We start from the raw sequence: 1048357 nt of genomic DNA on the forward strand, positions 1-1048357 counted from the left end.
AGCTAGTCAAAATCATACTTTTAAAGCAATAGCTTAAATGTAGTTGCCTAAGTTCTTTAAGAGAGAATTATAAAAGGTACAATGGGACCATCGATCTTTCAATATTTCTTTCTAAGGGAAATTATCCCTTACCTACTCTCTTAAGATGTATACATGTTTATAAACTACATCTTTATAGCATTCAACAAAAGTATAACTAAATAATTGTCTAAATGTTTGTCTCCCTCTCCAGATACTTTATTGGAGCAGGATACCCTGTATTCTTCACAGTTCCATTTCAGCATATACTGTAGTGCCTGGTGCATACATAATAAAAAGTCAATAAATAATTGTTGACATAAGAGGAAATACTTTACCTGAATAGATTTAGCAAAGTTTCCCAGAGGAGGCAACCAGGAAACACTGAATCTAAAGAATAAAGGTTCATATGGACAACAGTATGGTGACTGGGGTGGGGTTATAGGAGTATACATGGAGATGGAGAGAGATTTGACTTGGGGTAGTGAACACACAATACCGAGTACATGTCATGTATTGTAGAATTTTGCACCTGAAACCTATGTAAATTTGTTAACCAGTGTCACCACAATAAATGCAATAAAAAGAAATTAAAAATATAAAAGAAAGAAAAAGGGTTCACCTGTGAGACCACCAAAGACATTCTAAGCAAAAGAACAAAAAGAGAAGAAAAAGACAAAAAGTGGGAAATTGGCAATTCCATACTAGAAAAAAACTAGCGCATGGCAGAAGGTCAGGTTGGGAACAATTTATGTTATGCTAGAAGATTGTATCTTATGCAGGTCACAGGGAGCCAATGAATTTTAGGCAGAGAGGCAAATGATGAAATGACTTGTAGAAAGATCCCCTTGGCTACAACTTGTAAAGTGGAATAAGTGCCACTTGTTAAAAAGACTATTGCAATGTTCAATTAATCATAATGGTTTAAACTAAAGCAATAGGAATAGGGGTGAGAGGGAATGACAAGGTCTATTAAACAATGTGGCAGACATTGTGATATGTATATTATCCCACTTAAACTTTAACAATATTATAATAGAGATATTATTGTTGTTCAGCAAATGGAAAAACGAGCCAAGGTTACATAATTTATCCAAAGTCTCATAGTTACTGTATACCTAAACTTAGTGGACTCCAAAGCCCTTAATCTTTTCATTGTATGATATCGAGAAAAGGTTCAATCTAGAGAAATTTAGAAATACGTTTCATAGACTCAGTGACTGCGTATATAAGATGGAGGGATGAGTTACTGAAAATAGCACTTAGGTTTCTGACTTAGGTGATTTTATGTTTGCCATAATAAAAAAAATAATAAAGAATCTGAACATTTATTTAGTTTTTATGGGTTAAATTTAGTTTTATCTTTATCACCAAAATGAGTTTGTAATATTAAATTAGAACTGTCTTAAGGAGAACCAAGTAGAGAAGATGAGTAAAAATGAGATCTGGAGCTACAAAGAGTAGCCTAGAGAAGGAATTAATAGAAGGTATCACCATATAGGTAGTTGAGCCAGTGTTGGTTTAGATTATCCACAGAGAATCTGTTTTTCATTAAGTAAATAATCCTTTAAAAAATGTAATAGTAGATAAAGCAGTGTTTGGTACTCCAGGACTATAAATTATTTTCCATAGAAAGAATGTGTTTTCAAGAAACACCCCAATAGTAAAAAAGTTCACTGAAGTCCTCTGCAGCATATTGAATAGCTATTGTTTTGGTCTGCTGTACTAAAATTCAAGTTTTAGTTGAAGGAAAAGTAAGGAGCACCTATAGTTGTAAGTAGGTTATTTCACTGTGCTTTCTATTTATCAGATTTAATTTTATATATCCAAAATTTTGGCAATACATATAACCCTAGTTTAAAGAATGGGAATGGTTTCATGTAGAAAAGAAAAAGTGAACACATCATAAGCCATGTATCACCAATAGTTATGATACAGAGACCTGATTAAGATCACTGGGGAGAAGTAGGAGGAGTTTGCTGAGGCAATGGAAAGCAGTCTAGGACAGGATTGGCTTAGAAGCTGAATGCCTCCAAAACCAGTGTAAATAAAAAAAGGGCTGGCTTTTTAACTTATGAGCTTTTCTGGTTCCTGAGCTGCTCTCTCTCAGACTCTGATTCAGGCTCAGTCTCTCGGGCTCATCTTCCTTAAGGGTGCCTTTATGATCATGCTGCAGCTGCCTGCATTTCCCACTGGATGATATTGGTATGGGAAGAAACTCCAGGCACAGCCTAGGACCAGGCTGGGCTGGCAGAGGGTGGCAAGTTTATTCTTTGAGTGTTCTAAACAGACTCTAAGGTAGAAGCCTGCCATTCTTCCAGAATTGTGTAGCTTTTGTGTATTATGTTGTTTTAGTTTGTAAACTAACTTTATAGAAACTAACAGGGGACTGATAGAACTCAGGTGCTAGAGTTTAGCCTTAATTTATAGGTTTAAGCATTTAAAGCTGTGACTTGATATAGGCTTAAGTAACTGCTTTTGAATAAAGACTCTTTTCCTTTATCACCAAACCTTTGCCTCTGAAATTTTGCCTAGAGTGTGGCAGTGAGCAGCGGGATCCCAGCTTGCTCTTCAGTAAGAGTTATGCAGTAAGGATGTTTTAAAGCAGAGGTTCTCAACCTGTGGGTCGCGACCCCTTTGGGGTCAAACGACCCTTTCACAGGGGTCGCCTAAGATCATTGGAAAACATATATATAATTACATATTGTTTTTGTGATTAATCATTATGCTTTAGTTACAGTTCAGGGTCACCACAACATGAGGAACTGTATTAAAAGGTCACGGCATTAGGAAGGTTGAGAACTACTGTTTTAAAGGGTCCTCAATATTACCAAGTCTATCAATCGCAAACAAGGAGCAAAAGTATAGTATTTATCCACGATTTTGATTTCTTAAAGCTAAAACATTAAAAAATATGAAACGAGGAAATTTTATTTTTCAAACATAGCTCAATTTGTAGTAGTGTTTAAGAGCCAAAAAAGGAAATACATGAAGCTGAGTTTTACTATATTTTTAATGCTATCAATAATATTTTTGTACTTTTTTTGTATTTGGTTACTTATCCTCTAGTTTTTAACTTATTTGTTTACAAAACAAACATAGAAGCTTTACTTCTAAAATAGTGGGTGATAAAATGTGCTTTCAGGTTAATTTTTTTAAGGCCATTTTGAAATTCTGATATACATTGTGATGTGCTGGCATCCTAGTGTAACAGAACCCCTGGGCTGCTCCAATTGAAAACAAACCCACGGGCTCTTTAGTTAGGGGTCCGATTGCCCACCACCAGAATTACAACTCTTAATACTTCAGTTGAGTGAAAAGAAAATTGTTTATTTAACAGTTACACATATCCTTGCCTCCCCCCTACCAAACCTAGCCAGTTTTAGGAAGGTCAGAAACACCGTTTCCCTACTTCCCAAACACAGTTCAGCTTTACCAGCAGCTGCCAATCATTCAATCTGATTGGGGAGGTCCTTCCTGTGCTGTGGTGCCCTTCAGCTCTCAATACAAAACCGCCTTGATTCTCAGCCTCCTTGCAAACTGTCTTCTTTCTGTAAACCGCGTGGATCTCCTCTCCAGAGCACCCCTGAGAAAACCCGCCAGCGAGGGAGACAGCCCCAGAGTGCACCACCCCTAAAGTGTTCGCAGCTGCCTATATATCCCTGACTGCGTCCTCTGATGCAGTGGGTGTTGTCAATAGTTCTGACCATTCACAGAACCCCACGTAGGCTCTGTGTGCTTTCCATACCGTCCCCTGTTTCAAGACTCCTCCCATCCACCTGAGGCCTTGGAAGCATCCAAGCAATTTTGTATAATGAAAGACACCAGCCACCAGCCTCAGGCGTGTGGAGGCATTCTGAAAGCTGCTTCCTTCTCCCCATCCCCCAGCCGCAAACTCTGGGGATTTTTGGACTCCCCCGTTTCTGTAACACTAGGACTAATAAAATGCAAATTAACTGTTTAAAAAATAATCAGGTATACAAATGTCATAAAGTTGTACACCTATAGTTTATTAATAGCCAATGTTACCTCTAAAAATTTTAATTGAAAAACAGGGGGTTCGACAAGAAAAAATATCAGGCTGAAAGAAAATGTCAAAAATTGTGGAACTTAGTAATGGCATTATGGAAACTAAAGATGAGCCCAAAAATAAATGGAAAACTTCAAGAAGATTTTATTTTAGCGAGTAAATAATTAATTTTATTAAAGTAATTCCATTGTCCCTCCCTCTGCTCAAATTCTCTTATCTCCCCTCCCCACCAGATCCTCACAATGTGTAAGATGGTGTTGCCCCCAGCCCGTGTGGCTCAGTTGGTTGGGTGTCATCTCACAAACAAAGGTCGCAGGTTCAATTCCTGGTCAGGACACATGCCTGGATTGCAGGTTTGGTCCCTGGTTGGTCAGGGCGCATACGGAAGGCAACTGACCAATTGATGTTTCTCTCACAGTGATGTTTCTCTCTCTCTTTCTCTCTCCCTTCCACTCTCTCTTAAAAAAAGAAAAAGAGAAAGAGCGACAGTATAAGCCCAGCTCTCCACCTCACCCTTTACCTCCCTCACTTCATTTTCTGCTTCTCTTCCTTCAGCTTACATCCATTCTGCTGCTCTGACCTCATTGCTGAGTATGTTCCAGCTTTTTGTGACTGCACTTGCTGTTTCTCCTGGAATCTTTTCCTCAACCTTATTCATATGGTATACCTCTCAACTCCTTCAGGTCTTTGCTCAAATGTCATTTTATTAAAGAGGACTTCTTTGACCACTAAGTCTGCTACACCCCGCTCTCATTTTTTTCTTTATTTTAGTCCACAGTACTTATCATCATCTATAGTTTTTCCTTGTTTATTATCAGTCTCCCATGCTAAAATGTAAGCTGTTTTAGGAGCTTAAATAACCTAGAAAAGTTCCTGGTACAAAGCAGTCACTCAATAAATATTTATCAAATTAATTAATGACTTTACTTATCCCAAATAACTGGCATAAGTTCTGGCATGGAGTACGTGTTTACATTTGTTTATTGAAACAGACTACTTAGGGAAAATTACTGATAAAATATAATACAAAAAAAAGCTCCAAAGAGTCCTAGTTTTAGTTGCAAGGATGATTGCTTTCTGTGTCTTTAAATATGGCATCCCATCCTTACTCAGCAGTCTAATTATTGTAGTTATAGCCACTTTGAGAACTACCCTGAGCCTAAAATAAAGTAAAAAAGGGGTTGTTGTACAAAAAATAAACATAAATAAATAAAATTGCATTAAAGTTGTGAGAAACGCTCACAGTAAAACAGTGGGACACGACTTCAGTAGTAGATGAGGCATTGTTTATTCACAGGTCTGCAGAGCTGGACACACAGCCATATCAGGGACATGCGTGTGTGTCTGGAAGCAGACAAACAAACTGGTTTTATACTAATGTGCATAGCACCCTCTTTCCCCCTTCTCCCTTCTTCCCCATTTCTCCATTTGCTGGATAATCCAGAGTTACAATCTAACACAATTAACTAAATTAACTGAGGGTAGTAATTAATTAAGGGTAATCTGGTTATAGGTCTGTCTTCAGCTCTCCCTTGAAGTTTCCCTAACTTGTTTGCTGGGCTGTCTAGCTACATTTTCCCATTTCCCTGTGTTTGGTGAAGAATATCTTCCCCCTTTGATCTCAGAGGCATTTGTGCTGAGCTGCATAATGTCCCTTCCTGACTTGTAAGTGTGCTAATACTGTTGACTGTGACTTGGAGACCCCTTGATTCAAGATTTAATTACATTTGTCCTTTGCTGCTAATTATTTCCTACTGGTTTAAGAGTCACCAGTTTCTTTGTCCCTTACAAAGTCCAGGCAGTTTGCTCTGGAGTGAAATTACCTTTAGGTCCTTTGGCCACCTACTGATAAGGAAATTTGAATATGGAGGACCAGCATGGTCTTTAGAAATTGAGTAAGGTTGGGTCTGTGCCCTAGGAAGGGAGGAGTCAGGTGGGCCAGTTCAAAGCCTTCATTGAGGGATGTTCAAGCAGGCCGACTGAGTCCAAGTGGACTACAGCATCAAGGAAAGGAGTAGGGGAATTTTTAAGGTCATGGAGCAGGGAGGTGAATCACCCTGCTGGTCAGCTCCAGGGTCCAAGATGTAGGTGAAACTACAATGTCCTTTGGTTAGGGATGGTTGCTGTGGGAACAGAAAGACCAGGAGATTTATGGCCCTTGTTTCTTGGGAAATGCTCAAGGGGAAAGAAACTAATTCTCTGCAGGATGCTGGCAAGTATGCCTCAGTTGCCTACAATAATAGGGAACTTCGTGATTGGGTACATGGCCGATGAGGCATACCCTCTTTGTTTCAGCACTGGTGTTGGCTCAGGTCCTGCGTGACTGCAGGCCACGGTTCAGAAAATAGTAACTGCTGAGCATAGTCTGTTCTGCAAGTCCTGACATAGGTGCCAGGTTTTGGGGAAGGCAACATGGGGTCTCTGGCCCTAACAAGTAATACATTTTTAATATCATATTAGTCATTTGTGAAAGCCCCCCTAAATAGATTAGGAACTATTTGGGGTATTATCTGAAAATAAACCAAATATTTTTTCCAAAATAAATATATTTAATAACATATAAATAGTGAATAAATAACAATTACATATATTCACATATTAGGAGAAAACATGAAGTAGATTTAAATGCATGTCATACTTAGGTTGCTGTGTTATTATATGCACCTTCTCTAACCTTATTATAAATCTCTCTTTAACTCAGTATAAGCATGATGGCCAACTTTCCCCCTCCCTCTATTTATCACCTGTGATAAGTAGAATGATTGCTATCCAAAAATAGCCACAACCTAATTCCAGGACCTGTGAATACATTAGATAACATGACAAAGGGGAATCCCTGCAGATGGAATAAAAGTTATCAGTTGACCTTGAAATGGAAAGATGAAACTGTACTATCCAGGTGGGCCCAGTATTATCACATAGGTCATTATTAGTGGAAGAGGGAGGCAAAAGAAGGAGAATCAGAGAGTGACAGTGTGAGAATGGTTTGGCTGGACATTCTTGGCTTGTAACTGGGAGGAAAGGTGACAGGAACCAAGGAATGCAGGCAGCCTCTAGAAGCTGGAAAGGAGAAGGGACTGGATTATCCCTTAAAGCTTCCAGAAAGGGATGCAGCCCTGGTCAAACCTTGATTTTAGCCCATTGAGACTTATTCTGTCTTCTGAGCTCCAGAACTATTAATATAAGAAAAAAACATTGTGTTGTTTTAAGCCAGTAATTGTGTGGTGATTTGTTACAGCAGCAATATAAAACTAATATACCACCTGTTATATTAGAGTTCATTCTGATCTTTATGCTAGGGCAAAAATTTATATATACTCCACTGCTTAGTACTCATATCGATTAGTTTTTATAACAATCCAATTTTGAAAAAATTCAGGGTTATTGGAGTGATTAAAAAGGATATTTGTCTTGTAGATTTTAAGTGAGGGTCATTATACAATACACCCTTAAGTATTAAGTATTATAACTTTTTTACTGCATCAGCATAGAATAACTTTATTAGAATTATATCAGCTTATAAAATGCAAAAAATGGTGGAAACAAAAACCAAGAGGATGCACACCAGACCATCGCTTGACCAGTTTCAAGAGATCTTGTGTGGGAGAGTATTTCCTACCCTGCTCCGAGGAGTAGAGGGTTTTTTCCTTTTACCCTCCTCTCAGCTCTGCAGCTTTTCACATGTACCCTGAAAGTGACAATGTTTGCTGCCTTTCCGCCAAAGGCTTAAGACCTTTTGGACTCACTGCCCAATGTGCATAGAAACCAATATTATGGCACTGGTCTTTGAGAAAAGAAAAAGTTTTTATTGTGACGTCAACTGGCAAAGAGACAGAAGGCAAGGCGCAAATCTTTCTCCCTGATCCAGAGTTCAGGACAAGTTTTAAAGGGTTAGGAGAAACAGGCTAGTATTTAGAAGTGCTGGTAGGTCAGGATTTGATGGGAGAGCTTTGGAACTTGAACATTGATGATAAGATATGGTAAGGCGCTTCAGCACTGATCTTCCTGGACAATGGACTTTTTGCTTTGGAAAGGGTTCCTGTGTTCAAGTTCTAGTCATTACCTAGCCCTTTTGTTCCATTAATGGGGTGGGGAGGGGGCAACATTTTGGTTCTGGATGTAACCAGAGGTCAAATTTCTTTCCTTTGGGCATGGTTTGGCTGTATGACCTGAGGTTTTGTTGGTTGTCTTTTAAAAGCAGCTCAATATCTTGTTAGGATCAGTTTGAGCTGGTTCTGCAGCCACAAATCTCCCATTTTTGTTGTTCTTTATTCTATCTTGAGAGAAATAGTGCAACAGGGTCCAGGTTCAGTTAAAGAGTGGATAGCTTTGAGATGGAGTCAGATTTGTCTGTCCATTGTATTTTTTTCCATCTGGCACAATCTCACATGCCCACTTCTTTCTTCCATGATGATCCCTGAGCCTTAGAGCAGGCATTCTGAATGTTCAGTTTGCAAGCAGAGACCGCAGCAACAGTAGAGGTAGCAGCAGGCCAGGACATCTGTTCCTTAGTATGAGATAAAGAGTAAAGAATAATTTTTGTCATATGTCCCACAGGACCTGAATCATGACCATTATGATGATCATTGGGGAGAAAGAAAGTTTGAGATTTGACAGCTGCTTCCTGCTGATTAGAATAGAATGCTTGTCTGCATGTAGTCTCCTCGATGCACTCTCAACCTCTTCTCCTTGATCTCTTTGTTCTTATTTTCCTCTCCCTTCTTATAAAAACCCTCGCCTTTATTGAGATGGAAAGATGGGCTTTGGTGTGAGAGTCTCCCATCTTCTCAGGTGTCCAGAACTTGAATAAATCTCTTTCCTTCTCACCAGCATCTGTCTAATGAGTTTGGCCTTTGTTGTACCAGGCAACTGGCCCTGTGTTTAGTAACACTCCCATACTTAGCCCCCTTTTCCACAGCCTCCTTAAAAATTGACAAGTGCACTACTATAGCAGGTGCTTTCAACAGAATCTCTAAATTATTGTTAGGTTTGAAAAACAATTAACAAGCTTGATTTACCAGACAAAGTCATACAATAATTAAAGAATTAACCTTTCTAAGTATATGCAGCACATTTACTTAAGTTAATGAACATGTACCAGGGAGTAAAGCAAAACTAAACAAATTTTAAAGGATTGGTATCAAAAAGATCATATTTGCTTAGAGGTCAGCAAATCTTCTGGAGCTGAAATGCCTAAACATTGGAGTGTTTATCTTTTGGAGTCTGTTCCTGGGATTCTTATACAAATATGCTGCTTATTTACAAGCTCCAGATTAGTCAAAGTAAGCATTTACAGAAACAATGTCAAAAGAATGGTGGTGCCCTGGCTGGTGTGGCTCAGTGGATTAAGAACCAGCCTATAAACTGAAGGGTCTCAGGTTCAATTCCCAGTCAGGGCACATGCCTGGGCTGCAGGTGAGGTCCCCGGTTGGGGGTATATGAGAGGCAACCAATCAATGAGAGGCAGCCAATTGATGTATCTCTGGTACATTGATGTTTTTCTTTCTCCTTCCCTTCCCCTCTTTCTAAAAATAAATAAAATATTGTTTTAAATGGTGGAGTGGGTTACAATTCCCCACTGTTACAGGAGGACTAATTTTACGTAACACATTCCGAGGGACTGCAATTAAAGATACTACTCATATTTTTTATTTTAAGAGAATTTTTTAAGGTGGCTAGGTCAATGATTTCCCAATTTTAAGCCAATTAATGTGGGGCTCCAGTATCTGAACTTACCATAATGCTTTAGATGTTGAATTTTGGTCCCCTTAATGGTGACAAACTGATGGTCCAGGCTTATTTTTCCCAGAAGCAGAAACCTTTATTCACTCAGGTGGAGGGGACTGACCTCTGTTCACTAATCAAGCAAGTGTTTACTCAGTAGAATGGCCCAGAATTAGGCCTGCCTGGCTACTCTTGGCTACTCTCTCAGGATTTGCTAAAGGGTGGCAAATTATAGAACCTTTAATTTAAAACAAAGCATACACAAAACAAGACCAACACACACATACAACACAGTAGACTGAATACTCTTCAGATAAAAAAAGTCCAAGGCCCTGGGACTTGAACTCAAGTTTTGAGACTCACTCAAACATGACTTTTGAGGACCTCAGCAATTTTAACCTTTCCTCCAGTTGTCTCCCTAGGGTAGGATTTCAACCCACAATCCTAGCACTGGGACTCTAACCCAAGTCTCTGGGGGTAGGACTTGAACCAACTATTTTTAAGAGATTCTTAGACAATTAAGGCACAAGCACATACAAGCAAGGTCATTTTCCCAAAAAGTATCTGATAGAGGAGCTGTTTCTTAAAAGTGAAAGTGTACCAAGGATCCTGGCATGCCAGGAGATCCAGGAACTTAGCATAAGAGTTTCTAGACCAGCGGTTCTCAACCTGTAGGTCACGACCCCTTTGGGGGTCGAATGACCCTTTCACAGGGGTCGCCTAAGACTATTGGAAAACACATATATAATTACATATTGTTTTTGTGATTAATCACTATGCTTTAATTATGTTCAATTTTTAACAATAAAAATACATCCTGCATATCAGATACTTACAGTACCATTCATAACAGTAGCAAAATTACAGTTATGAAGTAGCAACAAAAATAATTTTATGGTTGGGAGTCACCACAACATGAGGAACTGTATTAAAGGGTCCTGGCATTAGGAAGGTTGAGAACCACTGTTCTAGACAAACCAGTCTAAGCAGCCACTCAGAGTCGGTGGTTGGGACCCACATCATCCACCCTGTGGGTGGGGGCACAGTGCTTTGGCGAGGCAGTTACAAGATCTTGGTCATTTCTGGTCACCAAAAATGTTACTGAGCAAGAGCTCACTGCCTGACATGTATAGAAGCCAATACTATAGCATTGGCTTTTGAAAAGAGAAAAAGCTTTTATTACAGTCAACTGGCAAGGAGGCAGGAGTCAAAGTTCAAGTTTGTCTCCCATATTCAGAGTGCAGGAATAGTTTTAAGGGGTTAAGGGTAGCAGGCAGGTATGTGGAAGTACTGGCAATGCAATTTTGATTTGAGAGCTTAGAAATTTGGCCATTTATGGTAACATATTGCTAAGGGACTTTAGCACTGCATCTACCTGGACAATGGACCCTTAGTTTTGGAAAGGGTTCCTGTATTCAAGTTCCAGTCATTCCAGTCATGTCCCAGTCCTTTGGTCCTATGGGTGGGCAGTGGTGGGCGGTGGAGAGGCAGTGAGACTTTGGTTCCAAGTCACCTAGAGGTCAAAGTTCTCTCCTCTGTTCATGCTTCAGCACATGCCTTGTGGTTCTGGTCTGTTGTCTCTGAAAAGCAACTCAGCATCTTGTTTTGAAATAGAGTAAACAAATTTTGAGGTGGCTCTGTAGTTACATTTTATTTTTTACATAAGAAGCATCCAGATGGAGTTTTGTTCATTTCCCAATTTCTAACATTTTTGTTTATTTTCCAGAGAAGAAGTGGCCTCTCCTCTTCCTCCAGTTTTTCACCTTTTAGGGAGGTCCTCTCCTGCTTTTCAGTCCATGGAGATGAGCCTGTGAGTGTGAGTGAAGTCCCTTTGTCTCTGACTCTATATTAGCATTTGAAAAACCATTACAAATTTTAACTTTGAATATTTTCGTCTAATTGTGTGACATCTGCCTTTTCCCCCACCCCCTATTTTCCCACTAGTGAGTCAGGTCTTGAATTCCATTTCTTTTTTTAAAAAAAGTATATTATGTTGATTATGTTGTTACAGTAGTCCCATTTTTTTCCCTTTGCTCCCCTCTTCCCAGTACCCCCTTCCTTCCAGCAATCCCACCCCTCTTAGTTCATGTCCATGGGTTGTGCATATAAGTTCTTTGGATTCACCCTTTCCTTTATTATTCTTAACTTCCCCCTGTCTCTTTTGTAACAACCAATTATGCTTCTTAATCACTGCACCGTTTCCCCATTTCTCCCCCTTACCTCTCCCAGCTGATAACCCTCCAAATTATTCCCATACCTATGATTCTGTTCCTGTTCTGGTTTGCTTAGTTGGATTTTGTTTTTATTTTTTAGATTCAGTTGATAGTTGTGAGTTTGTTGTCATTTTAATGTTCATATTGTTGATCTTCTTTTTCTTAAGTAAGTCCCATTGACATTTCATATAATAATGGCTTGGGGATGATGAACTCCTTTAGCTTTACCTTGTCTGGGAAGCACTTCATTTACCCTTCCATTCTAAATGATAGCTTTTCTGGATAGAGTAATATTTGTTGTAAGTCCTTGCTTTTCACCACCTTGAATACTTCTTGCCAGCCCCTTCTTGCCTGCCAAGTTTCTTTTGATAAATCAGCTGATAGTCTTAGAGGCACCCCTCTGTAGGTAACTCTTTGCTTTTCTCTTGCTGCTTTTAAGATTCTCTCTTTATCTTTAGTCTGTGGCATTTTAAGTATGATGTATCTTTGTGTGGTCCTCTTTAGGTCTAGCTTGTTTGGGACTGTACTTCCTGGACTTGTATGTATATTTCATTTGCCAAATTTGTTGAGTTTTCCTTCATTATTTTCTCACATAAGTTTTCAATTTCTTGCTCTTCCTCTTCTCCTTCTGGTACCCATATAATTCAGATGCTGGCACGTTTAAAGTTGTCCCAGAGGTTCCTAGACGCTCCTTATGTTTTTTAATTCTTTTTTCCTCATTCTGTACTAGTTGACTGTTTTTTTCTTCCTTATGTTCCAAATCATTGATTTGAACCCTGGTTTCCTTCCCTTTACCATTGGTTTTGTGTGGATTTTCCTTTGTTTCATTTAGCATAGCCTTCACTTCTTTCCTTATGCGTTTGCCATCCTCAAGCATATCTGTCAAGCCTGTGAGTATCTTTATCACCAGTGTTTTGAACCCTGCATCTGTTAGGTTGGCTTTCTCTTCATCACTTAGTTCTCCCACTTGAACCTTGATCCATTCCCCTTTTGGGCCATACTTCTCTGTCTTCTCATCTTGACAGGCTCCTGTGTTTGTTTGCCTCTGTGTCTTAGGTAGAGCTGTTGCATCTGTTACTTTGTAAGGGATGGAGCCTTAGGTATTCACCAGTACAGGTGACCCATTTCACTGGGTTGTGGTGCTGTATGTGGGGGAGGGGTCAGAGGGGGAACAATGCTGCTTCCTCAGCACTTTCCCCTTTTCCAGGCACTTCTCCCACTTTCATATGGGACTGCCACCTCCCTAGCTATTGTCCTGGCTGTCGTTCCCAGAATGAGTGGGTCTGCCGACATTCTAGCATTATGGGGCCTTTTAAACAAGCAGACTCTGCTGAGAGACTGGCAGTTTCTTCCTCCACCCCAACCTCCACTGGTTTTCACAGTCAGAAGCAATGAGGCTTTATTTTCCCTGGCACTGGAACTGTGAGCTGTGCAGGCTGGTCTGGTGCTGGGGCCGCTCCCCAGATGTCCCTCCCTACTTTATAAAACATGTAACTTTGCTTTCTGCTGACCTGCTGCTGCTGCCACTGCTGCCTCTACCACACAACATCCTCTCTGCTCCAGCTCCACCCCTCCTACCTGTCTGGATGAGTATTTCTTCTTTATATCTTTGTTTGTTGGACTTCCATGCAGCTTGATTTCCTGTAACTTCTGGTTGTCTCTAGTTTTGAGGTAGTTGTATTCCTTCTTGGTTGTGGAGGGAGACACAATGTGTCTCTCTAGGTTTCCATCTTGGCTAGAAGTTGCTTAGTGCATTTAAGTGAGGATTTTTATTGCACATCTTAGAGTCATTGTTCAAGGCACTTTCCAAATGCCTGGGGGCCCTGGTGTCACTTGCACTCCTTTTCATCTGGGAAGCCAACTTCTCTGCCACAACTCTGGTTTCAGCCAGGGATCCATAAAGACATGGTTGAGGACTTAGATTCCCTGGATCTCAACTTCAGTTCTTTGGCCACTTCTTCTGCTGAAGCAGCATAAGGAGGCTTACCCTGAATCACACCCTGGTTTTTGTAACCTCTGACATAGTACTTCCCAACTCTTCCAAATGTTCTGCTCACTGGGGTGGAAATAACTTTTCTTGGAAGATGTCTTGCTCATCCTCTGACAGAAACGACCTGTATGGGGAAAGGCCCACTGCCCTCACGGCCTGTCTGCTCCCAACCCAGTGTCTGACTGTTTCTAGCATCCTTCCCTGAGAAGGTATAGTTTGGATTCTGCCCTGTGTCTTGCTAGTCCTGCTGCCATCACTGCCAGAGAAGGCTCCAGTGTCCTGCTGACATCCCCACATGGAAGACACGGTAAGCACCTGTTGCTAAAGTTTCCCTATAGGGGCCTCCAAAGCCACAGACTCCTGCAAAGAGTCTGGGGGGACAGGCCCGAAGTGTCACAGGTACACAGAAGTTGGGTAGAAAGGCAATGCTGAGGGCTGTGGGAAGGGTAATGGGAGGCTCTGCCAGGAGAAGTTCAGCCTTTCCAGGATGCTCTGCGCATCTTTTCTACTTCGACAGCTTGCTCGGCCTGACTATCACAGTGGTCAATGAATTGGGTCTTTTCCCAGCTTGTTTTGAGGAGCTTGGACTAGAACAGCATCTCATCAAAATACACCCAAGGACAGCAGTGTTCTTAGGGCACAGGCTGGCCACATGCATTGTTTGCAAACAGGGCCATGTCCAGGCAACTCATGAAGAGAGTTGACAGCTGAATGACTCAAGGGTTAAGATTCTCAATCTTGAGCTCTTGCAACTGATCAGGCTCAGTTTGAGGAACAATGCATGAAACAGGGAGGCATCCAGCTCCTGATGATGTAATATCTGTGCTCCAGGCCACTACACCATATACCGTAGGACACATCACAGCACCGTGAGATGAGTGGGCACACTGGCTGTGTTCAGCATGGCTGGGGTATCTGACCTCATGCAGGCCAGGAAGGCCCTCACCCTGCGGTTCTTGTCCTGCACTGCCTTCCCCAGCCAGAGCCTCTTCAGGTTGGGGCAGGTCCACTCCGTGAAGGCAAGAGCTTCCACCAGCTGTGGGGGTTGTAGAGATTTCACTTTATGAGGTTCCCACTGTTAGGTTTTGGGGGGTTGGTGGAGGTAGAGAAGGCCAGCAGCCAAATGTCAAACCAGATGGTTTACTGAGTGTGCAACATGGTGGGCTGAGTCAGATGCCAGCAGCCAGGGTCAGGGTGGGGTGAGTTTTAAGGAGTTCTGAGGACTGGAATGAAGAAACAGCACAAGGTAGGCTAAATTTCCTCCTTATATGGCCTGTAGGCTGATGACTGGCCCAGTCGCAACCTCCTAATAGCTGCCTGAGTCTAGGGCAGCAGGGGTGGTGGGGGGTGGGGGGAAGGTGAGCTGCCTTATGGTGGACTTTTGTTTGGAATGGTGGGCTTTTGGATGACTTTTGTTTAGAATGGCAGGCTTCAAAATGGTAGGCTTCTTCCTCGTATTCCAGACTCTTTTTTAATTTGTTTCCAGGGGCTGTAGGATAGTGATTTCCTTCTTCTATAGCTACTTTCTACTGGGCGGGATATAGAGCTGTCCCTAAACAGGGTCTTAGGGGTAGGGAGACAGGAGGATGGAGGATATCTCAGTGCATACATGCGGGTCTCCAGAGGTTGAGGGCAGAAGAAGGAGGATGGCTGGGTTCAGTACAGAGCACTGGAGAACCATTACATGTGATTCCTGGAGGAGCATGAGAAAAGACTGTTGGAGCTGGGATGGGTGAAGGAATTTATCATCCTGATTGGCAAAGATGTCTGCAATAGCATGAGAGGAGTAGACAGTGATAGGTTGATGATAGGGGTTAGGAACTACGGGGTGGAGTGGGACTACTGCCTGATTGATTATTCACAAATCCTGAACAAGATGATAGGTACTGGCAGGCTTTTGAACAGGGAGAACAGGAGTATTATAAAGGGAATGTGTAGGCCTCAGAAGCCCAGCTTTAAGCAGATACATGATTGTTGGCTTGAGACCTTGTAGGGCTTCTGGGGGTACCAGGTCTTGTGACCAGAAAAGGAACTGGGTTGAGTCTCTAGGTGGATCTTAATGGGTTCATGGTGGGTGGTGACAACAGGGGTGTCTGTGTCCCAGACCATGGTAGAAACAGTTGGAGAGTGGAATAGGGTGTTAGGACATGAGAGTCAATCGATTGTGAGAGAGAGAAGGGAGATTCCCTGCAGTTGCTTAGGGGAGGGTATAAGAATCTGGGCCTGTAATTTGGCTAAAATATCTCTACCAAGATAGGGGTAGGGCAATTAGGAAGAACTAAGAAGGAGTGTGAAAAACTGATTCCTTCCAGGAAACAGTCCAGGGAAGGAGTTACAGCAGGCCTTGAAACTATGCCATCAACCCCAACAATCAAGATAGGAGAACTGGTGAACTCTCCAGAATATTCAGAAAGAGCAGAATAAGTGACCCCAGTATCAATGACAAAAAAAAAAATTGGCTTGTCTGCCACTGAAAGAGTTACCCAAGGCTCCATTGTCAGGAGGGGTGTGGGGCCAAAACAGTTCCCAGGCAACGTCAGACTTCCATGGCCAGACTCAGGAGGTTGGGGAGTTCAAAGCCAGGATGTTACCAAGCCTGGGCAACCAGTGCCCCCTTGCCTTGAGAGGTCTTTCTATTTGCACAGAGGACTGGGTTTGGTCAGTAGTCATGGGCTTGGGCAGTTGATGGCCCAGTGGCCAGTTTTGCAGGGTGCCTGGGAGTCTGCCCCCACCCTCAATGAACTGTTCTTACGGGCTCAGTCAGGACTGAAACCAAGATATGAAGGGCCTTAACCTAAGACTGGGCTTTCTCCTTACCTTGATTGTTGAAGACCATGAAGGCCAGATTTATTAGGTCAGCTTGTGTAGTCTGAACCCATTTCCAGCTTCTTTAGCTTACGGCAACTATCTGGAGCACACTGGGAGATAAAATGCATAAGGAGAAGAAGAGCACCCTCTGGCATATTAGGGTCTAAATTAGTGAATCACTGGAGGGCCTCCCATAACCAACTCAAGAAAGCAGCAGGGTTTTTGTTAGGTCCCTGCGTAATTTCTTTGAATTTATCCTAATTTACAGCTTTTGGGGCAGTGGCCTGCATTCTGGCAGTGAGGCAAGTTATCATGCAGTTGCGAGTGCAGATGCCCTGAGCCCTTCCCTGATAGTTCCAATCTGGCTCCTCTTGGGGAACTGCTATGGCCCCAACTGGACTATTGGGGTCCTGGTGATCAAGCCTGAATGGCAGTCCCAACTCTCTCCCTCTCCTCAGCATTCATGCAGGTAGAGAGGATAGGATAAAGGTCTTGCCAGGAGAGGCTATAGGAGATCGTAATGTATTGAAATTCCTTAATGAACCAAGTGGGATCAGAGGAGAAGGAACCAAGGAGTTGCTCAATCTGACACAGATCAGATAGAGAGAAGGGCACATGGACCCGGATGGAATTGCCTCCAGAATCCGCAACCTCATGGAGGGGAGGGATAAGGTATGGGGCGAGTTGCTGATGAGCCTGCGTATGGCGAGGGCTTGGCTGAGGAGGTGAGGTGTCAGAAGTAGAGTCTGAGTCTGGGTTAGAGTTTGAGAGTGCTACACCTCAGGAGCGGGTTGAGGTGGAGGATGTTGGGAAGAAGGGGCAGTGCAGGGGAGGAGCAGAAAGACGGTCCTCTAAAGGATCAGGGTCCAAGGGTGCAGTGGAGGGCAAAGGAGCAGAAACCTGTGGTAGGGGAGAATGGAGAAGAATCTGATAGGTGGAGCAGGATCCACAAAGGGAAGAGTGCTGCCACAACTTGAACAAGGCTTGCACATATGAGACTTCACTCCATTTACCAAGGTGACGACAATAATTGTCAAAATTAGTTAAGATTGAAGGGTCCAGGGTCTCATCACGGAGCCATGCAGACTGGTTATCAAGTTTGTACTGAGGCCAGTGTTGCAGAAGAAGACAAGCCACTGCAGTCTCAGTTCAGGATCAATATCCCGGAGATGTTTTAGGAGACACCCAACAGGGGAGTCATGGAGAGGCTTAGATTGGCCAGTACCCATGATTAAAGGGAGGAGGGAAAGGAGAATTCTCAGGAGCGCAGCGGCTCAAGAGCCCAGAAGCTCAAGACTGTAAGAGCAACCCAGCGGCTTAACTCTGAGAGTCCAGGACCCAGAAACTGGACAAGGGCCTCCCTGCTGCCAATCAAGGAGCACTGAGAAGTGTTCTGAACACTTCTGGAGGCTTCTGGAGTTCTATGATATGCCTTGGTGCCTCACAGTCTTGCTGCCTATCTCCCTATGCTGATTTATGCTTCCTTTTGTTCTTATTCCCAACCATTTGGTGGAAATCTGCATGCTTACCCCATGCATTTTTGCACGTAGCTAACTCAATAAAAACCCTAACTGAAAGCCCTGGTTCCTGTGGCTCAGTGGATTGAGCATCGGCCTGCGAACCAAGTGTTGCTGGTTTGATTCCCAGTCAGGGCACATGACTAGGTTGCACACCAGGTCCCCAGCTGGTGACGGTGAGAGGCAAACGCACATTGATGTTTCTCTCCCTCTTTTTCTCCTTTCCCCTCTCTCTAGAAACAGATAAATAAAATAAAATAAAATAAAGTAACCTTGTTAAAAAATAAATTAATTAAAAAAAAAAACCCTAACTGAGAAAGAAGTGATCAGTGATCTTTTATGAGAGACACTCACCCTTCTCTCTCCAGAGACACTCACCCTTCTCTCTCCTCAGATAATATGTTTCTGAGTCAGTTCTTTCATCCTCACCAAGGGATCTGCGGGACAGGAAACCTCACAAGTGGCACACTCAACAGGGACTGGCAAGAAAGACTTGACAGGAAACCTAACAAGGAATGTTATTGTAGTTGTTCTGCTCAGTCAGATTCTTTCTGCTTGTTTCCAAAGTGAGGGTCGGCTCAGTGAGGCTGTATGAGTGTGGACCCTGACCTGGAGCACCTGGGTCAGCCCCTGTAGAGCCATGGGTTTGGCTTGCAGAGAAGTCTGTGGAATGTTGAATGTGTGGCTGGGTGGTTGGAGGTGTCAGGGGGGGCATTTGGTGGCACTATCCCAAACATTCCAAATGGATCTGGTCTGGCTAATGAGTGTTGTGGGTGAAATGCCACAGGCTTACCAGTCATTGAATAATATTTAATTGCTCTCTTAAGTCAGATAACTTTGTCACCCGTCCTAGACTAAGAATGTTGGAAAACATCTTTAGCTATGGCATCTAAGTCCGAGGTGTCCTGAATATTGTGGACATAGTCAGCCTCAACCTTGATCATCACATTGCATGGCGGCAAGTCCATCTGGTGGGCCTGGACCTTAAGTGAGGCTAATGGGTGTTCTGGACCAAGTAATCTCCAATGAAAGGAAGCCAGGTCTTCCTCAGGTAGAATGTGATTTCCTAATAGAGGGGCAAAGATAGGGAAGCAGTTTGAATTCTGGTCCAACTGCTTGGCCACATCGTGAATCAGCTACTGGCTTGTGGTGAGACTTTCCCCATTCCAGCACAGTTTTAGGGCATGGGCACTGAAGTAGTAGGGGATGTTACACAGCGCATAATTAGAGTCCTAGGCATGGGCACTGAAATAGTAGGGGATGTTGCACAGCGCATAATTAGAGTCCTAGGCAACCAAGCCATGAAAGCTGTTTCTCTGCAGAAACCAATCACTTCTTAATGATGATCCTCAATGCTCTGTGCAACCTTGACATGAAAGCAGATGAGCGCCAGGTGGATGCAATGCACCATACAGACAGATGGTAGGAACCAGACTTTAGGCAGCGGAGTGCCCTTGTTCTGGACATGGCTGATGATCTGCTGCATTGTTGAGCACTTGTTGCCCTGCCGCTTGACCCACTCATGCAGCCGCACCTTCTCAAGCACACCCTTGAAGAAGATGAAGAGCTCAATGTTGCCACTGAAGCAGGCCTTGGCCAGCGCCACCAAGTAGATGAGCATGTGGTTCTGCTGGCTGCCACTCACCCAGTCAGTGTAAAAGCTGCCTTAAGGATGGTGTAGGCAGTTGTCAGTGTCCACCAGCAGGTGCAGTGGAGTATACGTATATGGGTGTGCTGCTGCCCACCACCCACTGCCCACCAGGCTGTCCCTGGCTAGCTTCTGCAGCTCCACTGGCACCGCATCCCTCAGGCAGTGCCTCTTGACACAGTCCTGGGAGCCCTGCATGCCCAAGGCAGCAGCGGTGGCAGTGGTGGCAGTGGCTGTGGGTGGGCCTTGAGGGTGCTCATGGCCACTAGGGCCACCATGTGCTGCTGCCTCCCAGGGTCACGGAGGGGAGAGACTGGTGGTGCGCCTCTCCAGGCCAGGCCCTGAGGCTTTTTACTTAAGACAGTTTGATGCTGACCAGAATCTGAGTCCTAAGGGCTTAATGATTTGGGAAGAGAGGGGACATGCAGTATGCACAAAGGTGGAAATGACTCAAGCCCTAAACCAAGAAGGTTCTTGGCTTCTTGAAAGAATAAAATAAATATTGAGACTTGGAGTAAAGTAGAAAAGCAAGTTTTATTGAGCAGAGAGGACAAGCAAGGAAAGCCCCTCCATAGAGTAGTGCTCTCCCCTCACAAGGGTAGGAAGAGATACCTCAGCTACCCAGAGGTTGAGCTTATATCTGTTTGTAATTTCTATAGAAAATTGCTGGTATTGGGAAATGTGGGAAAAAACCATTAGGTTTGACTTTAACCTTTACAAGTTATATTTTGTGGTCTGTTTTTCTTTTATGGTATGAGTGTTAGGGCCAGAGACTGCTATTTTGCCTGCCCTGTGACCAGCCACCTGTGTCAGACCTTGCAAAATAGGCTAGGGCCAGTGGTGACTGTGTTATCAGAAACTATTGCCTGTGGTCGTGCCAGGTGTCCTGTGTTGTCAGTAACTTCCTCTCCCTGTTTTTTAAGAATCAATTGTTTTGACCTGCGGTCAAATCATTATACTTGCCCAGACTCTGACATTCCTGTCTCCCAGGACTAGAGCCCTTACAAATCCCTGCTCTGCTGCAGCTCACTGCTATGGTCACTCCAGACTCAGCCCGCTTGTTTGGACCTCCCCAATAAAGATTTTGAACTGGTTTACACGCCTCCTCCTTTCTTCCTTGATATGAACAAAGGAAAATCCACACAAAACCAATGGTTAAGGGAAGGAAACCAGGGTTCATATCAATGATTTGGAACATAAAGAAGAAAAAAACAGCCAACCAGTACAGAATGAGGAAACAAGAATTGAAAAAAATGAGGAGACGCTTAGGAACCTCCGGGACAATTTTAAACATGACAACATCTGAATTATAAGGGTGCCAGAAGGAGATGAGGAAGATCAAGAAATCAAAAACTTATGTGAGAAAATAATGAAGGAAAACTCAACAAATTTGGCAGAGGAAATATACATACAAGTCCAAGAAGCACAGAGAGTCCCAAACAAGCTAGACACAAAGAGGACCACACCAAGACACATCACCATTAAAATGCCAAAGTTTCAAGATAAAGAGAGAATTTTTAAAGTATATTTTATTGAATATATTGTTACAATAGTTCCAATTTTTTCCCCTTTGCTCCCCTCTTGCCAGCACCTCCTGTCCCCCAGCAATCCTACCACCCCTAGTCCATGCCAATGGGTCATGCATACAAGTTCTCCCTTTCATATATTATTCTTTTTTTTAAATAAATAAATAATTAATTAATTAACTATTACAATAAAAAATAACAATCCTCCCCTCTGAAACTTAAGACCCTTTATAATCTTATAAAGGATAATGGGAAAAGGTCTTATGCTCCTCTAGCTGCTTCAAGCTGGACATGGTCATCGTCCTACCTACTCTTGGGTCCACAAATCCCTAATAAAAGTGGGGGTATGGAGGGGAGGGTGGCTTTCCCACATGGGAAAGGATATTGTAGATTCCAGGTCAGTTGGCTGTCCCCAGACAACGGGATGCTTGGTTTAACAGGCTGGCATCCTTGTTGTATTCTGGGGACAACAGATTTGGCAACAGGGTTAAAAGGCATGATTCAATTCATAACCACTGGATGACAAAAGGCAGGAATTAATTTTTCAATGTCCCACATTAGGGAAAAAAGGGGCTTCTTTGGAGGAAGGCATGCAAGGAACGTCACACTTGTCCAAAACCCTTTTGCCCACTATACTTAGTTTGGGCTGAGGGGAATATTTTAGATTTCTCCCATCTCAGACCTCTGGGCCCTTTCTGTCCAAACCATTAGGATAGAAAAGAGGAACCAGTTTTAAAGTGAAGCCCACAGACCACTCCATTCTTCACCAACCCAGACACTTAGTTCAGCCAAACCATTGAGTCTCAGGAGGCAGCGATGCAGACAGCATTAAGTGAGGCCTATACATAGAGACAATCACTCAGATAATGAGATCATAGGCTTATGCCCTTTGAAAACAGAAAACACATGTTATTTTATGCAACATAACCCACAAACCAGTCTCTAAATCTGTAAGACTGTCTTATTGGAAAGACCTCCAATTGCAAGGCATTTGACATTCTTCTTGACTGTAAATAAGTAGCTGTACTACTTTATACTCACCACTGAGCAGAGTGATTTTCCTTGAATCATAATTTTTCTCCTTAATATTACCCTCCTTCTCATAAAAGGGACTGCATAAGGCCATTTTTAATTTATCCTGTTTGTTTGCATTAACACAAGAAGAGCAGTAAGTGATCACATACAATCTGTAAGTCTACTTTGCTGGAACTTACAAAAGGAACCTTTAGGGTGACCTTCAGTCTGCCCTTCAGGGCACAGAAGCTGAGTCACATACCTAGCATTCAGCCTTACCTGTAAACACCTGTGTTTTCCAAGTTCTTCAGGTTTTAAATTGTGCCTTAAGGTCTCTTCAAGCCATCTTTCAGGAAAGCAACCTTTGTTCCTTCCTTGGAGACATTGCCATGGACTCCACAACCAACCAAGGTACCAGGCCTTTTTTCTCATGGGCTTTTATTACCATTGAAAATCAATCCCAGTTCCTCAGGGTTTTTCGGTAACAGCCAGAGCCCAAGGATGTCTCCTTTAGGCCTGACATTCTAGTGAAAGTCTTGGTCAACAAAACCTCTATTAACAACTGGTCTTATTAGTTTTATGCAAAGAATCTTATGTCATTACTTACTTCTTCAGAATGCCAAGTTCTGGAGGGATCAGGTAGAGAGAAAAATATACAGTGTGAAGAAATTTCCTTGTCTTTCTAATATTCACTAAAATTGCATTTCCATTCTTTATATTTTCTTCCCCCCCAATAAAAATTTTTGTTTGTTTGCTTTTCTCTTAGAGCTGTCCTACTTTTTTGCCTATTGCTTCCCATTACCCTGTCCATCCCTTCTCCCACAGTCAATTCCCACCCAGTTGTCCATGTCCGTGGGTCATTTATACATGTTTTTTGACTAGACCCTTCCCCCTTCTCACCCTCCCTCCTCCCCCCTTGTCACTCTTAGTCTACTCCTTGTTTACATACCTCCGGTTCAATTTTGCTTGTGTTTGTGTTGTTCCTTAGTCTCCTGTAATAGATAATAGCATAAGGTGTTCTTCTTTTGTTGCCTGGCTTATTTCGCTCAGCATAGTTCTCTCTAGTTCCATCCATGTTCTTGCAAATGGTAGAAGTTCCTTCTTTCTTTCTGCTGCATAATACTCCATAGTGTAAATGTACCACAGTTTTTTGATCCACTCATCTACAGATGGGCACCTAGGTTGTCTTCAGCAGTTGGCTATTGTAAATAGTGCTGCTACGAACATAGGGGTGCATAGGTTCTTTTGAGTTGATGTATAGATATAATCTTAGCAATGGAATTGCTGCTTTAAAAGGCAGTTTCATTTTTAGTTTTTTGAGGTAATTCCATATTGTTTTTCATAATGGCTGGATCAGTCTGCATTCCCACCAGCAGTGTACCAGGGTTCCCTTTTCTCCGCATCATTGCCAGCACAAGTTGTTTGTTAATTTTTTGATGATGGCCATTCTGACTGGTGTGAGTTGGTATTTCATTGTGGCTTTAATTTGCATCTCTCTGATGGCTAGTGATCTTGAGCATTCTTTCATATGTCTATCATGCTCTGTATGTCCTCTTTGGAGAAGTGTTTGTTCAGGTCTTTTGCCCATTTTTTAATTGCGTTGTCTGTCTTCTTGGTGTTGAGTCATGTAAGTTCTTTATATATTTTGGAGATCAATCCCTTGTCTGAGGTATCATTGGCAAATATGTTTTCCCATATGGTTGGTTCCCTTTTCATTTTGCTGATGTTTTCTTTTGCTGAGCAGAAACTCTTTAGTTTGATGTAGTCCCATTTGTTTCTTCTTTCCTTTATTTCCCTTGCTTTAGTAGATATATCAGTGAAAATGTTGCTACGTGGGATATCTGAAAATTTCTTGCCTATTTTTTCCTCTAGGACTTTTATGGTGTCAGGGCTTACATTTAAGTCTTTGATCCGTCTTGAGTTTATTCTTGTGTGTGGTCTAAGTTGGTGGTCTAGTTTCATTTTTTTGCATGTCCCTGTCCAGTTCTCCCAATAGCACTTGTTGAAAAGGCTTTTTCACTCCGATTTATAATCCTTCCCCTTTATCAAATATCAGTAGACCATATAGACCTGAGTTTATTTCTGGGCTCTCTCTTCTGTTCCATTGATCTATATGTCTGTTATTATGCCAGTATCAGACTGTTTTGATTACCATGGCCTTGTAGTATAGTTTGATATCAGGTATTGTGACTCCTCCTACTGTGTTTTTCCACAAGATAGCTGTGGCTATTCAGGCTCTTTTTTGGTTCCATATAAATTTTTGAACTATTTGTTCTAGGTCTGTGAAATATGTCATTGGTATTTTAAGAGGGATTGCATTGAATCTATAAATTGCTTTGGGTAGTATGGACATTTTAATTATGTTGATTCTTCCCATCCATGAGCATGGTATATGCTTCCATTTATTTGTGTCTTCCTTAGTTTCTTTCTTCAGTGTTATGCAATTTTCTGAGTACAGGTCTTTAACTCCTTGGTTAAGTTTATTCCTAGGTAATTTATTTTTCTTTTCTTTTCTTTTTTTTTTATTGAGGCTTGTTTTCTGTTCTACCATGTGGTCTATCTTTAAAAATGTTCCATGTGCACTTGAGAAGTATGTATATTTTGCTTCTTTGGGGTGAAAACTTCTATATATATCGACTAAGTCCATTTGATCTAGAGTGTTGTTCAGTGCCTCAATATCCTTGGTGTTTCTTTGCTTCGAAGATCTGTCCATTGTTGACAATGGGGTGTTAAAGTACCCTACTATGAGTGTGTTGCTGTCTATATCTTTCTTGGAGTCTTTCAAAATTTTCCTTATATATTTGGGTGCTCCTAAGTTGGGTGCATATATATTTATAAGGGTTATATCTTCTTGATGGATTTTTCCCTTAAGAATACTTAAGGGAAAAATGCCCTTCTTTGTCTCTTTTTATGGACTTTGCTGTGAAATCTGTTTTGTCTGATATAAGTATTGCTACCCCGGCTTTTTTTTTAATGTCCATTTGCTTGAAATACTTTTTTCCATCCCTTTACTTTCAGTCTTTGTAGATCTTTTGTTCTAAGGTATGTCTCATGTAGACAGCATATATGTGGGTCATGCTTTCTAATCCATTCAGCTACCCTATGTCTTTTAATTGAAGCATTTAATCCATTTACATTTAAGGTTATTACCGATAAGTACTTATTCATTGTCATTTTTCCCCTTTGTACTCGTGTTCTTCTCTATCTCTCTGTCTCTTTATCTTCTTAGAGCAGACCCTTTAGCATCTCTTGCATTGCTGGTTTGGTGGAGATGTATTCTTCTAGCCTTCTTTTGTCTTGGAAGCTCCTTATTTCATCCTCCATTTTGAATGAGAGCTTTGCTGGGTATAGTATTCTAGGTTGTAGGCCTTTGTTTTTCATTGCTTGGAATATTTTTTGCCATTCCCTTCTGGCTTGTAGTGTTTCTGCTGAGAAATCTGATGATAGCCTTATTGGAGCTCCCTTGTCTGTTATTAGTTGTTTCTCTCTTGCTGCTTTTAGGATTCTCTCTTTGTCTTTGAATGTTGCCATTTAAATTATGATGTGTCTTGAGGTGGGCCTGTTGGGGTTCACCTTCATTGGGACCCTCTGTGCTTCCTGGACTTGCGTGACTCTTTCTCTCCTCATGTTAGGGAAGTTTTCTGTCATTAGTTTTTCAAAGAGGTTTTCTATCCCTTGCTCTTCTTCTTCTCCTTCTGGAATTCCTATGATATGGATGTTATTACGTTTCATGTTGTCCTGCAGCTCTCTTAGAACCTCTTCATTCTTGTTCAGTCTTTTTTCATTTTGTTGCATTGTCTGGGAGTTTTTGTGTACATTGTCCTCCAGCTCTCTGATTCGATCTTCTGCTTCCTCTAGCCTGCTTTTAATTCCTTCTCCTGTGTTCTTCAATTCAGAGATCGTATTCTTCATTTCCTCCTGGCTCTTATTGATAGCTTCTATGTCCTTTTTCATGCTGGTGTAATTCTCTGTGAGTTCCTTGTAGTTTTTCTGTAGTTCCTTGTAGTTTCCCTGGAGTTCTTTGTAGTTTCTGCTGAGCTCATTCAGCTTCTCCATAATCCATGTTTTGAATTCCGTATCTGATATTTTGCTCCCCTCTATTTCATTTAGCACTCTCTCTGGGGATTCTATCTTTCCTTTTGATGGGGTGTTGTTTCTCTGTCTCCCCATTTTTGTGATTCCTATTGTTTGTTGGTGCTTCTTAGAATGATGTGCTCTTCTTATTTTTCTTGTTACTATGGTAAATGGGATTTTCCTTTTAGTTTCTATCTCTGGTATTTTATTGTTGGTGTATAGAAATGCCTTCAATTTCTGAATATTGACTTTGTACCCTGCTATTTTGCCAAATTCACTCATTAGGTTGACTAGTTTTTTCATGAAGTCTATAGGGTTTTCTATGTACAATATCATGTCATCTGCAAATAATGACAGTTTTTCTTCCTCTTATCCAATTTGGATGCCTTTTATTTCTATTTCTTGTCTGATTGCTGTGGCTAAAACTTCCAAGACTATGTTGAATAGGAGTGGAGAAAGTGGACATCCTTGTCTTGCTCTTGATCTTAGGGGGAATGCTTTCATTTTTTGTCCATTGGGTATGATGTTGGCTTCAGGTTTCTCATATATGGCCTTTATTATGTTGAGGTATGCTCCCTCTATTCCAATTTTGCTGAGAGTTTTCATCATAAATGGGTGTACTTTATCAAATGCTTTTTCTGCATCTATTGATATCATCAAGTGATTTTTGTTTTCCATTTTGTTTATGTGGTATATTACATTTATTTATTTGAGAATATTAAATCATGCTTGTATCTCTGGGATGAATCCCACTTGATTGTGGTGTATGATCTTTCTAAGGTATTGCTGGATCCAGTTTGCCACTATTTTGTTGAGGATTTTAGCATCTATGTTCATCAGGGATATTGGCCTGTAATTTTCTTTGTTGTGTCTTGACCTGGTTTTGGAATTAGGGTAATACTGGCTTCATAGAATGAGTTTGGGAGTCTTCCCTTTTCTTGAAATTTTTAAAATAGTCTGAGAAGAATAGGAGTTAGTTCTTTCCTAAATGCTTTGTAAAATTCACCTGCAAAGCCATCGGTCTAGGGCTTTTGTGTGCTGGGAGTTTTTTTATTACTGCTTCAATTTCACTAGTTTTTATTGGTCTGTTCAGGCTTTCTGCTTCTTCTTGATCCAGTTTTGGAAAATTACATCTTTCCAGAAATTTGTCCATTTTATGTAGGTTTTCAAATTTCTTGTGATACAGTTGTTCATAATAATTTCTTACAACCGTTTGTATTTCTGTGGTATCGGTTGTGATTTCTCCTCTTTCATTTCTGATTTTGTTTATTTGGGTCCTCTCTTTTTTTTTCTTGATCAGCCCGGTTAAAGATTTGTTGATTTTGTTTATCTTTTCAAAGAACCAACTCCTGGTTTTATCGATCTTTTGAATTGTTTGTTTAGTCTCTATATCGTTTAATTCTGCTCTGCTCTTGATGATTTTCTTCCCTCTACTCACTTTGGGCTTTGTTTGTTGTTCTTCCTTTAGTTCTTGTAGCTGTAGGGTTAGATTTTTTATTAGAGATTCTTCTATCCTTTTTAGGTAGGCCTGTATTGCTACGAAATTTCCTCTGAGGCCTGCTTTTGCTGTATCCCATAGGTTTTTGGTTTGGTGTGTTCATTATCAGTTGTTTCCAGAAACTTTTTTATTTTTTCCTTGACGTCATTGTTAACCCATTCATTATTTAATAGCATGTTATTCATTCTCCATGAGTTTGAATGTTTTTGAGTTTTTTCCTTGACGTTGATTTCCAGTTTTAAGCCATTGTGATCTGAGAACATGCTTTATATAATTTCAATTTTCTTGAATTCATTCAGGCTTTTTTGTGTGCTTCCATGTGGTCTGTCTTTGAAATTGTTTTATGTGCACTTGAAAAGAATGTATATTTTGCTTCTTTGGGGTGAAAAATTCTATATGTATCAATTAAGTCCATTTGATCTAGAGTGTTGTTCAATGCCTCAATACTCTTGGTGTTTCTTTGCTTTGAAGATCTGTCCATTGTTGACAACAGGGTCTTAAAGTCCCCTACTATGAATGTGTTGCTCTCTATATCCTTCCTGAAGTCTTTCAAATTTTTTCTTACATATTTGGGTGCTCCTATGTTAGGTGCATATATGTTGAGAAGCATTATATCTTCTTGATTGATTTTTCCTTAAGTATTATGAAATGTCCTTTTTTGTCTCTTTTTATGGCCTTTGCTGTGAAATATGTTTTGTGTGATAGAAGTATTGCTACCCCACCTTTTTTTTTCATGTCCATTTGCCTGAAATACTTTTTTCCATCCTTTCACTTTCAATCTGTGTAGATTATCTGTTCTAATGTGGGTCTCTTGTAGACAGCATATATGTGGGTCATGCTTTCTAATCCATTCACCTACCCTATGTCTTTTGATTGGTGCATTTAATCCATTTATATTTAAGGCTATTATCAACAGGTACTTACTCATTGTCATTTCCCCCCTTTGTACTTGTGCTTCTCTCTATATCTCTCTGTTTCTTCATCTTCTTAAAGCAGACCCTTTAGCATCTTTTGCAATGCTGGCTAGATGGAGATGTATTCTTTTAGCCTTCTTTTGTCTTAGAAACACCTTATTTCACCTTCCATTTTGAATGAGAGCTTTGCTGGGTATATTAGTCTTGGTGGTAGGCCTTTGTTTTTTATTGCTTGGAATATTTTTTGCCATTCCCTACTGGCTTGTAGTGTTTCTGCTGAGAAATCTGATGATAGCCTTATTGGAGCTCCCTTGTATGTTATTAGCTGTTTCTCTCTTGCTGCTTTTAGGATTCTCTCTTTGTCTTTGAATATTGCCATTTTAATTATGATGTGTCTTGAAGTGTACCTGTTGGGGCTTATATATATTGGGACCCTCTGTGCTTCCTGGACTTGTGTGACTCTTTCTGTCATCAAGTTAGGGAAGTTTTTTGTCGTTAGTTTTTCAAACAGGTTTTCTATCCCTTGCTCCTCTTCTTCTCCTTCTGGAATTCCTATGATACAGATATTATTACATTTTAGGTTGTCCTGCAGCTATCTCAAAACCTCTTCATTTTTTTTTTTTCAGTCTTTTTTCATTTTGTCGCACTCTCTGGGAATTTTTTTCTATGTTATCCTCCATTTCGCTGATCCGATCTTCTGCTTCCTCTAGTCTGCTTTTAATTACTTCTACTGTGTTCTTCAATTCAGAAGTTGTATTCTTCATTTCCTCCTAGCTCTTATTGATAGCTTCAATGTCCTTTTTCGTGCTGGTTTAATTCTCAGTAAGTTCCTTGTAGTTTCCCTGGAGTTCCTTGTAGTTTCCCTGGAGTTTTTTGTAGTTTTCTTTAAGCTTGCTGATCTCATTGAGCTTCCCTATAACCCATCTTTTGAACTCCATGTGTGATAGTTTGCTTCCCTCTATTTCATTTAGCACTCTTTCTGGGGTTTCTTCCTTTCCTTTCGATGGTTGGTTGTTTCTCTGTCTCCCCATTTTTGTGACTCTTATTGTTTGTTGCTGCTTCTTAGATTGATCTCCACTTCTTTGATCTGCCCCTAGTGGCATCAGATCGTGTACCATTCTGGGCCTAAGCAGCCTGTTGGAGACTACCTGAGATCCACTACCTTTGTCTATCTCCATTTGTTGTTAATCTATTTAATCTGTGATCGGCCATCAGGTTTAAGGACCCAGGGTGTGGCAGCTTAATTCCTGTGGGCTTGGCTTTTGCTTCCCCTCAGGCTGATGCCTCTTCAAAGGGAATGGTCTGACTCTAGTCTCAGGAATGAGTCAGCACTGGGACCGGATCGGCTGCTCCTTCAGTTCTCCCCTGAAAGCCACCACCCCAAATTCTCCCCAAGCGTCCCTCTCTGCCTTCCCTCTGCTTGAGCCCAGGGTAAGTGGGTGCTAAAATATTTTCATACATGATCTCCTTAAGAGCTCTTTATCTGCAGCTGTTTCTTTCAGGCTAGCAAGAAACCCTGTGACCTTTTGCTTTTCACAGCTGGATACTATTTTACTTTCCACTCTGTTGCTTTAGGCTGGGAAGCCCAGCTGAGGGATTAGACCCTTCCCTTTTCAGAGGGAACTCCCAGTTGCTTAGCTGCTTTTCAGTCCCTTCAGCTGCCACCCTAGGGAACCCAGCCAGCCCTTTCACATCTCCACACTTCCTACCAGTCATGTTGTGATGATGCGACCTTTTCTATCTCTCTGTGGTTATAAGACTTCTCTCCAGCTAGTGTTCAGTTGGTTATTTCAGATGATTTCTCCACACTTAAATTGTAAGTCCAGACTGGTCCTGGGAGAAGGTTAGTGTAGCTTCCACTTCCTCCTCCACCATCTTGGATCCCTCTCCAAGAGATAATCTTAAAAGCAGCAACAGAAAAGCAGAGACTTTCCTACAAAGGGGTGCCTATAAGACTATCAGCTGACTTATCAAAAGAAACTTGGCAGGCAAGAAGGGGCTGGCAAGAAGTATTCAAGGTAATGAAAAGCAAGGACTTAACAACCAACATCACTCTATCCAGAAAAGCTGTCATTTAGACTGGAAGGGCAAATAAAGTGCTTCCCAGACAAGGTAAAGCTAAAGGAGTTTATCATCCCCAAGCCATCATTATATGAAATGTCAAAGGACTTACTTAAGAAAAAGAGGATCAACACTATGATCAGCATTAAAATGACAACAAACTCACAACTATCAACAACTGAATCTAAAAGATAAAAACAAACTCTAACTAAGCAAACCAGAATAGGATCAGAATCATAGGTATAGGGATCATTTGGAGGGTTATCAGCTGGACGGGGTAAGGGGGAGAAATGGGGAAATGGTTCAGGGATTAAGAAGCATAACTGGTTGGTAAAAAATAGACAAGGGGGAGTTAAGAATAATATAGGAAAGGGTGAAGCCAAAGAATTTATATACATGACCCATGGACATGAACTAAGGGAGGTGGAATTGCTAGAGGGAAAGGGGCTATTGGGAAGAGGGGAGCAAAGGGAAAAAACATTGGGACTACTGTAACAACATAACCAATAAAATATACTTAAAAAAAGAAAAAAAGAAAGAGAGAAAGAAAGAGAGCACAGTTTCAAGGTTTTCTTTCCCAGATAGTGGGAAAGATACATAGAATTTTAAAGACTTCTGAGTTAGTGGGTGGGATGTCTATCCCTCCTTCTCCCTACCTTGGTTTGCTATCTATCCTACCTAACATTTGGAGTGCCATCCCAATACACCAAGGTTGCAGGTTCAATCCCCAGTCAGGACACATACAAGAATCAACCAATGAATGCATAAATAAGGGGAACAATAAATCAATGTTTCTTTTTCTCTCTCCCTCTCCCTCTCTCTGAATAAATAAAATAAATGAATAAAACCAATCATTCTGGAATTTCTTTGTCAACACTAGTAAAGTTATCTGCCTGGTGAAGACCCCTGCTGTCCTTCCCCCAAAGACTTTACCTAAAACAATCCTTCCTTTTCTCCTGTGAATAAGTTTCTTGTCCAGCTCAGTTTCCTATAAAAACTTTCTTTTTTTACAGTCCCTTTCACCTCTCTGTTTATTAGATGGGCTACTACTTGGTTCATTAATCATTCTATTACAGGATGGAAAAAGGCAGCTGCCAAAAATTCCCCACAGCCCATAGTTTGGGGAATGGGCGATGGGACTCAGTGAAATACAGCCATTTTTCCTAAGAGGGGCCTTTACCTATGGTGGGTAGCTAGTGTCTTAGTTATGCAAATGGCCATGGCCCTCTGAGTCATCAGGAGATAGGAGGGGCTTTTGCCACAGAATGGTGACAAAAGAGCTTGGAGGGAAGCTTCCTCTGATTCTGCTAATGGCCAGAACCAGTTACCACACCCATTGCATCACAGGCCATGGTCAGGTATTTAAAAATAAGGTTGCAGCCATTAAAAAGAGTGAAAAACATGTGGTTTTGAAAGCAAGAAGAAGGCCATGTGGTCTGAGAGAAGGAAGGAGCAGCTATGCAGTTCATAGGAATAATTTAGCCATGTGGCCTGGGCTAGTAAAAAGCTGATATGCTGCTGCTTTAATTGTGCCTGATTCAGCGGACTCCAAAGCTGCCAATGACTCTGTTTTGTACACTTGAACTTAATGAACTATTACAGGCAGATAGGTCTCTCTTAGGACTTCTGCCTTTACTGGACTTTTCCATATTCCAGTGCAACATGGCACATGCTTTCCTGGACTATTTAAGGAGGCTGATGACATCCTGGAGTATTGTATGGACTGTTCTCCAGATCTTGAACAAGAGAGCTGACAGATAAGGAATGGAGAACTTCTGGGCATGTTTTTGGTGCCCTGATGTAAAACCCAGCAATTAATGTTGAGGAAAACAGGTCTTTACTTACAATATTCCAACCTGGGGAGGGAAGTGAGCACTTCAACTCAGAGCTCAGTCTTCTCACAGGAACCATCACACCCCTTGCTCTCCAAAGGGCTAGAAGCCAAAAACATGCCCAGAAGTACCCCATCCCTTATCTATCAGCTGTCTCCTTCAGGTCTGGGGTACAATGTCATTAGCCTCCATATAACAGTCCAGGAAGACATGTGCCATGTTGCACTGGATCACCCATGGTTCTCTCTCAGTCCTTTCAAAGCCACATGGATCTCTTTCCTTCTAAAACTGCATGGTGCTCTCTTTCAACCTCCTTGAAAACTGCGTGGAGTTCCCTTTCTCTACCTCCTTGAAAACTGCATGGTTCTCTCTACCTCTTTGCAAACTGCATGGTTCTCTTAGTCAAAAATGCCTGCCACCTCATTTTTAAATCCCTGACTGCATCTTGTGACACAATGGACAAGGTGACTAACTGCAGCCACTTGTAGAATTTTAAGTAGGACCCATAAGCTTTTCCTCACTGTTAATTGGCCAAAGCCCCTCCCATTTCCTTGGGAACTTGGAAGAACCAAATCCATTTGCATATCTAAGACACTAGCTACCAGCCATAGTATGCAAAGGCAACTTGAAATCTGTCCCCTCCCCCCATTCCCAAATCACAGGCTCTGGGTATTTTGAGGGCCCTGCTCTGTGACACCATGTGAGAATAGGGCTCTGAGCTAAAGTGTTTACAGCCCCCAACACTAACTGGTGGGTTTTACACCAAGTTGCCATTTTGCTCAGTAACAATTTCATAAAGGCAATTACATTTTTAAATTTATTTGGTTGATTTTTTTAAACACCATGATTAAGGAAGATAAGATTTGGATGGATAGCTAATGTTTTGATGTTTTCTCCTTGTAGTAACATATCAGTTATTTCTTGGGAACAGAACAGGGTAGATCTTTGGTATCCTCATACCATTTATCAAATTCATATTTTTCTCAGATGAAGGTAAAATTCTTACATAACAAATAGCCAATAGTTTTGGGCTAGTAAGGTGGAATTTCCTGAGAGTTCCCGGGCACCCCATACTCTGCTAGTGCCCTAATCATGTGAAGAAGCTATTAGGTAATCCAACACCAGAAAGACATGAAGAAAAACAGGTTTAAGAGTTATTAAATGGTAGAATTCACAGACTTGGGTTAAAGAGAGGGAAACGACAAGAATGACTGCCAGGATTCTAAGTGGAGATAGTGACTACAGCTGAGGTGAAGAATATAGGGCAGAGAAGTTTTGAGAGGAGGAGGAAGATGAATCCTGTTTTGGGCAGGCAGAATTTTAAGAGCCTGGAAGATCTCCAAATGGTGATACCCAGTTGGCTAAATGGTTTTGGAGTTTAGGAAAGTCATTTGAGCCAAACACTCAGATTTGAGCATCATTAACATTTAAATGGTTGTTAAATCTGTAAAATAATAATATTACCAGAGTGAAAAGGGGGTGGGAAGAGGTTTAAGAGGGTAAATGAGAAATAAATGACAATGGAAGAAAACTTTGAAACAGGTAGAATAAAGTGTTTTCAAAATGTGCTTCATAACTATGGTGGTTGTCAATACGTAGCTATAAAACCATAGTCCAGGAGCTACCCTTGCTTCTTTTTTAAAAAGATTTTATTTATTTATTTTTAAAGAGAGGAGAAGGGAGGGAGAAAGAGAGGGAGAGAAACATCAATGTGCAAGAGAAAAATTGATCAGTTGCCTCTAACACCCCCCCAAGCAGAGACCTGGCCCGCAACCCAGGCATGTGCCCTGACTGGGAATTGAACTGATGATCTTTTGGTTCATGGAATAATGCCCAACCCGCTGAGCCACATCAGTCAAGGCGACCCTGATTTTTTGTGTTGTTGTTAAAGATTTATTTATTTATTTATTTATTTGTAGAGAGAGGGGAAGAGAAGGAAAAAGAGAGGGAGAGAAACATCAATGTGTGGTTGCCTCTCACACACCCCCAAGTGGGAACCTTGCCCACAACCCAGGCATGTGCTCTGACTGAGAATCGAATCAGTGATCCTTTGTTTTTCAGGCTAGTGCTCAATCCACTGAGCCACACCAACCAGGGCTACCCTGACTTATTTTAAGTTTGTTTTTCAGATCTAAAGCTAAGTCATCAATCACAGGGACCACCTCCGTACCTGATTGGGAATGTTCCTTTCTGCATTCCATAATAAGTGCTGCACAATCTCCGAATGCTTTGATTCACTCACATATACAAGGACATCAGTGATCCAAATAAGGAAAAGCCTGCTAACCTACTCCCTGATTGGTGAACCCCAGAAACTTCTACATTCCCAAGCCATAAAACCCCCTAAACCCCACTTTTGGGACACAGAACCTGGAATCTTACCTCAGTGTTCTCACCTTCCGCAGAGCCTCAATAAATCTTCCTTTCCTTTTATCAGTGTTCCTGGCCTAAATTCTTTTATATCAGAAGACAATCCAAATTCATTGGTAACAACTTGACTTGGGGTGGTGAACACTCAATAAAATATACAGATGGTGTATGACAGAATTATACTTCTGAAACCTATACAGTTTTATTAACTAATATCACCGCAACAAATTGAATTAAAATTAATATTAATAGGGCCACTTCAAAAAGGAGTTAGAGCTGCCATCTCAAAAGAATTACCTTGTATGGCTTACTCCCCAAACCCTTGGAATGTCTAAAAGTGGGAAAAATAACTTTTGGACTGGGCCTAAAGCATCATTGTATTCTGAACCATTTGCAAAGCCAATAGGAGAGCAGATGTCATAACTACAAGACTAAAAATTAAAGATATTCTTTAGAATAAGCATTACAGTGCTAGCTTATCTGAACCTATAGAAATTCCTTTTTTAGTTTGTTAACACCATAGAAGTTTATTTCTTCTACTTAGGTAATTGTCTCCCTTCCCTTTCTCATAAATACCCTTTGCCTTCATCTCCTAATCAGAACAGTATTTGGGTTTCTGCTTGAATCAATGTTTCCTAAAAGCTATTCTTTTGAATCTCACATAAATGTTTATTGGCTCTCACCTTGGCCTTTTATTTTTAAGGAAAGAAATTCAAGTAATAACTAAAGTTACTTAAGGAGAGCAGATAGAATGAGAAGACAAAAATAAGTGGGCAAAAGAATAGATTAACAGATTGAGATAGCAGAGGGCAAGAGAGAGAGAGAGAGAGAAAAAGAGAGAGAGAGAGAGAGAGAGAGAGAGAGAGAGAGAGAGAGAGAGAATAAAGAATGATGAGACAGTGAACAAAATGTAAAAGGGTTCAAGAAAGAGGAAATAATCAGCATATTGAAATATTATTTGTGCTGTCCCATAGATTGTTTTTTTCCTTACAGGATGTTGCCAACATTTCTTTTTTCATTTTAATAAGTATAGATCTTCAATGTAATTTAAATAGCTACAATGTAGCTGCTACACAGAATTCAATTGCATGGGTGCATCATATTTTATTTAACTAATCAACAACTAAACCTTAAATTATTTCCAATTTCTTCTCTTATAGATATTTTTATAAATATCTTTTTATATAGATCTTGTTAGGATGGTCAGTGACGTGGGCTGTGAAAGAATTCACAAAAAGAGAAGAAAGTGTAGAGCGTAAGTTTTTATTCACTCTCCAAGAAAGGGAAGGGGCATGGTGTGGAGAGATACATGAACATTGAGGGGTGAGGGATTTGAGCTTTTATTGAAATGTAATTGGATTAAATATGTGGGGTCTTCCAGCCAAGATGGAAGCATAGATATACATGCTTCACCACCCTCCACAACAATATGAAGAAATGCAACTACCTCAATATTAAAACAACCAGAACTACCAGAAAATTGTACTGCATGGAAGTCTAACAAACAAAGATATAAAGAAGAAATACACATACAGACAGATAGGAGGGGCAGAGAAGGGGCGGAGAGGACATGGAGTGGCAATGGCAGTGGAAATAAGGCAGTGGTTGTGACTGGCCAGTGGAAAGAGCAGTCACACATTATATAAGTTGGGAGGAACACCTTAAGAGTAATCCCAGTCCCAGACAAGACCATGCAGCTCATGGCTCCAGTGCTGGGGAAAATAATGCTTCATCACTTCTACCTGTGAAAACCAGTGAGGGTAGGGGAGAAGAAGAAACTGCCAGTCTCTCAGAAAAGTCCATTTGTTTAGAGGCCCCCATGATCTTAGAATGTTTGCAAACCCACCCACTGAAGGAAACACAACTAGGGCAACAGCTAGAGAGATGCCAGTTCCATACAGGAAGAGAGAGAAGTGCCTGGAAAAGGGGAAAGTACTGAACAAGTGGTATTGTTCCCTCTCAAACCCCTCCCCCACATATAGCATCAAAACGTGGTGAAATAAGTCACCCTGTACTGATTACTACCTAAGGCTCCGACCCTTACAACATAACAGGTACAACAGCTCTACCTAAGACACAGGCAAATGCAGGAGGTGGTCAAGCTGAGGAGGTAGAGAAGTATGGCCCACAAGAGGGAACAGATCAAGGTTCCAGTGGGAGAACTAAATGATGAGGAGATAGCCAACCTAACATATACAGAGTTCAAAACACTGCTGATAATGATGCTCATAGAATTGACAGACAAGATTAAGTACGACAAAATCATAAGGGAAAAAACGAAGGCTATGCTAAGTGGAACAAAGAAAAGTCCACATGAGACCATTGCTGAAAGAAAGGAAATTGGGGTTCAAATCAATGATTTGGAACACAGGAAGAAATAAACAGTTGACCAGTACCAGAATGAGAAAACAAGAACTCAAAAAAACAATGAGAGGCTTAGGAACCCCTGGAACAACTTTAAACATACCAACACCTAAATCATAGGGGTGCCAGAAGGAGAAGAGGAACAGGAAGAAATTGAAAACTTATTTGAAAAAAATAATGAAATAAAGCTTTCCTCATTTGGCAAAGAAAATATATCTACAAGTCCAGAAAGCACAGAGTGTCTGAAACAAGCTAGATCCAAAAAGGACCACACCAAGACACATCATAATTAAAATGCCAAATGTTCAAGATAAAGAGAGAATCTTAAAAGCAGCAAGAGAAAAGAAGAGAGATACTTACAAAGAAGTCCCTATAAGACTATCAGCTGATTTCTCAAAAAAAAACTTTGCAGGCAAGAAGGGGCTGACAAGAAATATTCAAGACGACTCTATCCAGCAAAGCTATCATTTAGAATGGAAGGGCAGATAAAGTGCTTCCCAGACAAGGTAAAGCTAAAGGAGTTCATCATCACCAAACCATTATTATATGAAATGTTAAAGGGACTCATTTAAAAAAAGATCAAAACTATGAACATTAAAATGACAACAAACTCAGAACTATAAGCAACTAAATCTAAGAAATAAAAACAAAAACAAACTAAGCAAACAACTAGAATAGGGACAGAATAATAGGAATAGGGATCATTTGGAGGGTTATTAGCTGGGAGGGGGAAGGGGAAGAAATGAAATGGTGCAGGGATTAAGAAGCATAGGTACAAAATAGACAGGGGGAGTTAAAGAATAATATAGAAAAGGGTGAAGCCAAAGAACATGCAGGCATGACCCATTGACATGAATTAAGGGGGATGGGACTTCTGGAGGGAAGGGGAGTACTGGGCAGAGGTGAGCAGGGGAGAAAATATTGGGACAACTATAACAGCATGATCAATAAAATATACTTAAAAATATTGTGGGGGTTGCTGTTGTGTGCTCCTGGGTTGTTGAGGCATTGTACACCAGGTTGCAGTTTGTTCCAATGTTAACTTCTGCCTGTAGCTGTAGGGAGTGGTTAGTCACATTCTATTTTTGCTTCCCAGTAATTTCCAGTCCTGGGGATATAAGTTCAGAGAGTAAAATGGCAGTCATATTTACTAAGGTTATACGCCTGCTTAGTAAATGCTGCCATGATAGTAAATGGTGCTGACTTTATCCTTTCATTCCCCCTTCTGGTTTTAAAATGAATTTATTCTTAATGATCCGGCCAAGTTTTAGTTTGGGTGAGTAGGGATGAAGGTCTCTTCTTCTGTAACTACTTCAGGCTGGCTAGGGGTGTAAAGCTATCCCTGCCTGTGGGTCTCAGTCTGGGTCATTAAGGAGAAGAAGGTGGAATTGAGCAGCCTGAAAAGTGAGAGCTGCAGCTGGAGGCTATTTGTGGAGGGAATCTTCCAGTGCCTGGATCCTCGATTGATTGAATGATATGAGATAGTTAAGAAGACATGGCCTAAAAACAAGAATAAAGAAAAAATTTGCTATAGGTCCTAGGAAGGGAATTAGTCAGGAAAACCAGGACCAGGTATTGGCTTTAAAATCCCAAAAAGGGAGAGGTGGGGTAGGTATACTGCATCAGTAGTTCAATAATTCCAAGTCAAAGGATGAAAGGAAAAAAATGGAACATTAGCTTGGAAGAAAACTAGAAAAATTAAGATTTAATTCAGTTTGTGGATGATAATTGAACATTGTGATTTTCATTGAAACGCGATCTTTCTCCCTAAAATCACCCTGATTTTATTAAAGAAACTGCATAGAAGTCCTGTTTCAGTTTGGCCTGATTATTTGCATGAACACAACAAGAATAATTGGTCACAATAATAGGCTCTTTCAAATCCGCTTTGCTAGAATTTTACAAGGAACCTTTAGATTCTCTTCTAGTCAGCCCTTCAGGACACAGAAGTCAATCTGCCTTTGTCTGCAATACCTATAGTTTTAGGTAGATTCCTCAAGTTCCTGAGGTCCCTGAAATATCTTCAGATTCCTTTCTTGCCATCTTTCAGCAAGCAAAGCTACCTTCATTCCTTACCTGGAAAGACTGCCACGAACCATGAGACCAAGCAAGGTACCAGGCCATTTTCTCCAAGGGGCTCTTATTGGCTTCAAAAGTCAATCTTAATTCCTTAAGGATTTTTGGTGATATCCAGAGTCCAGGAATAACTCTTTCAATCACAACATTCCAGACAAAGACTTGGTTAATAAAACCACATTTGGAAACTAGTGCTATTATAAAGAGAACAGACTCTTATTGGGCTTATGCAAATAAACATATTGCCACACACAAAAAATACTACTTTCTTATTAAGAGGTGCTGAATTCTGAAGGGGTTAGGTTGGGAGAAAAATGTAAATGTTTCAATACTGCTTATGAGGATATAATCTACAAAACTTTTTAGGGAAAATATGTTTCTTATATCTGGAAAACAAAAAGACTTAAAATTAGCAATATTTTTTAACAAACTCATAAGAATAACAATTATTTTTAGTTTATTTAGTCCCATATAACCAATTTTGTTTGTCTTGATTATTTGCCAGTATTTTCATGAATCCAGTTATTATTCCTTAAGGTTCTATAAATCTTCATTTACTTTAAAGATATGACCTACTTATATACCTGTAATTTAGAGTAAGTCAGAACCTTTTTCATGAACCTATCCAAAGATCCATTTGCAAATGCATTAGAGTAAAATAGTAACTGTTTATAAATGACCAAATTTAAAATGATATGGTTGTAGATTCGATTAAAATGGAATTGATAAAGTACTTTACTTCTTTGTAAATTATAATATTTAAAAAATTCTTGATAAATAATAATTACTATGAAATGACATAAAAGAACAATATAAAGCTCATATTTTAAGATTTAACACACAATCATTCTGTTCAGTGAAGTGTTCCGTGTAACTGAGCATATTAAATAGGTCTAATTAGTTCAAAATTTTTTCTTTTATAAGGAGAGAGAATATATTCTTCAGGTATCCCAGGGGCCCATTGGAATAACTCAAAGTCATTTCTCAGTTTTTTAAATTTAAACTTTAGGAAAGTTGTCAAATATACTTAATCAAAAATTTATAATATAAACTTTTTGTAAAACAACATATTTTTGTAATATCCCTAAAATACATTAATTAAACATAAAACTGGTTTTAATACCAAATATTTTGTACAGAAAAGAACATAGGATCCTGCCTAATTTATAAAAGTACTTCATATCTTTAAGCCAATAAAATATTACACCCTAGTTACGCCATCCAGAGGCAGAAAATGCACCACATGTAACACACAGACCAAAACATAATTATGTAAAGATCACACACATGAAGACTGAACACATAAAGACCCATACACATAATTTTAATTACTAATTTTTGTAGAGAAAGTGTAAGAGTTCTCTTACTTGTTTTTGACAACTTTTAAGAGTACTGGAAAGTGGGGGTCTTAAATACCAAACAAGACCCATTGAGACTCTCAATAAAAGCTTTCAAGACTGTCAATGAGTGGTAGGAATAAAGTTTTGGCTCCAAGGAGTCTAGCAGCAGGGAAGAGCCTGGGCAGCACTGTTTTGGCCCCCTGAAAGGTCAGAAACTCAGAAACCTGGCAACAGAAGATAAATGCTCCAGATGGAGAACGGAAGTTATAGTCCACAGCAGCAGCGAAATACAAAGAGAGGGTGTGCTTACCCTGTGCCTGAGGGTGACCTTCCCCATAATGGATTTAACCCACTCAGACAGAGGACTCAATAGAAAGCCCATTTGATAAAGCCACATTGGCAGAGAGAGAGAAAGCATGTTTAAGAGAGAAAGACCATTTGACTGGTGGAAATGTTTACCCCACGCCCCGAGGGTGGTCTTACTAATGACCAGGGTACCAGTTAGAAGCCTTAAAAATAGAGTTACCCCATTTTGATAGGGGACTCAACTCCATGCCAGTCAAACAAAGGGAAAGAAAGCATGTTTGGATGCCCTGGAAATGGATTTACCCACTCAGACAGGGGCTCAACTCTACACCTGCCCATGGATATGTTTATCCGGTGCCCTGAGGGTGGATTTACCAATAATGAGAGCACCAAACAAAGGGGAAGTAATGAGTTCCTTCGGGTGTCAGGGTGAATGGTTCCTGACTCACTGGACCCTGTGTCCCAGGTGTCACCTGGGGACAGTCATGTAGGGTGACTCCATGTCCTTCTATCTCAGCATTGACAAAACACATCTTGATGAAGGATTTATTACACAGCTGACAGGTAGGTTTCCCCACAAAGGCAAGGAAAAGTGTAATGGAAGCAACTCCAGGTACCACCAGAGTCATCAAAGAATGTCACCAGAGAGAAGTTAGGTGAAGGAAGGGGTATTGGAGTCTGAAGTTCCTTTCTTCACAAATTTAAAACTTTTACAACCTTCACAAACCTTTCTGCAACTTTCACAAACTTTCTTACCCTTTTAGAAATAACCATCTTTCAGATAAATCACTTTTAATCCTTGTCCTTCCAAATTGCATCTCTATGCCTTATTTCTTCTATTATTAAAGCCATAAATTTCTTTCCAACTTATTTTGAACTTAACTTTTAGAAACTTCAATTTCCATAATGACCAAAAAGTAAGCAACCAGTAATCCCTAGATTGACTTATGAACACATCTCATGACTCTTAGAAACATACGTTCCTCTATTGGCAAACACACTCTCACTTTCAAGAAACACACATCCAATAAAGCACAAGACATTTATCTACAATTCCAAATCCACTCCACAGCCTTTATAATAAAAAGACAAAATCAGGTCTAGCAATCTATCTTTCAGTACTTCATGTTATTTCAAAATATCTAGACATTCAATAACTTTTCAGAATTTAGTAATTTAGAAAGAAATAGCGTAAATTAATGAATTTGCTCAGTTATAGCTAAGGTTTTCCCTTTTTGATAAGAATTATCTTCCCAAAATTTGTATTTTAAAAGATGGCTTAGACAAGAGTTATTGAAGAAGACCAGGTATTTGCATTTCAAAAATGTAGGGAAAGAAAAGTAAGCTTCTCCTAGAACTTTGGCTTCATTGGGCAAAGGAGTAGAAAAGTAGCTTGAATTTAAAATGCAATTTTTTTCTCTGCATTGAGAGAGAGGCCTAATTTTTCCCAGGATTTAGCAGCTCCCATATCTACAGGAGGAGACTATAGAGTATTTTACAGTCTGGGACGGGAGTGAGATATTCTCCCTCTTTGTACCCTTGTTTTTACTTAGGATGGGCACAGTGGAGCCAAGCCTACTTCCTTGCAGGAGTTAGGCAGGTAAGAAATAGCATCACCCCTTGCTGGGTAATATTGATTAAAAGAGCATGCCCTTAAGGGATTAAGTGTGGCTCAGCCAGAAAACCAATAGAAGGCAATACAGTGAGGAAAATTTGAATGAAAAGGCAGAGTTAAGAAAAGAGGCCTGGAATCCCTACTGAAGGTTAAAATCTTGTCCCCTCCTCTCAAGAACTAAACCTAAGGAGGGGCTCAAGACGGCGACACTAAAGGTCAACTTGAAGGATCTCTTATAGTTAAGAGATCTGTCCATGGGCCAGACTTCCAGGTCGCCCAGTTTGTATTGAGGCCAGGTCATGCTGCAATAGAAAATCAAGTTCTTGGGCTTGAGGCTAGTGAGTCTCAGAGCCTTCAAATAATATCTTAATGGGAAATCCTTGGGCAGGGTTGATTGAGTATTGCCCATGGAGAGAACTACAAAAAAGGGAATTTTTCTAGCATTCTTTTATCTGTTGACCCATGATTCTTTTTTTTTAAAGTATATTTTACTGATTATATTGTTACAATAGTTCCAATTTTTTCCCCTTTTCTCCCCTCCACCCAGCACCCTGCCTCCTTCAACAATCCCCCCTCCAAGTCCATGCCCATGGGTCATACATACAAGCTCTCTGCCTCACCCTTTCATATATTCTTCTTCTTTTTTAAAAAAAAATAATTAATTAGTTAATTATTTTAACAATAAAAAATAACAATCCCTCCCTCTCAGACTTAAGAGCATTTATAATCTTATAAAGGACAATGGGCGAAGGTCTCAAGCTCCTCTAGCTGCTTCAAGCTGGACATGGTCATTGTCCTACCTACCCTTGGGTCAAGAAATTCCTAAAAATGTGGGGCTGTGGAGGGAAGGGTGGCCTTCCCACATGGGAAAGGATCGTGCAGACTCCAGGTCAGTTGGCTGTCCCCGGACAACAGCATGTTTGATTAAACAGGCTGGCATCCTTGTTGTATTCTGGGGGCAACAGATTTGACAACAGGGTTAAAAGACATCATTCAATCCATAACCACTAGATGACAAAAGACAGGTATTAATTTTTCAATGTCCCACATTAGGGGAAAACAGGGTTTCTTTCAAGGAAGGTGTGCCAGGTACATCTCACCTGTCCCAAACACTTTTGCCCATTATACTTAGTTTGGGCTGAGGAAAATAGTTTAGGTTTCCTCCCTCTCAGACCTCTGGGCTCTTTCTGTCCAAGCCATTAAGACAGAAAAGAGAAACCAGTTTTAAAGTGAAGCCCACAGACCACCCCATTCTTCACCAACCCAGCCACTTAGTTCAGCCAACCCATTGAGTCTCAGGAGGCAGCGCTGCAGACAGGATTAAGTGAGGCCTATACGTACAGACAATCACTCAGGTAACGAGATCATAGGCTTATGCCCTTTGAAAACAGAAAACACATGGTAATTTATGTAACATAACCCATATACAAGTCTCTAAATCTGTAGGACTGTCTTATCAGAAAGACATCCATTTGCAAGGCATTTGACATTCTTCTTGCCTATAAATTAAACCTCTTTGATAATACCACAGACATAGTTTAATTTTCAAATCAAAACAAACTTTAAATGAAGATAAACTTTAAAGATGGTTAACTGCACTACTTTATAGTCTACCACTGAGCATTGTGATTTTCCTTGAACCACAATTTTTCTCCCTAAGATTACCCTCCTTGTCATTAAAGGGATTGCAATAAGTTCATTTTTAATTTGTCCTGTTCATTTGCATAAACACAACAAGGGCAGCAAATGATCACTTATGATCTTTAGTTCTGCTTTGCTGGAACTTATGCAAGAAACATTTAGGGTGACCTTCAGTCTGCCCTTCAGGGCACAAAAGGAGAACCACATACCTGGCATTCAGCCTTGCCTGTAAACACCTGTCTTTTCCAAGTCCTTCTGGTTTTCAATTGTGCCTTAAGGTCCCTTCTAGCCATCTTTCAGGAAAACAACCTTCATTCCTTCCCTGGAAAGATTGCCATGGACCGCACATCCAACCAAGGTACCAGACCTTTTATCTCATGGGCTTTTATTACCTTTGAAAGTCAATCCCAGTTCCTCAGGGCTTTTTGGTAACAACAAGAGCCCGAGCATGCTTCCTTTAGGCATGACATTTCAGTCAAAGTTTGGTCAAAAAAACCTCTATTAACAACTGGTCTTATTAGTTTTATGCAAAGAAACTTATGTCATTACTCACTTGTTTAGAATGCCAACTTCTGGAGGGATCAGATAGGGAGAAAAATATAGTATGAAGGAAAATTCTTGTCCTTCTAATATTCACTGAACTTGCATTTCCATTCTTTATATTTTCATTTTTTCCACCACTATAAATTTTTTTTGCTTTTTTTCCATTACAGTTGTCCCACTTTTTTCCCCCTCTTGCTTCCCCGCACCCTGCCCCCGCTTCTCCCACATTCAGTCGCCACCCAGTTGTCCATGTCTGTGGGTCATTTATACATGTTCTTTGACTAGACCCTTCCCCTTCTTACCCCCTTCTCTCCCTCCCATCTCCCCCTTTGTTACTGTTAGTTTATTCCTTGTTTACATACCTCTGGTTCAATTTTGCTCATTTGTTTGTGTTGTTCATTAGTTTCCTGTAATAGGTGATAGCATAAGGTGTTTTTCTTTAGTTGCCTGGCTTATTTCGCCAAGCATAATTTTCTCTAGTTCCATCCATGTTGTTGCAAATGGTAGAATTTCCTTCTTTCTTTCTGCTACATAATACTCCTTTGTGTAAATGTACCACAGTTTTTTGATCCACTCATCTACAAATGGGCACTTAGGCTGTTTCCAGCACTTGGCTATTGTAAATAGCACTACTTAAAGCAGATTTTTTAGCATCTCTTGCAATGATGGTTTGGTGGAGATGTATTCTTCTAGCCTTCTTTTGTCTTGGAAGCTCCTTATTTCATCCTCCATTTTGAATGAGAGCTTTGCTGGGTATAGTATTCTAGGTTGTAGGCCTTTGTTTTTCATTGCTTGGAATATTTTTTGCCATTCCCTTCTGGCTTGTAGTGTTTCTGCTGAGAAATCTGATGATAGCCTTATTGGAGCTCCCTTGTCTGTTATTAGTTGTTTCTCTCTTGCTGCTTTTAGGATTCTCTCTTTCTCTTTGAATGTTGCCGTTTTAATTATGATGTGTCTTGAGGTGGGCCTGTTGGAGTTCATCTTCATTGGGACCCTCTGTGCTTCCTGGACTTGCGTGACTCTTTCTCTCCTCATGTTAGGGAAGTTTTCTGTCATTAGTTTTTCAAAGAGGTTTTCTATCCCTTGCTCTTCTTCTTTTCTTTCTGGAATTCCTATGATATGGATATTATTATGTTTCATGTTGTCCTGCAGCTGTCTCAGAACCTCTTCATTCTTGTTCAGTCCTTTTTCATTTTGTTGCACTGTCTGGGAGTTTTTCTCTACATTGTCCTCCAGCTCACTAATCTGATCTTCTGCTTCCTCTAGCCTGCTTTTAATTCCTTCTACTGTGTTTTTCAATTCAGAGATTTCATTCTTCATTTCCTCCTGGCTCTTATTGATAGCTTCTATGACCTGGTGTAATTCTCAGTAAGTTCGTTGTAGTTTTTCTGTAGTTCCTTGTAGTTTCCCTGGAGTTCTTTGTAGTTTCCGCTGAGCTCATTGAGCTTCTCCATAATCCATGTTTTGAATTCCATATCTGATCATTTGCTCCCCTCTATTTCACTTAGCACTCTTTCCGGGGAGTCTATTTTTCCTTTTGATGGGGGGTTGTTTCTCTGTCTCCCCATTTTTGTGACTCATTGTTTGTTGCTGCTTCTTAGAATGATCTGCACTTCCTGGATCTGCCCCTGGTGGCATCAGATCGTGTACCAGTCTGGGCCTAGGCAGCCTGTTGGATACTTGCAGGGATCTACTGCCTTTGTCTCTCTCCTTTAGTTGTTAATCTATTCAATCTGTGATTAGCTGTCAGGCTTAAGGACCCAGGGTGTGGCAGTTTAATTCCTGTAGGCAAGGCTTTTGCTTCCCCTCAGGCTGATGCCACTTGGAGGGGAATGGTCTGCCTGCAGTATGGGGATGAGTCAGCACTGGGACCCGGTTAGCTGCTCCCCTAGTTCTCCCCTCAAAGCCACCACACCGAACTCTCCCCAAGCATCTCTAGTCCTCTCTGCATTCCTTCTGCTTGAGCCCAGGGTAAGTGGGGGCCAAAATATTTTCGTATGTGATCTGCTTAAGAGCTCTTTTTCTCCTGCTGTTTCTCTTTGGCTAGCAAGAAACCCTGTGGCTTTTCGCTTTTCACAGCTGGATACTATTTTACTTTGCACGCTGTTGCTGTAAGCTAGGAAGCCCAGCTTGATGTTTAGACCCTGCCCTTCTCAGGGGGAACCCCCAGCTGCTGAGCTGTTTCTCAGTCCCTCCAGCCGCCACCCGCGGGAGCCCAGCCAGCCCCTTCGCATCTCCACACTCCCCACTGGTCACGCCGTGACGCAGCGGCCCCGTCCGTCTCTCTGTGGTTACAAGACTTTTCTCCAGCCAGTGTTTGGCTGGCCACTCCAGATGATTTCTCCAAAATCAAGTTGCAAATTTAGACTAGTCCTGGGAGGAGGTCAGCGCAGCCTCCTCTTACTCCTCTGCCATCCAGGATCCCCCCTCGACCCATCATTCTTTATCTGTGTTCTGGGAGATGAACATCGCTCAGTGGAGCACAATGGCTCAGATTTTGTTACCAAGTGAAAGGGGGTTCTTTCACATGGCTCCTTGGTGTAAAATGCAATAATTAATGTTGAGGAAAACAGGTCTTTTTTACAATATTCCAACCTGGGGAGGGCAGTGAGGACTCCTGCTCAGAGCTCTATTCACCATGGGACCCAGCACTTCCCTTGTTCCCCAAAAGGCTATAAGCCAAAACCAAGCCCAATAGTTTCCCATCCATTATCTGTCTGCTCTCTCCTTCAGGATCTGAGGTACAATGTCATCAGCATCCATATAACAGTCCAAGGAAACATGTGCCATGTTGCACTGGATTATGCATGGTTCTCTCTTACCTTTCCCTTTAAAGCCACATGGTTCTCCCTCTGCCCTTTCAAAGCTGCATGGATCTCTCTTTCCTTCTGAAACTACATGGTGCTCTCCCTGCAAATGGCTGCCACCTTATTTTTTAAATTCCTGACTATGGCTTGTGACACAGTGGGCAGGTAACCAGTTCTGACCATTTGCAGAAACTTGTGCAGGCCTGATAGCTTTTTCCTCACCATTCTATGGTCAAAACCCCTCCCATCCCCTTGGGGCCTTGGAAGAACCAAATCCATTTGTATAACAAAGACATTAGCTACCAGCCATAGATATGCAAAGGTATCCTAAAAGCTGTCCCCTTCCCCTATCCTCAAACCACAGGCTGTGGGGAATTCAGGGGCTGCTCTCTGTAATAATACCATCTTGATTGCTTTCAGTCATCCTGGGACACAAAGGTTAAACTCCTTGTGGTCTCCTGGAGTCAGGCTGTGTCATATCTTCAGTTCCTGGAATAACAGCTTTTTACATGCATTAATTACGAAGTGTCAGAATATAGAGGTAGCCAGGATGCAAACCTGGTCAGACAAAAGAATATGTTAACTAACAGGGGGTGGAGGGAGGGGAAGCGATGAGATACAAATGATCTACTGAATATGCTAATATGACATACTCACCCTCACTGGCAAGTTTAAAGAGTGCACCTACAGAAGTGCAGGTGGGACTCCTGTGGGCCCACGAGGAGGACCTGGAGCCCCCATTTTCCATTCTCTTGTTCCCCACTTCCCCACTCCCTTGCCCCCCATTCTCCTTGCTCCTATGGGCCCTTGAGCTGATGCAGGAATTGCCTCTCCGCTCCACCTCTTCCCTTTTCCCCTCAATAAACCTATTGCCTGCTCCCACAGTGGTCTTCCGGTGATTTCTCAGAGCAAGGCTGCTCTGACACTAAGCTTATTAACTGTAACTTAAAACTAAAAATTTTGCAACTCTTGAGTTCCCTCATCAATAATACCAACTGATTATGGGTAGAAAAAAAAATGAGCATCTTCTCTAGAGCAAAGCATTTATGGAAAGGGCCTCCATAGATTAAGATCTACCAATCCCAGGTCCCTTCTTTGCAGGATAAATTGCTGAACTGAGCAAAGAGGAAGGACAGCTGAACAGAATGAGAGAAGACTAAAAGAATTCTCTGAGCCCGTGGGTGTCCCACCTGGAGACAGACTAACAAGTTAGGAGATTCCCTCACTTGAGCAGCAGGATTGTTGAGGAAAGTGATGTATTTCTAGTCCTGGGCAGAATACTTTGGGTGTTTACAGGCAGTGGCAGCTGTAGGGTAAAGAAAGAGAAAGCCAGGGGACTGATAGAAAAACCCTGGTTGGATCCACAAAAGGTGCCTAGTGGCTGAGAAAATTGGAAAGAAAAAAGCTAGAGCAGTTTTTATGGGGAAAATACCTTCTGGAAGGTTATTTGTAAAAGGAAAAAACAGCCCTGCAGATGGGTAAATTCAATTTCTTTTAGAGATCAGAGGCTGTATCTTTGCCCTGCAAACCCCAGCCTTCCAGTCCCAGAATGTGAAGGTGACCCACCTGTCAATTTAAGAAACATCCAAAACTGTAAGAGATTTTATGAGTTATTTGAGCCAAACTGATGACTATTGCTGGAAAGCAAAACCTCAATGGATTGAGAACGTGCTCTTGAAAATGGTAGTTTTGCATCTTATTTTATACATTACAAGCAAAGAAAGAGGAATTAAGGGGATTACATGAAATCCAATGGAGATAGATTAGGAATGCAGGAGAAAGCAAAGTGGGGAAACCTTTGGGATTGGATAAAAAGGTAAAATAATAGACACATACATCTTTTACATAGGTGCGTACAAGATAATTAAGTCAACAATTAACATGATAACAATAACAAGACCTGCTTGTAGTTAATAATTTTTAATTTCAGATCATTGTTTGTAGTTATTTTAGGTCTCTGAGTTTATAAGGCTGCCATACAGGCCTCCTCTGAGCTTGTCAGGTTTTGTTTGTGGCCCCTTTCCGTCCACACACCCATGCCTCTCCCATTGTTACCAGGGTCAACATAAAAAATGTTCAAACCCATAAAAATGTTTATGAGTTTATTTGAGCCAAACAGACATCAAATGCTGGCAATCTCAACAGATTGAGAAAATGCTCCAGAAAACCATAGTTTTACCATTTATTTTATACATTACAATCAAAGGGGAAGACTTGGGGGTTACATAAAATTCATTGGTGATTAGGGAGGTGAGAGAAAACAAAGCAGGGAAACCTCTGGGAATAGGTAAAAAGTAAAATGATAGACACATACTTCTTTACATAGGTGGCTACAGGATAGTTAACAGGCAACAATTAACATGGTAACAAGAATGAGGGGACTTATGGTCTTTGCTCTGGTGTGGTGGTTGTGTTACAGAAACAGGGAAGTCCAAAGATCCCCAGAGTTTGTGGCTGGGGGATGGGGAGAAGGAAGCATCTTTTCAGAATGCCTCCACATGCCTGAGGCTGGTGGCTAGTGTCTTTCTTATGCAAAATGGCTTTAATGCATCCTAAGCCTCAGGTAGATGGGAGGAGTCTTGAACCAGGGGATGGTATGGAAAAGGCACACAGAGCCTACGTAAGGTTCTGTGAATGGTCAGAACTGTTTGCAACACCCACTGCGTCAGAGGACGCAGGATATATAAGCAGCTGCGAACATTTTAGCTCTCTCTCACTCTCGCTCTCACGCTCTCCTGTGCTCCCTCCATGTGGCTTGGAGAAGGGGTCTCCAGGCTGCTTTAAGAGGCTCTCACCATGCGGTTTTGAGGAGAGGAGATCCATGCGGTTTGCAGGGAGAAGACAGTTTGCAAGGAGGCTGAGAATCCAGGCGGTTCTGCATTGAGAGCTGGAGGGCACCACAGCACAGAAAGGTCCTCCCCAATCAGAATTGAGTGACTGGCAGCTGCTGGTAAAGCTGAACTATGTTTGGAAAGTAGGGAAACAGTTTCTCTAACTTTTCTAAAACTAGCCTGGTTTGGTAGGGGGGAGGCAAGGATATGTGTTTATGGGTGTTTTAAAGAACATAAGACTTAACAACAGAAATCAGCAAATAACTAAATCTATATAACTGTTAAATAAACTATTCTTTTTCTTTTCACTAAACTCTGGTATTGAGAGTTATAATTTTGGCGGCAGGCAATCGGGCCCCTGACTAAAGAGCCCGTGGGTTTGTTTTCAATTGGAGCAGCCCAGGGATTCTGTAACAGTTGTACTTCGAGGGGTCTGGAAAAAAAGAAATTGCTTTGGTCTTCCAAAGTATGTTATTGTAGATGCAAAGACACTATACAGGCTCAATTAAGATACAGATTGAGTTTTGTTAGGGAAAGTTTTATCCTAGAACATGACTTCATGCTATGACCTGCTTTTAGTTAGAAAGTTTTAATTTCAGACCATCCTACGTATTTTATTTGGTCTCTGAGTTTGTAAGGCTGCCATACAGGCCTCCCCTGAGCTTGTCAGGTTTGGTATGTGACCCCTTTTTTGTCCACACCAAACACAGACCGGGTTAAAGTGGGTCTGCTTCAGGTTCTCCTATAGTGTGTGGGTTCTTGATTTAGTGCAGGAAAGATATCACAACATGGGTCCAGGTGATTTTGAGTGTACATTTATTATAGTGAAACAAGGAAGAACTTAGGATAGAAGCAATAGGAGAGAGACTAGGCAGTGCTGCTTTGGCTTCTTAGAAACATTACAGAAAATAAGTAAGCCAAGGAGGAGCTGCTGTCAGCTCACCAGAAACTCAGAGAAAAGAGGTCCTTTGGGACAGGTTCAAGGGCTTAGCCCAGGATGAGCTGCCAATGCCCATTGCTTCCTGGTTGTGAGTTTTGTGGGGCCCCTTAGAGTTTAGGAAATGCATGCTTATGAAGGGAGATGAGGGAGAAGGGAAAGGAGGAGGAAGAGCTCATGCTGAGTCATACCCCTTTACAGTTTTATAGGCTGGGAGTTTAGGGAAGGTCTTAGGGAAGGAGCTCAATAGAATATTCATCAGCTTTTCCTGGTGTGTTTCTTCAAGATTGTAGTATCCACTGATTGGTCAGCATCAGGGCAGGAAGTCATTAATTATCCCAGCTGATTTTGGCATCACCCACCTAGTTTTGCTGCTTTTCTGGGCCTGGAGTTGAAGTACAACTGAGGTCTAAATGTTAATTCCAGGGAGGAAAGGTCAGAGAGATCTATGGGGGCAAGGTTCAGCACCAGTTTTGCCAGTTGATAGGCACCCAGGGCTCTTCATCCTAGTTACCTGTATCTGGCTTTAAATTGCTGAGCCAGTTTGTTCAGCTGTCTGCCTCAATTTAGCTATTCCACTTGCCAAAGAATTTCTTTAAATTTTTTATTTATATATTGTTTTTCTATTATAGTTGTCCCACTTCCCCCCCCCATTTATTCCTAACACCCACCCCTTCTCCCACAATCAATCCCCACCTCGTTGTCCATGTCCATGGGTTATTTATACTAGTGTTACAGAAGGGGGGTGTCCAAAAACCCTCAGAGCTTGCAGATGAGGGATGGGGAGAAGGAAGCTGCTTTCAGGATGCCTTCATATGCCTGAGGCTAGGGGCTAGTGTCTTCGTTATGCAAATGGATTTAATGCATCCAAGGCCCGGGAAGATGGGAGGGGTCTTGGGTGGGGGTGGGGAGTGGAAGGGTGGGGGGATGGTATGGAAAAAGCACACAGAGCCTGCATGAGGTTCTGTGAATGATCAGAACTGGGGACCATGCTCTCTACGTCACAGGACACAGTCAGGGGGTTAAAAATAAGCTACAGACATTTTAACTGGGGAGACCATGTGGTTTTGAGAAGGGTACACACACCATGCTGCTTTGAAAAGAAGGGGTCTGACCATGCGGTTTTGAGGAGGGGACAGACCATGCGGCTTTGAGAAGGGAGAACTCCATGCAGTTTACTAGGAGGCTGGGGAATTTATGCTGTTCTGGATTAAAAGCTGGTGTGCACCATAACACAGACAAGACCTTCCCTAATCAGAATTGAATGATTGGCAGCTACCGGTAAAGCTTAACTGTGTCTAGGAAGTAGGGAAACGGTATCTCTAACTTTTCTAAAACTAGCCTGGTTTGGTAGGGGGAGGCAAAAATATGTTTTTGTGGGTGCTTTAAGGAACATAAGGCTTAATGGCAGAAATCCACAAATAATCTAAATCTATATAACTATTAAATAAATAATTCTTTTTCTTTTCACTAAACTCTGGTATTGAGAGTTATAATTCTGGCGGTGGGCAATTGGGCCCCTAACTAAATAGCCCGTGGGTTCTGTTTCAATTGGAGCAGCCCAGGGGTTCTGTAACACTAGTTGCTTTACTAAACACTTTTGCTACTTACCCCCCTACTCTCCCTCACCCCCTCTCCCCTAGTAACTATTAATCTGTTTCTTGTTTACATGCCTCTCATTTAACTTTGCACATTTGTATGTGTTGTTTGTGTTGTTCATTAGTTTCTTGTATTAAGTGATATCATATGATATTAATACTCATGTTTGCTTAATGATATGTTGGAATAGTCTCTATTTAATCTGCATTAGCGCAAGACAGGGAGCCATCTGGAAGTAACTTCCTTCTGTCTTTCTTTGCTCGCTTACTACTTGTGCCCATATGGAAAAAATCTTTAAAAAGAAAGGAAGTCTTCCTGGGGACCTAGTTCAAAGTTGACTGAGAAGACCACCCTGAAACACCCCTCTCCACTACTCTAGACTTCTTATTCCAGTTCAATTAGGGGACCCCAGAGAAGATAAGATCAAAAGGGAAACGCATCTCTACACACTAGGTCCAAGGTCAGTGTCATCACCACAAGCTGGGACTAGGTCTCCCACCTCTCAACAGTTGTTCTAAGAGGTGAAACATCAGGTCCATGGAAGCTGTGAACCTTTTGAGGATCTATGAATTTCAGCGAGAGAGAGGGTAAAGAGAATACCATTAAACCCCTGGGCGCTGGAGTTCTATAGGCCATTTTTGAGTCCTGGTTTCACCATGACTAACTGAGTAAATCTGAGCAAGTTACGTTCTCTTTCCAGTCTTGGCTTCTGTGTTTCTAAGATGGGGATTTGCATTATGGATAGTTGGGAATATTAAGTGAGAGGATGTATATGCATATGGATAATTTAAAAGTATGTGTCCTGCTTTCCAAATATACAAGTTTTCCCCGTTATCCTATAGGTATTGTTTTCTATTTTAATTGCTTTTTGTCAGAGAAAATGACCCATATGGTTTTCATCATGAAACTTGCTTGCTGGCTCAGTATGAGGCCAATTTTGTAAATGTTCTTATATGCTTAAAAAAAAAAAAAAAAAGCTCAGCTCCTGCACAGCAAGGCCACCAGGGCAGGTAGACAAAGGCACCAAGAAGCTGGAGGTGAACCTGGAACTGAGGGAGGAGATGCAGCAAACACCTGGAAGATATGCGTCCTCCCTGAGTGCAGTACAGAGGACAGCAGTCCCAGCGAAAACATCTCCCACATCTGCACCAGCGTCCACCAAGGAGAGCTGGCCTCGGCCACCTGCCTAGCTGAGGGTGGGAGCTGCCCAGCCAAGTGAGACCTTGCTGTGCCCTAACCCAGGGACCCTCCCTCCCCTCTTCTTCCTGCTGAGGCTTAGGTGCTGACGTGTCATTCCTGCAGTTACCTGCTCTGGAATATCCATTTGTGTTGGAGGCAACCTTCTTGGTTTGAGAGCGTGAAGGTACAGAAGCAGCTGGGTTCAACCACTTAGAACCTGGTGTTCCCACGAAGGGACTCGGAGACCCCTCACAAAGGGGCTGTGGGGACATGAGGGCTGTGAGGGGCACAATAGGGTCATGTCCCTCCCAGGTGCTGCAGCTCTGTGTGGCCGCTGTTAGCCCTGGATGTGGCTGCGTGAATGAACGCACATCCCACGATGGCTTGTGAAGTCACTTTTGTCAGGCAAATCTTTACTTTTGCTAGACCTGTGAGGCACGTTTAGTGATAGCATCCCTGTCTGCATCTGCGCCCTCATTCCACCTGCCCACCCCCCTTTTTAGGCCTCTCCCCCTCATCTCCTTAGTCTGCGGGAGAGACCAGCTCACATGCAACAAACATTCTCAGAGAACTTTGCCCTGCTTCCTCCAGCCAAAAAGTAATTATTTGCTGTCTGAGCTCTGGCATTTTGTTTGCACTGTCAGTTTAGCACATGGCTCAGGTTTCCTTGTCGACATGGTGGACACTTGACCTTCATCTTATTTATGTTGTATCTCCAGCACTGAGCAAAAACTAATACATTTTAGGTAAAAATAATTCCAGGGGTTGTAAAGTAATTTTGAGAAATGTATTGCTTTGAGATTATATAAAACCATGCCTATTGAATATTAAAAAAAAAAAAAAAAAAAGGTCTTTCGTTGCCTGGCTTATTTCACTAAGCATAATACTCTTTATTTCATCCACGTTATCACAATGGCAGGAGTTCCTTTTCTTCTTTCTGCTGCATAGTAGACCACTGTGTAAATGTACCACAGTTTTTTTGATTCACTCATCTACAGATGGGCACTTTGGTGGTTTCCAGCACTTGGTTATTGTAAATAGCACTGCTAAGAACATAGGGGTGCATAAGTTATTTTCAATTGGGGTTTCAGGATTCTTCAAATATAATCCTAGCAGTGGAATCACTGGTTCAAAAGGCAGTTCCATTTTTAGTTTTTTGAGGAAGTTCCATACACTTTTCCATAGTGGCTGCACCAGTCTGCATTCCCACCAACAGTGCACTAGGGTTCCCATTTCTCCACATCCTCGCCAGCACTTGTTGTTTGTTGATTTATTGATGATGGCCATTCTGATTGGTGTAAAATGGTATCTTATTGTGGTTTTTATTTGCATCTCTCTGATGGCTAGTGATCTTGAGCATTCTTTCATATGTCTATGGACCCTCTGTATATCCTCTTTGGAGAAGTGTTTATTCAGGTCTTTTGCCCATTTTTTAATTGGGTTGTCTGTCTCCTTGGTGTTGAGACATATAAGTTCTTTATATATTTTGGAGATCAATCCCTTGTCTGAGGTATCATTGGCAAATATGTTTTCCCATATGGTTGATTTCCTTTTCACTTTGCTGATGTTTTCTTTTGCTGAGAAGAAACTCTTTAGTTTGATATGGTCCCATTTGTTTCTTCTTTCCTTTATTTCCCTTGCCTTAGGAAATCTGTTGGTGAAGTATTGCTATGTAGGATATCTGAAATTTTCCTGCCTATGTTTTCCTCTAGGACTTTTCTGGTGTCATGGCTTACATTTAAGTCTTTGATCCATCTTGAGTTTATTCTGGTGTGTGGTCTAAGTTGGTGGTCTAGTTTCATTTTTTTGCATGTCTCTGTCCAGTTCTCTCAGCATCATTTGTTGAAGAGGCTCTTCTCATTCCATTTTAGGTTCCATCCCCCTTTGTCAAATATTAGTGGACCATATAGAATGGGGTTTATTTCTGTGCTCTATTTTTTGTTCCATTGATCTATATGTCTGTTCTTATGTCAGTACCAGACTGTTTTGATTACATAGCTTCATAGTATAGTTTGATGTCAGGTACTGTATTTCCTCCTACTGTGTTCTATCTCAAGATTGCTGTGGCTATTCATGTTCATTTTTGGTTCCATATAAGCTTTTGAAGAATTTGTTCTAGGTCTGTGAAATATGTCACTGATATTTTAAGAGGGATTGCATTGAATCTATAAATTGCTTTGGGTAGTATGGACATTTTAATGATGTTGATTCTTCCCATCCATGAACATGGCATATGCTTCCATTTATTTGTATATTCCTTAATTTCTTTCTTCAGTGTTATGTAGTTTTACAAGTACAGGTCTTTTATCTCCTTGGTACATTTGTTTCTCATTGCTACAGTAAATGGGATTTTTATTCTAGTTACTATCTCTTATTTTTTATTGTTGGTGTACAGAAATGCCTTTGATTTCTGAATATTGACTTTGTACCCTGCTATTTTGTCAAATTCACTCATAAGGTCAACTAGTTTATTAGTGGAGTCTATAGGCTTATCTACGAACACTATCATGTCATCTGCAAATAATGACAGTTTTACTTCCTCTTTTTCAATTTGGATGACTTTTATTTCTTTTTCTTGTCTGTTTACTGTGGCTAGAAGTTCCAACGCTATGTTGAATAGGAGTGGAGAGAGTGGACATTCTTGTCTTCCTCTTGATCTTAGGGGTAATGCTTTCAGCTTTTGCCCATTGGGTATGATGTTGGCTTCAGGTTTCTAATATATATAGCCTTTATTATATTGAGGTATGCTCCCTTTATTCCCATTTTGCTGAATGTTTTCTATATAAATGGGTGTTGTACTTTATCAAATGCTTTTTCAGCATCTATTTACATGATTATGAAACTTTTGTTTTTCATTTTGTTTATGTGGTATATTACATTTATTGATTTGCAAATATTAAACCATTCTTGCATCCCTGGAATGAATCCCTCTTGATCGTGTTGTATGATCTTTTTTATGTGTTGATGGATCTAGTTTCCCAATATTTTGTTGAGGATTTAAGCATTTATGTTCATCAAGGATATTGGCCTGTAGTTTTCTTTCGTTGTTGTGTCTTGATGTGGTTTTGGGATTAGGGTAATACTGGTTTCATAGAAAGAGTTTGGGAGTCTTCTCTCTTCTTGTTTTTTATTTTATTTTATTTTTTTGGAATAGTTTCAGAAGTGTAGGCATTAGTTCTTTCCTAAAAGGTTTGTAAAATTTATCTGTGAAGCCATCAGTCCAGGGTTTTTGTGTGCTGGGACTTTTTTTTTTTTATTAGTACTTCAATTTCACTCTTTGTTATCTGTCTCTTCAGGCTTTCTTCTTCTTCTTGATTCAGTTTTGGAAGATTATATGTTTCTACAAATTTGTCTATTTCATCCCAGTTGTCAAGTTTTTTGCCATACAGTTATTCATAGTAATTTCTTACAATCCTTTGTATTTCTGTGTTATCGGTTTTGATTTCTTCTCTTCTGTTTCTGATTTTGTTTATTTGTATTCTCTCTTTTTTTCTTGATGAGCCTGGCTAAAGGTTTGTAGATTTTGTTTATTTTTTCAAAGAGCCAGTTCCTAATTTTATTGACCGTTTGAATTTTTGTTTAGTGTCTATATCATTTAACTCTGCTCTGATCTAGATGACTTCCTTTTTTGTACTCGCTCTGGGCATTGTTTGTTGTTGTCCTTCTAGTTCTTGTAGCTGTAGGGTTAGATTTTTTATTTGGGATTCTTCTATCCTTTTTAGGTAGACCTGTATTGCTATAAACTTTCCTCTCAGGACTCTTTTCACAGTGTCCCATAGGTTTTGGGCTGTTGTGTGTTTATTATCACTTGTTTCCAGAACATCTTGATTTCTTCCTTGATGTCATTGTTAATGCATTCATTATTTAATAGCATGTTATTAAGTCTCCATGAGTTTGAATGTCTTAGAGTATTTCCTTTCAAGTTGATTTCCAGTTTCAAGGCTTTGTGATCTGAGAAGATGCTTGATATAATTTCAATTTTCTTGAATTTGTTGAGGTTTGTTTTATGGCCTACTATATGGTCTATCTTTGAAAATGTTTCATGTGCACTTGAAAAGAATGTATATTTTGCTTCTTTGTGGTGAAAAGTTCTATATATATGTCAACTAAGTCCATTTGATCTAGAGTGTTGTTCAATGCCTCAAAACCCTTGATGTTTCTTTGCTTTGAAGATCTGTCCATTGTTGAATGTGGGTGTTAAAGTCCTTTACTATGAGTGTGTTGCTATTGATATTTTTCTTGTAGTCTTCCGAGATTTTCCTTATATATTTGGTTCTCTGATGTTGGTAGCATATATGTTTACCAGGATTATATCTTCTTGATAAATTTTTGACTTAATTTTATGAAATATCCTTCTTTGTTTCTCTTTATGGTCTTTGCTGTGAAATCTGTTTTGTCTGATATAAGTATTGCTTTGCCAGTTTTATTTTTTCATGTCCATTTGCTTGGTATACTTTTTTCCATCCATTCACTTTCAGTCTGTGTAAATGTTTTGTGTTGAGGTGTGTCTCTTGTAGACAGCATATACGTGGGTCATGTTTTTAAATCCATTCCGCTACCCTATGTCTTTTGATTGGGGCATTTAACCCATTTACATTTAAAGTTGTTATTGACAGGTATTTATTCATTTCTCTTTGTACCTGTGTTCCTCTCCCTTTCTCTTTTTCTTCTTTTTCTTAAAGCACTCCCTTTAGCATGTCTTGCAATGCTGGTTTGGTGAAGATGTATTCTTTCAGTCTTCCTTATATATTTGTCTGGGGGAACTCCTTATTTCACCTTCCATTTTGAAAGAGAGCCTTGTTGGGTAGAATAGTCTTGGTTGTAGGCCTTTGTTTTTCATCGCTTGAAATATTTTTTGCCATTCCTTTCTGGCTTGTAGTGTTTCTTTTGAGAAATCAGTTGATAGCCTTATCAAAACTCCCTTGTATATTATTTGCTGTTTTTCTCCTGCTACCTTTAGGATTCTCTCTTTGTCTTTTAATGTTGCCACTTTAGTTATGATGTGCCTTGGGTGGGCCTTTTTGGGTTCATCTTCATTGGGACCTTCTGTGCTTCCTGAACTTGCATGACGTTTTCTCTCATCAAGTTAGGAAAGTTTTCTGTCATTATGTTTTCAATCAGGTTTTCCATCCCATGCTCCTCTTCTCCTTCTTGTATCCCTATGATATGGATATTGTTTCAGTTCATGTTGTCCTGCAGTTCTCTTAAATGCTCTTCATTCTTTTTCAATGTGTTTTTGTTGTTGTTGTCGCATTGTCTGGGAATTTTTTTCTACGTTGTCCGTTAACTCACTGATCCGACCCACTGCTTCATTGAGCCTGCTTTTGATTGCTTCTACTGTGTTCTTCAGTTCAGAAATTGTATTCTCCATTTCTTCCTGGTTCTCATTGATAGTTTCTGTGTCCCTTTTCATGCTAGTGTAGTTCTCAGTAAGTTCCTTGTAGCTTCCCTGGAGTTCTTTGTAGTTCCCCCAGAGTTCGTTGTAGTTTTCTCTGAGTTTGTTGAGTTCATTGAGGTTTCTTATTACCATTGTTTTGAATTCCACTTCTCATAGTTTACTTGCCTCTATTTCATCTATCCTTCCTTCTGGGAATTCCTCCTGTCCTTTTGTTGGGGTGTTATTTCTCCTTCCCCCCCATTTTGGGTGGCTCTTCTTGTTGTTTCTGTTCTTAGATTGACCTGCTTTTATTTCCTGCCTTCGTGGTGTGACCTTCTTGTATATAGCTGTTGAGCTGCTGCCTCCAGCTGGCGCCACTTGGAGGGGAGCAGTCTGCTTAAGTGATTTCTCCTGTAGCTCTGGGGATGATTCTGTACTGGGATCTAGTCTGCTACTCTCCTAGCTTGTTCTCCAGAGCCAGTGCCCAAAACTTTTACAAAGTGCCTCAAGTTCACTTCACCCTCCTTTGTCCTCAGCCAGGGGCAAGTACGCTCCCTAGTGCAGGCCAGGGCCAGGTTGACCAGTTGCGCACCTGGGTGGGTGGGTCCAAGACTCTTCTGCATACCAGCCCAGGGTTGGCAGTGGGCAGACTGTTTCACACCTGTTCTGGCTGATGGGGAGGCCTCTTCACGCTGGCAGACAGATTGGTTGTGCGCCTCTTGGCGTGGGCTAGGGGCTCCTGTGTGCACCGGTAGGTGGGTTGGTTGTGCATCTGGGCAAACAGACCAGGGCACTTCTGTGTGCCTGCTCACAGGACCCAGGAATAGAGCTGGACAGTGGGGGAGTGCGTTTCTGTGCCTCGTTCCTCAAGAATCTTGCCCCACCCTTAGCCTCTCCTCCCCTGTCCACAAAAAAGAATTAAAAAAAAAAGAAGAAGAAGAAAAAAACAGATTCACACACTCACACACACACAACAGTACGCTGTTCCTTGCTTCTTAGAGCTGGATTTCACCTGGCCCACTCCTGGCTCTGCCAGTGGGCAGAGCCTTGCTTTCCAGCCCTGACTCCTCTCAAGGGAGACCTAGGGTCACTAAAATATCTTTGAACACTGCCAGCCACAGCTCAGGGAGCCACACCAGCCAGAAATCCCATCTCATCCCTTTCTCCTCTGCTATCCTCACCAGACAGGTCGCTCCCAGATGGTCTTCTCTGATCCAGCAGCGCCAAGCTCAACTCCTGCCAGTATCTAGATGTTAACTGAAACGTTCTGTCCACAATTAGCCTAAACTACAGGCAGGTCTCAGGAGCAAACAAGCGCAGCTTCCCCTCACTCCTTTGCCATCTTTCAAACTATACTCACATCAGTAATGCTTTTAACAGGTTATCCCAATCCCCTGTCATACTGAATTTTAATTCCCCTGTATGAACAGACCACATTTTGCTTATCCCTTCATCATTAGCTAGTAGACAGTTGAGTCATTTCCATCTTTTAGCTATTATGAATAATGCTCCCACACAAAATGCCATGGCGTGGTGAGAAGGGTCGCCCGGTAGTAACAAGTTCATGGGACTCCACCCCGTATAACGTAGGAGGTGTGACAGTCCCGTCCAGAAAGCAAAGGTAAACACAAAACTGTCAGGATGGCACAGATCATGATAGAGATCCCAGTAATGCAGCTGACCAGGCAGCAAATACCTTATCTAATGAAGCAGCAGATAGGAAATCTTTCTGAGACACAGTTCAGAGCTTTGGTTATAAAAATGCTTACAGAACTAACAGCAGATCTTACACAAGACAGGAAAGGAATGAAGGCTTGTCCTGCTGAAATAAACAAAAAAACATATGAAACTAGTGGTGAGGGAAAGAAAACCAGGGATCAAATCAACAAATTGGAACATAGGGAAGGAACAGACAGTCAACCAGTGCAGAAAGAGGAAGCAAAAGGTGAGGAAAATGAGGAGAGGCTCAGAAACCTATGGGACAGCTATAAGTGGGCCAACATCTGAATCATAGGATTGCGAGAAGGTGAAGAAGAGGAATTAGAAGTTGAAAATTATGTGAAAAAATAAGAACTTCCCTAACTTGGGGAAGGAAATAGACTCTCAGGTCCAGGAAGCACAGAGAGTTCCAAAACAACTGGACCCAGGGAGAACCACACCAAGACACATTATAATCAAAATGTCAAAAATTAAGAATAAAGAGAGAATCTTAAAAGCAGCAAGAGAGGAGAAGAGAATTACGTACAAAGGGGTCCCAATAAGACTATCAGCTGATTTCTCAAAAGAAACTTTTCAGGCAAGAAGGGACTGGCAAGAAATATTCAAAGTAATGAAAAGCAAAAACCTACAACCACAATTACTTTATTCAGTGAAGCTGTCATTCAGAATAGCAGGGCAGAGAAAGTGCTTCCAGGACAAAGTAAAACTGAAGGAGTTCATCAGACCCAAGCCTCTGTTATATGAAATGTTAAAGGGACTTGTTTAGGAGAAATAGAATCAAAACTATGAACATTAAAATGAAAACTGTATCACAACAACCAACAACAGAAACTAGGGAATTGAAACAAAGGCAGACTAAGTAGGCAATGAGGGTGGAAAAAGAATTATAGGTATGGGGAACAATATGAGAGGAGGTCAGCAGGGAAGAGGAAGGGGGGAAAGGGAGGGAGATGGTATAGGAAATAAGCATAGTAGGAGGGAGTGGAGTAGACAAAAAGATGTTGAAAAGAACTATATGCACAACCAATGGGCATAGACTAAGGGGGGGGGAACAAATGGAGGGAGGGGAGTCACTGTGTGGAGGGGAACAAAGGGAAAAGAAATTGGGACAACTGTAACAACATAATCAATAAAGCATATAAAAAAACAAAAACTAAAAATGGAACTGCGTCTTGAACCTGCATTTCCACTGCTAGGATTATACCTGAAGAATCCTGAAACCCCGATTCAAAAGATTTTATGCATCTCTATGTTCATAGCAGTGCTATTTACGATAGTCAAGTGCTGAAAACAGCCTATGTGCCCATCTGTAGATGAGTGGATTAAAAAACTGTGGTACATCTACATTATGTAATACTATGCAGCAGAAGAAAGAAGGAGCTCCTGCCATTTGCAATAACATGGATGGAACCAGAGAGAATTATGTTTAGCAATATAAGTCAGGCAACGAGAGAAAAATACCATATGATATCACCTAACACAGGACACTAATGAACAACACAAACAAATGACCAAAATTGAACCAGAGACACATGAACAAGGAACAGAGTAATAGTTACAAGGGGGTGGGGGGGGGGTGGGAGAGAAGGGGGGTAAATATAGGAAGAGTTTAGTAAAGGAACTAGTATAAATAACCCATGGACATGGACAACAGGGTGGGGATAGACTGTGGGAAAGGGGTGGGCTGGGTGGAGGGGGAAGCGATGAGGGAAAAATTTGGACAACTGCAATAGAAAAACAATAAAATTCAATTTAAAAAAAGCATAACTGATGTATAAACTTGGAGATAATAATTTATAAGAATGTAAGAACACAATATAAGTTCTAAATCAAGACTTAATAAGGTTCTGTATCTCTAACAGGAAGAATAGATGGGTTCAAAAACCAGAAGGTGAAAGCAAGAGTGGCCCTGCTTGCCATCACTCCCACGTGACTCCCATTATTTTCCATGTTAATAACTGATTTTTCCCATCCCTAAAACTCTGATCTCTGCAGGTTTAGGGGTCTTGATTCCAAAAAGGGGAATATATCCATCAGGGGACAAAATCCCATGGAACTGCAAACAAATACTACTGTGACACTTTAGGTTCCTTGTACAGAGGGATGACCTGTTAAGATGGGGAGTCACCATCTGGCAGTGATGATTGACCCTGATTTTTGAGAAGGGGCAGAGTTGCACAATGGAGAAGGAAAGAATTTGACCCTTAAGTGACTTACTGGGGTATCACTTGGAACTTATATACCCAATTTTTATGGTGGATGGAAAAGCGCAGCAACCTTGTCCTGAGAAAACCAGGGTGCTAGGGTCTGACCCTTCAGGGATGTGTTAGTTCAGGGTTAGGAGATTCTAGAATGGACAGTGGGGGAGAAAAATGATGAGTATCAGTTGCAGCCTTAAGACCAGCTGGGGTGGCAGGGGCATAATTCAACTCACTAATGTTTTCTGCTAAGTTCCTCCAGGAAGAGCAGTCAGCTAGAATCCTGGCACAGCTTCTTCCAGAATATAAATGGAGTTCCAAGTGGTAGAAGTCATTCACTGTGGTAGACACTGATGCACTGTCCACGTCTCTTCAATGAAAAATTTGTTGCCCCAATTGCTGAGAGTACTAACTTCGATGGTCCTTCCTGGCTCTAGGATTCACCTTAAGGTCAGCCAAGGCTTTCATTGGGCTGTATAGCAGCTTCACTTCCTCTTTCCAGTCCTGCTTTCTTCCTCTACCTTCCACAGGTATTGATTTCAAGGATTATTTTTAATAAATATCCTTCATGCTGAACTCTGATTCTGTTCCCCAGAGAGCCTAACAGGTGAGTTCCCTAATGACTAATCACATCATTATGCCTTGATGCAGGTTCTCTTAACATGACTGTTTATCAATATTTCAGACCTGGAATCAATCCTCCTTAGGAATCTCAAGCCCTTGATTTCAACTCATGGGGTCCTCTTCCATGTACAAGTCCATCTGGCCTCACATCTCCTCTCAGCCAACTTCAATCATTCACATTTCCCTGGCATGACTGCTATTAAGACATGGAACCTTGGAATAATAACCTACTATTCTGGCTAAGGAATACACCTCTTTTAGCAGATCACACAGAAAAGAAAATACAATTCAGCTAATATTTATTGAACACCTACTGCGACAGAAACACCAAGCTAGCATCTGGGAATCTAAGTTAAGTCTTTTCCCCAAAGAAGTCACAAAAATGTGCTGGACTGGCAATTTATTCCTTTGAAGACTAACCCAGCAGCAATGAAAGCCTTTAGTTTTTCACACATTACATGATTCTTTTCTTTCAGAGCCCAGCTATTTCTGTGACTGTCAAAAACAACATTCATAAATGCTGAATGAACACATCACAGTCTATATGCTCTGCAGATTGCCTTCAGCTGTCAGCCCTTTAAACAACTGCCTTAACTGCACAATGCTTTTGCCAAGGTCACATCCCTTCCCAGGGCATCCCCTACTTGATAACTGATTAATGTGGGAGTATAAAAACCTGGCCATCTTGACCCAGTTCAGGATAATTTTGAAGGTTCTTTCTAACTCTAGGGTTCCCTCTGTGGTCAGCCAAGGCTGTCCCAACTACAGGATTCAGTATTCAGCAATTTCTCTCACATAGGTGCTTCGTTCCTGAGTCTGTGAACAGACAAAAATACCACAATTTACAGTCTATTGACTTATCCTTATTCAGTGGTGGATGAGAATGATTGTATCAACCAGGGTGCTCATGGACAAGTATTATTTACTGACTCCATTCTGCATGCCAAGAAATTTTTTTTTTAAAGAATTAAATTTTTTTTTTAATTACATCTTACATTCAATATTATTTTGCATTAGTCTGAAATGTACAGCATAGTGGTTAGACAATTACATGTTTTACAAAGTGATCTCCTCAATATTTCAAGTACCCACTTGGCAATATACATCGTCGGCAGCCGTCCCTCTCCAGAGACGATGGTGTAGCTTCTTAAGAGTCTATCTGCACCGCCGAGAATGGCTGTGCAGTCCGACTCGGGAGTGACATGGTATCTGTCTCCTCCCGTGTTGAATCGACATCTTGTGATGACGCTGAAGCTACAGAGCCTGGGCAGGGTAATATGGAGGGTCTGCTGTTGCCCATGCAGCAGACCCCCCCTCTCTTCGCAGCTGAAGGGTCCAAGGGAAAGACGGAGTCGATACAGCTTGGGTTCAGGTGCGCCGCAGGAGTTGCCGGTGTTGACTACAACGTCAAACCGCCTTAGGGACTCCGGCTCCGGATTTTCTGTCGGGGTTTACTCCCTTAGCCTTTCCCCTGAAGAGGTATGCCGCAAGGCAGCGGAGGTTTTTTGGAGTCAGAGTTTTCCTTCTCTGATGTACCCTGACTGGAAGATCGAACCAGCGACACTTAGCTCGCAGGCCGACGCTCAATCCACTGAGCTAAACCAGCCAGGGCAATGGCAATATACATAGTTATTACAATATCATTAGCTATGTTCCCTAATACTGTACTATACAAACCTGTGACTACTTTGTAATACCAATGTGTACTTCTTTTTATTGTATTTTTATTAAATTTATTGGTGTGACATTGATTAATAAAATTATATAGATTTCAGGAATACAGTTCTACAGTACATTATCTGTATAGTGTATTGTGTGTTTACCATACCAAGTCAAGCCTCTTCCATCACCATTCCCCCTTGCCTTTAACTTCTTCTAACTCCCCCAACCCCTTTCCCTCTTGCAGTCACCATACTGTTGTCCGTGTCCATGAATCTTTCTTTTTCACCCATTCCTCCAATCCTCTGCCCCTCTGGCAACTGTCAGTATGTTCTCTGTATCTATGAGTCTGTTTCTATTTTGCTTTTTTATTTATTTTGTTTCTTAGATTTCACATTAAGTGAAAGCATATGGTATTTGTCTTTGTCTGACTTATTTCACTTAGTGTAGTATTTCTAGGTCCATATATGTTGTCTCAAGTGTTAAAATTTCATTCTTTCTATGGCCAGGTAAACATTCCATTGTATATATGTACCACATTTTCTTTCTCCACTCATCTATTGATGGGCACTTGGGTTGCTTCCATATCTTGGAGATTGTGAGGAATGCTGAAATATACATAAGGGTGCATATATCCATTCAAATTAGGGTTTTGGGTTTTCTTGAATATATACCCAAAAGTGATATTGCTGTGCCATAAGGCAGTTTCATTTATTTTTTTGAGAAAAATACCATATTGTTTTCCATAGTGGTGGCACTAATCTGCATTCCTACCAACAGTGCACAAAGATTTCCTTTCAAGTTCTTGCCAACATTTGTCACTTACTGATATGTAGATGATACTCTTCTTGACAGGTGTGAGGTGATATTGCAGTGTAGTTTTAATTTACATTTCTCTGATGATTAGTGACATTGAGCACCTTTTCATATGTCTATTGGCCTTTTGTATGTCCTCTTTGGAGAAGTGTCTCTACAGGTTTACTGCTCATCAAACATTTATTTATTTATTTATTTATTTATTTATTTATTTATTTATTTACTTATTTACTTATTTACTTACTTATGGGACAGGGGAGGAAGGGAGAGAGAAAGAGAAACAACCATGTGAAAGAAAAACATCCTAGTGACTGCCTTCTGTAGGTGCCCTGACTGGGGACCAAACCTGCAACTCAGACATGTATCCTAAATGGAAATCAAACCAGCAACCTTTCAGGAATGATGTCCAATCAACTGAATCATACTGGCCAGGCCCTCTGCCCATTTTTAAACTGATGTCTTTTTTTTTTTTTTTTTTTATGTTGAGTTGCATGAGTTCTTTATAACTTTTGGATATTAACTCCTTATTGGTGAGTATCTTCTTCCATTAATAGGTTTTCTTTTTATTGATCATTTCCTTTGCTGTGCAAAAACTTTTTAGTTTAATGTATGTATTCACATTTGTTTATTTTTTATTTTGTGTCCCTTGCCCAAAACTATATATCAGAAAGAAGTTTGCTAAGAGAAATGTCAGACTTTATTGCCTATAGTTTTTTCTAGGACTTTTATGGTCTCAAGTCTTACATTTAGATCTTTAATCCATTTTAAATTTTTTATTTTTGTATATGATGTAAGAAGTTCATCGAGGTTTTTTTGTTTTGTTTTGTTTTTGCATGCATGCATGCATATGTCAAGTTTCCCCAACACCATTTATTAAATGGCCTGTCTTTACCCCATTGTATGTTCTTGCCTCCTTTCCCATATATTAATTGACCATATAGGTGTGAGTTTATCTCTGGGCTATCTATTCTGTTCTATTGATCCATGTGTCTTTTATGCCAGTGCCATGCTGTTTTAATTACTATAGTCTGGTAGTATAGTTTGATATCAGTTAGCAGACTCCCCCAACTTTGTTCTTCTTTCTCAAAATGCTGTGGCTATTAGTGGTCCTTTGTGATTCTATATAAATATTTAGATTATTTGTTCAAGTTCTGTGAAATATGCCATTGGTATTTTGATATGAATTACACTGAATCTATAAATTGTTTTGGGTAATATGGACAGTTTAACAATGTTAATTTTTCATAGCTTTGAGCACTGTATATATTTCCATTTATTTGTTTTTTATTTTTTAGCTGCACCAAAGGCATATCCTAGCTTTATTAAAGGGCCTGCGCCTCAGAGTCAAAAAGTCCCATCAGTTTAATAATAATAAATAAAAAACCAAAAATGGAAAACGGGGGGCAGGGAAGGTGCCCCTAAGTGCGGACCCTGCTCATGGCACTGGGCCTAGTTTTAGGGCTCCCTGGTATTGCTGTTGCTACGAGGTCAGGAGGCATCGATGTCCTGTGGGAGCCAACATTCACCTGGGTTGAGGACTCTTACTTCTTCTGGGGTGTGCTCAGCTTCTGCATGCCCCAGATCTTGTACAGCAGGCCAGAGATGAAGGCCTCAGTGGGTTTGTAAAAGTCAACCAGCAGCTCTTTGACCCTGGAAGCCTGAGTATTATCACTCTCCATCTCCAGGAGTTCATCCACATCAATCTCCGGTTCAGGGATCTCCTTTTCCTGGCAGTCTAGAGGCAAGTAAGCTGTTCCAGGATCTACTCCTCTAAGTTGAGGCGCTTCTGTAACTTCTTGCGGTCATACTTGACCATGACCTTCCCTTGGCGCTTCACTGGCACCTCATCCTCCGCGCTGCCGGGGCCCTCGCCTGCTGCCCTAGGGGGGCTCTGAAAGTAGATGCGGGGCCCTGTGCTGCCACTGCCCAGCCCCAGGGCTGGAGCTGCAAATGCCATGCCCCCCTAGGGGCCATTATCCACTATGGCGGATGCCTGAGCCATGTGCGCGCGTCCGGGCCCTCCCTGCGCTGCCACCTCCAGGACGCCTTCTGGCTGGCTGTGGGCCACTGGCTCGGGTTAGTTTGTTATTTGTATCACTTTAAATTTCTTTCTTTAGTGTCACAGTTTTCTGAGTACAAGTCTTTTACATTCTAGGTTAAATTTATTTCTAGGTATTTTTGAGACTTCCAGCCACGCTGGAAGCCTAGACTGACACACTCCATCTCCCTCCACAACTAAGAAGGAATACAACTAATTTCAAAACCAGAAATAACCGGAAGTTCCAGAAAATAAATGGAAGTCCAACATATGAAGTCATAAAGAAGTGGTGCTCATCCAAATGGGTAGGAGGGGAGAAGGCGGGGCAGAGAGATCAAGCTGTGCTGGTGGTGGCAGCAGCAGTGGAGGCAGTGGCAGCAGCAGCGGAGATGGACAGCGGTAAGCACAGACACCTGTGTTTAAGGGGAGGGGAGAAATGCCTGGGGAGTGCCCCTGGCTGCAGACCAGACCCGTCAGCTTTGGATTCCAAAACTGGGGAAGGCAGACCCCCATTGCCTTGGACTGTGAGGCCCAGAGGGGGTGGGGATGGAGGAGGACGCTCCTAGTCTCTCAGCAGAGAGTGAATGGCAGGAATCCATCTTGGACCCCCACCCCCACAGAAAACAGGCAGTGTGGTGAGAAGAGCTGCCCAGTAGTGATGAGTCACAGGGCTCCACCCCCTATAGCATAGAAGGTGCAGCAGCCCCACCCAGGAAGCAAAGGTAAACACAAAACTGTCAGGATGGCACAGATCATGATAGAGATCCCAGTAATGCAGCTGACCAGGTAGCAAATACCTTATCTAATGAAGCAGCAGATAGGAAATCTTTCTGAGGCACAGTTCAGAGCTTTGGTTATAAAAATGCTTACAGAACTAACAGCAGAACTTACACAAGACAGGAAAGGAATGAAGGCTTGTCCTGCTGGAGTAAACAGAAAAACATATGAAACTAGTAGTGAGGGAAAGAAAACCAGGGATCAAATCAACAAATTGGAACATAGGGAAGGAACAGACAGTCAACCAGTGCAGAAAGAGGAAGCAAAAGGTGAGGAAAATGAGGAGAGGCTCAGAAACCTATGGGACAGCTATAAGTGGGCCAACATCTGAATCATAGGATTGCCAGAAGGTGAAAAATTATGTGAAAAAATAATGAAGCAGAACTTCCCTAACTTGGGGAAGGAAATAGACTCTCAGGTCCAGGAAGCACAGAGATTCCAAAAAAAAAACTGGACCCAGGGAGAACCACACCAAGACACATTATAATCAAAATGTCAAAAATTAAGAATAAAGAGAGAATCTTAAAAGCAGCAAGAGAGAAGAGAATTATGTACAAAGGGGTCCCAATAAGACTATCAGCTGATTTCTCAAAAGAAACTTTTCAGGCAAGAAGGGACTGGCAAGAAATATTCAAAGTAATGAAAAGCAAAAACCTACAACCACAATTACTTTATCCAGTGAAGCTGTCATTCAGAATAGAAGGGCAGAGAAAGTGCTTCCAGGACAAAGTAAAACTGAAGGAGTTCATCAGATCCAAGCCTCTGTTATATGAAATGTTAAAGGGACTTGTTTAGGAGAAATAGAATCAAAACTATGAACATTAAAATGAAAACTGTATCACAACAACCAACAACAGAAGCTAGGAAACTGAAACAAAGGCAAATTAAGTAGGCAACAAGAGTATGAAAAGTATTATAGGTATGGGGAACATTATGGGGGGCGGTCATCAAGGTGTGGGAAGGAGAGAAGGGGGGAAAGGAGGGAGATGGTACAGGAATTAAGAAGCATAGTAGGAGGGAGTGGAGTAGATAGGAAGATGTTGAGAAGAACTATATCCACAAACAATGGGCATGGACTAAGGGGGGGACAACTGGAGGGATGGGAACAAAGGTAAAATAAATTGGGACAACTGTAACAGCATAACCAATAAAGCATATTAAAGAATAAATTTATTTCTAGGTATTTTATTCTTTTTGATGCAATTGTAAATAGAAGTATTTCCTTAGAGTCCTAATAGTTCATTATTGGTGAATAAAATGCAACCAATTTCTAAATATTTATTTTGTATCCTGCTAGTTTACTGAACTTATTTATAAGTTCTAGTAGTTTGTTGATGAAATCTTTTTGTAATTTAATCTTTATTGTATTTCTTTCCATTACCAATTAGTCCTTTTATCCCCCCCTTCCTCCAGCAATCACCACACTGTTGTGCATGCCCATGAATCCTTTTTATTTCCCCCTCAATCCCTTCACCCTCTAACCTCCCCTCCCCCACTAGCTGTCATCTGCTCTCCATCTATGAATCTGTGTCTGTTTGGTTGTTAGATCAGTTTGTTCATTAGATTTCATGAGTGAAATCATATGGTATTTGTCTTTCTCTGTCTGGCTTATTTCACTTAGCGTAGTGTTCTCCAGGTCCATCCATACTGTTGCAAAGGGTAAAATTTTCTTCGTTTTTATAGCTGAGTAGAATTTCATTATGTAAATGTCCCATAGTTGTTTTATCCACTCATCTACTTGATGGACACTTGGGCTGCTTCCATATCTTAGTGATTATAAATAACACTGCAATGAATGAGGAGGTACTTATGCTCTTTCAAATTAGTGTTATGGGTTTCTTTGAATATATTCTCAGAAGTGGGGTCACTGGGTCAAAAGGTAGATCCACTTTTAATTTTTTGTGTTATCTTCACACTGCTTTCCACAGTGGCTACACAATCTGCATTCCCACCAACAGTGAGAAAGTGTTTCCTTTTCCAACACTTGTTTGTTGATTTATTGATGATAGCCATTCTGACAGGTGTGAGATGGTATCTTATTGTGATTTTAATTTACATTTCTCTGATAATTAGTTCTTCTCAGAATGTTTAGTAAAATTCACCTATGAAACCATCTGGTCCAGGGCTTTTGTTTGTTGGGAATTTTTTGATTAGTGCTTCAATTTCATTAGTTTTAATTCAATAAATCTGTAGCATTCAGTATATCAATGTCATGTCATCTGTAAAAATGAGTTTTATTTTGTTCTTTCCAATTTTAATACCTTTTATATCTTATTCTTGTCTGATTGCTGTGGCTAGTAATTCTATTACTATGTTGAATAAGAGTTGTGAAAGTAGACATTCCTGTCTCGTTTCTGATCTTAAGGAAAAATTTAGTTTTTGCGCATTGAGTATGATGTTAGCTGTGTGTTTATCATATATGGCCTTTATTAGGTTGAGGTATGATCCTTTGATGAGAGTTTTTATCATAAATGAATGTTGGATTTTTTATAATGCTTTTTCTTAATGTATTGATATGATAATATAATCATATGTGGTGTGTTACATTCATTGATTTTCAAATGTTGTACCAACCTCACATCTCTGGAATAAATTCTACTTGATTGTGGTGAATGATCTCTTCAATGTATTGCTACATTTGGTTTGTTAATATTTGTTGAGGGTTGTAGCATCTATGTTCATCAGGGATATTGGCCTATAATTTTCTTTCTTTATAATGTCTTGACCTAGTTTTGAAATTAAGATCATGCTGGTCTCATAAAATGAGCTTGGGAGTCTTCCTTCCTCCTGTATTTGTTGGAATAGTCTGAGAAGGATATGTATTAGTTCTCTGAATGTTTGCTAAAATTCACCAGTAAAGCTATTTGGTCCTGGATGTCTGTTTGTTGTAAATTTTTTAATTACTGCCTTAAATCTGTCATTTGTAATCATTCTGTTCAGGTTTTCTAATTCTTTCTGATTCAGTTTTGGAAGATTGCATGTTTCTGGGAAGTTATTCATTTCATCCAGATTATCTAATTTGTTGGCATGAAGTTATTCACAATATTTTCTTACATTCCACTGTGTTTCTATGGTGTCAGGTGTTGCTTTTTCTCTTTGATTTCTGATACTATTTACTTGGGTCCTCTCTCTTTTTTTAATGATAAGTCTGGTTAAAGGTTTGTCCATTTTGTTTATCTTTTCAACAAACCAACTCTTGGTTTTGTTGATCTTCTGTGTTGTTTTTTATTCTTTTTTCATTTTGTTGTATTGTTTGGGAATTTTTTTCTATGTTGTCCTCTAAGTCACTGATCCGATCCTCTGCTTCATTTAGCCTGCTTTTGATTGATTCTACTGCATTCTTCAGTTCAGAAATTGTATTCTTCATCTCTTCCTGGTTTTTGTTGATAGTTTCTATGTCCTTTTTTATGCTGGTGTAGTTCTCAATAAGTTCCTTATAGCTTCTCTGGAGCTCTTTATGGTTCCCCTGGAGCTCATTATAGTTTTCTTTGAGTTTGTCGAGTTCATTGAGCTTCCTCATTACTATTGTTTTGAATTCCATGTCTGATAGCTTGCTTGCTTCTATTTTGTCTATCCCTCCTTCTGGGAATTCCTCCTTTCTTTTTGGTGGAGTGTTGTTTCTGTTTGGTGGGGTGTTATTCCACCTCCCCATTTTGGGAACTGGTCTTGTTTCTGCTTCTTAGATTGATCTGCTTTGAACTTCTTGTACACAGTTGTTGAGCTGCTGTCTCCAGTTGACACCCCTTGGAGGAGAGCAGTCTGCTTAAGTGATTTCTCCTGTAGCATTTGGGATGCTTCTGTGCTGGACCTAGTCTGCTGTGTCGCCTATGTGTGGCGTTGGGAGCGCTAGCCTCGTGCCCGCTGGGTCGCGCCCAGGTGGCACCTGTGTGTGGTGGCCTGTGCGTTCGTTTGGAGCCTATTGGAGCAGGCCCAGGGTGCTTGCACGCTAGACTCGCGCCTGCTGAATCGAACACGGGGAGTTGGTTTTTCGCCCGTTGGCGCGGGGACCCGGGCACCTGTGTGTAGTGGAGGTGGGTGTCTGTGAGCTGCAGCTGGCCTGCTGTTCTTGCACCCACTGGGTCATGCCCACGTAGCACCTGGGCAAGTGGCCAGCGCATTGGTTTGGCACCTGTTGGGCTTGTGTTGTTTTTTAACTTTAATTTATTTTATTTTATTTTATTTTTTTATCCTGGAATTTTAACTTCAACTTCTTCATTTTTTAGATATGTAGCATTTGGGGAGTTTTTTTTAATATTATGAAGACCCAACTTATCTTCTAATAAATGATTATAAGAGATTACCTACTGAATAAAGCTGGAATAAATATTAAAGTTATTTTATATAAAGAAATTAACAAAGTACCTGAAACACTGTAAGCACAGTATATTTTATCTAGTATTATTATCAGTCTTTAACCATGTTTAATCACTTCAACTATTCTAATATACAACTTGGGTGTTTAGTATTGGTTAATAACAGTGTCCCTTTCCATCTCTACTTACTCTCTGTAGATAAGTTCATTTAAATACAATTTAATAATCAAATGTTGATGACATTTTAACTTTATTTTTATCGTTGACACTATTACAGATGTCCTTCTCCCTGCTGCCCCTCTCCCTCATCCTTTGCCCACCTCCACCCAGCCCCTGGTTCTTCTTCCCTCTGGCCATCACCACACTATTGTCTGTGTCTATGTGTTATGCATATATGTTCTTTGCCTAATCCATTCACATTCTTTCATCCAGACCCCTTGCTACCTCCCCTCTAATAGCTGTCAGTCTGTTCCATGTATCCATGCATCTGTTCTATTTTGTCAGTTTCTTTTGTTTATTAGATTCCACATATAAGTGAGATCATATGGCACTTGTCTTTTCTGACTCACTTATTTCACATATTGATAGGCTTAAGTAATTGCTTTTGAATAAGAACTTCGTTCCTTCATCACTAAATCTTTGCCTCTGGAATTTTGCCTAGAGGTTGGCAGTGGGCAGCAGGCAGCGTGACCCTAACTTGCTGTTCAATAACAAGATTACTGAGGCTATTCGGGGGTCTTTTATTTTCTATATAAATTTTTGGAATATTTGTTCTAGATCTGTGAAGTATGCAACTGATATTTTAATAGGAATTGTGTTGAATTCATAGATTGATTTGGGTACTATGGACTTTTTTTAAAGTATATGTTATTGATAATGTTGTTACAGTAGTCCCAATTTTTCCCCTTTGCTCCCCTCTGCCCAGTACCCTCAGTTCCTCCAGCAATCCCACTCCCCTTAGTTCATGTCCATGCATCATGCATGTAAGTTCTTTGGCTTCACACTTTCCTATTATTCTTAATGTCCCCCTTTCTATTTTGTACCAGCCATTATTCTTCTTAATTCCTGCACCATTTCCCCATTTTTCCCCATTCCCCCTCCCAGCTGATACCCCTCCAAATGATCCCCATACCTATGATTCTGTTCCTTTTCTGGTTTGCTTAGTTGAATTTTGTTTGTATTTTTTAGATTCAGTTGTTTATAGTTGTGAGTTTGTTGTCATTTTCATATTCATGGTATTGATCTTTTTCTTAAGTAAGTCCCTTTAACATTTCATATAATAATGTCTTGGTGATGATGAACTCCTTTAGTTTTACCTTGTCTGGAAAGCACTTTAACTGCCCTTCCATTCTAAATGATAACTTTACTGGATAGAGTAATCTTGGTTGTAAGTCCTTGCTTTTAATCACCTTGAATACTTCTTGCCAGTCCCTTCTTGCCTGCCAAGTTTCTTTTGAGAAATCAGCTGACAGTCTTATAGGCACCCCTTTGTAGGTAATTATCTGCTTTTCTCTTGCTGCTTTTAAGATTCTCTCTTTATCTTTAACCTTTGGCATTTTAATTATGATATGTCTTGGTGTGGTCCTTTTTGGACCTAGCTTGTTTGGGACTCTCTGTGCTTCATGGGCTTATATAGCTATTTCCTTCACCAAATTTGAGATGTTTTCCTTCATTATTTTTTTTCACAAAAGCTTTCAATTTCTTGCTCTTCCTCTTCTCCTTCTGGCACCCCTATGGTTTGAATGTTGGCATGTTTATAGTTGTCCCAGAGCTTCCTAAGCCTCTCCTCATTTTTTTCAATTCTTATTTCCTCACTATGTACTGGTTGACTGTTTTTTTCTTCCTTATGTTCCAAGTTATTGATTTGAATCCCGGTTTTCTTTCCCTCACCATTGGTTTTGTGTGAATTTTCCTTTGTTTTATTTAGCATAGCCTTCACTTCTTCCCTTGTGCATTTGCCATACTTAAGCATATCTGTCAAGTCTGTGAGAATCTTTATGACCAGTATTTCAAACTCTGTGTCTGTTAGGCTGGCTATCTCCTTGTTTGCTAGGTTAGCTATCTTCTCATTGCTTAATTCTCCCAATGGAACCTTGATCCATTCCCTCTTTTGGACCATACTTCTCTGTCTCCTCATCTTGACAGGCTCCTCTGTTTGTTTGCCTCTGTCACTATGGATGATGTTAATTCTTCCAATCCATGAACACACTATATCTTTCCACTTATTTGTATCTTCCTCAATTTCTTTCTTCAATGTCTTATAATTTTTCGAGTACAGGTATTTTACCTCCTTGGTTAGATATATTCTTATGTACCTTATTTGTTGTTGCAATACTAAATGGGATTGTTTCTTAGTTTCTCTTTCTGACAGTTTATTACTGGTATATAAAAATGCCACCAGTTTCTGAATATAATTTTGTATTCTCCTACTTTGCCAAATACATTCTTTAGATCTAGTAGCTTTTTAGTGGAATCTTTCATTTTTTTTTTTTGTATAGAATATCAGGAGGTGTGATGATAATGATAGTTTTACATCTTTTCCAATTTGTATACATTCTATTTATTTTATATATTTTTTAGTGTCTGGTTTCTGTGGCTAGGACTTTTAGTGCTATGTTGAATAAGAGTGGTGAGAGCATACCCTGGTGGCTGTGGCTCAGTGGATTGAGTTCTGGCCCGAAAACCAAAAGGCACATGCCTGTGTTGTGGGCCAGGTCTCCAGTTGGGGGAATGCAAGAAAAGAGGCAACCAATTGATGTATCTCTCAGACATTGTGTTCCTCTCCTCTTCCCTCCCCCTCCATTCCCTTCTCTCTAAAAGTAAACAAATAAAATATTTTTGAAAAGGAAGAGTGGTGATAGCAGACATCTTTGTCTTGTTCTTGATCTTAAGGAAAACACTTAATTTTTGCCCACTGAGTATGATGTTTGTTGTGAGTTTGTCATATATGGACTTCAGCATTAAGGTGTGTTATCCCTAATCCCATTTAGCTGAGAGTTTTATCATAACTGGGTGCTGAATTTTATAACAAGTGGTTTTTTTTTTTCCACCTATTGATATGATCATGTGCATTTTATACTTATTTTGTTTAAGTGTTATATCATATTTATTGATTTGTGGATATTGTACCAAACTTGCATCCCAGGAATAAATCCCACTTGTTCATGGTAATTGATCTTATTTTTTTAATGTATTTTATTGATTATATTGTTACAATAATTCCAATTTTCTCCTCTTTACTCCCTTCCATGCAGCATCTCCCTCCTCCAGCAATCCCCTCAAGTCCATACCCATGGTTCATACATACAAGCTTTCCCGCTTCACCCTTTCATATATTCTTCTTCTCTCTCTCTTTTTTTTAGTAAATATGTGATTAATTATTTTAACAATAAAAAATAACTATCCCTCCCTCTCAGATATTAAGACCCTTTGTAATCTTATAAAGGACAATGGGCGAAGGTCTCAAGCTCCTCTAACTGCTTCAAGCTGGACATGGTCGACGTCCTACCTACCCTTGGGTCCAGAAATCCCTAATAAGAGTGGGGGTGTGGAGGGGAGGGTGGCCTTTCCACATGGGGAAGGATCGTGCAGACTCCAGGTCAGTTGGCTCTCTCCGGACAACGGCGTGCTTGGTTTAACAGGCTGGCATCCTTGTTGTGTTCTAGGGGCAATCATCGGCAGCCGTCCGTCTCGAGAGACGATGGTGTAGCTTCTTAAGAGTCTATCTGCACTGCCGAGAATGGTTGTGCAGTCCGACTCAGGAGTGACACGGTATCTGTCTCCTCCCGTGTTGAATCGACATCTTGCGATGACGCTGGAGTGTCCTCTCCAGTGAAGTTGAAGCTACAGAGCCTGAGCAGGGTGATATGGAGGGTCTGCTGTTGCCCATGCAGCAGACCCCCCCTCTCTTCGCAGCTGAAGGATCCAAGGGAAAGATGGAGTCAATACAGCTTGGCTTCAGGTGCGCCGCAGGAGTTGCCGGTGTTGACTACAACGTCAAACCGCCTTAGGGACTCCGGCTCCGGATTTTCTGTCGGGGTTTACTCCCTTAGCCTTTCCCCTGAAGAGGTATGCCGCAAGGCAGCGGAGGTTTTTTGGAATCAGAGTTTTCCTTCTCTGATGTGCCCTGACTGGAAGATCAAACCAGCGACACTTAGCTCGCATACCGACGCTTAATCCACTGAGCCAAACCAGCCAGGGTCAATAGATTTGGAAAAAAGGGTTAAAAGACATCATTCAATCCATAACTACTAGATGACAAAAGGTAGGGATTAATTTTTCAATGTTCCACATTAGGGGGAAAAAAAAAGAAAAAAGGGCTTCTTTGGAGGAAGGTGTGCTAGGCACATCTCACCTGTTCAAAACCCTTTTGCCCATTACACTTACTTTGGGCTGAGGGAAATAGTTTAGGTTTCCCCCATCTCAGACCTCTGGGTCCTTTCTGTCCAAACCATTAGGATAGAAAAGAGAAACCAGTTTTAAAGTAAAGCCCACAGACCACCCCATTCTTCACCAACCGAGCCTTTAGTTCAGCCAAACCGTTGAATCTCAGGAGGCAGCGCTGCAGAGAGGATTAAGTGAGGCTTATACGTACAGACAATCAAGTAATGTGGTCATAGGCTTATGCCCTTTGAAAACATAAAACACATGTTAATTTATGTAACATAGCCCACAAACAAGTCTCTAAATCTGTAAGACTGTCTTATTGGGAAGACATCCAGTTGGAAGGCACTTGACATTCTATTTGCCTGCAACTTGAATACCTTTGATGATATCACAGACATGGTTTAATTTTCAAGTGAAAACATATTTTAAATGAGAAGAAACTTTAAAGATGGTTAGCTGCACTACTTTATAGTCTACCACTGATCATTGTGATTTTCCTTGAATCACGATTTTTCTCCCTAAGATACCCTCCTTGTCATTAAAGAGACTACATTAAGTCCATTTTTAATTTATCCTGTTCATTTGCATGAACACAACAAGAGCAGCAATTGATCACTTATGATCTTTAGTTCTGCTTTGCTGGAACTTATGCTAGGAACATTTAGGGTGACCCTCAGTCTGATCTTCAGGGCACAGAAGCTGGGCCACATACCTGGCATTCATCCTTGCCTGTACACACCTGTCCTTTCCAAGTCCTTCTGGTTTTTCATTGTGCCTTAAGGTCCCTTCTAGCCATCTTTCAGGAAAATAACCTTCGTTCCTTCCCTGGAGAGATTGCTGTGGACCGCACAACCAACTATGGTACCAGACCTTTTATCTCACGGGCTTTTATTACCTTTGAAAGTCATTCCCAGTTCCTCAGTGCTTTTTGGTAACAACCTGAGCCAAAGCATTTCTCCTTTAGGCTTGACATTCCAGTCAAAGACTTGGTCAAAAAAAAAAACAAAAACAAAAGGAACCTCTATTAACAACTGGTCTTATTAGTTTTCTACAAAGAAACTTATGTCATTACTTATTTGTTTAGAATGCCAAACTCTGGAGGGATCAGATAAGGAGAAAAATATACAATGTGAAGAAAAATCTTTGTCCTAATATTCAGTGAACTGGCATTTCCATTCTTCATATTTTCATTTTTCCCCCACTAAAAAAATTTTTTCTTTGTTTTTCCATTACAGTTGTCTCACTTTTTTCCCCCTCTTGCTTCTCTGCACCCTGCCCCTCCCTTCCCCCACATTCAGTTCCCACTCAGTTGTCCATATCGGTGGGTCATTTATACATGTTCTTTGACTAGACCCTTCCCCTTCTTGCCCCTTCTCTCCTTCCCACCTCTCCCCTTGTTACTGTTAATCTACTTCTTGTTTACATAGCTCTGGTTCAGTTTTGCTCATTTGTTTGTGTTGTTCATTAGTTTCCTTTAATAGGTGACAGCATAAGGTATTTTTCTTTTGTTGCCAGGCTTATTTCGATAAGCATAATTCTCTCTAGTTCCATCCATGTTGTTGCAAATGGTAGAAGTTCCTTCTTTCTTTCTGCTACATAGTACTCCATTCTGTAAATGTACCACAGTTTTTTGATCCACTCATCTACAGATGAGTATTTAGGTTGTTTCCAGCACTTGGCTATTGAAAATAGTGCTGCTACGAACATTGGAGTGCATAGGTTCTTTTGAATTGGTGTTTCAGGATTTTTCAGATATAATCCTAGCAATGGAATTGCTTGTTCAAAAGGCAGTTCCATTTTTAGTTTTTTGAGGGAATTTCAAACTCTTTTCCACAATGGCTGCACCAGTCTGCATTCCCACGAGCAATGCACCAGGTTTCCCATTTCTGCGCATCCTCTCCAGCACAAGTTGTTTGTTGATTTGTTGATGATGGCTATTCTGACTGGGGTGAGGTGGTATCTCATTGTGGTTTTTATTTGCATATCTCTGATGGCTAGTGATGTTGAGCATTCTTTCATATGTCTCTGGACCCTCTGTATGTCTTCTTTCGAGAAGTGTTTGTTCAGGTCCTTGCCCATTTTTTTATTGGGTTGTCTGTCTTGGTGTTCAGTCGTACGAGTTCTTTATATATTTTGGAGATCAATCCCTTGTCTGAGATGTCATTGGTGAATATATTTTCCCATATGGTTGGTTTCCTTTTCATCTTGCTGAAGTTTTCTTTAGCTGAGCAGAAACTTTTTAGTTTGATGTAGTCCCATTTGTTCATTCTTTCCTTTATTTCCCTTGCCTTAGAAGATATATCAGTGAAAATGTTGCTACTTGGGATATCTGAAATTTTCCTGCCTATTTTTTTCTCTAGGACTTTTATAGTATCACGGCTTATATTTAAATATTTGATCCATTTTGAGTTTATTCTGGTGTATGGTGTAAGTTGGTGGTCTAGTTTCATTTTTTTGCATGTCCCTGTCCAGTTGTCCCAACACTATTTGTTGAAGAGGCTCTTTTTACTTCATTTGATATTCTTTCTCCCTTTGTCAAATATTAGTTGACCATATGAACCTGGGTTTATTTCTGGGCTCTCTATTCTGTTCCATTGATCTATATGCCTGTTCTTATGCCAGTACCTGACTGCTTTGATTACCGTGGCCTTGTAGTATAGTTTGACATCAGGTATTGTGATTCCTCCTACTGTGTTCTTCTCCCTCAAAAATGCTGTGGCTATTTGGGCTCTTTTTTGGTTCCATATAAATTTTTGAAGTATTTGTTCTAGGTCTGTGAAATACGTTGCTGGTATTTTAATAGGGATTGCATTGAATCTATAAATTTCTTTGGGTAGTATGGACATTTTAATGATGTTGATTCTTCCCATCCATGAGCATGGTATATTCTTCCATTTATTTCTATCTTCTTTAATTTCTTTCTTCAGTGTTATGTAATTTTCTGAGTACAGATTTTTACCTCCTTGGTTAAATTTATTCCTAGGTATTTTATTTTTCTTGTTGCTATGGTAAATGGGATTTTTCTTTCAGTTTCTATCTCTGAGTTTTTATTGTTGCTGTATAAAAATGCCTTCGATTTCTTAATATTGAGTTTGTATCCTGCTATTTTGCCAAATTCACTTATTAGGTCGAGTAGTTTTTTTGTGGAGTCTATAGGGTGTTCTATGTACACTATCATGTCATCTGCAAATAATGACAGTTTTACTTTGTCTTTTCCAATTTGGATGCCTTTTATTTCTCTTTCTTGTCTGATTGCTGTGGCTAAAACTTCCAATACTATGTTGAATAGGAATGGAGAGAGCGGACATCCTTGTCTTGTTCCTGATCTCAGGGGGAATGCTCTCAGTTTTTGCCCATTGAGTATGATGTTGGCTTCAGGTTTCTCATATATGGCCTTTATTATGTTGAGGTATACTTACTGTATTCCCATTTTGCTGAGAGTTTTCTTCATAAATGGGTGTTGTACTTTATCAAATGCTTTTTCTGCATCTATTGATATGATCAGGTGGTTTTTGTCTTTCATTTTGTTTATGTGGTGTATTACATTTATTGATTTGCGAATATTAAACCATCCTTGCATCCCTGGGATGAATCCCACTTGATCGTGGTGTATGATCTTTCTAATGTGTTGCTGGATCCGGTTTGCCAATATTTTGTTGAGGATTTTAGCATCTATGTTCATCAGCGATATTGACCTGTAGTTTTCTTTCTTTGTTGTGTCTTGACCTGGTTTTGGAATTAGGGTTATACTGGCTTCATAGAACGAGTTTGGGAGTCTTCCCTCTTATTGTATCTTTAGGATTAGTCTGAGGAGGATAGGAGTTAGTTCTTTCCTAAATGTTTTGTAGAATTCACTTGTGAAGCCATCTGGTCCAGGGCTTTTGTGTGCTGGGAACTTTTTGATTACTGCTTCAATTTCACTAGCTGTTATTGGTCTGTTGAGACTTTCCACTTCTTGATTCAGTTTGGGAAGACTATAGGTTTCCAGGAATTTGTCCATTTCCTCTAGGTTGTCAAATTTCTTGCCATACAGTTGTTCGTAATAATTTCTTACAATCCTATGTATTTCTGTGGTATCAGTTGTGATTTCTCCTCTTTCATTTCTGATTTTATTTATTTAGGTACTCTCTCTTTTTTTCTTGATGAGCCTGGTTAAAGGCTTGTCAATTTTATTTATCTTTTCAAAGAACCAGCTCCTACTTTTGTTGATATTTTGAATTGTTAGTTTAGTCTCTATGTCATTTAATTGTGCTCTGATCTTGATGATTTCCTTCCTTCTACTTGATCTGGGCTTTGCTTGTTGTTCTTCATCTAGTTCTTGTAGCTGTACAGTTAGATTTCTTTATTTGGGATTCTTTTATTCTTTTAAAGTAGGCCTGTATTGCTATGAACTTTCCTCTCAGGACTGCTTTCGGTGTATCCCATAGGTTTTGGGTTGTTGTGTGTTCATTGTCATTAGTTTCCAGAAACTTTTTGATTTCTTCCTTGATGTCATTGTTAACCCATTCATTATTTAATAGCATGTTATTCATTCTCCATGAGTTTGAATGTTTTTCAGTTTTTTCCTTGAGGTTGATTTCCAATTTTAAGCCATTGTGATCTGAAAAGATGCTTGATATAATTTCAATTTTCTTGAATTTGTTAAGGCTTCTTTTGTGTCCTACCATGTGGTCTCTTTGAAAACGTTCCATGTGCACTTGAGAAGAATGTATATTTTGCTTCTTTGGGATGAAAACTTCTATATATATTGACTAAGTCCATTTGATCTAGAGTGTTGTTCAGTGCCTCAATATCCTTGGTGTTTCTTTGCTTCGAAGATCTGTCCATTGTTGACAATGGGGTGTTAAAGTCCCCTACTATGAGTGTGTTGCTGTCTATATCTTTCTTGGAGTCCTTCAAAATTTTCCTCATATATTTGGGTGCTCCTAAGTTGGGTGCATATATATTTATAAGGGTTATATCTTGTTGATGGATTTTTCCCTTAAGTATTATGAAATGTCCTTCTTTGTCTCTTTTTATGGACTTTTCTGTGAAATCTGTTTTGTCTCATATAAGTATTGCTCCCCGGCTTTTTTTTCATGTCCATTTGCTTGAAATACTTTTTTTCCATCACTTTACTTTCAGTCTTTGTAGATCTTTTGTTCTAAGGTGGGTCTCTTGTAGACAGCATATATGTGGGTCATTATTTCTAATCCATTCACCTACCCTATGTCTTTTAATTGGAACGTTTAATTCATTTACATTTAAGGTTATTACAGATAAGTACTTATTCATTGTCATTTTTCCCCTTTGTACTCGTGTTCTTCTCTGTCTCTCTCTGTTTCTTTATCTTCTTAGAGCAGACCCTTTAGCATCTCTTGCATTGCTGGTTTGGTGGAGATGTATTCTTTTAGCCTTCTTTTGTCTTGGAAGCTCCTTATTTCACCCTCCATTTTGAATGAGAGCTTTGCTGGGTGTAGTATTCTAGGTTGTAGGCCTTTGTTTTTCATTGCTTGGAATATTTTTTGCCATTCCCTTGTGGCTTGCAGTGTTTCTGCTGAGAAATCTGATGATAGCCTTATTGGAGCTCCCTTGTCTGTTATTAGTTGTTTCTCTCTTGCTGCTTTTAGGATTCTCTCTTTGTCTTTGAATGTTGCCATTTTAATTATGATGTGTCTTGAAATGGGCCTGTTGGGGTTCATCTTCATTGGGACCCTCTGTGCTTCCTGGACTTGCGTGACTCTTTCTCTCCTCATGTTAGGGAAGTTTTCTGTCATTAGTTTTTCAAAGAGGTTTTCTATCCTTTGCTCTTCTTCTTCTCCTTCTGGAATTCCTATGATACGGATATTATTACGTTTCATGTTGTCCTGCAGCTGTCTCAGAACCTCTTCCTTCTTGTTCAGTCTTTTTTCATTTTGTTGCACTTTCTGGGAGTTTTTGTGTATGTTGTCCTCCAGCTTGCTGATCCAATCTCCTGCTTCCTCTAGTCTGCTTTTAATTCCTTCTACTGTTTTCTTCAATTCAGAGGTCATAGTCTTCATTTTCTCCTGGCTCTCATTGATAGCTTCTACGTCCTTTTTCATGCTTGTGTAATTCTCTGTAAGTTTCTTGTAGTTTTTCTGGAGTTCCTCGTAGTTTCCCTGGAGTTCTTTGTAGTTTCCGCTGAGCTCATTCAGCTTCTCCGTAATCCATGTTTTGAATTCCGTATCTGATATTTTGCTCCCCTCTATTTCATTTATCACTCTCTCTGGGGATTCTACCTTTCCTTTTCATGGGGGATTGTTTCTCTGTCTCCCCATTTTTGTGATTCCTATTGTTTGTTGGTGCTTCTTAGAATGATCTGCACTTCCTGGATCTGCCTCTGGTAGCCTCAGATCATGTACCAGTCTGGCCCTAGTCAGCCTATTGGAGTCTTCCAGGGATCTACTGCCTTTGTCTGTCTTCTTTAGTTGTTAATCTACTCAATCTGTGATTAGCCATCAGGCTTAAGGACCATGGGTGTGGCAGCTTAATTCCTGTAGGCAGGGCTTTTATTTCCTTTAGTCTGATGCCACTTGGAGGGGAATGGTTTGTCTGCTGTACTAGGGCTGAGTCAGCACTGGCTGGCCCTGGGAGGAGTTTAGTGTAGCTTCCACTTACTCCTCCGCCATCTTGGATTTCTGTCTGTGTTGTCCTTGATGTTATTTGTTTAATCTGTCTGGTTGTATTTCAGCTACTCTTTGGTGGGTCTTTTTCTCTTGTTAGTTGATTGAGAGTGACTCTGCCCACGTTGCCTTGAGATCTTTTGTGGACATGCTGCTAAAACATAATCACACAACCCAGGCAAGAAACCCACACCCTCCAATATATCCCCCAACTACAATCTCACTATAGGTTGCAAATGAGCCTGTATTAATATACTTGTGGAGGTATTAGGATTTTTATTTCGTAGGAGAAACAGATGGGAGTTGTTTTAAATGAAGGAAGGGTAATTTTTGAGAGGGAAGTTGTTAGAGTAATAAGTTAGAATTGGGATCAAGGTTATGTAAGACAGCAATTAACATTTACACTGTATGTTTGAAAAGGAAAGGGTTACAGTGTGTAGTGAGAAAGTGGAAGTGTATAGTATTGGGATTATATAATCGGTGTATGCTATATGTTTAGCGTCGAAGGGGGGATAGATACAACAGACATCCAGGCAGACAGACAGCCAAAAATTGAAGCAGAGGGCTGAGGAGTTTAGAAGGTAGGAAACCGATTGAGAAAGGATTTTTCAAGAATAAAAATACAGAGTAGAAAAGAGCAAGACAGGAAGGGAGAGAAAAAAGAGAGAGAGAAAGTAGATGAGAGAGAGAAAGTAGATAAGAGAAGGGTAGGAGAGAGAATGAAAGAAGAAGGGGAGGGAGAAGGGGAGACTGGATTAAAATTTAAAAAATATATATATTATATTAAAAAATTAGGAGATTAAAACATGATATAAAATAGCAAGATAGAGAGAAAGAGAATATATAGAGAGAGGAATAAGAGATGGGAAAGCAAGAGGATGGGGAGGGAAGGAACACGGGGGAGGGAAGGAAATCAAGAGGAAGAGGAGATATTAGGGAGGGAAAGATTGAAATTGAAGAGTTGACAAAAGATAGGATGAAGAAGAGAAATACAAGAGGGAGAGAAAGAAGAGAGGGGATGGGGAGGAAAGAGAAAAGGGTTAAGAAGGGGAGGGTGAAGGGGGAGGGGAATAGATTAGAATTAAAATTTAAATATTAAAAGATTAGAATATAAAGTGGAATAGGGAGAGAAAAAGAAAGAGAGAGACTATATTTATAGGGAGAGAAGGAAAATAAGGGAAAGGGAGGAAAGAAAAATGAATGTAGGCGGAAGGAGGACAAAATAAAGAAAAAAATTTAATAAAATTGAAAGTGCTTAGCATAGAGAAAGGAGAGAGAGAGAAAGGAAATGGAGGGAGGACGAGGATAAGGGGGAGGGAAGGCGGATTAGAAGAAGGGAATAGGAAGGAAAGGGAGAGAACTTAAAATTAAAAATTAACAAAGAATAGGATGAAGGGGAGACATGCTAAGGGGAGAGAAGGGAGGGAAGAGGAGGGGAGAAAAAGAAAAAGAATAAGAAAGGACAGGAGGGGCAGTTAGAGAGAGAGTGAGAAATAAAAGAATGAGAGGATTTTAACTCAATTCAACCTTTAGGCACCGTCTCTGGGTATTTTTGGTTTGTTTGCTTTTTGTTTTTCCTTCCTTCCCTCCTGGGTCCGCCCCTATTCAAAATTCCATGGGTTTCAAATCTTTTCTGGTTGGTTGGCTGACTGTGGGAGGATCCTGCTTGATTCTGGCATTGCTAGTCTTTTATTCGTGGGCCTACCACCACTCTGCTGTGAGCTGCATTTAGTTGTACCCTCCTGTGGCACACTCAGCCCTCCTCAGGCTTGTCCAGCTAGCTACTCCTTCCCACTGTTGGTCCAGCCTGTTCCTGTCAGCAATCCCCGCCCTGCCTCTAGTCATGTCTCTATTCCCAGGCTACAGCTTCTGCTCTCTTCCCTGTCTATATGCCTGTGCACCCTACCTCTCTCCCTGTCTCAAGACCGTCCCTTTGCTCTGCAGGACTCTGGCACAGTCAGTCAAAGCGCTGGGCCCAGTGGCACTCTCCTGCCCAGGACCTCTCCGCTACTCTGGAGCTGTGCAGCGGCTTTCCCGCGTGGGCTCTTCTCCTTGCCCCCAAACTGTCTCTATTCTGAGCTACAGCTTCTGCTGGCTTCCCTGTCTATAGGCCTGCATGCTGTATCTCTCTTCCCAGCCCAGCATCGTTCCTTCGTTCTGCAGGATTCTAGTGTGGTCGGTCAGCGCAGCGCTCTCCTACCCAGCAGCTCTCCACCAGTCTGGAGCTCTGCAGCAGCTTTTCCCTTCGGGCCCTTCTCCCCACCTTAAAACCATCTCCACTCCAGAACCACCGCCTCTGCTCTCTTCCCTACTCACACGCTCTGTGCGCCCTATTTCTCTCCTAGCCCCAAACCCGCCTTTTGTTCTGTGTGATTCTAGAGCGATCGCTCAAAGCGCGGGGGCATGCACTGCTCTTTTGCTCAGGAGCTCTCCCCTGGTCCGAAGTTCTGCAGCAGCTTTTCTGTGCGGCCCACCTCCTTGCCCCCAAACTGTCCCTTTGTTCTGTAGGGCCCTAGCGCAAGTGCTGTGTGCGCCCGGAGTGCCGAGCTTTCGGTCCGAGGTTGCAGCTGAGGAGATTTCCCTCTAGACTCAGATCACACAGTTTCTCCCAGTCCTGGTTGTTCACTGTTCTCTCACTCCTCTGGCTTTTTCAGCCAAATCTTCTCCCTAACTCCCTACAAGAATTCACTTATTGGTGCGCCCCTAGCAGGGGGAGCCTCCAAGTAGCTCTCAGCTAGTGAGCTCTCCAGCTTGGTACTGCAGATGCACCAGATCCGGGAATGACTCAGCCTGCAGTGCGTGGTAAACCTGTCCACCCCCCTCCACGCTGCTCCCATGCTCTCCTCCCTCTTCACGCTATCGGAGATCCACACTCACTCAGTTACTCCTCTCCACATTCGTTCCTGGAGTCTCTCCTTAACAGGAGTGAGCTGAGAACACTGCCCCTATTCCACGGCCATCCAGTCTATGATCTTATTAATGTATTGCTAAGTATGGTTTGCTAATATTTTGTTGAGGGTTTGAGCATCTATGTTTATTAGGGATATTGGTCTATAGTTTTTTTCCTTGTAGTGTCTTTATATGGTGTTTGAATTAGGAAAATACTGACCTTGTGAAATTATCTTGGGAGTCTTCTCTCCTCTAGAATTTTTTGGAGTATTTTGAGAAGGATTGGTGTTAGTTCTCTGAATGTTTGCTAAAACTCACCAGTAAAGCTATTCAGTCAAGGATTTCTGTTCACTGAAAAATTTTAAATTAATGCTTTAATTCTATTGGTTGTAATCATTCTGTTCAAGTTTTCTAATTCTTTCTGATTCAGTTTTGGAAGATTGTATGTTTCTGGGAAGTTATTCATTTCATCCAGATTATCTAATTTGTTGGCATGAAGTTATTCACAATATTTTCTTACATTCCACTGTGTTTCTATGGTGTCAGGTGTTGCTTTTTCTCTTTGATTTCTGATACTATTTACTTGGGTCCTCTCTCTTTTTTTAATGATGAGTCTGGTTAAAGGTTTGCCAATCTTGTTTATCTTTTCAATGAATCAGCTCCTGGTTTCATGAATCTTACATGTATTTTTAGAGTCTATTTCATTTACTTCTGCTCTGACCTTTATTATTTCTTTACTTCTACTTTCTTTGGGTTTTATTTGTTGTTGTGTTTTTCCAGTCCTTTAAGTGTAAAATCATATTGTTTTGAGATTTTTCTTGTTTCCTGAGGTAGGCCTCTAATGCTATGAATTTCTGTCTTAGGACTACTTCCACTGTTTCCTATTGATTTTGGGTTGTTGTGTTCTTGTTTTCATTTATTCCTAGGAATGTTTTGATTTCTTCCTTGGTTTTATTGTTAACACATTCATTGTTTAGTAACATGTTATTTAGCCTTTATGAATTTGTGTTTTTTAGGTATTTTTTTTCTTGTGGTTGATTTCTAGTTTCTTATCATTATGGTCAGAGGAGAAGATTGCTATAATATCCATCTTCATAAATTGAGAATTGTTTTGTGTCCTCTATGCAGTCTACACTAGAAAATGTTTTATGTGCACTTGAAATGAATTTATACTCTGCTTCCTTAGGGTAAAATGCTCTGAATATATCAATTAAATCTATCTGACCTAGTGTGTTATTTAATGCCACCATTTCCTTGTTGGTTTTCTCTCTGGAAAATCTATCCATTTATGTCAATGAGGTGATAAGGTCTCTTACCATGACGTTTTTACTATCAGTCTTTTAGTCTTTCCCTTTATGTACATCAGAATATGCTTTACATATTTAGGTGCTCCTATGTTGGGTGTATAAATGTTTACAAGGGCTATCTTCTCTTGTTGAATTGCTTCTTTTATTATTAAGTAGTGTCCTTCTTTGTCTCTTACTATACAACCTTTGTTTTAAAGTCTATTTTGTCTAAGTATTGCTACCCCAGCTTTTTTTTCATTTCCATTTGCATGAAATATCTTTTCCACCCCTTTACTTTTAATCTCTGTATATTTTTTTGTTCTGAGGAGGGTCTTTTGAAGACAGCATATATGTGGGTCTTGTTTTCTTATCCATTAAGCTATCCTATGTTTTTTGATTGGAGAATTTAAGTCATTTACACTTAATTTTTAATAAATACATATTTATTGCCATTTTATTCTTTTAACTATCTTCTCTGTGTTTTTTTCTTCTCCCCATTCTACTTCTTAAAGCATGCTCTTTAACATTTGTTATAATACTGGTTTGGCGGTAACAAACTCCATTTTTTTCTGGTCTGGGAAGTTCTGTATTTCTCTTTCATTTTAAAATGATAGGCTTGTTTGGAAAGGTAGTCTTATAGGTCCTTGCTTTTCATCACTTTGAATATTTCATGACAATTCCTTCTGGTCTGAAATGTTTCTGTTGAGAAATCAGCTGACAGTCTTATGGAACTCCCTTGTAGGTGATTAAATGCTTTTCTCTTGCTGCTTTTAAGATCTCTCTTTGTCTTAAACCTCTCCAATTTTAATTATAATGTGTCTTGGTGTGGCCCTTTTTGTATTCATCTTATTAGGGACTCTCTATGATTCCTGGACTTGTGTATCTTTTTCCTTTACCAGGTTAGAAAAGTTTTCAGTCATTCTTTCTTCAAATAGGTTCTTGATCCCTTGCTTTCTCTCTTCTCCTTCTGGTACTTCTATGATGTGGATGTTGTTATGGTTCATATTCTCTCTCTCTCTCTCTCTCTCTCTCTCTCTCTTTTTGCTTTTATATTTTATTTACTGGAATATAAATAATCAAACAGAATTTATAATTCTGACCAACATATTGCCTTAAAGGTCCCTTAAACTATCCTCATTTGTTGAAATTATTTTTTTCTTTTTGCTGCTCTTATTGGATGTTTTTTTCTACCTTGTATTCCAAATCACTGATTCAGTCCTCTGTTTCATACAATCTATTTTTTATTCCTCCAGTGCATTCTTGATGTATGATATGATATTCTAGAATTTCAGCTGGTTATTTTTATGCTTTCTATGTTCTTTTTCATGCTGTCATGGTTCTCACTTGGTTTCTTGAGCATCTTTATAACCATTACTTTGAACTCTATATGATAAATTGCTTGCTTCCATTTCATTTAGCTCTTTTTCTGGAGAGTTCTCCTGTTCTTTTATTTGGGTCCTGTTTCTTTGTATTTCCATTTTGGCTACCTCTTTGTGTTTGTTTCTATGTATTAGATAGATCTGCTATGACTTTCAGTCTTGGGTGGGGTGGCCTTAGGTAATAGTTGTCCTGTGGGATCCAGTGGTACAGTTTCCTGATCTTCTGAGCTGGGTGCTCTAGGAATATCCCTTGTGTGGTTTATGTGATGCCCTCCTATTGTAATTGAGTCTTGATGGCTGCTGGCCCATTTATGCATGGGATTGACCCTCAGGATGGCTGACTGTGAGGCTCAACTCTGACCACTACATGTGAATTGTTATACAGATATAGTCTTGAGGTGGCCTCCTCTACAAATATTTGGTTATAAGCCTCCTTTTTCAGCTACTTTTAGCTGGTTATTCAAGATAATTGTTCTCTAACTTAGTTGTATTCCAGTTTGGTCCTAGGATGTGACCACATCTTTCACCTACTCCACCCTTTAATATTGTTCTTTTTCTAAATACTCCATTTCATTCATTTCCATTGTGATCTTTATTATTTCCTTCCTTCTTTGCTGTTCTTTTTTTTTAGTTCCTTTAGGTGTAAGTTTAGATTGTTTATTTGAGATGTTTCTTGTTCCTTGTGGTAGGCCTTGAAGTAGATATTGCCATGAGTTTTCTTCTTAAGAATGCTTTCACTGTGTCCCATAGATTTGGGGTTGTTGTGTTATCATTTCCATCTAATTCAAGGTATGTTTTAATTTCTTTTTAAAATCTCAGTTAATCTATTCATTGTTTAGCAAATGTTATTTAGCCTCCATGTCTTTGTGAGTTTTTAAGTATTTTTTTCTTGTAATTGATTTCTAGTTCCATATCATTGTGGTTAGAGAAGACGATTAATATGATTTTAATCTTCTTAAATTTATTGAGAATTTTTTTATGTGGACTAACATAAGATCTATGTAAGTCCCATGTGAACTTGAAAATAATGTATATTCTCCTACTTTTTGGTGAAATGCTCTAAAAATATCAATTAAGTCCACCTGGTATAATGTATCATTTAAGGCTGCTATGTCCTTGTTGATTTTCTGTCTAGAAGATCTATCTAAAGCTGTCAATGGGGTGTTAAAAGGCCCTAATATGACTGTATTACTGTTGATAGCTCCCTTTATAACCATCAACATTTGCTTTATGTATCTAGGTGCTCCTGTGTTGGTACATAAGTGTTTACAAGGGTTATATCCACTAGTTGGATTGATCCCTTTATCATTATATAATGTCCTTCTGTAACCTGGCTGGTTTGGCTCAGTGGATTGAGCGTCGGCCTGCAAGCTAAGTGTCGCTGGTTCGATCTTCCAGTCAGGGCACATCAGAGAAGGAAAACTCTGATTCCAAAAAACCTCCGCTGCCTTGCGGCATACCTCTTCAGGGGAAAGGCTAAGGGAGTAAACCCCGACAGAAAATCCGGAGCCGGAGTCCCTAAGGCGGTTTGACGTTGTAGTCAACACCGGCAACTCCTGCGGCGCACCTGAAGCCAAGCTGTATTGACTCCGTCTTTCCCTTGGACCCTTCAGCTGCGAAGAGAGGGGGGGTCTGCTGCATGGGCAACAGCAGACCCTCCATATCACCCTGCCCAGGCTCTGTAGCTTCAGCTTCACTGGAGAGGACACTCCAGCATCATCGCAAGATGTCGATTCAACACGGGAGGAGACAGATACCGTGTCACTCCCGAGTCGGACTGCACAGCCATTCTCGGCGGTGCAGATAGACTCTTAAGAAGCTACACCATCGTCTCTCGAGGCTCTGTAGCTTCAGCTTCACTGGAGAGGACACTCCAGCGTCATTGCAAGATGTCGATTCAACACGGGAGGAGACAGATACCGTGTCACTCCCGAGTCGGACTGCACAACCATTCTCGGCGGTGCAGATAGACTCTTAAGAAGCTACACCATCGTCTCTCGAGACGGACGGCTGCCGATACGATACGAATGTCCTTCTGTTATGCCAAAGAATTCTTTAAGGATGGTGGCCCTAAGATGCTATTTCCCCTGACCTGTATTTAAGCACACTAATTAAGGAGGTCAGGGCTCAGAATCCTGGCTCCAGACAAGTGAGTTCACATTTAGCATTGTATACTATACTTACATGCTACTCAAAAAGGTTAGACTTCACAAGGGGACTTCCTCAGAGACAAGCTACTATACTGATAAACATCTCAGGTTATTCTACTTGAATAATAATTTCAACCTCTCAGGCAGATAGGAGTGAGCTGTAACCTCCATTTTCTTGTCCACAAAAGAAGCATAACAATGCCTCTTCAGGCTGCCTTACAGTTTCTTGTTCAAGTCAAATGAAAAATGTGAGTTCATTTCATAAAAACTAAAGCACTAATCCAAATATCTCAACCATATAACTCAGTGATGTTTGCTGTTTTTTTAATTTTTTTTTCAAATTTGATTGCCTTCAAAATAATGGCAGTCCCCAGGCTTAACACCTGCTATGCTTCATTACTCTATATAAACTACCTGACCGTAAGGCTTTTGAGCTTATATTTTGCTTAAGCAAATATAATATATTATCAATGCTTTAAAAGTAACATATACTTCCAATGGTGCATGCACCATTAACAATGTCTAATAAATTATAGATTAATCTCTTATCAGATGTAAATACATACCATTTGATGTGAACTCACTAAAAAAAAAAAGCAGTATCTTCTTCATTATTATATCTCCAAAGCCTAAGACAATGCCTGGCCATTGCAAATGCTCAATAACTAACTACTTGTTGGGCCTAATTGAACCAGGTGGTGAGGAAAGTGGGTCATTCTAGTAGGGTAGATATTAAGGAGAAGCAGGATATTAAAATGAAAAAAAAAGGAAAAGAGAAGAAGAAGGAGGAGGAGGAAGAAGAAGAGGAAGAAGAGGAAGAAGAAGGAGGAGGAGGAAAGAGGAAGAAGAAGGAAGAAGGAGGAAGGAGGAAGGAAGAAGGAAGAAGGAGGAAGGAGGAAGAAGAAGAAGAGCCCTGGCCTTATGGCTCAGTTGGTTGGAATGTCATCCTGTGCACCAAAGGGTCGCAGGTTTGATCCCCAGTCAGAGCACATACCTGGGTTGTGGGTTCAATCCCCAGTTGGGACCCCATACTGGAGGCAACTGACTGATGTTTCTCTTTCACATCTCTCTCTCTCTCTCTCTCTCTCTCTCTCTCTCTCTCTCTCTCTCTCTCTCTCTCTCTCTCCTTTCCTCTCTCTTTAAAATCAATAAACATATTCTTGGGTGAGAATTTTTAAAAATAGAAATAGAATAGCTATGGAAATAAAATTAGTTAAGTAGAAATTGGGCTCTATCCCTTTAAAGAAAATAATATACTAAAAAAACAAGTACTGAGAACCAAGTTGACATTCAGGACAATTTAAACTCCAGAAGACAAGGTTCACATTCAGGAAAGACAAATAACTGAGATCTGTGTCTATTCTATAAAAGTAAAGCAAAGGTTCTGAGTGTTGTTGATTGCCAAGTTATATTTGGGCATGTTGGACAAATACATACAGAATTATGACATCAGCTGCCTCCACTGCTTACACAAGATGTCTCTTTAAAGATTATGGTATTCAATTCACCTCTGTTCTGTATGCAAAGTGCCCAAGTCAAGATTATGCCACCCAGTCCTGTCTGTACAGGTGGCCTGATCATGGTTTATCAGCCTTCAATCTTTCTTCTTCCTTTAACTTCACATCTGTTGGTCACCAGGCCTTTGATCTCCTTCAGTATAAGCCACAGATTGCACTGGAGAGTTCACTTTAAGTACTCCATGCCACAGCCTGGACTATTGGTCTAAGTACTCTTTGGCTTCCAGACTGCAACTTCTTCCTGCCTCAACTCATTACATTGGGTTTCTTGCTCCCTTCCATAGTCCCCATTTGCTTTCCAAATTAAATTAAAATTCCAACTCCTTATCTTGCATGGAACACTCCTGCTGCATTCATTCATGTATGTGCATACTTTTTCTTCCATTAGACTTCTCTTATACCATCATACTCTCCCTCTGCTAACTCTGTGCCTATTCTATTTTCCATTTGCAGTCATCTCCCACTTTTCTTCACCAACCATTCATAATTTTAATTTTGAAATGTGGATTTGTTTGTGATTTTTGGAAGTTCTGGCATAGGAAGACATTGACTGAAAAAGTCATTGTCCTAAGCATGGCTTATCTATCTGAGCAGATGACCTTGTCACTTTGGGAAGACTAATATCTAGGTGAGGAAGAAAGGTGGGTCCTACATATACCATCATACTGACCTGCACGGGAGGGTAGATGTAGCAAAATTGCCTTCACTTGAAGCAGGGGTCAGCAAGCTATGGCCTGCCAGTCAAATCCAGCCTGCTGCCATTTTTGTAAATGAGGCTTTATTTGAACACAGTCACACTCACTCTTTCACATATTGTTTATGGTTGCTTTCATGCTATAATGGCTTGGTTGAGTAGTTGCAACAGAGACCAGATGGGCTGCAAAACCTAAAATTAAACATCAGTATCTAGTCCTTTACATGATTGCTAGCACCTGACCTAGAAGTTTTCTTGTTTATTTTAGCCTGTCTCATCTCCTCTATTAGACTGCAGACTATTTAAGAACATGTCCATATTTCTCCTGCTGTGACTTATAATACACTCCATACAATAAAAAGGTTGAATTTCTGATTGAATGACAGGCATTCATCCAAGAAACATTTTTAAGTGTTCCAGACAAGCAGGAAAATCTAGACATGATATATATTTTATGTGGTGCAAAGACTATATTCATGCCTTCTCAAAACGATGATCTTTTTGTTGTTGTTGTTAAAGGTTTACTCCACAGGGACACCATAATAAAAACATCTCAGACTTTGTTGAAAATGTTTTTAGCAGACATAGTGTCTGAGGAAAGGGACTATCTCCTTCACTGCAGCAGCTACGTCCTCCAGCATTGCTTGGCACAGAGGAGATGCCCAATGAATGAGGAATAAATGAGTTTCCTCTTCTTGTTGAAAATAACTTTATTTAAAATATGTTGTTTGGAAACATATGTAAACTCAAATTTCACAATGTTCATAGCTTCATGATTAATTAACATCCAGGCATATGTTTGTTTGGAGAAAGCCAACATATGTGCAGGGAAATAATCTAAAAAACAAGCATTTTCAAGATGGTGACTTCGGGGGATCCTGAACTCACCTCCTCCCGTGGACACACACTCAGTCTGCAGCTACATCTGGAACAATTGCTTCTTAAGAAAACCTAAAGACTAGCTAAGTAACAACTGCACATTGGGCAAACAAAAAGAAAACCACATCCAAGTAGGAGAGTCTGGGACACAGTCTTGTTATAAACCCCACCCCTGGTGTGGAGACACATGATAGGGAGTGAAGGGTTTGATCCTCACATAGGGTGCTCCAACTTTTAAGGCATGCACTTGAGAGAAGAGTTCCCAAATCATGCAGCTTTGAAAACCAATGGGGCTTGCATCCATGATCCCACAACACTGAAACAACCTGAGAAGCTGCTCTTGAAGTGGTTCTGGGATTGGACTTACCTGCCCCAGGGCTCAGCTCAGAGGTAGCTGACCACACCCAGACAAAGTGAATGGTGTTCACCTGCTTATATTAAAGCATCATATTGAGTGGCAAGCATCTATTTAACATTTATTTATTTAGAAGCCTACTCATACAGTCTCATAGGACTAATACTAGCAAATTCCATGTTCACACTTTGCGTTTGCAGTGCTCTAGAGCACTAGTTTCTCCCTGAAGGAAGCTTTTAGATAAGTTCGGAGCCCTGATTTTTGCTACTGGGACTGACTCTGGAGGCTAGGGGAGCTTTTGTTCCGGGTCCCATGAAACTGTGATATATAAGTTTGAGAATAGTTTCACCATCTTAAAAATCTCCCATCCTTCACCTATTTATTCCTTTTGCTCTCTCCTGAACCTCTGATAACTGCTGATTGTTGTTGTTGTCTCTCTACTACCATTTCCAAAATATTATGTAATTGGAATCATACAGTCTCTTCAGGCTGGCTTTTTTTTTCACTTAGCAATATGCATTTAAGTTTCCTCCATATTTTTCTGTGACTTGGTAGCTAATTTCTTTATATCACTGAATAATATTCCATTGTATGGATGTACCACCATTTGTTTATTCATTGCCTATGGAAGAACATCTTGATTGCTTCTAGGTTTTGGCATTTATGAATAAAACTGCTATAAACATTCCTGTGCAGGTTTTTATACCATTTTGTATTCCTACCAACAATGAATGAGTGTTCTTGCTTCACATCTTTGCCAGTTTAGTACTGTTCACTATTGTTATTTATTTATTTATTTACTTGGATTTTAACCATTCTAATAGATGCATAGTGGTATCTCATTGTTGTTTTAATTTGCATTTTTCTAATGACAAATGATGTTTAGCATCTTTTTATATGTTTCTGTGGCATCTATATGTATTCTTAGGTGAAGTGTCCATATCTTTTGCCCAATTTTTAAATTAAATTATTGGTTTTCTTATTGTTGAGTATTAAAAATTCTTGGTATATTTTTGACAAAAGCTTTTAACAAAAAGAATATAGTCATACTTGGGATATCAAAGAAGAGTTCTCACAAAATATTGTTGACTAGATCATATTGAAGTAAATAATTTAGTTATTGATTTAAAACATAGTTATTTTATTCTCAAATTTGCTTACTTATTCATACTTTTCTGATTCAAGTCTTTCATGTGTAAACTCTTGTATCCACTAAAATTTTTAAATTTCTTCATTTAAAACAGTTTGAAAATAATATATTCTATGTGTTTGGATAGAGTCTGGCTGAAATTATATGAGTAATAGAAAGGTAAAATCAGACCTCCTTCCAAAATAATCTGCTTCTACAATATTCATTTATCAGAAATAGAAAGGAAGAATTAGAGAAATTCAAGAGATTTTTAAAGCATTTTTAAACATTGCTTTGCACAGGTAACAATAAGTAGATTTTGCTATAGAGCCTTTATTATAAGGCCAAAGGAACAGAGAATAAATGGTGGCAGTGCAGGAACAGTTGATAGTGGCAATTAATATTCATAACAGTATCATATACCTATAAAATAGTACTGATTATTATACCTAGTATATAAAATCCAATTGACTTTCTCAGGATTAGCACAATAATGCCATTATAATCTGAAATCATGCTATAAAACTGTAATTATACTGGCCTAAATAAAATGAGAATTTGTACCAGAAAAAAATTAATTCGCTTACTCGTTTTGTATTTGACTTAACTGAAATGCCTCCTATTTAACTGTACATCACATAATCCTATCAGAATTGTAAAAATGGGAAGAAAATGGAAGCACTAACTAATGTGCCATCCTATCCCCACAATTAAAGTTGGAGGAATTCTGAAAAAAAGAAAAAGAAAATGTTAGCTACTGTGGGAATAGCTGGTTAACAAGAAACAAACCTATAGGCTTCTGGGATAGAGAACATGTAAGAGCAAGGTCTCAAAAAGGAAAGCAAAATACAGAATCAAAGGAGCTAGTTAATTACTATTTTTGAGTTGACTGGATGGAGTAAACTGCATGGCTCAAGTAATGAGTGACCATCCTTATTTGTATGTGATTTTATAATTTTCTGTGCACCAAATCAAATAAAAAAATCATTTGCAAAAAGTTATTTCAGTATGTTTGAATTGTCCAGAGGACCTTTTAATGAAGTAAGAACTCTCAAAACAAGGAGTTAAGAGATTTGTGTTCAAGTCCAACTTCCAGTTACTAGTTGTATAATCTTGGATTATAATGCTTAAAAGTGTGGCCTCTGGAGGCAAGCCCCTGGACTTGAATTTTCTTCAACTTTTTTCTTCCTCAGTTCTTCCCCCTTCCCTTAAGATCTCCTACCCTCCTCTGGCTTTTTTTCTATCAACCTGTCCTTTAACTTCTTCCCTCTTCCTCCTGCTTCTCTCTCTCTTTCATCTCTTCCCTCCTTTTTTTCTCTTTTCTTTCTCATAGTCACTGTGGTTCTTGGTCTTTCTATTTCATTTCTGAAAAATATTCACAAAGCTTGTTTTTTTAAAACTATTTACCAAATGTTAATGAAAGAGCTAAGTATACCCAGTTCAAGTCTTTCATTAATGTCATTTTATTTTCATCTGTCATATTTTCTTGCTGCCCAATTTATTTTTTAACACCCTTGATATGTTTGAGTAATTTGCAGCTTATGAATTCAATGCTTCCTCCCCAGGCTTCTTTGAAGCCAAAGCACAGCCATATAACTCCATTAGAGTCCACCAACTGTACTTACCCACATGGCACTTAAGATTTGGAAGAAGGTAACTTGGAGCAGAGGAGTCTGCATGCTGGCAAGGCAAGGTGGCAGAGCTGTGGCAGCCATTAGAATGCATGCCAGACATACAACAGTGGGGAGCATAATTGACCACAGGCCCCAGCTGTTACCCTCTGAGAGCCATCACAGCATTTGTACTGAGGTAACATTTTCTACACAGCTGGTCAGTGAATGATGCAGAAATACTCTGGAAGAACCATTTATATTCTTTGATGACCAACTTCAGCTGGACAAATCCCTGAAGGACCTTCCAGAAACTTCTTTATACAGAAGTCTAGCACACCTATAATCACCTTCCCTCTCTTTTCCCTTCATTTAGGGTCACACTTGGTTTGAGGTCTGATGGCTCTCCTCTCCTATTCCAGTACTCTCTTTCACATGGACACTTCTCCTAATAAAATGCTTGCATGTGTCACTCTGTCTTGGTGTCTGCTTCTAGGAGAACTCAGAGTAACACAATAGGCATTCAACTTTGAGGGAACACAGTAGTTATAAGGTTGAGTCCCTGGCATTAAAGTATTGTAGCAAAGCGAGGGCTATGGTGGATGTTTCTTTATCAGATCAGTTTTAATGTGTGATTCTGGCATCACATGACTAAATATCAACAAAAGGTCTAATTAAGTAATACAGTTAACACTTACAACTACATGAAGTAAAGTTCCCATTAAAAACTAGACTTTTATGACCAAGCACCTGTTACCACAGAAAAAAATATAGAAGTTGTGAGAAATTTAATTTAAAGTCTGTAGGATAAGCTAGTTGCTTCTAATTGTGCTGATACCTTAAAAAAAGAGAATTAAAGCCTCAATTTATTAAATTCTCAGCTCACAGAAAACCATGAAATATCTATGATTGTGATACAGAATTTCTTATCAAAAGTATTTGTAGGATAACATATCAGGAAACAAAACTCAAATTTGGATTCTCTGGATTGCTTCATTATATCAGTTGAGTTCACAGCCATCTGTGCCTGTTCTGTATGAGAAATTAAAGGAAAGAGTGGGACCCCAAGAATTGGAATGGTGAAAGATTTGAATAACTTGAAGTATTTCAAAATCACAAGTTCTCCTGTGCCCTCTCATTAGGAGAAGCACCAGCTGCTCCTCTGTCCAAGGAGAGTTCTCCTGACTTGTTCAAGATGTTGTGATTATCTCACCCTAGTTTCCTTGCACTGGGAAGGCAGTTACCCTCCTGTCACTTGTACCATCTCCCATTGTCTCCATATCTCTATCTGGAATTGTTCCCAGCAAGCCAAAACTTAGCAAATATAAGGTCAAGCCCAAGAATCAAAGACTCACACTCCAAAAGAATTGCAAGATTTTGTTAACTTGTGTTGATGAATGGAAGAAAAGAAGGAAAGAAACAAGGTAGAGGAGGAAAAAGAAAGAGAGTATGTATAGTAATACATTTTAAAAAGAGATAGAACAAAGAGAGGGGGTAAGTGATTTTAGATTGGGTTAAATATATCGATATGAGTGCACTTAGCAGAGTTAATGAATTAATGTTACATAGATATTGTTTGCTTTGTTTGCTTGGTTGGTTGACTGAAACCTAGACTCACTAGTGTCTGTTTATCAAATGCTCTACTTAGTGATTCCCAGGATCAAGAGGTAGTGGCTGTCAGACAACTTCACTGACAGTCCAAGTCTTGCTTACTGAGTGGGCTAATGGAAAACATAACTAACTTAACCAGAGTCAGAATCTGATGCTTGAAACTGAAGACTCTAATAGAATATATATCTTTAATTTAAAAAAATTAAACACAAGGTGTATTAGGGTTCTCCAAATATATGCACTCAAATGATATAGATATAGATTAATACACATATATATTATTTCATTTAAAATAATTTATTTTAAGGAATAGACTCATGCTATTATGAATGATGGCAAGACCAAAATCTGCAAAGTGGGCCAAGAGGCTGGAGACCCAGGAAAAGCCGATGTCGCAGTTCAAGTCTGAAACCTATCTGCTGAAGAATTCTCTCTTGCTCAGGGGAGGTCAACCTTGTTTTATTCTGGCCTTCAAATGATTGGATGAGTCGCACCCAATGGAAGCCAGTCTGCTCTATTCAAAGTCCACCTATTTAAATGCTTATCTTATGGGTGGTGATATTTGCAAACAACAGTTCAGACAAGGGGTTAATATTCAAAATATATAAAGAACTCATACCACTTAACACCGAACAAACAAACCAATTAAAAAATGGGCAGAGGACCTGAACAGACATTTCTCCCAAGAAGACATACAAATGGTCATCAGATATCTGAAAAGATGTTCAACTTCACTAGCTATTAGAAAAATGCAAATCAAAACTGCAACAAGGTACCACCTTATACCTGTTAGAATGACTATTGTCAATAAGACAGGTAATGACAAGTGTTGGTGAGATTGTGGAGAAAAAGGAACCCTCATTCACTGTTGGTGGGCATGTAAACTGGTACAACCACTATGGAAAACAGTATGTTGGTTCCTCAGAAAACTAAAAGTAGTTACCATATGACGAGCAATCTCCTTCTGGGTACTTACCTGAAAAACTCAAAAACATTTATTTGCAAATATATATCCACCCCTATGTTTATTGTAGCGTTATTTATGGTGGCCAAAATATGGAGACATCCAAAGTGTCCTGTGATTCCTGTAACTGAGGATTTCATAAAGATGTGGTACATATATACTATGGAATGCTACTGTACTATAAGAAAAGATTAAATACTGCCATTTTTGACATAGATGGACCTTGAGAATATTATGCTAAGCAAAATAAGTCAATAAGAAAAAAGCTAAGAACCGTATGATTTCACCCATATGTGGGATATAAAACTGAAACTCATAGATACAAACAGACAACAGTATGATGGTTACCAGAAGAAAAGGGCGGGTGTAATAAAGAGGATCAAATACATGGTGTTGGAAGATGATTTGATTTTGGGTGGTGGGCACACAATGCAATGTAGAGATCACATATCATAGAAATGTACACTTGAAACGTACATGACATTATTAACCAATGTCACCCTAATAAATTTAATAAAATTTTAAAATTGTTTATCTCATCTAAAACATTTTCACAGAAATATCCAGAGTAATGTTAGCCACATACGTGGGCACTGTGGCCTAGCCAAATTGACACGTACAATTAACCACCATAGCAGATAAATCAAGCTTTTTATCAGAATACTAAGAACCTGAATTATAAATCAAGCATTATTCCTATAGATGACTGTATTTGGTCTTTTAGTAATTAACCCAAAAAGTGAGTATCTGTAAAATGTAACTTGAGCCCGGTTTGATAAAAAAAAAAATACTTGACTTTGTAATTCTGTATATTTTATACAATTTATAACAGAGCTGTTTTAAAACAGCATTGTCAGATTTTTTGTTAATTGTGAAAACTTTATTATGAGTGATGTTTAAGTATGCATTGAGTACATAATGACCAACTAGAGTTAAAATGAGTGTAAACACTGAACATAACTGTATGCTGTACAAGATATATTGTAATTTGCTTTTTTAGCATCTGTATTTTGGTTAGAAGATATTATTAAATGCAGATGTTAAGGATTGGAAAAAGTCTAATTTTATTTTGAGAAATAATGAATATAACTTCGTTTTTGCTTGACTAAAATAACTTGTTCCTAAAAAAATGTTGAATTTAAATGCTACAGAATTTCCTATTATACACTTTTTACAATTGCTTGTTCTGATGATTAATGGGTACAGTAAGAGGGCATCAGTCTATCATGCTTACTTTCAATTCTTTTTTCTCAGTCAATATGCTTTCTTTAGGGATTCCAAGCAAGTAAACTTGGTATTCATTGTACATAACTAAATAGAAGCCTCTGAAAGATAATGGATACATATTAAGACTCCAAAGTCCTGATCCATGGGGTCATCAGGCTATTGATCTTGCTTGTTTATATTTGTTTTCCCAATGGAAATACTAAGATATGTCACCTTAGTGTGTTATTACTAGAAAATAAGTGGAAAATAACAGAATAGGTCATACACTTCAGTGAAAGGCAAACAGAGGAAAATGATTGAGATTTAGAGATCAGTTTTCCCTAGACAAATGGAGACTTAACAATAAAAGTATATTCTTTTTATTTAATTCAGTCAAGGTTATTTTTTCATGATGTTTGGGTGATAGAGGCCCTACAGATAATATTCTCATAAAAATTCCTCTGCCAAATATATACACTCAAGTGAGATATAAAAAGAACAAGGGAATTGTTCTATTGAAAGCAACACTTTTTAAAATAAAGATATGCAAAAAAAGATGAATTAATATTTTGCATTATGATATAATTATTTGACCTCCTTTCAACTGAGAATTTCAAGGACTCTGAGAGCCAGACAAAAGCTGTTTAGTTTCACTGAAGGGTTTATAAATCTCCCCTTTAAACGAAGTCTGTGTTCAGTGTTCAAGGTAACTATTAGTTAGTGACTCACATCAGGATGTTCTTGGCCGCAAACAGAAGTAACCTTTCCCTCGATCCAAGACTTTATTTCAGTTATTGCCTGTAGTATTCACACAGGCTGTCATAATAAAATACTGTAGTATACTAAATGCAGTAGTTTAACCCCAGGTTTCCCATATCAGAACCCACAAGTATTCCCAACCCTGCATTTGAATAAGTCTGACAACTCTAGAAAGTGTAGTAGAAGTGCATATATAAACTTACCTTTTACTGTATAACACTTAATTATTATTTTAAACCGTCTTCAGCAGTTTAATGATATAACTGTGTATGGCATAGTAAAACATCTCTTGTGCCAAATTTCACTTCATAAAATGCCTGTGAAATTTGTGGCTATTGCAGTAGATGGCAGTGTTTTAAAACTTCCTCCATTTGCAATTTAGGACAACTGGATGATTATCTTTAATCAGGCTATTTATATTATGTATAGATGACTTTACACAAAACAGTCATGCTTTCTTTGATTTTCACATTTTTTGCTTCCTGGAAAAATGCTAAAAAGCAATGAAATTTGAATTAACAAACATTATTTATGTACTTGAGAGGTGCTAGGTATTACTTGGAGAATACATGAAATTCCCTGAGCCATTGGAGCAGGAAAAATCATAGTTAAATTGTGCTAATAATGGTTATCTGCAGATACAAAGAGAGCCTAGATAATATTAAATGTGTTTCTAAAAGAACCCAACACTTAAACAGGGTCTTGCTTACATCTTATATAGTAGGCACACACTTAGTAACCCTATGAGAGAAAAAATTATTCTCCATTGAAAATTATTTCTGACTCTCAGATTTTCATTGTAAATCTTTAGAAAATGCTGTGGTTGAGTATTATTTAACATTTTTAATGTGTTATTTATTTTCATTGACTATTTTAGAATATATGTCCCTGGCTTTTTACCAATTCTGCCTAGAAGCAGTTACTTAAGCTCTGTTTTTTTTTTTGTTTTTGTTTTTTGTTACTGTGCCTTTCACCATAAAGCTACATCGAAAATAATTATCCCTGAAAATAGGTGGCGGTCCCTATAATTGGAGGAAGGCCAGTAGAAAACCAACATAACTCCTGATTAAGCATTTGTGGAATTCACTCTTCTCCAACCTGGCACTTTATTCTCCTCCAACACCTCCTGAGTGCAGAATATTAAACACTTCAGCAACCAATGCTGACTAATGATCTGGAAAATCTACTTTATACACACTCAGTAAGAGTTTTTCCTATTTAGATTAATCCCTGGTCATGCTCTTGGTCCCACTTCCTACTGCTTCCTTGAGAGATTTGCTCCATGAATTATCTGTTCTATCTTCCATTTCAACTTTTCTTTTTCATTAGCTTCCTCCTTTTAGCCTGAAAACATACTCAATCTTTCCCATCTTACAAAAAATTAAAAGCCTTTTTCTTGATCCAAGACTTTATTTTGGTTATTGTCTATAGTATTTGCACATACTACAGACATGATAAAATACTGTAGAATGAGCAGCTTAACTAACAGAAATTTATTTTTTTACAGTTCCAGAGGCTGAAAGTTCAAGATCAGGATGCCAACATGATGGGATTCTTGTGAAAGCTTCCTTTTTGTCTTGCAGATAGCCACCTTCTCACTCTGTCCTGATAAAGAGGGATTTCTCTCTCCCTCTTCCTCTTATAAAGCCACTAATCCCATCATAATGTTCCCATTCTCATGACCTAATGTAACCCTAATTAGCTCCCCAAAGTCCTATCTCCAAATACCCCACATCACAATGTACAAATTGAGGTGGAGGGCACAAACATTCAGTTTGCAACATTACCCCGTTGTCTTTCCTCTGGAAATTTGCTGATAATATTTTAGAAAAAATAACATTCACCTCCTGCTTCTCTTCCTCACTTTTCATTTTCCCACAACTCTCCACAATTTGGCTTCTTTCCTCATAATGTGACTGAAATCATTAAGATTATCAGTGACTTTAATATTTAAGTTCAAATACTGCTTTTCAGTTCTTATTTTACGTTTCTTGAGTGTCCAGTGCTATTGATCATTTTATTTCTTCTTGGCTTCTTCCTCTGGCCTCCAAGACATGATGCTGTTTTCTGACTCTTCCTAGTTCCAGAGTTTCTCCTTCTCAGTCTCTTTTGGACTGCCTTCTTCAGGGACCTCAGTGTTAAGGCCCCATCTCTGATGTTCTTATTTTTGTAGTCTATATCCTCTCCTTCTACTCACTTTATGATTTTTTTCTTTGCTGAGCTGTACACTTTATTTTATTCTTTAATTGCATTTTTTCCATTACCATTTAACCTCCATATATCCTCCTCCCCACTACAATCACTACACTGTTGTCCATGTCCATGAGTCTCTTTTCCTTTTTGCTCCCTCCACCCCTAACCTCCCCACCCCCCAAATAGCTGTCACCCTATTCTCTCTGAGTCTCTCTTTTTGCTTATTAGTTCAGTTTATTCATTAGATTCCACATATTAAGTGAAGTAATATGATGTTTGTGTTTCTCTGACTAGCTTATTTCACTTAGAATAATGTTCTCCTGGTCCATTCATGCTGTCACAAAGGGTAAAAGTTTCTCCTTTTTTATGGCCAAGTAGTATTCCATTGTGCAAATGTTCCATTGTTGTTTTATCCACTCATCTACTGATGGACACATGGACTGCTTCCATATCTTGGTTATCATAAATATGCTGCAATGAACATAGGAGTTCTTATGTTTTTTCAAATTACTGTTTTGGGTTTATTCTAATATATTCCCATAGGTGGGATTGCTGGGTCAAAAGGTAGATTCATTTTTTATTTTTTGAGGTATCAAGAATCACACTACCTAATATCAAACTATACTCTAAAGCCATAGTAATCAAAACAGCATGGTACTGGCATAAAAACAGACATATATATCAAGGGAGCGAAATAGAGAGCCCAGAAATAGACCCATACCTTTATAGCCAATTAATATTCAACAGAGTAAGCAAGCACATACAATGGGATAAAGACAGTTTATTCAATAAATGGTGTTGAGAATCTTGGACAGATACGTGCAGAAAAATGAAACTAGATCACCTTCTTATACCACACACAAGAACAAATTCAAAATGAATTAAAGACTTGAATATTAGACCCCAAACCATTAAAATCCTAGAAAAAAACACAGACAGTAAAATCTTAGACAATGTTCATAGCAATATCTTATCTGCTACATCTCCCCAGGCAAGGGAAACCAAAGAAAAATAAATAAATAAACAGGACTACATCACACTAAAATGTTTTTGCTCAGCAAAGGAAACCATCAACAAAATAAGAAGACATCCCATGGAATAAGAAAACATGTTAGCCAATACATCTAATAAGGGGTTAATATCAAAAATTTATGAAGAAATTATACAACTCAACATCACAAAAATCCAATTAAAAAATGGGCAAAGGCCCTGAATAGACACTTCTCTGAAGAGGGCATACAGATAGCCGACACACATATGAAAAGGTGCTCAATGTCACTAATCATCAGAGAAATGAAAATTAAAACCAGAATGAGATATCATCTCACACTGATCTGGATGGGTATCATTAATAAATCAACAAACAAGTGCTCACAAGAATGTGGAGAATTGGGAACCTTTTTGTATTGTTGGTGGCAATGCAGACTGATGCAACCACTGTAGAAAGCAATATGGAGATACCTGTCTTCATGTCTTAATGAACTACATCTGTACTATTATAATTCAGTCTTGGACTTTTCTGTCCATGATGTAAGGGGAACTCCCTGCCTGGCCAGTCATTAGTTATTGAAACAAGTGTTTTTTCAGGTGGAATTAAAATCTGCCTCCTTACTGATCTGGTGTGTGTGTGTGTGTGTGTGTGTGTGTGTGTGTGTGTGTGTGTGCGCACGTGCATGTGTGTACCAATACAAAACAAATTTATTCTCTCACCTCTTTAGGAAAACTATTAAATATATATTTTAAAAACTCTATAATGGAGAAGATGGTGGAGGAGTGAGGGGAGGCTGCGTTTTCAGGCTCCCGAGACCCGTCTGCAGTTTGGGTTAATTGCAGACAGAACATCTCAGTGGGCAGCTGGACACTGGCAGGAGTCCAGCCATGGCACTGCTGGATTAGAGAAAATCCATCTGGGAACAACCTGTTTAGTGAAGATAGCAGAGGAAAAGGGGACGAAATGGGATTCCTGACTGGGGCGGCTGCCCGAGCTGCGGCTGGAAGTACACAAAGGTGTTTTGGCAACCACAGGCTACCCCGGAGAGGAGTCGGGAGGTCGGGAGGAGAGCAGATCTCTGACCACTGGCAGAGATGAGAATTGACCAAGTAGCATTGGCGCTGAAGGACAGGAGACAGCGTGCTCCCGGGCAAGTGAGAACATAACTCTCCTTTATATTTTTCTCTAGTGGACGGTGGGGAGGGGAGGAAAGTTTGGGGGTGGTAGGCCATTCTTGAGGAGCATAGGCGCAGAGGCACAATCATCCACTCCCCAACCCTACCCTTGGGTCCCGGGGGCGCGCATAGGGAAGTGCTCTCATTCACTGGCCCAGGTGCGTGGGGCAGTGAGTCCAGGCGTCCCTTGGACACTCCCCAATGGACATAAGATCAGTGCCCCAATGGGCACAGGGAGGGCCCACTGAACACGCAGAAGACCATGTGCAGATACCCCTAGACAGCTCCAGTGGGCGCTGGGCCCCAGGCTGGAAAGCAGACCACTAGTGCAGGCTCTGTTTGTGCCCGCCCAGATGGGTGAGGGGAGGCGGGAGGCTGCGGCATGGGAACAGTGTGCGGCAGCGATTCACAGACACTCACTTCCACTGTGCACAAGTGTCCAGGGCCCCACCCTAAGAGGCGAGAGACCAACCCCCGGACCTCGGCTCAGCGGGACTAAGGGCATGAGCACACGAGTGCGAAAACACCTCAGCCCGGGGACAATAGGCGCCAATCGCGGGGCAAGCTATCCAGCCGCCTGCACGTGCAGGGACGCACGTGTGGGCACACCTTGGAGCGAACACAAAAACACCTCGGCCAGGCAATAATAGGCGCCAATCACGGGGCAAGCTCTTGGCTGCCTGCCCCTGCAGGGATGCGGGCGCGGGGACACCTCAGCTGGCTCCAGCGGGCAGCAAGGGAGCATGCCATGCCGTGCCGGCAACCGCAGGCGCACACCATTGCCGCAACCGCGGGCGCACACCAGTGCTGCAAGAAACAAGAACATCTGAACCGCCACACTAGACCAGCTGTGGACGCAGAAAAAGAAAGTGACACACCAAGGCTAAAACGGAGTAAAAACATCCCTTTTTTTTCACTTTCTTTTTCTCTTTCTTTCTTCTTTCTACTTTCTTTCTTTCTTTCTTTTCTTTCTTCTTTTTTCTTGCGATTTTATTTATTTTTTATTTTTTTCTTTCTTTCTTCTTTCTTTATTCTTTTTTTGTTGGTTTTTTTTTCCCTTCCAAGAGAAAAACAAACTTTATCTCTAACGTGTTGCATGTAACCTCTCCTTCTCATCCTTTCTCTTCAATCATTGTTTATTTGTTTGTGTGTCTAGTTTAGCCCCCTATCACTCTAAATAATAGAATATAATTACTATATAAATCCAATACAATACAATCCCACTTTCTTACTATATTATGCATTTTTCCATTCCTTTCTTCTATTTTTATTAAAATAAAATGTAAATATTACCTACTGGCTTGCATAGTCTCAACTATTATTAATCTATCACCCCCTCTATCAAAAATTATATTTTTCCTCCCTAAAAACAACTCTTATCTATTCTTCCTATAGTACAAAAGCTCTAATCTCTTTACATTTATATTAATATGGGCTCGTTGGCTAACGATAGCGGGATAGAGGGTGGGTAATATTTTTTGAGGGTGTGGGTCTCCTGCCTGGGCTGTATGTTTATGTTTCTAACAGCATCTCCACAAAAGAACTCAAGACAAAGTGGGTAGAGTGACTCCCAACCAACTAGCCAGAAGGAAGATCTTACCAAAGAACATCTGAAATATAACCAGACAGCATAAACAAATGACATAAAGGGTAACTCAAGAACATCAGGCTCAAGATATCAAAGAGACTGCACCACTGAAACTCCCAGATCTCCCATAAAGAATCTCATACCACAAAGGAGGGAAGTCAAAGCAGACCACCCCCCCACAAAAAAAACAAATAGATAAATAAAAACAAAAAGATTCCAACATGGTAAGACGCAAAAATAACCCCCCAATGAAAAGAAAAGAGGAATCCTCAGAAAGAGAGATAGATGAAATAGACATAGCCCAAATGTCAGACATGGATTTCAAAACAATGGTGGTAAAGAAGCTCAATATACTCAACATCCTTAAAAACAACTATGACAGCCTCCAAGGAAGTTACCAACAGCTCCAAGAAAATTACAGGGAACTTGCAGAGAACTAAACCAGCATAAAAAAAGACAAAGAAACTGTTAACAAGAACCAGGAAGAATTGAAGAATTCAATCTCTGAACTGAAAAACACAGTAGAATCAGTCAAAAGCAGACTAAACGAAGCAGAGGATCGGATTAGTGAGTTAGAAGATAATGTAGAGAAAAACTCCCAGACAATACAGCAAAATGAAAAAAGATTAAAAAAATATGAACAAGATGTAAGGGAATTATAGGATAGCATGAGAAGAAATAATATCAGGATCATCTGAATTAGAGAGGGAAAAGAAAAGGAGCATGGAATTGAAAAACTGATAGGAGAAATAGTGACAGAAAATTTTCCGAACCTGACAAGAGAAAAAGTTATACAAGTTCAGGAAGGACAGAGAGTTCCAATGAAGAGGAACCCCCCAAAACCCACCCCAAGGCACATCATAGTTAAAATGGCAACATTCCAAGACAAAGAGAGAATCCTAAAAGCAGCAAGAGAAAAACAGCAAATAACATACAAGGGAGCTCCGATAAGGCTATCAACTGATTTCCCAACAGAAACATTACAAGCCAGAAGGGAATGGTCAAAAATATTTCAAGCAATGAAAAACAAAGGCCTACAACCAAGAATACTCTACCCAGCAAGGCTCTCATTCAAAATAGAAGGTGAAATAAGGAGTTTCTCAGACAAAGGAAGACTGAAAGAACACATCTCCACCAAACCAGCATTGCAAGAGATGCTAAAGTGTGTGTTCTAAGAAAAAAGAAGAAAAGAACAAGAGAGAAGAGGAACAGAGGTACAAAGAGCAATGAATAAATACACGTCAATAATGACCTTAAATGTAAATGGATTAAATGCTCCAATTAAAAGACATAGGGTCACCTGGCTGGTGTGGCTCAGTGGATTGAGCATCGGCCTGCGAGCCAAGTATCGCTGTTTCGATTCCCAGTCAGGGCACATGACTAGGTTGCACGTCAGGTCCCCAGTTGGGGGCGCAAGTGAGAGGCAACCACACAGTGATGTTTCTCTCCCTCTCTTTCTCCTTTCCCCCTCTCTCTAAAAATAAATAAATTAATTAATTAATTAAGTAATTAAAAAAAAAAGACATAGGGTAACAGAATGGATAAGAAAACAGGACCCACATATTTGCTGTCTACAAGAAACACACCTCAAAACAAAAGATTCATGCAGACTGAAAGTAAAGGGATATAAAAAAGTATTCCAAGCCAACGGACCGGAAAAAAAAGCTGAGGTAGCAGTCCTCATATCAGACAAAACGGATTCCAAAGCAAGGGCAATAAAAAGAGACAAAGAAGGACATTTCATAATACTTAAAAGAACAATCCTTCAAGAAGATATGACATTGATAAACATATATGCACCCAACATAGGAGCACCCAAATACATAAAGCAAATACTAGAAGACCACAAAAAGGATATCAACAACTACACACTTATAGTAGGGGACTTCAACACTCCATTATCAACAATAGACAGATCATCAAACAAAGAAACACCAAGGATATACAGGTGTTGAACAACACACTAAACCATATGGACCTAACTGATATATATAAAACTTTGCACCCCAAAGAAGCAAAATATATATTCTTTTCAAAGACATATGGGACATTTTCAAAGATAGACCACATAATAAGACACAAAACAAGCCTCAACAAATTCAAGAAAATTGAAATCATATCAAGCATCTTTTCAGATCACAATGCCTTGAAACTAGAAATCAACCTCAGAGGAAAAAATCAAAGACACCCAAACTCATGGAGATTGAATAACATGCTATTAAATAATGAATGGATTAACAATGACATCAAAGAAGAAATCAAGAAATTTCTAGAAACCTATGATAATGAGCACACAACAGCCCAAAACCTGTGGGACCCAGCAAAAACAGTCCTGAGAGGGAAGTTCATAGCAATAGAGGCATATCTGAAAAGGCTAGAAGAATCTCAAATAAAAAACCTAACCCTAAAGCTACAAGAACTAGAACAACAACAACAAACAAAGCCTACGGAAAGAAGAAGGAACAAAATCATCAAGATCAGGGCAGAACTAAATGACATAGAGACTAAACAAACAATCCAAAAGATCAACAAAATTAGGAGCTCGTTCTTCGAAAAAATAAACAAAATCGACAAGCCTCTAGCCAGTCTAATCAAGAAAAAAAGAGAGAAGACCCAAATAAACAAAATCAGAAATGAAAGAGGAGAAATCACGACTGATACCTCAGAAATACAAATGATAGTTAGAAATTACTACAGACAACTGTATGGCAAGAAATTTGACAATCTAGAACAAATGGACAAATTTCTAGAAACATACAACCTTCCAAAACTGAATCAAGAAGAAGTGGAAAGTCTCAACAGACCAATAACAAAGAAGGAAATTGAAACAGTGATCCAAAATCTCTCTGCACACAAAAGCCCTGGACTGGATGGCTTCACAGGTGAATTCTACAAAACATTCAGGGAAGCACTAACTCCTATCCTCCTCAAACTGTTCCAAAAAATCCAAGAAAAGGGGAAAATCCCAAACTCTTTCTATGAAGCCAGTATTATTCTAATCCCCAACCCAGGTCAAGACACAACAAAGAAAGAAAACTACAGGCCGATATCACTGATGAACATAGATGCTAAAATCCTCAATAAAATATTGGCAAACAGGATCCAGCAGTACATCAAAAAGATCATACATCACGATCAAGTGGGCTTCTTTCCAGGGATGCAGGGATGTTTTAATATTCGAAAATCAATAAATATAATACATCACCTAAACAAAATTAAAGATAAAAATCACAGGATCATATCAATAGATGCAGAAAAAGCATTTGATAAAGTACAACACCCATTTATGATGAAAACACTCAGCAGAATGGGAATAAAGGGAGCATACCTTAACATAATCATGGCTATATATGAGAAGCCTGAGGCCAACATCATACTCAATGGACAAAAACTTAAAGCATTCCTCCTGAATTCAGGAGCTAGACAAGGCTGTCTACTCTCTCCACTCCTATTCAACACAGTGTTGGAAGTCCTAGCCACAGCAATCAGACAAGAAAAAGAAATAAAACGCATCCAAATTGGGAAAGAAGAAGTAAAAGTATCATTATATGCAGATGACATGATAGTATACAAAAAAAAAAACCCTACAAACTCCACTAAAAGACTACTCAATATAATAAGTGAATTTGGCAAAATAGCAGGGTACAAAATAAATATACAGAAATCTAAGGCATTTCTGTACACCAACAATAAAATATCAGAGACAGAAACAAAAAAGAAAATACCATTTACAATAGCAACAAGAAAAATAAAGTACCTAGGAGTAAACTTAACCAAAGAGATAAAAGACCTGTACTCTGAAAATTACATAACACTGAAGAAAGAAATTAAGGAAGATACAAATAAATGGAAGCAAAACCATGTTCTTGGATGGGAAGAATTAACATCATCAAAATGGCCATACTACTCAAAGCAATTTACAGATTCAATGCAATTCCTATTAAAATACCAATGACATATTTCACAGAGCTAGAACAAATACTCCATAAATTCATATGGAACAAAAAAAGACCCTGAATAGCCAAAGCAATCTTGAGACCGAAGAACACAGCAGGAGGAATCACAACACAGATATCAAACAATACTACAAAGCCACTGTAATCAAAACAGTCTGGTACTGGCATAAGAACAGACATATAGTTCAATGGAACAGAATAGAGAGTCCAGAAATAAACCCAGGCCTCTATGGTCAACTAATATTTGATAAAGGAGGTAGGAACATAAAATGTAGAAGAGCCTCTTTAACAAATGGTGCTGGGAGAACTGGATAGGGACCTGCAAAAAAATGAAACTAGACCACCAACTTACACCACACATGAGAATAAACTCAAGATGGATCAAAGACTTAAATGTAAGCTGTGACACCATAAAAGTCTTAGAGGAAAACATAGGCAAGAAAATATCAGATATCTCACGTAACAATTTCTTCATGGATACATCTCCTAAAGCAAGAGAAATAAAGGGAAAAATAAATAAATGGGATTACATCAAACTAAAGAGTTTCTGCTCAGCAAAAGAAAACATCAGCAAGATGAAAAGGAAACCAACCATATGGGAAAACATATTTGCCAATGACATCACAGACAGGGGACTGATTTCCAAAATATATAAAGAGCTGATACGACTCAACATCAAGAAAACAAACAACCCAATTAAAAAATGGGCAAAGGACCTGAACAAACACTTCTCCAAAGAGGACATACAGAAGGTTCATAGACACATGAAAAAATGCTCAACATCATTAGCCATCAGGGAGATGCAAATAAAAACCACAATGAGATACCATTTTACACCAGTCAGAATGGCCATCATCAACAAATCAACAAGCAACAAGTGCTGGCTAGGATGTGGAGAAACGGGAACCCTACTGCACTGTTGGTGGGAATGCAGACTGGTGCAGCCACTATGGAGAACAGTATGGAATTACCTCAAAAGATTAAAAATGGAACTGTCTTTTGAACCAGCGACTCCACTACTAGGATTATACCCGAAGAATCTTGAAACCCCAATTCAAAAGAACTTATGCACCCCTATGTTCATTGCAGCACTGTTTACAATAGCTAAGTGCTGGAAACAACCTAAGTGCCCATCTATAGATGAGTGGATCAAAAAACTGTGGTACATTTACACAATGGAATACTATGTAGCAGAAAGAAAGAAGGAACTCCTGCCATTTGCAACAATATGGATGGAACTAGAAAGAATTTTGCTTAGTGAAATAAACCAGGCAATGAAAGAAAAATACCATATGATATCACCTAATACAGGAAACTAAAGTTCAACACAAATATCTATCTCTGATATTTTATTGTTTTTGTACAGAAATGCCTTCGATTTCTGAATATTGACTTTTTACCCTGCTATTTTGCCAAATTCGCTTATTAGGTCAAGTAGTTTTTTCGAGGAGTCTATAGGGTTTTTTATGTACACTATAATGTCGTCTGCAAATAATGACAGTTTTACTTTGTATTTTCCAATTTGGATACCTCTTATTTTTCTTTCTTGTCTGATTGCTGTGGCTAAGACTTCCAAGACTATGTTGAATAGGAGTGGAGAAAGTGGACATCCTTGTCTTGTTCATGACCTCAGGGGGAATGCTTTCAGTTTTTGCTCATTGAATATGATGTTGGCTTCAGGTTTCTTGTATATAGCCTTTATTATGTTGAGGTGTGCTCCCTCTATTCCCATTTTGCTAAGAGTTTTCATCATAAGTGGGTGTTGTACTTTATCAAATGCTTTCTCTGCATCTATTGATACAATCATGTGGTTTTTGTCTTTCATTTTGCTTATGTGGTGAATTACGTTTATTGGTTTGCGAATATCAAACCATCCTTGCATCCTGGGAACAAATCCCACTTGATCGTGGTGTATGATCTTTCTAATGTGTTGCTCGATCCACTTTGCCAATATTTTGTTGAGGATCTTTGCATCTATGTTCATCAGTGATATTGGCCTTTAGATTTCTTTCTTTGTTGTGTCATGACCTGATTGGAAATTAGGGTAATACTGGCTTCATAGAATGAGTTTGGGTGTCACCCTCTTCTTGGATTTTCTGAAATAGACTGAGAAGAAAGGCCTTGTACCTTGGTTGGTTGTGCGGTGCATGTCAATTTCTCCAGGGAAAGAACAAAGGTTGCTTTCCTGAAATATAGCTAGAAGGGACCCTAAGGCACAATGGAAAACCTGAAGGACTTGGAAAAGACAGGTGTTTACAGGCAAGACTGACTGGCAGGTATGTCGCTCGGCTCCTGTGCCCTTAGTGGCAGACTGAAAGTCACCCTAAAGGTTCCTAATGTAAGTTCAGTTCCAGCAAAGCAGACTTAAAGATCATATGTGATCATTTGCTGCTCTTGTAGTGTTTATTTGAACAGCATAAATTAAAACTAGACTTAATGCAGTCCCTTTAATGACAAGGAGGATAATCTTAAGAAAAAAAATTGTAGTTCAAGGAAAATCACAATGCTCAGTGGTAGACTATAAACAAGTGCAGCTACCTGTCTTTAAAGTTTCTTTTCATGTAAAGTTTGTTCTCATTTGAAAGTTACAGTAGGTCTGTGGCATCATCAAAGATGCTTAATTTACAGTCAAGAAGAATGTCAAATGCCTTGCAACTGGATGTCTTTCCAATAAGACAGTCTTACAGATTTAGAGACTGGTTTGTGGGTTATGTTGCATAAATTAACATGTGTTTTCTGTTTTCAAAGGGCATAAGCCTATGATCTCATTACCTGAGTGATTGTCTGTACGTATAGTCCCACTTAATCCTGTCTGCCTTGCTGCTTCCTGAGACTCAACGGTTTGGCTGAACTAAGTGGTTGGGTTGGTAAAGAATGGGTTGGTCTGTGGGCTTCACTTTAAAACTGGTTTCTCTTTTCTGTCCTAATGACTTGGACAGAAAGGGCCCAGAGGTCTGAGAGGGGGGAAACCTAAAATATTTCCCTCAGTCCAAACTAAGTATAATGGGCAAAGTGGTTTTGGAGAGGTGTGATGTGCCTGGCACACCTTCCTCCGAAGAAGCCCTTTTTTCCCCTAATGTGGGACATTGAAAAATTAATCCCTGCCTTTTGTCATCTAGAGGTTATGGATTGAATGATGTCTTTTAACGCTGTTGTCAAATCCAAATTTGTTGTTTCCTGAATACAACAAGGATGGCAGCCTGTTAAACCAAACATGCCGCTGTCCAGGGACAGCCAACTGACCTGGAGTCTGCACGATCCTTCCCCATGTGGGAAGGTCACCCTCCCCTCCACATCCCCTCTCTTATTAGGGATTTCTGGACTCAAGGGTAGGTAGGATGATGACCATGTCCAGCTTGAAGCAGTTAGAGGAGCATGAGACCTTTGCCCATTGTCCTTTATAAGATTATAAAGGGTCTTAAGTCTCAGAGGGGGGATTGTTATTTTTTATTGTTATAAAAATTAATTAATTAATTAATTAATTATTTTTAAGAAAGAATAATATAGGAAAGGGTCAAGCCAAAGAACTTGTATGTATGACCCATGGGCATGGACTGCGGCAGGGGGGGGAGAGGATTGCTGGGGGAGGGTGAGAGGTGGTGCTGGGCAGAGGGGAGCAAAGGGGTAAAAATTGGAACTATTTTAACAATATAATCAATAAAGTATATATATATTTTTAAAAAGCAATGAGGTTTTATTTCCCCCAGCACTGAGACCATGAGCTCCGTGGTCTGGTCTGGTGATGGGAGCACTCCCCAGGTGTCCCTTCTGACTTTTTAAAACATGTGACTGCACTTTCCGTCAGCCTGCCACTGCCGCCGCCACTGCTGCCACCACACTGTGTCCTCTGTGCCCCAGCTCCACCCCTGCTAGCTGTCCAGATGAGTATTTCTTCTTTATATCTTTGTTTGTTGGACTTCCATGCAGCTCGGTTTTCTGGAACTTCTGATTGTCTCTAGTTTTGAAGTAGTTCTATTCCTTCTTAGTTGTGGAAGGAGACACAGCGTGTCTCTCCAGGCCTCCCTCTGGAAGTTCTTTGTTCTTAAAGCTCATAAAACTTCTGTGTAAGTAGTTTCATGTTTGGCACTTTCTATAATATTGCATTGAAATCAGATACTGTTGGTCTTGCTTAGAATTTGCATTGTCTTCACACCACTTATGACTTATTGGGAAAGAGGAGCAGCAGGGACTATAAATTGAGGGGCAATCAGAAGAATGATGAAAGTTTTCAGTGAAAACAGACCAAAAGGCAAAAGATACGTATCTTATTCTATTTAAGCTCTGTAAATAGTAGTCTTTCCCAAAGTGTACATCCTGTGGGGAAAGAAGAGCTAATCACAAATGGAAATTTTTGGCCTCTGATGGACTCATGCACTCAGGAGGTTGCAATAGCAGGAGCTGTAGCATCAGAAGTAATATGAATATGGATGTGAATTTTCATTCTGATGTCCTGTTCTCATGTGGCGTGTTACTTATATTTATGGAAGAGATACATCTCAAGTTGTGGGTGAAGTGTATTCATTAAAGGAAGTGGCATTAGAGGAGTACTTTATCTTCCAATAATTGGTGTTTTCCATTAATTTAAAAATAATCTAGTGTTCTCAGTAAAGACTCATTTTTACATGGGAAAAAAAGCCAAATTGGCATTTGAAGAGTATGAAAATATGACAGGTGATGAGGAGAATAGACTGGTTTGATACATGTCTTAGTCCCAAAGGAATGGAAATCAACATTTTTATCTTTGAAAGGATAAAAGGAAAAGAAAAAATTTATATTTAGCATTGGACTGGCAGTTGCCATTAATTATAACTTAACCCAATTGCATATTGAAGAGCAGTTTCAGTCCTTCATGATTTATGTAACACAGCAGGATGATTTGTTTACAAAGAGCCCCATTGATGTGCTCTTTGAAACAGCTCAGTGAAGTCATATTGTTTCCATCCAAATAACATTTGATATGAATTCCAAATTCAATCCTAGAAGGGAATCCAGGCAGTCAAGTACATTTGCACTAGACGTGAGCCATGTGAGGATCCCAGGTCTCTCATAAACTATGTCATAGTTGCTCTATCCCCTCTGGGTCCAGTAATGTCTCCTGAGGCTGCCTGATTTATCAGCATTGTACCCTTGAATCAGTGGTGGTGGACACTGTGATGTTCCCCTGCCTACCATCCAGTCTCTCTTCAGTCATTTTCCTCCCAGTTTTGCTCTGGAAAATTATCCTTCCTTCCTTCGCTAGATGCAAACTTGATTGGCATAATAATCAAGATGTCTTGCCATCCTCTGGTCAAGGAGTAGGACTCTGACTCAAGCTAGGACATTAGAGACTTTCTTCTGGGAATCTGATTCAAACTGAGACTGATACGAGGGACTGGTCCATTCCAGTGATGGTGTTTAGAAGAGACTGTTTATTGATACTGTAACAGGTCAGTGGCCCTTCTCAAAGTTCCCAAAGTCCATGGTTTTAGGGATGGTGGAAGGAGATAGTACAGATTTGGGGGGTAATTTGCACATCTACGGTAGGCTGGTTGCTAAATAATAGCTGTATACTACCCAAGTAATAGACCAGTAAAAGGGTGGATGAAATAATTTAAGCTGCTTTGCATATTAATGACAAGGTGATAGTTTCAGCATTTACTGAAGGGAAGCTAGGCTAGATACAGCTTAAGATACTTTTCATAACAATGAAATATGATGCTCTGTCTCAGCATTAAAATAAGGAGGGGAGAACTGTAAGGAAGGGGGCTATGCTGTTTGGAAGGAGGAAGAAGGGCCCTGTCATCATCATGAGAAGAAGCATGATGGAAGGAGCATGTTAGAGGAGCATGATAGATCAGCAGGTTGTAGCAGCCATGTGAGAAAAAGTAGCTATGCAGTTTGTAGTTAGGATTCAGCCATGTGACTTGAGCCAGTAGGAAAGGAGGCATGCTGCTGCTTTAGTCACACCAGCTCTAGCTGACTCCAAAGCCACCAAGGACTCTGCCTTGCAGACCCAGACTCTACCTGGACTCTTGGAACTTGGGACATATGGAGAGGACACTCTCTTAGGACTTGTGCCCTTCCTGGACTTCACCATGATCCAGTGTAACATGGTGCATGCTTTCCTGGACTATTATATGGAAGCCGAAGACAACGCACCCCAGATCCTGAAGGAGAGAGCTGACAGATAAGGGATGGAGAACTATTGGGCTTGGTTTTGGTTTATAGCTTTTTGGGGAACAAGGGAAGTGCTGAGTCTCATGGGAGAACAGGCATCTGAGCAGGAGTGCTCCCGGCCCATGCAAGGTTGAAATATGGTAAATAAAGACTGTTTTTTTCTCCACAATAATTGTTGGGTCATACAACAATGCACCAGGTGAATGAGCCCACTTTGCTCAGTAACAGTACTTGTTATTAAGGTTCCCAGACTGCTCTGGACCCTGTCCTTACTGCATATTTGCTAACTTGAATTTGCAAGTCACCTCAACAACATTCTCTCTCCTTCTGTATTTTGCTTAAATTAGTTTTTTCACTCTTGCTTATGAATGAGGAACCCTAACAGCTGAACTATGCTTTTCAGCCTGTAAAATCTTTTTTTCTGGAATACCTGTCCCCAAGACCAATCTTTCCATCTAGTCTACTCTCCTCAAAATCTCTAACTGACCCTTAGTGAGTGATACAAGGACTGCTAGGTGAAGATTCTTCAGGGGAACAGTGTACAAACAGAAAAAGAGACAAGTAAGGATTTTAGTAACAAATATTTGGTATTTTTGATGTCAAATCCTTTTTTCTTAAGATTGGAGGTACTTCCTTACACACCTGAACCCCTGCTATACTGGATTTGGATCCTACTTCATCAGCAATTCAAATTAAGATGTTTATCATGGACCATCAGCAATTCAAATAAAGCACCTGGCAGACTGCCAGAAAAGTCTGCACATCCTACTATTCTCAGGAATGGTTCCTGTTTATTTCTCTCTAGCAAATTTTGTACCAAGCAGGTTTGGGTGGGAAATTTCCCTTCAGTGATATCTTGAAAGCTACCTTGGTGAGAATCAATAGTGTCCTCTCAAAACTTTCTCTCTACCCATATTTTCTCCTATACTTTCTTATTCTTCAAAGTCTTCCAACTCTATTCCGTATTCACTTTCCTTAACACCTAGACTTCTGGCTTGGGGTAGAGAGGACTGCTATGAGGTTCTTAAACCAAAGGCATTGTTTTTCATTAATTCTTAAACTTGCTTTTTCTTCTTTTTCTTTCTCAATAGTCTTTTTGACACTCCAATATGTTTTCCAATGGTACTAGAACATAGTAAAACTCCATTATATTGAAAATAAAAAAATGTGTAAGTCCTCATTACAAATCCTAAAAGTGTTCTTCAAACTATGGATCAAAATCCATTTGTAGGTTGTGAAACCAATATAGAGATTAAGTCCAGTATTTAAAAAAATGATAATAATATACACAAGTAGAACTGAATAGAAAATATCAGAGGACCTCACTCATAATTTTCTTTAAACAAAAGTTTTGTCCCTGAAATGTGTAATTCATAGTCTGGTCCCTTTGGACTAGGTCAGGAACCAACTGGGCTGCCTGATTGACATGCTCTCCTCTCCTCTTCCACTCTTTGAGAAGAACAGCATCTATGCCACATCCTCCACCTTGCCATCTGGCCTATTGGAGGATGCAGTATGTCACTTTAAAGATGGTATAACACTATGGAGTTTTGTTCTCCAAGTTCAGTATAGTAAATTTGCCAATGTAGAGGATGAGGGAATTTAGGAAGTCCTCTTTCAAGACAAAATCTGGTTAGCAAAACTATCATCTTGTTGCCTAATTCTATTTTATATTTCCTAAGCTGAATCTCACATTAACATGCTTTTACTCTATATTCCTTCTTTAAAGTTCCCAATCTCTCAGACATATACTCTTTCACCCACATTTATTTAATCTCAATGTAGTAAAGGTTAAGTACCTGGGAAGGCAAAAGAGAAAAACACATTCATTTAAGAACTATTGTTAGGTTACACATATAAATGTTTTATGTACTACCATGCTCATAGTAAGGGTTACCATGCTTCTCTAAATGAGGGTTTTGACTTCATGGCCTCTAAATTCCTGTTAAATTCAAGGTTCTGTCATTCTAAGAACATCTATAACATTTCCTCTTTGAACTCCCCATCTGTCACCCTTTCCATCTTCTCAAGAACCAAGGTGCCTTTTGTTGTTTCGCCCTTTTCCCCTCCAGGTTCGTCCATGTTATTGCAAAGGGCAGAATGGCTGAATAATATTCCACTGTATATATAGACCACAATTTCTTTAATATTTACCTTTCACTGGACATGTATGTTGTTTCTGTATCTTGGTTACTATGATTAATGCTTCAATGAACACAGGAGTGCAGCTATCTCTTTGAGGTACTGATTGAATTTTCTTTGAATATATACCCAGAAGAGGAGTTGCTGGATCATATGCTAGTTCTAAGTTTTTTGAGAAATTTTCATACTGTTCTCCTTTAGAATATAACCCACTGAAATGTGAAAACTATACTGAAAGGTCACAAATGACTTTTCAATTGCTGATCTTTTCAGTTCACATGCTACCTGATCTTTTCACAGCATTTGATGCTGTTTTCCACTTTTTCTTAAAATTTCCTTCCTTCTCTTATCATGTTAATTATGATTTATTCATACAATAAACTTATTGACCACTTACAGTGTGCCAGGCACTGTGCCAGAAGCTGGAGTAAAGAGCAATGAAACCAAACAACAACAAAAATTTCTGCCCTTATGGAACCACTTCTCAGTAATAGAGGAAATTTTAGTGTTTCATTCTCTTCCTCACTTGTGCAAGTCTCCTCCGAGTTCTCTGACAGTTATTCAGGCTTTTTTTTTTTCAGCTTCACATTCTCTGCTCCTTCTTAAAATGTTTATGCTCTCCCACAGTTCCTCCCATGGATCTTTTATTTTAATTCTCTATCTGTTATCTCAGGGTAATTTTGCTCCATTTGATGACTTCAACTTCTACCTACATAACATTAATATTTATGTTAAGATTTCTATCCTGAGCATCAGGTCAAACTTCTGACTATTTATTGGACATATTTACTGGAATGTCCCACAGCTCCTCAAATTCTATTTATTATATAAAATAAGATTAATAATCTTTCCTCCCAAAGCATTTTTACTCCCCTAAACTGATTTGTAGCAGCACCATTTACATAGACCCATTAATTAAAAATCTTAAGCCACCTTTAATTTATGTCAGTCAAATATTTCCATCAATTCCACTTAATGTCCCTTTTCCATTTTTACTTTCACTACCTGGGCTGTGGGTCTCAAAACTTGTCAACTGTCCCATTGTAGTAGCCTCAGAGCTGGCCTCCTTGTCACTCTAATATCCATTTTTCACACTATCACCAGAGCTATTTTGAGACAGAAATCTGATCATGGCATTCTTCTGCTTAAAAATGGCTAACTTCCTAGAGGACAAAATCCAAACTTCTTACGGAACACCTAAGGCCTTATATAATTTGTGTTAACTTTGTTTCCTACCAAGATGCTGCACCCTTCTACTGGAGCCAAACCAAATGTCTGGCACTCCCATCAATCAAGCTTTGCACATGTAAGTCTCTTTGCCTGAGGGGAAAAAAAAAGGTGACCAATCATCACTGAATGTCCACTATGTGCCAAACATTGTGATATCCATTTCCTCCTCCAATACTCCTAGAAATTAATTGTTTTTCTTATTTTGAAAATGAGAAAAAATGTGCACAAAAAAATGTTAAAACATTGCTCAAATTGGTAGAATGATTAAGAGCCAGGACTGCAATTCAAATTCTAGTATTCTTGATTCTAAAGCTTAAGCACACTTTTCACTAAATGTCTGTGCTCTGGAATTCATCCTCTCTTTGTCCTTCAAGGTCCAGTCTAAAATGCCACCTCCTCTGTGAATCTTTATTTGATCCCCAAGGCAAAGTTAGCCATTCCCTCTTCTGAGCTCGGTACCACAGTGTACACCTCTCTGTGTTTTTCGTCACACTGTTGTAGATATGTACATGTCTGGCTTCTCCTCATCCTGTGGGACAAGGGCCACATCTAATTCATCAGCAAGGAGACCAGCTGAGGAGGCTAAAACAGCAACAACTTGCCAAAAGTTTAATACCATTTCTAATATTTATTAACCATGCAACCTTGGCCAATTTACTACCCCTCACAGAATTTCTTCACCTGCCCAATAGTGGTAAGAATACTGTAGGCAAGGTTCCTAGTACATAGAAGGCTCTCTGTAAATGTAGGAAGAAAAACTGGTAAGCATATTTGACATAAACTCACATTTCAAAGGATTTTCCACAGAACTTTAATAGTGGGATTTTTGGTATTTGTGGGAGACTGGAGAGAGAGGTGGTTTGGGTCAAGAAAAGCATCAGTATCCTACCCTCATACTTGTACTTTGGTATTCTCCCAAAAGGCTTGCCTTAGTGAGAGACCTGGCCTCTAGTGGAAACAACTCAATCTTAGACCTGTTAGCACTTTTTTATAAGAACCAGAGTCTAGCCTTGTACTAAACTGCTGTACCCACTGATTGAGTGATTTGGTAATTGAAAACTCTTAGCTTTACAAAACAAAAATCACGTGCATTTTATGGTGCATTAATAAAAAACAGTAATAGACTATTTTACAAAATACCTTTTAAGAAAAATGTAACCCCAAAATATCTTTTATACAGCTAATTATTGTGTTTTAATATTTATGTGATTCTTTCTATCTAAATAGACTCAAAAGCATTTTGCAAACAGATTTATTACCTACATAGTATGTTCCAGTCAATTAAAGTAAAATTCAATTAAAATGCAATCACCTCTGAAGTAGGGGATAACAGATGTTTAACAGCTCACAGTGACACCTCATAGCAGTGCAACTTAAGCAATAGTTGACATATGAAAATAAAGAATTGCATTCTCTATTTAAGCTAGAGGAGCAAGAGAGAGAAACAGAATGTGATTATCCAAATTAGAAATTTTCTGTGACACTGAGGTCACCATTTCTGCTATTCACAGAAGGACCAAGGGATATTTATTGATCACATGCAACCAAGAACACTACTTTATGTTTCTACTGATGAACAGGCACCCAGGAACATGGCCTTCAAATACCCCCATGATGAGAATTCATAACAAAGCTGGAAATGCTGTTTAGGACTTTAAAAAGGCAACCCCTGACTCCTTATTCTCCTACCACAGGGTTCAGAACAGGGCTTGACCACCAGACAGTCTACTGAACAGCACAAGTAGAATACGATGTAAATGATGCCACTATAGTGTCTCTTTTTGCCTAGCGCAGAAAGGGTATTACTCATATTCAACTCGGTTCTAAGTCTGAAGTGAGTGGAAAATATTTTGATACTATTCAGTGATTTTCACTTTCACTGCTGCTGAAGACTAGGATACTGAGGTGGGTCTAGGTTTCATCTACACATAGAGATATGATTTGAAGAGATTGACTACACAATATCAAAACAGCCTTACAAAGAGAAAAAAAGCCAATCACTAGTTCTGGTCAAGTGGCTTACTTTGTTGGAGCATCATGCCACACACCAAAATGTGCAGGTTCCATCCCCAGTTGGGGAGGCAACCAATCTCTCTCTCTCTCTCTCTCTCTCTCTCTCTCTCTCTCTCTCTCTCTCTCTCTCTCTCTGTCTCTCTCTCTCTCTCTCTCTGATCAATAAACATGTCCTTGAGTTAAGATTTAAAAATTTTTTTAAAGTCAACCACTATACTGAAAAATGCCTGGATAGAGATCTGAATGTCTCCTTTTCTTGCAGATATGAACTTGTTCTGTAGCCACAAGCCAGTTTAATCACCATATATGTACTAACCACATGCCTATTATATTGCATTCAATTTAATGCTTAATAGAATAGGTTTCCAGATAGAAGTGAAAAAGAACAGCTTCTTGATTTTACTTTAGGTTGAACCTAATGATAATTTGATTCAATTTTGCCTTGATCTGACAGAATTCTAAAATTAGAAACAAGCAGAAATATATTAATGGATTTGTCTCTGGGTGAAATTTCTACATCAACTAGCCATTATAATGTTATATAATTCATTCACTTTGGTAATGGCCGCCTGCAAACAACCTGCTGATATGTATGGAATGAACAATCATTCTGCCCCTATATGCAGAATGACAGACATTTCATCTCCACTGTCTGAAAGAGAGGGGAGCCAGCAGCTTCGGGTAGAGACACTGTTGACCTCTAAATCACAGTCTATTTAGATGCTGTTATAATAATTTTACCCAAAGAGAAATATAACAAAGGTTGCTTAGATATTATTGTATAACCCCACCTCTTGCCTTTGGGTTATAGAGATTAAATGCTGAGAAAAATATTTTCCACCTATGTAAGAAAAATAGAAGTCTTCCTTAAAAGGTTTATATGGACCTGATTTGTCAAGATTAAGCAAATTCATATTAATATTTTTGTTATACACCTGCTGTGAGCCCACAACTGTGCTGAGCACTAGGCAGACATAAAAATGAACACAATAATCTTTTTTGTGTGTGTTTTATTAATTATGCTGCTACACTTTCCCCAAATTCTTTTCCCTTTGCTCCTCTCTGCCCAGCACCTTGTTTTCCTCCAACCATCCCACCCCCCCTTAGTTCATGTCCATGGGTCATGCATATAAATTGTTTGGCTTTATGCTTTCATGTGTTATTCTGAACATTTCCCTGTCTATTCTGCACACTCCTACTATGCTTCTTAATTCCTGCACCGTTTCCCTCCTTCTCCGCTATTCCCACTCCCAGCTGACACCCCTCCACATACTCCCCATACCTATGATTCTGTTTCCACTCTGATTGTCTCCTTAATTTGTTCTGGTTTTTATTTTTTAGATTCTGTTGTTGATAGTTGTGATTTTATTGTCATTTTAATGTTCATAGTTTTGATATTCTTTTTCTTAAATAAGTCCCTTTAACATTTCATGTGATAATGGCTTGGTGATGATAAATTCCTTTAGCTTTACCTTGTCTGGGAAGCACTTTATCTGCCCTTCCATTCTAAATGATAGAGTAGTCTTGGTTGTAGGTCCTTGCCTCTCATCATCTCATCACTTTGAATATTTCCTGTCATTCTCCCCTCCCTTTTTTTTGAAAGATTTTATTTATTTTAGAGAGAGGGGAAGAAGGGAGGGAGAAAGTGAAGGAGAGAAACATCAATGTGTGGTTGCCTCTCACACACCCCTACTGTGGACGTGGCCCACAACCCAAGAATGTGCCCTGACTGGGAATCGAACCGGTGACCCTTTGGTTCACAGGCCAGTACTCAATCCACTGAGCCATACCAGCCATTGCCGTGCCGGTCCCTTTTTGCCTGCAAAGTTTCTTTTGAGAAATCCAGCTGACAGTATTATAGGAACGCTTTTGTAAGTAACTCTCTTCCTTTCTATTGCTGCTTTTAAGATTCTCTCTTTATCCTTAACCTTTAGCATTTTGATTATGATGTGTCTTGGTGTGGTTCTCCCTGGTTCTGGTTTGTTTCAGACATGTATGTCTATTTCCTTCCCAAAACTAGGGAAGTTTTCCTTCATTGTTTTTTCACATAAGTTTACCACTTCTTGCTCTTCCCCTTCTCCTTCTGACACCCCTATGATTTGGGTGTTGTCACGTTTAAATTTGTTCCAGAGTTTTCTAAGCCTCTCTTCATTTTTTCAATCCTTGTTTCCTCCTTCTGTGCAGGTTGGCTGTTTATTTCTTCCTTATGTTCCAAATCATTAATTTGAACCCTGGTTTTCTTCCCTTCATCACTAGTTTTGTGTGGATTTTCTTTTGTTTCACTTAGTATAGCCTTTATTTCTTCCCTGTCATGCTTAATCTTTTCTGTCGAGTCTGTGAACAATGATCTCTTGAATCCTTACAATATTTCAGAAATCTAAGGAGATAAGAAGAAGCAAAAACTAAGAGACAAGGTCACACAGTGTTTATGGCAGAGCCAGATAACACATTAAAACTTCTCTTTTAGTCTAGTGCTTCTCCTCAGTAGAAGTCTTCTGTATTAGGCCTTAGAAATCTCAAATTGTTTTCAAGAGTATACACAAAGAGTGATGGAACCAAATAGGTCACTTTAAAGACAGCAGACGAAGAATCATCCTAGTCACAGAGGAGACTCTCCAGTTTGAGATTTCTCTCATCACCTGACAAACTTTATTCCATTAATAATCTCCCTCTTTTATATCTACGAAGTCTGTCCTTGACCACTAGGTCCTTCTCAACACAGAATTCGATTCAATTCCTTATGTCTAAGCTAATTATATAAACAAGCAAAATCTTACACAAACCCTGATTGCATTCTACATATCTTATCTTTCTCCTTCCCTTCACAGCCAGACTCGGAAAAGGAGTTTTCTACACTTATTGCTTTTATCTGTTTACCTAAGATTTGCCTTAGGCACCAGGAATTTCGTACCACGCTATTGAGATTGCTTTTTTAAGATCACTGACAACCACTTTCCTGTCCTCATTCTCAGGGCTGCAATGATCTTCTAAACAGTCTCCTCCACCTTTTTTTAAAGTATATTTTATTGATATTGCTATTCAGCTGTCTCAATTTTTTTCCACTTTGCTCCTCTCTGCCTGATACTTCCCATCTCCTCAACACCCCCCAACCCCACTTTAGTTCATGTGCATGCGTAATGCATATAAGTTCTATGGCTTCTCCATTTACTTTACTATTTTAAATTTCCTCTGTCTATTTTGTACCTACCAGTTATGTTTCTTGATACCTGCACTTTTTCCCTAATTCTCCCTCTTCCCCCTCCCAACTGATAACCCTCCATATGATCTCTACATCTATGGTTCTATTCCTGTTCTAGTTGTTTCCTTATTTTATTTTATTATTTTTAGATTCATTTGGTTTTAGTTGTGAGTTTGTTGTCATTTTACTGTTGATAGTTTTGATCTTCTTTTCTTAAATAAGTCCCTTTAACATTTCCTGTAAAAATGGCTTGGTGATGATGAACTCCTTCAGCTTTACCTTGTCTGGGAAGCACTGTATCTGTCCTGCCATTCTAAATAATAGCTTTGCTGGATAGAGTAGTCTTGGTTGTAGGTCCTTTCTTTTTATCAGTTTGAATACTTTTTGCCAGTCCTTGCTTGCCTGCAAAGTTTCTTTTGAAAAATCAGCTGACAGTCTCATGGAAACTCCTTTGTAGGTAACTCTCTTCTCTTGCTGCTTTTAAGATTCTCTCTTTATCTTTAACCTTTGGCATTTAATTATGATGTGTCTTGGTGTTGTCCTCTTTGAGTCTAGCTTGCTTGGGTCTCCCTGTATTTCCTGGACTTGTATGTCTATTTCCTTCCCCAAATTTGGGAAGTTTTCCTTCATTATTTTTTCATATACATTTTCAATTTCTTGTTCTTCCTCTCTCCTTCTGGTACCCCTATGATTCAGGTGTTGGTATGTTTAAAGTTATCCCAGAGGTTCCTAAGCCTCTCCTTACTTTTTTTCAATTATTGTTTCTTTATTCTTTACTTGTTGACTATTTATTTCTTCCTTGTGTTCCAATACATTGATTTGAACCCCAGCTTCCTTTCCTTCACTATTGGTTTCATGTGGGTTTTTCTTCATTTCACTTAGTGTAGTCTTCTCTTTTTTCTTTATGTGTTTGCTCTACTCAATCATTTCTGTGAGCATTATCACCAGTGTTTTGAACTCTGCCTCTGTTAGGCTGGCTATCTCCTCATCTCTTATTTCTCCCTCTGGACCCTTGGTCTGCTCCCTCTTTTGGGCCATACTTCTCTGTCTCCTCAACTTGACAGCGTCTTGTGTTTGCCTCTGTGTATTAAGTAGAGCTGTCACACTTGTTATGGTGTAAGGGGTGGAGCCTTAGGTATTTGTTAGCGCTGGGCAACCAATTTCACAACCTTGTGATGCTGTGTGTGGAGGAGGGGTCAGTGAGTTAGCAATGCCACTTGCTCGGCACTTGTCCTTTTTCTAGTCACTTCACCTTCTTCCCATATGTGATTGGCACCCCTCTAGTTATTGTTCTGGTGATGGTTCCTGGAGTGGGTAGGTTTGCATACATTCTAGGACTGGGGGCACTCTAAACATACTCTCCTGAGAGATCAGCAGTTTCTTCAGTGGCCCAACCCCCCAATGACTTTCACAGCCAGAATTAATGAGGCTTTATTTTCCTGGCACTGAAACCACGATCTGTGCAATCTGGTCTGGGTCTGGGATTACTCCCCACCTGCCCCTCCCAGCTTTTATAATCTGTGACCACTCATTCTCCTGATTGGCTGAAGCTGTTGCCTTGCTGCCACCACCACACATGTCTTCTCCTCCCTGGCTCCCCGGCTCTGCCCCTCCTACCCACCTGGATATTACTTCTTTATATCTTTGTTTGTTGGACTTCCATACAATTCAATTTCTGGCAGTTCTGGTTGTTTTCTGTTTTGAGGTAGATGTAATCCTTGTTGTTGTGTAAGAAGGCGAAGTGTGTCTACCTATGTCTCCTCATGGCCTGAAGTCTCTCAGTCTCCTCTATCTTGCATCTCTACTTACCACTGCCTCTGGGACACCACATTTTCTAATCTCCTTCCTCTCAGACTGCTTATTCATGGCACACTTCACATGTACCTCTCCTTCCACCCACCATTTCAGTATCATTCTTTCCCAGAATTCCATTCTTGGTTCTCTTGCTTTGTCAATCTCCCAGAGAACCATGGAGAGTGGAAATACTATGAGCTTCTGAGATACATTAGCTATATGATCTTGATCAAGTAATTAGATTTCTCTGAACCTCAGTTTTCTTGTCCTCAGTAATATGGGGCTCATCAAACATAACTCAGCAAGTCCTTGTGAGAAATAAATATGAAACCATAAGTAAAGACATCATCTCAGATCTGCCACATGGTATGTTCTCAGTAAATGTTCATTCTTCTTCGCCTGCTACCTCTGTTGATAATGACTTACTTTATTTCTCTACTCAGACCTCTCAGTAAAAGTAAACACCCTACAAGTCACCTTAAATTTCATCTTCTAACTCCCTATGTGGAGTCCCATTGCCCTTAAAGCTCTTGAATCAATTATTCTCTCATTTTTCCACTATGACTCCCATCTAATCTTTTATCTGGACTATTTCAGTAGTCTTACTATTGTTTTCCTTCCAGCCAGTCCCACTACCACCCTCCACTCCATCTCCCTTCATAGCTAAAATCTAATATATCTTCTGTACTAGAGAACTTTCACTGGCTCCCCGTTGTCTAGAAAGCCAAGTTCACATCCTTTGCATGGCAGACAAAGCTTCTTAGAGTTTTTCTTTTATTATAACTTTCTACCTTTGTCTCCAGCTCCTTTCAACAGACATTCTGCCCTTCATTCTTACCAATCTACCAGTAAGTTTCCTAACTCACATGTCCTTACATTCTTACTGCCTTTTGCATGCTGATTCCTCTATCCCCTTTTGTTCATCCTTCAAACCTCCAATTAGTTATCACCTTCTCTATTGAATCTTACATAATATTTTCCCCATTTCTATCCTTTATGCATTTTCCAATTTAACAAACATTTTTCTTTATTCAATGAATATTTATTGGACACTGAATTAGTTAGCTATGATTCCATAAAAAATTACCCCCAAATTTAGTAGCTTAAACAACATTTATCAAACAATAGTTGCTGTGGATCAGAAATTTGGGCAGAGCTTCACTGGGTTCTCTGGCTCAGTCTGGTTCTGTCATAAGGCTTCAATAAGGTAACATCTAGTTCTGCAGTCATCTTAAGTTTTGACTGGTGAAGGTTTAACTTTCAAGCTTACTCATGACAGCAGGATTAAGCCCTAGACAACTGTTGTGCTGAGGGCCTCAATTTCTTGGATGCTGTGGGTATAAGGTAACCCGTAGTTTCTTGCCTTTCCACAAGTCATGTCATAACATGACAGCCTACTTAATCAAGGAAACAAGTGAGGGGTTGTGGTGAGGTAACCAGCAAGATGAAAGTTAGAAGTCTTATATAAACTGATCTCAGAAGTAATAGTCCCACTTCATTTACCATAATGTATTCATTAGAAGCAAGCCTGCAGCTCTAACCCACATATAAAGGAAAAGGATAACACAAGGGCATGAATCCAGAAGTGGGCATCATGATACTAACTACTAACATCTATTATAGGTACTAACTACTGCCAGTAAGGAACATCCAGTCTTGGAAGGGACGGAGATATGGGTAGAAATAGTTGCAGCAATTTGAAAAGTGATGTAATAGGGTAATATACAAGTGAATTGACTAGAAAGGTGCTTGGATACAAGATACAGCTATCTGATCACAGTGGATTAAACATATAGAAGTTTACTTTTATCACATAATATGAAATCTAGAGGCAGATTATTACTACCATTGGCTTAGTGATCGATCTACAACAAGAAGTTCAGAATCATTGTAATTTTCTCAGTCTTCAGTTCATGCTTTCCTTGCCTCACTGCTCCATGATGGCTGCTGCACCTTCAGATATCATGTGTTTAAGTCAAGAAGAAAGAGACAGAAGCATTAGACTTTTTCCTCTCATAACTTTGCCTTTGGGTTTGGGAAAAAAAGTTCTCTTCAGGAGATTTTCCCTTGGAGACAATGAAATGTCACAATTAAAAGTATGGTTTTCAAGCCAGACTCACAAAGCTCAAATTCCACCCCAGCCATTAATAAGTCATTTGACTTTGTTCATGTCACCTAACCAATCTGTATCTCACTTTACTTATCTGTAAAATGGTGATACCAGCTTACTTCATAGAATTATTGTGTGGATTTAATTATTAAACCTATGCAAAGACCTTAGAATAGTACCTGTGTACACTTTATTTTTATTTTTATTTGTTATTTTTTTGTGATAAAAAAAGGAGCCTTTGTTCAAAAGACACACAATTTTGGAATAACAGCTTTTCAAGTGTATTAGTCACTTAAGCTTATCATTTAAGGCTAAACTCTTTAAAAGCTGATTCCCTTATTAGTTTTTAATTATTTCTTTTTTTAAAGTATATTTTATTAATTATGCTGTTATAATTGTCCCAATTTCTTTTCCCTTTTCTCCTCTCAGCCCAGGACCCCTCTTTCCTCCAGCAATGCCACACCCCTTAGTTCATGTCCATGGGTTATTTATATAAGTTCTTTGGCTTCAGCCTTTCCTATATTATTTTTAACTTCTGTCTATTTTGTACCTACCAATTATGCTTCCTAATACCTGCATCATTTCCCCATTTCTCCTCCTTATTCTTCCCAGCTGATAACCTCCAAATGATCCCCATACCTATGATTCCGTTCCTATTCAGTTTGTTTGCTGTTTGCTTAGTTTTTTTTTTAAATTCTGTTGTTGATAGTTGTGAATTTGTTGTCATTTTAATGTTGATAGTTTTGCTCTTCTTTTTCTTAAATAAATCCCTTTAACATTTTATAAAATAAAGTCTTGGTGATGATGAACTCTTTTAGTTTTACCTTGTCTGGGAAGCACCTTATCTGCCCTTCCATTCTAAATGATAGCTTTGCTGGATAGAGTAATCTTGGTTGTAAGTTTTTGCTTTTCATCACATTGAATACTTCTTGCCAGTCCCTTCTTGCCTGCTAAGTTTCTTTTTGGAAATTAGCTGATAGTTTCATAGGAACCCCTTTGTAGATAACTCCCTTCTTTTCTTTTGCTGCTTTTAAGATTCTCTCTTTATCTTGAAACTTGGCATTTTAATTATGATGTGTCCTGGTGTGTCCCTCTTTGGGTCTAGTTACACCTCCATCTTTATGGGAAGTACACTATGAAAACATAGTATACTATGTATATTTTATATATCTTGCCATTATATTATTGATAATTTAATTGACTAGAACTAGGTCACATGCCTACACTTAGATGAATCACTGAGTAAAAGGAAGGGCATCGTATGATGGTTTGGGACCAATAATTCATCCCCTAGGGCTGGATAAAGACCTAGCCAACTAAGATCAAGGGATTCCACCTACCTGCTGAACAAATTGGGCTCTATTCTCAGGGAGCAAGGTGGAAGGAAAAAATAAAGACTATTGAAAAAGCATAAGTATCTTGGAAACTGTGGTAGGCAGAATTATAGCTTCATAAGGCACTGATATACAAATCCCTGGAACCTGTGCATATATTATATTACATAGTAAAAAATCTTTGCAGATCTTATTAAATTAAGAATCGTGAAATGGGAAGATTTTTATGGATTATCATGTCGTCCTAATGGAAAAACAAGGGTCCTTGTAAATGAAAGAAGTTAACAAGAGAGGCAGAGGTAAAGCTGGAGATGTGAAGACAAAAGTAGGTGCTGGAGTAATGTGACTGCTCTCCTTGAAAATGAAAGTGAGCCAAGGAATATATGGAGATTCTGAAGCTAGAAAAGTAAAAGACCTTCCTCTGGAGCTCCCAGAAGAAATGCTGTCCTACCAGCAACTTGATCTTAGTCCAGTGAGAATTATTTTCGATTTCTGACCTTCAGAACTATTAGAAAATATATGTGTGTTGTTTAAGCCACTAAGTTTGTGGTAATTTGTTACAGCAGCACTAGGAAACTAATACAGGACAGAGCGGTGAAATCCAAACTCTGTTCCTTTTCTTCTCCACTTGCAGCCAAGGCTCCCTTCACTACAGCACTATCACATTCCTTTCAATGGACCACAAAGTCTTTGAGGGCAAGTATAGTCTTATTTCCTTTTTTCCCCCATGACCTACCACATTTTATGACACATAGTAGATACAACTGTTTTCTTTGTTTTTAAATTATGTTTATTATGCTATTACTGTTGTCCTGATTTTTTCCCCTTCGGCCCCTGCACTCAGCACACCCCTTCACACTGTCTCAGTAATCCGTACACCATCGTTCATGTTCATGGCTTTGGCTACTCTATTTCCTATATTGTACTTTACATCATCACGATTGTTCTGTAAATACCTATTTGTATTTCTTAATCTTCTCACATCTTCACCCATTCCCCCAAACTCCCCTTTCATCTGTCAATGGTCAAAATGCTCTTTATATCCATGATTCTATCATTGTTCTTCTTCTTTGCATAGTTTATTTTTTAGATTCAATTGTTGATATGTATTTTTTGCCATTTTAATGTTCATAGTTTTGATCTTCTTTGCCAATCCCTTCTATCCTGCAAAGTTTCTTTTGAGAAATTAGCTAACATCTCATGGGAACTCCTCTGTAGGTCACTAGCTGCTTTTAAGATTCTTTTTATCTTTAATCTTTGGCATTTTATTTATTATTTATTTATTTATTTATTTATTATTTTTTGATTTTTCAATTACAGTTGTCTCATTTTTCCTCCCTTTCTCTCCCCCACCCAGCCCACCCCTTCTCCCACAACCATATCCCTCCCCGTTGTCCATGTCCATGAGTCATTTACACATGTTCTTTGACTAAACCCTTCACTTACTTATCCCCCTTCTCTCCCTCCCCTCTCCACCCTATTGACTGCTATTCTGTTCTTTGTCCTATTTAGTTCATTTGCTTGTGTTGTTCTTTAGTTTCCTGTATTAGGTAATATCATATGGTATTTTTCTTTCTTTGTCTGGCTTATTTTGCTAAGCATAATTCTCTCTAGTTCCACCCATGTTGTTGCAAATGGCAGGAGTTCCTTCTTTCTTTCTGCTACATAGTATTCCATTGTGTAAATGTGCCACAGTTTTTTGATCGACTCATCTACAGATAGGCACTTAGGTTGTTTCCAGCACTTAGCTATTGTAAACAGTGCTGCTATGAACATTGGGGTGCATAAGTTCTTTTCAGTTGGGGTTTCAAGATTCTTCTGGTATAATCCTAGCAGTGGAATCGCTGGTTCAAAAAGCAGTTCCATTTTTAGTTTTTTGAGGTAATTCCATACTGTTTTCCATAGTGGCTGCACCAGTCTGCATTCCCACCAACAGTGCAGTAGGGTTCCCGTTTCTCCACATCCTCACCAGCACTTGCTGTTTGTTGATTTGCTGATGATGGCCATTCTGACAGGTGTAAAATGGTATCTCATTGTGGTTTTTATTTGCATCTCCCTGATGGCTAATGATGTTGAGCATTTTTTCATGTGTCTATGGACCTTCTGTATGTCCTCTTTGGAGAAGTGTTTGTTCAGGTCCTTTGCCCATTTTTTAATTGGGTTGTTTGTTTTCTTGATGTTGAATCATATAAGCTCTTTATATATTTTAGAGATCAGTCCCCTGTCTGTGATGTCATTGGCAAATATATTTTTCCATATAGTTTGTTTCTTTTATATCTTGCTGATGTTTTCTTTTGCTGAGCAGAAACTTTTTAGTTTGATGCAGTCCCATTTGTTTATTTTTTCCTTTATTTCTCTTGCCTTAGAGATGTATCTGTGAAGATATTGTTACCTGAGATACCTGAAATTTTCCTGCCTATGTTTTAATCTAGGACTTTTATGGTGTCATGCTTTACATTTAAGTCTTTGATCCATCTAGAGTTTATTCTCATGTGTGGTGTAAGTTGGTGGTCTAGTTTCATTTTTTTGCATGTCCCTGTCCAGTTCTCCCAGCACCATTTGTTAAAGAGGCTCTTTTCACTCCATTTTATGTTCCTTCCTCCTTTATCAAATATTAGTTGACCATAGAGGCTGGGGTTTATTTCTTGACTCTCTATTCTGTTCCACTGATCTATATGTCTGTTCTTATGCCAGTACCAGACTGTTTTGATCACAGTGGCTTTGTAGTATTGTTTGATGTCTGGTATTGTGATTCCTCCTGCTGTGTTCTTCTGTTTCAAGATTGCTTTTGCTATTCGAGGTCTTTTTTGGTTCCATATAAATTTATGGAGTATTTGTTCTAGCTCTGTGAAATATATCATTGGTATTTTAATAGGAATTGCATTGAATCTGTAAATTGCTTTGGGTAGTATGGCCATTTTGATGATGTTGATTCTTCCCATGCAAGAACATGGTATTTGCTTCCATTTATTTGTATCTTCCTTAATTTCTTTCTCCAATGTTATGTAATTTTCAGAGTACAGGTCTTTTATCTCTTTGGTTAAGTTTATTCCTAGGTACTTTATTTTTCTTGTTGCTATAGTAAATGGTATTTTCTTTTTTGTCTCTGTCTCTGATAATTTATTGTTGGTGTACAGAAATGCGTTAGATTTCTGTATATTTATTTTGTACCCTGCTATTTTGCCAAATTCACTTATTATATTGAGTAGTCTTTTAGTGGAGTTTATAGAGTTTTCTAGGTATACTATCATGTCATCTGCATATGATAGTTTTACTTCTTTTTTCCCGATTTGGATGTCTTTTATTTCTTTTTCTTGTCTGATTGCTGTGGCTAGGACTTCCAAGACTATGTTGAATAGGAGTGGAGATAGTGGACAGGCTTGTCTAATTCCTGATTTCAAGGGGAATGCTTTCAGTTTTTGTCCATTGAGTATGATGTTGGCCTCAGGCTTCTCATATATAGCCTTAATTTAATCTTTGGAATTTTAATTATGATGAATCTTGGAGTGAATCTCTTTGCATCCATCTTGTTTGGGACTCTCTTGCTTCCTGGACTTGCGTGTCTATTTCCTTTCCTAAATTAAGAAAGTTTTCTTTTATTATTTTTTTCAAATGAATTTTCAATTTCTCGCTCTTTCTCTTCTCTTCCTGGCACCCCTATGAAATGTATGTTGGCATGCTTGAAGTTATCGCAGAAGCTGCTTACACTTTCCTCATTTTTTAACTTCTTTTTTTTTTTATGTTAATTATTTTTATTTATTTTTCTTTTTGTTGTTTTGATTGGTTGTTTTCTTTGCTTCCTTGTGTTCCAAATTATTGGTTTGATTCTCAGCTTCATCCACTCTACTATTGATTCCCTATAAATTTTTCTTATTTCAATTAGTGTATCCTTTATTTTTTAATGAATTTTTTATGCTGTTGAGGTCCTCACTAAGTTTCTTGAACATCCTTATATCCAGTTTTTTGAACTCTGCATCTGCTACATTGCTTATCTCCATTTCATTTAGCACTTTTTCTGGAGTTTTGATCTGTTCCTTCATTTGGGCCATATTTTTTTGTCTCCTCATTTTGGCAGCCTCCATGTGTTTGTTTCTGTGTACTAGGTAGAGCTGCTTTGACTCTATCTCTTGACAGTGTGGCCTAATATAGTAGATGTCCTATAGAATCCAGTGGCACAGCCTCCCCTATCACCCAACCTGGGCACTCATGGCATGCCCTTAGTGTGGGCTGAGTACACACTCCTCTTGTAGTTGAGCCTTGGTTGCTGTTGTCAGATCAATGGGAGGGACTTACCCAGGGTAGGCAGCTGCAAGGATTGACTATGACAACTTACCACCCATCTCCATCCTCTGTGGAGGAGCAAGTGTGCAGGAGTGGGGTGCTGGTGCTCTGATGTGGGTGGTACTTACCCTGGGGCTTCCTGGGTGGTGCTGGCTGATGTCAGCCCCCACTTGTGTTTTGTCCAGGACCACCCAGCCTGAGCTATCTGAGATGGCTGCTACTTGTGCTGGTTTTGCAGATTCCCATGCAGTGCCTAGCTGTGGATCTTTGCTGTCTGCTGCTAGTGCCGGGCCTAGGGCTCACCGAGGCTAGTTGTTGGTTGTTTGACAGGATTTAGGAAGTTGTGAAGCATGAGCCAAGACCAGCAATTCATATGAAGAAAAAGTTTGGGTGTGCCCATAAGTTGGGTGGGACAGAGTCTCTTGGGATTTTCAAGGCAGGTCTAACAGTCTTATCCAGTTTGATGGAGTCTCAGATATGGCACCAGCTTGCTGGCCCTGTGTAGGGAGGATTTAGAAGAGGGACAGTGGCTTCTGCTTGCCTTGATGCCAGAAACTTCAGTTTCTCCCTTTATACCACGGTGCTTTTCAAGCTGCTACATTGGTGCTGGAGCTCAGAGGGAGTGAATCTGAGTAGGTGAGTCCATGTGTGGGTTCTTTAAAAAGAATTGCTTGGGAGTCCAGCAGTTTCTTCCACTGACTCAATTCCCACTATTTTTTTGTAGCCAGATGTGGGAACTTGCATTCTTAGCACTGGATCCCTGGGTTGGGGGCCTGGCCTGGGGTTAGGACTCCTTGGTCGTGAGATATCTCTCCTGAATTTTTATCCACCACATGTGGATGAGGGACCAGACCATTCCACATCGGCACCCCTCCTACCAGTGTAGATGGGTGTGGTTTCTTTAATTCCATAGTTGTCAGTCTTCCATTGAACTCCATTTATGACAGTTCTGACCAATGGTTGTTCTATATTTTAGTTGTAATTTTGATGTGGTAGTGCAAAAAGGTGAGCCATGTCTGCCTATGCTGCCATCTTGACTGGAAGTCTTCTTGATGATTTCATTATTTCTATTTGTCACATTATTTTTTTTCTTTGTGTGTGTATGTTTAATGGAGCTGAGATTAACACAGATATTTTTGCTTGACCACTTCAATATCTGAAACTTTTTATTGAAATCAAACATCTTTAATTTGGTGCTATATCAGCAATAGGAAGAAAAATTTTTTATAATGGGAAGTGTATGTCTCAAAGTTTCTGACTGTTGTATTTGTGAGAAAAAGAATAAATTAATTCACCTGATATAAATGTGCTATGAGTTTTAAATTAAGCAAGGACTGCTTTTCCCCTGTGCAGAATTGAAGAGAGAGCTTCAGAGTGTTAATGCTCAATATAAGCCACTCCATCCCAGCCTTCACATCAACTCTGGTGGAAGGAAATCACACTCCAATATCTTCATTCTTGGCAATAGCCCCCACCTGTCTTCTTCATTTATAGGACAAGTCTCTCCTGTCTTCTCTGTTTTGACAGCCCCAGCACTAATATTGTTATATTCTTTATCATGTGTGAGTCCATGATGCCAGGTCATCTCTCCTCCCACCCACACTAACACTCGATCAATTCTGCATGTCCTCCTTTTAGATTATATTTTAGTCCTTCCCTTTCTACCAGTTCTTTGAAACTCATGTTCCACCATCAGAAAATCCCCTCAGTCTTCATGGAACATCTCCTTCTCTTTCTTGCTCTCACTTAACGATAGCAATCCCCTCTCCCCAATGATCTTGTTTTCTCTCCCACATTCTGTACAACTGGGAGTGGAGATGGTCCTTCCTTGTTTCTCATGGTCTCTTGCAAATGTTTCTTCTTCTTTCCTCCTTTCACCAAATACCAGTTAGAATTTTGAGTCATTAGAATTAGCCACTCACTACCTTTCTGTTGATATCACCCACAAAATCCCCCTAATTATTTGAAGACTTTACCTTAGTTCTTATCTTAGGATAAGGTTCCCAATGAAACAGAGTCTGAGATATTTGCATGTAGGAGGTTTATTGGGGAGTACACTATTGAGCAATATTTGTAAGGCAGTGAGAGAAGAAGTATTAGACTAAGGAGAAACTGATCCATGATGTAGCTTCAAGAGAGGACTCACATCATTCCATGGGAAGCACCAGAGTTGGAATTTTCCTACAGATTCTATCCCAACTGATGGAGTCACCTGAATATTTTTAAGGATCTCCTTCTTTGGAAGTGAAATCTCTTAGGTTTAAATGAAAGATGGTCTCATGGTATCCAGAGACTAATGAACTGTGATGCACTACATATTTATGGTGTGTAAGAGGTGAGAACAGAGCAGACATACATCCAGAAGTGGACTCAGCAGATGGAATCAGAGATTAAAGTTATGTTGGAGTGAGAACTGAAATGGTGATGCAAGTGGGTCACAAGACAGCAGTAGTATCTACCTCTTCCAGTGGAACTTGGAGCTGGCATGGGATGGGAGGTAAGAGTCACTCCCATGGTTTGCCCTCCTTACTAGGGCCAAAACCTTATCTCCTTCACCTTTGTCTCATCAGTCCTATCTAGATCAGTTCTGGAATATATTGGAACAACAATGAACTCAAGTCAATCAGATATTCAGAGTATATGTGGATTTTATAACTCCACTTATATGGAATTAAAACATTTATCCAGACCTATATTTCTCAGATTTAAAAACAAGTAAAAATGCAGACTTGAAAACAAACAAAAAACAAATAAAAGTTTAAAAAATGTACCTTTAAATAGTGAACACTGACAAAATAGTGGGGAACTGCCAGACAAATTATGAGAGATGGCAGATCCCAGGGAGGTAAGGAAAGACAATGAGCAGCAACACTGGCCAAGGGCATCTGCCACTGTTAGGAGAGATATCAGAAAACTGGAGCTTTGATTCAGCAGCCTCACGGGTAGGGGGACAGAAATCAAGTTCTTCACCAGAAAATTCTACCAAAAATTCAATAATGAAATATTTCAATGATAAAATCTTTCTGCAAAAACTCTTCCAGAGACTAGAAAGCGGGAATATTTCTCAATGTCTTTTATGTAGTTAGTGTATCCTAAAAACTAAAAGTCAGTAAGACTAGTATGCCAAAAGAAAAATAAAGGCTAATCTCAACATATGGAGATAGTTGCAAAACCCAGGCATATGAGATTGGTTTAACATTAAAATCAATTAATGTAATTCATTGCAACAAAATATTGAAGTTGAAAAACCATATGAACAACTCAAAAGAAAATATAGCTACATGCACAGTTAGAACTCAAAAAATATTATACACAAATAACAGTGAAATCTCTTAGGTTTAAATGAAAGCTGAGTGCCATAATATCAAAAAATTTTATACATAATGTTAGCAGAGAAGCAAGAAATTAAAGGACACCTATAGCACAACTCCATTTATATTGTTTTTAAAACATGTAAATTATAATTATATTGTTTAGAAATGCATATATAGCTGGTAAAACCATAAAAAAGAATTTTTTACTGTAAATACAAGAACACTGTTCTTTCTGGGAAAGAAGAAAGAGGCTGTGAATTTGATGGGATGCATGTTAAGTACTGTCAATGACTTATTTCTTGATTTAGGTGGTGGTTGCTCAGGTGTTCACTTAATAATTGCTGTAATAGTTAAGCTTTATCGTTTTATGTGCTTTAAATATTTATATTATGGTACACACCAAAAAAAGTTTTTAACAAATCTTTGTAAGATTAATACACTGGGGAACACAATTTTTCTTGACTTAGATCTAACACTTGTTTTTGACTAACTTTTGGCAACTGAATCCAAAAATGACCCCAGTTTTTCTCTATCATGTCAACTTTTTAAGGTACATGATACCCCCCTTTGTCCCAAAAATCATATAAAATGTACATACAAAGGAAAATAAAGAAAAAATTACCTTAATATACTGTTTATTTAGAGTTATTTTATTCATATAAAAGCTATATATTGTTACTATAAGTCAAATTGTGTACAAGTAGTAAAGTTCTGCTACCAAACATACATATTAAGGTATTTTATCTTTTCAAACGACAGGCTAGGAAATGCCAAAATGAGGTATTTGAAACAGTTTCCTTCCGTTGGTAAAGCTTGAACAAATTGCTTCATGAGACCCAGTTTTATGTGCAGAGGTGGGAATATAATGTTCTTTCTGTCAACAAGTGGCTTGGGTAGAATGTTTGGATCACCAGTTTAGAGGTCAGATCTCAGAGGCCAATTTGACTCCACCCAATGCTTCTCATGAGCTCTGCTGTCCCACGTACACAGAAAACAGAGATACTTGGTGTATCCACTTTGCTGACCAAGAAGGAAGCAGATCATTTTAAGGTCAACACAGATGAACCAATTGTGCTTGTGATATTGCAACAGATCAATGACTCTCTTTATGTCTTCATATTCTTCACAAAAGCAAACTAAATGGCCAATTGGGACTGCATCAAATAAATTGCCATTGTGGAGGAGCATACACTTCAAGCTCCGCTTTGAGCTATTGATGAACAATCACTATTCAGTTGCATTATAGATTGGAATCCCCAATTTCTCCATTAAACCATGTATGTTATGGCAATAAACAAAGCCACCATCACTTTGAAAGTACTGCAGAAATGCACTTTCTCTATATCAAAAGTAGGATACCTTCACTCCTTTTTCAAGCAATTTTTTCTCATGCAGTTTTGATGCTAGGCGTTCTGAAGCCTTTTTGACTAGTCCCAAATCTCATGCCAAATCATTCAACTCATGCTGACCAAATCCCATATGAACTAAGTCATCTTCAATTTCAAAATCTTCATTGTTGCTGTCACTTAGTTCTTCACCATACTCTTGTTTTTTGAAAGAGGGTAGTTCAATGAAAACTGGCACTGGGATTTCAGCTGAATGAGCAAGGAGCTGATGGTAGACTAGGGTACTCTATTTTACATTTATTTTTCTTGTTATATCCTGACATTTTCACTATACAAAATTAACAGTCACTTGAGTAATTTCTGGGCTCTTGCCAAACCATAGGTATACCAATGTGCAATTTATCACATGTTTCCTTCATCTATATCCATAAACTCTTTTTTTTTTAATTTTTGGTTTTTCAATTACAGTTGTCCCATTTTCCCCCATTTCTCTCCCCCACCCAACCCACCCCTTCTCCCGCAATCATATCCCTCCCTGTTGTCTATGTCCATGAGTCATTTATACAGGTTCTTTGACTAAACCCTTCCCTTACTTATCCCCCTTCTCTCCTTCTCCCCTTACATCCATAAACTCTTGACACACTGCTTGCACACCTTGTGAGGGGCCCAAGACTTATCTTGACCACCAAGTTTTACTTTAAAATATGCAAAATAGGCTTGCCTGACAAAGGTACTGGTGTTTGTCCTTTGAGTGGGAATGGTGAAACTGCCACAAATATATTATAACAAAACAAATCAGGGTTGTTTAGGCACTTATGATGAGAAATAACAGTGGCAGACATGATCTGAAGGAAAGAAAATAAGTATGTATGTAAATAAAATAATAAATTCTGCTAACTCCTTGTATACAGACAAGAACTTGGACTACATTTCAGAATATGATTCACTATATAGAGTGGCACACAACTTCTCACCACACTGTCTCATGTGTAACTGAATAGCCTAGACAAGTATGAACCTGTCACTCATCTCCAAGGTCGTCCCCTCACCTGCCCACTTGAGGGAGGTTTGCTTTCAGCCAATAGGAGAGTACTAGTGCTTCTCTTGATTCCAGGCTTGATCCAGCCTAAAGTGTTCACATTAAGATAAGCTGTACAGAAAAAACTTGATATGATAGAAGAAAACTAACTGCAGTTTTGAAATCAGAATGCTTATGTAAGTCTAAAACAGCTGAAAAATCGAACTCAACAGGAATTATGCTAAAAATTGTTTCTCTATATAGCATTAAGGTTCTTGTGGTTGCATTTTAAGCACTGTGTCTAACAAGCAGCAGAAAAGATATTTTTGGGTAAAGTAGACAGACCCATAGTCCCCTCAGCCACATTAGATACCCAACTCTTTACTCTGCTAGTCACATAGCAACCTCTTCCTTCACAATACCTCACTAGACTAGAAAGCCTGGCCCTAGTCATATATGCAGCTGCCTATTGATTTTACTATAATTATTAAGAAAAAACCAAACTAACATTATAATTACTTCAATGATAACACATCTTAAATTTATATTGAAAGCACAATAATTATTTTAATGTCTTTTAAAATTTTTGAATTCTACAAACCAATGAACGTGGTCCCAAACTAACTAAGATAGTTATTCATGTCTTGTAGTTTGTCTGGCTATGGGCAATAAGACATAAGAAATAAAATGCATTGAAAAAGTCAATGACACAGAGATCCAAGATGGCAAAGGAGTAAGTGGAAGCTACACTAACCTCATCCCAGGACCAGTCTGGATTTACAACTTAATTTTGGAGAAATTATCTGGAATAACCAACCAAACACTAGCTGGAGAGAAGTCTTATAACCACTGAGGGACAGAAAAGGCTGCTACATCACAACGTGACTGGTAGGGAGTGCGGAGATGCGGAAGGGCTGGCTGCATTCCCACGAGTGGCAGCTGAAGGGACTGAGAAACAGCTCAGCAGCCGGGGGTTCCCCCTGAGAAGTGCATGGTCTAAAACCCCAGCTGAGCTTCCCAGCCTACAGCAACAGAGTGGAAAGTAAAATAGTATACAGCTATGAAAAGCAAAAAGCCACAGGGTTTCTTGGTAGCCGGAGAGAAACAGCTGGAGAAAAAGAGCTCTTAAGTGGATCACATACAAAAATATTTTGGCCCCCACTTATCCAGGGCTCAAGCTGAGGGAAGGCAGAAAGGACTAGAGATGCTTGGGGAGAGTTTGACGTGGTGGCTTTGGGGGAAGAACTGGAGGAGCAGTTGACTGGGTCCCAGTGCTGACTCATCCCCACACTGCAGGCAGACCACTTCCCTCCGAGTGGCATCAGCCTGAGGGGAAGCAAAAGCCCTGCCTGTAGGAATTAAGCTGCCACACCCTCAGTCCTTAAGCCTGATGGCTAATCACAGATTGAATAGATTAACAACTAAAGAAGTCAGACAAAGGCAGTAGATCCCTGGAAGTCTCCAACAGGCAGCCTAGGGCCAGACTGGTGTACAATCTGATGCCACCAGGGGCAGATTTAGGAAGTGCAGATCATTCTAAGATGCACCAACAAACAATAGGAGTCACAAAAATGGGGAGACAGAGAAACAACCCCCCATCGAAAGGAAAGGTAGAATCCCCAGAAAGAGCGCTAAATGAAATAGAGGGGAGCAAACTATCAGATATGGAATTCAAAACATGGATTATGGAGAAGCTGAATGAACTCAGCGGAAACTACAAAGAACTCCAGGGAAACTACAAGGAACTCGAGAAAACCTACAATGAACTTACTGAGAATTACACCAGCATAAAAAAGGACATAGAAGCTATCAATAAGAGCAAGGAGGAAATGAAGAATGCAATCTCTGAATTGAAGAACACAGTAGAAGGAATTAAAAGCAGGCTAGAGGAAGCAGGAGATCAGATTAGTGAGCTGGAGGACAACATAGACAAAAACTCCCAGACAGTGCAACAAAATGAAAAAAGACTGAACAAGAATGAAGAGGTTTTGGGGACTTCCGGCGAAGATGGAGGCTTAGACGGACATGCTAGGTCTCCCTCTACAACTAGAGAGGAATACAACTACTTCAAAACAAAGGATAACTAGAAATTCCAGAAAATAAAACTACACGGAAGTCCAACATATGAAGTTATAAACCAGCGGTGCCATTTGGGCAGGTAAGAGTTAAAGAGTGCAGTGCTGTCTGCGGTCGCACCTGGACAACGGCGGCGGGGAATCCCGGATCCGTCAAGCCCCTGGTGGTGCGCGACCCCGGCGAGGAATCCCGGCTGCGGCCAAGCCCCTGCCGGTGCACGACTCTGGCGCTGGGGAGAGCGGCCGCCGCATCGCCTTGAACAGTGAGGCCCAGGGGGGCGGGAGGACGGATCCCGGTCTCCTAGCTGAATAACTGTGTGAATCCATCTTGGACCCCCGCCCCCAAAGAAAGCACCACAGGGCTGCGAAATAGGTCGCGGACACGCAGGCGCCGGTCGCTAATTTGTGACGCGTACACAGGCACTGCCCCCGACAGCCGGCCCAAGAAAACAAAACGCATCTGTCAAAATGAGGCAGACAACTATAGAAATCCCGGTGACACAACTCACCAGACAGCAGATAGAGAACCTGACAGATGAACAGATAAGAAACCTGTCAGAGGCTCAGTTCTGGGCCATTGTTAACAGATGGCTTACAGAATTCACAAAAGAGCAGGAAAAAGATATGAAAGAAGCGAAAAACTTTCATAACGAAAGGAACAAAACCGCATACGAGACAGAAGGAAAGGAAATAAAATCCAGAGTTCATTTCAACAAACTGGAATATGGAGAAGGAACAAGCAGTCAACCAATGCAGCGAGAGGAAATGGGAAGCAACAACGAGAGGATCAGAAACCTCTGGGACAGCTATAAAAGGCCCAACATAAGAATCATTGGTTTGCCAGAGAATGAGGAAGATGAACTAGAACTTGAAAAAATGAGTGAAAATATAATAAAGGAGAACTTCCCAGACTTGGGGAAGGGAATAGACTTGCAGGTCCAGGAAGCAAGGAGAGTTCCCAAGAGACTGGACCCAGGGAGAACCACCCCAAGACACATTATAATCAAAATGTCAAAAATTAAAGATAAAGAGAGAATCTTAAAAGCAGCAAGAGAGAAGAAAAGAATTATGTACAAAGGGGTTCCAATTAGACTATCAGCTGACTTCTCAAGGGAAACCCTACAGGCAAGAAGAGACTGGCAAGAAATATTCAAAGTAATGAAAATCCAAAACCTACAACCACGAATACTCTATCCAGCGAAATTGTCATTCAGAATAGAAGGACAGAGAAAGTGTTTCCAGGACAAAATAAAACTGAAAGAGTTCATTAGATCCAAACCACTGTTATATGAGATGTTAAAGGGACTGGTTTAAAAAAACAGAAGCTAGGGAGATGAAACAAAGGCAAACTAAATAGGCAACGAGAATGGAAAAGGAACTGTGGGTACGGGAAGCATATTGGGGGGAGGTCAACAGGGAGGGGGAATGGGGAAAGGGAGGAAGATGATATAGGAATTGGGGATCAAGGTAGGAGGGAATGGAATAGACGGAGAGAGGTTGGGAGGAACTGTATGCACAACTAATGGACATAATCTAAAAGGGGGGGACAACTGGAGGGAGGGGGGCCACCAGGTGTAGGGGAGCAGAGGGAAGGGAAATTGGCGCAAGTGTAATATTTTAATCAATAAAACACATTAAATCTGAAAAAAAAAAGAATGAAGAGGTTTTAAGACAGCTGCAGGACAACATGAAACGTAATTATATTCATATCATAGGAATTCTAGAAGGAGAAGAAGAGCAAAAGATAGAAAACCTTTTTGAAAAACTAATGACAGAAAACTTCCATAACATGAGGAAAGAAAGAGTCATGCAAGTCTAGGAAGCACAGAGGGTCCCAATGAAGATGAACCCAACAGGCCCACTTCAAGACACATCATAATTAAAATGACAACATACAAAGACAAAGAAAGAATCCTAAAAACAGCAAGAGAGAAATAGCTAATAACATACAAGGGAGCTCCAATAAAGCTTTCATCAGATTTCTCAGCAAAAACACTATAAGACAGAAGGGAATGGCAAAAAATATTTCAAGCAATGAAAAACAAAGGCCTACAACCAAGAATACTCTAGCCAGCAAGACTCTCATTCAAAATGGAAGGTGAATTAAGGAGTTTCCAAGACAAAAGAAGGCTAAAAGAATACATCTCCACCAAACCAGCACTGCAAGAGATGCTAAGGGGTATGCTTTAAGAAGATGAAGAAACAGAGAGAGACAGAGAGGAACAGGAGTACAAAGGGGGAAAATGGCAATTAATAAGTACTGAAAGAAAGAAGGGACTTCTACCATTTGCAACAACATGGGTGGAACTAGAGAGAATTATGCTAAGTGAAATAAGCCCGGCAATGAAAGAAAAATACCTTATGCTATCACCTGTTACGGGAAACTAATGAACAACACAAAGAAATGAGCAAAATTGAACCAGAGTTATGTAAACAAGGAATAAACTAACAGTAACAAAGGGGTAGATGGGAGGGAGAGAAGGGGGTAAGAAGGGGAAGGGTCTAGTCAAAGAACATGTATAAATGACCCATGGACATGGACAACTGGGTGGGGACTGAATGTGGGAGAAGGGAGGCAGGGTGCAGGGAAGCAAGGGGAGGGGGAAGAGGGACAACTGTAATAGAAAAACAAACGAACAAAATTTTTTAGTGGAAGAAAAAATGAAAATATAAAGAATGGAAATGCAGTTCAGTGAATATTAGAAAGACAAGGATTTTCCTCCACACTGTGTATTTTTCTCCCTATCTGATCCCTCCAGAGTTTGGCATTCTAAACAAGTGAGTAATGACATAAGTTTCTTTGCATAAAACTAATAAGACCAGTTGTTAATAGAGGTTTTTTTTTGTTTTTTGTTTTTTTAAAATTAAGACTTTGACTGAAATGTCATGCCTAAAGAAGACATTCTTGGGCTTTGGTTGTTACCAAAAAGCCCCGAGGAACTGGGATTGACTTTCAAAGGTAATAAAAGTCCACGAGATAAAAGGCCTTGTATCTTGGATGAATGTGCGGTCCATGGCAATCTTTCCAGGGAAGAAATGAAGGTTGTTTTCCTGAAAGTTGGCTGGATGAGACCTTAAGGCACAATGGAAAACCAGAAGGTCTTGTAAAAGGCAGGTGTTTACAGGCAAGGCTGAATGCCAGGTATGTGGATCTGCTTCTGTACCCTGAAGGGCAGACTGAAGGTCACCCTAAATGTTCCTTGCATAAGTTCCAGCAAAGCAGAACTAAAGATCATAAGTGATCATTTGCTGCTCTTGTTGTGTTTATGCAAATGAACAGGATAAATTAAAAATGGACTTACTGCAGTCCATTTAATGACAAGGAGGATAATCTTAGGGAGAAAAATTGTGGTTCAAGGAAAATCACAATGCTCAGTGGTAGACTATAAACAAGTGCAGTTAACCGTCTTTAAAGTTTCTTTTCATTTAAAATTTGTTTTCATTTGAAAGTTAAACTATGTCTGTGGCATTATCAAAGATGTTTAGAGTACAGGCAAGAAGAATGTCAAATGCCTTGCAACTGGATGTCTTTCCAATAGGACAGTCTTACAGATTTAGAGACTTGTATGTGGGTTATATTACATAAATTACCATGTGTTTTCTTTATTCAAAGGGAATAAGCCTATTATCTCATTACCTGAGTGATTGTCTGTACGTATAGGCCTCACTTAATCCTGTCTGCAGCGCTGCCTCCTGAGACTCAATGGGTTGGCTGAACTAAATGGCTGGGTTGCTGAAGAATGGGATGGTCTGTGGGCTTCATTTTAAAACTGGTTTCTCTTTTCTGTCCTAATGGCTTGGACAGAAAGAGCCCAGATGCCTAAGAGGGGGGAAACCTAAACTATTTTCCTCAGCCCAAACTAAGTATAATGGGCAAAAGTGTTTTGGACAGGTGAGATGTACCTGGCACACCTTCCTCCAAAGAAGCCCTTCTTTTCCTAATGTGGGACATTAAGAAATTAATACCTGTCTTTTGTCATCTAGTGGTTATGGATTGAATGATGTCCTTTAACCCTGTTGCTAAATCTGTTGCCTCCAGAATACAACATGGATGCTAGCCTGTTAAATCAAGCATGACGTTTTCCGGGGACAGCCAACCAACCTGGAGTCTGCACGATATTTCCCCATGTGGGAAGACCCCCCCTACACCCCCACTCTTGTTAGAGATTTCTGGACCCAAGGGTAGGTAGGACGACAACGATGTCCAGCTTGAAAGCTGCTAGTAGAGCTCAAGACCTTCACCCATTGTTATTTATAAGATTATAAAGGGTCTTAAGTCTGAGAAAGAGGGATTGTTATTTTTTATTGTTAAATTAGTTAATTATTTTAAAAAAGAAGAAGAAGAAAAATATATGAAAGAGTGAGGCAGGAGAGCTTGTATGTACGACCCATGGGCATGGACTTGTCTGGGTATTGTTGAGGGAGGGTGGGTGCTGGCTGGAGGGGAGCAAAGTGGAAAAAATTGGAACTATTGTAACAATATAATCAATAAAATATACTTAAAAATAAATGAGTTAAAGTACTTCAAGAAAAAGTAAAAGACATAGGGTAGATGAATGAATTAGAAAGCATGACCCATATGTATGCTGTCTACAAGAGACCCACTTTAGAACAAAAGATCTACACAGAGTTAAAGTGAAGAGATGGAAGAAAGTATTTCAAGCAAATGGACAAGAAAAAAAAAACTGGGGTAGCAAATCTTATATCAGACAAAACAGATTTCACAGCAAAAGCCATCAAAAGAGACAAAGAAGGGACAAAGAAGAGACAAAAAATTTCATACTTAAGGAAAAAATTCATCAAGAAGATATAACCCTTGTAAACATATATGCATGCAACTTAGGAGCACCCAAATTTATAAGGAAAATTTTGAAAGAATCCAGGAAAGATATAGACAGCCACACACTCATAGTAGAAGACTTTAACACCCCATTGTCAACAATGGACTGATCATTGAAGCAAAGAAACACCAAAGATATTGAGGCATTGAACAACACTCTAGATCAAATGGACTTAGTTGATATATATAGAACTTTTCACCCCAAAGAAGCAAAATATACATTCTTCTCAAGTGCACATGGAACATTTTCAAAGATAGACCACATGATAGGACACAAAACAAGCCTCAAAAAATTTAAGAAAATTGAAATTTTGTCAAGCATCTTCTCAGATCAAAGTGGCTTAAAATTGGAAATCAACCTCGAGGAAAAAAACTCAAAAACATTCAAACTCATAGAGAATGAATAACATGCTGTTAAATAATAAATGGGTTAACAATGACATCAAGGAAGAAATCAAAAAGTTTCTGGAAATTAATGATAATGAACACACAACAACCCAAAACTTATGGGATACAGCGAAAGCAGTCCTGAGAGGAAAGTTCATAGCAATACAGGCCTACCTAAAAAAACTAGAAGAATCTCTAATAAAAAATTTAACCCTACAGCAACAAGAACTAGAGGAAGAAAAACAAGCAAAGCCCAGAGCGAGTAGAAGGAAGAAAATCCTCAAGAGCAGAGCAAAATTAAATGATATAGAGACTAAACTAACAATTTAAAAAATCAACAAAACTAGGAGCTGGTTCTTTGAAAAGATAAACAAAATTGACAAGCCTTTAACCAGGCTCATCAAGGAAAAAAGTGAAAGGACATAAATAAATAAAATCAGAAACAAAAGAGGAGAAATCACAACTGATATCACAGAAAAACAAAGGATTGTAGAAATTATTATGAACAACTGTATGGCAAGAAATTTGACAACCTAGAGGAAATGGACAAATTCATGGAAAAATATAGTCTTCCCAAACTGAATCAAGAAGAAGCAGAAAGCCTGAATAGACCAAAACAACTAGTGAAATAGAAGCAGTAATCAAAAAACTCCCGGCACACAAAAGCCCTGGATCAGATGGCTTCACAGGTGAGTTCTTCAAAACATTTAGGAAAGAACTAACTCCTATCCTCCTCAGATTATTCAAAAAATCCAAGAAGAGGGAAGACTCCCAAACTCGTTCTATGAAGCCAGTATTACCCTAATTCCAAAACCAGGTCAAGACACAACAAAGAAAAAAAACTACAGGCCAATATCGCTGATGAACATAGATGCAAAGATCCTCAACAAAATATTGGCAAACCGGATCCAGCAACACATTAGAAAGATGATACACCACGATCAAATTGGATTCAACCCAGGGATGCAGGGATATTTTGATATTTGCAAATTAATAAATGTAATACACCATATAAACAAAATGAAAAAGAAAACCTACATGATCATATCAATAGATGCAGAAAAAGCATTTGATAAAGTACAACACCCACTTAGGATGAAAACTCTCAGAGAAATGGGAATAGAAGGAGCATACCTCAACATAATAAATGCCATATATAAGAAAGCTGAAGTCAACATCATACTCAACGGGCCAAAACTGAGATCATTCCCCCTGAGGTCAAAAACAAGACAAGGATGTCCACTCTCTCCACTCCTATTCAACATAGTCTTGGAAGTTTTAACCACAGAAATTAGACAAGAAAGAGAAATAAAAGGCATCCTAATTTGAAAAGACGAGGTAAAACTGTCGTTATCTGCAGACAACATGATAGTGTACATAGAAAACCGTATAGACTCCACGAAAAAACTACTCGACTTAATAAGTGAATTCGGCAAAATAGCAAGGTAAAAAGTCAATATTCAAAAATCTAAGGCATTTCTATACACCAACAATAAAATCTCAGAGAAATAAACTAAAAGAAAAATCCCATTTACCATAGCAACAAAAAATAAAGTACCTAGGAATAAACTTAACCAAGGAGGTAAGTGACCTGTACTCAGAAAACTACATAACATTGAAGAAGAAATTAAGGAAGATACAAATAAATGGAAGCATATACCATGTTCATGGATGGGAAGAATCAACATCATTAAAATGTCCATACTACCCAAAGCAACTTATAGATTCAATGCAATCCATATTAAGATACCAAAGAAATATTTCACAGACCTAGAACAAGTACTTCAAAAATTTATATGGAACCAAAAAAGAGCCCAAATAGCCACAACAATCTTGAGACAGAAGAACACAGTAGGAGGAATAACAATACCTAATATCAAACTATACTACAAGGCCACGGTAATCAAAACAGTCTGGTATTGGCATAAGAACAGACATATAGATCAATGGAACAGAATAGAGGGCCCAGGAATAAACCCAGGTCTATATGGTCAACTAATATTTGACAAAGGGAAAAGAAACATGAAATGGAGTGAAAAGAGCCTCTTCAACAAATGGTGTTGGGAGAAATGGACAGGGACATGCAAAAAAAATGAAACTAGACCACCAACTTACACCATACACCAGAATAAACTCAAAATGGATCAAAGACTGAAATGTAAGCAGTGACACCATAAAGGTCCTAGAGGAAAACATAGGCAAAAAAATTTCAGATATCCCACGTAGCAACATTTTCACTGATATATCTCCTAAGGCAAGGGAAATAAAGGAAAGAATAAACAAATGGGACTACATCAAACCAAAGAATTTCTGCTCAGCAAAAGAAAACATCAACAAGGTGAAAAGGAAACCAACCATATGGGAAAATATATTTGCCAATGATATCTCAGACAAGGGATTGATCTCCAAAATATATAAAGAACTTATACAACTCAACACCAAGAATACAGACAACTCAATTTAAAAATGGGCAAAGGACCTGAACAAACACTTCTCCAAAGAGGACATACAGAGGGTCCATAGACATGAAAGAATGCTCAACATCACTAGCCATCAGAGAGATTCAAATAAAAACCACAATGAGATACCACCTCAGACCAGTTGAATGGCCATCATCAGGAAATCAACAAACAACTTGTGCTGGCAAGGATGCAGAAAAATGGGAACCCTGGTGCATTGCTGGTGGGAATGCAGATTGGTGCAACCACTATGGAAAACAATTTGGAATTTCCTCAAAAAACTAAAAATGGAACTGCCTTTGGAACAAGCAATTGCATTGCTAGGATTATATCTGAAAAATTCTGAAACACCAATTCAAAAGAACCTATTCATCCCTATGTTCGTAGCAGCACTATTTACAATACCAAGTGCTGGAAACAACCTAAGTGCTCATCTGTAGATGAGTGGATCAAAAAACTGTGTTACATTTACACAATGGAGTACTATGTAGCAGAAAGAAAGAAGGAACTTCTACCATTTGCAACAACATGGATGGAACTAGAGAGAATTATGCTTAGTGAAATAAGCCTGGCAATGAAAGAAAAATACCTTATGCTATCACCTATTATAGGGAACTAATGAACAACACAAACAAATGAGCAAAATTGAACCAGAGTTATGTAAACAATGAATAAACTAACAGTAACAAGGGGGGTGGTGGGAGGGAGAGAAGTGGTAAGAAGGGGAAGGGTCTAGTCAAAGAACATGTATAAATGACCCATGGACATAGACAACTGGGTGGGGACTGAATGTGGGAGAAGGGGGGACAGGGTGCAGAGAAGCAAGAGGGGGAAAAAAGTGAGACAACTGTAATGGAAAAACAAACAAAAAAATTTATAGTGGTGGAAAAAATGAAAATATAAAGAATGGAAATGCAAGTTTAGTGAATATTAGAAGGACAAGAATTTTCCTTCACACTGTGTATTTTTCTCCCTATCTGATCCCTCCAGAGTTTTGTATTCTAAAGACATATGTAATAACATGTTTCTTTGCATAAAACTAATAATACCAGTCGTTAATAGAGGTTTTTTTTTTTTTTTTTTACCAAGACTTTGACTGGAATGTCATGCCTAAGGGAGACATGCTTGCGTTCTTGGTGTTACCAAAAAGCCCTGAGGAACTGGGACTGACTTTTGAAGGTAATAAAAGCCCACGAGATAAAAGGCCTGGTACCTTAGTTGGTTGTCCAGTCCACAGCAATCTTTCCAGGTAAGAAATGAAGGTTGTTTTCCTGAAAGATGGCTGGATGGGACCTTAAGGCACAATGGAAAACCAGAAGGACTTGGAAAAGACAGGTGTGTACAGACAAGACCTAATGCCAGGTATGTGGCTCACCTTCTGTGTCCTGAAGAGGAGAATGAAGGTCACACTTAATGTTCCTTGCATAAGTTCCAGCAAAGCAGAACTAAAGATCATAAGTGATCATTTGCTGCTCTTGTTGTGTTTATGCAAATGAACAGGATATATTAAAAAATGGACTTAATGCAGTCCCTTTAATGACAAGGAGGGTAATCTTAGGGAGAAAAATCGCGATTCAAGAAAAATGACAATGATCAGTGGCAGACTATGAAGTAGCACAGCTAACCGTCTTTAAAGCTTCTTTTCATTAAAAATGTGTTATCATTTTTACGTTAAACTATGTCTGTAGTATCATCAAAGATGTTTAATTTACAGGCAAGAAGAATGTCAAATGCCTTGCAACTGGATGTCTTTCCAATAAGACAGTCTTACAGATTTAGAGGCTTGTTTTGGGTTATGTAAAAAAATTAAAAAAAAAAAAAACTATGTTCCTCTTTTATTTTTTCCTTCTATTTATATTTTAATTGATTTTATTGCTTATGCTGTTACAGTAGTCCCAGTTTTTTTCTCTTTGCTTCCCTCCACCCAGTACCCTCCTTCCTTCCAGCAGTCCCATCTCCCTTAGTTCATGTTCATGGATCATGCCTGTATGTTCTTTTGCTTACCCCTTTCCTATACTATTCTTAACACCCCCTTGTCCATTTTGTACCTACTATTTATGCTTATTAATTCCTACACCATTTCACCATTTCTCCCCCTTTCCCCTCCCAGCTGATAACCCTTCAAATGATCCCCATACTTATGATTCTGTTGTTATTCTTGTTGTTTGCTTAGTTTGTTTTTGTTTTTATTTTTCAGATTCTGTTGTTCATAGTTCTGAATTTGTTATCATTTTACTGTTCATAGTTTTGATCTTCTTCATCTTAAAAAAGTCCCTTTAACATTCATAAAATAATGTCTTGTTGATGATGAACTCCTTTAGATTTACCTTGTCTGGGAAGCACTTTATCTTTCCTTCTATTCTAAATGATAGCTTTGCTGGATAAAGTAATCTTGGTTGTAGGTCCTTTCTTTTCATCACATTTAATATGTCTTTCCAGTCCCGTCTTGCCTGCAAAGTTTCGCTAATAATCTTATAGGAACCTCTTTGTAGGACACTCTCTTCTTTTCTCTCACTACTTTAAGGTTCTCTCTTTAGCTTTTGGCATTTTAATTATGATGTTTCATGGTGTGGTCTTCTTTGGGTATGTCTTGTTTGGGACTCTCTGTGCTTCCTGTTATTTATTTCCTTTGTCAAATTAGAAAAGTTTTCTTTCATTATTTTTTTCACATAAGTTTTCAATTTCTTGCTCTTCTTCTGCTACTTCTCGCACCCCTATGATTCAGATGTTGGCATGTGTAAATTTGTCTCAGAGGTTCCTAAGACTCTCCTCATTATTTTTTCAATGCTCGTTTCTTCACTCTGTACTAGTTGACTGTTTATTTCTTCCTTATGCTCCATATAATTGATTTGATCCTTGGTTTTCTTCCCTTCACCATTGGTTTTGTGTGGATTTTCCTTCATTTTACTACGCTAAGCCTTCACTTCTTTCCTTCTGCATTTGCCATACTTAGGTATACCTGTCAAGTCTGTTAGCATCATCATCACCAGCGTTTTGAACTCTTCATCTGTTTGGTTGGCTATCCCCTCATTGCTTAGTTCTCCCACTGGAATCTTAATCTGTTCCCTCTTTTGGGCCATATTTCTCTCCCACCTCAACTTGGTCATCTCCTGTGTTTGCCTTTGTCTTAGGTAAAACTGTCACACCTTTTACATTGTAAAGGATGGGGCCTTAGGTATTTGTTAGTTTGTAGTGACTTGTTTCACTATGTTGTGGCACTGTAGTGGGGGAGGGGCCTTAGAGGGAACAATACCATTTGCTTGGCACTCACCCCTTTTCCAGGCATTTCTCCCACTTCCAGTATGGGACTGGCACTCCTCTAGCTGTTACCCTGATTGTGTTTGCCAGAGTGAGTGGGTTTGCAGACATTTTAGGACTGTGAGGGCCCTCTAAACAAGTGGACTCTGCTGGGAGACTGGCAGTTCCTTTCTCTGTCCCAACCCCCACTGGTTTTCACAATCATAAGCAATGAGGCTTTATTTTCTCTGTTGTTGGAGCCGTGAGCTGCGCGGCTTGGTCAGAGGCTGGGATTGCTCCCAAAGTGTCCCTCCTGACTTTTATATTGTGTGACTGAGCTTTCCTCTGGCTGGCCACAGCCACTGTCTTACTGCTGCCACCACCGCTGCCACACTGCATCCTTTTCACCCCTTCTCCACCCCTCTTCTTTGTCTGGATGCGTATTTTTTCTTTACATCTTTCTTTGTTGGATTTCCATGCAGTTCAATTTTCTTGTAGTTCTGGTTATTTTTAGTTTTGAGGTAGTTGTATCATATTTCTCCTTATTGTTATGGAGGGTGGTGAAGCATGTCTACCTATGCCTCCTTCTTGGCCAGAAACCCTCATCTTCTATTTATTAAAGCAGGTCCTTTAACATTTTTGATAATACTGGTTTGGTGGTAACAAACTTCTTTAGTTTTTTCTGATCTGGGAAGCTCTTTATTTCTCCTTCAATTTTAAATTATAGCCTTGCTGGATAAAGTGATGTTGGTTGTAGGTCCTTGCTTTTCATCACTTTGAATGTTTTATGCCAATTCCTTCTGGCCTGAAATATTTATTTTGAGAAATCAGCGGTCAGTCTTATGGGAATTTCCTTGTAGGTAACGCACTGTCTTTCTCTTGCAGCTTTTCATATTCTTTGTCTTGAAGTTTTGCCATTTTAATTATGATGTGTCTTTGTGTTGGCCTTTTGGGATTCATTTTGTCTGGGACTTTTTTGTGCTTTCTCAACCTGTGTGTGCTTTCTGTTCACCAGGTTAGAGAAGTTTTTGGTCATTATTTCTTCTAAAGAGTCTTGATTCCTTGCTTTCTCTCTTCTTTTACTGGTAACTCTATGACATGAGTGTTGTTATGCTTCATGTTGTCCCAAAGGTCCCATAACATATCCTCATTCTCTTTAGTTCTTTTTCCTTTTTTGCTGCTCTGATTGGGTATATCTTTTCTATCTTGTTTTCCAATTCACTGATTTGATCCTCTCCTTCATCCAACCTACTGTTTATTCCTCCCAGTGTATTCTTGATGTTAAAATATTGTATTCTTGGGGAAAAAAAATAACAAAAGCAAAATAAGTTAGTAAATGAGCCAGCAAATCCCCACTCCCAGCCAAAAAAGACCCTCACATGTAAGAAAGTGAACAAAAGAAAATGTAAACTATGGAAATGCAATTTTAGGAATATTAGAAAAACAAGGATTTTCCTTCACGCTGTAGATTTTTCTGCCTACCCGATCCCTCCAGAATTTGGCATTCTGATGAAGTAATGAATGACATAAGTGCTTTTGAATAAAACTGATAAGACCAGTTGTTCATAGAGGTTTTGTTGACCAAGACTTTGACAGGAATGTCATGCCTAAAGGAGGCATGCTTGGGCTCTAGTTGTTACCAAAAAGCCCCGAGGAACTGGGATTGATTTTCGAAGGTAATAAAAACCCACGAGAAAAAAGACCTGGTACCTTGGTTGGTTGTGAAGTCCATGGCAGTCTCTCCAGGGAAGGAACGAAGGTTGCTTTCCTGAAAGATGGCTATAAGGGACCTTAAGGCACAATGTAAAACCCAAAGGACTTGGAAAAGACAGGTCTTTATAGACAAGGCTGAATGGCAGGTATATGGCTCAGCTTCTGTGCTGTGAAGGGAAGACTGAAAGTCACCCTAAATGTTCCTTGTGTAAGTTCCAGCAAAGCAGATGTAAAGATCATATGTCGACTTCCAGCCAAGATGGATGTGTAGACAGACATGCTGCGTCTCCCTCCACAACTAAGAAGGAATACAACTATCTCAAAATTAGAAACAACCATAAGTTCCAGAAAACCAAAGTGCATGGAAGTCTAGCAAACAAAGATATAAAGAAGAAATACTCATCCACACAGGAAGAGGGGCAGAGCCAGGGCAGAGAGGACACAGTGTGGTGATGGCAGAAGCAGCAACAGCAGCAGGCCAGTGGAAAGCACAGTTACACGTTTTAAAAAGTCAGGAGGGACACCAGGGAAGCATTCCTAGCTCCTCACCAGAGGAAAATAATGAGAGGCTCAGAAACTTATGTGATAGCTATAAGCAGGTCAACATCTGAATCAGAGGGCTGCCAGAAGGTGAAGAAGAAGAACTAGAAATGGAAAAATTATGTGAAAAGATAATGAAGCAGAACTTCCCTAACTTGGGGAAGGAAATAGACTTACAGGTCCAGGAAGCGCAGAGAGTTCCAAAACAACTGGACCCAGGGAGAACCACACCAAGACACATTATAATATCATCATCATCGGCAGCCGTCCGTCTCGAGAGACGATGGCGTAGCTTCTTGAGAGTCTATCTGCACCGCCGAGAATGGCTGTGCAGTCCGACTCGGGAGTGACAATCCCTGCCGCACTTGTTACAGGTGAAGGCAGATGGCTGTTGTTGCTGCTGTTGACGCTGCTTCCGCCTCGATCTTTTCTGGACCGCCTCCTCGTTGCGCGCAGCCTCTGCGCATGACGTACCTTGTCTGACCGTGAGCCTCCAGGCTAGGCGGTCGTCTGCTTGAACTTCCCATGTGTTGAGATTGATGGAGCATTGTGTCATGTCCTTTTTGCAGATGTCTTTGAACCGCAGTTTTGGGCGCCCTGTCATCCTCTGGCCTTCTGCTAGCTCGCCGTAGAGGAGGTCTTTGGGAATACGGCCTGCATCCATTCTTTTGACATGGCCGAGCCACCTGAGGCGTCTCTCACTAAGAACTGCATGCAAACTGCTCATGTTGGCTCGCTTCAGCACCTCGGTGTTGGGGACCTTATCCTGCCAGGCGACATGCAGGACGCGTCGCAGGCACCTCATGTGGAAGCTGTTGAGTTTCCTTTCGTGCCTTGAGTAGGTGGTCCACGTCTCGCTGCCATAGAGGAGAGTGCTGAGTACGCAGGCTTGGTAGATGCGCAGTCTGGTTTTCTCAGTGAGGCTGGAATTGTTCCACACTCGCCGGTTCAGTTTGGCCATAACTGTGGCTGCCCTGGCGATTCTCCGGTTGACCTCCAAGTCGACTGACAGAGAGCTCGAGATGGTGGACCCGAGGTAGGTGAAGTCGTTGACAACCTCCAGGGTGTATCCGTCGATGGTGATGCATGGGGGAGTCCCCGTGCCTTGAGCCATAACGTTCGTCTTCGTCAGGCTGATGGCTAGTCCGAACTCCTTGCATGCGTGGGAAAGGCAAGTGACTAGCTGCTGGAGTCCCTCTTCGGAGTGTGATGTCAAGGCTGCGTCATCGGCGAAGAGCATCTCACGGATGAGCACCTCTTTGACTTTGGTCTTGGCTCGTAGACGGGCCAGGTTGTAGAGCTTGCCATCGGATCTGGTGTGAATGAAGACACCCTCGCTGCAGTCCTTAAAGGTGTATTGGAGGAGCATGGAGAAGAAGATTCCAAACAGCGTAGGCGCGAGGACGCAGCCCTGCTTTACTCCGCTGCTGACTGGGAAGGCCTCAGAGGTTGCGCCGTTGTAGGACACCATGCTGTGCATGTTGTTGTGAAAGGACATGACCACAGCAAGCAGATGTGGTGGACAGCCAATCTTCCGTAGCAAGCTGAAGAGTCCGCTTCGACTGACCAGATCAAACGCCTTTGTGAGGTTGATAAAGGCGAGGTAGAGTGGTTTATGCTGCTCGTGACACTTCTCCTGCAGCTGGCGTAGGGAGAAGATCATGTCCACTGTTGATCGGCCAGCTCTGAAGCCACACTGGGACTCTGGGTAGACGCGGGAAGCAAGGGTCTGCAGGCGGGCAAGAGCGACCCGGGTGAATACTTTGCTGACGACACTGAGGAGACAGATGCCCCGGTAGTTGTTGCAGTCGCTGCGGTCTCCTTTGTTCTTGTACATGGTGATAATGTTGGCGTCTCTCATATCCTGGGGGATGTAACCCTCTTTCCAGCAGAGACAGAGTAGATGGTGGAGCGGCTGTAGCAGGACTGGTTTCCCGCTCTTTAGGATTTCTGGAGGGATTCCGTCGCTTCCTGGTGCTTTCCTGCAAGCGAGGCGGTCGATGGCTTTGCCGAGCTCTGCCGCAGTAGGTGGGGTGTCTAGCTCCTCCATGACTGGTAGGTCTGGGATGGCGTTAAGAGCAGTGTCTGTTACGGTGTTCCTCGTCGTGTACAGCTCGAGGTAGTGCTCAGTCCACCGCCGCATTTGCTGTTCCTGGTCAGTGATGACCTCACCTGTCTTGGACTTAAGGGGGGCGATCTTGGAGGGGATTGAGCCTGTTGCCTTCTTGATACCCTCATACATTCCTCGTGCATTGCCTATATCGGCAGCTTCCTGGATGCTTCTGCACAGGTTTAGCCAATAGGTGTTGGCACAGTGGCGGGCGGTCTTCTGGACTTTGTTCCTGGCAGCCCGTAGAGCTTGAAGTGTACTGGGAGTGGGCGTGGCCTTGTAAGCCAGTAGGGCCTTCCTCTTAGTCTCGATCACGGGTTCCATTTCTTCCCAGTGAGCCTCGTACCAGTCAGCGTTCTTCCGCTCTTTCTTCCCGTAAGCAATAATGGCGGAGTTGTATATGGCGTCGCGGAGACGTGGCCAATTGGATTCGATAATGTCATCTGCCGCCATTCCCTCGCCGAGTGCATCTTCCATCCTGTTGATGAATTGCTGGGTCTTAACTGGGTTTCTGGCACAACTGGTGTTGATGCGTGGGCGACCCTTCATCTTGGAGTGGTGCAACCTCTTCGGCATTATGCGCACCTTGCTTACCACGAGGGCATGGTCCGTGTCGCAGTCTGCACTGTGGTAGCTGCGGGTGAGGAGGGTGCTGCCAATATCCATTCTTCTGGTGATGACGAGGTCAAGCTGGTGCCAGTGGCGGGAGCGGGGGTGCCTCCATGACACCTAGTGCATCTCTTTGCACTTGAAGAATGTGTTTGTCACACACAGGCCATGGTGACACAAAAGCTCAAGCAGTCGCTGACCATTCTCATTGATCTTTCCTCTCCCAAAGTTTCTGAGGCAGGTGGGCCAGGCCATGTGGTCGGCTCCTACTCTTGCGTTGAATTCTCCAAGGAGATAAAGAGCGTTACTTCTGGGGATCTTGGATAACGCTTCGTCCAGTGCATGGTAGAACTGTTCTTTCTCTTCAGTGGTGGCGCAGAGGGTTGGGGCATACGCGCTAAGAATGCTGACTGGGCCGAAAGTTGTTGACAATCGGAGGGTAAGTAATCTCTCTGTGCCTCCTGTGGGTGGCTCTATGGAGTTAACAAGCGTGTTCTTCACAGCGAACCCAACACCGTGCTGTCTTGGTTGGTCCGGAGACTTCCCTTGCCAGTAGAAGGTGTAGTTGGTTTCTCTGATAGTTCTGTTGTCGGCCAACCGGGTCTCCTGTAGAGCCGCAATGTCAATGTTTAGTCGTGCCAGTTCCCTGTCGATGACGGCGGTTTTCCTGGCACCATTGATCCACGGAAGGTCTGCAGTAAGTCCGGGACACATGGTCCTGGTGTTCCAGCTAGCGAGGCGAAGAGCTGGAGGCTTCTTTCTTGTTGTTTGCTTGGAATTGCCTGGTGCGAGTGTTTTGTGGCCCACTTTTCAAGAGACGCCTCTCTGATCCCCACGCACCCAGTTGGGCAGGCGAGCCATGGCCAGACGGCACCTAATTGGCTGCGGGCTGCCCAGCTTGAGGCGGGCGGTAGCTGTCCAGTGAGGTGCGATGACCTCTCCCACCGTCAGAGGAGACCCCTGGCACTCGTTTCCTTCGCCAATCAGATGAGCTTATAACCGGTAACTGTCTCCTCCCATGTTAAGTTGACATCTTGCGATGACGCTGGAGTGTCCTCTCCAGTGAAGCTACAAAGCCTGGGCAGGGTGATATGGAGGGCCAGCTGTTGCCCATGCAGCAGACCCCCCCTCTCTTCGCAGCTGAAGGATCCAAGGGGAAAGACAGAGTCAATACAGCTTGGCTTCAGGTGCACCGCAGGAGTTGCCGGTGTTGACTACAACGTCAAACCGCCTTAGGGACTCCGGCTCCGGATTTTCTGTCGGGGTTTACTCCCTTAGCCTTTCCCCTGAGGAGGTATGCCGCAAGGCAGCGGAGGTTTGGAGTCAGAGTTTCCCTTCTCCTTAGCCTTTCCCCTGAAGAGGTATGCCGCAAGGCAGCGGAGGTTTTTTGGAGTCAGAGTTTTCCTTCTCTGATGTGCCCTGACTGGAAGATCGAACCAGCGACACTTAGCTCGCAGTCCGACGCTCAATCCACTGAGCCAAACCAGCCAGGGGGATAGAAGAATTGCAAAGTATAATCAAAATAACCAAGTGCGCCCTGGTCAGTATGGCTCAATTGGTTGGAGCCATTATTATTATTATTTTAATCCACATTATAATAAAAATGTCAAAAATTAAGGATAAAGAGAGAATCTTAAAAGCAGCAAGAGAGAAGAAGAGAATTACATATAAAGGGATCCTAATAAGACTATCAGCTGATTTCTCAAAAGAAACTCTGTAGGCAAGAAGGGACTGAAAAGAAATATTCAAAGTAATTAAAATCAAAAACTACAGCCATGAATACTCTATCCAGCGAAGCTGTCATTCAGGCTAGAAGGGGAGAGAAAGTGCTTCTAGGACAAAGTAAAACTGTAGGAGTTCATCAGATCCAAACCACTGTTATATGAAATATTAAAGGGACTTGTTTAGGAGCAGGAGGATCAAAACTATGAACATTACAATGAAAAATGTATCACGACAACCAACAACAGAAGCTAGGGAATTGAAAGAAAGGCAGACACTTAGTATGACACTTAGGCAACAAGAGTGGGAAAAGAATTACAGGTATAGGGAATATTTTGTGGGGAGGGTAGTAGGGAGTGGGGAGGGGAAAGGGAGAGAGATAGTACAGGAATTAAGAATAGTAGGAGGGAGTAGAGTAGATAGGAAGATGTTGAGAAGAACTTTATGCACAACCAATGGGCATGGACTAAGGGGGGGGACATCTGGAGGGAAGGTGGCCACTGGGGGGAGGGGAACAAGGGAAAAGAAATTGGAACAACTGTAATAACAAAAACAATAAAGCATATTAAAAAGAAAATTATAACAACAAAAAAAGATCATATGTCATCATTTGCTGCTCTTGTGTTTATGCAAACAAACAGGATAAATTAAAACTGGACTTAATGAAGTCCCTTTAATGACAAGGAGAGTAATCTTAAGGAGAAAAATTGCAATTCAAGGAAAATCACAATGCTCAGTGGTAGACTATAAAGTCGTGCAGCTAACTGTCTTTAAAGTTTATTTTTAAAAATAAAAGATATTGTATTCATGACATCTGACTGCCTTTTTATGTTTTTTTATGTTTATTTTCATGTCGTTGTAGTTCTAAGTTTTTTGAGCATCTTCATAACCATTGCTTTAACATCTATATCTGATAAATTGCTTTCCTCCATTTTATTTGGCTCTTTTTTCTGGAGAGTTCTCCTGTTCCTTCATTTGAGGCCTGTTTCTTTATCTCTCCATTTTTGGTTGCCTCTTTGTGTTTGTTTCTATGTATTAGATAGATCTGCTATGCCTTTCAGTCTTCATGGGTTGATTTTATGCCGTAGGTGTCCTTTGAGACCTAGTATTGCAGTGTCCTTTATCACCTGATCTGTGTCCTCTTAGAATATCTCTTGTGTAGATTATGTGAGTCCTCCTATTGTAGTTGAGTCTTGATTGCTATTAGTCCATTTGTGCATGACCTCCCCTACCAGGATGGCTGATTGTGCTGGTCAACGCCGACCACAACATGTGAGCTGCTGTGCAGGTGCTGGCCTTGCAAAGTGGAAGTTGCCTCATATGATTTGGTGCCTGCTGAGATCTCCCTTAGGAGATTCTCTTTGTGAAGCTTATTGGATCTTGCTCTGATTTTCGTCTGAAGCTGGCCATGGGTGTGTTTGTTTTGGGCCTATTGGGAAGAACTTAACTGTAAGCCAATGTCAGATGCTATTTTCACCTGGCCTTCAGCTCCTGTTTAGAGCTACAAGTGATCTGTTTATGGCTGCCTCTGCTGGGCTTGAGTGTATACAGAAAGGACCAAGCTGTGCTCCAGGCCTGGGAAAAGTAAACAAAAGTTCCAAGGCACCTTGAGGTGTATCTGTGCCTACCTGCCTCTGCCTGCCAGCTGCCTGTTAGGCTCAGTCACTGAAAGAACCTCTGGGGAAGTCAGGAGTGGTAATGCAGTGGATATCCTGTGAGGTGGAGGTGCTGATCAGGACTCAAGGAAGGTGGTGGGTGTGGTACCTGCTTTAGAGCCACAGAATTTAGTCTGTCCTGGATTTTGCCCTGACCTGGCAAGGCAGAGCCACTAGAAGTCATGTGTATTCAATCCCCAGGGCCTGGAGTTTTGGCCTGCCCAAAGCCTGGAGGATGTTTCTATCAGATCTCTCTTTAGAGCGTAGTGCCAGTCAGGGTCACAGGAAAGTGGGGGATTGACCCCCGCTTCAAAGTCAGACAACTCAGTCACTGACACTCCCTGAGACTGACCAGACCTCTACCCTGGCTAAAGCAGCTTACTCCTCAGCAATGTCCAACTTCTGCAGAGTGGGGTGAGAGAGAATTCAGAGTGTGGGGCTGTTGCTCTCCCTCAGGCTGATACCAAAGGGAGGGAAGTGCTCTGCCCAAGAAAGGTGGCATCTACAATGTGGGAGAATGACTCAGCACAGGGATGCTGGTGGCTGTCTCCCTAGTTCTCTCCCCAGATCCACAAACCCCAGACTCTCCTCAGGTGACTGTAGTTCACTCCGCTCTTCTTCCACCAGAACCCAAGATGTATGTGAATGAAAATTTGTGCCTTGGCCCTTTAAGAGTTTGTTGTGTCTCTAGTGGAATCTGTAGTTTCCTGATGGAAAGAAACCAGCCATATGTTATGTGGGTGCCTCTTCCTGGCTTTATTTCTCTGGGCTTGGGAGCCTGGTTTGTGGGTTAGGCCCCATGCTTCTCAGGGCAAACCACCTGCAGCTGTGATATTCCCTCCAGAAACTCAGCCACCACCCAAATGAATAGAACCAGGTTTTTTGTGTCTCTGTTCTTCCTACCAGTCTAGATGTTGCTTCTTCTCTCGTCGGCAGCCGTCCGTCTCGAGAGACGATGGTGTAGCTTCTTAAGAGTCTATCTGCACCGCCAAGAATGGCTGTGCAGTCCAACTCGGGAGTGACACGGTATCTGTCTCCTCCCGTGTTGAATCGACATCTTGCGATGACGCTGGAGTGTCCTCTCCAGTGAAGCTGAAGCTACAGAGCCTGGGCAGGGTGATATGGAGGGTCTGCTGTTGCCCATGCAGCAGACCCCCCCTCTCTTCGCAGCTGAAGGGTCCAAGGGAAAGACGGAGTCAAGCTGTATTGACTCCGTCTGCTTCTTCTCTAAATCCTTGTTTATGAGGCTTCTCTTCAGTTAGTCTTCAGTTGGTTATTCAAGATAATTTTTCTCTTATTTAGTCATCATTCCAGTTTGATCCTGGGAGGAAGTGAGTGTAGCTTTCACCTGCTTTGCTGCCATCTTGAAATTCTATCTTTTTAATTTCAGCCTTACTGGTGTGTGTGCAGTAATACCTCACTATGTTTTTGATTTTCATTTTCTTGATGAATAACAGGTAGAACATATTTTTATATGTCTACTGACCATTTGGTTATACTCTTTCTGAAGTGCCTGGCTGAATCTTTTGCATGTTTTCCTGTTGTATTGTTTGTCTTACTGATTGATAAGAATTTGTTAATATTACATATTATATAATATACTATTATATATTATTAATACTATACAATTGGTAAGAATTTATTAATATTATGTTTTATTAACACTGTAAATAACTATTATATAATAATATATACTATTAATACTATATTACATATAATTATATTATATATAATATTATATGTAGATTGGTAAGAATTTATTAATATGTTATGTATTTTATATATTATATATAATGTTAATAATATATGTGATCGAGATTGGTAAGAATTTATTAGTACATTATATATATTTTATATTACATACAACATATAAATTTTTGTGTATATAGGTATATGTATATATTCAAAGGTTCATAAACAACCAAAGTAAAACTAATGAATCACTGAAGTAGTAATTAGTAAAAATTTATTATGCTAAAGTTTCTTGTAGCCAAAGAACTTATATACATGACCCATGGACATGAACAAAGGTGTAGGGTTGCCCAAGGGACTGGGGACTGCTGGGGGGAGGTTGGCGAAGGCAGAAAACCAGAGAAACTGTAATAGCATAATCAATAAAATATAATTAAAGATAAAAATATATAGGCTTTAAAGTTGGACCTATATATTAAAATCCCAATTGTGACTTTTATTAACCTTATGGGCTCAGGCAAATTATTTTATCTCTTTAAACTTGAGTTTTCTTATTATAAAATGGAAATAGTAATCTCATCTCCCACATGGCACTACTATGAAGATTAAATAGGACAATTTGTATGAAGCACTTAGAATACTAGTAGTTATGCAAACTGTTATTATTATGCTTCACATCATTATCAATGTAATGCTCATTATTTCGCTTCTGTTTTAAAATATCCATGTAATGAAACCACAACTTTAAAAGGTTCACATCATGGGGTAAACATAATTAATTTGCTCACATTAACTTTAATATAGGAATGTAATTTTCTGGCACTGTTTGATATTGTATTGCAGGCCTGGATCAAGCAGTAGAGAATAATTTTCTCATTGTCTAGAACCTATATGACTAGAAAGCACTAGATTTGCCAGCACAGATGATTTTGAGTCTTCAGTTGTCTTTACCCAATTTTATATTTAATCGTATCAGTTATGCCTTAATATAGTGAAATTCCACGATACTATGTGGATATTTCTTTGAAAAAGAAAACATACTTTATTATTCTCCATTTAACATTCTTTTAATCACACTTATTCATCTAGATTTACCTGAAATTTTACTAAACAATCCCCTGGAAATAATGTAGACATTTCTGGGAATTTGTTGAAAACACTATGGTATCAGTCAATGTACTGTGGTCTTAATTTTTTTAATGATATTCTGGTTCCCTAAGATACTGGGGCAAACTGAAAATTAGGATTGTTCACATTTTAACCTTTAATAGATGGAAACAAACGCGAAAACAACAGAAGTGGGAAAGGGAATGGTTTGATATCATGAAGGTAATCTTAAAAATTGTAAACTGACTCATTTCTTTCAATATTGTTTTACACACTCCATCTTTCTATAAAGGTCATGCAGAGACTGGCTGAGGCTCAGCTGGCAGCTGCTCTGTCCAGTAGAGTCTTTGTGACCACAATAGAGCAAACTTTGACCCAGGACACTTTATTGTGACTGGGGGAAGGAAGGTGGCTGCCTCTCTAGGGGAGAACAGCAGCCAAGCCTTTGTCCCTTATGCCTTTTATTGATGAGGATACACATGGGAGATAAAAAGTCAGAGTTCATAAATCATCAATAGCTTTTAGGCATTTGAGAGTAACGGATTACATGTATCAGTACAGGGGGAACAATGACCAGTCTTTGTCAAGGTCTAAAAAACATCTTGATGCCACACCAGCACCAGGTACAAGGTTTCATACACTCCTTGCTAGATATTGTTTATGTTACATTAATGATAAAGAAAACAGAGCAAGTTCTAAAGCATAATGAGCATAATAACCATTCTTTAATCCAATTCCCACGGCAACCCTCTGAGTGGTCTTTGGTTATATTCCACACACAGCCTTATGCTGAGATTTAAAGACAAGCACAGCTGGAATGCCAGTGGCAGTCATGCTCAGGCCAGGGCTACAATTTCCTAAACCATGAGGAGTGGCTGCCGACAACTGGCTATCTAGAATGAAATTGAAAACAAGGAGTCATGGTGGATATAATGTATGACCTAGTAGTTACTGAACACTTTTATAGCCAAACACCTTTCAATGCTTCATGTGGATTATCTCTTTTAACCTTCTCAACAATCCTCCCAAAGAGGTACCATTTTTTACCCATTGCCCGAATGAAGAAACTGAGCCTTGGAAAGAGTAATTAATTTGGCCACAGTCACACAATTAGGAAATAATTAGCCAGAATTCAAACTCAAGCAGCCAAACTCAAGATCTGGTACTCTTTATTCAAAATATACTATGCTCTGTTTGCATTGTCAGTAGACACTTCAGTTTTGCAAGAAGGCTTGAACAGCACTTCTCAAAGTGTACTCCAGAGAGAGAGATTATAATTATGTACCCCTTTCCACAACCACGATAACCTTACCAGTTTAATCATCAGCTATGTGACAGTGAATCCATTAAGCCCCTCAATTTCTATATATCCAGTAAGACACACACCACAAAGCATGAACATGTAAAATCAAGAACTTAAACCATTCCAGACACCTTTGTTCGGAAGAGATGTCACTGAAAATTTCTTTGATCATGTGTTTCTATTACACTTTTAATAATAGTAATAGTCTTTTAAGCTGCTTCTCTAATAATCACATAATTATAATCAGTTTGAACCCTGTACCAAAATGATTAGAATGGGAAGGGGAAGGGATTAGTCCAGGAACATATATGAATGACTCATGGACATGGACAACAGTGTGGGGATTGACTGTGTGAGTTGGGGTGTGGACTGGGCAGAGGAGGGCTAAGGGGGAAATATTGGGACAACTGTAGTAGAATAAACAAGAGCTTTAAAAAAACCTACACACACCACACAATTATTAGAACAAGGTTATGCAGTAGATTTCAAAAGCATAAGAATAGGAAATAAAGATAGGAAAGGAGAGGCTAAATAAGAATAAGGGAGTGGATAAAAATAAAGCATAGAGTTGGGACCGAGACTACATGAAAAGGCATAAATCCTTTATATGATTTGTTTGTTACTCTTTGATGTGCTGTTTTGATGGTTTATTGTACTCTATTCAAATGCTAAAACAGTTAATTGAAAAGCACTCTGTGAGTGACCTAATATCCAATATGCTTTAGTGATCTTGACACCCTAATCTGTATATTTTTTCAGTTAAGTAGGGATCTCATTTACTATATATTTCAGTTATCTCATGCTGTGTAAGAACACCCCCCAAACTTCATGGCTTAAAATAATAGCAATCATTTATTTGGATACAGGGCTTTACAGAGCTGGCTCATCGCTGCTCCACACAGTACTAACTGGGGTAGTTCAACTGAAGACTGAAGGAAACATTTCAGGATGGCTCACAGACAATGCTGCAAGATGGTGCTGGCTGGATTTCCTCATGATTTGGTGCCTGATTTCCAAGAACAAAGTTCTCAAATAGACCAGATACGAACTATTGCCTTTTATGGCCTAGCCTCAGAAGTCATATAGCACCACTTCTGCTGTAATTACAAGCCATCCTATATTCAAAAGGAGGGAACATAGTTCCTGCCTCTCAGCAGGAGGAGAATTAAAACCACATATTAAGAAGAGTATGTGGGATGGAAAATATTGTTGTGACCATTTCTGAAAAATGTAACCTGCCACACCATGTGTTCATTAATTCAGTCAATAAATATTTAATTAGCACTAAATTAGGAGTTATATTTTCAATGTTGAATAAAAATATACACACTCACTGTCTGGTGAGGGAAATACACATTATGAAAAGTTACATAAATAGATATATAATTATCACAGCGATAAATGGTGCAAAATAGAGATCATAAAGGAGGATGAGGAGGTCTAAGAGACCATAAAAGGGTTCTTTTAAGAAAAACAAATGAGTTACATTTAGACCTTAGGGACGAAGAAAGGTAAATTTCTCAAAGAGCATTTTATGCTCAGGGAATAGCATGTGAAAAGGTCCTAAGACAGAAGGACAGAATGTGGTGAGAACAAGGACACAAAGAAAGCTTGTGTGACTGGAGAAGCAAGTGAGAAAGAGAGAATAGAATAAGTTGAGGCTAGAAAGGCTTATAGAAGTGTCCAGGTAGCAACATGTTAAGGCATTTTGCCTTTAGTCTCAGAAGAGGGAGAAGCTGTTGAAGTGCTTTAAGCAGAGGCAATGGCATAATCAGATTTGCATTTCAAAAATATGCTGTCCTCAATATGAAGGATAAATAGGAGAGGGTGAAAGTAAGGAGGAAAATGATGTGGCTATTGTAGTAGTTCAGGCAAAAGGCAATTACTGTAATAATTTAGATGAGCCTGGTGGTAGAAATGGAGAGAATGGAACAGATGCAAGAAACAGATAGGAAGCCCTACATTTATTGAGGTCTCTCCTGAACTACTGGATTCCAGTTCCTCTAGACTAATAGGGATCAAATTCTAATAACCTTTGAATCCACTTAGCTCAACATTTGAAATATAAGAGATAATTAATAAATGTGTGTTTCCATGGATAGATGGATTAAAGGATGGAAGAATGAATGAGAAAATAGACACACCTCTCCTCTTTAATTCCAAGTTCTCCTACCTCAACACCCTTATTCCTATTGCTCTCTCTTCTTATAACATTGTCTCTGCTTATTCTTACTTCCCTCCATCCCTTCATCAATCCAACCCACACCCAGGGAGCTTTCTTGAATCTCAGGCTAGTTAGATGGTTCCCCTCTGTGCTTCAGATGGCATCTCTATCACCTGTTAGAGCAACCACACTGTGTAGCAATATTCAACCTGTCTCTTTTACTTGATTGTGTGAGCTCCCTCAAACAAGGACTGTGTCATATTCATATCTGGAATCCCAGCAACTAGCACAGTGTACATCTTAGTAGGCTAGTATTTGTTTATATCGATGAATGATGGAAACAAATCCTATGATCGTAAGACCCCCAAATGCAAAGGTGTCAGAGCTGACATTCTGTGGGGGAAATTAAAAGTGCAAGTAGTCTTCTTTCCCAAAGACTTGCCATTGCCTCTGCCTGGGAATAGGTCAGAAGGTTGCTGGTGAGTGGTCTTCATCTTTCTCCCTCTCTCTCCAGGATGCAGCCAAGATATTTGCCTTAGCATTTAATGAAATACTCAGCTGAGATTTCAGAATTTTCCACCATAAAATACAGTAGCAATGAATTATGCCTGGAAAATATTTAAAAGCATGTGTTTTCAATTAAAAATTTAAAAATCAGAATACCCATCTCAACAGAATAATTAGTTGAAGCACTATTTCATGCTTTTAGTATGGGTACTAGTGAAACATAAATATTCATGAAACTAGGAAACACTATCAGGTGAAATGCATGATGATTTAGGCCAGTGCTTCTTAAACTGAAATCCACATGACATAGTCTTCCACATTTGTGAGTTCTGCAGGAGAATTTTAATTTTAGTTTTTAATCAGGTCCTAACTTAAAAATTAATATAAGTGTATTTCAAACTATCTGTACACTTACTATCTGGTGGGGAAAGAGCCTGGAAAACAGAGCTGAAAAGCAGTTTAGAGCAAGGTGGGTTCTGTATTTGATTGTATTGATGATGAGTAATCTCCAGACAGTAGTTTTAAATGTCCAGCTCCACTACACATCCTAATGTCAAGATGATAACACTCATTTCACAGCTACTAAAATATTATAAAAACCTCTTCTTTTTGACAGTGATAATTTGCTATTGAAAATCAATTTCATAAGATAAGATCTCAATTTCTTATTTAGGGACTAAAATCCTATCATTTAAAAATGATAGAGTGGCCCTGACCAGGGTGGTTCAGTTGATTGGAGCATTGTCCCATACCCAGGAAGGACACCAGGTGGATTCCTGGTCAGGGCACATATCTAGATTGTGGGTTTCATCCCCAGTTGGGGGGCATGCAGGAGGCAACCAACTGATGTTTCTCTCTCTCTCTCTCTCTCTCTCTCTCTCTCTCTCTCTCTCTCTCTCTCTCTCTCTCTCTCTCTCTCTCTCTCTCTCTCTCTCTCTCTCTCTCTCTCTGCCTTCCCCTCTCTCTCAAATGAGAATACAGTATTCCCTCACTTATCTCCGGTATTACGTTCTAGACCTCCCCCAATGAAGTAGGAACCTTACATTTATTCTACACTCTTAAACCTATGTAACTTTAACAACATACATATACAGTACCATAAAATCCTGTGATATAGCGAAAAATCCATGATAAATAGTTAAATATAATATTTTTAAAAATCCCGTGATACACTGAGGCCACGATAAGTGAACCATGATATAGAGAGGGACTACTGTAAAATAAACCTTTATAAAATAAAATAAAAATAAAAATGAAAGAGTGAATCAGAATAATATTATGAAGAAATAATATGTAATAGAAGTGGTCTTTATGTGGTATAAATTCATTCATTCTTTTGATATCTGCAAAATATCATCTACTGTTCTATGCTTTCAGGTCACAGCAGTGACTCAAAAGAAGTTCTGGCCCTGTAGAGCTTATATTCTAGTGAATGATATCTAGGCACCAAGTAAAGCCAAAGTACATTACGGCCTAACTGTACAAGGGAAAGTCATAAAGTATTTTGGAAGGAAAAATGTGGAAAGAACTGAGCTGCCACAGAGCACATTGTAGTCTAGACATCTCAGCCTCTAAAAAACCATATCAATCATAGCCAAATTCACTGTGAGAGAGAACTTATTTGAGTTTCTTGTTTCTATGAATATCAAATTGCATAGTTAATTAGTATAAGTGGATAGATAATATAAAAATTATTTTTGTTAGGTGATATCTTTAAATTTCTCAGTTATATTCTAGAAAGCTTAACACAAATTCTATTAGTTTGGTGGTTTCTCATTTAATTTGCAAATTTCTTTTGGGTTGATAATTGCATGGGCAAGTTTTAAAGAAGTATAGGTATTAGGAATTTAACTTTAATTTTGGGAACAGATTTATTAAATTATAATCTACTTGCCATAAAATTTAACCATTGTAAGTGAGTAGCTCAATTAATATTTAGTAAATTTCTACAGTTGTGCAACAATCATCAGAACCCGATTTTATAACAGTTTAATTTCCCCCAAAAGTTCTCTTGTGCCTATTTGATGTCAGTCCCTGCTTCCAACTTCCAGCTCCCAGCAGACACTAATGTCTCTTGAGATTTTTCTTTTCTGGAAATTTCTTATAAATGGAATCTTTTGTGTTTGGCTTCTTTCACTCAGCATAATGCTTTTGAGGTTGACCCAGTTTTTTCATTTCTGTGGCTGAATACAACCTGTTGCACAGATAAAATACATTTGTTTATCCATTCCCAGTTCATGGATTGTTTTCTAGCCAGTCTGACAATCATCATCTTTTCATTGGAGTGTTTGACCCATTCACTAATTTTTTTTAAGTTTAAACTACGTATATGTTTATTTTTACACATAACTGTTAAAACTAAACTTTTTTATTTTGATATAATTGTAGATTCACATGCAGTTATAAGATAATACTGAGAGATTTTTGTGTGCCCTTTACTCAGTTTCTCCCAACTGGTAACATTTTGCAAAACTATAGTACAGTAGCACAACTAGGATATTGGCATTTATACAGTCAAGACTCAGGTCATTTCCATCAGTAGAAGGACCCTCACCCTCCCACAGTTGCCTTTTTATGGCCATACTCACTCCCTCCTTGACCCTTAGCAGCTATTAATCTGTTCTCTGGGTGCTCTAATTATTATTTTAACAATGCTATATAAACAGAATCATAGTGTATATATTCCGGGATTGACTTTTTTTTTTTCACTCAACACAATTCACTGGAGATTCATCCAGGTTATTGCATGTATCAATAGTCTGTTTCTTTTTTAAAACTGCTGATGTTTAGTTTTGAAGGACAGTTTTCTGAATATAGAATACTTGGTTTACAGTTATTTTTCCTTTTAACTTTTTGAATGTGTCATATCAATGCCACTGGCCTTTACTGTTTCTAATAAGAAATTAGCCATAAATTGTACTGTCATTCCAGTATTTATGGTTTTTTTCTTGCTGTTTTCAGTATTTTAGTAGTTTAACTATGATATATATAAATTGGGATCTCTGTGTTTGTTCTACTTGAGAGTTCTTGACCTACTTGGATTTTTAATTTCTTTAGGTCAATAGTGAACATTTTAAGATAATATAACAATTGTAGATTCTGATATTTCCCTCCCAGGGGAATTTTTTTAATAACTTGCCTGGACTTACAGATTCTATCACCCTCATGGGTGTGTGGCTGCTGACACCTGTGCTTAAGTATTTTTCTTTTTAAATTATTATTTTCATATCAATATTTTAGTGTGGTTTCTGAATGGTTTCCTCTGAGTCTGCATAGCTTAGCATTCAGGCAATAATTTGGGCAGTTGTTATGCTCAAATACATAAAACCTGTAAAGTTTCCTGCCTCTGTCAGTGGATACAGATGTTTCTTAAGTCTTCCTCAGGATTTACTATCCACCAAAATCTTTATTGTCTCCCCTGAGTGTGCATGTCATTCTTCAGTTTGCCAGAATGTGTAGAGGTATTTTCTAGCTTTTCTATGGCTCTCTTATTTTTTTATTTTTTAAGTTGCTGTTCTATTACAGTTGTCTCAATTTTGTCCGTGTTGCTTTCTTTTATTGCTGTTCTATTACAGTTGTCCCAATTTTCCCCTGTTGCTCTCCCTTGCCATGCCCATCCCCTGCTCCCACAATCTCCACTCTGTTGTCCTTTTCCATGGGTCATTTATACCTGTTCCTTGACTAGACCCTTCCCCTTCTGTGCCCCCTAAACTGTCTTCCCACTCCCTTTGGGTCACATTCAGTCTGTTCCTTGCTTCCATACCTCTGGTTCTATTTTGCTCATTTGTTTGTTTCGTTCATTAGATTCCTGTTATAGATGATATCATGGTATTTGTCTTTCACTGCCTGGCTTATTTCACTTAGCATAATACTCTACAGTTCTATCTATGCTGTTGTAAAAGGTAGGAGTTCCTTCTTTCTTTCTGCTGCACAGTATTCCATTGTGTAAATGTACCACCATTCTTTGATCCACTCATCCACTGATGGGCACTTAGGATGTTTCCAGCACTTGGCTATTGTAAATAATGCTGTTATGAACATAGGGGTACATAGGTTCTTTTGACTTGGCATTTAAGGATTCTTAGGATATAATCCCAGCAGTGGAATTGCTGGGTCAAAAGGCAGTTCTATTTTTATTTTTTGAGGAAATTCCATACTGTTTTTTGCAGTGGCTGCACAAGTCTGCATTCCCACCAACAGTGCACTAGGGTTCCCTTTTCTCCGTATCCTCACCAGCACTTGTTGTTTGTTGATTTGTTAATGATAGCCATTCTGACCTGTGGGAGGTGGTATCTCTTTTTTTTTTTTTTTTAAGTTGTTGTTCTATTAATTGTGGTTTTAATTTGCATCTCTCTAATGACTAGTGATGTTGAGCATTCTTTCCTAACCTATGGGCTCTCTGTATATCCTCCTTAGAGAAGTGTCTGTTCAGGTCCTTTGCACATTTTTAAAAAAATTTATTTATTTGTTTGTTTATTTATTTATTTGTAGAGCGAGGGGAAAGGAGAAAGAGAGGGAGAGAAACATCACTGTGTGGCTGCCTCTCACTCACACCCCCAACTGGGGACCTGACGTGCAATCTAGTCATGTGCCCTGACTGGGAATTGAACCAGCAACACTTGGCTTGCAGGCCAATGCTCAATCCACTGAGCCACAGCAGCCAGAGCCCTTTGCTCATTTTTTAACAGGATTGTTTATCTTCCTAGTGGTGAGTCATATGAGTTCTTTATATAATTTGGAGATCAAACCTTTGTCCTAGGTATCATTGGCAAATATTTTTTCCCATATGGTTGGTTCCTTTTTTATTTTGATATTTTCTTTAGCTGTGCAGAGTTTTTAAATTTGATTGTCCCATTTGTTTATTCTTTCCTTTATTTATCTTGCCCTCAAGGATATATTGGTGAAAATATTGCTACATGATATATCTGAAATTTTACTGCCTATGCTTTCCTCTACGACTTTTGTAGTGTAATTTCTTATGTGTCTTTTATACATTTTGAGTTTATTCTGGTGTATGATGTAAGTTGGTGGTCTAGTTTCATTTTTTTTTTTTTTTTGGAAGTACCATTCCAGATCTCCTAACACTGTTTGTTGAAGAGGCTATTTTTACTCCATTTTATGTTCCTGCCTCCTTTGTCAAATATTAATTGATTATAGAAAAATGGTTTTATTTATGGACTCTCTAGTCAGTTCCATTGATCTGTGTGTCTGTTCTTATGCAAGTACCAGACTGTCTTGATTACAGTGGCCTTGTAATATAGTTTGTTAGCAGGTATTGTGATTCCTCCTATTTTATTCTTCTTTCTCAAGATTGCTGAGGCTATTTGGGGTCATTTTTGGTTCGATATAAATTTTTGAAATATTTGTTCTAGATCTGTGAAATATGTCATTATTATTTTAATAGGGATTGTACTGAATCTATAAACTACTCTGCATAGTATGAACATTTTAATGATGTTAATTCTTCCAATCCATTAATGCGGTATATGCTTCCATTTATTTGTATCTTCCTTAATTTCTTTCTTCAGTGTTCTGTAGTTTTCCGAGCACAAGTTTTTACCTCCTTAGTTAAGTTTATTCCTAGGTATTTTGTTTTTCTTGTTGCTGTAATAAATGATATCTTTTTCCTAGTCTCAGTTTCTGATATTTCATTATTGTTATACAAAAATGTAATCAATTTCTGAATATTGATTTTGTATACCGCTATTTTGCCAAATTCACTTATTAGGTTGAGTAATTTCTTTGTGAAGCCTATAGGTTTTTGTATGTACACTATCATGTCATCTGCAAATAATGACAGTTTTACTTCCTCCTTTCCAATATAATGCCTTTTATTTCTTTTTATTGTCTGATTGCTGTGACTGGAACTTCCAATACTATGTTGAATAAAAGTGGTGAAAACTGAAACTCTTGTCTTGTTGCTCATCTTAGGGGCAAAGCTTTTAGTTTTTGCACATACAGTGTGATGTTGGCTATAGGTTTCTCATGTATGGCCTTTATTATGTTGAAGTATGCTTATTCCCACTTTGCTGAGTGTTTTTATCATAAATGGGTGCTATACTTTATCAAATGCTTTTTCAGCATCTATTGATATGATTATGTGATTTTTGCCTTTCATTTTGTTTATGTGGTGTATTATATTTATTGATTTGCAAATCTTATAGCATCCTTATATCCCTGGGATGCATCCCACTTGATCATGGTGTATGATCTTTTTAATGTATTTCTGGATTTGTTTTGCAAATATTTTATTGAGGATTTTAGTATCTATGTTCATCAGTAATATTGGCTGTAGTTTTCTTTTTTTGTTGTGTCTTGACCTGGTTTTGGAATTAGGATAATAAGGCCTCATAGAAAGAGTTTGGGAATCTTCCCTATCCTTGAATTTCTTGTAATAGTTTGAGAAGCATAGAAGTTAGCACTTCCCTAAATATTCTGTAAAATTTGCCTATAAAGCTGTCTCGTCCAGGGCTTTTGTGTGCCAAAGTTTTTTTATTATTGCTTCAGTTTCACTAGCTGTTATTGGTTTGTTCAGTCTTTTTGCTTCCTTCTGGTTCAGTTTTGGAAGATTATGTGTTTCTGGAAATTTGTCCATTTTACCCAGGTCATCAAATTTCTTGACATATAGTTGTTCATAGTAATTTCAAACAATCCTTTGTATTTCTGTTGTATCAGTTGTCATTTCTCCTCTTTCATTCTGATTTTATTTTGGGGGGATCTTCTCTCTCTTTTTCTTTATAAGTCTTGCTAAAGGCTTGTCAATTTTGTTTATCTTTTTCAAAGAACCAGCTCCTGAATATATTGATCCTTTGAATTGTTCTTTTAGTCTCTATGTCATTTAATTTTGTTCTGATCTTTTTCAAAAATATTTTAATATGCTTTATTAATTATGCTGTTACAGTTGTTTCAATTTCTTTTCCCTTTGTTCTCCTCAACCCAGTGACATCCCTCCCTCCAGTTTTCCCCCCCAGTCCATGCCCATTGGTTGTGCATATAGTTCTTCTCAACATCTTCCTATCTATTCCACTCCCTCCTACTGTGCTTCTTAATTTCTGTACCAACTCCCTCCCTTTACCCACTTCCTCCTCCCTGCTGACCTCCCCCCATAATGTTCTCCATATCTATAATTCTTTTTACACTCTCATTGTCTACTTAGTTTGCCTTTGTTTTGGTTCCCTAGCTTCTTTTGTGGTTGTTGTGATGCAGTTTTCATTTTAATGTTCATAGTTTTGATCCTCTTCTACCTAAATAAGTCCCTTTAACATTTCATATAACAGTAGTTTGGATCTGATAAACTCCTTCAGTTTTACTTTGACCTGGAAGCACTTTCTCTCCCCTTCTATCCTGAACAACAGCTTCTGGATAGAGTAATTGTGATTGTAGGTTTTTGCTTTTATTACTTTGAATATTTCTTTCCAGTCCCTTCTTGCCTGAAGAGTTTCTTTTGAGAAATCAGCTGATAGTCTTATTAGGACCCCTTTATATGTAATTCTCTTCTCTCTTGCTGCTTTTAAGATTCTCTCTTTATCCTTAATTTTTGACATTTTTATTATAATGTGTCTTGGTGTGGTTCTCCCTGGGTCCAGTTGTTTTGGAACTCTCTGTGCTTCCTGGACCTTTAAGTCTATTTCCTTCCCCAAGTTAGGGAAGTTCTGCTTCATTATCTTTTCACATAATTTTTCCATTTCTAGTTCTTCTTCTTTACCTTCTGGCAGCCTTATGATTTCAATGTTGGCCCACTTATAGCTGTCCGATAAGTTTCTGAGCCTCTCCTCATTTTCCTCATTTCTTGTTTCCTCTTTCTGCACTGGTTGATTGTTCGTTCCTTCCCTATGTTCTGATTTGTTGATTTGATCCCTGGTTTTATTTCCCTCACCACTAGTTTCATATGAGTTTTTGTTCATTTCAGCAGGACTAGCCTTCTTTCCTTCACTGTCTTGTTTAAGGTCTGCTGTTAGATCTGTAAGCACTTTTATAAGCAAAGATCTGAACTGTACCTCAGTAAGATTTCCTATCTGCTGCTTTGTTAGATTAAAAATTTGCTGTCTGGTCAGCTGTGTCACTGGGATCTCTATCATGATCTGTGCCATCCTGAAGAGTTTTGTGTTTACCTTTGTTTCCTGGGCAGGGCTGTCATGACTCCTATGCTATAGGGGGCGGAGCCCTGTGCACTCGTCACAACCGGGCTTTTTCTGTGGAGATGGGGGTCCAAGATGGATTCCTGCCATTCAATTTCTGCTGAGATACCGGGAGCCTCCTCCTCCGACCCCACCCCCACCGGGCCTCACAGTCCCAGACAATGGGGGTCTGCCTTCCCTGGCTCTGGAATTGCAAGCTGACAGGTCTGGTCTGCAGCCAGGGGTGCTCCCCAGGCGCTTCTCGCCTCCCCTTAAATATGAGTGTCCGTGCTTACCGCCGTCCTGCCGCCGTCACTGCTGCTGCCGCGGACAGCACAGCTTCACCTCTCCTCCCCAGCTTTCCTCCTCTTACCTGTCCAGATAAGCACCACTTCTTTATAATTTCATATGTTGGACTTTCATATATTTTCTGGAACTCCTGGTTATTGCTAGTTTTGCAGTAGTTGTATTCCTTCTTAGTTGTGAAGGGAGACAGAGCATGTCCGTCTAGGCCTCCATCTTGGCCAGAAGTCTCCTGTGTTTCTTTGCTTCTGTGTCCCAGGGAGAGCTGTCGCTCCTATGTTGTAAGGGGCAGAGCCTTAGGTATTCATCAGTAACAGGCGACCTCTTTCACCACATTGTGGCGCTGTATGCAGGGGAAGGGTTTGAGAAGGAATAATGCAGCTTGCCGAGCACTCGCCACTTTTCCAGGCACTTCTCCCACTTCTGCACCAGACTGGTGCCCCTCTAGATGCTGCCCTGTCCATTGTTCCCAGAGTGGGTGGGTCTGTGAATGTTCTAGGTCCGTGGGGCACCCTTTAAACAAGCAGACTCTGCTGAGAGACTGGCAGTTTCTGCCTCCATCTCAACCCCCACTGGTTTGCACAGTCAAAAGCAATGAGGCTTGATTTTCTCCAGAGCTGGGAACGCTCCCCAGGTGTCCCTCCTGACTTCCCAAAACATGCAACTGCACTTTCCGCCGGCCTGCTGCATTGCCACTGCTGCCACCACCACACTGTGTCCTCTCCACCTGGGCTCTGCCCCTCCTACCTGTCTGGATGAGTATTTCTTCTTTATATCCTTGTTTGCTGGACTTCCATACACTTTGATTTTCTGAAACTTCTGGTTGTTTCTAGTTTTGAGGTAGTTGTATTCCTTCTTAGTTGTGGAGGGAGACACAGCATGTCTGTCTACACCTCCATCTTGGCTGGAAGTCCTTGTTCTGATCTTGATTATTTCCTTCCTTATACTTGCTCTGGGCTTTGTTTGTTGTTGTTCCTCTAGTTCCTGTAGATGTAAGATTGGGTTGTTTATTTGAGATTTTCCTATCTTTTTTAAGTAAGCCTGTATTGCTATGAACTTCCCTCTCAGGGCTGCCTTTTCTGTGTCCTATAGATTTTGGGCTGTTGTGTGTTCATTTTCATATGTTTCCAGAATATTTTTTATTTCTTTCATGATCTAATTGTTAACCCATTTATTATTTAATAGCATGTTATTTGAATGTTTTAAAATTTTTCCTTGAGGTTGATTTCTAGTTTCAGGCCATAGTGATCTAAGAATATGCTTGATATAATTTCAATTTTCTTGAATTTGTTGAGACTTGTTTTGTGTCTTACCATGTGATCTATATTTGAGAATGTTCTATGTGAATTTGAAAAGAATGTATATTTTGCTTCTTTATTCTGCATATATCAATTTGATCTAGAGCGTTGTTCAATGTCACAATATCCTTTTGAATCTTTGCTTGAAAAGTCTATCCATTGTTGACAATAGGATGTTAAAATCCCATACTATGAGTGTGTTGCTGTCGATATCTCTTTGAAGTCCTCCAAGATTTTAAAAAAATATTTGGGTGCTCCAATGTTGGGTGCATATATTTTTACATGGGTTATATCTTCTTGATGGATTGTTTCCTTAAGTATTATGTAGTCTCCTTCTTTGTTTTTTTTTTTTTTTATGGCCTTTGTTTTGTAATCAATTATGTCTGATATAAGTATTGCTATACCAGGTTTTTTTTATATCCATTTGCTTGGAATATTTTTTTCCATCTCTTCACATTCAGTCTGTGTAGATGTTTTGTTCTGAGGTGGGTCTCCTGTAGACAGCATGTATGTGGGTCATGTTTTCTTACTCATTCAGCTACCCTAGAACTTTTGATTGGAGCATTTAATTCATTTACATTTAAGATTATTATTAATAGGTATTTATTCATTGCCATTTTTTTCTTTGTACTCATGCCCCCCTCCCTTTTTTCTTCCTCTTCTTAAAGCAGTCCCTTTAGCACCTCTTGCAATGCTGGTTTGGTGGAGGTGTATTCTTTTAACCATACTTTTTTTAATCTGGGATACTCCTTGTTTCACCTTCAATTTTAATTGAGAGCTTTGCTGGGTAGAGTAGTCTTGGTTGTAGGCCTTTGATTTTAATTACTTGGAATGTTTCTTGCCATTCTCTTCTTGTTTGTAGTGTTTCTGTTGAGTTATCAGCTGATAGCCTTGTCAGAGCTCCCTTGTATGTTACTAGCTGTTTCTCCCTTGCTAACTTTAAGATTCTCTCTTTGTCTATAAATGTTGCCATTTTAATTATGTGTCTTGGAGAAGGGCACTTTGGGCTCAACTTGATTGGGACCCTCTATGCTTCCTGCACTTACATAACTTTTTCTCTCATGATATTTGGGAAGTTTTCTGTTATTACTTTTTCAAACAGGTTTTCTATTCCTTGCTCCTCTTCTTCTCCTTCTGGTATCCCTATGATACAGATATTATTATGTTTTATGTTGTCCTGCAGCTCCCTTAAACCCTCCTCATTCTTTTTCAGTCTTTTTCATTTTTTTGCTCTGAGAATTTTATTTTTTACCTTCTCTTCCAGCTCACCGATTTGACCCTCTGCTTCATCTAGCCTACTTTTAATTCCTTCTACTGTGATCCTCATTTCAGGTATTGCATTCCTTATTTTCTCCTGTCTCTTATTAATAGTTTCTATGTATTTTTTTCATGCTGGCATAGTTTGCAGTAAGTTCCTTATAGCTTTCCTGGAGTTTTTTTGTAGTCCTCACTGATCTTATTGAGCATCTTTATAATTATTATTTTGAACTCAGTGTCTGATAGTGTGCTTGCCTCAATTTCATTTAGCACTCTCTCTGGGGATTCCTCTTTTCCTTTTGTTTGTGGGTTGTTTCTTTGTTTCCTCATTTCAGATTACTCTTCTTTTTTGCTTCTGCTTCTAAGATTGATCTTTTTTGACTCCCTATCTTCGTGGTGTGACCTTCTGTCATAGGAGACTATGGGATTCAGTGGTGCAGTCTCCTTGATCTCCTGAACTTGATGATCTTGGGATGCCCTTTATGATGTTTATTAAGATGAAAAAAAAAAAGGGTAAGAAAAGGCCAAACAAAGTAGGAGAGAGTAATGGTAAAATTTGAGATTTGAAATACTAAAATAGTGAAGACTAGAAATAAAATTGAAGAAATGCAACAACCACCACCATATCCATAACCAATGAGCAAATATTGGTAAAGGTGGAGAGAGAATAATGGTATTTTAAGAATGGGGAAAAAGAATGTGAGAAGACTAATGACGAGAAAAATGATTTTGAAAGGCTTTGAAGGGGGAAAAAATAGTAAGAGTGCAGAATGGAGACAAATCATAGAAAGAGAGAAAATAAAATTTAAAACAAAATTAAGATAGAAGAAGGTACAATGAAGTAAGAGAGGGGAGGAGCCAAATATGAGATTTGACATAAACTATAATATAAAATGAGTGACCTAATAGGCACAAACTTGATGGACAAGACATGAATGTTAAAAAGCTATGCAGCAGAGAAAATAACACAAATAATGAAGAAGACCCCTGTAGAATTCATCTCAGAAGAATCTGGTGTTTAACACTGTTTTATCTTTCTGGAGCCACCCCTGATGTTGTCATATGATATCCCATTCTGACTCTAGGCATCTGTTTGAGACTACCAGTGATCCACAGTCTGTAGCTGTCTCTTTCAGTTTTTAATCTAGTCAATCTGTAATAAGCAGTCAGGCTTAAGCACCACAGGGTAGGGAATAGTAATACCTGTGGGTGAAGCTTTTGCTGCCCCTTAAGGCTGATGCCACTTGGATGGGACTGCTCTGCCTGGGAAAAATGGCTCCTGCAGTATAGGGAATGACTCAGCACAGGGATTCTGGTGGCTTCTCCCTCAGTTATCTCTCCAAAGCCACCATCCCCAAACTCTCCTCCCGCAACTCTAGTTCACTCTTCCCCCTTTTCTGGAGCCCAGGGTAGGTGGCTGCAAACAAAATTTTATGCATTGGCCCTTTAAGACACTCTCTGTGTCTTCAGCTGTCTTTCCTAAGCTGGCAGAAACTCCATTGCTTTTCACAGCTGGATGTTATCTAGGTTCATTTTCTTGCTCTGGTATTATAGGCTGAGGAGCCCAGCTTGAGGTTTAGACCACACACTTCTCAGGGGGAAACCCCCAGCGGCTGAATTTCCCTCCAGCACTTCAGCTGCTGCCTGTGGGAGCCCAGCCAGCCCGCTTGTGTCTTCTCCATACTCTGTACCAGTCACATTGTGGTGAAGTGGTTTCTTTTGTCTGTCCATGGCTATAAGGCTTCTCTCTAGCTATTGTTCAGTTGGTTATTCTGGATGATTTCTCTACAATTTAGCTGTAATTCTAGATTGGTCTTGGGAGGAGGTTAGAGTAGCTTCCACTTACTCCTCCACCATCTTGGATCTCTGGTTTTCTCATTTTCATTAAATTTCTGACTTCTCCACTGCTTGTCCCAAGTGGAACCTCCAGCTAGAAGAGTCATGGGTTTTTCACACTCATTTTCTATTGTACTTGCTAATTTCATGAATAGTGTTGTTTGGCATGGACTTTTGTCCTCTATTTTGAATGAAGTCATCCCCTTTCTGGCAGAAGCTGGTGATAGTTACTGCTAGTCCAGCTCTGCTAAAACAATATGAAGACTAAACTGGGGGTGAGTAGGCAAGAAAACCCTAGGCAAGAAAACCACAGATTCCCACTTTTCTTATCCAAATTCCAGAAGTTCTTCATAAATAAATACTCTCAATTTGTTCTTTGCTTTTGGCCAGTCTTCAGGGCCTTATCATGGCTGTTTTGAAAATTTTATTCAGTTTTATATTCGTTGTGGAGGAGAGGATACACTTAATTCTTTATTCTACCATGACTGAAAGTCCATAAAATTAAGTTTTATGATTTTAATATTTTCTCTGTTCTTTTAGGTAACATTACAATAAGAATTTTATGTCATCACTGCAGGTATAATAAGGCATGTTTGTTTTTTAAAGGGATGTATACTCAGATTTAAAAACATACTGTAGGTCTGTGAGAGTTCACAAGGTAACATAAATTTTCTCTGTTTTGAAACTAAATGCCTTTTTTTTTTCTTTTACTTTTTGAAACAGGCTAATTTTTAGAGTATTTTTAAGTTTACATAAACATTGTGCATGAAGTAGAGTTACTATATACTCCCTTTCCCCCACTTTATAATCTCTCCTATTATTAACATCTTGCATTAGTGTGATACAATGGATGAACCAATACTGAAACATTATTAATACCTAAAGTTTATAGTTCACATTAGGGTTCATTGTTCGCACAGGTCTATAGATTTTGACAAATACATAATGTCATATATGTGCCATTACAGTACATACTGTAGTTTCACTGTCCTAAAAGTCACATGTGCTCCACTTACTCATTGCCTATTCACCCCCCAAACCCTTGGCAATTATTGATTTTTTTCTGTCTCTCTGCACTTTCCATAATGTCATTGTAGACTTTCCAGACTGGTTTTGTTTCACTTAGCAATATGCATGTAAGGTTCTTCCACATTCTTTCATGATTTTATAACTCACTTCTCTTTAGCACTGAATAATATTCCACCATGTGGATTATTCATTCATCTTTTGAAGGACATCTTGATTGGATCCAAATTTTGACAATGATAAATAAAGCTGCTATAAACATCCAGGTGCATGTTGTTGTGTAGACATAAGTTTTCAATTCTAAATTCCATTTCTGATCAAACACACCTTGCTAGGCAGAATCATATATCATGTCTGAATAATGTTAAGTAATTCATTATGAATTTAGCTTCTCATGGGACATATTTTTAATTTATTGATTTTTCCATGAATAAAAGTACCAAGTACAGACAGAGTCTTCAATAAAAGAATGAGTAGGATGAATTGTCTTTAAGCAAAATTCTTCCCAGGAAATATCTGAAATGTAAGTTGGTGTTAAAGTTTTGTCAGAGACTCCGTGTAATAGATTGATTCAAGTTTTTGATTTTTCACTTATTTGTTTCCTGTAAAGGGGTTTTATATCCCTAGCACATTGACTTTTGGCTTCTTCATATCATATGCTTTGGCCCATGGAATATAAAGTGATATGCTGCATGCTACCTTTGAGAAGTTTTAGATAAAGTTTTGTAATTTGTCTCAGCGTCTTCTATTCCTGTCCTATGCCAATAGCATGTCCCAGATAAGGGCTGCTTCTTCAACCTGGACCTCAGAATGAGACCTGCAGTCAGGTCCACTGCTTGGACTAGGACCTTGGCCAACCAGCGCCATCAGTAAATGTGGATTATCAGTAAATGGTTTGGTTATAAACCATGGAGAGTTTGTGTTACTTCTGCAGCAAATGCTGATAAATTTAGGCATACAAATGTGCCTCTTCAACAAAAGCACTGAACTATCAAGATTAATATTTTTGTGTCACTATAGCAATAAAGGAAAGCATCTGGATGGATTTCTTTCACATTTAGAAAGATGTTTGGGGTTATAAGACTTAAAATACATGCTCTGTGGCTTAAGGAGATTATCAGAAAAGATGAATCTGAAGTTTGGGAGACTCAAGTGATTGTAAGAAAGACAAGCTTTGTGGATAAAGATGCCTTTATCAGACAATTCAGGCAGTGGTTTCAAATATGAGTCACAAATTGATGGTATTAGGGTAGATGTTCCAAATGAAGGCTTCAATTTTCAATCAAGGTGCACCTTGAATGGGAAGCTTTGTAAAGCAGGTTAAGATGAATAGCAGATACAATTTTTCTTTTAGATCAGAAAGATCATATAGCACTAGATTAAATGAAAACAAGACTTACATACTGAACTTAAAACTTTAATATATATCACCCAATTATGGAATTAAAAAGATCATACTCAAGTGATGATCATCTTTCCATAGTATTTTGTTCATAGAGGTCACTACTTACCTTCAGAAAGAATTGTTCTGAAATTATCGAGGACTTACAAGGTTAACAGATAGATGGTTCTTCCATCATAGGCTGTGGAGGTGATCAGCCTTACAAGAAAACAACTTATGCTTTTAGCTAGGTTCTGGAAAAGTGAAAAGAACTTATAAAAGGGGTGACTTACACGGAATCCAATTCAAAATAGAAAAAAAGGTGAAGAAGAGGAATGACTGATATTCTTATTTTCGTTTTTTTTTTTTTTCCAGTGTGAAACTCACATGTCTTTGCAACGTGGTACAGACTAAGGTGCAATGAAATCAGAGTCTTATGATCTATTTTATCTTGATTTGCAGGGTGTCTTGAAACACTCAATCCTTCTGATTGCCACCGCTAATCTAGTGATTGATTTACTAAGAGGTGTTTCTGAAAAGCCCTAAAAGAAAACTAAGGCGGGGGAGAGGCAGAAGAAAACAGTTGGTGAGTGAAAAGAGCTTCATTATTAGAATTTTAATATTCTGAAGTGGGATCTGATACTCACCTTGGTGATATCAATTAACAGATTTTAGAAATCATTTCTTCCTCCATTTCCCAAGGTCATAGCAATCAATGATGCACCTGAGAACACTAACTACCCATTGCCTGAAATACTATAACAGTTTGATTCCAGAAGGGATTTTCAGGTTTAAATAAAACATCTGCATCACCAGAGTCTAACATCTCTTGTTAGGTCTTGCCTCATTTTTTTATTTTTGCAAGTACTGGATTTTGTCTTTTTTTTGTTTTGTTTTGTTTTTGAAAGTCACTCTGAAATAATCTTTGTAGAAGAGAATAGATTTTACTGCAGAAAGAGAACTTTGAATTCATCCGATGTGCCTTCTCCCTCACCATAATTCTAGAGATGAGAAAATGGAGCTCCCAAATTCTTAGACTCTCATAGTTAGGCAAATATGTTTCTGGGTTTGGATCCCAAGTCTCTTGCCCTCCCTGGCTTTCATACTTTCCCAAGCCATCACAGATTAGTTAGGGATCAAAACATTTAGTCCTTTAACTCATTCAGAATGTATTAGTAGTGTCTATAGTCTCACTTCCTGTTGTGTTCTCTTTTATAGTCCTAGCATTTATTAAGACATAGGGGAAAAAAATGGGTCTCACTACTGACTCTTTGTGGCAGTAAGAGAAAAACATTTTTAACAGTGAAGTTTGAGATTTGAGTATTCAGTGTTTCTAATTTGATACTGTCAATGACAGTAACTTCCACTAGTTATTTAGCACATATGAATCATGTTATAGTTTCAAAATAGTTTTCTATCAATAGTAACTTCTTAACATGAATCAGGCTAGTTTTATTATTTCCTCCTCCCCAAATCAGCATTCCTGGTCACATCAATTTGATTAATGTAATTAGTTGTCCACATGCTTAGCTGTCTGAACTCCTGGTGCCAGGCAAAGCTTTAGATTAAGTGTAGAGACAGTTTTACCTCTGGGGTTTCTAGTTGCTGAAGACAAAGTTAGAGATGGGCAGCGAACGAATTTGGGAAGATGTAGGACATCTGCCTTCATTGAGGACAACTGAAAAGTTTACAAGTCTTCTAGCTCATCCCTAATTCCAAGTCTTAAGAGAACGTGCTTCATTCTAGAAGTATGTTGTGGTGCAGGACAGGATAAAGGTAAAAAGAAAACCACTGGCAAGATTGTTTGTCCCTGGCTGATTCTTCACCTCAAGGAGAAATCCATGGGATCACTTTAGATAGTTGCTCTTGAAAAGGGGGGATATCTTTACTGTGCCCCTTGGCAGAGTGATTCTGAGCACAAACCCAGAGGCAATTTCAATCCTAGATTAAAAATAAGAATTTCCTTGGGCATGACTCAAATAGAAAAGCTCTTTGAATCACAACACTTGAATCTGAGTCACTAGCCAGTCTTTTATTTGTCCTATGAAAGCAGTTTAAGCACTGAGGTCTAAAGTAGTCTTTTTGATTCCCAGCCTTTCCTCTCTCAGCAAAGTTCTACCTCGACCACCCCATAGCAACGGGAAGATTTCTTTTAAGCATTGATTTTAAAGAAATACCACTTCATATAAAGAGGTCTGGAGATTTGAGGACTTGGGAGAATCCCTAGAAATCACTGTCAGTTTGTGGCTGTAAAGCTATCTCTGTGCCTGGGACACATGGCCTGCCAGATGGCCCCATAAATCTAATTACTCTCACCTTTCCTCTTCCTCCTTCCATGTTAAAACTCTTCTGATTTTCTGATTTACCAGCAACTTCAGAGGAGTAAAGACAAATGAAAACTAACAGAAGTTCTGACCTTTAATTTCTACCAGTGCACTAATAATGCATCATAACAAATTATATTTTTAGAGACTTGTGAGTGTTATATTGGCCCAGCTCATATTTAGGTCATCCTCCCCACTTCCCCAAATACCTTGATTTTTTAAGACTTTCTGAGCCTCTACAACCATACTTGCAAAAAGTTCTTAGTTACCTAAACTTAAATATCTCATGATACTATTTCATTCTGTCCTCTAGATTTACAAATGATCCTTGAATTATAATACCTACATTTTATACCTACACGAAAAGCTGCATGTAAGATTCCAATGCTCACCCTTTTAAATTCTTTCCAGGTTTCAGCTTCGTCATCACCCTGTGCATCCTATATTCCTCCTTCTACTCTCTCCCTATGCAATCTCAAATCTTCAGGTTGTCAGATGAGGGAACTGAATGATCTTCATCATTTAGAGTATGACCTCTCTTCCATATAATAGCCATTTATGTAGCTAATACACCCCCTATCCCAACCCCCAAACAGAACCATTCTAAGCTTTCTTACTCATTCCAGGTAGTTTCATATTTCACATGATATTTCATGTCTCTCACTGCTCTAGTAAGGTGGGCATATTGGGCATCATGGCTAGATGCTGTTAGGTAGTTTACATACGTTTTTTGCATAATAATAAAGTGTGAAATTAACTGTAGTTTTAGGGGTCAACTTCCAACAGAATTCTATCCTTTCTGCTCAGAGAATTTAGTGGTCATATGGTCCAAAATGAGTTTGTTATCAAAATCTGCTACTGCTGTGGAGCCTCTTGGTTCCATTGTTTTGAGTGGGGATTATATGCTTTTGTTTCTAGTGTCTTTTTTATTTTTTTAAATCAGAATCAGAAGGAACCAAGCAAGTAACTAATGGGAATAAAGAAATGGAATTTGAAAGGCAAGGACTATTAACAGAGCAATAGAAAGACTGGAAAGAGAAAACATTAATGTAAAGAAACAGCACAGAGTGCAGGTATAAAACAATGCCACATGCAAATGTAAGGAATTGTATATGGATAATTTAGGGGAAATTACTCTGAAAACAGTTCTGGTTACTGGAGCTTTGGGTTGTGGGGCAAGGAGAAATATCTGGAAAATCAAAACTATCACCTGTCCTCCTTATTGTAGCCTTGGTACCCAGCACAGTAAATATTTGTTTAAGAAAAATAACACTGGCCAAACTACCCAATGTTTTCAGACAAACTATTTCAGTGACACAGTCACTGCCATGCCCCAGAAGCCCCATTTATGACAGGATTTGTGGGGTAAGTGACCTGATTGAAAGGAATGTATAGGGCATCAATCTGCTTCAGTTCATGAGGCTGCAGAGAAGGGGGGAAACCTGAAGAGGAAACCAGCTTAGTTGAGCAGATCTGAAACCACCCTTGAGGTCTGTCTTTTGAATTATTGTCTGCCAGCTCCTGCCCAACTTCTCCCGTCTCCATCTCGTCCATCCGAGGCAACCGAAGTTAGCCAGGGTCAGTTCTGTGGTTGTAACAAGGAAGTGTCTTGGGGGCAGTACGTCCACTTTCCCTCAGCATGTCTCTCCAGCACCTGCCGCTCTGTCCCTTGTGCCTCCGCAAAGATGCAGAGGTTGAAGCACGTTGCTGTGCGGAGCTGAAATGCTCCCTGATTCCGCCTCGCGCTCCTGGCCCCTAACAGCAACTGGGATCCCAGGATCGCCTCCAGGATCCCTGTGGGTGTTCCCATGTCCTCTTCAGATTCCCCTTCGCCAGCGCCAGGCCTGCCCGCCACTTGAGGGGCATCCTAAGGTCGCAGAGGTCCTCCACGCCCTGGGGCAGCAGTCGGCGGGAACTGGGCGCGAAGGGGGGAAGGGGCGGAAGGCGCGAAGCAGGGCGGGGAGGGGGATGCAGGAGGAGCTCCAGCGCCACACTACCCCGGGCGAGATTTTGTCGCCTTCGGCTGCAGCTGCTGCAGCCGAGGCGGGAAGAAGGGTGGGGTGGTGAGAAAGGCTGGAGCCCCAGCCAGGAGGGAGGGAGGGGGGCCGCAAGCTGTGCGGGAGAGCCGGAGGGGTGCCCGGCGCTCCTCCGCCCTCCTTCCGGGAGCGAGGATGCAGACTCTGAAACTGGCGCTGCTGGGCTGAGGCGGAGGCAGGGGAGTTGCAGCACAAGGTTCCGTGAGTGTGTCTCCTGAGTACGGAGAGGCGGGGGAGGCAGAGGACCAGGAGGAGGAGGAGGAGAAGGAGAAGGAGGGGGAGAATGCCCGGAGCCGCCGCCGCGATGCTGCCGGCTCAGGAGGCTGCGAAGCTGTACCACACCAACTATGTGCGGAACTCACGGGCCATTGGCGTGCTGTGGGCCATCTTCACCGTTTGCTTTGCCATTGTCAACGTGGTGTGCTTCATCCAGCCCTACTGGATTGGCGACGGCGTGGACACCCCACAAGCCGGTTATTTCGGGCTCTTCCACTACTGCATCGGCAACGGCTTCTCCCGGGAGCTGACCTGCAGGGGCAGCTTCACAGACTTCTCCACGCTGCCCTCGGGCGCCTTCAAAGCCGCCTCCTTCTTCATCGGCCTCTCCATGATGCTCATCATCGCCTGCATCATATGCTTTACCCTATTCTTTTTTTGCAACACAGCAACCGTGTACAAGATCTGTGCCTGGATGCAGCTCACCTCGGGTGAGTGTGCGCTCACCTCCGCGTAGGTGCGGGGCGTGGTGGGGCGGGGTGGGGGTGGGGGACCCCCGGGCATCCGAGCTGGAGGGGTGGGAGTGGGAGGGACTGGGGCTGGGCGCCCCGCTGGGCGCCAAGCAACTTAATCCGCTTGGGCTGGGGGTGTGGGTGGCGGGAGTCCTGGGAGGCCAGAAACCCCGGGATTCCCCGGATCAAGCATGAGGCTCTTGTCCGGGGCTTTTGAGAACCTCCCAAGTGCTGGGACGCCGCTCAGAGGGACCCGCCGGAGACAGGGTGGTTGCTGGGCCGAGTCCACTCATAACTAAAGATGGGGAGAAGCTGCCGCTTAAGGGCGCGTGCTGAAGGACTAAGGAGGGACTGACATAGTGAGGCGAAAAGAGGATTTAGAGAGGTTGTAGTGGAAGGAGAGTCAGCCTACTCTGTCCCTCTGTGGGACTGTTTAGGTCATTGGTCCGTGCGGGGAGTGGGAGCGGCTGGTGTGGAATTGTTTCTCTCTGTACCGGACAGTAAATAAATACATCCTAATCGTTTTGGGTTTGACCCTTTTAAGAAGAAGTGTGGCTTCGACTGTTCCTTAACAATTCCCCGATGTCGTCTTCAATTTGCTTACTTGACAGAGGAGAGGTACTTCTATTCCATCTTTAAACAGAGAGGTCTTGAAAGAATCAAGGTCTCATCTGAGGGAAGTGGCTTTAGGAAGAGGGTCTGAGAGGAAAACCTGTTTTCTTAGCATCTGTGATCACTCTCCCTGTTGGTGACAGATTGTTGCTGGCTAGAGGATATGAAAGTATTTTTTTTCTAAGCATCAAAGTTACTTTTAACCCAGAAAGGCTGGGGTGCATTACCTGGTGGCTTTGGGGAGTCATGAAACAAAACCGACTCCTTTCTGTACCTGCCCTGAATCTGATTCCCTCTATGCCAGTCACCTTGGGTGCGCTGCCTGCTAAGGCACACTTCATGCTCTGACACGTGACACCCTCTTTTTCCAGCATTGTTGGGGTCTTTTTGATTTTGTGGATGGTCTGGTATGGAGGAACAGAGGATATCTCATGTAAACGATATTTCTCATTTGTGTTTAGTTTTATATGATTGTTTTCATATTTCAAAGATATTACCTTCAAGATTTTGTAGTTATTCCTATGCTCTGGAAGGTTTTTCTAGGGGTAGGGATTTGATCCACAAGTTTACCACAGTGTACTAGGATGTTTACGTCCTTAAAGGTGCTGGACAGGAGAAACAAAGTTCATGATCTCATATTGATAGTTTGATATAAGAGAAGCTTCTGGGAGACTAAACTAGAATGCAAGTATTTGCTTTGTATTAAGTGTGTCTGAGCTGATTTTGATTTGCCATAGCTGTGAACATGCCTCATGTGACAGGCAAGAAAAGAGCACCAGTATCGGACCACCCATCCCACATAATATTATCCTATTGAAATGTAAGAGTTCTTTGCTTTTACTTATGTCCTTCCACTCCAAACTTTTTGAAGCACTCCCTCACTATACACACACACACTATGTTTTTATATATAATATAAACTTTTATGGTCATTTCACATGCAGACTAACTTTAAATATTTGGAATAAATTAATGTTTTATATTTGTTCTTGACACTTAATTCTGTTTGACTTTGAAGACAGTAGGACGTTGAGGATGCAGATGTTTTAGAAAAAGAGTTGACCCTGCACAGCTCATTTTAATACTTCTAAGTTAAATTATCTATTTAGACTGGTGATTCAAATAAGATTGTTTTTCAAAGATCTGACAATAATTTACAGGTGATTTCTCAACAACATAGTTCTAAATATTTTATTTAAATATTGTAAAGTTTTCTTGTCTTTTAAAAGAAAAGAAAACTCTTTGTAAAAGAATGACCAGCTTTGAAGTTAATACAGACTGCAACTATTACAATATTTTTTCCTTCCTGGTCCTGGAATAGAGTATAAAAAAATAATTTATTCTAGGGTAGTAAAGTATGATGTCTTGTTTTCAGAAATTTTGCATAAATCTACTACTCTGTTTCCTATATGTCAATATAAAATTGATGATAGCCTTTGTACTAAAGAAGATACAAGGGCATTTATTTCATTTTTGGAGCGGTACAGATCCTTAAGTTCTAGGCATACTTTTTAAAGACTTTATTTGCAATTTACTTCATATTTTATTTCTAGATAAACCACAAAAGACATAACTTTAATAATGAAGTATATTAATTAAAAATGGATAATGACAACTGAGCAATTGAGAATCAAAGTCAATTATATTCACAGTATTTTTTAAGGAATGGTCTATAGAAGATGTTTCTGAAGAATGTTCATATTTAACATGGTTTGATGTATTTTGTTCTTAAGTCTCATGACACCAACAAGAAATTTAACATACTGTATTGTAAGTTACTTTCCAGGTTTAGTTTCTAACATTTAGACTATTTCTTTTTAATTTTAAGAAGACTTTTTATACTTTTAACTGCACCAAGGCCAATATGAAGTGTAATGTGCTAACTATGAAAGATGAGACTTAATGTACCATTTGCTCATTAGAGACTGTTTAACCCTCATTGAAAATCAAATTAACTTGTGTATTTTGTTATCTAGGCATTTTAATATAGTAACATCATCAATTAAAGCCAGGTAGAATATAAAATCCCATATGTAGTGATATAATAAGGTGATGAGGAAGGAAATTTTCTTGTGGCAATACAGCATCAAGAATTATTCTTTTTATAATTCTGAACAATAAACTAAAAAAAAGTATGTAGTTTATTGGACCTGGAAACGATGTTGCTCTTCTATCTAGATGTGCGAAGCACATATAATTAACGGTGCTATTATGAACACCTGGCCTCTTCCTCAAGCTCTCCTCTCTAAATCATTATTAACCTCAAAGGAGTAAAACTACAGAAGTAGGAGCTAATGGTCACACTGTTTTTGGATAGAATTCTATACTTATTGGCCATGCCTGATGTAAAGACTAAAGACATAAAAATAATACATAAAATAAATAACAAAAATCAAAGATGCAAAATTTCCAAATCTGCAGAAAGACAACTTTTAAAAAAGAAAAGAGACTTTTCTTCTTTCTGTATGATGTCTCTAATGCTAAAAGAAAAGAGGTAGATCTCTAATTGGTTGGGTAGGGTAATAAAGCCCAGATTTAAAAAAAAAAACAAAAAGACTTAGGATGAAAAGAAATTTTGTCACTCTGGGAACTTGATTTCTGCTTCCCTGGTTTAGTCTTTAAACAGTATTTTAGTCTGTTTCCAAGTCTCATAAAGATGTTTTGTTTTTTTTACTGATTATAAGCTATATCTCGAATTGTTTCCAGAAGCCTATGTTTGCCATTATAGGCCAAAGAAATCTTTTTTTAATAAACTAAAGCATTAAAGCAGAAAATAAACCTTAAAAAAAAAAAAAAAAAAGACGTTCACCATGTACTTCTTGGTTGAAGACTAAAGAGTTACTCCTGATCCTGGTTGAATTTTTTTCATTCAGGAGGTATAAGGATAGGAGAAGGGGTTACATTTGCCAGATCCCTTATATTTTGTCATTGTATAGGGCCACCAAAATGGTAAGGCTCTAGGGCAGGGGTTAAGGGATGATTGCTAGTCACTTTCCCTGGCCTCCCAACCTTAGTTTTCCACAGCTCTTTTTAGCCAGCTTGCTGTCTTCAATTTTATAACTTTGTCATTTAGGTGAAATAATCATCAGAGATAACAATTATTGCATTTCTTAGCTTCCAAAACCAGTCTTTGTAATGTTATATCATCCTATTTCATAGCACTTTGCTCTTTTTTATATATCTTATCAGCATTTGAGATAAGATATGCTTGTGTGTTCATTTGTTTAATGTCTGTTTCTCTAGTACATTGAAAGTACCATAAAGCCATGTCTGATTTTCTTCTCATAGCATAGAGGTCAAGATCATGGACACTGGAGTAAGAAGATGTAAGTTTGAATCCTGACTCTGACATTCACTGACTCTGTGATCTGAGGAATTAATCTGTACTCCAATTGCTCATTTGCAAAGTACACATTATAATTGTCCTTACAACAGGCGATTGGTACAAGACAGGCATGGAAATATGGAACAGACTGACAGTGACCAGATGGGGGGAGCGGGATAATGGTGGAAAGTAGGGGAAGGGACTAGTCAAAGAACATGTATGAATGACCCATGGACATGGATAACAGTTTGGGAATTGACTGTGGGAGCAGGGTGGGTGGACGGGTGGAAGAGGACAAAGGGGAAAAAACATAATAGTAAAAAAAAAAAAAAAGAATTAAATGAGCTAATGTATATACTGAGAACAGTGCCCAGCACATAGTAAGCAAGCATTATTTGAATTTGAGAGTTAGGTTTAGTTACTGTTCTTGTGTTATTATCCTGGTACACAGTAGCTTGTATATGTCTGGCACATAGTAGATATGTTGAGTTGATGAATTTTTCAAAAATAAATGATTAATGGGACAAGGAATGAAACAGTGATATAAAATTTCCCATATGCCATGTTGAGAAGTGAATGCCATGTACTTGAAAGCCATGGTGCTCACCATTCTCATTGGTTTGTGGTGTCAGCAGTAACTGCAATAGAGGAATTCTTCCAAAATTCTTTGATGGCAATGGTTTTGTTTTGACAGCATAATTCATGGTGAGCTTATTGTCAAACGGAGACTTTTTAAGATGCAAAATTTTCCTTATTTAGTTTCACATGAAAAATAATCACATTATTCAAAATTGAAGTTTTATATAAGAATCAAAAAAATCAGGCTTTCTTTTTTTTCTTTTTTAACAAGGTCAGGTACCTTGTTCCAGGTTGGCTTTCCTTATGTGTCTTCAGGAGCAATCCAGACAGAGGAAGATGTGTCTTTCAGGCTTCCCATTTGTCCTTTCTGGGCATTGTGCAGATGTGCTCTTCTTTGACCTGTCAGGGAGCCTTCCAGGCCTGCTCAAATGGGTGGCTCTGTGTGTACAGAGCTATGATGCTGGTGCTCCAAAAAGCAGACAAGGTTGGGATTTGCTCAACTGCAGACTCAGTATTCAGGACCAATGCCAGTTCTTAACAATGGCTGGTGCTGAGCAATATGAAGAAGCAAGATCTTGCCTCAAAGAGCATCTAATCCACCCTAAGTCCAGTTATGGAATGACCATAGAGGGATAAGGGGTTAATATCCAAAATCTATAAAGTACTTATAAAATTCAATGCCAAAAAAAAAAAAAAAAAAAAAAAAAAACCACCCAATTAAAAAATGTGCAAAAGGCCTGAATAGACACTTCTCCAAAGAGGGCATACATGTGTCCAATAAACATATTTTGTTCAACATCATTAATCATCAGAGAAATGCAAATTAAAACCACAATGAGATATCACCTCACACCTATCAGAATGGCTATTAAAAGTAAATCAACAAACAGCAAATGCTGATGAGGATTTATAGAAAGGGGAACCCTTTTACTGTTTGTGGGACCATAGATTGGTACAGCCACTATGGAAAGCCATATGGAGGTACCTCAAAAATTAAAAATGAATCTGCCTTTTGACCCTGTGATTCCACTTCTGGGAATTTATCCAAAGAAACCTGAAACACTAGTTTGAAAGAATATAAGCACACCTATGTTCATTGCAGCATTATTTCCAATAGCCAGGTCTTGGAAGCAGCCCAAGTGCCCATCAGTAGATGATTGGATAAGACAACTGTGGGACACTTACACAATGGAGTATTACTCGATCATAAAAGCAAAAAAGAAGAAAATTTTACTTTTTGTGACAGTATGGGTGGACCTAGAGGACATTATGCTAAGTAAAATAAGCCAGTCAGAAAAAGACAAATACCATATGATTTCACCCATATGTGTAATCTAATGAACAAACTGACCTAACAAGGAAAATGGGGACAGACTCATATAGATGGAGAGTAGGATGACAGCTAGAGTAAGTGGGGGCGTGGTGGTTAGGGGGTGGAGGGATTGGGCATAAAGGAAAAAGGACTCATGGACATGAACAACAGTGTGGTGATTGTGGTGGGTAGTGGGGTGGAAGTGTAAGAGGGTATAAGGGGGATAAATGGTAATGGAAAAAAGAACAATGCAAATAAATTTTAAAAAGAAAAGAAAAATTCTAATTACAAATTGTGAAGCTAATTTGATTTCTATAGTGCTTTCAATGGGGAAAGGGAATTTATAGTGAGCATCTAGGGTAAATATATTTACAGAGCATTTTAAGAACATGTATGATACAGACTAGATTAATTGAATTTATATAAGATTCAGATGATTAATAACCAGCAATTCTGTGGTTCTGTATAATACCAAATATTGGTTAACTGAATATTCACATTTTAACTAGCTAACTAACTGGACAAAGTGCAGTACTGGCTAGTTGCTATCCAAAAAGGCTTCAGAACTCCTAGCATCAAGACTGCACGAGAAAAACTTGCTTGAGAAAGGAACGAAGGTATCCTACTTTTGATCTAGAGAAAGTGCATTTCTGCAGTACTTTTGAAGTGATGGTGGCTTTGTTTATTGCCATAACATACATGGTTTAATGGAGGAATTAGGAATTCCAATCTACAATGCAACTGAATGGCAACTGTTCATCGATAGCTCAAAACAGAGATTGAAGTATGTCTTCCTCCACAATGGCAATTTATTTGGTGCAGTCCCAATTGGCCATTCAGTTTGTTTTCGTGAAGAATATGAAGACATAAAGAGAGTCACTGATCTTTTGCAATATCACAAACACAACTGGATCATCTATGTTGACCTTAAAATGTTCTGCTTCCTTCTTGGTCAGCAACACAGATACACCAAGTATCCCTGTTTTCTGTGTATGTGGGACAGCAGAGCTCATGAGAAGCATTGGGTAAAATCGAATTGGCCTCCAAGATCTGACCTCAAACCTGGTGATCCAAACATTCTACCTGAGCCACGTGTTGACAGAAAGAACATTATATTCCCACACCTGCACATAAAACTGGACAAAGTGAGGTACTGGCTGGTTGCTACCCAAAAGGGCTTCAGAACTCCTAGCATCATGAAGCAATTTGCTCAAGCTTTGCCAACTGAAGAAGACTGTTTCAAGTATCTCATTTTGGCATTTCCTAGCCTGTTGTTTGAAAAGATAAAATACCATAATATGTATGTTTGTACATACATATTAGTAAAGTTCTACTTTACTACTTTTACACAATTTGACTTATAGTAACAATATAACCTTTATATGAATAAAACAACTCTAAATAAACTGTATATTCAGGTAATTTTTTTCTTTATTTTCCTTTGTATGTACATTTTGTATGATTTTTGGGACAAAGGGAGGGTATCCTGTACCTTAAAAAGTTGACGTGATAGAGAAAAACTATGGTCATTTTAGATTCAGGTGCCAAAAGTTAGTAAAAAACAAGTGTCGGATCTAACTCAACGAAAATTTTGTTCCCCAGTGTTATGGGTTGATTGAAAATAAGAATTATTTTTCCAGATTGATTTCCTTTGGCCATTTATGCTATAAAAAATGTCATGGTCTACCTTTGAGCAACAATATGGCTAAGCAAACATTTAAACAAGTGTACTTAACCAGTGCTAAGTGGATATAGACTCATACACTTTCAGAAAATGGATGGATATTAAAACTTATTTATAAATATTAATGGTAAATACTGACTTTTGAGCAAGTACTATTTGCAAAATACTTTAGTATACTTAACTTTCACAACTCTACAGATTTAGTATTTTAATACCCATTTTTGCAGATGAAGAAATTGATCCTTAAAAATCATTCACAGTCACAGAGCGAGTAAACGGTTTGAGTTAAAATCAGACACTCCCTCTGCCCTATGGCATAATACCTTGGAATCTTGCCAAAATTATACCTTTTAAAAGTTGAGACTAACACATATCAATTCAGAATGCAGTGCTATTTCTACCACTTTTCTTTTGCCTCCCAGTTTAATGTTCATTTGTTTAGTATAAGTCTTCAATATGCACTTTCACAATTTGGTATCAACATGAAGGGAAGGAACTGCTATTTACAGGGAAAATAATTGTCTGCATGTTTGCCAGATTTTCTTCATCAAGTATGTTTAGGTATTTTGAAGTTCTCCTCATTCTGTCCTTTTCATTTACCAAACCTAGCACCTGGGTGGGTCTTTACCGACTCTGTTCTCTTGGTTATATCTCTGATATCATTGCTGTCACTCTTTGACTGTGATTCCTACAGGACAAGAGCAAATGTCAGCATTACTGGCTCTGTATCATGTGTTCCTGCCCTGAATCAAATGCAGAACTGTTTTTAACTGCAACTTATAGACAGTAAAAATATATTATCTGTTAACCAAATGTTGCTGAGCACTTACCAATAAAGCAAATGTTTAAAAAATCATCAAAACTAGGGTTAAATTAAAGCAGAAGGCAAATAGGGTATAATCCTAGGCAAACCAATAGGTATCCAGAGTTAGATTTCCTTTATGTAATGACCTTAACTAAAAATACCTATTCCTGTGTTCTTAGGATTATTGAATCAATCCATTGAAAACACCTAAAAGTAGACCCAACACATAGTAAGCACTCAATAAATGTTAGCTATGATTACTATTATTATTACTGCTGCTACCATTAAAGAGAACAGGGCTGGTGGCATGGTCAGTATTCAGAAAATTTAGTTGATAGAATTTAGATTAAACTCACAATGCACAATTTAAAGGAGAATTTTTGTTTCACAACTTGTATATGCCATACTTACCTTGTTCTGAGGATCAAGAAAGATAATGGCTATGAAATCTTTTTAGAAGATTCACAGTATTATATAAATGTCATTGTGATGCCTATAATTGACATTGTATGTTACTAACAAACACCATATTCAGTTAAGGGTTTAATTTTGTGTTCACAGTCTCTAGCTCTTCAATTTCATTTGTGTCTAGAGTAATGACTCAAAGTAACAAGAATGTATTTTGGAGATAATTTAAACTCTTTAATAATTTCAACTAAACAAACTTGGAAAAAAATATGTTTTAAAGGCATTGTGAGCCAATATTTTGACTATGTTAGGTCCTAAGCACTTAGGCATCCTTAAGTTCCCCCAAGTGATAGAGAAATGCCCGATTATTTCTTCACAGTTATCAAAGGCAAAATGGAATATTCTTGATATGTAATAACATCATGTAACAACAGGAACAAATCTGAAGCAGCATTTTTTCTGAGTATTTTAAATGTAGCTGTAATGTTCTGAAATTGTTTCTCAATATTATATTTCTGAATCTTTATTTTTTGTCCTAAGTAAAGAAAGTAGTGATTTACTTCTGGCCTAGATGGAGGTGTAAGTAGACACATTTCATCTCTTCCCACAACCATAAGAAAAATTACACCAACATCAAAACTAAAACCCCCCAGAACTACCAGAAAATTGAACTGCATGGAAGTCCAACAAAGATATAAAGAAGTAATACTCATCCAGACAGTGCCACAATATGGTGAAACAGGATGCCCTGCAATGACATACCTAAGGCTCTGCCCCTTACAATGTAACATGTGTGACAGCTGTACCTAAGATACAGAGGCAAACACAGGAGGCTGTCAAGTTGAGACAGAGAAGTATGGCTCAAAAGAGGGAGCAGGTAGATCAAAGCTTCAGTGGGATAACTAAGTAATGGAGAGATAGCTAACCTAACAGACATAGAGTTCAAAATGTTGGTGATAATTATGCTCACAGACTTGACAGACATGCTTGAGTATGGCAAACACATAATGGAACAGGTGAAGGCTATGCTAAGGGAAGTGAAGGAAAACCCACGAGAAACCAATGGGGAAGGGAAGGAAGCTGGGGTTGCAATAAGCAATTTGGAATATAAGGAAGAAATAAACAACTAGTACAGAATGGGGAAACAAGAATTTTTAAAAAATGAGGAGAGAAACAAGATGGTGGAAGAGTAAGTGGAAGCTACACTAACCTCCTCCCAAAACTAGGCTGGATTTACAACTTAATTTTGGAGAAATCATCTGGAATAACCAACCAAACACTAGCTGGAGAGAAGTCTTATAACCACTGAGAGACAGAAAAGGCCGCTACATCACAATGTGACCGGTAGGGAGTGCGGAGATGTGAAAGGGCTGGCTGGGCTCACACGGGTGGCAGCTGAAGGGACTGAGAAACAACTCAGCAGCCGGGGGTTCCCCCTGAGAAGCGCACGGTCTAAACCCCCAGCTGAGCTTCCCAGCCTACAGCAACAGAGTGGAAAGTAAAATAGTATCCAGCTATGAAAAGCAAAAAGCTACAGGGTTCCTTGCTAGCTGGAGAGAAACAGCTGGAGAAAAAGAGCTCTTAAGCGGATCACATACGAAAATATTTTGGCCCTCACTTACCCTGGGCTCGAGCGGAGGGAAGGCAGAGAGGACTAGAGACGCTTGGGGAGAGTTTGACGTGGTGGCTTTGAGAGGAGAACTGGGGAAGCAGCCGACCGGGAACCACTGCTGACTCATCCCCAGTACTACAGGCAGACCATTCCCCCCGCTCCAAGTGGTGTCAGCCTGAGGGGAAGCAAAAGCTCTGCCTGCAGAAATTAAGCTGCCACACCCTCAGTCCTTAAGCCTGATAGCTAATCACAGATTGAATAGATTAACAACTAAAGGAGACAGACAAAGGCAGTAGATCCCTGGAAGTCTCCAACAGGCAGCCTAGGGCCAGACTGGTGTACAATCTGATGCCACCAGGGGCAGATTTAGGAAGTGCAGATCATTCTAAGATGCACCAACAAACAATAGGAGTCACAAAAATGGGGAGACAGAGAAACAACCCCCCATCGAAAGGAAAGGTAGAATCCCCAGAAAGAGTGCAAATGAAATAGAGAGGAGCCAACTATCAAATATGGAATTGAAAGCGTGGATTATGGAGCAGCTCAATGAGCTCAGCAGAAACTACAAAGAACTCCAGGGAAACTACAGGGAACTCCAGAAAAACTACAAGGAACTTACTGAAAATTACACCAGCATGAAAACGGTCATAGAAGCTATCAATAAGAGCCAGGAGAAAATGAAGAATACAATCTCTGAATTGAAGAACACAATAGAAGGAATTAAAAGCAGGCTAGAGGAAGCAGAAGATTGGATCAGCGAGCTGGAAGACAATGTAGACAAAAACTCCCAGACAGTGCAACAAAATGAAAAAAGAATGAAGAGGTTCTAAGACAGCTGCAGGACAACATGAAATGTAATAATATCCGTATCATAGGAATTCCAGAAGGAGAAGAAGAAGAGCAAGGGATAGAAAACCTCTTTGAAAGACTAATGACAGAAAACTTCCCTAACATCAGGAGAGAAAGAGTCATGCAAGTCCAGGAAACACAGAGGGTCCCAATGAAGATGAACCCCAACAGGCCCACTTCAAGACACATCATAATTAAAATGGCAATATTCAAAGACAAAGAAAGAATCCTAAAAGCAGCAATAGAGAAACAACTAATAACAGACAAGGGAGCTCCAATAAGGCTATCATCAGATTTCTCAGCAGAAACACTACAAGCCAGAAGGGAATGGCAAAAAATATTCCAAGCAATGAAAAACAAAGACCTACAACCAAGAATACTCTACTCAGCAAGACTCTCATTCAAAATGGAAGGTGAAATAAGGAGTTTCCAAGACAAAAGAAGGCTAAAAGAATACATCTCCACCAAACCAGCATTGCAAGAGATGCTAAGGGGTATGCTTTAAGAAGATGAAGAAACAGAGAGAGACAGAGAGGAACACGAGTACAAAGGGGGAAAATGGCAATTAATAAGTACTGAAAGAAAGAAGGGGCTTCTACCATTTGCAACAACATGGATGGAACTAGAGAGAATTATGCTTAGCTAAATAAGCCTGGCAATGAAAGAAAAATACCTTATGCTATCACCTGTTACGGGAAACTAATGAACAACACAAATAAATGAGCAAAATTGAACCAGAGGTATGTAAACAAGAAATAAACTAACAGTAACAAAGGGGTAGATGGGAGGGAGAGAAGGGGGTAAGAAGAGGAAGGGTCTAGCCAAAGAACATGTATAAACCATGGACATGGACAACTGGGTGGGGACTGAATGTGGGAGAAAGGGGGGCAGGGTGCAGGGAAGCAAGAGGGGGAAAAAAGTGGGACATCTGTAATGGAAAAACAAACAAAAAAAATTTTAGTGAGGGAAAAAATGAAAATATAAAGAATGGAAATGCAGTTCAGTGAATATTAGAAGGACAAGGATTTTCCTTCACACTGTATATTTTTCTCCCTATCTGATCCCTCCAGAGTTTGGCATTCTAAGCAAGTAAGTAATGACATAAGTTTATTTGCATAAAACTAATAAGACCAGTGGTTAATAGAGTTTTTTTTTTTTTTTTTTTGACTAAGACTTTGACTGAAATGTCATGCCTAAAGGAGACATGCTTGGGCTCTTGTTGTTACCAAAAAGCCCTGAGGAACTGAGATTGACTTTCAAAGGTAATAAAAGCCCATGAGATAAAAGGCCTGGTACCTTGGTTGGATGTTTGATCCATGGCAATCTCTCCAAGGAAGGAATGAAGGTTGTTTTCCTGAAAGATGGCTATAAGGGACCTTAAGGCACAATGGAAAACCAGAAGGACTTGTAAAAGACAGGTGTTTACAGGCAAGGCTGAATGCCAGGTATGTGGTTCTGCTTCTGTGCCTTGAAGGGCAGACTGAAGGTCACCCTAAATGTTCCTTGCGTAAGTTCCAGCAAAGCAGAACTAAAGATCATAAGTGATCATTTTCTGCTCTTGTTGTGTTTATGCAAATGAACAGAACAAATTAAAAATAGAATTAATGCAGTCCCTTTAATGACAAGGAGGGTAATCTTAGGGAGAAAAATCGTGATTCAAGGAAAATCACAATGCTCAGTGGTAGAGTATAAAGTAGTGCAGCTAAACATCTTTAAAGTTTATGTTCATTTAAAGTTTGTTTTGATTTGAAAATTAAACTATGTCTGTGGTATTATCAAAGAGGTTTAATTTGTAGGCAAGAAGAATGTCAAATGCCTTGCAACTGGATGTCTTTCTGATAAGACAGTCCTACAGATTTAGAGACTTGTATGTGGGTTATGTTACATAAATTACCATGTGTTTTCTGTTTTCAAAGGGCATAAGCCTATGATCACATACCTGGGTGATTGTCTGTACGTATAGGCCTCAGTTAATCCTCTCTGCATCGCTGCCTCTTGAGACTCAATGGTTTGGCTGAACTAAGTGGCTGGGTTGGTGAAGAATGGGGTGGACTGTGGGCTTCACTTTAAAATTGGTTTCTCCTTTCTGTCCTAATGGCTTGGACAGAAAGAGCCCAGAGGTCTGAGAGGGAGGAAACCTAAACTATTTCCCTCAGCCCAAACTAAGTATAATAGGCAAAGGGGTTTTGGACAGGTGAAATGTACCTGGCACACCTTCCTCCAAAGAAGCCCTTCTTTTCCCTAATGTGGGACATTGAGAAATTAATACCTGTCTTTTGTCATCTAGTGGTTATGGATTGAATGATGTCTTTTAACCCTGTCACCAAATCTGTTGCCCCCAGAATACAACAAGTATGCCAGCCTGTTAAATCAAGCATGCCATTGTCTGGGGACAGCCAACTGACCTGGAGTCTGCAAGATCCTTCCCCATGTGGGAAGGCCACCCGCCCCTCCACACACCCACTCTTATTGGGGATTTCTGGACCCAAGGGTAGGACGATGACCATGTTCAGCTTGAAGCAGCTAGAGGAGCTCAGGACCTTTGCCCATTGTTCTTTATAAGATTATAAAGGGTCTTAAGTCTGAGAGGGAGGGATTGTTATTTTTATTGTTAAAATAATTAATTATTAAAAAGAAGAAGAATATATGAAAGGGTGAGGCAGGAGAGCTTGTATGTATGACCCATGGGCATGGACTTGGGGATGGGGAGTTGTTGAGGGAGGGTGGGTGCTGGGTGGAGGGTAGCAAAAGGGGAAAAATTGGAACTATTGTAACAATATAATCAATAAAATATGCTTATAAAAAATGAGGAGAGGCTTTGGAACCTCTGGGATAACTTTAAACTTATCATCATATGAATCATAGCCATGCCAGAAGGAGAAGAGGAAGAGCAAGAAGTTGAAAACTTATTTGAAAAAATAATGAAGGAAAACTTCCTTATGGTGAAGAAAATAGATATACAGGTCCGGGAAGCAAAGAGAGTCCAAACAAGCGAGACCCAAAGAAGACCACACCAAGACACATCATAATTAAAATGCCAAAGGTTAAAGATAAAGAGAGAATCTAAAAGCAGAAAGAGAAAAGTAGAGTTACCTACAAAGGAATTCCTGTAGGACTGTCAGCTGATTTCTCAAAAGAAACTTTGCAGGCAAGAAGGGACTGGCAAGAAATATTCCAAGTGATGAAAAGCAAGGACCTCCAACCTAGATTACTCTATCCAGCAAAGCTATCATGTAGAATGGAAGGGCAGATAGTGCTTCCCAGACAAGGTAAAGCTAAAGGAGCTCATCTTTACCAAGCCATTATTATATGAAATATTAAAGGGACTTATTTTAGAAAAAGAAGAAGATCAAAAGTAAACATTAAAATGACAACAAACTCACAACTATCAACAACTGAATCTAAAAAATCAAAACAAAAACAAACTAGGCAAACAATCAGAATAGGAACAGAATCATAGGTTTGGGGATCATTTGGAGGGTGTCACCTGGGAAGGTGAAGAGGGGGAAAGGGGAAAATTGTTCAGGGATTAAGAAGCATAATTGGTTGGTACAAAATAGACAGGAGGATGTTAAGAGTAGTATAGGTAATGGAGAAACCAAAGAACTTACACAACCCATTGACATGAACTGTGGGGGGTGGGATTGGTAAAGGGAAGGGGGGGTACTGGGTGGAGGGGACCAAAGGGGAGATAATTAGGACAACTCTAATAGCATAATCAATATCATATACTTTAAAAAAGTAGTGCTTTAAGTTTCTCCAATTTATGCTCAAATGATGATTATATTGCTGTTTTTCATTAACATGTTAATTCCGTGTATTTCTTTAGCTTTCAGAATAAGCTTTAAAAGGAAACCCCAAAATTGCTTGTTATTAATAGTTTCATTTCAGGTTTAAAAACATCGACTTATAAAACAAGAATATTAGTTTTTTATTACTACAACTGTGACTATGACCTAAACCACTGCATTGAACAAATGAACAAATGAACGTTTTCTGCTCTATTTATTATCAATATCCCTTTTCTGGTGGACATCAAGAGCTGATGTGGACAAGAGAACTTATTAGCTAAGCATCATGGGGGATGCAGGTGAAGAAACGCTGGTGAACACTGCTGCTGGACAGTCTCCCATATGCATCCTGTAGGTCATAGTGAACAGATCTGCTCTTGTAGACCCTTCAGTCTCCTGGAAAGGGTTCTACACAGCAAGATGAGCTAGGATGGGGAAGTGGACCAAGATCTGCCCAGAACTGGGTCAATTTACTGAGGGCCCCTCCACTGACTGCGGGATGGGCTCTAGAGGGAGCTCTAGCCCTGTCTTCTTGTGCTTCTCAGAACTTCGACTTTTATAGGATCAGGTCCAGAGTCATTTTCACCCTGACATTGCTTGTAAGATAGCATTTTAGAGGATGGAGGTTAGAGGACAAAATATGAAGGTTGAAAAAGAATGAGATAAGAGAGTCATTCAGAATGCATGCAGTAGGAAGAAAGCTCCTTTTACTTACAAGGAAAAAGCCAACTCCTGGACTTTCCTCCAGTGCATTGCCTTGATATAAATTTTTTAAAATATTTTTTGAACTTATTTTAGAGAGATGAGAATGGAGGGGGAGGGGGAGCGGAGAGGGAGGGGGAGAAGAAGAGGGAGAGGGGGAGAGAGAGGGAGAGAGAGAGAGAGAGAGAGAGAGAGAGAGAGAGAGAGAGAGGAGAGAGAGAGAGAGGAGAGAGAGAGAGAGGAGAGAGAGAGATTGATCACTTGGCTCTCAAACATGCCCTGACCAGGGACCAAACCTGCAACCAGGCATATGCCTTGACTGGGAATTGAACCGGTGAACTTTTGCTTTGGGGAATGATGCCCAGTCAACTGAACCACGAAGGTCAGGGTTTGATATAAGTTATTTTAAGTTAGTCTCTATAACTTATCTGACCTTCTAAGAAGCTTTTATGACTGTCAAGCAGCCTACATTTTTAGAGGACTCACTGGCATGGTCTTTTGTTGAAGCACTTTCAGTGTCATTTCTTAGTCTGGTGATGGACACTGTGGAAAAACTTAGACATCACTAGAGAGTTAACAAGTCACTGGAGAATTCAAAAGAAGTTGAGGTATTCAGAACTACAGAATTCTAAACAGCTGTTTGATCCTGATGGTCATGAACTATGTATATGGTTAGTAGCCTGAGCATCTTTTGCAAAATGTAGAGTTGGAAATTCCATTTCTTGGGAAACTTTAGGGACCCTTCAGAATTTAAAAATATTATTTACAATAACTCAGAACACTGACCCCAACCACAGGCAAATAATGCTTCACAATAAAAAACTGGGAATCTAATTTCATTACTACCTCCTACCTGCTGTATTCCAGCCTCCAGTTCCTTAACAACATCAACAACAACAACAAAAAGAAGAATTGAGTGCCTGCTTTCTCCCTCACTATTGCAATTGAACACAGTCATACACTGTCACATAGCTTTTGTCATTAGAAACCACTCAGAAAACACACAAATTCTGTTTGTTTGTCTTTTAATGGGACCTGTGCTCAATCTGGTTTCTTTTTTATCTCTTCAGGGACCTGAAGGGCAGAAGGTTTGTTAGAGGAAAATTTCCAAAAAAGCACACTTTCCTGTTCAACAGCAAGCCATTTTTTCCATCTCACGCTCAAAAACATTATTTTTAATTCTCACCAGAATTCTCCCTTATTAGTCCCAATGCCCCACTCTGGCTCCATTGCCTACTGAAGTGTCTGTGCCTGAACAGACTGTCCTGATCCTGCAGTTCAATTTGGCATCCTGGCATTGCTGTGGGACCTCTTAGAATTTGAGGGTGGAATAAGTGTGCATGGAACGAAGAGTAAAAATTCTACAATCAGTATAAGTTTATTTGACAAGGGCTGTCCCCTTCCTCTGTGTACTGTTAAAGAATTGATTTAAACCAATCTGATATTTGAGAGGTGGTCCCTAAACATTAAAGTTTTCATTGTGGTAGATTTATTCAATTAATGGAATGAGTCTCACACATAATCCTCCCTCTCCAAGTTTCATGATGACATGAGAATTTATCCCCAAACATGTCAAAGTATGAGCTGTTTAGTGTAGAAATATGACTTATGTGAAGGCAGACTTGAATTTGTAAAATGAAAGAGAAGGTTATTTAAATTTCAATTAAAGTTATAATGCTATTTAGCCTAGGCATCATTCTGCTTTTGTTTAATATTTGCAAAATGAATCATTGTTTTAGTTCATCTGCAAACACATTATGAATAATATATTTTATGAATAGCATCTTTTACATTTGTGTGTGTGTTTGTGTGTATGGTTTAAAGAATAATAATAAGATGACCATTTGTGTGTCTGCCACCCACTTTCCTGATTATATCCACCCAGAGGTAGCCACTTTCCTGAGTTTTGTATTATTATGCTACATTCCTTATAATACTAATGTAATGTGTGTGTGTGTGTATAGTACACTAGTGTACATATTCCTGAGCAACACATTCTTTACTTTTTATCTTCCTGTCTTTAAAGAAAATGTTTTTAATATTTCACCATTTAGTATTACATATGGAGTAGATATTTTTCAAATACTATTTATGAGACCAAGGAAGTTCTCCTTATATTCCTACAATGATAAGAAGTTTTTAGATTGTGAATATATGTTAAATTTTATGGAATTCATTTTCTGCATCTGGTGAAATGATAAAATGACTTCTAATTAATAGGTATTGATGAGATGAATTATAATACTAGATTTTCTAATGTGAAAGAATCATGCATTTTAAAAACACCACTTTGATATATACTGTGAATCTCAATCTCTTAACATTTTATTTAATATTTTAAAGAGTATTTTCATGAATAAGGTCAGTCTTTTTTTTCTTTGTCATATTGTCTGTATCTAATTTAGGTGTCAGGATTATGTAAGATTCTTAAAAGTAGTTGAGAAGTCTCAGTTTTTGAAAGAATTTTTGTGCTATTGGAATAATCTGTTCTTTGAGTGCTTAGTAGAATTATCTTATAAAACTGTCTGGGCCTCATATTTCTTTGTAGGAATATTTTAACTACTGATTATATTTTTTAATGGTTATAGATTCATTCAACTTTTTATTTCGTCTTTAGTCAGTTTGTAAAAATATATTTTTCCAAGAATTTGTCCATTTCCTCTACATTTTTCTATTTATTGGTGTATAACTATTCATACTCTTACAATCATTTAGGATTTGTTCTTTGACGTCAATTTTGCCAAAAGTTTGTCAGGTTTATTAGTCTTTTTAGAAGTCAACTTTATCTTCGTTGTTCTTCTCTGTTATCTTCTGCTGTTATATAGCATTAATTTTTGCTTTTATTTTTCATTTTATTTTTTCTATTTGTTTTGGGTTTATTCCTCTGTTCTTTTTCTAATTTCTTAATTTGGTTACCAAACTCACTAATTTTTAATTGCTACAAACTTAGGACAAACTGTTTGTCTAGAGTGAGACTTTTATCCCCGGCTGGTATAGCTCAGTGGATTGAGTGCCGGTCTGCAAACCAAAGGGTTGCGGGTTTGATTCCCAGTCAGGATACATGCCTATGTCACAGACCAGGTCCCCAGTTGGGGGTGTGCGAGAGGCAACCACACATTAATATTTCTCTCCCTTTCTTTCTCCCTCCCTTCCCCTCTCTCTAAAAATAAATAAAATCTTAAAAAAGAATAGAGCGAGACTTTTAAAGACATCATTAAAAGTTTTGATCCAGAATTGCATGTAACTATCTCAAGCATAACCTAAAAGGAACAAAATAGATGTTCATGAAAGAAAGTTCAAGTTACTTGTTAGAATATTTACAAATTATGGCAGCATGGTTTAAACAAATTCAGTATATAACATGTTCTAGTTTTCTTATATGAAATAAATTTAATAAATGTTTTTGCCAAGTTTACATTATAAATGCTTCCAAATATACTCATTTATTCTAGCAATTGCTATTGTAATAATATAATTTTTTAAATGAGTATCATATGAAAAAGATGAGTAAGAATTTAAACCACTAACAATTGGTTAGTGCCACCAAGGTCAGTGTCAACTTTACTGCTCAATTGCTTCTTTGGATTCTTGCTTTGTCTTTTTTCTTACCTCTATGAACTTCTTTTCCTATCAGCTTGGTTATGCATGGTAAAAATGTTCTGTATTTTTATGCAGCATTTTGAGGTGTTCTATTTGAGAAGGTCTTTTGGGTCATCTGATCTGCTTTATTACCTAAAATGTAAATCCCATGGATAATATTCAGTTGACTTTGTTTAATTCTGTGCCCACATAAACTCCAAACTTCAAAGTGCTAAGTCACCAATTTATGTCATTGCTAAAAGAGGGACAGGATCAGAGAAATGTATTTCCCACAGTGAGTTAACATCATTTTTCTAAGATCAACTATATATTAAAAGCAAAGGAATGAAGGTCTCCACCGCCAATGGCATATGCATATAATGCAGTAGATTTCTTAGTTTTAATATAAAAATACAGAATGAATCACAGAAATACTGTTATTGGGTTCTCAGTCCTTGTTTTATTCTTTTGTTAATTAATTTATCCTTCCTTATTGAGTGCCTGTTATGTGTGTTAGAGAAGATAGAAAAACTAAAACACTTTCTAATATTTAGAATCTTTTTGTGATTGGTTTTCTTCTTAGGTTTGGAAAGAATTTTGTATTACTAAAAAGAAAAAAGGAAGAAAAAGAAAAGTATTAAGGCAGCTATACCATACTAGATAAGTGCATAAGCCCTGAAACATTTGAGTTTGTGTGGTGATTGCATCACTTAAAAGGTCATTGTATGACCTTGGGATAGTTATTTAGCCTATCTGTGCCTCATTTGTAAAACGAAGATAAATGTAGTACTTAGTTCATGTCTAGAACACAGAAAACACTCAAACATTAGGTATTGACATCAACATTATCATCGTTGGCACCATCATTGGCATCACTGTAGAAAGGCAGTTCCGGAAAAAAACAAAAATAAGTAAAGGACGTAGTAAGTTGTTGTACTGTGTAAATCCCATATGATCTCATTATTTTATTTCTCTTTTCATCTAGAAAAGAAATCGTGTACATATTGGAGCTGTCAATTTATTGCTATTCCATTTTTTGTTGGGTAAAGCTCTTTCCATTCTAGGTTTGTGTGAAGATTGATAATAGAGGAGAACAGAGGAAGTTGTTAACTTATTGGAATGAGTGCCCCTTAAGCCCTCTTTTTGGGTTGGACATTGGGATCTGTAGATATTAGGGATCACACAGGAAGTGTAGTTGTTAGTAATTGTAGCTCCTTGTGACCTTCATACTGGAAGCTTCTGGAGGATAGGGATCTTGGCTGTTTTAGCCATCATTGTATATTTAGTGCTGAGGATTCTTGTTGTAAGTTTGCCTTATCTTCCAGTGTATTAACTTGATGCCACAACTCAAAGTTCTGTTCTGGAACTGGTATACAGACAATTTTTCTGCTCTTTAGAGAAGGGGTCAACATAGTGATTTTCCCACAGGATCAGTGTAACTGAATATCTTATCATTTATGTATGATTTAGGCTCTGCTTAAGAAAACAGGTATTATCTTTATGGTGTGTAATTTTTGACCTTAACACAAAGAATAAAAATGTCATAGAACCAAGTAAACACTAAACCTTGTTTTCAAACAGATTATTTTCCAAAAGAAATTATTTTAGTTCTCAGCCTTTAAAGTAACAACCATAAAATCTGAGAGTAGATAGAGCAAGGCAGGAAGATCTAGAGGACAAAGGAAAAGACAAAAAGACAGAGAGCTGTATAATTCAAGAAGATAAACAGATGGGACTGACATGTGACAGAGCAGCAGCAATCTTGTGCAGTTTCCACTATCCCTGCTCCATTTACAGACATTTATATAATGGTTGCAAGAGGAAAACTGATCAGGTAACATCTAATCAGGGAGCCAAAAACTCTTTTTGTCCCACCCCCACACCCAGCCCACCTATTTTTTTGCAAATTTGACTTGACATTCACATTTTCTGGGAAGGAGGAAAAGAAAACCTATATAGTTAGGGAAAGAATATTTCACTAGTATTTGGAGGCTAACAAAAAGACAATACAAAAAACATTAATTCAAGCCTCTTTCAAAATACAATAACATCAGTTTGCTGCTTTCAAAGGCAATAATAACGTGATGTCATAAGATATATTTTATAACCATTTTTCATATAAAATAATTGTTTTAGCTTTTTAACTGTTGAGTTTTTTAAAAACAAAAATAAACCCTCAGATATAGAAAGATATGTAGAATATCGGGTGCAGCTGTAAAGTAGATACTGAAAGCTGTAGAAAATTGTTGGGAAACAAATTATTCTTTTTGGTAAAATCCAAGACATACAAGGGAATCTTTCATGATATTGCTCAGTTACATTGTTCACAAGATTTCTTAAGAAGATGTTCTTTTTTTTAGCTTTGATACTCTTTTTTTTTTCTTTTTTTTTCAGATTTAATGTGTTTTATTGATTAAAATATTACATTTGTGCCAATTTCCCTTCCCTCTGCTCCCCTCCACCCGGTGGCCCCCCTCCCTCCAGTTGTCCCCCCCTTTTAGATTATGTCCATTAGTTGTGCATACAGTTCCTCCCAACCTCTCTCCGTCTATTCCATTCCCTCCTACCATGATCCCCAATTCCTATATCATCTCCCTCCCTCTCCCCACTCCCCCTCCCTGTTGACCTCCCCCCAATATGCTTCCCGTACCCACAGTTCCTTTTCCACTCTCGTTGCCTGTTTAGTTTGCCTTTGTTTCCTCTCCCTAGCTTCTGTTTTTTAAACCAGTCCCTTTAACATCTCATATAACAGTGGTTTGGATCTAATGAACTCTTTCAGTTTTATTTTGTCCTGGAAACACTTTCTCTGTCCTTCTATTCTGAATGACAATTTCGCTGGATAGAGTATTCGTGGTTGTAGGTTTTGGATTTTCATTACTTTAAATATTTCTTGCCAGTCCCTTCTTGCCTGTAGGGTCTCTCTTGAGAAGTCAGCTGATAGTCTAATTGGGACCCATTTGTACATAATTCTTTTCTTCTCTCTTGCTGCTTTTAAGATTCTCTCTTTATCTTTAATTTTTGACATTTTGATTATAATGTGTCTTGGGGTGGTTCTCCCTGGGTCCAGTCTCTTGGGAACTCTCCTTGCTTCCTGGACCTGCAAGTCTATTCCCTTCCCCAAGTCTGGGAAGTTCTCCTTTATTATATTTTCACTCAATTTTTCAAGTTCTAGTTCATCTTCCTCATTCTCTGGCAAACCAATGATTCTTATGTTGGGCCTTTTATGGCTGTCCCAGAGGTTTCTGATCCTCTCATTGTTGCTTCCCATTTCCTCTCTCTGCATTGGTTGACTGCTTGTTCCTTCTCCATATTCCAGTTTGTTGAAATGAACTCTGGATTTTTTTTCCTCACCATCTGTCTCGTATGTGGTTTTGTTCCTTTCGTTATGAATGTTTTTCGCTTCTTTCTTATCTTTTTCCTGCTCTTTTGTGAATTCTGTAAGCCACCTGATAACAATGGCCCAGAACTGAGCCTCTGACAGGTTTCTTATCTGTTCATCTGTCAGGTTCTCTATCTGTTGCCTGGTGAGCTGTGCTACCGGGATTTCTATAGTTGTCTGCCTCATTTTGACAGATGCGTTTTGTTTTCTTGGGCCGGCTGTAAGGGGCAGTGCCTGTGTACGCGTCACAATTCAGCGACTGGCGCCTGTCTGCGACCTATTTCGCAGCCCTGTGGTGCTTTTTTTGGGGGCGGGGGTCCAAGATGGATTCACACAGTTATTCAGCTAGGAGACCGGGATCCGTCCTCCCGCCCCCCTGGGCCTCACTGTTCAAGGAGATGCGGCGGCCGCTCTCCCCAGCGCCGGGGTCGCGCACCGCCAGGGGCTTGACCGCAGCCGGGATTCCTCGCTGCCCGGCCGCTCCAGGTGCGACCGCAAACAGCGCTGCCCTCTTTAACTCTTACCTGCCCAAATGGCACCGCTGGTTTATAACTTCATATGTTGGACTTCCGTGTAGTTTTATTTTCTGGAATTTCTAGTTATCCTTTGTTTTGAAGTAGTTGTATTCCTCTCTAGTTGTAGAGGGAGACCTAGCGTGTCCGTCTAAGCCTCCATCTTGGCCGGAAGTCCCCAAGAAGATGTTCTTTGTGTTTGATTTTGAAATGACTTTGTGATGTCTGGCTGCTATGGTAACTGCTATTTTATTAAAGAGTAACATTTACAGTCAACTAAAATTGTCAACTTGTTGGCATGCTATTTTAATTTCTTTTATATTTACTCTATTTTCTGAGTTATCATGTATTTGATATAATTTTATATTTGGAAATACCTATATTTCCTTATGTTTATTTACATATTAGATTAATATTGTTATGTCTGACTAAGAATTCAGTGTTATTGCAAAGGCAGATTCTTTTGGCTTCAGTAATACCATTTACTGAGAGCTCACTATGTATCAGGTACTATTCTAGTGCTCTACATATACCTCATGTAATACTCATAAAATATATGGGGCACTATTTATTCTTATTGTAATTGCTGTTATCATTTAACTGATGAGGAAATGGAGGCACAGACTGATTAAGGAATGTTTCTGGGATCATATAGCTAGAACTGTGCTGTCTATTACAATAAACTCTAGTCACATGCAACTACTTAAATTTAAATTTAAGTTAAATGACATTAAAAATTTAGTTGCTCAGTCACACTAACCATACTTCAAGTGCTCAATAGGTCCATGGGGCTGGTGGAAACTGTATTGGACAGTGCAGAACAGCTCTTTAGTTGTGGAAAGTTCTGTTGGACAATGCTGTTGAGGGAGTGATAAAGCCAGGCTTAAACTGAGGGGGTGTGGTTCCTGGATCCATACTCATAACTACTACACTGAACTGTCTTATTTTCCTCCTATTAACTATAAAGGGACTGGTATTGAGACTCTGAGTGGATGTTAATTTGAAGGATAAAGGGCAAGACTAAAGACTAAAGCCTGAATGGAAGGTTCATTCATTCATTCCGCTAATCTTTATTGAGCACCTGCAGAGCCATAGGTACTGTTCTAAATGCTATTGATATAGCAGTGAGCCAAACATGGATTCTCTGACCTTACATTCTGCTGGGGCAGGCAAACACAAACAAATACTTAAATACATGATATATCAGGTGGTGATAAGTGCTGTGGAGAAAGCACAGCAGGGTAAGGATGATGGCTGGGAGTGCTGATGAAAAGTCTCTCTGATAAGACATCATTCAAGAACAGACCTGCTAGAGAGATGACACATAGAAAAGTGAGAGGAGAAGCCAGACAGTGGGAACAGCAGTGCAGAGGCCCTGAAGCAAAGATCTGTGAATTCAGTTCATGTGTTCAGGCACCCACAGAAATTGCTTCTCTTTCAGATCATTGTATCTCATTGATTTAGCCTTTCTTAACCATGGTATGATGTCCCCTTTCTTTCCCAGTTCCTATATATCTTTGCTTCAGTCATTAGAGCTGATTGCATCTTCTCTTACAACTATTTTAATTTTGTTGTTTTCAGACTTTGGAACATAAAGAAGTCAAAGCACCTTTCCATGATTGTCTTAAAGGGATTATAAGATTATATTTATTTGAAGTCTTTCTTCTTTTCATGGCCTCCTTCTCCCAGTAAACTGAGACTAGTCAGCCTGATCAGAAATTACAATATGTAAAGCCAGGCTGATAAAAATTATTTTAGAAGAAAATTAAGATGAAAAACTAAATCACGGTCTAAAATTTCACTTCTAGACTCAAAAAGGTCTTATGAATTTAATTTTTAATTGTTAATAGTTTGACCAAGCATAGAAAATGAATTCCAGTTACTAGAAAACCCTTCTTATATTAAACTGAAACCATCTTCTCTTTAATTTCTAGTCATTTATCATAATATTGCTTTCCATGATCACACATAAAATGTAAAATCTGTCTTTGAGAGAATACCCTGATAAGCGTTGGGTTATAGGTCTTTAGTTTCTCTTTCCTCCCAGAGTTGTCTCTTTTTGGTCCTCAACATCTCTATTTCCCTGAGTTGTACTTCAAATGACATAGTTCCTTCACCTAATCACTGCACTCTTGGGTTGGTTATATTCTTGATTGTCCATGTCTTTCCTAAGATGGGGACTAGAAGCAGCATGGTTCTTTAGGTCTGTGGATGGGGCAGTGTCCAGAAGAATTCTAGAATTTTCTTCCTTCCTTCTTTCCTTTCTTTCTTTCTTTCTTTCTTTCTTTCTTTCTTTCTTTCTTTCTTTCTTTCTTTCTTTCTTTCTTTCTTTCTTTCTGTTTGTTCTTATTTGTTTTTTACTCTTAGAAAACCCCATTTTTAACTGGACTCAGACTTAGAGGTAGAAGCTCTCAGAGAAGACAGCTCTCATCTCTTGGCAATTTGTTCCTGGTGTTTTTCTTTGGCCTCCTTCATCCTCTTAGCTAAAGGTTTAGCATATTCTGCATCCTCTTCCTTATTTTTCTTAGTACATTGTTTCTTCAGAGCAGTATGCCAACATTTGTGTTGCAGGACACGTGGAATAACAAGTCACTGAATCTTAGGTGTTTTAGTCCTAGGTTTCTTACTTTCTTTGTTTAGGGGCCTTCTCACAATGTATTGGCAGGCATCATTTTCTTCAGAGAGTTTGAAAAGTTTGAAGATCCTGCTAGCTCTTTTGGGCGCCAGGCAATGAGGTACAGTAGTATCAGTGAGACCAGGAATATCTTTCTCCCCTTTTTTCACAATGACCAAGTTGAGAACACTGAGGTTGGCATCCACAGTGCAACCCCAAACAGATCTGCGCTTTCGCTCTCCAGTCCGCCTGGATCTGTAACAGGAATGGCCCTTGCTCAACAGCAGGTGGATGTGACCGTGGGTCAAGACCCCCTGCTTCATGGGGAAACCTTGTTTGTCATTCCCACCACTGATTTGAACCACATAACCCTTCCATTCTTCACCTAGAGCACCAGCGGCAACTTCTGTGGCCATACGCTTCTCATAAAAGGTACGAAATTTGTGTTCATCGTCCACTTCAATGAGCTTCTGGCAGCCTGTGGCTGGGAAAGAGATGTTCAGCTTCATCCTGAGACACCCGACTGCTTCCGAGGTGCCACGAAAAAGAGCTAGCATTTTCTGATTCAGACACTCTGCCATTACCAGAGTAACTTGAAACTAAATCACATTTGAACTTGATTAACAATTACTTTTGTCTGTCAATATATCTGTTGATGTTTTTCAAGCACCCATTATAAGTTTAATACAGCGATAAAAGTATAAATCAGGTGTGATTTCTAAGCAAAAGGAATCAAGCTTATAAAAATAAAATTTGTTTAAATAAAATAGTAAAGTCTCCCACTGAAACTCCACCCCCCCCCCAAAAAGAAGCCTTTTGAAGATGCATCCTCAGAAATAGCTGTAGCATATCTTAAGTGACTGGAGAAATTTCTTGAAACTGAAATTACTGGAAAGCCTCTTCCTCTACTAGGATCCATCCAGAATGATTTAGTAGAACAATCTTTGAATCTGTTGTTAATATGACATAAGGACTAATTAGTGTATTTACTACAAAGGCAAAGCCAACACACAATCTCATTTTTATAAGAAAAATATGATATAGAAAGGTAAATATTTATATTATTGATATAGTTCATTACATAGATGTATCAGATTAAGGGATAATGTACAACATGGTAGGCATTAATAATAAAGAGTGAAAGATTTTAGGATAAATGTAGTAATAGGAAAATGATCATATTAGGTTATAGTTTCTATAACAGAAGGAAACATGCTCTAACAAAAAAATGAAAAATGTGGTTGCTTGCACTGTACAGTTCCATATTCAGCCCAGGGCAGGTGGAGAGAAAGGGATAGAATCCAGACTCAAGGCAAGAATATAGCTGGCAAAAGAATCTTCCTCTTCTCCTTAGTGTTGACTGCAGACTTCCTCTGACCATATATTTAGGGAAAAGGTAACATCTTTATCCCTTAAATTATGTGAGGACCAGTTTAAGAAAGAAATGATGGAAAGAAATAATCAAGAGAATGGGAAGATATGTGGGCCTGGAATCATCCTTACCTGATCCTTCTTAACCCTCTCAGATTCTATCATTTCCAGGAAAAGTTTCATTTGGACCATGGCACTATGGATTTCAAGTGTTTTTCATAAGTTTTGGTAGAACAGGGCCACAGTGAAAGTGGGTGAGTTGGGGAACAGACAAAGAATAAAGAAAAGATAAACCCAGTTTTGACCCCAAAGGATTAAAGATGGACCCTCTGGCTCCCCTCTCTCCCCAGACTCCTAGGATTTAATTCACTTCAGCAAACAATCTCCTAATAGACACTGTGCTAATTTTGGATCCCAAAGATAATTAATACATCACTTGCATAATTTGATGAGAAGGGATGGCTCAAGCACACAGACAACAAAATTCAAGTACAGAATGTGCTAAGTGGTCTAAGACACAAAGTGTTGTAGGAGTTCAAAGGCAAGCCTTCACATTTAATTTAGTTTGGGAACTTGGGATGAACGATCAAGTAGATAGTCTTTGAGGTAAATTTTATAGGATGAGTAGGATTTCCAGACAAGATGAGCTGGAAAGCTATGCTAGGCTATTCCTTCAGAAGGAAGTCCCAGGTGGTACTATGAAGGCAGAATTCCTTGCCTACTGTACTTAAAGAGCTAAGAAGTAAAGGCTTCTATTCCTGGGCTCTCCACGTCTCACAGCATCATGAACATCACCCAGAGTAGTCTCAGAGCTGTGAGACAAGTGATTCCTTTACAAGTCGTGTGCAGTATTGACCAGATACTTGATCAGCAGGATACAGGTGGAATCAGGCCTTTTTCCTCACTTAATGGCAAGTAAGTAATAGTTATTGACTAGGACATCTGGGCAAAAGACTATTAAAAACTACCATTTAAGACAGAACATCTTTAAAACTCTGTAAACACTGAGTTTTAGGTAACCAATTTCAGTGGACTAGAATAAAAGCAGACTACTATGTATTTAAGCCTTTTTTCTCCTTCCTGTATCAGTCAGGGTTCACCTAGAGAAATAAAATGAATAGGAGACATATATATTAAGAGATTTATTCCAAGAAATTGCCTTACACAATACGGGGACTGTCTGGGCAAGTCTGAAATCTGTGGGTCAGGCTGTCAGGAAGGGCAGGTTGGAACCCCTGGGCATGAGCTGAAGCTGTTGACCATAGGTGAAACATCATCTTCAGGGAAGCCTCCGTTCTTCCCTTAATGCCTTCCAACTAATTATGCACTTTAATCACATCCATAAAGTACCTGGATGGAAACACCTAGGTTAGAGTTTGACTGAATAATGGGCCAAGTGGACATGTAAAATGTACCATCAACACCTCTTATAGACCAGACTTGATGTTAGGGTGAGAGCAGGAAATATTAACAATGGGATCATGTAACTTACAGCAATGGCAGAAATGACTCAATCAAAGATACAAAATGCCACATTTAGATGAATCTATTTACATATATGCATATCTGGAACAGACAAACCCACGGGAACAGAAAGCAGATTTGTGGTTGCCATGAGCTAGGGACAAAAGGGAATGGGGAATGACTACTTAATGAGTTCAGGGTTTCTGTTTGGGGATGATGTAAATGTTCTGGGACTGGATAGTAGTGATAACTGCACAATATAGTAATGCTATTGAATTATACACTATAAAGTGGTAAATTTTATGTTATGTGTATTTTTACCATAATAAAAAATAATCAAATGTAATTGTCATTAAACAGTATTCTGCAAAGCTGACTGCTATGGGCTCAACTTTGGAATGTACCTCTCATTAGGGTTGGCAGGGTGTAATTTAAAAGTGCCAGTTTAGTATGTTTACCTTTGGGGATTCAGGTCCTTGACGAGTGGCGGCCTTAGTTCTTAAATACACTTGAGATGGACACTGTTCAGGCCTATTGTTCTGAATCCTCAGCTTATTATGTAAGGGCACAGGCAGGCTTCCTTAGACAATTAGAAAGCATGTTGAGTGATAAAGATTATACAGGATTGGTGGCTTTCACAGAGCCTGCAATGGAGATCTTCAAATGCAGGGAGCTTTGTTTTGAGTATGCCTGGTGGAAAGATGATCATGAATCTCTGGCCTGTCAAAAAGAAAACTGAGATTTAACTTGGTTGCTGTATGTGGGTTCCTGGGAATATTTTGTCTTCATAAATGCTGTTCAGACTTGCTTTTCATTGGGAACTCTGATGTGTGAGGCCTTTTCTCTGTGTATAGCATGAGCTCTCGCTCGGCTTACAGAGGATGTCAGCATAATGATCCTTTCATAGCGGTGACAGTTCAGAGAAAACGTTTTTCAAATGTGTGTCTACTGACAGACATAGATGAATTCCCAACTAGAGTTATGGATCACCAAGAAAATGGGCTCTGACAGTGCCCTCGAGCCTGGGAGTAAAATGACCCTTCTCTGGGAGAGACTACGTGGGGCTTACCTCAGAGCTGATGTGCAGCGCTGCACAGGGAGAGCCAGGATTCTTCCTTCTCAACTGGAAACAACACATGGCATGGTTAATGCCCTCCGTACAGAGATCTTTTCCTTGGAAATATTTTCAGCTCATTTAGAAGCAACATTAAGTATTTGAAATCACTAAGGAAGGATCTATTTATTGGCATAAACGGGACTTCAGACAACTTAAAAAAAACTATGGAAGTCCGGTGTTAGGCTTCATTTATGTCAGTTTTACAAGTTAAAAATAAAATTTTAAAGTTACTATTAACCATCATGTATGCTGGTTTCATATATAGATGATTTTAGCCTTTAAGAACATGTTTTAGACAAAATTAATTTGGGGGTACAAATGGCCCCATCCTTAATGGCTCAATAAATATATTAAAAAGCTAAGTATAATTTGAGGTGGTCCTTTCCACAAAATTGAATCATTCAACTTACACATCCAAGGCACTCTTTGACTTACTCAGGTCACTGAGTCCTGCATGTGGGAACATATAAGCAGCTTTATATTTCTGGGAAGATTTTTGCCCAAATGTATCTACGAATGGTCTAGCATAATGTCCAGGTGGCCACTGTTAGGATCCATGTTTCAAGCTTTTCAAGCTGGCCAAGCTCTAGGGACATTTATTGACATGCAGTTATTTATGCATGTGATGTGGTATGTTAGGAGATCTAAGATGTGCTAGCACTCCATACATGTGATTTTATTTTTTCTAACCATTTTATGAGGTATGTGTCATATCATAAAACTGATACTGAGAAAGGGGAGTAACTTGCTCAACGTCACACAGATAGTGAAGGACTGACTTCAAACCCAGGGCAGTTTGATCTCAAACACTGTTATGTTCCATTGCACCATGCTAACAAGGAGTTTCAGGATGTTCAGGCACAGAGCTAATGTCTGAGTCTGTTGGAGCTGCTATAACAAAATATCACAGACTGGGCGGTTTGTAAACGACAGAAATTTATTGCTTCCAGTTCTGGAAGTTGGAGGTCTGAGATCAGGGTACCAGCATGGTTGGGTCAGGGCCCTCCTCAGGGTCACAGACTTCTCCTTATGTCCTTACATGGTGGAAGGCACTAGGAAGCTTTCTGGGTCTTTTTTTAAAAGTATATTTTATTGATTATATTATTACAATAGTTCCAATTTTTCCCCCTCTACTCCCCTCCACCCAGCACCCACCCTCCCCCAGCAATCCCCCCCCCAAGTCCATGCCCATGGATCATACATACAAGCTCTCCTGCTTCACCCTTTCATATATTCTTTTTTTAAAATAAATGATTAATTAGTTATTTTAACAATAAAAAAATAACAATCCCTTCCTCTCAGATTTAAGACTCTTTATAATCTTATAAAGGACAATGGGGGAAGGTCTCAAGCTCCTCTAGCTGCTTTAAGCTGGACATGGTCGTTGTCCTACCTACTCTTGGGTCCAGAAATCCCTAATAAGAGTGGGGATGCGGAGGGGAGGGTGGCCTTCCCACATGGGGAAAGATCGTGCAGACTCCAGGTCAGTTGGCTGTCCCCAGACAATGGCATGCTTGGTTTAACAGGCTGGCATCCTTGCTGTATTCTGGAGGCAACAGATTTCTGGGGTCATTTTTTTTTTTTTTTATTGCACTAATCTCATTCCTGAGAGCTCTACCCTGGTGACTTTGGTACCTTCGACGACCTCACTTCCAAATACCATCACCTTGATGGTTAGGATTTCAACATATGAATTTTGAGGGGACACCAACCTTCAGACCATAGCAGCTGGTCACCAGAAAATGGGGCCTAGGGCACCTACACTTTTCAAGAACACAGGGAAGTCCTGATAAGAAAACCTGAATAAAGGCAAGTAATTCACTTAAAGCATTTCTGTTTTCTTGGGAAACACAGTTAAGCATAACTTCTACTTTAGAGCCTTGCCTCCCACGTATTATCTTCCACAGTTGACCATGCCTTCATTTGTGTTCGTGTACACCTGCCCATGTCTGTAGTCACACTTGTCATATTTTATTGTACCTGGCACAGAGCCTGGCACAGAGTAAGACCTTAGTAAGTTTTTTTTTAATTAATCAGATAAAGGTATCCAGAAACATCTTGGAAAATGTGAGGAACAGAGGGAGACTGGGCAGCTAAAGTAGTTGACCAGGGATGAGCTAACTGGACTTGAAGACAAGCCACCTATTTCTGTGTTTGTTGAGGATGGATCAGCTGGCACCTGAAATATAAATTCAGTGACAGACTTGATGACAAAAATTCAGGCTTTCTATTCATTGTATTTTCAGCTGGAGGGGAGGTTGATTTCCAGTTTTGTTTTGTTTTTTAAGTACTTTTGTGGGTGAGTTTATATACTTTACATGCATTTTTGCCCAAGATGAAAACAAAGAAAGAATTTGCAGAAAGACTTCAGAGAGACGGAAAATGCAGAGATCATTTTCTCTGAAGATTCAAAAATTCCCTTTTTGGTCTATAAGCTAAGGATCAGGTAACTATAACCTGCAGGCCAAATATCTCTTGCCATTCCTTTTTGTATACTTGTACAAAAAGTGAGGTAAGAATAATTTTTATATTTTTAGTGGTTAAAAAAAATATTTTATGACTTCTGAAAATTATATAAAATTCACATATCAATGCCTATAAGTACTGTTATTGGAACCCATCTATGCTGATTTATTTATGTATTATTTGTGGTGGCTGCTTTTGTTGTGTAATTGCAACAGTGACCATATGGCTCACAAAAGCCTCAAATATTTAGTATCTGGTTCTTTGCAGAAAAAGTTTGTCAGACTCTGCTCTAAGCCATAGTAGAGTGATTCTCTTAAGTATGGTCGGAAAACAGAGTAAAATTATTTCCATTGTTTCAGGAGCCCTCCTGTACTGCATATTGATTTTATTTATAGATTTCTATTGATTTTTGTTCTTACCTTAATCTGTGTTGTCATGAAGGGCCTGGAATTACTGTTGTACATTGTGAAGGCTCATTCTAAATAGTACCTGGAAAATCTCTCATGATAAAGAAGCCTTAATTTTTAAATTGTTTTTGAACTTTTCCATCTGAGAGTGAACACTTCGGGGTAAGGGTTAGATGGGTAATAGCAGCCCTTGGCCTTATGCTGCCTCATTGGCTGCCATGAGGATTAATGATATGTATAGGCAGCACTTTGTGCTTCTCAAGGAAAGATGTTACAAAAGTATAAGACATTATTAGTAACACACAGAGGGCCTTGAGATAATGATCTTCATATCTCACTTTAAAAATAATAGGTTTCTACTAAAACAATTTAGATTTGATGATTAAATGCATGTTTGTAATGGGGTCAAAGTATCAAGAAAATCTTGGAGCAATGAGAGAGTCAATTGTGATTTCAAGATATATAAATATGTTTTGATTTTTTAAAAAGATGACTTTGGGCAGATGCTTCTGAGCAATGAAAGTGAGGAAGCAGGGAGAGTAGGAAAATGAAGAAGAAATGCTAACAGTGGATGTATTTCTGAGATGGTTAACCTGTGAACAACTGGGCTCCATCTATTGGGGACCCTCTGAGGCACTATAGAATTAAGCCTCAGATTGTCCTTCCTAAGGAGGTTGGAATTAGTGAACTTATTATATGATAAAAATGATCATTGCCTGGTTTTGTGGTCATACATTATGCCAGGAGCTTTACCTAAGTAGTTTTGTTTAATTATGAAAAAAATCTGAAAAGGTATAATTAGTAAAATTTAACATTGAGAAATTGAGGAGTTAGTATAAATTACATAAAGTAACTTAGTGTTAGGCCTAGAATACAGATCCAGGTATGCCTAACAGAAGGAAACCTCATGCTCTTTCCTCTGTGCTATGTAAGAATGTAATTGCCTCCTACTAAATTTTAACTTGTTTCTTATTTACAGTGTTGAGAGACTAGGTGTATGTTGGGAGGTTATGCTGCAGTAACAAATAACCCCCAGAATCTCAGTGATTTAACCACAACTTATTTCTCTCATTCCATGTTCATGCGGACAGCTTCATGTTGATATCATTCTCGCTTGGGAATCCAAACTGATAGGGCAATGCTGTCTAGCAGTGCTACGTCTAGATTGAGGTAAGTGAGGCATCCCTGGCACTCACTCTCAGAGTAATGGAAGTGCCAACCCTGCATATACCCTGGGAGTAAGTGCCTCCTTAATTGGGTACCATGGCTTGGACCCTGAGAAAAGAGATAACTACTAAAAAAAGTCTTGGTGGCTAACTGGGCTCAAATTACAAAACAAAAACAAACAACAACAACAAAAGCAAAACCCCCAAACCCAGAAGACATTTCTACACAGAGAACTCTCATGCAAACTACACTTCAGGGAGAAGCCTGAGCTGAAATATCTGCCTCTCCACTAAACTGCCTGCCTGCACTGTTTCTGCTAGCTGAACCAGCCTTTATAAAGGAGTTCCTGGAAACCTGTTTCAACCAATAGGACTGAGGTTTCCCCCATCCAATTGGAGCCACATAGCTATATCCTGATCAGCTTCTTCACCAACCAGTCATTGCAGCTCCATTCTGACCAGTCAGAACAGTGCCTTTTGGATCAATCAAACTTCGAGGAGTTGGAGTCCTCACTTGCATGAGGATGAACCAATTAGGGCCAGGGGTGGGAACTTATGTCTATATAAGTCAGCTCCTCTCTGGCTTTCAGAGTGCACTTTCTCTTTCCACCAGAGGATACATTAACCGGGAGCAGCAGAGACAACCAGTACAGAACAAAGCAGAGCAAATCTAAGCAGAGCAAACCAACACAGAGCAAACCAGACTAGCATGAAGCTGAGCAGAACAGATCAGGAAAAAGCAGAGTAGAGGTGTCTAGCCAGAGAGACACCTGGCACCAGGGCTGCCTGACGGCCTTGCTGTTTTCACAGCTGTGCTATATCACAATTGAGATGTTTTACACTGAATAAAGTTTCCTTCTTCACTGAACCCTAAATTAAGGATTCCTGTTGGCTTTGAATTGGCACCAGTGACCATCAATGTTTACCAATAGGCTGACAATAGGTACCTTGCTTCCTTTACCCTAGTCCACTCCAAGTGGCAGAGGGATGAGGGTCTGGTGAAGCACATGTAACCTCTTAACTTTCACCCAGAGTGACATGCTATTTCTGTTCACATTTTATTGAAAAAAAATGGGAAGGATACCAGATATTGGTAAACAATAATAGAGTCTTCCAGAATAGGTTTAATTTAATTCACTCTTACAAGCCTCCTTCTTTTCTTGTTAATAGATTAACAAGTTTAGGCTATTAAGCAAATCATCAGGACTTGGAATACATTTTAATTCAGATGTTAATTTTCCCATGAGGTCTCATGAAAATTCATACTAAGTGCTGCAGCTGGAAGTTCCTACATTTGAGTATTAGAAGTAGAGTAACAAGGAGGATGCTCTGTTAAAGCTCCTAACCCCAGTCAGCAATCCAAAGCTTGCAATTCCGTCATTTCCTACACGTCATGGGAGACAGAGGAGACAATCATTACCCAAAGATTTCATCTGGAACATGCAATAAGAGCCTTTGGCAATAGGCAGTTTGATAATACAGTGTGCTGGTGGTGGGGAACTTGTTTACCAATAGCTGGGCTTTTCAGGATGTGGTCCAGCAACTTCTTTTGTTGTGTAGGCTACATTATCTCTGTGAGCTGAAAACAAACCAAACAGTAAATAAAAAGGAAAATTAACTGGCATTCCCCAAAACACACACACACACACACACGCATTTCAAATAAGTATTACAAGAAGAAAAATGCCTTTGAACAACAACAACAAAAAGCTGATTGATAGCAGGCATAAAAACCAAATTTCTACTTAGCCCTGTTCAGAAGTCCAAAGAACTCAGATCTTCTGCCAAAATTCTCTTGTCTTGGGGACAAGTTCTAGGGGTTGAAAATGGTGTGGTTCAGTAGGATTAGAATTTAGGTGTTGGGGGAGAGGGTAGGGTGTAAGGGAGTAGGAAATCATATTGCAGTGAAAAACTGTTGCATCATTGGGTGTGCACTCTAGCATGTATAAATTATGCAACCATAGGCAGGTCATTTCACTTTGCTTTCTTCACTTGTAAGATGCAACTCGAGGAGAAGATTGTAGTTCTAAATTTGGTGATGACAATAAAGTTCAGAGGGTTGACAGAACTGAGAAATTTCATTTTTAGGTTAGAAGAGACTTTAGAATATTGGTACTTAGACTGAGAGAAGGAATTAGTCGAGTTACTGAAGGTGCAGGAGAAAAAAGAGTTCTGTCAGAGTCAGGTTGTGAAGGAGCTGAGAGGGAGTGACTTCAAGAGGCCAGTGTGGAAGATTCAGTCCTGAAAGGTAGGGGTGCTCCTGCTTCTAAGCTGGAGGGAGGACACAGTGGGGTGAGGAGACTGTGGTAGTGTCAAGAAGATAAAAAGCCTTGTGCCAGCTCAGACATCTGCATAGAATGTGTGGCAGGGAGGGGAGAAGGACATACTAAGAAGTAGGAAAAAATTTTGGAACAACTGTGTGGAGAGTGATCAAGAGAGAGCAAGAAGAGAATGGCAACATTTTGGAACATAGTAAAGGACTCAAATGAAGTTGAACAACAGGAATTGTGCTGGAGCCAGTTGCTATATTTTTCATAATTTGCCACACAAGGACAAAGGGTGAGGGAATCTAAAGGTAAAACAAGGCCACTTTGGAATGATTGCCCTTGGCAACTTGGCTTGGGAGGAAAACAGAGTTTGAGGTTTCTTGTGGTCTCTGTGAAGGGGTAGAGAAGGGTAAGTAGGCACAAGAATGTGGGAAAGATGGAGGGAAAGGAAGTTTTGGACATGCAGGAACATTGGAGGTAAAACAGTGCCCATCAAAGGTGTACTAAGACCTATGCATTGTTGAAATGAAGTGAGAATTACATTCTCTTTTTGAGAAGGTTAAGGAAGAGGTGGACAGAGTGCTAGACTGAGCCCAATGAGGCCAAGGCCAAATGTCTTTATTTCATACCTAGCCCTTAGAAGGTTGTCAGGCACAGAAAAGATCCTCAATCAGTCTATAGAAGTAAATTCAGCTGAATATTATCCAAAATGATGGCAAAAGATGGAGTCAGGAAAAAATTCTACAATGATTAGGCTGTAGACTGGGTTGGCATGTTCAGGTCTCATCTCATTCAGAGGAGGTGACCTAGTTTTTTTTGCCATGCACCCCATTGAAGGCTTTTCTTTCTTTCTTTACAAGTGGCTCCACAAATATGGGTCAATTGCCGTAACTATACCAGCTGTGCCTCCCAATTCCATAGGAAGGATTTCTGCTATCATCTTAATATAAAATTATATCCTGCTTGCCTCTATGAATACATTTTATAATCATGGCTTTGACTACATACTTAATATAGAGTCATTCCTAGAGACCCAGTAAACATAATACAGAGAAAATGAAACAGAAATGAGAACCCAGCTAATTTGTTTAAGAGATGGGTGAGTCCATTTGTGGATTACTAAATTTTGAAAAATACCCAGCAAAGAGTAAACAAATAAATCAAACAACCAGCACTGCTGAATATACATTTTTCCCTTTTATTTTGCTAAGTGTGGATGGTTGTTAATTACATATTTATGACAGTACATTATAGCTTAATTATGAATGCCCTGAAACATGTTTTGTAAACGCAATGAAGCCTGGCCCTTTTGCTCCATTACTCTGCTATTAAACTTTATCTGAAAAGTGGTTTAAGTTTGCTATGGAGTTTGTGGATTAATTATATTGGGGCGATTTGGTTGGGTTCTCATTATCAAACTAAAATACCAGAGAGACATTCTTATTTTTGAGAGATTCTATAAAGTTTCTACTTTTACTGCATACAAATAATGCATTTGATTTTCAGAGAGAACTATTTTGGTGTTGGCTTCTGAGGGGCTTATCTTATGAGCTACATCAGGCAACCCTTTTATTTCCAGTTTAGGAATTAGATCCTTTGTGTTTAACTCATACCCTGAATGCACATCTTTCTTATTCTCCTATTTTTAAATTAGAGAATTAGTATATTGTTACACTCAATATTCTGTGTCTTAAGATGGGATGCAGTTTTAACTTCTGATACTAATGTTGGGTCAGATAAAATGGGCTGTCCATGGCTTTGGGACATAGATGGTCAGATTTTAAGCAGGCAGAAGAGGGAGACTGCTGTCTTATTGATGACCACAGCTAAAACTAGTGGATTTGGAAGCATCAGCATAATGGATGTGTGTTTTCCAACTTGAAAATTCTAGAACTTGCATAGTATTAGAAAAAAAGATGTGTGTGTATTTGGTTTATTTGTTTGTTTTTGGTTTTGGCTGCTCAGACAAATAAAATTATGTGTGCCTTTCAGATAACAGTGTCTATTGCTGAGGGATTGTTGGGACTGAAGGAGGAGAGAGTATCTCACAGTAAAAAATTAAGAATATTTTATCTAAAGACACAGGGTAAAAATTGCATAGATGCAATGGTCCTTTTGCTAGAAGTAGCTACATCCCCCAGACTTACTTTCCCCTCTTACTTCTGAACTTTAAGCTTTAGCCCAGAAGCACCAAGAAATCTGTCATTGTTGTCCTATGAACCCAGCTTTCCTCTCATTGAGTGTTTAGTGCTCTTGCTAGATTGTTTATCCATAGAGCAATATGTACTGAAGCTGTCAGCTCATTAGCAGCGGTGCGTGTGATTTAGGTGCACCATGGAATTCAGGAGGGCTGAATTAGGAGGCCTCACCAGGCAGCCTTTGCCTAAGGTCCTGCATTTTATTTCCCCCAGGAGGGCAATTTGGGTTTGAATAACATTTTCCTTCTGGTTAAAATCTCTGTCCAGCTTCTTTTGAAGGGTGTGAGGGAGAAAGGAAGAAGAGTACCTGAATGGTTCAGTTTGGGACTTTAAGACTCTGATTTTAGCTTAGCAAGAAGCTGCAGAACCTTACCCAAGGCAAGAGGCTTGTAAACACCCAGCTACCTGAATGGGGTGGGGGATGTCGGGACCAACTTCTCTGGCTTGCAATCTGTTCCTTTCAGCTCACTAGCACTTTTGAACTCTTATTATTTCCTGCATCTGCCAAAGTCCCACCCACCTCCCTGCCCCCACTCCTAGCCCCAGCATCTTTGTCATTTCCAGACATGATGTGAGTGTGCACATGTGTGTATGCATGTGTGTATTGTTTTTTCTTTGCATAGCATTTCAAGGACCAACAGTTCTATGGTTCCCATAAAAATATCTCATTTTGGATACCTCCATACTGGCCTCCTAGAAGGGCATGGCCAGTTCATTCTGCACTGGTACTAATATTTATAAAGTGCTTGCTATGTGCCAAGCACTACATACATATATTTAATTTGTGGTAGGACAAAATAATAATATAGGTTTTAACACTTAAAAAGCATTTTCTATCTGACAGGTGCTGTTCTATACACTTTTTATATAGTATTAACTTATTTTATAATGCCAGCAACTCTGAGGATTATATCAGTCAGGGCCTATCCAGGAGACAGAAACCACATCACTTCAAAAATAACATAATTGGGTATAACTTACAGACCATGAAATTTATCTATTGTAAGTATACAATTCAATGATTTTTAGTAAATTTATAGAGGATAGATTTTAGAGGATTTCTATCACCCCCCAGAATTCCCTCAATCCTGTTTGCAGTCAATACCTGCTCCTAATCCCAGCCTTATACAACCACTACTCTGCTTTATATCTCTATAGACTTACCTTTTCTGGACATTCCATATAAAAGGAATCATACAATGTGTAGTATTTTGTGTCTGATGTCTTTCAGTAGCATAGTGCTTTTGAACATCATACATGTTGTTGCATTTATCAGAAGTTTGTTCCTTTTCATTGCTGAATAAGAATTTATTCTATGGATATAGCACATTGTGTTTATGATTTCCTCAGTTGATGAACATTTACATTTTTCCAGTTTTGCTGTTAAAACAAATAATGTGTGGGCATATGTTTCATTTCTTTTGGATAGGACTGAAATTACTTCCTGGTATGGCATATTTATGTATTACATTTTAAGAAATTGCCAAACTCTTTTCCAGAGGAGATGTACAATTTTACATTTCCACAAGCAATGTATGAGAATTCCAATTTTTCCATATTCTTGCCCATACTTGTCTGTCTTTTGATTATAGCCATTACTAGTAGGTCTGTTGCGGTATCTCACTGTGGTTTTAATATGCATTTCTGAAGTGAATAATGATTTTGGGCACATTTTCATGTGCTTGTTAACCATTCACATGTCTCATTTGGTGAATTGTCTATCAAGTCTTTTTCTTAGAGTTTGCTTTCTTATTTTAGAATTGTAAGCCTTGTTTATATTTTCTGGATACAAGTTTTTGTTAGATATATAATTTGCAAATGTTTTCTCCCAAGCTATATCTGGTCTTTTCACACATCAATTACTTTAATGGAGAATATTTAATGTGAAGAATTATTAACCATGTTAATATACATGTTAACTCTGTACTGACAAATTGAAAAGGCAATAAAGATCACAAGCACTTTATGGAGGCAACACTGCAAGAAGCAGCTAAGAGACTTCTGGCCAAGTTGGAGGCGCAGACAGACATGCTGTGTCTCCCTCCACAACTAAGAAGGAACACAACTACCTCAAAAGTAGAAACAACCGGAAGTTCCAGAAAGTCAAAGTGCATGGAAGTCCAACAAACAAAGATATTAAGAAGAAATACTCATCCAGACAGGTAGGAGGGGTGGAGCTGGGGCAGAGAGGACTTTGTGTGATGGTGGCAGCAGCAACAACAGCAGCAGGCCGGTGGAAATTGCAGTTACACATTTTTAAAAGTCAGGAGGGGCACCTGGGGAGCGTTTCCAGCCCCTCACCAGACCATGCAGTTCACTGTCCCCGCTCCGGGGAAAATCAAGCCTCATTGCTTCTGACTGTGCAAACCAGTGGGGGTTGGAATGGAGGCATAAACTGCTAGTGTCTCAGCAGAGTCTGCTTGGCTAAAGGGCCCCCACGAACCTAGAACATCCGCAGACTCACCCACTCTGGGAACGACAGCCAGGGCAGCAGGTAAAGAGGAACCAGTCCAGCGTGGAAGTGGGATAAGTGCCTGGAAAACAAGCAAGTGCTGGGCAAGCAGCATTGTTCCTTCTCAGACCCCTCCCCGCATACAGTGCCACAACGTGGTGAAACAGGTCACCCGTTACTGACAAATACCTAAGGCTCTGCCCCTTGCAACGTAGTAGGAGTGACAGCTCTCCCTGGGACACAGAAGCAAACAAACACAGGAGACTTCCGGTCAAGATGGAGGCCTAGACTGACATGCTCCGTTTCCCTTCACAACTAAGAAGGAATACAACTACTGCAAAACCAGAAATAACCAGAGTTCCAGAAAATAAATGTAAGTCCAACATATGAAGTTATAAAGAAGTGGTGCTTGTCTGGACAGGTAGGAGGGGTGAAGCTGGGGAGAAGAGTTCAAGCTATACTGTCCGTGGCAGCAGTGGTGATGGAGACTGGACAGCAGTAAGCACAGACACCCATATTTAGGGGGAGGCGAGAAGCGCCTGGGGAGCACCCCTGGCTGCAGACCAGACCCGTCAGCTGGCAGTTCCAAAGCTGGGGAAGGCAGACCTCCATTGCCTTGGACTGTGGGGCCAAGAGGGGGTTGGGATGGAGGAGGAGGCTCCCAATTTCTCAGCGGAGAGTCAATGACAGGAAACCATCTTGGACCCCTACCCCCATAGAAAACATCACAGCGTGGTGAGACAGTTTGCCTGGCTGTGACGAGTGCACAGGGCTCTGCCCCCTATAGCATAGGAGGTGTGACAGACCTGCCCAGGAAGCAAAGGTAAACACAAGATGGTCAGGATGGCACATATCATGATACAGATCCCAGTGACGAAGCTGACCAGACAGCAAATATCTAATCTAATGAAGCTTCATATAGGAAATCTTTCTGAGGCTCAGTTTAGAGCTTTGCTTATAAAAATGCTTGCAGACCTAACAGCAGACCTTAAACAAGACAGGGAAGGAAAGAAAGCTAGTCCTGCTGAAATGAACAAAAACACATACGAAACTAGTGGTGAGGGCAAGAAAACCAGGGATCAAATCAACAAATCAGAACATAGGGAAGGAACAAACAGTCAACCAGTGCAGAAAGAGGAAACGAGAAGTGAGGAAAATGAGGAGAGGCTCAGAAACTTATCCGACAACTATAAGTGGGCCAACATCTTAATCATAGGTCTGCCAGAAGGTGAAGAAGAAGAACTAGAAATTGAAAAAGTACGTGAAAAGATAATGAAGCAGAACTTCCCTAACTTGGGGAAGGAAATAGACTTAAAGGTCCAGGAAGCACAGAGAGTTCCAAAACAACTGGACCCAGGGAGAACCACACCAAGACACATTATAAGAAAAATGTCAAAAATTAAGGATAAAGAGAGAATCTTAAAAGCAGCAAGAGAGAAGAAGAGAATTACATACAAAAGGGTCCTAATAAGACTATCAGCTGATTTCTCAAAAGAAACTCTGTAGGCAAGAAGGGACTGGCCAGAAATATTCAAAATAATGAAAAGCAAAATCCTACAATCACGATTACTCTATCCAGCGAAGCTGTCATTCAGAATAGAAGGGCAGAGAAAGTGCTTCCAGGACAAAGTAAACCTGAAGGAATTCATCAGATCCTAACCACTTTTATATGAGATGTTACAGGGACTTGTTTAGGAGAAGGAGGATCAAAACTATGAACATTAAAATGAAAACTGTATCACAACAACCAACAACAGAAGCTAGGGAATTGAAACAAAGGCAGACTGAATAGGCCATGAGAGTGGGAGGGGAATTATGGGTATGGGGAACATTTTGGGGGGAGGTCACTGGGGAGGGGGAAAGGAGGAAGGGGAGGGAGATGGTACAGGAATTAAGAAGCGTAGTAGGAGGGAGTAGTGTAGATAGGAAGATGTTGAGAACTATATGCACAACCAATGGACATGGGCTAAGGTGGTGGGGACAGTTTGAAGGAGGGGAGTCACTGGGTGGAGGGGAACAAAGGGAAAAGAAATTGGGACAACTGTAATAGCATAAACAATGAAGCATTAAAAAAAAAGCAGCTAAGGATGAGGAGCAAAGGGAAAAGGTTAAAACTGTAATACTCAGAAGCTTGGAGAAGGGGCTAAAAGTCCTTCAAGGAGACTATGCAGCTGAGTGTGCCAGTGCATAAGGGATGGGGTACAATAAGGCTGGTTCTTGGTGTGTTGGAAAAATTGTAAACTGGAACCAACTGCTGCTACTGGAATGAAGTGCCACTGATGAAAAGAAGAAGAGAAGTTAGGACAACTGACATGAAGATCAAGAATTCCCTTTGGCCTCCTCCAGCCTTCCAGTCTCCCTCTGCCCACCCACCCCCCACTTTGCTCAATTAGGAGAGCCTAACAAGGAGCAAGATGACAAAGCAAAAATGTTGTTTGCAGAGTCTCAACCCCAACATGAAAGAACAGGGACACAGAAATATGGGTTTGAACTTGATAGACAATAGCTTAATAACTAGCACGGGTACGTGGCACCACTCCTGTTAGGGTGGTCAGTGACCTGGGCTGTGAAAGAATTCACTAAGAGAAGAAAGTACAGAGTAAAGTTTTTATTTTACTTTCCCAAGAGAGGGAAAGAGCTAGGTGCAGAGATATGCACCAGGCCTGAGGGGTTAGGGCTTTGGGTTTTTATCCCATAATGGTGTGGTTATGTAGCAGGATGTTTCAGTTAGGCTGCAACTTGTTTAGACCTTTGGGTTCAGGGTCTGGTTGTTGGGTTGCTGTTGTCTGGTACATCCTGTGTTGTGAGGAGCCTCTGTACCCTCAGGGCACTTGTAATAATTTTGTAGTCCTGAGGATAAAGGCTCATAAAACAATTAGGGTCAGCCATGCTTTATGGGGTCCAACTAGCTCTGTCAAAGAGGGAGTAAAAAGGGCTTTTGTCCTATTAATTCCCATTTTACAGATGAGGGAAGTGAGGAATAGAGAAGTTAAATAACTTTCCCAGGATTTTCAAGCTGATAAGTAACAAAGCTGGAATCTGAACTCGCATGTTTGACTCCAGAGCCCATTTTCATAACTGCTACATTGGTCTGCCTCTCTGGCTCCACCACATGTTGTAATAAAACATGGTTTGCAAACAATGCTCCTTCATTTTATAAACTCTTGGATCTCCTGTAGTCATATGGCCTTGTTTGTTGAAAAAATTAAAAAAGCTACCATATTTCTGCTGAATTCTTGAAAGCATGAGAGAATTGTAGAGTTCTGGATCCTTCTTAGAGAAACTTCAGACAGTGAGCTTTGGCACCAGTCTTCAAAAGAAGCCAATCCACCTTGTTTATTACATTTCTTTTTCATAACTCAGTTTCCCACTTACAACTCTTCACTTCCCACAACATTAAAATGGCTTACTAATAAAGGTACATGGTTTTTCTCCCCTGGTGTTACCCACTGGGGATAAGGGGCATTTGGCATTAGAGAAGAATAATGTTGAAATGGTTTTCTCTCAGGGCAAGTGTCTAATTGATGTGATTCTGTGTTTTCCAGTTGATTGTGTCTTTTCTAATTTTTAGTTGCTTTCCAGTTCTCTGAGTTTCAGAATATAGTTCACTGTTTTCACTTTGAAAGTGATGCTTTCATTGCTCAACTTGCAAATTCTGGAATAGTGATATTACCATGACTTTTTCTAACTGAGGAATTAAGCAAATTTTCTTTCTTTTTCCAGATAAGTCCCAGTACGGATATTACAAAATGTAGATGCATAATCAACAGTAGGCTCTGTGGTATTCTTGTGCTTAGAATTTGAAAGTGACAATTTTGGATACCTATAAGAGTATGTAAGTACATTGTTTTACATAGACAAATACTGTTGCAACAACCAGAAAAAAAGACATGGGTATCTGGGATATGCACGTAGTATATGCATGTTCCTCCATTGTATGAATATACATGTGGGAGCTATATATTTTCCATAACAAATGTATCCAGCCCAGAAGTGTGGACCAGAATTATCTCACTTCACATTCTGAATGTCAGCGAGGATAAAAATTTTTGGTGGGTGGTTTGTTAATGGACAGTTAGTCGTTTTTTTGTCTTTTGGGTTTTTTTTTCCCAGTGAAAGTTACAGTCCATTTATGAATAACCTAGCTCTTTCAGAACTATTGCCTCTTTGGTGATAGCATGTTACTATTCCAAGAAACCATTAAAAACAGTATGAATTCAGCCAGAGTGGTCAGGACCTGAACATGACTTCAGAGTTGTAGCTGAAGATTCATGTCCACTGACAACATAATCAGCCTGTAACAGCCTGTGTGCTGATGAGGAGGCTACTTTCTCATGTATATTTTAACTTTTAGGCTCTTGTCCTTTTCTGGTCAGGATTGCCGTTCTGAATGTATGATGTTGACGTGGGACCAGCAGGAACAGTAAATCTGATACTTGCATCTAAATATTAGCATAGTTCTTGATTCATCTGTGACTTCAGTTTTCCCAGGATGCTGTTCACATTCTATTATATTTAGGATCAACTGGTTGTGATTTTATTATACATTATCCAGTGAGTAGTGAAATAAAAAATTAATCCAAATAAAACACTCTGTGTCTGTCATTGACCATACTTCTGAGTAAAGGAAAATGTCAATGGCTTAACATGCATTTCCCAAAGTTTTCTCAAGAGATACTTCAAAAAAAAAAATGTTCCATTGGCAAATAAGTTTTAGAAATGCTGCATGCTCTAGTTCTCTACTAAAGACTCATAATGCACATAAATATATTAAAAGTTCTGAGAAGTCCCACAATAAATAATGCTGGTGAACTTTGTTAACCCAGCATGTTCTACTTATATGATTATTTGCCCTTTCTCCCAAATATCTAATGGAATAATGTGTCCATTTGATATATTATGCTTTAAGCAAATTTTTTAAGATACCAGATGATTGAATTTTACTTGGAGATAACAGAGAAAAAAAGTATTCTTTTTACTTATTTGCACAGTAGTAGTCACATTTCAGGAAAAATTGTGAAATAAATGAGAAATTTTTAGTTGGATGAAACTAGGAAATACTTGATTCAAAAGTATTATATACACCTTTAATATTTCTGAAATCATTTTACTTTCTATTTATTGATGGTATGTTATATTCTTCCATCCTTTCAACTCCCAAGCTGGAAAGAACAAGTTTTGAATATTTATTGATTTGGAAGAAAACTTTGTTATCTGTGAATAGATATTAAAGTTTCCTTGCAGATGAAGGATAAGGGATGAGACACAAATATGAAGACTGGAAATTAAGACACAGCACAGGGAGTAGTACTATGTGGGTGTTGCCCAGGTTGTTAGAAACACACAAGTCCCTGCCCTGATTTAATGGGATGATTTTGGTAACAAACTCATGCGAAGGACATCAAAGAAACTAGTGTTATTGCAAATAATTTTGGAGCCCACTGGAAATATGGGTTCCGTCCCCAGACTTTGATCTTCTTAGAAGAGACTTCATATGTTTTTGTGTCCTTAGTTCCTAGCACAGTGCTAGGCACATGGTAAAGAAGTTTTTTTTTTTTTTTTGCATCTTCAATGAACTAGTAGAATTAGAAGCAGAAATTTTTTACTCCACCTGTCATTCAGATCATATTTCTTTTTCTATTTGCTTCAAGCAATAAATACAAATTATTAGTTTATTTAAAATTCAATTCATAATGAATTTTATCTGTAGATATAATTATACAAAGTAAAAATGAAGATGATAAACACTGCATATAGTAAAATTTGGTAGGCTTGGCAAACTACTTGTAAAACCAAATTTGGTAAAATTGAAACCATAAAAAAAATCTGAATTTATAAGGCTTGGCCTAGGAATCTGCATCTTTACAGCATATTGGATGATCCTTATGCAGATTAAAGTGTGGAAACTACTGGTTAATATGTAGGATTCATGATATTGGATGTGGGAAAGCACACAAACAATACTATTGGTGGCAGGATGTCAGGACAGCATGAAACCATCAATTCATTGATGAGCCCAATCATTCAACACATAGTTTATGGACACTTTTATGTGTCAGATTCTGTCCTAGGTTCTGGGGAGGGGGATATGGTATGGGAGGTATTCAACAATATCAAGACCCTACTCTCATTAAGTTTACATTTTAGTGTGAAAAATTGACTATACACAGTAAAAAGTATATTTTTCAGGTAGATAATTGCAATGAATAAAATGTAAGGAACTTTTCATATAGAATTTTTCAGTGTATCATCAAATGCCCAGAGCCTACAGAAAGGAAGATGCTAGATGAGGTCTCTGGAGTATTTCTAGTAGAGGCAAGGAGCCCACTGGAAGTTTTCTTCTTTCCATTCTCTTGATAATATCTCTGCTACTTATCTTGAAATGTAAGTTGTCATGATGATGATATGGAGCTGAGCTGGCTGGAGGCTGTGAAATGTTGTATTGTGAGAAAGAACTTTTGTTCAATAGAAGCTTTTGTCAGAATATACTCCTTGGGTGGACATCAAGAAGGGAATAAAGTTGGCAAAGTGTCTGCAGGCCAATCTCTGTTACTCTAGGCTGGGAGGGAAGCCATGGCTACATTTCTCCTCCTCATTGCTAGAATATATGATGACTTATGTTATTTTAGTTATTTTACCAATAATATTTATACATGTACAATTCACAATATGTAGTTTTTTCCTTGAAAGTTCTAGGAGTCCTGCGAAGCCAGTTAGCATTGTTGTTGGTATGCAGTATACCTAGGTTATGACTATAAAATTTTGATATGTGATTTAGTATAAAGTTTAATTTTCTTGTTAGATATTTTGTTGATGAGGACACACACACACACACACACACACACACACACACAATCACAAATTGGCTACATTTTCCCAAATATCTGGATGCTTTTCAATTCACAACTAACTCCATTTGGACTGAAGGAAGGTCAAAAACATACCAAACTGTTGTGGGTGGCAGGGGACTGAACGCATTGGGACATCTTGTAAAGTTCCATGCCCTATTTAATCACAAGATAGAAGGCAAGAATTTGCTGACTCACCAGCCATCCTCTCAGGTGCCTGATTTAGACCATCCCTAGGAAAGGTGACTGAGAGGGAATATGGGGTACTGTAAGATGCTGAATACCTCTTACAACATACACTTAATTGTTAAAATGTCTTTATTGCCTCACTTATTCGTCACTTGAAAAGAGACATACCTCCATTCTTTGTTTTCTTTTTTTTTTTTAATCCTCACCCGATATATGTTTTTTTTTTAAATGGATTTTAGAGAGAGAGGAAGTAGGGAGACAGAGCTCCATTCTTAATAGGTAAAAGGGAAATCAGGTTTTGAGGTCTCACAATGGGACACCTAGATAGGAGGAAAAGGAATAGTTTAAGGAAGGAGCACTTCAAACTGAATGCTTGGTAAAGCATATCTTCAACATATTCTTTTTATTCTTTGAAATACAATTTTTTTATTAAAAAATTTTTATTGTTCTATTACAGTTGTTCCAATTTTTACTCTATTGCTCTCCACTTCCCCTCCCCACCTGCTCCCATAGTCTATCCCTACCCTGTTGTCCATGTCCATGGGTCACTTATACAGGTTCCTTGACTAGATCCTTCCCTTTCTTTCCTCACTTCTTCCCCCACCCCTCACTCCTCTGGTTACTCTCAGTCTGTTCCTTGTTTCCATGCTTCTTGTTCTATTTTGCTTGTTTATTTGTTTTGTTCATTCGGTTCCTGTTTTAGGTGAAATCACATGGTATCTGTCTTTCACCTCCTGGCTTATTTCACTTAGCATAATATGTACCCCTATGCTCATAGCATTGTTATTTATAATAGCCAAGTGCTGGTAACTGCCTAAGTGCCACTCAGTAAATGAGTGGATCAAAAAACTGGTACATTTACACAATGAAATACTATGCAGCAGAAAGAAAGAAGAAACTCCTACCTTTCATGACAGTATGGATGGAATCAATTTTTAAAATAATGACAGAAGGCTCATTGTTTGGAATACTTAATACCATCTACTGGCTTTTCTCAAGAATCAGCTTGCACCTTAGAGGAACTGGGTCAATTAGCATAAGTTGATTCTCACCATCTTCTGTGACAGTTGGCAAAACAGAGACTGCTCCACATTTCACTCCCACCCTAAATTATCAGCAGTGTCTTCTTAGCATTACATAATCCCTGAGAAGGACAAATCTGCATATTAAAAGAAACTAATAATGCTTTCTAAATTTCCCTTGGTCTTCTCAATAAAAATAGCTAAGATTTTATTTGCCTTTAACTTAGAAACCCAAGGTCTATGTGTCTGTGTCTTCAATTCTTATAAAAATTCCATCTTGTGAAAATAAAATGGATACAGCACTGCCCTAGAATTCTGAACTTACCCAAATGAAATTTCCTTTCAGCCTAGTCTTTTAAAAATATCAACTCTTTAGGGGTATAATTTTCATATACTAAAATGTACTCATTTCAAGTGTACAGTTGAGTTTGACAAGCTACACACCTCACCTGACACTATCAAAATCAAGTGATAGACTATTTTTACCACCCCAAAAACTTTCCTCTTGACCTTTTGCAGTTGTTCCCCTCATTCTTGACCCAGGAAATCACTGTTCTGATTTCTGTTATTATATATCAGTTGACATTTTCTTGAATTTCAGAGAATTGGGATATGCGCTGTGTTGTCTTATGCCTCTTTTGTAGAACATGCTTTTCAGATTTATAAAAATTATTGTGTTTATCAGTAGTCCATTTCTTTTCATTGCTGAATAATATTCCATTGTATGGATGTACTACATTTGCTACTACTTGATGAGCATTTATGTTGTTTTCAGGATGCAGCCATTGCGAATAAAGTTGCTATGAGCATTAATTTGCATCTTTTAATGTGCTTATTGGCCACCACTATATCTTCTTCAAATATTTTCAAATCTTTTATAAGAGCTTGGTGTAAGAGTCTTCATATGTCCTTATACCAGTCCATTGGTGTATTTATGGATCTTGAATATTTTCTCCCAGGCTGTGATTTGCCTTTTCATTTTCTCTTAATGGAATCTTTTACAATTTAGTTACTATTTTCCTTTTATGCTTTAGGTTCAATTTATTCTTAAGTCTCCCAATACATATTTCAATGAATTGCTCCTAAATTGTAGAACCAGGAACCAGGTGAGATTGCTGACTTTAATTTCATAAACTTAGCACAGAAGTTTTTAAAGAAATAGTGCCAGATGGCCTGGAGATACAGACCTTGCTGTTTTCCTGCCAACTTCAGTTCAACCAGGTCCACTTCTAGGGCAAGCCTGGAAATCTAGATTGATTGGCAGAGCCCTGGTGACACTCTAGGATAGAGCTAGTCTCCAAATTTGTCTCTCATGGAACTCAATGTAATTTGGGGGATAGTGTACACTTCCTGGGCCCTCCTCAGTTCAGATCCATCTGAACCAGAGCAAACTGCTGACATCAGAGAATTTTCTTTGTGAGTTTTAAGTGTGCCTGTTCATTTTTGATGTTTCCTTTAACATGAAAATTATGTCACTCTTATTCCAAGAGGCTAGTACTGTCTCTGAAGTAATAAAGTGCTTCTTTTCTTTTAAATCTTAGGTGAGTCAACTATTTTCATTGTCCAGACTGGCAGTAAGGAAGCAGGACATCCAAGAAGGAGAGTAGCATAATACACATATCGGCTAATGAACTTTCCTGTTAGTGTACTAGTTAATGTTCTCATGTAAATGTGTAGATCCAATTTGAACTTTAGAGAAAATAGAGATAGTGGGAAAAGGCTTCTCAGCACAGTCACTGCTCTGCTATGTAGTAGAAACAATGGATGTGAGTGATGCCACAGTCAGGGACCCTCAATCACAGTGTTATTGCAAATTTTACTGAATCTCTTGCTTATCATGATGGGAAACACAGTAGTTGAGTATTTATTGAGCTGTTTATATGAAAATCCTCTGATTAGAGGAGAAACACTGAATTCTGTTGCTGGCATAGATTAAATGGGAAAATATTATTTTGTGGTTGTTGATATCATAAAGTCTTATCTGTTTCATTATGATATACGAGGTCTGTCCAGAAGGTATACAGCCATGTAATACAAAAAACAGAGACATTATTGAAGAAAATACAAGAAACATGTACATAAGGCAATGACACATCAGTCCCCTTCAAAGTAGGGACCTTGGGACCTCACACAGTCCTCCCAGTCACTACCAGCTGCCCCATTGTATTTTCCTGAATCTCATCGATGATCTGAAATCTGTTCCCTTTCAAAGGTGATTTTAATTTTGGGAAAAGCCACAAGTTGCGGGGTACCAAATCAAGGCTGTAGAGAGGCTGAGTCTCTGGTAGTTTGATGTTTCACCAAAAAACTCTGCACAAGACATGATACATGAACGGGCACATTGTTGTGATGAAGCTGCCAATCGCTAGTTGCCCACAGCTGAGGCCTTCTAAATCATCTGAATAGTTTCTGCAGAGGAATGTTCCAGCTTAACACAAAATTTGATACAGATTTGTGGCTCTACTTGCTCAGTCATTTTGAATGCAATGGCCACAATGGTGTCTACCGCCCCCACTGACTAGTACAGTGAAGTTGTCATTGTTCACACATGTGCATTCCAGTCCACTCTCCTTGCTTGCCAGGATATGTTCATGTCAAGGCAAACCACTCTCATTGTATTACCAATGGCTAGACTTTTCTCCAACATATATTATATTCTTAGTAAGAATAGTGGTTAAGAGCACAGAATCTAATATCAGACTGATTCTTTTCCCATTATAACTCTATCACTTAACGGCTGTATTACCTTGAACATGTAATTGTATCTTTGAACCTCAAGTTTCTCAACTGCAAAATGGGGATACAACAAAACATATCTCAAAGAGTTTTCTTCTGAAGATTCATTCAAATAAACCCTGTGCCTGGCATGTAATGAGTCCTTAATAAATATTAACTATTATTATAATTTAAATAATATACATATAGCTATTGAGAAATTAAAATTAAGAGATGTTAGATATGGAAATAGGAAATAATAATCCAGCACATGGAAACTGACATTCTGCAGAAGGTTTAAGAAGAAATGAAACATAAACAGTATGTGTAGATATAAACAGAAAAAAAATTCCTTGGCTCAAGAAGAACCTGAATCTGCAGATTGAAAGGGTTTACCATGTTTCAGAAAAAATTAATGAAAATAACTGTAATTTAAACATATCTGTGTGCTATTTTTTTAATCAATTTGTTTGTTTTATTTATTTATTTTTAGAGAGAGGGGAAAGGAGAAAAAGAGGGAGAGAAACATCACTGTGTGGTTGCCTCTCACTCGCGCCACCAACGGGGGAACCTAGTTGTGCTCTGACTGGGAATTGAACCAGCGACACTTGGCTCGTAGGCCAACGCTCAATCCACTGAGCCACAGCAGCCAGGGCTTGTGTGCTATTTTTGAATTTCAAAAATAAAGGAAAATTATGGCAAGCATTCAGTAAGGGGAAAAAGTGTTTCTATGAAGGAATAAAAAGTCAAGTTAGTCATAGGCATCTTTATAAGATAAAGACCATGTGTCAACAGATTTTTAGGAGAAATGTTTGTGACTGAGAAATTCTAAGCTATATCTGCCTGAAGAAATCAGAAAACCATTCTCACATTTAGAAGAGTTTAGAAAATATGTTATTTATAAACAATCTTGAAAATTTTTCTTACTGGTGTTCTCTAGCCAAAAAAGAAGTAAATAAAAACAAAGAGAGCAAGAAAGGAGAATTCAAGGGGAATCATTGTGAACATTGAAATCAGTTGTGTACACTTAATTTTTAACTGTTGAAAATGAGTTTACTGAGTAGAATGTAGTTGAATAAATCTTAAGAGAGAAGATAAACACTAATTTAGTATTTGTAAATTGGTAGAAAATCCTAAAATATTTTTTAAAATAGCAAGTGTGAGGAGTAGTAAGGAGAAAAATAGTAAATATCTTAATTTTTTAACCTCAGGAGAGGGAATTAATAAGTACTATTTCACTTTCCTGCTGATAATTAGTTATAGGTTCAATGTGTATTTTACAGCTGAAAGGTACTTATGACTGGAATTAGAAATAGAACTATAACTTTCAAAAAGCATAGGAACTGTAAGTTGGCATGTATGGTGGATGAATTTTAAGGCATATAAATTATACATCAATAAAGCTGTTTTTAAAAAGTACAGAAATAAAGTATAATCCATGTTGCAAAAGATAGACTACAAAAGAAAGAGCAAGGTACTATACAAAATAAAAATCTTAAGGCATGATAATGAGATTAAAACCTAACATTTGCTTATGACTATATTCAGGTTATGACTGTAAGTTAAAGTGAGTGTTACTCTTCTATGTATTGACCAAAATTTACAGATCGTCAATTAATTGACAAGAGTTCAACAGAATGCTGTATGGCAGAGCAAATGTTAAATACAGTGATTCAAAAAGGTCTACTACTATTGAGCTTCTAACATTTCCCTCATATATACTTAAAAGTTTTTTTAAATATTTCTATATTATGCTATTCAATATATAAAGATCCATGACTATTATCTTTTTATTGTGGACTATATCCTTATCAATGTAAATAAGCCCCTTTTCTCCATTTACTTTTTTTTTTTTTTTTTTGCCTTCCTTGCATTCTGTTCTAAATGCTTTCTCCCTCCTGTCCCTCCTTTCCTTTGATCAACATGCAGTTATTGAGTGTTTACTCTGAAACAGGCACTGCCCTTGTTTTGGATATAAAGTTGTAAGTAAAACAGACATGGTCCTTGCTCTCATGGAACTTAAAATCTAATGACAAATTAAGATTGTAATTCCTGTTTTCATTGTTTGCCTGATAAATATCTGCCCATCCATTTACTATAAAACATTTTTATAAATGAATAATGGTAAATTGATTTTGTCTTGAATAAAATCCAATCTCCTTCATGGAAAGCTTTGTGTTGGGTAAATAATATTGCTTCTACTGGAACAGATGCTTTGAAATGATGAGACAGTGATTTGATTAAAACTGCCAAATATTAGCATAAAAGAGTACACCCTCATTCATTATTTGAATTAGACTTAGGAAAGAAATTGTGAGGTGGACAGAAGCGTGTTTTGTTTCCTAGTTCTACTGTGGGCCCCTAGACCCCATTCTGGGATACTTGGACCTCCCTTACCCTACCATACATTCACCCTCCTACGAGATTTTGGCTCTTCAGGCTCATTCAGGCACATGGATGCAGAGAGAATTTTTTTAAATAATTTATTTGTTTGTTTACTTATTTATTTTTAGAGAGAGGGGAAAGGAGAAAGAGAGGGAGAGAAACATCACTGTGTGGTTGCCTCTCAGAGAATTATTAATTGTCTAGGGCAGTAGTTCTCAGTGTTTTTTCTGGACCAGCATCATCAGCATCACCAGGGAATTTTGTTAGAAATGTAAATTCTTGGCCTCTATTCCATATCAGCTGAATCAGAAACTCTGTGGCCCCAGTTTATGTTTAACAGGTTCTTCAGGTGATTCTGATCTGATGGTTCTCAAGCTTGCTGCACACTGGAGTCAGCTGGGGAGCTTTGCTAACTACTAATGCCAGGGTCCCACCTCCCTGGATGCTGGATTTAATTGTCCTTGGATATGGCCTGAGCATAAAGAGCTCTGGACCTGTGCAGCAAAGTTTGAGTATCACTGGCCTAGATTTTTCCAGACTGTTATTCTCTTTATATCCTAGTTCTAATTACACCTTTCATATCCTATATCCTATTTCTGCAAAGAAATCTGAAAAATAAAATAGCCAGTTTCGTTAGCTATCATATTGTGGTGAGAGAGTATGCAAAGTCCTTGCCTAGGCTTCCAGACAGATGGCCCTGATTACTGTTCAGGACTCCAGCACTTACCTGCTGTGTGATTGTCAGCAGGTTATCTCACTTCCTTATGGCTCAGTTTTCTCACCTGGAAAGTACTAATCAAAATGCTTGTTTCATACTTATCATGTGCCAGCCACCCTTAAAGGCAGTTTATATACAATAATTAGTATACTATTCACAGTAGTTCTATGAGGTAAGTACGTACACTATTTGCCCCATTTCACAGATGAGAAAACTGAGGCACAGTGAGGCACTAGTACCATATAGAACCAGGCTTCGAGTCCAGGCTGTCTACTTCCACAGTCCATGCTTCTGACCAGCATGCCATCATGCCTCGTCATAATGATAGCAACAGTTGGACCTCATGAGATTTTTCTGAGGATGAACTGTAGTAATGAATGTTAAAACTCGTAGTAGTGCTTTAATATCTGTGCCTTTCCTCCTCTGAACTGTGCATATTTTAGTGTTGGTTCCTATAAAGGTTTCTGTCTAACATACTAACTCTGAGGCAGAGGTTTCAGGGGCCAAGAGAAACCGGGTGGGGTCCTGGTCCATAAGACTGTCAGTACCTCTTACAAATTAGTGGCTTTCTAATCTGCTTAGGTACAGGCTGGCGGTGTCAATCATCATTAAAGTTAATTTTTAAAAATGTACCCACTAATCAGCTTCTGTGAGTCTACTTTTAACCAGATATTCCAATGAAGCAGCATTTCAAGAACTTCGCATTAACAGTTTTGCCCTGAGATTTTAGGATTTCATTAGCAGGTTGAATACACAGCACCTGACTTCTCTTTCAAAGTGTTGCTATAAAGAAAAAGATTTTGTCTCATAAGGAAGCAACATTTTTAATTCTGGATAGAAAAATGTTGTTCTGTAAGCCTGGACCTTGTTGCTAGTTTGCTTCTCCTTTGGGCAGTACTTAAAGCCTTAAGGCAAGAATGCAATGGTTTGTTTTTCTTTCTTTGTCTTTTCAAAAGGGGGAATGGAGAAGATTTTATGGACCCTCATTATGTAAAGTTAGTTTTGAATCTTGAATGGTGATAGAGCTCATTCCTGTGTGCCTTGTGGAACTCTTTAAGCATATTATTAGTAATCTGACCTCAGCAATCAGGAGGGCATTTTGTGAATCCTGGAAGCTTGGCTGATGTGAATCTTACTCATCTGGCTTTTCCTCTTCCACCTGCTACCTATATGAGTGGAATAAATGGAAAAGAGAAATTTTGCTTAAAGCAGAGTATGTGGGAGAGTAAGTTAAATAGTTGACAATAATGATGACGAAACTAAATGAAACCAAGCACTGATGGTGTTGAGGATGGGAGAAGTAGATACCTAGTGAATGCACATGTTTGAAAATAATTTTACTGAAGAAACTGAGGGAGACTAAATAAAAAGTTTAGGTACAAAATAGAGACAGAAGACTGGACAGGGGGTAAAAGGGGAAAAGAGAAGGATCAAGAGTCTTTTTAGACACTTATTTGGATACCAATGCCACAGTAACCTGTTCGATGCAGACACAATGAATACAAAACTGGGTGGCAGAGTCAAGAGGTGGCAACCAAACTGAGATGCCTCCCAAACTTAGGTCAGAGCAGTTATCTGTGAAGTCGATTTGAGGGACTTGAACAAAGCCAAAGTAAGACTAAAGAATGCACATATCAAAAGAGGGTTTGTTCAGAAAGGACATAGGTTAAAAGAGGAATCAGCAGCCCTAACTAGTAACTCAGTTGTTTGGGCATCGCCCTACAAAGTGAAAAGCCACCAGTTTGATTCCCAGTCAGGGCACCTGCCTGGATTGCAGGCCAGGTCCCCAGTTGGGGCACATGCAAGAGGCAACTGATAGATGTTTCTCTCACACATTGATGTTTCTTTCCCTCTTTTCCTCCTTCCCTTTTCCTCTCTCTAAAAATGAATAAATAAAACCCTTTAAAAAAATAAAAGAGGAATCAACAAAGAGAATCTTGGTGAGAACTATTCAAACTTACTCAGGAGAGGGAAATTTTTCTCACTGGAGGGTAAGCAGCAGTAGGGAAATTAAGTCTTAGGTGTGTTTTGCAGTGAAGAATTCTATAGATTACTTTATTTGGAATTGTCTATTTGAAAACTATAGCTTCTGAGCTGTACTAAATGTCCAGCTTTCTGAACAAGGGATTCTATGCCTCTGTCAATGCAGAGCCATTTTCCCAAATCCTCTACCTTTATCCCCTTCTCAAGCTCAGGGAAAACCTGTGTTTTACAGGTTAAGCCACTTACTCTTCTTGTTGAGGCATCAGCCCCACCTAGGCATTGTAGCAACTCCTGGCTGGGCTCAACATTCCAAAAAAGGCTGAGATGGCCCCCAAGAAGCACAAAGAAGGTGCTTATTCCCTTTCTGTCCTCCAACCTCCTACCCCATAAACCCACTTCTTTGGTTGAGATGAGCCTTAGATCTTACATGGGAAGATTACCTTTATATTATTTTAAAATTATTATTATTTTCACATTATTCCTAAAGCAATAGGAATAAGGCAGAAATTAATCATTTAATCTATTCCCAATCCTCAATAGCCCAATGTAATTAAACATTTGAATTTTATAACAGTTCTCATTGTCCTTTTTTTTGTGTGTGCTTCCTTGGCAAATTTCTCAAAAGGATTTCTATGTTCATGTGGCTCTACCTACAGGGAGAAAATGCACAAGACCTGCTCATACAATTATTTTGGTCCATGAGGACCACATTATAGTTCTTACTTTAAATTAATAAGTTGGCATTCTGATCTCTATGAGCTGGGTTAACGAGAAGCTGTCTGAGAAATAGGGCCCCACTCATGTGCTGACAGGCTGACTTTAAGCTGAGTCTGCAAAGCCGAAGGCCAGACTTGGCACCAGGGTAAAATCACCAAGATAAGGATTATCTTTTTAGAAGGCATCTTGGTAGGTAGCCAGTCTGCCTCTCCTTGTCTTGTGACACTTGAGCTCCCTGGGAGAATGGATTTCATTATTTATGAATACATTCACTCATTCATTCATTCACCCACTCATGAACCAATTCTCTCATTCATTCTCTCAAGAAACAGAGTTTTACTTTAATGCTAGAATGAGCTAAAATAACTGCAGTTTTAAATTACATTATAATGCTGTGAACTATATAAATGGTTCTAAATTGAAGATTAATGCATCAACTGTCACATTCTGTTCTTTTGTTTTTTTAGTATAGAAGCTTTAAAATATGTATTTTACATTTTTTTTAAACATCAATGTGTGGCTGCCTCTCACATGCCCCCAACTGGGGACCTGGCTTGCAACCGAGGCATGTGCCCTGACTGGGAATCGAACCAGCGACACTTGGTTCACAGGTCGACGCTCAATCCACTGAGCCACAACAGCCAGGGCATATTTTACAAATTTTTAAAGGAGGAAGCACATCTGAAATGGACCTCGAAAAAATGAACCTCCATAAAAGCAAGAACACTGGCAAAAAGTTATCAGAAACAACTTTTTGAGCCCTTAAATTCAACCAAAGGCTTGGAAAAATATGAGAAAGCCCCTATTCAAGAAAAACAGCTGAATCTCAGTAAGAACACTGAGATTCATGGCATTTATATTTGTCTTGTACACCCCACCCCCAGCTCTGTAGTATCCTTGAATACTGGCAACCTCAGAACCATGGTAGTTGTGAAATCCAGCAGCCTACCAGCCACTGGAGTGGACATAACATGTTAGAAAAGTTTCAGAAAGTCCCGTCTCTAGAGCATTGTCATCCTTTGATGTGTCTTACTGTTTCATGGAAAAGCTCTGTTCACAGGGCATTGTTATTATTTGATCTGATTCAGGGCTCATTCTGCAGGAAAACTATCCCCAAGGAATGTATAAAAACAATTATTGGCAATTATTTAATATCACACATGCCTGAGACTGCAATGTCAACTGGGGCAAAGAAGATCCTGCATAAAAACTTCAAAGATAGATGTAAGGAAAAAGATGTCCATGGGAGAGCTCTGCCACACACAGTCCTGGGGATCTAGAAGGTCACATACATATGCAAGGCTGTGACCATGTCAGTAAAGATCAGTGAATGTTCAGCTTACTCATGATGGTTGGTGTAGAGGCTTTGTACATGCAGGAAGTGAAGGCACTGAGGCAGATTTATAAACTTCCAGAGCATTCATTGCCAGAACACACATAAACTGTTGGTTCAAGGCAATTAAGAAAATCTTAGTTTAATCATTAGCTGACCTTTAAGCTACCTGAGCCACCTGCAAAGGAATGAAATTGGGCCTCCTACGTCATACCATATACAAAACTTAACTCACAGTAGATGGATCAAAGACCTAAATGTTAGAATTAAACTATAAAATTATTAGAAGAAAATATATATACAGTGAAAATACAGCTCACGGAATGAGAGAAAATATTATACATCAAGGGTCTAGTATCTAGGATATATAAAACATTCATAAATCATGAATAAAAAGACAACCCAATCTAAAAATGGAAAAATAATTTGGCCATTTCTCTAAGAAAGATATACAAATAATCAATGAACATATGAAAAGATACTCAAGCATCATTAGTCATCAGTGAAATGCAAATCAAAACCTCAAGTAGATAGATACCACTTCACATCTACTGGGATGGCTAGAATAAAAAGTCAGATAATCACAAGTCTTGTAGACAATGTGGAGAAATCAAAACTCTTACACACTGCTGGCAAGGATCTAAGATGGAAAATAGTCTGGCAGGACCTCCTCAAACAATTAAACATAAATTTACCCTATAACCTATCAATTCCTCTCCTAGGTGTGTACAAAAGAGAAATGAAAATATATGTTCACACAAAAACTTGTACATGAATGTTTACAGTAGCCAAAAAATGGGAAAAAATACCAAACGATATTCATCAACTGATAATAAAGAAAACGTCATATATTCATACAGTGAAATATTATTCAGCAATAAAAAGAAATGCCACAACATGGTGAATATTGAAAACATTATGGTGAGTGAAAGAAGCCAATCACAAAAGACCACATATTAGGTTCCATTTATAAGAAATTTACAAAACAGGCAAATGCTGGGGGCTTGGGATAGGAGGAATGAGGTGACTACTAATGGGTATGGGTTTGGGGGAAGGGGAATAATAATATTCTAAATTAATCAGATAGTAGCAATGGCTATACAATTCTCTGAATATATTAAAAACTGATTTATATGCTTTCAAGGGATAAATTGTATGCTATGTGAATTTTATCTCAATTAAAATATTATAAAAATTCTGACTCAATGATTTGGCAAAATAAAATGAAAGTCTATCTAATTTAGTAGTTATCAACTTTAGTGTACACCAGATCACCTGGAGAACCTTACTAAAATGCAAGTCTGATTCAGTAGGTCTGGGATGGGGCCTGAGATACATTTCTGAAGAGCTCTCAGGTAATGTTGATGCTTCTGATGCTCAAACTAATAACTTTGCAAAAAAATAGTGTGGAAAGATAACTTCAGAAATATTATCAATTAACAGGCCCAGTGATATAATTTAGGTCATTTTACTTTTCTTTTTTATACCCTTCTAAGTTTTCTAATTTTTTGAAAGTTCTTCTTTCTTAATTATCAGAAAGAAGTAAATAGCCATTTCTTAAAAAGGAAAAGGAATCCTTTGCCAGCATGTTATATTTATTTTAGGCTAGTTTTAGTTTACTATCCTACATTTTTGTAAGGAGAATTAATTTTATAACAAAATTATGGGTGAAAATTTAAATATATACATTTGTATTGATTTTATATTTCCTTTTTAAACATTCTTATTAGCACTAATAAGGCCATTAAGATTAATTAGATATAATTACTAGCCATCGTTTTATGAGGATTCAACACTGCTATATGCTGTGACTGGTCTTGCTTGGAGAGCTAATTTTAATATCACAATTACCCAATATCTACTATGTACCTCACTGCCTAGAAGACACTGAGGAGGAAGATATTCTAAAGGCTTAATTTATAAGAAGCTTAATTATTTTATTAAGTACTAGATAGCTTACTAAATAACAAGGTTCATTTTAATATAATTAACAAATGGAGATTTTAAAATTAACTCTAATTTTTTTCTAATTTGTGTTCCATAGTCAGTTAAGAAAAGTTAACTTGTGGTTTGTCATTTCAGAGCAGCTTAGCTGTCCTTGTAATAGCTGGATACTTCTCTCTGCTCACATGCTTTCCACACACTGTTGAAGACATGCACTGATTTACCTGTGGCTCCAGCCAACCTGCCATTCAGTGTCACTTGTATCATTACAGGCAATAATTTTTTTCTGAAACTGGCAGCTAGTTTCTTTGCCTCCTACTCTCAGACTTTCTCTTCCATTCTTACCCCAGAGACACTCTCCATAGTTTTTATCTACTTAGTTAATAGAAGAACATACTGACTGATAGGAAAAGTAGTGGTTACAAGAAGTGGGAGTAATTGTGCAACAGGTGGAAGAAATAAATTGCCAGCCACTGAGATACTATTTCCTGCAATTTTTCTGTCTCAATTTCTGCTCTGTCCCAAACATACTTTATGAGAATAAATGTCCTCAACCAGGACTTTTCTAGGGCAACAGGTGATTTTATATACTGAATTAAGTCATAATGACATTCTTTATATCCTAACGTTTATGGTGTTCATTTAGCTTTAGATTTTACAACACCCTAGAAAATGAAACTTAGCTTCTTAATGAATGTGCATTAATTAGTAAAGGCTCTTACTGAATAAACGTGATAGAAATAGGCAAGTAAACCTAAACAACAAAGGAGAACTTCAGGGTTGTCTTGCTGGCCTCATGAAGAGGAAGGCAGGTGGACCTGAAGAAAGTATGTACTGAAAAACCACCAAGACTCCTGTTCTTCACTCTTCCCTCTCTGTAGAGTACCCTCCCTGCCTTAAGGTCCATGTGGTAGAAAACATGGCTACTCCATTGCCTCTGAATTTATGTATTCATAAGCCTGTAGGTTCATTCACACTAAGAGGGACCAATTCTCACCTGGATCTATTCCAGATTCCAAGAGAGGGAATTGGCCCAGTTTTTTGTTTGTTTGTTTGTTTGTTTTTTTTCCGGTTGCCCACCTTATGTTACGATCACATTGTACAAAATGGTTTCCAAAGACACACTGGTACAGAGGGACATGAATTAGATCAAATGCAGGGAAATGAAGATGGAACAAAATGACACAAAATAGCATTGACACAAGAGAAATAATAGCTGGAAATGAAGATGTCCAGAGTAGTGGTTATGGTAAGATACTGGAGAAAGTTGGTAAAAGGTTGACTGACTGAGTGAAAGCAGAGGGCACAGCCAGCAAGGATAGAGTCATGATGCTATAACTCCAAGTTGCTAAAGGGAAAGAATGACAGTGTTATAATATTAAAGGTTCATCAAAGCTCAATTTAGGGAAATCGGAGGCATCCTCTTTTCTCCAATGCATGTTCTTCACTAGATCCCCTGTGTTTATACCATGAAATGTTATACAAAAGCACAATAATGAAGAGTTAAGGGGGGAAAAGTTGAAAAATGTGCAGAGATTTTCTTCTGTTTTTAGTTGTGTTACAAACATCAGGTTAATATACCCAATGAGTCCCAAGAAAACCTGGAAATCGGAGAAGACTATAAATAAAATCAAATTGTGAAAATACATATTAGAGCAAAAGAATATTCTAATAGACCTTGGGACACATTTAATTTAAAGTAATTAGTACCAAGTCAATTCCCCCCCCAAAAAAAATAGTTATACAAATTTCATTAAAGTAAAAAATTATAGGCTATAATTTTATATCACATAGCATTCTTATCTTAAATACTCTATAGCTGTAACACTAAGAGGAGAGAATCTACTCTTCATAGATACCACATGTTCCTATATCACAGCTCCTATTACACCAATTTGTTTGCCTGGTTTTCTCCCTTGCTGGCTCTCTCTTGAGAGCCTGGATTAAGTTTCCTTTGTTTGATATCTCCATTGTCTACCACAGGGTCTGACATATAGTAAGTAGATGCTCAAAAATAGTCAAGTCCCTTTCTAATGCCTGGGGGTATAGTCATGGCTGGAAAGAAAACTCCAGTTTTCAGGAGCTTCTGTGGCTACTAAAAGGTGGCAGCAAAGAACTGGGGGAAGATGACACTTACTGTAGAGTTTTCTGAAGGTGGAGAGTTTCTGTGAGCAGGCCCTGATGTCCCGGAAAGTGAGGGCATCGGGGTTCTCAGGTGGGCAGGGCTTTGATGCAGCTCGAGGGTGCTAGAGTAAGCATGTAGGTACTAAATTGTTTGAAATTAGAAAGTGTTGGTGTTTTGTGCAATTTAAAATTTGCTGGGCAATTTAGGAGTTCTATTAATCACTTACTATTGCTCTGATAATTTTTTTCACATCTACTTTATAACTGGGTGAGATCAGAGTAAATTGAGAATTCCATTATGTTCTTAAGGTAATTATGTTACCTTGGAGTACCTACCCGAAAGGTAGTGAAGGCTATATTAAGACTCTATGATAGAATTGGAACTAGATCTGCCATGTATTTTTATGGGTAAATATCTTTGAGCAGTCATCTAGGGTCAAGTTTCTTACTGAAGTTCAAAGACGACATGGATTCTCTGCTGTGATTATGGACATAAGAAGTGTCTGAACCTGCCAATTAACTATTGTTAGAACAATTTGACATAAATTATATTGAAACAAAAGTTGAATCTGGCAGATTTTGATTAATGGGAGAATATAATTAACTTTATCTGGTAGGTCAATTCTTTCAGCTACCTAGGGTCATTGATAGCTAACTATGATAAACTATCTGGTTGCCATTTTGCTAAAAAAAATAAAATATTCTACATAGACCATCCTGAGGTTCTTTAGTTTATGAGTAATGCTTGCTTAACAATTCTAGTTTTCTAATACCTGTCATCTGATTTTTATTAGATTTCATAATTGATAAATGAAGAAATCTAGAAACTTGACCCTCCAAACAATATTCTTTTTACTCAGCCACACTAACAAATTCAAATATTTTTTACTACTATCTAAATCAGGCAGGTATCCATAATTTCAAATTTTTTCTCAATATTTTTACCTCAAAATTTTCAGTCTCCTTCTTCTCCAAAAATTTTCTAAGAACTGTTGATTTTTGCATTACAATAATTTAGAATTATTTTTATAATTATTCCCCATTAGTGAGGACAGCCACCATTTACAAAGGTTTACTGAACTCTCAATGTGCCTCATTACATTATTGTAAGTAATTTAGAGCTATTAATGTTATATTTACATCTATACTGGAGTCTTGTAGAAGTAACAACACGCATGTAATTTTCTTGGTTGTTGGAGAGGAGGCCCAAGGCCAATTCTAGTCTGGAGCTGGCCAGGTTGGGTCACATCACCTCTTCCCTGTTAGTGGCAAACGCTCTCACTTCCTATCGAGTGATCTGACATTGCACAAGTAATGAATTATGTGTGGAAAAAAAAACCCAAGATTCTCAGATGCAAACTCTAAGCACAATAGAACATGACTATTCTAGGTCCATTTCTAGCATTTATCCCAAATCAATTATGAAGATCCTTGAGATTGTTGGAGGAAAAAATAATCTGAGAGAAAATATTTTTGTGCATTTTTCAAAGGCTGTAGGATGGAATTTAAAAATATATTTGGCATAATGTTTAAGCTAACACTTTCATTAAATAAAAACAGCCAAATCAATTTCAGCAGTGTTCAGAAGACCAGAAAATATTTTGTATTTACCAAATAGAAAAGGGCAGAGGTCAATGAAGAAGAAAAACAAATGAGCATATCCTTTTGGATGAGTTAGAATTTGAAAAACAATAGCAGAAGTCCCAAACTCTAGTAAATTTTATTTAAGAAGGAAGAAGATATCCAGTGTGAGAGATTTTTCAGAAATTCAATTTGGGAAACAGAATATTAAGAAATCACAAGTCAAGATAAACTAGACTTATACTAAAAACAGCCATAAATAAACTTACACAATCTGTTTTTGCTATTGGTATTTAAGTGGCTCACTGTGGATTTTTCATTAATATAAAGATTCAGTAAACAAAGAATCCAGTGAAGAGAAGACAAATATACAAATTATTAAGGGAATAATGGAATTAATTAACCAGAAATGATTAAAGTAGCAAAGAATGCCTACCTTTGCTTTGAAGCAACTCGGGAGTGATAATAATGGTCTACAAACATTTAAAAGGTATAAAACACCAAGAGAAAGAGGAATTATTTAGCACAATGCCATGTGTGTATCATCAGAGATAACAGGATAAACTCAAAAAGATTACAAAAAAGGCTTCCAACAGTGAATACTTTGGTTGGCTGAATATTTAATCCCACTGAGCTTTCTGATCAAATGAAACATAAAAGGTCATCTTTATTATTACTTAATAGTCTCCTCAGTTAATCCACTAACATCGTCAGATCCAAATTCCAGAGAGGTGGGGAAATCCCACAACCAAATTAAAGTAAACTTATATAAAAGTTTTAACCCTGGCTGGTTTGGCTCAGTGGATTGAACGTCGGCCTGCGAGCTAAGTGTCGCTGGTTCGATCTTCCAGTCAGGGCACATCAGAGAAGGAAAACTCTGACTCCAAAAAACCTCCGCTGCCTTGCGGCATACCTCTTCAGGGGAAAGGCTAAGGGAGTAAACCCCGACAGAAAATCCGGAGCCGGAGTCCCTAAGGCGGTTTGACGTTGTAGTCAACACCGGCAACTCCTGCGGCGCACCTGAAGCCAAGCTGTATTGACTCCGTCTTTCCCTTGGATCCTTCAGCTGCGAAGAGAGGGGGGGTCTGCTGCATGGGCAACAGCAGACCCTCCATATCACCCTGCCCAGGCTCTGTAGCTTCAGCTCCACTGGAGAGGACACTCCAGCGTCATCGCAAGATGTCGATTCAACACGGGAGGAGACAGATACCGTGTCACTCCCGAGTCGGACTGCACAACCATTCTCGGCGGTGCAGATAGACTCTTAAGAAGCTACACCATCGTCTCTCGAGACGGACAGCTGCCGACGACGACGACGACGATATAAAAGTTTTATTTTATTTATTTATTTATTTATTTGTTTGTTTGTTTGTTTTTGTTGTAGTGTATAGCAATAAGTCTTTATTTTTATTGCTGGATAATATTACAATCTACCATTACTACAGTTTTTTAATCCATTGTATTTTTTTTTCTTTTTTAAATTTTATTTTTTGGTTATTCAATTACAGTTGTCCCATTTTTCCCCCATTGCTCCCCCCTCCCAGCCCATCCCTTCTCCCACAATTATATCCCTCCCCGTTGTCCATGTCCATGAGTCATTCATATACGTTCCTTGACTAGACCCTTCCCTTACTTATCCCCCTTCTCTCCCTCCCCCCTCCCCTCTACTGACTACTATTCTAGTCTTTGCCTATTTAGTTCATTTGTTTGTGTTGCTCTTTAGTTTCCTGTATTGGGTGATATCATATGGTATTTTGCTTTCTTTGCCTGACTTATTTCACTAAGCATAATTCTCTCTAATTCCATCCATGTTGTCGCAAATGGCAGGAGTTCCTTCTTTCTTTCTGCTACATAGTATTCCATTGTGTAAATGTACCACAGTTTTTGGATCCACTCATCTACAGATGGGCACTTAGGTTGTTTCCAGCACTTGGCTATTGTAAACAGGGCTGCTATGAACATAGGGGTGCATAGGTTTTTTTTGAATTAGGGTTTTAGGATTTTTCAGGTATAATCCTAGCAGTGGAATCACTGGTTCAAAAGGCAGTTCCATTTTTAATTTTTTGAGGTAATTCCATACTGTTCTCCATAGTGGCTGCACCAGTCTGTATTCCCACCAACAGTGCAGTAGGGTTCCTGTTTCTCCACATCCTCGCCAGCATTTGTTGTTTGTTGATTTGTTGATGATGGCCATTCTGACAGGTGTAAGGTGGTATCTCATTGTGTTTTTTATTTGCATCTCTCTGATGGCCAATGATGTTGAGCATTTTTTCATGTGTCTATGGACCTTCTGTATGTCCTCTTCGGAGAAGTGTTTGTTCAGGTCCTTTGCCCATTTTTTAATTGGGTTGTTTGTTTTCTTGATGTTGAGTTGTATAAGTTCTTTATATATTTTGGAGATCAGTCCCCTGTCTGTGATATCATTGGCAAATATGTTTTCCCATATGGTTGGTTTTCTTTTCATCTTGCTGATGTTTTCTTTTGCTGAGCAGAAACGTTTTAGTTTGATGTAGTCCCATTTGTTTATTTTTTCCTTTATTTCTCTTGCCTTAGGAGATGTATCCGTGAAGATATTGTTATGTGTGATATCTGAAATTTTCCTGCCTATGTTTTCCTCTAGGACTTTTATGGTATCATGGCTTACATTTAAGTCTTTAATCCATCTTGAGTTTATTCTCGTGTGTGGTGTAAGTTGGTGGTCTAGTTTCATTTTTTGCACGTTCCTGTCCAGTTCTCCCAGCACCATTTGTTAAAGAGGCTCTTCTCACTCCATTTTATGTTCCTTCCTCCTTTATGAAAGATTAGTTGACCATAGAGGCCAGGGTTTATTTCTGGGCTTTCAATTCTGTTCCACTGATCTATATGTCTGTTCTTATGCCAGTACCAGACTGTTTTGATCACAGAGGCTTTGTAGTATTGTTTGATGTCTGGTATTGTGATTCCTCCTGCTGTGTTCTTCTGTTTCAAGATTGCTTTTGCTATTCGGGGTCTTTTTTGGTTCCATAGGAATTTTTGGAGGATTTGCTCTAGGTCAGTGAAATATGTCATTGGTATTTTAATAGGGATTGCATTGAATTTGTAAATTGCTTTGGGTAGTATGGCCATTTTGATGATGTTGATTCTTCCCATCCAAGAACATGGTATTTGCCTCCATTTATTTGTATCTTCCTTAATTTCTTTCTTCAATGTTGCATAATTTTCAGTGTACAGGTCTTTTATATCTTTGGTTAAGTTTATTCCTAGGTACTTTATTTTTCTTGTTGCTATAATACATGGTATTTTCTTTTTTGCTTCTGTCTCTGATATTCTAGTGTTGGTGTACAGAAATGCCTTAGATTTCTGTATACTTATTTTGTACCCTGCTATTTTGCCAAATTCACTTATTATATCAAGTAGTCTTTTAGTGGATTTTATAGGGTTTTCTAGATATACTATCATGTCTGCAAATAGTGATAGTTTTACTTCTTCTTTCCCAATTTGGATGCCTTTTATTTCTTTGTCTTGTCTGATTGCTGTGGTTAGGACTCCCAACACTATGTTGAATAGAAGTGGGGAGAGTGGACAGCCTTGTCTAGTTCCTGATTTCAGGGGGAATGCTTTCAGTTTTTGTCCATTGAGTATGATGTTGGCTTCATGATTCTCATATATAGCCTTCATTATGTTAAGGTATGCTCCCTCTATTCCCATTTTTCTGAATGTTTTCAACATAAATGGGTGTTGTACTTTATCAAATGCTTTTTCTGCATCTGTTGATATGATCACGTGATTTTTGTCTTTCATTTTGTTTAGGTGATGTATTATATTTATTGATTTGCGAATATTAAACCATCCTTGCATCCCTGGGATGAATCCCACTTGATCATGGTGTATGATCTTTTTGATGTATTGTTGGATCCTGTTTGCCAAAATTTTATTGAGGATTTTAGCATCTATGTTCATCAGTGATATTGGCCTGTAGTTTTCTTTCTTTGCTGTGTCTTGACCTGGTTTTGGAATTAGGGTAATACTGGCTTCATAGAAAGAGTTTGGGATTTTTCCCTCTTCTTGGATTTTTTGGAATAGTTTGAGGAGGGTAGGAGTTAATTTTTCCCTAAATGTTTTGTAAAATTCGCCTGTGAAGCCATCCGGTCCAGGGCTTTTGTGTGCCGGGAGATTTTGGATTACTGTTTCAATGTCCTTCTTTGTTATTGGTCTGTTGAGACTTTCTACTTCTTCTTGATTCAGTTTTGGAAGGTTATATGTTTCTAGAAATCTGTCCATTTCTACCAGGTTGTCAAATTTCTTGCCATATAATTGTTTGTAGTAATTTCTTATAATTGTTTGTATTTCTGAGGTATCAGTCGTGATTTCTCCTCTTTCATTTCTGATTTTGTTTATTTGGGTCTTCTCTCTTTTTTTCTTCCTGTCAATTTTGTTTATTTTTTCAAAGAACCAGCTCCTAGTTTTGTTGATTTTTTGGATTGTTCGTTTAGTTTCTATGTCGTTTAATTCTGCTTTGATCTTGATGATTTCCTTTCTTCTTTTTGCCCTAGGCTTTGTTTGTTGTTGTTGTTCTAGTTCTTTTAGCTTTAGGGTTAGGTTTTTTATTTGAGATTCTTCTAGTCTTTTCAGATATGCCTGTATTGCTATGAACTTCCCTCTTAGGACTGCTTTTGCTGTGTCCCATAGGTTTTGGGCTATTGTGTGTTCATTGTCATTAGTGTCTAGAAATTTCTTGATTTCCTCTTTGATGTCATTGTTAACCCATTCATTATTTAAGAGCGTGTTATTCATTCTCCATGAGTTTGGGTGTCTTTGATTTTTTTCCCCTGAGGTTGATTTTTAGTTTCAAGGCATTGTGGTCTGAAAAGATGCTTGATATAATTTCAATTTTCTTGAATTTGTTGAGGCTTGTTTTGTGTCTTATTATGTGGTCTATCTTTGAAAATGTCCCATGTGTCTTTGAAAAGAATGTATATTTTGCTTCTTTGGGGTGAAAAGTTCTATATATATCAGTTAAGTCCATGTGGTTTAGTGTGTTGTTCAATGCCTGTATATCCTTGATGTTTCTTTGCTTGGATGATCTGTCTATTTTTGATAATGGAGTGTTGAAGTCCCCTACTATGAGTGCGTTGTTGTTAATATCCTTCTTGTGGTCTTCTAATATTTGCTTTATGTATTTGGGTGCTCCTATGTTGGGTGCATATATGTTTATCAGTGTTATATCTTTTTGATGAATCGTTCCTTTAAGTACTATGAAATGTCCTTCTTTGTCTCTTTTTATTGCCCTTGCTTTGAAATCCATTTTGTCTGATATGAGGACTGCTACCACAGCTTTTTTTTCAGGTCCATTTGCTTGAAATATTTTTTTATATCCCTTTACTTTCAGTCTATGTAACTCTTTTGTTTTGAGGTGTGTTTCTTGTAGACAGCAAATATGTGGGTCCTGTTTTCTTATCCATTCCATTACCCTATGTCTTTTAATTGGAGCATTTAATCCATTTACATTTAAGGTTATTATTGACATGTATTTATTCATTTCCCTTTTGTATCTCTGTTCCTCTACTCTTTTTTTTTTGTTTTTTCTCTTCCTTTTTCTTAGAATATTCCCTTTAGCATCTCTTGCAATGCTGGTTTTGTGGAGATGTATTCTTTTAGTCTTCCTTTGTCTGAGAAACTCCTTATTTCACCTTCTATTTTGAATGAGAGCCTTGCTGGGTAGAGTATTCTTGGTTGTAGGCCTTTGTTTTTCATTGCTTGAAATATTTTTGACCATTCTCTTCTGGCTTGTAATGTTTCTGCTGAGAAATTGGTCGATAGCCTTATCGGAGCTCCCTTGTAAGTTATTTGCTGTTTTTCTCTTGCTGCTTTTAGGATTCTCTCTTTGTCTTGGAATGTTGGCATTTTAACTATGATGTGCCTTGGAGTGGGTTTTGGGGGGTTCCTCTTGATTGGAACTCTCAGTGCTTCTTGGACTTGCATAACTTTTTCTCTCATCAGGTTCGTAAAATTTTCTGTCACTATTTCTCCTATCAGTTTTTCAATTCCATGCTCATTTTCTTCTCCCTCTCTTATTCCTATGATCTTGATATTATTTTTTTAATGCTATCCTGTAATTCCCTTACATCTTGTTCATATTTTTTCAATCTTTTTTCATTTTGCTGTTTCATTTGAGAATTATTACCTACATTATCCTCTAACTCACTAATCCGATCCTCTGCTTCGTTTAGTCTGCTTTTGACTGATTCTACTGTGTTTTTCAGTTCAGAGATTGCATTCTTCATTTCTTCCTGGTTCTTGTTGATAGTTTCTATGTCTTGTTTTATGCTGGTGTAGTTCTCTGCAAGTTCCCTGTAATTTTCTTGGAACTATTGGTAACTTCCTTGGAGGTTGTCATAGTTGTTTTTGAGGTTTTCGAGCATATTGAGCTTCTTCACCACCATAGTTCTGAATTCCATGTCTGACATTTGGGCTATGTCTATTCCATCTACCTCTCTTTCTGGGGATTCCTCTTTTCTTTTCACTGAGAGGTTGTTTCTGCGTCTTACCATGTTGGATTCTTCTTGTTTGTTTTTGTTATTTGGATTTGTCTTCTTTGCCTTCCCACCTTTGTGGTATGAGATTTTTTATGGTAGATCTGGGGGTTTCAGTGGTGCAGTCTCTTTGATCTCCTGAGCCTGATGTTCTTGGGGTACCTTTTATATCGTTTGTTTATGTTGTCTGGTTATATTTCAGATTTTTTTGTTAGGATATTCCTTCTGGCTTGTTGATTGAGAGTCACTCTATCCACTTTATCTCGAATTCTTTTGTGGAGATGTACGTTTTAGCCTTGGTGTGTCGCCTTCTTTTTCTGCGTCCACAGCTGGTCTAGTGTGGTGGTTCAGAGGTTCTTGTTTCTTGCAGCAATGGTATGCGCCCGCGGTTGCCGCAATGGTGCGCACCCACAGTTGTGGGCACAGCACGCTCCCTTGCTGCCAGCCGGAGCCAGTTGAGGTGTCCTTGCGCGCGAGCCCCTGCATGGGCGGGGCGGCTGAGAGCGTGCCCCGCGATTAGCGCCTATTGTTGCCAGGCTGAGGTGGTTCCATGTTCGCGCCGAGGTGTCCTTGCGTGCATCCCTGCACACACGCGAGCGGCCCGAGAACTTGCCCCGCAATTGGCGCCTATTGTCCCCGGGCTGAGGTGTTTTCATGCTCGAGTGCCCGTGCCCTGAGTCCCGCTGACCCGAGCTCCAGGAGTTGGTCTCTTGCCTCTTAGGGCGGGGCGCGGACACTTGTGCTCAGTGGAAGTGAGCGTCTGTGAATCGCTGCCACCCACTGTTCTGGCGCCGCAGCCAACTGCCTTCCCTCACCCATCTGGGCTAGCATGAACAGAGCCTGAGCTAGTGGTCTGCTTTCCGGCCTGGGGCCCGGCACCCACGGGAGCTGTCTAGGGGTATCTGCGCATGGTCCTCTGCGTGTTCAGTGGGCCCTCCCTGTGCCCATTGGGGCACTGATCTTATGTCCGTTGGGGAGTGTCCGAGGGACGCTTGGACTCACTGCCCCACGCACCTGGGCCAGACAGTGAGAGCACTTCCCTATGTGCGCCCCCGCGACCCAAGGGTAGGGTTGGGGAGTGGATGTGTGCACCACTCTACCTGCGCTCCTCAAGAATGGCCTACCACCCCCAAACTTTCCTCCCCTCTCCACCGTCCACTAGAGAAAAATATAAAGAGAATTATGTTCTCACTTGTCCGGCAGCACGCTGTCTCCTGTCCTTCAGCGCCAATGCCACTTGGTCGAGTCCCATCTCTGCCAGTGGGCAGAGATCCGCTCTCCTCCAAACTCCTCTCCCGGGTAGCCTGTGGTCGCCAAAAAGCCTTTGTGTACTTCCAGCGCAGCACGGGCATCCGCCCCAGTCAGGAATCCCATTTCGCCCCCTTTTCCTCCGCTATCCTCACTAAACAGGTTGTTCCCAGATGGATTTTCTCTAATCCAGCAGTGCCTTGGCTGACTCCTGCCAATGTCCAGCTGCTCACTGAGATGTTCTGTCTGCAATTAGCCCAAACTGCAGACGGGTCTCGGGAGCCTGAAACCGCAGCCTCTCCTCACTCCTCCGCCATCTTCCCCCTCCTATATAAAAGTTTAAATTAGGAAATTGTGTCTGGTTTCCTTAGCCAAGGGCTTTTTCCAATAGATTTTGCTTATGCTGTTCAGTTCACCTTATCTGGCAAGCTTTGCTCTTTTCTTGGAGACTTAAATATCATTCTAGAAAAACCTTTGCCACACAAGTGTGGGTTGGGTGTTTGACCTGGGGACTCCTGAGGTGAGATGAGGATGCCTGTACCCATACTAGCACAGCAGTGTGATGGTATCCCAAGTTTACTTGTCTGCTTCCCAAAGTAGACCCTGGGATCCTTATTTATCTCTGCATCTCCAGCACTCATAAGGTACTGGGCAGAGTAGGCACTTTGTAAAATTCTGTTACATCAGCAGTCCATAAACTTTTTGGCACCAGGGACTGGTTTCATGGAAGACAATTTTTCCATGGATGGGGGATGGGTGGGTTTATAGCCTGCCACTAGATGCAGCTTAATTGTCACTTGCTACTCATGGATAGAGTTTTGATATGAGCCTACAAGCAACTGATTTATTATGGTCTCTGTGCAGACAAACCTCTATGCTAATGATCATCTGTATTCGCAGCTGCTCCCCAGCACTAGCATCACCACCTCGGCTCCACCTCAGATCATCAGGCATGAGATTCTCATAAGGAGTGCACAACCTAGATCCCTCCCACGCACAGTTCACACTAGGGTTTGCACTCCTATGAGAATCTAATGCCACCACTGATCTGTCAGGAGGTGGAGCTCAGGTGATAATGCAAGCGATGGGGAGCAGCTGTAAATACAGATGAAGCCTTGCTCGTTCACCTGCACTTACCTTTTGCTGTGTGGCCTGTTTCCTAACAGGCCATGAACTGATTGGTCCTTGGCCTTCAGGTTGGGGACCCCTGTGTTACATGACTGAGAAAAAAATACAATTAATGGTGGAGCTATTCAGTTCTTCCTTTTGAATGCATTATTGTGGTCTTTGGATAAGTTTTTAATTTTCAGATTTTAAATACCATTTCTTAAAGTGTGTTTAAAGTTATCTTTGGAGGAAAAAAGGTGGAGAAAGCAAGACTATAAAGTGAATCTTCAGGATCCTTCTAGAATGAGTCATGGTTTTGGTAGCACTTGGAATCAGACCATGTCCTCAGTGAGCACAGGTACTCTCACTCTCACTTTATAGGACAGAAAGCCTGTAATGGAGATGCCATACCTGACCTTTGTCTAGAGTAGAGGTCTGAAAACTACAGCTACCAGGACAAACCTTGTCCACCAACTCGTTTTGTATGGCTCATTATCTAAGAATGATTTTTATATATTTAAATGGTTGAAAAAATAAAAATATTTTATGTGAATATTACAGATATGCGAAAATTACATGAAATTCTGTTTTGAATGTCCATAAATAAAGTTTTATTGGAACATAGTTCATTTGTTTACATATTGCCTATGGCCTTTTTTGCACTATAGCAGCATGATTTGAGGAGTTGAGAGTCATATGATGTGTAAGACTAAAGTGTTTAGTCCTTTAAAGAAAAAGTTTGCTGACCTTCCTCTACAGAAATAATAGAGCTCTACCATACTACTGCAAAGAATGGTATCTTGTATCTTGGTCAATCAGCTAAACCTTTAAACAGTTATTTTAATGAGATCACTTAGATAATTTTTTTCTAGGTTGCCTACTTTCTGTACGAGGTATTGGTGAAATAGCCATTGTTTAAATATTTGAAACTAAACATTTTTAATTTTCAAAATATAATTACATTTAATTAAACATCTTTAGAGTTAGGCTCTTAGCCAAATGAGAGATTTTTAAAAAATGCTTTTGGGATTCATTAGAGATCAATGATTTGAATATAGGTCCATTTTTACTAAAGTAAAATTGTTTGAGGAATGCTTGCTATATTTTAGAGATAGTATTTTGAGAGGTAAAGTCTGACTTATGAATCAAATTTACTGATTTTTTACTCTCGTTAGTTACAGTAAATCACAGTAGTCATAAAACAAATCAGAATTGAGCCATAAAAGTATAAGATAAACTGCACTACTTCAGACTAGTAGTTCTGTCTCCTTGGTTTTATGCCTCTGTCTGTGTCAGAGAAGAGCCTTTTTATGACAACAGAGTAGCTGAGCTTCATGTTTCTGACCTAAAAAACTCAAGTAGGTAGTACTTTTCTTGCTGGTAACCCACTACATATTTTGTATTTTCATCCTATGCTACCTAAGAGAAACTGTACATGCCTTGAATTCATAGCTTATTATCCAGGTAGTTTAACAAATAAAATTCTGTGGAATTACCTATGTAAAGAAGGTGAAAATTAGGTTATTCTCAAATGTGGTATTTTACTCTGGTCTATTATTGATATCTGGCAATGAAATGATCAGGTCCATAAAACCTACTCAATACATTGTCACATCTACTTTAGTTACTTAGATTTTTAAGAAGTATGTGTGTGATTTATTTGTTTTTAATAAATTCAGATAGGTAGTTTTTAAACAGAATTTATGATATTTGAGAGCTATTATTATTTACTTAAGGTAAAATCATGATGAGATTTACTAACCTGTTTTTCTAATGATTAGATTTTTGAGTTTAACAAAACAGTATCAGTACTGCAGAATTATAGAATGAAGTAAAAAATAACATTTTTAAATATTATTGTCTTCTAATTAATATTTGATGGTATAAAAACTTATTTCTCCTTCCTGTACTTTTACTTATTAATAATGTAGAATTGACTGAAAATAAAATGTTTTAATTGTTGATTTTATTAGTATATTTAATACTTAATTTATCAGATGACCAGCAAAGTAAAAATAAAATTCAGATATTCCCAAATAATAACTGACATTTACTGGGAAATTGTTACATGCCTGATATTCTCCTAAATGCTTTACATAACAGTCTTTTTTCATCCTGTCAATGGTCTAATGTATTAGGTACTATGAGTACCCTCATTTCATAAACTGGGAAAAGAGAGGATAAATTGTCTAAAGTCACACAGTGACAGTGGATTCAGGATTCAAATTTAGACTTTAAATCAAAAGACTGTGATTTTAACCACTACACTATACTCCCTACTAATCATTATCTTTCTGGCACCTTTCTACTTATAAATTTTGTTTTTACAACCATGGGAAAAAGCAGAACATTTAAAGCGTGGATATGTTTGAGAAGATTTGGATCTAGCATGTATTAATTGAGTGTTTATTGTATGTTAAGCCCAGATCAGTGGCATTTACTTCCTATAATTCTTTTTAATCCTCACAGAGTGTTGAGATGTAGTGTTCATTATTCCTGTTTTATAAAATAAGAAACAGAAACTTAAAGAAGTTAGCAAGTTTCCTTGAGTTAGGTAAAGTGAGAGCTAGAATTCTAACAGAGTAACTCATTTCTTAATGTATCTGGCTGGGAGTCTCTTTTTCTTTTATTGTCCTTTAGATCCTCATAACTATTCACAAATATGCTATCAAGTCATAGTCACCCACAAATTTAAAACTTTCTATTTATTATTCAATTGAGAGCTTCCTAGTGAACTGGGACCCAAATAAGTGGAAATATAATTATGTGGCAGATGGATTCCCATCTGTCTGGAGAAGACCATGAGTCTAAAGATAATAGACTTGGACCAGCAAAGCATCCTTGCAAGCAGAAGACAGAAGGAGGATTTTATCTATGAGACACAGGTCGAGTTGGACACATTAAGAGAACAGTTTCAGAGCCAACAGTAGCAGTGGTTGTCCAAGAATGGATCAAAGAGGTAACCAATATGTATTGCCACTGTAACCTGAATCTTTGTGTCTCTGATCAAATTCATATGTTGAAACCTAATCTCTAATGTGACGGTTAGAAGGTGGGGCCTTTAGGGAGTAATTAGGTCATGAAGGCAGAGCCCTCATGAATGGGATAAGCACTTTTACAAAAGAATCCCCAGATGGCTCTCTCACCCCTTTCATCATATGAAAACACATGTATGAACCAGAAATTGGAACCTTACCAAATACCAAATATGGTAGTGCTTTGATCTTGGACTTCCCAGCCTCCAAAACTGTGAGAAATAAATTTCTGCCATTTATAAGTCACCCAGTTTATGGTATTCTGTTATAGCAGCCTGAAAAGACTAAGACAATTACCTATCTACTATGTACTAGGAAATTAACATATTTTCTATCATTGATTCCTCAAAATTACCCTAGGATGTTGTTATAATTATTTCCATTTTAATTGATACATGAATTAAAGTCAAAGGGTGAATAACATGCTCATAGTTGTGTAATAAATTCAAACCCAGGTTGTTGTGACTCCAGAGCCTATGATCTTTCTACTGAACTAAGAGAAAAACATGGGTAGATGTTCTGGGAGAAAATGCAGGTGTCATCGCTGCTGCACAGTGGTCACCTCATGTCAGGTGTCCCCAGTGACTGATTGGCAAATGCAATAGAGAGAATACAGATACTCTCTGATCTCTTCCTGTGGTCAAACCTGCAGGATTCAAAAAAACATATGGCACACATACTGCTTTCAGGGAATTTATGATTTAGAGGACATTTCAGGGTACCTCCATAGTTTATCTTTCTGGAAACCTGTGCTTGATAATTTATATTTCAATGGTCACAAGTTAGAAAGCCCTTGGGCTTTATATTGTGAACTGATTACCACAATAAGTTTAGTTAACCCAGCCATCACATCACATAATTAACTGTGTGTATGTGTGTGTGTGGTGAGAACATTTAAAATCTATTCTCTCAGCAAATTCCAAATATGTAATAAAGTATTGTTAACTGCAGTCACCGTGCTATATATTAAATACCAAGACTTATTCATCTTATAACTGGAAGTTTGTACCCTTTGGTCAAACTCTCTCCATTTTCCCACAACCCCCACCTCCTGGCAACCACCATTCTACTATTTTTTCCTGTGTTTGCTTATTTATATTTCACATATAAGTGAGATCGTGCAGTATTTGTCTCTTCCTCTCTCTCTCTGTCTCTCTTTTTTTGTTGCTCTTCCACGGACTTTATTTATTTATTTATTTTTCCATTACCATGTATCCCTCTTATCTCTTCCACCTCTACCTACCTGCCTGCCTTCTGTCTGACTTATTTTGCTTAGCATAATGCCCTAAGGTTGATTCCTGTTGTAACAAAAGGTAGGTTTCCTTCTTTTTCTGACTGAATAATATTCCATTGTATGTATGTACCACAGCTTCTTTATCCATTAATGCCTTGATGGACACTTAGGTTATTTCCATGTCTTGGCTATTGTGAATAAATGCTGCACCAAACATGGGGATGCATATTTTATTTTTTCTGACATATAACCAGAAGTGCAATCGCTGGGTTATATGGTAGTTCTAGTTTTAATTTTTTGAGGAATCTCCATTTACCATATTGGCTGTACCAGTTTACATTTCTCCTAACAGTGTACCAGGGTTCTCTTTTCTCCATATCTTCACCAATGCCTGTTATGTCTTTTATTTTTTGCTAATAGCCATTCTATCTAGTGTGAGGTGATATCTCCTGATTTTTATGAAGAGCACTTACAATTTTAAGGATACAGGAACTACAGAGGACAGGCAAACCAGGGAGTGGTCTAGGACTTCTACCACACTGCTCTGTTTCCTTTCTTGCAGGATATACTCTTGGCCACGATTAATGCAGGAGGTATGTAAGTGATGCGTGCTGTTGCCACTGCTTACACAGAAGAATTTCCATTTTATATTAGAGAGTTCCATAGCTTATGTGACATTTTCTATTTTATGTCTCATAAATTTATAGATTTCAGGTATATTTACTATAAGTAATCCTAGCTAAACCAGATATATCCTACTAAAAACATTCTACACACAATGACTCTACCACTAATAAATACCATTACTTGTTTGCCAGAACTGTGTTGTTAGCATTTTTACAAAGATATTTTTCCCAAAGTTCTTCATCCTCTCTCAGTCCACCTCATTACTCATACATAGTAAAGAAAGAGAATGGATTATAAATCTACTCTTGACTTATTTTACTTTCTACAAACTTACAGGAAGAAATAGTAGCTGCTGGTCTCTTTTTAAAATCAATTACTGGTTCAAAAATATGTCAGGAAAAGGGAGGGAAAAGATAGGATCTGGTTTATTGCCACCTGCAAGTCCCTTCCTCATCAGACCAGACAGGTTAGTGGCCAGCAACAGCCAACAAAATGAGATCCCAGGTGGTACTGACCTGCTTCTTTCCTTAGATGAATTTGATATAGTTAAACTAACATTGACAGAAAGGTTGTGATGCAAGTATCACATCCCCACCTTGTTTGTTTTTGCCTATGATGTGCCTGTTGTCCCAGTGGGACCCCACCCTTTGGTTCTGCTTCTCTGAATCCTCATCATCCTCAAACATTTATACTGGCTAAGACTTAGAAAGCATTTATTTGCCAGGTATCTTCCTAAATTAGCCCACTTAATCTTAATAAGAATGCTTTTATCAGTTTTGTGCTTGCAAGACACAGAGCAGGAAGATAACTTTCTTGAGCTCACATAGTCTGTTAACAGAAGAGTGGGAATTGAAACCTGGTGGTTTGGCTGTAGAATCCATGCTCTTGACCTCTGTGCTCCAGCCTTTCTCTAAGAGAACTCAGCTTGGTGTCCTTCATCTCCCATTATATCTTCCTGAGTAGTGTGATCTAATAGAAATACCATCTAATAGAAATACCATCATTGCTTATGGCTCCTCTCTATTCCCATCACAGTCAAATACCAGGAAAAGCTTTCAATATATGGAATCACCTTTTTTTTTTTTTTTTTGCCAGGAACCTGGTTTTTACTTTCCATTTGACTTACTATTCTTTGGTATAGAAAAAATGATTTAAAAACATAAAAATATGATGCTCATTAGAAAGGCATACTCCTAAAAAGTATAATATTGGAGATGAAATATTTAAATGAATGTATTTTTTCTAGATATGGTACTATATATTATTTCAGTGAAAGAGAACTGTATCACACAAAAGTTTATTTTTTCTTTGAAACCTGTCCATTGGCATTTAGTATGAATGATGGAGGATCAAAGTTATACTCAAAATGATTAGCCATCAATCAAATCAGCTTTGATATTTTATCCATGTAAAAAATATGCTCTTAATCAGAATTTTCCTTTTGCTTTTTAAGAAACATACAGAGCCTCTGGAATTAGAAGAGGAAATTACAGCTGATGAATTTTTCAGGACCCCTAGCACAAGAATTTCTGTGTAGATTTTTTTTAAAGGATCCTGCAGAAGAAGAACATTGTTAGGCATTTTATAGAGTTTCTTAGGGGCCTCTATACTCTGAGCAGCATGTGATTATGCCCAGATCTGAGTACAGGGAACTCAGAAATGAAACACAGCTGTCCTGATATTTTTAAGAAAATTGTAATGGAGACACTATGTGCAATCAATTAAAGTGTTCTTTTTCCCCCTTTCAGAAGACAGAAACAATTTGTAAGTGCAGAGTTGCTGTTGAGAATGTAAATTGGCTAGAGTAAGTGTTTATGCTGTTAGATTTATGCATAAACTGTAGATGGTACAAACAAGGTCTTATTGACCTTAGTAGCTAAGCATTCAATTTCATGCTGCCAGCCAGCAGTCTTAGCATTTTAGTTTTGAGGGTTGAATTCTCTTACTGATTTAAAAAGAATTTTGACAAATTCAGATAATGTTGCCATCTAAAAATTTTTATCTACCATTCCAAATGAGTGTGTTTTCAATATTTAATAATGTCTTGCTTAGGATGTGTTTGTGTTCAATGGTAGCTAGCATTCATTCACGGGTCAGCTGGAGAAGAAAACAAATTGCCCCATAGAGTTATGCTACCAGTAAATGTTAACTCTGATTAGCATATAATTGAGATCATGCTGAAAAACAATGAGAATGGAAATTGATTTAAGAGCAAAACTTTTTTTTTTTTAATCGTCAACTGGTGTCAGATTGAGCAGAGCCAAGAAATTGGAACTAGAAACAGAAAAGTGAGAGGATAAGTTCTTTTTCTTTTAATCCTCATCTGAGGATATGTTCATTTATTTTAGAGAAAGAGATGTGGGGCAGGAGGGAGAAATATAGATGTGAGAGAGAAACATCCATTGGTTGCCTCCCATAAGTGCCTTGACTGGGGATCATACCCACAACTTAGGTATGTGTCCTGATTGGGAATTAAACCCTCAGCCCTTCAGTTATGGGACAACACTAACCAACTGAGTCACACCAGCCAGGGCATAAATATATTTTTCAAATGTTATTTTTCACAAAAGTTATTTTAAAATTAATAGATTGTTTTGGGAACAGTTTTAGGTTTGCAGAAGAATTGGATGGAAAGTACAGTGAGTTCCCATATTACCCCCTCTACCTGCCCCCTACACAGTCTCCTCTATTAACCTCTTGCATTAGTGTGGCACACTTGTTACAACTGATGATCTAAAATTAATCCGTTGTTATGAACTAAAGTCCACACTATATATTTGTCCTTCAGTAAATGAATGGATAAATAGTGGTACCTCTAAGCAGTAGAATATTATTCAATGATAAAAAGAAATGAGCTCTCAAGTCAAGAAAAGACATAGAAGAAACTTAAATGCATATTTCTAAAGGAAAGAAGCTAAACTGAAAAGGCTACATACTGTATGATTATAACTATATGACATTCTAGAAAAGGCTAAACTATGGATTGTTGCCAAGGATTAGGGAGAATGGAGACATAAACAGATGGAGCATGGGATTTTTAAGGTAGTGAAGCTATTCTCTTTGATACCATTAAGTGTGAATATATATCATTACATATTTATCAAAACCCATAAATGTGTAGACATTTTATACTTTTAGATAGCTGTATTATTGGTGAAAAGCAACAGAGATATAGCCAATTTAAGTACATAAAGAGTTATTAAGGATATTAGATAGCTTTTCAAATATTTAGGAGGGCTGTAGTTGGCTAGATACCCCCAAACAAGGTCCTGGTCAGTCATGAGCATGAGAAGTAAGGATGTTCCACCACACTGCCACCAAGCACTAGACATTTTAGTTTGCACTGGAGACACATGGTCGTGAGTCAGTAAATACCACCTGTTGTACCTCACTCAGAATGTGACTTCATTTGGAAATATTTGCAAATGTAATTAGTTCAGATGAGATCTTACTGGAGTAGGGTGGGTCCTTAACCCAATATGACTAGTTTCCTTATCAGAGAAGAGGGACACACAAGGAGGAGATGGCCTTATGATGACAGAGGCAGTGGAGTATTGCAGCTACAGCAAAGAAATGATAAGGATTGACAGCAAACACCAAAAGCTAGAAGAGGCAAGGACTGATTATTTCCTGCAGTTTTCAGAGGAAGCATGGTCCTGCTGACACCTTGATTTTAGGCTTTTAGCCTCCAGAACCACAAGATGATAAACTTACCTCGTTTTAAACTACCTAGTTTGTGGTACTTTGGTATAACAGCCCTAGCAATCTAACACACCATGCACTACTATATCACATATCACCTACTCCTTAACCCCTCCCCCCCATCAACCACTGTGTCCAAAGGAAAACCTTTCAATGGCCCTTCTTTCTGGATCACCAGCTCCCCTTTAAATCATGGCAGGAGCATCTGAGCAATGACTTTTAGGGTACATGCCATGGCTTAGCATCAGAGAATGCTGGGGAGATGAAGATCTGACATTTTCTGCTTCCACAGCCTCTCACCGAAATCACAGGGTATGGGATTACTTAACACAGGAAGGGGCTCAGATGCCAGGCAACCAAAAAGAGTGTCAAAAGTCCAATATAACTGACTTTTATAATTATGAACTTTAAGGGCTGCATAGTATTTCATTATGTTGATATCATTACTAAAATTTTTTCCTATTTTTATTAGAACAACTTCCATATTGCTATTATTTTGCATAGTGACATATGTGTGCCTCTAAGTTTCACTTATGTTGAGCCATGTGTCAGTGGACTATGACAGCCTTTATGACTTCAACTACATATTCACAGCCTTTGTTTCAAAAGCATTTTCTCAGTTTACAGCTTCACAGATAGTGTATACACATGTACCTATTTCATCACAATCTCAGTACTAAGTGATTTATTAAAGTTTCTTTGTATGTAATTAGTAAAATAGATATAAAATGGTACCTTAAGGTGCATTTGATTTGCATTAGTTAACCTTTAAAAAGAATAAATATTTTCCACATGTACTTTGCCCTTTGAATTTTTGCATAGCAGATCATGTATTAACTCCACATTGCACATATATTATCTGTTTAAATCCATTATTTTTTAATTTTATTGGTGAGAAAACCAGATCTCGGAGAGGTTGTGTAATTTACACAAGGTTACACAGCTATAAGCAGTAGAGCTCATAATTTGAATATTTGTTGTTGTTTTTGTATGTTTTATTGATTATGCTGTTAAGTTGTCCCAATTTATTTTCCCTTTGCTCCCCTCTACCCAGCAACCCCCTCCCTCTAAGCATCCCACTCCCTTTAGTCTATGTCCATGGGTCATGCATATAAGTTCTTTGACTTTACCCTTTCTTGTACTATTCTTAACATCCCCGATCTATTCTGCACCCTCCTACTATGCTTCTTAATTCCTGCACCATTTCCCTCCTTATTCCCTTTCCCCCTCCCAGCTGACACCCCTCCACATGCTCCCCATACCTATGATTCTGTTCCCACTCTGACTGCTTAGTTTGTTTTGTTTTTATTTTTTAGATTCTATTGTTTATGGTTTTGATTTTGTTGTCATTTTAATGTTCATAGTTTTGATCTTCTTCTTCTTAAATAAGTTCCTTTAACATTTCATATAATAAAGGTTTGGTGATGATGAACTTCAGCTTTACCTTGTCCAGGAAGTGCTTATCTGACCTTCTATTATAAATTATAGCTTTGCTGAATAGAGTAGTCTTGGCTGTAGATCCTTTCCTGTCATCACTTTGCATATTTTCTGTCAGTCCCTTCTTGCCTGTAAAGTTTCTTTTGAGAAATCAGCTAATAGTCTTATGGGAACTCCTTTGTAGGTAACTCTTTTTTCTCCTGTTGCTTTTGAGATTCTCTCTTTATCTTTAACCTTTAGCATTTTGAATCTGATGTGTCTTGGTGTGGTCCTTCCTTGGTCTATTTTGTTTGGGACTCTCTGTGTATGTCTATTTCCTTCCCCAAATTAGGGAAGTCTTTCTTCATTATTTTTTCACATAAGTTTTCAATTTCCTGCTCTTCCTCTTCTCCTTCTGGCACCCCTATGATTCAGATGTTGGCACATTTAAAGCTATTCCAGAGGTTCCTAAGCCTCTCTTGATTTTTTTCAATTCTTGTTCCTCCTTCTCTACTGGTTAACTGTTTATTTCTTCCTTATGTTCTAATTCATTGATTTGAACCCTGGTTTCCTTTCCTGTACCACTAGTTTCATGTGGATTTTTCTTCATTTCACTTAGTATAGCCTTCATTTCTTCCTTGTCATACTTAATCTTTTCTGTCAAGTCTGTGAGCATTTTTACCACCAGTGCTTCAAGTTGTGCATCTGTTAAGCTGACTATCTGCTTGTTGCTCATTTCTCCCACTGCAACCTTGATCTGTGCCCCCCTTTTGGGCCATACTTCTCTCTCTTCTCATCTTTACAGATTTCTGTGTTTGCCTCTGTGTCTTAGGTAGAACTGTTGCACCTGTTATATTGTAAGGGGTGAAGCTTTCAGTATTCATTAGTGGTGGTGACCCATTTCACAACTTTGTGGTGCCGCCTGTGGGGGAGGGGTCTGAGATGGAACAATGCTGCTTGCCCCGCACTTGCCCCCTTTTCAGGCACTTCTTTGCCTTCCTCTACTAAACCAGCTGCCTCCATTGAGAGACCTACAGTTTCTTCCTCCGTCCTTATCCCTCACTGGTTTTCACAGTCAGAGGCAATGCAACGTGGCTCTATTTTCTTTGGTGCTGGAACTGTGAGCTGCATGGTCTAGTCTGGAGCTGGGATTGGTCTGGTTTGGGGCTGGGATTGCTTCCCAGGTTTAAAATGTAGGACTTCAATTTTTGCCATGGCTACAGTCCCTGTGCCGCCGCTGCTGCTGCTGCCAACCGCCTGCTGCTAGCCACACTGCCAGTTGCCTCAGCCAAGTGCTACCCCTGTAGCCACTGCCACAGAGCCATACCTTGTTCTCTCTGTCCCAACTCCACCCTTCATAGCTTTCTGGATGACTTTTTTTTTTTTTATTTCTTTGTTTGTTAAGCTTCCATATAGTTTGATTTTCTGGAATATCTGGATTTTTTTTAGTTTTGAAGTGGTTGTAAATTCCTTCTTAGTTGTGAAGGAAACTAAGGCATGTCTACCTACACCTCCATCTTAGCCGGAAGTACTTAATCCTTGTTTGTCTAACTCTAGAGCCCAAGCTCTTTACTACAAGTGAGGAAATTGTCTCACACAGTAAAACTAACAGATTAAATTTGGTGAAATTTAGAATTCAAGTTGGATATAAATGAAAGATAAACCAGAAGAGGTATATTGATGGAAAACTATGGAGGGAGCTTAAATGTCAGGTGAATTGGTTTGAACTTCACTTAGTAGGAACTAGAGTACAATTGGCATTCTGAGCAGCAGCAGCAATATTGTGCCATTGTATAGGATTTATTGGGAAGAGATACTAGAGTTGGTCAGTTAAAGAGATAAATTATTTTTGGTAAGGTAACAAAAGCTTGAAGTATAGTTGAGAGATTGATTTAGAACAGTTGTTAATTTGAAAGACATTACTAAAATGAGTAAAGAGAATATAGTGGTCCATGGAATGTAGAGGAATGAAAGAAGTCCAAGATATATTATGTTTTAGATCTGGGTGACTGGAAGATTTGATGACACTAAAAATATATATATGGACATTAGAAAGAGATTGGCTTTTAGGGGGTAGATTATAAACTTGACTTAATAAAAAAATATTCAGGAATTCAGAACTAGAACTTGGGTAAAGAATGAAGCTAAAGCTATAGATTTGGGAGATATTAGTTGAAGGCAGTGGCCATATACATTGACTGAAGGAAAGGCACAAGAGGAAGAAATGGAGGCTGAAAGCTCAGGAATATGACACTGAAATGGAAGAATGAAGTAAAAGGGGAGAAAGGGACAAAAAAAAGAAGTAACAGTCCTATTTGTGTTATGATGGGATGCCAATATGATCATACTGGACACAGTCACCCATAAATACCCTGGTCATGCCCTTGACAAGTTTATGCTCATCCTCAGACTCCAAGTGAAAAACAAAATTTAATGAAGACAAAAGAAGGCAGCGGCATACTTTTTGAGGAGACTTTTGGCTCCAACCCCAGGAAGAATTCCAGGGGCCCAAACTCAGCCATGAGGATGACCCCATCTGCCTAAGCTAGATAAACCTTAGAAGCCCAGAAGCAAAGCAGAATGGGAAGCACTTTTCTGGGCCATATTCCAGGAGTTATAAGCAGGCTTTCTTATTGCTTTTGCTATGCAGAAGGGAGAGAGAACCAAAGAGTCATGCTGATAGTGAAGCCCAATCTACCAGCACAGTGTTCAATAAAGTGTCTATGGCAGCCTTCCCTCCCATGCAGATAGAGTGGAAGAACAGGGACATACAAAAGCTATGACTATTCTTTGCCTTGTATTTAACAAAGAGATGAGACAGGTAAACAGGTAGGCAACAAGAGGTTTGTCAAAGAAGAAAAGAGGAGCTGAGAGATTGAGAGGTAGCAGTAAGTGTTAAAATTCCATATAAGGTTGGAGGATGGTGAAAACGGAAGGAATATTGTTTTTAAGGTTTAAATATTTACTGGTGGCCTTCCAAAGGACAAATTTAGTAGAAGAGTAGCTTTAAACTAAATTGACAGGATTGAAGAATCAGCAAGTGGGAAGCATGGATAAGAATTCATGTGGACTACTCTTCATGGTAATTTGAGTTGAAAGGAATGAGAGAGATGGGCCAACAACTCAAGGGTATAGGTAGACTGAGACACTTGTAGTTGTTATTGTATATTCTTTGAGAGATAAGGGAGACTATCAGAAAGAGAAAATATTAAGTATAATAAGTTTATGCAAAAAGAAATATATAATTAATACAATAAGATCCTGGAGGACAGGAGAAAGGATAGAATTTAAAAGGGACTTTTCACTGCAAGTTTTCATAAAAGGAAAATGCTATGAGTTTTAAATAGAACTGAAGTCTGTAAGGATTGGTGAGCAAAGTTAGCTTTGCTCCTGTAGATTTAAGGAAGAATGATAAGATGAAGATAAAATGGGTGAGGGTAGAGAAGAGAGGGCTGAAGTGAACCCTCACCATATAAAAGGCATTGTTACAGGAAAATACACAACATGCTGCAAATGGCCAGTGGTTCGCAGCTGATTTTCATGAAATGATATCATAGAGTTAGGGATCAGGAAGAAAAGACCATGCAGAGACCATGGAGGTGACTTTCTTCTGTGGTGGCTTAAACTAGAGAACAGGAACTCTTCACTGAATCTCGGAGAGGCTCAACCAGGGAAGCCAGAGAGAAGATGATGGCTGTCAGCAGTGAACATTACTTAAAGCCCTGGGAGAGAAAAATAAAGGGAAGAATAAGGTAAGTTGCTAAGACATAGATAAGGAAGAAATAGATTTGGAAATTGTTCAGACATGGAAAGCAAAGATTGCCATTTTCCTCCTAATGATGTTCCCACTAATTTCTTCCTCCCCCCAGATAAATTGGGTTGGGCTATGTTGATTATAGAGATTCACTTTTTTTCAGCTGACTTTTTGTTGCAGAATGGTTAAACAGAAGTTCTAGAGTTAAACTACCTGGGCTTGAATCCCATTTCCATTGTGTACTATCTATATAACTTGGGCAAATTACCTTATCTCTCGAAGCCTCACTCAATTTCCTTACCTATACAAATGAGATAATAATATTATACTTATCTCATAGTGAAGCTTATACATATATGGTATAGCACCAATAAAGGGTCACAGAACTGTCAACTAGTCAATATTCGCTAGTGTTTCTTGTTATCATGATGGTGGTGATGATGGCAATGTGGACTACCTTGGGGATTCAGGGATGAATAAGATAGAGTACCTGTCCTCAAGGACTCAGAGACTATTGGAGAATATGTGTGATTCATTGAACAAATACTTACTGAGCCCCTTACCCTGCTCCAGGTGCTGAGAATATGTTAGTAAATGAAATATACCAAGATTCTCTGCCCTCATGATACTTGCATTCCAGTGAGGTGAGAGAAATAAATAAATAAAAGAGTAAATAAGTTCAGTGTATTAGGAAGTGGTATGTTATGAGAGGAAAGGAGAAAAAGCTAATGGTAATGGAGATCAGAGTGGGGAGAACTGGAGGGATGCCAGTAAAAGTAGAGTGGTTAAGTTAGGTTTCATTGAGCAAGATGCTTGGGGGTTGTAATGGACATTTTAAAATGAAGTCCTCAAATGGTCTGTTGCTTATGGAAGTACAGAGATGTGCCATCAAACTTGACCTGGCCATGTGAGAGAAGAAGGGCTTCTTAGTCTAGGGGATATTTGAACTAGAAAGGGCCAGCAGCAATCAGGAAGGCTGGCAGACCTACAGAAAATAGTACAGAAGTTCCTCAAAAATTCCACTTCTGAGTGTATACTAAAGGAAATAAAATCACTATCTCCAAATGAAATCTGCACCCCCATGTTCATTGCAGCATTATTTACAATAACCAAAACATGAAAACAACTTAAGAGTCCATTGATGGGTGAATTAGATAAGAGAATGATGTATAGCTTTAATATATATTATTTTATTGCATATATATATTAAAGACAAGATGTAGGACAGATTTGGTTGAGGGTATAGAGAAGAGGTGAAAGTGAGTTCATATATATGCAATGGAATGTTATTAATACATAAAAAGAAAATCCTGTATCGTTTGCAACATAATAGATAAATCTTGAGGGCATTATGCCAAGTGAAATAAGTCAGACAGAAAGAAAAATACTGTTATGATCTTATATGCGGAATCAAAGAAACCAAACTCCTAGAAACAAAGAATAAACTGGTGCTTGTCAGAGTTGGAGGGGCATGGTGGACTGGGAGAGGCTGATCAAGGAATACAAACTTTCAGTTATAAGATAAATAAGTTCTGGGGATATAATGTACAGCATGGTGACTATAGTTAACAATACTGTATCGTATGTTTGAAAGTTGCTAAGGGAGTAGATTTTAAAAGTTCTGACCACACACTCAAACTGAACTCTATGAAGTGATGGATATGTTAACTAACCTTAAAGTGACAGTCATTTTGCAGTATATGCATGTAATTACTACATTGCATATCTTAAACTTACACGATGGTATATATCAATTATATCTCAATAAAGCTGGGTGAGGGAGAAAGAAAAAAAGCTTGCAGAGAACTGACCTGTGGAAAGGGAATGGCCTGGGCAGGGCTTTAGCTTTGTTATTAAAGGAGGCAATATGCACTCTAATGTCCTTTCCTAAGACAGATCATAGTAGAAAAAAAAAAATCACTCAACTAGTGATTTTTTATAAATGTTTTTCTCTCTTAAAAAGAGAGGGCAGACTTTGGCTTCTGGTGTTTTTCATATTAAGTTTCTTAAAACTGTAACTACTTTACCAAGTATGTGATGTACTGCTATTATTACAGTGAAATTGGTTTTCTGATTTAGTGGTCTCTTGATAGGCACTTGCTGTGCAAGAGACAGCAGAGCCCCACTTGGCTCAAGGTACTTTTGCTGGGAAATTAGAGAACTATCTTTTGTAATTCACAGAAGTGCTACTGAATGGTGGTACAGAGAGAAGAAAGACCTTCCACTGAGGCACAGAGGAGCTCTTATTAAGTCCACACAGAACTACACAGCCTTTCAATTCCTTTCAAAATGCTCACAGCTTCCCATTACAGAGGAGGCTATGTAAGACCAAAGAAAGATAGAAAATAAAAGTATAAACTAGCTAAATAAATACATTGTAGCCCCTGCCCTTCCCCCAACAGCAAATTTAAATGTTGCTTAATTTAAAAGGTCAACAAGGTCTGGATATATTTTTGGTTGTCACAACTGGTCTGGGAAGGAGTAACCCAAGTGAGTAGAATTCAGGGATGTTACTGAACATCTTATAATTCATAAAACAGCCTGTTCACAAAGAATTATCCAAATGAGACGTCAGCCCAAATGTCCAGTCCAGATGAGCTTGAAAAGCCATGATAGAGCATAGAACTTAATCTAGGAAAGTGGGAACGAAGATATGAAGTAGACAAAGGGCAGTGAGAAGTGGTACAATCAGTAGATTGTAGGGTTCAATAAGGGCAAAGGCATGTTTGGTTCAGGTAGTGGAGGGGATTGGATAGAAAGCAGATGTGAGATTGGAGAGTCGGGATGCTTGGAATTGGGATTTTGGAGAATGGTGTCCAGTTATTGATATAGTAGTCCCTGCTTATTCATGGGAAATATATTCCAAGACTGCCAGTGGATGTCTGAAACCATGGATAGTACTGAGCACTCTATATGTATATGCTTTTTCCTATACATACCTATGATAAAGTTTAATTTATAAATTAGGCACAGTAAGAGATTAACAATAACTAGTAACAAACAGAACAATTATATCAATAAAATATAATAAAAGTTATGTGCATGGCTTTTTAAATAAAATAAGGATTTCTTGAACACAAGAGCTGTTATACCATTCACAGTAAATCTAATAACTGAGCCAACCACTAACCAGTGGGAAGCATCTGTAGTGTGGAGACAATGGACAAAGAGATGATTCATGTCCAGGCAGGAAGGAACTGGGCAATGTGAGATTTCATCATATTACTCAGAAGAGTGTACAATTTAAAACTTTTGAATTATTTATTCCTGGAGTATTTTATTTAATATTTTCAGACTGTGGTTGGCCGCTGGTAACTGAAACCATGGAAAGTGAAACTGCAGATAAGGAGGGACTACCATATTGACAAAGGACATTTATATGTCACATACACATAGACATGAACTTGTGTTTATTTCAACATGTAGTAGCATTGTGATGTTTAATTTTTTGAGCAAGCTCAATGTAGTACTGCCTGGAACATACTCGGTGCTCAATAAATGTTAGATCTTATCACTGTTATGATGATGGTCAGAGACAACTGTGTTTATTTGCTGTTGTCACCAAAGAGGGAAAGAGGGACAAGGAGGAGAAAAAAAAGGAAAAAAAAATGTTCAGCTTAAATACTTTTCTTGAAGATCTAGCTTTCTCTTAGTTCTAATACACATTTGTTGGTAATTAATTATATTGCTAATGTTTATTTTTAGTAATGAAATTGTATTTATATTTTTACAGATGGGAGTACCTGAGGGATTCTCTTAACTCTCGGAGATAATTTGGTGAAATTTTTGCTTTGCTTGAAAATACTTTGTAAACATGTAGTTTAAATTACTGTGTATATTTGAAAGAAGCAAACCACAAATCTAAAAAAAAAAAAAAAAAAATTATATGATCAAGCTTCATACTGACATAGCCTGGCTTGTTCCCTGACTGATTTGTCCACTTAGTGCTTTTCTTTGCTGGAAATTAATATCTCTTTTCTGTCCTCATATAGAGTTATAAGAAGATCAGTGGCTTGCATGAAATCTGAAGTTCTAATCCCTATTTTAAATTCAAATTGTCTAGTTTTTTAGGTACTTGATATTTTTATACTCAGGGTCATGAACAAAGTAGCTTGGATTGTTCAGTTCAAGCAATCACAACTTGAAATACCTCATGTATCAGTTTTTTCCTGTGATGAGCATCAGGAATGAGAACTATAACCAGAAATCCATATTGCTTCTTGAAAATATGAAAGCTGAGATTATATAACATATGCTAGGGTAGAACTTGTCTAATTAAAATGGGTAGAAAGTGCTATCCCAATACAGTAGGTGATACCTCAGTGTCACAATGCACCAGGTAAATAATGATAGCATTCTACCTTTTCCACTTAGTTTTTAAATGGTCACTTAGCCACTTAGAACTACAGTTATATTATACCACTTTTGGCTAATAGGATCCTAAGTGATGGGGATTTTGTGGATGCCTGCCAATAATTATGTTAAAATCTACTTACATAACCTGGTAGTGTTTTCCCATACTGCCACATTTTCCTCATTTAGGAGAGACTATAGAACAATTTATGTGTTGAAACATGACCATAAAATAACCATTAATTAAATAGTTTCACCATATCGAAGAATGCATGTTACTGTCTGGTAGTTAGTATCCCATTTTTCAGAAATGAGAACAATTGAATCTTCTTGATGACTTGGAAGGTAACAAAATTTGGCACTTGCTTTTCATGTCTGGCAATTTAGCACATTCACTATCTAATATCCACCTATGTATAGTTGACATAGTAACAATTGCTCTCCTGATTATATTGTCTGGTTAATATTGAATCTAGAATTTGTATTTAATCAAATCTTCACAGAGCTTCATGTAGTACTAAAATATCTACCTCAAGCCCAAGTCATGACTTTTGGCTTGTCAATTATGACCTACATTTGTGGAACTATTAAAATTAACCTTCTGGCCCTGACTGGTATGGCTTAGTTGGTTGGGTGTCATCCTATCAAGTGAAAGGTTGACAGTTTGATTACCAGTCAGAACATGTGCCTGGGTTGTAGGTTCAGTCCCTAGTTGAAGTGCATAAGAGAGATAACTGATTGATGTTTCTCTCATATATCAATGCTTTTCTCACTCTCTTTCTTCCTCCCTTTCCCTCTCTCTGAAAATAAATACATAAAATCTTTTAAAAATTAACCATTTAGGGACTTCCGGCCAAGATGGAGGCTTAGACGGACACGCTTCGTCTCCCTCTACAACTAGAGAGGAATACAACTACTTCAAAACAAAAGATAACTAGAAATTCCAGAAAATAAAACTACACGGAAGCCCAACATATGAAGTTATAAACCAGCGGTGCCCTTTGGGCAGTTAGGAAGAGCGAAAGTGGGTGGTGCTGTTTGCAGTCGCACCAGGGACAGCGGCAGGGAGAACAATCCCAGCAGCAGGGAGAACAATCCCAGCGGCAGGGAGAACAATCCCAGCTGCAGTCGAACCCCCGGCAGCTTGCAACCCCAACGCTGGGGAAAGCAGCCACCACATCGCCTTGAACAGTGAGGCCCAGAGGGCGGGAGGACGGATCCCGGTCTCCTAGCGGAATAACTGTGTGAATCCATCTTGGTCCCCCGCCCCCACACAAAGCACCACAGGGCTGCGAAATAGGTTGCGGAATGGCGCCGGTCCCTGGGTTGTGACAACAAAGCACCACAGCGCAGCGAGAAAGGTTACAGAATGGCACCGGTCGCTGGGTTGTGACGACAAAGCACCACAGCACAGCGAGAAAGGTTGCGGATAGGCGCCAGTCGCTGAGTCCTGACGAGTACACAGGCACTGCCCCCTATAGCTGGCCCAAGAAAACAAAACGCATCTGTCAAAATGAGGCAGACAACCATAGAAATCCCGGTGGCGCAGCTCACCAGGCAACAGATGAAGAATCTGACAGATGAACAAATAAGAAACATGTCAGAGGCTCAGTTCAGGGCCATTGTTATCAGGTGGCTTACAGAATTAACAAACGATCTGGAAAAAGATGAGAAAGAATCGAAAAACACTCATAATGAAAGGAACAAAACCACATACGAGACAGATGGTGAGGAAAAAAAATCCAGAGTTCATATCAACAAACCAGAACATAGAGAAGGGACAAACAGTCAACCAGTGCAGAGAGAGGAAACGAGAAGCAAGGATGAGAGGATCAGAAACCTCTGGGACAGCTATAAAAGGCCCAACATAAGAATCATTGGTTTGCCAGAGGGCGAAGAAGATGAACTAGAAATTGAAAAATTAAGTGAAAATATAATAAAGCAGAACTTCCCTAACTTGGGGAAGGAAATAGACTTACAGGTCCAGGAAGAACAGAGCGTTCCAAAAAAACTGGACCCAGGGAGAACCACTCCATGACATATTATAATAAAAATGTCAAAAGTTAAGGATAAAGAGAGAATCTTAAAAGCAGCAAGAGAGAAGAAAAGAATCATGTACAAAGGGGTCCCAATTAGACTATCAGCTGACTTCTCAAGGGAGACCCTACAGGCAAGAAGGGACTGGCAAGAAATATTCAAAGTAATGAAAAGCAAAAACCTACAACCACTAATACTCTATCCAGCGAAATTGTCATTCAGAATAGAAGGGCAGAGAAAGTGTTTCCAGGACAAAACAAAACTGAAAGAGTTCATTAGATCCAAACCACTGTTATATGAGATGTTAAAGGGACTGGTTTAGAAAAAGGAGGATCAAAACTATGAACACTAAAATGAAAACTGCATCACAAGAAACAACAACAGAAGCTAGAGAATTGAAACAAAGGCAAACTAAACAGGCAACGAGAGTGGAAAAAGAACTATAGGTATGGGGAACATATTGGGGGGAGGTCAACAGGGAGGGGGAACGGGGAAAGGGAAGGAGATGATATAGGAATTAAGGATCATGGTAGGAGGGAATGGAATAGACAGAGAGGTTGAGAAGAACTATATGCACAACTAATGGACATGGTCTAAAAGGGGGGGACAACTGGAGGGAGGGTGGCCACCGGGTGGAGGGGAGCAGAGGGAAAGGAAATTGGGACAAATGTAACATTATAATCAATAAAACACATTAAAAAAATTAACCATTTAGGATTTATAAAATAACATTGCAACTCAAGATTATTTTGTAATTATTTTTATATTTCCTTTTTTTTATTGTTTAGAAATGAATGGCAATATATTTTCCCATTCAAATACTAGTTTTTAAATATGATATCAATATGGGTTTCTCTGTCAGACTAACTGATTATCTTAGTAAATAACTCAATTGATAGAAAGATATCTTTGGAAACTTCCCATGTATACATGTATGAGCCTCTGGGAATTAAGCACTGGCATCAGGAAGAGGTTCATAATTTGACCAAAAATAAAAAATAACCATCCTGATCTCCAAATGTTTGCCTAAAAAGAAAAGTCTCCTGAGAAACTCAAAAGCATAATAAAATCAGTAACTACCAATAATGTTATCTGTTGTTCTTCCTGATCATAAGTATTTCTCATTTTATTCAGAGATACATGCTTTTGTTGATGAAATTGCTGGTGAACAAGAATTTAAACCTCCCAAAAGGTAATCTGCCCTATTTAAAAACAGCAACCTAGATCAGTTTTATACAGGAATGCATATTAAAATACTTCATGTCCCATCTTACACAGGAATGGGACAATATTTCACTTTTTCCTATAGAAATAGTTGTTAGCCCCTATTAACCTGCTCCCAGAAGTTTCTTTCTACAGCTTTCTAAAGCAAACAAGTTCCCTCTGAAACAGCCAAGTTCCCTCTGAAAGTTTCTCTTCATATTCCTACTAGACACTCTGGAATAGATTTGCTCTCCCAGCTAGGAGTTTGCCTTCCCTGATGTCACTTAAACAAACAAACAGAAACACTAACAAACAAAATAGCATAGAAAAAAACAGAGCAGAGCAACAGCCATTTAAAGATCCAAAGAAAGGTCCAAGGATACACTTAGGGTCTATCTGTCATTACTTAATTTTTTCTTACAAAAAAGGCTGGAAGGAATCTCAGCACTGATGCTTGAGCTATAAGCAGTGCAACTCAGGCAAGTTACTTTGATTTTACTTTTCCTTCTCTATTAAGGTAAGATAATAATACAGAACAGGGTTGTTTTGAAGCTTAAATGAAATCTATGTACAGTCATGTGCCACATAATGACATTTTGGTCAATATTGGACTGCATATACAACGGTGGTCCTATAAGATTATAATGGAGCTGAAAAATACTTAATCACATAGTGACATTGTAGTTGTTGTAATGCCATAGTGCCAAAATTGCAAACACCAGCAAGACTGTGGTTAACATGGCAAACAACTTTAACTTGGGTGTGAAGGAGGATGATACTGAGGAGCTCCAAGAGTTGGAGCCTAAGGAATTGACTAATGAGAAGTTATTGGAACTGGAATAAGAACTGAAGAAGCAGCAAGAGAAAAGGAAACTGCAGGAGAAGAAAAAGAAGAATCCCAAGACAGTTAACAGTGAAGGGTTTAGCAGAAGCTTTTACAAACTTCAACAAACTACCTAAAGAGCATGTATAAATGATGCATGGACATGGACAACAATGTGGGAATTGACTACGGGAGTAGGGGATGGGATGGGTGGAGGAGGACAAAGGGGACAAAGTTGGGACTACTATAATAGAATAACAATAAAAAACTTAAAGAAGAATACTTATAATTTGTGTATTAAGTATTTGAAGATAAATTACTCCTTATAAAAAGAAAATTGAAAACATGGACCTCAACACCAAATGATTTTCATTAAAAGAGAAGACTGTTCATGGTACATCATCTACTTACAAACAAATTTATGATGAATTAAAAAAACAAATCAAGCAAACCACCATGATGTGACGCCTCCTCAAGAAGAACTTCAGGTGGGTCCTTCAGGAGTCAATTCCAGAAGTAGGCATTGTTATCCTAGATGACAGCTCCCTGCATGTTATATGCCCCTGAAGACCTTGCAGTGGGACAAGGGTGGAGGTGGAAGACAGTGATAATGATGTTCCTGACCCTGTGTAGGGCAAAGCTAATGTGTGTGTTTGTGTTTTAGCTTTATTTTTTTTAATATGCTTTATTGATTATGCTGTTACAGTTGTCCCAATTTCTTTTCCCTTTGTTCCCCTCTACCCAGTGACATCCCTCCCTCCAGTTGTCCCCCCACCTTAGTCCATGTCGATTGGTTGTGCATATAGTTCTTCACAACATCTTCCTATCTGCTCCACTCCCTTCTGCTATGCTTCTTAATTCCTGCACCATCTCCCTCCCTTTCCCTCCTTCCCTCTCCCCACTGACCTCCCCCCAATATGTTCCCCATACCTATAATTCTTTTTCCACTCTTGTTGCCTACTTTGCCTTTGTTTCAATTCCCTAGCTTCTGTTGTTGGTTATTGTGATACAGTTTTCATTTTAATGTTCATAGTTTTGATCCTCCTTCTCCTAAACAAGTCCCTTAAACATCTCATATAACAGTGGTTTGGATCTAAAGAACTCCCTCAGTTTTACTTTGTCATGGAAGCACTTTCTCTGCCTTTCTATTCTGAATGACAGCTTCGCTGGACAGAGTAATTATGGTTGTAGGTTTTTGCTTTTCATTACTTTGAATATTTCTTTCCAGTCACTTCTTGCCTGCAGAGTCTCCTTTGAGAAATCAGCTGATGGTCTTATTGGGACCCCTTTGTACATAATCCTCTTCTTCTCTCTTGCTGCTTTTAAGATTCTCTCTTTATTCTTAATTTTTGACATTTTTCTTATAATGTGTCTTGGTGTGGTTCTCCTTGGGTCCAGTTGTTTTGGAACTCTCTGTGCTTCCTGGACCTGTAAGTCTATTTCCTTTCCCAAGTTAGGGAAATTCTGCTTCATTATTTTTTCACATAATTTTTCAATTTCTAATTCTTCTTCAACTTCTGACAACACTATGATTTGGATGTTGACCCACTTCTAGCTGTCCCAGAGGTTTCTGAGCCTTTCCTCATGTTCCTCACTTTTTGTTTCCTCTTTCTGCACTGGTTGACTGTCTGTTTCTTCCCTATGTTCCGATTTGTTGATTTGATCCTTGGTTTTCCTTCCCTCACCACTGTTTCTTATGTGTTTTTATTCACTTCAGCAGGACTAACCTTCATTTCTTCCCCGTCTTGTTTAAGATCAGCTGTTAGCTCTGTAAGCTGTCTTATAACTATAACTCTGAACTGAGCCTCAGAAAGATTATCTATCTGCTAGTCCAATATATTGTATATTTGCTGTCTGGTCAGCTGCGTGATTGGGATCTCTATCATGATCCCTGCCATCCTAACAGTTTTTGTTTACCTTTCCTTCTTGGGCAGGTCTGTCACACCTCCTAAGCTATAGGGGGCGGAGCCCCATGCACTCATCACTAGTGAACGACCCTTTTCACCACACTGTGGCGCTTTATGTGGGGCGGGCGTCCAAAATGGATTCCTACCTTTCACTCTCCGCTGAGAAACCGGGAGCCTCCTCCTCTGTTCCCACGCCCTCTGGGCCTCACAGTCCAAGGCAATGGGGGTCTGCCTTTCCTGGCATTGGAATCTCGAGCTGACGGGTTTGGTCTGCAGCCAGGGGTGCTCTCCAGGTGCTTCTCGCAGGAATGCAGTCCCACCGCCTGTCACTGCAGCTGCTACCGCCAGCACAGCTTGACCTCTCTGCCCCAGCTTCACCCCTCATATCCATCTTGATGAGCACCAGTTGTTTATAACTTCATATGTTGGACTTCCATGCAGCTTTATTTTCTGGAACTTCTGGTTATTTCTGGTTTTGCGGTAGTTATAGTCCTTAGTTGTGGAGGGAGATGGAGCGTGTCAGTCTAGGCCTCCATCTTGGCCGGAAGTACCATGTTTTAGCTTTTAACAAAAATGTTTTAGTTTTTAGCAGTAAAAAAACCCTAAAAACCTTAAAAATAGAAAAAAGCTTATAAAATAAGGACATAAAGAATAAAATATTTTGTATAGCTGTAAAATGTTTTTATGTTTTAAGGTAACTGTTCTTATACAAGAGTTGAAAAGTTGAAAAAGTTAAAAATTTATAAAATAAAAATATTATAGTAAGCTAAGGTTAATTTGTTACTGAGGAAAGAGAAATACTTAAAAATAAACTTGGTGCAGCCTAAGTGTACAGTGTTCATAAAGTCTACAGTAGTGGACAAGAATAGCCTAAGCCTGCACATTTATTCACCATTCACTTACTGATTCACCAGAGGAAGTTCTACAAGCTCCACTCATGGTAAATGTCCTATACATGTGTACCCGTTTTTATTTTTAAACTGTATTTTTACTGAACCCTTTCTATGTTTAGAAACACAAATACTTACCATTGTGTTACAATGTGTATGTATGGTATTCAGTGAAGTAATATGCTGTACAGATTGGTAGCCTAAAAGCAATAGTCTATACCATATAGCCATAGTGGGCCATACCATCAAGGTTTGTGTAAGCACACTCTATGATATTCACACAATAACAAAATTGCCTGTGTGGGTTCCTGAACCCGCAGTCCCCCAATCGTGGAGTAAGAGACTGACCCAGGGACTAAGTGCCTTGGGTAGAGAGAACAGAGAGTGCTCCTAGGGTGGGGTCATTGCCATCCCTCTTCTCAGTAGAGCTTTTATTGAGTAGGCTATGTTCAGAAATGCATGACTTGAAGAGGCAGCCCTCCCTCCCAACTATCATTAGGAAGGACAAAGAGAAATATAAATCAACATATAGTGATAAGTGGTTCAGACTTTCAGGGCCAGAGTACATTGCAAAAGTTCAGACTATACTCCTGGAGTTAAACATTCCATTGATATAGATCTGGATGTACACAAAGCAGAGCAGGCTTCACAAGCTTCAAAGGGTACATTGCATTCCTATTCTTCCCTGCCGGAGTGTGGAACGTCAGTGTGGCCATAAGATCATGTCTACCAGCTGTTTTTAAGACTTATGGGTCTGTATTTAGGTTTTGGCTTATTCAGCAGTGACAGTTTCCTATACTGCACAAAATAGTCTCCCACAATTGCCTAATGACATATTTCTCAGAAGGTGTCATTAAGTGACATATGACTGTATGTGAATTTGAAACATGACTGGGAAAATCAACAAAGAATATTACAAGACTTTGATGTCTAATCCAGGAAAGAAAGAAAAAGAATGATGGGGATGGACATGTGTTTTATGAAAAGCAATGTGCATATTGATATTTGAACCATTCTTTAAGACAAGTCTTGGTTCCCAGCCAAGATGGAGGAGTAGGTGGACATGTTTCATTTTCTCACTCAACAATTAAGGATTACAATTGCCTCAAAACAAATAAAACAATCAGAACTACCAGAAAATTGAACTGTATGAAAGCCTGACAGCCAAATATTTAAAGGGGAAGTGTTCATTCAGACAGGTAGGAGGGGTGAAGTCCGGGAGCCCAGAGCAGAGAGGCAGCAGCAGTGGGCAGTGGTGGCAAGGCAGAGGCTGCAGGTGGCCAGCTGAATGACTAGTCCCATATTATAAAAGTCAAGAGGAGCCCCAGGCTAGGCTGCATAGCTCATGGTTCCAATGCCAGGAAAATAAAATCTCATTGATCCTGGCAGAGGGGGTTGGGGTGGTGGAAGAAACCACTCACTTCTCAGGAAAGTCCATGTAGAGGGTCCCCATGGTCCTAGAACATATGCAAACCCACCCACTCTGGGAACCATCACCAGGGCCAGTCACAAACTGAAAGCAGATGAAGTGACTGGAAATGGGATGAGTACTGAGAAAGTTCCCTCTCTGACCCCTCCCCAACAAAGCGGTGAACCAGGTTGCTCTGCACTACCTAAGGCTCCGCTTCTTACAACATAACAGGTGTAGGAGCTCTACCTAATACACAGAGGCAAAAACAGGAAGGCAGTGAAGTTAAGACAGGGAATTATGGCCCAAATGAAAGAACAGATCAAAACTCCAGAAAAAGAACTAAGTGAAAAGGAGATAGCCACCCAGTCAGATGCAGAGTTCAAAACACTAATAAGCATGCTCAGAGAAACTATTGAGTATGGCCACAAAATAATGGAAAAAGTGAAGGTTATAGAGTGAAATAAAAAAAATATATACAGGGAATCAGTAGTGATGGGAAGGAAGCCAGGACTCAAGTCAATGATTTGGAATATAAGGAAGAAATAGTCAACCAGAACAAAATGCAGAAACAAGAATTTAAAATAATAATAATAACGAGAGTTTAAGAAGACTGTGGGACATCTTCAAAAGTGCCACCATCTGAATCATAAGGGTGCCATAATGAGAAGAAGAAGAGCAAGAAATTGAAAACTTATTTGAAAAAATAATGGAGGAAAACTTCCCTAATTTGGTGAAGGAAATAGACATACAAGTCCAGGAAGCACAGAGTCTCAAACGAGTTGGACCCAAAGAGAACCACACCAAGACACATCATAATTAAAATGCCAAAGGCTAAAGATAAAAAGAGAATCTTAAAAGCAGCAAGAGAAAAGCAAAGAGTTACCTACAAAGGAGTTCCTGTAAGACTATCAGCTGATTTCTCAAAAGAAACTTTGCAGGCAAGAAGAGACTGGCGAGAAGTATTCAAAGTGATAAAAAGTCAAAACCTACAGCCAAGATTACTCTATCCAGCAAAAGTATCACTTAGAATGGAAGGGCAGATAAAATGCTTCCCAGACAAGGTAAAGCTAAAGGAGTTCATAATCACCAAGCCCTTATAATGTGAAATGTTAAAGAGGCTTATTTAAGAAAAAGAAGGTCAAAACTATAAACATTAAAATGACAACAAACGCATAATGATCAACAACTGAATATAAAAAAATAAAAAATAAAGAAAAACAAACTAAGCAAACAACCAGAACAGGAAGAGAATCATAGGTATGAGGATCATTTGGAGGGTTATCAGCTGGGAGGGGGAAGGGGGAGAAAGGGGAAATGCTTCAGGGATCAAGAAGCATAACTGGTAGGAAGAAAATAGACAGAGGGATGTTAAGAACAGTATAGAAAAGGGTGAAGCCAAGGAACTTATATGCATGACCCATGGACATGAACTAAAGGGGAGGGATTGCTGGAGGGAAGAGGGGTATTGGGTGGAGTGAGGCAAAGGGGGAAAATTTGGGCAACTGTAATAGCATAACCAATAAAATATACCTAATAAATAAATAAATTTAATCTCTTTTAAAAAGGGTAAGTCTTGTGTTCTACTGGAGATATGGAAGAACAGAGACATGGAGAACTGGCTGGATGGCTCCTCAGACTGCTCTAGCCATGATGCCTGGTAGGGCTTCAATATCAGCTGACTCTGATAGTGACAGTCATTTAGAAAACATACAGGAATAAAAGAGACTATGGAAACAAGATGAATAAAAACTAAATTTAAAATTTGTTTTAAAATCTGGTTTTCAGAAAACATCCTTTCAGTCTTTGTCCTGTCTGCTTTTAAGTTGGAGTAATTGGTCTCTCAACCACAAGATATTTATTGTCTATGGCAGTAGAATAAAACGTAATGGACTAAGACAAAGACTTAGCCAGCTCTTCGAAATTCCTTGCAGCATCCTACGTGATTGCAGATTGATGTTCTAAATAATAATTCATGTTTATGTAAGTTTATTTTTAAGCATCCTACACCACCCCATCTTTGCAAGTGTATAAGGTATGCATTTTTTGTACATCCATTGACTTTATTTTTCCCTTTACTTCCCCTTTTTCTCGATTTGCTCATTTGGATTGCATGTATTTGAAAACCACCTCAAATTATTTTGTAACGGTAAAATAAATAAAAATGCCCAATTCCTTTCCATCTGAGAAGCCCTCCTACAACCCCAGTAATTTGTGTGTGATTTCCTCTTCTTTCCCTTTAGAGATAATCTTTAAAGAGTTTTCTATGCTTGTTATCTATGTTTCTTTATATCTCACTCCTAAATCTTCTGCTTCTGGCTTTATTACTAATTTCTTAAATTTATTATTCAAACAGTCAAGAACAATCTTCTTCAGTGGACACTTCTTAGACTTTCTCTTGACTTTTCTGCCATAATTGTGCCGTTTTTATTTTATTCATTGTTATTGAATTCCTAATTGGGCATCATCTACACATTTCGTCAATGAGACTTTCTCATCCTTGTATTTAGAACTAAATTGTTTTGAGACATATTTTTTCTGTTTCTTTGGTCCTTGCTTTTTTAGAGTAAGCACGCTTCTCTAATTTATTTTAACATTCTTATTTTCTGTATCTCTTGCAGGATTCTCCTGAATTTCTTTTCTCTTTTAAACATGGTCTCTTATAATGTTTCCAAAGTAGGCCATGTAGCCAAGTTTCTGAGACCTTACAAGCCTAAAAGAGTATATTTATTTCACCATCACATGTATATAATAATTTGGGGGGCATAAAATTGTAGATTTAAGGTTTTTCCTTTTAATATTTTAAAATATTCTATTTTTTTGCATACAGTTTTTCTGTTGAGAGATATGATTTCATTCAGGTTATTATCCCTTTGGAGATGATAAGCTCATTCTTTCTGCAAGGCTTTAGAGTTTTTTATGTCTTACATTTCAGTATCACATCAGTCTCCTTGGTTGATGGTCTTCCGGTCCTGGAGATTTGAAGGGGAAAAGAAGAAAAGGAATAAATGTCATAGGGGTCAGTCAGCCTCACTACTGTAGTCCAGTTCCCTGCCCCATTGGGCTTTGGGATGTTTTATAATTGTACTGTGGAAACAGGCTATTGCTGCTATTTTTGTGATCTTCTGTGGCCATGCTGGCTGGACACTATAGCACCATTTAAAAGCCCTCTCTCAGCCTGTTTTCCCATTGCACCAGCCTGCACTCCACCTTACTGATTCATGACAGCTTTTGGCCTTTCCAGGTGTTCCTCAGTTTTTATGTCACTAATACTTTCTGTCTGTGCATCCTCTAGCTTCTGTAGTTTATCCAATGTTGATTTTGGGGTAGGAAGTCAGCAACCATGTTGGGTTCACCATCTTGACAGGAACTGAAAGACTCCTTCAATAGTGTTTTACATAGGCTAGTGCCTTCTTCCTAAAACACTCTTGCAAAGAGTCCTCCTCTTCTGTTGATTCTACCTCCTCAGCATATCTGAGACTCATCCTTTTTTCTCTATTCTTACTTTAAGCCTTATTTCACACCACTGTCATCACTCACCTGTGATGCAAATAACCCTCCTGTGTCAACACCTCTCTCCCCTCCCCACCTCCCTGTTTCATTCAGTATAGTTGGAGTGAAACCTTTAATTCAGAAATTCCCAAAATTTTTGGTCTCAGGTAACCTTTGCATTTTAAAAATTTGTTGAAGACCCCAATTTGTTGAGAAAGATTTAAAACACAAGAATAACATAGGCACAGGTTCTATGAGCCATCACCCTAGTGATGTCATCACTCATTATGTAGCCTCTGAAAATGCCACTGTATGCTCTTAAGAAAATGAGAGTGAAAAAGGTAAACAATGTCATTATTATTATGAAAATAATGTTGACCTCCATTAAGGTCTTGGGAACCCCCCAGAGCTTTGTGGACCACACTTCAGGAACCACTGTTTAATTCATTCTTTGTTTCCCAGTTTAAAGCACTTTAATGCCTAGCAGTGGACTCTCAGGATGAAGTCCAAAAACTCCAGCAAGGCATATAAGACCCTTCTTGATCTGGCCTCTGCTCATTTCTCCATACTCACCTCCCTTGATGTCTCCACTCTGAACTCTGCTTCAGCCATGCTGAAAGGCTGGCAGGCCTCAGCACTTGCCTTTTCCTCTCTTCTCTGGGCCATTGCTCCTGACTTTTTCTGGGCCTGGCATGCCTTTCCTTATCCTGGATGCAGCTTTATCTTCAACTTTGCTTAAAACCTTCCCTGAAAACTAGGCCTCTTTTCTGGTTTCCTTGAACTTAGCCCTATTTTAGTATTTATTATTTTTCTTGTGTGACTTTTATTTACTTCTGTCTCCCTCCCTGGACTATAAGATCTTTGGGTCTCCACGGGTTTCTAGCTAATGTGAGGCACAAAGATGTTCAATAGCATTGTTGACTCAATGGATGAAAATATATATGTTTAGTAATTTAAAGCATTTGTAACTGATTTATATTTTTTCTTTAAATGCTTAGTAAATTAGAGATCTGATTTTCTACAACATATATTGATATATTAATTTACCCCATTTGTTATAAAATTCCAGTTTAAGAACACTAGTAAGAGCTCAGTGGTAGATGCTATAGACCAACTTATTCAACAGTTACAGAGGACTAGCTGCTCATGATTGATCCATCTTCACTCTACCAACCAGAAAACCTGTGTGGTGGGGCTAGGGCATAAAAAGGGGAAGCAATTTCATGTGTGTGTGAATACTTTATTTGGTCACCTAGAACTATGGAATATCTGCCTGTGGCCTATCTTTCTATGCCAGTGATAGATTAACCTAGGATCAGAAGACCAGAGGAGACACTGTAGAAATTGCATGCAAAAGATTTTGCCTGTGTGAATTTTTCTGGGAAGGAGTTGCATAGCTTTCACCTTTGAAAGGGGTTGAGGATTCAAAAAAGCACAGAACCACTTTAGGATTAATGGATTGGTTTCAGTGTGTAATGGGTTATTTTATTTTTTATGAAAAGGAGTGAATGTAAGTATAAGATCACTCAGTGTCCCAGGTTCCATTTTATGATAGCATATTTATACTCACTATGATATGACTCTGTGAGAATTCTTGATTGAATTTGTAGAGTTCTGTATTATATGTAATGTAAACTGAGGGTGAATCTTTGTAAATCAGACTACTGTGTAAACAGACTTGAAAGGTGATTAGAGACTAATACTAATAAATCACATTCATGATAGATTTCAGTTGCTGATCAATTATGTAGACAAATAATTTAAAAACCCATCAACATGTTTCACATACTCAGTAATAATATGATTTATCAGGTGTTTACTCAGTTGATTAATAAATTATTAACATGTTATCAATTATATATTAAGTACGTTAAGTGTTACTAAGTGTTTCATTTGCATCTGGGAAATGTTTTTTTTGTTAAAGGTATGACTCTTATTTGGTGGCACAACAACATTAAAAGAAAAGTAAACATTTTAAAGTGAAAATGAATGGGAAAAATGGGATCAAATGTTTTCAATAATATTCTTTACAATGCTCATGTACTAAAAGTCATTAGACTTGGATAATTTTACTTCCAGATTAGATTTATTTTCTTATTTTTATCACTCCTGTCCGCCCAACATATACACACTGGCACTCTTTATGGTAGGACATATTCTGGATTTATTAGATAATAAAAGTGTCATCAATCAATGCTTCTTGCTTGGATTGTTAAATATCTTTTTTTATTTTTCTCTATTTTGAAAGTTCACCCTAAGAAAGCCTGTTTTTTATTAAATTTCTAAGTCTAAATATACATTTCCTCCTGCATTCATTTCATGTTTTGGGTAACTATAAAATAAGTGATTATTTATAGACTGACCCCATGGCCTGTGATTCAGTTTCATATGGTCAACTGGATTCCTTATGATTTTCAAACAAAAGAAAAGACCATTTCTAAGATTCTAGAAGAGACATGGCAATGATAATGCTATTATATTTGACTTAGTAATATGTTTTGTATTTCTATTTAAATGTGAGGATATCCTGTGTTTTGATAATTATAGTAGTAATAAAAAATTTCAAATGATAGCTATTATACATGTTCATTATATTCTAGACCTGCACCTGCCAATATGGTAGCCCCTAGCTACATATAGCTACTGACCACTTGAAATATGACCAGTGTCGCATACTGAAAGAATGATATTTTGGAGATATAAGGTTAAATACCTTCAATAAAATATATTATTAAGTTAGTTTCACCCATTTTTTTTTTACTTTTTTTATGAGGCTACTGGAATGTTTTGAAGTTTCATAAATGAGTTGCATTATGTTATTATTATATACAGTTATATGATATAGTTATAATAAATATTAATATTCCGTTGTCGTAATTATTAATATAATAGTAATGATACAGTTTATTTCATAGTATTATTTGTTACGTACAGTTATTTAAGTGGTTACCACTGGTCTAGGCATTTTATGTAAATCTCATTTAATCCTTAAATTAATTTTATGTGGCATGTATATTTAATATTTGTATTTTTCAGAGAAAAAATATTGATAATCAGAGAGTTTAAATATCTATCCCAGGTCTCATTCAGTACTCAAATCCAATTGGTACTCCTAACCAGTAAGTACTTCTAAACTTTTGATAGTATACCTCATCAGGTTTTTTTTTTCCTGGCACCAGTGACAGCAATGTGATTAAATATGCTTCTTTATTTTTTAAAAAATTGGTTTCTTTGTGATATAACAATTTGAAGGTCTCATTTGTTTTTTAAATACATGCATTTAATTGATCTGAAGGCTGAAATATATACCTCATAATAATATGTACAATTATATGTAAAAGGGTTTCATTGACTGAATTTATTAAATCATGATGTTCAGGTTCTTATTTATTCACTCATTAGTTATGCAAAGGTTTTTATTGTAATCAGCTAGTGCATCTTTATCTCTCCTCATGTCATTAAATTGTTCTTGCAAACTAATTGGATGATGTTGCCTTTTTATCCAGTGGTTTCTACTAAAATTTTTGTTTGAAAGAGTTTTTCAACAGGTTTAAAATGATATGAGATGTTTTTAGAAGTGACACATGATTTTATGAAGAAAAATTGGAAACATTTCCATGTTTTTCTTTAAAATTCTATATGTTTAAATATTTCCATGTGTTTACCTTTTACATCTTTGTGCTCTCATTGCTAAAAATGACATCTTACTTTGAAAAACCAGATTAATTGTGATTATATCTTTTCCCAAAATATCCACTATGTAGCATACTACTGTTAACCACTTCTCATCTCAAAGAAGTTCAGAAAATTTATAACACTTGTTCTTTGTCAAAAAAGCATGCACCACGTCTAAGTTCGTCAACCTTAAGTTCCGTACTTTGTCACAAGATACCAGAGATAAAAGTTTTTATAGTTAACATCAGTCTTATTTAAAAGTATTGTCAAGATTCTACCAGATTCTACTTTTAAAAATATGTTGGTACAAAATGAACTATGTTGATGCCACACTATGACACAGTGCACTTTTGACTTCCCTTGTTTGTGGCATCAGTTTGACTGTGCAGTGAATAAATTTCACATATGGTGCTTTCTCTGTAATCTTACCTTGAACATACTTTTCTTTCTAAATCCTAATTTAAAGATTTACTCAACCATTGATTATATTTGCACAGGTTTCCCATGAAACATTGCTGTCATTCAAATAATTCAAGTATTGTGTGTATACATGTTGTCTGATGTATCTTTCCTTCATAGATTTACAAAAATAATTCTTCATAATTTTGTTTGAAGTGTAATTTGTGTATAAGGGCAATTAGAAAATATTTTAAACTAAATAATGAAAATATAACATATCAAAATTTGGGAATACATTTAAAGCAATGCTTAAGAAGTGTATAGCTTCAAGAACTTATATTAGAAGGGATTAGTAAAAGAACATGTATGAATGACCCATGGACATGCATAATGGTGTGGGTATCAACTGTGGAAGTATGGAGTAGGCTGGATAAAGAGGGCAAAAGGGGAAAAATCGGTACAACTGTAATATAATGAACAAGAATAAAAAAAGGAAAAAATATATTAGAGAGGTGGAAAGGCTTAACAATCGATTATTTAAATTTTCTGTTAATAAAGTAGAAAAAAATGAACAAATTAATCCCAAAGTAAGTAGAAGAAAAGAAATAATAAATTAAGAGAAGAAGTTAGTGAATTTGGGGGCAAACAACAAAAAATTAACAATGCAAAAAGTTGGTTTTTAAAAACGTCAACAAAATTATTAAATCTCTTGCAAGGCTGTTCAAGAAAAGAGAGAGCAAATGCAAATTACCAACATCAGGAAGGAAAGGGGATACCACTACAGACTCTACAAACTAAAAAGAACAATAAACAATATGAAAAAATATGAACAAATCTATGCCAATAAACTCAACAACTTTGATAAAATGGATAATTTCTTAAAATACAGCTTATCAAAATTCACACAAAACATGAATTAGAAAGCATTAATAGGCTTATATCTATAAACAATATTAAATTATTTAACAAAAATGTTGTTACAGAGCACACTTCAAATCTAGGTAGTTCCATTGGTAAATTCTATCAGATAATTAAGGAAGAAATAATACTCTTATACAAACTCTTTTTTAGAAAACAGAAAAAGATAAATACTTCCTTACATATTTTATGAAGCCAGAAAAACTCTTGACAACAAAGCCAAGCAAAGACATTACAGAAAACTACAAATGAATATCTCTCATAAACATAGAAATAAAATTTGTTTAAAATTAACAAATCAAATCCAGCAATACAAATTATATATATATATATATATATATATATATATATATATAATCATGACCAGCTAAGATTTATCTCAGGAACAAAAAGTTGATTTAACATTCAAAAATCAAACAGTTTAACTTACCATAGTTTTAATTAACAAATTAAAAATTAAATATCATATGATTGTTTTAATGATTCAGAAAGAGTATTTGACAAAATTCAATGTCCATTTAGAACTTTTAAAGAAAACTATCACTAAGCTAGGACTAGAAATAAACTTTTTCAATTGATAAAGAGAATTTACAAAAAACCTACAACTAAAACAATAATAATGAAATATTGAATACTTTCCCCCTGAGACCAAAAACAAAGCAAGATTATCTACTGTCATCATTTTTATTTTTATTTTTTTATATTCCCAATGTTCTACTTACATCCTTGTGACTCTATTTATAACTGGCAGTTTTTACATCTTAATCCCTCCCTGTTTCTCATTGTTTTTATTCAACATAGTAGTAGAGATTCTAGTTAAAGGATAAGGCAAGAAAAAGAAGTAAAACAAAAATTGGTAAGAAAGAAGTAAACTGTTCCTATTTATAAATAACATGATTGCACAGAAAATTCTAAGGAAAAAACAACAGCCTCAACCATCATAACATAACACACCAGAACTATTAAGTGAGTTTCAGAATATAATATACAAGGTCAATATATGTATAATACAAAGCCATAAAATTATTACCAGTAGAGTATGATTTGAATGAATCAAATAATTAGTTTGGCCATATGAAATTTTGATGTACTCAAATAGCAATTATATGGAACAGCCTAATAAGGAGAAGAAAACTGAGTAAATTTATATTCCCATATAGCTAATACATACATATGTGCATACAAAAGCAAATGATAATCAACCTAGAATACATACATCCACTCTTCAGACACTCATCAAATTAAATTACTAATTAGCACAAAAATGGCTGGAAGAGAAGAGGGGTAAGGAAAGAGGAAAAGAAGATAAGCCTTTTTAGCTGCATAAGCTTGAATGCATGTGGGCTGAATTAGAATGCTTGGTACAGAGGGTAGGAAAGATCATCACCAGAGAGAATTTCTGGTTGGTTGAAGACATGGACTATGAGATTCTATTTCTAAGGAATTGTATGATTACATAGATTAACTGTCAATTCTAAGGAATATTGAGTATCTACTTGTAGGATATTTATATACACTAATATCTGATTAGTGACTTAAGTCATGTGAGTGGTTTTTTCAGTTCTTTTCTTTTTAGTTTTTAAGCAGCTTTATTGAGTTATAATTGATATACCAAAAAACCTGCATGTATTTAATGTATACAATTTGATGAGTTTATACACATATATACATCTATAAATCCAGCACCATAATCAACATAACAGAAATATGCATTGCCTCCAAAAGTTCCTTGTGCCTATTTTTAAAAAGGTGTGGTAAAACACTTAACATGAGAACTATCCTCTTAAATTTTTTAAGTGCACGATACAGTGTGTACACTGTGTTGTACTATGTTGTACAGCATATCTGTATAAGTTATTCATCCTGTATAACTGAAACTTTATACCCTTGAACAACATCCCCCCATTTCCTCCTCCCCTCACCCCCTAGCAACCACCATTCCACTCTGATTCTATACATTTGACTTCTTTAGATACTTCATATAAGTGAATTCACTCAATATTTGTCCTGTGACTGGCTTATTTCACTTGGCCTAATGTCCTCCAGGTTAATTTATTTCACCACATATGGAAGGATTTTCTGTTTTTTCCCACTGAGACATTTTACTTGCATGCATGTCTTACATCTTTCGAAAAAGAATCCCAAGATTTTCCCTCCTGTGTTATTTTGCCTTGCTTCATCATGGTCCATGATGCCCATGGAGGTTGTCAGTGTAATGAAATCATACTGACAGGATGAGAGCAGTTTTTCTTCCATTTTTCTAGATCTTTGAGGTGCTCATCAAATCTGGGGCTGATTACTCCACACTTGTTTAACTTGCTCGTGAAGATCACAGTAAATTTCCCATTTCTGTGATTCTCAATGGTTTCAAATTTGCCAATGTGATCATCCTTCATTACCACAGTTAGAAACCAGACAATGACTTTGGAGCTCAGCCTAATATGAACCTGGCATTTGCCTCTGTTTTTGGCATTGTTGATACTCTTGAGAGCATCAGCCAGGACATTCAGGCACACCATTATAGTGGAATGGAAAGGTGGTGGAAAGAGCCAAGGTTTCTTTTTTTTTTTTAAGGACAAATAATATTACTCTGTATATATATATTACATTTTCTTTATCCACTCATTTGTTGATGAACATATAGGTTGTTTCTATATCTTGGCTAATGTGAATAATGCTGCAATGAACATGAGAGTGCAGATATCTCTTTGAGATCCCAATTTAATTTCTTTTGGATAGCTATCCAGAAATAAGATTGCTGGATTATATGGTAGTTCTATTTTCTTTTCTTTTTTTTGAGGAAGTTTCATATTGTTTTTTATGATGAGTGCATGATTTTGCACCATTCTTACTAATAGTGTGTAGGGTTCCAGTTTCTGTACATCCTCATCAAAAGTTGTTATCTTTTGTTTTTTGGATAATAACCATCCTAAGAGGTATGAGAGGTTATGTTATGTGGTTTTTATTTGTATTTTCCTGATGATTAGTGATGGTGAGCATGCTTTCATGTACCTTTTGGCTATATGCACATCAGTTTTATAGAAATGTCTATTCAAGTGGGATTATTTGCATTTTTGCTTTGAGTTGTAAGAGTTTTTATATATTTTAGATATTGATTCCTTATCTGTTTCCATTCTTTTCAGAAAATTTTAGCTTATTGTAATTCTTCTCCATGTCAGCCTATATTTGTGCTGACATGAAGCTTTGATACAGGGATTCTTGCTTTTTAAAATATAAAAAGAGTAACATTATGTGTTGAATTGAACTGAATGAGAAATTTATGGGGCCCAAGGGAAATAGTACACAATATCTAGAAAAAATATCTAAAAGAGTAGATTGCTAAGGTTTTGTGAACCATTATCATTTTATGAAGCAATTTATATCTAGGAACCTAGATTTATAGCTTACTGGGTAGAATCTGGGTTTTTAGGTTGATGATTCTCTGCGTAATTCTTCAGCCAGATGGTTCTGTAGGCTGGGTGCCATATTACCAGGTAATTTTAGTTAGATTATTTAATTGTGTGCTTATTAAAGTGTGCTTTCTCTGGCAACATATTGTACCTTTTAAAAATGTCTCCTTAGCAAACTGCTGATTTGGGGTACTGGTTATTTTTAAAGATATCACTGTGGCTTCTGGAGATCACTACTTTCCTATACTCTAGCATGCCAAGAATAGGGCTCCCTTACCTTTGGACCTCAATGCACTCCTCCCATAGCTGCTTTTGATTTTTAAGCCCGATTCTTTATTTTTGTAATATTTGGAATTACCCTTTAGAGTCATTGTCATAGGTGATCTAGTGGTTGGTGATTGAACTCTGAATCCCCTCATTGATTTGGGCTATCTTAGAAAGTACCAATAGTTTATATCTGAGAGTTGATTGAACATGTCAGAACCCCATTTTCTGAAAGTGTGATTAAGGTAATTTAAGAAGTGAAAGATCAGTATAGCTGGCAGAAACTTGGGTGATTGTGTCATCCTGTGTGGCCACTGAAGCAGGTGAAGAACAGGTAAGATGTAGTCCTAACCTTCCTCAAAGAGAATAGCATTACACAATACTAGCATCTCTCAGTCCCACCCACCATACCAGGATTACACTCACCCTGGGTGGCAGAAGTGAGAGTAAATTAATTGTCAGAGGAAACAGGAGGAGTCATGACCATTATTTTCAATGAATGGATTTTGGCCTCTAGGGTCTATTTTCTTCTATGAGCCCTAATGATGCTGTGACTGCCCATCAGCACTGAAGGATACAAGCACCATTAGATGTCTTGGCAAGACCTCCTCTACTCACCAGGTCTACCATTCATAATTGATCAGGCAAATGGCTCAGAAATGCCAGGAGAAAATTCAGAAGCATTCAAGTGAAAAGGAATTGAGGCTGACCCCAGGTGCTTCTCTTTAATCAACAAGGACATATAACTATAAAATTTCTTAATTCCAGAGTACTTCTGACTCTTGACCCCTGATACATGGTCTAAGTGAGAAATTTGGAATCTCACCTCCATTTCTGACTAAGGCTGTCCTACTGCAGGTGCTCCTCCTGGCCTACACTTCTGCAGATTGTTTGTGAAAGTGATGAGAGATATTCTTCAGTGACCAGAAAAAGCAGAATGAGTGTATTTCTTTTGGGAATTGAAAGAGTAATAAAGGAGCATACAGAAAACACAAGAGAAATTATAGTGATAAAAAGATGATTTATCAATATCTAGCATCTGGATGAATTTACTGAACTGAAATGTAGATTAATTCAGTATTTATCCTCCCAGAGGTTGATCATTACCACATAATATAGGTTGTTTGTAAATAAACACAATCTTTGGACATTTTATAGAAGGTAGGAAAACTATCATTTTACATTCAGGTAAATACTTATTCTGAAAGTGGACTTCTTTGGTGAGTTTCCCTTCTTAAGTGTGGTTCAGTAGAGTATAGAGACAGATACCAGCCAGGGGCCACTTCTAACCAGCAGAGTACCTGGAATGTTCCTGCACAGTGATCTTATCATTTATAAAGGAAATTCATGCATGGTGACTCTGGCCAGGTACATAGCCCTGCTGAAAGCAAACAGTAGCATTGGGTCTCTTGTGTTGTCAGGATAATAATATGTGTGTCAGTTAAGCAAGTGTTAGGTTGTGCTTACTCTGAAATTCCTAGAACTAAGTTTTAGCTTAATAGACAACTACCTTTTGCATGTGGCAAAAGCCACTCCTCAGTATTTGTAGAGAATTGCTGTATATGGATTATGTTCAAAGGAATTTTGAATTTTAATTTTATCTAGGTACCTCCACTGTGTTGGTTATAGAATACCTTCTGTCAACACAGCATTTTCTTTCTCAATAATTTCAAACCATGTCTAAGTTGCAGTCACCATGTTTATTGAATCATAAATATGGGCCAAAAGGATGTAGCTGCAAGGAACTTGATTTGAGTAGCTTAGTAAATTTTTAAAAAGATTTTGTTTGTTTGTTTGTTTGTTTGTTTATTTATTTATTTATTTTTAGAGAGAGGGAGAAAAAGAGGGAGAGAATCATCAATGTGTGGTTGCCTCTCGCATGCTTCCAACTGGGGTTCTGGCCCGCAACCCAGGCATGTGCCCTGACTGGGAATCGAACCAGCAACTCTTTGGTTCTCAGGCCAGCACTCAATCCATTGAGCCACACCAGTCAGGGCTGCTTGGTAAAGTTTTAAAAGAATATCATAGATATGGGAACCTTCCTGATATTTGTTAATTTGAATGTATTCTATAGTTGATCTGAACTTTTGTGTTGCCCAGGCAGTTTTAAGTTTGTTTATTTGTGATAGTTGTTTTTGATTTTAGTACCATATTGGTCATCTGGCCAAGATGTGGTGGTCTTGTGTATCTATTTGTTCTTAGCAACACTTAACACTTATGTTATTAAAACACAGGTTTGTGTTTTATATAATTGAAAAATCAATTCCTCAGGCTTCATGAATAGGGAAATGGTGTAACAATAGATAAGAGCATTGGTTTGGGAATCAGAATTTTTGAGTCTAACTCCAGCTTTCCTTTTTAGTAGGTGTTTCCATGGGCAAGCTACTTAATCTTTCTAATTTTTTGTTTCCTTGTTGTTAAATGGAAATATTAAAAGTATCTACCTTATAAGTTTGTTATAAAGAGTAAATGAATAATCCACTTAACTTAGGTTCTGGAACACAGTAAATTTTCCATAAACTTTTATTATTTCATCTATTAACATTCTCACAGGCTTGATAAATGGTGCCTATCCCTAGAGTTAATTCTCCTTTGTCTGGTTACTATATTTATTTTAAGGAAGTGACATAACATAGCGAGACTTCTAGCCTAGTGCTTCCTTTTTTATAAATATGTCTTTTTTTATTTATAACATTCACATTTATATCTAGGCAAAGTAGAAGATATAAAACTTAGATACAGTTTCATTTTTCCCTGAGTCTTTTAAAAAGGAGTTTTGCACATGTAATACTCCACCAACTTTTTTGAATCTCACCCCTCTTAATATCTTTCCTGCAGGTTAATAGCAGCAAAGCAAGAAGAGAACCAAGACCATTTATCTGTCCTTTGATTTAATCTGAACCTTCTGACCCTGATCCATAAAGCAGGATATTTCATCTTCTGCAGGAGGTGTTAATGAAAGTCAAGTGTTATAAGACATTGTTCTTATCACCAGGAAGGTTTATTAGTCAGTCAGTTCACAGTGGAATACAGGATAATTGGACAAAGCTGGATATTTATTTAATAAAATGCTTGTAGGTCAATTTCTATGAATTTTCCTCAAGAGGTCTGGGAATTATTGCAAAAATAAATATTCTTTGGGAACTTGAGAAGTAATTTTCAGTAGAGATTGCATTATCACAAAAATGAAAAAAATTTCTTTGAACTTGAGAAGTAATTTTCAGTAGAAATTGACTTAAGGGAAATCAGTTCTGTTTGTTTTCTGTTCTCTGATCATTTTAAATGGCCTCTTGCATTACCAGAAGAAGGAGCCAGTTGGGAAAACAAAGATAAAAACATAATCACTGAAGATGTGACCACCAAAAGATCATGCGGAGCTATATATGTTCTTTCTCCATCTATAAACTCATTGGGCAGGAAGATTCTCCAACAGAACTATTTGTGGATCACAGTAGTATTTGGCATTCATATTACATCTAGGTCTTAGCATCGTTAGAGTATTAACAGTTTTTCAAATTTTATTGCCTTTTGAAAAACTATTGATTACAAAATAACATACTCTGATTAACTCATACTAATAGAAAAGTAAATTCCTTAGGATATTTTTAGTTTTCAGAAACAAAGAAAAACTGTCACATTAAGAGCATTATTGAAATCTGTAGTTGTTATTTTACACTTGGGTTTTGACTGTAACTCTCTAATACATTTTACCCTTTTCCTACAGCTATTTTTCTAGTGTATTATATAATTGAATATCAAATTGCATTGACCTTGGGTCTCAAACTGCAGAGCGTGGGAACTTTCTCGTATTGTTTGAGTGGACACTTGGAAGAAGCTGGGTTCTTTCTCTAAAAACTCCAGTGATAACTTACTTTAATTTAAGGAAAAGAAAAGTTATAAATTTTTCTCCCCTGTGGTCTTTGGGATTCATTTTCTAAATACTGAACTTAAAAAGACAATACTTTCTCTAATTGGTCAACCAAAGCACTTATGAATGCAAACTATTGAACAACCTTAGTGATTTACAGAATTAGAACTTTCTTACCTTAAAGAATTTCTTCATCTCATTGGTCTTACAAATGAAAAAAATCAATCAGATTCTTTATACAGCAAGTCTACCAGTGGTCTCTAAGTCTTCAAATCCAATGGTATTTACTTTTTAAAAAAATTGAGATGTAATTGATACCTAACTTTATAATAGTTTCAGGCATACAACACAATGACTTATTACATGTCATCGGCAGCCGTCCGTCTCGAGAGACGATGGCGTAGCTTCCTGAGAGTCTATCTGCACCGCCGAGAATGGCTGTGCAGTCCGACTCGGGAGTGACAATCCCTGCCGCACTTGTTACAGGTGAAGGCAGATGGCTGTTGTTGCTGCTGTTGACGCTGCTTCCGCCTCGATCTTTTCTGGACCGCCTCCTCGTTGCGCGCAGCCTCTGCGCGTGACGTACCTTGCCTGACCGCGAGCCTCCAGGCTAGGCGGTCGTCTGCTTGAACTTCCCATGTGTTGAGATTGATGGAGCATTGTGTCATATCCTTTTTGCAGATGTCTTTGAACTGCAGTTTTGGGCGCCCTGTCATCCTCTGGCCTTCTGCTAGCTCGCCGTAGAGGAAGTCTTTGGGAATACGGCCTGCATCAATTCTTTTGACATGGCCGAGCCACCTGAGGCGTCTCTCACTAAGAACTGCATGCAAACTGCTCATGTTGGCTCGCTTCAGCACCTCGGTGTTGGGAACCTTATCCTGCCAGGCGACATGCAGGACGCGTCGCAGGCACCTCATGTGGAAGCTGTTGAGTTTCCTTTCGTGCCTTGCGTAGGTGGTCCACGTCTCGCTGCCATAGAGGAGAGTGCTGAGTACGCAGGCTTGGTAGATGCGCAGTCTGGTTTTCTTGGTGAGGCTGGAATTGTTCCACACTCGCCGGTTCAGTTTGGCCATAACTGTGGCTGCCCTGGCGATTCTCCGGTTGACCTCCAAGTCGACTGACAGAGAGCTCGAGATGGTGGACCCGAGGTAGGTGAAGTCGTTGACAACCTCCAGGGTGTATCCGTCGATGGTGATGCATGGGGGAGTCCCCGTGCCTTGAGCCATAACGTTCGTCTTCGTCAGGCTGATGGCTAGTCCGAACTCCTTGCATGCGTGGGAAAGGCAAGTGACTAGCTGCTGGAGTCCCTCTTCGGAGTGTGATGTCAAGGCTGCGTCATCGGCGAAGAGCATCTCACGGATGAGCACCTCTTTGACTTTGGTCTTGGCTCTTAGACGGGCCAGGTTGTAGAGCTTGCCATCGGATCTGGTGTGAATGAAGACACCCTCACTGCAGTCCTTAAAGGCATATTGGAGGAGCATGGAGAAGAAGATTCCGAACAGCGTAGGCACGAGGACACAGCCCTGCTTTACTCCGCTGCTGACTGGGAAGGCCTCAGAGGTTGCGCCGTTGTAGGACACCGTGCTGTGCATGTTGTCGTGAAAGGACATGACCACAGCAAGCAGATGTGGTGGACAGCCAATCTTCCATAGCAAGCTGAAGAGTCCGCTTCGACTGACCAGATCAAACGCCTTCGTGAGGTCGATAAAGGCGAGGTAGAGTGGTTTATGCTGCTCGTGACACTTCTCCTGCAGCTGGCATAGGGAGAAGATCATGTCCACTGTTGATCGGCCAGCTCTGAAGCCACACTGGGACTCTGGGTAGACGCGGGAAGCAAGGGTCTGCAGGCGGGCAAGAGCGACCCGGGCGAATACTTTGCCGACGGCGCTGAGAAGAGAGATGCCCCGGTAGTTGTTGCAGTCGCTGCGGTCTCCTTTGTTCTTGTACATGGTGATAATGTTGGCGTCTCTCATATCCTGGGGGATGTAACCCTCTTTCCAGCAGAGACAGAGTAGATGGTGGAGCGGCTGTAGCAGGACTGGTTTCCCGCTCTTTAGGATTTCTGGAGGGATTCCGTCGCTTCCTGGTGCTTTCCTGCAAGCGAGGCGGTCGATGGCTTTGCCGAGCTCTGCCGCAGTAGGTGGGGTGTCTAGCTCCTCCATGACTGGTAGGTCTGGGATGGCGTTAAGAGCAGTGTCTGTTACGGTGTTCCTCGTTGTGTACAGCTCGAGGTAGTGCTCGGTCCACCGCCGCATTTGCTGTTCCTGGTCAGTGATGACCTCACCTGTCTTGGACTTAAGGGGGGCGATCTTGGAGGGGATTGGGCCTGTTGCCTTCTTGATACCCTCATACATTCCTCGTGCGTTGCCTATATCGGCGGCTTCCTGGATGCTTCTGCACAGGTTTAGCCAATAGGTGTTGGCACAGTGGCGGGCGGTCTTCTGGACTTTGTTCCTGGCAGCCCGTAGAGCTTGAAGTGTACTGGGAGTGGGCGTGGCCTTGTAAGCCAGTAGGGCCTTCCTCTTAGCCTCGATCACGGGTTCCATTTCTTCCCAGTGAGCCTCGTACCAGTCAGCGTTCTTCCGCTCTTTCTTCCCGTAAGCAATAACGGTGGAGTTGTATATGGCGTCGCGGAGACGTGGCCAATTGGATTCGATAATGTCATCTGCCGCCATTCCCTCGCCGAGTGCATCTTCCATCCTGTTGATGAATTGCTGGGTCTTAACTGGGTTGCTGGCACAACTGGTGTTGATGCATGGGCGACCCTTCATCTTGGAGTGGTGCAACCTCTTCGGCATTATGCGCACCTTGCTTACCACGAGGGCATGGTCCGTGTTGCAGTCTGCACTGTGGTAGCTGCGGGTGAGGAGGGTGCTGCCAATATCCATTCTTCTGGTGATGACGAGGTCAAGCTGGTGCCAGTGGCGGGAGCGGGGGTGCCTCCATGACACCTGGTGGATCTCTTTGCACTTGAAGAATGTGTTTGTCACGCACAGGCCATGGTGACACAAAAGCTCAAGCAGTCGCTGACCATTCTCATTGATCTTTCTTCTCCCAAAGTTTCCGAGGCAGGTGGGCCAGGCCATGTGGTCGGCTCCTACTCTTGCGTTGAAGTCTCCAAGGAGATAAAGAGCGTTACTTCTGGGGATCTTGGATAACGCTTCGTCCAGTGCATGGTAGAACTGTTCTTTCTCTTCAGTGGTGGCGCAGAGGGTTGGGGCATATGCGCTAAGAATGCTGACTGGGCCGAAAGTTGTTGACAATCGGAGGGTAAGTAATCTCTCTGTGCCTCCTGTGGGTGGCTCTATGGAGTTAACAAGCGTGTTCTTCACAGCGAACCCAACACCGTGCTGTCTTGGTTGGTCCGGAGACTTCCCTTGCCAGTAGAAGGTGTAGTTGGTTTCTCTGATAGTTCTGTTGTCGGCCAACCGGGTCTCCTGTAGAGCCGCAATGTCGATGTTTAGTCGTGCCAGTTCCCTGTCGATGACGGCGGTTTTCCTGGCACCATTGATCCACGGAAGGTCTGCAGTAAGTCCGGGACACATGGTCCTGATGTTCCAGCTAATGAGGCGAAGAGCTGGAGGCTTCTTTCTTGTTGTTTGCTTGGAATTGCCTGGTGCGAGTGTTTTGTGGCCCACTTTTCAAGAGACGCCTCTCTGATCCCCACGCACCCAGTGGGGCAGGTGAGCCATGGCGAGACGGCACCTAATTAGCTGGGGGCTGCCCAGCTTGAGGCGGGCGGTAGCTGTCCAGTGAGGTGCGATGACCTCTCCCACTGTCAGAGGAGACCCCTGGCGCTCGTTTCCTTCGCCAATCGGATGAGCTTATAACCGGTAACTGTCTCCTCCCATGTTAAGTTGACATCTTGCGATGACGCTGGAGTGTCCTCTCCAGTGAAGCTACAAAGCCTGGGCAGGGTGATATGGAGGGCCAGCTGTTGCCCATGCAGCAGACCCCCCCTCTCTTCGCAGCTGAAGGATCCAAGGGGAAAGACAGAGTCAATACAGCTTGGCTTCAGGTGCGCCGCAGGAGTTGCCGGTGTTGACTACAACGTCAAACCGCCTTTGGGACTCCGGCTCCGGATTTTCTGTCGGGGTTTACTCCCTTAGCCTTTCCCCTGAGGAGGTATGCCGCAAGGCAGCGGAGGTTTGGAGTCAGAGTTTCCCTTCTCCTTAGCCTTTCCCCTGAAGAGGTATGCCGCAAGGCAGCGGAGGTTTTTTGGAGTCAGAGTTTTCCTTCTCTGATGTACCCTGACTGGAAGATCGAACCAGCGACACTTAGCTCACAGGCCGACGCTCAATCCACTGAGCCAAACCAGCCAGGGGGACTTATTACATGTATATATTGAAAAATGATAACCACGATAAATATTAACATTCATCACCATATATCATTACAATTTTTCTTTTTTTCCTGTGATGAGAACTTTTGAGATATGCTCTTTTAGCATCTCTCAAACATATGACCGTATTATTAACTATAGTCTCCATACTGTACATTACATTCCAAGATATGATGACATTCTCTTAGTATTGTTTTCTTTAGCTATCAGTTGTGTTTAGCACCTTATTCTGGGAACCCTAGGCTGGTACTCCTCCTGTCTTTTTGACTTCTGTATTCCCTAAATAGAGATTTTAAGGTTCATATCTTAAGCATTTTCTATTCTCTCTGAAACATTTGTTTTTTTAAATGCTTTAAAAATATTGCTTTAGCTTCCATCAGGATGGCAGAGTGGGTAAACACTCTGCTCCCTTCCTCTCATGACCATATCAAATAGAGCTAAACTACAGAACAATAATAATCAAGGGCCACCTGAAGTCTAGTTGAACAGAAGTCCTACTGCTAAAATGATAAAGAAGCTACATTGAGACTGGTAGGAGGTGGGGGAAGATTCAGAACAGGCTGGTTCCATACTCATATATGGTAGATAAATACTAGGGGAAGGGAAAGCATCTCAGCTATATAGGTCATCCCCGAGGAGTGAGGGGTCCCTGCTTCATACCAGGCTCCTAGTCTGGGGTTCCAGTGCTGGGAGGAGAAATCCCCATATCTTTTGGCTGTGAAAATCAGTGGAGATTGTGGTTGAGTGAGACAGTGAGGTCCTGGAGTCCTAGGCAGTCTTTTTAAAGAGATCATGCAAAGACTTACTTGCTAACAAACCCACTGTCTCTGAGCTCCAATGCTGGGGCAACAGGTTGAAGGGCATCAGACACATGGGGGGTGGAACTGAATTGTCAGGCTTCAGGGTAAGAGTTGAAAGGACATTTTTCTCCCAAACAGAAATCATGCTGGCAGAAGCCATTATTTCTTTGTTGAGCTCTCCCCTAACCCAGCCTGCTGGCACCACATCTGAGTCTTCATTAACTTAGCTAACGCCATTTGCCTTGCCGAGGTGATTGATTGAGATCTTGCCCCATCCAAATTTAAGGCCCACCCAGGCCATTTCCAATTCCTTTTCCATATAAATGGCCTGTCTTGGCTCATGCTGTGGACTTACCTAAAATCTCCCAAAGGTTTACAAACCCAAAACAAGGAGCAACTAGCCTTTGTATGCCCCATACTTCTTGCTAAGCAGCACCAATTCTGACACTACTGACAGCTGGCCTCAGTTCCAAGCTTAGTCTCCCCCAGGACCTAAAAGCCTGGAACAAATGGCAATCACCTGCAGATCACATTGTATCTATACCAAGTGACCCCAGGCAAGGTACAGGCAGTGGCTGACCTTGGCCTGCACCAGTACTTCTCCAAGAAGACCCCAGAACCAATACACCCTGTGGCCAGCTTTAGACCACACCAGCACACCACCCAAACACCTCCACAAATCACATGCCCCAAAGGGGAATTTAACAGGCACAAGAGGATTGCTGAAGTGAATCTTGCTCTTTAGGGTCATTGTCTACTCAATTCCTTCACTGTAGTCACAGCTAATTCTCACAAACAATCAGCCAGAGGGGAAACAACTCTCTTTGAAATGTCAACAGCTATCAAGGCTCACTACGACAGGAGGACACTACAACCAAGAAAGAACACACCTGGTGCACCCGGCTCAGGTGACCAGGGAGACTGAACCACTGGACACCACAAGACACCTACTATACAAGACCTCTCTACAAAGACTGGGTGACATGGCAACTCTACTTCATACATATTGTAGAAACAAACACAGGGAAGCAGGCAAAATGAAGAGACAAAGAACCATGTCTCAATTGAAAGAACAGAACAAGACTCTAGAAAAAGAACTAAAAATGGAGACAATCTACCAGATGCAGAGCTCAAAATAATGGTTTTAGGAATGCTTAGTGATCTCAGTGAGATCTTCAAAACAGAGATAGGAAAATAAAAATGGAGATAGAAAACATACAAAAGAATCAGTCAAAAAGAATAATATAATAACTAAAATGAAGACTACATTAGAGAGATCAACAGTAGATTAAGTGAAACAGAGGATTGAATTAGTGATTTGGAAAGTAAGGTAGCAAAAAACACCAATCAGAACAGAAAAGAGAATTCAAAAAATGAAGATAGTTTAAGGGGCCTCTGGGGCAACATCAAGTGTGCCAACATTTGCATCATAGGGGTACAAGAAAGAGAAGAGAGAGATCAAGGGATTGAAAATCTATTTGAATAAATAATGATGGAGAACTTCCCTAACCTGGAGAAGAAAATAGACATACAAACCCAAGAAGTGCAGAGAGTCTCAAACAAGATGAGCCCAGAGTCCCACACCAAGACACATCATAATTAAAATACCAAAGGTTAAAGACAAAGAAAAAAAAAATTAAAAACAACAAGAGAAAATAAAATAGTTATCTACAAGAGAATTCCCATAAGACTTTCAGCTGATTTATCAATAGAAACTTTGCAGGCTAGAAGAGATTGGCAAGAAATATTCAAAGTGATGAAAAGCAAAAACCTACAACCAAGACTATTCTATCCAGCAAAGCTATCATTTAGAGTCAAAGGGCAGAAAAAGAGCTTCCTGGGCAAGAAAAAACCAAAGGAGTTAATCATCACTAAATCAATATTACAAAAAATGTTAAAGGGACTTCTTTAAGAATAATAATAAGAAAAGATAAAAATATGAATAATAGAATGACAATAACTATACATATATCAACAATTACTTTAAATGTAAGTGGATTAAACACTCCAAACAAAAGACATAGGGTGTCTAAATTGATATGAAAATAAGAACCTTACATATACTGTCTACAAGGGACTCACTTCAGGTTGAAAGACACACACTGACTGAAAGTACAGAAATGGAAAAGGAAACTTCGTGAAAATGGAAATGAAAGAAAAAAAGCTGGGGTAGTAATATTTACACCAGACAAAATAGACTTTAAAATAACTATAACAAAAGACAAAGAAGGATGCAGAAATTTCACTTCTGAGTATTTATTTACAAAAACCCAAAACATTAATCTGAAAAAGACATATGCACTCATATGTTCATTACAACATTATTTACAGTAGCCAAGAAATGGAAGCAACCTAAGTATCCATCAATAGATAAATGGATAAAGAAGTGTTACCTATATACAATGGAATATGACTCAGCCTTTAAAAAGAGTGAAATCTTACCATCTGAAACAATGTGGGTGGACCAAAAGGCTAAGTGAAGTAAGTCTAACAGGGAAAGACAAATGCTGTATGATTTCATTTATATGTGAAATCTAAAACACAAAATAAATAAACAAAACAAAAAGATTCGTAGATACAGAAAACATTTTGGTGGTGGAGGAGTTTTAGAGGGGATGGGTGAAAAAGATGAGGGGACTAAGAAGTACAAATCGGTAGTTACAAAATTGTTGTGGGGATGTAAAGTACAGCACAGGGACTATATTCAATAATACTGTAATAACTATGCATGGTGTCAGAAGGGTATTAGAATTATTGGGGTGATCACCTTGTAAGTTATATAAATGTGTAACCACTAGTTGTACACCTGAAACTAATATATTGTACGTCAACAGTAATTGAATATAAAAAATTTTTAAATGTTACTTTATATCTTTCTATCGGTCAACTTAGGTAAATGAAAATATTCACTTATCTGAAAGTGGTGTTCAGCACATGTGCAATGTTATGTCAGACTGTATCAAATTACTGTTTTTTGTAAGTCAAAAGTGGTCAAATACTGGCGATTTTTTTTCTCTTGTATTTTTATTTTTTTCTCCATCACTAAATAGGAAGTCCATCTTCTGCTGTATGAATTGAGATGTGATTTACCTTTGGGCTTAATGCATGTTAATGAAAAAAAATCTCATTTTCAACTAAATTGATTTATTTTGATCTCATTTTTTCCTCCTCAAGTCAATTTGGTAACTTCCATTATAATTAATATGGTACAAATATTGCAAAGGAAGATGGTATCCTTGAGTTCTCTTTTACCAATATAATTCATTGGAATCATAGATTTAACTGATAGACTTTTTTGTCTTCTGAGTAGTATTGAATAGTGAAAAAGATAAGGAAATTCTTTTTCTTCCTTTACTTTCTTTCAGTTTATAGTTTATTCATTTCTGTCTGTGGTGCCAGGTTTAGAAATAATTTTAGCCAAATTTCAAGGTCTCACCCTGTAGCAGGTTCATCTCCTTCCTTGGCAGGCACAGATGGTACTTTATATGATGACTCTATAATTACTCAGTTTTGGTAAACACTCATTATTTAGCCAATACAGCAAAATGGCTCCTTCAGAACCATCACATTGCAGTTCATCAAGTAAACAGTGATTTAGCCATTTTCATAAAAAATATGTTATTTCACTGATAGCCTGTCAATCCATTGTATTCCTCTAATTCTCTATTCCCCTTTAGGAATATTTTGGAACCTCTTTTTGAAAAGCTTTACTGTACTGTATGAAAACTGTACAGTGCTCTATTTCAATGTAATAGTCACTTAGTGTGATTGTTTTTATAGGTATTTCTATTATGAGCAGTATCTCAGTGTTAGAGATACTGACACAATGTCCAGACTATTAATGTGAATTGGTTTGATAGAAAAGAAAATGGCTTGATTGCCTTTAAAGAATGAAAAGAAATGATTTCCATTATGACAATCCACACAGAGTTTAGGCCCTTTCAAAAATTTTACTTGATTACTTCAATCTGGAATAAGTTAATGACAGAATTATAGAACCCATTTAAGAATATATGCTGAAGTGTCTGTCTGTTGTGGCTTTCTGAAACCAGGTATGCACTGGTGAATCTGAGCTTTAATACAAACTGAGTTAGTTTCACAAACAAAGATGCCTTTCTGATTAAAATTAAGATGATATCTACACTTATTTTTCAAAAGATTCTTTTTCTTCAGGATAAAGTTACAGTGTGGGGTTTGGATATTTCTTCCTGAGGGACAAGGACTTATAAGTGGTAATGCCTCATACAAGGATTTCTAACAAAGCAATGCATTAGGATGTAGACAGAGTTCCTAACTTCTGTAATGATTTCCTTCTTCTGAGAGACAAAAATAGTTGCCTTGGCCACTGTGGTGCTGGGCCTTGGTGGAAAGTGTCATGTTGTTTCATGCTTCTTTCCCTGATAGCGTGGTACATATACTGAGCTCAGATGTGACAATCTAAATATATTTAACAAATCTCTGCAGGGCACAGAAGTAGGAATTTAGAATGGAATCATGCACATAAAAACTTCAAAATGGAATCCCACAAACCTCATCAGGTTTTGCTGCAGTCAAGAAGTCTAGGAGGGCAGAGCAAAGAATAAAGTCTTGATTACTCCTCACATATGAACTAACAGTGGCTCATATCTCAATGTGTCTTTTTAGGCCTCAGTGTGAGGATTTGCCTTAATTTGTTTATATTCATGAGACAATTTCTTCAGTCTACCTTGCTAATCCATATGTGATTTTTTAATCAGGGCAAAACTGAGTTTGAGGACGAAGGGCTTTTCTCTGTGGTGCTTTTCCATCATCACTTGGGGTGACAATGACCTCCCACTCTGCCTTCTCTCTTCTTCTAGTGACTCTAGGCTATCTTCCCTAAGAATGCTGAAATGTTAGTAAAATTTCTATCTTGGATGACCACTTGTTTAATAATCAGAGATGTCTGCCTGGATTCTCTTAGTTGGTGACACAAGAGAAAAACGGTTCCTTCACACTTCAGCTGCTTCCTTCAGCTCATATAACTTTCTGGCTTGGTTTTTACATTTTCATCTATCATTTGAATGGAAATATTCAAGGAGAAGGACCAAAAAAAACCTTATGAAGGATACTATGTGTTTTATGTGTTTTTTTCTTTTTCTTTCCCCCTCAGAAACATCTGTTGCCTTCTGAGTTTTCCTGAAAACTCTCAGGAAAAAAGAATCTCCCACACATATCAGAGAAATCTAGAGACTAGGGAGAGGCAGAGGGAAAAGAGGAAGAAAAAAGTTGTTTTACTTATGGAGGTTGGCATCAAAAATGCCCTTTGTGACTTCTGAATTTTAAACAGTGCCTTTTAAAAAGTAGTTGCTGGAAATGAAATCACCCTTCTAGATAGAAACAGACCCTAGGTAGACCCACTGCTTGTCTTCCTGAAACTCTCCACCAAGGTCAATTTGTGGTAAGTAGAGCAGGCAATCAAAATATGTTGTAAGATCGGTCCTCACCTGTGAGAAACAGGAATCATTATCATTGAGCACTCATAACTAGGACTCTGCTAGTTCCTGCTTGACTTGCTGCCTCCTCACCTGCCACAAGTTGTAGCTGTCAAGAGTATCTAGAGGTAGCATCAATAACATAAGAAAGAGCAAGAGCCTACATGCAGGCTGGGGCTCTAATCACAGCTCTAGATTTATTAGTACCCTGTATGTAACAGAACCCCTGGGCTGCTCCAATTGAAACAGAACCCACGGGCTGTTTAGTTAGGGGCCCGATTGCCCACCGCCAGAATTATAACTCTCAATACCAGAGTTTAGTGAAAAGAAAAAGAATTGTTTATTTGCACGTAGTTCTGCCTTCCCCTCCCAGATATGGCCAGTCTTAGGAAAGTCAGAAACACCGTTTCCCTACTTCCTAAGCACAATTCAGCTTTACCAGTAGCTGCCAATCACTCAATTCTGATCGGGGCAGTCCTTTCTGTGCTGTGGTGCCCTCCAGCTCTCAATGCAGAACTGCCTTGATTCTCAGCCTCCTTGTAAACTGCCTTCTTCCTGCAAACCGCGTGGATCTCCTCTCCTCAAAACCGCCTGGCGAGAGCCTCTTAAAGCAGCCTGGAGACACACTTCTCCATGTAGGGGCACCAAATAGTCCCTGTAAAAAGTTTCAATATGTAAGTATATAAGGGCTTTAAATGTTCTTTGTAAGAAGTAGCAAGGACTTGCTAAAAGGCCTTGGAAAAAGGAATGTAAGAAGGAGTGTTATAGCAATTAGTGATTTACAAGCTAAAATGACCTCAACCTCTATCACCTTTCATTTACTTGTGTCTGGTTTATAACATTTGTGAAGGTTGTGCTTTGCAGAATGTCTAGCCCTTTGGAAATAAATTGCTTTGCAGGGAGTTCGTCCCTGGCTGAAGAGTTATGCTGCCGCCAGAGATAACCTTATAGCCTTGCGAATTTCTGTTTCTGTTACTGCCAAGACATTCCTGCAGTCCTACCCAGCCCCCTCTTCCTAAGGCTGTTTCCCGCCAAAGAAGAAACAAAGAGACTGCACCAATATAAAAACCCAGCGTTTAGACTCCATTGTAGGTTGGAGCATGTTAGAGACCAGCTCAGGGTCTGCCCAACTCCTGGCCATCATTAAAAAATCCTTTGCTTACTTTATACACCGCTTCAGAGTGTTTAATATCGCCTATGTAAGCGTAACACTCTCCTTCTCAAAACTGCCTGGTGAGAGCCTCTTAAAGCAGCCTGGAGACCCCCTCCTCCAAGCCACATGGAGGGAGCCCACCCACTAAAATGTCCGCAGCTGCTTATATATCCCTGACTGCGTCCTCTGATGCATTGGGTGTTGCAAAATAGTTCTTACCACTCACAGAACCCTATGGCTCTGTAGGCTCCTTCCCTACCATCCCACAGTCCAAGACCCCTCCCATCTTCCTGAGCCTTGGAAGTTTCAAAGCGTATCTTTGTGCAACAGAGTTTTCAGCCACTAGCCCCAGGCATGCAAAGGCATCCTGAAAGTTGCTTCCTTTTCCCTATCTCCCAGCGGCAAACTCTGGGGTTTGTTTTTGGACTCCCCTGTTTCTGTAACATGTAGATAAGTAATATAACCTCTGTGAGGCTCAATGCCCTTACCTGTCAAATGGGGCATAATAACACTTTTTAAGATTATTGAGATAACTCAGTGACGACATGTATTCAAAGTGCATTACCCAAGCCCCCCACATAGAAAGAGCTCAGTTAATTTTTGTTTCCTTCCTTACTGCATTGCCTTCATAACCCATAAGTGCCACTCCTCTGCTTTCACTAAAAGACATGAAGGGCATAATTACCTAACTTCAATTCTTTAATTCTTATATGACCCATCTATAATGGTATAAATTACTTGGAAACTCTGTCCTTTGGTCTAGTCTATAGTCTATGAATGCTGAATGGAAAGGAAACAAAGTATTAAACCTGCTTCTTCCATCTTGTTTTATTAGCTGTAATCAATTAGTTGGTCTCTTCATTGTGCTTCCATGATTTTGCCTCAGCGCCTCCTCAATAATTTTCCTTTATACGTAGTTTCATTTAATCTTGATGCACAAACTAGGTGTGGGTTTCAACTTTGCACTTCATCACCAGTATCAACATTGACTTCTGGCAGCCCTGTTCACCAAAAATGAATCTTGCAATGTAAAAATGCACATTAATTAGCATTTTGCTTTTAACAAGTTATTGCTGATGAGGAAAATTAATTGTGTCACAGAATGCTTATCTCAGGTCTATAATGTGGAAATTAGTTAATCACAACTAATTGAAAAATTTCTGATCTTAAAATTTAGACAATGTATGGCAAGTACTTTGAAAACAGAATTTAAAATCTGAGTCAGAGAGAGAGAGAGAGAGAGAGAGAGAGAGAGAAACCCTGGCCAGTGTGGCTCAGTCAGTTCAATTCCTGATCAGGGTACCTGCCTAGGTTGCAGGTTTGGTTTTGGTCCTGGTCCAGGTGCATACGAGAGGCAACCGATCAACATTTCTCTCTCTCATCAATGTTTCTCTGCCTTTCTCCCTCTTATTTCCCCATTGTCTAAAATTAATAAGCATGTCCTTGGGTGAGGATTTAAAAAAGAGACTGAATTTTATTTATTTATTTAGTACTAATTTCTCTCAAACTGCTAAAAATTAGCATCCCAAGACAATAGCAAAGTATATTTTTATAAAATTGTACAAATATTTAGATTATTTGTAAGAAAAAATACTGGAAAAGTCAGAGCAATCTTTATTTTCATAAATCATTGTATGTTATTATTCAGTGGTAATTATTTTATATTTTAACTGTTCACAATGGGAATTTAGTTAGTTTATTATGCCTTTTTTTGTTGTTGTCCAACAGATCATGGAACACCTAAATACCAAGAATACTCTTGTTATCTGTGTTTTTTAGTGTGACTACAGAGTTAATTTTCAGTGAGTTGACTAGTATAGGTCTGCATATATAAAAGAAAAGTATCTTCTGCAATTTATGTACTCTGTGAAAAAAGAATAATCTAAATTTGTACATACATTTACTTTAGAAAGTTGTATTTATACTTTATGTTTTGTAAGCTCAAAAATTATAATGAAATAGTTAAGATAAAGATAATATGAAGACCTCAGAATAACTTTAAGTTTACCTGTGAGATTAGAGAGTGGAAGGGGGAAATGCATAGATGAGAACCAATGGTATACATCTTTTTTAAAAAAGTGTCATTTAAGAAATTGAACAATAGATATATTACATAAGTATGTTCAGACTGAAGTTAAAACAAAATCCCAGTATGTAAAACTAATTAAGTTAGGAGATATTACCAAAGATATGGTAATAATTGTACAGTGGCTTCACATTTTAGCTTTAAATGCTTTAAGATCATTTTCATTTTTATCCCCAACTCCTTTTTAAAGGAAATCTCTTTCTTCTATTTTTAAAAACATTTGTGTACTATTATTAACCTATTTGCTTTCAGCCATCCTGTGCTGGCTAGGTCTCAGCACTCTCAACCTATATTTCTCACATCCTGTTGTCCATGAGCTTTCCATCAGGGTCTGCTATTAAAAGACACTGTTCAGGGATTAGGAAGTATGAAGATAGCAGGTATCTGGTTTCTGAAGAATTTACAATAGTGCATTAGAGGTAACAACAGCATTTTTGACCTTGGCCATGGAGCGGGATGGGGGGCAGGAGGGCGTCTGGGCAGCAGAGCTTTCATCAGGAAGCTCCTGAGCTCCTGTGCCCACAGCCAGGCTGAAACATTCAGCTGGAAACTTGCAGCATAGAGCCATGGCCTGAGAGTGTTTGTGCTCCTCCAGCCTAGGGCAGCAGTGGTTTCCTATAGTTGCTAATTTTTTAGTAATTTTACCTTGTCCATTTTGGCTTCTTAGGTGCTTCCAACACCTCTGTAACCAATTTGCTCTATTAAATTTCTTCTTTTTGAAATATCTAAAGTAGTTTATGTTTTCTGATAGTTCCTAATTCACTGTGGTGAACCCCACATTTAGTACCACTTGTTACTTGCTAAAATGTCTCAATCCTAGTATGTTAATATACTCTGTGAATTTTACATGAAGTAACATTTTTAAACCCTAAATAAATTTTTAGCCTTAGGTGTCATAACTAGTTTTCTTGAAAAAAACTAATATAACAAGGTGGAATGGGCAGAAATATTAGTCTGAGGAGATTAATATTCATGACATAAACTGCCACCATTGACCACCAAAGAATGCTTTTTTGTTGTTTTGCTATGGAGGATATGGAAGGCAGGAATGTATAGGGACCCTAGTACTTTTATGGTTAGTTAGCTCTACCCAACTTGTTCTTAACTGTTCCATACATCCCCTAAGCTCTAGTCTTGAAAACTGGCAGAGGTGTCTCATTAGTGACTGTTATCAGAGAAGAAATAGTAATTAGAAGCTTATGTACTTGTCTTTAGTTGCAGGATTAATAATGGGATCTAATACTTGAGCATGGTATCTTCCTTTTTGCATATGACTTACTAGAGAAATTTTAACCTTAATTTTTAGAAAGAATGCATCTTTATTGCTTAAACAGATTTGTAAAAATTGCATGAATAGCACCCTTGCCCAGAAACAATTTACATCTCTTAAACTATGGGTATTGAGTGTGCAAAAAAACCCACCTCAATATTATTGGAATTTATGAATATGTTTCTGATTTCAGTCTTCTAAAACTGTGATTTTAGGAGACCTCCTAGAGGCTAAGGATACATTTTAATTGAAGGGCATTGAATTTGAATTGAACTGCACAAGTTCTTCACATAAATGTGGTTTTAAACAATACTTACATTTTTGCCCTTCCCCAAGAGAGTGGGAAATGTCAACTTTGAAAACAAGAGAAATAAGTAGACTGTGTTACCATGCTCAGACAACTATGTGTATATCTTAGTCCATTCAGGCTACTATAACAAAATACCATAAACCGGGTGGCTTATAAATAACAGAAATTTATTTCTCATAGTTCCAGTGACTGGGAAATCCAAGACCTAGGCACCAGCAGATTCCATCTCTGATGAGGGATAGCTTCCTGATTCCTAGATGTCATTTTCTTATTGTGTCCTCACATGGTAGAAGAGGTGAGAGAGCTCTCTGGGGTCTCTTTTATGAAGGGTGCTAAAACCATTCAGAGGGCTCTGCCCTCATGACATAATCATCTCCCAAAGGCACCCTCTCATAATACCATCACATTGGGGGTTAGAATTTCAAAATATGAATTTGATTCTATAACATTATAATGCTACTACTAAAATATATACAGGTAATTTGGAAACAAGCTGTTCTTCCACTGCTAAAAAGAGATAATTGGTTTTTATTTTTTGTTTTTCAAAATCTACAATGTCTAGTTAAGTCCGCATGTTGTTGTCAGTTCCTGTTCAGCCACAGCTCTGCCAGTATTTCCATCGGTCCTACCCGATTAAAGCAAACTGTCTTTTATGTTGTTGTTTTCATTGGGCCAAGACTTTATGGATAGGTGGAAATGGGTGTTTGACCTAGCTATAATTCCTGCCTATGGATTAAAAGAGATTTTAGCTGAAATTGAAATCTTGTGATGAGAATCAGATGAAACCATATGTAGAACTCCATATATTCTAACAACATAGTATTTGCCCAGTATTACCATCTGAGTTTTATTTCTTATTTCCATTATTTTCTTTCTCAAGAACTGTATTTCTGACCCTTTCCTTTAATTCTGTCTACCTCCTTGCAAAGTGCTCATCACTGCTCATAATTAACTCATGCACTGATTCTTCACTGGTTAACTCCAATGTTAACACCAATTTCCTCTTTATTTTCACATTGGTGTCCCTCTTTCCCAGCATTTTGTACAACAAAATGTTGGGTTTGTTTTTTACTTACTTGCATCTGTAAAGTCCAGTGTTGTCTAAAGTTAGTTGCAAGGCATGGCAAGGACAGTGACTTTGAGTTTATTGGTGGTGTCAATAAGATTCACTAAAAAAATAGGAGGAGAGGCATTCCTTCCAGTACCTGCCTCACGTGGTTGATGTGACAGTGAAACAAGAGTAGATAGGAGACAGTAAGGGGTAATGGAACTTCAGATTGGAGGAGGGACAGAAAACTTCAGCTTAACTTATATCTGTGCAATTCAGTAATGTGGGGCCTCCTTGAGTGTCTGTTTCTTCCACTGTGAAATAGAAGTAATAATAATTTCTACCTATTTCACAAAAGTGCATTAAGAGCAAATGAGATATAGTATGTGAATATACCTAACATTGTAAAGTACTATACATGTAGATTATACAGATCAGATTATCTCTGATCAGGAAACGTGGCAAACTGACTTTGAGGGGTTAATCTATTTCATTATTCCTCTATTAGATGGTGGTGCAAACAGGCTATCTTCTGTTGTTTTGGCAAACTGCATTTGGATGTATATCCAATTTAATAGACATTTCTTGGGTTAGTTTCTCCTCACCCAATTGAGAAATTAAATACATTTTGAAAAAGACCATATTTGAGAATAAACAAATTGAAAACATGTATCAGCAATAATTGAGAATTTTCATTGAGCAAATGATGAACTTGGACATCACACCATTTGGTTTCTTTCTTTACTCCTCCCTCTCTTTCTCTCCCACTTCCTGTTCTTCCTCCTCTTCCCCTTTCTCTCTCTCTTTTTTCCATGTTGTTTTCCATGTCTTTCACTTCAAGGCTAACCATGAATCTTTTTACAGTTTGTTGTTTTTGCCTTTCCACAACATTAGCAGTAAGGGGTAAGTCTTTATCCAACTTTCACCCATGAGAGAGAGAGATCTGTCAGTGTCAGTGTACTTGAGATATTAAACAGAAAGATCTGATATAGCGAATTGGGTGTTTACAAAATTATTGAAAGGTCCAGAGAGACAGAAATCATCTAGACTATTGATTTCAAGGTTAAACTACCACAGCTGCAACCCAGAGATCAAGACGCTATTGCCACCCTGCTTTCCTCCCTGCTTCAATCAGCTTGCACCTTGAAGTTGGTGACTGACACTGGAATATGGAATCCAGTTACTGAGATCATAACTACCTATCTTGCCAGCCCAACACACATGGGAACATTTCATTGGCAAAATGTATGTTGTCTGCAGAACCCTAGCTGCTAAGGAGTGCCAGATTCTATGGAAGTTTTCAGAAACAAAGGGAGAAAACAATGACTTTGGGTTATAAAAAAAAACAATAAAATGGATGCATCGTTTGCACCCTTGCAAGTGAGAGCAAAGACAAGAAGATCTGCTCTCAGACTGAGAGGTGTACAGGTATGTTTCAGCATGGAGCAGTTACTATGGAGAGTAACAAATTCCCCAAAGTATGAAGGACTTGTGGAAACATTTTTCTACCTTTACCAATTAGGGGCTTCCCAGGGAAAGTAACTGTGATTCACTCAGCTCTTGTGTCGTCCATTTAAATAAGAGACTCCAATTTAACAAGCTCACATTGAAACTTTGCACTGTGAATACGTGGATGGTTTGATCCAGCCCCTCTGGTTACTGGCGTAAATAAAATGAACACCCACAGCTTCAGAGCTCATGGATTTATTTCTGAAATGGCTGCCGCAGATTATTAAAAGTGCTATCTGGAAACAGAATCAAGGGGTGCTAAGATCATACCTTCATTCTATTCCCAGCTCAGCAACAATGTGTTTTGTGTAGTAGAAAAAGGACAGGGTCTTTTAAGTCATCAGTCACCTTTTGTGACATGATCCATGAAATCAGCATATCTGATGGTGTAGCTTGAAAGTACTATGCAGTGGTATTCATTTTGTGAATATTTCCTGGTAGGTATTCATTGGAAGTGGTGCCAAACTGGGTTTTATTTTGTTTATTTGTTTATTCTCTTAGGAAAAATTTTCTCCCAAAATAAGCAGCCTACTGATGCTTCTTAGCTATTCTTATTCTTGCTATTAGCAGGTTTAGCTAACTCACAGAACTTGGTATAAATTTTCTCCAAAGTGTAGACATGTACCTGAGGTAGCTAACTTTAAATTTGCAATTTCTATTAGTTTTCATGTTTACCCTCACTTGAACTTAGCTCTTAGAGATCTCCAGGATTCACGATGGTTCTCCTTCCTTAATTACCTGTATCAGTGGTAGAACTCTGTCCCTAATAGAAAACATTAATTTTTGTTTTCTAGAAGTCCTTGAAAAATGGTTGTCAGAGAAACTTAAATCAATGTGAATCAATGTAACATTTTTCTTTTGCTAGTTAGACAAAGTTGACATTTCTTAACTTCCAGAACATGCATGAAACACCATTACAATCCTAGATGTGAGACAAATTATGTATTAATATCTCTCCCTAATTTAACATTTTCTCTGAGCAGATTTATAGCACAATTATAGAAAAGTGAAAGGAAGTAAGTGACTGCATTTAAAATGCCACGGTCTGAGAATGTCCAAATCCCAAGTAAGGGTGCTTGCTGTATGGGGTTTATGTGTTAGATTAGAATATGCATTGCCTTTTGCTTCAGTCTGAAAGGAAAGAACAAAATTAATCATGATAGGTCAAAAAACAGACCAGTTGGGAGATAGTGAGAGGGAAAAAAAAGGCTTTTGTTACACACCTCCCACCCTTGTTTCTTAGTATCTGGCCTCACATTTTCAAAAGCAAGAAAAGGAAAAAATAATGAGTGGCCTTAGACTAAATTGGCTTTTATTGATAATTCTATTCCATTTCTATCCACAAACAGGAGTTAATCCCTATTCATCCTCTTATCAGAGTAACTATTCTTTTTTTGTGAGCCTATTTACCAGGTAGTTACAGTTACATACAATATTGTGTATAAGACAGGATTTTAAAGCATTTGAAGTATCTCAGCTCATACTAAACTCATCTAAGACAGAGCACATCATCTTTATGACTATCTCTATGTCTGGCCCAGGAACAAGTACCAGCATGTTGCATTTATCCAACAGCTCTATACATATTAACTTACTGAACTCTAATAACAACCCTGTTGTTCCCTGCTGTGCAGATGAGGGAACTGAGGGACAAGAAGGCTAGGGAACTTGACCAGAGTCCATAACTAGTGAGTCTCAGATTGAAACCTAAACCCAATAACATTGGCCCTAGAGTCCATGTCCTTAACAACCCTGCCTCTCCAACACAACCACAGGCACAAATGCCTACGATAGTATTTTCTTTAAAAAAAAAATATGTTTTATTGATTATACTGTTACAGTTGTCCCAATTTCCCTTTTCTCTGCTCCCCTCCACCCAATGGCCCCCCTCCCTCCAGTTGTCCCCTCTTTTAGTCTATTTCTATTGGTTGTGCATATAGTTCTTCTCAACCTCTTCCTGTCTATTCCATTCCCTCCTACTATGCTTCTTAATTCCTGTACCATCTCCCTCCCTCTCCCCCTTCCCCTCCCTGCTGACCTCCAGAAGTTAGGTAATCAAAACAAAGGCAAACTAAATAGGCAACAAGAGTGGAAAAAGAACTATAGGTTCTGCGATAGTATTTTCATTGATGCTTTCTCTTCATGGGAATTCCTCTGACTTCCCCATCTCTTCCATTTCATTCCTACTCTCAGTCAATAATCTGAATTCTAGTAGGACCTTTTCTGTGAGGCCTACATGTCATATTCAGGAAACTTCTTCCTACCAGTTCCCAGCCCAGCTGACGTCTTTCCGCCCTTTGACTTGTTGAAATTTTCTGTTTCAACTGAGTCCAAGAAATCTCTGCTTTTCTACAAAGACATTCCTGACCAACAAGGAGACAATTTTTCTTTATAGACATTGAAGACAATTCCCATGATTTTTTTTTTCATCATATTCCTGACGCACAATCAGTACACTATACACAATAAGACAAGTATTTCTTTCCCTAAGGTATGCTCTTTTGGTATTTTTTACATGTTTGGGTTAATGTTCCCTTAGACCCTGGAAGTCAGGAATAGTACTTGTAATTCACTTCAAAGTATCCCATAGAATATTCTTAATAAATATATATGATGGCAATGATAATAGTTATTGACAGTGACAATACTCAGTTGCAGGATGAGACTGTGATATTTCACTGTTGTCATTGAAATGAAGTGAGATGGCTTCCTTGTTTTTGTTGTCTGCCTTCCTCTCCATAATTTTGACTCTGTGCTTATTGTGCACCTGCTATAGTACTGATACGTGTTATTTCATTTAATCCTCATCACCAGTGTAAGTTGGGTATCAATACTCTTATTTTACACTTGAGAAAACATATTTAGGTAACTTGCAAGGTTTAAAACAAAGATTATTACTTTAAAATCTGTGGTCCTGACTGTTTGTGGCTTATAGAAACTGTCTTTGGCTTATAGAAACCTTGATGAACACTTAGATAAAAGGTTCTCTATTGTGTGACCTTGGACAAGCTACATAACCACTCTAATTTTTCCTGGCTATATTTTATTATAATTAATAGAAAAAAGGGCTCCATAATATAATTTCACATTTAGTGCTTAGGAGTCATACCTTGAAATTGAATTATATTAACACATGTGTATAGATACTATGAGAATTCTTACACTGAAATTGGATCATTAATGCTTTGATCAATATTTTACTTAATGTAAAATTTTCATTACTCAAGGTTTAGTAAATGTATTTTAGTCACTATTATTGAGCGAAGCAAGACAAATTAGCTTCATGCCATTGATGAGTTTTATATGCTTTTAAGAAGGAAAGATGAGCGGTACATAGAAACTACATTTCTTTAGGAATCCAGCCTCACTTTTCATCAAATGGGTGATATGAAATATTGTCTTCAAAAGCTCCTTCCTTCTAATTTTAATTACTTTTAAATACATTTGTTTTGTGGAATATTAGAAAACATAGACAATGAAAAATAAAAATAAAATAAAACATATTTCTACCACTCAGAATTCATCACTGTAGCATTCTCCGGCATATCTTTCCAGATCCATTTGTATGCACATATGTGTATGAATATTTGCAAATATTCATTTTTAATTAATCAGAATGTTTTCCTGTTATACCCACTATTATACAATCTGTATTTTTCAGTCCCATAAGTTTATTTTTTCATTTTTATTGTATTTTTTCCATTATTATTTAATTCCTTTATACCACCTCCTCCCCACTGCAATCACCACACTGTTGTCCATGTTCAAGAGTCCTTTTTCCTTTTTGCTCAATCCTTCCACTCCCTACCCTCCCCCTCTTGGCTGTCATTCTGCTATCTATGATTCTGTCCCTATTTTGCTTGTTAACAATCTATATCTGTTTTTTTCTATTTCATTTAAGTGAAATTTCATCTTATCTAAATCAAATCCAAATTAGTATTTCCCCAATAAGCCCAGTATTTTTCTGTATATTTGGTTTGTTCAAACCAATATCATGATATTTGGTTTTTATCTCTTAAGTCTCTTTTAATTTAACATAACTCTTTTTTTATGACACTGTTAAAAATGCAGTTTCATTGTTAAATATCACAGTACAATTCTTGATTGAGGATTTCAAACCTGATCAGAATAAAATCTGATGAGACATTAGAAGAACCTCCTTCATTAGGCCCTCTTGGAGACTGATAAAAAATAATAATGATACTAATAAAAAATTTCTAATTTTAAATAGCTGTAATTTTAATGAAATTAAGGTTTTATTCTTTGTGGAACAATAGGAAGTGAAATGAGACTGTTTTCAAACCAATGGCTCAGAATTATACTGACATATTTTTAAGTGTATTTTATTGATTATATTGTTACAATAGTTCCAATTTTTCCCCTTTACTTCCCTCCACCCAGCACCCCCCTCACCCAGCAATCCCCCCCAAGTCCATGCCCATGGTTCGTACATACAAGCTCTCCCACTTCACCCTTTCATATATTCTTCTTCTTCTTCTTTTTTTAGTAAATAAGTGATTACTTAATTATTTTAACAGTAAACAATAACAATCCCTCCCTCTCAGACTTAAGACCCTTTATAATCTTATAAAAGACAATGGGCGAAGGTCTCAAGCTCCTCTAGCTGCTTCAAGCTGGACATGGTCATCATCCTACCTACCCTTGAGTCCAGAAATCCCTAATAAGAGTGGGGGTGTAGGGGGGGCGGGTGGTCTTCCCACATGGGGAAGGATCGTGCAGACTTCAGGTCAGTTGGCTGTCTCTGGACAACGGCGTGCTTGGTTTAACAGGCTGGCATCCTTGTTGTATTCTGGGGGCAACAGATTTGGCAAAAAGGGTTAAAAGACATCATTTAATCCATAACCACTAGATGACAAAAGGCAGGGATTAATTTTTCAATGTTCCACATTAGGAGGAAAAAAAAAAGTGCTTCTTTGGAGGAAGGTGTGCTAGGCACATCTCACCTGTCCAAAACCCTTTTGCCCATTATACTTAGTTTGGACTGAGGGAAATATTTTAGGTTTCCCCCCTCTCAGACCTCTGGGCCCTTTCAGTCCAAGCCATTAGGATAGAAAAGAGAACCCAGTTTTAAAGTGAAGCCCACAGACCACCCCGTTCTTCACCAACCCAGCCACTTAGTTCAGCCAAACCATTGAGTCTCAGAAGGTAGCACTGCAGACAGGATTAAGTGAGGCCTATACATACAGACAATCACTGAGGTAATGTGGTCATAGGCTTATGCCCTTTGAAAACAGAAAACACATGTTAATTTATATAACATAACCCACAAACAAGTCTCTAAATCTGTAAGACTGTCTTATTGGAAAGACATCCATTTGCAAGGCACTTGACATTCTTCTTGCATGTAACTTAAATACCTTTGATGATACCACAGACATGGTTTAACTTTCAAGTGAAAACATATTTTAAATGAAAAGAAATTTTAAAGATGGTTAGCTGCACTACTTTATAGTCTACCACTGATCATTGTGATTTTCCTTGAATAATGATTTTTCTCCCTAATATTAACTTCCTTGTCATTAAAGGGACTGCATTAAGTCCACTTTTAATTTATCCTGTTCATTTGCATGAACATAACAAGAGCAGAAAATGATCACTTATGATCTTTAGTTCTGCTTTGCTGGAATTTACCCAAGGAACATTTAGGGTGACCTTCAGTCTGCTCTTCAAGGCACAGAAGCTGGGCCACATACCTGGCATTCAGCCTTGCCTGTACACACCTGTCTTTTACAAGTCCTTCTGGTTTTACATTGTGTCTTAAGGTCCCTTCTAGCCATCTTTCAGGAAAACAACCTTCGTTCCTTCCCTGGAAAGATTGCTGTGGACCGCACAACCAACCATGGTACCAGGCCTTTTATCTCACGGGCTTTTATTACCTTTGAAAGTCATTCCCAGTTCCTCAGGGCTTTTTGGTAACAACCTGAGCCCAAGGATGTCTCCTTTAGGCTTGACATTCCAGTCATAGCCTTGGTTAAAAAAAAAAAAACCTGCATTAACAACTGGTCTTATTAGTTTTATGCAAAGAAACTTACGTCATTACTTCTTTAGAATGCCAAACTCTGGAGGGATCAGATAGGGAGAAAAATATACAGTGTGAAGGAAAATCCTTGTCCTTCTAATATTCACTGAACTGGCATTTCCATTCTTCATATTTTCATTTTTCCCCCACTAAAAATTTTTTTTGTTTGTTTTCCCCTTACAGTTGTCTCACTTCTTTCCCCCCCTTGCTTCCTTGCTCCCTGTTCCCTTCTTCTCCAACATTTAGTCCCCACTCAGTTGTCCATGTCTGTGGGTCAGTTATACATGTTCTTTGACTAGACCCTTCCCCTTCTTACCCGCTTCTCTCCCTCCCGCCTCCCCTCTTGTTACTGTTAGTCTACTTCTTGTTTACATACCTCTGGTTCAATTTTGCTCATTCATTTGTGTTGTTCATTAGTTTCCTGTAATAGGTGACAACATAAGGTATTTTTCTTTTGTTGCCTGGCTTATTTCGCTAAGCATAATTCTCTCTAGTTCCATCCATGTTGTTGCAATATACTGACATTTTATGAAATATAAATCCTATCAGCATATTACCAATGGTGAGAACAACTACCAGAACCCCAGAACCCTGTTGGAAATAAATGCTTCCTTCTTTCAAATATAAATTTACAATCTTTAAAATGTTTGTTTGGTACAATTTATGGTTGGCCTCTTCTAAAATTTTCTCTTAATAACAATAGAGATTTTCTTTATACAGATTCTTCCCAGTTTGATTTCTCAGTGGAACACATATATTCTACAACTTTTTATTTGTATCTACAGTAGTCCCTCTCTATATCGCGGTTCACTTATCGCAGCCTCACTGTATCGCGGGATTTTTCTAAATATTATATTTAATTATTTATGGCGGATTTTTTGCTATATCGCCGGATTTTGCAGTACGGTATACGTATGTTGTTAAAGTTACATAGATTTAAGAGTGTAGAATATGGTTAAGAACATAAGTAGTGTTTCTAAACGTGTGGAAAAGGTTAATAAGGAAGTGGGAAATGTTAATAAGGAGCTGGGAATGGTTTATAAGTGCAGGAAGGGTTTATAAAGCCTTAAAATATATATAAATATTAAAATAAATGTAAGGTTTCTACTTTGCAGATTTTCACCTATCACAGGGGGGTCTAGAACATAATATCTATGATAAGTGAGGGAATACTGTACTACAGAATGAATAGCAAATAGCAGGCAAGTCAACTAACATCATAAAAGCTTTAACACAAAAAGGTTTAATTATTATAATCTTCTTACTATCTCATCATTTGCTTCTACTATTTGCTAAGAAAACAGGTATTTTTCAATGCTAACTTTGTGCCTATCTATCCATGCATTGTGGTGAAAAATTCAAACTCTGGGGAATAGCCTGCCTTTTGTTTGTTCGTTTGTTTTGTTTTGTTTTTATCTTTACTGTGTGACCTTAAGCAAGTTACATAAGCACCCTATGCCTCTTTTTCCCTGGTTATAAAATTAGAATAAAACAACCTATATCTCATGGAATTGTTGTGGGAATTAGATGAAATACCCATTTAGAATAGTGCCTGGTACATAGTAAGCACTAAATAAATCTTACACTAAATTTGTTAAAAATTGAATTTGATAAATGGCATTTGAAGGTATTGCTCAAAAATTTTCCTTGGTGTTCACCCTTCACTAAGAGAAACAAGAAAAATGAAAAGTAAAACATTTATGTTGGTAAAAGTATTTATAGCTGCATGACACATATCCTTCTTCTCCCACCTTCACACACATTCACACATATGCACACACATGTGCAGATACTCACTGTGCACTATTTTCCCACAAACTCAGTACTCTGCCCTCAAATCCTACCAGGGAGCAAGAAAACATCCTAAGCCAAAAGTCACACATGATCCAGTCAGCAAAGTAGTCATGTAAAATAAATCCTAAGACCTCTTGCTTCTACCCCAACTCACCATGGTACAAGAAAATCATTCTTGAAGGTGCAAATGTAAGTCATCCCTGAACAAAAAGAATTTGATCTGCTTATAAAAATCTTTGAAGGCTTATTTTGGGATTCAGTTTAATTCAATTAAAGAAATATTTCTGTGTTTATTATTAAAAGGAACTGTTCTAGGGCTAAGGAGAATAAAAAGATCCAGAAATTATCCCTGACCTCAAAGATCCTGTGATTCCAGATTAGGGGATGTATTAATAAAAGAACAAAATATGTGCAGAAAAGACATAAGCAAGGGACCATGGAGAAGCCTTATTTTCTGTTGCAGACAGAGAAGATGGATTCTTCTTAGTGGAGAACATGGAAGAAGCACATGTCAAAATAAAATCATAAAAAAGATAAAGGCAGGAGTCTGTAAATAGCATGTGGTATGCTAAGGAATAGTGGGATGTCTGAAGCACTGCGTATTAAGGAAAACAAGACTAGGAACATAAAATGGGACCAAATCACAGAGGACACAGAATCCTTGTGCAAAAAGTTTGAATTTCCTGTTTTAGGCCATAAGAGCCATGAAGGCTGTTAATGATACTGTTTCCTGGGAAATCTTCCTTATAAATAAAACACTGCTTATAAGCTATAAACTTGTTCACATTAAGTTTGTAGTAAAGATGGTAAAACCATTGTTTCTAATAATATTTAAACATTATTTTCTAGTTTTTATTCTCTGTCACGGGAGTAAAATAATAATCAATAGATACTTATGGAAGTAATGGTGCAAATGGAGTTTCAAAACAAGTAACCCATTATCATCAAAGAAAGTTACTAAACATTTTTGTTAAATAATCCCTACCTCTATAATCATGGTTTTATTTTTTTTAACAAAACTATAATTCTTTGACATATTACTTGAAAACTCTTGTTTTTTGGTACATTAAAAATCATGTCTTACAAATAGTAGAGTGGTGGTTGCCAGGGGCTGGGGAGAAATGGAAATAGGAAGTTGTTCAGTGGGTACAGAATTGCAGTTTGCAAGATGTGAACATTCTGGAGACCTGTTACATAATAATAGGAATATATTAAACAATACTGAACTGTAAATGTTTAAAATGGTAAATTTTATATTATGTATTTTTTACCACAATTAAACATTTTTAATAAAAAATTGTATCTTATAGAAAGGGTTCTATGGTCAAGTACATTTGTGAAACATGCATGCTTATAATTCCACTTTGGTGACTTAAAAGTTCACCTCTAATCAGTCCTTCAATTAAAAAAATTCCCACTTAACTTTGTTTAGAGCTAAATTTCCACACTAGTTTTTCTCAAAACAATTTTGGAAGCTTTTTTAGATTCTATGACTAGAAAACAATGAATGATTTGTTTTCTATTCTTTCTTAACTGGAATAACATGAAATTCATCAAACAATGATTTTTACTATTAATTTTTTATTTCTTAATTTTGAGAAAAATTTTTAACAGATTTTCACTGACAGTAGTCTATTTCAGAAGTAATTTTTAAATCTTGCCTAAGTGTAGCATGTCTTGAATTTGTGCTTTTTAAGGTTAGAGAAATTGGAGTGGTGGCATTTGTTTATTATTGAAAACATTTATGAGATGTTCCCACAAGCATTTTTCATTGACAGTCATCTAGCTATTTCCATCTAAAATAGGCATGTTCAAAGAAACCTCATTGTCAATGTTTATTATAGAAAAATAAAACAAACACAAAACCCTGCCAGAGATTTTCTCACTTGGAGATACCATATAAAAGATGTAAAATAGCAAAATAATGTGACAGAACTGTCCTGGTAAAGAGATTGGGAAACTAGCTTTCAGATGATATTGATATTATTCCTGACTTTTGTCACACCTTAAGTATTATAAGACCCAAATATTGGAGAAACAGGAGCATATAAATGACATCTACTGAAAGCTCCCTCTTTTTTATTGCTAAATGAAATAAAAAAGAAAGGAAATGTTTTGGAGGAATTATTTTTACTAAAATCTTCATATTAGATAAGTTAGAAGCAATTTAGAACTCATTTAGAGCAATATTAACTACTTTAAGGCAGGAAAGGGACTGTTTGATAAATTAGTATTGATTTGTGTAGAACATTTTACTGTGATCCCGGTTTCTACAGAATATAGTTCCTTACAGGTAGTTTTACTCATTTATTCAGTCATTCAATATATATTTATCAAGTGTTAGCTATAGCCCAAGCGGTGTGCTGGAAATAGGCATAAGGTGGTAAACAGATCCACTGTGGTCTCTGGTGTCATGTGTCCTGCTGTTAAGAGAAGATAAACATTAATCAAATAATCACACAAACGAGTGGATGATTATGAACATTGTGATATATTTGATTTTATATTTTAAGTGTTTTTTATTGACTATGCTGTTACAATTGTCCCAATGTTTGCCCTTTGCCCACCTCCACCCAGAACCCACCTTCCCTCCAGCAATCCCCCAGCTTAAAGCATGCACTTAACTGAGATTTGAAGGATGACTAGGAATTACACAGCTGAGGGGAAGGGAAAGCTTTCCAGGCATATGAAAACTTATGAAAAGGACTAAGGACTGGTCCTTATTGAACCTCATTTGTTGGCACATAATTATTGAAATTTTCAAAACTGTCTATTTTTTGAATGAAGGGAAGATTGGAAGAATATACAGTAAAATGTTAAGCGTGAGAGCTTTTTGTATACATTTTTACCTTTCTGTTTTATTCCCTTTTCAATAATGAAAAAATAGTATTTTTAATGTTAAAAGTTATAAAAATCTATCACTTCTGGCCAAGATGGAGGCCTAGACTGACACACTCCATTTCCCTCCACAACTAAGAAGGAATACATCTACCACAAAACCAGAAATAACCAGAAGTTCCAGAAAATAAAGCTACATGGAAGTCCAATGTATGAAGTTATAAAGAAGTGGTGCTCATCTGGATGCATAGAAGGGGTGAAGCCAGGGCAGAGAGGTCAAGCTGTGCTGGTGGCGGCAGCTGCAGTGACAGTGGCAGGAGAGTGTAAGCACAGACAACCGTATTTAAAAAGAGGTGAGAAACACCTGGGGAGCACCCCTGGCTGCAGACCAAACCTATCAGCTCGTCATTTCAACACTGGGTAAGGCAGACCCCATTGCCTCGGACTGTGAAGGCCAGAGGGGGTGGGGACAGAGGAAGAAGCTCCTGGTCTCTCAGTGGAGAGTAAATGACAAGAATCCATCTTGGGCCCCTGCCCCCACACAAAACGCCACAGCATGGTGAGAAGGGTCTGCCCCTACAGTGTAGGAGGTGTGACAGCCCCACGCAGGAAGCAAAGGTAAACACAAAACTGTCAGGATGGCAGAGATCATGATAGAGATCCAAGTCATGCAGCTGACCAGACAGCAAATATTTGATCTAACGGATCAGCAGATAGGAAATCTTTCTGAGGCACAGTTCAGAGCTATAGTTATAAGAATGCTTACAGACCTAACAGCAGATCCTAAACAAGATAGGGAGGGAATGAAGGCTAGTCCTGCTGAAATGAACAAAAACACATATGAAACAAGTGGTGAGGGAAAGAAAACCAGGGATCAAATCAACAAATCAGAACATAGGGAAGGAACAAACAGTCAACCAGTGCAGAAAGAGGAAACAAAAAGTGAGGGAAATGAGGAGAGGCTCAGAAACCTCTGGGACAGCTAGAAGCGGACCAACATCCAAATCATAGTGTTGTCCGAAGGTGAATAAGAACTAAAAATTGAAAAATTATGTGAAAAAATAATGAAGCAGAACTTCCCTAACTTGGGAAAGGAAATAGACTTACAGATCCAGGAAGCACAGAGAGTTCCAAAACAACTGGACCCAGGGAGAACCACACCAAGACACATTATAATAAAAATGTTAAAAATTAAGGCTAAAGAGAGAATCTTAAAAGCAGCAAGAGAGAGAAAGAGAATTACTTATAAGGTGGTCCCAATAAGACCCAATACGCTGATTTCTCAAAAAACAAAAAACAAAAAACAAAAAAAAAAACCTCTGCAGGCAAGAAGGGACTGGCAAGAAATATTCAAAGAATGAAAATTAAAAACCTACAACCATGATTACTCTATCCAGCGAAGCTGTCATTCAGAATAGAAGGGCAGAGAAAGTGTTTCCAGGACAAAGTAAAACCGAAGAAGTTCATCTGATCCAAACCACTGTTATATGAAATGTTAAAGAGACTTGTTTAGGAGATAGAAACTCAAGACTATGAACATTAAAATGAAAACTGTATCACAACAACCAGCAACAGAAGCTAGGGAATTGAAACAAAGACGAACTAAGTAGGCAATGAGAGTGGGAAAAGAATGATCATCAGGCCAAGATGGAGGTGTAAGTAGACACGCTTTGCCTCCTTGCACAACCATAAGAAGGATTACAACTAACCTCAAAACAAAAACCACCAGAACTGCCTAAAAATCAAACTGTATGGAAGTTCGACAACCAAAGATATAAAGAAGAAATATTCATCCACACAGGTAGGAGGAGTGGAGCTGGGGACCTTGGGAGCTGGGGTGGAGTGGATGCAGGGTGGTGTTGGTGAAGTGGCAGCAACAAGGCAGCAGTGGCACCCAGTGGAATGGGCAGTCCCACATTCTTGTGTGATGCCTAAAAGCCAGGAGAGACACCTAGGGAATGATTCTAGCTCCTGGCCAGACAGAGCAGCCCTGGGTTCCAGCAAGTGGAAAAATAAAGCATCATAGCTTCAAGCTGTGAAAATAAGTGGGGGTTGGTGGGGGGAGAAGAAACTGCCCATCTCTCAGGAGAGTCCATTTAGAGGGCCCCCACAGTCCTAGAACATATGCAAACCCACCCACTCTGGGAACCATCACTAGGGCAACAGCTAGGGAGGTGTCAGTCACATACGGGAAGTGGGTGAAGTGACTGGAAAAGGGGTGAGTGCCAAGCAAGCAGCATTGTTCCCTCTCTGACCCCTCCCCACACACAGTGCCACAAAGCTGTGAAATGGGTCACCCCACACTGATGAATACCTAAGGCTTCATCCTTTAGAATGTAACAGGTGTGTCAAGACAGGGAGTCAAAACAGCTCTACCTTATACACAGAAACAAACACAGGGAAACTGCCAAATTGAGGAGACAAAGAAATATGGCCAAAATGAAAGAAGAGATCAAAACTCCAGAAAAAGAACTAAGTGAAATGGAGATAGCCAACCTATCAGACACAGAGTTCAAAACACTGGTGATAAGGATGCTCAGAAAACTCCTTGACTACAGCAAATGCATAAGAGAAGAAATGAAAGCTACACTAAGTGAAGTAAAGAAAAATCCACAGGGAACCAATAGTGAGAAGGAAGCCGGGATTTGGACCAATGAACTGGAACATAAGGAAGAAATAAATGGTCAACCAGTACAAAATGAAGAAACAAGAATTCAAAAAAAATGAGGAGAGAATAAGAAGACTCTGGGACATCTCCAAGAGTGCCAACATTTGAATCATAGGCATGGCAGAAGAAAAGGGGAAGAGCAAGAAACTAAAAACTTATTTGATAAAATATAAAGGAAAATTTCCCTAATTTGGCAAAGGAAATAGACATACTTGTCAAGGAAGGACAGAGTCCCAAATAAGTTAGACTCAAAGAGGACCACACCAAGACACATCATACTTAAAATGTCAAAGACTAAAGATAAAAAGAGAATCTTAAAAGTAGCAATAGAAAGGCAAAGAGTTACTTACAAAGGAGTTCTCATAAGACTGTCAGCTGATTTGTAAAAAAAAACTTTGCAAACAAGAAGGAACTGGCAAGAAGTATTCAAATTGATGAAAAGCAAGGGCCTACAACCTAGATTACTCTATCCAGGAAAGCTATCATTTAGAATGGAAAGGCAGATAAAGTGCATTCTGAACAACGTAAAGCTAAAGGAGTTCATCATCATCAAGCCCTTATTATCTGAAATGTTATAGAACTTATTTAAGCAAAAGAAGATCAAAACTATGAAGAGTAAAATGATGGCAAACTCACAGTGATCAACAACTGAATCTAAAAAACAAAAACAAACTAAGCAAACAACTAGAACAGGAACAGAATTATAGATATGAAGATTATATGGAGGTTATCAGCTGGGAGGTGGAAGGGGGAGAATTGGGGGGAAAGTACAAGGATTAAGAAGCATAAGTGGTAGGTACAAAATAGAAAGGGGATGTTAAGAATAACAAAGGAAATGGAGAAACTAAAGAACTTACATGTGTCACCCATGGACATCAACTAAGGGAATGGATTGCTAGAGGGAATGTGGGTACTGGAGAAAGGGAGGCAAAGGGAGAAAACATTGGGACAACTATAATAGCATAAGCAATAAAATATACTTTAATAAAAAAATTATAAAAATCCCCACAAATCAAAAATGGCTTTTATTAGATTGATAGTTTTATAGGAACCTTTTCATGTGGCTCTGTAATCTTAATGAAACTCCTGATTTGTTGAGAAATTATTTCAACTTTCACAGAATTAACTATAGTAAGGAAGATGTATGGTCTGCTGGTTTTGGGAGCTTTAGTCACCAGGGATTCCAAGAAGTGACAGCTTGTGAATGAATACAAGCAAAGATTGTGGATCTTGGGGACTCTTGGGGCAATTTTGGTGTTTGCTTCTTTAGTCCTTTCTCTTCTCTCTACTGCTCCACTGACCTGAACACAGAGTCTTAATGAGGCATGGAGTCCTCCATAAGGAAAATGGCAGTAGGGTGGGGGTGGGGAAACTACTAAAGTACTTCAGCTCATCTTGATCCACCACTGGCCAGTGGTTTACCCTTTTATAATACTTGTTCTTGTATCACCCATGTCCCTGGTATAAGGATTTCAGGGAGCAGGAACTTAGTGTCCTCAGAGTGCTACTTACAAGTGTGTTCCGTGCATTCTATCCCTACATCTTAAATTTCTCTCTTAGGAAAACTCAGATAAATAATTAAAGACTACTAATAAAGGAGCTTTACCAAGTTTCAGGCACTCCTTGGTGTGCTGCTGCACAATTAGCTTTCAACAACTAGTCTTAATTCCAATGCACAAATAAAATTCTCCCTCGTTGCAGCAAGAATGCCCTATGGAGAAAGTGAGCATTGACTGAGGGTGGGGTGGTAACAGGACAATGACCCAGAACCAAATTATGAAACAGTAATCTGGTTAAAATGGATGTTTTCTGAAAGCTGTGCAAAGTGACTGGTGAAACCAGTCACTCATGCTGTAGTGAGGGAGGTTTCCCTCCGCTGTTGAGAACCACTCCAAAGAAAACCTGCCTTGACTGGAGTCTACAGTGTGCTGGGATTAGCTGAGGCTGGATTGGCTGAGACTGGTGTTGGCTGAGATTGGCATTGGCTGATGCTGGGATTCGTTGAAGCTGGCCTCTACTGCTGACTCTTGCTCAACTGGTGGGAAAGGGCTTCATGCTGAGAGATATATTCAAGAGCCCATAGGACTTATCTGAAAGGAGAAAAAAAATAATGGTTTAGTTCCTTTAAATCTTGTCATGATGTGTCCTTCATAGTGAGCACTAACATATCAGTACTGACAATTTTCATTAAAGAGTTATTAGTTTCCTCAGGCACTTAATTCTCTAATCCCTTACAGGCTCTTAGGTATGCTAGTTATATACCACCTGTGGACTAACACAAGATGTTGGGGGGACAAACAGGGCACTTCTTCCATTTCTGCTAACGTTAAACATCTCCCAGGGGAAAATATGTTCAGTTCTCAGACTGCCCATGTCTGCCAAACCTGCAGGATTTTTGAGCTCTCACTGCCTTAGCATCTGTTTTCTCTTCCAAACACCCATAGTTGGACCTACTACATACCACACAAAGAGTAATACTTCCTATTCATGTAAGTTTATTTTCTAAAACTTTCTTGTTGATTATCTCATTTGTTCCTCGTGACTTATTTGTAAGACTGGCAAAATTGATTTCTTTTTTTTTTTTTTTTCCTCACTTGCTGCCCCTCCTGAAGTGTTCTGACCAGTCTAGCAAGAGATCACCACTCTTTGCTTGGACTTTCTATAGTATTTTATTGTGCAAAGGCTTAATTTTTCACTAAATTGTTAGCTCTTTGAGATCAAAAATTATATTCTATCTTTGTGTCTCAAAAGATTTATTGTACATAACTCATTTTTATATGCATTTAATGAGATAAATGAAGAACATATAATTTTTTAATTTTTTTTTTTTTTGGTTTTTCAATTACAGTTGTCCCATTTTTTCCCCATTGCTCCACACCACCCAGCCCACCCCTTCTCCCACAACCATATCCCTCCCCGTTGTCCATGTCCATGAGTCATTCATATATGTTCCTTGACTAGACCCTTCCCTTACTTATCCCCTTTCTCTCCCTCCCCTCTCCCCCCTACTGACTACTATTCTAGTCTTTGCCTATTTAGTTCTTTTCTGTTGCTCTTTAGTTTCCTGTATTAGATGATATCATATGGTATTTTTCTTTCTTTGCCTGGCTTATTTCACTAAGCATCATTCTCATTCCATCCATGTTGTTGCTAATAGCAGGGTTCCTTCTTTCTTTTTGCTGCATAGTATTCCATTGTGTAAATGTACCAGTTTTTTGATCCACTCATCTACAGATGGGCACTTAGGCTGTTTTCAGCACTTAGCTATTGTAAACAGTGCTGCTATGAACATAGGGGTGCATAAGTTCTTTTGAATTAGGGTTTCAGAATTTGGGGAGTATAATCCTAGCAGTGGGATCACTGGTTCAAAAGGCAGTTCCATTTTTAGTTTTTTGAGGTAATTCCATACTGTTTTCCACAATGGCTGCACCAGTCTGCATTCCCAACAACAGTGCAGTAGGGTTCCCGTTTCTCCACATCCTTGCCAGCACTTGTTTGTTGATTTGTTGATGATGGCCATTCTCACTGGCGTAAAGTGGTATCTCATTGTGGTTTTTATTTGCATCTCTCTGAAGGCTAGTGATGTTGAGCATCTTTTCATGTGTCTATGGACCTTCTGTATGTCCTCTTTGGAGAAGTGTTTGTTCAGGTCCCTTGCCCATTTTTTAATTGGGTTGTCTGTTTTCTTGATGTTGAGTCATATAAGCTCTTTGTGTATTTTGGAAATCAGTCCCTTGTCTGAGATATCAATGACAAAAATGTTTTCCCATATGGTTGGTTTCCTTTTCATCTTGCTGTTGTTTTCTTTTGCTGAGCAGAAACTCTTTAGTTTGATGTAGTCCCATTTATTTATTTTTTCCTTTATTCCTCTTGCCTTAAGAGATATATCCATGAAAATATTGTTACATGCGATATCTGAATATTTCCTGCCTATGTTTTCCTCCAGGACTTTTATGGTATCACGGATTACATTTAAGTCTTTGATCCATCTTGAGTTTATTCTCATGTGTGGGGTAAGTTGGTGGTCTAGTTTCAGTTTTTGCATGTCCCCATACAGTTCTCCCAGCACCATTTGTTGAAGAGGCTGTTCTCACTCCATTTTATGTTCCTTCCTCCTTTATCAAATATTAGTTGACGATAGAGGCCTGGGTTTATTTCTGGCCTCTCTATTCTGTTCCACTGATCTATATGTCTGTTCTTATGCCAGTACCAAATTGTTTTGATCACAGTGGCTTTGTAGTATTGTTTGATGTCTGGTATTGTGATTCTTCCTGCTGTGTTCTTCTGTCTCAAGATTGCTTTGGCTATTTGGGGTCTTTTTTGGTTCCATATGAATTTTTGGAGTATTTTTTCTAGGTCTGTGAAATATGTCATTGGTATTTTAATAGGGATTGCATTGAATCTGTAAATTGCTTGAGTAGTATGGCCATTTTGATGATGTTGATTCTTCCCACCCAAGAACATGGTTTTGCTTCCATTTCTTTGTATCTTCCTTAATTTCTTTCTTCAGTGTTACATAATTTTCAAAATACAGGTCTTTTATGTCTTTGGTTAAGTTTATTCCTAGGTACATTATTTTTCTTGTTGCTATAGTAAATGGTGTTTTCTTTTTGTTTCTGACTCTGATATTTTATTGTTCGTGTACAGAAATTCTATAGATTTCTGTATATTTATTCTGTACCCTGCTATTTTGCCATATTTGCTTATTATAATGAGTAGTTTCTTAATGGAGTTTGTAGGGTTTTCTATGTATATTATCATGTCATCTGCATATAATGATAGTTTTATTTCTTCTTTCCCAATTTGGATGCCTTTTATTTCTTTTTCTTGCCTGATTGCTGTGGTTAGAACTTCCAATACTATGTTGAATAGGAGTGGAGATAGTGGACATCCTTGTCTTATTCCTGATGTCAGGGGGAATGCTTTCAGCTTTTGTCCGTTAAGTATGATATTGGCTTCAGGTTTCTCATATATAGCCTTTATTATGTTAAGGTATGCTCCTTCTATTCCCATTTTGCTGACTGTTTTCATTATAAATGGGTGTTGCACTTTACCAAATGCTTTTTCTGCATCTATTGATATCATCATGTGATTTTTGTCTTTCATTTTGTTTAGGTGATGTATTATATTTATTGATTTTTGAATATTAAACCATCCTTGCTTCCGTGGGATAAATCACACTTGATCGTGGTGTATAATCTTTTTAATGTGTTGCTGGATCCTGTTTGCCACTATTTTGTTGAGGATTTTAGCATCTATGTTCATCAGTGATATTGGCCTGTAGTTTTCTTTCTTTGTTGTGTCTTGGCCTGGTTTTGGAATAAAGGTAATACTGGCTTCATAGAAAGAGTTTGGAATTTTTCCCTCTTCTTGGATTTTTTGGTATAGTTTGAGGAGGGTAGGAGTTAGTTCTTTTCTAAATATTTTGTAAAATTCGCCTGTGAAGCCATCCGGTCCAGGGCTTTTGTGTGCCGGGAGATATTTGATATTTGATTACTGTTTGAATTTCCTTCTTTGTTATTCGTCTGTTGATACTTTCTACTTCTTCTTGATTCAGTTTTGGAAGGTTACATGTTTCTAGAAATTTGTCCATTTCTTCTAGGTTGTCAGATTTCTTGCCATACAGTTGTTTGTAGTAATTTCTTACAATCCTTTGTATTTCTGTAGTATCAGTCGTAATTTCTCGTTTTTCGTTTCTGATTTTGTTTATTTGGGTCTTCTCTGTTTTTTTCTTGATGAGCCTGACGAAAGGCTTGCTGATTTTGTTTATATTTTCAAAGAACCAGTTCCTACTTTTGTCGATCTTTTGAATTGTTTTTTTAGTATCTATGTCATTTAATTCTGCTCTGGCCTTGATGATTTCCTTCCTTCTTCTTGCCCTAGGCTTTGTTTGTTGTTGTTCTAGTTCTTGTAGCTTCAGGGTCAGATTTTTTATTTGAGATTCTTCTATCCTTTTCAGATATGCCTGTATTGCTATGAACTCCCCTCTCAGGACTGCTTTTGCTGTGTCCCATAGGTTTTGGGCTGTATTGTGTTCATTATCATTAGTTTCCAGAAATTTCTTGATTTCTTCTCTAATGTCATTGCTAACCCATTCATTATTTAATAGCATGTTATTCATTCTCCATGTCCCTGGCTGGTTTGGCTCAGTGGATTGAGCATCGGCCTGCGAGCTAAGTGTCGCTGGTTCAATCTTCCAGTCAGGGCACATCAGAGAAGGAAAACTCTGATTCCAAAAAACCTCCGCTGCCTTGCGGCATACATCTTCAGGGGAAAGGCTAAGGGAGTAAATCCCGACAGAAAATCCGGAGCCGGAGTCCCTAAGGCGGTTTGACGTTGTAGTCAACACCGGCAACTCCCGCGGCACACCTGAAGCCAAGCTGTATTGACTCCGTCTTTCCCTTGGATCCTTCAGCTGCGAAGAGAGGGTGGGTCTGCTGCATGGGCAACAGCAGACCCTCCATATCACCCTGCCCAGGCTCTGTAGCTTCATCGCAAGATGTCGATTCAACGCGGGAGGAGACAGATACCGTGTCACTCCCGAGTCGGACTGCAGAGCCATTCTCGGCGGTGCAGATAGACTCTTAAGAAGCTACACCATCGTCTCTCGAGGCTCTGTAGCTTCAGCTTCACTGGAGAGTGCAGATAGACTCTTAAGAAGCTACACCATCGTCTCTCGAGATGGATGGCTGCCGACTATTCATTCTCCATGAGTTTGGATGTCTTTGATTTTTTCCTCTGAGGTTGATTTCTAGTTTCAAGGCACTGTGGTCTGAAAAGATGCTTGATATAATTTCAGTTTTCTTGAATTTGTTGAGGCTTGTTTTGTGTCCTATCATGTGGTCTATCTTTGAAAAATGTCCCGTGTGCATTTGAAAAGAATGTATATTTTGCCTCTTTGGGGTGAAAAGTTATATATATATATATTATATCAGTTCAATCCATGTGCTTTAGTGTGTTTTTCAATGCCTTTATATCCTTGATGTTTCTTTGCTTCGAAGATCTGTCTATTGTTGGTAGTGGAGTGTTAAAGTTCCCTACTATGACTGTGTTGCTGTTAATATCCTTGTTGTGGTCTTCTAGTATTTTCTTTATGGATTTGGGTGCTCCTATGTTGGGTGCATATATGTTTATCAGTGTTATATCTTCTTGATGTATTGTTCCCTTAATTATTAGGAAATGTCCTTCTTTCTTTCTTTTTATGGCCCTTGTTATGACATCCGTTTTGTCTTATATGAGTACTGCAACCCCAGCTTTTTTTTATGTCCGTTTTCTTGGAATACTTTTTTCCATCCCTTCACTTTCAGTCTGTGTAAATCTTTTGTTTTGAGATGTGTTTCTTGTAGACAGCAAATATGTGAGTCCTGTTTTCGTGTTCATTCTGTTACCCTATGTCTTTTAATTGGAAGATTTAATCCATTTACATTTAAGGTTATTATCGACATGTATTTATTCATTTGCCTTTGTTCCTGTGTTCCTCTCCTCGTTTTTTTCTTCTTTTTCTTAAAGAATTCCCTTTAGATCTCTTGCAATGCTGGTTTTGTGGAGATGTATTCTTTTAGTCTTCCTTTGTCTGAGAAACTCCTCATTTCACCTTCCATTTTGAATGAGAGCCTTGCTGGGCAGAGTATTCTTGGTTGTAAGCCTTCGTTTTTAATTGCTTGAAATATTTTTGACCATTCCATCTGGCTTGTAGTGTTTCTGTTTAGAAATCGATCGATAGCCTTATCGGAGCTCCCTTGTATGTTATTTGCTGTTTTTCTCTTGCTGCTTTTAGGATTCTCTCTTTGTCTTTGAATGTTGCTGTTTTAATTACGATGTGCCTTGGAGTGGGCCTTTTGGGGTTCCTCTTCATTGGGACTCTCTGTGCTTCTTGGACTTGTATTACTTTTTCTCTAATCAGGTTAGGAAAATATTCTATCATTACTTCTCCTATCACCTTTTCTATCCCTTGTTCTTCTTCTCCCTGTTTTATTCCAATGATCCAGATATTATTTTGTCTCATGTTATTCTGTAATTCCCTTAGACCTTCTTCATGCTTTTTCAACCTTTTTTATTTTGTTGTATTGTCTGGGAATTTTTTTCTACATTGTTCTCTAACTCACTGATCCAATCCTCTGCTTTGTTTAGCCTGATTTTGATTGATTCTACTGTGTTTTTCAATTCAGAGATTGTAGTCTTTGTTTCTTCCTGGTTCTTGTTAATAGTTTCTATGTCCTTTTTTATGCTGGTCTAGTTCTCTGTAAGTTCCCTGTAATTTTCTTGGAGCTGTTGGTAACTTACTTGGAGGTTGTCATAGTTGTTTTTGAGGTTGTCGAGTATGTTGAGCTCCTTCACCACCATTGTTTTGAATTCCATGTCTGGCATTTGGGCTATGTCTATTCCATTTACCTCTCTTTCTGGGGATTCCTCTTTTCTTTTCATTGGGAGGTTGTTTCTGCATTTTACCATGTTGGATTCTTCTTGCTTGTTTTTGTTTTTTGGATTTGTCTGCTTTGACTTCACACCTTTGTGGTATGAGATTCTTTATAGGAGATCTGAGGGTTTCAGTGGTGCAGTCTCTTTGATCTCCCAAGCCTGATTTCTTGGGATACCCTTTATGTCATTTGTTTATGCTGTCTGGTTATATTTCAGATGCTCTTTGGTGGGACCTTCCCTCTGGCTAGTTGATTGAGAGTCACTCTGCCTGCTTTGTCTTGAGTTCTTTTGTGGAGATGCTGTTAAAAACATAAACACACAGCCCAGGCAAGAAACCCACACCCTCAAAAATATCCCCCATTCTCTATCCCACTATCGGCAGCAAATGAGCCACTATTACTATAAATGTAGAGAGGTTATGGCTTTTATACTATAGGAAGAATAGATAAGAGTTGTTTTTAATGAAGAAAAATATGATTTTTGAAAGGGGGGATGATAGCTTAATAATAGTAGCTAGTAGTGTCGAGACTATGCAAGACAGTAAGTAATATTTACATTGTATGTTAATAATTAAAAAAGAGGGAAAATGAAGAATATAGTAAGAAAGTGGAACTGTATAGTATTAGATTTATATAGTAGTTATATGCTATATATTTAGTGTGAAAAGGAGGCTAAACAAAACCGGCAAACAAACAAAAATTAAAGAGGAAAGATAAGGGAGAGAGATGGTATGAAACAAATTAAAAAGATAGTTTTTTAAAAATTTAAAAAATAAAATTAAAAATTAAAATTAAGAAATTTAAAAAATTAAAATTAAATTAAATACAAATAAAAAAACTAAAATACAAATAAAAAATTTTTAAAAAAAGAAAGTTTTCACTCAGTTCAGCCTTTGTGTGCAGTCTTCTTTTTCTGGATCCACAGCTGGCCTATTGAGGCAGGCCAGATGTTCCTGATCCTGGCTGCAGCCATGTGCCAACAAAATATATTTCATTACCTTCATATGCAGAACAGAAAACAGAAACCTTAGGGTGAATATTATAATGATTAAGTGATATTTACACATCAGACTTTTATACCAATCAATATTTTGAAGCATTTTTTCATGGATACAAGTATGGAGAGAAGAAAGTATTGCATAGCAGGTAATCAGGGCTTTGGAGGAAGACAGATTACAATATGAAATCTGGTACTGTGGGACCTATGATGAATCATTCAACCTCTCTGAGCTTCTCATCTTAACTATAAAATAGGAATAATGACTCTTCCTTACAAAATTGTTGTGGAGATCAAATAAGATTACATATGCAAGTCATTTAGTTCAGTACTTGACACATAGCCAGTGCTCAACAAATGACAACCCCCCATCATTTCCAAAAGGCAGAGATACTCAAATTAACACTTAATTGTGATTAGCCAGTCCCAGACAACTCTACACAACTAAAGATGAAAAATTACAGAGAAAATTCCCTTCCATGAAATGCAAATTGTATTTGGAATAGAAATGAGAATGCACAACTTTACTTGGACAGTTGGGGTGGGTTATTCTCAGAATGTTTCAAGGCTTTATAATTGTGAGGTCGAACATCAGTTATTTATGCCCAGTTGCCAAGTTGAGAGTTGCCTGTTTGCACAGCTGTTGTAAGCTGTTTTGAACCACTCCATTAAAAAGTTAAGTGCCTGATAAATATAAGTTATGGAATATTTCCTACTGTTGTTCTACACACAGGATGTCTTAGAGCTGAAGATATGGCCAGAACAGGGCCATGCATAAAGCAAGTATTTGGTATGCAAATAAGCTAACAGCAATGGAATCTTGAATAACCCATGGGCAAAATCAGGAATTTATATCAGTAGATATTCACAACTGGCATTTAAACTAGAGTAGTTGAGGGTGGGGTGGTGGGAATCCTGATATATTTAGAGAAGTGTGAGATTCATCTGTTTATGAAATAAAGCAGTGGGTCTGGCCTTTTAAGGAACCACTTGTTGGGGAATGCTGAGATGAAACAAAGGGACAGAATTCTAGTCTCATTTCTGCCACTAGTCAATTATGTCACTTAGCCTTGCTGGGCAACATGATTCTCATCTATTAAATGCTGGACTATTCTAACATTGACATTCTACATTTCTATAAATAAGGCCCTTGAACAAGGACACTCCTTAAGAACAAAAAGAACCATCTGTATTTTACTGTCTGTTCTACTGCTCCTCCTTATTTCATGGTCCTACCATTGCTCATCCAGATGATTACAGTAGTCCTGATCAGGTTCCCTGCCTTCAGTCTCACTTCCTCAAATCTCTCCATCATATTTCATTAGAAAGAATTATCTTTCTGAACTACCAGATTCAAGTCACATTCTACTTTTCCAGCCTTAGTAATTAATAATTACTATTAATAGTAAATAGTAATACAAGAGTAAAGTCTGTGTTTTGCATACTCACAACTGTAATCCTAGTTTTGCCACACATTTTACTGTGAAGGAGAGTATTGCAATGCATAAAGATCAGTTGAAATTTTTAAATGTCTCCTAAATAAAATATATATGACTACCCACCCAAGCATTTTTTAGTGTTAATAAGAGCCATTGCTTGTGAAGATAGCTCTTTTAAAAGGATATGGGTTCAAGGACTAAGCATTTGACCCTTCAATCTAGGAATATATTACTGTGTGATAACAGCTATTGGTGTTCTGCCCACATCTGTAACAGTGCACCCACCTATTCCTCCCACGTCATGAGTGTTAGCTGCTATAGGCTCACATTCATACCTTTCTCTAGCAAATTGCCCTTACTGGAGGGTAATTGCCCTGCCTGAGAAGTTACAGTCTTCCTTCCCCTCAGGGGCAATTTGCAACTGAGGACTGATTAATATAGAAGTACAAAAACCAAGTTCCTTTTCCTCAAGGTGAAAGAATTCTGTTGCACTGGCTACTCACACTCTAGAGTTCCTCAGCGGATCATGCTGAGGTTAGATTTTAGCTGAATAACACACTTGCTTTATCTTGTTCCCCTGTCATCTCCCTCTTCCCTCATTTCCTTATCAGTTCATCTCTTGACAACACTCCCTTGATAAATCACTTGCAAAATAACTTGGCTGGGGCTCTGCATCTAGCAACCCAATCTAAGCCCCACTGGTAGTCCAGAAGCCCTCTCATGGTTAAGGGATTCTAGAGGTTTGCTGTCATTCACATATTTGCCCAGATGGAGCCACTTTCAAGTCACTCCTCTCACCCTGAATGGATGTCCCATCAGTGGGGTAGTTAGCAAAGCTCCTCTTTAAGTTGAGTCTGTCCTTTTGTAACAGAACCTGTGAGCTGCTCTGATTAAAACAGAACCCATGGGCTGTTCAGTTATTAGGGGCCTGATTACCTGCCGCCAGAAGCATAACTCTCAATACCAGAGTTTGGTGAAAAGAAAAAGAATTGTTTATTTAATGGTTATTTAGATTTAGATTATTTGCGGATTTTTGCTGTTAAGTCTTATTTTCTTTAAAACACCCGCAAACACATAGTTTTTCCTCCCCCTACCAAACCAGGCTAGTTTTAGAAAAGTCAGAGATACAGTCTTTCTATGTCCCAGACATAGTTTAGCTTTACTGGCAGCTCCCAATCATTCGATCCTGATTGGGGAGGTTTTGCCTGTGTTGTGATGCCCTCAACCTTTTAATGCAGAACCACGTGGAGTTACCAGCCTCCTTGTAAACTGCATAGGGTTCTTCCTTTCCTTTCAAAGCCACATGGTGTTCTCTCTTCTTAAAGCAGAATGGTGTTCTCTCCCTAAAATGTCTGCCACCTATTTTTGAACCCCTGACTGCGTCCTCTGATGCAGTGGGTTTGGTAGTCAGTTCTGACCATTCACAGAACCTTGCACAGGCTCTGCATGCTCTTTCTGCACCATTCCATGGTCAAAACCCTTCCCATCTTCTTGGGGCCTTGGAAGAACCAAAGCCATTTGCATAACTGAGACACTAAGCTACTAGCCATAGTCATGCAAAAGCATCTTAAAAGCTGTTCCCTTTTCCCCATTCCCCAACCCATAGGCTCCGGGGATCTTTGGAGACCCCCACTCTGTAACAATTCCTCCCTCTCAGACTTAAGACACTTTATAATATTATAAAGGACAATGGACAAAGATCTCATGCTCCTCTAGCTGCTTCCTGCTGGATATGGTTGTCGTCCTACCTACCCTTGGGTCTAGAAATCCCTAATAAGAGTGGGGGTGAAGGGGAGTGTGGCATTCCCACATGGGGAAGGATCTTGCAGAGTCCAGGTCAGTTGGCTGTTTCCAGGCAGCAGCATGCTCAGTTTCCAAGGGTTGGCACTTTTGGACAAGCTTTCATCCTCGTATGCTGGGAGCAACACATTTGGCAACAGGGTTAAAAGGCATTATTAAAACCATAACTACTAGGTGAGAGAAAATGGCTTCTTTGGAGCAAGGTGTGCAGGGCATGTCACACCTATCTAAAGCCCTTTTGCCCACTATACTTAGTTTGGGCTGAGGGGAATATTTTAGGTGCCCCTCCCCCCCCAACATCTGGGCCCTTTCTGTCAAAGCCATTAGGACAGAAAAGAGAAACTAGTTTTAAAGTGAAGCCTACGGGCCACCCCATACTTCACCAAACCAACCATTTAGTTCAGCCAAACCATTGAGTCTCAGGAGGCGGCGATGCAGATGGGCTTCTTAAGTGAGATCTATATGTACAGATAATAACTCAGGTAATGAGATCATAGGCTTATGCCCTATGAAAACAGAAAGAACACACAAGTTAATTCACACAGCACAATTCACAAACCAGTCTCTAAATCTGCGAGACTGTTTTATTGGGAAGACCTCCAGTTGCAAGGCATTTGACATTCTTCTTGCCTGTAAATTAAGCATCTTTGATAATGTCACAGACTTGGTTTAACTTCCAAATGAAAACAAACTTTAAATGAAAATAAACTTTATAGGAAGTTAGCTGCACTAGTGTATAGTCTACCACTGAGCATTGTGATTTTCCTTGAGACATGATTTTTCTCAAGATTACCTTCCTTGTTATTAAAGGGACTCCATTAAGTCCAGTTTTAATTTAGCCTATTCATTTGCATAAATACAACAAGAGCAGTGATTGATCACATATGATCTTTAAGTCTGCTTTGCTGGCACTTATACAAGGAACCTTTAGGGTGAATTTCAGTCTGCCCTTCAGGGCACAGAATCTGAGCCATATACCTACCATTCAGCCTTGCCTATAAACACCTGTCTTTTCCAAGTCCTTAAGGTTTTCCATTGTGCCTTAAGGTTCCTTCTAGCCATCTTTCAGGAAAGCAACCTTTGTTCCTTCCATGGAAAGATTGCCGTGAACCACACAACCAACCAAGGTGCAAGGCCTTTTTTTCTTGTGGGGTTTTCTTAGCTTCAAAATTCAATTCCATATCAGCCTATGAACCAAGTGTCACTGGTTCAATTCCCAGTCAGGGCACATGACTATGTTGCATGCCAGGTCCCCATTTGGGGGCATGTGAGAGGCAATTGCACATTGGTAATTCTCTCCCTCTCTTTCTTCTTTCCTCTCTCTCTATAAACAGATAAATAAATAAATTAATTAAATTAAAATAAAATAACTTTGTTAAAAAAATAAATTTAAAAAAAGTCAATTCTAGTCCCTCAGGGCTTTCTGGTAACAACCAGAGACTAAGCATACCTTCTTCAGGCATGACATTCCAGTCAAAGTCTTGGTTAACAATACTTATTAGTTTTATGCAAAGAAAGCTAATGTCATTACTTACTCCTTCAAATTGCCAAATTCTGGAGGGATCAGGTAGGGAGAAAAATATACAGTGTGAAGGAAAATTCTTGTTCTTCTAATATTCACTAAAATTGCATTTCCATGCCTTATACTCTTCATTATTAAAGCCATACAATTCCTTTTCAGAACTTTTACAAACTCCTAACAAACCTTCTATATACCTTTCACCAACCTTCATTTTTATGCTTTATACTTTCTTTTGTTTACTTTCCTACATGTGAAGTTTTAGCTTTCCCTGGGAAACCTGAATTTTCCTTTCAGAGCATATTGGCCAATACCAATACAGAGAATTCTAGACTACCTTTCCTAGGTCTCAATGGCCAATACCAATACAGAGAATTTCAGATGACTTTTCCTAGGTCTCAATGGCCAATACCAATACAGGGTACAGTAACCATACAATCAGATCACAAGTAGTTGAGGTTTCCTCTTCCCAGGTTTAAAAACTTTCACAACCTTTCTATATATTTTTATGACTTTCCACAGACCTTCTGCGACATTCACAAACTTTCTGAATATCCTTCTTTAGATTTAACTGTAACATACTTTTAATCCTTGTTCTTTTCCATGCTGTGAAGAACTATGCTCAATCTCAGTATTTGGCAGCTAAAAGTTTCTAGATTTGCAGAGATATTTTGCAGTTTTCTGAAGCTTAGACCTTGCAAACACCCTGTCATGTAGCAATGACCTGAATGTCTAAACGTATACCATTTTACAAAGTACATTACCTGAAAAGCATACCTAACCCACCATTTTGCCCACTTCAAAGATGGCGGCAGTGTTATATGAAGCATCTTCAAAGATGGTGGCACCCAGAAGTACCACCCACAAGATGGTGGGAAACCCACGTGACTCATCCAGCATGGTGGAGCACGCACACGGCTTACACAAAATGTCAGTGTACCCATGTGGCTCAGTGTCCGATTCACAACCTGCATGTGGGTTTGGTTCAAAGATCCTAGGGGTTCCCTCCTTTCCTGAACTTGTTTTCTTACACCATTGTGGCGTTTCTGGAGACTGGCACCTTGAGCTGGGCTGCAGGGTGGTTCCCTGATACTGGGAAATCCCCACAGCCATGCTCCAGGGGTCAGTCTGCCTCACATGTCTGGGACCTGACTACAGGTTCCATTAGCCCCATCTGGGGTCACCAAAACTGTTACAGGGCAAAAGGGGGTTCTTTCACATTGTGCCTTGGTGTAAAACCCAACAACCAGTGTTGAGGAAAACGAGTCTTTATTTACAATATTTCAACCTGGGGAGAACAGTGAGCACTTCAGCTCAGAGCCCTGTTCTCCCATGGGACCCAGCACTTCCCTTGTTCCCCAAAAAGCTAGAAGCCAAAAACATGCTCAGGAGTTCCCCATCCCTTATCTATCTGTCAGCTGTCTCCTTTGGGATCAGGGGTACAATGTCATCAGCCTCCGTATAACAGTTCAGGAAAACATGTGCCATGTTGCACTGGATCACGCATAGTTCTCCCTTTCAAAGCAGCATGAAGTTCTCCTCTCCACCTTGCTAACCACGTGGATCTCCTTTGCCCTCCTTGCAAACCGTGTGGCTCTCCTCCTCTCAAAACTGCATGGAGATCCTCTCTTCTCAAAGCCACATGGTGTTCTTAGCTAAAATGTCTGCCACCTATTTTTAAACCCCTGAATGAGTCCTCTGATGCAGTGGGTGTGGTAACCAGTTCTGACCATTCACAGAAACTTGCACAGGCTCTGCATGCTCTTTCCACACCATTCCATGGTCAAAACCCCTCCCATCTTCTTGGGGCCTTGGAAGAACCAAAGCCATTTGCATAACTGAGACACTAAGTTACTAGCCATAGTCATATAAAGGCATCTTAAAAGCTGTTCCCTTTTCCCCATCACCCAACCCACAGGCTCCAGGGATTTTTGGAGACTCCCACTCTGTAACACTTTTAGACTCATGTGTTTACATTCCTATGACTCTCTCTGCTCCAGTGTGTGTAGTAGGCAGAGAGAGTCATTTGTCACAAAAGGGGCTAAAAGAAGATACTGTCTTTCTGAAGTTTGCTTTTCTTGCTGTTCCTTCTCCCTGCTACTTCCTTGAACCCTAAAACAGCAATTGCTTACGTCTTACCAACATTGAACAGATTTAGAACCCAAAAGACATCTGGCAAGTTGCCCAGTGTGCCATATGCCACATTTTCTCACTCCAGATGTTCTCCTTGACTGGCAGCTCACAGGCTGGCTGTGGTTCCAGTCAGAGGAATTGAGATCTTGGAAGATATGCTCACCATATCTCTTTATAAAGCCAAGTCTCCATCTGGGTTTTAGTTTGTCAGACAGTGTTTATTATCTACTGATATGTAAATGTACACGGGATTACAGGAAGTACATTAGATATACTTTGTGCCTCAATGAGCTGGATATATGTGGAACCATGTGGATATACTCTCAACCTTGGTTTTGCAGTTTGAAGTGATCATAGGTACTGACTCTGTGAAGTAGATGGAAGTCATTAAATTCTGTGACAGTATAAACAAGTTTGGGAACCATTTTACCAACTGATCAGAGGACAGGATCCACTCTTTTGTTCTTGCTCTTAGCGACAACTTGATTTGGAAAATTGAGTCTGTTCCCTTAGATGCCTTTCTTGTCCTAAAGTATGATGGATAACAGTCTCCAGCAAGCAGTGATGCTTACTTAATTAATTGTTGATAAATTGTTTTTGAGTACTAAGATTAAATAGGTAAGATATAAATCATTATGACTGCCACTCTAATTCATCATTTTATAAATGTTATATAGGTTGTGATTTTCTTTCTTAACCAAAGAGCAAGGTTTTTAAATTAATGACATACAGACCTTTAAATAATTCTTTTTAATGTTTATCTTAAGGAAAAATAGTATATCACATAAATGAAATGTAAAAATAAATATGTGGGTAAGACACTCTTATCATTTTGAAATGTTTATAGGTCCCCCAAGTAACTTAGTAATAATTCTTAAACTTGTATTTTAGGCATGTAGTCATTTTAAATAAGACATTGATTTGAGTAAGTGAACAGAGTTGGCTTATATATCAACTTTAATGAAATGTTTTTAAACAGTATCCTTGAGATTTTCAAGTCTTCTTAGACCTGGAGATTAAAATTTTTAATTTTTTCCCTTGCTCTCCTTCAGTGATTTCAGGTTTTTTGGGTTCTTATGTCCTTTTTTATTTAAAAAAAAAAAAAAAAAAACAAAAAACCTTGTCTAGCTGTGCTGTGACAGCATCCCGTTTCTTCTTTCATCTGATTTTGAATGGTGTCACTGTCTGTGAAAGATCAAAGTAAGCAAGACTGAGCAGACAGATACTAGTAACATACCCCAACCCATATGGGGTCTCAAGGCCTCGTCCCTATCTTACTAACCCCATCTTCACATAGAGACATCTTCCATTTCCTTTCCTCCTTCACTCCATCTCTCAGAGGATGGATATCTTTTTGCCAAAGTGCTGGGGTCAGAGCATGACCCCATTTTCCTCCAGAGGAAAAAAGAAGGTTAAAGGTTCTGGGAGCGACAGGGAGTGCGCTCCTGTTGATCTCTTTGGCTTCTTGCTTCCTTTTGAACTTACTCTCTTGAAGTCTCTCTTCTATCCCTAGGCAGGTGATGCAAAAGATTAAAGGTACCTCACACAGAATAGGAAGAATTCCAGAGATGAAAATGGAGTGGCAGGCAGGTGAATGAAGGCCTGATGAAAAAGTATTTTCTTTTTTAACAAATTATTTATACAGTTTCTTATAGGTAATTCATTCTTGTGATTTAAACATTATGAAGTATAGAAAAATATGCTGTGAAAACTCTGTCATCAGTATCTTATTCCCATTCTCTCAGTTCCTAAGCATGATGTTGACTTTTGCACTAAGAGAAAGATGTTTTATTATGCAAAGGTAGTATCCCCTAATTCTCATTTTATGGAGTGTTAATTTTTAAAAAGAATTAAAATGGTGATGGTCATATGTTTTTATTTTCTTAGAACTACTTATATAGCAAATTATATTAATATAATTCTAAATATTGGACCATCCTTTGGTCATTATTCTTTAATGTACTGTTGGGTTCCATTTACTAGTATTTTATTTAAGATTTTTACATTGATATCTATAAGTAACATGGACTTGTAGTTTGGGAAATTTTTCTGTTTACTCTATATCTTTTGATATTAATATTATGCTACCACATAAAAAGAGTTTATAAATATTCCTTCTATTGTTTTCCCTTGGAACAGTTTAAATAGCATTGTAACTATATTTCTTTTAAAGTTTAGTATTGAATAGAATTTTCCTGCACTTTTTAGGGATAGCTTCCTCTGCTTCATCTATGGAAATTAGACACTAGGTTTTCTATCACATTTTTATATTAATTGAAGGCAGGGAGAAGCAAGGGTAATATTGCATGCTATCTGGGATTCACAGACCTGAGGCTTTCTTCCTCTTGGCTGCCATCAATATAGTCTGCTTTCTGCAAATATGGCTTGTCTCCAGGATTCATCGTGTAACCCATTCTCATTTGCTTTTATGAACTAAACCAAATCAGCTCACTTCCATTTCCACTACTCTCATTGCAGGCAAGGTCCCCTTGAAATGGGCTTCTTAACCTCAGAAAGTGTATTTTTGCCATTATTTTCCGAGATCTCTCACAGTGGAATTTTTGCCATAGAAATCTCTGCTTGGCTCCTCTCCAGTTTCCGCTATGCAGCTCCTGAGTGAACTTGCTTACTTTTGGCAACCACTACAGATATTTTAGTTTCTTCTTTTAGTTTTGCCAACAATTGAGTATGCTTTTGGAACATTTTTCTAGAGGAGAAAGAGAAAATGCTGAGTTACAGAACCATGTACATACCAAAATTTCTTTTTGAATTTTTAATCCTTTAGGAAACAATGCTCTTTTCATTAGTTTACTTTTCCATGGAGAGTGGTAAGATCTTTGGTATAAAAAGGCCAAGATGGCAGTCACACTACTCTTCATCTTGTCCACTTGAGTTTGGGATTCTGGGACATTTCTTTTCACTATAGGGTAATGACTATACAACAACTCTCATCTCCAGAACCTAAGGATTTGGAAGGTACAGGGCCTGAATTTTACCTACATTTTCACCCCTTAGAAGGGTGTCAAATGGTGAAGGGTGAGAGAATTTCCAGCTTATCATGAGAGGAGGTCTAGCTGACAAGGCAGCATTGGGCATCTAGACATGGCAACCTATTGCAGGTGTAATTTGGGTACAAATGCAATGTCAGGGAGCCCCACTGAAAGTGGAGTCCAGAACATGCAGCAAAGTTCCAGGCATGCAGCGAGATCACAGTACTTAGTAGGAACCAGACTCTGCCACTGAGAATGAGTAGAGTGGTAAAAGGCATGTTCCAAGTTCTTGGGAGACTCAGGCTTTAAGCAAAGAGAACAAAGTTGTATAACCAGAGCTGGTTTCATGGGCATGTGACCTAGGCAGTCACATGTCCTGTGCTCCGAAGGGGCCACCTCTATGATATACTGCTCTATCTTCCTGTCTTGAAGTTCTTTTTTTTAAGTATATTTTATTGATTATGTTGTTATAGTAGTTCCAATTTTTTCTCCTTTGCTCCCCTCTGCCCAGTACCCCCCCTTCCCTCTAGCAATCCCACCACCCTTAGTTCATGTCCATGGGTCCTGCATATAAGTTTGGCTTCACCCTTTCCTATACTGTTCTTAACTTCCCCTGTCTATTTTGTATCAACTGATTATGCTTCTTAGTCCCTACACCATTTCCCCATTTCTCCACCTTCCCCCTTCCAGCTGATAACCTTCCAAATGATCCCCACACCTATGATTCTGTTCCTATTCTGGTTTGCTTAGTTGGATTTTGTTTTTATTTTTTAGATTCAGTTGTTGATAGTTGTAAGTTTGTTGCCATTTTAGTGTTCATAGTTTTGATCTTCTTTTTCTTAAGTCCCTTTGAGGTTTCATATAACAACAGCTTGGTGATGATGAACTCCTTTAGCTTCACCTTGTCTGGGAAGCACTTCATCTGCCCTTCCATTCTCAATGATAGCTTTGCTGGATAGAGTAATCTTGGTTGTAGGTTACTTTTCATCACCTTGAATACTGCTTGCCAGTGCCTTCCTGCCTGCAAAGTGTCCTCTGAGAAATCAGCTGGCTTGATCCTATAGGCACCACTTTGTAGGCTACTCCCCGCCTCTCTTCCTGCCCCCAGGACTCTGTCTTTATATTTCACCTTTGGCAGCTCAGTCATGTTGCATCCTGGTGTGGTCCTCTCTGGGTCCAGCTTGCCCGGGACCCTCTGTGCTTCCCGGACCTGTATGCCCATCTCCTTCACAAAATTTGGGAATTTTTCCTTTTTTTTCAATTCTTGCTTCCTCTTTCTGCACTGGTTGACTGTTTTTTTCTTCCTTATGTTCCAATCACTTATTTGAACCCTGGTTTCCTTCCTTTTACAATTGGTTTTGTGTGGATTTTCCTTCATTTCACTTAGCAGAGCCTTCACTTCTTCTCTTATGCATTTGCCGTACTCAAGCATATCTGTCAAGCCTGTGAGCATCTCTATCACCAGTGTTTTGAATTCTACATCTGTTAGGTTGTCTATCTCCTCATCTGTTAGGTTGGCTATCTCCTCGTCGCTTATTTCTCCCACTGGAACCTATTTCCGTTTCCCCTTTTGGGCCATACTTCTCTGTCTCCTCATTCTGACAGGCTCCTGTGTTTGTTTGCCTCCGTGTCCCAGGTAGCTGTTGCTCCTGTTATATTGTAAGGGACGGAGCCTTAGGATTCATCAGTACAGGATGACCTGTTTCACCATGTTGTGGTGCTGTATGCGGGGGAGGGGTCCGAGACGGAACAATGCCACCTTCTCAGTACTCGCCCCTTTTCCGGGTATCTCTCCCACTTCCACACCAGACTGGCGCCCCTCTAGCCACTTCCCTGGCCGTCGTTCCCAGAGTGGGTGGGTCTGCGGACATTCTAGGACTGTGGGGGCCCTTTAAACAAGCGTACTCTGCTGAGACTGGCAGTTTCTTTACTGGCCTGCACAGTCAGAGGCAATGAAACTTAAATTTTCCCCAGTGCTGGGACCATGGGCTGCGAGGTCCAATGAGGAGTTGGGAACACTCCCCAGGTGTCCCTCCTGACTTTTTAAAACATGTGACTGCGCTTTCTGCCTACCTGCCACTGCCGCTGCTGCTGCTGCTGCTGCCACCACACCATGTCCTCTCCACCCTCGCTCTGCCCCTCCTACCTGTCTGGATGAGTATTTCTTCTTTATATCTTTGCTTGCTGGACTTCCATGCAGTTTGATTTTCTGGAACTTCTGGTTGTTTCTAGTTTTGAAGTAGTTGTATTCCTTAGTTTTGGAGGGAGTCACAGCATGTCTGTCTTCGCCTCCATCTTGGCCAGAAGTCCCTTGAAATTCTTAATACTTTCTAAACAAGGACCCCTGAATTTTCATTTGCAGTGAGCCCTGCAAACTATATGTGTTACTCATTATAGAGCCAAGGGAATTCCTGTTTATTCTTCAGATTTCAGTTCAAACCTGCAAATGTGTCCTTATTTTTGTGTTTTCATCATCTAGTGTGCCTCAATAAATACTGATTTAGTAAATTAGTGTAATGGTCACCAGAAGGACAGCATAAGGGCCAAATAACTGACCTTTGGGCTCTTCAGTTATCCCTTCCCAGCAGTATGATGGAACTCAGAACCCCAGGTGGGAATGAAACCACAGGCTATTCAACTCTAGGCATTGAGAAGTATGAGGACAGGAAGCTGGCTCAGGACTCCTACTTCCCCCAAATCCAGGTAGGTATGACTGTCTAGTTCACTGGAATAACTTGGAGACAATGAATTTTTGTGGAAGATCAGTTTTGTTTTGTTTTGTTTTTGTATGTTCTATTGATTATGCTGTTACAGTTGTCCCAATATCTTTTCCCTTTGCTCCCCTCCACCCAACAACCACCCTCCTTCAATTCTCCCGCTTAGTCCTTGTCCATGGGTCGTGCATATCAGCTCTTCTCAACATTCCCCTGTTCATTCTGCATTCTCTTACTATGCTTCTTAATTACTGCACCATTTCCCTCCCTCTCCTCCCTTCCCTCTCCCAGCTGACCTCCCCCCACCATGCTCCCCATACCTATGATTTTGTTCCCACTCTGATTGTCTCTTTAGTCTGCCTTTGTTTCCATTCCCTAGCTTCTGTTGTTGATAGTTGTGATACTGTTCTCACTTTAAAGTTCATAGTTTTGATCTTCTTTTTCTTAAATAACTCCCTTTAACATTTCATATAATAATGGCTTGGTGATGATGAACTCCTTCAGCTTTACCTTGTCTGGGAAGAACTTTCTCTGCTCTTCCATTCTGAATGATAGCTTTGCTGGATAGAGTAATATTGGTTGTAGGTCCTTGCTTTTCATCACTTTGAATATTTTCTGCCAGTCCCTTCTTGTCTGCAAAGTTCTTTTTGAGAAATCAGCTGACATCTTATAGGTACCCCTTTGTAGGTAATTCTCCTCTTCTCTCTTGCTGCTTTTAAGATTCTCACTTTATCCTTAAACTTTGGCATTTTGATTGTGTCTTGGTGAGGTCCTCCCTGGGTCTGCTATGTTTGGGACTCTCTGTGCTTCCTGGACCCATATATCCATTTCCTTCCCCAAATTAGGGAAGTTTTCCTTCATTATTTTTTCACATAATTTTTCAATTTCTTGCTCTCCCTCTTCACCTTCTGGCAACCCTATAATTTGGATGTTGGCACATTTAAAGCTGTCCCAGAGGTTTCTAAGCCTCTCCTCATTTTTTTCAATTCTCATTTCCTTCTTCTGTGCTGGTTGACTGTTTATTTCTTCCTTATGTTTCAATTTGTTGATCTGAACCCTGGTTTCCTTTCCTTCACCACTTGTTTCATGTGGATTTTCCTTCATTTCACCCAGGATAGCCTTTATTCTTTCCCTGTCCTGTTTAATCTTTTCTGTCTAGTCTGTGAGCATCTTTATCACTAATGCCTTAAACTGTGCATCTGTTAGATTAGCTATCTCCGAATCTGTTAGGTTCCTTATCTGCTTGTTGCTTAGTTGTGTCACTGGGACCTTGATCTGTCCCCCACCCCCTTCTGGACCATACTTCTCTGTCTTCTCATCCTGACAGTTTTCTGTGTTTGCCTCTGTGATTTGGGTAGGGTTGTTGCACCTTTTACATTATAGGTGGTGGAGTCTTAAGTATTCATTAGTGCTGGCAACTTGTTTCACCACGTTTTGATGCTGTATGTTGGGGAGAGGTCTGAGAGGGAACAGTGCCGGTTGCCATTTTCCAGGCACTTCTCCCCCTTCCCATACTAAGTAAGCTGCCTCCTTTTCAAGACTGGTAGCTTCTTCCTCCACCCTAACCCCCACTGGCTTTCACAGTCAGAAACAATATGGCTCTATTTTCCCCAGCACTGGAACTGCAAGCTACCCAGTCTGGTTTGGGGCTGGAATTGCTTCTCAGATTTAAGCTGTATGACTATGTTTTTCACCACGGCTACCATCTCTGTACTGCTAGCCATGCTACCACCAGCCATACCACCTCTAGTTGTGCTGTTTGCCAAGCACCATCCCCGTAGCTGCTTCTCTGCTCCTCTTTCTCTCCATCCTGGCTCCACTCCTCCTACCTTTCTGGCTGATTATTTCTTCTTTATTTCTTTGCTGACCTTCCCTGTATTTCGATTTTCTGGATTTTGAGGTTTTTTGTTTGTTTTTGTTTTTAGTTTTGAAGTGGTTGTAAATTCCTTCTTAGTTATGAGGAGATACAACGTGTGTATTTATACCTCAATCTTGGCTGGAAGTCAAAATAGAAACTATCAGAATCAGTTCATTCTTATTTGCTATGTGGTTGGGCACAAATAGCTGTGTGGTTTACAGCCTCTTTACTGCTGACACCTGACCTTTAAATTTCTTCAGTGGCTCAGTGAAGGCTTAATATAAGCTTCTCAGGAGAGTCTTTTTATATATTCCAACCATCCCTCAGGATAGTATAGGGCCTGGAGAAAGATTTCCACCAAGAGCTATGAGTCTGCCTCATCATCAACCCTTGTTATGCAGTTTTGGAGCTGCTTTTCAGATAGTTTCTATAGTTTTATCTTTAGTCTCACTTTTAACCTTCCTAGCAGCCCACTCCCTTTTTTTTTTAGCAATTGGACATTCTTGCCTAACTCTTTTTCCTAATTAATTCATTAAATAAAATAAAAAGAATCCCCAAATGAGTGACCAAAATTCCCTCATCCTTCCAAGTACTTCCCTTTTGGTCCTATGCTACCAGGTGGCCTTTCCATGGAAGCAGTCCAAATCACACCTAGTAGAGTGAGATCTCTTTCTAATTCATGAGGTTTATTAAATAAGTAAGGATTCCTCTCCAGAGAAACCAGAGGCTGCAGCAAATGCATGAGGACATCAATTCTTCTTGACTTGTGGCAGAATATCTGGAAATCAACCCCTGAGTACTCAGATCCAAGAATTCCCCCTGCTCATAATAGGCAGCTTTTAAAAAAAGGTGGCGGGGGGAGAGAGTGGTTGCAACTCTTCCCTCTCCATTGGGTGCACAGAAAACCACAAAAGAACCTTAAGACCTTAAGGCTGCTAAAATAAAATTTAAAAATTAAATAATTCTATGTTTAAAATATAGTAATAATGACCAGGATGATAAGCAGGAAAAAATTGATTTAACCATTTTGTCAAAATATCTTGCCCTAATTCTTTTTCCAGACAAAGCCTCTTCTATATAAGTACAACTCTCTGGAATTCACTTTTTCCTCCTCTCATTTTCTTTTTGAGGTGCCACTCCCTATTTTTAAGGTCTTCTTAAGGAGTTGTGGTTAAAATAGCTACAGCCATCCATGCTCGGTCCATGTCCTGCCTTGTCCTAAGACTAAATGCTGGTGATCCCTCCAGGGTCTCTTTGGAATTTGCATAGGAGTTTATTTACATACTTAGTTCATTTGGAAATTTCCTTGAATGATTGGTATCTAGATTCCAGGGGCCCAGGATTTATTCCTTGGGGTAGGCAGTGCTAGAAATCAAAGCCCAGAGAGCAGGGGCTATGGGCTTCACTCCAACTGTGGTTTTGGGAGTTTACATCAGACCAAAGCTCAGATATGCAATGCTGGTGTTTCATTTCTACTCCAACACCATAGATTTGCCTTTTGCATCAGCATTCAGTTAACTAGGAGTTCTGGCAGTAGTCTTAATAGAATATACAGATGGGGGTGATAGCTTGGAAAATTATCACTTTCAGTCAAATTTTAGGGGATTTCTAATGTGTGCATAGGTGTCGTCGTCGTCGTCGGCAGCCGTCCGTCTCGAGAGACGATGGTGTAGCTTCTTAAGAGTCTATCTGCACCACCGAGAATGGTTGTGCAGTCCGACTCGGGAGTGACACGGTATCTGTCTCCTCCCATGTTGAATCGACATCTTACGATGACGCTGGAGTGTCCTCTCCAGTGAAGCTGAAGCTACAGAGCCAGGGCAGGGTGATATGGAGGGCTTGCTGTTGCCCATGCAGCAGACCCCCCCTCTCTTCGCAGCTGAAGGGTCCAAGGGAAAGACGGAGTCAATACAGCTTGGCTTCAGGTGCGCCGCAGGAGTTGCCGGTGTTGACTACAACGTCAAACCGCCTTAGGGACTCCGGCTCCGGATTTTCTGTCGGGGTTTACTCCCTTAGCCTTTCCCCTGAAGAGGAATGCTGCAAGGCAGCGGAGGTTTTTTGGAGTCAGAGTTTTCCTTCTCTGATGTGCCCTGACTGGAAGATCGAACCAGCGACACTTAGCTCGCAGGCCGACGCTCAATCCACTGAGCCAAACCAGCCAGGGTTTGCATAGGTGTATTTATCCCCTTATAGACCATAACATGTTTCAGCTGAAGCTCCACATTCATATTCCTTTTAGGTATTTACATTTAGCATTACAGGTAAAGAGATGACCCTATCAAGCTTGGCAAAACTGTAAGAACTTTTCCATGTAAAAGAAAAAATTATGGGTGGGGGAGGGGAGCTAAACATAAAAACAGCAGCCCACACATTGCCTCAGGCTGGACTGTGAAATATCAGGGCACTACAAGATTCCTGCTGGGGTAAATTGGATCACATTAGGGAAGAGCTGATTGCCAGCTTCTCAGCCTTCTCCCACCATGCCCTTTCATGGTGACAGTGCTGAGCATGTGGGGTTTGGAGGATGGAGGCATAAAATCAACAAACAGGAGTATAGAATTAGAATCCTTTTATATGTAAAAGTGATCTCTATTGCAGTCTATGTTTATCTGACCCAAATTAAACATTGTAATACATCCAAAACAATCATTAAAAGTTTTCCCATCCAAATTAAAATTGCCAACATAGAATACCAAATACCAAATTAGAAAAAAAATTTTTAACTTACTAATTCACAATTGTTAATTTCACTTCCATCACACTTTTAACACATTCTTAATAAGTATTCTCATTCAAAAGTCACACAGAAATTAGGACTGTGTTATAAGGAAATGTCTGTGTGTATATATATGAGTGTACCAGCGTGGATGTCAATGTGGAAAAAGCTAATTTGGTTTGAATGTTTTCTTTAGTATGTGCTGATTCACCAAGAGTTAATTTAAAAATTTTTAAAGATATTTTTCTGTTCTAGTATAAATTATCAACCAGTAGATGAGAACTACAGGATTGTTTGAATAACAATGCTATTATGAACTGGATTTTATTTTAAAATGTTAGGTTTGCATTTGATGTCTCATTAAATAATTGTTTCTCTTTCCTTATTTACAAGTAGTTAATAGGAAACAAAATCAAAATTTCTATAATAGAAATAAGATAGTAACACTCTTGAAGCACTGGGCCTTCAGGGTGAAGAGGACATTGACTCACCCCAAATTGCTTGTTTTAGGGAGAATGCTTGAGTTTCAAACTGGTTATCTCTGAAATGGATCCATTCAGGTCATGCCTGAGCCCATGGTGAGACCTTAGACTATCCTGAAGTCACTCAAAAAATGGTGCCTTGCAAAGTGTATTGTGCAATAGCTCTGCCTTCATGCTTTGCGTGGCACATACAACTGTTTTGTTGGCTATGTTTTCCATTTGGAACCCTGTATGGTTAACACAGAAGGGCTTCATTAAGTATTGTATAATAATAAATATTTAATACATATGTTACTTAAGTTCTATGAAAATATATTCTGCTTTGACATTTATTTGTAACTACCCTGTCTAATAATTTAAGATATTTGACTTATGAAAACCCTCAAATTTCTTGATTTTCCAATTTGAAATGTCTCTATTTTAACCACCCTCTCTCCTTTTCTTTCTGTCATGGAGGAGGAGGTAAATGTTCACCTTGTTTCCTCCATTTGCATCTTTGATCCCATTCCCTCCTGCCTCTCTGAGAGCCTTCATCCACCCATCATCACTCCCAACTGTCCTCCCTCCTTTCCACCAGATCTTCCTCCTAAGTCTGTAAATAGGGACAAGTCTCACTGATCCTGAAAGACAAAGCACCAAAACTTCACTTCTTCCTGCAAGCAATTCTTCCTTATTGCTCATTTATTGTTTATTAAAAGAGTAATGTATATGCATAGTTCCACTTCATTTTTTACATGCTCTTTAATCCTATGTTATTAGCTGTTCCCACTATGCCCTGGAATCTCAAAGGTTACCAATTACCATGTTAGGACCCCTCCCAGGTCTTGGTGTTCATCACCCTCATTCTCTCCGCAGAATCTTACCCAGTTCTTTCTTGAGATGCACTCTGACTTGGACACAAAGCTTTTCCAGTTCTCCTTTGACTTCTTTGATTGCTCCTTCTTCATCCTATATCCCTTCTCTACCCCACCTCCTAGTGTAGGTTAGTTTTTTCCTTTTTTTCTTTTTTTCTTTTTTTATCTTTAGCTTCTTTCTCCATCCCCTAAAGCTCCCTACCTCTCAAATATCACCACCCAGTATCAGTTTCAGTGTCTCCCCTGTGTAATTGTTACAGAACCCTTGGGCTGCTCCAATTGAAATAGAACCCATGGGCTCTTTAGTTAGGGGCCCGATTGCCCGCTGCCAGAATTATAACTCTTAATACCAGACTTTAGTGAAAAGAAAAAGGATTGTTTATTTAACAGTTATATAGATTTAGATTATTTGCAGATTTTTGCCATTAAGTTTTATGTTCCTTAAAATATCCATAAACACATATCCTTGCCTCCCCCTACCAAACCAGGCTAGTTTTAGAAAAGTTAGAGATACCGTTTCCCTACTTTCTAAACACAATTCAGCCTTACCAGTAGCTGCTAATCATCCAATTCTGATTGGGGAGGTCTGTGATAAGGTGCTCACCAGCTTTTAATCCAGAACTGCGTGGATTCTTAGCCTCCTTGTAAACTGCATATTTAGTCCTTCGTAATTCACATGGTCAGTCTGTTCCTTTTCAAAGCAGCAAGGTATATCCCTTCCTTAAAATTGCATCGTCAGATCCCATTAAATCCGCATAGTTAGCCTGTTCCCAGTTAAATTCACATGATCAGCTTTTTCCCAGTTAAATTCACATGGTCAGCCCTGTTAAAATGTCTGCCGCTTATTTTTAAATTCCTGACTACATCCTCTGATGCAGTGAGCATAGCACTCAGTTCTGACCAGTTACCGAACCTTACACAGGCTTTGTGTGCCTTTTCCATACCATCTCCTGGTCCAAGACCCCTCCCATCTACCTGAGGCCTTGGATGCATTAAAGCCATTTTGCATAAAAAAGACACTAGCCACCAGCCTCAGGCATGTGGAGGCCTTCTGAAAGCTGCTTCCTTCTCCCCATCCCCCAGCTGCCAACTCTGGGGTTTTTTGGACACCCCTGTTTCTGTAACATAATGACCTCCTGACCCAACTTTTAGTAGTCATCCTCTCTCTCTAGAGCTTTTCTATCTCAGAGAGCCTACTGGCCTTTTCCACCTGGATGTCCTCCAGACAGTTTCAAAACTGAACCCACCAATCAAATTATCTCCCAAAACAGCTACTCCTGCTTTCTTCCTAGCCCTTCTGATGCCCACCCCCACCCCACCCACCTCATCCAGTCTTAGAGCCACTAGGGTCAGAGTTGAATCTTCCCTCTCCCTTAACCCCATTATCAAGTTAATTGTTAGATGCTATTGATTTTACTTCTGCAATAATTCTTACAATCATCTTTTTTTCTTTGTTCCCACCATCACTAAGCAAATTCAGGCCCTCATTACTTCTCTCCTTTATTACAATCACCTCCTGGCAAATTTTCTCTCCTAGTTTCTTACTTCTCTACACCATCTTCGCGACTTATGCTATCCAGTACAGAGCAACTATTGAGCATCTGAAATGTGACTAGTCCCCACTGAGACATACAGTAAGTGTAAAATACATACCTGATACTGAGTGCATAATACTAAAAGAATAATGTAAAATATCTCAATAATTTTTATAATGGTTACATATTGAAATGATAATGATATATGTCAAAATTAATTTCATCTCTTTTGCGGTGACTAGAAAATTTAAAATTAGCTATGTGGCTTTAAATATATTGCTATTAGTTAACACTGCTGTAGTACATAGTGAAGCTTATTTTTCCACTCAACAACTTCAATAGCTTCTCATCATGAAATGATATTGACAGTAGAAGCAATAACTAACATATATTACTTTACAAAATTCTTTTACAGCAGTGCCTCCTTTAATATCAAATCCAAATCTTTTAGTTCAACAGTCCATGCCTTGAATCACCAAGTCCCAACCTATATTTCCTATTTATTCATTCATTCACTCATGTAATAATTACATTTTCCCCTCTATTTTTTGTTTATACCTTGCATGCCTCAAAAACTTGTTTGCCACATATTCCCTACTTATACCCTTGCATTCCCACCCCCTTTTACTAATGTTCCCTCTACTTAGAACTCTCTTCTCATTTTCATATGTCCATATCTTTCCACCCTTCACTATCTTTAATAAAATATTCTCTGCTTCTTCCATGCCAGAAAACTATTCCCCAACTCCTTTAATGCTCTGTGTAGTATGTGCAGATTATTCCATGATCCTCTGAAAAGATCATGTTTGCTTGATCCCCTTCCTTTTCAAAATCATAGCAAGAGGCAGAAGCCAAGATTACATTTGGTTACTCAATATGTTGCCCTCTGTAATTCTACCTCTCCTAAAGTGTTTCTATGGTTCAAATATCTCCTAATCAGGAGAAAGCTCAACTCCTTTCCTTACACACCTGACTAGCCAGTCAATATCTTCTTTGGATTTCATAGCACCTTTATTTGAGCAGTGTTTCACTTCATTTTGTTCTTAGTATATGCCAGACCTCTGTGTACATTCTCTCGTTTATTCCTTACTTATAACTTCACTTTGAGACGATAAGCTAATTGTCTGAAATTTCACAGCTACTAAATAGAAGAACCAGGATTTTAAACAAAGTCTTGCTGGTTCCAAAGTCTGTGTTTAACTATTAACCTGTATTACTTCAGCTTAAGTATGATTGTATACATGCCCTTGAATATGTATCTCATCATCACTGCTAGATATTAAACCCACTGAGAGCTTGTTTTCTGTGTACAGTACAGAGCAGTACATATAGGATGCAATACAAAGCATTTCTGGAAAGGGAGGGAGAGGAAACAAAAAAATTTTAATCCTAAGTTTTATAAACTTTCCAGTCTTATGAACTTTCTCAAATTATTTTTCAGATGTCATTTTGGCATCTTTGTGATATAAAATTAAAAAACAAATGGAGAGCAAGGTCCCTTTGTCAATCTTGCCCTAAACAGCTCCCAATTTCCTTAGAAATAGGAGAAATCATTCCACAGCCATTTTCATGGTTAGAAACCCTGGTTTTGTAGGTCATTTGCTGGGTAGTTGAGAAGCTGGGGGTGTGATAATAGAGGATATTATCTGATTATCATTATTTTGGTCATCAAGTGTGATTGACAAAAAACAAAAGCATTCTTCCCAGAGCATGTTTTATGCATTTATAAGGTTTAATTATGTGTCAGAGCATTGCTAATTCACATGGTAAAGAACATTCTTAGGTATCAATCCCCAAAGGTAAAATTTCCATTTGAACATTATTAATTTTTAAAATATACACAAAATGTGAGGGTATATACATTTTAAAAGCATTGCTAATTTATCTGATAAAGAAGATTCTTAGATTTCAACCTCAAGAGTAAAATTTCCTTTTGAACATTAATAATAAAACTATACACACATACATAATGTGAAGATATATATATATATATAGTACATATATGTGTGTATATTAAAAGTAGAACAATAAAGCCAACTGGAAACCACATTGAAAGCCTTTGTCTTCATCTGTGAGAGCTGACAAATCTGCCACATTAATAAACAGCCTATGATATGCATTTTTGGGGTGAAATCTCATTTCTCTTATTCTGCTGTTACTATGGTTACCATCCTACAATAAAAAAAGGAGGAAAGGAGAGCATAAACAAAAATGTCAATCCTTTGTTAAGAATGCAAAACTGGATGCAAGATCTGCTAGGGTGAGAACAGTGCCGGTCATTCTTCCCTCCAGAGGGACCACTGCTGGGAACCTGCCTGGAGCCTGGTCACACATCTCTGGCACTGATGTCCCAGCGCTGCCCATTAATCTCATCTGGAGTACCACCATGGAAGGCAACAGACACTTGGAGTGGTGAGGAGGCAGAGTCAGAGCCTGGTTCATTTTTGACATCAGAATCTAGATACCTGAGTCAGAGTGTCCTTCCCTGTCATAGCTTGGCACAGATGACATATGAAAAGCCAGGATTCATCAATGGTCTGGGTTTTAGGGAAGTCAGGAAACCAGGAATGAGGGTGGGGCAGACATAGGTACCCACAGCCTGAATGATTTTTGCCAAGTTTCTTTTTTTAAGGCAGGTTTATCTTTGATCCTGTTTCCTAATCTCTAACATGAGGACAAAAATATAATATTTGCCTCATAGAGTTATTATGAGGATTAAATAAGATAATCACGTTGGATGTATTTTCTGAGCTCGCAGAACTATAAAGTGCAGTTTTTAATCACTGTGAATATGGTTATTACTATGACTACCATGACTGGTAAAAAATCCCCATGCGTTCTATGGGGATCCAAGGAAGACCTGAGGCTTCCCTTGTCACACATTTCTGCCCTTTGTTCTAGACATTTTATCTTTGCAAGAAGATAATTGGGTCAAGAACTTTTAATCTGAAATGGATTTTAATCCTCATTTGTTGCATTCACTAATGCTTCACTCTCTGCACACGGAAATGATTTTTAATAACATTTTATCCTTTTTGGCAATAAAAATGCTTATAAGTGCCAGCTGTTTAGGGGAAAATGGGTCCATGATCAATTCTAAGCTAAAAAATAGAACATTTAAGTAAATTTTTAAATAGAAAGATGTATTCATCTATTTTTCCTTTGAAGACCAATTCCAAAAAGGTTCAATGAATTTCCTTCCTTGATGACATGGGTGTAAGGTTTGGGCATGGACATTTCCAGGTACAATAACTGATGAAAGCTCAAATTAAATGAAGCATGATTAAAAGCCATTTCTTACTCCAAAAGTGATGACAATGGAGCATAGCTAGTAAGGATTTTTACTGCCTTAATCTTATTCCTGAGGGAAGTAATATTATTTTAAATCTTTATGAGGAAAAGAGGAATACAGGGATAAAAGTCAGGAGACAGGGAGTCTAGGCCCCTCTTTGCCATCAACTCAATGGATGATTTTAGGAATATCACTTAATCCTGTTTGCTCATTTGCAGAATTATCACACCTTCCCTCCTTATCTTAGCAGAGTTATGACTATAAAATTTATTGATTGATGTCCATGTGCTTTGAAGTAAAATATTTTTATTGCTATCCCAAACCTGCATTGTTTACATTTTTGTTAGTGTTTATTTTTAAGGGGTGAAACCCATTAAGGCCACAATGAAGCATGACCCAGCTCTTATCCTTTAAGTTGCTACCTTAGTATCACCCTGTGCAGGCTCCATCTGTTAAGTTCTACCACCAGCCATTCTCAGTGGCTCCCCAGCCCTTGGAGAAAGGCTGTCATGAGAACGAGGGAATTCTCTGTGTTTGTGTTAGCTTTCATTGGACAGATATTACATCATTAATTACAGAGTGTTTTTCCTCCCCAAAAGAGGCCTGGTGACTCGCAGTAAAATGAATTAGCTCAATCTGTTACATTAATTTCTTTTATTGGGAGGTTTAAATCATTCAAGTAATGATCTCATCTATATTTTGAAGCAACATAATAAAAATCATGCAGTTATAATCACATTTAACCCCAAAATGACATAGAACTTGGTAAATTGTTTTAAAAGATTCTATTATATTTCAGTAGTGTTTTTGTAGTTGTAAAAGAAAAAAGCAAATATCATCAGGAATAAAGTAGCAAAATGAACCAACAGATTAGAAAAAATGTTCCGCAACTTTTATTTTTCCAAATGCAATAAATGTATTGTTCTGTTAAATAATCTTAAGGGATTGTTAATACAGTCCTTTCAGCAGAGGGTTGAATCATTAAGATGAGGACAATACATGTGGATGGGTAAATGTTTGCATTGGCTCTGCACCATCCCTGACTGGATGGCTGTTTCCATGAGTGATTCAGTCCCAGAAGAAATGAGAATGTGGGTAAACATTGGTGCCTCACAGGTTTCACAAGTAAAGAAGCCTTTTGTTTAAATGAGGACAGTTCTCAGAGACAATTGAGGGGGCGAATCAGCTTCTAGAAATATATTTCAGCAGCCAGCTGATTTTGTCAATATCTTTGTACTCCCTTCTGATCGAATGGAAAGCAAAAACAGATATCTTAAAAAGAAAATGGAAAGAATTTGCCGTAATCTAGATTGCGATTTTAAAAGACATTGCTTACTAAATTTTGCATTTAAAGCTGAAAATGTGTTAACATTTCACCTTTCGGAAGGTAACAAAAAGATAACTAATGAAATTATATATATGTAAATCCACAATTTCATTACTGAGCAATTTTGTGTTGATGATGGATGAGATCCCAATGGTTTTTGCCTTATCTCTTATTATCTCTTAAATTCGTTTCCTGCCTCTCTCTTTACTCATTATTTCTGGGCCAATTCAGGCTTTTATCCTTTCTCATTTGGACCATTGTAATTAGCCCTTCTTTTGGTCTCAGCACCTCACATCTGTCCCTCTTCCACACCCTTCTCTCCCCACAGAAGACCGAGTGAATTTTCTAAACACTTCAATATCACTCACCAGCCTGAAATCCTTGCGCAAATAAATCCCTGCCCATAGAATAAACCCTCCCTTCTGTGTGCTCTTCTTTGAGGGCTCCATGGTCCTTCCTGTCTCCTGGCCTCCTTGCCCAGGAATGTCCTGATTGCTGTTTCAAATGTCTTGTCATCCTTCAAGTGTCATGTCTCTCTGAGATGCCCTTTCAAACCTACCCCAACCCCCCTGTACTTCCAGGCAGCTTCACCTGCTAGCTTACCTTGTCATTTGATATTGCAACTTTATATTTACCTCTTGCCTCCTCATCTTTATCATTAATATATCCCCAGAGTTTATCACAGTGTCTGGCAAAATTTCTCCATAAATTTTACTGAGTGAAGAAAGGAAAGAATAAAGGAACACACTAATTGGTTTGGTGTATCCTTTTGAATTTGAAATATTATTCCTTGCTTAATCATAAGTATCTTTTCATGGACTCTTTACAATGTAATAAGCCAATGCCATTTACCACTTTTCATGCTACTTTTCTTTCAATAACATTTGTCCTACTAACTTAAAGCCTTCAAATCCAGTCAATTAAACTGCCCCAGTCACTTGGGAGCAATTCATGCTCTACACAATTACTAATATCATTTAAACTGAAGAAAACTGTTTTTAGATTTGAAGTTAAGTGCCAATTAGATGTTAATAAAATTTGGAGCTCCATCTGTATTGTTGCATGTGGTTTTATATTGAGAATGTAGAACTGAAGAGACTCAGTTTATCCCCTAAACATGGTGGTGAGTCATATTAACACTCCTCTTCCAGGGGTTTGGGGGTTGTATTTCCCAGGCCCCACTTTTCCCTGTCATCCACCATAAAATACCTTGAATTCAGAGATTCTGGGCCACTTTTCTTGATATACGCATACAGCCTGGGGCCCAGGTATGTTATGAGAAATGAAAGAGAGTTCTAGAAATAATAGCTTCCCATTTGAAATAAGAGGAAAAGGCTGTAACTCAAGGAAAATCTCAAAGAAAACCCAAACCAAATATATTCTGCAGTTATGTCTGGATTCTGATATTGAATTAGCTATAGCATACTTGATTTGATAGTTGTCCCTTTTCTTTTTCCGGCTATAATAACTGGATTTCTCAATAATAAATTAAATCTATTGTACTGTACTGGGTATCAAATTAACTGAAAGGAATTTCAAAATAATTAGATTGTGCTTTGCTTATTAAATGCATTTGGTCAGGGGTGGAAATTAAATTCCTAAAGATAACTAGAAAGAAAAGGATTCAGTGAAAATAGACATGAATTATCAAACATTCACATGTTGTTATTGAGATTTTATGGGTATTAGAACAATTCAGAATTGTTCATGTCCACAAAAATGGTATTCTAACCACATAGCACATTACTTTCTATGTTACACAGAAAATAGAGTAGTGCAAAATACAATTTACTTGCTAACACCTGAACTAGTTAAAATTTATTCTCTTTGTCCCATAGTTTGGAATTTGGAAATAAACTCCACCTTTACCTAAAAAATAGGGAAGAAGTCAGTGTTAAATGCTTCTGCTCTCAAAAGATATAATATTTACCATCAAATTAGGAAAAAATAGTTTTCTACTCTTATCTGATATCAAAAAGATGTGTAGGAAAAGACTAGAGAAACCGTGTCCACGTGTTGGCTTAGCCACCTGGCTAATAGGTTCTTGCAGAGATCTTAACTCTGATGGTATGGATTATTACTGCTCCATATTAAGATAGCAGAAGATTATACATACTGTCCAGGGTAAATCTAAGATGCTGTGCTTCATCTGCCCCCATCATACACATCACCTCCAGAGGTATTTGAGTATGCTCCTTGCAAGGAAGATGAAAGGTATTTAGGCAGTGTAACTTGCCTGAAGTGCTTTTCCAACCCTTATAATCCAAGAGTTTTCTAATAACATTTCTCCTATATTAGTATGGTTAGGGGATAAATAATGTTTCTTATTATTTCTTCAACTCCATTCCATACTTGTTGGGTAATAGGATGGTTGTGGTAGATCTAGTTTTTAGGGTATTATGGTTTAAAAAACTTAAAGGGTCAGACACATTATATCTTTTGATTGGAACATTTAATTCATTTGCATTTACCAAAATTGTTAATAAATATGTTTTTATTGTTATATTTTTATCTTTTCTTTCCTTTTTTTTCCCTAAAGAAGGCCCTTTAACATTTCTTGTAATACTGGTATGGTGGTGATGAACTCATTTAGCTTTTTCTTGTCTGGGAAGGTGTTTATCTGTCCTTTGATTTTAAATGATAGCTTTGCTGGGAAGAATAATGTTGGTGGTCAGTCCTTGCTTTTTGTTACTTTTAATATTTTGTGTCAGTCCGTTTTGGCCAACAAAGTTTCTGTGGATAAATCAGCTGACAGTTTTATGAGAGCTCTCTTGTAGGTAACTGACTGCTCTTCTCTTACTGCTTTTAATATTCTTTGTCATTAACCTATGGCATTTTAATTATGTTTTGGTATGGCCCTCTTTGAGTTAATCTTTTATTAATCAAATTTATTGGGTTGATGTTGGTTAATAAAATTATATATGTTTCAGGTGTACAATTCTATGATATATCATCTGTATATTGCATTGTGTGTTTACCATCCCAAGTCAAGTCTTCTTCTATCACGATTTATCTGCTCCCTTAACCCTCTACTACCTCCCCAACTCCCCTTTCCCTCTGGTAACCACCATACTGTTGTCTGTGTCTATGCGTTTTTTCTCTGCTTAATCCCTTCACCTTTTCTCCCAGCCCCCCAATCAACCTGTCTGCTGTCAGTTTGTTCTCCATATCTATGGGTCTGTCTCTATTTTGTTTGTTAGTTTATTTTATTCACTAGATTTTACATATAAGTGAAATCATATGGTACTTGTCTTTTTCTGACTGGCTTACTTATGTAGCATAATATTCTCCTGGTCCATTCATGTTGTCGCAAAAGGTAAGACTTTCTTTTTGTGTGTGTGGCCAAGTAGTATGTGTAAAGGTGCCGTAGCTTTTTTTATTTTTATTGAATTTATTGGGGGTGACACTAGTAAACAAAATTATACAGGTTTCAGGTGCACAATTCTACAATAAATCATCTGTACACTGTATTGTGTGTTCACCACCCCCAAGTCCAGTCTCCATCCAATACCGCTTATGTCCCCTATACCCTCCTCCACCTCCTCCCACCCTGCTCCCCCAATTAATCACCACATTATTGTCCATGTCCATTATTTTTCTCTTTTTTTTCTGGCTTCCCACCCCACAGTCCCCCACAACAGTTGTCAGCCTGCTCTCTATCTATGAGTCTGTCTCTATTTTCCTTGTTAGTCCATTTTGTTCATTAGATTCCACATATGAGTGAAATCATATGATATTTGTTTTTCTCTGACCTGCTTACTTCACTTAGCATAGTACTCTCCAATTCTATCCATGCTGTTGCAAAGGGTAATATTTCCTTCTTTTTTTTTTTTTTTTTTTTTTTTTACAGCTGAGTAGTATTCCACTTTGTAAATGGATCACAGCTTTTTTATCCACTCATTCACTGATGGGAACTTAGGCTGCTCTCAAATCTTGGTGATTATAATAACACTGCAATGAACACAGGGGTGCATATATTCTTTAGAGCTAGTGTTTCAGGTTTCTTAGGATATATTACCAGAAGTGGAATCACTGGGTCATTATGGAGTTCAATTTTTAACTTTTTTACATAACTCCATACTGCTTTCCACAGTGGCTGCCCCAACCTGCATTCCCACCAACAGTGCAAAAGGGTTCACCTTTCTCCATATCCTTGCCAACACTTGTTTTGTGATTTATGGAAGATAGCTATTCTGACAGGTGTGAGCTAATATTTCATTGTAGTTTTAATTTGCATTTCTCTGATGATTAGTGGCATTGAGCATTTTTAAATGTCTATTGGCCATCTGTATGTCTTATTTGGAGAAGTGTGTATTCAGTCCTTTGCCCAGTTTTCAATTGGATTGTTTGTTTTTTGTTTTTATAAGTTCTTTATAAGTTTTGGATATTAACCCCTTATCAGAGGTATTATCAGCGAATATGTTCTCTCACTCAGTGAGTTGTGTTTTAATTTTGTTGATGGTTTCAACAAAATTTTTGCTGTGCAAAAACTTTTTAGTTTGATGTAGTCTCATTTGTTTATGTATATTTTTTGTTTCCCTTGCCCAAGGAGATATATCAGAAAATATATTGCCACCAGAAATGTCTGAGATTTTACTGCCTATGCTTTTTTTCTATGATTTTTATGGATTCAAGTCTAACATTTAAGTCTTTAATTCATTTTGAGTTCATTCTTGCGTATGGTGTAAGAAGATGGTCTATTTTCATTTTTTTCACATATCTGTCCAATTTTCCCAATACCATTTATTGAATAGACTACATTTACTCCATTGTATGTTCTTGCTTCCCTTTTCAAATATTAATTGACTATAAAGGTGGGTGTTGTTTTTTGGGGGGCTCTCTATTCTGTTCCATTCACCTATATGTCTGTTTTTATGCCATTGCCATACTGTTTTGATTACTGTGGCCTTGTATAATCTGATATCAGGTAGTGTGATTTTTCCAACTTTGTTCTTTCTCAAGACTGCTGTTGCAATTCAGGGTCTTTTGTTGTTTTATATACATTTTTGAAATATTTGTTCTGATTCTGTGTAATACACCATTGGTAAGTTGATAGAAATTTTGTTGGGTCTATAGATTGCTTTGGATAGTAGGGATGTTTTAATGATGTTAATCCTGCCTCTCCATGAACACAGTATATGCTTACACTTATTTGTACAGCATCTTCTTTAGTTTCTTTCTTTGGTGTCTTATACTTTTCTGAGTACAGGTTTTTACATTTATTCTTGGTATATTATTTTTTGATGAAGTTGTAAGTGGAATTATTTCATAGTTTTAATTTCTGATAATTCCTTATTGGTGTATAAAAATACAACTGATTTCTGATATTTATTTTGTATCCTGCTACTTTACAGAATTCATTGATCAGTTCTGGTTGTTTTTTGGTGGAATCTTTAGGGTTCTCTATATTCAGTATCATATCATCTGCAAATAATGATGGTTTTACATCTTTCTTTCCAGATTGGATGTCTTTTATTTCTTCTTCTTGTCTGATTGCTGTGGCTAGAACTTTCATTACTATGTTCAGTAAGAGTGGTGAAAGTGAACATCCTTGTTATGTTTCTGATCTTAAGGAAAATGCTTTTAGTTTTTGCCCATTGATTATGATATTGGCTGTGAGTTTGTCATATATGGCCTTTACTATGTTGACCTATGTTACTTCTAGCCCTACTGTGATGAGAATTTATATCACAAATGGATGCTGGATTTTGCTAAATGCTTTTGTTGCCTCTATTAATATGATCATGTAGTTTTTATCCTTCCTTTTACTTATGTGGTGTGTCACATTTATTGATTTATGGATATTGTACTGACCCTGCATCTCTGTAATAAGTTCCCCTTGATTATGATATATGATTATTTTAATGTATTTTTGGATTCGTTTTGCTAATATTTTGTTAAGAATTTTAGCATGTATGCTCATAAGGGTTATTGGCCTATACTTTTCTTTCTTTGAAGTATTTTTATCTGGTTTAGAATTAGAATAATGTTAGCCTTGTAAAATAAGCTTAGGAGCTTCTATCCTCTAGAACTCTTTAGAATAGTATGAGGAGGATAGGTGTTAATTGTTCTTTGAATGTTTGGTAAAATTCCATATGAAGACATCTGGTCTAGGGCTTTTGTTTGTTGGCAGTTTATTTTTTTTATCAATTTCAGTATGTAGTTGTAATCTGTCTATTCAGATTTTTTTATTCTTCCTGATTCAGTTTTGAAGATTGAATATTTCTATGAATTTATTCATTTCTTCCAGATTGTCCAATTTGTTGGTGTGTTGTCTGTAATATTTTCTTGTATTCCTTTGTATTTCTTTGGTGTCGGTTATTATTTCACCTCTTTCATTTCTTATTTTATTTATTTGGGGCCTCTCTTTTTTTATTCTTGATGTGTCTTCATAAAGAGTTGTTAAACTTTTTTTATCTTTTCAAAAACCATCTCTTAATTTCATCGATCTTTTGTATTGTTTTTTAGACTCTGTTTTGTTTATTTTTGCTCTGACCTTTATTATTTCTTTATTACATCTCTATTATGTGTTTGTTGTTCTTTTTGTAGTTCCTTTAAATGTAAAGTCAGGCTCTTTATTTGAGATTTTCTTGTTTCCTGAGGTAGGCCTGTAATGCTATAAATTTCCTTCTTAAGACTGCTTTCACTGTGTCCAATAGATTTTGAGTTGTTGTGTTCTCATTTTAATTTGTTTCATGGTATCTTTTGATTTCATCCTTGTTCTTATTGTTAACCTATTCATTGTTTAGTAAACATGTTATTTAACCTCCATGTGTTAGTGATTTTTTTCAATCTTTTCCTTGTGATTGATTTGTAGCTTCGTATCACTTTGGTCAGAGAAGATTCTTGATATAATTTCAATCTTTTTAAATTCACTGAGACCTGTTTTGTGTTTTAACATGTGGTCTATCCCAGAAATAGTTCCAAGTGCACTTGAAAAGAATATATATTCCTCTGCTTTGGAATTAAATCCTCTGAAGATATTATAATCCATCTGGCCTTTTGTATCATATGAGGTCACTGTTTTCTTGTTAATTTTCGGTCTGGAAGCACTATAAATTGATGTCAATGGGGTATTAACATTTCCTACTTTGACTACATTACTGTCAATCTCTCCCTTTATATTCATCTATATTTAGGTACTCCTGTTAGGTCCATAAGTCTTTACAAGGGTTATATCCTCTTGTTGGGTTGCTCCCTTTATCATTATGTAGTGTCTTTCTTTGTCTCTACAGCCATTGTTTTAAAGTCTGCATTGTCAAATAAAAGTATTGATACCTCAGCTTATTTTTCTTTTCCATTTGTATGAAATATCTTTCCATCCCTTTACTTTTAGTCTGTGTGTATCTTTCAATATGAGGTGGGTCTCTTGGAGATAGCATATATACGGGTCTTGCTTTCCTGTCCATTCAGTTATTCTGCATCTTTTGACTGGAGCATTTAAGCCATTTACATTTAACATGATTATTGAAGGTACATATTTATTGTCCTTTAACTATGTTTCTCTGTTTTCTTTTTCTTCTTCTTATGGAAGGCCCTTTAACATTTTTATTATACTGTTCTCATGGTAACAGACTCCTTTAGCTTTTTCTGGTCTGAGAAGTTCTTTATTTATTCTTCAGTTTTAAATGATAGCGTTGCAGGGCAAAGTAGTCTTGTAGGTCTTTGCTTTTCATCAGTTTGAATATTTCATACCTATTCCTTCTAGACTGACATGTTTCTGTTGATAAATCATCTAACAATCTTATGGGAGCTCCCTTATAGGTAAACAACTCTCTCTTGCTGCTTTTAAGAGTCTCTCTGTGTCTTTTACCATTCAGTTTTAATAATGATGTTTCTTGGTAGGGGGTTGTCTGGGTTCATTTTTTGAGGGAACCTCCATGATTTCTGACTTGTGTGTCTTTTTTTCTCCCACCGGGTTAAGAAAGTTTTTGGTCGCTTATTTTCTTCTCACAGGATGTATTTATTGGTTTTGATTTTAGATAGAGGAAGGCAGAGGCAGGGAGGGAGGGAAAGAGGGAGGTGGAGAGAGAGAGAGAGAGGTGAGAGAAGAACATCAATTGGTTGCCTCTCAACTGGGCTTTGAAAGCACAACCTATGTGTGAGCCCTGACCAATAATTGAACCCACAGCCTTTTGGTTTACAATACAAGCTCCAACCAACTTAACCAGCTGGCCAGGGCTTGGTCATTATTTTTTTAAATAAATTCTCAATCCCTTGCTCTCTCTGTCTTCTACTGGTACCTCTATGATGCCGATATTGTTACACTTCATGTTGTCCCAAACTTTCCTTAAACCATCCTTATTAAAATTGTTTTTTCTTTTGCTCTTCTGATTGGGTGTTCTTTTTTCTTTTACTTATTTATTTATTTATTAAGTATATTTTATTGATTATATTGTTACAATAGTTCTAATTTATTCCCATTTGCTGCCCTCCGCCCAGCACCCCCCTCCCCCAACAATCCTCCCCGCCGAAGTCCATGCCCATGGGTCGTACATACAAGCTCTCCTGCCTCACCCTTTCATATATTCTTTTTCTGCTTTTTTTAAAAAATAATTAAATAATTAATTAATTATTTTAACAATAAAAAATAACAATCCCTCCCTCTCAGACTTAAGACCCTTTATAATCTTATAAAGGACAATGGGCAAAGGTCTCAAGCTCCTCTAGCTGCTTCAAGCTGGACATGCTCATCGTCCTACCTACCCTTGGGTCCAGAAATCCCTAATAAGAGTGGGGGTGTGGAGTGGAGGGTGGCCTTCCCACATGGGGAAGGATCTTGCAGACTCCAGGTCAGTTGGCTGTCTCTGGACAATGGCATGCTTGGTTTAACAGGCTGGCATCCTTGTATTCTGCAGGCAACAGATTTGGCATCAGGGTTAAAAGATATCATCCAATCCATAACCACTAGATGACAAAAGACAGGTATTAATTTCTAAATGTCCCACATTAGGGAAAAGAAGGGCTTCTTTGGAGGAAGGTGTGCCAGGTACATCTCACCTGTCCAAAACCTTTTTGCCCATTATACTTAGTTTGAGCTGAGGGAAATAGTTTAGGTTTCCCCCCTCTCAGATCTCTGGGCTCTTTCTGTCCAAGCCTTTAGGACAGAAAAGAGAAACCAGTTTTAAAGTGAAGCCCACAGACCACCCCATTCTTCACCAACCCAGCCACTTAGTTCAGCAAAACCATTGAGTTTCAGGAGGCAGCGATGCAGACAGGATTAAGTGAGGCCTATACATACAGAAAATTACTCAGGTAATGAGATCATAGGTTTATGCCCTTTGAAAACAGAAAATACATGTTAATTTATGTAACATAACCCACATACAAGTCTCTAAATCTGTAAGACTGTCTTATCGGAAAGACATCCAGTTGCAAGGCATTTGACATTCTTCTTGCCTATAAATTAAACATCTTTGATGATACCACAGAAATAGTTTAATTTTCAAATCAAAACAAACTTTAAAAGAACATAAACTTTAAAGATGGTTCGCTGCACTACTTTATAGTCTACCACTGAGCATTGTGATTTTCCTTGAATCACGATTTTTCTCCCTAAGATTACCCTCCTTGTCATTAAAGGGACTGCATTAATTCTATTTTTAATTTGTTCTGTTCATTTGCATAAACACAACAAGAGCAGAAAATGATCACTTATGATCTTTAGTTCTGCTTTGCTGGAACTTACGCAAGGAACATTTAGGGTGACCTTCAGTCTGCCCTTCAAGGCACAGAAGCAGAACCACATACCTGGCATTCAGCCTTGCCTGTAAACACCTGTCTTTTACAAGTCCTTCTGGTTTTCCATTGTGCCTTAAGGTCCCTTATAGCCATCTTTCAGGAAAACAACCTTCATTCCTTCCTTGGAGAGATTGCCATGGATCAAACATCCAACCAAGGTACCAGGCCTTTTATCTCATGGGCTTTTATTACCTTTGAAAGTCAATCTCAGTTCCTCGGGGCTTTTTGGAAACAACAAGAGCCCAAGCATGTCTCCTTTAGGCATGACATTCCAGTCAAAAAACTTCTATTAACAACTGGTCTTATTAGTTTTATGCAAATAAACTTATGTCATTACTCACTTGTTTAGAATGCCAAACTCTGGAGGGATCAGATAGGGAGAAAAATATACAGTGTGAAGGAAAATCCTTGTCCTTCTAATATTCATTGAACTTACATTTCCATTCTTTATATTTTCATTTTTTCCTCCACTAAAATTTTGTTTGTTTGTTTTTCCATTACAATTCTCCCACTTTTCCCCACTCTTGCTTCCCTGCACCCTGCCCTCCCTTCTCCCACATTCAGTCTCCACCCAGTTGTTTATGTCCATGGGTTATTTATACATGTTCTTTGACTAGACCCTTCCCCTTCTTAACCCCTTCTCTCCCTCCCATCTTCCCCTTTGTTACTGTTAGTTTATTCCTTGTTTACATAACTCTGGTTCAATTTTGCTCATTTATTTGTGTTGTTCATTAGTTTCCCATAATAGTAATAGCATAAGGTATTTTTCTTTCATTGCCTGACTTATTTAGCTAAGCATAATTCTCTCTACTTCCATCCATGTTGTTGCAAATCGTAGAAGTTCCATCTTTCTTTCAGTACTTATTCATTGTCATTTCCCCCCTTTGTACTCATGTTCCTCTCTGTCTCTCTCTGTTTCTTCATCTTCTTAAAGCAGACCCTTTAGCATCTCTTGCAATGCTGGTTTGGTGGAGATGTATTCTTTTAGCCTTCTTTTGTCTTGGAAACTCCTTATTTCACCTTCCATTTTGAATGAGAGTCTTGCTGGGTAGAGTACTCTTGGTTGTAGGCCTTTGTTTTTCATTGCTTGGAATATTTTTTGCCATTCCCTTCTGGCTTGTAGTGTTTCTGCTGAGAAATCTGATGATAGCCTTATTGGAGCTCCCTTGTCTGTTATTAGTTGTTTCTCTATTGCTGCTTTTAGGATTCTCTCTTTGTCTTTGAATATTGTCATTTTAATTATGATGTGTCTTGAAGTGAACCCGTTGGGGTTCATCTTCATTGGGACCCTCTGTGCTTCCTGGACTTGTGTGACTCTTTCTCTCCTCATGTTATGGAAATTTTATGTCATTAGTTTTTCAAAGAGGTTTTCTATCCCTTGCTCTTCTTCTTCTCCTTCTGGAATTTCTATGATACGGATATTATTACGTTTCATGTTGTCCTGCAGCTGTCTTAGAACCTCTTCATTCTTTTTTCATTTTGTTGCACTGTCTGTGAGTTTTTGTCTACATTGTCTTCCTGCTCGCTGATCCAATCTTCTGCTTCCTCTAGCCTGCTTTTAATTTCTTCTATTGTGTTCTTCAATTCAGAGCTTGTATTCTTCATTTCCTCCTGGCTCTTATTGATAGCTTCTATGTCCTTTTTCATGCTGGTGTAATTCTCAGTAAGTTCCTTGCAGTTTCCGCTGAGCTCATTGAGCTTCTCCATAATCCATGTTTTGAATTCCATATTTGATAATTTGCTCCCCTCTATTTCATTTAGCATTCTTTCTGGGGACTCTACCTTTCCTTTTGATGGGGGATTGTTTCTCTGTCTCCCCATTTTTTGTGACTCCTATTGTTTGTTGGTGCTTCTTAGGATGATCTGCACTTCCTAAATCTGCCCCTGGTGGCATCAGATCCTGTACCAGTCTGACCCTAGGCAGGCTGTTGGAGACTTCCAGGGATCTACTGCCTTTGTCTGACTTCTTTAGTTGTTAATCTATTTAATCTGTGATTAGCCATAAGGCTTAAGGACCATGGGTGTGGCAGCTTAATTCCTGTAGGCTGGGCTTTTGCTTCCCCTCAGGCTGATGCCACTTGGGGGTGGGGGTGGGATGGTCTGCCTGCAGTACTGGGGATGAGTCAGCACTGGGACCTGGTTGGTTGCTTCCCCAGTTCTCTCCTCAAAGCCACCACAGCAAACTCTCCCCAAGTATCTCTAGTCCTCTCTGCCTTCCCTCCGCTCGAGCCCAGGGTAAGTGGGGGCCAAAATATTTTCGTATGTGATCCACTTAAGAGCTCTTTTTCTCCTGCTATTTCTCTTTGGCTAGCAAGAAACCCTGTGGCTTTTCGCTTTTCTCAGCTGGATACTATTTTACTTTCCACTCTGTTGCTGTAGGCTGAGAAGACCAGCTGGGGCTTTAGACCCTGCCCTTCTCAGGAGGAACCCCCAGCTGCTAAACTGTTTCTCAGTCCCTTCAGCTGCCACCCGTGTGAGCCCAGCCAGCCCTTCCACGTCTCCGCACTCCCTACCAGTCACGTTATGATGTAGCGGCCTTTTCTGTCTCTCTGTGGTTATAAGACTTCTCTCCAGCTAGTGTTCGGTTGGTTATTCCATATGATTTCTCCAAAATTAAGTTGTATATCCAGACTAGTTCTGGGAGGAGGTTAGTGTAGCTTCCACTTACTCTTCCGCCATCTTGATTTTCTTGGGTGTTCTTTTTTCTATTTTGTCTTCTGAATTGCTGATTCAATCTTCTGCTTCATACAACCTACTGTTTATTCCTTCCTGTGTATTCTTTATTTCTGATATGTTACTTTTCATTTCTGACTCATTTTTTAATGGTTTATATGTTCTTTTAATGTTGTTGCAGTTTTTGCTAAGTTCCTTGTAGTTCTCACTAAGTTACTGAGCAACCTTATAACCATTATTCTGAAATCTATGTTGCCTCCATTTTATTTAGCCCTTTTTCTGGAGAATTTTTTCTGTTCTTTAATTTGGGGTATTTTTCTATGTCTTCCCATTTTTGCTGCCCTTTTGTGTTTGTTTCTATGTATTATGTAGATATGCTATGACTTCCAGTCTTGGTCATGTGGTCTTATATAGTAGGTGTCCTATAAGGTCAATTGGCACAGTGTCCTTGATCACTGGAACTGTGTGCTTCAGGGATGTCTCTTGTGTGGTTTATGTTGGCCCTCCTGTTGTAACTGAGTATACCTCCCCCTTTTTAATGATTTTTAAATTTTATTATTATTTTTTTAATTCTCACTTAAGGATATGTCTATTGATTTTAGAGAGAGAGGAAGATGGATAGAGAGGGAGAGAGAGAGAAACATCAATGTGAATAAGGAACATCAATTGGTTGCCTTCCATATGCACCCCAACCAGGGATCAAACTTGCAACATAGGTCTATGCTCTGACCAGAAAATTAATGATGTTCCAACTAATTGAGCCACTTGGCCAGGGCTAAAATTGAGTCTTGATTGCTATTTGCCCATTCATGCATGGGATCAACCTTCAAACTGGCTAACTATGAGGCTTAACCCTAACCACGATGTGGGAGCTACTGTACAGGTGCTGATGAAGACACAGAATTTGTTTGACCAGGGTATCATGGCTGCTGAGATCGCCCTTTGGATATGCCACTTGTGAAGCTTATTGGGTTGTTCTTTGATGTTGTCTGAAGGTGGCCCCTAAATATGTTGGTTCTGGGTCTCTGGAAGAGACTCGGGCTAGCCACTGTCAGATGCTGCCTGTAACTGGCCCTGGGCAACCTATTTGGAACTACAAAGCAATCCCCAGCTTGTGACTGCCTCTACTAAGCCTGGGTGTGCACAGGAAAGGCCAAGCTGCACACCAAGGCAAGCTTTTACCAGCACCAGACCCAGGGGCATGTCAGCAGAAGTCCCAAAATACTCTGAGATTTACCTCCACCTGCCCCTGCCTGCTGGCTGACTGTTAGGCTTATTCACTGAAGGAGCCTCTGATAATATTTGAGTTGCATTAGGTACATTCTTAGTGAGTCACCAGGTAGTGGCAAGTGGTGTTCACCAGATTGAAACAGGTTCAGACACAGTGCCAGTGCTAGGTCTGAGGTTAATCAGCTAATGTCTCAGGGTATACCAAGTCTAGCTGCCACCTGCCAGGTGTCTGCAGACCTTCGTTGTGGGGTAGGGTCTCAGGGTGCTTTCAGGGTCAGACCAGCAGAGATTATTATGCCCAAATAGACCAAGATTGGGCCATGTGAAGGGAGGGCTCTGCACCAATTAGGTATCTAAGGAAAAAATGACCTCATTCTAGAACTATAAAACTCAGTCTTTCAAGATTCTGCCAGGAGCCCTTCACCATTGGTTTTGTGTGGATTTTTCTACATTTCACTTAGCATAGCCTTCACTTCTTCCCTTATGTGTTTGTCATACTCAAGCATATCTGTCAAGCCTGTGAGCATCTTCATCACCAGTGTTTGGAATTCTGCGTCTGTTAGGTTGGCGCTCTCCTTGTCGCTTAGTTCTCCTACTGGAACCTTGATCCGTTCTCTCTTTTGGGCCATACTTCTCTGTTTCCTCATCTTGATAGGCTCCTGTGTTTGTTTGCCTCTGTGTCTTAGGTAAGCGGACACTCCTGTTTTGTTGTATGGGGTGGAGCCTTAGGTATTCGTCAGTACAGGGCGACCCATTTCACCATGCTGTGGCACTGTGTGTGGGGGCGGGGTCCAAGAGGGAACAATGCCACCCACTTAGCACTTGCCCCTCTTCCAGGCACTTCCCCACTTTCTTGTGGAACTGGCACCTCTCTAGCTGTTGCCCAGGCCATTGTTCCCAGAGTGCGTGGGTCTTTGGATGTTCTAGGACCATGGGGGCCCTTTAAACAAGCGGACTCTGCTGAGAGACCATCAGTTTCTTCCTCTGCCTCATCCCCCACCAGCCTGTACTGTCAGAATCAATGAGTCTCTATTTTTCCCAGTGCTGGGGCCGTGAGCTGTGTGGCCTTGTCTGAGGCTGGGAACACTCCCCAGGTGTCCCTCCTGACTTTTTAAAAAATGTGAGACTGTGTTTTCCTCTGACCTACTGCTGCTGCCACTGCTGCCACATCTACTGCTGCCACCACACCAAGTCCTCCACCCCTCCTACCTGTCCAGATGAGTACTTCTTCTTTATATCTTTGTTTGTTGGTCTTCCATGCAGCTTGATTTTCTGGAACTTCTGGTTGTCTCTAGTTTTAGAGACATAGTCTGTCTATGCTTCCATCTTGGCCAGAAGTCCAGGACATTATGTTTTAAAATGATAATACTCAGCTATATTTGAGTTCTTAGGAAAGGGCATGCTTTCACATTGTCCGTGATAATATAAATCTTTTCAAATTGTGTGAATGAGAATTAAAAAATAGTTACTAACAACAGAATTCTGAAAATCTTTGATCCAGCAATTTTCCTAGAAATTTATGCTAAAATGTAATTTTAATTATATAATTGCTCATCATAAGTTTGTAAAAAGAAAAACTAGGAACAATATTTTTAAACCCCATATAAGGGATTGGTTAAGAAAATTATATTTTATAGTACAGTAGAATACTACTAAGCTATGAAAAGATGTATACATATAATTTAAGTGGTAAGATCCTGTTAAAATCTAGACTGAATTAAGCTATCCTGTTTCAGTAAAAACAAACAGATATATTCACATAGACACATGTGAAGAAAAGCCTGGAAAATTCTTAGTTCTCTCTAGCTTCTGGAATTATAGTTGCTTTTTATATTCATCTTTTTTTTTACCTGTTTTTTCTAGATTTTCTATAATCAAGTTGCTTATTTTATAAGACACAAAATAATATTTTTATGTGCTCAAGGCAATAATTTCCAAAATGTTATCAAACATTCTATTTCATGGTTTAATAAGTTCCATATTTAAGGAGATTTTTAAAGTTCAACCAACATTTCTTTAGCTTTATGTAAGTCCATTTCTTTTCTTTAGGCTCTTGTCTTCTGTGTGTTGTTTTGTTTTTATTTGGTTGATAATGGAAAATAACTGTTCAGCACACTTTCATTGTGAGAAGCACCCTCACCCTGTCCAAAATTCAAGGAATGGACTTAGAGACAAAGAGCTCAGTTAAAGTGAGGCTTTAATGGTGGTCTTGCAAGATCGTGTGTCTGTCTGGTATGCAGGTACACCCAGTGGAGACACAGCGGGGTTTTTATTCCCTAGCGTGGTGGTGCCTTCCCCCAGTTCCTCATTGGCTGAGTACTATGGGAGGAGGTACAGTCTTTCCAATCATGTCTAAAAATGATTTGGCTATTCCCTCCTCCCTTTGTTATCAAAGGCATTTGCCACAAGTCACAGGAGTCCTCAGCTCCTGCCATGTCCTCTCTCATGGATCCTGATCCCTCCATGTTCTCCAGTTTCCTTAGAGATCCTCTAACTGATACTGAGGTTGGGCTCATCTGCTCTGCTGTTTTCCATTAACTATACTACCCCAAAAGTAGACCATTAATGTCTCTATTGCTTTCAACACGAACCCTCCTGTGATTGAAGATAGCAATCAAGTCACCTGTTACTCATTTTTCTCTCCAGGCCTAAGAAGACCCTATTCTTTTTATTTTCTTCATGAACCAATTTTCTATTCCTTTAATCTTTATTTGTTTTTTTTTTAATCTCTGAACCCTCTCTACTTTCTTCACATAGAACTTAAAATGCAGTGACCTAACTGGAGACAATCATGGAAAAATGTAGCTAAGGTAGACTAATGGAAGGAGTTTTTCTTAACCCTTAAGCTATAGCTAATCTAGAGTATGGTAAGTTTTTTCAATAGTCATAAATAATTCTGTATTCACTTTACATTTATAAACAGTTAATATTTGCCAAGGTTTTCTATTTTGTTACTACATTTTTACCTTATAACATGTCATTCCAATTTTTAATGTCTGCAGGTAGGTTTTTGTCTTCAGTGTTTTCTCTGTTGTGTGCTTAGCCTTATGACATTAAATTGCATTATTTTGGTACTAAAATATTTCAGAAATGTCAAGGTCATGAGGTATTAAGAGCAATAGCAACCCTTTTGATTGAGAATTCTCCAGAGATCTGGCAAGTAGATTAAATAAAAAGTCTTTAAAAAGTTACTCTTTTCCATTTTCAAGGACCATAGGTATCGTCGTCGGCAGCCGTCCGTCTTGAGAGACGATGGTGTAGCTTCTTAAGAGTCTATCTGCACCGCTGAGAATGGCTGTGCAGTCCAACTCGGGAGTGACACGGTATCTGTCTCCTCCCGTGTTGAATCGACATCTTGCGATGACGCTGGAGTGTCCTCTCCAGTGAAGCTGAAGCTACAGAGCCTGGGCAGGGTGATATGGAGGGTCTGCTGTTGCCCATGCAGCAGACCCACCCTCTCTTCGCAGCTGAAGGGTCCAAGGGAAAGACGGAGTCAATACAGCTTGGCTTCAGGTGCGCCGCAGGAGTTGCCGGTGTTGACTACAACGTCAAACCGCCTTAGGGACTCCGGCTCCGGATTTTCTGTCGGGGTTTACTCCCTTAGCCTTTCCCCTGAAGAGGTATGCCGCAAGGCAGCGGAGGTTTTTTGGAGTCAGAGTTTTCCTTCTCTGATGTGCCCTGACTGGAAGATCGAACCAACGACACTTAGCTCGCAGGCCAACGCTCAATCCACTGAGCCAAACCAGCCAGGGCTACCATAGGTATAGACCAGAACTTATATAGTACAAGGACTTGTTGTATATATCTCTTCCTTCAAAGCTGAGAATGGACTTGATTACACGTAATTTGTATGCATTTCTTAAAAGTGAACTTCACTTTTAAGTCCCTGGAGTGGCATGAAAACAGGCCTTATAAGGAAAATATGTTTTTCTCCCAATACCTCAGAGTTTGCAGAGAATATCCCATACTAACCGCCTACTCATACCTCAGGACTCAGATGTACTTCCTCTGAGAAGCCTTGTATGAGCCCTCAAGATTCCTACGTGTTCCTATGAAAATTGCTGTGTATATCATGTTCTCCCACTGGCCCATTACCTGTTTCTGACACTAGGCTATGTCTAGTCTTTGAGGTTGTATTATACTCACTTTTGAATATCCACGGCCTACTGTTGTGTCTCACACTAACAGGTGTTTATTAAATAGATATAATATCACTTGGACCTCAATTCAGTCCTAAAAAGTACATGTCAGGATTATAATCCCTATTTTATAATTTAAAAAAAGGGGTCCACGTGTTTTTGTGATTTTCACAAGGACATATAGGCAGTGAAAGAACTGTGATTCAAATATTTCTCATAGAAACCAAGGAAGATAGAATTTTAACAGACAACCAACCATCTGGGTTTAATTTACAAAGAAGGGTTCAGAGAGAAATGGTAACCTTTGAGAGCAGTTTCAGTAGAAGACTGAAGAATAGAAGCACAGATCCAAGAAATTCAGAGAAAACAAATTGCAATGAAAAGAAAGAAATAGAAATAGCTGACTTATTCACAAAGTTTTCATTGGAGGCCACAAAAATATGGAGGTCACTAAGGAGATGTGTTAAGAAAATTCTTTTTCAGAAGGAAATACCTGTTGTATATTTAAAGCACAGAGCTAAGCTCTATCTCCCAGAATATGAAGTAGATGTATCTTCCTCTATTTATCCTGCTAAGCACAGCCAAAACCTTTGGACATTATATACAAAACAAATACTAGAAGACTCTGAATGGTGTAGAGAAGGCAGATGGTCTGGGACCTTCAAACCTCAAATCAGAACTAGAAGTGAGTTCCTTGAGTTTTCCCAGACTTAGAACTGAAGGAACCAGGAACACAAAAATGACAAGATGCAGAGAGAAAAAAAATAGTCTCAGCAAAAGTCTTCCCTCTCTATCCAGAGTTCCAAGGAAGGGGCAGCCTAGCAAGACAGAAAACATTTAGATTATAACCAATCTTCTTTAGTAAAACATTACAGATGAAAATGTATCCCCAACCCACCCATGTCAGCAACAGCCAAGTAGGAAGCTTAGACTTCCACTCTCTTTCACTTTTTCCATGTTGTAATGAATCCCCTCCGCTCACCCCCAACCTTCTTTGATGTCAGTGGAGACCACGTAGGAAGCCTGGACTTACACTTCCACCCAGCAATAATAAGGTTACCCCCACTACAGTGTCAGTGTAGGCCACACAGGGACCAAAACTTCCATCCCCCACCCAGAAGTAACGAAAAGCCCATACCTTGGGTGTCAGTAGATTCCAAGTAGAAAGCATGGAATTTTACCCATACCTAGAAGTAAAAACACAGTGAACTTCCCCCTTCCTCTGCCAGGGTGATGTCAGAGAAAACCAGATAAAACAGAAAGTTTAAGAAAAATCCAGCATCTCATAACATAACATGAAAAGGTCCAGATTTCAATTTTTAAAAGTCACATATCAAGAACCAGGAAGACCTCAAACCAAAGAAAAAAGGCCAATCAATAGACATCAACACTAAGATGACAGAAATGTTAGAATTTTCTGGCAAAGATTTTTTTAAAGCAACTATGATAAAATACTTCAATGAGTAAGTACAAGTAAGCTTCAAACAAACAAACAGTAGAAAGCTTTGGGAAAGGCATGGAAAGTACCAGCAAATAAGTAGATGATGTAAGAAAAAACAAGTGAGAATTTTAGAACTGAAAAACACAACAACTGCAATTACAAGCTCAGCATTTGGGATCAACAGCAGAATATAAGGGCCAGGGGAGTCAGTAATCTGAAAGCTAGAACAATAGAAACAGAGAAAAGAGAGACAGAAAAAGACCTCTTAGGGATCTGTGAAATATAACAGAAGGTCTGACATTCATGTCATCAGAGTCACAGAGGACAGGGAGAAAGAAAATGGGGCTGAAAAAGTACTTGAAGAAACCTTGGCTGAAAACTTCTCAAACTTGACAAGAGACATAAACCTACTGATCCAGGAAGCTGAGCAGGATAAACAGGACAAAACCAAAGATATCCACACTAAGACTCTTCATAATTAAACTTCTAAAAACAGACAAAGAAAAAAAAATTAAAGCAGCCAAGGTATAAAACAGCCTCTTATCTATTGGAGAAAAAAAAATCAAGTGTCAGTGGATTTCTCATTAGAGACCATTGAGGAAAGAAGGATTAGAGCACTGTTTTTCAAATGCTGAAATAAAAGAACTGTCAACCCCAAATCCTATACCCTATAAAAATATTCTTCAGGAATTAAAGAACTTTGTCTTAATTTGGCAAACAAACACATTGGAAGATATTCCACATCATCAGCCATAATTAATATGCAAAATAAAACCACAATGAGACATCATGACACCAAACAGAATGACTAAAATTAAAAAAAAAAAAAAATACTGATACCACTAAATTCTGGCAAGGATTCAGAGAAACTGGATCACTCATGCACTGCTGGTGGGAACAAAAACTGATACAACCCTCTGGAAAACAGTTGGCAATTTATATAAAAACTAAACATTTATAGATTCAGCACTTATACTCCTGGATATTTATCCCAGAGAAACGAAGACATATGTTCACATAAAAGCCTGTACACAAGGATTCCTAGCAACTTTATTCATAATAACCTAGATGTCTTTTAGTAGGCGAACAAGTAAAACAAGCAGTAGTAATTTATACCAAGGAATACTGCTCAGCAATTAAAAGGAACTAACTAACTATACATGCAGCAGCAACCTGGATGTGACTCCAGAGAATTATTCTGAGTGAAAAGTGCCTATCCCCAAAGGTTATGGGCTGTATGAGTTTATTTATATAACATTCTTTAAATGACAAAATGCAGAAATAGAGACCAGAGTAGTGTTTGTCAGGGGTAAAGGAATAGGTGAGGGTGGAGGGGAGGGCTGTGGCTAATAAAAGACAATGAGAAGGATCCTTGTGGTGATGGAAATGGTCTGTGTCTTGAATGTATCAATGTCAGTATCCCGGTTGTAATATTGTACTATAGTTTGGAAAGATGCTAACTTTGGGGAACTTGAGTGAAGGGTATAGAGGGTTTCTGCATTATTTCTTACAACTGCATATAAATTTACGATGCTCTCAAAATTAAAAAAATATATATCTTTTAGAACAAAATGCACAGAACTAATAGAAAGGGAAAGATTAAAGAACAGAATGTGAAAAGAAACAAGGAGTTTTTCATTTAGGAGCTCTCCCTGGTATTCCTGCCATTTCAATTCCAATCTAGCTGTTTATTAAGAAGTTATAGCAGAGGAGAACTCCATTACATGGTGAGTCCTGATGCATCAAGTGGAGGCAATAACTAAAGATGGAGAGTGACAAATGCAAACACAATATATCTCTTCCTTCTTTGTATTCTCCCTGATCAAATCTTCACCCTAGAACAGCAGTTCTCAATTTTGGCTGCACATTGGGATCATCAAGGAAGCTTTTAAGAAATACCATTGCCTGGATGCATCCCCCACCCAAAAATTCTGATTAAACTGACCTAAGGTATCTCTTGGGCCTTTGCATTTTTAAAGGTCTAGAAGTGATTGCAAAGTATAGCCAAGGTTGAGAACCAGTGGTCAAGTGGAGGCCTACAGCCTGTTTGAATCTTAATTTGTGCATACACATCATGTGTTTGTTTCCAATTGAAAGTGAGGAGAGAGGTTGTGATGTGTATACATCATTACACTGTGCCTGTAGTGATGAGATTAAGTACATGCTTTGAGGTAGGGGTTAAATTTATAAATGAAATCAATGAGCATGGCTGTTAGCCCTCTAAAACTGTGACGTCCTCATACTTGCCTGCCTGACTCAATGTCCTTTTTTCAGCTCTAGAACATTCCATGGTTTTTTGGTCTTGTTCTGTTTTTTTTTTTTTTTTTCCATAGAGCTTTCTAACATATGCCATTCTCCTACACAAATCAAGAATTCTCTCCCCTCCTTCGTCTCTCTGTCTCCTGTGTATCACATACAACCCCATTCTTTCCCTCTTTTGCCTCATCAGTCTCCTTCAGCTCTCATTCAGTCTTCACCTCCCCAGTCGACCTTTTATGCTACCATGAACCTCTCTTTCACAGTGGTCATCAGTTATAATTTTACAATTATTTCATCATTGTTTCATTAACGTCTGTCTCTCCCACTGGAGTGTAAACTCAGTAAAGGGCAGAAATCTCACCTGTTTTTTTGCTCAGTATTTTATCTTCAGCCACCAGTCCGGCTCCCAACATAGTATAGGTGCTCTATAAACAATTTGTTACCTGAATGAGCCATCCAGTCTCTATTTAGGAACCTGGGGAATGTTCACAAAGACAGAGGATGTCATAAAAGCAGTTGACTAGGAATGGTTCAGCTAAATCCAGTTAATGTGACTTTGCGCAAATCACTCCATCTCCCTTGGGCTCAATGTATATGTCTGTGAAATAAGGATGGTCCTTAAACTTGGTTGCACATTAGACGAACTGGGAAAACTTTTGAAATACAATGTCTGGGATCCAACACAGATGTCCTCTTTTAACTGATTTAGGTGGAACCCAGGTTTTAGACATTTTTAAATGTGATTGAATGTGCAAAATTGAGAACTACTAGATTGGGCTTCATGAAGTCTAAAATCTGGCACAATTATAGAATTCTAGGATCACATAAAGCAACCCACCTCCTTTTGGAATAACCCTCCTTTTCTATTGGGATAATCTGCACTTGGAGCACACCAAGCCCATAATAACTCACGGACAGTCACAAAGTGAAAGCTGTTTGGAACCAACCACATCAATTCCTTCCTGCTCTTTTTACTTTCAATAGTGGTGATGTTTGCACTGCCATCTCTCTACAGACTTTGCCTGTTGGCACCCTATGAAGTGAGACTGTGGGATGGTGCTATGTGAGGCACAAGTAAATTGGAAATTAATTACAGACTTAAAAACATAGCAAATAAAAATTTGCTCTTTTGGATGTTAATGTTCTGATTTTCAAAATAATAGTTTAAAAATGCGTCTTTCCACCCAAATGCTCAGAGAGATTAATTTGCACTGAAGATTAATTCCCTGAGATGTTTCACTCTTTAACAGTCTCCTGGTTTGGTTTTTAATATTTGGCCCTAAAAATGAAGTCTGATGCCAAACTTCTGTTGTTGTCATTTTCTAGCTGTAATTGACTCTAAGATATAAAAGAATTCATTGGGTCCTGTGCCTATTATCCATATCAGAGCAGTAAAAGGATTGGGATCACAAGATGCAAATAAGGAAGGAGCTTGTTACCCAGGTGGATGAGAGGCTGCTTCAGAAGGAAAAGGCCTGGGCTGCGTTCTCCAGCTTCCTTCACATTGTGTTATTCTTTGCTGTTATTTACAGTGGTTATAACATAAAACTCAGCTGCTTCAAAGTGATATGATTTCATTCTATTAGAAAAGTTTGTTGGCATAAGAAACAAAAGAAATGTGAGGCAGAAGAAATTTTTTATGCCTCTTTACAGCCCTGGAGATAAGTGCACCTCTGTGGTGGTCCCTTCACAAGATGTGTGAGAACTGTGTTTGGAAAACACCAAGACAATTTAAGTCAAGCAAGGAGTGTTACCTTCTTGTTCCTGAGCAATGTAGACAAATACATCTCCCTCTCTGCCGAAGTCCCTCTGATACTTAGGTTTGTGCCTCTGAAGCCTGTTCACTTCCTGCAGCCAGAAGAGTATTCTTTGAGCTCATTGTTTAGTGGTTCAGTTATTTACTGTGCCTCCCTGAGCACTTAACTGAACTGCTAAAAGAGAGAGTCCTGAATTTACTTGCTGTACGTTAGCCATAGAGAAATCTTTTCATTGGGCCAGGGCAGGCATATGACTGGCTTTCTATTCTTCTGTTTTGGGGAAATGATAGTAAAAGAGAAATTCCCCTGTCTTCCAGCCCTCAAAAAATAGCTCTGGCCATAATCTACCAATAACTCCTATTTTAGAATGGAGGTGACCTCAGGGAGAATTACACATTTTGATCATTCATACTTTAGAATGAATTACTTAAATTAGAAAATCAGGTCAATTTCCCCTTAGGAAAGTCAGCCATAAAGAGAGACTGAAAGTCTGGATTGGGAGGTCGATGAGGAGTGAGGTTAATTTCAAAGTGTAAGGAAAGAAAGCATGAGTGAGATCTAGGGAAGGGGATTTCAAATAGTTACAAGCCATCTGAGAACTTCTGATACCTGAGTATAGCAGTGAAGTTCAGGAGTCAGGGGGTGTAAGAAAGGGCAGACCAGAGGCTATTTAAATAAGAGTTGCCTACTTTGTACATTTACCTAAATTTAGCCATTGAACTATATGGCTGTGAAAAATATGCTTCTAATTACATTGTGTGTGTATATTGCTATAGGCAAGTAAGAGAATTTGATCTCTTAAACAATTGGGAACTATGACTTTTTTAGGAAAATATGGGAAGTTGGTCAGGGTGTAGCCAAATAACCTCACAATCTATATGGAGACTTAGATTGTAGCATGCCTTCATTCTTCCCCTTGATTCCCTGAGGCCAGAAATCTCCACACTGGGGTTCCTGTGCTCACAGGACTGAGAGAGCATGTCCATCCATGTGGCAGGCACACAGAAAGCATAGTGAAATCCACCTCCAGATCCTCAGTGTCTTTACCAAAAACCGATCTACTCAAGAGGAGACTTGTAATCAACATGTCAAGGTATTACACAGACTCTTCTTTCCCACTTCCCCTTTCATAGCCACTTTTTCTGCTTTACAAAAGAAAGGATCTTTCACCTTCCAACATCTCCCTATGCTAGCCTCCAGAATGTCAAATGAAGGGACAACTGGAAATATTAAAATTGGGCAAGCCTCCTTTAATCAAAGCACTTAGGCATGTGTCTTTTCTGCCTTAGACACATTTCTGATATAGGCTAAGCATGGTGTTAGCAAGCAATATGCTGGTTCTTGTTGAAATGTTCTGAATTCCCATAGTGATAGCAGTTTTTCTTTAATGACCTAATTTTCCTGTTCCCAACTATCTTCAATGAATGTGTTGATCCTGTGGGAGGGTTCTTTAAGAGCAAAGCAAAACAAAGCATAAAAAGAAATATTGAAGATGGCACTTTATTACATCCATGCAACAGACTCTTGGTAGGGCTCCATACCCTATCTACCTCTCTATATGAAAATTAAGAATCTGAAGTGAGGTGGTTATCATAAGATGCATATTAACACATTTATTGGAACTATAACACGAGGCCAAACTGTTTCTAACAAAATGTAAGGTTGTTAAGCCAACTCTTAGACAATAAGGATTGCTTTGACAATTATCAAAGGTATCAAAGATATCTTCCATAAATTGAATAAGCTAGATCTGCAGCTCCAAAGTTTTGATAAAAATTTAAGTCATTATAAAAAAACTTTTATTGGAAAATTAGTATTTAAATTAACAATGTTTTTATTTCTCCAACCAGTTATGAGCATATTAAGTTACATAAGATGCCTTTAAGTGAAATAGAAACAGGTATAATGAACAGTCATTTGAAAAATCTTGGTACAATTTTTTGCTACAATTCCCAGAACATGATAAAATTAATGCTGCTAAATGAATGCGTATCAACTGCTTTTGCAAGACAGGTTTCTGTTTTCCAAAATAAATTAAAAGTTGCCAGAGGTGGGGGTTTGGCATAGGTGAATGGGTGAAGGAAGTCAAAAGGTACAAACTTCAGCTATAAAATAAGGCCTGGGGATGTAATGAACAGAAGGGTACATTATGTATTGCATGTTTGAAAGTTGCTAAGAGAGTAGATCTTGAAAGTTCTCATCAGAAGTAAAACAATTCATAATTATGTATGGTGGTGGATGTGAACTAGACTTCTTTTTGTAGTGATTATTTTGTAGTATATACAAATATCAAATTATTATGTTTTATACCTGAAATTAATGTTATATGTCAATCATACTTGTTTTTTAATGAATTAAAAGATCTAACCATTAAAATTAATTTAGCTATTAATATTAGATTTAATTAACTAATTAAATTTCTTTGACACAATTTCAAATTAAAATTTTTATTAATTAAATTATTAAGTAGTTTTTAATTATTGATCACTGTGAAATTTTGCATATAACTCAAAATCTGTTCAAGTAATTGGTTGGCATTATTATAACAAAATGCCATCTACTCATTTATGTGGGCAGCATTTCACAATATATATCTATGTAAATGAAAAATAGCAATCAAATTGATGATGAGCCCTGTTTCATCCTAATAATTAATATTAATCTAGGAATATGAGTTAAATTAATAAGAGAGTAACAACAAACCACTCAGAGCTGAATTTCCAGTAACATTTACTTTGGTAATTTACCAAAATTTATAATCCACATGTTGTTTTGATTACTTATAAACTAATAATATTATATGTTACTAACAATTATAATTTTTATTATTCAGAAGAAAAATTTTTAACTTTTTACGGCCTTATATTAACAGGATATTTTAAAATTCTCATTTGTATACATTTTTGTTTGTTTCAGAGAATTGTGATTGAATAATCAAAAATAGGTCTTAGGATGAAAGTATATCATGTTTGAATAATTAATAGAGAAAGTAGAAGGCAAATACAAGTTAAAAGAGCAAATAAATGGTATAAATATTTCAACTAAGCAGAGCTTAAGACTAGTTTTTTAATTAATGATAGTACATATCCAATCTCTATGGTATTTAAATTTCACTGGATATGTTTAAAAGAGTGGTAAGACTTTTGTTTTAGAATATTGACATACTTTCTTTATAACTGTTAAATTTCATAATAAAGAATATTAAGTATAACATGAAAATTGTGCAAAGGAGTACATAGTTTTTCAAAATTTGAGGGGCTGGAATATATGAGCAAAAATGTCTTAGTGGCCCTTGTCTTAGAGCTTTCCTTTCTCTTCCAGCAAAACCCTCCTCCTCCTGCTCCTTCAGGACCTTCACTGATCCCTCCCAACCCAACATGCTTAAGTTAGCTCATATTGGTGTGGGTGACTGCTAATTAATCACTTACTCTTCTCCCAAGGCATTTGCGTTGTACAAGGATTTCCTGGAAATAATAATGTGACCTATGAGTATGATGTTAGAATTTTCAGCCATGAACAAAGGCATTTTAGGCAAGAGGGAAAATTCTGAGAAGTCACATGGGTGTCTTAAGATCAGCTAGGCTTCTCTGATTGCAGGTAATACAGGAATGTCAGGAAAGCCCAGCCAGAGAATGCAAGCATTGCCAATTTTGTGGGCCAAATAGAATTTAGGTTAACCTCATGACTGATATTTCTGACAGTACCTGCTATAGTGTTGTGAATATATATAAATATATATAGTGTTGTGAATATATATAGAAGATATGATTGAAACTGGTTCAGAAGCAGAGGAGGGAAACAAACACCTTTAAAAGGAAGCTGATCATTTGCATTCTTGGAGTTGTTTCTTTTTTACATTGCATGGAATCAGCCCTCTCCCAACAAAGCTCTGTGTCAAGAAACCACCTTTGTTTGTTTTCCATTACAAAAGCAGGTCAAAGTCATGACTTTAATGATTGTTGACTATTAATTTTTTGTTGCCTCAGAATCAAAGACAATAATTGGTATAGGAGAGACAAGCCAGCTGAGCACAGAGGCCTCCATATGCTTCTGGCAAAACAACTGTAGATGTTGCATTGAGGGATTGTCAGAAGCATCATTTTTACAAATGAAGAATTATAAATTATAAATGTGGTTGTTCTTGGCAGTACTGGAATTCATCCTGCTGGTTTGTCTGAATTTCTGCAATTGTGAACGTCTGGCTGAATGTTAAGATATGAGCTTACTGAAAAAAAATTAGCGAATGCCAAGTGTAAAGAATTTTATGTAACATAAGATATGGTTTCCAGTCTCAAGAAACCTAAAATCTAGCTGAATAAAGGGATTTGGTCTCTAAAAAATGAAAGGCAATACAAACAAGTCTTTATCATCATTTGTCCCGTTCTACTGTTCATGTGAAGGGGATTTCATTTGGAGCTAGGCCCACAAGGGAAGGTTCACAGCATGATACAGGACTTAATGGGGCCTTGAAACCAGGGTGAGACTGATAAAAATGGAGAGAAAATGCTTCCAAGCAACAGGAAAATGTTTTCAGACTCTTTGGGGAGTAAGTATTAAACAGTATCATCATGGAGCAGTGGGTTTGAGGGGAGGGAGGCAGGACAGGGTCATCTTCATAGTATATATACATGTGTGTGTGTGTGTGTGTGTGTGTGTGTGTGTGTATAGTCAAAAATATATACACATGTGTGTGTGTGTGTGTGTGTGTGTGTAGGTTTATTTTTTCTAATTGTCAACTCACAACTTTATATAAAGTATGCTTCCCAAATTAATAGCACCTTTTTGAGTAATAATAACCTGCTATTCCTGAGCCCCTACCATGTACCAGGCACTGCTATAGATCCTTTAAGTAAATACATTATTTGTCAATCTAATGATCTCATGTAGCAAATTTGTCTCTGGACTATATAAAACACACATACACTGGAGAATCTAAAAACAATAGTATTTTTCCAACCTAAGTAGCCATTGATTGCTGACTCATTAAAGAAGTTGTGGTACATATATACAATGAAATATAATTCAGCCATTAAAAATATATAAAAAACAAGGAAATCCTATCATTTGCAATAACATGGGTAAACCTTGAAGGCATTATACTAAGTGAAATAAGCCAGCCAGAGAAAGACAAATACTGTAATGATCTCACTTATATGTGCATTCTAATCTAAAAATATACACACACTCACCAGACACATAGAAAAAGAGATCAGATTTGTGGTTACCAGAGGCAGGAGGTAGGGGGAGGGGGAATTGGAGGAAAGTGATCAAAAGGGGCAGACTTTCAGTTATCAGAAAATAAGTACCAGAGATGCTATATACAACATGGCAACTCTGGATAATACTGCTATATGATATATAGTAAAGTTGTTAAGAGAGTAGATCCTACAAGTTCTCACAGGGAGAATTCTTTTTCTTTCTTTTATTGCATGTATATGTGATGATGGATGTTAACTAAACCTGTTGTGGCAATCATTTCACAATATATGTAAACCAAACCATCATGTTGTACACTTAAACTTATGTAGTAATGTATGTTAATTACTTTTCAATAAAACTGGAAAATAAATAAAGTGTTTTCTAACCATTTTATAATAAAGTAAGACATTTTTAGGACTAAGGATAAAAAGTTAGTTATAATAAAAATGTTTTTTCTTTACATCTATATTGTGTGTTAACAATGCCAAATGTATAAAGTAAAACCTCATGACCCATTAACCAAAGCTCATCTTGCCTCTCATTTTTTTCCCTTTCTATCCTATAGTCTACAATCCAGGCATATTTTCTATTTTTGCCATAAAAAATCCATTATAATGAATGCTTAATATACACATAGCCACTTAGCTATGTGATGCAATTGGTATGCCCTCCAACATGCAAATAGATTTTACCCTTCAGTGAGTACTTACAACAGAAGTCCAAGGAAATCCAGGACCTTGTTGTCTTTATTCTGGTTCGGCAGTAAGATAATGGAGCCTGTGAAGTGGTAATTTTCCAACATGGCTATACTACTGCTTTTTTTTTTTTTTTTTCCCCATTTACGAAAAAGAGAGAGGGGGAAACAAAGAAGGGTAATACAGAGAAAGAAGATGGGCAACTCTTTTATATAGCCAGAAGCTCAGGGAGAGAAAGAGCTGGCTGGCTTGTGAGAAGACACAAGTATTTAGAAAGAGAATGTAAATACTCCCTAAAGCAACACACGTCTTAGTGCAACCCAAGGCTACAGCTTTCAGAGCTAGCTTCAGGGCTTCATCACCAGCCATCAGCTCTCCTGAAACCTAACCAGTTCCCAGGTCTAGGATTGCATCAGTTTGGCAGCCTGTTGGTTTGCAGACATCTTAACAATCTTAAGCTTAGCCACATGTAAGATGGCCTCTTTCTGCCTGGTGATTCCTAGGCAGCCAGCAGCTGATCTATTATCATGGGTTCATATCCTTCACCAGCAAGGCAATCTGCTCCTGCAGCTGCCACTCGCTTTCCCATGCTGCAGAGAGTTTAAAACATTCAGATTCATGCTACTCATTCCAAACTTATTAAGGAAGATTCCCCCAGATACACCTCAAAAATCAATGACTTTAAATTTTTCTTTTTTTTTTTTTCAGATTTAATGTGTTTTATTGATTAAAATAATACATTTGTGCCAATTTCCCTTCCCTCTGCTCCCCTCCACCCGGTGGCCCCCCTCCCTCCAGTTGTCCCCCCCTTTTAGATTATGTCCATTAGTTGTGCATACAGTTCCTCCCAACCTCTCTCCGTCTATTCCATTCCCTCCTACCATGATCCCCAATTCCTATATCATCTCCCTCCCTCTCCCCACTCCCCCTCCCTGTTGACCTCCCCCCAATATGCTTCCCGTACCCACAGTTCCTTTTCTACTCTCGTTGCCTGTTTAGTTTGCCTTTGTTTCATCTCCCTAGCTTCTGTTTTTTAAACCAGTCCCTTTAACATCTCATATAACAGTGGTTTGGATCTAATGAACTCTCCGTTTTATTTTGTCCTGGAAACACTTTCTCTGTCCTTCTATTCTGAATGACAATTTCGCTGGATAGAGTATTCGTGGTTGTAGGTTTTGGATTTTCATTACTTTGAATATTTCTTGCCAGTCCCTTCTTGCCTGTAGGGTCTCCCTTGAGAAGTCAGCTGATAGTCTAATTGGGACCCCTTTGTACATAATTCTTTTCTTCTCTCTTGCTGCTTTTAAGATTCTCTCTTTATCTTTAATTTTTGACATTTTGATTATAATGTGTCTTGGAGTGGTTCTCCCTGGGTCCAGTCTCTTGGGAACTCTCCTTGCTTCCTGGACCTGCAAGTCTATTCCCTTCCCCAAGTCTGGGAAGTTCTCCTTTATTATATTTTCACTCAATTTTTCAAGTTCTAGTTCATCTTCCTCACTCTCTGGCAAACCAATGATTCTTATGTTGGGCCTTTTATAGCTGTCCCAGAGGTTTCTGATCCTCTCATTGTTGCTTCCCATTTCCTCTCTCTGCATTGGTTGACTGCTTGTTCCTTCTCCATATTCCAGTTTGTTGAAATGAACTCTGGATTTTTTTTCCTCACCATCTGTCTCGTATGTGGTTTTGTTCCTTTCGTTATGAATGTTTTTCGCTTCTTTCTTATCTTTTTCCTGCTCTTTTGTGAATTCTGTAAGCCACCTGATAACAATGACCCAGAACTGAGCCTCTGATAGGTTTCTTATCTGTTCATCTGTCAGGTTCTCTATCTGTTGCCTGGTGAGCTGTGTCACCGGGATTTCTATAGTTGTCTGCCTCATTTTGACAGATGCGTTTTGTTTTCTTGGGCCGGCTGTAGGGGGCAGTGCCTGTGTACGCGTCACAAGTCAGCGACCGGCGCCTGTCCGCGACCTATTTCGCAGCCCTGTGGTGCTTTCTTTGGGGGTGGGGGTCCAAGATGGATTCACACAGTTATTCAGCTAGGAGACCGGGATCCGTCCTCCCGCCCCCCTGGGCCTCACTGTTCAAGGCGATGCGGTGGCTGCTTTCCCCAGCACTGGGGTCGCGCACTGCCAGGGGCTTGATTGCAGCCGGGATTTTTCGCCGCCCCGCCGCTGTCCCAGGTGCGACCGCAAACAGCGCTGCCCTCTTTAACTCTTACCTGCCCAAATGGCACCGCTGGTTTACAACTTCATATGTTGGGCTTCCGTGTAGTTTTATTTTCTGGAATTTCTAGTTATCCTTTGTTTTGAAGTAGTTGTATTCCTCTCTAGATGTAGAGGGAGACCTAGCGTGTCCGTCTAAGCCTCCATCTTGGCTGGAAGTCTAAATTTTTCTTTAAATGATTCTGATGCAGTGAGTCAGTCTACAAACAGGTCTTTAGGAACACTTTCTATCAATTAACATGATAAAACCTTGATAAATTTAACAGGACTGCTTTTCTCATCTGCCTTATACTCCATCAGTATTATATTTCTGTTACATTAAATAATAGTTATAGATATGTATGTAGAATCTAATCAGAGAATATAGCAGAGGTAAATAATATGATGACAGGAGTTGAAAAAGGCAAATAAGATGGTAGGCCAAGAAGGATTTGTGGCAAAAAAAAAAAGGGGGGGTAGAATATTATATATACCAAACACAGATAGAACTTAGAGCTGAGGCATGGCCGACACTGACACAGAGTCAGGTTCACAGGAAGACAACTAAGGAAGGCCAAGCAAAAGACCCAATGTAAAGGAGATCTTGATCTCAAGAAGTTGAGGCTTATAGCCTGTACCTCATAGGAAGCCAGTTTACTTACTGATTTTATGAGAGGCCAGAAAGTAACCCTTCTTCTCCTAACATCAATGAAATGATCTGCTTATAGATATATGTCTTCTACCCAGCCAGGAGCATCTAGAGGGCAAACCTGGTGTCCATCTCTCCCTGTATCCTCAGGCCTAACCAGTGCTTGTTAGTATGTGTTGAATCAACTAAACTAAATAAACTACTTCTGCTAGAACTTATGGTATTGCTCAATTGTCTTAGAAATCTGTCCTGGCCAGGTGGCTCAGTTTGTTGGAACACCATCTTGTACACTAAAAGGTTGCAGCTTCAATTCCCAGTCAGGGCATATACCTAGCTTACAGGTTGATCCCCTGTCAGGGCACATATGGGAGAAAATGGATCAATGTGTCTCTCTCTCCCCCTCCCCCTCTCTTTCTCAAATCAATGAGCATATCATTGGGTGACAAGAAAAAGAGTCTTAAAAATCTTATCCACAAGAAAAAAGTATGTTTTAATTTTGGAGCACTATTTACAAGGTACTTTGAATCAATACCAAGAATAATGGGACTGCTTTAATTCTGCATTGTATTTGGCCCACAGTCCTTCATATTTGTTCCACATTTTGTACGTTTTAGTCCTCCTATTAAATACTCTTGTAGTCTTATTCATCTTAACCTTGATTATTCTTTTACATTCTCAGCAGTTTGCTTTAAAAAATAAATGCTATTTTTTATTCATTTTTCATGGTTTGGCTTTTGCAGTGTTTCAAACCACTACAAATTATATACACTTTGTTTTTCTGCTGTAATGTTGGCTTCCTACAGAAGCAAGATGTGCTGTGGCCATATGCATTGTTCTAGAAATTTGAGAAAGTTGTGCTGATTTAATAGCTCCTTCAGCTTGTGTTAGAGTAACAGTTCCCCTTGGAGTAGTGGTGGGTGTGTTTGTTTCCATCTCAAGAGTTGAGCGCCTTAATGTGTATCACACATCTTAAATCTCAATATGCTGCTCACTGTTTTAGCTCCAAAATTCACTACATTCAGATCATCCCACGAGAAGCAGTTCTTCTTCTTTCCAAACTGCTCATGTCACCAATTTTATATGTACTTATTCCACTCATAGTGGAACATAATCATATCAACCAGGCATTGGAAGTTTAAGGACTAATAGTTCCAGTATAAATATATATAATAAATATTCAAGGAGCCTTCTAGAGCCTCCTGAATTTATGATTTTCATGGACTTTATTTTTCTCTGGAGTAGTGAAGATTCTTCGGGAAATAACAAAAGCCCAAGTCAATGAATTTAAGCAAAAGAAGAAAGTGTTGGTTCATGTAACAGAGAAGACTGCCGATGTAGTTCAGAAGATTAAAAGAACTGCAGGAATCTGGTCTCAGAGACTAGTTCAGAGTAATTGCCTCCAGATCTCTGTCTTTAACTTCTTTTGACTCTGCTTGTTTCTCCTTGGCTTTATCCCGCAGGTATGGAGGCTCTCCCATGTGTAGAGAAAAGTGCTCTGGAAGACCCAGATTATACCTTTCAGCTTGACAACCAAAGTAGAAATAGAAGATCTTTCTCTCAGAGTCCACATACCAATCCAAGAAAGATTTGGATTGATCCCTATTCCTACCCCTTTGATCAAAGTTTTTTAACTTACCTTGTGCTTTTGAAAATTTAGATTCCCAGGTATCACCAGCAGAAATTCCATTTCCGTAGTTAGGAAAACCATATGAAATAGGGAAGAGGTGGTTTTCCAAAACAAGGGGCCACTAGCCAAATAAATACATCCATAAAGAACTTCATTTAGGATTTGTGATTCCATTAAAATGTCCACAGGTAGATACAGTAATTCCATAAAAACATACAGGTGGACAAAAATAAAGGAGCCTTTTGTTTGAAAATATCCCAGCAGTCCCCAATTCTCTAGTTACAAATGACAAATTCATTAGTTACTTAAGGACAAGTGTCATCTTGAAATGACACACCTCTTAATGATGTTAATTAAGCATTTCTTTAAAATACTTATTGTTATGTTCTGAATGCTTGTGTGCCCCCCTCCCCAAATTATAGGTTAAAATCCTAATGTCTGACTTGATTATATTAGCAAGTGGTAGCTTTGGATGGTGCTTAGTTCATGAAGTGGAGCTCTTATGAATTGGACTAGTGCCTTTATAAAGAGACCCCACAGAGCAGAACTCCCTTGCCCTTTCTACCATGTGAGAAGATAGCCAAAAAGTACCAGCTATTAACCAGGAAGAGGGCTCTCACTTACCCATGCTAGTGCACTGAAGCAGACTTCCCAGCCTCCAGAAATGTGAGAATTAAATTTCTGTTCCTTATAAGCTACCCCTGAGATACTGATTAACAATGCTTTTGACTCACTTGGTATCCAAACTTTTGTTGACATTGCAGTTAAGATGTTTTGGTGCATGAACAGCAGAGACCAGGAAGCAATTTTAAGGTCCTAGAAATTAGTTCTGATTTTGTGGATCCAGTATTAATAACATGAAATTCTTATCAGCAAAGGCAGAGAATCACTCATTCAATGGCTGTACTGAGTACCCATTAAATGAGAGGCACTACCCCAGTGGTAAGGAAGACTCAAATGTCCTACCCTCATGGTGCTAACACTTTAGTGGAGAGAGAGACAATAACTGAACACATGCTCATATACTAAATGCTAAATAGTGATAAGTGCAACAAGAAAAAATAGAGTTGAGTAAAAAGAGTAACTGGGAGTGTGACTTTAGTTGAAGGGTCACAGAAGGCCTTTCCGAGGATATGACACTGCATTGAAATGGGAGCATCAGCCATGCACAGACCTGGGAGTAGAACACGAAGGCAGAGGCGTTGACATGAGTAAATACTTGGTGGATTCACACCAGTGTGTCTACAGCAGCAAATGGTGGGTGATGAGGTTGGAGAGGTGGTCAGCGGAAGATACTGTAGGGTCTTGTAGTCCATGGCAAGGAGTTAGGGTTGCATTCTAAATGTGGTGAGGAGCTGTTGGAGGATTTAGGGGGTGGCAGTGGTGAGATCTAGTTTCAAACTTTTATAAGATCTCTCTGATTTCTGTTCCTGGCATAAACTGAATGACCAGAGTAGAAAGTGAATGATTGGGTAGGAGTTTGTAATAGCTTGTCCTCAGGTGTTAGCAGTGGAGGTAGTATGAGACATGGACAGATTTGGGATACATTTTGAAGGGTAATGCACTGGATTGCAGACCAAAGGGAAGAGAGTTTCAATAAGAAGAAAGTAGGAACTAATGTTAAGAATCCCCAAAATAGGGGAAGTGAAGACAGAAAAAGGTCTTAAATTAGGAAGTGGATTCGTTACTATTTTTAAGTAGAAATAAGAATATCAGTAGTGATCTTTGAGAGAGGTGCATCTAGAGTATTAGGGAGAGAGGTGGACAGCAGAGCAGTGAGGGATGGATGGGTGATGAGGAAGGTCAGGCAACAGACCCAAGATAGTTCTTTTGAAAATCTTGACCTCAGTAAGGCCATGCAGTTCACTTTGTCCTCAATTTTCGGTTTGAATACAGAGGAAAACTCACTTTTCATCTTCTAAACTCTTTAAGAAATATCCATTTACTTCTGCCTCTCTACCCAATACAGAATAGCCTGGAACTCAAACTATAACAAGGGCAGAAACTGTTCTTTTAGTTTTCAAACAGGGTGACCATATATATTTAAATGTAAATCACAAATCAAAGTTTATGCATGGTTATCTTTGGGGACATTGATTTCTATTTTGCTCCATCTTTTGGAAATGGCTGTTCCAAATTCATTACTCTCAAGGGAGCAGAGGATTCATGTAGAATGCTGATTATTATATTAATAGGCCCTTAGACCTTTTGGTACATTATTCACAAAGGAAACTAAAGTTACTTTTACATCAGGAATTCCGTTGTTTTGATAATTTCAAGTGGATTGGTGTTTTTCTTTTGGGTTCAGCAGCCAACACGGGATTTGTCAACATATTTCAAAGAAATTGGGTGAGTTTCTCTGGTTGGTAGAAACATGTACAGAAACAGGAGAACTTTGTAGTCACATAAATAGAGTAATTTAGCTTCTCCTTGGAGCATAACCAATGTTGTTATAAGGGGGACTGAAACCAGATGTGGTAAGAAGGATTGACAGACATCAGTAAAATGATTTTGGCTTCCTTCTTTCAACTTTTTTACCCCAGGCAGGTAAGCAATTTATATTAAAAAACGAAAACAAAACTAAACACCTACTGTATGCTCAGTACTATGTGGCACATGTAGAATTACTGCCTCGTTATCAACAAAGAAATGATAATAGAGTGAATAAGACAAGCACATAAGAATCAATGCTAAACCATCTAAAGCAGCAATTTTCAACCTTTTGGTTTTTTATCTCATAGCACACATAAACCAATTACTAAAATTTTGCAATGCACCAAAAATATAATGTGTTAAAAATAGGTATAATTTTCATTCAATTGTTGTTTTGGCTATTGTCTTTTCTTTTTTTTTTTTTTTTTTTTTTTTTTTTGTCTGTCTAAGAGAAAAGAGGCCAGCACCTCTGACTAAATAGTCAGGTATTTCATGTTTTAAAAATTCCTGTGGCACACCACTTGAAAATGACTGATCTAAGGGAATGTATAACGAAGGGCTAAACCATGTGCAGCAGAATATGTTAAAGAATATTCCCATGTCACATGGGATTACTCATTATTCCCTGAGAACACTAGGTCTTTTTCGGATAATGAATGATTAGCTACAACTTCCATATTAATTGAGTCAAAATTATGTAGATTCCATACCCTCACACCCGATCTTCTTATTTTCTAGAGAATTAAGTCCAAGATGTATGGCAGCCAAGATATTGGGTTGGCTAAAAAGTTTGTTTGTTTTTCCATAAGATGGCTCTAGTAACATTTGTCTTTTACTTCATTTGAAACAATTTTGTTAGGTTGTATTATGACAGCTGTCATATCAGCATGCATTTTTAAAAACATATCAAAATTTGTAAATTTTTGTGTCACCATTTTAATATTAAAGATGGAAGAAAATAAGTGACATTTTTAGGATATTATGCTTTATTATTTCAAGAAAGGTAAAAATGCAACTGAAACACACACAAAAAATTTGTGCAATATATGGAGAAGGTGCTGGGACTGATCAAATGTGTCAAAAATGGTTTGTGAAGTTTCATGCTGGAGATTTCTTGCTGGAAAATGTTCCAAGGTCAAGTAGACCAGTTGAAGTTGATAGAAATCAAATCACGACATTAATTTAGAATAGTCAGTATTATACCACAGAGGAGATAGCTGACATATTCAAAATATCCAAATCAATAAAGTTATTGGTGAAAATGAAAAATGTGTCTTTTATTTTACAGAAAAAGCCATACAGACTTTTTGGCTAAGCCAATATATGGCTGAAGGCTATATTTTGAGGTGTAAAGGATAGGAAACCCAATTAAAACTGGCTTTGGAAGAAAGGAAAATGTATTAGTTCATATAATCAATCTATTTTTATGTATAGTTTGATCTAGGAGCTCAGTTTCTCCCAAGCTCTAAATGGAACATTCTGCATTGCCTTCAGTCTCTGACTCTACGTGTTAGCTCCTGACAGCTCCAGGCTCACAGTCCCAGTGGACAAAAAGCATGTGCTTTCTACCCAAGAAGCCCAGCAGAAAGTGCATTGCATCTCTTGTTTCAGATTGTATTGAATATCCATGTCTGAACCAATGACTATAGTGAGAAGGATATAATGCTGATTGGCCACATCTTATTAACATTGCTTCCCTTGGCTATTCTTTTGCTGTCTTTAGGACAGTAAAACAACATAACTTAAACACAAGTTTCTTCACTCAGGCCTCATACCCCTAGCTTCAGATATTACTATTCCTTGTTTGGCCCCCAGTGTTTCAATCACAAAAAATTAATTCCTGTTATCTAAGAACCCCAGGCCCTTTTCAAGATTTAGAAATCATGTCTCTGCAGTTCCCACAGCCTGTGTTGTCATGTCCTCTTTTCAGAAGAACTCAATCTCATAGTTCAAGACCCAGTTCCTGCCTAACCTGAGCTGACAAAAATGTTCTCCAAGAAGTGTGATTAAGAACATACATCAAATATTGGGAATAACACCCTTTTCAGTGAAAGTAGGCATCAGGTGGTTTCTATCTCCTATGACCATCCTGCTCCTCTACAGAAGGCAAAAAATCATGTTGAAAGATTTCAACCACAATTTGAGGACCAGACCAATTGGGGAAGTGGCAGGAGAAGACCCGACTTGTTCTTCAGCTGGCCAAGAGAATGGCGTGGTGAGTCAGAACAGGAAAGGTCAGTGGCTGCAAAGGTCCATTCCAGAAAAGGCTGAACTAGCACAGAGGATGGAGATTCTGGTAGAAGCTTTGTGTTAGACAAGTCAGATTTGGGTAAACCAAAAAGAGCCACTCTGAGACTGAGACTCAGGTGGAATGAGTCAGTCTCTGAAGGCAAGATATACATGATAAGAAAAGCAAGGTTGTACAGGTACCAAGACCCAGACAGAACTGGCCTATGAGAAAGTATTGCTTCAACTGATTTTTATCCAAAAATGTGCCTGTGTTGTGTTTTTATCCTTCTAGTCTAAATGGTTGTACAGCTTCTGTTGGAATGTTAAAAGTAGTGTAACATCTGAAGGTGGGGCTCTGAGATATTTGGAAAGAAAAGATGATATAAGTGAATAATCATCATTATGACTGTAACTCAAGAGTTTGAGACTTGGGCTCTTAGTTTTATATCTAAGTCATTGAACACCCCCAGAAATGAAAACAAGTTAATTCCCATAGAATTGCAGAAGATGAGATATTGGTTCTATTTTCTGATGACTCCAATATAGCCCAAATCACTTTGCGGTAATGGCCACGTGGCTCTTTATGGCCACAAACGGTGAGCATATGGCCTAAAGAGAGTTTTCCTCCCCAGCAGTTTTATTTCTAGTACACCCAGGGCTGAGCACAGCCACAGCTGTAATTGGCAGACAACTAATATGACTGATTGTTTGCTTGTCCTTGTAAAATTAAGCATGACGAGCCAATGAGGGGTGGTGCTGTGCCTGTTGTGAACACATTTAGAGTTCAAGAAAAACAAAGTTTAGATTTGAGAATTTGATTTGTGAAGCCCATAACTATTCATTCATTTCTAAACCATAGTTCATTTAACTTAACAGTTGTATGACTCCAAATTCACAGATGATGACCGCAACATATTTTGGGCAATAAATTACTAACTGCTTTAAAAAATATAGCTGATTTAACAGTGTTTTGTGGAATAATAATAGAAGCACTAAAATCTGTCTTTCTATTTCCAAGAAGTTTGTTTAAAAAATTTATATTGCAACAATAATCATTCTTTTAATCCTTTACAGTGCAAGTAAGTACACTTTCAGAGGCAGTAATTTACTTGTCTTGTAATAAAAAATAATTTGTGGGATGACAATACCTGATATCAAACTATATTACAAGGCATTGTAATCAAAACAGGCTGGTACTGGCATAGGAACAGACACCTAGATCAATGGAACAGAATAGAGAGTCCAGAAATAAACCCAGGTCTCTATGGTCAATTAATATTTGACAAAGGGGGCAGGATCATAAAATGGAGTAAAAATAGCCTCTTCAACAAATGGTGTTTCAAGAAATGGAATGGTACTTGCAAAAAAATAAAACTAGACCACCATCTTACACCCTACACCAGAATCAACTGTAGATGGATAAAAGACTTAAACAGATGCTGTGACACCATGAAGGTCCTAGAGGAAAACAGGCAGTAAATTTTCAGATATCCCATGGAGCAATATTTTTGCCGATATATCTCCTAGGGCAAGGGAAACAAAGGAAAGAATAAACAAATGGGACTACAACAAATTAAAAAGCTCCTGCTCAGCTAAACAAAGTAAAATCAAAATCAAAAGGGGATCAACGGTATGGGAAAACATACTTGCCAATGATACCTCAGACTAGAGTTTGATCTCCAAAATATATCATATAAAGCACTCATACCACTCAACACCAGGAAGGCAAACAATCCAATTAAAAAATGGACAAAGAACCTCAACAGACACTTCTCCAAGGAAAGCATACACAGGGCTCAAAGGCATATGAAAGGATGCCCAACATCACTAGCTATCAGAGAGATACAAATTAAAACCACAATGAGATACCACCTCACACTTTTCAGATCAGCCATCATTAACAAATCAACAAACAAGTGCTGGCGAGGATGTAGAGAAAAGAGAATCCTAGTGCACTGTTGGTGGGAATGCAGGCTAGTGCAGCACTGTGGGAAACAGTATGGAATTTCCTCAAAAAACTAAAAATGGAACTGCCTTTCGATCCAGCTGGGATCATACCTGAAGAATCCTGAAACACCAATTCAAAAGAACCTATGTGACCCTATGTTCATAGCAGTGCTATTTACAATAGCTAAGTGCTGGAAACAACCTAAGTGCCCACCAGTAAATGAGTGGATCAAAAACTGGTACATTTCTACAATGGAATACTATGCAGCAGAAAGAAAGAACTTCCTTTCACAACACCATGCATGAAACTGGAGAGTAGTATGCTAAATACAATAAGCCAGGTGGCAGAAGACAAATATAATACCGTATGATCTCACCTATGAGAGGAACTTAATGAACAAAACAAATGGACAAACAATCTATAACCAGAGGCATGGAAACAGGGGACAGACTGACAGTGACCAGAGAGGAGGGAGGAGGAGTATAAAGACGAGGGGAGAAGGGGAACGTTCTGGGTAAGAAACAGGTGTAAATGACCTGTGGACATGGGCAACAGGGTGAGGATTGACTATGAGATGGGATGGGGTGTTGGCAGGGCTAGGGAGAGAAATGGAAGAAAATTGGGACAACTGTAATAGAACAATAAAAACAGTAATTTATGATACATGATATTAATTTATATTTACACTTTCTCTCCACGGTAATGTCATAATGTTCTTTCATTCGTCTAGTGGAAAGTGCTTTACACTGATCTGATATCTCAAACAAAAATATTGCTTGTATTTAAAACAATAACAGTTCTGAAAGTTGAAGCAGGACCTGGAATGGGTCTGAGTTACAAAGTGTAAGTCAGCAGTAAAGGAGGCCCACTTAACATTTCCTTTTTGTACTAAATACCACCAAAAGATGTATTTTTGATAATTATTGCACCTCTTTATTTGGTTTTATGTTTGTTAGTATTGAGTATTCTTTTTTTTTCCCCTCTACAACCCTTTCCTTTCCCCAGAAATGCCCAGACAAATCAGCTCACTTTGTCAGCAGATAACTTCAGGGAACAATAGGACTCCAGTGAAGATATAAGCAGCTATCACAAGCTAAAACCAAAACATCTGTTAGCCACTAGCTAAAATAAGATTGAGCAAGGGCCATTGGGTCTGAACTGAGTATTTTCCCAGTGGGAGAGTTAAACTGCTGATTGACACACTCAGGATCCCAATTAACTTTGTGACAGTGTTTACATAATTATGTCATTGGGTTTGAAATGAGAATCTTACTTTCAGAAATGCTTCAAAGGCAATTGTTTCACTTTCCCCTGAAACTGAGATCCGTACAGAGAAAGCCTGGTTCACCTTTTATCTGAAAACATGACTTCTAGGGTTTTCCCAAATGTCCCATCCAGATGTTTAACAAAGGGATGCATATGAGGAATCATTTATGTTGTGGGTATGAATAGAGGGCCATAAACTGAAGAGTACAGGAAATACCATATTTCTTTATTTTTCAGTTAATGATTTAATTCTGACTTTGTGATACACCATATTTGCTGAGCTCCAACCTTAGTTATCTGTGGGACTCTTCCCACCGTGGTTTTGCTAAGGTTCTAGCAGTCAGAATGGCCCCCATAGTCATCAAGCATCTGTCCCTACATTATCCCTGCCTATGTTATAAGTGCATTGATTGGTGGCTTTAGTTTAACACTGGGCACACAAGAAACCACGTCAATGCTGGGAGTCCTGGGCCTTGATTTCTCTTAGGTTCTGCCACTTGCTACTACCAGGGACTCATAGACTTTAATCCCTAAGGAAACACATCTTTCTCCTTCTTCCAGCCTAAATGATCTGATTTTAGCCTTGCAGAATTTTTCCTTTTTTTCCTATTTCCATCAGAAGCATGCACATAGACGTCTCTTGTTCCCCTAACCCTGGGTAATCTATTCTTACCTTGGGGAAATCCTCTCTTTCTGTTTTCCTCTCACACTTATCCTCATCTCCTTACACTTCATTAATCTCAATGGTCTTTTACTTCTGGAAACAAAAGCCAGGAAGAAAAGTTTCTTTAGGCAATCTTTGTTTCTTCTCTTGAAGAGGAAGAGAAAATAGAAAATATGTGGTGAAAATGATAAATGACTATCACAGAAAATTTTCCTAGAATAGACATATGATACAGTCTCCACGGCAGATGCCTGATTGACCCATTTTTGCACTGGCCAAAAAACAAACAAACAAACAAAACACTGGACAAAGGGACCTGTAAATATTATACATTGAGTAATTTATGTATTTGTCACAGTGTTCAAGTTAAAAGAGAAACTTGGGTTTAATGTGTCAATGAAGAGAGGGTGGAAAGATCAGCTTCCCAGAATTCTTCCAAGGACCCTATGATTGTCAGGCTCACACTGCCAAATTGTACTGTTTTACCCATATATTATATGAGGGGGAATGCAAATAAAACTGGAATATATTTATAAAAAATTGTGTATTTATTCTTACATGTTTAAACTTCAGTGAACTTCAAAGTACTCTCCATTTGATGCAATACACCTATTGAGACATTTTCTCCACTGCTCAAACAGCTTTTGAACTCATCAATGTTAATGCCTTTTAGTACTTCTGCTGTTTTTTGATTCACCTCTTCCACATCAGCAAAACGTTTCCCTTTGAGGACTGTTTCATCCAGGAAAAAGAAAAGTCACTCATGGTGAGATTGGATGAATAGGGAGCATGGGGCAAGGGGGTCATACTATTTTTGGTCAAAAACTGCTGAACACTCAGTGCAGTGTGGGCAGGTGCACTCGTAAATCACTCATCATGAAATGGGCAAAAGTGTTGAAAGAGTCTTCAAAAAAATTTAACTGAAGCCAAATTCAGCCTCTGACAACAATGCCAGCTGGTACAATGATACAGACGGGTTCCTAGAAGACTCACCTAGTGAGGGAAGGCTGTACTACAAGGGGCCCATCCTCCAGAGGATAATTCCATTTTGACAGAGGTTATCCCTCTTATGTGATTTAGTGATTTTTGTAATCATCTTTTATCTATTAACATTAACCAAATCCTCTACATTGATTTTTTTTTACAGAGATCTGTATTTGAAGTGACAGAGCGATGGGCTGTCTCCTGACCTCTGTCTGCAATGGACTAACGTGACCACTCTTCTTTCTTGGATTCCATAGATATACTCTTTCGTGGTTCTCCTCTTGTGCTTCTCATCTCTTTTCCTTGACATTTTTCATGAGGCTTTTCCCTTCATCCACATCTGAGTACTTATCAGTGTACAAGTCCAGGCTTCCATTCTTGGTCCTCTGTTCCTCTCACAAGATGATCTTACTTGTTCTTGCTATTTTAACCACCAACCATCTACTAATGACTCATCTTGGTCCAACCTGCTGAACTTCATATCCTCACATCAAAATGCATGCTGAACACCCCCCATTTCCAAAGCAAAATGCCTCAACTTCTATTCCACTGACCTGTGTCCCTCTTTATGGTCCTTTTTATCTTTGAAGCATCCCTGCTTCTTAATCTTGACCAGCACACCCAGGCATACAAAATCAATACCTATGCTAAGCAGTTGCTATAGTGGCTCCAGATTTTCTCCCTGTCTCCTTGTTAGTGCTCTCATCCAACTGGCTCTGGACTTCATGTTTGACTGGACTCTTTGCTTCTGACCCAACAGTTTGGTAATCTTTGGTCTTTCTTTTTGTTTCTTTGACTTCAACTTCCTTTCTAATACTTGACTGTGTCTCTCTGATTGCATTGTCCATTACAATTTTGGAAGAGTACTTCCTCAACCTGTCAGGCTAACTTCCTAGTCTGTTCTCCACTGGTGAAGGATGAGCCAGCCTCCTGACTCTGGACTCTGCTTGACTCCTCACTTTTCTTCACCTCCTCACATGGAGTTAACCACTAAACCATCATCAAACCTATTCTGAACTCTCCTTTATACCCCTGCTGACACTCTCTAACTTAAGTCCTCATCTTCTCTTCCCTGGATGATTCAATTTCCACATGGTCTTCAGGCTCCTATTTTGTTATTTTGTTCTGCACATTGTAGCCCAGATGATTGTTCTAAAACAGTGCTGATCATTCCTTTGCTTAAAACTCTTCAGCAAATATTTACAACTGTGATAGCTCATCAAAAAAGAAGCCATGAAACATTTCAAATACATTAATTCAGTGGATCTGAGATAGGGCTATTGCAACAGTGTGCTGAAAGGGCCTTCAGGGAACTGTGATGTGCATGCAGCCTCCTCAGCATAACCCTTCCAAGTCCACTATGGCCTGCTTTTACCCACATTTTTATCTCACCTTCTGATCCAGGAGAGCTGGAGGGTATCTCTTACTTTTCTCTATACTGCAATATATTACTGCTTTGATGTTTACTGATGTTAACTAGAAAACTACAGGATGATAGCAAGTATTATTATCAAAGAGTCAGCTATTTTTGATGTAAGTACCATGGAGCTATGTACCATGGAGCTATAGCTTAAATAATTCCTTTGTAATTGTTTATACTGTAATTCAATATATTCTTTTTCTTAATTTCATGCTCAGTGCTATTTCTGTAGAGTACTAGACAAAATAATTTCTCACCCTACTTTTCATTTACATCTTTGAAGTATTTATAGACTGCTTTTATATCCTCACTTAGTCATCACTTAACTAAGCAGTATGCATTTTGCTTCCACACTATTAATTTAGAAATATATTTACCAAGGGTGATAATGTTTTCTGAATTATTCCATTCTTTTCTGTATTTATTAAATTGTGGTTTTTCTGCTTTGAATATCTAGATTGTAAGCACATTGAGGATAACAGTTATTATTTATATTTATGACTTCAGCTTTATTGTTACTTCTCCCCTGCTTGGCCCAAACCTGGGCACAAAATAAAGGGAAGGAGGAGAAGGAGAGGGAAGAGTAAACTTATCAAGACTCTGCTTCTGTCATTTTATGTCCTGTTAACCCATATATAAATGCTCATTACTCCTACCACCTACTGTTTTAGGTATTAGTATTTCTTTTTTTTTTTTTTACGTATATTTTATTGATTTTGTTGTTACAGTAGTCCCAACTTCTTTCTTCCCTTTGCTCCCCTCTGCCCAGTACCCCCCTTCCCTCTAGCAATACCACACACCTTAGTTCATGTCCATGGGTCATGCATATAAGTTCTCTGGCTTCACCCTTTCCTATATTATTCTTAACTTCCCCCTGTCTATTTTGTACCTACCAGTTATGCTTTTTAATCCCTGCACCATTTCACCATTTCTCCCCCTGCCCCCTCCCAGCTGATAATCCTCTAAATGATCCCCATACCTATGATTGTGTTTCTAATCTGGTTTGCTTAGTTGGATTTTGTTTTTATTTTTTAGATTTAGTTGTTGACATTTGTGAGTTTGTTGTCATTTTAATGTTCATAGTTTTGAGCTTCTTTTTTTTAAATAAGTCCCTTTAACATTTCATAAAATAATGGCTTGGCGGTGATGAACTCCTTTAGCTTTATCTTGTCTGGGAAGCACTTTATCTGCCCTTCCATTCTAAATGATAGCTTTGCTGGAGAGAGTAATCTTTGTTGTAGGTCCTTGCTTTTCATCACTTTGAATACTTCTTGCCAGTCCCTTCTTGCTTGCCAAGTTTCTTTTCAGAAATCAGCTGATAGTCTTACAGGCACCCCTTTGTAGGTAACTCTCCACTTTTCTCTTTCTGCTTTTAAGATTCTCTCTTTATCTTTAACCTTTGGCATTTCAATTATGATGTGTCTTGGTCTGGTCCTTTTGAGTCTAGCTTGTTTGAGACTCTCTGTGTTCCTGGACTTGTATGTCTATTTCCTTCACCAAATTTTCCTTCATTATTTTCTCACATAAGCTTTCAATTTCTTGCTCTTCCTCTTCTCCTTCTGGCACCCTTATGATTTGAATGCTGACACATTTAAAGTTGTCCCAGAGGTTCCTAAGCCTTTCCTCATTTTTTTTCAATCCTTATTTCCTCATTCTGTACTGGTTGACTGTTTTTTTCTTCCTTATGTTCCAAATCATTGATTTGAACCCTGATTTCCTTCCCTTCACCATTGGATTTTCCTTCGTTTCATTTAGCACAGGCTTCACTTCTTCCTTTATGTATTTGGCATACTTAAGCATATCTGTCAAGCCTATGAGCATCTTTATCCCCAGTGTTTTGAACTCTGTGCCTGTTAGGTTGGCTATCCCCTCATCGCTTAGTTCTCCCACTGGAACCTTGATCCGTTCACTTTTGGGGGTTATAATTCTCAGCCTCCTCATCTTGACAGGCTTCTGTGTTTGTTTGCCTCTGTGTCTTAGGTAGAGATGTCACACCTGTATGTTGTAAGGGGAGAAGCCTTCAGTATTCATCAGTATGGGCAACCTGTTTCAACACGTTGTGGTGCTGTAGGTGGGAGAGGGAACAATGCCACTTGCTCAGCATTCGCCCCTTTTCTAGGCACTTCTCCCACTTCCATATGGGACTAGCACCTCTTGGCTGTTGTTCCCATAATGGGTGGGTTTGCGGATGTTCTAGGACCATGGGGCCCTTTAAACAAGCGGACTCTCCTGAGAAACCGGCAGTTTCTTCATCTGCCCAACCCTCACTGGTTTTCACAGTCAGAAGCAATGAGGCTTTATTTCCCAGTGCTGGAACCATGCGCTATGACATCTGGTCTGGTGCTGGGAGCGCTCCCCAGGTTTTCCTCCCTACTTTTTAAAACATGTAACTGCATTTTCTGCTGTCGGCCGTTGCCACCACTGCTGCCACCACCACACTGCATCCTCTCCGCCCTGGCTCCACCCCTCCTACCTGTCTGGATGAGTATTTTTTCTTTATATTTTTGTTTGTAGGACTTCTATGGACCTCAATTTTCTGGAACTTCTCATTGTGTCTAGTTTTGAGGTAATTGTATTCCTTCTTAGTTGTGGTGGGAGATGCAGCATGTCTGTCTAGGCCTCCATCTTGGTCAGAAGTCCAGTAATTCTGATTGACCTGCTAATAAGCTTATTTAGGGTGCCTTACTCTATGCTAAGAAAAAAATCTAGGAGAAAATGGAATACTTTGTATTATTTTACATCTCTGGAAAAGGATTGATCACATCATATAACTTGAGAATTTGCCAGAACTCTAATTGATGCCTCTATTAGGCAGTATAAATTGTCATTCTGAGTCTGTAGCACAAGAAGTTGTATTTGGCTACAATCCAATGAAATGTTCAAAAATGCAATTTCCAAGGCATTCAAAACTGTACCCTTCATTTGATTCTGTGCATGCCCATGTCGTCGGCAGCCGTCCGTCTCAAGAGACGATGGTGTAGCTTCTTAAGAGTCTATCTGCACCGCCGAGAATGGCTGTGCAGTCCGACTCGGGAGTGACACGGTATCTGTCTCCTCCCGTGTTGAATCGACATCTTGCGATGACGCTGGAGTGTCCTCTCCAGTGAAGCTGAAGCTACAGAACCTCGAGAGACGATGGTGTAGCTTCTTAAGAGTCTATCTGCACCGCCGAGAATGGCTGTGCAGTCCAACTTGGGAGTGACACGGTATCTGTCTCCTCCCGTGTTGAATCGACATCTTGCGATGACGCTGGAGTGTCCTCTCCAGTGGAGCTGAAGCTACAGAGCCTGGGCAGGGTGATATGGAGGGTCTGCTGTTGTCCATGCAGCAGACCCCCCCTCTCTTTGCAGCTGAAGGATCCAAGGGAAAGACGGAGTCAATACAGCTTGGCTTCAGGTGCGCCGCAGGAGTTGCCGGTGTTGACTACAACGTCAAACCGCCTTAGGGACTCCGGCTCCAGATGTTCTGTCGGGGTTTACTCCCTTAGCCTTTCCCCTGAAGAGGTATGCCGCAAGGCAGCGGAGGTTTTTTGGAATCAGAGTTTTCCTTCTCTGATGTGCCCTGACTGGAAGATCGAACCAACGACACTTAGCTCGCAGGCCGACGCTCAATCCACCGAGCCAAACCAGCCAGGGTGATGCCCATGTAGTAGCTGGAAAATGCTTATTAAGTTTCTATTACTGAGTGACATAATTCAGGACCTACTTCAATCAATCCTTGATAGTTCATAGACACCTTTTACACCAACAGCCCCCCTCAAGCATCCAGTTCTGTTCTAAACACAAGTATAAGCGGAAAAGGGTTTTCACTAGTAGAGTCCTGCAACAGTGAAAGCCACAGAATACCTAAATTTCAGGCAAAGAACACTGTGATTTGTTGTTAGGCATGTCAGAAATAAAAAAGTCCTGTGCCAGGGGAGTAATGTATCAGGACCATACTAGTCTTTGAGAGCTAAGGAATATGGGAGAAGCACTGACATCCAAAGAGATAAGAAAGAAAGATTGCATAGACATGACAGTGGTGAGTGTTTAAAGCAGCAGGATGCCAATCTGTGGAATTCGTGAGCTTGTTATAGATGTTGGAATGGAAGCCACGGAAAGAGAGAAGAGAATAGTTATGTTGTTGGAAAGTTGGAGGCAAGTGGCATCAATACACACCTTAATTACCCCTGAAGCCAGCTGTATGTGCTCATTAGGACATTAGTGTAGCTCTGCCATCTGGAGCGGCCATCACTGTGTCTGTAGAATCCCCTTAACAAACTATGTCATCTTCCTATGGCCCACATCATCTATACATGCATCTGCAGACATAGTTACATGGAGGGTGTGATAAATTATACATAATCATAAAGAGGATCCAAATTCAAAATGGTATTTAGTTTTCTCTCTTTAGGAAGGCACTAATGTATATAGTACATTTTTAAAGATTATCTAATTGTGAAAATATTTAGTATAAATTGTCAAACAAGGAAACAAAACAGAGATGCAGCAAGTCTCTAATGAAAGTGCAAACACCTGTAACCCCAAGCTGCAATAAATGAAGATGGAAAGCAGATGTATGTTAGATAACAGTGGTCAAATTTTGGCTATTCATGTATCTTTTAATGGTTGATCCAGCCCATGTTCTTAGGATTATTTGTGACTTCATCTCTAAGCCAATTTGATTTTTTTTTTCTCCAAGTACAGTTACCCAGACCATTACATCAAGTCTTCCCTAAAGTGGGAATAAATAATTGGCTCTTTCTTGATATTAATTAAAGTTGTTCTGTCAGAGAAAGATATTAATCCAATCTTCTGTGACCTGATCTTGCTCAGGAAACATAAAACATAACTTTTGACGTCTGGCTCCTCACATATTTTCCTTTGAGTATCAGCCTCCAGTTTTCTGTTTAATCCTTTTACACTGATGATAAAATGCCTCTGTTGTTTACTTCCCCTCTACAGCTTGTACTGTTTATTGCAGAATGGTGACAAATAAAACTTGCATTTACACAAAAAACTCTTCCACTAATTCCTTTCAAGTCAATATATTTATAATAGAATGCACCAAAAAGTACCAAAGCATGTCAATAATGGGCAACAGCATTAGGCTTAAATGACCATTAATTTCATCCTTCTCCTATATTCTTTCCTGTAGTCCTTGATATCAATATTGTGGACTATTTAATTTCCCAACTCTGGCTAACCTCTCTTTGGATTGCAGAAAATGCTTCTTTCACTCAGGATGCGAAGCTAAGAAGAAATTTTAACTATTAAACCCTTTCAGTCTCTTGAATGAGCCTGGCTGATCTTTAACCCAAGAAAGTGGTGGCCCACCTGTTCAAGAGGAACTTGACTCTTGCGACTGACTGTTAGTTTCACTTCACAGAAGGCATTTCAACACACAGCCTCCATCTGGGAGCTGCTGCTTGCTAACCTAAAAAGAGACTTGGGGACATGAAGGAGAGTGACATTTCCAGTTAACAGTAATTATTTGTAAAAGCTCTCAGCTTTTTTCATGTTTTCTCCTCCTGACATTTCCATTTCCCATGGAGGACTTTTAGAAAATTAGGTTATTAGTAGACTATTTAGATTGTTTATAAGAAAGATATTCTCGTGCTAAATTTCCTTAGTTAAGCAACCTTGGTTTTGCTTGTTAGTTGTTTGTTACCCCTCCTACTCTACTGTGGGTTACAAATATTGTTTGATTTTCCTAGTCACATTGCCCATATCTTAGGCATATGTAAATGGTGACCTCCCTAAACCTGCCTCTTAACCATCACCAAACCTCTCTAATTGTTTTATCTGTCTTCATGATTGATAAAGGTTGAATGTGTAAATCCATGATGCATCTGTCAGCTTTGATTAATATGGATAAAACTGTTAGATTCCCTACTTCATGGATGTGAACATATGAAACTAAGATAATCATATGTAGATGAAAAAATATCATCAATGACACTCCTCTCACTAACCTAAGTCAAGAAAACACTCTCAAAATGTGCTCTCTATTTATAATGGAATATTATTAAGCCTTAAAAAGGGGTATTCTATCATTTGCAAAAACATAGATGAAGCTGGAGGACATTATGCTAAGTGAAATAAGCCAGACAGGGAAAGACAAATACTGCACTATCTCATTTATATGTAGTATCTAAAACAGTCAGGCTCAGAAGCAGATAGTAGAATGGAGGTTGCCAGGTGCTGAGAGGTGGAGGAAATGAAGAGGTATTGGTCAAAGAGTATAAACGTTCATTTATGCAAGATTAATAAGTTCTGGAGACCTAATATATGACAGGGTAACTATAGTTAACAATACAGTATTAGGTACTTGAAATTTTTTACCAAGGTAGATCTTAAGTATTCTCACCAGAAAAAGAAAGAAAAAAGAAAAGAAAATGGCAGCTATGTGAGGTGATGGATATATTAATTAGTTTGATTATCCTGATCATTTTGCAATGTAAGCAAACAATAAAAACATCAAGTTGTACACCTTAAATACATACAATTTCTATGTGTCAGTTATACCTCAATAAAGCAGATAGGGGTGGGGAGAAAAGTGAGAGAAAACTTTCCCTAGTGGTTTCTAATGCAAATGGATTAGAGAAGTTGAGATTTGTCTAGAACAATTTATGTATAGTTCTGCCTATAAATAGATGATTTCTTTAGAGTCCTTGCCACCAAGGTCCATTTTGCGTAGGTAAAGTCTATTCTGAAGCCAGGGGCAATTTTAGGCACTGTCTGACCACCTCAACAGACTGCACATCATAATAAATGGAAGTCAAGGCAAAGTTTGTTCTGTAAGAAACAGTCTCTCCAGAGGCCTGCTAAAGAAAATAAAACTCTGAACTCCAGGCTTTGGTTCATGCGATGAATTTTACCACAAAGACCTTAATTACCACACATTATTATATTAATCAGCCTTGAAGTGCCCAAGCCTTGCATCGCCACTGCATATCCAATGCTAAATTTTTAAATAAAAATAGCCCTTTCTACTCCATATAGGCTTTGCATATCTGCACATTGTGACAGCTAATGCGCAGCATGTGAGAAATGTGTTCTTAGATCAAGGCTCAGGAAGCCAAACTGTGTAAGGTTCCAAGATGTTAAAAAATAAACTGACATAAGAGATGAGTGTTGCCCAACTACACTGAACTGAGTTACAAAAGCTGGAGCCCAGTTTAGAAGATTGTCTTTCAAATGTTTTCTGTGGTCATGGACATTTGTCTTTGAACATAGAATCATATATACCCTGGATATTGGGGGAAAGCATCTCTGCATTCTCAGATGTCACCTAAAAAGTGTCTCAGAATGCAACATTTTCACTGCCTCATTATCCATTCCACATGGTGGCTGTCCACTGCATAGGACAGATGCTTGGACATTGCCTTCTTCATCACAAAGATATTAGAAGAAACTGTGTATCCACACAGACTTGGTTTCAAATCCTGATTCTATTATTTATTATTTTTATGATCTTTAGCAAGTTTCAGACAATGAATAAAGAGGACTGTGAATTGATATAGAGCAGTAATGGTAGATGTAATAGTCAAAATAATTACCCCAAAATATGTCCACAGCTTAATCCTTAGAACCTGTGAATACAGTAGTCCCTTGTTATCCACAGGGGAAATGTTCCAAGACCCTCAGTAGGTGCCTGAAACCTCAGATAGTACCGAATCCTATATGTACAATTTTTTCAATATATGCATATTTTTTCACTTAAAGGAAGTATTTCATCTTCTCTTTGGCATATTCGAATTGCCAGCATCAATACTCTCATGCTTTGAGGCATTGTTAAGTAAAATAAGGGTTACTTGAATACAAGCAAGCACTGAGATACCATGACAGTTGATCCAATAAATGAGATGGCTACTAAGTGACTAACAGGTGAATAACAGATATGGAGTTGATATGCTTTGTAAGGTTATGTTTTCATTTTCATTTGTCTCAAGGTAGTTTTTTATTTACTGTCTGATTTTTCTCTTCAGTGTATTGGTTACTTAGAAGCATATTGTTTAATCTCCATGTGTTTGTGTTTTTTCAAGATTTCTTCCTGTAGTTGATTTCTAGTTTTATGCCACGTGGTCAGAAAATATGCTTGATATGGTTTCAATCTTATTGAATTTATTGAGGCTGGACAAAGGGATAATTCATATCCTGGGCAAGATGAAGTGGGATGATGAAAGATTTCTTCATGCTCCTCACAATGGTGCATAATTTAAAATATATGAGTTGTTTATTTCTGGAGTTTTCTATTTAATATTTCAGACCCTGGTTAACCATGGGTAACTGAAACTGCAAAAAGCAAAACTATAGATAAGGAAGATTACTGTATATTACTTTACATAGTAACAGTAACTTCAGAGATGTGCTTAATTTAAGGAATTCGAGATGGGGAGATTATCCTAGATTCTCCAAGTGGGCTCAATCTAATTACATGAGTTCTTAAAAATCAGAGAACCTATTGTGACTTAAGTCAGAGTCAACAAGATGCAACATTGCTGGTTTTAAAAATGGAGGAAATGGTCGGCCTGCGAACCAAGTGTCACTGGTTCGATTCCCAGTCAGGGCACATGACCAGGTTGCACGTCAGGTCCCCAACTGGGGGCACGAGTGAGAGACAACCACACAGTCATGTTTCTCTCCCTCTCTTTCTCCTTTCCCCTCTCTCTAAAATTAAACAAACAAACAAATAAATAATCTTAAAAAAAAAAAAAAAAAACCCGGAGGAAATGGGCTATGAACCAAGAAATTCAGGTAGCTTCTGCAAGCTGGAAAAATGTGACAAAACAGAATCACACTTAGAGCCTGTAACAAGGGACACAGCCCTGCCAAGTGAGACCTGTGTCAGACTTCTGACCTACCAGTCAGATTATAAATTGGTATTGTTTCAAACCACTAAATTTGTGATAATTTGTAGAGTTGCTGTTCCTAGTGGAAAGAATGGAAAATCCAAAGCCAGAATCAATTCGACCACTTGATACAGCATACTTTTATCAGATGCCCACTATTTACTTGCATGTGCCTTTTATAGAAAGATAAGAAGATGCTGCTGATTGTGTCCTATATAAAAACAACTCCAGTGTATAGAATACAGGAAGTACCCCAAGAAATAAACTAAGTGAAAAGCCACTGGTTTGGGCACAATTTTTTACATGCTGACTTTGAAGAAGGAACAGAAGTTTTCCAGGTAGGGAAGTATGGACAGAGTGTATTGGTGTGGGGGCAGAAAGCCCATGGGACAAGAGGCCAAGGAAGAAAATAATCTAGTCAGGTCTGGTTGGCCTGGAAATAAGATCAATGGTTCCCAAATGCTGGTCCATTATGAAATAAACAAGAGTGTTTTCTCAGAAATGAGAAACACAAGAACAATGTAGTGAGCCTTTTCATAAAACTAAATTCATTCCTTTTAAATGCCATCTTTTATCTTGAAATCATGTTCCTTTCTGTTTTTGGTATTAAAATTCCTTTCAACAAGTTGATGGTGGGGTGGTTGTTGCCATTTTTGTTGTTTTTGTTCAAGTGTTTTTACCTGGAAAAAATTAAAAATTAGCAAACCTTTATTGGTTTTATTTGTATGGGTGTGCTGAGGTGGAGATGGAGTCCCTGCCATGAAATATAGAAGTCTAGAAGGCAGAGTAATATGTCAAAGAATGAATTGGGGGGAATAAACTCACTGTTAAAGAGAGAACTTCTCTGATCCCAAGGCTATGGTTGGTGCTCTTCTCATGCACTCCCAGGACACCTGTACATATCCCATTATTGTCTTTATCACCCTGTGCATTAGTGATTCACCTATCTTCCTGTCTCTTCCACCTAAATGTAAACAACTTGAGAGCAAGGACTGTGTGATCCTAATTGTATCTCCAACACTAGGTAAATCATAGGTGTCAAATGATACATGTTGAGTGAGTGACTACCCCCCCCCACTCTGTATGAATGTTGAGTTGGGTTCAGTATTCTTCAGATAGAGGAAAACCAGAAAAAAAGGCTGTTTTCTCCCCTTAGACACAAGGTGATCTTGAGTAAGATTGATAATGGGGAAGGGAAGGGAAGATGTGAAATACACAAAAGAAACAAGTCTATAAGACTTGTTGGCAGACTGGCAATATAGGAGGATAGAGGGAGATTACTGGAAAGAATTTGTAGGTGAACAAATATGTAGGACCAGGATGCTAATTAAGGTCCTCATAAATGATAATAGAGAAGCAGGCTTCCATACTTCAAATTCACAGTAAGTGTTGAATGAGTAAACTTGAATGTTTCTCTTTAAATTTGAGAACTATCTAAATAGAGCATATAGCTGGTATTTAAAACCATAGGAATAAATGGGGTCTCCCAGGGAGAATGCCTAGCAAGGAAAAGAAAGGAGCATGGCACCAAGCCCAGAGAATACCATCAATTATAGGTTGTTAAAGGAGAAGCCTGGGAAGGGGACAAAAAAGTAAATGCAGAAATGTAAGAAAGAGCTGGAAGAGTGACAGCATGCTGTGAAAGCCAGGAAGGGGTGGTGTTTAAAGAGAGGTGGTCATCAGTGCAGTGCTGCTGAGAGACTGAGTAAGAGTTTTCCCTTCCTGGTGAGCAAAAGTACCAAGAGTGCTAGCAGACATTGAGGAGCAGAGATGACAACTTGTTTCTTTGAGGCTCCAGTCAGCACCTGGTCATGGAAACCTGGCCTTAAATGGTTTTCATTCCTTATATCACTTGACTTTGTTTTCCTAAGCAAGATAAGACAATTGTGCTAATGAAGGTTAGAGCTCTCCACTTGTCTCATTGGTCTTAAGGAGACAGTCAATGGCTTATTCAATAATTTGAATAGATGAGAATGAGCCAGTGAGAAGTGGTCCTATCTTATGATGAACACCAGTAGATATGGGAACTGCTATTATAAAAAAAACACTGCATCTGGTTGCAGTCCCAGGCTGCTCTTTGAGACTTCCCATTTTAGTCCTGTACAGAACATGCTCTGGTACACAATTCTGTTGCATCATTTCCCCTCAAATAGAATTTTGGTTAAGAGACCCTTCCAAGACAAATCATGGTCCTAAGTAAGTTATTACCCTTGCCTTCTCCTGAGAAACACCCACCCCAGGTGGGAGACTGCTGGAAACACCCATGTGTGAAGGAGTGAGGGGACAGTTGATATTGCTTCCTTTCTCATCTACTTTTCTCTGTGCAAGAGTCCTTTAAAATATACCTACTATTAAGTTTTCCACTCATTTAACATGCAAAAATGGGTGAAGAAAAACAGAATTATCTGATTTTAATTCTCCTAGCTAACCTAGGTGATATCTGGTGCAAATAGAAATAAATCAATGTGCTACAATTCAAATGCTGATGACTGTAAAAACACTAATAACTGGAATATAAGTCTCTTTCCAATGCATTTTAAGATTCCATTTTTAGAGAATGAAAGTAACTCAAATAGTGAATTCACATGTATAGGTTTAGAGGAAAATTTGTATGGCTCCAAGGTCATCTCCAAATATAAGCTAACTTGTTACACAAGTCACTTTGTGTAACAAGTGGTAATTAGACTAGCAACCACAAAGTTATAATTTGCCTTCATAAAGACGGAAATTTGGAACATTATAGGGTCAGGTGCATTTTGATGGGACATCTGTTGTCCTCTCCCTCAGAAATATAATGTTTTCTTTTCCCATTAACCCCAAGCCCTGAAGTCATTTATCTCTCAGTTCTTTCTAGGACAACCAGGAGTTTTAGCTGAGAAATGATTGGAGAGAGCCATTTAGTATCAGTGATGGAGCTCTCGACAAAGACAAAAATAGCCCACCCAGTAGGTCCATTCTTCTCCCCTCTATCCTTCATATTGCACTTCTGTCTACAAAGATGACCTCTGAAGAAAACAGATGTGTTTTTATATGGTAAGTGGAAAATGCTTTGGGGTAAAGGAGTGTGGAATTGTGCAGCTCTTTGAAATGATAGGTCTTCTTCCTGCCCCTCACCAAAAGTGCAGCTGTTATTATAAAGCAGGATCTAGAAGAATGAAGAAGTGTCTTCTTAGCCTTTTGAAATGGGCAATATCATTTAAACCTGAAATTTAGGATTTCTGGATTAGGTATTAGAGAAAACCTGACAGTTTGTCCCCTGGGATCTATGACAAAATGGATACTGTCTCATCTTATCTTGAATTCAAGCCTCTGTCCTCTCCCCACCTGCAATAAGTTCTCAAACCATTTTTGCCTTTGAAAGTTGTCCAGTTCCTTATTTGGTTCGATTAGTGCCAGCTGAATAATACAAAGTCATTCAATTTACAACATTCCTATGAAAACACGTGCTTCTCCACAGTCATTACCTTATTTTTATCTTTCTCTGGTGTTGTTATTTGTCACTGAAAGAAAGATGAAATACCAAATAAGTCTCAGCAAAGGTTATCAGCCCTGCTCAACCCTGAACTTTTTACCTCTGAGGGGCCTGCTCTGGGCCTCCTCTCCAATGTTCACCTCTGACAGTTCCCATTTCACAGAACCACTTCCTAGATTCTTGCACTTGTGTGGTACTGGCCTCCTGGGAGTATCCAGACCTTGTTACCAATCAGCTTGTCTGCATCTTTGTAAGTAGCGTATGAAGAGGAGTTCTAGTCTTCCAAGGGTTTTCCTCAAGGTGAGTTTTATCTGGTGGCTCTGGTAGAATATTGAATAAGGCATCCACTTCCCTCCACTTGTTTGGACAGCCCGCAGAGATGCTCCTGTGCCCAGGGGATTTAGTTTAGATGTTTACATCCTTCCAACCAGCAGCTCCTTGCTACCACAATTAAAGGGTCCCATAATTGGAGCTTGCTGCTTTAGCAAATCTTTAAAAAGTATAAGAGCAAGGAAATAGCTCTGTCAGGCTTCCTGGGTCCAGGCCTGCTTCCACAAGGGCCATTGCAAACTGAAAAGTGTACAATATTCAAGCACCTCTCTTCTACATGGAACAGATAGGCATTTTCCTTTCTCAGTCTTTGTGAAAATCGTTAGACACTAAAATGTAAGAATTGTTGGCTATGAGCCCACTGTGAACTAAAAGTCTTTCAAAGGATAGTTGATACAAACACAGAAATTACAAAAGAGGATATTTTTGGCCTGCTATTAGAATACTAAATTTTTGTTTCAGAGGCTGTGTCTAAGCTTTGGAGGCATATTTAGTTATGTCATAAATGTTTTAATCACTTTCTGAACCAGAATGTACTTAATGGGTCTTTAGTGGATATACCTGTTTGCAGTACAGTTTGACTTTGAAAGAAATATCCCAGGTAAATAGCCATGGAATTTTATTTAACACATCATTTGTAGTTTTTATTTAGTTCTATATTTTAGTAGAAATACATGAATCTATTACAAAATATTTAATTTAGCACCTTTGGTTTATTGAAATTAATTTATCTTTGAAATTCCCTCCATATGTTGCCAAAACTCATTGCCCACTAGCTATCAACCACACATCGTATAATGAAGGTTCATAAGGCACTATATAACAAATGTGACTTTGTGGAAGGGAAAGAGAAAGGACACTCAAAGTCAAATAATGAAACTTTTAATTGACTGCTCTCTTAATGAATGAGTTTCTTACTGTAATGTAATTATCAATATAATGCAGATTTATTTCATTGTAGTCCAAATTGTTACTATTGATAATGTAATTAATAACACATTGAATTAAAGATCCACTGTAGCTATAGAGGATCATATAGAGATCTCATCACCTTCAATAAATCTTATGTCATCCAGAGGCTGCATGACTGAGTTATAAATGTTCTTGCTTTGGATTTTGAGGCCTGGGTTCAGATCCTGGCCCCATGGCCTACTCTCAAAAAACTATGTGAACTTGCCCTGGACAGGGTGGCTCAGTTGGTTGGATAGTCATTCCATAAACCAAAAGGTCACAGGTTCAATTCCCTGTCATGGTACATGCCTGGGTTGTAGGTTTGGTTCCTAGTAAGAGTGTGTACAAGAGGCAACCAATCGATGTTTCTCTTGATCTCTTTCTCTCTCCCTTCCCCTCTCTCTAAAATCAAAAGAATGTCCTCGGGTGAGAATTAAAAAATATTAAAAAAAAACAAAACAACTGTTTGACTTTTGGTCATTGGCCTCAGTTTTCTGTAAAAATGAGGATAATAACTCAAATGTATCTCACATGGTTGTTGAGAGGATTAAATGAGAAAATGTAAGGTTTCTGGCACATATATTAACAAGAACTAGACCTTGAAAAAAGTATGTCAGTTAATTCACCTGCTTTCAGGTGGAACTAATTTATTCACCAGTCAGTGAAGATGCTTGCATTTGTTCTTATTATACAAGATACTTTTTTTTCAATAGTGTATATCAGGGGTTAGAATCTGGCTTGGGAGTATGAGAATTATTATGGGTCTCGATAATCAATAGTGATATGGTTTTGGGGTGATCCTTCAAGGCTACCTCGAGTATAAAAGCTGTTTGTGCACATGTGTATCCTGTATAAATAAGCCATGATGGTGAGAGTAGACAAGATTCTCTACAAAGGAACTAATATGAATAACCCATGAACATCGACAACGGGGTTGGGATAAACTGTGGGAGAAGGGGTGGGCTGGGTGGGAGGTAGCAATGAGGGAAAAAAGTGGGACAATTGTAATAAAAAAACAATAAAAATAAAAATTAAAAGAGAAAAAAAAAAAAGAGATTCTCTAGCTCCCCAGCAGGTCATGTTTCTGCATTCTATCCCCAGGTTTAGAAAACTACCAGACAGCACGTTAACCTGCCAGTTTATTTGCCTTTGTCATAGCACAGGACATGAAGAAAAATAGAATGAAATAGAAATTTATACCCTTCCAACTTCCAGGGACCAGAAGCCTTGTGAAAGAAATATTTGAGATGTCACTCTTCAGTTTTCATTTATATCAAATGCATCTAATGAAAAGTAATATGACAACCAGCTAAAGTTTCAAAATTTTATAAAAAACTATTTTCATTTGCTCTCTCGCTAAATATCAGTAAACACAAGCTAAATCCCTACTATTCCAAGTCTGGAAAAAATGGTATACTGTAACATGATTTTTCAGAAATATAAAATACATCTAAGCAACTATAGCAACATACATAATTACTTATACTGAAAGTAAAATGCTCACTACCATGTTTTACAGTGTTATTTTATACTGAGTAGTATTAATATTTTCATTCTATGTTTAAACTAAAGAAGAACCAAAATATCTGAAACCAATAATCTTTTAACCATAAAATTTTCTTTCCAATAATTATGCAATTTTCCTTCCACTCAGTCTTGATCTCTTGTTTTATTTAAAACATTTCTTCCCTAGTTGCATGTGCATATATGAACACATAAATAGTGCTATGTTAAATGCAATCAAAGTAAGAGATAAAGAGCAGCAAATGGATGATAGCCATTCTGACAGCTGTGAGATGATATCTTACTGTGGTTTTATTTTTCATTTTTCTAACAATTAGTGATAATGAGCATCTTCTGATATGTCAATTAGCCATCCCTATGCCCTCTTTAGAGAATTGTCTATTAAGGTCTTATGCCTTTTTTTTTTTTCTTTACAACAAATTATGCTCTATTTTTTTCCATGTTGATAAGTTTTTGGTGTTCAGTAGTATGAGTTCTTTATAAATTTTGGCTATAAACCCCTATCAGATGTATCATTGGTGAATATGTTCTCCCATTTGGTAAGTTGTCTCCTTGTTTGTTTTTATTTGTTTGTTTTTTATGACGGCTTCCTTTACTGTGTAAAACCTTTTTAGTTTGATGTATTGCCTTTTTTTCTTTTGTTTCCTTTGTCCGGGGAGAAATATCAGAAAAAATATTGCTAAGAAAAATGTCAGATTTTACTTTTTTCTTCTAGGATTTTTTTTTCACATTTTTTTTTATTATTGTTTTTCAATTACAGATGTCCCATTTTCCCCCCGTTGCTCCCCCCCACCCAGCCCACCCCTTCTCCTACATTCATATCCCACCCCGTTGTCCATGTCCTATGAGTTACTTATTTATGTTCTTTGATTAAACCCTTTCCTTACTTATCCCCTTTCTCTCCTTCCCCTCACCCCCCTGATAACTGTTATTGTGTTCCTTGTTCAATTTTGTTAGTTTGATTGTGTTGTTCCTTAGTCTCCTATATTAGATGATATCATACAATATTTTTCTTTCATTGCCTGGCTTATTTCACTAGTTCCACCCATGTTGTCACAAATGACAGGAGTTCCTTCTTTCTTTCTGCTACATAGTATTCCATTGTATAAATGTACCACAGTTTTTTAATCCACTCATCTACATATGGGCACTTAGGCTGTTTCCAGCACTTAGCTATTGTAAACAGTGCTGCTATGAACATAGGGGAGCATAAGTTCTTTTGAATTGGGGTTTCAGGATTTTTCGAGCATAATCCTAGCAGTGGAATCGCTAGTTCAAAAGGCAGTTTCATTTTTAGTTTTTGGAGGTAATTCCATACTGTTTTCCATAGTATCTGCACCAGTCTGCATTCCCACCAACACTGCAGTAGGGTTCACATTTCTCCACATCCTCTCCAGCACTTGTTGTTTGTTGATTTGTTGATGATGGCAATTCTGACAGGTGTGAAGTGTTATCTCATTATGGTTTTTGTTTGCATCTCTCTGATGGCTAGTGATGTTGAGCATTCTTCCATGTGTCTATGGACCCTCTGTGTATTCTCCTTGGAGAAGTGTTTGTTCAGGTCTTTTGCCCATTTTTTAATTGGGAAGTCTGTCTTCTTGGTGTTGAGACATGTGAGTTCTTTATATATTTTGGAGATCAGTTCCTTGTCTGTGATATCATTGGCAAAAATGTTTTCCCATATGGTTGGTTTCCTTTTCATCTTGCTGATGTTTTATTTTGCTGAGCAGAAACTATTTAGTTTGACGTAGTCCCATTTGTTTATTTTTTCCTTTATTTCCCTTGCCTTCAGAGATGAATTGGTGAAAATATTGCAATGTGGGATATCTGAAATTTTCCTGCCTATTTTTTCCTCTAGGACTTTTATGGTGTCACAGCCTACATTTAAGTCTTTGATCCATCTTGAGTTTATTCTGGTGTGTGGTATAAGTTGATGTCTAGTTTCATTTTCTTGCACGTCCCTATCCAATTCTCCCAGCACCATTTGTTGAAGAGGCTCTTCTCACTCCATTTTACGCTCTTTCCCATTTTGTCAAATATTAGCTGACAGTATAGGCCTTGGTTTATTTCTGGGCTCTCTATTCTGTTCCGTTGATCTATATGTCTGTTTTTATGACAGTATGAGACTGTTTTGATCACAGTGGCCTTGTAGTATAGTTTGATATCTGGTATTGTGATTCTTCCTGCTGTGTTCTTCTGTCTCAAGATTGCTTTGGTTATTCGGGGTCTCTTTTGGTTCCATATAAATTTTTGTTTAAAGTATTTGTTCTAGGTCTGTGAAATATGTCATTGATATTTTAATAGAAATTGTGTTGAATCTGTAAATTGCTTTCTATATTCTGGACATTTTAATGATGTTGATTCTTCCCATCTGTGAACATGGTATTTCCTTTCATTTATTCATATCTTCCTTAATTTCTTTCTTCAGAGTTACGTAGTTTTCCAAGTACAGGTCTTTTATCTCTTTTGTTAAGCTTATTGCTAGGTACTTCATTTTTCTTGTTGCTATAGTAAACAGGATTTTTTTCTAGTTTCTATCTCTGATATTTTATTGTTGGTGTACAGAAATGCCTTAGATTTCTGTATATTTACTCTGTACCTGCTATTTTGCCAAATTCGCTTATTATGTCGAGTAGATTTTTAGTGGAGTCTATAGGGGTTTCTAGTATACTGTCATGTCATCTGGAAATAACGACAGTTTTACTTCTTCTTTCCCAATTTGGATGCCTTTTATTTCTTTTTCTTGTCTGACTGCTGTGGCTAGAACTTCCAACACTATGTTGAATAGAAGTGGAGATAGCGAAAATCCTTGTCTTGTTCCTGATCTCAGGAGAAATGCTTTCAGCTTTTGCCCATTGAGTATAATCTTGGCTTCAGGTTTCTCATATATAGCCTTAATTATGTTGAGGTATGCTCCCTCTATTCCCATTTTGCTGAGTGTTTTCATAATAAATGGGTGTTGTATTTTATCAAATGTTTTTTCTACATCTATTGATATAATCATGTGATTTTTGTCTTTCATTTTGTTCAGGAGGTGTATAATATTTATTGATTTGTGAATATTAAACCATCCTTGCATCCCTGGGATGAATCCCACTTGATTGTGTTGTATGATCTTTTTAATGTGTTGCTGGATTCTGTTTGTCAATATTTTGTTGAGGATTTTAGCATCTATGTTTATCAGTGATATTGGCCTGTAGTTTTCTTTCTTTGTTGTGTCTTGACCTGGTTTTGGAATTAGGGTAATACTCGCTTCATAGAAAGATTTGGGGATTTTCTCCTCTTCTTGGATTTTTTGGAATAGTTCGAGGAGGGTAGAGGTTAGTTCTTCCCTAAATGTTTTGTAAAATTTGCTCGTGAAGCCATCTAGTCCAGGGCTTTTGTGTGCCGGGAAGTTTTTGATTACTGTTTCAATTTCACTCTTTGTTACCGGTCTGTTCAGGCTTTCTACTTCTTCTTGATTCAGTTTTGGAAGATTATAAGTTTTTAGAGGTTTGTCCATTTCGTCTGGGTTGTCAAATTGCTTGCCATACAGTTGTTTGTAGTAATTTCTTAAAATCCTTTGTATTTCTGTGATATTGACCATGATTTCTCCTCTTTTGTTTCTGATTTTGTTTATTTGGGTCCTTTCTCTTTTTGATGAGCCTGGCTAAAGGCTTGTCGATTATGTTTATCTTTTCAAAGAACAGCTCCAACTTTTGTTGATCTTTTGAATTGTTTTTTTAGTCTCTTTGTCATTTAATTCTGTTCTGATCTTGATGATTTCCTTCCTTCTACTTGCCCTGGGCTTTGTTTGTTGTTTTTATTCTAGTTCTTGTAGCTGTAGGGTTAAATTTTTTATATGAGAGTTTTCTATCCTCTTTAGGTAGACCTGTATTGCTATGAACTTTTCTCTCAGGACTACTTTTGTTGTGTCCCATAGGTTTTGGGCTGTGTGTGTTCATTATCATTAGTTTCCAGAAATTTCTTGATTTCTTCCTTGATGTCATTGTTAACCCATTCATTATTTAATATCATGTTATTTATTCTCCATGAGTCTGGATGTGTTTGTTTCTTTTTTCCTTGAGGTTGATTTCTAGTTTTAAGGCATTGTGGTCTGAAAAGATGCTTGATATAATTTCAGTTTTCTTGAATTTGTTGAGGCTTGTTTTGTGTCCTATCATGTGGTCTATCTTTGAAAATGTCCCATGTGCATTTCAAAAGAATGTATATTTTGTTTCTTTGGGGTGAAAAGTTATATATATATATATATATATATATCTCAGTTAAGTCCACTTGGTTTAATGTGTTGTTCAATGCCTCAATATCCTTGGTGTTTCTTTTCTCAGAAGATCTGTCTATTGTTGATAATGGGGTGTTAAAGTCCTCTACCCTGAGTGTGTTGCTGTTGATATCCTTCTTGTAGTCTTCTAGTGTTTTCCTTATATATTTGGGTGCTCCTATGTTGGGTGCATATGTTTACCAGAGTTACATCTTCTTAATGGATTGTTCCCTTAAGTATTATGAAATGTCCTTCTTTCTCTCTTTTTATAGCCCTTGCTGTGAAATCTATTTTGTCTGATATAAGTATTGCTACTCCCGCTTTTTTTCATGTCTGTTTGCTTGGTATAATTTTTTCCATCTCTTCACTTCCAGTCTGTGTAAATCTTGTTTTGAGTGGTATCTCTTGTAGACAGCATATATGTGGGTCTTGATTTTGTATCCATTCTGCTACCCTGTGTCTTTTAATTGGAGCATTTAACCCACTTACATTTAAGGTTATAGTTCACAGGTATTTATTCACTTCCCTTTGTACCTGTGTTCCTCTCCCTCTCTTTTTTTTCTTCTTTTTCTTAAAGCATTCCCTTTAGCATCTCTTGCAATGCTGGTTTGGTGGAGATGTATTCTTTTAGTCTTCCTTTGTCTGAGAAACTTCTTATTTCACCTTCCATTTTGAATGAAAACCTTGCTGGGTAGAGTGGTCTAGGTTGTAGGCCTTTGTTTTTCATTGTCTGAAATATTTTTTGCCATTCCCTTCTGGCTTGTAGTGTTTCTGTTGAGAAATCAGTTGATAGCCTTTTTGGAGCTCCCTTGTATTTTATTTGCTATTTTTCCTTTCCTGCTTTTAGGATTCTCTTTTTGTCTTTGAATGTGGCCACTTTAATTATGATGTGCCTTGGACTTGGAGTGGGCCTTGTTGGGTTCATCTTCATTGGGACCCTCTGTGCTTCCTGGACTTGCATGACTATTTCTCTCATCAGGTTAGGAAAATTTTCTGTCATTACTTTTTCTGTCAGGTTTTCTATCCCTTGCTCCTCCTCTTCTCCTTCTTGTATCTCTATGATTCTGATATGATTTAGTCTTATGTTGTCCTGCAGTTCTCTTAAACACTCTTCATTCTTTTTAAATATTTTCTCATTTTGTTGTATTGTCTGGGAATTTTTTCCTACATTGTCCTCTAACTGATTTGACCCTCTGCTTCATTTAGCCTCCTTTTGATTGATTCTACTGTGTTCTTCAGTTCAGAAATTGTATTCTTCATTTCTTCCTGGTTCTTATTAATAGTTTCTATTTCCTTTTTTATGCTGGTGTAGTTCTCCGTAAGTTCCTTGTAGCTTTCCTGAAATTCCTTGTAGTTTTCTGTGTTCCTTGTAATTTCCCTGGAGTTCATCGTAGTTTTCTTTGATATTGTCAAATACATTGAGCTCTTTATAATCATTTTTTTGAATTCCATGTCTGATAGTTGGCTTATGTCTATTCCATCTGTCTCTATTTTGGGGGATTCTTCTTTTCCTTTCATTGGGAGATTGTTTCTGTGTCTCCTCATGTTAGATTCTTCTTGTTTATTTTTGTTTATTAGATTTGTCTGCTTTGATTTCCCACCTTCATGGTATGAGATTTTTTATAGGCGACCTAGGGGAACCAGTGGTGCAGTCTCTTTGATCTCCTGAGCCTGACGCTCTTGGGATGCCCTTTATGCCATTTGTTTAAGCTGTCTTGTTGTATTTCCATTACTCTTTGGTGGATCCTTCCCTCTGGCTAGTTGATTGAGTCACTCCTTCGACTTTGTCTTGAGTTCTTTTGTGGAGATGCTGTTAAAATTTAAACACATAACCTAGGCAAGAAACCCACACCCTCCAAAATATCCCCCACCCACAATCCCAATATAGGCAGCAAATGAGCCAGTATTAATATAAATGCAGAGAGGTTAAGACTGTTATACTATAGGAGAAACAGATAAGAGTTGTTTTAAATGAAAGAAAGATGATTTTTGAGAAGGAAGATGATAGAATAATAATAGTAGCAAGTAGGGTCAAGGCTATGTGAGACATTAAGTAATATTTACATTGTATGTTTAAAAAGAGAGGGAAGAATGCAGAATGAAGTGAGAAAGTGCAAGTGTATAGTATTAGGTTTATATAGCAGTTATATGCTATCTGTTTAGTGTGAAAGGGAGGATAAACAAAAGAGACAATCAAACAAACAAACAAAAATTAAAGAAAATTGATAGGAGGGAGAAAAGGTAGGAAACAGATCAAAGAAAGAGTTTTTAGGAAAAGGAAGGGAAAAAGGGAAGAAAAAAGGAAAGGGAAGAAAAACAAAAAAGAAGAAAGAAAGAAAGAAGCAAGAAAGGAAGAAAGAAAAAGAAAGAAAGAAAGAAAGAAAGAAAGAAAGAAGAAAGAAAGAGAGAAAGAGAGAAAGAAAGAGAAAGAAAGAAAGAAAGAAAGAAAGAAAGAAAGAAAGAAAAAGAAAGAAAGAAAGGAAGAAAGAAAGAAAGAAAGAAAAAGAAAGAAAGAAAGAAAAAGAAAGAAAGAAAGAAAGAAAGAAAGAAAGAAAGAAAGAAAGAAAGAAAGAAAGAAAAAGGGAAGAAGGAAGGAAGGAAGGAAGAAAGGAAGGAAGGAAGGAAGAAAAAGAAAAAGAAAGGAAGGAAGGAAGGAGGGAGGAAAGAAAGAAAGAAAGAAAAAAAGTTTTTACTCAGTTCAACCTTTGTGCTCAGTCTTCTTTTTCTAGATCCACCCCTGGTCAAAATTCCGTGGGTTTCAAATCTTTTCTGGATGGCTGGCTGTGAGGAGATCTGGCTGGTTTCTGTGGCTGTTTTTCTCTCATTCGTGGGCTTGCTGCAGCTTTCTTTTGTGAGCCACACTGAGTTAGGTGTGGCACCCTCCAGCAATCCTCAGGTTGGTCTAGGAACGTTGTTCTGCTGGCTAGCCAGTGTGCATGTCCCTAGTCCCTACCCAGCCTTGGGTCCTGTCTTCACTCTTCCTCCCAAAAAGTTTCTGTGCTCCAAGCCACAGCATCACCGGGCTGCATCCATCCCTGGCTGGCAGCCTCTTATTGTTCACCTGTGTGTACTGCTTGCCTGCCTGGGGTCCCTACTGAGTCTGCGTTTCCACCACAGCTTTCCTCTATGGGCCCCTCTCCCAGGCTCAGTTCCACTTCCTTGTTTGGTGGTGCCACGATATGTGCGCCCTGAGCGCAGGGTTGCCAGCCCAGGGAGCCCCTGCCTAGACTCAGTTCACACAGTTTCCCACGGTCTGGGCTGTTCGCTGTCTTCCCACACCTCCGGCTGTTTCAAGGAAACCCTCTCATTGACTCCCCTCCAGACTTTGCTGGTCCCAGCGCCTCAGGCAGGTGGCAGTTTCTAAGCAGATCCCAGCTAATGAGCCAGTCCACAGCTGCCCCTTTGGGGTACAGTGTGGCTGCGGCACTAGGTTGGGAGGCCCAGTGACTGGGCTGGGGGGCCCAGCAACTCCTTTTGAGAGCATGGGAGAGCTTTCTGCCCTCTTTCACGCCGCTCCTGCACTCCCTTCCCTGTTCGAGCTATCTGAAATCTACACTTACTCACTCCTCTCCGTGTTTGTACTCCAGGATTTTCTGCTATGGGAGGAAGCAGACAACACTGCTACCTACTCCACGGCCATCTTCTCCCTCCTACTCTTCTAGGATTTTTTATGGTGTCAAGTCTTACATTTAAGTCTTTAATCCATTTTCAATTTATTCTTATATATTGTGTAAGGAGGTGGTCTAGTTTCATTTTTGTGCAATTGTCTGTCCAATTTTCCCAGCAGTACTTGGTTTGAAGCCCTGGGTAAAAGAGGCAAAGGACTAAGAAGCACAAATTAGTAGTTACAAAATAGTCACAGGGCAGCATGTAAAGCTTAGGAGATATAGTCAGTAATAATGGTGGTAGTTGGTATACTGGAAATAGTGAGGGGAGCGCTATGTAAAGTACATGACTGTCTAAGCACAAAGCTGTACAGCTGAAACCAATACAAAATAAAATTAAAAGAAAAAGGAGCATAAGGAGAGTTTAAGTTAATATAAATATGTGTAATTTACATATATTCCCAAACTTTTTTTTAAACTGGTGATTTTTTTAAACTAAGCATTCCATGTGTAACTTTGCTGGAGAAAAATTCTTTCTGTAAGTGCTCCAATAGGAATTGCCACCAGGATGGGATATAATTTGACCAGGCTTGTAGTGGTTAGCCAGCGCAGGAGAGCAGTTGGAAAAAAGAGGTGCCTATACCTCTTTTCTGTGTCTTCCTGTGAGAGAGACATAAAGCAACAGTTCTCTGTCAGCTGGAGCACAAATACTAATAGCAGCTGACTATGAATGGGAGGAAATGAGGTACCACCATTGTGTTTGCCTTCTCAGACCCAGCAGTCTGGCTGCCTGCACAAAACAACTAGACAGTGGCTCAGTGCATTTATTTTACAGGTTTGATAGAGTTATGCAACCCTTAAGGGATTCTGAGAGTAGAATGTTATGAGTCAGGAAATATTTTGGAGAACTGGAATTTACTTCAAATTTGAAGAATCCATTAACAGGACTTGTGGTAAAAAAAGAGCTCTTAGGTTGAAATGGGAATTCATAAGATGTATACAGGGAATAATTGGGGAACCTTGTGCATCAGTGGACAAAGAAATAAATAGTAAAGACGATTTAAAAAGTTTACACAATGGAATACTACTTGACAGTAGAAAAGAAGAAACTTTTACCCTTTGCAACAGTATAGATGGACCTGGCAAGTATTATGTTAAGTGAAATAAGCCAATTGGAGAAAGACAAGTACCATATGATTTCACTCATATGTGGAATCTAATAAACAAACTGAAGTAACAAGCAAAATAGAAACAGACTCAGATAGAGAGCAGGCTGACAGCTAAATGGTGGGGAAGGTCAGGGGGTAGAGGGATTGGGCAAAAGGGAAAATGGATTCATGGATATGGACAACAGTGTGGTGATGAGGAGAGAAAGGGTATAAGGGGACTAAATGGTAGTGAGAAAAAATATGATAAAAAAAGTTTAAAAGTTAAAACTAATGTTTAAGTCCACATTTGATGCAATAATTAAGGTATTCTGATTAAAATTGTGGATTAGGAAGGATACTTTCTGGCCCTTACTATGTGGCAGAAACAGTTCTATATGCATGCATGCACACACACACACACACACACACACATACACACATACTATATTATATATATCAGGAAAATGGAGATTTTATATATATATATATATATATATATATATATATATATACACACACACACACACACATATATATATATATATAACATTTAACCCTTGCAACAGTCCTAAGAAGTGGATATTGTTAATCCCCATTTTCCTAATAAAGACATTCAAGCACAGAGGGGATCAGTAAACTGCCCTAGATTGCATAGCTAACCTGCAATGGAGTTAGGATTTTAACATAGTTGGTTCCAGTATTTTCAGCCACTACCTTATAGTGCTCTTAAAAGGAAGTGCTGAAAGGAACATTGTGTGATTCTCCTGTCATTGAGCTCAGTTTAATGCAAGGGAATGAGTAGGAAATTGGTCCAGGAGTCTTGAAAAAAGTAATCTTGTGCAAGTGAGGCTTGTCTTCTGCCATGTAAAGATGGCGTAAAATGAAGGTAGAAATTTTTAAACCTTCTTCAATACTATGCACATAGTAATTATTATATCTTGACACAAGTAATAAAAATTAATTAACATAGAGCTAGAGGAGTCACTAACCTAGTTTCTTTTCAAAGTGCACTATTTTCAGCACCCCACACACACATTTACATATACAACACACATACGGTATGCACTTTCTCTACCTAAATATAGTTGAAGTGATGGGAAACCACAAGGGACATTGCTGTCAGGATTTTGCTTTTATAATTGGCAGATCATGAGGAAACTATAAGATTAGAAAAGAAAAATTATAACAGCCTTGAGTAATCTGAGAATGTCTTTACACAATGAAGAAATTTTTGCCTAACTTCTGTATTTCTGTAACAAACTGGAGACATTGATTTTTTTGTAATTCAATTTATTTTATGCTAGGCAGTGTGCTGGGTGGGCACTGCCATGCTGGAACTTAAAGCCAAGGGGAGGACAGGAAAGTTAACCAATAAATATGATAAGTATGCTGAATGTTATATGATAAGCCCATAAAAGGTACAGTGGAGGACAAAGGAAAGAGGCAATAATTTTGCTCTGGAGAGAGGAATAGAGGTGGGGCAGGGATGTTAGGATATCGGGTTGTATGACTGGGAAATAACAATTCAATGGTGAGGAAGTCTGCAGGTAATGTGGGAAAGGGCATTCTGTTCAAAGACACACAGTTACATCACAGGTTATTTGAAGGACCACAGAAGGAGTGGGAGGAAAACAGTATAAGAGTAAGCTGGAAACCTAATTATTTGCCAGAAAATGAAAAGCTGTGATTGCATGGCATAAGGTTTTGAACTTTCTCCTACAAGCCATGAGAAGTAATTTGGGTTTTAAGTAGCAAATTATTTTTTGTCACCTGTGTGTCTTAGGAAGATCATACTGACCTCTTCTCTCAAAAGTAGCAAGATTGCTAGCTCTATTTAAACCTATGAAAATAATTTAACCTTCTTTTTAAAAAAAGAGGAATAGGTAGCATTATTATAGCATTATTCTTTTGATTTTTTAAAAGTGAGAAATTATTCTAGATTTCTCTTTAAAACTACTTGTATAAGAAGTTATAGTCATCCTTGATATCTCTTTTTTTCAATCGCACACTTCATTAAAAAGAAAGAAATCCCTTTAAGAAAAGGTTTTTATCTTCCAAACAGAAAGAGAGCCTTTCAAAATTTTCCAGAGCTCTCTGAGCTCTCTCTCACCAGGTTATATTTAGCTCAGCTATAGACCTTGACCTTTTCAATAGATACACAACATGATGCACTAATCAAAACATTTCTTTTTTTATTGTTATTCTATTACAGTTGTCCATGTTTTTCCTACTGTTCACCCCTGCCCCCCAACAGTCAATCCCCACAGTCAATTCCCACCCTGTTGTCCTTGTCCATGGTCATTTATACCTGTTCCTTACGAAGATCCTTCCATTTTTTTCACCTGTTATCCCTCTCCCACCTCCCCTTTGGTTCCTGTCAATCTTTCCCATGTTTCCATGCCTCTGGTTCTATCTTGCTTGTAGGCTTGTTTTGTTCATTAAGTTCTGGTATTAGGTGAGATCATACAGTATTTATGTTTCACCACATGCCTCATACATTCTTTTAAATGCACATATAACATTTTCTAAGATAGACCACATGGTAGGACACAAAACAAGCCTCAGCAAATTCAAGAAAATTGAAATCATATCAAGCATCTTCTCAGGTCACAATGGCTTGAAACTAGAAACCAACCTCAAGGAAAAAACCCAAAAACATTCAATTCATGGAGCTGAATAATATGCCAGTAAATAATGAATTGGGTTAACAATGAGGTCAAGGAAGAAATAAAAATGAACACACAACAAACCAAAACCTATGTGACACAGCGAGGGCAGTACTGAGAGAGAAGTCTATAGCATTACAGGCCTACCTAGAGAAGATAACAAAATCTCAAATAGACAACCTAACCTTACACCTAAAAGAACTAGAAAACCAACAACAAACAAAGTCCATCGTGAGTAGATGGAAGGAAATAATCAAGATCAGACCAGAGATAAATGACCTAGAGACTAAAAAAAAATTTTTGAAAGATCTATGGATCCAGGAGCTGGTTCTTGGAAAAGATAAATAAAATTTACATACCTTTAACCAGACTCATCAAGAAAAAAAGGGAGAGAACCCAAATAAATAAAATTAGAAATGAAAGAGAAGTAACAACAAATACCTCAGAAATACAAAGGATTGTAAGCATTTACTATAGACAATTATATGCCAAGAAATTGGACAACCTAGGCAAAATGGATAAATTTCTAGAAACACAGAATCTTCCAAAATGGAATCAGGAAGAAGCAGAAAACCTGAACAGACTAATAACAACTAGCAAAATTGAAGCAGTAATCAAAAAACTCCTGTCACACAAAAGCCCTGGACCAGATGACTCCACAGGTGAATTTTACCAAAAATTCAAAGAAGAATTAACACCTATCCTTCTTAAAGTATTCCAAAAATTTCAAGAAGAAGGAGGACCTACAAGCTCTTTTTTACGAGGCCAGTATTATCCTAATTCCAAAAGCAGCTAAAGACACAACATAGAAAGAAAATTAAAGGCCAATATCTCTGATGAACATAATATTAGCAAGCCAAATACAGCAATACATCAAAAAGATCATACACCATGATCAAGTGGAATTCGTCCCAGGGACACAAGGAAGGTACACTATCCATAGATCAATATATGTGATATATCACATAAACAAAATGAAAAAAATTACATGATCATATCATAGATGCAGAAAAGTATTTGATAAAATCCAGCACCCATTTATGGGACAGAGAGTGCATGCCTCAACATCATAAAGGTCTTATATGAAAAACCTACTTCCAACATCATACTCAATGGGCGGAAACTAAAAGCATTTTTTTCCTTTATGTTTCCAACATGTTTCTTTAATTCTTCATCAGTAGTAAATTGGTCAATTTATCCTATAAAGTTACATTTAAAATTAGCTTAACTTTCAATAAAAGAATATATTCTAAAAAATAAAAAATAAATTTAAAAAATTAAGTCCTTTGAAGAAAACATTATTCAGTGCTGTGGTTCATAGATATTTTGAAAGAAACTAAAAATTCCAAAAATATAATTTTAAGTCTACCTCCTGTTCAAAAAGTTCTGTGCTTTTAAATAATACATTTAAAGGATAATGCATGAGATGACATACTGCTACTTACTTGAGCAGTCTTTAAAAAGCTGTATTTAAGAATCAGGACTAAACTGACCTGTTAGTCAAATTGGTCCAACTTGCCCAAAATAGGTTTGTTCAGTAGTTTTGAGAGGTAACGATAAGTGAGGGAAGAAAAGAAGAAATTGACAGGAAATAGAACAGAAATAAAAGCTATCTGAATGTTTAAACTAGGAAAATACTAATTTAAAGTATTTACTTATTGCTTAGCACTTTAATGAAGCCCATTCAGCAAGTGCATGCACTTCATTTGGTTGGAAAATTGTTATCCTGTTTTCATTTCTCAAGTTTCCCCAACCTTGCATAAGTAGCATCCCACTTTATCTTCCTGACTATATACTTCCCAACAATCTTGCCATGTGACCTGTAATTCCAAATGATCAATTTTGGAGCAAGTCTAGTCATGAGTATGTAGTCTCATGTTCTATCTCAGTATATCAGAAAATATGATAATGAGTGGCTTTTGTAGAAAAACTGAATCTGTAACAAGTATGGAAGCCTTTTTTTAGAAAATATGCCCTTTAGTAGTCTTTATATTATCTATCAACATATATTTTGGGCTCCCATTCTGGGACAACCACTCATGAGTGATAAGTATTGTGACAAGGCCAATAATCATGGTACATTGTTAAGTCCCACAGCTATCCATTTCCCAGAACAGCCAAACAGAGGTAGGAATGGAGAGGTAAGCTCTATGCAGTTTTGTGACTCAGAAACCACCTTTTCCCTACTGTTATCACCTGTCTTCATCTTTTACATCTGGAAATGCAAATACCCTGACACCTCTTGACAAGTCATTTTATTCATGTCTAGAAAGTGAGTTATGAATAATAAATATTTATACAGGGGCTTCCAAGCTTTCCTTTTAATATTATGGAGGAAAAATAATGGGCTTTAGAGTAAAATCCAAAGATTGTTCATATTATTAAATCTGAGAAATGTGGAGAAGGCCACACCTAAATCCTTGTTCTGATCTCTTTCCCCCTAGTCAGTCGATGACTCTGAAAGTCTTGTCTTTTATCCCCAGTGATGACACCCAGGCAATTAGTTGTGCACCTTTTTAATGAGAATTAATTAGTATTCTTTAAGATGAGAAGTTTTGAGGAAATACTACATGTGATTGAGCCAAGTTCTCTCTGTGCCATTTATATCTTTGTTTTATCCAAGCAACAAGGGAAAACATATTTCTCTTAAATGCAATTCTGTGTTTAATAACTGCATTGTATGAGGTACTTCACAAAGAGAAAATGTTATAACCTTTCAAACGAAACTAAAAGTTATTTTTGACCTTCTGTTAGTATTTCTCTTCTCCAAATAATGTGCTTGTGGCTCATCCCTCATGTTCCTTTGTTCCAATTTTCCCCAGTGACTATTGTAATTCTTGGCAAACTTGGTTTAATTTGCATAGCTTCTTCTCTGGCATTATATTCAGATGCTCCTCAAATTACAATGGAGTTATGTGCCAATAAACCCATCATAAGTTGAAAATATCTTAAGTCAAAAATGCATTTAATACACCTAACCTACTGAACATTATAGTTTCTATTGAATGTATATTGCTTTCACATCATCATGAAGTCAAAGAATCATTAAGTTGAACAATTGTTAAGTTGGGGACCGCCTGTATTTTCTATATGTATTTCTTATACAAAATAGTCAGCTTTACACAAAATTAAATTTTTAGATGACCAAAATCTTTCACTTTTGTGAAAGCAGAGTGTCCAAAGTGATTTCTAGTGATTGAGAGACTAGGCACATTTTAGAAGGCTATTTCCTTTACCAATGAATTGAAAACTCAGTAGTTACATCCAAAGTATCACACATGCAATGTTTTAGGCCTCCAAAACAAATTGTTTTCAAGAGATGCCACTGAGTTGATTAGCCTTCTTCAGGAGGGGCCAATGCAGCTTTCATTCACCTTGGTTTATATACACCAAGATGAATATACTGACATCCCCAAAGCTGATTTGTCAGCCAATCTGTGGCATCAAATGAGGACCTCAACAAGCTTTGGGATCAAACCAACAAACAACTAGGACAAAAACATTCCTCTAGTTTGTCCAGTCCTCTTTTTAGAAGGTTCAAGAATCATTTTAGACAGTGTATGAAAGCTGTTTTTCCAGAAACCAACCCACCATGAAGAAAGTCACTGGGGCAGATTCTTGTATCCCCCAAAATATACTGGTGGTGCCCTTCTAGAGGCCAGAGAAATCAGAATTCATCTCCTAAAGCATTATAACTTAACAACCAACCTTTCAATCAGTTCCACAGATTGCTGTTAAATTTTGCATTACTCTGTTCCTTGGTATGTAATATAACATAGTGTTACTGAAAATCTAGTGTGATTTTTTTGATTTAAGTGATTTAATGAGGAAAGAAGCTTTATATCAACTGAATATTGAAGCACATATTGAGATATGTGAAAATGAGGGGCTAACAAATTTTTTTAAATCCCCCTAAGAATGAATAATTTTGGTGATTAACTTTTATTAGACGATTCAAAACCTCTCTTGTCATATTTTTATTAAATTCTGTTTTCAATGCATCTTTTTGTGTTGTGGCCTTAGATAGATACCCAACTATAAGCAATATAGTGATTGTTATCAGAGAATCAGAGGATGAAGTCTTCCTCTGTTCTTACTTTCCTCCCTTGGGCCATAGTATCTCATATTTATCTCTAGTGTAGCACTCACAACATAGTACTCAAGTATTTGTCTTTATGACTGCATCCTCTACTAGATTCCAGGCAACATGCCCTCTACCAGATTCCAGCAAACCCTGTAAGGTAGATGCTATTTTTTCCCCTATGTACATGATACAAAACAGGCTTAGTAAAGTCTCATGAGTAGCTTGCCCCAGATCACATTGTAAATAATGGAAATAAGATTCAAACTCAACTTTGACACTAGATACTATCTTCTCAACCACTGTGCCACACAGCTCTTTCTCCACTATTGTCACTGAGTTTTCCAGATTATCTTCAAGTACAACCTTAGAACAAACTTATAAGTATTGGCTATAACAGAAATATGCCTCATTGTGTTTTAGAGCACCAAGGTCTTATATGAGTATGTTAATTTTTTCAAAATACGTTTGCTCCATGTTTAAAGTGCTGACTGAAATTAAATTAGACTGTTTCTGTGTTATGAAAGTTGTACTTTCCAGCAGCCACTGAAAAGTTGTGGGATGGGTGAAATTTATCATCACAGAGTAAATACCCAATCACTTTTGATTGATTAATTGAAGTCTTCCCATTTCTACCTTTTGCCTGCTTTTTTCAGTCCTATCATGTGCTCAGAAGTCATCAGCATTGCTCACACTCCTCAAGGTGGCACTACACTTTGGCTAAAGACAGCTCATGCATTAGCATTTCCTTGAGTGACAACTTCCATATACAGAAATGCTGCACCTGAAAGAATGACTTTCTACTGTGGCTTTTCAGGAGCTCACCTGGCCATGTCTTCAGTGACACCATCTTCTCAGTCAACATGTTAGGCAAACTGGGATTCAAATCAGAATTTGGATTTTGATGATATGATTTGCATTTTTAAATTATGTCTCAAGCCAAAAAAAATAAAGGAGCAATTGCCTTGAATTTCGGTCTCCTTCACAGCAAGGAGCAAATTTATTTTCAGTACTTGTCCCAGTTTATCTTAGGATAGATGTCTAACAGCTGCATTATCTCTGTTATCATCAGTTTCCACCAACAGAACCATTTCTCATAAACTCTAGGCTGCTTTCTTATGAACTCATATATATAAATATACAGCCTATGTAAATATACACCCTATCTTCTATAACTATTCTAGAATACTAGCTGTTCTTTTGTAAAAAAAAAAATCAGACATTTTCACATTACTCAGGTGTCCTGTCTTTAGTGTTCACCTGGTAAAAGCTCATTTAGAAAACCCAGCAAATGTGAATAAGAGTAGCCTCTAAATTAAAATGTAAATCTGATTATATTTTATACTCTGCTTAAATTCATGTTGCTTAATATTAAAAACCTTTTTAAAACTCTTTAAGCAACTTCACCCTAAATGGTTTATGATGTCAGTAATTTATACTCCTCATTTTTTTTAAGTATATTTTATTGATTATATTGTTACAATAGTTCCAATTTTTTTTCCCCTTTGCTCCCCTCCGCCCAGCACCCCCCTTCCCCAACAATCCCCTCTCCAAGTCCATGCCCATGGGTCGTACATACAAGCTCTCCCGCCTCACCCTTTCATATATTCTTCTTCTTCTTTTTTTAAAATTAATTAATTAATTAGTTAAATATTTTAACAATAAAAAATAACAATTCCTCCCTCTCAGACTTAAGACCCTTTACAATCTTATAAAGGACAATGGATGAAGGTCTCGAGCTCCTCTAGCTGCTTCAAGCTGGACATGGTCGTCGTCCTACCTACCCGTGGGTCAAGAAATCCCTAATAAGAGTGGGGATGTGGAGGGGAGGGTGGCCTTCCCACAAGGGGAAGGATCGTGCAGACTCCAGGTTGGTTGGCTGTCTCTGGACAACGGCATGCTTGGTTTGACAGGCTGGCATCCTTGTTGTATTCTGGGGGCAACAGGGTTAAAGGACATCATTTAATCCGTAACCACTAGATGACAAAAGACAGGTATTAATTTTTCATTGTCCCACATTAGGGAAAAGAAGGGCTTCTTTGGAGGAAGGTGTGCCAGGTACATCTCACCTGTCCAAAACCCTTTTGCCCATTATACTTATTTTGGACTGAGGGAAATATTTTAGGTTTCCCCCATCTCAGGCCTCTGGGCTTTTTCTGTCCAAGCCATTAGGATAGAAAAGAGAAACCAGTTTTAAAGTGAAGCCCACAGACCACCCCGTTCTTCACCAACCCAGCCACTTAGTTCAGCCAAACCATTGAGTCTCAGGAGGCAGCAATGCAGACAGGATTAAGTGAGGCCTATACGTACAGACAATCACTCAGGTAATGAGATTGTAGGCTTATGCCCTTTGAAAACAGAAAACACATGTTAATTTATGTAACATAACCCACATACAAGTCTCTAAATCTGTAGGACTGTCTTATCGGAAGGAAAATCCTTGTCCTTCTAATATTCACTGAACTTGCATTTCTATTCTTTATATTTTTATTCCCCCCCCACTAAAAAATTTTCTGTTTGTTTGTTTTTCCACTACAGTTGTCTCACTTTTTTTCCCCCTCTTGCTTCCCTGCACCCTGCCCCCCCCCACAGTCAGTCCCCACCCAGTTGTCCATGTCCATGGGTCATTCATACATGTTCTTTGACTAGACCCTTCCCCTTCTTACCCCTTCTCTCCCTCCCATCTCCCCCTTTGTTACTGTTAGTTTATTCCTTGTTTACATACCTCTGGTTCAATTTTGCTCATTTGTTTGTGTTGTTCATTAGTTTCCTGTAACAGGTGACAGCATAAGGTAATTTTCTTTTGTTGCCTGGCTTATTTCGCTAAGCATAATTCTCTCTAGTTCCAATCATGTTGTTGCAAATGGTAGAAGTTCCTTCTTTCTTTCAGTACTTATTCATTGTCATTTTCCCCCTTTGTACTCGTGTTCCTCTCTGTCTCTCTGTTTCTTCATCTTCTTAAAGCAGACCCTTTAGCATCTCTTGCAATGCTGGTTTGGTGGAGATGTATTCTTTTAGCCTTCTTTTGTCTTGGAAACTCCTTATTTCACCTTCCATTTTGAATGAAAGCCTTGCTGGGTAGAGTATTCTTGGTTGTAGGCCTTTGTTTTTCATTGCTTGGAATATTTTTTGCCATTCCCTTCTGGCTTGTAGTGTTTCTGCTGAGAAATCTGATGATAGCCTTATTGGAGCTCCCTTGTATGTTATTAGTTGTTTCTCTCTTGCTGCTTTTAGGATTCTCTCTTTGTCTTTGAATGTTGGCATTTTAATTATGATGTGTCTTGAAGTGGGCCTGTTGGGGTTCATCTTCATTGGGACCCTCTGTGCTTCCTGGACTTGCGTGACTCTTTCTCTCGTCATGTTAGGAAAGTTTTCTGTCATTAGTTTTTCAAAGAGGTTTTCTACCCCTTGCTCTTCTTCTTCTCCTTCTGGAATTCCTATGATACGGATATTATTACGTTTCATGTTGTCCTGCAGCTGTCTTAGAACCTCTTCAGTCTTGTTCAGTCTTTTTTCATTTTGTTGCATTGTCTGGGAGTTTTTGTGTAGGTTGTCCTCCAGCTCGCTGATCCGATCTTCTGCTTCCTCTAGCCTGCTTTTAATTCCTTCTACTGTGTTCTTCAATTCAGAGATCGTATTTTTCATTTCCTCCTGGCTCTTATTGATAGCTTCTATGTCCTTTTTCATGCTCACGTAATTTTCTGTGAGTTCCTTGTAGTTTTTCTGGAGTTCTTTGAAGTTTCCGCTGAGCTCATTCAGCTTCTCCATAATCCATGTTTTGAATTCCATATCTGATAGTTCGCTCCCCTCTATTTCATTTAGCACTCTTTCTGGGGATTCTACCTTTCCTTTTGATGGGAGGTTGTTTCTCTGTCTCCCCATTTTTTTGACTCCTATTGTTTGTTGGTGCTTCTTGGAATGATCTGCACTTCCTGGATCTGCCTCTGGTGGCGTCAGATCATGTACCAGTCTGGCCCTAGGCAGCCTGTTGGAGACTTCCAGGGATCTACTGCTGTTGTCTGTCTTCTTTGATTGTTAATCTATTCAATCTGTGATTAGCTGTCAGGCTTAAGGACTGTGGGTGTGGCAGCTTAATTCCTGTAGGCAGGGCTTTTGCTTCCCCTCAGGCTGACGCCACTTGGAGGGGAATGGTCTACCCGCAGTACTGGGGATGAGTCAGCACTGGGACCCAGTCAGCTGCTCCTCTAGTTCTCCCCTCAAAGCCACCGTGCCAAATTCTCCCCAAGTGTCTCCAGTCCTCTCTGCCTTCCCTCTGCTTGAGCCCAGGGTAAGTGGTGGCCAAAATATTTTCGTATGTGATCCACTTAAGAGCTCTTTTTCTCCTGCTGTTTCTCTCCGGCTAGCAAGAAAGCCTGTGGCTTTTCGCTTTTCACAGCTGATACTATTTTACTTTCCACTCTGTCGCTGTAGGCTGGGAAGCCCAACTGGGGGTTTAGACCCTGCCCTTCTCAGGGGGAATCCCCGGCTGCTGAGCTGTTTCTCAGCCCCTTCAGCTGCCACCCGTGGGAGCCCAGCCAGCCCTTCCACGTCTCCGCACTCCCTACCGGTCACGTTGTGATGTAGCGGCCTTTTCTGTCTCTCCGTGGTTATAAGACTTCTCTCCAGCTGGTGTTCGGTTCGTTATTCCAGATGATTATACTCCTCATTTTTATATGATGTCCTGAAGTGTCTACTTTAGACTGTATAATAAAAAATCCAAAAGTTATCATAAAAAGTTAAGAATTTTTCATTTCATCCAGTTAAGAGACCATAAGTGATTCTCCATTAAACAAAATTGTTTCCTCTATTTTTTAATCTTCAGTCAATGGCAAAAGATGACATGTTTCAACACAAATCAGAGAATCTTCCATTTGGAAAAAGGCTTGAAGCTCCTCCATTCTCCATCCTTTGCCTCCTTACAGTAATAGCCGTCTCATCTCAGAAGCTCCTGGCAAGTGGTTTCCAACCCTTTCCTTGAGCACGTTTAGTGAAAAGGAGCTCACTCCTTTGAAGGAAGCCAAATCCACTGATGGGTGGCTGAGGATATAAGAAAAGTGCCCACTGAATTGAGACAAAAATCTGCTTCCCTGTTTCTACCAATTAACCTGAATTCTGTCTTTAGAAGAAACACCACATTATTTCATAATTTTCCTCCTCTGTCAACCCTGTAGGTATTTACATACAATCAAGTATTCCCAAGGCTAAACATATTCTACTCTCATTTCTTCTTTAGAGGAATGGTGTTCATTATATTTATCACCCTGATGATTCTCTGGATGTGCTCCATTTTGGTAAAAATATTTTTTAAGTTATACCTTTTCTTATTTTAGAAAAAAAATTAACAATATGCAATATGTAAAGTAGAATGTAAAAACCTTCTAAAATCTTAATTCTCCCTCCCCAGGATAACCATTCTGAGCCATTTGGTGGATATTTTTCTGGCTGTAAGTCTGTCTTAAACTACATATTTTAACTGAGTAATTCTGTTCCCTTAAGAAATGTACTACCTGAGTTTTAAGAAAACATGTGTGCCAGACCAAAAATTATGGTAATATTTTTAGAATTTTCCTCACAGATTTGCATTTATATTTTTTTATAAAAACAAAGTCTTACAGATAACATACAACTACAATTTTAGGTTCATCTGTGGTCCATCTTTTGGAGGTGACTTTGGAAGCAAGGGGGAAATGTGGGTATTGTTTTGGTGAATGATCAAATCCGTTTGAGTTCAAAAATCAAGCCTTTTGGGGAGACTTTCTTATTTTCAAACACTGATAATAATGTTGTCCAACAATATTTTTATAACCTATTTCTTCTTGAAAAATATCTACTATGTTGCCTTTCTGCTTGATAATTTTTTATACAAGCAAAAATGGTTCATACTACTCCATTGATTAGCTATCTCATAGCACATATTTCCAAATAATGTTCTGCTTTTAATGGTTAATCTGGTAGGGAAATTAAAGTAGATCAGTGTTTTCCTAAGTCTGGAACTTTATCCTTGATATTACAGCAGATGATTTTGGACATTAGGGACCACACTGAATAACATTGAATCATAAATGAGAAAGATATTTCTTCTTCAATTATCTTTCAATTTTGTTGGTTAAAAAAAAAAAGAGCAAAGTCACTAACACTAATCAGTTTCTTTTAAAATAGAAGGAGCAGGTCTTTTTAGATAAGCTTTCAAACTAACAATAAGATTAAGCTAGAATTAAATAGAATTTTTCATTGTATTCACATTAACAATTACTTTTATTTGTGGCAATTTATATTTGTTTTCTATGCAAAAGTTGTATAGGAACTTTCCTTTAAATCAATTCACTTGGGGAAGAAAAGTGAAATTATTTAAAGAAAAATATTAAATAAACAATATTCAGGTAACATTTGACTATTAAATGTATATGAATGAATTTAGGAAACTGAGATATAAAGAAAGTTTCAACTAGTAGGAGATCATTTTCCATGTAAGTGTTTGCTCCATTTGGAATTTTTTTGCCCCACCTATTCTCAGCTAAAGTCATACTTACATCATTCATTAAGTGGCCTTTTCCTCCTAATAGCAAGAATCCTGAGTATAGGCTTGGAGAAGACAATTACTGTTAGTCTTTCCTCAATAAGCTCTTTTCACTAGCCCTTCCTGATTTTTTTTAAAAGGGGGAAGGTTATTAGTGGGTAATATTCCTGTTCTCTCTCAATACCATGATTTACCCTGGTCACAGTACTTTGCATGAGACAACTGCATGTTTCATGTTCCTCTCCCTTTAAGAGTTCTCCATAAAAGCTTTCTTCTTTGTCCTTGTTAAAAGGGAGTAGTATTCTGCTTTAATTTTGGTGTCAGTGAGAATAACATCCATCCACAAAGGAGCATGAATTGGAAGAAGCAGAAAATGGAATGATTGACATTTGGAATAAATGATTATTGTATCATATCTTGAAAATATTTATGCTAATTCAGATCTCTTGATGATCTTCAAAGCAATGCAAGTGGACTAAAAAAATAGGTTATTATGAAAAATCTCAGCAAATTTTTTAAATTATATTTTATTGATTATATTGTTACAATAGTTCCAATTTTTCCCCTTTGCTCCCCTCCGCCCAGCACCCCCTTCTTTAACAATAAAAAATAACAATCCCTCCCTCTCAGACTTAAGACCCTTTACAATCTTATAAAGGACAATGGACGAAGGTCTCGAGCTCCTCTAGTTGCTTCAAGCTGGACATGGTCGTCGTCCTACCTACCCTTGGGTCAAGAAATCCCTAATAAGAGTGGGGGTGCGGAGGGGAGGGTGGCCTTCCCACAAGGGGAAGGATCGTGCAGACTCCAGGTTGGTTGGCTGTCTCTGGACAACGGCATGCTTGGTTTAACAGGCTGGCATCCTTGTTGTATTCTAGGGGCAACAGGGTTAAAGGACATCTTTCAATCCGTAACCACTAGATGACAAAAGACAGTTATTAATTTTTCAATGTCCTACATTAGGGAAAAGAAGGGCTTCTTTAGAGGAAGGTATGCCAGGTACATCTCACCTGTCCAAAACCCTTTTGCCCATTATACTTAGTTTGGATTGAGGGAAATATTTTAGGTTTCCCCCCTCTCAGGCCTCTGGGCTCTTTCTGTCCAAGCCATTAGGATAGAAAAGAGAAACCAGTTTTTAAGTGAAGCCCACAGACCACCCCGTTCTTCACCAACCCAGCCACTTAGTTCAGCCAAACCATTGAGTCTCAGGAGGCAGCAATGCAGACAGGATTAAGTGAGGCCTATACGTACAGACAATCACTCAGGTAATGAGATCGTAGGCTTATGCCCTTTGAAAACAGAAAACACATGTTAATTTATGTAACATAACCCACACACAAGTTTATAGATCTGTAGGACTGTCTTATTGGAAAGACATCCAGTTGCAAGGCATTTGACATTCTTCTTCCCTGTAAATTAAACATCTTTGATAATGCCACAGACATAGTTTAACTTTCAAATGAAAACAAATTTTAAATGAAAAGAAACTTTAAAGATGGTTAGCTGCACTACTTTATAGTCTACCACTGGGCATTGTGATCTTCCTTGAATCTTGATTTTTCTCCCTAAGATTACCCTCCTTGTCATTAAAGGGACTGCATTAAGTTCATTTTTAATTTATCCTGTTCATTTGCATAAACACAACAAGAGCAGCAAATGATCACTTATGATCTTTAATTCTGCTTTCCTGGAACTTACGCAAGGAACATTTAGAGTGACCTTCAGTCTGCCCTTCAGGGCACAGAAGTTGAGCCACATACCTGGCATTCAGCCTTGCCTGTAAACACCTGTCTTTTCCAGGTCCTCCTGGTTTTCCATTGTGCCTTAAGGTCCCTTCTAGCCATCTTTCAGGAAAACAACCTTCGTTCCTTCCCTGGAAAGATTGCTATGGACCGTTCTTCCATCCAAGGTACCAGGCCTTTTATCTCGTGGACTTTTATTACCTTTGAAAGTCAGTCCCAGTTGCTCAGAGCTTTTTGGTAACAACCAAAGCCCAAGCATGTCTCCTTTAGGCATGACATTCCAGTCAAAGTCTTAGTCAAAAAATCGTTATTAACAACTGGTCTTATTAGTTTTATGCAAAGAAACTTAGGTCATTACTTACTTCTTTAGAATGCCAAATTCTGGAGGGATCAAATAGGGAGAAAATATATACAGTGTGAAGGAAAATCCTTGTCCTTCTAATATTCACTGAATTTGCATTTCTATTCTTTATATTTTTATTTTTTCCTCCCACTAAAAATTTTTCTGTTTGTTTGTTTTTCCATTACAGTTGTCTCACTTTTTTCCCCCTCTTGCTTCTCTGCACCCTGTCCCTCCCTTCTCCCACATTCAGTCCCCACCCAGCTGTCCATGTCCATGGATCATTTATACATGTTCTTTGACTAGACCCTTCCCCTTCTTACCGGTTCTCTCCCTCCCATCTCCCCCTTTGTTACTGTTAGTTTATTCCTTGTTTACATACCTCTGGTTCAATTTTGCTCATTTGTTTGTGTTGTTCATTAGTTTCCTTTAACAGGTGATAGCATACGGTAATTTTCTTTTGTTGCCTGGCTTATTTTGCTAAGCATAATTCTCTCTAGTTCCAATCATGTTGTTGCAAATGGTAGAAGTTCCTTCTTTCTTTCAGTACTTATTCATTGTCATTTCCCCCCTTTGTACTCGTGTTCCTCTCTGTCTCTCTCTGTTTCTTCATCTTCTTAAAGCAGACCCTTTAGCTTCTCTTGCAATACTGGTTTGGTGGAGATGTATTCTTTTAACCTTCTTTTGTCTTGGAAACTCCTTATTTCACCTTCCATTTTGAATGAGAGCCTTGCTGGGTAGAGTATTCTTGGTTGTAGGCCTTTGTTTTTCATTACTTGGAATATATTTTGCCATTCCCTTCTGGCTTGTAGTTTTTCTGCTGAGAAGTCTGATGATAGCCTTATTGGAGCTCCCTTGTATGTTATTAGTTGTTTCTCTCTTGCTGCTTTTAGGATTCTCTCTTTGTCTTTGAATGTTGGCATTTTAATTATGATGTGTCTTGAAGTGGGCCTGTTGGGGTTCATCTTCATTGGGACCCTCTGTGCTTCCTGGACTTGCATGATTCTTTCTCTCTTCATGTTAGGGAAGTTTTCTGTCATTAGTTTTTCAAAGAGGTTTTCTATCCCTTGCTCTTCTTCTTCTCCTTCTGGAATTCCTATGATACGGCTATTATTACGTTTCATGTTGTCCTGCAGCTGTCTTAGAGCCTCTTCAGTCTTGTTCAGCCTTTTTTCATTTTGTTGCACTGTGAGTTTTTGTCTACATTGTCCTCCAGCTCGCTGATCCGATTTTCTGCTTCCTCTAGCCTGTTTTTAATTCCTTCTACTGTGTTCTTCAATTCAGAGATCATATTCTTCATTTCCTCCTGGCTCTTATTGATAGCTTCCATGTCCTTTTTGATGCTGGTATAATTCTCAGTAAGTTCCTTATAGTTCTTCTGGCGTTCACTGTAGTTTTTCTGGAGTTCTTTGTAGTTTCCGCTGAGCTCATTGAGCTTCTCCATAATACATGCTTTCAATTCCATATCTGATAGTTGGCTCCCCTCTATTTCATTTAGCACTCTTTCTGGGGTCTCTGCCTTCCCTTTTGATGGGGGGTTGTTTCTCTGTCTCCCCATTTTTGTGACTCCTATTGTTTGTTGGTGTTTCTTAGAATCTCAGCAAATTTTTTAATTGAACTTATTGGAATGACATTGGTTGAAAAAATTATATAGGTTTAAGTGTACAATTCTATAATATATTATCTGAATATTTTATTGTCTTCACCAACCCAAGTCAACTCTCCTTCTGTCACCATTTATCTCTCCTTTACCCTCTTCGACCTCCCCTTACCCCTCCTTCCCTCTTATAATCAGCATACCGTTGTCTGAGTCTGTTAGTTTTCTTTCTTTGCTTAATTCCTTCACCTATTCACCATGATCTCAGCCCCCTTCCCCTCTGAGAGCTGTTAGTCTGCTCTCTGTATCTATGAATATATTTCCATTTTCTTTGTTAGTTTATTTTGTTCATTAGAAAAATCATATGGTATTCTTTTTTGACTGACTTATTTCACTTAGCATAATATTCCTCAGGTCCGTCTACGCTGTCACAAAAGTTAAGATTTCCTTTTTTTTTATGGCCGAGTAAATGTACCACAGCTTTTTTATCCATTCATCTATTGATGGGCATTGGGGCTGTTTCTGAATTTTGGCCATTGTAAATAATGCAGCAATGAACAATTAACACAGAGGTACATATATTCTTTAGAATTAGTGTTTGGGGTTTTTTGTTTGTTTGTTTGTCTGTTTTTTATATATTCCAAGAATTGGAATTGCTGTGTCATAAGGCAGTAGATACTTTTCCAAATAGGACATGTGGATGGCCAGAGACATAGAAAGATGCTCAAAGATACTAATCATGCAAATTAAAACCACAATAAGATATCATTTCACACCTGTCAGAATGGCTATCATCAATAAATCAACAAACAACAAGTATTGGTGAGGATGTAGAGGAAAAGGAACCCTCATTCACTGTTGGTGGGAATAGATTGGTGCAGCTACTGTGGAAAGCAGTATGAAGTTACCTCAAAAAATTTTAAGAAATTGTACTCAGAAAACTACATAACACTGAAAAAAGAAATTAAGGAAGATATGAATAAATGGAAGCAAATACCATGTTCACAGATGGGAAGAATCAACATCATTAAAATGTCCATACTAACCAAAGCAATTTACAGATTCAACGCAATCCCTATTAAAATACCAATGACGTATTTCACAGACCTAGAACAAATGCTTCAAAAATTTATATGGAACCAAAAAAGACCCCGAATAGCCAAAGCAATCTTGAGACAGAAGAACACAGCAGGAGGAATCACAATATCAGACATCAAACTATACTACAAGGCCACTGTGACCAAAGCAGTCTGGTACTGGCATAAGAACAGACATATAGATCAATGGAACAGAATAGAGAGCCCAGAAATAAACCCAGGTCTATATGGTCAAGTAATATTTGACAAAGGGGGAAGAGCATAAAATGGAGTGAGAAGAGTCTCTTCAACAAATGGTGCTGGGAGAACTGGACGGGGACATGCAAAAAAAAAATGAAACTAGACTTCCAACTTATACCATACACCAGAATAAACTCAAGATGGATCAAAGACTTAAATGTAAGCTGTGACACCATAAAAGTCCTAGAGGAAAACATAGGCAGGAAGATTTCAGATGTCCCATGTAGCAATATTTTCACCAATACATCTCCTAAGGCAAGGGAAATAAAGAAAAAAATAAATAAATGGGACTACGTCAAACTAAAGAGTTTCTGCTCAGCAAAAGAAAACAACAGCAAGATGAAAAGGGAACCAACCATATGGGAAAACATTTTTGCCAGTGATACCTCAGACAAGGGACTGATCTCCAAAATATATAAAAGAACTTACACATCTCAACACCAAGAAGACAGACCACCCAATTAAAAAATAAGCAAAGGATCTGAACAAACAATTCTCCAAGGAGGATACACAGAGGGTTCATAGATACATGAAAGAATGCTCGACATCACCAGACATCAGAGAGATGCAAATAAAAACCACAATGAGATACCACTTTACACCTGTCAGAATAGCCATCATCAACAAATCAACAAACAACAAGTGCTGGTGAGGATGTGGAGAAATGGGAACCCTACTGCACTGTTGGTGGGAATGCAGACTGGTGCAGACAGTATGGAAAACAGTATGAAATTATGTCAAAGAACTAAAAATAGGACTGCCTTTTGAACCAGTGATTCCACTGCCAGGATTATACCCAAAGAATCCTGAAACCCCAATTCAAAAGAACTTATGCACCCCTATGTTTATCGCAGTGCTGTTTACATTAGTCAAGTGCTGGAAACAGCCTAAGTGCCCATCTGTAGATGAGTGGATTAAAAAACTATGGTACATTTACACAATGGAATACTATGTAGCAGAAAGAAAGAAGGAACTCCTGCCATTTGCGACAACATGGATGGAACTAGAGAGAATTATACTTAGTGAAATAAGCCAGGCAGTGAAAGAAAAATACCATATATCACCTGGTACAGGAGACTAATGAACAAAAACAAATGAACAAAATTGAACAAGGAACAGAATAACTGTTATGAGGGGAAAGGGGGATAAGTAGGGGAAGGGTCTAGTCAAAGAACATGTATAAATGACACATGGACATGTACAACGGGGTGAGGAATGACTGTGAGAGAAGAGGTGGGCTGTGTGGGGAGGAAGCAATAGGGGAAAAATGGGACAACTCTAATTGAAAAACAATTAAAAAATTTTAAGAAATCATAAGTTTTCATTAATTTAACTGTTTTATTAAGTGAGTTTTCCAATTATGTTTACCACTGATTGTCAACCAAAGAAAATTCAACTAAGAGAGAGACTTTGTCTACTTAGAACGCCATTGTTTCAAATGAAAAGAAACATGTAATGTCAGTACATTGCAATGCATGCTCATACACTAATTTTTATTAGGGAGCAGAGACAGAGACAGGAACAAGTTGTGCTGGATCAAGAACATAAAAGCCCTATACTGTCATTAATGGATAATTACTTTTTAGGGAATTAGAATGGATAAAAAAACATTTAAATAAAATTATGCTGAAAATATAACTATCATCTTTTTATTTAGAAAATCCCTTAAAGAACTTTACATTTCTAAAGTAAGTGTTTGGGAAATGCTAAACCCATGAAAAACTTCTCAAAGGAAATAGCAACTTTCAGAGTTCTTAATCCTATTGAAGTCTTTTAAAGTCTTTTAGCATGTAAGGGAGAGGAAATAGAAAATGCCCTCTAAAAAATAAAATGAAAAAATGCTATAAGAATTTGAGGATAATAAACATGTGTATTTTCCAAAAATTCATCTATATTATACATTTTCTTGATAAATATAAACCTAACTACCGATTTTGAAGCGGTATTTTATACGGGATCTTTTTTGACCTTGTAAAGCTTACTTTAAAATTTATTTATTTGTTTATTTGGGACTTAACCCCATTTTTCATACTCTTAGAGTGTTGTATATGTTACCGTTCTAGAGAAAGAGAAGGCAGCACTGCATTTAAAGGAGAGCATCCCTAGAATGCTAGGTGGATAACATGCCCCTCTCTGCATGAAGGTCCTGGGGAAAGGATGAAAGGGGCACTGTACATTTTAACCACAATAAAACCTTTGAGTGTTTTACTAGAAAATGTGCACTGCTTCTGATAATAAATATTAAATCTTTAATCATTATAAACATCTAATGGAAGTAATAAATTACTTCTTTATATATTTGTTTCTGAGAGAACGGAAATGGAACACATATGGCAGAAGACATCTTTTAACAAGTGGATAATGCCCTGGCCGATGTGGCTCAGTTGGTTGTCACATTCTCCCATAACTGAAAATTCGATGATCTGATTCCCTGTAAGGACACATGCTTGGGTTTTGGGTTCCATCCCCAGTCCCCAGTCCAGGCCAGTACAATCTCAAGTCAGAGCATTTCAGGAAGCAATCAATTGATACTATTCTTTCACAATGATGTTTCTGTCTCTCCCTTCCTCTCTCTCTAAGGTGATGTCAAAATGTCCTCAGGTGTGGATTTTTAAAATTAGATAAGAATATTTTGCGTATTACCAATCCTTTAAATTTGAGAATTTGAAATAATCTTAGAGGGAACCCAATTTCTCCAGGTTGGAAAATCAGCAACCTGAGACCCAGAGAAATTGTGCCTGATTCAGTTAACCACCAAATCAAACTGGATATCAAGACCCTTTTCTCTCCAACTATTCTTTCCACTATCCTTCTCACTTAGTTTTAAGAATTCTCTTTAAGGGTTTTCATGAGGCTGATGATATGTCGCTAATTACATTGAAAAGAATCAACCTTGTAAAGAAATTTGGAGATTAGTTTATTTAAAGAATATAATGATAGACTTCCGGCCAAGATGAAGGCATAGACATACATGCTGTATATCCCCCCACAACTAAGAAGGACTACAACTACCTCAAAACTAGAAACAACCAGAAGTCCCAGAAAAGCAAACTGCATGAAAGTCCAGCAAACAAAGATATAAAGAAGAAATACTCATCCAGACAGGTAGGGAGGCGGAGCCGGGGTGGAGATGACGCAGTGTGGTGGCAGCAGCAGCAGCAGCAGTGGCAGTGGCAGCAGCAGCAGGCTGGCAGAAAGTGCAGTCACACATTTTAAAAAGTCAGGAGGGACACTTGGGAAGTGTTCCCAGCTCCTCACAGGACCTCGCAGCTCACTTTCCCAGCACTGGGGAAAATCAAGCTCATTACTTCTGACTGTGCAGACCAGTGGGGGTTGGGGTGGAGGAAGAAACTGCTGGTCTCTCAGCAGAGTCCACTTGTTTAAAAGGCCCCCACGGTCCTGGAATGTCCGCAGACCCACCCATTCTTGGAACGATGGCCAGGGTAGCAGCTAAAAGGGCGCCAGTCCAGTGCAGAAGTGAGAGAGGTGCCTGGAAAAGAGACAAGTGCTGGGCAGGCGACATTGTTCCCTCTCGGACTCCTACCCCACATACAGCGCCACAACGTGGTGAAATGGATAGCCCTGTACTGATGAATTCCTAAGGCTCTGCCCCTTACAACGTAACAGGAGTGTCAGCTGTACCTGGGATATGGAGGCAAACAAACTCAGGAGCCTGTCAGAATGAGAAGACAGAGAAGTATGGCCCAAAGGGGGGAACAGATCAAGGTTCCAGTGGGAGAACTAAGTGATGAGGAGATAGCCAACCTAACAGATGAGGAGATAGGCAACCTATCAGATGCAGAATTCAAAACACTGGTGTCAAAGATACTCACAGGCTTGACAGATATGCTTGTGTATGGCAGACGCATAAGAGAAGAAGTGAAGGCTATGCTAAGTGAAAAAAAGGAAAATCCACACAAAACCAATGGTGAAGGGAAGAAAACTTGGGTTCAAATCAATGATTGGAACATAAGAAAGAAAAAAACAGTCAACCAATGCAGGATGAGGAAGCAAGAATTGAAAAAAATGAGGCGAACTTCCCAATTTTTGCGAAGGAGATGGACATACAGGTCTGGAAAGCACGGAGGGTCCCGGGCGAGCTGAACCCTGAGGGAACCACACCAGGATGCATCATGACTGAGATGCCAAAGATGAAAGGTAAAGACAGAGTCCTGGGGGCAGCAAGAGAGGGACAGAGAGTTGCCTACAGGGGCGTGCCTATAGGACTACCAGCTGATTCCTCAGAGGACACTTTGCAGGCAGGAAGGGACTGGCAAGCAGTATTCAATGTGATGAAAGGCAACCTACAACCAAGATTACTCTATCCAGCAAAGCTATCATTTGGAATAGAAGTGCAGATGAAGTGCTTTCCAGACAAGGTGAAGCTAAAGGAGTTCATCATCACCAAGCCATTATTATATGAAATGTCAAAGGGACTTATTTAAGGAAAAGAAGATCAAAATTATGAACACTAAAATGACAACAAACTCACAACGATCAACAACTGAATCTAAAAAATAAAAACAAAATCCAACAAAGCAAATCAGAATAGGAAAAGAATCATAGGTATGGGGATCATTTGGAAGGTTATCAGCTGGGAGGGGGAGGGAGAGAAATGGGGAAATGGTGCAGGGACTAAGAAGCATAATCAGTTGGTACTAAATAAACAGGGGGATGTTAAGAATACTATAGGAAAGGGTGAAGCCAAATAAGTTATATGCACAACCCATGGACATGAACTAAGGGGGGGTGGGATTGCTGGAGGGAAGAGGAGTACTGGGCAGAGGGGAGCAAAGGGGAAAAATTGGAACTACTGTAACAACATAATCTATAAAATATACTTTTAAAAAAGAATATAATGACAGAAATTGAGTATGACTTACTAGACAATTATAACCATAAATTTCATTGTAAGTGTTATGTGCATTTTAATATATTATTTACAAATAAATCTATTTTTAACATGTGGGAAGTGGGTGATAAAATAGCAGAAACTGCCTTCAGAGCTTTAAAACACAGAAGCATGCAACCTTCCCAGAAAATCCCCATAGTTGGCTTTCTCATTTTACCCTTAAGAAATGAAAAGGGACTTCCGGCCAAGATGGAGGCTTAGACGGACACGCTAGGTCTCCCTCTACAACTAGAGAGGAATACAACTACTTCAAAACAAAGGATAACTAGAAATTCCAGAAAATAAAACTACACGGAAGTCCAACATATGAAGTTATAAACCAGCGGTGCCATTTGGGCAGGTAAGAGTTAAAGAGGGCAGTGCTGTTTGCGGTCGCACCCGGAGTGGCGGGAGGCGAGGAATCCCGGCTGCGCAGGCCCCTGGCGGTGCGCGACCCCGGCGAGGAATCCTGGCGGCCAAGCCCCTGGCGGTGCGCGACTCCGGCGCTGGGGAGAGCGGCCGCCGCATCGCCTTGAACAGTGAGGCCCAGGGGGGCGGGAGGACGGATCCCGGTCTCCTAGCTGAATAACTGTGTGAATCCATCTTGGACCCCTGCCCCCAAAGAAAGCACCACAGGGCTGCGAAATAGGTCGCGGACAGGCGCCGGTCACTGAATTGTGACGCGTACACAGGCACTGCCCCCGACAGCCGGCCCAAGAAAACAAAACGCATCTGTCAAAATGAGGCAGGCAACTTTAGAAATACCGGTAACACAACTCACCAGGCAACAGATAGAGAACCTGACAGATGAACAGATAAGAAACCTGTCAGAGGCTCAGTTCTGGGCCATTGTTATCAGGTGGCTTACAGAATTCACAAAAGAGCAGGAAAAAGATATGAAAGAAGCGAAAAACTTTCATAACGAAAGGAACAAAACCGCATACGAGACAGAAGGAAAGGAAATAAAATCCAGAGTTCATTTCAACAAACTGGAATATGGAGAAGGAACAAGCAGTCAACCAATGCAGCGAGAGGAAATGGGAAGCAACAATGAAAGGATCAGAAACCTCTGGGACAGCTATAAAAGGCCCAACATAAGAATCATTGGTTTGCCAGAGAATGAGGAAGATGAACTAGAACTTGAAAAATTGAGTGAAAATATAATAAAGGAGAACTTCCCAGACTTGGGGAAGGGAATAGACCTGCAGGTCCAGGAAGCAAGGAGAGTTCCCAAGAGACTGGACCCAGGGAGAACCACTCCAAGACACACTATAATCAAAATGTCAAAAATTAAAGATAAAGAGAGAATCTTAAAAGCAGCAAGAGAGAAGAAAAGAATTATGTACAAAGGGGTCCCAATTAGACTATCAGCTGACTTCTCAAGGGAAACCCTACAGGCAAGAAGAGACTGGCAAGAAATATTCAAAGTAATGAAAATCCAAAACCTACAACCACGAATACTCTATCCAGCGAAATTGTCATTCAGAATAGAAGGACAGAGAAAGTGTTTCCAGGACAAAATAAAACTGAAAGAGTTCATTAGATCCAAACCACTGTTATATGAGATGTTAAAGGGACTGGTTTAAAAAAAAACAGAAGCTAGGGAGATGAAACAAAGGCAAACTAAATAGGCAACGAGAGTGGAAGAGGAACTGTGGGTACGGGAAGCATATTGGGGGGAGGTCAACAGGGAGGGGGAATGGGGAAAGGGAGGGAGATGATATAGGAATTGGGGATCAAGGTAGGAGGGAATGGAATAGACGAAGAGAGGTTGGGAGGAACTGTATGCACAACTAATGGACATAATCTAAAAGGGGGGGACAACTGGAGGGAGGGGGGCCACCGGGTGGAGGGGAGCAGAGGGAAGGGGAATTGGCACAAATGTAATAATTTAATCAATAAAACACATTAAATCTGAAAAAAAAAAAAAAAAGAAATGAAAAGGGAACATGCTTTCCCTACCCCCAGTGGTTTGTGAAAGCACTCCAGAACTGCCATATAGAAAGAGTGTAATGGAAGCAATCTTTTTGGAAAGGGTGATTAAGGAATTTATCTTGTCGCCAAGATTGCAAACATGCAGTTTTTATTTATACAGTTTATTTTCAGTAGTTTGGGGAAGGGAACTGATAGAGATAATAGGTAAGCTCAAGTACCTCCAACATCTATCGAATGCTAGGCAATGGTATTAGTTAACCTTTCAGACTGCCTTCCTGTCTAAACAAAGGATAGATTTGCCTACCCCACAACCATGCTGAACATAGGTCTTCCTCCCAGGGTAGACCTACTGATCATCTGTCTTATTGGAGAGAGTTGCTATCCTTTTTGCCATGAGTTACACTGTTATGTAGACCATTCATTTTCCAGTGCCCTTCAGTTACAAAACTTATACCTTCACCTCTGAGTCCTTTGAGAAACAAACAACTTATAACAACATCATGGATAAGGCTGAAACAAGAAAGTGATTAGTGCTAAATTTCCAAAACCCATCAGTCTCATCTGCTGTCACTTCCTCAGGATCCTTGCTCCAAATATGTTTTAGTCTCTCATTGGGTCCATGTTCACAGTGAATCTGTCTCCAATGGTTCACTTCTTACCTTCTTTGGGCCCTGGGATCTAGCTCAATCCTTTGTTTAATCCATTGCTTTCTGACTACTCTTACCCTTATGAAGCACTCAAAATCAAATGAATTTATTCAGCCTCAGCTTTCCTGTCTTTCATGAAAAGGACCCAGCATTTCATTGATTTATTCATTCAATAATTTACTAAACATCAAACAAGAATCAAGAACTGCAATTCTAAGGACATAAACACTCAATTCTTGCCCTCAGGAGAGGGACACATTGCACAAATGGGAGGGCTAGACATATTAAATAGATAATCAAAGATAATGTGCTCTAGAAAAGACTATGGGAGTGTGTAGAGAAGTAGGTTAGAGTGCAGATGTCAGGGAGTGCTTCCTAGAAGAACTCACTCCTAATATGAATCTTAAAGAATAAGTATGCATGAAATAATGATTAGAGAGAAAGGAGCATCCAGGCAGAAAGACAACATAAACAAAGGCCTAGATGTAAGAATCAGTACAGAGTATATGGAGAATCTCAAATAGTTCAGCATTTGATAGCATGCTTGTTAAGAGAAAGGGAGTGCCTAGGCAGTCACTGGAGAGTTTTAAGCATGGGAGTAATGTCAAACTTATAGTCTAGAAAGATCACTCTCACTAAAGCAGAGAGAATGAATTAAGATTTGCAAAGCAGGAGATAGACAGGTAAGTGAGGCTGTGTCAATAATCTATAAAAAAATTATAAGGGTCTGAACTAGACCAAGTAGAAGACAAATTTCAAAGCTATATAAGAATAAAAATAAGCAAGACTGTGATTAATTGACCTTGGACTATATGAGAAAAAAGAAGGAAGAAAATTAGGACTGAGCTTCTAGTATAAGGATTGTATGGATGGTAATGCCTCCAACTGAGGCAGACAGTAAAGGAGGGAGAGTTGGTTTAAAGGAGGGATACCAAGTTTGGTTTTGACTATATGGGTTTGAGGAGACGATCAGATATTCAAATATGGAAGTGCAGAAATAAAGATAAAACTATTTAAAACCATTTGGGTGGATGAATTCACCCAGGGAGATTTTATAGTATGATTAGAAGAGTTAAGAGGAGAATGAAACTCTGAGGGAAATACCCATTTGAAGAGCAAGCAGAAAAGAAGAAAAAAGAATGGTTAGAAAGGAGCCCATGTTGTTATGAAGGCCAAAGAAGTGGATAATTTCAGAAAGGAAAACATTAAAATCAGTTTGAAATTCAACATGGAGGCTTAATATTTTAAGAACTAAAGGATTTTGCAAACCAATGCATGAGTATTATTAGTAGGGTAGGGAAGGAGGTGATGAATGCCAGGTTGCAATGGGTATTTATACAAATGGGTGGAAAGGAAAAGTAAGGGCATATTTGAAAGTTTGGATGAGAAGAGAAGAGAGAGATGAATTTTAGCTAGAAGAAAACAACCAATGGAAGAAGAGCATTAGAAGAGTGGTAATGACTGAAGATATGGGGACAGGATAGGAGTGGCATATAAATATGATTTCTAGAGTTTACTGGAGAAAGTGTGGTCAAGAGCACAGGTGAAGTATTGGACTTGATCAACTTCCTCTGAAACTTGAGTATGCATACAGAGATGGGTTGGATGTAGGTAAACTTGGGGGAAGTTTAGGGGAGCCTGAATCAGGAATTGTATGAGATCATGCTCAGTGGCCTCTTGTAGGGTGAGTCAGAGGTTCTAAATGAGGGAAAAGGTGGAAGGTTCTGACTGAAAACAAATGAAAAAGTTGATGGGATACTTCTCTGAGCATTTCTGGCAACTTGGGAGACAGGAGCACAGCATTGAAGCTGGGCCCAATTAGCAAATAAAGGGTCTGAGTAGTTGTCCTAGTTTCAAACACATCCCAGCAGATGGTGATAGCAGAAAAGTTGTCATAGGGTGTGGGGGACGGGTGTTGGGATACAGGAAAGAGAATTACTGTCCCTCTTCTCTGAAAGTCCTAATGTCCCAGGAGATGATAATTTAGTTGAAGCTGGCTGTGGGCAGATTAGACTTGTTTTTATGGTGATGTTTTCAAAGACCTGCCCTCAGTGGTCAGGGGTCAATAGTCAGTGGTGGGTACATGTGTCTGCATTAATAAAGAACCAACAGTTGAATTAAATAATCTAAACTTCTTGCCCCCCTCTCTTTATTCTGATGCTGCTTCTTACCCCAGCTTCTCCTGACTCCTCTTCTGGATCTAAATTTTTTAATGTCAACTGTATTTTAACTGATTTAAAAGAAAAGTATTTGACATCAAAGAAAATGTTTAAGCTCTAACAGTTAAAATTCAGGCATCAGTCTTCTGATTGAATTGGAGTAGTGTCTGGTATGTCAGAGACACTTTTTACTTAGTGGGTAGGAATCCATCACAGAAGGAATGACACTATTTAGCTTGAACAGTTCTCCATTCTGAGAATATTTGAAAAATCTGGAATCACCAGTTCTGTTGATTTTTGTAGTTTACATGTCAGGAACACTAGAAAGAAGGTTTCTTCAAGTCAGAGTTAAAATGTTTTGTCAGCCATCTTGGCTCATACTTAAAAGCTTCTGGAACTAAGAGAAGAATGGAATCCCCACCAACACCCTTGAGAGAGTGTTTCACCTTTGGAATTCATGGTCTGGAAATTTTCCACCCATTTAGACTTTATTTCCTTTAGTTAATTAGCTAAAGTCCTTGAAAATCCTCTTTGAAAAATCTATTGGTTTAATCATTCAACAGATATTTATGAACACCTAGCATGTGCCAGACATTGTGCTGAGGCAGGTGATACAAAGATAAGCAAGACATGAAGAGTGCCTTCATGGAGAGCTGTGCCCCATCATTGTCATTGTGTGGTGACAACAGGATGATTAGGGGCATCTAAACCAGACTGGGCCAGTTAGGAAGGAAGTGACAATGCCACCATCAGATCTGTCATAGAAAGCTCATTTTTGCTTGGGAATTTAAGTGGTTCAGAGTTAGGACTCATAAACATTTGGCTAATATTACCCAGGAACAATTAGTATGGTCTCCAGTCCAGAAACAAAGCAACAAGGAAAAATTCAAGATTCCAAGATCCCCTTCACAGTTAAATGACAGAACTGCTGATATGGACTAGACTTTTTCTGATTTTTCTCAGCTGGAAATCAGAACTGAATTTTTATCATCAGTGCTCCACTGACTGAAGCTGTCAGAATTATCATATAATTTTTCCCTGTGCCTCAGTTTCTCTATCATATAAACATGAAGCAACAAGAGAACTACTTTCATGTCTTAAATAATATTCTCTCCTTGCCTTTCTCTTTTATGGTATATCAGGTTACCCGTGGCCCACCTACACATAGTTAAGTTCCCCTAACTTTGTCTCATAATTCAATTGCCTGTGTTAATCATTTATTGCTGATGTTCTTCGAGTTCACACCAAGTTTTTTGCCTCCTTTGACTTTGAAAGCTCCATGTTACTTTGTATTATCTTGGTGTATGTAAGGGAAATAATTATATCTTTCTACCATGTACTTTAACCTTTGTGTTTACAAAGGCTTAAACTTTCAGCCACCACATTTCATTATAGGACCACATGTAACATTTTCTGTCAATGCTATCAAATATTTTAATTTTTCTGAGAGATTTTCTTTCTCTTCATTGTCTGCAAGTTGAACTATATAGTCCCTCCTACTTCATGACTGTCATAAGCTCCTACTGGATGATAAACTATCAAATATTTTAATTAAGCGTTTTTGTTCCCTTTTGGTTATGTAAGGAAAATTTACTTTTGCATTCCTAAACTGTATTGTTTTATTAGGGGAAATATATTTCTCTCTCTTAGTAGATTGTGGGTAGTAATAGGCAATTAAATTATTTTTCCACATGAATGTATCCTTATGAAGTGCTTAAAAGAGTGGAAAAAGAGGCTGTCATATCAGAGAAACAATGGAGGGCTCCATTAGGGACAGATTTAGTGGTCAGAGGTGTGGTATGAAACACCACCAATTATGTTATGTTTCTCTGGTTTAAATCCAGTCTCTGTCATTAGATAAATAGCACTCATACACCTAAAAATATTACTGTTATTTTTTTTTATTTCATATATCCATTTTCAAGGAAACTACAATTATTATCAGAGAATCTTTCCCATGAATATCAATGAAAAAAGGCACCCTTGGAGGATGTGAAAATCTGTCCTTGGAGTTTTATCCAAGGGCAGAGGGGACAGGATTGCATGGTAACTCAGTAATGTATCTCCTTGTGATTGTATTTAAAAGACTTTATTTAAATGGTTTTATTTTAAAGAATCAACTGTAGGAGCTAGAAGAGGCCTAGAAGCTCACTAGGTTCAACTCCTTCCTTTTACAGATGAAGATCCTGAGCTGTAGCTCTCTGCCTGGGCCACAAGGTTGTCTAGACCAGAACTTGGTATTGAGTTCCAAACTGTATTGATTATCTTACAAAAACCATCCATGTAGCATTGTGATACTACAGGTACAGGACGCAGGTACAGGAATCAGAGACCACAGAATGATCATAATGAACTAAGTGAGGTGTTTTGTCTATTTTAACTATACCATTTGACATTTCAAATTTCTATTTCATGATAACTTTAGAAGAACTAGTTAATTTTGTTTACATTTTCAGCTAATGTTCACTGAAAACCTACTCTGGAGCAGGCATCGTGTTTGGTAGCTTATTCACTCTTATTAAGTAATAACAAAACATACCTTAAATTGAATGGATGGTTTAACTTGGCATCTTATTAAAAAGTAGCCAATAAAAGTCTGCAGAGGACCACGTCAAAATTGCAGCTAAATTATAAAACAATCAACTTGGAGAACCAGTTGAAAACTAGCTAAGCCAAAGTTCTATTAGGATATAAAGAAGCCAGGTGGAGACTGGTAGGAGGGGCAGAGACACAAAATGGGCTGGTTGCCACCCACACACGGTGGTTTTAAATGCATAAGGATATCTCAGCAGCAGATGTTCCCCTGTGAGGAGTGAGGAGCCCCAGCCCCATACTGGGCTCCTCAATCCAGAGCATCAATGCCAGAAAGACGAGCCTCTATAACATCTAGCCGTGAAAATCAGCAGGGATTTGATATGTCAACCCAGAAGGCTGCTTGAGAACCAGGAGTCCTCTTAAAGGGCCCACACAGACTTACTGGCTCACAGGCATTTACCCTGGGCTCTGGTGGCTTGTTGGGCATGGGGGAGACACCAGAGACATACAGGGAGAATAGTGTGGCTTTAGGGCAAGGGCTGGAGGGACAACCGCCATTGTCTTTGTGTTGAGCCCTCCTATACAGCAGGCAAGCAGCTGTGATTTTTCTGGTATTGAACCCTCCCCTTATTACAACCAAATGTTCCACTCTTGGGGAGATGGGATAAGTGGGTTAAATTACAGCAATATATAAGTATAATGTGAATATATGTGTTGTATATTTATAAATGTATGTGTTTGTGTTTGTGTGTGTATTCCCTTTGAATAAAATAAATTCTTATTTCTTATAAAGGTCCTTAAACTTATAAATTGTTTTGACTAGTGTCTCTCTGATATTCCCTGTTTTTCTTGAAGTTCTGGTTTCATAAACTGTGCCTTCTATAAATGTTAATGATGAAGCAGGAAATGGAGTTTATTCTCCATAATGTGAGACATATTGCTCTGTGGTTTCTGTGAGTGATCACTCTCATTATTATCTTGTATTTTCTAGAAAACTGTCATTGTGCCCATTCTTCCCCAAAGCCTTTAATACATTGTGACATCTGTAATAAATGCTTAAAGAAGTTCTGCAGTAATACAAACTTTTTTTCCCCCTCAATCGTGGGGAAGTGAGAAAAATGCATTTGGGTCTGCTTCTCTATGGAAGTACAAAGAGAAATTCTGGAAAGAATTTTTGCCAGTTTATCATATTCTATTGTGGCGTATATAGAATGTAAGGGAGAATGGTACCTCAGGTCAAAAAAATGTAGTAGAAGACAATTATTTAAGGCATTTTTCTAAGTCATTAAATATTGCTTGCTTGTGTCCCAAGTGTCAAAAACAAGTTATAGGCAGTTAGCTTTTCCAGGAAGGAGGTTTCTAAAAGAGTCACTGTGATTTATGTTTTATGATTCACAGTATTATAGGCTCATTCTGAAAAGGCCTCCTCCATGCATGAGAAACTCTAAGGGAGCCCCCCTGCTGAAAAGTTTCTGTGGAGCTGCCCTGTGATGAGCCTGCTTCAGTTATAATCCCCATCACTTTCCATCCCACTTAATGAGATGTTTGAACACAGGATTGCCCATCCATGATAGACAAATTCTGCCTTTGGCTGCCACATCCACACTCCCTGTCTCCAGCCAGTGGTACCCCTGCAATCACCTGTGAATTCTAGGCCTCAAGGCAGCCAGGCAAGAATGTTCTGAGGATCAAATAGACCTGTGAATATTTTAAATCCTTAGAAGTTTTGATATTATATTAAATCACATTATGTCCTAGTAAATCACATTATATTATAATCTCTTTTTTTACACTACCTCAGCTTTTCAAGTGTCCAGTCCTTAGCATTGTGCCCCTACCCTAGGCATGATGGATGCTACTTGACAGTACCCACCTCCAGTAGGGACCACTCTACACCTTATCTTAATTTGATTTTAGAACCCTGTCTTCCAGTTTCCTGGACCATCCTCATTATTTGATCAACTGAGGATGCTTAATTGTGCATTTTGGAAGCATTCAAGAGGTCTACTGGGCTAAATTATATTACCTAATCTTAGCTTATGATTATCTCTTACCCATTTCTAAATCAGCCAATGAATCAACATTGGTTGTTGTTATTGTCATTAAAGCTAAGCATTTAACTTTGTATTTTATAGTTATATAACTGACTCCATTCAGAGGTAAGCTACAGAAACCAAATTAAAACTCTAGTGAGAAAACTGAGCCCAACCCAAAATATTACCCTGCCATCCAATATGATAAATATTTATGGAGTATCTGCCATGTACACTGCTGAACTGTGCTAGCACTGAGTGGCACAGTTAAGACTGTTTCCATCTTCCTGGAGCTTCCTATGTAGCTAATCTAGAGCTAGAGCTTGCTCACAGGTCATGCTATAGCTCTTGGGGGCTGAGAGTTAAGTCCTCTTTACCAGTTGATAGCAAGATTTACAACTCAAAACTCAGCTTTTCATAATGAAGTACTTATTTAAATTGTTCACTATTGATTATAGATTTTGTGCTGTAAATATGAGACCTTCCAATGTTCAGTCCTAAATTGAAAACGTGAGATACCCAGAGATGTGCTTGCAAAAACCCTCAGGAGATTTACAGAAAAATTGAAACACTCACTCATCTTTAGTCCAAATAAGTTCTGAGAATGTTTTCATGTTTAATAAACTCCTTTCAGATGATTATAGAGGTTCTCTCTAAAGTGCTGATATATATAAATTATTGGTGACTATTTGTGAAGGCCCAGGAGTAGTCTGTAAAAGATGACAACTGCAGTATTATGTTATCTTTTCCTTTTCCCAAACATTTTATCATGAACATTTTAAAACATAAGAAAAGTTGAAAGAACTGTGCAGTGATTACCCATGTACCTGACACCTAGATTTGAGAATTGGTAACAAGTTTGTGCTTCCATTTTACTTTTTATATATTCAAAGTGAGTTGCAGGCATCAGTGATATTAACACCTAAGTACTTGAATGTGCATATCATTAACTAGAGTTTAATATTATAGTGTAAAGTACAAATCTTAAGTGTTCCATTCAGTGAATTTTGGCACATGCATACACTCCCATAACTTAAACCCCTATAAAAATATAGATCACTCCCATTACCCCCATAAAGTCACCCATATTTTTCCTAGTCAGTTTTTACCTCTGCCCTCAGAGATAGCCACTGTTTGATTTTTTTCCACCACAAATTAGTTTTACCTGTTCTAAAACTTCATATAAACCAAATGAACTCTTCTGTGTAATACTTCTTTCACTCAGCATATTTTTAAAATCCATTCATGTTGTTGTATGTAGCTTAGTTCCTTTATCATTCAGTAGTATTCCAATGTATTAATGTACCCAGTTCATTTATTCACTTTCCTATTTTTAGATATTGAGGATATTTTCAGTTAATAAATATTATAAATAAAGCTGTGATGAACATTGTTATACAAGTACTTTTGTGGCTATATTTTATTTCCCTTGGATAAGAGGCTAAGAAAGGAATTGATAAGTCACAGGTTAGATGTATATTTAGTTTTGTAAGAAACTGCCAGGACATTTTTTTCAGTAGTTGAACTATTGGTCTACATCTTCACCAACAGGTTATGTTATCAATCTTTTTAGTTTTAGCCATTCTAACAGATGTATATCTTACTGTGGCTCATTTCTCAAATCCCCAAAGACTAATCATGTTGAGCACTTTTTAGTGTGCTTATTGGCCTTTCATATATCTCTTTTTCTTTTTCTTTTGCTTTAAATTAAATTTATTGGTGCAACATTGGTTAATAAAATTATATAGGTTTGAGGGGTACAATTCTATAATACATCATCTGTATATTGTAGTGTGTTCACCACCCCAAGTCAAGTCATATATCTTCTTTTCTGAAGTTTTTGTTTGAGTGTTTTTCACTTTTATTGATTTATTTGAAATTATTACTGGGTAGTAGATTTTTTTCATGTTCTGGATATAAGTGCTTTGTCAGCTATATGTTTTGTAAATACTTTTAACCATGGTGCAGCTGGCCTCTTCATTTTCTTCACAGTGTCTTTTGATGAAAAGAACTTTTAAATTTCTATAGGTCTAATTTATTATTGTTTTGTTTTATGCCTATTTGCTCTGTTCTATCTAAAAAACCCTTCTTACCCTCAGTTTGTGAAAATACTTTTCTCTGGCTCCTTCTATAAGTTTTATAGTTTTAGATTTTACATTTGGGTGTATGATCTATCTCAAATTAATTTTTATGTATGATGAAGTTCACTTTTTTCATATAGCTATCCAATTACTCCAGCACCATTTGTTGAAAAGACTTCCTTTTTTCCATTGAATTACTTTGGCACATATATTTAAAGGCAAATAATTATATAAATATGGGTCTATGTTTGAGCTCTCAATTTTCTTGCATTGATTTATTTGTCTATTTTTTATATCAGTACCATATTACCTTGATTAATGCAGCTTATTAGTAGGTTTTAAAGTAAAGGCCTAAACTTCCGGCCAAGATTAAGGCTTAGATGGACATGCTTGGTCTCCCTCTACAACTAGAGAGGAATACAACTACTTCAAAACAAAAGATAACTAGAAATTCCATAAAATAAAACTACACAAAAGTCCAACGTACAAAGTTATAAACCAGCAGTGCTCTTTGGGCAGGTAAGAAGAGCAAATTGGGTGGTGCTGTTTGCGGTGGCACCAGGGACAGCAGCAGGGAGAGCAATCCCACCTGCAATAGAACCCTGGCAGCTCACGACCCCAATGCTGGGAAAAGCAGCCACCATATCCCCTTGAACAGTGAGGCCCAGAGGGCCAGAGGACGGATCCCGGTCTCCTAGCAGAATAACTGCAGGAATCCATCTTGGACCCCCGCACCCACACAAAGCGCCACAGAGCTGCGAAATAGGTTGCAGATTGCCACCGGTCGCTGGGCAGTGATGACAAAGGGCCACAGCACAGTGAAAAAGGTTGTGGATCACCGCCGGCCAATGGGTAGTGACGAGTACACAGACACTGCCTCCTATAGCCCGCCTAAGAAAGCAAAACACATCTGTCAAAATAAGGATGACAACTATAGAAATCCCAGTGGCACAGTTCACCAGGCAACAGATGAAGAATTTGACAGATGAACAAATAAGAAACCTGTCAGAGGCTCATTTCAGGGCCATTGTTATCAAGTTGCTTACAGAATTAACAAAAGATCTGGAAAAAGATGAGAAAGAATTGAAAAACACTCATACTGAAAGGAACAAAACCACATACGAGACAGATGGTGAGGAAATAAAATCCAGAGTTCAAATCAACAAACCAGAACATAAAGAAGAAACAGTCAACCAGTGCAGAGAGAGGAAACAGGAAACAAAGAAACTGAGGAGAGGATCAGAAACCTCTGGAACAGCTATAAAAGACTGAACATAAGAATAATAGGATTGCCATAGGGTGAAGAAGAAGAACTAAAAATTGAAAAATTAAGTGAAAATATAATAAAGCAGAACTTCCCAGACTTGGGGAAGGAAATAGACTTACAGGTCCAGGAAGCACAGAGAGTTCCAAAAAAAACTGGACCCAGGGAGAACCACACCAAGACACATTATAATCAAATTGTCAAAAATTAAAGATAAAGAGAGAATCTTAAAAGCAGCAAGAGAGAAGAAGAGAATTACATACATAGGGGTCCCAATAAGACTATCAGCTGATTTCTCAAAAGAAATTCTGCAGGCAAGAAGGGACTGGCAAGAAATATTCAAAGTAATGAAAATCAAAAACCTACAACCATGAATACTCTATCCAGCGAAGTTGTCATTCAGAATAGAAGTGCAGAGAGAGTGCTTCCAGGACAAAATAAAACTGAAGGAGTTCATTAGATCCAAACCACTATTATATGAGATGTTAAAGGGACTGTTTTAGAAGAACTATGAACACTAAAATGAAAACTGTATCACAAGAAACAACAACAGAAGCTAGGGAATTGAAACAAAGGCAAACTAAATAGGCAACGAGAGTGGAAAAAGAACTATAGGGGTGGGGAGCATATTGGGGGGAGGTCAGCAGGGAGGGGGAAGGGAGAGAGGAAGGGAGATGGTATAGGAATTAAGAAGCATAGTAGGAGGGAATGGAATAGACAGAAAGAGGTTGAGAATAACTATATGCACAACCAAGGACATGGACTAAAACGGGGGGGGACAACTGGAGGAAGGGGGGTCCACCGGGTGGAGGGGAGCAGAGGGAAGGGAAATTGGGAAAACTGTAACAGTATAATCAATAAAACACATTTTTAAAAAATTTTAAAAAAATAAAGGCCTAAAGTCTTTATCTTTGTTACTCTTTTTTAGATTGCTTTGGATGTTGTAGATACTTTTCATACTCATATAAAATTTTAAATCATCATGTTAATTTTTACCAAAGTAACCTTTGGTGAAATTTACTAGCAGAATTGCATTGAATCTATGACCAATTTCAGGAAAATTAATATCTTAACTACACTGAGTCTTCAAATCCAAACACATGGTATTTCTCCCCATTATTTAGTCTTCTTTAATTTCTCTCAGCAGTTCCTCACAGTTTTCAGTTGAGAGGTTTGTACATCTTTTGAAAATGTAGTACTTTTTAAATCTCTTTTTAAATTTTATTTTGTGTTTTTGACACCATTATTAATGGAAATGTTATTTATTTTTATTTTATTGCTAATATATAGAAATGTTATTGTTTTTTATGTTGACTTGCATCTTGTCAACTTACTAAGTTCCAATTATTAATTCTAATAATTATATTTTCATTAATTTATACTTTCTACTTAATTATGCCATTGGTAAATAGAAGCAGTTTTTTCTCTTTTCTTTAATCTGTATGTCTTTTATTCATTTTTCTTACCTTATTGGACTCACTGGGACCTCCAGAACAGTAGTAAATATAAGTCATGAGGATGGACATCCTTACTTTTTTCCTGGTCTTAAGAAAATATATTCAACATTTCACATTAAATATGATGTTAGCTGCAGCTTCTTCATAGGTAATTTTTACAGGATTGAGAAGTTCCTTTCTATTTCTATTTTGCTAGTACTTATTATAAATGGGTGTTGAATTTTGTCAGTGCATTTTCTTTATCTATTGAGATTATTGTATATATATCTTTTCTAGTCTGCTGATATGGTGAATTACAATGACTAATTATTTTGCTAAGGATTTTTGGATTTAATATATATTAGTTTTATAATAAAACCAGATTTTTAAAAAACCTTAAAATTGTTGAGTAGCTGCTTTTGCACTTCTGGGGACATTACAGAGAGTATCTAGATGGTGAAATTTAGACTTCCGGCCAAGATAGAGGCTTAGACGGACACACTTGGTCTCCCTCTACAACTAGAAAAGAATACAACTACCTCAAAACAAAAGATAACCAGAAATTCCAGAAAATAAAATTACATGGAAGCCCAACGTATGAACTCATAAACCAGCGGTGCTCACCTGGACAGGTAGAAGGGGTGAAATTGGAACCTGAACGGAAAGGTCGGGCAGGACTGTTTGCGGTAGCAGCAGGGAGAGCAGCAGGGAGAGTAGCAGGGGGAGCAATCCCGGCTACAGTTGACTCCCAGCAGCTAGCGACCCCAACGCGGGGAAAGGCAATCCCCCCACTGCATTGGACAGTGAGGCCCAGAGAGCAGCAGGACGGATCCTGGTCTCCCAGCAAAGAATAATGGCAGGAATCAATCTTGGACCCCTGCCCACATACAAAGCGCCACAGCACAGAGAAAAAGGTCGGGATCACGGCCGGTCGCTGGGTAGTGACAAGTACACAGGGCTCCGCCTCCCACAACCTTCCCAGGAAGCAAAGCTAAACACAAATCTGTCAGAATGAAGGAGACAACGATTGAAATCCTGGTGACACAGCTCACCAGGCAGCAGATGAACAACCTGACAGATGAGCAAATAAGAAACCTGTCAGAGGCTCAGTTCAGGGCTATTGTTATAAGGTGGCTTACAGAATTAACAAAAAATTTGGAACAGGACAGGAAAGGAAAGAAAACCACTCATACTCAAAAGAATGAAAACGCATATGAGACAAGTGGTGAGGAAATAAAATCCAGTGATCAGATCAACAACCTGGAACACAGAAAAGGAACAAACAGTCAACCAGTGCAGAAAGAGGAAACAAAAAGAAAAGAAAGTGAGGAGAGGATCAGAAACCACTGAGACAGCTATAAGAGACTGAACATTCAGATTTTAGGATTGCCAGAGGGCAAAGAAGAAGAACTAGAAATTGAAAAATTATGTGAAAAAATAATGAAGCAGAACTTCCTGAACTTGAGGAAGGAAATAGGAGGAAGGAGGATCAAAACTATGAACATTAAAATGAAAACTGTATCACAAGAATCAACAACAGAAGCTAGGGAATAGAAACAAAGGCAAACTAAATAGGCAACGAGAGTGGAAAAAGAACTATAGGTATGGGGAACATACTGAGGGGAGGTCAGCAGGGAGGGGGAAGGGAGAGAGGGAGTGAGATGGTATAAGAATTAAGAAGCATAGTAGGAGGGAATGGAATAGACAGGAAAAGGTTGAGAATAACTATATGCACAACCAATAGACATGGAGTAAAAAAGGGGGACAACTGGAGGGAGGGGGGGCACCGGGTGGAGGGGAGTAGAGGGAAGGGAAATTGGGACAACTGTAACAGCATAATCAATAAAACACATTTAAAATAAAAATAGATGGTGAAATTTAAAGTGCTTCCAAAATAGGCTTCTTGAAAACATTGCAAACAGCCCCCTACCCTGTAGTCAAGCATCTAAATGTAAAATAGAGATCATATGTTTTATCTTGTTTAACAAAGTTTTGACATTATTTCATTTTGTTCTCCAGCAATTAACTAAAATATTATCTAAAGGTAAACCAACTGGTAAGCCATTATTCAGTACTAGAGTTCAGTTGTTATATATCAAATTAGAAGACCAACAAATGAAGGTAGGGAAGTCTCAGTGAGCTCTTAGTATAGAATCATGAATATTTTGAAAGAATGTATTTTTTAAGAAAATATGCTTATTACCACTTAAAAGAAATAGTAAAACCCAGACGTAATAAAAATAAAAGAAAATCATGATATAGTAGTCCTTAAGAGAAAAAACTCACTGGTAATAATGATCCACAGAATAAACAGAAGCCAACATAGTACTTGAGTGAAATCAACTAACCTAAATCAACTAGGAAGTGTTGAACAAGTTTACCAACATAAGGGGCATCTTTAGGATTATTTTTGGTTTTATGTTTTCATATCTTTTATTTTTACACTGAAACTTAATGCATACATGGAAGATGGCCATTCTATCACACTGCAGTCCCTCAGCAGCACCTGAGCCTAACAGATCTCTGCTGTCATTGGTACTTTTCCCCCTTTTTGATCTTCTCTCCCTACACCCAGCACTTTTGTGTGGCCTTCTATATGTCCTCCCTTTCCTCCTGTTACTATCTGCCCTTTGTCTCCCCTGTGCTATGGGCATGCCACAACTTCTTGTGGCATCTGGTAACTCTCACGGTGGCTTCTTTGCCCTGGGTGATGCCTAAGACCACCAGAATTCTACCCAAGAAAACCTTGTAACAAACTTTTTGTTCCTCTAAAGGAAGATATTGACATATACTACAAACAAGTTTTGCTTTTGTCCAGATCTGCACAGGGTTCTTCACCATTCTCCATCACCCCGCTCATCATTTTAATCCATAGATACTTAATTTGATTATGATGCAGCTAATGGTGGCAGTGGAATAAGACACTGGGGAAAAAACAACACACATACTTTAACAGGGCTTTGTCCCTGATAAGTGTTGAATAGAGCAGAGGGTTTTGCATGCAGTGGGTTTGGGCAGGCTTCACCGTTCTACAATTTATAAGTGGATAACTTTTGCTGCCTTCAAGTCATTGTGTTTTCCCAAGTGAAGAACTTTTGACTGAGTGCTGGAAATATACATGCTCCACAGAAATGAAAAGTTATTAAACCAAGACTGCAGGGGAATCCAGAGAGATGCTCTGTTTGTAATCCTGAGGAAACAATTTAGAGCACACTTTTTAAAGCTTAAAAAAAGTATTTAAAATCTTACAGTGAAACAACCAGCCTTTTAAAAATCTGGTCCCAAAGGATTTGATTTATCTTTTTGATCTAGTTGCTGCAAAATACTGATAATGCACCAATTTTCAAAGGTTTTAAATATGCATCTACCAGTGACTTGCTAGATTAATCAAACTACCTTAATGTTAATTCAGCTGGTGAGATAAATTCAATAATATTAAAAATCTTCATGGTAATAATTACAGATGAAGAAGGCCAGTCAGTTGACTATTAACATGAAGAGTGAATAGAATTAAAATCTGAATTAGGATATAAGAAAATGCATAAATTCTGGAGAAGGTGAACCATGAAAATAAAATTCATTTATGTTCATTTGGAAGGAGGAAATAAAGGAAGGTGTTTTGGAATTTGAACCTAGGGAAGTTTTTAAGGATCGGACAGCTCTAATGAAGAAAAATAGGAGTATGTTGGTTAGGAAGGTAAGTTAGAAAAGATCAAACATTATTTTTTCTTACACCACTTTCTTTCATTTTATAGGATGCTGAAAACAGCTATTATAATTCTCTTACCACTTTCAAATACAAGTTTTTTTTTTTCTCCCTGGTGTCATCTGTACACATACCTTTTATTTCTCCTTTATTTTTAAGAGAAGAGGTAACACGGTATATAAATTATCCTTCTTGTTCAAAAAATAATAGACTGTACAAAGCATTACAAAGTAGAAAATGGAGATGAGTTAAAGTAAAATACATTTTAATCTAGTTAATCTTACCATACCCAGGTTGCTTTTCTTAAAAGTTGAGAAGAAATTGCTTTATTTTATTTTATGTTTTAATAGTTTTTCAATTAGAGTTGTCCCATTTTTCCCCCATTGCTCCCCCATACCCAGCCCACCCTTTCTCCCACAGTCATTCCCTACCCTGTTGTCCATGTCCATGTGTCATTTATACATGTTCTTTGACTAGATCTTTCCCTTACTTACCCCACTTCTCTCCCTCCCCCCTCCCCCCTATTGACTGCTATTCTGCTCTTTGTTCTATTTAGTTCCTTTGTTTGTGTTGTTCTTTAGTCTCCTGTATCAGGTGATATCATATGGTATTTTTCTTTCATTGTCTGGCTTATTTCACTAAGCCTAATTCTCCCTAGTACCATTCATGTTGTCGCAAATGGCAAAAGTTCCTTCTTTCTTTCTTCTTCATAGTATTCCATTGTGTGAATGTACCATAGTTTTTTAATCCACTCATCTACAGATGGGCACTTAGGCTGTTTCCAGCATTTGGCTAATGTAAACAGCACTGCAATAAACATAGGGGTGCATAAGTTCTTTTAAATTTGAGTTTCAGGGTTCTTTGGGTATAATCCTGGCAGTGGAATCGCTGGTTCAAAAGGCAGTTCTATTTTTAGTTTTTTGACATAATTTCATACTGTTTTCCATAGTGGCTACACCAGTCTGCATTCCCACCAACAGTGCAGTAGGGTTCCCATTTCTCCACATCCTCACCAGCACTTGTTGTTTGTTGATTTGTTGATGATGGCTATTCTGACAGGTGTAAGGTGGTATCTCATTGTGGTTTTTATTTGCATCTCTCTGATGGCTAGTGATGTTGAATATTCTTCCATGTGTCTATGGACCCTCTGTGTATCCTCCTTAAAGAAGTGTTTGTTCAGGTCCTTTGCCCATTTTTTAATTGGGCTGTCTGTCTTCTTGGTGTTGAGATGTGTAAGTTCTTTATATATTTTGGAGATCAATCCCTTGTCTGAGGTATCATTGGCAAATATATTTTACATATGGTTGGTTCCCTTTTCATCTTGCTGAGATTTTCTTTTGCTGAGCAGAAACTCTTTAGTTTGATGTAGTCTCATTTCTTTATTCTTTCCTTTATTTCCCTTGCCTTAGGTGATGTATCGGTGAAAATATTGCTATGTGGGATACCTGACATTTTTCTGCTTATGTCTTCCTCTGGGACTTCTATGGTGTCACGGCTTTCATTTAAGTCTTTTATCCATATTGAGTTTATTCTGGTGTGTGGTGTAAGTTGGAGGTCTAGTTTTATTTTTGTGCATGTCCCTGTCCAGTTCTCCCAGAACCATTTGTTGAAGAGGCACTTCTCACTCCATTTTATGGTCCTTCCCCCTTTGTCAAATATTAGTTGACCATATAGACCTAGGTTTATTTCTGGGCTCTCTATTCTGTTCCATTGATCTATATGTCTGTTCTTATGCCAGTACCAGACTGTTTTGATCACAGTGGCTTTGTAGTACAGTTTGATGTTGGTATTGTCATTCCTCCTGCTGTGTTCTTCTGTCTCAAGATTGCTGTGGCTATTCGGGGTTTTTTTGTTTGTTTGTTTTTTGTTTTTTTGTTTTTTTGATCCATATAAATTTTTGAAGTATTTGTTCTAGGTCTGTGAAATATGTCATTGGTATTTTAATAGAGATCGCGTTGAATCTGTAAATTGCTTTGTGTATTCTGGACATTTTAATGATGTTGATTCTTCCTATCCATGAACATGATATTTGCTTTCATTTATTTGTATCTTCCTTAAATCTTTCTTCAGAGTTACATAGTTTTCCAAGTATAGGTCTTTTATCTCTTTTGTTAAGTTTATTTCTAGGTACTTTATTTTTCTTGTTGCTATAGTAAATGGAATTATTTTCTAGTTTCTATCTCTGATATTTTATTGTTGGTGTACAGAAATGCCTCAAATATCTGTATATTTACTTTGTACCCTGCTGTTTTGCCACATTTGCTTATTATGTCAAGTAGATTTTTAGTGGACTCTATAGGGGTTTCTACGTACCCTATCATGTCGTCTGCAAATAACGACAGTTTTATTTCCACTTTTTCAATTTGGATACCTTTTATTTCTTTTTCTTTTCTGATTTGTGTGGCTAGAACTTCCAACACTATGTTCAATAAGAATGGAGAGAGTGGACATCCTTGTCTTGTTCCTGATCTCAGTGGGAATGCTTTCAGTTTTTGTCTATTGAGTATGATGTTGGTTTCGGGTTTCTTGTATATAGCCTTAAATATGTTGAGGTATGCTCCCTCTATTCCCATTTTGCTGAGTGTTTTCATCATAAATAGGTGTTGTGTTTTATGAAATGCTTTTTCTGCATCTATTGATATGATGATGTGATATTTTGTCTTTCATTTTGTTTAGATGATATATTATACTTATTGATTTGTGAATATTAAACTATCCTTGCATCGCTGGGATGAATTCCACCTGATCATGGTGTATGATCTTTTAATGTGTTGGTGGATCCTGTTTGCCAATATTTTGTTGAGGATTTTAGCATCTATGTTCATCAGTGATATTGGCCTGTAATTTTATTTCTTTGTTGTGTCTTGACCTGGTTTTGGAATTAGGGTAATATGGCTTCATAGAAAGAGTTTAGGAGTTTTCCCTCTTCTTGGATTTTTTGGAATAGTTTGAGAAGGGTGGAAGTTAATTCTTCCCTAAATGTTTTGTAAAATTTGCCCGTGAAGCAATCCAGTCCAAGGCTTTTGTGTGCTGGGAGTTTTTGATTACTGTTTCAATTTCACTCTTTGTTATCAGTCTGTTCAGGCTTTCTACTTCCTCTTGATTCAATTTTGGAAGATTAAATATTTCTAGAAATTTGTCCATTTCATCTAGGTTGTCCAATTGCTTGCCATACAGTTGTTTGTAGTAATTTCTTACAATCCTTTGTATTTCTGTGATATTGACCATGATTTCTCCTCTTTTGTTTCTGATTTTGTTTATTTGGGTCCTCTCTCTTTTTTCTTGATGAGCCTGGCTAAAGTCTTGTCGATTATGTTTATCTTTTCAAAGAAACAGCTCCAACTTTTGTTGATCTTTTGAATTGTTTTTTTATTCTCTTTGTCATTTAATTCTGCTCTGATCTTGATGATTTTCTTCCTTCTACTTGCCTTGCGTTTTGTTTGTTGTTGTTCTAGTTCTTGTAGCTTTAGGTTTAGATTTTTTATTTGAGATTCTTCTATCCTTTTCAGGCAGGACTGTAATGCTATGAACTTTCCTCTCAGAACTGCTTTTGCTATATCCCATAGGTTTTGGGCTGTTGTTTGTTCATTATCTTTAATTTCCAGAAACTTCTTGATTTCTTCCTTGATGTCATTGTTAACCCATTTATTATTTAATATCATGTTATTTATTCTCCATGAGTTTGGATATCCCTGATTTTTTTCCTTGAGGTTGATTTCCAGTTTCAAGGCATTGTGGTCTGAAAAGATGCTTGATATAATTTCAGTTTTCTTGAATTTGTTGAGGCTTGTTTTCTGTCCTACCATGTGGTCTATCTTTGAAAATGACTCATGTGCATTTGAAAAGGATGTATATTTTGCTTCTTTGTGGTGAAAAGTTATATATATAATCAGTTAAGTCCATTTGATCTAGTGTGTTGTTCAATGTCTCAACATCTCAATATCTCAATATCCTTGGTGTTTCTTTGCTTAGAAGATCTGTCTATTGTTGATAATAGGGTGTTAAAGTCCCCTACTATAAGTGTGTTGCTGTTGATATCTTTCTTGTAGTCTTATAGTATATTCCTTATATATTTGGGTGCTCCTATGTTGGGTGCATACATGTTTACCAGGGTTATATCTTCTTGATGGATTGTTCCCTTAAGTATTATGAAATGCCCTTTTTTGTCTCTTTTTATGGCCTTTGCTGTGAAATCCATTTTGTCTGATGTAAATATTGCTACCCGAGCTTTTTTTGTGTGTCCATTTTCTTGGAAAACTTTTTTCCATCCCTTCACTTTCAGTCTGTGTAAATCTTGTTTTGAGGTGTGTCTCTTGTAGACAGCATATATGTCGGTTATGTTTTTATATCCATTCAGCTACCCTATGTCTTTTGGTTAGAGCATTTAATCCATTTACATTTAAGGTTATTATTGACATGTATTTATTCATTTCCCTTTGTACCCGTGTTCCTCTCCCTCTCTTTTTTTCTTCTTTTTCTTAAAGCATTCCCTTTAGCATCTCTTGCTATGCTGTATTGGTGGAGATCTATCTTTTTAGTCTTCCTTTGTCTGGGAAACTCCTTATATCACCTTCCATTTTGAAAGAGAGCCTTGCTGGATAGAGTATTGTTTGTTGTAGACCTTTGTTTTTCATTGCTTGAAATATTTTTTGCCATGCCGTTCTGGCTTGTAGTGTTTCTGTTGAGAAATCAGTTGATAGCTTTATTGGAGCTCCCTTGTATGTTATTTGCTGTTTTTCTCTTGCTACTTTTGCCATTTTAATTATGATGTGCCTTGGAGTGGGCCTTTTCGGATTCATCGTCATTGGGACCCTCTGTGTTTCCTGGACTTGCATGACTTTTTCTCTCATCAAATTAGGAAAAATTTCTGTCATTACTTTTTCAATCAGGTTTTCTATCCCATGCTCCTCTTCTTCACCTTCTTGTATCCCTATGAATTGAATAATTTTTTGTTTCATGCTGTCAGCAGTTCTCTTACACCCTCTGCATTCTTTTTAAGGCTTTTATTTTGTTGTATTGTCTGGGATTTTTTTTCTACGTTGTTCTCTAACTAACTCATTCGATCCTCTGCTTCGTTTAGCCTGCTTTTGATTGATTATACTGTGTTCTTCTGTTCAGAAATTGTATTCTTAATTTCTTACTGGTTGTTATTGATAGTTTCTATTTCCTTTTTTATGCTGGTGTAGTTTTCTGTAAGTTCCTTGTAGCTTCCCTCGAGTTCTTTGTAGTTTACCTGGAGTTCTTTGTAATTCCCCTAAAATTTGTTGTAGTTTTCTTTGAGTTTGTCAAGTTCATTGAGCTTCCTTATAACCATTCTTTTGAATTTCATGTCTGATAGTTGGTTTACATTTGTTCCATCTATCTCTCTTTCTGGGGATTCTTCTTTTCCTTTCATTGGGAGGTTGTTGCTTGTCTCCCCATGTTGGATGCTTCTTGTTTCTTTGTTTTTCTTAGATTTCTCTGCTTTGATTTCCCGACTTCATGGTATGAGATTTTGTATAGGAGACCTGGGGGACTCGGTGGTGCAGTCTCTTTGATCTCCTGAGCCTGATGTTCTTGGGATGCCTTTTATGCCATTAGTTTAAGCTGTCTGGTTGTATTTCAGTTATTCTTTGGTGGATCCTTCCCTCTGGGTAGTTGATTGAGTCACTCTGCCCACCTTGTCTTGAGTACTTTTCTGTAGCTGTTGTTAAGACATAAACACACAACCCAGGCAAGAAACCAACACCCTCAAAAATATCCCCCACCTACAATCACACTATCAGCAGCAAATGAGCCAGTATTAATATAAATGTAAAGAGGTTAAGACTATTATACTATAGGAGAAACAGATAAGGGTTGTTTTAAATGAAAGAAAGATGATTTTTGAGATCAAAGATGATAGAATAATAAAAGTAGCAAGTGGGTTCAAGGCTGTGTGATCATCGTCGTCGGCAGCCGTCCATCTCGAGAGACGATGGTGTAGCTTCTTAAGAGTCTATCTGCACTGCCAAGATTGACTGTGCAGTCCGACTCGGGAGTGACACGGTATCTGTTTCCTCCCGTGTTGAATCGACATCTTGTGATGACGCTGGAGTGTCCTCTCCAGTGAAGCTGAAGCTACAGAGCCTGGGCAGGGTGATATGGAGGGTCTGCTGTTGCCCATGCCCATCCATCTCGAGAGACGATGGTGTAGCTTCTTAAGAGTCTATCTGCACTGCCCTGAATGGCTGTGCAGTCCGACTCAGGAGTGACACGGTATCTGTCTCCTCCCGTGTTGAAACGACATCTTGCGATGACGCTGGAGTGTCCTCTCCAGTGAAGCTGAAGCTACAGAGCCTGGGCAGGGTGATATGGAGGGTCTGCTGTTGCCCATGCAGCAGACCCCCCCCTCTCTTCGCAGCTGAAGGGTCCAAGGGAAAGACGGAGTCAATACAGCTTGGCTTCAGGTGCGCCGCAGGAGTTGCCAGTGTTGACTACAACGTCAAACCGCCTTAGGGACTCCGGCTCCGGATTTTCTGTCGGGGTTTACTCCCTTAGCCTTTCCCCTGAAGAGGTATGCCGCAAGGCAGCGGAGGTTTTTTGGAGTCAGAGTTTTCCTTCTCTGATGTGCCCTGACTGGAAGATCGAACCAGCGACACTTAGCTCGCAGGCCGACGCTCAATCCACTGAGCCAAAACAGCCAGGGTCAAGGCTGTGTGATACAGTACACAATATTTACATTGTATGTTTAAAAAGGGAGGGAAGAATGCAGAATGAAGTGAGAAAGTGGAAGTGTACAGTATTAGGTTTATAAATAAATTATATGCTATATGTTTAGTGTGAGAGGGAGGATAAACAAAACAGAGAAACAAACAAGAATTGAAGAAGGATAGGAGGGAGAGAAGGTAGGAAACAGATTAAAGAAACAGTTTTTACCCAGTACAACCTTTGGGTGCTGTCTTTTTTCTGGAACTGCCCCTGTCCATGAGTTTCAAGTCTTTCTGGATGGATGGCTATGAGGAGATCTAGCCTGATTCCGGGGTTTCTATTCTCTCATTTGTGGGCCTGCCACAGCTCTACTGTGAGCCACACTTAGTTGAGTCCCCTCCCCCCTTGTCCTGTGGCACCCTCAGTCCTCCTCAGGCTTGTCTGACAATGCAGTTCTGCTGGAGGGCAAGCGCGTGCATGTCAATAGTCTCTGCCCAGACTCAAGTCTTGTCACTACTCCTCCAAAAGAGTCTCTGTTGCCTCCAAGCTGTTGCACTGGCCTGCGTCCCTGCCTGTACACCTGCACGTGCCACTTGCCTGCCTGGGGTCCCTACCAAGTCTGAAGTTCCACCACAGCTTTCCCTACGGACCCCTCTCCCTGGCTCCGTTCTGCTTTTTTGTTTGGTGGAGCCTTGTTGCAAGCACTCAGGGTGCAGATTTGTCAGCCCAGGGTTGCCAGCCAAGACAGTCCCCACCTAGACTCTGTTCATACAGTTTCTCACAGTCCATGCTGTTCATTGTCTTCCCACGCTTCCGGCTGTTTCAACCAAATCTTCTCGCTGACTCCCTCCAAGATTTTGATGGTCAGTGGTCTATGGCAGGGGGAAGCTTCCAAGCAGATCCTGGCTAATGAGCCTGTCTGCAGCTGCCCCTTTGGAATGCGGTGTGGCAGAGGCACCGGGCTGGGAGGCCCAGCGACTCTGCTTGGAGAGCACACGCCGAGCTTTCTGCCCTCTTTCACGCAGCTCTCACACTCCCTTCCCTGTACACCCTATCTGAAATCCGCACGCACTCACTCCTCTCCATGTTTGTACTTCAAATCCTTCTGCAATGGAAGCAAGCAGACAACACTGCTACCTACTCCGCCACCATCTTTTTTCCCAGGTATTGTTTTATTAATGGGAATTTACTTTTTAAGTGTTATTTTATGATTTCTAATGGGTGAAAACACCTTAAATATTTTAGAATTAGCATTATATACTCATTGCATTTTTATAAAAGGCAGTCAAACAGGTGGTATAGTCACTTTTTAAAAAGTGTTTGGCTCAATAAACAGATGAGGGTCTCTTGTGTTACATGTCAGGCAAATATTTGTAAAACCTCCTCTTGCAGAGCACACAAGCCCAATCTATAAGCCCGTTGCAAGTATGCATTTCTGGGAGCATGTAAAATGTTGAAAAGTCCCTTCTTGCAGATGTACTCTGTTGAAAGATTATATCCATGCCCTCCTCCAATTCTGAGACATAAATTAGGAGGTTAATATGTATAAGTAAGAAAAAAAGAGAAAAACAGAAATTGTCCCTATTGTGATGCCAGAAATAATAAAGAGGGAAATGCTCATTTAATTGATTGTTCTTTCAGTCTGTTTCTTGTGAACATTTCCAATGTTACAGATACTTGTGATTTGCACTTGAGATACAGAAATGAATATGAAGGTATGATCCATGCCATTAGAGAAGCCCCTGTCTGGAATACAGAGATATCTATGTAAGCCAACAAATGCAACAAGAAATGTTGACTGCCATGATAGAAGAATGCATAAGAGCAAACAAAGAGACAAGGTCAGAGGTGATTTCAGAGTTAAGTCTGACCACTGAATGTGTGTCCAACTTCTTGGTAAAGGGATGAAGGCAAAGGAGACAGGTAAAAAAGCAGCCTGGGCCACCATCAAATGGCCCCATTGTGCAAATTATAACTAAGTTTAGCCAAAGAGTTTCACTACTTTGCAGGATGAAAAGTTAGAGAAATAGATAGGTTCCAAATTATGAAAGCCCTCTTATTCTCTACCAAATATGTGGATATTATCTGCAAGGTATTTGGGAGTCCTGAAGGTCTTAAGCAGGAATAATAAAATCAGACTTGGTAGTTATGAAGACTACTATCGTGGTAAGAAGCAGGACTTAAATATAAGGAAAAATGTTTTAAGATACTTTATTTTTACCAGAAATTAAACATTCAACTAAGGCGTGAAAGTCATCTGGGTGCCATGGAAATCAGGTCATAACAGCAACACAGATGGCAAAAGCCATTCTTTCAGCTGGTTTCATTGTCTCTACCTACAAGTTCAAAGGCTGCCTCTAGTTCTGTTGCTTCACCACCTTGCTCAACAAATGTATTCATTTATTCAGTGAGTGCTCATGTGCCAAGTTCTGTGATGGGCTCTAGAGATTGTGAGACAAAAATAACTCTGCCTCTGCTCTGAAGCTGTTCACTGGGCCATCCCCAAGTGTTTCTCTGGAGCTGGACATGACGCTTGAGAAGTTGTAACCTCATTCCTCCTCATACAGACACATATGACCTTTTTCTCCCCCTTTCCAAAACCAGATTCATTTGTTGCATTCACCATCTTCAAGTGTCAACTACAGAGTGATAAAGGTGCATCAGAATAGCAACAGTTTCATTTTGAGAATTGTCATGAAGGGAAGAAAGAGAGAGTTTAAAAAGAGCATTCCTAATGATCTACTGTTGAACCAGAGCCTCATACACCAGTTTAAACACTTAACAAAGTGACCCTGCTTTGCACAGGTTACTATATATGAACTTGCAAAAAGTTTCTTTTTTTTTGGTTTTTCAATTACAGTTGTCCCCTTTTCCCCCAATTTATCTCCCCCACCCAACCTACTCCCTCTCCCGCAATCATATCCCTCCCCGTTGCCCATGTCCATGAGTCATTTATATACCTTCTTTGACTAAACCCTTCCCTTACTTATCCCCCTTCTCTCCCTCTCCCCTCCCCCCTATTGACTGCTATTCTGCTCTTTGTTCTCTTTAGTTCCTTTGTTTCTGTTGTTCTTTAGTTTCCTGTATTAGGTGATATCATATGGTATTTTTCTTTCTTTGCCTGGCTTATTTCACTAAGCATAATTCTCTCTAGTTCCATCCATGTTGTTGCAAATGGCAGGAGTTCCTCCTTTCTTTCTGCTACATAGTATTCCATTGTGTAAATGTACCACAGTTTTTTGATCCACTCATCTACAGATGGGCACTTAGGTTGTTTCCAGCACTTAGCTATTGTAAACAGTGCTGCAAAGAACATAGGGGTGAATAAGTTCTTTTGAATTGGTGTTTCAAGATTCTTCGGGTATAATCCTAGTAGTGAAGTCGCTGGTTGAAAAGGCAGTTCCATTTTTAATCTTTTGAGGAAATTCCATACTGTTTTCCATAGTGGCTGCACCAGTCTGCATTCCCACCAACAGTGCAGTAGGGTTCCCATTTCTCCACATCCTCGGCAGCACTTGTTGTTTGTTGATTTGTTGATGATGGCCATTTTGACTGGTGTAAAATGGTATCTCATTGTGGTTTTTATTTACATCTCCCTGATGGCTAATGATGTTGAACATTTTTTCATGTGTCTATGGACCTTCTGTATGTCCTCTTCAGAGAAGTGTTTGTTCAGGTCCTTTGCCCATTTTTTAATTGGGTTGTTTGTTTTCTTGATGTTGAGTCGTATCAGCTCTTTATATATTTTGGAAATGAGTACCCTGTCTGTAATGTCATTGGCAAATATGTTTTCCCATATAGTTGGTTTCCTTTTCATCTTGCTGATGTTTTCTTTTGCTGAGCAGAAACTCTTCAGTTTGATATAGTACCATTTGTTTATTTTTTCCTTTATTTTTCTTGCCTTAGGAGATGTATCCGTGAAGAAATTGTTACATGAGATATCTGATATTTTCTTGCCTATGTTTTCCTCTAGGACTTTTATAGTGTCACGGCTTACATTTAAGTCTTTGATCCATCTTGAGTTTATTCTGGTGTGTGGTGTAAGTTGGTGGTCTAGTTTCATTTTTTTGCAGGTCCCTATCCAGTTCTCCCAGCACCATTTGTTAAAGAGGCTCTTCTCACTCCATTTTATGTTCCTTCCTCCTTTATCAAAGATTAGTTGACCATAGAGGCCTGGGTTTATTTCTGGACTATCTATTCTGTTCCACTGAGCTATATGTCTGTTCTTATGCCAGTACCAGACTGTTTTGATTACAATGGCTTTGTAGTATTGTTTGATATCTGGTGTTGTGATTCCTCCTGCTGTGTTCTTCTGTCTCAAGATTGCTTTTGCTATTCGGGGTCTTTTTGGTTCCATATGAATTTATGGAGTATTTGTTCTAGATCTGTGAAATATGTCAATGGTATTTTAATAGGGATTGCATTGAATCTGTCAATTGCTTTGGGTAGTATGGCCATTTTCATGATGTTTATTCTTCCCATCCAAGAGCATGGTATTTGCTTCCATTTATTTGTATCTTCCTTAATTTCTTTCTTCAATGTTATGTAATTTTCAGACTACAGGTCTTTTATCTCTTTGGTTAAGTTTACTCCTAGGTACTTTATTTTTCTTGTTGCAATGGTAAATGGTATTTTCTTTTTTGTCTCTTTCTCTGATACTTTATTGTTGGTGTACAGAAATGCCTTAGATTTCTGTATATTTACTTTGTACCCTGCTATTTTGCCAAATTCACTTATTATATTGAGTAGTCTTTTAGTGGAGTTTATAGGGTTTTCTAGGTATACTATCATGTCATCTGCATATAATGAAAGTTTTACTTCCTCTTTCCCAATTTGGATGCCTTTTATTTCTTTTTCTTGTCTGATTCCTGTGGCTAGGACTTCCAACACTATGTTGAATAGGAGTGGAGAGAGTGGACAACCTTGTCTAGTTCCTGAATTCAGGGGGAATGCTTTTAGTTTTTGTCCATTGAGTATGATGTTGGCCTCAGGCTTCTCATACATAGCCTTAATTTTGTTAAGGTATGCTCCCTCTATTCCTATTTTGCTGAGTGTTTTCATCATAAATGGGTGTTGTACTTTATCGAGTGCTTTTCCTGCATCTATTGATATGATCATGTGATTTTTGTCTTTCATTTTGTTTAGATGATGTATTATATTTATTGATTTGCGAATATTAAACCATCCTTGCATCCCTGGAATGAAGCCCACTTGATCATGATGTCTGATCTTTTTGATGTACTGCTGGATCCTGTTTGCCAGTATTTTATTGAGGATTTTAGCATCTATGTTCATCAGTGATATTGGCCTGTAGTTTTCTTTCCTTGTTGTGTCTTGACCTGGTTTGGGGATTAGGATAATACTGGCTTCATAGAAAGAGTTTGGGATTTTCCCCTCTTCTTGGATTTTTGGGAATAGTTTGAGGAGGATAGGAGTTGGTTCTTCCCTGAATGTTTTGTAGAATTCGCCTGTGAAGTCATCCGGTCCAGGGCTTTTGTGTGCCGGGAGATTTTGGATTACTGTTTCAATTTCCTTCTTTGTTATTGGTCTGTTGAGACTTTCCACTCCTTCTTGATTCAGTTTTGGAAGATTGTATGTTTCTAGAAATTTGTCCATTTGTTCTAGATTGTCAAATTTCTTGCCATACAGTTGTCTGTAGTAATTTTTATCTACCATTTGTATTTCTGTGGTATCAACCGTGATTTCTCCTCTTTCATTTCTGATTTTGTTTATTTGGGTCTTCTCTCTTTTTTTCTTGATTAGACTGGCTAGAGGCTTGTCGATTTTGTTTATTTTTTCGAAGAACCAGCTCCTAGTTTTGTTGATCTTTTGGACTGTTTGTTTAGTCTCTATGTCATTTAGTTCTGCTGTGATCTTGATGATTACGTTCCTTCTTCTTGCCCTAGGCTTTGTTTGTTGTTGTTGTTGTTCTAGTTCTTGTAGATTTATGGTTAGGTTTTTTATTTGAGATTCTTCTATCCTTTTCAGATATGCCTGTATTGCTAGGAACTTCCGTCTCAGGACTGCTTTTGCTGTGACCCACACATTTTGGGCTGTTGTGTGTTCATTATCATTAGTTTCTAGAAAATTCTTGATTTCTTTTTTGATGTCATTGTTAATCCATTCATTATTTAATAGCATGTTATTCAATCTCCATGAGTTTGGGTGTCTTTGATCTTTTTCTCTGAGGTTGATTTCTAGTTTCAAGGCACTGTGATCTGAAAAGATGCTTGATATGATTTCAATTTTCTTGAATTTGTTGAGGCTTGTTTTGTGTCCTATCATGTGGTCTATCTTTGAAAATGTCCCATGTGCCTTTGAAAAGAATGTATATTTTGCTTCTTTGGGGTGGAAAGTTCTATATATATATCAGTTAGGTCCATGTGGTTTAGTGTTTTGTTCAATGCCTGTATATCCTTGGTGTTTCTTTGCTTGGATGATCTGTCTATTGTTGATAATGGAGTGTTGAAGTCCCCTACTATGAGTGTATTGTTGTTGATATCTTTTTTGTGGTCTTCTAGTATTTGCTTTATGTATTTGGGTGCTCCTATGTTGGGTGCATATATGTTTATCAATGTCATATCTTCTTGATGGATTGTTCCTTTAAGTATTATGAATGTCCTTCTTTGTCTCTTTTTATTGCCCTTGCTTTGAAATCCGTTTTGTCTGATATGAGGACTGCTACCCCGGCTTTTTTTTCCAGTCCGTTGGCTTGGAATACTTTTTTATATCCCTTACTTTCAGTCTATGTAAATCTTTTGTTTTGAGGTGTGTTTCTTATAGACAGCAAATATGTGGGTCCTGTTTTCTTATGCATTCCGTTACCCTATGTCTTTTAATTGGAGCATTTAATCCATTTACATTTAAGGTTATTATTGACGTGTATTTATTCATTGCCCTTTGTACCTCTGTTCCTCTCCTCTTTTGTTCTTTTCTTCTTTTTTTTTTTTTTTTAGAACACTCCCTTTAGCATCTCTTGCAATGCTGGTTTGGTGGAGATGTATTCTTTCAGTCTTCCTTTGTCTGAGAAACTTCTTATTTCACCTTCTATTGTGAATGAGAGCCTTGCTGGGTAGAGTATTCTTGGTTGTAGGCCTTTGTTTTTCATTGCATGAAATATTTTTGACCATTCCCTTCTGGCTTGTAATGCTTTTGTTGAGAAATCAGGTAATAGCCTTATCAGAGCTCCCTTGTATGTTATTTGCTGTTTTTCTCTTGCTTCTTTTAGGATTCTCTCTTTCTCTTGAAATGTTGCCATTTTAATTATGATGTGTCTAGGTGTGGGTTTTGGGGGGTTCCTCTTCATTGGAACTCTCTGTGCTTCCTGAACTTGTATAACTTTTTCTCTCATCAGGTTTGGAAAATTTTCTGTCACTATTTCTCCTATCAGTTTTTCAATTCCATGGTCCTTTTCTTCTCCCTCTCTAATTCCGATGATCCTGATATTATTGCTTCTCATGCTATCCTTTAATTCCCTTACATCTTGTTCGTATTTTTTCAATCTTTTTTCATTTTGCTGTATTGTCTGGGAGTTTTTCTCTACATTATCTTCTAACTCACTAATCTAATCCTCTGCTTCCTTTAGTCTGCTTTTGACTGATTCTACTGTTTTTCAGTTCAGAGATTGAATTCTTCATTTCTTCCTGGTTCTTGTTAACAGTTTCTATGTCTTTTTTTTGTGCTGGTGTAGTTCTCTGCAAGTTCCCTGTAATTTTCTTGGAGCTGCTGGTAACTTCCTTGGAGGTTGTCATAGTTGTTTTTAAGGGTGTCGAGTATATTGATCTTCTTTACCACCATTGTTTTGAATTCCATGTCTGACATTTGGGCTATGTCTATTTCATCTATCTCTCTTTCTGAGGATTCCTCTTTTCTTTTCATTGAGGGGTTATTTTTGCGTCTTACCATGTTGGATTCTTTTTGTTTGTTTTTATTTGTTTTGGGGGGGGAGTGGTCTGCTTTGACTTCCCCCCTTTGTGGTGTGAGATTCTTTATGGGAGATCTGGGGGTTTCAGTGGTGCAGTCTCTTTGATATCCTGAGCCTGGTGTTCTTGAGTTACCCTTTTTGTCATTTGTTTATGCTCTCTGGTTATATTTCAGATGTTCTTTGGTAGGATCTTCCTTCTGGCTGGTTGGTTGAGAGTCACTCTATCCACTTTGTCTTGAGTTCTTTTGTGGATATGCTGTTAAAAACATAAACACACAGCCCAGGCAGGAGACCCACACCCTCAAAAAATATCCCCCACCCTCTATCCCGCTATCGTCAGCCAGTGAGCCCGTATTAATATAAATGTAAAGAGATTAGAGCTTTTATACTATAAGAAGAATAGATAAGAGTTGTTTTGGGGGGGAATATAATTTTTGATAGAGGGGGTGATAGATTAATAATAGTTGAGACTGTGCAAGCCAGTAGGTAATATTTACATTGTATGTTAATAAAAATAGAAGAAAGGGATGGAAAAATGCATAATATAGTAAGAAAGTGGGATTGTATTGTATTGGGTTTATATAGTAATTATATCCTATTATTCAGAGTGATAGGGGGGCTAAACTAGACACAGAAACAAATAAACAATGATTAAAGAGAAAGGATGAGAAGGAGAGGTTATATGCAACATGTTAGAGATAAAGTTTGTTTTTCTTTTTGGAAGGGGAAAAAAAACAAGAAAAAAGAAGAAAAGAAGAAATAAAGAAAGACAGAAAAGAAGAAAGAAAGAAAGAAAGAAAGAAAGAAAGAAAGAAAGAAAGAAAGAAAGAAAGAAAGAAAGAAAGAAAGAAGAAAGGAAAAAGAAGAAAAAAAGAAAAGAAAAACCCGGAAAAAAAAAAAAAAAAAAAAAAAACAAGAAAAAACAAGAAAGAAGGAAGAGAGGAAAAAAAGTGAAAAAAAAGAAAGAAAATAAAAAGGAATGTTTTTACTCAGTTTAGTCTTGGTGTGTCATCTTCTTTTTCTGCGTCCATAGCTGTTCTAGTGTGGCGGTTCAGAGGTTCTTGTTTCTTGCAGCAATTGTGTGCGCCCACCATTGCCTCAATGGTGTGCGCCCGCAGTTGCCAGCACGGCATGCTCCCTTGCTGCCCCCTGGAGCCAGCTGAGTGTCCTTGTGCACGCGACCCTGCACGGGCAGGGTGGCTGAGCGCTTGCCCCTCGATTGGCGCCTACTGTCGCCAGGCCGAGGCAATTCCGCGCTTGCGCCGAGGTGTCCCCGCACTCGCATCCCTGCACAGGCGGGGCGGCCGAGAGCTTGCCCCGCGATTGGTGCCTATTGTTGCCGGGCTGAGGTGTTTCTGCGTTCGTGCCAAGGTGTCCCTGCTCACGAAGGCGGCCCGAGAGCTTGCCCCGCGATTAGCGCCTATTGTTGCCGGGCTGAGGTGATTTCACGCTCGCGTGCCTGTGCCCTTAGTCCCGCTGAGCTGAGCTCAGGGAGTTGGTCTCTCGCCTCTTAGGGCGGGGTCCCAGGCACTTGTGCTCAGTGGAAGTGAGCGTCTGAGTTGCTGCCGCCCTCTGTTCCCCTGCCGCAGCCGCCCGTCTCCCCTCACCCATCTGGGCAGGCACGAACAGAGCCTGAGCTAGTGGTCTGCTTTCTGGCCTGGGGCCCGGCACCGATGGGAGCTGGCTAGGGGTGTCTGCGCATGGTCCTCTGCATGTTCAGTGGGCCCTCCCTGTGCCCGTTGGAACACTGATCTTATGTCCACTGGGGAGTGTCCGAGGGAAGCCTGGACTTACTTCCCCATGCACCTGGGCCAGTGAGTGAGAGCACTTCCCTATGCGCGCCCCCAGGACCCAAGGGTAGGGTTAGGGAGTGGATGAGCGCGCCTCTGCGCCTATGCTCCTCAAGAATGGCCTACCATCCCCAAACTTTCCTCCCCTCTCCACTGTCCACTAGGGAAAAATATAAAGGAGAATTATGTTCTTACTTGCCCGGCAGCACGCTGTCTCCTGTCCTTCAGCACCAGTGCCACTTGGTCGAGTCCCGTCTCTGCCAGTGGGCAGAGATCCGCTCTCCTCCCGACTCCTCTCCGGGGCAGCCTGTGGTCGCCAAAAAGCCTTTGTGTACTTCCAGCCGCAGCTCAGGTAGCCACCCTAGTCAGAAATCCTGTTTCCTCTCCTTTTCCTCTGCTATCCTCACTAAACAGGTTGTTCCCAGATGGATTTTCTCTAATCCAGCAGTGCCATGGCTCTACTCCTGCCAGTGTCCAGCTGCTCACTGAGAAGTTCTGTGTGTAATTTGCCCAAACTGCAGACGGGTCTCGGGAGCCTGAAAGCGCAGCCTCCCCTCACTCCTCCGCCATCTTCCTTCTCCAAAAAGTTTCTTGTATTACTCTGTCACTCAAGGAATCCAAAACTTCAGATGCCCATGATAAATTTTTAGGTTAACATGTTATTTTTTAATATAATTTTTGGTTTTCAATTACAGTTGACATTCAATGTTATTTTAGTTTCAGATATATAAAAGTGATTTGATATTTTTATAACTTACAAAGAGTCACTCCAATAAGTCTAGTACCTACCATGCAATATTATTGACTATATTCTCTATGCTCTACTTTACATTTCCATGATTATTTTTATAACTGATAATTTTCATATCTTAATCCCTTCTCCCTTTTGACCATCCTTCCACCCACCCCCAATCTGGCAACCATGAAAATGGTCTCTGTATTAATGAGGTTGTCTCTGTTTTGTTTGTTCATTTTTTTTTGTTTTGTTTTTTAGATTTTGTTTTTCTCTATCTGATTTATTTCACTTAGCATAATATACTATAGTTCCATTCATGTTGTTGCATATCACAAGATTTCATTCTTTTTATGGGTGAATAATATTCCATTGTATAATGTAACATTTCTTCTTTATCCATTCTTCTATGGAGGGGCACTTAGGTTGCTTCCATTTCTTGGCTATTGTAAATAATGCTGCAATGGACATAAGAAGTTATGTGTCTTTTTTAATTAGTATCTTGGGATTCTTCAGATTCTCAGAAGCGTAATTGCTGGGTCCTTCTTTGTCCATTATTATAGCCTTTTTTTTACAGTCTATTTTGTCTTATATAAGTATTGCTACCTGATATGCATAAAATATCTCTTCCTGTATCTTTACTTTCAGTCTCTGTGTGTCTTTTTATCTGAAGTGGGTTTCTTATAGGCAGCATATGTATGGGAGTTGTTTTCTTATCCATTCAGCCACCCTATGTCTTTTTATTGGAGCATTTAATCCACTTGCACTTAAAGTAATTTTAGTTATGTAGTTATTGCTATTTCGTTTCTTTTTCTTCTTCTTCTTCCTCCTCTTTCTTCTTCACCTCCTCCTCCCCCTCCTCCTTCTTCTCATTCTCCTCCTCCTTTACCTCTTCCTCCTCCTCCTCCTTCTTCTTCAAGAAGTACCTTTAACATTTTTTGTAATACCTGTTTGGTGATTATGAACTTCTTTAGCTTATTCTTATCTGGGATAATGAAATTTTTGATAGCTAGAAAATCTTCCCCTCAGGAAATTTTAGAGCACAGATTTTATTGGACATATGTCAGAATTTATACTCAGTGGTACAACTTTTTCTGGTATGCTCTTAGTTTCAGAAGAACACCTTCAGAAATCTCTTGCCAACTTCCTGGGGTGGAGTTTCTCTAGTGACATTGGAATTTGATTCTTAATAGTGTGAAAATTCCTGAAGGGTTTTCATGCTGCCTTTCATTATGAACTGAAACTTCTCTTTGACAATGCCGTAGACCTTCCAGCATAGCTTTCAGAGATGAGAACTTGTAATCATAGCCATGAAGGCTTCGTGGTAACCTTGTCAACTTTGGTAAAGGGCACATGCTATTCTGTCATTAATTCAACAAATGTATATTTGAGAGCCTACTGTGTGATGGTATTAATTCAAGTGCTGTTTTCTGTGCCTGGACTCAACCCCCCCCCCCCCATCAACACACACACACGTTCACACACTCCAACTCCACCTCCATGTAGTTTTTCTGCAGGTCTCCAGTCCATCAAGAAAGACTTCCCTCAATTCCCTCAACCAGGTTAGGATCTGAAAATTCCAGGGATCAAAACCAGTTCCAACATGTGTGTGGAACCTTCCTCATACCAACAAGCAATGCTCAGATGCCAACAAGATCCTAAGAATGCAGCTCAATTTTGGCACTATCTAGCCGGGGATAAAATCAGTTTCCACAGGTAAGGTCTCAGTCTCACAAGAACATCCTCCACCTCAGACACGAGTAAAAAGCCCAAGTTGTTACCTATAATTTTGACTAGCTATAAATCAGAAGTCCCCACAGCCCCATTCTGAGGTTTGATTAATTTTCTAGAATGGCTCATGGAACTCAAGAAAACCTGTTTACGCTCTAGATTAATAATATTAAAGGATGTGAATCAACAGCCAGGTGAAGAGATATGTAAAGCAAATTTCCAAACAAAGGAGCTTCTGTCGAGCTTGGGGACCAGCACATTCGCACATGGAAGTGATCTGGTTCCCCAGAATGGAAGCTCTCCAATAAAAATACTGAAGAGCTGTTCCTTGGGGTTTTATGGAGGTTTCCTTACATAGTCATAATTGACTGAGTAGTTGGCCATTGGCAATTGATTCAGCCCCAAGCCTCACTTCCCCCCTTGGAAATCAGGGGGTATATTGAAAGTTCCAGTGGTTGTAGGCACATAGTTGGCTTCCACAGGTAACCAGCCCTCATCCTTAGGTGGGATCCAGTAGTCACCTTACTAACACAAGAGAAATTCCAAAGGGTTTGGGAGCCATGAGCCAGGAATTGTGGATGAAGAACAAATATATCTGAGAAACATATTTTGGTCATCTGAATGATGAAATACTTACATTTCTTATAGATCACAATATCGCAGGATCCCTGAAAGATGTTCTTATAACTCCACAACTCTCCTTTAAAACAGTTAGCATCATTAAAATTTTGTAATTATTTCTGTAATTTGTTGGGGGGAGCCTGTCTTCCCCACCAGTCTATAAGTTTTGTGTTGATTAGAATTGTTTCTTTTTTTAGAGTAACTAGTACCAGAACTGGTTGGGACATAAATAGCAACAATGAAGTGTAAAGAATAAAAATGAAACTTTACTTTGTACTTAAATTATATTTATCATGTTTTAATTTTAATATTCCAACTAGTAATATTATAAGTAGCAGGGAGTCCTGAGACATGTCATATGACTCTCTAGCATGTAAACAATCAACATTGCTGAACACTGGGTGAGATCTCCTAACAGTTTTTTAATGGAATACTCCTTCCAGATGCCCCTTCCTCTTGCAGAATCTGCTTCAAACATCCTTTGCAGACATGAAGATAACTTCACACCATTGGATCAGTTGTTTATCTGATGGTTCTCTGGATGGTCTCTAGCAAGCCTTTCTGAGGCTCCTGAGCTACTCGCAGCAAGAGCTCTAGCCAACTGCTGTCGCAGTGCCCATACTTCAAGTCATTTCCTTAGTTTTTATCAAATGGAATGCAGTATTTCTGCCTAGACCTTCTCAAGGCTCATAAAAGTGTGTTTAGTCAAGAGATACCAATGAAGAGCTTCACTATGAACATCAGTGCCAAGTGAGCCCACAACACATTTAAATGCATAGAATTGATTTGTTGACACAAATCACACAAATTTTCCTCAGGAGCAGTGGCATCTTCATGAAGTATTTTTCTCCATTTGTGATTTCATTCTCAGTATGATAGATGAATGGCTATAGTCTAAGTGAGCACTTTCCAGCTCTCTTTGTCCAACAGAAATAGAGTAATAATAGTGATTCTGCATCTTTTTGGAACTTACCAAAGCTTAGGAAATTAAAATCACTGTTCAGATTTGTTTGTTTGTTTCAGGGGAGATTAATGGCATGTGAATAACAAAAATATAGCTAATGACAGAACACTCTTCAGTATGCTTTATACATGACTTAGTAATTATGTATCTACTGAGGTTGCATTCAAATACCTGATAATGAAACTGAAAGTTTACCCTCTTAGACTTGGCCAGCTCTCCCTTTATTAGCATCCCATGTTCATTGCCAGAGGATGAGTGGGTAGACCTTTGAACTCTTTTTCTTTTAACTTTTTTTAAACCATCACCCAAGAATTTGTTTTTATTGATTTTATAGAGAAATGAAGGGAGAGAGAGGGAAAGAAAGAGAGAAAAAAACGTGGATGTGAGAAAGAAACATTGATCAGTTGCCTTCCATACGTGCCCCGATGGGGGACTGAATCCGCAACCTAGGTATGTGCACTGATTAGGGATCGAACCCTGGACCTTTCAGTGTTCAAGATAACACTCCAACCAACTGAGCCACCTGGCCAGGACAAGACCTTTGAACTCTTTATTGGAATAACTAATGAGCTCTAAAGCATTATCTTTTTACATGTCCATTTTCCTTAAGTGACCATGAGCTCATTGAGGGAATTAGTGACTCTTATCTTGTTCATCTGCTTTATACTCAAGCATTAATGCCAACGTCTGACCCCTACCTAGGAGCTGAATAAATGTTGAACAACAGGAACTCACAGACACTGTCTCTTCTGTTCTTTCCCACTGAAGCAGCTGTAGTCTTCTGTCTTCCAGATAAATTGATTCTGTGTCTCTAAGTCACATAGATAGAGGATGATAAGTGGATGTATAAGATGTCACAACAATAATACTTTGCCTAATTGAAGTAACATTCTTTTATTAATTTATTATATTGCATATTAAGGCGTTTTTATTTAAAGTTATTTTTGGATAATTGTTCTTTCTTTTTGTCTTTTGCATACTACTTAATTCAATTCAGTCATTCTTTCTGTGAATAGCCATTAAAGCTGCCTTTAGAACTAACTACAAAATAAAGTTTGTTTCCACTTCTTAGGTTTTAAGCTTCTCTACAACTGAATTATTAAACACTTAAGTTAAGACTTGCAGATGCATCTTTAAATTGATCCCCCTTGATTAAAGCTAGTTTGCAGGCTTCTGATAATACAGTCATACCAGAAAGAATTAAATGCTTATTATTCTCATTAGATTATTCAAGTCTACTTCTATTCTACTATATGAATACACAAGTAGAGCCTGTTTCTACCGAGATGTGGCTTTAAAAAATGTGGTTACTTACTTGCATCAATGCAGAGGAAATATAGTCTTAATTAAAGTCTGAATTAGACTATATTTTAATGAACTAAAATTATCTTTGCCAAAATTCTGACTAAGCTATCCTCTTTCAATCAATATAAAAATTGCTTCATATATTGACAATACTGGTTTCTTCTCTTAAATAAATAAACATTTTCCCAACTGTGTCCACTTATTATTTTTATAGATAATAGCGTAGAAAATTTTACTGTGGCTCCCATATGAATGATCACAAGTTGAGAATTAGTGACCCAATAAATGAATTACTCTTGTAGATTTCAACTACTTTATGTGATTTTTAAATTCATACATGTAGAATAACGATTTTTTTCATTTTTTTTATTTTATTGTCATTTAATTACAGTTGTCCCAATTTTTCCCCATTACTCTGCCCTGCCCTGCATACCCACCCCCACTCCCACAGTCAATCCTGATCCTGTTGTCCATGTCCATGGGTCCTTTACTCTTGTTCCTTGAGTAGACCCTTTCCCTTCTTTCCTCCATTATCCCCACTTCCCTCTGGTCACTATAAGTTTGTTCCTTATTTCCATGTCATCAGTTCTATTTTGCTCATTTGTTTGTTTTGTTCATTAGGTTCCACTTATAGGTGAGGTCATTATGGTATTTGTCTTTCACCATCTGGCTTATTTCACTTAGCATAATACTCTCCAGTTCTATCCATTCTTATCACCATTGATTGTCTCTATTCCAGAAGTGTTTTATACTTACTTTCTTTACATTTTTATTGTAATTAAACTTGGCTTTCAAGTTCCATCTTGAAACTAAATGTTTCTTATAAATATATTGAGTTTCTTGGACAGGCCATAATAGAGATAGAAGTAAAAGGACAGAGTAATGATGTTAAATGGTCCTCTATTGGTCAATGAATCCTGTAAACTCCTTTTTTTAAAAATATATTTTATTGATTATACTGTTACAGTTGTTTCAATTTCCCTTCCCTCTGCTCCCCTCCACCCGGTGGCCCCCCTCCCTCCAGTTGTCCCCCCCTTTTAGTCCATGTTTATTGGTTGTGCATATAGTTCTTCTCAGCCTCTTCCTATCTACTCCATTCCCTCCTACTATGCTTCTTAGTTCCTGTACCATCTCCCTCCCTTACTCCCTTACCCCTCCCTGCTGACCTTCCACCAATATGTTCCCCACACCTATAGTTCTTTTTCCACTCTTGTTGCCTATTTAGTTTGCCTTTGTTTCAATTCTCTATCTGCTATTGTTGGTTCTTATGTTGCAGTTTTCATTTTAGTGTTCATAGTTTTGATCCTTTTTTTTCTAAACAATTCCCTTTAACATCTCATATAATAGTGGTTTGGATCTAATGAACTCTTTCAGTTTTATTTTGTCCTGGAAGCACTTTCTCTGCCCTTCTATTCTGAATGACAATTTCACTGGATAGAGTATTCGTGGTTGTAGGTTTTTGATTTTCATTACTTTGAATATTTCTTGCCAGTCCCTTCTTGCCTGCAGGGTCTCCCTTGAGAAGTCAGCTGATAGTCTAATTGGGGCCCCTTTGTACATGATTCTTTTCTTCTCTCTTGCTGCTTTTAAGATTCTCTATCTTTAATTTTTGACAATTTGATTATGTGTCTTGGAATGGTTCTCCCTGGGTCCAGTTTTTCTGGAACTCTCTGTGCTTCCTGGACCTGTAAGTCTATTTCCTTCCCCAAGTCTGGGAAGTTCTGCTCTATTATATTTTCACTTAATTTTTCAATTTCTAGTTCTTCTTCTTTGCCCTCTGGCAATCCTAGTATTCTTATGTTTGGTCTCTTGTAGCTGTCCCAGAGGTTTCTGATCCTCTCCTCATTTTCCTTGCTTCCTGTTTCCTCTCTCCGCACTGGTTGAGTGTTTGTTCCTTCTCTGTGTTCCAATTTGTTTATTTGAACTCTGGATTTTATTTCCTCACCATCTGTCTCATATGTGGTTTTGTTCTTTTCAGTATGAGTGTTTTTCAATCCTTTCTCATCTTTTTCCAAATCTTTTGTTAATTCTGTAAGCCACCTGATAACAATGGCCCTGAACTGAGCCTCTGACAAGTTTCTTATTTGTTCATGTCAAGTTCTTCATCTGTTGCCTGGTGAGCTGCGCCACCGGGATTTCTATAGTAGTCTGCCTCATTTTGACAGATGCATTTTGCTTTCTTGGGCCAGCTGTAGGGGGCAGTGCCTGTGTACTTGTCACAACCCAGTGACCGGTGACAATCCGCAACCTTTTTCGCTGCACTGTGGCCCTTTGTCGTCACTACTCAGCGACCAGTGGCGATCTGCAACCTATTTCGCGGCGCTGTGGCGCTTTGTGGTCACTACCCAGCAACCGGCGGTGGTCCAGCAACATTTTTCACCGCGCTGTGGCCCTTTGTCGTCACTGCCCAGCGACCGGTGGCGATCTGCAACCTATTTTGTGGCACTGTGGCACTTTGTGTGGGAGTTGGGGGTCCAAGATGGATTCCTGCCATTATTCTCCGCTGGGAGACTCGGGTCTGTCCTCCCACCCTCTGGGCCTCACTGTTTGAGGCAATGCAGCAACTGCTTTTCCCAGCGTTGGGGTCAGGAGCTGCTGGGGCTCAACTGCAGCCAGGACTGCTCTCCCTGCCGCTGTCTCTGGTGCCACCACAAACAGCACAGCCCACCTTCATTCCTCTTACCTGCCCGACAAGCGCTGCTGGTTTATAACTTCGTACGTTGGGCTTCTGTGTATTTTTATTTTCTGAAATTTCTGGTTATCTTTTGTTTTGAGGTAGTTGTATTCCTCTCTAGTTGTAGAGAGAGACCGAGCATGTCTGTCTAAGCCTCCATCTTGGCCAGAAGTCCTGTAAACTCTATAGGTAGGGCTGCATTAGGGTTTGGGAGTGAAAGAACCCATCATACATTTGATCCATTCTTTCCTCATTCATTCAGCTCACATAGTACCTTATCTACACCAGGGACTGTGCATAGCACCAGGGATATGAGAATGAGCCAAGCACATATTGCTGTCTAATGGGAAGACATCAGAAATTTAACACTTAAATGCAATGAGGAATGTCAATGATGCAGATATGCACCAGTGTTAGGGAAACTTCACAAAGAAACCTAAACCAGGCTTCTCTTCATGACAGCAGTGATAAGGAGGGGCCCAGAGGCCTGGTTTCTCTAGTTTTCCTATCCAAACAACTTAAGTGCCTCTACCAGCTACATATCATTAATCTGAGACCATTTGATAATCAAGGTCTGGCTAGGTTATTGTTAGTAGAGGCAGTTTTTAAACTCCATTTACTGTTTATAGAGGCAATTCTTAAACTCCTTTCCAATGTTCTTTCCATTAAACCAGGCATTCTCAGCCTTTTTATCACTTCTAATTCATTTATAAACAGAGCCACATGCTCACTGATAATATGTCTTCTTACACAACAGATATTTTTCATAAAGGACTTGTTCCCCTAGGAGATATATCAGAATCTGCTGGGAAGAGGGCCACTCAGGAAAGAGGGTAATTTAAATGAGCACTCTTCTACTTCCCTATTAGTAACTAAACTATATCTCTTAACTCTTATAGAAATCTTTTTTTAATCCAACTTTATCTCTGTTTTATCATTTTAGCAAAAAATTATTTTGTATCTACACGTGCCAAGTGTATTCTAGGTGCTGAAGATACAGCAATGAACAAAATCAATGCATTCTTCATGCAGCATATATTCCAGACAGTGACAAGTTCTCTGAGTGAAATTAAACAGGATGATGAGATAGACATAGGAGAGAGTGGCTGCTGGATAGCATGATCAGGAAAGACTTCTCTGAGGAGTGAAATTTAGGCCAAGACCTGAAAAGCGAAAAGCAGCCAGCTGTGCAGAGAGTTGGAGTCAGGTCTTTTTCTTGCCCATAGTAGGCACTCACACTGCTCTCTCTTATCCCACAAAGGCACCAAGTGTGAATTCAGCCTACTTGACTCTCAACTTGAGTGAAAATACAAGAAGCACCAGTCAGGCCTGGTCCTCACCAGCCTTTCTCAATGCCAAAGCCTGGAACTGGCTTGGGTCCACATGACTGGAAATAACAGACTACCCTTCACTTCATCATTTAGCTCTCCAAGTCATAGGAGTACTTTTCCATCTTCAGCAAGGGTGGGGACCTAAACAAAGAGAGCCTCTGATTTATATGATAGTTGAATTTCAAAATAACAGTTCTTTCAAAATGGAAAAGCATTTATTTAAATGGTTTATTTATATATAAGCAATTATCTTTATTAAAGATCCAGATTCTTTTTTTCCCCCACATCGTCGTCGGCAGCCGTCCGTCTCGAGAGACGATGGTGTAGCTTCTTAAGAGTCTATCTGCACCGCCGAGAATGGCTGTGCAGTCCGACTCGGGAGTGACACGGTATCTGTCTCCTCCCGTGTTGAATCGACATCTTGCGATGACGCTGGAGTGTCCTCTCCAGTGAAGCTGAAGCTACAGAGCCTGGGCAGGGTGATATGGAGGGTCTGCTGTTGCCCATGCAGCAGATCCCCCCTCTCTTCACAGCTGAAGGGTCCAAGGGAAAGACGGAGTCAATACAGCTTGGCTTCAGGTGCACCGCAGGAGTTGCCGGTGTTGACTACAACGTCAAACCGCCTTAGGGACTCCCCCACAACTCTGGAAGAAACTTAACATAGACAAGACAACTAGTAGAGTAGGTGGGTACTAGAAGATTCTAGAAAGCAATTTGGCTCATGGTTACTTGCTTGACATGACCATATCCCATGTCCTGTAACCACCAACTAGGTTTCTATTCAATATTGATTACAGAGGGAGGCTGAGTGGTGAACTTCCTTGTAATTAAACATCAAGGACACAAAATCAATGGTATTATGTTAGTAGAAGTGTTTCATACAGACTAATCACTGAAATAGATCATTCTAGGACTTACATTGAATGAGAACCAAGTTTATGTTTGTGCAAAAGGGACTGATAAAACCCAACCTAAAAGATCATCATGGCAATAAAGGAGGCATATAACTCCTGGAGATTTTTTAAATTAACATTTCTTTCTCCCCTTGTAAAAATTATGATACAGACCCTGGAGATATGACTCCTTTGCAATAGTCATTATATTCAAATCTACTATGGTCTGTGTTAGAAGAAAGAAAATTCTGGAACCTACAGGAAGAGAGTTTTTTTACAAAGCCAACCTTTAAACAAATTATAACTTGTAGAAGCTATCAGTTCCGGGTCAAGACTTGCAGAGCTTTCTTGCTGATGATCCTGAGTCGGAATTAATGCACTCCCACCCATACTTGGTATGTTGATAGTGGCACTTTGTATTATACTGCACTTACCTGTAAATTGTGCTATCTCTCCCACCTCAATGGGAAAACAAAGGTCTTTCACCTTTATAGCCTCATAGTTTCACATACAATAATTCTGAAAATTTGTTGAATAAAATTTGTATTCAGATCCTTAGACATTTCCTAGTTTTTTGCATTGATGCATTTGGTCAAAATTCTGAATTTCTAAGATAAGCTTCTCAAGTAAGTGTTGGACCATAAATCAGTTTATTCTGTCTTTCAGTAAGTATCCATTCACATGTACTATGCTGATCAGCTTAACTGTCAAAGATTTTAAAATACATAATAATAACAGGTACCACTTTTGAAATCTGTATAAGTCCTAATTATTTAATTTTGAGATCTCTGTAACTTAAAGTGCTTCAATATCTAATTTGAATCTACCTGAGTTGGCAGAACTCTGAAATAAACTTCTTCTGGATAACAGAATAAACTGTATCTGTCACTACGATAAAAAAATTTTTTTTAACTTTTGAGACAGCAAATAGCAGGGAGATCAATTTCCTGCAATAATGGATTTTTCCACTCAATTATTCAGCTGTCAAAGCTGCTGGGCCATGCAGAACCAGTTTCAAAACTGCTCCACTGCCAGATGAAGCTATCAGGATTGTCAATCTTCAGGGAGACTGGGAATTGTTTCAAAATGGCCACAAAGGACCATCAGAATTAAATGTACTTCATGAGGGGTGTAGTTATTTTCCTACTAGAATTTACCAGCTATCTCCTTCGTCTTTCAAGGCTCTGAAATGACTCTCAATAAACAAAAGGCTGTTATTTTCAGCTGTCTATACAAGATATCTGTAACTAAATATTCAAGTAACCTAGATTTGGTAGTGTAAACACAATAGCTATCTTTTTTAATCCATAAGAAAATTTCTGCACTTTAATATAAAATGCTTAAAACTTTCATTACTCTCAATCAAAGTAATGGCTTATGCTTTGCTTTATAAGAACAATCCCTTAACCTCCATCTCCTTTCTAATAATCTGACTTCATAAAGAAGCACCTTCTTAGTGATAGAACAAAAGAAATAAAAAGTTTTCTCTTAGTAAAGTGTTTGAGGAAAATGGTCAATTCCTTTGATTTCCAATGACATTAATAGGTACATATCCCAATGTATTAATTTTCTTATTGGCTATCTTAGTTGTCTTTGATTAAGTCTTTCAAAATTATGCTCACTTGTAACTGCTGCAGTAATACAAACTTACAACTTAAGAATGCTGGCCATGAAGATGGCGGAGGAGTGAAACAAAGCTGCCCTTGCTTGCTCCTGAGACTGGTCTGTAGTTTTGGCTAATTGTAGACAGAGCATCTCAGTTAACATCTGGATACTGGTGGGAGTTGAGCCTTGGCACTGCTGACGGCAGAGGAGGTCACCTCAGAGTGACCTGTCTGGTGAAGATCATGGAGAAACAGGGAGAGACTCTAGTTCTGACTGGCTTGGCACCCTGGGGGGCAGCTGGCAGTGCACAAAGATTTTTCAATGTTCCTAGATTTCCACAGAAAGGAATCAGGGGTGGAGATCAAAGCTGTGCCCAGTGGCAGAGCCAGGAGTTGGCCAGGTGGTGTCTGCCTCTGAGAGGCAAGGAGCAGTGTATTGTGTGTGTGTGTGTGTGTGTGTGTGTGTTATAGTTTTTTGTGGATCTGAGAGGAAAAGCTAGGCACAAAGTGAGATTCTTGAGGAGCGCATGTGCATGAGCGCACTCGCCCTTTCCTCCCCCCATGCCTGCCCCCAGCCAGCATGCAGGAGTTTCCCAGGTCCCCCTGGTCTGGCCCTGCTTGATCCAGGCCCACCCTCTTGACCTGGGCTGTGGCCAAAGGAGGGTGAAGTGAACTAGAGGAGCTTTGGAAAGGTTTTGGGCACTGGTTTTGGAGAAAGATCTGGGGAACAGTGAATCGGATCCCAGTGCAGACTCATCCCCATTGCTGTGAGAAAAATCTCTTAAGCAGACTACTCCCCTCTAAGTGGCATCAGTCAGAGGCAACAGCTCAACAACTGTCTACAAGATGAGGTAGGTGGAGTGACTCTTAGTCAGCAAATTGGAGGGAAGTACCCACCAAAAACAGCACAACAAGAACTAAAACCAAAATACTACCAGAGTCAAAATAAAAGGCATAAGGGGCATCACAAGACCATCAAGTTCGGGAGGTCAAGAAGCCTTCACCACTGAATCACACAGAATTCCTACCACAGAAGGTCATACCACAAGACAGGAAATAAAACCAGATCAATCTAAAAAGCAGAAACAAGAAGAGACACCTATAATAGGGAGACAAAGAAACAACCCCATCAAAAGGAAAGGAGGAATTCCCAGAAGGAGGGATAAATGAAATAGAAGCAAGCAAACTATTAAACATGGAATTTAAAACAATGGTAATGAGGAAGCTCAATGAACTCAACAAACTGAAAAAAAAACTACAACTCCAGGGGAACTACAAAAAAGTTCAGGGAAGCTACAAGGAACTTACTGAGGACTGCGGCGGCGGCGGCAGCCGTCCGTCTCGAGAGACGATGGTGTAGCTTCTTAAGAGTCTATCTGCACCGCCGAGAATGGCTGTGCAGTCCGACTCGGGAGTGACATGGTAGTATCTGTCTCCTCCCGTGTTGAATCGACATCTTGCGATGACGCTGAAGCTACAGAGCCTGGGCAGGGAGATATGGAGGGTCTGCTGTTGCCCATGCAGCAGACCCCCCCTCTCTTCGCAGCTGAAGGATCCAAGGGAAAGACGGAGTCAATACAGCTTGGCTTCAGGTGCGCCGCAGGAGTTGCCGGTGTTGACTACAACGTCAAACCGCCTTAGGGACTCCGGCTCCGGATTTTCTGTCGGGGTTTACTTCCTTAGCCTTTCCCCTGAAGAGGTATGCCGCAAGGCAGCGGAGGTTTTTTTTTGGAGTCAGAGTTTTCCTTCTCTGATGTACCCTGACTGGAAGATCGAACCAGCGACACTTAGCTCGCAGGCCGACGCTCAATCCACTGAGCTAAACCAGCCAGGGCAGAACTGAGGACTACACCAGCATTAAAAAGGACATAGAAACTATCAATAAGAGCAAAACCAAAATGAAGAATACAATTTCTGAACTGAAGAACACAGTAGAAGGAATCAAGAGCAGGCTACATGAAGCAGAGGATCAAATCGGTGAGTTAGAAGACAATGTAGAAAAAAATTCTAAGACACTACAAAAAATGAAAAAAAAACTGAAAAAGAATAAAGACGGTTAAAGAGAGCTGCAGGACAACATGAAACATAATAATATCCATATTATAGAGATACCAGAAGGAGAAGAAGAGGAGCAAGGGATAGAAAACCTGAGAGAAAAAGTAATGACAGAAAACTTACCGAACATGAGAGAAAAAACCTCACCAGTACCAGTACAGGAAGCACAGAGGATCCCAATGAAGATGAACCAAAGGAAGACCATTCCAAGGGACATCATAATTAAAATGGCAACATTTAAAGACAAAGAGAGAATCCTAAAGGCAGCAAAAGGAAAACAGAAAGTAACATCCAAAGGAGTTTTGATAAGGCTATCCGCTGATTTCTTAAGAGAAATATTACAAGCCAGAAGAGAATGGCAAAAAAAAATTTCAATCAATGAAAAACAAAGGCCTACAACCAACTACTCTACCTAGCAAGGCTCTCTTTCAAAATGGAAGGTGAAATAAGGAGTTTCTCAGACAAAGGAAGACTAGAATACATCTCCACCAAACCAGCATTGCAAGAGATGCTAAAGGGAAAGCTTTAAGAAAAAGAAGAAAAAGAGAGAGGTGGAGGAACACAGATACAAAGGGAAATAGCCACAATGAATAAACACTTGTCAATAATAACTTTAAATGTAAATAAATCAGATGCTCCAATCAAAAGACATTGGAAAGCAGAATGGATACAAAAACATGACCCATATATATGCTGTCTACAAGAGACCCACCTCAGAACAAAATATATACACAGATTGAAAGTGAAGGGATAGAAAAAAATATTTCAAGCAAACATACATTAATAAAAAGCTTGGGTAGCAATACTTATATCAGACAAAAAAGATTTCAAAACAAATGCCATAAAAAGAGACTAAGAAGGGCATTTCATAATACTTAAAAGAACAATCCATCAAGAAGATATAACCCTGGTAAACATATATGTACCCAACATAGAAGCACCCAAATATATAAGGGAAATCTTGGAAGACTACAAGAAGGAATTCAACAGCAACACACACACGATAAGAGACTTTAATACCTCTTTGTCAACAATGAACTGATCTTCAAGGATCTTGAGGCATTGAACAACACTCTAGATCAAATGGACTTAGTTGATAAATATAGGCCATTTCACTCCAACGAAGCATAATATACATTCTTTTCAAGTGCACATGGAACATTTTCAAAGATAGACCACATGGTAGGACACAAAACAAGCCTCAACAAATTCAAGAAAATTGAAATTATATCAAGCATATTCTCAGATCACAATAGCTTGAAACTGGAAACAAACCTCAAGGAAAAAACTCAAAGATATTTAAACTCATGGAGAATGAATAACAAGCTATTAAATAATGAATGAGTTAACAATGACATCAAGGAAGAAATCTAAAAGTTTCTGGAAACAAATAATAATGAACACACAACAGCCCAAAACCTATGGGACACAGCAAAAGCAGTCCTGAGAGGAAAGTTTATAGCAATACAGGGCTACCTAAAAAGATGAAATAATCTCAAGTAAAAAATCTAATCCAACAGCTACAAGAACTAGAGGAACAACAACAAGCAAAGCCCAGAGTGAGTAAAAGGAAGGAAATCATCAAGATCAGAGCAGAATTAAATGACAAAGAGAATTTTAAAAATTCATAAGATAAATAAATCCAGAAGCTGGTTCTTTGAAAAGATAAACAAAATCAACAAGCATTTAGCCAAGCTCATCAAGAAAAAAGGAGAAAGGCCCTAAATAAATAAAATCAGAAATGCAAAAGGAAAAATCACAACCGATACCACAGAAATAGAAGATTGTAAGAAATTGCTACAAACAACGGTACAGCAAGAAGTTTGACAACCTAGATGAAATGGGAAAATTTCTGGAAACATATAATCTTCCAAAACTGAATCACAAAGAAGCAGAAAGCCTGAATAGACTGATAACAACTAGAAAAATTGAAACAGTAATCTAAAAACTCCCAGCACACAAAAGCCCTGGAACATATGACTTCACTGGTGAATTTTACAAAACATTTAGGGAAGAACTAGTTCCTATCCTTCTCAAACTATTCCAAAAAATACAGGAGGAGGGAAGACATCCAGACTCTCTCGATGAAGCCAGTATTACCCTAATTCCAAAACCAGGTCAAGACACAACAAAGAAAGAAAACTACAGGCCAATATTGCTGATGAACATAGATGCTAAAATCCTCAACAAAATATTGGCAAACAGGATCCAGCAACACATTAAAAAGATCATACACCATGATCAAGTGGGATTCATCCCAGGGATGGAAGGATGGTTTAATATTCACAAGTAAATAAACATAATACATCTAAACAAAATGAAAGACAAAAATTGCATAATCATATCAATACATGCTGAAAAGCATTTGATAAAGTTCAGCACCGATTTGTGATGAAAACACTCAGCAAAATAAGAAGAAAAGGAGCATGCCTCAACCTGATAAAGGCCATATATGGGAAACCTGAAGCCAACATTGTACTCAATGGGCAAAAACTGAAAGTATTCCCCCTGAAATCAGAAATAAGACAAAGGTGTCCACTCTTACCACTCCTATTCAACATAGTGTTGGAAGTTCTAGCTACAGCAATCAGACAAGAAAAAGAAATAGAGGGCATCTAAATTGGAAAAGAGGAAGTAAAACTGTCATTATTTGCAGATGACATGATAGTATACATAGAAAACCTTATAAAATCCATGAAGAAACTACTTGACATAACAAGTGAATTTGGCAAAATAGCAGAGTACAAAGTCAATATTCAGAAATTTAAAAGCATTTCTATACATCAAAATAAAATACCAGAGATAGAAACTAGAAAAAAAAAATCCCATTTACTACAGCAACAAAAAAAATAAAGTACCAGGAATAAACTTAACCAAAGAAGTAAAAGACCTGTACTTAGAAAACTACATAAGACTGAAGAAAGAAATTAAGGAAGATACAAATAAATAGAAGCATATACCATGTTCACGGGTGAGAAGCCTTAACATCATTAAAATTTCCATAATACCCAAAGCAATTTATAGATTCAATGCAATCCCTATTAAAATACCAGGGACATATTTCACATTCTTAGAAGAGATACTTCAAAAATTTATATGGAACTAAAATAGACCTCGAATAGCCACAGCAATCTTGAGGAAGAAGGACACAGTAGGAAGAATCAATACATGATATCAAACTATACTACAAAGCCACCGTAATCAAAACAGTCTGGTTGGTACTGGCATAAAAACAAACATATAGATCAATGGAACAGAATGGAGTCCAAAAATAAACCCAGGTCTATATGATTAACTAATATTTGACAAAGGGAAAAGGAACATAAAATGGAGTGAAAAAAGCCTCTTCAACAAATGGTGTTGGGAGAACTGGACAGGGACATGCAAAAAAAATGAACCTAGATCACCAACTTACACCATACACCAAAATAAACTCAAGATGGAAAAAAGACTTAAATATAAGCTGTAGCACCATAAAAATCCTAGAGGAAAATATAGGCAGGAAAATTTCAGATATCCCACGTAGCAATATTTTCACCAATATATCTCCTAAGGCAAGAGAAATAAAGAAAAGAATAAACAAATGGGACTACATCAAACTAAAGAGTTTCTGCTCAACAAAAGAAAACATCAAAAGATGAAAAGGGAACCAACCATATAGGGAAACATATTTTCCAATGATACCTCAGACAAGGGATTGATTTCTAAAATATATAAAGAACTTATACATCTCAACACCAAGAAGACAACTCAATTTTAAAAAGGGCAAAGGGCCTGAACAAACACTTCTACAAAGAGGATATACAGAGAGTTCATACGGACATGGAAGAATGCTCAACATCACTAGCCATCAGAGAGATGCAAATTAAAGCCACAATAAGATACCACTTCACACCAGTCAAAACGGCCATTATCAACAAATTAACAAACAAGTGCTGGCGAGGATGTGGAGAAAAGGGAACCCTAGTCTACTGTTGGTGGGAATGCAGAGTGGTGCAGCCGCTGTGGAAAACAGTATGGAATTACTTTAAAAAATTAACAATGGAACTGCCTTTCAATCCAGCAATTCCATTGCTAGGATTATACACAAAGAATCCCAAAACACCAATTCAAAATGACCTATGCACCCCTATGTTCATAGCAGCACTAGTCACAATAACCAAGTGCTAGAAACAGCCTAAGTGTCCATCTGTAGATGAGTGAATCAAAAACTGTGGTACATTTACACAATGGAATACTGTGCAGTAGAGAAAAAGAAGAAACTCCTACAATTTGCGACAACATGGATGGAATTGGAGAGTATTATGCTTAGTGAAATAAGCCAGGCAGGAAAAGACAAATACCATATGATATCACCTAATACAGGACACTAATGAACTACACAAACAAATGAGCAAAATAGAACCAGAAGCAAGTAAACAAGAAGCAGACTGACAGCGACCAGGGAGGAGGCAAGAAGGGAGAACAGGGAAAAGAAGGGGAAGGATTTAGTCAAGGAACTAGTATAAATGACCCATTGACATGGACAATGATGTAACAGGGTGATGTTGGACTGTGGGATAAGGGGTAGGCAGGGTGCAGGGTAGCAATGGGGGGAAAAACAATTTTTAAAAGAATGTTGGTCACAGAGTAATGAATAAAAATATTTTATTGATATGTAATTCCAAATTACATCCACATACAAAAATTCCAAGGGATAATCCTATTTGAACAAGCCAACTGTGATATAAACTCACAAACATCAGTAAGTGATATTTCTTGTAAAAGAAATCTTTACTTTAATAGTATTAAATCATATTATTGGTGATTCAGTTTATACATAACTTTCAAGGACATTACATAAAGCAATGTTTACCACTCTCTGCACAACTACAGGGGGAAAAAAGAAAAAAACACTTACTCCCTTATTACGAATGCAGAAAATTCCAGTTTTTTGTCAAGCCGGTCAGAACCAAAATGATAATTTCTAAAAAAGGAAATGATAGTTTCCAAAAGAAACATCTTTAAAAATATTGAAAAGTTACTGCAGATTTTGATAGGCTCTTATTTTGAAATATAAAGGTGTTGGTTAGAGCCAAACAAGAAGACACATTTAGATTGCAGAACTTGCAAGCTGATGGGACTGGAAATTTACAATATTAACCACATCCCTATCATCATTATCCACCTTTATTGATTGCATCACTTCAATATGTTTGGCTCTTGGCCAGACAGTAGTAAGTGAGATTTAGAAGCAGAAAAACAAAAGAGAAATTGGAAGCACTATTGCTTTTACCTATTTTTTGTTTTTGCAAATTCATCCTTTGGCCATACCTGCAGACAACTAGCTTTCTTGTTTTGAAGAGCCTGACAGGTGTCCAGGGCTGATTTCCTTTGACTCGTTATTTGAAGAGTGAGCTTGGCAAATCACTTATCTTCTTTGAAACTCAGGTTTCTGTAAAACTGTAAAAATAGTTGGGAGGAAGTTTGAAAAGATCTGTATGATAAGGGGCTTTGAAAACCACAAAGCACTGCACAAATGTACGTTGTCATTCTGATGATCTCAGAAGGGTTGTCTGTCTGAAGTGCATCAAGTAATCTTGAAAGCTTAACTGTGTGCAGAACCATGTGTTCAGATCAGAGTCACCGATATGTCTACCAAAGGTTTGGTAAAACTCCCTTTGTGATGTTCCTTATGTCAACCATCACTCTGGCTACATGCAGCAAGACTGAACATTCAGGGTTCATTACAGAGGGTCAGCACCTACAGGGTGCCATGTCTAATACCAAAGGCACCATGCCTGGAATTTAAGAGCACATTCTCCTTTCCTTGGATTGAAAATGGGAGTAAGAGAGACTGATGCTATTCTAGATATCGTGTCAGTACCATGGGCATAATTAGGACAACTATGGCAGAAATATAACCTTTAAGGAAGTGCATTCAAATCTAAACATGGTGATTATGTCAGTTCAGCACAGAGTTTAAAAAGTGAATTCTGCTTGATTTACCTATGTGGGCAAATTACATACCCTCTCTGTGCTTTAGTGTTATCTCCTATAAAATGCAGACAGTAAAAATGCACATCTAATGGAGTTGTTTAAATAATTAAATAAGGTAATAAAACACTTAGAACAGTGCCTGCAACATAGCAATCTGTCAAAAGAAATTAGCTGCAATTAGTTTTATTTTTATTGACTTAATTGGGATTTAAACTCTTATTTGTTCATTTATAATATAAGCAATGACCCATCTTATAGAGTAGGAATTTTTTTCAATAATTGGGATAAGTCTTGAGATACATACATAGATATTTTTATTTTGAAATAAATAATGTTCAAAAGAAATATTCTTTCTGGTTTAAGAAGTTGGATACAATAAGGGATCTCAACTTAAGTTAGTGGGAAAAGGAACAGAATTACTAGTAATGAAAATGGTGCAGACTATAAAAACCCAGGAGAACAATAAAGTACATTTAAAATGACAATATTGGTATTACACAGTGCCCATAAAACGGCTAAATATGCAGTTCTTGCCAAGTTTGTTTGCCATCATTTCCTAAATTTGGCTGGTGAACAAGAAAGACATCTGGAAAAATAGTTAAAACAAAACAGTGTCTAATTAGTTTTTAAATATTTTAGTTAAAGTACAGTAATTAAATAATGTGATTCTGAGGGGATAAAAGAAAGAGACTATTCTCTGAAGATATGGTATTGCATTCTCAGAACATTGCCAGTGGAGAAACACTTGGGGCTTGTGGGGAAGCATATTTATTTCTTCTTAAATTTTTTATTAAAAACTATTCCAACTAACACAAGTACCAAAAATAATAAAGACATTTTTCTTACCAACTTTAGATACACATCAGTATATTGCCTTAGTTCCTTCAGATAGTTATTACTAAAACCAAAATTATATCCAATAATTGTGTTAGCTTGTCCTCATTCTAGTATTGTTTCCAGCTGGCTATGTTATTATTTTCTGTGACTAGAGATACAATACAGTAAATTAAAACTTGGGAGTAAACTTTGGATACTGAACTGTAAATTTAAAAAGTCTCCCTATGTCCTCAATCTTTCGAGAGGCTCACTAAATATCAAGGCATCTTTAAATGAATTAGGTTTCTTTAATCAATTAAAGCAAGGTCAATCCTCTACATTAGGTGGTATGATTTAAAGAATCTTAGAGATTCTATTTAACATTTTCTTCATTAACTTGCCAATTCCCCTATTGTTCAGTGGATTCTCCTCACCCTATCAGGTCTGTATTAGTTTGGCTTCTCCAGAGAAAGGAGAAATAAAGAGCTTCCCACATAAGAAAAACTAAAGAAGTTTAATGCCACCAAACTAGTATTACAAGAAATGTTAGAGTCTTCATTAAGAAGAAAAAGAGGAAGGAAAAAAACCAGAGGAACATAATTATAAAGAATAAAATGACAATAAACACATACCTATCAATCACTTTAAATGTAAATGGCTCAAATGTTCCAATCAAAAGACATATTTTATGCAAATGAAAAAAAGCTGAGGTAGCAATAATTATATCAGATAAAATAGACTTTATAACAAGGCTATAATAAGAGTCAAAGAAGAACACTATATAATGATAAAGGAAGTAATCCAACAAGAGGATATAACCCTTATATACATTTATGCACCCAATAGAGGAGCATCTAAAGATATAAAGCAAATCTTGATGGACATAATGGAGATATTAACAGTAATACAGTCATAGTAAGAAATTTTAACACCCCATTGACTTTAGTGGATAGATATCCCAAGCAGAAAATCAACAAGGAAACAGCAAATTTAACTGACACACTAGATCAGATGGATTTAATTGATATCTTCGGAGCATTTCACCCCAAAGCAGCAGAATATACATTCTTTTGAAGTGCACATGGAATGTTTTCTAGAATAGGCCACATGAAAACAAATCTCAATAAATATGAAAATATTGAAATCATATCAAGCATCTTCTTGACCATAATGGCATGAAACTGGAAATCAATTACAGGAATAAAACTTAAAAACACACAAAGACATGGAGGCTAATAAAATATTACTAAAAAGTGAATGAGTTAACAATGAGATAAGGAGAAATCAAAAGATATCTTGAAACAAATGAAAATGATAACACAGCACAATATCTATGAGACACAACAAAAGCAGTCTTAAAAAGAAAATCCAGAAAGGATCCGGTCAAGATGGTGCTATAGGCACACATGGCTTGACTCTTCACTCAATCACATCAAAATTACAACTAAAATATAGAACAACCATCAGCCAGAACTGTCAGAAATCAAGTTGAATGGAAGTCTGACAACTACGGAATTAAAGAAATCACATCCATCAAGACCGGTAGGAGGGGCACAGATGCAGAACAGGCTGGTCTCTCACCCATGCGTCATAGATAAAAATTTGGGACAAATATTTCTGGAATGAGGAGACCCAGCCCCACACAATTCTTGCCAGCCCAGAGTTCCAGAACCAGAAAGATAAGTCCCCAAATTTCTGGCTGCAAAAACCAGCTGGGATTGAGTTGGTGGAAGAAACTTCTGGAGCTCCAAGCAGTTTCTCTAAAAGAACCCAGACATGGGCTCACCAACACAGACTAACTCCCTCTGAGCTCCAGCACCAGTACAGCAGCTTGAAAGGCATCAGTGGTATACAGGGAGGAACTGAAGTTTCTGACGAGAGAAGCAGAGGCCATTGTCTCTCTTCTAGAACTTCGCCTATCACAGAGCCTGCAGGCTGGTGCCATATCTGAGACTTCATCAATCTGGATAACACTGTTAAACCAACCTTAAAGATCCCCATAGACTCTGTCCCACCCAACTTATGGACCCACCCAAGCTTCTTTTCCATATGAATGGCTGGTCTTGGCTCATGCTTCACAACTTCATTAATCCTCTCAAACAAGCAATAGCTGGCTTCAGAGAGCTCCAGACCCAGCATTACCAGCAGCCAGCTTAGATTCACAGCTTGGCTTCACTTGGAAATCTCCAAACCCAGCACAAGTAGTAGCCATCTCAGATAGTTTTATAGCTCAGGCAGGGTGCCCCAGGCAAAACAAGAAGGGTACTGACCTTGGCCCAGGAAACCCCAGGGCCAGTGCACCTTGTGGAAAGCTACATACCATGTCAGAAAACCACCATCCTGTTCCTGCCCAGCTGATCCTCCACAGAGGGTGGATGTTGGTGGTCAGTGGTCACAGACAGTCCTTGTAGCTGACTGGCCTGGGTAAATCCCTCCTATTGATCTTCCAACAGCAACCAAGGCTCAACTACAAGAGGAGGGTGTACTCAGCACACACAAAGGCTGCACCTTGAGTACCCAGCTTGGGTGATGGGGGAAGCTGTGCCACTGGACCCTACAGGACACCTACTACATTAGGTCATGCTACCAAGACATGGAGTCAAAGTAACTCAACACAATACACATAAACAAACACAGGGAGGCTGCCAAATTGAAGAGGCAAAGAAATATGGCCCAAATGAAGAACAGATCAAAACCCCATAAAAAGAACTAAATGAAACAGAGATAGCCAACCTATCAGATGTAGAGTTCAAAACACGGTGATCAGGATGCTTAGAGAAATGATTGCATTCAGCCACAAAATAAAGGAAGAAGTGAAGGTCATACAAAAATATACAGGGAACCAACAGTGAAGGGAAGGAAGCAAGGATTCAAATCAACTATTTGGGGAAAAAAAAAAATTCGCCCAGAACAGAAAGAAGACAGAAGAATTAAAAAGGAGGGGGTATTAAGAACCTGTGGGACAACTTTAAACATACCAACATTTGAATCATAGGAGTGCCAGAAGGAGAAGAGGAACAGCAAGAAATTGAAAACTTATCTGAAAAAATAATGAAGGAAAACGTTCCTAATTTGGTGAAGGAAATAGACACACTAGTCCAGGAAGCACAGAAAGTCCCAAACAATGGGACACAAAGAGGAACACAACAAGATACACCATACTTAAAATGCTAAAGGTTAAACATAGAGAATCTCAAAAGCAGCAAGAGATGAGAGTTACCTACAAAGGAGTTCCCATAAGACTACCAGATAATTTCTCAAAAGAAATTTTGCAAGCAAGAAGTATTTAAAGTGATGAAAAGCAAGGGCCTACAACCTAGATTACTCTATCCAGCAAAGCTATCATTTAGAATGGGAGAGCAGATAAAGTGCTTCCCAGACAAGGTAAAACTGAAGGAGTTCATCATCACCAAACCATTATTACATGACATGTTAAAGGGACTTATTAAGAAAAAAGAATCAAAACTTTGAGCAGTAAAATGACAACAAACTCACAACTATCAACAATTGAATCTAAAAAAAACAAAAACAAACTAAGCAAACAACCAGAAGAGGAGCAGAATCATAGGCATGAGGATCATTTGGAGGGTTATCAGCTGGGAAAAAGAAAGAGGAAAAGGAGAAAATGGCACAGGGATCAAGAAGCATAATTGGTAGGGACAAAATAGAGGGAGGTTAAGAATAGTATAGGAAAGGTTGAAGCCAAAGAACTTACCTGCACAACCCATGAACATGAACTAAGTGGGGGAGGGGGCATTGCTGGAGGGAAGGGGGAGTTACCCAGCAGACCGGGGCAAAGGGAAAAGACCGAGACAACTGTAACAACATAATCGATAAAATATACTTTAAAAAATATAAATGGCAATTAGGAACATGAATAAATGAAGGAAATTCATAGCATTACAGGCCTACCTAAATAAGATAGAAAAATCTCAAATAAATTGTCTAACTTTATGTTTAAAGAAACTAAAAAAAAATATTGTTATACAATGTCCAAAGTGAGTAGAAGAAAGGAAATAATAAAGATCACAGTAGAAATAAACTAAATAGAGTCTTTAAAAAAATAAAAGTAAAGAAAGTCAGAGCCAGTTTTTTGAAAAGACAAACAAGATTGACAAGCCTTTAACCAGACTCATCAAGAAAAAAAGTGATAGAGCCCAAGTAAATAAAATCAGAAATGAAAGAGAAGTAACAACTGACACCACAGAAATACAAAGGATTGTAAGAATATATTATGAGCAACTCTATGCCAACAAATTGAATAATGTGGATGAAATGAATAAACTCTTAGAAACATGCAATCTCCCAAAACTGAATCAGAAAGAATCAGAAGGTCTGAATGAACAGATTACAACTAATAAAACTGAAGCAGTAATTTAAATAAAACTCCCAACAAACAAAAGTTCTGCACCAGATGACTTCACAGGTGAATTTTACATAACATTCAGAGAAGAACTAACACCTATTCTTCTCAAATTAATCCAAAAATTCAAGAAGAGGGAAGAATCCCAAGCTTATTTTATGAGAGTAACATCGTCCTAATTCTAAAACCAGATAAAGAAACTACAATTGCATCAAAAGAATAAAAGGCCTAGAAATAATTTTAATGAAGGATGTAAAAGAACTGTACTCAGAAAATTATAAGACACTGAATTTAAAAAAATTGAAGAGGATCCAAATAAATGGAAGCATATGCTGTGTTCATGAATAGAAAAAATTAATAAATTATAAAATGTCCATACCACCCATAGCAATCTGTAGATCCAGCACAATTTCTATCAAGATACCAGTGGCAAATTTCACAAAACTGGAACAACTACTCAAAAAAAATTATATGGAACCACAAATGACCCCAAATAGCCACAGCAAAGAGAAACAAGAACAAAGTTGGAAGACTCACAATACCTGATATCAGACTATATTAAAAGGCCATAGTAATCAAAACAGCATGATACTGGCATAATAACAGACATATAAATCAATGGAACTGAATAGAAAGCCCACAAATAAATTCACACCTTTGTAGTCAATTTATATTTGAGAAAGGATGCAAAGACATACAATGGGGTATAAATAGTCTATTTAGTAAGTGGTGTTGGGAAAATTGGGCAAATACATGCAAAAAAAAATAAAAAAACAACTCAAACCTTCTTAACACCGTACACAGGAATAAACTTAAATTGGATTAAAGACTTAACTATTAGACTCAAAACCATAAAAATTCTAAAGGAAAATATATGCAGTAAAATATTTAAAAATTGTTGTAACAATAATTTGCTATATTTCCTTGTGCAAGGGAAACAAAAGGAAAAATAAATAAATGGGACTACATCAAACTAAAAAGTTTTTACACAACAAAGGAAACCATCAACAAAATGAAAAGACAACCCACTGAAAGGGAGAACATATTCTCCAATGATACATCAAATAAGGAGCTAATATTCAAAATTTTTAAAGAACTTACACAACTCAACACCAAAGAAAAAAAACAATCCAATTAAAAAATGGGCAGAAGACTTGAATAGACACTTCTCCAAAGAGGACATACAGATGGCCAATAAACATATGAAAGGAGGCTCAATGGCACTAATCATAAGAGAAATGCAAATTATAACCATGAGACATCACCTCACACCGGTCAGAATGGCTACCATCAATAAATCAACAAACAACAAATGTTAGCAAGAATGTGAAGAAAAAAGAAACCTCATGCATTGTTTGTGGGAATGCAGATTGTTGCAGACACTGTAGAAAACAGTATGGAGTTTCCTCAAAAACTTAAAAATGATGTAACTGCCTTATGAGCCAGCAATTCCACTGCTGGAGATATGTCTGTAGCAACCTGAAACACTAATTCAAAAGAACATAAGCACCCCTATGTTCATTGCAGCATTATTTCCACTAGCTTAGATTTGGAAGCAGCCCAAGTGCCCATCAGGAGATAAGCAGATAAAAAAGCTGCGGTACATTGACACAATGGAATACTAGTAGGCCGTAAAAAAAAAAAAAAAGAAACCATTCCCTTTGCAACAGCTTGGATGGACCTGGAAAGTATTATGCTAAATGAAGTAAGCCAGTTAGAGAAAGACAAATACTGTGACACTTATATGTGGAATTTAATGAACAAAATAAATTAACAAATAAAAAAGACGCAGACTCATAGATACAGAGAACAGACTGACAACTGTCAGAGGCAAAGGTGTTTGGGGAGTTGGGTAAAAGGACTAAGCAAAAATAAAAATAAAAATAAAAAATAGACAACAATATGATGATTACCAGAGTGAAAGGTGGGTGGGGGGAGGTAGAAGAGAGTAAAGGTGAGATAAATGGATTAATAGTGACAGAAGGAGATTTGACATTGGGTAGTAAACACACAATATAATATACAGATGAAGTATTATGGAGTTGTAAATTGAAACCTATATAATTTTTACCCAATGTCACCCCAATAAATTCAATAAAAATATTTTAATAAAACAAAGAACCATATAAGGCATGTACTATTATTGTCTTCAGTTTACAAATAAGAAAACTGAGACTTCTGGAGGTTAGATCAAAGTCAGAGGGTATTGCTCAGTTACAGAGCTGGAAATCCAACCCAATATGTGAAACTGCTGGAAACGATATTAATACAAAGCAATACAGGTTGCATGGAAAGGGACCCAGGCAGGAAATATACCATGGCACACATCATGCACTGTGTAGTTTACCTTAGCTAAATAGAGGGAGGAAGCATTGGTTAGAACATTTGAAAGTGCTCAAGTCAAAGGACAAACAAGGGAGCCTAGTATCTGACATTTACCTTAATTCAAAGATGTTGACTAACAGTAAGGATAGTTGATGCAGCAAATGAAGGAAAGGGAAAGGCAAAAAAAAGAAAAAGAACTGTCTTTGCGCAATCTTCCTATACCCAATGTTGAAATTAATTATAGAGGGAAATAAAGAAACATGGGGACAAAAAATAAGGCAGTTGATTAAAAGACAAAAAATATTAACATAAAAGAAATTCAGGTGGGTTTTTATGTAGGAATAACAATAGAATAAGATTACAAGTATCAATATATCAATTACATCCCAAATTAGGTCATGTGAGAGCAAGAAGATAAAGCAGAGGTGCTGTGCTTTGTATAAGAGATTATGCAATCCTGGCCTGCCTTGTACACTTCAGGCTAGTGTGTAGGCTCTTCAGGCATCTAGCTCCTGACACAGTAAACTCTCCAACCTTGAACTGAATGATTACCACATCAACTACATTTCCATTAGTAGGAAACAGTCTAACTGTTTTTCTTTTTTGGAGTTACATGGTGTGTGATACATCAAGTATGTTTGTAATTTCAAGACCATATATTAGGAATCTAGACTTTGTAGTTAAACCCAGTTTTCAACCCAAGCTCCTCCACCTATTATATCTAGGACTTTAAACATGTTGTTTAATCCATCTGAGCCTCAGTTTCCACATTTATAAAATCATTCTGATTAAAGCCACCTCCCATCTTGTTGAGGACTGAATAAAACGTGTCCCATATTATTCTGATGCCTCAATAAATAGTGATAATGCACAGAGAGTCCCAAAGAAGTTGGACCCAAAGAGGACCACACCACAACACATCATAATTAAAATGCCAAAGGCTAAAGATAAAGACAGAATCTTAAAAGCAGCAAGAGTAAAGAAGATCATTACCTACAAAAGAGTTCCCATAAGACTGTCAGCTGATTTCTCAAAAGAAACTCTGCAGGCTAGAAGGGACTGGCAAGAAGTATCAAAGTGGTGAAAAACAAGGATGTACAATCTAGGTTCTTCTATCCAGTAAAGCTATCATTTAGAATGTAAGGGTAGATAAAGTGCTTCCCAGACAAGGTAAAAGTAAAGGAGTTCATCTTCACCAATCCATTATTATATGAAATGTTAAAGGGAACTATATAAGGAAAAGAAGATAAAAGCTATGAACATTAAAATGGCTATAAATTCACAACTATCAACAACTGAATCTAAGAAACAAACTAAGCAAACAAGCAGAACAAGAACAGAATCATAGATATGGAGATCATTTGGAGGATTATCAACTGGGAGGAGGGAGGGGGCAGAATGGGGGGAAAGGTGCAGGGATTTAAAAATACAAATTGGTAGGTACAAAATAGAAAGGGAGTGTTAAGAATGGTACAAGAAAAGACATAGCCAAAGAACTTATATACATGGCCATGGACATGAACTAAGGGGGGGGTTGTTGGAGGAAATGGGGGTACCAGGTGGAGAGGGTAAAGGGGGAAAATTGGGACAATTGTAATAGCATAATCAATAAAATATATTTTAAAAATAATGATAATGGATATGGATGAATGGATGGATGACCAAGAAAGAAAACAGTGATTGCCTCTAAAAGAAATGAGTGGTTTTATAAATACCCAAGATTTGGAACAGAGAAGCCCCATGAATTTTAAGAGGGTACCACCAACTCTGTAATAGCTATTAGTAGTTTTATTAGAAGTATTTAAATGTCCACATGATTTGTTCACACTTCTAAAATTTGACTATGAATTAAAAATCATAAAAACAGCTCTTCAGTAAAGCTTCACAGGCACCTATGCTAAGCTCTCTAAACCTTCACACCCCTCAATTGATTAACTGTAATTGTGCGATGATACAGGGAGGTGTAGTGCTCTGAAGAATGACGGTACTGCTTTGCTTTACATTTCATTTTCCTAACTGCCTTTCCAAATGATTCTCTTCCTCCTTCTCTACAGACTGTCTGAGAATTCAAATGTTATGAATTAACCTATGGCACCAATTGTAGCTTCCTTGTTCTAGATATTTCATATCAGTATTTCCCCATGCTATACTCATCTCTCATATTTATGACTAAAGATGTAATTGGAGTAATTCACTTGGAAACAAATATGCTAAGAAATGTGCTCAATAATCGCTGCACTTGTAATGAAGTTTTTTCACTTATATATGGAATCTTAAAAGGTCAAACTTTTAACAAAATATAATGGTGGTTACCAGGGGCTTGGGAGTGGGGGAAATGGGGAGATGTTGACCAAAGAGTACAAACTTCTAGTTATAAGGTGACTAAATTCTGGAGGCTTAATGTACAACATAAGACCTATAGTTAATAATAATGTATAATATACTTGAAATTGTTAAGGAAGTAGCCTTAGCCGCCTGGCTCAGTTGCTTGGAGCATTGGTCCCTGCACTGAAAGGTTGTCAGTTTGATTCCCAGTCAAGGCACTTGCCTTAGTAGTGGATTCAATCCTCATTTGAGGCAAATATGGAAGACAACCAATTGATGTTTTCCTCCTCCTCCTTCCCCCCCTCCACCTTTCCCCCTCTCCCCTTCCTCCTCCTCCTCCCCCGTTCCTCTTCTTCCTCCCTTTCTCCTCCTCCTCCTCTTCCTCCTCCTCCTTCTTCTTCTTCTCTCTAAAAACTCAATGGAAATGTCCTCATGTGAGTATTTTTAAAAATTGTTAAGAAAACAGATCTCAAGTTTCTTACCAGACACAACAAAAAGTAAGTATATAAGGTGGTGGATATATTAATTGTCTTGGCTGTGCTAATCATTTTACAATGTGTATATATATCAAAACCTCATGCTTTACACCTTAAATAGTATATACAATTTTTATTTGTCAGTCATACCTCAATAAAGTGTGGGAGTGGGGTGGGGAGGGAGTCAGTACTAAATGATGCCAGAACCCCAAAACATTTTCAAAGCTGTGTCCAGATATAAACTCCACAGGTTAGCTTAGGTCAGATCTGCTCTAAAAACAACTTGAACCATTTAAGAAAAATTTTAATAACAAGAACTCTATTACCTTGAGTCCTAAAATTCCTTTCCTGTATAATTATAAATAGTCCTCAATGCCTTTTAATTGCTACTGGCAAAGAAAACATCAAGAGCTCAGAAAATAATCATGCTTTTGAAACTACCTCTTCAAAACCTGTAAGATGATGGAAGGTGGTGATAAATAACAGTGTATCCCTTCTTGCCTTGCATACTTACCCAATCCCTAGCACAAACCCACCCACCCTCCACTCATCCCCAGATTATCCTTTGCCTAGATAACTCAAACTTTCACACCTTGGCTTAATCATCATTTCCTCTGTGAAAGTGTCCCCAGTGCTCTGCCATTGAAACTAGATTAGGATTGTCAAAGAAAAATTGCACTAGACAGGTTAAACACATAACAAAGACTTTTTTTCAAGGCTATTGCAATAGGGGAGAAAGATTGAACTATGTTGAAAGAAAAGGGCAGATAGTTTTAAAGTACTGGGGTGAGCTAATGGAAAAGAACTCGTGGGCGTTAGAGGGGAAGTTAGTCAATAAGATTAGCCCATCTGTGTTTTATCATTGGCACTCAAATTAATCTTCTACAATCTGCTCCCCAAACTGGGAGATAGGGATGCTATCTTTTTTGATGATTGTACTTCAAAGGATGGCGTCTATATCCTTGAAAAAGATATTTCTGAGTTATAAAACTGGCAAGAGGCCTGGAAGAGATCTATATCTCAGAGGGGCAGAGAAAGAATTTGTAATTCCAAGTTTTCTAATGTATATGCGCTAAGAAAATGGAGGGCAGAGGCCTATAATCAGAAAGCAACCTGTCTAAAATCAAATTGAGTTGAAGGAAACAATAAGGACATCTTGGTCAGGTCCTCCTGTCTATAATATGTTCATGACACTTTCCTAATAGTTGTTCCAATTATAATTATTTGTTTGAGCTCCTAAAAGTTTGTGAATTTACCAGCTTAAGAAGACCTTTTGATGAGTGCCCAAGAAGTATTTGCATTGAGTGTAACTGATTTGTTTAATATCTGTTCATCAGGACAGGGACAATGTCTCTTTTTTTCTGTTTGTTTTTCCTTTGTTTTGTTTTTCTCTTGTTGTTGTTGTTTGTTTTTAAAAAACCAGATTCTTCAGAATTCCTCCCTACTTTTTTTTTTTTGGTATCATAAAGTTAAAGATTCCTTTGGATGTTGGGTAAAATGGAGAAAGATTTTATCCATTAATTTACAAGTATTTAGCACCATGACCACAGCACTGTCCTGACCATACAGCATGTCTTTTACTTCATTTTCAATTGATAAGTCAAGTAAACACAGTATACCAAAAGTCTACACAGGATACACAAAATATTTTTTTCATTTATATGAGTTGATTCAAACTAATAGATTAATTGTAATAAGTGTGAGAAATTTGCATACCCTCTGCAACTCAGCAAAGATTCTTTAAAGAAGATAAATGGCAAATGTCTCTTTAGAAAGTTATTTAGAAACATTTGTACTAATGTCATTTTTCTTTTCTCAAAAATACTTCCTCATAACAAGTAAGAGCCTTTACAATCATCCCATTGATCATTCTTTTTCAGAAATAGTCATTGTAGGACTTCTGGTCTAGATGGAGGCATATGTAAACAGGGCTTGCCCCCTTGCACAACCACAGCAAAAATCACAACTAAATTATAAAAAACTATCACCCAGAATCATCAAAAATCAAGCTATATGGAAATCCAACAACCAAAGAAGTAAAGAAGTCACATCCATCCAGATAGGTAGGAGAGGCATGTGGAGACATGGAGATGTGGAATGGGTAGTCCCACACTCACATGTAATGGATAAAAATTAGGAAGGATACCTCAGAAGCAAGGGATCCCAGCCCCACACCAGACCACCCAGCCCAGGTTTCCAGTGCTAGGAAGAGAAGTTCCCATAACTTCTGGATGTAAAAACCAGTAGGGGGTGGACAAAAGAAACTGTAGATTCTGAGGAATCTCCTCTTAAAGGGCCCACAATGTACTCACCCCCTCTGGGCTTCAGCACTGAGGTAGTAGCTGGAAGGGCACTAGTAGCATATGAGGAGGAACTGAAGTGTCTGACATCTGGGCAAGTGCCCAGGGACAGCTTTCTACAGGACAAAACTCAAGAGCCCAAGCAGTGGCCATTGTCTCTTTCTTAAGCCCTCCCACACACAGAACCACAAAGTGGCAACACCATATCTAAGGTTCCATCAGTCTTATTCACACAAGTTGCCCCACCCTGGTGACTACCTGAGGCTCTGCCCCATCCAATTGACAGGTGTGTTTTTCTACTATAGGTCATGCTCTAAAACCTGGAGTCAAAGCAGGTCTACCTAATACATAGAAACTAACACAAGGAGGCTGCCAAAATGAGGAGACCAAAAAATATGGCCCAAATAAAACTCCATAAAAATAACTAAATAAAGGGGAGATAAGCAATCTATCAGATGCAGAGTTGAAAACACTGGTTATTAGGATGCTCAAAGAAGTCATTGTGTACTTCAACAGCGTAAGAAAGATCCAGGCAGAAATTAAGATTACACCAAGTGAAATAAGGAACAATTTACAGGGAGTCAACAGTGGACTGGATGAAGCTGAGAATCAAATCAATGAATTGGAACATAAGGAAGGAAAAACATTCAATCAGAACACAAGAAGAAAAAATAATCCAAAAAATTAAGGATATGGTAAAGAGCCTCTGACAACATCAAACATACCAACATTCAACTAATACAGGTGCTGGAAGGAGAAGAGAAAGAGCAAGAAATTGAAAATTTATTTGAAAAATAATGAAAGGAAACTGCCCTAATTTAGTGAAGGAAATAGATATACAAGTACAGAAAGCACAGAGTCCCAAACAAGTTGGACCCAAAGAGGAACACAAGACACATCATAATTAAAATGCTGAAGGTTAAAGATAAAGAGAGAATCTTAAAAGCAGCAACAGAAAAGAAGAGAGTTACCTGTAAAGGGGTTCCTGTAAGACTATCAGTTGATTTCTCAAAAGAAACTTTGCAGGCAAGAAGCAACTTACAAGAAGTATTTAAAGTGATGAAAAGCAAGAGCCTACAACCTAAACTGTAGCATTTAGAATGGAAGAGCAGATAAAGTTCTTCCCAGACAAGATAAAGCTAAAGATGTTCATCATCACCAAGCCATTATACTTGAAATGCTAAAGGGACTTATTTAAGAAAAAGAAGATCAAAACTATGAATATTAAAATGGCAATAAATTCACAACTGTCAACAATTGAACCTAAAAAAAAAAAAAAACCAAACTAAGGAAACAAGCAGAACAGAAACAGAATCATAAATATGGAGATCATTTAGAGGGTTGGTTATCAGTTGGGAGAGGGAAGTGGGAGAATGGGAAAAAAGATGCAGGGATTAAGTACAAATCAGTAGGTAGAGAATAGGTGGGGGATGGGGGTGTTAAGAACAGTATAGGAAATAGGGTAGCCAAAGAACTTATATACGTTTTCCATGTGCATGAACTAAGAGGGTGGATTATTGGAGGGAATGATGGGGAGTACTGGGTGGAGTAGGGCAAAGGGGGAAAAATTGGGACAACTGTAATAGCATAATCAATAAAATATATTAGGAGAATTTCTCAATCTGTTGAGATTGCGTCCCAGAAATTGTCATCAGTTTGGCTGAAATAAATACCAAAAATTATCTAAAACATAAAATAAAAATAAAATATATTTAAAATAAAGATTAAATTAAATTTAAAAAAGGAATAGTCATTGTAGTTTTATAAACATTTTAAATCATCACTCAAGTCTAGAAGTCCTTCTAGAAGGACTAGAAGAATGAGTTCTAATAGAAATGAAGTGTTTATAGAACCTGGAACACAAGCTCCTTCATAAGGATAGCTCCCCCTAAACTCAGCATTCAGCTGCCTTTTAAATAAAATAAAGATGATTGTTAACTAGATGTAAAGCCCCATGAGACCGACTTTATTAACAATGAATCTAGAACTTAAAAACTTTTTCCAGGCACCAAGAATCACCCAGGATTTTTCATGCATGACATTGCACTGTAAGGACAAAGACAACAAAAGCTAATGTATTTCTTTACATATTTAATCGGTCCCTTCCAAAGTCTCAGAGTTGAAAAAGTTTTAAATATAGCATCTTACATTTCTTTTGTTCTTCCCAGATATAATTCATGTTTACATAATGCTAAACCATCTGTTTTTTTCTAGATGATATCTAAGTTCCAGATAGTTCCAGATGCCTTGATCATAGGAACGCATTGTTGTGAACAAATAATTTTAGAAAAATGTTCTCACTTCTTCCAAACATTCTAACTTCAAGTAGCCCTAAAGCTCACTGCTTAGTGACTTAAATAAGGACTTAAAGCTGAGACTTCAGATTTATAGGGTTTTCTTTAACATATTCATGACAATAGTAATTCCAGTTTGTTGAAGACAAAATCTGAGCCAATGTCTGGGTGTCTAGAGGAAATTTGTAATCTGTGCATGCTGTATCAGTTATAATGCTTGCAGCTGACAAGTAACAGAAAACAACTCAAAATATCTTAGGCCTTTAGTTTCAACAATAAAGAATTGAATTATCTTACTGTGCAAGAACTCACTAGTGGGGACGTTCCAGACTAGTTGAATCTGCTGCTTAGCAGTACCATCACTATCCATTGTTTCTTTTCTTTAGTCTTCTGAGTGTCTTCCTAGTCCTCAGAACCAAAAGGCAACTGCCCCAGCTCTGAATATCATGTGTTCAAGAAAAGGGACACCTATTATACTACAGGTTTGTTTTTATCAGCTGAGGAACATTTCCCAGCAATCTTTCTGTTGTATCATATTACTTAATCATATGGCCTAAACCAGTCATCTGCAAAAAGAATGAGACCATCATGAAAGATGAATAATCAGAATTTCCCCTAATCATATGCTCAAATAAAGCCATGTTCTGCCATCCAAGGAAGGAAGGAATGGCTTTGGGTAGATAACTCCTAGGGTATTCTGCAATCCTTAGTGCTCATCCAGTCATTTATTCATATGTAACTATTTTCTGAGTTTCTACTTTAGACTCTAGGGATAGAGCAGTGAGCAAAATAAATTAAACCCTGCCTACATTAAGCTACAGTCTAGAGGCAGAAAATGTTTAAAAATAAAAACAGAAACAAAAAGCAAACAGACAAGGAGATAAGTGGCATGGAAAGGGAAACAGGAAAGTAAAGGGGCTAGGGCGTTTGGTTCTGAAGGTAGTGTGTGTACATGCCTGTGTCAGTGGGGGATGTTGCTGTAGTATATGGGGCATTTTGGGAAGACCTCACTGGTAAGGCAGTATTTGAACAGACACTTGGAATGTAATTCTCAGTCAACTGAGAAGTCATTGGAGAGTTTGAACAGAGGAATGATGTGATCTAAGTTACATTTTTAGAAAACAAGACTGTAGGTGGACAAGGGCTGCCATAGGTACAAAGAAATACCATTGTCATACTCCAGGTGTGAGATGATGAATTCCTGGCCCAAGATATTAGTGCAGGAGGTGAGAAGTGGTTGCATTCAGGATACGTTTCTAAGATAGAGCAAACAGGATTTGCTGATGGAGGATTGGATGGTGTGTGAGAAATAAAGTTCAGGATGAGTTTAGAGGCTTTTCCACCAGGAAGACAGAGTCACCATAACCTGAGATGAGAAGGGAGGACCAGGGATCAGCCTCATGAATGGAGGCAAGTTTGCACCGACCATTGGATTTAGCAACATAGAGATCACTGGTGACCTTGACAAGGGGAAGAGTCTTTCTTGGTAGAATGATGGAAATGGACATCTAATTTGGTAATGTTGGTAGTTGTTGTTTTAACAGGTATTTCATTTTTCCAACACATTTCCCCCAACATCATGAACAATTCCAAAGTCATTATTTTCTTATAAGCAGCCCATTTCATGTATTGTATCCCAGCATCTAGAAGAGTGTCTAGCACAAAGTAAAGTTTCGGTACGTATTTGTTTATTGAACACATGTGTATTTCTCAACAGGACTCCCTGGACTATGACTGTAAAAAGGATTATGTTTAGTCCTTGGTCATTAATTTTCTTCCCCATAATCTCTTTCCACACTAGCTCCATAAATCAGATATTTTTTTTTTAAATATAGCCAGAGACATTTTCACCCTGGCTGCTTATAGCAATATACAATACTTATTAGTATACTTTGATAGTGTGTTTTATGACTATGAAAAAAGTAAAAATAAAGAAATTCTATAATGAAAAATATATTAGCACCAGGACTTTAATGAACACATGCTTGATTAACAACCACCACCAACTTACACATTGCTTGCTACAGACTTCACACCTACTCATATAATCCTTATCACAGCCCTGTTAAAAGCTACTATTATTTTTTCCCCTGTTTTACACATAGAAGATTAAGGCATAAAAGATTAAGCATCTTGCCTCATGTTTCATGGCTGATAAGTGCCAGAACCAGGATTCAAACCCAGGTAGTCTGGCTCTCGAGCTCATATTCTTAAAGGTCAATAGCTACTGCCTCTATTTACCCAAATTTAAAGGCCCTACCTCTTCCAATTTATTATATAGTAGTTCCATCTTATCCATGATTTCACTTTCTGCAATTTCAGTTAGTCATGGTCAACCACACTCTGAAAATATTAAATGGGAAATTCCAGAAATAAACAATGCATGAATTTTAAAAGTTGTGCCATTCTGAGGAGCATGATGAAATCTCACACCATCCTGCTGTGTCCTGCCAGGACGTCCAGTGTATCCATGCTGTATTCATTCCCTGTACATTAGTCACTTAAAAGATGTCTCAACCATCAGATCATGTGTCATGGTATCACAGTGCTTGTGTTTAAGTAACTCTTATTTTGCTTAATAATGGCCCTCAAATGTAAGGGTAGTGAATTTGGATATGCCAAAGAGAAGCCGTAAAGTGCCTTCTTTAAAAAGTGAATAGGTATACACATATATGAAAAAACATAGTATATGTAGGGTTCAGTATACTGCGGTTTCAGGGATCCACTTGGAGTCTTGAAACATATCCACTGTGAATAAGAGAGACATCTATACATCTTTTGATAATCTTAACTTTACATGTCTTCTCATTTCTCAATGAAAACCTTATACAGTATTCCATAACTTATGGTGGGTATTACATTCTAAACCACCCCCTTACCCCCGCCCCGCGATAGGTGAAAATCCGCAAAGTAAGAACCTTACATTTATTTTAGTATTTATATATATTTTAAGGCTTTATAAACCATTCCCACACACTTATAAACCATTCCCAGTCCCTTATTAACCTTTCCCACTCCCTTATTAACCTTTTCCACACTTTCATAAACACTACTTATATTCTTAAACATATTCTACATTCTTAAACTATGTAACTTTAACAACATTCATATACAGTACCACAAAATCCCACAATATAGTGAAAAATCCGCGATATTTAAATATATTTTTTTAAATCCCGTGTTACAGTGAGGCTGTGATAAGTGAACCATGATTTAGAGAGGGACTACTGTTTTGGCTATGGTATAGATCTAAATAACCTAAAGAGACACAATAAAATAGTTCTTGTTTTCAGGGAGAGAAACTCTGTACAAGGACTTTGAAATGGAAGAGTAGTGTAAAAAGGACTAGTTAGATTGTTACCAAACAAAAAACAAAAAACAGGGGTTCAGCTTCCTGTGCCACAAAAGGAAAACTTGTGAGGTGAGTGCTGATGCAAAAGGAAAAAAGTTTTATTTGAATGCTACACGATCTTGGAGAATGGGAGACTCCTTGTCTCAAAGCTTATCTCCTACACAAAACCCAGACAAAACCCAGCCATCCTCAGCAAGACCAGAACAAAAGGCAGTGCTCAGAGTTCCTGTTCCATTATAAAGTACTGTCCTTTGGAGCCCTAGGTGGCTGTTAAGTGATCATCCAGGTAGTTTAGCTTGTTCCCAGCTGCTATCAGGCTTCAGGCTCCCTCCTGGAGGCTGTATATTGGCCAGTGTGACCATGGCCATGAGGCTGCTATGACCACAAGGTCATGCGCTTCTGGATGGGAGAGCATGCAAACACATAGGGTGAATGCTTCACCAGGTTAGCAAGAGATAGAGAGATTTCCTCCTGGAGGCCATGGACCATGTGACTGCTAAGGTCACATGGCCCATGAAGAGGACAGAACAGCACATCATCCTAGTGCAGATCCCAAGCAACAAGAGATGAGCGAGAGCAGAGGCAGTCCAGAGGAGCAGGAATGAGTGAGAGAGGGGTTTCTTTGTTTCCCTGGGCAAATGTGTTTTCTGTGTCCTAGGCCAGGTGCTTCCTCAGAAAGACCAATTAACTTCCTAAACTTTTCATTTTTTTGAGTGGGTCTACAACCAGTCCCTCTTTCCCCAGCCTAGACTGACAGGTTTCCTTGGTCCAGCACTTCCTCCTACCACCATTCTGATTTCTATGGGTCATGCCTTCTCCTTGTCCCACCCCCAATTAGGTACCAGAAAGGCCTGCCAGGGCTTTTCCCCTTACCCAATTATCCTTCTAGCTTTTGGAAGTATTTAGAGCATGTCCATTAATATTTCCAGTTTTCATTTTTCAGCAGGCTCAATGTAAGAACCTCCCCTCTGCCATCCCTGTGGGTTAGGGAGACTCCCCTGACTCCTCTTATCCTAGGCTGCCTGGCTTCCCTCAGGGCCTGCCTTGTGGTGGCTGCAGCAGTTCAACCATCAAGGGCAAATGCTCCATTGCAGCTGGGCTCAACCACTGCACCCACTGGGGGAGGTGGTGCGCTGCCACTGGTGGTCTCTGGGCTGGCAGTCATGGCAGATGCCACCATCAGCTGAGCCCTGGGCTCCTCACTGCACCCACCAAGGGGAACCCTCTCCTCCCTGAAGGAGCATGAAGTGTCTGGGCTTGCTGAGAAGGGGTGGCCAAGGGTATGGGCTTGTCCACTGGTAAGATTATTTGGTTGAAATGGAAAACTATAAGATCCAGACAGGTCACATGACTTAGCCAGAGTCCCACAGCCCCTTAATGGTAGAGCTATAACTAACATGAATATATCTTGCCAGCTACGTAGCTGAGTTTGGAGATGATATCTTAAGTTCAAAATGGCATGTAATGTCCTTTGCACTAACAGAATAGATCACTAGAATGCAGGATAGGACCCTTGGTAGCTTCTCAATTCGTCTCCCACCTAGTAATTTTCCACTCAGTGATCAAATAAAACCATTAGTTGTGATTGTATCAAGAGTGTTGCTCAGGCTTAACATGGTCCCTTTAGATTCCATCAGAAATGAGGCAACATGCCCTGTTTACTGTGAATAGTGGAAAACTGGGAAAGCTTTTTAAAATGGTACAAATTAATTTTTTTAGATATAAATGACTACAGTTTCTCATATATTTTCTCATGACTATTTCTGATACTATTTTTAGACCACAGTGTGGAAAATATCCTATCATTAATTCCATTGCTTTTCTTTATTCCTTCTCTGTACTTCCATTACTTTTCACATATTACTTTTACCATGACTTATTTTAAAATGTCTAATATAATGCCACTGGTATTTTAATTTTAACTACCAGCTTGCAGTCACAGTTCCTTTTTCTTATTTCAGAATTGTGCACCCTATTTCTTTTATATAATTCAGTGAAAGTTTTTATTAATTCTGACTGATTTGGGTGAGATATTCTGGTTAACAGAATGATACATACTTCTATAGTTAGCAGAATATTAATATTTATTAAATCAATATCTGATATACCAATTTTTCAAATAACTCAAACATGCTTAACCACTTAAGCTTATTTATTTATTTATTTTTAATGTTTTGTTGAGGATTTTATTTTATTTATTTTTCTATTAATTAATTTTTTAACAAGATTACTTTTTTATTTTTTATTTTATTTATCTGTTTTTAGAGAGAGGGGAAAGGAGAAAGAGAGGGAGAGAAACATCAATGTGAAGTTGCCTCTCACGTGTGCCCAACTGGGGACCTGGCATGCAACCTAGTCATGTGCCCTGACTGGGAATCAAACCAGCGACACTTGGTTCGCAGGCCGATGCTCAATCCACTGAGCCACAGCAGACAAGGCCTTATTTATTTATTTTTAAATCAGAAAACACTTACTATCTGGGTCAAGCAATGTTCTAGGTATTAGGAAGATAACAATGTCATAACTTTGCTATCCAGGGAGTTTATGGTGCTCTTGGGGAGTTAAAAAGTATCATTCAAAATGATAAGTCTCATATGATCAGGGTGAAAACATAGCATTTAGGAGACCTTTACACAAGCCTGTAACCCAGCCTTGGGAGATTAGAGAAGCAGGCAAGTCTTGTTCACTATAATTTGATCTTGGACAATTCAGAGGACAATTTGGGGTCTAATACTGCTTTATTGGAAAGAGTGTGTTATTCAAAACAGTTACCACTCTAGTATAGATTTATAAAAATGTTTGTCAAGAGTTTTAGGTGGAACAATGATAAATCCTTTTGTCTATAGAGATTGTGTTACATATTTTTTGCTTCTACCTCACCTTTGTTTCATTATCAAATTGTACAACTTTTGCTTCCATTTTGAACAGTTATCACTGCATGCCAGTCTCTGCTTTCTCCTTCAAAAATCTCTAATTTTTTGAAGACTTTTATAGATCAACTTCCATTTCATTTTTACAGGCACTCTTTATCAGTATAAACTCCTTGTCTAAGCTCCCAGGGTGGTCCTTTGTTCCGCACAGCAACTCTAGCCAAATAGAAATACTTTTTTTCCTTAGTGTAGCACTCTTTTTTCTCCAATTATATCTCACTCTAGCTAAATAGCCCATTGCTCTCTAACTCATCATGGAAGAGCTTGAAATGACAGTAATTCCTGTGTATAGGATCCCAGCATGGGAGTTTATGATGAACAAGAAAGCTAAATGAAGTACCAACTACATTTTTGGTAACCACAGTATTACTGCTGGATAAAGATGTCCTGAGGTCATGACTAAGGCTGGCCTTCAATGGCATGAGGTTGGGGAACTATCTCGTTTTCTTTCTCACAGAGAAAGTCTTTTCCTCAACCTTCTACAGTATAAATCTCTACTCACTTTAGGAGAACCCCATCCCCTGTTCCCAGGAGATGTCTCAGTTCAGACATTTGTCCTATGCATTTCCTTTCACACAAGCAATCTGTGGAGTAAAATGAAGACTCAAGATCTTTTAATTTATTTACCACTCAAATCTGTGGACCCATCCTCATACCTACCAATTTTCAGTCTCTAACCCGATGCATAATGCCATTACACCTCTACTGTCCATTGAAAAATTGAATGAGATATGAAAATTAATTTTTAGAATTAATTTTGTGGCTCCTGAGGTTTACTTCAATTGGGTTTTTGCCCTCTTGATGGATTAGTAGAAAATTCTAATACTCTATTAGAGAGGTTTCACTTAAATACTCAACACTCTAGAAACAAGCATGCTCATACTTTTGTGTATGCAATTTCTAAAAGCACAATGCTAATATGTGATTTTCCAGAGTTAACACATTTACAAAGTGAATTGCTGCTCACTTTTTCAGACTCATACTGAAAAAAAAAGCAGCTGTAACTGGAACGAATGACAAAACACTAAAAAGTGAGCTGGGCAAGAAGAGGGCCCAGAACTTGCAGAGGTGCTAACATTGACACCTTTCCGTCCATGGTGCTGGCAGGTCACTTCACCTTACTGCCATCTGTGAAGATAATGACATACTAGGGAATTGTTATCTCTCTCAGAAGGTGGTTGTAATTGGCTTTTAACTGTATCTATAACTAGATAAAGAGATGGCAGCATGCACACCTGAACTTTGGTCCTCTCATTTTATCAGAGAATTGTTGAAAGGAAGGATGACAGGAAGAGAGGACCCCTCCACTGATAAATAGAGGTTACAAAACTTTAACTTTATGGGAACTTTGAGCCATAAATTCTTTAGTTCTCTAAAGAATTCAACAACAACAAAAAATAGGTCTCTTATGACCAGTCTTCTGGTCTTTTAGTAATCCATATTGACTAAAAAAAAAAATCATCTTCCCCCCACCAAAAAATACTCTTCTCACCCCAAAAGATAAAACATGTGTTTACAGCCCTGGCTGGTGTAGCTCAGTGGATTGAGCACCAGCCTGCACACCAAAGAGTCACCAGTTTGATTCCCAGTCAGGGCACGTGCCTGGGCTGCAGGCTAGGTCCCCAGTTGGGGGCGCAAGATAGGCAGCCACACATTAATGTTTCTCTCCCTTTCTTTCTCCCTTCCTTCCCTTCTCTCTAAAAATAAATAAATAAAATCTAAAAAAAAAAGTTTACAATTAAATTTCTTTGATTTCTATTTATTGTAGCATAAACAATGAACTCCTGTAAATGTGGTAGGTGTTTCCAAAGATGACTGCAACAATACCCCCCCAACAGCTCACTTAGATATAATTCACATAACATAAAATTTACCTATTTAAAGTGCAAAATCCAATGGTTTTCAGTATATTCACAAGTTGTACAACCATCAACCATAATTGAGCTTAAAACATTCTCATTCTCCTCCTCAAAACCTTAAAGCATTGCTCTCCCTATCCCATGTACCCTCTCTGCCCCAGAGCCCTAGGTAACTACTAACCTACTTCCTATCTCTATAAATGTCCCTATTATGGACATTTTATATGAATGGGATCATACAATACATGTTCTTTGGTGACTGACTTATTTTAACACAATGTTTTCAAGGTTCATCTGTGTTATTGCATGCATCAGTACTTTTTTTCCTTTTTAATGACAAATATTTTATTGCATGGACACACCATATTTTATTTATCCATTCATCAGTTAATGAACATTTGAATTGTTTCCACTTTTTTGCTATTATGAATAATGCTACTCTGAGCTTTCATTAACAAGTTTTTAATAGACATGTTTTTATTTCTCTTTGGTACATACTTACGAGTGGAATTGCAGGATTATATATTAATTGTTATGTGTAACTATTGCAGAAATTACCAGACTGTTTTCTACAGTGGCTGCATTACTTTACCTTTCCGCCAACAGTGAATGAAGTTCCAGTTTTTTCACATCTTCACCAACACTTGTTATTATCTCTTTTTTTTTTATATTTTTTTTATAGTCATCTTAGTGGGGTGAGGTATTCTCTCATTGTGGTTTTTATTTGCATTTCCTTGATGGGTAAAAGAGGAAATTTTTACAAATTTGTGAACTCTCCCCTAGAGACTTTCATGCACTGAATATGATTATATCAACCAAATACAATCACAGTTACCCACACAAAGATGGAAATGTTTAAAATGTATATATGGTACTCACATTATGAAACTTCATCAAAGTTTCCAAACTAATATCCCAGCTAGCCAGCTGTCATCTTACCTCCCATAGCTGTGCAAGAGCCAGTTTTCCTGACAGGCCTTAATAATTTCCATTCTTACACTTAGCATACACTTAGTAAGAATAAACAACACAATATACTATCGTCATCCCTTTCATATAAATAACAGTAACATTATGTAGGGGAAAGAAACCTCCAAGCCCATGTAAGTTTTTTCACTTTAATCAAAATATGCACAGCTCCAGTGCTTAAGATTTTAGACATGAGTGCCTGTTCTTTCCAAGATTGCTTTCCAGAGAGGTTGGCATATGTGACTAATTACCAACCCAAAAGACACTTAGGCTCCAAACATCATACTTCCTGCCTCAAGAGTCCAACTCTACACAGTTACAAGTATTAATATCAGAGGCAGAAGGTTTCAGACTTGCAATTTTTTTTAAGTTTCCCAAATAGAAATGTATAATAAGCTGAATTGCTCTGATTTACATAATATCCTTTCTTCTTCCTCTCATTTAAGCACTTTAATATTTACCTTAATACTAAGCACACTTATGGCCCCCTTTGTAGTGATCCAGGTCCCCAATCTAGTAAACAAATCTATGTAATTTAGAATTTTTGACCTATGGATTCTGGACATTGTGAGGTTACAAAAGAATTTTAGACATTATGAAGTACTGAGATGTCTTGGTTGAGAACATCTAGAAACTAAATTATTTAATTGATGGAACACACCCCTCATAGCTTTCATAACCAAATTATGGAGTGTAGGTTGTTCTAGTGATGTTAAGAGGCATCTACAGGAGAAACTAAAAGAAGATACTGCAATCTCAGACACATTTGGGGTGATCAGGCTTATCTACAAAATTAGGTCTCCTCCTGGGTTGAATAGACCCTCCTACTTTTATAGGCCCCCGTGAAGATATGATCCCTTTTATTATTTGTACTGAATGGCTTTGGAATAACAAAGGAAGAAGAGTTCAGCACCTAAGATAGTTTCTTGCACAGTGTAGCTGCTCTATGTTGAGAATCTGAGATTAGAACTCTAAATTTCTAAAGTTTGATCCATGATCAAACTATATTTCTCCTAAGGAAGAATCCAAAAAATTCACTTTGGCTCATTATTTGGTATTATAGGGGGAGAGTTATTGAAAAATCTAATATTCTCTTCTGCAGTTGACTACTGCTCTTACAATAAAGAATATCAGGAAATAACAGTAACCATGAGTTATCCAAACCAGATGTCTATAATCCATTAAATGTACTAAATGTCTGATCTTTTTCATTCTGAATCATCAAGGTAGGCAGGGTTTCTAACATTCCTCTGGAGTCAGGGGAGCTGTGCCCACAGGTAACTCTTGAATGCCTTTGAAGGGAAATGCTCTAAGAGCAGACAGAAGGAAGCACACATCTAAAATATATGACAGTAATAGCTGTTCTTTGTCCATTGACAATCAGATACACATGGCCCACTCCTGTTTTACATCGTTGCTGGTAATTGTGCATGGGTGTGGAATCTCATTGGAGGTGTGTTGTTGCTGGTAATTGTGCATGGATGTGGAATCTCATTGGAGGTAATGTATTAGATACATTACTAAGAAAATCTTAAATAGAACAGTATTTCACTGCTGCAGCTAGACTAAACCTTCCCTGAATCACTGCAATATTCAGCTAATATAAAGCACCAGAAACCAAAACACAGCACTTCCTTGGCACACCTAATCCTCAGATACTGGCAAATCAAGCTGTAAAATTTGACAAGCAACAGAACTCAAATGCTCAATGATTTCTTAAATCTGATGATTATTAATGATCTTTCCATATTTACAAAATATCTCTGTGGAAACATCAGTGATGACATTAATAATATTTACTTTGAACCTGCCTGTGTTGTTGGAATACTGAGTTTGGCAATAAATCTTCCTTTGTAGTCCTATCAAGTGAAAATTGTCAATGATCTCACTGCATGTGCAGAATTGCCAGATGATTACAACCAATAGCAGAGTTTTCTGACCATTGGAAATAAGTGGCTGTGTGTGTGTGTTTTTATGTGGAGAAAGAGAGAGAGAGATTTATTCATATTACTAAGATTGCCTAGAGCTTAAGTTAGGGTTTTCAAGTTAAAATTAAGTGTACTACTTTTTAAATATTTTTCTATATAATTTTAACTAAAGGTTAGTTCTTTGTTAAGAAATTAAGAGCTGACTCCAGTTCTATCTTGTTTATTAATAATGATAGCTTTGGAAATTTAGGCCATAATTTTGGGAGGCTACACCTTAAGTGGGAATATTTCTTGGTACCAGATATGAAGCCAGTGTCTCAAACTCAGGAGATGAATGACTGTCCTCAGCACAACTCATATCAACATTAACTTAAGATATCTTGTAAATTTTCATTGCCTAAGTGCATGAGGATATTGCTAAATAAAATACAGTAGTCCCTCTCTATATCACGGTTCACTTATTGTGGTCTCAATGTATCGTGGGATTTTTAAAAATATTATATTTACTTATTTATTGCAGATTTTTCTCTATATCGCAGGATTTTGCAGTACTGTATGCATATGTTGTTAAAGTTACATAGGTTTAAGAATGTAGAATAAATGTAAGATTCCTACTTCATGAGGGGGTCTAGAAGGTAACACCCGCAATAAGTGAGGGAATACTGTACCATCTTTTCTTCTGTCAAATAAATTTTGTTTGGGTTTTATTCTTTTTGTGTAATTGTAAATACCACCAAATATATCTTATACGTTTTAGCAGCTGATGATCAGAAAACTCCTTCTCTTTTTGACAGTCTCACTGTTTTTCCTTATTTCTTCTGAAATATTAGCCCTGTTTCACTTGCTACCCTTTGTATTCATAGAAAGATGTTCTTGATGTCACAGATGCTCATGTGCTTCCACATGGTAATAGAGACTGATGAAAGATAGAAGCTTCCTCTTCTTGCACATCTCCTGGAAAGTTAACTGCTGGCTTGCTCAACTGTTCACAGTTCTGCTTCTTTACTCTCCGGAATTTTGTGGTCCCACAGATCAAAATGATTTACTTTGCCACTGAGGGCCACAAGCTAGGTTGATTAACTAACTGCTTCTACAGTACTTGCAGTGTAAGTAGCAGCACCATAGGTCTTCCTTAAGAAGTCTTCACCACATTTCTTTGCCTGTTTTCCCATCTCCACATGGAAGCTGATTGGCTGGCCTTCTGGTATCTGTCATTGTACATTTCCAACCCTGCAGACCTAATGCTACTCAAAGCCTGGCTTCAGTGTTGATGCGGTGGCTATGTTCCAGCTCACTGCTCATGACTTAGACTTGCCAATTGATGCATAAGAGGTGTTGAGAAAACTATTTAAGAAGCTACTTGCAGTAGCTATTGCCAGTCTGTATCTCAGCCATATTTGCACTTAAATATGGTACTTAGTCTATAACCTTTAACCAATTCTTCAGCTTGACACAGTGTTGATGCCACCTTGGATGGGATTCACTCTGACTACTACTCTTTAAGTAGAAAATGTATAAACCAGACCATGTGCATTTTTTAATGTCACTTACACCTCAGGGTGTGGATACATCTTTGTGCATTTGTATTCTCCTGCAGCAGTTGTCACCACATCATTTGTCATATAACTGACAAAGAACTGAAAGTTCCAGCTGTCCCTAGTGATTCAGTTAGCTCCAACTAAGTAAGAAGCCTCTAGTGAGCATAACACCAGGTTCTCCAAGAAAGATATACAGGAGAAATGGAAGACAAGGTACCTGCTTTTGAGGCATTGGTGATTTACTCTCAGAGTCACAACAGACTTACAAAAGAGATTTCAAACATTTAAAATGCATATTTTATATTGCATATGTACACCAAGGCCACAGAAGTGCCAAGGGCAGATACAGGATGAATGAGCAAATAGTACATGTAAGGTTCATCTAAAAAGATTTTTTAGAGGAATTTAATGTTAAGCTATGTTTATAAGGCAGTAGTACTTGTACAGAGGAGGAAAACAAGTATTCAGGAGAGAAGTAATCACATGTAAAAAAGGCATTGGTGGTTGTGAGAATATAGGTCGCCTTGTGGAGGGCAGCATGCAGATTTGTTTGGGGTAAATGATGATTTCAGGAGGAAGATGGAAACTGAGATTTCTAGGATGGTAAAGCAAGATGGAGAGCATCAACACCATGTGCAGGAGTTGAATCTGGTAATTCAGCACTGGATGATTCGAAGCAAGGGAGAGCTATAGTTTTTTGTTTTACCTTTGCCAGGCATTGTGGAATTAGTTACTTTCTTGACCTTTACCAGTTGGAGCCATTTCTTTCTCATGGCCCTTATAGACAGTAAAGGTCTAATTAGGAGAGAAAACTACATAGTAACTTGAACAGGGAAAGTTAAACGTAAAGAATTATTATTTATAACAGGATTGAAACAACAAGAAATTAGCTAATGAAAAAATAAAGAGCTCTGAAAGAGATAAGAAAATCAGAAATAAGGAGTAGCCACTACCCTTAGAGCTTAGAGTGTCCAATGACACTTTACACCCACCTCAGGGCCGAGATCCAGACCTTAATAGAGAGGGAGGAGCTGTAACCCACTGAATAACAGAAAAGTCATTGTGGTGCGACAGTGGTGTAACTTGCTGGAAATCTGCCCTTGAGTGTCAGAAAAAGCTGTTTACAAAAAGGCATGTCATATTCTACAATATCTCTGCAAAACCCTTAACTGACAAAGCTTAATGTCATACTAGTTGACAAAGAAAAAGTATTTTAAAAGCCCATCTCGTCCAGCCAAGATGGAGGCTTGGACTGACATGCTTGGTCTCCCTCTACAACTAAAAAGGAATACAACCACCTCAAAACAAAAGATATCTAGAAATTCCAGAAAATAAAACTACATGGAAGACCAATGTATGAAGTTATAAACCAGCGGTGCTCGTCCAGACAGGTACGAGGGGAGAGAAAATGTGATGCTGTCTACAGTCACAGTGGGAATAGCAGCGGGACTGCGAGAAATGTCAGGGGAACAATCCCGGCTGCAGTCAACTCCCGACAGCTCGCAATCCCAACACTGGGAAAGGCAGCACCCCCCCCCCCATTGCCTTGGACAGTGAGGCCCAGAGGGCAGGGGGATATATCCTGGTCTCTCAGCAGAGAGTAATGGCAGGAATCCATCTTGGACCCCTGCCCCCACACAAACCACCACAGTGCGGCAAAAAAGGTCGCCGGTGGCCGCTGTCACCAGGTAGTGATGACTGCACGGGGCTCTGTCCCCTATAACCTGCCCAGGAAGCAAAGCTAAACACAAATCTGTCAGAATGAAGCAGACAACAATTGAAATCCCATTGACACAGCTCACCAGGCAACAGATGTGAAATCTGACAGAGGAACAAATAAAAAACCTTTCTGAGGCTCAGTTCAGAGCTATAGTTATAAGGCAGCTTACAGAATTAACAAAAGATTTGGAACAAGATAGGGAAGGAATGAAAGCTACTCATACTGAAATGAACGAAAACACATACGAGACAAGTGGTGAGGAAATAAAATCCAGAGATCAAATCAACAAACTGGAACACGGGGAAGGAACAAACAGTCAACCAGTGCAGAAAGAGGAAACAAAAAGTAAGGAAAGTGAGGAGAGGATCAGAAACCTCTGGGACAGCTATAAGTGAATGAACATTCAAATAATTGGATTGCCAGAGGGTGAAGAAGAAGAACTAGAAATTGAAAAATTATGTGAAAAAATAATGAAGCAGAACTTCCCTAACTTGGGAAAGGAAATAGACTTACAGGTCCAGGAAGCACAGAGAGTTCCAGAAAAACTGGACCCAGGCAGGGAGAACCACTCTAAGACACATTATAATCAAAATGTCAAAAATTAAAGATAAAGAGAGAATCTTAAAAGCAGCAAGAGAGAAGAAAAGAATCATGTACAAAGGGGTCCCAATTAGGCTATCAGCTGACTTCTCAAGGGAGACCCTGCAGGCAAGAAGGGACTAGCAAGAAATATTCAAAGTAATGAAAATCAAAAACCTACAGCCATGAATACGCTATCCAGCGAAACTGTCATTCAGAATAGAAGGGCAGAGAGAGTGCTTCCAGGACAAAGTAAAACTGAAGGAGTTCATTAGATCCAAACCACTATTATATGAGATGTTAAAGGGACTGGTTTAGAAAAAGGAGGATCAAAACAATGAATACTAAAATGAAAACTGCAGCACAAGAACCAACAACAGAAGCTAGGGAATTGAAACAAAGGCAAACTAAATAGGCAACGAGAGTGAAAAAAGAACTAAGGTATGGGAAATATATTGGGGGGAGGTCAGCAGGAAGGGGTAAGGGGGAAAGGGAGGGAGATGGTACAGGAATTAAGAAGCATAGTAGGAAGGAATGGAGTAGACAGAAAGAGATTGAGAAGAACTATATGCACAACCAATGGACATGGACTAAAAAGGGGACAACGGAAGGGAGGGGGGCCACCGGGTGGAGGGGAGCAAGAGGAAAAGAAATTGGGACAACACTAACAGCATAATCAATAAAACATTTTTTTTTTAATCTCAATTTTAGCAGAGCAGGTGATGAAGTATGATTTGCAGCTGAGGTCATAAATTAATAACTGGAAAATCTTGAATTCTCATTTTTTGAGAATTTACTGATGTCCTCTTATTTTTTAAATATTAAACCATATTCAATATGCTTTTTAAACTAATCACCAGTGTCCTACCCCTCCACCCAACTTCATCTTTTCAGAGATCCTGATAAATCCTTGGAAGGAGCCCAACCCATAATTGAGAATCAGTAGTCTAAATAAACTAACATGCTTATCTTTCCTAAGACTACCAATCACCTCTACATACAAAGGATGAAGAAAGAATGGTTTTATCATTTTTTGTGAAAAAGTTCTGGGGATGCAGGTTGGTTTGCTGTAAATACACTATGGCCGCAATTTGATACGATTCCTAAAAAACACAAATGCAATCTTAGAATATATAGATAAGGGTATAGATATGGGAACTATGAATAGTATATAGCTAATTGGATAATCTCAATAATGCTTTGAGCACCTCCGATAAATGTTTTATCGTGCTTAGGCTGCTGATGATGATAATGACAATGATGATAATGTAGTCTAGAGAAAATTTTTAGTGCTATGAGAGGCTTTTGAAAGCTCAATCCTGATTAAGGCTTCTATTTTAGTTGTCTGAAAGTTATTCAGTTTCTCAAAGTCAGATACTCTCTGGAAAATATCAATCTTGAATGCTAGGTAAACATTTAGAAGAATAATTTGGTGATTTCTCCTTTGTCCCAAGTTCCTAGATTATATTCAACATGTCTAACTTTCTAGGGAAAGAACATTCATTCCAGTATGCAAATGGTAAATGAGCACCTACTTGGTAACAGGCATTTTATGGCTGGAAAAACCACTGGTAAACTACGAGCAACCATAATTTAAAAATAAAGGAATCCACTGTGGTGTCTGGTCAAGATGGCGGCGTGGGTAAAGACTGTACTTGGATCCTCCAACGAACAACATCAAAATTACAACTAAACCGCAGAACAACCATAATTCAGAACCACCTGAAATCTAGCTAAACAGAAGTCCTATACCTAAGGATATAAAGAAGCCACATTAAGACTAGTAGAAATGGGAGAAAAATGAAACAGGCTGGTCCCATACCCACGTGTGCCAGCTAAAAATTGGAAGGAATATCTTCAGCTGTGGAGGTAACCCCTGAGCAGGGAGTGGCCCCTGTCTTATACCAGGCCCCTAGACCAGGGTTTCAGTGTAAGGAAAAGAAGCCCCCATAACCCTTGGCTATGAAAACCAGCTGGGATTGTGACTGAGTGAGACAGAGGGCTACTGGAATCCCAAATGTTTCTCTTAAAGGGTTCACACACTGACTTATTCAGACTCAGTTGTTCCGAGTTCTGATACTGCGGTAGCAGTTCAAACGTGCCAGGGACACACTAGGAGTAACTAAATGTCCTGTATTGGGATGAGAGCTTGGGTGGGCAGGGAAGGGCAGCTTTCTCCCAGACAGAAATGCTAGCAGAGGCCACCATTTCCTTGCTGAGCCCTCCCCTGACAGAGCCTGCAGGCTGGTACCATATCTGAGACTCCATCAACCTGGTTAACACGTCTTATCTGCCCTGATTATTCCCTTAGATGCTGCCCCCCCCCAACTTTTAGGCCCACCCAAGCCATTTCCAGTGACTTTTTTATACAAATGGCCTGTTTTGGCTCATGCTGCAGACTTTCCTAAAATCTCTCAGACAAGTAGTATCTGGACTTTGCATACCCTGTACTTCTTGCTGTGTGGCCTCAGGCTCAGCACTAGGGGCAGCCAGCCTTGGTTCACAGCTTAGCATCTTCCTGGCACCTCTAAACCCAGCACAAATAGCAGCAACATTCAGATCTTTTTGTAGCTCATGCCAAGTGACCCTAGGCAGGGTTCATGGGGAGGCTGATCTTAGCCTGCACCTTCCAGGAGGCTCTAGAACCAAAACTGCTGGTAAACAGTTCCAGACCATGCCAATCACCACCCAAACACCTCTAATGAGCAACACACTTAAGGCATGGACTCAGTAGGCACAAGAACCCTGCTGAAGAGAGTCTTTCTACATGGAGTTGGCCCCGGAATAGCAGGTCCTCCACAGTGGTTGTGTTATGGCTGATCAGCCTGGGGAAAAATACCTCCCATTGACATGCCATTTTCAATTAAGTCTTAACTACAACAGGTAGGTGCACACAGCCCACACAGAGGAACAAGGTGCATCTAGAGCACCCAGCTCCCATGACTGGGGAGACTGTACCACTAAGCCCTTCAGGATAGGATACCTGCTATGTAAGGCCACTCTACCAAGACTGGGAGACATAACAGCTTTACCTAATACATAGAAACAAACCCAAGGAGACAGCCAAAATGAGGAGACAAAGAAACATATCTGAAGTGAAGGAACAGGACTAATTTCATAAAAATAACTAAGCAATATGGATACAAGCAATCTACCAGATGCAGAGCTCAAAACACTCGTTATAAGGATACTCAATGATCTCAGTGAGAAATCAATAAAGAGACGAGGAACATAAAAATGGAGATAGAAACATAAAAGAACCAGTCAGAAATTAAAAATACAATAACTAAAATGAAGAATACATTACAGGGAATCAACAGTAAAGTAGATAAAGCAAAGGATCAAATCAGCAATTTAGAAGAAAGGAAGCAGAAAACATCCAATCAGAACAGCAAAAAGAAAAAGAATCCCAAAAAATGAGGATAATTTAAGGAAAAAAGATACATAAGTCCAGGAAGTTCAGAGAGTCCAAAACAAGATGAACCCAAAGAGTCCTACACCAAGACACAGCATAATTAAAATGGCAAAGTCAAAAGAAAAAGCTAAAATAGTTCATCACCAGCAAACCAGTAGTATAAGAAATGTTAAAAGTTCTTTTTTCAGAATAAGAAAAAGAAATGAAAAATATGAATAATAAAATGGCGAGAAATACAAACCTGTCAACAATTACTTTAAATGCAAATGGAGTAAATGCTCCAATCAAAAGACACAGTATGACTAGACAGACATGCTGCATCTCCCTCCACAACTGAGAAGGAATACAGCTACCTCAAACCTAGAGACAACCAGAAGTTCCAGAAAACTGAGCTGCATAGAAGTCCAACAAACAAAGATATAAAGAAGAAACACTCATCTAGACAGGTAAGAGGGGTGGAGCCGGGGCAGAAAAGATTTCGTGTGGTGGTGCCAGCAGTGGTGGCAGCAGCAGCATGCTGGAAAGCACAGTCATACATTTTAAAAAGTCAGGACGGACACCTGGGGAGTGCTCCCAGTACCAGACCAGACCATGCAGCTCACAGTCCCAGCCCCGGGGGAAATCAAGCTTCATTGCTTCTGACTGTGTAAACCAATGGGGGTTGAAGCAAAGGAAAAAACTGTAGGTCTCTCAGCAGAGTCTGCCTGTTTAAAGGGTCCCCACAGTACTAAAACACCTGCAGACCCACCCACTCTGGGAACGACAGCCAGGGCAACAACTACAGAGTTACCAGTCCCATACAAAGTGGGAGAAGTGCCTGGAAAAGGGGCGAGTGCTGAGCAAGCAACATTGTTCCCTCTCAGACCCCTCCCCCACATACAGCGCCACAACGTGGTGAAAGAGGTCACCCTCTACTGATGAGAAACCTAAGTCTCTGCCCCTTACAACTTAACAGGAGCAACAGCTCTACCTAAGACACAGACACAAACACAGGAGCCTGTCAGAATGAAGAGACAGAGAAGTACGGCCCAAAAGGGAGAACAGACCAACATTCCAGTGGGAGAACTAAGTGATGAAAATGTAACCAACCTAACAGACGCAGAGTTCAAAACACTAGTGGTAAAGATACTCACAAGCTTGATAGATATGCTTAAGTACAGCAAACACATAAGGGAAGAAGTGAAGGTTATGCTAAATGAAACAAAGGAAAATTCACACATAACCAATGGTGAAGGGAAGAAAACCGGCGTTCAAATCAATGATTTGAAACATAAGGAAGAAAAAAAACAGTCAACCAGTACAGAATGAGGGAACAAGAATTTTAAAAAATGAGGAGAGACTTAGGAACCTCTGGGACAACTTTAAACATGCCAACATACAAACCATAGAAGTACCAGAAAGAGAAGAGAAAGGACAAGAAATTGAAAAATTGTGTGAGAAAATAATGAAGGAAAACTCCCCACATTTGGGGAAGGAAATAGACATACAAGTTCAGGAAGCACAGAGAGTCCCAAACAAGCTAGGCCCAAAAGGGACCACACCAAGACACATCATAATTAAAATGCCAAAGGTGAAAGATAAAGAGAGAATCTTAAAAGTAGCAAGAGAAAAGCAGAGTTACCTACAAAGGGGTGCCTATAAGACTATCAGCTGATTTTTCAAAAGAAACTTGGCAGGCAATAAGGAACTGGCAAGAAGTATGCAAGGTGATGAAAAGCATGGACTTACAACCAAGATTACTCTACCCAGCAAAGCTACTATTTAGAATTGAAGGGCAGATAAACTGCTTCCCAGACAAGGTAAAGCTAAAGGAGCTCATCATCACCAAGCTATTATTATATGAAATGTCAAAGGGACTTACTTAAGAAAAAGAAGATCAAAATTATGAACATTAAAATGGCAACAAACTCACAACTATCAACAATTGAATCTAAAAAATAAAAACAAAATCCAACTAAGCAAACCAGAATAGGAACAGAATTGTAGGTATGTCTGGGCATCATTCGGAGAAATGGAGAAATTGTGCAGGGATTAAGAAGAATAATTGGTAAATACAAAATAGACAGGGGGAAGAATAATATAGGAAAGGGTGAAGCCAAAGAACATATATGCATGACCCATAGACATGAACTAAGGGAGGGTGGGATTGTTAGAGAGAAGGGGAGTACTGGGCAGAGGGAAGCAAAGGGGAAAAATTTGAAACTGCCATAACAAGATAATAAAATATACTTTAAAAAAATAGACACAGTATGGCTGAATGCATAACAAAACAAGACCCTCACATATGCTGCCTATAAGAGATTCACTTCAGATTGAAAGACACAGACTAAGAGTAGAGAGATGAAAAAACATACTTCTGAAAATGAAAACAAAATAAACTGGGGTAGCAATACTTATAACAGACAAAATAAACTTTTAAACAAAGGCTATACAAGGAAGACCATGCTGGCACCTTGATCTCAGACTGCCAAACTCCAAAACTGAGAAGATACATTTCTATTGTTTAAGTCACCCAGTCTATGGTGTTTTTTATGGCAGCTTGAGCTGACTAGTACATATCGTGATCGTATGTTTCATTTAAAAATGTTTATTAGCCATTGGAATTTACATATCTGCTTTAGAAAGTGAAGAAGACCTCAGTGAGGAAACGAAGATATTTGTTATATGTGCTTATACAAGTTTAACCAGTGCTGTATTAGATTCCCTGAATTATGTAGGTGCATAGCAAGGGCTGTTGACACTAACAAAGTACTCTTTATAGTTCCTTCAGTTTTAAATGATAGCCTTTCTGGATAGAGTAGTTTTGGTTGTATGTCCTTGCTTTTCATCACTTTGAATATTTTATGCCAGTCCCTTCTGGCCTGAAATGTTTCTGCTGAGAAATTAGGTGACACTTTTATGGAAACTCCTTTATAGGTAGCTAACTATCTCTCTCTTGCTGCTTTTAAGATTCTCTCTTTATCTTTAACCTTTGCCATTTTACTTATGATGTGTCTTGATGTGGGCCTCTTTGGGTTTATTTTGATTGGGACTTTATGCTTCCTGAACTTGTGTGACTTTTTCCTTCACCAGGATAGATAACTTTTCAGCCATTATTTATTCAAACAAGTTTTCTATCTCTTGTTCATTCTCTGCTCCTTCTGGTACCCTATGATGTGGGTGTTGATATGTTTGATGTTCTTTCAGAAGTCCGTTAGACTTTTCTTTCATTTTTTTAAATTCTCTTTTCTTTTTGATGCTCTGCTTAGGTGCTTACTATTATCTTTTTTGTTCTCTCAATTGCTGATTTGATCCTCTGCTTAATCTAACATGCTGTTGATTTTGTCTAATGTAGTGTTCATTTCAGATATAGTAGTCTTCATTTCCACTGGGTTTGAGGGTTTTTTTTATGGTTTCTATGTTTTTTTAAAGCTTACTATCTGTTTAAGTTCTCACTGAGATCATCCATTCTTCCCCTGAGGCCCTTGAGCATCTTTATAACCATTGTTTTAAACTCTGCATCTGGTATCTTGGTTGCTTCCATTTCATTTATTCTTTTTCTGGAAATTTACCTTATCCATTATTTGCGGCATATTTCTTTGTCTCACCCTGGCTGGTTTGGCTCAGTGGATTGAGCGTCGGCCTGCGAGCTAAGTGTCGCTGGTTCGATCTTCCAGTCAGGGCACATCAGAGAAGGAAAACTCTGACTCCAAAAAACCTCCGCTGCCTTGCGGCATACCTCTTTAGGGGAAAGGCTAAGGAAGTAAACCCCGACAGAAAATCCGGAGCCGGAGTCCCTAAGGCGGTTTGACGTTGTAGTCAACACCGGCAACTCCTGCGGCGCACCTGAAGCCAAGCTGTATTGACTCCGTCTTTCCCTTGGATCCTTCAGCTGCGAAGAGAGGGGGGGGTCTGCTGCATGGGCAACAGCAGATCCTCCATATCACCCTGCCCAGGCTCTGTAGCTTCAGCTTCACTGGAGAGGACACTCCAGCGTCATCGCAAGATGTCGATTCAACACGGGAGGAGACAGATACCGTGTCACTCCCGAGTTGGACTGCACAGCCATTCTCGGCGGTGCAGATAGACTCTTAAGAAGCTACACCATCGTCTCTCGAGACGGACGGCTGCCAACGATTTCTTCGTCTCCCAATTTTGTCTCTGGTTATTAGGTAGATCTTATATGACTTACAAACTTGTAATGGTGTCTTGTTGGGCTCAGTAACACAATCTTCCAGATCACCTAAACTAGGTGCTCTAGGAATGTCTCTTGTGTGGGTTATATGCACTCTCTTGTTGTAGTTGAGTCTTTAGCACTGTTGGCCCTTTTGTGAATGGAGTTAATCTTTCAGTCTGGCTGACTCACTATAAGGGTAAACCTTGATCACTGTGTATGAGTTGCTGTGTAGGGACTGCCCTCTGAGACAGAGTTGTTCCCAGCAGGACCTGGTGCTTGCTGGGATTCCCTTTTCCATGTGCCACTTTTGTAGCTAGTTGGACCAAGTTCTGGTGTGGTTTGAAGCCCACCACTGGTTGTGCTGGTTTGGGGCCCACTTGGATGGGGGGTCTGATATGGGTTGATGTTAGACTTGTGTAACCAGCTTTGGGCTACCTATCTGGAGCTACCACTCTATTCACTATCTTTGTCTGAATCTACTGGGGCTTTGTGTATATGGGAGCGGCCAATATGTTTACAAGCATGGGCTTCTTCCAGCTCAGAGCTGCAGGCAGATCTATAAAAGGTCTGAGGCCTCCTGAGGTCCACCTCCACCTGCCAGATACTCTGCCTCTTGCTGAAGTTGCCTGGTCTTCCTCTAGAGCCTTCTGAAGAAAGACTGTAGAGTGGGGCCCATCTGGCCTTGACCTAGATCCTTTCATGGGTTGCTAGTTGGGACTAGTTGGTACCATACTTGGTGGCCATGCTGTCAGGCACTCAGTGAGGGGAAAGTGGCTCCTACTCCAGAGTCAAACCCCTCAGCCTCTGCCAGAGTCTCTAACCCTAGTTCCCTCAAAAGGAGCACACCACAGGTTCAGGTTTGGTGTAGCCAGCCATCCCCTCTGCAAGGGCAAGCTCAGCAGAGAGGAGCCACCTAGTCTTGGGAGGACAGATCAAAAGAGTCTCCAGTTGGGGGTGGTGCCGGCTAAGCCTGTAGGAGGTGGCCAAGCACTTTGACCCAGTCCCAGGCAATAGCCTCCGAGATAGACACACTTCAATTGTCCTAACTTTGAGCAGCACATCCTTCCCCCTGTGAATCTGAGCTCAGCACAAAAGGGCTACTGGGTTTGGGAGGGCAGATCCAAACAGTTTCCTGTTGGCGGTGGTGCCAGCAAACCTGTAAGAGCAAGGAGGGCACCCATGATGTAGCTACACAACCCAGCACCTGCCTGTCTGATTCCTGGACAGAAACCTTCTCAGGTAACATGCCCCTGCACTGCATGATTAAAGTCAGCAGGGCAAGGCCACAGAGTGGCAGGGCAGGCCAAGTGATTCAATAGATGGGGGCTGGGTGCACTGGCTGTGCACTCGGGGTGGGAAAGAATGGTTCTACTTCCAAAGCTACACAGTTCAATCACTGTCTGAGTCTCCAACAAGAGCTTCTCCAGAAAAAGAGCACCCTGGTTGCAGCCAGCAGACCCCTCTGCAGGACCCAAGCAAAGCAGAGTGGTATTACCAGTAGTTGGAGGACTGGGCAGTGTACCTCCCAATCTGGTGGGTGGAGTTAATATTTCAGGCTGGCTGACAATAAAGGTTAACCTCTATCACTGTGTATAGAGTTGTTCACAGCATGATCTGGTGCCTGCCGGGATCCCCTTTTGCATGTGCCACTTTTGTGGCTAGTTGGCATTTGGATTTCTAGCAGACTCCCTTTTCTCTCAGGCAGACTAAATCCCCACCGATTTTCACCACTAGATACTCTGCTTCCCATCTCTGTTGCTCTGGGTTGGAGAATTCTTGTGTGGGGTTGAGACCCCATGCTTCTGCGGGGAGGGCTTTTGTAGCCGAGATATCCACTCAGTTTCTTGGCCAGCCCTTTTCACATCTCTGCCCTGCTTACCAGCTCTATGTGCTTCTTCTGTAAATCTTTGGTTATAATACGTCATTTTGATGAGCCTTTAATTGGTTATTCAGATTGATTACTCTATAATTTAGCTGTAAATCTTGTTTGGGGCTGGGAGCAAGTGAGAGCAGCTTCCATCTACTCTGCGGCCATCTTGGAACCTATTTGCCAAGGTTTTTGAAGTAACATATAAATGGCAAAAAACAACTGAAATGTTATAACCAGACATAACAAATAGACACTACGAATAATAAATCTTTTGGTTATTGTTCTTAGAGACTCATTGGAAGCAGTATTTAAATTGCTACACACAGCTTTTCTCCTGGCCCATAACTTTAGTTTCAAAAATTGGTTTATTTTCTGTTCCTCCCCTAGAGTAATCTAGCATAGAGAACATGTTATAAAATATGGTAGCGAGCATATGGTAGACAAAATGTGGTATAGAACAAACATTAGTAAGAATGTTTCCAACTGCAAAGTTTTGTTTTACTGCCCTCTTTAATTTTCTGAGTCTAGTACAACTTATGTTCACAAAAAGAAGCCTCTCACTTGTGCAGTTTCTCTTCTCTCTCCTTGTTAGCCATAGGTAGAAGGGTTTTTCCACTTTATATGGAAAGAAAAGCCACTTTTTACCCCCCTCCCACATTCTTTCCCATAACCCTGGCTCCCACTCTCCCACACACAGCATGATAGGAAAGGATTGGAGAGCATAATGCTTCCATCTGCTGCCAGAACTGATTATAAGACACCTGGTGGGAGTCTTGGCTTTGACGGTTTCCTCTTTACTAGCTGCCATTCTGAATGCTAAAGGACTACTGAATGATAACCAAATACCTGCCTCTTAAGCTCTTGCTGTTTTTAAATCTTGTAATATGCAGTGATTTTTCTCCTTAGTTTTATTCAATTTTATGAAATTAAAAGTTTACCCCCTTTTGGTCTAGCATCGGGGATATTTAGCCAATGGGTTTTTTAGTTTATTTACTTAGTAACTCTTTTGTTTTAGATATCTCCCCCCAAATAAACTCAGCTTAGTCATTATTCTGAAGAGAAGGCATGAATGCCACAAGGATCTGAAGTCTAAACTTCAATTAAAATTGGCCCATTAGGGAGGCATTTATCCACAAATCTCTTCTGTCAGTGGAGCCTTGACTTTTTCATCTGGCTCCGTCTGCAGGAGGGCAACTCCCTTGGCCTCATTTCTTTCTTACTCCTCTGCCAAGTTCCCATGCAGGAAATAAGAATGGGACATTGTAAATAAAAATTTCTCTTGACCTTCCTGTAGATTCCTGCAGCTTTTATAAGCCTCGGTTTTCTTATTGTATTTTATTTTTACAGTGGAGGTAATAATAATACCTACATCATGGTTTCTCTTATCATTGATTGAGATAATCCATAATATTAGTTATTGTTTTTATACTCTTAATTACTTCTACCGATACTACAGGGTCTGTTATATATAGAATCATATACATTCTGTATATGTTTTCATGTACATTATGATTCTTTTGTATAAGTTTTCTTGAAAAGTTCCTAGAAACTTCTACATTTATCTTGCAATCTCTAGGGTAAAGCTAGAGCAGTAGGAGAAATTAAGTGCCCCTGGGAGAGCTGTAGGTCAGTAGTGCTTAATCCTGGTTGCAGACTGGAATCACATAGCTTTACAAACTATTGATTTCTGGACCCCATCCCAGAGCTATTTAATTATTTGGTCTGGGACACAGCCTGGGCTTTTTAAAAGCTCCCCATATGATTCTCATGGGTAATCAAGACTGAAAACTACTGTTTTCATTTAAATTTAAGCCACATGAGCAAAATCTAGCCAGGCTGGGGCAGGGGGCAGTGGGGCTCTGTCTTCAGTGTACAGCTTCCTAAAATGCCAGTGCACAGCCCACTCACAAAGGAACTCTGCACCTTCTGTGGAAAGAATTGCAGGATTTTCTTAAGTGTCTATGGAACTATGATCTTATCCATGAGACGTTCTGAGAAGTCCATTAATGAGCCCTTATAAGTGAACGTAGTTCAAATCCAAGCGTCATTAATGGGTGTCATAACTGGTTCTTTGCTGAGTGTTACCTGTACTATGAGACTGTAATCACTGGTAAAACATTTCCTGTTTTTGAAATGACAGTGGTCAAAATAACATTGATTTCACAAAGTCGTCAAAACACAAATTATCAAGTTTCTCCTTTATCATCAGAGAAATATTTCACTGGTGCAGCCATAAATTACAATTGCAGTTTCTGAGTCTTTCTATTAGAAAGACTCAGAAACCTGTGTCTGTAGAATGATCAACTCTGTAGCTGTAGGTGCAAACTTCATGCACCTTCTACATCCTCTCACCCAGAATCCTAATTGAAACACTATTCCAAGCTCAACTTTCCAACACCATGTAAGTTCTTTACTTTCTTTAACCCATCAGTTTCCAAGAAACCTCTTGTTCACTTACTGCCTGTAACAAGAAGAAGCATGGATTAATTAGCAGTGTCCATGCCCACTCTTGGGAAAGCAATATCTAGAATCCATCATAATAAGACTGGGTTAGTGATATTTTCTTCATTTGTCAAGATGAGCACTTTATAATGGCCAAGATGGAGTTTTTTTGGTAGAAGGAGTCCTTGATATCTGACAGAGTGTGGCATCCAGCAGGAGTAATGGCTTTATCTTTAGCTATTAGTGTGCTGCGCAGAGCTGTGAGAGAGATCTGGGCAGCCTCCCCTCCCATATCAGTGCCTGCTGCTCCCTCTGGGACATTCCCTCTCCCCCTTCCCTCCCTCCTATGTGTCTATCACCTGTCAGTTGTTTCCCAGCCCTGACTGCATAAGAATCACCTGAAGGAACTTTTAAACTATAATGGCCCAAGCTTTACGGCAGATCAATAAAACAAAACAAAGCAAAAATTCTGAGTATTGGTGTTTTTTAAAAACTTCCATGTGTTTCTGCTATATTGTGAATGTTGCAACCTCTGATCTGGGTCTTTTGTCCATCACTGTCACCTCACCAGCCCTCCTACCTCACTGTCCCTCTACAATACCTTGTCTAGGTTCTGAACACTCTATAAAATTGTTTGCACCATAACAAAGAGGCAGCCACTTAGGTTTTTCAATTGGATCTAGATTTTCTAGATTCCCCCTATTTTCTTGCCGATGTGGTCACAGCCTGTGCTTTGCTGCTTCCACGCCTGCAGAGCAACCCCAGTTACTCTTCTTTCCATAAAAGTAAAGTTGGGTCCAAGAAATAAATTATGAGCTAAACTTGGACAAGGGTACATGGTATACATATAATCCAGACCTCAGTGAATATAATTAGTGTTTGAAACAAGAAGTGGCACAAAAACATCCCTCGACCTATAAGTGCTCAGCAGAGGTGAAGTAAGAAGTCCCAAAAGTACAGCAAAGCCTTCTATTCCCAAATGCTTGTTTTTAAAAATTTATTTTTTAACATATTTTGTAAGTAACTCCATTATATTTCAAGGTAAATGTAATGTGCACATCTGGAAAGTAGAATCACATATTTGTTTGAAAGAAAAAAGTAGACCCCCAAAAGCTGTACTAATATTAAACAAGTTATACCCATGGCATTTTCTTTTTCATATGGTTTTATTTATTAAGACTTAAGCCAATTCCTAATAAGCAGTTCTCCAGCAGAACACAGTACTTGGTGTCCAAGTTCAGAGCACATTTCTAATCTGGGGGCTTCTTATCTAGTCAAAAGGAAGAAATAGACATTCCTCTCCCAGAAGTACATGTTAATTCTTGTACTCAGGCCAACTCTTCTGCCCTCAACTCATCCATCAGAGAACTATGTACTTGGGTGGGCTTGACAGCCCAAGTTGAGGAAAATTTGGGCCAACTTCAAAAGTGAGTTGCTTAAACCTTTCACACTACTTCATATGAGGCAAAGTCAGTGATTGGGGCCATGTATCTCATAGATGATACCTTAGGCTCTGGGTTTAAATCTTAACTTTCTCAAAAATGTGAGCAGACAATTTATTAGCATACCTGTCCACATTAAAAAATAGGACTGGCTTGTTGAGGGGATTGCCTGAGAGAGTATGTTAAGTGCTTAAACTCAATACTTGGTAAGCGTGCAATAAATGTTTATTATTGCTATTGTTAGGTACCTAAGAGCATTTTTAAGTTTGTAAGGTTTTTAAAGTTTTTTTCATATTATTATGGAATTAAGATAGATCATCTCACTTTAGGCAAGGATGTAGAGAAAGAAGAACCCTTTGCACTGTTGATGGAAATGCAGATTGGTGTAGCCACTATGGAGAGCAATATGGAGATACAGTATTCCCTCACTTATCATGGGTATTACTTTCTAGACGCCCCCCCCCGCGATAGGTGAAAATCCGTGAAGTAGGAATCTTACATTTATTTTAGTATTTATATCTATTTTAAGGCTTTATAAACCCTTCCCACATACTTATAAACCATTCCAAGAACCTTATTAACCTTTCCCACTCCCTTATTAACATTTTCCACACTTTTATAAACACTACTTAAGTTCTTAAACATATTCTACACTCTTAAACCTATGTAACTTTAACAACATACGCATACAGTACCGCAAAATCCCACGATATAGTGAAAAATCCATGATAAATAACTAAATATAATATTTTTTAAAATCCCGCAGTACAGTGAGGCCACGATAAGTGAACCTTGATATAGAGAGGGACTACTGTACCTCAAAACTTAAAAATGGATCTGCCTTTTGACTCAGCAATCCCACTTCTGGGAATATATCCGAAGGAAACCAAAATGCCAATTTGAAAGAATTTAAGCACTCCTATGTTCATTGCAGAGTTATTTACAACTGCCATGATATGGAAGCATACCAAGTGTCCATCAGTAGATGAGTGGACAAAACAACTATGGGACATTTACACAACTGAATACTTGACCATAAAAAAAACGAAGAAAATTTTACCCTTTGTGACAGTATGGATAGACCTCAAGAGCATTATGCTAAGTGAAATGAGCCAGTCAGAGAAAGACAAATACCATATGGTTTCAGTCATATGTGGAATCTAATGAACAAACTGAACTAATAAGCAAAACAGAAACAGACTCATAGAGAGCAGGATGACAGCTAAGGGTGGGAGGCGGGTTTAGGGGGTGGAGAGGTTGAGCAAAAAGGGACTCATAGACATGGACAACAGTGTGGTGATTGTGGTGGGTATAAGAGGACTAAATAGTAATGGGAAAAAATACAATGAAAAAATTTTTAAATATCAAGCTAAAAAAAGATCGCTTCACATGGAAGCATTGACTAGCTATATTAATTTACTTTTTCACTTCACATGGAAGCATTGACTGGTTATATTAATTTACTTTTATTTGAAAGTAAATTAAACAATTTAAATTATTACAAGAATACAAAGGTGTTTAATAGAATCCACAGATAGGAAGGCAGCTAGGAAAGTGCTAAAACCAGGAACCTCTCTGTGATTCCTGTCTTTGCTGTTATCTCATTCTCTGCATCTGCTTCCTTCTTTTCCTGGACCAACTTTGTCTCCTCCTCATTCACATAGCAGAGCTTAGCTGCCATTAGGTTTAGGCACCAAAAGAAACAAAATTGTTCTCTCTCAACCCCAACTCTAAATTGCTAGATACAAGTCCAGTCACTGAGGCCAGGGTAATGCAATGCTTTACAGAATGACCACTAGGAACCTACCACTATATATGGTGTGAGGAGAAGTGAAAGGCCACAGAGGAAGAGTTAGGAGGGTCATTAAACAACTTGGAAGACACAGCTAATCTGTAATTTAAATGATTATGATTTGTGTTATGAACCAACCATAGTGTAAGGAGAAAATATTTTCTGTCTTAAGCAAATTCAACCCCTTAGAACTTGAACTCCTCTGATGAAGGTTTGCATACCCCCAGGGATGATTCAGAAATGTGACTTGGCATTGTTTTCTTCCTGGAAGTACAATTTTGCTAAATGATTGTAGGTGGAATTTTATGTAATAAAATAGGAATTTTATGTAATAGTAAATAGTTATTTGTACAGATGACCAGGCACACCATGTTGCATGTGGATGGGAACACTCAAACATCATAAAGATGTCAACTCTCTCTAAGTCTATTTGTAAATTTAGCCCAATCATAGCAATAAAGATATTGAAAGCAATTTCTTTCTCTCTCTTTTCCTATCTTCATTTTTTGGATTAGACAAGATAATTTGGCTGAAATAGAAAAATAGAAAAACAAGAGTAGTCTGGGAAGAATGAACAATGATTGGGAACTAGCCTCCACAAGATTTTATAACATTATAAAACCTTAAATAGAATGGTGTGGCACTAGTGTCTGTAACTGAGTAAAATTTCAGAAATAAACCTCAATATAGATGGGATTTTTGTATATGACCAAGGTAGTAATTCAAATTGTTAGGGGTGGACTAGTCAATAAATGATAATGGGACCATTGAGTGCAATTGGGAAATAAAAATAAAATTTAACTCATATGTCACACCAGAGATTACAATAAATTATAAATTGAAGAATAAAATCATGAAAGTACAAGAAAATATTGAAAGAATTTTTATATAATGTCAGAGTGAAAAAAGAGCCTTCCCAATGGTTACTTAAAATCAAAGAGCAATATAACTAAAAATTGATATATTCAAATATATAGAGTTCAAAAAACTTCTAAGTTGAAAAAGAAAAAAACCCACTTCAAACAAAATGAAAAATCAAACTTGGGAAAATATTTCTCCCTGACTGACAAAGACCTAAACTTATCAATTATATAAAAAGTTCCCAGAAATCAATAAAGGAAAAATTGAAGGAGAAGAAAAATATACAAAGGATATTAAAAAATAGGTCACAAAAAAGGAATTACAAGTGGCTTAAATGAGAAGACATTCAACCTCACAGTAAGAGAAATGAGAATTCAAACTTCACTTAAATGCCATTTTTTCACCCATCAAATTAACTAACCTATTGTTTTGGTGAAGCCATGGAGAAAAAGACTTTTTTATGTAGCTTATGAGGTGTAAATTGTCTCAATTCCAATGAATGAAATATGGCAATATCTATCAGATTATAAATGCAAACATATACCTTTTGACCTAACAATTGAAGTTCTGGAAATTTATCTTACAGGATGCTTGGAAGTGTACAAAATATATGTATAAGGTTATTATTTCCAACAACAACAACAAAAAGCAACTAAATGCCTATCAAATTGAAACAGACAGTTAAATAAATTATGGCAGAATACAAAACAACCATGAGAGTGAAATACAAGATACATAATAAAATATAAAATACATTTGAAGGGAGGTTAAAGAATTTGTGTGTGTATACATGCATTGCATTTTCTTTCAATACACAGTTTTTTAAAAATTAAATAGCCCTGGCTGGTGTGGCTCAGTGGATTGAGTGCAAGCCTGCAAACCAGAAGGTTGCTGGTTCCATTCTAGGTCAGGGTACATGCGTAGGTTGAGGGCCAGGTCACCTTCTGGGGGCATGCGAGAGGCAAACAATCAATGCTTCTCTCACACACTGATGTTTCTCTCCCTCTCTCCCTTGCTTTCCCCTCTATCTAAAAATAAATAAGTAAATAAATAAACATATTGGCTTAAAATACAAAATGTTCCAGTGTTTCAAAAATAAAACAGGAGTCTGTTTTTAAATTATTTAGTAGATGCCTCAAACACTCTGTACAGTCTAAAACCTCCCAACCTGAGTCCTCAATCTTGAAATCTTTCCAAATAGGTTCATTCTTTACTTGATCAAATTAAAAATAAGAAATTAGACTGACTAACATCTGGACTTATCACATAAAACATTATTATCCAGGGAAGAGAATTTTTTTAAACTTCCCTTGTGCATGACGTGTTCCTTCAGAATATCTCACAACAATTTGTTCCTGACAAAAAGAGAATGTGAAGTAATTCTGTAAAAGAAATTATTTATGAATACAGCAAAATGTTTGTAAAGGAACAATGTCCAATTCCTGAGGCACTCTTCTGACATTTCTGTCCTATGGGGGTACGTTTTTCATACTGCTGCTCTTCAGGGTGGGATCTCATGGTCAGAAACTAGAGTGGTGCCTCTCAGACAGGCTCTCACACCCCCTCCAGGCACTGTGACCTCGGACATGAGGTTTTACCCTCATATAGGCATGGATTTGACCTCCAAAAATAAGGAACTTGATCTCTCTGAGCTTCATTTTGCCTGGTTATATAAGAGAGGGTAAACAATGATGTTGGGGAGTAAAAACTTTACCTACTTAAGTTCAGTGAATAGGAGGCCATAAATTTAACCTATAAAAGATATATTAACCAGAGAGAAAGAATATAAATGTATCGATATTTTACATATATGGGGGTTTACAGAAAAGAAGTGAACCTCAAAGAAACAAGTCAGGAGCTTATATACCTTCTTAACAAAGGAAAGAAGGCTTGAGCTTTAAGAGACAATAAGGATTTCAGGTCAAGATGGTGGAATATGTATACATCTTTACACAACCCGATCAAAATTACAACTAAAATATAGAACAACTATCACTCAGAACCATCAGAAATCGAGTTGAATGAAAGTCTGACAACTATGAAATTAAAGAAACCACATCCATCAGACTGGTAGGAGGGGCATAGATGTGGAACAGGCTGGATAAATTTCGGGAGGGATATCTCAGGAGTGAGGAGTCCCAACCCCACACCAAGACTCCCAGTCCAGAGTTTCAGTGCCAGGAAGATAAATCCCCACAATTTTTGGCTGCAAAAACCAGTGGGGATTGAGCCCCAAGCAGTTACTCTCAAAGAAACTACACACAGACTCACCTACTCAGATTCACTCCCTCTGACCTGCACCACTGGGGTAATGGCTTGAAAGGCACCAGTGGTATACAGGAAGAAACTGAAGTGTCTGGCAACCAGGTGAGGGCAAGCAATTGTCCTTTTTTTAAACCCTCCCTTGAAAGAGCTGCTGAACTGGTGGCATATCTAAGATTTCATCAACCTGGGTAAGTGTTTGACCCACCTTGGATATCCCCAGAGACTCCACCCAACCCAACTTATGGGCCTACCTAAGCTGATTTTCCATATGAATGGCTGGTCTTGGCTTATACTTCACAACATTTTTAATTCTCTCAAACAAGCAGCAGCAGACTTCAGTGAGACCCAGGCCCAGCCCTAGCAGCAGCCAGCCTAGATTCATAGGTTGGCTTTGCCTCAGAATATCTAAGCCAAACACAAGTAGCAGCCATCTCAGATTGCTTTATAGTTCAGGCAGGATGCCACCTGGGCAAAACACAGATTGGGGCTGACCTAGGCCTGCACCACCTTGGAAACCCCAGGGCCAGCACAACCTGTGGATAGCTACAGACCACATTGGAGCACCACCACCCTGCCCTCACGCAGCTGATCCTCCATGGAGGGCAGAGGTTAGTGGTCAGTGGTCACAGCCAGTCCTTGCAGCTGACTGGCCTGGGTAAATCCCTCTCATTGACCTGCCAACAGCAACCAAGGCTCGACTACAAGAGGAGGATATAAGCCCATACGAAGGGTGAATCTCAAGCACCCAGCTTGGGTGATAGGGGAGGCTCTGCCAGTGAACCTTACTGGACACCTACTACATTAGGCCACACTACCAAGACACAGAGTCACAGCAACTCTACCTAATACATAGAAAAAAACACAGGGAGGCTGCCAAAATAAGGAGACAATGAAACATGGCCCAACTCCATCAAAACTCCAGAAAAAGAGCTAATTGAAATGGAGATAGCCAACCTATCAGATGCAGAGTTCAAATCACTGGTCATGAGGATGCTCAAGGAACTTATGAGGACATCAGCAGCATATTAAGGACCTAGTCAGAAACCAAAGATACATTAATTGAAATAAAGAACAATTTATAGGGAAACAACAGTAGAGTGGATGAAGCCAAGTATCAAATCAGTGATATGGAACATAAGGAAGCAAAAAACAACCATTCAGAACAACAAGAAGAAAAAGAATCCAAAAAAATGAGGGTAGTGTAAGCAGCCTCTGAGACAACTTCAAGAGGTCCAACATTCACATCATAGGGATGCCAGAAAGAGAAGAGGAAGAGCAAGAGATTGGAAATCTATTTGAAAAAATAATGAAAGAAAATTTCCTTAATTTAGTGAAGGAAATAGACGTGCAAGTTCAGGAAGTACAGTGAATCCCAAACAAGATGGATGCAAAGAGGCCCATTCCAAGATACATTATAATTAAAATGCCAAAGGTTAAAGATAAAAAGCAGCAAGAGAAAAGAAGTTAGTCACCTACAGGGGAGTTCCCATAGACTGTCAGTTGATTTCTCAAAAGAAACTTTGCAAGCTAAAAGGGATTGGCAAGAAATATTCAAAGTCATAAAAAACAAGGACCTACAGCCAAGATTGCTCTACCCAGCAAAGCTGTCATTTAGAATCGAAGGGCAGATAAAGAGCTTCCCAGACAAGAAAAAAACTGAAGGAGTTCATCCTCACCACGCCCTTATTTTATTAAATGTTAAAGGGACTTACTTAAGTAAAGGAAGAAAATCAAAACTATGAACAATAAAAAGACAAAAATACAAATTTATAAACAATTGAATCTAAAAAACAGACTAAGCAACAAGAAGCACAGAGACAGAATAATGAATACAGGGAACGTTTTGATGATTGCGGGGTGTGGGAGAATGGTGAAGAGGTGAGGGCATTAAGAAGCACAAACAGATAGTTACAAAATAGCCTTGGGGATGTAAAGTACAGTATAGGAAATAGAGTAACCAATGATCTTATAAACATGACCTATGGACATGAAAAATGGTGGGAAGATTGCCTGAGAGATTGGGGGTGCTGATTGGGGGAGGGGAGCAAAGGGGGAAAATCAGGATAATTGTAATAGCATAATCAATAAAATGTAATTTAAAAAAACTTTAAATAGACGATAAGTTGTCAAGAAGTGACTACAAAATAAGGCATGGGAAAAAGTAGGTTAATAATAATAATAAATGCAATAATTAATAAATAATAATACAAGAATAAACTGCCTTGTGTACTCACAACTGTAAACCTACTTTTGCCTACACCAGTGTATGGGGAAATTAATGAAAGATAAGAGTTATTTTGGTAAGATTTATGTATGCAGACTCATATCAGTACTTGCTCTGCATTTCCAGTAAGAAGAATCACCCTCCTCTTTATAGTATAGGAGAGGTGGAAATTTATGCCATGCTTTTATGCAGATAAGGGAAGGGCAGAGAACTCTTCCGTATCTGCTGCTTCTTCATTGCCTTCAGTTTAATATTATCCTAATGTCAAAGGGCACATTTTGGGATGGCATAATCTGATTGCCTTCAATGATGATGGGAGGCTTAAATAAATTATGTACAGTAGCAACTTCAATGCTAGGTGTATTGTAAGTGGTCAATAAATTTGTTGTTCACTTCATAAGTGTATTTTTAAAATTTATTTATTATTTTTTACTATTACAGTTGTCCCACATTTTCCCTCTTTTCTCACTCCCGACCCTGCCCACCCCTTCTCCCACAGTCCATCCCTACCCCGTTACCCCGTTGTCCATGTCCATGGGTCATTTATAATAGTTCCTTGACTACATGCTTCTCCGTCTTTCTCTTCTTCTCTCCTCCCATCTCCCCCCTAGTCACTGTCAGTCTGCTCTTTGTTTACTTGCCTTTGGTTCTATTTTGCTCATTTCTTTGTGTTGGTCATCAGTGTCCTGTGTTAGGTGATATCATATAGTATTTGTCTTTCACTGCCTGGCTTATTTCACTAAGCATAATAGTCTCCAATTCCATTCATGTTGTCACAAATGGTAAGAGTTCCTTCTTTCTTTCTGCTGCATAGTATTCCATTGTGTAAATGTACCATGGTTTTTTTTTGTTTTTAATTTTTTAAATATATTTTATTGATTATGTTGTTACGATAGTCCCATTTATTTTCCCTTTGCTCTTCTCTGCCCAGTACCCACTTCCCTCCAGCAATCCCACCCCCTTAGTTCATGTCCATGGGTCATGTATATAAGTTCTTTGGCTTTACCCTTTTCTATATTTTCTTAACTTCCCCCTGTCTATTTTTCCCCCCAGTTTTTCTTTATTGATTATATTGTTACAATAGTTCCAATTTTCTCCCCTTTACTCCCCTCCACCCAGCATCTCCCTCCCCCAGCAATCCCCTCCCCAAGTCCATACCCATGTGTACCATGGTTTTTTTAATCCACTCCTCTCCAGATGGACACTTCGATTGTTTCCAGCACTTCACTATTGTAAATAGTGCTGCTATAAACATAAGGGTGCATAGGTTCTTTTGAATTGGTGTTTTAGGATTCTTCAGGTATAATACTAGCAATGGCATTGCTGGATCAAGAGGCAATTCCGTTTTTAGTTTTTTGAGGAAATTCCATATTGTTTACCATAGTGGCTGCACCAGTCTGCATTCCCACCAACAGTGCACTAGGGTTCCCTTTTCTCCACATCTTCGTCAGCACTTGTTGTTTGTTGATTTGTTGATGATGGCCATTCTGACTGGTGTGAGGTGGTATCTCATTGTGTTTTTAATTTGCATCTCTCTGATGGCTAGTGATGTTGAGCATTCTTTCATATACTTATGGACCCTCTGAATGTCCTCTTTGGAGAAGTGTTTTTTCAGGTCTTTTGCCCATTTTTTAATTGGATTGCCTTTCTTCTTGGTGTTGAGCCTTATAAGTTCTTTATATATCTTGGAGATCAAACTCTTGTCTGATGTTTCATTGGCAAATATGTTTTCCAATACCATTGGTTTCATTTTCATCTTGCTGATGTTTTCTTTTGCTGAGCAGAAACTCTTTAGTTACATATAGTCCCATTTGCATATTATTTCATTTCCTTTGCTCTAGGAGATGTAACTGTGAAAATATTACTACATGGGATATCCGAGATTTTCCTGTATATGTTTTCCTCCAGAACCTTTACAGTGCCACTGCTTACATTTAAGTCCTTGATCCATCTTGCGTTTACTCTGGTGTATGGTGTAAGTTGGTAGACCAGTTTCATTTTTTTTGCATGTCCCTGTCCAGTTCTCCCAACACCATTTGTTAAAGAGACTATTTTCTCTCCATTTTATGATCCTTCACCCTTTGTCAAATAGAGACCTGGGTTTACTTCTGGGCTCTCTATTCTCTTTCATTGATCTATATGTCTGTTCTTATGCCAGTACCAGACTGTTTTGATTGCAGTAGACTTGTAGTATAGTTTGATATCAGGTATTGTGATTCCTCCTAACTGTATTCTTTTTCCTTAAGATTGCTGCAGCTATTTGGAGTGTTTTTTGGTTCCATATAATATTTTGAAGTATTTCCTCTAGGTCTGTGAAATATGCCATTGGTATTTTGATAGGGATTGCATTAAATCTATAAATTGCTTTAGGTAGTATGGACATTTTAATGATGTTGATTCCTCCCATCCATAAGCATGATATATGCTTCCATTTATTTGTATCTTCCTTAATTTTTTTCTTCAGTGTTATGTAGTTTTCTGAGTACAGGTCTTTCACCTCCTTGCTTAGGTTTATTATTAGGCACTTTATTTTTCTTGTTGTTATAAATAAACGGGACTTTCTTTCTAGTTTCTATATCAGATATTTTATTGTTGATGTACAGAAATGCCTTTGATTTCTGAATAATGACTTTTACCCGGCAATTTTGCCACATTCACTTATTAGGTTGAGTAGTTCTTTGATGGAGTCTATTGGGTTTCCTATGTATCTATCAGGTCATCTGCAAATGATAGTTTTACTTCCTCTTTTCCAATTTGGATGCCTTTTATTTCCTTTTCTTGTCTGATTGCTGTGGCTAGAACTTCCAAAACTATGTTGAATAGGAGTGGAGTGGGCATCCTTGTCTTGTTCCTGATTTCAAGGGGAAAGCTTTCAGTTTTTGCCCATTGAGTATGATGTGGGCTTCAGATTTCTTGTATATGACCTTTATTATATTGAGGTATGCTCCCTTTATTCCCATTTTGCTGAGTGTTTTCATCATTATTGGGTCTTGTACTTTATCAAATGCTTTTTTGGGATCTATTGATATGATCATGTGATTTTTGTCTTTCATTTGTTTATGTGGTGTATTACATTTATTGATTTGCAAATATTATACCATCCTTGCATCCCTGAAATGAATCCCACTTGATCTTGGTGTATAATCTTTTTAATGTGTTGCTGGATCCTGTTTACCAATATTTTGTTGAGGATTTTATCATCTATGTTCATCTCTATTGTTGTTGTGTATTGACCTGGTTTTGGAAACAGGGTAACACTGGCTTCATAGAAAGAGTTTGGGAGTTTTTCCCCTTCTTGAATTCTTTGGAATAATTTTAGAAGGATAGGAGTTAGTTCTTCCCTAAATGTTTTGTGAAATTCACCTGTGAAGCCATCTGGTTCAGGGCTTTTGTGTGCCGCAAGTTTTTAGATTATTGCTTCAATTTCACCACTTGTTATCAGTCTAGTCAGGCTTTCTGTGTCTTCTTGATTCAATTTTGGAAGATTATATTTCCAGATATATGTACATTTCATCCAGGTTGTCAAATTTCTTGTCATATAGTTGTTCATAGTAATTTCTTACAATCCTTTGTATTTCTGTGGTGTTGGTTGTGATTTCTCCTCTTTTATTTCTGATTTTGTTTATTTGGGTACTCTCTCTTTTTTTCTTAATGAGCCTGGCTAAAAGCTTGTTGATTTTGTTTATCTTTTCAAAGAATCAGCTCTTGGTTTTACTTATCTTTTGGATTGTTTGTTTAATCTCTGTGTCATTTAATTGTGCTCTGATCTTGATGATTTCCTTCCTTCTACTCATTCTGGGCTTTGTTTGTTATTGTTCCTCTAGCTCTTGTAGCTGTCGGGTTAGGTTTTATATTTGAGATTCTTCTCTCCTTTTTAGGTAGACTTGTATTGCTATGAACTTACCTCTCAGGAAAGCATTCACTGTGTCCCACAGGTTTTGGGCTGTTGTGTATTCATTATCATTTGTTTACAGAAACTTTTTGATTTATTTCCTGATGTCATTGTTGACCCATTCATTGTTTTATAGAATGTTATTCATTCTCCATGAATGTCTGAGTATTTTCCTTGAGGTTTGTTTCCAGTTTTAAGCTATTGTGATCTGACAAGATGCTTGGTATAATTTCAATTTTCTTGAATTTGTTGAGGCTTGTTTTATGTTCTACCATGTGGTCTATCTTTGAAAATGTTCCATGTGCACTTGAAAAGAATTACATTTTGTTTCTTCATTTGATCTAGAGTATTGTTCAATGCATCAATATCCTTGGTTTCTTTGCTTTGAAGATCTGTCCATTGTTGACAATGGGGTGTTAAAGTCCCTTACTATGAGTGTGTTGCTGTCAATATCCTTCTTGTAGCCAAGATTGTCCTTATATATTTGGGTGCTCCTGTGTTGGGTGCATACATGTTTACTAGGGTTATATCTTCTTGATGGATCGTTCCCTTAAGTATTATGAACTGTCCTTCTTTGTGACTTTTTATGGCCTTTGCTGTGAAATCTGTTTTGTCTGATATAAGTATTGCTACCGTAGCTTTTTATTCATGTATGTTTGCTTGGAATACTTTTTTCCATTCCCTCTCTTTCAGTCTGTATAGATATTTTGTTCTCAGGTAGGTCTCTTGTAAACAGCATATATTGTGGGTCATGTTTTCATATCCATTCCGCTACCCTATGTCTTTTGATTGGAGCATTTAATCTATTTGCATTTAAGGTTATTATTGACTAGTATTTATTCACTGTGATTATTTCCCTTTGTACCTGTGTTCCTCTACCTCTCTCTTTTTATTCTTCTTCTTAAAGCAGGCCCTTGATCATCTCTTGCAATGCTGATTTGGTGGAGATGTATTCTTTTAGTCTTCCTTTGTGTTGGAAACTCTTTATTTAACCTTCCATTTTGAGAGAGAGCCATACTGGGTAGAGTGGTCTTGGTTGTAGGCCTTTGTTTTTCGTTGCTTGAAATATTTTTTGCCATTCCCTTCTGGCTTGTAGTTTTTCTGTTGAGTAATCAGCTGATAGCCTTTCAGAGCTCACTTGTATGTTATTTGCTGTTTTTCTCTTGCTGCCTTTAGGATTCTCACTTTGTCTTGAAATGTTGCCATTTTAATTATGATTTGCCTTGGAATGGGCCTCCTCGGGTTCATCTTCATTGGGACCTCTGTGCTTCCTGTACTTGTGACTTTTTCCCTCCTCATGTTCAGGAAGTTTTTTGTCATTACTTTTCAATCAGGTTTTCTATCCCTTGCTCCTCTTCTTCTCTTGGTATCTCTATGATATGGATATTGTTGTTTCCTGTTGTCCTGCAGTTCTCTTTAACTTTCTTCATTTTTTTGTAGTGTTTTTTTTGTTGTTGTTGTTGTTGCACCATCTGGTAATTTTTTTCTATGTTATCCTCTAGCTCACTGTTCTGATCCTCTTCTTCATTTAGCCTCCTTTTGATTGTTTCTACTGTGTTCTTCAGTTCAGAAATTGTATTTTTCATTTCTTCCTGGCTTTTACTGATAGTTTCTATGTCTTTTTAATGCTGGTGAAGTTCTCAGTAAGTTCCTTGTAGTTTCCCGGGAGTAGTCTGTAATTCACCCGGAGTTCATTGTAATTTTCTCGCATTTGTCAATTTCATTGAGCTTCCTTATAACCATTCTTTTGAATTCCATGTCTGATAGTTTGTTTGCCTCTGTTTCTTCTAGCACTCTTTCTGGGGATTCCTTTTTTCCTTTCACTGGGGGGTTGTTTCTGTGTCTCCCCATTTTAGATGCCTCTTCATGTTTGTTTTTGTTTCCTAGATTTGTCTGCTTTGATTTCCTGCCTTTGTGGTATGACCTTTTGTAAGAGGAGACCTGGGGGGGGGGGGGGTCACTGGTGCAGTCTCTTTGATCTCCTGGGCTTGATGCTCTTGGGATGCCCTTTATGCCATTTGTTTAAGCTGTCTGGTTGTATTTCAGTTTTGGTTGTTGCTGTGTTACTCTTTGGTGGAACCTTCCCTCTGGCTAGTTGATTGAGAGTCACTCTGCCCACCACATCATGAATTCTTGTGTGGAGATGCTGTTAAAACATAAACACACAACCCAGGCAAGAAACCCACACCCTCAAAAATATCCCTCACCCACAATCACACTATCAGCAGCAAATGAGCCAGTATTCATGTAGATGTAAAGAGATTAAGATTGTTTTACTAAAGGAAAAACAGATAAGAGTTCGCTAACTGAAATAAAGATGATTTTTGAGAGGGAAGGTGGTAGAATAATAATAGTAGCGAGTAGGTCAAGGCATTGCAAGACACTAAGTAATATTTACATTGTACATTGAAAAAGAAAGGGAAGAAGGCAGAATGAAGTGAGAAGGTGGAAGCATATAGTATTGGGTTTATACAGTAGTTATATGTTATATATTTAGTGCGAGAAGGAGGATCAACAAAACAGACAAACAAAAAATTAAAGAAGAATAGGAGGGAGAGAAGGTAGGAAGCAGATTAAAGAAAAAGCTTTTCCCCAATACAATCTTTGGGCACTGTCTTCTCTATGTGGATCTGCCCCTGGTCAAAACTCCAGGGGTTTCAAATCTGATTTCTGGCTAGCTACCTGTGAGGAGACCTAGCTGGATTCTGAGGCTTCTGTTCTCACTCATGGGCCTGCTGCAGCTCTCTGCTGTGAGCCGCACTGAGTTGGGTCCCCCCCCCCCTACTGGTCCTGCAGCACCCTTCAGGACTCCTTGCACTTGTCTAGCAATGCTACTCTGCCCAGCCTTGGTTCTTGTCTCTGTTCCTCCTCCAAAAAAGTCTCTGTGTTGCCCCAAGCTGCAGCACCAGCACCACATCCCTGCCTGGCAGAGCCTTGCATGAACAGAGTTGCCTGCCCAGGGTCCCTAACAAGTCTGAGGTTCCACTGCAGCTTTCGCATGTGGGCCCCGCTCTGTGGCTCAGTTCTGCGTTTTTGTTTGTTGGAACTTTGGTGTGTGCGTGTGTGTGGGTGCAGGGTTGCCAGCCCAGGGGGTCCCCACCAAGTCTCAATTCACACAGTTTCTCACAGTCCAGGCTGTTCTCTGTCTTCCCACACCTCCAGCTGTTTCACCAAACCTTCTCGCTGACTCCGGGACTTCGTTGGCCAGGGCGCCTAAGGTAGGAGTCAGTTTCCAAGCAGATCATGGCTAATGAGCCAGTCAGGAGCTGCCCTTTTTGGTGCCACAGAGATGCCAGACTGGGAAGCCCAATGACACCACTTGGAGAGTGCAGGCCAAGCTTTCTGTCCTCTCCCATGCTGCTCCCATGCTCCCGTCCCTGTTCACCCTATCTGAAATCCGCAGTCACTCACTTCGCTCTATGTTTGTACTCCAATTCCTTCCATGATGGGAGCAAGCAGACAACACTTCTGCCTACTCCACCGCCATCTTTTCCCTCTCCATAAATGTATATTTTAAAGAATTACTTCACTTCCACTTGGGTTGCTTGTTGTTCATTAAAATCTCTAAGTTTTATTTTCTGTAGCACATGTTGTATGCCATTACATTCTTTAAGTGATCATCCGCATCATTGTAAGTAAAGAAAAATAGTGCTATATGTGTGTAATGAAGAATCATAATTCAGAATTTTATTTCTGTCAGAATATAAAAATTGGCAAGCAAAGAGTAAAAAGATCTGGAACCTTTTTGGCTGCATTATCTGGTTTCCATTGGGAAAACAGATTCTAAAACTCAATAAGAAAACTGTTTCAACTGGGAAGCCTCTTCAAGTTTATTTCTAAAGTGTTTTGTACTAAAAAAAATTAAATGGGCAGGCACAATTGTAGTTGTCATAATCAAACATAAACATAATTATAGGTAGGAGATTGTGCTACTTAATGTTTATATAATCTAAATCATTTTGTCACTGTTGATTTTCTGTGAGTACAATACAATTAGAGTAAAGCAATGAGATTTGAAATACCACCTTACTGTTAATAGAAATTGTTTTATTCATTCAGTATATACCAAACTACTGAGTAGCAGATGTGTTAAGTGCTGGAATACAAAGATGAATAAGCGAAGTGCCTCCCCTACCCCACCCCTGAGAGCCCCCATGGAGCTGAGAGCATGAACATCTCCATTCAGTCTGCTGAGTGCTATGAAACCCATTAGAAACATATATTGATTTTCTCAAAGTCACAGATCCCATCCTGGGTCAAGTAAAAGGTATCAGGAATACCTTTAAGATACCTCAGAACAGTCTGGAAGTGTCAGGGGAAGTCTTAATTATTTACTTTTTTCCCCATTTAGCCTAATGAAAGCACAAGTCTCCCTGTTTTTTACTATTTGCTGAAGGGTATGAGTTTTTCAGAAAGAGGAAATTCCTGTCTTTGGACCAAATCTAGAAACCTTCCTTCTTAGATTCGTACAGTCTCATGTCTCCCAAAGCCCCAAGTAAAAGGCTCTGAACTAAGTCAGGTGTATGTATTTTTAATTCAGGGTAGCTCTGGACCTCTGATAGCTTAGACAAGTGATTTTTGGCAAAGAAAGCTATTCAGCCTCCAAGAAAATGAATTGGGGCCAGAATTACGAATTTGAATTCAACAGACATCTTGGAAAATCCTCGAATAACTTGTCAGTTGTCTTCCTGTTGTTGCACTCATTCCAGTGCATATTTGCAGGGTTTTGTCACATCAAATATTCATTTTAAAAGTGCCATACTGTATTCATTAGAAATGCTTTCAGCTGCAAGTAGCAGCACACTGAACTAGAATGGTTTAAACAGTTGTTGTTGTTTGTTCGTTTTTTCATATAAAAGTGCTGAAATCGGTTGCAACAAATCTACAAGGCCAGTGCGGAATTCTCCTTGATTCTCTCGTCCTTTTCCTCACAATCACTGCTGCAGTTTTTGCCATCTTTGTTATGTTCCTTTAGGAAGAAGGAGGAAGCAGAAAGGTCAACATCTGTATCAGGAAAGCCAAATTTTCTCAGAAAACTTATAGCAGACCTCTGCTAGCAACTCACTGAATCAGAAAGGGAAAGGGAGTTTGGAAGGGCATGAGTCAGTCAACCACCAAAGTCTGCTGTTCATTCCTCTCATGGATCTAGTGGATGATGTTAAAATAAATGGATAGTTGGCCTCATATGTATGCTAATTAAAACAAATTGACTTGTCAGTAATGACATCTGACTTCTGAGGAAGACTTCTAATGAACAAATTGGAGAGTGAAATACCTGCTGTTTCTTTAGATATGTAGATGTGTGTTCTCCACTTTCTTTACTGAGTTGGCTGGACCATTTCCATCTGACAGATCAAAGCATCAATATAATTATCCCCAAAGGACATCTCCTGTATAGGAAGCCAGTGGCAGAGACACAAGTCCTGAAGCACATGCTGTTACAATTTCACAGTTCTGTATACTGAGTTCTTACCCACTGCAAAGCACTGTGTTCAGAGTGAGCTTCCTAGGGATGGTCTTGCTGAGCCCTCCAATCAGCCACATTTCCTCAATTCTAAGCCAAAGCCCTCAGGTAATGTCTACCTAATCATTTCTTTCTCCAGACCCTATTAAAAGGAAAGTTGTCATTAAGTCAATGAAGAATATTTCCATTGGTGATATGATAGAACCAAGGAACTATGGTATTCCAATTTGATGACACAAAAACTTACAAAGTTAAAGTAAATTTTTGTAATTCACCAATATCACCCAGTTGGAAACCTGGTTACCTGGGTGTAGCCCTGCACCACTTTATTATACTCTTCCCCAGGTTAATATGGTCTATGTGATACAGTAACTACTGTGTACAGGGTGAGGTAAGTGCTGGTCATGAATCATCCCATTTTACCCTCACAAAAGCTTCCCTTGACTACTGACTGGTACTAGTGAGAAAACAGGCTCTAAAAGTCAAGTTGCTTGCTCAGATTAAACCCAGATGGTCTGATACCAGAGGTCATGCTCTTTACCATAGTGTAATACTGCCTCTCAGAGTAGCATGTGGAAATGTTTAATTCTGTTGTATTTGACATGACTTGTCCATTCTCCAACCCAAATCACAAGAAGCTCTGTGGGCACCTCCTGGCCTTCAGTCCTTGTAACTGCTTTCCTCCTCCCTGTTTTCTTTGCTCTGAGTGTTCCAGTAGAACGATCCATGAACAGCGTCACTTTTATCTAGGAGTTGAGAGAGGGTTTGACTCTTCTGAAGATCAAATAAGTTAGCTAGCAGAATTTGCTTTATTACATAATTTGAAGGGTAGGGAAAGGCACTGAGATCAATGGTAGAAAATACATGACACTTTGAAGGCCCTGAAGAACTCATAGTCTAGAGCAGTGGTTCTCAACCTGTGGTCGCGACCCCTTTGGAGATCAAACTACCCTTTCACAGGCGTCACCTAAGACCATTGGAAAACACATATATAATTACATATTGTTTTTGTGATTAATAACTATGCTTTAGTTATGTTTGGGGGTCACCACAACATGAAGAACTGTATTAAAGGGTCGCGACATTAGGAAGGTTGAGAACCACTGGTCTAGAGGGTACATTTGGGGAATACAGACTGGCAAATGCACAAAATAAAACAGATCTGTTCTGGAAGCTTTGGGAGCACAGAGAAGGGTGCAAGCAACCCTCCCTGAGAGAATCCCAGAGGAGGTGGCATGGGCCCTCTATCACTCAACAGCAGAGGAAAGGAGGGAGGACTCCTGATAAAAGGGCAGTGTGTGCAAGCGCCCTGAGAAATGTAAGAGCATGGAGAGTTTGCAGGGTTCAAGGGATAGGGTCTGGCCCATAATAACTTCTGAGACAGTATTGGTTACTTGGAAGGAGATTAGGGTGAAAGAAGAGACAAGAGACTAGCCCAGAAAGACAGACAGGAACCAAACCATGATGTTTGCTATATTTGGGATTTTGACAAACTGAATACAAGCTCCTGCTGAGAGGGCACAAGATTGTCAAAGGCACTGAATTCCAGGCAGAAGGATAGATTTGTATTCAATTAGCATGTCTGTGACTTGATGGGGAGCAGCAGGAGCAAGGAAAGTGCCTATGTATCCCAAATTGGGACATGGGCTTGTCAGAGGGATCCCCTTAAAATGCTAACACACCTGAACTTCCAGTCAAGATGGAGGCATAGGAAGACATGCTTTGCCCCCTCACACAACCACAAGAAGAAATACAACTAACCTCAAAACAAATAACATCTACAATTGCCAGAAAATCAAACCGCGTGGAAATCTGACACCAAGTATTTTGTTTATTTTTTAATTAATTAATTTGTTTGTTTGTTTGCTTATTTATTTTATTTTTAGAGAGAGGGGAAAGGAGAACGAGAGGGAGAAAAACATCGCTGTGTGGTTACCTCTCACTTGCGCTCCCAACTGGGGACCTGACGTGCAACCTAGTAATGTGCCCTGACTGGGAATCGAACCAGCGACACTTGGTTCGCAGGCCGACGCTCAATCCACTGAGCCACGCCAGTCAGGGCCTGACACCAAGTATTTTAAAAAGCCACGTTCATCCAGACAGGCAGGAAGGGCAGAGACAACAGAGCCAGGACAGAAAGGCAAGAGGGCACAATGTGCACAGAGAGGCAGTGTCAGAGTGGATGGTGAGTAAAAATCAGGAGGGATACCTTGGGAGTGAGTGATCTCAGCCCCAGTCCAGACCACACAGTCCAGGGTTCCAGCACCAGGAAAATATAGCCCAATATCCTCTGGCTGTAAAAACCAGTGGGGATTGGGGTCCCAAAAGAAACTACTGGTCTCTCAAGGGAGTCTGTTGAAAGGGGCTGCACAGATTTAAAATGTATGTAAACCCATCCACTTTGGGCAATGGCTGGAAGGGCTCCAGCCACTTACGGAAAGTAAGTGAAGTAACTGGAAATGGAGCAAGTGCCAGGCAAACGTCCAGAAGCTAGGCAGCAGCATTGTCCCCTCTCCAAGCCCTCCCACACAGAGTCACAAAGCATTGAAGTGGGTTGCCCCACCTTGGTGAATATTTAAGGCTCTGCCCCATACAACTTAACGGGGGAACTAAAATGGAGAGTCAAAGCAGCTCTACTTAACATACATAAGCAAACAAAAGGATGCTGACAAACTGAGGAGACAACATATATGGCCCAAATGAAAGAACAGAAAAAAACCCTAGAAAAATAACTAAAAGAAATGGAGATAGCCAACCTATCAGATGCAGAGTTCAAAACACTGGTTATCAGGATGCTCAGAGAACTCATTGAGTATGGCAACAACATAAAGGAAGAAATGAAGATTACACTAGTGATAAAGAAAAATCCACAGGGTACCAACAGTGAAAGGGATGAATCTGGGATTCAAATCAATGATATGGAAATAAGGAAGAAATAAACATTCATCCAAAACAGAAAGAAGAAACAAGAATTCAAAAAGCAAGGGTAGTATAAGAGGACTCTGGGACCTCTCCAAAAGTGTTAACATCTGAATCAAGGGGATGCCAGAAAGAGAAGAGAAAGAGCAATAAATTGAAAACATATTCTAAAATAATAATGAAGGAAAACTTCCCAAATTTGGCGAAGAAAATAGACATACGTGTCCAGGAGGCAGAGAGTCCCAAACAAGTTGGACTCAAAGAGGACCACATCAAGACACATCATAATTAAAATGCCAGTGGTTCAAGATAAAGAGAGAATCTTAAAAGCAACAAGAGCAAAGAAGAGAGTTGCCTACAAAGGAGTTCCCATAAGACTGCCAGCTGATCTCTCAAAAGAAACTGTGCCGGAAGAAGGGACTAGAAAGAAGTATTCAACATGATGAAAAGCAAGGACAAACAACCTAGATTATTCTATCCAGCAAAGCTATCATTTAGAACAGAAGGACAGATAAAATGCTTTCCAGACAAGGAAAAGGAACTCATCACCACCAAGCCATTATTACATGAAATGTTAATAAAAAGGAGAGCAAAACTATGAACATTAAAATAACAACAGACTCCTAACTATCAACAACTGAATCTAAAAAAAGAAAAAAGAAAAAACCCAACTAAGTCAACAGCCAGAACAGAAACAGAATCATAGATATGGAGGTCATTTGAAGAGTAATTAACTAGGAGGGGGACAAGGGAGAATAGAGGAAAAGATACAGGAATTAAGAAGCATAATTGGTTGGTACAAAATAGAGAGCAGTATATTAAAAATAATATAGGAAATGGAGAAGCCAAGGAACTTATAAACAGGACCCATGGACATGAAATAAGAGGGGGGATTGTTGGAGGGAAGGAGGTACCAGGCAGAGGGGGGAAAATGGGGCAACTGTAATAGCATAATCAATAAAATATACTTTAAAAAAAGTTGCTAACACATGTTATTGTGTGATGGCTGTGTCCACAAGCACATGCACCAACACCTATCCCTGTGGCTAGCTCTTTTTATTTTTCCTGCCATCAGAAGCCATGCCTCACTCAAGAATAGAACATCCTTTTGCTCCTGGTTTCTTTTCTTCATTTTTTCTTTCTTTTTTATTATTATTATTTTTTAAGATTAAGTTCTCAAACCTATCAAGGACAGTTCTGAGAGTGAAGCAGTGAAGGGATGGGTATTGCCACAGGAGATGGCAGCAACCTGCCTCCCTTGCAACCATAGCTCCTTACATTTACCCCACAAGGGGCAGAAAGAACAAAACAGGAGATTCTACCTCTTTGGGGACAGAGAGGCTATGTGCTGCCCTGGTTCAGGGAGACTTTCCCCCTGGGACTATGGAGCGGTTTGGGAGTAAAAGCAGAAAAAAACAGTATTCCCCACCCCCAAGCAAGTTTTTGTCTTTGGAGCAGATCCTCCATTGCTCTCAATACTGTTTATTCAAATGGAAGCAGCTATGTGGTTTTCCCACTTCTATATATGCAGATAGATGGTCGACTTTGCATTAAAAGAAGATTGTCTGAAAAAAAAACTGTATAGACAATATCACAGTGTCACAGAATCTAGTACCTTATGCTCAAAAGTGTGATCTGTGGTTTACATCGACAGTATCTGGGATCTTGTTAGAAATTCAGAACTCAGGCCCCACCTGAGATCTGCTGACTTGATTTGCTTGTTTAATAAGTCCCTCAGATGACTCATGCCCAGTGAAGTTTGAGAAGAACTGCTCTAGGCTCTCGTGCAAAGGGAGAAAGAGATCTTTATCAAGGGGCATGTTTTAATTTCCATCCAACAGTGAGTCCGGATAGAAGGTCTTTACATGAGGTAACATAGCAACCAAGAGTAAACATCTACTGTTGTCCAAGTAAGAGTGAATGTGGAGCCCAAACTATGGGGATCAGATGCCATGTGCTCCGCTGCAGTGAACTGGAGTTGTGTGTAGTTACAGGCTGCAATTAGGCGAAGCTCTGGCTTCTCTGGGGACTGACTGCACCATCCTGGGTAAGGGCACACATCCCCAGCAGCCTATGAAGATGCTAGAGAACCCATGAGGTGGAGCAGGGAGAGGCACTTTGGCAGACAGCTACCAGATAATAAAGGTAGAAATCATTATCCTCACTGCTTCTTCCTCCTTAGCAAACAGTCCCTTCTAGCCAGAGTTAGCTAGTTAAATGTCCTCAAGACTTAATGAATCTGGAATATTAGACACACATTTCACACAAGGCTAAATAATGACAATGCATAGCTATACATAATCAACAATAAATTATTCCATTCAGACTGGTGAATTCTTTGCTGAAAGCATTGTTTTCATTACACCCAAGTGCTCCTAGAGTTTGCAACCTTCAGAAAGTGTTTACAGCCTGAAGAAAATGAGCAATTTAATGCTACAAGCTACTGATTGATTACCCTTTCTCATTTCAATGCAAACAAACTTTGGGTGGGGGGTGGGTATAAAATCCAGTATGGAGGGAAGGATATCCTTGACATTGTGGAGAGATGCTGAAGAAGTCAATGGCAGGAAATAGGGACTGACAGTGAAAACAAAGTGGACAATCACTTATTGATTCAAAATTTCTCCGGGGCATCACAGTGAACCTTCTAAAATGAATGATTCATATTGTCAAAGAGAATCTGGTAAAAAAAAATCAGACTCAACAGTGACTTACTTTAATAAAAGACTATTTTCATCTAAACTGACTTTAAGAATCTAGCCGTCACTTTTTATCATTTTTTATTGCTATTCTATTACAGTTTTCTCAATTTTTCCTTCTTTGCCCTCCTTCACCCACACTCCCATAGTCAATTCCCACACTGTTGTCCATGCCCATGAATCATTCATACATGTTCTTTGTCTATTCCCTTACCCTTCTTTCCACCATTATCCCCTTCTCCCCTCCCCTCTGGTCACTTTTAGTTTGATCTATGTTTCTTTGCCTGTGGTTCTCTTTTGTTCATGTGAATATCATAATGAGGTGAAGATGCAGCAACATGAAAGTCAGACTACATAGCACCACATGGGGTACAGAATAAGGGTGAGCTGGAACCAAGCCACGGAGGTGAGTTTGTCAGATCTTTGAATAAGTGGGGAAGCAGGCTGCAGTTTAATGGGCCACACTGAGAAACACTTTCCCTGGTGATGCAGTTTCTCTTTCATTAAGCTAAAAACCCAAACTTCCTCACCCCCCCCCAAAAAAAAAGCTGGCAGAAATTTTAACAAAGCCTTTATTATCAGGGCTCCTATTGCCATTATTCTGAAATAAAGATTTTAAATGATAGGCCAGGTGACCAGAAATCAGTGGGTTGTGTGAGCCCAAGGTGCAGGAAGGATTAAGGATTTCTGGGGAAACACGTCTGTGTGCAGCCCTGAGTCCCGGAGCCTTGGCACCTGCTCAGAGGTGCCTCTGCACCTGGCAGTGGATCAAATGTTCGCCCTGGCACATGCCCTCAGCTATGCAGTTTGTGCAGAGAAGTGAGATTGGGTGCCTGATTTGGATACAGGAGATCCGGCATCATAACTCTTTCATAGAGGTATACAATAAAAGCAACCTGAGCCATGTAGTCTTCCTTCTGTTTCCAAGTCCGTGTACAATGATACATTTCTGGTTTTTCCCTCTTTGCCTCCAGCATATACCACCACTTTAATCTTGCCCAAGTAGCACATCAGAGCATGTGCTCTGGAACGACTCTCTCTTACTAGCAGTGAGGCTTTGGGAAAAACCTCTCTGACTTTCAATGTCCTGATTTATAAATGGTGATAATAATTCCAGACTTACAGATGGTTGTGAGGATTTAGTGATATCACATATGTGGGATGTCTAGCATGGTTTTCTGACCCATAATAAATGCTCAGTACATGTTGGTTACCTTATCTATGTCCTCCATAGGATGTAGTGGGTTTGAGATAAGATGTGGGAAAGGAGCAGGAGAGAGTTATCTGCATTTCTAAGTTTGGCAACTAGGTAAATGGAGTTGCTTTTGACTGAGAAAAGAAATGTAAGAGGAGGAAAAGTTAAGGGATGAGGTTTTTGATTTGGCACATGTTGAGTTTGAGAGGAGGACAGATCCAGAGACACTTGAAAAGATAATAACTTGGGACAGTAGATGGTGCTGGTTGAAGCCATTAATAAGAGTGTGTAAAGTACAGACAAAGGGCCAAGGAAAGACCCCAGAGGGCCCCAAGATTGAAGGGTGGATTGAGGAAAAGAGCCAGATTAATCAGAGAAGGAGTAAAACCAGCTGATAGCAGTTCCCTGGACTCGAACGTTTCAGAAAAGACTAAGTACCAAGTCATGTGCTGCAAAGTCCCCAGATGATGAGGATAAAAGGAGGTCCCTAGGAGGTGGAGATAGCGCCCTGATTTCTGGGAATTGAGTAATGAGTGGGAGGGAAAATAAGAGCTCAGAGGTGGTGAATAAAGGCCACTTAACACGGGACCAAATGTGGGAGGTGGCAGAGAAAGAAGGTGACACTAGTTAAAGGCTGATTTTATTCAATAACCTCTACAATAGAGAAGAGAATTCATACAACCTGAGCTCAATTTTGATTCATACAGAGGTGACTTGGTGTTTTAAGGAGACAATGATGCAGAGGGGAATGGTGGAGAGGGGCTTCAAACGATATCAGGGAATTGGAAAATTACAAAACGCACATAAGGGGGTTGATCAATATGATTGAACCTGTGGGTTTGCTAACTGATCCTTATCCAAGCTAGGCTCCTATCTTCCCACAGTGACTGAGAGACAGGGGTCCTATCATCATCAGGTGTTAGCAGTAAATGCTTTTAGCAGCCTTGAACTTTTCCTGGCATGAACTTAAGGGGGAAGAGGAGGAGGGGGCCAACCCATGGACATAGCCTTATGCTGTTAGAAACTGTGCTAGAGTTTGTTCAAGTCTCTTAGTGGAGTGGGGGTGGGGAGTGGATTAAATTGTCTGCGCTGAGTGTTTGTAGCCCTTACAGGCCAAGATTGAGGCCTCATCTAGAAGAGGACTCAGAGGAGCCTGAATTTGGTCAAGGAGAAAGTTCTTATCAGAGATGGCATAGAAACATAAAGATGTTCTTATGCTGAATGGAAGGATCCAATAGAGAAGAAAGATTGAACCAAAATTTGAGGATGGGGTATAACACAGAAGTGATCAAATACCCAGAGTTGGACCATGAGGCATGGAGGGGCCCTAAAGTCCTACAGTGGCAATGTTCAAGCTAGGGGTCAGCAAAGAAAGGCCAGATAGTAAATATTTCAGGCTTGCAGGCCATATTTGTTCTCTAATATTCTTCTTCTTTCTCTTTTAACCTTTAAAAATGAAAAAATAATTCTGTTCATACCAAAATCTACCAGCCCTCACATTCCAATTTCTTTTCTAACCTCTGGTTTGGTCCCATGTATGTGGGATCAGATTTACATAGAGCACTTTGACATTCCACCTGTCTATGGGGACTTCCTGAGAACATTCACCTGCAAAACTTCATCCCCTCCTCCTGACCAGGAAAAGAGAAATTACAATCTTATCTCATTAGAAGCAAAAGTAATTTGTTGCTTGGCATTCCCCCAAATCCTCAGGCCCAATTCATTCCATCAAGCACCATGCCAGCAGCCTCCATTCAGAACCAGGTGATGTTGCCTCCCTGGAGACGGCACTTTCTTTCCCACTATTTAAGCCTAATTGGGAGCAACTTCCTGCATGACAATGCTCATATTAAAAAAATCTTAGGATGGCACCTAAGGTCTGCCCATTCACTCCTTGCCAAAAAATTCCTGGCTTGCTTCAAAAGAGAAACCACAAGAAGGCAGTTTTAGGTCCCCTCGGACTGCAATTCCTTATGTCATTTAATTTCTAGGTTTTTTAGTCAGTTGCATTATCTAAGAACAGAAACTAGAAAGCAGGTGTGAGATCTGTCCACAGCATAATGCTAGTACTTCTGCCCTTTGTCACTTGCAGAAAATTCAAGGGATAACCAAAAGAATTTTCTCCTTTCAGCTCAGGATAATGTCTGAGAATTTTTTTTGTTTTAAATATTTGAACATGTTTCCAGGAACAGAGGATTTAGGTGGGCTACCATGCATAAATGATTTCCTGAATCTCATGCCCTCTGAAGTGCACCTCAGAGCGTGCTGTAGTGGGAATGCTCCAATTTGGAAGTCAGACCTGGATCTGAATCCCAGATGCAAATAGCTATGTGATGTTGAGCAAGTTACCTAACTTCTCTGAACCACAGACTTCTCATCTGTGAATGAGGATAATCGTGCATACCTTGCAGAATTAGCATGAGGATTAGACACAATACTCATAAACTTTTGACTGAGGTATCTGGCACCCAGAAAGTACTCAGTAAATGGTTGTAATTATATTTGTAAGGTCATAGTGTCTCATTTCAGAAAATATAAAAGCCAGCGAGGTGCCAATTATTTACTCAATAGTGTGGATATTCATCTACCTGAAGATGAACAGGTAAGAAGTGTAACTTTTTTTTTTTTCAGTCTCTTTCAGTTCTAATTCTATAAACTCCAGATTCTTAATCATGTGCTTCTTTACCCCACCATGCCCTTTTTAGACTGCAGGTTAGATTCCGTGTTCAAGCTCAGCAAGCCTCGTTACACACAGGCACCCCCACACTCACTTGCTTACACCAAGTATAAATTGTTCTCTCCTACCTTAGAGCAGTCACACCTGCCATATTCCCTACCTCAGAAGCTTTCTACGTTTTCTTCCCTCTGTGCCTCCTCATCCAGCTGGCCCAGAAAGCCAGCCCTGAGTGATAGCAACTCTTGTTCCACTCGCTCCTTCTTCCCCACTTTTAGTGCAATGTAGTTAGCTTTGGCAAAGTACAGTTTCTATGTTTTCTATATTTTTCCAGATGGATGTCTTATTTTTTCACTTGGTATGTTTGTTCTATCTCTTTTTGTTGCCCACTTCTTGGCCCAGGGGTCTACATCTTGTTTCTTCTGGGTGCGTGGCTGGTATCCTGTAGTGTATTTGGTGATTTAAAATGGAGAGAAATGACTGTGTAGGCAGATATCTGGGTGCACATCATGACTGGGTACAATTGACAATGTCATATTCCAGGAGTGATAGCATAGCAATTGCCACAGCAAATAAATATTTTGGCAGAAAATAGTGCTCAGTGTGTACTTTGGAGGAAAAATTTGGGAAACCTAAAGGGTCATAGGCAGATAAAACATTATTGTATTTTATTATAAAATACAATCCTGTGTACTAAGGCCAAGAAATCAATATTCCTTATGCTGAATTGTTTGTAGCAGGGAAGTTTGTTATTTAAAAAAATCAGCAAAATGCAAATAGAGATGGTATTTTCAGGATACTTTGGCACAGTGCATCTTTTCTCACAGTGGGATTTAACCTATGTTGCATTATCTCTCTCCTGCCCCTTCTTATCTTCCTTTGAAAGAGTTCCAGTGACACCCAACCATTTCTTGTTCGTTTCCTTGGTTACCAATGACTTTCAGTTTTTCATTTGTGGGTTTCTGGTGTTAAACAAAGTATCTCTGTGCTTTTGTGCTATATTGACAAAGGTTTAGAACTAGAGATTGTGCTTTTGTCTCCAGGAAAGCATTGGTTTTTTTGTTTGTTTGTTTGGTTTTTTTGCCAATAAAATCACTACAGTAACAAAAGAATCAAGAATGACTCATAGGGGTTTTCTTTACTGGAGAGATTTTATATCTTTTATCACAGATTTCAGAATTTTGACATTTGATTTAAAACTTTATATAATCAATCTAGTTTTACAAAAAAAATAATTTGAGTTTCTCCCCTAAATAAACAAGATTACTGCTGCTAATTTTTTCATTTTATTGCCTCCAATACCCCTGAATTGGCTAAATATGTTATATATGATTCTGGGGAAAGTAGGTGAGATGGGAATTAGAAAGTCCAGTTGAAAAGCCTGTCGCAAAAAAATGAAAGTATTTTTTGCATGATTACTAAGTACCGTTCTAGGTAACAGTGAATTCAGATGAGCTTAAGTCAAGTGAACCCATTAAACGTGAGACTTAGTATAGGCCACAAAGGAGGCAGACGTGAATTAAACTGGGTCTTGCTGGGAAATAAGTGTCTATGCAACATGAAGGCTTCTCTCAAACTGCTGACTTCTTGCTCACAGCCCTGTTCTCAGTTTCCCTCAATGCTGCTTGGAACCTAGTGATATACGATCCTGAGTGAGGGGATAACATATATGAGCAACTTCGCCTTTCAGGATTTCTGAAGAGTGTAGCCCTTTGGAAATTGCTCAACCTGGGAAGGGCCTGCCCAAAGGAATTCCACAACCCGTGCACCACAAAATTACTCTGATCAACATCCTCACAATATTCTTCCAAGACTTCTCTAGGACTCCATGAGCTGAGGAGCTGCTCACCTGGCTGGCCAGATACCTCCTATTTGTAAGACCATTTGCAATCACGTTTTATTTGCCTTTTAAGACTTCAGGTAGGAATTCTAATTCCCTATGTGAACATCTTCATGTTCTACTATCCTTTTAAATAAAGGTCATGAGTGTCTACCACTTCCCTTTGGAGCCCATGTTATTTATATTTTCTGAACTTGTGGTTGACCACCAATTCACACCTGAGAAAAACAAGCCTGACTAGAAACAAAACCCTGGTCTCCCTTTTTTCTGTTTAAAGAATATGACTAAGAGCTTGACTTGACTCAATTTCTACACATTCCCCTTTGTATGTGTAATCTAACAAGATAATACATGCATTTTCTTTGTCAGCACAACCAGCCCAGATCTGCTATCTCTGCTTCCAGGACGAGATCTCTTTCCAACCAATTGTAGCATGGGAAAAAAAAAAAGAGGATTTTTTTCTCCTCAGTCAGTGTGGGTGAGAATGTTAGTCATACTGTGCTACCCGTTTGTACTCTGCCGAGTTGTCTGTTTCTATCAACTGAATGCAAATTTAGCAGAAGATACATGATTTGCATGTCAGAGTGTGTTAGAAAGTTGTTATATAAACAACCCAATATGAACTTCCCAGTCACCTTCTATTGTATGTGGAGACATAAGGAAACAGATTACTTTCTAGTCAATGTCAATTAAATCATCCTTGAAGACTTTCATCTCTATTTTGAAAGTTATATTAATAGCCACATTTGCATAACTCTTTCCTTTTTCAAAAATTTACACATCTGGCTTCACAACAGCCGTTTGGGCATCAATATTCGTCTTATCCTGAATAACATACAGAAGTCAAATGGTTTTCCCAAGATTAAATGCTCCATTGTACACTATTGTGTCTGATATCCTGCTCATCACAATAGAGTCCATCCCCTAAAAATCAATGCCTCATATTATACATTAGAATATAGACTCAAATGCACTTAAATCTTAAAACTGGTGGTGCTTCTCACTGGTAGTGTGGTCATGGAGACATCACATTTCTGTCAATAGTGCAACTAACTCTATTAATTAGATGATGCCTCCAATTTGAGATCATGTGAGCACTGATAACAGGAAGGCTGAGGGATGGTGAAGTAATGGTCCATGAATGTCAGAGCTTGTCTCAGAGCACAGTGATTCCCTAAGAGGGTATCAAAGGAAATGCAGGTCCCCATGAGGTGGTGATGACACCTAGATATGTAGATGTAACATAGCACAGAACTTCCTTGGCCTCTGGAAGTGTTGCCCTGCTGGCTGAGAAGCGGTAAGGTGACTGTCCTACCCATTCTACTTATGCACCCTCTTCCTGGTGTCATGTCCCCACATAGTTACAACATCCATGGCAAATGATGTAGACTACTATTTGAGAAAGCTGGTTCCTGAACTGCCCTTCTCTGAGCAGGCAAATAAATCAGGAAGCAAGAATGCTTTTGTCCTGACTCTCCTTTTAGTTTCTTGGTTGAGAAGAGAAAAAGTTATTTTTCTGTTATTTTGGGATGGGTACAAAGAGAAATATTTGGTAAATATTAAACAGGTTTCCCTTATAATATATAGACATGAATAACTTTGGCACTAGAACAGAGCTTGTTACATTTTATGTTTGAACTGAGCCATATTACAGATAATTATTATAGCAGAAGTATTTTATTACTCACTATTTGTCTTTACTGCCCTGGAAATTTTTCATAGTATTTCATTTAATCCTCCCAAAGGCCCAATGATATTAATTTACATTTTGAAGATGAAGACACTGGGCACAATGACCTTTAATAACTTTCCCAAGGTTACACAGCTAATAAGTGGAAGTGCCTAGAGTCAAACTCTGGCAGCTTAGCTTTGAAGCCAACTCTCCCATGTTCCCTATGGGGTGTGGTAGGCAATACCCAGTTCCCAGAGCAATGAGGATGTTTTACAGGCACTTAATGAATGTTTCTTTGATTATTGAGTGAACAAACAAATGAATGTTCAACAAGCTTTCAAAAAAGAAAAAGAGTGTTATGGGTAATGTTGATAGAAACTATATTCTGAAATATTGTTCAAAATAATTTAAGAAAAGCAAAAGATCTATAGGTGAACACTAGATTATTGATTTTTAAAGTTTTAAATCAAAATGTATGATCTTCCAAAAACACTAGACATTTTGAATTGATTCTCTAATAGTTATCTCACGTCATGCCTATCTGTGTTTAAAAATACTTGCCTCTTTACCACAATTTATTTAACTCCCAATTCTTCATTAAACCTTTCTTCTTAAATCTGACCAGGCTTAGCATTTTTTTTAAAGATGTTTATTTGAATGCTTATCTGCCAATATTAACTTCAGTATATAAAATAAAATAATAACCTGAAGAACTTGAAGGTTTTCTAGTTCAGTCTCTTGAGTTTATAGTCAAACTAGTTTACAGTGCATATGAATATGAATATGAATAGAGCTGTTTTATGGATTTACAAAACAAGTTATTTTAACTATATGCTAGAAGACTAACTCATACACTGATGGTAAAAACACACCAGCAGTAACCCATAGCCAACACATAAAGAGTATATTTTCCTTAACATCTTTGGGCAGCCTGTAGAGCATTCCAATCCAGGAAGCATTGAACTTTTATCTGAAGATTAATCAGCTAAATAAAACTACGCATTGGTTCTGTCTGGAACTCTCTGTCTGCAGGAGGAGCCAAGCCTCCCTCATCCTTCACTAAGCATAGATCCAGACTGCTGATTACAAACAAAAAATGGCTGCACCATCTGGTTGGAGAATTCATACACAACCCAGAGAGCTGTAAAGACTCCATTCCCCACTAGCAACCTTACTGTTATGAGTAAACCAAGTTAGAGTATATGACAAAAATTTTCAGGTAACCGTGTGGGAGAGCAAGTTTGGGAAACTACATATCATATTTTAAGCTGAAAGAGAACAACCAAAAAACTAAAAGAAACAGGAGTTTATGGTGTATCACAGAGATAAATCTGTATTTACTATCACAGAATCCCACAATTCTAGAATTGAATCCACGTAAATTCAGTCACTCAGACCATATTTACACACCTTGCCCATGAGACAATTAAAACTTTGAAATAGCCAAAATATATTACTGCTCGTATTTTAGTGTTCAATGACACAATAGTTAGCATATCTGCCTGGGAATTTTCTGATTCTCTAGGGGTGTGTTCCTTTGTTTGAATTGCTATTTACTGTTGATTAGTAGAGAGTGACTTTTAGAAAAGTTATAGTGATAAAAATGATTCTTATCTAATAGCAATCCAGTGAATTTTTTCCAGTGGTGATAAAAATAATTTCTACCCCTAGAAAAGATAACTCAAAGGTTACATTTTTATTGTCCTGGGACACTAGCCAGCTTTATACCAAATTAGCAATATTATTCAAGTATTCTATAAAACTTTGGCCCTCTAATTCTTTTTGAACATACATTAAAAATACAATTTTTTAAAATAAAAAGTTTTAAGATGCCTCAAATGCAGAAGTTTCTTTCTTTCTCACTCCCTCAAAACCCAAATGGGTGGTTGTTCCTGATCAGGCACTTTGCCTCATCATGATGATTCAAGAACCCAAGCTCCTTCTGTGCTCTACCTCGAATAACCCCTATGACAAGAGCTGCAAAACTTCTTCTTTAAAAAGTTAGATAGTCAATATTTTAGGCTTTTCAAACTACACAGTCCCTAGCAATTCCTCAATTCCATAGTTGTAGTGCAGAAAGCAGCCATAGACAACTAAATATGGCTATATTCCATAAAATTTTATTTACAAAAGCAAGTGGCAGACTAAATTTGGTCCACAGGTCATGTTTTGTTGGCCTCTGATCTTGGGTTTCACAATCTTCTCAGAAGAGATAGAGGATACATGCTCCTTACTGGTCCCCTTGCACTGAAAGAGTCACCCATCACTTCCATTGGTGAGAGCTAAATCTGTGGCTTCATCTAGATGCAGAGATGCCTGAGAAATACAGCGCCTGGTTCAGAGCCACTTTCTAGCAACACCTCTACATCATGGAAGAGAAACATGAGTTTTTGATAGGCAGTTAGCCTTCTCAGCCACAGGCATACGGCACATATGGCAACTGTTCTGCTGGTCCTACAAAAGGAATGCATATTGAGTTTCTCTCTCTGTCTCTCTCTCTCTCTCTCTCTCTCTCTCTCTCTCTTTTTGATTTCTTTCTTTTTTTTAAGTATATTTTATTGATTATGTAACAACATACCGTAGTTCCAATTTTTTTCCCCTTTGTGCCCCTCTGCCCAGTACCCCCTTCCCTCTAGCAATCCCACATTCCTTACTTAGTTTATGTTCATGGGTCATGCATATAAGTTCTTTAGCTTCACCCTTTGTTATATTATTCTTAACATCCCCCTGTCTATTTGTACCAACCTATAATGCTTCTTAATCTCTGCACCACATCCCCATTTCTCCCCCTTCCCCCTCCCAGCTGATAACCCTCCAAATGATCCCCATACCTCTGATTCTATTCCTATTCTGGTTTGCTTCATTGGATTTTGTTTTTATTTTTTAGATTCAGTTGTTGATAGTTGTGAGTTTGTTGTCATTTTAGTGTTCATAGTTTTGACCTTTTTCTTAAGTAAGTGCCTTTGACATTTCATATATTAATGGCTTATTGATAATGAGCTCCCTGTGTTTGCCTCCGTGTGTCAGGCAGAGCTGTCACTCCTGTTACGTTGTAAGGGGTGGAGCCTTAGGGATTTGTCAGTACAGGGCGACCTGTTTCACCATGTTGTGGTGCTGTATGTGGGGGAAGGGTCCAAGAGGGAACAATGCCGCCTGCTCAGCACTCGCCCCTTTTCCAGCACCTCTCCTACTTCCACACCAGACCGACACCCCTCTAGCTGCTGCCCTGGCCATTGTTCCCAGAGTTGGTGAGTCTGAGGATGTTCTAGGACTGTGGGGGCCCTTTAAACAAGCGGACTCTGCTGAGAGACTGGCAGTTTTTTCCTCCGCCCCAACCTCCACTGGTCTGCACAGTCAGAAGCAAGGAGGCTTGATTTTCCCCGGTGCTGAGACCGTGAACTACAAGGTCCAGTGAGGAGCTGGGAATGCTCCCCAGGTGTCCCTACTGACTTTTTCAGATGTGTCACTGTGCTTTCTGCTGGCCTGCTTCCGCTGCCACTGTTGGCACCACCACACAGTGTCCTCTCTGCCCTGGCTCCGCCCCTCCTACCTGCCTGGATGAGTATTTCTTCTTTATATCTTTGTTTGCTGAACTTCCATGCAGTTTGATTTTCTGGAACTTCTGGTTGTTTCTAGTTTTGAGGTAGTTGTATTCTTTCTTAGTTGTGGAGGGAGATGCAGTGTGTCTGTCTATGCCTCCATCTTGGCTGGAAGTCTCCCATATTGAGTTTCTGATTTCTTAAAAGCAATACTATTCATGGAAATGAATTCTAACACTTAATCACTAATTTATGCATTATTAATTTCTTGGCCCAGACTGCTATTATAAAACTAGTTTTCAAAAGTAGTAATTCATTCTATGTTAGAAATAATATGTCATGTTTTCATTGGAACATTGTTGTTATCTACAAATATAGCATCCAATGGAAAGTAGTAGTTCATGTGTCTGTAATCACTTGTTGGCTTTTCCGTAGTTTTCACCAGAACACTCAGCAGGTGGGTTCATCCATGAAGATCAGACATTGAATTGTTTCTGTAGTTGAAGCGCTTTCTTCAAAAGATGAGGAAAACATGGTTCAGAGATGTAAAAGCCAGGTTCTAATTATAATAATCCATTCAATTAAAAAATACAACCATGTTGAGATTTTTTAATTTTAAAAAAGATTACAGGAATTTCTAAGCTATAGTTTCCATGGTAGCTTTGACTTCTCTGTTTATAAACTCTGCTTTACATAGCTACAAAACAATTAAATTAAGACCCATTTGTGTTCAAGGTAACAAGAGCTATGATTATGGACAACCTAATTCAGCTGTATCCCTTGTTCATAACTTGTCTGAAAGAAAATGTGTTTTTTTAGTGAAACTTTACATATGTTTTATCTCTGCCCAAAGTTATTTTAGATACATGAGGAAAGAATAACCTATCTCTAATGGACTTGTAGATGAGGCAAGAATTGATCTTCTACTTTGTCTTTGACTTTTTCCAGTGCCTAGACGGAGAGATATTTTCATAATCTCTAACTATCATAGAAGACTGCCTGACTCACACAGTTCTCTCTTTGCACATAAAACTACAAACTACAATCTCATTGCACATGTTTCTTTCTTTACTTTACAAACCCTATGTAATATATTACATTACATCTTTAAAATGATTTTTGGTGAAATCTTTTAAAAAGTGAAAATTCCTAGTGCAAACATCTCCTCCTGTACTTATCCATTCTTTGTGGGGGAAAACCCTTAATTGTATTGCACAGTACCTGATACAAATAAATGCATAAATGTGTTTTATAGTGACTATGCCCACATTCTTATAATCAAAAAGCACTTTCATGCTCCCGGCCTATATTAAACATCACTTGCCTTGGGCCATTGCTGTTATTTTATAGATTTGACTTTTCAAGGCTCCCGGCCCAGTGGCTGCTTCCATTCTCCTGGGTGTCTCTCTGCCTGTAATTTAAGTTATCTGCCCCAGCAGGGTTGGTGTCATCTGTATGATAAACTTGTGCTCAGCTTAGCTAGTCTTCCTGTAAAGTCTTGTAACTGGATCAAATATTAGCATAACTAATATTAGTTATCCATTTAGTGTACAACATTGAACTTGTCAAAACAGCTAAAGGTGAATAATAACTAAGGTTAACACATCATTATATTTGCAACTTATAACTTAGAGAAGTAGTTAAAGAAATACAAGGAAAAATTATAGACTTTTCCACTATATGGTCATATAGTGATATCAACTTCTAGCTTCAACATTAACTAGTTATATAAAGTAGTAATTACCTAACAAATTACCTAACCTCTTTCAGTCTCAGTTTCCTCATTGTCAAAGAGACATTAATAGTCCCCATTTATTCAGGACCTTCTAAGGCTAGGGACAAAAATAGTTGCTCTACATGTGTTATTAATTCCTACAACAAAACAGCAAGGTACAGTAGTCCCTCTCTCTATCGCGGTTCACTTATTGCGGCCTCACTGTAATGCAGGATTTTAAAAAATATTATATTTGATTATTTATAGCAGATTTTTCACTATATCATGTGATTTTGCGGTACTGTTTGCATATGTTGTTAGAGTTACATAGGTTTAAGAGTGTAGAATATGTTTAAGAACATAAGTAGTGTTTATAAAAGTGTGGAAAAGTTAATAAGGGAGTGGAAAAAGTTAATAAGGGACTAGGAACAGTTTATAAGTGTGTGGCAAGGATTTATAAAGCCTTAAAATATATATAAATACTAAAGTAAATGTAAGGTTCCCACTTGGCGAATTTTCACCTATCGCGGGGGGGGGGTGGTTCTAGAACGTAATAATACCAGCGATAAGTGAGGGAATACTGTATTATTATTCCCGTTTTATAATCTAGTTAAAAAGTTGGTATTTCAGTTTCTTTTTCTCTACTAGTTTCAATATCCTATATCTCTTGAAAGAATTATTCTTTCCTTTCATTACTTTTGCAGATTAATATGGTAGTACTAAGAGCTATTGATACAAGCAAGAGGAAGAGTGTTCACCTTTTCTCTAATATCTTTTCCCTTCTTAGAAAATTTACTTTCATTCCAAGTTTATCTTTTGTTGTTGCTGCTGCCACTGCAACAATAGTTACTCATACAAACTTTCCACTCCTAACATTCAGCCAGTGGGCACAGGCAGAGCTAAAATGATGGGTTGGGTTTTTTATGGCTGCATCCTTTCTGACTCACCAGTACCATGTGAACTGAGGTGTTAAATATTTTGAATTTTATCCTAGAACAAATGATCTAGGCTCACAGAGCCCCTCTCTGCTGGTTGCACTAACCATCATGTTTTGTAATCGATCTGATAGATGTGTTTTTCCTTCTAGACTGAGCGCTTTGGGGGTCCAGAATCTATATCCTAATTCATTTTTGTGTTCTTGGTCCCAAGCACAGTAACTGGCACAGTGAATGTGATCAATAAAGGTTTGGATGAATGAATAAATGACTAAAGAATGAGCAACATGAAACCAAGTCTCAGAGACATGAATAACCTCTTCAAGGTCAACTGCTAGCAAGTGGCAGCACCAGCTCTCACTCTTCTCCCTGCAACTTCTCCAGTTGATGAGGGAATTAGCATCATAACATCATGGATGTGCATAGCACTTAGTGGGAACTCATGTTTGTTTTTTCTCTTTTTCTACTGAACTGTTGTTAAGTATCTCAGTACTAAATGTTCATTTTCAAATCACAACTTAATGCAGTTTTGGCTTTTGTGGATGAAAAAGAAGCACCTTTCAGTTCATCCTGAACCCTCATGGAGTTCCTGTGGAGTTCCTTCACCTTTCTCAGTGCCCACCCCCTTCAGCCCCCATCTTTGTGGTTGATTCTAGACATGGCTTCATATTTTCTCCTTCTCTCCTCCTCTTTACAGCAACTTAGTCCTCAGGGTTCCTGCATCTTTTTTTCTACCCAATCAATAAAAGAAAATATATGGTCATTTCTCTGCATGACTCTCTTAAGACTGTTATTTCTGATCTGAATGAAATAATTTTCCCCCCTTTCACTTACCCCTAGATGTTTATCCTTTGCATAATAGATCACTTACTGATTAACTTACATTTATGTACAAATCCATTATGACATCTGGCAGATCCCCAGCAAGTTGTCCTCTATGTAGACTCTATATCTTGAAGAGCCTGGGAATGACTTGATATCTGAACTAAATCAGAATTTAATTTTTTAAACACTCAAGCAAAATATAAAAAAGGTTTATACCCAGCCCTGGCTAGGTTGCTCAGTTGGTTAGCGCACATTCCATACAACAGAAAGGTTGTGGGTTCTATCCTGGGTTGGGGCTCATACCTAGGCTGCAGGTTGGATGCCAGTAGGGGCATGTTCAGGAGGCAACTGACTCACGTTTCTCTCTCACTTTAATGTTTCTCTCTCTGTCTCTATCATCAATCAATCTTTCTATTTCTATCTCTATCTCTATCTCTATTGCTATCTCTATCTCTATCTCTATCTCTATCATCTCTCCCTCTCTCTAAAATCAATAAACAGCCCTGGCTGGTGTGGCTCAGTTCATTGGAGTGTGGTACCATAAACCCAAAAGGTCACAGGATTGATTCCCTGTCAGGGCATATGCCTGGTTTGTGGGTTTGGTCCCAGGGGGTGTGTGCAAGAGAGAATGGATCAGTGTTTCTCTCTCACATCAATGTTTTTCTCCTTCTCTCTCTCCTTCCCATTCCCGCTACTTTTTTCCATTTTTTAATTGTTGTTCTATTACAGTTGTACCATCTTTCCCCCATTGCTCTCCCCGTCCCGCCCATTGTCCCCATCTCCCACAGTCAATCCCTACCCTGTTGTCCATGTCCATGAGACATTTACATTAGTTTCTTGACTAGACCTTTCCCCTTCTTTCCTCCCTTCTCCCCCTCCCCCCTCAACTCTGGTCACTGTCAGTCTGTTCCTTGTTTCCATGCCTCTGGTTCTAATTTGCTCATTTGTTTTGTCTTGTTAATTAGATTCCTGTATTAAGTGAGATCTTATGGTATTTTTCTTTTCCTGCCTGGCTTATTTCACTAAGCATTAATACTCTCTAGCTACATCCATGTTGTCACAAAAGGCAGGAGTTCTTTCTTTTTTTCTGCTGCATAGAATTCCATCATGTAAATGTACCACAGTTGTTTGATCCACTCAACCACTAATAAGCACTTAGGCTATTTCCAGCCTTTGGCTATTGTAAATAGTGCTGCTATGAACATAGGGATGCATAGGTTCTTCTGAATTGGTGATTCAGGATTTTTCGGGTATAATCCTAGCAGTGGAATTGCAAGATCAAAAGGCAGTTCCATTTTTAATTTTTTGATGAAATTCCATACTGTTTTCCACAGTGGCTGCACCAGTCTCCTACCAATGGTACACTAGAGTTCCTTTTTCTCCATATCCTTGTCAACACTTGTTTGTTGATTTGTTGATGACGGCAATTTTTACTGTCGTGAGGTGGTATCTCATTGTGGTTTTAATTTGCATCTCTCTGATGGCTAGTGATGTTGAGCATACTTTCAATGCCTATGGGCCCTCTGTATATCCTCCTTGACGAAGTGTCTGTTCAGGTACTTCACCCATTTTTTAATTGAATTGCCTGTCTTCTTAGTGTTGAGTCATATAAGTTCTTTATATATTTTGGAGATCATACCCTTTTCTGAGGTATGATTAGCAAATCTATTTTTCCATTAAGTTGGTTTCCTTTTCATCTTGCTGATGTTTTCCTTAGCATAGCAGAAACGTTTTAGTTTGATGTAGTCCCATTGGTCTATTATTTCCTTTATTTCCCTTGCCCTGGGAGATATATCAGCAAAAACATTACTGAGTGGGATATCTGAGATTTTACTGCCTATGTTTTCCTCTAGGACTTTTATGGTGACACAGCTTACATTTCATTCTTTTATCCATCTTAAGTTTATTCTGGTGTATGGTGTAAGTTGATGTTCTAGTTCCTTTCTTTCTTTCTTTTTTTACATGTCCCTGTCCAGTTCTCCCAACACCATTTGTTGAAGAAGCTATTTTCACTCCGTTTTATGCTTCTTCCCCTTTTGTCAAATATATATTGACCATAGAGACCTGGGTTTATTTCTGGGCTTTCTATTTTGTTCCATTGATCTATATGTCTGTTCTTATGCCAGTACCATAGTGATTTGATTACCATGGCCTTGTAATACAGTCTTATATCGGGTATTGTGATTCCTCCTACTTTGTTCTTCTTTCTCAAGATTGCTGAGGCTATTCAGGGTTGTTTTGGGTTTCCTGTAAATTTTTGAAGTGTTTGTTCTAGGTCTGTGAAATATATCATTGGTATTTTAATAGAGATTGTGTTAAATCTAAATAGCCTTGGGTAGTATGGACATTTTAACGATGTTGATTCTTCCTATCCATGAACATGGTATATGCTTTCATTTATTTGTATCTTCCTTTATTTCTTTCTCCAGTGTTCTATAGTTTTCCAAGTACAGGTATTTTACCTCCTTGGTTAAGTTTATTCCTAAGTACTTTGTTTTTCTTGTTGCTATAGTAAATGAGTTTTTTTTCTAGTTACTATCACTGATATTTCATTGTCAGTGTACAGAACTGCCTTTGATTTCTGAATATTGACTTTGTACCTTGCTATTTTGCCAAATTCACTAATTAGGTCAAGAAGTTTTGGGGTGGAATATAAAGTGTCTTCTATGTACACTATCTTGTCATCTGCAAATAATGACAGTTTTACTTCCCCCTTTTCAACTTGGATTCCTTTTACGTCTTTTTCTTGTCTGGTCGCTATGGCTAGAACTTTCAAAACTATGTAGAATAGAAGTGGAGAGAGTGGACACCTTGCCTTGTTCCTGATCTTATGGAGAAAGCTTTTAGTTTTTGCGCATTGAGTGTGGTTTGCGGCAGGTTCCCATATATGGCCTTTATTATGTTGAGATATGTTGCCTCTATTCCCAGATTGCTGAGTGTTTTTATCATAAATGGGTGCTGTACTTTATCAAATTCTCTTCAGCATTTATTGATATGATTATGTGATTTTTACCTTTCGTTTTGTTTATGTGATGTATTACGTTTACTGATTTGCAAATATTATATCATTTTTGCATCCCTGGGATGATTCCCACTTGAACATGGTGTATGATGTTTTTAATACATTGCTGGATCCAGTTTGCCAATATTTTGTTGAAGATTTTAACATCTATGTCCATCAGCAATATTGGCCTGTGGTTTTCTTTGTTGTATCTTGATCTAGTTTGAGAATAGGGATAATACTGGCCTCATAGAAAGAGTTTGGGAGTCTTCCCTCCACTTGGATTTTCTGGAATAGTTTGGAAGGATAGGATTTAGTTCTTCCCTAGATGTTTGGTAAAATTTGCCCGTGAAGCCATTCAGTCCAGGGCTTTTGTGTACTGGGAGTTTTTTATTACTGCTTCAATTTCACTAGTTGTTATCAGTCTATTCATATTTTCTATTTCTTCTTGAATAAGTTTTGAATGATTATATGTTTCCATAAATTTGTCTATTTCACCCAGGTTGTCAAATATCTTGTCATATAGTTGTTCATAGTAATTTCTTACAATCCTTTGTATTTCTGTGATGTTGGTTTTGATTTCTCCTCTTTCATTTCTGATTTTGTTTACTTGGGTCCTCTCTCTGTTTTTCTTGATGAGTCTGGTTGAAGTCTTATTGATTTTGTTATCTTGTCAAAGAACTAGCTCTAGGTTTTATCAATCTTTTGAATTGTTCTTCTGGTTTCTATGTCATTTAATTGTGCTCTGATCTTGAATATTTCCTTCCTTATACTCGCTCTGGTCTTTGTTTGTTGTTGCTCCTCTAGTTCTTGTAGATACAGGGTTAAGTTATTTATTTGAGATTCTTCTATCCTTTTTACATAGGCCTGTATTGCTATGAACTTCCCTCTCAGGACTGCCTTCACTGTGTCGCATATGTTTTTGGGCTGCTGTGTGTTGGTTTTCATTTGTTTTTAGAAACTTTTTGATTTCTTACTTGATGTCATCATTAAGCCATTTAGTATTTAATAGCATGTTATTTATTCTCTATGAATTAGAATGTTTTTGAGTTTTTTTTCTTAAGATTGGTTTGTAGCTTCAAGCTGTTGTGATCTGAGAAGATGCTTGATATAATTTCAATTTTCTTGAATTTGTTGAGGCTTGTTTTGTGTCCTACCATGTAGCCTATATTGAAAATGTTCCATATGCATTTGAAAAGAATATATATTTTGCTTCTTTGGGGTGAAAGTTTCTGAATATATCAATTAAGTCCATTTGAGCTAGAGTGTTGTTCAGTGCCACAATATCCTTGGTGTTTCTTTGCTTGAAAGGTCTGTTCATTGTTGACAATGGGGTGTTAAAGTCCCCTACTATGAGCGTGTTGCTGTCAACATCCTTCTTGAAGTCCTCCAAGATTGTTCTTATATGTGTTGGTGCTCCTATGTTGGGTTCATACATGTTTGCCAGGGTTATATCTTCTTGAAGGAATGTTCCTTTAAGAATTATGAAATGTCCTTCTTTGTCTGTTGTTATGGCATTTTCTGTGAAATCTGTTTTGTCTGATATAAGTATTGCTGTCCCAGCTTTTTTTAATGTCCATTTGCTTGAAATATTTCTTCCATCCCTTCACTTTCAGTCTGTGTAGATCTTTAGTTCTGGGGTCGGTCTCTTATGAACAGTATTTATGTGGGACATACGTTTTAATCCCTTCAGCTACCTATGCCTTTTGATTGGTGCATTTAATTATTATTGATAGGTACCTGTGTTCCTCTGTGTCTCTCTCTCTGTTCCTTCATCTTCTTAAAGCAGAACCTTTAGCATCTCCTGCAACGTTGATTTGGTGGAGATGTATTCTTTTGGTTTTCTTTTGTCTGAGAAACTCCTTATTTCACCTTCCATTTTTAATGAGAGCCTTGCTGGATAGAGTAGTCTTGGTTGTAGGCCTTTATTTTCCATTGCTTGGAATATTTTTTGTCATTCCCTTCTGGCTTGTAGTGTTTCTGTTGAGAAATATAATTATAGCCTTATTGGAGCTCCCTTGTGTGTCATTAGCTGTTTCTCTCTTGGTCCTTTTAGGATTCTCTCTTTGACTTTGAGTTTTGCCATTTTAATTATGATGTATCTTGGAGTGGGCCTGTTTGGGTTCATTTTCATTGGGACCCTCTGTACTTCCTGGATTTGCATGATTTTTCTCTCCTCAAGTTAGGGAAGTTTTCTGTCATTACTTTTTCAAAAGGTTTTCTATCCCTTGTTCCTCTTCTTCTCTTTCTGGTATTTCTTTGATATGGATATTATTACATTTCATGTTGTCCTACAGCTCTCTTAAAACCTCTTCGTTTTTTTTTTAGTCTTTTTTTCATTTTGTTGCATTGTCTGGGAATTTTTCTTCTATGTTGTCCTTGTTCACTGACCCAATCTTCTGCTTCATCTAGCCTGCTTTTTATTCCTTCTACCATGTTCCTTAATTCAGCGGTTGCATTATTCATTTCCTCCTGGCTCTTATTGATAGTTCCTATGTTTTTTAAATGTTGGTGTAGTTCTCAGTAAGTTCCTTGTAGCTTCTCTGGAGTTCTTCATAGCTCCCCTGGAGTTATTTGTCATTTTCTTTGAACTTGCTGAGCTCATTGAGTTTCCCTATAATCATTATTTTGAATTCCATGTCTGATAGTTTGCTTACCTCTATTTCATTTAGCACTCTTTCTGGGGATTCTTTGTTTCCTTTTGGTGGGGTGTTGTTTCTTGGTATCCCCTTTTTGTGATTCTTCTCGTTTGTTTCTCCTTCTTAGTTTGAACTGCTTTGACTTATTGTCTTAATGTTGAGACCTTCTGTAGTAGAAGAACTATGGGATTCAGTGTGCAGCCTCTTTGGTCTCCTGAACTTGATGTTTTTGGGATGCCCTTTATGATGTTTATTTGGGCTTTCTGGTTGTACTTGACTTTTGGTTGTTATGTTGCTCTTTGGTGTGTCATTCCCTTCAGCTAGCTGACTGAGAGTCACTCTTCCCACCATGTCTTATAAACTGTTGTAGAGGTGCACTTTCTTTACTTCATGGATCTGCCTCTGGTGGCATCAGATCATGTCCCCAGTTTGGGATTAAGCAGCCTACCAGAGACCTACTTTTTCCCTCTCTTTAAAATCAAAAAGAATGTCCTTGGGTGAGAATAATTAATTAATTAAATCAAGGAACATATTCCCAGGTGAGGTTTTTTTTTGTTTGTTTGTTTGTTTTTTAATGAAGGTTTATACACAAGTCCAAGGTTGTTTAACCACACATTGGATGAAGTTCTTAGGAAACACTAAATTAGCATTATTTTGTTGATTTGCCTTAAGAATTTCCAAAGTTGACTTCCGGCCAAGATGGAGGCCTAGACAGACAAGCTGCATCTCCCTCCACAACTAAGAAGGAATACAACTACCTCAAAACTAGAGACAAGCAAAAGTTCCAGAAAACAGAGCTGCGTGGAACTCCAACAAACAAAGATATAAGGAAGATATACTCATCCAGAGAGGTAGGAGGGGCGGGGCCAGGGCAGAGAGGACACGGTGTGGTGGCAGCAGCAGCAGGCTGGCGGAAAATGCAGTCACACACTTTATAAACTAGAGAGGGACACTGGAGAGTGCTCCCAGCACCATACCAGACAGCACAGCTCACGGACCCAGCGCCGGGGGAAAGAAAGCTTCATTGCTTCTGACTGAACAAACTAGTGGGGGTTGGGGTGGAGGCAGAAACTGCTGGTGTCTCAGCAGAGTCTTCTTGTTTAAAGGGCCCCCACAGTCCTATAATGTCTGCATACCCATCCACTCTGGGAACAATGGCCAGGGCAACAGCTAGAGAGGCACCAGTCCCATATGAAAGTGGGAGAAGTGCCTAGAAAAGGGGTAAGTGCTGAGAAAGCAGCACTGTTCCCTCTCTAACACCTCCCCCACACACAGCACCACAACGTGGTGAAATGGGTCACACGTACTGATTAATACCTATGGATCCACCCCCTACAATGTAACAGGAGTGACAGCTCTACCTAAGACACAGAGGCAACAAACACAGGAGCTTGTCATAATGAAGAGACAGAGAAGTATGGCTCAAAAGAGAGAATGTATCGAGGTTCCAGTGGGAGAACTAAGAGACAAGGAGATAGCCAACCCAACAGACGAAGAGATAGCTAACCTAACAGACATGAACTTCAAAACACTGGTGATAAAGATGTTCACAGGCTTGATAGATATGCTTAAGTATGGCAAATGCATAAGGGAAGAAGTGAAGACTATTCTAAAAAAACAAAGGAAAATTCACACAAAACCGATGGTGAAGGAAAGGAACTGGGGTTCAAATCAATGATATGGAACATAAGGAAGGAAAAAGCAGTCAACCAGTACAGAATGAGGAAAGAAGAATTGAAAAAAAAATGAGGAGAGGCATAGGAATCTCTGGGACAACTTTAAATGTGCCAACATCTGAATCATAGGGGTGCCAGAAGGAGAAGAGGAAGAGAAAAAAATTGAATGCTTACGTGAAAAAATAATGAAGGAAAACTTCCCAAATTTGGCAAAGGAAATAGACATACAAGTCCAGGAAGCACAAAGAATCTCAAACAAGCTAGACCCAAGGAGGACTACACCAAGGCACATCAAAATTAAAATGCCGGACTTCCGGCCAAGATGGAGGCTTAGACGGACACGCTAGGTCTCCCTCTACAACTATAGTGGAATACAACTACTTCAAAACAAAGGATAACTAGAAATTCCAGAAAATAAAGCTACACGGAAGCCCAACATATGAAGTTATAAACCAGCGGTGCCATTTGGGCAGGTAAGAGTTAAAGAAGGCAAAGCTGCTTGCGGAGCGGCGGGGCGGGGCGGCGGAAAATCCTGGAGGCTTTCAAGCCCCTGGCGTGCGCGACTCCAATCAAGCCCCTGGCCTGCGCGACTCCTGCGCGACTCCTGCGCGACTCCGGCGCTGGGGAGCAACCGCAGCATCGCCTTGAACAGTGAGGCCCAGGGGGGCGGGAGGACGGATCCCGGTCTCCTAGCTGAATAACTGTGTGAATCCATCTTGGACCCCCGCCCCCACAGAAAGCACCACAGGGCTGCGAAATAGGTCGCGCGCCTGCCGGTCGCTGATTTGTGACGCGTACGCAGGCACTGCCCCCTGCTCCCGACAGCCAGCCCAGGAAAACAAAACGCATCTGTCAAAATGAGGCAGGCAACTTTAGAAATACCGGTAACACAACTCACCAGACAGCAGATAGAGAACCTGACAGATGAACAGATAAGAAACCTGTCAGAGGCTCAGTTCTGGGCCATTGTTATCAGGTGGCTTACAGAATTCACAAAAGAGCAGGAAAAAGATATGAAAGAAGCGAAAAACTTTCATAACGAAAGGAACAAAACCACATATGAGACAGATGGTGAGGAATCCAGAGTCCATTTCAACAAACTGGAATATGGAGAAGAAACTAGCAGTCAACCAATGCAGCGAGAGGAAATAGGAAGCAACAATGAGAGGATCAGAAACCTCTGGGACAGCTATAAAAGGCCCAACATAAGAATCATTGGTTTGCCAGAGAATGAAGAAGATGAACTAGAACTTGAAAAATTGAGTGAAAATATAATAAAGGAGAACTTCCCAGACTTGGGGAAGGGAATAGACTTGCAGGTCCAAGAAGCAAGGAGAGTTCCCAAGAGACTGGACCCAGGGAGAACCACTCCAAGACACATTATAATCAAAATGTCAAAAATTAAAGATAAAGAGAGAATCTTAAAAGCAGCAAGAGAGAAGAAAAGAATTATGTACAAAGGGGTCCCAATTAGACTATCAGCTGACTTCTCAAGGGAAACCCTACAGACAAGAAGGAACTGGCAAGAAATATTCAAAGTAATGAAAATCCAAAACCTACAACCACGAATACTCTATCCAGCGAAATTGTCATTCAGAATAGAAGGACAGAGAAAGTGTTTCCAGGACAAAATAAAACTGAAAGAGTTCATTAGATCCAAACCACTGTTATATGAGAAGTTAAAGGGACTGGTTTAAAAAACAGAAGATAGGGAGATGAAACAAAGGCAAACGAAACAGGCAACGAGAGTGGAAAAGGAACTGTGGGTAAGGGAAATATAGTGGGGGGAGGTCAACAGGGAGGGGGAGTGGGGAGAGGGAGGGAGATGATATAGGAATTGGAGATCATGGTAGGAGGGAATGGAATAGACGGAGAGAGGTTGGGAGGAACTGTAAGCACAACTAATGGACATAATCTAAAAGGGGGGGACAACTGGAGGGAGGGGGCCACCGGGTGGAGGGGAGCAGAGGGAAGGGAAAGTGGCACAAATGTAATATTTTAATCAATAAAACACATTAAATCTTAAAAAAAAAAAAAAATTAAAATGCCAAAAGTTCAAGATAAAGAGAGAATCTTAAGGGCAGCAAGAAAAAAGCAGAGTTACCTGCAAAGGGGTGCCTATAAGACTATCAGCTGAGTTCTCAAAGGAACTTTTCAGGCCAGGAAGAACTGGCAAGAAGTATTCAATGTGATGAAAAACAAAGACCCACAACCAAGATTACTCTACCCAGCAAAGCTATCATTTAGAATGGAAGGGCAGATGAAGTGCTTTTTAAACAAAGTAAAGCTAAAGGAGTTAATTTTTACCAAGCCATTATTTATGAAATATCAAAGGGACTTACTTAAGAAAAAGAAGGTCAAAACTATGAACATTAAAATGACAGCAAACTCACAACTATCAACAACAGAACCTAAAAATCAAAAAACAAAACAAAACAAATAAGCCAACAATCAGAATAGGAACAGAATCATAGATATAGGGATCATTTGGAGGGTTATCAGCTGAGAGGTGGAAGGGGGAGAGATGGGGAAATGGTGCAAGGATTAAGAAGCATAATTGGTTGGTACAAATTAGACAGGGGGAAGTTAAGAATAGTACAGAAAAAGGTGAAGCCAAAGAACTTATATGCACAACCATGGACATGAACTAAGAAGATCGGGGTTGCTGAAGGGAAGGGGGGCACTGGGTGCAGGGAGCAAAGGGAAAAAAAATTGGGACTACTGTAACAATATAATCAATAAAATATACTTTTAAAAAAATGAATTTCCAAAGTAGAATATTAAGTGTAAAATTATTTGCCCTTATCTGTGTTATGTTTTCTCACCTGAAATTTTTCAGAGTCACTAATTTTATGTAATCTTATTTTTAAAATGACTGCTGCATAATCAGAAATCTTGGTAATCAAAGGTGGCAAGCAGGGAACATTCTTGCTGGTAGTCACTATCCATATATTTACTTTTCCCACATGTACTGTGTGAAATCTTAGCCAGATGTGACGCTTTCTGATGTTTTCCAAAAGCAGTGTGCATTAGATTGAAAAAAATACTCTGGGAAATAAGACATGCAGGTATGGAACATGAGACAATGTACAGAAGAGGGAATATGATGGAAGGCAAAATTGCCTGCTGGGAACAGTGGGTACCATGTGAGTTTACAGGCATTGCCCATAGTAAGCTGTGCAACTCATGGCTTTAAGTTAGCCCATCCTCAATTAATGGCAGAGGTCAGAGCTGAATGAGAGTAATAAAGACAGATATTTATTTATTTTGAAGTTGGAGTGTCAATTAAACCTGGAAGTGCAATGAAGCATCGCATTTTTAACTGTTATATGTTGGAATTGTATCTATGTGATACTTTTTGTCCACCTGTATATGTCATCAAACAATATTGCTTAACCCACTTAAGAAGGGAAGAAACTGCATTGCTGAAGAGGACTTCTGCAGGACTATTCAGATCCCTGGTGAGAAGAGACCAACTAAACATGCTCAGTTCTTCATCAGGTCCTTTTTGGCCACATTGAGGCTTTTCTAGAATCAGCTTAGAGAGAGGAGAATCTCAGTAGCAGGGACTGTGGCATGTTCTGCTTCATCCATGATTAGGAATAACTCAGAATACATGCTCTTTGAAAAATAGTCATACACCCCTTAACAGGGACTTGTTCTGAGAAATGTGTCTTTACATGATTTCATCATTGCATGAACATCATAGAGTGAACTCACACAAACCTAAATGGTATAACCTACAACACACCTCGGCTATATGGCATACAGCTTATTGCTCCTTGCCCAAACACATGTACAGCATATTAGTGAACAAAACAATACAAAATTAAATCTGGCACAATGAAAATTATGTATTAAGGGACATAGTAAACACGGGGTATATGAGGCTGCTGCACAGCATACTCTTACAGCAAACTTTTTAATCAGTATAAAGAGTACACTATAAAATAACAAAATAGTATAGTAAATACTCCCCCTGGCTGGTTTGGCTCAGTGGATTGAGCGTCGGCCTGCGAGCTAAGTGTCGCTGGTTCGATCTTCCAGTCAGGGCACACCAGAGAAGGAAAACTCTGACTCCAAAAAACCTCCGCTGCCTTGCGGCATACCTCTTCAGGGGAAAGGCTAAGGAGAAGGGAAACTCTGACTCCAAACCTCCGCTGCCTTGTGGCATACCCCCTCAGGGGAAAGGCTAAGGGAGTAAACCCTGACAGAAAATCCGGAGCCGGAGTCCCTAAGGCGGTTTGACGTTGTAGTCAACACCGGCAACTCCTGCGGCGCACCTGAAGCCAAGCTGTATTGACTCTGTCTTTCCCCTTGGATCCTTCAGCTGCGAAGAGAGGGGGGGTCTGCTGCATGGGCAACAGCTGGCCCTCCATATCACCCTGCCCAGGCTTTGTAGCTTCACTGGAGAGGACACTCCAGCGTCATCGCAAGATGTCGACTTAACACGGGAGGAGACAGTTACCGGTTATAAGCTCATCCGATTGGCGAAGGAAACGAGTGCCAGGGGTCTCCTCTGATGGTGGGAGAGGTCATCGCACCTCACTGGACAGCTACCGCCCGCCTCAAGCTGGGCAGCCCCCAGCCAATTAGGTGCCGTCTCGCCATGGCTCGCCTGCCCCACTGGGTGCGTGGGGATCAGAGAGGCGTCTCTTGAAAAGTGGGCCACAAAACACTCGCACCAGGCAATTCCAAGCAAACAACAAGAAAGAAGCCTCCAGCTCTTCGCCTCGCTAGCTGGAACATCAGGACCATGTGTCCCGGACTTACTGCAGACCTTCCGTGGATCAATGGTGCCAGGAAAACCGCCGTCATCGACAGGGAACTGGCACGACTAAACATTGACATTGCGGCTCTACAGGAGACCCGGTTGGCCGACAACGGAACTATCAGAGAAACCAACTACACCTTCTACTGGCAAGGGAAGTCTCCGGACCAACCAAGACAGCACGGTGTTGGGTTCGCTGTGAAGAACATGCTTGTTAACTCCATAGAGCCACCCACAGGAGGCACAGAGAGATTACTTACCCTCCAATTGTCAACAACTTTCGGCCCAGTCAGCATTCTTAGCGCGTATGCCCCAACCCTCTGCGCCACCACTGAAGAGAAAGAACAGTTCTACCATGCACTGGACGAAGCGTTATCCAAGATCCCCAGAAGTAACGCTCTTTATCTCCTTGGAGACTTCAACGCAAGAGTAGGAGCCGACCACATGGCCTGGCCCACCTGCCTCGGAAACTTTGGGAGAGGAAAGATCAATGAGAATGGTCAGCGACTGCTTGAGCTTTTGTGTCACCACGGCCTGTGCATGACAAACACATTCTTCAAGTGCAAAGAGATCCACCAGGTGTCATGGAGGCACCCCCGCTCCCGCCACTGGCACCAGCTTGACCTCGTCATCGCCAGAAGAACGGATATTGGCAGCACCCTCCTCACCCGCAGCTACCACAGTGCAGACTGCGACACGGACCATGCCCTCGTGGTAAGCAAGGTGCGCATAATGCCGAAGAGGTTGCACCACTCCAAGATGAAGGGTCGCCCACGCATCAACACCAGTTGTACCAGCAACCCAGTTAAGACCCAGCAATTCATCAACACGATGGAAGATGCACTCGGCGAGGGAATGGCGGCAGATGACATTATCGAATCCAATTGGCCACGTCTCCGCGACGCCATATACAACTCCGTCATTATTGCTTACGGGAAGAAAGAGCGGAAGAACGCTGACTGGTACGAGGCTCACTGGGAAGAAATGGAACCCGTGATCGAGGCTAAGAGGAAGGCCCTACTGGCTTACAAGGCCACGCCCACTCCCAGTACACTTCAAGCTCTACGGGCTGCCAGGAACAAAGTCCAGAAGACCGCCCGCCACTGTGGCAACACCTATTGGCTAAACCTGTGCAGAACCATCCAGGAAGCCGCCAATATAGGCAACGCACGAGGAATGTATGAGGGTATCAAGAAGGCAACAGGCCCAATCCCCTCCAAGATCGCCCCCCTTAAGTCCAAGACAGGTGAGGTCATCACTGACCAGGAACAGCAAATGCGGCGGTGGACCGAGCACTACCTCGAGCTGTATGGGACGAGGAACACCGTAACAGACACTGCTCTTAACGCCATCCCAGACCTACCAGTCATGGAGGAGCTAGACACCCCACCTACTGCGGCAGAGCTCGGCAAAGCCATCGACCACCTCGCTTGTGGGAAAGCACCAGGAAGCGACGGAATCCCTCCAGAAATCCTAAAGAGCGGGAAACCAGTCCTGCTACAGCCGCTCCACCATCTACTCTGTCTCTGCTGGAAGGAGGGTTACATCCCCCAGGATATGAGAGATGCCAACATTAACACCATGTACAAGAACAAAGGAGACCGCAGCGACTGCAACAACTACCGGGGCATCTCTCTCCTCAGCGTCGTCGGCAAAGTATTCGCCCGGGTCGCTCTTGCCCGCCTGCAGACCCTTGCTTCCCGCGTCTACCCAGAGTCCCAGTGTGGCTTCAGAGCTGGCCGATCAACAGTGGACATGATCTTCTCCCTACGCCAGCTGCAGGAGAAGTGTCACGAGCAGCATAAACCACTCTACCTCGCCTTTATCGACCTCACGAAGGCGTTTGATCTGGTCAGTCGAAGCGGACTCTTCAGCTTGCTACGGAAGATTGGCTGTCCACCACATCTGCTTGCTGTGGTCATGTCCTTTCACAACAACATGCACAGCATGGTGTCCTACAACGGCGCAACCTCTGAGGCCTTCCCAGTCAGCAGCGGAGTAAAGCAGGGCTGCGTCCTCGCGCCTACGCTGTTCGGAATCTTCTTCTCCATGCTCCTCCAATATGCCTTTAAGGACTGCAGCGAGGGTGTCTTCATTCACACCAGATCCGATGGCAAGCTCTACAACCTGGCCCGTCTATGAGCCAAGACCAAAGTCAAAGAGGTGCTCATCCATGAGATGCTCTTCGCCGACGATGCAGCCTTGACATCACACTCCGAAGAGGGACTCCAGCAGCTAGTCACTTGCCTTTCCCACGCATGCAAGGAGTTCGGACTAGCCATCAGCCTGACAAAGACGAACGTTATGGCTCAAGGCACGGGGACTCCCCCATGCATCACCATCGACGGATACACCCTGGAGGTTGTCAACGACTTCACTTACCTCGGGTCCACCATCTCGAGCTCTCTGTCAGTTGACTTGGAGGTCAACCGGAGAATCGCCAGGGCAGCCACAGTTATGGCCAAACTGAACCGGCGAGTGTGGAACAATTCCAGCCTCACTGAGAAAACCAGACTGCGCATCTACCAAGCCTGCGTACTCAGCACTCTCCTCTATGGCAGCGAGACGTGGACCACCTACACAAGGCACAAAAGGAAACTCAACAGCTTCCACATGAGGTGCCTGCGACGCGTCCTGCATGTCGCCTGGCAGGATAAGGTTCCCAACACCGAGGTGCTGAAGCGAGCCAACATGAGCAGTTTGCATGCAGTTCTTAGTGAGAGACGCCTCAGGTGGCTCGGCCATGTCAAAAGAATGGATGCAGGCCGTATTCCCAAAGACCTCCTCTACGGCGAGCTAGCAGAAGGCCAGAGGATGACAGGGCGCCCAAAACTGCGGTTCAAAGACATCTGCAAAAAGGATATGACACAATGCTCCATCAATCTCAACACATGGGAAGTTCAAGCAGACGACCGCCTAGCCTGGAGGCTCACGGTCAGGCAAGGTACGTCACGCGCAGAGGCTGCGCGCAACGAGGAGGCGGTCCAGAAAAGATCGAGGCGGAAGCAGCGTCAACAGCAGCAACAACAGCCATCTGCCTTCACCTGTAACAAGTGCGGCAGGGATTGTCACTCCCGAGTCGGACTGCACAGCCATTCTCGGCGGTGCAGATAGACTCTCAGGAAGCTACGCCATCATCTCTCGAGACGGACGGCTGCCGATGATAGTAAATACATAAATTAGTAACATAATAATTTATTATGAAGTATTATATAGTGTACATAATTGTATGTGCTATGCTTTTATAAGACTGGCAACGCAGTAAGTTTGTATACACCAATATCACCACAAACATGTGAGTAATACATTGCACTACAATGTTACAATGGCTACATCACTAAGCGATGGCAATTTTTCAGTTTCATTATAATCTATGGGATCACCATTGCATATGTGGTGCATTATTAACTAACACATCATTGTGTGGCACATGGCTGTATCAAAACCATGTGTTTTTTGAAGCTCTGATTTCTTCATCCTGTTCTGGCCAGTTCTCACATACTTCAGTGTTACTATCAATCACATATGGCAAAAGATTTACCTGATTGATGAAAAAGTTTAAAAAATTTTAAACATCCCACAGGAAAGTATGTGTGATGCTTTTATTAAATTTGAAATAGGAAAAGGACTTTGTAAGGCATGAAAGCAATGGAATAGACTATGAGAAAAAAGATTGACACACATAGCAACATAAAATTTTAATATTTACACATTTCAGAGGATATCATAAATAAAATTTTAATACAAATTAAAATTAGGGGAAAATGTTTTCAACAAAAGGTAAATGTATGCCAAATATAAATCAGTCTTGTAAACCAATAAGTGAAACACTAAAATCTTGAAGAAAAAGGAATCAAATATTGAGCAATTCACAGGGAAAGAATTACAAATGTATGCATTAAACAAACACCAACTAAGTTTCCACCTTCATGAAAAAAATTGATGTGGAAAGACTGACAATAAGAAAATTTTAAAAGTAAGTAGATATATACTGTCTGATGGTAATAAGTACTTTGGAGAAAAATAGAATAGAGCAATAAAAAATTTCAGGGGTTGAAAAGCTGCATACCTAAGAAGGTGACATTTGAGGAGAGTAAAATGAGGGCACTTGCCAGCTAGATATCTAAGAAAAGAACTTTCTAGGATAGGAAATAGCAGGTGCAAATGCCCTGAGATAGACAATACTTTGTGTATTCAAAATAAGAGCCACCGATATGACTGAACAGAGTGTGCATAAAGGGGAGCAATGGACAATAAGATCAGAAAGTCAGCAGAGAGAAGCAGGTCATTCAGGGTCTTCCCTACTACCTTCTGCCTTTGACCTGAGTGAGACATGAAGCCCTTGGAAGAGATATAATGTGGCTTAAGGTTTAAAATTATCATTGTTCAGGTTGCTATGTGGAAAAAGGGAGAAGACAACAAAGGCTAAAGCATAGAAACAATTAAGAGGTAACTACAACAATCCAGGTAGGACACAAAGAAGGTTTGGACTAGGGTAATAACAAAGGACTGTGAGAAATGTTCAAATTTTGGATATATTTTGAAGGCAGAGTCAACAGGTATTGCTGAAGGATCCAATGTGAAATGTAGGAGGAGAGTCTCAAATGACACCTGTTTTTTTTGGCCTGAGCAACTACAAGGATGAGTCAGTGATTTGCAGCATGGGGAGACTGCGGAGACAACTAGTTTAAGAGAAAAACTCAGGAATTCCCTTTCAGATATGTTATATTTGAGGTGTCCCTCCAAAACTTAGATGTATGAGTCTGGAGTTCAAAGGAAAGAATGAGACTAGAGATAGATGTTGGGAGTCCTCAGCATATAGATGTTTGGGGGGTTTTATTTATTTATTTATTTTATTTTTCAATTGCAGTTGATATACAATATTATATCATTTTCAGGTGTACAGCATAGTAATTAGACATTTATATAATTTATGAAGTAATCATCCTGGTAAGTCTACTACTCATCTGGCATCATGCATAGTTATTACAATGTTATTGACTATATTTCCTATGCTGTGCTTTACATCTCCATGAGTATTTTTATAACTGGCAATTTATACTTCTCAATCCCTTCCCTTTTTCATCTATTGCCCCAATCCCCATCCATCTGACAACCATTAGATTCTCTGTATCTATGAGTTTGGTTCCATTTTGTTTGTTTGGTTTGCTTTAGTTTTGCTTTGTTTTGGGGGTTTTGTTTTGTTTTTTACATTTCTACATACAAGTGAAATCATATTGTCTTTGTCTTTCTCTGTCTCATTTCTCTTAACATAATACCCTCTATGTTCATCCATGTTGTCATAAATTGCAAGATTTCATTCTTTTTTGTAGCCGAAGAATATCTCATTGTATATTTATACCACATCATCTTTACCCACTTATCTATTGATGGACACTTAGGTTCCTTTCATATCTTGGCTATTATAAATAATGTTGCAATGAACATAAAAGTGCATATATCTTTTTTAATTGTTTTTCATGTCTCCTTGGATAAATACCTAGAAGTAGAATTGCTGGCAGTTCTATTTTTAATTTTTTGAGGAACATCCATACCGTTTTCCACAGTGGCTGCACCAATTTACAAACCCACCAAAAGTGCACGTGTTCCCTTTTCTCCACATTTTTGCCAACACTTGTTGTTTGTTGATATATTGACATTAGCATTTTGACAGGTATGAGGTCATATCTCATTATGGGTTTACTTTGCATTTTCCTGAGGATTAGTGCTATTGAGCATCTTTTCATGTGTTTATTGGCTATCTGTATGTTGTCTTTAGAAAATTGCTATTAAGGGTTTTTGCCCATATTTTAATTGCATTGTTTTTATTTTGGTGTTAAGTTGTATGAGTTCCTTATATTTTTCAGATATTAACCCCTTATTGGATGTATCATTGGCATATATCATCTCCCATTCAGTAGGTTGTCTTTTTGTTTTGTTGATGGTTTCCTTCATTGTGCAAAAATTTTTAATTGAATGTAGTCCAATTTGTTTATTTTTTAATTTTGTTTCCGTTGTTAAACTCGTTGTCAAAGATTTTACTGCCTATTTTTTCTTCCATGAGTTTAATGGTTTTAGGTTTTACATTTAAGTCTGTAATGCATTTTGAGTTTATTCTTATATATGGTTTAAGAAAGTGGTGTAAGTTTTTTTTTTCCTTTTTGGCCATGTGTCTGCCAGCATATCGATATTTCTTAAGGCCTGAGATCAGAGGAAATAATCTTTGATAAGGTACTGGAGAGGTGGAGAGAAAAAAGTTGTCTAAAGCCAGGGGTGGAGCACTCCAAGATGTATTTTTCCTTTCTGTTGAATTTATTGGGATGACATTGGTTAACAAAATTATACAGATTTCAGGTGCACGATTCCACAACACATCACTGGTATATTGTGTTGTGTGTTCAGCACTCCAAATCAAGTCTACTTCCATTACCATTCATGGCCCCTATACCACCCTCCAGCTACCTCCAGCTCCCCCTTCCCCAGCAATCACCACACTATTGTCTGTGTCCATGAGTTGTTTTTTTTTTCTTTTTCTTTCTTTTTGACCCAAACCCTTCAACCCCTTTTCAACCTAACCTTCAAATCCACCCCCGGAGAGCTATCAGCATGAACTCTTATCTATGAATCTGTCTTTATTCTACTTATTCGTTCACTTTCTGCATTAGACTACATATGAGTGAAATCATATGGTGCTTGTCTTCCTCTAACTGGCTTATTTCACCTGGTAATGCTCTCCAGGTCTATCCATAGTGCCCCAAAAGGTAAGATTTCCTTATTTTTTAAGGCCAAGTAATATTCTATTGTGTAAATGTGCCACAGCTTTTTTTATTCACTCATCTGCTAATGGACACTTGGGCTGGTTCCAAATCTTGGCTATTGTAAATAATACTGCAATGAACAGAGGGGTACATGTATTCTTTCAAATTAGTGTTTCAGGTTTTGGGGGCTAAATTACTGGAAGTAGAATTGCTAGATCATAAGGCAGTTCTGTTTTTAATTTTTTTGAGGTTATTCCATACTGATTTCTACAGTGGCTGCACAATCTGCATTCCCACAAACAGTGCACTAGGTTTCCCTTGCTCCACATCCTCACCAACACTTGTTCATTGATTTATTGATGATAGCCATTCTGATAGGTGTGAGAAGATATCTTATTGTGGTTTTAATTTTCATTTCTCTGATGATTAGTACCAATGAGCATTCTTTTATATCTCTATTGGCCATCTGTAAGTCCTCTTTGAAGAAGTTTCTATTCAGGTCCTTTGCCCACTTTTTAATTATGGTGTTTGTTTGTTTTGGTGTTGAGTTTTATAAGTTCTTTATAAATTTTGGATATTAACCCCTTATCAGATGTATCATTGGCAAGTATATTCTCCCATTCAGTGGGCTGTCTTTCCTTTTTGTTGATGGCTTCCTTTGCTGTACAAAAACATTTTAGTTTGACACAGTCCCATTTGTTTATTTTTTTCTTTTGTTTTCCTTGACCAAAAAGATATATCAGAAAAGATATTGCTACAAGCAATGCCCAAGATTTTACTACCTGTGTTTTCTCCAATGGTTTTTACAGTTTGGTGTCTAAAATTTAAGTCTTTAATTCATTTGAGTTTATTCTTGTGTATGGTGTAAGAAGGTGGTCTAGTTTCATTTTTTTTGCATGTATTTGTTCAATTTTCCCAACACCATTTATTAAATAACTATCTTCACCCCATTGTATGTTTTAGCTTCCTTTGTCAAATATTAATTGACTAAAGGAATGGGTTTATTTCTGGGCTCTCTAGTCAGTTCCATTCATCTATATGTTTGTTTTTATGCCAGTACTATGCCGTTTTCTGGTTTAGCTCAGTGGATTGAGCGTCGGCCTGCGAGCTAAGTGTCGCTGGTTCGATCTTCCAGTCAGGGTACATCAGAGAAGGAAAACTCTGACTCCAAAAAACCTCCGCTGCCTTGCGGCATACCTCTTCAGGGGAAAGGCTAAGGGAGTAAACCCCAACAGAAAATCCGGAGCCGGAGTCCCTAAGGCGGTTTGACGTTGTAGTCAACACCGGCAACTCCTGCGGCGCACCTGAACCCAAGCTGTATCGACTCCGTCTTTCCCTTGGACCCTTCAGCTGCGAAGAGAGGGGGGGTCTGCTGCATGGGCAACAGCAGACCCTCCATATTACCCTGCCCAGGCTCTGTAGCTTCAGCGTCATCACAAGATGTCGATTCAACACGGGAGGAGACAGATACCATGTCACTCCCGAGTCGAACTGCACAGCCATTCTCGGCGGTGCAGAGACTCTTAAGAAGCTACACCATCGTCTCTCGAGACGAATGGCTGCCGACGATGCCGTTTTCACTTACAGTGGCTTTGTTATATAGTTTGATATCAGGTAGCATGATTCCTACAACTTTGTTCTTATTTCTCAAGATCACAGTGGCTATTTGGCATCATTTTTGGTTCAATATGAATTTTTGATATATTTGTTCTATTTTTGTGAAATACAGCATTGGTATCTTGATAGGAATAAATTGATTTGAGCATGATGGACATTTTAATGATGTTATTTCTTCCTTATCTATGAACACACTATATGCTTCCATATATTTGTATCTTCTTCAGTTTCTTTCTTCAGTATCTTATAATTTTACAAGTGCAGGTATTTTACATCTTTAGTTAACTTTATTCTTAGGTATTTTATTCTTTTTGAATCAATTGTGAATAAGATTAGTTTCTTAGTTCCCTTTCTGATAGTTTTTTATTGGTGTATAACAATGTATCTGATTTCTGGATATTTATTTTGTATGCTGCTACTTTACTGAATTCACTTATCAGTTCCAGTAGTTTCTTCATGCAATCTTTATGGTTCTCTATATACAGTATCATATAATCTGCAAATAATGATAGTTTTACTTCTTCCTTTCCAATTTGGATGCCTTTTATTTGTTCATCTTGTCTGGTTTCTGTGGCTAGGACTGCCAATATTATGTTGAATAAAAGTGGTGAAAGCAATCATCCGTCTTACTCCTGATCTCAAAGGAAAGGTTACAGTTTTTGCCCATTGAGTATGATGTTGGTGTGGGCTTGTCATATGGCCTTTGCAGATTAGGGTATGTTCCTTCTATTCCTAGTTTGCTGAGAGTTTTTATCATAAATCAGTGCTAACTTTTATCGAATGTTTTTTTGCATCTATTGATATGATCATGTGGCTTTTATCTTTCATCTTATTTATGGGGTGTATCTCATTTAGTTATTTGCATATATGTACTAACCTTGCATCCCCAGAAGAACTCCACTTGATCATGGTGTACGATCTTTTTAATGTATTACTGAATCTGGCCTACTAATATTTGTTAAGGATTTTAGCATCTATGTTGTTCAAGGATATTAGCCTCCTAGTGTTTGTGTGATTGATTGCTAGTTTCATAGCATTATGGTCAGCTTCTTGATATGATTTCAATCTTTTAAAATTTGTTCACATTTGTTTTGTATCCTAACATGAGGTCTATTGTAGAAAATATTCTATGTGCACTGGAAAAGAGTGTATATTCTGCTGCTTTTGTGTGAAATGCTCTGAAGACATCATTTAAATCTATTAGATCTAGTGTGTCATTTAAGGCTGCTGTTTCCTTGTTGATTTTCTGTCTGAAAGATGTATCCACTGATACCAATGGGGTGTTAAAATCCCCTCTTATGACTGTATTACTGTTTATTTTTCCTTTTATATTCATTGAGATTTGCTTTATATATTTAGGAGAAATATTTTTCTCTATCTCTATACTTTTAGTCAGGTGTATATCTTTCATTCTGAGGTGGGTCTCTTGTAGAAAGCATATATATGGGTCTTTTTTTCTTATCCTTTCAGCTACTTTATGCCTTGTGATTGGAGCACTTAAGCCATTTACATTTAAAGTGATTATTTAAAAATATCTATTCATTGCCATTTTATTCTTCTAACTATGTTTCTCTTTCTTCTTTTTCTTTTTCTCCTCCTCCTTCTTTTTAAAGCAGCCCCTTAACATTTCTTGTAATACTGTCCCTTTTTCAAACTCATTTGACTTTATTTGCAAACAGCCAGAAATGTAGAAAGCTACCCCATGCCCATATTTTACTAGTTGTGTGACTTTGGAAAATAGACCTCCCTCTATAAACTCTTGCTCTTCCAAGTGTCATTCATCTGAGGACCACAGCCAATGCTTCACCTGGGAGTTTGTGAGAAATATAGAATCTCAGGCCCTACTCAAGACCCACTGAATGAGAACCTGCATTTTAAGATTCCCAGGTGACTCATAAACATGTTGAATTTTGAGAAGCACAGCTCTAAATCTCAATGATCTCATCTGGTAAAATGTTAGAATTAAAGTGCCCTACACAGTGCCTGACAGTGCCCAACAGAATTCTGTTTCTTATGCCCCAACTTGGTACAATAACAGCAACCTTGAACCCTCTGGGAAGACCAAAGTGTTCTGTCACTACAGAGTCAAGGTGAGGATCTGACTTTAGAGGGTCCTGGAACAGGACTGTGCCAAATGGAAAACAATTTTTTGGATAAACATGCTCCTTTCCTCTGCTCTAATATGTATTTGCAAGTTTATTTTTATCCTTTTAACTGCTGAGCCATTAGTAGGTGTTAACTTAGGCATTAATTTTAACATGTATAGTTTGAATTCAAGTTTATATTGGATGGAATTTTTTCTTCATATAGTGCTTATTTATATCTGACTATAAAAGCAATATTCTTTTTTAAAGTATATTTTATTGATTATATTGTTATAGTTGCCCCAATTTATCTTCCCTTTGCTCCCCTCTGCCCAGTACCCCTCTTCTCTCTAGCCGTTCCACCCCCCTTAGTTCATGTCCATGGGTCATGCATATAAGTTCTTGGGCTTTACCCTTTCCTATATTATTCTTCCCTCTGTGTTTTGTACCTACCAATTATGCTTCCTAATCCCTGCACCATTTCCCCATTTCTTCCCTTTCCCTCTCCCAGCTGATAACCCTCCAAATGATCCCCGTATCTATGATTCTGTTCCTATTCTGGTTTGCTTAGTTGGATTTTGTTTTTATTTTTTATATTCAGTTGTTGATGGTTGTGAATTTGTTGTCATTTTAATGTTCATAGTTTTGAGCTTCTTTTTCTTAAATAATTCCCTTTAACATATCATATAATAATGGCTTGGTGAAAATGAACTCCTTTAACTTTATCTTGTCTGAGAAACACTTTCTCTGCCCTTCCATTCTAATGATAGCTTTGCTAAATAGAGTAATCTTGGTTCTAGGTTCTTGTTTTTCATCACCTTTAATACTTCTTGCCAGTCCCTTCTTGCCTGCCAAGTTTCTTTTGAGAAATTAGCTGAGAATCTTATAGGCACCCCTCTGTAGGTAACTCCCTGCTTTTCTCTTGCTGTTTTTAAGATTCTCTCTTTATCTTTAACCTTTGACATTTTAATCATGGTGTATCTTGGTGTGGTCCTCTTTGGGTCCAACTTGTTTGGAACTCTGTGCTTCCTGGACTTGTATGTATATATCCTTCGCCAAATTGGGGAGTTTTCCTTCATTATTTTCTCACATAAGTTTTCAACTTATTGCTCTTCCTCTTCTCCTTCTGGCACCCCTATAATTCAGATGTAGACATGTTTAAAGTTGTCAGAATTTATGATACTCCTGATCTCTGCCTCTCAAGGCCTTATTTGTCTTCTTTTGGATAAAAGGGGCAATCAGGCTCATTCTCTTTCTTCGGCATCAGTAAAAACAAAATGTGAATTAATCATCTCATATTATACTGTTTTCATGCACACTTTGAGAATAAAATAAGAGTCCTTCTTCAAAAGAAACTCATGTATTTATTATTGTGACCACTAAGTAAAGAGTTGATATACAGTTTTAGGACTATGCAGCTCTAGGTTGGCTGTTCACTTTTTAAAATGAAGCTTAGCCCAGGAAAATTTAATAATTTATAAAAAAGATTCAATATTTCATAAGAAACACCCAAATACTCTTTTGCACTCTTCCACATCACCTCCTTCATCATGCATTTTTCTTACCTTATTTAACTAACTAGATCTTTAAAAGTCAGAGAGTCAGAGCACCCAGGACATAGTCCTACAGGTGCTCATCACAGAAAGCTTCAGAGGTGTAACTAGGTACCTGTAGCCACAAGAGACAAACAGGGCATCAGAACTGTTGGACCCACACCTTCAAGATTCTGTTTTTTCAACAAGAAACATTACATAGTATTGTCTTACAGATTCCATAATACACTAATTCTGCATGATCATTTCTCAGACCTGCCAGTGAAAGTGTAGAAGTGTTTCCCACATAAGATCAGTTGCTCCTTAAGACTAGTTGTTTAAAATGTCTCTGAAGACTTGGATGCAAATGAATTGAGAAAATGGATAGCAAATCCAAGCAAAACTTGAGGACACAAGACTTTCCAATTTAGGCGAATAAATAGGAACACTGTAAACAAACAAAAATGGAGGTTTGACTGCCTGTCACCATAAAAGACAAACTTTTGAGGCAGATGCTGGTGCAAAAGGAAAGAGATATTTAGTTTGAGAGCTGCATGACCTAGGAGAAAAGTAAACTCCCATCTCAAAGACCATCTCCTCTTTCTGCCATGGAAAAGTCCAACCATCTTCATCAAGGCCAAGACAAAAGCCAGTATCCAGAATTCCTACTCCATTTTAAAATACAGTCCTTTGGAGCCCACAGGAGGCTGACAAGTGGTCTTAGTCTCCATTCACTTAGCTTAGCTCATTACAGGATACTGTCCACTTAAGGCTCCCTCACGGAGCCTATGTGTGGAGCCCATATGGCCATGGGTGATGGGGCTGTCAGCGCTATGTGGTTGCATGCTCCTGGTGAGAGGGTGCACAAATGCACAGGCAAGAACATCACCAGGTGGGCAAAAGTGAGAGAGAGAAAGAGAGAAGCTTCTCCTGGAGGCCATAGGCCATGTAGCTCCTAAGGCCACATGGTGATGGGCAAACAGGAGAGTGCACCATGCTAGTGCAGATCATGAGGTTGAGAGAGAGAGAGACAGAGAGAGAGAGAGAAAGAGAGAGAGAGAGAGAGAGAGAAAGCTTCTTTGTTCTCCTGGAGTTATATTAGTTTGGGTTTGGGATGGACCAAATGTTTTCTCAAAATGACCAATCAACTTCCCAAACATTCATGCACTTTGGGTGGATCCACCTTCCAACCAATCCCTTATTTTCCCAGACTAGAATGACAGGCCTCTTTGGCCTAGCACCTCCCCTTGCACCATTTTGACTTCTATGGCACATGTGCCTGCCTCCCCCTGGCCTCACCCCCAATCTGGTACCAGAGAGAGGAAGGGGCATTTTTTCTATCCAATTATCTTGCCAGCTTTTCACACACTCAGTGTAAGAACCTCCCCCTGTTGCCATCTTGGCCAATGAGGAAGATTTCCCAGTGCTCTGAGTGTTTTATGGTAACAATACCATTTATGTGGCTATGGTAGCAAAAAGAGGAGGACTGAATTGTTCCATTTAGCCAGAGGTGGAAAAAAGAGGAAGAGGATGGAAGCTGATCCTGTCTTTATTTCAAATTAGATGGATACCTTCTAAAATTTCTGATTAAGAGAATAAATTTCTACCTAAAATTTTTACACTGTGTACTTCTTAGTGCCTTACTCCTCTTCAGAGAAGAGCTGTAAAAGCAAAGTTACAAACACTAAGCAGAGTGTACATAAAGTTCAGTTTAATTTTCAAGGCTGGGTTCAGAATAAATTTCTCCATGTAATTGGTATATACAGACTTAACCAGGTTCTGAATGTGCATGGACATCATTATGCTTTTAGCTTTAGGCTTGATACTCCAAGCTCCCCAGTTTTTTGACCCACAAAGTTTGTTTCTTCCTGGGGTGCCCTCTCCAAATACTTCTAAGAATGACCAGGTGCAAATAAAATAAAGTCAGTCCTTCAGCACCACCTTAGGCCCCAGTCTGAGGTTAAGCTTCTGCTTCCAAAGCCTAGATTCTAAGTTAAAAGCTTAAATAACACAGCAGATTCTTGAAAGAAAGGAAGGAAGGAAGGAAGGAAGGAAGGAAGGAAGGAAGGAAGGAAGGAAGGAAGGAAGGAAAGAGGGATCTCAAGTGGCTTAGGCATTTAAAATAGGAATGGGCACACCTTACTGAATTCACTGAGCACTTTATTCTCAGATGGGTGGGGCATGTCTTGCCCTATTTAAATAGAGTTTTACTAATGAAAATGTATTAAGCATGGAAAGAGTATAGACAAAAAAGTTAAGAACTAATCCTCCAGACAGAAAAACATAAAAAATAAGTACCCAAGTATTGGTGAGATCCTGTTTCATTGCTAATTTATGTTTTCTCCTCCAGTATTTTATAGTAGCCATACTCTTTCCATATTTGGAAAAGCTGGGCAGAATTCTGCCTTTATTCCTGCAGATAAGCAATAAAACAGCAGGACACAGATAACCAGAGTGAAAATATTGGCTTTTGAGTTTTAAAAGTGTAAGCCCTGGCCTAAGACAAAATATTTGGAAGAACTGTGAGTTATGAGAGCCAAGTGCCCTCAGGGTGTGTGAGGGTTGAGGGAGTAAAGGTGGCCCCTGAAAAGAAATCCTATTCTCCACCCCACCCCACTGCAGGACTGTATCTCAGGCTGGGAGGTGCTCAAATGCTTAAAATACACAGAACCAACAAGAGCCCAGCTCCACAACTAGCATATGAAATAGCTAGTGTGTGGGTAGACAGGCTCCAGACAGCCTCTAGAGTTCCCTGTACAAACTACAGGAGTGTGGGTGAGCCCTGCTGCATGACTGAAGGAGAGAAGTAGAACTCACTACAACATAGTGGTATGAGAGCAGTGATGTGATCCCCATGCACCAAGAGTGGAGCAGCTGAAGACATAACTGGCCAACCTGAAGGGCTTTGTGGTTGGACACAGGCTGAATATAACCATGCCACCTGGGACCAGCAACTGAAAGCCAGGGTATCCCACCAGACACCAACATTGATAGGAAACTCAGGAGTTCTATAAGCCTGCCTGGGGTTTAAACAAAACCCTAGAGAAAAGAGAACCTTGAATTGCCTGATATTAAATTTCTACCATCCAGCAGAATGAGAGAAAGAAATTAAGCTCCATTAAAGTAAAATACAGAAAGCTGTGTTCTTGAGCACCTGAATATGTGAACTGAGCTTTTGAATAATCACATGCAAAAATTAGTGAGTTCATAGTCTGCATTACTAGCACGTGCCTAGGTCACTAATAGGGTCTTTAAATGGAAGGAAGGCTACCTTTCCCTTCACATTCAGAAACACCAGGGACCATAAAAATTGTTCTAGAATTTTTCAACATCTAACTGGTGTCATGGAATGTACCCTGGTGGTTTATGCATTCATGCTCAACAGAATTAATATCAATTTACAATTATTAGTGATCCCGTCCCAAAAGTCTATGGTACATAATCAGATATACAATACCTTTTGATATTAAAAGTTCTTAGGGGAGGGCTTGGCCAGTGTGGCTCAGTTGGTTGGAGCATTGTTCTGAAGTGAAAGGTTGTGGGTTCAATTCCCAGTCAGGGCACATACCTGGGTTGCGGGTTTGATTCTTGGTCTGGGCACATAAGGGAGACAATTAATCAATGCTCCTCTCTCGTGTTGATGTTTCTCTTTCTCTCTGTCTCTGTCTCTCTCTCTGTCTCTCTCTCTCTCAAAGCAGTGAAGAAAAGTCCTTAGGTGAGAATTAAAGAAAAAAGTTCTTAGGTGGGTCGATTAGGAAATTGTCTAAAAATGCTCCTTAGTGGAGAATAATGAAGAAGCAAAGGTGAGAAACACTGGCAATATGGAAGTCTTGGGAATGAGATTTAATAATTTTGATCTACAAATGCCCTATGGCAATCATACTGATTTAACACACTTAATTCATTTAATTAAAAACCTTAAAAAACCTTGTTTAAATTTATTTTGCAAGTGGAAGTGGTGGTGATAGAAATATGTATAAAGGTTTGCTCTGTTAATATAGAATAAAAAATTCAGAGTTCTATGGATACCTATCACCACCACCACTCCCCAGAATGAAAAAAGAAGTATTTTGTCGGGTTTTTAATTGAATATGAATGAATTAACGATGTTAATTCAATATAATGGCCAAAGATGAGCCATCCTTATTTAAGCAGAACTAAAAGTGTTATAATAAAAGATACAAAGCAACAAAGAAGCAAGAAAACAAATGAGGACCCTTATCAAAGTGATACAACCTTATCTTTTGGGCCTCTGAGCTTTTTAAATCCTCAGTATTGTGGTAAGAAAAGATAGCTGGCAAAGAATGCCATATAAACAGGAGCTAATATCCTAGTTTGTAAACAAGGCAAAAGAAGCTACTACGACTACGAGAATCAAGAGCTTTGCATCTGCATGTTGCAGGTTCAGAAGATTTACATATTATTTCTGTGGGTGAAGTCCATGTGGATGAAGTAAAATGACAGGAGGAATGTAAGGTATCCAGAGGAAACTTATTGCCTACCCAAGGGGCTAGATGCAATAGCAATACATTTACTAAGTCTAGCATGCACCTAACTTGAAAGACAGCAGTTGTGGAGTAAACCAGTGACAAAGCAATAGGCTATAACAGAAAGAGAAAATAGATTTCAGCTCACATCCTTGCTCCCTAATTTCTAAATGTGTGTGCCCTTTGCCAGATTATTTCAGTTCTGAGCTTCAAGACTCTCATTTGTAAACCAAGATAAATTCCTACTTGCAAAATTGTTTTGAGGATTAAATGAGAATACGTGAACTACAGAGCACCAGTGTCTAATAAGTGTGCTTAGAAAGGAGGAGTTTAAATAAAGAGATGGGTGAAACTTTAAAAGGATGAAACAGAAAAACATAAAATATCACTAAGCTGTGTGTGTGTGTTTAGTTTCTAAAATGTATCAAAGTTCACCTTGTAAAAGATGGGGAGGATATGCGTTATCTTAGCTATAGGGGTAGGAAGAAAATGTCTTTAAAGAGAAGGGAAGATATAAACAAGTATAAGCCCCTTCTTCATCATCACTAGAAAAGAGGAATAATCACAGCAAAACTGAAAAATTCAAGGTCATGCCACAAAAGATAAGAAAGTGAAGGCTCTGAAGATTGTTTTAGAGCCCTCTACAGAGTTCTTAACCAAGAATTTGTTTGAGAGTTCGCATTTGAGCTGCTTTATAAAAAATAAATGCATCACAGCAAATAAACTCATTGGAAAAGGAGTTTACAGCACAGAAATGAAATGGCACTAATTAAGAAAGACTGGATATGAACCACAAGAAAAGATAAATATAGTATAAGCCATATCAGCTGGTGAAGATAAAATAAAATCACTCATCATTTTTCCCTTTGTTATAAATTATTTCCATCAACAGATCATGGGATAAAATGAATTAATCACTCTGGGTAGGATTTTTCCTTTCCATGTCAAAGAGAACCTATGATAAAAAGAAACAGTTGTAAAGTCATGAAGAAGTGAACAATGACACAATAAGAAAACACAATCTCCAAAATTAAAGGCAAGTGTTAATGACTAATAAGAGATAAACTCTGAGAAAGGACTTAGCAAACAGTTGAAGTTATTTGAGAATTATTGGAGAACCTGCAATTTATTTCAAATTGAAAGACATATGAGGAGAGTCACAACATTTATATGTTGCAAGAATCCATAAATAAGAATTGAGAAAATATACTCCCTGAAAGTATTAATAGCACCTGAATAAAAAAAACAATAAAATATAGTGCGATGCTTCCTGCCAAAGAAGGTTTATAGGAAAATAAACTGGGGTTCAAATCAATGATTTGGAACATAAGGAAGAAAAAACAGTCAACTGGTACAGAATGAGGAAACAAGAATTGAAAAAAATGAGGAGAGGCTTAGGACCCTCTGGACAACTCTAAACATGCCAACATCCAAACCATAGGGCTGCCAGAAGGAGAAGAGGAAGAGCAAGAAATTGACAGCTTATGTGAGAAAATAATGAAGGAAAACTTCCCAAATTTGGTGAAGGAAGTAGACATACAGGTACCAAACAAGCTAGACCCCAAAATGACCACACCAAGACACATCATAATTAAAATGCCAAAGGTAAAAGGTAACGAGAGAATCCTAAAAGCAGCAAGAGAAAAGCAGAGAGTTACCTACAAAGGGGTTCCTCTAAGACTCTCAGCTGACTTCTCAAAAGAAACTTGGCAGACAAGAAGGGGCTGGAAAGAAGTATTCAAGGTGATGAAAAGCATGGGCTTACAACCAAGATTACTCTACAGCAAAGCTATCATTTAGAATGAAAGGGCAGATAAAGTACTTCCCAGAAAAGGTAAAGCTAAAAGAGCTCATCATCTCCAAGCCATTATTATATGAATGTCAAAAGGACTTACATAAGAAAAAGAAGATCAAAATTATGAACATTAAAATGACAACAAGCAACAAGTGCTGGCGAGGATGTGGAGAAACGGGAACCCTACTGCACTGTTGGTGGGAATGCAGACCAGTGCAGCCACTATGGAAAACAGTATGGAATTACCTCAAAAGATTAAAAATGGAACTGCCTTTTGAACCAGCGACTCCACTACTAGGATTATACCCGAAGAATCTTGAAACACCAATTCAAAAGAACTTATGCACTCCTATGTTCATTGCAGCACTGTTTACAATAGCTAAATGCTGGAAACAACCTAAGTGCCCATCTGTAGATGAGTGGATCAAAAAACTGTGGTACATTTACACAATGGAATACTATGCAGCAGAAAGAAAGAAGGAATTCCTGCCATTTGCGACAACATGGATGGAACTAGAGAGAATTATGCTTAGTGAAATAAGCCAGGCAAAGAAAGAAAAATACCATATGATATCACCTAATACAGGAAACTAAAGAACAACAGAAACAAAGGAACTAAATAGAACAAAGAACAGAATAGCAGTCAATAGGGGGGAGGGGAGAGGGAGAGAAGGGGGATAAGTAAGGGAAGGGTTTAGTCAAAGAACCCGTATAAAAGACTCATGGACATGGACAACGGGGAGGGATATGATTGCGGGAGAGGGGGTGGGTTGGGTGGGGGAGAGAAATTAGGGGAAAAGGGGACAACTGTAATTGAAAAACCAAAATAAAAAAAAATGACAACAAACTCATACCTATCAACAACTGAATCTAAAAAATAAAAACAAAATCCAAATAAGCAAACCAGAATAGGAACAGAATCATAGGTATGGGGATCATTTGGAGGGAGAAATGGGGAAATGGTACAAGGATTAATAAGCATAATTCATTGGTTCAAAATAAACAGGAGGAAGTTAAGAATAGTATAGGAAAGTGTGAAGCCAAAGAATTTATATGCACAACTCATGGGCTTGAACTAACAGGGATGGGATTCTTGGAAGGAAATGAGGTACTGGACATAGGGGAGCAAAGGGAAAAAAATTGGGACTACTGTAACAGCATAATCAATAAAATATACTTAAAAAAAAAAGAAATGGTGTTGGGAGAACTGCACAGGGACATGCAAAAAAATGAATCCAGAACACCAACTTACACCATACACCAGAATAAACTCAAGATGGAAAAAGACTTACATGTAAAGTGTAACACCATAAAAGTAGTGAAGAAAAACATAGGCAGTAAAATCTCAGATATCCCACACAGTAATATTTTTGCTGATATATCTTCCAGGGCAATGGAAATAAAGGAAAGTATAAATTAATGGGAATACATCAAACTAAAACATCAAACTAAAAAAACATCAGCGAGATGAAAAGGGAACCAATCATATGGGAAAACGTATTTACTAATGATAGCTCAGACAGGGGTTTGATCTCCTAAATATATAAAGAACTATACAACTCAACACCAAGAAGACAGATAATCCAATTATAAAATGGGCAAAGGACCTGAACAAACACCTCTCCAAGTAGCATATACAGAGGGCTCATGGACATATAAAAGAATGCTCAACATCATTAGCCATCGGAGAGATGCAAATTAAAACCACCAAAGATACCACCGCATACCAGTCAGAATAGCCATCATTAACAAATCAACAAACAACAAGTGTTGGAGAAGATGTGGAGAAAAGGGAACCCCAGGGCATTGTTGGTGGGAATGTGGATTGGTGCAGCCACTGTGGAAAACAGTACGAAATTTCCTCAAACTAAAAATAGAACTGTCTTTTGATCCTGCAGTTCCACTGAAACAACAATTCAGAAGAAATATGCACCCCTATGTTCATAGCAGCACTATTTACAATAGCCAAAGGCTGGAAACAGACTAAGTGCCCATCAGTGGATGAGTGAATCAAAAAATTGTGGTACATTTATATGATAGAATTCTATGCAGCAGATAGAAAGAACCCCTGCCTTTTGCGACAATATGGATGGAACTGGAGAGTATTATACTTAGTGAAATAAGCCAGGTGGTGAAAGAAAAATACCACATGATCTCACCTAATACAGGAACCTAATGAACAAAACAAACAGATGAGCGATATAGAACCAGAGGTATGGAAACAAGGAACAGACTGACAGTGACCAGAGGAGAGGGGGAGAAGGGGTAAAGAAAGGGAAGGGTCTAGTCAAGGAACAGGTATAAATGACCCATGGACATGGACAACAGGGAGGGATTGCCTGTGGGAGAGGGGGGAGGTTGGTGGGGCAGGGGAGAGCAATGGGGGAAAGATGGGATAACTGTAATAGAACAACCATAAAAAAAAGGAAAAAATTAAAATTAAAAAGACCTCCTACAACTCAAAAAAGAAAAGAAAACCAGTTTAAGAATGGCAAAGGACTTAGATAAACATTTCTCCAAATAACATACATAAATGGTCATTAAGCATATGAAAATATGCTCAACATCACTTGTTATTATGGGAATGTAAATGAAAACCACAATATCACTTCACACCCACTACGATAGCTACTATTTTTTAAAAAAGCAGAAAATATCAATATCAAGCAATGGAGAGGATGTGGAGAAATTGGAATTTTTGTATATGGCTGGTAGGAATGTGAATGATATAGTCACTATGGAAAATGGTATTGTTGTACAAAAAAAATTAAATATAGAATTACTATATGATCCAGCAGATCCACATCTGAGTACATACCAAAAGAGAAAAGAAAAAATGAAAGAAAGTAGAGACTCGAACAGTATTTGTACCCTAATGTTCATGGCAGCACTATTCACAATAACCAAAAGGTAGAAGCAACCCTGGTGTCCACTAATGGATAAATACATGAAAAAAATGTGGTATACATACAATGAACTATTATGCAGCCTTTAAAAAGAAGGAAATTTTGACACATACTACAACATGGAGGATCCCATGAAGACAATATGTTAAGTGGAACAAATCAGTCACAAAAAAACAAATATTGTACAATTCATCTTACATGTAATTTCTAGAGTAGTAATAGTCATAGAAACAGAAACTAAATTGTTTGTTTCCAGGGCAGGGACACTTGGAGAATAAAGGAGATAGTATATGATGACTACAGAGTTTCATTTTGGTAGGTGAAAAACTTCTAGAGACTGATGATGGTAATGACTATAAAACAATGTTAATGTTCTTAATGCCATAGAACTTTACATTTAAAGTGATTTAAAGGGTAAATTTTATGTTGTGAATACTTTACTGTAATTAAAACAACTGTAAGGATAGTTTTTCCCACTCCCCAGACTTATCCTGGCTTCATCCTCCTTCCCAGAATTTAGGTATCCTCATAGAATTGGTGCCCAGACCTTGGTTTTCATGCTGACATCACTTGGGGTGTCTTGACTAGGGAAGGTTCTGGCCATACTGACTCTAGCATTGTATCTTTGATCTGTTCTTCCAGGGAGTTTGCTATCTTCCTCTGGTGAGTAGAACCCCTACTTCAGCCATCAGGCCTCACAGATCACTTGAGGTTAACTGTGATCTCTATTTATTTCCCTAGTCTGAGAGTCCAAGCTTCAGTCCTTGACTATAGAATGATTTCAGCTCTTGCTGCAATGACCCATCTGGTAAGACCATTAGTCAGCAACTTTAAGAACTTTCAAATTCCCCACATGTAAGAACCATGTGGGATCTACAGTCTATGGAGATTCACTAAGAGCTACCATGTGTCCTTTCTTGACATCAACATGCCATACCACCACTTCACTTTCTCCTGTAGTACCTTCCCAATATAGGCTCAATGAGAGTACTTGTTCCCTCTATTTTTGGCTTTCCTCTTAGCCTACCTGAGGTTTCCATCATTTCTCCACTCACCCAACCCCCTTGGCTAATGCCCAGATTGGTGCAGCTACTCGGTTCATGAGAGACCCAGTCAGGGTCTTCACTTCTTTTAACTCATTGCCTCTGAATCTCTCCATCTCCTGACTCCACCAGCATGAAATGTTCTGCATTCCTTCAGTGTGGTGGGGAGTGTATATAACTTTCTATATAACATAGCCTACAAGCACTATTAAATCATCTGTACAGCAAGCTGTGGTGTAGGCAGGATCACCATCAAAAAGGCCTGGCACCAACTTTCCAGCCTCCTTCACCAAGAACCCCAGTACAGAAGAATCCAAGATGGCAGAGGAGTAAATGGAAGCTACGCTAACCTCTTCCCAGAACCAGTCTGGACTTACAACTTAATTGTGGAGAAATCATCTGGAATAACCAACTGAACACTAGCTGGAGAGAAGTCGTATAACCAGAGAGAGACAGAAAAGGCCACTTCATCACAACATGACCGATTTGAATGCTGGTTTCATTGTACAGAATTCTTAGTTGAAATTAATACCTTTTAAAGAAAAAAAAAAGTCATCTGTACTGTGTCCATTTGTTGACCATAAAAATTGAAAATGTCTGAACAGCCTTCACATTAATATGACCTGCAAATGTGCTTTTGTCTTGTGTCACATAGTGTGTTTGATTATTTTACCATCCTCTATGAGTTACTTAAAAGAGAGTATTTTTAGCATTGAGAACAAGGGATTCGCTTTTTCTACATTCCATAAGTTATTTACATTCATGTCATATTTTAGTTTACAGTTGTGAGATTCCTAGTTTTAATTGCCATTTTGCCTTACGTTATTTGACTTCATTATGTCCTCCATTTTTCCCATTCATCATAATTTCTATTCTGTCAAATCCTTTTTTTTTTTCTAGAACCCTATATAATTACCCAATCTGTACCCATTTATCTCCAGGCCTGCTGCTCTCCTAGTTTGTACATACTGTTTCATTATTCCATGCCTTACTCTTTCTTTGTTTATACTCTCATTTTGCTGGAGTACGTCTTCAAGCAATTCCCAAGAATACACGTGTGAGTAGTAAATTTTGACTGATGTAGTCTGTAAGTGTCGTTGTTCTCCCATTTGATGAAAAATTTCTATAGTATTCTGAGATGCAAATTCTTTTTCCTTAAAAATTTTAAGGAACTACTGTATTGTTTCCAAGCATCCAGTGTTGCTGATAAACCTTGTGTTAGTCTTATGCTTACCTTTTATATGTGAGCTATTTTCTCTCTAGAAACTGTTAACATTACTATCTAATCTTTGTCATTCTACAATACAATTTTACAATGATGTGTTCTCTAGTTTTATTCACCCTGCTCAGCATTTAGTGAGGTTTTTAAATTGACAAATTCACATCTTTGGGAAATTTTGAATTTCTGAGGACTCTTTTGTTCTGACTCTATGGAATTCTGTTCTTACTCTTTAGATGATAACTAATCAGAAATTTCTGTCGGTATCAAGAGGAAGTGGTAGGATTCTGTTTTGTTTTCTAATTCTGTTCTTTTCCTTAAATTATTTCTTATTCCTTCAATGTCATTTTTTTCTGTTTATTTTTCTTGTCCTCATGTCACAGGTTTTCCTGAAATACCTACTAATCCATTATTTTTCATTCACAATTCAGAATGAGGCAAAAACAAGTTCACAGTGAACCCTATATATCTGAATAAGATTTATTGACTGATGGAGCAGATAGTAAGTTGGCCTTCAGACTGAGCAACAAAAATATCCAAAAAGGAATCCTTCTCTTAAGGGCTAGTTCACACACTGGTTGACTCATTCTTCTCAAACAGTTAATTTTCTTTAGAAGAAAGTGTCCAGTTATTTTACCTGTGACATAAATTCCAGACTGTTGAGCGTTATGCACCTGGGAAGAGAATGGCGGGGATGGGGCAACTGTTTCATATATACAGCTTCAATTAAACATCATTTTCTACTTCATATCTCATCCTCAATTCTACCTGTCTTAACTAGTATCCTGAGGTAGGGTCTCTCCTCAGCCCTTGCACCTTCATCTCATAGTCTAAGCTGTGGCTTCTTCCAACTTGTTAAGTCATTTACTGTTCCTCCATCTGCTCCATCCTTCAGTATAATTCTAGTAAGTCTCAGCTGCCAATAACAATGCTCCCCTCTGCCCCCATCTACTCTTGTTTATTGTGGAATTATCTTTTTTCCTATGTAGTCATCTTAATTAGAGTCTCAGAACAATGAAATAAACATGTGTTATCAGTCTGCCATCTCAAAACGAAACTTTAGTCTAAAGATTTTGATACAAAGACTCTTCTTTTCCATTATTTCTAGATCTTTTTTTTAACCTTGAAGTATTTCTTTAATTTCCAAGTATATTTTCTGGTCACATTTTCATTGTTCATTTCTGCTCTTTTTCAAATCAAGATATAACTTCTAATTCCCAACTTTGATTAATTTATTTAGGCTCTTCATCATCAAATCAATGTTTGTAAGTGTTCTATAGGCTCAAATTATCTATTCTGTTTATAGTGTAAAAATTCTACAAATGTCAATTAACTTGATCTTGTTAATTATGCAATTCAAACCCTGTAGTTTATTTTCATTTTTAGACTATTTTATCTGTCAATCTCCAAAAGAAGTTAATTAAAATATTCTACTGTGGTTTTGTCATTTTTCTTTTAAAATTTTCAGCAACTTTTTGCCTTACATATTTGTCTGCTATGTTTGTACATACCCTGGTATGTAAGGCCTATGGCTTACTTTTCTCTGGATAGCATTTTTGGTGGTATATAATTTGTCTCGTTAAATGCTTTTGACTTTGAGTTCTGCTACTCCTGCTTTCTTTGCATTAATTGCATTTATCTTCACACATACCTTTATTTTTAATCTTGATTTGTCACAGATTTTATCTGTGATTCTTGTTAGCATATAGTTGGGTTCTGTCTAACTGAACATAATATAATTTGATAGAGAGATGCAGATTTTCACACTTATTGCGATAACTGATATTCTTTGTTATTCCTTCCATTTACTTTGCTTAATGTTTAACATATTTCATGTTTTCTTTTTGCCTCTACTTACTTTTCTTCATAAGTGCTTTTCAGTTTTTCCCCCACCTTAAGTAGGACAAGATGACTAGAGAGAGCCCATTTGGATATATCTCTTCTCCCAGGTTGATTAGGCTCTGATAAAACCCCATTCAGTTAGGCGCTGGTAAAATCATTTCCCTTGGCAGACCTGGTTAAGAAAACAGATGCTCTGGTATATTTCAGAATGGTTCCTTTTCCCCTCCCCCTGCTGAAAGAATGAGCATTTTTACTGTGAGAGCCTGGCAGAACTCCAGGAAGTAAAACTCACAGAAGTGTGGGGGCCGCCCTATGACTGGATTCCCCTGGAGTCTTAAACTCTCAAAATTCTTCATACTGAGTGTCCAGCCATTCGTCTTTTACAGTGCGAGTTTTCCCACCCCAGTATTGGTTTCCTAGCAGGTTTCTGCTTGTGAGTTTCTGTTCTGCTAATTGTGAACCTCTGTTCCACCTGTCTGATTCTCCAATTTGGGGGGCATCAGTTTGCCTTGTGACCTCACTTCTCTTACAGATCTAAGAAGAGTTGTTGATTTTTTTAGTTTGTTCAACTTTTTACTTATATATAGAAAAGAGTAGTGACTTTGAAGTTCCTTATATAACAGACAGGAAACCAGAAGTCCCCCTCCTTATTTTTCTGGCTTGGTCAGTTCTCTGTTCATTGCATTTCTGTCCTGTTAATTTGGAAATGCTAATTAATTGTTTTCAATTCTTCCAAGGCTTACCTTCTCACCCCAATAGCTGTAATCACACCTGTATTTTTTCTGTTAACATATCAAAATTAAAAGTGTCCTCTTACTAAGGTATTTTCTTTACCACATAGATGATATTTTTAGGCTGTTACAACCTCTCCTATCTACATTACTCCCTCTCTACAGTGGTGTCCTGGAACTGGTTCATACTGACTCATCTCATCCCAGTTCTGTGTTTGATGACATCATCCTGACAGCTTGAAACTGGCCATGGTGGGAGTATTAACACCGTGGAAATTGGCAAACACTGAAAAGCATGTCTTTGTTTATTGCTTATCATTTTTCCATTGAGTCAGTTGTTAATCACTCATAAGAAAACCACTGCATTTCTGCTTCAGCTAAAATTTGTAGTTTTCGCTGAACTGATTCAAAATTTTAATTCAGGGATGTTATTTTTCCTTTTAGTATGTTTAGTTTGAAAATGCTATACCACATAGTAACTATTGCTTTAACTAATTTGTCTAATTGTTGTCATTGTCATAATTTTCTATGTGGGAATTTATAAATATTTTTAATGCAAGGAATTTACATATGTCAACAAGATATAAGTAGGTATGTAATTTTTTTCCTATTAATCTCACCTGAGTCTTGGAAACTATTATTAGTATAAAAAATTGTCTTTCTCCAGAAAAATGTTCTTCCTTTTTAAAAAAAATACTTCCCCAGATATTCCTTTCCTCCTCTCAGAGCTCTTAATATTTACATTTTAAGTCTCTAACCAGTAGATCTCTTGTTTTTTTCCCCTCAGATTCTTCATATTTTGTTCCTATGTGCCATTTTTTCCACCACATCTTCCAAATTGCTATTTTAGTTATCAACAACTATGTTCTTCAGTGTTTTCTTCTTTCTAAATTAAGGTTTATGTTTAGCTCTAGGAAGTCTTGCGAATTCTAATTGAATCTCCTAAAAAGTGTCCATGCTCTGTTAGGGTATTGTCTTACTTCTTTCTTCAATTATACAGCTATGGGAGCTTCCCCAGGTTTAGTTCTGCTTTGTCTTTCTCTCTTGGGTCTCTGATGTGCCCTAAATAAATTATAATTTTTTCCCACTAATGGTTTATTGACCTTTAGCACCCATTCAGTCAGGACTGAACAAGTTCACTAAAAAATACATTCTGTCAAATTTAGGATTATATCAGCCAGAAGTGAATAAAGTAAACACCCTCCAACCTCTGTGTTCCAAGTGGGGAAACTTCATGGTCAAGTTGATTTGCAAAATTGGGACCCTACAGGAACCATGAGAATGAACTGACCAAAACCTAGATAAGAATAATCTATAATGTCAAAGCAATTGATATCATGGGAAGACCAGTCTACAATAGTCGCATGTCAACTGGAGCCTCAGGGAACCTCAGTTAACGATCCCTGAAAGAAGTCCTGCTGGCAGCACAAGGAGGATGTTCCTTCTCTCCTCTAACCCATGAAGAATTTGGGTTACAGATCTGTGCCTTTTCCATTTTCTCTAGTAAATTTTTTTAGATTTTCCTGTATACTGACTCGATTCTGGCAGTTCTCAGATTGCATCTATGACTGAAAACACTTCCTGAGGGATTTAAGGATCTAATGTGATCCCCCACCCAATGCAGGAAGGAAGCTGCATAAAAGAAGAAAAGGTGAGACTTGTGGAGATATATTCACCCATGATACTACCAACTAAGCCAAGCAACGGTAATCTAAAACCATGAAATGGTGCTTAATTCCAAAAAGAGTACAAGAGAAGTCCAGAGGGAAATCAGAGAGGCCAAAGACCTATGGGTCAGAAATAAATAAAAGGTGAGAGGGGAACAGAAGTCTGACTGCCTAGAACTCTTCTCCTCACCTTCCAAGGGCCAGTTTGGAGGGCTGGTGGAAACAATTAATTCATCATCATGTAGAAAGACCCAAGAGCAAGGTTCTTGTCAGCTTTTACAGTCCATAGATCACTTCAAATCCCTAGGCAGCATTCTAGGCTCATCCAAAATATGATAATGGTAAATCATTTTTTCCTGTTATTTGGACTCTTTCAAGGAAACATAACTTTTACTCTGGAAACATCTAGTACTGATATTTACTATGCTTCCAGTAGAAGAGATGATAGAGGGAACTTGAGTTTGAATCTTACTATAATATAAAAGAGGCATCCCAAAAACCCTTCAGCATGAGATTATAAACAAAATCCACGTTCCTTTGTTAGAATTATTACCTTTTTAAAAGTCTCTCTTGTTCTTCCTGAGAATTGCAAGCTCTGCATACAGTATTCCCTCACTTATCGCAGGTATTATGTTCTAGACCCACCCCCCCGGGATAGGTGAAAATCCATGAAGTAGGAACCTTACATTTATTTTAGTATTTATATATATTTTAAGGCTTTATAAAACCTTCCCACACACTTATAAACCATTCCCAGTCCCTTATTAACTTTTCCACTCCCTTATTAACCTTTTCCACACTTTTATAAACACTACTTATGTTCTTAAACATATTCTACACTTTTAAACCTATGTAACTTTAACAACATATGTATACAGTACTGCAAAATCCTATGAGATAGCAAAAAATCCGTGATAAATAATTAAATATAATATTTTTTAAAATCCTACAATGCAGTGAGACCGCGATAAGTGAACCGCGATATAGAGAGGGACTACTGTATTTCCATTTTGATACTGGTTATCTTCCTATTCTTAAGTTATATTTTCATCTATATTTTAATATTTATATACTATAATTAAAAAATCATGCCCACACATACTTTTTTACCTTCCTCCCCCAACTCTCAGTTCTCTGTGCCCCAGTCCTCTTCAAGATCTTGGATATGGTTGACGGAATAATGGTCTGGGACTAAAAATCTTCAATTTTCCCTTTCAGTAAATTTTTGAAATTCTGAAGCATTACACTCAGTAGCCTGTGTCTCCCTTTTCTTCTCACTTAATTACTCATTACAGCAGTTAAACTGGCTACTGTTTAGGTTACAAGTTCATTGAAAGAAGGAATTAAATGTCTTAATCACCACTATCCCCAGACCTGGAACATAAGTAACAGTTGTCTGACTAAAGAGGCTATTTGTCAAGGACATGTAAAATGGCTTTATTTCTAGCCATACAAAAATAAATGGTATCTCTTTAAGACTCATCAGATACTCACTAGAGCTCTCTCTTTTTTTTTTTAAGTATATTTTATTGATTATGCTGTTACAGTAGTCCCAATTTTTTTCCCCTTTGCTATCACATGCCCAGTAACCCCCTTCCCTCCAGGAATCCCACTTCCCTTAGTTCATGATCATGGGTTGTGCATATAAGTTCTTTGGCTTCAAACACCTGTATTATTCTTAAGTTTATCCTATCTATTTTGTACTTACTAATTATACTTCTTAATCCCTGCACCATTTCCCCACTTCTCCCCCTTCCTCCTCCCAGCTGATAACCCTTCAAGTGATCCCCATACCTATAATTCTGTTCCTATTCTGCTTTGCTTAGTTGGATTTTGTTTTTATTTTTTAGATTCAGGTGTTAATAGTTGTGAGTTTGTTGTCATATTAATGTTCATAATTTTGATCTTCTTTTTCTTAAGTAAGTCCCTTTGACATTTCATATAATAATAACTTGGTGATGATAAGCTCCTTTAGCTTTACCGTCCATTAAATGATAGCTTTGCTGGATAGAGTAATCTTGGTTGTAGGTCCTTGCTTTTTATCACATTGAATACTTCTTGCCAGTCTTTTCTTGCCTGCAAAGTTTCTTTTGAGAAATCAGTTGACAGTCTTATAGGCACCACTTTGTAGGTAACTCTCTGCTTTTCTCTTGCTGCTTTTAAGATTCTCTCTATCTTGAATCTTTGGCATTTTAATTATGATATGACTTGGTGTGGTCCTTTTTGGATCTAACTTGTTTGGGACTCTCTGTGCTTCCTGGACTTGTATGTCTATTTCCTTCACCAAATTTGGGGAGTTTTCATTCATTATTTTCTCACATAAGTTTTCAATTTCTTGCTCTTCCTCTTCTCCTTCTGGCACCCCTATGATTAGGATGTTGGCACATTTAGAGTTGTCCCAGAGGTTCCTAAGCCTCTCCTAATTTTTTTTCAGTTCTTCTTACCTCATTCTGTACTAGTTGACTGTTTTTTTCTTCCTTATGTTCCAAATCATTGATTTGAACCCCAGTTCCTTCCCTTCACCATTGGTTTTGTGTGCTTTTTCCTTTGTTTCATTAAGTATAGCCTTCACGTCTTCCCTTATGCATCTGCTGTACTTAAGCATATCTGTCAAGCCAGTGAGCATCTTTATCACCAATGTTTTGAACACTTAATCTGTTAGTTTGGCTCTCTCCTCATTTGTTAGGTTGGTTATCTCCTCATCGTTTAGTTCTCCCACTGGAACCTTGATCTGTTCCCCCTTTTGGGCCATACTTCTCTGTCTCCTCATCTTGACAGACTCCTATGTTTGTTTGCCTCTATATCTTAGGTAGAGTTGTTGCTCCTGTTACATTGTAAGGTGTAGAGCCTTAGGTATTCATCAGTACAGGCCGACCTGTTTCACCATGCTGTGGCACTGTGGGGGGGGGGTCTGAGAGGGAAAAATGCTGCTTGCTCAGCACTCACCCCTTTTCCAAGCACACCTACCTCTTTGTATTGAATTGGTACCTCTCTAGCAGTTGCCCTGGCCATCATTTCCAGAGTGGGTGGGTCTGTAGATTTTCTAGGATTGTGGGGGCCCTTTATTTTTATTATTTTTTAAATATGTTTTATTGATTATGCTGTTACAGTTGTCCCAATTTTTTCCCTCTTTTCCCCTCCAACCAGTGACCCCCCTCACTCTATTGCCCCCCCTTAGTCCATGCCCATTGGTTGTGCATATAGTTCTTCTCAACATCTTCCTGTCTACTCCATTCCCTCTACTATGCTTCTTAATTCCTGAATCATCTCCCTCCCTTTGTCCCTTTTCCCCTCCCCACTGACCTCCCTCCTATATGTTCCCCATACCTATAATTCTTTTTCCACTCTTGTTGCCTACTTAGTTTGCCTTTGTTTTGATTCCCTAGCTTCTGTTTTGGTTGTTGTGGTACAGTTTTTATTTTAATGTTCATAGTTTTGACCCTTCTTCTTCTAAACAACTCCCTTTAACATCTCACATAGCAGTGGTTTAGATCTAATGAACTCCTTCAGGTTTACTTTGTCCTGAAAGCACTTTCTCTGCCCTTCTATTCTGAATGACAGCTTCACTGGATAGAGTAATTATGGTTATAGGTTTTTGCTATTCATTACTTTAAATATTTCTTGCCAGTCCCTTCTTGTCTGCAGAGTCTCCTTTGAGAATTCAACTGATAGTCTTATTGGGACTCCTTTGTAAGTAAATCTCTTCTTCTCTCTTGCTGCTTTTAAGATTCTCTATCTTTAATTTTTGACATTTTGATTGTAATGTGTCTTGGTGTGGTTCTCCCTGGGTCCAGGTTATTTGGAACTCTCTGCTTCCTGGACCTGTAAGTCTATTTCCTTCCCCAAGTTAGGGAAGTTCTGATTTGTTATTTTTTCACATAATTTTTCAATTTCTAGTTCTTCTTCTTAACCTTCTGGGAACCCTATAATTCAGATGTTCACTATCTTATAGTTGTCTTAGAGGTTTCTGAGCTTCTCCTCATTTTCCTCACTTTTTGTTTTCTCTTTCTGCAGCGGTTGACTGTTTGTTCCTTCCCTATGTTCCGATTCGTTAATTCGATCCCTGATTTTCCTTCCCTGACCACTTGTTTCATAGTTTTTTCATTCATTTCAGCAGGACTAGCCTTCATTCCTTCCCCATCTTGATTAAGTCTCGCTATTATTTCTGTAAGCTGTCATATAACTATAGCTCTGAACTGAGCCTCAGAAAGGTTATCTGTCTGTTCGTCCATTAATTCATGTATTTGCTTTCTGGTCAGCTGTGTGATTGGGATCTCTATCATTATCCCTGCCATCCTGGAAGCTTTTGCTTCCTGGGCAGGGCTGTCACACCTTCTATGCTTTAGGGGGCGGAGCCCCATGTACTCATCACTACTGGCTGACCCTTCTCACCACACTGTGGTGCTTTGTGTGGGGGCAGTGGCCCAAGATAGATTCTTGCCATTCTCTCTCTGCTGAAAGACCGGGAGCCTCCTCCTCTGTCCCCACACCCTCTGGGCCTCACAGTCTGAGGCAATGGTAATCTGCCTTCCCCGGCATTGGAATCGTGAGCTGACGGGTTTGTTCTGCAGCTAGGGGTGCTCCGAGGCACTTCTCGCCTCCCCTTAAATACGGGCATCTGTGCTTACCACAGTCCCGCCGCCCATCACCGCTGCTGCTGCCACCAGCACAGCTTGACCTCTCCACCATGGAATCGCCCCTCCTACCCATCTGGATGAGCACCACTTGTTTATAACTTCATACGCTGGACTTCCATGTAACTTTATTTTATGGAACTCCTGGTTATTTCTGGTTTTGTGTAGTTGTAGTCCTTCTTAGTTGTGGAGGGAGATGGAGCGTGTCAGTCTAGGTCTCCATCTTGGCTGAAAGTTCGTGGGGGCCCTTTAAACAAGCGGACTCTGCTGAGAGACCAGCAGTTTCTCCCTCCTCTCCAACCCCCACTGGTTTTCACAGTCAGAAGCAATGAGGCTTTATTTCCCTGGTGCTGGAAACATGAGCTGCATGGTCTGGTCTGGTGCTGGGAGCACTACCCAGGTGTCCCTCCAGACTTTTTAAAATGTGTGACTGCACTTTCCGCTGGCCTGCCACTGCCACCGCCACCAAAATGCATCCTCTTCGCCCCTCCTACCTGTCTGGATGAGTATTTCTTCTTTATATCTTTGTTTGTTAGACTTTCATGCAGATTTTCTGGAACTTCTGGTTGTGTCTAGTTTTGAGGTAGTTGTATTCCTTCTTTGTTGTGGAGAGAGATGCAGTGTGTCTGTCTAGGCCTCCATCTTGGCCAGAAGTCCCCACAGGAACTCTCTTAAATGGGAATATATTCCTCTAAAGTTCAACAACAAGAATCAATGAAGTTTCTGCATTTTAGTTTACTGAGATTTTTGTTACCAGTTATTTCTAAGGATGATATTTTGACAACTCAGAGTGCCAGTACTTTGAGATAAATTGGCCCGTTTCTTAAAGTTCATGGTAACACTTATACTGTTTCACCACAAGACCATTTCTCAATAACAACCTTCTAGCTATGCCCTGTAATACAAATATTTGTTAGTGAGTTCAATTTTTACATTTTTCCAACCTGCTTTAACCTGAAGGTTGACTTCATTTAATGAAGTCAAGATTGGTCTTTTTGTTGTTGTTTTCTTTCTAATGGTTTTATTTACTTATTTTTAGAAATAAAGGAAGGGAAAGAAAAAGAGAGGCAGAGAAACATCAATGTGGGACAACATGAATCGGTTGTCTCTCACCCACCCCCAACAGGGGACCTGGCCTACAACCCAGGCATATACTCTGACCCAGAATCTATTCAGTGACCTTTCAGTTTTGGGGACAACACTCAACCAACTGAGTCATACTGGTCAGAGAAAGATTGGTCTTTTGTCACATTATCAACATCAATCTCACTAGTTGTTAGATGAATATATGTCTTTACTAGTATTTGAATTTTAGGGTGAGAGGAAAAATTTATATTTTCTTGAAATAATAAAAATTAAACTCTATACTTACATAGTGGTTAAGGGATATAACAGCAATCAGACAACCCAAGGTATCAATCCTGTGATATTTTTCAAGTTTCTTAAGGTCTCTATTCTTCTTTCAGTATCCAATTCAGAGGGGGTTGTAGTGAAGTTTAAATGAGTTGATTCATATAAGAGAGTGCCTGGCACAAGTGCTCAATAATGCTAGCTATTATTATCAAAATGTCTTTGAAAAATTAAGGCACTACTCATTTTTGTCCAACTACCCCAAAAAACTTTGTATTTCCTTCAACATTTGTTCAAACTGCTAACCTCACTGGGGATACTGGACTCTCAAATACCTAAATGATGACTCTGGCTTTATATAGAATCATACCATTAGTGTCCATGGATCAGCACTGATAACATGGGAATAATGAGTAAGAATTGAAGTACTGAGCTCATCCTACACACTAGACCCATAAAAAGCCCCATGCAACTACACTGGACCTCCAAATACGTTGCATGTTTTGGGGATGATAGGTCTGAAGGTTGAGACCACTGATTGAGTGTATTAGTGCCTAGAGGTAAGGGAACAAGACCCATATGTATTCTTATTCAAACTTCCAAATGTGACAAATGGCAAAAGTTTCAGGAAACTTACTTAGCACTGTCACTCCAGACAGCAGAGGTATGCACAGGGATCACCCACATTTTGAGGAAATGAAGACAATATTGCCTTGGTAACAGCTGCTACAGAACCAGAGTTGTTGAGATGGCCTTGTTGGCTGTGGTTTAGATTGCTTCAGCCAAACAGCATGCTGTTTGGGAGAAATAGCAATGCTGAAAGGGAGAAAGTTTGGACTAGAAAGCTGACCTTACACAGAGTCACTAATGGGAATAGCCAGTATTCAAAATCCTGAAGGATTCCAAAGTTAGGCTTGATTTGAACTGGAGGCAATATTTAAGTCAGAGGGGTGGACAAGCAGTAAATTGCGTCCTGCAGCAAGAAGGCCCCCAAGTCATGACCTTTATGAACATCACTTGCTTTGGTCAAGGTGATCCAGCCTTAGAATATGACTCAAGCTTGCCTTTAAGGGTTTAAGAAAATTTACACAGCCGAAACTAAGATATCAGGCTCCAGACAAGAAAGCCCAAAATAAGGTGAAATGTTGGTCCCAGCAAGAAACTATAAAGCTAATCAGGAAACCAAAAGAGAACCACATCACAAGCTGAGAATACCCAGCAGAGACTCATGGAAAACCAGAGTTTGGAAGCACAGGTGCTCAGTGTTTATCCCACACAAGAAATCTACAAATGACTTTATGCCCCTTGGACTAGACCACTTTAACTACAAATCAGAAATCAGGAATAAGATTATACAACACACTACTTCCGTGTGAGATTATGTGATACACAGAATGTTGTTTCCCCCCAAAATATGCCAACACCCTAAACGCTGGAACCTGTGGATATGTTAAATTACATGGCAAAGGGAAATTATGTTTGTAGCTATGATTAAGATTGTTAATCAGCTGACCTTCTGATGGTGAGATCATTCTGGATTACCTGAGCTGGCTCAATCTAATCACACAAATCCTTAAAAGTAGAAGAAGAGGCAAAAGAGAAGCTCAGAAATATGATATGTGAAAAGGACTAGACTCATTGCAGACTTTGAAGATGGGAAGGGGCCATTAGCCAAAGAATTCAAGCAACCTCTGGAAGCTGGAAAAGGCAAGGAAATGGATTAACCCCTAGAGCTTCCAGAAAGGAATGCAACCCTACCAACACCTTGATTTTAGCCCAGAGTCCCATATCAGAATTCTGATGTATAAGAACAATAAGATAATAAGTTTGTGCTGTTTTAAGTCACTAAGTTTTTAGTGATTCATTACAGCAACAATAGATAATGAATACACATTACAAATGAGGAAATGTCTAATCTAGATTGTGTTTGACTATAAAATCAACAAAACCACAATTTGTCCCAAATGATGTTTATTTTATATATAAAAACCAACTTCTTTTTGAAGACTATCAACAATACCTTGAAAAGGGGGAATGGGCAGTGTCGTAGGGTAGATAATGTGTGTTTATCTTCTTTTTATTCCCTGGAGCTGGGCTCAAGTAAAGATAGGGGCCAGAACCAAGGCCTAGATCATGGCTGCTCTAGACTGTTCTGAATTTCCATTCAGAAATTTTAAGTTCTAATGGTCATCTATTGGTCTTCAGCAAGAATTAATCTCCCCTACTCTGGGCAAACAGGTAAATAGCATTCTGGGTTCAGATAATGGGGCGGTGCGGGGAGACATGAAATAAGCACACAGGAATCCTTTAGCGAAACATTTGAACAAGCATACCATCCCATCACTGCATTAAATGTTTCTAAGTAGCAGAGTTTATCAGTAATTTACATGAACCTAACCCCAGAATTTTTTTTTAATAAAATTCTTTTTCTTTTATTATTTGGTTTTTCAATTACAGTTGTCCCATTTTTCCCCCATTGCTCCCCCCGACACAGCCCACCCCTTCTCCCGCAATCATATCCCTCCCCGTTGTCCATGTCCATGAGTCATTTATACACATTCCTTGACTAGACCCTTCCCTTATTTATCCCCCTTCTCTCCCTCCCCCCTCCCCCCTATTGACTACTGTTCTACTCTTTGTCCTATTTAGTTCGTTTGTTTGTGTTGTTCTTTAGTTTCCTGTATTAGGTGATATCATATGGTATTTTTCTTTCTTTGCCTGGCTTATTTAACTAAGCATAATTCTCTCTAGTTCCATCCATGTTTTCGCAAATGGCAGGAGTTCCTTCTTTCTTTCTGCTGCATAGTATTCCATTGTGTAAATGTACCACAGTTTTTTGATCCACTCGTATACAGATGGGCATTTAGGCTGTTTCCAGTACTTAGCTATTGTAAACAGGGCTGCTATGAACATAGGGGTGCATAAGATTTTTTGAATTAGGGTTTTAGGATTTTTCGGGTATAATCCTAGCAGTGGAATCGCTGGTTCAAAAGGCAGTTCCATTTTTAATCTTTTGAGGTAATTCCATACTGTTTTCCATAGTGGCTGCACTGGTCTGCATTCCCACCAACAGTGCAGTGGGGTTCCTGTTTCACCATATCCTCGCCAGCACTTGTTGTTTGTTGATTTGTTGATGATGGCCATTCTGACTGGTGTAAAGTGGTATCTCATTGTGGTTTTTACTTGCATCTCTCTGATGGCCAATGATGTTGAGCATTTTTTCATGTGTCTATGGACCTTCTGTATGTCCTCTTCAGAGAAGTGTTTGTTCAGGTCCTTTCTCCATTTTTTTAATTGGGTTGTTTGTTTTCTTGATCTTGAGTTGTATAATCTCAGAAATTTAAATGCTTTAGATCAGCAAAGTACTATAATTCCATCAGCATACCCCAGCCTCAGTTATGAGGGTGGTGAATAAATTACAATAGTTTGGTTTTTTTTTTTAATGCCAAGAAGGAACTTTAGACCATAGACAAAGGGTAAAAGTACAGACCCTCAAGGGGAGGGAAGAGTCTGCAAGGGCAAAAAAGCAAATGCCCAAACTTCCTGCTTACTTTCTATAACTTTCCCCTTAGCTACTCCAGTGTCCATGTTCCAAGCTAAACCACCTTCTGTGCATTTCACTGGCAGGTTAAGACTAGGTTAAATTTCATTTTAGTCAAAGGAAGGCATTTTTCTTCAGGCATTATTCTTCAAATGTCATATTAGTCAAGGTTTTATCTATAAAGTTTTAGCTTCTGTTTTTAGAATTTGAAGTTGGAATATGTTCAAAAATATTTTGACAGACCATTTAACATGCTGACTTTTCTCGCTCTCTCTTGATCTAGTTTTTGTCCTATACCTTTTATTGATACCTACTGATAGTTCCAATTTGGTTTCTCTGGGGACAGTTTCTTATTTCTAAAGCAGCAGTATTCTCAATAAATATGTAAATTACTGGAAAATCTTACCATAGATTGGTCATAGCCTACCATATCTCAAATTATTTTCCAAAGTCTGAATAAATTTTTTGAAGGAACAGCAAAGAGAATGGAAGTCTAAAAAATAAAACATTTTAAAGAAAATCTGATTGGGAAAAGGAGCAAGAAATTTTTTTTAAAAAACCCAATTATTTGCCACAATGGTCTTTTCCTTTAGCCATCTTTTTTTGTTTGTTTGTTTTAAACATGATAAGTCAGTCCTCTAGTTTCCATATAATCTTGATTTTAAGTGTCCAAGGGATGAAGGGATTAGAAGGACACTGAAAAGGAGCAGACTAGGCATAAGGAACAGTCAGCCCAAAGATTTTGCTATCCAGAGCCCAGTGGTGCTGTGCTGCTCTTTTCACTGCAATGCAAAAATAATTCAGTGCTTAGTCTAGATCATATCTGTCCTTAATGATATTATAAGCCCTCCCTGCAAGAAATTGACAGCACTCCATAGCTTATGCAACTTTTCTTAAACTATATAAGGACCAGGACTGGGGCAGAGGCATAGATTGATAAAAATAGATGATAGATAGGTGGATAGATAGACAGACAATCAGCAGTGTGAAAAAGTATAGCCTGGGAACCAATTAAACAAGTGTAAATATGTGCATTTCATGCTCCCTTGAAAATATGGTTTTTCCTCATGAAGGATTAGGGAGAAGCATTCATCTTTCTTGGTTCCACTCCAAAATTTTTAGTGTACTATATTAACTTTTTCCACATGTTTTCTTTGAACAGTTTTGCCATTTGAAATTTCTATGCATTAAAATGTTACTTCAAAGGAATAAAATTAAAAGTGAGCAAGCCGGGTGTCTGGGTTGGTTGGAGCATCATCTGTACACCAGAAGGTTGAGAGTTCTATTCCTGGTCAGGGCACATAGGTAGGTTGCATATTCTATCCTCCTAATCTATTGATGATAGCCATTCTGACCAAAGTGAGGTGATATCTCATTGTGGCTTTAATTTGCATTTCTCTGATGATTAGTGATATTGAGCATCTTTTCTTATGTCCATTGGCCATCTGTATGTCCTCTTTGGAAACATGTTTATTGAGCCCATTTTTAATTGTATTGTTTGTTCTTTGGAGTTGATTTTTGTAAGTTCGTTATAACTTTTTAATATTAACCCCTTATCAGATGTATCAGCGAATATGTTTTCTCATGCTGTGGGTTGTCTTTTTAGTTTAATATAGTCCCACTTATTTATTTATTTTTCTTTTGTTTCCCTTGCCTGGGGAGATATATCTGATAAACTATTAATACCAGCCACATCCAAAATTTTCTTCTAGGATTTTTATGGTTTGGGGTCTAATATTTAAGTCTTTGATCCATTTTAAATTTATTCTTGTGTGTGGTGTAAGAAGGTGATCTAGTTTCATTTTTCTGCATGTATCTGTCCAATTTTTCCAACACCATTTTTTGAATGAACTATCTTTAGCCCACTGTGTGTCCTAGCTTGACTAGAAACTCAGTTTTCCTCATGTGAAGTGAGGTATAAATATAATACCTTTTCCAAATGTATAAATACCATAGCTCAAGTTTGCTGGCCATGTGCTAATGAAGAAGAAATAGGAATGATTCTTGTCTCTCCTTTGCCAGACATTTAGAGAGACAATACTCATGTGAACATCCCCCTCCACAGTCTGGCAGCTCTAATGGCATCAGTTTCTTCAATTACTATATGCCTGAATAATTGATAAAGTTAAATGAATGGAGATCCATTTTTTTCACCACGTTCCCTTTGAGTGCCTCAGCAGCATGAGGTAATTTATCATGCTTTTTGTGCAACAGTGTATAGACTTTTTAAAGAATAAACATAGACTTTCTCTTACTGTCCTTTAAAAGATAAGCAGTTCTTGGGTTCACAACATGAACAGTTCTGATTAGGACAGTTGGACCAGCAATATCAGTGGGCCCAAGTAACCCAAACCATAGACCTCCCCTATTTCTTTTTTCATCTTGCTTCATTTTCCTTTGGAGAAAGATCCAATTTAAAACGTTTATGGATTTTTCTAAGGATGTTTCCTTCACAAAGGTTACATTCAGGTCTTTGGCAAAAAAAAAAAAAAAAAAAAAAAGAAAAGAAAAGAAAGCCAGAGCAATTAGTGGCTCTGGGGAACCACTAGCTGTTTTTGTCCTATTTCAGAAGAAACCATTGAGGACCTCAGTCTCTACACAGAGATCCTTTCAGAATGTGAATGCTTCCTAATCATTTGGAATATGTTTAAAGTTTCAATTAATAGTCATGCCCTCACAAGGGTGCCTTTAGCATACATTTTAGATTAGAAAATCTCATGACTTCATGCAGTAAGGACATGGTTTTCTTTTCATCATTCTTCTCTGCTCACCTCCGACTTGTCAGCTCTCAATTCTCTTTAACATTCAAGAATGTTCTCTGATATACTTGCAGAAAACCTGCTGCTGAAATGAAATAATATATAGCTGCAAGTTAGACATTTCCTAGGTAACACTCTAATAAGAAATCCATTTTTGTATAACAGCCCAATTGGAACTAATACCCCAGTATCCCTTGTGGTCAGGAAGTAGCATGTCCAAATTAATCAAATGTTCTGGTGCTTCGTATACTCTCCCATTTAGTGTAGTGATGGTGTTACATCTTACAGGATGAAGAATTTGTAAAGAATTAGAAATAATTAATTGTAAAGCCAAGAGAAATAGTATATAATTTTTCACTGACTGAAATGTTAGCCTGAGATCTTGCAGGCACTCCTCAGTCAGGATTAGGAACAGCCATTAGTCTTCAGTGCTATACAAATTGTGCAGGTTAATACGGCTCTTGTTAATAGAATGCCAGAAAACAGGATTTATTATAGCATTCAAGCATTAATGCAGAAAATAATAGTAATAACTTTCCAAAGAAACCAACAGAGCCTACACTATTTTAATGGCTTAAATTAATCTTAAATACACTGCAACTTTTGGGGGCCTCAACCTTTTAAAAATAAAACAAAATAGCCAAGTAGAGGAAGCTTGGATTGCAAAAGAAGAAAATGTATATTTAGATAATACATTGTCAAAAAATAAAATTTGTTATGCAATGGCCATCCAGAAACATGGCTTTCAAAAAGATAGAATTTATTTATTTAAAAAATGGAATTTAATTACAAAGTTTTAAAGCTTTTATTTATTTATTTATTTATTTATTTATTTTATTTTGGTTTTTCAATTACAGTTGTCCCCTTTTCCCCTAATTTCTCTCCCCCACCCAACCCACCCGTTGTCCATATCCATGAGTCTTTTATACGGGTTCTTTGACTAATTCCTTCCCTTACTTATCCCCCTTCTCTCCCTCTCCCCTCCCCCCTATTGACTGCTATTCTGTTCTTTGTTCTATTTAGTTCCTTTGTTTCTGTTGTTCTTTAGTTTCCTGTATTAGGTGATATCATATGGTATTTTTCTTTCTTTGCCTGGCTTATTTCACTAAGCATAATTCTCTCTAGTTCCATCCATGTTGTTGCAAATGGCAGGAGTTCCTTCTTTCTTTCTGCTGCATAGTATTCCATTGTGTAAATGTACCACAGTTTTTTGATCCACTCATCTACAGATGGGCACTTAGGTTGTTTCCAGCACTTAGCTATTGTAAACAGTGCTGCAATGAACATAGGAGTGCATAAGTTCTTTTGAATTGGTGTTTCAAGATTCTTCGGGTATAATCCTAGTAGTGGAGTCGCTGGTTCAAAAGGCAGTTCCATTTTTAATCTTTTGAGGTAATTCCATACTGTTCTCCATAGTGGCTGCACCAGTCTGCATTCCCACCAACAGTGCAGTAGGGTTCCCGTTTCTCCACATCCTCGCCAGCACTTGTTGCTTGTTGATTTGTTGATGATGGCCATTCTGACTGGTGTAAAATGGTATCTCATTGTGGTTTTTATTTACATCTCCCTGATGGCTAATGATGTTGAGCATTTTTTCATGTGTCTATGAACCTTCTGTATGTCCTCTTCGGAGAAGTGTTTGTTCGGGTCCTTTGCCCATTTTTTAATTGGGTTGTTTGTTTTCTTGATGTTGAGTCGTATCAGCTCTTTATAAATTTTGGAAATCAGTCCCCTGTCTGTGATGTCATTGGCAAATATGTTTTCCCATATGGTTGGTTTCCTTTTCATCTTGCTAATGTTTTCTTTTGCTGAGCAGAAATTCTTCAGTTTGATGTAATCCCATTTATTTATTTTTTCCTTTATTTCTCTTGCTTTAGGAGATGTATCCGTGAAGAGATTGTTACGTGAGATATCTGATATTTTCTTGCCTATGTTTTCCTCTAGGACTTTTATGGTGTCACGGCTTACATTTAAGTCTTTGATTCATCTTGAGTTTATTCTCGTGTGTGGTGTAAGTTGGTGGTCTAGTTTCATTTTTTTGCAGGTCCCTGTCCAGTTCTCCCAGCACCATTTGTTAAAGAGGCTCTTCGCACTCCATTTTATGTTCCTTCCTCCTTTATCAAAGATTAGTTGACCATAGAGGCCTGGGTTTATTTCTGGACTCTCTATTCTGTTCCACTGATCTATATGTCTGTTCTTATGCCAGTACCATACTGTTTTGATTACAGTGGCTTTGTAGTATTGTTTGATATCTGGTGTTGTGATTCCTCCTGCTGTGTTCTTCTGTCTCAAGATTGCTTTTGCTATTTGGGGTCTTTTTTTTTTCTATATGAATTTATGGAGTATTTGTTCTAGGTCTGTGAAATATGTCATTGGTATTTTAATAGGGATTGCATTGAATCTGTAGATTCCTTTGGGTAGTATGGCCATTTTGATGATGTTGATTCTTCCCATCCAAGAACATGGTATTTGCTTCCATTTATTTGTTTCTTCCTTAATTTCTTTCTTCAATGTTATGTAATTTTCAGAGTACAGTTCTTTTATCTCTTTCGTTAAGTTTGTTCCTAGGTACTTTATTTTTCTTGTTGCTATAGTAAATGGTATTTTCTTTTTTGTCTCTGTCTCTGCTATTTTATTGTTGGTTTACAGAAATGCCTTAGATTTCTGTATATTTATTTTGTACCCTGCGATTTTGCCAAATTCACTTATTATATCGAGTAGCCTTTTAGTGGAGTTTATAGGATTTTCTATGTATACTATCATGTCATCTGCATATAACGAAAGTTTTACTTCCTCTTTCCCAATTTGGATGCCTTTTATTTCTTTTTCTTGTCTGATTGCTGTGGCTAGGACTTCCAACACTATGTTGAAAAGGAGTGGAGAGAGTGGACAACCTTGTCTAGTTCCTGAGTTCAGGGGGAATGCTTTCAGTTTTTGTCCATTGAGTATGATGATGTTGGCCTCAGGCTTCTCATATATAGCCTTAATTATCTTAAGATATGCTCCCTTTATTCCCATTTTGTTGAGTGTTTTCATCATAAATGGGTGTTGTACTTTATCAAATGCTTTTTCTGCATCTATTAATATGATCATGTGATTTTTGTCTTTCATTCTGTTTAAGTGATGTATTATATTTATTGATTTGCAAATATTAAACCATCCTTGCATCCCTGGAATGAAGCCCACTTGATCATGATGTATGATCTTTTTGATGTATTGCTGGATCCTGTTTGCCAATATTTTATTGAGGATTTTAGCATCAATGTTCGTCAGTGATATTGGCCTGTAGTTTTCTTTCTTTGTTGTGTCTTGACCTGGTTTGGGGATTAGGATAATACTGGCTTCATAGAAAGAGTTTGGGATTTTCCCCTCTTCTCCGATTTTTTGGAACAGTTTGAGGAGGATAGGAGTTAGTTCTTCCCTGAATGTTTTGTAGAATTCGCCTGTGAAGCCATCCGGTCCAGGGCTTTTGTGTGCCGGGAGATTTTGGATTACTGTTTCAATTTCCTTTTTTGTTATTGGTTTGTTGAGACTTTCCACTTCTTCTTGATTCAGTTTTGGAAGGTTGTGTGTTTCTAGAAATTTGTCCATTTCTTCTAGATTGTCAAATTTCTTGTCATACAGTTGTCTGAAGTAATTTCTAACTATCATTTGTATTTCTGAGGTATCAGTCATGATTTCTCCTCTTTCATTTCTGATTTTGTTTATTTGTGTCTTCTCTCTTTTTTTCTTGATTAGACTGGCTAGAGGCTTGTCGATTTTGTTGATTTTTTCGAAGAACCAGCTCCTAGTTTTGTTGATCTTTTGGATTGTTTGTTTAGTCTCTATGTCATTTAGTTCTGCTCTGATCTTGATGATTTCATTCCTTCTTCTTGCCCTAGGCTTTGTTTGTTGTTGTTGTTCTAGTTCTTATAGCATTGTGGTTAAGTTTTTTATTTGAGATTCTTTTAGCCTTTTCAGATATGCCTGTATTGCTATAAACTTCCCTCTCAGGACTGCTTTTGCTGTGTCCCACAGGTTTTGGGTTGTTGTGTGCTCATTATCATTAGTTTCTAGAAATTTCTTGATTTCTTCTTTGATGTCATTGTTAACCCATTCATTATTTAATAGCATGTTATTCAATCTCCATGAGTTTGGGTGTCTTTGATTTATTTTTTTGAGGTTGATTTCTAGTTTCAAGGCATTGTGATCTGAAAAGATGCTTGATATGATTTCAATTTTCTTGAATTTGTTGAGGCTTGTTTTGTGACCTATCATGTGGTCTATCTTTGAAAATGTCCCATGTGCACTTGAAAAGAATGTATATTTTGCTTCTTTGGGGTGAAAAGTTCTATATATATCAGTTAGATCCATGTGGTTTAGTGTGTTGTTCAATGCCTGTATATCCTTGGTGTTTCTTTGCTTGGATGATCTGTCTATTGTTGATAATGGAGTGTTGAAGTCCCCTACTATGAGTGTGTTGTTGTTGATATCCTTTTTGTGGTCTTCTAGTATTTGCTTTATGTATTTGGGTGCTCCTATGTTGGGTGCATATATGTTTATCAAAGTCATATCTTCTTGATGGATTGTTCCTTTAAGTATTATGAAATGTCCTTCTTTGTCTCTTTTTATTGTCCTTGCTTTGAAATCCATTTTGTCTGATATAAGAACTGCTACCCCGGCTTTTTTTTCCGGTCCGTTTGCTTGGAATATTTTTTTATATCCCTTTACTTTCAGTCTGTGTAAATCTTTTGTTTTCAGGTGTGTTTCTTGTAAACAGCAAATATGTGGATCCTGTTTTCTTATCCATTCCGTTACCCTATGTCTTTTAATTGGAGCATTTAATCCATTTACATTTAAGGTTATTATTGACGTGTATTTATTCATTTCCCTTTGTACCTCTGTTCGTCTCCTCTCTTGTTTTTTTCTTCTTTTTTCTTAGAACACTCCCTTTAGCATCTCTTGCAATGCTGGTTTGGTGGAGATGTATTCTTTCAGTCTTCCTTTGTCTGAGAAACTCCTTATTTCACCTTCTATTTTGAATGAGAGTCTTGCTGGGTAGAGTATTCTTGGTTGTAGGCCTTTGTTTTTCATTGCTTGAAATATTTTTGACCATTCCCTTCTGGCTTGTAATGTTTCTGTTGAGAAATCAGTTGATAGCCTTATCGGAGCTCCCTTGTATGTTATTTGCTGCTTTTCTCTTGCTGCTTTTAGGATTCTCTCTTTGTCTTGGAATGTTGCCATTTTAACTATGATGTGCCTTGGAGTGGGTTTTTGGGGGTTCCTCTTGATTGGAACTCTCAGTGCTTCTTGGACTTGCATAGCTTTTTCTCTCATCAGGTTCGGAAAATTTTCTGTCACTATTTATCCTATCAGATTTTCAATTCCATGTTCCTTTTCTTCTTCCTCTCATATTCCGGTGATCATTAGATTATTTTTTCTAATGCTATCCTGTAATTCCCTTACATCTTGTTCATATTTTTTCAATCGTTTTTCATTTTGCTGTATTGTCTGGGAGTTTTTCTCTACATTATCTTCTAACTCACTAATCCGATCCTCTGCTTCGTTTAGTCTGCTTTTGACTGATTCTACTGTGTTTTTCAGTTCAGAGATTGTATTCTTAAGTTCTTCCTGGTTCTTGTTAACAATTTCTATGTCTTTTTTTATGCTGGTGTAGTTCTCTGCAAGTTCCCTGTAATTTTCTTGGAGCTGTTGGTAACTTCCTTGAAGGTTGTCATAGTTGATTTTAAGGATGTCGAGTATATTGAGCTTCTTTACCACCATTGTTTTGAATTCCATGTCTGACATTTGGGCTATGTCTATTTCATCTATCTCTCTTTCTGAGGATTCCTCTTTTCTTTTCATTGAGGGGTTATTTTTGCATCTTACCATGTTGGATTCTTTTTGTTTTTATTTATTTATTTATTTATTTGCTTTTTTTGCGGGGGGGTAGTCTGCTTTGACTTCCCTCCTTTGTGGTGTAATATTCTTTATCGAAGGTTTGGGAGTTTCAGTGGTGCAGTCTCTTTGATATCCTGAGCCTGATGTTCTTGAGTTACCCTTTATGTCGTTTGTTTATGCTGTTCGGTTATATTTCAGCTGTTCTTTGATAGGATCTTCCTTCTGGCTAGTTGGTTGAGAATCACTCTATCCACTTTGTCTTGAGTTCTTTTGTGGATATGCTGTTAAAGACATAAACACACAGCCCAGGCAGGAGACCCACACCCTCAAAAAGTATCCCCCACTCTATCCTGCTATCGTTAGCCAACTAGCCCGTATTAATATAAATGTAAAGAGATTTGAGCTTTTATACTATAAGAAGAATAGATAAGAGTTGTTTTTGGGGAGGAAAAATATAATTTTTGATAGCGGGGGTGATAGATTAATAATATTTGAGACTGTGCAAGCCAGTTAGTAATATTTACATTGTATGTTAATAAAAATAGAAGAAAAGGATAGAAAAATACATAATATAGTAAGAAAGTGGAATTGTATTGTATTTGGGTTCATATAGTAATTATATTATATTATTTAGAGTGATAGGGGGGCTAAGCTAGACACACAAACGAATAAACAACGATTAAAGAGAAAGGATGAGAAGGAGAGGTTATATGCAACACGTTAGAGATAAAGTTTGTTATTATTGGAAGAGGTGAAGGAAAAACACCCCCCCAAAAAATCCCCAAGAAAATAGAAGAAAGAGAGAAAGAGAAGAAAATAAAAAAATTTACCACAAAACCCCCCCAAAAAGACCCCAAAAGGTAAGAAAGAAAGGAACAAAGAAAGATAGAAAAGAAAGAATAAAGAAGAAAGAAAGAAAAAAGAGAGAAAAAAAAATTGAACAACAAAAATATATATATATATATACCCCCAAAACACCCCCCTAAAAAACCCCAGGAAAAGAATAAAGAAAGAAGGAAAGAAAAGAAATAATTAAGAAGAAAGAAAGAACAAGGGAGAAAAAATTTGGGGGAAAAAAAAAAAAGCGATGTTTTTACTCCGTTTTAGCCTTGGTGTGTTGCCTTCTTTTTCTGGGTCCGCAGCTGGTCTAATGTGGCAGGTCAGAGGTTCTTGTTTTTTTGCAGGACTGGTGTGCGCCCCCGGTTGCCGCTATGGTGTGCGCCCGCGGTTGCCGGCATGGCGCGCTCCCTTGCTGCCCGCTGGAGCCAGTTGAGGTGCCCTTGCGCTCGAGCCCTTGTGCGTGAGCCCCTGCGCGCTCGGACGGCCCAAGAGTTTGCCCCGCGGTTGGAGCCCACTGCTGCCGGGCCGCGGTGGTTCCCGTTCGCGCCGAGGTGTCTCTGAGCGCGTCCCTGACTGCGCGGGCAGCCCGAGCACTTTCCCTGGGATTGGCTCCTGCTGTCGCTGGGCTGCGACGGTTCCGCGTTCGCGCCGAGGAGTCCCTGCGAGCGTCCCTGCACTCGCGGGCGGCCCGAGAGCTTTCCCCGGGATTGGCGCCCACTGACCCAGGGCTGAGGTGCTTTTGCGCTCGCCCGCCGCCCCGTGCCCTCAGTCCCGCTGAGCCGAGCTCCGGGAGTTGGTCTCTCGCCTCTTAGGGCAGGGCCTCAGACACTTGTGCTCAGTGGAAGCGAGCGTCCGTGGGTCGCCGCCTCCCGCTGTTCCCGTGCTGTAGCTGCCCGCCTTCCCTCACCCGTCTGGGCAGGCACAAACAGAGCCTGCGCTAGTGGTCTGCTTTCCGGCCTGGGGCCCTGCGCCCACAGGAGCTGTCTAGGGGTGTCTGTGCACGGTTCTCTGCCTGTTCAGTGGGCCCTCCCTGTGCCCGTAGGGGCACTGATCTTATGTCCGTTGGGGAGTGTCCGAGGGACGCCTGGACTCACAGCACCGCACACCTGGGCCAGTGAGTGAGAGCACTTCCCTATGTGCGCCCCCGTGACCCAAGGGTAGGGTTGGGGAGTGGATGAGTGCGCCTCTGCGCCTGGGCTCCTCCAGAACGGCCTACCACCCCCAAACTTTCCTCCCCTCTCCACCGTCCACTAGAGAAAAATATAAAGGAGAATTATGTTCTCACTTGCCCGGCAGCACGCTGTCTCCTGTCCTTCAGCGCCAATGCCACTTGGTCGAGTCCCATCTCTGCCAGCGGGCAGAGATCTGCTCTCCGCCTGACTCCTCTCTGGGCAGCCTGTGGTCGCCAAAAATCCTTTGTGTGCTTCCCGCCGCAGCTCGGGCAGCCGCCCCAGTCAGGAATCCTGTTTTGTCCCCTTTTTCTCCGCTATCCTCACTAAACAGGTTGTTCCCAGATGGATTTTCTCTAATCCAGCAGTGCCTTGGCTCAACTCCCACCAATGTCCAGCTGCTCACTGAGATGTTCTGTCTGCAATTAGCCCAAACTGCAGACGGGTCTCCGGAGCCTAAAACCGCAACCTCTCCTCACTCCTCTGCCATCTTACCTTCTCCAAAGTTTTAAAGCTTTTAAATGCAATTGTTTTATTTTTTTAGTATCTTATCATATAACCACTCAGATTTTCCAAACAGATAAATTAGAAAAAGATCATATCTTTCACTTTAAGAGAAGGCTAACAAAAACGGAGTAGAGTCCAATATATGTTACAGTGCCTTATGGCCAGAAAGACACCGGAAGTACACTTGTTAGGGGTGACCTAAACCCTTTTCCCCAGGAAGCCAAACCCTGACCTTGTTAGCCCAGTTTTTATATTAAGACTTTTCTTAACAGCCAACTCCCTTAGACTACTGAAAATAAGAACTGTATTTTTAAAATTCTGTTTTTATTACTTTGAGCAAAATACACATTGTATAAAATTAAGCACAATTGTATATCATCTACTTTCCCAGACTTTGAAGATAGGAAAGAAGGGGTTGCCATTATTCTCTTACGATTTTAGTTTAGGAATGTTAATTTTACCTCTGCTCTTTTTATCCTGATTCCTAATTCAAGAATTTCCAGAAATGGAAACTTTTAAAATAGTCAGTCTCCCCTCAGTGCAGAAGACCTTGAGAAAAGATGTCTTTATCGATGTCACTATTCCATAAATATCCTGTTCCAGTGAAGTTGTCCTGTGATGTCCAATAACCTGTCTAAACTTGCCAGTGGTGATTTCTGTTATGTTTACTAAAGCTGTAAGTTATTCTCCAAATGATTTCCATTCATAAAGGAAAAGTATTTATTTTTTCTTTATGAGAAAAATTTTAATATATAAAAGAGCATTTAGAATATTTTTTTAGTATTTTAAGTAACAGCATCCTTAGAGATGATTTTTTGGACTGTGGTTTGGGTTCAAAGATATTCTATGTCTTCTAAAGTAAAATAGATTTTTGTTCATGAAAGTCCACATGTTTTTAAAATGTACAGGTTGTTATTATTAGACAGTACCCTGAAGAACATGGTGGTACTAAGTGCTTAGAGATACAAATGGAACAGGAATTTTAAAATATTTTCATATTAGTAACATCACTTTTTTATAACTATTTTCCCAAGTACTTATAATCTGTTGTCTTATTTATAATAAAATTGTCTTTGTTATATGTCACCTAAATACAAGTCCATATTTAACTAGACCTTTTATAGCTTTTGTGACCTTGAGTAGTTGTGATAGTGGCTCTATAAACTACATTTTGTTATCTAACTATTAAAATTCATGTATTCATTCATTTACTCTCCCATTCAAAAATATTTTAGTGCCTACTATGTATAAGGCACTGTTTCAGGTACTATAAATATGATGGGTGACCAAAAATTCTTTCCTCATAAAGTTTATATTCTATTAATTGAGATAATATTTGGAAATAAATAACAAATATAAAATGTAACACAAACTCTAAGGTAGGTGTTGTCAACAGCTGTGGTAGTTCAGAAACAGGCAATTGTGATACTATGATTTATAATAAAAAATATATGTTTTGTCTTCTTCCACTGTTCCTGGCACAGAGCTCCTAAAACACTTGGAATTTCTTTTTCTTTTTTTTTTTTATTCTTTCTCTATTACAGTTGTCCCATTTTCCCCTCTTTGCTCTCTCCCCTGTCCCGCCCACCTCCCCCCTCTCCCACAGTCAATCCCCATTTAGCTTCCCTTGTCCATGGATCATTTATACTAGTTCCTTGACTAGACCCTTCCCCTTCTTTCTGGAATTTCTTAAGTGTGAGAGCTATAAAGATGTCTCTTGTTTTGTTAATAATGTGACTTTTGAAACTCACCTGAGGATGGAGTGTGGTTGCCAGGAAAACCAACCATGTGACTAGAGGGTTGGAACTTTTATTCCCATCCCCTTGACCTCTCTGAAGTGGGGAAGGGCTGGAGGTTGAATCACTGGCCGATAGGCAATGATTCAATTAATCATGCTGCTGGAGCCTCTGTAAAAGCCCCGAAGGGTGGAGTTTGAAGAGCTTTCAGACTGATGAACACGTGGAGGTGCTGGAAGAGTGGGAGAAGACATGGTGTCTCTGCTCCTTTTCCCACATCCTGCCCCTATGCATCTCTTGACTCTGATTGTTTTTAAGTTATACTGATACTTTTGTAATAAACTAGTAATTTAGTAAGTAAAATGTTTCCCTGCATTCTATAAACTGCCCTAGCAAATTAACTGAACTGGAAAAGGGCATCTTGGGAACCTCTGACTTAGCCAGTTGGTCAGAAGTACAGGTAATGACGTAGATTTCCAATTGACTTCCTGAGTTGGAGGAGTCATTGGACCCTCCAATTTGTAGCTAAGTGTCAGAAGCACAGGTAATATCTGGGCTTGAAACTGGCACCAAATGGGGGGGCAGTCGATAGGACTGAAGCCTTAATCTGTGTAATCTGGTGCTATCTTCAAGTAGAGAGTGTCAGAATTCAGTTGAATTATAGGACATCCAATTGGTGTCTGAGTATTGTTTGTTGGGGTGGTTGGGAAATCCCATACACACATCAGAATTGGTACCAGAACCAATTTAGCAATATTCTAGATTGAATATTTGAGATGGCTTGCCTTATGGGGGTTGCTGCATTTGATAAGAATGTTAAAAGATTTTAAGAGTAAATATTTAAGGACAATAGTGGGAAATACTCCAGGCAGAAGAGAAAATAAAGAGATTCAAAAACTTAGCAGCATGTGAACAGTGTGAACAGAGTCATATTTAGTTAAGCCCAAGTGAAGTGAAGAATATAAAGGGGATAGGGATGGGAAAAGTAAGTGTGGGCTGGATTATGGGGCCTTTGAATTCCTGACTAAGGTATCTGAGCATTCTTCAATACCACTGTGGAGCCTGCAAAAGGTTCTGACTATGATGGTCTAAGTGGTAATGTGTAATTTGGATTAGAATGAAGGCAAACTGAAGGCTAAGGGAAGTTAGGGTTCTCTTTGAAAAATAATTAAGACTTCAAGTAGGGAAATGTCAATGACACTATAGGAGATACTCAATAAGTAGTTGTTGAATTAATGAGTAAATGAATTAGGGATTAATGAATGAATCCACCTGTGCAAAAAGCTCTTAGAAACCTAAAATATCATCATTTACACCTAAATAATTCAAATAAATATAAAGAGACTGGCAACAATAACCACTCATTTTCTTTAATCTTCAAAATAACATATTCTTATTTTTTAAAGCATTCATATGATTCCCACAGTGATAGTTGAAAAATAGAATATTAGTATTCCCATTAAATTTCTGAATTTTTATAAAAGTTCTGTGGTACCACACCATGTCATAGTGTTTCTGAACCTTTTAAAAATGAAATAGAACAGAGAATAGATGAAAAAAATATCAGAGTAAATTGCATATGGAAAGTACAGTTTCAAGAAACTTTTCAGTGTGCGTGTGTGTGTGTAGGAGATCACAATATGAAATTATATTTTGATGTGACTCAAAGTCTGTATACCCTCTGGTATTTTCCATGTTATCCTACTCCCTATATGGCTTATGTCATAGCTCTTCCAAGCCAGCATTGAAATTATGGGGAACATAACTTTCATTGAGTTAGATCTGACACTTGTTTTTGACTAACTTTTGGCACCTAACTCCAAAAAATAACCCCAGTTTTTCTCTATCACATCAAGTTTTTAAGGTACAGAATACCCTCGCTTTGTCCCAAAAATCATACAAAATGTACATACAAAGGAAAATGAAGAAAAAAATTACCTGAACATACTGTTTATTTAGAGTTATTTTATTGATATAAAGCCTATATATTGTTACGGTAAGTCAAATTGTGTACAAGTAGTTAAGTTCTGCTACAAAACATACATATTAAGGTATTTTTTCTTTTCAAACAACAGGCTAGGAAATGCCAAAATGAGATACTTGAAACAGTCTCCTTTAGTTGGCAAAGCTTTAACAAAGTGCTTCATGAGACCCAGTTTTTTGTGCAGAGGTAGAAATATAATGTTCTTTCTGTCAACAAGTGGCTCATGTAGAATGTTTGGATCACCAGGTTTGAGGTCAGATCTTGGAGGCCAATTTGACTCCACCCAATGCCTCTCACAAGCTCTGCTGTCCCACATACACAGAAAACAGGGATACTTGGTGTATCTGCGTTGTTGACCAAGAAGGAAGCAGACCATTTTAAGGTCAACACAGGTGATCCAGATGTGCTTGTAATATTGCAACAGATCAATGACTCTCTTTATGTCTTCATATTTTTCACAAAAACAAACTGAATGGCCAATTGGGACTGCACCAAATAAATTGCCATTGTGGAGGAGGACACACTTCAATCTCCCCTTTGAGTTAACAATGAACAGTCACCATTCAGTTACATTATAGCTTGGAATTCCCAATTCCTCCACTTGTTTAAAGGGCCCCCACAGTTCTACAATGTCTGCAGACCCATCCACTCTGGGAATGACAGGCAGGGCAATAGCTATTAGGGGCACCAGTCGCATACAGAAGTGGGAGAAGTGCCTGGAAAAGGGGCAAGTGCTGGGCAAGTGGCATTGTTTCTTCTCAGACCCCTCCACAGCACCACAAGGTGATGAAACAGGTTGTCCTGTACTGATGAATCCCTAAAGCTCTGCCCCTTACAATGTAACATGAGCAATAGCTCTACCTAAGACACAGAGGCAAACACACACAGGAGACTTCCAATCAAGATAGAGACCTAGGTGATACTCTCCATCTCCTCCACAACTAAGGAGGAATACAACTACCACAAAATCAGAAATAACCAGAAGCTCGAAAAAATAAATGGAAGTCCAACATATGAAGTTTTAAAGAAGTGGTGCTCGTCCATACGGGTAGGAGGGGTGAAGCCAGGGTGGAGAGGTCAAGCTGTACTGGCAGCAGCGGCAGAAGCGGCGAGGGTGGTGGGACAGCGGTAAGCACAGACACCCATATTTAAGGAGAAGTGAGAAGCGCCTGGACAGCACCCCTGGCTGCAGATCAGACCCATCTGCTTGCGATTCCAACACCGGGGAAGGCAGACCCCCATTGCCTTGGACTGTGGTGCCCGGAGGGAGTGGGGATGGAGGAGGAGGCTCCCGGTCTCTCAGTGAAGAGTGAATGGCAGGAATCCATCATGGACCCCCACCCCTACAGAAAATGCCACAGTGTAGTGAGAAGGGTCGCCTGGTTGTGACGAGTACATGGGGCTCCACCACCTACAGCGTAGGAGATGTGACAGCCCCGCCCAGAAAGCAAAGGTAAACACAAAACTGTTAGGATGGCACAGATCATGATAGAGGTCCCGGTGACACAGCTGACAAGACAGCAAATATCTAATCTAATGAAGTAGCAGATAGGAAATTTTTCTGAGGCACAGTTCAGAGCTTTGGTTATAAAAATGCTTACAGACCTAACAGTAGATCTTAAACAAGATGTGGAAGGGATGAAGGCTAGTCCTGCTGAAATGAACAAAAACACATACAAAACTAGTTGTGAGGGAAAGAAAACCAGGGATCAAATTAACAAATCTGAACATAGGGAAGGAACAAACAGTTGACCAGTGCAGAAAGAGGAAATAAAAAGTGAGGAAAATGAGGAGAGGCTCAGAAACCTATGGGACAGCTATAAGCAGGCCAACATCCAAATCATACGGTTGCCAGAAGGTGAAGAAAAAGAGCTAGAAATTGAAAAATTATGTGAAAAAATAATGAAGCAGAACTTCCCTAATTTGGGGAAGAAAATAGACTTACAAGTCCAGGAAGCACAGAGAGTTCCAAAAAACTGGACCCAGGGAGAACCACACCAAGACACATTACAATCAAAATGTCAAAAATTAAGGATAAAGAGAAAATCTTAAAAGCAGCAAGAGAGAAGAGAATTATGTACAAAAGGGTCCCAATAAGATTCTCAGCTGATTTCTCAATAGAAACTGCAGGCAAGAAGAGACTGGCAAGAAATATTCAAATTAATGAAAAGCAAAAACCTACAACCACGATTACTCTATCCAGTGAAGCTGTCATTCAGAATAGAAGGGCAGAGAAAGTGCTTTCAGGACAAAGTAAACCTGAAGGAGTTCATCAGATCCAAACCACTGTATATGAAATGTTAAAGGGACTTGTTTAGGAGAAAGATCAAAACTATGAACATTAAAATGAAAACTGTATCACAACAACCAACAACAGAAGCTAGGGAACCAAAACAAAGGCAAACTAAGTAGGCAACAAGAGTGGGAAAAGAATTATAGGTATGGGGAACATTTCAGGGGGAGGTCAGAAGGGAGGGGGAAGGGGGAAAGGGAGGGAAATGGTACAGGAATTAAGAAGCATAGTAGGAGGGAATGTAGCAGACAGGAAGATGCTGAGAAGAACTATATGCACTACTAATAGGCATGGACTTTGGGGGGACAACTGGAGGGAGGGGGGTCACTGGGTAGAGGGGAATAAAGGGAAAAGTTGGGACAACTGTAACAGCATAATCAATAAAGTATATTTTTTAAAAAAGTAAATTCTGCTAACTCCTTATATAAAGACAAGATCTTGGACTACACTTTGGAATACAATTCACTATATAGAGTGACACACATCCTCTCACCACACTGTCTCATGCGTAACTGAATAGCTTAGACAAGTATGAACCTGTCGCTGGTCTCCAAGGTCATCCCCCACCCCTCCCCAATAGAGGGGGGTTTGCTCTCAGCCAATAGGAGAGCACTAGTGCTTCCCTCAATCCAGGTTCAATCCAGCCGAGAGTTGTCGCATTCAGATAAGCTGTAGTGAAAAAGTTTGATGTGGTAAAGGAAAACTAACTGCAGTTTTGAAATCGGCATGCCTATTTAAGTCTAAAACAGCTGAAACATCAAACTCAACAGGAATTATGTTAAAAATTGTTCCTCTATGGATATGATTGTGGGAGAAGGGGTGAGCTGGGGGGGGGGGGAGCAATGGGGGAAAAATAGGACAACTGTAATTGAAAAATCAAAAAATGAAATTTAAAAAATAAATTGTTCCCCTATGTAGCCATTCTACAGTGTTATGATTTCTTATGTGTATAATTCCTATTTTCAATGGAAGCCTTCCAACAAATGCACACCAAAATTCTTTTTTTTTTAAATTTTTTTAGTATTATAGATCAATATACCCTCACTTCTTTCAGAATGCTCAGGCTCACTGTGAAGTGTATTCCTATAACTCCTGCAGAGTACTGGACTGCTTTTAAGTTAAAGTGGGAGGGGGGGTATCATTCCAGGTAGTATAGACCATGAGATTTGCTATTCTTTAAGTTAAGAATTTGAAGCAGTCAAATCACTGCTATTTCCTAAAATAAAATTTATTGTAACTTTTTTTTCTTTTTGTTTTGTGCCCTATCTCTCAGCTGCCTGCCTTGTGCTTGGCTGTATGATTTTCCCTGATGGCTGGGATTCAGATGAAGTAAAACAAATGTGTGGAGAAAAGACGGACAAGTACACCCTCGGGGCTTGTTCAGTTCGCTGGGCATACATCCTGGCTATTATTGGGATTTTGGATGCCCTGATCCTCTCATTTCTGGCATTTGTGCTTGGTAATCGACAAGACAGCTTGATGGCAGAGGAACTAAAGGCAGAAAACAAAGGTAAGATTGCTTTGGGGAACACTTACCTGGATGTCTAAGCGCAAAAAATAATACTCTCCATTCTTTCCCATCAAGCACCAGTGCTTCCCCTGTGGATCTAATTTGCTGCATCTTTTAATGCTATCTAGTTTCCCCCAGACTTAAGAAGTTCACACCATCAAAATATTATATTTTTATACTTATCTTTCTGAGGCTGAGTCCATTATTATTTAAATACATTTTTTCCAGTTTCTTCTTTGCTTTCTTTCCAGTAGCTATTAATACAAATTATTCTTTCTTTCCTTATTTTTTTTTTTTTTTTGGTCTATTTGACTAAATGCAGAGTGTTTCCTCTCTAGTATTCCGCTATTGTCCAGGTTGAAATAAATGCCAGGGGCACCTCAGAAAACTATCTAAACTGTCTTTATTAAATTGTTCACAATAATTTTATTTGAATTCAGATTCATTCTCTCATAAAAAGATAGTGATACTGGCCCCAAATAGTTATAGTTAGAGATTTCAGTAATTACCTAATTAGTTGAATTTTAAATGTGTTATCTGGGTAGTCAAAAGTCCTCAGATTTCTCTTCAAAAAGAAAATGCCTTCTGAAAAACAAAGAAACTAGGATATAAAACAGTACATTGACTAGTGAATGATACAGAAATATTACAATAGGCCAATACAGAAGCAAGTCATTATTCAAGATAAACCTCATTTTCTTTCCATATTTCTAAAGCAATTTCTTGGGATAGAATTTACTATCTTTATAAGTTTAGATTTGTTTAACTGTTTTATCTTTATATTATTTTTAATACTTTAAACTTATATAAATACCTTCAACTGAGTGACTCCTTCTTCTAGCTTTTATTCCTAATTGGGAACTAAATCCATCCTTGAATTATGAGATTTCATTCATTTCAAATAGTTGCTAACTTCAGAAACTGTTCACTGCTTCAACAAGCCTCAATATAAGCATATATTAGTATCTACATGAATGGCTCATGTAATGCTAGTGTAGAAAGTTTTAAATTTAGACCATCACTGTTTTTTATAAGTATATTTTATTGATTATATTGTTACGATAGTTACAATTTTTCCCCTTTGCTCCCCTCCACCCAGAACCCCCCCTGCCCTAACAACCCCCACCCCAAGTCCATGCCCATGGGTTGTACATACAAGCTCTCCCGCTTCACCCTTTCATATATTCTTCTTTTTTTTAAATAAATAAATGATTAATTATTTTAACAATAAAAAATAACAATCCCTTATAACGTATGAACTATAAAAAGAGAAAATTGAGACGCCTGGGAAAGCAGCAAGTTCATCCACAAACCCTTTATCTTCCTGATTTATAGACAGAACATATATTAGTTTACTTGGTTCTATCAAGTAATTATTTCATGGGGAGGTAGTACTGATACTTCCTAAAAATACAGCTACTTCCTAAGTAAAAATGATAATATGAAGTTAATTATTATACTTTATAAAGCATGTTACAAATTTAAAGTGCTTTCACCTGCACTCATTAATTGGTGCCCTTGTCTGTTGTCTTTGTGGCTCATGGGATGTATACAGGTCTCTGTCTGGTAACATCACTTCAAAGTTAATAAGGATAGCTCAATATTAGAATAAGTTGCCTTTCTTTAAAGAATAAATTAAATAAAATGCCATTTTGTTGTACAAACTCTTGATTTCCACCACTACCCAGTAATGGATCAGAATACTATTTATTCACTGTACAACTCAAATTTATATCAAGAATCTTTAACTTTCCAGACATCATTTAAATTTAAAAAGGAAAAAAAAAAAACAGGAAGATTTTTGCTTGGCAGTTGGGAATTCTAACTCCTATCCACATATACGAGCAATAACAATTCTGAATTCATGCTTTAGAAAGGAATAACTAGGATTATAGTATAACATGCAACAGTTTTCAAAAGGGATTATATTTTTATGGTTGACACAGTTAAATGTTGATGTCTGATCCTTTCTGTCCAGGCTTTCATTAAAGAAAGCATCATTTTCCACTCAATGGTGCATTTGAAACACCTTAGTAAAAGTGTTGTTAGTTAGGAAAGAAAGGTAAGAGATCAATATAAGGTTTAGAGACAGTGTATGATTTTTCAGTGTTCATCATCTTCTCCATTTACATATATTACATTTGCATGTATCCAGTATTTATTCCATCTGGTTCAGAAGGACTAAAATCAGTAGCAGATTATATCAAATCAGATTAAGTAAAGTAGAAGAGAGAAACAGGCCATATTGATGAAGCATTTCAATTGTACCACATTTTTATTTCACAATGGAAATTCCTTTATCTGTAACTCTGAGAAGGTATTAACAGCCCTACTGCAGGCAGTTCAGATCTTCACACAACAGGGTCTGTATGAAAGGAGACCAGGATCCTAAGCCTTGTAGAAAATCAAACCTGCATGTTTCTGAGAAATAGTACAAGATTTACAGTTGCTGTGCAAAGTAGCATTTATTGTTTGGTATTATTTAAACACTTGTCCAATGTTGAAACTTCCAAAGTTATGTTGTTTGAGGGAGGATTGACCAGTGGTTTTGTATATTTATGTATGAACATAGTTTCACTAAATAGTGGTTTGATGGCTTCCAAGTGCATGCAATAACCAAAACTAAATACCATTAATGTTCTGTAGAATATAAGGGAAGAAATAACTGATAAGAATAATTTGTAATTATGACACTGATTATAAATGGGTGCATTTGTAATTTGCATGGATATATTAATATAGCTTGTCACTTATTACAACATCTTTTTCACTATTAATTTTTTTTATGATAAAATTACCAAAATATCCCTTGGTCATCAAGATCCTTTTGGAGTCAAGGGCAAGGCAATGAGACAGAGGCAAATCTAACTCATGAAATTTTAAAAGAATTTTGTAACTCTGTTATGCCTTCTGATATCATGGGAGCAGATAATACCATATCTTAAGCTTTGACTCAAAAGAGTAAAACGTTCATATATTCTTATTTACATTATATCACTATACACACTGTAATATTTTTTATAGTCTTCCAGTCTTATGGTCTGTTGATCATCCTCACAGCATACATCCTATGAAAAATAACAAAAGCATTATAGAGAGAATAAACCTGCAAATATAGAATATGCTCCCGATTTGAAGAAATTTGTCTTAAGTAATCCCATGCCATGGTCATATATTTTTTTGTGGTTTTGTAATTAATCTAGTAACACACTTCTCCTGTTTATCTGGAAAAGCCACCAAATGGGTTCAGATTTTCCATGTAGCATTATAAGGATATTGCCTAGATCCATGAATCCTTCCCAACCACCACCCCAATGGACAAAACAAAAATCACTGTTATATGAATTCTAGAATATATTGAATAAGGGAAGAGAACTCAGGTCTATTTGAATTATATTCCACTCACAAAGTCTTAAAATGAAAGGGAATATAGGATGCTGCTGAGACACAAGCAACCATCACAAAGGTGCTATTCAAAGGGAAGACAAGTGGGGAAGGTACACAAGTGAATGACTTCACCTGCATAGACCACTGCCTTTTAAGATAAATTTACAGGGAACTCACCCCAATCCCATTTCATTGTCTCCTTTCAACACCCCCCTTTCCAGAAGTGTAAAGATAAATTAAAAGATGTCTTTAGCTGAAATGTATCATAAATTGCAAAATGGCAATATAGGAGTAAATGAGTTTTAACATATAACAAACTGATGGCAACAACTTTGATGGTGCAATTGCTGTTTTAGAAGGAACCTCCTTAAGACATAAAGTTAATCTATGATGCTCCTTCAAAGTCCCAGAATGTTTTTTTCATTAAAAAAGATAAAAGGGGGAAAAAAGCCCCATTGAGCCCTGACTGGATGGCTCAGTTGGTTGGAGCATCATCCCCTACACCAAAAATGTTGTGGGTTTGATTCCCAGTCAGAGCACATACCTAGGTTGTGGGTTCCATCTCCAGTCAGGGCACATATGGTAGACAACCAATCTCTTTCTCTCTCACTCCTCTCTCCCTCCCTTCCTCTCTGTCCTTGGGTAAGGATTTTTTTTAAACCACAAAGAGAAGTGAAAACTTTCTCAATATCCAGATAACTTTATGCTGGAGCTGGCACATACCAGAAAACTCAACTGACTGCTCTGAATCTGGGGAGCCAGGCCTGCAGTCTGTGTGCTGTGTCTGGCTCTGGGGAAAATAGCAGACAGGCAGGTGTGTTCATTCTTGTTTGGAAGTTCAGCAGCATGATTTCTAAATGAGCCAACAACAGTAGGCACTTAACCCTGATATGCTTCTTAATTGCATATTTTAACACACTGAACTGTGAAGTCAATTTAATTATGTAAAATTAAAGTTTCATCCAGATAAAAAGGATTGGAAATGAAAGCTTCATTTTTTATTTCTTTCATTAGTTGTGAAAGGATAAATAATTACATTTGGTATGTCTTCTGTGCCACAAATATCTCTTACCTTGTCAGACACCATTCATAAAGAGGTCCATTTCTCCATTTATTTATATGGTCTTTGGAATTGCTTGTCAGATAATTGGGTCCTTTCACGAGCAGTTTTAAAGTCACTTTGTCTTCTAGTACTTACACTGCAAATGAGAAAACATGATTATCCATCAAGAGGTGACTCCAGCTACCATTTATTTATTAAGTGGCTTAAGTTCCTCTTAATGCTATAATAAAGGGAGTTAGAATACATTTATTTTAACTAGTTGAGAAAGGCTTCAGAATTTTGACTTAAGGTGCCATGCCATGCCATGGCCACACTGTGAGCAGCAGCATGGTGTAGTGGGAAGAGCACACTGCCCAGAGCCAGTGCTGTCTCTGGCATGACCTGAGGAGCCTTGCACCCACATCTTAATAGTTCCAGAATTAAGCTTCCTCATCTGTAAAATGCTGGCTTGTCTAAATGGCACCTGAGGTTTCTTCCAGCAACACAATATTCAGTTCTGAAAATACACTAAAAGGTGTCCTTTCAAGACGCTTCAAGGTGGTAAGAGCTCCTGCCCTTGGAGCAGGGAACACACTAAAGGCTTTTTCAGGGACTTCTTAGCAATGCATGAGTGACTAGAGAAGGGAGAGAAAGGTCAAGGGAAGGATGTGCAGTGTTTCTCCTCAACCATATACCTGCCCATTGAACAATGTTATCACACCCCATATGTTCACATCACCAAGAGTAGAATGAGTCAAATTTAGAAACTGGCCCATGTGGACATCTTGACAGTGAACAGAGCCCCAGGTCAGAGGTAAAAACTTTGTTTTTGGTCTCAACTCTGGCACATATTAGTCATGTAACTCTGAGCAAGTCCGTTAACTTCTCAGAGCCTCAGTTTCACAGTCTTTAAAATGAAAAGAATAATTATAGCCAGTCCTGCCTCCTCCATAAGGTTGGAAGAATCCAACAAAAGCATGTATGTGGAAGCAATATATAAGCAATGTATGTATAGGTTTACTTATTATTAATCATTTTCCCATAAAACATTTATTGAATCTTAGCAATCATCCTATGAGATAGTTATTATCATTCTAATTTTTGAGATTCATAAAAATTAAATATCTGATCTAAATTTTTCCTGGTAGAAAGGAATGGATCCAGGGCTCAAACACAAATCCTCTTATTTGAAACTTCAAATTCTTTAAATTACACAACATAATTACTTCTTAATAGATGCTGATTCTATTGCTTTCATCTTGAACAATCAGCTCTATAGCAAGTGAAAAGTTTTGTCTTACTTTCATTTGGTAGCTTATAGATAATGTTATTTAATCAAAATTGTAATACACTTAAGAATGGGGAATAGCCTATAAAACTGATTCTCTTACTTGACTGTGTAACTTTATAAAAACTTGGTGAAATACAGAGAACAGATTGGTGATTGCCAAAGGCTGGGAGCAGGGTGGGGCCAGGGAATCAGTGAAGGTGGTCAAAAGGAACAAACTTCTAGTTATAAAATAAATAATTAACAGTGCTATATTGTAAAGTTGAAAATTAACATGAAACTACATTTTACAAGTTCTTCTCACAAGATAAAAAATGTGTAACTATGTGAAGTGATGTGATATCAACATATACAAACATCAAATAATTATATTGTATACCTGAAACTAATATAATGTTATATGTCAATTATATTTCAATAAAAAAAACTAACTAAAAAAAAAAAACCTAGCGAAGTAAGATCAGGAAGGTCAGACAAAAGTATCTTCAAGTGCTTTGAATTAAAACTTTATTAAGGCCTTAGTGAACTGTCATTTCCCAATGGGATTTGTGTTGAACAAAGTCCTTGGGGACATCAAAGCATCTCACAATGTGCCTCTAAAATACTGAATATATCCTGATGACTTTTCAGAAGGGCTCACATTAATCTAAGAGTTGGAGCAGACCATAGAGGTCCTCAAAAACTTGCTTTACATACTTGCTGCTGCTAATGATTCTCCCCCAGCTCCTTCATAAAGTCATTGTATTTAGGTTTTAACCCCAGCATTTCACAGACACTGTCTTAAGAACTTTACCCCCATCTCCTAATGCTAAATTTTATTGCCAATTTTCAAATCTTATATTGTATCAGCAGCCTTTTACAGTTGATTACTGGACCCATCTTGAAACTTCATCATTAGCTGACTTCCAGAGCTGATCTTGCCTAGATTTCCTTCAGCCTCTCTGGGGCTCTTTGTACACAGTCTCAGACCTTTGCTGATTCCTCCCTCTCTCCCCACTCTTCCTATCTACACTCACTTTCTACGTTATCTCATCTGGTGCCATGGCTTTAAATAACATTTATACCCTAATGCCTCCAGAATTTAATCCACTTCCAACTTCTTCAATGAACTCTGGTCTCATATACCCAAGTGTCTACTTGATACCCTTTTTTGAGAATCTAATTAACATCTCAAACTTAACATTTCCAAAACCAAGCTCCTGATATTTCCCATAAAGCCTCTTCCTCCCTCAATCTTCTCCATGTCAGTTAATGACATTATCCTTCCACCTGCTTAGGCCAAAACTGGAATCATTCTGGACTCTATTCTTTCTCTCACAACTCACATCTAACCCACCCAAAAATCTTGTCAGCTCTACCTTAATATACACATTCAGAATCCTCCCACTTCTCACTTCCATCACTACTGTCATTCTGGTCATTGCCAGGTGCTTCTACATGGTTTCACTTGTTCCATCATTGCACCTTTTCGATCTAACCCAACAAAGCAGCCAGCATTATCTTGTCCTTTTATTTTTTAAAGACTTTATTTATTTATTTTTAGAGAGAGGGGAAGAGAGGGAGAGAAACATCAATGTGTGACTGTCTTTCAATGCCCCAAAATGGGGACCTGACCCAAAACCCAAGCATGTGCCCAGCAACCCTTTGACTCACAGGCCAGTACTCAAGTCTGCTGAGCCACACCAGACAGGGCTATCTTGTTAAGGTAAGTGAGATTATGCCATTCCTCGGAATAAAAACCAAAGTCCTTTACCACCACCTGCAAGACCATGCAGATCTACCTCCATCTTTGTCACTCTGATCTCTTCTCAGTTTTTCTCCATTTCCTCTGCTCCAGACACACTGACTTCAATATTGTTTCTCAAATATGCCAAGAATGGTCACATCTCAGGACCTTTGCATTTGTTCTTCCCTCTGCCTGAAATATTCTTCCTCAAAACCTCAGAGCTTACTCCCTAGCCTCTCTCAGGTTTTAGTCAGATGTCACCTTCTCAATGAGGTGTTCCCAGGCCAATGTCTCTAAAATTTCACACATTGTACATATATCTCATCTAATCTATGATATATTTTCCTCTTTTCCCTTCTTGTCTGACTTTCCCCAGAAAAGCTCCACAGGGGCAGGAATGTTTGCCTCTTTTGTTCACTAATGCATAAAACAGCTATTCTCAACCTTTTTCATCTAGTGATGCACATCCAATAATACTAAAATTTCATGACACACCAAAAAATATATTTTTTGTCAATCTGACAAAAAAAGGTTGTAATTTTGATTCATTCACACTGGATGGCTGTTGTTTTAGCTGCTTCCTTTTTTTTGTTTGTTTGTTTGTTTTTGTTTTTCAATTACAGTTGTCCCATTTTCCCCCATTGCTCACCCCCACCCAGCCCACCCTTCTCCCATAATCATATCCCTCCCCGTTGTCCATGTCAATGAGTCATCTATATGTGTTCTTTGACTAAACCCTTCCCTTATCCCCTTTCTCTCCCTCCCCCTCCCCCCTAATAACTATTATTCTGTTACTTGTTCTATTTAGTTTATTTGTGTTGTTCTTTAGTCTCCTGTATTAGGTGATATCATATGGTATTTTTCTTTCGTTGCCTGGCTTATTTCACTAAGCATAATTCTCTCTAGTTCCATCCATGTTGTCACAAATGGCAGTTCCTTTTTTCTTTCTGCTGCATAGTATTCCATTGTGTAAATGTACCACAGTTTTTTAATCCACTCATCTACGGATGGGCACTTAGGCTGTTTCCAGCACTTAGCTATTGTAAACAGTGCTGCTATGAACATAGGGGTGCAAAAGTTCTTTTGAATTAGGGTTTTAGGATTTTTCAGGTATAACCCCAGGAGTAGAATAGCTGGTTAAAATGCCAGTTCCATTTTTAGTTTTTTGAGGTAATTCCATACTGTTTTCATAGTGGCTGCACCAATCTGCATTCTCACCAACAGTGCATTAGGGTTCCCATTTCTCCACATCATCACCAGAACTTGTTGTTTATGGATTTGTTGATGATGGCCATTTTGACAGGTGTAAAGAGTTATCTCATTGTGGTTTTTATCTGCATCTCTCTGATGGCTAGTGATGCTGAGCATTCTTCCATGTGTCTATGGACCCTGTGTGTATCCTCCTTAGAGGAGTGTTTGATGTAGTCCCATTTGTTTATTTTTTCCTTTATTTCTCTTGCCTTAGGAGATGTATCCGTGAAAATATTGTTACGTGGGATATCTGAAATTTTCCTGCCTATGTTTTCCTCAAGGACTTTTATGGTGTCACGGCTTACATTTAAGTCTTTGATCCATCTTGAGTTTATTCTCATGTGTGGTGTAAGTTGGTGGTCTAGTTTTATTTTTTTGCACGTCCCTGTCCAGTTCTCCCAGCACCATTTGTTGAAGAGGCTCTTCTAACTCCATTTTATGTTCCTTCCTCCTTTATCAAATATTAGTTGACGGTATAGTCCTGGATTTATTTCTGGACTGTCTATTCTGTTCCATTGATCTATATGTCTGTTCTTATGCCAGTACCAGAATGTTTTGATCACAGTGGCTTTGTAGTATTATTTGATGTCTGGTATTGTGATTCCTCCTGCTGTGTTCTTCTGTCTCAAGATTGCTTTTGCTATTCGGGGTCTTTTTTGATTCCATATAAATTTTTGGAGTATTTGTTCTAGGTCTGTGAAACATGTCATTGGTATTTTAATAGGGATTGCATTAAATCTGAAAATTGCTTAGGGTAGTATGGACATTTTGATGATGTTGATTCTTCCCATCCAAGAACATAGTATTTGCTTCCATTTATTTGTATCTTCCTTAATTTCTTTCTTCAGTGTTACATAATTTTCAGAGTACAGGTCTTTTATCTCTTTGGTTAAGTTTACTCCTAGGTACTTTATTTTTCTTGTTGCTATAGTAAATGGTATTTTCTTTTTTGTTTCTTTCTCTGATATTTTATTGTTGGTATACAGAAATGCCTTAGATTTATGTATATATACTTTGTACCCTGCTATATTGCCAAATTTGCTTATTATGTTGAGTAGGTTTTTAGTGGAATCTATAAGTTTTTCTATGTATACTATCATGTCATCTGCAAATAATGACAGTTTTACTTCCTCTTTCCCAATGTGGATACCTTTTATTTCTTTTTCTTGTCTGATTGCTGTGGTTAGGACTTCCAACACTATGTTGAATAGGAGTGAAGAGAGTGGACATCCTTGTCTTGTTCCTGATCTCAGGAGGAACGCTTTCAGTTTTTGTCCATTCAGTATGATGTTGGCTTCAAGTTTCTCATATATAGCCTTAATTATGTTAAGGTATGCTCCCTCTAATCCCATTTTGCTGAGTGTTTTCATCATAAATGGGTGTTGTACTTTATCAAATGCTTTTTCTGCATCTATTGATATAATCATGTGGTTTTTGTCTTTCATTTTGTTTAGGTGATGTATTATATTTATTGATTTGCGAATATTAAACCATCCTTGCATCCCTGGAATGAAGCCCACTTGATCGTGGTGTATGATATTTTTGATGTATTCCTGGATTCTGTTTGCCAATATTTTGTTGAGAATTTTAGTATCTATGTTCATCAGTGATATTGGCCTGTAGTTTTCTTTTTTGTTGTGTCTTGACCTGGTTTTGGGATTAGGGTAATACTGGCTTCATAGAAAGAGTATGGGATTTTTCCCTCTTCTTGGATTTTTTGGAATAGTTTGAGGAGGGTAGGAGTTAATTCTTCCCTAAATGTTTTATAAAATTCGCCTGTGAAACCATCCGGTCCAGGGCTTTTGTGTTCAGGGAGATTTTTGATTACTGTTTCAATTTCTTTCTTTGTTATTGGTCTGTTGAGACTTTCTACCTCTTGATTCAGTTTTGAAGGGTTATGTTTCTAGAAATTTGTCCATTTCTTCTAGGCTGTCAAATTTCTTGCCATACAGTTGTTTGTAGTAATTTCTTACAATCCTTTGTATTTCTGTGATATCAGTCGTGAATTCTCCTTTTTCATTTCCGATTTTGTTTATTTGGGTCTTCTCTCTTTTTTTCTTGATGAGCCTAGCTAAAGGCTTGTCAATTTTGTTTATTTTTTCAAAGAATGAGCTTCTAGTTTTATTTATCTTTTGAATTGTTTGTTTGGTCTCTATGTCATTTAATTCTGCTCTGATCTTGACGATTTCCTTCCTTCTTCTTACCTTGCGTTTTGTTTGTTGTTGTTCTAGTTTTTGTAGCTTTAGGGTTAGATGCTTTATTTGAGATTCTTCTATCCTTTTCAGGTAGGCCTGTATTGCTATGACCTTCCACCTCAGGATTGCTTTTGCCTGTCCCATAAGTTTTGGGCTGTTGTGTGTTCATTATCATTAGTTTCCAGAAATTTCTTGATTTCTTCTTTGATGTCATTGTTAACCCATTCATTATTTAATAGCATGTTATTCATTCTCCATGAGTTTGGATGTCTTTGATTTCTTTTCTTTGAGGTTGATTCCTGGTTTCAAGGCATTGTGGTCTGAAAAGATACTTGATATAATTTCAGTTTTCTTGAATTTGTTGAGACTTGTTTTGTGTCCTATCATGTGGTCTATCTTTGAAAATGTCCCATGTGCATTTGAAAAGAATGTATATTTCGCTTCTTTGGGGTTAAAATTCTAAATATATCAGTGAAGTCCATGTGGTTTAGTGTGTTGTTCCATGCCTATATATCCTTGGTGTTTCTTTGCTTCGAAGATCTGTCTATTGTTGATTATGGAGTGTTAAAGTCACCTACTATGAGTGTGTTGCTGTTAATATACTTCTTGTGATCTTCTAGTATTTTCTTTATATATTTGAGTGCTCCTTTGTTGGGTGCATATATGTTTATCAGTGTTATATCTTCTTGATGGATTGTTCCCTTAAGTATTATGAAATGCCCTCTTTTATCTTTTTTTATTGCCCTTGCTTTGAAGTTTATTTTGTCTCATATGAGTACTGCTACCCCAGCTTTTTTTTCATGTGCATTTGCTTGGAATACTATTTTATATCCCTTTATTTTCAGTTTTTGTAAATCTTTTGTTTTTAGGTGTGTTTCTTGTAGATAGCAAATATGTGGGTCCTGTTTTCTTATCCATTCCATTACCCTATGTCTTTTAACTTAATCCATTTACATTTATGGTTATTATTGACATGTATTTATTCATTTCCCTTTGTACCTGTGTTTCTCTCCTCTTTCTTTCTTTTTTTTTCTTAAAACATTCCCTTTAGCATCTCTTGCAATGCTTGTTTGGTGGAGATGTATTCTTTTAGTCTTCCTTCATTCGAGAAACTCCTTATTTCATCTTTCATTTTGAATGAGAGCCTTGCTGGGTAGAGTAGTCTTGGTTGTAGGCCTTTGTTTTTCATGCTTGAAACATTTTTGATCATTCCCTTCTGGCTTGTTGTGTTTCTGTTGAGAAATCGGTCAATAGCCTTATCGGACGGAGCTCCCTCGTATGTTATTTGCTGTTTTTCTCTTGCTGCTTTTAGAATTCTCTCTTTGAATGTTACTATTTTAATTATGATGTGCCTTGGAGTGGGCCTTTTGGTGTTCCTCTTCATTGGGACTCTCTGTGCTTCTTGGACTTGTGTGACTTTTTCTTTCATTAGGTTAGGAAAATTTTCTGTCATTGCTTTTTCTATCAGGTTTTCTATCCCTTGTTCTTCATCTTCTCCTTCTTGTATTCCTATGATCTGGATATTATTTTGTCTCATGTTGTCCTGTAATTCCCTTAGCCCTTCTTCATACTTTTTCAATCTTTTTTCATTTTGTTGTGTTGTCTGGGAATTTTTTTCTACATTGTCCTCTAACTCACTGATCTGGTCCTCTGCTTCGTTTAGCCTGCTTTTGATTGATTCTACATCAGAGAAGGAAAACTCTGACTCCAAAAAACCTCCGCTGCCTTGCGGCATACCTCTTCAGGGGAAAGGCTAAGGGAGTAAACCCCGACAGAAAATCCGGAGCCGGAGTCCCTAAGGCAGTTTGACGTTGTAGTCAACACCGGCAACTCCTGCGGCGCACCTGAAGCCAAGCTGTATTGACTCCGTCTTTCCCTTGGATCCTTCAGCTGCGAAGAGAGGGGGGGTCTGCTGCATGGGCAACAGCAGACCCTCCATATCACCCTGCCCAGGCTCTGTAGCTTCAGCTTCACTGGAGAGGACACTCCAGCGTCATCACAAGATGTCGATACAACACGGGAGGAGACAGATATCGTGTCACTCCCGAGTTGGACTGCACAGCCATTCTTGGCGGTGCAGATAGACTCTTAAGAAGCTACACCATCGTCTCTCGAGACGGACGGCTGCCGACTGCGACTGACTGTGTTTTTCAGTTCAGTGATTGTATTCTTCATTTCTTCCTCGTTTTTGTTAATAGTTTCTATGTCCTTTTTTATGCTGGTGTAGTTCTCTGTAAGTCCCCTATAGCTTCCTTGCAAGTCTTTGTAATTTTCTTGGATTTGCTGATAATTTCCTTGAAGTTTGTCATAGTTATCTTTGAGATTGTCAAGTACATTAAGCTTCTTCATCACCATTATTTTGAATTCCATGTCTGATATTTGGGTTATGTCTATTCCATCTACCTCTCTTTCTGGGTCTTCCTCTTTTTCTTTCATTGGGAGGTTGTTTCTTCGTCTTCCCATGTTGGATTCTTCTTGTCTGTTTTTGTTTTTTGGATTTGTCTGCTTTGATTTCCTGCCTTTGTGGTATGAGATTCTTTATAGGAGACCTGGGGGTTTCAGTGGTGCTGTCTCTTTGATCTCCTGAGGCTGATGCTCTTGGGATACCCTTTATGTCATTTGTTTATGCTGTCTGGTTATATTTCAGTTACTCTTTGGTGGGACCGTCCCTCTGGCTAATTCATTGAGAGCCACTCTGCCCACCTTGTCTTGAGTTCTTTTGTGGAGATGCTGTTAAAAATGTAAACACACAGCCCAGGCAAGAAACCCACACCCTCAAAAGTATCCCCCACCCTCTATCCCACTATCGGCAGCAGATGAGCCAGTATTAATATTAATGTAGAGAGTTTAGGACTATTATACTATAGGGGAAATAGATAAGAGTTGTTTTTAGTGACAAAAAGATGATTTTTGAGAGAGGGAATGATAAAGTAATAATAGTAGCAAGTAGTGTCAAGGCTATGCAAGACAATAAGTGATATTTACATTGTATGTTAAAGAAAAGAGAAGGAAGAATACAGAATAAAATAAGAAAGTGGAAGTGTATAGTATTAGATTTATATAGTAGTTATATGCTATATATTTAGTGTGAAAGGGAGGCTAAACAAAACAAACAAACAAACAGAATTTAAGAGGAAGAATGGGAGAGAGAGATGGTATGAAACATATTAAAGAGATAGTTTTAAAAAATAAGAAATAAAATTAAAATTAAAATTAATATTTTAAAATTTTTTTAAATAAAATAAAATAGAAATAAAAATTTTAAAAAAGAAAGTTTTTACTCACTTCAGCCTTTTGTGCAGTCTTCTTTTTCTGGATCCACACCTGGTCAAAATTCCATGAGTTTCAAATTTTTTCTTGCTAGCTGGCTGTGAGGAGATCTGGCTGGTTTCTGTGGCTGCTTTTCTCTCATTCGTGGGCCTGCTGTAACTATCTGCTGTGAGCCGCAGAGTTGGGTCTCTCCCCACTTGTCCTCTGGCACCCTCCAGCAGTCATCAGGCCTCTCTAGCAATGCTGTTTCCCTCATTTCCCTGTCCGTATCCCAAGCTTTCCATGATAGGAGCAAGCAGACAACACTGTTGCCTACTCCACCGCCATCTTCCCTGAATCCTGTTGGCTGTTTTCATTTTTTTATTTGAAAATCTAAGGGAAAGGAAGTTAGTGCCCCTGACTAAATAGTCAGGTATTGCATGTTTCAAAAATTCTTGCAGCACACCCATTGAAAATTGCTGGCCTGGAATAAAGTCTAGTGTATGTAGGTACTCAATAATTATATTTTCAATGAGTGAGCTATTGAATGAATGAATGAATGAATGAATCTATTCTAATCTCTGTCTCATGAGCCACTCCATTGTTGCATAGATCCTAGAATCTTCTTGTTTCCTTTAAGTTGAAATGTGGCTGCTTGTACTGTTCACCCATTGCTGCTCCCTCTTCTACCTTAACCTATTGACTTATTTAGAAACACTCATTGTGTCTGTAATAAAGTTACACATTTACCAAGCAGCATAGTTTCTACATCTTGCTGGGCATCTGGAGACACCTATGTTATCAGTGTTCTCTACTACCCACCCAAGGAACCAGGGCAGAGGACCATCTCTGATGGGGAAGAAGCAGAGGGAGAAGATATACAAAAGTGTACTGGAAGGAAGAGAACTTTACAGGAGTCACTTATGGATGTGTTGCTGGAGATTGTCTCCTTCAATTTACCCCTATGCCTAGAGGCAATTCAGAGAACATTTGAACTTCTGAGATTGGTTCTGGTTTATCCACAAAATATACATTGAGATCATGAGTGTGCCATGGTGCACTGAAATAGGGAGCTCTTTCTTTAACTTGCACCCAATTTTGAATGATACCCTCAAAGTTGTGGCTTTCTCTCAGCCTTTTCCAATTAGTGGACTTAAAGTCAAATGCAATTCAAGAAACTGAGGGCAAAGGCAGTGCTGACTTTGAATGGTTGTCACACGCTCTATTATCCACTCTAATTCAATGGCTAAGATAATTTTGACATTTAAGTGATCTTTTCAGTCCCTGAGAAAGCATCTCTAGGTAAATATCAAGCAAGCTAGAAATAAAAAAGAAAGGAGTAAGGAATAAAAATTTAAAAATCTTATACAATAAAGTCATGCTGTTCAACATTTAGCCCTACCAGTAAATTTTCAGTTAGCAATTCAGCATAACTTTATGAAGTCTTGCAGTTAGATTAAATCCTACCAGCTCCACCCCTCACCCCTCCACCTCTTGCCTCCTCCCTTTTAACATGAGAACTGAAAACAGGGAGTATCATGACCTTCATAAGACACAGCTCAGGTTTATGGATTATATTTCTTTCCAGATTACTATCTGTGGCCATTTTTTTTTTTCTTTTATAAGACTGAGTCTCATTTCAGATCTCTGCATTCTGGAGAGCATTGGTATACATCTCAGTATTTGAAGTTAATAGTGATCGATTATGTCTTTTTAAATTTACTGTTTTTATTTTAATATGTAGTACAAACTTTGTCATTAAAGCAAACTGATTTTTATTTCAGGGCACAACTATCATTTCTAGTTTTTTTTTCATTTACATAATTAAAATTCTAGGCAAAAAATATATCTATGAAAATTTTTTCTCCCCCATCACTATACCCAAAGTAGTGTATTTTCTTCATGTGTCTTGTTAGTTTCCCAACATGAAACTCTCTATCTTCTCTCTTACTCGTCATAGTGCCTCTGGTTCTTATCCATGAGCCCTATCAAGAACATATACTAAGTGAAATCTTAGTGTTCTTGATTTTCATTCTAGCTAAATCTCCTTAGGCCTCAGCTTTCCTACTCAGATTTGTTTTTTAACATACATAGAAATTTATTGGCAGAGTGTATCTTTACATTCTTGCTACATGTTCAGTGATTTCATTGTGAGATTAAAAAACACCGTGAAAATGTAACCTGTCACTTCACTTGCCCCACAAAGGAGAAACATAGCTGTTCTGAACTTTGGTAGGCCAGGTAAGAACACAATGCCAGGGAAAATACTGCTGAGAAAATGTATTGAAGTTTGCAGAAATACATGTTGTCTCTTTTAGTGCTTCACAAAATACAACTCCCCTCAAATCCTACAAATTTTATTTTTTGCTCTAAGGACTATTGTGTTACCCATTATCTTGAGTACAGTAGTTCCTAGAATACAGTAAATGCCTAATCTATTTGAGCATTTGTTATTATTTTTATTGAATCAATTTCATGGAAAAAATGTGTAAATATATAATTCATGTCTCTACTTAGTGTCTTCTGTACATGAAGCAGTTTGTCCCTTGCTTTACTGATTACAAAGGAAATAAATTTACCTGCATGTTACACATAGATACACATATTTTAAAAGAATCAAAGAGTGGTATGTTAGAACAATGTACTATAACTGACACTTTAGGCATATCACTGCACCTCCTTAGTCTTTATATTAACAGCCACTAAAATGTACTGTGCACTTAAGTGTGTGATAAGCAATGGGTAAAACTATGGCATCCAACTCACCAAACATTTCTTGTGTGCCTCAAGGTTTCCAAGCCTAGTAATAGGTACCAGGGATTTAAAAATGAGTGGGACAGGGTTTTCTCCAAGTCTCTCAGGGAAAGACATGTTGTATTATAGGCACTAGGTTATATTTCTGAGGTTCAATCCTCTTCTGACATCTGTAGCTTCATGACGATACTTTGTTAGAGTCACCTCTGAATAAAATGAGTGAATGCTGTTCCCTAATAGGTGACTTACTCCAGCACCAGTGAAGAATGATGGTATAATAAGCAAAGATTGCATCCCAAGGACAATTTGACATACAAGGTTTCATCTGCTAGGCAGCCTTTAAAAACTCAGCTTGTAGAGGAAAAAAGCGGTGTTAATATTATTAATATTAAACAAAGGAAAACAAAACTGTGAAGATATGAAAAATGCAGTAGATAGATATGTGTGATGTAGGGACTAGGAGGAATGATAAGAAGGGGGTTCTTGTATTGCTAAGGCATTAATTTTAGAGTAGCTTATTTAAAATCTAAACTTCAGGAACTGTTTTGAGGAAAAGTCACTTTTAATTGTCAACAGTATCACCCTTGAACCATGTCTTTACAGTCAGTTGGCTAAATGATACTCTGCAAATGCTATATTTATACATTTCACTGATTTTTTCTTAAATTATTGCTTTACTGCCCAGCATGATCTGGGCCTCAAATCTGGTGGGGGAAAAAATCAGTTTGGCCTGAGTAGATATGATCTCTCTAACTTAACTAACCATGTCACCTTCGATGATGTACCTGAATAATCAGGAAGAGAAATGTGAATTCTGGCAACTAACACACAATGCTGTCCACAAGTCAATATGCTGTCAAAAGCCACAGAAGAGAGAGTGATGATGTTGTCAAGAGAACTGAAGGCACAATTCAACCAGGGAGAAAAGCAGCTATGGTGTTAGTGTCTGCCACCCCAACATATGTTCTGACAAAACCACTAGACAAACTGGTCACTGGAGAGAAACCCAGGCAGGAGGTGGATACAGCCCATTGGGTGGCAGGTAAGGCGACAGCACTCACTGAAAGGAGGACTAACCAACCCAGTGCCCCCTTAAGGGGGCAGCTTCCAAAGAAACTCTAAAACAACTGTCCCTTGTCTCAAAGAAGGTGGAAAGTCCAGTAGTCACAAGAGCAAATCCACCTGCTGGCTTGATATTTCTTCACCAGAGGCTGCCATTTGGTACCAATGCAAATCGAGCCAGACAGTCCATGACTGTTCGCGTGAGAGAAATGCAGTAGAAAAAAAGAAAACCTTTACTGACCTTGGTAAGTGGAGCTCAAAGGTGCTATAGAGATCAGTACATGGTAGCAGATAAAGCTGTCTTGAAGTTTCCTTTTCAAGAAAATCTTCTAAAAGTATGTGTAACTGTTATTTGGGGGCGGGGCGTGGGGTCAGCCTAGGTAAGAACCTTAGTGGTGGGTTTAATTACTCCAAATGTTGGGGTGATTGTGACCATCCCTCTGATCTCCACTGAGGATCAAGCTAAAGGAATATTGAAATATAATCACACAGTGAGGACATTTAGAGCCAGAAATCATTTGGTTTCTCACAATCACCTAGAGAGCTTTAAAAAATATTCCAGTGCTTGATCCCCACCCCAGAGAGTCTAATGAAGTTGGTGTGAGGTGGATCCAGGTATGAAAACTCCTCAGGAGGTTCTAATATGCAGCCAGGGTTGAGGATCAGTGGATTTACCAAGCACTTTCATTTTACAGATGGGGAAGCTGAAGGACCAAGAGAGGAAATGAAAAACATCACCTCGGTTTGAATTTTCATAATTAGGAAATGGTACATAATCAATCTATGACATATAGGTAGTAAAGTTTCATTCATTAACAGACTATATAGTCATCTCTCTGATATAGTACCATAGCTGCCTTTTTTTGGAAACAGAGCTCTCTGCCTGCCCTAAGAAATTGATTAGTGCCACCTGCTGGCTCTGTGAACTCGAGCAAACCTCTCTAAGCCTCAGCCTTCTCATCTGTAAGGACATTAATAGAACCTGCCTCATAGAGATTTTGTAAAAACAATATAAGATAATGCATGAAAACTGTTACAATGTCTGACACAAATCAACTGTTGTTTTTAGAGCTTTAATTTTACTTGGCAAGCACATATAGTGTTTATTATATGTCACAACTCATGTCACACAGAGCCGATGACCTAACCACTTTGCCCTATTGTCTCCCTTTATTTCTGCAACTGTGCTTCATAATGGAGGCCTCATGAAGATCTAGAGAACTGCTCCCTCTACATGTTTAAATATGATTTTTTCATCTGGTACCTTTACAAGTATTTTTAATAAAACTGGTGAGGGTTAATTTGTTGGTTGGGTTTGGTTTTCTCATTAGCAATTTTCCAACATACACCAATATCTTGCAATTAGGGGCACAGGTGTTGGGGGGAGGGCGTTATTTCTGCATATTTGCCATCCAGAGAGCTCAAACTGGGTAGCTGGCTCTGTAAATTCAATGAGAATCACCGAGAAGAGCTTATGACCCCTTGATGGAAATGTGAATCAATCCTTACAAAGTTCCTATTTTCAACTTAGCTAAGAATTTGTCACTGTATTGCTAGACAGATGAGGGACAAAAACCTGAACCTTAAAACTGTCTGTGAGAGGTGTCCTTCAAAAATGATGGAGGTAAGGGATTCTACTCAGGCAGAAAAAGCAATAAAAACAAAAATCTCCCAAATGTAGGAAGATATGATCCTGAAGGGTGATAAAAATTTACTGCCACTAGGGTAGCAGGTTCTTGTGTTTTGGTTTTAGAACACATATTTATTTTTCTCATCATAAGTGTGGCAAATAAAGTCCATGTGTCAAACAAATGTTAATAATAAAATTATTAGAAATTAAAATAAATCGTAAGGGACTCTTTTCCTATTGTTTAAAAGCACCTTTCCCTCTGGCTATCTCTCCTAATGCTCTCTGTACTGATACCTTCTTTTACTAGCTAATTCATACCCATTAGGTAACACCTACAGTGTTTTTTTTTTGTTGTTGTTATTATTATTAAAATAATAATTGTCAGTTAGTAACTATCAAACTTCTGTAAGCATGGCATTTACCTGGGCTGCTTATTTCAAATGAAATGAAGTTCTAAGGATTAGCTCTGGTATTTTTTTAAATTAATAGACTTTATTTTTTTTAGAGAAGTTTTAGGTTTATAGCAAAATTAACTGGGAAGTACAGAGTTCCGATGTGCCCCCTCCCCTATACACACAGTGTCCCCCACCATTAACATGGCACATCAATGTGGTCTATTTGTTACAATCAATGACCCAGCATTGACCCATTATTATCAACTGGAGTCCATAGTTTACATTAGGGTTCACTCTTGGTGTTGTACATGTATGGGTTTTATCAAATAGAATCTTTATTTTTAATAAGCACTTTCAAGTAAATGTGCTGCAATTGATTTGAGGATCACCCTTGAAGCAACACTGCTCTAGGTCATTTATGATCAGATTAACAGTTTGATTCTAATGTAATGATACTGAGGCAAACGACTATAGCCAGACCAGTACTATAGAGTTCCTACTGCTAAAAATCCAGGCAACCTTCAGTGCATAAGTAGGCTCCATTCCAAAAGTTCACTTCTAGGTTTGTGTTTTGGAACTCACATCATGTATTTTTCATAGAAACAATTCATGTACACAACAAAATTCTTGGGCCTGCCCAGCAATGCACATTTCACTCATAATGTTACATAAATAAGGTTATTTTAGAGGACCTCTGCTAAGATGGAGGCATAGGTAGACATGCTTCACCTTCTTGCACAACCATAAGAAGGGTTACAACTACCTCAAAATAAAAAAAACACCAAACTGCTAGAAAATTGAATTGTATGTAAATCCAACAACCAGGTATTTAAAGAAGAAATATTCATCCAGTCAGGTAGGAGGGGTGGAGTTGGGGAACCAGGATGGAGAGGACACAGTGTGGCAGAATTGAGGTGGTGGTGGCAAGAAGCGGCTGCGGCTGGTGGAACGAGTGGTCCCACATTAACATGTGGTGGATAAAAGCTGGGAGGGATACATGGGGAGCAATCGAGGGTAGACTGCGCAGCTCATGGTTCTAGTGCCAGGAAAATAAAGCCTCATAGTTCCTGGCTGTGAAAACAAGTGGAGGTTGGATAAGCAGAAGAAATGCTCATCTCTCAGGAGAGTCGATGTAGATGGCACCCACAGTCCTAGAAAGTGTGCAAACCTACCCACTCTGGGAACCATCACTAGGGAAATAGCTAGAGGGGTGCCAGTCGCATATGGGAAGCAGGTGAAGTGACTGGAAAAGGGGAAAATACTGAGAAAACCACATTGTTTCCTCTATGACCCCTCCCCTACATACAGTGCCACAAGGGGGTGAAACCAGTCACGATGAATACCTAAGGTTCCACCCCTTACAATGTAACAGGTGTAGCCACTCTACCTAATGCACAGAAGCAAACCCTGGGAGGCTGCCAAATTGGGGAGACAAGTAAGCATGGCCCGAATGAAAGAACAGATCAAAACTCCAGGAAATGAACTAAGTGAAAAGGAGATAGCCAACCTACCAGATGAAGAGTTCAAAACACTGGTGATAAGGATGCTCAGAGAAATGATTGAGTACAGTAAATGCGTAAAGGAAGAAATGAAGGCTCCACTAAGTGAAATTTTAAAAAAATCCACAGGGAACCAACAGTGAAGGGAAGGAAGCCAGAGTTCAAATCAATGACTTGGAATATAAGGAAGAAATAAACAGTCAACCAGTACAGAATGAAGAAACAAGAATTCAAGAAAATAAGGAGAATAAGAAGACTCTGGGACATCTCCAAAAGTGCCAACATCTGAATTATGTGGATGCCAAAAGGAGAAGAGGAGAGCAAGGAATTGAAAACTTACTTGAAAAAATAATGAAAGAAAAATTCCCTAATTTGGTAAAGAAAATAGACATACAAGTCCAGGAAACACAGAGGCTCCCAAACAAGCTACACCCAAAGAGAACCAAACCAAGACATATAATAATCAAATGCCAAAAGTTAAAGATATAGAGATAATCTTAAAAGCAACAAGAGAAAACAGAGAGTTACCTACAAAGAGAAGTTCCCATAAGACTATCAGCTGATTTCTCAAAAAAAAAAAAAAAAAAAAAAAACTTTGCAGGCAAGAAGGGACTGGCAAGAAGTATTCAAAGTGATGAAAAGCAAAGACCTACAACCAAGATTACTCTATCCAGCAAAGCTATCATTTAGAATGGAAGGGCAGATAAAGTGCTTTCCAGACTAGGTAAAGCTAAAGCAGGTCATCATCAGCAAGCCCAGAAATGTTAAAAGGACTTATTTAAGAAAAAAAAGATCAAACTATGAATAGTAAAATGGCAACAAAGTCACAACTAACAAGAATCTAAAAAACAAAACAAACTAAGTAAACAACTAAAACAGGAACAGAATTCATAGATATAGAGATTATATGGAGGATTATCAGCAGGGAGAGGGAAAGGAGAGAATGGGAGAAAAGGTACAGGGATTAAAAAACATAACTAGTAGGTACAAAATAGACAGGGGAATGTTAAGAATAATATAGGAAATGGAGAAGCCAAAGAACTAATATGCACACCCATGGACGTGAAATAAGGGGGCAATTGCTGGGGAGAAGGCAGGTATCAGGCAGAGGGGGGCAAAGGTGAAAAAATTGTGACAACTGTAATAGAATAATCAATAAAACATATCTTGAAAAAAGAAATAAGATTATTTTGGCAATCAGATTTTTAAATGAATCAATAAAAGTGTAAACCCATGAAGTCAACAGACATAAATTTTTTTTAAAAAACTGTGAGAACTTGAGGTGTAATAGGATTTTTAAACAAAATTTTAAGGACAGGCACCACAAGGCATACACACACACACACACACACGTATACACATAGTATATATGTATATGTATATATAACCCTGGCTGGTTTGGCTCAGTGGATTGAGCGTCGGCCTGCGAGCTAAGTGTCGCTGGTTCGATCTTCCAGTCAGGGCACATCAGAGAAGGAAAACTCTGACTCCAAAAAACCTCCGCTGCCTTGCGGCATACCTCTTCAGGGGAAAGGCTAAGGGAGTAAACCCTGACAGAAAATCCGGAGCCAGAGTCCCTAAGGCGGTTCGACGTTGTAGTCAACACCGGCGACTCCTGCGGCGCACCTGAAGCCAAGCTGTATTGACTCCGTCTTTCCCTTGGACCCTTCAGCTGCGAACAGAGGGGGGGTCTGCTGCATGGGCAACAGCAGACCCTCCATATCACCCTGCCCAGGCTCTGTAGCTTCAGCTTCACTGGAGAGGACACTCCAGCGTCATCGCAAGATGTCGATTCAACACGGGAGGAGACAGATACCATGTCACTCCCGAGTTGGACTGTACAGCCATTCTCGGCGATGCAGATAGACTCTTAAGAAGCTACACCATCGTCTCTCGAGACGGATGGATGCCGACGACGACGATATATGTATATATGTGTGTGTATATATATATACCTATTTTGATAGGATTCCTATTTTCTAGAGATTATGGTCACTGCCACCACCACCGCTATCACCTTAAGGGCTTTAGACTCTAGGCCAGGTAGCCGTGGTGACCACATCACTGAGCTTTTCTCTCAGGTAAGAATTGAGCCAAGGAGTGGGGTGCTGCTCAAGGAACTTGGCCAACTCCTTTAAAGCCAGTGTGTTAAACCACGTAAATGGGAACAAAATCTTCCCAAATCTCCTTACTTCATTTTACCCTGATGGATCCCTGGTTGAAGAATGTTTTGGTTTAAAAAAAAAAAGCTTTGGGCTTTTCAAGGTTATTTAAAAGTTACTAAGTTGTTGACCAAGGAGAGGAGAGCCATGGTTTTGGTAATGGGTGTGTGTGTGTGCAATGCCTTAACAGAAATTTAAAATCTCTACCCTTGAAGAAGGAAATGTATTTGCACAAAAGCCATAGATAATCATCATTTTACTTAAGTAGCCTGCTAAATAAATGAGATCCAGAAAGGATTGAGTTGGGCAATTTAATTTCAATTCTATTTCTGATTTAGGTCCAATTCACTTGTATTTTTTAAATAGGTTTTGTTAATAGAAAGAAGCACTTTTTTTCAAGAAAACATCTTGAAAGACAGTTGGGGGAAGGAGATAGTTTTACTTTGGGGCCATAGAGATACTTTATACAGAGACACTCCTCATCCCTATTGAAATGTGAGTTTTGGTTGGTGAGTTCCTATCAATAGCCTGCTCTGTGCAAGAAACTGGTAACTGGCCCTGAATTCTAGTGTTCCTATTTTGATATTATGTGCTTTTGTTTGGGCCCTGACTGATTCAAGGAATCACAAAAACTCTTCATTAACAAAGACATTTTATCCAACAAATACTTATGGAGTCCCTGCTGGGTGCACAAGACAGAGTGGTGAGCAAAAAAGAAAGTGGTTCCTGTGCCATGATGCTGACAGTTGAGTGAGGGAAGGACTCACTATTTATTTATTTATTTATTTATTTATTTATCTGGGGGTGAGGGGAATCCCCACTCTGTAACAATTCCCCCCTCTCAGACTTAAGACCCTTTATAATCTTACAAAGGACAATGGGTGAGGGTCTCATGCTCCTCTAGCTGCATCAAGCTGGACATGGTTGTCATCCTACCTACCCTTGGGTCCAGAAATCCCTATTAAGAGTAGGGGAGTGGAGGGGAGTGTGGTCTTCCCACATGGGGAAGGATCTTGCAGACTCCAGGTCAGTTGGCTGTCCCCGGACAATGGCGTGCTTGGTTTAACAGGCTGGCATCCTTGTTGTATTCTGGGGGCAACAGATTTGGCAACAGGATTAAAAGATATCACTCAATCCATAACCACTAAAAGACAAAAAGCAGGGATTAATTTTTCAATGTCCCACATTAGAAAAAAATATGGCTTATTTGGAGGAAGGTGTGCCAGGCACACCACACCTGTCCAAAACCCTTTTGCCCATTATACTTAGTTTGGGCTGAGGGGAATATTTTAAGTTTCCCCACTCTCAGGCTTCTGGGCCCTTTCTGTCCAAGCCATTAGGATAGAAAAGAGAAACCAGTTTTATTTTATTTATTTTTTATTTTTATTTTTTTGGTTTTTCAATTACAGTTGTCCCCTTTTCCCCCAATTTCTCTCCCCCACCCGAGAAACCAGTTTTAAAGTGAAGCCCACAGACCACCCTATACTTCACCAACCCAGCCACTAGTTCAGTCAAACTGTTGAATCTCAGGAGGCAGCAATGCAGACAGGATTAAGTGAGGCCTATATGTACAGCCAATCACTCAAGTAATGAGATCATAGGCTAATGCCCTATGAAAACAGAGCACACATGTTAATTTATGCAACATAACCCACAAACCAGTCTCTAAATCTGCAAGACTGTTTTATTGGGAAGATATCCAGTTGCAGGGCATTTGACATTCTCCTTGCCTGTAAATTAAGCATCTTTGATGATGTCACAGACCCAGTTTAACTTTCAAATGAAAACAAACTTCAAGTGAAAATAAACTTTAAAGACAGTTAGCTGCACTAGTCTAACACAGAGCATTATGGTTTTCCTTGAATCGAGATTTTTCTCCTTAAGATTACCCTCCTTGTCATTAAAGGGACTGCATTAAGTCCAGTTTTAATTTATCCTATTGGTTTGCATAAACACAAAGAAGGGCTCACTTTTGATGTACATTGTGGGATATTTTGGAAGCCCTGGGGTTGCCTCTTTATGTCTCTGAGAGGTCCTTAATGTTTAAAAAAGACACCATTCTTTTACTTGGTTATATATCAGCTGGTGTATCAGTGGGAGAGGAGTGATAATGGAGGAAGTCTCAGTGGGTGGAAGAGAGGGCAGAGATAATCAGTTACTTAATGTTGGAGCTTAATGGTAGGACTTGGTGTTGCTTTTCATGGGAATGATGTGTCCTGATCCTCAGGCAATCTATATTTTTAAGTAACTATTATCCATTCTCCCACCTTTCCATCAGTAATTGCTTTCTGTGCTTCATTTCCTCAATCCTTTACTCAAAAAATGGGTAAATTATATTTATGCAGCAAAATAAAGTGATTCAAAGTAAAAAAAAATAGAAATTCTATTCACAAAGAATGATTAGGACAAAAACCAAGTGAATTCAGAAAAATTATTTGGAATGTTTTAAACAAATATGTATCTAGAATAAGCAAGGAATTTCTCCAAATTGGTAAGAAAAAAAAAAAAAACAGTTACAGAATGAGCAAAGATTATGAACAGGCAGTTTTTAGCAAAGGAAACTCAAAAACTGCAACAGCAGATGAAGAAATGTCCCAAATCATTGCTAATTAGAGAAAAACAAAGTAAAACACCAAAGAGTTATCAATTACACCTTTTAGGCTGGCAGAATTTAGACAAGATAATAACAGGCAGGGATTTACCTCCACACTCAATTCATGGAAGTGTGATGTGGACTGATGCAACCATTCTAGAAAGCAATCTAGTCCAATTGTTAAACATACCCTGTGACCTAACAGGTCTGTTCCTGGGTTCATACCTAGGAATTTCTCTCTAGGGCGACAAAGGACTATGTATGAGGGTACTCACAGTATGAGGTAAACTGATTCCAGATTTCTCCAAGTCTAGCAGTTATTTTCTCATATTTACATTGACTATGATCCCCATTGTCAGCAGCCGTCCGTCTCGAGAGATGATGGTGTAGCTTCTTAAGAGTCTATCTGCACCGCCGAGAATGGCTGTGCAGTCCGACTCGGGAGTGACACGGTATCTGTCTCCTCCCGTGTTGAATCGACATCTTGCGATGACGCTGGAGTGTCCTCTCCAGTGAAGCTGAAGCTACAGAGCCTGGGCAGGGTGATATGGAGGGTCTGCTGTTGCCCATGCAGCAGACCCCCCCTCTGTTCGCAGCTGAAGGGTCCAAGGGAAAGACGGAGTCAATACAGCTTGGCTTCAGGTGTGCCGCGGGAGTTGCCGGTGTTGACTACAACGTCAAACCGCCTTAGGGACTCCGGCTCTGGATTTTCTGTCGGGGTTTACTCCCTTAGCCTTTCCCCTGAAGAGGTATGCCGCAAGGCAGCGGAGGTATCGTCGTCAGCAACCATCCATCTCAACCTCCAGGAGGAAGGCACCAAAAATTACATGCCAGAGGACAGGGAAGAGTAAAGAATTAGGACCATTCATACGGTCACCACGGGGCCTCATACTTCTTATGAATGACAGGAAAGAGGGAAGACAGCCAAGCTGGAGAAGCAGGAACACTGCTTGAATGCCAGAGGATGAACGGACAGGTCCACCCAGGAAATGAGAGAGAGAAGGATGGAGGGAGGGAGGGGGAGAGAGAGAGACAGACAGACAGAGAGAGAGAGAGAATGAGAGAGAGAGAGAGAGAGAGAGAGAGAGAGAGAGAGTAGACCCACACACAGTATGGCAGAAGGCTTGGTGAGTATTAGCTTTAATGCAGTTGGTAACGAGGACAGAGAAGTCAGCTTTTTTAAGTATATTTTATTGATTATGTTGTTATGAGTTCCAATATTTTTCCTTTGCTCCCCTCTGCCCAGTACCCCCCTTCCCCCAGCAATCCCACCCCCCTTAATTTATGTCTATGGGTCATGCATATAAGTTCTTTGGTTTCACCCTTTATTATATTATTCTTTTTTTTTAATATGTTTTATTGATTATACTGTTACAGTTGTCCCAATTTCCCTTCCCTCTGCTCCCCTCCACCCGGTGACCCCTTCCCTCCAGTTGTCTGCACCCTTTTAGTCCATGTCCTTGGTTGTGCATATAGTTCTCAGCCTCTTTCTGTTTACTCCATTCCCTCCTACTATGCTTCTTAATTCCTGTATCATCTCCCTCCCTTACCCCTCCCTGCTGATCTGCCCCCCAGTATGTTCCCTATACCTATAGTTCTTTTTCCATTCTCATTGCCTATTTAGTTTGCCTTTGTTTCAATTCCCTAGCTGCTATTGTTGGTTCTTGTGATGCAGTTTTCATTTTAGTGTTCATAGTTTTGATCCTCCTTTTTCTAAACCAGTCGCTTTAACATCTCATATAATAGTGGTTTGGATGTAATGAACTCTTTCGGTTTTATTTTGTCCTGGAAGCACTTTCTCTGCCCTTCTATTCTGAATGGCAATTTCACTGGATAGAGTATTCGTGGTTGTAGGTTTTTGATTTTCATTACTTTGAATATTTCTTGCCAGTCCCTTCTTGCCTGCAGGGTCTCCCTTGAGAAATCAGCTGATAGTCTAATGGGGACCCCTTTGTACATGATTCTTTTCTTCTCTCTTGCTGCTTTTAAGATTCTCTCTTTATCTTTAACTTTTGACATTTTGATTATAATGTGTCTTGGAGTGGTTCTCCCTGGGTCCAGTTTTTCTGGTACTCTCTGTGCTTCCTGGACCTGTAAGTCTATTTCCTTCCCCAAGTTTGGGAAGTTCTGCTTTATTATATTTTCTCTTAATTTTTTAATTTCTAGTTCTTCTTCTTCGCCCTCTGGCAATCCTATTATCCTTATTTTTGGTCTCTTATAGCTGTCTCAGAGGTTTCTGATGCTCTCCTTATTTTCCTTGCTTCCTGTTTTCTCTCTCCACACTGGATGACTGTTTGTTCCTTCTCTGTGTTCCAGTTTGTTGATTTGAACTCTGGATTTTATTTCCTCACCATCTGTCTCGTATGTGGTTTTGTTCTTTTCAGTATGAGTGTTTTTCAATCCTTTCTCGTCTTTTTCCAAATCTTTTGTTAATTTTGTAAACCACTTGATAACAATGACCCGGAACTGAGCCTCTGACAGGTTTTTTATTTGTTCATCTGTCAGATTCTTTATCTGTTGCCTGGTGAGCTGCGCCACCGGGATTTCTATAGTAGTCTGCCTCATTCTGACAGATGTGTTTTGCTTTCTTGGGCCAGCTATAGGGGGCAGTGCCTGTGTACTTGTCACAACCCAGTGACCGGCGGCAATCCGCAACCTTTTTCACCGCGCTGTTGCCCTTTGTCATCACTACCCAGCGACTGGTGGTGATCCGCAACCTATTTTGCGGTGCTGTGTTGCTTTGTGGTCACTACCCAGCAACCGGCGGGGGTCCAGCAACCTTTTTCACTGTGCTTTGGCACTTTGTCGTCACTGCCCAGTGACCAGTGGCGATCTGCAACCTATTTCGTGGTGCTGTGGCGCTTTGTGTAGGGGCGGGGGTCCAAGATGGATTCCTGCCATTACTCTCCGCTGAGAGACTCGGGTCTGTCCTCCGCCCTCTGGGCCTCACTGTCCAAGGCAATGCGGTGGCTGCTTTTCCCAGCGTTGGGGTCGGGAGCTGCTGGGGCTCAACTGCAGCCAGGACTGCTCTCCCTGCCGCTGTCCCTGGTGCTACCGCAAACAGCACTGCCCACCTTCGCTCCTCTTACCTGCCCGACGAGCGCCGCTGGCTTATAACTTCGTATGTTGGGCTTCTGTGTAGTTTTATTTTCTGGATTTCTAGTTATCTTTTGTTTTGAGGTAGTTGTATTCCTCTCTAGTTGTAGAGGGAGACCAAGCATGTCCGTCTAAGCCTCCATCTTGGCCTGAAGTCCCCTCCTATATTATTCTTAACTTCCCCCTGTCTATTTTGTACCAACCAATTATGCTTCTTAATCCCTGCACCATTTCCCCATTTTGCCCCCTTCCCCCTCCCAGCTGATAATCCTCCAAATGATCCCCATACCTATGATTCTGTTCTATTCTGGTTTGCTTCATTGGATTTTGTTTTTATTTTTTAGATTAAGTCGTTGATAGTTGGGAATTTGTTGTCATTTTAGTGTTCATAGATTTGATCTCTTTTTTTAAATAATTCCCTTTAACATTTCATATAATAATGGCTTGGTGAAAATGAACTCTTCTACCTTTACCTTGTCTAGAAAGCACTTCATCTGCCCTTCCATTCTAAATGATAGCTTTGCTGGATAGAGTAATCTTGGTTGTAGGTCCTTACTTTTCATCACACTGAATACTTTTTGCCTGCAAAGTTTCTTTTGAGGAATCAGCTAATAGTCTTATAGGCAACCCTTTGTAGGTAACTCTCTGCTTTTCTCTTGTTGCTTTTAAGATTATTTCTTTATCTTTAACCTTTGATATTTTAATTATGATGTGTCTCGGTGTGGTCCTCCTTGGGTCTAGCTTGTTTGGGGCTCTCTGTGCTTCCTGGACTTGAATGTCTATTTCCTTTGCCAAACTGGGAAGGTTTCCTTCATTATATTTTCATATAAGCTTTCAATTTCTTGCTTTTCCTCTTCTCCTTCTGGCACCACTGATTCGGATGTTGGCACATTTAAAGTTGTCTCAGATGTTCCTATGCCTCTCCTCATTTTTTTCAATTCTTGTTTCCTCATTCTGTACTGGTTGATTGTTTTTATCTTCTTTATATTCCAAATCATTGATTTGTACCCTGGTTTCCTTCCCTTCACCATTGATTTTATGTGGATTTTCCTTTGTCTCATTTAGCATAGCCTTCACTTCTTCTCTGATGCATTTGCCATGCTCAGGCATATCTGTCAAGCCTGTGAGCATCTTTATCACCAGTGTTTGGAATTCTGCATCTGTTAGGTTGTCTATCTCCTCATCTCTGAGGTTGGCTATCTCCTAGTCGCTTAGTTCTCCCACTGGAACCTTGATCCATTCCCCTTTTGGGCCATACTTCTCTGTCTCCTCATCTTGATAAGCTCCTATGTTGTTGTTTTTTTGCCTCTGTCTCTTAGGTGGAGCTGTCACTCCTGTTACATTGTAAGAGGCGGAGCCTTACATATTGGTCAGTAGAAGGCAACCCATTTCACCACATTGTGGCGCTGTATGTGGGGCAGGGGTCAGAGAGGGAACAATGCCACTTGCTTAGCACTTGTCCATTTTCCAGGCACTTCTCCCACTTCCATATGGGACTGGCACCTCTCTAGCTGTTGCCCTAGCTGTCGTTCCCAGGATGGGTGGGTATACGGATGTTCTAGGACCGTGAGGACTCTTTAAAAAAGCAGATTCTGCTGAGAGACTGGCAGTTTCTTCCTCTGCCCCAACCCCCACTGGTTTGCACAGTAAGAAGCAATGAGACTTGATTTTTCCCTGGCACTGGGACCAAGAGCTGTGCGGTCTGGTCAGGAGCTGGGAACACTCCCCAAGTATCCCTCCCCACTTTTTAAAATGTGTGACTGCATTTTCCACCATCCTGCCACTGCCACTGCTGCTGCCGCCACCACACTGCATCCTCTCCGCCCTGTCTCCGCCCCTTCTACCTGTCTGGATGAGTATTTCTTCTTTATATCTTTGTTTATTGGACTTCCATGCAGCTTGATTTTCTGGAACTTCTGGTTGTGTCTAGTTTTGAGGTAGTTATATTCCTTCTTAGTTGTGGAGGGAGACCCAGCATGTCTTTCTTGGACTCCATCCTGGATGGAAGTCAACAGAGGAGTCTTTTAGTATGGACCCTGGGCATGGGAGATGCAGTAGTGTGTCCAGACATCTATTCTTAAAGAAGTAGAGAACTGGAGAGATAGTGCTGTTTGGGGATATTAAAAACAAACAAACAAAAAACTTGAGTCCAGAGAAAATGTAGAGACATTAACTAAGAATGAAAAGGAAATCACAAGTTTTAATAAAATTTCTCCCTAACCTTTAAGTTAATCATACCCTATTCTGAACCTTTGATAGACTTACTACCATAGTCTAATGTTGATGTTCATAGTAATACCAATAGCTACAGTCTGGCATAGATACAATACAGATATAAAATAGTCAGTTTCTTATGAAATAGATGAGTATACACAAGTCTCTTTTAAGAAAAAAATTAAACCCTTTGTCCCGGGGCAGGGGAAGACATGCTTAAACAGCCTTAAATGTATATTCATATTACATTATAAACACAACACTTTTATCCTTCAGAAAAGCACTCATCAATTCAAAAAAAGCAAATATTCCTTTTCCTGGTGCTAAACTTAAATATGCCTTTTGTATTTCAGAAATTCAGCAGTTATATCCTGGGCCTGGCACATAGAACAGTGCCTTGCAAGCAAGAAAAAAATAATAAAGCAGTGAGCCCTATATGTGAAAACCAATAAAACAGTAATTGTTGATATGTAGAAGAGGCTGTCATTTATTTCTGTTTTAGTCTAAGCTAGAACTAGGACTGTGTCTCTCTCAGTTCTGCACCCTCAGTGCCTGGCATCAGCAGGTGCTCAATATTTATTTGAACTTAACTAACTGGGAAATTTCTGCACCCCACTGAAACAAACAAACAAACAAAAACCTGAAATGAAAGCATGATCAGATATCATACAGGCATTTTGCAAGGATCAATTTATCTGTCTTTACCACCTGACCCATTCCTTGGGTCATTTGTTGCTTTTAATGGGGAAGCATCACCCAGAAGAGGTATCGGACATGCACGTAATCCTTGCATGAGGGCTTCTTTCTGTTGTTAGAATGTTCTCTGTGTGTCCTGGAAGAGCTGGATTCTTAAAATAGGACTAAATATTTGAAGAACAGAGTACCAAGTTTCCCTAACCCTAAATTCTTTTTAACAATTAGAGCAGGCTTGTATTCTCTTGACTAATTTAAGAGGTACAAATACAAAATTGTCATTTGAAACATCTTAACTCAGGTAATTCCATGAATGTTTCTCTCTGTAATATACATGATTGACAGATGATTTCCCGAGCAAATTTTTAAGTAGAACTGAGGACAAATACACATCTGAAGAAATTGCCTTTCACTGTTTCTTGTTAAGCAGGAGAAGATAGAGTGGACTGATGCTTAAAGAGCTCTCATTTATGAAAACTGACTTTTAAAAATGTCTGAAGGGTTAATCAAGTCTCTAGATTCTGTCTGAAAGAAAGCATGGTGGGATGGGAGATAGGGGTGATGCTGGGTGGGGTGGGGCCTCTCAATGAGCTTTACTTGGGAGTGAACATTAATAACAAGCCCAAATTATTCTGAGTTAGCCCCGCATTTGCATTTATTCCCACTCCCACCCTCTGCTTTGTTGTTCTTGTCATTCCTTTGCAATCCCATTTCACCACTATGTGAGAGTGTTGTGTCTGTGGGGTCCTCCACTGGCCTTTGAATGATGATCATATTAATGAGTCTCAGTTGAGCAGAACCTGCCTCATAGACTATGTTGTGAGGAATAACCAATGAAAAGATTGTTGAATCCTTTGCAGCTACAAAATGCTGCAAAGATGATAATGAGGGACAATTCCACAGAGACTTTAAATTTTGTAACAAAGAAACTAATAAGCAATTTTTACCAGCAGTCTCTCCCCTTGTCCCCTGGGTCTGGCATGAAGACAATACAGTGATCCTCAGGGTTCCTAGACCAGCATTGTCCAACAGAAATGTCATGTAAGCCACATATAAACTTTTATACTTCCATATAGTCACATTTTTTAAAGTTTTTAGAAAGGTGAAATTAATTTTAAGAATATATTGATTTAACCCAATATATCCAAACTTTCAATTCAACATATAATCAATATAAAAATATAAATTAAGTATTTTACATTATTTTCATGCTAAGTCTTAAAAATCCAGTGAGTATTTTATACTAGCAGCTCCCCTCAAATTCAGATGCACATTTCAAGTGCTCAGTGGCCACACATGGCCAGTGGCTCCCATATAGGACAGCACAGGCCTACACAGCAGACAACCTGCTTAATACAAGATGTACAATTTTCACTCTATAATGTCCATGCATAGGTGAAAATGCTCTTAATTTTTCATGAAAATTGATGAATCTTACCTGCTGGATTTCCCAGCAAGAACCCAACCTCAGGGAAGGAAAAAGGAAAAGCACCAATGTTTTCTGAGCTACTGTATGAACAAGGACTTAGGCTTCTCATTTGCCCTACAGGAGGAGAGGAAATGGTCCTCATTTTGCAGAAGAAAAAAATGAAGGTTCAGGGTGACCAAGGACTTGCCAAGGTCACACAGTTGGTTTTGGCAAAGTAGGGAAGGAACTCAGGCTTGGCTCCCAAGCCTGGGTGCTTTCCAATGTATCATGTTCCCTGCTTAGACAACACTGAGTAGCAGCGGTTCTGAAACTGGGGAGCATCCGAGTCATCTCAAGACCTTGTTAAAACACTGGTTGCTGAGCACCACCTGCAGAGTTTATGATTCAGCAGATTAAGGTGGGGCCTGATAATATACATTTTAACAAGTTCCCAGGATGTGCTGATATTGCTAGTTCAGGGACCACACTTTGAGAACCTCTGCTGTATACACTGGATTTGATGCCTTTAATAGGGATTTGTTTGTCTTAAGCTAACAATGATGCTTCTCTGTGCTGTCAGAACCAAACTTTGATTTATAAAGTGTCCATTTGTGTTCTTTTAGTCAGCTAAAGTATGGACTGGGACAAGTCCACTCATTTTTAACATTTTTATTTACTTATAATCAATCACTAAACATAAGTACTTTTTTACAAGTAGGGGAGCATTTGTCTCTTTACTCAGTTTCTGCAGGAAAGAGGAAATGATAAAAGTGAATGTCCTGTGTCAGGTAAACAATGGGTAGTCTTTTCTAAAGCACACACACTTCTAAGTCATCACTACTTGCTTTTAAAACTTTTTATGCAGTATCTTTTATTTAAGATGCATCCACATCATCAAATATTTCCTTGATGGCATTTTTATTTATTTTTTCTTTTTTTTTGTTGTTGTTTTCTTCTTTATTTATTTATTTATTTGTTTGTTTATTTTTTTGTTTTTGTTTTTTTTAGTTTTTCCTTGGTGACATTTTTAAAGGTTAGTGACAGTCACTGTGTATTCATCGCAACTTAGAAAACTCTGATCTGAGCTGAATTTTAACATTATATTTTTATTATCACTGCTGTGCTCAAGCAGCAAGAAATTATTTACCTGTTTATCTAACTGTAAGTTCTACCAGCTCTTGATTTATGAAGTGGTGTGGGGGCACTTTAAATCTTTCTAGCCATTGATTTCTAGCCTTTTCCATTCTTGAAAGGGGAAGGGGAGTCTTTTCATTCCTCTTATTTATTTTTAATAACTTTTAAGCCCTTTCTTCTCCCAAGCCCAGTCACATCTGAAAAAAAAAAAAAAAAAAAAGATTACCTGAGCCCATCATTTTCATAACATGACAGCAGACTCAGGCGTGATGATCAGATAGAACCAGGTGAAACTAATATCGGTGCCAAAAATGGACATCATCTTCATTTGAGGCTTCTTCAGGAATATGGGTAACATCTGTGTAATTAAAACAGACAAGAGAGGCAGGCTGTGTTTTTTCTCAATCAGTAAAAGTGAAAGTAAGGTGGTATCTCATTGTGGTTTTTATTTGCATCTCTCTGATGGCTAGTGATGTTGAGCATTCTTCCATGTGTCTATGGACCCTCTGTGTACCCTCCTTGGAGAAGTGTTTGTTCAGGTCTTTTGCCCATTTTTAATTAGGCTCTCTGTTTTCTTGGTGTTGAGATGTGTAAGTTCTTCATATATTGTGGAGCTCAATCCCTTGTCTGAAGTGTCATTGGCAAATATGTTTTCCCATATGGTTGGTTTCCTTTATATCTTGCCGATGCTTTCTTTTGATGAGCAGAAACTCTTTAGTTTGATGTAGTCCCATTTGTCTATTTTTTCCTTTATTTCTCTTGCCTTAGAAGATGTATTAGTGAAAATATTGGTATATGAGATAATTGAAATTTTCTTGCCTATGTTTTCCTCTAGGACTTTTATGGTGTCACGGCTTACATTTAAGTCTTTGATCCATCTTGAGATTATTCTGGTGAGTGTGGTAAGTTGGTGGTCTAGTTTCATTTTTTTGCACGTCCCTATCCAAATCTTCCAGCACCATTTGTTGAAGAAGCTCTTCTCACTCCATTTTATGCTCCTTCCCCCTTTATCAAAATTAGTTGACCATATAGGCCTGGGTTTATTTCTGGGCTCTCTGTTCTGTTCCACTGGTCTATATGTCTATCCTTATACCAGTATCAGACTGTTTTGATCACAGTGGCTTTGTAGTATTGTTTGATGTCTGGTATTGTGATTCCTCCTGCTGTGTTCTTCTGTCTCAAGATTGCTTTGGCTATTTGGGGTCTTTTTTGGTTCCATATAAATTTTTGAAGTATTCGTTCTAGGTCTGTGAAATATGTCATTGGTATTTTAATAGGGATTGCATTGAATCTGTAAATTGCTTTGGGTAGTATGGACATTTTAATAACATTGACTCTTCCTATCCAAGAACATGGTATTGGCTTCCATTTGTATCTTCCTTAATTTCCTTCTTCAGTCTTATGTAGTTTTCCTAGTAGAGATCTTTTGTCTCTTTGGTTAAGTTTCTTCCTAGGTACTTTATTTTTCTTGTTGATATAGTAAATGGTATTTTCTTTTTTTACTTTCTGTCTCTGATATTTTATTGTTGATGTACAGAAATGCCTTAGATTTATGTATATTTACTTTGTACCCTGCTATTTGCGAAATTCACTTATTATGTCGAGTAGTTTTTTAGTGGAGTCTATAAGATTTTCTATGTATACTATCATGTCATCTGCAAATAATGACACTTTTACTTCCTCTTTCCCAATATGGATGCCTTTTATTTCTTTTTCTTGTCTGATTGCTGTGGTTAGGACTTCCAATACTATGTTGAATAGGAGTGGAAACAGTGGACATCCTTATCTTGTTCCTGATCTCAGGGGGAATGCTTTCAGTTTTTGCCCATTGAGTACAATGTTGGCTTCAGGTTTCCCATATATGGCCTTTATCATATTGAGGCATGCTCCCTCTCTTCTTATTTTGCTGAGTGTTTTCATCACAAATCAGTGCTGAACTTTATCAAATGCTTTTCAGCATCTATTGATATGATTATGTAATTTTTGTCTTTCATTTTGTTTAGGTGGTGTATTATGTTTATTTATTTGTGAATATTAAAACATCCTTCCATCCCTGGGATGAATCCCACTTGATCATGATATATAATCTTTTTAATGTGTTGCTAGATCCTGTTTGCCAACATTTTATTGAGGATTTTAGCATCTATGTTCTTTAGCAATATTGGCCTGTAGTTTTCTTTCTTTGTTGTGTCTTGACCTGGTTTTGGAATTAGGGTAATACTGTCTTCATAAAAAGAGTTTGGGATTTTTCTCTCTTCTTGATTTTTTTGGAATAATTTGAGAAGGGTAGGAGTTAGTTCTTCCCTAAATGTTTTGTAAAATTCTCCTGTGAAGCCATCTGGTCCAGGGCTTTTGTGTGCCGGGAGATTTTTGATTACTGTTTCAATTTCACTTTTTGTCATTGGTCTGTTCAGCCTTTCTACTTCTTCTTGATCCAGTTTTGAAAGGCTATATGTTTCTAGAAATTTGTCCATTTCATCTAGGTTGTCAAGTTTCTTGCCATACAGTTGTTTATAGTAATTTCTTACAATCCTTTGTATTTCTGTGATATCAGGCATGATTTCTCCTTTTTTGTTTCTGATTTTGTTAATTTGTGTCCTCTCTTTTCTGGATGAGCCTGGCTAAAGGCTTGTCAACTTTGTTTATCTTTTCAAAGAACCAGCTTCTACTTTTATTGATCTTTTGAATTGTTTTTTTAGTCTCTTTGTCATTTAATTCTGCTCTGATCTTGATGATTTCCTTCCTTCTTCTTGCCCTGGGCTTTCTTTGTTGTTGTTCTAGTTCTTGTAGCTGTAGGGTTAGATTTTTTATTTGAGATTCTTCTATCCTTTTCAGGTAGGCCTGTATTGCTATGAGCTTTCCTCTCAGGACTGCTTTTGCTGTGTCCCTTAGGTTTTGGGCTGTGTGTATTCATTATCATTAGCTTCCAGAAATTTCTTGATTTCTTCTTTGATGTCATTGTTAACTCATTCATTATTTAATAGCATGTTATTCATTCTCCATGAGTTTGGATATCCCTGATTTTTTTCCTTGAGGTTGATTTCCAGTTTCAAGGCATCGTGGTCTGAAAAGATGCTTGACATAATTTCAATTTTCTTGAATTTGTTGAGGCTTGTTTTGTGTACTATCATTTGGTCTATCTTTGAAAATGTCCCATGTGCATTTGAATAAAAAGTGTATTTTGCTTCTTTGGGGTGAAAAGTTCTAAATATATCAACTAAGTCCATTTGATCTAGAGTGTTGTTCAATGCCTCAATATCCTTGGTGTTTCTTTGCTTCAAAGATCTGTCTGTTGTTGATAATGGAATGTTAAAGTCCCCTACTATTAGTGTGTTGCTGTTGATATCCTTCTTGTAGTGTTCTAGTATTTTCCTTACATATTTGGGTGCTCCTATGTGGAGTGCATATATGTTTACCAGGGTTATATCTTCTTGATGGATCGTTCCCTTAAGTATTATGAAATGTCCTTCTTTCTCTCTTTTCATGGACTTTGCTGTGAAATCCATTTTGTCTGATATAAGTATTGCTACCCTAGCTTTTTTTTCATGTCATTTGCTTGGAATACTTTTTTCCATCCCTTTACTTTCAGTCTGTGTAAATCTTTTGTTTTGAGGCGTGTCTCTTGTAGACAGCATATATGTGAGTCATGTTTTCATATCCATTCCGCTTCCCTATGTCTTTTGATTGAAGCATTCAATCCATTTACATTTATGGTTATTATTGACATGTATTTATTCATTTCCCTTTGTACCTCTGTTCCTCTCCCTCTCTTTTTTTCTTCTTTTTCTTAAAGCATCCCCTTTAGCATCTCTTGCAATGCTAGTTTGGTGGAGATGTATTCTTTTAGTCTTCCTTTGTCTGAGAAACTCCTTATTTCATCTTCCATTTTGAATGAGAACCTTTCTGGGTAGAGTATTCTTGGTTGTAGGCCTTTGTTTTTCATTGCCTGAAATATTTTTTGCCATTCCCTTCTGGCTTGTAGTGTTTCTGTTGAATAATTAGTTGATAGCCTTATCAGAGCTCCCTTGTATGTTATTTGCTGTTTTTCTCTTGCTGCTTTTAGGATTCTCTCTTTGTCTTTGAATGTTGCCATTTTAATTATGATGTGCCTTGGGGTGGGATTTTTGGGGTTCATCTTCATTGGGACCCTCTGTGCTTCCTGGACTTGCATGACTTTTTCTTTCATCAGGTTAGGAAAATTTTCTGTCATTACCTTTTCTATCAGGTTTTCTATCCCTTGCTCCTCCTCTTCTCCTTCTTGTATACCTATGATTCTAATGTTGTTTAGTCTCATTTTGTCCTACAGTTCTCTTAAACCCTCTTCATTCTTTTTTATCTTTTTTCATTTTGTTGTATAGTATGGGAATTTTTTTCTACATTGTCCTCTAACTCACTGATCCGATGCTCTGCTTCATTTAGCCTGCTTTTGATTGATTCTACTGTGTTTTTCAGTTCAGAGATTGTATTCTTCATTTCTTCCTAGTTCTTATCAATAGCTTCTATGTCATTTTTTATGCTGGTGTAGTTCTCCATAAGTTCCTTGTAGCTTCCCTGCAATTCTTTGTAGTTTCCTTGTAGTTGCTGGTAATTTCCCTGGAGTTTGTCATCGTTTTCTTTAAGATTGCCAAGGTCATTGAGCTTCTTCATCACCATTATTTTGAATTCTAGGTCTGATAGTTGGCTTATGTCTATTTTATTATCTCTCTTCTTGGGGATTCCTTTTTTCCTTACATTGGGAGGTTGTTTCTGTGTCTCCCTGTGTTGGATTATTCTTGTTTGTTTTTGTTTATTGGATTTGTCTGCTTTCTTTTCGTGCCTTCGTGGTATGAGATTCTTTATGGGAGAGCTGGGGGATTCAGTTGTGAAGTCTCTTTGATCTCCTGAGCCTGATGCTCTTGGGATGCCCTTTATGCCATTTGTTTAAGCTATCTTGTTATATTTCAATTACTCTTTGGTGGATCCTTCCCTCTGGCTAGTTGATTGAGAGTCGTTCTTCCCACCTTGTCTTGAGTTATTTTGTGAAGATGCTGTTAAAACATAAACACACAACCCAGGCAAGAAACCCCACACCCTCAGAAATATCCCCCACCCACAATCCCACTATCAGCAGCAAACGAGCCAGTATCAATATAAATGTAGAGATGTTAAGACTAGTGTAGTATAGGAGAAACAGATAAGAGTTGTTTTAAATGAAAGATAATTTTTGAGAGGGAAGGTGATAGAGTAATAATAGTAGCAAGTAGGGTCAAGGCTATGCAAATCAGTAAGTAATATTTACATTCTATGTTTAAAAAGGGAGGGAAGAAGCAGAACAAAGTGAGAGAGTGGAAGTGTATAGTATTAAGTTTATATAGCAGTTATTTGCTATATGTTTGGTGTGAGAGGGAGGATAAACAAAACAGACAAACAAACAAACAAACAAGAATTGAAGAACGATAGGAGGGAGAGAAGGTAGGAAACAGATCAAAGAAAGAGTTTTTATAAGAAAGAAAGGACGAAAGAAAGAAAAAGAAAGAAAGAAAGAAAGAAAGAAAGAAAGAAAGAAAGAAAGAAAGAAAGAAAGAAAGAAAGAAAGAAAGAAAGAAAGAGAAAAACGGGAAGGAAAGAAAAGAAAGAAAAAGGGGAAAGAAAAGAAAAAAGAAAAGAAAGAATTTTTACTCAGTTCAACCTTTGGGTGCAGTCTTCTTTTTCTGGATCTGCCCCTGGTCAAAGTTCCATGGGTTTCAAATCTTTTCTGACTGGCTGGATATGAGGAGATCCAGCTTGATTCTGGAGTTGCTAGTCTCTTACTTGTGGGCCTGCCACCACTCTGCTGTGAGCCGCACTTAGTTGAGTCCCTTCCTGCGGCACCCTCAGCCCTCCTCAGGTTTGTCTAGCAACGTTGTTCTGTTGGTGGGCCAGTGTGCACCTGCCAATAATCTCTGCTCAGCCTCCAGTCCTGTCACCATTCCCAAGCTGCAGCTCTGGCTCGCACACCACCTGCCTGCCTGGAGTCCCTACCAAGTCTGCAGTTCTGCAGCAGCTTTTCCGTATGGGCCCCTCTCCATGGCTTAGATCTGCCCCTTTGTTCAGTAGGGCCCTGGCATGAATGTCCGAAGCACAGGGGCACATGCCACCTGCCTGCCTGGGGTCCCCGCTGAGTCTGCAGTTCCACCACAGCTTTCCTATATGGACCCCTCTCTGTGGCTCTGATCTGCCCCTTTGTTTGTTGGTGTCCTGGCATGAGCACTCAGAGCACAGAGCTTTCAGCCCTGGGTTGCAGCCAAGGGAGTCCCTACCTAGACTCAGTTCATACAATTTCTCACAGTCTGGGCTATTCACTATCTCCCCATGCCTCTGGCTGTTTCAGCCAAACCTTCTCACTGACTCCCTGCAGGACTTTGCTGGTCGATACGCCCTTGGCAAGGGGAAGCCTCCAAGCAGCTCCCAGCTAATGAGCTGGTCAGCAGCTGCCCCTTTCAGGTGTGGTACGGCAGGCATGCCAGTTGGGAGACCCAGCAACTCAGCCTGGAGAACACAGCCAAACTTTCCACCCTCCTTCACGCTGCTCCCACACTCCCTTCCCTGTTCACACTGTCTGAAATCCGCACTCACTCGCTCCGCTCTGTGTTTGCACTCCAAGTTCTTCTGCAATGGGAGCCAGCAGACAACACTGCTACCTACTCCACTGCCATATTTTTCTCCAAAGTTCTTGTTCTAGATGAAAAGACAGAATGCCATATGACAGTCCTTCTGATAGAAGGACTTGCTGATTGAAGTGCCAGCAAGCCATATCAGGAAATAGCAGTTTGTCTCGAGAATATTACAAGGAGTTAGGTTAATAGACTTTGCCAGACACCATCAAGGTATTTCCTAACCTGGCCACATTTCCTGGCACTCAGTGCTTCTCAAATTTTCATGTGCCAATAAATCACCTACGAATCTTGTTAAAATGCAGATTATGATTCAGAATAAGGTTCCAGTAATGCCAGTGCATCACACTTTGAGCAACAAAGACCTAGAAGTCTGTTTCATATCTGAAAAGACTACCTGACACAAGAGGGTTAGTGACTAGATCTATTCACCAGAGCAGGAGGGGAAGAAGGGGAGATGGCATAACAAGAAAAAATAAGAACCCAACTACAGGTGACAAGAAAAATGCAGGTGGAACTTGGTATCCAGAGAGTAATATAACAAATATCAGGTGGTAGCTCAGACAAGCAATAGCTAACTAAGATGTCATGATCATTGAAAGGGTGATGAGGAATCTCAAAAATATCAGATATCTGTGCAGACAGGCAACTGCATAGCAGATACTTAGCTGTAGAACTATATACAGAATTGGAGATGAAGAGTGAAAGAAAAGGGAAAAAGGGAGATATGGGTCCTGGCAGGAACAACAAGATGGTAGAGAACTGAAACACGGACTCAAACCAAGGATGAGACAAAAATCCATTTACACAAAGTGGAGCTTCAGAAACATGATTGAGCCCACAGGTATAAAAACTCAGCCTTAAAAGTGCTAATATTTAATAAGCACGGTTTGTGTGCCAGGCACTGTTGCAAAGGGCTTTGTCTTAACTTTGTCATAGAATTCTCACCAATACCTATGGCAGCCATTATTACTTAATTTGGGTCAAGCATCTAAGGTTCAGAGGGATTTCACCCTTCCCTAAGTTCCCTCACTAATAAGTGTATAGCAAAGGACTCACATTCTATGCTCCTCTTTCCATGACCCCATACAGCCTAGAAACATACTGATGAGGTATCCTGTGCTAACTCAAGACTCTAGAAATCTGCCCCCAGATCCAAGGAAGGAGGAGGGCTTTCAGTGAGGCAAGTGGCCCAAACTGAAGATGAAAGAAGGAGGGAAGGGTTGGTTCCAGGTATTGCATGACATAGTGAAGACCTGCTGTTTCCTAAGGCTACAATTCAGAGCTGTGTTTATGCCAGAAATAATCCAGTCTCTTTGTTAACTCTTCTACATTATCTTAGATCATATAGGGAGCACCCATATATTAAGCTCTGGGCTTATCAGCAAGTAGTTCAGCAGGAAAAGTGTTGAAAAAGACAGGAGAGACATTGTAAAGACCACACTGTCCCAACCTTAACCAGACCTTGCCCTTGTTTCTCTGTTGGTCTCTGAGAGGGCTGTCCCTGGACCGCTCATCGAAAGAAGCCTAATGGCTTCTTTGCAGCATACTCAAGAACCTGTCAGTCACATGGCTGTATTGATGAGTACCCTTCAGTTGAAAGGAATATAAATTGACTGAATATAGTTTAAGGAGAAATAAACCAAGGTAGATATGATGGGAACATGCAGATTACCTCACTGAACCTCACTGTATCCCGTGCATGGTTTGCTGCATGCTGCAGACTGGAACCATAAAGACTACTTGCTAAGACTCCTTAGAGTGTACTGCACACCACAGCACTTCCACTGAGCAGAGGTTACCTCAAGAGCTGGAGACCACATCCCACAGTTGGTAAGGGTATGTCTATAGGGTGGTGTGTGCAAATGGTAGCAGATATTCTGTGGTTTGTTCTTGGCTGTGCAGGTATCAAGAATCTTCCTGGTTTGGATCCTGACAAAAGCAGTGTGGTTCTAAAGCCAGTGGCTGTGGAAGCAGCTTCTTGCTTCCCCAGCTTTCTGGAAGGGATAGTAACTCCCTTGGTGGACCACTTCTGTGGGCTTGTTTGGGGAGTAGTCCTGAAACCTTGGCCTAGAGCCTGCTCCTCTCTCTACCAACTACTTTGTAAGTACCTAATTTCTGTATTAAATCCCTTTCTTATTAAACAAGTTAGAATGGATTCTCTTATCTGCAACTGAACCTTGACTAATCAAGAAGGAATTTACAATAGTAATACTGGAGATGTCACCTAGAAGTAGAGTAAAAAAAAAAATCAGAGAGTACTTTTCCCTCTTACTCTCTGTGTATGAGTATATCTCTGTCTCTCTCTTATTTTATTCTTCCTTCTCAGTAAATCTTTCCTACTAATCAGCACTTTGAGTTATCCTCTCCATGACATACTTGCTCAGAAAGGATGGACAATTCTTTAATCCTAATCCTAAATTCCTAAAGAAAAGAATCTGCTTGGCATAGTTTAGTCTAGATATCTACCCCCGGTTTAGATGGTTACTATTTTAGTTACAAAACCCTGTGAAGTCTTTTAGTCATTTAATAATCTACATTTACAATTAAGGAGACTGAGTCTTGGGCAGTTTACATGACTTGCCCCAAATCACACTACAGTTAAGCAGAAGATTCAGGATTGACACCCATGTCTCCTGACCTCAAATTTAATGTTAATTTCACTATACCATCATTGCCTCTTTACCATTTATAATTATATCTGTACACTGCTTTATAATTTACGGTGTGTTTTTATGTTCTATTTCATTTAATCATTACAATAGTCCCATTATTTTTTAAGTATGTTTTATTGATTTTGTTGTTACAGTGGTTCAATTTTTTCCCCTTTGCTCCCATCTGCCCAGTATCCCCCTTCCCTCCAGCAATCCCACACCCCTTAGTTCATGTCTATGGGTTGTGCATGTAAGTCCTTTGGCTTCACGCTTTCCTATATTACTCTTAACTTCCCCCTGTCTATTTTGTACCAACCAATTATGCTTCTTAATCCCTACCTCCATATCCCCATTTCTCCCCCTACCCCATCCCAGCTGATAACCCTTCAAATGATCCTCATACCTCTGATTCTGTTCCTATTCTGGTTTGCTTAATTGGATTTTGTTTTTATTTTTTAGATTCAGTTGTTGATAGTTGAGTTTTTTTGTCATTTTAGTGTTCATAGTTTTTAACTTCTTTTTCTTAAGTAAGTCCCTTTGACATTTCATATAATAATGGCTTGGTGATGATGAGCTCCTTTAGTTTCACTTTGTCTGGGAAGCACTTCATCTGCCCTTCTATTCCAAATGATAGCTTTGCTAGAGAGAGTAATCCTGGTTGCAGGTTGCCTTTCATCACATTGAATACTGCTTGCCAGTCCCTGCCTGCCTGTAAAGTATCCTCTGATAAATCAGCAGATAGTCTTATAGGCACCCCCCTGTAGGCAACTCTACACCTCTTTCTTGCTGCCCCCAGGATTCTCTCTTTATCTTTCACCTGTGGTATCTCAATCATGATATGTTCTGGTGTAGTCCCCTCTGGGTCCAGCTTGCCCAGGACCCTCCGTGCTTCCCGGGCCTGTTTGTCCATCTCCTTCACAAAATTTGGAAATTTTTCCTCATTTTTTTCAATTCCTGCTTCCTCATTCTGCACTGGTTGACTATTCTTTTCTTCCTTATGTTCCAAATCATTGATTTGAACCCAAGTTTTCTTCCCTTCACCATTGGTTTTTTGTGGATTTTCCTTCGTTTCACTTAGCATAGCCTTCACTTCTTCTCTTATATGTCTGCCATACTGAAGCATATCTGTCAAGCTTGTGAGCATCTTTATCACCAGTGTTTTGAATTCTGTGTCTGTTAGGTTGTCTATCTCCTCATCTGTGAAGCTGGCTATCTCCTCATCGCTTAGTTCTCCCACTGAAATCTTGATCCGTTCCCCCATTTGGGCCATACTTCTCTGTCTCCTCATTCTGACAGGTTCCTGTGTTTGTTTGCCTCTGCATCCTGGGTAGAGCTGTTGCTCCAATTATGTTGTATTGGGCGGAGCCTTAGGGATTCATCAGTGCAGAGCGACCTGTTTCGCCATGCTGTGGTGCTGTATGTGGCAGAGGGTTCTGAGAGGGAACAATGCCACCTGCCCAGCACTTGCCCCCCTTTCAGGCACCTCTCCCACATCCACACCAGACTGGCATCTCTCCAGCTGCTGCCCTGGCCATCGTTCCCAGAGTGGGTGGGTCCGCGGATGTTTTAGGACCATGGGGGCCCTTCAAACAAGTGGGCTCTGCAGAGAGACCGGCAGTTTCCACCTCCGCCCCAACCCCCACTGGTCTGCACAGTCAGAAGCAATGAGGCCCGGTCTTCCCTGGTGCTGGGACCATGAGCTATGAGGTTCAGTGAGGAGCTGGGAACGCTCCCCAGGTGTGCTTCCTGACCCTTTAAAACATGTGACAGCACCCTCTGCCAGCACGCCCCCGCCCCCGCTGCCACCACCACACCGGTCCTCTCCACACCGGCTCCAACCCTCCTACCCATCTGAATGAGCATTTCCTCTCTACATCTTTGTTTGCTGGACTTCCATGCAGTTTGATTCTCTGGAACTTCTGGTTGTCTCCAGTCCTGAGGTAGTTGCATTCCCCCTCAGCCATGGTGGGAGATGCAGTGTGTCTGTCTACACCTCCATCTTGACCGGAAGTTTGAAAGTAGATATTTTATGGCAATCATAACAAAGAGCATTTCAAAGTTTTATTTAAGTTTTTGTATTGACCCATAACATATTTTCAATCTATTTCCCACTATCCTGCTAAATATCAGCTCTAGGTTATATGTGAAGTATAAAATCTCCCAAGGTTTCTACTGTTGAATCCCCATTTTTTATTAAGATAAAACAAGCTCAAGGGGATTCAAGATGGTGGAGGAGTAAATGGAAGCTACACTAACCTCTTCCCAGGACCAGTCTCCCCATTATTATTGTTATTCCCATTTTACAGGCAAGAAAATTGATGCTCACAAAACTTAAGGTGCCAAGGTTCAAACCTTCATCTTCTGGTTGTTATAGGAATTAATATTGGGGTAGGGGTGGAAGAAGCCAAAGAAGCCAAAATGTATATGGAGCTAAATCTAATATAATGTCAGATCTGATATCTCAAAACCATTGCTTATAATAGGTTCCAAGAGAAGCAACAAGAAGATGATACTTTGTGTTTTGTTTTGTTTTGTTTTGTTTTTGATGAAGTGGCTGGGGAAAATTCTGTTGGACCCTAAAATTCTGATAAATCTAAATAAATGGCAATTTTAAGGAAAGAACTCCAGCCTAGCTGCAAGGAAGTCTCTCCACTCCCTTATAAACATAATAGGAAAGTTTATGACACTAGCAGATTACTCAGCAGCTGACAAAACACACCTGAAATAGAAAATAGATGATTTGCTTCAGAATTTAAAGATCACCAAGGACTGCAGAATAATGTTGAGCTCAGTATTGGCCAAAGACCTTGCTAAAGTATCTTGCTAATTTGTACTTTAAAGAGATATTAGATGATCTTCCGATTTTAATACACCTTGGAAATTGTTTCTATTGGGGAGGAACAGCATTAGCATGAGAAACATATTCTTGCTTCTTAACACTTTCAAAAGTAGTTATGCTTTCCTTCCAATATTTCCCAAGAGAAATTACAAAGGCACTTTCTGAACCATCTTGAACTAATAGTTATTGAGCTGCTGTCATGTACCAAGCACAGTACAGGGCAGGCAATGAACCGACTATTTCTAGGTTTTTGCGAGCAGCTCCGTTATTTCTCCCATGATGACCTTGTAGAAGCAGGGCAGAATTCCATGACAGAAGGCTCAATTATTGTAATTCTCTCTCAGCAGAGCTTCCATCAAATGTTTCCACTCCCCACCTTTGTGTGCAATGCAGATATCTGATTACTCATGACACAATTAAGTCCAGGCTCCATTCTTGTGCACAAATCTTGCCCTTCAGGAAAAGTTCTGACAGCTTCTTCTTGGTTGACATCAGACTTAGTTCAGCCACTGCATTTCTGACCACTACCTAAGAACTGTTTTAAAACCCCAGCATGTTCTTTGCTGTTTAATAGCTAGCTCTTTTAATTTTCTAAACCTCACTCTATGTCTTGTTTCAATATCTCTTCTGCTGTAACATCACTGTATAACAGAATTCTTTGTTCCTGAGTTGACACAAATCAATAATGATTATCTGGAATGACTCTACTGGAATTTCTATGAATGGCGAAGCTGAGTTTTTGTATCTTGGCTTTCTACAGGAATTAGAAAGAAAGGAAGGAAGAAAGAAAAAAGAAAGAAAGAAGGAAAGAAAGAAAGAAAGAAAGAAAGAAAGAAAGAAAGAAAGAAAGAGAGAGAGAGAGAGAGAAAAAGAAAGACACAGGAGACATGGGCAACAATCTGAAGAGCACGGAGTGGGATGGTCAAAAGCTAAACTGTATTTTCTTGGGAGTCCAAATGCCATGGGACCAAGGCTTTGGCAGAAGCCAATGTGAGAAACATCCTCTTTCTCAAGGCCCTAAGCCTCAAAAGTTCAGCAGTGTGGGGCATGAATCACTAAAAAGACAGACTTTCACTTGGATTTTTTCTGATATTTGCTGATTTTTTGCACTTTGTTCATTTTATGATTATCTTAATTTTAAAACTAAAAAACTAAGTGGGTTAATTTTACCTGGAAAACTATAATTGGCTCTCTTTTTAGGATTCCACTTTATGGCCAAGTCCATTACAGATCTGGGGGGAAAGGATGGAGACTTTCCCTCCTCATCTACAAGGCAGCCCCTAAGAAGAACCTCGGGTTCCTTGGCACACAGTTGGAAAACTACTGCCAATCTTTTAGCTTTGTGCATGATTCTGTGATTCTGAACCCCTCAGATGAGTAACAGAAGTCTGATATCAGAGGATGAGAAAGAGAGCAAAGTAACTTTTTTCTTGCATTCTCCCACCACTACCTATCACTACCCCCTCCTTTTTTCCTTCTTCTAATTTTCTTGTTTTCTTATTTTTCTCTATCTTTTTACCAAGTTATGACAAAGTTCAAACTGTGGATTTGGAGAGCCATGCCAGATGTCCCAGAAAAGTCATACTCAACACACACACACACACACACACACACACACACACACACACACACACAACACACACACACAAATGGTGTTTGAGGAAAGAAAACATTCAATGGTTTTTAGTCAATATCTCCAATCGACACCAAATTCAAAGTCTTAACCTTCTTTTGCATATCAAGTTTATACATTCTATCTCTGTTATTATTTTATTTGCATTTAACAGAGCTTTTACTCTTGGGAAGCATTGTGATTACTTGTCTTTATCTTAAGAAACTTGGATTTTCTTTCTAAAAAGCTAAAAACAAAAATCACTGAACATCTCTAAATTTTAAATGATGGAGTTATAATCCAAACCAATAACTAAAGGTTAAAGTTGTAATCTAATGAGATAAGCTTGGACTTTTTGAAGATGCTATTTGTTAAGGTGACCATTATGTACAGGCTTTGCAGTCTTCTATTTCAGTGCCCTCAGTGAGGAGACTAGTAGTGATCAAGTAGAAACTGTCAGGTCTAGAACATCTGGGTGTCAGATGGAGCTGAGGTCATTTAGCCCTGCAATCAGGAAAAGATCTCTGGAAGATGAAGTGCGAATGCTGGCAGATCTGTAAATTCAAAGGGGCCTCTGGCAGATTGCTCCCATCTGGAGAAGACCTAGAAAGAACATCTGAAAATTCAGTAACACCCAGAGGGACAGGCTCACCATAATAATCACCTCATCTCTGATATTATGAGTCCTATGAATCTGATTTGATTCTCTCCAACTGGTATATATGTAGTTTCTGGGTAAAGTTTGAATTTGGGCTCCTCAAAAATGAGTTTTAGGTACGCTGTGTATATTTTTCATTTTTTATAAGGTATCCTCAGCTTACTTTGTTATACTACCTTGTATTTTTTAAGCCCCTTTCAGTGAGTCTCTCAAAGTACAAACCCTAATTAAACCAACCTTGCAACTTCCATGTGATATGAGGAATGATATTGCTGAAAAAAATCATGCAGATTAAATGGATTGGCCAAAGTATATTATCAAATCCACATGTTGGCTTGAGAATAAAACCCAGAGAACTCTGGCTTCTAACTCTCCTAACAATCATACCACCAGCTTTGGTTGTTTTTCCCCATTTGTAAGAAAATTTTTATTATATTCCTTTCATGTGACATGACCTTTAAGGAGGTGATAGAACGAAGGAGAGAAATAAGACATGTGATTTTATCTTTGACTGAAAGTAAATACTCCCAGACTCCTTTCTATTCTCTCCTCTCTACTGCTTGGCATCCCCAGTTTTCTAATCTCTAAATCTCTGAGATAATGACTCTCTCAACAGAGAAAAAGAAACTACTGACTTCTTCCACATGAGTCTCCAAGAAAAATACTCATGGAAGACTGAAGCAGGCATCCAAATGCCCTTGTGATTCTTCTATTTAAAAAAAAAAAAAGTGGAAACATTTCCTCTTCCTTCTTCTTACTGTAAATAGCTCAGAACCCTAGTTTTGATCTTCATGTTCTATATTATTTTTTAAGTACAGTGACCTGGTCAGTTGGTTGAGGGAATCTAAGAATTAGTGAGAACACTTTCCTTGGCTCAATGAGGAAACGTTAACACTAGAAGGTAACGTCTCACTGGCCTCCTGTGAACGGACTTCACACTTCTGTCAGTGGGCAGTGAAAAACCACTCTCTGTGTTGTAATTTTTATTAGTGAGGTCAGCAGAGTTGGACTTGAGCCTGTTCCTTCACCCACACAGCTACAGGTACTGCATGACTAAACAGGATGAAACGACCATGCAGCGAACTCCTAGGGCCTCTTAGTATCCCTTTGTTTCTATAGATGCTCCCCTTCTTGGCAACAAAATCATTGCTAATTAGCCAGCTGGTTACTTTATTTCTATGACTGACAATTTTCAGTTGATGAGAAACAGAGCTAGCAGTCAAGGACCCTGTCACTAAGAGATTAGTTTGACTTATTTCCAGGAACAGAACACTACTTCCAGCATCCCCCCTTTAAAAGACAAGTTTGTTACCACTTTCTATCAAACAGCAACAGCCCTCTCTCTAACTGGCCTATTCTGTTGCACTGAAATACTTCATACAAATGTTAATCAGAATACTTAAGTACTCCATAACCACATGCACACACAATCATTAGATTGTATGAGTGAAAAAAATGGGATGCCTGGACAAAACTTCTCTGAACACAAGCCTAGTCTTGCAACAAAGCTTCCATCAGCTATTAAATACAGGTGCTATTTAGTAGTGAATGAAGGAACCAGATTGCCCTCAGTCATCTGAGAAACAAATAAAGATGTAGGATCTTTTTTATGCTGTTGAGGTCCTCACTAATTTCCTTGATCATCCTTATAACCAGTGTTTTGAACTCTGCATCTGGTAGATTTCTTATTTCCATTTTGTTTAATTCTTTTTCTGGGGTTTTAGTCTGTTCTTTTATTTGGGCCATGTTTTTTTGTCCCTCACTTTGACAGCCTCCCTGTGTTTGTTTCTATGTATTAGGAGCTGCTATGTCTCTCTGTCTTGGCAGCATGGCCTAATGCCATAGGTGCCCTGTAGGGTCCAGTGGCGCCACCTCCCCTAATCATCCAAGCTGGGTACTCAAGGTGCACCCTCAGTGTAGTCTGAATACACCTTCCTCTTTTAGTTGAACCTTGTCTGCTGTTGGCAGGTCAATGGGAGGGATTTATCCAAGCCAGTGAGCTGCAAGGACTATCTGTGACCACTGATCACCACCCTCCACCCTCCATGGAGAATCAGCTGTGCAGGAGCAGGGTGACGGTGCTCTGACATGGTCTGTAGTTGTCCACTGGTGTGCAGTCTCTGGTGGTGCAGACCAAGGTCAGCTCCCACCTGTGTTCTGCCTGGGACCACCCTGCATGACCTGTAAAGCAGTCTGAGATGACTGGTACTTGTGTTGGGCTTGAAGATTCCCAGGCAAAGCCAAACTAGGCTAGCTGCTGCTAGTGCCGGGCCTGGAGCCACTTATCAAGAGGTCCAGGGGCTGGCAATTCACTGAAATGAGCTGTTGCTTGTTTGACAGGATTTAGGATGTTGTGGAGCATGAGCCAAGACCAGTCATTCATATGAAAAAGTCACTGTTAACAGTTTGAGTGGGCCTGTAAGTTGGGTGGGATCAAGTCTCAAGGGATCTTCAGTGTGGAGCAAATAGTATTAGCCAGGTTGGTGGAGTCTCAGACATGACACTGGCCTGCTGGATCTGTGACTCTGTGGGGGGAGGACTCAGAAAGTGACAATGACCTCTCCCCACCATTGTGTCTGAGAGAAAACTCTTCCCCAGCTGTCACCTTGATGCCAGACACATCAGTTCCTCCCCATATATCATTGGTGCCTTTCAAGCTGCTACCACAGTGCTGGAGCTCAGAGAGTGAATCTGAGTAAGTCCATATGTGGGTTCTATAATAGGAACAGCTTGGGACTCCAGAAGTTTCTTACACTAACTCAATCCTCACTGGGACTTATCTTCCTGGAACTGGAACCATGGGCTAGGGAGCCTGATGTGGAGCTGGGACTACTTGCTCCTGAGATATCCCTCCCAAATTTTTATCTACCACATGTGGATGTGGGATCAGCCCATTCCATGTCTTTGGCCCTCCTACCAGCCTGGATGCATGGGTTTCTTTAATTCTGTAGTTGTCAGACTTCCATGCAAGTCAATTTCTGACAGTTCTGAGTAATGGTTGTTCTATATTTTAGTTGCATTTTTTATGTTGTTGTGCAAAAAGGCAAGCCGTGTTTACCTATGCCACCGTCTTGACCAGAAGTCAATCAACAACTTACTTTTGACATACAAAATAGAATTTTGCACCAAGAAAATGACTTAAAAGCAATATAATCTCAACAGAGTAAAGGATTTCTAAATTTATTACTTGACATATCAAGAGCTAAGTAACAGGGTTTTCTCTCAAATCATCTATCTTTAAGGCCTGGGCATAAAGCTGGAGTCAGCCTATTATGAGATATTCTGGAAACTCAATACACTGTTAGAGATATAAGAGAAAGAAGGTGAGTCAACCAGGAGAGCTGTATAGTTTCCTCAGGAGACTTAAAGGAAAGAGGTAGACAACTGTCTTTCTAAAATGCTGGGATGAGTTTAATTAGATGACTCCAAACAGAAGACAAGAATAACAAATAAGCAACAAAAAATTTTGAGAATGTAGGTTACTGATCCTAATTTTGGGTTGGGATCCAGGAAGGCAAAAAAGTGGAGCCATAAACAGAAAGAGGTTCTATGAAACATAGTTGAATTACATGACTACTTGTGGTCTCAACGTAGAGGAGGTTAAAGATTGGAGAAATAGACCAGTAACACTTACATTTATGTAGGACAGTCTTTCTCTGAAAATACCCAAATGACTTTTCATGTACACATAAATGCTGGACTTAATAATGCTTGCTTATTGAGCTTCATAATATTCTGGAAACTGGAAGAGCACTGACCATAATGACACAGGGATAATATACTCACATGAAACCTCTCTGGGAATGGCGAATATCTGGCAAACATAGTCCAAGTCTTCCCTCCTATACCCATTGCAGACATCATTATTCAATCCTGGCACTCTTTCACATGAGCCAGAAGGAAGCCTAAGATTCCTCCTCAGAAGGGATTCCAGGAAACTTCTACCAGGTACTCTGAAATAAAACCAGATATTAAGCCTATTTTCCATAGCCCCTGTGGGTTCCCCTTTTATGTCTTTGTTAACTCTGCTGTCTCCTCCTAGATGATTTTCCTCCCCCTCACAACTTCTTCAGCCTTATCCAGCCCTTCCTCCCACCCACTCACCCAATGCCCTTTCCCAAATAAATAAACTGTATTCCTTAAATACAGTTATCTTCCTTCTCTTCATTGATAAACTCCCAAGGTCCTAGAACAGTGCTTGGCACAGCGGTGGAGCTCAACAGATATCAATGGAATGAATGAATGATGGATTAATGAATCTTTGCTTGTTCAGTTCACACATCGCCTCTGTATTGAACCCTTCCAGCCAGAAGCTCTCTCTTTCTCCTCTCACTTCACATAACTACACAATATCAGTAACTTTTTACCCAACTTACACCTCTGGTAGACCCTCAATCAATGTCTGTTAAATGAAGTTAATAATAAGAGACCAACTAAATAATTAAAATAATGTACCTCACAGGTGTGTGGCACTTACACTTTTTCAGATATGTATTTTATTTCATTTTATTTCATTTGACACTGTGAGCTGAATAGGACAGAAATGATCTCCATTTTATACATGCAAGAGCAAAGGCACTGAAGTGAGTTTCCCATGGTTTCTTTATGTTAGAGGTAGCATCTGTCTACTCAGTGCTCTTTCTAATAGATCATTTGATATATCATTTGCTTCAGTTGAGAATATTTTGATATTCTCCATTTCCACAGGTTTTGGAAATCTAAACTAGTTATATAATTGTAACTATATTTTGAGTATTTCAATAAATGTTTTTAAGAGAAAACTAGTTTTTAAAGTCCAATGAATATTGCTATTTTGTCTCTTTTTTGTAGTTATTTATTAATACTGCTCATATTGCTCAGAACCCTCATCCCTGAGGGATTTGCTTACTCTACAACCCTCTCTGAAGAAAGTAAGAGACTTTGGTTTTTTCTCCATTGTTTTATTTTTATCTATTTTTAAAATATTTATACATTTAATTCTTAGAGCAAGGGGAAGGGAGGGAGGAAAAGAGAGAGAAAATCAATGCGAGAGGGAAACATTGGGCAGTGCCTATCGCACGCGCCCTGACCACTGGGACTGAACCAGCAACCCAGGCAAGTAAGTGCCCTGAACAAGAATCAACCAGCAACCTTTTGTTTTCCGAGAGCACACTCAATCCACTGAGCTACACCAGTCAGGTCTATTTTTTATTTTTATTAGTTTTTATTTTGTCTTGTCTATTTCATATCCTAAAATGACAACTTCCCTGCTGGCTAATCACTTAAGGCTAATAATAACTGCTCATATTCATGGTACTGCCATGTCTATTATTCCTTTTCTTTTTTCACCTTAGAGGAATAGAGTGAATTTGTTAACCCCCATTTGACAGATGAGAAAAAATGAGGCACAAAGGAGGGAACTGACTTGCTAAAAATCATCTAATCAGTTAATGACACAGTGACTATTAAACCCGATTCTTTTGAACCCAGTTCCTATGCTCTTTCTGCTTAAATCTGATGGCCTTTGTGAGAGCTATCACACAGCCACACAGTCCTGGGTATGGAGAGGGAAGAGCTGAGACAAAGAACTCAAACTGCCTCATCGCACCGGCCCCACAAAGACATTGGAACCCACAAAGCGGTGCCCTTTCTGTTCTGATGTCACCCAGCCACAATCTTCACCGGGAAAGGGCAGGCTGTGCTAAACTGCCCTGCTGCCCTGCAAAGTGAATGGCAACATCACACAGATAAAAGTTGAAACCAGAAATCTCATTCCCTTGCTGCCTCAGGGTAGAGAAAAAAGCATCCTTGGAGCTCCTCCATCAAGAATGAATTCACCTTCAGAATATAAATAGCAGCCTCCTTCCTGTGACGTCTCCTGTTCTCAAGTCAAACAAACCACACATTCAATGGGTAAGATACATGACTCGGGCTTCAATCCTGTAATCAGATATATTTTAAATTCCAGTTATGTGCAATTTGGCTAACACAATTTATTTGGGTACTTTTTCAAAGTGGTGTTAACAGCACTTCGACAAGAATGTCAGCTTGCTACAAGAGAGGTACTTACTGATAGCAACACAAAGAGAGGCTGAAGCAGGTTTTTCTTGTAACCTATTTATTAAATTTTTAAGTCATTTTCTCCCTTGTGGGCTTTTCCTTCTAGTTTGTATGAGATCACAGCTGTTTGAATGTAAATGCAGCTGCCCAGCCTCCCTGGCATCCACACCAGCTGCCTCTGAGCCAGAGAGGTCCCCTGGAGTTTTCTTTCCCACCCGGGAACTGACGGGGGAGGGGGGGGCGGTCACTGGCTTCACTCGTCATCCCAGAAAGGTAATCAAGGATAGGCAGGGTGCTGCTGGGGGAGAGCCAGGGTGAGCTCTGCCCAGATGGACGGAGGATTTCTGGTGCTTTGTTCTGATCAACCCTGATCGTCCACATTCATGTTGTCCAAAAGGCTAGTCATAGCACAAAGCCATCATGATGCTCCACAGCACAACAAAAGTGCACTTAAGTTAGATAAACTTGAGAAATACCATGCATACTTTATGACCCTCTTGAAAAACCATAGAGCACAGCAACATCCAGAAGACTCTAAGATATGTCTCCCAGTGTTATGGGTTAAATTGTGCCCACCTCCAAATGTCACTCAGCTGATAAGCAACAGAGCCAGGATTTTGTCCCAGGCTGCCAGTGTCCAGAACTCAATTCTAGCTTCTTTGCTGTACATTTCTATACATTCACTCAGAGAACAGGTCTTTGAAACCTGAGGTCAAACAAAGCCTTTTTGTTTTCCAGTGCTTAAAACTCAGTAAAGCCTCTAACAAATGCTTATCACTTTGTCCCAGTGTTTTTCCAGAACTTGAGCTTTGTAGAAAAAGAGTGCTTTGATTACTTATAGTCTGTGCATCGAGATATACTTCATTTTACTCAAGTACTTGGGTATATTCAGTTCTTTCTGATCATGTTCCTTTTATAGAGCTTTGCTCTAAGGATCTCTGCAGTACAAGGAGCATGCTGGATTAAAGGCCTCATCCAGGAGGCAAAATATGTGACTCTTAGCATCTTTGTACATTAGAGCAGAACCACACTATAAAATTTCCTCTTGCCCTGCCACTTTGGAGCAGGGCAAATGCTAAGCCATCAGCTCTAGTGTTACAGTCACAGCAAATTACTGGCTTTTCTAGGGCAGGTTCAATTTCAAGGGTCCTTCCCCGTTGTCAATGCACGTGTCAAAGGTTGAATCACACCAAGGCTCAAAAATAGGATAAACATAGTATGATGCATTTCAGGCAATTAAATACAGAAACTAATTTTTTAAGTTACTAACTAAGCAATATCTCCAAGGAAACCTCAACTCTCAATTTGACCCATTTGTGCCCAAATACCAACCCTTCTTTGTACAAAAAAATATATGTTTTGTTTTGTTTTGTTTTTCATTTTCATGCCAGTTGTGTGAGAAATAGGGCCTAGCTATGAAAAAAAAGTTAAGAGATTAAAGAAATGGTTTGCAAGAATTTAAAATACCCTCTCCTGCCCAACTGAGGATTGTGATTTGAAAACGCAAAGATTTTTTTCTTGCCCTAAAGCAAATAGCCACTGTAATACGTTAACTGGAACCTTTTATTACATTATTCATTAACTTTAAAAATGAAAATCTTCTGAATACAGCCAATAACTAACAATCTTTATTTTTCTCTAAAGGGTTTATTCTTCAGGGTTTCTTCTTCTATATTCTCAAACTTTCTCTTCCATCTTTTTTCTTAGCCTATCAGAATATTTAAAAAATGCATGCTCACTTTCTTCTTACATCTTCATTTTCCATGTGTAATCTAAAATGCACTTGATTTGCATCATAATCTTGGACCATATTGCTTAAAAGAAAGGGAAAATGTAATTACAAAAATCACCTCTGTTCATATTTTCTAGTTTGGATTTAAAGTATAAGCTGGATGGTACTAGACCAAACCCAAAAAAGAGTTTTGATCCAGTGGATCTAAATCTAAATGTATTCCCAAAAACAGCGAAGCTTCACATGAACATCATAGACACAAAACTAGGAAGTGAGTCACCTCTGGGAACCCAAAGTCACTCAGGCTGCAACTTAAATTACATGCCCACACTGATGAGAAAATATATTCAGAAATATGAAGCTTTAGCCAATTGCCATTATTATAATGCCAAATACAGTAAATTTTTTAAAATTACACCCAAAATCTAGATGTTAGCAAAGTAACTATGAGTCTCACCACCCCTGCTGCTCTTTCTCAGGCCTTCCTTCCACACTCTGAGGAAGACATCCTGTATCTGAAACACCCTGAAATCCTAGTCCAGGCACAAGAGACCCGTATCTCTCTTTTACTCAGAGTCTAAGACAGTGTTATCACCTAGCAGTGTGCATCAGAACCACCTTCCATGCCTCCACCCCCACTGGGCCTAATTCCCAGTGTTTCTGATTCCAAAGGTCTGGGGTAGAGCCCAGGAAAGTGCATTTATAACAAGCTCCCAGGTGATGTGAATCTGCTGATCATAGGACCACACTTGGAGACCCTCTGATCTTAAACTAACAATAAAGTGTCATTTTTTTGCCCCAAATATTTATATTGACATTTAGTTGTTTTGTTTTCATGGCATATTTCTCCTGTGTTTGGTTTCCTATTTTATAGCATGTAGAACTGTAAGGATCAGCTCTGATGTCTGGGCTGCTAGACTGAAAGCTAACTAATCCCAAATTTTAAAATACTGTGACAGGCTCTATGATGAGGGGAATAAGCTTACCTGCTTATGGCTGAAAACCCCTTGCCCCTCTGCAAAAAGCCCCACTTGAGAAATAAAATGATGCTTAGTCTAGTGAACTCTGTCCTGAGACCTTCTCCCTGGAAGGGAACATTATGCTCCAGCATCATCAGGAGGGCACAGTGCTATCCAGTTCTGAGTGTTGTGACCTCAGGGGTCTCGAATTGTCTGGGCCACAGGAAAGAAATGCAGGTAGCAAAAGTATAGTCCCAAAGATCATAGTGTGACCTCAGGAGAAAGGAGTCACTTCTCTTGTTTTCATTTTCTACCTTGAAAGGAACGTGTTCTGCATATAGTTTTTGTTGTTGTTACCCATGTGGTTTTTAGTGGTACATTCTTTGATGTGTGTGGAGATGAGCACTTAGACTTAAGCGCTTGGTATTTTGCTTCCCAGGGAAGACAGGGTTCAAGGGGTTAGCAGGAATCGTACTTTAATAAGCCCTGAGCCCTTTGACAGACTCTTGAGTAGCCCATCAGCCCTAATTCTGTTGCTGTCATAGCACCAAGTCAGAAAATGCTGCAGGCCAAAGTCTGATGGCAATAAGGAGCCCCAGGCTTTTCCTGAGGATAACTTCTGGTTGCTAAGCCTACAGTTTCTCATTTACTTGTGCAGTGAATTACTCCCTTGACCTGATCCAAACCCCCAAAGGCAACCTTACCAGAGATCGCTAGTGTCTGATCATTAGCACTTCAGAGATCACCGTTTGTTTTATTTAATTACTCCACAGAAAACCAGTCCTCCCCGGCTGGCTGGTATTCTGCTCAGTTGCCATAGATGCACCACTTGTTTCCTCTTCTTTCCTGGCTGAGTTGGAATGGAACACAGCAGAAATCACATTCTTTTTAGAAATTCCTGCATCAAAAGAAAAGAAGAGGGCAGGATCCCTTATAATTTAAGTTGATTATTTTGGCAGTCTTACTGCACCAGCTGTTTATCACATGTGAAGATTTGATGTGTAGGAGAAAACCTGGGGTAGTTCTGGAAGGCTAAAATGAGCACCTGACCAATTTGGAGGCATCAGCCGAGGTGACACTGGGACTAAAGTTTGAAGGATGAGTTGGTGTTAGCCAGATGAAGAATGGAGGAGGGAGAGCATGAGTGGAGCCATAGCAGGTCTGTGTGGCACAGGGCTCTTCAGGGCTGGAGTGATGGAGAAGGGGAAGGTTACACAGCAGCCTTTAATCTGTCCTCCTTCCCCAGAAAGTGAAAACCCAAGGTCTTGCGCTCAGCTTGCTAGAACTAGAGCCCTGCCTTCCAGGAAGGAGCAGGACTGAGAAGGAAGTAGACCCAGGCCCTTTCAGGGCAGTGGAACCACAGCGGCTATGACTGAAGAGGTCCTGAGCCCATACTCCTCATATGATCCTTCACATGCTATCAGAACAAAGATTAAGTGAGGTTTATGTTTATTGGTGTTGTGGGCTCTCAAGGGTCCCCACCTCCTTGACTCATATAAAGCTCAATCCTCCTTCTCGTTCTCCCACAACCTTGTGTAGAGGCAATGGTACCACCTTAACTCTGGTGCTTTGATCAGCTGTTGCCTCACTAGCCAGAATAGGTTGACTATTGGAATGGCCAATCCTCATGGAGTTTGGAATATATGTCTGGTGTGGTAGAGGGAAGGCAGAAACACATCAGCAACACACTTGCCTACTCCACAAATATACCCAAGAAGTACTCTGAACTCTACATACTCACATGGAAGAAACAATTATCCTGATTCCCAAATGGAATTAAAATCCCTCACTCTGTGTTTCTCCAGTTTTCCAACAATTATGTGCACCCTGCAGGAACTCACTGAGCCCACTAACATCCCCTGCACTTCCCACACACATGTTTCCTCCTTGGCCAGCACACTTCCTCTGCCCAGGCCTGCTTTCCCCTCCCATCATCACCTGCCATTTCCTCCTCCAACCCCACCCCTGCAGCTCCTGGGTTGAGACACCTGCAATGCAGCGGTTCTGGCACCAGACTGTCTGATAAAATCCAGGCTCCCACATATGCTCTGTCACATGCAACAAGTACTACACCAGTCTCTGTTTCAGTGTCCTCTTCTCTAAAATGGGAATGATGCTAACAGAGTCCATGGCAGAGGAAAGTCAGGAGGGTTCCATTCAGTGGACTTATTTTATGTAGAGTACTTGCCATAATGTCTGACTCAATGAATGTGAGCTATCATTATTCTTCAACACTAAATTCAAATGCCACATGTGTCCTCTAGGAACCTGTCCTTCCCTCTTTTGTTCCCTGTACATGGACTGTCTATAGCTTTTTTACATATATTGTAATTACAGATGGCTAGACTCTGTAGAGCATAAATTCTGTGGTCTGACTACCTGGGTTCAAGGCCTGAATATTAACCCACTTCATAGCTATGTGATTTCTATGCCTTGGCTGCTTCTTCTGTAGAATGGAGATAATAGGACCCACTTCAGAGGGTGACTGTAGGCATTAAGCAAGTCATACATGTAAAGCATTTGAACAGTGCCAAGCACACAGTAAGCACCACATAACAATAGCCTTTTATCAGTGCCTGTTCACTTATTTGTCTCTCATAAAACTTTGAGCCCCTTGAGGATAGCTAGATGTCTTATTAATTGTTTGTATCTCTGTATCTAAAATATAATTTGGCAGAACTCCTGATCTCTTGTTTTCATTTCCTTCCTTTCTTCTTGAACATGGGATCAGCACTGACATGTGCTGACCACTTACAAACTTGATAGACACATGCAGCAGTTTCCACTAGACAACAGTCCCTAGGCTTCTTATGTTAGTTGTAATACATCTCTAAGAAGTCGCCCTTGGAGCACAGCTTTCATGGCAAAGACCCCTAAGTGGAATTCCTCTAAATAGTATAAGTTTGTTTTTATTTAAAGTGATCTGTAATCTATTTCATAGCTTATAGTTGTGCCTATAAGTGAAAGATGATTGAATTTTACAGGTATTAGCCAGTTCTTGGTCTCCCAGTGGCCCCTCCTCTTGTGTAAATCTATAGGTTTGGCCCCTTTTGGTAGCAGAGAAATCCTGCATCCACAAGAACAGAACCCACCCCACACACTGGTGGCTGCTTCCCACTCTTAAGTGAATTCTGGTGCAGAACCTCACTTTCCTTCATAGGAACCAAGACTCCCTGAAAAGGAGAAAGCCAAAGCAAAGACCCAGGCAGGAGTCCCACTTCCACTGTCGACAAGTCCCTGGCACCCACCCCATTCTAAGGTAAATAAAATTCAGAAGTCCTAAACCTCCTCATTAAATTTTTCCCTCCACTTCCTTACCTCGAATAAAACCCAGCTGTGCCCTGACAACCCCACTTCCACAGCCCTGTGAAGAGGAAGTACTTCACTGTCCCACAACTTTTTAAAGTGGTGAGACAGTGACCTCCTTGATTTCAATTCCTGCTTCTAGGGCATATCCTGGCATTCTCAGGTTTAATAAAAGGCTCCTTGACCCATGTCACAAGGCTGCCTGTCTCCCAGGCTCTCCCCATTACTGTAATTTACAACATCCTAGATCTGCACACTTTCTGAACACTTTGATAGCTTCCCCCAGTCTTCCTTTACCTTTGAGCTCTGCCACCTTCCCAGAGACCTCATCAATGACCACCATATCCATGTAAGCTCATTTCTTTGATTTTCTCTACTTCAATTCCTCTCCACTCCAACCACCCACTCGAGACTCTGGACTATACCATTGCCTAAAACCTCCGAAAAACCAAAACCAGATATCTATTCTCTGTTCTTTAAGCTTATCCAGACCTTGAGCCATCAAACTTCACTCTTTTTCTCTGTCAACACTTGCTGTCTGATGAGTGCACCCCCACTTCAATCATTTCTTTGCCAACATCTTCAAGTCCTTTGTCATGGGTTCTCATAGAAGTCCAGCAAGACTCCAACCTAGATTAATCCAGTTGTCTGCCTTCTTTGATTCTATACCTGGACTGTTAAGTAGTACCAAAGGAAAAAGAAAGTCATAGAACCACAGTAATAGGCACTATTACAAAGAATGCAGTCCTTCTGTTTCTCTGCCTGGTCCCCCTACTATCCCCACAGTGGCTATTTCAAGTCTTCTTCATTTTCCTAAAAGTCTTATCTCAGCAACTCCCCCATCAGACTGAGTATGCAATGTTGTGTCCCACCTCACAGGAGAAGCAGGTTCCACACATGAAGTATCTATCCCCTTGCATTAAAGCCACTAACCATCTATTCATTTATTCTACTCTCCATCATAATTTTCCTGCTCTTTCCTGTCACAGTGGAACAGGTTCCTCCCAAGCAAATCACTTTGCTTGTACACTAGAACACATCCCCTCCAGCTTTCACAAAGGCTTACAGTAACCACTTATCCTCAGGACCTCTCTTCACCCTCTCCTGCATTTTCTGTTCTTCCCATCAGCACTGAAATATGCACAAATCTAAGAACTTAAAAAATAAAAACCCTTTTTAATCCTATATACCTCTTTCTTCATCATGAAGCTTCTTGACAGAGTTACTTTTGTAAGAACAGAGTCACTCAGAAAGCCATCAAGACGCAGTGAGCAGGAAAAAAATAAGTTTATTGAGGGAATCAGCAAGCAGGAAGGGAGCCGTGCCATGAGTGACTCCGACTCCGGACTTCTAGGGAAGGAGGGGGTTGTTTTAGAGGGGAAAGAGAAAAGGAATTATTGAATTTTCCACTTTCACTTTCCTTTAGATCTTGGCTTAGACAACTGGTTCTCAAAATGTGGGGACATAGCAGACAGCATCAGCATCAATTGGGAACTTGTTGAAATGCAAATTCTCAGGCTCCATCCCAGACCTACTAAATCAGAAACTCCAGAGATGAGACCCAGAAATCTCTATTTTAACAATTTCCCCTGGTGATTCTGGTGCACAGTAAAGTCTGAGAAACACTGATTTAGTCAACACTTCCTCCAGGCAGCTTTCCCTGACCTAACCCTCAGCCCAAATACTGGGACAGGGATTTTTGCTGTGTGCTTCCACAGTCCCCCACCCTTCCCCCTCCTACCCCTGTCACAGGGTAGTGTGATTGCCTTGTTTAACTCCAGTGGGCTCTCTCTGAGCTCCCATAGACAAGGACTCTATCTTGTTTATTTCTGTATCCCCAGCATCTACATAATTGCTATATGCCCAGCAGTCACATAATAGTAGCTCAATATAAAGTGGTGAAGCCAAGATTCAAACCCAAGTGCATATCCCAGTTTCCTAGAAAGGTAGACTACAAACTCTAAAAACAAGATATGTAATGCACTGAGATTATTGGTAATTAGCAGTTGAGTTCAAGCTTCAAGTAAATGTTTTGATCCTTGCATAATAGTAAGGAGACACTGAGTAAACATAGTGCCTACACAAGATTTTAATAAAACCCCAGATGGGAAAGATATGCACCCTTGAATTAACCTAAAACCCTGAAAATTGACCAGTTGACTCTAGATCTAAAGTCAGATAAACCAAATACATCATCTTCCCATTTCTACGTGGCTACTTCCTCCATTGGTTGCATTTTAATATATACTGTCTAACTATATTTACTAAAATGTTTAAAATGCCACAAATCTTTGGAAATTTGGCATAAAAGAAGAATCTGGTTCATGCAACTGTGAAATCTAAATAAGGTATAATTAACATGTCCATCAACTTCCACAGAAATGTTGCTAGTTTGCAAACTATTCATTAGTTCTGTACAATAACAGCAACTGGGTACAATGCAGACACTAAGCTGAAGATGAGAGGCTCAATGTAGTACTCACCAGAGTTGTTGGTGATATGTAGGAATGAACTGCTTCTATTTTCTGCATGGAAAGATATGGCTATTTAAGAATTTGAGGACAGAATTATCAAAGAGTGGCAATATAATTACTGACTCAATCCTTTTAAATGTAACCTTGCACATAGCAAAATACTCTGCAAATTATGAAAAACATTTCATGAATCACTAGGGAATGTGGGAAACTGAGCCCTCCTCATCAGAAATAAAACAGCAAAATGATTACATCTGAAAATCAAGAGAGACCTGAAGTAGAGTCCCAAGTTCTAACTAACCCTGTGGCCTACTTAACATTTCTGTACCTCACCCATAAAGTGTGATAATAATATCTCTTTAGAACATTGTTTCAAGGATTAAATAAGATAATACACATATTCTGTTGAACACAAAGCTAATATGCAAAATAGCTATCATTTCTATTCTTCCTACTCAGAATTAGACAGTAATATTAAAAACCAAATAGAGTATGGAAAATAGTATTGTGGTTCCTCAAAAAGTTAAAAATATAACTACCATGTGATCCAGAAACCCTTCTTCTGGGTATATATCCAAAAGAATTGAAAAGGTCTTGAAAAGCTATTTGGACCCCCATGTTTTAGCAGCATTATTCACAGTAGCCAAGAGGTGAAAAAAAAAATACAATGTATACATGCAATGAAATATTATTCAGCCTTAAAAAGGAAGGAAATCCTGTCACATGGATACACCTTGAGAACATAATGCTATGAACATAAGCCAGTTACAAAAAGAAAAATGTATCATCTCACTTAAGTGAGGAATATAAAGTAGTGAAACTTGAAGAAGTAGAAGTAGAACGTTGGTTACCAGGTCTTGGGGAGGGAGAAATGGGGAGTTGTTTAATGGATATGATTTCAGTTTTATAAGATGAAAGAATTATGGAAATCTGTTATACAACAATGTAAACATACTTAACACTTTTGAACTGCATACTTAAAAATGGTTATTATGGTAAATTTTAGGTTGTGTATTTTCTTTACCACATTAGAAGAATTTTGTAATTAAAAATGTGGACCCAATTCCAACCCTTTGTTCCATCAAATACCATGTGCTCCTGCCCTGCTCACCACTCAGTCTAAGCCCCCTTTGTGCCCTTCCCCTCTTCTCCCAGCTGTCCTTCAGTTGTAAAGTTTCCCCAGGGCTCTGTCTTTGATTCTTTTTTTGCTCTATCTCTCCCGAGGATTTCAGCCACTCTTTTGGCTTTACCAGCCACTATGTACTGCTCTATCCCAAGTCTCTAAAATAGGGACTGGAACTTAGTAGCCACCCAATATATGTTAAGTAAATAAATGTCTAGATCTCTAGCCCCTACCCAACTCAAAGCTCCAGAACCACATTTTTCATCTACTCTGAACACTTCCAGTTGACTGTCGCATAGGTCTCTCAAATACAACTTATCCAAAATTGAATTTATTTAAGCTCTCCTAGGGGAAATAAAAAAAGCTCCTCCTCATGATCTTGGTTAAAATTGTCCTTGATTCTTTTAACCTGCTTTCACTGAATATCCAAACCCTATTTGTCTTCAACTAGAAATGTGTTGAGAATCTGACCATTTCTTTCCTTCCCCAGGGTTTCAGCTTCTCTCAAATGGACTACTGAAGTAACTTTCTTTCTGTCTCTATTTGCTCCTCTAAGAAGTTTATTCTCTACATTAGCACTAGATTTTTCTTTCTAAAGGGAAAATCTTATTAAGATTTATCCCTACTAATGTTTCCATAGGCTCTCACCTCCTACAGAGTTCATTTCACTAGCACTGGTTTGATCAGCAATGACCCCGTATTCTGGCCCCCACCTGTTTTGCCAGTCCTAGCTCCCTGACTCCAAATCCACCACATTGTGGACACACTTTTCCTGGTACACCATGACTCCATACCACATACTCTGTGTAGACAGACTCTTCACCACCACCAGCTTCTCCTGGAAACAATTCATTCTTCATGAATATTAAGTGAACATTCAGCAAGTAGCAATATAGCTATGATAGAAATAATTTCACCTTGAAAATTTTCTTACCTCAGCACACCGGTTCAACCAGTTTAGCTACTGGTTTCAGACTGACATGTTTATGCAAAATTCAGCTATCCACAGGGAAGATATAAGGGCAGGGAGTGGAGCCTTTGACTGGCAGTATTTAGAATTAAAATAGTTAATTTTATTAAAGTCAAAGTAACATAATGGTTAGGAGCCAAGATATGGAATTATTTGTAGCTGGCTTGTAATTTGCTCAGCATCCTCATCTGTAAAATAAGGATATGAATAACATCTACCTCAAAGACTTATCAAACTTTGGGTGAGAAGATATATAAAGTAATTAACCCAATACCTGGCAAAAATGTAATGCTTAATAAATGGCAGCTATTATTATTATATAGATTAACTTTCTCAATCTGTTACTTAGGCATGAATTCTCACTAATAGATCTCATTAACATCTCTAGTACCACTCTATAATTCCACGTGGACAAGAAAATAAAAGGGATTGAAATAATAGGTGCCATCCTGAACAACACAGTAAGATGAAGTTTTATGGTCCTGTTGGGTAAGACTACACTGTACCTGTGTGTGCATGTATATGTGTGTATGTGTGTGTGTGTTCCATATAAAACTTGAAGAAAATATTTATATACCTAATAATTTGTTACATATGGTTAGTGCAATCTAATTCTGCTCATTTGTTCTAATTACACAATTAAGCTTAATTACACAGATCATTCACATGAATGTTTTTGTATTATTAGAAAATAACCTTTAAAGAAAAATTTTGTGATGGATTTACTAAAGGCTCAGCACTGTTCAGAACCAATAAGACAGTTCTAGAAAATTCTCTTATTGTGTTCTGTGTATGACTAGTCCTAGTTGCAATCTGTAATTATGAAGCTAGGATTTTGCTATTGCAAGCCACTTACCTTTATGTTTTGTTTTGTTTAAAATGGTCTCATCATTACGCATTGTGGCAGATATTCTTCCATTTCTAAAATGGGCTTGTTCTCACAGTTGCATTAGGAACCACCCAGAAACACTTTTAACATCACTGGAGCCTCATGTTTTTTAGCTTATGCTCTCTACCGTTCAAGTATAAGAAAGTCTTACAATTGCTTTCAGTATCTTTTGAGTGACTTGTTGGAACACAGCAGCTGTGAGGCCAAAAATTAATGTTAGTTCAATCCCAGTAGAGTCATATGTCCTAAGACAATATGGTACATGAGAATAATAGAATTGGGGTGATTATCCTCCTTAGATTCTTTCTCATTGAATTTTTAATGTCTGTACAATGGAAGTTATCCCCCATGACACTTTTATAAGTTGTGTTTAGTACCATAGGAAGAGCAGAAACCATTGCTTTCTGTTCACACATGGAAGAAAATGTAGTTCTTTTGTGAAGAGTATTTTCAGCAGATTTCCTGGTTCTGTTCTTATAATCTTTGACATATGATGTAGGTCACCTAATTTATAGTTTAATAAGCAGAATAGAATAGACTACAGCCTAACTATTAGGTACTGAGCATATGTCTATCAAGAGGTAAAACAGGGTATTCAGGACTGTGTTCTCTGACCTGTGCTCCACCCAAATACTGGCAACTACAGTTTCTCACAATGACTCCTCCATTAACTTATTTCATTGTCTTCACATACCATTTCACAGTTTATCTTTTCACTCTATTGTAGGGTTTCATCCAATGGAACTATAAAAACATTTTTGTTACTTTTGCTCTTGCTCTGTTGAGAAAGCATGTAATGATCTATTTTTATGCTTAAGTTATATCTGTGAGAAGATAAACTGAATCTGGAATTCAAACCTAATGCTTTCTCACTGAGGCCAGTCAGTACTATGACTCCCTTGCTTTCTAAATGAGGGTAAGGTAGCAGTCTTCTCCCAGCCTTCCTCACGTGAGAGCTATGAAAATTACTGAAGTCTGAGAGAAGGATGTCATCGACAATTGGAGCATGTCACCATTTATGGGCAAGGACACATTTTCCTGAAGTGTTGGTGAAGGGGTCATCCAAATCATACTGGCCACAGTTTTTCTCATCACCTTCATTCATTCTCTCTCATCTTCAACAAGACTGCATTTACACAGGAGGTGTGGTTAAAGACTGTGGCATGGCAAAATTTATGTATAGCCAGAATTACCCTTGAAAATCCCTTTAGGAAAGCACCGCCATTTGTCTAAATCCAAAATATCAAACCTTTCTTCACACTAGTGTTGGAAGCAATTATTGCTTCTTGATTGAGCACCATTCTTGCATTTATGGACTATGCTTTTCTAAAAATAAATATTTTTAAACTAAAAAACACACAAAGGCCAAGACTCACAGTATGGAAAGCACAGGGGAACTAAGGACAGAGTGAAGAATGAATTCACAGCATATGTCACATACTCACTGACAGCTCATCTTCCATAACTCCTAACTATAGTGAAGGCCAGTAACCAATCTGCGATAAAATTCTCTCTCTCCACATACACGCACATGCACACACATGCACACACACAGACACACACACATGCGTGCTAGGTATGTCCGGAAAAAGTCCAGCCATTGTTAATATAACCAGAATGGTTTGCACAACATTAATGTAACCTGGCAGCCAAGGAGAATGGACTGGAATGTGCATGTGTGAACAATGATGACGTCACTGTACTAATTAGTGAGGAGGTAGACACCATTGAGTGAGCTGTGTACCGTGTGACCATTGCATTCAAAATGACTGAGCGAGTAGAGCAATGAATCTGCATCAAATTTTGCATTAAGCTTGAACATTCCTCTGCAGAAACTATTCAGATGATTCAGAAAGCTTTTGGGGATGATGCAATGAGTGTGTCACAAATAAATATGTGGCATAAATACTTCAAAGATGGTTGAGAATCTTTTAAAGATGATCCATATTCTGGAAGGCCTGCAACAATCAGAACACCTGAGAATGTTGAAGGTGTATGGGCTGCAATCAACAAAGATCGGTGACTGACAGTGCAAGAACTAAAAGCTGATCTGGGAATTACAAAAACTACTCTCTGAGATTTTGATGCAGGATCTTGGCATAAAATGTGTTGCAGCAAAATTCATTCCATGGTTTCTGCTACCAGAGCAGAAGGAACATCATGCTGCAGTTGCTAATTACTTGATTTCAAACTGCTACCAAGGAACCAGTTTTCCTCAAGAAGTTCATAACTGGAGGTGATTTGTGGATCTACAGCTATGATCCAGAAAAGAAAGCCCAGTCATCCCAACAGAAGTCATCTGGTTCTCCATGCCCAAAGAAGGTGCAGTAAAGTTGCAGCAAGACCAAGACCATGTTTTGAACAGTGGAAGAGATGCTGGGAGAACCGTGTGAGGTCCCAAAGTACTTACTTTGGAGGAGACTACGGTGTCATTGTCCTATGGACATTGTTTCTTCTATCTTATATCTTCTTCAATAAATGTCTCTATTTTTCATATTAAATGGCTGGATACTTTCTAGACAGACCTTGTATATCTCCTTTCTGAAATTTCCTTCCACTTTTTTTTTTTTGGTACCATCAGTTTATTAATGACTTATTTACTCCTTATTTCAGGGCCACTCTTCCCAACCAAATTTTAAACCATCTGTGAGCAGCATCACATCCTATTTTCCTTTTAAGGTCCACGGTATCTAAAATAGGCTATAGTAACCTTTTTTAAAGTATATTTTATTAATTATGTTGTTAGAGTAGTGCTAATTTTTCCCCTTTGCTCTCCTCTGCCCAGTACCCCCCTTCCCTCCAGCAATCCCACCCCCCTTAGTTCATGTCCATGGTTGTGCATATAAGTTCTTCTGCTTCACTTTTTTCTATATTATTCTTAACTTCCCCCTGTCTATTTTGTACCAACCAATTATGCTTCTTGATCCCTGCACCATTTCCCCATTTCACCGCCTCCCCCTCCAAATGATCCCCATACTTATGATTCTATTCCTATTCTGGTTTCCTTTAAGCTATACTAATATTAGTGATTATTTGACTTAAGTGAGGATGCCAAGCAATCTTCTGAAATTTGTCCTCCTGAAATATATTAAACAGGACATTCTAGGGCACTGAAATTCATACATGACCAGTTGCTAGATGACCAGATTTCTAGTCAGTAATGACTTCAAACAAGTCACATAACCTTTTTATGCTTCATTTTCCTTGTATACAAATTAATGTATTACACATATATCTTTCTACTTCCTATGTTCAAACAAGACAGGATAAGCAAAAGCAATTTGTATCTATGAAAAACTATTCAAATGTATGGTTTTATTATTAAGTCATTTGGTCTTTCTATCTATTGTTCACATAAATGAAAAGCATGGATACAGCATCTTAAGCTTTATGGAAAATCTTCTACAACTTATCATTGTTTTTCTGTGATTAATATTCTATTATTTTTTCATAACCTGCCTCTTTTTTCCTAATTCTTGTTGGTATAACTGGAACTGTCTTTCTGAGCTGATTTATCTCTAGTAACCAAGCTCTCATCTTTGTGATCTGATCTGAGTGGTGAGGATGTCATTGGCTTCAGGGAAACTTTCTGATTGCTCACAAAACAAAAAGTACAAAGGGAATTTCAAAAGGCTGGGAACAAAACCTGTGAGCAATATTTCTATTCATAGGGCTAATTCTGGGATAATTAAAAAGGGTTTAATTAATTATAAATTAAATATACAGAAAGAATTTCTGGCAGGCTTACATCACAGGTTCCTTGACATTATTAACGTCCAACCATGTAATCTCTACAGTTCAGGGGTCTTCTCCCTTTTCCCTCACCCCACTGCCAACATCTTTGGAAGCATGGCTAGAACAGATGATTGCCTTGCCATTCTTGGGAATCTCAACTTCCTTGGGCTATTGTCTCTTCTGCCAGAGCAGATGGAAAAAAAAGATTCTTATTTGGTGATCCTAAGGGATTTATTTCTTATCTGATTGTAAATAATAAAATTAGAACAACCTCTTCTGAGAGCCAGGTTTTAATAGATCTTTAGTGGTGGCTGCAGGATGATTTTGGGTTTTCCTTTCTTGAGGTTCTATGCTCTCAGGACCCTAAGAGCTTGCTGGGAGAGTTTACCTACTCCCAGTCTCTCCATGTGTTGTGGAGAGATACTGGATCTTTAGGAAGTTCAAAATAAAAAAGTTTTAGTATTGATGATAAAAGGGAAACACTGCATTCCCATTCAAATTCAAAGAGTTTTCCATCAGTCTCATCCCTCCCTCTTTCCCACTTTCTTTCTCCTTTCTCTCATCCCAGAAAAGCGAGGGGTTGCTGTCTGCAACCATTCAATGGATAGTGAGACACTCAGGTAGATGTCTTAGGAAGGAAAATGGGTAGAAATATATGCCTCCAGCTTCTTCACTATCTAGAATGCTGGAAGCTTATGTTTTTTAATCTGAGAGATGATCACTTTATGAGCCAGCTTTTTTCCTAAAAGATATATCTCTCTCATTTAAATCCAAAAACTACTAGATTTCTCTGTAAATCCAAACTATTACAGATGAATTAATCACCTCTGTCATGACTACTTATTTCAGTTCCCTTTGACATAGTACTATCCATGGCCAAATAGCTTCTTTACTATTGGCTCTTACAGTTCTTCAAGATGCAAATGTCAAAAGAATTCTGCTGCCTCTCGGGAAGAAGGTACCTGGCTGTATAAAATGCCCTATGGAGAGCAAACCCAAATGCTTTGTTCCTGTGCCTTGTTTTTACTACTTTAAGTTCATTTAATAGGCAAGGAAGATCTATTCTGTTTTCCCTATATTCAATAATTATAAAGCCAAAAAATAAGATGCTCCACAAATATGCCCAAAAAGTTTGGACAGCAGTAGACCTGATTTGACAGTCATGTATTTTAATACATAACAAACTGCTTTGGAAAATATTGTGCAAAGAGAGATATATGACCAAAGGATGCAAATTCCATAGGTACCCTGTGAGCTGACCATTAGTCTGTATCAGATCCTGCTATCTGCTACCATTTATAAGATGATGTAAGCTGCATAACGGGATGGTAAATGAAGTATGTATAGTTCCTCATGGACAAAGGAGAGAAAACAGAAATGCAGGAAACGTCAGTTATAGAAAATGAAGTGTTTAAATCAAAATGAAAACAAACAGAAAGACTAGTGTTGCATTCTAGGGAATGACATGTAGAAAGTTGATTATTCATTGTGAAGAAATTCAGGAAGCAACACAGTGATAATTTTGTTTCTGGATCTACTAAGATGTCAGTGATAAAAAAAAAAAAAGCAATATTGTCAAGAATAGTAATATGTGAGGCTGAAAATCAATAGCAGCCACAAAAAGGTAATAAAATGTTCTAAAGAATGACTGGAACTAGTAGGATTATAACTGTCATCAGAATGGTTAATAAGAAACTAGGTTTGCTTTGGTTTTTTAAGCAACTTGGCTCCAATGAAGCAGCCTTGTTCCTAACTGTAAAAGATTATAGGGCTGCCAACTCAAATATGATGGAAATCTAACCTCAAAACAGAATTTTATTCTACTTCCAGTCCCATTTTCTAAACTGTTGAACTCTCTCATGTTATCTCCTTTAGAAAAAACGTGGCATCCAAAGAAACTGTGGCAGAAGGAACACTGATTTAAAGGCTTTGGGGTCCATTAATATAAAGTCTGGATGCAGGAAAAATTAGTCAAATGTATTAGAAATCAAGATGGAGTCACCCTGAGAGGGACATGGTACAATTGGGAAGGGAACATAAAGGTACTGATTATTTCCTGCACAGGGTGCTATCTAGATAGATGTTCTCACTTGGTGAATTCACTGACCTTAGACATGTGATATGCACATTTTTCTGTATCTACTACAGAAGTATAATGCACATTATACTTCAATATAACATTAAAAAGCCTTTGCATCCTCCTGCTGATCTGCTCTAAATAGCCAACAGATTTGGAGGAGGTCACTTGAACCCTAGTTTCTTCAACAAAATGAGAAGGTAGACCAGATGATCCTGGCCCCAAAGCTTCCTGGTACTGTCATTATTGGCACATGATTAATGCATAGTATTGATATTCCTGCTATTCGTCGGCAGCCGTCCGTCTCGAGAGACGATGGTGTAGCTTCTTAAGAGTCTATCTGCACCGCCGAGAATGGTTGTGCAGTCCGACTCGGGAGTGACACGGTATCTGTCTCCTCCCGTGTTGAATCGACATCTTGCGATGTCGCTGGAGTGTCCTCTCCAGTGAAGCTGAAGCTACAGAGCCTGGGCAGGGTGATATGGAGGGTCTGCTGTTGCCCATGCAGCAGACGCCCCCCTCTCTTCGCAGCTGAAGGATCCAAGGGAAAGACGGAGTCAATACAGCTTGGCTTCAGGTGCGCCGCAGGAGTCGCCGGTGTTGACTACAACGTCAAACCGCCTTAGGGACTCCGGCTCCGGATTTTCTGTCGGGGTTTACTCCCTTAGCCTTTCCCCTGAAGAGGTATGCCGCAAGGCAGCGGAGGTTTTTTGGAATCAGAGTTTTCCTTCTCTGATGTGCCCTGACTGGAAGATCGAACCAGCGACACTTAGCTCGCAGGCCGACGCTCAATCCACTGAGCCAAACCAGCCAGTATTTTGGAAATATTGTTCAATTAATTCAAGCTCCTTTTCAGCCTCTTTAGTTAGTGATCTGGGGCTGTTTAGATTGGAATCACCTTCAAGAGTGCGAAAAAGATTTTCAAGAGCATATGTAGGAATTCCCAAAGAAGGTCAGAGCCAATTAATATCTCCTAATAATTTTTGAAAATCATTTAAGGTTTGAAGAGAATCTTTACGAACTTTAACCTTCTGAGGTATTATATGACTTTTAGTTACTTGGTATCCTAAATAATTCCACGGCTCCTCTTTTTGTATTTTTTCTGGAGCAATTTGAAGGCCATACTTAGCACACAAACTAGAAGTTAATTTAAACATTTGTAATAATTGTGCCTCCGAGAGATGTGCTAACAGAATATCATCCATGTAATGTAGGCACATTCCCTCTGGAAATTGACCTCGGAGTTCTTCCAGAGGTTGGTTAACAAAATGCTGGCACATTGTAGGACTATTCAACATTCCTTGAGGAAGTACCTTCCACTGATATCTTTGACTAGGCTTTTGATTATTAAGAGAAGGTACAGTAAAAGCAAATTTTTCACAGTCCTCTGGCTGTAAGGGAACAGTAAAGAAACAGTCCTTTAAATCAATTATAATGATATGCCAATGCTTTGGAATTAATGCAGGGTTAGGTAGCCCTGACTGTAAAGATCCCATAGGCTGAATTACCTCATTAATTTTCCTTAAATCAGTTAACATTCTCCACTTTCCAGATATTTTCTTTAATACAAAGACAGGAGAATTCCATGGACTGGTGCTTATTTCAATGTGCCCTTGTTCTAACTGTTCTTGTACTAATTGATGAAGCGCTTCTAATTTGATACTTGTTAGAGGCCACTGTTCTACCCACACTGGTTTATTTGTTAACCATTTCAGAGGAAGGGCAAAGCGCTCAACAGTGGCCTTTAAATAAATTTGCATCAGAGGAAGGATGTCCCAGGCCTCTACGATTCTGTCCTGTCCTGTTATTAATTTCTGGCATCTTAGGTTGTGAAAGAGTTGGATTATAACCCATATTAAACATAACATTCTTTGATACGGGGGAAATTGTGGGTATTGATAACGTAGCACCCCATTGCTGTAATAAATCTCTTCCCCATAAGGTAACAGATATTGGGGCCATATAAGGCTGTAAAACTGCAGTTTGTTCCTCGGGCCCATAGCAAGAATAAGGCTTAGTGCTTTGATGTATCTTGTTAAGGGTGCCCAAGCCTACAAAGGTAGCCTTAATAATATTAGTGTCCCAATGTTTAGGCCACTGTTCCAAAGATATAATAGATACATCAGCTCCGGTATCTGCTAATCCAGTAATAGAGGTTCCATCCTCAAATTGTACAGTTAATTGAGGCCTCTGATCATTAATCAGAATGTGCCAAAAAACTTGTTTATCAGTACTTCCAAATCCCCCAGTGCGCTTAGCAGGCACAGATTTTCCGGGGATGTACGGAAGAATTAATAATTGGCCAATGCGCTGCCCTTGCTCAAAAGAGAAAGGTTTTTCTGCTGTCATTATAACCTCAATTTCTCCCATAAAATCAGCATCAATTACTCCTAAATGTACTATAATTCCTTTACTAGTCAGGCTGCTTCTTCCTATTAGTAAACCAACACTGCCAGCCTGCAGGGGGCCATAAACACCTGTAGGTATTCTCTGGATTCCTTTGTCAGGAGACAAAGAAAAGGCGGCAGGAGCTGGTATATCTAAGGCCGCTCTCGACCCGGTGGCGTGGTATAATTCTGATATTAATAATTTGGATTTAGGTTTTGATTCATCAGCTGATGAATCAAAACCTAAATCCTGCTATTAGTGAGTTGAATAATAATCAGAACAGGGGCAAAGTTCCCACAGGCCTTCCCAGAAAAGGCAAAGAATAAAAAGCTGTGTAAATTTGCCACATGGGGAATGATGTAGAATAATTGGAACTTCAGGGCACATGTCGATAGCAAAGAAGTAGAATTAGGGCAGCTGTCAGTGTGGGCACTTACTTTAAAAGCAGATGTTCATCACATAGCTGGTGATGTGTGTGATCACATTAAATTCAAGAGCCAATGGTTTGATAATAGTTTCTTCTCAAAAGTAGCTGCTGGAAATTATGATTTTGTTAAAATACACTGCAGGAACTTCCAGCCAATCCTGCAGTTGAGGGTTTCAAGCAGTTCCTTTCTTGTTTAATATAAAGTGAGTTTAAATGTGATCTGTATAGTGAATGATTGGCAGCTAGGGAGAAACAGCATCTCTATCATCAGTGAGAATTTGCCAATCACATCTCACAGTGGATGGGAAAAGTACTGGGCCTTGGCTTGGGCTAGAAGGGACTTGCTGGACAGATAGGAGACATTCCTGTGATTTCCAGTTGCTTTTCATACAACTTGAGTCTCTTGAAGGCAAAATGTTTTTAGTAGAATGCAGAAGGGAAAAATAAGTAATTTTGATAGTCCACTGTGTAATCAGACTAGGTAGTCAACAACTGGATAATAGATCAACAGGGAAATTTCTTTTTTTTTAAGTTTATTCTATTGATTATATTGTTACAATAGTTCCAATTTTTCCCCCTTTACTCCCCTCCACCCAACACCCCCCTCCCCCAGCAATTCCCTCCCAAATCCATACCCATGGTTCATACATACAAGCTCTCCCACTTCACCTTTTCATATATTCTTCTTCTTTTTTAATAAATAAGTGATTAATTAATTATTTTAACAATAAAAAATAACAATCCCTCCCTCTCAGATATTAAGACCCTTTATAATATTATAAAGGACAATGGGCGAAGGTCTCAAGCTCCTCTAGCTGCTTCTAGCTGTATATGGTCATCGTCCTACCTACCCTTGGGTCCAGAAATCCCTAATAAGAGTGGGAGTGTAGAGGGGGGTGGCCTTCCTGCATGGGGAAGGATCATGCAGACTCCAGGGCAGTTGGCTGTCTCTGGACAACGGCTTGCTTGGTTTAACAGGCTGGCATCCTTGATGTATTCCAGCCACTTAGCTCAGCCAAACCATTGAGTCTCAGGAGGCAGCGCTGCAGACACGATTAAGTGAGGCCTATACATACAGACAATCACTCAGGTAATGTGGTCATAGACTAGACTTATGCCCTTTGAAAACAGAAAACACATGTTAATTTATGTAACATAACCCACAAACAAGTCTCTAAATCTGTAAAACTGTCTTATTAGAAAGACATCCAGTAGCAAGGCACTTGACATTCTTCTTGCCTGTAACTTAAATATCTTTGATGATACCACAGACATGGTTTAACTTTCAAGTGATAACATATTTTAAATAAAAAGAAACTTTAAAGACGGTTAGCTGGACTACTTTATAGTCTACCACTGATCATTGTGATTTTCCTTGAATAATGACTTTTCTCCCTAAGATTACCCTCCTTGTCATTAAAAGGACTGTATTAAGTCCAGTTTTAATTTATCCTGTTCATTTGCATAGACACAACAAGAGCAGAAAATGATCACTTATGATCTTTAGTTCTGCTTTGCTGGAACTTACCCAAGGAACATTTAGGGTGACCTTCAGTCTGTTCTTCAAGGCACAGAAACTGGGCCACATACCTGGCATTCAGCCTTGCCTGTACACATCTGTCTTTTACAAGTCCTTCTGGTTTTACATTGTGCCTTAAGGCCCCTTCTAGCCATCTTTCAGGAAAACAACCTTTGTTCCTTCCCTGGAAAGATTGCTGTGGACCGCACAACCAGCCATGGTACCAGGCCTTTTATCTCACGGGCTTTTATTACCTTTGAAAGTCATTCCCAGTTCCTCAGGGCTTTTTGGTAACAACCTGAGCCCCAGCATGTCTCCTTTAGGCATGACATTGCAGTCAAAGTCTTGGTCAAAAAAAGGAAGGAAAAAAAAAAACCTCTATTAACAACTGGTCTTATTAGTTTTATGCAAATAAACTTCTGTCATTACTTACTTGTTTAGAATGCCAAACTCTGAAGGGATCAGATAGGGAGAAAAATATACAGTGTGAAGGAAAATCCTTGTCCTTTTAATATTCACTGAACTGGCATTTCCATTCTTCATATTTTCATTTTTCCCCCACTAAAAATTTTTTTGTTTGTTTTCCCATTACAGTTGTCTCACTTTTTTCCCCCTCTTTCTTCCCTGCTCCTTGTTCCCTCCTTCTCCAACATTTAGTCCCCACTCAGTTGTCCATGTCCATGGGTCATTTATACATGTTCTTTCACTAGACCCTTCCCCTTGTTACCCCCTTCTCTCCCTCCAGCTTCCCCCCTTGTTACTGTTAGTCTACTCCTTGTTTACATACCTCTGGTTCAATTTTGCTCATTTGTTTGTGTTGTTCATTAGTTTCCTGTAATAGGTGACAGCATAAGGTATTTTTCTTTCGTTGCCTGGCTTATTTCGCTAAGCATAGTTCTCTCTAGTTCCATCCATGTTGTTGCAAATGGTAGTTCTTTCTTTCTTTCTGCTATATAGTACTCCATTGTGTAAATGTACCACAATTTTTTGATCCACTCATCTACAGATGGGCACTTAGGTTGTTTCCAGCACTTGGCTATTGTAAATAGTGCTGCTATGAACATAGGGGTGCATAGGTTCTTTTGAATTGGTGTTTCAGGATTTTTCGGATATAATCCTAGCAATGGAATTGCTGGTTCAAAAGGAAGTTCCATTTTTAGTTTTTTGAGGAAATTCCAAACTGTTTTCCATAGTGGCTCCAGCAGTCTGCATTCCCACCAGCAATGCACCAGGGTTCCCATTTCTCCGCATCCTCTCCAGCACAAGTTGTTTGTTGATTTGTTGATGATGGCCATTCTGACTGGTGTGAGGTGGTATCTCATTGTGGTTTTTATTTGCATCTCTCTGATGACTAGTGATGTTGAGCATTCTTTCATATGTCTATGGACCCTCTGTATATCCTCTTTGGAGAAGTATTTGTTCAGGTCCTTTGCCCATTTTTTTATTGGGTTGTCTGTATTCTTGGTGTTGAGTCGTATGAGTTCTTTATATATTTTGGAGATCAATCCGTTGTCTGAGGTGTTACTGGCGAATATATTTTCCCATATGGTTGGTTTTCTTTTCATCTTGCTGACGTTTTCTTTAGCTGAGCAGAAACTTTTCAGTTTGACATAGTCCCATTTGTTTATTCTTTCCTTTATTTCCCTTGCCTTAGGAGATATATCAGTGAAAATGTTGCTACATGGGATATCTGAAATTTTCCTGCCTATTTTTTCCTCTAGGACTTTTATGGTATCACAGCTTACATTTAAGTCTTTGATCCATTTTGAGTTTATTCTGGTGTATGGTGTAAGTTGGTGGTCTAGTTTCATTTTTTTACATGTCCCTGTCCAGCTCTCCCAACACCATTTGTTGAAGAGGCTCTTTTCACTCCATTTCATGTTCCTTTCTTCTTTGTCAAATATTAGTTGACAATATAGACCTGGGTTTATTTCTGGGCTCTCTATTCTGTTCCATTGATTTATATGTCTGTTCTTATGCCAGTACCAGACTGTTTTTATTACCGTGGCCTTGTAGTATAGTTTGATATCAGGTATTGTGATTCCTGCTACTGTGTTCTTCTTCCTCAAAATTACTGTGGCTATTCGAGCTCTTTTTTGTTTCCATATAAATTTTTGAAGTATTTGTTTTAGGTCTGTGAAATATGTCATTGGTATTTTAATAGGCATTGCATTGAATCTATAAATTGCTTTGGATAGTATGGACATTTTAATGATGTTGATTCTTCCCATCCATGAGCATGGTATATGCTTCCATTTATTTGTATCTTCTTTAATTTCTTTCTTCAGTGTTATGTGGTTTTCTGAGTACAGGTCTTTTACCTCCTTGGTTAAGTTTATTCCTGGGTACTTTATTTTTCTTGTTGCTATGGTAAATGGGATTTTTCTTTCAGTTTCTATCTCTGAGTTTTTATTGTTGGTGTACAGAAATGCCTTCAATTTCTTAATATTGACTTTGTACTCTGCTATTTTGCCAAATTCACTTATTAGGTTGAGTAGTTTTTTTGTGGAGTCTATAGAGTTTTCTATGTACACTACCATGTCATCTGTAAATAATGACAGTTTTACTTCCTCTTTTCCAATTTGGATGCCTTTTATTTCTTTTTCTTGTCTGATTGCTGTGGCTAGAACTTCCAACACTATGTTGAATAGGAGTGGAGAGAGTGGGCATCCTTGTCTTGTTCCTGATCTCAGGGGGAATGCTCTCAGTTTTTGCCCATTGAGTATGATGTTGGCTTCAGTCTTTCTCGTATATGGCCTTTATTATGTTGAGGTATGCTCCCTCTATTCTCATTTTGCTGAGAGTTTTCATCATAAATGGGTGTTGTACTTTATCAAATACTTTTTCTGCATCTATTGATATGATCATGTGGTTTTTGTCTTTCATTTTGTTTATGTTGTGTGTTATGTTTATTGATTTGCGAATATTAAACCATCCTTGCATCCCTGGGATGAATCCCAGTTGATCGTGGTGTATGATCTTTCCAATGTGTTGCTGGATCTGGTTTGCCAATATTTTATTGAGGATTTTAGTATCTATGTTCATCAGCAATATTGGCCTGTATTTTTTTTTCTTTGTTGTGTCTTGACCTGGTTTTGGAATTAGGGTTATACTGGCTTCATAGAACGAGTTTGGGAGTCTTTCCTCTTCCTGGATCTTATGGAATAGTCTGAGGAGGATAGGAGTTAGTTCTTTCCTAAATGTTTTGTAGAATTCACCTGTGAAGCCATCTGGTCCAGGGCTTTTGTGTGCTGTGAGTTTTTTGATTACTGCTTCAATTTCACTAGCTGTTATTGGTCTATTCAGACTTTCTGCTTCTTCTTGATTCAGTTTGGGAAGACTATATATTTCCAGGAATTTGTCCATTTCCTCTAGGTTGTCAAATTTCTTGCCATACAGTTGTTCGTAATAATTTCTTACAATCCTTTGTATTTCTGTGGTATCGGTTGTGATTTCTCCTCTTTCATTTCTGATTTTATTTATTTGGGTCCTCTCTCTTTTTTTCTGGATGAGCCTTGTTAAAGGCTTGTCAATTTTGTTCATCTTTTCAAAGAACCAGCTCCGGGAAATTTCTTAGTCTTATGATCCTTTTATAAAGTCTCTGAGGTTACCTAAAGATGGGTCACCTGATTCTACTAAGCCACCTGCCTTCCTCTCCTTGAAAACTATTTAAGGAAAACCAGGCCAGACATGCTTACTGATGGTCTTTCCTCTTCTGAATCCCAAGAATAACTCTTTCGTAGAGACATAGAAGTGTATTATTTAGTCTTCCAGCAAACATGAATGGAAACAATGAAATGAAGGAAATGTAAATCATGAGCTGCCACATAAGATCCTAATTACCATAATTTGACCTGTCCTCCTTCCCACTGCCGGAAAGTCAGAGTTCTGGATGAGAGGCACCTGAGCCAATAGATAACAGCCTTCTGTTCTCTCTCCCCATCCCTCATCTCTTCTTTCTTCCTCTCTTCCTTAAACAATGTTCATTAAAACAGCAATTCTTCCAACAGTTTGTAAGCCTCAATTGTATTAGTGAAAGCTTTGCATGACTTGATAAAATGAGCTAAGGAAAGGAATAGGAGGAGAGCAAAAAGGCAAACACATGCTATATCTTTATATTCCAAAGCAACTGCCACAGAATATTTTTCTAGAACCTGCCAGAAATCTCTCTGGAATCCTCTTTGTTTAATACAAGGGAAGTAAATCTAAAAGGTTCAGGTCTTTCATGGCAAGGTTTTAGAAAATATGAATAATTCAGTAAATGGCCAATTCAGGCTCCACATGTCCAATCACATCAGTAACACAATGCCTTCCACCTGCACACAGCTCCTAGAATATTTCTATTTCTGTTTCTATTTCTTAGATTACAGCTTTGTATTCTCCCTGACTTCTCCAAAACTATTTAAGGTAAGTTAACTTTGGCATAGATTTTTATATTTATGGTGGTAAATGAGCCAGGCTAGGAGACATACAAAATGTGTTAACTTTATGCCTGTTAAAATTCACCTAAAATATGCCCATTAAAATCTGGATCTAAATAGCACACCCCTGTCCACATTAGTGCTGGAGCTTCAGCCTTTTGCTATTACAAGTGCCATAAAAATGGACTCTACCGTCACCTTTCAGCTCATATATTAAACGTGATGGGGTGTATTTTTTGTTTTTGTTTTTATTACTGATTACGCTGTTACAGTTTTCCTAATTTCTTTCCCTCCTTCTCCCCCCTCCCTCCAGTTGTCCCCCCACTTAGTCCATGCCCATTGGTTGTGCATATAGTTCTTCTCAGCATCTTCCTGTCTACTCCACTCCCTCCTACTATGCTTCTTAATTCCTGCATCATCTCCCTTCCTTTTCTCCCTTCCCCTTCCCCACTGACCTCCCCCCAATATGTTCCCCATACCTATAATTCTTTTTCTCCTCTTGTTGCCAACTTAGTTTGCCTTTGTTTCAATTCCTTAGCTTCTACTGCTGGTTGTTGTGATACAGTTTTGATTTTAATGTTCATAGTTTTGATCCTCCTTCTTCAAAACCAGTCCCTTTAACATCTCATAGAACACTGGTTTGGATCTAACAAACTCCTTCAGTTTTACTTTGTCCTGGAAGCATTTTCTCTGCCCTTCTATTCTGAATGACAGCTTCGCTGGATAGAGTAATCATGGCTGTAGGTTTTTGCTTTTCATTACTTTGAATATTTCTTGCCAGTTCCTTCTTGCCTGTAAAGTCTCCTTTGAGAAATCCACTGATAGTCTAATTGGGACCCCTTTGTACATAATACGTCTCTTCTCTCTTGCTGCTTTTAAGATTCTCTCTTTATCTTTAATTTTTGACATTTTGATGATAATGTGTCTTGGTGTGGTCCTCCTGGGGTCCAGCCTATCCAGAACTCTCTGTGCTTTCTGGACCTGTGAGTTCATTTCCTTCCCCAAGTTAGGAGAGTTCTGCTTCATTATTTTTTTGCATAATTTTTCAATTTCTAGTTCTTCTTCTTTACCCTCGGGCAATCCAATAATTCGAATGTTCAGTCGCTTATAGCTGTCCCAGAGGTTTCTGAGCCTCTCATCATATTTCTCACTTTTTGTTTCCTCTTTCTGCACTGGTTGACTGTTTGTTCCCTCCCTGTGTTTCGATTTGTTGATTTGATCCCTGACTTTCCCTTCCTCACCACTTGTCTTGTATGTATTTTTGTTCATTTCAGCAGGACTAGCCTTCCTTCCCTCCCTGTCTTGATTAAGTCCCGCTTTTAGGTCTGTAAGCTGCCTTATGACTATAGCTCTGAACTGAGCCTCAGAAAAATTCGCTATTTGTTCGTCGGTCAAGGCTTTTATTTGTTTTTTCATTAGCTGTGTGATTGGTATTTCAATCATTAATTCTGTCATTCTGACCATTTTGTTTATCTTTCCTTCTTGGGCAGGGCCCTGTCACACCTCCTACGCTATATTGGGCAGAGCCCCGTGTGCTCATCACAACTTGGCAACCTTTCTCACCACACTGTGGTGCTTTGTGTGGGGGCGGGAGTCCAAGATGGATTTCTGCTGTTACTCTTCGCTGAGGAACAGGGCCGCCTCCCAATGGGGTCTGCCTTCCCGGGCGATGGAATCGCGAGCTGACGGATCTGGTCTGCAACCCGGGGCCGGCTCCCAGGTGCTTCTCTCCTCCCCCCAAATACAGGTGTCTGCTTACAGGGTCCCACTGTTCACTGCTGCGGCTGCCACCTCCAGCACAGTTCAGTCTTTCTCAGCCATGGGTTTGCACTTTCTACTTGTCCGGACGAGCACCGCTTGTTTATGACTTCATACATTGGACTTCCATGTTGTTTTATTTTCAGGAATTTATTATTTTTAGTTTTGCAGTAGTTGTAATCTTTCTTAGTTGTAGAGGGAGACAGAGCATGTCAGTCTATGCCTCCATCTTGGCCAGAAGTCCTCCAAGTTTGTTCTGATGGGATGTTTTAATGGCAGCTTTAAACTATCTTTCTGAAGCTTCAATAGTGCATCTCCAATTTAGGACTCAAGAAAGCCAGTCATTAAATCTCAAAGCTCACAGCTCTGTGATAGTATGTGTGGCTGAAAGGGTAGAGAGAGCGCTCCACTGACCTTTTGTATTTTATAGTGTTTTACCAGAGGGCTGCTTCAGCTTCAACCAGTGTGTCAGCAAGATACAATTCCATGATACAATGGACAGGTTTTCAAGAAGCAAAGATGTCCTGAAGAAGCCAGTCTTCTTAGCATTGGTGTGGGGACTGCCAATCAAGACAGGCCAGGAATAGACCACAGAGTTACAGGCAGAGAGTAAAAGATCAGCAGCCATATTTGAAGGTCATGAAGTTAGTAAGCAAAAGGAGGAATTCACACAAGACTGCAAGTTTGAGGCAAATCTACATTTTATATCCAAGTGAAGTGTGACAAGAAGGAGAGGCAGCCAATAAGGTGTGAGTCAGGGGCTACAAATAAAGCAAGAACACCATAACAGGAAACCTATGTAAGCAGCTATATTAGTTTGGATGCTAAACCCAACTCAAAGTCTCTTAAACAGGGACATACTTGGCAAGATGAATTGGACATCAAAAGGTAGGGTAGGCTTTAGGTTTGGCTGATCCAACAACCAATCATCTTACTAGGAACCCAAGTTTTTTCTCTCTCTCTGCTCTACCATCCATGCTCTCAGCTCCATCCTGAAACCAGGCCTCCTCTTGGTCATAGAATGGCTCTATGCAGCATTTGGGCTTCTATGCTTTCTCCTCATACCCAGGGAAAGCAAAGGAGTTACTCCTAGAAGCTGTCTTACAAAAATGAGAAAAAAAACTTTCTCCAAAGCCCTCAAAAACTTCTCACATCTTATTGGCCTCAATTATGTCTCATTTTTTCTTTCTGAACCAATTAAAGCCAAGTTAAGATTATTTTGATTAACTTAAATGCATCAAGGCTCATCCATGGAACAATAAAGTCATATTTACCAACTTAATGGGTAGTATAGGAGACGGCATTCTCCTAGGAAAGCAAGAGAGATGTACACTGCGTGGGTGACCATAATAATGATTAGAATGTTCATCAAATATTGCTGGATTTTCACCATTGTTTAATTTATTTTCTATTGAAGTTTACATTCAATATTATTTTGTATTACTTTCAGGTGTACAGCATAACGGTTAAATGATTATATATTTTACAAAGTTATCCACTTGACATTTCAAGTACCCACCTGACAACATACATAGTTATTACAATATTATTGACTGTATTCTCTATGCTGAACTTTACATCCTCAAGACTATTTTGTAACTAACAATTAGTGCTTCTAATTCCTTCATCTTTTTAACAAAGCTCCCCCAACCCCCTCCTCTCTGACAACCATCAGTCTACTCTCTGTGTCTATGAGTCTATTTTGTTTGTTCATTTATTTTCTTTAAATTCCACATTAAGTGAAATCATAAGGCAGTTGTCTCTCTCTGTTAGACTTATTTTACATAGCATAATACCCTCTAGATCCATCAATGCTGTCACAAATGGTAACATTCCTTTTTTAATAGCTGAGTAATGTTCTGTTGTATATATGTACTGCATCTTCTTTATCCATTCATCTATTAATGGGCACTTCAGTTGCTCCCATACCTTAGTTATTATAAATAATATTTTAATGATCATACAGGTGTGTACTCTTTCAAATTAGTGGTTTGGGTTTCTTGGAATATATTCCCAAAAGTGGAATCAATGGGGCATGAGGCAGTTCCATTTTTAATTTTCTGAGGAACCTCATATTGTTTTCTATAGTGGCTGCATCAAACTGAATTCCTACCAATAGTGCATGAGTGCTCCCTTTTCTCCACATTCTATCCAACACTTGTTTATTGATTATTGATGATAGCCATTCTGACATGTGTGAAGTGATATCTCATTGTAGTTTTATTTCTTAATTATATTTTACTAATTATACTGTTATAGTTGTCCTCATTTTCCACATTTTTCTGCCCCAACCCAGCAACCCCCACTGCCTCAGGCAATCCTCAGACCATTGTTCATATCCACTGGTCATGTGTATTAGTTCTTTAGCTACTAAATTTGCTATACTGTACTTTACATTCCCATACCTATTCAGTAACTACTTATTTGTACTTATTAATCTCCTCATCTCTTCACCCATTCCCCCATACCCCTCTCCCATCTGGCAACCATCAAAATGCTCTTCATATTCATGATTCTGTCTCTGTTCTTCTTGCTTGCATAGTTTGTTTTTTAGACTCAATTGTTAATAGATTTGTATTTTTTGCCTATTATTATTCATAGTTTTGGTGTTTTTTTCTTAAATAAGTCCCTTTACATTTAATATAATAGTGGTTTGTTGATGATGAACTTCTTTAGTTTTTTTCTTGTCTGGAAAGCTCTTTATCTGTACCCTTCAATTCTAAGGGATATCATTGCTGAGTATAGCAGTCTTGGCTGTAAGTCCCCGCTTTTCATGACTCTGAATATTTCTTGTCAGTCCCTACTAGCCTGCAAAAATTCTTTTGAGATATAAACTGACAGTCTTATGGGAACTCCCCTCTGGTAACTAACTTCTTTTCTCTTACTACTTTGAGATTCTCTCTTTAACTTTAACCTTTGGCATTTTAATTATGATGTGTCTGGAAGTGGGCTTCTTTGCATCCATCTTGTTAGGGACTCTGTACTTCTGGACTTGCATGTCTATTTCCTTCACCAAATTAGGGAAGTTTTCTTTTATTATTTTTTCAAATACATTTCCAATTGCTTGCTCTTTCTCTTCTCCTTCTGACACCCCTATGATGCAAATGTTGGCATGCTTGGAGTTGTCCCATAAGCTGTTTACACTATCCTTGTTTTTGTAGATTCTGTTTTTCTCCTTGTTCTGATTGGTTGTTTTTTGGTTCCTTATGTTTTAAATCATTGATTTGATTCTGGGTTTCATCCACTCTACTATTGTTTCCCTGCAAATTATTCTTTATTTCAATTACTGTATCCTTCATTTCTGGCTGGATCTTTTTTATGCTATTGAGGTTCTCACTAAGGTCATTGAGCATCCTTATAACCAGTGTTTTGAACTCTGCATCTGATAGATTGCTTATCTCCATTTCATTTAGCTCTTTTTCTGTAGTTTTGATCTGTTCTTTCATTTGGGCCATGTTTCTTTGTCTCCTTGTTTTGGCAGCCTCCCTGTTTTTGTTTCTGTGTATTAGGTAGAGCTGCTTTGACTCTTTGTCTTGATAGTGAGGCCTAATGTAGTAGATGTCCTGTAGTGTCCAGTGGCACAGCCTCCCCTCTCACTCAACCTGGGTACTGAAGGTGCACCCTTTGTGTGAGCTGAGTACATCCTCCTCTTGTAGTTGAGCCGTGGTTGCTGTTGGAAGGTCAATGAGAGAAATTTACCCAGGCCAGTCAGCTACAAGGACTGGTTGTGACCACTAACCACCAATCTCCGCCCTCTGTGAAGGATCAGCTGTGCAGTGGCAGGGTGGTGGTGCTCCATCGTGGTCTGTATCTGTCCACTGGGTGTGCTGGCCCTGGGGTTACCTGGGTGTTGCTAGCCAATGTCATCCCCCACCTGTGTTTTGCTCAGGGCCACCCTGCCTGAGCTATAAAGCAGTCTGAGATGGCTGCTATTTGCACTCATCTTGGAGATTTCCAGGCAAAGCTAAGCTGGGAGTCTAGGCTGGCTGCTGCTGGTGCTGGGCCTGGGGCTCACTGAGGCCAGCTGTTGCTTATTTGATAGGATTTAGGAAGTTGTGAAGCATAAGCCAAGTTCAGCCTATTATATGTAAAAGCAGCTTGTGTGGGCCTTTAAGTCAGTGGGGCAAAGCCTCTGGGGATCTCCAGGGTGGGTCAAACAATGTTAGCCAGGTTGATGGAGTCTGAAACATGGCACCACTTGTGGGTTTTGTGGAGGGAAGGGTTTAGAAAAGGGACAATGGCCCCTGTTCACTTTGGTGCCAGACACTTCAATTCTTTCCTTTTTGCTCTAGTGACTTTCAAACTGCTACCCTGGTGCCAGAACTCAGAGGGGATAGGTCTGAGTTGGTGAGTCCATGTGTGCATTTTTTAAGAGGAACTGCTTGGGGCTCCAGCAGTTTCTTCTACTGACCAAATCCCCACTGGTTTCTGCAGCCATAAGTTTTGGGGACCTATCTTCCTGGGGTAGTGGTGTCTAGTGTGGGGCTGGGACTTCTTGCTCCTGAGATATCCTTCCCAAACTTTTATTCAGCACATGTGAGTGAGAGACCAGCCCATTCCACATCTGCACCCCTTCTACCAGTCAGGATGGATGTGGTTTCTTTAATTCTATAGTTGTCAGAGTTCCTTTCAACTCAATTTCTGACAGTTCTGAGTGATGAATGTTCTATATTTTAGTTGTAATTTTGATGTGGTTATGTGAAGAGGTGAGGTATATCTGCCTATGCTGCCATCTTGATCAGCCAGGTGGCACTATAATTGTGGTTTTAATTCACATTTCTCTGATGATTAGTGACATTGAGCACCTTTTCCTCAGTCTATTGGCCATCTTTGTGTCCTCTTTAAAGAAGTGTTTATTCCCCTTCACTTTTTAATTGGATTGTTTGGGGTCTGTTTGGTTTTTGTTTGTTTGTTTGTTTTGGATGTTTATTTATATAAGTTCTTTATAAATTTTGGATATTAACCCTTTATCAGAAGTATCAGTGGCAAATATGATTTCCCATTCAGTAGGAGGTTTTTTTCATTTTGTTGATGTATTCCTTTCTTGTGTAAAATCTTTAAATTTAATATAGTCTCACTTGTTTATTTTTTCTTTTGTTTCCCTTGACTGAAGTGATATGTCAAAAAAAAATAATTGCTAGAGAAATGTCAGAGATTTACTACCTATTTTCTTCTAGAAGTTTGTTGGTTTGGAGTCTTACATTTAAGTCTTTCATCCATTTTGAGTATATTCTTGTATATGCTGTATGAAGATAATCTAGTTTGATTTATTACATGTATCTGTCTATTTTTCCCAACACTTCTATTGAGTAAACTCTCTTTACCCCACTGTATGTTCTTACCTCTTTTGTCATATATTAATTAACTATATAGGTATGGGTTTATTTCTGGGCTCTCTAATCTGTTCTATTGGTCTATGTGTCCTTTTTTAAAAAAATAATTTGGTTGTTTATTTTATTTTTAGAGAGAGGGGAAAGAAGAAAGAGAGGGAGAGAAACATCACTGTGTGGTTGCCTCTCACTTGTGCCCTCAACTGGGGACCTGACGTGCAACCTAGTCATGTGCCCTGACTGGGAATTGAACCAGCGACACTTGGCTCGCAGGCCAATGCTCAATCCACTGAGCCACAGCAGCCAGGTTTCTGTCCTTTTTTTTATGCCAGTACCATGCTGTTTCATTACTATGGCCTTGTAGTATAGTAGTGACATCAGATAGCATGCTACCTCCAATTTTGTTCATCTTTCTCAAGATCACTGAAACTATTCAGGGTCTTTTGTGGTTCCTTATACATTTTTTAATTATTTGTTCTAATTCTTTGAAATACACTATTGGCATTTTGGTAGAAATTGCATTAAAGCTATAGATTGCTTTGAGTAGTATAAACATGTTAATGATGTTAACTCTTCCTTTCCATAAACACAGTATATGCTTCCACTGATTTGTATCTGCTTCAACTTCTTTTTTCAGTGTCATAATTTTTTAAGTACACATCTTTTACCTCCTTGGTTGAATTTATTTCTAAGTATTTTATTTTTGACACAGTTGTAAATGGGAGTGTTTTCTTAGTTTCCCTTTCTGAGAGTTAAATATTGGTGTATATATTTCTGAATATTACTTCTGTATCCTGCTACTTTACTAAGTTTACTTATCAGTTCTAGTTGTTTTTGGTGGAATCTTTAGGGTTCCCTATATACAGTATCATGTTATCTGCAAATAATGACAGTTTTACTCTTTCTTTCCAATTAGGATGCCTTTTATTTATTTTTCTTGTATGATTTCTGTGGCTATGACTTCAAGTATTGTGTTGAATAAGTGTGGTGAAAGTAGACATCCCTGTTTTGTTCTCAATATTAGGAGAAAACTTTTAATTTGTGCCCATTGAGTTGATGTTGGCTGTGGGTTTGTCATATGTGACTTTTATTACATTTAGGTATATTTCCACTTTGCTGAGAGTTTTTTTAACATAAATTGGTGCTAGATTTTATCAATTTTTTTCCTGCATCTATTAATAAGATCATGTAATTTTATTCTTCATTTTGTTTATGTAGTGCATCACATCTATTAATTTGTGAATGTTGTACCAAGCTTGCATCCCTGGTTAAATCCCACTTGATCATGGCACATGATCTTTTTAGTATATTGCTGGATTTGTTTTCTATTATTTTGTTTAGGATTTTCACATCTATATTCATCATAGATATTGGCCTATAATTTTATTTTTTGTTGTGTCTTTATCTGGCTTTGGAATCACTATGATGTTTACCTAATAAAATACACTTCGGAATTTTTCTTTCCTCTTTAGATTTTTAGAATAGTTTGAGAAGGAGTGGTATTAATTCTCTTTGAATGTTTGGTAAAATTCACATGTGAAGCCATCCAGTCCAGAAATTTTGTTTGCTGGGAATTTTTTAGATTACTGCTTCAATTTTATTAGTTGTAGTCAGTCTATTCAAATTTTCTGATTCTTTCTTATTCAGTTTTGGGAGATTTGTTTCTAAGAGTTTATGCATTTCAAACAGATTGTCCAATTTGGGGGGATATAGTTGTTCATAATATTTCCTTAGGTGTATTTCTGTGGTGTCAGTTGTTATGTTTCTTTCATTTCTGATTTTATTTATTTGGGTTCTCTCTCTCTCTTTTTTTGTTATGAGTCTAGTTAAAGGTGTATCAATCTTGTTTATCTTTTCAAAGAACCAGCTCTTGGTTTCAATGGTCTTTTGTTTGTTTTCATTTTTATTTGTATTAATGTATCTTTCGATTTCTTCCTGATCTTATTGTTAACTCATTCCTTGTTTAGTAACATGTTGTTTAGCCTCCATGTGTTTGTGTTTTTTTTTTTCAGTTTGTTTTTCTTGTAATTGATTTCTAGTTTTATGTCGTTGTGGTCAGGGGAGATGCCTGATTGATTTCAATCTTCCTAAATTTATTGAGACTCCTTTTATAGCTTAATATATGGCCTATTTTTTAAAATGTTCCATTTGTACTTAAAAAGAAGGTATATTCTGCTGTGGGGTTAAATGCCCTGAAAATATCAATTAATCCATTTGGTCTAATGTATCATTTAAAGGCAATATTTCTTTGTTTATATCTATCTCAAAGATCTATTCATTAATATCAATAGGGTGCTAAAGTCCTCTGCTGTGATTTTATGCCCATCAAATTTGCTTTATATGTTTAGGTGCTCCTATGTTGGGTGCATTAATGTTTACAAGCATTATATCCTCTTCTTTGATTGATCCTTTTATTATTATGTAATATTCTTCTTTGCCTCTTATTTAAAGTCTTTTGTTTTCTGATATAAGTATTTCTACCCAGCTTCTTTCTGCTTCCATTTACATGAAATGTCTTTTTTCATCCCTTACATTTAATCTATGTATATATTTCATTCTGAGGTGACTTTCTTGTAGAAAGCATATATATGGGTCTTGTTTTTGTATTCATTCAGCTACCCTATGTTTTTTTATTGGAGCATTTATCCACTTATATTTAAACTGATTATTGATAGGTATATATTTATTGCCATTTTATTATTTTGATTTATAGGTTTTTTCTTTCTTTCTTCTTAAATAAGTCCCTTTAACATTTCTTGTAATATGGGTTTGTTGGTGGTGAACTTCTTTAGCTCTGTCATTTCTGGGAAACTCTTTATTTCTTCATTTTTGAATGATAGCCTTGCTGAATAGAGTAGTCTTGTTTGTAGGTCTTTGCCTTTTATCACTTTGAATATTTTATGCTGATCCCTTCTGGTCTGAAATGTTTCTATTGAGAAACCAGTGAATGGTCTTATGGAAGCTCCCTTGTAGGTAGCTAATTGCTTTCCTCTTGCTGCTTTTAAGATTCTCTCTTTGTCCTTAGCCTTTGGCATTTTAATTATGATGTGTCTTGGTGTGAGCCCCTCTGGGTTTATCTTGTTTGGGACTCTCTGCCCTTCTTGGACTTGTATGTCTATTTTTTTTTAACAGATTAGGGAAATTTTCCATCATTATTTTTCAAATAAGTTTTCAATTTCTTTCCTCTCTTCTTTTTTTGGCACCCTCATCTTACAAATATTGGTACACTTGAAGTTATTCCAGAGGCTCCTGAAACTATCCTTATTGTTTGGGATTATTGTTTCTTTTGGGGTCTTTCCTCACCGTTTGGGTGTTTTCTGCTTCTTTATCTTTCAAATCACTGATTTGATCCTCTGTTTTATTTATTCTGTTTATTCCCTGTAATGTATTCTTTATTTCAGTTATTATATTTTTCATTTCTTAATGTTTTTTGTCATGTTTTCTATTTCTTTATTGAAGTTATCACTAAATTCATCTACTCTTCTCCTGTTTATTATAACCAGTTTTATTAACTCTGCATTTAGTAGATTGCTTGTCTCCATTTTATTTAGTTCTTTTTCTGGAGTTTTGTTCTGTTCTTTCATTTGGGACACATTTCTTTGTCTCCTCATTTTGGATGCCTCCCTATGTTTGTTTCTATATATTAGATATAACTGCTATGTCCCAGAACTTGATTGAGTAAACTTATGTAAAAAGTGGCCTGTAGGGCAAGGCACAGCCTTTTTGGTACCCCAAGTTGGGCACTCCAGGTACACCTATGTGGGTATGTACATTATTCTGTTGTAGGTGAGACTTGATTGCCGTTGGCATCTTAAATGGGAGTGATTTACCACCAGGGTGATTGGCTGCAAGGACTGACCGCTACCACCATGGAGGATCAGCTGTGAAGGGCCTGACCCGATGGAGCAGAACTTACTTCAGTGGGGCTCTGGTGCCTACTGAGTTTGCTCCTGGGGTGTGTCCCTTATGGAGGTGGTTGGGTGGTGCTTCAACATGGTCTGAAACTGTCTACAAAATGCACTGGCTCTGGGGCCTTCCTGGATGTGCGGGCCAAAGTTAACCACCATTGTGCCCTTCCCAGGGCCACCTGGCATAAGCTACAAAGTGATCTGCAGATGGCTACTATTTGTGCTGGGCTTGAGGTGCCTCGGAGAGGCCAAGGCCAGCTGCGGCTATTGCCAGGCCTGGGGCCACTTAATGAGAGTTACCCAGCATGCTGAGGCCAGATGCTGTTTGTTTGAGAGATTTTAGGAAAGTCTGAAGCATAATCCAAGAAAGGCCATTTGTATGGAAAAGCCACTGGAAAAAGCATGTGTTGGGATGCAAGTTGGTTCGGGTAGTGTCTCAGGGAATCACCAGGGTAGGAAAAACTGTTATCTGGGTTGATGGAGACTCAAGTATGGCACCTGCCTGCTTGTCTGCCAGCTACGTTGCAAGGAGAGTCCAGAAAAGGAACAATGTCCTCTTACAGCACTTTTATCTGGAAGACAGCTGCCCCTACAGCTTTATCCTTTATGCCAGACAATTCAGTTTCTCATTGCATGTCCCTGGTGCCCCAGTGGTGGAACTCAGAGCGAGTGATTCCAAATAAGTCCATGAATGGGCTCTTTAAGAGGAATGCTTGGGACTCCAAAAGGTATCTATCTCAGCCATAATTCAAGCTGGTTTTTATAGCCACAAGTAATGGAACTTCCCTTCCTGGGCTGAAGGTTTTGGTGTGGGGCTGGGACCCCTATCTCCTCAGGGGGGACCTCTGCATTCAAGATATCTTTCCCAATTTTTAACAACCACATGTGGGTGTGGAACCAACACATTTCATGTCTCAACCCCTCCTACCTGTCTCAGTGTGGTTTCTTTATACCGTTAGCTGTAGGACTTCGGTTCAGCAAGATTTCAGACAGTTCTGAACGATAGCTGTTCTGTAGTTTAGTTGTAATTATGATGTTGTTGTAGGAGAGTTCGAGAAAGACATTTACTTTCATTGCCATATTGACTGGAACCCACCTTGTGTGCCGTTCTTTTTTCTTTTTTTAACCAGGTTAGGGAATTTTTGGTCTGAATTTCTTCTAATAGGTTTTCTTTTCTTTTCTTTTTTACTTTTGCTTTTTTTTGAATCTTTGTTTAAGTACATTTTATTGATTATGCTGTTACAGTTGTCCCAATTTTTTCCCTTTGCTCCCCTCTGCCCAGTACCCCCCTTCCCTCCAGCAATCCCTCCCCTCTTAGTTCATGTCCATGGGTTGTTGTGCATGTAAGTTCTTTGGCTTCACCCTTTCCTGTACCATTCTTAACTTCCTCCTGTCTATTTTGTACCAAGCAATTATGCTTCTTAATCCCTGCACCATTTCCTCCATTCTCTCCCTTCCCCCTCCCAGCTGATAACCCTCCAAATGATTCCCATACCTATGATTCCATTCCTATTCTGGTTGTTTGCTTAGTTTGTTTTTGTTTTTATTTTTTAGATTTTGTTGTTAATAGTTGTGAGTTTGTTGTCATTTTCATGTTTATAGTTTTGATTTTCTTCTTTTTCTTAAGTCTCACTAACATTTCATATAATAAAGGCTTGGTGATCATGCACTCCTTTACCTTGACCTTCTCTTGGAAGCACTTGATCTGCCCTTCCATTCTAAATGATAGCTTTGCTAGCTTTTCTGGGTAGAGTAATCTTGGTTGTAGGACCTTGCTTTTCATCACTTTGAATACTTCTTGTCAATCCCTTCTTGCCTGCAAAGTTTCTTTTGAGAAATCAACTGATAGTAATATAGGAACCCCTTTGTAGGCAACTCTCTTTTCTCTTGCTGCTTTTAAGATTCTCTCTATATCTTTAACCTTTGGCATTTTAACTATAATGTGTCTTGGTGTGGTCCCCTTTAAGTCTAGCTTGTTTGGGACTCTCTGTGTTTCCTGGACTTATATGTCTATTTCTTTTGCCAAATTAGGGAAGTTTTCCTTCATTATTTTTTCAAATAAGTTTTCAATGTCTTGCTCTTCCTCTTTTTCTGGCACCCCTATGATTTGGATATTGGTACATTTAAAGTTGTCCCAGAGGTTCCTAAGCCTCTCCTCATTTTTTCAGTTTGTGTTTCCTCATTCTATACTGGCTGGCTGTTTATTTCTTCCTTATGTTCCTAATTGTTTATTTGAAACCCAGCTTCCTTCCCTTCCCCATAGGTTTCGTGTGGATTTTTCTTCATTTCACTTAGTATAACCTTTACTTCTTCCCTTTTATGTTTTCCATACTCAAGCATGTGTGTCAAGTCTGTGAGCATTGTTTTCACCAGTGTTTTGAACTCTGCATCTGTTGGGTTGGCTATCTGCTCATCACTTAGTTCTCCCAGTGGAACTTTGATCTTCTCCCTCTTTAGGGCCACACTTCTCTATTTCCTCAACTTGGCAGCTTCCTGTGTTTGCCTCTGTGTCTTAGGTAGAACCATTGCACCTGTTACATTGTAAGGGGTAGAGCCTAAGGTATTCATCAGTGCCAGGTGATCCATTTCACCATGTTGTGTTGATGTATGTAAAGGAGGGTTCAGAGAAGAAATAATGTCACTTACTCAGCACTGGTCCCTTATTCAGGCACTTCTCCCACTTCCTGTATAGATCTGGTGCCCCTCCAGCTGTTGCCCTCATTGTGGTTCCCAGTGTGGGTGGGTTTGCAGACATTCTAGGACCATGGGGGACCTCTAAACAAACAGACTCTGCTGAGAGACCAGCAGATTCTTCTGCTACTCCAACCCCCAGTGGTTTTCACAGTCAGAAGCAATAAGGCTTAATTTTCCCTGGTACTGAACCCACGAGCTTCGTGGTCTGATCTGGGACTGGGATCACTTCCCAGGTGTCCCTCCCAACTTTTATAATGTGTGACTGCGTTTTCCCCTGGCCAGCCACAGTCACTGCCTTGCTGCTACTGCAGCAACCAACACCACCACAATGCATCACCGCATCCTCTCCACCCCGGATCCGCCCCTCCTACCTGTCTGGGTGAGTATTACTTCTTTATATCTTTGTTTGTTGGACTTCCATGAAGTTCAGTTTTCTGGTAGTTCTAGTTGTTTTTAGTTTTGAAGTTGTTGTATTCTTTCTTATGGTTGTGAATGGAGGTGAAATATGTCTACCTATGCCTCCATCTTGGCCAGAAGTTCTTATAATAGGTTTTCAACCCCTTATTCTCTCTCTCTTCTCCTATGATGAGTATGTTGTTATGCTTGAAGTTGTTACATAAATCAATTAAACTGACCTCATTTAAATTTTGTTTTTGTTGCTGCTGCTCTGATTGTGTATTTTCTGCTACCTTGTCTTCCAAATCACTGATTTGGTCCTCTGCTTCATTTAATCTGATGTTCATTTCTTCTAGTGTGTTCTTTATTTCAGATATTGTATTTTTAATTTCTGACTGTTTCTTTTTTATAGTTCCTATGTCCTTTGTATGCTGTTGAAGTTCTCACTAAATTTATTAAGCATTTTTATAACCATTGTTTTGAACTCTGTACCTTTAGATTGCTTGCCTCCATTTCATTTAGTTATTTTTTTATTTTCTGGACTTTCCTCCTATTTATTTACTTGGAGCATGTTTCTTTGGCTACCCATTTTGGCTACCTCTTTGTGCTCATTTCTGTGTATTAGGCAGATCTGCTATGTCTCCCAGTCATGGTAACATAGTCTTATTTAGTAGGTGTTCTGTAGGGCTCAGTGGTGCAGTCTCCCTGATCACCTGTCCCTTGTGTGAGTTATTTGAGTCTTCCTATTGCAGTTAAGTCTTGATTGCTATTGGCTCATTCATGGGTGGGTTGATCCTCAGGCTAGCTGGCTGAGGATTAATCCTGACCACAGTTTACCAACTGCTCTTTTGGGGTTGACTCCACAAAGTGAAATTTGCCACAGTAGGGTTTGATTTTCTGCCAAGACCTTCCTTTGGGTGGCCACTTGTGGAGCTAATCAAGTCATGCTCTGATGTGGTCTTAGTCCACCTCTAGGTGTGTTGGCTCTGGGACTCCTTGCGAGGGACTCCAGTGCAGGAAAATGTCAGTTGCTTCCTGTGATTGGCCCTGAGCTACCTGTTATGAACTACAAGGCGATCCATGTTTAGTAGCTGCCTTTCTGGGCCTCAGTGTTATGGGAGGGACCAAGTTATGTAAGAGGCCAGCCATCTCCAATGCCAAGCCTGGAGAAAATCAGCAAAAGGCCCATGGCATCCTAAGATCCTCCACCACCTGCTGGCTGCCCATTATGCTCAGTCACAAAAAGAGCTTCAGGTGATATGTCAATTGCTTGAGGCAGGTTCCCAGTGAGTCACAAGGAAGGGATGAGTGGTGTTCACCAGGTTAATACAGATTCAAATTTGGCACCAGTACTGGGTCTGAGACCACTCAGCAAAAATCTCAGAGTACACCGAAGCCGGTTGCCACCTACCTGGGGCCTACATATTTTTGCACTGAGGTGGGGTCTCAGGGTATCCAGTAGAGTTCATCACACTAAAATAGATTAATATTTAGCCATGTGTAGGGAGAACTCTGTACAGGAACAGTGGTGCCTGTCTAGGATTTTTTAAGAAAGACTTCAGTGCCCATCAAGGCTGGCCACCACCAGCAGATCTCTTCACCAGGTATGAGATTTGCAGAACAGATCCTCAAAGAGGCAACAGGGTAGAGCTAGAGCATCTCCCAGTTTAATGTCATGGAGGTAGGGGCAAGCCCTGCATAGGAACAGTGGCAACAGTTAGGCAGATGGGTGGAAATGGCCTTGCTCTAAAGTCATGTATCTGTCTCTCCCTGTATGTCTGGAACACTCTGAGTTTGCCTAAAATTTCTGGAGAGTTTTTCAAAAAATACTGTAACACAGGCCATCAGCACATCCCTCTACTTTCAGTGGGCTTGGCATGAAAGGGCCTCAGGGAGAGAGAAGGTGGGTCTAGTGCACATTCCCAAGCATCTGTGAGTGGTGTGGGAGAGGGACTTAGCACAGGGACATTAGTGGCTGTCTTCCCAGCCCCCTATGAGCTATCATCCTTCCACCAGAGCCCAGAATGAGTGTCTTCAAATCAGATTTTGTACATTGGTTCTTCAAGAGGGCACCTGGGTTTACAGCAGTCTTACCAGGGTAGACAGAATCCCTGTTGATTTGCACAGCCAGATGTTATATGGGCTTCTCTTCCTAGCTCTGGTGCTCTGGACTGGAGAGCCCAGCATGGGGTTCATACTCCTCACTCCTCTCGAGGGACCTCTGTAACTGAGATATCCCTGCATATTTTCAACTGCCACACACTGGTATGGGGCTAGTCTTTTTCAAGTCTTTGCCCCATCCTACCACTCCTGGCATAACGTCTTCTGTATATCTCTATAAGACTTCTGTTCAGCTAGTCTTCAGATGGTTGTCCAGATTGATTGTCCTATAATGTGGTCCTGGGAGGAGGTGAGTATTCTGACTTTCTACCTTCCTGACACATGAGATTGTATTTTCTCGCTCCTAGAGGTTGGGTAAAGCCGTGAGACTTATTGTAGCCAATGAATAGTAAGCAGAAGTGACAGATGTCACTGCCAGGCCTCCAATCCTATCTTTACTTCTGCTTTGGAGATATGTGAATGCTCAAAATAGTGGCTGCTGCTCCAGTTGCATTGAATGAGGAAGCAAAGAGCAGATCCCCTAGCCAACTTTGATGGAGATGAGCAAAAAATAAACCTTTGTTGTAAAAACCCATTAAGACTTTTTATTCTAATATATCTATTCTCATCTATTCTTTATACCACTACAAACAACATCCCTGACAATAGCTGATGTTAGCACTTGGAGCCTTGTCCTAAGTGGAGAGACCATGTGAGGTAGACACCAGTATCACATACCATGAGGTATGGGCAGGCTAGGGTGAGCAAGTATGTACTGGAGTCAGAAAAAAATCAAAGTTTCCTGACAGTCCCCTTCTATTGAGAGAGCTGCCACTACAGGGTTTTTGTTTGCTTGCTTGTTTGTTTTCTGAACAGGTCTTATTACACACAGAGAGGATGGGTCTTAGTTCTTCTTGGCTACTACCTTCCTTGTGGCTGAAAGGATATTGCTCTGCTCTTCTCTCTTCCTCTTGGTGCAGATGTGTGTCCCCACCCCTTTCCTTGATGAATTTTTGGACCCTCTTGTCCTTAAGACCATGAGAAGCTCCATGGTGCACCACTCAAAAGGGCAAAGCCTCTTGGATCATGTCCAGCAGTAATTTGGTATGGTTAATGAGGCACCCACAATGACAGCTTTGCCTCAGTTTGCTTATGTTCTTGGGCACCCTGTGGTCCTTGTTGAGGCTCATGGCCATGCAGCAGTGTGGAATCATGGATGTTACTCTTCAATAGGTGCCACAGCAGAAGGAGGTGCCACTATGGTGCTAGTCCTGAAGAAACCAAAAGAAAAAGATTATTTTGAATTTGCGTCTTTTAAGTAATCTAAAAACTACTTAAGGACATAGATTTCTTATGTGCCTGCCATATAAGAAATAAAAATCTACTTTCTATTGATGTAATTAATTAAGTAAAGTATTCAGGAGTTTTGGGAAAAAATAATTACTCAGATCAAGAAAATCTGAATTCATGTAAATAACTATTTAAGATGAGAACTGTATTTATGGAGGACTTCGGGTCAAGATGGTAGTGTAGATAACCAAAGCTCACTTCTTTGAAAAACCACATCAAAATTGCAATAAAAAATACAGAACAACCATCACTCAGAATCACCAGAAATCTAGTTGAATGAAAGTCTGACAACTACAGAATTAAAGACCACATCCATCCAGAGTGCTAGGAGGAGTGCAGACACAAAATGGGCTTATCCCTCACCCAGGTGTGGTGGGTAAAAATTTGGGAGGGATATCTTGGGAGCTAGGAGTTCCAGTTCTGCACTAGGACCCCTAACCCATGGTTCCAGTGCCAGGAAGTAAGTCTCCCCAATTTCTGGTTGCAAAAAACAGTGGAGATTGAGTTGGTGGAAGAAACTGCTGGAGCCCCAAGCAGTTCCTCTTAAAGAACCCACACATGGACTCACTGAATCAGACTCACTGTCTCTGAACTCCAGCATGGGATAGCATCTTGAAAGGCACCAGTGATATAAAGAGAGGACCTGAAGTGTCTGGCATCAAAGTAAGCAGAGGCCATTGTCCTTTATCTAAGCCCTCCCCACAGAACTGGCAAGTTGATGCCACATCTGAAACTCCTTCAATGTGGCTAACACTATTTGACCCACCTTGGAGACCTCCAGAGACTTCGCCCCACCCAATTTACAGGCCCGCCCAAGCTGCTTTTACATATGAATGGCTGGTTCACAACTTCCTAAATTCTCTCAACCAAGAGCAGCAGGCCTCAGTGAACCCCAGGCCCAGCTCTAGAAGCAGCCAGCCTAAATTTCCAGCTTGGCTTTGCCTGCAAATCCGCAAGATGAGCACAAGTATTAGTCATCTCCAATTGCTTTTTGGCTCAGGCAAGGTGACCCTGAGAAAAACACAGGTGGGGACTGACATGGCCTGCATGACCCAGGAGAACCTAATGCCAGCACACCTAGTGGACAGCATACGATGGAGCACCACCACCCTGCCATTGCACAGCTGATCCTTCACAGAGGGCAGAGATGGGTGGTTAATGGTCACAGCCAGTCTTTGCAGCTGACTGGCCTGGGTAAATTCCTCTCATTGACTTTCCAAAGCAACCACAGCTCAACTACAAGAGGAGGATATACTCAGCTGACATGAAGGGTGCACCTCAAGTACCCAGGTTGGGTGAGAGGGGAGGCTGTGCCACTGGACACTACAGGACACCTGCTACATTAGGCTTTACTACCAAGACACAGCATCAAGGCAGCTCTATCTAATACATAAAAACAAATACAGGGAAGATGCCAAAATGAGGAGATAAGGAAACATGGCCCACATGAAAGAGCAAATCAAAACTCCTGAAAAGAGCTAAATGAAATGGAGATAAGCAATCTATCAGATGCAGGATTCAAAACACTGGTTATAAGGATACTCAATGACCTTAGTGAGAACCTCAATAGCATAAAAAAGATCCAGCCAGAAACAAAGGATACACTAATTGAAATAAAGAACAATTTATAGGGAAACCATAGTAGAGTGGATGAAGTTGAGAATCAAATCAATGGTTTGGAACGTAAGGAACCATAAAACAACCAATCAGAACAGCCAGAAGAAAAAAGAATCCAAAAATTGAGGATAGTGTAAGCAGCCTATGGAACAATTTTAAGCATGCCAACATTCGCATCATAGGGGTGTCAGAAGGAGAAGAGAAAGAGCAAGCAATTGGAAATCTATATGAGAAAACAATTAAAGAAAACTTTCCTAATTTGGTGAAGGAAATAGACATGCAAGTTCAGGAAGCAGAGAGTCCCAAACAAGATGGGTACAAAGAGGCCCACTCCTAGACACATCATAATTAAAATGCCAAAGTTTAAAGATAAAGAGAGAATCTTAAAAGCAGCAAGAGAAAAGCAGTTAGTGACCTACAGAGAAGTCCCCATAAGATTGTCAGCTGATTTCTCAAAAGAAATGTTGCAGGCTAGTAGGGATTGGCAAGAAACATTCAAAGTCATGAAGAGCAGGGACCTACAAGCCAAGATTGCTCTATCAAACAAAGATATCATTTACAATTAATGCGCAGATAAAGCATTTCCCAGACAAGAAAACACTAAAGGAGTTCATCATAACCAGACCATTATTATATGAAATGTAAAGGGATTTATTTAAGAAAAAGAATATCAAAACTATGAACAATAAAATGGCAAAAAATATATATATCTATCAAATATTGAGTCTAAAAAACAAATGAAGCAAACAAGAACAGGAACAGAATCATGAATATGGAGAGCATTTTGATGGTTGCCAGATAGGAGGGGGTGTAGGGGAATGAATGAAGAGGTGAGGTTATTAAGAAGTACAAATAGGTAGTTACAGAATAGCCATGGGGGTGTAAAGTACGGGGTAGGAAATGGAGTAGCAAAGGGTGGGGGGGCAGTGGAAGAACTGTAATAGAATAATCAATAAAATATAATCCAAAGAAAAGATAATAACTGAATAATTGAGTTTACATCTCATCTTACCTGATATACTTCTCTCTTACATGAAAAGCAAAATAAACTTTAAGTATTGCCACTGAAGTGTGGTTTTGTGAGTGTTCCAGGGGGTCTCAGACTCCCTAGGATTTGTGTGTGACAGGTTCAGGTTTCATTCCCAAGAGAAAATGAGAACTCTCTCTCATTTTGCCTTTCCAATCATCTTTCTAAGGGTGTGTCAAGCTTTTCTTCCTCAAGAGTTCCTCCTCTCTCTCTTCTTCCTTCTGCCTTCCTTAAATTCAACCATTCCCATTACAGGTTTTAACCACCATAACCAGCAACTCTGGCCACAACAACTCTTGGTCTCCAGTCCCTATTTCCAACTTCCAAATATTGGATGTCCTGGAATACTTTAGACACCTCAGATTTAACCTAACTGAAGTAACTATACTTTTATCCTCCCCTACAGCCTTTGCTTCCTCCCACCTTCATCATCTCACCTACCCAAACACCTCTGAATATTCCCCAGTACTCTTCCTTTCTTTTCTAACTACAGAGACAGTGTGGGAATTGGAGAAAGGGTTAGGAGTTGAGATGCTATAATTTCTACACCCACTCCCAACTCTAGGACCCAAACAAAGAAGGGTATAGGAGGCAGAGTACAATAGAAGCTCCAGGTAAATTTGGAAGGCCTCAGAGTAGATAAAGCCTTAGTCTGGCCTTCTCCAGTAGCCTATGACTGCCAGCCTTGTAAAGAAATCTACATCCAGCTGACACCTGAGCCACAAATGAGAAATAGCTGAGAGAAATGTCCAGGTAAATGGGCCTCAGAATGTTTCCAGTTTTACAAGGGCTGCTTGGAAGTTCCTGCTTGTCCAAGAGCGGACCAGAGAAGTTGAGAACACCAGTGGTCCAGCAAAGCCTTGGGATCTAGACAAAGAGGCCGCAGAATGTGAACACTTTGAACTGGAAGGATATGGCTGAAATGATGAATGTAAGCAGCAGTTGACCTCAAGGACTAAACATGACTTGGTTCACTGCAGGGTCACCAGTACAAAGCACCCAAGTCCAGCTAGGGCTTTCACAAGAGGGACCAGCCAGGACCTGGAAATCCCCCTCCCCATCACCATGAGGACCAATAAGCTCTCCTCCATACTCATATGAGAGGAGATTAGAGAGAAGGATCAAGAGGGAAGACCCTGAACATCTGAGTGTAACTAGAAGAGACAGAAGTAACCTAAAAGGAACTATTTTAACATGGAAGAGTGAGATTTATTTATTGGTACTAGAGTTTTTCTTTAGTTTATGGTTTTTTTTCTTCCTTACCATTAGGTTGAGAGATAGCAAAGATGATCAGGTAGTAAACAATAAAAAAGCTAGGGGGTTGTTTTCACAGTTTGAGTTGTGGTAGTAAATTTTTGACATTGCTGCACAAAAATCATCATTAACCTCCCTCCCCTACCACACTTTCTACCCTATCTAAAGTACCAGCACTTTGTAAAATACTCAGCATTGCTACTCAATATATACTTATTAAATAAAACTGACAATATTCAAAGTTGCATTGCAATTCCTTTAATGGTTGCAATATAACTATTATCTTCGTTGTGTCTCAAAATGAGTGAACTGTATTTGGAGATTAGATTTTAGGTACCAATTGACTATATCATAAAAATAACAGCAACATGAACATGAGAGCCCAGAAAAAGCCAACAAAAGACTCTGGTGCAAATTGAGGTAAATTAAAATGTTAATGAATGTCCTTTCATTTCTGGAGTGAGAGTAGGGAAGAGAGTAATAGAATTTTAGAATTTTAGAATCTACAAAGGATACATGCATTTTAATAAAAATACTTTGTATTTTTTTCTGACATTTAGGTCATTTGGTTTATAACCACTTGGAGGTTCTCAGTATTTGTTTTGCTTTGGGGTTTTTTTGTTTGTTTTTTGTTTTTGTTTTTTTCAGAGTTCTGATGCTATATACTATAAAGCATAATGATTCACTAATACTTAAATTTCAACTAGTTCTGGATGGAGTTATTCATAAACTGTTTAGAGTTGGATTACATCTTTTGAATTATTAATTCAAGACAAAACATTCTGTTACAGGATATTTTGCTTTGACTGTTTATTCCAAGAATTCTCAAATGATCCTTGATCTCTGCAGATTCCTAAACTGACAAAGAGATTGCATTGACCCAAAAATTGTTTTTGATACAAATATAAGTTGTATATTCTGGGAACCAAAGTATCAGAATTCTCTTCCAGTAATGACATGTGCTCTTGGTGACCATGAACACTTTCTTTTGATGTCTCCTAAAATAAAGAGCACTTATGGTCTTTTTAGGATGTTTTTTCCATTATGTTCTTTGATCTAAACATCATCAGAATATTTTCAACGTGAAAAAATATCAAGGTGATTAAATTCCATTAACATTTCTAGAATGAAGATTATCTGTTAGTTTAAGGCAATCTTTTTGCATTTACTTAGTTGTAAACAGAATATTTTTCAAGCACAATTAGGACTGGGCCCTGGAAAGAGGAAATGGCACCATGCAAAGTCCTGCTGTGGGCCAAGCCTGCTTACAGGCATCTGCCTTCAGTCTCTCAACTACCATAGCCAATGGCATCAGTTTATTCCCAATACCTCTCAACCATTAGACACAACTTCTGGAAATTCTCCTTTCCTCAGTCCTCTCCTCCTTCCCCATGTTCTTCCTAATTATTTCATTTATTCCTATGACCCTATTGTGGGTTGTATGGTATCCCCCTGAAAAAGATGTGTTTGGTTCCTAACACCCAGTACCTTAGAATGTGACCTTATTTCGAAATACGGTCTTTACAGAGGCAATGGGGTTAATATGCAGTCTTAGAGTGGGCCCTAATTCAATATGACTGATATCATTATAAAAGTGGACATTTGGAAGCACTGACATGCACACACATGGAAAACGCCACGTGAAAATGAAGGCAGAGATTGGAGTGATGATTCCTTGCTGATGCCAAGGAATGCCAAAGATTGCCAGCAAACCACCATAAGCTAGGGAGAGACCTGGGACAGGTTCTTCCTCATAGCCTTCAGAAGGTACCAACCTGCCAACACCTTGATTTTGTATATCTAGCCTCAATAACTGAGAGACAATAAATTTTTGTTATTTAAATCACTCAGACTACAGTTCTTTGGGGGGTGGCCCCAGAAAACTAATACAAATAATACAAATATCTGTATTATTTCCAATTAAACCTCTCTTCTTAACTGCCTGATTGACACAGTTTTCTCAAAGTTATGTAAAAGGCTTATTGAGCCTAATGCCTGGACCATAACCAGTTTCCAATAAAAGTTCATGGTGCTGCTAATGCTGCTGCTGATTTCATGATGATGCTGAAGAAGTGACAGAAGACTGAAGAAGAGAAGCAACAGGAAGAGAAGCAAAAGAAAAAAAAACAGAAGAAAGGAGAGAATGAATTAATCGAACCTGGCTCCCCTCTATGAAATACAGAAGATATAAACAGTCTCAGCAAGATAAACATCTTTTCTGTCTTTGTACTTTCCCCTCCCACCCAAATAATATAAAGCAGGCTCATCATGGAATCTTCTGAATGTTTGTCCTTACTGAATACAGTGGGACACCAGTATTTAATCAGAAGTGGACACTCTTGAGAGGAAATCATAGTTCCCGCCTCCTTTGTGCAATCAACAGAAGTATTTCTTTGTGGTCAGGTGGTCTGGAGCTCTGCCTCCCTAACCAGCACTATACTTCATCCAAGTAGAAGAGGAAAATGTGATATGATATGTTCACACAAGACTTGTGCCTGTGATTTAAGTAGCAATCTGACTTTCAGCCTACTCTTCTCGCCTTCAATTAGACTATTCCTCTGATAGAGATGAGGAGACATAAAACAGCAAACAACACCCACATCCTACAAGAACCAGAGTACCCAGACTATTTCAAATGGTACCGTACATTTAACAATCATCTGCTAGATATAGGAAACACTGTCGGACATTTCATGTTCAGTATTTTAGTTGATCCTACAAACCACCACTTCCAGAATAGAAGAATTATTATTTCCATTTCAAAAAGTATCATTCTTCACAGGTGGCTAGATTGCCCAAGATCAGCCAGCTGGGAAGTGGCAGAGCTGATATTTGAACTTATGCCTCTGTGACTGGTCTGTTTAGGCCCCAGTTCCAGGAATGTTGTCTGGTGCATAGTAGATGCTAAAGTATTTTGTGGCATGAATAACTCCAAACCATGTACTCTTACCACAAGATGGTGGAAAGCTTGTAGAATAGAAAGAGAAGAGACCAAAGCTCAAGACCAAAGCTCTGGGTGACAGGGGTCTGGATATTTATTTTATTAAGTATATTTTATTAATTATGCTATCAGAGTTGTCCCAATTTTTCCCTTTTCCCCACTCCACCAGGTACTACCCTTCCCCCCAGCAATCCCCCACTCCTTAGTTCATGCCCATGGGTCATGCATATGTTATTTGGCATCTCCATTTCCTATACTACTCCACATCCTCCTATCTATTTTGTACCTACCAATTATGCTTCTTAATCCCTGTACCTCTCCCCTCATTCTCCCCCTTCCCCCTCCCTGCTAATAACCCTCCAAATGATCTCCATATCTATGATTCTGTTCCTGTTTTTGTTGTTTGCTTAGTTTCTTGTTTTGTTTTTAGATTCAGTTATTGATAGTTGTGAGTTTGTTGTCATTTTAATGTTCATAGTTTTGATCTTTTTTAAAAAAATAAGTCCCTTTAACATTTCATATAGTAAGGGGTTGATGATAATGAACACCTTTAGCTTTACCTTGTCTGGGAAGCACTTTATCTGCCCTTCCATTCTAAATGATAGCTTTGCTGGATAAAGTAATCTTGATTGTAGGTTCGTGCTTTTCATCACTTTGAATACTTCTTGCCTGCAACGTTTTTTTTTTTGTTTTTTTTTGGTTTTTGTTTGTTTGTTTGTTTTTAGAAATTAGCTGATAGTCTTATTGGAACACCTTTGTAGGTAACTATCTGCTTTTCTCTTGCTCCCTTTAAAATTCTCTCTTTATCTTTAATCTTTGGTATTTTGACTATGATGTATCTTGGTGTGATCCTCTTTGGGTTCAACTTGTTTGGGACTCTCTGCTTTCTGGACTTGTATGTCCATTTCCTTCCCCAAATTAGGGAAGTTTTCCTTCATTATTTTTTTCAAATAAGTTTTTTTATTTTTGCTCTTCTTCTTCTCCTTCTGAAACCCCTATGATTTGAATGTTGGCACATTTGAAGATGTCCCAAAGTCTTCTTATACTCTCCTCATTTTTTTGACTTCTTGTTTCTTCATTCTATTTATTCCTTTCTTATGTTCCAAATTGTTGATTTGAATCTCAGTCTCTGGGGATCTCCAAGGTGAGGTCAAAGAGTTAGCTAGGTTGATGGAGTCTCAGATATGGCACCAGTTTGTGGGTTTTATTGGGGTGGGGGGGCTTTGAAAAGGGACAATGGCGTCTGGTCACCTTGATGTCAGACACTTCAGGTCCTCTCTTTATATCACTGGTGACTTTCAAGCTTCTATCCCAGTGCTGAATCTCAGAGGGAGTAAGTCTGAGTAGGGGAGTCCATGTGTGGATTCTTTACTTGGGGCTCCAGCAGTTTCTTCCACCAACTCAATCCCTGCTCTTTTTTGCAGCCAGAAGTTGTGGGGACTTATCTTCCTGGCACTCAAATGCTGGGCTAGAGGTCCTGGTGCAGGGCTGGGACTTCTTACTCCCAAGATATCCCTCCCAAATTTTTATCCATCACATGTGGGTGAGGGACCAACCCATTCTGCATCTGTGCCCCGCTTACCAGACTGGATGGATGTAGTTTTCTTTAATTTCGTAGTTGTCAAACTTCCATTTAACTCAATTTTGTAGTTGTCAGATTTACATTCTACTTGATTTCTGATGGTTCTGAGTGGTGGTTGTTCTATATTTTTCATTGTAATTTTGATGTAGTTGTGTGAAGAGGTGAGCCATGCGTGCCTAAACCACCATCTTTGGGCGTTGCTATCAGGGGTCTGGATATTTAAAGGTAACTGTTCATTCTTTTTGTTCTACCAGTGACTGATTCCCTCAACTTGTAGTAATTACACACACTGAAAGGCAATATTTATTAGGCCAGAGACTCTTAAAAACAAGTAAATGACAACAACAAAAAGATTACTATCATTTGGAATATCTCTTGATTTTAGGATAATCTCTTATGAAACACTTAATTTCATTAATCACTATTTGGTCATTTGCTGCCCTCTCACACAAACCCCACAGACCCTGGATCATCTTGCCAGCATTTAGAAACAAGCCTAAAGTACAGCCCTTAGAGAAAAACAGATATTGTATTCTACCACTTATGTGTGGGATCTAAAAAAACCAAACTCACATAAACAGAGTGTACGGTGGTGGTTGCCAAAGGGTAAAGGAAATGGGGAGATGGTGATCAAAGGGTACAAACTTCCAGTTATAAAATAAGTAAGTCTGGAGATCTAATGTACACCAGGATGACTCTAGTTAATAATACTGAATAATATACTTGAAAGTTGCTAAAAGAGTAGATCTCAAAAGTTCTCATGACAAAAAAAAGACATGGTAATTATGTGAGGTGATGGAGGTGTGAACTAATGTTAAGGTGGTAATCATTTTGCAATATATGAGTGCCAAATCTGCACATTGTACCCCTGAAATTTACACAATGTTATGTCAATTATCTCAATAAATATGGGGAAAATATTTTAATTAGGTGCAGGTGTTCCCACCTATATCTTTCCAGAAACTTATAAGTCATTTAACATCTTTTTCCTAAATGTCAGTTTCCTGAGACAGGCAGGAGAGGTATACATGCCTTCATATTCTCTCTTAAGTACATGTGTGGAAGAAAGTGAACAAAATGTGAAGAGCTTTTTCCAATTTCCACTTAAGAGAGCAAATTAGTGAACAGTGCAGACCATCCACATCTGCCTTTCAGGGGCTTGGCTGGGCACAGGATAGGGTTTTTATTAGGACAAATCCCAAAGCCCTTGATTCAAGGTCAGCTGTGTTTACTAGTTCTTGACACCTTTCTTTCTTAAAATAATTTAACAGTACTCTAAAAAAACAATAATTTTAATTTTTAATTGCTGATAAATAGTATTTCTTATATATAAAATCTTATATCATATAACATATGTCTCATAATATATGTAGTACCAGATGAATAGCTTAGAGATATTATTATGGAAAGCAGAAAAGGAGTCTGACCCAAACAGCACAAAGGAAGCCCAGTCTATTGCAGTTCAGATAGTCGTTTTATTAATGAATCTTTTCTGAACACCAGTGATGTACTACTGTGCACTGAGCCAGGTCCTGGGGGTGCAATGATGAGCAAGATGAACATAGTTCCTGGCCATTCAGAGCATGTAGTCTATTAGAAAACAGTTAGAATACATTGTGGTAAGTGCTCCAATAGGGAAAATGCAGGCTTACCTGGCAGGAATGCTGAATGTAGTCTAGAAGAATTAGAGAAGGCTTCTTGGAGGAAGCAACAACTAAGCTGTAATCTGAAGAAGCAAACCAGACCAAAGAAGGAGTTTACCTGACTGGAGAATTGCATTTGCAGCAAATCAAAGAGAAAGTGTGCACGGTGCTTCCTAACACCTGAGGTCTTGAATCCCTGGAAGGTAAAAGATAACATGAGGAATGCCAAATGGAGCAGCCAAGGGCTAGCCATGAGGAGCTCTGTAACTATGGAATTCACCCACAGGCAATGAGAAGCCATTGCAGGGATTTAAGCAGGAGTTACATGATGTGAGGTCTGGTTTAAAGGGTGGAAATCAATTTGCAAAGGAGCTAGTCTAGGAATAGGGGATCAGTGAGACTATATGATAGGTCCCAAGCAAAAGATGGTGGTGTATGCAGAAATACAGGAGCAGGGAGATAGAAGTGCTTCATTGGAGAGAGATTTCAGTAGTAGAATCCTCTGTGAGAGAGGGTCATTCTTCTGCTCTGCTTTGAATCATAGGAACAATGATGGTGCCAGTAGCTGCAAAAAGGGATAGCAGTGGAGTAGCACATTGGAGACACGGAAAGTGGTTGGAAAAGGAAGGACACGAGTTCATTTTGGGTAGAATTAGCATGTCATTTATTGTCCAGACTGGCACACATGTGAAAATAAAAGGAGGCACTATTAGTGTTATTGTGACAACATAAACTGAGCCTGTACCTGGCAAACTAGACATGGTCGTTCTAATTTGGGGATGTATTGAGATTGGAGGTACCAAGAAGATATTCAAGGGAAGATGTCAAGTAAGCAGCAGATATATGTATCTGAGGTTGAGGTGAAATTCTTGACCAAAGAGTATTCTATCAAAAAAATTAATGAAATTGTTTCTTTCCAAATTATGGTGTTTAGTTAAGACATTTTATAGCTGTTGTCACTCTAGAGGCCAAAATAAATTGGCAGCTAAGGATTGTTGTCCTTTCCTTATAGTATACAGCACATCAGGTGGTCCAGGAATGCCCCTGGATGTGCCCAGGAGAACTGCCTCCAGCTTGAAGTTAGTGTCAGGATGAAATGTGATCAAAGGCAACTTGCCTGAGGTCAGACTTTTAATGGAGGTCAATTAAGAGAGCAAGGATGTATGAGCACACATTTTATCCCTAATATTGGATGGGGGGGGGGAGAATCTCGTCTACTGACTCTGAATTAGTGGCATCATTTTATATCTGGATGACAGCAGGTTGTTGCTTTGGCTGTTATAATCATTAGCAATTATCATTATTATTATGACAGATGCCACATTGATGCTAAGCATCAGTCTTTGTCAATGTTAGCATAAATGAATACATATATTAAAGTTCTTTCCACTTTTGGTTCTTTCTCATTTTAAAGGTTAAACCTGAAATAACATGAAAACATTTATTGCTGTCATACACTAGGTGGTTATATCGTCACAGGAGAGAGCTATTTTAGAGAATACACCCAACAATGAAGGATTTGTACAGCATGTCTGCAGAATTAATGTCCCACAATCATTAAAGGTTTAAATTATCATTTGATAATTATTTGATAATACAGAGAATTACTTCTCTAATGCTGACAAAATTGCAGCAAGTGAAAATTGAAGAGTTGCCAGGTGGAAACTCGAGCTTCTGTTAGCGGCCATGCCACCATGACCCCTCTATTTGTTGCATATGCTGTCTTACCTGCAAAGTGATCAATAATTCTCAGTGACTGATCTCCATGGCAATCTAGAAAGTCTCCATCAGAACTCCAATTCACTATTTCCTTGGCATGGCCACTGCTAACAGAGAGCCAACAGCTGCTGAGAAAAATGGTGATCTCAAAAAAGGAAAGGGAAATAACCTAAATAGCCATCCTGAGTGGAAAGGGTGAATAAATTGGTATGTTCATGCAATGGAATACTACACAGCAATGGGAATATAAGAACCACAGTTACCATATCAACACACATGAACCTTAAAATGCACAATGTTGAGTGAAAGAAGGAATCATAAAATAATGCACACAGTATTATTCTAGGATCAAATATTGCACCTGAAATATTGATATGTCTACATAGCTGATAACTCCATAAAGAAAAACAAGGAAGTAATTGTCACAAACATCAGGGCAGTGTTTACCCAAGGGGAAGAAAAGGGCATGTGACTGGGGAGGGACACATGGGGTATCCAGGATACTGGCAGTATCCTGTCTTGATCTGGCTGCTGGTTGCATGGGTGTTTACTTTACAATTATTTGTTAAAGACTGCATTTGTATTTTATGCATTTGCCTGAATGTGTGGCCTACTTCACAAAAAAAATAATAATAATAATTTAAGATAAAGAGATTACTAAAGTAGTAATATAGAGGGATCTAAATCTGTACATTTTTAGAAGTCTAATTACAATGATTTATTCAAAGGCAACATGAATTCTTCCAGTTCTGTCTTTTCTTCCTTCCATTCAGAGCTCTTCCCCAATGCCACCTGCCTCAGATAGCTCTTTAAATCCACTCAACTCTCCCCTGCCCCTAACCCCACCCACAGTAGTCTCACACCCTGGACCCTCTGTTGGTTTCTGATACAATGAAAGGTCACCTCTCATTATGGCTGCCGGGTAACATAGGAAAGCTACCACACTGTCTCACAGCAGTACTGGGGAAGAGGCTTAGTTGTGAGAATGGCCTCTCACACAACTTACAGTACTGACAAGGTAGGCACCCCACCCCCCTTCAAAGAATAAGGGACTGCTTTGCTCATTCAGAATGAAGAGGCCACACTCCTCCTCATAGCTGATCCCCAACATCCCATACAGGCCAGCACCCCCTTTAACATGAGGAGAATTAGCACCATGGTGTACTTCCTGTCACATGTTCTAGGACATCCTACAATAGTCTTGACCCTCATTATGAGTATGAGACAAAGATCTTTTCCTGAAAGAACAATTTGAAGAACCAAGCCCTATAGGACAATCCTTTTTCTTAGCCTCCTGGGAACCACCTTTGCTAATAGAGTTCAACCTTTTCCCCAACTAGGCCTGCCAAAGTCTACTAGAATCAGCAGTGTGGTGAGAATTGTGTCTAAAAACCTCATACTTGTTAGAAACCTAGTTTCCTTTCAGCGTAACAGGATTCCACCCTGTTACCCAGGATTTGGGTGTCTGCCCTAAGCTTCAGGGCTGCATGAACCACTATACTGTCTCCCGAGACTGCTTTACAAAAGGATGCATTTGCCAAAGATGATCAGATAGTTTGTACAGAGCATATATGTGAGCTCTAGCTTGAATCTATTCTATTTCCCTGGATTTGAAATTATCACCTTTGATCTTAATTTTAGTTTTCTGTGGTAACCATGGTTTCAGAATCCTCCTTTCAATTATTGTGAGCAGTTGCATAAAGAAGATGTTGAGTTTAATTTCTTAAGCCCCATCTGAAATTTCTGCACTGGTCTGAGTGGCAATTCACTTATAAAATGAACTTCAGACCCTGCTTTCCAAGGCAGACAGTTGGCTTCAGAGCTGAGCAGTTTCCATTTTAGGCCACTCAACTTGGCAGAGGGCTCAGGCCTGAACAGTCTGTCCCAGTCTGGAAACATCTCTTCTTGCTCCAGTTACTGCCTCCTCTTGGCCTCCCAGCCTCTGGCTGTTTTAACACCGAATTTGTCAAGAAAATGCACTTTGCAAGCCTGCCTCTTTAACCCTCTGTCTTCTGGCTTTCCAGAGTCCTTTGGGTCAAGTACACAATCTGGACCATGACCACCTTAACTTCTGAACAGCTAGCTCCTCTAATCATTCTGTAGTTCCCCTCCAACTGTTTCCCTTTCTCCCTCCTCCACTGTCCTCCCAGTCAAACTCTTCAAGATCCAGCCCAAGCTCCATTGCACCCTGGCCACCCCAAACCACAGGGGCCTCTCACTGCTCTGAAGCTGGGAGTTCCCTGTCTCCACTTCTCAGAACATTTCATTTAAGTGTTGCTTTGTATTGCTGTTTATCTCTGCTTTAGTTGAGCTGGTTTGGCAGTCCTGGTTATCACTTCCCTGAGAGTGGAACCCTATCCACACTCTGTGTGCACAAACTATGCCTGTACCATGCTGGGCATTCAGCATTAGTGTGTTGAGTAAAGGCTTGGATTTTTTAAAAATTCGCCCTTAATCTTCATTCAGCCCACGTGGGCCTCCCCGTTTTCTCCTCACCTGAGTTATCTTCTCTAACCACTACTTTGATTCACTCAAGCCCAAATCAGAGAGCTTGGCTTTCTTGTTCTCAGGAAGTTTTCTCAGTAAATGCCACCTTCTTTTGACAACTTTACAACACAACCTCTGGAACTCATCTTTTTCCCAACCTCTTGCAATACATATTTGCTTGTGTTTAGGTCAGTAGTATAATTTTTACTCTTTTTTTATCTCTCCATTAGACTAGGAGAATCTCAAGGACAAAAACTATGCCTATGCTTTATTATATAGCCCTGAGGGCTGCACATCCACAGGAACTCAGAGACCTTTCCTGATTCACTGATTGAGAGTTTTAGGTAGAGATTCACAGAAGCCTTCTCCCTCAGACAGTACTGTTTGTCTCATTCTAATCCCAGTGTACCCCCTTAGCCACACCATTAAACCCTACTGCTCCAAACAGTCCTTCCCTCACACCACATCATCAACTGTCCTTTGAAATCCTCCCATTGCTAACTCATCTTGTAGTCTTTAGTTAAAACGTTATTCCAGTACCAAGCACTTAGACCCATACTGGCTATTTAAACTTAAATTAATGACAATTAAAAACAATTTATTTTCTCAGTCACACTAGTTACATTTCACAATAACCACATGTGGCTACAATATTGAACAGCACAGATATAGAATATTTTCAATATCACAGACAGTTCTATTGGACAGTGCACTTAGAACAAGCAAGAGAAGTAATGAGACAACAGGAGAAAGAAGGATTTACTGAGCAAGCAGCGGTCACCTAGCTCATTTCAGAGTTCTTAGGGACCAATGTGTCTAAACTCCTCTGAGGGATATGGTGGTTCATTTTCCCATTCTGTTTTATTGTCTATAGATTTCAAGGAGGGTCTTTTCACAACCCTCTGGGTAATCTATTGAACCTGTCACAATGGACACAGCCAGAAAATTCTCCCTTAAATCTAATCTTGTTTGTGGAATCCCTTGCCTGCCTAAGCTGACCTGGGCAGCCCAGTATACATGCATCTTTAAATATCTATTTTCTTGATTTTTGTTAATGTCTGTCATTTTCAGTTTTATGCTTTACTCCACTGAGAGTCTTTTGTACTTGATCCTGGGGTAAGCATATGATTATAGACCCAAGTTTAAAGGTAAAATTATTAATAACCTAAATTTCAGATGTTCAGAAGTATTTGGAGAGGGGAAAATGGAGCAAAGCCAGAGAAAAACAGACAAGACATTTCACCTTTCCCTATAATGTAGTTATTTATATTGTTTGGGTTTGGGAATTTCTCTTTCTCTCTCTCTCCCCACTTCCTCTCCCCCCCACATCTCTCTCTCTCTCTCTCTCTCTCTCTCTCTCTCTCTCTCTCTCTCTCTCTCACACACACACACACACACACACACACTCAAATGCTTAGTTTTCTTACTCTTTTTTAAAATTTCTGATAAGGCCATCACTGACAATGAGAATCTCTTCTTTCATCATACATCTTCTACATGGAAGAAACTGCCTGTACAATTCATAGTTACATAGAACTTCATGAGAAAATATATCATGGCCCCCTGTTGGTATTCGTAATGTTTCTTTTGCATGCCTTTAAGCACTAGGCAAAGCCCCAAACGGTTCCAAGCATTACTAAATGGATTTACTATCAGCTTAATTTGATCCCTGTAAAAGCAACTGAAATTTTTTCATCTTGATCCTGCTAAGAGAATAGTAAATCACATAAATGATAGGAAATGTGCTTGCATTTCAAGTAATTCCAAAACAGATGGTTCCTATTTGCAACCATCACAATTAACATACCACTAGAAATCCACCATTGCTTACCACAATTCAGTTTTATGCAAACATCTTCTGCTGCCCTTTATCTGTGTCCCAAAGAATATATTCCTCTTGTCCATTTGGATCTGGGTAAATAAGAAAACCCTGCTCTCTCAAATACTTACATTTAGCCCTGCATAGAACATTTTGTGTGACTACACACACACACAAAAGACTCTAATCCTTGCTCCTAAATGATTTTTCAATATCCCAGAAGAACATTTTTTTGCATAGGAAACCTGTGCCCTTTTTCCTCCTCTCATAAAAAGCAGCAGTTGTATTACTCCTATAATGTAAAGTGTATGTCCTTCAGTACTAATACCCCATGTCATAGCAGCCAAATGGGTTACTTAAAAAGCCATTCACGGGGAAACACTTTACTCAAAAGTAATCATGACCACTCAAGATTTCAGTTGTTACATATCAGAGCTCATTGATATTTGCATATATTAATAAGGATTCCATGCCATCTTTAACAAATCCACCACTGCAGACTGTATTTTTGAAGGCACATGGGCAGCTTGGCAAGGAACAATCAGTTTTAAAAATTACAAAGAGACAAACATGGCTATAGAGAACTTCAGCTGCCATAGCAATCCCCACTGTGACCAGGCCTCTGATGGAAGGGGAACTAGGATCAAATCAATGCACAAAATGCGCTGATTGTGACGTTTTAAATGAGAAAGGAAGCTCTATCTCTGCTCTATTTTTTTCATGTGTTTAACAACTTGGGCTCCATATTTGTATTATTGCAGAATTCTCTCCAGGAAAATTGGGCTCATCAGGATGTTTGCATTTTCTCACTCATACACATCTGGACATGTTATAGCTGAAAATTGGAAAATGCGAGTGCATTCACAGACCATGCAAAAAATGAGAGTGGGAAACGCCAAGCTCACTTATCATTCTTGGTGAAAAAATTGTAGAGGCAGCTTCTTCTGCAAGAGAAGCAAATGACTGAAAGGGTGAGCCGAGTACTAATAACGTACCACGGATCTGGATTGAAGTGTCAGTGCTTCTGCTCAGCGTCTGTGCAGCTGAAATGCTTCTCTGTTTTTTTATTAGGAAGAGAAAGATACTTAAAGAGATGTGAGCTGCATGTCCATGATACATCCTCAGAAGGCAACCACACCTTGTCAGACCAGTAACAGATGATGCTGGCAGATTACAGGCCAGGCAACCCCTTGGAAAAATCAGCAGGCAGATGAATTTGGTGTTTCCCTGGGGTCTTTGTCAAGGCTCCTAAGCATCCCACCTCATGCCCAGCTTTCTTCAGTTTACTAGCAAAACACATGTAGAACCTATAACACCAGTGTCCTCCCACTGTCACACAGAAAACACTTCTCCCTTCAGTCAGCAGCTCTCCTCCCTCTCATCGGTCTGATCCTCACTGCCTCATGAGTACCAACAGAGGGGGAGACACGGCACCTCCCCACTAGGCAGACACCTCTCTGCTATAAGGGCCTCAGAAAGAGGGAAATGCTTGTCATTGCTTTGCAATGAGCCTACTACCAAGGAAAGCAACACAGTTCACTTCTCAATCAGTTTGTCCTTATATTGATTTTAAGCATTTTTGTGATCTGATCCCAGACAGGAGCCTAGAGAGACACCCCCAGAGTTTCCCCCACTTAAACTCAGACTGCATTTTTCCCTTTTCCTGGGAACTTCAAATACTTCCCAGGTGCCTTCTTCCCAATATTTTCATTGTCTTGATTGTCTTTTGCTCTGCAGGTTTTATTTGTTTATTTTATTTCTGTTGATTTATTTTTGCTTTTGTTGCTTGTACTTTTGGTGTCATATCCGAAGAAAATTATTGCCAAGACCAATGTCAAAGGAGATTTTGCCCTGTGTTTTCTTCTAGGAGTTTTATGGTTTCACATCTTAGGTTTAAGTCTTTGATCCATTTCAAGTTAATTTTTGTGAGTGGTGTAAAACAGAGGTCCAATTTCATTCTTCTGCATGTGATTATCCACTTTCCCAGCACCATTTATTAAGGAGAGTATATTTCCCCCATTCAGTATTCTTAGCTCTGTTGTCAGATATTAGTCAGTTGTATATGCAAGGGTTTATTTCTGGGCTCTCAATTCTGTAACATTAGTTTATATCTATTTTATTTTTATTCCAGTATCATACTGTTTTAACTGCTATAGCTCTGTAACATAATTTGAAGTGTGATACCCCCAGCTTTGTTCTTTCTTAGGATTGCTTTGGCTATCCAGGGTCTTTCGTGGTTCCATACAAAACTGGGATTTTTTTCTATTTCTGGAGGGGTGGGGGGGAGTCATTGAAATTTTAATAGGGATTGCATTAAATCCCTACATGGTTTGGGGTAGCATGGATATTTTAACAATATTAATTCTTAGAATACACGAACATGGGAGATATTTTCATTTATTTGTGTCTTCTATTTCTTTCATTAAAGTTTCATAATTTTCAGTGTACAAATCTTTCACATCCCTGGGGAAATTAATTACTAAGTATTGTTTTTGATGCTATTATGAATGAGATTAGTTTTTTTAATTTCTTTTTCAGATAGTTTATTGTTAGTACATAGAAATGTAAGCCCTGGCTGCTGTGGCTCAGTGGATTGAGCATTGGCCTGCGAGCCAAGTGTTGCTGGTTCGATTCCCAGTCAGGGCACATTACTAGGTTGCATATCAGGTCCCCAGTAAGGGGCGTGAGTGAGAGGCAACCACACAGTCAAAAAAAAAAAAAAGAAAGAAAGAAATGTAACTGATTTGTGTATATTGTTTTTGTATCCTGCAACTTTCTGAATTCTGAAAAATATTTTTTATTCTAAAAAATTTTTTGGTGAAGACTTCAGTATTTACCATATATAAGGTCATATCATCTGAAAACAAAGACAGTTTTACTTTTTCCTATCTGATTTGGATCCCTGTCATTTCTTTTCCTTGCCTGATTGCTCTGGTTAGGACTTCCAATATTATGTTGAATAGGAGTGGTAAGAGTGAACATCATTGTTTCGCTCTTAATCTTAGAGACAAGGATTTTAACTTTTCACTATTGAGTATGATATTAGCTGTGTACTTGTCAAATATGGCTTTTGCTATGTTGAGGTACATTTCTTTTGTACCCAATTTGTTAAGAGTTCTTATTATGAAATGAAGATGTACTTTATCAAATGCTTTTCTGCATCTATTGAGATGATTATATAATGCTTATCTTTCTATTCATGTGGTATATCACATTTTTTAATTTACATATGTTGAACCATTCTTGCATCTCACTTGGTCATGGTGCTAAATATTTTTAATGTGCTGTCAAATTCAGTTTGCTAATATTTTGTTGAGAATTTTTTGCATCTGTATTCATTAAGGATATTGGTCTGCAGTGTTCTTTTCTTGTAGTATCCTTATCTGGCTTACAATTTGGGCTTTATAAAATGATTTGGGGAGTTTTCCCTCTTCTTCAATTTTTTCAAAGAGTTTGAGGAAGATTGACATTAATTTCTCTTTAAATGCTTGGTAGAATTCACCAAGGAAGCCATTCAATCCTGAAGTTTTCTTGGTTGGAAGGTTTTTGACTACTAATCAATTTCCTTACTTGTTATTGGTTTGTTCAGATTTTCTATTTCTTTATGATTCAGTCTTAGTAGGATGTATCTTTCTTGAAAATTATCTATTCTTCTAAATTATCAAAATTCTTGGATATATTTGTTCATAGTACAGGCTTATCTAATTTTTATTTGCTTTGCTTTATTGTGTTTCACAGCTGTTGCTATTTTTTACAAATTTAAAGCAAGACCCTCTACCAGCAAAAAATGCTTATGAGTCAGTTTACTGTGATACTTGCTTTGTTGTCATTGTCTGGAACTGAACCCCCAATATCTCCAAAGTATGCCTGTAGTCTTTTATAATACTTTGTATTTCTGTGATATCAATTGTAATATTCCTCCATTCATTCCTGATTTTGTCTTCTTTCTTTTTTTCTTTTTTACTCTAATTAAAGGTTTTTCAATTTCGTTTATCTTTTCAAAAAGCTAGTCCTTAATTTTGTTGGTGTTATGTTGTCTTTCTAGTCTCTATTACATTTACTTTCACTCTGACCTTTGTTATTTCCTGCCTTCTATAAACTTTGGGCTTAGTTTGTTTCTTCTTTTTCTAGTTTCTTGAGGTGTAAAGTTAGGTTATTTATTGGAGATCTTTCTTCTTCCATAATGTATATTATGTCTGAAAAAGTATTTTTCTCTCCTTAAAGACAACTTTGCCAGACAGAGAATGCTTGGTTGACAGATTTTTAATTTCAGCACTTTAAATATATCAGCCTACCTTCTCCTGGCCTATAAGGTTTTTGCTGAGAAACCCACTGTTAGACGTACAGGAGTTCACTTGTAAGTTACAAGCTTCTTTTCTCTTGCTGTTTTTAAGGTCCTCTCTTTGTTTTTTATTTTTGACCATTTTATTTTAATGTGTCTTGGAGAAGATCTTTTTGAGTTTATTTGGGTACTCAAAAGCTTCATGAACTTGGATGTCCAAATCTCTTCCCAGGTTTGGGAAGTTCTCAGCCATCATTTTTTTAAAATAAGCTTTCTGCTCTCTTCTCCCTTTTTTCTTCTTCTAGGACTCCAATAATTCTCAGATTGTTTCTTTTGATGGTATCCCATAGATCATGCAGTCTTCTCTCTCTCTCTCTCTCTCTCTCTCTCTCTCTCTCTCTCTCTCTCTCTCTCTCTCTCATTCTTTCTTCTGTGATTTCCTCTGATGGGGTAATTTCAAAGATCCTATCTTCTAATTCACTGATTCTTTCTTCTGCTTGATCCATTTTAATGTTGATGCTCTTATTGCATTGTTTGATTTCATTTGTTGTATTCTTCAACTTTAATTTTTTTGTTTAGTTCTTTTTTTATGGTTTCTGTTTCTTTATTAAACTTAGTTTTCCTTGTATCATTTTCCTGATTTTGTTTATTTATCTCTCAGTGTTTTCTTATAGCTCATCAAGCTCCTTTAAAACAACTATTTTGAATTATCAAGCAAATCAATGATCTTCATTTATCTGGCATATTATTGTATTTCTTCAGTGATGTCATGCGTCCTTCACTTTTCATGTTCCTTGAAGTCTTGAATTTCTGTCTTAGCATTTGAAGTAGCAATTACATCCTCCAGTCTTTTCTAACTGACTTCAGGAGAGAAATACCTTCTGTCAGCCCTGCTACAGATCTGAGCCTTTCTCAGACCTTCTATGGTTACATCTGCTCCATGCTTCTTGCTCTCTCTTGTGGCAGAACTCTTAAGCTTGTTTGCCTTCTCTCAGTCCCTCTTTACTTTCCCAAAAGTGGTACAAAATATTCAAGTTGTGGTCTCTCCCAGGTCCACAGATTCAGTCTCACTAGCTATCTGCAAAAGCTCACTCTGTCATCAAAATATTACAGTGTCCTGGTCAGGTGGCTCAGTTAGATGCAGCACCATTCTGTACACCAAAAGTGTTGTGGGTTTGATTCCCAGTTAGGGCACATAACTACATTGTATGTTTGATCCCTGATCGGGGCACATATGGGAGGCAAGCAATCAATGTTCCTCTCTCATATTGATGTTCCTCTGTGTGTGTGTGTGTGTGTGTGTGTGTCTTTGTCTTTCCCTCTCCCTCTCCCTTTCACTCATGCTAAAATCAATAAACATATTCACATATCCTCTGGTGAGGATTTTTTTAAAAGAGCTCTGACCACTGTGGTTGAGTTAGTTGAGCATCATCCCACAAGGCGAAAGATCACTGGTTTGATTCCCGGTCAGGGCACATGCCTGGGTTGCAGGTTCAGTCTCCAGTCAGAGTGCATATGAGAGGCAACCAACTGGTTGCTCTCCTACATCAATATTTCTCTCCCTCTATTTATCCCTCCCTTCCCCTCTCTCTAAATAAATAAATAAATAAGATCTTTAAAAAAGAAAAATACACAGTGAGTCAGGCCTATATAGGTGTGTGAGTGAGGCACACAGAGCACTAGGGGAGCCTGTGGACCAGCTGGAGAGATCTGCAGGTGAAGCACCCCCATGGGCAGCCGCCCCTCCATAGCGTTAGTAGGATCTGCATCCCCTTGATACATTCTGGCCCCCCCATTCATGCAGCTCACAATTCGCAAGAGGGAAATAATCCTCTTTGGTAGCACCTCACATAGCTGGGGAAACTGGGTACTTTAAGACTTACACACTCTCACTTTCCCATATGGGAGAAATCACAGGCCTAGAAGGACTCTCTTGTGGCTGAGTTGTACCATCTTAGAGAAAGGGGATGTGGATAATGTCACTCTTTCTCTTGCCCTCTCCAATGTATCTAATATCTCTTTTTTTTTTTTTTTTTTTTTTTTTTTGCTCCAGTGGTTTGTTGGAACTTTTCTGCTGAACTCCTGGACTTTCACAAATGCTTCTCATCTGGGGTGATTGTCTAGCCACTCCTGTACCACACGAAGAGTGGCTAAAGCTGGTTCATGGGCACATCAGGGTCCACAACTGGTGCCAAAGTCTATATGACTATTAGACAGTGCATGGGTAGGCAAGACTCCTTCCTGATCCCTTGGTGTATGGTGCTGGTTACAGAACCAAAACCAAATAGGTCTGTAGCCTAGTTCTCAAGGGCAGAGTTGTTTCTGGGTCTATAGTCAGGATCACAGTCAATGAGTCAGCTACCTGGGTGCAGACCTGTCTTCTAAAACAGCTTTCCTCCTTTGTATATTGCACCAGGGTTTCAAAGCCTCCTACCTGGATCCCATAGCTCCCACAAATGTTCTTTTGTCTGTGGATAGATGCCAAATTATTGTTGAGGGGGAGATATTAATGAAGGATGTCTTATTCAGCCATCTTGCTGACATCACTCCTCCCACATATGCAGAGTAATCTTTATTGCATATTTCCTACCTTTGAAAAAATGCCTTTATATGTGTTGAACTTTTTAATAAATGTGCCTGCCAGGAAAAAAAAATCCATTTTGTGGGTTTTAAGAGTGTCCATCGAGGTGAGAATACAGGGAAAGTAAGGCTGGGCAGCCTTCCTCCTCTCTCTTTCTCCAAGGCTCTGTGGACCACCCCTGAGCAGCACAGGCACCCTGCTAAGAGCATCAGCCTTGTCATGTGGCAGGGCTGCCAGTGCATGAGAAGAGGCAGAGAAATGAAGAGTTCTGACTCACAAGCAGTTGTAGCTATGGGCAAGAGGTAGTTTGATGCAGATTCACTCTGAAGTGAGGGCTGAGATGGGAAATATTCTCTTGGTTGTGAAATGAAACCCAGAATTATCCCCTAAGTACATTTACCTGTCCCTGCTCCTCAAATAGAGCCAGATCGTTGTGTTCCCAGAAATATAATCATGTGAACCCAAAGGTTCTGGAAGACAAAGACTGGACCCATTTAAAGCCATTTCATGTGAGGTGAGTGAAGTAGGACACTGAATTTGGGAAATCTGATTTAACCTACAGTGTGACTACCTCGCTACACTGCTTCACAAACTTGTTTTTTGCCATCTTTCAAGGCCTAAAGTAACAGAGCTTCTAGAGTTGCAAAAGCAAGAGTTTACAGAGAAATAAAGTAATCAAGTCTCCCAAATCCAAGTGAAACCTCATTTAGATACAATAAACTGCATAAATAGGAATATAGGTGAAGCACTTTGCAAATATAGATTAAGTGCCGTAATCGAAGGCTGGTAAATTTACCAAGAGTTTTAGAGAGCTACTTAGCTCCCCTGAATTGTAGGGTAGAGATGATAACAGCCTGCAGATATGAAGAAGACCTCAACACCAGGGAGAGAAAGGCCTTATTTGTTGAAGCATAACAGCTGTAACTCAGAGTCTGGTGATAATATCAGCTGGAGGAAGAAAGGGGAAGAATCGTTCAATGACTGACACCCAATGGCTATAAATGGAGCTTTATCCCTCTAAGGAGGTATCCATGAGACTGTGATGGGGCTTCAGTGGCTCAAGGCTCATGCTGTCTGTGACCAGAAGTGACCTTTGTCTAAAAGGTTTTTCCCAAAGGTAGAAAACCATAGAGCCTAAATACAACTCTGGTGTAGTCATAATGTTTCTAAATCCAAATGTCTAGAAGTAGTTATTCTTGGTACAAGTAGATATTAGATGCAAGAAATCCTAAATTCTTTTAAAAAAACAAACTCATTCATTATGTACAAAGAAAGTTCTTGAATTTTTACCCTAATCAAATTCTGAAAGTGTCCATTCTACTTCAGGATTTCTCAGTCTCACCACTATTGACACCTTGGATTAGCTAATTCTTTGTAAGGGTGAATGCTGCACTATGTATTGTAGGATGTTTAACAATATCCCTGTCCTCTACCCACTCTAAGCCAGCAGCACCCCTCGGTTATAATAAATCAGAATTTCTCCAGTGATTGCCAGATGTTCCCTAGGATTCAAAATTTCTCCTGGTTGATAACCACTGGCCTAGAGGATGGAATTACTTTTTCTAATTCATATATTAACACTCTATGGGCTGGCAATGGCCTGTTAGCAAACTCCTCTGTGTCCACCACTAAGACATGTGAGCCATATCAGGTTGGGGGAACTCCAAATGGAACAGAGGTTCAAAATAGCTGTGATGTTCAGAGAGAAAGGACATTGATGGGAGAATAAAAGTAAAGATGGAATTTTAAAGGCTAATGGACTGATACCCATAGATTGCTCTGTTGAATTTTATTATTCATTCTATTAAGAAGTGCTTGTTGATTGTCTATTATATGGCTTGCTTGGGCATATACCCCGCAAGGGATACAAAACCAAAGTAACATAGAGACCCAGGCCTCCAGAACTTAACAGTCTGCATGGGGAAATGATCATAGACATATTTGACAGTAACATTACAGTCCATAGAAATATATGATGCACAAAAATATTGAGGCATGACGATAAATGCTATGGGACATGGAAGGGTCCTGCAGCACAGGATGTGGAGAATATTATCAACAGCACCCCAGATTAATAAATAAATTCAGAGAAAGAAGATGAGTTCATTCAAATTTTTCTATTGCATATAAAATCAACACATACACACACACACACACACACACACACACATTCAATTTCAAAATGGGCAAAGGATCTGCATAGAACACTTCTCCAAAGAAGAGCTACAGATGGCCAATATACATATGAAAAGATACTCAATGTCACTAGTCATCAGAGAAATACACATTAAAACCACAATGAGGTATCACCTCACTCTCATCAGAATGGCTATCATCAAGACATCAACAAACAAGTGCTGGCAAGGATGTGGAAAAAGGGAACTGTGCACTGTTGGTGGGAATGCAGATTGGTGCCACCACCATGGAAAGTACTATGGAGATACCTTAAAAAAGTAAAATGGATCTACCTTTTGACCCAGCAGTCCCACTTCTGCAAATATATACAAAGAAACCTGAAACACTAATTCAAAAGAATATAAGCACTATGTTCATTGCAGTGTTGCTTACAATTGCCAAGATATGGAAGTATCCCAAGTGTCCATCAGTAGATGAGTGGATAAAATGACTATGGGACATTTACACAAAGGAATACTACTTGACCAAAAAAGAGAAGAAAAGTTTATCCTTTGCAACAGCATAGATGGACCAGGAGAACATTATGCTACATGAAATAAGCCAGTCAGAGAAAGACAAATACCATATGATTTCACTCATGTGAAATCTAATGAACAAACTGAACTAAAAGCAAAATAGAGACAGACTCATAGGTGGAGAAAAGGCTGACAGCTCTGAGATGGGGGATGGGGTAGGGAGAGGAGGGATACAGGAAAAAGGACTCATAGACATGGACAACAGTGTAGTTATTGCAGGGGGAGGAGAATATAATGGGGATAAATTGTAATGGAAAAAAATACAATAAAATAAATAAAATGTTTAAATTTTTTCTATTGCAAAAAATTTAATTGTATAAGTATCTTTCATCTGAATGAAGAGTTTGGGAGGCCCAGGTTCTAGGCCTCATTCTTCCCTAACCAACTGTGTGACCCATAACAGCCACTTAACTGCTCTAGGTGTCAATTTTCCCATCTCTAAAATGAGAGGACTGGACTAGATGATCTTGAAGGCTGTTCAAGCTACAACATTCTTTATCTCTGAACCCTTTTAGTTGATTGTCCCTAGATCACTGTATTATATTTATTAAACAGTTTTGGGTTTCTGAGATTAATTTCTCAATATGTGATATAGTTCATCCCAGAATGTTTTATATAAAAAATTGTATTTCCAAATCTGCAATAGCTTTAGCTTGAAATATATATTATGCCATAAAGGTCACTATAGATTTGTAAAGCAAAATTTGGAAACATTAAATAGCCCATAAGTGCTTTAAAATTAGCTTGATCTTAAATGTGTCTGTGAATAAATGAGCTTGACATAGTCTTTCAATTTTTCGCTCCACTGCAGAGAGTGCACAAAGTAAAAACTGTAAATCAACCTCCACATTTACTGATATGGCCACTAAGCTGGGAAAAAGGAAAAAGAAATATGGCTAATAAACTATTCAAACAAGATTTAGGAGCTTGAGAAGCACAGGGCCCCAGTGTGTGACTTGCCTTCTTTGAACTACTCTTGCTCATGTGACTCAGGTCGTGTAGACACAGACTAGCCATTGAAAGCATTAGGTCCAATAACTCAAGACAAAACAGCATTTAGCTTTGATTATCCATCTCAAGCTGGCATGTGTGAGTAGGAGAAAGAGAGAGGAAATATATGTTAACATGGGAGGGTTTTAGAAGGAACTGGAAATGAGGTCAGAAGAACATAAATGATCATTTCACTTCCTCACTCATGGATCAGCATGGATCAAGCATAGCAACAGTGATCCTGATAGATTGGAGAATATTTAGACAGCAAGAAATGGCTGTGCAATGAATTGGTTCAGAATTGGCTATCACACATTAGCTGCTCTGTGAGGAGAGAGGCAACATAGAGAAATGATGGACTTGGGGTCAGATTAACCCAGAATTAAACCTTGGCTCTACCACTTTCTACTTGTGTGTCCTTAAACAAGTTGGACTCCATTTTTCTATCTATAAAACAGATGGAATGAGTTCTATCATCCATGAAAGGATTAAATGAAATGATGTGTGTTTCAAGATTAAGTTAACAAACATATAATAGAAAACCCAAATAATAGTGCCTTAAACATGACAGAGGTTTATTTTCCTTCATATAATACGAAGTCTAATGGTAGTGGTTTAGAGCTGGCAAGAGGACTCCATAACATCAAGAATGTCCCAGTTTCCTTCTTTATTTTGCTGTAGTATCTTTAGCATGTGGCTTCCATCTTTAAGATTACCTCATGATCATAAGATGGTTGTGGCAGCTCCAACCATCACATTTGCACTTCAGACAGGAAGAAAGAAGAGGGACAGACAAAAAGAAGCCTGCCTCCCAACTGAGTCTTTAAAGATGCTCCACCAAACAAGTTTTTTTTTTTTTTTTATAATTCCATAGTCATACCTATCTTCAAGGGAGACTGGAAAAGTTAGAATTTTAGCTGAACACATTGCCATCCCCAATAGTATACAGAAGATTAAGGCAAAGGGGGCAGGTGGATGGTAGATAATTAATTTGTAATCTCTCTCATAGTATATAAAACACTTAGCAAATAGAAGGTGCTCAATGAATAATATCTGTTATTATTTAATATATTCTTAAAGCTATTTTGGCAATGCTTGGCCCATCTCACCATGCTGACTCCCTTAGAAGGCCTCTTCTGTCTTTGGGTCAAGGTCTACCTCTCCTAGGCCTTCCACCCTTTGGGGACCTCACAAAGGAGGAGGACCCTCTTCCAGACCCTTTATATTTTTGAAAGGAGCTGTCCTGTGCTCATCAAGCCATCTCAGCCCCAGAGACTGCCCCTAGATACTTCTAGTCAGTCAGTATAGTCAGAAGTCCTAACATTGTTCTCTGAACTAATCTCTCTTTAGCTGGGGCTCCCACAGCAGAACATAATCATCTGTGTATGGTAACTCAAGAGGAAACAGAGATCTATCAGTTCCCTAATCATAGTCGTGCTCCTTAGAGCTCACTCCTGCTATGTTTGACTCTCTCAGCAGCAGCTCTGAGACAGCCCCAGACCACTTTCTATAGGACAGTCTAAGAAACACAACCAATCCTTTTGGGCTCTGGCACCCTCAGAGCAGAGAGGCAGGGCCACTGAGTCTCTGTTCCCACCACCCTCAAACTCCGCAAACCAGCAGATGGTGCTTCCTGCTCCCTGAATTAGCAGGCAAAAAGGTCAAGGGGAGAACCTCACAGGATAGGGAGGCAAGAGCCCCTGCCCCTGCAAACAGAGAACTCAGTAACTCAAATCCAGTCTCTTCCTCTGGCCTTGTCTGAAACCAAGAGACCTAGATGCCAGGTACCTTCCAGCAAAGAAACGGGTCCCAAGAGTACAGACCTGACAGTTCTTTCCAGAGGGTGAGGCAGCCAGCTGCCATCCTCTTTTCCAAACACAGGGGTATTGGGTGAAGGCTCCCTAGGCCAGACAAGCTAAAGAGGTCAAACAGATGGCATATGTAGGAAGGTAAGATAAAAAAATCATTCCTAAACATACTGACTCCCAAATCCCATAATTAGGAGGCCCAAGCTACGGTTTGGCCCTAGCTCCTGATGCCAGGACTTACTCCCAGCCCTCCCTCCCAGAGAAGAAAAGCAACTCCCTCCAGAGCTCCCCAACGGATACCACTCTCACTGTATGAGTGTCCACAACCTGGTTTTCCCACTATCAAGGGCAAGCAGAAATGGGGAAAAATAAAGGAGGAAAGCAGAAAATGTTAAAAAGTCCCATTCCTGCAATAGGGAGTGTGAGAAGTCACAAGTACCTTTTAAGTCATGGATCAGTGCGCTGCTCATGGAATCTATGGCAGAAAAAGTGGCTTCCCTTTGGACACAATGGGTATCCATCCTGGTTTGCCTAGCACAGCCCCAGTTTATGCCTGCTGACCTCACGTCATTATTAGTAGCACCCATTTTCACTCTCACTCTCAAAAGTGACCTGATTGAACAACAAATGACATAGTGACTCTACATTGAAGAGGGACTAGAAAGTATAAAAATTATTCTATTGGTAATTTTTCTCCTATAACTTACATTTATAACTAGAAATTTGCTGTTTCACCATATGACCATATAATTTTAATTATATTCTTATCCAACCTAAATTATCTTAATCAAATTAACATGTCATCAAGATGTACTTTTATTCTTAATTTTTAAAATATATTGTCCATGCATAATGGTGACACTGAAATTAATCAGGAAGAGTTTTGATGAAAATGCAGCCTACGCAATTTTTTTTCCACGATTGCTAGAAAATTCAATGCAGGTAGTTCCAACTTACATAAAGAGAGCTTTGCAGAGAGAGTAGTCATGCTCTCAAAACTTTCCTGTACTGGGTTTGTTACTTTTGAAGGACAAACAAAAAAAAAATGTTTAAAGACCAAGCAAGGAGCAACATTTAGAGCCCAGAGCTATGTGTTAACCTTTGCCTGAGCACTGCCAGGGTGGGAGATTGGCCTGCAGCTAGCTCCCCATCCCCCAGAGTGCCCTCCCCCGCCCTTTCTCACTCACAGTCCCCACATGCACCCTGCTTACATCAAACCACCAGACACCCCAATAAGATTTCCAGATTCTCTGAGAGCCTCCCTGTGCCAGTTTTCTCATTTGAAAAACAGAGACAGAGGGGATTTTCCTACAGCACAAAAAGATTGTGAAGATTAATGAAGCAACATCTCATAAAACACCTAACATCAGAAAAGGCTGCTTCAGAATGCTGTACGATTCATGCAGGATACTAGGTAGAGCGGTTACACCTGCATTTGAGTCTCTGTTGAATCTGCACTACTGTGACTAGTTAGGTGACTTTGTGGAAGGACTCACTGTCCTGCTTTGTAAAGGAGGGTTAGTAATACCTGCCTTCAAGGATGCCATGGAAATGGATGAAGAGGCATAGGAAATGCCTGTCATACAATAGACTTCCTCAGTCCCACTCTCTGTTTAGTCCTTCAATTATTTGAGGGTTAAGGATGTGTGTACTGTGTAAAATTTTTCAACCGCCTTCTTTTATTCTTCTGTCTTTTGTCATTTCCATGTATATTGAAAGTCAATCTGGAACAGTGAGAAAACTTTGAAATGGAATGAAACTTAGAGAAATTGGCATTGTCCTTTGTTATTTTCTGCTCCAGTAAAAGAGCCTGGCACAGAAGATAGACTTGAATGTCTGGGAGTTTAGATGCAGACAGCTGTCATTGGAATTTTATGGTGGAAAATTTAAAGTTGGTTGTATTGTCTGGGATTCTATTGGCAATATTGATACCCACAGCATTACATCCTCCGCTGAACACAAAGAAAATGGGTAACTGTGAAGGACCAAAGTTCTCTCCCAGTTATATATTCAATGACTTCCATTCATTGGGCTTGAACACATTCATCTGAGGAGAGAATTTTCTTCATAACCAATGTTCATTCTGTCCAAATGTGTCATGGAGTAATACTCCTGTAAAACATATTTAACCTAGCAAATTGAGTCCTAAAACATTTCTTTTAGTCTGTTATTTCTCATTTAGAGTACTCTTTCGTCTGCCTCAGAAAGCTCTTTCCGTTATGGCTCATCGCCTTGTAGTAGGATCTTTCTGTTCAGTATTTCTGCTTGATGCAATGGTAAGACCAGATAGTTAGAATAACTAAATCCTCAGGAGTACTTTCCTGTCTCTGGATTCCATCAGGGGCCAGCCTCAAGTTCCTTCTGAAACCTCATATCTCTCTCTCTCTCTCTCTCTCTCTCTCTCTCTCTCTCTCTCTCTCTCTCCCCCTCTCTCTCTCTCCCCCTTCCTCTCTGCGTGTGTATTTGTCTCCTGGATGCCCTTGGACCTCACCAGTGCTTTTGCCTCCTGATCTTAAATATTTTGTAGCATCATTTGTTTCCTGAAAACACCTATTTAGACCTATTGGACATCAGTGGGCTGGGCAAGAGGGATCAAGATGGCATGTCTAAATGCTAGATAAGGTGTGGCATTACCATTGTCCAGTAGAGATAATCATTTGCACGAATGAGAATCAGAAAGAAGGAAGACTCAGAGCCAAAAGCCAGCTGACAGGCTTCCAACACTCCATTGACTGCTTAATGGACATACCACATGTGCATAATCCATTCAGCATGATCTTCTCAGATCCTGGAGGCAGAGAAGGAACCTTCAGTTCCATGATCGTGTGTATGGTACACATTCATGGAATTCCTTTATTAGATCTCTATAGTGCTAAGAATTTTGTTCATCTCAATTGACATTCTCAGACCACCAAAGGCCAATGTAGCCTTGGAGAGGTGGAGATACCTTTAATTTTGATGTAGGTGGGAGATAGTTGTCAGCCAGGTTTATATTCATTGAACAAATATAAATTCATATTCTCTGGTATTTTCTTTTTGCCATTTATTCCAGCCTTGCATTCTTTTTGCTTGTATGGGTATCATTATAAATTTCCTATAACACTTAACAGTGTGGTCTCTGAAGTCAGATGCCTTTGGTTCAAATCTTGGCCCTTTAATTTACTGTCTATATGGCCATGGATGATACATTTAACTGTTAGTAATTCAATTTACCAATCCTCTCTAATGGAAATGACACTAGTGCCTATCCAACTGACTTATTGAGATTAATTGACTTAATTCTCATAGAGACCTTAGTACCAGACAGAGTAAACACTCACTAAATATTGTTTAATCAACCAACAAGTTTCTGTGTGTTTTGCTAGTAAAAGTGATTTTTAAATTTTCTTTCCATGTGCTCCACACTTTACACCTAGGCAGGCAACATCCAGAGCCTAGAAGATTTGCTGTAAGGATAAACAACACCAGCAAAAAAAAAAATCTTAGATGAGTTATGATCCTTGAGCATAGGGTAGTCACTAAGTTCATTCATTCATTTCATTCTGTAAGTACTTACCAAGCACCTACTGGACACTAAGCCTATTCTAGGAGATGGAGATAAAGTAGTGAACCAAGTAGACAAAATCCCACTTTTCCTAGTTGTTTTTTTTTTTAATGAAGAAAGACAAGCAATAAATAAATTCATAAGGTAAGAAATTATCAGAGAGTGGGAAGTGCTATGCCGAGAAATTAAACCAGGTAATATGATAGGCAGTGACCAAGCAGCTCCATCAGGTTATATTTTCAGGAAGGGGGTCTGAGGATGTGATATTTCAGGGAAATCTGGAGAGACTGATACAAGAACGATCACTGAAAAAAAATTCTAGGCAGTGAATTCCAGTCAAGATGGAGGCAGAGAGGGACATGCCACACCTCCTCACACAACCATAAAAAGAATTACAACTAAATCTCAAAACAAATAACACCCAGAACTGTCAGGAAATTGAACTGTATGGAAGTCTGACAACTAAAGATTTAAAGAAGCCACATTCATTCAGATGAGTAGGAAGGGTAGAGACGTGGAGATGGGAAGAGAGGAGCACAGTGGTGTGGAGAGGCATATGTAGTAGCGATGGAATGGGCACAGGTGGTCCCACATTCACATGTGGTGAATAAAAATTGGGACAGATACCTTGGGAGCATCGATTCCAGCCCCAGCCCAGACCGCACAGCCCAGGATTCCAGCACTGAGAGATAAATCCCCATAACCTCTAGCTGTAAAAACCTATTGGGGTGGCAAAAGAAATTACTAGACTTTTAGGAAATTCCACTTAAATAGTCCACATGGTCTTAAAACATATGCAAACCCACCCACTCTGGGATTCAACACCAGGGCAATAGCTGGAAGAGCACCAGTCACATATGGGTGAAGTGACTGGAAATGGGGCAAGTACTGGGCAAACTTCCAGTAGCCAGGCAAGCAGCACAGTTTTCTCTCCAAGCCCTTCCCCCACACAGAGCCACAAAGCGGTGAAGCAGTTTGCCCCACCCTGGTGATTACATAAGATCCTGCCCCACATAATTTACAGCTGCCTTTTCAACTGAAACAGGGAGTCAAACAGCTTTACCTAATACACAGAAACAAACACACAGATGCTGCCAAATTGATGAGGCCCAAATGAAAGAACAAACAAAACCTCGGAAAAGGAACTAAATGAAAAGAGATAGCCCACCTATCAGCTGTAAAGTTCAAAACAATGGTGATAAGGATGCTGAAAGAACTCATTGAGTATGGCAACAACATAAAGGAAGAAATGACAGTTACACGAAGTAAAATAAAGAAAAATATACAGGAAACCAAGAGTGAATGGAAAGAGGCTGGGATTCAAATCAACAATTTGGAACATAAGGAAGAAATAAACATTCACCCAGAACAAAAAGAAGAAACAAGAATTCAAAAAAATAAGGATAGTGTAAGAAAACTCTGGGACATCTCCGAATGTGCCAACATCCAAATCATAGGGATGTCAGAAGAAGAGGAAGAGCAAGAAATTCAAAACTTATGTGAAAAAATAATGAAAGAAAATTTCCCCAATTTGGCAAAGGAAATAGACATACAAGTCCAGGAAGCTCTGAGAGTTCCAAACAAATTGGACCCAAAGTGGACCACACTAAAACACATCATAATTAAAATGCCAAAGGTTAAAGAAAAAGAGAATCTTAAAAGCAGCAAGAGAAGAGAAGAGAGTTACCTATGAAGGAGTTCCCATAAGACTATCAGCTGATTTCTCAAAAGGAACTCTGCAGGCAAGAATGGACTGGCAAGAAGTATTCAAAGTGATGAAAAGCAAGGACCTGCAACCTAGATTACTCTATCCAGCAAAGCTATCATTTAGAATGGAAGGGCAGATGAAGTGCTTCCCAGACAAGGTAAAGCTAAAGGAGTTCATCATCACCAAGCCATTATCATATGAAATGTTAATGGGACTTATTTTTAAAAAGAGAATCAAAACTATGAATATTAAAGTGTCAACAAACTCACAACTATCAACAACAAAATCTAAAAAATAATAAAAACAAAAACAAACTAAGCAAACAACCAGAATAGGAACAGAATCATAGGTATGGGGATCATTTGGAGGGTTATCAGCTGGGTGAAGGAAGTAGGAGAAATGGGGAAATGGTGTAGGGATTAAAAAGTATAATTGGTAGGTACAAAATAGGGGTAAGTTGATAATATAGGAAATGTTGAAGCCAAAGAACTTATATGCATGACCCATGGACATGAACTGAGGGAGATGGGATTTTTGGAGGGAATCGGGGTATTGGGCAGAGGGCAGGAAAGGGAAAATAAACTGGGACAACCCTAACAGCATAATCAATAAAATATATTTTAAAATATAAATAAGTAAATAATTTTAAAGGACCATATGTGGCTAGTACCTATCATATTGGAACATGCCAATGTAAAAAAACATTCTTTCATCTTTTAACCTAAATAATGTAGAACTAGAATTCATTGCAATCTTTAAAAAAATTACTTTCCATCAAATCCGAAACAAAAATAACAACACTGTAAGAGCCAAAAAGAAATTATAGCACACTTGCATTTCCATTGAGGGTATAATTCTTAATGAAAAAGAAAATTCTGACCGAAGAGGAGAAGAAAGCAAAGTAGTCTAAAGGGACATCCCCAGTAGGAGATCCCTGGCAAATTCCTCCTGGGCTATGAGACTCAGAGTGGTGAGAGATTGTCAAGGAGAGAGAAATTCCCCCTTAGAGGAAAATCTAAACGTGTTTTTAGTCACCTGTCACCCCAGAGACAGGACAGAATGACAATGTGAAATTCACAAGATTGTAAAATGGGGAACTTAACTACTGCACAAGGCCAGCTGAAGCGTGTGAAGTGCATTTCACCTGATGGAACTTAATTCCTGAACTCTAGACAGTAGATGATATACCTAGATAATAGGTTGGAAACCTCTATCTCTTTTGTTCTAGAAAACTAGCATTATGCTGAATTTTCATCTAAAGCAAATATTAGGGAAATCACAGAGTGACCCAGGATTCAGAGGGAAGTAAGGTGATGAGGTAACAGAAACACAGGACACACAGATTCCATCATAAAAATGTGAATGAACTAAAAATCCATGCAATACAGATGACATTGCTGCTAAAGGAGCAAAGGTAGAAGGAAATATAAACTAAAGAAGTTCCTTGATGGGTCCAGAGAAGAGAAAAGAGACTGGCTTATTCTGAGCTAGGACAATGTTTCTCAAATTGGATTTCAAGGACATATTCTTCCAGGGAGATGGGGGTCTTGGGTATAATAGGGAAATTCAAGATTTGTGCTTTCATTATGCCAATTATAAAGATAAAACTTGTCTTTTTTCAGTGAGAATTCTCTATTGGAAATCATATGCAGTGAATGAGATTTTAGCTTTCTTAAGTAAATGTTTCCCAAATGCTGGCTAACAAAATTTATCATGGAATTTAGAGGATTATTTTCTTTTAAAAGGTTCTATAATTTATTCAGATTTGGGGGTCAGTGGCCTGGAGGCAGATCACACACATCCTTTTATCTTTATCTTATTGGAGGAGTTAAAGCAGTTTCCTAACTTGCCCCTAGCTTGTTTAGGAAGAGAGTAACCCTTTCCAAACTCAGAGGGCAGGCTGGGCATGTTATTCATATTTCTAATGGATATTATTGCTTAGAAAGCTTCATTCTTTTATTGGAAATGGAGGCAGCATGGTGCGGTAGCACTGGATCATGAGTTAGGGAACCTGCCACTAACCCTGACCATCTCCCACAGACTGTGTGTCACTTGTCCTCTCAGAGCCTTCATGTCCTTACCTATAAAATGAAACAGTGGACCGGTTAATTAATTACCAAGGTCATGTCCAGCCTTGATTTATTTGATTCTAACAATAAATTACAGCACCATCTTATATTTCTTCTTTTTTTATTAATATGTTTTATTGATTATACTGTTACAGTTGTCCCAATTTCCCTTCCCTCTGCTCCCCTCCACCCAGTGGCCCCCCTCCCTCCAGTTGTCTCCCCCTTTTAGTCCATGTCCATTGGTTGTGCATATAGCTCTTCTCAACCTCTTCCTGTCTATTCCATTCCTTCCTACTATGCTTCTTAATTCTTGCATCATCACCCTCCCTTTTCCTCCTTCCCCCTCCCTGCTGACCTCCCCCCCAGTATGTTCCCCATACCTATAGTTCTTTTTCCACTCTCGTTGCCTATTTAGTTTGCCTTTGTTTCAATTCCCTAGCTTCTGTTGTTGGTTCTTGTGATGCAGTTTTCATTTTAATGTTCGTATTTTTGATCCTCCTTCTTCTAAACCAGTCCCTTTAACATCTCATATAATAGTAGTTTGGATCTAACGAACTCCTTCAGTTTTATTTTGTCCTGGAAGCACTTTCTCTGCCCTTCTATTCTGAATGACAATTTCACTGGATAGAGTATTTATGGCTGTAGGTTTTGGATTTTTATTACTTTTAATATTTCTTGCCAGTCCCTTCTTGCCTGCAGGGTCTCCCTTGAGAAGTCAGCTGATAGTCTAATTGGGACCCCTTTGTACATGATTCTTTTCTTCTCTCTTGCTGCTTTTAAGGTTCTATCTTTATCTTTAATTTTTGACATTTTGATTATAATGTGTCTCGGAGTGGTTCTCCCTGGGTCCAGTTTTTCTGGAACTCTCTGTGCTTCCTGGACCTGTAAGTCTATTTCCTTCCCCAAGTGTGGGAAGTTCTGGTTCATTACTTTTTCACATAATATTTCAATATCTAGTTCTTCTTCTTTGCCCTCTGGAAATCCTATAATTCTTATGTTCAATCTCTTATAGCTGTCCCAGAGGTTTCTGATCCTCTCCTCACTTTCCTTGTTTTCTGTTTCCTCTTTCCGCACTGGTTGACTGTTTGTTCCCTCCCTATTTTCCAGTTTGTTGATTTGATCTCTGGATTTTATTTCCTCACCACTTGTCTTATATGTGTTTTCATTCTTTTCAGTATAAGTGGCTTTCAATCCTTTCTCGTCTTGTTCCAAATCTTTTGTTAATTCTGTAAGCCACCTAATGACTATAGCTCTGAATTGAGCCTCTGAAAGGTTTCTTATTTGTTTGTCTGTCAGATTCTTCATCTGCTGCTGGGTGAGCTGTGTCACTGGGATTTCTATAGTTGCCTGCCTCATTTTGACAGATTTGTGTTTTGTTTTGCCTCTTGGGCAGGCTATAGGGGGCAAAACCTGTGTACTCATCACAACCTGGCAGCTGGGGGCGATCCGCTATCTTTTTCGCCTCACTGTGGCGCTTTGTCATCACTACCCGGCGACCGGTGGTGATCCGAAACCTTTTCGCAGCACTGTGGTGCTTTGTGTGGGGGCGGGGGTCCAAGATGGATTCCTGCCATTATTCTCCGCTAGGAGAACAAGATCCGTCCTCCCGCCCTCTGGGCCTCACTGTATGAGGCAATGCGGGGACTGCCTTTCCCAGCGTTGGGGTCGCGAGCTGCCAGGGCTCAACTGCAGCCAGGATTGCTCTCCCTGCTGCTGTCCCTGGTGCTACCACAAACAACACTGCCTGATTTCTGCTCTTCCTACTTGTCCGACGAGCACTGCTAGTTTATAACTTCATACGTTGGGCTTCTGTGTAGTTCTATTTTCTGGAATTTCTAATTATCTTTTGTTTTGAGGTAGTTGTATTCCTTTCTAGTTGTAGAGGGAGACCAAGTATGTCATCCTAAGCCTCCATCTTGGCTGGAAGTCCCTATATTTCTTCTTTGTAAGGCCTCTCTCAACTAAAAATCTTTTTCACTAGGATTTCATTCATTTATGTTCTTTTTCATTGCTACCCTCCACCACTGAGCATGAAAGGCCCAGGTGATGCATTTGAAGGAAGAATCAGTCAACACTCAGCAGTCCACCTACTATCCACTACCACTGAGAAAGTGGGAAATTAAACTATAGAACCCAAGCTCCCAGGGATTAGTGCAAATCACCCAGTGAAGAAATACTTATGCAAAGGGGCATTTTGGATGCTTTTTATAAAGTTTTGAATGAATGAGACAGCTGTTCACACAAGTGTGAATAAATCAAATGGAAACATAAAGGCTATGTCTGTTTTTATAGATAAAATTATTTAATGAGTATAATCTCAGCCTGTTATTTGATCTAGCACTAAGAGTAACTCATATATTTAGTGAACCCTCTGTACAGTCAAAGGTGCCAGTGCAAGCGGTGAAGGGACAAGACCTGTCAGCGTCTGTAGCAAAGAGAGAAGCTGCTGCACACACATGTGCATGGAACCACCATGCCACAACTGGGGATAAGGTTATTCCTTTTCTCTAAGGAATGCCTCTCCCACTCCATGGAAAGATGCACATAATGTGTGTCCCATGGTCTCAGCCTTGGTTGTAATACCTATGGTCAGAGGGATCCAGAAGAGGTTTGCCTTAAAACCTGACTATGCAGCTAAGAACATCAAAATACTCAAATGATTGCGCAGGCATCAGCCCCTTGTCTAGTGATAGAACTCATTCTTTCACCATTTCTCCTACATGGGATACCCTACCTGAGAAACTTAGCCTGACAACTTACACCTGGGGATATTTGTTGTGACTTCGGAGAGAATTGAGCACTGGAATCCAGAGCAAAACTTAGAAGCTACTGCCATTGAACTCTTTAATAAAACTTCCACTGTCCTGGATGATAATAACACAGCTGTCTTCATTTCCTTGAGGTCTGCAATCCTCCAAACATGGTCCTGTGGCCTGACAGACTCACTGACCCTCTAGGAGACAATGGCATTGCTTGTCCCATCAACAAGAAAAATGTGACTTCCTCTACCACTTCTGTTAAACTAATGACCTTCTGGACAGTGTGAAATGAAAGCCTTCCAAATCAAAAGAATGACTTACTTAAAATCACCTTGTATTTCCCATTCTAGTTATAATTTGGCTAATTGCTTAATCTGTTTAAATGTCTTCATTTCCACAAATGTCAGTTCATTAGAGTACTTTTTCTGGCTGGAAATCCCTTTGCTTCTCTAAGTATCCTCTGCCCCTTTCTCCCACTTTTATTTTTGCCTGAGCAACATTCTGATGCCACAAATAGCATCCCTTCAAAAAGGTGTTGAACAGATCAAGGTGTCTCTCTGTGGCTCCAGAGCCCAACCACTGTAATCTATGTCCTTGAAATAATATTTGTGATTGGGAGATAAGATATAAGACTATGCCCTTAAAAAGCCAGCTTTCCCTCCAAACAAATGAAGCTGCAATCACTGACAGCCCTGACCTGCTCCTGCTGTACTTGACTTAGTGAGAGGCTATTCAAGAAAGAAAAACCAAGACCCAGCCTTTAGAAGCCTCAGCCCAACTGGCAGCTGAAGAATTCAACTCTAGGGTATATTCACACATGAGATTATCCAGGTTTAAACTCTGCTCTAGGCAGAGACCTCAGAGCACAACACCAGTGGCTGGGCACCACAGAGGTATATACATAAAAAGACATGCCCTACCTGGTGTGGAACCACACCTAGTTGGAAGCTAAGCACCGTTGTGGGGTCTGCAGGGGACAAGTGCCTTTCTTGGGAGGCAGCCTATGACTCACCCTTGCTGGTAAATGTCAGGTAGGCTTGGCTACTAAACAGATGCTGATGTGTTCTTTGTCATTCTTCCCTTATATTTTTTCATGTGAAATCATGATTTTAATACCTGACTTTCCAACTTTAATAGGCAAATTGTTTCATCCAAATATTCACATCCCAGAGAGGGCCAACACAACCCACCCCCCTTCCCACCAAGCCTTTGAGAAAGTGAGAAAGGGCATGAGGAGACAGAGTGACAGAGGAGAGGACTTGAGCTTCTATCCTAGAACTTCCAGGGCCAGTGACAAATAAGAAGTGACACCATCAGGTAACTGCCAAAGGAAAGAAGTAAAAAGCCCATATGGGAAGCAGGATGCCAGAGGCTATAAAATCAGATGTGAGTTGTTAAAGGGAAGGAACCTGGTGGCCCTGGGTCAGAGGAGAGGACAGCCCATTTCTGGGTTTTCTGGAAAACCATATGTATTTAAATAAGACCTGTCTCATGTGGCCTGTCCACATGAGTAAATGCACTACTACAAGATGAAGAGAGGGATTCACTCTGAGGGAAACTGAAGAACTATGTGGGCACTGGTACTGGCCAGGCAGGGACACAGAGTCATTAGCAAAGGCAAACTCAGCACAGGTCATCTTTACTTGCAGGTTCCTGTTAGGCTAAGGTCCCATTTTTTTAAGCTTGATTGCAGTATCGTGCCAAATTAGGTCGAAGCCGGTGGAATGGTTCAGGGAAAGAATGGGGGAGAGAAGTCTGTCCTCCTGCATGACTTGGCAAACCACTTGGTAGTCATGACCCACCCCATTCTTGCACTGGCACCTTTTAGCAATTCTCTGTGTGAGGCACTAGACAAAAGCCAGCAAGAAATTCAAGATGCTACCAATCCAAAGAGTCATACCTGATGATGTGTACCAGGCCTCAGGATTCTACTTGATCTGTGTTTGTGCTATTGATATATGTTTTGAAATTTCTGGGATTTTTTTTATATTTTTATTTTTGATCCATGATTGGCTGAGTTCACAGATGCAAAACTGTGGCTATGGAGGGATGACTGTATTCATCTTTCTTAAAAAGCTACTCCAGATTGCTTTGGTATCTGAAAGGATACCATCAAGAATTATAATAACACATGAAGCTATTGCTCACCCATGCAATGTTAACTTTTTTCTTTTCTGCTGAACGTTTTGATTTCTTCTATTGTTTTTCTTTCTAAGCATCTAAAATTCTCTCTGAGGCTTGGCTTTCTGTAGAAAACTTTTGATCATCTATTTTGGATGGTGTTGCTGAGGAAGCGAAAGATAAAGTAACTAACAACAATGACATTGGATACTGCTTGGTATTGAATAGGACTGTTCCAAGTATTTCAAATGTAGTATTAATTCATCCTATCTTCATCACAATTTTATGAGGTGATACTATTAGAACCACTTAACAGATGAGGAAACTGGGGCACAGAAAGATAAGACACTTGTCCAGAGTCACACAGCTAACAATGGGCAGAGCCAACATGTGAAACCACGGTCTGACTCTCAAAAGTGTGCTCTTCATCACTATGAATCATCATCTGTGAACCTCTGCACACTATGAATGGCATGGCCAAAAATGACATTGTTATTTTTAACTTTTAAAAGTAAAGTATGAGCTCTTAACGTATTTTACCTTTAACTATTCTGTTTTTCCCTCCCAAACTCTCAGATGATGGAAATGCTTAAAGCAAATAAGGTAGTGTGAGACCACACCATGTAAGTCTGAGCATGGCTCCCTTGGGTCCAGCTGTGCTGTGTGCGCTTCTGCCTACCATTCCCGCATGTCTTCTTTGCTGTTCTCTGATTCCTGCTTTCGCCGCTTGGTGCCTGGGTCGCATGAACCGTCACTTTTAAGTCATAGAGCTTATGTCTTTGTTCCTGATTTTATATTTGCGCGTCTCTCCCCACTTCCCTGGCACATGGGTAAGAGCCAGAGCACTTACAGCTGTCAGCCTGGCACCTCCCTGAGAAGCAGCCAGGGACCCCCTGGGAATGTGTGTGGGTATTGTTTTCTGACAATGAGCCATCAGATTATCAGCTTTTAGGATTCTAATCGTGTGCCCACAATTCTCACTGCAACATACTAATCCACAATGTGAAAATGTATGTAGGCCTCTCTGTATGGGCCATGGTCACCCCTGGTGAGCCTTAGCAAGTGCTCTTCTGGGGCCACCAGCCTAAACAGGCTATTGCTCTGTGAGTCTTTATAGGAGCAGATGCTATGTAAAAACAAATACCACTGTGCCAAGTAACGGGGCTAAATTGAAAGAAGTGGTAATCTCATTTATTATTTTCTCCATAAATATATATTGCTATATGATGGGCACACATATACTGAACAAACCTGTGTTTATGAAGGATTATTAAGCCAGATATGGGCTGTATTGGCCCTTCTTTGTATACACACACACACACACACACACACACACATGCATACAATCACAATCTCCTGATATTCCTTGAATCTGTAAACTATATTTCCAGTTTGAGTGAATCACTATGTGAAAAACTAGATTTATAAATAAACTGAGGAGGAGGAATTCATGCCTGACCAGGAGTATACCTGGAACATTTAAAATAAAGTCCCACCTGACTGTGATTTCAGAGTGGTAACTGCCTTGTTTTCAATTTCAAAGTTTCGAGTGTATGTTGAATGGGAATTAGTTAGGAAGGAACTTTTCAAGTTGTCAGAGATGATAGAAATTTAAAAATTGAAGGGGCCCTCACAAGATGTGACTGAGCACTCCTCAGTCCCCTGCAGTATTGACCCCCCAACCCTGGACACACACAGAATGCTGGAGCTGAAAGGGCCTTAGAGATGAATCCTGCACTCCAGCCCTCTTAGTTCACAGAAGATGACTGACATCTCAAGAGGGAGATTAACCTGCCCCAGATGGGGTGGAACCTGAATTAAAACTCAATCCTCCCCTTTGCCTCAAAGCATATCATCAGTGTATTGTCCCAGCTCCTTTCTCTCTGGTTGAAAACCTGTCTACACAGCCAGGAGATGTTTTGTTTTGTTTTGTTTTGTTTAAGTGAATAAAAGGAAGGAGCATACATCCCAAAAAAAGACTCGAGTCCCAGTCCTGGCTCTGTAACCAAACATCTGGATGAGCTTGGGAAATTCACTGTGCCTCTCTTAACCTCAGGCTCTTCATCTGTAATATGATTTCAAGAGCAGCTGATTTCAAAATGTACACATGCTATGTTTTCTTCTAACCTCAGGCTGTTTTTCATATAGTTTCCTCCCAGCAGCATTCATTTCACACTACAGGATTAAGGAAAAAGTCATAGTCAGGCTGTGCAAATGGGGACGACCCACAGGAGCAAGAGCCCTGTGAATCTCTGTTATTACCTGAAGCAGGAAGGAGAAGGTGCAGATAAGAAGTGAATAGCTGGCTCCCCTTACATGAACCTATGAAACTGAGGTGGACGTGGCAAACATCAACTTTGGCCATCTCAAATATGCTGATTTCTGTACTTTGATTTTTCTTGCTGGTATTTATTTCTCTCCTTTCCAAGACACCACTGATTAGAGTCTGAAATTTAAGGAGACCCAGTAGGTGAACAAGATTACATTTTCTTTCAGTGTATTCCTTACCAAGTTAAAAGGGCCAGGGAAGTCTCTGAGGCAGTAAGAGAATAATTTGAAAGCCAATAAGACAAGAGTAGAGATCCACACATGCCAGTTCCCAGCACAGTTTTGAGATACACCCCTTGTTTACATAAAATTATAGAAATATAGATGTTAACCAAACAGGAAGTGTTGTTTAAACAGAGCTTTCTTCTTCTATGGTAAGTCCATGGTACTTTTATGATGCATCTTTTTCTTCTCTTTTTTCTTTTCATTTTTGTTGTTTGTTTACAGAGAGAGGGGAAGGGAGGGAAAGAGAGAGGGAAAGACACATGAATGTGAGAGAGTAACATCAATTGGCTGCCTCTTATACATGCTCCAACTGGAGACCAAACCCACAACCTAGGCATGTTTCCTGACCAGAATCAAACCAGCAACCTTTTGGTTTACAGGGCAATGCTCCAACCAACTGAACCATACCATCCATGGCTATGATATATCTTTTACCATCACTTGATTTAACATTTTGACCCATTTTGGTTTCCAACTTTGGCTTAACATGCAACTTTTTCCATCTGGTCTACAGCAGCCTTCCCTGGATCTGACGCTGATTTGAAAGTTGTATGAAAAGAACAGGACAGGGTATGTCGGGTGGGGAAAATTACAGAGATGGATAATTTCCTGCGCATGTCTTATGTTTCAATGCTGCTGGACACAACAGCACTGCAAAGAGCTGTGAAATAGAATTTCAGCTTCAGAATTTTGGTGGAGAGGGGGCTTTAGAGGCAGCAAATCTGGCTAGAAAAGTTGTACTACAGGACACTCACAGATGCATTTGCATGGCACTTTACATATGATTGAAATCATTTGGAGGGTGCTGCTTTTGAAAATTATGATAAGGGCCTGCAGTCTCCTTCTTGACAACCATCATTGATTGCCCAAGTATTAGGATTCCTTCTCCTGTGACAAAAATGTAGTGCTGTTTGAGGAGGAAAAATGGCATCCTTGGGCAGCCACGCAAGACCAGTCGTCATATTGAAGCACAGGTCATGAGTTCCTCACCTTACTTTCCCTTTGCTGGAGAGCACCGTAAACAGACAGACAGGTAACTTCGAGTTTCTTCCTGGCCATTCCCTTGGACTTGCTATAATAATTTCTGTCCCGTTGCGACCTCTGGTGGCAATTTTCGGTAACTGCAGGTGTCTGAGGACAGGAGACTAGTCAGGTACTGTGGGCTGCCCCTGAACCACAGCCAAGCACGCCACTGTGGTCTGTGGAGGCCTCAGCTTGAAATATTGTAATTTCTAGATATAAGAAAGAAAGCATCTGTGTACTGAGACCCCAGAAATATCATCCCAGAGGCCTGGTAGCCTGTCGTATGTGAATATTGAACCTCCCCTCTCCCCCAAAAATGCCTGGTTTTTTAGAGATGGTTTCTGCCTAGTTAGCCATAGTAATGAGAACTCAGCCTTTCTTTGTGCCTTCAGTTATTCTCAGTTCTTGGACCTCCTAGAAGTGCTAGATTTATCCAGTCCTTCTTGTCTTGCCCTAGAACAGACCTATAACCCCATTTTTATCTGAAACCAAACTGAGCTCCTGAAAGTCTGAAGCTCCAGCCACCAGAATCCTAGTTACCTGACAAACAGTAGCACCATTTGCTGCTTGACGGCCCTGGGTGAGGGTCTGGCTCCTGGGGCTGGCATCCCTGCACTGCTTTCCCAGACATTCACCTCCTGGGGAGAAAGAAAGCACTTCCTCCACCACCACTGCTTCCCACACTCTGACCTTCAGTAAACAGGTTACACCTGGCAGACACAAGACTAAATTGCTGTCACTGCTTTAACCCCAGACCAGAAGCATGAGTATCACCCAGGAACTTGTTGAAAATGCAGATCCTCAGGCCCCGCTCTAGACCCACTGAATCAGAAGCTCCAGAGTGGGGCCCAGCCATCCTTGCTTTGTAAACACTCCAGATGCTTCTGAGGCCTATTCAAGCTTGAGAACCACATCGCCAAACATGATTCAAACCTGTCAGTGTATATAGAGTTACAGACTCTCAGCTTCTTTAAAATGTAAGTACTGACCCCTCACCCGTAGAGATTTAGTAGTCTGCAGTGGGGATGCAGAAATCTGAATTTTAATCCATCATTCCATGTTATTCTGATGTGGGAGATCCACAGATCACCATTTTGAAAAATTCTGCTCTAGAATTTCTCTTGAATTAGATATAAATACTGTTTTCATAGCTCATTGGTCATGAAAGAGTTCTCAGGAGTATATATGAGAGCACTGCAGGTCTTTAGAGAGGATCATACTGTTCCCTTTTTTTTTTTTTTTTTTTTTAATGATTTAATGTGTTTTATTGATTAAATTATTACATTTGTGCCAATTTCCCTTCCCTCTGCTCCCCTCCACCCGGTGGCCCCCCTCCCTCCAGTTGTCCCCCCCTTTTAGATTATGTCCATTAGTTGTGCATACAGTTCCTCCCAATCTCTCTCCGTCTATTCCATTCCCTCCTACCTTGATCCCCAATTCCTATATCATCTCCCTCCCTTTCCCCATTCCCCCTCCCTGTTGACCTCCCCCCAATATGCTTCCCGTACCCACAGTTCCTCTTTCCCTCTCGTTGCCTATTTAGTTTGCCTTTGTTTCATCTCCCTAGCTTCTGTTTTTTTTTTTAAACCAGTCCCTTTAACATCTCATATAACAGTGGTTTGGATCTAATGAACTCTTTCAGTTTTATTTTGTCCTGGAAACACTTTCTCTGTCCTTCTATTCTGAATGACAGTTTCGCTGGATAGAGTATTCGTGGTTGTAGGTTTTGGATTTTCATTACTTTGAATATTTCTTGCCAGTCTCTTCTTGCCTGTAGGGTTTCCCTTGAGAAGTCAGCTGATAGTCTAATTGGGACCCCTTTGTACATAATTCTTTTCTTCTCTCTTGCTGCTTTTAAGATTCTCTCTTTATCTTTAATTTTTGACATTTTGATTATAATGTGTCTTGGAGTGGTTCTCCCTGGGTCCAGTCTCTTGGGAACTCTCCTTGCTTCCTGGACCTGCAGGTCTATTCCCTTTCCCAAGTCTGGGAAGTTCTCCTTTATTATATTTTCACTCAATTTTTCAAGTTCTAGTTCATCTTCCTCATTCTCTGGCAAACCAATGATTCTTATGTTGGGCCTTTTATAGCTGTCCCAGAGGTTTCTGATCCTTTCGTTGTTGCTTCCTATTTCCTCTCGCTGCATTGGTTGACTGCTTGTTCCTTCTCCATATTCCAGTTTGTTGAGATGAATTCTGGATTCCTCACCTTCTGTCTCGTATGTGGTTTTGTTCCTTTCGTTATGAAAGTTTTTCGCTTCTTTCATATCTTTTTCCTGCTCTTTTGTGAATTCTGTAAGCCACCTGATAACAATGGCCCAGAACTGAGCCTCTGACAGGTTTCTTATCTGTTCATCTGTCAAGTTCTCTATCTGCTGCCTGGTGAGTTGTGTTACCGGTATTTCTAAAGTTGCCTGCCTCATTTTGACAGATGCTTTTTGTTTTCTTGGGCTGGCTGTGGGGGCAGTGCCTGTGTACGCGTCACAAATTAGCGACCGGCGCCTGCTTGTCCGCGACCTATTTCGCAGCCCTGTGGTGCTTTCTTTGGGGGCGGGGGTCCAAGATGGATTCACACAGTTATTCAGGTAGGAGACCGGGATCCGTCCTCCCGCCCCCCTGGGCCTCACTGTTCAAGGCGATGCGGCGGCCGCTCTCCCCAGCTCCGGAGTCGCGCACCGCCAGGGACTTGGCCACCGGGACTCCTCGCCGGGGTCGCGCACCGCCAGGGGCTTGCGTAGCCACTCTCCCCAGCTCCGGAGTCGCGCACCACCAGGGGCTTGGCCACCGGGACTCCTCGCCGGGGTCGCGCACCGCCAGGGGCTTGCGTAGCCGCTCTCCCCAGCTCCGGAGTCGCGCACCGCCAGGGGCTTGGCCACCGGGACTCCTCGCCGCCCGCCGCTCCGGGTGCGACCGCAAACAGCACTGCCCACTTTAACTCTTACCTGCCCAAATGGCACCGTTGGTTTATAACTTCATATGTTGGACTTCCGTGTAGTTTTATTTTCTGGAATTTCTAGTTATCCTTTGTTTTGAAGTAGTTGTATTCCTCTATAGTTGAAGAGGGAGACCTAGCGTGTCCGTCTAAGCCTCCATCTTGGCCGGAAGTCCATACTGTTCCCTTTATGTATTAGTTTTTGCTGCCCTTGTGAAGAAAATCTCAGTGAAGTCTGTATCATAATCCAAAAGTGAAATCTCCCTCTAGAAAAAGATGTTAATTACTGAGAGAACAGAAAGTACAAGAAACCTGGGGCTTCTGTGAGCCTGGATGTCTGGGGTGCTGTGCCAAGCTAGGTCAAGCAGCCGTGTGTCACCTCTAGGCTTTGAGTCCATCAGACAGCATTGCCCTTTCTGCTCCCTTTTCGAGCAGAGACTTAGTGGGCCTTCTCAACCCAAGAGACTAGTTCATTATAATATTGTATGATTAGGAGGAAAGTGTTTCAAAGGTTGAGGTTATGAATACACTTGGCTCTGCTTTGATCACCCTGGAAAAACAGAGTTGGTTTTTGTGAATGAAAAGTCCGGGCTCTCCTCAATGCAACTCTGGGCCCACCTGGGAGCTCCAGAAGGGATTTTTCTATTCCTTTTCTTTGCCCATTTAACATCCCCGTCTATCCCACCCCACTCTTTCAGTTCTCTCCAGAGCACCATGCCTTCGCAGGGCTCCAATTCACTGCGATGTGCTCTGAGAAGACTAAAATGCTGAGTCACATTTTCAAGGATCTGACACAAGCAGAGCAAGATACTTGGTGCTGACACTTCTTGCTGCCACCTAGGATCTTCAGTCATTGTTTAGGCACCAGCGTGCACACTGTATGCGTGGGGCAGTAGCTCTATCAGGTGAAGCCTCTATTCTCTCAAATCATGGGGACAGAATAGGCAAAAAGCTGGCTCCCTTCCTTTCTTCCTTTTCCTTCTTTACCCCGCTGCTTTTCATCTTCTTCCCCTTAACCATTTTCCCATGTTCCCTTTCCCATATTCCCTACGTTCTGTGATTTTCTCCAGGTTTTCTCCCTCCTCCTTTCTTTTTGTTGGGCCTCCCAAGATCCTGAAAAGCAGGCACCCCCACCCAGGACTTCCAAGAGCCTCACAAGCATTCACTGCTGAAGCCACACACATCCTGCCAGGCAGGGAACGCCACCTTAGTTTACTGTAAAGCATAATTAAGAGACTTATCTCCTATCTCCCCTCACTCAGACAGAGGGAGAGAGAAAGGAAGCAAGAAAGGGAAGAGCATCAAAGGAAGATCCACACTGCTTAAAATCCTGAGTGGGCAGGAAAGGGAGGGAGGAAGAAGTGAAAGCAATGTCTTTTCACAACAAAATGTTCCCGGTCAGTAGGGACCCTGGTTGGGAGCCAGGGATGGGCATGGCTGTGCTCGCTCCCAGGAAGCACTGGCTCTCCTTTCCATTCTCCTACTTGTTCTTGGCTCCTGCACCTGGGGCCAGTGCAGTCCCACAGGGTTCTAAGCTCAGCAGAGCCCCCAAGTCTGTGGTCCCAGACTTGACACTGTGTTTTGTAAATGAAGTCTGATGGGACAGTAGAGCACTGGTGCATGCAGAGCATTGGAGAACGCAGGGTGTCCTGCTTCCTGCTGCATCCCCTTCTCTCCTCCCTTGCCCAACCCCATCCCATGTCTCCAGATCCCTGGAGGGGGTATGAATCCTCAGCTCACTCTCCTGCTTGCTAGAACCTGAGCCCTGCCTGACCTCCCCTCCCTGTGCCCATCCAGTGACCACTGCCCCAAGCAAGAGCCTGGGTGCAGATGGGGAAGGCCACAGTTGGCTGCACCTGTCCTGCAGCTTCTTTGGCACAGCATAGCAGCTGCCATCCCACCCAGGACTGACAGGAATCAGTCAGGAGGCCTCGATGTGGGGTGAATGACTGTTCCAGATACAGAGGCTGAAATAACCTGTCAGGGGAAGGGGATTATGTGTCCTCCATGGGTTTGTGGGAAACCAAATGGGAAGGGGAGATTTCCCAGGGCCTGCCCTGAGCCAGAGAACAACATATCAATCTAGGGCCTGAGTGTGGGGGAGTCCCAGCCGCCAGCAGGTCTGAGTGGGTGGGTCTCCTTAGTGCCTGTGAAGGTCCTAAATATCCCTGTGCCAGATGGAGCATTCCAGCAAACTCTCTCCTGCCCGTTCTGTGCCTGTGGAACCCTGTCTTTCTCCTTCCAACTTTTCTGAGAATGTCTGTGTTTATCTTTTCTAGCCAGCTTGAAGCACCCTCCATCATATAAAGTATAATTTTAATGACTGCACAAATGAGTTAAATGCTCTAATCTTTGCATTTAAAACTGACATGCAAGATGTAAAAATAAATGGCAAAATTCATGTTAATAATTTAAATTTTTAATTTTTAATTTACTTAAAATGGCATTAAATATCAAATAAAAGACACCATGACTGGTGGTAATTGCACAAGAATGTGAATATATTTAACATAGCTGAACTGCACACTTAAAAATGTCCAAGGTGTACCTGTAATGTGTAAACATAAAAAGGTTAAGATGGAAATTTTATGTTATGTGTATTTTACCACAAAAACAAGCAAATGCTATGACAAGGCAAGAAAGAGACTACAATAAAAAGGGGAAAGCTTTGTATTTTAATACATTTAATGGCACTTTTACCTGCTTTTTGGATAATTTACACATAGCACTGGGCCTGCAAGTTATGCAGATGGTCCTCCTGGCACCACAGGCTCCCCTAACATGAAGATGATTACGTTAATTCTTATATGATGCTGGGGTGAAACTAATCTTGTGGCAAGTGGTATTCCCAGTCTATGGCTGAAGCTTCTTTCAATCTTACTAATCATTCATCCACAGAGGAGAAAAAACCCTAAACATAAAAACACAAAGAGATTCCTGCATTTAGATGAGCGTCCATCACATTTCTAGGTGCCTTCGAATAGGCACAGGGCAGAGTGAGAGTTCCCTCTTCAAGAGCACAGCTTCTCAGAGAGATCCAAGACAGAGTGAGTGGAAGCTACACTCACCTCCTCCCAGGACCAAAATGGAATTACAACTAAGTTATAGAACAATCAATCTGCATCATCAACTGGAGACTAGTTGAACAGAAATCTTATAATCAAGGGTTTACAGAAGAAGCCACATCCAGGCTGACTGGAAGGGCAGAGATGCAAAAAGGGCTGTTCCCACTCCAATAGGCAACAGCTGAGATTCTGGAGGGATAACTCAGTTGCAGGAGTTCCCCATGAGGAGCATGGGGTCTCATTCCCAAGCTGGACTCACCATCCCAGAGCACCAGAGCTAGGAAGAGGCACATAGCATCTGGCTGTGATGATCAGGAGATATTCTGTCTGCCGTGGAGAGAGAGGAGTCTGCTCTCCTAAAGGGTGCCCTCCTAAAGGGCCAACACAAAAAATATCATTAACAGCCACTCATCCTGGACTCCAGCAGAGATAGAATAAAGCAAACTGAAGTTGTGTGAGACAAGACTGGTGTTTGTGGCTCTGGGGAGAAAGCTGAGGAGATAGCCACCAGGATCCCTGTGCTGAGTCACTCTCCCACACCACAGATGCCATCTTTCTTGGGTGGAGGACTCCCCTCCTAATGGCATCATCCTGGAAGAAAGCAATAGCTCCACTCTCTGAACTCCAGGTATCCTCACCCTATGTAGCTCATACGCTGATGAAGAGTCAGCTGCCTGGCCCGGGCTGTATAGGTCAGGACAGGCTCAGGGGTGTCGGTGACTAAGTTGTGTGGTTTTGAGATGGGGGCCATTCCCCCCACTTTCCATTAACCTGGCTGGTGCCTCTCCTTCACCGAAGGTCTGCTAGTACACCACTCTCAGGGCTCACAGTAGCCCCTCAACCCCCCACCAACCCCACCCCAAATTCCTGGGTGACTGCCCTGATGACTCTGGCACAAATTAAGTTGTGTGGGTCTGGGGCAAGGGCCATTCCACTCACCTTACCCCAAGCCTGACTAGCACCTCCTTCATCACCAGAAATCCACTAGCCCTATCCTCTCAATTTCCAGTTGCCCTGCCCTGCTAAGATCAAACTCCTGGCAGAGTCTTGGACAGACTGAGTTGTGTTGCTCTAGGATGGGGGTTATTTTTCCCTCACTCGCACAACTGGTGCTAAGTCCTCCCTTCACATGGCCAAATCTTGGTCTGTTTAGACCTGATAAGCTCTGCTGGCCTCACTCTAATAATTTATGAGACCCCATACCTCCACAAAGGCATGCAAGCACCCAGTGCATGGCAGTTAGACTTGGTATACCCTGGGACATTTGCTGAGTAGCCACAGACCCAGCACTGGCCCAAGTTTGAATCTGTAGCAATCTGGTGAACACCACTTGGTGACTCACTGAGAACCTAAACCATGCAATTTGAGTGCCACCAGATACTCTTTTGGTGACTGAGCCTAACAGTCAGCCAACAGATGGAAGCAGATAGAGGCAGATTTCAGGGTGCTTTGGAACTTTTGCTGACCTTCCCTTGGGCTGGGTGCTGGTAAAAGCCAGCCTTGGTGCACAGCTTGCACACCCAGGCCCAGGAGAGGCAGCCACAAACTCTGGATCACTTTGTAGCTCTAAACAGGTTTCCTAGGCCCAGTCACAGACAGCATCTACCATTGGTCTGCACCAGACCCACAACACCCAGTGGCCAACTTCAGACAATATCAGAGCAGGATCCTTTTAGCTTCACAAGTGGTATATCCAAAGAGAGATCTTGGTGGGCACCAGACCCTGCTGAGGAAAATTCCACTCCATGCAGTCAGTACCTACACAGCAGCTTCTACCTTTGTGGTCAGGGTTGATCCTCATTGTCAGCCAGCCTGAGTGTCAACAATCTGCACAGACAATCCAACAACAATTGAGACACAACTACAACAGGAGGGCTTGCATAACCCACCCAAGGGACATTCCTGGAGCACTCGGCTCAGGTAATTAGGGCAATTGTGCCACTGGGTCATACAGGACATCTACTACATAAGGCCACCCTATGAAAACTGAGAGTCATAGTAGATCTACCTAATAAATAGAAACAAATACAAAAAGTGCAGCCAAAAGGAGGGGACAAAGAAACATGCCCCACATAAAAGAACAGGAGAAGTCTGCAGAAAAGGAGCTAAATGAAATAGATAAAAATTTCAAAAAAAAAAAAATGGTTATAAGGATGCTCAAGGAACTTAGTGGGAACTGCAACAGCATGAAAAAATGAAATCGTAACCATAAAAAGAGCCAGTCAGAAATAAAGAATACAATATCGGTAAATAAAAATATACTAGAAGGAATTAGCAGTAGGTTGGTTGGATGAAGCAGAAGATCAAATCAGCAGTTTGGAAAACAAGGTGTAAGGAAACACCCAATCAGAGCCGCAGAAAGAAAAAAGAATTTTAAAAAATGAGGACAGTTTAAGGGGCTTTTGAGACAGCATGACACATAACAATATCCACATCATAAGGGTATCAGAAAAAGAGCAAGAACAAGGAATTGACAAACTATTTGAAGAAATAATGACTGAAAACTTTTCTAACCCGGTGAAGGAAAAAGACACACAAGTCCAGGAAGCTCTGAGAGTCTCAAACAAGATGAACCAAAAGAGGCCTACACCAAGACACATCATAATTAAAATGCCAAAGGTTCAAGATAAAGAGAGAATCTTAAAAGCAGCAAGAGAAAAACAGAGTTACGTACAAAGGAGTTCCCATAAGACTGTCAGCTGATTTCTCAAAAGAAACTTTGCAGGCAAGAAGGGACTGGCAAGAAGTATTCAAAGTGATGAAAAGCAAGGACCTACAACCAGGATTACTCTATCCAGCAAAGCTATTATTTAGAATGAAAGGGCAGATAAAGTGCTTCCCAGACAAGGTGAAGCTAAAGGAGTTCATCATCACCAAGTCATTACTATATGAAGTGTTAAAGGGACTTATTTAAGAAAAAGAAGATCAAAGCTATGAACATTAAAATGACAACAAACTCACAACTATCAACAACAGAACCTAAAAATATAAAAACAAAAACAAACTAAACAAACAACCAGAGTAGGAACAGAATCATAGGTATGGGGATTATTTGAAGGGTTATCAACTGGGAGAGGGAAGTGGGAGAAATGAGGAAATGGTGCAGGGATTAAGAAGCATAATTGTTAATAACAAAATAGACATGGGGAAGTTAAGAATAATATAGGAAAGGGTGAAGCCAAAGAACTTATATGCAAGACTCATGGACATGAACTAAGGGAGGTGGGATTGCTGGAGGAAAGAAGGGTACTGGGTCGAGGGGAGCAAAGGGAAAAGAAATTGGGACAGCTATAACAGCACAATCAATAAAATATACTTTTTAAAAAACTAAATAAACAACTAGAACAGGAACAGAATCATAAGTATGGAGATCATTTGGAGGGTTATCAGCAGGGAGGGAGAAGGGGGAGAATGGAGGAAATGGTGCAGAGATTAAGAAGCATAATTGATAGGAACAAAATAGGGGGGTGTTAAGAATAATATAAGGAAGCCCTGGCTGCTGTGGCTCAGTGGGCTGAGCGTCAGCCTGCGAACCAAGTGTCACATGTTTGATTCCCAGTCAGGGCACATGACTAGGTTGCACTTCAGGTCCCCAGTTGGGGGCATGAGTGAGTGGCAACCACACAGTGATGTTTCTCTTTCTCTCTTTCTCCTTTCCCCTCTCTCTAAAAATAAAACAAATAAACAAACAAATAAATTATTTTTTGAAGACTCTTACTAAAAAAAATAATAATAATATAAGGAAATGGAGAAGTCAAAGAACTTACATGTATGACCCATGGACATGAACTAAGGTTGGAGATTGCTGGAGGGGAGGGGTGTACCAGGCAGAGAGGGGAAAATTGGGACAACTAACAGCATAATAACTATTTAAAAATAAATAAAATAAAATGTTTTTGCACAGCAAAGGAAATCATTGACAAAATGAAAAGACAACCCCTGAATGGGAGGACACATTTGCCAATGATACATCTGATAAAGGACTAATATCCAAAATTTATAAAGAAATTATATAACTAAACACCAAAAACATAATTCAATTTAAAAATATGCAAAGGACCCAAATAGACATACAGATGGCCAGTAGGCATGTGAAGAAATGCTCAACATCATTAGCTATCAGAGATGCAAATTAAAACAACAAGATACCACCACACACCTTTCAGAATGGCCATCATCAATAAATCAACAAACAACAAGTGTTAAAGAAGATGTGGAGAAAAGGGAACCCTCATGCACTGTTTGTGGAAATGCAGACTGGTGCAGCCACTGTGAAAAGCAGTATGGAGATAAAAAATAAAAAATTAAAAATTAAACTGCCTTATGACCAATGATTCCACTTATGGGAATATATCCAAAGAAACCCCAAACACTAATTTGAAAGAACATATGCACATTGCAGCATTTTTTCTAATAGTCAAGATTTGGAAGCAGCCCAAGTGCCCATCAGTAGATAAGTGGATCAAAAAACTGTGGTACATTTACACAATGGAATACTATGTAGCAGAAAGAAAGAAGGAACTCCTGCCATTTGCAACAACATGGATGGAACTAGAGAGAATTATGCTTAGTGAAATAAGCCAGGCAAAGAAAGAAAAATACCATATGATATCACCTAATACAGGAAACTAAAGAACAACACAAACAAAGGAACTAAATAGAACAAAAAGCAGAATAGCAGTCAATAGGGGGGAGGGGGGAGGGAGAGAAGGGGGATAAGTAAGGGAAGGGTTTAGTCAAAGAACCTGTATAAAAGACTCATGGACATGGACAACGGGGAGGGATATGATTGCGGGAGAGGGGGTGGGTTGGGTGGGGGAGAGAAATTAGGGGCAAAGGGGACAACTGTAATTGAAAAACCAAAATTAAAAAAAAAAAAAAAAAAAGCTGGGGTACATTTACACAGTGGCCATAAAAAAGAAAAAAATCATACATTTTACAACAGCATGGATGGACCTGGAGAATATTATGCTAGTTGAAATAAGCCAATCAAAGAAAGACAAGTACCATATGATTTTACTTATATGTGCAATCTAATGAACAAAATAAACTAACAAACAAAATAGAAACAGATTCACAAATACAGAGAACAGACTGACAGCTGTCAGAGGGGAGGGGTGTTGAAGGGCTGGGTGAGAAAGGTAAAGGGACTAAGCAAAGGGAAAAGAAAACCTCATAGAAACTAACAACAGTATGGTAGTTGCCAGAGGAAAATGGGTTGGGGGAGGTAGAAGAGGGTAAAGGGGGGATAAACGGTGATGGAAGGGGGCTGGTGAACACACAATGCAATATACAGATGATGTTTTAGAGAATTGTACACCTGAAACCTATTTAATTTTATTAATCAATGTCACCCCAATAAATTCAATTTTAAAAAAAGAACACAGCTTCTCACCCTCAACATAGATTGTCTATTTTTCCAGCATATTGTAAATGATTTAGGTCATTCATCACCCTCCTGTGTGAAGTCTGACACTTAATAAGCTTGTAGCTTTTCATAGCTTCAGTATGAAAAGAGGGAATAAAAGCAGATTTAAGTGCAGAAAATATCACCTCTGTAGCACTCTTTCTCTGAGTAAAACTTATAGGGCTACAATTTAAATTAGTTTTTAAAGGGGAAGATAGAAACTTGGCCCTTCCAGATTAAGGAAACTATCTAAACTGAGGCTGCTGTGGTTTATAACTTCCTCAAAATTACTCTTCATGTACTTGTGAGGTAGCCACCTAAACACACCCTTCTCTGCACTTTTCTCAATCTCAGTAAGCTCTTTAGCAACATGTGGGAAGCTTAGTGTATTTCCTGTGAAATCATAACATTCTCTTGATCAGCTTATCCCAGATTTGCAAATTGAAAATTTTTCATTCCTGGCATCAACAGCCTGTTAAATTGGTTCTGATTATTAATTGAATCATAAGACCTTTTCAAGGCAACACTTACAACAACAAATTAGTGGAGAAGGGATGTGATGCCATGCAGCACTGTGTCCAGATGGAACAGACTGAGCACCTTAACTGGAGGTTAAATGCAGAGGCCAGATTCCAGGAAAGTTTAATTTTTTAGAAAAACAATAGAAATACACAGAAACTTCTCCCCTGCAAACTGAATAAACTAGCATTTATTTCCTGTTAATGTACTTTTAGTGCTGATCTAAACGCATTCCTCTTGTACTTGGCATGTGACTACAAGTCATATTCTTGTGGTTCACATAAAACCTTCTTGGGTTTTGAATTATTTATAGTGGCACTGCAGAATATTTCTTCCTGTAATCCTGAAGGAGAAAATACAACCCTCCCGAAATGTCAGACTGAGAAACAGACTGGCTCCTAGTTTAACAATCAAAAAGAACAGCCCTCTGGATGACTTGCAGGCATATAGTGTGTCTGAATAGCTCTAGATCTTTATGGCAAATCCTTTAAGCATGTGAATGATTATGCAACACCAGAACTTAGGTGAGTCCATATTCTCCCAGCTCAGTCTATGACTGAAGGTCATTTCAATCTTATTACTCTTTTACCACTGGAGAGAAAAGAAAGAAACCTAAAAGTAAAGTAAAAAACAGGAGGGGGATTCTTGCACCTAGATAGGCACCCATCACATTTTTAAGTAACCCCTGAGTTTCTCAGTGGAGGCCTTTAGGCTGCCCTGAAGTGTTGCCTCTGATGCTGTCACCTGACCATGACCAGTGTGGTTCAGTTGGGCACCATCCCAGAAACTGAAAGATCTCTGGTTCAATTCCCAGTCAGGCAACAAACTGATGTGTTTCTCTTCCTCTCATTTTCCCCTCCTTCCCCTCCCTCTAGAATCAATTAAAGAAAAATAATTTTTTTTACTTAATACTGTCACCTGTACTTCTTGCAGATCTACCAATTCTGACTCTGGGACTTTTTTAGGTAGGTAATTAGGAGGTTCTTATATAGTAAAATTTGAGAACCACTTACCTCCAGACATTCTCATTAATTTCAGTGGCTCATTATGTTTTCATAATTTAAGGATCCAATAATTCTATTGCACATGTGAGAATCTTTAAGTCGCTTGCTTAGTGATATGTTTTGTGACTCCCAAAGTTTGAGAGTAAATTTTGTTCAATATTCATTCTTTCAGTAAGAGCATATGGAGGCTGTACAAAACCTGGGCACTGTGCTTGCTTCTGTAAATTAACTATTCTTCACATCCTCTCTATGAGCATGTTTGGTATACTTAGAAAGAGGCAGGCTACAAGGGAAGGCTGAGAAGTGAATCTTCAAAAGAATTAGGGGAAAAGGTAATAATAACAGCTAAAAGACTCTCTTGTGTTACTGTAATTTTTCTATATGCTGGGGCTTTGCCTGTGTAATCTCATTTCATCTACACAATAATCTATGAAGTAGGTATGAATCTACACATATTGTTCCTATTTTTTTTTCAGATTTAATGTGTTTTATTGATTAAAATATTACATTTGTGCCAATTTCCCTTCCCTCTGCTCCCCTCCACCCGGTGGCCCCCCCTCCCTCCAGTTGTCCCCCCCTTTTAGATTATGTCCATTAGTTGTGCATACAGTTCCTCCCAACCTCTCTCCGTCTATTCCATTCCCTCCTACCTTGATCCCCAATTCCTATATCATCTCCCTCCCTTTCCCCATTCCCCCTCCCTGTTGACCTCCCCCCAATATGCTTCCCGTACCCGCAGTTCCTTTTCCACTCTCGTTGCCTGTTTAGTTTGCCTTTGTTTCATCTCCCTAGCTTCTGTTTTTTAAACCAGTCCCTTTAACATCTCATATAACAGTGGTTTGGATCTAATGAACTCTTTCAGTTTTATTTTGTCCTGGAAACACTTTCTCTGTCCTTCTATTCTGAATGACAGTTTCGCTGGATAGAGTATTCGTGGTTGTAGGTTTTGGATTTTCATTACTTTGAATATTTCTTGCCAGTCCCTTCTTGCCTGTAGGGTTTCCCTTGAGAAGTCAGCTGATAGTCTAATTGGGACCCCTTTGTACATAATTCTTTTCTTCTCTCTTGCTGCTTTTAAGATTCTCTCTTTATCTTTAATTTTTGACATTTTGATTATAATGTATCTTGGAGTGGTTCTCCCTGGGTCCAGTCTCTTGGGAACTCTCCTTGCTTCCTGGACCTGCAAGTCTATTCCCTTTCCCAAGTCTGGGAAGTTCTCCTTTATTATATTTTCACTCAATTTTTCAAGTTCTAGTTCATCTTCCTCATTCTCTGGCAAACCAATGATTCTTATGTTGGGCCTTTTATAGCTGTCCCAGAGGTTTCTGATCCTCTCATTGTTGCTTCCCATTTCCTCTCGCTGCATTGGTTGACTGCTTGTTCCTTCTCCATATTCCAGTTTGTTGAAATGAACTCTGGATTTTTTTTCCTCACCATCTGTCTCGTATGCGGTTTTGTTCCTTTCGTTATGAAAGTTTTTCGCTTCTTTCTTATCTTTTTCCTGCTCTTTTGTGAATTCTGTAAGCCACCTGATAACAATGGCCCAGAACTGAGCCTCTGACAGGTTTCTTATCTGTTCATCTGTCAGGTTCTCTATCTGATGCCTGGTGAGCTGTGTCACCGGGATTTCTATAGTTGTCTGCCTCATTTTGACAGATGCGTTTTGTTTTCTTGGGCCGGCTGTCGGGGGCAGTGCCTGTGTACGCGTCACAAGTCAGCGACCGGCGCCTGTCTGCGACCTATTTCGCAGCCCTGTGGTGCTTTCTTTCTTTGGGGGCAGGGGTCCAAGATGGATTCACACAGTTATTCAGCTAGGAGACCGGGATCTGTCCTCCCGCCCCCCTGGGCCTCACTGTTCAAGGCGATGCGGTGGCCGCTCTCCCCAGCACTGGGGTCGCGCACTGCCAGGGGCTTGACTGCCGCCGGGATTTTTCGCCGCTCCGCAAACAGCTTTGCCCTCTTTAACTCTTACCTGCCCATATGGCACCGCTGGTTTATAACTTCATATGTTGGGCTTCCGTGTAGTTTTATTTTCTGGAATTTCTAGTTATCCTTTGTTTTGAAGTAGTTGTATTCCTCTCTAGTTGTAGAGGGAGACCTAGTGTGTCCGTCTAAGCCTCCATCTTGGCCGGAAGTCCCATATTGTTCCTATTTTTAACCCTGGCTGGTTTGGCTCAGTGGATTGAGCGTCGGCCTGCGAGCTAAGTGTCGCTGGTTCGATCTTCCAGTCAGGGCACATCAGAGAAGGAAAACTCTGACTCCAAAAAACCTCCGCTGCCTTGCGGCATACCTCTTCAGGGGAAAGGCTAAGGGAGTAAACCCCGACAGAAAATCCGGAGCCGGAGTCCTTAAGGCGGTTTGACGTTGTAGTCAACACCGGCAACTCCTGCGGTGCACCTGAAGCCAAGCTGTATTGACTCCGTCTTTCCCTTGGACCCTTCAGCTGCGAAGAGAGGGGGGGTCTGCTGCATGGGCAACAGCAGACCCTCCATATCACCCTGCCCAGGCTCTGTAGCTTCAGCTTCACTGGAGAGGACACTCCAGCGACATCGCAAGATGTCGATTCAACACGGGAGGAGACAGATACCGTGTCACTCCCGAGTCGGACTGCACAACCATTCTCGGCGGTGCAGATAGACTCTTAAGAAGCTACACCATCGTCTCTCGAGACGGATGGGCATGGGCAACAGTAGACCTTCCATATCACCCTGCCCAGGCTCTGTAGCTTCAGCTTCACTGGAGAGGACACTCCAGTGTCATCGCAAGATGTCGATTTAACACGGGAGGAGACAGATACTGTGTCACTCCTGAGTCGGACTGCACAGCCATTCTCGGCGGTGCAGATAGACTCTTAAGAAGCTACACCATCGTCTCTCGAGATGGACGGCTGCCGACGAGTGTTCCTATTTTACAGATGAGGACACTGTAGCTCCGAGAGGCTATTCGACTTGTAAGCAGTGGAGCAGGGATTCACTCCCAGCAGTGGGCTTCCAGAATGCAGGCTCTTATTCAAAACTGTTCCAACCGTCACAGTAGTTTTCCCTTCCAGGAGGCAAGGCTATCAAATGTGAATATTTTGTACTATATTGTCAACACTTAATTTCTATTCCAATGGTGACTTATTTTATATAAATCCATAAAGCATACATATATGCCAGGCTCTCAATTACTGCCCTGGTTGAGTAGCTCATTTGGTTGGAGCGTCATCTCAGTACACCAGGGTTGTGGGTTTAATCTCTGGTCAGGGCACATACAAGAAGCAACTAATGAATGCATAAATAAGTCAAACAACTAATTAATCTCTCTCTCTCTCTCTCTCTCTCTCTCTCTCTCTCTCTCTCTCTCTCTCAAATCAATAAATAAAAAGAAGCAGAGGCTTCCAATGGCTAAGACATTCAAGTCATATAGAAAGTCCAGAATTAAAACTGAGAACCCCCAAATTCCTTGAGCAATCTTGAGCCCATTGTGCTGCCTGGCCTGCCTTTCTGAGATCCCCTCAGGAGAGGTAGTTTCCAACTGCCTTGCATTATTGAGATATCCAAATAACTGCTGGCTCCTTCAAGAACAACTCCTGGGGGCAGTAAACTGGGAACTGAATCCTCTCTGACATTCAGTCTGGAGAATTATAATATTCTAATACCTTTCTCTTCCTTTCCAAATGCTGGTAAAATATCCTGGGCTCTCAAAACTGGCCTCCTTAATGTAATCCCAAACAGTAAAGAACAAAACTATGCACAAGAACAACCAGGAGGTTTACAACTGAAGTTTCTGCGGGAGAGAAATAGAGCATGTGGTTTACAGTCATTACTACATAGAAGTTTCTGCAGCTGTTAAAGTCTAGTTACAATAAGTTGGTCAGTTTTAGCTGTGTCCCAGGCTACTTCCTGCTATGAAAGCTGAATACAAACCAGAATATCTCGATGTAAATATGAAAACTGTAAAAATGTCTTGAAGACCCTTTATACTTGCCCCAAAAGCTAGCATTGCAGATTTCATTCACCCCAAAACAATCAATCTGTAAGAATTTTTCTCTGCCCTTTTACATTACACATGTTCCAGTACTAATGGGGACTTCCTAGGGGCAAGATAGCCCTTAGCACTCAGTTTCAGGCTGTGGGACCAGGAGAAGGCTCAGATCTTATTGCAAATGACAACCACAGGCCTCCCTACCCCCTCATAATTCGGTCCCCCAAAACGGAGCCACCTCCTGAGACCCCCTCCCAAAGATAAATATAGACAGAAAGTGTGCCCTACTCAGACTTTGTCAACACCCCAAGTTGGTTCCTCTCACCCCTGCCTTGAGAACCCTCAGTCCAGGATCACCATCAATACCGTCTGCTTTCTCCACTTCTATTTCTGGATAGCTGGAGAAAGATCCAAACATGGTGATGCATCTACTACACCCTCATACAACTAACCTCCACTGAGCACACCCTGCCTCTTGGTGCATCCTTCATTGATTGCCTGTTGATCTTCAAACTTCCCTTCCAGAAGTGGCTCCAAACCTCCTTCCCTTTGCTCAAGCCTGCAACGCACCTCCACCCTCCTTGGGTCCCCCAGGATGCTCTGCTGAGATAAAGATCACCCAATGACAACTTCAAGCTCCTTTCTGTCCACCTCAGATCTTTCCATTATTTTCACTCTTTTTCATTCCCTCACCTCATTTCTGTTTCTGTCCCAGAGCCTACTTCTCCTGTTGCGTTATTTTAAAAAATAACTCCCCATCCCGCCTGACCCCAATCCTTGAAATCACCATTCTACTTTCTGTCTCGATGAGTTTGACTACTTTAGATAACTCATATAAGTGGAACTGTACAGTATTTGTCATTTTGTAACTGGCCTATTTTAATTAGCATAATGTCCACAAGGTCTATCCATGTTGGAGCATGTGTCAGAATATCCTCCTTTTTAAAGCCGAATGTTCCATTGTCCATATATACATTTTGTTTATCTGTTTATCCATGAATGGACACTTGAGTTGCTTCCACATTTTAGCTATAGTGCCTCCTGAGCTCTTAATACCCTCTCCTCAAGACCCTCCAGAGTCTAGAATCTATCAATTACTTTCTTTCTCCCACATGAAATGCATTCTCTCCATTGACATCTTCCTATTATCCTATACAGATGCTCAAAATGGTGAAATCCATCCTGTACACGTTGGATTTTACTCTTTCTCTTGCATTTTTACTACTACAATTTCACTTTTTAAAATAATGTACTTCCCACATTTCTACTTTCATACTACCTATTCACTTTTTGAAAAAAATTAGTATAACTATTTTCTGCATTCAAAAAAGTATAGATAATGATGTGATAAACACCTGTTTACTCACCACATAGGTTAAGAAAAAAAAATTACCAATATCCCCATTCAGAGCTGCACTGGGATTTAGTCTTGCTCCTAATCCTTCCACCACCATACCATCCCCCAGACACACACACATAAACACCCCAAATGACATTTTTTTCTCATGCCTTCTCTGCAAATTTACTCAACCCGTCTCCTTGGCACTATCTCCTCTTGGCTACCATGGCCCCAAACTCCTGGTTCCCAGCCTATATCTTTGATATCCCCTTCTCTGCCCTTTTTTGTTTGGGGGTGGGGGGTAGGACATCAGTGTAAGAGAGAAGCATCGATCAGTTGCCTTGACCAGGGATCAAACCCACAACCTAGGTATATGCCCTGACAGGGGACTGAACCCACAGTGCTTTGGTGCATGGGACAATACTCCAACCAGCTGAGCCACATGACCTGGACCCTTCTCTGCCTTGTGTAGTTCCTCTTCCCCTTCCAATGTTTGGACCTTTGTCATCTGCTCCTCTCTCTATGATCTATCTTATCTATATTACCCATTCCAAGTATCTTATCTCTCATTGACTACCAAATCTCAATGACTTCCAAATCTAATTCTTCTGTCTATATTTTTCACCCAAGCTTCATTCCCAAATTTCTATTTTCATGATATACATGACTAGACTGTTATACTAGCACCTCAAATCAACAAACCTCATGGCTTTATCCTCAAGCCTGTCTCATTTGACATTCTCAACAATGACTCAGATAGGAATATGAATTTATCAAATTTGCAGGGTATTGTATAGCTGAAAAACAATATGAAATTTAAGAAAGATCAATGTGAGGACCTCACCATGGTTCTAAGTACCCAACCACATCATCAGAGAGGTCATAGATCAGGAGCTATTGAGAGGAAACACACAAGGGATTTAGTTAAGTGGCAAGGTTACTGGGCAGCATACTTTGAAAAAAGCTAATGGAATCTGAGGCTGTAAAAGATAAAATATCTAGAACAAGGAAGGAGTATCCTCCTCAATTTACCAGTGTTTGATTGAGGCCTACAAAGCAAGGCTACAGGAAGCTTGGTGGGCATTGAGGAAGGAGCAACTGGGACCATGAAGTATCTAAAATGGGTCATATGGCCATGTCCTCAGGTCCATCCAGAAGAGAGATTAGACAGGCTCTTTGCAGCTCCATCATATACAGCACTATTAGGAAGCACTACAAGACACTGATTCAACCCAGGCCAGTGACGAACTCTCCAATTCTCTGAGCTGCAGATCAGGGAAAGAACTTTTGTAGAGGTAGTGGGTAACTAGGGAAGGTTTCCAAATTCAGTGGATATGGGTATGGAAATTCCAGCTTCCTCTCTTCAAATCTCCACCACCACCAGGATCCTTGATTATGTGTACCTGCCTAGAACTGAATTGTCATATAACATATTAAAATTAAAAAACCAATGTTCATTCTTATAGCCACAGGGGGGAATAAAAGCATCTAATGATTTAAGAAAATTCTTAATTGAGAAAACTTGTACAGGAGAACTTCTTTGACCCCTCAGAGGGCATCCATAAAAAAACAAGGGCTAACATCATTCTTGATTGTAAAGCATTGAAAGTCCTCCCTTTAAAGTCAGGAACAGGAGAAGAAGCCTCTACCACCATTACCATGAAGCATTTTGCTGGAGGTCCTAATGTAATATCAAAAATACTTCACATACCTAAGAGAACATAAGACAGAAAAGCCATGATACTTGGGATATTATTTAACTATATCTTGTTCTCATCTATGAAATGAACAATCTTATATACTTCAAGGAGAATTTGTGAGGGTTGTGCCTCAATCAGGGTACTCTAGGAGAGTTTTGTGAAGCAACTATTTACAAACATGTGGGCAAAAGGGAGACCTGAGGGATGATGAAACCTCCCCAGATTAGCAGCAGAGGGAGCTATTACCTAAGGGATTGATTACCTAAAGCTGGGGAGAAATGTAGATATAGCTGTCTCTCTCTAACTGGCCGTGGGAGAGGCCACCTCACAGGACCTGTGGCCTTGAGTAGAAGAATACTGCCATCCAACCTCTAGTCTTTTAAGAGAAGAATACCCCAGTATTTCTCTCCTTCCATCTACCAGTCTCCTGCCGGTGTCTCCTATCAGCTGAAGTCAGAGGGAAAAAGAGCCCACTTGATGCAGTCTTAAGGGTTGTTAGCCCCCTTGGGGCATAGAACTGGGTGGAAAAGGGTGGAGAATGGATCTGGAGGGGCAGTCAGAAAATACCAACCGAAGTGCTTCATAAAGGTTAATCTTTTTCCTCAATCTTCCCAGTTGCATTTTTCTCATCAAGCAATGCTGAGCTGTAAATTGGAAATGTTTTAGCCACTCTTATATCTTTTCAAAGAGCTTCAATTCAAAGAGCATTCATTGTTGTATTTGATCCCCATAGCATTTTGTTAGGTAAACTGGGAAGGTGGTATTATATTGAGGCTTAAGAGATTAAATAACTTTTCAAAGATCATAGAGGGTCCAAGGCTATGAGATTCATTAGATTTGTGAGCTATCCCAGTTATACAGATGCTGAAAGGTTATATGAAGATGAAACATTTGAGTAAACTAATGAATCTTTTTTAAGTATATTTTATTGATTATACTGTTACAGTTGTCCCAATTTTTTTCCCTTTGCCTCACTCCACCAAGTAACCTCTTCCCTCCAGCAATCACTCACACAGCATGTCCATGGGTCATGCATATAAGTTCTTTGGCTACTCCTTTTCCTATCCTGTTCTTAACATCCCCTGTCTATTTTATACCTACCACTTATGCTTCTTGATCCCAGCACCGTTTCCCTCTTTCTCCCCCTTTCCCCTCCCAGTTGATAACCCTCCAGATGATTCCCACACCTATGATTCTGTTCATGTTCTTGTTGTTTGCTTACTTGTTTTTGTTTTTGTTTTTACTTTGTAGATTAAGTTGTTGGTGGTTGTGAGTTTGTTGTCATTTTAATGTTCATAGTTTTAATCTTCTTCTTTTTCTCAATAAGTCCCTTTATTATTTCATGTAATAATGGCTTGGTGATGATGAATTCCTCTAGCTTTACCTTGTCTGGGAAGCACTTTATCTGCATTTCTGTTCTAAATGATAGCTTTGCTGAATGGAGTAATCTAGGTTGTAGGTCCTTGCATTTCATCGCTTTGAATATTTCTTGCCAGCCCCTTGTTGCCTACTAAGTTCCTTTTGAGAAATCAGCTGATAGTCTTACGGGAACGCCTTTGTAGGTAATTCTGCTTTTCTCTATCCACTTCTAAGATTCTCTCTTTATCTTTAACCTTTTACATTTTAATTATGATGTGTCTTGGTGTGGTCTGCTTTGAGTATAACTTGTTCTAGACTCTCTATGCTTCCTGGACTTGTATGTCTATTTCCTTCACCAGATTAGAAAAGCTTTCTTTCATTATTTTTTCAAATAAGTTTTCAATTTCTTTCTCTTCCTCTTCTCCTTCTGTCACCCCTATGATTTGGATCTTGGTATGTTTAAAGTTGTCCCAGAGGTTCCTAAGCTTCTCCTCATTTTTTCAATTCTTATTTCTTCTTTCTGTTCCAGGTGAATACTTATTTCTTCCTTTTGTTCCAAATTGTTGATCTGAACCCTGGCTTACTTCCCTTCACTGTTGATACCCTGTATATTTTTCTTTATTTTACTTTGTGTAACATTCATTTCTTCCTTTATTTTTTTCGCTGTACTCTATGACTTCTCTGAGGATTTTTGTCACCAGTGTTTTGAAATCTGCATCTGATAGGTTGGCTATCTCCATTTCATTTAGCCCTTTTTATGGGTTTTGTTCTATTCTTTCATTTGGGCCATATTTCTCTGCCTCGTCAATTTGGCAGCTTCTCTGTGTTTGTTTCTGTGTATTGGGTAGTGCTGCTTTAACTCCATGTCTTGTTAGTGTGGCCTAACATAGTAGGTGTCCAGTAGGGTCCATTGGCACAGCCTCCCCTATCATCCAAGCTGGGTACTCAAGGTGCACCCTTCATGTGGGCTGAGTACACCCTCCTCTTGTAGTTGAGCCTTGGTTGCTGTTGGAAGATCAATGGGAAGGATTTACCCAGGCCAGTCAGCTGCAAAGACTGGCTGTGACCACTGACCATCAACCTCCACCCTCTGTGGAGGATCAGCTGTGCAGGGGCTGGGTGGTGGTGCTTCATTATGGTCTGTAGCTATCCACTGGGTGCGTTGGCCCTGGGGTTTCCTGGGTGGTACAGGCCAAGGTCAGCCTCTTCCTGTGCTTCCCCTGGGACACCCTGCCAGAGCTATAAAGCAATCTGAGATGCTGCTACTAGTGCCAGATCTGGAGCTCACTAAGGCCAGCTGTTGCTTGTTTGATATGATTTAGGAAGTTGTGAAACATGAGCAAAGACCAGCCATTTATATGGAAAAGCAGCTTGGGTGGGGCAGAGTCTCTAGGGATCTCCAAGGCAGGTTAAACAGTTAAATAGACTGATGGAGTCTCAGATATGGCAGCAGCTTGCCGACTCTGTGGTGGAAGGATTTAGAAAAGAGACAATGCTCTCTGCTCACCTTGATACCAGACACTTCAGTTCCTCCCTGTATACCACTGATGCCTTTCAAGCTGTTACCCCAGTGCTGGAGCTCATAGAGAGTCCGAGTAGGTAAATTCATGTGTGTGTTTTTTAAGAGAGACTTCTTGGGGTTCCAGCACTTTCTTCCACTTACTCAGTCCCCACTGGTTTTTGCAGTCAGAAGTTGTGGAAACTTATCTTCCTGGCATTAGAACCCTGGGCTGGGGGGTCTGGTTGGGGCTGGGACTCCTCGCTCCTGAGATTTCCCTCCTGAATTTTTATCCAACACAAGTAGGTAAGAGACCAGCCCATTCCACATCTATGCCCCTCCTACCACGTCGATGGATGTGGTTTTTTAGTTCCATAGTTGTCAGACTTCCATTCAACTTGATTTCTGACAGTTCTGGCTGGTGGTTGTTCTATATTTTAGTTGTAATTTTGATGTGGTTGTGCAAAGAGGCAAGCCATGTCTGCCTATGCCACCATCTTGACTGGATCCCACTAATGGATCTTAAACATTATCATCATACAACTACTGTCATCAGGCAGAAAGTTGCATCTCCAAAAAATGGTTTGACTCCACTTACAATACAAAATACATGTGTATATAGTATATATGCATATACATAATTTCTAGTAAATAATATATATAAATAAATATGTTATTAATAAAAGAGAAAATAAGAGCCAGTGAATGGAGCCCAATTCAAATATGCTAATTATGAAAGTAATTCTAGTGTTTGTGTCTGAGCATCAGATTGGATTCTGAGCTTCTTGGCATCAGTAAGTTACACAATTCTCATCATCAGAAAAAGAAGCAACATACTATTTTCTCAGGGGAGAAAAAGAAAAATGTTCCTAGAAAAAAAAACTATAAAAGATTTTTTGTAGAGAAACCTTCCTTTTATGTAAGACACTGAGTGACATAATGGAAGTGTCCTTGACAACAGCTTTATAATTAACAAAAATGAGTGTTTTCCATGGCTGTTTCTTGAAATGAGGGCATAACATTAACATACATCTCAGTGAAAATGATTCTGGGAAAGGTTAAAGTAATGGTCCAGGCGTAAAGTTGCTTGATGTTCTAACAGTGCCACTGGTGGATCTTGGAGAACCTGAACAAAGAGAGTCCTTGCCTTTGAGACCAGCTCCATAAGTAGCATTTCTGTCAAGCAGGCTTTTGATTGGTAGATATGTGGAGGTTGTTCTCTACATCAAGGATGGCAGTGAGTGCTAGGGTCAGACACTGCTGACCGAGGGAATTCATAGGCTTTGGGGAACAGATCATCAGGCAGTAAGGCTGGGCTGAAAATCTATAGCAACAGCATTTGTGATTTCTCATTCATGGAGCTGTCAGTTCCTGAAAGGCAGCATGTTGGAATGCTCTCACGCAAGTGATAGGGCACTGCCTCTCCCGCCATCCTGCAACAATTTATTTTCAACTATCAAGGAGTGAAAGCACACAAACTAACTCAGGGATAGAAAATACTCTCTGTAAAGATTAAAAAAGAAAGAAAGAAAAAGAAAATAATCTCCAAGTTTTACCTCCTTCAGGTTTAAACCTCAAATACAACTTCCCCAAAATGCTATACAGCCTGCCAGCCAGAAGAATCTGCCCCTCACCTTCTTCAGGAGTTACAGAACAGGACTAGTTGGAATCCCTATCCCTGAACTTTAATGCAGGTGAAATGAGGTAAAAATGGACCTCAGGGGTGGACCTAAAATAGGAGTTATGACCTATTGCCACTTCCAGGAGCCATGCACATTAAAACATAACCTCTAATCTTCCCTACTTACCATTCAGGTAGGTGGTATTATCTCCATTTTATTTCTCAGATTAGAAAATGATGTTCTAAGCAACTGGCCAGGGTTACACACTGATAGAGCTGCATTTGATCCCAGCTTTCTCTGACTCAGCAGTGCTCACATTGCCACTTCCCTCAAAGCAGTGGAAGGCTTGATGTTTGGGTCTCTGTGATTTGGAGAAGGGTAGGTCTGGGCTCCCTGGCTGCCTGTGTGTGAGCTGCTAGTCTTGGCTGAGTTCCAGGTACCTAACTGGGTACCAGATATAACTGACCCTTGCCCCTGCAGAGCTCAAAACTGAACAGATCTTGACTGTCTGCACTCTGGAGCTTTCCCAGGAGCTTTATCCACATTTTTAATTGGCCTTCACAAGAATCTGTACATCAGTAGAGCCAGATAGATGAAACTCATTATAGAAGAGTCAAAAAGGTAAACCTGTCTCAGACATACATGCACACACGCATGCACAGTGCACACACATGTCCCAGATCAGAGCTGGGAGAAGAGCCCAGCTGCTTGAAGTGCCCAGTCTCAGGAGAGCATGTGTGGGAAGATGTTGTATAGCTGAGAAATTGGGTGTCTGTCAACAACCATATGCTCTCTCAGATGTAGGCAACATAGCCCCAGTTCACAGAGTTGGAGTGATGCTCTGTTAAATGCCCTGCATATCTGGCTTAGTGGGTTTTTTCTAATTAGAGCCCCTGACTGACCTACCCCTACCCCCACTACCATCCCACCCTACCCCTGAAAAGAAATTAAGAGTAGAAATGGTTCCGTGTTATTGATTCCAGATTATATTTTGTGTTGTTTTCCTTGACCTTCATTTGACTTACTCTCTTCATCTCAAAATCCTATAAAGTGAACAGTGCAGAAATGATGGGTAGAGGTTGATCTTCTGGTTAGAAACATTTTGACTTATTTTATGGATATATTGAATTTCATTCTGGCAAAACATAATTGACTCACCTGCCTCCAATTTTAAAAAGCATCTGCCAACACCTGTGATCACTGACCAATTACAAATGAAGCGGCACAGTTAGAACATGTTTGTTTCAGTGATATCAAGGTCTATCAAAAAAGGAAAAGAAAAGTGCTATGCTTTCAGGGCCTTTTATTAGCTACTCCTCTGCTTGGAGAAAGTCCTGAGTTGCCTCAGGGCAGCTTGTGGTCAGGATGGCAGGGTACAGCCAGAAAGGCAACTAACATTTACTGAATGCTTATTGCATGCCAAGCACTTCCCTTCAATTATGATCATTTAATTTTAACAAACACTAAGGGGTAGGACTTATTGTCCTCATGGAGAGGTGACAATAGACTTACAGTGAGTCACTGGCTGTGTCAGGATTTGAACCCATTTCTCTCTGATTACAAAGCCCATTTCTCTTCCTTCTGCAATGTTCCTCTTTCCATTTAACCCCTGGGAGAGTCAGGCACTGAACTCCATAAAATTAGGAGCAGTCATTCATGATAGACAAGCAGCCCTGGAGAGAAAGTCTCCTATTTTGCTGAGCAGCTCTCATCATGATGCAGACAGATGCATTTCTCTGGAGGGAAAAAAAAAATCTCCATTTTTTAAAACTTAGTGTTATTCTTAGTTTTAGTTTGATTCTTTTTCCTACAGTTCCATCTTCATCTTTCTTCCCAGTCTTTATCATTCTCCTCCCCCCTCAAATCATTTTTCAACTTTCCTTTTTTCCTCAAGGCTGATTTCTTGCCAAGTCAAGATACAGTGGATGTGGTTTTGTTCAGCTAATTATTCACCTAATCAGTAATGAATCACCTTCTACCTGCCAAGGACAGACAGACTAGAAAAGCAACCATGAAGTAATGGTTGCTCCTGGAACACAGAGGAAGAAAGAGTTGAGCAAGCCTGCAGGGGTCAGGAAAGCTTCCAAGAATAGTTTCCTTGTCCAGGATAACCCACCTTGACACCAACAGAATCCTTTACAAACAGAGCAGAAGTCTTATCATTACTCTTCAGATGTGCTTACATTCATTCAGGAGAGATAACATGTGTTGTGTTCAAGATAACAAACTCTGAAGCCACCAAACTGCCTGTGATAAAATCTCAGGTCCACCATCTTCGAGCTACAGGAACTCTGCACACTACCCGTTCTCCATCTGTAAAATGGAGATAATGATAGTGCCTACTTCTTGGGTTGTTCATAAAGTACCTAGATCATAGCCTGGCACAAAGTTAGCACTATGTAACTGTCAGCTTTTATCCTTCTTCACTCAGTAACAAACAGTTGTGGAGCCCCCTCCATGTAAAAGTTCTGCACAGGAGACAGCACTCAATACCAAGAAGCACCATAAGCTAACAGCTAACAACATGGAGTTTGGTGTCAAGTGCAAATCCCGCCTCTGCCACTTACCAACCTTGTGACCACAAGTAAGCTACTTATGCTCTCCAAGCCTACTTGTACTTATGTAAAATGGGAATAGTGATATCTGTCTCACAGTGCAAGGATTACAGGTGAAAATAATAGAAGGTGCTTAGCACAGAGCCTGTCTCATGAGTGGTGAGGGCAGAATGCATGGTGATGCTACTGTAATTGTAGGCACTGCTGTAGGTCTAAGAAACTGACTCCATGGAGCTTTCAGCTAGGTAGAAAAGCAAACTCTACACCCCCAAAGTGGGGTGGCTTGTGACAGCAGGAATGTCACCGAAAACTGAATGCTCAGCTTATGTTTTGAGGAAAGACACTCTGGGCAGTTTTCTCATGGACTCTACCTTCCTCCAGTATGCTCAGCTGAGGCAGATCCAAACAACCTTCATGTAGGATCTGGGTGTCTGGACAATGCAAAGCCTACCTGTATGAAAGATGTATAGCTCCTCAAACATGTTTTAAAAGGAAGGAAAGGCTCTCAACTGTGATGTCTTTTCCTCACCTAAGAGAGGGAGGGGTAGGCAGGAGTGTAATGTATGAATCCTGAGAGGTCCCAGGTCTCTAGTTCAATGTGGGGCTGGAGCAAATAACAAGCATTTGACTGAGAGTCAGCCTACTCAGCCTCAGACACTTGACAAGGGTGTTTTAATCCCTTGATTAGCCAGTGTAGGTTGAAGCACTGGGCTGCTTAAACATTTCAAAAGAAGTCAAGTAGGTATGTGTGTATATATAAATGCTTATCAGGTTTATTTGGTCTTCAATTCATCTTCCTCAGAGGAACATGTCAAACAAATATGTTGTTATTAGGATTACTTTAAAAGAAAAATAGTGGCAGGCGATTATATTAAGGAAAGAAAACTGAAAGCAGTATGTTAATTTTTAAAATTCTTATTTTTAACAATATGTGAATGTGCTCATACACTCCCACACACAGGTTTTATTTATTTTTCTGTATATACCCAAAAGGATTTCAGGTACTAACAGCAAACTGCCTTTGATCACCATTTGCCTTCAGAGTAGGTGATCTCAGAACGGGATGCAAGAACCCTGGCAAGATGTCCAGTTGCACCCATTTTACAAACCTAGTCCCGGCAGTCCTCAGAATGTAAGGTCTACTAGTGTTTTTCTGAGGGCAATGGCAGGGAGGAGGATGGGTGAGCAGTTAAGCCCGCATTTGGGGACCACTCACTACTGTGAGCACTGATGTTGGATAAGCAGGTGAGCCAGGAAATGTGAGAGGACTCCCAAGAAACACCATCCATATGTAGCTGCCAGCTGCTCTAATCTCATTTCTCTAATTCCCTTTATTATTAGAATGGAAACATTAACTTCACTCTGGATATTAAATTAATCTGGACAAATCACAATTGCTGCCAATTAACTGTATATTTCCTTTTACTACTACAAAGTACAATTGTACATAATTGCAATCTAATTTATTTGCTTTAATTAATATTTGACTAACATAAAAAGAAATGGGAGAAATTTTTCAGGAGTGTCTTTCAGCAGAAATGTTTTAGGGTATGAAAGGAATCCTTTTTGCACCAAGGCAATTCTTTCTTAAGTTCAGATGAGCTGTGTTTCAAGAAGCTATCAGAGTAATAATACATAGATGTTAATTAAGACCCATTCAGTACCCCTAATCCCGCATTAAATTTCTGTAGCTTTGTGGTTCTTGAATTATTGTCTCTGTTTATAAGGTGAGATGCTTATTCCCTATATACAGGGCAGGCCCAGGGAACAATTGTGAAGTCAAAAGTTGTCTCTTTCTTTGACTCCCTTGTCAGTGTCTCCCTGCAAGCCCACCCCCAGATCCACACCTTTGGCCGCCCTGCCTCTAGCCCACCAGACCTAAGCCAGTTCTGCATTCCCTGGCCTGAGTTCTGGCAAGTCCTGGAGAAGGAAAGGGGAGGAGGGTGGATTGAGTCACAGTAATATATCACCTGACTGATCATAGCTCTCAGATAATCCCAAATAAGATAGCTATTTTTATTTTTTGTCTTTTTTAAATCATTTTTATTGTTATTCTATTACAGTTGTCTTATTTTACCCCCTTTGCTCTCCTCCACCCATTCCACCCCCTGCCCCACTCCCGCAGTCAATTCCCACACTGTTGTCCATGTCCATGGGTCATTCATACATATTCTTTATCTAGCCCCTTCCCCTTCTTTCCCCCTCTCCCCTCCCCTCTGGTCACTTTCAGTCTGTTCTATGTTTCTTTGCCCATGGTTCTATTTTTTTCGTTAGTTTATTTTGTTCATTGGATTCCTGTTATAAGTGAGATCATATGGTATCTGTCTCTCACTGACTGGCTTATTTCACTTAGAATAATATTCTCCAATTCCATCCATGCTGTCGCAAAAGGTAGGAGTTCCTTTTTTCTTTTGGCTGTGTACTATTCCTTTGTGTAAATATACCACAGTTTTTTGATCCACTCATCTACTGATGGGCACTTAGGCTGTTTCCAGCACTTGGCTATTGTAAATAGTGCTGCTATGAACATATGGATACATTAGTTCTTTTGAATCGGTGACTTAGGATTCTTAGGGTATATTCCCAGCAGCGGAATCACTGGGTCAAAAGGCAGTTCCATTTTTACTTTCGTAAGGAAATTTCATACTGTTTTCCACAGTGGTTGCACAAGTCTGCATTCCCAATATAGCTCTTTTTAACCAAGAACTTCAAAACCTTAGGTATGTTTAATGGTGATGGAAATGTTGCTTGTTAGTAGCAGAAAAAGAAGATTTTTTACATCTCAAAAACCTTTTAGAGCTCTTTAACATATGTGATAAACAAACAAAGACATCACAACCCACACCCACAATAAAGAGGCAGAAGCACCCCCAGTTTAGTCAGCTATTGATTCAATCTTTATTTCAAATATTTATCAGTCGCTGCTGTGTGTCCCACATTGCACCAAAGGCTAGAGATAGAGGAAGAAGACCCTCTATATTTACAAAACTTTTCCCTTTCCACTCTCCCTAGAATGATTTGTTTTAACTTTGGGGAACACTGGATTAAAAAGAGGTTTGTTAGGCAATCCACAGAATGGACAAAAAATATTTGCAAGGTATATACCCGATAAGAAACTTATACCCAAAGTATATAAAAGCCTTGACTTGTGTGGCTGAGTGGATTAGGCATGATCCTGCAAACTAAAATGTTGCCGGTTGGATTCCTGGTCAGGGCACATGCTTGGGTTGTGGGCCAGGTCCCTGGCTGGGGGTGTTCAAGAGGCAGCCAATCAATATTTCTCTTGCACATCAATATTTCTCTCCTTCTCACCCCCCTTTCCCCTCTCTCTAAAAAATAAAATCTTTTAAAATTTATATATGTTATTATTATAATATATATATATATATATATATATATATATATATATATATATATATATCGTCGTCGTCGTCGGCAGCCGTCCATCTCGAGAGACGATGGTGTAGCTTCTTAAGAGTCTATCTACACCTCCGAGAATGGCTGTGCAGTCCGACTCGGGAGTGACATGGTAGTATCTGTCTCCTCCCGTGTTGAATCGACATCTTGCGATGACGCTGAAGCTACAGAGCCTGGGCAGGGTAATATGGAGGGTCTGCTGTTGCCCATGCAGCAGACCCTCCCTCTCTTCACAGCTGAAGGGTCCGAGGGAAAGACGGAGTCAATACAGCTTGGCTTCAGGTGCGCCGCAGGAGTTGCCGGTGTTGACTACAATGTCAAACCACCTTAGGGACTCCGGCTCCGGATTTTCTGTCGGGGTTTACTCCCTTAGCCTTTCCCCTGAAGAGGTATGCCGCAAGGCAGCGGAGGTTTTTTGGAGTCAGAGTTTTCCTTCTCTGATGTACCCTGACTGGAAGATCGAACCAGCGACTCTTAGCTCGCAGGCCGACGCTCAATCCACTGAGCTAAACCAGCCAGGGCTATATATATATATATATATAATCTTAAGATATATATATATATATATATAACAACAATAAAAAGACAAGTGAACCGATTAAAAACTGGGGGACTTTCTTTTTAATTAGAAAAATTACTTCTGCTCCTTTCATACACCATATTTTCAGGAAACAGTCTTACATACACATCTGAAATAATGCACTATCACATGCTCTGTTTAAAGACAAGGCACCATAGGTAAAGTTGATCAGCTGTTCAGAGTTCTCAGCTTATGGAATCTTGCTTCCTGATTTTACATTACTTTATGAATGTCATAAATGTCACCTCCAAAAAAGAACAAATGTTAAGAGGGTTGTAAAGTATACTCACTCTATTCAATATTATAGTTTTACAAATTGAGCATATTTTCTTTAAGACATTATAATCTGAGAAGAAAATGCCACTTAATATCATTGGTATGTCAGTATAGGTCAGCAGGAAAAAAACATGATAAGCTTGTTTTTTTGATACCAAGAAGGTAGTCTAGTCCAAGCTTTAATATGCTCCCCATGTTTTATACTAGATGTGGTTTTTTTCTGCTGCTTTTCATCCTTTTCCATATCAGAGGATTGGTTCAGCCTTTAAAACTTCATTAACAAGAACAAATCCAGTATCCATAAATTTCTTCTCAAAAAACACTCTAAGCCATCAGATAGCCTGGCAGTTTCATTCTCATGAATACTCTAACCATGAAAAAGCTCAATAGGACACAGACAAATCCAATAAATAGAAGATGATATCTGTTGAGTTTTGGAATGTTTGGTACATTGGATCAGTCTAGGCAGAATTATGAGACCTAAACCTCCCATTGTAAACAGGAAGCTGGACGCGAGTCCTTCCATAATATGTTGTCCAAGAAAGCTACTAGTCTCTGATGCCCATGTTCATCAGTCATAGAGCCAACACTTGGAGATTCAATAATAATGTCATAAATTATTCCTCTGGTGATGAGAAAGTAAGATACTACCACCAGAACATACACCGTCAAGGGGGAGGGCATGTTCACCCAGGGCAGCTTCTTCAGATTTAGGTTGGAGCAGTTGAGCACTAAGAATGGGACTCAATACAAATTCTCTTTGTTGGTGGTGGCGAGGGCAGCTCTCAGCCTCAAACCAAGAATTTCAGTTGACATTTCTTTAAATGATATACAAATGGTCAAAAAACCTATGAGAGATACTTAACATCGTTAATCATAAGGGTAATACAAATTAAAACCACAATGAGATACTACTTCACATCCATTAGTATGGCTATGCTCAAAAAGATAGACAATAGCAAATGTTGGTGAAGATATGGAGAAACTGAAACCCTCATATATTGCTGATGGGAATGTAAAATGGTGCAGGTGCTTTGGAAAACAGTTTGGAAAATCCTCAAAAAGATAGTAACCATATAACTCATCAATTCTACTCCTAGGAATACACTCTAAAAATGAAAATACATAGCTATACAAAAACTTGCACAAGAATATTTAGAGCAGAATTATTCATAATAGCCCAAAAGTAGAAATAACTCAAATAACTATCAGCTAAAGAGTGAATTTTAAAAATATAGTATAGCCATACAATGGAATACTATTTGGCAATAAAAAAAATTAAGCACTAATTCATGCTGCAGCATGGATGAACCTTGAAAACATGCCAACTAAAAGAAGCCAGTTACAAAGGACCTCATCGTGCATGATTTCGTCTATATGAAATGTCAAGAATAGGCAAATTCAGAGAAACAGAACATAAATTAGTATTTTCAGGGGCTGGAGGGAGGGGAAAATAGAGAGGTATAGGTTTTTATGGTGATGAAAATAGTCTGGTAGCACAATTCTATTAATACACTAAAAATCAATGAAGTGTACACTTAAGAGGTATTTTATAGTATGTGAATTACATCCCAATAAAGCTTTTTTTTTTTTTTTAATGTTTTTCTCCCATAGGATAGTGAATGGTAAATCTTCAAGATAGGGATATAGTTTATGTTGCAATTTAGGATAACTAACTGTCCTCATTTGCCTGGGACTGAGGGCTTCCTGAACACACACCTCTCAGTTGTAAAACCAAGAAAGTCCTAGGCAATCAATGTAATATTGGGGACTTACTTAATATGAATAAACCATTAAGTGTCTATCTAAAATTTAACTAGGTATCCCGTATTTCTATTTTCTAGTCTGGCAAGCATAGTTTTACAAGATGATCCAGTTCACCTAAATCAAGTTGAAGTAGAGAATTAAGAATTAAGATTAAAAAGCAAAAAGGGACCATAGAAGTTTGAACTTAAGAGCTCACAAAGCATTTTATACCATGGCCGAGACTATGACAAAATAATTTTGCAGAAACCTTTTACAATCTTCTGACTAAAGTTCTTTCAATCCCCAGGTCTATAGCAAAGGGTTCATATCCTAAATAATGATATTCATAAATGGTTACATGAAATAATGTGTTTTCTTATGGGATTTTATCTTGGATGAATGTTAAATTAAGCTTCCTACTGGCAGCTGAGTGCATGATGAATTGTATTGTAAGTCTATTTTTAGCCCACTAGTGCTTTGGCAGACAGGCTGTTAAAAGTAGAAGCAAACCTAGTAGAGTACAGAAGCAGGGAGATTTTCCTTACTGATTACTGAAAATGAAGCCAGTTCTCTGAGGTTAAATGGTTGGAGAAAAGATGGGTGCAGCTGTGATTGGATTAAAAGGATCTGGCTTGTAATTTGGAAATTAGTGTGTAATGTGTCACTGAAGCAGAAGATGGGGGACATAGCTCTAAAGTGAGTTCCCTGAAAATGGTCAAATCGTGGGAGTTAAGGACTTGCATATTTGATCAGAGAAGTGTTTGATCGGGGAAGAGGCGGGTTGTTTTAAGAATCATTCAAGGGAACTTCCAGCCAAGATGGAGGCCTAGATAGACACACTGTATGTCTGCATCTCCCTCCACAACTAACAAGAAATACAACTACTTCAAAACTAAAACAACCAGAAGTTCCAGAAAATCAAGCTCCATGGAAGTCCAATGAACAAAAATATAAAGAAGAAATACTCCTCCAGACAGCTAGGAGGGGTGGAGCTGGGGAGGAGAGGACGTGGTGTGGTGGTGGCAGCAGCGGCAGCAGCAGCAGCAGCGGCTGCAGCAGGCTGGTGGAAAGTGCAGTCACACATTTTTAAAAGTCGGGAGGGACACCTGGGTAGCACCCCCAGTACCAGACCGGACTGCACAGCTCACGGTCCCAGCACCGGGGACAATAAAGCCTCATTACTTTTGACTGTGCAAACCAGTAGGGGTTGGGCTGGTCTCTCAGCAGAGTCTGCTTGTTTAATGGACCACTCCAGTTCTAGAACATCCACAGATCCACCCACCCTGGGAATAACAGCCAGGACATCAGCTAGAGAGGTGTCAGACCCATACGGAGTGGGAGAAGTGCCTGGAAAAGGACCAAGTGGCACTGTAGTGGCTGCAAGACCAGCGGCAGCAGCAGGCCAGCAGAAAGCACAGTCACACATTTTAAAGGTCGGGAGGGACACCTGGGGAGTGTTCCCAGATCCTCACCGGACCTTGCAGCCAACGGTCCCAGCACTGGGGAAAATCAAGCCTCATTGCTTCTGACTGTGCAGACCAGGAGAGGTTGGAGTGGAGGCAGAAACTGCCGGTCTCAGCAGAGTCTGCTTGTTTAAAGGGCCCCCACAGTCCTAGAATGTTCGCAGACCCACCTATTCTGGGACTGATGGCCAGGGCAGCAACTAGAGGGGCGCCAATCCAGTGCAGAAGTGGGAGAGGTACCTGGAAAAAGGGCAAGGGCTGGACAGGCAGCATGTACTGATGAATCCCTAAGGTTCCACCTGTTACAATGTAAGAGGAGCGACAGCTCTACCTGGGACACGGAGGCAAACAAACACAGGAGCCTGTCAGAATGAGGAGACAGAGAAGTATGGCCCAAAAGGGGGAACAGATCAAGGTTCCAGTGGAAGAACTAAGCTATGAGGAGATAGCCAGCCTCAGACATGAGGAGATAGATAGCCCAACAGACACAGAATTGAAAACACTGATGATAAAGATGCTCACAGACTTGACAGATATGCTTGGGTATGGCAAACACATGAGAAGTGAAGGCTATGCTAAGTGAAATGAAGGAAAATGCACACAAAAACAATGATGAAGGGAAGGAAGCCAGAGTTCAAATCAATGATTTGGAACATAAGAAAGAAAAAAACAGTTAACCAGTTCAGAATCAGGAAGAAAGAATTGGAAAAAATGGGGACAGGCTTAGGAATCTCTGGGACAACTTTAAACACGCAACATCTGAACCATAGGGGTGCCAGAAGGAGAAGAGGAAGAGCAAGAAATTGAAAGCTTATGTGAAAAAATAACAAAGAAAACTTCCCGAATTTGGTGAAGGAAATAGACATGCAAGTCCAGGAAGCACAGAGAGTCCCAAACAAGCTAGGCTCAAGGAGAACCACACCAGGACACATCATCATTAAAATGCCAAAGGTTCAAGATAAAGAATCTTAAAAGCAGCAAGAGAAAAGGAGAGAGTTTCCTACAAAGGAGTGCCTGTAAGACTATCAGCTGATTTCTCAAAAGGAACTTTGCAGGCAAGAAGGGACTGACAAGAAATATTCAAGGTGTTGAAAAGCAAGGACTTGCAACCAAAATTACTCTATACAACAAAGCTATCATTTAGAATGGAGGGGCAGATAAAGTGCTTCCCAGACAGGGTAAAGCTAAAGGAGTGCATCATCACCAAGCTATTATTATATAAAATGTCAAAAGGACTTAAGAAAAAGATCAAACTTATGAACATTAAATTGACAACAAACTCACAACTATCAACAACTGAATTTAAAAAATAAAAACAAAATCCAACTAAGCAAACCAGAATAGGAACTGAATCATAGGTATAGGGATAATTTGGAGGGTTATCAGCTGTGAGAGGAAAAGGGGAGAAATGGGGAAATGGTGCAGGGATTAAGAAGCATAATTGGTTGATACAAAATAGACAAGGGGAAGTTAAGAATAATATAGGAAAGGGTGAAGCCAAAGAACTTATATGCATGACCCATGGATATGACCTAAGGGGGACAGGGGATTGCTGGAGGGAAGCGGGTATTGGGCAGAGGGGAGAAAAGGGAAAAAATAATTGGGACTATTGTAACAACATAATTAATAAAATGTACTTTTAAAAAAAAAAGAAGAAACAATAATTTGAGTATGTATCTGCCCTCCGCTCATTGATTGTTCTCCCTGTGGTTTCTCAAGCACACCAGGTTAGCGGCCACCAGGGGGCACCAACTCATACCGTCCCAGAAGATCGTGTGCTCCACACTTGAGTTACTCACTCCTGAGCACCTACCTGGGTGATCATCACAGCCTTCCTTTTGAGTTGTTATACCTGGACTGTGCCTTTCAGCAGCAATGCAACACAGTGGTTGGGATTGGAGTCACTGAGACAAGGATTCCGGATCTGGCTTTCCCACTTTAATCCACAAACAGGGATTACACAATAATAAATTACCTCCATCAGAGGCAGGTGGAAAGAATGATATAATGTCCTGTGCTCAGTTTCTCAGTACGCCCTGAAAGTGGTAGTGTGGATTCAGGTGCTGACAACATCACAGAGAAGGCATTAACTTCCTTCCATTCCTTTCTATTCTGCCACCTCTTACTCTTCCCTCTTCTTTCTCAGTGAAACTGCGAGACCTTCTTCATTTACTCTCAGTTCAAGGGTCTTCATTCTGGCTGCTTGCCAAGTATGTTCTCCACAGAAATTCCCTATGACCCCTAAATTCTGGTCAATCCTCTGTACCTCAGTATTCTCCCAGTGTGGCTCACAAGCCTCCTGCATCAGAATGATCTGGACCTATGAAGTTGGAAGTTCTGGGAATGGAACCGAGAAATCTTCATTTTAATGAGTTTCTTATGTGAAACTTATGCATGATAAAGCTTGAGAATATTTGTCAATTTTAAGTGAGGTGTTTTTTTTTTTTTTTAATGGAGAGAGAATATACTACAAGTTGATCTCAACCAGCTGTTAAGGAAATTCGCTGATTATCTGATTAAAGTAATTCACACTGAACTGTGAAGAACAAATAAACTCCCTTTTAGGAGAATTTGGATTCTGACATTTTGCAAACCTTAATGAATTTCCAATTAGTGAAATGTGTGGGATGGATTTTTAAAGAAAGAACGACCTTGCCTGTGACCAGTGCCTCAGGGGAAACCTTTATGTGGTATCAAAGGAAGAGTGTGTGACTTAGTAGCTCATTCCTCCTGCCCCAACCACCTGAAGTTCAGCCCCAAACCTGCTGACTGGAGAAGAGGAGGGTAGAGGAGGGAGAGAAGTGGAAGGCAAAGGAGAAAGAATGGGAAACTAAGGGGAAGGAAGGAGAAACCTCTCAAATATCCTCATCTCCATAGCAGTCAGTGCTCCAAGCTTGTCCAAGTGCAGAACAGGCTGGTGGAAAAAGGGCCCAGTTGCTATTTTTCCACTCTATCCCAGAGACCATCACAATGGGAACTTCTATTTTATTTGCTATGCAGCTTAATTTTTTAATATGAAGCTTGCAAGGGGGAGGTAGACCCCTTGCTTCTTTTTGCTGCTCCCAGACCACTTCTCCCTCTACTAAAGGTAAGTAGGGCACAGGCCCAGTCCTTGGGCTTCCCCCTTCCAATCTCACAGTTTTAAATATCAGCTGTACAACTAATGACTCCAGCTCCACCCTCTCCCTTGCACTGAAGACCCTTATGTCTAATGCCTATGCTATCTCACCTCCTAGATGTCTGACAATCAGCTCAAATTTTAGCATGTACAACATTAAATTGATTCTCCTCCAGAATAATCTGTTTCTTCCAGTGTTTCCCACTCCAGTAAATAGCATCTCACTCACCCAAATGAATCAAAAACTTCAGTCAACTATGAGTGTCTCTCTTTCTCTCTCTCTCATGCACAAACACACACACACTTCATCCAACCTATTACCAAGTTCTGCTGGTTCTACCTTAAGAGTGCATCTAGAATCTGACTGCCTGTCACCACCTCCACCATGACAAGCCTTGTATGAAACAACATCACCTCTCTGCCAGACCCCTTCATTGTCTCCTAGTAGTAGCCCCTGCTTCCACTTTTACCCTTTCAATCTCATCACCATATAAAGAATAGCTGAGCCTTTTATTACATAATTCTCCTCCCCTTCCTCCCCTTCAATGACTTCCCACTGCATTAAAAATAAAATCAAAATGCCTCACCATTGTTCAAGGGCCCAACAGAACCTGCCCTATCATTGTTGCCCTATCTCCTATCTCCAGATACCCTGGCTTCCCTGCTGTCTCTCCTGTCTTTGCCCTTGCTGATGCCTCCACTTGGAAGATGGAGATCACCAGATATTACACTTTCTCACTTCATACAGAGAAACAGTCCCTGGCCCCCTGCCCCAAATTAGCAACTCTCCTCTTACCTCAATTTATTTTATTTAATAGCACTTAAAACTTAAAAAAGAATTGTTTATTTATTGTTGTCTATCTCCCCATTTGAATGTCAGCTCTATGGGAGCTGGGACTTTCTGTCTTTTGTCCACCATTGTATCCCTAGTGCCTAGAACAGTGCCTAATACATCATATATGCACAACTGCTATTTGTTGAATTGAAGCAAAACTAAGCATAAGTAGGAATGTAAGTAAGAATGGCTACTGACAGGTGGTTTCAAGGTAACATCAAAGGTCTTATTTATTGGGAGAATTGGATTATTTTATGGTGGCTACTCAAGAATAAGGCACAACCTTATTTCATTCCCTATTTCAATAAAAGGTCATTTCTGGAGTTCTGGACCTCCTCTTTGCACACATGGAAAATCTCTTCTTCACTCCACATTCTAAGCCCTCAAAAATTATATATTCACAATTACCAAATCACAAACTCAGCTCTTACCCAGTTACTGTACATAAAAGAGAGCTAATAAGATTAGGCAATAGGAAGCTTTTCTATTGCAAAACTATACTAATGGAATTCTCCCAGGGTCTAAGCTGATTTCTCTCTGAAAATTAAGCACATTCCAGAAATCATGTTAAAACTCTTTCAGGCCTCCCTGTGTCCAGGGGTCAGGGGAAGGGAAACCTGCCATGCAGCTTCACAAAGCAGCTTACTATACTCAGCGTTTAACTATGTACCTGAGAATCTGCTTCGTGACTTTTTTCCTGTGTCTTAAAGAAATATATAGGGTTTTCTCTTTTCAAGTCAAAGTGTGTTACGCTGACAGCCATTTCCCCAAAAACGGTACCCACAAAGACGAGCATCGACTTTCAGTCACACACCAGCATTGGCTCCACAGAGCACAAGCAAAAAGCAAAAATTATTCCTTTGTAGGAAATAGCTGAAGTGACAAGAAGGTGACCATCTAACTTATTCTATAAGTATATTATCTTAGCTTGGGGTCCCCCATAGGCAGATCCTGAAACAAGGAATCAAGTGTAAATAGTTTGTTTAGGGAGAGATCCCATGAAACACTGGCAGAGGGTGAGAAAGTAAGACAGCAGAGGAAGGGCAGCCATAAAGCATGTGTGATCAAGCAGTCACTACCTGGGTAACTGGAGTTCAATCCTGCCTGAGAAACCTGCCTATCCAGAGACAAGGGAGGTGATATTTATGCATCCATTTTCATCACTCATTGACTAAGGACTGCCGGAGATAAGGGCCGTTAATTCCCTGCCACTTCCAGTTCACCCTGAAGGTAAACAGAGAGGGCTCTGGTGTCCAGAGAAAGTCCTCTGGCAAAAAAAAAAAAAAAAAAAGATTCAGGGGCTGAAATGGTGCTGCTCAAGGGAGGGTGTCAGAGAACCCACAGCCTCAGCTATAAGTATTGACTTTTCCAAAATGCATTTCCTAAAAAATGGATGTTCTCCCATAAAGTCATCTTCTGTGTGAATAAAGCTCAGCGGGACAACTCTGGAGAGTTTTCAGTGAGACTGAAAACTTGGAGAGGTGTTTGGAATCAGTCATCTTGTTTTGGGTAGAATGGACTGGATCTATTGGTGGGGTTTTCTGGGTTGGGTTTGGGTTTTGTTTGTAACAAGCCTCAACAGCCTGCGAGTCAGAACAAGTTACAAAGAAGAGCAGATCTGCTGAACCCAACTGGAGAAAGCAGCCCTGGCTTTTCTTCTGGAACCCAGCACCTCCCTGGGGAGGCCATCAGAAAAGCAGCCACCTAATGTGGGGTGGCCTTCTTCACAAAGCCACTCTGACCACTCTTTCCAAGACAAAGAACTGCAGATACATTACACATATATACAAGGTTACTTGGGAGACTATAACATAGAGACACAACATAGATTAATTTATTTTATAATCAGGCATATTTTATGACACTTCACCCCTTCCAACAGTAAACAGTCTAATTTAAAAAATAAATCGTCGGCAGCCGTCCGTCTCGAGAGACGATGGTGTAGCTTCTTAAGAATCTATCTGCACCGCCGAGAATGGTTGTGCAGTCCGACTCGGGAGTGACACGGTATCTGTCTCCTCCCGTGTTGAATCGACATCTTGCGATGACGCTGGAGTGTCCTCTCCAGTGAAGCTACAGAGCCTGGGCAGGGTGATATGGAGGGTCTGCTGTTGCCCATGCAGCAGACCCCCCCTCTCTTCACAGCTGAAGGGTCCAAGGGAAAGACGGAGTCAATACAGCTTGGCTTCAGGTGCGCCGCAGGAGTTGCCGGTGTTGACTACAACGTCAAACCGCCTTAGGGACTCCGGCTCCGGATTTTCTGTCGGGGTTTACTCCCTTAGCCTTTCCCCTGAAGAGGTATGCCGCAAGGCAGCGGAGGTTTTTTGGAGTCAGAGTTTTCCTTCTCTGATATGCCCTGACTGGAAGATCGAACCAGCGACACTTAGCTCGCAGGCCGACGCTCAATCCACTGAGCCAAACCAGCCAGGGGGTAAAAAATAAATAAATAATAGAGAACTACATACATTCCACAGCAAAGAGGCATTGAGGGCTTACCCTGACCCATCGTTCTGCTGGGTCATGGGGATTCAGAGATGAAATATCTGATTCTTATCATTGATGCTTACACAATACCAGTAGAGAAGACACGCTTGTAAATAGATACATGATACTCCAGTGCCATCATAGCTAAACATGTGAACAAAGCATGAGCAGTCATATGTAAAAATGTAGAACATAGAGGCCTTAAACTACCCTTGATAATGCTTGAAAAGTATTTTCAAAGGACATTTGGATATTTAGGATAAGTCTATATTTTCTAGGAGAAGGAAGAGGGTAGATTCCTCTCTAAATTGTTTTCTTTGATTAAACTGCTGAAAATCCCCATGTTAAATTTTGAAAGTCAAGTTCATGTCAAAAGTCATAAATTAAAAAATGGAAGGAAAAAGAACAATTACATGATAGCTTTATCTCAAATAGAGATGACTTGAGTCTGAATAAAGTCAGAAAGGGAGCAAGAAAAAGAGGCAACGGTATTCATATTATTTAAACTCATAAAGGCAACCAACTCAAAACTCAGAGGGAAAGAAGATGAGTAATGGAGGCAAATCCTCACTTTTCTGGAGGAAATTCAATAGATAGTGTCTAAAACAAATAAATAGGAGAATAGTAACATATTACTTTGACTATTGAACTACCTACTGTAATAAAACTGGAAACTATTAATAGAGATTGTCTCTGGGGAGTAAGACTAGGTATGACAAGGGATGAAGTGAGGTAGCTCTTTTCATCACAAGATCACCTATGCTGTTTGGTTTTTTTAATTTTTATTGATTTTTAGAAAAAGAGAGGAAGAGGGAGAGAGATATCAGTTCAGTTTGTTGTTCTATCTAGTAATGCATTCATTGGTTGATTCTCGCATGTGCCCTGACCGGGAATCAAACCCACAACCTTGGCATATGAAATGATGCTCTAACCAACTGAACTACTTGGCCAGGGTTATGGTCTGATTTTTTTTTAAACAATATGCATATGTTGCCTTGATAGAATAAAAAAAATTTAATTCAAGCTGCTACGTTCTACACTCTTAAGTTCAATCAGTTTTTCCTACTAAGGAGCAATTCTAATAATATTTTCTAGAGGTGTTCATTCCTTCTCTCTTCTCTCATTCAGTCCTTGAGATCAGGAAACATCTACAAAGGTGTTTTATAAATCAGCAGAATAGTGCTGAAAACTTTCCTGTGCCCCACCCCTGCAGAGCAGACCAAGACCCTAAGAAAAGTGCTAAGTAGTTAGTCACCAGGTCATTAAACATGTTCACTTTTTAATTTGTGCTCCATCCCTTCCTTTCCCACATCTTAGCTCCCTATGGAGCACAGGAAAAAATTATGCAATAGCTCTTCCCAAGAGGTCCTGGCTCAATGTTCACATATAGGGGCTGAAATTGAGCCCCTAAATTGAGTGTGTTTATCCTTTTAGAACTGACAGTCCCTTCCCCCTCAGTGGGATCTGAACACTTGCCTGGTGAAAACCTTCGTGCCCAGAGCTGGAATAAACTGCTAGCAGGAAGGAAAAGATTTCAGGCCACAGGCCTCTGAAGGAACAGCAGGAAGCCAGGATCTGCCAAAACCACCTTCAGCAGCAACCCAGGTTTAAGTTGAGGACCATCTTTGCACTTGGTTCTTTTGTCTGTTTGTTTACCTGCAACAGAGATTGAGTGCAGCTCCCCAGAAGGCTTGTGGGGGTACTGCTGGTGCTTCCCTCCCTCACAGGTGACAAGACCATAGAGGGTATGATGCCAGGAAGGTTACCAGCAGTGGCCCGGTTTGCCTCACACTCTGTCTGCTGTGGACCAGAGTAGGTGACCATTGGATGTTTGTTTAATTTTCTTTTAATGTCCAATAGTAGATCATTTCTATTTCTACCATGGCTACTGAAGCACCTATGCAGCTGTCAGGACAAGTCTGTTCAGCCTTCCTACTTATCTGAGTGCCTTGTCTACTTGCACTCCAACGTTCTTTCATATCAGAGACATCCAATTGCCAAAAAAAGTCTGTTTTGAGTGGTCCCTGAATTGGCATTGTGTTGTATTGAACAAGCGCCATTCCCCTGAATCATGAATAAAATCATCAAAGCCAGGTTGGAGGTTGGGAAGCCATTCTAAGAACAAGAAATCTGTTCCCCATGTGTGGAAGAAGAATGTCCTATTACAGTGAACAAGCAATGAACAAAGAAAAAATGGTGTGTGCTCTGGGAAAGCATCATTCAGACCTCCTATCTGTGACAGCCACCAAAGGCAAAAATGATGAAGAAAAAAGTCTTGATACAGAAAGGCTGATGGGAGGCATCTGTTGGGGGCAGCTCTCACAGTGACTTAGCTCCTGCCCTGCTCTGCCTTGATTCTAGGACCTACTGGACTCATTAAATGAGCCTGAATACAAGTTAATTCTGCTACCAAGAATATAAGAAAAAGATTCAGAAGTTATCCCTTTCCATTGTTATGACATTCCAGTCGTTATGAGAGTGCTCATCTTTTGCAATAATTTGCATAACAATCTCACTTTTCGGTGTTTATTCATTCAACTTCAATGTATTGAGTAATATATTGAGGAGTGCATTGAACAGATGTGGAGGTGGCAAAAGGAATGCTTAGAAATACCCACAGGACTACTACTTTGGTGTGCTCAGTCTTCAGACCATCCCTAATCACCATCTTAGAGATACAAACACCAATCCCCGAAGACACTGGAGATAGTAGAATGTTTACGTTCATTTTCTTCCCAAGGCATTTAATTTTCAAAATGACAGTAACACATTTTTTCTAACTATTAAACTAATGCATGCTCATTTCACTGTAAAAAAGAAAAAAGAAAATCAGGTAATACAGAAAGTGACAAACATCCTAAATCTATCATTCAGAGTTTAGTTAGCATATTATGGGGTAGTTTTTTCTATGTCTTTTCTATATTTCACTTTCAAAATTGGGATCACACTCTACATGCTATTTAACAACCTGCTTTCTTCATTTAATATGTCATAAATGTCACTCAATATAGATCCACATTTATTTAAGTAGCTACATGAAAGTACAATTTCCTTATCAATCTCTTATTTGAGGCATTAAGTTTAGTTTCAGTTTTTTTCTATGATAAGCAATCTTATTTGTATAACTCTGTTCTATTGTTATCATAGTATATTCAGAGCATTTTTACAAATATTCATTAAATGCCATTCAATGGACTTCAAGCTCACATCCAGGTATAACTGAGACTCCAGTCTCATCTGGGCAGAGCAGAGACAGGAATAGAGTGACAAGCAAGACTATACCTCAAGACTCAAACTTGTCTGGGGGAGTAGAATATTCAAGAAAATAGCAGAGCTGCATCTTGTTTGTCTTTACAATTTGTTGTTCTTACAGATACTACTCAAGTCATAATCCGTGAATTTGTTTTCTCATTGGTAAAATGGAATTAATGATATTACCTGCCACTTAGGGGTATTTGTGGGGATTGAACAAGCATAATGTATGTATAGTACTTGGCACAATACCTGGCATACAGTTAGTGCTCAGAAAAGGTTATTATTATAATCATAGAGAAACCTTAAAACCCCTGCCAATAGGCTTACAGGGAAGAAGGACCATGTCTGATTTCAAAGTTTTGGAGAAATGTCCTTACTGGGGACATGATTTGAGTGAGGGTATGATGACATCCATAAAACCGCAATCCTCCCCAAGGGTTGTCTGATGGCACATTTCATCCTCCTTCTAGACAAAGACTTTCCTCAAGTGGAGTTGTATTTCCAGCACTCAGATGTCATCCTTGGTGCCTACAAAACCCTCAAGAGTTATTTAAAGTGATTAATTCCAAATAAGCAATAAGAAACTATACGGAGTTCTTATTTTACTTGTCAAAATAGGAAAAACTTTACAGGAAGATTTCAGAAACTGCTTTTCTCGATTCCACTCTCTTTCATCTCCTCTGCATCTCTCCCAGGGAAGAAGAGTGTGTTAAATGCTAACCTTGATTTCTCAATCAACCCTATAAAATAAATGTTATGTCCATTTGCAGGTGAGAAAGCCAAGGCTATGATAAGTAAAGTGACTTGGCCACATCTAGGAAGTGGCCGACCTGGGATTGAAACTTTACTCTGATTCCAACACCCAGGTGCTAACAACCTTAAACTTGACTCTAAACAAGAATTACCTGGGAGCTTGATACTGCTTCACTAAGTCAACCTGGGATCTTGGAATCCACATAATCACAAATACCCTGGTGATTGAGATGCAAGAAGAACCAGTGTCCACAGCTGGAGAAGCCCTGTCCTTGACAATATAGCCTTTACAAAGCCCAGTTTCAGAGGCAGGGCTCTCTTAAGCCATAGGATTTTCTTCTCCTGGTCATAAGTAAATAGCTTTACTGAAAATTCAATCACCTTGGGATGAAGCCATGTATATATTATATTTTGGATATTTGCTGACTTAAAAAATGGATCTCAGACCAGAGTTGGGATACACCTGGTTTTTGGATAATTTTCTTTATCTGTTGAAATCTTTTTTAGCATCTCCCTAGAAAAGAGTCATATTATTGTAGTGACCTCTCCTTCTCTGAAATCCTCATCATCTATCTTCTAAGCCATCTTACCTTATCCTCTAGGACCCAGTTGGCTTTCCTACTTTAAAACCAGTTTCTAATACTTTACATCAGTGTGAGAAAAGATGATAAATGGAAGATTTGTGGTATTGCATAGAGAAGGCAGCCTCAGTGCAGCAGTAGTTTTCAAACTAGGTTCCATGAGTGCTTGGAGAGCTGCAGAGGTCCAGTATAGAGGAGGGTGGGGATGAGAGGAAAGCTGGGACAGGATGGGGTTCCACACTCAATTCTGTTTCATATGTAGAAATCTATTCTTAAAAGGTTCACTTGAAAAAAGTTTTCCACTGGAAAATAAAACTGAAAAACCAATGGAGACATCAGTGTAGGTCTGAAGTATTATATTTAAGTCTTTAGCTAACTAGATGCATGGCTAGTAGAAATAAAGAAAGGGGAAAAAAAGGTTGGTTTTGTTGATACCTGTCTTAGTCTACAAGGGTTGCCATAACAAAATACGACAGATTGGTGACTTAAACAAGAGAAATATATTTTCTCACAGTTCTGAAGACTAGAAGTCCAAGATCTCCTTGGCTTACAGGTGGCCATCTTCTTGCTGTGTCCTCACATGTTCTTTTTCCTATGTCTGTGTGTCTCTGGTGTCGCTTTCTCTTCTTATAGGGACACTCATCCTGTTGGATTTGGGCCCCACCCTTATAACTTCATTTAACCCTAATTACCTCTTTAATTAAGGTAATTACATCTTTAATTACCTATCTCCAAATGCAGTCACATTTGGTGGTTAAGGCTTCAGCATGTGAATTTGGGAGGATATGATTCAGTCCATAACAATGTCTAAGTCTCCTTTCAAGAAACACCAGTGGTGTATTAAGCATCTACTATGTGCTGGGCTCTGATTCAGGTGCTTGGGACACAGAGGCTTATTAGAAGTGGCCTTTGCTCTCTAGGAATTCACTGTCTAGAAGGAATAGGCAGGCTTCAATAAAGGATGACTGGGTCAAATGGGGACCCCAAAGAGAAGAGAGCATTATGGAAATTCCTCCCGGAGAAGTGACTTGGATGACATTTGAAATATGCAGCTAAGAAAACTGGAGGAAGAGCATTTCCTACAGAAGAGGCACAGACCTGAGAGGTTCATTCCAAGACCCACAGGTCGCATTCAAGAGGCCAGAGCACAGTCTGAAGTGGGGAACCTGTGAGAATATCTGGAGTGGTGAAGCAAGAAGGCCACAGAAGGCCTTGTAGGTGATGCTGTGCAATTGGACTTATTTGGCAGAGTCACCTCTAAACAGTTTTAAGCTGAAGAACAATCTATTCCCTTCTGCATTTTAAGAAGCCCTATATTTCTTCAGTTCAGCCTGTCTCTGATGTTGGAATTGTTGAGAAGAATTTCTCGGTACCTGCCCATTCCCTTAGCAGTGTACCACAAATTTTCTTTTTGCTCCATAATGTTACAGAACCCCTGGGCTGCTCCAATTGAAAACAAACCCACGGGCTCTTGAGTTAGGGGCCTGATTGCCCGCCGCCAAAATTATAACTCTCAATACCAGAGTTTAGTGAAAAGAAAAAGAATTGTTTATTTAACAGTTATATAGATTTAGTTATTTGCGGATTTCTGTTGTTAAGTCTTATGCTCTTTAAAACACCCACAAACACATATCCTTGCGTCCCCCCCCTTCCAAACCAGGCTAGTTTTAGGAAAGTCAGAGAAACCGTTTCCCTACTTTCCAAACACAGTTCAGCTTTACCAGCAGCTGCCAATCATTCAATCCTGATTGGGGAGGTCCTTTCTGTGCTGTGGTGCCCTCCAGCTCTCAATGCAGAACCACCTGGATTCTCAGCCTCCTTGCAAACTGCTTTCTTCCTGCAAACCACTCAGATCTCCTCTCCTCAAAACCGCATGGCAAGAGCCTCTTAAAGCAGCCTGGAGACCCCTTCACCAAGCCACGTGGAAGGAGCACACGAGAGAGCGCGCAAGCGAGAGCGAGAGCTAAAATGTCCGCAGCTGCTTATATATCCCTGACTGCGCCCTCTGACGCAGTGGGCGTTGCAAACAGTTCTGACCATTCACAGAACCCCACGTAGGCTCTGTGTGCTTTCCATACCGTCCCCTGGTTCAGGACTCCTCCCATTTACCTGAGGCTTTGGATGCATTAAAGCCATTTTGCATAAGAAAGACATTGGCCACCAGCCTCAGGCATGTGGAGGCATTCTAAAAGCTGCTTCCTTCTCCCCATCCCCCAGCAGCAAACTCTGGGGATTTTTGGACTCCCCTGTTTCTGTAACAATAAGGCTTAGCACTTGGTGGAGTGCATACATGGTGATAGGCTGTCCAAAGAAAAACTTTTCAGCTTCCTGTAAAAGCTTGCTGGTGCCTGCCACAGCTCTAAGAAGGCTGGCCACCCCTGGGAAGGGTGATCTAGTTTCTTTGACAATATGCCATCGGTTGTGGAATCACTAAGCATTTGGGTGAGGACTCCTAGGTCAATGCCCTGCCTTTCATGAACATATAACTGAAAGGCTTTCACCCTGGCTGGTTTGGCTCAGTGGAATGAGCGTCGGCCTGAGAGCTAAGTGTCGCTGCTTCGATCTTCCAGTCAGGGCACACCAGAGAAGGAAAACTCTGACTCCAAAAACCTCCGCTGCCTTGCGGCATACCTCCTCAGGGGAAAGGCTAAGGGAGTAAACCCCGACAGAAAATCCGGAGCCGGAGTCCCTAAGGCGGTTTGACGTTGTAGTCAACACCGGCAACTCCTGCGGCGCACCTGAAGCCAAGCTGTATTGACTCTGTCTTTCCCCTTGGATCCTTCAGCTGCGAAGAGAGGGGGGGTCTGCTGCATGGGCAACAGCTGGCCCTCCATATCACTCTGCCCAGGCTTTGTAGCTTCACTGGAGAGGACACTCCAGCGTCATCGCAAGATATCGACTCAACACGGGAGGAGACAGATACCGGTTATAAGCTCATCCGATTGGCGAAGGAAACGAGCGCAAGGGGTCTCCTCTGACGGTGGGAGAGGTCATCGCACCTCACTGGACAGCTACCACCCGCCTCAAGCTGGGCAGCCCCCAGCCAATTAGGTGCCGTCTCGCCATGGCTCACCTGCCCCACTGGGTGCGTGGGGATCAGAGAGGCGTCTCTTGAAAAGTGGGCCACAAAACACTCGCACCAGGCAATTCCAAGCAAACAACAAGAAAGAAGCCTCCAGCTCTTCGCCTCGCTAGCTGGAACATCAGGACCATGTGTCCCGGACTTACTGCAGACCTTCCGTGGATCAATGGTGCCAGGAAAACCGCCGTCATTGACAGGGAACTGGCACGACTAAACATCGACATTTCGGCTCTACAGGAGACCCGGTTGGCCGAAAACGGAACTATCAGAGAAATCAACTACACCTTCTACTGGCAAGGGAAGTCTCTGGACCAACCAAGGCAGCACGGTGTTGGGTTCGCTGTGAAGAACACGCTTGTTAACTCCATAGAGCCACCCACAGGAGGCACAGAGAGATTACTTACACTCCGATTGTCAACAACTTTCGGCCCAGTCAGCATTCTTAGCGCATACGCCCCAACCCTCTGCGCCACCACTGAAGAGAAAGAACAGTTCTACCATGCACTGGACGAAGCATTATCCAAGATCCCCAGAAGTAACGCTCTTTATCTCCTTGGAGACTTCAATGCAAGAATAGGAGCCGACCACATGGCCTGGCCCACCTGCCTCGGAAACTTTGGGAGAGGAAAGATCAATGAGAATGGTCAGTGACTGCTTGAGCTTTCGTGTCACCACGGCCTGTGCGTGACAAACACATTCTTCAAGTGTAAAGAGATCCACCAGGTGTCATGGAGGCACCCCCGCTCCTGCCACTGGCACCAGCTTGACCTCGTCATCACCAGAAGAACGGATATTGGCAGCACCCTCCTCACCCGCAGCTACCACAGTGCAGACTGCGACACGGACCATGCCCTCGGGGTAAGCAAGGTGCACATAATGCCGAAGAGGTTGCACCACTCCAAGATGAAGGGTCGCCCACGCATCAACACCAGTTGTGCCAGCAACCCAGTTAAGACCCAGCAATTCATCAACACGATGGAAGATGCACTCGGCGAGGGAATGGCGGCAGATGACATTATCGAATCCAATTGGCCACGTCTCCGCGACGCCATATACAACTCCGCCATTATTGCTTATGGGAAGAAAGAGCGGAAGAACGCTGACTGGTACGAGGCTCACTGGGAAGAAATGGAACCCGTGATTGAGGCTAAGAGGAAGGCCCTACTGGCCTACAAGGCCACGCCCACTCCCAGTACACTTCAAGCTCTACGGGCTGCCAGGAACAAAGTCCAGAAGACCGCCCGCCACTGTGCCAACACCTATTGGCTAAACCTGTGCAGAACCATCCAGGAAGCCGCCGATATAGGCAACGCACGAGGAATGTATGAGGGTATCAAGAAGGCAACAGGCCCAATCCCCTCCAAGATCGCCCCCCTTAAGTCCAAGACAGGTGAGGTCATCACTGACCAGGAACAGCAAATGCGGCGGTGGACCGAGCACTACCTCGAGCTGTACGCAATGAGGAACACCGTAACAGACACTGCTCTTAACGCCATCCCAGACCTACCAGTCATGGAGGAGCTAGACACCCCACCTACTGCGGCAGAGCTCGGCAAAGCCATCAACCGCCTCGCTTGCGGGAAAGCACCAGGAAGCGACGGAATCCCTCCAGAAATCCTAAAGAGCGGGAAACCAGTCCTGCTACAGCCACTCCACCATTTACTCTGTCTCTGCTGGGAGGAGGGTTACATCCCCCAGGATATGAGAGACGCCAACATTATCACCATGTACAAGAACAAAGGAGACCGCAGCGACTGCAACAACTACCGGGGCATCTCTCTCCTCAGCGTCATCGGCAAAGTATTCTCCCGGGTCGCTCTTGCCCGCCTGCAGACCCTTGCTTCCCGCGTCTACCCAGAGTCCCAGTGTGGCTTCAGAGCTGGCCGATCAACAGTGGACATGATCTTCTCCCTACGCCAGCTGCAGGAGAAGTGTCACGAGCAGCATAAACCACTCTACTTCGCCTTTATCGACCTCACGAAGGCGTTTGATCTGGTCAGTCGAAGCGGACTCTTCAGCTTGCTACAGAAGATTGGCTGTCCACCACATCTGCTTGCTGTGATCATGTCCTTTCACAACAACATGCACAGCACGGTGTCCTACAATGGCGCAACCTCTGAGGCCTTCCCAGTCAGCAGCGGAGTAAAGCAGGGCTGCGTCCTCGTGCCTACGCTGTTCGGAATCTTCTTCTCCATGCTCCTCCAATACGCCTTTAAGGACTGCAGTGAGGGTGTCTTCATTCACACCAGATCTGATGGCAAGCTCTACAACCTGGCCCGTCTACGAGCCAAGACCAAAGTCAAAGAGGTGCTCATCCGTGAGATGCTCTTCGCCGACGACGCAGCCTTGACATCACACTCCGAAGAGGGACTCCAGCAGCTAGTCACTTGCCTTTCCCACGCATGCAAGGAGTTCGGACTAGCCATCAGCCTGACGAAGACAAACGTTATGGCTCAAGGCACGGGGACTCCCCCATGCATCACCATCGACGGATACACCCTGGAGGTTGTCAACGACTTCACTTACCTCGGATCCACCATTTCGAGCTCTCTGTCAGTTGACTTGGAGGTCAACCGGAGAATCGCCAGGGCAGCCACAGTTATGGCCAAACTGAACCGGCGAGTGTGGAACAATTCCAGCCTCACTGAGAAAACCAGACTGCGCATCTACCAAGCCTGCGTACTCAGCACTCTCCTCTATGGCAGCGAGACGTGGACCACGTACGCAAGGCACGAAAGGAAACTCAACAGCTTCCACATGAGGTGCCTGCGACGCGTCCTGCATGTCGCCTGGCAGGATAAGGTTCCCAACACCGAGGTGCTGAAGCGAGCCAACATGAGCAGTTTGCATGCAGTTCTTAGCGAGAGACGCCTCAGGTGGCTCGGTCATGTCAAAAGAATGGATGCAGGCCATATTCCCAAAGACCTCCTCTACGGCGAGCTAGCAGAAGGCCAGAGGATGACAGGGCGCCCAAAACTGCGGTTCAAAGACATCTGCAAAAAGGATATGACACAATGCTCCATCAATCTAAACACATGGGAAGTTCAAGCAGACAACCGCCTAGCCTGGAGGCTCGCGGTCAGGCAAGGTACGTCACGCGCAGAGGCTGCGCGCAACGAGGAGGCGGTCCAGAAAAGATCGAGGTGGAAGCAGCGTCAACAGCAGCAACAACAGCCATCTGCCTTCACCTGTAACAAGTGCGGCAGGGATTGTCACTCCCGAGTCGGACTGCACAGCCATTCTCGGCGGTGCAGATAGACTCTCAAGAAGCTACACCATCGTCTCTCGAGACGGACAGCTGCCGATGATGAACTGAAAGGTTTTAGTAGGGTTGGAAGCCCCAAAGCTGGTGCAGTCTCTGAGCCTCTTCATTTACCTTATCCAATACCAGCCTTTCCTCATTCCCTGTAAGCAAAATATTTAGTAAGGTTTGTATGTCTGCACAATTGGGATGGTGGGTGGCAAAAATTGATGCAACTAAATCAGTAATTTTAGTAGGGTAATCTCTATAAGAAGGATTTGAGCTTTTCTGGTTGTTAGGGATAAAGAAGCAAGCCAGTGACTTTCAAACCAGTAGGAGATAATTAAGAGATGAATCATGGAAGAGGGGCAAGGAGATTACATTCCATGGCTCCTCACACATATCTCTGGGATCAAAAGGAGGAAGATTGTTGTCACCAAACACAGAGAAATGGGAAGATGTAGCTAGATAACTTTGCAAATAAATTGGAAATAGACCTATAAGTAGATTATCCTTAATTAATCACACCCTGAGTTAAGTAGTTAATCTGTTAGATTGTGAACCCAGATTACCAGTAAAGGAGAAACAGGGAGAAGGAGAGGGGAGGGGGAGCTAATTGCTTTAGGGAGTGGGAGCTAATTGCATTAGTATAAAACCAGTTTTCTTTGTCTACTTCACGTGCACATGCTCCTGGCTGGCGGTGCGCCCGACTCTGCAGACTTGTAAATAAACCCCTCACTTTGCTGTTGAAGTCCTGTGTCCCGGTGATTTATTGTGAGCATTTCTCACAATTTAGGGGCTCGTCCAGGATCCTCCGCCTGTGTGTGGGAAAGGGCTCTGAGCTGAGGTGGAGAGAGGCATCCTACCCACTTTTGGGTGGCCCATTAGACCCAGGGCCCACCCACCTCACAGTGTCTGGAAATGGACCCGGGACTTCTTGTTGGGACAGCAGTAGAACCGACACAGGGAGGGGAAAAAAGCAAACACCACAGTAACCAGGCAACCTCATACATGGGCCAAGGTAAGAAAATAGGATTAATTACTGCCTTAGTGGTTGGGCATCCTTGAAGATTGAATGTGTGTGCGTGACTGAGGGCTGTGTGCAAGAAATCTCCAGTATGTGGGTTTGAGCACACAGGGCATGGACAAGAAACCTCTAATAAGGGGGGTTGAGTTCATGGGCCACGGGCAAGAAACCTCCAATACGGGGAGGTTGAGCTCATGGCATTTCCATATACAAGAAATCTCCAGTAAGGGGGCTTGAGTATATGGGGTCTGTATATAAGAAACTTCCAGTATGGGGAGTTGAGTATACAGGGTGTGAGCAAGAAACTTCCAGTACGGGGGGTTGAGCTCATGGGTTTGTGTTCAAGAAATCTCCAGTAAGGGAGGTTGAGGACATAACCAGATTCAGCCACAGCAACAGGAATCAACTGAGGATGGCAAATAAAAATTCTAAGCCTAGGGAAACTAAAGAATTAGGAAAAATGTTACCGCATTGGGTAGAAGATCCCCAGACCCAGAATAAGAAAAAACAGAAAATGGTAAAATATTGCTATCTCCTTTGGCCAAAGGAACCCAATAAGGGGAAATCTGTTTTCTGGCCCCAATTTGGGTCTGATGAAACTTGGGTTTGTCAAGCCCTGATCTTATATGTGAGTTATCAGGCATCAGCTTCTAAGGAAGAGAAGAATATTCTCTCTGCTGGTTACAACCTACCAACAGGTCTACAGGTCTCTTCCCTGTAAAAGAAAAAGAAGGTAAAGCCTGGGACCCTCTGTCCTGTTTCCTGCCACCTTATGGCCCTGGCCCTCTGGTGGCCAATTGGGCACAGGCACCACGAACAGGTGAATCAGACCAGGGACATCTAACAGGTGCCCAACTGGTAGCTATGCCCATGACACCCACGACACTGGTGGGAACTTGCTCTAGATTAAGAAAAGAATTAGAACAATTTAAGCAAGACCTGAAGAACTTTCCCATTCCCTCAGAGCAACCAATGTTTCCCCTTAGGGAGGTCTCCATGGGCCCAGGACAAACTGGATATGTCAAATGCTCCTTTAACAAGCACTGAAGTTAGAAACTTCAAGCGTGGTATGAAGCGCTTGATAGAGGACCCCTTTGGATTGGCAAAACAATTAGATCAGTTCCTTGGACCCAGCATATACATGTGGATGGAATTAATGTCTATATTAGACATCTTCAGTGGGGAAGAAAGGGGAATGATCATAGGCTGCTATGAGGATATGGGAAAGGGAACATCCTCCTGGTCAGGGAATTGTCCCAGCTAAACAGAAGTTTCCCAATATAGACCCTGAATGGGATAGTAACAGGTCAGAGGATAGGGCTCAGATGAGAGACCTTAGTAGCCTCATCATCAAGGGAATCAAGGAGTCCATTCCCCAAGCACAGAATGTCTCCAAGGCATTCAAGATACAGCAAGAAAGAGATGAAACTCCATCAGCATTCCTACAGAAGCTCAGGAACCAGATGAGAAAGTATTCTGGTCTAAATCCAGAGAATGCTATAGGACAGGGACTCTTTAAAGTCACTGTTGTACCAGAAGCTGGCTAGATATTTGTAAGAAATTGAAGAAGGTAGATGAATGGGCCAGATAGGACAATTGAAAAACTCCCCAGGAAAGCTCAGAAAGTGTACATTAGAAGAGAGGAGGAGAAGCAGGAACTTCAAAAAGCTGCAGGATATCTCTGCAAATATAGAAACTTTTAGCTGCCAGATACTGAGTTTGAGTATAGACTTTCACAGTGTCAAAAAGAACAAGGATTGCAAGCATGTTATGGTTAAATCTAAGGAAGTAAAGAATATTTAGAAAGTTTGTGAATGTTGCAGAAGGTCTGTGGAAAGTCATAATGATAAAAAGGAAAGAGTTATGGAAGTTTTTAACCTGGGAAAAGGAAACCTCAGCTGCTTGTGTTCTGATTTTATAAAAGCGAATTTTGGTCTGTTCTGTTGTGAAATTCTCTGTATCTGTTTTTGACCAATAAGACCTAGGAAAGGTTGTCTGTAAACTGGTTGGCAAAAATTCCTTTTGCCACCCAGGGCCCAGGAAGGGTCATTCAGGGCTGATGAGTGCTCCAGCCTGAGCAAGTGAACATATCTCTGCCAAGGGCATGTCTCTCTAGGAAGCCAGTGGACATACTGGAGTGAGAGCGCCTAGCTATTTGTGTTTTGAATTATTGCTCTGTTTATGCTCTGAAAGGAAAAATTGAGGTTTCCCAGGGAAAGTTAAAACTTCACATGAAAGAAAGGGAACTGGGGAAAGTGTAAGGCGTGAAAATAAAAAAGGTTTGTTAGAAGTTTATAAAGGTTTTGAAAAGAAATTGTATGATTTTAGTAATGGAAGGTATAATGCATGGAAATGCAATTTTGAAGGACAAGGATTTTCCTTTCTGCCTTTGTATTTTTCTCCCTACCTGATTCCTCCATTATTTGGCATTCTAAAGAAGTAAGAAATGACATAGGGTTCCTTTGCATAAAACTAATAAGACCAATTGCTAATGGTGGTTTTGTTAACCGAGGCTTTGGCTGGGATGTCATGCCTGAAGGAGGCATGCCTAGGCTCTTGTTGTTACAAGAAAGCCCTAAGAAATGGGAGTTGACTTTCAAGGCTGATGAAAGTCAAGGAGGAGAAAGCCTGATGCCCTGATTTGTTGTGTGGTTAGTGGCAGTCTTTCTAGGGAAAGAAGATTGCTTTCCAGAGAGATGGCTAAGAGTAACCTTAAGGCACAACGGAAAACCTGAGGGTCTTGTAAAAAGCATAGGTTTTACAGGCAAGACCAGATGGCAGGTGTGTGGATCAACTTCTGTTCCCAGAAGGGAAGATTGAAGGTCAACTTGAAGGTTCTTCATGTGAGTTCTAGCAAAGCAGACTATATGTGATCAATTGCTGCTCTTGTTGTATTTATGCAAATGAACAGGCTAATTAAAACTGGACTAAATGCAGTCCTTTTAATAACAAGAAGGGTAATCTTAAGGAGAAAAATCATGATCTGAGGAAAATCACAATGCTCAGTGGTAGACTATAAACTAGTGCAGCTAACTGTCTTTAAAAGTTTGTTTTCATTTAGAAGTTAAAAGTAGGTTTATATCATCATAAAAAATGTTCAATCTACAGGCAAGGAGGACCTGTCAAATTGCCACTGTTAAATATCATTCCAGCAAAGGCCCTGTGGCTGGATGTCTCTACAGTCTTATAGATTCAGAGGCTGGTTTGTGGGTTATGTTGCATGAATTAACATGTATATTCTTCCTTTTGTTTGCATAGGGCATAATCCTATAATCTCATTACCTGAGTAATCTATGAGTATAGGCCTCACTTAAGAAGCCCATCTGCATCTCCACCTCCTGAAACTCAATGGTTTGACTGAACTAATTGGTTGGGTTGGTAAAGTGTGGGGCGGTCTGTGGGCTTCACTTTAAAACTGGATTCTTACTTCTGGCCAAGTTGGAGGCCTAGACCGACATGCTGCGTCTCCCTCCACAACTAAGAAGGAATACAACTACCTCAAGAAGTTTCATAAAATCGAGCTGCATGGAAGTCCAACAAAGATATAAAGAAGAAATACTCATCCACACAAGTGGAGGGGCAGAGCTGGGGTGGAGAGGATGCAGTGTGGTGGCAGCAGCAACAGGCCGGCAGAAAGCTCAGTCACACGTTTAAAAAAGTAGGGAGGGACACCTGGCGAGCACTCCCAGCACCAGACCAGACCGCACAACTCACTGTCCCAGCACTGGGGAAAATAAAGCCTCACTGCTTCTGACTGTGCAAAACAGTGGGGGTTGGGGCAGAGGAATAAACTGCTGATCTCTCAGCAGAGCCCACTTATTTAAAGGTTCCCCATGGTCGTAGAATATCCACATATCCACTCACTCTGGGAACAATGGCCAGGGCAACAGCTAGAGGCACCAGTCCCATACAGAAGTGGGAGAAGTACCTGGAAAAGGAGCGAGTGTTGACCAAGTGGCACTGTTCTCTCTCAGACCCTTCCCCCACATACAGTGCCACCGCGTGGTGAAATGTATTGCCCTCTACTGACAAATACCTAAGGGTCCACCCCTTACAACGTAACAGATGCGACAACTCTACCTAAGATACAGAGGCAAACAAACACAGGAGCCTATCAAGTTTAGGAGACAGAAAAGTATGGACCAAAAGGGGGCACAGATTAAGGTTCCAGTGGGAGAACTAAGCGATGAGGAGATAGCCAACCTAATAAATGAGGAGATAGCAAACCTAACAGATGAAGAGTTCAAAACACTGGTGATAAAGATGCTCACAGAGTTGACAGATATTCTTAAGTATGGCAAATGCATAAGAGAAGAAGTGAAAGCTATGCTAAATGAAACGAAGGAAAATCCACACAAAAGCAGTGGTGAAGGGAAGAAAACCGGGATTCAAAACAATAATTTGAAACATAAGGAAGGGAAAAACAGCCAACCATTACAGAATGAGGAAACAAGAATTGAAAAAAATGAAGAGAGGCTTAGGAACCTCTGGGACAACTTTAAATGTGTCAACATTCGAACCATAGGGATGCCAGAAGGAGAAGAGGAAGAGCAAGAAATTGAAAACTTATGTGAGAAAATAATGAAGGAAAACTTCCCTAATTTGAGGAAGAAAATAGACATACAAGTCCAGGAAGCACCGAGGGTCCCAAACAAGATAGACTAAAAGACCAACCAAGACACTTCATAATTAAAATGCCAAAAGTTAAAGATAAAGAGAGAATCTTAAAAGCAGCAAGAGAAAAGCAGAGAGTTACCTACAAAGGAGTTCTCATAAGACTGTCAGCTGATTTCTCAAAAGGAACTTTGCAGGCAAGAAGGGACTGGCAAGAAGTATTCAAAGTGATGAAAAACAAGAACCTACAACCTAGATTACTCTGTTCAGCAAAGCTATCATTTAAAATGGAAGAGCAGATAAAGTGCTTCTCAGACAAGGCAAAGCTAAAGGAGTTTATCATCACCAAGTTTTTGTATATAAAATGTTAAAGGGACACATTTAAGAAAAAGAATAATATCAAAACTATGAACATTAAAAGGACAACAAACTCATAACTATCAACAATTGAATCTAAAAACAAAAACAAAGTAAGCAAACAACTAGAACAGGAACAGAATCATGGATATGGAGATCATTTGGAAGGTTATCAGTGGGAAGGGGAAAGGGGAAGAATGGGGGAAATGGTGTGGGGATAAAGAAGCATAACTGGTAGGTACAAAATAGACAGGGAGATGTTAAGAATAGTAAAGTAAGTGGAGAAGCCAAAAAACCTATATGCATGACCCATGGACATGAACAAAGGTGGGGTGGATTGCTGGTGGGAAGGGAGGTAACAGGCAGAGGGTGGCAAAGGGGAAAAAATTGAGAGATTGTAATAGGATAATCGATAAAATATGCTTAAAAAAAGAAGAAGAAAACATTATGGGGGTTTCTCAAAAAATTGAATACAGAACTACTACATAATCCAGCCATTCCACTTCTGGTTATCTATCCAAAATAACTGAAAGCAGGGTCTTGAACAGATATTTGAACACCCATATTCATAGCAGCACTATTCACAACAAAAAAGAGGCAGAAGTAACCCAAATATCCATTGATAGATGAATGGAAAAATAAAATGTGTTATACTGTAGTCATTCAATGGAATACAATTTAACCTGGAAAAAAAAGAGGACAGACCCAAGATGGCAAAGGATAAGTGGAAGATACACTAACCTCCTCCCAGGACCAAACTGGAATTACAATTAAATTAAAGAAAAATAATCATGAATAACCAACTGAACACTAGCTAGAGAGAAGCCTTATAACCAAGGACACATAGAAAAAACTACTTCACCACTACAAGACTGGTAGAAAGTGCAAAGGTGCAAGAGGGCTGGCTGGGCTCCCATGGGCAGCAGCTGAAGTTCCAGAGGAATATTTCAGTGGCAGAAGGGTTCCCCCTGAGAAGTTTGGGGTCAAAACTGCAAGCTTGGCTCCCCAGCCTAGAACACCAGAACAGGAAAGGAACCCAATAATATCCTGCTATAAAGAGCAACAGGGTTTCTGTCTGCTAGGGAGAGATGGTTGGAGATGCACAGAGCTTCTTAAAGGGCTATTACCCAAATTTTCATTTGCAGCCACTTACCCTGGGCTCCAACAGAGGGAGGGCAGAGTGGACTGGAGACATGAGAGGTCAGATGGGTCTGTGGCTCTGGGAGAGAGCTGAAGGGGTTAGCCATCAAAATTCATGTGCTGAGTCATTCCCCATACTGCAGAAGCCATCTTTTCTGGGAAGAGCACCCCATCAAAATGGCATTGTGCTAAGTAGAAGCAATAGTCCCAAGTGCAGGAATCCATCACCCCCCCCATCATGTGGAGCTTAAGCCAGACTAGAGGCTACTTCAATGATTAAGCCTCCAAGCAAAAGCAGACCTCTATAGCTCTGAGACTTTAGCTGACCCTTCCATAGGCTCAGGGATGGTAAAAGCCAGCCTTCATATCTGGCCTGGTTCCTTTTGCCCACACCCAGGACCAGCAGAGGGAGCCACAATTTTAGATCACTGATAGCTCCAAACAGGTTGACTAGGGTTAGTCACAGACAGTATCTGACATAAGTCTGAACCAGAGTCTTTGCAGATCTACCTAATACATAGAAAAATATATAAAGCAGCCAAAATAGGAAGACAAAGAAACAAGCCCTAAATGAAAGAACAGGAGAATTCTCCAGAAGGAGAACTAAATGAAATGGAGGCAAGAAATTTTTCAGGTACAGATTTTAGAGTGATGATTATAATAATAATAACAAGAAGAAAAAAACAGAAATCATAAAAACAGTCAAATAAAGAATACAATATCTGAAATAAATAATACACTGGAAGAAATAAACAGCAGGTTAGATAAAGCAGTGAGTCAAATCAGCAATTTCAAAGACAAGATAGAAAAAAAAAAATACCCAAGCAGAGCAGCAAAAGAAAAAAAGTTTTTTTTAAAAAATGAGGAGAGCTTAGAAACTTTTGGGACTATATGAAACATAACAACATTTACATCATGGGGATATCAGAAGGAGAAGAGAGTGAGCAAGGGATCAAGAACCTATTTGAAGAAATAATAACCAAAAACTTCACTAATCTGGTGAAGAAAAAAGACATACAAGTCCAGGACATGCAGACAGTCCTAAACAAGAAGAACCCAAAGAGGCCTAAAGCAAGACACATCATAATTGAAATGGCAAAGCTTAAAGTCAAGGAGAGCATCTGAAAAGCTGCAAGAGAAAAGCAGTTAGTTAACTACAAGGAAGCTCCACTTAGACTGTCATCTGATTTCTCTACAGAAACATGTCAGCCCAGAAGGGATTTGCATGAAATATTCAAGTGATAATAAACAAGGACCTACAACCAAGGCTACTTTAACCAGCAAGGGGGGGAGGGGGAATAATGAGCTTTCCAGACAAAAAAAACGTTAAAGGAGTGTGTTAACACCAAACCAGTACTTCAACAAATGTTAAAGGGCTTGCTTTAGAATAAGAAGAAAAGAAAGAAGGAGGAGGGTGGGGAGGAGAAGGAGAAAAAGGAGAAGGAAGAGGGTGGGGGAGGAGGTGGAGGGGAAGGAGAAGGAAGAAGAAGAAGGAGGAAGAGGAGGAGGAGAAGGAGGAGGAGGAAAAAGAAGAAGAAGGAGGAGAAAGAAGGAGGAGAGAAAGGAAGGAGGAGGAGAGAAGGGAAGGAGGAGGAGAAGTCAAGGACAATAGTTTAAAAAATAAAATACCAATAAATATGTTCCTATCAATAATCACTTTAAATGTAAGTGGCTTAAATGCTTCAAGCAAAAGATGCAAGGTGGCTGAATGGATATTAAATGTAGACCCATATATATGCTGTCTCCAAGAGACAGACTTCAGATTGCAAGATACACACAGACTAAGATTAAATGGATGGAAAAAGACATTTTACGCAAATAGAAAGGAGGAAAAATCTGGGGTAGCAATACTTATATCTGATCAAATAGACTTTAAAACCAACCCTATAGTGAGACAAAGAATGACACTACATAATGATAAAGGGAACAATCCAACCAGAGGATATAACCCTCATAAACACTAATGCACCCAACATAGGAGGACCTAAATATGTAAAGCTAATTTTTATGGTCATAAATGAAGAGATCGACAGAAATACAGTCATTGTCAGGGATTTTAACAAACCATTGACTTCAATAAAAAGATCTTCCAGACAGAAAATTAACAAGGAGGCAGCAGTCTTAAAAAACACAGTAGATCAAATCAATTTAATTGTTATCTTTAGAGCACTTCACCATAAGCATCAGAAAATACATACTTTGCAAGTGCATATGGAATGTACTCTAGGATAGATCACATGTTAGGATACCAAACAAGTCTCAATAAATAAGAAGATTGACATCTTATTAGGATCTTCTCTGACCACAATGTTACAAAACAAAATTAATCACAAAACCATCACTGAAAAATATACAAGGACATGGAAGATAAATAATATGTTATTAAATAATGACTGGGTCAATAATGAGGTCAAGGAAGAGCTCAAAAGATGCCTGGAAATGAATGAAAATGAGAACATAACCCAAAATCTGTGGGACACTGGAGAGAAATCCAAAGAGGGAAATTCATAGCATTACAGACCTATCTCAAGAAATAAGAAAAAGCTCAAATAAACACTCTAACTTTACACTTAAAGGAACTTGAAAAAGAATAATGAACAAAGCCCACGTTGAGTAGAAGGAAGGAAATAATAAAGACCAGAGCGGACATAATCAAAATAGAATCTAAAGCAAACAATACAAAAGATCAATGAATCCAAGATCTGATTCTTTGAAAAGATAAACAAGATTGACAAACCTTTAAACAGCCTCATCAAGAAAAAAAGAAGAATGTGGATGCTGAGTTTCCCAGTAAGCTAAGATTGGAACTATAGGGCTCCCTATGGGAGCCTCCAGTGCTCAGAACCCAAGGATGGACTAGGCCCTGGTAGGAAAAGGAGGGCGAGACCCACTGCTTTGTCTGGGTAGAGTTCAAGAACAGGCTTCTACCTCAGGAAAGGGATTCATGCATGGCGCTGCCGGGCTGGGAGGCTCATTTAAAGGATATGTCACCTTTCAGGGAGTCTGAGGGATAGTGGTGCATGATGTTTCAGACAGAAAAAGTGATACCAGACTCCTGCGGTTCTTACAGAAGAAACAGGGGCAGGACGTAGCAGCAGCTACTTCATTGCTCATGGAACAGGTCATGCCCAGGATCTAGAAAATGGAGGAAGAGGGGGTGGGGAGGAATCAAAAACAAACTCTAACCTTGGCCCTTTCTACGAAAGAAAATTAAACATCACTACGCTTTTCTTTTGAGCAGCCAGAAAAGAAAGAAAGAGAGAGAGAGAGAGAGAGAGAGAGAGAGAGAGAGAGAGAGAGAAAGGAAGGACAGAAGGAAGGAAGGAAGGAAGGAAGGAAGGAAGGAAGGAAGGACCCAAATAAATAAAATAAAAGATAAAAATAAAAAATAAAAACCTACACAAAGAAATACAAAAGATTGTAAGAAAATATTATGAACAATTATATGCCAACAAATTGGACAACCTGGACGAAATGGACAAATTCCTAGAAACAAACAATCTTCCACACCTAAATCAGGAAGAATCAGAGAATCTGAACAGACAGATTACACCTAGTGAAATTGAAGCAGTAATCAAAAACTTCCAACAAACAGAAGCCCAGGACCAGATGGCTTCACAGGTAAATATTACCAAACATTTCAAGAACAAACACCTCTCCTTCTCAAACCATTTCAAAAAATTCAAGAGGAAGGAAGACTCCCATACTCATTTTACAAAACCAGCATTATCTTAATTCTAAAACTAGATAAAGATACTACAAAAAAAGAAAGAAAATTATAGGCCATAATCCCTGATGAACATAAATGTTAAAATCTTCAAGAAAACATTAGCATACACCATGATCAAGTGTGATTTATTCCAGGAATGCAAGGTTGGTACAACATTTGCAAATCATTAAATGTGATATATGACATAAACAAAATGAAGGATAAAAACTACATGATTATATCAATAGATGCAGAAAAAGCATTTGGTAAAAATCCAGCATCCATTTGTGATAAAAACTCTCAGTAAAGTGGGAATAGAGGGAACATACCTAAACATACTAAAGGCCATATATGACAACCCACTGCCAGCATCATACTCAATGGGCAAAAACTACAAGCATTCCCCTTAAGATCAGGAACAAGACAGGGATGTCCGCTTTCACCTCTCTAGTCAACATAGTACTGGAAGTCCTAGCCACAGCAATCAGAAAAGAAGAAGAAATAAACAGCAACCAAATTGGAAAGGAAGAAGTAAAACTGTCTTTACTTGCAGGTGACATGAAAGTCTACATAGAGAACTCTAAAGATTCCATCAAGAAATTACTAGCACTGATACATGAATTTAGTAAAAAAGCGGATACAAAATTAATATCCAGAAACCAGTTGCATTTTATATGCCAATAATAAAATATCAGAAAGGAAAATTTAGAAAACTATCACATTCAGGATTGCTTCAAAAAGATTAAAATACCTAGGAATAAACCTAACCAAGGATGTAAAAGACCTGTTCTCAGGAAATTGTAAAACACTGAAGAAATAAATTGAAGAAGATATAAATAAATGGAAGCACGTACTATGTTCATGGACAGGAAAAGTTAACATCCCTAAAATGTCCATACTACCCAAAGCAATCTATAGATTCAATGCAATGCCTATCAAGATTTCAATTATGTATTTCACAGAACTGGAACAAATATTTCAAAAATTTATATGGAACCACAAAAGGTCCTACATAGCAACAGTGATCCTGAGAAAGAAGAACAAAGCTGGAGGAATCACACTATCTAATATCAAACTATACTATAAGGCCATAGTAATAAAAAAAAAAAATGGAACTGGCGTAAAAATGGACACATAGTCAATGGAACAGAATAGACAGCCCAGAAATAAACCCATGCCTTTATAGTCTATCAATATTCAACAGAGGAAGCAAGCACATAAAATGGGCTAAAGATAACTTACTCAATAAATAGTGTTGGGGAAATTGGACAGATATGTGCAGAAAATGAAACTAGACCACCTTCTTACACCACACACAAGAATAAATTCAAAATAGATAAAAGACTTAAAATGTTAGACCTGAAACCATAAAAATCCTAAAAGAAAAGATAGGCAGTAAAATCTCAGATTGCTAGTAGCAATAGTTTATCTGACATATCATATTGCCCCAGGCAAGGGAAACAAAAGAAATAATAAACAAATGAGGCTACATCAAACTAAAAAGTTTTTGCACAGCAAAGGAAATTACCAACAAAATAAAAAGACAACCCACAGAATGAGAGAACATATTTGCTGATAGATCTGATAAGGAGTTAATATCCAAATTTATTAAGAACTTAATAAACCTCACCATCAAAAAAACAAACAACCCAATTTAAAAAATAGGCAAAGGACCTTAATAGAAAACTTCCAAAGAGGACATACAGATGGCCAATAGACATATGAAAAGATGCTCAATGTCACTAATCATCAGAGGATTGCAAATTAAAACCACAGTGAGGTATCATCTCACACCAGTCAGAGTAGCTATCATCAATAAATCAATAGACAATAAGTGCTGGAAGGATGTGGAGAAAGGAGAACCCTTTTACACCATGGATGGGAATGCAGATTGGTGCAGCCACTATGGAAAGCATATGGGGATGCCTAAAAAAATTAAAAATGGAACTTCTTTATGACTCAGCAATCCTACTTCTGTGACTATATCTGAAGAAACTCAAAATACTAATTTGAAAGAACATAAACACCCCTATGTTCATTGCATTGTTATTTACAATCGCCAAGATATGGGAGCAGACCAAGTATCCATCAGTAGATGAGTGGTTAAAAACAACTATGGGACATTTACACAATGGAATACTACTTGGCTGAAAAGAAGAAGAAAAATGTACTCTTTGCAACAGCATGGGTGGACCTGGAGAACATTATGCTATGTAAAATAGCCAGTAAGAGAAAGACAAATACTGTGTGACTTTACTCATATGTGGAATCTAAAGAACCAACTGACTAACAAGCAAAATAGAGACAGACTCATAGATAGAGAGCAGGCTGACAGCTTAGTAGGGGCAGGGTTAGGGGTGGAGGGATTGAGCAAAAAGGAAAAAGGACTCATGGACACGGATAGCAGTGTGGTGATTGCAGGTGGGAGACAGGTATAAGGGAAATAAATGGTAATGGAAAAAATACAATAAAAAAAGAGAAACTTTAAAAAAAGAAAAGAATCTTGCTACATGTTACTTAAATGAACTTTGAGGCTATTATATGCTAAGCGAAATATGCCAGTTACAAAAAGACAAATACTATATGATTCCACTTATAGCAACTATCTAAGATCATCAAATTCATAGAAAGAGAAAGCAAAATGGGGGTTACTAAAGGGATGAGGAAGGGGAAAAGAGGAGTGTTGTTTAGTGGCTGTAGTGTTAGACTTTGCAAGATAGAAAAGTTTTGGAGATATATTTCACAACAATATAAATATGCTTAACACTACTTACTGAACCATATACTTAAAAATGGTTAAGATTGTAAATCTTGTTTTATGTGATTTTTACCACAATAAAAAATAAACTGCCTATGTTATCATAGAGCCACATGGGAGTCTGCTGCCCACCACCCATAAATTCTGGAAGCAGACATTTGATGAAAAAAGAAAAGGGTTGTTTATTTAAAAGCTATACAATTTGGAAGTTAATGGGTTTCTGCCTCAAAGCTTATTCCCTTTAAAACACCCAAAAGAAAATAACCCCTCCACTGCTTGCCAGCTCAGTTCAAGGACGTGCCTGGAATTCCCTTCTCCCATTTAAAAATGTCATTCTTTGAGATATGCAGGGGGCTGCAGCACAATCATCCAGGCAGCTTGGCAGGTTCCCGGTCACAGTCCAGCTTCAGGCTATGCCAGTCACCAGCACTGCTGCTCCTTTTTGCACAGGAAGGGACTCGGGCTTGTAGCCTGACCATGCAGTCTCCAGGGCCCACTGGCACAGGAACTCAGGCCCCCTGATCCGCAAACAGGGCTAGCAAGGGGGAAGGAAAGAGAGAGCTTCTGGGCACATTCTGTTTTTAAAGTCAAAGCATTTCACTATCCAGGTGCATGGGCACAACATCTCTGCCTGGGCTGGAGTTTCATCTTGTTACATGTGTGTTGTGACCTTTTCAGCCCGAGCAGGCTCTGTGCAAGCTGTGTCATGAGCCACATTAGTTGTTTACCCTTCCCGGGGGATATGGAGTCCATCCTCCCCTCTGTCCAGCTATCTGGCCAAACCTCTCTGTTACACCTATACTCTTACTCTTATTACCCAGATTCAAGGGGAGGAGAACATAGACCCAGCCTCTCAATGGGAAGAATGGAAAAGAATCTGTAGCCGTCTTTAACCTGCCATGCCCACTGTGGGGCACATCTAGTGTATAGCACCTAAAGACACAAATGGTGGCATATTATTTTCAGGGCACTGCCTAGAGATAAGTGGTATCGGAATACTCTGTTAGAGGTAGGTGCAGTCTGAAACAATAGAATGGGATAAAATAACTGAATCTATAGAGCCAATGAGAAAAAGCCTGAAATTCCTCCTGCACACATTTATTTTTCATATTTTTTTTCAATTACAGTTTACATTAAATATTATTTTGTATTAGTTTCAGGTGTACATCATAGTGGTTATAGAATCATATATTATACAAAATGTTTCCACCAATAATTCTATGACCCACTTGGCACCATACATAATTATTACAATATTATTGACGGTATTTCCTATGCTGTACTATTTACATTGGCCCTGGCTGGTTTGGCTCAGTGGATTGAGCGTCGGCCTGCGAGCTAAGTGTCGCTGGTTCGATCTTCCAGTCAGGGCACATCAGAGAAGGAAAACTCTGACTCCAAAAAACCTCCGCTGCCTTGCGGCATACCTCTTCAGGGGAAAGGCTAAGGGAGTAAACCCCGACAGAAAATCCGGAGCCGGAGTCCCTAAGGCGGTTTGACGTTGTAGTCAACACCGGCAACTCCTGCGGCGCACCTGAAGCCAAGCTGTATTGACTCCGTCTTTCCCTTGGACCGTTCAGCTGAGAAGAGAGGGGGGGCCTGCTGCATGGGCAACAGCAGACCCTCCATATCACCCTGCCCAGGCTCTGTAGCTTCACTTCACTGGAGAGGACACTCCAGCGTCATCGCAAGATGTCGATTCAACACGGGAGGAGACAGATACCGTGTCACTCCCGAGTCGGACTGCACAGCCATTCTCGGCGGTGCAGATAGACTTTTAAGAAGCTACACCATCGTCTCTCGAGACGGACGGCTGCCGACAACTATTTACATTCCCATGACTATTTTCTAACTACCAGTCTGTACTTGTCAGTCCTTCCACCTCTCTTATCCAGTCTCCCAACACCTCTCTCCACTGGCAAATATCAATCTGTTCTCTGTATCTATGAGTCTGTTTCTGTTTTGTTTGTTTGTATTGTTCTTTAGATTCCACATATAAGTGAAATCATATGGTCTTTGTCTTGTTCTGACTGACTCATTCTCCTTCTACACCAAAGATTCTGTAAGCCATTCTGCTAAAAGCCTGATGCTCCCACCAAACATTTTCTTTCACTCAGACAATACCTGCCTCCCAGCTATCATGACAGTGGGAGTTCCAGGCCCTAATTGAATAGTTCAGATAGAAACAATCAGCAGAAGTTGACCACAGGAGACCTTTCAAAGTCCCCAAACACATAGAAAATTCAACAACAAACCATTTAAACAGAACAACGTGGTCATTACAAATGCCGTTCTCATGAGCAGTGGTTCAAATGACAGCTTCAGAAAGGATTTGCAAAGATCCCCATGGAAATGGAGCATAGGCAAGTCAGAGCCCGTGACATGTTACAAGGGCAAACCTGATTGAACAAAGATTCAAAGCACCATTGAATGACTTTTTATTCAGTTCTGCTCTGTACAAACCCGGGAGAATATGACATCTTTTCAATTGCCTCCCCTGAGCTATGTAACATCCATGGTGCATGGGAAATGTCAAGCAAAAGTTTTGAAAAAAGTAGAATGTTTTACAATGCAAAATTCACAGTGTAACAACACTAATGTTTCCACTAAATTCTGCAAACTGCCTTTGTGTCTCACAGTCACTAGACTGAAGGAGTTATGGAGGCAACCTCAGAGAAAAACCCTGCCTTTTATTGTTTTTTACGTAATGCCTTTAGGTGGAAAATTCTTCACTTTGCATGCCATTTAAGTCATTGTAGTAGTTCTCTAATTTTACTCCCCACAATAAAGTGTTTTTCTGATATTGTAAAGGGAGTGTTTGTATTCTGATCATCACTGCAACAAATGTGTGCTGGTTATTTTTAGCCTGGCATGAAATGCAGAATTCTCACATACCCTGGAGTTCCTGTTGCATTGTGATGTCATGCACTAGGAAGGAAAAACGCACAGTGGTAGCAGTGTCTCAGTAACTCAAGCTCAATCAAACATTCCTAGGAGGCTTTGTGATGACAGCTGGTGCTCCCCAGTAGGACTGGGTCTAGGATGAGACATCTAGTGTACAAAATTTAAGGACGCAATCACCCTACATTTCCAAAACCCTGAGAATTATCATCTTTTTAAATCTTGTACCCTGGAGTCTCACTGGCCTCACCCTAGTGCAGGGCTGTTTCACTGACTTCACTCTCTGTTTCCGTTCTCTTCTCAGCTCCCTGCCCAACACTGATATGATGGATAAGCAATGTGTTCCCAATGTTAACAACTGAACAAAGAAAAAAGCTTTAAGAGGAAAGGGCTGAGGACTTCCAGTAAAGATGGCAGCATAGGTAAATGTGGTATGCACATCCTCCCTCAACCATGTCAAAACTACAACTAAACTACAGAACAACCATCATTCAGAACCACCTGAATAGAAGTCCTACAATTAGGGATTTAAAGAAGAAGCCACATCGAGACTGAAAGGAGGGAAGGAGATGTGAAACAGACTGGTCCCACACCCACATGTGGCAGATCAAAATAGGGAGGGATATCTCTGCTGCTGAGGTCCTCCCTGAGGAGCAAGGAGCCTGAGACCCATACCAGGCCCCCAAGCCCAGATTCCAGAGCTGAGAAGAGAGGTCCCCATAACTTCTGGCTATAAAAACTCACAGAGATTGAGGCTGAGTGAGGCAGAGGGCTTCTGGAGTCCCAGGCAGTTATTCCTAAAGGACCCATGCATAGACTATGTAGACTCACTCCCTCTGAGGTCCAGCCTAGGGACAACAGCTCGAAAGGCACCAAAGGCATATGGGAAGGAAATGAAGTGTCTGGCATCAGGGAGAATGCTGGGAGTGTGCAGCTTTGTCCCAGACAAAAGTGCTGAAAGGGGCCATCGTTTTCTTTATGAGCCCTACCCCAACCCCAGAGCCACTAGGCAGGCCACATATCTGAATCTCCATCAACCTGGCTCACACTGTTTGCCCTGCCCTGGTGATTCCCCAAGACCCTGCCCCGCAAAACTTGTGGGCCCACCAAGCTGTTTCCAGTGCCTTTCCCATATGAATGGTCTGTCTTGGCTCATGCCTCAGAATTTTCTAAAATCTCTCAAACAGGCAGCAGCTTGCCTCAGTATGCTTCATACTCATCATTGTGTGGCTCCAGGCCCAGCACTAGTAGCAGTCAGACACAGTTCACAAGTTGACTTCTCCTGGGTACTGCCAAGCCCAGCACAAGTAGCAGCCAGCTGGGTGCTACTGGGTGGTCCTGGGCAGAACAAAGTAGTGGCTGATTTTAGCCTGTACCTCCCAGGAGGCCCCAGAGCCAGTGGACCAGGTGGATAGCTTCAGACCATGTCAAAACACCACCCAACCACCTCCACAGGAACACACTCAAGAACCAGACTAAGTGGGTACCAGAGCCCCACTGAAGTAGGTCCTGTTCTGTGGAATGGGCCCTGAACAAGTGATACTGCATGGTGGTCGATGGTAACAGCCAGTCCTTGCAGTAGACTGGCCTGGGGAAAAATTCCTCCCATTGAGGTACCAACAGCAATCAAGGCTCAACTATAAGAGGAGGGTGTACACAGCCTTCAAGGGGGTAGGGGACACAACTGGGATGCCCGACTTGGATGATTGGGGAGGCTGTGTCACTGGGCCATATAGGACACCTACCAAGCCCAGGAAATGTAGCAGTTCTACCTAATACATAGAAACAAACACAGTGAGCCTGCCAAAATGAGGAAACAAAGAAGCATATCCCATATGAAAGAACAGAACAAAATTCCAGAAAAAGAGCTAAACAAACAGAGACAAGCAATCTACTAGATGCAGAGTTCAAAACACTGGTTATAAGGTTACTCAATGAACTTAGGAAAGAGCAGTTGAACTTGGAGAGAACTTCAATGTGTATGGGAGACATGGGAGACAACTGATTGATGACATCAATGCCAATGTCTCTCTCTCTCTCTCTCTCTCTCTCTCTCTCTCTCTCTCTCTCTCTCTTTCTCCCTCTCATCAATAAACATATCCTTGGGTGAGGATTTTTTTTTAAAGAACATGGGAACCATAAAGAAGAACCAGTCGGGAGTGAAGGAAACACTAACTAAAGTGAAAAATAATTTACAGGGAATCAACAAAGTAGATAAAACCAAAACTCACATCAGTGATTTGGTATATAAGGAAGCAAAAAAACACTCAATCAGAACAGCAAAAAGAAAAATAATCCAAAAAAAGAAGTAATCTTAAGGAAACTCTGAATCAACTTTATGCATACCAATATTCACATCATGGGAGGAGCAAGAGTCTGAAAACCTATTTGAAAAAATGATGACAGAAAACTTCTCTAATCTGGTCAAGTAAGTAGACATATAAATCCAGGAAGCATAGAAAGACCAAACAAGATGAACCTAGAGAGACCCACCCCAAGATACATCACAATTAAAATGCAAAAGGTTAAAGACAAAGAGAGAATCTTAAAGCCCCAAGAGAAAAGCAGTTAATTACCTACAAGGGAACTCCCATAAAACTGTCAGCTGATTTCTCAACAGAAACTTTGCAGGCCAGAGGAATTGGCAAGAAATATTCAAAGGGATGAAAAATGAGGACCTACAACCAAGATTACTCTACCCAGCAAAGCTATCATTTAAAATTGAAGGACAAAGAAAGAGTTCCCAGACAAGGAAAAGCTAAAGGAGTTCATCACCACCAAATCAGTATTACATGAAATGTTAAAGGATTTTCTTTAAGAAAAGAAGGAAAAAAGGATAAAAAATATGAACAATGAAAGGCAATAAATACAAATCCATCAGCAAATGAATCTTAAAATAAAAAACAAAATAAACAAACAAGCATAACAGAAACAGACCCATAGCTACAGAGAACATTTTGACAGTTGCCAGATGGGAGGAGGATTCGGGGGATGTATGAAAAAGGTGAAGGGATTAAGAAGTACAAATTAGTTGTTACAGAATAGTCATGAGGATGTAAAGCATAGCATAGGGAATTTAGTCAGTAATGTTTTGATAACTATGTATGGTGTCAGATGTGTACTAGATTAATCGAGATGATCATTTAATGAGTTATATAATGACAAATCACTGGGGTGTACATCAGAAACTAATATAATAATGTATGTGGAACTGTAATTGAAAAAATTAAAAATGATTTAAATTTTTTTAAAAAGAAGGGAGGGTTGAGTAATCAATGGTGAGTTTACAGTGGGGGATCCAACAAGGGATTTAACCACATGGAGGCTACAGGTAACCCAAGACCAGAGCAGATCCAATAAGGGTTGGTAATGAATGACCTGTCCTGGTCAGCCCCTGGACTCTGCACCCAAATGGTGGTGTGTAAATAGGAACCTTTGTGAGAGTGACCATAAATGTCCCCTTCCTACAAGGGAGATGCCTACCCCACAGGAAGCTGCCTTCTTCTTCCCAAGCTTGGGTGTCATTGCTCTGGATGCTAATCTAATGGGGGCTAATCACCTCCATTTGCTCTCTTTCCAGTCCACTGGGATATCATAAAGCCAAATTAGGGGGCTTAGAGCTGGCGAAAGAGAATGGAGGAGTCTCCGGTCCTAGATGCCAATAAATGGTTTACACCAAAGCAGCTTTTCCTATCATGAAATCAGAAGTACAGGTATATTTATTTGTGAACTCAAGAGAATGGGGACTATCCCCTTGCTTCCCTCTTCCCCTGTATCACACACATATATGTGAGGTTCCCTGTACTGAAGATCCCGCAGTACGAATGAAAAAACTGACTCAGAAATAAATTGTCTGAGGAGAGAGAAGGGTGAGTGTCTCTCATAGGAGATCACTGATCACTCTTTTCTCAGTCAGGGTTTTTATTGAGTTTGCTACATGCATAAATGCATGGGGTAAGCATGCAGACCTCCACCAAATGGTTGGGAGTAACAGCAAAGGGAAACATAAGTCAGCATAGGGAGATAGGTAACAAGACTGTGAGACACCAAGGTATATCACAGAAGTCTTTTTTTTTAAACATCTTGTTTTCACATTTTATTGGTAAGAAGTTGGGGCTACACAGAGCAAGCAGGCTTCATTAGCTTCAAAGAGTACATTGCATTCCTATTCTACTTTAAAACCCCCCAGAGTATGGGACTGGCAGTATTGTATGTGGGGGTACATTTGCCAGCCAGTTAAGGCTTATAGGTCCATATTCTGGTCCTGACTCCACACAGTGGCTACTGCCCTCCATACCATACATACCGGTCTCCCACACATATAGCCCTGGGAACTTCCATACCTATCTTCTCTTCCACATGCATAGCCACTTTTCAAACCCATTTCCTTATTCGCTTTGATATGTTTACACCACTCCCTCCTCCCTCCACCCCAGCCAGCACCTTTCATGGATGTTGCTGGAAAAAGCAGACATTCAGCTTTGTGGATTTTAAATTTAAAAATATCCAGAATGAAGAACACTAGAGTAGTGGAATTCTGGATCCACAAACTTGACTTTGGATTCCATCTAGCAAAAGCATCTCGATAGCACCAGAGCAGAGACCATTCAAGGTTCAGAAACTCCCATAATACTCTGTAAAATCTATGGATGGCTTATGTTGCTTCTAACAATATATGAAGAAAGCATTCCCTTCCATAGGACTTCTGCCAGTATGATTCAATCTCAGAAGATCATTACAGACTAATCATCATTATGGCATGATCATATTTCAATTATCTCCTGTGTGGTCTGGGTACATTAAAGTAATTGAGTTCTCTCACTGAGAGTTCATTAAAAATTATAATGTGCATAATATTTTTTAAAGTGTGTTGAAAAACAAGGGCATAAATACTGGAAAAAAACAACAGAATCTTGCAGAGGACTCTCTAACATTCATTCAGATACCATAACCTTATCCTGTGATGAGTGGATTAAAAAACTGTGATACATTTACACAATGGAATACTATGCAGCAGAAAGAAAGAAGGAACTCCTACCATTTGCAACAACATAAATGGAACTAGAGAGAATTATGCTTACTGAAATAAGCCAGGCAATGAAAGACGAATACCATATATAACACCTAATACAGGAAACTAAAGAACAACACAAACAAATGAGCAAAATTCAACCAGAGGCATGTAAACAAGGAGCAGACTAACATTGACAAGGAAGGAGGGGGGAGGGAGAGAAGATTGATAAGAAGGGGAGGGATCTAGTCAAGGAACTAGTATAAATGACCCATGGACATGGACAAAGGGGTGGGGATTGACTGTGGAAGAAAGGGTGGGCAGGCTGAGGGGAAGCAATAGGGGAAAATGTAGGACAACTGTAATAGAAAAACAATAAATTTTTAAAAAGCGTCATCTATACTATGATCCAACTATATGAAGTAAGTGCATATTTATTCTTTAAGTATATTTTATTAATTTTTTCCCCTTTGCTCCCCTCTGCCCAGTATCCCCCTTCCCTCCAGTGATCCCACCCCCCTTAGTTCATGTCCATGGGTCATGCATATAAGTTCTTTGGGTTCACCCTTTCCTATATTATTCTTAACATCCCCCTGTCTATTTTGTATGAACCAATTATGCTTCTCAATCCCTGCACCATTCCCCATTTCTCCCCCTCCCCTCTCCCAGCTGATAACCCTCCAAGTGATTCCCATACCTATGATTCTGTTTCTATTCTGGTTTGCTTAGTTGGATTTTGGTTTTATTTTTTAGATTCAGTTGTTGATAGTTGTGAGTTTGTTGTCATTTTAGTGTTCATAGTTTTGATCTTCTTTTTCTTAAGTAAATCCCTTTGACATTTCATATAATAATGGCTTGGTGATGATGAGCTCCTTTAGTTTCACCTTGTCTGGGAAGCACTTCACCTGCCCTTCCATTCCAAATGATAGCTTTCCTGGATAGAGTAATCCTGGTTACAGGTTGCCTTCCATCACAATGAATACTGCTTGCCAGTCCCTTCCTGCCTGCAAAGTGTCCTCTGAGAAATCAGCTGATCGTCCTATAGGCACCCCCCTGTAGGCTACCTTCTGCCTCTCTCTTGCTGCCCCTAGGACTCTGTTTTTATCTTTCACCTTTGGCATCTTAGTCATGATGTATCCTGGTGTGGTCCCCTCTGGGTCTAGCTCGCCCAGAACCCCTAAGCTTCCTGGACCTGTATGTCCATCTCCTTCACAAAATTTGGGGAGTTTCCTCATTTTTTTCAATTCTTGCTTCCATATTCTGCACTGGTTGACTTTTTTTTCTTCCTTATGTTCCAAATCATTTATTTGAACCCCGGTTTCCTTCCCTTTACCACTGGTTTTGTGTGCACTTTCCTTTGTTTCACTTAGCATGGCCTTTACTTCTTCTCTTATGCGTTTCCCGTACTCAAGCATATCTGTCAAGCCTGTGAGCATCTTTATCACCAGTGTTTTGAATTCTGTGTCTGTTAGGTTGTGTATCTCCTCATCTGTGAGGTTGGCTCTCTCCTTGTCGCTTAGTTCTCCCACTGGAACCTTGATCCATTGCCCCTTTTGGGCCATACTTCTCTGTCTCCTCATTCTGACAGGCTCCTGTGTTTGTCTGCCTCCATGTCCCAGGGAGAGCTGTCGATCCTGTTACATTGTAAGGGGCAGAGCCTTAGGGATTTGTCAGTACAGGGCGACCTGTTTCACCACGTTGTGGCGCTGTATGTAGGGGAGGGGTTCGAGAGGGAATGATCCGCCAGCCTAGCACTCGCCCCTTTTCCAGGCACATCTCCCACTTCCGCACCTGACTGGCACCCCTCTAGCTGCTGCCCTGGCCATCATTCCCAGAGTGGGTGGGTCTGTGGACATTCTAGACCATGGGGGCCCTTTAAATGAGTGGACTCTGCTGAGACCGGCAGTTTCTGTCTCTGTCCCAATCTCCACTGGTGTGCACAGTCAGAAGCAATGAGGCTTGATTTTCCCCGATGCTGGGACTGTGAGCTGCAAGGACCAGTGTGGAGGTGGGAACGCTCCCCAGGTGTCCCTCCTAACTTTTTTAAATATGTGATTGCGCTTTCTGCTGGCCCGCCGCTGCTGCCACCACTGCCACCACCACATCGTGTCCTCTCCGCCCTGGCTCCAGCCCTCCTACCTGTCTGGATGAGTATTTCTTCTTATATCTTTGTTTGCTGGACTTCCATGTAGTTTGATTTTCTGGAACTTCTGGTTGTTTCTAGTTTTGAGGTAGTTGTATTCCTTCTTAGTTGTAGAGGGAGACAGACGCAGCATGTCTGTCTACACCGGAAGTAGTAAGTGCATATCTAGATAAGAAAAGGAAATAAAACAGTTGGTGTCTCAAGGTGATTGGATTGTGAGTGATTCAGCTTTATTATCATTTCTTTTCTAGGTGTTATAAGATTTTTTGTATAACAAATAAATAAATCTTGGAGGGGAAAGGTAAGCATCCAAATGAGGTATTTTCTGTGCCAGGCCATAAAAAACAACAAACAAAATTGATGATGCCTGGTATCACTTCACATTCTTCTTTGTTCCTTCAAAGAAGCCTGTAATCTTTACCCAGATCTGGGGAATATGAATGTCTGGGTTATAGGGGGGCCTTTGCCAGAAGACTATGCTGTTTGTTAAATGGAACAGAAACCTCTTCTGGCTTCTTTAATGGCGAGTGCATCTGAACCATTTGTTGATGTAGGTTTTCTGTGATAAACATGCACAATAATCTTGCTAAAAATTGATGCATTTTTCTTGCTTTTCTCTTTTTCTTCCCCATCTCCCCCCCGTTCTTTCTACAGTTCTGCTAAGCCAATATTCTCTAGAATGAGCACAAGCTAAACAAATTGAATAACAGCTTTTGTACATCAACATCAAGAAGGAAGACACTTGGGAGAGATCAGAGTACAGCAATGGATATGAACAAGAGTGAAACATCTACTTGTCAAATCTAGATCAGCAGAGATGGAAGTGATTTTCTAGAAAGAGATGTGATTATGGATTAAACACCAGCTCATTGGAAACTATCATTGTATAAGATCAGATAACATTCACAAGAAATTACATTCATAAGAAATCACATTCAGGAAATATTTCAAGAAAGAGGAATATAAATGTGCTAGAATTAACATGTAAAATATATATGTACTGAGGTTTGTAAACTGTCCTTTTTTAATCAAACAAAATAAAAAGCTTTAATGTTTCAACATTATTTTTAAAAAGGCAGTCAATCCTAATGTATTTCTATCTCAGTAGCCAAGAGGCTAATAAAGCATCATTTATTGAGGAAGCATCTTAGAAAATGCCTCTGAATATCTTCATAGGACCCATGATCTTTGGTTCTCCCATCTCTGCTGTTCATTTATTTCCTGTGTAATTAGTTACAATCACTCAGTTAAGAGATGTAGCACTTCAAAGTTTTTACCAAGTCTGTGTTCAGTTCAATATCTGTACAAGTAATCACTGAGAATATGTTTCTGCAGTATACTATTATTCCATCAAGCTGTATATTACAGGAAGTACATCTTTACATCATAGGTTCCCAAGCAACATAGATTTCCCTATCTTTCAGGAAGGAGCATCAAGGAACTCTGAGAAATATAGAAAGCTCATTTTCACCTTTGACACTGTCATGTAATATATAGGCTGCTATCAAATAAATACTTTTTTCTAATTCTCCCTAGTATAGGCATAGGAATTTAATATATTTTATAAATAGGCACATGAAATATCTCTTCTTTTTTTTCCTATTTCTTTGCCATACATATTATGAGAAACCATATTTTTTTCTTCTTACTGAAGGCACTCATTTTTGTTTTTTGTCTTTTAATAATTTCATTAAACCTATTTCTAAATGCTAGAAAGTGGTACTAAATAAATAAATAATAATTTAACAGCCTTAGAAATAAATAATATATACTTACACAGGTCAAAGAAACTTGGTAGAAGTAAATTGCCTTTTGTTTACTAACTGGTTTCAAAATATTCAATTTCTTTTAAATTGGTTGGCAAATGAAGGTAGTTACAACTGATCAGTCATCTTTAACAATATTTTGCTCCCAGGTTTCCCCCACCACCATCCTCACCACAAATTCTGCCAATATGCAACACAGAAAAATGTTTAATATTGAAGTAGCCAATTGCTTGGAAATGATCACAAGCTAAAAGGTACATTAGTGTAAACCAAATCATGTTTCATACCTGAGCAGAAAACATACCTTTATTTTTTGACTCAAAATTAAGATAAAATAATACAAGAAGTAATACAGATCACAGCTGATTTTTCTTCTCCCTGTTAGCGCCACACTCCTATTTTTGCCAAATATTTCTGGCAGTAACCATCTTTTCACCAAAAACAAGATCATGTTTCAAATGGCTGAAAGTATGTTACAATTACACTCAAATCAGTGATACCCAATTCACAAAGACATGAATTTTCTAAAAACTTAAATTTAGGGAATACTTATTATCTGTAGAGTAGCCATTCTGGGAGTTATTTTTGCTTTAACTCTTAGTTATCCCACTGCATTCAAATAACCCTACTTACTGAATTTAATTACCCACAACTTTACAAGAACTCATCTTTTATTTAAAGGGAGGTAACTCTACTTTATCTGCAATAAAAATAGAAGGTATTGGCTTTCTCTAATCCATGTAAATTACAGATTCCATTGGGAGTTTTACATCACTAACAGTGGTGTTTACAAAATTGACAAAGTGTTTTCTATCCACATGCAAATGTTTTCTTAAAGTTTTTTCCATAAAACCTAAGTGTAATTTAGTTACCCCAGTACTCAAGATAAATCATTGATCATGTACCATTTGTACACAGGTAATACACATGTAAATCACTAAATGTTAAGTATAAGAAGTATGTTTTTATCTTTAAAAAAATAAAATAAAGTGACTCCCTTTCTCATTCTGTTATGTTGTATTGCGTCCAAAAGTTGTGTGTAATTTTTTAAGGTCCAAAAAATGTTTAAAAAATTGTTGGAATACCTGAACTTCTGTAAAAAATAAAAATAAGATTTTGTTATTTTAAAGATTGCTTGGTTGTGTGGTACACATTCAGTACATTCAGTGTCTTTGTCCAGTGATACACAGACAGGTAATAATTTTTCTTTTCTTATTGAATTTGCCATTTCTTTCTTTTTCTCATTCAATTACAGTCAGTGTACAATATTATATCAGTTTCAAGTGTACAACCCCATGATTAGACATTTATATAACTTACAAAGTGATCACCCACAGGTGATGATTTGACTGAAATAACTATCCTCAAAAAATCTCCTTGCTGTCAGATTCCATATTATGTACCACCAGCAGACATTTATTAAAGAGGACATTCACATAGAAGGTGTGATTAACATCTCCTAAGTTTCTATTAGCCAAATATAAACATACTTCAGGCTAAGTCTTCATATACTCATTGGAATAAAAGTGAGAAGTAAGAAGCCAGACTGCTGAGGTAAAACTTGACCTGAAATACTGAATTAATTTCTTAATCTTTACTTTGCAAATTGAAAACAGCCACCTGTTCCTCAGATATGAGTGACCCTTTTGCAATAGTTCATACTAAATATGTGTTGTCTAACTAGGTTACAATGCCAGATCCTTCATTTACTATATGACTCTGAACAACTCTAAATCTCAGTGCCCTCATCTATAAAATGGACATAAATAATAATCCTTGGTCCCACAGTGGTACTTGAGGATATAAATTATAGTGGTGTTACTATGCTTGACAGGTAGGAGATATTCAATGACTGTTAATTTCTTCCCTTTCTACTATATGCAAGTCACTGAAGGAAGAAAAAAAGGTAAAACACAGCCTCTGCTCTCAAAATGCTGAAGATAATTAGAGTAACATTCATTATCAGGGATTGAAAATTCAAATGCCTATAGGGCCTGATAGGTAAATAACAAAGCAAAACAGGCTGGGGTGGGAACATAATAGGAGATAGTGGGTGCTGGAGAACCTAAGTCCAGTCTAAAGAGAATAAGTAGTCGATGTTCAATTCTAGTCACTCAACAAATAAGTATTGAGTCCCTACTCTGTTACCCTGAGAAGACAGTGGTAAACTAGACAAGCAAGATCTCTTGCTCTCATGGGTCTAGTAGAAAAAGAGATGATAAACAGGAAAATAACAGCTGACCATAGGTACCTTAGAGAGAATTAAAATGTCGTGATATTTGTCAATCACTGACTGGCTTATTTCACTTAGCATAATATTCTCCAGTTCCATCCATGCTATCATAAAAAGTAGGAGACAAATACCATATGATGTCACTTATAAAAGGAATCTAATGAACAAAATAAACTAATGAGCAAAATAGAACCAGAGACATGGAAACATGGAACTGTCAGTGGCCAGACAGGAGGGGGAAGGGAGATAATGGTGGAAAGAAGGGGAAGAGACTAGTCAAAGAACATGCATGAATGACCCACGGACAGGGACAACAGTGTGGGCACTGACTGTGGGAAGGGTGGATGCTGGATGGACAAGGGCAAAGGGGGAAAAAATGAGACTATAGTAGAATAGCAATAAAAATAAATGTAAAAATTAACATGGTGATAATGGGAAAAAGGGAAGGCTAATCAAGGAAGGTAGCATTTAAATGAGAATAATAAGAATGATCCAGGCATGAGAAGAACTGGGGAAGAACATGCCACACACTGGTAGCCACCAGTGTAAAGGCCCTAAGGCAGGAGCAAGGTCACTATGCTTGAGGAGCAGTAAGGCACAGAGTGTTGTGAGCTGAGCCAGGAACAAGCTTTGGGCTTTGTAGGCCAGGATGGTTGGTACAGTGGGGCCTTATAAAAAAAATGATGCAAATTATTTTACATTTTAAGATTACTCTTGGCTTCTGCATGTAGCAGTGTGAACTAGATATTCTAAAAGGCCTTCCTTATATCAGTACAATACTACCAGGTCTTGGATAAGTTACAGTGAGCTTATTTTTAAATACACAGTTTAGCTTGCAAGAAAGTAAGAGAAATCCCAAAGGTGTTAAAAAAAAAAAAAAAGAGTAACTGAAGACTGAGTGTGAAGTGTAAGCAAATGCAAAAACTGGGACTGCCTGAGGCAACTCCATAAATTAGAGCAGGGAATGGGAGACTTAGCCTTGGGTGATGAAATTGGAAGACCTAAATTTGAGAATCCCACCCTAAAACAGTACACTTGACAATGGCTGCAACCTTAGACAAGGGTACCCCAGGAAAAATTCATGCTAGCAAACAAAAGCCTATCAAGAACTCTGTCTTCACACTGGCTCTTGATGGAGGAAAAGAAGAGAAAGGAAGAAAAAGAGGAATCATCACCAGTGAAATTTTTAACCCATGAGTCTGGCCCCCTCAAGTCCAGAATTTTATCTTACAATACTTCATATAGTCAAAGAAATTACAAACCAAGATATTAAAGAGCTTCCTAGAGCCCTGTATCTGGCAGATACAAACACACATCTTGGCTAGAGGAAAGCATCTCTAACATGGATCTCACCAATTAAGGTCAACAAAGTATGAGCCTCTTCTGTTTCTGAACATTTTGCAAGCAGAGACATCACCTGCCTCCATTCCAGGCTATATTTTCAAGACTCTGGATGGCAAGAAGCCTGAGAAGGTAGAGAGACAAGCTCGTCCCCCAGAGAAAAGAGTAGGTTTGTTCGTTGTTCTGTAATAAAGATAATGTGTCTCTCAGGGGCAAAGGTCAGGCTGGCTCATTGCTCATTATAAAAGATTCAGGGTCCTTAAGCTCAGTGTTCCTCTCCTGTAATGCAACCCAGTGCAATGCAGATATCACCCTGTTATGGGAGAAACCTGGTTCTTCTCGTCACTTACAGTAAAGAATTACAGGTAACCCCTGTATAACACGGTTATTAGGTTCCTAACAAATGCCGTGTTATGTGAATCTGTGTTATATGAAACAAAGAACTAGTACAAAAAGGGGGGTTAGTCACCAAAATCCTTTTTAAATACTATTATATTTTTATAATTAAGAGAAATATCTTTATTAAAGCAATTTTCAGCCAAAGTATTGCATATTAATATGAATTAGGTAATGTTTTATTCTACATCACTACTAAGCTCCATTAACTGAATGTGTTTTCTTTTTCACAAGGTATCCTCATCCTCTGAACTTTCTTCAGCATTATCTTGATTTCTATGCTCTACTTTTTGCAAAAAAAAATCTGTTATTTTAGATTGCTTGCTTTTAGCTGAGAGATCTTTATAAATTTTGTTATATGGTGCTAAGCACTTCTGAAGTTCTCTCTTAAACTTTGTGCTCCTTTCAGTGCAAAAATTGTCATTTAAGAAATATGATTCTAACTGTTCGGTTAAATCTAGGCCTTTCTTTATGCTTTTTAGAGTAAACTGTTTAACTTGTTCATTTTCATTAGTACTAATATATGTGTGTGTGATGTAGCAAAAAGAAAAACACAATTAAAGTTTTAAAGTGGAATTAATACTCCAGAAACAAAATGGGTTTAAAATTCTGATCAATTTTAAAATTCTACAGACAAATTTGAATGTGCCCGAATGAAAAATTTTAATGAGTTATCTTTTGCTCTTAAACGTTTTTATCACGTTCAGTATTGTATGGGGATTTTCCTAATTTTGTTTTATACAGGGGGTTTCTCCAATTCTCTGTTAGAGCAAAACCGTGTTATAGAAGTACTGTGTTATACAGGGGATACCTGTAAAGAGCCCCTGGCTGGTTTGGCTCAGTGGATTGAGCGTCGGCCTGTGAGCTAAGTGTCGCTGGTTCGATCTTCCAGTCAGGGCACATCAGAGAAGGAAAACTCTGACTCCAAAAAACCTCCGCTGCCTTGCGGCATACCTCTTCAGGGGAAAGGCTAAGGGAGTAAACCCCGACAGAAAATCCGGAGCCGGAGTCCCTAAGGTGGTTTGACGTTGTAGTCAACACCGGCAACTCCTGCGGCGCACCTGAAGCCAAGCTGTATTGACTCCATCTTTCCCTTGGACCCTTCAGCTGTGAAGAGAGGGGGGGTCTGCTGCATGGGCAACAGCAGACCCTCCATATCACCCTGCCCAGGCTCTGTAGCTTCAGCTTCACTGGAGAGGACACTCCAGCATCATCGCAAGATGTCGATTCAACACGGGAGGAGACAGATACCGTGTCACTCCTGAGTCGGACTGCACAACCATTCTCGGTGGTGCAGATAGACTCCTAAGAAGCTACACCATCGTCTCTCGAGACGGACAGCTGCCGACGACGATGACCTGTAAAGATCAGAGAATCTATTAGAGTGCACGCAAAGTTTATTAGTGAATGGGAGAGCAAAAGCAAGGGTATCCAAAGGCCAGGGTGGCCAGCTCACCCTAGGGTGGCCAGAAGCCTGACAGCCAGAAGGCCAAGGGTGCTGAGAGCACCAGGAGAGCCAAGAGCCAAGAGAGCAAGTCCTTTGTTCTGAGCACGTTTATAGTTGGCAGGATGGGAATGAAGAAGTTGCATTTTGATTGACAGATAAAGGTGGAGCCAACTTTTCTCAGGGGTTGGGGGGGGCATGACTACCCAAACTTAGGTATGTGGAGAGGGGTTTGTTAGCCCAAATCCTTATTGTACTGCAGACTCCATTTGTTCATCTTGTTATAAAACATGTAAGTAAAGGGAGGCAGTAAATTAAAGTTAGAGCAGTTATCCTAAGTTGTTTACGAGCTCTTTCTGTAGGCAATAGGGACTCCCTCATAAAACAGATAGTGACCAAAGATTGGCAATTAACCAAAGTTGGTTTATGGGTCTCTTCCCTTTTGGACTCTGTGGACCCTCTCCTGCCTTTCTTGCCTTGCGATGAAAAGCACACTCTTCCCCAGATACTGGAAAGGATACATAGAATTTCAAGGACCTTCCTCCTGTGCTAACATAGTGTTTCTTATAATATTGGAATGTCTGGCAATATTATCAGACCAGGCCCAGGACTGCTGAATTAGTGGGTGAGACATGTGTCCCTCTGCTTCTAGCCTCCTCTTTTAAGTTCTTTGTTAGATTGCAATGGTGAGGGCCCTGCCTTTGTTTCACTTCTGGTACTCATTTGACAGTAACAACCCAGCCCTCTTCTCCTAGCTCTTTGGGAATGTGGCAAGGGGAACCAACACCAGCTTGCTGCTTGCTGTGATGACCCAGGAGTCTCATGTTCTGCCAGTATCCATGAGACTGGCAGGTTAGCGTCTTAGTTTGCAAGTAGGATAAAATCTCAGACTCTTCACAGTTCTTCATGCTTATCTACTTGGAAAAAAAGAATTTTAGATATTTAACTCAATTGCACACAAAAACCTACTCCAGATGAATAAGTTAATTGTGAAAGGCAGAATTTTAACTTTTAGAAGAAAACAGATAATCTCAGAAAAGTACTTATTGAGCAAAACAATATCATAAAGGAAATAACTAATAAATTCAACTATATTAAAAGACTATTGTTCATCAAACTATTCTATTAAAAAACTACCAAAAGTCACAAACTGGGAGAAGGTATATGCTAAAAATATTACTGGTAAAGGATAGCAATACAGAGTATATAAAGAATTCTTAAGTGCTCGCTTCGGCAGCACATATACTAAAATTGGAACGCTACAGAGAAGATTAGCATGGCCCCTGCGCAAGGATGACATGCAAATTCGTGAAGCGTTTCATATTTTTTAGATGGGATTACATCAAACTAAAGAGTTTCTGCTCAGCAAAAGAAAACATCAGCAAGATGAAAAGGAAACCAACCATATGGGAAAACATATTTGCCAATGACATCACAGACAGGGGACTGATTTCCAAAATATATAAAGAGCTGATGCGACTCAACATCAAGAAAACAAACAACCCATTTAAAAAATGGGCAAAGGACCTGAACACTTCTCCAAAGAGGACATACAGAAATGGACACATGAAAAAATGCTCAACATCATTAGCCATCAGGGAGATGCAAATAAAAACCACAATGAGATACCATTTTACACCAGTCAGAATGGCCATCATCAACAAATCAACAAACAACAAGTGCTGGCGAGGATATGGAGAAACGGGAACCCTACTGCACTGTTGGTGGGAATGCAGACTGATGCAGCCACTATGGAAAACAGTATGGAATTACCTCAAAAGATTAAAAATGGAACTGCCTTTTGAACCAGCGACTCCACTACTAGGATTATACCCGAAGAATCATAAAACACCAATTCAAAAGAACTTATGCACCCTTATGTTCATAGCAGCACTGTTTACAATAGCTAAGTGCTGGAAACAACCTAAGTGCCCATCTGTAGATGAGTGGATCAAAAAACTGTGGTACATTTACACAATGGAATACTATGTAGCAGAAAGAAAGAAGGAACTCCTGCCATTTGCAACAATATGGATGGAACTAGAGAGAATTATGCTTAGTGAAATAAGCCAGGTAAAGAAAGAAAAATACCATATGATATCACCTAATACAGGAAACTAAAGAACAACACAAACAAAGGAACTAAATAGAACAAAGAGCAGAATAGCAGTCAATAGGGGGGAGAGGGGAGGGAGAGAAAGGGGATAAGTAAGGGAAGGGTTTAGTCAAAGAACCTGTATAAAAGACTCATGGACATGGACAACGGGGAGGGATATGATTGCGGGAGAGGGGGTGGGTTGGGTGGGGGAGAGAAATTGGGAGAAAAGGGGACAACTGTAATTGAAAAACCAAAAATAAAATAAAAATAAAAAATAAAAATAAATTTAAAAAAAAAGAATTCTTAAAAATCAATTTCTTAAGAGCCAAAAAAAGGAAAAATAAGCAAAAGATATATACAAAAATTTATCAGAAAATGCAAATAACAAACATAAAAATATACTCAACTTGATTAGTAATCAAAAAAGTCAATTGATTGCACAATGATAATATTACACATTATACTGGCATGAATAAAAGTAAAAACATTAAGCATTAGTGCAGTAATGGGGTTTCTTATTACTATTGGTAAGAGTAAAATTAAGTATAATCACTTTGAAAAACAATTTGGCATTATCTCATAAAATTGAGCATTTCATACACTAAATTCATCAATTCTATTCCTAAGTATATATGCTGGAGAAGCTCTTGCACATTAGGACCAAAACACATGTACAAAATGGAAAAAGAATAGATAAATAAATTATGGATTATGCAAAATTTATTTTTCAGTTAATTAACTTACTATTACTATAAGCATGGAAATGAATAAACCTAATTTATACCAATATAAATGATTATATTATATTAGATATATAATGTAGGAAAAAAACAGGTTGCAGCAGATTCACTATGGCTCCATTTTTGTAAATTTCAAAAGCATGCAAAACAAACCTGAAGACTGTGGCTACTTCTAGGGAGTAGAGAGGGATTACAATCATGAAGAAGTATACAGCAATGGCTGCATGGCTCAGTTGGTTGGAGCACTGCCCAATACACCAAAAGGTTGTGGGTTTGATACCCTGTTGGTCATGTACAGGAGGCAACCCATTGACCTCTCTCTCTAAGAATCAATAAACACATCCCTCACGTGAAGATTTTTTTTAAAAGTATTCACACTACTTCAATAGTTCCAGATTTTTGTTGAGTGTAACATTCATAGGCTCATTTGTTTTAGGCTTCCTAAGTTGTATACATATATCAAATATTGTCCAATGAAATAAGATAAAATTAACAATATTTTAAAAGAAAAACTGACAATTATGAGGAAAGGGATGGTGGGTCAAGAGCAGAAGCAGGGAGATTGTGGGGAGTCTACTACAGTAGTCAAGGTGAGAGAAAGTTGTGGCTCAAACTGGAATAGTCATGGTGGAGATAGAAAGGAGTGGGTAAATTTGGGAGAGGGCTGCAGATTGGGTTTCCTGGGAAGCTGACTTTGAGAAAGGTAAGGGTGAAGTAAGTTTCTTATACAGGGCTCTCAGAATCAATGCCTGTGAAAGGGAAGTAAAGGGAAAGAAAGGAAGCAGGATGGGCAGAAGGAGAAGGTGGGATATGATGAAGTCTCAGTGAAGGCCTCAGCCAACTCCAGGGAGCACAGCAGCTGGGATAACTTTTCAGAGTTGTCCTGTGTTACATGATGGGGTTGAGCCCCCAGAAACAGTCGCTGTTTGTGGGGTGTAACCTTGGGTGTGCTGGCTCTCTTCAGCTGAGGTCAATTTCCAGGGAGGACAGAGGGTTGGGAGAGTGGATGGTGGTGGCATTTACTGAGACAAGAAAAAGAGGAGGAGGAGGAGGTTTGGGAAATGAAAATCAAAAACATAAATTTTGTGAAGTTTAAATTCAAGTTGCTTATTAGAAGTTCAACTGGAGCCCAAACTAAGTATAATGGGCAAAAGGGTTTTGGACAGATGTGACATGCCTGGCACATCTTCCTCCAAAGAAGCCCTTTTTTTCCCTAATGTGGGACATTGAAAAATTAATACCTGCCTTTTGTCATCTAGTGGTTATGGATTGAATGATGTCTTTTAACCCTTTTCGCCAAATCTGTTGTCCCCAGAATACAACAAGGATGCCAGCCTGTTAAACCAAGCACGTCATTGTCCGGGGACAGCCAGCTGACCTGGAGTCTTCACGATCCTTCCCCATGTGGGAAGGCCACCCTCCCCTCCACACCCCCACTCTTATTAGGGATTTCTGGACCCAAGAGTAGGTAGGACAACGACCATGTCCAGCTTGAAGCAGCTAGAGAAGCTCGAGACCTTCACCCATTGTCCTTTATAAGATTATAAAGTGTCTTAAGTCTGGGGGGGATGTTATATTTAATTGTTATTAAAAATTAATTAATTAATTATTTTTAAAGAATAATATAGGAAAGGGTGAAGCCAGAGAACTTGTATGCACAGCACATGGGCATGGACTGGGGGCGGGTGGAAATGCTGGGAAAGGTGGGTACTGGGAAGAGGGTAGCAAAGGGGAAAAAATTGGAACTATTGTAAAATATAATCGATAAGATATACTTTAAAAAAAGAAAGAAATTCAACTGGAGATGTCAAGTTGCACAGGCAGTTAGATGTAGATGTGCAGAGTTCTAGGGAGAAGTCAGGATTAGAAACCCAAATTTAATAGACATGGCAAATAGATAGCTTTTTAAAGTTCTGAGACTGGGTGTGATCATTTAGAAGAAATGTACAAACATAGAAGAAGACCATAGGCCAAGCCCAGACCATTCTGATTTTAGAAGTAGAGCCAGCAAGGGAGGCTAAGAGGAACCTAGGAAATGGGGTTTTACAGAAGCCAAGAGGGGGAAAAAAATATTTCAAGAAACGGAGAGTGATTAAGTGACAACTGCTGTTGAAAGCTCAAGTAAGACAAAAGCAGAGAAGAAACCACTGGATTAGGCAGTTAGGGATGTTACTGGTGATGTTGACAGGAACTGTCTTTGTGAAGTAGTGGAAATATAAGCAGTGAATTGGAAAAAAGAGTTGAAATTGAGGAGGTAGAAGCAGCAGTAAAGACAATGTTTGCAAGAAGTCATTTGAACCTGAGAAACTAGGGTAGCTAGCTTTTCTAGTTTCTCAAGACAACAGAATTTTGTCTAATGTTAATTGTCTGATAAGCTGGTACATTGTTAAAGAGTGCAGACCAACACTGGGAGCATCAAAAACACATTTAGGAGTCAAATTCAGCCATTGGGTTGTGAGTTTCCAACTGCCATTGAGAGGGCATGCTCTCAAAAAGTAGTTAAATTTCATGACAGAACATGCTATAGGGCAGGAGAGTGGGTGCAGGGACTATTGGGAGGCTGGAATGGATAGAAAGTTAGTAAGAGCCACTTAAAATGACCACAAGGAGGAAGGAAAACTCAGATGGACTTCCTTAAGGTCAAGATTGGGGGAATGGGAAGCAAAATTTTGGGGAAACCCTTGTGGCTACATAACCTATCCTCCAATCTAGCATTGATCAGCAATAATGCCTTTTGATTGCTGTGTGGCCTTCTCATTGATGTTATTTAGGTTGGAGGGCCAGTTTGTTAAAGGCTTTATTCTGCAGGCAATGGGAAATCTTTGAAAGTCTTTGAACAAGAGAAAGATATAATCAAAAATTTTAATAGATTATTTCTTTATCTGTGAGCAGGACAGAGTTAAACCAGGCTACTTTAGAAGCAGAAAGGGCACTTAGAAGACTTTCCCGCTAGAAAGTAGGAGGAAAAGACTGAGTGTAGGTCATAAGAGAGAGAATAATGATGGTCAGGTTCCAGTCTACTTTATTAGAAGGCTGTGGGGGGAGGAAGGTTGTTGAAGTGAGAGGTGACAAGAGGGTTAGGTGGACTGACATGATAAAATAGCTAATATTTGGATAGCACCATATAGCTTACAAGTGCTTTCATGTCCATTATCTCATTTGCCCTATGGGGTATTATTATACCCATTTAACAAATGAGAAATCTGAAGCTCAGAGAGGCTAAATGATTTGCCCATAAGGTGGCAGAGAATAATCTTAGCCACAGATGTCTTCCTTCTGAACTTTGGCAATGGCTTTCAGACACATAAGAATCAGCTGCTGCTAGCCTTTCAAAAGTCATGTTCTAAAACTTCAGTTTCTTAGAGGGATTAGCTGCATTCCATTTCTTTGATGCTGGCTGGTTTACTGTGATCCTTCTAGAAGAGACCAGTAATATGCATATGATAGCTAAAGTTTTAAAAAATAATATTTTTCTAAGTCAGTTTTCTATTTTGAGAACATTTAGCATTCAGGTACACATGTACAGCCTTCTCTAAAATAGAACATTAATTCTCTTGGTGAGATCTATTTCATTACCTCAACCACAAGTTGATAGGCCCAGGGTCTTAATTGTCAAACCAACATGTAAATCAATCCCAGTTTCCCAAATCACTCAAATATTGGCTTTTTCTCTAGCATTAACTGAAAGAAACTTCCCTAAGGACTAAATTGGCAGCTATATTTGCAATTATGGACCAAAGGCTGATTCTTAGCCAAACCAAGATGGTAAACCGAAAGAATCCGGGAAGTATGTAGGTATGATATTATCTTGCTGATGCAGTTTCCCAAGTCTAAATACTTACTTTAATCTTTGTCTTTCTCTTAAGCAGGAATTTCTAAAATTTTAGAACCAGCTTTCCTTATAAAAACCCTTATACTTTTCACATCTTTTGACTTCGAAAAACTTGTGAATTCTCATCTAAGTGATTGAAACCCATTTTGAGTTAAATTAACAGTTGCCTTGGTCATTTAATGAAGTGATGAAAAATGATAAAGGTGCTTTCCTAGAGCTTAATTTACTACGGATTTTTCCTTGCTATCAGAAAGTAGAGTCTTCCTGTGAAAACTTTCATAAGCCAAAATGACTCAAAACGAAGAAGCAGTTACCTTAGGACACATCTCACTAGTGGAAGTGCAAAATTAATTGAGTTAAATAAAGCACAGAAACTCACAGACTCAGGTCAAAGCTATGGGGTTTGGGACTAAGATACTGAGTGTGGCTCCCTGGGAGGGATCTTGACAGTGCCACTCTCGCTGCTCTCAGTGCATGCTGCCTGGCAAGGGCTCACTGCTAAACAAATGCTGAACCCTATTTTCCCTTTTTGCCTTTTTTTCGTTAAAGTAAAAATCCTCTTCAGATTTCTTTCGGTTACAGTGTAGGTCCTTTGTAAACGTGAAGTGGCCTAATGTGAACTTTGGAAAAGCAGGAGGTATCTGTATACGGATTTAGAAAGCAGTTAGATATTTAAAACTTGATTTTTACTGCCATCTAGTGCTACTTTTCATTGAGAATTTCAACACCCTACAATACATTTCTGTAGGTCCACAGGGTTATCCTTTAAAACTAAAATGCAACCTGATTGGGTAGCTCAGGTGCTCAGTTGTTTGGAGCACTGTGCCATACACCAAAAGGTTGTAGGTTTCATCCCTGGGGAGGAATGTTTTTCTCTCTCCCTTCCTCTCTCTAAAATCGATGACTATATCCTAGGATGAGAATTAAAAAAAAAAAAATTATAGAATGCAACATACACCTTACAGGCTAAGAAAAAAACTTTTAACTTAAATGTGGAAGAGGGATCTCAACAGAGATCCTCTTAACCGCAGAGACTTTTTACAGTAGCTTTTTAACTTATATATTTGATGTTTTTCACAATTACTCCACATAAGCTATTTATTTATCCTAGAAAAATAAATACAATCTTAGCCAACTAATTTAATGGTCACTCTGTTTGGCTGTCTGGGTTCAAATTTTAGCTCAGAACTTGCAATGTGTGCCCTTGAACTATTTATAAAACACCTCCATACTTCAGTTTCCTAAACTGTAAAATAGGGATAATAATCAATAGAGTAGTGCAAGAGGCTCTATACTCAGCACAGAAAGTGGCACAAAGTAAATTCTCAATGGAAGCACAAAATACCTTTATACTGGTAGATCACAGTGAGCTTAATTTGCATAGTTCCTCAGGATGCCGAGCTACAAGAACAGCCCCCTATCCCACTCCATTAACAAGTATATCCTCAGACACAATGAAGACCCAATGTCAGGTCTCTGGACACCAGAATTACCATATGATTTAGCAATCCTGAGTAATTACCTAAAAGAACTGAAAAACGGAGACTTCAACAGATGTTTGTACACTAATGCTCACCGCAGTATTATGCACAATAGCTAAATGATAGCTAAATGCACAAGCGGATAAAGAAATGAACAAAATGAGATATAAACATACAATGAAATATTATTCACCTTAAAAATAAAGGAAATTGTGACACACAGATGAATGTTGAAGACATTCTGCTAAGTGAAATGAGCAAATAATAAAAATACTATGACTCCACTACATGATGTACCTAGAGTGGTCAAGTTCATAGAGACAGAAAGTGGAATGGTGGGGGCTAGGGGAAGGGGGAATAAGGAGTAATTGTTTAAATGGACACAGAGCTTCAGTTTGGGATGATGAAAAAGTTCTATATATGAGTTAGTGGAGATAATTGCACAACAATGTGAACGTATTTAATGCCACTGAACCATTCACTTAAAATTCTTAAAATGGTAAATGTTATGTATTTTACCACAATAAAAGAAAACGGGTAGGGCCAGAGGCCTGGTCACACTCTCTGCCTTCATTACCTACAAATGCTGGCTGAGCAGCCCTGGGACACCATGGGGGCCAGGGATCCTAGCCCAGGTGCACAGGGACTTCAAGGAGGTCCCACAGCCTCTGAGTCCCCACCCCCAAACACACACACACAAACACACATGCAGGCACCTTTCTTGTTACTTTCTGACACTTGGAGGGCAGAGACCATCCTGGAAAGATGCCAGGGTTGTGTAACAACGGATCTTTAACTCCAACCTAGGCACTTCTTTTCTTCTGTGGCTATCTGGGTCTGGTAAACCAAGGTTATGCTTTTAAAAGAAGGGGAATATCAGAAAAGCACACATGATTCTAATTTTCACTTGTGGTTAGAGCAAGGAGTAAATGTGGACAATTTTGATGCCTATTGATTAACACTGAGATACAGTTTAAATGAACTAGTGAAGCAAAAAATAAGCCAGATCCAGGAACAGCTGCGGCTCTAACCCTAGCAAGGACTGGAAATTCATGAAACCACTCAGCAGATTATATGCTTTATACTAAAAATGTAACCATGCTTAACATTTCATTTAAGTGATAAAGGGTGTGTATTGTGCTTTTTCTCAAGGCTGCAGCCAACCCTCTGCTTTCTCTTCTGTTTTGTTTTGTTTTTTAATTTATTTTTATTGTATTTTTTCCATTACCATTTATCCCTCTTATACCCCACTTCCCCATTCCCTGCAGTCACAACACTGCTGTCCATGTCCATGAATCCTTTTTCCTTTTTTCTCCATCCCTTTACCCCTAACCTCCCCACCAGAGCTGTCAGCCTGCTCTCTAGCTATGTCTGTCTCTATTTTGCTTGTTAGTTCAATTTGTTCATTAGATTTCAGATATAAGCGAAATCATGTTAAGAGTATGTAAATAAAGCCCTATGTTTTCATTTCTAATCTAGTCTTTTTTTACAGCTTAACGAAATCTGTCTACAGAGAAAGGGCTGCTTGTCACCAGCGAGGAGGATCCACAGGTGTCAGTAGTAAATCTACAAATTCCTGTTTGAAGAGAGATAGCACTGGAGAAAAGGGGTGGAAGTTGAAGAAGTGGCAGATTCACATTTCCTAAGCCCCCTCCCTTTCCTATACTCTCCCTTCTCAGGAAAAGCAGCTCTTCATGTGCTCCTACCCCTGATCTCTTCGTTCTTCTTTCCCTCTCCATCCTTATAAAAGCCTCTGCATACATTGAGATTGGAAAGATGAGTTTTTGAGAAAAGGCCCCCAGTCTTCATGAATTGCCAGCAACTCAAATAGACAACTTTCCTTCTCCTCAGCACCTGTCTCATGAGTTTGGCTTTCACAACGACAGATAGCCTGGACTCGGGTGTGGGTATTTTCACGGTTACAAGATAAGTAATCTTACCTGTAAAAGGAAGCAGAGAGAACAAAATCAAAAAGTTCCTTCCTCAAAACCCTACCAAGAAACTTGGAAAAAAAAAACAATTTTTGACCCAGCTTTTTTTTAATCTTGTATTTTATTGAGGTAACATTGGTTTATAAAACTGTATAAGTTTAAGGTGTACAACATCAAAAATTGACATCTGTATGTACTACATCATGCTCACCACCAAAAGTCTAATTTCCATCCATTACCAACTGAGCCTCTTTACCTGTTTCAGCCTCCCTCTACCCACCATTCCCCACTGGTAATCACCAATCTGCTATATGCTTTTGTTTTGTTTTGTTTTTATAGTCAACATATGAGTAAAATCATATGGTATTGGTCTTGACTCCCTTGTCATAAGTTTGTTATCCATATATATATGTGGGCTTATCTCTCTGGGCTCTCGATTTTGTTCCATTGATCTGTGTGTCTATTTTTCTGCCTGTACCACACTGCTTTGTAGTGTAGTTTGATATCAGGGAGTGTGATACCTTCTTTCTTTTTTTTTTTCAGGATTGCTTTGGCTATTTAGAGTCTTTTGTAGTTCCATATACATTTTAGAATTTTTTTTTTGTTTTATTTCTGTGAAAAAATGTTGAGATTTTGATAGGAATTGCATTAAATCTGTAAATTGCTTTAGGTAATCGTCGGCAGCCGTCCGTCTCGAGAGACGATGGTGTAGCTTCTTAAGAGTCTATCTGCACCGCCGAGAATGCTTTAGGTAATACGGACATTTTAACAACATGAATTTTTCTAATCCATGAACATGGAATGTCTTTCCATTTCCTTGTGTCTTCTTCAATTTCTTTCTACACTGTCTTACAGTTTTTAATGATCAGGACTTGTACCTTCTTGTTTCAATTTATTCCTAGGTATATTTTATTTTTAATTATAAACAGAATTTCTTCTTAATTTTGCTTTCTGATCTTTCATTGTTGGTGTCTAGAAATGCAACAGATTTTTGTATATTGATTTTGTACCTGACAGTTTTACTATATTTAATATTTTGAAGAGTTTTTTAGTGGAATCTTTAACGTTTTCTATATGTAAAATCATGCCATCCACAAATGGTGACGGCTTTACTTCTTCCTTTATAATTTGGGTGTCTTCTACTTCTATTTCTTGCCTTATTGTTCTAGGTAGGACTTCTAATACTATGATAAATAATAATGACTACAGTGGAATTCCTTGTCTTATTCCTGATCTTAGAGTAAAAGCTTTTACTTTTTTACCATTGACTATGGTATTAACTGTGGGTTTGTCATGTATGGCCTTTATTATGTTGAGGTACATGCCTTCTATACCCATTATATTTACAATTTTTATCACAAAGGAAATTGAATCCTATCAAATGTTTTGTCTGCATCTATTGAGATGTTCATATGATTTTTTATTCTTCAGTTTATTACTGTGGTGTATCACATTGATTGACCTGTGAATGTCGAACCATTCTTGCATCCCAGGAATAAATCCGACTTAATTATGGTGTATAATCCTTTTAATGTATTGTTGTATTTGTTTTTCCAGCATTTTGTTAAGAATTTTTAATCTATGTTCGTCAGGTATATTGGCCTGTAATTTTCTTTTTAGTGTGAGTTGTCCTTGTCTGATTTTGATATTGAGGTCATAGTGTCCCCATAAATTGAATTGGGAAGCATTCCCAACTCTGGTTTTTTGGAAGAGTTTGAGAAGGATAGACATTAAATCTTCTTTAAATATATGGTAGAATTTACCAGTGAAGCTGTCTGGTCCTTGATTTTTGTTTCTTTGGGAGGTTTTGATTACTGTTTCCATCACCTTACTAGTAGTTATTGGTCTATTCATATTTTCTATTGCTTTATGATCAATCTTGAAAAGTTGTATGATTCTAAAAACTTACCCATTTTCACTAGCTTTTCTGATCTGTTGGCATATAGCTGTTTATAATAGCTTTTTATTATCTTTCGTATTTCTGTGATAGTCATCATAACTTCTCCTCTTTCATTTGTATTTTTATTTATTTGAGCTTTCTCTTTTTTCTCGTGAATCTAGATAAAGGTGTGTCAATTTTGTTTATCTTTTTGAAGAACCAGTTCTTAGTTTCATTGATCTCTTTTATTATCCTTTTAGTCTCTATTTCATTTACTTCCACTCTGATTTTTATTATTCCTTTCCTTCTGCTTACTTTGGGTTTCATTTGTTCTTCTTTTTCTAGTTTCTTTTAGGTATAGGTTAGATTATTTATCTGATATTTTTCCTGTTTCTTGGGGTAGGCCTGTATTGCTACAAACTTCCCTCTTACAACTGCTTTTGCTGCATCCCATAGATTTGATATTTTTATTTTCACTTGTCTCCATGTATTCTTTTATCTCTCCTTTGATTTCCTTGTTTACCTAATAGTTGTTCACTGGCATGCTGTTTAGTCTCCATATATTTGTGGTTTTTCCAGTTTTCTTTTTGTAGTTAATTTCTAGTTTCTAACTGTTGTGGTAGGAAAAGATGCTTGATATGATTTCAGTCTTTATTAATTTATTGAAACTTATTTTGTGTCCCAACACATGACCTATTCTTGAGAATGATTCATGTGCACTTGAGAAGAATGTATGTTCTGTTGCTTTTTGATAAAGTTATATATATATATTACATCTGGTCTAATATGTCATTTAAGACTGCTGTTTCCTTGTTGACTTTCTGTCTAGATGATACATCAATTGATGTAAGTAGGGTGTTAAAGTCTCCCACTATTGTTATGTTGCTGTAAATTTCTCCCTTTAGGTCTGTTAATAGTTGCTTTACATATTTTGGTGTTCCTATGTTGGGTGCATATATATTAATATATGCTGCATCTTCTTGATGGATTGTGCCCTTTATCATCATATGACGCCCATAATTATCTTATGTTACCCTTTTATTGGCTTGCAATTTACTTGGTCTGAAGTAAGTATGGCTATGCCCACTTTCTTTTTGTTACCAGTTGCTTGGAGTATCATGTTCCACCCCTTTACTTTGAGCCTGTTTTTGTCTAGAGCTGATACAATCTCCTGTAGGCAGTATATAGTTGGATCATATTTTCTAATCCATTCAGCCACTCTGTGCCTTTTGATTGATGAGCTCATTCTATTATATTTAGGATAATTATTGATACATGAGGGCTTACTAATACCATTTTATCTTTTGTCTTCTGTTTGTTCTATATCTCTATTGTTTCTTTTCTTTCGTGTTTCTGTTTGTTATTTTAGTTTGGTGGTTTTCTATGATGCTCTTCTAAGTTTTCTCTTTTCTTATATTTTCTGTCTCTGCTCTAGATTTTTGTCTTATGATTACCATGTAGTTTATGTAAAATGTCTCGATATTGAACAAAATATGGCAGCGGAGTAGGTAGCAATGTTGTCTGCTTGCTCCCACAGTGGAAGGACTTGGAGTACAAACACGGAGTTGAGTGAGTGAGTGTGGATTCCAGAGAGGGTGAACAGGGATGGGAGTGTGACAGCAGCATGAAAGAGGGCAGAAAGCTCAGCCCACACTCTCCAAGCGGAGTTGCTGGGCTTCTCAGCCCAGCGCCTCTGCTGCACCACACCTGAAAGGGGCAGCTGCTGCTGCTGACCAGCTCATTAGCCGGGATCTGCTTGGAAACTTCTCCCTGCCATAGGAGCCCTGACCAGCAAAGTCCCAGAGGGAGTCAGCGAGAAGGTTTGGTTGAAACAGCTGGAAGCATGGAAAGACAGAGGACAGCCCAGACTGTGAGAAACTGTGTGAACTGAGTCTTGGTGGGGAACCCCTGGGCTGTCAACCCTGTGTCCCAGGGCACTCACATCAAGGCTCCACCAAACAAAAACACAGAACTGAACCACAGAGAGGGGCCCACATGGGAAAGCTGCAGCAAAACACCAGATTTGGTGGAAACCCTGGGCAGGCAACACTGCACCCACATGCCCACACGTCCACACGCACCAAGGCTCCACCAAACAAAAATGCAGAACTGAGACATGGAGAGGGGCCTGTATGGAAAAGCTGCAGCAGAACCCCAGACTCAGTAGGGACCCCAGGCAGGCAACTCTGTACACGCAGGCGCACAACAAGGCTCTGCCAGGCAGGGATGCAGGCCAGTCCTGCAGCTTGGAGGCAACACAGAGACTTTTTTGGAGGAAGAGTGGAGACAGGACCCGAGGCTGGGCAGGGACTATGGGCACGCGCACTGGCTCGCCAGCAGAGTAGCGTTGCTAGACAAGCCTGAGGAGTGCTGGAGAGTGCCGCAGGACCGGTGGGGAAGACTCAACTCAGTGCAGCTCAGAGCAGAGAGCTGTGGGAGGCCCACGAGTGAGAGAATAGCAGCCTCAGAATCCAGCTAGATCTCCTCACAGCCAGCCAGCCAGAAAAGAAGATTTGAAATTTCCTGGAATTTTGACCAGGGGCAGATCCAGAAAAAGAAGACAGCATCCAAAGGTTGTACTGGGGAAAAATGCTTTCTTTAATCTGTTTCCTACCTTCTCTCCCTCCTATTCTTCTTAATTGTTTTGCTTGTTTTGCTTTGTTTATCCTCTTTCTCGCACTAAATTTATAACATATAACTGCTATATAAACCTAATACTATATACTTCCACTTTCTTACTTCATTCTTCCTTTCTCCCTCCCTTTTTCAATATACAATATAAATATTACTTACTGTCTCACATAGCCTTGACCCTACTTGCTACTATTACACTGGGGAACACAATTTTCGTTGAGTTAGATCTGACACTTGTTTTTGACTAACTTCTGGGATCTGAATCCAAAAATGACATCAGTTTTTCTCTATCACATCAACTTTCTTTAAAATATGCTTTATTGTTTATGCTATTACAGTTCCAATTTTTTTCCCTTTGTTCCCCTCCACCCAGTGACCCCCCTCCCTCCAGTTGTCCCACCCCTTAGTCCATGCCCATTGGTTGTGCATATAGTTCTTCTCAACATCCTCCTATCTACTCCACTCCCTCCTACTATGCTTCTTAATTCCTGTACCATCTCCCTCCCTTCCCCTCTTCCCCACCATGCTGACCTCCCCCCAAAATGTTCCCCATACCTATAATTCTTTTCCCACTCTCGTTGCCTACTTAGTTTTCCTTTGTTTCAGTTCCCTAGCTTCTGCTGTTGGTTGTTGTGATGTAGTTTTCATTTTAATATTCATAGTTTTGATCCTCCTTCTCCTAAATAAGTCCCTTTAACATTTCATAAAACAGTGGTTTGGATCTGATGAACTACTTCAGTTTTACTTTGTCCTGGAAGCACTTTCTCTGTCCTTCTATTCTGAACGACAGCTTCACTGGATAGAGTAATTGTGATTGTAGGTTTTTTATTTTCATTAATTTGAATATTTCTTGCCAATCCCTTTTTGCCTGCAGTTTCTTTTCAGAAATCAGCTGATCGTCTTATTGGGACCCCTTTGTACATAATTCTCTTCTTCTCTCTTGCTGCTTTTAAAATTTTCTCTTTATCCTTAATTTTTGACATTTTGATTATAATGTGTCTTGGTGTGGTTCTCCCTGGGTCCACTTTTTTGGAACTCTCTGTGCTTCCTGGACCTGTAAGTCTATTTCCTTCCCCAAGTTAGGGAAGTTCTGCTTCATTATTTTTTCACATAATTTTTCAATTTTTAGTTCTTCTTCACCTTCTGGTAGCCCTATGATTTGGATGTTGGCCCGCTTATAGCTGTCTGATAAGTTTTTGAGCCTCTCTGCATTTTCCTCACTTCTCATTTTCTCTATTTCCACTGGTTGACTGTTTGTTCCTTCCTTATGTCCCCATTTGTTGATTTGATCCCTGGTCTCCTTGTCCTCACCACTAGTTTCGTATGTGTTTTTGTTCATTTCAGCAGGACTAGCCTTCATTCCTTCCCTGTCTTGTTTAAGATCTGCTGTTAGGTCTGTTAACATTTTTATAACCAAAGCTCTGAACTGAGCCTCAGAAAGATTTCCTATCTGCTGATCCATTAGATTAGATATTTGCTGTCTGGTCAGCTGTGTCACCAGGATCTCTATGATGATCTGTGCCATCCTGACTGTTTTGTGTTTACCTTTACTTCCTGGGCAGGGCTGTCACACCTCCTATGCTATAGGGGGCAGAGCACCATGCACCTGTCACAACCAAGTGCACCGTCTAACCACGCTCTGGCATTTTCTGTGGGGGTGGGGGTCCAAGATGGATTCCTGCCATTCACTCTCCGCTGAGAGACCGGGAGCCTCCTCCTCTGTCCTCACACACGCCAGGCCTCACAGTCCAAGGCAATGGAGGTCTACCTTCCCCGGCTTTGGAATCGCAAGATGACGGGTCTGATCTGCACCCAGGGGTGCTCCCCAGGCACTTCTCGCCTCCTCCTAAATACAGGTTTCTATGCTTACTGCTGTCCTGCCTCCATCGCTGCTGCTGCCTCGGACAGCACAGCTTGAACTCTCCTCCCTAGCTTTGCCCCTCCTACCTGTCCAGACGAGCACCACTTCTTTATAACTTCATACATTGGACTTCCATTTATTTTCTGGAACTTCTGGTTATTTCTGGTTTTGCGGTAGTTGTATTCCTTCTTAGTTGTGGAGGGAGAGGCAGCATGTCTGTCTACACCTCCATCTTGGCCGGAAATCCACATCAACTGTTTAAGTTACAAGACACCCTTCTTTTGTCCCAAAAGTCATACAAAATGCACATACAAAGAAAAATAAATATACTGTTTATTTAGTGTTATTTTATTCATATAAAAGCTATATATTGTTACTGTAAGTCAAATTTTGTACAAGTAGTAAAGTTCTGCTACCAAACATACATATTAAGGTATTTTACCTTTTCAAACAACAGGATAAGAAATGCAAAAATGAGATACTTGAAACAGTCTCCTTCAATTAGAAAAGTTTTAACAAATTGCTTCATGAGACACAGTTTTATGTGCAGAGGTGGGAATATAATGTTCTTTCTGTAAACAAGTGTCTCATGTAGAACGTTTGAATCACCAGATTTCAGGTCAGACGTTGGAGGCCAATTTGACTCCACCCAATGTTTCTCACGAGCTCTGCTGTCCCACATACACAGAAAACAGGGATGCCTGGTGTATTCACGTTGCTGATCAAGAAGGGAGAAGACCATTTTAAGGTCAACACAGATGATCCAATTGTGCTTGTGATATTGCAACAGATCAATGACTCTCTTCATGTCATCATATTCTATACAAAAACAACCTAAATGACCAATAGGGAATGCACCAAATAAATCGCCCTTGTGGAGGACACACTTCAAGCTCCACTTTGAGCTATCGATGAACAGTCACCATTCAGTTGCATTATAGACTGGAATTCCCATTTCCTCCATTAAACCATGTATGTTATGGCAATACACAAAGCCACCATCACTTCAAAAGTACTGCAGAAATGCACTTCCTCTTGGTCGAAAATAGGATAACTTCGTTCCTTTTTCAAGCAAGTTTTTCTTACACGGTCTTGATGCTAGGAGTTCTGAAGCCTTTTTGGATAGTCCCAAATCTCATGCCAAATCATTCAACTCATGCTGGTAAAACCCCTTATGAACTGAGTCACCTTCAACTTCAAAATCTTCATCGTTGCTGTCACTTAGTTCTTCACTATACTCTTGTTTTTTGAAAGAGGGTAGTTCAAAGAAAACTGGCACTGGGATTTCAGTTGAGTGAGGCACTGGGCATATAGCTGATGGTAGACTAGGATACTCTATTTTACATTTATTTTTCTTGTTATATCCTGATGTTTTCACTATACAAAAATAACAGTAACTTGGGCTCTCACCAAACCATAGGTATACCAAATGGCAATTTATCACGTGTTTTCCTTAATCCACATCCATAAACTGTTGACACACCACCTGCACACCTGAGGGCCCCAAGACTTATCTTGATCACCAAGTTTTACTTTACAAAAGAGGCTTGCCTGACAAATGCATTGATGTTTGCCCTTGACTGAGAATAGTGAAACTGCCACAGATATAACAAAATGAATCAGAGTTGTTTAGGCACTTACAACAAGTTCTGCTAACTCCTTGTATACAGACAAGAATTTGGACGACACTTTGGAATACAATTCACTATATAGAGTGGCACACAACCTCTCATCACACTGTCTCATGTGTAACTGAATAGCCTAGACAAGTATGAACCTGTTGCTGGTCTTCAAGGTCATTTCCCACCCCTCCCCATTCGAGGGAGGTTTCCTCTAAGCTAATAGGAGAGCACCAGTGCTTCCCTCAATCCATGCTCAATCCAGCCTAGAGAGGTCACATTAAGATAAGCTGTACAGAAAAAAACTTGACATGATAAAAGAAAACTAACTGCAATTTTGAAATCAGCATGCCTATTTAAGTCTAAAACAGCTGAAACATCAAACTCAATAGGTATTACGTTAAAAATTGTTCCCCTGTGTTTTTAGTCTACCATCTTCCATCTCAAAAATCATATTTCTTTCAGTTGAAACAACTCTTATCTGTTTTTCATATTGTATAATAGTCTTAACCTCTTTACATCTATATTAATACAGGCTCATTTGTTGCTGATGGTGTGACTGTGGGTGCAGGATATTTTTGAGGGTGTGGCTTTCTTGCCTGGGTTGTGTGCTTATGTTTTAACACCATCTCCACAAAAGAACTCCAGACATGGTGGGCAGAGTGACTCTCAATCAACTAGACAGAGGGAAGGTTCCACCAAAGAGTAACTGAAATAAAACCAGACAGCTTAAACAAATGAAATAGAGGGCATCCCAAGAGCATCAAGCTCAGGACATCAGAGACTACACCACTGAATCCCCCAGGTATCCTATACAGAATCTCATACCACAAAGGTGGGAAATCAAAGCAGACAAACCTAAGAAACAAAAACAAACAAGAAACATACAACATAGGGAGACACAGAAACAACCTCCCAATGAAAGGAAAAGAGGAATCCCCAGGGAGAGAGAGAAATGAAACAGGCAAGCAATCTGTCAGACATGGAATTCAAAAGAATGGTTATAAGGAGGCTCAATGAACTTGACAAACTCAGAGAAAACTACAACGAACTCCAGGAGAACTACAAAGAACTCCAGGAAAGCTAGAAGGAACTTATGAAGAACTACACCAGCATTAAAAAGGACATAGAAACTATCAATAAGAATCAGGAAGAAATGGGCTCTACCTCGTACAATGTAACAGGAGCGACAACTCTACCTGGGATTCAGAGGCAAACAAACACAGGAGCCTGACAGAATGAGAAGACAGAGAAGTATGGCCCAAAGGGGGGAACAGATCAAGGTCCCATGGGAGGACTAAGCAACAAGGAGATAGCCAACCTAACAGATGCAGAATTCAAAACACTGGTGATAAAGATGTTCACAGGCTTGAGAGATATGCTTGAGTATGGCAAACGAATAAGAGAAGAAGTGAAGGCTATCCTAACTGAAACGAAGGAAAATGCACACAAAACCAATGGTAAAGGGAAGGAAACCAGTGTTCAAATCAATTATTTGGAACATAAGGAAGAAAATAACAGTCAACCAGTGCAAAATGAGGAAACAAAAATTGAAAAAAATGAGGAAAACTTCCCAAATTTTGCGAAGAAAATGGACATACAGGTCCAGGAAGCACGGAGGTCCCGGGTGACCTATACCCTAAGGGAACCACACCAGGATTAACCATGATTGAGATGCTAAAGGTGAAAAATAGAGAGTCCTAGGGTTAGCAAGAGAGAGGCGAGAGTTGCCTACAGGGGGGTGTCTATAGGACGATCAGCTGATTTCTCAGAGGACACTTTGCAGGCAGGAAGGAACTGGGAAGCAGTATTCAATGTGATAAAAGACAACCTGAAACCAGGATTACTCTATCCAGCAAAGCTATCATTTGGAATGGAAGGGCAGATGAAGTGCTTCCCAGACAAGGTAAAGCTAAAGGAGCTCATCATCACTAAGCCATTATTATATGAAATGTCAAAGGGACTTACTTAAGAAAAAGATCAAAACTATGAACACTAAAATGACAACAAACTCACAACTATCAACAACTGAATCTAAAAAACAAAAACAAAATCCAACGAAGCAAACCAGAATAGAATAGAGCCAGAATCATAGGTATGGGGATCATTTGGAGGGTTATCAGCTGGGAGAGGGGAGGGGGAGAAATGGGGATATGGTTCAGAAATTAAGAAGCATAATCAGTTGGTACAAATAGAAAAGGGGAAGTTAAAAATAATATAGGAAAGAGTGAAGCCAAAGAACTTATATACATGATCCATGGACATGAACTAAGGGGGATGGGATTGCTGGAGGAAAGGTGGGTACTGTGCAGAAGGGAGCAAAGGGGAAAAGTTGGATCTACTATAACGACATAATCAATAAAATATACTTTAAAAAAATAAGCAGAAAGAAATGAAGAATAAAATTTCTGAACTGAAAAACATAGTAGAATCAATCAAAAGCAGGCTAAACAAAGTAGAAGATCAGATCAGTGAGTTACAGGACAAGGTAGAAAAAAATTCCCAGACAATACAACAAAATGAAAAAAGAAAGAAAAAAGAATGAATGGGTTTAAGAGAACTGCAGGAAAACATGAAATAAAACAATATCCATATCACAGGGATAGAAGAAGCAGAAAAGGAGCAGAAGATAGAAAACCTGATCAGAAAAGTAATGACAAAAAATTTTCCTAACTTGATGAGAGAAAAAGTCATGCAAGTCCAGAAAACTGAGGGTCCCAATGAAGATGAACCCAAAAAGACCCGCTCCAAGGCATATCATAATTAAAATGGCAACAAACAAAGACAAAGAGAGAATCCTAAGGGCAGCAAGAAAAAAAAAGATCAAATAACATACAAGGGAGCTCCGATAAGGCTATCGACCGATTTCTCAACAGAAGCACTACAAGCCAGAAGGAAAAGGCAAAAAATACTTCAAGCAATGAAAAACAAAGGCCTACAACCAAGAATACTCTACCCAGCAAGGCTCTCATTCAAAATGGAAGGTGAAATAAGGAGTTTCCGAGACAAAGGAAGACTAAAAGAATAAATCTCCGCCAAATCATCATTGCAAGAGATGCTAAAGGGAATCCTTTAAGAAAAAGAAGAAAGAGAGGTAGGGAAAAGAACACAGGTACAAAGGGAAATGAGTAAATACCTGTCAATAATAACCTTAAATGTAAATGAATTAAATGCTCCAATCAAAAGACATAGGGTGAAGAATGGATACGAAAATAAGACTCACATATATGCTGTCTACAAGAGACACACCTCAAAACAAAAAGACCTACACAGACTGAAAGTGAAAGGACAGAAAAAAGTATTACAAGCAAACGGACATGAAAAAGAAAAAGCTAGTGTAGCAATATTTATATCAGACAAAACAGATTTCACAGTAAAGGCCATAAAAAGCCACAAAGAAGGGCATTTCATAATACTTAAGGGAACAATCCATCAAGAAGATATAACCCTGGTAACCATATATGCACCCAACCTAGGAGTACCCAAATATATAAGGAAAATACTGGAAGACTACAAGAAGGATATCAACAGCAACACACTGATAGTAGGGGAATTCAACACCCCATTATTAACGATGGACAGATCTTCGAAGAAAAGAAACACCAAGGATATCGAGGCATTGAACAAAACTCTGGATCAAATGGACTTAATTGATATATATAGAACTTTTCACCCCAAAGAAGCAAAATATACATTTTTTTCAAGTGCACATGGGACATTTTCAAACATAGACCACATGGTAGGGCACAAAACAAGCCTAAAGAAATTCAAGAAAATTGAAATTATATTAAGCATCTTCTCAGATCACGATGCCTTGAAACTAGAAATCAACCTCAAGGAAAAAACTCAAAGACATTCAAACTCATGGAGAATGAATAACATGATATTAAATAATGAATGGGTTAATAATGACATCAAGGAAGAAATCAAGAAGTTTCTGGAAAGTAACGATAATGAACACACAACAACACAAAACCTATGGGACACAGCAAAAGCAGTGCTGAGAGGAAAGTTAATAGCAATACAGGCCATCCTGAAAAGGACAGAAGAATCTCAAATAAAAAATCTAACCCTATAGCTACAAGAACTAGAACAACAACAACAAACAAAGCCCAGGGCAAGAAGAAAGAAGGAAATCATCAAGATCAGAGCAGAATTAAATAACATAGAGACAAACAAACAATTCAAAAGATCAACAAAAATAGGAGCTGGTTCTTTGAAAACATAAAGAAAATCAACAAGCCTTTAGCTATACTCATCAAGAAAAAAAGAGAGAAGACTTAAATAAACAAAATCAGAAATGAAAGAGGAGAAATCATGACCGATATCACAGAAATACAAAGGATCATAAGAAATTACTACAAACTACTGTATGGCAAGAAATTTGACAACCTAGATGAAATGGACAAATTTTTAGAAACATATAATCATATAAAACTGAATCAAAAAGAAGTAGAAAGCCTGAGCAGACCAATAACAAAGAGTGAAATTGAAACGGTAATCAAAAAACTCCCAGCACACAAAAGCCCGGGATTGGATGGCTTCACAGGTGAATTTTAGAAAACATTTAGGGAAGAACTAACACCTATCCTTCTCAAACTATTCCAAAAAATCCAAGAAGAGGGAAGGCTCCCAAACTCTTTCTATGAAGCCAGTATTACCCTAATTCCAAAACCAGGTCAAGATACAGCAAAGAAAGAAAACGACAGTCCAATATCACTGATGAACATAGATGCTAAAATTCTCAACAAAATATTGGCAAACAGTATCCAGCAACACATTAAAAAGATCATACACCACGATCAAGTGGGATTCATCCCAGGGATGCAAGGATGATTTAATATTCACAAATCAATAAGTATAATACACCACATAAACAAAATGAAAGACAAAAATCACATGATCATATCAAGAGATGCAGAAAAAGCATTTGATAAAGTACAACATCCATTTATGATGAAAACAGTCAGCAAAATAGGAATAGAGGGAGCATACCTAACATAATGAAGGCTATATACAAGAAACCTGAAGCCAACATCATACTCAATGGACAAAAAATGAAAGCATTCCCCCAGAGATCAGGAACAAGACAAGGATGTCCACTCTTTCCACTCTTATTCAAAATAGTGTTGCAACTTCTAGACACAGCAATCAGACAAGAAAAAGAAATAAAAGGCATCTAAATTGGAAAAGAGTAAGTAAAACTGTCATTATTTGCAGATGACATAATAGTGTACATAGAAAACCCTATAGACCTGGCTACTGTGGCTCAGTGGATTGAGCATCGGCCTGTGAGCCAAGTGTCGCTAGTTCGATTCCCAGTCAGGGCACATGACTAGGTTGCACATCAGGTCCCCAGTTGAGGGTGCAAGTAAAAGGCAACCACACAGTGATGTTTCTCTCCCTTTCTTTCTGCTTACCACTCTCTCTAAAAATAAATAAACAAACAAATAAATAAATAAATTATTTTTTTTAAAGAAAACCCTATAGACTCCACTAAAAAACAATTTAACATAATAAGTAAATTTGGCAAAATAGTACAGTACAAAGTTAATATTCTGAAATAGGAGGCATTTCTTTACACCAACAATAAAATATCTGAGATAGAAACTAGAAAAAATCCCATTTACTATAGCAACAAGAAAAATAAAGTATTTATGAATAAACTTAACTAAAGAGATAAAAGACCTGTGCTTGGAAAACTACATAACACTGAAGAAAGAAATTAAGGAAGATACAAATAAATGGTAGATATACCATGCTCATGGATGGGAAGAATCAACATCATTAAAATGTCCATACTACCCACAGCAATTTACAGATTCAAACAATCCCTATTAAAATACCAGTGACACATTTCACAGACCAATAGAACAAACACTTCAAAAATTTATATGGAACAAAAAAAGATCCCGAATAGCCACAGCAATCTTGAGACAGAAGAACATAGTGGGAGGAATTACAATACCTGACATCAGACAAAGCCACTATAATTAAAACAGCTTGGTACTGGCATAAGAACAGACATACAGATCAATGAAACAGAATAGAGAGCCCAGAAATAAACCCCAGTCTATATGATCAGCTAATATTTGACAAAGGGAGAAGCAACATAAAATGGAGTGAGAAGAACTTCTTCAACAAATGGTGCTGGGAGAACTGGACAGGGACATGCAAAAAAATGAAACTAGACCACCAACTTACACCACACACCAGAATAAACTCAAGATGGATCAAAGACTTAAATGTAAGCCATGACACTATAAAAGTCCTATAGGAAAACATAGGCAGGAAAATTTCAGATATCCCACATAGCAATATTTTCATCGATATATCACCTAAGGCAAGGGAAATAAAGGAAAAAATAAACAAATGGGACTACATCAAACTAAAGAGTTTCTGCTCAGCAAAAAGAAAACATCAGCAAGATGAAAAGGAAACCAACCATATGGGAAAACATATTTGCCAATGATACCTCAGACAAGGGATTGATCTTCAAAATATATAAAGAACGTACACGTCTCAACACCAAGAAGACAGACAGCCCAATTAAAAAATAGGCAAAGGGCCTGAACAAACTTCTCCAAGGAGGATATACAGAAGGTCCATAGGCATATGAAAGAATGCTCAACATCACTAGCCATCAGAGAGATGCAAATAAAAGCCACAATGCGATACCACCTCACACCAGTCAGAACGGTCATCATCAACAAATCAACAAACAAGTGCTCGTGAGGATGTGGAGAAATGGGAACCCTAGTACACTGTTGGTGGGAATGCAGACTGGTGCAACTACTATGGGAAACAGTATGGAATTTCCTCAAAAAAACAAAATGGAACTGCCTTTTGAACCAGCAATTCCACTGTTAGGATTATACCCAAATCCTGAAACCCCAATTCAAAAGAATGTATGCACCAGTATGTTCATAGCAGTGCTGTTTACAATATCTAAGTACTGGAAACAGCCTAAGTGCCCACCTGTAGATGAGTGGATTAAAAAACTGTGGTACATTTACACAATGGGATACTATGCAACAGAAAGAAAGAAGGAACTTCTGCTATTTGCAACAACATGGATGAAACTAGAGAGAATTATGCTTAGTGAAACAATCCCAGCAATGAAAGAAAAATACCATATGATATCACCTGATACAGGGGACTAATGAACAACACAAACAAATGAACAAAATTGAACAAGTAACAGAATAACAGTTATCAGGAGGGAGCAGGTGAGGGAGCGAAGTGGGGTAAGTAAGGGAAGGGTTTAGTAAAGAAACTAGTATAAATAACCCTTGGACATGGACAATGGGGTGGGGAATGGGTGGGCTGGGTGGGGGGAGCTATGGGAGAAAAAGTGGGACAACTGTAATAGAAAAACAATAAAATTAAATTTAAAAGATAAAATAAAATGTCTCAGATAAAATAGTCCTTTTTTTCCTGCTGACAGCATCTTATCTTTATTTGCCTATACAGGTTCTGTTCTTTTCTTCCTCCCCTTTTATGTTCTTGTTGTCAGAAATTATTCCTTTTTATGTTGTGAATTTGTTACAAAATTGAAGTACCTTTAAAAATTTTAAGTTACTTTAAAATTTTTCTTTTTCTTTACTTTCTGCTGCACTTTAGTGTTTAATACTCTCATCTAAAATGCCTTTGCATTGGCCCAGCTTTTTGAAAATATCTTGCAATTAGGCACAATTTTTAAAAATGTATAACCCAGAATTTATTGATCACCTATTTTCAGATACTGTACTGGGAGGATTTTTTATATTATCTTGTGCTGCATAACAAGTTACTCCTAAAGCTTTGTGGCTTAGAATATCAATAATTATGTATCATCTGTCACATTTTCCGTGGACCAGAAATTCAGAGGGCACAGTAGGAGTGGCTTTTCTCTGCTCCAAGCTGCCTGCGACCTCAGCTGGAACAATTGCAGGCTGAAGGCTGGAGTCATTTGAAGGCTGTTCATTCTCATGTCTGATGGTAGTAGATGCTAGCTGCTGACTAACAGTGAGCTTGAACACTCATATGTGGCCTTGCAATGTAACTTGGGCTTTCTCCCTACATGGTAGCTAGGATCAAAAGGAAAGCATCCCAAGACAGAGAGCCAGTGAAAACCTTATTGCCTTTATGATCTAATCCTAGAATAAATCATGCAGCATCACTTTGGCTAAATTCCATTGATGGGTGCAGTTACACAGATCTGCCAAAATTCCTACCAAGAGAAGGGAACATGGACCTCACTCTCCTGGCAGAAGAGCACTTGGGATGTGATAAGTGTCCATAAAAGTTGGTGTCAACATCTTTGGAAAACACAATTTTGCACATTGTGCTTTATCATTTTTTATAAAAACCTATATGGTAGATATTATTAGCCTTTTTTTGTTTTGTTTTGTTTTACAATAGAGGCTCAGAAAAGTGTTTCCAATGTCAGTCACCTAGTAAGAGGCAGCAAGGGACTGACCCCTGTGTCCAACCTCTTAACCACCAAACTGCCTTTCCTGTTAGAGATATTGCCTTATCTACAAGTATATACTGGAAGTTCATGTTTCAGGTCTGATTATGAATATGTACAAGTTCTTACAGAAAAAAAAAAAATGATTTCTTGTTATAGGGAGATTGGGTTCTCTACTACTTCTATACTCAGGGTGGAGCTTCAGAAGCAGGCTGTATATAAATATTATATCAGGCTGAAGAGCACAAAGTACATAGGCAGTGCAGAGTAGACATCAATGGGCTTCATGTACTCCCAAAGAATAAGCCTAACTATTGTGGTAGCCAACTTCCAAGATGGCCCACAATGATTCCCACCTCCAAGTATTCACACCTTGTGTAATCTCCCACACTCTACCAGAGTTGGTCTGTGTGACCAACAGCATATGTCAGAAATGATGATGTGTCACTTCCAATATTTGATTTTAAAATACTGGGACTTCTTCCCCTGGCTGGTCTGGCTCAGTGGATTGGGTGCTGGCCTGAGAACCAAAAGGTTGCTGATTCGATTCCCAGTCAGGGCACATGCCTGAGTTGTGGGCCAGGTCCCCAGTTGGGGGTTGGGAGTGTGCAAGAATAAACCAATCAATGTTTCTCTCCCTCTCTTTCTCCCTCACATCCCCTCTCTCTAGAAATGAATAATAAAATTTTTTTTTAAATAAAAATAAAATACTATGACTTCTTTATTGGGCTCTCTCTCATCATTCACAGGAAAAGTCAGCTGCCATTTTGTGAGGACATTCAGACAGACTATGGAAAGTCAACATAGCAAGGAACAGAGACCTCTAGTCAAAAGCCAACAAGGAATTAAAAACTACCACCAGTGAGTGAACTTAGAAGCAGCTTCTCCAGCCACAGTCAAGCCTTGGGATGACGACAGCTCCAGTGAACATCCAAGTCTCTTCTTGATTCCTGACCCTCAGAAACCACTGAAGATAACAAATGCTTATTGCATTAAAGTGCTACCTTTAGGGTTCATTTGTTACATAGTAATAGTATCTCCCTTCTTTTAAATTCTAGTTCTACCACTCCCTGGGTAATAGCATGATCTCTCTGAGCCTTAGGTTTCCCATGAGCAAAAATGAGAATTACACTCTAATGGGTGAATAAGGTTTTAAAAAAAAAGGTAACACAGGGAATATTCTTCTTCTTCCTCCTTAAGATTTTAAGGCAGAGTTAAGAATTTCCTCAGAACAAGTTTCTCTGTGATAGTATCGTATCGGCAGCCGTCCGTCTCGAGAGACGATGGTGTAGCTTCTTAAGAGTCTATCTGCACCGCCGAGAATGGTTGTGCAGTCCGACTCGGGAGTGACAGGGTATCTGTCTCCTCCCGTGTTGAATTGACATCTTGCGATGACGCTGGAGTGTCCTCTCCAGTGAAGCTGAAGCTACAGAGCCTGGGCAGGGTGATATGGAGGGTCTGCTGTTGCCCATGCAGCAGACCCCCCCTCTCTTCGCAGCTGAAGGGTCCAAGGGAAAGACGGAGTCAATACAGCTTGGCTTCAGGTGCGCCGCAGGAGTTGCCGGTGTTGACTACAACGTCAAACTACCTCAGGGACTCCGGCTCCGGATTTTCTGTCGGGGTTTACTCCCTTAGCCTTTCCCCTGAAGAGGTATGCCGCAAGGCAGAGGAGGTTTTTTGGAGTCAGAGTTTTCCTTCTCTGATGTGCCCTGACTGGAAGATCGAACCAGCGACACTTAGCTCGCAGGCCGACGCTCAATCCACTGAGCCAAACCAGCCAGGGGACTCTGTGATAGTAACAGGTGATAATTATACAATGAGCATTGTAATGACAATAATAATAATCACTTATTTCATGCAGGGCAATGTTCCAAGAACTTAAATTTCAGGTACAAACCCCATATACTATTACTTCAAGTATATTTTTATTCTTTCTACAGATACATTTGAAAGACTATAGCATTAATAGTAACGTATTATGAATGTTTAACAGAGTGATACTTTAAAACCTCTATGCACTCTGACTGGTGTGGCTCAGTTAGTTGGGTGTCGTCCCACAAAGCAAAAGGTCACTGATTCAATTCCAGGTGAGGGTACATGCCTAGGTTGTGGGTTCAGTCCCAGTCGGGGCATGTGCAAGAGGCAACCAATCAATGTTTCTCCCACACATCAATGTTTCTCTCCTTCTCTCTCTCCCTTCCCCTCTAAGAATAAATAAGTAAAGTCTTAAAAGAAAAAACCTTATCTGTTTATTGTACAAGAAAACAATTAAATTATTAAACAAAGCACACTGAACATATTTCAGCTGCTTCCTATAGACATATAATCACTGAATAACCCATAGACAGGTATTTATAAGGTATCCATTTTAGCCAAGATATTGCCCTAGGCACCATGAGGTATGACAAATAGTCTAAGGAGTCATCTCTGTCTTTGAGAAATTTACAAATTTCTTAAGACAAAATAACACAAAAACCTAAATACTATAATACTATATGCAAAGTTGCAAGGAAGTAAACACAGCAAGCTAGATTGGCTTTCAAGATGAATATATCTGGACCTTAATCTTAGATTTGCTATTTAGTAGCTCTGTGGAGTTAGTCAGAATCACTTACCTATCTGTGCCTCCATTTCCTCATCTGTAAAATTGGGCTAACTGGGTATAGGTGAATGAGATACCTCTAGGGGTTGTTATAAGAACCAAATTAGGAGAGAGAGAGTATGTATACCTGATACAGAAGGAACACTCCATTTCTAATTATATAATATGTGCAGGTGTTTGTTTATGTGGAGGTTACAAGCTATTAACAAGAAAGAGATAAACCAGGTTAGAATATGGAATGTTCTAGGAGATATTGAGAAATGGTTCTTGGATTTGCCTTCAGACCAAGCCAGATTTAAATGTGTGAGGAGGAAGGAGGGGTGAGATGGAAGGACTCTAGGGGGAATTGGAATAAGAACCTTGACATCTTCCTGCCACCTAGACTCTGCCACCAATAATGGCTTCACTCTGCTAAATCTGAAATACCAGAACAAATCATAATAATGGAAAAACCTTATGTAGCACTAAAGGCTTGATGTTTTTTAGTTTTTTTAATTGTAACAACAAGGCTATGATGTAGTTCTGTAGTTATCAACTCTTCTATGAAGGAGAAACTGAATCTCACAGACCTTAAATAACTCGCACAAGATTATGTAGCTATTGAACAGCAAAGCCACACCTTGGACCCCAGCAGTTCCACTCCAGGCTCTGGGCTCTTAACTTCTGTATTAAACTTCCATTGGTTCATCGGCAATACATTTCTCATTCTACTTAACATTTTCCCACTACCTAGCCCAATCCCAAGACACCAAAGAGAAATCTTGTAGGAAAGGTAAACTAACTTTAAATTAGCTCAAGTTAATATTAAATCATCAAAAGCATCTGAAATAGTTCCAAAGTAATGATTCTTAACCTTTAGGGGTCAGAGACTCCTCTGAAATTTCAACAACAATGAAGTACCCTCTTTCAGAAAGATGTCCATACATACAAATATAAAGTGTACATAGAATCTCACTGAGTCCCTGATGCCCAGGGAGGATATCTAAGTTGTCACTTCTTGACCTCACAGCTTCTCAAGCCAAATAAAGCCCCTCCAAGCGCAATGGTCTGGGGGGGTCACACCCAGTCCCAACATCCCTCTATTAGCACAAATAATCCAGGGTTCTGGGGCAAGGAGCTGTTCTGCCCACACGTATATTCAAATCCCAAACTTTCTCTTCAGCCATGTACACTATTGAATCAGCATTTGAGGTTTTGGTGAGCATCCTGGTCTGGGAATGCTGATGCTTTCCTGCTGCCAATGTACAAGGAGCAGTCCCTGAGTGGGGCCTTTGGGAGAGGCCTATGTGACCAGGTGGTGCTACTACTGCCCTCTGTACTGTCAGATGCCACTGGCCTGGGGTGGTGTGAACCCATTTCCAGTGCAGGGGACAAGACAAAGACAGAATTTACCTAACTCTAGTCCCATCCTCAAGTAGTACTGCCCCATGTGTAATGGGCAGATCAAAAGCATAATAAATAGATTTTTCCCCCACATTCTAGGTTTAGCAGCAGTATTTTTCTCTTCTCTAATTTCTTCTATGCAAGGAATGAAATACAGAAAATATGGCACAATATTGAAGAATGAGTTTAGGAGACAGACAGTTTCAAATCCTAGCTTCACCACTTAAACAGGCAACTTCTTTAGCATCTTTGAACCTCTGACTTCTATTCTAGGAACTGTAAACGCTAGTGGTTAAATTGCAGAATAGTGAGGATTAGAGTAACAATACACTGAAGTTCCTGGAACATAATAAGTACTTAACAAGCAGTCACTAAAACCAGACCTCATGGTGTTTCTGGCTATCAAATTTCCACTGACATTAATAGTTCCCTTACGTGGGTGGTATGTTTAAGTCCTTGAATATAAAGACCTGTTGTGATCTCAAGGAAATATAAAAAAATCCATAAATCCCAAACCCTCTAGGTCAGAAGCCATTACTGCTTCCTTAGATTTCTAATCATTGCTGGTACAGAGCTTGGTAAACAACTGAAAGTTGGCAGGTACATGTGGCCCAAAAGGTACTTGGGGAGAGCCAGGGTAACCTTAAGACAGAAACAATGTTAAATCATGACTTCCTTGCAGAGTGCTCTGTGCAGGGGAGAGACTTGCTCTTTGGGTGTTCTGTAATCCTTTGGTTCTCTGAAAGGAGCCAGCTCTAAGGCACCTTTGGGTGGTATCTTCATCTCTTAGCTTAGAGATGAAGAAAGCCCTTGGAGAAATTAGCTGGATTTATATTTTCTGCATCTTTAAAGCAAACAAATAGAAAAGAATCAGAAGAAGATTTATAATAACAAAATAGAACCCAGGATGAAGGCGAAGCAGATATGATAACCCTAAAATCTTCCACAGTTGTAAATTTCACTCTACACTTTTTTAATGTATATTTTATTGATTATGTTGTTATAGTAGTTTCAATTCTTTTCCCGTTTGCTCCCCTCTGCCCAGTACCCCCCTTCCTTCCAGCAGTCCCACCCCACTTAGTTCATGTCCATGGGTCGTGCATATAAGTTCTTTGGCTTCACCCTTTCCTATATTATTCTTAACTTCCCCTCTGTCTATTTTGTACCAATCAATTATGCTTCTTAGTCCCTGCACCATTTCCCCATTTCCCCTTCCCCCTCCCAGCTGATAAGCCTCCAAATGATCCCTGTACCTATGATTCTCTTCCTATTCTGGTTTGCTTCGTTGGATTTTGTTTTTATTTTTTTAGATTCAGTTGTTGATAGTTGTGAGTTTGTCATTTTAATATTCATAGTTTTGATCTTCTTTTTCTCAAATAAGTACCTTTAACATTCCATATAATAATGGCTTGGTGATAATGAACTCCTTTAGCTTTACCTTGTTGGGAAGAACTTTCTCTGCCCTTCCATTCTAAATGATAGCTTTGCTGGATAGAGTAATCTTGGTTATAAGCCCTTGCTTTTCATCACCTTGAATAATTCTTGCCAGTTCCTTCTTGCCTGCAAATTTCCTTTTGAGAACTCAGCTGATAGTCTGATAGACACCCCTTTGTAGGTAACTCTCTTCTGTTTTCTTGCTGCTTTTAAGATTCTCTCTTTATCTTTAACCTCTGGCATTTCAATTTTGATGAGTCTTGGTGTGGTCCTCCTTGGGTCTACCTTGCTTAGGACTCTCTGTGCTTCCTGGACTTGTATGTCTATTTCCTTTACCAAATTTGGGGAGTTTTTCTTCATTATTTTTTCACATAAGCTTTCCATATCTTGCTCTTCCTCTTCTTCTGGCACGCCTATGATTCAAATGTTGGCATGTTTAAAGTAGTCCCAGAGGTTCCTAAACCTCTCTTCATTTTTTTCAATTTTTGTTTCCTCATTCTGTACTGGTTGACTGTTTTTTTCTTCCTTATGTTCCAAATCATTGATTTGAACCCCAGTTTCCTTCCCTTCACCATTGGTTTTGTGTGGGTTTTCCTTCATTTCATTTAGCATAGCCTTTTCTTCTTCCCTTCTATGTTTGCCATACTTAAGCATATCTCTGAAGCCTGTATCTTTATCACCAGTGTCTTGAACTCTATGTCTGTTAGGTTGGTTACCTCCTTTTTCTGTTATGTTGGCTATCTCCTCATCACTTAGTTCTCCCAATGGAACCTTGATCCGTTCCCTCTTTTGGGTCATATTTCTCTGTCTCCTCATCTTGACAGGCTCCTGTGTTTTTTTGTCCCTGTGTCTTAGGTAGAGCTGTTGCACTTGTTATGTTGTAGGGGGAAGAGCCTTAGGTAATCATCAGTATAGGCGACCTGTTTCACCATGTAGTGGTGCTGTTTGGGGGAGGGGTCTGAGAGGGAGTAATGCTGCTTTTTCAGTACTCACCCCTTTTCCAGGAACTTCTCCCACTTCCTTATGGACTGGTGCCTCTCTAACTGTTGCCCTGGCTGCTGTTCCCAGAGTGGGTGGGTCCACAGATGTTCTAGGGCCATGGGAGCCCTTTAAATAAGCAGACTCTACTGAGAGCCCAGCAGTTTCTGCCTCTGCCCCAACCCTCAATGTTTTGCACAACCAGAAGCAATAAGGCTTTATTTTCCCTGGCATTGGGACCATGAACTGTGTGGTCTGGTCTGGCACTGGGAGCACTCCCCAGGTGTCCCTCCCTACTTTTTAAAACACATGACTGTACTTTCTGCCAGCCTTTCACTGCCATTGCTGCTGCTATTGCCACCACACCATGTCCTCTCCACCCCGGCTCCATCCCTCCTCCCTGAATATTTCTTCTTTATATCTTTGTTGGACTTCCATGCAGCTTGATTTTCTGGAACTTCTGGTTGTCTCTGTTTTTGAGGTAGTTGTATTTCTTCTTAGTTGTGAAGGAAGATGCAGTGTGCCTGTCTAGGCTTCCATCTTGGCCAGAAGTCTCACTCTATACTTCTTGAATAAAAAGAGAGACAGTAAGTTCCATAGCTCTCATCAGAAAGACAAAAACAAAACTGTCAATTATAAGGAAAATCAGAACTGTTTCCTGACACTAAATTCTGGTGAAAATTTCTCATATAGAATGAGCATAAGAAAGTGGAGACATTCCAGATACTGTCTCATTTTATAGTAAGTAAATGGTTCTCATGTGCTCTTTATTATAATTATCAGAAATAAAATAACACCTCTAGGGAGATGATCAGTAAAGGGGTTCAGAACAGGCCTCCCCAAGATGTGCCACTTTGGCATGTGGATTGTTTTAAATTGAAGGCAACTGAGACCCTGCAGGCTCAAGAAAAACTTTTACTTCTCCCTTTTAAAGAATTTCAGTGAGAGCCTTGGCTATAGTAAGAGTTATTACCAGAAATAATGTTTTATGACCTATCTATATGGCAGGGCAAACATCTAATTACTAAACATCTGCTCTTCTTATCATTGTGTGAATTACCCTCCTCCTCTCTGAATCCCCAAGCCCTTATCTCATTCCTTGGCTCAAGGTAGCATATATACTTCATTTTGTCTGTCTTTGAACTTCTCATATATGTGGGTTCCCATATGCACAAAATTAAATTTGTTTTTCTCCTGTTAATTTGTCTCATGACAATTTGATTATTAGACTAGCCAAAAGAACCTTTGTAGGGTAAATTAAAATTCTTCCTCCAAAATATTAGACAACACCCTAATGTGGAGCATTCCAATGCAGCTTAGTGTCTTCAAAAAGTAAGTATTGTGAGAATTAAAAGTGGGGGGAAAGTGTTTAAGATTAAAAATACAAGATGCTAAAGAGATATAACCACATTCAATTCAGGAATCCTGGTTGGTGAAGAAAATCATTGTAAAACACTTTGGTGGTAGCCTAAGAAATTTGAACAGGAAGTGATCACTGTTAGGTATAATAATAGTATTGTGGCTGAGAGAAAAAAAAAGGAAAGAGGTAACTTTGAAATGGTGCATATAAGTGAATTACATTTGACAAAATGCTAACCAGTACTGAATTTAGGTGAGAGATACATGGGTTGGTATATATTCCACTACATGCTTGAATATTTTTACAATAAGAAGTGAGAAAAGGAAGACAAAGGGGAAAACCTCAGAGGAGCATGCACCCTATATGTGCCAGAGAAAAAAGCCTGCAGACTACATGGGGCACACCAGGCTGGGAGGAATGAACTTGTTATGGACTGAATTATATCTGCCCAAAAATTTGTATGATGAAGTCTTAACCCACAGTACCTCACAATATAACCATATTTGGAGATAAGGTCTAAAATGAGATCTTTAGGCTGGGCCCTAATCCAATCTGACTGGTGTCCTTATAAGAAGAGGAAATCTGAACAGAAACACACACAGGGAAAATGATATGAAGACACAGGGATAAGACAGCCATCTACAAGTTAAAGAGAGAGGCCCTTAGATGGAACCAACCTTGCTGGCAGACAGCTCAATCTTGAACTTCTAGCTTCGAGAAGAAATTGAGAAAATAATTTCTGTTGCTTAAACAACCCAGTATGCTGTTCTTTGTTAGGGCACCTTAGCAAACTAATACAGAACTTGTTGATTTACCACCAAAGCCCAGAGGTCCTTTCCATATCCCCACCTCAGGCCTGTGACCTGACACTGCAGTCTGGGAACTGCAGAATCCACACTGGGCAGAGCATGACAACAAGACCCAGTCAACCTGGCAAAGGCCTTTGGCTCATCAGAAGGCCATTGCCCTACTCGGGCTGTCAGTGCACACTCTGCCAGGTCCCAGAGACTGCATCCAAACAGCTGCAACCCAAGACTGACCAACGCTGGTCCTTTACCTTTCCTAAGTGTTTTCTGGTTTTTCTCTTAAAAATTAAGAAGGTGTGTGTGTGTGTGTACACATGTGTGTGTTGGGGGAGAAAGACTCCAGCAATGAAAGTCTCGTAGCTAACATTTCATTTATATTAATAAGAATTAATATTTCACACTTATAATTACAATTTATATTCAGGCAGTATGCTACCATAGTTGATTGCTAAATATTTAAGTAACTTCATTCTTATTGATAAATAGTATTACCCTCCTCATCACTCCAACCCCTCTCTGGAAACTCCCCATCATCCAGCAGCTAATGAGTTAATGCCTGACATCCAAAGGTCCTCCAGAACCAGTTTCAGCACTGGCTGCCCTCCATTCTGGTAAGAAGTATGCTGTCCCTGCCCATGCTAGTTGTTACATGCTTGTCAAGTTCATCCCTGCTTCCTATGATCCCAGCACCATCCTCTAATTTTTTTAAATATTGTTTGGAGTTATATCCACAGCTCCAAATCATATACAATTAGTATTTCCTTTTACATAGGAAGAAACTGAGGCTGAGAGAAATTAAGTAATTAGCTCAGGGTCATGGGCAGAGTTTGTAACCACTGCTCCATTTTCCTGGCTGTACCCCCAGGAATTAGTAGGCCAGACCCTTTTCTCCTTAGAAGAAGAAAAAGCAGAGAAGCCAGAATAATTCAAAGTTTGCAACCCCAGGTTCTTGGGAGCATGGGTGTTCTCAGGGCACCCTTTTTCTCTAGGTAACATCTCCCCATATGAAAACACTTCACAAAGCTCAAGCAGTCCTGCAAGCAAACAGCTTTCTAAGGCTGCATGATGGTTCTGGGCCCTTCTCACAGCGCAAACTGCAAAAACTCAAGAGGACCCCTCACCTGCAGCTGTGGTACCCCTTGGAGGACAATGCAGGGCTGAGCAGGTGGGTGTGACCCATTTTCACCTTTCAAAGTAGTGGCAAAAGACTGCATAGCTGTCTGAGGAACACTTGGACATGCTTTTGCCCCTGAGAATTTTGCTGCCGGAATACTGCACTTAAATTCCAGTGTTCTGCCCACTTACTGGACCCTGGTGTGACTGACCTTGCAATACAGGGAGGCCTACCTCCACCCACCCTTGCCCCTACCCCCCTGATTTTCTGGTCACCTTCTAACTTTGTTTTTACCTTTCCCATGGTGCTTAACCCCTGTGTGACCTGAAGACTTTACAACTCTAAAAATTAATCCTGCTAACCAGCTGGCCTGGGTACAATAGCACTTGGAAAGCAAAGTCATGGAACTGAAACCAGAAGAAAACCTATTACTGAGAGGAGCAGCTGGCAGCTGGAAAATAGAAGGAGAGAAAAAGGAAGGCCAATTTCTACCTCCTACAGGACTGGGGATTTCAGAGCAAGAGTCACTCAACCTGCTGAGGATCCTGGCCCTCTCCTAGTGAAGACACTGATGCTTATCATAGTCACCATGTCCCTTCCAGCAGGGCTCAGAAGAGCAATGCAGCTGGCCAGGGCTTTGAGATGGAAAGCAGTCAAGAGAAGGGATGGAGGACCACAGTGTCTTTGGCTGTCATCTAATGCCACTCTCTAATTAAACACCAAAGAAGTATTTCTGAGGACATATGTTATCATTAAATAATTTTATTCACTCATTATTTTTTTTAAATGTTCAATAATATATTAGTTGCAGGTATATATTTTGTGTCTTTTTGAAAATAGCCATTCTAACAGGTTTAAGGTGATAGCTCATTGTGGTTTTGATTTGCATTTCCCTAAATAGTATACGGTCACGAATGGGAACTAGACATTTAGTGGTGAGCATGCTATGGTGTATACAGATATCAAATTATAATGCTGTACAGCTGAAACTTATATAATGTTATGAACAAATGTCACCTCAATTTTTTAAAGTAGAAAGACACCCAGTCAAGATGGCCATATAGGCAGACATGGCTCACCTCTTCATATAACCACATCAAAATTACAACTAAAATATAGAACAAACATCATTCAGAACCATCAGAAATCGAGTTGAATGGAAGTCTGACAACTACAGAAGTAAAAAAACGTACATTGAGATGGGTAGGAGGGACGCAGATGCAGAACAGACTGGTCTCTCACCCGGGTGTGGTGTATAAAAATTCAGAAAGGATATCTCAGGAGTGGGAGTGAGGTGTCCCAGACCCACACAAGGACCCCCAGCCCAGGGTTCCTGTGCCAAGAAGATAAGTCCCCACAATTTCCGGCTGCAAAAACTAGCGGGGATTGAGTCAGTGGAAGAAAATGCTGAGCCCCAAGCAATTCCTCTTAAAAGAACCCACATGTGGACTCACCTACTCAGACTTACTCCCTCTCAACTCCAGCATCAGGGTAGCAGTTTGAAAGGCACCAGTGGTATATAGGGAGAAAATGAAGTGTTTGGCAGCAAGGCAAGGAGAGGCCATTGTCCCTTTCTAAACCCTCCCCTCATGGAACCCACAAGCTGGTGCCATATCTGAGACTCCATCAACCTGGCTAACACTGTTTGACCCTGCCTTGGAGATTTCTAGAGACTCCACTCTACCCAACTTACCAGCCCACCCAAGCTGCTTTTCTGTATAAATGGCTGGGCTTGTCTCATGCTTCACAACTTTCTAAATCCTCTCTAACAAGCAATAGCTGACCTCAGTGAGCCCCAGGCCCCACACTAGCAGCAGCCAACTTAGATTACCAGCTTGGCTTCACCTGGGAATCTCCAAGCCCAGCACAAGTAGCAGCCATCTCAGATTACTTTATAGCTCAGGCAGGGTGGCCCTGGGCAAAACACAGGTGAAGGCTGACATTGACATGCACCACCCAACAAACCCCAGTGCCAGCTTACCCAGTGGACATCTACAGACCATGTAGGAGCACCACCACCTGCCCCTACACAGCTGATCCTCCACGGAGAGTGGAAATTGGTGGTCAGCGGTCACTTGCAGCTGACTGGCCTGGGTAAATCCATCCCATTGACCCGCCAACTGCAACCGAGGCTCAACTACAAGAGGAGGATGTACTCAGCCCACATGAAGGATGCATCCCGAGTACCCAACATGGGCGATAGGGGATGCTATGCCACTGGACCCTACAGAACACCTACTACATTAGGTCATACCATCAAGAAACAGGGTCAAAGCAGCTTTAACTAATAAATGGAAACAAACAAGGAGGCAGCTAAAATGAGGATACAAAGAAACATGGCCCCAAATGAAAGAACAGACCAAAACTCCAGAAAAAGAGCTAAATGAAATGGAGATAAGCAATCTATCTGATGCAGAATTCATAACACTGGTTATAAGGATGCTCAAGGAAATTAGTGAGGACTTCTACTTCCAGACAGAAACAAAGGATACACTAATTGAGAGAATGAACAATTTACAGGGAAACAACACCAGAGTGGATGAAGCTGAGAATCAAATAAGTGATATGGAACATAAGGAAGCAAAAAATAACCAATCAGGACAAGAAGAAGAAAAAAGAATTTTAAAAAAATGAGGGTAGTATAAGCAGCATCTGGGAACACTTCGAGTTATGCAACATTCTCATCCTAGGAGTGCCAAAGGCAGAAAAGAAAGAGCAAGAAATTGGAAATCTATTTGAAAAAATAATGAAAGAAAACTTCCCTAATGTGGTGAAGAAATAGACAAGTAAGCCCACGAAGTACAGAGTCCCAAACAAGATGAATGCAAAGAAGCCCACTCTGAAACACTTCATAATTAAAATGCCAAAGGTTCAAGATAAAGAGAGAATCTTAAAAGCAGCAAGAAGAAAAAAAGAGTTAGTTACCTAAAGAGGAGTTCCCATGAGACTGCCAGCTGATATCTAAAAAGAAACTTTGTAGGCTAGAAGGGATTGTCAAGAAGTATTCAAAGTCATGAAAAACAGGGACCTACTGCTAAGACTGCTCTACACAGCAAAGCTGTCATTTAGAATTGAAGGGCAGATAAAGAGCTTCCCAGACAAGAAAAAAACTAAAGGAGTTCATCATCACCAAACCATTATTATATAAAATGTTAAAGGGACTTATTTAAGAAAAAGAAGATCAAAACTATGAGCAGTAATGGCAAAAATACATATCTATCAACAATTGAATATAAAAAAACAAACTAAGCAAACGAGAATAGAAACAGAACTATGGATATGGAGAGTGTTTTGATGGTTGCCAGATGGGAGGGGGTGTGGGGAAATGGGTGAGGAGATGAGGGGATTAAGAAGTACAAATAGGTAGTTATAGAATAGCAATGGGCATGTAAAGTACAGTATAGGAAATGGAGAAGTCAAAGAACTTATATGCATGACCCATGGACATGAACAATGGTGGGGAGATTGCCTGAGGGATTCAGGGAGTGCTTGGTGGAAGGGCGAAAAGAGGGGGAAATCAGGACAACTGTAATAGCATAATCAAGAAAATATCACTTTAGAAAATATATTAATTTTAAAATTTCACAAGTAATATATTTTTATTGAAGGAGAAACAGAAAAATAAGAAGAGAGGAAAGTTACCATAATATATCTAGAACATAACCACTTTCAACATTTAGTATATATATGTGTGCTTTTCACACACACACACACACACACACACCAAAAACCTAGATACTGTACATATCCTCAACAATAGATTATGAATATCTATCCACATCAGAAGAGCCACTTCTACCACTGCCTTTTAATAGCTAGAGTGTGCTTCATTATATGGATAAAAGGTAATGGCTTCAGCCAATCCCCCAGTGTTCTGCATTTGGATTGTTTCTGATGAGATTGAAGTTATTTTATGAAGTGGCAGATGATGAGACTAGAGAAGGTGATATTGCAGCCTTCTACAGTTCTCAACCTCATCACCCCCATTACTCACCATTCCACTCCAGGCTGACTGCATTTCTACATTGTGCTCCCTCGCACTCAACCTCAGAACATTTCCAGATGTTTTCCTGTGTGAGCCCTGTCCAGAAACATGTGTCCAGAAAATTGGGCTTCCTCCTCCTAGCCCTCAGAGATAACAGATCACGAAGAAGATAGCTCCAGCTAAATCTTGTTTCCAGCATACTGTGTTTTATTAGTGGTGACTTTCCAATTATACTGGTGAAATCACCTGCCTACAGTAGAGTTTCTGCCTGATTATACAAGAGGCCCTGGAACTGGCTAGTAGAGAGTTGAAATGCTCCTGCAGAGAGAGATACCTGAGACAGAATAGAAGAGATGTCAAGTAAGGAACACACATACACATGCTCCAGAGCCTTCGCAGTAGGCATGAGGAGCTTTCACAAGGAGACAAAAGTTGTCTGTCATGCATATCAGACTGAGAGAACCAAGGACCAAATACAGGTATATGTTTTTTCCCTAAAGGAGGGATGCTATTGTCAGAGGTATCCTGAGGGTGTAAAACCAGTTTTGGACTGAGATTATGTTTTCAGAAATATATTTTATTTTATTTTTTTTCAGATTTAATGTGTTTTATTGATTAAAATATTACATTTGTGCCAATTTCCCTTCCCTCTGCTCCCCTCCACCCGGTGGCCCCCCTCCCTCCAGTTGTCCCCCCCTTTTAGATTATGTCCATTAGTTGTGCATACAGTTCCTCCCAACCTCTCTCCGTCTATTTCATTCCCTCCTACCATGATCCCCAATTCCTATATCATCTCCCTCCCTCTCCCCACTCCTCCTCCCTGTTGACCTCCCCCCAATATGCTTCCCGTACCCACAGTTCCTTTTCCACTCTCGTTGCCTGTTTAGTTTGCCTTTGTTTCATCTCCCTAGCTTCTGTTTTTTAAACCAGTCCCTTTAACATCTCATATAACAGTGGTTTGGATCTAATGAACTCTTTCAGTTTTATTTTGTCCTGGAAACACTTTCTCTGTCCTTCTATTCTGAATGACAGTTTCGCTGGATAGAGTATTCGTGGTTGTAGGTTTTGGATTTTCATTACTTTGAATATTTCTTGCCAGTCCCTTCTTGCCTGTAGGGTCTCCCTTGAGAAGTCAGCTGATAGTCTAATTGGGACCCCTTTGTACATAATTCTTTTCTTCTCTCTTGCTGCTTTTAAGATTCTCTCTTTATCTTTAATTTTTGACATTTTGATTATAATGTGTCTTGGAGTGGTTCTCCCTGGGTCCAGTCTCTTGGGAACTCTCCTTGCTTCCTGGACCTGCAAGTCTATTCCCTTCCCCAAGTCTGGGAAGTTCTCCTTTATTATATTTTCACTCAATTTTTCAAGTTCTAGTTCATCCTCCTCACTCTCTGGCAAACCAATGATTCTTACGTTGGGCCTTTTATAGCTGTCCCAGAGGTTTCTGATCCTCTCATTGTTGCTTCCCATTTCCTCTCTCTGCATTGGTTGACTGCTTGTTCCTTCTCCATATTTCAGTTTGTTGAAATGAACTCTGGATTTTTTTTCCTCACCATCTGTCTCGTATGTGGTTTTGTTCCTTTCGTTATGAATGTTTTTCGCTTCTTTCTTATCTTTTTCCTGCTCTTTTGTGAATTCTGTAAGCCACCTGATAACAATGGCCCAGAACTGAGCCTCTGACAGGTTTCTTATCTGTTCATCTGTCAGGTTCTCTATCTGTTGCCTGGTGAGCTGTGTCACCGGGATTTCTATAGTTGTCTGCCTCATTTTGACAGATGCGTTTTGTTTGGGCCGGCTGTCGGGGGCAGTGCCTGCGTACGCGTCACAAGTCAGCGACCGGTGCCTGTCTGCGACCTATTTCGCAGCCCTGTGGTGCTTTCTTTGGGGGCGGGGGTCCAAGGTGGATTCACACAGTTATTCAGCTAGGAGACCGGGATCCGTCCTCCCGCCCCCCTGGGCCTCACTGTTCAAGGCGATGCGGTGGCTGTTTTCCCCAGCGCTGGGGTCGCGCACTGCCAGGGGCTTGACTGCCTCCGGGCTTTTTCGCTGCCCCGCCGCTGACCGCAAACAGCGCTGCCCTCTTTAACTCTTACCTGCCCAAATGGCACCGCTGGTTTATAACTTCATATGTTGGGCTTCCGTGTAGTTTTATTTTCTGGAATTTCTAGTTATCCTTTGTTTTGAAGTAGTTGTATTCCTCTCTAGTTGTAGAGGGAGACCTAGCGTGTTCTTCTAAGCCTCCATCTTGGCCGGAAGTCCCAGAAATATATTTTACACCATTGAAATCTCTTCATTTTTCCTGGTCTCCATGATATTGCTTTAAGGTCTCTCCCTGTTCTCATTTCCTCATTGTGACATCGAGAACACCCTTGAAACAACCATGTGCCTTAAATGATTTAAATATAACTTCTGAAGAAAAAAGAAGCCAAGTAGAGGACAGGGGAGGCCACTTGTGCTCTTGGCAATTAAAGGGAGGTGGGAGGAAGGGGAGGAGCTGGCCTCTCCTCTGGGTAGAGAGTGCCAGAACAGAACAGCCACACCCTGACTTCCCTGTTCCCTTCTCTTAATAGTACACACCCTCTCCAAACTGCGCAGACTTGAAAACCCGAAACATGTTTGTCTTTTCTTTCCTCTTCTTGCACATCAAGGCTGTAGTCAAGTTCTGTAAGCTCTTTCTTCCCACTTTCCCACACCCATTCCTTCCTTCCCATTACTATAGCAGCTTCCCTAACTCAGGTCTTTTCCTCACATTTGAACTACCAAAGCCTCCTGTTTGTCCTCATCTTCCCCACTCACCTCCTTAACTCCTGCCAGCCTATTCTTACTGACAAAATCAGTGTCTCTAATGACTTGCATTATGCTGTCCTTCTGCTATAAAATTCTCAATGTGACCCCATAGCCTGGCAGGAAAAGCCCACCACAATTAGGCTCTGTCCTACTCACCCACCCTTCTCTAACCCTACTGCTTCCACCCACCTCCCGAACATGCCAAGTTATCCAGTCTTCCCTGGAATGCTCACCTTCCCCTAACCCTAACCCAACCCTCACCCTCACTTCTAGAAATGCCTAGCCTTACTCATATTTACCTCTGGAATCAGAATCTGCATGAATTTTCACTTATCTCTCAACCACAAGAATATATTCCCTCTTCTATAGTTTTATTCTTGTACCTTTCACTGTCCTGTGTTTTACTATCTGGTTAATATTTTATCTCTTCTATTGGGTTACATTTCCTGAAGGGTGGAGGCTGACTTTTGCTGGTCATTGTATTGCCAGCAGTCCCAGGAAATTCTGAGTTTATGTGAGCTGGCTTGGTCATTACTGGCAATCACACACTAGTAGCACCATGGGATACACGCCACACTTGAAGACATGCTCACTGGCCCTGGAAGGCTCAGAGTCTCACCCAGCTCCTGGATTAACAGGCATGGAACAAGTGCCTGCAACTTACCAAGGAGGTTTAGGCTGGTGTGATGGGTGAATTTTGTGTCCCCAAAAATTCACACGTTCAAGTTCTAAATCCCAGTTCCTCAGCATGTGACCTTATTTGTGCATAAGGTTTGTAGCAAGGTAATCAAGTTAAACATGGTAATTGGGGTGAACCCTAATCCAATTTGACTGTGGTCCTTCCAAAAAGGGACATGTGGACCCAGAGATAGGAATGCATAGAGTGAAAATGTGAAGACACAGGAAATACATGATTTATAAGCCAAGGAACTCCAGAGGCTGCCAGAAGCTAGGAGTGAGGCCTGGAATAGATCTTTCCCTCACAGCTCTTAGGAAAAACCAACCTACTGACACTTGATTTCTGACTTCCATCCTCCAGACCATGAGACAATAAATGTCTGTTGCTCTAAGCCATGCAGTTTGTAGTGCTTTGTTAGGGCAGCCCCAGCAATACAGCTGGATTCCTGAGGAACTTGGGGAGGACAAAGCCAAGTCTTAGAGATGCTCTGGACAGGGCAGCAATTAGCCTGAGCCAGCAAGCTGAGCACAAGTGGCCTGTTGCCCTAAACCCAGGGTGAGGGCCAGCAGTTGGTCCTCCAGATATAGCTATCTGAAGAGAGTGTTTTGTTTCTGCATTTGAGCAGGGAAGGGTGGCAGTAAGGTTAGGGTGGGAGTGAGGAAGTGGGAAGGAACCAGAAACTCCCACCAAAGGGCAGACTGTCCTTCCAGGCTCCAAGTGCTCCTAGCCAAACTCTTGAAATCTAAAAAAAAAAAAAAAAAAAGGAAGAACCTCATAAACTCTTCAGAGACTCCTTGCTCTGTCCTGGAGATACCTCCCTAATTACCACCTTCCACTGTGGCTCCTGGTTCTTCCCTCCTCCTCAGCAGGAGAGCCAGGGATGTGGAAATGCTTCTCCTTCTGACTCAAAAGGGTGTTTCCTTACCCAAAATATGTCCTCCCACCTCTGGGGAGCCCCAACAGGCATGCTAATTATATTAAGATTAATTCCATATAATTAGGTTAGCTACGTGTAAGGGCTCACCATTAGCAGACAGGAAAACTAAGGCATGAGGAGCTTCACATTAAGTCTGGCTGCTGGTAGGAAACAAGCCAGAGCTTCTGCCTCCCTGGAGTCAGCCCCAAACCCTCCTGTGGTGAAAGCAGTAGGCAGGGAAAAGCAAGAGGAAAGCATGAGGGTGTGACCAAGGTATGAGTTCAGGAGGAACCACCTGCCTGAGACCCAGGGCTCTGGAACAACCACCACTATCATAGTGAACATGCATGCACTAGGCCCTTGCTGTGAGCACTGTAAACCTACACATCCTGGGACAGCAGCCACTTGGCCACATGAAATGTACTAGTCCAAACTGAGATATGTATTCAGTGTAAGTCACACAGTGGATTTCAAAGACTTAGTATAAAAAGTGGAATATAAAATATCTCATTAATACTTTTAAAATATTAAAGGGCTTAACCTTCCTCAGCTGGAAGTTGGTAATAATAGAACCTCTCATAACAAAGTTGTTATGAAAAAGAACTAGGATGACGTATTTTAAAGTACTGAATAAATATTTGTGTCTTAATCATTGAAAAAGAGAGTAAGAGGTCTCAGGATCCAGAAACATGCCTCTCCTCCCCTTTCTTTTCATTTCCCAGGCTGCTACATCAATGATTCATCCCCTAGCCACCTCCTTTGGGAAGAACATGAAAAACAGCAAAAGTGGCTTCACTCTCCCCCAGAGGCTGTCTCCCTGGGGTCATAGCCAGGAGAAGCTAAGCCAGAGCCACAAAACCAAACAGATTCCCACAGTGTCAGGCCAGCCCTAGGCAGAAATCCTAGAGGTGGGGGCCATCTGGACTCCTCTTCCCACCCCACCCCACTAGGGTCAGGATTCCATGTGCACAGGCCCCCAAGATGCACAGCCACAGACCTTCAGGGGCCGACTCACCCCTCTCTCAGAGATGGTCTTCACTGTGCCAGGACAGAACCCTACAAACCCTGTCTAATGCCATTGAGCCTTGCCTTGTATTCCAGGAGAATGGCACCCCTGGTGTTATCAGAGAAACCATGGTTCTTCTTGTTGATGCAGTAAAGAATTACAGATCAGCGAGCCTATTAGCACGCATGCAAAATTTATTAGTGAATGGGAGAGCAAAAGCAAGGGCAGCCAAAGGCCAGGGTGTGGCCAGAAGCCTGGTGGCCAGCAAGCGAGTCCTTTATTCTGAGGTTGTATATAGTTGGCGGGCTGGGGGAAAGTGAATGGGGGAAGGTGAAGAAGTTACATATTGATTGAGGAATAAAGGTGGTGCTAGCTTTCCAGGACTAGTGAACTTCTTCCTTTAGGCCCTTCTGGCCTTTCAGGACTTGGGATGTAAACACAGTTACAAAGGCTTTCCCAGATAGTGGAAAGGACACATGGAATTCCAAGGACTCTGCTCTTCCCGTGCTAACATAGTGTTTCTTGTGATATTGAAACACTTGACAATATTATCAGACCAGGCCCAGGACTGCTGAGTTAGCAGGTGTAAGGGACAAAGAAACTGGTGACTCTCAAACCAGTAAAAAATAATTAGCAGCCAAGGGCAAATGTAATTAAATCTTGAATCAGGGGGTTTCCGAGTTTAAGTCAACAGTATTAGCACACTTACAAGTCAGGAAGGGACATTCTGCAGCTCAGACAAATGCCTCTGAGATCAAAGGGGAAAGATATTCATCACCAAACACAGGGAAATGGAAAAATGTAGCTAGATAGTCCAGCAAACAAGTTAGGGAAATTTCAAGGGAGAGCTGGAGACAGACCTATAACCAGATTACCCTTAGTTACCAGTAATTACTACCCTTAGTTAATTTAGTTAATTGTGTTAGATTGTAACACCAGAGTATCCAGCATGGAAAAACAGAGGAGAAGGGGGAGGGGAAGGGGGTGCTACTCACGTTAGCATAAAACCAGTTTGCTTGTCTGCTTTCAGACACACACACGCATGTCCCTGGTATGGCTATGTGTCCAGCTCTGCAGACCTGTGAATAAACAATGCCTCATCTACTGCTTAAGTCCTGTGTCCTGGTGTTTTATTGTGAGCTTTTCTCACACCAGTGAAGCATGTCTCCCTCAGCTACTCATTCTCCTGTAACACTGATGTTGTGCAGCAAGGGTGTCTTTGAGTCAAAGCAGGTTACTCCCTTCCTCCTCTAGTCCTGCACTGGCCCAAGGCAAATCTGAAATACGGGTGAGGAGTGTTTTGAGAGCTCTCTCTGTCCCTTTCTTCCCCTCTTTCTAGTAATTCCAGGCAGGAGCCTACCCTAAATTCTGCTCCTCCTCAGTTGCACTTCTGCTGAGAAGAAGATATGAATTGAAGGAGGGGCCTTTCCACCATTCTGCCCTGGCCTCTACCCTGACCTTTGTATACTAAGTTGATGTTTCCTTCTGTCATTCTTAACTTCTGTGTGGTGATCAGTAAATTTTTGTTTAAAGAATTAGTTAATGAATAGGTAGGTCTCTGTTAAGATCTTTCTGATAATAATTTCCCACAAAGGTGATTGTATTTCAATGGAAGGCTCTTTTAAACCAAAATGACTTCAAGAACCAAAGAACTGATCACTCTACTGATAGCATAACCAGCTGTGAGCCTTAGGAAAAAGAGCCTTTTCAATCCTTGTAAGAGAATACCAAGAAGGCAATGGACTAATGAACTATAGCTAATGCTTGCCCCAGACTCCCTGTGCAATAATTCAAGTGGACAGACTAGGGCTTTTGGAGGCGGCTCTTCCCAGTTGCATTCCCTGGCAGAATTGTCATGTATCTAGAGCCTGTGACAAGGCTGGCTTTTCTCACACCTCCACCCATAATTTCAATATCTGGGCCTTAAGAAACATGGCCTGGTTATCCTTTTCTCCCCTCCTGGAGGACCCTCAGGAGTCTTTCATCATGGGCCTTTTTTATGTGTCCTATTTCTGAATGTCTGTGTACAATACCGTTTCTCAGCAGGGCTAGGACTAGGGTAAGGCAGGTGAGTTAGGTGAGGCAGGTGAGGCACTCAGCTCTGGTGCAAACTTTAAGGAGGCACCAAAAACTCAGTAATCAAGATAAACAATATTTTGATGTTGTTTAAAAAATAAAAACTTTCACAAAATAACCTAAGCTGAACAACATTAAAAAATTTAAAGAAGTCCTTGGCTGCTGTAGCTCAGTGGACTGAGCATTGGCCTGAGAACCAACTGTCACTGGTTAGATTCCCAGTCAGGGCACATGACTAGGTTGCACATCAGATCCCCAGTTGGGGGCACGAGTGAGAGACAACCACACAGTGATGTTTCTCTCCCTCTCTTTCCCTTTTCCCCTCTCTCTAAAAACAAACAAACAAACAAATCAATAAATAATTTTTTAAAATTTAAAGATTGCACTAAAATATTATTTATCTTGTTTACTAAGTTTCCTTGGCACCTTCTTGTATGGGCAAGAAAATGATGACTCTCGCCTCTATGGTCAACTAATCTTTGATAAAGGAGGAAGGAACATAAAATGGAATGAGAAGAGCCTCTTTAACAAATGGTGCTGGGAGAACTGGATAGGGAACTGCAAAAAAATGAAACTAGACCACCAACTTACACCACACACAAGAATAAACTCAAGATGGATCAAAGACTTAAATGTAAGCCGTGACACCATAAAAGTCCTAGAGGAAAACATAGGCAAGAAAATATCAGATATCTCAGGTAACAATCTCTTCACGGGTACATGTCCTAAAGCAAGAGAAATAAAGGAAAAAAATAAATAAATGGGATTACATCAAACTGAAGACTTTCTGCTCAGCAAAAGAAAACATCAGCAAGATGAAAAGGAAACCAACCATATGGGAAAACATATTTGCCAATGACATCACAGACAGGGGACTGATTTCCAAAATATATAAAGAGCTGATGCGACTCAACATCAAGAAAACAAACAACCCATTTAAAAAATGGGCAAAGGACCTGAACACTTCTCCGAAGAGGACATACAGAAGGTCCATAGACACATGAAAAAATGCTCAACATCATTAGCCATCAGGGAGATGCAAATAAAAACCACAATGAGATACCATTTTACACCAGTCAGAATGGCCATCATCAACAAATCAACAAGCAACAAGTGCTGGCGAGGATGTGGAGAAACGGGAACCCTACTGCACTGTTGGTGGGAATGCAGACTGGTGCAGCCACTATGGAGAACAGTATGGAATTACCTCAAAAGATTAAAAATGGAACTGCCTTTTGAACCAGCGACTCCACTACTAGGATTATACCCGAAGAATCTTGAAACACCAATTCAAAAGAACTTATGCACTCCTATGTTCATTGCAGCACTGTTTACAATAGCTAAGTGCTGGAAACAACCTAAGTGCCCATCTGTAGATGAGTGGATCAAAAAACTGTGGTACATTTACACAATGGAATACTATGTAGCAGAAAGAAAGAAGGAACTCCTGCCATTTGCAACAACATGGATGGAACTAGAGAGAATTATGCTTAGTGAAATAAGCCAGGCAAAGAAAGAAAAATACCATATGATATCACCTAATACAGGAAACTAAAGAACAACACAAACAAAGGAACTAAATAGAACAAAGAGCAGAATAGCAGTCAATAGGGGGGAGGGGGGAGGGAGAGAAGGGGGATAAGTAAGGGAAGGGTTTAATTAAAGAGCCTGTATAAAAGACTCATGGACATGGACAACGGGGAGGGATATGATTGCGGGAGAGGGGGTGGGGTGGGTGGGGGAGAGAAATTAGGGGAAAAGGGGACAACTGTAATTGAAAAACCAAAATAAAAAATAATAATAATAATAAATAAATAAATAAATAAATAAAAAAGAAAATGGTGACTCTCAAACCAGTAGAAAATAATTAGCAGCAAAGGACAAATGTAATTAAAGGGTCTCTGGGCCAGAGTTAACAGTATTAGCACATTCACAAATCAGGAAGGTAGCATTCCGCAGCTCAACACAAATGCTTTTGAGAACAAAGGATACCTGAGATCAAAGGCAGGGAGATATTCATCACCAAACACAGAAAAATGGGAAAATGTAGCTAGACAGCCCAGCAAACAAGATAGGAAAATTTCAAAGAAGATCTGGAGACAGACCTATAACCAGATCACCCTGAGTTAATTTTCACCCTCAGTTAATTTAACTAATCACATTAGATTGTAACTCCAGAGTATCCAGCATGGAAAGATGGAGAAGGAGGAGAAGGAGATAAGGGTGGGGTTTACTTGTTAGTAGAAAAGAAGCCTGCTCTGTATGTCAGCGGAGCGCATCTTTGAATTGGCTTTTGGCTGCGCCCAGAGCTGCAGATCTGTGAATAAACAACTGCCTCGGTTACTGCTAAAGTCCTGTGTTCCCAGTATTTTATTGTGAGCATTTCTCACACCCTTAAATGTACCTCACTCACTTAATTCTAGCCTCAGTCTCCCAAGAATAGAAGTTCCTGATTTCAGCTCAATCTCTAACTGGTGTTGGCTTTAGCACCAACTTTAATTTGTGAGCATCAACTTGCAGGAGGTTGGTAGGATGGTGATGGGTCTGGAGCACAGCTAGCTGGGGCCCCCATTTACCTATTTTGGAAAGCTATGCAAACAGATAGGCAGGGGGCCAAGTCTATTGTTCCAAAGTTTCCAGAGGCCTTGAAAGGCCCTTAGGCTCTAGTCTGGTGATGGAAGGTGTAAAGGTTTCTGAACAATCCAGAGACTTTGATATGGTTGCCAATGCTCACATTTTTCATTCTGGGAACAGTGCCACCAGAACCACAACCACCCTCCCCCACCTAAGAGAGGAAGTGTCTGCTGGTTGTGGGTGGGGGCAGGTCTTGTGAGGGCAAGGGTCGGAAGGACAGGAGTCTTTCTCATGTTCAGATTGTGGCCCTGCTCTGTCATTTCCTGACCTCACTCAGTTTCTTTTTTCAGAAAATACAAGAGAGTTTTCTTGTCATGGAGGTGGGGAGACACAACCTCTAGTTCCTTCCTTAAATGATGCCTTAAGAAAGTTCTTCAGAAGAACTGGCATATCAAATTTATTGACAAGGTCCTTCTTGGGGGGTGCACCATCTGGGGATACCCCCCAGAAAGGTAGGTATCTAGGTCCTTTGACTGTTGTTTTGGAAGAATGCAGATGAACACAAGGGAGTTTCCACTATGCAAACTATTTTTTCCACTTCCTGTTCTTTGCTATTTTATTTTGTTCTGGTGTTAAACCACGGAGTTTCCGAATCAGATGAAACTTCTTGTAGTGAAGGCCTGCCATAAGGTCTCCATCAATCCCAATACCTGGTGACTAAACTGGATTTCATGACATCAATCAAAGGACAGATTTTACAATGACCAAACTCACTGTTCTGTATCAGTTTCTTGCTATGGAGCCTGGATCTCTTGAGATTTCTTTTCCTGATGCTGCTCTGTGCACTTTTTCTGGGCAAGTATCTGCATGATTTTACTTCAGCCCCCACAATTCACTCATAATGACTAGGGGTTTCTTACCCTGTCAGCTGGCCCTTGTGAGGAAGCAAGGAAAAGCTGCAGAGCAGCTGGGCCTGGGAGAGACCCAGTGGACAAGAGTCTGCCAGTAGATCAGCTGTTATCATTCTCAGAAAAGGAAGCGTGGGCGTGTTATGTTGCTGTGGCAACAAAAGGCAATAGAGCAGCAAACCTCAGAAGGCAGAGCCCATTAAGCAAGAGGGAGTTTCTAACACCCTGGGTCCCCCAGGGACTGGGCCTAGCTCAAACAGGGGAAATGTCAGCATCCAAAAGCCCTCAGTGACGCAGAGGAAGCTGGGGGGAAACAGTCAATGACTAGTCATCATTGATTCACAGTCACAGAATGATAGAACAGACATTAGTTGCAGAGAGCTGCCAGTCCTGACTTTACCAAGAAAGGTATTGGAGGTCTGAAGGTGCTTGATCAAGGTTCTGCTGCCAGTGAGTGTCAAAGCCAGATTCACACCCTATGGCCTTCTGTTTGTATAGCTTTAAGACTGAGAACACTCTTAGCCACTTTAATTTCAGCTGACCCTGAACAGAAAGCAAATATTTATCCTTCTTCAGTGGAGTGGTCAAATAAGATTGCCAGTTTTCTCATCTGGGAGCAGAATACTTTTCTAATGGAATTCTTATTAGGGTTCAATGAGTTAATAGTTTTGGGATTCCCATGAATATAGTAAAGGGCACCGCTCATCCCTTATGACGTTCTGAGTAATTAAGGGTTGGGCAACAAACTGGATCAGAATATAAACTTTGTCACTGATAAATTTTATATTGGAGTCAGTGGTTCCGGTATGTGAACCCCAGAGTTAGACAGCCAGTGTAACTACACAGGTTAGGGCAGGCCTCCCAGTTGGGAACTGTCCCTGGAACCATGCATGGTGGTGAAACAGAATCAATAGCATGCTTGGCTGCCAAGAGGAGAAAGAGGGGCTAAGCAATGCATTTGGGTTTCTACCCCATACTCACCACTGAAGAGTTGTCAGAAATCTTCCACATGGAAGAAAACATCAGGGGCGATGAGGAATTTTTTCACCCTAATAAATAAGTGTAAAGCACTAAGTGCTCAATGAAAGTTAGCTGTTACTATTACAATTCTGGCTATAGCCTACTAATGACACCAGAGACTTCTTCACCTTCTTTGGTGTGACTTCTCTAATTGTTTCTGCCCTTACCAGATGTGTGATCTCCACATGTTATTTAAGCTCCCTAAGTCTGAGTGTCCTCCTCTGTACTAATAATAGTACCTAGCCTATTATAGGAAGGACTACATGATTTAAGTGTAAGGAACTTAGCATGATGCCTGGAACATAGTAAATATTCAATGAATGTTGACTATCACTGTTATAAAAAGGAGTTGGGACCGCAGAGCAAAATAAATGGAAAATTAAAACTGAGACATAGAGACATGCTGCATCTCCCTCCATAACTAAGGAGGAATACAACTGTCTCACAACTAGAGACAACCAGAAGTTCCAGAAAACCAAGCTGCATGGAAGTCTAACAAAGATATAAAGAAATACGCATCCAGACAGGCAGGAGGGGTGGATCCAGGATGGAAAGGACATGGTGTGGTTGCGGCAACAGCAGCAGTGGCAGTGGCAAGCCAGTGAAAAGCACAGTCACACATTTTAAAAAGTTGGGAGGGACACCTGGGGAACACTCCCAGAACCAGACAAGACCATAGCTCATGGTCCCAGCACCAGGGAAAATAAAACCTCATTGCTTCTGACTGTGAAAATAAGTGGAGTTGGGGAAGAGGAAGAAACTGCCAGTCTCTCTGCAGAGACCACTTGTTTAAAGGGCTCACACAGTCCTAGAATGTCTGCAGACCCACCCACTCTGGGAACAACAGCCAGGGCAACAGCTAGAGAGGTGCCAGTACCATACAGAAGTGGGAGAAGTGCCTGGAAAAGGGGTGAGTTCTGAGCCAAGTGGCATTGTTCCCTTTCAGATTCCTCCCTCACATACAGCATCACAACATGATGAAACAGGTTGCCCTGTACTGACAAATACCTAAGGCTCTGCCCCTTAAATGTAACAGGTGTGACAGCTCTACCTAAGACTCAGAAGCAAAGAAACACAGAAGCCTGCCAAGATGAGGAGACAGAGAAGTATGGCTCAAAAGAGGGAACAGATCAAGGTTCCAGTGGGAGAACTAAGCAACAAGGAGAGAGCCAACCTAACAGACATAGAACTCAAAACACTGGTGAGCAAGATGCTCACAGGCTTAACAGATATGCTTAATTATGGCAAATGCATAAGGGAAGAAGTGAAGGCTATGCTAATAAAATGAAGAAAAATCCACACAAAACCAATGGTAAAAGGAAGGAAACAAAGTTCAAATCAATGATTTGGAACATAAGAAAGAAAAAATACAGTCAACCAGTACAGAATGAGGAAATGAGAATTGAAAAAAATGAGGAGAGGATTAGGAACATCTAGGACAACTTTAAATGTGCCAACATCCGAATCATAGGGGTGCCAGAAGGAGAAGAGGAAGAGCAAGAAATTCAAAGTTTATGTGAAAAAATAATGAAGTAAAACAGATTGGTTTTGTGAAGGAAACAGACAAACTCGGTGACAGCAGAGAGAGTCCCAAACAAGGTAGACCCAAAGAGGACCACATCAAGACACATCATAATTAAAACGCCAAAGGTTAAAGATAAAGAGAGAATCTTAAAAGCAGCAAGAGAAAAGCAGAGAGTTACATACAAAGGGGTGCCTATCAGACTATCAGCTTAGTTCTCAAAAGAAACTTTGCAAGCAAGAAGGAACTGGCAAGAATTATTCAAGGTGATGAAAAGCAAGGACCTACAACCAAGATTACTCTATCTAGCAAAGTTATCATTTAGAATTGCAGGGCAGATAAAGCTGTTCCCAGACAAGGTAAAGCTAAAGAAGTTCATTATCACCAAGCCATTATTATATGAAATGTTAAAGGGACTTATTTAAGAAAAAGATTAAAACTATGAATATTAAAATGACAACAAACTCACAACTATCAACAACTGAATCTAAAAAATAAAAACAAAATCCAACAAAGCAAACCAGAATATGAAGAGAGTCATAGGTACAGGGATCATTTGCAGGCTTATCAGCTGGGAGGGGGAAGGGGGAAAATGGGGAAATGGTGCAAGGACTAAGAAGCATAATTTGTTGGTACGAAATAGACAGGATGGAGTTAAGAATAATATAGGAAATAATATTAACTTGAGGGGACACAGTAGCCCATAATATAGTGTAAGGAAATTTAAAACTATATTTTGTATTGCAGTAGTAATATTGGTATTGAGGCACACATGCTTGTATGTGTGTGTGAATTTTATGAGCAGCCAAAGCCCAGACACCATGAAGCAGAGGTAAGCCATAGTTGTTTCCCTTCCCAAATTCCTGACCTGTAAAATCATGAGCAAAATAAAAAAGTTGTTGAGGCTGCTGAGTTAGGTCATAATTTGTTATGCAACAATAGTATACAAACAGAGAAGCATTTTGCCCCCATCCTTCCAAAAGAAGGGAGGCCTAAATCTTATTAAAACTCTAGACACATAGTTCTACCTGTAAGTTTGTAGGATTAAAGAATGTGTTAGGGGAACATAACATCACAAAAATACAATCAGAAAAAACAGAATATAGAAATCTCTGCAGGACAAATGGCTTTTTCAACAACAAAAACAAAAGGTTGCAAGAAGAAAAAAAGGGGGCTGAAATTTGTAGGTTAAGATTTTTGAGACAGATCAACCATGCAAACTTGACATGTGAGCTTTGTTTGGATCTTGATTTAGACAGATCAACACAAAAATATTATTTATGGTACAACTGGAAAAATTGGGATTCTAACTGCATATCTGATGGTATTAAAATTATGGTTAATTTTTTTAAGTTTGGTAATGTTGTGGCTATATGTTAAAAATATAGATGCTGAAGAATATAGATGAAATAATGTAATACATAGATTTTTTTTCAGAATAATCATAAGGTGCAGAAATGGATCAGTCATGGTACTGCCTCCTTGAAGCTCATGGTCTAGGGGCAAAGAAAGCACATACAAAAATGAAGTATAAGAAGAAAAAATGCCAAGTATCACAAAAAAGGAATAGGCTGTCTGTCTAGAACAAAGTTTCAATGAAGAGTTTATCATTGCAGAATCCATTCCCTCCTGACAATGGCTTAGATCAGTGGTTCTCAACCTGTGGATTGCGACCCCTTTGGGGGTTGAACAACCCTTTCACAGGGGTCACCTAAGACCATCAGAAAACAAATATATAATTACATATTGTTTTTGTGATTAATCACTATGCTTTAGTTATGGTTGGGGGTCACCACAACATGAGGAACCGTATTAAAGGGTCGCAGCATTAGGAAGGTTGAGAACCACTGGATTAGATGCTTTACTCGATATCTAAACCTCAGCATCCCAAAGCCTAGAATAATATAGGTTTGAATTTATGTACAAAATATGACCTCAAACTATTTGAAAAACTGTATTATGATGGCTGCAACTTTCTCAGCATTACAGAAGTGGGTCGACCTTATGTATCTACTTTATGTCTGTTAGCTCAGGCTACCATTTAAAAAATACCATAGAGACTAGGTGGCTTAAACAGATATTTGTTTCTCACAGTTCTGGAGGCTGGAAAGTCCAAGATCAAGGTGTCAGCTGATTCAGTTCCTGATGACAGCCCTCTTCCTTGCTCCTTGATAGCAGCTTTCTGGCTGTGTCTTTACATGGAGAGAGAGAATATCTTGGTGTCTCTTCTATAATCCCCACATGGGGGTCCCATCCTCATGATCTCACCTAACCCTAATTATCTCCTAAAGTCTCTATCTCCAAATATCATCACATTGAGGGTTAGGGCTTTAACATATGTATTTCAGTGGGACACAATCAATCCATAGCAGTGGCCCACTTCAGTGAATCTTCAAGGTACGGGCCACAGACCCAACTGCAACTGAATCAACTGATGAACTTTTAAAAATAATTCATTATCAGAAACCTTGCCACAGATGCAGTAGGTTTGATCTGGGCCCTGGCTTCTGACTTTTTAAATAGCTTCCTGGTCATTCTCTTGAGCATTCCAGATGAGAACCACTGGCCGAGAAATGTCCAGTCCATTAGGGGTGGCCACACTGTGAGGGAGGGTCAACTTAAACATTAAATTTCATAAGGTCAGTATTTTCATCCCCCAATTTCTACTTTCTACTTTTGATTTTAAGTTTATTTTGCATTTCTTTTGTTTTTGTAGTTCAAGGACTGAATTACCGACAAACCTCTTTACTCGGTCATGGCACCAAACCTTTCCTTGAGTAGATACTAATTCTTCCACTTATCATAATTTCCCACATCTGAACATATTCACTATTTTGTAGTCATCTGAATTAATACAATTTAGACATGCATTATTTTCTTCGGCTGAAGCACTTTAGAATGCAGCATGAAGTTCTGCTGTTTTTAATTTTTTTTTCTTCCCAGAATGAGAAAGCTCTTCTTCAACACAGGACTTTTTTTTATAACTACATTTAACACCTTTGCACCATCAAAGAAAAATTAAAATTTCTAGGATGTTTCAAGGAATTATGTACATGGTTTATTATAATATAAATTTCTTATAAAATTGTGACTGTGTTTTAATTGACTAAAATGTGCAACACATTTCATGCAATTAATTTTTTAAATATTTTTGGGTCTTGGAATGGGTTTTGAGGTGCTACACTTAACTATTTATTAATTGCAAGCTACTTTTTAAGTTTTTTGACATTTGCCTCTTTCCTCTTATCTTGCTATTGCCTGCATTACGTGTGGCTTCCCTGCTTCAAACCACCAGCCGAAAATGACTGAGTGCCCTGTCCCCTGTGTGCCAGGCACAGTGAATGCACAGTGAATGACAGCATAAAAGGGAAATATACATTCTCAGCCTTCAAGATTAAAATACATAAAACACAAAGTTATAAAACAGTATAAGTTTTGAGCATGTTCCAAGTTTTTATATATACAGTAATGTCCATCTTCCAAGTTTTTCCTTTATTTGAACCTATGTTAGTCTGCCAGCTTAACTGACTAAACAGAGTGACTCTCTTTGTCTTTATTCCTCTTTGTGGGCAATCAGAGAAGGCAATCTGGCATTTTCTCATGGGCCTATAAAATAAACTGAGCATTGTATAAATTTGCAAGAAAGAGAAGGAAGTAGCCATGGTCTCTGTCACTGAACCTTCTGCTCAGAGCTTAGTCATCACTGGAGCACTTGGCTGGAGAGGATTTCGCTGCCAAACCATACTTGGAACAAGCTGCTGTCAGGGACATCTTTCACCCTCCTCCCTTCTCTCTGACTTCAGTTATTGCTGTTATGTAAGCTCAGTCACTTTTTCCTCTTCAAGCTCAAGTTTGCTTATCTGGGCATTACCTCTTTCCAGTGCACCAGCCTTCTATAATCTCTACACTGTAAAGTCTACAGTGAGCTTTGACATAAATGCAGGTTTGTGATTCACCTCGTGTTCTGGCCAAAGGATCCTTACTCTTACGTACATGCCTTTTAAAGCAATATTTTATAATTCTCAGAATCAGAGAAAGCAAAACCATACCCCAGGACCCAGAGAGAGGCTGTATGAGAGCTGGCTGACTAGGTTTTTCTCTACTTTAAATAGCTAGCTTGTCTCACCATTTCAAAGCACTGGTTTTAATTATCAGCACATTTTTCTTATAATCTGCCAATCGGAGGACAGTAAGATCTGTATCCTTGGCTCCAGAGTCTGGCTCTGAGTCTTTGACTCCCGCAAAGTGCACATTTGATTTTATACCCTCTGTACCCTTCTCTTATTCAATCAAGACATAGAAATAAAGTAAAATAACTGTTTCACACTTACTGAATTCCTCTTGGGAAGAGAATTACAAACAGTAATTTGTGAGTTAATTTTGCAAGAAACACTTCTTAAAGGGTGCAGCTAGACTCCAGGAATTTTGCCACCTAGCCTGCCAGACAGAACTGTTCAATGAGTTCTTCATGAGATCTAATAAGCTTGTCAACTAAATGCCTCTTTTACTAGTAAGTCAAATTACATGGAATCCAAGAGTTCTATTTGTTCAGTTCTGCTAGAAATCCAAGATCTCTGACTTTCTTTTTTTAAATATATTTTATTAATTATGCTATTATAGTTGTCCCAGTTTTTCCCCCTTTGCCCCCTTCCACCCAGTACCCCCCATTCCCTCCAGCATTCCACCTCCCCCTTAGTTCATGTCCATGTATCATGCATATAAGTTCTTTGGCTTCTCCATTTCCTATACTGTTCTTAACATTGCCCTATCTATTTTGTACATACCAATTTGTCATTCTTAATCCCTGCACCTTTTCCCAAATTCTCTCCCTTCCCCCTCCCAACAGATAACCCTCCAAATGACCTCCATATTTATGGTTCTGTTTCTGTTCTGTTTGTTTACTTAGTTTGTTTTTTAGTCAATTGTTGATAGTTTTGTATTTATTGCTATTTTAATGTTCATAGTTTTGATCTTCTTTTTCTTAAATAAGTCCCTTTAACAGTTCACATATAATGGTTTGATGATGATAAACTCCTTTAGCTTTACATTGTCTGGGAAGCACTTTATCTGCCCTCCCATTCTAAATGATAGCTTTGCTGGATAGAGTAATCTAGATTGTAGGTCCTTGCTTTTCATCACTTTGAATACTTCTTGCCAGTCCCACCTAGCCTGCAAAGTTTCTTTTGAGAAATCAGCTGACAGTCTTATGGGAACTCCTTTGTAGGTAACTGTCTGCTTTTCTCTTGCTGCTTTTAAGATTCTCCATCTTTAACCTTTAGCATTTTAATTATAATGTGTCTTTATGTGGTCCTCTTTGGGTCCATCTTATTTGGGATTTTCTGTGTTTCCTGGGCTTGTATATCTATTTCCTTCACCAAATTAGGGAAGAATTCTTTCATTATTTTTTCAAATAATTTTTCAATTTCTTGCTCTTTCTTTTTCCCTTCTGGCATCCTAATGATTTGAATGTTGGTACTTTTGAAGATATCCCAGAGGCTTCTTAGCGTAGCCTCATTTTTTTTTTTTTTAATTCTTTTTTCTTCTTGCTATCCTAGTTCAATGTTTTTTTCTTTTTTATGTTCCAAATTGTTGATTTTACTCTCGGCTTCATCCCATCCACTGTTGGTTTCCTGTAGATTTTTCTTTATTTCACTTAATGCAACCTTCATTCTGCCTGGGTCTTTTTTATCCTGTTGCAGTACCCAGTGAGTTCTTTGAGCATCCTTGTCACTAGTGCTTTGAACTCTGCATCTGATAGGCTGTCTGTCCCCATTTTGTTTAGTTCTTTTTCTGGAGTTTTGATCTGTTCTTTCATTTGAGCCATATTTTTTTGTCTCCTCAATTTGGCAGCCTCCCTGTGTTTGTTTCTGTGTATTAGGTAGAGCTGCTTTGACTTCCTGTCTCAGTGGAGTGGCCTAATGTAGAAAAGCACACAGGTAACTTGGATGGGTCAGAGCCTTAAGTAATTGCCAGGGTGGGGAAACCTGAGTTGCCCCTCTATAGTCTGTGGGGGAAGGCTCAGAGAAAGGACAATTTCACTCTCTGGCCTCTGGGGTTCTATCCAAGAGGAAGCTGTCTCCCAGCACATGCTCTGATGCCAGTCACTTCAATTTCTCCCCATATGCTACTGGTGCCCTTCCAGCTGTTGCCCTGGTGCTGAAACCCAGGGGGAGTGAATCAGTGTAAGTCCTAAGTCCATTGCAGGCCCTTTAAGAGGAGATGCCTCAGAATCCTGCAGTTTCCTCTGCCACCCCAACCCCCACTGGTTTTCAAAGCCAAAAGTTATGGGGACTTATCTTCCTGGTGCTGGAACCCTGGACTGGGTGGTCTGGTGTGTGGCTGGGGTCACTTGTTCCCAAGGTATCCCTCCTGATTTTTATTCACCACACATGGGTGTGGGACCACCTGTTTTGCGTCTCCACACTTAGCACTTCTCTGTGTCTCTGCCCCTCCTGTGCATCTGGATGAATGTGGCTTCTTTAATTCCTTGGTTGTCAGACTTCCCCACAGCTCAATTTTCTGATAATTCTGGGTGATATTTGCTTCATAGTCTCGTTGTAATTTTTGCTGCGGTTGTGCGAGGAGGCAATCTGTGTTTACCTATGCCTCCATCTTGACCAGAAGTCTGGATTTCTGACTTTCTTAGTGCTTAGATGTTTTTTTCACTATTTCAGAAAGATGAGCAGTGTGACAAGTATCTTTGGGAAGTGAATGCTTGGTTTGGTTATCTTTATGTCCTGAAAGGATTTAAACTTATTTTGCCTTAATAAAAATCAGTCAAAACCATATTGTTTGATTGCATTTATATGAAATGTATAGAATAGGTAAATCCATAGAGACAGAAAGTAGATTAGTGGTTGCCTAGGATATATGGAGTTTGAGGGGGTGGGAATCAGAGTGGCTATTTATGGTATGGGATTCTTTCAGGGGTGATAAAATGTTCTAAAATTGTGATTATGGTTACATTGCTCTGTGAATATACTAAAAACCATTGAGTTGTACATTTTAAATGGGTGAATTACATTTCAATAAAGTTTTTTTTTTTTTTTAAGTCATGAAATTCACAGTCAACACTGAGGTGGGTATGTACATGAATTTGTTCCAGTAAAGGAAACAAACCACCTTCTATCACTGAAGTGATAGAGTCTGCTCTTTTATCCTATCTACTCTTACTATATACACACTTTCTTTTGGGGGCCTTTTAGTAGTCTTGCTTTACTTAGTGAGCAACAACAGTAAGATCTTGGTTATAGCTTACCCTTGTTTTCAATCAACAATAAACATGACTAATGTCACCATGGCCCAACTCAACCACACACAGATTCAGGAAGTTTGGACATGTGCTTGGGGCAAGTGGAGCTTATCAGCTAGAGATGTGGCTCCTTGGAGAGACAGTGGTTGGCTTAACTTGGGCTCCAGGGCCAAGACGTTGGTGAGGGCTAGGAAAATGTCTTCACCTGAACTGGGGTGGAAGAAAACCTGAAGGAAAAAAGAGTTCTCTGGCTTGGCCTGGACATACAGTCTGGGAATTCATGAGACAAACAAATTTTAAGGCCAACATTCCTCTAATTAACATCCAGCTTAGCATCCCTCTTCTACCTCACCCTCTGCAATCCCTAACCTCAAAGGGTAACCATACCAGGTCGGTGAACTAGAGAGGAGAGTTGAGGGGACCTGTGATGCAGGGACTGCACTGGAAGCAGGGTGTAGCATGAGCATAAGAAGATGAGACAATTCTCCATTGTCCCTTAGTAACAAGGCTCTGTTAATTCTATGTGTCAATTTGGCTGGACCACAGCACCCAGATATATGGTCAAATATTATTTTGGATGTTTCTGTAAGGGTGTTCTTGGATAAGACTTACATTAAATCAGTGGACTTTGAATAAAGCAGATTGTCCTCCACAGTGTGGGTAAGCCTATATAGTTAGTTGAAGGCCTGAATAGAACAAAAGACTGACTGCCCCAAAGCAGGAGGGAATTCTGCCAACAGACGACCTTTGGACTTCATCTGCAACATCAGCTCCTCCTGGCTTGATAGCAGAACCTATGGATTTAGACTGTAACTGTTTCCTGAGTCTCCATTTTGCCAGCCTCCCCAACCAGATTTTGGACTCGCCAAGCCTCCACAATGGCATGAGCCAATTCCTTAAAATAAATCTCTTTCACTACATATACAAGTTTTATTAGTTCTGTTTTTCTGGAGTACCCTGACTAATACAGGCCCACACTTCTACTTCTCCCTCTTCAAGAATAATACTTGGAGCAGACAGAGTACAGCTCCAGTCTCACCAAAAGGAGACTAGAAGACAACAAATCAGGGCTAAAAGCTGAGGCCTTGGTGAACCAACTTAGTAAGCACAGCTGGTGGAGAGCCATGTGAGAAAATGAGGTCTTCAACTTAAAAAGAGGGATTTGGAGGTGCCTAGAAGAAAATTGGGTTCTCTAAATTACCTAAGTCATGCCTGCCAAGTCAGAACCTTCATGTAGAAAGTACTTCTTGTAGCAAAGGTCAGGCCCAGGTGGGCTCTCCAGGCTTGGGAGGGGTCATTTCAAATTTCTGTTCTTTGTGGATAAAGCTAACCAAATACTCATTAGGCAGAGCAGCAAGAGACAGCTCCACATTCAGCTTCTTAAGAGGCCTTCAGACCATGGAAGCTGGACCTTGAAGTTTCCCTGACAAATAACAAATAGCAATTCTTTTTTAAAATACATATTGTTTAATTTTTGTACTCAATTACAGTTGTCCCAAGTCCCCCCCATTACTTTTTCCTGTGTCACCACCCCCCTGCTCCCACAGTCAATCCTCACCCTGTTGTCCATGTCCATGGGTCCTTTATACTAGTTCCTTGACTAGACCCTTCCCCTTCTTTTCCCGTTATCTCCCTCCCCTCTCCCATCTGGTTGCTGTAGTTTGTTCCTCACAAATAGCAATTCTTGAGAGTCTTCATGCACATGGAATAATACTTGGCAGTCTATAGGGACTAACATTCTGAAATAAATAAGTAACATCCACTTTGTCACACTTACTGCAAACTATAAAATTCTTTGAAACATACAGACACATGCATTCTCTGAAACAACAGTCACACTGGTAAAAAGATGAAAGGAGAAAAGGGGCTTGATATTTGGGAGAAAGGGGCAGGAGCTCCCTGTGTGAAGAGTTACACAAAAGATGATATGAAGGAGGAAATGAGGAAGGGGGGTACAAAGCAAAGGCCAAGGACAACTGAAATAAGAAAATCAGCCAGAAAGCATATTGATGGATCTTTGAAGACATTTCTTCAAGTCCCACCTTGACCCAGAGCCTGACCAATGCTGAATGGTGAATGCTCTCACCTCTGAGCCTGTGCAATATGCATTGTTCATACGGAATCTTTGGCAGGTGGCATGATTTTCTAGAATCATAAATATTTCTGTACAAGCATCCTGACTCTCCAGTGAAATTTAAAGGCAGACATTTTTTGATGGTATATCCTTAATGCAAAAAACATGAACCAGACTAGGTTTTAAGCCCAAAAGAAATTAATACAGGAAAGTCAGTGCTTATGAAATAGTTGGAAGTACTGAAGGAATAGGCATCTAGACTGGGGTCTTCTGAAATGACTACCTGAAAACCATAGAAATCACCCCTGCCCCCACTCCCCACCAGAAGCTACTATTTCTGCCCAAATTAGAGGGTGTGGTGTTCACAGGGCTCATGAACACACTGCAGTTGCTATACTCAAGAAATATGGAAGTTGGGCTCAGGAACCACTGCTTCCATCGACATGAAGTTTGACCAAGCAGCCAAGAAAAGATGGCCATGGCTTCCACCTTACTTCCACCTTCTGAAACTCACACAGTTAGTGTGTTGCACATCCACAACAGCAAAGGAGACTGGGAGATGTAGTCTGAAAGATTCCAGCCTCTGAAATATAGAAAAGCACTCAGGAACAGGTAAGAATAATGCAAGGGGAAACCAAAATAAACCCATAATTTATTTATTAAAAATTTTGTGTTTATTCTTACATGTTTAAACTTCATTTATTTTTAATTATTTTTATTTATTTATTTTTCCATTTTTTAATTGTTGTTCTATTACAGTTGTTCCATCTTTCCCCCAGTGCTCTCCCCTGCCCTGATCACCTCCCCCTCTCCCACAGTTAATCCCCACCCTGTTGTCTGTGTCCATGAGTCATTAACATTAGTTCCCTGACTAGACCCTTCCCCTTCTTTCCCCGCTTCTCCCCCTCCCCCCTCTCCTCTGGCTACTGTCAGTCTGTTCCTTCTTTCCATGTGTCTGGTTCTATTTTGCTTGTTCATTTGTTTTGTTCATTAAGTTCCTGTATCAGGTAAGATCACATGGTATTTGTCTTTCACTGCCTGGCTTATTTCACTAAGCATAATACTTTCCAGTTCCATCCATGTTGTCAAAAAATGCAGAAGTTAATTCTTTCTTTATGCCACATAGTATTCCATCATGTAAATGAACCACAGTTTTTTGATGCACTCATCCACCGATGGGCACTTAGGCTTTTTCTAGTGTTTGGCTATTGTAAATAGCCTGCTGTGAACATAGGGGTGCATAGGTTCTTTTGAATTGGGGTTTCAGGATTCTTCAGGTAAAATCCTAGCAGTGGAATCACTGGATCAAAAGGCAGTTCCATTTTCAGTTTTTGGAGGAAGTTACATACTGTTTTCCACAGTGGCTTCACCAGTGTGCATTCCCACCAACAGTACACTAGGGTCCCCTTTTCCCCATATACTCACCAACACTTGTTTGTTTATTTGTTGATGAAGGCCATTCTGACTGGTGTGAAGTGATATCTCGCTGTGGCTTAATTAGCATCTCTCTGATGGCTAGTGATGTTGAGCATCCTTCCATATGTCCCCTCTGAATACACTACTTGGAGAAGTGTCTGTTCAGGCCCTTTCCCTATTTTTTAATTGAATTGTCTGTCTTCCTGCTGTTGAGTCATATAAGTTCTTTATATATTTTGGAGATCAAACCCTTGTCCAAAGTATCATTGGCAAATATGTTTTTACATATGGCTGGTTCCCTTTTCATCTCGGTGATGTTTTCCTTTGCTGAACAGAAACCCTTTAGTTTGATGTGGTCCCATTTGTTTATCCTTTCTTTTATCTCCCTAGCCTCCCAGTTTGCTGAGATACATCAGCAGAACTATTGCTGCATGGGATATCTAAAATTTTACTGCCTGTGTTTTCCTCTAGGACTTTTATGGTGTCACGGCTTACATTTAAGTCTTGTATTCATCTTGACTTTATTTTGGTGTATGGTGTAAGTTGGTGGTCTAGTTTCATTTTTTTGCATGTCTCCCGGTCCTATTCTCCCAACACCATTTGTTGAAGAGGCTATTTTCACTCCATTTTATACTCCTTCCCCCTTTGTCAAATATTAATTGACCATAGAGACCTGAGCTTATATCTGGGCTCTCTATTCTGTTCCATTGATCTATCTGTCTGCTCTTATGCCAGTACCAGACTGTTTTGATCACTGTGGTTTTGTAATATAGTTTGATATTAGGTATAGTGATTCCTTCTACTTTGTTCTACTTTGTTCTTCTTTCTCAAGATTGCTGAAGTTATTCAGGGTCATATTTGGTTCCATATAAATTTTTGAAGTATTTGTTCTAGGTCTGTGAAATATGTCACTGGTATTTTAATAGGGATTGTGCTGAATCTGTAAATTGCTTTGGGTAGTATGGACATTTTAATGATGTTCATTCTTCCCATCTGTGAATATGGTATATGCTTCCATTTATTTGTATCTTCCTTAAGTGTTCTGTAGTTTTTAGAGTATAGGTGTTTTACCTCCTTGGTTAAGTTTATTCCTAAGTGCTTTATTTTTCTGGTTGCTATAGTAAATGGGATTTTTTTATAGTTTCTATCTCTGATATTTCATCATTGGTGTAAAGAAATGCCTTTAATTTCTGAATATTGGTTATGTACCCTGCTGTTTTATTAAATTCACTTGTTAGGTTGAGTAGTGTTTTGGTGGAGTCTATAGTGTTTTCTATGTACACGCTCATGTTGTCAACAAATAACGACAGTTTTACTTCCTCCTTTCCAATTTGGATAGCTTTTATTTCTTTTTCTTGTCTGATTGCTGTGGCTAGAATTCCAAAACCATGTTGAATAGAAGTGGAGAAAGTGGACCTCCTTGTCTTGTTCCTCATCTTAGGAGGGAAACTTTCAGTTTTTGCCCATTGAGTATGATGTTGGTGACAAGTTTCTTATATATGGTCTTCATTATGTTGAGGTATACTCCTGCTACTCCCAATTTGCCGAGTGTTTTTATCATAAATGGATACTGAAGTTTATCAAATGCTTTTTCAACCTCTTTTGATATGATCATGTGATTTTTGTCTTCCATTTTCTTTATGTGGTGTTTTACATTTATTGATTTACAAATATTAAACCACCTGACAAAGATAGAAGATAGCAGCAGAGTAGGTAGCAGTGTTGTCCTCTTGCTCCCATCGCAGAAGAACTTGGAGTACAAACACAGAGAGGAGTGAGTGAGTGAGTGTGGATTTCAGATAGCGCAAACTGGGATGGGAGTGTGGGAGTGGCATGAAAGAGGGCAGAAAGCTCAGCCCGCGCTCTCCAAGCAGAGTCGCTGGGCCTCCCAGCCTGGTGCCTCTGCCGCACTGCATCTAAAAGGGGCAGCTGCAGATTGGCTCATTAGCCAGGATTTGCTTAGAAATTTCCCCTGCCATAGGCGCTCAGACCAGCAACATTCCAGAGGGAATCAACAAAAAGATTTTGTTGAAACAGCCGGAGGCGTGAGAAGACAGTGAGCAGCCCAGACTGTGAGAAACTGTATGAACTGAGTCTAGATGGGGACTCCCTGGGCTGGCAACCCTGTGCCCTGGGCACTCACATCATGGCTCCACCAAACAACAAAAGGACTGAGCTGGGGAGAGGGGCCCATACAGGAAAGCTGCGGCGGAAACGCAGACTCAATAGGAAGCCCAGGCAGGCAAGTGGTATGCACAAACACAAAATAAGGTGCTGCCAGGCAGGGACGCAGGCCAGTGCTGCAAATTGGAGGCAACACAAAGACTTTTTGGGGGCGGAGCAGAGACAGATATCGGATCTGGGCAAGGACTAGGGGCTTGTGCACTGGCTTGCCAGCAGAACAGCATTGCTAGACAAGCCTGAGGAGTGCTAGAAGGTGCCGCATGTCAAGTGTGGAGAGACCCAACTCAGTGTGGCTCAAAGCAGGGAGCTGCGGCAGGCCCACGAGTGAGAGAATAGCAGCCTCAGAATCCATCTAGATTTCCTCACAGCCAGCTGGCCAGAAAAGAAGATATGAAACCCATGAAATTTTGACCAGGCGCAGAACCAGCAAAAAGAAGGACCATGCTCAAAAGTTGTACTACAGAAAAAATCTTCTTTAATCTGTTTTCTACCCTCTCTCCCTCCTATTCTTCTTCTTTTATTTTTTCTTTGTCTGTTTTGTTTATCCTTCCTCTTGCACTAAATATATAGCATATAACTGTTATATAAACCTAATACTATACACTTCCACTTTCTCACTTCATTCTACACTCTTCCCTCCCTTTTTCAACATACAATGTAAATACTACTTACTTTCTCACACAACCTTGACCCTGCTTGCTACGATTCTTATTCTACCATTTTCCCTCTCAAAAATAATCTCTCTATCAGTTAAAACAACTCTTGTCAGTTTTTCATATAGTATAATAGTCTTAACCTCTTTACGTGTATATTAATACAGGCTAATTTGCCACTGATAGTGTGATTGTGGGGGGGTTATATTTTTTAGGGTGTGGGTTTCTTGCCTGGGTTGTGTGTTTATGTTTTAACACCATCTCCACAAAAGAACTCAAGACATGGCGGGCAGAGTGACTCTCAATCAACTAACAAAGGGAAGATTCCACCAAACAGTTCCTGGAATATAACCAGACAGCTTAAATAAGTGAAATAAAGGGCATCCCAAGAGCATCAAGCTCAGAACATCAAAGAGACTACACCACTGAATATCCCATGTCTCCTATACAGAATCTCATACCACGAAAGTGGGAAATGAAAGCAAACAAATCTAAGAAACAAAAACAAACAAGAGCATACAACATGGGGAGACACAAAAATAACCTCCCAATGAAAGGAAAATAGAAATCCCCAGAGAGAGAAATAGATGAAACAGAGGCAAGCAATCTGTCAGACATGGAATTCAAAAGAATGATTATAAGGAGGCTCAGTGAACTTGACAAACTCAGAAAAAACTACAACAAACTCCACAGAAACTACAAAGAACTCCAGGGAAACTACAAAGAACTCCAGGGAAGCAACAAGAAACTTACGGGGAAATACACAAGCATAAAAAAGGACATAGAAACTATCAGAAAGAGGACTTCCGGCCAAGATAGAGGCATAGACAGAGACATTGTGTCTCCCTTCACAACTAAAAAGGAATACAACTACCTCTAAATTAGAAACAACCAGAAGTTCCAAGAAATGAAACTACATGGAAGTCCAGCAAACAAAGATATAAATAAGAAATACTCATCCAGACAGGTAGGAAGGGCAAAGCTGAGGTGAAAAGGACGCGGTGTGGTGGCAGCAGCAACGGCAGCAGAGGCGGGCTGGCGGAAAGCGCAGTCACACGTTTTAAAAAGTCAGGAGGGACACCTGGGGAGCATTCCCAGCTCCCTACCAGACCTCGAAACTCACGGTCCCACCACTGGGGAAAATCAAGCCTCATTGTTTCTGACTGTGCAGACCAGTGGAGGTTGGGGTGGAGGCAGAAACTGCCAGTCTCTCAGCAGAGTCTGCTTGTTTAAAGGGCCTCCACAGTCCTAGAACGTCCGCAGACCCAACCACTCTGGGAACGATGGCCAGGACAGCAGCTAGAGCGGCGCATGTCTGCTGCAGAAGTGGGAGAGGTGCCTGGAAAAAGGGCGAGTGCTGGACTGGCGTCATTTTTCCCTCTCGGACCCCTCCCCCACAAACAGCGCCACAATGTGGTGAAACAGATCGCCCTGTACTAATGAATCCCTAAGGCTCTGCCCCTTACAACTAACAGGAGCAACAGCTCTACCTGGAACGTGGAGGCAAACAAACACAGGATCCTGTCAGAATGAGGAGACAGAGAAGTATGGCCTAAAAGGGACAATGTATCAAGGTTCCAGTGGGAGAACTAAGCGACAAGGAGATAGCCAACCTAACAGATGAGGAGATAGACAACCTAACAGATGCAGAATTCAAAACAATGGTGATAAAGATGCTCACAGGCTTGACAGATATATTTGAGTATGGCAAACACATAAGTGAAGTGAAGGCTATGCTAAGTGAAATGAAGGAAAATGCACACAAAACCAATGATGAAGGGAAGGAAACCAGGGTTCAAATCAATGATTTGGAACATAAGGAAGAAAAAGACAGTCAACCAGTGCAGAATGAGGAAGCAAGAATTGAAAAAAATAAGGAAAACTTCCCAAATTTTGTGAAGGAGATAGACATACAGCTCCAGGAAGCACGGAGGGTCCCAGGTGAGCTGGACCCAGAGGGGACCACACCAGGACATATCATGACTGAGATCCCAGAGGTGAAAGATAAAGACAGAATCCTGGGGGCAGCAAGAGAGAGGCAGAGTGTTACCTACAGGGGTTCCCTATAGGACTATCAACTGATTTCTCAGAGGACACTTTGCAGGCAGGAAGGAACTGGCAAGCAGTATTCAATATGATGAAAGGCAACCTACCACCAAGATTATTCTATCCAGCAAAGCTATCATTAGGAACAGAAGGGCAGATGAAGTGCTTCCCAGACAAGGTGAAGCTAAAGGAGTTCATCATCACCAAGCCAATATTATATGAATTGTCAAAGGGACTTAAGGAAAAGAATATCAAAACTATGAACACTAAAATGACAACAAACCACAACTATGAACAACTGAATCTAAAAATAAAAGCAAAATACAACAAAGCAAACCAGAATAGGAACAGAATCATATATATGGGGATCATTTGGAGGGTTATCAGCTGGGAGGTGGGAGGGTGAGAAATGGGGAAATGGTGTAGGGACTAAGAAGCATAATTGGTTGGTACAAAGTAGACAGGGGGATGTTAAGAATAATATAGGAAAGAGTGAAGCCAAAGAACTTATATGCACAACCAATGGACATGAACTAAGGGGGGGTGAGATTGCTGGAAGAAAGGGAAGTACTGGGCAGAGAAGAGCAAAGAGGAAGAAATTGAGACTACTGTAACAACATAATCAATAAAATATACTTTAAAAAAAAGAAAAGAAATAAAAAAGAACCAGGAAGAAATGAAGAATAAAATTTCTGAACTGAAGAACACAGTAGAATCAATCAAAAGCAGGCTAAACAAAGAAGAGGATCAGATTAGTGAGTTAGAGGACAATATAGAAAAAAAAAATTCCCAGATAATATAACAAAATTTAAAAAGACGAAAAAAGATTGAAGAGGGTTTAAGAGAAGCGCAGCACAACATGAGATGAAACTATCTTAGAATCATAGGAATACAAGGAGAAGAAGAGGAGCAACGGATGAAAAACCTGATTGAAAAACTAATAACAGAAAATTTTCCTAACTTGATGAGATAAAAAGTCACGCAAGTCTTGGAAGCACAAAGGGTCCCAAAAAAGATGAACCCAAAAAGCCCCACTCTATGGCACATCATAATTAAAACAGCAACATTTAAAGACAAAGAGAGAATCCTAAAAGCAGCAAGAGAAAAACAGCAAATAACATACAAGGGAGCTCCGATAAGGCTATCGATCAATTTCTCAACAGAAACACTACAAGCCAGAAGGGAATGGCAAAAAATATTTTAAGCAATGAAAAACAGGGGCCTACAACCAAGACTACTCTACCCAGCAAGGCTCTCATTCAAAATGGAAGGTGAAATAAGGAGTTTCACAGACAAAGGAACTAAAAGAATACATCTCAACCAAACCAGCATTGCAAGAGATGCTAAAGGGAATGTTGTAAGAAAAAGAAAAGAGACAGAGGGAGAAGAACACAGGTACAAAGGGAAATGAATAAATACATGTCAATAAAAACCTTAAATGTAAATGGATTAAACGCTCCAATTAAAAGACATAGGGTCGCAGAATGGATACAAAAACATGACCCACACATATGCTGGCTACAAGAGACACACATCAAAACAAATGATTTACACAAACTGAAAGTGAAGGGATGAAAAAAAGTATTCCAGGCAAATGGACATGAAAAAAAAAGCTGGGATAGCAATACTTATATCAGACAAAACAGATTTCACAGCAAAGGCCATAAAAAGACACAAAGAAGGATATTTCATAATACTTAAGGGAACAATCCATCAAGAAGATATAACCCTGGTAAACATATATGCACCCAAAATAGCAGCTTCCAAATATATAAGGAAAATACTAGAAGACTACAAAAAGGATATCAACAGCAACACACTGATAGTAGGGGACTTTAACATCCCATTATCAACAATAGACAGATCTTCAAAGCAAAGAAACACTAAGGATATTGAGGCATTGAACAACATACTATACCAGATGGACTTAATTGATATAAACAAAACTTTTCACCCCCAAAAAACAAAATATACATTCTTTTCAAATGCACATGGGACATTTTCAAATATAGACCACATATAGCACAAAACCTATGGGACCCAGCAAAAGCAGTCCTAAGAGGGACGTTCATAGCAATACAGGCCATCCTGAAAAGGACAGAAGAATATCAAATAAAAAATCTAACCCTACAGCTACAAAAACTAGAAGAACAACAACAAACAAAGCCCAGGGTGAGTAGAAGGAAGGAAATCATCAAGATCAGACCAGAATCAAATGACATAGAGACTAAACAAACAATTCAAAATATCACCAAAGTAGGAGCTGGTTCTTTGAAAAGATAAAGAAAATCAACAAGCCTTTAGCCATACTCATCAAGAAAAAAAGAGAGAAGACTTAAATAAACAAAATCAGAAATGAAAGAGGAGAAATCATGACCAATATCACAAAAATAAAAAGGATTCTAAGAAAATACGACAAACAATTGTACAGCAAGAAACATGAAAACCTAGATGAAATGGAAAAATTTCTAGAAACATAAATTTCCAAAACTGAATCAAGAAAAGGTAGAAAGCCTGAACTGACCGTAAACAAAGAGTGAAATTGAAACAGTAATCAAAAAACTCCTAGCACACAAGAGCCCTGGACCAGATGGCTTCACAGTTGAATTTTACAAAACATTTATGGAAGAACTAATGCCTACCCTTCTCAATATTCCAAAACAAAAACAAAAACAAAAAACAAGAAGAGGGAAGACTCCCAAACTCTTTCTAGGAAGCCAGTATTACCCTAATTCCAAAACCAGGTCAAGAAAGAAAACTACAGGCCAATATTCGCTGATGAACATAGATGCTAAAACCCTCAGTAAATATTGGCACACAGGATTCAACAACATATTAAAAAGATCATACACCACAATCAAGTGGGATTCATCCCAGGAATGCAAGGATGGTTTAAGATTCACAAATTAATAAATATATTACACCACATAAATAAATTGAAAGACAAAAACAACATAATCGTATCCATTGATGCTGAAAAAGCATTTGATAAAGTACAACACCCATTTATGATGAAAACTCTCAGCAAAATGGGAATAGAGGGAGCATACCTCACCATAATAAAGGCTATATACGAGAAACATGAAGCCAAGATCATACTCAATGGACAAAAACTGAAAGCATTCTCCCTGAGATCAGGAATAAGACAAGGATGTCCACTCTCTCCACTTCTATTCAACATAGTTTTGGAGGTTCTAGCCACAGCAATCAGACAAGAAAAAGAAATAAAAGTCTTCCAAATTGGAAAAGAGGAAATAAAACTGTCATTATTTGCAGATGACATGATAGTGTACATAGAAAACCCTATAGACTCCACTAAAAAACTAGACATAATAAGTGAATTTGGAAAAATAGCAGGGTACAATGTCATTATTCAAAAATCGAAGGCATTTCTGTACACCAAAAATAAAATGTCAGAGATAGAAAATTTTTAAAAATCCCACTTACTATAGCAACCAGAAAAATAAAGCTCTTAGGAATAAATTTAACCAAGGAGGTAAAACACCTATATTGCAAAAACTACAGAACATTTAAGGAAGATACAAATAAATGGAAGCATATACCATGTTCATGGATGGGAAGAATGAACATCATTAAAATGTCCATACTACCCAAAGCAATTTACAGATTCAGCACAATCCCTATTAAAATACCAGTGACATATTTCACAGACCTAGAACAAATACTTCAAAAATTTATATGGGACCAAAAATGACCCTGAATAACTTTAGCAATCTTGAGACAGAAGAACACAGTAGGAGGAATCATAATACCTGACATGAAACTATACTATAAAGCCAATGTGATCAAGACAGGCTGGTACTGGCATAAGAACAGACATATAGATCAATGGGACAGAATAGAGAGCCCAGCAATAAACCTTAGTCTATACAGTCAACTAATATTTGACAAAGGGGAAAGAAGCATAAAATGGAGTGAGAAGGAAAGGAGGGGAAGATGGCGACGGAGTAGGGACAGTGTTCTCAGCTCGCTCCTGTTAAGGAGAGACTCCAGGAACGAATGCAGAGAGGAGTGACTGAGTGAGGGTGGATCTCCCATAGCGTGAACAGGGAGGATAGCGTGGGAGCAGCGTGGAGGGGGGTGGAGGGGTTTACCACGCACTGCAGGCTGAGTCATTCGGTGCATCTGCAGTACCAAGCCGGAGAGCTCACAAGCGGAGAGCTGCTTGGAGGCTCCCCCTGCTAGGGGCGCACCAATAAGTGAATTCTTGTAGGGAGTTAGGGAGAGGATTTTGCTGAAAAAGCCAGAGGAGTGAGAGAACAGTGAACAACCAGTACTGGGAGAAACTGTGTGATCTGAGTCTAGAGGGAAATCTCCTCAGCTGCAACCTCCGACCGGAAGCTCGGCACTCCGGGCGCACACAGCACTTGCGCTAGGGCCCTACAGAACAAAGGAACAGTTTGGGGGAAAGGAGGTGGGCCGCACAGAAAAGCTGCTGCGGAACTCCAGACCAGGGGAGAGCTCCTGAGCAAGAGAAAAATGCATGCCCCCGGAGCTTTGAGCAATCAAGCTAGAATCCCACAGAACAAAAGGCGGGTTTGGGGCTAGGAGAGAAATAGGACGCACAGGGTGTGTAAGTAGGGAAGAGAGCGGAGGCGGTGGTTCTGGAGTGGAGATGGTTTTAGGGTGGGGAGAAGGGCCCGCAGGGGAAGGCTGCTGCGGAGCTCCAGACTGGGGGAGAACTCCTGGGTAGGAGAGCGCTGTGTGACCAACCACACTAGAATCTTGCAGAACAAAGGGATGGTGCTGGGGCAGGAAGAGAGATAGAGCGTACAGGCCTATAGACAGGGAAGCCAGCGGAAGCTGTAGCTCAGAATAGAGACAGTTTTGGAGCAAGGAGAAGAGCCCACGCGGGAAAGTCACTGCAGAGCTCCAGACTAGGGGAGAGGCCCTGGGCAGGAAACTGCCACTGGGCCCGGCGATTTGACCGACTGTGCCAGAGTCCTGCAGAACAAAAGGACGATCTCGAGACAGGGAGAGAGGTAGGGTGCACAGGCATATAGACAGGGAAGAGAGCAGAAGCTGTAGCCTGGGAATAGAGACAGGACTGGAGGCAGGGCGGGGATTGCTGGCAGGCATGGGCTGGACCAACAGGGGGAAGGAGTAGCTGGACAAGCCTGAGGAGGGCTGAGGGTGCCTTAGGAGGGGACAACTAGATGGAGCTCACAGCAGAGTGGGGGTAGGCCCACGAATAAAAGACTAGCAATCCCAGAATCAAGGAGAACCCTCCCACAGCCAGCCAACCAACCAGAAAAGATTTGAAACTCATGGAATTTTGAGTAGGGGTGGACTCAAGAAGGAAGGAAGGAAAAACAAAAAAACAAACAAACCAAAAATATCCAGAGATTGTGCTTAAAGTTGAGTTAAAATCCTCTCATTCTTTTATTTCTCACTCTCTCTCTAACTGCCCCTCCTGTCCTTTCTTATTCTCTCTCCTTTTCTCTCCTCCTCTTCCCTCTCTTCTCTCCCCTTAACATGTCTCCCCTGCATCCTATTCTTTGTTAATTTTTTAATTTTAAGTTCTCTCCCTTTCCTTCCTATTCCCTTCTTCCAATCCCCTTCCCTCCCCCTATCCTCATCCTCCCTCCGTTTCCTTTCTCTCTCTCTCCTTTCTCTGCGCTAAGCACCTTCAATTTTATTAAATTTCTTTCTTTATTTTGTCCCCCTTCAGTCTACATTTGTTTTTCTTTCATCCCTTGCCCTTATTTTCCTTCTCTCCCTATAAGTATTCTCTCTCTCTTTGTTTCTCTCTCCCTATTCCACTTTGTATTCTAATCTTTTAATATTCAAATTATAATTCTAATCTATCCCCCTCTTCTTTCACCCTCCCATTCTTACCCCTTCTCTCTTTTCACCCCATCCCCTCACTTCTTTCTCTCTTTCATGCTATCTTTTGTCAACTCTTCAATTTCAATCTTTCCCTCCCTAATATCTCCTCTTCCTCTTGATTTCCTTCCCTCCTCCGTGTTCTTTCCCTCCCCCATCCTCTTGCTTTCCCATCTCGTATTCCTCTCTCTATATATTCCCTCTTTCTCTCTATCTTGCAATTTTATACCATGTTTTAATCTCCTAATCGTTTTTTTATAATATATAATTTTTAAAAATTTTAATCCAGTCCCCCCTCTTCTCCCTACCCTTCTTCTTTCATTCTCTCTCCTACCCTTCTCTTCTCTACTTTCTCTCTTTTTCCTCTCTCCCTTCCTGTCTTGCTATTTTCTACTCTGTATTTTATTCTTGAAAAATTCTTTCTCAATCTGTTTCCTACTTTCTAACTTCCTCAGCCCTCTCCTTCAATTTCTGGCTGTCTGTCTGCCTGGATGTCTGTTGTGTCTATCCTCCCTTCCACACTAATCATATAGCATATACCGATTATATAATCCTAATACTATACACTTCCACTTTCTCACTCCACACTGTAACCCTCTCCTCCTTTTCAAACACACAGTGTAAATGTTAATTGCTGTCTTACATAACCTTGATCCCAATTGCTAATATTATTACTCTATCAACTTCCAGCTCAAAAATTACCCTTCCTTCAATGAAAACAACTTCTATCTGTTTCTCCTACGAAATAAGAGTTCCAATATCTCCACAAGTATATTAATACGGGCTCATTTACAACCTATAGTGAGATTGTAGTTGGGGGAGATATTGGAGGGTGTGGGTTTCTTGCCTGGGTTCTGTGATTATGTTTTAGCAGCACCTCCACAAAAGATCTCAAGACAAGGTGGGCAGAGTGACAATCAACTAACCAGAAAAAGATCCACCAAAGAGTAGCTGAAATATAACCAGACAGATTAAAGAAATAACATCAAGGACAACACAGACGGAGATCCAAGAGGGCGGAGGACTAAGTGGAAGCTACACTAACCTCCTCCCAGGACCAGCCAGTGCTGACTCAGCCCCAGTACAGCAGACAGACCATTCCCCTCCAAGTGGAGTCAGATTAAAGGGAAATAAAAGCCCTGCCTACAGGAATTAAGCTGCCACACCCATGGTCCTTAAGCCTGATGGCTAATCACAGATTGAGTAGATTAACAACTAAAGAAGACAGACAAAGGCAGTAGATCCCTGGAAGTCTCCAATAGGCTGCCTAGGGCCAGTCTGGTACAGGATCTGACGCTACCAGAGGCAGATCCAGGAAGAGCAGATCATTCTAAGAAGCACGAACAAACAATAGGAATCACAAAAATGGGGAAACAGAGAAACAGCCACCCATCAAAAGGAAAGGTAGAATCCCCAGAGAGAGTGCTAAATGAAATAGATGGGAGCAAAATATCAGATACGGAATTCAAAACATGGATTATGGAGAAGCTGAATGAGCTCAGTGGAAACTACAAAGAACTCCAGGGAAACTACAAGGAACTCCAGAAAAACTACAAGGAACCCACAGAGAATTACATGAGCATGAAAAAGGACATAGAAGCCATCAATAAGAGCCAGGAGGAAATGAAGAATACGATCTCTGAATTGAAGAACACAGGAGAAGGAATTAAAAGCAGGCTAGAGGAAGCAGAAGATCGGATAAGCGAGCTGGAGGACAACGTACACAAAAACTCCCAGACATTGCAACAAAATGAAAAAAAGACTGAACAAGACTGAAGAGGTTCTAAGACAGATGCAGGACAACATGAAACATAATAATATCTGTATCATAGGAATTCCAGAAGGAGAAGAAGAAGAGCAAAGGATAGAAAACCTCTTTGAAAAACTAATGACAGAAAATTTCCATAACATGAGGAGAGAAAGAGTCACGCAAGTCTGGGAAGCACAGAGGGTCCCAGTGAAGATGAACCCCAACAGGCCCACCTCAAGACACATCATAATTAAAATGGCAACATTCAAAGACAAAGAGAGAATCCTAAAAGCAGCAGGAGAGAAACAACTAATAACATAAAAGGGAGCTCCAATAAGGCTATCCTCAGATTTCTCAGCAGAAAAACTACAAGCCAGAAGGGAATGGCAAAAAAGATTCCAAGCAATGAAAAACAAAGGCCTACATCCTAGACTACTATACCCAGCAAAGCTCTCATTCAAAATGGAGGGTGAAATAAGGAGCTTCCAAGACAAAAGAAGGCTAAAAGAATACATCTCTACCATACCAGCAATGCAAGAGATGCTAAAGGGTCGGCTTTAAGAAGATAAAGAAACAGAGACAGACAGAGAAGAACACGAGTACAAAGGGGAAAAATGACAATGAATAAGTACTTATCGGTAATAACCTTAAATGTAAATGGATTAAACGCTCCAATTAAAAGACATAGGGTAGCTGAATGGATTAGAAAGAATGATCCACATATATGCTGTCTACAAGAGACCCACCTTAGAACAAAAGACCTACACAGACTGAAAGTAAAGGAATGGAAAAAAGTATTTCAAGCAAATGGACATGAAAAAAAAAAGCCGGGGTAGCAATACATATATCAGACAAAATAGATTTCACAGAAAAGTTCATAAAAAGAGACAAAGAAGGGCATTTCATAATACTTAAGGGAAAAATCCATCAAGAAGATATAACCCTTATAAATATATATGCACCCAACTTAGGAGCACCCAAATATATAAGAAAAATTTTGAAAGACTTCAAGAAAGATATAGACAGCAACACACTCATAGTAGGGGACTTTAACACCCCATTGTCAACAATGGACAGATCTTTGAAGCAAAGAAACACCAAAGATATTGAGGCACTGAACAACACTTTAGATCAAGTGGACTTAGTCAATATATATAAAAGTTTTCACCCCAAAGAAGCAAAATATACATACTTCTCCAGTGCACATGGAACATTTTCAAAGATAGACCACATGGTAGGACACAAAACAAGCCTTAACAAATTCAAGAAAACTAAAATCACATCAAGCATCTTCTCAGATCACAATGGCTTAAAATTGGAAATCAACCTCAAGGAAAAAACTCAAAAACATTCAAACTTATGGAGAATGAATAACATGCTATTAAATAATGAATGGGTTAATAACGACATCAAGGAAGAAATCAAGAAATTTCTGGAAACAATGATAATGAACACACAACAACCCAAAACCTATGGGATATAGCGAAAACAGTCCTAAGAGGAAAGTTCATAGCAATACAGGCCTACCTAAAAAAGCTAGAAGAATCTCTAATAAAAAAATTAACACTACAGCTACAAGAACTAGAGGAAGAACAACAAGCAAAGCCCAGATCAAGTAGAAGGAAGGAAATCATCAAGATCAGAGCAGAATTAAATGACATAGAGTCTAAACTAACAATTCAAAAAATCAACAAAAGTAGGAGCTGGTTCTCTGAAAAGATAAACAAAATTGACAAGCCTTTAACCAGGCTCATCAAGAAAAAAAGAGAGAGAACCCAAATAAATAAAATCAGAAACGAAAGAGGAGAAATCACAACTGATACAACAGAAATACAAAGCATTATAAGAAATTATTACGAACAACTGTATGGCAAGAAATTTGACAACCTAGAGGAAATGGACAAATTCCTGGAAACATATAGTCTTCCCAAACTGAATCAAGAAGAAGTAGAAAGTCTGAATAGACCAATAACAGCTAGTGAAATTGAAGCAGTAATCAAAAAACTCCCAGCACACAAAAGCTCTGGACTAGATGGCTTCACAAGTGAATTCTACAAAACACTTAGGAAAGAACTAACTCCTATCCTCCTCAGACTATTCCAAAAGATACAAGAAGAGGGAAGACTGCCAGACTCGTTCTATGAAGCTAGTATAACCCTAATTCCAAAACCAGGTCAAGACACAACAAAGAAAGAAAACTACAGATCAATATCGCTGATGAACATAGATGCTAAAATCCTCAACAAAATATTGGCAAACCGGATCCAGCAACACATTAGAAAGATCATTCACCACAATCAAGTAGGATTCATCCCAGGGATGCAAGGATGGTTTAATATTTGCAAATCAATAAATATAATACATCACTTAAACAAAATGAAAGACAAAAACCACATGATAATATCAATAGATGCAGAAAAAGAATTTGATAAAGTACAACACCCATTTATGATAAACACTCTCAGCAAAATGGGAATAGAGGGAGCATACCTCAACATAATAAAGGCCATATATGAGAAACCTGAAGCCAACATCATACTCAATGGGCAAAAACTGAGAGCATTCCCCCTGAGATCAGGAACAAGACAAGGATGTCTGCTCTCTCCACTCCTATTCAACATAGTCTCGAAAGTTCTAGCCACAGCAATCAGACAAGAAAGAGAAATAAAAGGCATCCAAATTGGAAAATAAGAAGTAAAACTGTCATTATTTGCAGATGACATGATAGTGTACATAGAAAACCCTATAGACTCCACTAAAAAACTACTCAACCTAATAAGTGAATTCGGCAAAATAGCAGGATACAAAGTCAATATTAAGAAATCGAAGGCATTTTTATACACCAACAATAAAAACTCAGAGATAGAAACTGAAAGAAAAATCCCATTTACCATAGCAACAAGAAAAATAAAATACCTAGGAATAAACTTAACCAAAGAGGTAAAAGACCTGTACACAGAAAACTACATAACACTGAAGAAAGAAATTAAAGAAGATACAAATAAATGGTAGCATATACCATGCTCATAGATGGGAAGAATCAACATCATTAAAATGTCCATACTACCCAAAGCAATTTATAGATTCAATGCAATCCTTATTAAAATACCAGCAACATATTTCACAGACCTAGAACAAATACTTCAAAAATTTATATGGAACCAAAAAAGAGCCCGAATAGCCACAGCAATTTTGAGGAAGAACACAGTAGGAGGAATCACAATACCTGATATCAAACTATACTACAGGCCACGGTAATCAAAACAGTCTGGTACTGGCATAAAAACAGACATAGATCAATGGAACAGAATAGAGAGCCCAGAAATAAACTCAGCTTCATATGGTCAACTAATATTTGACAAAGGGGGAAAGAACATCAAATGGAGCAAAAAGAGCCTCTTCAACAAATGGTGTTGAGAGATCTGGACAGGGACATTCAAAAAAATAAAACTAGACCACCAACTTACACCATACACCAGAATAAACTCAAAATGGATCAAAGACTTAAATGTAAGCTGTGACACCATAAAAGTCCTAGAGGAAAAAATAGGCAGGAAAATTTCAGATATCCCACGTAGCAACATTTTCACTGATATATCTCCTAAGGCAAGGGAAATAAAGGAAACACTAAACAAATGGGACTACATCAAACTAAAAAGTTTCTGCTCAGCTAAAGAAAACATCAGCAAAATGAAAAGGAAACCAACCATATGGGAAAATATATTCACCAATGACATCTCAGACAAGGGATTGATCTCCAAAATATATAAAGAACTCATACGACTCAACACCAAGGAAACAGACAACCCAATTAAAAAATGGGCAAAGGACCTGAACAAACACTTCTCCAAAGAAGACATACAGAGGGCCCATAGACATATGAAAGTATGCTCAACATCACTAGCCATCAGAGAGATGCAAATAAAAACCACAATGAGATACCACCTCACACCAGTCAGAATGGCCATCATCAACAAATCAACAAACAACTTGTGCTGAACAGGATGCGGAGAAACCGAAACCCTGGTGCATTGCTGGTGGGAATGAAGACTGGTGCAGCCACTATGGAAAACAGTTTGGAATTTCCTCAAAAAACTAAAAATGGAACTGCCTTTTGAGCCAGCAATTCCACTCTAGGATTATATCCGAAATATCCTGAAACACCAATTCAAAAGAACCTATGCACTCCAATGTTCATAGCAGCATTATTCACAATAGCCAAGTGCTGGAAACAACCTAAATGCCCATCTGTAGATGAGTGGATCAAAAACTGCGGTACATTTACACAATGGAGTACTATGTATCAGAAAGAAAGAAGGAACTTCTACCACTTGCAACAACATGGATGGAACTAGAGAGAATTATGCTTAGCAAAATAAGCCAGGCAATGAAAGAATAATACCTTATGCTGTCACCTATTACAGGAAACTAATGAACAACACAAACAAATGAGCAAAATTGAACCAGAGCTATGTAAACAAGTAGACTAACAGTAACAAGGGGGGAGGTGGGAGGAAGAGAAGGGGGTAAGATGGGGAAGGGTCTAGTCAAAGAACATGTATAAATGACCCACGTACACGGTCAACTGAGTGGGGACTGAATGTGGGGGAAGGGAGGGACAGGGTGCAGGGAAGCAAGAGGGATAAAAAAGTGAGACAACTGTAATGGAAAAACAAACAAAAAAATTTTTTTAGTGGGGGAAAAATGAAAATATGAAGAATGGAAATGCCAGTTCAGTGAATATTAGGACAAAGATTTTCCTTCACGTTGTATATTTTTCTCTCCCTCCAGAGTTTGGCATTCTTTAAACAAGTAAGTAATGATATGTTTCTTTGCATAGAACTAATAAGACCAGTTTTTAATAGAGGTTCCCTTTTTTTTTTTTACCAAGTCTTTGACTGGAATGTCAAGCCTAAAGGAGACATACTTGGGCTCAGGTTCTTACCAAAAAGCCCTGAGGAACTAGGAATGACTTTCGAAGGTAAGAAAAGCCCGTGAGATGAAAGGTCTGGTACCATGGTTGGTTGTGCGGTCCACAGCAATCTTTACAGGGAAGGAACGAAGGTTGTTTTCCTGAAAGATGGCTAGAAGGGACCTTAAGGCACAATAAAAAATCAGAAAGACTTGGAAAGGACAGGTGTGTACAGGCAAGGATGAATGCCAGGTATGTGGCCCAGCTTCTGGGCCCTGACGAGCAGAGTGAGGGTCACCCTAAATATTCTTTGGGTAAGTTCCAGCAAAGCAGAACTAAAGATCATAAGTGATCATTTGCTGCTCTTGTTATGTTTATGCAAATGAACAGGATAAATTAAAAATGGACTTAATGTAGTCCCTTTAAAGACAAGGAGGGTAATCTTAGGGAGAAAAATCATTATCCAAGGAAAATCACAATGATCAGTAGTAGACTATAAAGTAGGGCAGCTAACCGTCTTAAAAGTTTCTTCTCATTTAAAATATGGTTTCACTTGAAAATTAAACCACATCTGTGATATCATCAAAGATATTCAAGTTGCAGGCAAGTAGAATGTCAAGTGCCTTGCAACTGGATGTCTTCCCAATAAGACAGTCTTACAGATTTAGAGACTTGTTTGTGGGTTATGTTATATAAATTAACATGTGTTTTATGTTTTCAAAGGGCATAAGCCTATGACCGCATTACCTGAGTGATTGTCTGTACGCATAAGCCTCACTTAATCTTCTCTGCAGTGCTGCCTCCTGAGACTCAATGGTTTGGCTGAACTAAATGGCTGGGTTGGTGAAGAATAGAGTGGTTTGGGGGCTTCACTTTAAAACTGGTTTCTCTTTTCTATCCTAATGGCTTGGACAGAAAGGGCCCAGAGGTCTGAGTGGGGGGAAACCTAAACTATTTACCTCAGCCCAAACTAAGTATAATGGGCAAAAGGGTTTTGGACAGGTGAGATGTGCCTAGCACATCTTCCTCCAAAGAAGCCCTTTTTTTCCCTAATGTGGGACATTGAAAAATTAGTACCTGCCTTTTGTCATCTAGTAGTTATGGATTGAATGATGTCTTTTAACCCTTTTCGCCAAATCTGTTGCCCCCAGAACACAACAAGGATGCCAGCCTGTTAAACCAAGCACGCTGTTGTCTCGAGACAGCCAACTGACCTGGAGTCTGCACAATCCTTCCCCATGAGGGAAGACCACCCTCCCCTCCACACCCCCACTCTTATTAGGGATTTCTGGACCCAAGGGTAGGTAGGATGATGACCATGTCCAGCTTTAAGCAGCTAGAGGAGCTTGAGACCTTCGCCCATTGTCCTTTACAAGATTACAAAGGGTCTTAATATCTGAGAGAGAGGGATAGTTATTTTTTACGAACCACGGGTATGGACTTGGGGGGGGTTGCTGGGGGAGGGAGATAGTGGGTGGAGGGGAGTAAAGGGGAGAAAATTTGAACTATTGTAACAATATAATAAATAAAATACATTTAAAAAATGGAGTGAGAATAGCCTCTTCAACAAATGGTGCTGGGAGAACTGGACCGAGACACGGAAAACAATGAAACTAGAACCACCAACTTACCACACACACCAGAATAAACTCAAGATGGATCAAAGACTTAAATGTAAGCTGTGACAGCATAAAAGTCCCAGAGGAAGACATAAGCAGAAAAATGTCAGATATCCCACATAGCAATATTTTCACCGATACATCGCCTAAGGTAAGGGAAATAAAGGAAAGAATAAACAAATGGGTCTACATCAAACTAAAGAGTTTCTGCTCAGCAAAAGAAAACATCAGCAAGATGAAAAGGGAACCAACCATATGTAAAAACATATTTGCCAATGATACCTCAGACAATGTATTCGTCGTCGTCGTCGTCGTCGTCGTCGGCAGCCGTCCGTCTCGAGAGACGATGGTGTAGCTTCTTAAGAGTCTATCTGCACTGCCGAGAATGGCTGTGCAGTCCAACTCGGGAGTGACACAGTATCTGTCTCCTCCCGTGTTGAATCGACATCTTGTGATGATGCTGGAGTGTCCTCTCCAGTGAAGCTGAAGCTACAGAGCCTGGGCAGGGTGATATGGAGGGTCTGCTGTTGCCCATGCAGCAGACCCCCCCTCTCTTCGCAGCTGAAGGGTCCAAGGGAAAGACGGAGTCAATACAGCTTGGCTTCAGGTGCGCTGCAGGAGTTGCCGGTGTTGACTACAACGTCAAACCGCCTTAGGGACTCCAGCTCCGGATTTTCTGTCGGGGTTTACTCCCTTAGCCTTTCCCCTGAAGAGGTATGCCGCAAGGCAGCGGAGGTTTTTTGGAATCAGAGTTTTCCTTCTCTGATGTGCCCTGACTGGAAGATTGAACCAGCGACACTTAGCTCGCAGGCCGACGCTCAATCCACTGAGCCAAACCAGCCAGGGGTAGACAACGTATTGACCTCCAAAATATATAAAGAACTTACACATCTCAACACCAAGAAGACAGACAGCCCAATTAAAAAATGGGCAAAGGATCTGAACAGACACTTCTCCAAGGAGGATACATAGAGGGTCCATAGACATATGGAAGAATGCTCAACATCACTAGCCATCAGAGAGATGCAAATTAAAACCACAATGAGATACCACTTTACACCAGTCAGAATGACCATTATCAATAAATCAACAGGGAGTGGGAAGATGGTGGAGGAGTGAGGGGAGGCTGTGCTTTCTTGTTCCCAAGACCCGTCTATAGTTTTGACTATTTGCAGACCGAACATCTCAGTGAGCAGCTGGACACTGGCAGGAGTCGAGCCTTGGCACTGCTGGATTAGAGAAAACCATCTGGGAACGACCTGTTTGGTGAGGATAGCGGAGGAAAAAGAGATGAGATGGGATTTCTGACTGGGGTGGCTACCGGAGCTGCAGGTGGAAGTACACAAAGGCTTTTTGGCTACCACAGGCTTCCCCAGAGAGGAATCAGGAGGAGAGCGGATCTCTGCCCGCTGCCAGAGACAGTACTTGCCCAGGTGGCATTGGTTCTGAAAGACAAGAAACAGTGTACTGCTGTGCATGTGAGAACATAATTTTCCTTTATATTTTTCTCTTGTGAACTGCGGAGAGGGGAGGAAAGGTTGGGGGTGATAGGACATTCTTGAGGAGCGCAGATGCAGAAGTGGGCTCGCCCACTCCCTAACCCTCCCTTTGGGTTGCGCAGGCATGCATAGGGAACTGCCTTCATTCAGTGGCCCAGGTGCAGGGGGCAGTGCATCCACATACCCCTTGGACACACCCCAAAAGACATAAGATCAGTACCCCAACAGGCGCAGGGAGGGACAGCTGGGCATGCAGAAAACCGTGCGCAGACACCCCTGGCTAGCTTCAGTGAGCGCCACTCCAGAGCGCAGACCACTTGCTCAGGCTCAGCTCATGAGTGCCCAGTTGGGTGTGGGAATGGCAGGCAGCTGTGGCGCGGGAACAGCAGGAACAGTGGGCAGTAGCGACTCACAGATGCTCACTTCCACTGTGCACAAGTGTCTGGGGCCCCACCCCAAGAGGCAAGAGACCAACTCCCTGAGCGTGGCTGGGCAGGTCTGAGGCTAGCGCTCAGGCCACCTTGTGCGCACAGAGGCGCGCACACAAAAGCACCTCAGCTGGCTCCAACAGGCGCCAAAGGAACGTGCTACGCCGGCCACCCCGGGCACACACCACTGCTGCAAGGAACAGGATGCTCTGGCCCACCTCATTAAACCAGCTGTGGATCCAGAAAAAGAAGATGACACACAAAGACTGAATAAAAACGTTCCTTTTATATATTTTTTAAATTTTTATTTCTATTTTAGTTTTTTTATTTGTATTTTTTTAATTTTTTTAATTTATTTTTAATTTTAAATTTAATTTTTACTTTATTTTTAAAATTTTTTCCTTTAAAAATCATGTCTTTAATTTGTTTCATACAATCTCTCCTTCTCATCCTTTCTCTTTAATTTTTGTTTATTTGTTTGTGTGTCTATTTTAGCCTCCCTTTCACATTAAATAGAATATAACTACTATATAAATCTAATACTATACAATTCCACTTTCTTACTATATTCTGCATCCTTCCCCTTTTTTCCTATATCGTTATTAACATACAATGTAAATATTACCTACTGTCTTGCATAGTCTCAACACTACTTGCTACTATTATTAATCTATCAACCGCTCTCTCAAAAATCATATTTTTCCTCCTTAAAAACAACTTATCTATTCTTCCTATAGTATAAAAGCTCTAATATCTCTATACTTACATTAATACTGGCTCATTGGCTGACGATAGCAGGATGGGGGGGTTGGTATTTTAGAGGGTGTGGGTTTCCTGCCTGGGCTGTGTGTTTATGTTTTTAACAGCATCTCCACAAAAGAACTCAAGACAAAGTGGATAGAGTGACTCTCAATCAACTAGCCAGAGGGAAGATCCTACCAAAGAGCATCTGAAATATAACCAGACAGCATAAGCAAATGACATAAAGGGTATCCCAAGAACATCAGGCTCAGGAGATCAAAGAGACTGCACCACTGAAACCCCCAGATCTCCCATAAAGAATCTCATACCACAAAGGTGGGAAGTCAAAGCAGACAAATCCAAAAAACAGAAACAAACAAGAAGAATCCAACATGGTAAGACACAGAAACAACCTCTCAATGAAAAGAAAAGAGGAATCCCCAGAAAGAGAGGTAGATGGAGTAGACATAGCCCAAATGTCAGACACGGAATTCAAAACAATGGTGGTGAAGAAGCTCCATATACTCAACAACCTCAAAAACAACTATGACAACCTCTAAGGAAGTTACCAACAGCTCCAAGAAAATTACAGGAACTTGCACAGAACTACACCAGCGTAAAAAAGGACATAGAAACTATTAACAAGAACCAGGAAGAAATGAAGAATGCAATCTCTGAACTGAAAAACACAGTAGAATCAATCAAAAGCAGACTAAACGAAGCAGAGGATCAGATCAGTGATCTAGAGGATAATGTAGAAAAAAATTCCCAGATAATACAACAAAATGAAAAAAGATTGAAAAAGTACGAAGAAGATATAAGGCAATTACAGGATAGCATAAGGAAAAACAACATAAGAGTCATCGGAATTAAAGAGGGAGAAGAAGAGGAACGAGGAATAGAAAAGCTGATAGGAGAAATAATGACGGAAAATGTTCCCAACCTGATGAGAGAAAAAGTTATGTAAGTTCAGGAAGCACAGAGATTTCCAATGAAGAGGAACCCCAAAAAATCCACTCCAAGGCACATCATAATTAAAATGGCAACATTCAAAGACAAAGATAGAATCCTAAAAGCAGCAACAGAAAAACAGCAAATAACATAAAAGGAAGCTCCGATAAGGCTATCCACCGATTTCTCAACAGAAACACTACAAGCCAGAAGGGAATGGTCAAAAATATTTCAAGCAATGAAAAACAAAGGCCTACAACCAAGAATACTCTACCGAGCAAGGCTCTCATTCAAAATGGAAGGTGAAATAAGAGGTTTCCCAGACAAAGGAAGACTAAAAGAGTACATCTCCACCAAACCAGCATTGCAAGAGATGCTAAAGGGAATGTTTTAAGAAAAAAGAGAAAAAGAGGAGAGGTACACAGGTACAAAGGGAAATGAATAAATACATGTCAATAATAACCTTAAATGTAAATGGATTAAATGCTCCAATTAAAAGACATAGGGTAATGGAATGGATAAGAAAACAGGACCCACATATTTGCTGTCTACAAGAAACACACCTCAAAACAAAAGATTTACATAGACTGAAAGTAAAGGGATATGAAAAAGTATTCCAAGCAAACGAACATGAAAAAAAGCCGGGGTAGCAGTCCTCATATCAGACAAAACAGATTTCAAAGTAAGGGCAATAAAAAGAGACAAACAAGGACATTTCATAATACTTAAGGGAACAATCTATCAAGAAGATATAACACTGATAAACATATATGCACCCAACATAGGAGCACCCAAATACATAAAGAAAATGCTAGAAGACCACAAGAAGGATATTAACAACAACACACTCATAGTAGGGGACTCTAACACTCTATTGTCAACAATAGACAGATCTTCAAAGCAAAGAAACACCAAGGATATACAGGCATTGAACAACACACTACACCACATGGACTTAACTGATATATATAGAACTTTTCACCCCAAAGAATCAAAATATACATTCTTTTCAAAGGCACGTGGGACATTTTCAAAGAGAGACCACATGATAGGACACAAAACAAGCCTCAACAAATTCAAGAAAATTGAAATCATATCAAGCATCTTTTCAGACCACAATGCCTTGAAACTAAAAATCAACCTCAGAGAAATAAATCAGAGACACCCAAACTCATGGAGAATGAATAACTTGCTATTAAATAATGAATGGGTTAAAAATGACATCAAAGAAGAATTCAAGAAATTTCTGGAAACTAATGATAATGAACACACAACAGCCCAAAACCTATGGGACACAGCAAAAGCAGTCATAAGAGGGAATACAGACATATCTGAAAAGGATAGAAGAATCTCAAATAAAAAGTCTAACCCTAAAGCTACAAGAACTAGAACAACAACAACAAACAAAGCCCAGGGCAAGAAGAAGGAAGGAAATCATCAAGATCAGAGCAGAGAAAGAAACAAGATGGCGGAGTAAGTGGAAGCTACACTAACTTCCTCCCAGAACTAGTCTGGATTTACAACGTAATTTTGGAGAAATCATCTGGAATAACCAACCGAACACCAGCTGGAGAGAAGTCTTATAACCTCGGAGAGACAGAAAAGGCCGCTACATCACAACGTGACCGGTAGGGAGTGCGGAGATGCGGAAAGGCTGGCTGGGCTCACACGGGTGGCAGCTGAAGGGACTGAGAAACAGATCAGCAGCTGAGGATTCCCCCTGAGAAGGGCAGGGTCCAAACCCCCAGCTGGGCTCCCCAACCTACAGCAACAAAGTGGAAAGTAAAATAGTATCCAGCTGAGAAAAGTGAAAAGCCACAGGGTTTCTTGCTAGCCGGAGAGAAACAGCTGGAGAAAAAGAGCTCTTAAGCGGATCACACACAAAAATATTTTGGCCCCCACTTACCCTGGGCACAAGCAGAGGGAAGACAGAGAGGACTGGAAATGCTTGGGGAGAGTTTGGTGTGGTGGCTTTGAGGGGAGAGCTGGGGAAGCGGCCGGCCGGGTCGCAGTGCTGACTCATCCCCACACTGCAGGCAGACCATTCCCGGCCAAGTGACGTCAGCCTGAGGGGAAGCAAAGGCCCTGCCTACAGGAATTAAGCTGCCACACCCACGGTCCTTAAGCCTGACAGCTAATCACAGATTGAATAGATTAACAAGCCAGACAAAGGCAATAGATCCCTGAAAGTCTCCAACAGGCTGCCTAGGCCCAGACTGGTACAGGATCTGACGCCACCAGGGGCAGATCCAGGAAGTGCAGATCATTCTAAGATGTACCAACAAACAATAGGAGTCACAAAAATGGGGAGACAGAGAAACAGCCCCCCATCAAAAGTAAAGGTAGAGTCCCCAGAAAGAATGCTAAATGAAATACAGGGGAGCCAACTATCAGATATGGAATTGAAAGCATGTATTATGGAGAAGCTCAATGAGCTCAGCGGAAACTACAAAGAATTCCAGAAAAACTACAGTGAACTCCAGAAGAACTATAAGGAACTTACTGAGAATTATACCAGCATCAAAAAGGACATGGAAGCTATCAATAAGACCCAGGAGGAAATGAAGAATACGATCTCTGAATTGAAGAACACAGAAGAAGGAATTAAAAACAGGTTAGAGGAAGCAGAACATCGGATCAGCAAGCTGGAGGACAATGTAGATAAAAACTCACAGACAGTGCAACAAAATGAAAAAAGGCTGAACAAGACTGAAGAGGCTCTAAGACAGCTGCAGGACAACATGAAACGTAATAATATCCGTATCATAGGAATTCCAGAAGGAGAAGAAGAAGAGCAAGGGATAGAAAACCTCTTTGAAAAACTAATGACAGAAAACTTCCCTAACATGAAGAGAGAAAGAATCATGCAAGTCCAGGAAGCACAGAGGGTCCCAATGAAGATGAACCCCAACAGGCCCACTTCAAGACACATCATAATTAAAATGCCAACATTCAAAGACAAAGAGAGAATCCTAAAAGCAGCAAGAGAGAAACAACTAACAATATACAAGGGATCTCCAATAAGGCTATCATCAGATTTCTCAGCAGAAACACTACAAGCCAGAAGGGAATGGCAAAATATATTCCAAGTAATGAAAAACTAAGGCCTACAACCAAGAATATTCTACCCAGCAAGGCTCTCATTCAAAATGGAAGGTGAAATAAGGAGTTTCCAAGACAAAAGAAGGTTAAAAGAATACATCTCCACCAAACCAGTATTGCAAGAGATGCTAAAGGGTCTGCTTTAAGAAGATGAAGAAACAGAGAGAGACAGAGAGGAACACGAGTACAAAGGGGGAAAATGACAATGAATAAGTACTGAAAGAAAGAAGGAACTTCTACCATTTGCAACAACATGATTGGAACTAGAGAGAATTACGCTTAGCGAAATAAGCCAGGCAACAAAAGAAAATTACCTTATGCTATCACCTGTTAAAGGAAACTAATGAACAACACAAACAAATGAGAAAAATTGAACCAGAGGTATGTAAACGAGGAATAAACTAACAGTAACAAAGGGGGAGATGGGAGGGAGAGAATTGTTAAGAAGTGGAAGGGTCTAGTCAAAGAACATGTATAAATGACCCATGGACATGGACAACTGGGTGGGGACTGAATGTGGGAGAAGGGAGGGACAGGGTGCAGAGAAGCAAGAGGGGGAAAAAAGTGAGACAACTGTAATGGAAAAACAAACAAACAGAAAAATTTTTAGTGGGAGGAAAAAATAAAAATAAAAAGAATAGAAATGCAAGTTCAGTGAATATTGGAAGGACAAGGATTTTCCTTCACACTGTATATATTTTCTCCCTATCTGATCCCTCCAGAATTTGGCATTCTAAAGAAGTAAGTAATGACCTAAGTTTCTTTGAATAAAACTAATAAGACCAGTTGTTAATAGAGGGTTTTTTTTGTTTTTTTTTTTTAACTAAGACTTTGAATGGAATGTCATGCCTAAAGGAGACATGCTTGGGCTTTGGTTGTTACCAAAAAGCCCTGAGCAACTGGGACTGACCTTCAAAGGTAATAAAAGTCCACGAGATAAAAGGCCTGGTACCTTGGATGGATGAGCGGCCCATAGCAATCTTTCCAGGGAAGGAACGAAGGTTGTTTTCCTGAAAGATGGCTAGAAGGGACCTTAAGGCACAATGGAAAACCAGAAGGACCTGGATAAGACAGGTGTATACAGGCAAGGCTGAATGCCAGGTATGTGGCTCAGCTTCTGTGCCCTGAAGGGCAGACTGAAGGTCACCCTAAATGTTCCTTGTGTAAGTTCCAGCAAAGCAAAACTAAAGATCATAAGTGACCATTTGCTGCTCTTGTTGTGTTTATGCAAATGAACAGGATAAATTAAAAATGAACTTAATGCAGTCCCTTTAATGACAAGGAGGGTAATCTTAGGGAGAAAAATCAAGATTCAAGGAAGATCACAATGCCCAGTGGTAGACTATAAAGTAGTGCAGCTAACCGTCTTTAAAGTTTCTTTTCATTTAAAATTTGTTTTCATTTGAAAGTTAAACTATGTCTGTGGCATTATCAAAGATGTTTAATTTACAGGCAAGAAGAATGTCAAATGCCTTGCAACTGGATGTCTTTCCGATAAGACAGTCCTACAGATCTATAAACTTGTGTGTGGGTTATGTTACATAAATTAACATGTGTTTTCTGTTTTCAAAGGGCATAAGCCTACGATCTCATTACCTGAGTGATTGTCTGTACGTATAGGCCTCACTTAATCCTGTCTGCATTGCTGCCTCCTGAGACTCAATGGTTTGGCTGAACTAAGTGGCTGGGTTGGTGAAGAACGGGGTGGTCTGTGGGCTTCACTTTAAAACTGGTTTTTCTTTTCTATCCTAATGGGTTGGACAGAAAGAGCCCAGAGGCCTGAGAGGGGGGAAACCTAAAATATTTCGCTCAGTCCAAACTAAGTATAATGGGCAAAAGGGTTTTGGACAGGTGAGATGTACCTGGCATACCTTCCTCCAAAGAAACCCTTCTTTTCTCTAATGTGGGACATTGAAAAATTAATACCTGTCTTTTGGCATCTAGTGGTTACGGATTGAATGATGTCCTTTAACCCTGTTGCCCCCAGAATACAACAAGGATTCCAGCCTGTTAAACCAAGCATGCCGTTGTCCAGAGACAGCCAACCAACCTGGAGTCTGCATGATCCTTCCCCTTGTGGGAAGGCCACCCTCCCCTCCACACCCCCACTCTTATTAGGGATTTCTTGACCCAAGGGTAGGTAGGACGACGACCATGTCCAGCTTGAAGCAGCTAGAGGAGCTCGAGACCTTCGTCCATTGTCCTTTATAAGATTGTAAATGGTCTCAAGTCTGAGAGGGAGGGATTGTTATTTTTTATTGTTAAAATATTTAACTAATTAATTAATTTTTTTTTTTTAAAGAAGAAGAATATATGAAAGGGTGAGCCATGGGCATGGACTTGGGGAGGGGATTGTTGGGGAAGGGGGGTGCTGGGCGGAGGGGAGCAAGGGGGAAAAATTGGAACTATTGTAACAATATAATCAATAAAATATACTTAAAAAAATTAAAGGAAAAAAAAAAAGATCAGAGCAGAATCAAACGACATAGAGACCAAACAAACAATTCAAAAGATCAACGAAACTAGGAGCTGGTTCTTCAAAAATATAAACAAAATTGACAGCCCCTAGGCAGGCTCATCAAGAAAAAAAAGAGAAGACCCAAATAAACAAAATCAGAAATGAAAGAGGAGAAATCATGGTTGATACCACAGAAATACAACGGATTGTAAGAAATTACTACAAACAAATGTATGGCAAGAAATTCGACAACCTAGAAGAAATGGACAAATTTCTAGAAACATACAACCTTCCAAAACTGAATCAAGAAGAAGTAGAAAGTCTCAACAGACCAATAACAAAGAAGGAAATTGAAACAGTAATCAAAAATCTCTCTGCACAGAAAAGCCCTGGACCAGATGGCTTCACAGGTGAATTCTACAAAATATTTAGGGAAGAACTAACTCCTACCCTCCTCAAACTATTCCAAAAAATCCAAGAAGAGGGAAAAATCCTAAACTCTTTCTATGAAGCCAGTATTATCCTAATTCCAAAACCAGGTCAAGACACAACAAAGAAAGAAAACTACAGGCCAATATCACTGATGAACATAGATGCTAAAATCCTCAACAAAACATTGGCAAACAGGATCCAGCAATACAGCAAAAAGATCATACACCACGATCAAGTGGGATTCATCCCAGGGATGCAAGGATGGTTTAATATTCGCAAATCAATAAATATAATACATCACCTAAACAGAATGAAAGACAAAAATCACATGATCATATTAATAGATGCAGAAAAAGAATTTGATAAAGTGCAACATCCATTTATGATGAAAACACTCAGCAAAATGGGAATAGAGGGAGCATACCTTAACATAATTAAGGCTATATATGAGAAACGTGAAGCCAACATCATACTCAATGGAGAAAAACTGAAAGCATTCCCCCTGAAATCAGAAACTAGACAAGGCCGTCCACTCTCTCCACTCCTATTCAACAAAGTGTGAGAAGTCCTAGTCACAGCAATGAGACAAGAAAAATAAATAAAAGGCATCCAAATTGGGAAAGAAGAAGTAAAACTATCATTGTATGAAGATGACATGATAGTATACATAGAAAACCCTATAAACTTCACTAAAAGACTACTCGATGTAATAAGTAAATTTGGCAAAATAGCAGGGTACAAAATAAATATACAGAAATCTAAGGTATTTCTGTACACCAACAATAAAATATCAGAGACAGAGACAAAAAAGAAAATACCATTTACTATAGCAACAATAAAAATAAAGTACCTAGGAATAAACTTAACCAAAGAGATAAAAGACTTGTACTCTGAAAATTATGTAACATTGAAGAAAGAAATTAAGGAAGATACAAATAAATGGAAGAAAATACCACGTTCTTGGATGGGAAGAATCAACGTCATCAAAATGGCCATACTATCCAAAGCAATTTACAGATTCAATGCAATCCCGATTAAAATACCAGCAACATATTTCACAGACCTAGAACAAATACTCCAAAAATTCATATGGAACCAAAAAAGACCCTGAATAGCAAAAGCAATCTTGAGACAGAAGAACACAGCAGGAGGAATCACAATACCAGACATCAAACAATCTGGAACTGGCATAAGAACAGACATATAGATAAGTGGAACAGAATAGAGAGCCCAGAAATAAACCCAGGCCTCTATAGTCAACTAGTATTTGATAAAGGTGGAGGGGTCATAAAATGGAGAGAGAAGAGCCTCTTTAACAAATGGTGCTGGGAGAACTGGACAGGGACATGCAAAAAAATGAAACTAGACCACCAACATACACCACACACAAGAATAAACTCAAGATGGATCAAAGACTTAAATGTAAGCTGTGACACTATAAAAGTCCTAGAGGAAAACATGGGCAGGAAAATTTCAGATATCCCACGTAACAATATCTTCACGGATTCATCTCCTAAGGCAAGAGAAATGAAAAAAATAAACAAATGGGACTACATCAAACTGAAGAGTTTCTGCTCAGCAAAAGAAAACATCAGCAAGATTAAAAAGAAACCAGCCATATGTGAAAACATATTTGCCAATGATATCACAGACAGGGAACTGATCTCCAAAATATATAAAGAGCTTATACAACTCAACATCAAGAAAACAAACAATCCAATTAAAAAATGGGCAAAGGGCTGAACAAACACTTCTCCGAAGAGAACATACAGAAGGTCCATAAACACATGAAAAAATGCTCAAGGTCATTACCCATCAGAGAGATGCAAATAAAAACCACAATGAGATACCACTTTACACCAGTCAGAATGGCCATCATCAACAAATCAAAAACAACAAGTGCTGGCGAGGATATGGAGAAACAGGAAACCTACTGCACTGTTGGTGGGAATGCAGACTGGTGCAGCCACTATGGAAAATAGTATGGAATTACCTCAAAAAACTAAAAATGGAACTGCCTTCTGAACCAGCGATTCCACTGCTAGGATTATACCCGAAAAACCCTAAAACCTTAATTCAAAAGAACTTATGCACCCCTATGTTCATAGCAGCACTGTTTACAATAGTTAAGTGCTGGAAACAGTCTAAGTGCCCATCAGTGGATGAGTGGATTAAAAAACTGTCGTACATTTACACAATGGAATACTGTGTAGCAGAGAGAAAGAAGGAACTCCTGCCATTTGCGACAACATGAATGGAACTAGAGAGAATTATGCTTAGTGAAATAAGCCAGGCAAAGAAAGAAAAATACCATATGATACCACCTAATACAGGAAACTAAAGAACAACATAAACAAATGAACTGAATAGAACAAGGAGCAGAATAGCAGTCAATAGGGGGGAGGAGGAAGGGAGTGAAGGGGGAAAAGTAAGGGAAGGGTTTAGTCAAGGAACGTGTATGAATGACTCATGGACATGGACAACAGGGAGGAATATGATTGTGGGAGAAGTGGTGGGCTGGGTGGGGGAGAGCAATGGGGGGGAAATGGGACAACTGGACAACTGTAATTGAAAAACCAAAAAATAAAAAATAAAAAAAAATTAAAAAACCAAATCAACAAACAGCAGGTGCTGACGAGGATGTGGAAAAACGGGAACCCTAGTGCACTGTTCGTGAGAATGCAGGCTGGTGCAGCCACTATGGGAAACAGTATGGAATTACCTCAAAAAACTAAAAATGGAACTGCCTTTTAACCAGCGATTCCATTGCTAGGACTATACCCGGAGAATCCTGAAACCCCAATTCAAAAGAACCTATGCACCCCTATGTTCATAGCAGTGCTGTTTACAATAGCTAAGTGCTGGAAACAGCCTAAGTGCCCATCATTGGATGAGTGGATTAAAAAACTGTCATACATTTACACAATGGAATACTATGCAGCAGAAAGAAAGAAGGAACTCCTACCATTTGCAACAACATGGATGGAACAAGAGAGAATTATGCTTAGCGAAATAAGCCACGCAATGAAAGAAAAATACCATATGATATCACCTAATACAGGAGACTAATGAACAACACAAACGAATGAACAAAACTGAACAAGAAACAGAAAAACAGTTATCGAGGCAGGGGGTGGAGAGAAGGGGTAAATAGGGGAAGGGTCTATTAAAGGAACTAGTATAAATAACCCATGGATGTGGACAACAAGGTGGAGAATGACTGTGGGAGAAGGGGTGAGCTGGGTTGGGGGGAAGAAATGGGGGAAAAATGGCACAACTATAATAGAAAAACAATAAAATTAAATTAAAAAAAAAATTAGACCATCCTTGCCTCCCTGGGATGAATGCCACTTGATCACAGTGTATGATCTTTTTAATGTGTTGCTGGATCCAGTTTGCCAATATTTTGTTGAAGATTTTAGCATCTATGTTCATCAGCGATATTGGCCTATGGTTTTCTTTCTTTGTTGTGCCTTTACCTGGTTTTGGAATTAGGATAATACTCGCCTCATAGAAAGAGTTTAGGATTTTTCCCTCTTCTTGGATTTTTTGGAATAGTTTGAGGAGGTTAGGAGTTAGTTCTTCCCTAAATGTTTTGTAAAATTCTCCTGTGAAGCTATCTGGTCCATGGCTTTTTAGTGCTGGGACTTTTTGGTTACAGTTTCAATTTCACTCTTTGTTATCATTCTGTTCAGGCATTCTGCTTCTTATTGATTCAGTTTTGAAAGATTATATGTTTCTAGAAATTTGCCCATTTCACCCAGGTTGTCAAATTTCTTGTCATAGTTTTTCATAGTAATTTTTTATAATCCTTTGTATTTCGGTGCCACCATTGTGATTTGTCCTTCTTTATTTCTGATTTTGTTTATTTGGGTCTTCTCTCTTTTTTTCCTTGATGAATCTGGTTAAAAGGCTTGGGGATTTTCTTTATCTTTCCAAAGAACTAGCTCCCGGTTTTATCAATCCTTGAAGCTTTCCATCCTCTGAAACACAGAAAGGCACCCAAGAACAGGTAGGAATAATGCGAGAGCAGACTTCCCCCACAACAGGAATTTATTTATTAAAAATTTTGTATTTAGTCTTACATGTTTAAACTTCAGTCACCTTCAAATTACTCTCCATTTGATGCAATACACCTATCAAGATATTTTTTCCACTGCCCAAAACAGTTTTTTTTTAATGCCTTTTAGTGCTTCTGCCATTTTTTGTTTCACGTCTTCCAGATCGGCAAGAAGTTTCCCTTTGAGGACTCTTTTCTTTCAGACAAATAAGAAAAAAGTTGCTCGGCGCAATATCAGGTAAATAGGGGGTGTGAGGAACATGGATCATGTTGTTCATGGTCAAAAACTGCTGAACACTCAGCGTGGGTGTGGGCAGGTGCACTCATAAATAACCCATCATGAAATGGGCAAACGTGTTGAAATAGTCTTCAAAAAAAATTCACCGAAGCTGAGCACAGCCTCTCACAACAATGTCAGCTGGTACACTGATACAGATGGGTTCCTAGAACACTCACCTAGTGGGGCCCGCGCTCCAGAAGATAATTCCAGTTTTGGGGAGTCTCGCCTCATACTCAGTGCCTATCGATTTCCAAGACTAGTTTATAACTAAGGTGTTATCCTTTTCCTATCTTGGGGTAATCTTGTTCTGCACCTGTTTAGCCCTACCCAAGATCAAGTACAAGGCTACTCTCCCTTCCCTACCCCCATGCCATCTCCCAGGGTCAAATGCTGGTGAGCATTTTAGGATGATGCAAGGAGGGATTGTTCATATAGAATAGAGAGGACAGAGACCCAGCAATTTCTCTGGCCTGTCAGGCAGTAGAGAGCCTGGCTGCTGTCAAGTGTAAGCCCTCACAAGACACCTGCCAGAAGGAAACTAGTATAGCCCTCTGGCACAGGTGAAATATAGGGATTACTTAGATGCAGGTTAGCACTCAAACCCTGTTTTCTCCTCTTTGCTGCACCATCTCCTTTTCATCACTTCCATTATATTTCCATTATCCCTCAGCTGGGGGAATACTTTCTCAATCTGGGTAAGCTTTGCTTTTACTCCTGATGTTTTCTCTGAAATCTATTGCCTATCTGTCTTCTCCTGTCCACTAAGGGCCTAGATCAATGGTTTTCAAATGTTGCCTGCATCTGAATCACCTGGAGGGCTTGTTAAGAAACAGACTGCTGGGCCTCATCCTCAGAATTGCTGATACAATAGGTCTGGGGTGCAGGTGGTGCTGATGCTGCTGATGCAGTAGTGTGAGAAACATTCACATTAAGACACCGGGACACAGAACTTCAGCAGCAAAGCAAGGTGTTTATTTATGAGTCTGCAGAAACGGGTGCACAGCCAGAGGCAGGCACACTGTTATCAGAACAGACATGAGTATTTAAGCTCTAATACAGGGTGCCCTTCCCTGTTTCCCCATTGGCTGGGTAGTCCAGAGTTACATTCTAAGTGCGAGGTGTCTAAAACTGATTGGTCCTACTGATTCACTATGGTGGTTCATTATATAACAACGCCCTCTGGTTAGGGATGGTTACTGTGGGAACAGAGTCCAGGAGATTTATGGCCCTTGCTCCTGGGAAATGCTCACAGAGGGGAAAACCACCTCTCAGCAGGGTGCTGGCAGCCAGTGATGGATACCGTCTTTGTCTTAGCACAGGTGCAGGCCATGTTTGTTTCATGGTTACCTAGCTCTAGTTCAATCTAGGGCATATAACTCTTGGAGCAGGTAACAGCTAGGTTGGGAGGGGTGGTTAGTAATTTTTTAGTTTAAGTTTGAGAGGCACTTTGTTCTTTTTCTACTTATTACAGTAGGTCTGGGGTGTAGGTGGTGCTAATGCTGCTGATCTGAGGGCAGCACTTTGAGAACCACTGGCCAGGTTTTTGTTACTTCCAAATTCTGTGCTTTCTGTGACATCCCTTAGGTATGAGCAAAGAATGGGGAGGTGCAGCAAAGGGTAAAAAATAAATCTGGCGGGGGGGGGACAATGTTGCAAAACATCAAAAAGTCCCACTACTCAGTATGATAATGTAATCCCTTTGTAATGCTCTTGATGTTTGGAAGAGTGGTGTTTAAGTACTTGAAAAACCTTTCTACCAGATGGTGCAAAATAATTTTTTCTTTTCCTCTTGAATCTTCCGTCTGCCCCTACCAAATACATCTTGGAGTACAGAAACAAGCAAGTCCTTCCACATCTTCATGATCTGTGTCATTTTGCAACCCCAGCCCAGAGGACAGAGAAACTCATCACTGTGGGTACACTGAAGGGAGCCAGGGTAGATGCCAGTCTCTGGACCAAAGCTTTACAGGGTGCATCACCCCTGTAGGGGCTACAGGGCCATTGTTTCCACCCAGGAGACTCTCTCTCTTTGTACGTGTGTTCATTTCTGGGACATTCCTTCTGTAAATGAACTTGGTGGGAATTATAGTTTCACCCCAGAAAATCCCACAAAATTTCCAGCAAACCCAAAATCATGTAGGATATATGGATGAGGCATGTTGTTTTTGGCAGAAATAGTCTTATTCTGGTAGTATACATCCAGAAACATAATAAAAGTGCCTTTTAACATCCTGTTTTTCCCTCCTTTTGTTGATTTTTGAACATTTCTTCCCAAGCAAGCGGTTATAAAACAAGATACAGATGTTGCCAAACTTTTATTTTACTGGTAGTTTTATTTAGTTCTTTTTCTTTGTTTCTGTGCACCTTTATCTGCTTTGAACTTTAAACTCAGGAACTGAAGTGACTATTAAGCACTCTGAGAGCAGACCAGGAACCATGTGGGGCAGGATAACAGACTCCCAGAGCAAAGTGAAAAGCTCCGAAAAGCTAATTGCAGGCTGGAGGTGGGGGGTAGGTAAGCCTTGAACCAAAGAATATGGATAACCCTGTAACCAATCATTGTTCTTCTTACTGAACAAAACATTTCAGATCCTGTGTGTTTCTAGGTGTCCTCAAAAACATTTATTCCCCATTTCCCATCAAAGCCAGTCTGGTTCAGGGGGTTAGGAGTATGGTTGCTATAAGTAGACAGCCTCATCCAGATCTTGGTTCTGCCTCTTCTCAGCTGTGTTATCTTGGGCAAAGTACTTGACCTCTCTACGGTTCAGTTTCCTTGTCTATAAAATGAGAATGATAAAGCACCTACTTCATAGGGTTGTTGTATGGATTAAGTTAATACCTATAAAGTGCTTACTTAGAGCAGGCTTTGGTGTATAGTAAATGCTCAGTTAAAGTTACTGTTCTTAACATAAACTTGCTCTCGCCTTGCATTGCAAATTAGATTATGATATAAGAGTACACCTATGAACATCTTTCTAGACCGGTAATGGATTCACAAAGCCCTGGTCCTTCCCAAAGATGAGTGGTAGCAGCAATCCTCTTAATATGCTTTTTATAAGCAACACTTGTTATCCATTTAGTTAGGCCTCTTTGCTGCTCCATGTCAGAGGTTAAAACACAGAGGCAAAAGTCACAGCTTCAAGCAACCTAGCTTCCCATCAAAAGCCCTGCTGCAAAACGTGACCTTTCTTGTTTCTAGCCTATTCAGTGTGGCCTGGGAGCTGTGAAACCTCAGTCCTCAACCTGCCATTAACTAGCTTTGTGAACCCTAAGATGTGGGTCTTCCTAGAGCCCAGGAAAACCTGTACAGGCCTCAGTTGATGGAAGACTGCATTCTGGTGATAAGTTTAATCATTGCCCAAAAGCCATGTCTATTGACAGTGAAGCCAGCTGAATTAGTGGAAACATAAATAGCAGAGGTAGTTTTCAAAGGATGGTGTCCAAGGCCTATTGGGAGACCGCATACCTGAGATTCTGCAGAGCCAAAGGGTGCTCCACACAACACACATACCTTGAATCAGAATGATGTAGAGGCAAAGTGAATTTTGAGAATGCTAAGCCTGTAAGAGTATTTACCCAGTATGATATTATGATTTATAATAAGAAGTATATATTTGGTCTTTGTCTCTGGTGCTGGCACCAGAAACCGCTGGAATTTCTTAAGCAATGGGATTGATAAAGGCTGTCTTTTGTTATGTTAATATGGGGGCTGGTTGCCAGAAGAACCAACCAGGTTGTTAGAGGGTTGGAATTTCAGTCCCAACCCCCTGACCTAAGTGGAGGGGAAAGGTGCTGGAGATTGAGTTGAATCACCAATGTCCAATGATTTAATCAGTCATGCTTAAGTATTGAAGCCTCCATCAAAGGGACAGGGTTTGGAGAGCTACCACATTGGTGAGCTTCCAGGTAGAGGTTGGAGGAGAGTGGCATCCTCAGAGAGGGTATGGAAGCTTCACAGCCTTTACCTATACTTTGCCCTATGCAACTATTCCAGCTGGCTGTTCCTGAGTTACATAATCTGGTAAATTAAAATGTTTCTCTTGAGTTCTGTGAGCTGCTCTAGCAAATTAATGAAACCCAAGGAGGATGGTTGTTGAAACCTTCAATCTATAGCCAGTTAGTCAGAATCACAGGTGATAACCTCTACTTGAGGTGGCATCTGAAGTTTTAGGGGGGTCGGCATTCTTGTAGGACTGAGCCCTTAACCTGTGGGATATGATGCTATTTCCAGGTAGATAGTGTCAGAATTGAGTTGAATTGTAGAACACTTTGGAGTTTGAGATAGACTAAGCTCTTAACTTACTGTTACCATCATCGACATTTTAGCAGTGTCAGCTAGTGGAAAGAGGGAGATGGGGACTAACTTGGCCAGCTAGGCTGGCTCTGGAAAAGGTAATGAGGTGGGCTCAGTAGATAAGGCAAGCTAGGATTTGGTTCATCTTCAGGGAGTGAGGTAAACTGGGGGAATGACTGTATCTAGATGGTGAATAAAGTCACGATGGAATCATTATTCTTAAACAGCTGACTCATTCCTAGCAGAGTCCCAGCCAGTGGGGGCTGTGGAGGGATGGATAGGAAGGCATATAGCTAGCAAGGAGCAAAACCTCAGCTAATGGGCAGCTCTTCAGTCCTAATGAGGGAAGCTGAGGCACAAAGGCAATATAATGAATCTAGGTCACTGCAGGATGGATATTAAATACAGGAAAGAAGGGGAGGAAAAGCTGTGATGTGGGAGACCTCGTGGGCCTGACTAATCATGGCCACCAGTGACTCCAGAACTCAGAGCAGAGCTCCTAGCAATTCAATCACCTGGTGTCCAGGAAGGCAAGTGATCATTACACAGCAATCTGTGGGAGATAGGAGTAAGGAAAACATTCCTCAACAGTGAGAAGGGCCTGATCTTGGAAGAAAAAGATGTTTTTTATCTGCCTAGGATGTACAACAGTTTATGCTTGGAAAAGAGTTTCTGAATCTATCCCAGCTCTCTACTCAATTTTTAAACAACTGCTGAAGCAAAATAAAATAAAAAGGTTGGAGTGTAAGAATAAATAAAATTACTTGGCCTGCAGACTTAGTGGAATTTCCCCAAATAGTTTACCAAATATGAAATATTTTAGGCTCAAGTTGAAATTTTTTTCTTTTTAATTTAGAAGCAACCCTGAATACACTTTGGACCCAGTTATGAGCTGTATTACCAGAATTCTGGAAGTTTATACTTCAAATTTCCAGTCATTTTTTCCCCTCCTCATTTGTTTGTAGTCATGCACTATTCATATGAGGGGGAAACATCAATATCTGGGATAAATGGCAGTTTTTCTTAATTTCTTAGTGTTTTTCCCTGCCCATAAGATTTTAATTTATTTATTTTTAATTTTAACTTTTTGTTACTTTTTCTAATTTAAAATCATTTTTATTTTATAATTATAGTTGAGATACCTTATATTAGTTTCAGGTGTACACCCCAGTGACTATACATTACATAACTTAATAAATGATCGTCCTGTTAATCTTGTACCCATCTGACACCATACATGTTATTAGAATATTCATGACTCTATTCCCTGTGCCATACTTTACATCCATATGACTATTTTAAACAACCAATTTGTACTTCTTAATCCATTTACCTTTTCACCCATTCTCCAAACCCTCCTCCCATCTGGCAACTGTCAAAAATGTTCTCTGTATCCAACTCTGTTTCTGTTCTGCTTGTTCACTTTTTTTTTTTAGATTCAATTGTTGATAGATATGTATTTATTGCCATTTTATTAATTTTTAAATATATTTTTTCTTCTTCTTAAAAAAGACCCTTTAACATTTCATATAATACTGGTTTGGTAGTGATGAACTCCTTTAATTTTTTTCTTGTCTGAGAAGTTCTTTATCTGTCCTTCAATTCTAAATGATAGCTTTGCTGGGTGATCTTGATTGTAGGTCCCTGCTTTTCATCACTATTAATATTTCTTGCCAATTCCTTCTGGCCTGCAAAGTTTCTGTTGAGAAATCAGCTCATAGTCTTATGGGAACTCCTTTGTAGGTAAGTAACTTTTCTCTTGCTGCTTTTAAGAGTCTTTGTCTTTAATCTTTTGCATTTTAATTGTAATGTGTCTTGGTATGGGCCTCTTTGGGTTCAACTTTTTGGGGACTCTCTGTACTTTCTGGACTTGTATGTCTATATACTTCAGGTTAGGGAAGTTTCCTGTCATTATTTTTTTCAAATAGGTTTTCAATTTCTTGCTTTCTCTCTCTTCCTTCCATCATGCCCATGATGTGCATGTTGGTATGCTTGAAATTGTTCCAGAGCTTCCTTACATGATCCTCATTTTGGGGGGATTCTATTTTCTTTTTACTATTCTTTTGGGTGTTTTCTGCCTTCTTACATTCCAAATTGCTGATTTGATTCTCGGCTTCATCCACTCTACTGTTGATTCACTATAAATTATTCTTCATTTCAGTTAGTGTATTCTGCATTTCTGATGGCCCCTTTTTTATGTTGTTGAGGTTCTTACTAAATTCATTGAGTATCCTTATAACCAGTGTTTTGAATTCTGCATCTATTAGATTGCTTGTCTCTGATTCATTTAGTTCTTTTCCTAAATGAATGAGTTTTGATGTGTTCTTTCTTGTTTCTTTGTCTCCTCATTTTGGCAGCCTCCCTGTGTTTGTTTCTATGTATTAGGTAGAGCTGCTATGTTTCCCAGGCTTGGTACAGTGGCCTAAAGAAGTAGGTGATCTATAGGGTTCAGTGGCACAATGTCCCCAATCACCCAGTCTGGGCACTTAAGATGTACCCCTTCTACTCCCATATACACTGTGTATACCCTCTTTTTGTATTTGAACTTTGATTGCTATTGGAACATCAATGGGAGGGATTTACACCACCATCCCCAGGCCAATCCACTGCAAGGACTGACTGCAAAAATTGTGGAAGATCAGCTGTGCAGGGGCACACCCCACAGGGCAGTACTTACTTCAATAAGGCTCTGGTACCAACTGAATGTGTCACTTGTGGAGGTGGTTGGGTGGTGATGCTTTGACATGATATGAAGCTGTTCACTGGGTGTGCAGGCCAAGGTCAGCTGCCACCTGTGTTCTGCCCAGGGCCACCTGGAAATAACTACAAAGTGATCTGCAAATGGCTGCTACTTGTGCTGGGCTTGGAGTTGCCCAGGTGAGGCCAAGCTATGAATCAACGCCAGCTGCTGCTATTACTAGGCCTAGGACAACTTAGCAAAAGGTATAGGGCATGCTGAGGCCAGATGCTGCTTGTTTGAGAGATTTTAGGAATATCTGGAGCATGAGGCAACACAAGCCATTTGTATGGGAAAGCCACTAAAAACAGTTTGGCTAGGTCTGAAATTGGGTGAGGTGGGGCCTCAGTGAATCACTAGAGTGGGGCAAAGTGTGAACAGGTCAGTGAAGTCTCAGATATGGCAACCACCTTCTGTCTCTCTTGGGGGAAGGCTCATTAAAGAAACAATGGCCTCTGCTACCACTTCTGTCCGGGAGAAAGCTGCCCACCCCCAGACACTTGCACTGATGCCAGCCAATTTAGTTCGTCTCTGTACGTCTCTGGTACCTTTCAATCTGCTGCCCCAGTGCTGGAATTCAGAGGGAATTTAAATAAGTCCATATATGAGCCCTTTAAGAGGATATGCCTGGGACTCCAGAAGCCCTTCCTCTCCCTCAGACCCAATCATTGCTGGTTTTTACAGCCAGAAGTTAGGGGGACTTCTCTTCCTGGCTTTGGAACTTTGGGCTGGGAGGCCTGGTGTAGAGCTGGGACCCCTTGCTCCTTAGGGGTATCCCTGCAGTGGAGATATATCTCCATATTATTATCTGCCACTTATGGGTATGGGACCAGCCCATTTCATCTCTCAGCCCCTCCTGCCAGTCTCAATGTGGCTTCTTCTTTAATTCCCTAATTGTAGGACTTCCATTCAGTCAGATTTCAGGTGGTTTTGAATGGTGGTTGTTCTGTAGTTTAGTTGTAGCAATTTTGATGTTTTAACTTACTTTAACATCTCTAAAAGGTATACAGTTCAAACTATTTATTACTCCTTTAAAAACCACATGTTTTTGGTCCTAGCTTTGTTGAGCTTATTGAGCTTTCTTGTTTATGCTGTGAGCCAAGTGTCTCTATCTAAGGTTCATTTCAGTTGTGTGCCACAGGATTTCATCTACACCTAAGCTTTGAAACAAGTTCCCTAAAGGAATTAGCTTTATCTCATCTCCTTGCTAATAAAATTATTAACAGCAGCAACAGCTATTTCTTTTTATTTTTTTCTAAGAGGAAATGCTTTAAAGTAGTCTCTGGTTTGGAAAAATGGGAAAAGCCAACTTATGTCTTTATAGATTAAAATCATTTTAGTGTGGATTTTAGACTTGGGTTTTTTTTAAAGCTGAGCTCATGATCATCATGTAATAATTATTAAAAAATAACTTATCATACTTCTTATAGTATAACTATTTCTAAAATATATTCCAACTTCCTCTGGTACAAAAATTTCAACTTAGTCATAAGGTAAGAAAAAGACAGTGTAGGGACAAATGGATAAAGATGATTTCTTTAGGGATTTCATCAAAGTATGTTTTTAAAACATTGTACTATTAAGCTGTTGTTTTTGGAGTGATAGTTATATGGGCCTAATTAGAACTTATATTTTCATTCAGCAGTGTATAGATTTAATTTTATTACGTGTTATGATAGAATACAAAATGTTCTCAGTGGTTATTTTGGCTTCATGTTAGCTTTCTGTCTTCATGATCTTTATTAGATTTAACTGGCCTAAGACCAGCTAGGAAAGACCTCATTATAGCTTTAATTTATTGTTTCACATTTGCTGAATTAGAAGCGTTTCTTTTCAGTTCATGTCTTTTATTAACCTACATACAATGACTGGTCTTCCAGTTTGATTAAGCCATCAGTCAGACAACATTTGCCACAGCAATGTACTAATGTCGGTCGAAGTGGCTGGTCATAAAAACTCCAGCACCACATTCATCTGAAGGGCTTCCTGACAAAGGTGACTAATTTTGCCATTCTCATTCACTTTGTAGTATTTCAGGCCAACTTAACCTTTATTCTCTTATGCTAATTATTCTTGGGAATGGTGTAATGTAACTGATCCCCAGTTTGGTCCTGCCACAACAAAAGTCAAACTTGTAAGACAGGTGCTGGTGAGAAGGAAAGAGGTTTATTCAAGTGCCAGTCACCTGAGAAGATGGGGTCCCCCGACTCTCATCTCAAAGCCCATCTTAACATCTCAGTGCAGGTAGATGTTTTTATAAGGAGGGAGAGGAAAAGCAGAACAAAGAGATCAGAGGGAGGGGCTATGGACCTGTGGGCAGTCTCCTTGCTGGTCCCAATATGAATTTTCATGGTCAGTATCCATGAGTTGGCCATCTGGTTGGATTCCTGTGACTGGTGGCCTTGAGGTCAGGCTGCTCCTTAGGTTCACACAGGAACTGAAACTGCTGATTCTAGTAAAGTATACTAAAAAAACTTTAAACATGCAAGTTTTTGTTTTGTTAAAGTACCAAGCTGGTTTTAACATTTATTAAAATTTATACGGGTAGGTATAATGTGTTCCCCACTATATTAAGATTCTCCATTACAATAAGATTTCTTCCCTTTCTTAGCACCACCATGAAGGCTCAACAAAAGATAAGTAAACTCCTTTTGAATGTTACAGTCAAAGTACATCCACCTTCCAGTTGCTTGCTAGCAAAGATCAGTCTTTGCTGATCAGAAGAAATTCCTTCCTTATCCTGGATCTTAGCCTTTACATTTTCTGTTGTATCCTAGGGTTCACCCTCGAGAAGGATAGTCTTTCCTGTAAGGGTTTTCATGAAAATCGGCATCTTGGTGGCAGTTTCAGTGCATGTGGCAGATTGGAAAGGAAAATCACAGTGCAGGCCCACTGAATCAGAAGCTTTTACAAAGGCCTATTCAATTGGTAAGCAATGTCTTGGCCTCAAGGTTTTTATTAGTGCTACCTTTAGACTTTGTCATTATAAGGAGATTCCCTCTTGATTCAATTAGAAATAATTTTGGTTAAGAAATAAATATTGATAGATTTATTCTTGGTTATTGAATTTTACTTGGAAATGATTAAAAAATGAATGAGAAATATTTTTTTAATTGAATACAGTAAATGTAAATTGTTTCCCTGCATCATCATAAAAACATGTTTAAAATAGCATTTCCAGACCAACGATGAAAGTTGTGGCCCAACCTAGGGATGATAATTGATTTTATTCTGTATTCCTAAGGTCTATTTCTAAAATAGAATATACAAATATTATAAAGGAGAAAATCCTAAATTGTGTATGTACTTCCATGTGTATCCAGCAGTATGAAGTAATATTTTGGGCACCAAAACTGGAGGCATTGGATTTATTGTAGAGTTACCAAAAGGGGGGAAACAGAGAGAAAAATGTAAACTAAAAAAACCTGATAGTATTTTTTCCTGTTCAGTGTTGCTAAAATGTTAAAAAGATATTGTTATTACATACAACTAAAAATGACCTATTAGGTTCTTTGAAAAGATAAACAAAATTGACAAGCCTTTAGCCAGGCTCATCAAGAAAAAAAGAGAGAGGACCCAAATAAATAAAATCAGAAACAAAAGAGGAGAAATCACAACTGATACAACAGAAATACAAAGAATTATAAGAAATTATTACGAACAACTGTATGGCAAGAAATTTGACAACCTAGAGGAAATGGACAGATTCCTGGAAAACTATAGTCTTCCCAAACTGAATCAAGAAGAAGCAGAAAGTCTGAATATACCAATAACAGCTAGTGAAATTGAAGCAATAATCAAAAAACTCCCAGCACACAAAAGCCCAGGACCGGATGGCTTCACAAGTGAATTCTACAAAATATTTAGGAAAGAACTAACTCCTATCCTCCTCAGACTATTCCAAAAGATACAAGAAGAGTGAAGACTCCCAAACTCGTTCTATGAAGCCAGTATAACCCTAATTCCAAAACCAGGTCAAGACACAACAAAGAAAGAAAACTACAGACCAATATCGCTGATGAACATAGATGCTAAAATCCTCAACAAAATATTGGCAAACAGGATCCAGCAACACATTAGAAAGATCATACACCACGATCAAGTAGGATTCATTCCAGGGATGCAAGGATGGTTTAATATTCGCAAATCAATAAACGTGATACACCACATAAACAAAATGAAAGACAAAAACCACATGATCATATCAATAGATGCGGAAAAAGCATTTGATAAAGTACAACACCCATTTATGATAAACACTCTCAGCAAAATGGGAATAGAGGGAGCATACCTCAACATAATAAAGGCCATATATGAGAAACCTGAAGCCAACATCATACTCAATGGGCAAAAACTGAGAGCATTCCCCCTGAGATCAGGAACAAGACAAGGATGTCTGCTCTCTCCACTCCTATTCAACATAGTCTTGGAAGTTCTAGCCACAGCAATCAGACAAGAAAGAGAAATAAAAGGCATCCAAATTGGAAAATAAGAAGTAAAACTGTCATTATTTGCAGATGACATGATAGTGTACATAGAAAATCCTTTAGACTCCACAAAAAAACTACTCAACCTAATAAGTGAATTCGGCAAAATAGCAGGATACAAAGTCAATATTAAGAAATCGAAGGCATTTTTATACACCAACAATAAAAACTCAGAGATAGAAACTGAAAGAAAAATCCCATTTACCATAGCAACAAGAAAAATAAAATACCTAGGAATAAACTTAACCAAAGAGGTAAAAGACCTGTACACAGAAAACTACATAACACTAAAGAAAGAAATTAAAGAAGATACAAATAAATGGAAGCATATACCATGCTCATGGATGGGAAGAATCAACATCATTAAAATGTCCATACTACTCAAAGCAATTTATAGATTCAATGCAATCCCTATTAAAATACCAGCAACATATTTCACAGACCTAGAACAAATACTTCAAAAATTTATATGGAACCAAAAAAGAGCCCGAATAGCCACAGCAATTTTGAGGAAGAACACAGTAGGAGGAATCACAATACCTGATATCAAACTATACTACAAGGCCATGGTAATCAAAACAGTCTGGTACTGGCATAAAAACAGACATATAGATCAATGGAACAGAATAGAGAGCCCAGAAATAAACCCAGGTTCATATGGTCAACTAATATTTGACAAAGGGGGAAAGAACATCAAATGGAGCAAAAAGAGCCTCTTCAACAAATGGTGTTGAGAGATCTGGACAGGGACATTCAAAAAAATAAAACTAGACCACCAACTTACACCATACACCAGAATAAACTCAAAATGGATCAAAGACTTAAATGTAAGCCGTGACACCATAAAAGTCCTAGAGGAAAAAATAGGCAGGAAAATTTCAGATATCCCACGTAGCAACATTTTCACTGATATATCTCCTAAGGCAAGGGAAATAAGGAAAGAATAAACAAATGGGACTACATCAAACTAAAAAGTTTCTGCTCAGCTAAAGAAAACATCAGCAAGATGCAAAGGAAACCAACCATAGGGGAAAATATATTCGCCAATGACATCTCAGACAAGGGATTGATCTCCAAAATATATAAAGAACTCATACGACTCAACACCAAGAAGACAGACAACCCAATTAAAAAATGGGCAAAAGACCTGAACAAACACTTCTCCAAAGAAGACATACAGAGGGCCCATAGACATATGAAAGTATGCTCAACATCACTAGCCATCAGAGAGATGCAAATAAAAACCACAATGAGATACCACCTCACACCAGTCAGAATGGCCATAATCAACAAATCAACAAACAACTTGTGCTGGAGAGGATGCGGAGAAACGGGAACCCTGGTGCATTGCTGGTGGGAATGCAGACTGGTGCAGCCACTGTGGAAAACAGTTTGGAATTTCCTCAAAAAACTAAAAATGGAACTGCCTTTTGAGCCAGCAATTCCATTCTAGGATTATATCCAAAAAATCCTGAAACACCAATTCAAAAGAACCTATGCACTCCAATGTTCATAGCAGCACTATTTACAATAGCCAAGTGCTGGAAACAACCTAAATGCCCATCTGTAGATGAGTGGATCAAAAAACTGTGATACATTTACACAATGGAATTCTATGTAGCAGAAAGAAAGAAGAAACTTCTACCATTTGCAACAACATGGATGGAACTAGAGAAAATTATGCTTAGTGAAATAAGCCAGGCAACAAAAGAAAAATACCTTATGCTGTCACCTATTACAGGAAACTAATGAACAACACAAACAAATGAGCAAAATTGAACCAGAGATATGTAAACAAGAAGTAGACTAACAGTAACAAGGGGGGAGGGGGGAGGAAAAGAAGGGTGTAAGAAGGGGAAGGGTCAAGTAAAAAAAAAATATATATATGAATGACCCACGGACAGGGGCAACTGAGTGGAGACTAAATGTGGGGGAAGGGAGGGACAGGGTGCAGGGAAGCAAGAGGGATAAAAAAGTGAGACAACTGTAATGGAAAAACAAACAAAAAAATTTTTTTAGTGGGGGAAAAATGAAAATATGAAGAATGGAAATGCCAGTTCAGTAAATATTAGGACAAAGATTTTCCTTCACGTTGTATATTTTTCTCCCTATTTGATCCCTCCAGAGTTTGGCATTCTAAACAAGTAAGTAATGACATAGGTTTCTTTGCATAGAACTAATAAGACCAGTTATTAGTAGAGGTTCCTTTTTTTTTTTTTTGACCAAGTCTTTGACTGGAATGTCAAGCCTAAAGGAAACATACTTGGGCTCAGATTGTTACCAAAAAGCCCTGAGGAACTGGGAATGACTTTCAAAGGTAATAAAAGCCCGTGAGATAAAAGGCCTGGTACCATGGTTGGTTGTGTGGTCCACAGCAATCTTTCCAGGGAAGGAACGAAGATTGTTTTCCTGAAAGATGGCTAGAAGGGACCTTAAGGCACAATGAAAAACCAGAAAGACTTGGAAAACACAGGTGTGTACAGGCAAGGATGAATGCCAGATATGTGGCTCAGCTTCTGTGCCCTGAAGAACAGACTGAGGGTCACCCCAAATATTCCTTGGGTACGTTCCAGCAAAGCAGAACTAAAGATCATAAGTGATCATTTGCTGCTCTTGTTATGTTTATGCAAATGAACAGGATAAATTAAAAATGGACTTAATGTAGTCCCTTTAAAGACAAGGAGGGTAACCTTAGGGAGAAAAATTATTATTCAAGGAAAATCACAATGACCAGTAATAGAGTATAAAATAGGGCAACTAACTGTCTTAAAAGTTTCTTCTCATTTAAAATATGGTTTCACTTGAAAATTAAACCATGTCTGTGATATCATCAAAGATATTCAAGTTGCAGGCAAATAGAATGTCAAGTGCCTTGCAACTGGATGTCTTCCCAATAAGACAGCCTTACAGATTTAGAGACTTGTTTGTGGGTTATGTTACATAAATTAACACGTGTTTTTTGTTTTCAAAGGACATAAGCCTATGATCGCATTACCTGAGTGATTATCTGTATGCATAAGCCTCACTTAATCCTCTCTGCAGCGCTGCCTCCTGAGACTCAACGGTTTGGCTGAACTAAATGGCTGGGTTGGTGAAGAATGGGGTGGTCTGTGGGCTTCACTTTAAAACTGGTTTCTCTTTTCTATCCTAATGGCTTGGACAGAAAAGGCCCAGAGGTCTGAGAGGGGGAAAACCTAAACTATTTACCTCAGCCCAAACTAAGTATAATGGGCAAAAGGGTTTTGGACAGGTGAGATGTGCCTAGCACATCTTCTTACAAAGAAGCCCTTTTTTTTTTTTTTTCCTAATATGGAACATTGAAAAATTAATCCCTGCCTTTTGTCATCTAGTAGTTATGTATTGAATGATGTCTTTTAACCCTTTTCGCCAAATCTGTTGCCCCCAGAACACAACAAGGACACCAGCCTGTTAAACCAAGCACGCCGTTGACCGGAGACAGCCAACTGACCTGGAGTCTGCACGATCCTTCCCCATGTTGGAAGGCCACCCTCCCCTCCACACCCCCACTCTTATTAGGATTTTCTGGACCCAAGGGTAGGTAGGATGACGACCATGTCCAGCTTGAAGCAGCTAGAGGAGCTTGAGACCTTCGCCCATTGTCCTTTACAAGATTACAAAGGGTCCTAATATTTGAGGGGGGGGATAGTTAATTTTTACGAACCAGGGGTATGGACTTGGGGGGGATTGCTGGGGGAGGGCCGTGCTGGGTGGAGGGGAGCAAGGGGGAGAAAATTGGAACTGTCGTAACAATATAATCAATAAAAAACATTAAAAAATATAAAATAAAAATGACCTATTAAAGTGTAGAAAAAAGTGTTCCTTTGCATAGTCAAATGCTAGGCAGGGAAATAAAATGTCACCAGGAATTACTATAGCAAGTTTCAGTAAAGGATTGTATAACAATAAAGCCTTATTAATCTCACACTGGTTTATTCAAACAGTGTGTAATTCAAAGCAATTGCTGCTCCCCAGGAAGGAATTTACAATTGCTACATTTGGAAGGAGGATAATGTGTCATTCCAAGGGGAAATCAGGTCTGGAAAGGGCCTCATGGTTAGAGAACCTCATCTGTCCTCAAATAGCTCCAAAGCAGGCCAACTAAAACAAAATGAGGACGGCCCTGTGAAGTCAGTCTGCCTGAACTGAGCTGAATTTCCCTTGCTTCCCTCTTGCCTTTTTTGATGGCAGAATGTTCCTGAGCAAGGAACAGGGGGAAGGCAGAGAATCTCAAGTCCTGCATAAACTGCTTTGGAAGTGACCCCCTCTTGCCTCCTGGCAAGGATTTACAAGTTCATTTCAGAGAACACCATCTTCCCTGTATGAGCTGTATGTATATTTACTAATGATGGTGAATATAGAGCATCCTCCCTTGGTAGAAAAACATTAGATGTGAGTCATCTGCAAGAGAAGGCATGAGTCATATTTTGAACACTATTGGTCAACAATCCTTGAGAGAATAATCCTCCAGTTTTATGTTGTCATTTACGTAGAATTAAATGTGAACAGCTTAAAATTCTATGATTTAAAAAAACTGAGCTTTGATTCCAGTGGTTGATTGATCCATGCTTTCAGGAACACAAAGATAGGTCAGTTCCCCAGCAACATACTGTGAGGCCACATTGAGAAGCCAGTTTCTGTGAACTAGCTCATTAGGTAAATAAATAATGGGGTTGGTAAAACCCTTACGTAGAATCTACCTTAAATGAGGTGGGCAATTTTTGACCTGAGAGCTGCTGAGGAAATTAAGACCCCTAGATGGGACATCCCAGCAGAGGCATTTATTGCTCACCAAATATTTATATACATCTCCCATCATTCCCAGTCCTTCTGTAGCTTGTTTTGTCCAACCACTGAACAGAAATGAACGTGGTCACTTCCAAGCTGAAGTACAAGCAGGTGTGAATTCTCTATGCACTCTTCCTTTATGGCCAGGGGTGGAGGCCTAAGGTGTCAGGATGTCAGAGCCTCTTAACAACCAGGGTTCTTGAGCAGAAATCCCTTGTTTCCACCTCTCACTCCACCACCAACTCACAGGGGTCCCACAAAGAATAAACTTTGTGTTAAGCCAAGATTCCAGGTTTAATTTGTTACTGTAGAACAGTCTAGGCTAATACAATTACTCTTCCAGATTTTTTTTTTTTTTTAATAAAAAAGGACTCCATCTGGAAAAAAAGATGAGTAATCTGACTTATGCACTCCTTGAACAAGCCACTGAGGCTTTGCCAGGTTGCCTCTGTGTCATGTCCCCCCAAAGTTATTCCACTCATTCCATCAGTTGCCACTGTTCCTTCAGAGTGTGGTGATTAAGGGAGTAACAAAGAGCACTGGACAGTTAAGGTTTGATATGTGACAGTTCCCTTCTGATGGTTTCTCTTCTTATTCACCAACCTTCTCTTGGGATATTAGGCTTGCTAAACATACAGTACACATTAGTGAAATTATTCACTGGTTTTCATTTGAATGGGCTAGTTTCAACTCCTAAGAAGGGTCTTAACAAAACAGGAAGCTTTTCTTGAATTTAGAAATGGAACTCTACCTTCTGACACTAGTCTTTACCAACTTCTGCAAATCTCTATTTTCCTACTTCCCTGTCACAGGGTGGGGCAAATAGAAGAGACTAGATAAAACCAGAGCATGCTGATTAGTACAGTGGTAGAGTTAAGGCTACTTCAGTTTGGAGAAAAGGGGAAAGTAAAATGGCAGCCTGACCAGGCCAGACCTCATCCTTCCGTCTGACCACTTTATCTCCTACCTCCTCTCACACTCTGGCCTTAGCAAAAAGGTGTAAAGGGCCAAAGAACTTTATGATAGTAACCCTTGATATGTGTATCCTAGCTGATATTCCTCAAAACATTTTGATATGCATAACCCATTAGATTCCTCTCCATGGAAGCAGGGAACATGTCTGTGCTGTTCTTAATGCCTGCCCCATAAAGGACACCCAAGAGTACTTGAAGGAATATAGGAAGGAATACTTGATTTTCATAACTGTCTTGTCATGATGATTGAGAAAATAAAATGTAATTAAGTTCCATTTATGTTGGATAAATGGATACACTAAGAATCTGTTACTTGCTGGAGTCACACAGGGGTCAATTAAGATGTGGAACTAGGACCTGGAGAACATTATGTTAAGTGAAATAAGCCAGTCAGAGAAAGACAAATACCATATGATCTCACTCATATGTGGAATCTAATGAACAAAATAAACTGATGAACAAAATAAAACCAGAGGCAAAGATAGATGGAATAGACTGACAGATCTGAGGTGGGGGGGGAGAGGTGGACTGGAAGAGATTAGCCAAAGAACATATATGCATAGCTCAGGAACACAGACACCAAGTTGGTTAAGGGGGTTGGGAGGCACTGGGTGGAGGGGGACATCTGTGTCAACAATAAAAAAAGTAATATTCTTTTTTATTTTCAATTGTAAAAATAAATTTGACTTCTAATATTGTAAGAAAACAAACAAAGAAGTGGGGCTAAAATCCAAATCTGTCAATTTTGATTTTCTTTCAACTATATGACAGGTTAGATTTAAAATCCTCTTCTCACCTCACCCCACACAATATATCATCACTACCATCATGGAATATAAATTACTCCCTACATTTGTATTAGACAAGTCTATAAGGAAAGAGATCAATATCCTAACATCATTATCACTGCGGAATAGTCTCAGGATACAAATTCTTAAGTTCTTACTGATTTGTATTTTCTGTTTCTTCCCCCAAGAATAAGCATGTATTACTTATGCTATTCAAATAATAGAGGGGGTAAATCTGCTTCTACTTTTCAACATTTTCAGTACCTAAAGAATTCAGTGAGCTTCTCTTTCAGCACTTTGAAATATTAAGTAGGTTTGGAATGGAAAACCATAAGAAGGGAATCATGGCAAAACTTCTAGCTGTCCTCCAGTCTGCTCTTTTCTTATGTAATAGAATTTCTAGCTGGACAAATATTCACCCAGTTTCTCAGCCTCCCTAGCAGCTAGATGTAACCCATTTGGGAGTAGAATTGTTTTATACAACACTGGATCGTTGCCTTCAAGGGGAATGTCTTCACTTTCTTCCTTTCTGGTGGAATGTAGATGTTACAGTTGGAGCTGGAGCAGCTTTCTTGGACTGTAAAATGGAAGTCATATGTTAAGGGTAGCAGCACAAGAGAAAGAAACTGGTCCTCTGAGACTGCCAGACTGCCCCTGTATTTTTGACATCTTTTTGTTCGTTGTTGAACCCATATCCTAAGTAATACCAAATATAAACATTTAGCTGAACAGTGTTCCAACTTCCTGACCTTGAAAACAGATATGCTCTTTGGAAAAAACATACAATTAAGTTAGTCAAGTCTTTTTTTATGGACACAAGGACCCAATTCTACTTCACTGATCAAGAGTGAGTCCTTAATTTAGGACATGTTATGTAATAGGGATGGTGAAGAAACTGCAGAAATTAATGTATTTTTAGCAGATTATACTTGAGCTCTTTCTGATGCTAACGCCCTCCATACCTCCCTTCCCAAGACACAATTTAGAATTTATGCTTCTGGTGTCAAGGGTTTTGTGTAGGAGGGATGCCCAAATCAGGCTTCTTGCCACCTAACCTCTCAGGAAATATGGTTAACTGCAGGCCGTATCTGGCACTTAGTATGAATTCAAACAAATCATTAAGAATTATAATTATTCGTGTATTAACACACAGGATAAGTTAGGATGACTAAGAATAAACCAAGGAGTAGCAATTTCTTAATAGAAATTCTGGAGTTTTTGGATGACTCTTAGGAACACAAAATATGTTTACTTTCTCAGCTGAGTTGCTCATTGGCCAGATTCCTGCTAGAGACACTATTCTATGACCTTCTTGGTTCATACTAAGCCCTTTTATAATCCATAACCAGAATGTCATAATTTAAAGAGAGGTTGGTGAAGCCCACTTAACCAAAGTTAATTAGCAGCTCTGATTTGCTCATGGAAATCTGTAACCCATTCACGATACGTCCAGAATAAAATAATTCCTGACTGAATGCTGAATATATTTCATGGTGTGTCTGAGAATTCCCTCACAATTTTCTCTTATACTAGGGTCATGGTATTTTATATTATTTTACTTCTCCCATTTGTCAAATGAGGAATCTGAAGTAACACAGCAGCATCAGCATTTAAACCTTCCTCTGTCTGTGGCCCAAGTCCTTTGTGTTTCCAGCCCTCAGTAAGCAGAGTTGATCCAGAGGCTGGAAGTCACTTGACAGCATTCCAGCCCAGTTAGCATCTTCACTGAGTAGCTTTATTATTGGCTGTAAGCAGCTGTAAATTCCCAGAACTCCAGACACACCCATATAAAAATGTTAATCACTAAAAATTCCCCATAGAACCATATGTAAATGAACAGTGAATTGAAGTCCCATTGGAACTCTGCCTTGATCACCTCTACTTATTCAGATAATTGAGAACTGATAAGATTTAATTTTTCTTATAGTCAGATATTTCAAATGGAACCCTTCTGTCATTTTGTGAATTTCTCAATTATGAAGAAAATGATGGCTGAGTCTATGCATTAAGGTGCTTTCCAAATGTGAAACCAACTTTAATTAGGGGAGACTGAGGCTAATCGAAACAACAGAACTCCAGGCCCCTATTTTGCTGAAACACAGAGGGCACACACATGGGCAACTCTGTTGTTAGTGCTTATTCTTTCTAAAAGTTCCAGAAACCATAGTTTCTGGTCAAGCGCTCTGCTGAAACAGCAGGCTTTAGAAAAAAGAGACAAATCCCACTGGAATGAAAGAGGTTCATTTGTTTCCAACTTGTGGCCCTTCTGTCCTCTGGGTGGCTCCTCCCCTATTTCCTGGATCTTCAGCTCTGATTTATAATCTTCCACACATTGTAGGATTCACTGGGATCCTACAATGAAGTTAAGGTGTAAACCTCAAAGAAGTTTTTAAGGACAAAATTGAGTTTGGGATGGGGGAAGGAGAGATTTAAAGAGGGGAAAAGCAATTGAAAGACCCCATGGTTGGTAGAGTGAATGGGCACCTGTTGGAAAGGCCCAGCAGATGGAAAGACTGCTGAATGTAGTTTGATGGCCAAGACAGTGCCTTTGGTTCTGTGGCACGGCTTCCAGTGGACAGTTCACTGCCCAATGCACTGTGACCAGGATGGCCAACATGTGAACCCCTCCCCTGTCAAGATTTCTTTTACATGCTTGCTCAGCCATATTTCAGTGTTCCCAGCTGTAAGGCTTGGGCTTTGCAGTGTATCCCGAGGAGTAAGTAACAGCTGCAATCTTCTGCCAGTAAAGAACTTGCTGCCCCAGCTTGGAGGTTCAGTGGATGATGAGTGCAAAAGTATTTCTGGAAGAGAAAATGAGATGCCCTATAGGCCAGCCTTTGAAAACTGCAAGGTGCCAAGCAAATGTGAGAGGGCTAGACAGGAGGGCTTTCTTGCAAAGGAGGACACCTCAGAACTGCTGGCTTAGTTCCCAAAGGGTGTAGCAAGATTCTCCTTGAACTTCTGAAGACTGCATAACTCAAAATTCTCTTCAGCAAGTGTTTCTGATGTTGTTGAGGCCATGGGCTCTAGAGGATGACTCAGGTTGAAAGTCTGGCTCTGACACTTATCTGGGTTACCTAGCACAATTTTCTCTTCTGGATAAAAGGGGACTATACCCTCTATCTTACTGGATTGTGATCGTGAGAGTTAGAAATAATGTTTGTAAAATACCTAGCATAGTGTCCAAACATATAATAAAAGCTCACTAAATGGTTATGTGGTAGCTGTTCATGAAAAAATTAATCTGGTTTAGCACTGAGGAAATATAAGTGAAGTGAAAGTGAAATCTTAAACATATGACACATAGAAAATATAAGCATGGGGACATTTTTATATACAGTACCAACCAAAGACTCCAGAGAGACTTGGGTCAGAAGTACCCAATGCTTTCTTTAGGTTATTGAGTTCTTGGGGAGCCCAGAAGCTAGTGATATTAAGCACTGGAGTCCATGTCTGTCAATGCAGGATGTTCTCCTAGAGTATCTAGAAAAGAAGATATCTCTTTAAAATATAGCAGAGAAAATAAATTTTACCTGTATAGCCTAAACAATGCTGGAATTAGGTGAGAATGAATGAGAACTCTGGAATTTACTAATCTCATTGATCAGTAAATCCTGACACACATGGGTTCCATAGAGTCAAATCATGTTGCTTTCACACTTTACACTGATAAGACAAATACTATCCACAGCCTGTTGAGAAACTACACTAATTCAGAAAAAGGCATTTGTAGCCTCGGGCTTAAAAAACAGAAGTTTGAATCCAAATCTTCCAATTTTTAAGACTAATTATTTCCCCTTTGTAGCATTTTGCATCTTCTTTGTTGTCTAAGATTTACCATGTAACTATTTACCTTGAACATTAAAGTAAGACAAGTAGGGCAGAGAAGAGCAGCTTCCTGAGGTGCCTGCGGTTGTGGTCTGAGGAGTGGCCAGCAGCACAATAGAGTGGTCCAGGGACAGCTTACACTTGAGATGGACTACGGAATAGCACATACCAGAGGTGAAAGTTGAGGTCAAACATAGGAGGAGAGCCTTCCTGAGCAACAAAGAGTGTCAGCTGTACTTGGGCAAGCTCTGCAGCAGCAAGTAACTGTGGTAAGACTTCCAGTCAGAGCTGAGGTAGGCATTCCTAGCTGAGACACCAAGAGGTGGTTAAAGCAGTCTTGGAAGATCCCAGATAGCTGATTCGAAGCAAAAAACCAGCTGACAATGTAATAAAGACATTATCCATGAAAAAAAATAAGACAAGTAGTTCTTAAGGGTGTGTAATTACAGGTACTATGAAGGATGCAAAGAAATTTAACATGCTTCTAGACTTTGAAATTGGCATGGGTTGTCTCAGTAATATGAAACCAAAGACTAGAATCATACCTAGGCTTTTATTATTTTTTTCAGCTACTCTTTAATATTCTTCACATTCTCTAAATAGCAGAGTATGACACTTGAGTCAAGACTGATTACTGTCTTCAATCACATTTAGTATTGACTGGATCTATATATATATGCAGAAAAGAGCTAGCAGTTATCGAGCTCCTACTTTGTGCAGGGCATCCACATTGTATGTCTTAATTAGCTCATTTAGTCCTAAGAGGAACCCTATACAGTTTACATATTATCATACTCATTTTACACATGAGGAAACTGAAGCTTAGAGAAGAGTTCACACCTAGTGTCATGGGCAGGTGCAGAGAAGAGTCTCTTTGGATGTCAGGAAAGGAAGCAAGATCAATCACACTGGGAAGTTGGACTGAAATTTACATTTTATCCTTTTCTAGTTACCAGCAATGCGAAGATCAAGTACACTTTCGTTATTAAAAACAATACACTAGAGGGCGCCAAATACACAACCTGTGACTTCAAAACTTTTGATAATACAGTTCCCACAGTAATACAGACATATAATCGGTAATGGATTCAAGCCAAAGAGCCCTCCCAAAAAGATTATTACGCAGGTTATAATTAAGAGGCTGCATTTCTATCCCCTCAATTAAAAAAAAAAAGAACCTCATGCTTTATATTGAGCAATTCATAATTAGTCTCTACTTGATACTGAGTGTTATTTTCAAAGAGCCTTTCAGGTAGGTGTTTAACTTCTCTTGGCTGTGCCTGCTGAGTCGCAAAGGGAAACGGTAAGAGTAATTTGGTAAGGGTAGGGTAACAGGATAAAAATAAATTTAAAAAATGGTACTGAGATATATTTTATCTTTTAAACTTTACTTAGCAAAATAAAATATGCATACATTTTAAAAGAAAAAACCCCTATATTCAAGAGTTTAAAATGAAAAGGAATTAAGACCCTATTCTCAACCTTATATTCAAGAGGTAACAATTTTTATAGGTAACTCCGGATTTTATAAGGAAACTCCAGATTTTTAACTGGTGTTTGGATCAGATAATTTAACTGCACAGTGGGAATTGTGTTTGATGGTATCACTCAATTTCAGTTAGTGCCTGAAGGGGCAAGAATTTAAAGTCCTGCAGGAATTGCACAAATCGATCAAAACTTGGGTCACCAACTTAGTCTGGAAAGAAAAAATTCTGTCCTGAGAATGAGTTTATCCTGAGTTTGGAATTTGTCCATTTTGGTATAGAAGATAATCTCTTTCATGGTTTAGCTCAGTGGATTGAGCGTCGGCCTGCGAGCTAAGTGTCGCTGGTTCGATCTTCCAGTCAGGGCACATCAGAGAAGGAAAACTCTGACTCCAAAAAACCTCCGCTGCCTTGCGGCATACCTCTTCAGGGGAAAGGCTAAGGGAGTAAACCCCGACAGAAAATCCGGAGCCGGAGTCCCTAAGGCGGTTTGATGTTGTAGTCAACACCGGCAACTCCTGCGGCGCACCTGAACCCAAGCTGTATCGACTCCGTCTTTCCCTTGGACCCTTCAGCTGCGAAGAGAGGGGGGGTCTGCTGCATGGGCAACAGCAGACCTTCCATATTACCCTGCCCAGGCTCTGTAGCTTCAGCGTCATCGCACGGGAGGAGACAGATACCATGTCACTCCCGAGTCGGACTGCACAGCCATTCTCGGCGGTGCAGATGGACTCTTAAGAAGCTACACCATCGTCTCTCGAGACGGACGGCTGCCGACGACGACGATGACGACGGTATGTTTATCATTCCCGTATAAGTTATCACAAGAAGCAATGACAAGTACTACAGTCATCAGTGCAACTAAAACGAAAAAAAAAAAAAAAAAAATTCCAATCCTGACCGGTGGGGCTCAGTTGGTTGGGCGGTGTTCAGCAAAGGGAGAGGTCACAGGTTGGATTCCCCATCAGGGCACATGCCTTGGTTTCGGTTCAGCCTCGCGCTGGGGCACGTGGCAGACAACCCGTAGATAATTCTCTCTGCCATGCTTTTTCTTTCCCTCTCTTCCCCTCTCTCTAAAAATAAACAAAATCTTAAAAAAAAAATCTAGCATCTCTCTCATGCACTCTTTTATAAAAGACTTTGTCTCTGCCTCTTACCTGGTTCCAAACTGTATAGGGCAAGTATCAGGAAGCATTAAAGCCTCCTGTCAGGCAGCAACCTAAAACGAACCTGGCAAGAGGCTAGTCTACCTCTTCATTCCCTGCGAAATAAAATCGCATGAAAGTTAAGAGTTGTCCACCACCCCAACAGAATACCCATCCAGTACAAAGCTCTGCAAAAAAAAAAAAAAAAAAATGGCGAGTCAAGTTCAATAAAAGCATAAAATTCCTTAGGAACTAAGATCCTGAGATATGGCAAACATGCTCAAGAGACATCAAACATCAGCTCATTTACGGTGGAAGGCCATTTCCATGGGGACAGAATCAAAAACACTATCCATACCGAACACAGCATGCCATCAATCAAATAGGTGCTCAATAAATCCACATATCTTTTCCTTTATTTTTATATAACCTTTATGCCAGATAATACTCTACACCAAATATTTTTATAAGGGCTACTATGCATACATACCTCACTTGATCCATTAACAAAGGAAGAGGCTCAAGAGAGATGAACTTTTTGAATTTGCACAAAGCTGTTAAGGGATGGGGAGATCCTTGCTCCCGCCTCCCCTAGCAGAGCGTCACAAATACTGAACATTCAATCATTTCCTCCACGCACACAGGACACTGACAGACTGGCCACTACAGGCATTTCCGGAAGGCGGCGGCTGCCCCAGGCTTCGATTCTGAGCACAGTGCCTTACGGTCGGAGGACGTTGGACGTGGCATTATAACTGCTTTGCGAGAAAACAAGGAGCGGGTGGGATAAAAATGAAAAATGAAGTTAAGTAAGACAGTAAATTCCGAAAATGCTAAACCCTCGGGCACCGGAGCCGCAGAAAGTGCTGGGCGGAAGTGAGCCCGGCAGAGGACCTCCTGCGCCGTCCTGGCGCTCTGCCGCGGAGGAAGTGAGTTTCTGGGGCTCTTCCATAGATGGTATGGCCGGGGCAGCTCCTGCGGCGTAGTTGGCTCGTCTCTGCGACCCCGTTGTATTCCTGGCCACAGGCAGCGAAGGCAGGATCGCCCTTAGTGTCTTCCGGCCTCTGGAGTGCAGTGCCACTTTCCCGCGTCGGCCGCGGCCGGACTGGGCCCGTCTGCTCCACCCCACAGAGAGGACAGCACCCCTTGTGACGCAGGAAGTGGCCCTAGCTACGCCCTTTACCTCGCTGGCCGGACAGGGAAGCCCTCGGCCCCCACTCACCAAGCCAAGAGTTAGAATCTGCTGCGCAGCCACCACAGCTCACTGTTGCAAGATCGGGAGCGAAGGCGGATAGCAAAGAAGAGGTTTCTCAAGTGTAAAGTGGTTGGTGGGCCCTTGATGGGATCTTGGTTGTGTCCATTGTTTTGACATATCATAGACAATAAAAGGGCCTATTTTCACAAAAGGTTAAAAATCTCTTAATTGGTCAGGTCGTTTGAAGAAGGCTGAAGTTCTCTTAATGTTTCTTAATAGAGTAAGATTCCTGAGTGTGGCTTCCTACCACAGCCACTTAAAAGAAGTTTCCCCAAGATCAGTTCACAGAATGGGTCATTCTAATTGGAAGCTAGACTGACAAAACATCCCACCCAACTTGAACAGGATGTTGAAATACCGTTAGTTACAGGTTACTGTACCTCCTCTTAAAACTTCAACAGCTGGCCAACAATTTCTAACTAGCACTCCATAGACAGAATTTACTTGTGTATATACTGTAAAATACATGTTTAAAACATTCTAACAGGGCTTTGCAGGCTTTAAGTAGTTAAGAATTTGTGCGTAGCACTGGCTTGGTTGCTCAGCTGCTTAGAGCCCCTCCGCTGGATCTTTTATCAGGGCACATACAAGAAGCAACCAGTGAATGCCTAAGTGGAAAAAAAATCAACGTTTCCCTCTCCCTAAAATCAATAATAATAATAATAATAATAATAATAATAATAATAAAGCATCTCTGTAAGTCATGTTAAGGTCATTTAAGTTTACGTTCTGGGAGCTTAAAACCACTGGTTTATCTTGACCAGTAAAGAATCCTGGAAAAAGGTCTGCTCGTTATCAGCAGCAGTCCTACTTCACAGGTCTACTCCAGAAAGTAGGCTGTCACGTTGCCTGTCCACATTTTCCATCTTCTATTGAGAATTAGATATTGGTTCCTTATTGCAAATAATTTGGTTCCATTAACCATCAGAAAAGGAAGGATTCTGACCAGTCATTATCTTAATCCCCATTTTGGTGTTTTGAAGCTGTATTTTTTTTTTTTTTTTTTTGTACAAAGAACCCCCTTGACTAGTTCTCAGCTGTGGCTGGCTGGGTTCGCAGGATACTAATATAACTTGTTTAAAAATTTTTTTAAAGCCTATCAGCAAATGGTCACTTGGGTAGCAGTATTAGTTTTTGTTAGACCCATTGTGCAGATAGTTAACTTTTAGATAAAAATTTTGTATTCCCTTTAACTCATTTGACCAGATGAGTCCCCTCCCTGCAAAACTAACCTTTGAAAATGGTTATTATTCTGACCACCTACAATTAGATATTTTTCTTATATAATTGCCTTTTATCATGTAGTTTTCTTGTTCAAAAGAAATACAGGAAAGTGACTATCAAATCTCAGGTGTGATACTCTCCTGAGACACCAGGGTTTCAGGTTCGATCCCTCAAGGCACATACAAGATCAGCCAATGAATGCGTAACTAGGCAGAACAACAAATTGATACCTGTTTCCCCCACAACCCCCCTCTGAAATCAGTTTTAAAAATATTGAACTGGGTTTCATAAAATATCCTCAAATGGAATCTCCTATTATGGTATCATGTCTCATAATGGTATTTTAAATGCAGACAATGTCTTCACTGCAGTTTCAATATCTCAGAAAAACACTAACATTAGTTTGATAGTAAATTTTCTAATAAACACATGTAGGACTGATTTGATTTTGACTTGGTAGGTTTGTCAAGAATCTGCACTCTAGAGATCCAAGATGGCGGAGGAGTAAGTGGAAGCTACACTAACCTCCTCCCAGGACCAGTCTGGATTTACAACTTAATTTTGGAGAAATCATCTGGAATAACCAACGGAACACTAGCTGGAAAGAAGTCTTATAACCACGGAGAGACAGAAAAGGCCGCTACATCACAACGTGACCGGTAGGGAGTGCGGAGACGCGGAAGGGCTGGCTGGGCTCACACGGGTGGCTGCTGAAGGGACTGAGAAACAGCTCAGCAGCCGGGGATTCCCCCTGAGAAGGGCAGGGTCTAAACCCCCAGCTGGGCTTCCCAGCCTACAGCGACAGAGTGGAAAGTAAAATAGTATCAGCTGTGAAAAGCGAAAAGCCACAGGCTTTCTTGCTAGCCGGAGAGAAACAGCAGGAGAAAAAGAGCTCTTAAGTGGATCACATACGAAAATATTTTGGCCACCACTTACCCTGGGCTCAAGCAGAAGGAAGGCAGAGAGGACTGGAGACACTTGGGGAGAATTTGGCACGGTGGCTTTGAGGGGAGAACTGGAGGAGCAGTTGACTGGGTCCCAGTGCTGACTCATCCCCAGTACTGCGGGTAGACCATTCCCCTCCAAGTGGCGTCAGCCTGAGGGGAAGCAAAAGCCCTGCCTACAGGAATTAAGCTGCCACACCCACAGTCCTTAAGCCTGACAGCTAATCACAGATTGAATAGATTAACAATCAAAGAAGACAGACAACAGCAGTAGATCCCTGGAAGTCTCCAACAGGCTGCCTAGGGCCAGACTGGTACATGATCTGACGCCACCAGAGGCAGATCCAGGAAGTGCAGATCATTCCAAGAAGCACCAACAAACAATAGGAGTCAAAAAAATGGGGAGACAGAGAAACAACCTCCCATCAAAAGGAAAGGTAGAATCCCCAGAAAGAGTGCTAAATGAAATAGAGGGGAGCGAACTATCAGATATGGAATTCAAAACATGGATTATGGAGAAGCTGAATGAGCTCAGCGGAAACTTCAAAGAACTCCAGAAAAACTACAAGGAACCCACAGAAAATTATGTGAGCATGAAAAAGGACATAGAAGCTATCAATAAGAGCCAGGAGGAAATGAAAAATACGATCTCTGAATTGAAGAACACAGTAGAAGGAATTAAAAGCAGGCTAGAGGAAGCAGAAGATCGGATCAGCGAGCTGGAGGACAACCTACACAAAAACTCCCAGACAATGCAACAAAATGAAAAAAGACTGAACAAGACTGAAGAGGTTCTAAGACAGCTGCAGGACAACATGAAACGTAATAATATCCGTATCATAGGAATTCCAGAAGGAGAAGAAGAAGAGCAAGGGATAGAAAACCTCTTTGAAAAACTAATGACAGAAAACTTTCCTAACATGACGAGAGAAAGAGTCACGCAAGTCCAGGAAGCACAGAGGGTCCCAATGAAGATGAACCCCAACAGGCCCACCTCAAGACACATCATAATTAAAATGGCAACATTCAAAGACAAAGAGAGGATCCTAAAAGCAGCAAGAGAAAAACAACTAATAACATACAAGGGTACTCCAATAAGGCTATCATCAGATCTCTCAGCAGAAACACTACAAGCCAGAAGGGAATGGCAAAAAGTATTCCAAGCAATGAAAAACAAAGGCCTACAACCTAGAATACTATACCCAGCAAAGCTCTCATTCAAAATGGAGAGTGAAATAAGGAGCTTCCAAGACAAAAGAAGGCTAAAAGAATACATCTCCACCAAACCAGCAATGCAAGAGATGCTAAAAGGTCTGCTCTAAGAAGATAAAGAAACAGAGAGAGACAGAGAAGAACACGAGTACAAAGGGGAAAAATGACAATGAATAAGTACTTATCGGTAATAACCTTAAATGTAAATGGATTAAACGCTCCAATTAAAAGACATAGGGTAGCTGAATGGATTAGAATGACCCACATATATGCTGTCTACAAGAGACCCACCTTAGAACAAAAGATCTACACAGACTTAAAGTAAAGGGATGGAAAAATGTATTCCAAGCAAATGGACATGAAAAAAAAGCTGGGGTAGCAATACTTATATCAGACAAAACAGATTTCACAGCAAAGTCCATAAAAAGAGACAAAGAAGGGCATTTCATAATACTTAAGGGAAAAATCCATCAAGAAGATATAACCCTTATAAATATATATGCACCAAACTTAGGAGCACCCAAATATGTAAGGAAACTTTTGAAAGACTCCAAGAAAGATATAGACAACAACACACTCATAGTAGGGGACTTTAACACCCCATTGTCAACAATGGACAGATCTTCGAAGCAAAGAAACACCAAAGATATGGAGGCACTGAACAACACTCTAGATCAAATGGACTTAGTCGATATATATAGAAGTTTTCACCCCAAAGAAGCAAAATATACATACTTCTCAAGTGCACATGGAACATTTTCAAAGATAGACCACATGGTAGGACACAAAACAAGCCTTAACAAATTCAAGAAAATTGAAATTATATCAAGCATCTTCTCAGATCACAATGGCTTAAAATTGGAAATCAACCTCAAGGAAAAAATTCAAAAACATTCAAACTCATGGAGAATGAATAACATGCTATTAAATAATGAATGGGTTAACAATGACATCAAGGAAGAAATCAAAAAGTTTCTGGAAACTAATGATAATGAACACACAACAACCCAAAACCTATGGGATACAGCGAAAGCAGTCCTAAGAGGAAAGTTCATAGCAATACAGGCCTACCTAAAAAAGTTAGAGGAATATCTAATAAAAAATTTAACCCTACAGCTACAAGATCTAGAGGAAGAACAACAAGCAAAGCCCAGATCAAGTAGAAGGAAGGAAATCATCAAGATCAGAGCAGAATTAAATGACATAGAGTCTAAACTAACAATTCAAAAGATCAACAAAAGTAGGAGCTGGTTCTTTGAAAAAATAAACAAAATTGACAAGCCTTTAAGCAGGCTCATCAAGAAAAAAAGAGAGAGGACCCAAATAAATAAAATCAGAAATGAAAGAGGAGAAATCACAACTGATACCACAGAAATACAAAGGATTATAAGAAATTATTATGAACAACTGTATGGCGAGAAATTTGACAACCTAGAGGAAATGGACAGATTCCTGGAAACCTATAGTCTTCCCAAACTGAATCAAGAAGAAGCAGAAAGTCTGAATAGACCAATAACAGCTAGTGAAATTGAAGCAGTAATCAAAAAACTCACAGCACACAAAAGCCCTGGACCGGATGGCTTCACAAGTGAATTCTACAAAACATTTAGGAAAGAACTAACTCCTATCCTTCTCAGACTATTCCAAAAGATACAAGAAGAGGGAAGACTGCCAAACTCATTCTATGAAGCCAGTATAACCCTAATTCCAAAACCAGGTCAAGACACAACAAAGAAAGAAAACTACAGGCCAATATCGCTGATGAACATAGATGCTAAAATCCTCAACAAAATATTGGCAAACAGGATCCAGCAACACATTAGAAAGATCATACACCACGATCAAGTAGGATTCATCCCAGGGATGCAAGGATGGTTTAACATTCGTAAATCAATAAACATAATACACCACATAAACAAAATGAAAGACAAAAACCACATGATAATATCAATAGATGCAGAAAAAGCATTTGATAAAGTACAACACCCATTTATGATAAAAACTCTCAGCAAAATGGGAATAGAGGGAGCATACCTCAACATAATAAAGGCCATATATGAGAAACCTGAAGCCAACATCATACTCAATGGGCAAAAACTGAGAGCATTCCCCCTGAGATCAGGAACAAGACAAGGATGTCCGCTCTCCCCACTCCTATTCAACATAGTCTTGGAAGTTCTAGCCACCGCAATCAGACAAGAAAGAGAAATAAAAGGCATCCAAATTGGAAAAGAGGAAGTAAAACTGTCATTATTTGCAGATGACATGATAGTGTACATAGAAAACCCTATAGACTCCACAAAAAAACTACTCGACCTAATAAGTGAATTCGGCAAAATAGCAGGATACAAAGTCAATATTAAGAAATCAAAGGCATTTTTATACACCAACAATAAAAACTCAGAGATAGAAACTGAAAGAAAAATTCAATTTACCATAGCAACAAGAAAAATAAAATACCTAGGAATAAACTTAACCAAGGAGGTAAAAGACCTGTACTCAGAAAACTACATAACATTGAAGAAAGAAATTAAAGAAGATACAAATAAATGGAAGCATATACCATGCTCATGGATGGGAAGAATCAACATCATTAAAATGTCCATACTACCCAAAGCAATTTATAGATTCAATGCAATCCCTATTAAAATACCAGCAACATATTTCACAGACCTAGAACAAATACTTCAAAAATTTATATGGAACCAAAAAAGAGCCCGAATACCCACAGCAATTTTGAGGAAGAAGAACACAGTAGGAGGAATCACAATACCTGATATCAAACTATACTACAAGGCCACGGTAATCAAAACAGTCTGGTACTGGCATAAAAACAGACATATAGATCAATGGAACAGAATAGAGAGCCCAGAAATAAACCCAGGTTCATATGGTCAACTAATATTTGACAAAGGGGGAAAGAACATCAAATGGAGTGAAAAGAGCCTCTTCAACAAATGGTGTTGGGAGAACTGGACAGGGACATGCAAAAAAATGAAACTAGACCACCAACTTACACCATACACCAGAATAAACTCAAAATGGATCAACGACTTAAATGTAAGCCGTGATACCATAAAAGTCCTAGAGGAAAAAATAGGCAGGAAAATTTCAGATATCCCACGTAGCAACATTTTCACTGATATATCTCCTAAGGCAAGGGAAATAAAGGAAAGAATAAACAAATGGGACTACATCAAACTAAAAAGTTTCTGCTCAGCTAAAGAAAACATCAGCAAGATGAAAAGGAAACCAACCATATGGGAAAATATATTCGCCAATGACATCTCAGACAAGGGATTGATCTCCAAAATATATAAAGAACTCATACGACTCAACACCAAGAAGACAGACAACCCAATTAAAAAATGGGCAAAGGACCTGAACAAACACTTCTCCAAAGAAGACATACAGAGGGCCCATAGACATATGAAAATATGCTCAACATCACTAGCCATCAGAGAGATGCAAATAAAAACCACAATGAGATACCACCTCACACCAGTCAGAATGGCCATAATCAACAAATCAACAAACAACTTGTGCTGGAGAGGATGCGGAGAAACGGGAACCCTGGTGCATTGCTGGTGGGAATGCAGACTGGTGCAGCCACTATGGAAAACAGTTTGGAATTTCCTCAAAAAACTAAAAATGGAACTGCCTTTTGAACCAGCAATTCCATTACTGGGATTATATCCGAAAAATCCTGAAACACCAATTCAAAAGAACCTATGCACTCCAATGTTCATAGCAGCACTATTTACAATAGCCAAGTGCTGGAAACAACCTAAATGCCCATCTGTAGATGAGTGGATCAAAAAACTGTGGTACATTTACACAATGGAGTTCTATGTAGCAGAAAGAAAGAAGGAACTTCTACCATTTGCAACAACATGGATGGAACTAGAGAGAATTATGCTTAGCGAAATAAGCCAGGCAACGAAAGAAAAATACGTTATGCTGTCACCTATTACAGGAAACTAATGAACAACACAAACAAATGAGCAAAATTGAACCAGAGGTATGTAAACAAGGAGTAGACTAACAGTAACAAGGGGGGAGGGGGGAGGGAGAAAAGGGGGTAAGAAGGGGAAGTGTAAAATCAAAGAACATGTATAAATGACCCACAGACATGGGCAACTGAGTGGGGACTGAATGTGGGGGAAGGGAGGGGCAGGATACAGGGAAGCAAGAGGGGAAAAAAAAAAAAGTGAGACAACTGTAATGGAAAAACAAACAAAAAAATTTTTTTTAGTCGGGGAAAATGAAAATATGAAGAATGGAAATGCCAGTTCAGTGAATATTAGGACAAAGATTTTCCTTCACGTTGTATATTTTTCTCCCTATTTGATCTCTCCAGAGTTTGGCATTCTAAACAAGTAAGTAATGACTTAAGTTTCTTTGCATAGACCTAATAAGACCAGTTGTTAATAGAGGTTCCTTTTTCTGAACAAGCCTTTGACTGGAATGTCAAGCCTAAAGGAGACATGCTTGGGCTCATGTTGTTACCAAAAAGCCCTAAGGAACTGGGAATGACTTTCAAAGGTAATAAAAGCCCGCGAAATAAAAGGCCTGCTGCCATGGTTGGTTGTGCGGTCCACAGCAATCTCTCCAGGGAAGGAACGAAGGTTGTTTTCCTGAAAGATGGCTAGAAGGGACCTTAAGGCACAATGGAAAACCAGAAAGACTTGGAAAGGACAGGTGTGTACAGGCAAGGATGAATGCCAGGTATGTGGCCCACCTTCTGTGCACTGAAGAGCAGACTGAGGGCCACCCTAAATGTTCCTTGGGTAAGTTCCAGCAAAACAGAACTAAAGATCATAAGTGATCATTTGCTGCTCTTGTTATGCTTATGCAAATGAACAGGATAAATTAAAAATGGACTTAATGTAGTCCCTTTAAAGACAAGGAGAGTAATCTTAGGGAGAAAAATCAGTATTCAAGGAAAATCACAATGATCAGTGGCAGACTGTAAAGTAGGGCAGCTAACCGTCTTGAAAGTTTCTTCTCATTTAAAAAATGGTTTCACTTGAAAATTAAACCATATCTGTGATATCACCAAAGAGATTCAAGTTGCAGGCAAGTAGAATGTCAAGTGCCTTGCAACTGTATGTCTTCCCAATAAGACAGTCTTACAGATTTAGAGACTTTTTTGTTGGTTATGTTACATAAATTAACATGTGTTTTCTGTTTTCAAAGGGCATAAGCCTATGACCGCATTACCTGAGTGATTGTCTGTACGCATAAGCCTCACTTAATCCTCTCTGCAGCGCTGCCTCCGGAGACTCAACAGTTTGGCTGAACTAAATGGCTGAGTTGGTGAAGAATGGGGTGGTCTGTGGGCTTCACTTTAAAACTGAATTCTCTTTTCTATCCTAATGGCTTGGACAGAAAGGGCCCAGAGGTCTGAGAGGGGGGAAACATAGACTGTTTCCCTCAGCCCAAACTAAATAAAATGGGCAAAAGGGTTTTGGACAGGAGAGATGTGCCTAGCACACCTTCCTCCAAAGAAGCCCTTTTTTTTTTTTTTTTTTTTTTTTCTCCTAATGTGGAACATTGAAAAATTAATCCCTGCCTTTTGCCACCTAGTAGTTATGGATTGAATGATGCTTTTTAGCCCTTTTTGCCAAATCTGTTGCCCCCAGAACACAACAAGGATGCCAGCCCGCTAAACCAAGCACGCCATTGTCCGGAGACAGCCAACTGACCTGGAGTCTGCACAATCCTTCCCCATGTGGGAGGGCCACCCTCCCCTCCACACCCCCACTGTTATTGGGGATTTCTGGACCCAAGGGTGGGTAGGACGACGACCATGTCCGGCTTGAAGCAGCTGGAGGGGCTTGAGACCTTCGCCCATTGTCCTTTACAAGATTACAAAGGGTCTTAATGTCTGAGAGGGAGGGATGGTTGTTTTTTGCGAACCATGGGTATGGACTTGGGGGGGGATGCTGGGGGAGGGGGATGCTGGGTGGAGGGGAGTAAGGGGGAAAAATTGGAACTACTGTAACAACATAATCAATAAAATATACTTAAAAAAAAAAAAAAAGAATCTGCACTCTAAATGGGCACCATAGGTAATTCTCATGCAGTTTGACCCAGGATCCACATTTTAAGAACCACTGGTTGAGAGACAAATACATCAAGCTTTCTTCAGTTGGTCCCAGGTTACCCTGACAACTTGTAAACTTTGTAAAGGAGGCATGAGAGCCACCAAACTAATTCGTGCAAAAAGCACAAATCTGCTTTGGAATTCTTGAAGTTCTGTTGTATTATAAAGGAGCAACACAACCAAATGAAATGTGCAGGATGGAGAAAAGTTTTACAAATGCTTTATGTGATTAAAGGTACACAGGCTCAGAGATTATACATTCCGAGTTTATTAAACAAGTTTGAAGTTCTCCCCATATTCATGATTAAAACTTAAATTCTCTATTACCTTGTTTAACGTTGACTAAGGACCTAGGCTGAGGGAAGTGCTGGAGTTGGCATATACAGCCTTTGCAGGTTCAGAACCTGAATGAAGTGATAAAACCAACCAACCTGTACCAAAGTCACACCTTGCCAAATACCTGGTGGTCGAATTTGCCGAATAAATCCAGTGAGATGGTCCCCAAAGATGTTAGAGGCTGTCTATAGCTATGTGCCCCTGTGACAGGCAGCAAGAGTTCCTGTTGCTATCAATACTATACTTAGTGGGACCTTGCACCAAGGATCAGTGCCACCGGGTAAAACATAAAATCTGCTATTTGCCACTTCCTAAAAGTATAAAAATATACTTGCCCTGGCCAGGTACCTCAGTTGGTTAGTGTTGCCCCTATACACCAGGGTTGTGGGTTTGATCTCTCTCTGGTCAGGGCACCTACAAGAAGCAATCAATGAATGCCTAAGAGGAACAAATCAATGTCTCTCCTCCTTGAAGCAATCAATGAATGCATAAGAGGAACAAATCAATGTCTCTCCTCCTTCCTCTAAAATCAATATATGTATTTGCTAAATTTGTATATTGCCCACAACTGCTAAACTGTTCTGCATAAGAGATTTAAAGAAATTTTTAGAAAGACTGGCCAGCTGAAAGTGATACAAAAGCTTAGAAGGAATACATACTGTTCACTTCAAAATTTGAGGGTTGATCCATCATGTTTCCTTTACAACAAACAAAAAACACTTCAAAGATTAACTGCATGGGATTTTGTGAACAAAAATAGGGTACTTTTGCAATGTAAACTCCCTCTTCAGTCTCTTCTGTGAAATTGTCAGTAAAATATTTCCATTTATTTACTGAAGACCCAAAGTAAATTCTCATTTTGGGGAACATTGTTTGAGTACACAGCCTTGTTTTAAAATTTGGCATGAGTTTTACCCATGGGATGATATGCACCGATGACCAATTTTTACATCTAATATAGCTTTGATAATTCCTATATAAAATGCTTACACCTCACTGAAGAATCCATATTCTTAAAAGAAAATCTTTTGTCTGATCAACTTTATTAGTCAAGTAGTAAAAGTATTCATGATTTGTGATTCCATTGCATTAAAAATTTTAACTTATTAGTACCATCTTTGAAGGCTGTTTCCCAATGAGGAGGCAAATAATCTCTTTGCATTTATTAATGTCACTTATCTCATTCTTTTAAAATACGGAGCATGATACAAGCTTTGGCTCACAATTTAATCTACTAGTTTCTTTTTAAGAGTATTGCCGATATACTTCTGAGAATGTTGTACAACCAACTACCTAGTTAGTACTCAGTAGGTAAGGGTAAGAGTAAATACTACTAGAGATGTACTAAATCATGCTTAACTTTTATCTGCTAGTTGCTGTGCTATGTCTTCTTTAATTACATTTTCTTCCTCTACGTCTGTCATTAAGTTATGGGGTATAAAGCCCTATACTAATATTGAAATAGTTTATATCAGAAGTATTTTTTACATGGTTTAAGTTCATTTAAATGATGGCATATCACTCCACCTACTGCTAGTGGCATGGTATATTTATTTACCTGTTAGTATTTGTACTGTGACTTCCTGGCTAAGCTGGATTCTCTTTTCTATATACTGACTGATCCCTTGATGACCTGCAGGCTCTCACTTACTAGTTGCCATTTAACAGACTATGCTTACTTCATTAGTCTGCTTATGGAATGGCTACAATTCTAAATAACCTATGCTGTTAGTCACCTATCTACCCAATTCCTCATTTTACTCATGCTTTGTGGGACAAAACCAATTAAGGATATTGTATTCAGTTCTAGGCACCTGGAAGAGCTGTCTGAAAGTACAGATTAAACAGCCACAGTGCTGGTGGGATAGTTTAAGAGGTCAATTACTTGTTGGGCAAACTAAAGCATACATACCGAGGGACACCTTAGATTATAAGCTAATTCTAAATTCTATCAGTCTCCACTAATATTTGTTAAGCTTATGCTAAATGGAGCAAGACTGACCACTGTGATAACCTATACGCATATACTACTCTCATTAAGATTTACATTGTTTGGGAGGAATTTTAATGGAATGTTCCTGTTCATTATCTGGCACCTGTGTAAACTCTGGGTCTAGGAACAGTGATACTTAAATAGTGTCTCTAGATACAATCAAATGATAACAAAAAAATGAAGGCTGTAATTCCATCCTTCTTTCTTTCCTTGGATGCTTATATACCATCATCTTTATTACTGCAGCCACTGATAAATTATTTCTTACTGCCTCTTTGAATAATAAAGAATGATTTAACACAATGGAATGTTGGACTAAAAACCACACCTCATTTGTCCCTACTGTCATAAAATAAATTTCTTCCCACCCCACAATTCTTTCTAATCCATACAGGAGTGGGCAACAGTGAATTTACAGTGGTTCAGATGGAAAGACACGCAGGTTATAATTACTATAATAGCTTTATTAACTCAAAAGACTCTCACAATACACTTAGGTACAATCTCGTGACTGCTCAAATTGCCGGCCTTCATTATTTATACATTCTTGTAGTCTACTTGTTATATTCGAGCACACTTTGGCACAGAGTTCTTTATTGTCATCAATTGCTTGACATGCTTCTCTTATACAGCAAATCATATCATCCACGGTATGTGGTTTTCGTGAAAAGACTTTATCTTTGACAACACCCCAAAAGAAAAAGTCCATTGGCGTGAGGTCTGGTGATCGCGGTGGCCATTCCACTGGCCCTCGTCGACCTATCCATCTGTTGGGTAATTGTTCATCAAGAAACTCACGCACAGTTACAGCACAGTGTGGATGAGCTTCGTCTTGTTGAAAGAAAAAGTCATCGTTATCATGCTGTCTCTGTAACTGTGGTAAAACAGTATCCCTCAGCATGTTAAGATAGAGGTCATGTGTAACAGTTGTATGAAAAAAAATAGGTCCAAGTACCCCTTTGCATGAAAAACCCGCCCAAACTGTAATCCCTGGCTCACTTAACTGTCCTTCTATCATTACATGGGGATTTTCTCTTGAATAGTAGACACAGTTGTGTCGATATACAGCACCTGAAAGTTTAAAATGAGCTTCATCAGACCACGTAATTTTATCAGTGATGCTATTGCCTTGTCTTTCTTCACTGAGAACCACTTCGCAGAACTGTAAACGGCGATCTGGATCATCCTCTAATAACCCATGAAGCAATCTTGGTCGATACATTTTCAAACCTAGACGTTGCATAATACGACTCAAAGATCTACAGGAAATGCCTAACTCAACAGAAGCTCTTTGTTTTGATTTTTTGGGACTCTCTGTAAATGTCTGACTCACTAACATTTCATTTTCCTGGGTGGTAATACTGACCGGCCGACCACTTTTTGGAGCATTACAGATGGACCCAGTTTTATCAAATTTATCGCGTATCCTGTAAATTGTTTGTCTGCTTGGTGAAGGTGTATCAAATTCTTCAGCCCATTTCTGTCTAACCTTTTCAGCATTCTCTGTCTTCCAGTATTGTTTAAGTATCCACTTTCGTTGTTCGTTGGTTAAATTACCAGCCATCATTACCTAAAAGATAAGTCAGATTTAAGGATACAAAATAACAATAAAACAAATACAAGTTAATACAATAATAAAATACAAGGATAAACCTGTACTCATAACTGTAAACTTACTTTAAAAAAAAAAAATATTTTTTAGAGAGGGAAGGGAGGGAGAAAAGCGAAAGAAACATTGATCAATTTGTTGCCTCTCGCATGCCCCCAACTGGGAACCTGGCCCACAAACCAGGCATGTGCCTAGATTGGGAATTGAACTGGTGATCTTTTGGTTCACTGGCCGGTACTCAATCTACTAAACCATACCAGCCAGGGCTGTAAACTTACTCTTGCCCACCCCTGTATAATCTTAAATGCAACTGTGTTGCCTTTGTGCCTTTCAGGTTATAGAACCCATAGCAAAAGACTAAGCTAGTACACTATTCTGGTTTTCTATAAAGGGATGAAAAAGATTTCCATGGTCTCTACCTTGTATCCAGTGAAACACAGCCAAGGCACTAGCTTGGCAGTTATCAGTTAAGAAGAGACCTGGTTGAGCATAACTTTGATCTAGGGGAAATTAAATTGTACATTTTCTATTACTGGTTATTATCTTCTAGATAATATAGTGATCATGGTAGAAATTATTCAAGACTGAAAGTTACCTGTTAGTATTCTTAGAAACAATTACACACACACAAAATCAGTTTATCACCGGCTTGATGAAAGAATGAGGTTTTGTACTGATTTTACCATATTTTTTCATATATATTTCCACATACTTAGGCTCTATTACTGACTTGCTGAACTAATTTGTAGTTTATATTTAGCTTTTATAAGTAATTTAAAAATCAAAATGATTATTTACCAATCAAAGGTGGGGACTTCAAACATAGGATTCAAGACACCAGAATTTAAAAAAAAAGTTTTGCTGAATTATGTATTCTTAAATTTTTTTTTCCCAGTTACAGTTGATACTCAGTATTATATTAATTTCAGGTGTCCAGCAGGGTGGTTAGACATTTATATAACTTATGAGGCAATCCCCTGACAAGAAGACACCTAACTTTGTTAATAAGTAAGTAGGTATCTCTCAAGCTAAAAGCATAGTAACCAAGTTGAGACACAGGTGTGTTAAAAAAGTCATCCAATTATGAAGACATATCTCCTTGGCTAGTACATTATCTCCAGAGGTTATGTAGAAAATTTAATTATATTCCTAATATTGCCTGAACATGATACCAAAAAATACATGTGAAATTATAACAATACTGTATTTACTAGCATTAGAACTGGAATATTTTATATTGAAGCGGATTCTTTCAAGTTCTAGCTCATGACAGCTACATTTCTTAAGATCTACGCACTACTCTTAAATTACTAATGTTAAATGAAGTGATGCTTCTTTCAACTCTGAGATGACTTCTGGGGATTAAAGTTACTGGTTTCACCTTTAAGGGAAAACAATAACCTTATAAAAGATCATGTTGTCTAAACATCTTAGAATTAGTTGTAAAAGTAGTAGGATGAAATGTCACTATGTTTAAAATAAGTTGATAGCTAGTTCTTCCTCTTTAATGAGGTTCATATATATTAGAAGTGGGGAAGAACTTAGAAATGTTTCTTTTTCAAAAAAACTTAAGACACTCCTAAAACCAGAGAGGTTCCTAGGCTAACAAAACTTGACTCATATCCACTAGAGAAAAAAGTTAAGCCCATAAGAATATGCTAAAATTTTTATTTATTTATTTATAGAGAGATGGGAAGGGAAAGGAGAGGGAGAGAAACATCGATCGGTTGCCTCTTGCATGCCTCCGACTGGGTACATGGCCCGCAACCTAGGCATGTGCCCCACCTGGGAATTCAATTGGAGACCTTTTGGTTTGCAGGATGATGCCCAACCCATTAAGGCACCATCAGTCAAGACTCTAAATTTCTAAAGAACATTTTGCTGTTCTGATGAAATTTCCAAGAAGAAATATAAGAAATGGTTCAGGGCAATAGAACCTTCAAGCCTCTCAGGTCGGAGAGGTAAATATTACAGTAACACTGCCCCCAAAAGAAATGAAAAAAATACTGTCTTTGCACTATAGTTCTTTATAGGCATTTTACTGAAATGCCTCATTTCATGTTTTTCAAAGTAGTATTTTCATGGCAAGTATGTGAGGATGAGAGGCTTGTCAAAAAATGCAGATTCCTGGGTCACACTAAGTAGTTCAGCATATAGTTCTTCAGGAATTGCTACATTCTAAGAAAATTATAAATGATGATACCTACCATCTTGTTTTGGGGAACACTGGGTGTGGAGCTCAGGAATGTAGTTTAGTAAGCTCTGCAGATAATGATGGTGTATCAGCTAGCTTGGGAACCATTGACCTGAAGTATTTTAACATGCCCATAGCCGGAAAATTAATTTTAAAAAGACTTGGTAGCTATGACCTACAACCCTAGGTATAAGAACGTGTCTTCAGTGAAGACTTGATTGTTAGAAATTGATGACCAACCAAGTTCTGCCTTGAAAAGTAAACACATTATATATAACCAGTTCTTTTTTCCATCCTCACCTGAGGATGTTAAAAAAAAAAAAGCCTTTAGAGACAGGAAGGGAGATAAAGAGAAACATCTATGTGAGAAAGGAACATCTATCGGTTGCCCACTCGACCAGTGATTGAACCCACAATCTGGGGTATGTGCCCTGACCAGGAATCGAACCTGGCACTATTTGGTTTATGGGACGACACTCCAACCAACTGAGCCACATCAGCCAGGCCTCTACCAGTTCTTTAAGTACTTTCAACTCACATTTAAAAAATGAAATTTGTTGGTATCTGTGTATCAGATTATATCAACTCGTTTAATGTTGCGAATCTTAGATGATTTTTAACTTAGTAACAAGTCTTCCCAAAGAATATAAAATTGCTTGTGTTGTCTGTGTGTGTGTGTGTGTGTGTGTGTGGCTGGTTAGCATATTAACGGGTTCAATTTTATATAAAAATGGGTATTAAGAAAATAATCTGTTGATTAATTATAAACCATTCAGAATTGAAGCTAAATAACTTTCCACACAGAAATAAGCATCTAGCCCTGAACTTCCATCCTGTTTAGCTAAGTTAGCTATGGGAAAGTCTTCTTCTCTAATATAATTATGTTATTACTATACATTGGAAAAGGATGTTAAACTTGGAAAATAAGAACTTAAAACCAAACATCAAAAGATGGATAGGAATCTTTAATTTGCCCAAAATAATTTGACACTTTTGGAGCAGGCTTTTATCTGCAATGGACAAAGTACCAGGATATGTTTCACTGGTCATTTTTAATCCTTCCCAATAACTGTGAGGGATGAACCTAAGAACAGATGTCCAATTATTTTCTTGATTTCCCCCCCTACAATAAGGATGGCTTTGCGCTTATGCACAAATCATTAACAATTTTAGGTTTCCTAACTTGAAACTACAAAAACACATCTCCAACCCTCTTGCTTTCTCTTCACAATATAACTTTAGTAGCCATCTTGCAGATGTATATTTACATCAAAGAGAGAAGAGACCTAATCAATTAATTTAAACATTTGCTTGAACATTTACTATGTCCTAGGTGTTGGTGCAAGTACTATGCATTCATCTGAGGGAGACTATGCAAGTTAAACAATGCCCTTCAGGCGCTCACATTGTAGCAGGGTGAGGAGATTCTATATATTTATAAACCAACTGCAATAAGTGCTGTAATAGAGCTGGGGAAAAGGTACACAGAATTATGAAGTACAGTAGTGCCTCTCTATATCATGGTTCACTCATCGCGGGATTTTTAAAAATATTTATCGTGGATTTTTCACTATATCGCGGGATTTTGTGGTACTGTATACATATGTTGTTAAAGTTATGTAGGTTTAAGAGTGTAGAATATGTTTAAGAACATAAATAGTGTATAAAAGTGTGGAAAAGGTTAATAAGGGAGTGGGAAAGGTTAATAAGTGTGTAGGAAGGGTTTATAAAGCCTTAAAATACATATAAATACTAAAATAAATGTAAGATTCCTACTTTGCGGATTTTCATCTATCGCAGGGGGCGGGGGGGAGGGGTCTAGAATGTAATACCCGCGAATACTGTAAACTTCTTGCAAGAGTACCAGGGAAAACTTCAGAGGAAAACACTTGGGAACTGAAGGATGCATTCACAAGGGGGACACGATATTCCATGGAGAGATGACAGTATATATATAACAAAGGAGGTCAGGGATCACAAGGTAAGTTTGTGGAACTCAAAGCAGTAACAGTGTATGGGTGGGAGCAAAGAGGAGCAACTGGAAATTCCATCGGAAAAAGGCAGGAACCAGATCACAGAAGGCCTGGTATGCCATCCTAAGGAGCACAGACTCCAATTAAAACATTTCAAGATCATATTCACATATTAACAAAGTCACCTTGAAGGATGACAGGTGGATTAGAAGGTGTAAGATTAAAGGCAGAGTAAACTCGGTCACTACACACATACACACACCCCTCATTTATTTGACAGTTACTTGGGCAACTGCCTCAACTAATGTAGAGGCAGTGGTGATGAAGGGGAGGGGAGGTAGACCTAGAAACAAAGTTAGAACATTACTTAGGGATATAATGAACACGATGTTAAAGGATAGTTTGTATTCCATTTTTCATTAATTTACAAGCATTTTCCCACATCAATACAAACTAGGCCATCCTGGAAGAAACTGCTTTCTGGTAATACAGTACATGCTTACTGTAGAAAATCCATTTGCAAGCCTACATATGAACTAAGAGAGAACTGCTGAAAGCATTCTACTTTATTTCCTTGACCCATTTCTATGGAAACACAATGTACAAAAGCTCCATAAAATTTTAATTCTATTTTCATATTTTTAGCATTTCTTTGTAGTATGCAATGCTTTGAAATAATTATTTGAAAATAACTTTAATGACTATTTATGGACTTGACTACATCTTTATTTGCTGTTAATAACAGTTTTAAAACCAATTGTTAGGTATAATGCTGATATTTAGAGAACTAAACTGACAACTATACTGATTTCCATATTTCTTATCATTTGATTCATTCAAGAACTTCCGAAGTCTGGGAATCAATGGGTTTGATTAGCTCTAAACCCCTACCAACTCAATCCAGAAGTTCCAATTATTTTGCTTTGTTGATTCATATCCTAAAGATCTATAGGGAGATGCATTGTTTGATTCATCCTAAATCTTTGAAGTTATCCTATCTTTAAATAGTAATTTTGTATTCCAGGGATACAGAATATGAGCTTTTCCCAGTTTTAACTATTCTGTTATGAAGGCTCCTTTAAGACACCAGACCTAATTTATGAAGCACATCTTGACTTAGAAGGAACAAATTTAAACTGCTCATTGCGAAGCTATCTAGCTGCTGACTGCTATTCATATATAAGGGAGTTACCCATGTATCTTGACAAAGACTGTTTATTACATTTAATAATTACCCTGTTCTTATTAGTACCTTCCTTCCAAACACTCAAAGCCTTCTGGTACACAATGCCTCCTTAATGCATAGTAACAACAGAAAGAGCAAGCAAGAAAGTAAGTTCTACCAGTGAGAGGGAGAGGCTGCAAAGGGAATGAAAAATCAAACTGTATAAATGATGAAACTATGTTCAAACAGCCGGTGATGTCAAAACTCTTCATACTCCCTCAATCAAAAGGGTCTATACTATATACATTTACCTCCACCTGAACATCCTAGAGTCCCAAGATTTATAAAGTTCACTGGTCTGGCAGTAATTACTGAATTGTAAATCACGAAGTTAAGGACTGTTGTGAAGAAGCCCTTTACACTGAAAATTCCTTTTCAAAGAAAGAAATTAAAACTACACAAATGAAAGCTTAGCTGTTCTCATCTCTCTAAGCCTTACTCCATAACTTGATTTTATAATCTGGTTTCTTCATTTTATTTTGCTAATTCATATTTTAAAGATATTTATTCTACGGAACATATGACTTCTTTCACTGTTTTAAAAATGGAAGACATACTCAAATATCAGTATTTTGGGGGGAACACATGATGGCAAAGGCTGGTAAACAAAAATTAAGTTTACACAGAAAACCAAGCAGCTGCTTCTCTTCCACAATTAACTGATTATACTGAGTGCCTGTAGAGAAAACTTCAACATGTGTTTAAAGGGTTTAATCTTTTTTAAAAACTCTTACTACACTCTGAACTAGGCCTCCAATGAAAACTACTCTCAGTTTAGTCCTTTTCCTTGAATATAATTTGGTAATTCCTACTTAGCTGATGGAAAAAGAGGCAGAGATACACAGAAAATAGCTGTATGTCATAGCTCCTAAAGGTATTATGATCATTTTGATTTTCATGACAGAAACCTCCCTCTTTTACTTTCATAGTTTTGTTTTTAATTTAAGAGAAGGCTATTTGGGCCTAAAGCTATGAATTAGGAAGTAACATCCCCAAGTGTCATTAAGGTCAGTTTTACTTTGTAGCTTAATATGAGGAAAGTTTAAGTCAGTCTTAATTTTTCTGAATAAAGATTTTATTTTAGAGAGGGGAAGGGAGGGAGAAAGAGAGGGAGAGAAACATCGATGTGCCAGAGAAACATCAGTTGGTTACTTCTCATACGCTCCCAACTGTGGACCTGGCCTGCAACCTAAGCATGTACTCTGACTGCAAATCGAACCGGCGACCTTTTGGTTCACAGTCCGGCACTCAATCCATTGAACCACACCAGCCAAGGCTAAGTAAGTATTAATTTTCTTCTCAATATCCTATTCTAACTCCTGGTCATCTTTACAGAGACTGAGGGCTTTCATAACACTTTGATGCACATTTATTTGTAGAAGGGTATATACACTGCTGGATTTACAGAAATTGTACCAGGGTTGTGAGGGCAGGATCACTATGTAAATTATGTTGTCTAACCACTATGCCGTACACCTGAAACTAATGTAAAATAATATTGACTATCAACTGTAATAGAAAAGTTAAAAAAAAAGAAAGAGGGAAGACTGTAGAGTACAGGCGTGGAAAAGGGGAGAGGGGCAGGAAGAATGGGAAACCAAAATTAGGTGTCTATTCTATATTAATGATCCCTCAGAAGAGCGAGATAGTATACACAAAGTATTAAAAACAAAATTGAATGACTTAACATTAAGCGACAAATCAAGTCTCTTCTATCACTAAAAAGGCCAAGATAATGCAGGTTCAGCTGACATACATTAAATATCAATGGTGTTCATTCTCAGCTAGTTCTGATCCTTAGCTATCTGTAGATGTTTGAAAACTATGAATTTGGTGTCTAAAGTGTTATATCCCTAAAAAACAAACAAAAACCCGAAAGTTTTTAAGCACATAAAACAAAGTATACACAAACCAGACACTTGTGCTGTTATTTGGCGACATCACACATGATAAAACAAAGACGTAAGACATATTTTTATTAAAAAAAAAATCTTAAAAACTCACCATGAAACCTTTTAGTTTCAAAGAGGTGTTATATTTCAGACAGGCTTCTTTTGTAAAGGAGAAAAACTACCATGTTAAAAGTACCAATAAAATTGCTAAAAAACAATATACGTGGGGAATGCAGGTAAGATATTTTGTAACTTGAAAGTACTAAATCAAACATTTATTTTCACTCCATCTTAAGGTTGATGGAAACAAAGTAGTCAAAGTGTATAATATGGAACTTTCCCAGGCAAGAAATAATTCTAAAATAAACTAGCCATTTATAGAACGTTATATATAGAAAAAAATGACAGTATACTATATTTTCTCTTCAAATTCAGTTAATTTCATTGGTTATTATAAGTTGCTTCTGCTTACTAATTGGTGTACTTCCAGATCTATAAATGGATGATATATGAATTAACCAGTTCAGTTCTTTTGAAGTATGCACTATAATTGGAGAGAACATGAAAGTCACCTGGGAATTATAATCAGAACTCAATGTATGTCAATGTATGACTATTTTCAAGTCATAATCACTACAACTTTCTTATAGCAATATGTAGTTTTATATGGTCAAATAGTGTTCTGTTTAACACTAATCTCTTGGTCATAAAAGAAGATACATATTACACAATTTGATTGTTATGATTTCTGCTGATTGCTAAAATGTGCATAAGCTGTTCTAAAGCTATAAAAATGCATTTTGCACAGGCATAATGAATTTAAGATGAACAAAACTGATAACCTGAAATTTGAAGCATTATAAGACAACTTTTTGGGCTTAGAATTTTAATAAGGTGTCAAGATACATTTCCTGATGCAGCACAATTACAAGTTCTGGCTTTTGCTATAAATAGTTAAAAACATAAGTTGCCTATGCTAAATGGATTCTCAGCATAAAACTTAAAATGCCAGAATTCTCTTAAATTCATGCTTATCAACAGCAATGGCTATCAATTACTCATCATCTAATGCTGTCAGGTACTAAGCTACACATTTGCAGATAATTAAACTACTTACAGATAAGTAAACGGAAGTTAAGTGAACCAAGATCATGTATACTGTAACAAGTGAGCATAATCAGGAAAGGAAAAGTCTGACATTAAAGTTGACACGCCCTCATTTCCCCTTGCTTTATGTACAGCCAGGAACAAAGATGTGGTAAGAAATCAAGTATTTTTCTTCTAACCTTAATTCCACCTAAAGTTGAAATAAGATTAGGGCTGAGATAAGTAACCTAGTGCTCCACAAACTCTTAATTACCCAATTTTAAATTTGTAGTTAGTGAGCAGTATTTGCATTCCAGGTGAACTCTTTGAGACGTAAGCCATTCATTTTCCTCTGAGACTACTTCCTCAAAATAAAAGAGGAAAAAGGAAAAAATAAAAATAAGAAATGGCTTGAGCTTCACTGGGAAAAGGACTTAAAATTTTTAAAAATTATGAGATGATTTGGGTCCATTCCACCCTTTTCCAGTCTCATCAATGTACTCATGCAACCTAAACTGGTTTATTTAACACATTCTCTCTATCCCTATTCTATGCTGACTGCAAATACTTTGTGCTTCACTGCCCCTACCCCTTCGCTACTGAAGTCCAAATATTTTGCCTCCTTCTCTAAAAATTCTATTCCTCTGTGTAAGGTAGGAACCTGTGAACTGAGACTTCTGGATGAATAATTATATCCACATGGCTTAACCCCAAACCACATTATAAACTAATAGAGCAGGGACTAGTCTTAGCTTGCATAATGAAAGGCACATATATTTGAGGGAAGAGGAACATGACAGAAATTAAATTTGAGGGCTAATAATACTGGAAAAATGTGTTTAAAAAATGGAAAAACAAAAACAAAACCCCCTGAAGTTTTACATGATAGAATCAACCAAAATATGTTGCATTTATTTATGTATCCAACTGATTTGCTAATATTATCATATACTAATGCTATAGCAAAATTTTCAGACACTGGCATCAAATTGGATTATCTGTTATTTGCACAACAAAAACCAAGTGCCTATTACATGCCAGACACTTTGCTCATTAACTACAAAGATGACATTGCCTATCAACCTCATAGACTAATAGAAAGGAGCAACATTAACATTACTATGATAGGTACAAAAATAATAAAGAAAAGGGACTATCTCATTTTCTGGAGATAAAGATAATTAAGAGTTTACTACAAATCAGCAATTGTTCCTGGAGCTTTTATTTCTCATTTAATCCCTAAGTACTACGATGAAACACTTACTATTTTACCTATTCTACGGATTATGAAACTGAGGCCCATAAAACAAACTACCTAGCTTCTTGAAGTGGAAGAGCAAATATTCAAACTTGGGTCATTTTAATTTCAGTGGTGTCCATGAGGCTCCTAAGGAGGGGCAAGGACCTTGCTTGTCATAGGGTGTTTGGACCTGATCTTCAAATCTTTGGCGAATTTAGTGTTTTAAGCACAAAAAACTGTTTTGAAAGAATCTTTGATTATATGAATTAAGCTAAAAGGGTAGAACCATTAACCAAAAAAGGAAATACAGTAAATGGTACCTTGGCACTCCTCATTAGTTTGTTCCGGAACTCGTGATGAGTGCCGAAAGTGATAAGTACCGAATAAATTTTTTCCAAAAGAAATAATTAGAAATAATTCGTGAAAGTGCCCCAGAACTTTCACATTTTTACTGGGCTAATATTAAGTAACGAGGTTGTTTTGTAATACAAAACCTTAAAACTACACATAGATTAAAAAGAAAGAAAGCAATGAATTACATATAAATAAAATTAAACTAAACTTCACTTTACCTGTACTGAGAGGAGTCCCTGGAATAATGGGATTGTGGTGAGGTGGTGGCAGTGGAGGAAGAGAAGGAAGGAGGAGGAGGAGGAGGAGGAGGAGGAGGAGGAGGAGGAAGGGAGGGGTTAATTGTTGGAAGAGTCCTCCTCTTCCAAGACCATTTCAGGTTATTTCTCAGGGTTTTCTTCTGTTCTCTGTCTCTTGGCTTCACAGAACACTGTTGGAGACTCAGATTTAGGGAGTTCCACTTAAAATTAAGAGAAACTTGTTTCTGTCTATGTTTCAAAATGTTTCTAAAGTGTGACATTGTCTGTTCATTAAACAGGTCTACATTTCGGCTAGCTAGAGCTTTGTCTGGGTGATACTTTTCCACAAAGCTTTGAACTTCAACCCATTTACCGCATATTTCTTTTATCAGTGCAGTAGATGCTTCCTCCCTTCTCTCCTCACCTGAAGAAATTTGCTCAGCCACTATCTGTTGCTGCTCCTTTTGAAGTTCCTGCAGCTCCTCAGTGCTGAGCTCTGCTCTGTGCTCCTCCACTAACTCTTTGACATCTTCATCATTGATCTCTCCATGCCTCACCACATTATGAATGCCAGCTCTTTTTTTAAACTTATCGAACCATCCACGACTGGCTTTAAATACTTCAGTGCTTGCACCACTTGTTCCAGGCTTGTCTTTTAACAGATCAGCATGCAATTGCCTAGCTTTCCTGCAAATGATTGCCTCAGAAATGCTGTCACCTGCTAAATGTTTTTCATTTATCCAGATGTAAAGCAATTTTTCAACTTCTTCCAATGTCTGTGAACGTTGCTTACTCACAGACTTTACACCTTTAGCAACACTGGCTGCTTTAATCGCTTCCTTATTTCTCACTATCGTTGAGATTGTTGTTCTCGGCATCTTAAACATTAGAGCGATACCAGTCACACCTACACCACTCTCGTACTTAGCTATGATCTCTTTTTTCTTTTCGATCGTGGTTCTTATTAACTGCCTTTTAGGCTTAGTGGTATCATCCTTAACCTTCTTGCAACCCATGATTAACACTTAAAATGCACAAGTACAAGACATTAACAACGAATACACGGGGGGTTCTGCACTCTTCGTGAGCTACTGTGAGACTGATGCGTCGACCTCTTCACTGAGAGAGGGGCGCCGATTGGCAAGCAAGCGATGAGTGATGAAGCATTTTCTCTTGCGGGGCAGCGTCGTGACTCATACAAGTTTGAGCAAGTGTGCCGAGTGCTGAAACATTTTTTTCTCGTCAAAATGCAACAAGAACAGAGTTGGATGAGTTCTGAAGCCGACTAGTACCAAGGTATGACTGTATAAGGAGAAAAGTTGAGAGACAAAAAAGTTGTTTTGAATTTGTTTAGTTTTAAGTATCTATATTTAGTAGTTCTGAGTTCAGAGATTTTATAAATTCTGGAGTCACCAATAGGTAAAGGTGTGGGAACTGATTAATACGATTTGGCCAAAAGTTGACTGGGGACATAACACTGAGAACTACCAACATTAAGCAGAAGAAAGCAACTACAGTCACACCTCAGTACTCATCAGCTTCAAAATTTGTCAAACCCTGTACTCACTGCATCTGATAAGGAAAAAAAAAAAAATGTTTCAGCACTCCCTGGGGACTCGTCACACTTGTTAGAACCTGTATGAGTTACACCACCACCGGGCAAGAGAAGACGCTTCATCGTTTAGTAATCATCAGTTTCAGTTTTTGGCACTCATCACAAGTTCTGTAACAAATTAAGGAGCACCGAGGTACTCGTCGGCAGCCGTCCGTCTCGAGAGACGATGGTGTAGCTTCTTAAGAGTCCATCTGCACCGCCGAGAATGGCTGTGCAGTCCGACTCGGGAGTGACATGGTAGTATCTGTCTCCTCCCGTGTTGAATCGACATCTTGCGATGACGCTGAAGCTACAGAGCCTGGGCAGGGTAATATGGAGGGTCTGCTGTTGCCCATGCAGCAGACCCCCCCTCTCTTCGCAGCTGAAGGATCCAAGGGAAAGACGGAGTCAATACAGCTTGGCTTCAGGTGCGCCGCAGGAGTTGCCGGTGTTGACTACAACGTCAAACCGCCTTAGGGACTCCGGCTCCGGATTTTCTGTCGGGGTTTACTCCCTTAGCCTTTCCCCTGAAGAGGTATGCCGCAAGGCAGCGGAGGTTTTTTGGAGTCAGAGTTTTCCTTCTCTGATGTGCCCTGACTGGAAGATCGAACCAGCGACACTTAGCTCGCAGGCCGACGCTCAATCCACTGAGCCAAACCAGCCAGGGTCTTTAAGAAGGTATAGTCTAAATAATCAAATGTTATAGGTTATATAAGACCACCCATGTCTGGAGCACATAAAAATACAGAACTCTGACAAAGGTTATAAAGGCAAATAATTGCATATAGTCTTTTCTTACTCCCCAGGAATACCAAAATTTACACAGAAGGCTGAATTTGTTTTTTTAAAAAAAGGGAGGGGAGAGCTAGTTAACTTTTAGATACTTAAAAAATCCAAAAGTGGCACAAGTGAACCCTTGATTTCAGATGTTATTGTTAGAGTATCTATTCTCGCAGCCACTTGATTTCCTAAAGTATTTTTCAATCATTCATTTGACATATCCTCTTATCCTTTTAACTCCCATTTGCCCTTTAACTGACCATAAAGTCAGAGCTTTGGAATAGAGAAAGCAGCCACAGAATGTCTTGCATAGTTGTGGTTAGATAAGTTGTGTTTAGGACACAGGAGAGATGCCTAAACTACCATACTATTGTTATTATGACCCTGAGAAAAGTGAGTATTTTTGCTGCCTTTCCAGGTTTCTACTGTTGCACAGAATGAGAAAAAGTAATTTGGCATTTTTTGCTTAATCAAAATGCTTCTTCAGGAATGAGCTGTCACCTTAGCATAGGCTTCCTTCAAAAATTTAAATACAAGGATTTAGACTAAACTGAAGGAATAAACTCTCTTTCCCTAATGACATTCAAGTTTATCAGAAAGACATTAGGAACAAAGCATTGGGCATAATGTATAAAAAGTATGTGATAAAGTTTAGAAATTCCTGCTAGAAATTTAGTTGCCGAGTTCTGACCTTGCTATACAAATTTTCAAAAAAAGTTGCAATTTCCCCAAATTTCGAGTTAAACAGTCTCATGTGCTCACAAAGCATATGTGTTACTTTGCCCCTTAGGAATCAAGTCATCGGTGATAGAAGTAAGCTGGTTTGAGAGGGTTAAACAAGTGCATGGTTTCCACAGTTTTACTTTCTAAAGAGGCAAAACTTCCTCAGGTAAAAAGTCCTAAAACAAAACAGAAAACTTGGCTCAAAAAAAATTCTACCCGTTACAGACACACTTTTAATTTTAAAAAGGACTTAAAACATGCTACCTATCATTTTTGTGCATTATAGAATAATCTACTGAAAGGTATTTCTTAGGGTAGTTATAAATAAAACAATATTACTATTCTTACTATAGGTAACCAGAGTTCATTTAAGTATGTACCAGGCATTTAATTTAGCTATTTAAAAACGAACAACCCCCCCCCCCCCAATGGAATCAGTTCCTTTTCCTAAGTCTAAAATGTGGACACACCAGGTTCCTTTGTAGAATGTCTGTTAGGATTATATCTACTCAGTTTTGACTTTCATCTTTGAAAACTCCAAACCTCAAACAATTATTTTTCTTTAAAGTCAATTCTTTCTTCTCTCCACGCAATAAGATGAATGTTTCTGCAATGTCATACATACTTCCTTTCTTCTATTATTCTTACTCTCTCATTCAGGCTCTTCCTAACTCCATCTACATTAACGGCTCTAAGAGCCAGTCTCTTCCCTCAGTAGAATGTAGTTAAAATTGAAAACAAGTCCTAACACACTTCACCATCTTGTGTCTCCATTCAAAACTAAGCCTTCATTTGGACAGTATAAGTAGGGCAAGGAATATGAACTTTAGTGAAGTCAAGAGACAGGTGTTGAAATCACTGCTCTGCAACCTTGGGTTAAATTACCACTTAACTGTGATGAAGTATATGTAATAGTATCAAACATGTTTCTGAACAGAGCACTCTTTTTGGGGGGTAAGTCACTAGCACTTAACAATTTCTAGTCTGTCCTTTCCAGTAATTCCCTTCCACTCTCAGTAAACTAGTATCAAAGACCTGGTGTGGCATACCTTGCTAATTAAAACACATACACACTCAACAACAACAACAACAACAACAAAAATCCCAAACCTTGTTATTCCTCAGTCCATAATTCCAACTGTTATAACCCTCACTTATTATCCAGTTATCTTTCCTTTCTTTGATGCTGTCAGCAAGAACTGGAAGTGGCATTAAAATTGAGCTAGGTTTAAAAGGTAAAGGCTGGAAGAAATTATCAAGTAAACATTTTACAGATACAAATTCTTCAAAGGTTCTAATTATTGAGTTTATCTTGTCAAAACCTAACTGAAAATATGGTAGGGATGCAAATTATTTGACTGAAATTAGACCTGGAGTTTCAATCAACTGGAGGGAAAAAATAATGTAGTTTTAAATTTGAGACACAAATATCAATATACTTCGGGAGGGGCACTTTTCAGTTATATGAAACACTGTTTACCAACTAGGTCGGTAACCAATTTATTTTGGACCAGTGCCACATAAAGAGTTTATTCACTGAAGGTATGTATATCCTATGCCTCAAAGGCAATACTGACTGCCACTGGTTTGTGCTTACAACAAAGGAGCAAACAAAAAATGACCCAAACCCAATTTTCTTTTATAAATGATACAAATGTGAGATAAATGCTGCATACTTCAATGTTTATGGCAAACGTAGTCACTGAAGAAAAAGGCCATAAAATACTTTTCTTTAAAAAACAAACAATCATGAACTTTAAACAGGAATAGTTGATAAATAAGTTACCCTCAGACATTTTGTTTTGTTTAAACTACCACTCACTTCTCCAAGCAAATGAAGGACCACTGGTAGATTTTACAGTTCTACACTGTCTCCATTTTTAGATTTGACAATAAAGTTTACATTGGATAGTAAAAGACCCTTTTTACTAAATCTGTTAAATCACTCCAGAGAATGGTGGGCTTAGCTTTTTTTTCTTTTTCGCTAGCTTCTATTTGCTTCATTTAGGTTGGGGCAAATACTATTAGTTTCTCCAGTTTCAGACAAAATGTTTTAAACTTGAACTAAACATAAACAGTCAACAGGGAGACTATGGCCTTATCTTTCTGAATAGTAGAGGACAGGCAACTTTGAAGATGTTTTTTGAATACTTAGGAATAAACATATTACTTCTCTCTTCATAAGAAAAATAATTTAATTCATTCAAGGTAGCCACACCCTTGGAACTTTTTAAAAAAATACTATTTGTAAATACAATTTCAGGTTTAGTATCAACATAAGTAACCCTTTGCTAAGGAAGAGATAGCATTTCACTCATTTTTCAGGAAGTTCAACTTTTTCAGGTTGTGTAAGTTGTTTAACCCTAACATTTTAGGATATATTTAATGATTTAATTTCAAACATTTCTCAGATATAAATCTTTTCATTCTACACTTAAGAAGACACTAAAGTCAGGGGTGGGGGTGGAACAGAGGAAAATTTCATATAAACAATTTAAACAAGTGATACAGAATATTTTTACTTTTAAATGACAACAAGTAACAAAAATAATCAAACTCAAGGGCACAACCACTTGGGTCCTCCAGTATAAGAACAAACAGTGCAACCCCTGGCTGCTGTGGCTTAGTGGATTCAGCATCGGCCTGCGAACCAAGTGTCGCTGGTTCGATTCCCAGTCAGGGTACATGACTAGGTTGCACGTCAGGTCCCCAGTTGGGGGCGCGAGTGAGAGAGGCAACCACACAGTGATGTTTCTCCCCCTCTTTCTCCTTTCCCCTCTCTCTAAAAATAAATAACTAAATAAAAAGAAATTATTAAAAAAAAAGAACAAACAGTGCTACATACCTGGATAAACCCTGAACACATCGCAGAATCACCCCAACCCCCAAATCACTGGTTTAACATACTGTTGGAATTCTGTAGGTTAAAATGTCCTCTGGATTTGAGAAATACGGATGTTGACTAAAACTAAGGTCTGTTTTTCTTCTTGGTGCTCCATTCAAAGGTACTGCAATACATGGCTGATGTGCAGAGTGAACAGAGCAAGTCCCTATTCTATCTCCCTGCTCCAAAAATAATCTAATACATTGTGCTTGGATAGAAAAAGTATCAGATATTAAACTGGTAAGAACAGATACAACACTTGATCTTAGCAAAAAGGCCAAGAAGCTGGGTCCATTTCCCCACCCATCTTTTAAGAGGAGACCTTGCCCCTGAGCCTCCTCAACATTTCATTTCTTTTCTAAAGTTTGGTGGTCAAAAGCTTTTTGTTTTTCTTTTTGAAAAAGTGAAATTACTTCACAGTTTGGACTGTATGGTCTACTAGTAAAATGTTAACAGTCTCTAAAGAGGCATGTACACCTGAATGTCAACAAAGTGTCAAGCACTGGGTTGGGTCACCAATGTAGACTGGCTTAGTTTGCTTGGAAATAGTGATTTAGAAGAATTTCAAAGGCAAACGCTCAAGTTGTATTAATTAGGAGTGGGAAGAGGCACTTCAGATAGTTGTGAACAAAGGCACAAAGGTACAAATTAGCACAGCTATTCTGAGATGGTGTTCAGTTTAGCCCATCAGTGTTAAGATTTAAACAGAAATAGGGAAAGGTTGGGGTATGATTTACTCAGGCAATGAAATTTAAGATGAGAAGTGAAATATATTTTTTGAGAGAATGGGTGAAGAAAGTTCTTAGGAGTCAAGTACTAACTTTAGTATTTTTAATATACATTCAGGAAACCTGTGGCCCCTGCAAACCTTAACATTCCATCTGCAGTTCTGAGTTGAAAACGTGGGAATTATCAGGGAATAGGTGCCAAGGAAATTGTCCAAAAAACATAAAATCCAAGAAGGTAGTCAAAGAAAGGCAGTAATTGCAAATAGCATTTAAAATTTCAGGAATGTAAAGAAAAATTAGAGCCCAAGAAGCTCATGGATTTGGTGATTAGGAGCAACGAGGATACATGCTTACTAAAAGTACCAATCAAAAAAAAAATGTACCAATCAAGGATTTGTTTCCATTAGCTTGGCAAACTGCCTCTTTTCCTTATTAAGGCACAGAAAAACTAGGAACAGTCTAAAAATGACCTTAAAACCTTCTGACGTATTTACTCTTTTGTAAGCTGGCATAAAAGTTGCTATGATGGTAAGGCAGACACCTTAACAGACCACTGAAGCTATTCACAAATCCTTATAGGCAAAACAGCCATTTTACATTTGGAGTGAACGAAAATAAAGAAGCTTTGAACTTTAAAGTCTTTGTACTACTTAATATTTACAATTAATCACTAGTTTTTCAGTTCATTCAATTACTTCATTGGAAAAAAAAAAAGCCACAAAAAACGAGTAAGGATTTAAGTATATACAAATTAATTAAAACATCAATCTAGTTTTCACACTACCAAGTCTACAACTAAGACTAAAGGAACTAGCACAACCTTGACCCCAAGTCAAACGTATCTTTTGAAGTCCAGCAAACATTTCCTTTGGGCACCAAATAGAGGTGGTTCTGTCAAAAAAGAAAAACAGGAAAAAAAAAGAAAAGAAAAAAGAGCCAGGCTTCAGATGCAAATGTCTCAGCTGAATAACTCCCAATTCTCACTGACAGCATAGGAAGAATTCTTTTAAATCTTCACTCATCTAACTGATGGCTACTATACTAGTTTGGCCAAGTAGGAATAATCAAAATGAGACTTTCTCACTGCCATCTGCCAATTTAGACCTTAGGAACTTTTAAACTGCTGGAGATCTTCACCTAGCAAGGTTTCAAAAACTAAAACTAAAGTTCACATGTCTACAAAAGTAATTTAAAGAAACAGGCTTTAATGTTTCATAATGATGCAGGAATCTTAATATTTACAAAGTGTAATTTCATTTTTAAAAAATCTATAGTAAGAGGGTGACAGAAAGACAACATAAAAGTATTGAAACAACAGCCTTAAAACTCCAGATTACACTAGCAGTTTTTATTCTGTATTACTAATCATGCCTACATTTAAATAGAAAATCAAATCCATTTATAAGACTGCACATTCTTCTAGGATATACAGATAGGGAAGATATGGTAAAAAAAGTACAGCTGGAAGGTACAGAAATATGAAAACGGCCCTCAAAATTCCGATGGTACATTTCTTGGTTTCTTGTCACTTTTAGAAAATTAAGTGTTCCCAGGTGTTCTTTACACCTGCTTCCAAACTTAGGAACTATTTCTTCTTTGGATCTGAGAAACTTTACGTTTTCTCAGAAAATAATTGATACTCCTCGCGTTGTGACCCAGGAGCTAGTATCTCCTTTTCACTCAAGTTTAGTGGCCCTCAAGGACTCAGTTGATTTCAGATTCTACATTAGGGAGCTACCACATTACCTAAGTATACTTTGCAAGGAAATGGGTAGATAACAAATCAGGGCGCCAAACCTCTTCCACCAACAGCCATTGCACCCCGTAAGGAGTGACCATCGGAGGGCTTGCCCTCCTGTGTTGCAGTTAGGCTGTATGGGGGAAGGGACGCACACTTAAAACAGTCATCTCTTCCTCTTCAGGCAGCCAAAAGGGACCGCACCAGTCTCCTCCGCCCAAGCCCTTTCCCCTCCCCCGCCGAACCCTGGGTCTGAGCCAAACCCCACAGGAATGCAGCCCAGTCACATGCGCTGCTGCTGCGGCGGCGGTGGACGTGCCTCTCCCCCCGCACCCCAAGGAGACCCAGCGCCATCTTGCCCTGACGCAGTTACAAAAGTCACGGAAGAAATTGTGTCTCCTCCTCCGCGCCAGCGCCCCAAAGTTCCGCAGAGGCCGAGCCGGGGCCCTCACCTCGCGCAAGGACAGGAGAAAATGTCAGGGAAGAGCCTTGAGATTCCCTTCGCCACTGCTTAGGTTCCACATCTCCGCGACAGCAACGAACACCTCCGTCACTTCTCCCTTTCTGCCTTTCAACAGCCTCCCCCAACGGATCTGGCCCCACCCGCTGCTGCAGCATGAGGTCATTGCTAGCCAATCACAATGCGCCCGACAGAACATATTAAGCACTAATTGGTTGCATGAATCGCTTCTGCCTCTTCCCACTCCGCCTACCAAGCGCTCTAGGTCGCAGTGGGGCAAGGACAAGAAGGAGACCGCCATTTCGGGGAAAGACCCTGAAAACAACAGCGGGAATCACCGTGCCGTTTTAGTGTGGGAAACCCATGTTTTATTCTTTGGTCTCGCCCTTTTTTCCTTCGAGATAACCGCCTGCCCCTCCCCCATTGAACCAGTCACATAAAGGAATTCCCTCTCCCGCCCCCATATAGTCCAGCTGTGGGGGGGGGGCGCTATCCTTCCCCAGGGCAAATTAAGGAGGCAGCAAGTGCAACGACAACTTTTTACCCAGATAGACGGTGGCAGGGAGGCTTGCCGTTTCCCCCACCCCTCCAACCTCGCCCTCGCCCTCGCCCGCCGCCGCGGGCCTCTTCGTTTCTCGCTCCTCCATCAAGACAGCGCTGGTTTCTCCAGCTACGCTTTTATCCCGTGCTCGGAGCCTGCGCAGTGGAGCCTCCTCAGCCCCTACTGGGTGTCGATTTACACCCTAACCGAGTTCACGCTGCGCTGGAGGCCAGACTGGGGAGGGGGAAGGGAAGAACATTGTGACTGAGGTGGTTTGAGGAATGGGAGTGAGTGCATTGGCTTAGGAGGGTAATGGGAGGGGTGGTCCTTTCCAGGACTTCTTCAACCCTGTAGTGGTGTGACCAAA

General features: G+C 39.4%; 1 protein-coding gene, 2 non-coding genes and 5 pseudogenes across 3 annotated transcripts; 2 read left to right on the forward strand and 6 right to left on the reverse strand.

Moving 5' to 3' along the window:
* Positions 1-13720: 13720 nt before the first annotated feature.
* LOC150001724 (constitutive coactivator of PPAR-gamma-like protein 1 pseudogene) lies at positions 13721-16811 on the reverse strand (annotated as a pseudogene).
* Positions 16812-18805: 1994 nt separating this feature from the next.
* Positions 18806-20146, reverse strand: LOC150001725 (constitutive coactivator of PPAR-gamma-like protein 1 pseudogene; annotated as a pseudogene).
* Positions 20147-68409: 48263 nt separating this feature from the next.
* On the reverse strand, positions 68410-190745 carry LOC150001726 (protein phosphatase 1 regulatory subunit 14B pseudogene; annotated as a pseudogene).
* Positions 190746-191254: 509 nt separating this feature from the next.
* On the forward strand, positions 191255-885440 carry LHFPL3 (LHFPL tetraspan subfamily member 3). Its single transcript, XM_090287315.1, has 4 exons — positions 191255-191678; positions 665858-666094; positions 806101-806147; positions 885211-885440. Exons 1-3 carry the CDS (start codon positions 191255-191257, stop codon positions 806115-806117), a joined length of 678 nt encoding a protein of 225 aa, XP_090143441.1. The 3' UTR covers positions 806118-806147; positions 885211-885440.
* Positions 217228-217971, reverse strand: LOC150001728 (small ribosomal subunit protein eS6 pseudogene; annotated as a pseudogene).
* Positions 840098-841154, reverse strand: LOC150001729 (oligosaccharyltransferase complex subunit OSTC pseudogene; annotated as a pseudogene).
* Positions 885441-892957: 7517 nt separating the features above from the next.
* On the forward strand, positions 892958-893064 carry LOC150001730 (U6 spliceosomal RNA). Its single transcript, XR_016513248.1, has one exon. It is a non-coding gene; the product is annotated as a U6 spliceosomal RNA (small nuclear RNA).
* A 151560-nt stretch (positions 893065-1044624) lies between these two features.
* On the reverse strand, positions 1044625-1044812 carry LOC150001731 (U2 spliceosomal RNA). Its single transcript, XR_016513201.1, has one exon. It is a non-coding gene; the product is annotated as a U2 spliceosomal RNA (small nuclear RNA).
* Between the last annotated feature and the right edge of the window lie 3545 nt (positions 1044813-1048357).

Source organism: Furipterus horrens, unplaced genomic scaffold (assembly GCF_987537825.1).
Source record: "Furipterus horrens unplaced genomic scaffold, mFurHor1.1.pri manual_scaffold_9, whole genome shotgun sequence".
NCBI classification, from domain to species: Eukaryota; Metazoa; Chordata; class Mammalia; order Chiroptera; family Furipteridae; genus Furipterus; species Furipterus horrens.

Bases quoted from the DNA above. Each gene is read 5' to 3' on its own strand.
- LHFPL3 (XM_090287315.1), top strand. From the start codon at position 191,255: ATGCCCGGAGCCGCCGCCGCGATGCTGCCGGCTCAGGAGGCTGCGAAG. The intron at 191,679-665,857 runs GTGAGTGTGCGC...CCTATCTCTCAG, and splicing joins CTGGATGCAGCTCACCTCGG to CTGCCTGCCTTGTGCTTGGC.